This window comes from Zonotrichia leucophrys, chromosome 7, assembly GCF_028769735.1.
Source record: "Zonotrichia leucophrys gambelii isolate GWCS_2022_RI chromosome 7, RI_Zleu_2.0, whole genome shotgun sequence".
Taxonomy (NCBI): Eukaryota; Metazoa; Chordata; class Aves; order Passeriformes; family Passerellidae; genus Zonotrichia; species Zonotrichia leucophrys.
In genome coordinates this window covers 20974281-22094054 of record NC_088177.1, presented here as the reverse complement: position 1 = coordinate 22094054, position 1119774 = coordinate 20974281, and the positions used below count along the sequence as shown (strand labels likewise).

At 39.8% G+C, this 1119774-nt stretch overlaps 17 protein-coding genes and 2 long non-coding RNA genes across 57 annotated transcripts; 11 read left to right on the top strand and 8 right to left on the bottom strand.

Annotated features, from left to right (window-relative positions):
* Positions 1–2072: 2072 nt before the first annotated feature.
* LOC135450380 (uncharacterized) lies at positions 2073–7273 on the bottom strand. The gene is made up of 3 exons (XR_010441058.1): positions 7185–7273; positions 5542–5703; positions 2073–4342 (listed from the first exon to the last, which is right to left on the bottom strand). It is a non-coding gene; the product is annotated as an uncharacterized LOC135450380 (long non-coding RNA).
* A 151431-nt stretch (positions 7274–158704) lies between these two features.
* Positions 158705–193040, top strand: ITGA4 (integrin subunit alpha 4). The gene is made up of 28 exons (XM_064718398.1): positions 158705–158923; positions 159011–159132; positions 165022–165128; positions 165219–165348; positions 166606–166673; positions 167326–167455; positions 170853–170938; positions 171266–171325; positions 171419–171556; positions 172213–172324; positions 173879–173973; positions 174285–174375; positions 175690–175735; positions 176109–176263; positions 177607–177761; positions 180340–180489; positions 181871–181947; positions 184175–184325; positions 185035–185133; positions 185570–185649; positions 185984–186070; positions 186664–186754; positions 187438–187545; positions 187757–187876; positions 189257–189376; positions 189894–189992; positions 190199–190318; positions 191031–193040. The coding sequence occupies exons 1-28, from the start codon at positions 158739–158741 to the stop codon at positions 191121–191123; spliced, it is 3075 nt and encodes a 1024-aa protein (XP_064574468.1). The 5' UTR covers positions 158705–158738; the 3' UTR covers positions 191124–193040.
* Positions 193041–193359: 319 nt separating this feature from the next.
* On the bottom strand, positions 193360–243783 carry CERKL (ceramide kinase like). Its single transcript, XM_064718399.1, has 13 exons — positions 243561–243783; positions 222643–222885; positions 215766–215897; positions 210768–210831; positions 208005–208147; positions 201990–202064; positions 200755–200932; positions 200426–200494; positions 200079–200104; positions 199888–199996; positions 196866–196962; positions 195547–195713; positions 193360–194713 (listed from the first exon to the last, which is right to left on the bottom strand). Exons 1-13 carry the CDS (start codon positions 243781–243783, stop codon positions 194632–194634), a joined length of 1608 nt encoding a protein of 535 aa, XP_064574469.1. The 3' UTR covers positions 193360–194631.
* A 7817-nt stretch (positions 243784–251600) lies between these two features.
* NEUROD1 (neuronal differentiation 1) lies at positions 251601–255294 on the bottom strand. Of its 2 annotated transcripts, XM_064718918.1 has the most exons (2): positions 255204–255294; positions 251601–254131 (listed from the first exon to the last, which is right to left on the bottom strand). In XM_064718918.1, exon 2 carries the CDS (start codon positions 254120–254122, stop codon positions 253034–253036), a length of 1089 nt encoding a protein of 362 aa, XP_064574988.1. In that variant the 5' UTR covers positions 254123–254131; positions 255204–255294; the 3' UTR covers positions 251601–253033. The 2 variants fall into 2 exon arrangements, with proteins under 2 accessions (XP_064574988.1, XP_064574987.1); XM_064718917.1 differs by lacking the exon at positions 255204–255294 and having other exon boundaries at positions 251601–254137.
* A 23760-nt stretch (positions 255295–279054) lies between these two features.
* LOC135450641 (uncharacterized) lies at positions 279055–304436 on the top strand. Its single transcript, XR_010441127.1, has 3 exons — positions 279055–279147; positions 303560–303684; positions 304251–304436. It is a non-coding gene; the product is annotated as an uncharacterized LOC135450641 (long non-coding RNA).
* A 17090-nt stretch (positions 304437–321526) lies between these two features.
* ITPRID2 (ITPR interacting domain containing 2) lies at positions 321527–361523 on the top strand. Of its 2 annotated transcripts, XM_064717884.1 has the most exons (19): positions 321527–321601; positions 321873–322151; positions 322249–322300; positions 327236–327285; positions 328122–328178; positions 330817–330853; positions 332070–332168; positions 332620–332828; positions 333615–334309; positions 337850–337922; positions 343955–344043; positions 347062–348276; positions 350820–350900; positions 351268–351395; positions 352398–352548; positions 353837–353902; positions 354546–354926; positions 359752–359876; positions 360279–361523. In XM_064717884.1, the coding sequence occupies exons 2-18, from the start codon at positions 321932–321934 to the stop codon at positions 359860–359862; spliced, it is 3714 nt and encodes a 1237-aa protein (XP_064573954.1). In that variant the 5' UTR covers positions 321527–321601; positions 321873–321931; the 3' UTR covers positions 359863–359876; positions 360279–361523. The 2 variants fall into 2 exon arrangements, with proteins under 2 accessions (XP_064573954.1, XP_064573955.1); XM_064717885.1 differs by lacking the exon at positions 321527–321601 and having other exon boundaries at positions 321768–322151.
* A 7877-nt stretch (positions 361524–369400) lies between these two features.
* On the top strand, positions 369401–411701 carry PPP1R1C (protein phosphatase 1 regulatory inhibitor subunit 1C). The gene is given in 6 exon segments (XM_064718348.1): positions 369401–369586; positions 369589–369761; positions 372052–372112; positions 388945–388982; positions 390764–390824; positions 411302–411701. Coding segments are annotated over 6 exon segments (501 nt in total). The 5' UTR covers positions 369401–369507; the 3' UTR covers positions 411391–411701.
* A 5869-nt stretch (positions 411702–417570) lies between these two features.
* Positions 417571–611923, bottom strand: PDE1A (phosphodiesterase 1A). 4 transcript variants are annotated; one of them, XM_064719019.1, is made up of 18 exons: positions 611799–611923; positions 603552–603684; positions 556028–556141; positions 471218–471331; positions 461184–461366; positions 460667–460733; positions 459649–459765; positions 457629–457769; positions 452557–452657; positions 449923–450048; positions 443957–444058; positions 443717–443837; positions 439986–440067; positions 438605–438725; positions 436665–436849; positions 426233–426508; positions 421050–421166; positions 417571–420725 (listed from the first exon to the last, which is right to left on the bottom strand). In XM_064719019.1, exons 3-17 carry the CDS (start codon positions 556129–556131, stop codon positions 421093–421095), a joined length of 1914 nt encoding a protein of 637 aa, XP_064575089.1. In that variant the 5' UTR covers positions 556132–556141; positions 603552–603684; positions 611799–611923; the 3' UTR covers positions 417571–420725; positions 421050–421092. The 4 variants fall into 4 exon arrangements, with proteins under 4 accessions (XP_064575089.1, XP_064575085.1, XP_064575088.1 ...); XM_064719015.1 differs by lacking the exons at positions 603552–603684; positions 611799–611923 and adding an exon at positions 556368–556785; XM_064719018.1 differs by lacking the exons at positions 556028–556141; positions 603552–603684; positions 611799–611923 and adding an exon at positions 523662–523878.
* DNAJC10 (DnaJ heat shock protein family (Hsp40) member C10) lies at positions 611839–633974 on the top strand. Its single transcript, XM_064719014.1, has 23 exons — positions 611839–611968; positions 612242–612586; positions 614163–614328; positions 616010–616060; positions 617367–617449; positions 617618–617749; positions 618649–618742; positions 618962–619039; positions 620226–620269; positions 620625–620762; positions 622091–622180; positions 622915–623028; positions 623811–623925; positions 625637–625764; positions 626027–626143; positions 626900–627001; positions 628013–628168; positions 629074–629207; positions 629666–629719; positions 630092–630239; positions 630699–630818; positions 631938–632054; positions 632325–633974. Exons 2-23 carry the CDS (start codon positions 612386–612388, stop codon positions 632334–632336), a joined length of 2394 nt encoding a protein of 797 aa, XP_064575084.1. The 5' UTR covers positions 611839–611968; positions 612242–612385; the 3' UTR covers positions 632337–633974.
* Positions 633975–636085: 2111 nt separating this feature from the next.
* PIKFYVE (phosphoinositide kinase, FYVE-type zinc finger containing) lies at positions 636086–699669 on the bottom strand. Of its 8 annotated transcripts, none has more exons than XM_064717697.1 (42): positions 699620–699669; positions 696238–696419; positions 694584–694763; positions 689294–689412; positions 686437–686608; positions 685538–685745; positions 683076–683165; positions 680029–680167; positions 677252–677409; positions 676353–676464; positions 674524–674671; positions 673870–674037; positions 668525–668587; positions 667145–667274; positions 666624–666804; positions 665230–665304; positions 664470–664577; positions 663566–663706; positions 662868–662994; positions 660434–661617; positions 658952–659052; positions 657673–657744; positions 656143–656314; positions 654688–654866; positions 654100–654213; positions 652725–652833; positions 652462–652616; positions 651874–651964; positions 650917–650977; positions 650196–650339; positions 649907–650045; positions 648690–648785; positions 647876–647959; positions 647308–647396; positions 646532–646696; positions 645897–645956; positions 645271–645447; positions 644453–644556; positions 644068–644196; positions 642493–642754; positions 640680–640754; positions 636086–639565 (listed from the first exon to the last, which is right to left on the bottom strand). In XM_064717697.1, the coding sequence occupies exons 2-42, from the start codon at positions 696407–696409 to the stop codon at positions 639450–639452; spliced, it is 6369 nt and encodes a 2122-aa protein (XP_064573767.1). In that variant the 5' UTR covers positions 696410–696419; positions 699620–699669; the 3' UTR covers positions 636086–639449. The 8 variants fall into 8 exon arrangements, with proteins under 8 accessions (XP_064573767.1, XP_064573766.1, XP_064573769.1 ...); XM_064717696.1 differs by lacking the exon at positions 699620–699669 and adding an exon at positions 699088–699219; XM_064717699.1 differs by lacking the exon at positions 699620–699669 and adding an exon at positions 699088–699219 and having other exon boundaries at positions 649907–650027.
* Positions 699670–699867: 198 nt separating this feature from the next.
* On the top strand, positions 699868–715078 carry IDH1 (isocitrate dehydrogenase (NADP(+)) 1). The gene is made up of 9 exons (XM_064718025.1): positions 699868–699961; positions 702669–702796; positions 704273–704564; positions 706269–706374; positions 708922–709099; positions 709481–709632; positions 710730–710870; positions 712416–712578; positions 713074–715078. The coding sequence occupies exons 2-9, from the start codon at positions 702675–702677 to the stop codon at positions 713165–713167; spliced, it is 1248 nt and encodes a 415-aa protein (XP_064574095.1). The 5' UTR covers positions 699868–699961; positions 702669–702674; the 3' UTR covers positions 713168–715078.
* A 221-nt stretch (positions 715079–715299) lies between these two features.
* Positions 715300–746302, bottom strand: LOC135450374 (uncharacterized). Its single transcript, XM_064718439.1, has 14 exons — positions 746288–746302; positions 745357–746084; positions 741310–741393; positions 737921–737972; positions 725895–726054; positions 724877–725332; positions 724654–724797; positions 723711–723886; positions 723385–723447; positions 722719–722813; positions 721870–722168; positions 719347–721263; positions 718037–718163; positions 715300–717267 (listed from the first exon to the last, which is right to left on the bottom strand). Exons 1-14 carry the CDS (start codon positions 746300–746302, stop codon positions 717036–717038), a joined length of 4548 nt encoding a protein of 1515 aa, XP_064574509.1. The 3' UTR covers positions 715300–717035.
* NBEAL1 (neurobeachin like 1) lies at positions 745533–822720 on the top strand. Of its 6 annotated transcripts, XM_064718141.1 has the most exons (56): positions 745571–745685; positions 746110–746408; positions 761288–761379; positions 766438–766599; positions 767886–767967; positions 768151–768278; positions 769114–769196; positions 771311–771396; positions 772935–773241; positions 774446–774552; positions 777884–777970; positions 779413–779496; positions 781007–781105; positions 781207–781787; positions 782389–782521; positions 783086–783205; positions 784367–784670; positions 785596–785681; positions 785996–786085; positions 787378–787546; positions 788527–788660; positions 789043–789202; positions 789299–789401; positions 790104–790260; positions 790747–790905; positions 791234–791393; positions 791671–791759; positions 792563–793144; positions 793716–793891; positions 794252–794405; positions 795599–795727; positions 796041–796346; positions 796457–796606; positions 797482–797639; positions 798102–798226; positions 799041–799167; positions 800251–800399; positions 801231–801364; positions 802064–802165; positions 803323–803418; positions 803525–803649; positions 804855–804995; positions 805090–805220; positions 806213–806322; positions 806884–807001; positions 807647–807744; positions 808035–808151; positions 808645–808734; positions 809862–809971; positions 810547–810719; positions 811158–811252; positions 813050–813166; positions 813850–814011; positions 815062–815210; positions 815865–816000; positions 818567–822720. In XM_064718141.1, the coding sequence occupies exons 2-56, from the start codon at positions 746358–746360 to the stop codon at positions 818666–818668; spliced, it is 8175 nt and encodes a 2724-aa protein (XP_064574211.1). In that variant the 5' UTR covers positions 745571–745685; positions 746110–746357; the 3' UTR covers positions 818669–822720. The 6 variants fall into 6 exon arrangements, with proteins under 6 accessions (XP_064574210.1, XP_064574209.1, XP_064574212.1 ...); XM_064718140.1 differs by lacking the exon at positions 818567–822720 and having other exon boundaries at positions 745533–745628; positions 815865–818557; XM_064718139.1 differs by lacking the exon at positions 818567–822720 and having other exon boundaries at positions 745570–745685; positions 815865–818557.
* A 2347-nt stretch (positions 822721–825067) lies between these two features.
* LOC135450207 (alpha-aspartyl dipeptidase-like) lies at positions 825068–831965 on the bottom strand. Its single transcript, XM_064718147.1, has 8 exons — positions 831831–831965; positions 831660–831748; positions 830534–830608; positions 829906–829985; positions 828394–828567; positions 826927–826986; positions 826094–826176; positions 825068–825577 (listed from the first exon to the last, which is right to left on the bottom strand). The coding sequence occupies exons 1-8, from the start codon at positions 831929–831931 to the stop codon at positions 825499–825501; spliced, it is 741 nt and encodes a 246-aa protein (XP_064574217.1). The 5' UTR covers positions 831932–831965; the 3' UTR covers positions 825068–825498.
* Positions 831966–831993: 28 nt separating this feature from the next.
* On the top strand, positions 831994–847479 carry LOC135450206 (cytochrome P450 20A1). Its single transcript, XM_064718146.1, has 13 exons — positions 831994–832120; positions 832731–832780; positions 832866–833032; positions 838038–838183; positions 838833–839000; positions 839670–839748; positions 841385–841500; positions 841913–841967; positions 843365–843485; positions 844321–844432; positions 845035–845099; positions 846865–846954; positions 847124–847479. The coding sequence occupies exons 1-13, from the start codon at positions 832049–832051 to the stop codon at positions 847272–847274; spliced, it is 1392 nt and encodes a 463-aa protein (XP_064574216.1). The 5' UTR covers positions 831994–832048; the 3' UTR covers positions 847275–847479.
* A 13761-nt stretch (positions 847480–861240) lies between these two features.
* On the top strand, positions 861241–925925 carry ABI2 (abl interactor 2). 19 transcript variants are annotated; one of them, XM_064717740.1, is made up of 12 exons: positions 861245–861519; positions 886820–886987; positions 894806–894982; positions 898659–898676; positions 905588–905685; positions 906422–906568; positions 907568–907689; positions 908573–908758; positions 911196–911354; positions 915723–915809; positions 916135–916308; positions 919877–925925. In XM_064717740.1, the coding sequence occupies exons 1-12, from the start codon at positions 861403–861405 to the stop codon at positions 920050–920052; spliced, it is 1629 nt and encodes a 542-aa protein (XP_064573810.1). In that variant the 5' UTR covers positions 861245–861402; the 3' UTR covers positions 920053–925925. The 19 variants fall into 19 exon arrangements, with proteins under 19 accessions (XP_064573825.1, XP_064573813.1, XP_064573823.1 ...); XM_064717739.1 differs by having other exon boundaries at positions 861248–861519; positions 907565–907689; XM_064717750.1 differs by lacking the exon at positions 861245–861519 and adding an exon at positions 861702–861719 and having other exon boundaries at positions 907565–907689.
* Positions 925926–926558: 633 nt separating this feature from the next.
* On the bottom strand, positions 926559–1005720 carry RAPH1 (Ras association (RalGDS/AF-6) and pleckstrin homology domains 1). Of its 2 annotated transcripts, XM_064717737.1 has the most exons (15): positions 1005368–1005720; positions 972231–972350; positions 970531–970636; positions 969205–969716; positions 957815–957889; positions 951581–951658; positions 950099–950258; positions 948918–949039; positions 947235–947300; positions 945604–945747; positions 944297–944407; positions 941477–941575; positions 940742–940862; positions 939044–939186; positions 926559–934559 (listed from the first exon to the last, which is right to left on the bottom strand). In XM_064717737.1, exons 2-15 carry the CDS (start codon positions 972348–972350, stop codon positions 932589–932591), a joined length of 3828 nt encoding a protein of 1275 aa, XP_064573807.1. In that variant the 5' UTR covers positions 1005368–1005720; the 3' UTR covers positions 926559–932588. The 2 variants fall into 2 exon arrangements, with proteins under 2 accessions (XP_064573807.1, XP_064573808.1); XM_064717738.1 differs by lacking the exon at positions 957815–957889.
* Positions 1005721–1060558: 54838 nt separating this feature from the next.
* CD28 (CD28 molecule) lies at positions 1060559–1071700 on the top strand. 3 transcript variants are annotated; one of them, XM_064718263.1, is made up of 5 exons: positions 1060559–1060713; positions 1066824–1067177; positions 1067436–1067554; positions 1067654–1067740; positions 1070220–1071700. In XM_064718263.1, the coding sequence occupies exons 1-5, from the start codon at positions 1060659–1060661 to the stop codon at positions 1070355–1070357; spliced, it is 753 nt and encodes a 250-aa protein (XP_064574333.1). In that variant the 5' UTR covers positions 1060559–1060658; the 3' UTR covers positions 1070358–1071700. The 3 variants fall into 3 exon arrangements, with proteins under 3 accessions (XP_064574333.1, XP_064574335.1, XP_064574334.1); XM_064718265.1 differs by lacking the exon at positions 1067654–1067740 and having other exon boundaries at positions 1070223–1071700; XM_064718264.1 differs by lacking the exon at positions 1067654–1067740.
* Positions 1071701–1102745: 31045 nt separating this feature from the next.
* On the top strand, positions 1102746–1106029 carry CTLA4 (cytotoxic T-lymphocyte associated protein 4). The gene is made up of 4 exons (XM_064718845.1): positions 1102746–1102803; positions 1104009–1104359; positions 1104824–1104933; positions 1105859–1106029. The coding sequence occupies exons 1-4, from the start codon at positions 1102746–1102748 to the stop codon at positions 1106027–1106029; spliced, it is 690 nt and encodes a 229-aa protein (XP_064574915.1).
* The last annotated feature ends 13745 nt before the right edge of the window (positions 1106030–1119774 follow it).

The following is a 1119774-nucleotide window of genomic DNA, read 5'->3' as shown; positions in this document are numbered from 1 at the left end:
GAAAGTGTTTTAGACTACCTTTTCCCCCCTTCACTTCCTGCCTTGGAAATTTTGTAACATCTGTAAGTACAAAAATACAGCTTTATAGTACATACAGTTTAAAAGGTAGAGTCACTAATAGTTTTATAATTTAAGCTTTTATAGTTTGCCAGTCACAGTATCAATTATAAAAAAAATACACTTGATTCCTTTAAATGATTTTAAAATTACACTTAATTTGAAATTTTACAGTCTCCCTTACTACCTGGTGTTTTTGAATATAATGTAGCACTTCCATCCATAAGATGCTCTGCTCATTTAATATATGAAAGCTGAATGTTAAGTTTCAATATTAAATCAATACAAAAAATACTGAAGATTTAGATCTAAAATTAACCATTACTATACAGGTCCCTGTTTTTGTATCACATAACCTTTGACCATGAATTGTTCACCCTACTTTAAATATTTCTACAGATGCCTGAAGGTGGCTTGAAGAACTGTGTATCCCAAATATTTCAACCTAGAAGCCAATCTCTCTTGGTAGCTACAAGATAGCTTTAGAGTTCAGGTTTAAAAGTGCAAAAGGGAATGAGAAACAGGATCTGGCAGGTGAATATGCCTAAGTCAGGTAACAGACTAATGCCAGGAGATGAAGTGCTGGAAATCACTGCTGAAGGTGACCAGAATTTCTTGTCATGTCATTGGATGTGTGAGAAATAGCACAGATTGGCAAAGAAACAAGGGGCTATCACATCCAGGCTGCACATCTAAAGTCTGCTCCCTGCTGACCATTAGTGCACTCGTGGGCCACAGGGTGCTCCTACACCCCTCCAGTGACCTTCCAGTGGAGAGCAAACTATGGAGTTCTTGCACTAACTGTGTTGCCTACAGAATTTACAGATATTTATATCATAAAATATTCTGCTATAAAAATACAGGTTTTAATTATAATTTTAATGTATTTTGGGTTTGTATCGTACCTCCAGCTTCAGATACCTAGGTGTACAAATGGGATGCCTTGTTAGTGTTGCCCCATCTTGCCTTCCTTGCGATTGGATCCTTTACACTGAATTCCCATCCTCTTTTTTTTTTTCCTGTTGGTTTGTCATGATTCTGTTCTTTTTTAATGTAGATTTTTTTTTGTGTGTAAATTTTATATTTACTGAAGTAAAGGTTGTTTTTGTGTAAACATTTAAACTTTAAAAGAAAAAGAAAAGAAGCTAATTTTGTTTCTCAAGTTCTCTCTGCTAAACCATGCAGTAGAAAGAAATTTGTATTGTTAAATAAATCAATTAGTTGTTAAATGAGAATGTGTGTCTGTTTTCATGGGGAGGGAAGAAACCCCTGCTGGAAAGAGATCCAAAGCACTGGTTGTGAACAGCATCTGTTGTTTCAAACTATTTCCTTCCTGGCTGTGCTGGGTTGAATACTGTATGCTACCAAAGAATGGCACTGATCCTCTTTTACATTTTTAAGAAGCTAGAACAGAAAATTATCACCAATCACTGGGCTCTGTATTTGAGAAACAGTGAACTGAAATTACATTTTTGTGTAAAGCTGAAGATACTGCACATGCCCTCTTCTCCATTTTGGATGGGCTTTTCTTTTTCTGTTGTCTTTGGGATTTGAATGGGGAATGCATGCATCTGGCTGGGAAGCTGCCCAAACTGGGTTCCATGATGATCTGGTGTGGAAACCAGCAGTCCCAGCCTCTGACACACCTGAGGAACTGAGAGGGGCAAACCCCTCTTCAGCTGAGCTGGTGGCTACATTCAGAGCAAATAAGAAGGGATGGGTAAATGTAAGTGTTTAAAAAGTAAAAATACTGTGCATAATGGAGAGGCTAATAAATATCAGCCTTGTTGTTCCTGCAGTAACATGTTCTTGGTGTCTCAGCGATGTGTGGTGTGCCTGATGTGGAGACAGTCTCACTGATCAATGCTGACTAGTGATTGTTCCGAGTCTATAGCCTGGAAGGGGACAGAGTCGTAGAAAGCAAGACCACAGAGCAGCCCAGGCCAAGGGCCAGGCTTGTGCAGCCTTGTAAGGAAATCAACTGCACCAGATCTGGTTCATGCTCTGCTCCCTCCCTATCCTTTGGGGGAAAGGGAAACTCTTTCAGGCTTTGTGGTACACCAGTTCCTGTTCTGTACCAGCTTATTTTTGGTCATTGGTATTGCTGAAAGCGAGACCAAGCTTCTTCCTTTCTTCACCTTCATGTGTGAGAACCAGATTTGTGGCCTCTCACGGGTGTTCTCACCTGCCTGCACCATGACAGGAAAGCTGCAGTGCTGAAGAAGAGCTTTGCAGTGGCTGGGTGCAGTTCTGAGCCACAGGGCAGCCCTGGCTGCATGCCTTTCCCAGGGCCTTGCCTGAGTGCCCTCAGTGCTGGAGGGAAGAAAGCTGCAGACCACAGCAGTTTCTACAAAGAGCTCATGGCCTGCCTCTGAGGTTTTGTCTGTGTGGGTAGAGGCACCAAAGGAAGGACTCCTGACTCCAGGCCGAAGAGTGAATTCCACCTTGCCTGCATTTTCTTCAGCAAAAATTATCAATGTACATTTATGTGAAAGGAGGAAGGCTTGTGCAGGAATTCTGGACTAAAGCAGTTGCAGAGGACAGGGACAGTAGTGTGACTGAAGTGCAATTTGATTCAGCCATAAAGCAGCATTGTATTTTGGCAGCCTGTGCTATAGCCAGGGAAACAGATGCATTGGAGAACTTGGCACTGCTTTATGCACAGCTTCTCCTTGGTGGCACCTCTGGCATTTGTGTTGCACAGTAACTTCCAAGGCTGAACTCCACTCCCTTTCCTTCACTAACCACCGACTCAAGGTGGCTGCAGACAGGTTCCAGGGCAACAGGAGGGATTATGTAATAGAGCACTGGTTCCAAAGGGAGGAGCAGGGCACAGCTGCCTGTACTGCTGCCTGACCTTGCAGTGAGTTGGACACATTCAAGTGTTCAGCTTAGATGAGAGAGCAGATCATGTACTTGGAAAATAGTGGCTGGAACATTTGCAGCACACCAGGGCTTTTCCTTTTTTAATCCTTTTAAAGGGAAGCCTGCTTCAGCTTGTCTCTCCCCATCTCTCTGCATGCATGTCTCTGGAGGGCAGCTATGACTTCCCCTGTTGCTGGGTAGAATAGATGGCATCCAACATACTAGCAACAATTTGGGGATCCTTAAAAATAAAAACTGTCAGGAATAGATAGAAGAGGCACAGCATGAAAAAAAAAATATATATCTCATATATATATATCTTCTCACTTCATGGGGACCACAGGCTCTGCATCTAAAGGGATCTAAGATGTAGTGGGACCACATGTATGAATATAAATGCATAGAGTCTTCTCCTTGCTATTGCTCTTCCACAGCTGAGTGTGGATGGCCTTATCTATTTATATGGTGTTTCCAAGTCTGTTCTCCTGGATCCCACTGATGATTTTATGTGTCATCATTATTGTCAGCTCCTAGTAACCTTTTTCTCCAGCCTGGAAAGTCCTCATTTATTTAATCTTGGCTTATATAGAAGATGCTGGTCACCCTTGTCTGTACATTTTGTAATTCTGCTTTAGCTAATTTAAAGGAATGAGCGCTCCACACTGCATGCAAAATATGAACTCAAAGTTCATCTGGAACAATGTTTTCCGGTTTGATCTGTTTGCCTACACGTAAAAAATGTTTTGCCTCTTTGACCTTTATTGCTTAGTTGATGCCTTCATTAAACTGTTCAGAGAGGCTGGGATCTCTTTTCTGAGCAATAGCTAATTTAACCTTTTATGTAGATCTGACAAATGTCTTTCCCAATATCTACTGCTTTATATTTATCAACACCAAATTAATACGTGATCTTATCTCCCACTTCTCAGAAACATGAAATCCTTCATGACTCTTGGCAGTAAATTTTAGCTTAGTCTGCTTTGAATATTGACTCTGTGTGCGCTGCATGCACCAGGGGTAGTAGGTAACAGCAAAAGTAATAGCAAAGTGCAGTGGACAGGACTGACTGCCAAGAAGTGATGGGTCCCTGAGGACAAATTATCATCTGGCTTCTGAATGGCACAAATGAAAGCAGCTGCCAACCGTTTTCATCAGTCTGGGCTTTGTCTCCCTCTACAGAACAAATGTCAGGTCATTATTTAAAGAGGAGCTCAGCGTGGGTAAATTTCCAGAGTGCTGAATGAGCTGTCATCCTGGAGATTAGTTTTCTGGATATCATATAGGTAGACAGGGTGAATCACAAATCTTGTGGGAGACCATTCCTCTGAACACAGCCATTGGATCTATATCTGAAGGATACAGTTGGGTAGGAAATCTGAAGCCTAACATGCGTTCACAATGCCAGGGAGCAGTAGTGGGGCTGCAAATGTAGAAGTGATAAATGGGAAGGGAATTAAGCTACTGCTGAAGTACAGCAGAGTGTGATGGCATTTCTTACACTCAGGAAGGCAGCTTTGTGCCAGTGCAGAAGTCAAGGGTTGTGTTTATGTATTCCAGCATTTTAAATGTGTGTACTTTTGTGAAAATTTGCACCAAGCTGAGACTGTTGACCACATGCTAAATAAAGGTTACCAGTACTTACCGTTCCTAATTTATAGGCAGTGGACTTAAAGTGACAGACAACTTTAAAATTGTAGTCTGAGGAGAAATATTAATACACCCTATGCTATTCTGCTCCTTCCTAGGTTTCCCTGTTAACTGGAAAGCAAATGTACTGCCTTTCACTGAAATGATCAGTTACCACAGAAAAGTGACATTTTTATTCTATTCACTATTACATGTTGCTGTTTTCAAATAGCACTTTTTTTCATCAGTATGGATTTGATGAAGAACTAAAAACATTAAAGTATCAATGAAGCTTCATTCATTGATTACTGTAAAAATAACCTGAATTACTTCTCTTAAATGAAAAACATTAGTGTCTGGATCCGACCATAAATAAAAACTAAAGTTAGGACAAAACAAGTCCAGTGGTGGCCTTGTTTAGTCCAGCTAATTTCCTACCTTTCCATGTGGGGGGAAAAAAATGTGAAGACCGAGCCAGGGAAACAGTCAAACCCCGCGAGAAGTTTTCCCTCGAGTCGCCCTTCCCAGACGCAGTTGTAGGGGCGGGTCGGGCGCCGCGAGGTGGCGCTGCCGCACCAGCTACGGCCGCCTGCGCCGGGGCCTTTGGCCGCGGGTGCGCTCCCGGGACGGTGCCGCGAGCCCCGCAGGCCCGGCCTGTGCGGGAGCTGCGCGCCGGGCTCCCCTCGCCCGGCAGAGCAGTGGGAGAGGCTGCGAGCCCGCACCGGCACCCTGGGTGCAGGAGGGCGAGACCCCGCGGCTTCCCCTGCCCCGTGGGGATGGATGCCTGCGGGAGCGATTGCTGCCCGTTCTGCTCGACAGCCACCACACGTTGCACTCTAAGGACAGGCAATTCGCTTTAAAATGTATTTTACCCCAAAATTGTTAAAAATTTGAAGCTGCAATAGATCAAGTGAAGTAGATCTCCCAGCCCCATACTCCATCTCTCTCAAGTTCATTAAGCGGCTTAGCTCCACAAAGTTAAATAGCACTTACATAAATCCAACAGCTCTAGGGAACACGAGGCGCTGGTGCGCTGGCCGGTGCCTGTCAACTCTCTCATTCTCTCGGAGTGTCTCTTTCTCCTCAGACAAACGGACCATATATTTAGAATAGTGGTGCTGCTGCACTTAGATGCCCCTGCTTCCAAAGAGCAGGCTGTAAAAGAAAATAAATTCACAAGTTAAGAAGATATATTTTCTATGTCTATTAGCTATCTTTCAAAGTTAAATCTTTGCAGATGGATAGATTTAGTCTAGATGGACTAAAATATCATGTTCAGTTTCTATTTTGTTTAGGAAATTAAATATTAGACTCCTGGCATCAGTAAGTTATTTTCACTTTTTTATAGGCCATATTCATTCATATGTCCCACACTAAAACCAGGCCTTGCTGTCCACTGGTTTTCTCTCAGTAACAAAGGACTGTGATGGTGCTGCTTCCTTTCCTCCTTTGCAGCCCATTCTGCTGCTCGAGCTCAAGAGTTCATCCAAACCTGTGGCATTTGTAGGGGGACTACTGCTCTGTAGGCCAGCAGCTTTTCCAAGATTTTGACATGTATTTGGCCACTTGAAGGGTAACCTCAGCGAAACATGGTAAATCAGGTAAAGCTCACAGAGGTGACTTGTGTCACTCTCAATTTTCAGCTCCAGTGATACACTTGCCTACTCAGCCATAGTGCCTAACACTGTTCCTGTTTACCCCTCCGGCAGCAGTTCCCCAGTGTAACAAATGGAGTGGTGCTGGTCTGGCACTCTCTGTTTAAAAATGACGTGTGGTGAAGTATTTTAAATTTACCAAATTGCTAATGATTTTCAAAGGCTTTAATTGAGTGATTATAGCAGCCATTGATTTTTCAGGCTTCAACCTACGCTATAATTCAGACACTGCGCAAAGGAAGTCATGCACAATCGGATTTAGCCATCATTCACAGTGAGGCTGTGCAATTACCATTGCAAACGTCAGGTATTGTGTTTGCCTTATTAACTTACATTAGGAACCTGTAGTGAAGCTGTGAAATAGCAGTTGTCTTAAGACATTTCCTGTGGTAGGGTTTTTATTAAAGACATTTACATAGCCATAAACTGCAAAGGAGGATGTTTGATGCAAATTGATGAGATTTATGTTTGAATGTGTTGTACTGTCTGCAAACGTGCTGGAAATCCTACAAAAGTACTGCTACAGTCACAGACTGCATTGGGAGGAACCAGCACTGCCTGGCTGTGGGCCTTTTAAGCATTTCGCAATTTTGACAGCAGCAGTGCTTGAAAAGCTGGTTAAAAATGACTGAGTTTTTGCAACCAGGCCAGGATTCAGGTCAGACGTTGGGCACAGGGCAGTACTGTGGGAGACCTTATGACACTATATCTAGGCACTGCATGGCCCATCTGCCCCACTGATCAGACAATTGCTACTACATGAGAAACCTTCTTGCCCACTTAGGTATTGGAATTTCTTAGGGTATTGGACTTTCTACCTACTGTTAAGTCTGGCTAAACTTTGGGAGCCATCAAATTTCAAGTTAGAGGAGGAGTTACAAAGAAAAGATGAGCATTTCACAACCCAACTCAGCTTTTTGTATAATGGCAGTCATTCAGAGCTAAGGAACATTTGCCACACAGTAATATAAAAGCACTCACAAAATGATGTCCCAGCATATACTGCAGTTGAGATGGCCACAACACACAGAGTATCACCACACAATTTCAGAAGGCTTCAAGCATCTGCCCATACAGAATAACACTATAACACTCCAGAAGGCTTCAAGCATCTGCTCTTTCACATTCTTCAGCACAACCTTTCATACCCTCATATTAATGCATTGCACCTGTGTGCCCCTCATGGCTCATGCATTGCACCTGTGTGCCCTCTGCTCCCTGTGGTGGTTGGTCAGTGCCCCTGGGCACTCCCTGGCTCATTACCTTCAATGCTGCTCACCTGTCCTGCACAGGTGTAGCTCATTGGGGATGAGGCTCAGCCACAGCCCCACTCCCAATTACCACAAACTGTGTACCTACAAAATGAGAATCAAATGAAAAAGGTATTTGAGAGAAATTTGACAAGCTATTCCTTGTTATTAAAGCCCCAGCTCTTTGGAGGGAGTGGATGAGGTCCTGGCAGTGTTCTGGGATGCACACATTTGTGAAACATGAAGCCCTGGAGACAGGAGAGTCTAAAATTCCATAAGGTTGCTAGCTGCTCTCACCTGCTAGAACTGACTTTTACTGTGAAGACCTGACTGTCTAATCTAAGACTAATGATTTTTTTCATTGTAGTCAACTGAGGGAACTGAATTAGCTCTTTTCAGGTCTTGTCCCGTTGTTATTTTCACCCTTAATTTTTCAGTAGCTCCTGCTTTCATTGTTGTACAATTGAATCTGTCATTCCTAGCCGTTTTTAGTGCTGCACTGGGAAAGAGGCTTTGGGAGCTGCTTCTGCTGGTTTAAGACCAACTAATTTACTGTAGCAAGTGCCAAGCAGGCTGCAAGCACCAGATGAGTACACCTTCCTCGTGGTATATGCACAGTACAAAAGATTTTTCTCCCAAGACCATCCTTCCAAGTCTCACTGTTTTCTTTACCACCCACTTTAAGCATTTTGAAAGAAGAATTAATTTCCTTAAATTTGTTATTATGAAATACTAATGTGAAGGCAGCGCTTCAGTCTTAAATTAATATGAGGTTAACAGTCAGAGTGGCTGAGGGATGGGGAAGCAGAAGTGGCTCTGGCTGGCATGCAGAAGGTCCCTGGAGGCCATCACACTGGCAAGAATTATTGCCTGAAGGGCAATTACATTGGCAAGCATCAGCTGGAGCACAGTGCACCCTACTTTCTCACCTCATCATGCCAATTCATGCCGCCAGCTTTGTTCTGACACCCATCCTCTATCACAGGAGCAGGTGGCAAGGAGCCAGCTCTGCTCAGCATGGGAGTCTGTGCTCCTCAGAGAGCCCAGAACTGAGGGCCAGCTCAGCCTCCACTGTGGCTACAAAAATCCAACACAATGCAAAGGGCAGAAATAAAGCCCAACTGAATAGAACACAAAAGCTTGGACTAGTCTAAAGAACTTTTCTGTGAACAAGAGGAGCAAGACAGTGGGAGCAAAGAAAATAAAACACATTCTGGAACTAGATCTGACTGGTGACAAATTGACAGATGGACAGCTCTTCTCCTCCTCCTAGGGAAAGGGGTGGTCATTCAACTGTGAAACAAAAGACATGGACAGGAAGGTGCAGATTTCCCCATCCTGGCTTCCACCGTGCCACCTTCTGAGACAGCTGTGGTCCCACTGGGCTTTTATTGCTCTCATCCCATGAGGGTTAGGGATGGGGTTGGGAGGCAGACAAAGCCTGGCCCTGGGTTGGAGATGGAGGCCACCAAAGGAGAGGCTGTGCTGCCCAAAGACTGGTCTCTGCATGAGCTTATCCGCTGGTCCCTGGCCAGGTGTCTCAGGCTCAGTCTGGGATTAGGGATAAAGCTGATTCTGAAACTGTTGGATTATTGCAATTTTTGTTTAATAAATTAAGAAATTATGGGAAGACTGGAAGTCTAAGATTGAGCGGCCACAGAAAGTACCTGTAATTGAAAAAGAGAAGTACAACAGCTCTACTTGTTGCACACTAAATGTTATTTTTGCAGAGCTACCCTGTAGTAGTGCCCAAAATATGCTTTCATTTTGCTCCAGAAAGCAAGACATATTTTGATAAATAAAATAAATAAGAATCAATAGCACAGTTTAGCCATCATCCCTAAATGTTTACATGCCACTTACTGGAACTTTACTTGCCCTATGCATCTTTTTAAAATGCCTTCAGCATTAAGAAATGAATGTTCTTTTTCTGGAAGAACTCCACCTTAGCTGAAAATAAGGAGAAAAAAAAGTGGCAAGAACAGAAAAAATAAGTATTTGACTTTACACATATGTGCAGTGAATAGCCCAGATGTTTTCCATGAAAGATTTGAACATCACCATCTAAATTTTTCTTTTGGCCCTACACCAGCTGTGCCAAACCCAACAGATACTGCTGCAGATGTGGGGGATTTGAGCCTGCACTAAATGAAAAAGCAATCATTCAACACATATCAGGCATCACATTGTTGAATCATGACAGGAAGCCCTGCCAGCCCCACTCTGCCCCACACATTCAGAGGCTACTACTGTGCACTGAGGACTAAGGACTGTCCCCACTGAGAGCTGCAATTTCCAGCCCTCTGGCAGCTGACAAATGAATGACAGGCCAACCCAACTCATTAAACCAGCAAACAGGGAACATAGGGAAAAAAAGATGTAGCTTTGTGCAGCTGCCTTACATTACATCAGCTCAGTGTGGGGTCAGATATGCGCTAGAGCTGGGTGAGAACGGGTGAGACTGCATAGCTGTGGGCAGGGACAGAGACACAGAGACAGGCAGGGTGGGAAGGTGTCTGCTCTTCTCAGCAAAGTGAGCTGCCCTCTTCCTGCAGAGTGCTTAAGTGCTTGCTCAAATATAAATCAGTCCTAAACTGGGGCCTGTAAGCTTTTCAAGATGAGGACCCTATCTTCAGATTAGAAGGTGCTCTGCTCCTGTCAAACAACTGCAGATCTTCCTTTCCTTTCACATCGCTTTCTAGTGATATCCAGTTGCATTCAATTACAAATAACCTTGGAAATCTGGCACAGGTAGATCTTCCTGATTGGCTATCAGGAATGTCATATTAAACATTACATTATCTCCACTCCTTTAACAGATAAGTCCATTGTCTCCTGTTGGTGTCTGGTCAATTTTCCTCTCTGCTGAATGCTTCCGTTTCATGATGGAAAGGCACATGCTAGAGCAGGCATTTCTAAGGCCTTATTTATTATCTGTCTGTGGTGCTTTAGCTCTCTCATTCAGACTTCATGACTTACAAATGGACTCAAGATACATGGTGAAATAAGTTGTCTTTCTCTTCAAATACAAATCCTGTTTTATTTCATTATTTCTATATTAATGATATTTATTTCTTCTTATTCAGACAGAGTAATGTCAGCAGGGCTTACTAATAGCTCCAGAAATGTGCATTTTTCTTTCCAGTCTTTAGTAGACTTGTATAAAAACAGAGCTGCGTTCTTTTTCTAGGCTGTGAGTTGCATATTTTTTCACAGCATCAAATATTGCCTTTTTTTAAATACCGGTAGCCTAGAAAAAAAAACTAGCAGCATGGTCTCTCTACCTATTTTAACTCCATATATGCCTCTATTACCTAAAAGTGGATTTGAATGTGTACCTCAGCACACGTAGAGGCATGATTTCTCACTCTTGTTCACTGTGGCTTGGAAAGTGCATTCAGTGTCCATTCCCCTCACTCATCACTTCTAGGTATTGGAGAGTGAGTTCCAGTGGACAGTGATCAGTAATACACACTGCAGCCACCCTTGGTTCACATTTCACTATTTTTCTTTCCTATTTGTCAGGGGACCACGGTGCCAGGCACTCCATCCCCCAGCACACAGTGTCAGCCACTGTAGTGACATACACAGAGATGCTCAGCACCAGGATATGAGGGAGAAGCTTTCCTCTGAATGCATAATTACAAATTAGTTAGGCTTCTCACAAAAAAAAATCATGCTCAGGACCTGTGTTTTCATTTTGGGAAAAATAGTACTGCAAGAGCTGAGGAGGTGGGAAGGGAAGCATGCAGAAATTAGCACACTAAGGGCTGTGCAAATAGAAGTCAGTGCAGTTTCAGATTCTGAGAGGACTTGAAGGTTAAGTCATTTGGGTAAGAAACATCAAATAATAAGTAGCACCTGGGCCCTTGCCTAGAATTTCGAGTACAGTCTTTCCCAATGTTCACATTAATATGTATTTTTTTCTCAATTCTGAATAATCTAGCTCCAAATTATCAAATTTTATGTGAGGTCCTGTTCCAGCCTATTTTTTCAGATGCATCCACACCAGCTAATTTGGGGAATGATCTGGTCAGTTTGGGCTTTTGAACTCAAACCTCCATGCTCCTGAGCATGTCATCTACTCCAGAGTCAATTCATTGCTAATTAGCACAAATCACAGGAACATAACCTTTGGAAAATAGTGCTGATGCACAGTGCATTTCAGCACAGTATCCAGCACTGAGATGTGATTTGTGTAGAACACTGTTATAAATATTCTTTTGCACAAGAGAAGCATGGCTAAGAAGAAAACCTTATCTAATCCTGTTTTATGCCACATGCCAGATTAAATGTATCAATTGCTATCATACAGGATCCAGATGTAAACATGCTGTCAGCTTTAAACGGTATTTTAATTTTATAAAAATATAAACCCTGTGGCTGAAATGTTTTTTCTGGTTTCTCTTTCCCATGTTGAATTAAAACATCAACAGCTGTGAAAGAATGTTTCCAACTATGCTACAGGATCTTATTATTAAAATACTGTCCATAAATAATGTCCAACAAAAGAAAATTTTAAGTCTTGAGCTCTCTGCCTCTGCTGCACACACATGAACAAATACCAGGCTTAACAGTTCAGAATTCCCTTTCATCCCAAAACAGAATTATTGTTGACATTTCAAAAGCCATGGAATAGAAAAAAACCCACAAACTTTACAAATACCAAAGGGAATTTTATTGGGCAGTGGGCTGAGAGAAGATCAGGATTTTTCATTCTGGTGTCTCCATTTGCATGTGTGCCTTCCAGGGCACCACCATCAGCATCTGAGCAGCCAGAACAAAGTGGCTTCATCTGATCAAAAACACAGAAGGAATTTTCAATAATTTCCATGAAAGATAATATTGATTAACATCATGTGTTCTTGCAAAAATTTGGTTACATCAAACCTATTTTTCTTCAATGAGGAAAAAAAAAAGATATTTTCTGAAAGATAAAGCAGGGAACAGTTCATAGTGCAGGGATGGTTAGAGACCATCCCTGTTCTTGCAAATTTTGTGAACAATTCAAAATTAGACCCATAAACCTCATAGCTCTGTGAAATTTTTCAGTAAATACATATATACACTTTGTAGGGCGTTTCCCTTCACCACTGTTTTGTTCTCATCCACACCTATGTGAAACTAGAATCACTTCCCCCAAGCTCTTCTGCTTTAGACATTTTCATTTTTCTATGCATGAGTTTCTGATTTCCTCTCCTTATGTTTTGCCTTTATCTATTTCTTTAGTCCCATTTATAGAGTACTCCTTTCGGTCCTCTTTCAATTACACTAGAGATTTATACACCCTGCTATTTCAGTGGGGAAAAGAAATATCCTTCTCTCTATTCTATTCTATTCTATTCTATTCTATTCTATTCTATTCTATTCTATTCTATTCTATTCTATTCTATTCTATTCTATTCCATTCTAGTTGAATTTATAGCTACTTTGTAGTAGGATGCTTTTCATGGTTCTTTTTAGCCCAAAGGGAAAACATAATTAAACCAAGAAGTGTCAGGCCCTGATCTGCTGTGCATTTGAGGAAACATTAAACTTGGCAGAGGAAAAAGACCCTCCTCATCTCTACCAAATCAAACATGCAAGAGTTTTCTTCTCTTATAGGCTTTCCATATCCCTCCCACATCTTCACTCATCAGACGAGGGCTTGTGTTGCAGGCATAGCCTGTGGTCTGTTCCCTACTTGGCAGAGCAGAGCCCCAGCAAACTGCCTCAGGACGTCTGAGCTCTCTCTGTGCATGAAGTCCCCTGGGGAAATGCACCAGCACACCTCCTATTTCCATTGAGCATTTACCAACTTGCTGCTGCCTACAAGGCAGTTAGTAGCAGTCTCTTACCCCCTTGATGCTCTTTTGTAGGATCCCCTTTTCATGGTGCAGCTCCCACTTCCAATTTAAGTTATTTCAGCTTTTGGGTGCAGCTCTTTGGGAAGGGTGCATTTTTTTTTTAAAATATATGTGTGAAAAAAAAATATTCTAATTATAAGAATATCTTCTAGCTCATCTTTGCTATGTTTGGCTCTCTGAACAAATGTTACTCCAAAGTGAAAATGCTCTCACATTTCCCTTCAGATTCAGGATTTCAGTATCTCCAGCTATGCCATTGATGGCAAATCTCAAAGTATCCTGTTCTCACCAGAAGAATCGGTTGCAGATAAGGCCTTGTGCCATTCAGTGACCTGCTTCCCTGACTTCTCTCATTCCATGGCTGTTTGTACCTGTGGGAAAGTCCTGTCTTAACTTAGAGGAAAAGGGATGCAGCATGCCAAGAGAAACTACTGATAGTAACATCTGTGAAAAGGAGGCCGTTTTTGACTCTGTGCATATGCATATATTCTTCTTCATTTTAATAAGCAGAGTATTTCTTACCTACAAAATATTTGGGGCTGGGTCACAGTGGCAATTATGACAGACATTGGTGTACTGTCAAGAGAATCCATGTACTAACATAGCTAGCATGCAAATACAGACTTCGGGGGAAAAAAAGGACATCTTAAAGCCAGAAGTTGCTGACTTTGAATTGGCTATTTGGACTAAATTGAAAAATAAGCACAGAAATGCCCCTCCTAAAGACCTGTCTGGAGATTTGCTTCTGGATAACACAACCCAGAAGATTGTGTAAATCTCCAAGTCCTGTTCCCTTGGCTTCCCTGTTTACAACTCATCCCACAAAGGGAAAATTGTAGCTCCACTTTGTGATGTGTAGGTCTCCTTCTGGCCTCCCCCCATTCTGCCCCACTCACACAGCTTCACTGTCCCTTGTCTTTTTAAAGACAGAAAGAGGAAAAAGCCCTCTCTCAGCCCTCACTCCCTTTCCCTGGCAGTGTCCCAGTGAGACACAGAATTTCAGCTGTCCCAGACCCCTCTGGGGGCAGCAGCACGCTGGTGTGCAGGGCTGCCCTCACCCCTCAGGCACTGGGCAGCACACAAAGCCCCCAAGTCAGGGGCAAGATGGAAGAGCAAAGCCAGGCTGGGTTAGGCTCTGGATACCCACAAAGTGCTCAGCTCTCTGGGAGGCTGCCAGTGCCCAAAGTGATGCAGGGCTGCTCTCGTGCTGCCTTTGTCCTGGCAGCAAACCCCCTGCTTTGTGTGCTGGTGGGGCTGCTTGAGCAATTTCATCTTAGAAACCAGGGAATCAAAATTAATCCTGCTGCTTCATGGTGTTATATTATTTGCCTGCATTTGTGTGTTTTCCTATGTGTACCTCCCTATAAGCAGACAGAGTGTGACTTTCTTTTAAATTGGTTTGTTGTAGATAATAATTTTTAGTAGACAATAATTTGAATAGACTCATAGATACTCAGATCAGTTGGGGCTGGAAGAGGTCTCCAGAGCTGGTCCAATCCCACCACTGGCTCAGTCTGGGTCAGCCAGAGCCAGACTGTCCACCCAGCTGGGCTTCAAGTATTTCTAGAGATAGGGATGCTTCAACTTCTCTGGGTAACCTGTTTCTGTGTTTGACCATCCTCACTAGGTGAAGATTTTCTGTTGTGCTTAAGGGGAATTCATGTGTTGCAGTATTTCAAATAGTGTTCCTGAAACATGGTGCTTTCAGTTGTCAGCAGAGTGTCAGGTGGAAAGGGACACACACACTGAAAAGTACAGCTGTGATTCATTCAGTAATACTGAGTGAAATATAAAAGCTTTACTACTGAGAGCTTTCAGAATTGAATGTGGTACATTCATTCAAAAGTTCTTTGTGTACATAGGTCAAGAGGAGGATATTTTCTTTACTCTGTCTTCTATCCTTTGTGCAATTCCCAATGCTCTCAGCAGCTCAAAGTGATCTTAAGGTTAGATACTGCTTCTGCTTGTTATCAGGCCATTACCTTGTCATTCTGTCACAGTGGCAGCTGAATAACTTCAACATGACTGGTACAGTGCTATAAATATGAAGATGTTTTAAAACATTCCATACCACTTGCATGATATTCTGTTTCTTTTTTTCTACAGATTTCGTAATAATTTGAGAAAAAACACACATTTCCCTCAATCAAACTGGCAGAAATTACCTGGTCTACGATAAAGTACAAGTAAATGTCTCAGCTAGTCCAAAAGTCCTTAATTTTCCTTTTAGATCCCTGTTACACCATTTTATCTCTTTCCTAATCATCACAAACAGCCCTGCAGATGGATCAGACCCACTAATTCCACCAGAGAGGTTGTGCCACGGCTGTGTCCAGCCACAGCTGTCCTAACGCACAGAGTCAAGAGCATCTGATTACTTTGTTTCACTAGGCAGGATAATAAAGCTTTCCTGAGCAGCAGTGTTTACAGCAAGTGAACTATGCGAAATCTCTCCCCTCAACTGCTATTGCACAGCTTGCAACCTTTCGTTCAGGAGATTAAGTTTGCATCTCTTCAAATTATCTCTTTGTAATTGGAAAACTTTCGTTTTGACAGAGACAATGTGGCAGCCTCCCTGCGAGCCTCGCTACAAGCCAGTGCTGAGTGCCATCTGGAGAGCTGATGCCGAAGTCAAGCAACAACATCCTGTCATATTTTATCTGGAACTTTGGAACAGAACTACTAATAGCATCTTAAGCTTCATTTGTCTGGCTCTCTCATGCTCTTGGCAGAGGTCATAAGCAATGGTGGCTTTGCTGATTTGCTGCATCAAAACTAATTAGGTTACAGTGCTCACTGACAGAGCCTCTCATAATGGCATGAAAACCTCGAGCTTTAACTTTACCCATTATGTCAAGGTAAAGTTTCACACTCATAAAACTTGCACCTGTATCATCTTCTCAGTCATAATTTTAATGTCCATTAAAGTCATAATTTTAACATCCATTAACAGTGCTTATTCAGCTTGACAGACTCCTATATTTCACTTATCGACTCCTAGATTTCACTTTTCCCTTCCCTCTTTAAAAAGGCTGCTGGTGAGAAGTGGGGCTCACGGCACGAAGGCACGTGCCTGACGTTGCTGATGCAGAATTCCAAGCACAGCCTCCTTGCCTTTTACATCCTTTAGAGCAGCAAGGATGCCCCAGTCTGACTGGATGGGGTTTGTATGTCTGTGCACTGAGACTGACTCCTGCTCCCTCTGAAGAAAGCCTGGTAAGGTGACCTTTTTACCGAGCTTATAGGAAATCTATTCTTTTACCAGACACTTTCAGTTTGTCTTATTGAATGAGTCAGTTCCAAAAATCTGAGTAAAATTGAGATAGCCGTTGCACAAGGTTAAAATTAGGGCAATGCTCAGGGTAAAAGTCAGGGCACATCTTAACGGCTCTTAGTTCAAGAGAGAAACCAGCAGGAAAGAAGATTTCTGTCTGCACTGAGGGAAAAGAGAGAAGTAAGGTTTAACAGTTTCCTTCTTAAATGTTGTAAAACATGTCAGCAGGGGGCTGTGGCAGTAAGAGGAATTGTGCTTTCTCACAGCAGGGAAGTGGCACTTCACTAGACTGGCTACATTGATTATCAAGATGAGGCCGTCTTAAAGAGCAAGCACAGCACTTAAACGTATTATAATGTGCAGAAAAATCATTATTAAAAAAGACAGCACTGAGTATTTGCTCTAAGACTTTCCACCTGCTACTGCTTGAAGGGGCTATGGTAGTGGGAAGAGCCCATGCAACTCTCTTTTTTACTTGTGTGATAAAAATATCAGCTGAATACTAGGGAGAGCTGAGCATTTTGCACAACCTGGATTTTGCTGGACAATAATGCCAGATTTGAGAAAGACATTAGAAGTGTGTAAGAATGAGGGTTAAATAAGAATTTATTTATATATTTCTCTGTTCAAAGTGATTACCATGCTGTTACTTAATATTTTTGCACTTCCTGTTTATTGATTTATTTACTTTTTCCTTATGCCCTTTTTTTTTCGCATTCAGGAATACCATAAAACCATTGAACTTATAGTACTCTTAATTTTCTTTTAATTGAGAAAAAGGTTCTGAATTACATTAAATTGATAATTGCAGTACAGAGCATTTTACACAGCACTGCACCTTTAGACCTTACTGATTTGTCTTAATAGACAATGCCCTGAGTCAATGAAATCTTCATACTCTTTCTGTTCTATTTAATATATTTCATTATTTAAAAAAATATACATTATTTAAAGAAAAAAGAACATGGAACATTTTTGAGCAACACACATTCCAGTGTCATAAAATGGAACATATGCTGTTCATCCCCAGGAGCATTTCCAGTTGGGAGCTGTGTCTTTCTGCACATGGATGTACATCAGTGGTTGTGACCAACCGTGTGAATGAGTGCTATATGATAATGAACAGATGCAAAGAAATCAGACGTGGAATACTGTGTACATAGCAGGATACCTGATTACCTGAAGAGACAGGATATTTAACAGGAAAAAAATCAGCACATGATTAATGGTGTGGATGGACTGCTTTCAGACAGGAGACTAACATAGGCAAAATGTGTTGGTTGACAATACAGCATTTAAGGAGATTGTAGCCATCTGAGCGAAGAGATATTTGAGGATATTTAGATCCCCAACATCCTATACATATAAACATACTCATTGCTTTACCGCCTTGATCTCATATGCCTTGTGATAAAAAAATTAATCTTATGCATAAATATGTGCAGGACTACAGCCACATAAGGGAAAGAAAGTAGTCAGCATGACATACACAACTCCAATTAAGAAGTAGAAATAAAAGGAATGAAAATTAAGACTGAAAATCAAGAGAGCTCTTGTCATGGAAATGTTTTCCATGGTTTATGAATAAAGTTTCACTGTTTGGCTTTTAAAACCAAAACAAAGCAACCAATTTCTTGATAAAAACAAAACAGCAACCCACACACCCTAAATGGGTCAGGTGTTCACCGAATGTAACCTCTACATCCATGTGTGTGTCTCCAGACTGGTGTTTTGGACAATCAGAACAAAAGCAATACCTTTGCATATATGCTTGGTAAGATCTACAGGTACAGATGATTTAGTCCTTTGGGAACATACGAAGTGCTATGTTGTCACAACACAGTACAGCAGCTAGCACTTGTGAATAGGGAACTTAGCATGAACTGGTAATACTCCCTGTCTCTAGTCTGAAGTTTTTTATTTACTATTATTTGATGTAGGAAACTTAAAATTCCAAGACTGCTCTCTTGGGACAGAAAAAATGAGCTGAGAGACTGCATTGTGGACTAATAAATATGGCCTGATTTGCATACATGCAGTAATATCACTGAGGACTTGGGGGAAGAAAAAAACCCAAGTGGCTGGTTTATATTTATTTTGTGGATTTTTTAAAATGGAGTTTTAAACCAGAACGATATAATGTGAACCAAAATATATACAGCTTAGATTTCAAAAATATGCTTTCAGAAGAGAGGCACACTTCATTTCCTTTTTTTCTTAAACCGCTCAGCTGAAATACAAGCTTTAAATCTGCTTACCTCAGGGAAAAGGGTGTTGTCTACATTTTCTTACCACATTAGAGGGGTTTGTTGTGAAAACACATGAACAGAGGCTGAGTGAGGCTACTGCCCATTACTCAAGCCTGCTTCCAGTGCAGGAGTGCTGTGAGGACCATGTGTTACGGCTGCTTTGTCCTATGAGGTAACTTAAAGAGGGACATAATCCAGCCATAAATTCACAACATGAATTCCCTGCTGTAGAGTAGCACTGCTGGATATAAATGTGCCACAGCCAATCTGTGCAAAGGCATAAAAACATGTTGGAAAAGAGGGAGCAGGACTGAGACACAGTGAGATCATGCTGAGGCTCATCTCTGCTGCTGTCTGGGCACCAGGGTTTTCCCTCCGCCTGTGTGCCCAGGAGCACACCATAGCACATCCTACCCAGAGCTGCCCTCTGCTCTCCAGTGGGCAGAAATGACCATGTGAGAGAATGGCCCTCTGAAGGACTGAAGGTCTGGAAACTGAGAGGCTTCTACTCCAACTGGCTTTTCCCTTGAGATCTCATGTTACCCAGGAACAACTCTTCCCATCATTAACGTAGTACATGCTAATGATGTGTGCCAAAACTTGCCTCTTTCAGTAATGGCTTTGTATCTCCCAGGTGCTGCAAATCTGTAGGAAAGCTAAGTTCTTCAGACCATTGTCCTTCATGGTGGCAGGATTCATTTCTAACATGCATCTTCAAATTAAAAACCCCCAAACATTAAGAAGCTGATAGTGGTTACAATTTTGACACCACTAATCAAATCCAGAGAGTAGTTGCTGTCACTGACAGAAAGGCACAGGGCAATAAAAATGGAACTGAGAAAAGGAGATGTGACTTAGACCTCAGCCTTTGGAGTTGGAGATCATCAGGTTCCCTGCATGACAGCTGCAGTCACCTTCTGTTTCTTATTTTGCTAAGTTGTTTTTCTGCAGTTGGAGATGGGTGCTGAAGAGACATTGCCAGTATCCAGCCTTTCTGCCAAAAGTGGAACTGTCACCAGCGTTGTGCAAACTTGATTTGGCCTCTGAGCATGCTAAATCATGTTTGTTCTACATTGATAACATTCAGTTTATTTAACTGCCTTCAAAAGTTTGTCTAGATTGCATTCTGTTGAGGGATATCTCTGTGTGTGAGCATGATAGGAAATCAGCCAACAATCCAGGGTTCAGTGCTGGAGAAAGAGAGGCCGTTGTTCCCCCAGAATTCATGACATGCTCAGATGGCCTAGGTTAATATTGGAGTTTCATGCTTCTTATAAGGATTTAGCTGAGTGAGTTTTCTAAACCCACTCAGCTGGCATCACTACAAAATGAAGAACATTATAACCTAGAGAACATACTAATAATCTCCTTAAATAAAACACATTTTGTTTTCAAATGTGTTACTTCTATAGTCTGTTAACCTGGCTTAGCATCTTGTAGACTCTGTTCAGAGTTTGGTATTTTCCCATGCTCAGCAAGAACAAGTTTTTTTTCAGCTAGTATGTTAGTGTGTTTGAGAGATATGTTCTGTCAAAACAAAGGACCGTGCTCCCACACCCTGGTAAGGAGAGGCAGTTCAGATTGCTAACAGTACCAGAAATGTAGAAATACTTCTGCTGAATATCTTCTAAAGAGATCTGAAATAAGCATCATCTAAGCCAGCCCAACTCTATTGCTTGGAGGGAATGTGATGTCTCCATCTGTTTTTATGTTCCAAACACTGCTGAAGCCTGTAAGATTATTTCACTAAGTAAGATCCTGTGGCTGCAGTAGGAGACCCAGTCATTTTGTGAACGGAGGTTTTATTTAGCTCCTGGCATTTCCAATAAAGACCAAATTGTTTCAAAGCCTCCATCGTTGGACGAGATTTCTTCTTTACTTCTGTAGCTCAGCTGCCAGCAAGCTCCTAGGCCTGTGAGGAGGCAGAGTTCAGTCAGTGTGTTCACAATATGGAAAGTCACTGGCAAGGCAGCGAGGATTCTGTTGAGCACAGCACCCTCTCTGCCCATAGAACCAACCGTCGCTCTTATCAGAGGCAAGCATTAGTTCCTATATTTTTGCAGTGCGATGTGCATTTTCAAAGGCCTTGTTCTGAGAAACTAGAGGGTAAACCAGAGGGCTTATTCTTTTTGCCTCTGTCTTCTGATTTAAAAAGTAACTCTCATCCTTTTTGAATCTCTGGTTGCTTTTAGCTGCTCACCATCTCTATAAATAGTTGACAAGGTGTAGAAACAAAGGCCATTGTGAATATTTCTGTTCTTTCTGCCTGCATGAGAGGAAGCAGGAGAGAGGCAGCTCTGAAATTGTTATGGTTTCTCCTTTAATTTTTTGTTGCACTGAAGAAGATTCAGGAGACTAAACAAGTAAATCTGTTTTAGGGGAACACATTGGTTAATCCATACTAGACCCTCTTAAATGCCCTTTATGTTGATAAATGAAGTTGCAGTCTGCTGCTAAAGCTTTATGTGCAATTGCCTTCACTCCCTTGTGTGTCCCTCTAACACAAGAGCTGACAAAAATATGCTAGAAAGCCACATATTTTGCCTTCAAAAGGCAAGTGTAAATGTCACCATAGCAACACAGAAAAGGAGAATGCTACTTTTTAAAAGTGGTAGTGGGGAAATGAGGAAGAAATAAACGGAGGGAGAATTAGGGGTTTACAGAACACACAAAAAGAGAGATTTCTAGGATGACTAAATGAACAGAAATTTGCCATGAGACACCTGAAGATAATTGCAGGAAAGTTTGTCTGAAACCCAAGTACAGTGAACTAGGTAGCATATCTAAAAAGTCAGAATTGTTTCATCTCCTGCACATTATATGACAGAAAATCTGATTAACCAAGGGTCAGACAGACCGTGGGCTTACCCAGGTCTATTACTGGAAAAAGAAACTTCTAACTAACAAGATCTTTCATTTTTATAAGCAGCTTGGGGCATCCCACAGAGCTGTCAAGATTTGAAAGTTTCCACTGAAACTGCTAGACATTAAATATTTTAAATAAATCCAGGAGAGCAGATGCTAGCATATCTAGCTCTGACTAGACCCTTTGGCTGAGAAATTTTTCCTTCTGCTTGTGTCTTCTCTGGTGATGTAAAAGATGTCCTATTATGCTGTCTCCAGGATAGGTTTTCAGTGGTTTTATCAGTGTTCTGAATAAAAATGGTTTCAGTAAGAAAAAGGAAAATTGAGAAGGAGCCATTAAAGAAACATACTTATAACTGTGTTAAAAATGTTCCACGACAATTTTGTTCTCATCTCATAAGAAAAAGCTGTGCTTATTTCCAAACCACTGTTGAAGATATTTTACTTAAAATGTTTTGTGTGCATCTGTTTGTGTAGGTGGTGAATCTGGGTGCTGCAGACTTGAGAAGCTGCTGTCAACAAACCCAAGGAGAAAAGAAAGAGCCCAGGGCCCTTTGGTGATTGGCAGATTCAGTCACTTAAATGCTGAGCCCAAAGCTGAAGCCTGAGCAGAGTCTGTTTCACAGAACCATGTGAATGCCATCGGAAACTTTTTTCATTTTAACTTGTTTAAAAATATCAGCCATCTGAGGACAATTCATTTCCAGGACTTTATATAACATGCAAAGTACTGTGAGGGGATATTTTTAATGTATTTGCAGTTTGCTCTAGTATCATAGAGCAGGGAGAATGTCTTAGCTTGTTTTTTTCCATTCCTGTACCCTGTACTGTAGATACAGATAATACCATTCAAGAGGAAACAGAAGGTTGCATTTTCATTTGGAGTTGACAAGTGGCACATTATTTCCCAATATATGAATGTAAAAAGCTGTACAGAAATAGCAAAATTTCTGGCTGCCATATTTACAAAACTAAAATCTTATTGCTAAATGCCTTAAAAAAAAGGTGAAAGAAATATCTATATAAAGAAATCTTTCAGGCAGAGCTTGCTTCTGCCTGTATTTCTGCCTTTCCGGGGGATTTCTGCAGGTCGTCTGAATGACCCACAAGAATCTTTCTAGACCTTCCTCTTCTTGTCCTCTACAAAGGCTTGTCTGCCCCTAAGTAACAGATACCCATAAATGCAGGGAAAGGAAGTTACTAGCAGCCACAGTACTGCAGGTATTTTGGCTAGAACAATTCACCATTTCTTCCCTTACTCTGCAGCTATTGGCTTATGGTGAGGGTGGTAGTAAATCACAAAACTAAGATTGAAACAAAGCTAACAGAATGAAAGTTAAGCACAAAAAGTCATAACACAGTCTTAGTCCCTTTCATAAACATGCTGGAGGTTGTAGCACTAACGTTGGGTAAGAAGTCAGGAGTTCTGTTCACCTAGCAGGAAAGAACTGTTACCCAGTTCTCTATAAAGTCAAGAATTTACTGACCCATCCTATTTTCGTTATATAAACAAACTGATTTTTCACCAGCAGCAAATAGCTTGAGGCAATTAATTTTTACTTAATTATTTTCTAGTGTGGAGAGATGCAAATTTGCAAACCTGTCCTGTATTCTAATTACAAAATAGGCATTAGTATCACATCTACTTGCTGTGTTTCTAACCACAGAACCCGCCAAAGTGCCTTATTTGCCATGTTCAGTGGTACTGGATGCAAACAAGCTGTGGTTTTCTGGGGAACAGTCAGACTTAGTGACAGCCACTGCAGCTCTAAGCCAGTTTTTAGAGCAGAACATAGCTCTGGAAAGCCTCTTTAATGTAAGTCACCCTATCCCAACAATGCTGCTGGGTTCCCAAGTCAATCATAAATTATTTCCTGTACACATAAATAAGCTGCAACCACTGTTTCCTTTCTCATCAGAAAGTTCCCCATCCTGAAATGTACCTGCAGTTATTTCCAGTGAGAAACCTTGCTCACACTTTTAACACTTGCCAAGCCCTTTGGGTAAGTGCAGATCTGGAGCATCTGGGGCATGGTGCCTGCTCAGGAAAGTCAGTCATGATGCCTCACAGCCTCAGGGGACGCTTTCTGACTACTTTCACAGGTAGAAAACACAAAAAATAAACCGAGGAGAAGTGAAAAAAAAACCAACCCTCTGCTGCTTCCTCTGCTCTAGCCCCAGATTCTGCCACTTGACTTCCATTTTAATATTGGGAAGGCTGTGGATACATTTTTACTATGAACTACTTAGTTCCCCAGACTTTACAGTATTGTACTTGCAGACATAAATTTCAACCGGAGTTTGTATCATTATATTCTTAATTCTGAGTCCAGTGAGGGGAAGTAGATTCTTTTAGAAGACCTGTATGAAAAAGAAAGGGTTTCTTTAAAGAGCACTGGAAATAGAATCACAGGAGTCTAAGGACATTTTTGGGAATGTCACCTTGGTTTCACAATATACAGCTATGTGCTGAGGGGTGTCTGTGGCAGGTAGCTAAACACAGAAAACAAACTGTACATGAACATTGCTGTATGCATGTTTTTTAAGGCTTTGGAAATATGAGCATGTCAGGAGAATGTGTCCCCTCAACAAGTTTAAAAATGTCTCTAAAATTGCTAAGAAAATGGGTCTTTGAACCAAAATTGTAAGGCTGAAGCAGAGAAAGAAAAGCAAGACTATATTGTACAGCCCCCTATGGAGGGAGATATTGCCAGGCAATGTAAAGCAAACACATTTTAATGCTGCTCATTGCTTTGTGGCACATGAGTGCTCTGGCCACTCCAGCAGACTGTGCTGCCATGTAGTCCTGTACCCCTCACTACCACTTGGTCCCAGGGTCCGTCTGGAGTACCAGCACAGCACTGGGTGACACAAAACAATTGGGAGCCTGGTACACAGCAGAGAGACAGAGCACTGAAAGAACCGCAGTAGTGTTTGCAGCAGCTCCTGCAGCCCCCCAACAGCCTCACTGGGCAGAATGAGTGAGAGAAAATCCACTCCTGCCCCATTAGCTACATGAATCTTAATTGCTTTCTCTTGTAGAGATACCAAATATCTTTGTAAGCAGCATGTTCAGATTGTTACATGCAGACGTACATGTGATACCTTTATGAAATATGCAAATATGATGTGCTGGGCTATGATATGATCTGCATGCGTATTTGAAAGCCTTTCCCATGCTTTGGTTCGTGTACTGAAAATTTCTGACAGTTTGTTTAAGGTAAACAGAGCCAATCTGTCAGCATGATTCATTACCAGCACATCTGATAAGTATGACTTAACTTGCAGTAGCCTTGTATGTTTTTGAAGCACTTGCCTGCTTTGCAGTTAGCAAATTACCACGAGGCAAAGCAAACACAAAAGGAGATAACAAAAGGAACGATGGATTCGATCACATTACAGAGAAAGTGAGATGATGAAGAGATTGCTTTACTGAGCTCAGACACCTGGAAAGTAGAGTGTGTGTCTCAGCTGCTCAGAAGTAGTGTGATGCAGAAGCCTCATGCTGTGCACAGGCATGGCAACAAGAGGCTGTCATCACATACTGTCCCACATTCCCTTTTATATGTATTTCCCTGATTAAGTTTCTGTTGTGACAGCTTTTGAACAGTAACACCTTTCTCTTTTTTGCCTCTGAATTTTCTCCCTTGAAAGGTGCAAATTATGGTTTTACTGTGGCTTGCTAGAGGTGCAAATAAGCAAAACATAGACAAACTGGGACAACCTTGAAGTAGTAAAATATCAGGGCTGAGTCCTGGTGAAAGCTAATATGTATGTATTGATACACTGGGGCTAAATGGTGGCAAATATGTGTGTGAACTTCTTCATGTAGTGTGAAGCTCTGTATTTGCACAACTTGGGATAGTGGTAAAACCAATGACAAGGGAGACAAAAGCAATGTAAGGATGGTTAAATCCTGGGAGCAAAGCAACTTTTGGAAGCAATTGCTACAAGAAAGTTATATTTGTGTTCTTTCTTCACTTGGCTAGGGCCAAGTGTGCTTTGCAGAGTAAAAGGTGTAACTCTCATTACTTGCTTCTGAACTTATTATGACTTCTCATTCTTAGTATTGCAGAAATTCTGTTCTTGACTCAAGCAGCCACTCAAGTACCACTTGTACCTGCTGTTGTACAGAACAGAAACCACTTCCTCCACCACAACTTATCAGTAGCTGTTCGTCACAAGCACACATGAAGCTCTCATTATTGTATTGCGACTTCTTGGTGCTGAGTGCAGAAAAAGAGAAACAGAGCCACATTTGCTTCTGTATTTTCTTTTCTTTCTATTCATGGAAATAGGCTAAAAGAAATTAATGAGTTTGTATGGCTTTGTTTCTATATATATATATATTCACATTACCAAAACAAAATCAATACTAGTTAGAATTCAATAAGAGCACATGTGTTCTGATCTGCAGTGTATGTTCTATTTTCACTTGCATGAAGACAGAAAAAAATCATCCTTCAGGATAAAACTCTTGATGTTTAACTGCAAGTGAGAAGGATTTTTTTGGACTGAAAGGAACACCTCTTTCAATTCCACACCAAGAACAGCAAAAGTCTCTTCTGCTACAGAATTAAAAAGGCTTATTTCACCCACAACTTGAAAAAGTAGAGCCTTTTTCTAGTGTGCCTGCTGGCAGAGATGAAGAGAGCCTGGTTGACAAGGGAACTTAATCAGCCCATTAATGCTTTCAGATCATTGAAATATGTATTTTACCTTGATTTTTTTAAAGTTTATCATCTTATTAGAATACCTGAAAGAAATGCTCAAACTGTATGAAAATAGGCAAAATTGCAGGATGTAAATCCTTCTTAGGGTTTGGTTAACCTCATGTTTGTATGCTTGAACACAGATGTGTTCCTGCTTTCTTTTTTTGGTTGGTCTGACAAAACATACCGCCTCTGCTTGCAAACAATCCCTGCTTCTCCTAAATTACCAGCTGTCCTGGCTGCTCCCATTACCACTTCAGGAGTTTTATTACAGAGCTATAAAGTTCTTTCTGTGGCATCAGGCTGCCTTTTATTCTTACACCAAGTGAGAAGCCCACAGGGCTTCAGCTGAGCTAGTTGTATGCAGGAGATAGCTAAGCTTCCAGTGTAATCACTCTGGAGAGTCTTTGCAGGTATAAACTGCTTGAAGCTTAGCAAAATAAAGATGTGAGTGAAAGAAGAAAAATCCACAGTGTATTTTAAGAGTTCCTTCCCATTTTTAATGTATACATAGTATAGAAGATATATTGGGCATAAGAAGGATGTGTTTTTGCCACTTAACAGTCACAAATATAACTCAGCCATAATATATTGCTCTTTACTTCCACCATTTAATTCAGCCATTTGCAGCAGTTCTGCATATTCCTGTACCCAGTAAGTGAGATATGAGCTTTTGTGGTTAACTGGACCTTTCAGATATTTTTAAAATTCTTTTTCTTTCACAAAATGCTGAATGGAAAAACAAACATAATTCTTGTTTAAATTCAAGTTTTAAAATCTAAAAAATATAAATTAAATTAAATTCAATTCAATTAAAAGTTAGTGCTTTAATACTATATATTCAATGGTATAAATTTAACATTATTTTAGCAGTCATGAAGTATGAAAGAATAACTCCCTCTGCAGAAACATGCATTTATATAAGTGTGAGGCAGCCAAATGAACAATTTGAAGTTGAAGGTCTCAAACATCACAAATCTTTTGAATTAACAAAGTATTAGTTCTGACTGTTTTCTTTTCCCTTGCTTCATAAAGTTCAGCTCATCACTTCATAGAGATTAGATACATCAGAGGCAAAATAGTTGGTGGTTTTGCTCAGGATGCATTTCTGTGAGCAGAAAAGTCCCAGCTGGCACAATTTCTTAGACTAAAGTGCAAATTCTGATGAGTCTCCTGCCTTGGAAATTCTTATTGAATTTTTCTCTATTCATTTTAAGTCTATCTTGAGTATGCTACTTCTGCAGCCTCACATACACTTTTAGTGCCACCAGGTTGATATTTTGATATTTTTATCAAAAATATAAATCACTTGATTTTGTTGCCCTTTGACCATTTGGCAAAATAAGTTCACATATATACATGTGTAAGTGTAAGCAAACACTGTGCCTGTGTGTTTGCTGTTCCTGAACAAAGGGCATTGTCCTCAAGTAAATGGAGCCTCAGTCCTTCCCTCAGATTTTATCAGCTCACCAGAGCTATTTGAGTTGCAGGGAAGAGAAGTGATGCTCCTCTCTTGAGAGCTCAGATAACCAAGCCTCTGGCTCACCTCTCCTGCTGGTTGGTGGTGCCCAGCTTATCCACACACATAAACTCATCTGTCTGGGCTCAGTGAGACTATTGAACAGCCACTTCTGAATCGCTCAGTTTTGGCAGGTTTTCATACACATATTTGTATGTACTTGTGAAATAACCTCCAGCATGGTTAGGATAAACTTTAGTCTCTAGTCTACTGTTGATTTGAGCTGGGTGAAAAGTTTTAGTATACATGATTTAACATTTCAAAGAGATTGCACGTGGACAAAGAAAAAATTCATAGAAACATTAGGGTTGGAAAAGACCTCTAAGATAATTGAGTCCAGCCATTATACATTTTGAAGATAACTTTTGTAAGAAATACAAACCAGGCAAACAATTTCACTAAAGAAAGAGAATTAGCTAACAGAAATGCTATAATCAGTATGAAAGCCAAATCTAGAATCAGTAGACACTGAAAAATTTATCCAGGCTTATATAAAACTTTGGGAACAAATTTTGGAAATACACAGGATAAAATCAATTCCTGTAGAAAGAATTTTCTTTTCCCACAGGAAGTAACACCAGCCTGCAAATCACTTTTCTGCTCTCAGAGATGTTTCCCATATGGATCTGAAGACATATTCATTTCCATATGTCCTGAGATAATTTCTCAGCCTCTCATCCTGTAGTAATCCAGGATATCAGATACAATACAGCCAAATGTTAGATGGGATGTTTGTACATTTCTGTCTTGTGAAATTCAAGGGAGCTTTTATCTAAACATAAAAATGTATTCCTTTGCTCCAAAGCAGTTCTGTTTAATTTAGCATACCAACGTCTTTCTGGATTGAAATCTTTTCCGTGTTACTCAAGGGGCCATTTCAAGTCTCACAAATGATTTTTTTTGAAATATGTACTTTCAAAAGTGTATGAACCTCTGGAATTTTGGAGGGAAATTAATTATCTTAAATAATCTTAGAATATTCTTCTACATAAATATGTTTCGAGTGATGAAAAATGAACACCAATGCTACAAATTTTAATAATATGGAAGATAACATTCATTAGATGTTAAAAGAAATCAATGCCAGTCAAATTTTAAATTAAGCACCCAATTCACTGTCCTTGATCTACAGAGCTAATATAAATTGACAAATAATTTTGAACAAACCTGAAAAAAATCTAATGAAAGAAGCATAAACTTGAAAAGATGTGCAGGTCCAGTTCATAAAGTCTAAATTTTAGGGTTTTTTTTTTTTTCTAAAAGAGGTTCTGGATGGATATTAGAATTTTTAACTTGTAACAGATTTGATCTATTCCTGTTTCAGGAAAAGAGTCTTATATTTTGATGGACAATGTCACATCTATTGAGATAAAACAATAAAAATCTCACACATCCAGCTCTAGAAGTTTGTCCTATAGAAAGGGACAAAAGATGGGATGAGGGTCAAACATTCTTAGGAGATGGGCCTTCCTCAAAATCTGAGACCTCTTGATAGACATATGAGAGCATGAGTTATCAGAGGATAGTGGGGGAAAGTGACATTTAAACAAATGGAGATGAATGATTGTTATGATCTCAGTTTCCCACAAGGCAGCTGTAGAAATCTATTGACCGGCATATGGTGGAAAAAGATTAATTTGAATTTTTAACACCCAAAATTAAAGCAAACTCAAAGACAAGAATTAACATTATACACCTTCAAAGTATAGGTGATTTTCCATTCTGAAATCTGGAGCAAACTCTTACTTTCACCAGAGCTCTTCTCAAGAATCTAAGAATCATCCTTGTCTTGTGAGACATTCACAGCCATAAAGAAATCACCACAAAACCTAATAATTAAATGGAAATTAAAACCAAACCATGATAAAATTCTCCTCTAATCAAGGAGTGATCTTCTCACCAGTCTGTGCTCTTTTAGAAGGAATCAGAGCAGGATCAAATATTTCCTGGAACCTTTGCATGCTCTATATGCTGTTTTGTAGTTTGAGATGAGTCTGTCATATCCAGTGCCTTTTATTTAGCTAGTCATTGAGAAAATGAGAGAAGCTACTCCAAAACTAATTTCATTTTTCAGTCACTGATACATTTGCTCATTTATTTTCTGCTTCTGAACTTTTAATAACATAAGAGCTATCTTTTAACAATGTAAGTTTTTTAAAAGAGGGATGCTACAAGTGTACTCACACCAGAGCAGATTCCTCTCTGAGCCCAGAAAAGCCTCAGGGGCAAAAATGGCAAAGATTTCTTCTGTATATAGATGCACCTGTTTTCCCCTCAGGTTCTGAGGCAGTTCTGCTGGGGGCCCTGAAGCTGCCATTGTGCCTCCTGTCTGATTGAGCTAGAGATGGTCGTTGGGGTCCTTTGGCCTCCTAGTTGAAATTGCTATTAGTGTATCCCAGATTCACTAAAACTTAAGCACTTTGGAAAAGAAGATATGGTTCATTTTTCCTTCAAGAAACCTATCTTGTTCGAGGAAATTCATAAACTAAAGGCTCTAGGTGTATTCTTGGCAGGATTTCAGGAGCTGGCCCACAGAAGCCACAGGTGATGCAGATATATTTTGCACCCAGAAGGGATCACATCAGCAGGGGAAGTTAGCAAGGTTCATGTTCAAAGTCTCTGTGATTCTCTTTGGGTCAGATATGTCATATATCCTGTCCAAACTGTGCTGTGCAGAAGAATTAGGGTGCTTGGGGCTCACCCACAGTGAGTACTAGTGGTACTCTGCAATTCCAAGGTCTCAGTCCTCATCAAGAGTGTGGTAAAGGCTTAAGGAAAGGAGCAGTTCAACTTTGGAAAAGATAGCTGGACTTTTCTAAATGTTTGCTCGAGTTTCCTATATTAGGCTTTGAGTTGCAACACCAGAGTTGCTGCTCAAAAAGAAGCTCAACACATTCATTATGCCATTGTACACTGTGCTGATAAATATGCAGAAAAATGCTATGTGTTTAATCTGTGTGAGCATTCAAATCTTCTGTAATACTTGTGAGAAATACTGGACTGAATAATAATTTGCAGGGCAGGAAAATAAAGCAATTCTCACAGCAGCTGTTGCAATCTTCATAGTAAAAGCAGGAGAGCTTGTGCAGATGCTCCAGTCTTAGGAGCCATAGAGGCAGATGTATCAGAGGAAATATCAATACATGGTTTCACATATTTTCTTCTCTCTTAATCACAGCTACAGTAGCATCAGTTTTCTGTCCAACACCCTTTTCTTCCCTACTGCTTCCTGTAGTGCACCAACACCACCAGCTTCTCCCTTTCATTAGCTGACAACACCGTACAGAAAAATAGCTGCATTTAAATACACCCACATCTTTCCAAAAAAAAGTGAATTTTGCTAATGAATCTTAATTTCCATAAATAGGACCCCAGCAGTTCCTTTATCTTCTGCACTGGGTTCATATCTCAGCTAAAGAAATATGTTGCATATACTTGTTGTTTGCCAGAGCAAGGAGGACAGAAGCAGCTTGCTCTTGCTGGACGAGAAAAGAAAAAAAAAACCTCCTCAAAAGTGCATAGGTGACATCTGTTTCACATTTCATAGGCCTTGGCAGAGGTGTCAATATCAAGAACCTCCAAATGGTGAGTGGGTTTGGATATGTACATATGAATGAATATTAATTTCTTCAGCACAGGAAGTTAATAGGTGCATTATCTTCCTGTAAGCAGACAGTGGGCAACTAAATAATCAGCAAAATACCATGCCCTAGTGGAGCAAGACTCAATAGATTCTTTTTTTCTTATCTATAGTAAATGATAACTTCTGAAAATTATCTGTTGTCAGATATATTCTGCTCTCTTATGCTGATCCAGCTTCTCATGATTTCCCATTTGAAAGCATCTCCCAAAAAATTTATTCAAAGAGAAGATATTTGAGGATGGTGATTTAAGTTAACTCAAATCTCCAGGAGAGGGAGGAATTGTTAAACGAGATGTGTATGCTGGAATTCAAAACAAGAGAACAATATGAGAGCAGGAAGTGGGGTAGGAAGAGCAAAACAAGAAAGACCAGGAGGAGGGAGGACAGCTGATCCTTGCCAGTGGATAGAAATGATTGCCATGCTGTCCTCTTGGTCCAAGTTCCCACTGCTCTCCTGTGATGACTTCTCCCACACTGTGTCTCACTCACACATTTTGTAAATAGAAAGAGCATTTAACACACTTATGGGAAAATGTTATCAAAAAAACATTTCTCTGTCCATTTTCTCTTATTTGCAAAACAGATGACACAAGCTTTAACACAAATGGTGTATTAACCACTTAGTCATACAAGTGTACCATTAAAAGGGCTGCAGCATATCTGCAAAAAAAATCTTTGAGTATTTCCTTCACAGTTCAGCATGACCTCTCTTCATGAGGTTTGTTTTCAAAAAGCCATTGTTTTCTTCATTATCTGATCTTCCAAGGACTAAGACTGACTGTAATTACTGGCATATGATATCTTCTTGTCAAATTGTGTTTACAGGAATATTGCTAGTGCCTGCTGTCATGGCACCTCATGAGCTGTCTTAGAGGCTGCTTGAAGATGTTGATATGGACTGGAGAGCTCACTGATCATTGTAAAACTTTGTAAAAATACTCATGCCACTAGAGTTCCTTGTGGTGGTGAGAAGTATATTGAAAGAAGAAACACCTAGGTCACCTGCAGTCACCTGAAATTGGTTTGCTTATTCACTAGATTGAATTAAAGGATTATTGAAACTGAAATGCAGCACAGAGTATGGGCCTTGGAAAACCATTAACTGTGAAGTAGTCACAGAGAAAATAATGTCATTGTCCCTGATCCCACTCCTGGCTCATACTCTTTTCACTTGGGAGATTCCCAGATCTCCCAGACAGGGAAGCATAGTGCAGTAGAGGCTGGTGGGTTGGAAAGCACTCTTTCCATGTGTGTTTCCACTGGATAAACTTGCCCAGTAGCACTATTTCTTCATAAGAATGCCTAAACTTCTTCTATTTCCTGTGTTGAAATGGGGTCTCAAATAAAATTGCTCATAATAAGTATTTTTAAATTTTTTTTATATGTTATTGTATTGCTTAGCACTAAATATAGGGGAGAGAGCACAGGCCACACCTAACTGTTACGCCATTACATGAAATGATTGCCAGAAATCAGGGCTTCCTGTAGAAAGATTAAGAAGCATGCCAGTTTTTCAATTGTTTGGATCCATATGTTATGTCTGTGATGTGTTGGCTAGTCAATGATTGAAGAGTCAAAAATTAGTTATATTTGGAAGATGATGCATTAAAAAGGGGGTTTAGTTAATTAAAAAATGTGCTTTTCTTGTATTCTTTTAAAATACTTTCTTAAATAAGAATCCTGTAATTATGTAAGTTAACATAATAAAATGTAGTGGAATAAAATGCCTTAAAGGCTCACAGCAAAAATCTGAAGTCCTAGACTGTATCTATTTTTATTTCAGAAATGACTAACAGCTCAGTTCATGTCTTTACCAGCTGTAGTTGTGCAGCTGAATGGGGAAAAAAAACAGATGTTCACAATATGAAAACTTCCTCTCATAGTTCATGAACTCATAAATGTGTATGGTAGGAGAGTTGTCTGTTTCTATCACAAATGGGAAACATAACCATCAAATACAGCTTGAGATCCAGGCCAGAATATTTTTACAGCAGAATTGTTCTAGGGGCACTTCCACAGACACAGGCAAATCCCAAGATATAGGATAGTATATTTTCATTGACATTGAAGCTGGTTTGATTTTCATTTACAAAAATGTATGTGTAAATGCCAGTTTCTCATAAACACATCATTAAAATGTCTGTGAAAGGGTTTTTAAAAATAATTGGATTATACAATTATCATCTTTGCTATTATGGTTCAGGAGCAAAAAAATTGGAATTGGAATTAAAATAACTGCCCCTCTAAATGTTTACATACACTGCCTTTTGGATACTGTGGTCACTTGTGTGTAACAGTGAACTGAGAATTCGCAAAAGTGGGCTGCTAACAATATCTAAATAACATCAGCTCAGATGGTTACTCTTCCTACACATGCTGCTTACTCTTCTAATTTGAAAGTAAAGTAGTCCCAAAATGTAGAGATTGTCTCTGTTCTCATGTACTTGCACAGAAACTTTTCCAACAATAACATTTTGCTGATTCCACCACAGTGTTACCAGGGACTTTCCTGGGCAGGAGCTGTGCATCTCCTGCCCCACCTGCCCTTGGCCAGACACTTTCCCTCTCTGTTTCTTCCAGCGCCATCAAAATAAGGCTCTGTCATCATGGGGATGCCACAGGTGCCCCATCACTTCTGGTGGGGTGGAGATGTTCCCCAGGGCCCTGCACCCTCTTCACAGCCGGCTGATCTCTGTTCTCCTGCCAGACTCTCCAGAAAAGCCTGTGCTAGTTTTTTCATGCCACAGACACTGGAACATAATAAAATATCCTACACTTGAGTTACCCCTTTCCACTTTAGGTGGGTATGGGCCTGCTTTTGTGTTTCCTTTAACACAGTTACCTCAGTGCCAATTCTGGGTCACTTCTTTCTTCAGTTCCCCTGGTTCCTCTGTTATTACAGACCAATTGAATGTTTTCCACAAATATGAAGCTTATAATGCTTTATTTAAATGTTTCTCCACACTATGAGGGTCTGATTTTATTTCCAACTTCCAATTTTCTAACTTTCCTGCCCTGGAGACTTTGCTGCAGGCTACAATCACATGACAGAAATGATTGCGTGTCCTACAAATCCTTGACTGAAGACTGAAGACTGAAGACTGAAGAATGTAGAGACAGTTAAGCTCCCACTGGACTTGGAAGGTGATTCAAGTTCTTTCCATACTTCTGAGAATTTTGTTTCTTGGGAAAGTTCTCACACTGCAATAAGTCATCTATTCTTCTATAGACTGGACATATTTCCATCCCTCTAAATGAGTTAGATTAAAAATGGAATTCACAATGTATCACCTGGTATGGCATATTTACATTAGTAGGAAACTTGAATAAACTTAAAAGTAAATGCATAAAACAAGAAAGCGATTTTCATCCCAAACTAACATCTGCTATGGTTTTATCTCATGAAAGGAAAATGAGAAACCTAGGTTCTAAACATGTTTTGCACATGCACAAAACAATGCCTTCAGATACATTTTGGTTTGGAACTACAGAAGTACTATGCCATTACTGCCTATCTGACCTGGCTTGTCTATTGTACACTTAATATTTGTCTCCAAAATTTTTCTAATCAGGTAATTGCTAGCTTATCATGCAGAAAATATATCCTTGAAAGAACAGTAATTACATCATTATTCTCCACAGTGGGCTATAAAAGAGTTCTACAAAATGAATAGGCAATGTTTCAACCAAAGTATCTATGAAAGTTCCTTTATTTACAGAGAAAAATACCCAGAAGTTTTAATGCTTGTTTGCTTTCTGGCAGCCTAAGGAAATTTTAAGTGGGTGTCAGTTTAAAAGAGCCACAGGAGACAGGACATTGGTTTCCCTACGCAGATGTCCCTTAATCCCTGCAGTTTTTCTGTGGGAACTGGAGAAACAGGGTCTTGCTCTCCACCCACATTATATTAGTAATTTTCTGAATAAGAAATTTTAATAAAATAAAGAAACAAATGCCTAAACCAAACCAAAACTCCAACAAAAGTGAAGCACACAATGAAACCTTCCAAGTTAAGAGGCATGGACTTGTGTTCATTTATAAAATCATTCCCTGTCTAATCTCAAAATGAATGCTGCTTCATCTCCTTCTTAAATTGAACTTCCAAAGCTGAAAGTTTAATGCAGAGGAGAAAAACCTTTTGGAATTTCTAGTTGGAGACAGTAATACTTGACTTGACTTCATAAAGAGCTATTTGAGTTTACCTTATTTGTACACTGCACACAGAGTAAAAACCCTTGTACTGACTGACTTAGTTTTTCTACATTATAAAGTAGGTGATATGGCTTGATTTCTGTTAAACAAATATTCTCTTATAAAGGTCTTATTTAAACAGCTTAGGAATTTATTATATTGTCATTCAAATTTTAATGTTTGTGAGGTTTTACTGTTTATTTTAAAATATATTTTTAACATCAGTCTTTCACTATTTGTGGCTAGTACTGAAATTTTCAGAGGAATATGTGAGTAAATAATCATATTGTAAGTTGAGATACACTTGTCTAGATGCACATGAGTATTTACAATTTTTCATCCAAGGAAAGTAAAAAGAAAGAAATATTTATTCAAAGAAAATGAAAATAGAGCATTTGCTTTACTGTGGGAATTAAAAATTAAAAATATATTTTAAAAGCAGCAATTAAAAATAGTATTTATGGAGTATGAAAACATAATAGCAGAAGCAAAAAAGCTAGCAAGCTGGAAAATGTTAAAAGGGGCAGAAACAAGAATAATCTCTCTTGCTATCTTGCTCACAGTAGGCAGGAAAACTTAAAAATTATTCAGGAAAGGCAGAGCTTGACAAATCATCCTGCACCAATGTAGATGTAACAAGATTTGCTCAGACAGTTGATGTACTTTTCCAATTGGCAAGCATTTGTTTAGCCTTGCCTAATAAAAGCATCTGAGATTTATTGACACAGTGTAGTGTTAACTCTTTATTTGGGACTAAAGCAGGAGGTTTTCATGCAGTCATTTCAGGGCCTTGCAGCCATCCTGCCCAGTACTTAATATTTACATCAATGAACTGGAAAATTACAGTCAATAAAATTTGCAGACAACAATGGGCAGAGGGTGAATCCCAGCAAAGTCAGGCTGGGAAAGTTAAAGCAAAGTGTATTCAGATAGAGTTAAATGCAAAATATGTCTAGGGACTAGGAATGCAAACCCCAGCCCAGAATAATAAACTAAATCTTGGAAAGCAGTGACATCAAAAAGAATGTATAATTTTTAAAAGTTTTTGAATTAGAGAGGCAATGAATTCAGTTTGTTCACTGCAAAGAATACCATGCACAAATATCTGCCACAAAAAAGGAAGAAATGTGTTGCAGATTCTTTAACCTAGTAGAAAATCCATGAGAAGAACAAGTGCCTGGAAGCTGAAGCCAGGGAAATTTAAATGAGGCATGCTAAAGCAACCTTAGATGAACATTAAATGTTATTAAATAAACAACTAGAATGAGCTGCTTTTAAAGGTCATATACTTATGGTTGCACTTTTCCTTCAAATAAAGAACTGATGATCTGCAGCAGGATAGACTCTACTTAAATTCAAGACAGACATTAGTAATTGTCAGAACACTGGGTTAACAGCCATTTAGCAGGTCATGAAACAGCAGTTGGTCCTTTCTGCTTTAAACTCCATGAATACATGCACAAAGTTGAATACAGTGATACAGTAGTATGCAGATATTACCTGAATTTATAATTAACCTGTAGGTGCCAAAAAAAATCTTGCATGTTTCAAGATCCAGACATCATTAAAAGATGTTTAGAGAAGGAATAGTACCAGAAATGTGATGTGTAATCATTAATTCTGAATTTCTCTGGTTTGTCAGACATATAGAAACACTTTTGGAAGGTAAGGAATTCTCATGGATCCATTCTAGATTCATGTTGGAGCCCTTATCTGCATTGATATATTAGTTCTGAAAGGAAAAAAGTATTTGTGAATTTGAATAAAATATTTACTGCATTCAACCTTTCAGATGCTGCAATACATGTTCTTACAAAATGACATGGCTTATGTGCGCACTTCCTTGTGGGTGATAGAAATGGGACAAGGGAGGTGCTGCAGCCTCCCCCCAGCACCAGAAAGGTATCTGCTTCCTTCCCTCTGGGTAACACAGCTATCGGACCCCTGGTGACAACTTTACCTGTTCTCCCTTTGGCTGAAATACCCACGAGCATTCACAGGGCTCCCTTTCACATGAGTTTTGAATTCCTGATCAGAGGGGCAGTGTTCTTTGCTAATCTGTTCTGTCTGCATTTCTGTACAGGTTGACTCATGCTTTCCTATTTGAAATCAGTGTTCTGCCATGACCATCTGCTCCATTACTTTTTTCTGCTTCAAAAATATGAAACAGACAAAATAACTCAAAAAATAATGTTAAAATGCAAAAGGAGAAATTGCCCTAAGATTATTCTGTAAGACTTATCATGACATAATAAAGTAGAAGGTTAGGGCCGCTATGATTTATTACATCCAACCAACCATTTTCGGGACAGTGCCTTAACTTAACTGTTAACTGGAAATAGAATATGAGCAGACATATTATTTCATAGCAATTAATTCAAACATATTTTAAAGTGCAGCTTACTGCCTTGCCATACCAGCCTGTGTATGCCTTGTCTGTACTGGGGCTTTGTCTGCTCTGAGGCTTTCTGTTCCTCAGCTGCACATCAGTGCTAACATGTTCAGCAGCATCCCTGTGTGTTAGAGGGAAGTCTCGGGGGACTGGGCCTGTCTGGGGTCATTGATTTCCTCAGGGCCAGGATCTCACTCAGTGTTAACAAGAGCTTCACATCTGGCATTATTGTTGAACATGGTTGCTGATGTGCAGGTTTCCTTGTCTCATTTCTTGACAGACTGGGGCAGGCTCTGATGCCAGCAGCCAGGGTTTTCACAGCAAGTTCTCAGTATGAAACACTGCTTGAGAAAGAACAAATCTGGCTATGGAGTTGGGATGCACGTGCAATTTGTGAACCAAAAATGTAATTTAATGGACTGCCTTTCCTTTTCTCTTCAAAATTAGAACAGAAAAGTAATAAATAAAACAGCTAGTTAATAAATTAAATAGGTCATAGTGCCATTCATAAGTCACATATATATGTCAGAATTTACCTGCATGATTCTCAGATAGCTTGAATTCAATTCTATTACTCCCAAACTTATTTGCAAAACTAGACAGTTTTGACAAAGCAGTTTTTTTGTTGACAAAAGAAAATAGAAGAGGTTTTGCTTAATTTTAACTTATTCCTTACATTTGATTCTGTTCTTCACTGAGATATCTTCCACATTGTTTTTCAGCACAATTAGTGAAATGCTGTATTTATTGAGAATAGTCCTTTCATTTCAGTGGCTGTTTAGACATACTGGCATGAAAAAAATAATGGAGAATAAATAGTTCTGGCTCCCAATGAAGCAAAAAATCTCACTTAGTAGAATCTGTCTCCAACCCATTTCTTTGAATAGAAGGTTTTGGGCTGTTCTTCATCAGAAAGAATGACAGACTTCTTGGGTTAGGATACTGTGAGTGCAGCTCTAATGGATGCATGTGTTATCTCTCAGCTCATGGTTTCATAAATTGATATATGTGTATATATATACATATGTATGCATGCACATGTATGTGTATATATAATGATATGCAAGTCTACACTTACTGTTAGAAAAGAAATGGGTGGTCAGCCTCACAATTGTACCAAAAGTTCCTGCTACAAAATCTCAGTCTCAATCATTGTCCCTCTTCTGCAGAAATTTTTGAGAGATGTATTTGTTTGGCTTTTCTGTTTCTGGAACAGTGCAAACTTAAAATTGCATACAGGATGGAACAGTCAGGGTTCTGAGCTCAGGAGTTGAGCTCTATTGGTTTCACACTGCATTCACATGCAGTCCTCTTCCTACAACTGACATTCATTTTATTCATCTTACATATCCTCTAAAAAAAAATCTGTTCTCTTCATGAACACTGGGAAAATTGTCACTAGGGAATTCCTAATCATGTAACAGAATTAGATATCCAAATTATAAAAAAGGAAAGCATTTGAGGATGGTCATATCACTGATTTCCAGAAGGCCCAACAAGTATTTCTGTTCAGGATGTAAAAAATCAAAATGCCATTTACATGACTAATGTTAAACCTTCTATCTTGTAGTCTTGTAAGTGAAGTGCTGCCTCACAGGCAGTTCATGTCATAAAAACATTTTACATTCAACTGGAAGAATTTCACATTTAACTTCAAAGTTACAACCTGCCTCAGGTATTAATTTGTCAAGTCCACACTGGAACTGTAGAAATGTCAGAAGAATTCACTTAGGATAGAGCTGCCCCACAAATTATTCCATCTTGTCTATAGTCTGTACTGCAAATATTGAATCAAAATTTCCCATGATTCAGGTAAACCCAGACACCTGAAAATCACTGAAGAATGTTTAGCTTGCTTGAGTGAGACTTCTGGGTAGTATTACAAAATGAGGAGCTATTAGGTTGTACTACTGCCAGCTTGCTCTATTGCTTTTAAATTGGTTTTGTATGCACAAATAGCTACAGAGCTAGGGCATGTTCCTCAAACAGATAGTTATTTAATCTCTTTTAAATTAAAAAGAAGGCTGTGAAGTTGGTTTTATTTTTGAATCACTGTGGTAATGAATGCTTGCAAAGAGATAAAGGCTCTAGTAATACAAGCCTAAGTAATGCCCAAGTGATTTAATTCACTGACTTTACAATGTTCCTGCTGGTTACAGAGCCATTTGGCATTAACACTGCCATTGCTGGTAGGGACTGCTGAGAAGTGCAATAAAACACCTTACATTTTATGCCAGTTTCAGATGTTTGTGATTCAAAATCAGTGACAAGGATTTCCCCATTTTCCGCCTCTATTTTTAAAATACGAACGATCAGATGATGTGTGGGGCAGGTTAAACAAAGCAACCCGAGGTAAACCCGATGGATACCTGGCAAATGGGGGAAATCTGCTGGCAATTGCTGGATTCACCCTTCAGGAGCTTAAGGTAGCACTGTCTTTATTTGCCAAGAACTATTTCACAAAGACTAAACCTTTACAAACATAACTCATTGACTCAAGTAACGTATGGGTGGTCTTTTGAGCACAAAAGAAACTTGATTTTGTTTACTATATTTTGCTACTGAAATAATATTCCTGATTAAAATGCATGCAGAGAACTGATATAAAAAAAAAGTGAAGTAGTGGTTTATTCTCAATATATACTGAAAAGTTTTCTTGGAATTTGGTGACTTATCACTCAAATATGTCTTTACCTTAAAAATTATGATGGCATAGGAGCTGCAGCTAACTTTAAATCCTATATAATCTCTTAAAGCTTTGATTAAGTTTGTTATGTTTGTTTACAGCAGCACTGCTTCAAATTATTTAATTTGATCTATCTTTGCATTTTACAATTTACGTTCAACATTTAATAAGATGAACCCTTTTTTCTTCAAATTTTCCCAACCTAAATTGAAAAGGGAAAAAGATGTATTAGTAATTCAGATCTTGTATTTCTGATTATTGCTATGGTTTCTCCATAACAATTGATACTATGTGGGAGATAATTCTGAAATATCTGTTGGCTAAATATCTCTGAAAACATACATTAAATAGGAACCTGGTGCTATCACCATTATTGGAGTAAAATATTCTTGTTAAATGTTTTCAATAAATCAGTCAATGAGGTGGTTATTTAATTTCTATGATCTAATGTCTTCTGCTACTTTTAATTAAAAATGTACCTAATCATGTAAACATTATTACAAGCAAAACATTTTTTACTTATGAGTTTTTAAGTGTCAGCAAACACATCTGGAACTTTGCTTAATAGATGATAGGAGTGTCTAAATTTTCCAGGAACAAAAATATAGACAGCAAATTTCAGGAGAAGGATAAGGTCTTGTGCTTACTTGAAGCAGTTTGTAGAGGTGATAGGAGCATATTGAAGTTGTCATTTAACCACCAGCAGTAGACCACCAATTTACCAAGGCAACTGTTTTCAGAGAATGCCAGATATTCTGGAATTCCAAGTGACCTGCTTTCTATATTTTTGGCATTTTCTATAAAAAAGTGCATAACAAAATCTGCTATACAAGAGAGCATTTAATGACCGTGTCTGCAGAGAATTGAGCAGCCATTACTCAGTGCTGAGAGACTTTTACTGGTGACCACAAGTCAGAAGACAGTGCTGACTTCCTACAAGGTTGACTAGCCACTGCAGCTTCTGTTCAGGGACATAGACATACTGAAATGTACTAATTTGGAAGTGTGCTCCAGTGGGACATTAAATACCCAAACTCAGGGAAAGAACTGGTTTTTGCCACATCTGTTGTGCACCAGAGCCCCAGCTCCCCGCTGTATCCTGGAACCAGGGCAGCAGCTGGGTACATGTTGGGGCTGGCTCAAGGTGGCTCTGAAGCAAGATGTAGAATCCACACCAATCAATTCACCAGGGTACAGAGATACCTCCATACTAGCAGGAGAACTGGGCTGAAGAGGTGGATGAAATGGTGGCTTGGAGAAGCCAACAGAGAACTGCATTTATTTTTCTATGTTGCAGTCTTTGAGGTATTAAAAAAGTTGTATTTGCTGCTAAAAGCAAAACTGGGTCTTTGTTGGATGCTGCCCTTAACCTGGCTGCCTGTGAGGACCCTGCCATGGTTTCTTTTTCTTTGCTGTAGGGATGAGCTCTGTGAAGCTGAGAGGGAAAACAGAGGCTGCCTGTTGTCAAGAATCAGCAGCAAAGTTAGATCAAAGTGATTATCTGGCTGGGCTTTGCCTGGAAAGACCACCCCACCATAAAAGAAGGCACAGATCAATCACATTCAGCATCTGTATTTGAGAGAAGTGCCTGAATTAAGCTTTGCATTTCTCTAAGGCTTCTGTACAACTAATAGATGAGAGAGACATGTCCGGAGTGTGATTAAGCTATTTCAATAAATTAGCTAATCCAGATCTAAGCAACTCTAATGTCCAGCCAAATTGCATTCATGTAGGTCATGAAGAAGTCAGGATTAAAAAAATACATGAAAAATAAGGTTCCTAAGTATCTTTTCAACATTTTTTCCTGTTCTTTTTACAAATTCTCATTTAAGTAATTGTTTATATGTGATGCCCTTTATCAGCTAAGGATAACAGCTTTGATACCACTGAAAATTTGCCAGAAGAAGACTCAGTAAAGGTCTATTAATAATTTGAGAAATCTTTTGAAGCGAGTATTCAACAGATGATTACTCCATTGCTGTATTCATTGTCAGTCTTTCTTTCACTCTCCTGAACAGAAGACCTTATGTTGTTAGCTAATATTCATTTTGTAAATCTTCCTTGAAGCTTGCTGAATTCTTGCTCCTCAGATTGGAGGGGTGTAGTAAGAATAACAATTGATTACACCTAGCAGAAATAATAGAATTTTCATTTAGATATTGTTTAGATTGCATTGTGACTGACTGCACAACAGTGTCTCTGTGCAAATGATGTTTAATATTTAACTAGAAACTGTTAAGAAATTTCAAATTTGGGTTGTAAAACTCAGTGTTTTGGGAGCAACTTCTAAAATACTGTTTGATAACCTACAATTTTATTCCTGGATTAAAAATGCATCAGCACTCTTTTCAAGTGAAAAAATAGAGCTTTGTTCAAAGCACTGATAGGCAGCACGGTATGGGGAATGTTGTCAGACTTAAGGCACGCAACTTTATCAAACAGAGTAAACCCATGTTGTTACTGCTCTGCACAGGAATGTCACAATGGGAACCTCTGTTTAGAGAAAGGCATCTTAAGGGCATCAAAAATGCTTTGTACACCAACTTCAAAGTGAAGCTGCATTTAATTTAAAGGCCTGTTTGGTTTTCTAGAACAGCTCTTAATCTGTTTCTATGGGACACACTCCTCATACACTGCAAAGTGTTTTCTGCCTACACTTAGTGTATACTTATTTGTGTTCAGTAAAAGGATTGCAGTGAAAATATTAGAAAGTATTGGGTTCTGCAGGCAAACAGTGAAACAAATTAATGGGTTCATATAGATAGTTGGAGAATGACATCCCTTTTCCAATATGCAATTTCTGCTCCTCCGCAGTCCCTGAGGAGTGATCGATCTTGTGACTGGGTGATGACAGTTCTGGTTCTCATGCCTGTCTGTAACAGGAGTCACCAAGGTGCTCTGACCAAATAATCCCTTTTGTGCCATGGAGGGAAGTCAACAGCTCAGCCCCCACCTGGCATTGATTTGTGATTCAGATAATGGTTTCTGCTTTTGGGTCCATGTTTGAGCTGTGGACCTCCCCGCTGTCATCTTTGGCTTTCAAATCTCTCTAGTTCAAATGCACTGGCTTTGCCCTAGACACTCATGGGGAAACACTCCAGTGTATCCCCATGAGCTTCATGAGCAATACATAAATAATTTTAATATTTTTATAGTATTGTTGTGGGTATTTTTCCCCAGGGCACAATGCTTATTGCCATATACCAGAATGCAGCCTTACACCTCGTGTGATAAGTCTTCAGTGAAAAGGTTCAGAAACCATGGACATACTATTTGCTGAAATGAAGTTTCATTTCAGCTGGCAGTTAAAGAAGGCTGTGAATTATCTACTCTGAAGTTACCCTGTAAAGAGACAGTTTTATACATAACAAAACTGTTTTACTAGAGAAACATGAACTTTATTCCAAATTTATGGACCAAGTATCACATTTTCATTGTGAATGGGGGTTACTGAGGGAACAGGGGACCTAAGGAAACAAAACTCTCATTAAGTCACTTCTATTGTTGACCTATTGCAAAATTAAATGATGATGCTAAATCGAATCTCCTTCAACAACATGAAATCAGAAATATAGACAGCACTGCATTGCCTATGAATTTAATAAGTACTACAGTATTTATAAGTTTACACTGGTGCAAATATATACTCAACTGCTGACTACTAATTATATTTGCAAGTATATTTAGCTATCAGCTTCACAGAAATAAAGGACAATTTTGTATGAACAAGAAAACCAACATCATAGGGGTGTTTTGTATCACTCCACAAGTGCTCTCCTGGAAATTATCTTATGAGCATCTGACTATATGTATTCTTAATTAGTAATTGTGCTTTCAGCTGATAATATATGGATTTTCTAGAAAATTTACTTGAGTAAATGGCCACATTTAGCAGTCTTATCCTCTCAAATTCTTTTTCAAGCCATGGGAATTATTTCTTGCTGTGCTAAGGCAGCAGGGTTTTCTCTCTTAATTCTTATCATTCCATTAAGTAATCCTGCTGAGCAAATAGCTGTTATTATAATAGTGTAGATTTTCTGCTGCTCCATTGGAGTGAAAATAGAGTTGATAATTGACCAATATGTTATAGCATTTATCCAGCATCTTAAGGTTATCCAACCTCTATTCAGGTGGTTTGTGTTTTGTCTATAAATACCAAAAAAAAAAAAAAAAAAGGAAAAAAAATGTCCATATCAGCAAGAAACTCTTGTTAGACAGGAATTACAAGTGGCTTACTAGTCAGCACAACTGTCCTCCAAAGGAAAGTTTCATTCTTACTCTCAGAGTTGGATATTTCTCTACTTTTAAGAATTTCTTTTATATATTCTAACATTGCTGATCACTCAATGATTTTTAGGCAAGGTTTTCAAAGGAATCAGATAAATGTATATACTCAAATCACACTGATTTTTGTACTATAAGAGTGAGGCTTTTCCTCACTGGAATTTTCATGTTTCTCCTTAAATTATCAAGAAATGCTGACTTCTTGGAGTAAGAGTTAGCCAGAATCAACCTGGTTATTTTCAACTCAATATGCAGACACTACAGAAGAAAGAGGAGGAAATACAGTGGAATAGACACTATGGTTTTCCACTGCAGAGTCACTGAAGTGCAGAATGAAATTCCCTGTCAGATTCCTCACTGAGGACTAAGCTCTGTAAGAGATCCTGCTACCACAGGGGCTGTTTCCCTATATAATTTCAGCTGCTAAGAAGGATTAACTTTTTTAATGACAGCATTTGCACCAGCTTTTCAATACTAGGCCGTGGATATCAATTCCTTTTGTGTCTTCATTCAGATAATGTCCTATAAAAAGGAGAAGACTGCTGTCCTTTGATTCAGAATTTCCTTTGTGATGGGCCCTTTAGGAATTCAGAGATGATCAGTATGGTGCACTTTAGAGGACAAGCAAATGTTAAAACAAAAAGCAAGGCCTTGGGATTATTTAAATCCTCATTAACTTTATTAAAGGCTTTGGGTTTAGATGTCTGATGTATGAAGTTTTGGATTTATATCTTAAGGGACAAGAGAGGAAGAGAAAAAAGCTGAACTGTAAGAATTCAACATTAATAAATGGACAATATTTCAAAACAAGGTTAAAAATGTTAATTTCAGAACAAAACACAAAATAATGTCAGAAATTCAATAGGTGTTCCTTTCACAGTGCATAGACAGAGGGTTAAGAAATTTCAGAGTCCAAGTTAATGGCCACTTTCTTAAAGTATCCAACATTTCAGTTTTTCACATCACAGTGAGAACAGATTGAGTTTACCTAGCTGCTGTTTTTAAGACAGAAATAGAGGCTGAAAATATGTTTTATGTTTTCACCTCCAATGAGTTATTTGGGCTTGTTTCATTCTTGCTTTTTTTCTGTTTTGATCAGAGGACATTTTCTGTTTGGACCAGCATAAAGGACTGACAAATACTCTATGAGCTGAAATCCTCAGATTCTTGATGAAAAACTTTTATTAGTTTTTCATAGATCAATATTAAAGTAATGAATTTATGTTCAGGGGATAAATAAAAATAAGTCTGAGAAAAAGAAGTATGTGTTATTATGAATCATGAGAGAAATTTAGCTGTTTCTTTTAAACATCTTGGCTCTGGTCTTTGCTCAATGATCAAGGAAGGTCCCTCAGATAAGACTGTGTTGGGATGTAAAGTCCCTTTTCATGTTTTAATCATGTGCTATTTTTGCATACTTTTTCTTTCTTTCTTTCTTTTTTTTCAAGTGCTTCAGTTTGCTCACTATTTATAGTTACCACATTCAGCTATGGGAAGAAACTGAAGCAACATCCTTTTGCTACTCTACAAGAACTTCAAGGCCTTTCTCAAAACAGAATGTAGCTTATATTTTTCCAGTTAACATTTTCTTTATTTAACATGAGACTTCCTGTTACTAAAGAGTGACTTGTATAAGGAAGCACAAAAGTAAAAGTTCAGCTCATTAGGAGTTCAGTTTCTAGAGCTAAGTTGATTCTGCTGTAGTTTACCATCCCTTGGGAGATTACTGACTAATCTGTAAGAAATGAAAACTAATAGAATAGATAAGATAAACAGAAAGCTGCCTATGGAAATAAAGAGAACAATTTTTATATTCCTCTCCATTTGTCAGCCTTACTATGTAATCCTGACTGGGATTTGGGCTGTGTTTTCAGCCTCATTGCCTCTGTCCCTCAGCAGGGCACATGGCTGGACACACCACTATAATCACAAATGTGTCTTAGCAGCTGGTACTGTAAATAGCATGAATACAGATAACACGTAAACCTAGATTCTCAAGGAAAAACTGAACATGGAAATCTGGCCCAGACACTGATGATGTCTCTGGCCTTTCAGAGAATTTTTCAATTTCATTGGTTGTTGGGTTGGTTGCTACTCATTTTCCCTACCAAAAAGTGTGGTGGAATGTTTTTGACCATCGTAGGTGGGAATGATATATTTTCTTTATAATGACTGAATACAGTCAAAAAGTTTGGTGGAGGCCTATGCAAAGCAAAACCTCAGTGCTTAGGTTTGCTGGATGCAGTCTTATTGGTGTTTCAGCATTACAGAAAAAATGTTGTGAATGACCCTGGAGACTGCAGGGGCTGTGAAGGCCACCAGCAGCAGCAGGGGCTGGGCCAAACTGCCCAGCCATGCAGCCCCATATGCCTGAGCCCTTGCACTGCTCTCAAGTACAAATTAAAAACCTACAAGTGATTTCACCTGGTTCACATTGGTTGTGGCTGGAAAATCAAGCTCCAAACTTGTCCCAGTCCTGTGCACAATGTCAAATTTAGGAAGACCAAATCAATGTGCTTGATAACACCAGAAGTCATCATCATGTGGGTTGTGGAGAGAAAAGGTTTCACAGGGGGTCTTGCAGACCAGGGTGATTTAGCAGCAGACCAGATTTCCCAAGGCAGAAGAGTGAAAGCAGGCCCTAAGTAGTGGTTTCAAGTGACTCCAGTACCTGCTGACAAGCCAGTGTCACAACAACTTTAGGCTGAGCAGTTCCTGCTGATAACTATGAGGTTGCAGGGAATTAAGAGGAAACACTCAAAATCAGGCACAGGTTTTCTTCCCTCCTTCCAGAAGAAGTCAGCTGATCCAGAGGTATCATATTTGGGTTCCAAAGGTGACCCAAAAGTAGGTCACCATCAATTTCTAAAATTTGAAAATCCCAATACAGTGCAATCTTGCCAGGTTGTCCCAGAAACCTTGTCCAGTGCTTTTCTTTCTGCAACTTAGTTGACATTTCCGTACAGAAATAGTTGCATTAAGCAAGGAATCTGAGATCAACCAATGTTTTTTATCATATCAAACTCAGAGACAGGCTGCAGAGATTTGTGAACTCTTTGTTCTATGAGAGCCAACACTAGGGGAAAAAAGCTTCTTGTAAATGTACTGTTGAAGAGCTAATATTTAGACCTTTTTAAAATTTATTTGTTTTCAGTATGAAATGTTTACACAGCTTGTAGGAAATCCATTTTTGGGACATAACTGTCTCTTCCTATATTTCTTTTATCTTATTTCTTCCTCTTCCCAAGCAACCAATAAAACACAAGAATGCCTATAAAAATAGCTGTTAGAATCAGTAGAATAATTTATTTACATATATAAGATGTTTCATGCAAGGATTTCTTTTTTCCAGAACGTGCTGTGTGGCATGCAATATCATTTCTTCCTCTCAATGGCAGGAAGATGTCCGATCTAATTCAGAAAGATCATCAGTTAACAATTTTTAAGAGTGGCATTGTTTTCACATAGACAGCATTGAAACCATATGGTCTTTCCTTTTTCTTGTCTTGTGCTTTCATCTAACAGATATTTATGTTTGAAAGTACTGGAAAGCATTTAGCTTTTGAATCTATCCCTACCTTCTGGCACTCTGCTTAATTTCCAATTTTTTCATCAATGAAATCAGTATTGCAGCATGAGAGTATTTTTTGTCTTTCTCATATCTACCTTCCAAGGTAAGTGTTCAGTACTAATGATAAAACAGAGCCAGCTGAGAACTCGCTGAAAAGAAGCAGATTTTTCTCAAAGGCAAAGAGACTTTAAGCCCTTTTAAGTGAACCAGTACATTGGAAAAACTTTCAAAAGCACACCTGATTTTTTAGGAGTTATGCAGAAAAAGTGGCCACAAATGTATGTTAGATGGTGAAATAGCTTTTTTTTTTTTTTTTCTGGAATCATTTCAAACTTGAAACAATTGACGATATCTTTTATGAACAAGCAGATGATGGAATCTATCTGACTCAGCAGAGAACGTGCCCACACCTAAGTACAGCTCATCTGGAGAAAGAGAGTTACATTGGTCTTGTTTACTTGCAAATCTGGTGTGTAATCAGTGTTTTCTGAGGCTGGAATGTGGCTGATGGCTCAGCCTCTGAGCCAGCAGCTCCTTGTGTGATATGTCCTGGGGGACGTGATGATTTGCACTTTGTGCCACAGGTGGATGAGGAAATCCCTGTGCCCCAAGGAGAAGTTAATCCCAGCTCCACCCGCTGTTTGCCAGTGTGCAGGTTAAAAGGAGGTCAAGTTGTGGGCAGTCAATGAGCACATTCAGGAAAGTCTGAGTTGAATGATGATCTCCTTTGTGCAGATGAATGCTTGTCTGTACATTCTTCCATCTGCTTCTGATAATCATGGGCATGCATCCTTAGGGACCCAAGAAGGGGCAATCGTCATGCAAGAACAAGTTTAGCTGTGCCTTCTTACATTGTTTATTACATTTGCCTTGTCCAAATGTACACAATAATCCTCACTGGTGCCCTGCAGGATTAAGTTCCTTCCCTACCATTTATTTCCTTGTCTTCAGCAGCTTTAATTTCCCTAAATTTCTGAACATGGGCTACAGACACTCTTGTGGATGTCAATTGCTACATTTTGGCCTTAAATCCAGCAAATTCAATATGCAATGGTGCATCCTAGATCTGAAGAGGCAGTGGGCCACCCAGCAGCAAGGGGAAGAGGTTGCAGGGGAAGTGAGACACATCAGACAAACAAACAAATAAAACCTGGCAAGGCAATTATTCAGTGACTGAACTGAGTGCTGCATGCAGTGAGTGACTATGGCTAAATAATAAGTCACAGACAAGGAAGAGCATGTGTGGAGACAGTTATTTATGATTATTTTTTTTTTAAAGGGGTTCAGAAAGTTGCATTTGTGCACCTTCTGTCGGCACAGCTCTAGCATGACCTTTTAAGATGTTTACCCATCACAAGTTACATACTATGTTTTTATTTGCATTATAAATTGTAGATGCTTTTCCTGACACCAGGCAAAGCTATTTTTTCCTATGACAGACGACAACATTCATCCAGAGGAAGTTCAGTTCAGACATAGTGTTCTTGTTAATGCCGCCATCATGCCATGTACCTGGCACTTATGTTTGAACTCAATGATCTGAAGGGTCTTTTCCAACCTAAATGATTCTGTGATGCCATGATAGGCCCTGCCAATAGAGCTTGAGCAGCTCCCTGGGACCGGTATTGTGAAACGGGATCATTGTGCTGGAGCTGCCATTTCTTTGGGAAAACACTCTAGAGTTAGCCTATCTGGTGTTGAAACTTTTTTTTCTTTTTGCAAATGCAAAATTTGGATGTTTAAATAAAGTGAAGAGGTTAAAAATTATTTCACAAATTTAGAAGCATTATGTGTTGATCCCCAGAGAAAAAGATCAAAGAATCAAGCTCTAGAGAAACATTTTTTTTCAAAGACCTGGCTTCAAAGGAAATAAACATGTTGATGGTAGAATAAAAAAGTTAATTAGGCTAGCATACCACTAAGCTATAAGATACACATATAGATAATGCTAAGATAAAAGAAAAGTTGCAAGTAAACCTTAGGTGCACTGAAGAAGTTAACCATGAAGACCAGGAGGGTGTTTACATCTGCAAGCAGGAAGCTCAGCATAGGCCTGAGGTGAACCACCTCATTAACCACCTGTCTTTACAGAGATTAGATCTGAGATGGGACAGCCTTGTGTTAATTCTGAGATTACCTCAGTCACTGAGGCCTTGTTCCCTGTAGTCAGTTGTAACTCCATGGGTAAAAATTACCTGTGCACATGATCCTTGCTTTGATTTTTTTTTCTTCAAAATCTCTTTTTTGAGCAACTGAGGATAAAACCTCTCACATTTTCATGTAAAGATCTAGAAAATGTTATTAGTTCCCCTTGGGATGTCTTTATATATGGTACCTTACTATTGGGGGTGGAAGCAGTGTTTTGCTTGCACAGCAACCTGCACATAGGGATATTGGCTGGCCTCCTGTATCGTCACAAGGGAATTTGGGACTGTTCCCTGTTCCCCAGTCTGCTCCAGGGCAGGAGCTGAGCATGGCTGTCAGGATGTGCATCCTGCATGGCTGTCAAGGGAAGCAGCTCATGTTGGGAAACTCTCCCACCCAGCTGCTCCTCCCTCTCCTGCTCTCAGTGCTGCTCAGGGCCATGCTCTGCCAGGTGCCATGGGAACAATTCTAATAGAAAACAGGGGGAAAGGCCACATTGCAGGCAGAGCAGGAAGGGGCTCTGGTTCATCAAGAGCATGCACCATGACTGGGTTTTGATGACAGTGTATGGGTATAGATTGTATAAATACTGCCCTTCTATATATTTATTTCGTGTCTGACTCCTGTCAGGTGATTTGAAGTGTCTAAATCTTGATTCTACTAAGAACATACCAGAGACTCCACGCAGATAGGATTGTGAAGGTTCAAGGGATCCCTTTCTGGAGCTGGCTCAGAGGGCTGCTAGAGCTTCTCTGTAGAACCGAATGGCCTGAAACTGGCTGTGTGATGCCAGTTAAAGATGCTACCTTGCATACAGAGCCAAAACATTTCCACAGTAAGGAGAAAAATAAATAAATTGCTAACAATTTGGGAGGCTTTTTGAAACTCTTTCCATATAAAGCTGTTTTGCAATCTGTCATCAATCTGCAGTAACTCAGTGAAGAAAAATAGAGCTATGGTATCAGTTTGAATAGCAGGTCCAGTTGCAAAAAGCTGCTAAAAACATACAAAGCCAAATTTGGAAGATCTCAGTTTCATATTCCTGGAAAAGGATACATTGGCAGAGACATGAGCAGAATTTTTAATTTATACGAAGAGGCTTGTCTAAAACATGTTTATATTCCATATTTGACAAGGCTTTGGAACTTGAATTATCATACCCTTTTCCCTGAGCAGGAAGATTTGCTTTCACAGAGTGAAAAGGAAGAGAGAGCTTTTATTCTGCCACTGGAATTATTAAATTTAGGAGTATTTCTAATCAATCCTCCTCTAAAACTATAAAATATTCACAAGGTAAATACTGGGAAATGCTCATTACGAGTGATTATAAAACCTCCAAAACATTTAAAAGCCCAGCTTGGAGCCTGTTGTTAAGGTCACTTTCCAAAGATTACCTTACATGCTTTAAAAGACACTTTGCACAGTCATTTCATGTAGCTGTTATCAATCTAGTTTTGTCCTCTCAAAGTGTTTTCTCTTTTTTATTAACATGTTTATTTCTTTTTCCAGGATCCACAGATAGACTCCTATCTTCTGCCTACCGGACATTCCTCTCCCCCTGCTTTTTTTGGTGTTTTTTGGTTCTCTTTTTTTGGGGGAGGGAAGGGGAGCTAGGTGGGTCTCAGGGGTTTTTGGGTGCTTTTTTTTTTTTTTTTTCACTGGAGTTCACAGAAACAGGGCCCCAAAGGAAAAAGGCCTTTTTGTCACATGGAATAAATTACAAGAAATAAAATTAATTTTCTAGCCAGCTCAAATCATTTCAGTGGCAGAAGAGAATCAGGATTTCCTTACCTTTTCTCTTTTTCCCAGAAATTTCTTAATCTGCTGCATGGTGCTTTTGAACCACTGCTAGTTAACAACTCAGCACAGTCACAAGTGCACAGATCAGCACAGATGAAGATATCTTAGATGAGGGATTCCTTCATTTTTCAGAGGTTTGTCTCAACAAAGCTTCAGAGTAAGAAGTAAAAATGCTCACAAAACAGGGGAGACTCAAAACATTTGGCATTTGTACAAGAACTAAGTTAGTTGCTAAGAAAATAAAGGCAGATAATTTATATTCTGGATTCAGATTAGAACGAGCCATGTTATAGGGAACTTTCATAGAGTCAGATTCAGTGGTAACACATTACGTAGATGTGGTGTTTCCATTAAGACATTGAGCTTCACACCCAGGTAGTGGTGGTGGACATTAAATCTTAAACATCAGCATCTGGAGAACCACGAGGACAACAAAAAGAGCAATACAACTAGGGTTTAGATGTTTTGTTCAGACAGAGAGAATGTATGTTTTCTTTCATTTAGTTGTTTTAAAGTATCATCAAAATGACATAAAAGTGTTTCTAAAAAGAATGAGACAAACCAGATTTCTGATTACTCTTGCTTCTTTGAAACTGGACAAGAGATTCTCTTGTTAGATATTTATGCATTTTGTATTTCAGATTCAAAATGGATAGCTCCATCTCCTGCTCAACTTATAATTAAAAGATTAAGTTATTATTTTATCACCAAAGAAATTTCAATATGTTTGAACAATTTTTTTGGTCAGACAGCTTTGAGAGTTCTCTGGCAGACTTCAAACCAATTAATGTTTAAGGAATGTTCTCACTAGACAGCATTGGTCAATGTTTCTTGTTTACATATGGTATCATAAAGATGAGGAGTTGGACAAGTTTTGCGTTGAGCTATTTCTATGGATACTTAAACTTGTAACAAAAAATTATAATAGTCAAAAATTTGGCAGGATTAGAAATTCTCACACTTGAGAGAATTGTGCTGCAAGACAACTGTAATGGGAAAAATGGTTTTGGCCAGCTGAAAGTTTGGGCTGTAAGTTTTCCTGTACATTTTCCTAAAGCAAATGCTATTGTAATATTGAAGTTAACATTATTTTGTTTAATTACTCATATTCATTATTATAGTAACATTTTGTAAGAACTAGGAATAATAATTATAAGGAGACAGAAGATAGTTCATTGGAGTGCAAGACTCTTTAATATTCAGAGTGGCATTACCAGATCTGGCTCTTTGTAAATGGAAACCAGCAGAAGTGAAGAAGCATAATTCATAAGTATTGGATTTCTTCCCAGTTCCTAATTTTTCATTTCTGTTGAAATGTGGGAACTGCTCTCAATCCAATACCCATGGCATTTAAAGAACTGACTTAAATACAGATATATTTATTGCTACATATTAAGAAGAACATGCATACATAGAAAAAGATGACCCACAGGAGATGAAAAACACTGTACCTTCTTGAGATCAGAATGTAAATCTTGAAGGGTTCAAGCTGGTCTGCCTGCAAGTGCTCTCCACATACTGAATCCCTGGGAGGATAACATTGCACACTACTTTAGCTTTATATAAACACCAAGAATCTCCATACCTAAACTTGAAGAATCAGTTAAACTAATGGGATTGAGGATATCTGTCTGGAAGAGAGCCAGAGGACAGAGAAGTGGCAAGAGTGCTCATTTTGCCCTTCCACATAGGTTCTTGCTGTGGTTTAAAGCTGTGGTATATTTCTGTCTCCCAGTGATGATTTTCTGGATACAGAAACAGGAGAAATACTTTGTAATAATCACATTGCACCCTCAGTGCTGCTCTCCAAGTTATGCTTACATCCCTCCTTGGTTTTATTTGGTTGGAAGCACAGTGGTAACATAGCTTTCAGCATCAGAAAGCTTTAAATGGCTGATAAACACTAGGGCACAAATCTTTCTGCCATTACAGACAGCTGTGAATTTCCATGCTAGAATTAACAAAATAAAGATAAAGCTAATATAGAGTTCTACTCAAATACCACATAGGAAAGTAATCAAGTCTTCTAAAAATGAAAATTTAAAACTTATAAAACTTCTCCTTGATCAGTTGTGAAGAAATCAGAAAAGTTTTGAGAATTTCTTCTATATTCAATTGGCCAAAGAGGCAGGAAACAGAGGACTCTACAGCCAGTGAAGCAGATCAGGGTTAAGTGTATACTCCAGACTTATGATCTTTGCTGCGTTTGACACTGCATGGGTAAAACAATGTGAGGGACATGGCCTAGATCCAATAAATACTAGGGACTCAATCAGCTTAAACTGATTGTATTGTTGCTATAAATTTTTAATATGTTTTTAAGTAAGCAACAGCAAATGGAGTATGGGATGAGGATCCCGAAATCACAAGTTCAATCTGGAACTAGGGATGATGGAGTTAAAAGCAGTTTCTTCATTGTACCTAAAATGGGGAGGCAGATCCTCTGAGCTGTGCTCTTCCTTACCAGAGGTATTTATCATGAGAATCAGAGAGCAAAGTGAACATACGATAACTAATGAGCTGCAAAATACAGCATGCTAAGTAGAAGAAAGCAGAAAAGAAGCTGTGTGAAGATCAGACTGCTTTTCTGGAACACTTCCTGCTGTCTCAGTTATCTCTTATTTTTACATTGGTATATTAGTTCTGACTGCGTGAGTCAAAGTGTCTGGCAGCTCTCATGCCGAGAGAATTATAAGTGACAGAATGGAAAAGAAAGAGATAGTAATTCTGTTATTTTCCTATTTGTACCTGTTATGTTTAACACTAAAAGCAGCAGCAGAAGTACTATGAAATATTTCTTTCATACAAGAAATTGTCAAAATAGCAGTGAAATACAGAGAGGCCTGAACATGACGTCCTTACAGTGGCAAGGTCTCCTGTTCCATTCCATGAGTTTTACCCTGCTCTGTAGCTGCTCTGATGGCTGAATGTGCCAGGAAAGCTCCTTAGAATGTAACCATGGCCTTGAGCAATGAGATCACTCATTTGGAAAGCAACAGATTTTTACAAAGCAGCACTGGGCAGAGTGAGAGACCTTGCTCTTGGGTTGACAGTAGACACTCTGTGCTGTAATTCCTCCTCTGTCAGTGGCAGAGTAGGAATACCTGGTTTTCCAAGCAATTTATTGTAATAGAAATAACCTGTTTCTTGTGACTACTCACCACCCTTCCATCTGCTGAACATTTGGAAAAGGCACTTTCCATCCAAATTGGATCAGATACTAACTGCACTGGCACAAATCAAATGCTAAAGCCAGCTATTCCTGCTAGGCAAAATTTGTCTCAGACAAAGTTTAAAATCTTCTTCCACTGACGACATTTGACATGCTTTTTTTGTTCCAGCGTTATAGGTTCCATGTAATAAAACAGGATTTTACAAAGACTAATTTCTACTGTTCAAACCCCCCAGGTCTATTTCTTGAAGCTAAGCAACTTGTGAAGCTGTGAGCACTCTCAGTGACATCCCAATAAAAACATGAATGATAATAGCTGGAAGTATTTGCAGGATTACAAAAAATGCATTTTAGCCCTTAACAAATTTTACCATGCCTTCTACTGTCTCAGTATAATTTGGCCTCTGAGCCTCACTTGCTGCATTCCAGGTTTTACAGTAACTCACTAATTTTAGGTGCAGTTTTTGCAGAATGCAGCTTGTGCCCACCCACCTCTATATACCCCCTAGAAAAACTGTTTTTCTTTTAAATGCCAGTTTATATGAGTAGATATCAGTTCATGAACTTGTGAGTGTCTGCCTATTGAACTTCCAAGCTTCTTAAGCTTCCCCTGATGATGCAAAGAATGGCATATAGACCCTTTCCTGGTTTGATAAAACAGCAGAGCTGCTTTTTTTTTTTTTCATTTCTGCACCAGATAATGAGATCTATCTATAGGGTGCACATTCTGATATTCCTCAGGGGGAGAATCCCAGCTTTTAAAACACCTGAGGACTTTTAGTTACTTTTATAACGACACAGCAATAGTTCTTGTGATTATGCTCTACAATGAATGAGTATTAGAGCCCCTCCTTTTGCCAAGAAGGATGAATGTTCTTTTTCACCCTTGTATTTTCTAGCTAAATATCTTCCTTTTTATTCAAACTTCATAGAAAATGTGATCCTGTTATGTAACACTCATATACATTTTAATATTTTTTCAAGTGTGGATCCAGATAAACTTTCATGGTTAAGCTGATGCTGGGACTTAAAAAAACAACTGTGTCTTTTATTCTGGGATAGAACTGATACATTTTTGCTCTTTCATTGAGTTTTAATGCAAAATATAGGATTTCATTTTTATTTCTGATCCTCTTTTATCCCAGTGGGGATATATTTCACTGAAAGTATCTATTTTCCAGTAATGACTAACATATATAAATATTTATATAATTTCTCATAGCTCAGCACCACTAGCTATCGAAATGCACTGATTTTGTTGTTGTTGGTTTGTTTGTTTGTTTGCTCCTTTTTTGTTATTGTTGGGGTTTTTTTCTATACAGCTTCTTAGTGCTAGAGTAAAATGATGAGGTTTGGAATCAGCTTGGGAGGTTTCCTTGTTTTTATCAATACTTGGCACTGCAGGCTTTCTGTGGCAAGCAGTTTTCTTTTCACTCCACTCTTATTTCCTTCCTTGCTGTCTTAGAGCATATGTCCTTACCAATGCCTAATTCCAGAAGCCTTCCTTAATATATCTGAAGGCACTGACCAGGGAGAATGTGCTTTGCTACTAAACATTCACAAATGCAATAAATGAAAGGCTCACATTTTTAATTTTTCAGACTTGCAGAATTCACATTGACTTAGTGTAAAATTTTAAAATTCATTAACTTTTTACTTTTTTGCCTACTATTCTGTTCAACACAGAACTTTAGTTCTTTGGCAAAAGAAGTTCAAGATTCTAAAAATTAATTTAGATATTTGCCCATTTAATTTAACAGTATCTAATTATTCAACAGTGCCATTTCAGAATTGTTTGAGCTGTGCTTTTTTTCCTGAGAAAATTTATATTTGTATTTTTAATTATTCATGAGATCCTTGAATTTTACAAGGTGAATAAATTTTGGTTCATCTTCTTTAATTATATTTAAAAGATTCCATAGACCTTGAAATTACATCCAAAGGTTCATGTATGTTAGTTTCAAGGGATTGCAAGAAGGTGGAGATATAAAAGTAACTTTTCAATAGCACAGAGATAGGAGCCAGAACTCTTGGTAGTTTATGTCACACAGGAGGGAGCAGGGTAATGAGTATTTGTCCAGCAACATCAGATCTTTGCTAAGAGTTCTGTGATAAGGAATGACACTAAGAAGGGCTCTTGGGTTCCCTTCAAGGCCCATCTAATAACCCAGATCTCTTTGAAGAGTGCTGGGAGTGGGAGATGCTGGGAGCTGGGCTGAGGGGCTCAGAGGCCATTTGAACTGCCTCCTGTGATTCCTTTGGAGAACTGCTCCAGTGCATTGTTAGCCATAGTGGTTCATTCCTGGTCTCTTCTCAGTTTTTCGCTATATATTTTTTCTGTCCCTCACATGAAAGAAACTCTTCATGTGGAAAGAAAGAGAGGTAGGTACACGGTTTCAGAATGACACAGACATACTGTGACAAAGATAAGCACTGTGAAATCCATTAGCTACACATCTCCCTATTTATGTGGCTTCTTAGACAAAACAAGTGTTTGACCGACTACTACACTTCTTAATTTATGTAGAACACAAAATGAGTGGAACAAGGCCATGGGTATTACTCTGAAATAAAATTAAGGATTTAACTGGAGCATATATGCCTGAAAGTACTCAGCAAAGGTGAGCAGATTAGGGTTAAATATATTAAGAATATTTTTAGTTCAACAGAGGTGTAAAAATTTGTACTGATTCTTGCATCATAAAAAATGTGTTAGGAGGTATGCAGTAATTTTTCCATGTGATTTTTATGTAAGAATAAGACCACAGAAAATATGACTTACCGTAGAAGAAAAAAATTAAGGACATGTGGCTAGACATCAGAGTGGAAAGGAAATGGTTATTTCATATTTCTGTACAGAATTAAATGTACGAAGGAAAAGGCCTAGCTTCCATTGCATAGTGTGATATGCTTAACCTGGTAGTTAATTTCTTTGATCTGTTTGCACACTGGCATAAAAATTCATTGCTTTAAAGGGCCTCGAACTTCTTCTCAGCCTTCAGATGACAATCTTATGTCATGACATGACCATATTGTTGAAAGGTAATAACTTGGTTGGAAAAGTATTCTTGTGTGTGTGGTCTATTTATTTTCAGCTGATCATTGTTTTAAATGGATTTAGCAAACTGTAGCAAAAAAAGGCTGTTACCTTTTTTCTTGTTAAGCTGTTAAACAGGTCATGCAGCAAGTTTTTATGAAGTTTGAAATTCAGCCTTTATTGCAGTGGGTGCAATTTCTGCCAGACTAAGTTCACATTTAGACGGGTTCTTGCACTTCACATTCTACAAGCTAAAAGGCTGCAGAGAGCACACTCCAGTGTGTTCCAGGGGTGCCTCAGAAGAGATCATCCTAAGAATCCATCCACAGTGTGGATCCATATGCCAAAGGAAAAACTGCAGCCTAAAGCAAATTTTTCACATTTGCTCTAAATCATCATCACAAAGAAACTTTCAACCAGGAGATGAAATGTTTTTACCCCAAATTACCAATTTGAGTTGAACATAGCATTTTCCATATTCATTTTGATTGCTTTCAATAAAGGAAAGCAGAAACCCATCCAATCTTGAAACATTTTGCTGCAAAATTTTAAAGCAAAGTGTTTCTACAATCATAACAGCCTTTATTGTAGGAATTGAATTTCTACGTATAAATAGATATCTCCTGTTAGCTTTTTGAAATGTATCAATATGAAACAAAGTATTCAATTTAGACATGAGGGAAGTATTCTTCTATATATAAAATTGAATTTACAGGATCTCCAGCCTGTCTTAATAGTAATCTTTTTCCAATTCAAACAATCAAGAACATATTCAATTATTCATATGGCTGTGATTCTGACTGTTTACAACTGTTTCTCGTGTTATTTGGAAGAAAGATGTAAAAATCTAACTGCAGAGGAATACAATGCAATCGAAAGAACAGCTTTTAAAAGGAAAAGAAGGTTGGTGTGATGAAGGGAACAGACCAGAGAATGCTCCATCAGCTGATACACCAGCCAGTGTTACTGGACAGCCTGAGAGAAACCACCTGGCTTATGGAAGAGACCATTATGTAATTTACAGACAAAGCATGAGAGACAAGTCATTCATAGAGGAGGAAAGGTCAGACCAAGTCCCTCACTTATTCCTGTTGTGCTGTGTTCCCAGTGTGTAACCCCTCCATGTGCAGATCTCCATCCTGCAGCTCCAGTACTGGGAGACCCTTGGCTGTGAAATAAGTTACACTAGTGGCCAATGTAAATTTGCTTTCAAGCTGATTGAATTTACAGCTGAAACAGTTGTATGCAGGAAACAAAGATGCTCCATGCAAAAATTCTGAATAGCAAGCAGTTTGATGCAGAGCCAGGAGGAAGGGCATATGGGACCTTTTGGGAAGCTTTTATGGTGAACAACAGCATCTTCAGCCCCTGGGTAAGCAGTAGTCAGGAAAGACATCATCCAAAGGTGAGGAGTAGAATGTCTTCTTTTTTCCTTCTCCCAGTCCTGATGGGCTCCCACAAACACATACATCCCAGGTGGTGAAAGAATAAAATAGAGCAAAGATGTCAGCCTGACAGGTTGTTGCCACTATCCCCCACCAGAGCAGGGTTTGCAGTCTCCATAGGGCTTCCTGCCCATTTGGCATTTCTCTGACTCCAGCTACAGTCCACTGGGACTCTCATCCTGAAATGCTCTTCCCCAGGGAAAAACAGAGACTGGGGCTACCCAACATGAGATCATCCTTCCAAAAAGGAGTAGTGGAACAGGGCCAGGACCTAGCTGCCTCTGTACTTCTGACTGAGGTATTGTCAGCATTTACACTTTCTTTCAATTATGACATAAAGAAATGTCCTTTCATAGCTTATCCAGCTGGAAATATTAAGAAGAAACAATAGCATGACATTTTCTAATCAGATATTTTTCCCACTTTTCCAGAAGACAGTGTCCATCTGTTTTAGCATCTGCTGAGTGTATTTCTAAATTCTCCTAAACCAACAAGCAAGAGAAATGGCTTCACTGCCTTCAAGACGTCAAGATCTAAGAATTTCTTGGGGGAAAAAAGTTGCATATGTCATGGTTATAGCTGCAAAAAGTGTCTCTGACCCCTGCTCTCTGCCCATTTAAATAGAATATACAATCCCCATTTATTTCAGCAGGTTTGAGAAAGTACTTGACTGAAAACTTTGATTATAAATAGAAATCGTTTTTTAAAAGTACAAGAATTTTCCCTTCTGTTAAAGGCACTGATCTTTTGTTGTCATTTCTGCAGCAATAAGGAGGGATCAAATAATGTCCTTGAAGTATCAATTACTACATGAAACATTTGGGGTTTTTAAGTAATAAAACAATGTACACAGGTTTTGTTTCCACATATCTCACTATCTAACCAAAGAACATGGGAAAAAAAATGGGAAAACCTGCCTAAAACAATCAACATTTTAAATTTTCCTGTAATTTCTACCAAAACTTCCTGGAGGGTGAGATTTGGATCGTATTTTCACCCACACATTTGCTCCTTTTGCAGATTCAGTGATCCAGAACACTTCACAAAAGTAATGTGGTATCAGGACTCACAAAAAAAATTCCAGCTGGAATGGACTTTTGGAAATAATTAAACCATTTTCTTCAGTTATTGACTCACAGGATAAAAGATTTCATAAAAGGATTTTATCTTGCTGATTGTAACCTGAGAGCATATTGGATAGATGTCTGCCTGGCATGTGAACACTTCTGCTGGAGTTAAATTTATAAATTAGCCTTTTTTCCCCCACACGCAGTTTAGTCTGTTTTGTCAGATTAAGTTTATACATAAGGTTTGATATGACGAAAATAATGCCAAAAGAACTGGAGGACCTTTTCCCTGTGGAAGCCAGATGAGATTCCCCATAAAGCAGACAATAATAGATCTGCAAAAGACTGCTTAGGCACAAAACATGTAGCAAACGTATTTCTAATCAGAATGATCCCCACAGCCATTTTACCCAGGGACTTCAGACGAGAGGAACAAGATACTCTTCCATTTGCCTTGTTAACACAGTCCATTTTATTGAATTGGCCATGTTGAATATACAGCAGAAAAAAAGGCTTCAGTTTTGCTTCTGTTTTTACCAAAAGCAAGGTCTGCAAGCAAGGAAAAGATGTTCACCCATGTGTACTGACATCTGCATTAGTTAGCAATGAAATCTGATTTATCCCATGTATTTCTATTCCTTCATTCCTTTACCCCACAGCCAGAGCTGTTGCTGGTTCTGATTAGCATTTGTACATTTCCAATGGAAATTGGTAGATTTTTAAAGAAAAGAGGCTGGAAATAACAGGAGATGACAGTGACTGGTGACTGATACATGAATTGTGTTAACAACACAGCTATCCTACAGACAAATATCAGGGTGGAGTGTAAAGCAGGGTGAGAAGCATCATGATGCCTTAAGAAGAGATGAAATACAGTGAAATGAAATATAGATGACACACATATCAAAACCAATATGTCTAAATGGCTGACCTTATTTAGACAAGGAATGACATTTACACGGCAAAAGCAATGAAATTTAAATTATTACCTTTAAATGGCAGTAATTAAAGAGTGTGAGGCTACAGCAGTTTTCTGCAGAAATAAATAGATATATGAGATCATGTTTTAGTGATGGAAAAGCCTCCATTCAGCACATAATTCTCAGCAGATTTTCTTTATTTGAAAGGAGTGTTACAGCGTTATCATCAGAGTGACTAAAATTGAATGAATTAAAATGTCATCTGGAATTAAGTAAATCCTTTCATTATTATTCAGTCTATCAAAGGAATCCTTACATAATAAGGGGGAAAACCCCACAGTTTATCTGATAAAATCAGCATGATCAGTGATTTCAACCTGAAATGTTTATTTTTTTTCAGTAAATTGTTTAAAATTAGATGTATTAAGGCTTCCTACTTATTTATTTATAGCCCAATGGGCAGTTTCATTGAACCAAAGGGCTATACTCGCTTTAGAAACTGTTGAAGAATTGGTCTGTATGTAGATTTTAGTGAGAAATAGTGCTAACAAAACTAGAAAAATTTTAGTGTAGATATAGTTAAAATTATATTAAATACTTATTTACTGTGATATAATCAGTGAATATTGGTGAATATAGAAATGCATCCTTTCCTTTTAACATTTTTGTGACAATACAAATATAAATAAACACTCTTTGATAGGTCAAATTCTACAGTCACAGGAGCAGTTGTATTTATTTCCTTGTACCCTTCATTGGTTTTACCTGGGAGCCCTTTGAAAGCCATGGCTGTGAGTTTCTGAAGCTGGCCAAGGGTTTGCACGTGGAGGGAACGTGGGGCAGTGATGACCCACACCACACTGCTGTTGTCCACGCAGGACACAGAGCTCTGCAAGCACAGTGACAGGGAATTGCTTAGGTGCTTGAACTGACAAAGTGCCTCAGAGCTTTCCTTGTTAGAGAAACTGCTTTTAAATTAAAACATTTGCCTCCAACATATTTATTTTTATAACAGGAAGGAAAGAAAAAAATGGGGAAAAATGTTTGAATTTTTCTCTAACACTCCTGTGACTAATGAGAATAAATCAGGGAAACTCCAATAAGGATGCCAGTTTTGTTTATCCTGTAGCACTGTGTTCTGTTTTTTGTAGGATCTGATGCTTCTGTATTCCAAGTATGCAATCCTATATATTCTGTATGAGTTGTTTAAAGAGATCTTATATACAGGAGAAGTATTTGCCTAAGCATAGATGAAGTATAATGAACAATCTGTTAAATGTTAATGTAATTTATCCTTCCCTAATTTACAAACATGACATATTGCATGTATTTAGTGTTAATCTCTTTTAGACACTCATTTGTTTTGACCTATGTCCATAATATATTATGTACCTTGAGAAATTTATCTTGTCACTTTGAAACAGGATTACAATTAATATGACACACATGAGTTTAAATTACTACTCCAACTAGAGATGTGTGAGTAATGAATTAGCCACTGTCTTGAACTGTTGGCAGACAATTTAAATTGCCTGACTCTGATGCACGATCTGGAATTGCTAAATATGTACACGGTCTTAAGTCAACATGTTTTTTAGATCAGTGACTGAGCAGTACTCTTCAAACACTTTTTTTCTAAGGGAAAACAGCTAAATAAAAGTTAGCTTGGGACTGGATAGTCAGATGTCTGACTGCAAACAATTCTTCCACAGATTTGTTTTGTCACACCACATTTGGTTTGCGATTGTAAGGTCAAGCCTAAAAAGTTAAGTGGTTGCCTATAGGAAGCAGGACTGTAATTGTGATATCATTAGAAATACTGAATTGTGGATAATACTTTATATTTGTACTTGTCACTTGTCTGGTTTTTGACAAGAGGAGGCAGTTTTGATGGGCTTCCTGTGGTCCTTGTGTTTTTTATCCTGTTATCCAATTTTCTGCTGCACTGCTTTCCTTCTGTCACACTGACTGCTAGCCAGCCTTGCGTCCTTTGCTGGAAGGGCACACAAAGCTTCTCGCTATAGTGGACAGAAATAAAAGGAGGTGCAATAGTAGGGATGAATTTTGATAAGTACCTTATGTCCCCTGTCCAGGATAAGTCATACATGATCTATAGCGCACCTGAAGGTCTTTCAAATCTTAAAGAAAAAGGCATGATTATGGAATATATGTATATATAATTTTTAAAATAAAAGAAATCCTGAAAAGAGAGAAAACAATCTATGATTTTAAAGACTCTTTGTGGATGATAGAAAAGCATTTATTCTGTATTCTTTGAAAAAAACAAATAGATCCAATACCAACTAGTCCATAAACCACAATCAAAGTCCTAGTGTATAGGTAAATGAATAATACTTCAAAACCTCTACTTTTTACATAGCTTATAATATTCAATAATCTTTGGATATTAATTTCCAGTAACTGTCCTTTTTTTTTTTAAGTTGGTGTTTGGCACAAACAAGACTGAATATATACAAAGGTTTTACTCTGTACTTTTATATGCTGGTTTAATCTGCCCCAGGTATACCTTCTGCAAAACGGATCTAGTCTGCTAATAGTCACATTTGTTCCTATTGTTTGAAAGCAAGTGTAACCATTGTGTGGGATTTAAATGATTGGATAAATTCCTGGTTTTTTGTTATCCCTGATGTTAGATTTATCAGTCTGAGTGTTTTAAAACCTCACATCCACAAATTTCAGGACACAAGCATAACGATGCAGGCAAGGGTCTATACAGCATATAGCAACAGCATAACATCAAGGCTATGTCCGAATTGACAAAGCCAAGAGTGCTTTGGGTTTCTACACACAGGTTTGTGCTGCATTTGGATTCCATTATCCAAAAGTTGGTAGATGTTTGTGACACCTAACCTGCCTCTCACCATGCCCCAACCTCTTTGCCAGGGATCTGCAAAGCAGAAGACAGGGAAGTGGCAGACCCAGCCTGGACCATCAGGAGCCAAGGACTGATGCCCCAAGCTCAGGACAGCTATGTCTCATTGCATGTATGACTAGTAGCCTACTCTAGGTCTTCAAACAGCTCTCAGCTACTTTGTTTTCCTTCTGTTTTCTTATAGCTGAGGTCGGAATGCTCTTGTTAACAGCTGTTGCTACATCATTTGCCATAGATTGCCCAATAACATTGGGCTCCTGGCATTGCTGAGAAAAATGGGAAGAAAAAGTGAACGGTCAGCTGTCAGAGACATACCTGCATTACTGAAAGAAAGTACATCCTCAAGGCCTGGCTAAATGGGCTTTGAGCAACCTGGTCTAGTGGAATGTGTCCCTTGCCATGACAGCAGGATTTGGGACTAGATAATTTTTTGTCTCTTCCAACCCAAACCCTTCCAGTATGCTATGGTTCTATGATCTAATATGTTCCCATGATCATTGACAACTTTAGAAAACACCATTCTTATTTGTTATATTTTCAGCACTTGGAAATTTTTCCTTATGTAGAACATCTTTTGCAGATCTTATCTATTATTGTTGCTAGACTCAATACCAATGTCTACTATAAAGGGACAAATAACTGCCTCAAATATCTGTGAAAATTTGCTAACACAGTTTTTGGAGTAATGAGGCAGTCTCAAAAAGAAGCATCTGAATCCTTGTTAGTCACTTCTAGAACTATTTTGAATAATGTAATAAGTCATGAGATTCTAGATAATCCCTCTACTTTAGTCATGCACTGGACTATGATTTAGTAACTCTCTTTTTATAACTTTTTTGTAAGAGTTTTTTACATGCCATATGGGGTGTAGGATGTAGCTGGAACAGATTGGTATTCATTAATCAGTAATTCATACTTCATAAAGAGCAGAATTAGTATTAAAAGTAATAAATTCTCTAACATTCTTGGTCAGGGACAGCAAGCAATTACAAACATAATGATTGCTATCTCTACAGGGTTTCTTCCACAGCCCCCTCCCTCATTCCCACAGAATATTGAGTGCTTGCAGTTTTATGTTTGGAAATAAGTGTGTGCAACATTTGCACTGGGTTATCAGGAAGCAAAGGTGGTACAGCCACAAACTGTCACCTGCTGAGCAAATCAGGGATTAGACCACAGGAGTTATGTGATATCATAAGAAACCTGAAAGTTAAAGGTATAATCAAGCTTTGAAAATCATGAAAAAGGAATTCAGATCGGTGTAATGCTCAAATGTTTGATAGGTCAGAGAGGAAGAAACATTACTCTAAAGAAATTCATAGGATTTTTATTACTTACTGTAACCAGCTCTAAGATGCAGTACCCAATACATTAGCAGGATGTGTATATCTATATTAACTTTTCTGGTTTTATTTTATGCTACCAATAATCTTAATAAATCCTACTCATCATGAGAAAACTTTAGCTTAATAAATGGGTGACACATCGTGGAATCCCAATCAGCAGAGCAGGCACTAAAGAGTCCTCTATAAGGTATGAAAGATGCCCAGAAAGTACCTTCAGGTACAAAAGAAGTCTCTGAATTCTTGAATTCTTTTGGATTGGATTGATTTTTACATATAGTACAGCGGGAGTTTATTGATGTAAACAAGTCAATAGTGGTAGGGGTGGTACATATCTCTGCTACTTTTATTCTGTTCTCTCTTACATGCTGATGTGGTTTTTAGACATGAGAATCTAGTACTTTTGGAAAATTTATTTATTTATTTATTTATTTATTTGCCCAGGTGTACTTGCATGTGTGTGTGTGCAGGTGTCTGCTTATACTGCTGTGTGTTCTTGGGTTTATGTGCAATATCACAAATCAAATCACTGAAATACCTGGAGACACTTAAGTTATTGTTCTTAGTGTGCTGCTGTGGTCATGTCCACCAAAGAACTCTTAAATTTTCCTGTTCAAGCACAGACTAGATGGATATAAATCAAAGCACAGGCAAGGAACTATTCCTTTCAAAAGTTTACCTACATTTAGATTGTGTTTTTCTGTTTAATGTTTCTTTTATTCAGTAGTAGTTTTAATGAGCTCCCATGGTTTAGTGCTGATGAGTCAAATGGGACCGTGATGCGAATCTGAACTTCATGGATTCTCATTCATACTGCAACTCCAGATGTCTCCAGATGTGGTTTTGGTGTTACAGTAGAATGATGCCAAGTACTGAATGTTGTCACCTATGATGTAAAGTAAAATGTTTTGTATCTGGATTTGAACAACCCACTACAGAAAGAATGTGGTTGAGGTTTTTTGGTTTGGTTTGGTTGGTTTTTTTCACCCAGTGACTCTAGCCTTGTAATTTCAGTAACTTTGTAACTCTGAACCAGCCATAGAAATAAAGTCTCAAATTTCCTTTTGCAAGAAGCGATTGCCAGAGACAATTCCTCTTCTAAGCAACAATTAGGGCATTAGCTGAACAAAGAGCTTCATCTGGCAATTAGTATTCCTGTGGTGAACAGGGAGAGAATTAGTCAGAGATACAAGAGGTTCAGGCTGCAAGAGCTGAAGCAAAAAGCTCGGTGTGCAAGCTTTCTGATGCACCAATGCCTTTTCGCCTCCCAGTTTGAGAATCTCTTGCATTTATTTTTCACAATAGTTTAATACTCTTGTGTTAAAAGAATACATTATGGTTCAAACGTTCATCTCCGCTTCAAAAGATAGGCAGCAGCTACTGGAAACAGCAGGGCTCTCTGCTGTGTTTTTAGTCCTGAGGCTGATCAATAAACTCCAGTGACACAAGGGAGGAAGGGGTAACACACTCACACACTGCTCAGCCCCAGGAATGCAGAAAGGATGAATAGAAAGCTAAATGTTTCTTTAAGGAATGAGACCCAAGCACAGATGGCACTCTGTATTCATGGAAGGCTCCCACATGGTGCAAAGAATTAGAGCCTGCAGGGCCTCATAAAAATAGCAGAATCACCTATACTTAAAATCTTCAGCCTGATTCACTCTCAGCTACATTGCTGTAAGATAGTAGGAGTAAAGGTATTAAAGTCATTGGATTAATGCAGTGTAACGCTGTCCTTAGAGCTGAACCTCTCACCCACTGTGTGAAATGCTTATCCAAAGGGCTTGTAGTGACTGTGTCATGAATAAACCAGCCAAAAAAACTCAAATTCCATCTTTAACCATGATGAACCAGATCATGGGTTCTATATGGGACCATGATACCCCTGTTGAGGTGGAAATAATCCAGAAATCCAGTTTACTGGAGCATCTGGGGTTCTCACAGTGATTGGAGTTTGGTCTTATACTAGTGATTTCTAAACCCCCATCTCTATAATTCTTTTCTTTAGCTCAGAAATAGTATGAAGTCAGGAGAAAGAAAAAAGAAACCCTGTGTTTTCTGCCTAGTAATATCCAGATGCCTAACGTACCCATAAGAGGAAAATAAACTGAGGTCATGCTCAGCCTCCTAAACTGCAAATCAGAAGGATAAAGTTTCAAATACTCCAGAATACCTGGAATAGATTAAAATACTGCTGCTGAAGTGACTTGGCTAATTTCAGGAATCTGCACCTTAAATGGACATCTTCTGAAATCTACTGGACATTTGCAGTGGATGTACATAATGCATGCTACATAAAGACAAACATTTGTATTAACTTTGGCCAATTACATCTTTCCACAGTTTCTATATTGCTAAATTCACTAGTGAATTCATGAGTGCCAAAACAGATCTAAGACAAAAACTAAGTAATCTCTTGATTTTGATTCAAAATTAAGGCACAGTTTCTGTTTTTGATGTTCTCTAGTAGATCAACTGGACAAATGTCATTTCTCCATGGGTGTGCTAGTTCTGAGTTCTCCTTAGTAATGGGGAAAACTAGTTATGTCAGTATCGTGTTTGCTGATGTTTTAAAATGAACTTTTAGCTGAATTTCTGGTCCCACGTAAATTCAGTTAAATGGACACACTTAAAGCAATCTGGGGAGACAAAACCTCTTCATTTAACTGCTGCACACCCAGATGTGCCAGACTGCACAGGGAAGAAGTGAAATCTGACTGTCTCTAGCCCAGGCAGGCCCTAGGATTTGTATATGTTCTTGTCTGAAGAGTTTCCCTTTACTGAGTTTTTACTGAGGAAAAAGCAAATTGAAGGGGACTCTATTTGTCCCATGCCCTTCATGTCTCAATCTTCTCACCCATGAGTGAGTCGTGTTGTAGCTTTCTGCTAATGGGGTTTCTCCCCTCTGGGATGCCCATCGAGCTGTGCTTCATGAGACTGTGGGACAGGGAGGGCTTTCAGAATTCACAACTTGTTGTAAATCCACCAAAACCAAATTCCTGGTAAAAGGGTTGCTGATGAGGTCCTATCTGTGAGAAATATTTTGGTTTGAAACAGAACTGACTTTGGAGGGAAGGAAACATGATCAGATGAGAGTCAGGGTCCACCATAAATCTTATCAGATATGTATTGGTTGAAATTAATTAGGAAATAATTGGGATAAAATTAGAGACAGAGGAAGAAGAATGGATTGTTATCTGAATAGCAATGGAATTGTTGTTCTTTATGAATAACAGCATGTGTTCCAATTACCATGTCAAACAGAGGCAGTATTCTCTCTGTAGAGCTCCAAAGCATCATATGTGCAAGATTTCTGTCTGCCTGGCCCTGTATCAGCCCTCATAAAACTGCCCTGGCAGAGCCAGGAGACCCCTGACAGCCTAGGGAGGCAGCCTGCAGAGTCCCAGTGCCACTTCTGACTGCAGCTGTTGCTGCTTGGAAGGACACTTAAGTAGAATACATTATTTGCCAAACTGATTTTCCACAGGTGCTGCAGTTTCCTAGGTGGATGCTAGGTTATTTTTTTTGATGGAAACACCTCCAAGAGCAACATAAAGTGTAAGAGGTCCGACTGGCCTGGTCTTAGATATATAGCTTAAAACAGGACCCAAGTTCAGTGAGGATGGATTAAGCATTGATGAATTTGGAGACCACAGAAGTGATGATCTTACAAATATATATGCTTATTAGGCACTATAGAGCCAGCACATAAACTAAGTTGGAGTAATTAAATAAGAGGAAGGCGAAGGGGTGAAAGAAAACACCATCTGCTAACTCTCGATCAGTCACTTATAAGCAAACTGGAATATAATGAAGGCCATTGCATTCTAATCATGAATAGATCTGTCTGCTTGGCTTGTGTTATTCTTCCTCAAAAATAGTGCATATGTTTTGTAACAGTTTGGTAAACACACGAAAGAAAGAGGAAAAAGAAACCTAAAAATTCTCCACTGAACTGTATGAACTGAAGCAACTTGAATGCTTCATGGCATTTTTAAAATATTTATTTTACAGACAATCTTAGCAATGATAGTATCAATAGTTTGGTTTGAAGGTAAGACTTGATTATGCAGTGAGCAATTTCATGTTACCATAAGATCATTTCATTTGACAGAAAGAATCCAGATCAACACCAATTCATGACCTGACATTCTCAGTTATTCATAGTCATCAACTGATTCTATTAGCTGGCTGCTAAACATAGGGTGCTTATGGAATCTCCTCTAGGATTGAAATAGCAATTGTTTTTAAGTTTGTGAAATTTTACACATGAATGGTGACTTTCTAGGCTATTAATATAGAAGAGTGACATAAAATGTCATAGCCACCTGTTGTGTCAACTACTAGCAGCCAATAATACACGTTAACACAAGGCAAACATTATTTAATTTATATGTATATATGTATATATTTTATATATTTATATTATGTATATATATTTTTATATATATTTGTATATGTGTATATATACATATATACATATGTATGTATATGTGTATTCATATACATATACTGAAAGGATAACTTGATTAGATGTAAATAATTCAATTATTACAAAAAGTGAAATTCAGTGCAGTATTGTCATTGTCGTGGGCATTCAAATTCTGCTCTTGAAGTACTTAAGCAGGTGAATGACTTTATATAAGAAGGAAAATGCCACAATCCACAGGACAATAATATGTTAAATGATTTTGTACTTAAGTGTTTTTTTGAAAGTCATTATACTGAGACATGAAATTACTGATACAATATTTTAAGGATGCTTTCCAGCACAGGTGTAGTAAAGGTTCAGTCCTAGTGATGTTACCTTAGTTTAGTTATGAAATCAAGAAAGAATTTTGGGAATCTCTGCAGAAGCTGTGAGGCTGGTCACTGTTAATAATATTTAAAGTTCAGCATCCCAATTTGAATAGAATTTTTCAAAAAGACAGCTCATCAGTAGTTCTTCTAAAACAGGAATGCTTTTAGAAGTTGATTTTGCCATCCACTCCAGATAGTACTGTTCCTGTTCTGATGCCAGGATACAGTATCATAATAGTGTGGGATCTGTGTCAGATTATTGATTGTTTCTTTGGCTTTGAAGTTATCAGCCATCAAGTTTGTGCTCAGGAAGAGGATGGAAGCATTCCTTTGCAAGGAAGGCAAACTGCTTCACCTGCAGAAGGCACAGCCACACCTGCCAACGCAATGGAGCTGTACAGTAGGCGGGTGACAAACTGCACCTAAAATGCTTCTGGGGAAATGCCCACTCTGTCCCACCCCAAATACATATATTTTCCAGCCCAGAATTTTTGGGGAACGGCAATGTATTCCTTAAAAGCAGCATTGAGCAAAACAAATCTAAGAGGACATCCATTTTATTTTAAAACCGTGTTCCTGATGCCACCAATTTTGCTTTCCTTTGTTACAGCAGTGAAGCACCACGTTTTAGCTGAGAGAAGGAAACATTGCACATACACCAGCATTAATTAGGACTTCAACGTACTTGAAACTAATTTTAAGAAGCATTTATATATGCACTATGTTTTTCTGCTTGCAAATGCTCTCTGGCCTAATTTCAGTTAATGACCTTTAATTCTGAAAAGTAAACTGAGGGTACACAGACATAATTGTGCTTGAGACATGCTAGTAATATTCTGTAGAGAGTCAGCATGTTTGCATCTTTTCCAGCTCTTAACATGTTTTTACAAGTATACTCCCAGAGATTATGAAGTTGTTTAAGTGCAACTCAAGCTCACACATGAAGCAGAAACATACATCACTCTTGGGGTACTCATGTAAAATTTGGAGACTCTGAGACAGAGGAAAGTAACAGTCCTCCAGATTGCTTAAAGGAACGCTTTTTTCTAGCAGCTAATTCTTGCTACTGGGGGAAAGTTAATTGCTCCCCCTACACACACAATTGCCCAGCTATGACCAGGTAACATTTCTCCACTGATGGGGCTCCCTGAGGACTTTTCCCAGAGTTCCATGCTTATTTGCCTTGCAACCTCCACAAAAAATAAACAGAAACCACTATGTGGCTGTTTAAATGTGACTCTTGAGGAACTGCTTTCTAATCTTCACAGTACAATAAGGGAATGTCAGCATTACAGGATGATAAATGTGCTGGGGCTGTTTCCCTCATTTTAGCATAAAACCTGTTTTTTCCCTTGTACTTAACTTGTATCACATAATCATCAGGGACAAATGGACGCTCTGTGAGCCACTTCCACAGCTAAACTCTTGAATATCTTACAACTTAATACAGAAAATGCATCTTTGCTGTGATTTTATTGTCTCAATGGAGTTATTTAGACTTAGCTGAACACTGTATTGAATTATCTCTTGCAAAATATCCCCCCTGTTTTTCTATCTGACATCCAGAAACTTGAAGAGTTTACTTGCTGTCTAATATCAGAGTCCATTACTCTTTAAAAGACAATTTTACCAGTTGGCACCTGTCTAGCTGAACTTAGCTGCCCCCTCCTTGGAGGCAGCCTTCCTAGGTCAGCTCTGAAGTTCAGGGTTGGGGAGCATGTGCACCTTACCTGCTAGAAATAAATAAATGGTATCTCCACTCAAGAAATAATCTGATTTACCTGATGATTTATATAAAGGCTGTGATAGGAGGTTTATATCTGCCCTTTTTTAATCACTAAACTTTTATCAAGATCCCATTCCTATTAAAATTTTAAAAGCCAGGAGGGAGAAATATATTTTAGCATCTTGAAACACATTTTTCCTTGCATTTCATTTCAAAACAAAGCAAACATGAGCCTTGTCACACATTTATCACAGGGAGATAGTGTACAATAAATGGGATAAATAAATTTGGGAGTGAAAACCGTCCTAAAAACCAGTGGAAATCACTTGGATCTGGCAAGGCTATTCAAGAAATAGGCACAATGCCAAACCACTCCCACCTCTACAAACACTGTCATCTTGAGGCCTGTGCCAAGCTGTTTCAGACCCTACGCAGTCCAAGACTAAATGTTTACAGAGGAACATTTGGAAAGATAAAACCCAAGTAACATGACTATGTAAACCACATGAATCCCTTTCTACTCTGTTTAAAATTGCTTATTCTGAATGAGAGCATTCACACTTTGGGATTTAAGGTAACACAACTGACTTCAAATTCCACCTTCAGATGAATCTTTTTGTGTGAAAATAAGCCATGATTTATAACTGATACATGAAAGGCTGCCTTTTGACTCCCTTGGCTGTTTGCCTGAAAGCCTGAAAGCAGATGAAAAGGTGTTAAAATTAATGAGTTAAAAAGTATCCTGCCTATTTTTAGAAATAGGGAAGATTTATTCCTCCTGGTATTATAGATACAACTTTTCTGTCACTGTAGTGATTGTTTGCAAGGTCACTCTAATGCTCTGTGCCACGGACTACTTTTTAAATAGAATTTGCTTTTAAAAATTATACTGGCTACCTGCCTAAAAGTAATGTACTTAAATTCATCAGAAGCAGATATTTCCAGAAAGCATGCACTGCTGTTTAATTATTTCATATCTCTATCATGTAAACATTTTACAAGCCAACTTCATCTCCAATCAGCTTACAGAAAACTGGGAGAATCCACTGAAAACAGCAGCACTGTTCATTGTTGTATGAGAGACTGTGGTTGAATGGGGTGACCTGTTGTGATCTCCAAGCTCAGGGGAACAGGAACTCCTAACAGGATATGTAACCAAAGCCTGGAAACTTTTGAAATACACAGTGGTTTAATTGATGCTTTGTATGATAAGGATATGCATTTTAATGAAAAAAAATTCAATAAAGTGTTAAGTTAAAAAAAAAGGAGCTAGCTGAATAGAATTTACATTGCTTTACTCATAGCTTGCACATATTATGAATAGTCAAAAGGCATAGACTTTATGCCTTTAGAAAGGAGGTAACTTATTTTAAGAACTCCTCTTCATATCATTCATATCTTTAATGTGCCATAACACACTGTAGAGTTCCTCTTTGATAGGACTCCCACACAGCCACATGGGGAAAAGATTCAGACACATAGCATGAAAATGAGTCTGCACTGTTCGGTGGCATACAGAATTACACTGCTCCTTAGCAGAACTGCATCTCAGGTGATATTTCTGAGGGAGCTTTGTGATACCATGAAAATAATAGTGACATTATAGGGTTATTTCAAATTTCAATGTGTATTCTTCTATCTGGTAAATCATGAAATCAAGTGTGAAGTATTTCTACATGAAAAAGATGTGATCTCATTATTGATGTCAAGAAATGGCTCCCTGTTGATGTTCTTGGCATCTTGGCCTTATACTAACAAAAGAGCAAAAGGTAAAAACTTGCATTAATTATCATTTTTGTAAGATATTGAGTCTTAAAGGCAAGAGCCTTTATTGAAAAATGTATTTAAAACAAAAATCAACTGCCTTGATTAGGGAAACAATTTTAGAAGATAAAAATCATCTATAAAATTACTAAAATCAGATATTAAATGCTCCATTTCTTTATAGATTTATTGTTCCAATTTGAAGTGCCACTGTAGGTGACAATAATGCATAAAAATGGACTGATTCTTGTTGTTTTTTTTTTTTTTTTAAGTGGATAGAGATTGTCATCTGTAACACCTTATTTGGTGTGACCTAAGTTCCAAGAGCAGACTCTCTATTCTCATCCAGGACAAGAACTACATAGCTGGACTCTTTGAAATAGTTTCCCTAAACTTTTAATGAGAACCTTGGATTAGAATACTATTACTATTATAATTATTATTGTTGTCATTTTCATTGTCATCAATTATTGTCACAACCTGCCTTACCAAAAGAATAAATGGATTATATGAAGTGAGTTTGGATGGTCCCTATTTTTCAGTGAATCTCTGCAGTTTCTGAAAGCTTAGTCCAAACTGCAAATTCTAAGGTCTTTCCCAGGGTTCAGACGGTTAAGATTTATTTGTAATAAAGTAACTTCAAGGGATACCAACTAAACCAATATGTTTTCTGTTTATTTTGGTTTTGTCTTTCATTTTCCCAAGCCTAAGTTTATATCATGATAATTAGAGAGAAACATTTTCTCTGCATTATCATTTGACAGTACTTGGTCTTTACTTTGTTTCAGCTTTTCCTTTTTTTATAATGAGATGCCTCCTATGATTTTCTTAAACTTTTCTTTTTGATAGTGACAAAAACAGCAAAAGTGTTTAAAGTCAGAACAAGATCTGACTGCTAGAAAACCTCAGAAAGTTTATAAATTGTTAAAATTATTGCAAATATCTGGGAAAAAACCCACTCTTCTGAAGACCCCAGTCCTAGGACCTTCTTATAAGTGCAAATAGAAGTGTTAACTTTGGTGCAAGTTGATCAAGTACACTGGCTGCCACAAGATTTACCTCAGTAAAGGGATAGGCAGATATATTTAAAAGGGATTTGACAGGGTGAAAATAAGGAAATAAATCCCATGAAAATATAAAGAAAAATACTTCAAGAAATATGGTAGTAAAAATCCTCTGTGAAACTGGGGTCATAAATCACATAATTTAATCATTTTATGAGCAATGAGAAGGATACTACTCTGGCTGGAATATTTACTTCTCCCAAAGCACCTGCAGATGCAGTTTCCAGATACCTCCCTTTAAGGCACTCTGTGCACTTGTGCTGAACTTTGTGCTCTCTCCTTCTTTGGCCTGGGAGAAGAGACTGTTCTGCTTATTGGAAATTTTTCTGAATAAAAAGTTTACATGTAAAAGCTTAAGGTCACCAAAATCAGATTGAATCTGTTTTTTCCTAAGTTTTAGGTTCACACTCAAAAAATACTGTCATGTTAATGGCAGACACAAACAATGGTTATTGTTCTTAAAATTTCTCTCTGTATGTGAAATTTTATTAAAACTGCCTTTTCAGTAGGCTTTTGGTGAACAAATAATAACTTGCATATAAAAATACACAATACATAATTGCAATTTTAGGCACTGCCAAAGCACAGAGAAGAAGAGCAGGTTTTGGCAAAAGCCACAGAGTGACTGTTTCTGTTAAACACAACTGTAAGCAATCACTGAAGTCAGTTGGTAGCTAAACGAACAGTTTAAATTTATCCATAACATAAATCCATAATATACCCTTGACAAAATTAAAATAGTATGTTTAACATCAATACATAACAACGTTTAGTTCACATGAACCAGACTTTCCTTGTTTCTGTCAGCAGAAACAGAAACAAATCAGATATGTTAAATTTCTTCAATCAAAATATATAAACAAGAAATGTTAACATTAGTCTAGGAGGTGAATCTTGTAAATAAAAACTTAATCAAGAAAATTTTAAATTATACTTCTGCCTAAAATAGATCCCTGTGAGAAAAGAGTCAACTAAACATCCTTTTTTTCAACTGACCCCCAGAGGGACTTCCATCAAAATCATTGCTGGACATAACTTAATATATGGGAACTTACCCAGGAGTTATTTCTGTGATGACTGCAAGAAAAACTTGTGAATGTTTCTGGGAACATGATACTTGAAGTCAAAAATAAAACTGTTATTTTTTGGGTGGTTGTACGTTATCAGCTGTGAGTTCCTTTCTGAATACAGCTCAGAGTGAAAGAGCTGACTAAAGGAATGTTCTTGGACCAAACTGGTATTTTCTCTTGTCTTTATTTCCTTTTAATCTTCTGTTTGTATGAGAAAACTTTTCTGTGGTATATGGCTGACTCTATATCTTAAAATACAGAAACAGTCATTGATGTCACGTGGTTACAGAATAGAAGCAGATATGAAAGGTAAAAACCTATGACAGAAAGCAGTCAGAAGAAAACATGAGATTAATATTATTTCATTAAATCTGTCTGCTTCCTCAGGAAATGCTTTTACTTTGGATACCAGGGAGGTTGGGCAGGGCAGTATCTTTTGGAACAGTGTTGCCTATTAATATAAGTGCTGGAATAAACATATAAACTTATAAATATAGCTAACAGTCCATTTTGAAGGGCTATAGTATTTTGAATTTTTTTCCCAGTTATTATCACAACCTTTGCATTTTTCTTTCAAGTGTGTGTTAATGCATATGAAAGATGCAAACTCATAGCCTGTATCTCTTTGTACCTTTGTTTGTCCTGTGTTGCAGTACTTACCAAAGTACATGGGATAAAGCCAGCCAGACACTGGAGAAAAATACAGATTTGATGAGTTCAGTCTGTAGTATTAAATCAGGAGATGGGAAATTGCATTCTTGTTCCCTTTTATCCCTGTAAAATTCGGTTCCATACTTTCTGGAGTATTTTGTTTGTTTTCTGCAGGACCCTGTGGGAGAATCTATCCATCATCCAAACCCACACACAACACAACCTGAAAAAACACAAGTTGGAGTCACCAGAAGATTTGCCAGTGATGCAATAAAATATACTGACACTTCTTCACATATAGTTGCCATGTCCTATATGCTTTGCCTTTATAATTTACCTTCTGGGAAAAGTAATATGCAATAAACCTGTTGCAGGGAGCAATAAATTAGTGAATGTAGAACTGATTCAGAGTGGCTGTGTCCGCCCACCTCTAGCCCAGATGTTCTGCTGAAGATTTAGAGACTGTTTTGCAGGCTCTCAGCCTCTGAGTTGCAGTCTTATACAAAACTGGAAGCAGTCCTTTTTTGCATGTGCCCCTTTGAGCTTTTGTTTTTCCATTCCTCCACACTCCTCCCACAGAGAGCCTCTCCCCTGCACAGTATGTCCATGTGTATAGATTGAAAGTGGTTTTTAATCTGCAGCACAATACTGCTTCTGGTATATTATAGCTTTCCTTAAAACATCTTGTAATATCTTTACTGGGACTTCTGATTATTTCAGTAATTTTATTGACTGTCATCAAAAAGTACTTTTATTTTATTGAAGAACTGTTGCTAGATTAGAAAAGCATAGGTTTTGTGGTCTGAAGGGCTAGTTTGGTCTATCATGCTATACTTATCCTGTCATTAAAAATTAATCTTTTCTAGATTAGCAGTAATTCAACATTGAGTACACAGAAGCTCAAGCTTTGAGATTCATGAGGCTCCTCAGCTCTACAGAATAATATATTAATTAGGTTAAAGAGCACTGAAGAAAAGTTATTTAGTCCTTGCAGTCTTATTTCCTTCAGTTGTCATATCTTTAAACTGAAAATATAGTTATGACAGGTAATGCTTATAGCTTAAGGACAACCTTGTCTAACAACACCACTGGCATTTCTATTAATGGCAGACAGCAATCTTTCTGATCAGATGAAAAAATGCTGTATTTAAAACCGAATATGCAGCAAGGGCAGCCAAACAGTGACAATGGCCACTGAGAATTTGGAGACCTGTGAGTAGCTCTTCTGTATCTGTTCTCAGAGGGCACCTGAACTGTAGAGAGACTAAAGCAAACTCCTAAGGAGGCTAATCCTATTTTACTGTGCAAAGTACTTATAAATTAAGGGCCAGATCTGTGGAGACATAGAGGTGCTTTAGAAACTTCTACCTGCATTTCAGCACTTAGGCCTTCATTGAGATAGATTGGAGATTTCAAGAAACTTAATGGCTGTGTATTAACTTCCTTAAGTGCAGCATCAACATTATCAACATATTCATTACATATTATTTTAAAACATCTCTGTTGGCTAATGGTATCTAGTTAAACATCTATAATGACACAAGCATCAAAAACAAATAAGCAACACTAACTGAAAGTAATTACATTACTTCCTGGTCTGACGATGAAGAAGTCCCACAGGCCACAACAGATATACAAAGAGGCCAACAAAACCTGTAAATGAAAATTTTTCTCTTGTGAGAACCCCCACTGTAAGTGCACACAGCACCCTTGCTGCCTGATTTTTAGTTGCTAATACTCCACAGTTTGAGAACACAAGCTCTAGAACCTCCCAAACTGTGACATTTTGGAATCACAAACTAAAAAGCAAATTTGCTTTAGGCACTGCTCTGGGTCTACATGTTCTTTGCTTCCTAGAGCAGCAGCACAGCTCTAGATAGATGTCATACCTGCAGGTGCAGAACAGTTTCTCTGCTGGTTTATTTTGGTTTTGTAGGTCATAGTGCTATCTCTTACACAACACAGCTAGGTAGCTGGTGCCAAACTGGGAGGAGAGAAACTTAGGTTTGTAACTGAGCCAATTCACAAACTGCCACAGAAAGGATTTCTTTTACCTTAGTTTTTAGTGGCATGACTTGTTGTGATAGTCCATGAGGGCTGGTATTTATTGAGCTGTGTCCTGCCCCTGTTGCCTCTTCTTGATAGACATTACATGTAATGAATGGACCCAGTCCATTACACTCCACTGTGTGCACTCCTGGATTCTTTGATGGTAAAAAGACCCTGACTCCTCATTTCACATCAGCTATAGGAATGCCTGGGATTCACTTTTTCATTTGAATGAACACACAGAGTATCGAAACTGCCTTTTAAAATGCCAGGAGATAATACTAAGAGATCAAGAATATATCACAGTCCTTGGAAAACTGCCATTGCAACACAGTTGAACAATAGAAGAACACAGGTTCTATTCCAGTCCGAGCTGTTCTAGCTTTACTGTTGCCTATCTGAGTCTGTTACCTCCTGCTTGACACTGGTCTGCAGCACACAGACAGCACATACAGATGTAAACTTGTACTTGCATGTAAAAAGCTGCTACATTTCCTCTTCCATCATAGTTTGCTATTCTGCTCTATCTGATGAATGTTGTCATATCCCACTGACTTTCTTTAAGCAATTATATTCTCAATTAGATGTAAGGTGCTAATACCTTTTTCTATGCCTGAATGGTGTGTAAAGCCAAAGAGTGCTCAATTCTAAGCAAAGCTCTGATTTTATGGTCATTACGTGGGCGACTACCCACAGTGCATCCTCACAATGAGAAGGCTGAAGGGAGCAGCTTCCAGTACAAAGACATTTCTGAGGTACAGCTGGCAAAGATAAGCATGTAAGAGGTAGCTGGCTGTAGCTTCTGCTGAATTGTGAAGGCAGTGGGAGCTGAGACCCTTCAGCTTGCAAAGATGACTTTGGTGTGCTCTAGCAGTAGGAACCAAAAGAGCTCTCATGCCCTGAACACCAAGATGTCCTGCCCTGTGTGATGCTGTGTGATACAGTACACTGATGCTGAAGTAGCACATAATTTAAGGCAGCGAACAGCTACAGATTCACAGTTGAACAGACTTGCAAGGAATCACATTATTGTGCACAAAGGAAACTGGATGATATGAATACGATCTGACACAAATGACAAAACCTGACAGTATGTATCAAGCTAATCATGCAGAGAGCAAGTATGGGCAGTTTTCAGAAAACAGGCTTTTGTCGTTTAGTTATTTTCCAAAATACTGCATAAAAGACTATTTTTGATCCTTTGCCCAGTTCCCTGAAAGTGATGGAGAAATCTTCTCTGATTTCATGAGTTGTTGGATCAGGCCCAGAACTTGCAGTAAAGTAGCAATTTAGTCTGCTGGGCACTGTCAAAGCCATGCAGAGGCAGTAGGTTAGGATACATGGAGAGATTCAGGCAGAGCTGAGATTCATAGGGAGAATTATTAATGTGAATCTTGCAAAGGCCCTTCTCCACTGTGCATGCCTCTGTTTAGCAAGATCAATCACTCACTTCCCCATCAACCGAATCTGTCCGAGACTAGGAAGATAGTAATAATAAATAATTAGCATTTACATCACACCTTTCATCTTCAAAGCATCTTACAAACATTCACTAATTAATCCTCACAACAGTCTTGTGAGTTAGGGATTTTCAGCATTCATTAAGAACTCAAAAAATCTACAAAGTAAAAAAAAAAGACACCATACTCCCCCTTCTCTGACTATATGAGTGTTTACTCAAAAGGTGGCATGTCTTGGGAACACTTCTGTACCAGTAGTTCTTACATTGTCTAAAAAAAAATAAATATAGTAGCCTCATGAATGAAACATAAAGTAAAATAAACCCTATTAAGTCTTTGTCATCATAAAAATATTAAATACATGAATTTTGAAACAATTACACAGCTACTTCACCTTTTTTTTTTCAAAGACACAAACTTTGGAACCACATAAGCATACAGGATGTGTAAGTGCTGACCAGTTTTATGTTTGTACAGTGCCAGTCAAAAAAAATGAAGCTATAAGGTGTTTCCTTGGGGTTTTTTCCCTAGGAACAAGGAACTATCAGTTCAGGTTATGTGATGTGACTGGGGCTGAGAATCCACAGAATCCTGTTTTCACTTTCTTTGGGGTTTGAGTGGACAGGAGTTAAAGAGGTCAAGGTAAAAGAGGCTGTAAAGGAGGGTTCTCCAGCTACCAAACATAGTTGTGCTGTGAGTGTAACCTCCTGGTTAAGAACAGCAGGCCTGAGGAGGGCAAAAAAATTACCCCTACTTTTGGGACTACCTCATTTCCACAGCAGCCCTGGCAAATTGGCTTCACCTTCACACAGGAAGTATTGTTCTGAGAGGCCTAAGTAGATAAATTACTTTGGATTTTCTTTCCCATTTGAAACTTTTTTCTAATGAGACTATTGCAAGACCACATATTTGAAGTGAAAGGTGCCAGTGGGTGCTTATCTTCAACAGCTCAGTTTCCTTTTCTGAGTGCTAATGGCAGAGACAGCTCACACAACCCATAACTGGTATGGTTCTGCCTTTCAGGGACTCGTGTGGTTACAGACAAAGTGGTATTTACTCCTGAAACTATGCAATATTTAGCAGTTCTGGAAATGGTGTCCCATCTGCCTTGGTGCAATCCTCTGGGATGTCCTGCCCTGCAGCTCCAGGTGTGCTCAGGGAGCAGAACCAGGCCAGGAGTTTTGCAGCAGAAACTTTAGACTTAGTTGTAAGGACATGTGATGAATCCCCAATATACTGCAACTCAAGACCATAAAGCTTCCAAAGGTTCTCCTGCAGAATATATCACTATAATTGTACCTGCAATCACAATTCTCAAAGCTATCAACCTTCATGGTTTCATTTCTAAGTCCTTCTCACATCAGAACTATATCAAAACATGATTTATTTATTCTTAATTAGAAACAATAAAATTATTCCAGTTTCACTGGAGAAGAGCTGCATTCATCCTCAAGCACTAGGCAGAAATTAACACCTTTTTGGTGAACTCAGTCAATGAAGTTTCAACATCTGGAAAGTGCATGTGGTTTGGCATCTAATTCTAATATGTTTACAAGTTCAGTGATTTCTTTTTCCCCTAATCCATGGACATTCTTTCCAAAAAAATCATGGCACCATTTTGTCAAAGATGCAGATTTTTTTTCATTTTGTAAATTTTTTCAAGTTAAGCAAATTGGACAGTTTGTATTCAGCAGCAGAACTAATTTTGAACAATACATAGGTAATGGAGCAAAAGATGTATAAGGTAAAAACATGTGCTGAACATATGTACTCCTCTGATGCATGCCAAACTTAATTAAAAATCAGACCCTAATTTGATGTGGGATCTAGACAGCATACCAGTTTGTCCAGATGTTTATAAATGAGAAAAATATATTCTCTATTGTAAGTCTGCATATGCAGACTCTGGGAAACTATTGTCCAAGTGTTTTACACTCTCAGATCCTTAAATACAAACATTCACATTGTTGAAGGTATAGTTTATAAATCCTAAATACAATTGAGACCCTCTGAGGATTGCTCAATTTACGTGAAAGAGACTCAATGTAAAGCCATGTATGGAAGTCTTCATAAAACCCTCTGAGAACAGAGGTCCTTAGGCTATTAACAGGAGTTTGTCAGCCTTTCTTCTCAAGTTCATTTATGGCAAGCCATAAATTCAGATTGTCCAATACTACTTTTGTATGCAGGATGAAAAATAGAGAAAAAAACCATTCCTCTAATACTTAATTCTTGTACTCATTAGTGCAATTCTGATTCGGAAATTTAATTACTAGCCTTCATGCCATAGAAGAATTGTACTACAGTTATAAAAAAAGTTAAAACACCACAAAAAACACCAGGTCCCAAAACATTTTTAAAATACCTGTTTGCACCATTTGCAGTCATCTACTCAAGAAAAGAAATTAACTGCAAAAACTACCTTGGGAATTTACGTAGCAAAATTATTTATGTAGCAATTTAATCAAGTTGGGTTTTTTTTAAGAGATCTACTTACAGAATAGAAAAAAAAATGTGTTTTATATAATTCAAATTGTTTTCTTTAACATAATATTTCTAAATATGGTTAGCTTTTGATAAAGTTAACAGAGGTGGAGGTCATAACTAGTAGTGTTGATTGAATATAGGGGAAAATGGAAGATTCCTGACCGCTGTGTGCAACACTGACAAAATCTGATGCAGTGTTTTACATCTTTTGGGGACCTCCTTGTATCAGCTTTAACTGGCATGCAAACAAAGTTTTGTACTTGTTAATGCAATGAATTTGATATTTATCAAACCAAATTATTTTGATTATTACACCTCACATTTTTAATACCCTCTTGCTACAAAACTAGTTTTTATTTAAGAATATTTAAAGCAGCCAATTCCCCCCCCTCCTTTCATATAATATTTACCTCTTCATATCATGAATAATACAATAGTACCGAAGTTTAGAAAAATGGCCTAAGTGATGGCTCAAAATTAGAGTCACGTGTCCCATTAGCAGCAGGGAGTTCCTAATTTAAGACCAAGGTCTTGGAACGATGACTGACAGCTAATGTTGAGACCTCTACTCTGCACACAGTTCAGCTAGCCCCGCTCTTCCCTTGGACTTTCCAGAGCTCCATACCCAGTCCTCTGCTTTGCCTTTTATTCAGGCTGTGAGCTCTTTAAATATGTATCTACTATTATGCTTTTACCATTCAGCAGAGAGGCACAGTCTTTCTTGGCCCTCTTCTGGGTAATTAAATAAAAGATGCAATTGGTCTTGTATTTCTGGGGAATGGATCCTTGATAGAAAGGAATTTCTCTTTTCCCTTTTGAATGTGAGAAACACCACAGAAAGACTGCATCAAGTCACAGATTTTTTTTATCATGGCATAAATACCGTGAAGACACGACAGATTTTAACTCTCTAAAAATATTGAAAGCCAGAAGCAGTACTGACTCAAACAATACTGACTACAATAAAATGTGCTGAAAGTTTTCAGAGTATTAAATAACTTGATAATTTCTCAATATGTCTGAATGCTTTTTTCTACATACATTGTTATGGAATCTCTCATGGAAATGGATTAATTCACTAATTGTTTTTCTTCACACAGCTACTATTAAAAAGCACACTTTTAATATTTTTCCTGTTATTTTAACCATTATTTAACTCTTTACAATGGTGGAATTCTATGGTCTATTGTGCCATTTCCTGGTAGACGAAAAATGCCACCACCATTTCTTATTTTGTCTTCAGGACTAACTGACAATTGCTTCTGCTGGTCTGTGTGTGTAGTAGAGCTGGGTGGAGACTCAGCTCAACTGATCATGGCAAAAGAAACAGAAACTCCTGTCTTGAAGCTTTTCCTAACAATTGTCTGTGCAGTAATGAGAAAAAGAGGGAAATAAAATCGTTTTTTTAAAAGCAGGTAAAATTCTCTCAGTGCCACCTGATCTTCTCACCTGACATTTCATAACTTGCACAAAAGGGACATCACTGCCTCTATTTCATCTTCTGTTAATCAGTTACTTTCCCTTCAATTATAAATGAGTCAAGGAAAGGCCTTGCTTTGCAGATTTGCAGCTGTTGAAGAAGTCCCATTTTGATGTGTGATGCTCACGCTGTAACACCTGCATTGGTATCAGCAAGACTCCACTGTCAACAGATAGCACCTTGAATTTCTCCTTAGGTTTAATGAGAGCAGAATCCTGCTTTCTCTGTCTCACTGTTTGCATTTGATGCTGAGATGACTGTTAGCAATTTAAGAATTGTTGCTTGAGACTTTATTTAAATATTACATAGAATAGAAAATTAAACAGCAAATTCAGGAAAAATATGATTATAAAAACACTTATGGTGTTTGAAAAACGTATGGTCTGGCTCATTATTAATATTTCTTCTATGTTTTCATGCTATACCTGTTACTAGATATTTTTAATTGCTCAAAGTTTTAGGTGTAAGAATCATAAGCTTAATGAGAAGCAATATTTTTCCTTACATTATAAATATCCTGACAATGACTCTGAAGAGCTGCACAGACAAGGAGTATGTCCTGTCCTCTAAAGCTGGGAAGTGGGTTCCACACAGGAGGAGCTCAGGCATTCTGACAAGGCCACACAATCAGCCAGTGTTAGTGACTGTGGATTAATACTAACTTCGGATTCCAATGCAATGAATGACTATTTGAGGGGGTCTCCATGGCGAGTCAGAACTGAAGCGTACCGATCTAGTTCTCTGTAAAATCTGCAAACATCTTCTATATGAAACTAAAGGATTTGAATCAGTTATCTGTCAAAGAACATATGCTAAAGCCTAGACATATCCTAGAAAGTAAATAGTGGATGAATGTATTTGTACATCAGTAACAATCTGAGGATCTTAAATACTGTAACGTCAGCACAAAGTGTTGAAATTTGAGACAGAAACACATAATAGCTAGCTTGGTTTCACTTGGAATCATTGCTATTAGTGGCAAACCATGTAATTTGTTAATTTTTTTTTCTCTTTTGATTCCACAAGAGGAAAGATAAGAATTCATTGGTATTCCCTGGTATTGAATGAGTTTTAATATTTGTAGTCAAAAGAACAATTTGTGCAAGAGAACAAGACTTATCTCTTCCAAAGGTTTGGTATTCTGTCAGGTGATGTGCTGTCAAATCATGATGTCACCTGTCTTACCAAATTAAGCAGTAAATAATAAATCTGCAAACATGAGTACTGTAACAGGCTTGGCTGGTGTTCAGGTAATTGCACACATACTCATTTCCACTCGCATGTTCCTCTTTGTAAATACACAGCACAGACAGGAACGAGGGAAAGGGATCTGCAGGAAAAAGGGAAAGGCAATACACCTAGGCAGAAACAATTCACACACTTCCAACTGTGGTTAATATTTTTGTCTGACTATTGGAAAAGCTGCCAGCACATACTTTTCTGTGACTGCAAAATCCCGGGAGTGAGGTGCTCTTACACCATTTGAAGGGGCAGCACAGGAGAGCCCAAGGATGGGAATTCACAGCCAAGAGGGCGGATTTTGGACACGGTGACAATCATGCCTCCTACCATTACCACAGTGAGAAAACAGCTTGGTGGGAATCTTTAGCTGAAACAGCAGAAGGACAAATAAATCCCCTGGGGAAAACAAGAATGAACAGAGCAGAATATAATCCCAGAAATACTGGAGAGGCAAAATTTAGCTAGCTCTCATTTAACCCTTTGATAATCCATCATTTAAGAGAGAGATTTTAGATCATGATGCATTAGGGATCTGAACTTGATCTGTGAAATTAAACTCTTCTTTCCTTGCAAGATCTAAATAGGTTAAATTCTCACCATCCATATCATATAAAATTGTTAGAATCTTCAACTGCTTCTTCAGCTGCCGCATGAGAAATTCAAACACAAAACATGTATAAATAAAATCTTAATTTTTTATGCGGGTCCTACCTAGAAGTGTTTGTAAAGGAATGTTAACAAAGCTATGAGCTATACTTATCATTGGAAGACAACTTCCTCACGTCTAGAGTTGCAATGAACCACCTGTGTGCCCGTGGCAGTGTGCCAGAAACCAACTGCATGATTTACGCCCACCAGCTTCCTATGAACTGTGGGAGTGTAACCTTAACCACAATCTTCTTGCACAAAAGATCCTGAGAACCAATTTTTTTTTTCTTCCCCCAGAAGAGCACACTGAATGAAATATTAAACATACTTCCTGCCTCCACATTCTCAGAGCCTGACAGGGATAGGATCATTTTAGGAAAGAAACTACTATTTTTCATGCAACTTGAGAAATGCTAGCTTAGTTAAAAATTTCTGTGCTACAGTAAGAGTCTCACTCCATACTGCCAGCTTTGTAAAAGTAGTTAGACACTTAAATCTCAATAGTATTAGAGAAATCAGTCATCTGGAGATTCAAGCTTTGGCTGTTATGCTTGTCTTAATGCCCACTTACAGAACTGAAATAGTAAACTGCTAGCTCGGACATTTTAAGGAGCCATCTCTACTAGAGGTTTTGTTTGTGAAATGTTGTTTGCATTAGGCAATAATTAATTTCATATACAGTTATAGACCCACATGGAAGAATTTATGAAGCAATTAGTATTTAGTAAATAAAAAAAAAAGCCTGTAAATAGTTCCTTTAAGAGAAATTTTTTTAAAAAGATAAACAATACAATAAATGATTGTCACTCCTAGAATATCACCCACTAATTAATTGCTGTTTCTCAGAACCTCAAATGTTTATAAAACATAGGTAAGAGCAATGCATAGCTAGCTTGGATGCCGGGGCTAGACTTTCTTTTCAGATATCGGGCTGTGTCTGAGTATCCATGCAGCATCAGTCACAGCTAATGCCAAAGAGTCCTTTCTTTATTCCCTGCAAAGTTTTAAGGGGGAAATCTTTTCCCATGAGTTCAGAAGGGATCATATTTTGTCTCTTGATTCTCAAAATAAAGGCTCACTCACAAGTCTCTAAAACAATTTCCTCTAGAAAGAATCCAGATGGCAGATTAACCTATGTTTGTGGTGTTCTGTATAACTCTCTGAAGACTTACAAGGAATTATTTTGCATACTTCTTCTTTGTGCAGTTCACTCTTTCAAGGAGATGCTCAAGCTGGCTACAAAGAATCATGGGATCACGGGAGTGGGGTGTTGTGATTCTCTTCCCAGCTGTCTGCAGCCCTAATGTCCCTCTCTGCCCCTCCATGGTTAGAATATGACTTAGCAAATACAAGTCATTGTCTTAGAATTAGAAGAAGTGAAGGAACTACCTGTAAGCAATGATTCTGGTTTTTAACTATATATAGTGAAAGTACTGCTTTTTAACACTGTGGGATCCTGGAAATGAGCTAGATTTTGTTTCTGTGATCAAATTTTGCAAATTACATTCTCATACTACTCATTAATGCAACAAAATGAGGATACTTGCTCACTTGAAAAGTCATTGTACGCCTTCTCACTTGTGGCCTAAAAACTATTGCAAGAAATAAAATGCACAGAAGCTGTTGTTAACAGATACTAAGTTACACAGACCCTATTCATCACAAGCAGGAGTTTAAAACATCTGTGGTTGTCCTACACATTTTCCAACAGTTTACACTATGGCATTTTATCTGCTTTTATCTGCCCTGATTTTCCACTCAGAATATTTCCATAGCTCATTTTACTCCCATGTGTTTTCAGGACTCAGTCAGAGTCAGACTGTGTTTCTTTCAGTGCCTGTGCCCAAACCCAGCAGCACTGCGAAGCACAAGCTCCCATCTTAACACATCAACTGGCTCCAGCTGGCTCTCACTGGGGACCCTTGGAGGAGCACGCTGCTACAGGAGCTGGGCACTGACAGTGCTGCAGCCCCTCCTGATCCGCTGCAGCTGTTGGTTTGCAGGGCAGGGCTCAGCCTCAGCAGGGAAAACACCCCCAGCACTTCCTGCAGGCACAGCACTGCTCTTACCTGGCATAAAAAATATTCAAAATAGATTTTTATATTTTTAAATATAAAAATATTTTTTTCTTTCTATAAATATATCTAGCAACCATATTTGATACCTTTCTCCTGTTCTCATTACTGTCAGTAACAGTAGAGAGTTGTTTCATCCACCCCAAGATGGCTTTTTAGGTTTTGTTTTCCGAGTGTATATCAGTTTTCCTCCTATAGTTCTTTTCCTAGCCAATTTTGGGGTCTCACAGGCAAAGATCACATGTAAAGCTCATCGTTATTTCTTTGCTGACAGTGGGATTTGGTGAGGGGACTGAGGGGTGGACACTGTGATAATGATAGTTATTGAGTATTTCTTACCATAACTGGGCTTCACCAGCAAGACACAAAATCATTTTGCCAAAAGTAACACAAGGGTGGAAGATGGGAATGTCTGTCACATCCCTCAACCTGGTTTCATCTTTAGTGTGCTATTGGCCAGCTGTCACAGTTGCACCTCACACCGCAATTTGGTGTGCATTATCTCACTCTCCCACTCATTCATTTCTATCCACAAACTGCACCTCCAGGTGAATGAAAGGCTGTTTCTTTGTTTTCATCATACACAAAGGCTTTTGTCATGTGGCTGCTCCCTAGGTTTTCTCCACAGGACGGCTCTCCCTACATTCTGATCATTGTCTAAGATCTTCAACTCAAATGTGCAAACCAAGGAGAGCATTTTAGGAGGTTGGTTCTTCTCACTGATGGTTTCCTAGCCCTGTTTTAGCAGGTGTCCTTGAAAAAGACCAGATTTTATACACTGCAATACAAATTATCAGCTTATTAAGTGGTACTGGCAGGTTATAATAGTGCTTTATTGTAGAGAAAATTTAAGTAAGTTCATGCTGATAACACCCATGGGGAAAGACAAACATGTAACAAGAGTTCTGAGACTGTATAAAAAATCTGCTGGTGTTTTCAATTAATACATCATAGGGCAGAGGGGAAGAGGGGAGAGAGAAAGAGAAAATAATGTGGTAAAAAGGGATGTTCCTGGTATTGGTCAGACCTCGTGCTTCCTTTTCTAGTTTGTATTTTGTGATCATAGCATTAGGTCTTCTTTAAGTTACATGGATTTGTTATGAAGGTCAGGTCATATATTATTGTAAACAGCTGTGCTTGAACAACTGCTGGTGTTTATAACTAATGGATATATTATTATAGTAAGATATGTACTTAAAATATAATTGCAGTATTTTTTCTTTAAAAGCACATATCGAGTGCTAGGGATCTAATTCTGTACCTTTAGTTCAAAGTAAATCTTTGCTATTCCAAAGATGGAGCTCTTAATACTCACAAACTGCCTTTTAAAATATTAGTGTGAGAAGTTGAGTGAATAGTTTTCTGTGACTCACAGACTCTAATACAAATTTAAGTTTTCCCAAAGCTATATTATCTGATACAATCAAGCAAGCAGCTTTGTTTGCTTATCTGCTTCTGTTAAAATTCTCTGCAGTAAATTCTTTCTAACATTCTCTGGCTGCAGCAGGGAGAGAACCACCTGTAACAAGCCATCTAATCAGCAATGAACAATCCTACACCAATTTTCATGTGCAGGGTCCTTGTAATATTTCATGTCTTGCAAGTGTAAGGGCTCTGTTTCCACAAGGCTGCATGTTTAAAAACCATTTTCTGTAGTCTGTAAATCACAGGTAGAAAACCCTGCTTCTGTTACAAAGCTGCATTTAATGATTCAGATGATGTCTTTGAGGTAATGCACGCTTGATAAGAGTGTTAAGGGAGAGATCGCTTCCTAATGCACTGTGCAAGATCCATCTATCTGCAAATAATACTTGGAATATACCACTAAACCATATAGTATTTAAAAGAGCATACGGATTTGCAAACAGAAATTATTTGATCAGTTTAAGGTGTCCCAAAATGGTCCTTGACTTCTGCACTGAGTGGCTACACTGTAGTACAGTGAACAGCCCTGCTTTGTAAAATGCTTTCAGCTTGCAACCAATAAAGTAGAAATTACAACCTGAAAGCACAGTGAAGTAAATTTACTTGTAAATGTCTCAGTTAAATTTGAATTCATGTCTCAGTTGTAATACTCCATTTTGCACTGAAATAATCAGTGAGTCCCACACCAAAACATTAGGCCTTCTCCAAGCGAAATAAAAGCTTGGGAAATTATTCACAAATGTTTGCATGAATTCTAAATTGCTTTTCTATTCAAAAATGTTCACACCCCTTTTGGTGATTAATCCCTGAACATTTGTGCTAATGGACATCTGCCCACACAAATGTTTGGCTTTTCACTAAGTGACAACTTATTTTATTTGCAAATAAGGTATCAGTGCCCCAGTAGGCACTCACCATCATCCAGTCACAGAGTAGGAGCACTGCCACATGATTTAGGTTACTAATCTTATATAACGAGTTGTGAATAGGCAAAGATACAGCGGAATTAACAGTTGAGGAATACCACATGATTAGAAATGTGCTCTAGATAAGTGTTTGGCAAGCAAAACTGGAAAAAAAAGAAAAAAAAAATACCAAAAGACCTCCCGAAATAAATCCAAACACCCAACTCAAAACTTAGCCTGCTATGAAAATAGGAAAAGGGCTGCTTTCAAAGGGTTGTTTTCAAAGTGACAGCATTGGTCAGTGGTCAATGTGCTAATCCAGGGGCACAGGATATGAGCTGCTATTCCACTCTCAAATATTTTACAGCCTTTGAAAGACAGAAAGATTTTAAGAAAAAATTTGAATAAGGGAATCGGTTGACAGATATCTCAAAGAGTTTTCAATTCTGAATGCTAAATAATTTCTTGAATGCAAGAACTTAAGACTTTCTTGGCTCAACCAGCTATAAGCACCAAGTAAATAGTGATTGCATATCTATCTGTGGGAAAATACCAAGTTGAAATTATTTTCTAATTCAGTTTGAGACTTGAGTTTGGATTGTTCTGGACAAACTCATGCTCTCTGTAATCCATGGAAAATTACCCCAGTCTAGCAGAAGTTTTAGTTTCAATGAATCAACACCTTTGGAGAAAAGTACGTTTTTCATCAAGGCTTCATCACAGAATTTTCAGTGGCAACTCTGAGCTTCTTGGTAATTCTGTAAGTACATCCAACAAATAATAGATTTAAAACTTGCAATTTTTAGTGGCCAGCTGTCAAGTAGTAATCCTTTTTATTTTTCCTGAGACACATCAGATCTCTACAAATTTGCATGCCTAAACAATTGTTTTATCGATAATTTAGTACCATTTAATTTCCTTGATTGATTTCAGAGGCCAGGAGAGGTCAGGCTAGTAATTCTTTGGATAGGCAAATTCCAAAAACCTTACACAGATCAGGATGTGGTGATTCAGCATACTGGACTCACACCACAGCTGGCAGGTAGAACCTTCCATTTCAAGAGCTTGACAGCTTGGAGTTTCTATTGTTACTGCAGTGTTCTTTGTTATCAGTATGATATTAGCTGTCATACTTTAACCAAACTTCCCCTGAGAAATAACAGCAGGCCCAATTCTGCTCAGGTTGAAATAGTCAGACTGATTTTAGTGGAAGCAGAATGAAATTATAAACCATTATACACCTAATAGTTCCTGCATAATTTCAGTTTTGTAGATAATCTTTGCTTTTTGTCCCTAGTCATTGGGTAGTGTTGTGTCCCTTTAAATGGCTCCCTCTTCTACCCTAGAGGTAATTGTGTGATAGATGAGGTTGTCTCTTTGCCATATCCAGCCTAAGACATGCACTCATCTTTGCTTGGGGAGTTCTAGGCTGTTGTATGACTGTCCCTCCTTCTATTGCAGGCACAGGATCTTCTCAGTCTGCAGCAGCACTTTTAGCTCAGTTTCAGTTGGGATAGAAAAGGAACAAAAACAGAAGCTCAGAGAAAGCAAAGATGTAATTACCATTCAGCCTGCCTGAATATTTCAGCAGCATTTACAGTATTATATTCAATATATTTAGCAGTGAAGTTGGTGGACTGTTTTGCTTATTCTTGCTTCACCTTTGTGAAGCTGCCTTGATCATGTGTCTCTCTCATTTAGGAATGTTTAACATCCACAAATGTCTAATATGAAAGCGTGACAGGCAGCCCTGCATTCTGCTCCTGTGTTATGGTGCTATCCACAACAGGGGTTGGACAAGCAGTTTCTTCACTCTTCCTTTTTTGCCAGCCTTTCTTTTGGTGGCTGTTCTTTGTAATCAGTTTCTTTTCCTTCCTGCCCACTGCATAAACCAAGTACTGTGTAGTGAGGAACAAGGGTGGCACAGACTGCTCCTGTGTGCCCCCTGCCACTCTAATTCTCTTGTTCATTAAAAGCTCCTATTGACTTTCAATCAGCTCCACAGGGCTTTGTGTTGACAGAAATTTGCCCAGAGATAATTTGGCTGAATTTTGTCTCCAGACTTCAAAGAATCTTGCACTTGTACATGTAGTTCAGACAGAATTATTGATAAAGTTGGAGTGGAATTAACAAAAAGTGCTGCTGGGGCCCCAGCTATAAATTCTAAACCTGTAAAGTATAATGGATATTGGGGTTTTATCTGATTTTACAGCTTCTAAAACCTTTATGGAACCAAGTCATATATATATTGTTTGCTATCAACTTTCTGCCCATTTTAAGATTTCAAATTTTACACAGAGATTTTTGTGTGCATTTTTCCTACAGGTACTTCAGTCTGAAAATATTCATCACAGACAAAAAAGATAAATCCTAGAGATTTAACGTACAAGAAAAAGATTCGCCCTTATATTGAATTACCTTTATTTTATTACATATGATAGTATGTACATTATCTATGCAAACTATCTCCATCTTTTAAAAAGCTGGTCTTTTTTTGAAATCAAATAAATTTCCATGCCTGAATTTTGGTTTGTAAGTGGCCCTGGATAGATTAAACTGCATTTTCCATAGAAAAAGATTTTCAGCATTTGAATTAACAGCCAAATCTGAATGAGTAGAGTGTGAATGGGGGCAGGGAAGGAATAAACTGCCTTAAAGATTTCATTTTAAAATGAAAACTTGAGGTATTTCAGAAATGTTGAGATGGTAGTTGAGTAATCAGAATCTCTATTGAAAAATTCTTAAATGAGATATGTGTTTACAGCAACTCTTACCTAGGAAAAATTGTTTCCAGAAATTACAATAGAAAAAAAAAAGAGAAATATCCTACAGATTTGTGCTAAGATCTATTTCTGAATTATGGGACAGGTGATTCCAGGAATAGCACCTAAAAATTTTTACTTAAGGCTCCTGCTGTGGAGAGGATGGAAGAACAAGCCTCCCAAGAATAAATAGCACAAAACATTTGCTACAGCTGTGGGGAAATAAACTGGCAGTGGAGTGGGAATCTTCTTGGGGTTAATTGTCACAGAAGATTTCCACCATAAAGTCTTGCTAGTTAAATAACTTTAAAAGAATGATTAAATGTAGTAGCCAGACAGACTATAGTACACATTTAGCTTTAAGTCAACAAGACTTCTCCTTTGATGACATTTACATGGTTTACTTAGATATTTCTAAATTTGACAACTTTAATTTCTGGGACAACTTTTTCCAAAAGAAATTTTGAAAATAAAAACCTCCAAGCAACAGCCCCTGCCAAAAATCCTAAAAACTCCTCTCCATCCCATATGCTAATATTAAAACAATATTTTTAACTTAATGAGATGTATTACAGTTCTCAGTTAAATTTAAATAGCATAGCATATTCAAATGGGGTTGACAGCTCATGGAATAACTCAGAGGTTTTTAACTCCAGAGGTTACTTGATTTGTCTAGCTGGGATGGGGAGAATCAACAGCTGGAAAGCCTGATGGGATTTTGCCTCCTTGCTAAATGCTGGATTTTCACTTCCTGTCAGCTCCTCTCTTTCACACCACTGTTGCAAACAGAAAACTCAGCCACAGCCTTGGGGTTTTCATGCTGGGGAGAACCATAGACTGTGCAAAGAGTGAGACCCCAGACCCCTTGTGCTGCGCCAAAGCCTTCAGCAATAATTTGCTTTTCCTGTTTGTGTGTTTGAAGAGTGGAAAACACACACATCGCCTTTAGGTGTGAACTCTGCCTGTGGGAGCCTGGGCAGACAAAGACAGAGGGATGGGGAGAACTCAACACTCACACATGGATGTAATACAGTTAAATTCTTCATTGCTTTTCCCTAAGACACATCTGGTTGGCAGACCTCTGACACAGCTTTCAGTTTCCCCCAAGCAGAAGGGATATCACTGCTGGTCACTAACAGACAGCCCTATCAATGTCTGTGAAAGCTGAGCTGCAGGAAAATGAACCCTCCCTCAATGGTGGATGATGTTTTACTGAGGTGCTGCTAGGCTCATTTCCCTGTGCAACTCCAGTCACTTTGCAGCACATGACTAGATTTTCCTTATGTCTGACACAGCTGCCAGGTAAACCCAAGAACCCCCCAGCTGAAATCTGCATTTCTTATCCTAGGGCACTATATCACTTTCATCTCTCTTTTGTGGCTATAATTGATCTTATGGGCCAAAAAGTCACTGAGTCACACAACTTCAAAATTTTTTCACTTTCATCCAAGGAGGAAGATCTTCCCTGCTACACCTTCCCTTCCACAAAAATAACTTATGAAGCAACTACTATGGGCTGAAGAATAAAGCAAACTTTGTCTCCAAGAAAAAGAAAATGATGAAATGATTGTAAAATATTTCTAGGCAGCCAGTTGATGTTTGTAATACATCTCCTTGGAAAACACATTAGCATATTCCCTCCCATAAATAATTAAATTCCAGATAAATTCCTGTGAGAATAAATTCTTATCAAGGTAAGCAAACAAAATCTAGCCTTAAAGAAGTATAGACTTTTATATTTTGTGGCAATTTATGTACCTGGTAATGAAGATATAATACAAGACACTCTGGGTGGTGCCGTGAAGAAAAATAGACATTGTCACGTTTCAACTGCCTAAGAAGGCAACCCCACTGCACTGATTTCTGTGCCACTACTTCTAGGAAATGCTGCTCCCTTTATTTTCAATTTAATTATTGAAAGACTAAATTGTCCTAAAAATCTGCTTCAAAAAGGCAACAGAGATTATGAAATAATATAGACCATGAAAGCCTAAGCAACTTTTGATAAGTCTTGATACAAAATTTGTTTTCTTTTGTCTTAGCACTGCACTTAAAACAAAATGTACTGTGGGTACATTTTAAGAAAAGTCTCTTTCAAAATATAGCATGCAATAAAAAACAGTGCTTTTGTACATACACAAATCTTAAAACCTTTTTCCATGTGCTGATTCTACATGAATTATCATACAACTGTTGAGTGGTTAAGACCAATGTTTTTTCCTTTTGGCCTTTCAAAGTATATGGCAAAAACTTTTGGCCTCGTCACCACATTCTCAGTAATTTGTTTTGTTTATACCATGTAAAGCTCACTGCACTTTGGCTTCTTAATTAATGCAAAGATTTAAATCTACCTTTTCACACTGTGAGTTTGATAAATTGTTTCTGGTTTGGATGGGAAAGTAGGAGGTATTCAAACCCCCACAAAGAATCAAGATATTTCTGGCAGTGCACGATAATGCTAACAAGGACTATACATCTTTAGGTGTGCAGACCATCAGAACTAGGTGCAGTCCCATACAAGCAGTGACAGTCAAGATTGGAATTTGCTGATCTAGTTGATTCAAACCAGATATGTGTACACTGTAAATAGGTGCTCTTCTGGCTTAGGGCAGCTTTGTCCACACCCTGTTCAGCAGAGAATGAATTCAGACTGACAAATGTCCTTAAAATAACAGAAAAGGAAATTACTTCTAAGCTTCCTAGCAACTTCACCAAACATGCTGAGCAATCATGCAGCAAGGATCTCAATAAGAGTGAGTGTGATATCTACCCAAACACTTCTTGTTACAAGAGGCATGAGGAGCAGTTCTTTAGCTCACAATTTACTGCAGCTGGCCTGGTGTGGTGGGATAAATTTCCTGACCATCAAGGTTAGGGTTTGCCTATTTCTTCCCTGAAATCCTGGCAAGGAGGATCACATCAGAGCTGCTAGGCAGTTGAAATGAGAGAAAAAGGGTTTAGAGAGTCAAGAGATTGTGGACAACTTCTGCAGACCTAATGTGTTTGTGCACACGTGAAACACAAGTGTAAAAAGTGTCCAGAATTTCATGTTAATACAAAAAACCTGCTGGTGAGCAGCTGTGTGAAGCTGAGCTAGCTGGATTTCTCAGCCACACAAAGGTGAGATGTCTCACTGGGAAGGAAACAGACAGTGTGAGATACTCACAGTGGTTTGGGACCACACACAGTTCTAACACTGTGCTGTCACTGTCTCAGTATTTGGTGTCTGCCTTGTGCTATAAACTTATCCAATTCTGCCTTGTGGCAGGATTAGTTTACATTACCGTGACACTGGAAAGAACAAGACTGTAATCTTCCATTTTCAGGGCAGTTGTGGTAAAGTGAAATTACTCATCCACTGAAACTCAAGGAAGATATACCAGGTTCTGTGTGCATTTGAAGAAGTTTTGCAATTTTAAAAAAGTGGCTTGGACTTTTGAGTCTGAGCACGATTTAAACTGGTTTTGATTAATATTTTTCTCATGTGTTTCAGTTCTCTGAGCCAATTGCTATGCAGCCATATAGGCTAGGGGGATTTAACAAGAATCTTAAGTGTAACCAGCATTTACAAGTTGCTAAATGAGCAATTTTTCAATTATTTGATTATTTTAGCCACTTTCCATAATATTGTTTATGCAAACTTATTCACTACTTAAACCTATTAAACAGATGCTTTCCAACAGTACAGTGTGGATACCAAACCCATATTTTGTAGATTCTTCACTGATCACCTTGGAAGTCACTTGCAGGAAAATATTCGATGTGTAAAACATCTCTCAGTTCACTCTCTTCTCCCATATTCTCACTAGGGGGAGGTGTATATTTTGTAGAGTTGCTTGTTTTGAAATAATTTATTTCTATTTGATGAAATTGTTTTTCTTTGAGCATTGCAGAAGCACAGGTTGGTTTCTTGCTATGTGTTTCTTGTGATACAGACAATAAAATAAATGAAGTGAGTACTTGAAGAAGGAAATTAGAGTTTTATACCTGGGGAAGAAAATTTCATTTCCAGGTGAATTCTACAGAAGCTTTTATTTTAAACTTCACCTCTTCCACAATATACAAATTTGCCAGGTATCACTTTTTATTTTTTGCCAGGTATCACTTATCTCAGAATTCTAGTGAGAATGTTTTGAGTTCTAATGTGTCAAACTACAAAGGCAGAGACTGAATGTCAATCAGATTGAAAGTTTATGGGAAATTTAAGCTTAAGGCCTAAAGATTAATGTCCAGCTGCTCTTGTCCACAAAGTTTAATTCAGTTTGACAACAGTGCAGTTTAAGAAACAGTAATTTTTTTTTATCTACATAGATGAGAACTTGATCATATGCTGTGAAATACAACCTGAAGCAGACTTTCTACTGATATTTATGCAAATTTTATGAAAAGTCTTAGAGTTTAAAGGTGAAGGATGTGGTTAATTCTTGTGATGTCAGGCAAGATTTCGAACCTTTACTCTTTATTCAGGCATTTCTAATCCTGAGTCCTCTAAAGCTCCATTGCTGAAGTACCCACTACTTCTGTGAAAGCCAAAGAGACTGCAGAAAGGGTGACCTTCTCTTCCTTACCTCTCACATGTCAGTCACCCCACACCAGGTCCTAGAGTGCTCAGGATGGCAGCTGGCTATTGACATGCGGTTTTTTGCAAACTCTACAGCTTATGGGTTTATTTGAGCCAAAAGGTATAGGAAGGGGAATGAGTGAGAAAAATGTAAAATATGCAAATTAAATTCAGATATATTGTCTTACATAGGTAATACAGGATGGCTTGGTTTTCTTATTCTGCAACTCCAGTCCCAGAATTGTCCCTTTTAAGAAAAGCTCCACAGGGACCAAGCTGTGTAGTTGATTTTGCCAGTGTGTTGGACACGAGATGCAGCTCTTGAGGGCTGTGAGAAGGCCCAAGTCTGCCAGCAGCTTGGGCATGGTATAGATATTTTACAGCTTATTTACCCTGGTGCTGTGGATGACCCTTGCAACATTTTCCTCATCACCTATTTGCTGTAGTTTTTCAGACTATGTGTGTGCTGCCAGAATTGCAAGCAGCTGGAAGCAAATCATGAGCCCATGCCAAAACAGTCTGCCTGTTAACAACACCTTTGGCTGAGGTGTGGCATGATGTTAACCACAGTGCATCGATGGTTGGCTAACAGTGAAAACAAAGCTTACCTTCCTGTAATCTCACACAGAGTGCAAACTGCAACACAGCATCAAATTTCTGGGTGAAAGATGTTAAAAAGACTTTTAGAGTACAGTACATGGGAGCTAGCATCCCACACATGTGAGCAAAAAGGAAAACAGAATCCTTTTGACCTTTGCAGTACTGCCTCGAGCACCTTAGCAGCAGACTGATTCCATTCAAGAGCCTCCATCTGACAAAACCACACAAATGCCAGCTCTTTGAGAGAGGGAATTGTAGGGCTTATGTCTTTCTACCTCTTCAGCAACAATGTATAGGCCTTTGACTGACACATGTTCATACAGAGTAAAAACATTGTGAAATGTGCACAGAACCCCAAAACACTTTTCACCGCAGACCACAAACACCTCCTTCAACACTAAATGAAAAAGGAGGTTTAAGACATTACTTCCCCACTTTTTTTTTTGAGAAGTAATGTCTTAAACCTCCTTATCTTCTATTTTTTGCTCTTCTAACATCTTGCCCGTACTTTATGCTTAGCTGAATATTTTCAATGGAGCACAAACTCCAAGTGCTGTAGGAGCCTCCAAAGACACTGCCCAACTGCTATCCAAGACAGTCAGGGAGATGACACAATTAATGAGGACATTCCTCCATGTCTGGCTGTAAATTCATGAGCAGACCTTCTCCTGTGACCAAGCTGAAATATAATCAAATATCCATGAAATGTTGCTCTCTTTGAAGACACTCATGAAATACTGAGGACAGTGTACAAATTTCATCCTCTTGGCTTTCAGAATGGCACTAAAAGTTATGCTGCAACTTTTCTGCTTTGCTAGGTTATTCAAACCTGCACAAAAATGGCTTATATCAAGGGGCAATGACACAATCTGGAGGCTCATAGGCCACTTTGTGTGAGAAATATGCTAATAAATCAAAGATTTTAGTAATTTTATTGAGCTAAATTTTTTGTGATGTCACCTTATAATGCATTTAAACAAGGATGGGTAGTGTCATGCAGAAGCTCCAGCTTGATGACTCTAGCTGAAAAGCAACAGAACAACACTTATCTAATGAAGATATAGGACTAGTTAATATTTCTATAGCAGGTGTGTGGGTTTTTTAAAGAAATGCATATATAATTTTTGGATGAAAACATTGGCTTTTCATATGAAATTTGGAGTTTTAATATAAATGACAGGGCCTGGCTTAAATGTCCTTGTGAAGAAGAAAAAAAGAAAGACCTGCCTATCTGAAAACCAATGTTTTGTCAAAATTTCAATCCATGTAGTTGCAGCTGAATTTTTCTTTGCTGAGACAGATTGACTCTAGCTAGGAATTTGCAAAGACACTTTCTTATGGAAGTAGAGAGAGAGTTTAACTTTACTCCCAAGCTAGGAAACTCCTATATCATCTTCCACCATGAATCAGTTTTAGACAAGGGTTCTCCCTTTGTGAGAAGCCATCCACCACCGCTGTGTACCAACATACCAAAATATCCACTCACAATAGATGCTGGCACAGTGGCTGGCTCTTACATTTTTCTACTGTAGACTAGCTTTCATAAATCAACTGAAAAATGCAAGGGAGCAGTTAGTCAGAAAAGAAGCTCTGCCTTGCAGCTGTGACAGTCTGCCACTACACATCTATCCTGTTCAAGCCCCCAGATACAATTTCTTTCCCTCCATATGGTACAAATATTTAGTACTTTTGATGTCACAGTTTCAAATGAATTGATTTAGACTATTTAAATATGCAGGTATTTCTTGCCTCTGATGTATAATGAAATGAAATAATATATCTTCACCCTTCATCAATGTGTTGGTTTTTATGACAAAACAATAATTTATTGTTTTGGGGTTTTTTTATGGTGACTGGAACAATGGCAGCATTAAACACCAATTCAAGTATTCAATAACACTTATAATATTCTTGTCATTCTCAGCAACATGAGGGTTTACTGGGTGTTCAGCTTCCCTGTTAAGGAAAATGAGAATTGCTTTAGGGTTTGATTTCTCTGGAAAAATCTGGTGACCTCACCAAGAGGTGTTGCTCTGAGAACTTTCCTCTGTAAGATTTCATAGTTTACAGAATGTTTTCAAATTTTTCAGTCTTTGCAATGCTAGTGATTACCTATATGCATTTCTAAAAGAAATTTCTGTAGTGTCGGTGAATATGGGAATGAACTATTTGTCTGTAAAAGAGGAAATATTCCACTTGACACTATTGTGGTCAGAATCTGCTTGTTTGCTCCATATTGTTGCTGAGGTAACGTCTGTAAACAACTGGTATTTGTAATAGTTTTAAGTAACATCCACAGTTGCAACATCATTTTAGTGTCTTTACAGTCAAGGTTTACTACTGCTTAATGGATTTGCTGCCAGACTGATTCAAGGAAGGAAGAGAGATAAATAAAAACTTTCTCAAGATGGTTTTATTTCAATCTTGAAAACATGCATACCAAAACATGCAAATGAACCCTGACCATGTGGCAAACCTATTGTGAAGTTCAACTGAGCTTACAGTAAAGAATTTTACAGTCAAGAAAGTCATCTTTGAAAAAGAAATTCTGTTCCCAAAGTTCCACTCTATTGCACTAAGCATTGCCCTTCTTTCATTGTCCCAGCCAGTTAAGTTATCCTGTCCCTGCTCTTCTGCAGCACTGCTTGTAAGCTATTGCCTGTGGAGGTGTTAGGAAGAGCCTGCTCACTTGCTCGTGCTGTGACTCTCTACTCTGCAAGGAAAAATCCCCTCCTTCTGTACTGGTAGACTACCACTGGGGCCAAGATGAGAGGGAAAAATCTCATTTGGAAATCTCTAGGAATGACAGAACCTTGTGATAGAACCATTTCTGCCAAAAGGATGAGTTTGCAATGCCCTGTTTTGAGGAAGGAGGATTTAAATAAAAGGAAAACTAACCAAAAGGAACAGGCATGAGGATGGTTAAAAAAAAAAAAAAACAGCACTGAGAAATATTACCCTTTAATGTAGCATTCACAATAAAATTTTTCTTTTTTTTGTTCTAAAGCATGATATGATACATTCCTACAGAAGCAATTACGATAAGCAAAAAACAAAAGAGGAACCAGAGACATTTCAGAAATGAAACTGCCCAGTATTAAGTCCAGCACGATTTGGATCTCACAGAGAATAGAAAGAAGAGAGTGGAGGTATATGTTTGACTTATTTTTTATTTAAATGTACTATTTTATTTTAAATATGTACTAAATTATCCGACTACCATTTTAAAATAAAGAAGGTAAGAGCTGGGAATAAAAACTCAACAAGTGGCATGAAGACAAGAGTGTTTCTTGCTATACAACCCAGTGAAAGGAGAAGCTGAATGTACATGATGTTGTGATAAGGAGGCAGCCCACGCACTTCCCCACACTAAATATTTTACAGTAAGGATGACACTGAACAGTAAAAACCCGATGCTACACCCTACAGTACAACTGAAAGGAAGATCAAACATAAGAAGAGGGGAAGGTAGTTTATACTAACGCTATTCTAAGGGACCAGGACAAAGTTTTTGATTTTGATTTTGATTTTCCATCAGTATAAGACTTAAAATGCAGACTCATATGGTTGTGTCTTCATTGTGGCTATTGATTCAGGTTTTTTTGAGACAGAATTTGGCCCACCCAAGCAAAGAATAGAAGGTGAGAAAGAGGTTCTCAATGTTTGCAAATTCATTTGACAGTTCTTTCCACTATCTGAATGAAGATATTCTCCATGCTTCACAGAATTCACTCTGCAGTATTGACCCAGGCACAACTCCTGTTCATTGTAATTGTAGTCTCCTAGTTGTGGGTTGTAGTTCTTAAGAAATTTTTAATATGTATACTTTTCCTTGGCAGGATGTGAAGCACAGCTGGATAAAAAAAATAAACTGTTTTGAAAGTATCATTTGTTTTCACGCTTCAAAGAGCAGCTTCAGTTAAAGTGTTATTGTGCCTGTATGTTCAAGCATAACCAACGTTTCTTCTGGTGACTTAATATTATATTGCCTTTTTAAATGTCTTTTAAAACGCTTGATGAAATCATCTTAATTAGATGATTTGCTTTAACATCTGCTGCTGTTGTCATTTCATTTTCAGTGTTTTCATTTGCTGGAAAGATTTTTCTTTTCCATCTTACAGAACAACATAATATCTGTGTGCACACATGTAACTGTAGAGTATTTTTACATGCATTGTACATGTATTTTTAGTACACTCTGTTCCTTCAGCTGTGCTTGGGTAACCTGGTAAGCTTCATTTCCTTGTGTCTGCATGATCATGATGCACAGCATGTGGGAACTTTTGTAGTGTGATAAAAGAGCTGTGAAATCTCACATTTCCTTGTAGAAATAGGAAAAAAAAAATCTGTCTTACCATGGCCAAAGATTCTTTTGTAGGCTACAAAAATGCTTTTAAATAAAAACTAAGAGGGGAATAGGACCATAGTCTACTGTAAATGTAGGGCAAATTAAGGTAAGCTTTGAGTAGATCAATATTTAGAGTTTAGAACTACTTCCTGTTATTCTCTTGGTTTATTTTCAATCCTTTTGTGGACTCAGTCAGCTGCTGAGACGTTTCCTCTTGTGAGACTTCAGGTTTTGATGAAGAGCTTCTCACAGTCCAGCAGCATCCACTGGAAACAAATCTAGGAGCTGAACACCAAGGAAAGAGATTGACTGGAAGTCAGGAAGCTAAGACTGTTCTGTAAGCTCAGGGAAAATTGAGCACTTTCTTTGGAGTGTAAACAGCAAATGTATGACCATCTCTATTGTATACACTCTAATGAGGATCTGGATCTCACTTGCTGAGTATTAAGTGTTTGCTTCACTGCTTCACTCCTTACCCTAAGCTTCTGAGTCAATAAAAAAATTAAAACATCATCATATCACTGTATCATGACTTGCAGATTCTGTGCAGAGGCAAGGAAAAAAAACCCCACATGCTAGCCTGTGAATTATTCCACATCATTTATTAGAAAACCTTAGATGGCATTTTCTTAAGAAAGGGAATATTGTGTTTACTTTTTTAAAAGTTAGAATCTGCACAGTATAAATTGAATAAGTTGTAACAGTAGGAATATAGTGCACTCATTTTACCTAATACCAACCACCACAGACCATATAAGTAAAAGAAAGCTATGTGGTCCTACTTCTTCTTTTCAATGAAAAAAGGTACATTTTTCCTTTTGGGAGAATTCAGATTTTCTGAAAGGAGTTACATGCTTGTCATTCACTGTTTGTGAATGATAAATCTAGAAAACACTTCAGTGTCATCTTTTTCCCCTTCAGTTTAACTTCAAGGCAGTTCAGTACCTGTTTTCATCTTATCTGTAAATAGCAACTACTTGTAACAATGTTTGGTAAGTAGGTGCTAACCAAAACAAGTTTACAAATCAAAGACATCCCGTTTGTTACCTCCTGCACAGGCATGCATATTAGAGTGATAGATGGGCTTTGGGTGGAATTCAGTTTGGTTTGTTACACCTGTGGATCACACAGCTCCTAGGGGAGCATGGCACTGATTGTGTGACACCAGTTTCCACAGAAGACTAGGGTTCAAAGTGTCTGCCACAGATGTTGCCATCTCATCATTTAAACAAGCTTGCTCTATCACTGACTTAAGAGCCATGTAGGGATCAGCATAGGCTGTGAAAGCCTTTTCAAGGCTGAACATTTTCATGTTACTAAGTATGGACTTAGAAATTTTGTCCCTGCTGAGCTCTGTCTCGCTCCATGTGCTGATAGCTGGTAAACTAAATGCAGCAGATCTGCTTATGTTGCCAGCAGTGCCTGAAAACACTGGACAACACGATTGAAAAAATATTTTTTTTCCCACCGTTTGTTCCTACTTTAAAATATTTGCTCCATTTCTCCAGGACCCAAACACAACACCCTCTCTCTCTCTCTTGCAGGATTATCCACTCACAGAACTTTCTAAGATCTCTATCTTCCGTGCTGACTAAAGACATCCATTGTGATTGCCATTGCCACTTAGCATCTGTGAAAACTTCCCCCTAAAAACCCAGCTTGGGATACAGTGAAAACATGTTTTTCTCTTCATAACCTCCATCTCAATGGTAAAAAAAGAAGATGTGGTGTCTACACAGTGGAAAGCAGAACTTCCTCCTTCCCTGGGAGAAGTGGGAGAGGAGAAGGACAGCAAGGAGGCTCTGTAGAGCACACAGTACGTTCCCTTTTGCACACGTACATACATCCTACCCTTCTGCTGAGCAACAGAGTTGCGGTCTTTGCTTTCGGGTGGAGCTGTTTTGTATTTTGGTTTTGTGTTTGTTTTTGACTGTTTGCTATTAGCAACTTGATAGATACAGAAAAATAGTTATTTTCTCATGAAGATCTAGTTCAAATCCTTGAACTATAAAAAATATTACATTATTACTTCAAAGTTTCACAGATGAGAAGCAGGCAGAGGCTTAAAGCAATGTCTGTTTTCTTGTACCTAAGTTTGTTAAACTAACTATAAATGTCACTCCAAACCTAATCTAAGGATTTGAGTGTTACACGTGCTGATTAATAGATCTCCAGGCTTGAAACTATAGTGTATCTTTAAAAGAAGAAAAGGTATTCATCATTTTTTAAATGAAGTGTTATGAGAAGAGGCAAAAGGTCCGTGGAGTTGCAGTAGGCTGTGAGAAAGTAATGGCAAATTACTTTAACCAGAATGTCTAACAATATTTTACGTTTCAGATTAACATTCTTAATAGGGCAGTTACCAGTAGTCATGGTGGTTTTAAGATGGCATGTTAATGTAAAGCTTTTCTCTTCTGCTGTTTCCAGTCTCCACCACAACATCTCTCTCTAAATATAAATTTCTCCCTGTTCTGCCTATGTGTGCTGAAGAAGATTTAAGATGTGATTCAAGTTTAGAGCATTAGAAGTCAAAATAGAAAAGATTGCTTCTAACATGAAGGTGAAGGAAAGGTCAGCAGAGAAGTCAAAAGGATGATGGATATGGTACCACAATTCAAGTAGGCGTAGGGTGAGGAAATCCATTGCAGTCACAATTTAAAGAGAAGAATTAGTAGGAGCTGAGAGTCAAATATGACTTTTGACAATAAGTGAGTGGCTGTTTGGGAGGTGATGCCTTCTTATGTTTTAGTGACAGCAATGGACTGAGAAGTGTCTCGGAAGAAAGCTGAAGAAGTCTGAAGAAAGCAACCAACACTTACTGGAACAGGCATTTGGCCTCTGCTTTTCTGAATCCACCACCCCATGGTCAGTAGGAGAAAAAGAATGAGTGCAACATGGAGTACTGTGAGTGTCCCAAAGTAAGAACAGCTTAAGCTAAAAGTACAAACTACAGATGAGACAGACTTTGAACTAGACACAAAACATGTCATCTTCAAGACTTGATGAAATCTGCTGATCATGATGCAAAAGAAACACATGGAAAGTATCAAAATCACTTGTTGCAGAATCTCTGAATGGCTGAGGATAGTGAGAAAATTATTTTGGATAATCCTTTGTCAATGAAACAAAAATGAAACCTCTTTTTATTCCTGAATTTTTTTTAATATTTATGGCTGATGGTGTTTTGACTGCTTCCTACAAGTAAGCAGCAGTCCCAGTTTCATCTGTGTGAACTCTAACCTGTACTCCACAATGACCACAGACATGTCAGCACCACTTTCTACCCCCTAGATCCATGCAGTAGATTTTAATTAAGAAAAAAGAAAACTATAGATCATGCTCTCTAAAACCTTTTAGGAAAGAGCAATTCAGTAGCAAGGTAGAGATCTTGACTTGCCTGAGGCAGAAGAAAGGGCAGACAGGTCTGCTAATTCAGAAAGGAGACAGTCATCTGTCTAAACATACTTCCTGTAAGGTGGCTGATAAATAGTTGCAGTAAAGGCTTTGAGGTCTAAAATAGGTTATAAATCTTGCAAGTGACCAGCAGCCCAACCCCTGAAACTCAAATGATGATGACTAGGCCAATGACGTGTCCAGCCACACGAGACACAAACTGGTACAGGGAAAACACGTGTATTATTACTTCTACATGTTCTATAAAGAAAAAAATAGAATTATGGTGGCAGACTAATACAGGAATTGTGCCTTCTCATTGTGAATGTGATAATGACCTACTGTACAGGTACTGCAAACACCATGATAATGGTTATGCTGCTGTTAAGGGACTATGCAGGACCACACACTCAACTCATAAAATTTGGAAAGCCCTGTGGATGAATTCTTGTCAACTACAAAGATTTTTTTTTTTTATTCATTAAACTAACTAACACCTTAAATACTACTGGATTGATGAGTAAATGTTTTACATTAAAACAAATTTGAATTACAAAGTCCAAAATTAAAGAAGAAAAAAAATAATGCAACATATGATAATGCATCAACAAATGCTCTCTAGTATTCCAGGACTCCTATTTTATTGACAATTACAAATGAAATTTCTTTACTTCTGCATTTTTTTTAACTTAACACTTCACCTCCATGGTACATATATTTGATATCTTAAGTAAAAACATGAAGCATTCAAGATGTTCCTTAGGAGACAAATTTTGGCCTGAAAGTGTTAGTAACAAAATTTTAGTACACAGAGCACAAATTCAGCCAGTCAAAATTAGTTGGCACAAAAATAAAAAAACAACTAGTAATTTTTTTATCTTTTTGCATTTGAATGTGATTAATGTATCTCCAAGGACTGGCTGCAGAACCTTGTATCGAGAGACAAGTCAACTGAGAAAAAAGTTCATCCAAAAAAGAAAAGTCCAAATAAATTATTTTTTTCTTACCAAAACTTCCAACATTTACAAACTTAGTGCAAAACATTGCTGTGTAATGGAATGGAGGTTGCAATGCCACCAGGATTCCCCTGACATTTTATGTGGAATGAGTTTATCTCCCATAAGCTGTAAGGGAAAATCTTCTCAAAAATGAGAAGTTTACCAAGTGAAAGAAACATGGTACTATGGCAACACCCTTAGTTATTCTCCTGAGACGTTTGGCTGATTAGTCTGATTAGTTCATACTCCACCAAATATGTGGTTAGAACATTTGGTTAGAGTGCTTTACTGTGGGTTTTTCAGATCAGTATTTGCTATTAGCATCAGTAGAAGACAAAATGAAAACTTTCTCTTGACTGAAATACTGCTGTTTTGCAGAGAATTATGTTGCTGCTTCTTTCTAATTCATCTCACATATTTAACATTCTGGTTCTATATGAGTTATACAGACAGATGAAAATCTATGTAACTGATAGGATGGTGTTGCTGTGGCTACTAACTGGTAAAAAGAAAAGCACAATGATGTGAAAGTTTTTTCTGGTGATGACCACTCTCCACAGCAAAGGTGTAGGATAAGAAATTAGTACTGTAATAGGGTGATATCTCTGATCTGAATGAGAGAGGTACCTTAAAAAGTCTGAGTAAATTTTTAATAATTTAGAACCACTGTCCCCAGGAGAAAATGAGACAATGTATGTGAAAAGTTCACACAGATAATTTAGAAATATAGAAAATGGAGATAGGACAAAGAATTTTAATAATTGGTTTACTGAGAATAAAATAAACAAAAATATCCTTTCACTTGCTAGAGAAAAAAAATGAAGGAAGGAATAAGAGAAGCAGAGGAGAAAACTGAAAAAAAAATTTTGTTGTGTTCTCTAGTTTAAGAGAAAATACTGTCCAGAGGAAGGGAGATAAAATCCCAGGATCTTTGCCTCCACACACTTCACTCAAGCAAATCTTCAATCATCCTCCTTCAAATTTAAAAAAAAATTGTTTGCTTGTAAGTGCACTAAATGGCTCAGCTTAAGTACTTTTTTTCTTCCTTCTTGACAGAGGGTGTCAACATGAAGGATGGCAAATCATCTTAAATAATACTTAATCTTCAAAAATTACTTACAACAAGTCGATGCCCCCAAGAATAAAAGAAAGCATTTAATGTAGCAGAGCATGATGTAAAGGAAGCAATGAAAGGGAAACGCAGCTTGAGCTGTAATATTGCTGGTTAACTTCTATCTCCCTGCTGAAGGCAGCAAAGTTGCAGTTACCGAATGGCTAATCTGTTCTACTGTGTTTTAATCAGATGTTGGCATTATCTGCCACTAATTGCTTTTTCATTTCCACTTGTAATTATTCCATTGCATGTTTATGGTGAGAAGCTGAAAATGAAGCAGATCACCAAGAAAGAATTAATTGTTAATGAATAATCATCAGTAGGAAGCCAATTTCATTATCTTCAAAGAGGTAGCTAGAGATTAACTACTAACTGGGGTTCTCCTACATTCAGTGCATGACTGTAAAGTAATCACAAATAATCACACCCTCTAACTTCATCAATTAGTTTCTATTATGTGAATTGATACCCATTTTTGGTTTTGTTGTTTAATGTTAATGGTGGTATTCAAGCTGGGGAGTGCTAATTGGAAGGTGTTGTATTCAGTGGGCTCAAGCCCTAATTATTAGAGCATCTTTTTTCATTAGCATATGATTCTAAAAAGGATATATGGTGGTAGTTACTAAATTCACCTTGTTAGAAATGCATTATCTTTATCAATAAATTTTAGACTGTCACTTAAAATAGAATGATACACAAAGCTACTTTGTCAACAATGCACAGTAGAACTCTGCTTATAAAGCATGTCACCATTTAATGTTTCTTGAGAAATTCTCCTTAAATCAACATGTCAAAACAAAGGTTGCTTAGGATTTAAACAATGGGTGTAATAGAGTCAAGGTATAAGAGAAATGATCTAGAGTAAAAAAACCTTGTTAAATACCAAGCAGAAATGTAAAAACACCACATCTGTCTCATCACTACTGCATAGATTGATGGTCCAGTGAGAACTGGTGACTCAGCTTTCCATTCTTTGCTACTGATTTCAGTTGAGTCCTCTGTGATGCCAAAAGCAACCATAAAGAATAGCTCTCCTGATGTTTTTAGATGAATTCTGTATTACACTTCTATAATTTTTATTGAAAAATAATAAAAGAAATAATGTCAGCGGTGGGATAGTTTCAGTCTCTCTGCACTGCTGCACTCATGGAAACCTCTCATCTTGTGTGGGTGTCTGACAACAGTGCCTGTATTTTTTCCATCTTTGTACCTCTGCATATAAAACTCCCTGAACTTTGACCACTGAAGAGTTGTCACCTCTTTGTTCTCTTCTGTTTTAACTAATTTAAGACAAGGCAGCGTTTAGACACAATTTTATTTTTCCCTGGAGCAGGGGACATAAAGCAACCCCATCTCCTGTGTCTGAAGAAACAAAGGCATTCATAGTAGTTTTGTTCATGACTCTCCTTAGCAGCCTCATTAGAACTCATTAATACTTTAACTGGGAAGGAGGACAATGCATCAGTGTTCTGGAAACCTAAAGTACAACTAAGGAAGATGAGCTCTTTATGAATTCCAGGTTTTCTGCAAAGAGAAATCATGGAGCTTTACAGCAATCTTTTACACTCCTAACTCACTGCATCATAGAGACTGTGCCAGGCAAGGCCAGTTGTAAACAACTTCCGAAAACCATTATAATAAACACGGAAGTTTAACCTTTTCTGAGAAATAAAGGGATTTTTCTGCCCTAAATGGAATTTATCCATTCAACATGACCACCAATTCTGGAAACTAGAAAGTTCCATTCCTGCCTGCAGGTGATAGTCACATCAAACCCCATAAAATGCTGCAGAGCAGTTACAGTTATCTGCTGTCAATCATGTAACTAACCCATGTCACCTCTGTTAAATAGCAATATGTTCCTTTCTTGTTGAAGACTGCAGTCAATGTGTTGTGACAGAGCTTGGATCACTAAAGTAATTTTCAGCCAAAATAGTCAAAAGCAGCAAAGGTAATTTTTTCTTTAAGGCAAGATATTTTTCTCAGCTATCATGACAAAGTGTGATGTGCTGATGTCGCTACTGCCACAAAATATTCTTCAAATTGTCCATGTTTGCATTCAGAGTAAGGTAGCTCCTGTTATATTTCATTTTTTGGCACAGAATCTGATGATCTATTAAATAAATATTAATCCCTTGCTGCCTTCAAAGCTGTCTTTGCCATATTAGGATTTTAAATATCTTCATTAATTGCTTAACTACCTTTTCCTAAATTCCCCATGGGCTCCTTTGATACTAGTCACTCTAATGTGTTACCATGTGATTCATGGCTTCACTCTGCTGTAACATAAAACATATTTTTAGCCAATTTTGTTCTACAGATGCCTTTGACAAAATGAAAATTCAACATTTCCAGACTCTAAAGATAAGCAGACCTAGAAATGCCATTACAGTGCTACATTTTAAAAGAATAGAAAGCACTTCAATTTCAGTTTGTGTTTGTAGAAAATATTTGTGCTCAAAACCATGGTTAAGTAAGCCATACAGAATTTTCAAAGCCATACAGAAAAGATTAGTGTGAAACAGGCAAAAGAAGCAACGGAAAGGTTGATTATTGCAATATTTGCGAAAAAATATTGTATGGGTGATTATTCACATGAAAATATTCATGTTTAAAGTTAAGCTACAATAACTTAATTAAGAAATGCTGGATCAAAGTAATTGCCTACTCCTAGCACAGAGGATCATTTAAAATGATATTTTTAAATACAGTCCAAGATTTTAGTTGTCCTACTAGCAGACAACTGCTTTGTATTTATTCCCCAGTTGCTGCATGTCACAAGTTGAAAAGATTGGTCAAAAGACAGTAGCAATATGTAACTTCTGTGTATCTTCAGAATATGAGGGCATTGTGTATATGAAAAAACTCTCAAACTTAATCTAGACATATGCTCCTAACAGATGTGAAATATGAAAAAGTGTAGTGGTAACCAGGAAAAAAACAGCTGTACATTGTGATAGACCTGGAAAGCTCACTCCTGAAATACAACAAGACAAACTTATTTTCAGTAGCATAATTTTGGCAGCTGCAAACAGTCAGAAGTACCAACTCATGTATTTATGTATTCGTATTTTTCTGCAAAGATATGATGCGCTCTCTACCCATGTACTCTTCAAAATTGAATTTGCCCACTTCCTCCAATCCCTGTTAGAGGCAAAGTCATACACATTTTCCCATATGATACTTCATGTTGAAATGAGCACAATATTTTATATTGCATTGCTTATTTTGCCACCGTCTCTTCTGTTTAGTCATCATGGGGTAACATTTCAGGTAACATCTGAATCATCTCACGCTAACAAAGGTCTTACAAAACATCTCATGCCTCCCCTAATTAGAGATTTGGGTTCAGTGATCAGAATGCTGATCCAATTAGCTATGCCTATTCTTTTGTGATTGCGCAGGACAAACCATTCTTGAAGAATATTTTAGATTTTTTTTTGCTGTGACTTATTATGTGATATCTTAGTCACACTACACATTAAGAAAAGTGTAAGAATTTCTTTTTTTCTAGACAGCAAAAGTTGGGTAAGTGTTCATCTGCTTTTGGGCCCTCTGTGAACTTCCCAGGTTTTGTTTTTGACCTTTCTTCCCTCAAAGCAGGTTATTTAATTTGCATTGATACCAGCTAGCTGTGACAGTCCGATGTGTTACAGACACAGATAACGCTGGAGCCCTGGGTTTGCCTTGTGTTTAGCCTGAATCTAAGGTGATAGGAGAACACTTTGACTACAGCTCACTTTGAAATGAAGGTGAGGCATTTATCCTAAGAAAAGTAACATATTGGTAGCATGGGGAAAGATAGTAGGAAAAGAATCTTTTTGTTACAAAGATTCATAGCCAAAGGATCTTCAAGATTCATTGGTTCTATAGTTTCCAGCAAGGAAATGCTGATTACAAGATAAAGAATGCAGAGTTAGATCCAAAATCCAATGCTAGCTAGAATTTTTGTTACAAGAAAATGTAGATTTTATTTTAGATCTGTCTCTGTCTCAAATTGTGTTACTCCTTTGTCACAAGCAGATTAGATTATTGCAATGAGCCTTTACATACCAATATACCCAGCTGCTCATCTCAAAAGTTCAAGGAGCAGAGCATAAAGTGGTCTGCCTCACTGTCTCATTTTTTGTAAGTAACATTTTGCAGCCACTCAAAAAAACCTTCATACCATTTTATTTCTGGAAATAAAATAACTTATTAGTATAGATCACTGAGTACTGTAGGCCTTATGTCTGCAAAGAAGTGAAACTAAGTGGGGTACTTGAATGGTGAGCCTCCAACTTACATCACCTAGAAGATCCTGTAAATTTGACTTGACTTGTTTCTAGGAAAATTGTAGCTGATTCCTTCATGTATGCATGGAAGGAAGGAAATTTTTCAAATCTGGTGCATGAGTAGAAGAGGAACCCGTAGTCTGCCTATAGAATTTGATAGCAGGAAATTCCTATTAAATCACAGAAAAATCCTATTAAATCAATCAGCTTGAAGAAACCTGTGAAGCTGTAACACAGCATCTCTATATTTACTGCTACTACCAAACACAGGAAAAGTGCTTCCTCAAAACAATAAAGAAAGGAAAATAAGGCTTCCATGGGAGAAATTCAGGTTTCTAACAGCAGAGAAAGATGTTTCCTCCAAAGAGAAATTTATGTCACTTTCAATATTTTGCCTTATTGTCTCTTTAGCTGTAATACAAACATTTGAGCTATTAAATCCATATGCAGCTAGAGACCTCTTGGGTCTGTCATATAAACCATCATGGGCTGTGTTCTCAAAGCCAGTCACCCTGGCTGTAAGGAGAGTATTGATAGCCAAATGAACATTTCATGGTTTATGTGGCATATTATGAAAACCAGGACCAACCAGAAAGCTATTTCTGATCAAGACTCCATAATCTCTGCCTTCCTTATCTGGATTCTTCACACCACAAACAAAATGTCACCAGAACTAACACCAAGAATTTTTAGGTTTATTCAAGCACACCCCAGCTCTTAGATTGACACAATGGACTATGACAGCTCTTTCAGAGGCATTCCAGTCCATCATGTCCTGTGTGCTTGTTCATGTACACAAGTCTGTGCACTAAAACTCCTTATGAAATATTTATCCTTAGAAAGGCAATGTGCATCATCAGTAACAACTTCCCTAAACAAAAATTTTCCATATTCCCCCAAAGCACTAAGAGTCCATCACAGATTAATGTCTTTAAATCATTAACTGTGAAAAAATAAAGAAAGGACAAGGGGCAAAATACTAATAACTGCCTAAATAAATAGGTGAAAATTTTATGTTTTTCAAATATTTTAGAGAAGACAAACAGCCAGCTGCAAGGTGGAGTTTATAATTGGAAGCAGTGACACAGTATACCCTACAGCAGCATTCAGAGTACTTTTATAATTCTGTCACCTGAATACAGCATAGTTTCATTTGGCAACTTGTATCAGTCACTGCTGAAACACACTCAATTCAAAAATGAAAAAAACACAGTAATATTTTTGCATTTATTTATAGGCTTCCTTTTTTTTTTTCTTTCATTTCAAATCCAACTTTCTACATAGCATAGATAATTCTTTCTGGTTTTAGGGGGTTTTCATTTAACTATAAGTGAATTGCCCTTCTGGCTGAAAATCTGTTTTCTTTTGCATTCCCATCCATCCTATGTGCTACATTCCCTCTTAAATTCCACATGGATTCTATAAGTTTTATTTAAGCAGGGCCAAGTTGCATGAACAGATCTGCCCTAGAGAAGTTTTCCTCTTTTAGCATGCAACCCAGCACTAATGCTCCTTTTTCATTTAGGTTTTCAATTTGGATGAATTCCAAATTACCATTTATTCCAACAGAAATGCAACTAATTACACAAAGCATCTTAATAAAGAATGGAAACAAGATTAAAAGCCCTCCTCCTTCTGGTGTCTCAATGTGTAGAATTTATAAAATGCAGAAGGGTGCTTAATTTCAGTTAGAGTTAAGCCTCTTAAACAATCTTTTATCTGTTTTTTCCTACTAACCAAATAGAACTGTATTCAAGTTAAAGGCAAAATATAATCACCTTATATGTATCTATTACACAGGGCTTTTCTTACTCACTATATTTTCTCATGTTTTGAGAAAAAAAACAGAGAGGCTCTTAGCACATGGTGTGCTCAAAGCACCTATTCTGACCTAGAAAATTCCTTGCCCTGTTTGTCTTCAAGTGCTTTGCATACCTAAAGAGATAAACAAGAACACAACTGGGGAGAAGAACAGAAACAGATATTTTACAGGTCAGCTTAACTTACTGCAATCAAAACATGAATTTATACAACCTCTGAGAGCACTGTCCAGGTGGATCAAGACAGGTTGCAAAGAAGCTCTTAATGGCTAGGCAGGTGTAATGGTCCTAAGCTGAAAGAAGAATGAGGATGGAAATAATCAGATTAAAAAGAAATTATTAGAGATGGAGAAGAATAGGGAAAGAAGGGATATTTATATTTAAGGACAATAAATATTATGTGAATCATAAAAACAATGACACTGATACAACAAGAAATACAAAAAGACACGCTCTGCAAGTGAGCAGGTCTGATGACAAGTTTTTATGCTTGAAATTACCCAACATATACTATGAAGGTCAAAGAATTTTTTTTCCCATGTAGCTATTTCCCACAGTCAAGCCTATATAATTACAGATTTGTGCTGGCAAGAACAGATTGTGAGTACAAAGGAAGGGGGTATTTCCTTCTGCTACCTCCTCCGTGCCACAAAGAAGCTCTGGCAGGATCCAGTGAAAACAGTCACTACACCACAGCAGATCATTTATGCAATGCTGAAGACTCAAACTCAGTCTGTGCTGGAGGAATCTCTCTTATACTCAATGTGTTGAACAAAATAGAGTATGGTGGTCAAGTAAGTAGGAAAAAATCTGTTACTGAGCTAAATGAGAGAACTATAACTCAAGCGAAACTTCTGGAAATACTGGAGAACATGATAGCCAGACATTAAATTGAAGTAAGGATGTACTTTAAATCAGACAATAGCTCTCTCTGAACATTCATGCCTGTAAGAATTTTGCATTGATTTAAAGGCTACATGTGAATGGGTGCTACAGAAATTTCCAGAATACCACAGGAAAATGATCTGGCCACACAGCAGGACCACTGCAGCTGCTGGCCTTACTCCTCCTGCATTCAGAGTCTGTATGTCCTTTCACAAATACACAGCACACTGTTTCTTTCCTTGTCAATTATTCAGCTCATGGTTACATGCAGTTTGGTCAAAAATAGCATCTCCTGGTGCTGCAGCAAGTGAGCATGTAGGAATTTTAAAGAGGTCAAAAATGGGATGTGGTCAAGGTTGTTTTCTTTCTCCCATGTTTAATTTTTGAAGGGATCACCACAGGAAACAAATGACTATGCAGATCTCACTGAAAGAGCCAGTGAGATTGAACAGGGCCTTATACAGACATACATAGACACCACTAAGATTCATTTTACTCTCTTACACATTCACTTATAGCAGCAAGCATTTGAAATAGCTAAGAGTTAGGGAGTACATAAGAGGAAAAAAAATGCTTTTCAATTGCTCTAGTTAATCTATTGCTTTTAAAACTTTGAAATTGCATTGCCAGTTCATAGGGGGAAAGCAGTACACAATAGAATTCAATTATTCTAGGGAAACTGGTCTTTCAGTACTAATAAGAGGCTGGCACAAAACAGTGGAAAAGGTTTCTCTATCTATAGAAGGTAAAAATTACTTATTTTTATCTTATACTTCATAAGCATCACTTCCTTAAATTTAGAGCTCTGCTAGCTAGTAAGCAGCTATGTACAAAATCAGTTCACAGTACTTTCTGGTACTAAACTCCTGACTGGTCTTTGCAGGGCTGGTAAAGATAGGACAACTAGGAAATCCCACGATCTAACAGCATAAAGGTCAATAGCTGGGAGTGAAACACAGTAGAAATATGCCAGAGGCTACAGTAAAATGGTCAACTCATTATAGAGCTGCAGCTTTAACCTTTCAGTTCCCTCTCCCCAGCAGCTTATAGCAAGCATGGCCTTTGTTTCCACAACAGTTTCCTTGAAACCTCAGTATTCCCACTCTCCCCCATGATATTATTTCAGTAGACAGGATATAGCTACTAATAGCAATGTTATGGAATTTATAAAAGTGTGGCATTTTTGTTGTAGTATAGGCTGTGCCCAGCTGTATTAATTCAGTGCTAATACAGTTCTCAGTAATCTCTTTTATGGGCAATAAGGAAACACCAAAACCACTGTGCACATCTCCAGGCGAGTACCCATGAAAGAGCACCAGTGCAATATCCACCTGTATTTTTTATAGTATATGTAGGCTGTCTTCATAAAGCTGTTTGCAGTTGTTTTCTAAGATCTAACACTGCAGCCCTCTCTTTCCTTTGGGCAGTTCTATAAAATTTTAAAGATCTACCCAGAATGTATAACTGAAACCTCCATCAGCTCAGTTCTGCAAACCTTTTCCAAGGGAAGTGTTCCTGAGAATCTGCAGAGATAAGCAGCTCCAGAGCAGGGTGTGTATTCAGACCATCAGTCTTTTAATGCAGATTCCAACTGGCTGACTAAAAAAAAAAGCTGTGTTAAAGCTGTCAGGAAGCAAGAAGCAGGGAAAGACACAAAGACCAAGAAGCTATCAGGTAGCATCTGTAATTGCCCATGTAAAGCATCGGAGCTGGCAATTGAACATACAAATATTGTAAAAAGAAGAGAAAAAGGCAGCACCAAGGTAACATGGCCACTCCTCAGGAGTGATCATTTTATCATCTAATAACCATATCTCTAGTTTTTTCTTTTCACACTGTCACATATTCACGCATAATGTAAAATAACAGACATTTGACCTCTGCCAGAACTTCCTTCCCTACTCATTTTGTACTGAGAGATAACTCCTGTTCAATTGTTCACACAAAAGAGGCAGCACAATCTCTCTTCCATACTGGGGATGCCTTGAAGACTGGCATCACTGCAACGCCCCAATGGAACAGGCTGAAATGCAGAATTTTTCCTCTCATCCCTCCTGAAATGAAAATGTTAATACATAAGTTCTTTGTACATGCCAGAGCATAGAAACTGGGCCTGCCTCTTAAAAAAATAAAATAAAAAAAAGAAAGAAAGAAAAAAAGTTCAACAAAACCCCAAAAATATCCAGAAGTTGCTGTTGACATCAGCTAATTGCCACATGGAAGGAACTGAGGGGGAGCAGCTACAGCAGGGCCTTCTCCAGATGTTGCCAAGAATGACTTTTGCACATTTATCAAGTACATGTGCAAGGATATATGTAGGGTTAGGATGGAGTAAATGATGTGGCTGGAAGCACCAGGAGTGGTGCTCAAGTGTTTAGGTGAGATGTGTTTAGCTTTTCTATGATGAGCTGTTTTGAGTAAATTCCCACTTGGAATGGAGTTTAAGGGCTGGATTGCCAATGGTTAAGCATAAATCACTAGCTGGTAGTACTTTTTGGAGTCCTCCTGTTTTTTTAATGTCCTGTTCTCTGTCCTGTTCTCTAACCTTTGATAGGTTTCCAAACCCTTTGATACCATCACTTTATTCTGCCTTGCCTTTCTGCTCAGGTCACCTTTCCCTTGCTTGCCATCTCCATGTCTTTTTAGCCTCCAAGCAAAACCCTATCTCTTTCAGCTTTATAAAGGCACAAAAAAGTGCCTAATATGACATCTCAAAATGTCATTGTTTTATCTGTTTTATCCCCTCCTACCCAAATCCTCTCTCTGTCTTGTCCATTCAACTGTAAGTTCTCTCAGATGGGAAGCTCCCACATCTTGTCTGACACAAGTAGTATCATTCTCCACTGAAATTCCTTGCCACCATTGTAAATGCTACTGTTAATAAATCCTTATCTTGGACTTTCCTGAGTAAAAATGTGGAAAATAAAAAACACCACCAGTCAAATCTTTTAATAAAAAAAAAAAAAATTGTCATACTCTCTCCTTTATTCCCTCCTGCTCTTTACTTTAAAGTATTCTACCAAAAATAGCCAATTAAGGTTTTGTTTTCCAACTACTGTAGATTTTGGAGAACTTTTGCAGGCATTTCTTTCATTTTTTTCTATGTATCTTTATGCTGGTTTTGCCTGCCTTTATTGCATATAGTTTTTCAGATGGAAGCTGCTGTCATGTGCATTTCAAAGCACTTGACCGAGTCCTGGAGAATTCACACACAGATATGCTAAACAATAATTCCTCATCAGTGACAGACGGCAGAATAATAAATATAAGAGATGCCAGAGGAAAGTCACCGGCACTAGGGAATGATCCAAGCCCTGTCTAAGGATTTCCAGCCTTCTGAGCTTTCAGGCAATGCACCTAGAAGGTGCCACTGTGAATTTATCCGTCGCATCACTGATTCACTGCCTCCATCAGAGAACCAAGACTCTGCCAGAGCGTTGCCAAGCAACATCATCTTGGGCTAAACACAAATATAGGTATCACAAAGGCTTCAGGATTGACTGAAGTCCATTTTCTTCACATTAAGAATCTTGCCTTCAGTTACCATGCAGGTTCTTATTGCCCAAAAACTTTGCTGCTTGAGGATCTGCATGGGATGTGTGGGAATTCAGATCCCTGGGTGCAATGATCTGTAACTCACTGCTGCAGTGGTGTTAACAAAAAGCCTTTACTCAGCCATTCTGCTTTTGCAAGAACATTTCACTCAAATTATGGTTTTGGTGCTGCTGCCATTTGCTAAGCATACAACCAAGCAAAAGATCATCTCTAGGTTTTTGGCTCACATGCTGCATATAAGATTGTAATGAGATCCATCATTGCAGAGACTCGATCTATGTCACAGAGCAGCAATGCTAAATAGGTGCTCACATTCATTTGTTTATTTCCAGCTGTCTTGATAAATACTGGTTCTTTCCCAATGCTATTCCTTAGTACCATTTTGAAAACAGCATGAATGAAAAAGACTCTTTTTTGGAAGGGAGAGACTAATAAAAGAATAAGCTTTTACATACTTTTTTATTACAGAGAGCTTAGGCAATATGATTTATTTTAGTGAGGTTTCTCTTGGTAGTATTTTGGTTTTTAATGTTACCGACTGGTTGTCCATTTTTATCCGAATTATTCACAAGGGTGTTTTGTTTAAAAATGCACAAAGGTATCTTATTAAATAATGTCACAAACATGAAGTTCATTATTATGCAAATGCCATCCTCAGAACAGATTTGTTAATTGCAACTCATTTGCATAATTAATGAACTCTCAAATGAATAATGCCTTTGCAGATTTGTGCAGCATTGTTTTAAAATAAATTATAAAATACATGTCAAATGAAGAGTGCTTCTTAGATTCCCATAGCATTGTTTGAAAATTAATTACCAAATGCTTGTCAAATTAAAATGAGTTTATAGTTTTTACAAGGTTTTTTTAAAATTAATCACAAAATAAAATGTCACCATAGTAAAGCCAACAACTTGTTCTATTTTTCCAAAAAAGGAAATGTGTAGAAATACATTCAAACTTCAGTTACACTGTTTGTTATACTGGTCCTGAGATTTAGTAGTTTAGTCATAGTGTTATGATTTAACAAAGTTAGCGGTTGGTATGTTAATGTTTTAGTAAATTGAGATTAATTTAGTTCTGTTGTGTTGGATCTCTAATAGTATTAATGATTAATGATACTTCATGTAAAAATTTTGTGCAGGCAAGGTCATGATATGTTAGTAACAAAAAAGCCTGGAGTTCCAAGAAATGTAGACTCATGCATGTTCTTATAAAGGGTTATGTATCTTCAACAGTCATTTGGTGTCTGAATATTTTTTAAACAAAGCCTTGGACCAGAACTCTTATTTCTTGTTATTTTAACTTATATTTCCATTTGGTTTGGTTTTTTTTTTTTTTTATAAAGAAAAACAACAAAAAGTTCAGGAAGCTAAAAATGTCCCTGCATTCATAACTATACAGTCTAAATTAAGCCAGATCCATCCCAGAGTTTAATGCTACATCTTGATATCCCTTAACTTGTCTTATATTTTAAAACCCAAATTATGGATGATCTATTCTGAGACACAAAGCTTTAGGCAGATTCTCTGCTTTCTGTAAATTAGTGTTCACTGACTCTACAGCAATAAAAACCTTTGGTGTCCTGAGTACCTGAACATCTCGGTAAATGATAAAGGATTTGAAGATACTATTAGGTGAAGCAAAAAAAAGACTATGGAAGCACTTTATTTTTCTTTAAGATTATCCTTGCTAGATAAAGAGAGAGCTTTCAACCATTTTACAATCCTCTAAAATGTTGTTATGCTAAAATTCATCCCAAATAATTAATAAGGTCCACAGCCTTTTTTTAAAGTATCCTGGAGGAGCAACCATTCCTTTTTTTCACATTTACCTTGTCCATAATTTTTAAGAACAGTTCCATTCTTTAGATGCTATCTTATTTTCTTATGATTTTACTAGGCAGTCTGTTGGTAACACAAGAACATATATATGTGTGTGTGCCTGTATGTGTGTGAAGAAGCATTATTTTAACTTAAGAAGTTAAGGGTAAATTTCATATACTTTTAAAAACTTCCAGTTTCTGGAATTTACTCTGGGTTACTTAAGGTTACTGATGACTGTGGTGTGACAAGTGAAAACATGGATGTGGAAAATAGATTGAGCCATTTCAAAGAATTCTTCAGACTGACAGTTCTTGGGATATAATAGTAGGTTAAATAGAGATCAGGTATGTGATGTGATCCAAGGGAATCATCTTTTCTGGCCTTCCAATGCAGCAGCCTAGGGATTATCAGTAAAAAAGGACAAGACTTCTCTTGGGTTGGGTTGGTTTAAACTTGAGGCAATGAGATTTTTTTTCATACTCTGTACAGCAGACTAAAAGCACACAAAGCACACAGGAGATTGCAGTAAATTGTACCAAATGAGGGAGCATCTTGTCAGCAACACTTTTGAAGTACTGGAAGAAGTAATGGGGGTCAGATGATGACCAAATGAGGGGTTACAGTAATGGGCATACGCACTTGGTGGTTCTGTGCCTTCAGATGACCATGGATGCTGCAGAAGTACTGCTGCTAAGAGAGAAGGAGCTGTAAACACAAAACTGTAAAGCAGCAAAGCTGCTGCAGAACTGGCTTTTGCAGACTTTTAGCGGGTGTGGTTTCTGGCCATAAATAACCAATGAAATATACTGGGGACAGTGATCAGAGGTGATACACCAAAACCCTTCAAGAAACCCTTAAGCTCTTGGTCTTAGATGCCATCAAGTCAATCACAGGTGTGAGAGCTTCTAATGAAGAATACAGCCACTATCACTTTAAAGTTTATTCACTTGATTACTCAAGAGATGACTAGTTGGGTATGAGTCATCCATCACCATGTCTGTTGCCCTAGAGATTTAAAATGTTTAATGTGCTGTTGCTTTATTGTGTCAGTTTCCTGACGTACAGGAAGTTTGTTATGACTTTGCATTGAAAGTACATGTAGAGGATACTAGTGAGATTAAATTCCCTGCTCACCCTTCAGACTCATCCCAGCCCCTTAACACAAGGCAGAAATATTTCCTCTGATGACACAAAGTCTATTTGATTGCCACAAAGAACTGGTCTGCACTAAGCAGTCTGGAAAGAATCATCAGTTTTAGAAATTTTACTGGATTAAGCAAGGAAATATTTCCTCTTAGAAGTCTCACAGATATTAAAGGACCCTGGATTACTTTTTTATTATACTATGCATTCCTTGTTTATAAATCCTTGTTTATAAATTCTTTCCACATTTCTTGTTTATAAAATCTTCACTTAGATAAAGAAAGGAGCAGTTTAACTTAATTTTGCAACAGAGTCTTTCTTCCTCCTTTCATCTGCAAAACAGCCATAGGATTTCTGGAGCATGGAGCATAATGTTTCTGGACATCCAGAAGGAGGATATATTCTGCAAATTCTCCAAATGGTTGATGAAAAAACATTTAGACTGTCATATGCTGCTGCAGGTCACATTGCATTTCTACTAATGCATACTGCCAGCAATGCTGTGTTGACAAAGATGCTGTCCAGATCATGTGGATTCAAATCTCACCTTCATAAGAAAATCACCTCTTTACCAAAAATACCATATATTGCTACAGAAATCAAAAGTAAAAAATATTAACATGACCCACTTTATATGTACACATATGTAGTGATAATAAAAAAACAGTTTGCAAAGATTATGAAGTACTCCAATCTTAACTAATACTTTGAGAGACTGGAGAATAAAATAGTTAAGGATCTTGCCTGGAATATTAAAGGTAGTTAAAGAAATAAGAACAAGATCAGTACCTTAATCATGTGTGCTTTGTCTTGCATCTACATCTTCCCTGCAAAGAGAATTCTAACATGGTTTCTTCTCAGTTAGAATTTTCTAAATTCACCACTCTTTCTGTGTGCCTTATTATAAAAAATAAAAAGTTTTTGTCTAACAATTATGTAGCTAACCTTCTGTTAGTGCAGAAATTTACATTGATTTATATGTATATTTATATAAGTTTGAAGACACACAAAGAGAGTTTTGGCTGTTAACCACTCTGACTTCAATACGATCAGTGAAATTGCACTGATCTGGTAAGATATGGCACTGCTGCACTGCTGTTGTACATATACTTCTATTATCTATCTTCTTCTTTTTCTATGAATGCAATTTTTCTTGCTTGTTTAAATGTTCTCCTAATCCAATAAAATTCAATCAGAATACATTAATACATCTACTATTTCTTTTCCCTGAAACTGGTATGAGTGAAGGACCAGACCTACTGGCACTCAGCAGCAATGAGAGCAGGCCTGTGGAAGAGGACCAGTGGCGTGTCCTAACCGCACACAGCCAAGCACATCCCGTGCAAACCACCCACCCAGTGTGAGGTTGTTTTGATCAAAGCCAGACATGAAAAAGATTTTATTCTAATAACTTATACTTTAAATTTGCCTAGGGTGAGAAATGTAGGGAGAGATGTTGCAAAACTTTCATTTTCTTTTCAAAATAAGCAAAAAATACTCAACCCTCTTCTTAAAAACAATCAAGGTGCAGATTTCTCTATGAGTCATAAACAAAATGGAGAAGGATTTTTTCAACCCTATCAGAACTGCAGTGAACTAGTTATATAAGACAATTCAGTGCTCTGGAAAATAATAAAAAAAATCACTGAAGGAATTAAACTCTAATAGACCTGTCTTTAGAAAGTGACACATCCAATGTCAACTATAGAAGGATTACAGGGGACTTATTCTGCAGTAATCTTCAATTTATAATCACTTAGTTTCTTTTGGATTAGATTCAGTCCATTTCATTAACCTGTAGTAAGGTTTTTCCCTTTCTTGCATTTTAATCCACTCTAGCCTGATTTACAAAGATTAACTTCAGATTGAAGTTCTTTAAATCCACATCCCTAAATCAGAATATTTGACTTGGAAACACACAACTCATAAAATATGTCTTGAATAATGGCTCCTTTAAATTTTAATAATTAAAAACATATCAATCTGAAAATTATTGATAAACAAGTTTGTTTCTTCACAGCATTCTTCTCACACATTCCAAAACCTACTGTTGAACCCAAAAAACAAACTCCAAAGTTTAATATGCATTTAGTGACCTTGAGGATAAAAATTATTCATTCTAATATAATGAATTAAATTATAATTAATGAAGGTCCATATATATAAGAAATAATATATAAGAAATAAGAAATGACAATTAGAATATGATACCAAGCAAGCAAGATAGCTCCTATTAGGTAATAAAATCTGGAAGAGACCATGATTCACTTATCTGTAATAAGTTGGAGAAAAAAGTATATAGGCATGTAGTAAGACAACCTAGCTCTGTTTATAATTATCACGTTGTAAATTAAGTCAAACGCTACTGAACTCCAGTAGACTGCAGGTGAATACTTGAGAGCCCCTTATCTCATATATTTTCCATATTAAACTGTACCTGAAAAGAGGATGCAGATAGATTTGAAAATGTAAAAAGAGTTCTGGTAGTTATATAATTGTTCCTATGGATGGTGGTAATGAATCAAACAATATACCGGTTCCAGATGTTATAATACATCTTCATTTGTGAAAAAAAATAAAATCAAAATGTTAGAATGCTGTTGTATTAAGACACTGTGCATTCATTCTATCTGTTTTGTATGTAAACCTTGATATTTCAGCTTTTCTATATTGCTTTTAATCATGGATACTTCCTTCCAAAGTATTTCCATTTCACAGTAGAATTTGGATTTCTAAGTACTTTCATACGAAATAATAAAGAAAACATAAGCCGTTAAGCCTTCTGCAATGACTGACATTTTTTCAATCCAACCTGCAATTTTTATTCTGAACGTCCTGTACTAGAATGTAAATGGATTACCAGTTTGCTTAGTGTATTTCATCAACTGAGATCATTACAATTACAAAAAATAAGAACTCATGAACTTAGTCTACACTGTTGCCAGTGACAAACATTGTAGGCTTCAGTGGGTATTTTTCTCTGAATCATTCATATCTTTGCTTAGAATGATGTCAAATGCAGCAGGATTGCATTACAGACAAAGGATCTGGGTTTAATATTACATACATTAAGAAAAAAGAATTTCAAGCAGAAAAACTCCTTTACATTTTTCATTTTAGATTCGGTTTTGGTTCTGCCCCTGGTTGACTCCAAAGAGGCAGCCTCACCTCCATGTGGCTACTGCAACACCATGATCCTCTCTTCAGTGTGGGGTGTTGCTGTAGGTAGCCCTCAGTCAGTTGCTGCTCTCCAAGTCTCCAATATCCAACCATCATGCTCTCTTTGGAGGCAGGAGTCAATAAAATGCCTGAGTCTAGTAGGGCTGTAGGAAATCAGCTGACCTGTGCATTAATGGGGTATTTGTGAGGGGCCATCAGCCAGCTCTCTGCCCAGGGAATGGATATCACACAACGAGCAAGGTCCCCTTTCCCCTCTGCTCTCAGAATCACACAGGCAAATAGCTTCAAACACAGAAGTCCCTTTTCTGTGCTCACTGCTCAAGGGATTCACCTTAAATTTTCCTCCATCCTCTGACTAATTAGTGCATTCAGCAGACCTAGTGCCTACGTTTATCCTGGGCTGGGGGTTTCCATGCCTGCAGAGACTGACTCGTCCCAAGCCCTTGCTGAAGGGCAGGCCCAGCATGCGCATCCACACCTGTGAGAGTGTGCAGGTCACATCCTGGCTGCTGTAGCAGCGTCATCAACAGCAGCTTGATGCAAGGTGCACAGGGATGTCCTTACAGTTAATGCTATAAAACTCCAGAAATTCCAAAAATATAAGTCTAATGTGTGGGATCACACAGAATGTGAGTTTAATATGCAACTGTGGATGGATTGTATGGGGTTTGTGTCTATGATGTTTAGTGTGAGGCTGACCACTTGTGAGGGAAAGTGTCTCTGATGAAGGTTCATGTATGGTCTGCTGTGTCCAGTATGTACTGTTTAAATGGATTTTACACTAATAATGTGCTATTTAGAGGTAATTTTTTTCAATTAATTATCAAGCCTTTTTTTTTTTTTTTTGCAAAATTTTACAGTTATGTCCTATTTGTCTCTTCTTTCCATATGGAGACATTATAGAAAACAACTGAAGTAAATAAATATGAATCTGACCTGACATATGGAAAACCATAATGAAAAAGCATGTCTAGCATGATTAAAATAAAAAATATTTTTCAGAGAATTATAACAAATATTTTTTTAGTCATTGTTTTTCCAGAATATTAGCTTTATATGCAAACCCTACACTACCATTAAAAAGGTCTTTATTAAAGCTGGGATTTATTTTATTTTTCATTTGGGAATAAAAGCTGCAAAATAAAATTGCCAATTTTTCAAGCAAGAATCAAAATAAAATATTCAGATCCAAACCCCAAAATGTTTGATTTGTTTATATTTTTCATGTGAATATATATACATTAACATATGAAATTATTTTCTAATTTTCTTTTATGAGATGAAAGTCCAATTAAAATATTTTCAAAACAAAAGCTCAATATTTTATATTTGAAAAGATTATCAAATGCTTCACAGTATTTTTTCTAAAATATTACTGTCAAAGCTGGAATAATTTTGCATATTTTTACTTCACTAAATTTATGCACAAATTCATTTAATTCCAAAATAACAACTTTTGTCTGCAAAAATTCCTGACCTATCTGAACTCCTGTGAGCTCTGGGATGAGGCATTCTTAGACAAATGTCTTACCCACTACTGAAGTTTAGGCTGAGTTGATTTGGGGCCAGGGTTGTTTTGTGAGTTTGGTTTTTGGGGGGCTTTTGAATTTCTGGAATCACACCCTGTAAATTATCAGGATATCTTTAAAAACCACTTTTTCCATAGTAAAGGTACTTCATTATTGGAATTTTCTCAGCCTCAGGCTAAGACTTCATGCTAATGTAAAAAATAAAACAATTTGGAGCACATGAATTCCTGATATTTTGAGTTCTCAATATACTGGATTCCCAAACTCATCAGGAATATGACTCATCAGGAAGAAGCCTTTCTCACATAGAGAAGATAGAGATTTCAACATGAGACCCTACATTCTAGATGAACATATTGGCCACTCGGTTATTTGTTGTTTGGATAGTTCTCAGTTATGTTGTTTAATCTTAAAAATTTGAAAGCTCAAGGTTGCAGGTTGTTTGCTTTTTCCCCAATATAGAATGAAGGCCAAATGCTTGAAATAATTTGCAAAACAGAATTCTTGTTTTACAGCCAATCTCACAGCTGACTTCACTGGAGTTATTTAGGTGAATAGGGAAAGCAGATTTTGACCACAGTAGCTGCATCTACACTAGTACACTTAAAAGTGCCAGGGAAATGCTTCCAAGCACTGGAATTTGATTGTCTACACTGTTAAATTGCTAAAAGAATCCCTGACACACTTCTGGCTTTTCCCAGCTACAACAGTTCCAAACAATTCTCAGGGACCTTTTCCCATAGGTAGCATGAACACAAACACCCTTTGGACAAGAGAGACAGTTTCATAGCATGGATGTAGGCCAGTTTGCACCATATGCCAGAGAGCAGTCACAAGTAAGTTTAATTTACTGGTGTAGAATAATTGCTGTAGATAAAAAAAAAATCTAAATCTTGACCTCCTCTTCATGAAAGGGAAGGGGCAAAGGGTGAGAAGGGGGGAAAAAAGCAATTATTTAGTTTAAACAACCATAATTTTTAAAATTAAATATCCCCTTCAGTCATCTTCTTGATGCTAGGAAAACCGGACATTTTTTCTGCCCTTGTCCATGTTTTATTTTTATTGTATATATGTATATAACATTATTATTTATTTTATCTGATTTCTTTATTTGCCTACTTTGTAGTTAGATATCAAGAAAAAGAAAATTTAAAAATGCATAGGTTTAATTTATTAATAAGTTCTCAACAAAAAGTGCAGCTATATTAATTCTGAGCAGGCCTTTGTCCAACCTAAACATTCTATTGAAGTTTCTGTGTCAAAGGCCAAAAAAGGGGGTCCTTCAAATCCTTCTCCTCGAAATAACCCATGGTCAAGAGAAAAGAAGCTTTTGAATAACAAGGACTGGCTCAGCTGGGGAACCAAGAGCTAAATAGTGTCCGTGTCTGCAGAGACACACAAGGGCAGAGGGGCACCCCAGGCATTCGGCCGCGGCACGGGGTTGAGCACAATGGCAGAGATTGTACTGCAGGAGTGAAGGACTCGGCAGGGCTGAAGCTCCCACAAATAAAGTGGAAGAAGTGGTCACCCTCTCACCCACTTCACTGCACCATGGACTTGAAGGAGTTTTCTGGCTCCTTAGCCCTTCTTCTGCCTGTACTGGTCACCTTTAGGCTTCCTAGGACTGCAGTGACTGTGGCAGGGTGGGAAGTGCCTGAACTCTCCACTGTCACTGCTGTTGCTCAGGCTCCTTCCAAGGACCCTTCTAGAAAAGGCAGTGGGTGCTATCCTGTTAGAAACAGACCTTCTTTACAGTGGGAAGGCTGCTAAATTCAGTTTGAAGTGGCTCACAGAATCGAGATTTTGTTTTTCCTTTATCAGTCTTCTAACTGGAATGAGGCAGCACCCCAAGTAAATGCCCACTTATAGTTTCCCATCTGTGCACTACAATCTATCCCACAGAACTGCCTTCTGCCAGAGTTTGGGGATGAAAAACAGTAGACTAGATAATATTTATCTTTTCTGAGAGCACAGGACATCCTGAGTATAAAGGCTGCCTTAAATAATGAAAGGTCACGTGAATTAGTTGTTTTGAGGATTTCTCCAGCATTTCAGAGGGAATTTATTTCAAATCATGTATATTAATAAAGCAAAGCCCATGGTGTTTCCAACCATGCTTGGTGACATGTGCAGAACTGCCAAATGGTCCATTATTTCTAAAAATTATGTGTCCCAAGGCAGTAGCAAACTTGTTTTCCAGACTGTGGGCATCAGTTTATGTGCTACATTTAGCATGTCCCTTTTTCTTGTGTTTTCCAAGATAAGTGTGGTTTTAAAAATCCCATTCTTTGAGTAACATTTCTTTTATTTTTTCAGAACACATGATAAAGTGTCTGCTTATTCTGTCCTGTCCTCTAAGTTTTAGCACAGTTCAAGATGCAGAATGAAAAAAGTGAAGTATAAAAATTAGAGATCTGAAATATAATGGCCATGTTATAACACTACATAAAGATCTATATTGTAGTCAAAAAATAAGATATGGCTGCACTTTTATATGCCCCATGTATTTTATCATGTTAATTATCTGTTCATTAATACTAGTGAGAGCAATTATTTTCTTTAGGGGTATAGCATTCCATATAAATCATGATGCCTGAGGATTTTTAGAGGTTTTGCTTTTGGTTTTAGCATCAACTGGATTATTTTTTACTCTACTGACAACGTTTCAGACAACCTACTTAGAAAAAAAAACAGAATTTCCTTGCCTAAGAAAAAGCTTTTAAGGAAGTACATAGCATTCAAGTCAGTCAAAACTTCCAGTAAGGCATCCTGTTAAACATAAAAATATTGTGACAAATGCTTATCAGGATTTTAGATTTTATAAAAAAGCAGAAGGAAAAAACAGGTAAAATAAGGCAACAGGGCATATCACCCTTCTTTTCAGACCCAGAGGCTCCTTGTGAGCATGTCAGCCATGCTGAGTATTAATTGAGAAACTAAAATGTATGCATTTTCAGTTTTAACGGGCCTGTATTTTGGTGCAGCAGACCTTTATCAGGTAAACCCAATTATAAAGCAGTTTCCCCATGCATTTTATAATCAGGAGGAATCACAGAACAGATCTCAGCTGACCCTTCAGCCTATAAACTAGAATTCAGGGAAACTTGTTTGATCAAAAACTTGATAAATCATTTACCAAAGTGCTACATTGTTCTCAGCATAGTGCGCTTTTTCCAGCTTTTAAAGAGATGATCTCACAGTTTTCTAGAGCAGTGCTTGATAGAGCAGACATATCTCTGGCTTAATATCTGACTTCAGGAAAGCCCCTCTGTCTATTTCTCTGCCTCACTCATGTTCTGTGCATGAGCACACAGACATTACCTCTGCCTCAGTTTCTTCACTTTACAGACAGAGATAATGCTAATGACCTCTGTAAAGTTCTTTGGAAACCGCTGATATGAAAGATCATGTATAAGTGCTGCTCATCTGCAACTGCTCCTCCTTTTCCCTTTCTGGAGATTAGAGTGCCTTAAAAAGAAGGAAAAATAAAACTTTGTATTCATAAACCAATAATGTGGTAGAAGGATGAATGCTTGGAGTTGATCAGTTCTGCCCTCACCAGCAGAGCTGATAATAATCAGTCACTTATGTGCTATTTCACAGCTGATACCTCCTCCAAAAAAAATTAATTGCAAAAGTTTCACAGATGTCTGCAGCAGTTGACCAGAGCTCTTGGGTTATTGCTTGTCAGACTATTAATGGGTTTGGCTAACCATGACAGTCATTACTTTCCCCCTCCTGTGAGCTACTTTCTGTGTAATTTATGCATAGGTTTTGCCAAGATTTGACAACTTTCAGGATATTAACATAAAATTAGACTGCAGAGCTGAACAATGGGTGGCATTAAAATTAGCAGCAGTGGAAACCCATCAAAGAGAATTGGTTTCTCTCCTGCTTTGCTTTTAAGTTAATATTTTTTTATTTATTTTATCTTATTTCATTATCATTTTGGAAGGAAGAGTAAAAGGATAAATGCTGAAAACTGTTTTGTTTTGCTAGGTACCTTAGGAACCTTCAGAATGGGGGAGAAATTTCAATTAGACAAAATGCCTGGCAGCATCTTAAACAACAGCTAACCTGAAATCAATCACAGAGGAAGAAAAGTTAGAAGTGTTTTTTTGAAAAAGGGACTTTAAACAGAGCAGATCTGTGCTCCACACAGATTGTTCAGTGAATGCCATTACAGAATGCAATGTGTGTGTTAATAAGTAAGGACATCTGGTAACCAGCTTTTTTCTGATTCATTAACTGACTGCTTCTGTGGCCACAGGGCTTGATAGGGAAGGCTGCAAGACTTTTGCTCACAGAAAACGGGACTTCGATGTATGCTTTGTTCCTTTGACCCAACCATATCCTCCAAATTTTCTCCTATGCCTCCATGCCTCCTAAGCCTCCACAAATATTTCAATTTGAAATCTGGGAGAAAACACTTAAAAGCTTAGAAGAATACTACCTCCTATTTAATTGTACAGAAAAAATAAGTCATACTCGCTATTCCTTCATTGATCTACAACAATGCACCTCATAAACAGACATCAGTAAGTGATGTTCTCTACTTGTTAGCATTTACCATGGCTCTGTTTAAATACTATATTATTCTCCTGTTTCTGAATGTTTATACATTTTCAAATATGATTCATTACCACGGATGGAATATTTATGAAAAAGAATTTAGAAATTATTACTTTTTTGTAACACTACAATTTTTGTGAACCCAGTTGTTAGTTTTTTTTAAACCTTCCCTGAGATTAACAAGCTCAGACAGAGAAAGTAGAACCATCACATTGCTCATATCAAGTGCTGTTTTTCTTCATATAATACAAGTGAAACAGCTCCAAATGCTCTAGAGAGAATGATTGAGCAAAAGAAATCTAACTTGATAGTACATGTTGAGGGATGAAATGGACAATGAAGTTTCCATATGTTGTTTTTACGCAGTAATTAGAAACTGTCACACACCGTTTCATTTTTTAGTTTCCTTGGGCTTATTTGCATGTATGAGGCTTTCCTTAGAGCAGAATTGCAAGCATCAAACTGGCACCCAGTTGAAATCAGAGGCAGTGATACGTGGGCCTCTTCCACCTTATGGACAAGAAGCCAGTGGCAGGTACTGAGACAGCCCAGAGCACAGCTCAGCAGCAGCCAGCTGCAGCCTCACTCACCTCTTTGCCAAATTCTCTTTTCCAGGTTTAAGTATTGGCCTTCCTGTAGTGTACATTCTTGGGCATGTGGACTAGCTTTTGTTTCCAAAAGAAACAAGGAATTTAATTTATTAATATGGATGTACATTCAGCAGGAGTTTGGCTACTTATTCCCTAAGGTTCCTTTGAAAATCCTAACACAGTTTCTCAAGGGCAAAACAGGAAAACAGTGCTCTGGCTCTCAGTTTTCCTCATGCCTACATGATTTTGACAAATGTCTCCAGCTCTTAGGTAATGATTCCTTTCTATATCTTGATAAACAACTGGTTCACTTAAAGCATCTGAATCTGGCCCTCAGAAACATATCACAGGAGAAAGACCAATAACACTGCTTCATTTTATCTTCGTTATCCTGGTGGTAATGATGACTGAGAACTTGGTCATACTAAATGTTTTTCCCCTAAAATAAGGGGCATATATATGTATATTTTTAGGTCAGCTAAGAAACTAAGTCTGTGTGTGTGTTGTGTAAGAGGGTTAATGTTTTCTGTCTCTGTTTTGCAAGACTTTGTAAAATCCCAGAAAGCTGGATATATGTCTCTCTTGTCCATGCAAGACAGATTAGCCCTCTGGATTGTTGCTAAATCCTAATTCTTAAAGGGTCTATAACCCCAAGATGCAGGACTGTGAAAAACATCAAAGGATGTTGATTACATTCATGTTTACAACTGGAAGGCAAAATTCAAAGATCTACCATGAAACTTCTGTTTTTTAAACACTGAACCAGATCCCTGATGTTACTGATGCTCTCTTGTTCATTCCCTACTAAGGAAAAATTAGGTTTGTTTTTTAAAAATAGTCTGAATAAAGTTTTTCAGCAATCAGAAATTTTTTGTACTGTAATAGTATTGAAATGCTCCCCTTTGTCAGCTACTCTGCAACTTCCCAGAGATTCCATCTTCACACTCGGTTCAGAGATGGCTCTAATATAAATCTAATTCTTCCATACAAATGAGCCTTTGAGAACAGGTCATGCTTACTCACAGTAATTTAAAACTGCATAACATAGGTCTTTACTTTTATGGTTTTTTACTGAATATTTTTATTTTTTACTTATATTACACTAAAACTACAACTAGAAGGTTTTTCTAAACAGAGGCAGAGATCCTCATAAAGCTATGAAGATAGGATTTTGATTTATACCAGACAAATATATGGATATTGTACTATACAGGAGATTTCAAAGGCAGTTACATGATCTTGCTTTATTTTTGCAATCAGAAAGACAATGAAAAAATTCAGTTAGGAATATTCTTAAATGGGAGATGATGTAAAGCTAGTTTGAGAGATAGCAGAGATATTGGTCAACACACTGGAAGGCATGTCATTGGTTATAGCACAGCTGCTGGAGGTGACTGTGTTGGTATCTGTAGCATGTTGATGTGTGAAGTGCAAAAATGAATCTTATTCCTCAGGAGAGTCCTGCATATGTCACGTATATTGTCTCATTAAGCCAATCCATTTATCAACCCACTGAATGCCAATTAAATTGCACAGGATGGTGCAGGTATATGGTGGGCTGATGGTGCCAAACTTTATTACAGCTGAGCTTTTCTGGCTCAGTACATTCCTGCATAGCAAAATGGCAGACATATCAAAGCCAAATTAAATGTTCTTGAAATAATGCCTTTAAAGAGGAAGAAATGCCACAGTCTGGCACAAAAGAGTATGAAATGTAATGTCACTTCTTAGTGTACTTTTAGTTCCAATGAAGATGTCACGGCTCAGATCCAGCCAGTGCCAAATGTCTTCACAGCGTGCAAATTAGATCAGTGTAATTTCATCAGGATGATGATCAGACTCTGTTGCAGTTCTATGGCTGCATACACAACTTCTGCTGACTGCTGCAGTCAGACTGGCACAGCTGAGCTAATGCTGCCATCCTCAGAAAGAGACAGACGTTGATTTTATAGCATTCTCCTGAAGCCAGAGTCCAAAGGATATTCCTAATATCCTGGGAATGTGTTGATTAGTATTTATCCTGAGGTTTTGACTCAAAGTACTCCCTTTTTTTATCTCTGGCCATAGTAGCATGAATATTTAATATATTCTTGTTATACATTATCAGATGATCAGGCTTTGACTGAAAGTATTTAAACTGCTAAAATGTGAGCAACAATAACCTAGCTGAGAAATCCATTGTGCCCCTCAGCATCAAGGCAGTGGCTGGGAGAAGATCTACTGCTTTAGGAAAGCACATGTACACAAACTTACTCTCTTTGCAGTACTCATTAAGGGTACTGCCAGATGTACTCTGTTTGATTTAGTATCAGTCACTATTTTTTTGACTGTCCACATGACTCCTTTGCTGGAGGTTAAGACCTGAATACCAGGGATGGGAAAAATTAACATTTTCCTTCAGCTCACAATTCAAAATTCACCATATTAGCTTGAGTCATGAATGCTTCACCCAGTGTATCTTATGTGCTGAATCTTTGGATATTAAACCCTCTCCTAGAGTGGCTGGTGCGCACATTTTGTTCTGCTAACATGGTGTGGGGCCAGTAAACCTCAGGGCTGCAGAAGGACAGACAGATGGGAAAAGTATGGGCTTAAAAAGACTCAGTCTGCCTGCTGCCTTTTTGTATGCCAGGTCTCCAGGTAGGCAACATGAGCCTGGCTCTTCTCATAAATATCATTGTTGTACAGCGAGATTAAATCTACTGAGCCAATAATTTGCTGATAAATGCCTTCAGAAGCAGGAACGTGGTGTTTGGTGCTAGATAGCAGTCCCAGTGCCAAGGCTTACCTTGCATATATTGAATGTTTGGGTTTACTTTAGCTTTTTGCATAGAGAATTTTTTATCTTAAATTGTTAGATTTGGTGATTTTTCTTCTCCCTAAAGCATTTGGTAAAGAGCAATTACTTATACATATAACAGCTAAAATCCCCAAACACCGTGGCACACAGCCATCTGAGGCAAGTTGCCAAGTCTGTAGCTTCAATTAACCTTCATATATCCCCCCAAACTTGGAACACTATCAGAAGGCTATTATGTTCAAGCCTTACTCATGTGGTGAGCACTTAGACACTGAAGTTGAAATCAATAGCACTGGTGGATACATGACTGCTCATGTATTCAGGTTTGCACAAGCAGACTTCACTTCGTAGCAATCTCATCCAGTCTGAAGCAGGGAGACCCAGAAAATTGCAAATACACGGCTATTTCAGGATTTTAGCGCAGAGACCAAGTCCATTGTCCCTCATATGGCATCTGTCCTTTACTGACCTATTTGGTCTCAGATAGGAGCCCATCAAAGGTGGCTGAGGGAGAGGAGCACTGCAAGATTTGGACATCCCATTAAATCTTTGAAGTAACCACTGATTCCTGTAACAGCTCTATGCTCACCAGACGTACTGTGCAAATGGGTTGCTCTCCCTGGAGACTGGAACAGAGACTCTGTGCATCCCAGATGTTCCTAAGCAGTTTACTTACCCTCTCCTGTGTGCATTTAATTCTCAAGATGGATGGAGACGGAGCAGAAATGGGAAATGAAATAAAAAGTCATTTTTGGCTCTAAAGTGAAAATGTTACTTATGCTCACATGGAAAATGTAAAGCTTCAATAAAAGCAGATAAACACAGTTTTTATGTGGGGGCAGACAAAGGGCTAAATGCCCAGCTGGTACAAACTGGCATAGCTTCACACTGAAGTTGATTAAGCATAGTGCAGCTTGTGCCAGCTGAAGATCTGGCTTACAGTTACTGCTCAGTATCCCTATTGTGTGGGTGAAATCCTGTCTGTTTAGGAGAGAATATGGCAACCAGTAATGGACATATCCTGTGCAAAGGCTACAAGAGCCTCATAAGATTCAGCCTGAAAACTCACACAATTTTTAAGCCTTATGAATGCCATTACAAATTCCTATAAACTGAGAGAAAGTACTACTACACAGAGGCTGAAGTCTGGGAGAGGGGAGTGGGTGTGTGAAGAGCTTCCTACCAATAGAAAAAAGGGAAATTAAATTTAATAGATGTACATGTTTTTATATAGAGTGAGAAATATTTAATCTGTGACATCTTTACTCAAATATTTCACTTTTGTGGTCTAGAGGATCTACACTCTGAAGCAAATCAGATCTTTCAGCTGAGACAAGAAGCAATTCATCCAGGCTTTATGTTTGTGCACCTACCCTAATGAGGGGGTAGCACCCCAGGCTGCTCCTGGGGCGTGCCAGGACCCAGATGCCAAGCTTGGGAAGGCTCTAGCAGCAACATCTGGCTCTGTGGTGAGGTCTAAAGGCAGTTGTGCAAACAGATCTGGAATAGCCTCTGGGTCTGGGCTCTCTCATGCTCTCCTAGGACACATTTTCCTTCTGCTTACCTTTGTTTTGTCGAATGTGTGGTGTTTTCATTTATTACACATTACAGTAATACGGATCAGCTTTCTATCTGATCAGCAAGGATGTTTCCTGTACAGTACTTTATATTTTCTCACAAATCCTTGCCTCAATAACTGCTGCCCATGTAATCTCTTGCCACTTGATTTTTGTCTCTTTAATTTTTATCAAAAAATGCTTTGCAGGATCTAATTGTTGACTGAAAACTTGTAACACTAATTTCTCATCTCATTTTTAAACAAAAAAACGTATTTTGACAAATCAGTTTGCTAAAGTAGAAAAAGAGCAGGGTTACTAGTGTATTTCTATTACTCTTATATTTCTGCACACATAGAATTAAGCAATACTGATGGTGCACTAGAATTTGCTCAAGTTGCTTCTGTTAGTAAAGAATTCCAACAAAAGGACATTAAGCTGCCAAAGTTGCTACTACATTAGTACTTGCTACTACATTACATTAGGGGTAAATCCTTTCACGCTAATCTTATGCCTTTAAGACTTTGCTGTGCATTTTATATGCAATACAAAGCTTATGAAAAGACAGATCCTCACATCATTAATATAGAATGAAAAAGTTAAGGACTTCTGAATTCATGGTAAACATTTTTCCTTTAATTTCTTAACATACATATATATGACCTACAGAAAAAAATATTCCAAGGGCACAAAGTCTGCTGCATCTATACTTGTGTGCTTCCAAAAATTGTGAGTTTTCTTTGTATGCTTTAATTTACAACAAAAATTTAACAAAAACGGCAAACCATTTTTAAATAGTATAAATTAGGCTTAAATGGATCATGGCATAGAAACTAACTAGGTAAGCTAAACAATATCTTGCAAATAGGGCACTAGCTTCTGGCCCTGAGCTAGCAAGAAATGTGTCATCGCACATCTAAAATTCACTAATATTTAATAAATTAATGTTTACAGGATGCAATTATTTCCACAGGCAGAGTACAAAAAGAAATATCATGGGATGGCATATGTTAGGTGTAATGTTCTGTGCACAGCTAAAGGTATTCAACAAATTTTAATGCAAGCTGAAATTTACTTTTATAAGCCTCTACAAAGCAGACAAAGAAATAGACCATAGAAAAATAATGCTGCAAGCATTGTAGGTGTCTAATAGCAAAAAATTATTTTTCCCTTTTTCTTGTGGGAATGAAATAACTGTGATTGTTATAAATCTGTGGAACTAAGGAGACCTTATTCTTCATGAATCAAAAAAAAAAAATAAAAAAAGCATAAATCCAGAAAACATAATCCAAGGGAATCAGAAAGGACATGTTGATTAATATGGAGAAAAATTAATTGGAGCATTAAATGTTAAAGAAACCATGAAATGGATAAACAAGAGATCTCTAAGTTAACATGTTTTTTAGGGATTTATGTGCAGCTCTACTTAGCTACAGGCCAATTCATGGGCTCATTTTGTCTTGAATTTAGAGTGAAGCTTATGGTACATTTAAGTAGCCATATAAGGTTATATCATGTGAGAAGCGTCAGAGAGCCAGAGCTGGGGATAGAGATGGTGAGGTGATGGCCATTGCCATGATATTGTGCTCTATTTGAAACTGTCTCATGGAAACCATGACAACCTCATTTATGCAGGTCTGTAATTGAGCTAGTTAATAATCTGGGACTATCACTAAAAATAACTCAGAAAAGAGAGAGAAAGAGTTGCTGTTAGTCTGCAAACCATATTTACACACACAAATTGGAATCTTGGGAAGATGTTTACTAATAAGCTAGTTAGTACAAACCCCCAACTATTGTTCCCTTGCATCTCAAGGAAGAATGTAGCCTGCTACTCACAATCTCCTAGTACATCATATACTAAGCTTTTCTGCTTTTTGCTGCATCTGTGGGTGGGTAGATGACTGAAAGAAGCTATTCCTTCTAAATGAATTCAAAATTACTGGAGCTAACTTCATAGGGAAATGAAATGTGGAAAAGTGTTGTAGTGTGAATTTTGGCACCAAAAAGATGGTAAGTATGTCTGACAGATTTTTCTTTAATGTCCAAACACAGCTGAACTATACTAGGTTGAGCGATTAACTATGATTAAGAGGTGATCTCACTAATTTTTAGCACATAGGAAAAACTGCATTTACTCAATGACAAAGAATTTATAACTGACTGTTACAGTCTTGCCTGTCTTTTGCTACACAAAAAGCATCAAAATAACTCCAAAAGAGTAACAATAATGATGAAAGCTTCACCCTGAAGGAGATTTCACACCAGTTTCCCTTGAAGGCTATCCTACAAGGGATAGCTTATCCTCATAAAAAAACTTGCCTCTCTTCCAGGAAAAACAATGAAAGCCATTAATTTAATTCCCCTTCTGTGACATATTGAAAAAGCATGGCACTAACCCCAGAGGGTGTGTGGGGCCAGCCCCAGGGAGACAAGAAGAGACAGACAAACGACCTTATGGATCAGTTAAGAGTGGTTAAATCTGCTTCTTGTCATAAGTGTTGACACCTAGGTGATGTTACACACTTTTATGAAGTAAAATCATCTCACTTATTGTCCTCCATATTGTTTTTCTTAAATAATGTCCTCTAGTGACAGGAATTTGTCCTGTCTCTAGACTGGTGCCTAGTATGTGGCTTTGCCACAAGCCCTGACAAAGCAATGTTTTCTTTATAGCAAATCCAGATACAAATGCATGTACATTATCTGGTCCACAGCTACTCTCCTCCTCCAGAGATGATGCACCTAGCCCTGTCTGATGAGTGGTGAGGGTAGGTAGGGAATCCAGGGAATCTTTAGTAATAATAAGTGTTTCACATTTTCGAGAGACTCACGTTTTTCAGTGGACTCTGAACTTCTTCATAGGACACACAACAAAGTCCTACTTCAATTTTCAGTACATCTGTATTGTTTAATTTCACTGTAAGAATAGCAAAGGTCATAGTAATGTATACTCTAATCCTTGTCTATTTCTATTTATAGTTGTTCTGCTCAGCTCATTCCTCTGATATTACTCCAAACAGCAGAAAGGAGCCTGTTCTTTTTAAGTTAAAGGAGCCTCACAAGACTATTGAAGACAAGCATGAGCAAAGCCTGTCCAACTTTGCAAATGTGGATCCAACATTTCCATCTTAGGCACAACTCCAATTTACATGACTCGAGCTAGCAGTGAGGCATTCATGACTACGACATGACTGCTCAGGCCATCAAAATCCAGGTGATTTGGAGAAATTTTCACAGAATTTTTCTTTTTCCCTGGGTATATATTTTCCTGAAGGCTTATAGAGGTTTCAGATTTTATGATTTCTACTCTTCCAACAAATAAAATAGTTGAGTTTCTTCTATAGTATTTAGAGTAGAGCTTTTTTTTTTTAATTAACGTATATCACAAATTAACTTAGTCCATTGACTGACACGCACATTTGATGACAAATCCCTTATTTACAGGGGTGCATCTGCTAAGAGTGGTCTCATTGATGCATCCAGACCTTTAGGACTCTTTTGTTACATAAGTACTCTTCAAACTGAAAATTAATATGAAATGTTGTATCATGTCCATCTTTTCTAAATTAACATTCTTCAGTATGCCTCTTTGGTTAATGCAAAAAAGGCACAGATTCCAGTCTTTTCCACTGGGCATTACAAGGGGAATAGTCTGTCATAAGATACTAGTTTGGAATGTATTTGGCAGATTTATGGTGATGACTTTGGAAAATGCTGGGTTAGAGAAGTAATTTCGAGCATTCTTTTCAATTCAAGCAACTTGGCTGCTCTGGGGAATTTCCTCTTTTTGGTACCAATATTCACTGTAGAAACTACAGGGAACTTGGAGCAAATACTTGGACGTGCAAAAATGAGCTTTCACAAAGCCCATATAAAATAAGCCCCTGTCACTTTATAAGTAATAGCATCAGATCTGCTATTTATTAAATATGCTAGATCCAGGGGAACTTTACTTGAAACATCCTTGTGGAAGGGTAAGAGCTGTAGCATGGCTCTGCTCTGTCATAACCCTGAGGTTGATTTACACAGCCTCTGTCCCTGCCACAATTTATTCTGACTTGATGGCCAAGAAGATGAGAACTGAGACAGCAATAACATAGCTATCATTGCTAAATGCTTTTTCCCTTGGGCATTCCAGCCTGAGTAGTTGAGGAAACTTGAAGTGAAAAGCTGGCTTCATAACTTTCCAATTTCTTTGATCCGGGTCAAGAAGGGAATCAGAGTAGGAACAACAGAAAGAGTATATTAGCCAGTGATCCTCTTAAACAGAAACAGCCATTTAAGCCCACCCTGGGGCTGGCCTGCAGAACCAAAAGGAGCTAAACATGCTGGAATATTTAAGAAAAGGACTCAATTTTAAAATGTGTGATTGATACCTGAAATAGTTGCTGAATTATACAAAGAAAACTATTTCATGGCCCTAACTCTACTGGAAAGTAAAACCTTCCTCTGTTGGGAATTATCTAAATTAACCTTGTTGTTTCTTTAAATACTTTCATATCATTTATAGAGACTTGACTGTCATAATAGGTTACTCTAAGGTTTGTGGACAATATACAGATGCTTACCACTGTAGTTCTGTCTGAGGTTAACAGGACTCTGCATGATTAAATATCACTCATTGCCTTGACAGTACATAATACCCTCAATTCTTTACACACAGATCAAATGTTAGTATTGGAGAACATCTGTTTCTGCTCATATATTATAGAAAAAACCCAAAGAATGAAAATTAGTAGCAGAGTTGAGAAATTTTCTCTCAGAAAATAAGCGATTATAATGTTAGCAATCCCTTCTTTCCTGGGTTGCCTGGGCTTTATATTATTTTAGTATTTCATTACTGATGTATTAGTTAATTCTCACTTTAAATTAAGCAGCAACGGGTACTCTTGTTAATACTGAATAAATATATTTTGCAGTTGAACTGTTTGAAACTTGAACAGGAAAATAAGATACTTGAAGGTCTATCCATTCAGTTCAGTTTAGGAGTGTCAGCCTATTTCATTCTGTCATGGGGCATTAAGGAATAGAACCACATCACTCAGTGGCACAACATCTCCAATCTGTCTACTGAGCAAAATGGCTATAGCGGGTACACAGTGATTTCTGCTCCCAGACTTCTGTTCCACACCCCGTCACACTCTTTGCAGACACACACCTGCCAAGGGCTCGTCCCACAGCTCCCAGTTACATCCAAGGGAGTACAATGCTCCAACAACCCACACATCCACACCCACCCAGACTTCAGGGTATTGTACTGCAGCCTCTGGCTCTGCACTCCTGTGGGCTTGGAGTTTGAGCAGCTGTGCCCAGGCAAACTGTTTTTCCATGATTTACTGATTTCTAAGCTGGATGCTCAGGAAAAGCCACCGATGGCCTTATTAAACCACTTATTAAACCCCCTAGCATGGTCATTAAAGGGGACAGGGGGGATCTCTGGAGCCAGAGCCTAAGGATGAGGTGACTCCATTAAGTGGGCCTTTGACTGTCCCTGCAGGTCACCCAGCCTCCAGCCTTCCCACTATGAAAGGCAGCAGCTTTGCGGTGACCAAAGTCCCCAGGGCAAAGGGGGATGGATGAGCCTCTCTCAGGATCAGAATCCCATCTTCAAGCAACCCTGACTCCACTGCGGCTTTGCTGCATGACCAGGTAAGGATTCACAAATCCAGGGAACCACATCTTTCTTTTTCATTTCTCCTGTGAAAATTATCATGATTATTAAAAATTTCAGTTCATTTAACCAAACTAAAACTGCTATCCTGATAACTGAGTTGCAGCAGTGTATGGCAGCTCTCATTCACAAGAAGATAGGAGAAATACCATTTCTGTGGGGTTGCAGTTGACACTTTCAGTGTTGAAAGCTGTGCCTCTATGAAGAAAACTGATTCTACACAGATATCAGAGCACATTTAACCTTGGATGGTCACCTGGGAACAGGGTCCACAAAAGGAGCATCTAAGTGACCCTACCAGCCACTATTTCCCTAACACAAGATGATAAAAATGATTAAGCAAAGGTTTGTCATGCAAGCATGCTTAAAGCCAAGGATGGCTGTAGAATATCTGAGTGTGATTCAAAAAGGGAAAGAGCAAACTTGTGTAATATGACAAAAAGGACAAACAGGACCACTAGCTGTTGGCTGAAGGCTGGATTCGGTACCATAATAATTAAAGAATGTTGACAAATAATTTATGCTACCCTACGTCTCTCAGATCCTATGATTTTCATTCTAAATTTCTGAAATTTTATACTTAAAAGATGTCAGATAATTTGGTGTGCTCTCCAGTGTACCTTGGCTCCTGAGAACAAAAACCTGTAGGAGATGAAAACTGGAACATGAAACTCACAAGAAAAGCACACATGAAAATATTATACATCTGGCATTTTTGGATTAATACCGTCACCAAAGAATGTTTTATTGTACAAACAGCTAGAGCTGCTCATGTTGTAAGGAGCACATTCTTGGCTTATTTGCAACACAGAAATGAATGGCTGAAAATGCGAATTGAAACCTTGTCATCTTTTCCCTTCTAGCAGAATTGAATGAACATTCGAAATTAACACTGTTTACTACACATCATTTTTCCTGTTAGAACTGATCCACAAACCAACAATGATTTTACAAAATTTGCTTGCTGTTCATCACTGCTCACTGACACTTGTCCAAACAAATTACTGCCTATGGATTATCTGAAATGTAAGGCTATTATTTGCACATAATTATATGTGATAGATCACTCAAGTCACATGTTATTTAGCTGTTAATTAGTTGATCTCTCTTCCATAAAAGTGAGCATACCTGAAAATCATTTACCTTTAGAATCCCTAAGTCATTAGACAAAGATCCAATTCCTGGGTTTGCAGTTGGAGGTTTGTTTTGGTTTGGTTTGGTTTTTCTCCATTTGTTTGGGGTTTTTGTTTGGTGATTTTTTGTTTTTATTTTGTGCTGGAGGTATAATCTGACTAACTGGAGACATATTTTCTGGTAATACATGGAGAAGTCAGATTCCAAAGCTCATTCTGCTCTGAGTAAGCTGCCTAACAATTTTCACTTCCTTTTACCTTAACATACAAGTCTCAAGTAATAGGAGGGACATGCTTGATGTCACTCATATACACTGTTCACATACCCTGCTCTCACTTTGATTACCTATATGTGCACCCTGGTCTCACTCTATCCCTCCTCAATGGCACACCATTTCAGACACCTGTTTCAGCCTTGGCTTGAAACTTTTGCCCCATGTATTAACTTGAAGAGTCATACCTAACATTGCTCTTACTTTGCTCACTTTAGAACTCATTACACCTGTCCTGAATCAAAAAACCTACATGTAGTGATTACCAGTTCAGTGGGTGTAGCCCAGTGGTGGTTACTTGACTGGTGGTTACCAGTTCCAAAGGCTGTAGCCTAGAGACCTGCTGGAACCCTGGGAATCTCAAACACCCATACTCCTCTCCTCCTGCCAATAAAACTTGGACAGAAGACAGAAAACTTAGACAAATGTTAGCTTTATGATTCTCTCTGCAACAGAGATCCTGAAACACAATTTTACTGAGGAGTGGTTGCAAACTTTTCAGTACCTATGTTTTTTTTTTCAGAACCTAATTATTTCTTCTTTTCAGCAATTATCTCGAGGATGGGTTTTAGCTCCAGATCTACTGCATGGATCTGAAAGAGTTACACATTATTTGTACTTGGAGTTCCTTACAGTTGTTGGACACTATATTTATGTTAAAGTTACTATAAGCAGTCTGTTTCATCTGGCATTTCACCCTGGTCTCTGACTTTCTATTCAGGCAAAACATTCACTTCAGTCAAAGATACTTTTGTGGAAGAACTAAAAGTGTGAGCCCAAGATTTCCTTCCACTATGTTACAATGGTGTATCTATATTTCAGACAGCAACTAAACACAGTTTTCTTTCTTTCTGATATAAAGAAAATAGAAGAAATTTTGTAGGTTCCTTAACATGAAATTGTGCAGGCCAAATACAAGTAATAGTTTAAGAAAATATGGGATTTATATCTTTTATATGGGGGGTCAATATGATATTCAAAATATTTCTAATAAGATTTGAGTTGAAACTATCCTGACACAAAGATTTCAATATGTTTCCTTAAGTAAGCACTTTAAGTAAATATTTTCTTCAGTATTCTCTATCTCCAGTAGTTCTTTTTTGTTAAAGATTCAATGGCTACATGCTGTGGGCATTTGCTCTGACATTTTTGAGTAATTTCCAATGGTTTATTATTATTACATTTGTATGGGACAGTGATTATAGCACAAGAGATGACTGAAATACAAGTATTTTTAGACATCAGGGAGTTGTGCATAGTTCCTGACTGCATCTGTTATGATCCTGTAAAAACCAAGCCAGATGCTGAGTGGCATGCAAACACTCTGAGCTACAGAGATCATATGTGCAATGACTCTCCAAAAAGTAACTGTGATTATGATCAACATGACAGGCAGCTAAGACTGAATTCTGTCCACCTAAATTGCATAATCCACACAAGTTTATGGGAAAACTTCAGCTGTCACTGAAACTGGTCCTACTTGTGGCAAAATCTCTCTCAAACATTTAATGTCAGCAAGGAATGCTAAAAGAGGCAAGTGGAGGAAAATATTTTAGAAAGATAAAAATAAATACCTGCTGCTCAAGGAGTGGTTGAAAATAATTCACCATACCAGAATCTCAGCAGGTGTAAATCAGTTTAAATCAGTGACCTCTCATCCCCAACCCTCTCTCAGGCACACACCATTTAGCTTTGAGACATGGAATAAAAGTCTGCCGTCTGCCTAACAAACCGTATTGCTGCATGTTACAGTTTTTAATATATGGTCAGCATGATTTACTGTGGTGTATTTCTCTACAAGTCACGGCTCGCTGTAAGCTCAGCTGGCTGTTACGGCCTTAGATGGCAAACACTCGCTCCTACACAGGCAACTACTGAAGTCAGACCCTGTGCTCAACTGATTGGATCCAGAGCTGCAATTCTGATCTAAATACCAGACCTATACATGACACTTCCTTTGTGTTTATGAATCTGCTTCAGATATCGCCCCAGACTTAAACAAAACTTTCCCTACTTGTAAGTGGCACAGTGCTTGCTGCATTCTCTCTTAACAGCTACAACAGCCCTTGTTGAAATACAGTTTTCCACATTTAAAATGTAATTTTAAAGATGCACAGGCATCAGTTTTAACCCTTTTAAAAGACAGTTGTTTTCCTTTTCATAGGTGTATTTGTGTGTATACAACTCTATCTATAGCTCCATCTGTATCTACATTCTACATCTTCCTGTATTTAAAGTGCAGGCCCCTAAGGATGAATATTAAGCACATTACTCTTTAATATTTTCATAAATTACCTCAATGATGGGATCAAGTGTACCCTGATGAAATTTTCTGATGATACCAAACTGAAGAGGGAAGCAGACATTTCAGAAGGGAGAGCCACACTGGAGGAAGACCAGAACAGGCTGGAAGAGTGGGGTAAAAATAACTGTAAAGGCCTTGAACCTGGAAAACAACTCAGGAGCACAGCACAGGCTGGGATCTCCCTGGGGAGCAGCTCTGTGGAAGGGACCTGAGGATCCTGGTGGACAAGCAGCTCAGTGGGAGTGAACAGTGCTGCTGCTGCTGCTGCTGTGGCAAAGAAAGCCAGCAGGAAGGACACTGGGCTGCATCAGCAAGGACATCACCAGCAGAGAGACAGAAATCATTATCCCACTCAGTATCCTGGCATTATCTTCCACCTGAAGGTGCTACTTCCTGGTCACACTTGGAATATTGTGTTCAGTTTTGGTGCCCAACACACAAAAAAACCCAACCCAAACACTGGAAACAGGCTGAAGAGGATCCAAAGAAGGGCCACAGAGATGATCCAAGGACTGGGAAGCCTGCCATGTGAGGAAGTGCCACAAGAACTGGGCTTGTTCAGCCTTGGAAAAAGGTTTAGGAGAGACTTTATTACCTTGTTCCCATATTTAAAGGATGGATGGATGGATGGATGGATGGATGGATGGATGGATGGATGGATGGATGGATGGATGGATGGATACAAAGATGAAAATTCCCCTTTCACAAGGACTCATATGGAAAAGACAAGTGGTAATGGTTACAAGTTGATCCTGGAGAGATTCCAATTGGACACGAAGAAAATTTTTCACAATGAGAACAAGCAGCCATTGGAACAGTCTCGCCAGTGAAGTGATGGATTCCCCAACATCGCACAGTTTTAAGATTCAGCTGCACAGGGTGCTGAGCCATCTTGTCTAGACTGTGCCTTTGCCAAGAAAGGTTGGACCAGATGATCCTTGAAGTCCCTTCAAGTCTGATATTGTAAAATTCTATGATTCTTTGACTCATTACAGTTATACACTCCAAAAAATTCATGTTTGTAAGTGAAACATTTCTGTTTCCAGATTACTCTTTTTTTTCTCTGAAATTTTAATGCCAATTCTTCTTTCGGCTTTATCCTTTGTAGAAATTAATGTGCAAAGGAAGGAAAAGCAAAATCCCTTGTGAAAAATTACCTATTGCTTATACTTAGCAGCTAGCAGACATGAACCATGATTAATAAAAGAAAATTACAATAGAACAAACTTCAGGGAACACTAACATTTGCACTGAGATTTCCATCAGTCAACTTGTTCCATTTAAACATGAAGACATTTGAAAACTACAATTCTCTTCTCTAGTGGAAAGCAGGCCCCTACTACCATTAACTTTTGAGATTGTTCTACCCTTCTCTGAAGAATAAACCTGAAATCCAGCAGTCATTGGAGATGCTAATGGTTTAAAAAGCACTTTTAATAGAAATTTTAAAAAATATTAAACATTTTATGGCTACATCAAACTGAGTGGACCCCAGTACCTGTTTTGGGGCAGAATTGTACTACTGGCTGACACATGTGACTAAATAGAGCTATTCGATTTCATTTCACAGTCTGCATAAACTGTGTCTAATAACATTTTCAAGAGCTAAACCATGAAAGGAGAAAAAGCAGCCAACACAAGATGAATACTCAAAAAGCTTCTGAAAACTGAGATGACAATCAGATGAAATCTAAGTTTAATTAAAAAAAAAAAAAGTAGACATTTCTTGCCTTCAAAACCAGAGATAAATAAAAGAAAGGATGTAGACAAGAAGAGAGATGGAAAAGTAATGCACGTGACTCAGCTGGGTTCAGAAGGTTATTACTGTAATCATGAAGAGATATACCCAACTCAAGCTTTCCAGAATACAAAGTTTGGCTGATTATCAGGTTTGCTCATGTCATGTATGCCTTATTCACTGTCTCAGACAAGCAATACCTTTGAAAATTACTAAGTGGTAAAATGGTCAAAATTATCTGAAACAGATTTGTTTTTAAACTGGTGGCTGCCTTTTTAACTCTGTATTTTCATAAGTTTTATGTTTGTAAAGACCTTTAAACTTGAATTTGAAAGATTTACAATCACTGGGACATAAGGAAAGCTGTTTATTGACTCGTGCTCATAGTAAATGCAATAGCAGAAAGAAAATTTGTTCAGAAAGAGATGTACAATATTGCACTTCCTTCTATTTCTGAAGACGAAACTATAGCATCTTTTCACAAAGCAGAATGTTTATAACACTGATTCTATGTAATAAAGACATTAGAACACACAGAATCATTTCGAAATACACATATCTTGGGAAAATTCATCTAACTAGAGAACCCATTTTTCATACAGTGTACCAATTATTTACGTAATCTTATTTTAAATAAATATGCCAGAATTTTTGTGAGGGTTTTAATTAGAAGATCAATTTTCATTAGCCATAAAACCTAAAAACAACAATAAAAACATCACACTGCAAAGCACATTAATCTGATTTCGTCTAGTGATCATACTTTTGTGTTCACACAGTCCCAGACAAATACACAGATTGTGGCATGGTTGAAAACAATGGAAAAACTCCCTTAGCTATTCAAAGAGCTAGAATTTCAAACCCAGTCTAAGCTTGAATAGTGAACAGTAGGGCCAAATCTCTGCTTCATTAATGAAATGCCAGACAGCTGTAACAGCTACTGAAGGTCACAGAGACACAGCCCATGGCTGAAAATGTTCAGCCTGTGGCAGCTCTAGATCTGAGTTTCTTTCTCTGTGAAACACACAAACTTGTCTTAGCTACACAAAATACATATTCAGTATCTTATTTTTATCTGTCTGTGATGACACTTAAATTCTGGTTTACTTTTCTTCAAACTGCCTTCTGTGATCTCAGTAAGCAGAATTTTTTTTTAGATCAGTAACACTCCTTTTTCAAAACAGATATTATGTCTTATTACCCCACAGGCATGTCTGTGGTGCAAACTGTATGCTCGTTTATGGTCAGTTTTGTACATGAAATAATCCTGACTGTGAGAATAAAGAGAGAACTGTGATTCAGATATGTCACAAGAATGAAGAAGACTAAGTTATTTTTGCTGTTTTCTTATGGGGTAGGTTAATACCAACATAACTTTTCACATAAAATTAAAAGTGCCACCACATAGGATTTATAATGATGTTTAAATATAGGTGTGGGGTTTTTATAAGTAATCTTTTCACTTACTCTAAAATCATGACCATAAAAAGATAACTGTACTCTGCCTAAAAGAAGAAAACCTTTTGTTCTTAAAATTATGGTGCATTTTCATATCTCTAAGCATTATGTCATAAATACTGTGCTGTAGATTCTCCACTCACCTTATCTCAAACTGATGAAATTCACACATAGAGAACAAAATCCTCAATTGTTTTGAAATTCTGTAACCCTCTGTACAATCCCAAGAAGGATTGTCATAGGAAAGGGCTACCAGAGTTATAATACAGAGATTGTAACAGCTGTAAACCCCAGTGAGATATTTGTATAATCAAGAGCTGGAACTTTTGCTTATAACTCATATGAGAAACTTAACATCACTTTAAAGTCTGTAAAAATCAAAAATGTGTGGTTTCTTACCGTTTAGTTATGCTCTTGATTCTTCTGCAGGTACTAGATCTTGATGAAGTCTTTGTTTATCATGACTCTCATGAAACACTGCACAAAAAAAAAGTTTTTTTTAAAAAAAAGCACTAAATCATGTTTCTTGTAAGAGAGTTAAATAGAGAATAGTAATGATATGACATAAATTAATTTAAATATTCATTGAAAATTGTCCTGAATATTGGTTATACCTCAAAATTTGTAGCTCCAGTCTATTTACACTGAAAGAAATATTGTGGAATTGGAAAAGGCCTGGAACTTTGTGTTGGGTTGACTTTGTCTGGCTGCCAGAGAGCCACTTAGCTTCTCTTTCACTGTCCTGCCCAGAGGACAAGAGCAGGAAGTATGATGAAAAAGCTTTGGGGTCAAGGTAAAGCCAGGGAAATCACTTACGAGTCACTGGCATCAGGAAAAGATTGATCAAGCTCTGGGAAAATAATTTCTGGCCAGTTTTAATAGATTTGGAGCCAAATTAAAACACCACCTTCCCCAACACCAACATTTCTGTCACCCACTCAATTTCACTCTTTCATTCTGAGGTCCCCTGTATCCGCAGCCATGTCCAAGAGGAGCAGAGGGGATGGGGACTGTGAGGTTACTATGAGTACATGACAGCCCCTTCCTGCCTCTCCCTCCTTCCCACATTTTCCCCCACCTCCAGTGTAGATCCTGTCCACAGGCTGCATGCTCCTGTCCATGGGCTGAAGTTCCTCTCCATGAGTCTCAGTTCTTATCAGTGTAGCCTCCTCAGGGCCACAGTGGCTGTCATGAGAACGTGCTCCAGCATGGGCGCAGTGCCTGACCCTTGCTGCTCTATGTGCTCTACGGAGCCATGGTTCCTGTCAGGGAACCAGCTCCAGCATGGGCAGTCCATGGCCACAGTTCTTGTCAGGAAAGCTCTGCACCAGTGTGAGTTCTCCAGGGCCACAGCTTCTTTCAGGAAAGCTTACTACAGAATGGGCTCTCCACAGTCAGGAGCTCCTCCAGGCCATATCCACTGGACCGGGATGGGGTCCCAGAGAAGCCGCAGCCTGGGTGCCTTTAATGGCGTCTCATCTTTACAGGCGGCAGGCGAGCCTCTGCTCTGGCACCTGTGGCGCCTTTCCCGCTCCTGCCCTACCCCTGGTGCTTGCAGGGTTGTCCCTCACTCTTTTCCTGTCACACCTCACCACCTGAGCAGCGCTTTGTCCTTTGTCAGGGACAGTCAGAGGTGTCCGCAACATGGCTGCCTGGCGCAGCCCTCAGGAGCTCCTGAGGGAGCCGGCCGGAACCGGCCGGAACCAGCCGGAACCAGCCGGAACCAGCTGCGGGCAGTGCAGGGCGGCCGCCAGCCTCTCGCACAGCACACCTGCAGCCGCCCTGGTGCCCATGGCCCACCAGGGACACCCTAAATGACCTGCCAGCAATCCCTCAACGCTCAAGGCACACCACCTTCCCTGCCAGGTGTCCTGGATTTGGCCAGGCCTCTTTGGCCTCAGGACAAGATGGGGGAGAAGACAGGGAACATGTGGCGGACATGGCCAAGCAGCTGGGGGAAAACAAACACAGCTGGGGACCAGCTCCCAGCCAGAGCTGGAAACTGGTACAGCTTCAGTCACTGAGGCCCTAACCAGGAGCTCATGTATGAGCTGAGCTTTCAGTTCACTAAAATTGAGAGCTGTGCTACAGCTGAGCACACACCTGCATGTTCCTCCAGGACATGAGTGATTGTCTCACTGGAGTTATTCAACAGCCAGTTTCACTGTGCTTTCCTCTCCTTTATAAATGTGTATGCAGGGAGAAACTGCTCTGTGTGTCTGTACAGACCGCCCCTCAAAGACACAGAGCAGCAAGTGTAGCTGGATGCAAAATACCACTTATGTGCAAGACACACATATGGCCTTTCCTTGACTTTTGGAAGTACAGTTTCATTAAAAGGGAAGAAAATTAGAGATCCTATTCCTTCCTTAGGAAATCACTGGCACTTCTGAATTGTAATATGTTGTTTTTATGGGAAGACTCCGTTGCTGAAGTTTATTAAGGTATCTTATTTATTGTGTTGCTGTAACACACAATTGCTTTGGGAGTGGGATATTTTAGCCACAAAAACTGAATATCAATATTCTTTGAAGAAAAAATGCACTCAGAGTATTCTCTTCTCAGGCCAGATATATTGTGGTGCACCTGCTCAGGTATAAGCACTCACTGAAAAGGGGGAATAAAATTGTTCAGACCTGATCCCAATGTAACTAGAATTTGTAAATTTTTAGAGTAAGCAAAAGGAAAAGTTCAATTCAAAATGCTGTGAATTCTCAGGTCCATTTTGGAACAGAATACATAGCCTATAGAATATGAGATAAAAATACAAATGTACATGGTTTATACATGTATACTGGGCAATAAGTCTATAGATTTTACAAGTGCACAAAAGGCCACATACGTTTCAAATACATCCAGGTACAATTAAAACAATTCAGAAATAAACTGAGAATTAGGACATGTCAAAATCAAACCTAAATAGAAAATATTTAAGCTACTACATACAGTACTCTAAAACAGAGCAAGGACAACTCAGAGAAACTTTGTCAAGCAGAACAGCATCGCATTGGTTTATTTCATTACAAGTTTTCTAGCAACAACATGTAACATTGTTTATAGTGCCCATTATATAAACAGAGAAAAAAACCCAGCCAAACAAACAGGCAAATAGACACAGCCTACTTTGACAAAATAACAGGAACAACTAAGGTTACCTGTAGGTGGATGAACTTTTAGTAGTATATCCTCTACGAAATTTGTTGTCTGCCGAATCTCAATAGTACTACCTTTTTCTTTAATGTAAGTGTAACTTTAAAAAAATTCTCTTTCAAATTACATGACAATGATACAGATTTGGTCTTGTTTCTGCAAGCCAACAAAAATTATTAATGTTTAAATTGTCAGGGTCTAAACTTTTATTGGACCTGATAACTGTGAAATCACAGATACATAGCTGGCAAATGACTACTTATGAATGTAATGCCAGTACTAAGGGCATTTTAAGCTGAGATTTTAACAACTAGAGCTGTGATAGCTTGCCAGAAAATTTTTGTTTTCCCTAATTTTTAAAGAGGTTAATAAATTCATGAAGACACAGTATGGGGAAGGGATGGGTTTTGGACTCAGTAAGAGTATCCATGAAAGGCGTTCAAGAAAAATATTAATATACATACATAAGAAACATAACAATGTAGGAAAATCTTTTATTTTCATCTCTTCTGAAGAATTCCAAAAGTGTCACACACACATTGTTCATATGGCTATACAAAATCACCCAGTTTTCACTGTCTTCTACCATAATTCCTTCTTACCATATTGTAGTTCTGGATTTAGCTGTGGTTTGTCTTAGACTTTTCTCTGCAACTCTCTTGAATTCTCAGGCCTGGCTCCTCTTTTGAGATGCCTGCTTCCATTTTTACATAGATTAGGAGTTTGTGCAGCAATCGTTTTGTGCATATCTAGGATCTCATGCTAGCATCAAAGAAATGACCAGTGGATGAGAAATATTTTTAATGTACTCTCTCAGGAAGCAGAATCAGACATAATGATTACCATCCTTCATAAAGGTGACCTGGAGTCCATATTCAGAGGTATGATCTCATTGTGATGTTGTCTGATGAAGCACAGTATCACATATTGAAAAATGTATGTTATAATATACTGAAGACAAGACAAATTGGAATGGCATTTCCTCCAGATGTTTCCTTTCAACAGTTCTCTTCCAACAACTGTTTCAGTTTTGGTTTCTGGTGGATTATTTTCAAGAAATAAGGAGGTCTTGTGAGGTATTTTTTCTATCTGAAATATTAGCTGTTGTCACTGCTGGAAGAACATGGTCCACACACATCCACCCTTTCTAATTTGGGGCTGTTTTCATAGAGCTTAGTTTTTCTATGGAGCCAAAGGCTTTCAGCCTCAGCATCATTTGACTCAGTTTCTAAACTATTAATTGCCCAACTTGCACCAATCATTGACCATGCCTGTTTTTTGTTAGAAATTATTTTACAAAACCCTTAAAAATAAATGAGAGAGACAAAGAACCTTACACTCCATTCAGACTATTCATTTAAGGTCTTATATAGAAACCTTTGGAAAACAAAAACAATTAGGGCAGTCCTGCATATCATAACGCTCTGATTGTACTGACATGTGCACATACTTAAACACTGATGCAAATTGAAACTAACATTAATGATAAGTGCCAAATTCATTCATACCTGAGTACAGAACTGATCCTTCTTTTCAGCAAAACTAATATCTACTTGTTTAAATAACCAAGCTTGGGCTTTTACATTGTGCTCCAGTTTATTTTGCTTAGCAGATGCAACAGACCAATGTTTAACTTAAAATTGCTTTGCAGCTAAGAAATAAATCTAGGCAAAGTTTTTTCAAATTCTGTTCCATTCCCATTGCATCTGATCTCATCAGCAGACATGTGGAACCTACGAAAAAATAGAAATATGAAAAAAATAGAAACATGAAAAAATAGAAATACCAATAAATGGTCAGATTTTTTTTTCTGTGTAGAGATGAATGTGTCAAAACATTAATTAATTATGGAAAATTAATTATGGGAAAGTGTCGATTTAAATAAATTATTAATTTTGAAAAAAAGAAAATTACATTTTTTTATGTTGAAATTCTCTGAACATACATATTTCCTTTTATCTCAAAAAGATTAGATCTAACTAAAATATTTGTTTTAAAAACTGATAATAATGAAAAAATGCTGTAACTGTGCTGAACCAGACTTTTACAAAGAAAGACACAGAAATAGTGCATGAAAACACTCTTTGTTTGAATTTCAGATGGGAAAGTTTCAAAAGTTCAGTAATTCCTTTGGGATGGGAAAAGAAGTTACTGCCCAGTTCTGCTCAGAACTGGTCATTTAGTTGTGTCTGGTCTTGCAACTCAAGAATCTTTGAGAAAATTTTAAGAAATAAAAATCACACATGTAATGATTAATTTCCAGTTCTACCTATCTGTAAACCAAAATGCAGTTATTAGTTAGGCCGTTGTTAACTATAATTATCTTTTGTTTGCTTCTTCTAGTCAGGTTGCCATAGTCATTGTCTGTATGACATTATTATATGTTTAAATACTGGAAGGCTCTTTTGGCAGATCAGTCCTCATTTCAGCAGCACAATTTTTCAAGGGAAGAAAAAACTTCTTTAAAGAATTTCCTAAAAGCACATTATATGAGTGTAAATATATTATAAGCTGATTAAATTAAAAGATTGTTTCTCTTTACCTGATTCTAAATGAAATTCAGACTTCTAAAGATAATATAAGCAAAATTATAAAATTAAGACCTTTGCTAAGATTTGTTTCTTATTGGTGCCTCCAACATCTGTGCTTAATTATACTTGTCAGTGGACAATACAACCTCTTCATGAGAGCTCACATGTATCTTACAGCAGAGGGAAGATGAAGTTTCTTGAACACAGCCTTAGAGGTAAGAGTGTATTTGCCTTCTATAATTTCTCAGATGACAGCATATGAATACTAGACTTTGTGGCCCACTGCCATTGTTGGGGATGGTGGGGGAGAAATTTATATAAAAATAAGACATAGTTATGGTCTGACCAAAACCCTAGATTTTCCATGTTTCAGTAAATCAGAAAGGTTTAGAAACTTCAAATTTGAAATAGGACTATTTAAGTACTTAGACAATTTAAAAATTAAACTTTCATGTCTTTCTAGTTAGGAACAAGAACTCAACCACTGATTGTTTTTATTTCTAATTCAGAGTAGATTTGGAGACGCTCTTCCATAAGCAGCAGTAGGCTTACACAACACACAGGAGACGAGGGACAGCTGAAGGCAGCCATATCCATGAAGACTTTTAGCAGCACATGCTTTCATGTATTTATAACACAGCAAAAACAATCATGTGATCAGTTTCCCAACACCAGCCCATACACAGGACTTAATTTAATACAAATGCCTTTCAACTTAGGGAATCAAAAATTATATGTTCCAAAGAAGAAAGCTGACAGACATTCAGAATCAGGATGTTCTTCCTTCAGTAATTTTCTTTCCCTTCTTCTCACTTAAGAAGGGAAAGAAACTGCTTCATTTTAAGTTAGATGTGTAGGTTTTCACTTTATAGACTTGCTACTTCTAGAAAGTTAAGGCTGTTACATGAGAAAGCTCCTAAAGCTGCAGCATCAGTTTAAACCATCCTATAAATGCAACCAGTATAACTGTCCAGCCACACAATATCAAATCTAGGTTTGGAGGATTTTGCTGAGTTATTTTTAACTCAGATCACTTCTCTGATGTGTTTCACTGCTCAGACACTGAACAATTTCAGTGTAACAGGGGCAGCAGTATGACTCAAGAACAAGCAGCAAGAGATGAGGACAGTCAGATGAAATGTACACATCTGCTGTAAAAAATGCTGCCAAACTGCAGACTAATATAATTAACAAATCATCCCACTGGCTCCTCTGAAATTGCCTTAGATGGTGAACCAAATTCAAGCACAAAAGCAAGTCACTGTTATATTTTGCTTCTAGTGTTATTAAACCACAGAGGACTGTGGGAGATGTGCTGTTGAGAATGAATAGCAGTAAGACATTTTGGGGAGAACTGTTTTATTATTTCATGATAACTTAGATACAAACTGATACATAACTGATATTTGATTTGTAAATACAGGTACTTGGCTTCCAGTGATGGTTCCACCTTTTCTGCAAATTCTCTTAATACCTAATAAAACTCAAGTTCTCTCTCCATTACTCCATTGTCAGTTGCATTTATTCTGCCCTCTGCCTGGTACCTGAATGGTACTGAAACCTGAGAATATTTCTCAAAGTATGGATTTCTGACTCTCCAGTAATTTATATTCCACTGATTTCACTGATGCCTGGTGGATCATGATCACATCCATTCCAGCAGAGTCTAGGAGACAACACACACATTTCCTCCTGACAGGTGATGTTGAGGTTTCAATTTCATATCATAGCTGGTAAGCAGCTATGTATGCACCAATAATTGAATCCCACAACTTTACAATCTACCTTTTCCTGTCAGCTAGGAACCCAGCCATCATCTCAACATGGTTCCTGCATCATGGTGGAACAACCATCTCACAATTTTTCGCCAACTAAACCACAATTTAGCATTTCAGTTTTGACTCATGTTTGTTTTGCTGCTTTGAAAATGAGGGTGAAAACTTCTTGAGTAGTAGAAATGCAGATTCACAGCTGCTGTTGATTGTTTTAACTCCTTTGATGTCAGTAATTGGAAGGAAGATGAATAGCAGCTGAGAAGCTGTTTGACTCCTTTGCACGAAACAGCCACTGCTCCACATCAGTGTCATCCGGAGAAGCCCTCTGATGGCTCAAGAGATGACGACTTAAAAAAAGATACACTGCTGACTGGCTGTCAGATCTTCCACTGTGCTGATCTCATTCCAGAAACTACACATCTGCATGTGGTCAGGATGACAAGATGTTTCACTCTGCATTGCCTCAGTTCCCTGCTCTGCTAGTTGCTCAGCATTTTGCAGAAGTGTGAAGCTTTCCACATTTCCACTAACTTAATGGAAATGAAAGGGGGGTATTTTTCCAAGAAACTTAAAATGCCATGTTCTAAATTTCCATTAGGGAAATCTCACTGTTATTTCTAATGTGTATAATATTCGATAGTTGCAATCATACTGGATTTTATTCCAGATGCAGTAAGTAATCTTTGTAACTAAAATTTTCATTTACAAGTTCTTCTGTTCTTGTTTCTCAGATTCAAAATGTCATTACACATAGGTCATCCATATACAGGGATTATTATAGCAACAGGGAAGCCCTGGTATTCAAAGGACTTCCGTGAGGCAAGGTTTGCAGATAGAAGTAAAAGCCTTGATTTCAGGATGAACACAACTCAGTATGAGCTAAATCAAGAGTCAGCAACTGATTGCTGAAAACACACAGAAAAGCTCCTCACTAAGATCAAGGGAGCCCTTACAAGGTCTGCCAAATACCAGATCTCTTGCACAATGCTCATTTTCCTTTGTTCCTTTGCTGTCTGGAGGCATGGCTGCTAACTTTGTCAGCAACTGAAGAACTGAACAGGAACGTGAAAAAGTTACTCTAAAATGTAAAAAAAAAAGCGACGGGGTGCTGTTTTGACTACACCACACGTGAAAGGAAGGAGCCATCAGCAGTGAGCAGTCTTGCACAACACGGGTAGGCCAGGCTCACTGTGCTCTGCTGCTGCGGCACTGGTTTCAGGAATGAAATACCCCCACCGGGGGACAGCAGGCAAGACCCCTCAGCACAGCCACGGTGGGGAAGGCTTCAACACAGGGGTACTGGGATTTTCCTAAATGTAACGGTAAAACTCAATCCTCTCCACACTTCCTTCCTCAGAACACAGTCCTGCGCTTGGGTGGAGCTGCCCGCCCGCTGCTCGGCGGGAGACTTTGGGATAAGTTTCCAGCATCTCCTGCCCCTTTTGCCGGCACGGCCGGCCAAGTGCGTCGAGGCGCAGCGAGGGGGACGCGGCCCTCTCTGCTTCACCGGTGTCGGGATGGTCGCGTCCCACGGGGCCATGCACTGCCCGGGGACACGGGGGCCACGTCCCTTCCGCAGCGTCCCCGTGGGCGCGGACGGGGCGGGGAGAAACCCGACCCCCGCCGCCCGGGCAGGGAGAGGGGCTGCGGCCGCGTGGGGGGAGGCGGCAGCGGCAGAGTGCCCGTGTGACTCCCCCGTTTGCGGGGACACCCCCAGCAGGGCCGCGGGGAGGGTGACCCAGGGCGGGGCAGGGCAGGGCGGGGCGCGGAGCTGCCCTGCCCTCTCCTCTCGCCGAGCGGAGAGGCGGGAAGCCGGCGTCGGTGCGCTGCCGGTCGGCCGGAGCCATGCGGAGCTGCGGGAGGGCGCGGGGCGCTGCGGGCTGGGCCGCCCCGCTGCTCCTGCTGTGCCTGTGCCTGCCGACGGCGCGGCCCTACAACCTGGACACGCAGCACGCGCTGCTCTTCCGCGGGGGCAACGGGACCTTCTTCGGCTACTCGGTGCTCCTGCACCGCCACGGCCAGGAGCGATGGTGAGTCCCGGCCCGGCCGTCCCCCCGCGGGGGCCCGTCGCGCCTTGCCCTGGCCGCGGCTCCTCACGCTGCCGTCTCTGCCCGCAGGCTGGTGGCGGGCGCGCCCCGGGCCAGCTGGCCCGCCAACGAGTCGGTGGTGAACCCCGGGGCCATATTCCGGTGCCGGATCGGGGGCAGCTCCAGCGGAGAGTGCGAGCAGCTCCAGCTGGGTGAGTCGGCAGCGGGCCGTGGGCGGGGAGACCCCGGCGGGGCGGCGGCCGGGGACGGACAGACGGACGGACGGAGGGTGCCCGCCGCCCGGCGCGCACCGCGGCTCCGCTCCGTTGCCCTGCGGGGCGTGCTGGGCCCTTCCGCCGTAAACTGCAGAGTGCTGTGCCTCTCGCCAAAGGGCGAGATCAGCGCTAATGCCTGAGGACTGTAGCGGCGGCATCGAGAGATGACATGACCAAAACTTGATTTGGGGAAGTTAGGTGGGACAGATGTTCCCACAGCCGTTTCGCACCTTTCAGCCTCCGAGTCAGAAGCCCCGTTAGAGTTTCGGTGTGAGCCTGCTCTGCGGAGAGCTGCTGCAGCTCTCAGGGCAGCGGATGAATGCATTAAGCTCAGGGATGGGAGGGTAGAAGTATGTGCCTAAATCATGTTTTCCCCTGCAAAGCCTTCTCTTCGTAAAAGCCACCCTAAAGTAACTCTGAGCCACAGCTGTCTTGCTGATGGGTTCCCCCTGCTTGCGGATTTATTGGCGTTTCAGGCGAACAAAGTTCTTTTTGACTGAATCGGTGTTTATGGGTCCTGCATTTAACTTTGCTTCTCTTTATCTCCACGGTCTCCATACTTAGGAGATGTAACTGGCTGAACTTACTGAACTTCCAAGCGCTTGATACTTGTTAAAAAGGGGAAGGCTCTGCTCTGGGCTGCCATGAACATGTGTGAATTGCCTTGGGCTCTCTTCCTGTCCCATTTGCATAGTGCTGTTGACGCTATTCATGTGCTATGGAGAGAATCTTCCCCAGCTTGTACTGTGCCACCCTCCGACCCAGAGTATCCCATCCGTTATGAGCACACCACCCAGCGCGGGGAAGCGCGGGAAAAGGGCTATCAAAATATTTGAAAGCAATGGCACACCATGAACTGGTGGCTGTCAGGGCGGAGCTCTGTTTGGTGACAGCATTCTGTAACCAAAAAAATACTAAAACAATTATTTCTCTACATGTCTGTGTATAAAACTTAGAACTGACAGGTTCTATCCTTCTGTCAGTTTGTTTTTAGTGGTTTTTTTGCTACAAATCTATATAAGAGTTTCAATTTGTAACTGGGTTACAAAAACCTAAGGTACTTCAGTGGTGTTTTACGGGCAGTCCTGTAAGAAAAAAACAAGCAGTTGCTGCTAGAAAGAATGGAAATTATGTTTATACCAGCCCAAGTAGTATTTTAGGGTTTTGTTGAGTATTTTCATTCCCATACTATATCTATTAAAAAGTTATGCATAACAAAGACCTATTTTTTTCTGACTGTCTGATTTTTAGGAGGCTTGCAAAAAATCTAGGAGGCCAACTAAAGTAGTGACTTTATAACATATGCTAAGAGTCAATAAATCCCTGTTCCTAGATTGGTGGTAAAAATAGTCCTTTACTGTGTGAGGGAAGGAAAGGAAGACTTGAAAATTTCAGGTTCTTTGAAAACTACAAACATCTGCAATGCCTCTCACTTTGCTCATTTAGCCAATGTAGAAACAAAATCTCCAAAGAAATAATATGATGGGTTTTTCTTCAACAGCTTAAGGGATTCTAAGTGAAATGAGGCAACAGATATATGAAAAAGTTTATGCAGTTCCAAAGGCTCAGCTTAACATGGCCTCTATTCCCAGAATTGAAGGCTGCAGGTTACGCAACATACTTTTTAAAACAGTTATGTAGTTATGCCACATTTTTGCAAACTAGGTTTTCATTACTGCAAAGATGACATCTTTGCATCACTAAGGTTTGTCTGTAGTATTTCTGAAGTTAAATAGAAGCTGAAAAGAAGTGCTGTATTGTAAAACAGGTCATGGAGGTCAATGAAGAAGCCAAAGGCAGCTGTGCAACATGGGATGTGAATGAAGTGGCATAGTATCTGAGGTCAGAGAAATGTGCAGGGAAACTTGCAATTACAAAGCTGAACTTAATTATCTTTGTCTAACTCATTCGAGTTTGGGTTCTGATCTCATAGAATAGGGAATTTCCTTAGAAAAATGTGTGGCAATATGTTGCGCTGCTGAACAGGCACAGTAAGAAATAAATGTTTCTGTCTTGCTCTTAAATAGTTGAATTTGCATTTTGTTCTGGTAAAAACGTCTTTGAGGTGGTAAGTTTCTAATTATAAGTCATAAAAAAGTAGAGGTGATAACAGGCAATAGAAATGGCTTTCCAAATGTTGGGATTCTGTAATAAATGGATGTGAATTACTTGGAGACATAAATATGTTAAAATACTTTGTCACTCCTTTTTGCTAAAGTAGCCTTGAAACTGCCGTAACTAATTAATGAAGGATTCATGAACCATTAGGAAGCCTCTGATCACACAAAACTGCTGTTGTATTTTTGTGTCACAAGTCCCTATCTGCTTTCTCAGAAGCAAAAGGTCTGCTGGGAACAGTCTTATGCTGCAGTCATCACAGAATCTGGGATAACTCATCCAGACATACTTTGAAGAATTTTAATGTTCATCAAGATGTTGCAGGCCCTGGGCTGGTTTAAGAGCTGAAAAGAGCAATGAGATACACTAGTAAGGCTTCCTCTTCCTAGCCCCTCATTGACACTTTTAAATCTCTCTCTGATTGATGAATAGAAGAGTTTTCAGTCTCTTTTTGAGTTCTAGTACTTCTGTTTATGGTGTCAAGTGTTCTAGACTGCAGATTTATTTGTATTCGGAGTATTTTTAAATAATGGCTTATGTTAGATGCAGAGGCTTGTTTGATTATGAAACTTCAAGTACAAAATACAGTACTTCAGATTGAGGCACTGTGTCCATCTTCTAGTCTTGAGTTTCAAATCCTTGCCCACGTCAGCTTGGGGTAGTCACAGATTATTGCAGAGGAATTTACACAAAGTTTTCTATACATTTTGACCTATTGAATTTTGGACATATAAAATGTTACAGAAATTTTTCAATAGCACTGATGTCAGATTTGAAATAGTGATTTACTGGCTTAAGTATATAGGAAATAATTTGTGCAATTTGCTGTCCAGTCTAAAGAAAAAATTAGTTTTAGCTACAGATGAATGCAGTAAATTCACTGCGTACTGTTTAATATAAGGCCAGAAAGCTCTGCCTGCAGTTTCAGTCTTGCTCCCTTCCTTTAAGTCTCTGCTGCAATTAACCTGTGAACAAATTGCCCTCTAGCTCCCCCAGCTGAATCATTACAATGGAAAAGTGAACAGTTAATGGTTTTCCCCAAAGGCAGAAGAGCTGTGTCTGTTCAACTTTGATTTCAATAAGTTTGAGTTTTGGTAGTGTGTTTTTTTATGTTGCTTGCAGTGCTCGTACCTGGCAAGTGACCTCTTTCAAATAGCCATACTATTCCAAGGAACATGGGATCTTCTGGACCTAGGTCTGTTACAGAAGGATGGAAATGGGTATCATTTAAAATGTTTTGGGTTGAAGTTATTTGAGGAACATAAGAGGGATAAACCACATCAGATCTGTGAAAACAAAAAGTAGTTCCTGGGTGAGTAAAACTAGACTCTGAGGCCCTGACACCTAGGAGCAGGATATCAGGAAGCTTATTGCCTTTGCAGCAGACTTCATCATTTTCATCAGTTAGCAATGAACCAGAGGAGTTAAGGGAGGATAAAGTGGGTGATGAGAGGCTGTTGGGCATGGAAAACACTGGAGCAAGTTGTATAAAACTGGTTTCTCAGATGACATTGCAAACATCTGTATTATGATCCTTGAGGCCAAAACCAGAAGTGGCTTTTTAAGTTCTGACCATATTTGTGTGCAGTTGCATTGTTTCTGTGGATGTGTTCAGAGGGGATTGCAGCAGAAGTGTGTCTTCCAGCTGTGTAATGTACACAGGCATGGGCAATTACTTATTTCTCAGTGACTTTATGACAGCACGTGCTCCTTTTCCCTGAGGCAACCAAGCTGCCATGTCCTCTTGAGCTTTTGCAGTGCTGCTCTGTTGCTTGTGCAGAATGCTCCATTTTCTCATTTGATAAAGCTTTTATAATGTCATACCCTGAGCAGGGACTCATCAGGCTGTCTGGGATGTCAAGTTCTTGCTTCTCTCTCCCACGGATGTCTGTAATTTCAAGGTGGTTGAATACTTGCCAGTCAGAGAAAGATAGGAAACATAAGGCAGCATTTCAGTAGAGGGCCAAAATAACCCTGAATCAACATATACTGGAGCAAAGGAAAAGGGGAATGAAATCCAGTGAGTGTCAAAGAATGGTGGTGCTTCTTTTTGTTACAAACCTCTGAAAGAGGCACAGGAAGGAAGCACTGAGACAGGCTGAACTTACTCATCTCTCACATCATCATTGTCTGGTTTTATTTGATTTAGTGATAAAAAGTCTCAGTCTCTTGGGGTCTCAATTTATTGCCCTGGTCTTCTCTACTTCTCCCGTTTCCTGTAAGTCCACATAAAAGCAAGTCCCAGGTAAGTCATTATTAGAAGAGGATGGAACTCATTGCTAGAAGGGAATTACCAGAAGTGCCTTGTGCAGTTTAAAGGAGGACTAATTCTTACACATGGGAGTGTAATGGAATTTTCTTTTCTGAGGATATTTCAATCTGATAAATCTGCTTTTTAATTCATGTAAACCATGGAAATGTCTCCCTTAGGTAGTGAGAAGTTTTCCATTGCATAATTCAGTTCCAAAACTAAATTCCACACTTGTTTCTGAAAAGCAGTGTATATGCAGTACATGGAAGTGTCATCTCTGACATTAGCCAATAGGATAATCTATGTATTCATTTAAACTCTGTAATGCATTGGACAGTAATAAATGCCAGTTCTGCTCTCAGCACAGGTGTTTTGTTTGGTGGGTTAATTTTTGCAGGCTTTTTGGTGGGGTGAGGGGTGAGAAGGTGTGGGGTGTGATTTATGGGGCTTTTTTCTGTGCAAACAATATCCCATCAGCATTAGTACTCTGTGGTCTGTACTGACATCCTCTGCTGGGTAACTAAACTAACACTTAAACCTCAAACATTTTGGGTTCACCTGTAGTTGTATTCAATCTGAGAAAGTTTTAAAAATTATGCAAAAGAGTTTGTTCAAATGACCTAATGTGTTTCCTTATTTTATAAGAACTTATTTTCATAAACTATCATGCTGATGCATAGAAAATACCAGTTCAACAATTTGATTAATGCTTATTCATACAAACATCTTAAAAATTAAAAACTTCCTTTATATAACTTAGAATAAACATGTGGCTTCTCCTTACTGTGGGGTTCGCTACTGCTTTCCAGAGGAAAGCAGATGTTTGCTAACTTGGCAATACTGTGGCCTTTTGAGCTGCGGGGCAGAGTTAGAAGACATTTCAGTGTGTTTTCTCAAGGTTTTAAAAAATAACTCTACTTAAGAACTAACACTAAGAGCTGCTAGTGAATAATTGCAACAGTGAAAGAAGCATACAGGATGTGCATAGGTAGTGATGTGCCATCCCCAACAGAGGTGACAGTTATACAACCTTTATTTGATAGCCATTTGCAGTAGAGATTGTTTTAAGGTCTGCTACCAGTAGACACACAGTTTAGGTGGCACTCACAGGTATTACTTGTGTTTCTTACAAACATTTAGGCTGAAGAGCACTTAGAGGGACAGCCCTTCACCAGAATTGAGTGTAATGTCACTTTCTGTCTGAGTAATGATGGGAAAGCCCATCCTCACTGCCAGCCTATCACATTCAGAGCCAGGATGTTCCCTTTGGCTACCCACAATCATAACTTTGCTCAAAAAGAAAGTAAAAAGTCTGTGTGACCTATGTGAGACTGAGGTCAGAGCCACCATATCCAAATTGCTGCACTGTCCCCTCAGAGTTCTTGGATTCTTCTGTTACCCACCACATTGTTCTTCACCTTGTCCCTCTGTTCAGAGCCCTGGTCTTTGTCTCCTAGGCCATCCCAGTGGCGACTACTGTGGGAAGACGTGTGTGGAAGAGCGGGATAATCAGTGGCTGGGTGTCAGCTTGTCGAGGCAACCAAAGGAGGACGGATCTATCGTTGTATGTATTAACCACTGGGCCTGTTTGTCAGACTGCAGCCAGCTTTCTTGGGCTTCCATGTCAAATGCTGTGTTTGTTTTATATCCATAGGCTTGTGGACATAGATGGAAAAATGTGTTTTACGTCAAAGTTGAGCACAAACTGCCACAGGGCGTTTGTTTTGCCATCCCTCCTGATTTCCGAACTGACATGAGCAAAAGAATATGCCCGTGCCATATAGGTAAGCAAAAGGCTTGAGTCCTTTTGTAGGGAAGGGTGAGATATGCAATTGAATGGTGCAGAGTTTGTGAAAAGCCTGTGTTGTTATGAGAAGGTTTTCTGCAGCCAAAGGCTTGGAGGCTGAGTGCTGATGATATGAGCCCAGTTTGTGATGTAAAGATGTTTATCACTTCAAAGAAAACCTGCTTTCAAAAGGCAAAAAAAAAATTGGAACAGGGCATCAGAGTAGTTTTTTCCCAGACTGCATTGCTGAAGGATGGCCTGGCTTTTCAAAACCAGGCCAGTAGAGGACATCCTTCCTTCCTTTACTCTTGTCATTGCTCTGGGGAGTCGCACAGCAGAGCAGCAGAAATACCTGCAAGTGATTGTTACCACCTGCTCCTTAGCCTTTGCTGCAAAGGTGCTGCAGTGCCTCTCACAGTGCATGTCCTTGTCCCTTACTTGTCTTCTGCCAAGGCTGCTGCTGTGGCATGAGACCTTCAGGGGTTCTTCCTTGGAGAACTTCAGCAGCAGAATAAGAGGCAAGACCAGAATCTACCAAATGATTCCATCCATGCTTTGCCATTGTTATCTACCATCCACCCAGGAGAACAGTCCCGTGCCCTGTGCCTTGCCAATGCAAGGATCAGCTGACAAAGTGATCTTCCTGTGCAGAGTAGTGCCATCAAATGTCCCACTGCTGGCTTTGGAGACTCTTACAAGGGGTAGTGAAATCATGTGTTTTTTATCTTTGGAGACTTTCAGTGTACAAATCTGTGTATGGAATGAAGGGAACCCGGATGGCAGGCAGTCAGCAAAGAATTGCAGGAAAGCAGAGCTGGGATGAAAGCAGGATATCTGAGACTGCCATAACACAAACCCCTCATGGCACCAGTGCAGCACAGGGCAAGTTCAATCAAGCCTGTCAGAGTATGCCTGAAGTACAGAGTGGAAGAGTATCCAGATGTGGTGCTCAAATTATTTGTCTGTTTCATTCATGGAACAATTTTAAAAGTATAGCCTTTTAAGTCAGTATTTCAAAGGCAGGTGTGATCAAGTGATACACAGTGTTTTAAGTTTGTTACAATAGTATATTGCACCTAAAGGCTATCTAGTAGAAACCAGTGGTTTTAGTGTTATTGCAGAACTGAAAATCAACTTTTTGCGGAGGTGTTTTTTGTTTTTTCATAAGTTGTCTGAACTTCTGTTGAAAGCCTGGTGACAAAACTCTGGAAGTACTTGCTTCTCATCCTTTTGAATATTTCTTGTCCATTCCCAGATCATGCACGAAAGTATGGAGAAAGCCTTGGGTCATGTCAGGCTGGCATATCCAGTTTTTACATTGAGGTGTGTATTAAAGATACCAGAAGTCTCTCTGTTTATATACTTACTTTTATGTATAATGTCTAAAAGGGGATGTGTAAATGCAAACATCAATGCTGTATTTTATTGTGGGAGGGAAAAATCACTTTTTAATTTATTTTTAATTAAATCTTGCTCTGACTTGCATGGTAATTCCCAAGTAAGGCTTTAGTTTTTAATACCAAGAATACTTTTACACCTTACTAAAACCAAAGTTATTTTTCATCTGGAAAAAGGGCATGGATATAGCAGAGGATGAAATTTTATTATTCTCTTTAATATGTTTGATGTAACATTTATAATGCTTGCCTTCTTGCTTTACAGAGTAATACTCTCTATTATTTAATCTTCATTCCACCCTAAGATTGTAATTTCTAAAAAGCTCATTTGAGAAGAGAATATCCTGAATTGCTGTATTTTGTTGTTACAATTTAAAGCTTTTAAAAATGGTATTTTTACAAAGTCTGGAAAATATTATCTGTAATTTAGTAGTAAATGCCACTCCTGAGCCAGATGCATCTCCAGTAGCATTTCATAGAATTCACAGGAGATCTAAACAAGAGCATTTTACTTGTTTTGCTTATTTTCATGAATATTTCAGTGTGAATTACATGGATTTGTTTTGCTTTTCTTTTAGGACTTAATTATAATGGGAGCCCCTGGATCATTCTATTGGACTGGTTCTGTGTTTGTATTCAACAGAACTACAAATACAATCCACTATTACTCAGATTCCAGTAACCAAGTGAAATCTGGCAGTTATTTAGGTACTTAAAGGATTTAACACTTTACTAAAATATAAGCTAAATAGCTGGTCTTGGGGGGAGTGCACAGTGTTGTTGAGTGTTTTCACTATTAACCCCAGAAGCAACAGTTCTACAGATGATTTTTAATTTTGTGAAGTATACTCAGTTATAAGGCTTCCTCTCTGTTCTTTTTATGAGGAAGCTTCTCAAACAGTGGATTTCTATTCTTACCATCTCTCCACTGACTTTTAACCATTTCTTGATTTAGGAGGTAGGAATGCTTCTGATTAGCAATGGTTTTCATTTTACTCAAGTCTGCAATGCTGCCACGAACTTTCACGGAAAAAGACAGTGGTTTCACATTTAACAGAAATATGAAAATATTTTTACAGTGAAAGCTGCAGGGAAGTCTTAATTGTATTGTCAATAAGGGGAACTATGCTGTGACCTTTAGAAACAAACTTTCCTCCAATGTTGTTTTTTTTTTCTTTTTTATTCCAAACATATTTTAGTCTTGATATGTGAGAAGGCAACCCTCATTTATGAATGTCTGTAACCAAGGCCATGAAGTTCTACTCACTTGCCTATATCCAAGTAACCAGCTGAATTTAGTGCTACAGTTTGGAAAGATTTATGCCAAAAAACAGCAGCAGCTTCAGAGTTCTCACTGCACTGAGAAAAGCTCATCTGTCCTTCCTGAATTCCTAAGCAAGAAAATTTTTGCTTGTGACCATTGGGTTTTGCATTTTCCCATTCGAAGTTCCGGTTCACGTGGATAAATATTTTCTGTTTCTGATTCCACTCCTCTGACAATAGGAAGTTGGCATATGTTATGAAATAGCTATTGTGAAACACAGTGAAACTAAGACTTCAGAATTCAGTTCTGGGCCTGCAAAGGCCACAGGGACTCTGTGAGAAAGTCAAGCGGAAGAGAGACTGACTGGTGAAGGGGGATCAGACACGCAGATGCCTAGGGTCAGCCAGTAGAACTTCGAACCTTTCACAGGACAAAAGAAGAGCTTCAGAGAGTGGAAAGCTCCAGTTTTCCAATAGTAATCAGCAGGAAAAGTACTGCACCTGCCTAGGGAAAATAAATTCATTCCAGATTTCTGCTTCTGAAAGTATAAGAAAGAGAATTTCTGAATGAGTCAAATCATTGACAGCCAGAAGCCAGATCCAGGCAAATGGGTAAAAACCTGCATAAGGACTGTGTTGAGGAGAGGTTAGGGAAGGCCCTTCCACACAAATGTGATCTTTCTTAGTTGCCTTGGCCATCCAGGACCTGAAGTCAGCTGGAGTTTGCTTCACTCTAGTGATCTGGTGCATGTTGGCTCAGCAGAGCCATATGTCTTCTGAACTTGCCTGTCTGCAGCAGGGTGAAGAAGAGCACCATTAACTCATCTGTATGTCTGTACAGTAACAGCTGTGATAAACCTGGAATTTTGCAGTTTCATGTTACTTTAACCTCTGCTCCTTTCCCTCATATTGGAGTTGAGGCCCCATAGTGTGGTTGAAAAGGTTTAAAGGTACCTTCCTTCCTCCCTCAGCATCTGTGCCATCTTTATAATTATTGAAGACAAAAATCTGTTCAGGGTTAATTCTGTTACCAAATTAATTTTTTAGAAGTCTGAGTCTATTGCTCCCTTAAGTAATGAATGAAATTATCCCTACCAAATGGTGGAAGTATACTGTGACCAGAGTTTAATTCAAGCATGTAAGGAGATAGCATTATCTACTTACTCTATTCTTGCACTCATAGGGATGAAGACATTGGCATCTTTAACAGTTTAATGAAAAACATAAATAAAGAATAATAATTAAGAACCTAGAGACTACAGGAAGTGCAATAGTATTGTAGTGTTTTCCATAAGTTGGAAGAAACAAGGGTGTTCATGTACCAGACAACTGAAAGAAGGAAGGAAATTAGATATTTGTAATATGTAACACCAGGCAATATTTTCTTGACTACTTGAGAATCTCTTGGAGAGGAGTAGCTGACTTCTATAAAAGGAATTTTCAAAGTTATTCAGCCTTGCAATTCAGCTGGCCCTGATGAAAAAGTAACCTTAGGCACTTAAACTGCCGTAAAGAAATCATAAAGTAGAAGACAGTTTCTTTGAGAAATCTGAGAAGGGCAAGTAACATTTCAGAAAACTGAAAAACTGTAGTCATGGTAAAAAGGAGAAAATTATGGCGTTGGAAATAAACTTTCATTTCTCTATGCCTTTAAAGGGTCAGTTATGTAATTTCTCTTTTGCCTGCCAAACATTTTAATACCATTAATGAAAAATGAGAACTATGTAATTACTGTAATTCTTGTGTATGTTTGGCTTTTTTTTTTAAGTCCTTAAGAATTAATAATGTTTGCACTTTGGCAAAACAAAAATAACTAGAAAGTAAATGTCAGAGGAGGTAAATTAAGGTTCATCCTTAATTTTTTGTTGAGTAAATAAAAGCTAAATGTTGACCTTCAAATGATCAATTGCTCTGTTCATATCTTTTAGATTAAAATATGAAAAGAAAAAGGTGGCTTAATGAGAACTTGAATTCTGGGCAATTGTGTTCACTGACAAAAGATTCAAAGCTTGTTCTCATCTATCTAAGACGATTTTTCCATTTCCTCTGCATTCTGGGAACATCAGCAGTCATTCAGTAAATGCAAGAGTAGTGGAATATGTTATCTGTCCTGTATTCTGAGTTGTGATGTACTCTGGAAAGAGTAAGGATGACTTGTGCAGCTACAGGTTAAGGTGTTAGCCTTTATTTTGCAGTTCTTTGTCTGGATGTCTGCACCAAAACATGGTCCTGTTTATAATCTCTCTCCACATACAGAAATGCTTTGTAATGTAGATTTATTTACTAAAGCTGATGTAATGGCTTCTTACTGCATAATAAGGCTTTTGCAGTTTGCTCCTGACATTTTCATGTGTGTGTCCATAGTGCTTTATGTGTGTATGTGCACACAGAAATAGCACTACATTTAATTTTTCTTAAATCCAGTTATAATAGTCAGAGTAACAATTGAATCTATTATTTCCACATTCCAGTGCATCTACTTGGATAATTTTTATTTGTACTAATAGTGTGAACTTACTGAACAATTGCAGAATATGCATTAACAGAAGGTGTTTGCAATTTATTTTATAAATAAATTTTTGAAGTATGGCAGATGATTGAGTTCTTGGGAAGAAATGAGTGTTTCTGACACTTTTTCATGCTTGATGGAACTTACTGTCTGTAGTGACCTTTTACTTATATTTCAAAAACTTTCTATTCTGTTTTCATTGCTGATTTACATGAGGTCTGAATGTCAGACTCATGATAATTTATGGTGTTGACAGCTTTTATAAGGCATGCTCCTATTCTTTCTTTGTTACATAGCATTCCCAGTATTGAATAGTGCATTTCTGATTTGCAGGATATTCTGTTGGAGCTGGACATTTTCTGACACCATCCAGTATAGAATTAATTGGAGGGGCTCCCCAACAGGAGCAGACTGGTAAAGTAAGGAATTGTCTATAATATTGACTTAATGACTATAACCCCAAAAATACTATGATCTTCCAATATAGATTAATATATTAAAGACAAGTATCAGATGTGACTTTTCATGGGGGAAAGTTGAGTAAGGAATTAGGGTAGGCAGTCTGGATAACATTGATGTGAACTGTGGTGTTGAAGAAAGATGCAGGTAGGAGGCAGGAGGTAGCTGTAATTTGTGATACTGAGCATTGCTGTGCTGATTCTCTAGCACATGCTGTAGAGAAAGCACTGGGAAGTGTTCCAGATTACAGTTTGCTGAATTTTGCTTGTGTTTTCTTTTCCTTTTAGGCATATATTTTTAGCAAGGAGAGGCAAATAAATATTCTCTTTGAACTAAAGGGCAAAAAGGTAAATCTGTCCTATTGCTTTTCTGCACCTCATAACTTCTAGCGCATCTTCATCAAAGTGCAAAAATAATAATGATTTCTTGTCTGCACACAGCTTGGTTCTTACTTTGGAGCTGCAGTTTGTGCTGTGGACCTGAATTCAGATGGCTACTCAGACTTACTGGTTGGTGCTCCAATGGAAAGTACCATCAGAGAAGAGGGAAGAGTTTATGTCTACATTAATTCAGGTTCTGTAAGTATTTTCTCTTAAAAACACACGGCAACGCAGCCATTCTGGTTTAACAGGCTAAGAGGAAGAGTTTTCCTCTCTTCTTATTCCATATTTTCAGATATGGAAAAAGCAGCATTAGGGCTGTGATGACTGCCCCAGCAGGAGTGCACAGCACGCCCCCAAAGGCTGCAGTGTCAGCTGTAGCACAGTTACTCCCACCAGTGCTGGAGCTGCACACAGACTGGGTTCGTTTCCTAGGAGCTGTAGGTGGTGCCAGCCTGCCCCTGCAGCCCCTTTCCAAGCTCTCCTCCACTGCTGTGCTTCCCACTGAGCTGCCAGCTGAAGAGCAACCTACCCGGCCCTTCAGAAACAAACAAGGACTGAAACATTTGCATGCAGTTACTGGTACCAGTCAGGAAACAGACTGGTACTCCTGTTTTGCAATTGACATGGCTGGACAGATCATGCATTAGAATGGGCTTCTTTTCATTCTTTCTAAGGTTCAGAAGTGGAAGTGTAGTCACTTTACTGTTCTTACACTAAATACCATAAAATGTATCTGAAAATGCTTGCTTCTACATCAATAAGTTTGGTGGGGTTATATATTGGTATCCAAGGCAGTTTTAACATTTTGAGTAATATTCCATTCATGTGCCATTGACTCTGTTTTCCTTCAGGAAGCAAAGATGGTAGAGCTGAACCTAGAGCTCAGTGGGAGTGACTCGTATGCAGCAAGGTTTGGAGAGTCCATAGCCAATCTAGGGGACATAGACAATGATGGCTTTGAAGGTAAGAATACAAAGAAAACCTGTTGGGTTTCATTCTCTGTGATCAGTGGAATGCCATGATAAACAGGAGGATTATGGAATTAAGAATTCTTTTGGTTTGGGATTCGACTTTTCTTTCCAGACTGGAAATACAGCTGCTTCACAGTCATTGATGGTTAATACCAAGGCACCAGGTTTTGTCTAATAAAGAGCATGAGCATAAAGTGATAGCATAATCTGTAACTTCTGTAACTCAAATGGAATCACTAAACATGTTTTAAATATCTGAGATGAAGGTTGGGGAGCAATTTGGCAATTTTGTAACAATCATAAACAAAAATGGAGTCAAAATCTGCTTCTTTGTCCCCACTAAGTACTAAATACATGGGGATATTGAAAGCAACCTTCATGTTGGGAGACTGCTGTAAGAAAAAGGCTGGAAGCAAAATATAAAGAGAAATTGGGTAATATAAAGCATTTTTCTGTAATAATTAAAAAACAAAGAGCCAACTCCTTCAATGATCTAAACCATCAGTATCAGCCCTGTAAAGATAGTGATGTGGGTGGTGGTGTAGAATCTGACCTCAGGAATGTGTGTGTAATTTTAACAGGTAAAACTTGACTGTCCCATTTTCATCTCACTAGTAGAAAGATGTATAATGTGCTTTATGTGGTTTAGTCACCACAGTATGGACTCAGTCAATGTGGATTCAATGAGAGAATTGCTCTGTAAAACCAAACAGTCAAAGGTTTGGGTTTTTTGTGATTTTGGTTCAGTGCAGCCTAAAGTATTTCTGATTTGCAGATAGTTCAGTTTTTGCTTATTTGTAAGTGCAAGTTCCCAGTTATTAACAGTGACTTTCAAGATGGTGTACATAATCTGCCCATCCCTCCCTGGTAAACAGCCTCTGGCTATTTGAACCATGGGAGTTTTTGGTAAGGGCTGTTGAGGGTGGATTGGTGAGTAGGTACGTTCATTCAGTTTGTTACAAATTGCCATACCCCTCTGGGATTAGGTCATCTAGGCATAAAACACATCCCTTTGTAGCAATATCCCTTTGTACCTTCATTTCCTTGTTAAATGCCTTTCCAAGCTTATTATTAACTGTTATGAACACTTCATAGAAAAATAAATGGTTTATTTTGGGCGCTGTAATAAGAGTACTTGTGTTTCAGTGACTTAATCCATGTGGGAAGAGCAGGAAAATCATCACTGTTCCATAAATATAAAGCTTGTTTTTTCCTCTTTTTTTAAAGATCATGATCATTTTGCCTTCTTTCATGGTAACCTTTTAACCTCTTAAGGGTCAAAATTAGTATTGCTAGAAATAGACTGTGTCTTTAACAAAATGGCAGTATTTGATTGTTGCTTTTCACACACAGTAATTAAGGTAGAATCAGATTACTGAGCTGGTCTGTATTGTTTTTGTTTGCTTTATATCTGTGTTCACAACTGCCTTTGAATCCAGGCAAGTAAATCTGATCTGGCATTGCATGCATCAAGATTTGCATTTCTTCAGCTGCTCAGTGGTCATATTTCCTAGTCCATGATCATTGCTGAAATGTTTTTTCACAGATGTGGCAATTGGGGCTCCACACGAAGATAATCTAAAAGGGGCTATTTATATATACAATGGCAGGAAAGATGGAATAACACCAACATTTTCACAGGTATGCTTTTCCAATGCAAAATACCCAATCCAGAAAAACCCCAAGTTTAAATCTGAGAGGGTTTTTCCTTCATTTAACAGTCTGGCCATCTGAAGTATATTAAAAGACTTCAGAAAATTTTTACATGGTCTGTGATTTCCAGTCATAATATAACCTGTAAAAGAAAACAAAATTGTTTTGGGAGCTTTAAAAAAGGTTTATGGGATTTAAGTTCACCATCAGGATTGTTCTGCTAACATTTTTCGCTGGAAATTGTAACTCAGAGATTAGCTTTCCAAGAATAATTTTCTCTTTTGTATTTTTGTCCTCAGAGAATACAAGGAAAAGAAGTGAGTAATTCTTTAAGCATGTTTGGACAATCCATATCAAGTGGCATTGATGTAGATAACAATGGTTATCAAGGTAAATGAAGTAATTTTGTTTACTTTTAATATTTAAAATAATAGAAATTCATAGGGAACAACCCTACTGTCCTACTTGATACTTTTATCAGAAGCAGAATCTGTTATTGAGATGACATGTCACATCTCATATTTTGGGAAGAAAAAAGAAGAGGTAAAGCTGAGGCCAGGCAGTCAGGTTTCACGGTCACCTAACTATTATTTAAGGACTAAGAACAATGTAAGAGTGAGATCATAGTGCACAAGGGGAAGAGAAATGTGATTTATATCTTTAAAGCAGACATCTCATTTACAAATGTCACAATGAGGTGCTTTGGGCACTGGAAGCATGTTTGTTGTCCAGACTAGTGTGCTAACCTGAATATATTGCTGGCATTCCCAGAGTCTGGATTCTGACAGGAGTCATGGGCTCCTTGACTCTCAGTCTGAGTGAACAATACTTCACTTAGGGCTCATGGCATTGAGCTAAAACCCTTGTGGAGTTCTTGTGGCCATGACAAAGTAGTGCTAACTTGGTGCCAAGAATATATTGATTGCTTTATACACATCATCAAAACACTCAGATATTTTGCAGATAAGTCTTAGGTCAGGTCAGGTATGTCTGTCCTGCTCTTGGGGGTGCAAAAGCACAAAGTTACCCTGTTGTGTGTTCTGGCTCTGTCCACAGACACATTTTCCAGGTTAATTTGTTATGCTGGCCTAAAGGACAGGTTACAAGTAGTCTGCTCACAGGTCAGCTGTTGGTTACCACTCTGGCAGTCACATCCTCAGTCCCTTATATCATTTAGTCATCTGACAATTCACTTTTGCTACCTGATTTGGGAGGTATATAAACTGTCTGTATTTCTTTCCCTCTTGCATGAATAGAGTTCAGTTCATTTGGAATAAAGGAAATACTATTATTTCTCTCTATGTACAATTTCATACATATAATAGACATAAGCAAATCAATTCTATGTATTAAAATCAGTATGTATGTGCATGTATAGCAATATTGAATATCTGGATGGAGAAGAAAGCAAGTATCTCCTATTTAGCGGAGTTGTCCTTCAGTATCAACCATTTAAATGTGAAATAGAAATCAAATAATCACATTATCAATATCTGGAAGTCCATCAAATTAGCATGCAGCATTTATGGACAGTGCACAAGTATTTGAGGAGCTGTCTTTAAATACTAGTCTATCCCTTCTAGTAAATAAAGGGCAAATGGTGTCTTAATATTCACCAAAAGGTGAATATGGTATAAAATGCTTGTACCTAAGAAGTAATTCCTCTTGACAAATTATGGTTATTGATACGTTCTTTTTGTGCAGATGTAGCAGTTGGTGCATATTTCTCTGATTCTGCTGTGGTGTTGAGGTGAGATTGCTGTGTTTCAATACTTTTGAAGACCATACAGTTTAACTCTGTTTTTTAGTGGAATTTATTAAAACTCAGTAATTTAATTTAACTCATTATATTCTTGATATCTTCAACTTCACTCATTAGGCTCTAGAAGGCTCTACAAGTGAAAAATTTAAGTAAACACATTGAAAAGATGAAAATATCATTCTGTAACTTTTTGAAGTAAAAATAATTTGCATACAACTGTTTGAAACTATCTGAAAAATGCAGATAACTTTAAAATTATAATTCTAAAATATAAAAATAAGTTGTCAGGGATGATTAGTTTTTGCAGAAATTCTGTAAGGTATAGCTGAACATTATTTGTGTTACTCTTTTCTATTCTTAGAACAAAGCCAGTGATAATTGTTGAAGCTTCTTTGAAGCATTCTAATTCAATAAATCGAACTAATTTGGACTGCATGGAAAATGAGCAGCCTGCCACTTGTATGAATTTGAAGATATGCTTTGCCTACAGAGGACGGGAGGTACCTGGTTATATTGGTAAGCTACTGGAAAAAGAATCCCCTATATGTACTGATTTCAAATGCACCTATTTGCAGAATAATGCTGCTGGTATTCAGTAGAGCATTAATCTGACTTCAGTATAAAATGAAAAGCTGAAAACATGGATACCTTTTTTATGTCATGGTTACCCTATAACGTCAGGCCACTACACTTCTGTTCAATTTGGAATTAGAGCACATCCCTGCTAGAACTGCTGCTTGGAGAGACAGCAGCATTAAAAGGGCGATATTTAGATGTCTTCTAACAGCAATCTCAGGCAGGGACCAAACCAGATGGGATTGCTGGAGGATGCTGCCTTCCACTTAGCAATAGAGAGAAAGCATTCCTTCACAAACCAGCTCAAGCAGCTGATCGTATTGTGGGGCACTTTTTGAAAGAGAAGGAATCCTACCAAAATTACTGAAAAATAAATCTTGTATTGTGTTTTATATAATACATATTTTGCTTTTGGCAAAAAACTGGTATTGCTAGAAGTGGTGTCTTTCAGAGGGAATATTCATGGTGAATTAATTTAACATAATTTACTGTCTAAATTTGCCTGTATTGCCTGAGTGCTTTTAACCTACTTGTCATGTGCTATTTGTAAACTGCAAACAGCCCTGCGAGTACATGGTATATAAAATTAAATTGCTCAACTCTTCTGGGTGAGAACAGACAATAACCTTAGGGAGCATGTTACAGAGAACACATGCAGTGATGAATTGTTATGTGTCTTTTGATCTTTATCAGATCTTTTGAAACTCATATTAATTTTGAAAGAGGAGCAGTCAGACTGGGTCACCCTTGCTGGACTTGTACATAAGACTTTTTAATTTAAAAAGAAGTGCTGGTAGAAATTGTAGATAACCTAACCCTTGGCAAAAAAAATTAGAAGTAATAGAACTGTAATGCTCTGAAACTTGTTTGCAACTTGTTACCATAGCAATTCATGCTAACTTAAATAGAAAAAACTGTGAAGGTAAACAATATTTGTCAGTGTTAGTTGACTTAAGTGTTTGTTGTAAGTTACTGTCAGCCCTGTAACTAACTGAAGTGGGTTTTCTGTAAATAGATTTTGGTAGAAAATATAAATACAACCTGATAAACTATCCCTGATATAAATGCTTGTATTGGGGAACAGCCATGAAGCAATTTTCAGGGTATTAGAAGTTTTTCTTAGTATGGATTTATGTCAGTGTTTTTAAGCCAAGCATTTTAAAATGGATGTTTAAATATACTTATGGAAGTGAGTCAGAAATTGTAATTTCTACCATAAACTCATTAAGATTGCAACACTTGAAGGTTTATAACCTTTATTTTCCCTGGGTTTTATTTTGTAGTGTTGCTTTATAATCTGAGTGTTGACGTGAACAGAAAAGAGGATACACAAGCAAGATTTTATTTTTCCTCCAATGGAACACATGATACAATCTCAGGAAAAGTAAAGATTTACAGCAATATTACTACCTGCAAAGATCATCCAGCATTTATGAGGGTAATGTAGTTTTCAGTATGTATTGTCTTGTAAATCCTTTGTTCTCCTCTGAAAAGCAGACCTGCTGCAAAAGAACCTATTCTGTTTATAATTGCACCACATAATTTTGGAAGTAAAATATTTGTATTCAGAACTTCCACAGTTAATATATTTTATTTCTGATGCTTTCTCAGCTTTCTCTGAGGAAGTCAGTAGATCTGCCATCTCTTACATTGGTGAGATGTATAATAACAATAACCACGGTGATTAAGTTGGACCTTGAGCATTCTTGAAATTTTTTCATCATTTTTATGCATGACAGATCAAATATTGATTAAAGTTGGTTTGGAGCAATCATGAAGATTCAACATTCATATTCTGCTGAACATTTCTGATGGAATTTTCTTATGTATTCCTTAATGCAAAGTCTTAAAACTTGTATTTTTTATGTTTTGTCATCTGTAAGTGTAACAAAGAACATGTGTATGGTTTTGCTTCTGTTGTTATTGTGAGTAGATGAGGTAGACTCAGCTAAAAAGGAAAAAGCCCATTCCTGATCCACAGGAAGTGAAATGAAGATGGTTGCTAGAAAAGTCTGTAGTTCAGGGTCTATAGTGTGGTGTGCTTTGTGAGTGTGCTGCAAGGAGCCAGAGGCTGGCAGGGTGTGAAGCAGAGCTTTGTTTGGGGTTGCTTGATTTGTTTCCCTTCAAGGAATGCAGCACTCACCCATAACCTGAGGGTGGAAATGGGGTAGGAAGAGCACTCGTGCAGGATGTATCCCTCTGAAAGGTGAAGAGGGACTTGTCTTGAAAATGGAATAAAACCTGCAATCAGGACAAGGATATAGTATTTTTAGGGCCATTTAAATAACAAGAAAAAAATTAATCACTTTTATTCTATCAAACATTTTAGACGCTTGTCCTCCAAAACAAAAATTTTGGAAAAACTTGGAAGTCCTAAACCACAACAAACAATAAAAATCAGTGGACACAAAGGAACCACATTTCATTAAACTCAGAAAAAATAGACTTCTCTCCTGTCAGACCTTATCTAGGAGGGAAGAGAGGGAGTATTTAGATGTAAGGGGAAATAAAGCTAATAAAATAATGGACTACTTTGCCTAACATTTTCTTTGAAATCCTCAAGGTAGCAATTCTGTGACCTTTTGAAACAAACATCTATCAAGGTGACCGATGCAGTTGATCCTGCACAAAGGCTAGAAAATAAATTTTATTTTCTACAGCTACAGAAAAACCTGCAGGGAAATATTCTTCAATGTATTTTTTTCTTCGTTGATTTCCCTTATTTTTTGTTTGGGACATGATTAGAAGCCAATTCTTCATCACAAAGCTTCAGGGTAAAAAGGGAAGCTTCTGTTACCTACTGGAAAATTTCCCAGATGCATCTCAGCTGATAGCTGCACCTAAGTGAATGTTGCTTGCAGGAGCAATGGCAAATTGCCACTTACTTTATGAGAGTTTTGTAAACTAATGGAGATGTGATTGACAGCTGACCTTGTTCAGATTGCTGTACCAGCATTAGCAGGTATTTGTGTAGGAGGAAGGAATTGATTTGTCTCATCACTTCCTATAGTCCATCGTTAGGGAGTTTTTTTCTACATAGCATTCAATTTTCTTTTCAATTTTTAATTAATAACATTTTGAGCATCCCCTTCCACCCACTGAGGTTTCTGTACTTGTGTGAAGCTCCTAAAGTTAAGTAAGTGTGAATGTCTGTCAAGTACAGTCCTTGCAAGAGACAATATAAATTTTATGTATTTTGAGTAAAGGCTAATTAATAGCTAATTAGTATAATGGAAGTAATATAAAGCAGATGCAGAGAAGACCTTGTGGAAAATTATTACAAATTAGATAATATGTGATTTGGCCAACACAAGCTTGCAGATAAGAATTAAAACAGTGGCCATGTGGAAGGACAATCAGTGTCTGTCTATCCCCTACACTAAGGGAGTAATTTAATCAGGTTTGTTACTGTTGGTGCTTCAAGCTGTTCAGTTTTCACAAGTAGGTAGCTGGGGCTCTGATCTGAACATTCCTACACAGGCAAGGCTTCATGTACAAAATAATCATTTATTTAATCTTCTTAATACAGAATGGAAAATAAAGGGGCAGAAAAATAAAATGCAGTCACAACTTGACTTAATTGTACTGTGGGAGAACTAGTTTTGATTTCATATGTAAATACCCATTGGGTTTGTCTGGCCTCATTCTACTGGTTAGCTTTCTTCATTTTAGCGAACTTTACCTCTTTTCCTACTTGGGCAGTGCAGCCTTTCATAGGTGTGTGAGGCAGGATTATTGACAGATGTGGATTCACTGTTCAGTAGGATTTCTTATCATAGAAGAATCATCCATTCTGAAATTGCTGATGCTGTCACTGAACATATTCTGCCTTTATGCATTTCTGATTGCCTCCTTCAGCAACAAAGATGAAAGTGTATTAGCCATATGGAATTATTTTACGTGTGAAAAATAGGTTATGCTGTTTTCGTGAGTTCTGGGCAACCTTGTAAGTTTAAAACATAAGCATACATGTTTTGTCTTATATGATTAACTCATTAGGTTTCCAATTTTCGTAGAAAGATGTAAGGGATATCTTGACTCCTGTGCATGTTGAAGCGAGTTATCATCTGGGGCATCATATTCTACAGAAAAGAAATGCTCAAGAATTTTCACCACTTCAGGCTGTTCTTCAACGCAGGAAAGAAAAAGATGTTATAAAAAGCAAGGTTAGTGTATGAGTTCTCTTTTTTCCAATGCAGTGAGTAAATATTCATATTTTAATCTCCAGTTAAAAAAAGCTTCACTGATTCATAGCATGTGAAAGAATGCATTTTCCAGACCTACACCTAGGGATTGTGTCTTGATATTAATTAATAAACCAGAATGCTAAAAAAATGCCTCATTTTTTGCTAAAAAAAAATCTTTGCAGAACTTGTGTACCATCTGTATTATGGTTTAAAAATAAAGAAGGTATGTGCAGAGAACTTGCCAGCATAAATACTACTATATATCTCAGAACCCATATATGAAATACACTCTTAGAAATATCCTTTCAACTACACAACATAAAAATTGTACTTTAAAATTATTTCTGTGTTAAATACACAATATCATGTTGGTATTAATCTTGAAGTGTTGATATTAATGAAATATTAGTTCTGTAAAAGTACTACAGGTTTTCAAGTCTGTGAGGGGAAAGAAAGAGTATATTCTTTAGTAACTATGAAATTAACCTTTTTTCCCAAAAAAATCCTTAAGAGACTTTGACTTTAGTGAAAGTCAGAATATGCTGAATTTTTAACTTTTCACAATGGTAAGCTCCCCAGAAAAGTGGTCAGAGTTCCAAGCCTGAGTTCCAGAAGTGTTTGGACAATGCTCTCAGGCACAGGCTGTGACTCTTGGGAATGTCCTGGGCAGGACCAGGAGCTCTGATCCTGATGGGTCCCTTCCAACTCAGCATTCTCTGTGATTTCTGTAACTGAGACACAGTTGGCCATCAGAACTCCCAAGATATGTAAGAGCTTCTTTTAAATGGCATGCTCTGACTTCTCATTTTCATTCAAAATTTTGTTTTAGAAACCTCAGAGTTATAAAGAAAGAAAGAAGGAGGGAGGTGTTGAATACAGTGACAGAAATGTGCTCTATAACATACTGATAAACCAAGACATGGACACCTGCAACTCATGGTGTCTCTGCTCTCATCAAACCTTACTAACAATAGGAAAAGTAAGAGTTGTAATTAAACTCTTGCAAAAATTAATGTGCTGTATTGCAGGAGAGACTGAACAGACATCAGTTCTGGATCTTCTAAAACATTCTGCCCTCCTTGTGTACTGCTGTAAAGATTGTCTGAACATACACCCACAGTTTCACTGTGACAGACTGAGTCTGGAAAGCCTCCTCACTGTTACTCTGGATGCACAGAATGTGTTTGGAAAATGGAAACTTGTAGCCTGATTGAATTGTATGTTAGCAGTAAGAGCTATTAGACACTTCCGGGGGCTTAGTTACTAGGTGATGGGTTTCTTTCTCTGGAAATACTGTTTCTCACCATTGGAAGCATAAGACACTGAAGTTCCTTTTTTTTATTTGATTTGGCTTTTACAGTTTATTTTTGCAAGATTTTGTTCCCAAGAAAATTGTTCAGCTGACTTGAGAGTTTCTGGAAAAGTTGTTTTTCCAAAGTAAGTATAATGTAGCTTTCATTTTTGGACAATTTAGTAAGATTTTATTTAAATTATTCTTTGATCTTTTGTATGTAAATTACACTAATCCACAAATGCTCAGGACTCTCTGAAAAAACCAAGATGTAAAGCTTCTTAATTGAAGACTATTTGTAAATCATAAATCTTGCAGAAAATGTAACATAAATTTCTATGATTGAAGAACTGTTATTGCATAATTAGAAGATTCTACAGCTCAAAAAATCATCTTAAATAACCATAAATTTGTGTTTTACACTTCATATATAAATGGGCTAAGATAACGCTGCACAATGCCTACTCAATATGCAGACATCATAACTAAAATTGTAAAATTGACAAGCCATTGGTTATTTCTGCTGCTCTTTCTGGATATAGTGTACTTGCACTGTATGAAGTCTCAATCAGCAGTATAAAACTGAAGATATACCATTCTTACATAAAAGAGCCACTTAATTGTTTTAAGTTGTATTTTATCATCACAGCCTTTTTCCTTATTGACTGTTATATTTCAAAGTAAGGAATACAGGTGAGCAAAAAGAGGAATTGTAGCTGTTGTGAATCTCAGCTATTTAGATATTTTACCTGTAACTTGGGTTTTCTCGTGTCATTCATCACTTTTAAAGTCGATGCTACTCAAATCAAGATACTAGGTTGAACAACCTAAAATGGCATCAAAAGATGCCGACAGTCACCTAATGCAGATTAATCCCACCTGTGTGATCGTGAGCACAAACTTTGTCATCTTCACAGATTTCAGAGTAAGATGAGTATCTTTCTGCCTACTTTAACTTGTGGCCTGTAGCATGAATCTTAAGCCCTTTCATTTTCTTAGGCTGGATGGTTATTTCATTTAAACACTCATAAAGTTCTCAGAAAGAATGGTTGTGCGGAATTTGCATTCATGACATTAGAAATGCAGTTTTGTAAGCACTTCCAAGCTCTAAGAAAGAAAAACACAGATTATAACATATCAGCTTGACATTAGGCCCAGTAGCAGATTTGCAGTGTAAATAAATAGTCCAAGTATCTTGATAAAGTGTGAAGTATCACCTTAAATTACCTTGTGCCCCTAGAATCTCGATTAAAAACTAGTTAACTGTGAAGTGATAATTTATTTTGTCTTGACAGAATGCATTCATTATCCTTGAAGAGCAGGGCAAACACCTTTGGCTTTAAAAGAATGAAATCAAATAGGGATGGCAATGTAATGCTTTATTTACTGAGTAGCAAGTCTTCATGTATACACTATCATGTTTTGTTTAAATTGCTTAGATTTTGGCCTGCCCTGTAAGTTTCTAGTCTGCATCATGCATTTTTTAATGAAGAATGAAATATGATTACTGTGGAAAAGCTCTGGTTCAGCTTTGTTGTAGTCCCAGATGTGCACCTGGTGCTTTTGTGTACTTGTGTGTTAAGCTGGGAGGCATCTTTGTGACAGCATATTGTTAATGAGCTTGGCTTTAACGTGGGTAAGAGGAGTGAGTGCTGGGTATATAAGTGCTAAAACAACGTTCCAATTTAACCTAAACTTGACAAGCTACCAAAATGTTAACATTGTGTTTTTCTTTAATTTGCTTTTGTCTTGGAACCTATCTGCTTATGCAGTGCTTTTGCCTTCTGTTGCTTTTGTAAGTGCCAGCTTCTTTCCCAAAGGTGTTCAGTGACTAATGCTTTGGTTTCGAGCCAGAATATCTGATAAATGTCTATTTCTAGGCACCCTTTCTGCAAGTCTTAATTAAACTTTAATGTCAAGCTGAAGTTTACTTTCAGCCCCCGACAGGGTGTCTGTACTTGTAACATGAATATAGAACATTGCACAGATCATAAGAGAGGCATGTTCACTCTGCCCCTCTTCACATTAACTCGGTCCCACATTTGAGTGCAAAGAGTGAATGTTGAAATAACATCTGAAAGTGCTGTAGCAGTGACACATTGCTATTCTGGCCTGTAAAGGAAAGGACTTGTAAAGGCCAGGAGCACAGCTGGACTGATGACAATTCCCTTGCTCCCTCATTAACCACTCCAGCCTTTCAGGGGTGACCATCACACAACTGGGGTCCTGCCTTAGTCACAGAATGGAGTAAAACCTTCCCTTACATCTCCAGCTGAGCTTTGTCAGAACTAACTGAAACTACCTAAAAGAGCAGCTTTGCCTACAGGCTGTTTCTAAAATTACTTTCCATTTACATTGTAATTATTTTTATAGGTCTCAAGAAAAGAAAACATACCTTGGTGTTGGAAGTGTGAAGACTTTACTGTTGAACATTTCTCTGCTTAATGTTGGAGATGATGCATATGAAACTCTCCTCCATGTTCAGATCCCTAAAGGTCTTTATTACATTCGAGTTTTAGAATTGGTAAGGAAAAAAAAATCTCTCAAACAGTAATCCTTTAATATTTTTATTTTTCTGCCTGGTGTTTTTCAAATTATGTTTATGAATTGTTGAGTTTCTTTAGATACTGAACCTATGACCCTTCATCAAAAGCTGCCAAAACATCAATTTTTAGATTCTTAGACTTTTAGCAACCTAAATCAAGTGCAATTTAATCAATACAGATGATTTACATAATTTCAGTAACAACTAAAATAAATAATAAAAAAAAGTTTTAAAATGTTTTCAGGATGTTACAGCTGATCATTGGCTGATGGTCATGTTTTCAGTGATCACAAAGATCTCATAGAATATTTCCCAAATACACAAGCATACAAAAAATCATAAATCTAACTGTGCTCTCCTTCTGCATTTTAAAAAGAACTGTTTTCCATGTAGAATGCCCTAGATCCACCTTGGTGAGTTGGCTTTTAACATGGATGGGTCTGGGTCTGGTGCATGTGCCTTAGCTTCAGTAAAAGCAAGAAGCAGATGAAGTAACTGATAAAATAATCAATATAATCTGTTATGTTAAAGCCATCATGGGTGTCCTGAATATTGGTATCAGTGAAATAACAAACACCTGGTTCAGGAAAATATAAAGCACCCAATTTTAGTGTGTGCATGTAATTTGAAGTGTCTGAAAAAAGCACCTTTTTTATTTTAATCATTAGTAACTTGTCTTTTATTTTAGGAAGAAAAACAGATACATTGTGCAGTATTAGATAAAGAAATTAATGCAGTGACACTTCAGTGCAGTGTTGGCTATTTATATGTGGATCACAACTCAAAGGTAAGCTGTAAATGGAGTTCCTAGCTTTAGAAACACCCTTAATTTGTTATGAGGATTTTCATGGGGGGAAAAAAAATCTGTGGCTCTCTTCTTCATTCCCAACTACGATCTCTTGTCATGTTGGTATCTGTATTTCTCCTGCTACTTTTAAATTAATTGCTTAAACACTCCCTGAAATAATTCATTAAGGGCCAACAGTGTTTGTATTGTGCATTGACTGACTGTGCTTGGCTTCTAGACAAGTGGGCTGACCAATGCCATGGACATATGTGTTAGGTCAATAGAAAGGGACTAGAAGACACAAAAATTAAGTATTTCCTTAGTTCTGAATTTTTTAGGGCAGAGAGTTCTAAATGAGATTAATAAAACATTTGCATTGAAACTATGTCAATATACACTATCGTTTAATATAAGGAAAATTTTATTTGTTCTACAGCTGGATTATAGTTTCCTCTTGGATGCAAGCTCATTAACCAGAGCAGATGAGGACCTCAACATCATCATTAATGCTACCTGGTAAAGTCTAATAAAAATTGCTCAATGAAAAATACTACTAGCTTTGGAAAAAAGATAACTGGAAAGACTCAGCAAAGGAGGATTGCAAGGAAGTAAATTGGCTGCAAATCAAATAGAGAAAGAGAAACTACAAAAAAAATAGGTGATAGACATTTAAATTATTAGTAGGTTTCTGCCTGTAAAAATGTGGGGGGCATTAATGCCTGACATGTTGTTACCAATTAAATATGTTTATTCTAATAAGCCCAAAGGTCTGCTTAATATTTTTTACAGAAATAGTGTATAGCTTATGATGGTGCCTTCAATACAGATTTTTCTCTTTGCATTTCTGTAGTACAAATGAAGATGGGAACATGTTGCTGGATAACACGCTGACTTTACCTATACCTCTAAAATATGAGGTGGAGTTAAATACTCATGGGTGAGTCCCCTATTGGTATTACCTGCACATCACAGAACTGTTGTCTTGTTACTGTTCTAAATTCACTGAGTCTTTAAGCAGAAGTGTGACATAGCTAAAAAATCCTGGGACTGAGTTGGCACAGCTGTCCTGGGCACTGACTTAGGCACTTGTAAGAGTTTTTTTCCACTGCTGTGGGGTGAGACCATTGGTGTCTGTGGTGCATCAAACTTGTCTCTGAACAGACTGACATGTTTTAAAAAGTGGATTTTTTTTTCCAGAAAGATGTGTTTAATCAGAGTATAGCAGATCCTCATATTCCTTGCTTAACATGAACCACAATCTGGGTTTGTTGTGGGGCATTCATGGAGTGTAGCTTTGGTGAGGATTTATGACTTCTTATGATTCATCTGCCTTTTTCAGAGGAAAGAGTACAAATGTAGAGGGTTTCTATTCCAAAGGCAGATGATTTCTACTCTTATGTTCTTAGATTTACTTAAAAGCAAACTTGGATGTTTTCTTACAACCAGTCTTACTGGAGGTAGCATGAAGCAGAAAGCTATGCTAATGATATGTAGGAATTCTGTTTATTAACAATTTCTAAACCATTGTAGGTTTGTGTCACCAACCTCATTTGTTTATGGAGCAGAAGAGAAAGATTCAGCAGTGACATGTATGAAGGAAAATATCAACTTCACTTTCCATGTAAGAGTTTTCCTTTGTAAACCCTGTCATCCTTGTTTGAAGATTAATGTTTAGTGCATCTAATGATAGTCTAGACAGTCAGTAGGGAAACTTAAGAGTACAAGGGCACCATGAGTAATTTTTGTGCATTAGTGATGGGAAGTTGCTGTTAATCCCTCTTAGAAAACTTTTTTTGGCCTGGCAAATCTTCCACTGAGTGATCAGAGAAAAACTTCCTAACACAAGCAGGATTGAAAATGCTAGAGCAGTTCTGACTTGCCACTTCTTCCTTTCAGAAACACTTCAAAAGGAATTATGGTATGAAAAATGAATTAGGAGCTTCTTGTAAGAGTACCTATGGCATGAAATTTGTCCTCAGTGGATTAAAAGCAGGAGTTGGGACATAAATCTCCCCTAGTTCCTTTTGCATCCTCTCCTGGCAGGCAGTCTGCATGAGCTCAGGTACTCATCGGAGATTAGCACTACTTACTCATCAGCTCTGGAGGAGGGAAGGGCTCAGTAAGCCCACAGAATGAATGAACAAGATGTTAACACTCCTAGCACAATCCACTTTCCTGACAGCACACAGAGCAGCTGCTACCCCATTCTGTGCAGTTTTATGTATTTATATATGTGCAGTTTTGTTCCCTGAATAGCTACCCTTGAAGTTTTAACTGTTGAACTCTTCACCTCTTCCCCACAAGGTTATCAGTGCAGGACCAAGCATGTCTCCAAATACCAGCCTGGAAATAATGATACCAAATGCTTTTCCACCCAGGGACATCAAATTATTCAACCCATTGGATATCAAGGTAAGCAAAAGCTACTTAATGTATTAGTAGCTGTATGAATTCTATGAAAAAGAGAAGCAAAACAAAGTCAGCTAGGCCATCAGTCTGTGTTTGATTTGCTAGCCATGGTGAAACAGAGTGAACTAGAACAGGATCATATTCAGCCCCATGTGTTTCAGAATTCTGGAAATAAAATTTACATTTTTAATAATGATGTTATATTTATTTTCAGACATCAGCTGGACACTGCTCCTATAATGAATATCCCAGAGACTGTAATGCAACAGAAAAAAATGAAAACATATTAAAGGATGTCATCACTTTCTTTTCAAAGCCTACTAAGAGGCACATGGTAAGCTCTGTCTTTTGGCATCAGTGGGAAATGACTGTATGAATAAGCCTTAAGAAAAGAGTGTATCTTATATACTGAAGTCACAGTCATCTTCCAAGGATGTGTGGTGGGATCTGTGGTAAGTTCAGGATAGTCATAAGTGACTTTAGTGAAAGGGTGACAACTGAGCTGAGAAAGTTGATTAATGACACATTGCTGAAGTCAGGGTGGATGACAGACACCTACAAAAAACTGCCAGAGGGGTATGGAACTGAATGAGTGGGCAAGCAGAATGGCAGAGGAAATTCAGTTAACAAACAGAAAATTATGCATAAGGGAAAAACAGGCTCTATTTAATTACATGAGGTATACAGATCAAATATTCATTGTCTTTTCCTTATCAAAGCAGTGCCAGCAAACATAACTAACAGGAGCCAGGTTTAAAAAAAAACCCAGATGTTAAAAATAAGTGAATTCCAAGGAAGACTATACAAGTTAATGGAAGTCAAGAATTACAAAATATGTGGAAATCATATTTGGCTGGGAAGCAATTAAAAATGTTTGGGAGGCTGGGAGAGTGCCATACATGTGTGGCCTGTTCCAGCTCATCCCTCTGTTCCTGCTCACAGACCCTGCTGGAGATCAGACACTCCACAGTCCAAACCACAGCTGCTATGTTAGCATTGCATTGCTGGGGCTTTGTCCTCATAGAAATCTGTTTCCTCCACTTTGTCTTTGACAAAGGACAACATTATTTAATCTGTCATCTTAAGAAATAACAAAAACAAACAAAAAAACCCTACCTCTTTTTGAAAATTGTTAATTTGGGACTTTTAAGTAAGCACATTACAAGAAATATCAGCCAATCATTGAGATAAAGTCTGCACTAAAATATCCAGTCAGTATTCAGCATGGTAGTCTTGGATAAAGAATAATGGTAAAGATATAATAAACATAATCATGTACAGCCTTGTGTTTTTGTCTTCTCCAAAGCTCTGTGAAGTGGTGCTAGTTGTCAATGTACAAATGTAAGGATCAACCAATTACACTGTTTGCACTGGATAGCAAAGAGTTATTGTCATTCATCATTATTGATAAAAGCTAATTTGAAATAACAGTGTAAAAATAAACTCTAAATATATAAACAAATTATGACACTTGTTCTTTTTCAGTCTTAAAATAACTGGATTTTTAATAAAAATTATGTATTTTTTATAACAATTAGGTTGGTCTCTTGTTGCTTTACCTTTAGCACCTCTGGAATGACAGTGATGGATGACAACCTCAAGTTATATCCTGAGTTTTCAAGAATAAACATGAATCCTTTTTAGTCAGTTTTTTTTGTCTTTAAGATTATATAGTTGATAAAGTTAAGTTTTAATCTTTCCCTCCCTTGTACAGTACTGCATGAAGAATGACAGCCTTTGCTTACAAATACATTGCACGCTGGGAAACATGGAGAGTGGAAAAGAAGCAACTGTTCACTTGCATCTGGAGGCTACTCCTTTACTTCTACACATGGTAACACATGAATTTTTCATACTTGAGGGGAATATTTCAAGGCATATTTGCAGTATTCCCTGCATATAAATTCAAGTATTAGTATTTGTTTTCTATCAGTGAAACATGATTCAAACATGAGTAAATCTAAATCTTCTAGGTTTTAACCTATTTTATGTTGCCAATGCTAAGGCTCAAGGTGATGTATGAAAAACAAAAATATGTATTTTAGTTTGTCACTTTATGATATGTATTGCTTTGCCTATTCTGGCTGGGTTATGTAGGATGGGGATTTAATTTCAACTCATAATTGTATTTTTCTAAGAAAAGGAGCATGGATGTGGACTTAAGTAAAATCCAACCTGGCTTCATTCCAGCTTCTGGTACTAATTTGTTTTGTGCTCAGAAAAAAGCACCATTCTGTGTTTGTGTGAGATTCTGGTTATGTCAGCAGCTGTGCTATCATTTTTGCTGGGCAGGAATCAGTGTGTTAAAGTTATCTTTTAAAATATAGATTTTTATTTTTATTTTTTATCAGGATGATGCATCAGTATTGAAGTTTGAAGTAAGAGCAACAGCCTGGCCAGAAAAACGTGCAAAAGTTATTGAACTACACAAGGACAAGCAAGTCACATATGTAAGAATTCTCTTATGAATTTGTGCTGAACATGTTAAAGTAGAAAAACTAATAGCAATTAATATTGTAGGATTCTATACAATCCTATACACCAGCAATGAATAGTGTTAATTACTTTTAAAATTAATTAATTTTCCTAGAGTTTTTAGTATCTATTAGGGAAAAACCCCCAACAGTTAGCACTAAGCTTATTTTCTGTTTTTCAGGTCTATTTGGAAGGAGTGCACCACCAAAAGCCAAAATACCGTGTTACTGTACTAATTATTTCCCTCGGCTTAATAGTTGGTGTTGCCTTGTTATTGGTTCTTTCATTTATATTGTGGAAGGTAAGTTTTGAGTATTCCTTAGTTGCTTCAAGTCAGGAATTCATACTGTTGAAGGATTTTTGGATCTGGATTACAGAATAAATAACATTTTATTATGATATGTCCTTTCTAAAGAAAGAGAATTCCTCCTGTAACCTGGGGTTCTTCAAAAGTGTTTCTCCATTTTTTCATTTCATTTCATCTTCTGCATGTTCTACATTTTCTGTTGCTCAACACCACAAATCCCTTTACAATATTTTATATGGTATCTCAAACTGCAACATAAATACTAAAAAAATTCTGTGCCTAAGTAAATGACAAAACTAATAAGGATGCAGGATCCTCTGACAAGTGATTGAGAGATTGTTGACTGCTTTACCTACGTGGAGACTTTCTCCATCCATCATTTTTACATGGACATGTAGAATTGAAACAAATTTAACATTTTATTACCATATTTTTTAAAATACTGGATTCCATGAACTGTTAAAGTTCACAAGCCCAAGTCTTTACTCCATACAAAACAGCATTAGCCTCCCAAAAATTAAAAGAAGGAAAAGCAAACCTACTTTTTTGATTGATGAGTAACACTTGATTACTTGGTATGACAAAGCACTTGCAAATTCCATACTTCATAAATACCATACATAGGCATTTTTATTTTAAATAATCTTTTATGGTTTAGATTTGATGACAGATTTGCTGACAACAGATTCCAAATTATTTATTTCAGATTGGCTTCTTCAAAAGGAATTACAAACAGATCCCTCAAGACGAGAACAGAAGAGACAGCTGGAGTTTTAAAAGTGGGAACAAAAATGACTAAGATGGCAAATAAACATTTGATTTTAAAATGAAGAAATTAAAATTGAGATTAATTCACAGGAGAAACATCAGCAACAAGAAATCTAAACCTTGAACTTACTTGCTCTTACAAAACATGCTTTATTTCCTTGAACTGTATGGAGGATACACCTTACAGTACTGTTCGAATATGAAAATGGTAAACCAGTTTGTTCTGAAGTCTCCCAGTAATATTTGAAATGCCATATGTATATGTGTGTATATACATCTGGTTTCAAACAGACAGAAGAACACTAAAGATAAAGACAAGAATTACTTACCAAAAGGAAGTATTTGTAGAAAGTAATAATTTTGGCCAATCCTGGAAAGTAAGATCTCAAACACATTAGCAGAAGTTATTCTATAATTTTTAAAGTTTCAATAATATTTTGATCAGGCATTCAAGAAGAAATCCTCTCTCATCTTTGTCTGGCATTTTACCAAGGGTAAATTAGCTGAAACCCATAGGACTGTGAGTAGGACACACAGACATAGAAAACAGCTCTCAGAAGCTCTGGGCTTCTGCTGGTAAGCTTTGGCTTCACAGGCACAGCCACATCACTGAAGGTACTTAGACACCCAGGCAAGCCAGAACCAGGAAGACCAAAGGTGAATTCAGAGCAGGGAACTGTGTGGGGTAGCCTGGAGATGCAGCTGTAGAAAGATTAAAGTATTGGAGAATATAATTTGTAGCCATCCATAACATTGTACTTGCAAGCATGATAGAATTACTTGTTTCATCCTTTCCTCAGACAGTGCTGCCATAAGGTTTTGGACTTCTCCAATGAATTATTTCTATGTGGGTTTTTTTAAAGCAAGTATTTATTTTTATTTATTTGAAGACTTTTCTATAGTACTTTTTGTAGGATTTAGTGCTGGCATTCTTCCAGAACCTGAAAAAAAGACAGGCTTCAGCTGACAAAATAGACACACAAATACCCAAAAGGCACCAACTGCCAACCACAATGGGCCAAATTTTATCTTTAGATGAAGTACTTCAGAAAGTACTGAATAAGGAAGTCACTTGGAGAGGCAGCTTGGGTTCTTGGAAGGTGTCAGATAAATACCATCCAAACAGGCACCCTCAGCAGCCACTCAGAAGGCAAGGACTCACCAGAAACATGGATCAAACCACTGCTCTGTACTCCAGGAAGTTTCTTCAGCTAGCTAAGTTTGCACTGCCACCTAGCTTTGGTGAAACAGCACAAACCACAAGGGAAACAAACCTTCCTTTGCTCCCCAGAGGAGCTGGAGAACGTTCAGCTTTTCAGTGACAGAATTCATTGCAGCAGAAGGACAGAGTGAGGCCGGCCTTGGATGTCTTTGTGAACTGCACCCAGAATGGAATGTCCCCTGCGCAAAGGCTTCAGAGCTGCACCATCCATCCTGTGGGAATTAGCCTGAAACTCAAACCCGCTGCAAGTGCCTTCAGCAAGCACTTCTGCTACCAGAGTGCCTGGTGCCATAAAAGCCATGTTGCCCACAGATTCCAAAGGTATTTGGGACCATTTTGTATCTTCCTTTCACTTCATTTGATGCCAAAGATGTAGATCACTCCAAAGTATGTTTTCCTCTAATATCTACAGTGCAAGGACAAATGAATGTGCAAATATTTTTTTAAAAAGGCAAAATAAAGTATGTCAAGAATTAAATACTTTCTTGCAAATATGTGTGAAAACTGTACCAAAAATGCTTACCTTCCAAATGGCTTTAGTGAATTTTTGCACTTTAACCAAAAAAACCTTTGAACAGAAATTAGCTTGACATTACAGCATACTGTGAAAAATATACCTCAAATACTGGAAGAAGCATTCATGTTCTTTTGAGTACAAACAATGCAAGGAAGTGAAACGAAAGCATTTTATTTATCTTTGAAATAGTTTACATAAGTCAGTACATGTGATAATGATGCCTTGGAAATTGTACACTTTCTATTCAGGTTTGATTGTTAACATGTATATGTTGGCTGCCTTTTTGTAGGATATGAAGCAAAGTTATGAAGCTTTTATAAACCAAGTTGACAAAAAAATGAATGTACAATGTCCTGATGGTGGCAAGATTATGAATTATTACTCAACTGCATTATATTAAAAAATAACCAAACAAGTTTGACAGATGAATGCTGTTGATTCTGCAAATTCAATTCTTTTGTTAAATTTCATTTAATAAATAAGTTAAATCTACTATGTGTTGCTGGAATGCCTTTTTAAACAACTTAAAGAAGCTTAGTTTGAATTGCCTTAGCATGTTAAAATAACTTGATGGGATAGAGTACGAATTTTAAGTGGAGACTGCTGCCTGTGACTTGGACAACAGGCAATAGCTTGGGCTTAGGAGCCAAATCCTCACCTGCAGTGCTTCAGGTGTGGTACTTAGTCCTGTCTATTTATCACAGATAAGAATTTTTACAACTATTTAAAACCATAGTAGCTATAGAATCTCTTGAAAAGGCTTAACCCCTTGATTTAACATCATCATACAAAGACTGGATTTCACATTACACTTGACAGCTTCCTGAAGAAAGCACCAGCTTTCAAAACCAGCTCAGTCTTGCCCTGGCCCAATGCAGTTTTCGTTTGTGCACTGCCTTCTGAACGGCTCCCAGAGGAGGGACCAGGAAAACATTCCTTACCCATGGTCCTGCCAAAACACAGGTGCTACTTTTCATCTCAAAGGAACCCAGTTCCCAGAAAAAATATAGTCTTAATTTGCTGTCCTCTGAAATAATTGCCTTTAATATTAAGTAAATTACCAAAACCACAAACACTCAAAAATTATGTTTATGCCCTACAAGGAAATTATAAAAAATTAAGTCAATTCTTAAGTTATTTATCACAACTTTAGTCTCAGCAGCAACAAAAACTATGCTGAATAACATTTCAATTTTAAACAGAGAAAATACTAATTTTATACAAAGAGCAGGTTTTAAAATACATTTTAACAAAGGAAAGCCATACAGGACATCAACATATTCTTTTGTATTATTTGATTAGAAACATTTTGAGAGAAAATATATTAAGGCAACGTTAAAAATCATAACTAGAAATAGAAGCAGTTGATTAAAAAAATAAATGCATATATTTTTATTTTGCCACTATTCTTCAGTTAGAGCTGGTGAGTAGAGGTAAGGTTCTTCCCTGTGCTGAACTGAGTTGCCTGAGAACATAAATAGCAGCAGCAGACTTAGAAGTATCTCAATCTAAAACAATCTAGACTAATGAAAAAAAAATTTCTTCTATTCTGATGGATGCTTCTCAAACCCAATACAATCAATTTTCACTTTTTAAAGCCTAACACCTTCAATACAGTTAAATAGAACCTGCTAAAAATATATAATTTAATAACAATTTAAACCTAGAATTAGAACAAACCCTAACCCTTACCAATTAAACTTCTGCAACAACTGACATCAGTACAAGTCCAGATCTTGGAAAGCTGTGCATAGGGGTGAGAACAGGATTCTTTATTACAGAATCTCCAGTTTGTCCCTTCTATATGCAGCTGCACGTCACTTGGGAACTCTCCAGGTCATCAGTGTTCACTCCATAGAGATCAATAAGTTGAGGATGCACCCTGGGAAGCAAGGAAGTCAAACTTTATCAATCAAGTGTCATCAACTCTTGCAATGGGTGTGCTGCTTTTGAGACTGTCAAGGAGAATGAATATGTACAAGCTTTTATATGGAAATAAATCCATATAAAAGGGTGAATTACATTTTGACAATTCCTATAGGTTCATCTTTAGAAGAATATATTATATACCCTACAACGTGATCTGCCTTTTATTTTACAGACCAGACTTACTCTGAGCTGTGTGCCTTCAACTAATCCTGTGTGCATTGCAGAAAAATGAGCTGCTGCCCCCTTAATTCCACTGATAATCCTCCCATTTGCTATGTATTTGTAGTCTCATTCTTAGAGCTGAATATGGGGACTATTCTCAAGCAGCATTAAGATTTCCACAACTGAAGAACTACATGTTTTTCTTAACCTTACACATGCTGCTTTCCAAGTAGGAATCCTTGTCCCAAAAGGAGCTCCTCATGGAGACACATTATATACATCTGTTCTCCATGAAATGGAAGGGTAAAGTAGCAGGAAAGAAGAAACAAGAAGTAGTAAAGTAACAAGAAAGAGGAGAAGTGGAGTGGAAGCTGATGAAGCACCAGGAAGGAAAGGCCGTGTGAGTTATAACAAACCTTTCCAAAGATGAACACAAGGCAGCCAAGGCAGAGGCCCAAACGATGGTGGGAGAGCCAGACCCTGCAGTGCAAGCAGCTCCATGTAGGAGCATTTAGCACACCTGACTGTGGGACCATCTGTGCCCTACAGAGATGTGACACATCTGAGATTGCAGCACTGATCTGTTGTGGGTGTGTGGGCCCTAAATGGGACACTGAACCTTACCGGACATGAACCTCTGATGCTTCCTTCATTAAGTCTCCATCTATATTCCAAGGGTAGTTTCCTTCTGCACTCAGACACACATTTTCCTTGGCATCAGGGCCACTTTTAAGCCTTGGTTGTACTTTTACTTCTTGAACTGTGTAGGTCTCAACAAAGGGAAAATTGAACTAAACCAAGCACAGAAAGACAGCAAATAAAAATTAAAGATACAAGGTGATAGCCTAAAACAAAATGGGTTACTTGAAATCAAAAAGCTGGCACATTTTTTGTTCTAAGTAGGAACATTTAACTCAAGCTTTGACCACATGAGCCATTATATATTCCAGCTAGTGCTTATATATTAATGTGGTGTTTATATCCTAAACAGTGCCTCAGGAAAAAAAACAGTGTTCCAAATACTTTCAGAATATGTAAAAGTCCAAGCAGATTGTTTCCTGTGCTCTGCTCATCATTACCAGTCATCTTGTCCTAAACCAGGCTAGTTACAGTTCTAGTAAATGGTTGTCTCAAGCTTAAAGGAGGGCCCACATCTCCTTGTCTGATTTGTAACTACAAAGGCAGAGAGAAAAGCAAGGCATTCCTTCAAAAGCATACCTGGAAAGCTTAAGCTATTTCCTCAATTCAGCCATTAGTGTTGTCACCTGGAATTGTCACCCATCTCTCCCCCAAACTCCCTGTCTGTAGATGAATTCAAACCCAAACCTTCCTGTTACAGTGATTTCACATAATCCCAGAACACTTGAATGAGTACCAGTGCGCTTGGGCCATGCACTGGGGCTTTAGACAGCAATAAGATCTATGTTTGAATATCTCATTTTTCTCTTCCAAGACAGAATTATGACTACAATTTTGAAATACAGTTTTGCAAATATAACTAGATGGGATACATACCTGCTAAAAATCAATGCTCACAACTCACTGCTACCAGCAGAGCATGACATGACCTGCTGAAATTACCAACTGTACCAATTTCTGACAGAGTTGTGTGATGCCCCCACAGTTCTGCATTTTTCATCTCTGCACTATACAAAATTCAGACACAGCATGCATTTCCTTATTGTGGTGGAAGGGCTTTACACCCATAAAACTATGGTACAACACAAACACAATTTAAACCACAACAGATGGACTGAAATAGGCTAATCTGTATTAGTCTAGTGATTTAAAAAAAGAAAAAAAAAATCAGCTAAAAAGGGGCTAATGTATTCTGACAGGAAGCTAAGTCTCCTTACGAGGATGCTAACATTAACTCTTGCAGCTTGTCTACTTTCACGATTAACTGTTCTTTTTGTAATCACCAGGAAAAAAATTAACAGTACCTGATTTTTTGCAGTGGTGTATCTTTTCAGATGCTTTATAAACTCTGTTCGAGAAGTATTTTGTACAAGAATAAGAGCCATGCTTCCATTGTTCAACCTGAAAAGCAGACCAAAAAGATAATTATCTTTCATCATTAATTTGGAAGTACAGCAGGCTCTTCAATAGCCTAGATTAGAAAGAAAAAATTTTAAAAGCCTACAAGAGTAAATTAATAGGATAGTCTCAATGGTTTTTCAAATCTTTTTGCTGACCCCCACCCCATAGATAAATATAAATTATGCACTGAAGTTATTCAGCATCAATACATTTATAGCATACATTGTAATAATAACTTGTAGTTCTTTTTCAATAGCCATAATTTGTTGAATACAATACATACAATCTAAGAAAAACTTGCTTTCCTACTTAACAGATGGTTTTTAAACATTAGGGATCACAAACTTCTCTTTTTCCTTTTCTCTCCAGCACCAAGTAACAGCTACCATAAGTGCTGTGAGGCAGAGCTGTACCCAGAAAACAGTGCCATGGTGCACGGGAGCCCCCCCAGCTCAGAGCCAGTGCAGATGGGCTCCCCCACCCCCTCCAGCAACACCCATGCTGCCCTAACAAAGGCTGCCATCTCCAACTTACACTCTCATAGCAGGTCTTGGTACAGTTCTATTTATACATTTCACAAAACAAAATAAAAGTTAAGGACTAAGAGTTTTGTACGAGCTAAAAGTCATGTACTAGAGATTAAACAAGAAGAGCCCCCACAGTGCAGATGCTCAGTGGCTCTCAGTATCCAGTCTCCACGGGTATTTTAGCATCTCTGAGAACTGTGAGCCAGTATCAGTTCCCCCATTCCTTAATGGAATGTACTTGGGCACAGAAACTAACAGGAATATCCATGCAACCATGCCTGAGTCCCATTTGAGTTATAGGGACAGATCAGTGTTCAACAAGAGTATTTGACGAACATGGCAATCCCTGCTGAGACTGCCTTCTAGAGAGAGGTGGTGTATTTCCTATCTTCTGCACTTATATACATACATATAACTATTTATTTATTCAGCAACTATCTTAGGAAAATATCTTAAGAGTGTTTAAAAAAATGACTTCCAGCCTACCAGCCCTGAACGGGATAGTTCAGCTAGCCACTGAACAGCTGCATCAGGAATGTTCTCAGACTACGGTAGCAGCGCTATCTGGGAGGGTAATTGTTACATAAACATTAAGCAAGTCACCTGGCACAGCAGTACTTTGCTGATTCAGGAAAGAGTGATGATGACATTTAAAAAGTTGCCTCCTTATCATATTTGTTTCAATAAAAGGGCACAGCAGACTACTGGGCATTCAGCACTAGGGCTTTTCATCTTTAGAAATGACTAAGAATTCTCATTAATTCTCTAAAAAGCCCATCTGCAGTGAAGCACAACACCTATGCTGTGAAAAAGACATCCCACAGGGCTCACATAGCACAGACAGTTAAATGTATCTGGACACATTTCCTGCAAATTTAGACCAGTGTAACTGGTGTTACAGGCAGCAGCCAGAGCTTGCACCCCACTTCAAATGTCTTCACATGGCAGAAACCTCTTGGGAAAAAAGGAGAGAGAAGAAACCTATGTGAGCTCCTTCCATAGTGGGTCTGGAATCTCTAACAATCAGTGCCATGTTTTTGTTTCCCATATAGGAAAGACTTACAGTCAATATGCTATTCACTATGACGAAGGAAACTCCTGCTTGAGTTTACCCGTCCTGCTCTGCCAGCTGACCACACTTCAAGATCATTTTTAAAAAGAGATGAAAGAACAAAGGGTATTCTCACACACACAAAAAATAGGGAGATCCACTGAGCAGCTACACTGGAATGGAAACTGGCTTATTCAAACCTGCAAAAACTGCATGGAGATGTCACAAAATTCCCTGTCACTGAGAAATGGGGAAGAACAGATAGAAAGAGAAAGCAAAGCTAAAATTCTCATCAGAATTTCCCAACTGACTGGAAAATAAAAACATTAAATGCAGAACAAAGTTCCTAAGATGGGACAGCATCAGAGCACTATCTTGAGGACTGTGAGACTAGCGGGACCCTGGGAGCAAAGAAAACTTAAGAGAAGTTTTAATCATAAAGTATTTGGTGCTACATTGTTTCCAAGAAGTCAAATTCTACCAAATAGCCCAGTAATTTTGAAGAAAAATACCTCATCAATTCTTCTCTAATTTCAGCTAGTGACAATCTAATGAAAGAAAAGAGACTCATTCCATAAACTTCCCTGAGTGTTGAGGATTTTTGGTACACATTCATGCACACTCATGTGAGTATCTGCATTCTTTTTATGAGGGAGCATTTTGTATTTGCATACAACTACAAAGTCTGTACTTGCTATTCTGCTCAATTGCCAACCGGATAACACAGGTACAAATACTTACTACCTAAGAACTGCTTTGGTCAGCACAAAGCAGGCTCTCAACAAGGAGCTAAAGGCAAAATGAATCAATGTCAACAACCAGGTTACATACTCCTTTGTTTCCCCAAACCCTGCATGTAGAAGCTTCATTTCCCAAGTTCTGAGGGAAACTAAACAAAAAATAATAATAAGAAAAAGATAAGTGTGAACTTTAGTCCTTAACATGAAAAAGACTCATATTTCATTTTTGCTGGCTTTAGAGCAGAAGACAAGGGCCACTTTTATATTTGAAAAAATAAAATTAAATCTAAGGTGAAGTTTCCCCATAAAGCCAAATCCTATGACAGATGACTGCTCCATGACTACTACTTAAGTCAGACTTGCCAACTAATTTAATCACAGCAATTATCCACTCATAATTCTAGTTAGACTGCTTGACCTTATTTGCCTGATCCAAAAACTGATTACAATTCCTGGGATTATCGAGTCTGCTGCAGTCTCTGCTCCCTCCCCCAGTCCAGAGGGACTAGACTACCTAAACATAGGCTCATATTCTCGGAAAAGCCAAGGTCTTAAGGTAAGATGTCAGAATTTATAGACATGACTAATTCTCTAAACCCATACTGACCTCGTATTAGGTGCCAAGCCTCTTGGTGCCATTGAACACAGACAAGGGATTGCCATAATGCTCACATTCAGGAAGTGACCCTGAATTTTCTGCCATTGATCCTTGCTACCTAAATATAACAGAGTAACTCTATATTACTCCAGTTAATCAGCCGTGGTTCAGTTTTAAAAATCCTAAAAGCAGAAACTCACCTTTTCTCATTCTCTCTTTCTTCTTTCTAAAAGGGTGGAAGCATGTAGGTAAAAAAAAATTAAAGTCATTTGCACATTTAATCAACACATAATTTATTTTAAAAAGTAGCATATTAGTGGAACTGAAAAAATCAATAATACTGACTGGAAGACTGTCTTGTAACAAGATCCTCTATAACAGTCTACAGGAAGCACTTTAAAGTATGTACAAACTTGCAGTTGTCAAAATAAATACTTTTTAAGCTTATATCACCTGTTGATTAAATTAGAACAAAGTAAAGAATCTGTACAATTTTATTCTTCTTCATTTCAGTAGGTTTGGAATTGCTTGAGTCAGTTTTACTTACCTGTCCTTCTCATGAGTGTCTTCCTGCAGAATTTGTAGAGGGAGAAATGATAATTCACATTCCTCTGGCCTAGAAAAGTAATGACATTTACTAGGATGTAAACCAGTATTCTGACTGTTAGACACACTTTTATCAAAGTTAAGATGATTTTTAGGAAATTCTGAATTTATAGAATCTATCTCCTCTTTGACTTGTAAGATACATCACATCTGAGTTAAACCTGTCTGCAATTAAGATAAACTACTGCTCTCCGTCTTTATGAGATCTATTATTTCCACTTCCTCAAGAAAATAAGAAACACTAGAAAAACATGACATCTCTTGGCATACCTGAGATCTGCCAGGGTTTTGATGAAAGCAAAATCCTTCCTCTGGCTGGAGGGCATCCAGCGGTGCCTCTCTGCCAAAGCCAGCGTCCTCGCCCCAAACCCGAACATGGCCGAGAAGCCAAAGCGCAGCAGCTTCCTTGGAGTGCTGAAGGTGCACACATCCACTGCTTGGATGTGTCCTGAAGGTGCACAGAGAGACAAGAGAAAAGAAAAATCTATATTTCAAATGACACACAACTTACCATTTCTTTTTCATCTACTTTAGCTGGGGGAAAAACCCCTCCAGACTCCTCTCAGAAGTGAATTTTACTAATCAAAACCAGAATCCATCTAGATAAAATTAAGACTCCATCAAAGTAGTAGTTTCAGATGCTTGAAAATGTTAAAGCTATAGTAAAGCATTCAGCTACTTCATAAGGCTGCAAAGGGTCTGACTCTTAATTTTTTGCACATTTTCAACAAGTAGAATCAAGGAAAATGTAATATCGCTAATATTTGCATAAATCTCTGCAACTGTTTCACCAAATATATGTAATGACTGCACATTGTACTGGAGGATATATGGGAACTCTTAAACATAGGTTTTAAATATATTAATGTTTACAGTTACAAAATATAATTCTGTTCAAGATAGGATATATACATTTTTTTCTTTAATAGACCCTGCATTCAGTGTCTCTGATTTTTAAAGAAAGACAGATTTAGATTTTGCCTGTAAAGGATTTTGTATTATGACTTGAGAAATAGAGCAAAGGCTCTTCCACTGCAGACTGCAAGACCAAAAGAAGAGATACTCAAGAAGGACCTTAATCTTTTTTCTCTTTTTTTAATTTAAAATAAAATTGCTAAAGAAAGACTGCCTTGAGAGTAAAATTAACATTTTCTGACAAACTATTTGCTATTTCTAAGACCTAAAAATAAGGTTTGCACTAGCAACCTAGTTTTCCCTTTTAGCATAATTACATTTTCACATTCAAAACCCATTTATTGTGCAGAACCAGTGGCAAATGATACAGTTTTTTCTATAAATAAAGCTTTCTTATAGAAACTGTTAGTAATTAAAAGAAATGCACCTGGAGCTAAAACCAAGATAGAATCATTTGGGTTTAAAAGCCTTACAATATAGGTTACAGTGACACAGCAAAATGCTATGTCTTTACTGAGCAACTGGTTATGACAAACTTCTACACACTGCTTTATTATTTATAATATAGTAGTGAATGTAAAAATATTTACCCATTACAATGTGCAGTGCTGCTGTCACTGCATGTTTAATACCATAGAGTGTATGGGCCAAAATATTTGTAGTACCTGTAAAAGTGAAAAAAACCCTGCTGTAAAAAATCATGAGAGATAGAGAATAACCAGTACAAATATACACAGCATTTTTAATTACTGCATTTTATAAAAAATAAAGCCTGCCCATAAATTCTCTTGTTAACAGCAGAAATGCTGAATAGTATTAAATTAAAACCTTTAAAACTTCCAGAGGTTTATGAAATCTTCTCCGCAAATTCTTTCATAAATGCCATAAAAACAAAGCAGTGGGAGAAACAAGCTTTTCAAAATATTGCCTGCTTGGATTTTTTTTAAATCATCTCCTTAATCATCATCTCTTATATACCCAAGTGCTGTACTAAGGAACTGGAGGCAGATTATCTAATAAGGGGATTACTTTTGGGGAATACTTTTAGGTTGGTAAAGTAATACCCAGACAGTGCAAAACTGTACATTTTTCAAGCCAAATGATATTTAATCTAGTCAAAGATAGCTGCTGTACTTCTTGCAGGCTACATTTTAGACTCTTGGAATAGCAAATAAAATTAATTACTGCACATCAGCTTCACAAGTAAGAACTCAATGACTGAAAAACAGGGCAGGCAGAATGTGACATCTGACAAAGAGGGGACTTGCACTCAGTTCACCCAAACTGATCCAGCTCACTTTCATTTGTCACTGCCTGGATGCTGGCAGCAGCCGTTCCGCCAGCACCAGAGAGAACAGAACTTGAAACACAGGAGTGAATAAATCAGATGGCAAATAGAAGAAATAGTCAAAACCCAGCAATGTCAGCACAGAATTGAAAAAGAGAGTGGAAGATCAGCAGTCAGGTTGCAGAAGAAAGAATCACAGTTCTGAAGGCCCACGACTGCTGATGATTGATATCTCAAGGCACTTTACCTGGGTAAGAAACATGGAGATATATATGTAAATTTTGCCCTTCCGCTTTAATGCCTAGGACATAAAATACTGTGCATCAGCTGACTTTTGAATATAAATTTATTTTTAGAATCATGAAGAAGGAGCAGTTGTGCCATTCCTAAATAGATGTAGTTTAAAAAAAATTCAATTTGATTTTTCTCACTTCTGGCATTAGCCAAGCAGCAGAGCAAAAGAATTCACCTCCAGAAAAATAAAGGCTTGCCACCAAACAGGCAGAATATTGACTTCTTCATATCACTGATTAAGGGATGAATAATTCGATAAAATTTTTAATTAAAAGAACAAAAGTTACATAAGAACAGTTTAGAACCTAACATTCCCATATAAAATTGAGCTCACATAGATTTTCAAATAATTTTCTTGTTTCAATTATTTAATAATCTACAGCAGCAATGGACAAGTCTGGATGGTAAATTTGCCCTAAGTTTTATGGAAGAATTACTTGACTTTCAAAAGTAGGGGAAAGAAGAGAAGAAAGGAAAAGACTATCATATGTCAAGCAACAGGCACTCTATATTTAAATAAGCACTTTAAACCATAATGTATCAGACTGAAAAAATTTGCTTATCCCCATATTCTGTTTTTATGTCATGCAGAGTATAGAAAAAAATACTGAATTTGCAAAGACTGATGTACATCATTACAGAGCTCCAAAGGCATCATGCCATTCTTATTCAGGAATGTATCTTTTTTTTTTTTTTCCAAGAAATAAAAAATTTCTTTAAATAAAAAATTTTAGTATAACAGGGAATCTCACAGATCACCTGTTACATCCTTAGTACACCCTAGCCTCTGAAAGTAATTTAGAACTTTATGGAAAGCTGCCATAACATCAGAGAGAGGAGCTCTGTGTTCCTGCTATATGAAGGAAGTGAGGTACATCTTTTAAGGTAACAGATACCCAAAACCTACAAAAACCCCTACATTTGACCTAAAAAGCAATTCTTCCCAGAATACTACAAGTATATGCCCAACACTATTTCATGTTTGAATGACTTGACAATATTTCATGTTTGAATGACTTCATGTTTGATTTAACTTCCAGATCCAACTAGTTCTGTTTTGCCAGTGAAGGTAGCTAGAGATGTAATTAAAAAATACTCTAATATTTCCTTCAATCAGTATTATACAGCTGTTATGAACTATCATGAGTATGTCTCCAAAACAAAGGAAATCACACATAGAAGCAGCAGATCATTACAAGTCAGGCACATCATTATTCTAAAAAAATGTTTCACTTCTCACTGAAGATCAAGCTAATTAAAGAGCACAAGGTGGAATATAGTTTGGAAGATCAAGCTTGGTATGAGTTTAAGCTGCAATCCTGATTTAAGAGTAATTTATCAATGCAGATGGCAGCAAGATACCAAACAACCACAGCTGAAGTCGGTACCAATCTTCAAACTGACTTTAATGAGACCTAAATCTCATTCCTACTAAACAGGATAGGCACAAGTAATTGCATCCTTCTCTTAAATCTTTGGAGCTCATTAACATTTGCAGAAGTAAACAAAGCAAAATCCCACCCTTTCAGGACTCTGAGGAAGACGAAACAAGTTCTGTGTTCAAAAACAAAAGCATCACATCCATCCTTCCACAAGCTGAAGAACGAGGCCAAGCACAGTTTTGTGGGAGCAAGCACCATCATATTCTATAAAAACTCCACCTAGCACATGCCTACCAGCAGTTTTAATCCCAATAATGACTGAATAATGTGCCTTATTAACTAAGTCCTATACAAGCAGGATGCCAGACAAAATAATCCAAACCAAAACAAACAAGCAAACCCAAAACATGCAGCCTATAAAGAAGGTAGAAAAGTATACAAAATTAAGGACCCAAGCCCTTCTTATTTAAATAGTGATTCAACAATGGTTTTAATGTCATTATTCAAACTCCCAAGTAATCTCTTTTCCCCTATGCAAGCTCAAGATATTATTTACCAATAACAACTGTTCCCCTGAACACTATCATGTTACTTCAGAACTAAAAGCCTTTGATGTCCATGACTTGCACTGCTCACACATTACTAAGTCACATTTTTAGTTCTCACTTCAGCTACTCAATTTAATGTGAAAAGTTTTATCCATACAATTTCACCATCTCTATCATTAGCATTTTTTACAGAAACAATGATTTTATTACTCCAAAATGAAATCCTGTTCAAAATATCAACAGATTTTCCTGACATTACAAACAACTTCCTAGCACCTCCTTCCCACCAAAAGCGCAAAAGCATCTCAGCAAGAACAGAGTATCTGCAGGTCATGTAAAGCATGACTGATGAAGGTACCAAACAGAAATTGTAGAGAAAAAAATTGTCCTTGGAAGTGCAAGCACTTCTGCAGTACAATTAACTTAATTAACCAGACAACATGAATATTCATAAGGCTGTTAATGTCTCCCCCATCCAAACAGATAAATGTGATGTAATGACTTCCTAGTCAAGCATAGCTAAAATTCTGATGAAAACTGCACCAACATTTTGGTTCTTTGCCTGAAATATCACAGAAATTAACAGTCCCTCAGTAATATTTTATTTTCTGAATTAATTGGGAATCATGAATTTATTTATATGAACCCCTTTGGATCAAAAGGTTCGTAGGCATCGGATAAAGATTGTCTCTTGTTCTGTAACAACTGGATAGCTTTTTTAATGTCCTTCCACAGTTCCCCCTCCCCTTTCTCTGTTTCCCCCTCCATACAGTTTCTTAGCAGTAGTTCCCATAGCAACAAACACTCTTGCTAATGGCCAGCAGTACAACTGCAGGCTTCCCCACATCTCATCCATTTGATTTGGACCACAATAAGGCAGCTCACTAGAGTATTTCAGTAAAAACATACTCCCCTCTGGACCTCTCTCTTCAGGAGGTAAATTGTTTCAAAAGCATCTTCTTCTCATCAAGAGGACTGAAAGTTCAAAATGCTGTCTTAGGGTACTTATTATAGAGACTAAAACCAGATTTTAAACCACCCACATAATACTATCCTGTAATTCAGTTGTTGATTCTACTTGGCTGGAAATTCCTAATAATTTTGTACAATGGATTTCTGGTGGGGAAAAAAAAGTTAACTGACCAGAGTTGCATCCTCATAAGAACAAGTATCATAATTACCTGTTTCCTAACTGAGCACCTCATGGAATATGGAAATCAAACAAACAACAGATTGTTTTTAAGAACCTGTTAGGAGTATCTCACAATATCATTTTATAAACTGTTCTGATCCTCTTTCACAAAATCTATGCCATTCTGTGTAAGAAACCCTACAGAATTCTTTTGGGTTTACAAGACCTTTCTGATCACAACATATCTGTCCTAAAGTGAGGAGAGAAAGCACCAGTGAGAGGCACAGTGACCCACACACAACATGGAGTCAGGGGCTGCAGAGATTCTGTCTCAGCACCATTGAGATATTCACAGGAACTGAGCTGGTAAGTGATGGCCCAACTCAAATTCATTACCTTTGTGTCTTTGACATTGCTGTCTCTTCTACCAAGGGCTTTTTAACCTGAAAGAAAGCTAATGTAAGCTTGCTCCTTGAGAAGCAACTAATGCTCCTTTTATATTTGGAAACCAAATAAAAGCACTTAAAAATCTGCTGGCTCAGTTCAAAGTGACATGCTCCTTTTTTTTGTAGAAAACTCAGAACAGTGATTTGCTGTTTTACTGGCTGTAGGAATGTTCTTACCAGTTAAAAACAACTGAGAAACCATGTCAAGCAGTCTTAGCACACATTCTCACACCAAAGAGTAACGTTCATGCAAAAACACCTATCTTCTTTTCAAGAGAAGTGATTCATATAGCAGTCCAGAATCCACCCTGACTGCACTGATTTGTGCTGGTTTGGCTAGGGTAGTTAACTTTCTTCCCAGTGGCTACTATGCTGAGCACAAGGTCCATAATACAGAGATGTTTTTGTTATTGCTGAGCAGAGCTTACACAGAGACAAGGCCATTTCTTCTTTTTCTCACTTCCATGCTGGTGAGAAGTTGGGGGTGCCTGGGAAGGTGAGAGGAGACACAGCCAGGACAGGTGAGCCCAGCTGACCAAAGGGGTATTCCAGACATATGACACCATGCTCAGTAATAAAAGGGGGGAAGGGTGGGACATTTGAAGTGATGGCATTTGTCTTCCCAAAACACTGTTACATGTGATGGGGGCCCTGCTCTCCTGGAGATGGCTGAACACATGGAAGCAGGGAATGAATTCCTTGTTTTGCATTGCTGGTGTAAGCAGCTTTCCCTTTTCCTATTAAATTGTCTTTATCTCAACCCAAGAGTTTTTCAGCTTTTACCCTTATTATTGTCCCCCAATCCCACAGGTGGGGCAATGATCAAACAGCTGTGTAGGGCTGGGCCTAAACCACAGCAGTTCTTGCTAAATCTTCCTGCTGGGCACAGCTACACCCCAAGGAGGGCCAATACAAACACTGAGCAGAAGGAACACACAAACCCCCCAACACAAACAAAACCACACCACCAGATACAAGTTAATAAAAGAGCAAGATTACTTTTTAAGAGAGACAGGTTTCCACATCTATAAAGAAGAAAAGAGTTTTTTGCACACTTTTTTTTTAATATAATGCACACAATGTATTTCTGGGACACCAATTTAAAATAGACCCTAAGCATGAATCCAACTGAGAATTCTGCCAAGAAAACTGGAGATGCAAAAAAGGAAAATCTAGAAAATACAGTTTTCACTTGGTATAATTTCTGTCAGGAAATAAGACTGAAACTTGATCTTGTATTGATCAGCTGAAAATGATTTTATTTTTGTTCTTTCTCAGCTTCTTCCTTTAGGCAAAGAGCTCATCTGTGCCATTACTATAAATTATCATTACAATTTAAAATCAAGTCATTTGTAATCAATATAAATCACCAATTTAGGACATTTATTCAATAGCTCCCTCACATAACTGAAGCTTTAGCATCAAGAACTGCCTTTAGTAGCCAAAACTGTAAAACATGCCAGAGGGACTAAAACCAGATGACTAACAAAATGTAACAGTACCTTTCATTCTCACCTGCTGGTATTACTCCAAGAGGAACTGGTGCTCTGACAGGCTTTGACACATATTCTGTGTCTTTCCCAGCATCTATCTGGGCTCTGAGCAGTAGCCCATGAGCAACTTCACTGACAGATCCATCTCCACCAACACAAACCACCCTATTACAAAACAAAAATGCCAAACAGTTCAAAACAAACTCTTTCATAGCTGAACAAACAAGTGGAGGCAGCTACCCACACCATATACATAATGGTATTTCAAAAAGCTAAAAACATTCTCTCTTTAACAAGCTTGGGTTTCATTGTCAGATCAGTAAATGTTACTTGAATGCTCTTTAAGCATTCTTATTTCTGCTTTCTGTCTGAGTAGGAGTAAATATACTTAAAAACTGACAAAGTTTTTCTTACCTTACCACACATCATGCACATAAACTGATCAGATGGAAGAACCAAGCACATGTTTAAGTGCCTCAGTGGAAAAGCTCTTTGCATCTTTCAATGCTGACCCATACAAACATTCCAATGCCTTTTAATTGCCCTTACAATAACAACTCACCAAATATTGCAATAAAATAAAAAAACACTTGAAAACAGCTATTTTCCTACACTATGCAGGCAGTTGAGGGATTTAGCAAAGTATAAAATCCTGGTGCCAGCAATCCTTTGCACAAAGGTACTTAATCACTGCTTCTGGAGCACGTAATTAAACTCCCACCTGCTGTGGCTATAGAGAGCAATGCATTTGTCTCTAAAAGCTCTGTTACAGCAAACCTTTTTTTCCTTGTTTTTGTTTATTTAAGTACATATTACAGTGATTCTCCAAGTTAGTAAACATATTTTAATGATAAGAATAGTAATAATACATTCCAAGCATTTATGACAGAAACATCAGAGTTACTTTGGGAGCAATTCACCTAAATTATATTCTTTTCAAATATCTGTATGAATGCAGTTGTGAAATTATGGCAAATCATTCAACCAGGTAAAACTGGTCAGATCTTTATAAGATAGTCATTATGTTGCTAATGTTATCAAATATTTAAATTCAATTACCTCATTGCTTTTAACATTTTTCTTCAGTTTCTATTATTATTTCCAAGCCAATTATTAATCCCTAATTTTTAGGAATATTTCCTCTATCTACCTAAACACTGCAACATTAAATTTTAAAAAATACAATATATAGCTGGAAGAATAGAATATAAAGTTCGAGGCACATTTTCTTCCTGCTTGCAATCAGGAGCTTTTGCCTTTGACTCATTTTTTGTTTATTCCCAGGCTTAAAATTCTCTGTCACAGTAGCAAAACCAGTTAATCTTTGAAGTCTGAAAAACTGTATACCTTCTTGTATACAAGAAGGACTTGTGTGGATTGTCTTCTAGCTATTAAAACTTTTGAAAACAGATATATTTTCCTCTGATTTTGGAGTGCTGTGTAGAGAGAGCCCAAGGAATAACATGAAAATGCTGCTAATTTTGTTTTTCACTATTTTAGCAATAATCATCAAGAGCTGCCTTTTTGGCTGGAAATAGAGATACCAGCAGGCACCTGGGATTCCAAAGCTAATCAGTGAGAGCCTACTATGCATAAAGAGTAGAAAGTCTTGAGCAAACAAATTTTACTTAGACCTTGAAGAAGAAAGAGAGAAAGAAACATCTTTCTGAGAAAAAGAAACATCTATTTAACCATCAGATGCAACTTTCTTAATCAACTATTCACTAAGGACTGACTAACCCAGGCTACTCTAAATATCCTTGATACTTTAAGCTCCTGCCTAGGGAAGAAATGTATGTATGGGCATTGTCTATTTCTGTCTCTGTTCACATAGGAAAACCCAGCTGAGACAGCAGCATCACAAATGCAGCCTCTCTATTTGTCACCAAAGCTCAGCCACAAGTCAGGTAAAAAGCCAAATTAACAATGTGCCTCAATTTTCAGTGTCCCTAAAAAAAAGTGGATAGCAAAAAAGAATGTAGAGTGTATAAGACATCTGCCTGTGGTCTTTCAAAATAGAATAGTGACTAGGGAAATCAGAGAAATTACAAATACAAACAAGCAGCTTTGACAAAGAATTAACACATAGGAGTGTCACTTTGAGAAAGCACTGAGATATAAACTTCCAGTTTTCTCCTGCAAATCATAAACTTCAGTTTACCTCATATGCTGTTAACATGGAAGGAATCATAACTTTCCTAGTGAGAAAATCAAGCTCAGAAATTGCATTGCTAGATTGTTTCCATATTGCAATGAATAAAAAAAACATGTTGTCTTGTCTTTTCTACATTTTTGGGTCTCCAAAAAAAAAAGGATAGCAAAAAAGGTAGAGGCACATATGCCTATGGTCTTTCAAAAGGGCTCCATCTTGGATCTGGTTACTGGAGAAAGCCTTATAGGGGAAGTTCTCAGTATCTACCCAAAGATCAAAGATGAAACAATTCAAATATGACTCAGTGTAGAAGATACTTGTGAAAGAAGATACAATCCAGGCTTTGTCTTCTTTATCTTTGTATTCTTACAAATACAGAGACTGAAACCCTCATGAAGCATATTTTCAGAGAGCTTTATGTACATTTACCATTATTTATGAATCCAAGATGCATTTCTATTGTCAGTAATTAATAAATACCAAAGTGTTTAATGAGAACTGAATTTCCCAGGTTTCATATATATGAGAAACAGTGTAACTTTTTAAATACCCACTGACATAGTTTTTATTGGAATACAAATAAAAAACAACATGATGAGATTTACTAACCTTCATAGTCACTAACCAACTTACCCATCAAATGCCTGCAGTTCACATTCTTTAAGTACTGAGAGAGCATGTCCTTCGTATTCGGTTACTGTGGAAAACATCAATTAGCAGCAGATTAGATAATTTAAAATTATTTTGTCCATCCAACATAAGGAACACAGAGTAATTTGATTCAGATTATTTTTAAGTCATTAATGTATTAAAGGATAGAAGTTATATTTTACAGTTGGTCTAGCTAAAAGGCCAAACACTAAATTACAGCTGCTATCAGATACATGGCTATTTCATGCATTTAAATTTGGATAATTCAAGATGTTTGTTGCATCACAATGCAAGTTCTAGCACTGACAGAGTTGGTAAACTTAAGGAAAATAAGCATTTCCTCAGTTAAGATAGAATTACTTCAGCATCAATCAAAGTTAATTGCCTTTGTGTTAGGATATGCAAATTGCTAAATCAAAAATAAGAGGAGTTAAACACAGAAGTATGAAATCAAGCCAAATACCAGTGACAACAGCATATAACACACAGAGGAAGGTGGCACAAGTATACACCAGAGTTCATAGCCTCTGGAGGAAATGAATCTGTCACTCCACATTGATGTCTCTGTGTTTGCTGATACCCCATATAGTACTGTAAATGCCAGTGAAGGCAGGATAAACTGGCATACTACAGATGGCACGGAGCATCATAACTACATTTAGCATTTTCTAGGGCAGCTTTGCCAGAAGAGACAGCCCAGCTGCAGCCACCCATCAAAGATTTTTGCTGACTGACATGACACTTGCAGATGGATTTTTTGTGTAAGAATGTGCATCATTATATGCAAAATTACATTAATCTTTCATGCTTGTCTGTCCCTGGTGTTCACATAGTTCAAGGCTTTTCTCCAGTGTTCCTAAACACTGCTAAAATTATTAGTCTTGATGTCTAAAACAATCATTTCATAGCTGTACCTGTTCCAACTGTATTTCTACAGACTATTCAAAAGCTGCTAACAAGAATTGAAAATACCCCTATCTCTTCCTATTTAAACAAACACACAAGTATGTGTGTGGACATAGTGAGTGTATATATCTTTTCTCCCAAAAAATGAGAAGGAAAACAAAATCAAAACAAAGGTGATACAATTTTTACACTTCACACTAAAAATTTGTTTATATTGTCTCTAAGTTCAAAATCCCCCAATCAGTACCAGCAAAGTTCTCATGCCTGGTGTTTAGAATATTCTTAATTAAAAAAACAGAGTTGTTTTGATTATATGGAAGGCAGAGATTTATCACTTTGCTGCAGAAACACCTATCACTGTAATAACTTTTGGGAATTATTTAGAGAATTTACTTTCATGCAGGGCCTCTCTGGAATATCAAAGCACATTATATAAGCTACCACATTCAGCCTTGCATTGCCAATGGGAACAATGCTTTTATCAATATCTGTAGGCTGTGTGAACAGTGACCAATAAAAGTGTGCATCATGCAAAAATGCAGAAAGTTTCAAATATCTTACCATTGCTTAGCTGTGAAAGAAACTCTTCCCATGAAAATAGAGTTGGTTACCAGGTTACATGCCTTTTTAAATGAACACGATGACATTTAGAAAGTTATGAGTACAGTCTAATTAAAATGGAACAGTAAATAAGATTTATTTTGTAACAGAAAACATGCTCAGTGCTTTCCTAATGTAATGTAAGTTATGCTTACTGTTACAGAATTAATTCACTCAAGGAACAGGGACATAAAAATAAAGAGGGCTCATGTCTACAGAGAAGTCAATAAAGGCAGTAAAAATGACTACTGTAAGCCAGATTGAGAGCAAATCCATCCTCTTTGCATCTAATTGCTTCAGTTTGGAAATTATGTAGAAGTACTGCTAAGGCTTAAGACTGGGGAATTACAAGAAATTTAAAATTTGATGAGAGAATGACAGAGGATCTATTTTGACACATCATGACAAAAAGGCAGTGAAAAAATGAGGTTTTCTGGAAAAACTTTGTGAGAACATATAGAGAATAATTCAAGTAGAAAAAGAACCTGGAAAAATCCAACCCGGACATAAAAAGACCATGTCTAGAAAGTTTTCTGCAGGCTTGACAACCTCCAGAAGGGCATGTATAAATCATTCTGATAGCTGGAAAAAAAAGCTAAGTGTTTGAATATTTGGCACTGCTCCAATTCAGGAGGAAAACAAACAAAAAAACCTACTGAATGTGTTTTGGTAATATGAAGAAAGCTTCTTTCATTGTTTGAGAAGGATCCAAATCTCATCTTTGTCAAAATCATTATCACAAATATATAATTTGATTATTTTTGACCATTTGTAATGCACAATTTAGAAAGATTTTCTCTTTCTTTTGTCCTTAAGTGCCAGATAACAGCATTCTGAAGGAAGGACACCAAAGGTGCACCCCATTTGAACAGAGTCACACATACTCCAAAAACACTTTAACATCCCCTTCACGTGGCAAACAAGAACCAAGGGCTTGGCCACTACACACAGAAAAAGCAATATAAAATTAGTTCTACACTTAAAAACAGGGGATGCTTTCATGTGGCACCTAAACATGCTGGCACTCCTGCCACAGACTAAAATCAATGGGATTAACTGTTACAGATAACAGCTTTTTCTCATCCAGCATCAACACCAGTTATCTGTTGGTATTTACCATATGCAAATACAATTTACCATAAACCAGTGCTGTTTGTCCAACTCTCAAACATTCCTTTCTTTTGTGGTTCTGCCCTAAAAATAGGACTTAGGGAAGGCTGTTATTTTTGCCTAAAAGTCCAGGTTGTAAGAGTGCATAAATGGAAGCAAGAGAGTCAAAACTAGGAAGAGAAGTGTGAGACATGCTAGGATTCTGTCAGGGTTTCCTTTATTTATTTCTCTTTAAATATGTGTGAGATTTTACAAGATACCAATGTATTTCTAAAATACTAGCTCAGTTTATCACAATTTGCCAGTACCTGCAGGTATCTCAACAGTGGAGTGAGCTTTTGTAGAACTCAATTTTTGGAAGAGTCACTGTTCTTATCCTAGCAGCCACATCCCAGCTGCAGCACAAAAAAATTGCCCAATTCTTAAAAGAGGTCAGATTTTAACTATTGTTTCACCTTAGCCACAATTCAAAGTATTGCTTCAGTTTAAATTTGCTAATTCACCCTTTTAGAGCTCTAAGCATTTCAGAGGTTTGCTTACTGCATGTGACAAAAAAACTCAAAAACCCAGCAAAACACAATCCACTCCAGAATACCTTTGATTATTTTTTAATTAAATTATTAAATGTTACACACAAAACTGTCTGGGGAAAAAAAAAAAAAAAAAAAGAAAAAAGAAAATGCTACAAAATTTTAAAATAATTAGAAAAAGTAAGTGTTACTTCAGCACTCACTTATTTACAGACATGTCTTTAGATTGCCATATGTCCTTGGGTAGGAGAAAATATTTCCACTCCAGACTTCTAAACACATAAGAAGTTCATTCCAAGAGAAGCTTTAATGAAGAATAAAATCTGGAAAGCCTGATCAGAGAGGAAGCAACAGCTACCAATGTACAGGACTGGCTGAGGAGAGCTCTGCCTTTCAGCACTCCAATCTCTGATGTTCTGAAGTGGTTTTAGTAACCTGAAATTTTTTTATGCACTAGAAGCCACTTCAGAGGTTCAAATTTGCTATAAATGTTTTGTGCTCAACAAATTTTAACTTCTCTTTCAATGAATTTTAAATATGTCTGTGAGGAAAAGTCTCAATGTGAACTATCTTCAGTGCAAAAATTGTACAAAAGCCTTCACAATTTCAGTGCCTAATACACTTTTGTACACCATCAGCTTTGTAAAGGCCATGCTCCAAAACAGCAGGAACAGCAAGAGATATATTCCAACCTCACAAAATCCAAAACAATTATGGGAGGAAAAACCCAGTTCAATTTACTTGAAATAAAGTGCTTGGTTTTATTAGAATAGGGTACCAGTGGAGGGAAATTTTACTCAGCACCCAGCACCACCTTCTTTTTTTAAAAAAAAACATAATTCTTAATTATTTAGTTCTCAACTAGCATTGAAAACTGCAATGTAGTTTTCTCATTTTGCCTGTAGGAGGAGTGTTAGGCAGCTAATAAGCACAGGAGTATTTCAACATAGCCAAAATAACCTTAATTAAAGGACAGGCCATTAAACATTTTTCTGGCTTCACTCAGAAGTTTCCTATTAAAAATTCAAAGACAAATACTTAAAAAATAAACTTTAAACTGTTTTTATTCCACTAGTAAAAATGTTTCTGAAACCTCCACAAATTATACTCACAACTTGTACTTTATTTTTTTTTTAATTGTGACCAAACAGGGCTAAGTCAATTTATAATATGACGACATAATTATTCTGTTCACACTATGATCCATGCCTTCCAGGTAGAAAAATATGTCTGTGAAAATTAAAATTTATATAAAGCTGCTGGCATTCCCTCTCAGTTCGGGGTAGTTAGGAAATTATTGCTACAGAATTCTAATACAGACCATCATTTTCACATTTCTTCTAATGTGTCTTTAATTTTCAATTGCTTTTACTTTAAATTGTGGGCTAAGTAGTTAAAAAATACATGGATACAGGGAATAAAATTAGCAAGATAATTTTAATCTACCATTCTTGCACTAGTATATTCTCATGGCTAAGTGAGATTTGATCAAAATAATTTTTGGCCTGCAACCTGAACTAGTCATCATTTCATAATAAATTTAAGGAACAACTGCAAGATGAGATCTCCTATAATTTCTCAAGTCAGTTACAACAGACATAGGAAAAAAGACTAGATTACTAGTATTGACTGCTATAGAAGAAGTACTGGATCAATAAGTGAATTACTAAAGCACTTTCGGACAAAATAAAAATATATTGTGTTGTATTAACTAGAGCTCCAAATACAGTACTAGCAGTCAAAGGCAATAGGGATAAGCAGTAAATTTAATTTGTCTTACATGCTTAACTATTTGTTTCACAAAGGATTAAGTTATACTTCTGAAGCAACTTACCTGTGACATCAGTTTTTATGTCAGCAAGTTTAAAAAGAGGTGCAACTTTTTCATAATAAATGTTAGTGGCTTCTCTTTTGTGGCTGCTTGGATTAACAAACACTTTCAAGGATTTAGGTCTGTTTTGAAAACCTAAAAAGAAAACAAAACATTCAAGATTACACCCAATCTGACTATTTTTACAGCTTAAATGGTTTTTTAAAATCAGAACCATTAAAATACTTTGACAGGATAAGTAAATTACAGTCTAACAATGTCTCAATTTTTTCTTGCATTTGTACTACTTATCTTTAAATTACAGCATTGATTAATTTTGTTTATACAGGTAATAAACAGCTGTAGGAACCAGAAAAAAGTGCATATGTCACAGCCCAGTTAAATCCTGATTCAGGAGCAGGGTGAGTGTGAAGTTTGGGCACCAAAAAAGAAAAGAAACCCAAACATAAAAACATCCTTGAGGGAATTTAATGACTCACTCCCAGCAGGTATATGAAAGTAACACCCAACAAAACTGACACAACAATCCAACTCTTTTCTTTTCTGAGAGTGCAAATCAAACAGTCCAAAGGAAATTTTCTCATTGTAAAGGAGGTCCAAAAATATAAAGAAATAGAAAACTGGCAGTATCATTTGGAAATCTGCTCATTTAGGCCTTTGAAGTAACAAACTCCACGGAAATAACACTGAAATAACACTGTTATGCAAAGCTAAACCTTGTTTATCAGTTGTACTTGTTATACTTGTTGTATCAGTTTTCTACTATAACCTCAAAATCTTACATGAAAAAATGTATAACCATGTTTATGTGAAAGTGTTGCAGAGAGTGCCAAGTCATTGCACAGCAAGTTAATCCTGGAGAATCCTGCATGCCTGCAGTAACAAGCACCTGCGTTCAAAAGCATCTCTTTCAAAAAGGAGGAAAAAGAAAATAGGGAACTTGGAGAGGGCTGCAGATGTGCTGTAGGGAAGGGTTGCTGTTCCTGAAGACCCTGATCAGCTACAAGAAAGGTCTGAAAAAAACCTGGCAATGTTCAATAGGACAAAGCCAAGCCCAGCACATGGGCCAGCCAAACCTTGTGAGCATGGGATGGGGCAGGGCCCAGCAGGGAGCACCTCAGAACTGGCAGCTCCAGCACCTCAGGGAGCACAGGCAGCTCCAGCCCACAGCACCTCAGACAGCACTGGCAGCTCCCAAGGGACCAGACCCAACCTGAGGGGATGGTGCCAGGGCAGCCAGGAAGGGCAAGGGCTCGCTGGGCTGCAGAACAAGAGGGCAGCCAGCAGTCCAAAGGATGCCACTACAGCCTTGTTGTCAGCATCTCCCGAGCCTGAAGCTGAAGAGCTGCCCCCCTTGCAGGCTCCCAGCCCAGGAGAGGTGAAGGCAGCAGGTCTGGCACGGAGCTGCCCCCACAGCAAGGGGCCGGAGCAGGCCGCGGGCAGGAGGCAGCAGCCTGCCTGGCCAGCCCCAAGGACAAATCTACCAAAATCTTTCCTTAAGCATCTCCTGTGCGAGCCACAGGCCAACAAGCCAGGCTTCCTGCAAGTGCAGGGACAAAGAGGCCACGGGCACAAGTGGCACAAAGAATATTCTAGTGTGAAATAAAGAAAAACCCTTCATAATGAGGGCAGCTAGCCATAGATGACACTGTCCATCCTTACAGATTTTCAAAACTTCTCTGGACATGGTTCTTAGCAACCTGATCTTCATTAGAAGCTCACCTGCCCTGAGCAGGAAGCAGAACAGATCATCTCCAGATGTCCATTCCAACCTAAAATCTTCTTGATTCTCTGGAAACAGAAAGAAGCACTGCAGGTATGTACTGCAGTGGAATGTCTTTTTACAGGAATTACAACACAAACAAGGAATTCTAAATAAAAGCTCCCAAAGACAATTAATACATATAAATAATTATCAGAAATACATTGTGTCTTAATTGAAATCCACTAACTGGTATTGTTGCAGTCCTGTAGAAGTTATAAAAATAACAAGACCAAAAAAATAATTTCTGAGACTATCATTTGCCTAAAGCATCAGGCAAATTATAAGTTTCCCATTTAAAAATTAAATTGAAAACTTCTAAGAATAAGGACCCCTGCTTCAAAAGAGAAAAGATTTAACCAAATTCATAAATGTGCTGTCATGTTTCTTATCTTATTTACAAGAAACTGTGATCAGCTGGTCCTCCTAACACTCAACCCCCCATCAACACCCAGAGCTATAAAACTGTAAAAACTGACTTCAGCCACGGATATCTGAGCATACCTTTAGAGTTATAAAAAACAAAAACTACACCCCAAACACACAAATATAAGAGTACAATGGACAAAGCAGGGGGAAAGAATAGAAAATTAAAGTTTGTAGAAGTAGAGAAGGCAGATGAAGTGTCAAAACTTCTGTTACCCAGACAGTGTGAGTTACAGTTCTGCAAAACAGACATCAGGAGAAAACTGAAGGGAGAAAAGCAAATATCACTATCTCACTTCAATTTTTTTTTCAAGTTTTTGCATGTGAGATGTAAAAATTTAACCCTAGGTGGCAATATAAAGTTTCAAAAGAAATCCTACAGAGGCAAAAGAAAATAGACTTTTCAGTTGGAGAAAAAATCCTAGATTTTTGAGGAAATGGTTGAATTTAAGTTTTTAAGAAAAACTAATTCCTTAAAGCATTCTAAACTAGAAAATTTATTTATAATTATGTATATTGGGCTATTGCTGAAAAGCATATCAGAGTTAATAGATAAATCCCAGCAAGACTTTCAAGAACCAAATGAATTGACAGGATCAAAGTATTAAAATATTCTCTTTATGACTATTTGAATATCAATTTACTTTTTTAGAAAGATAAAATATTTCATTGACAGAAAGATTTTTCACAAACATTTGAGCAGAGATGGTGCCCTACTGAAGTGATTTTATTTGTGCCAAATAATTGCCAACTGACATGAAAGGATGATCATGACAAAATTTATTACTTTATCATTCCTGGTGTGCACTGGACACGTTAGAACGCACCAAACAAATGAGTTTAATGAAAGCATATCCTGCAACAGCCAAAGATTAAACTTTCACACAACATAATTGTGAAGCTTCTTTAAAGTGTTTTTGAATAATAATCTTTTAATTGTCTTTAAACAACATCTATATGAATGAATCAATGTCATTGACTACTGTGTGCAACTGATCCCAGTCTGCCAGCCTTTTGGGGCTCCCCTAACTGGTATTCTGTTATTGTTTTCTCTGGCTGCTCCATTTGAAACGAGCCAGCAGCCTAAAGCAGGAAGGCCAACTGTTCCCCTAGTACTAACAAATGTGCTAATATGCACTAGTTTAAACTTGATCTATCAAGTGAATCAGTGAACCATGAAGGGTGGTGGGTCAATCAGGGTGTTCTGAAAACAAAGGCTCCTGGGGCAGCAGAGACGCTGTGCTCAGACATACATCTGTGCTGCTTTCAGGCCCCAGCCTCAGCAAAATGGGTTTATGTTACAAAAGTTAAGAGCCTGGAATCATGTCATTACCACCTACATTTATAAATACTTTATACAACATTAGGAATATTATACATGAGGAAAACTAACAATATGAGACAGAGTCGTTGATGTAACTATGGAGACACCGCTGTTAATATTAACTAAGCTAAGCTAATGTTTAACATTAATGGTTTAATTAAAACTTCATGCATGAAGTTTCAGGCTTTCATATCAAATCCCCGTGTGATAGATACTACAGAACAGCAGATAAAAAAAAATGCACTTTGTGCTTTTTTTGCTACTTTATCATTTATTCTTAACCACATTTACTGTCTTGTTAGTTTACAGAGTTTTTAAGTCAAGCTTTTTCAAATCAGCTGTTAGTAAGTCTTATCTTGTTAAAAACAATTGACGAGCATTGACAACTGTACATTTTCTCTCAATTTTGAGCCTGCCTCAACCCTTTCATAACCACTATGTATTTGCACGTGCAGAGGATTTTAGAAGAAACAGTGAATTCTACTGACACAGTGTGCCCCCACATGCCATGCCTGTAAATCCTGTACAAAGATGTGATGTATAAATGGAAATCACTGAGAGTTGGGTGTGCAGCAGGGCTGACACAAGATAACAGCACACTAGACCCTGTCTAAACTGCCCTTTGGGGCCTTACAGGAGCCAGCCCAGAGCCAAGGCTCCAGAGGTGCATGAAGATGGCAGTGCTTATCTTACAGCAGTTTAACACACATGTGATGCACAGATCAGATTACAGGAACACTCTATCAATGAGCAAGCTCTTCATGTCTAGCTGGCATGCACTGCAACAGCAGCAACAGCAGGCAGAAAATAAGAACTTCCTCAAATATGGGACGATGGTGGTACATTTATTTTGTTACCCTGTCACACACACACAGGAAGAACCATAATGGCAGTCACTGTGACTAAATTCTAAACACTTATATCTGTGTGTGCTCACTTACATGATAACAGGATTCATTAAAAACTACAGCTCAGTTAAACTTTAAATTGAAGTACTCTGAACACAAAGTGAAAGCAACAGAGGGCACTCACTGTGAAGATAATAAGAATGAACAGGGAGAAACCATTTATGACATGATATGTGTCATGCCAGACACAGATCACACTGTAAAAAGGAAACTGTGTACATGAAACTTCCAAAAAAATAAAATCTTCATTAGAAACCTCCAAATAAACTTTGTCTCATACTATTACCAACAAACTTGTTATTGTTTTTCCCTAATTAATGTATATGCCTAAAAACCTAAAAACTTGTCAAAGAGTAAGGTAAACGAGTAGAAATTGAATTTATCTGCAGAGGAAACACACCTGTCAGTAATATGTGCTCCCATTTGTCAGAATGTCTAAATATTATTGACCAAATCTAAATATATATATGTTCTACTTTGATAAATCACCTCCTTTTAATTTGATCTAGCCCAGAAACAATAAAAAAATCCTTCATGTAAATAATGCAGCTGTTAATGAAAAATTACTTTGTGATCAGACAGATTGGGGGAGGAAGGAGGGCAGGGAAGTAATATTTACTACTTCAGAAGGTTAAAACCAGAAGTAGCCAATTTGAGTTCATGAACAAGAATCATTCTAGCACTATTACAAAAAAAATAAAATAAAATAAAAAGGCTGCAGCAAAACCTATGAAAACCCGCTATAGTTTCCCACAGAAATATCAGCCACTAAGAAATCAACAGAACTCAGCTGCATTGTATACTTTTAGTTCAGACTTAGGAGAATATACACATCAGTAACTGGTATGATGAGAGTTTCATTTGGTTATTATTATCTGAGTCATTTTTATACCTGAAGTAGAAAACAAGGAGAAAAAAAAAGTACTGATCAGAGATCCAAAAAACATCTGTACAAGGTCTGAGCTTCTAGAGAAAGACTGAAGCAAGAACTTGAAACAGCATTGCACAGAACACTTTTTTCGGGTTCAGGTGGCTTCCAGTTACAAAGCTCTAAAGCACAGACTGCACCTCGAGGTCAAGGCAACCTGAGCTAGAGATACTGCGGCTTTTTTTCTGTGAACATATGGTATCACTGCTCCTGATAGATGGAGAGTAATCTAGGAACAAAACAGACATTTGCTCCTTATGCAAATGTCCTTGCCTTTATGGGTAGCTGGAGATCTACAGGAATCCTGGCACTTGTGCAGATTGAGATATTTCATGATAAATCCTTTTAAAACGGGAAAAGGGAAGGCACTTCTTAATGCACATCTTCATTGGGAAAATCCAAACCATACTGTAAACAAACAATGCAAGAATGTACAATTAATAACTCATGTTGTTTCTTTAATATGTGCTTGTGAAACTTCAGTAGAAGCACACCATAAATTCTTATTCAAAGTATTGTCACAAGCTCTACAGATGTATAAGATTTGAATTCCGTAATCTGGCTCAGTCTTAACAATTCAGCTGGAGTTCTAATAGTGTGTCACAAGATAGACTGCTTTTCTTCTGTAATAAACAAACTCATTTGCTATAATCTGTAAATAGAGGCACCTTTTGGAGCTAAATTAGGGTTTGGCATTGGGAAAGGGATGTGGTTTTGGTTACTTAAATCAAAAGTGTGCTACATTCTGTGCCTTTCAAATATATACTTCAGTGAAAGGCTTGGATTTCTTGTGAGGCTCCTTTCCCTGTATGGTGAATATTTTTTTCATAATTTTGATAGAGCTTCCATAAAATAAAATAAAAAACCCCAACCAACCAACCAACCCTAGAACTGGTTAAACAAAGCATCCTGAAATTGGCATTAGCCTAGGCAAACACAGAAAGATATTTTTACAGTAAAGGATTGCATCCCATCACTATTGTCAATAAATTTTGTATCAAATCAAGCAACAAGAGTCCTACAGAATCTTAAGAGCACTGCCACCTGTGAATTTATGAAGATGAGGAAATTCTCTCCCATTAGGCTCCCAAAGAATATAGAGGTCTCAAGTGGGATTTCCTAAACCATCACCAGAAAGTTCCTGAAGAGTTCCCAGAAGTGCAACTACTCTAGTACTATCAGATGTGATGAAATTTCAAGTGAAAATATCAGCTAAATAGGTTATTTCTTTCAGAAGCAGATTTCTGAAGACTCTTCAGTCAAAATAAAGAAAACCACTTCTTTTCAGTAGCTTCCAAGACTCTTCCAAAAATAACATCAATTTGTTTCATTTTTACAGATACATTAGTCAATTATTGTCACTTTCCTAGATTTTACACTTGACTATGTAAAACTTCAGTAGTAAACATTTGCCAGAAATAAGATTCATATCTGTGTTTTAATTTCCACAGGCAAGATTCTTCTGAGCTCCAGTCAGCCTCATGTATTGCCAACAGAAATAAATATGACAGCAACCTCTATTTAATGCTTACCATTTAAAATTTCCTTCAGATGTCTAAACCATGACTGACAATGATCTTCACTTAAGTTATTTAAATGGATAGCACAGTCTGTAAGCTTGTTCTCCTCTTTATGCAAGCATTTAAAAATTGTGATACCCAACAAAGTACCACCTTTTTGCTGCCCTGCAAAACGACGACGCTTCAGTTTTACTGAAAATACATCCTTCATTTCAATAATCTCCTCTTGAGCTTGTAAAGCCACACTGGAATCACCTGTAAGGAAAAAAAAAAAGAAAAGCATTACTACAGTGATTGGGAGTAACAACTAAAAGTATGGTTAGAGCTTCATCTCTACGTTCACTTCTTGCATCTGTTCATGCTTGCATTGAAACTTATGGCATATCATTTCCCTCAATCATTGGTCTTTTGTTTTACCTACTTTGTTATGTATCCAGCTGTACAAACAAAGCAATTTTAAAGAGGTTATTTACTCAGCTTTCTGGTGTTCAAAAAAAATAATAAAATTTCACACTCCAGGAAAGACTTTTTTTGAATTCGCATTTGAAAAGCAAATTCTTTATTCTATTCACCTAAATCACAGCAATCATAGCAGTCACACTTGTAAATCATAGTGTGCTGTGACCCAAGCTGACTATATGCTCACTATATTTTTTTCATTTAATACAACCGTTATCTTTTGTGTTTACAGCAGAAACATGTCAGAAAACAGTCAAGAAAAAGCAGACAAATAAGCCAAAACTGTGTTACTCATCTTTGCTTTCATTTTTGATTTACAAATTCAGTTTAGAAGACAAGAAAAACAGTTTCCAAAAAGTTCTTGTCAGAGTTCAAGATCCTCATCCCAGGGGAGATTTGTGTTAGCCAAGGGAAGGTTTTGTTATCTTGGGGCTGTTATTTGCATGGATGCTGTGGCTGCAGATGCTACCACTTCATTTCCAAGTGCCTTTTGGAGATGTATCAACTGAGGCACTGTGGTACAGGCTTCTCCTTTTTCTGCTCTCTTGAGCTGCATTCCAATTCCTCAAAACCAAAGTCAAATACACAAAGCGAAGGAAAAATATCCCCCTTCCGGTAGGTATCAGATTCTTTGGACACAGAAAGAAAATTTTCCCTGCTTTCTTCGTAATTACAGCAGATCTCATACAGCAGATCAATAAAGGTCCCTTTGCAGCCCAAGGCAAGAAATGCTAGAAAGCAGAAAACTTCCCCAAATCTAGCAACAACTCTGGTTTCTCAAGAGCAAACCTGCAGCAGCTTCTGTTTGATGAATAGTTAATACATGCTGTACTGGAGTGTTGGGAAAACTATTTTAATTGTCACCCAGGGAAAGATGGACAGCACCCCCTACTTCATTACAGCACATGAAGCTGAGGGTTTCAGAAAGTCATATACTTTTTCTGGGCAGGAAAAAGATGACTTTGTCAATTCTTGTAACAGTCTGACACTGTCATTGCTCAACAACATTTCTGGAAGGAGGCTAGGAGTGATCATTTCTCTGCCCAGAAATCCTGGATGACTTCTCCTCAGCCATGCTAAGACAGCGAAAGCAATATGACTTCTCCTCACAATTCTCAACCAACTATTTTCTCCTGTTCTGTACCAAATAACCTGTGACAAATAGAAGCATGACCTTGTTATACTTCCCACATATTTTTCCCAACCTGTTATATTCTAGCATCCTAATATCTCCATAAATCAGCTACTAAGGTGTAAAACTGGACTGAAATCCACTCTTAGCAGGAATACTACGACAAGTAATTGAGAGTACTGTGCATTGAGACAGTAAACAGGAAATTGTCTGTAGTGCATATTTTCAGAAGTATACAGCAAATAAACAGGAGAAAACTCACCTAAAGCCTTTTTTAAAAACCCCAACATAAATCCTGAAGTACTGTAACAACTGTTGTAAAAGTATTTTCAGCCAATGTATCCTTTAAAAATGAGGGAACTGAGGGGGAAGAAATACTGTATGATTCCCATTGAACTATGATGTTACACAAACTCAAAGTGGACATTGTACAAACAAATTTGGTACTAACATTACCAAACCCAAGATCTTAATTTCTGTCAAAATTTGTACTGCTCTTCTGAAACATTTAAGAGTAAATAGTCTTTGTAGGCCTGAAATGAAAAACTGACTGGTGATGTCCCAAATTGCCTAGAACTACATGGTTTAATATCTACATTAAAGGCTTATTTAACTTTTAAAACAGAATTTTTGAGGGGTCTGCTTAGGTTTTTTCACAAAGTCTCACTGTCAGACATACAGTACACTGAAAATGCCAGCACACAACCTCAATGTTTCAGGAGAAAGGAAATATAACCACAACCATTCTGTAGCAATAACTGAGCTGCAACATTCATTCCCCCAGACTAATACAAATATTCTAAGTGGGTTTGCTTTTTAAATTCTTTAAAATAAATCATATTTTGGATTTAACTCTTAGTTTTGCTGAGGAGATCATGAACTCTATTATACCAATGTTATGGATGTGCACCACATATAAGTTACAAACATTGGTCTATTTATCCCACACAAGTCAAGGAAAATGAAGGCCTGACAAAATACTTTTTATTCTCCACTTGCTTTCATAAAATGATGTTTAGTCTTAAGTCAGGTAAGGTCTGCATTTTCTTTTCATGGCTACTTTAGCCAGTTACTTGCATTTATCAAACATTCTTACTAGATAGAACTAGATTTTCAAAACCATCATCTGACTTAGCTGATTTTACAGGAATACATTTCCAGATGAATCTTGGAAAATGATATAAACTCTAGGAATGCTGAATTGTAAAAAATCATCATCCTTGAGTTTTAATTTCTAGAGGAAACATTGAATTAGCTAGTAGGATTAGGATAGCCCATTTTTTCCTAAAGTTGTAAAGAAATCTGCATAAAATCCCAGGTATATTCTATAATTTTCATTTTCTCTGCTTACTGAAAATAAGACCATCTCGAATGTAGTAAAATTTTATAAAATAACTCATTAAAATAAAGAAAATTTAGGTCATAAGATGTGTTTATAAAATATTTCTAGAATGAGGTGACAACCAAGCTTACTTGTGCAATAAAGTATATATTGTAGTAAACACTTTTTAAACTTTAAAAACCGTATTGGCTTGTTAGTATCATATTGGTTATTGCAAGCAGTTTCAGGACATTAACTGTCCTCTCACATTACTCAGAAAGATATTGGGTACCATCTGTTCTTGCAAGAGATTTAAGTGTACATCTATTAGATATCATGCTATTTATTTAATTCAGTACCCACTTCCCATTGTTGTATCTTCTGAAAAAAAAAAGTCAATTTAATTACAAGGAATAAAGATAATCTCTTCTACCAGGCTGCCCTGTCATCATGAAAGCAGAGAGGGAACCTGCATAAAGTAGGTTACAGGCGTTAGGGAAGAGCAAAACTAACAGCACTTAACATTTAACAAAGATCTAACAAAACCAGAATATATGGCACTTAAAAAAAAGTTACTATAAGCCAAGGGCTTGTCTGAATCAATCTCAGCACATCTGTCTGATGTGGAGCGTAAACAGGATTAGAGTTGGATTTATCTGCTTGACGCTAATTGTACTCACAGTTTCTGCACATGTCCACTTTTTTTTTTTCCAAATACAGCATGAAAAAAAGAAAAATCTGCCTGGATAGATGAATTTCTAGGAAGTTTTATGCCCCTATTTATCATCTCACTAATTTCAAGCAATGAGACTATCCTATCTTTTTCCTATTTATGGTGGTCAAATCTCTAATTTCACAAAAAATTATGTCTGAATCAACCAGACTGAGCTAAATCAAAAGATGAGGAACTAACACACTCTAATAGAGTTTATTGTAAATAGTAAACCAAATTTAAATTAGTTAAGAGTGTTAACTATTTCATGTTTACAGCAAAATTGATGAAAATATACACAAAGAAAAAATGCAGTACAACTGAAAAATAGAACAATTTTAAAGAAAATGTGCTATTTAAATATAAACACCAACACTTCAACAAGGAACCACTTTTTGGACTGTTACCTTACCACAGAAGCCTAACATGTAGATGTGGAACTGAAGGACTTGATTTCTATAACGAATATCTGGAGTACATAGAAAATAACAGAAACTACACATAAAATGTGACAATAATACAAGAACTGGACAAAAAGCAAAGAGTGCCATAAATGCTTCCTATGACCTTTGGCAAGATACCCAGCCCTCCTGACTATAATGAACAAATAAAGCTTTTACACATTTTAGGATCTCTGCCCCACTGTGTTCTCAAAGTTTACTTCCTTAATAGTTGATTGATATAGCTGAGTGCAGTGTAACTTAACAGAAATAATTAGAAATTTTTAAAAATCATCAAGACCACTAAAGAAAATACAGTGATCAGTACATATTAAAGAAGTGGTTTTTCATAAAACATTTATTAGAAAATTGATCACAGACCATTCTATACTGTAAGAACACTACTTTCAAGATAACCATTCAGGACATACAATAAACATAACTATATTAATATAAACCCAAAAATAAAATAAATAGAATTTTAAATTAATTTTTGACAGTATGTCTATAAATCCATGTTTAGGAATATTTAATATAATGTCTAATGCCTATAAACCAGCCCATCAGTTACTAAGTCTATGTTTCCCTCACTGTAAATCAGCAAAGCACAGAAAGCAGCATGCAGCTGATTCATAAAACCTCTACAGTTTTCAGCTACTTATTGATCAAGAAGGGCTTGCAGTGAGAAAAGCAGATATGATCATTCTTGCCAGAAAAGCCAAGAAAAAGTGTAAAGCTTTTCTGGCTATTTAGCACTTATTTAACTACCCTAAACATGAGACAGAAAATCTATTTCAAAACACATGAATTTTGAATGATTTCTTATTTCAAAAAGATAAGTCATGCAACACTTCTGGCAAAATTTGATGCTATGCCTCTTACTGTCTTCTGTAAGCAGAGAAATCAAAATTCCAGTTTCTGCTTGCCAAAAGTATCCAACAGTAAGCTGAGGAGAAGGTGGTACAGCCAGGACCAGGCTGGGGAGGGGCTGGTTTTTGTTTGAAGATTAGTTTTACATTACTCTAGTCCTTTTTAAAGGAGTTACAGGAGAAGTTTAACACAAGCAAGGCCCTAACCTAGAAATACATTTCCCAAACTGTGCAATGAGCTGCTTGGGAGCAGCAAGGAGCTCAGAAAGTATTACAAGGGACTGAAGAGATGCATCTCAGTTTGTACAGAGCTGGAGAGAAAAAGCAGGGTGTAACTACTCACTTCACCTTTTAATAGCAGCTATTCACTTGCAGCAGCAGCTGTATTCCTTCAGGGCAGAAAACTGAGCTTAAAAACATCTGACAGGGATACAACCCACTTTCATTCTCCTTCTCTAGAGAATCTTAGGGAGAAGGGATGTATTTTGCCAAGCAAATGCAATACCTTCCTGCTAATCCCTCTCTCAATAGACACCCACCCTCGATTCCCCTGCCATGACTGTGCAGCCCAGCCCTTTTCCTGAAGTCTGGCTCTGGGCAGAGCCCAGCTGAGCCAAATCAACCCCTAAAGTAACAGAGATTGCCCACTTTACTCTTCCCCTGGCTTAGCCTGCTGGCACATTGTTTAATACAATCAGTTCAACACAAGTCCTATAAAACTAGAGATGCTACAAAGTGCTAAGAAAATTCACAGCAGGGAAGAAGGAAGAACTGGGACTGTCTGCTTTCATCAGCAGGAAGTCAACGTGGCCTGAGCCAATCTGCTGTGCATTTTCACTTCCAATTGCCAACTCCCCAAAGATCACACAGATCAACAAGAGTCAGTGAGAACTGGAAAAGATGCACAATGGCTTCTCTTAATTCTTTAGAGCTCTAGTGACATCTCATACATTAAAAAAAAATAAATTACAAGTCTCAGAATAAAATTCCACTTTACAAAACAATGACACATTCAGTTATGTTTCATTGGACAAGGAGTTATTCACTATTCTAGCTTAAAGTCATCTTATTTTAAACTACTAAGCAATTACAGATAGCTAAAAAGAATATTTTTATGAAGAATAATGGACATATTTTAAAAATAAAATTCCAGAATAAATTTGTACTTCAGGTTTCAATTTTTAAACACAATACTAGCCAAAAGCCCAAGTACTTTTCCAGTGCAAATCTCAGCCATGGGATAAAGGTTTATATTACATAATAGAATAATTCCCTTGTTACTAAACAATTTTGCTGTAACCTCCTACCTTTCATCTTCCCCTCTTGTCTCTCACCACTTTTCAAATGGTTCTTTCCCCAAGACACCACAACCAGCTGATTCCAGCCCCTGTTCTCCACCATATCTGTTAAAAACTCATCCTCAAGCTTCTGAACACCCTCACCAAACCACAGGGCTGTTGCACACACAGCCCCTGTGCACAGCATCCCACCAACTGAAAGAAGGGCAGCTTTAGGGAACATTCGGTGTAGTCCTTGAAGTCTTGAGCTGGATCAGACTCAAGCTGGATCAAGACTTAAAATTTGGTTAAGTTTCACTACAGCTTTAAAAAATGGCAATAGGCAAACTTCTGAAAAGAACAACCATCACCAAACTACTTAGTTCTGGCTGAACCAAAAGAAAAGAGGATCCCATACTGTAAGAGCATAGTTTAGTACAGCTCAGAGGCTGGCTTTGCTGGAGCTGAGGCCTCGTGGAGAAAGGCCAGGCTTGGGGACTTCCCTGGGAGCATGACCAGATCTCAGAGTGACACTTGCCACTCGTCACTGTGTCACTCGTCAGCGTGAAACATCCTCCTGAGCCTGCTTGGTGCCCAGCAGGCCATGGAAAAGGCCTTTCCTCTTGTAATGAGGCTCATCAGACATCTATCCATCAGGCTTTCATTAGTGCCTTGACTCAGCTCTCACATAGAGCAGTGAATTACCTTGCTTATTAAGCACGGGCTAATGGCAAAATTTCATTAGAAAATATACTGACACTGGCAGTTTGAAAAGAAGTCACATAGCTTATTGAATAAATACCTCTGCAAAAAAAGTGTGATTGAAGCTTTAGCAGAAGGCCTAATGCTGTCCCAGAGAAAAAGCTTCACCTTAAGGAAGAGTTTCCCCCTCATTCTGCAAATACATTTGCCGGAGATGATCAATTTAAAAATAGCATAAAGATCTACCAGGAATAATGCTAGAACAACAAGGTAAGCTGAAAGGAAGCAAGGCAGACAAGGACTGATTCCCCTCCTGAAGCATTTGAGAGGATGCATGAAGCAAAAGCTTTGCTTTTAATAATTACACTTTCTTATTAATACCAGAGCAAGAAAGAGGTCACTGGAAATGTACTATAGAAAGCTCTACATTTTATATTAAGAATATGGCCCACATACTGCCTAATTTCATAGTATGATTTGTCAAGTAGCTGCAAACCTTTTGTTTAGTGACTTAAACTTTGAGGTTTTTCATTTAGTAAGTAAGAGGACTTATGGTAGAAATTTCAGAGTAACAACATTTTAAAAAGTGTCACTGATTTCCATCATTTCCCAAAACCTCTGCAAACATAAAATGACTAGTCTTACACAGACCAACCCTACATCCATCATAAAATGGAATTTATTTTGAGAGAGATTTCTGAAATAAAGAGAAGACTGGTATTTAGTAGCCTACATTATTTAATAGAGTGGGCTAGCAGATCTGAAATATACTAAAGAATTCCCAAAGAGGAAACATGAGCCTAATTTTACATTTCCTCAAAAGCATCTCACACATACACAGTGTTTGGTACCCACTAATTTATGTTACAATCACAGCAATTACTTCTGTCATTTCAGAAAATAAGGGGAAGTGGAGAAACAAATGATCTCTTATGGCCACACAACATTACTGAGTTTGATTAATACAAGTTAACAATTACTTTTATTTGGAGCCTTACTTGCACCAGATCTACCTCAGCCTCAAACACAGATTTAGAAACCATCCATATTGCTGAATATCAGTGTTCAGGGAATTCATTATGTCTCAAATGTCTGAATTTTAGTCTCTTCTGGAAAAGGTTTTCAACAAACATTTTCTTTAGGAAAAAAGAACAAGCACCCAATTATAAACACAATTTCCTTCTGTAAACTGTGGATAATTCAAATACCCTAGCAAGTCATGCTTTTAGTTACCAAAGCATGGCTATCAGCTGCTGGATGACCTCATCCACAAACTTCTACATGTTTGGCTTTATCCTCACTGATGTCCGGTCTGTTTCTTTTTTTTTCCAGAGATTTATGAAGGAAACTCTGTGATCCTTTGTATCACTGTATCTGCATCTCCTGCACTAGCCCAAGGGTGAGAAATGGCAACAGCACCACCAGAATCCTCTGACAAGCATAAAACCCTTCCCTCACCTCGATGCTCAGTTGCCATTTAGGAACAGGAAGAAGGAGACTACACCGCTTTGCCTGCAGGGGTGAGTGAATCCTATTTTGTTCATGTACACCACACTTGTAACAACCTTAAAAGAAAAGGGCCAAATAACCCCCCCAGAACTGTATTAGATGATCTTTATAATATAGATTTTTCCCCCTTTCTCCTTATGAACACTGTTCATGTTTCTCTAACTTTATAAAATATTTTGTCTTAACAAAAACATAATTTATACTACATGATAGATGTACAATACAAAAATTACTTAGAATGCAACACCAAATTTAAAGTATTCTTAGTCAATTGTGCAGTAAAGAAATTAGCACTTCATATAAAGAGAAAGCTTACAAAATGCAACACTCCAGAAGCTTTCCAGTATTACAATTATTTTTATTATCTAGAATTGACTCCATTTGCAATGATGCATAATTTTGTGACTGAGGAAATTACAAGCTCAGACTGTCATAAATTTTAATTTTTTTTGTAGCTTAACACTACGACATGGCTCTCACAAAAGATTTGATACCAATATGATGTGACACAACTGAACCAAACCTTAATTTCACTCACAGTGAGAAATCACAGGATTAAGTAACACTGTGCAGTCTTTTAGAAAAGTTTATTGCTTCCAGATGGATGCAAGTTTCCTTTCAGTACTGATTTTATCTTCTGTACACAGGGTGCCAATGTTACTATAAATATAGTCAAAAGCAGTTATAAAGATAAATTATTAAAATATTGACATAAACAAGCTCATACAATAGCTCCTCTCTGCACAAAGTGAGGACAGCTACATTAGAGTGCTGTCTGTCTCACAAATGTTCAATACAACAACACGCACTCCCTTTTCAGAAATTACAACCCATACATGAACAAGCACAAATTTCCAAGGTATCCACAGAATGATTCTGAATTCCAACTGCGTGCTCTTTGCCCCATGTTGTGTAGTGCCATGTGTTTCCCTGCGTGGTGCCACCAGGACACCCACCTGTGCCTGTGGATCTGCACTGAGCTCAGGGCAGGCTCACTGCATCGAGCAGCAGCACTGCTGCACACACCACAACACACCCGTGTCAAAGGAAAACTGGAGATAAGAAATATCTCTGAGCTAATTTAAATTTTGGTCATTGTATCACACACGGATAAAACCTATCAACAGGTCTACAAAATGTTCCGCAGAAAAAATAATTCTAGGGAATATCTAGTTAGTCTATAAAAAATTATATATAATGCTATTTTGAAAATTAAAATACACTCAAAATGATCAGGTGAAGCCCTTAGAGTTGTTTTAATATTTTATGTTGTTATACCATTTAGAAATTATACTTCTAAATTATAATTTCTATTACCATACCTAAAACAATCTTTTAAATTACTCATTACCATTAATAAATGGTAATGAGTCATTTAAAATATTAATTGAAATTTTCATGAGATTCTCAAAAATCTGGAGATCTCCATTTTGAAATGTGACATAACCAGTGCATAAAGTAGGATAAGTTAATGCATGCCAGAGAACATGCAGAATTCATAAAATGCTTTATGAATAAAAGGTCAACATTGAGTATCATGAAATTCAAAATTAGGTATAGAGATAACTTGCACTTTTATATCAATCTAAATTAGTATACTAAATATATACACAGAAACTTACCTATTTTCTGACTGTTTTAAAACAGAGCTACTTGCCAAAAAACCCACCCCAAAATGCTCTACAATGTCTGCTTTCCATCCTGGCATTCACCAAAAACTTCCAACAAACCTCTCCAATGTACTTTAAGCAAGTCCTTTGGCATCTACCACCAACTCCTCCTATCTCCAGTATGGTAACTGCACGTGCACTTCACATTTACATATCCATTCCTAATCCTGGTACTAAGTACTGAAATCAAACAGAAAGATTACTTGACATATGACAACAAATATGATTGACATATAACAACAAACAAACAAACAACCAAGCCGTTTCTGATCAGTCTTCACTGTTGAATAAACATGTCAGCTGACAAAGATGCGCTTCAAATCTCCCATAATACACACAAATTTTTACTCCCTCAAACTTTTAAATGCTAGAATTACACCAATATGCACACGGATTACCACTATGAGGCTGAAGTAAGTATCTTACTTGCAGATCCTACAAATTTTACTCACAGCATCACAATCCTGCATATGGTTGCAGAGTCAGGGAGCAATTCCCATTCAGAGCACCCACACAGCAACAGAGAGATGCATCTTCAAACTCTTCAGCATGCACTTGCACAGCGTGTTATTGTTATATTCCATGCAAGTTTTCCTCTATCTCAATATTAAACCTGTTTTTCTCGTTTAAAAGTAAATTTAACAAACATTAGTTCTTACACGTATCCAGCCACACATTACACATCATACAATAATCTTTGACTTAACCATAAAGTGAATTGTGCAATAAAATGATCACCACCTGTGTTCAAGAAATGATCTGTATTGATATTTTGGCACATATCTTTAAGTGACTGACATAACTAATGGAAATGGATGTTTTGTATTAAGTGTTTTCTTCTGTGAACATCAGAAATCTTCTCAAACACATTTATGGATAAATATAATTTTTCCATAAATAAATTTTAAAATAAATATATTTTTCCATAAATATAAATATATTTATGGAAAAATACCATCAAAGCATATTGAAGTTACAGTTTTTCCCTATTCTGAAGTTGATCAAACAAAAACATTTGTAATTGTTTCAGACTCTTATCCTATACAAGTTTAACTATGTCTTTGGAATTTACCTTCCTATCTCCACAACAAAAAATAAATATATAAAAAACCCCAATACTATAAATAATTAGAAGCAGTCATATGAACAATATTTTCAAGGGAATTATGGCTAAGAAATTCAGGTTTCCTAAATATTCTGCTACTGCACTGTAATACTTAACCAACATTTAATAAAATGAAATGGTATTTTGTTAGGCAAAGAACATACTTCATTAAACTGTATTGTCCCACCAATAAGTACCTTGCAAATGGAAGGCTAGGCAAACTGAAGTTCAGATTTTATCATTAAATCTGGCTTGGCACTGCAGACACTGGTGGAATTGCAGACTAGTGATGTGTGTGCTTTTACTTAAAATATCATTTAAATATAATTTAACTGGTTTCTGGTATGTAAGAGCAGCAATACCAGGACAGAGCAAATGTCCATCTGTCCCAGTATCTTATATCAAGCCATAGCCATAAGCAGATGCTAAGAGAAGAGAAGGAATAAAGGAAGCATTTATTCTGTTTCCCACTAGTACTTTTTCATTCCCCACCTGTTTTCATTTGGGACACCCTGAGCTGACTGTGGTTTCTATACATTTAAGAGCAGCAAAATGAGGCCTTCCATCTCCATCTGAATCACAAAATCTTTTAGCATTAACAATCCTTTGGCAGTAAGTTTTACAGTTCTCTTATCTATTCATTTGGTTTTCAGCCTGGTTCTGCTCAGCCTTATTAGAAGCACCATATTTCTTATGTTGCAAAGCTGCCACTGACTTGGTCCAGAGCCCATCTCCAGTACCTTCCTTTCAAACCAAAATGTGCCAGCCTTTGTGTCTGCCACTCTCACCCAGAAGCCATTATGTACCTTTACCCATTGTCATCCCCTGAACCTTCTCCAGTCCACCCTGCCTTTGCAGAGGACACCAGAACTGCAGACAGCATCCAAGATGTGGTTAAATAACTGCTGGTTTATAGAGCATACAAACATCTGCTTTAGCCTCTACTTACGTTCTAATTATCCTCACCATAATAATCCTAACAACTGTTTAAGTGACAGATGACATTTTGCACATGATAAACTATAATCACACACATTAGGAATGGTATAGCTACAGCTCCTGATCTTTATTCCAAGCTGATGGCATTCAAGCAAGAGATCAATACACTAATAATTACACTATGTGTAATTCTTCCCACTCTTGGACTCACTGTCCTGTTGCCTGGTCAAATCTGTAAAACTGCCATGGCTTTGAAGTTGGGCTGTAGGAAAGAACTTACTTTATTGCTCTGCTCCCACATAAAATCAATATTGCTAAATGCTGATTAAAAAAAACCAGTACCTGCTTTAAGCAAGACAAACATTCGTATACATATAAATCATTGTAAGTTCAGTACTGAATTTCTGTGTGTACCTTCCCCAAACTGTTTCCATAAAACAAGTGAGACCTAGGGACAAAATTTCAAAACCACCACCTGCTCATTTCCATCATATTTTAAATAATTAACTACTCAGCAAATGCAAATCCTAAAAAAAAAGCTCTTATTTAATTTTAACTTGTACTACAATTAAAAAAAGAAACAAACATTGATCAGGTACTCATTTTTCTACTAAGCATTGTTTCCCAAACCAACTCCAGTTACTACTAGCCCTGTTTAATGAATGTGTTGCAGTCAAGCGTCCAAGAAACATTACATCTGACATTAAATACTAAGCATATTCTTTTTCCTTAAATAAAAACAATACAAAATCAAAAACAGACATCTGTATACAATCTTTTGTGTACATACAGTAGATTTAGGTTTACCAGAGAATGTCAGCTGCAGAATTCACAGAATAAAATCACAAATCTGTTCAAAGTTTGCTGTTGACATGAATTACCACCATCTATAGCCATCTAACTGTTAGTGTGTTATTCACTGGCACCACAATAATTTTGATCCCTAGCTAATCACCTCACTCCAAGTTAAATTACATAGATGTGACAGAGCAGGCCTTTGGGAAACCCCAAATCATCCAAGTGTGAAATCTTCCAGTACCTTTCTTGACAGAGCATTTTGACAAGTCTCCAAAAGGCCATGCAACAAACAGGAGAGCAGGGAGAGGACTTGGACAGGAGCAATCTCATTTTGAACCATCTTCAGATCAGCCAGGCAAAAATGTGCTATTTTCATACAGAAACCCAGCAAGTCACCTTGAATTTTTCCCTATTTTCTGTAAGCAATTTATTCACAAGAATTTTCACTCAGAATTACATAGGCTTTTTTCAAAAACCATATTCATATGTTATTTTTAAGTGAGAATATTTATTCTATTTCTACTATGCTGTACTAAAACAACACGGAAAAATATAACTACAAGATAATTTTTAAACTTTTGTCAAATGACAGGAGGGTGATATAACAATAAGCACTTAATTACCCAAACTCAGATCAGTATGTGCAAAACAGCATTATATTTAGTCATAAGGATTTATTGCTGTTACCCTTAACTTGATCATTCACGTGTCAAATTTTGTTTTTCCAAGACTGCCTGCACTGTGTAAAGACCTGTTTCCAGGATACCTATAATTGTGCAGCACATAACATCTGTTGCTTTGCATTTTGAGAGCCTCACAAAGAATACTTTCCTATATTCACTTAAGTGTATGGACTGGCAGAACAGATATATTGTCACAGTTCAAATAAACTGACAACTACAGCAACTATTCAGTACTGAAAAGCATCCAACTAACTACCATCTGACGTTGCTCAAACAGGCAACAGCCAGGAAATTCAGAGTTCAGCACTGAATTCTGTTAATGAACTGACCATTTGTTTGAACTTGCAGCACACAGGTGAGAAACAGCCACATGCTGGACTAGAAACCTGTGAGTTACACCAAGTCATTGAAAAAGTTGTTGTCAGAGATTTAATATATTCCTTTCACAACTAAGTGAGAAACTGGGGAGGGAGGAAGTTCCACCAAATCTTAAACATAAGTGAATTGTATTTCATCAAATCCCTTATAGGTTGGCTACCAGACATCAAATCTCACAAAAATCCAGGCTTACAATTTCAACTTTTTTAATAACACGTGGTTTTACTGTTCAAATCTGCTCTTCAACTAAAGGGGGAAGAGTTCCTAAATTGCAAGACAAGAGTTCCAAAACTACTTCCCTAGAGAAATAGTTTGAGATGTACCATCCACACTTTTAGTCCCCAGACACCAGTATTTTTGAAACAACCTGAACAATTGAATTGGAAAATATTCTAGTCAATTATTTCAAGTCAGCAGTTTTAAAAGTTTAAAAAAAAATCACAACCCCAAAAATTGACAGCTAATGTCTATGAGACAGGAATCAATTTAGAAAAGGATCCTGGTAAAACACAATTCTATAGCAGTCACAGCACTAAATGACAAAAAGGTCAAATTTTGAAAGGAAACAGCAGATACCACCACAAAACTAGCAGATGTTCCTAAAGGATCATCTGTACAAAAACATAAGCATATGTGAGAGAAATCCAACACTATCACGAAATCAGTTGGTGTCTAACATAATAGCAGTTCCTTATGGCAATATGGTAATACATGTATCAGATACTCAACACATTATGGTTTTTTGTCTGCACATACTGCTACAACATAAGTCATAAAAACCAGGACCACTGATTTCCTCAAAAGGAAAACATTAGTTCCACAACCCACAAATGTTAAGAGTACACAGACTACTCTGTTCTTCAGGTTATGTTCCGACATTTTCAGCCACTTAAGCTTTTTCATAAATTGTCTTAGTAGGATAAAAATACCTTTGGAGAACTGCATGTCCTGAATAAATACTTCCTTCTAAAGGCAGTGCATAACATAGCCAGGCATACCTAAATGAAACAGCAAACAAAAAGGGATTTCTTCTATCCAATATCTATTTGTTTGGGTTTTACATAACTGCAACAGTATCTATTATTTACCTGCTGCTTCTGTGACATACATAGTTAAGAAGACATTTACAAGGAGAGGAAGATTGTTTTTCTAAGTTTACTTTTATCGATTCCAACAAGAGCAGATGACAGACTTCCCTGCTTCTATTTCTATTTTGCAACTGCAGAAAAAAATTCATTTTCATGCGTCTTCCACTTAATTGTGCTTAAAAGTTAAGATAAGCAGGCAATATTTGATGCAATAGAAAAAGACAAAGGTGCATAATAGAGGGTACAGATTCAGGGATGATATGGTAAAAGGACTGGTTAGCATATAAACTTATTTTTTAATATACATCTTTGGATTCTCTCCATCATGTTCTGTAAGCAGGACCATCATTTGACTCTTGCACATCTTTGCCCAAAAGGCATAGTCAAGAGTGAACTGTGAACAAGATAATTATGGAACCTTGATACCTTTTTTTAAAATAATTCACATTCTACTCCTCATTACCTTATTATGTCTCCTTTTAGTCTCCAGTGATTCCCCCGGCTGTATCACACACCCCCTCACACCACAGCACCACGCTGCATGTCTCCCTGTGTGCCCAGGAACGCTCCAGTGTCCTCTCCATTCACTCACAGGGCTGCCCCAAACCCCCCACACTCCCACAACACATCAGCTCAGCCCCAGCACACCTGACTGCCCCTGACCCCCACCCATCTCCCTGGAATCTCCCTGCTCAGCAGCCAAAGCCCAGCAGCAGCCACGCCTGGCTCGTTCCTGGTGTGCCAACTGGCCCATGGCTCACAACGCGCTGTGCCAAGCACCCGCCAGGCACCAGCCTGGCTCCCCAGGCAGGCAGAGGAGAGCAATAAAGCAAAGCACAGCCTTATCTCTAATAATAGGACATGGCAAAGACCTAATTATTACACAGTGCTACAGGAGAAACAAAGGAAAAAATCTCACCCACAAAAGAAAAACCCAGCACCTTTATCCAAGCCTAAAACTTGCTCAGTTTATGGCCTACAAGAGCTTTAAGATAACACAAACCACAAATTCATCAACAGAAAGTATTACATTAAACAGGCCATTTAGCTTTCCATGAAAGCCAAATAAATCCTGTTATTTCAAATTCCCATAGCATCAGAATCCAGCTCACTAACACAGGCAGAACTTAATGTGTATGCAAACCTGAACACACAAATACAACTTTCAAGAACTAGCACAGAAACTTTTTTCCTGGAACAAAGATTTAAATATCTGATCTCTCTCTTTGGAGGTAGAGAATTAAAGTGCATATAAAAGGCCCTATTAGGTATCCAGAGGATGTTAGCCCTTTTCAATGTAAGCAAAGAGGTGGATAAATGTGTGAAATAAAAGAAAGAACAGAAATAATGAAACAACCTAAGTTGTGCCACAAAAACATGAACTGATCTTCTGCTAAAGGAAGAAAAAAACCAAAAACCATGGACAGTCAAGATATTATGTTCAAAAGTCCCCTGAAATAAAGAACAAAATTTAAGACTCCTTTAATTAATGTATCGTATTTCCATAAATGCTTTTCAATTTCCACAAAAAATTGTAGATTAGTAAATTATTTTGCAGCTTTATACACCATTTTTCTAAAATACATTAATTTTACAGACTTCCTGGAAAAAGATATGAGTGCCTTATAAATTCAGATACCATGGGATGGTTTAAAACTGCATGCTTTCTTCCTTCAATTTACATCTTAAAATGTACATCTATATATAAAACGTCATATATTAATGTGGCACATGAACACCTCACTTTCAGTTACACTTCATATTTCTCACGTCTCTTCCTTAAAAATAGTTTTTCTGTTTGGATAACAGATAAGCCACTTAGAGAAAATATGTTCTCTACATGTCAAAAGTAGAATCAAAAGCTTTGAATTCAGTCCTCTTGGAACTTCAGTAATTCACATTTTGTAACAGCCAGTTTCCATTTCCATTATTCCTGACTGACCGATAGACTGACAGATGTCTTACTTTAGAGATCCCAAACAGACTATTGGTATCTATTTCAGCCACATCTGTTCCTAAATAGCCTTGGCAACAGGCCACTATGCACTCGGAATTAATTTTAAGTCCTTTATTGCTGACTCTTTCACTGTTGAAATACATCAGTGATTCTTTTTCCTTATTGCTGCACTTAGATAGAATATCTGTAAATCTATATTTTAGATTAATAGCAACAAGAACTACAGCATACTATAGAAAAGAATACTATACATAATATATTGATTAGTTTAAATTCATTATATAAATATATTTTTTTTATTTTTGTTTCATTCATTGTGAAATATGTCTTCAACAGTACATTAGCCTCTGGATTGCTCCAATATCTTATTTTCTTGTTCGTTAATTAATTTAGAAATTATGTTCAATTACTTATAATTAAAAAGCAAGTTTTATCCAAATTATTACTATTATTATCCAAATAGGCAGCCCAGCCCACAAGCTGTCAGTCAGAGAATAACTTCATATGCAGTTTAGTGCACTACACACACTCAAGAAATTACACTCATAAAGTTTATCAGGATGATCAAAATCCTCCAGGCTTCACATACTGGTAAAGCACTGGATAATTGCCAGTTTTGTTACATTTCCTACCTGTCAGAAATCTGCTGAAAAACTGCAATTATTGTTAATCAGGAAACTCTGTGGGAAACTTTAAAAACATGCTGGAGGCTTTAAAAATTACCAGAATTACAGTCTTTATTTAACAACAAAAAAATAAACGTATGCATAAAGAGGATACAAATGATCTTCTGGAAACTTAAAAAAATCACATATAATATTAAAATCTGTACTTAAGATTGCTTTCTCTGCTATAGTTTTGAAGCAGCACTGAAAATGAGAACCTCCACAGTTCAGGGCTGGAATATTAATAGAGAAGTCTTGCCTTTTTCTTAATTTCCATGATTATAGCATAGGAATGACACACAGAAAGAGGCTAGAGAGAAAAACTACCAACTACTGCCTGTGAGCTCTGTGTCTCATTGAGGCACCCGGCGCACTGTTAAAGGCAAGCAACCAGCTGTGGGCCCAGGGGTTCTGCCTCCAGGGAGGAGAACAGGCTCAGCTGAGCTGCACACCCAGGCTGGAGCTGCACCCTTTGCAAGGGGCCCTGAGCTGTGCCTCACTTGTCCACGTTCCCACCTGGCACATTCCACAGGCTCCACACCCAGCCACCTGCCCAAGACTCACTTCTGCCATAAGCTCTGTGATAACAAATAACACACAAAACTCATAATGGGTCATGCTTATTTCAGAGGTAGGAACTTTGCTGCGGAGTGAACAGCAAAGGAAGCCATCAAAAGTCATCAGCAAGCATGGGCCAAAAACCTCATGGAGACAAGAGCTGCAGAACTCCAGGACAGAGTAAAGAAGGAAGTCCTGATAATCAGGCTGCCTAGAGCCCCCCAGGAACAGCACAGTGGAGCAGAACTATCCATACATACATCCCTGTGACATGACTGGGCCCAGGCACAGCAGATGCCCCCTGCCTGGGGACTTTGAGCTGCAGCTTTGAGCTCTGGTGGAACCTGGAGGAGCCAAGGCTGCACAAAATACCACGTGTAAGAACAAACAATCGGAACCACAGAGCTGCGGATGACAACAACAACTTCAGCAAGATGGGAATTCATCTGGAGAACTATGGGGGATGGGAGGTTAGGAAAAAGGGAACAAAGCAACTACCTTATGGTTCTCTGATTTTGACAGACTGTAGCAATTGCCATAGAAAAAAGACCTTTCCCTAAAATAGGAAGAATTGCTACATATGAGTCCAAGCAAGACATTCTGCAGCGCTTGCAAAGCGTGAAGACCTGGCTTGACCTCTTAGAGCCTCAGGCAAACTACATTAGGAAGCTTTTGGGTTGGACAGAACATGCATAAGCCAAATCCCAGTGGAAAGACTTGTCCAGAGATCCTTTAGCCATCTCTGAACACTCCACTGCTGTACTTATCTACGAATGAGACCCTACCACAGATGGCTCCTCCCAGCACTGGTACAGAACACCCCAGGGTAAGTGCTGCTGGGAGCCAAGAATGAGGGAAAGAAAAAACATTCAAGCTCCAGAATCTGCGTTTGACTGCTGCAACTGCAGCCTCTCAAAAATGAAACTATTCAGCAGCTCAATGCCATATAGTACAAAACCAAATTTTCAGAGAAAGAAGTTTCAGCGTATATTTAATACATGTGCAGTAAAAGTCCAAATCCTGATAAAATTGGCAGCAGTTTGTCTGTGCTGCTTTTCATAGGACTCCTGAAGTCCTGCCATCTGCTACTGGTCTGACTATAGGCACTGCATACGTCATTACTTCTCAGGAGCTATGAAAAGTTTCTGATGTCTGTATGAAAGCAGCTGAGAGGGATGAATTTTTCCTAGGAAAACAAACACAGCCAAAACCACACAAATTCCAAAACACAGAATATACTCCCCATCTCTGGAAGCATGGAGCAATATACTCCAGAATCTATTCTTCCTGTGTGCACCTTAATATCCTTCCCTGATGACAATTACAAGACAATTACAGAGCCTAGTTCCTGATATATGGCAATTTAACCTACATTAAAGGAGGCAGAACATAAAGTGACACTCAGAGCTCTACACACAGAACTAATTAATTATTAAATCACACTACAGATCACATACACAGAGACCTGTAGATAGTCCCAAATGAGAAGGAAGAGAGCCTCCAGCGCTAGCAGCATTACCTAAGGCACCCAGACCGGCTCTCCAGGAGGAAGGGCTGTGCCCCACACCGGGTGTGGGGGCGATCAGAACTCAGCAGTCCGGCTGCAAAGGAGGTATTTCAGTGTGAGTGCAGCACTGCATTAACACGGTTGCACTGTGCAGAGCAGAGGAGTCAGCAGGAGGGCATGACTGTGTACTTGATCAGTTTCCATAGCTCTGCTATCCCAACATTAAATTGACCATAATGACTTCACCTGCAAGCATCTGACTACTTCTTTGCTTCTCTAAATGCTGACTCTATGGCGATGAGATCTTACCTACAGGAACTTTTAAGTTCTGTCCAATACACTTCTAAAATAAATGTGGTCTTTTAAGCCTGGACAAGCTAACCACGCCATCCCGGAAGGCAAACACGCTGCCTGGAAACTGCATTCCTGAATACAACCTTGACTTCTCTTTCGTGTAAACACTGGGAGGTCACTGAAATAAACAAGGACGTTTAGGAGTGTGTACGCAGTTTTACAACTATATGTATGTTTCAACAGTTTCTAGGAAAAAGGTATCTATTTGAATACGTTCAAGCAGCATTCCTTTGCTTCTCAAACTTTTGTATATAATTTGTTTCACTTGATCAAATCCTGTAACCACACTTTCTCAGCGTGTTGCCGTGTGAACGCCATAGAGCAACGACGACCTGCAACAGAAGCCTCATCACAAAAGTCGAGCACATCCCGCAAAACCATACTCTCCTCTCTGTGCTCTAGCTTATGTACCTGTCAAAGAGTATAAGCCGGGAAAAGTTGATGCCGCAGAAACAAAATCAAATCCTCTTACTGCTCTGCCTGGGGCTAAAGAGGCCATACAAACATGCTCTCTACCTTCTGTCCCTTCCGTATGACCCACCAAGAAGACAAGACTCTTGCCAGAGAGAGCTGGTTCAGGTACAAGACACTCAAAGCGTTATGAACAATTTCTTTTTCTCTTCAGTCAGCAAAGTAACCCCGAAGGGAGCAGAGGTGCCCGTAGCACTGCCTCTAAGCACTTCACAGCAATCCCGGGTTAGGGCGCCTGTCCCGCGCTGCCCGGAGAGCCCCGGCCGCCTCTCCCCGCGGGGCCCAGCTCGCCCCGGCCCGGGCCGGACACCCGTGCCCCGCCCTGCCCCGTCCCACCTGTGGGGCTCTCGGGCAGGATGGGGCTCCAGCGGAGCCGCCGAGCGCTCAGCACCACGTCGCAGCTCCTCTTGCCGATCTCGAAGATGCCCCTGAGGAGCGGCTCGTCCCCGGCCCGGGCCGGCGGGGCCGCGGCCAGCGGGGCCACCCTGCGCCGCCGCTCCTGGGGCGCGGCCCGGGCGCGGCCCGCCGGGCGGGGGAGCGGGGCGGCGGCGCCCGGCATGGCGGCAGCGGCACGCCCGCTCCGCTCCGGCCCCGCCGAGCGCCCGCGGCCCGCCGGGCCCAGCAGCGCCCGCCCCGCCCCGCAGGCGGGGCCGCACCGCCCGGGGGCCGGCGGGAGGGCGCCCGGGCCAGGACAGAGCTGGGCCTGCGTCCGTGCCTCGCCGGCAGCCGCGGGACAGCGGGGCTCGGCTGCCGGGACACCGGGGTTTGGCTGCCGGGACAGCGGGGCTCGGCTGCCGGGACAGCGCGGTCCCCACGGCGCCGGGCAGAGCGCAGGGCGGCACCGGCCGGACCCGCGTCAGGTGCGCTGCCCGCGGGGAAGCGCAGCCCGAAGGCGCTCGGGCATCTCAGCGCTGTGCTCTCCTCAGTTACTTCTGCAAGGAAGGAACGCTCCCACTACAGAAATTAATTTTCCTTGTCAGAGTGCCAAGTCTTCCACTTTTCTGTTATCATTAACAATATTGCTGTTCCTTAGCTTCAGAAAACTACGACGTCAAGTTCTAATAGCCCTTCCATACTAAAAAGGCTGAGTCTTTCCCAAGTTGTGACTCTGACATAACCTTAATGTAAATACCATGTTGGCATTCCCTCTGCAAAACAGATTTTTGCCATAAACCCGGGTGGAGGCATCATCCAGCTGTACCCTTTGTTCATAAGAATGCAAAACATTGCATTCGAGCAAAACAGTGACTTGGAGTCTGCTACTGACTCGTACTAGAACAGATCCACTGTCAAGTGGGCCAGCACAGAAGGAATACCCAGGAGGTTGCGTAGTCATCCCTCATCCTCAAAGCTTGAAAGCAAGGGAGGAAGACCACTTTACTCTTGCTCTATGAATGATAGAACTTTACTGCTTGGAAATACGACAGTTTTACTCACAGCTGCTGTAAGATTCTCTGGTGACAATCATGTTAGAGTGCAGGGCCAACTCCTGTTTATAAGGTGCTTCTGAGCCTGTAAGGGCTAAACTTGTACAATTATAAAGTTTTATAATGTCATGGTGCTTGCTAGGGCATGAAAAGGATATTAGTAAACAAAAAGTTCAGTAATTTTATCTTTAATGTTTGTCACAACACAAATGTAACTGTCCTCCTGAGAACTAAGCAATAGATTGAAAACATTGCCCTTTGCTGATGGATACAAGACACAGTTTAAGCCACATGTTAGAGTATTCTGTGATGTTTAGCCTTGTAGAAGAGAGTCAAAGCAGCCAAGAGCTCACAAGATGATGCATGTTCTCAAGGCATGTTGACTTCTTTTATAATTCCATAAAAACCAGTACCAAGCTGCTTAGTATGTAGCTGAGAAGACAGGTTTAAGACTAGTTTTGAAAGTCATCATGGTACAACTTTTTGATACTTATTTCCATCTACCATTTTGCCATGTTAAAAGTATGTTCTGAATATTTGCTAAATATGCAGCCTGTTTTCAATTTGCATCAAGCCAATTATACAGCTTTTACTGAAATGCAGCCCTCACCAATTTGCCTTTCTGAATCACATGACCGTGTAAGGTTTATGTTTGCTTAAAGCTTTTAGTAATTATTACAATTTTTGTTTTGTTCCCTAGGTCTTATTTTTTGGGATATATATATCTCAACTGCAAAGTAATCAGATAGAATAAGGTATAAATAATTGAAATTATGTGTAGAGTGCAGAAGTTTTGTGCAAAATATCTTTAAACAAACAAACAAAAAAAAGACTGATGAGGCAGGAAAAACTGTGAGCCAAACAAGCTTGCCATTTATCATTCTGATACAGCAGTAGATGATCCAATTCAATTTGTGCCTGTTATTTGGTGTCAGTGATCTTTAATGTGTTTGCACTGATGTCATTCAAAAGGAAAGCTAAATCATTAATTGGAAGATAAAGCATAATATGAAGCTAGATATAGTCAAATCTCTTTTGAGGCCATATGCCTTCTATAATTCCTGGCAGTCATTTGTATTTGTTTCTGGGACAATTTATTAGCCTATACCACCTAGTGTATATTATATATTGCCACCAGATAATTTCTCCTAAGGTAGAGGAAAGAGTAAATTGATAACTGGCTTAGAACCCTAAAATAATAGTGTTTTCAGTACCACCAGTGGGAAAGTACTGCAATCCCTAAGAGACTTGTAATATCCTTTGACTGATGTAATTAAAACTTCTAACACCTTCTATAGGCATTACTTGAAAATCTATTAAATCAGTAACAGTTAAGGTACTAAATGTATTAGATAAAAACATAAAATAGTAAGAGAACTTAATAGAATAGTAACAAAACCCATAAAAGTCTGTTCATGGTGTTTTGCTGCTGTTCACAAATCCTCAATGCCCACAGTTCTTTGTAAATCTGAGACAGACACTTTTTCCTGGGGGCAAAGATTCCAAATAAGTTTATTTTAACAGCCTTTTTATTTTTTTAGTTATCACAAATTTCAGATTTGCACATTGAATTTGGAAATGCATGGAATAGTCCAGCAATATAATTTTATCAATTTTTCTAGGCTATGTCTGGAATTCTCACACATAAAACTCCCTTTAACTTTCTTGTGAGAAATGGTTGTGTATATGGATGATCTAATGTGATATCTTCTGTTCTTGTGTCAGAGAAAGAAGATGCAAGACGGTCAGTAGGAATTGTACAGCAGGCATTCAAGCAGCATGGAGCACTGAGCCTGCATGCAAGTGTACCTGAACAAGGAAGTCAGGGGAAGGTGTTAGACTCCATCAAAGACCCAAATCATCAGCCAGGTTTGCAATGATGAGGCAAGTCTGCATCAGCAGGGTTGAGAGCCAGGTCAGAACTGTGGCTGAGCTGCAGAACATCATTCCACACCATCTGGAACTGGAAAAGTTGTAGTCCCAGAAGGAACTTGAATAGAGCTCCAGGCTCTTGTGTAGGGTTGGTGAGGGGGTTGCAGGTGGGGATGCTCAGGGTTTTTAAGGCTCAGTAGCGGATTCATGGGCCTTGCAGCCAGAAAAACAAGAAGAGGAATTCTGAGGAACAGTAGGAGCAGGCTGCTTCAGAAAGGAAATGGGGTTTAGAGTGATTACAAGTCAGGTAGGAGCCCATACACCTGAGCAAGGTAAACAGAACTGTGTGTAGCTGAGTTCAACAAGAGCCCAGCCAGCCAGACAAGGCCCTTGTATCAAGGTAGGTCCAGCATCAAGCTGAAAAGCACAGCCACTAGGTCAGGTCAGGTGGCAGTATTGCTGTCAGTGCTAGCCCAGCAGCCACCAGGGAAGCTTGTGTTGTCAAGGCAGGTCCAAAGTCAGACAAAAATTTTGAGTTTGTGGGTCAGGACCCAGATATGGCACAGACAGGACTGCAATAAGATGAAGGCAGACACCAGGCTTAAGAGCCTCTTCCAAACCACAGATCTTGCATGAAGGAGAGGGAATCTCTCTGGTGGTGTCTTAGAGTTTGTTCTCAGCAGTCTGGACCCAGGGGAAGTTTTGTCCCAGGTCAGGGTGCTGGCCTTGAGCACAACCAGATGGCCTAGGAGAAGGAAGCATCCTATGGAAAAAGAGGTAGTAGGAAACAAAGGGAGGAACTAAGCTCTCCTTAACTAACAGTGTCTCTTTCTGGAAATCATCCCTTGCTCTCTAAGCTACTAACTAGTGAGAGCCTCAGAACTCTTTTCCAGAAGAACCCTGTGAAGTGAAGAAAGAGGTCAGACAACCTGTGGCAGAAGTAGTGAGTGAGGGAAGTACAGCTAGTGTTAACTGAAGGACAGCAAGTGGGTAAAGCTTGCTATTGCAAAATATGACGCCTCAAAAAAAGTGTCTGTAAAAATGCAGTGAGGTATCTAGGCCAGTTTTGGAGTCATAAGAAATATGTTAAGGAACAGGAATTTAGACCAGAAGTAATAAGGGGACACTCTGGGGAAAATATCCCCATCCTAGAGCTTTTGACTGAACATTTCTGGTAGCTGACTTGTTTTCTGTAGCTATTGAAGATTTCCTTCTGGAGAAACCTGAAGTTTGAAGTTGGCAGCATACCCTTGGCTTGTATGTTTTTCTGGCTACAGTGAGTGTTTATACAATGAGGGTTTCGTGTATAGTCAGTTATACTTCAGCTGTTCATTCACAGATATTAGCTCTCCTAAGTATGCTCCCTTCTTACATTTCTACTTCAGAAAATAATTTTTGTAACTCTTAATATTAATTCAGCTCTGTTGAATTGGTTTACCATGAAGAAGTGACATTAGGCAGAACAGGAATTTTTGGCATGATAAGCAAAGCCATAATTATTCTGAAGGAAAATGGTATAAATGGTCTGTAGAAGAGAGCACTACTATTGCTATACATCTTCAAATTTTCAAAAGAAGGAAAGCCTTAAAGAATAGAGAAAAAAAAAAGTAGATAAGGAAATGGACAAACCTTTGCAAAGAGAACAGTGAAATTACTATGCAGGTATAAGAAGCTGCAGAAATGCAGTCTGAAGTTGCAGACATTCCTGATACTCCCATTAATTGAAATTAATCAGAACAATAGAGAAAAACGTGGTAGTAGGAAGAATATTAAAAGAGAATGCGTTGCTCAGGGTATATTGTATTTTCTTTGCATTAAGGCCGGTATCTTTTTAAGGTAATTTTTTCCTGCTGAATCTTGTTGTCTCTTGCTTTGTCACAGTGTTGGTAAACATGTAAATATTAGTTGTTTCTATTTTATTTCATGCAAAATGCAGTGAACTCTATGCTGCAAACTACTACAAGCTAGGGAACTGAAAACTAGGGCTGATATTCTATGTTTTACATGCCCTTTAGGCAACCTAAATACTTAAGAGAATGCTTTGAGAGCATTGTCAGTTTTAATTTTGTATTGCATAGCTTCTGACAGTTTGTTAAATACATATATGAATTATTTAAAAAACACTTATGTAGATATTAGTGTATTTGTAGATCTTCAGCTCACTGTTTCAGTATGTATTTATGTACTGTGTTTTTTAAGGATTTTTTGTAATATTGGATTTTCAGATAAGGAGAAAGTGTAGACCATTTTTAATTTCTGAAATAATTACCATACCACCCATTTGGTCAATAAAAACAAAGATCAATTTCTGCATGTTTTCCCTGATACGACACCAGGCAGAACTCCAAGTTTGTGTTCTTCCTCAATAGAAATGACTGAGAAATTAGTGGATTTTGCTTGATTTTTTTAATTGCAAGATACCTTTAATATATATAAAAGAGAATGAAATGTAACTCTGTAATTTTTAAAACTATTTGAAAGAATGGTTCGCTGACCAGAAGTATTGTACTTTTTAAAAAAGAGACTTGTGCTTTTAATATGTCAAAAGCAATTGATAAGGTCAAGGTGGATCTAGTTTTAATCAGTTACAATATTGAAATAATTGTGAGATTTCTTTACTGTTACAGAAGATAGAATTGTTTTCCTTGCCCTCAGTACTTAGTTTAGAATTATTTCTATTAATCCTTATTACCTCTGGAACTGCATGTTGCTTTTCCATGTTAGTTTATTAATATTCAGTAACAGTATCTTTTGGAGAAGTGGCTTTCTGTTTTCTTCTGGTGAATCCAGGAATCTTGGTTCTCCTTGAATCGATTTCCCTTCACCTGGAGACTCCTCCTGAGTGCACTGGGCCAAGGTCTGATGTTGTTCAGGCACATTGTTCATTTGGGCTGGAGAAAACCTGAGGGTTCAGTCTCACAGGCATCTTGTGGATGTAACCTGGAATTCCACCATTTCAGACTCCTCAGATGTGTCTGTCACGACCAACAATGGGTCCACAACCTCCACAGATCCTCTTCTGTTGTTCCAAAACACCAAGAAGGGAACAGCTGCTAGTCATGACTGTTTCTTGTGTACTGTACCTGCAGATTTAACCTCAAGCATGCACTGGTGGCAGAGCAATTTCTGCTGTCAGAAGTATGTCATAAATAAGAAGGGAAAGGCCATTGGTCACAACCTGCCCTAAAAATAGAGTTTTAGGCCTGTGCTGGCTGACCCAGTGTGCGTGTGGGCACAAACCAACCCCAGAGTTGTCTCTGCATGCGGAAGTTGGATAATCCCACTGTAGCCTTAGTTAATTAGCGATATGTTCATAGGATAGGAACAGTGTGAGTAATTCTTTCCATTAAAAGAGACCTTGATAGACCTTCCTGTGGGAGTCATGAGCAGAAATTTCAACATTTGGCTTGATGTTAATAATATGAAAGAAATATCATGGAAACATCAGAAGCATCAGCAAAGTGGGGGAGGGGGGAAGGTCTCCAGTATTTTATAAGGGTTGTGATAGGGAAAAAACCACCCAAAACTAATTGAAATAAGAAAACTCGCAAGTGATTTGTAAATTAGAGCCTCTAGTTACCAAAATGCCTAATTAATTTTCCTTATTAGATTGCTCATAACATTAAAACATTACTTTCTCCGTAGTATCACAGTAGCAAATACTGAGATAGCCTAGATAGATCTTTTAAGTAGGTTGCATTGGCTGGAAGAGTTGAATTTTGCTATCAACAGTGGAAAAAGAAAAGGTAATTGAAAAGGTTTCTTGTGCTTTGGAAATGCCTTCCAAATATTCATTAAACATTTAAGCAACTAAATTTGCAGAATATGTTCCTGACATTGGCACTGGTTCTGTGGTATTTCTCTCATCAGATGGAAGTACTGTGTGTTATGCAGAGTGCATTCATGCATAAACAATATCATTTTCATAAATTAAAACCTCCCCTGCAGAAGGAACATCTGTGCCTGCCTTTGAATAAAAGATGGTGGCATGTGAGTTGCCCCTTGACTGACTAGAAGAATCCTTGTATTTAGGAAGAAGGTGCATAACCAAAAGGCAAGCAAGCCTGGGTCAGCTTTTTCAATTTGATCTCAAAAATCGTCATTCATTTATCCCCCCCGGCTTATCTAGGGCACCCTTACCTGTATTGCCACTGACTGGGAAAGGTTTATGGGTGCTGGAAAAGTTGTCTTTTGCGTTCTTTGATTTCAGATTCAGCAACAGTTTTCGAGTGTGGAGCTGCAGGCTCTGGTGAAATGAAGGGAGATGCTGCAAAATGCATCAGTCAGCATCGCAATTAAATTTTAGCATGTTTTTAACGGGGAAGCCTGGCAGCAGGGGCTGCTGAACTGCTAGGGCAGGTTTGCCATGCTTACACGTTGGATTTCTGTAGCTACAAACACCTTTAAAATAGACGCCAGAAGCTTGGTTTCTCCTGGGGGGAAAAAATGCCCTCATCCATAGGAAAGCTTGTTTACTTTCTGCTGGGTTTAGCTGAAATATTTATGAAATACCCCCGCTTTGCGACAGGCTTCATGTAAAGTATTTCAGGTAACGTCTTAAATCTGTTTCTGACGGTCGGAGGCAAAGACCTGTTGATAATTGTTCCCGGTCATTAGGGGAATTGCTCTCCCGCAGGTTGTGTCTCCGGCTTTCTTAAGCCTCAGAATAATCAGCGAAGATTAAAGGAATACGTTTCCCGTCTGCAAAGGGGAAGGGACGATAAATCGATAGCGCGGGTCCAGGTCTGCCTTGCGGGGGAAAGGCGCACCTGCTGCCCAAGCGCCGGGACCGAAGCGCCCGCTCCCGGTGTGAGGGGCCGGCTGCGGATACCCCGGGGCCGGTTGCGGACAGCCCGGGGATGGCTGCGGACAGCCCGGGGCCGGCAGTCAGAGCCGGCACCGGGAGCCCGGCGCAGCCCGCACCGGCAGCCGCAGCTCCCAGCGAACGGCGCTCCGGCCCCGCTCCCCTCGTCCAACACATCAGCATTGCAAATAGCCGGGTTTATCTGTAAACAAACGAACGCCGCCCCCCACCCCCGGCCCGAGCACTTCTCAAGGTAAGTAAAGAACCCGTGTCCTTTTTTTTAGACCAATTTTATTCTACAAATAATAAGTGTTGCACCTTTCATGAGCTATCCGAATAAAACAATAATCCCATAGGAATTACTTACACTAAGAAAAAAAATCACATTTAAGGAAAAATGCAACATTCGACCAAATGTTCAATACTATGTTGTTGCCAAAGGATGGATTTTTTTTTTCTAAAATCCCAGTGTGCATTACACCATAATATACAGGATTACAAACAAAATTACAGTACAGATTGATTCCAGTTGAACCAGAGTTACATTTCAAACAGCACTTATTCTGGACTGCATTGTACATGCAATAGCTATTGTTCTAATTACGGATTAAATGGTTTGAATTTGTTTCAAGCTACCGTACTAATCGACTACAATAGGTATATAGCCCGACTTTAACAACCTGATTAGATTTCGGTTCAGATTTATAAAATGAGCATATGACAACCACGGATTGTGTGAACGTGTATAAAATCATGCATTTATAGCGCCTGGAAACATTAACATCTTCAAGTTATCTTAAAAAAAAAAAAAACCAAACCAAAACCAAAACAAACAAAAAAAAATCCAACAAACCAAAAACCACGGAATGCCAAGGGGTTAAAAGACTAAAAAGAAACAGTGCAAATTGTATGTGATAGTCAAGCAGCTTTCGATTTAAAAAGGGTGTTGGCATTTGCTTATAATCTTTATATACAAGTTTGTGCAAGTAATGTGTTGAAATGATATGTTTTAATAGAAAATAAGTCTATCGTTCTTCTATCTTCTCAAGACCTAGGGGATCTGGTTCTTATTGTACGGGGTAAAGGAAAAAGAAATAAAGAAAAAAGAAAAAGAATGAAAAAAGAGACTTGGATAGGAAAGAAATTGCCCGGATTGTGCATTTTTTTTTCTTCTTCATCTATTTGAAAAGGAAAGAAGTGCTAAGGCAACATAACTTCTCTAAGCACTTTTCTGCTGGTTTAAATTAGTTAAATCATTTTGTATAAATTAGATATAATTCTACCTTTCCAATATGTATAAAAATTGATGAAGCTGCATGGTTTAAAATAGGAAATTCACGTTATAAAAAGTCATTAAAAATTCTGTACAAAATCACAACAAAATAATTCAGCATGGGAAAGGTAACAAGTAGTAAAACGTTGGTTGAAAAATATAGATTTCATATATATTTTGTAATTGGCCCATCGCTAGTTTAAAAATTGCATAGATCCTAATTATTGCTTGTGATTTTGTTATCCCGATCAGGTAATTGACGCGATCCCAATGCCCCTACCCCAATTTACAGCGTCGCCCCGAGGAGCGGCAGCGCGGACAGCGGGCGAGCGGGCCCGGGGCGGCGGCGGGACCCGCCGGGCCGCCCGCTGTAAACAAGGCGGTGGCGGGCGGCGGGCGCGGCTCCCGGCGCTCCCTGCGGCCAGAGCGGGGCTCAGTCGTGGAAGATGGCGTTGAGCTGGGCGCTGAGGACGCGCTCGTGGTGCGGGTGGCCCTCGTAGGGCGCCAGCCCGTCCACCGGGATCTCGCAGCGGGAGGCGGCGGGCGGGAAGATGGCGGCGTGGGCGGGCGCGGCGGCCAGCGCGGCGGCGGCGGCGGCGGGGTAGTGCATGGAGAAGGCGTAGCTCTTGTCGAAGTCGGCGGCCGGCTCGTGCTTGAAGGAAAAGTTGCCGTTCACGCTGAGGGGCGGGCTGAGCGGCCCGTCGAAGGCGGGGCTGGCGCCCTCCGCCAGCCCGCTCTCGAAGAAGGGCTCCAGCGCGGCGCCGTAGGCGTGCGGCGGCTTGAGGTGGAAGAGGTGGGAGCTGTCCATGGTGCCGTAGGGCGGGCTGGGCAGGCCCGGAGACTGGTAGGGGTAGGGATGCGCCGGGAAGGGCGCGCCCGCCGCCGCCGCCGCCACGTGCGGAGGCACCTCCTGGCTCTGCTCGGGGAGGAAAGTCCGCGGGTTGAGCTGCAGGCAGCCTGCCACCAGGTTGGTGGTGGGCTGCGACAGGCCCTTGCAGAGGGTCTGCACGAAGGACACCAGGTCCGGGCTCTTGCCCGAGCGGAGGATCTCGGAGAGCGCCCAGATGTAGTTCTTGGCCAGGCGCAGGGTCTCGATCTTGGAGAGCTTCTGCGTCTTGGAGTAGCAGGGCACCACCTTGCGCAGGTTGTCCAGGGCCGCGTTCAGCCCGTGCATGCGGTTGCGCTCCCGGGCGTTGGCCTTCATGCGCCGCAGCTTGAAGCGCTCCATGCGCGCCTTGGTCATCTTCTTCTTCTTGGGGCCCCGCCTCTTGGGCTTCTGGTCGTCGTCTTCCTCCTCCTCCTCTTCCTCCTCCTCTTCGTCCAAGTCGTCCTCCTCGTCCTCCTCCTCTCCGTTCCGCAGGGAGTCCTCCTCGGCCTCGGCGTGCAGACCCTCCAGGTCCTCCTCCTTCTTGTCCACCTCGTGCTCCTCGTCCTGGGAGCTGAGGCACTCGTCCGTCCAGCTCGGGGGGCCCTGCGGCTGGGGCTCGCCCATCAGCCCGCTCTCGCTGTACGACTTGGTCATGGTGAGCCTCTGCATGGCGGAGGGGACAGAAAAGAGACGTGTCAGCACCAGGAGCAGCGACCGTGGCCACCCGCGGGGAGAAGTTGCCCGCGCTTGGCTCCCCGGTCCCGCCGCCCCCTCCCGAGGGAAGCCCTGGATTCCCCACCGTGCCAGGGCAAACTTTTAATTGTCTCCGCGTTTCTGCCTTGTAATTAAGTTGACATATGTTCAAATACCATTATGTAACTCGCCGATATTAGTGGGGAATATAAGCAGATTATGCGTGCGGGAGCCAGCCCAGGCAGCACGACACAAGTGGACCAAGTGTGGGTTGTTTTGTTCTGTTTTGCTTCAGAAAAAATCCTCAAACATTTTTGCCGAATAGGGGAAGGGGGAAGGAGGACACACGCGCACACAGGGCACCTGCAGGGACGGCTGTGTCGCCTGTCCCCGCCGCTCTCCGCGGTTCCCCCTCGCCGCCTCTTTGCGTGGGGTTTGTCCGCCCCAGCGGGCACCGAGCACCTGCTCCCCGGTGCCGCCTCCGTCCGCAGCACTGTCACCGGGCTGCGCGGCCCCTGCCCTGCCCCTGCGGTAACAGGTGCGGGACTGGTCCCGGCTTCCCGTCTTCGTTGTCCCCTCTGTTGCAAACGAGCATCGGTTCCCCGCTTCTCATGCGGGGCTGGGACCGCTCCCCGGTAGCGTCGGGCGCACCGGGAAGGAACAATGCCGCACGGCCGCCGAGGCACAGCCTGCACCGGCACCGCGGCGATCGCGCTCCGGGAGGAAGGGGAGCCCAAAGTTCGGAGGTGCATCGGTGGAAGCACATTAACATATGTAATATGCGGCTGTACAAACGGATTTAAATGCGTGCATGGACGCACACACACATTTACATATATACATATATAAATGCACACACACGCGTACGTGTGTATGGATGGATACAGGTGTGCCCGCGCACACCAGCAGGAACGACCGCAAGCGACAATAAAACCTGAAGCCGTTCTGGCACAGGCATATCCCGTCCGCCCCGACGTCGCACGGTCCTCTCCCACCCCGACAGAACCCTTTTCCCCGGGGGTAACACACGGTTTCCCGTTACCTCCGTCGCTCAGCCTCTCCTGCGCGGTGACGGTCTCATAACCCCGGCACAGCTGTCCGTGCGAGGGTGCCGCGCGTGTGTGCGTGTGGCGTTTATTTCCCGAGGTTGCCCGGCGCCGGGCTCCCCCCGTTATATAGCGGGACGGAGGATGCGCGCCGGGGGGCCGGCACCGGGACCCGGGCCGCGCGCGCCCGCCGCGCCCCGTGCGCCTGCGCCCCGCCCCGCGCCCCGCCCCGCCCGGTGGCACGCGCCATATGGCCGCCCACGTCAGGCGCGCGGCGCCCCCCCCACGTGACGCCCCTTATTTGTATGCGGCCGCGCGCCCGCCCGCGGAGCCGCCACGCCCGCGCTGACCCGCGGGCCGCGCCATCTGTCACCAATGACACCGCCGCCACCGCCACCACCGCGCCGCTCCGCACCGCTCCGCGCCCGCCGCCGCCCAGCCCCGGCCCGCGGAGCCCCATTGTTCCCATTGTTCTGGGGTGCGGCCACCGAGGGTCCCCGCCGGCCCCTCCGTTACATCTCCTCACGCGCGCCTCTGGCCCCCCGAGACTCCCGGTGTCCGTCCTTGTCGCTCTCTGGCCGCCACAGGCCCCCTCCCCTTTCCCCGGTTTGCGCCGGTGCTGGGGAAAGCGGACGTCCCGGGGCTGTGACACACACACACACACACACACACACACACACACACACACACACACACACACCTGCCGCTCTGTCTCAACGCCCGGAGCAAACGCCGGCTCGCTTTTCCCGGGTTTTCGGTGGGAATGCTGCCGGTTAACGGAAAGTTTGGAAGAAAGAAGCCGAGTGGGGCGGCTTTAGAGTCTTCAAATGTCTCGGCGGAATTTGCAAAGGCCGCCAGAACCTTAGGGATGCACTTTGAGGAGGGATGTAACCCCCTCGCATGATAGCTGTGCTACCGGCACGCGTTATCTGGATATTTATTCAATAAAAATAAAATTATTTTCACCTCTTGAGGCTTTGAATGCGGAACAAATAATTCCCCCCTGAGGAGATGGATTTGGAAGACAATTTTCCAGGTCGGGTTATTTCTAAAATGTTTCTCTCCTGTTGGTGACCTACATAGCCCGGGGCAGCAGGAGGGGATTCCGGGGATGTTCGCCTTGTCGGTAACCAAATACAGAGGGCAACCGGCTACTTTTTGTTCCGCCGAATCTGGCCGGTTCTCGGTGGGAAGCGAGGGCCAGCAGCGCGGTGTGCGCCACCAGGTCCGGCGGGCGAGGCTGGAGCGGGGCACCCGCGGGTCCCGGGGCTGCGGCCCTTCCCTGGGGCACGGAGGGGACGGAAGCGCCGCCGCAGACCCACCGATGGATGGCCCCTGCCTTGGCGAGACTTCTCCGGCCACAGAGGCAACGCCGGAGCAGGGTCCGGACCATGCCCGTTCCCTGGGCGGCTGGGCCGGGCCGGCAGCTCCCGAGAGAGCGCGACCCCATAAACGGGAGCTGCTGGGGCGGCCGCGCTGCTGGAACGGACAAGTTTTGGAGACAGTGAGGTTCAAACAGGTTTGGAGCGTGCAGGAGAGAGATGGGTCTGATCCAGCCCTGTCTAGATTACTGGAAAATGTCCCTTTGAATGGGTCTGTCTGGGAATACACCCGGGAATGTGGGGCACTGGGGAAACACTAGGCAAGAATACTGGGAGGAGGACACTGACAGAAAACTGCATCTCGGGGAGCGGTGAGAACTTTGGGGTGCTCGTGTGCTTCTGAGTGTGATGAACACAGTCATCTTCCCTGGGAGCAAGATAAAATCAACACGTTGTCGGTTGGCAGGTAACTAGAGAGACAAATAAAGAAGCAGGCACTCGGACAGAGGGGCTTAAACCCGGCGGGCCCGGCTCGTCCCACCCCAGTCGGTGACTGACGAGGGTACTGGTGGCCGGGCCCGCTGGTGCGGCCGCTGCTCCGGTGCCTCCCGTCGGGGCCGGGAACGGGCGCAGCGCTGCGGGGGCCCGGGGCTCTCCGCCGTTCCGCCTTCACCTTCCCGCTCTTGCCGGGGCTTCGAAGCTGCTTCTGCTCCCGGTCCCGCAGGCAGCCGGCTCTGCCTCCCCTACTCGGGCCGTCCCTGGCTCAACGGCTCCAGTTTCCCACCTTCCCTGTTCCTCCTCTTCCCCTAGCCGCTTGATTTTATCGCTCCAAGCGTGCCTATTTTTTTCTCCCTGACCTACAGACTCCTCCTTCTCCATCTGGCTTCTAATTCGGCTTCTGTTTATTTTTCCTCCCCAATCCTTTGGTTTTCTTTTCTCTCCCTATTGTTTTTTAATGATTTTAAAACATTTTTCCTTTTGTCTTTTCTTATCCTTTTCCCTTTATTTTTTTTTCTTTATTCTCTTTTTTTTTTTTTCTTTCCTTTTCCTTTTCTTTTTCCTTTCTGCACCCCATCCCTCCCTCCCTAGCTGGCTTCCCGCCCCCCTCCCCTCCTCCCGCGGCGCGGCACGCGAACCGCACGCGTCCCAACAAAGCTCCGTCCGTCCGTCCGTCCGTCCGGCCGCCCCCGCTCCCGCCTCAGCTGCCGCCCCCCGGCTCTGGCAGGAGGCGCTCCCGGGGCCGCCGCTGTCCCAGCCGGGAGCGGGGGGGGCTCGCTGCGGGGGGAGGCAGCGCTGTGGAAACGCCTTACAGTTGTCCGGAGCGCGAAATCCGCTCCCGACGAAATCTCTTGGGTTTGCGGCATTATCTTAATTAAGATAATTGATTCATATTGCACCTGCGAGAGTGCGGGGAAAAGATGCCTCCCCAAATAGCTTGGAGCTATTGGAGAGAAGAAGCCGCGCTTATAATTGAGCGAGTGATTTACTGCCCGGGTAGCCCGGGCTTCTCGGGCTCTCCTTTCGCTGCCAGGTTTCCCGTTCTCCCTCTCCAGAGAGGCACACACGCAAAACAAGGAGGTTATCCTGAATAAAAAACAGAGAAGGGAAAACGTCTCTGCCCGCTGTCCCTGTCCGTCTGTCCCTCCCCAGGGCACGGCACCGCGGGGCCGGAGCCCATCGGGCTCGGGAAGGGCTGGCTCGGGTCTGCCCGCGGCGCTGCCCGCTCCCCGCTGCCAAAGGCTGCGGGGACAGGAGGGCACGGGAGGGGAGGGCAGCCCCACCGCCCGCATCACCCGAGCCGGGGCCAGCCTGCCGCGGGAATCGCCGCGGGAGAACCGCGCCCTGGATGAGCCGCGCCGGTACCGGTTCGGTGCCACCGGCGCGAGACCGCTCCGCGCTTCGTAGCGTCTCTCTAGGACGCAGTGTACATCTGGGCTCCAAAATTGGTACGGATGATTAAGGTGCCTTTTCTGCTCTTTCCCCCCTTAAAACTCAGTGTATTAATTTTATTGAGCCTTTCCCTGCTAGATAAAGGCTGTTGTTATTTTAATTCTATAAATGTAAACTTCTATTTAGTTAATGGAAAATACATCACCACCAAGGCTTAATTATCAGCTTTTTAAATTACTCTTTTAGTCAAGTGCACACAATTATGAAATCACAATAGATTTAAAATATAATTCAAATTGATTAAAAACAAACAAATCAGAGAAGTACGTACCATTAAAGCAAATGTCTAAATTGTATTGGTAGGCCGGCTACCTCCTGAGCTACAGTTTAAATAGCGTCAGCACTCTGCTATCGGTGTCAAACCACCTCTGTCATTAGGAAAAAGGATTCTTATCAGAAGGGATTTAGATGCTGTTGTAACTGCAAAACCTAATTATTTTTGATCCAGGCATTTACCCCCAGAGTCCCACCTTGTTTAAATAAAGTGTTTTCTTTCCTCTTGAACAAATGCATTTCCATTTGAATTAAATATTGATAATTTGACCTTTTAGTTCCTTTAACTAATCAAAAGGAAAAAAAAATCCAAATGTAGATCCTAGTGCCTTGCCCTAGTGGGTCTTTCCGCTTGAATAGACACTGAGATTAAATGAGTCAAACTTCCTCTTTCATTGCACTCTCTTTGCACTAATTGCTTATGCAAAAATGCAGATTTGTATTAATTAGTAACTCCACTGATTAGTTCGGTGGTATTTTCACGTAATAAATCATGCTGCAGACACGATTTTTGGCACATCCCCAGTAGTGGCTCAGGATGCAATAAGTTTTCCATATTAAATAAAATCTTAGCCTAAATCTACCTTTTCGTTGCAGGTACACTGTGTACCACCTGCTGTACGCACCTGCTACGGGAAATTACCTTCTGTCCCTGGCAAGGCTCTTTCCTTGATAATGCACTCCTCTTCACAGGGTGTAGACTTTAAAATGGGACGCATGAATCACAGAATCAAAGAAGGAGAGAAATCTGACGCTATTTTTAACCCTATCAAGTGAATAATCTTAATTTTAAAGGGGGTGAAAGATACATGTATCTATGTAAGATACATCAATGTAGAGTTTTTTTCCATTTCTTTCCTATGCCCGGCCACATTATCCCCTTTTACAGCATCACTCACTGCATGCCCAAATTATCAAACCCAAGCCCATTTTTATTTTGTACATTTCTTTCTCTTTCCTCGAGCTGCAGAGTCTGAATTTGTACAAATATCACACTTGTTAACTGGAGCCCACATCTCAGTTGGATACAAAGGCCTCAGCAGCAACAAGGCTCCACAGCATCTCTAATGGTATCTACACAGTCCCAAACCCATCCCTGCTTGCTTGTATCCTGAAACCTCTATAAAAATCTCTCTAGATCACACACAGGCTGATGCACAGCCTCCAGCAGCTGAGATCTTCATGTGAAAAATCTTTCCCAATTCTTTCTAAAATCGTCTTAGATACTACCTTTCTCCTGGTTCCCTGAGACTGAGTGCTCTATACTTCACGCTGTGTCCTCAAGCAAGGCAGCACAAGGCATTGTTGTGATATTTGCCACAACAAACAGTGTCAGTGGGTGCAGTGCTTGTTAAAAAGAATATGAGGCTCCACAGGAGTATAAAGGATGATGACACTGGTGTCATTTCCTTACAGGTGATACTTTCCAGGGCGGATCCTGACCAGTCTTTTTTTCCTTTCTGATAAAACTCTCCCTCACTTAAGCAGTGCTGTTGCCACAAACACACTTGCAGGATCTGGCCTTTGGCCTCAGTCTAAGCAGTGCAATGGGGTGGAAGAGCATCAAACACAGGTGCCAGCAGATTATCCAAAGCTTTGCTGAGATTAAAATCTTGTCTCAATATGAGTTATTGCATATTCTCTAAATAGAAATCTCCTTAGTGGTGGCTTTCAAAGGTCTGCTTTTTTTTTCCTCTGAGAGAAAATAGCAGTTGAACCCCAGGCTGTGCACATAAAAGCTTATGTGTTTGTTCCCTATGGCCATCCAATCTGAACATTTTGCCAACATTTTGCACTTCCTAGCAAAGCTACTGCTTCTGTTAGTGTTCCTTTACTGAAGAAAGTTAAAGCAAAAACACTCTTAAAGGGTTATACACAAAAATGGTCCTGATTAATCTCAGAACACAGTTACTTGTTTAAGCAATATCCTGAGAACAAAACAAGAAAGGTTAAATCAATGATCCACAGGGATGGAAAAAGAGATTCAAATAATCATTAAATCTTATTACGTAATGCGGCTTTGTTTTTACCTCTTGGAGTGAGTTCACACCTGGATCTGTGCTTTAAGTGCTCCACAGTGAGCTGGGCATGATGGACAATCATTTCCCATCACAGAACAGTGTAACTCCCACAGCTGAAACTCTTGCTAAGCACTGTAAGTGTATATGAGGATATTCTGAGTTATACACATCACCACATTGTAAGGGATTGCCTTCCTCTGCCATTCCTGTCATTGCTCCCCTTTTACCCCCCTGACTGTCACTGTCAGCTCACAACATCGTGTAAATGCCTAAGAGTGTGTGTCACCACATGTGACTGCTTCTCAGAGATGCTCCTGGGACATTAACCATCCCAGCTATGGGTGTGATTATCCCAAAACTACACTGACATGATGTTCTTCTCCGTTTCTTGAGGAGGTGTCTCAATCTCTAATCCACAAAGGACAGGATAAGCATTAGATAGCACACTTTGTTTTCCCTCTTTCACTGCAAAGATTCACAGAAAAGATGCTATCTTGTCATCAAAAAAGCACTTTCGTTCTTATATCACTTCCTGCAGAGTGTGGTTTTATTGCCCTTCATTGTCTGGAGGAAATCTTAAAATTCACCTACAGGAGGTATGTACATATAAATACACATATATATGTATATACATACCTATATATTTCAGCCCTAGGGCTGAAACCAAGCACAACCTAGACATAAATAAACTGCAGTCATGTCCCAAGGACTTTCAAAGACAAATGTCCATGAGGACCAAAAATATGTCCAAACCCCAAAATATTTTGTTGTAAGTTCTTGTGCAAAATTAACTTTCTGTGATATTTCAGGAGGGAAGAGGCAAGCCTTGTTGAGGTGCTCAGTGCCAGAGAACTGATGGCTGTGACTCCAAGTGACTGTGGGAGAAGCGTGGACAAGGAATGGTCTCCACACTGTAGCCTGTTATGGATCCTTTGGAGAAAGGGTGTAGTGGAGTTCTGGCATGGGCAGGCAGTGATGTAACAGTTAAGGATATTCTAGCTGGAGTACTCTTGCTGAGACATCCTTAATGCTGAGCTTTAGCCCAAAGCTCTGGGTGGGACTATTTCTGGGGTGCTGGGACTGAAGCTGTGTGCCACAATGCACAATCATTTCTCTCATGCACCAGGTAGATCCTTCCTGTTAATTTGTGATGACTCGTGCCCAGGAAAACATTTCTCTTTGCAAATCATCATCTCATCCCAGAGATGTATGCCCAGTGTGTCCTAAAAACCTGTAGCTCTCTCATCTGGCTTAGTCCTTCTGTCAGAATTTTTTCTCAGTGCTGAAACTTTGCTTGGTTTGTGTGGATTCCCAAGAGAGGAGGAACATGCTTGTAAATCACTGTTTTCTCTACAACTGAGCTCCAGTTACATGCCACTATGATAATATAAATATTTACTCATTTTGTTCCTCTTCACCCTCACAAATGGGTAAGAGCATCTGGCCCTTTCTTAGTAGCCTATTGTGAGTTTGCTAGAGCATCCAGTTGTTTATGCTCACTTGAACAAGAGAAATAACCCTGCTCTCCACTGCTTTGCAGAGTGGGGTCACTGCTGAAAGGGGATGTTAACCTCTCCTTCCAATAGGAGTGGGGAATTCTCACCTGGCCACTCTTCAGGTGTCTTGCAGATCTGTAGTTGACAATTTCCCCTGTGAAGCAGTGGAGAAGAAATCCATGATTTTTGTATTTCTGTATGTTTATCCTCAGACTTCATGCTGTATTATTTACAGAATCTTTTTGACAACACAAAAAACTTAAAAACCAATGACAAGACAATGGAGAATGAGATCTAGCATTTTTAAAACTGACTTTTAAAAAGCGGTGGAAGCAGAAATAGAGAGTATAACATTAAGATGTATTTTTAAAGATCTATTTCAAACTATCATCTGTTGTTCTTCTGTATCCATGTCACCCCTAGGTAGACTGATGCTCTGTAAAACTATCAGTAAAGAGAATGACTACATATTCTTTCCAAAATTAATTTAAGGGTTGCAGTTGTCCAGAATTGAAAGGCAACTTTCAGTAGGTTGTTTCTTTTTGTTTGGTTTTCTTTTAAACTGAGGGGTTCACAACAGCAAGAATCCCTACTTCTGATAGATTTGTACTTGTAAAATGATTTATTATAGAAGAGGGTTGGCAATTTCAGCTGGTGTCAGGTTTACTCCATCTCAAGTAATTTATAGTCCATTTCCTCTACTGTAGATCCACAGGTAGTTACAAGTTTCTTGGATCACCTTGATTTCCAATTTTCTGTTGCAAGTTTGGGGCAGCTCGTTCAGTGGTGCTGTGAGCAGACATTGGGAGCCGTGCGCAGGAGGGAGCAGCAGTGAGGAGTCAGCCTGGCCAGCGGTGGGCAGCGCTGCTCTATTCCCACCCTCGGGTTAGGGGCTGAGGCAATGAGCCCGAGGGGACAGATCGGCGCATGCAGCACCCGAGGGCTCAGTAAAGGCCGCTGCAGGGCAGCTGCCACCTGTGCAGCTGGGGAAATGTAACAGCTTGCTGCTGCTCAGGGCAGGAAGGCTCACTCCCTCTGCCTACTGCTCTATTTCTCTCTTCCCTTTGCTCTTGTTGGTGTGATCTGCTCCATCCCCTGATACAGATCTGGTGTCCGTGGGACTCAGCTTAGAAAACTCTTTTGTCACTGAACTGGCTACACTGGCTCATAGAAGACCTGACAAACGCCTTCACACATGCAGGATAAGAAACAGAAGCACAGAGCCAGGAGAGAATAAGGACAGGGAGAGAGGGGGAAAAGGAGCAGATGGAGACCCTCACTTTTTCTGCTGCAATGTGGTTCTGCATTGAGCCATCATGACTGGTGGCACTGCACCATTTTCTGCTCCTTGTTAAACTATCTGGGCTGGATCTGCTGAAAACACCATCACCAGGCTAGATGGACTTTTGATCTGGCCCAGTATGGGACCACATTACATTTACAGTATTTTGTACTTTTTCTCATTTTTAGCTTTGTAGGAATGGCAGAAGGGAAGTCCTGCCTATCCTAGTTTGGGTCTCTGAAAAAATGATCCCTGAGAGGTTTTCAGGAAAGCTGAAGTCTCCCTGGATGGCTTAAGCCATGCCATCCTACCCATTACATTGTCCATCAACAATGTGTCTCATTCTCACTCCAAGTTAACCCCAATGTGTCACCTGTGCTCATCACCCTGAAGGACAGACACACAACCCTGCTTAGTTCTATGTTTTCAGTTTAAAGAGATAGCAGCTTTCATTTATCTGGCCAATAGAATTGTTTTAGTCGGCAATCAAACTAGCAAGAAAATATCCAGCCAAATTCTGATGTTCTCTTAGACCAGGTTGGAGGGAATTCTGTAAAAGGATTCACAGCAATATTTGAGAAGAAACAGACAAGAGTCCACATCAGACTCAGAGAAGAAGGCATTCAGTGTCCATCTCTAGTGGCACAGGACTTCATGCATCAACCATCAGAAGTTGCTTCTAACAGCCTTAGGGCTAACATTTATTTAAGAAAAAAATTAGTATTTTCTATGAATTCCTTTTACAAAGGATTGAAATTGTCAAATAGACTTTATGCTAAAGGCAACTTTGTTTTGTTTCCAGTTAAGTGTAAGAGAACATATCTTCATTTCTTTGCATTGAGATGCAAACTAGAGATAATATTCTTGACCATTATGGTGAGGTAGTTTACAAGAGACTGAGAACAAGACATACAGACATTAGAATATTAAAGGAAGCAAAAAATAATGGATCAGATATTTTGCTTCCTACAGGCGACAGAGAAGAAATGGAGCACCTGCTGGAAGTTCATTTGTGTGTGTTACTGCTGTGGTGGAGAGATGGATGGCCGTGGGGGCAGAGCTGTGCAGATGAGTGGGAGGAGTGGGGGAGGACGTGGAACAAGGTAACTCAGAGCCATTTCTGTGCTCATTTGCCTCCTGCATTCCCAATCAACTTCCAAAATAAATTAGAGAAGATGAAGAATATCTCCAACTCACACCAGCTGCCAGTTGCCTTGCACAATTAAAAATGTGCAGAGAGGTGCTGCTGTGCTCCATGATCTGCAGGGGCCGTGGAAGCTGACAGCCCTCCCTGCCGTATCCTCAGCAGGCCCCTCTGCCTTCCATCCAGGACAATGCCACACTCACACAGCTCAGGATTCTGTCTGTGGGTGCTCTGTCCTGCTTTGGAATTGCAGTAATGTCTCAGCACCAATTTGTTTTTCTCCACCTCTGTCCTCTGTTCACATATATAATTCAAAATGGCACAGAGGGGTTGCTGTAAAGTCAGCAATAAAGTGATGATAATGACAGTGACCCTCTTCTCCTTTGCAAAAAATTGCCTGTTTTTTGGGGCAGAGAAGACGGGGATGTCCTTTTATTGTATACTCAATAGAGCAAATTGTTATTAGATTATGAAAATAAGAAAGTTAACTCCCCTCAAAAATACTCAACCAAACAAACCCCAAACAAACAAAGAAAACCCCTATCTTCACATTTGCATTTATTTGAAAAAAAAAAAAATATTCCTCCCGTATTCTAGACATGAAGCAGTAATGCTCTGTGTGCTCCATTTATTTCTATATAAGTAATTTATATATATATATATATATATATATATATATAAATCTTATATATTTCATATATATGTATATATGTGTGTGTGTGTACTGGAGGATTACAAAGTATGGTACAAATTATACAATTCATATACACAAAAAAAATTATCTGCCGCTAGATTGCATCATTCTGTTTAATAAGTTGGCAGAAATAAATATCTATTTTGACATTTCATCATCTCAGCCCTTCATGTGGCTCGGCTCCACACTCGGTTCCCGCCGGTCGTGCCCACCAGGAGATGGCACTGGAGAACCTGTCCTGCAGAGACAAGGCAAAAATGCCGATTCACAAACCGGCTCTGTGCTTGTGAACACGAAATAATCCGGAAGGTATCTCTCCTCCGTAGTATTTGCTTTTAGGAAGGACTTAAGGCTTTGGCTTTTTTTCATTTTGTTCTCAAACATGATGAAGAAGAAGCTAAAAGGAAGCCAACCACAGCACCCAGTGAATGTCATCTGGGTTTGCCTAGTGAAGCACATTCTATTTTCTCAAGTAAGTCCTACAACACTGATAAGCTTTCAAATAGAAGATTTTATGAGCAAAAAGGGTTTTTCTTTATAATTTATAATAATTAATAAATTATTATTATAATATAATAATTATATAATTATTATTATAATTATAATAATCTTTATAAATTTATAATACCCCTTTTCTGAATGAACAATCAGTTAATTCAATTTTAAATAGAACTACAATTGTGACAGAAAAAAAATGCACTGTAGCAACCTTATGTGGGAACTTTTTTCAAACTTTAATAAAAAATGCAAAGGGTTTTCTAGTGACATGAATATTTCCACCTTTTAAACACTTATCTGGTACATACTAAATCTTTCTTTGGATTCTTGAAGCATTTCAGTAACTTCATACTCCTGTCTCAAAATGCAGAACCATGCTTTCAGATAAGTTTCCACTATTGAATGACAGCTGAAGGGATGTACATCTTTCAGATTTAGCAGCACAGACATGAGAAGAAATTAGCAATATATAATATTTTGGGGAGAAGTCTAGTTACTTAAGAAAATGCAGAGATTACAAGATGGAAACTTGCTCACAATCTCTTTCTCTCCAATAGCTGTTACTTCTCGTGAAGATTGATGAAAATGTCTTCAACACGATCTAAATGGCATTTATGCCTCAGGGTTCACTTCGTGCCTTTTGATGCGTCCCTGATCAGGCTTTGTTTTGGGAGGTGTGATGGTATAGGACCATTAACCGTTACCAGTAAGTGCTAATGTTAATTACATTAAGCACAATCCTCCAGTTGGTCCATCTGTTACTCATTTTTTATGTGCTACCTATTATTGTTTGGGGTTTTCTCTGTGCTCCGGGAAGATATCTTCTAGCTTTCTTCTCGGCTTTATTTAAAATATGTTAATCTATGTATGCCTCGATGAAATACTTAAACGCATTTCAAATTCAGTTTTCATTTTCTAGGGATTTTTACAATATTATTTTTCCTGTGGTTTTAGTATTTAGTTATGCCATTGCACCTGAATGTATAGCTTAGTAAACCACTACGGCATCTTGTATTTCATACAGTGTGCATCTTGAAAATGATCAGTGTCATGTTTTTAGATGAATTTGGGCGGTTTTCCTCACATTTCAGCATTACAATTTGTATCTTTGTGTGCAAATTGCATGGGTTTCCGTTTCCCTCGCTGCATTTTCCTTTATTTTTCGGGTAATTCTAAACTGAAATTTGTACTTTCGGCGTTATTCACCTGCTGATTTACTTCTGGTCGCACTCAGCAGTGCCGCTGGCTGAAGGCGCAGGGACAGGGACAGGGACAGGCTGCTGATCTCCATCTCTCGGCCCGCAGCGCTTCGTGCACCACAGCCAATTACTGCAGAGTCACGGACCGACACAGAGCGCTCAGATCAGGATTTAGATAATTGCGGCGTGTTTAAACTGGGGCTCCCGGCTGCTGCGGCCGCCTCCCGGGAGCGGTGCGGGGCCGGGACAGGAACGGGAGCGGAGCCGGGGAAAGGACGGGAGAGGAGCCGGGGAAAGGACCGGAGAGGAGCTGGGGAAAGGACGGGAGAGGAGCCGAGGCATGAACGGGAGCGGAGCCGGGACAGGAACGGGAGAGGAGCCGGGGAAAGGACGGGAGAGGAGCCGGGGCAGGAACGGGAGAGGAGCCGGGACAGGAACGGGAGAGGAGCCGGGGCAGGAACGGGAGCGGAGCCGGGACAGGAACGGGAGAGGAGCCGGGACAGGAACGGGAGAGGAGCCGGGGAAAGGACGGGAGAGGAGCCGGGGCAGGAACGGGAGCGGAGCCGGGACAGGAACGGGAGAGGAGCCGGGGAAAGCACGGGAGCGGAGCCGGGACAGGGACGGACGCGCAGCTCCCCCTCCCGGGCAGGGGGCTCTCGCCGCCCCGGGGGAGGCTCCTCTGCCCGGCCCTCTTCACCTTCGGGTCTCTGAGCCCCTCCCGGACTGCCAGCTCACTGCCTAGCTGCTGGACAACGTCACAGAAAATCCGAATAACTGGGTTTGGGACGGCAGTTCTGGAAAATCAGATCTCAGCAGCAGTTTCCTGTGGTGACTTGAGATGTCCTCCCAAACAGACACATTGAAAATAATTGAATATCTTTATTATTAATTTCCACCTAAGTTTTGTCTTCCCTCTTATGGGCTTACACTTACAGCTAGAATTAAGGATACATGGAATACTGACCAGCACATTTCCCTCTCCTATCTGTAGGATGCTCTGAGGCAAGTTCAAGGCTGGGTTTGAATGTTGTATTTCTATTTTGCAGGAATTGTAGATGATCTTGAGCTTTCTAGAAGTCCAAAAGTAAGCGTAGCACAAGGAGTTAGGGCAGTAGGGTTCACAGATGGATCTCCCCTGCAGTGTTTGGCAAAATCGCATGAGATCATCGGGAACTGGCCTCATGAATCTGATGCCTTATTCTCAATTTTCGGCGGGGTGGTGTTAGTCTGCCTTTGTGAAGGTTTTAGGGGAATATGAGACAACTAGGACTGCAGGATCAGGTTTATGTGCTCTTGCAAGGTCCCTTCAGAGAGGAGAAAGTGTGGTACAAAATGGAGGTTTCACCTGAAATTCTGGATAGCTCTCCTGGAAGTTAGGGTCAAGATTTGGTTTTGGGTAGCCATACAAATAAATACCAAGTTAGGAAGTTAGGAGAAGCTAATGTAATATTTTAAATTTTGGAGTAATATTAGCAACAGTTTATCTTATCTGTTTAAGGGCTCTAGTTCCAGAGTAGAGAGCAGTATTATGCATTTCAAAGTGCACACAGGGATAGATGAGATATACTTCAAAGTAGCCATGAGTTTCTGGGCTTTGGTAAGGGCTAGTGTTAGGGTTTGAAGTTCTGCAGAAGCAAGATCTGCAGGTTTCTTTAGACTATTAGATGACGCCTGTTGCAGTTAGCTGGGGATCTGCAAAGCTGGATTTAAGGAGTTTAATTTTTCGGGCAGCAGGTGGTGCCTGGTCCCCAGGATGCCGCAGTGCCGGGAGCCGCGGGGCTCGCTGTGGCTCTGCAGTGCCTGCTCGCTGCTCACCGGGGCTCTCCGCAGCTACAGGGCCTGTCCTTGGGCAAATCGCCACGAGAACCGGCATCTGTTGGAGGAGGGAACTGAAGTTAAAGCAGAGAGAACTCTCCCGCTGCCTCTCAGCCAGGCTAAGCTGCTGACACATGCAGCCAGAACTGTCTCTGAAAGGCAGGACAGGGAATCCACATCCAGAAAGCACACACACCCAAAGATCAGCGGGTGCTGGGGATTTCCAGGCTCCTGTGGACATCCATGGGACAGACACCCCAAGAAAAGTGCTGAGTACAGTGGTTTCCATCTCATCTTGCTTGGCCACAGCATTTTGAGATGGGAGTTTGCCCTCAATGCTCTCCTTTCCATTGCCATGAGTGGTGATAATGTTTTCAGACTTGCACAAGAGACTTGGGAGGCTGTGTCCTGTTTCAGAAGGTGACATAATTAATCAGAAGGGCAGGGATGTCCTCCTGTGTCAGGCAGAGCAGTGCCCAGCCCAGCACTGGCTGGGAAGCCGTGCTAACATGATGCTCTGCCTTCTCCCACTCTGCCAAGGAAGGGATGCTCAGCAGGGGAGTGTGCAGTACTGGCACTGGCAGCAACAGCAGTGTGAAGCTGCAGCCAGGCAAGACAAATCAGGAAATGAAAATCATGAAACAATAGACAGAGCTTTGCTTCCAAAATGTGCCATGGAAATAGATGGGCTGTGAAAGTTTCTTTGTTTTAGCATGTCTCTTCATTCCTGCTGAAGATTTTAATTTTGGATCAGAAAAACAAGCTCAAAGGAGTAGAAGGATACTTTGGTTTGTTTGGGAAGTCTGTAAAGGCACCTTAGATAAATGCTAGCAGTAAGGGACTGAGAATATCACAATGCTTGGAAGCAAAAAAGTCATCAGTTATATTTTTTGCTTACTATACCCTGAAAAATAAAAGCAGTGGTGTCACTGACATGCAGTCCCTGGCAGCTGCTGACAGGGCAGAGGCAGGTACCTCTCCTTTGGGGCCACTGGCCATGCTCCCCCTCCTGTGGTGCAGAGCCAGAGGGAGCACCCCGGCCCGCCAGTGTGCGGCCAGAGGAGGCGACACCCGACTAGCAGGGGCATTCGGGTTCTCATACGGAGAGGGGAGTTACATCTACAAGCTGTATTCTGACACATGTGTAATAACATAACGCAACACTCAGAAAAGAGAAGGATTTTGTCTGAAGCAGCCTCCACTGGCAGCTGCCATGCGCCGTGTCTGTCCCTGTGACACAAAGCAGGTCCCTGCCCGTGCTGGGGGCAGTGACTCCTGCACACCTTGCAGCTCATGGCAGCAGCTGAGAGCTTGGGGTGTGATTGTGCCTGAATAGTTAACAAACACAAACCCATTTAAATTGTTGAGAAGTTTTAAATCTAAATTTCTATTCAAATGATTCCCTTGTTAATTGGAAATATAGTTTATTTTCTGAAAATACTGATATTACCTTGTCATAACATAATGGATCTGGGCACTTGGGAGAAGCCTTAGAGGTTTCTTTGACACTGACAATTTTCAAAATTGATTTTCAAAAATTTTCAAAATTAAACTGTTTTCATGTAGATGCCAAGGAGCTGGTTAAAAATATTTGCTCCTGCAATTCCTGTAGAAATTGGGTATTTTCCCGATACGTGGTGTTTTCACTGCTGACACTTGGTGGTGCTGCAGCTAACAGGTTCATATTTTTCTGCTGCCGTTTCTCTGCTGTGACTTGTTTACTCCTCTCCTCCATTTGCCGATACGCTTGGGCCGCCCGTCGAGGTCCCAGAGAAAAAAACTTTATTCACATTCCTGAGGAACTACAACCCATTTTTCAGCAGTTCTTGAGTGAATAATAAGAACGGAATAACAACAACAACACAATTGCATTTATGGCACATTTCCTTTCAGAATGCATAAGCATCATTCAAGTGAAGAAGTGCAAACAGAGGAAAGCTCCTGTAATTATAAGCATCAGCACAGAGGGGAAGCTTCAAAAAGGACCTCGAGAGATCATGGAGTCCATCCTCTGCAAGAAGGAGCAAGGATAGCTGGAGGTCTGCCCAGCTTTCAATGGAACAGCAGTGCAGGCTTTATGGGAATGCCTGAAATGCTTTGATGTGTTTTACACGCACTCACCCATGCGGGATCCTCGCCCGAGAGAAGGCAGAGGCGAGGCACAACGTGGTGTTTGGGTGTTTCAGCCTGAGAGAACAGAAATAGTCATTCCTGCCAATGGACAGTGCATCTGGGGCTTTGGCTTGTTCCAGCTGTTCTGTGGGCTTCATCAGTTCACCATCCATGGGTGCCAGAGGAACTGCAGCACTCCACTGCTTTGCTCTGAGACTCCCCAGGTTTTCCCCTGGACACCCCAGAGCTTGGCATGCCCCCTGCCCTTCCCCCTGAGACTCCTCACGGGTGTTCATGGCTTTAAGGAAGGCACTGCAGGTGATCCTGGCACGATCCCAGCAAGGTTTCTCTGTTGGGAAGGAGGTGCATTCCTGCGTGGCTGTGATGGAAAGCTGTCTCTGCTCCCACTGCCACAGGCTCAGCCCATCACCTTTGCACAGCTCCACACTCTGCTTCAGACAGAAAACAACCCATAGGGACAAATGACCTTAATTATGAGGACAAAGATTAGTTGTTTAAGTGCAGAATCTTAGTATTAATACAAGAAATAATCAAGATATGTTGTAATTAAATTGAATCTGTTCTTTCCTCCCCGAAGATTTCCCTCTCAATCTAATTTATTATTTGGTTGGTTAATCAGTATTAAAGATCCAAAGCAATAGTGGTCCACACATGATAAGCATGGCCTAGAGCCTGACTGCTATTACAGGCTTCCTGGGAAGTGCTCAGGTTTCAGGCTCCAAAAAACCAGTTCTGTACTGACAAATTGCAGTGAACACACACGCATGGAAGAAATAAGAGCACAATGAATGTGCTCCTGCTGAAACAACAGGGACACTAAGCTGATGTGGAAAAATTTTCTGCTTAGAAAGGAAAATATGTTCTTACTTGGTGGTTCTGTGTGGTGGAAGCCTCAAAACATATGGGATCAGTTTTGGACACATTTTAATGCTCTTTAACCTGTGAGCTTCATACATGATTGGTCTTGATAGGTAAAAGTGAGCTGCTTGTCACAACCTGCTGCTTCACAAAGACTAATGTTATGTGCTGACTTTGGATTTGGGGCAGAAAGAGGGAATTATGTGACAAAAGGAAAAAAAAGAGGTGCCATTGACAAGTTATGAATGGGAGAAATTGGAACATATGCCATATACCACCATATACTACATACTCAAGCTCTCAAAAGAAAAAAAAAGGGAAGAAAAAGGCTGTAAATTCCATTCATAATTTGAACAGAATTGTACTTTTTTCCCCAGAAGAAAAACATGTTTGTACCTTTATTTGTTTTCTTGGTTTATTTTTATTGTAGCTGTTTTTCCCTATTTTTCTTAATATTTGAAGACTAGATATGTTTTCTAAGAGAAAAAATTTTGTTTAATCTTCACCTGGGGAATAAAGTTTGTTTTCCTTTGCACTATGAGGTCTGTCCTTTTTACCAAGGGATTATATTACATGTGATTTTCCCCTGGAAATTATAGAGACACCCTCACTCTTCTGGGAACGAAGAGAGTAAAATGTAGTCTGACATATTGAAATGGTTTTGCTGAACTCTTCTTCAGAACTGTGCCCTATTTTTTATTTTAAATCTGCTCTCTTCTTTTGGTTCATATTGTACCCAGTAACCTGTAGGTCATTAATTTACAGATGCACTTGGATATCCTGTTACTCCTGCTGAAACTCCCTTACCATGGCATGGGAACACTTGAGGAAGATTTGACTACTATTCTCTAAGAATACGTTTTCAGAATTAATTCCAATACTTTTCTCAGGAAGAAGTGTTTGGTGGGGTTTTTTTTTTGTTTTGTTTTTTTTTTTTTTTTAATTTGCTTTCTATTTTTATTCACAGAGAGATATATACCTGTTTGGCACAGGTACATATTTCTTTCATGTTATCAAGATTGTCTTATTTAGTCTTCTCAGTGGATTTGATATAGACACTCCCTGTTCTCAGGGCGGTTTTTCTCTCACAGAGTTGGATGCAAGCTGGACCTTGCAAAGGAAAGCAAAGCCACAAATATCATGAAGAAAAGCAAGCAATAGCTATGTGTACACCATGTACCCTGGGCATTCCTATCTTATCCCAAATCAAGCAACTCAGCAGACAATAAGAGCGGATGTTGCCAGGATCTTGCTCAGCAAGAGCCCTGAGATGGCCAAGGTTCTTCTGCATTTTCCTGGTGCTGTTACTCTCTGTCTTGGTTGGGGATGCTCTGGAGACAGCCAGCACCTCCACCTGGGCTTGGGTACTGGCAGATTGTGTGTTTACCTTGTTTTGTACACACTGCTACTCATACCCCTGAATTAATTATTAAAAATATTGGGGAAGAAAGTAATCTTTGGGAATGATTGCATGCTTTTAGATTTGAGAAGGTGAAAACCATATTAAAAATATATCCTCACTGGAGAACAAAGATTTGAGATAGCAAAACGAAAATGATTCAATCCATTTTGAATGAGCCCTGTATATCGAAAGGTATGATTCATTGTGAATGAAGAAAAACTTGCCTTAAACCACCACTTAGTAGTTATTGAATAGAAAATGTATGTACTCATCTTTTAATAAAGATGACCAAGAAAGAGTCTGAGAAGGACCTCAGCATGAACCTCAGAGTAATATTCTATATATAAATAATTTTAGTATTATTATGGTGCAAGCCTTTCTGCAGAATTAAAAGAATACCTGGTGTTAGCACCTAGCTAACTCACAAAGCAGAAACTGACAGGGAAGAACTAAATCTTCTTCCATGTCAGATGTTCTTATATATAGACTGTATTAAGGAGAGAGTGGGAATTGGATAATCCCATTCTGAGCCAAAATGAACACTCCCTGAGGAAGCTTTGATGGCTGACAGATGATGGATACAGTGGCATGATACCTCCCAGGAAGCACAGCTATATCCAAGTCCTCCTTTCTAGACCTTCTGCATACCTGGGTACTGTGGCCCAAAAAACATCTCTCAAGGTTGTGATCCTCCTGCCAAAGCACAACATTTATGATTCCACTTCATTCCAGGCTTTCCATGGAAGATGCAAGAAAATGCTGTAGGGGTCCTGTGCCTGTATGGGTGTGTAAGAGACACTCTTAGCTGCTGGAGCAGCTCTGGCAGCTGCTGGCTGACAGACCCTCACTGTGACTGAAGATCCAGCCTCTTATTCCTGCAAAATGAATACCTGTGGGATAGAAGGTGGTTTTTTCATGTTGCTGGTTGTTATTGGGGTTTTTCCCTTAAAGGTAATTTCTGGCCAAGCCCCATGGTTCATACCATGGTCAACAGCCTCAGCATGTATCAATGACTGAATTAATTTAATAAACTATTCCACATAAATAGGAGAAATTGGTGTTAACATGTCCTGTTCCTCAAGACTTCACTCTTACTTGAATGCAATGCTCCTAACCAGAGCTGGAAGCAAAGCAGTTTACTAAAGTATGCATGGCTCAGATTACAGTGTGTGCCTCCTCCAGACCGTGCCAATGCAGATGGGAATCTCTACAGAGCATTACTCTATTAACTGCAGCACCATTCTTTTCCCATTTCATTTTTTTAAAAAACCTTCTTTTGTCTTATCTATGTACCTATAACCTAAAACCTAACTTCCTGAGGTAGGTGATATTACAGCTTCAGTGAGTGGAGCCTGTGAGACACAGAGCACAGTCTGAGTGCTGCTGCTGAGCTGCCAGAAGCTTTTGAGAGAAAACTTTCTTTTGAAAACTGTTTTGATTATTTTTGCTTTATAAATACATATAAATGCTAGATCTCACTTGCAGACTGCTAAAGTGCACAAAGGGATCATGGTCAGATGCTTTCTTTGTGCTTTGTGCTCTGGCTGGACCTTGTAAACAAGCTACAACCCTTAAAGCAAATTTTGGGTTATGCATCCTGTAGGAGGTGTATGCCTGCTCTGCTTTAAAACCATACACTCTGAGAGTACTACCTTTGGTTTTCCTCCTTTAAACATTTAGTTTATTATAGCCTAAAAATAAAAGTTTCAGTCTTTTATCTGTGCTGTGCTTGAAGCATGTAATATTTCCCCCAGCAAAATGAGATAACAGTGAGCCATGACTGAGGCAACAGCACAGCATATAAGAAGAAAACACAATTTGATCTGTCCTTATGGACTCATGGCAGTGAATTACAGCTGCCAGTGGGATGTGCTCAAGAACAGCTGAGGCTGCCCTACACCCTGTGAACAGCCAAAGGGCAAAGGGGCACCCAGGTTCCTTCATGTAGAGCATACCTGGCTCTCAGAAGCATTTTGTGCATCACCTTGGTGGTCACCTTCCAGGTGACATCTGGTGGCCCAACACCTGGGCCACCATGGGGAATTGTGTACATCTCTCCTCCCCACAGCTGTCCCACTCTCTCCCAGAAACCACATCTGAGCCTGGTTTAGCTGCATCCTGCAGGAGCTGGGCTGGCAAAGCTGCCAAGTCCTTGAGCCAGCAGCGGCTGCCAGGCACCGTGCACGGCAGTGCCTTGCCCAGGCTGAATGGAAGGAAGAGGTGGTGTGTGGGGAACACCCAGTGCTGCTGGAGCAGGGGCTGGGCAGTGTGTACACCCTGGCTCAGGCAGCCTGGCCAGCAGAGGCTGCTCTCAGGAACTCTCCCTGGAGTCAATCAGCAGCCCTTGCTGCTGCTGCTGCCCTTTGTGTGCAGGGCCTGTGGTGTTGGGTGAACCCCAGCTCTGGGGCTGCTTTGGGGACTTACATGATGTGTGCCTGACCTCAGCTCCTCTGGCTGTTCACCTGTGATTTTCCAGCCTGCCTTTTCTCAAGCTGCTGTACAAAACAGAAGCTTTACCCCTGAGGAATCTGGGTTTGTGTCCTCCAGAAATACACATCTCACCACACACCACCCGGGCTGCTATTGCTGCTGCCCATCCTGGCCCTTCTAGGGAGGTTCTGCTTGTCCAGTCTCTGCTTCTGCTTGGTATTCTTAGCCAGAGACACTTTCTGGAAAAGGACAGTTCTATGAGCAGTTTCCTATGGATTTTCTCATGTGTATTTGTGTCTGCTGAGCTGCAAATTCCATTTAAAACAATTTTTCATGAACAGAGCATTCAGAACATCCCCCTCCAGAGTGGCCTCCTGAGTTTCTAGCAAGGGGTGAACTCTTACATCACATCTCTTCTTGAGGTCATTAATAGGCCTCTCCCCTTTCCTGAGAAATGCAGAAACTTAATTTTATGTCTTCTCCTCTAAATGGGGCAGAAATAAGTCAGAGGCTTAAGAGCAGCTTGGGAAGGAGGAGGAAAAGGTGATGGTGAGCACAGATCCCGGTTTCCTTAGGAAAACAGCCCAGAAACAGGATGAAGGTATATATAGAAAGAGGCTTGCAGTTTTATCTCCTTTATGATAAAGCGGTGCCATGGAAAGTAGCTGGGCACAGGGAAAGTGGCTTTTCAGGACATTAAGTTTCCTGCAGTGTCCAAGCGGGGACAATGTGTTTTTTAGCTGGGTAAAAGGGCTGTTTCAAAAGGCCTTTCCTCCCCTCCAAAGCCTCACAGCCCCTCCTGTGTTTCTGAGATTGCATCTGGAAGGAAACAAAAGATGCAAACACCAGACCCAGCGTGCTAACTGAAAAAAGATATTTTTTCAGTCAAGCAGATGGTGAATAGAAACCTGCCATAGCAACCAGCTTACGCAACCCTCCCAGCCCCTGTGTGCCTGGTAAATACAAACTGCCAGATAGAACAGCCAGATAGAGCTGGGCACAACAGCCCCTGCTATTAAAACCCTGACCCCAGGAGCACACAGAAATTCATAATGAATTTCTGAAGGAGACATAAAAGTGCAAACACGGTGATGTAATCTGAGGGCTGTTCCAAGGCGCTACAGTTATGGCTTCTGTTCATTTGCAGGGCCCCCCAAACCCTATGAATCACCAGCAGAGATGTGAACAAGCCCTCTGTGGGAGCACAAGTCAGCCAGAGGTGACAGTGGGGACTGCTGGAAGCTGCACAGGCTGAGGCTTGGCTGGAGGAACGGAGGAGAGAGCAGGGCAGCCCCCACCTGGCTCTGCTCCTGGGCACAGGGAAAAGCTGCACAAGGAAAGGTGAGGAGGCAAAGCTGCGGGTGAGGAGGAAGATGGTGAGGCAATCCCTTCTTCACAGGCTCCCCACTGTGAGGATGGGATTGCCACAGCACTGTGCTGGGAACAAGCCACACAATCACTTTTGGACAGGCTGGTCCCAGGTGAGCATCAGAGGCACTGAAACCCAAGGCACAACACCTTTGGCTTGTCCTGACTCCTTCCAGCACGAGGGCAGCTGAAGGAGAAGAGGCAGCCCAGATATTTGTCCATCTCCTATGTTATGACATGTTAGGAATTAATTATGTGGATTAATTGTTTACCACAAGGACCTCAGTCATAAGACAGGATTTAATGTTGGATGGCAGACAACTTCAGCCGGGATCTTCAGTGCGTTCTCCACCTTCTATTTATTCAGGCCTCACCTAAAAACTGTGGGTATTTCACAGGACAAGTGCTGTTCAAAGCAGCCTAGTTTAGCTCATCTGGATCTGTTATTATGGGCAGAAAAATATATATTAAGTTTGAATTTTTCTGAGCTGTTAGAGGGTGTTTTCTATTGATGGGATAACAGGATCCAGTGTGGCAAAGACTGGCATTTGAGTTTTAGATACTCTGAACAAACCTATTGATTTTGCTGCTAATTGTCTAACTCTCACTTCTTTTTTTCCCTAGATTTAAAAACTTTTATTTAAAACAGTCACTTGGGCCTCTCACATGGGTTACAAATACTGACAGCAACTCTCCCGTGTCCACATCTTTCCTTATAGAATTGTATTTTTGATTGACTTTCATACAGCAGAAGCTCCCAGAGGATCTGGTTGAACCATATGGGTCCTATCTTTTGACATAACAATTATTGCCTGATAATAGCACAATAGCAATAGCAGCATGTTTGGGAATCAACAGTGAAATACTAATGAATGTTAATGCATTGTTTTAATTTACTACATTTGTTTTGTTGATGTACTTATTAACCTTCAGGTCTGTGGTTAATAAGGCATTCTATTTTAAGGTACTATTATCTGGGGGAAGAAGAGAAAAACAACACTGATCAAGTTAGACCATTTGTTCTTAATTTCATTCATACTTTGGTAATTGACAGCAGATTCACCCACTGACCCATAGACTGAAGGGACATGGATGTAATTTTAATAACACAGTGAGAGAGGGACAGTTTTTACAAGAGACAGCATAGTTTATTCTAGCAGTGCAAGGGACACCATGGCCAGGAATGCCACACACAGGCATTCCTGCCAGTCCAATGAGGCAGCCCAGGGACTCTCCTGCTCACACAAGCCCTGCACTGTGCCCAGAGCACTCCCAGCAAAGCCAGGGGCCACCGTGGCCCAGCTGCAGACAAAACCAACAGTGAGGGGGCACAGGGCTGTCCTGTAGTGCACAGTCACTGCCCATGGGGAAAGGCTCCTCCTCCCTGCTTAAATTACTCCCTCCCAATCCTTCTGCCATTTCATTGTCCCTCCTTCTGGCTGCCATGGCCACACTGATGTACATATGCCTTGTTCATGCACACTCAGCTGGGTTTGTTTAACTGGCACAGGATTTGGGAGTTCTCCAGAGAGGACAGAGGGATTTCACTGGGAAAAGAAATACCCTTATGGCTCCTCCTCTCATCCCCCTTTCCAGAAAATTTTCCACTCTGGATGAGATTTATGGAAGTACAAAAGAATATTAAAGAATATATCTTTCACTGACAAATATCAAAATTCACACTTCTAAAACATTCTGGCCTATTTAAAATTTCCCTCTTAGTGACTTTTATTGCCACGGTAAGGAAAGCAGCATCCTCATCTACATTAGCAAGGAAAATGCCCTGGAAAACTGTGAAGATGGAGTGTATTTTTCAAGCACAAACTGTGTGTGTCTGTCAGAGGCCTTGCTCCAGCATAACAACCTTGCTCAGCCTCATCTGTGAGCCCACACCCCCTGCCTGGGCCCTATTTAAGCACAGCCAGAAATCACTGCTCCTTTCTCAGGTGGTGCTGTAGGATGCTGCTCTCAGCCCTGATGGTTTTCTGCCTTTGCATTGCCCACATCCCTACCAAGGAGGAAAGTTAAACCACTCCAAGGTTTTGGAAAGAAATGGTAAGATAGAGAACAGCTTCACAATCTGGGTTCATAAGTAAATTCCCTTTCTTTATGGGCGCAAAATTTGTACTTTGGGTCTTGAAACAGCTAAAGCACACTTGGTTTGCATTAGAATTTGGATGTCTAATGCACTTGAATTAATTTGGAGGCCTCTCTTTGAAACTTTCACTTTAATACCATCAAAAAATGCATTTAGTGTTTGACTCTCATATATAAGTAGACTCTGTGGCTCCCATGAGAAAGTTATGGAGTTTTTCTTCCCACTAACATTTCTTTTAAAAGTTTTCATTTCAAATAAAGGAAAAAATTCTTGCATGTAGGGTGAGGGGCCTGGATTTTATATCACTGTTTACAGAAGTATATATGCATATGAAGCAGAACCTGCCATTTCCTGCACTTCTTATAATAGGGCAGCTGAAGGGAAGGGGAGAAAGCAAACAACAAAGGCAGGAGGGCATTTCAGTTCACTTAATCACTTAGCTGTTCTAGATATTAAATGTTCTCTTTTCTGAAATGGAAAAGCCAAATTCCTGTTAAAGCAGGTAACCCCAAAAGAAGATCTTCCTCTACCCTGGGTCTGTATTTGGGTGTTTCTCTCTAGTTCCCATGACTGCACACCACTGCTCAAGCATCTCTCTGGGCAGAATCTGTATCCTTGTCTTCAGCTTAGAAACTCCTCCTCAAGGGCTGTGCTTGAACAAAAGCCTCAGATTTTACACTGAGACTGCAAAGTTTTGGGACAGGAACACACATTCAGTATCCATCTGTGGGCTAAATAATGTACTTTGGGAATACTGGAGCCCACCAGTCTGTTAGTGGCTGTGTGCATACTGAGATTTTTATTTCTGTTCACAAATGCCAGCAAGAGAATGAACAGGGTGGACCAGAACCCTGCATTCATTACACTGGACTCTCCTTTCGTATTATCGCTTCTCATTCCTATTTCCTCTGAGGCAGCTGTTTATTATATACCCTGCTGGTGCAATTAATGAGAAAAACAAGTTCTGCTTGTGCTGACTAATGCAGAAACCCCACAACTTTCCAGCAGCCACAGCGGGAAGGAAAGGTATCCATGTCATTTATCTCCTGGAACAGGGATAGCTGCAGCCTAAAAGTGTTGGCATTTGGTCTGTGCTCATGAAGTCCACCTTAATCCACATAGGTTTCCATGAAAAGCAGTTATACTGTCAAGCTGCCATTCTTATTACACATACAATCACTCTTCAAAAAACTTTAGACATAACTCTTAACAGATAGAGTTTGGTGCAGAGCACAACTATAAAATATTTAATAACCTATTTTCCCCATAAAGTAATCTAAAAGAAAATGCACAAATATTTCCTTTGAAGTTTTTTTTTCCATTAAGTCCTTTAAGTATGTGCATTATACAACTACCACTTCAGTCTCTTCAGAGGTATGCATACAGTACGTTGCTTTTTCTTCAAAATCTTTTATTCCTTGGAAATTGTATTGATCCATGGAAGAGAAACATCTGCAATTCAGTAGGGTTTTCTTGTAATTATTTACTCATTTTCACCTAGATTCCAGTGCCTGTCCCCAGCACAGGCTGGCACATTATTCTGTTATCGCTGTTCAAAGTACCTTCCAGGTTTTTGAAGATCTGACCTGCATCAAACAATTCCAGTGCAGTGGTATTATTGATTTGCTCTACAATGTGCCAGGTTGGCTAGGGAAACATATTAAGGGTCACTTCACAGTGCTTAGAAAATAGACAAATGTATCAGCAGACCTCAGATAACTAGAAATGTAGCCCCATGTCTGTTTCCCCTGCTCTTAATTTTTCCTGTTGTTAGGACTGGCACATAAAGGTTCCTTAACTGCAGAGAATTGTTTGTTTTCTGCTTAAAAGTTTGATAAAGAAACCTTAACTTAATCCTTGGATAACTTTGAATAAGATAGTTGTTGTGTGGATTCCAGGTTCATCACACTGCAAGGGAAATGCTTCTTAGTGAAGACCAAACCTTAGGTTTTTGTGTTTTCTTTGAAGTCTGGAATTGAGTGGTCCTGGTGTTTGAGAAAGAATTTGCTGTTTAGCAGATCCTCTGTGTGTTTATGCTCTCAGAAGTTTGGTTCTTCCCACTTCTCCATCCTGTGAGAAACTGTGTAGGAAAGGATTGGTCACTTGCTTGGTTCGGCTGTGTGACCGTGCACAAGCTGCTCAACTCTGACTTTGCTCACTTGGAGGAAACACCTGAGTGCAGCTCTAAGTACAAGACAGCTGAGCTTTGTCAAAAGCCAACAAAGGGGTTTAAAGCTCCACCAGCTGAAATTGAGTCATGCAGATTTAACTTCCAAGGTAACCAAGTGTTACAAAACACAAACCAAAATAACCAGTGATGTTCTGTAGAACTGGCTCCATTAGAGGGGGAAAAAAGTCTAGTCAAAAAACCATCAAGAGTGTTATATCAAACAGATTGATAAGGCTCTTGTCCATCAGAAAGGGATGTGACAGTATACAGCAGTATTTTGTCATTCACATCTCAAAAAAGCAAAACCCATTCTTGCAGTCCCGTGACAACTCTCCATCATTGCTATATATTAGGAACAGAAGTCACACTTTTCACAGCTTTCTCTGGAACAGGCAAATAAAACTGGGTGTATTTATAGTCTCTTGAAGAATACAAGCACTGATATTTAAAGTGCAGTTGGTGATTCATGGAAAATTGATAAACATTAATTTCAAAACAATGGTATGGAATGCTCTCATTGTGCTGCCTTTAGCTGCCTTTTCTTCTATCTTGCCTCTTAGTCATGCATCCTGAAAACACCCTGAGATCTTCCCTATGGCAGGCTCTATTTGTGCCATGTGTATCAGTATTCTTTTTAGGTTACTTGTGTTCTTAACCCTGTCCTTATTATGCCTGTGAAAGAATAATTCTGTCTCTAAAATATGAATTTGTGAACATCTCAGACATGCCAGTAGACTGTCAGTAGCACTATCACAAAAATGGTTACTAGCCTAAGTGACACATGCTTTTTCAGTTTTACAGAGCTATAGGAATTTTAGACAAGAAAATTATTTTTAACTGGTCTTTTTGTACTACAGCTCAGGGATTTTTTTTGCTTTTTTACTGCCTGTGCCTTGTCTGTCTTGAATAAACATAAGCTGCCAGAATGGACAAACCAGATTCTTTTTTAAGCATTTAGTACTGTGAAAAAGATGGTTGTATTCACTTGAACTCATTTCCTGAAACATTATATAACCTTTTTGTTTAGCAAAGATAAGAGGCAAAACACAGTTGGTACTAATCTCTCCTCTAAATTAAAACAATGAGGACTTTGGGTCTACAGTAGAAAAGGGGGAAGTTAGAAACTGTAATTCTTCAGCTCAACCATCCTTTGAGTTGCCAAAGAGCTGTCACCAGTGTACTCTTCTAAGTAAGTGATTATAGGTGGGGAAACAGGGATTTAGGAAAGGGTCTGGGAGGACTTCTTTTGTGGCTGTTTCAAAAAACGAAGAATTGGCGAGGATGTGATGATCTGATTCATGTGGGATTAGAAACCACCCTTGCATGCAACCTGCCCAGGAACCTGAGTCTGGCTGATGGATGAAAGCATCTGTGAAGGAGCACATGCAGACTGAGGGAATGTGCTTTTGGGTTCCTCTCTGCAGCATGCTCTCCCTGGTGAGAGGGACAGTGTCCTTTCTGAATCTGGAGGAAATTCTGGACTCTGGATTTCCTGTGTGAGTGCTGTCACAGCTCAACAGAGAGCTGCAGAGAGCCCTCCCTATCCTCTCTTCTGTGGTTAAGGCATAAAGTTTCTCTTGTGCCAAACCTGTTGGTTTCTGGCTCTCTCAGTCTCATAACACAATGCCTGTAAATAAAAGGTGTGCTATGGCCTAGGATGATTTTTATTCACTGGGTGTTACTAAAGCTTCTATTGAGTCAGTCTCAAGGAATTATTTTCTCAGAACAATTTTAATCTGTTCTCTGATCAAACCAGGTTCTATGCAGCTACTATAATAGTATCTGGACTGAATACACTGAGATGTGATTGATGTGGCTCTACCAATTAAGGATGTGGCTTTTCCTCCCCAGCTATATCAAGGCAGAGTAACTTTCTGATAAAACATTTCCCTGAGAAGCATACTCAGAAATGCTAATTCCATTGTTAATAGAAAACTTAGCAGGATTTTTTTGGCCTTGGATCTGAATTGGCCTGCACAGGAGTCCCAGGCTGTGCTGTGTTTGCATTAGAGTAGTCTGGATGATGGCTCCTTCTCCAGTGCAAAGCCAGAACTGGCAAGGTGAGGAAAGAAGTTCTTTCTAGAATATAAAACCTGTGGCTTGCTTTCTGTGTGGTGCTAAGGTCCCAGTGAACAGGAGCTGACAGATCATCTGTCTGCTGAAGCACAGACTGGCTCACAGCACTTGACTCAGGATTTAATGAGTAACTTCACAAATGTTAATGAATGTAGAAATGTAGTCTTCTTCTGGGCACTGCCGTGGGCTGGGTTTGGCTGCTTGCTGCATCTAGAAATGCACCTGCAGAGGGTTAATGCAGTTCCAGCAGTGAGCTGGGCCTGTTATTTGCAACCCTTTGTCCTCCTGAGTCTGAGCCACCTCCTGAACTTGGATGGGAAGTGACAAGGAGCTAATTGTTTAGGTGAAAGCTAATTACATTCTTATTGTATGTTCACTGGTCAATAACATGTGACTGCTTGTCATAAATAATGGTGCTGGAAAGGAGTGCCTGGATCAGTTCAATTCACCCTCAACATCAACCAACCTACTTTTAATTTTTGCTGTGTGTGCATACAAAGCAGCAAGCTCATTCCCTCAGCTCTGTTATCTCCTCTGTGTCAGTGCTGACAGGGAGGAAGGCACTGGGGCAGCAAGAGCTGCTCAAACACATGCAGGTTTGTTTGGAAGGGTGAGCAAGAATCCTGCTGCCCTTCAATGTGAATTGTGAAAGGAGTTATTTTTATCACAAAGAGCTTGCATAAAAATATATTTGTAAGCATCTCTATTGTTTCTGAACAATGGAATACAGCAAATAATGGAGGGAAAGTTATGAAAGAATGGGTGTAGGTCTTTTTTCTACTCAGATTTTGGGGTTTTTTTAAAGATATGAAACTTGCATATAGTAGCAGAAGAATATTTTTTGTTAGGACTTACCTTCCCACAGCAAATTAAGAATCTGTGCCAGAGCCTGTCAGTGATAATTGCTGTGATTTAATGACACCCAGAGCTTATGGACTCCGGCCCCAAAGGAGGATTTCTGATTTTTGGTGCAAAAGATTTGAGAAGCTTATGGGTGCCAGTTTTACATCAGTAGTATGCAATGACATTAGGTGTTGCTCATTGGCACTGGGGAACTCTCTTGACACAGGTGGTTTTTCTGCTTGGAAGAGAAGCTTGTTAACATGAAAATCCTGTAAAATACGCAGTCAACAGCATCTTCAGACAATGCTAGAAGTATAAACTATGGCACTTTCCATACCACCTGAGTTTTTTCCTGTGGGAGAAATGAGAGCTGGGAAAACCACATCTGTCTTTATTTTATTACCTTTTCTACTTATCCATGAGTTGGCTTCCCTCTGTGCTGAAGGGATCCCAAGCAACAGTCAGAGGGTCATAGATATTCTGGGATAAGGGAACCTCTTGCAATAGCACCTCTCCTCTCTGCCTGCAGTGTAGGGAACTCTCCTTGTCTTTGCCAAGTGATTTAAGTGTTCCCACCTAAGCACTTCACATTAGATATATCTTGGGTAAAATGTGCAGTATTTTAAGGGACAGGGATGAGGTTTCCTCATCGGTAACCGAGAAGACATTCAGTTTTGGGGTAGCTTTTTGCTCTGTAGTTATGTGCAATACTCAACAGGAGTTTTGGTCTCAAAAGCCTGAAACCTCTGAGGTGTCCCTGGGTTGGGCAGAAGTGTGAGAATCTCAAACTCACAAGAAGTCACCTTGACTTTTGTTGATCTTGCTTACCAGCTCATTCTTGCATTCATTATCATTAGGGAAATTCCCTATTGTGACAGCCTCCACTTTTGCCATTCTTCCCTTTCACTGTAAATTTTTATTCACTATTTTTGGTTCTTTCTCCTATTCTTGAATAATCTTCAAATTATTTTGTATATATATTCCATTTGTTTCTCCACTTTCTGTATCAAAAGTTAATATCAGAATCATTGTAGTTAGACTTTAAGAGCCCAGTAATTTAAGAGCATGTCATTGTTTTCAGATGAAATCTGGATCTATACGATGATATGTTGGACCATATACTAGTCCACAGTGGTTAATTTTCATAAATAGTAGCACCAGTATCCTGATAAGTTTGTTTTTGTCCTGTTTGTATAATGAAAGGTTAGACTCCAAAGAATTTTTTTGGAGTTAGCTGAAACTGCTGAAGTGGAACAGATACCCAGTATCAGTGCCCTACATTTACAGGTGCCTGTGTGAAATCAGATACACTGGGTCTCGAGAACACTTTTGCAACCTGCATAGAGGATTAGGAAAATAGGATTGGATGCAGCAGGCCAAACAGGAAAGAGCTTGTTTGTCGTGGGAAGTGATGTTGTGTTTCTTCTGGTTGCTCCTGTGTTGCTTTTCCATCCTATTTCAGCCTACAAATGGCTATGAGGCTCTCAAAGGATGTGCTGTTTGCTGCCCTGCATCAGTGTAGCATATGGGGAATTACTTGAGGGATTGTAGAGATATAAATTGGAGAAACACTGCAGAAGAACAGGATTTCTGCTTGCAATCAAGTTTGGGAGTGATTGCAAGAGCCCAGGCCTGTAACAGCAGATCCTGCTCTGTTTGTTTATCCTCAAGGGGTTCAGCTGGACCAGTCTGTGATACCTGCTGCTATCAGGGGTGGTGCAATGCTCACAGCACTCACACAGTACTGGCACTGAGGAAAGCAGGTGCATTTTGAAGGAATGTAGGTGAGGTTCATCCTAAAATATTGTCCTCTTGGATAAGAAGCAAGTTAGCAAGATAAAAACTTTAACAAGAAAAGAACTTGTCTGCCTGGGGAAGACAGTAGTACAATGTGTGTTTTAATGTAGCTTATACAATGCCCAATGGGACCTAATTTTCATTAATGTGAACCTAAGTGACCTGTCTTTGGTTTGGAAATGAATTCAGCTAAAATATCAACTTGAGTTCTAAGTGAATTTGTCAGTAGAGGCAGTGAAGTGGTTTAATGGAGCTGCTCCTGGTCAGGTAAAGGTATGAACTGCTGTTACTTCTACACCCCATGAGGAGGATACTGCATGTAGACTTGCTTTAATAAATACAGAGATAATTAAAAGCATGTGAAGATTTTAGCCTGCCATCAGTAGGTCTGACCCTTATCCCTCATGTAGCCTTGAATTCACCTGATGTGAAAACCAAGGACTTTCTCTGCAGTCTTATAGAAGAGCTGGAATTTCAACACCCTTTTTTTATTCATCATGGTGAAATATGTCCTTTACCCAATGAAAATAAAGCTTAAAATTATTGCAAATGTACTTTCATCTGAATGTCCCAACTAAGAAACATGTACCTGAATTTTTAGAATCTGATGTCTGATAAACTTGTTGGAGTTGTTTATGTGCAAAGCTCAGCAAACTGTTTTGGTTTTTCATTTGTTTTGTGGTTTTGTTTTGGGGTTTTTGTTTGGTTTTTTGTTTTTTGGTGGCTTTTTTGTTTTTGGTTGGTTGGTTTTTTTTTTGCTTATCTTGGTAGACCAGACTCGTGGAAGAGGAAAGGATGTCTGGTTAGCTGAAATATTTCACTTTGGTTTTTAAAGTGTGAAGTCATTTTTTAAAATTAGTCAAATTTTTGAATAAACACATGTAGAATTTAAAAATCAGTTAAAAGTGCTTTGTAGTGCTATGTTTTGTGGTAGATTATTTTTAAAGAAACTATTTCACAGAGGTGTGTAGGGAGTAGAATACTGTGGCTGTTTTTCACGCTCAAATTAAAAATTAAGGTTAAAACCTGTCCTATGTTTTAGCACATAAGGATTACCCTTTCTTAACATTCATTGAAGCAAACTGCTGTGATAACTGATATTTTAACTGTATTCATGTGCTTTGGCATGTTTCAAGATTCTTTGCTTTATCATGCAAAACTCCTATTAAAGAATATTAAATCTAATTTCCTTGAAAAAATTTCTTTAGCAATAGCTATACTCTGAAAGGAAGTGCAACAACTTATTTTACTTTTTACAGATAATTTTTTTCTGTTTTCTTTATGCAGTCATACTAATGCTTTAAGACTTTCCAGTGAATTTAGGGTTTTACCTAGAAATGGCCTGACTTGCCATACTGTGGGAAGAAGGGATAGCAGAGAAGTCCTGGAGTGAGAAAATAATTTAAATGCTAATAAATCTGGCCCAAGACAAGGTGTTTACCAAACATGAAGGGAAGGAATGTAGTTTGGAATTACAATGAGAGATCAAAAGATGTCTGAAATAGGATTGCAAAAGGAAATTAAAATATGTATGATAAAGTGTAATTAATTTAATTAAAGGCTTTGTAAAACAGATACAGAAGTAGGCACAGAAATGGAGGAATGTTTGAGATGAGCAGCTGATGCAATGTTCAAACATGTTAACAAAAATATGGCAGCTTTTCTCTGCCAAGAACAAGAGAAATATAACTACAAAGTGCTGATCTGTGGAGACAGAGAAGGGCTGGGCAGAGACACACAGGGATTCTTGAGAGATGTCTTTGCCAGAATTTCCCTCTTTACTGGAGTGTCTCAGCTGAGCTGGGGCAGACTCTTGTCTATGAAGAGACCTTCTGTCTGCACCTCCTGGAGCAAGGGCTGTTCATACGAGCTGCTGAAGAGTGGCCTGGCTCTGCTGGGAGCACAGAGGAGGAAGGAGTCTGGCTTACCAATGCCAGCACTGGAATTGGCAGTGCTTGGCTTCAGCTCACCTGACTGTGGGCAGCAGATGGTGATCCAACACCTTTCCTGGCCATCTCTGAAAGGTGCCCAGTCACTGCAGAGGTGGCTGTGTCCAAAGTCATGGACAGTGGACCCCTCTATGTTCCAAAGAGGAGCTGTGGGTGCTCGCAGCAGGGAGGATTTGAGGATCCTCCTCAAATCACCAGGGTCTGAGCTGGTATTTTGTGGCTCACTTCAGTGTAGCTGTGACCCAGGACAGGGAGGGTTCTGCTCCTGCAGTGCAAGGACAAGAAAACATTTGGCCACGCTCTTGCTGTTTGCATCTCAGCAGCTATTTTCAGACCAAAACCGATGTGTGTAAATCGTTTCACCCTCAAAGTGAGAAGAGGTAGCTTTGCCAAAATCAACAGCAGGTTTCAAAGCCTTCCAGGTTCCCTGGAACACAAAGGCTGACTCAGAGCTGTGACTCACCATCAGGAAGCAGCGAGGGGGGGCCCTCCTTATCTGCCTTCATATCGGGGGTGTGGGACCAGCGGCGGGGTGGGGTGGGGAGGGTGGGTGTCGGTGGGAGAATAGAGGAAAGGTTAAACATTATGACAGCTTCCACTTCTTTGGAAAGCAATTTGGAAACAGTCATCCTTGCTTATGTCCTTCACAGCAGCTGGAATTGTTTTAATAAGCAAAGCATGGGAGCATTGTGGATCCATTGACAGTTGTACAGTAAATCAGTCTCTGGGTGAATTATCCTTGTGCAAAGAGATAGATTCTTTTCTAAAGTTTTAGAAGTGATGAGAGTAACTCCAGGCACACAGGGAATTGTTGTTGCTAAGTTAGGGATGGCTCTGGGCTCTGTCATTCTCTTCTGCCTGGCGCTATTTGCTGTCACTGCCTTGTGAGCAAGATATTGCAGGGCTTTTGCACCTGACTTTCAAAAGGCAACTTCTTGTGCCTGGATAGCAAAATTATAACTTTCACTGGGGCTTTTTGAAAGCAAAAAGGTGCTTCAAGTTCTGGGATATTACCAGTGAATAATGAGGCACAGCATCTCTCTTGGAAAAGGTTCTGAAGGATGCAGAGACCTTCCTGCCTTCAGGCCTGTCTGCACTATGTGCTCCTTTCAATCCTCCTTGGCTTTGAGAAGAAATCGTTACTTCAAGCTTCAGAAGAGGCTTAATGGTTTTTCCACTTTGATTCTAGGCAGCATTATTCAATTATTTCATCTCTATCATTGTTATTGGCTTTCTGACAAACTGTCCAGTGGCTGGTCAGCCCTCTGCCTGCAGCAGGTGTTCCTGCATTGTTCTTAGTGGGCTGGACATCTCTTCCCTCCTAGCTCTACAAATGAAAAGGTTTTCTGACCTCATTGCTTATGTCTCAGGAGGAATGACCTTCACTCTCTTGGCATGCCCAGGATTAGCTATGAGTGCTCAAAGTTTTCTTTATGGCCTAGCTCATGTTTTGCTCACCAGGTACCCATCCCCTCTGCTATCAGGCTGTGCCTCAGATCCACTGCCAGGCTGGGCAGGCTGGGCTTTCCCTTCCTTCTTTCCCTGCCTCATGTAGAACTGTGTGCCTAGGATAAATGAGAGTGGTGATTAAAAAGCCCAAAACACCAAAGGAACATTTCTTTCTTCTGCTGGGCCCCAAGGAGAAAGATGTTCCTGTGAAATGTCTGCTGCAGAGCAATCCAAAGAAGTGACTGCAGCTTGGACTGGTTTGGGTGTACCTGCACAAAATTAATTTGCCCAAATAGCAGCTGAGCCCTGGCCCTGCGTGTTTGGCCCAGGCTGCCACACAGGCTCTGCAGCTGGGGCTCAGCTCTCCCCAAACAGCCCCTGGTGAGCTCCCCAGGCAGGCTGTGATGCTGTGATGGGCCCCTGGGCACCTTTGGGGCAGTTGCTCCCTTGGCTGCCCCTGCCAAGAGGTCTAGCTGACCCTGCTGATGAGAAATGAGGGAGAAACAAGAGAGGAATACCTGCTTTTCATACAGCACTGGGTGATGCTTTTTGCAGTTCTGTAGGCTGGGACAAGCAGCCAGAGAATTGCTGCTGTTGTGTTATTAGTGGTCACATTTGGGAGTGGTGCAAATGGCTGAACAGGTAAAAGGGAATGGTGGCTTTGCTCACAGCAAAGTAAACTCTAGAAGGTATCATCTGTGCTTTTCCTCAAACACCAGTTTTGGATTGACAACACTAGAGTTACCTGCTGATCTACATTTAGTGTGCAGAAGTGTATGTGAGAATTCTAAATTTCCGTGTGTGTGTGCTTTAGATTCCATCTCTATTGCAGAAGTCACTGAATAAAAGTATGTTCTTTCTAGCATAAAGTCAATTTTGTGAGCAGAAGTGCCCTCCAAGCAAGGCACTCTGTCATGCTCTGTCCCAAGTATCAGTGACTGCAGCTACTGAACTCCTTTATACCTGCAGCAAAAAGCAGTGTGCAGACCTGTGCCATTTTCCCTTTTTTAATTCAAAATTTCTACCAAAAAGAGACCTGTTGAGAGCAAGAAGAAATATTCATCTTAACAAAATTAGTAACTTTCTACCTTCTTTTTCAGGTCTTCCAGACATTTCCCTCTTCAAGTCCTATTTCTTCCTTTCCTTGATCCTTTGTTGAACATTATAATCCTGTGTTTATATCTGTCTGTTGCCATAGGAATAACTGTTGCTAACTAAGCTTGAAACTTTCTTGAGGGATAAAAGAAAAGGTTATTCCTTGTGATTGTTTCATCTGTGTGAAAATAAAAAGTCTCCCGATGGATGTCTCCTCAAAGGTCAGGAATTCAAACTTCTCTGCTGTAACATGAAAGAAGTGAGGTCCTTCCAGTGGCATTGCACTTTCCTTTTTCCCAAGCAGCAGCTCTGACAGTGTGCTTCTGCATCCTGCCTTCCCAGCTGCTCCAGCTCTGCCTCTCCAGGGCTGAAGCATGGGTCAAGGTTTCTGCTCATCACAGCTTTGTACTGACACCACAAACCAGGTAAAGGCATCAACACCCCTTCAGAAAGAGCCTGCGTGGTCAGTGCAATGTCAGTCACTGCTGGCCAAGATTTGAACAGGGAACCTGCCAGGAGATGTGAGGAGTGACTGTCCTATCCCCAAGGCCCTCATGCTTGTTTGCCTCTGAAAGTCCCTGTCTGCGTGCACTGCTGTGCCTCCCTGCCTTGGACACACCTTTTAAACTCCAAAGATAATGTACTGCACTTGCCTTAATGCTGCTTTTGGGATGTGTGACTGCAGACTACCTCAGCATTTAGATAACGATGAGCTATGGGGGGAAACCACAGTGGTACTTCTATTTAAATCCAGGTAACATCTCACCTGTCTCTTTGACTGGAAGAAGCAGAGAAAGGGGGTGTGGTTTTTGATTTTGGTTGGTGGGTTTCCCTTTCCCTTTCCTTTCCCTTCCTCCCCTTCCCTTTTCACATTTAGCTTATTAAAAATGTTAGTTTTATGAAGGAGGGGGTTGTTTAACCCTCTTTTCCATTGTAGGGAGAAAGAAAGCAAAGAAAATTGTACAAAACAATGCAAATTGAAAAGGAATTTTGGGGCTGCTAGGGAGGCTGCTTTATATCCAGTGCAGTGTGTGGAAACCATGGCCACCCTTGGGTAGAACCATCTCTAATTCAGCAGCTGCCTCCTGAAATAGGGCAGTTGTAGCTGTGCTACAGCTGAGCAGCAGGAGATTCTTTGGTCTGCTCATTTCAGATAATCCTGAAAAATAAACCAAGCCCCATCCTGGTGGGCATGTGCAGCTGTGGGTATCCCTTCATATCACTGGTCTTTAAAGCACTGTATAATGAATTTTTCTTCTTCCCTGCTCTTTTCTGAGTTTTACTCTATATCTTCTCCCTCATCTCTAATGAAGCCCTACCAAATTTGAATAGTCCACCTGTTCACTCTCTATTCTACCTAAACTATTCCTTAGCATTTCTTCTTGAAAACACTTGAGGAACTGAAATGTGGGCTCAAAATTTCAATAGTCTTGCACAGCTCAAAACTTACTACAAAAACATTCTTAGGTATAATAAGCTTCACAGCCATTTAGAGGGTAAGTAAATATGCTGCATATGAGTCAACTGAAGAATGGACATTTTTTAAAGGTCATAAATAATTCAAAGACAAAACAAGCAATGAAAAAGATCCTGTGGTAAGATAAACTTCTCCTTATACTAGATCCAGATTTAACTGTCATTTTCATTGTAGCAACATGTTGCTCATGTAGAAAGAATAAAGGAAACAAGAAATGTGATAATTTGGAAGGGATGGGAAGAGAATAGAAACAACAGGAGTGGGAGAAATGTGCAATGCTTCTGGCCTGGTTGCTTCAGGTTGTGCCCAGAGAGGCCTGTCCTTTTGCGGAGCAGAAGGTGGTTTTGCTGTTGAATTTGTATCCATAACCATACTGACCTTGAAATATCCAGATGTCTCCATCCTTCATGCGCTGGTCTTGGAAAAACAAACTGAGAGTGTTGGGAAACAATTGTTTCAGCGCATCCTAGGCAGTAACAGTTGCTTTCCATAATTTTAAGTAATTGCTGAGCTCTTTGAGATGTGCATGTGTTCGGGTTTGGGTTTTTTTGGAGTACTGACCTCTTCAGAAACAGCAGGATGTTGGGATCCACACTGACTCCTAATTTGACTATCAGCCACAGATTTATTTTTTTTCAGGAAGTTTTTCATCAGCTATGTCATAAAGACAAATCTGCTCTGACTTGATAAAAAATTAGTCTGAGCAGCAGCAAGTGTAAATGATGAGAAGCAGAGCTGGCTGGTCTCCAGCTCCCCTTCCTGTTTTCCTCATTAATACTGATTTTTGGGTAATGTCTGCCTCCAAAGCAACTCTAAAACATCACAGTAGTGATCAAGTCCAACAAGGCCAGGTTTTAATCTTGTCTTGTGTCTAGAGAGGGACAGATCTGTCCTTTCAAAACCTGAGGTAAGTGCAGAATGAGACTATGACTCTGGCTGCCTGTTCCTAATGATCTCCTGTAAAGAAAACAGATGTTGAATACAGATTTTCTTGGAAGCGCAGTATAGCAGTAATTTAACCAGCTGGAATTTGGTTATAGCATGCTGACCTTTAGCAATCCTCTCATAATTTATAGCAGCTTTCTGGTTAAAAACTTGCTTGGATAAAACCCTCTTCCTTTACCTCCAATTTTGAACTGAAAACCCTTAAATGAATGGGAAAATAAAGTTTTCTGGGTTTTTGTTCCTTTATAGATTCAGTTTTCTGAGTATCTACAAGAAAATCAAAAGCAAATATTTTCTGGGATAATTAAAGCCAGTATTTGAACAAGTAAGGGAAGAAGTCCTATAAAAATATGCAGTCGGAAGCAAAAGTTGAGGAGAAAAAATATATGTTACAAAGCATAAATTGAAATACCCCAGTTTGGAAAGCTCTGGGAGGATGATGTCTGATTCAAGGAGAGGCAGGAGGAATCCTGATTTCTGCTTGCTGGCCTGACCTAGCATTGACTCCTTGTGGAGCTCAGTCTGGCTCTGCAGTCCCTCTTGGACACGGAGTTGGTGCCCGGTTCTTGGGGAGTTGGTGCTTGGGGAGTTGGTGCTTGGGGAGTTGGCTTTGCTCAGTTTGCACTCAGGATCACCTGTCCCTGCCAGGGCCTTCTGTCCTTCTGCCATGGAGAGGAAGGTTTGAAGCCGCACAGACAGGAGCTGCCTGCCAGCCAGCAGTGCAGGATGGCTTTTGCTGGGGATTTGGATGTTGCTGAGGGGCTGCTTGAACCCAACCCTTTGCACTGGAGCAGGGACTGAATCATAGCAGTGACCATTGAACCCAACCCTTTGCACTGGAGCAGGGATTGAATCATAGCAGTGACCAGTGTGTTCCACCTGTGGTTCTGTCCCTAAACAGATAATTCTGGAAGAGAGTTATAGTAAACACTTGAGCTATTCTTCATTTTGCTTATGGTTAAATATTTAAGATAGGGTAAATATTTTTAAATGTTTTTCTTGTGGATCACAATTGCCTTAATCATCTGGATTTTCCCATTGGATCCCTGCAGGACACAGTTGTGCCCTGGTCATCCAGATTTCAATTTTAAATTCCCCTTGGAGCTTTAATTAGTGTTGTTAGTAGGGAGGTGAGCACTGAAAATGCAGTTCCTAGTAATGGAAAACGTTTGTTTAATTTCAGTGGGTAAGATGTACCACGCCGGTCTTTAAAATGCCACTTTCAATGGGACACAAAGGAGCCCTTGGCCCCTGTGACAGCTGGGCTCTTATTACCAGGGGCACAACTTGTGCTTCTGCTCATGGGCATGGCTACTTACCAACCTGAGGGTGCCAGCTGAGAGCATGGTAAGGTCAGTAATTCATTATTTTGTAAATTGTTTTGTTACTGGGGCTATAAAAGGAGTTTCATCCTTCAAGCTTGGGTCAGTTTGTCACAAAAATACCCTGAGGTGACAGGAGGCTGAAAAAGGTGCTTTTAAACTTCCTGTGCTTTCAGCAATAACTTCCAACCCTGCTTTACAAAGCACAGAAGAAAGGAATCTGAGGAATGTACTCAATGGCTATTGAGCAGAGCCCAGCTCCTTTCACTGAGGGTAACCAAGTAACGCTGGAACCGAGCTCTGCCCTCCCGTGCCAGGGCAGGGGGCTGGCAAGGGCTGCCTGGAAGTGCCCTCCCCTCCTGGTGAGCCCCCTCCTCAGCACGGGAATGGGGGAACACACGGGTCCATTCCCCCTGGAAGGGAGGCAGTCTCCCTCCTTAGGTTTGAAGCATTAAAGCACTGTGGTTCTGCATTCATTTTGTGCTGCTGCTGCTGAGATTTCTGGGCACGCAAGAGTAAAAATGGATATTGTACAGAAATGCTGTGCTAGCTGGGAGCTGCTGCATGTGCTGTTTCTGGGAGAGGAGCCTGGAATAGCAGGGCCACTGCTGTGCTGGCACAGCCAGCCTGCACTGCTCTGCGTGCCGTGACCTTGAGGCCTCTGGCACACAGAGCCAGATGAGCAAATTGGTTCTGTCCAACTGGGATTGAGTTAGGAATAGGGGCAATGGTTCTAAACTGAGAGAGGGTAGCATTAGACTGGATATGAGGAGACATTTTTACAGGGAGGGTGGTGAAACAATGGAACAGGCTTACCAGAGAACTGGGAGATGCCCCCGGCCCTGGAAACATTGAAGGTCTGTTTGGGCAGGGCTCTGAGGAACCTGTTCCACTTGAAGTTGCCCCTCTCATTGCAGGAGAATTGGCCTAGATGACCTTTAGGGTCCTCTCCAACCCAAACCATTCTAGGATTCTAGAGAACCCCAGGTTTTGCCAGAAATGGAGAATGGCCTGTAATAACATGGGGGTTTATTTTAAGTGGTTCATTTTTATATCTTAAGAAGTAGAAGAAACAGAGGAACATGTGACAAGCAAACACTTCAGTACCTGAAGTTAGATTGGCATGCTGCTAAAAATACTTAGCAGGGATGGAAATGTGCACAGCATGGGCTGGGGGGCCTTCAATTTTCACTGGCAACATGGGCAGCCTTGTATGGACTGGGCCATGTGTGGTGTGGTAAACTACAAAAAGGGGGAGATTTCATGCTGTGCAAGTAGGTGGGATCTGTAGTGTAAATTGGTGCTGAATGTGGGTCATTAAAATATTTCAGTGGAATTAAGCTTGTGTGAGAAATTTCATTGAGGTATGGGATATACGAGATACAAAAAGTCAATCTGCCCAGGTTGCAAATTGAATATTGCAACTAGCCATACAAACTGTACTTATAGTGTCTTTTCACAGAGCTATTGCTGCTTTTGTCATGGTCTGAGCTTAGCAAGATTTTTCACTGCTCAGAAAGGCAGTCTGTGTTCAGCAAAAAATTAGCCAGGGTTAAAATGTTTGTTGTAATTAGTTCTTGGACTGAATTGTTCTTGATGGGCTACCTGTGAAACTGCTGTCTAAGCTATAACATTAAGCAGAAGGACCTAAAGAGAACCACATAAATTTATTTAATTGCCTTGCCAAGTTCCCTCTCTCATGAAGGGATTCAAGTCCTATGAATTATTTGCACTGTATATATGTTGGTTTACACCCAAGATATGCTCTGAAGTAAGTTAACCAGACTTGGTGTGGGCAGGGAGCAAGTCTTTCTGCTCTGCTTCTGGATAATAGGATAATGTACATCAGAAACCAGGACCCACATGAAATGCAATTGCAGCTTGCATCATTTGCATCACTTATCCCATGGATCATGGTGGGCCACCTACATAAATAACAAAGGCAGTGTAAAATTATCCCTTGTCTGGAGATGTCAGTGTAAAAGCATTAGCTGGTGCACAGTGGTTGTGTCAGAACACATCAGAAATTCAAATTATCTTTCAAAACACACTGAGTGTAAGTGTTAGCTTTTCACTGCATCTGCAGCACTCTCATGGCAGTGACTAAGATGTTGCCTTCACCAGAGGCCATATTACCCTAAATAAACTTAACTGGAAAGTGCAGAGTCCCAAAAACAAGTGAAGTTCATCTGGATCTCTCCCACTAATGCCCTTTGCAGCTGTGTCTAGGCAGTGACTCACAAAGGAGGAAACCTCAAGGTAAGTGAGGAGCAGGAGCTCCTCCAGCAGGAGCTGCCTGCAGCCCTGCTACTGGATCCCTTGTGTGGGATGGTTTGGGGTAGCTGGTCCTCAGCTGTGGGGAGCGAGCAGGGCACCAGGGCTCCCAAGGAAGCAAAGTCTGACAATCCATCAAATCTGTGTATCCGTTTCAAATGTGGCAGAGCCATAGATAGAGCCTGGGTGTTTGACTTCCCGTGAGGTTTGTTAGGACACTCCATAAGTCTGGTGTTGCTGGGCTTCTGGACAGACAGAGATCCTTCCCAGTGACCCTACTGGTACTATGGGAAGAACAGCTTTTGAAAGGACAACATGGCAGAAGCTAAAAACTGATAAAAACATGGTGTAGCATTAAATGTTTAACATTAAAAGTTAAACATCTGGCCAAATTCTATTCCTGAGATGTTAACACAACTGTAAGGACAGAAATACCTAATCAGTCAGAGGAAGAGAAGGCATTGAAAAGACACCTCTATTAACAGATTTTTAAGAGAACAAGGAGTGTGGGGGATGCTTTTGGTTAATCTTTTTGTCCGTCTTTTCGCAGCATTGGCTCATGTTTCTTGCTGGTTTGGTGTTGTGAGCATCAGACTTGTCATATTCTTGAAGCTTAAAAGCAAGTGGGAAATTAGCAGTCCCAGTCCAGACCTTATTTCCTGTGCTACAAGGCAGAGACAACTCAGGGACCTTTAAGGTCAGTGAAGCAGACATTCCTTATCCCTCTGTTCAGAGGGGTTTTTTACTTGCTCAAGCCTCAATGTTGGCAGCTGGAACTGTACATATTTCATCTTGATCTTTGGCTTTACCCTTCATGAATGGTCAGCTCTACACTTCCTGCCCTTATCCTCTGCACTCAGGTCTGCATCTGAAGGCAAGCTACCTGTTGTTAAACATAAAAAAAAAAAAAGTGCATAAAAATCTTGTCTAGGGCAGAGCATTGGTGTTTGTGAAAGAGTGCTCAGGTATAAAGGCAGGAGAAAGTGCTGAAGGGCCTCCTTTCTGTCTGCCTGTCCCATCTGACTCTGTCCTGGCAGAATGAGTCCCTGCATTGTTCCCTTGTGCCAGGGATGTGCTGCTGGCAAAGCCTGGCTCAGGACCTGGTGCTGCTCTGGCCCCATGTCTGCTAGCACAGTGTGTACCTGTGACAGACAATGTGCTGTGGGGGATGTACACCATGTCCTGATGGAAAAAGTCCCCTAAGGACAGCACAAAGGGGGAAAAAATCAACATTTTTGCTGTGGCCAAAAAGTTTCAAGGAGCAGGAGTGAGATGAATACTGACAGTCATAGAATTTTTAAATAAGAAGTTATCCTTAGCTATGTTTCTGCTGGAAAGAAAAATGTGTCAGGAAAAGATCTTTGATTTTCTTTTTACAACATCCATCTACAACAGCATAAAACTAACATGTTTAATCCCAGTAAAATCAACTAATGGGTGAGCTAAGATGATGACATTGTCATATGCAATAACTCTGACAAAGCTGATGGAAAAGTGACTCTCGGTTTAATGGAATAAACTCTGTTTTCCCCACTGGTACTATTTTGTACTCTTTTAAGAAGAAGGCAAGGATTTCTCCAGCATTTGTATTTATTAGTTGCATATTTATGATCAAATCTCTTGAATTCAAACTTTACAGTTGGTTGTACTTAGGTGAAACTCCATATAACTCCATAAATCTAGATAAGGGAGCTACCCCAACTTTTTAAATAAGAATTCTTAACTGTCAGAGATGATGATTACACTGATTTATTTAAAAAATTATATACTTTTACCATGTGTTCTGCTACCTAATTGATTTCCTACAAGGCTGTCTAAAAGCCCTCTGAAGCAGTTTCAGTAAAACTTGATAACCAGATTTGAAGTGTTGCACTGACTTTATTGAATTATTTGTAGTTTGGATAATTATTTGAAATCTCATCTATCTGGAATGAATAAGTAGGATTACTAATTTGATAAAGGTTGTATGGCCTCTCTTGAAATGGTAATTCTTCACTGTTACTTTTGAAGTATCTCTGGTAACAGCCAAACAAACACACAATTTCTGATGTCACTTAAAACTATATTAATTTACTGGCCAACTTCAGATTTTAGTTAAAAATGTCTGGTAGCACTGGAAAAACATACCTATTTGGCACACTGTCAACTTTTTTCTGGGTCAATGCTCATAAAAATATCTTTTATTTACTAAGCTTAAACAATAGCAGTTTGTTTTCCATTTACTATCATAAAACAATCATGGCATGAAATCTGGTACATTCTGCTAAGAAATATAGGTCCAATTAGTTCATTTATTTCTGTCAACTCTTTGTCCAGGCCTGCATTTACAGCTCTTGATGGTTCCAGATCTATTTTTATGGATTCAATTTTAGCTCTGAAGACTGGAACAAACTAGTGTACGATCTATCATTCCAGTAATATTTATTTCAAAGCAAAGCAAGACCAAGTCATCTGTTGTATTATATATTTGTTTCCTTTTAAAGCCATAGCAATTATACATTTACCTGAATTTGATTGATTGAACATTTCTAGGTTGCTACGTTTCTGGACTGAACAAAGAGTCCTGCACCAAGGATCCTCAGCAGAACATTGTTTTCTTGTAACAACTGGTGTTTGAAGCAAGTAGAGCCTCAAAGTGATGTTAACCAGAATATTATCTGTTTGGGTTACAGGATTTTCTTACATAATACTCTTTTGCTGTTACTTCCAGAGTTCGGCAGCTGTTAAACAAATATTGTTCCAGAGTGTCTGCAGATTTCAGTGTTTAATTTCCCCATGGCTATTGTTTGTCATTCAACAAAATGTAAGTGTGAAAGGCTGTTCAATAGGAAACGAAAGTGGCTTCATTAAACAGTGTCTCAGAAAGAGCAACACCTTTGTAATCAAAGTTTTCTCTAGCTTTCACTCTAAAAGAGGCAGTGTAGGAATCAATAGTTATTTTTAAGATAGGAATTATTTTTTTACTTGAGGACATAATAAAAATATCAGAAGGTTCATGGATAGAGCAGATCAGTAACAATGTCTGTAATGCTCTCTGAGGAGCCCCTTCATGAGACTCCTGGTGAAGGTTAATTTCCTTGTAGAAGTTTGGAGTCCTGTGCCCAAGGTATATATTTTTACTGATATTTACTTAATGTTGTTTTCTAGCTAAGTAATGACCTTGTGAATTATATTTACTTTGTCTTAAGCAGTGACTGCTTTGTGCTGTAAGAGTTTAAAAATCAAGTTCATGAAAATCATAGCAGGCAAGAGAGATTTAGAATATAAAAGTCACTACGTAGACTGAGGGGAATGCATTCCTCTCATGGCTAGAAATGTCTGACAGTTCCTTCTAGTCACAGAAATGTGTTTACAAGCTCATAAAGGATATTTGCCAACTTTTGAACTTTGCCTAAAAGGCAAAGCTCCCACCACCTTTATTCAAGCCTTAAAATGGAGAGAGCTGCCTGTGAACTGTAAGGCAGGACTCTGACAAGTGTTAGTGTTCCACAAGTGTGAGGGGGAGAAAGCACAAAGAACATGTGAAAAGGAATAAATATATATGTGTAAAAATATAGCCACTGAAGATGAAACACAATGCTGTGGTCAGAATGAGCCTTGGACACAAGACTGTCAAATGACCTTCCAAACCCTCCTGTTGCACATGATTTTTGCTGAACCATAAAGGAAGCAGGTATATTTTAATAAAAGTTCCAATACTCTGCCTTGAATTACTTGGAAAAAGCCCCAAACCAAACATGTTTTTTCCTCCTTTCTTTTTCATAACTTTGCAGCAAGAGATGCTACAGAAGGGGAAGGAAATGAAACTTGAATCATGATCTTTAGAAAGGGTAAAAATAAAATGTCCAGGCTATTAATTAAACCCATTTCCAAATGAACAATCTAATCTCTTGTCTGTGTAATTTCATTATCAACAATTTGAAAGGGCTCAAATATTCCCTCCAATGTTTGAACAGCAGCTGTGGACTAGACTACATGAATTGAGAGAGATTGTTTTTCCAGTTGCCAAGAAACAGACAGCTTTCTTTGAGAATGCAGAGTTGTGCTCACACCCTCAGCATCCTCCTGCTCTCCTGCAGAGTTTGGGAAATTGGTGTTCTGGTGACCAAGCTTCCCCTGACAGGAGTGGCATGAGCTCAGCTCCACTAATGGATACAGAGCACCAGTGGGCAACAGCTGATGTTCAAACATGTTGAACATTTAAAGAGAACACTGCAATTCTGCCAATGACTTTATACCTTCAGGAAGGGAATTAGATTTTCATGATGAAAAGAAGGGAAGATACATATGTAAGTGAAGATTGCTGTCAGAAAGTTTTAATAGACTAATAATAAATCCATTCCAAGCTGGCTGCCAGGTACTGTGAAAAATTCTGTTCATGTTGTCTGAGTGCTGTAGTTATACTTTGTGAGCTTGCTTCCTGATGCCAGTGATTGTGATGTCTTGTTGCCCTTTTTCTGACATAAAATGGGCCAGGAAATCCGGAATCTTTAACTCATAAGACTAACAAGCCAAGAATTATTATTAACTTTGAGCTATGAATGTTTAATAGAATCGATGATGGATGCTTGATAACCTTTTCAGATGTGGTGTGCTTTTTATGGTATTTTCCACTTTGTAATTGAGCTATTTGTTCATTAAATTGCAGTCATCACTTTTGTCAGTCATCCATACCTTCTTGTATTTCCAGCTGTTTGTTTCCATCTCAAATGTCTCACCTTCCTACTTCCAGTCTACCAGCTTGCTGCTCAAGCTGCTCCAGGTGCTTGTGCTCTGGAATTCTGTACCTCAGCTCAGGGTTGCAGCTTCTGGAGGTGCTGAGCTCCCAGCTCAGGGTGGAGCAGAAGCTCACCCGGCAGTCTCCTCGCTGAGGAATGCAGGGTCAGCAAGGAACCTTTCCCTGTTCCTGCACTCAGCCTGCCCCACCTCACCCTGGCGGTGATGCCTGATGGCCTGGGCTGGTGGCTGTCACCAGGCTGCCCTGCTGCCTCTCCCAGGGCCCTGCAGCCGTGTCCCTGCTCCAGAGGGAGGCCCTGGGGCTGATGCCTGCAGAGCAGGAGAGGCTCACCTTGCCCCCAGCTTGTGGCATCTCTGGCCTCTGCTGCTACCTGCATTTTCAGCACTGACAGCAGCAGAAGTTTCCATTGGAAACATTCAGTTTGAAGAGTTTTACAATCTGCCTTAGCCATGTCTTTTATTTGGCCTAGTGAGAAACATGCCAACCTTCACCTTTCCATGTCTTAATACCTTTTGGAGGGTCTAGGCTTCCTGTCTTTCTGTAATGTACAGTGCTCTGTACCAATTACTCTTAGAACAAGATGATTAAACTTTCAGCAAACTTTATCCTGGATAATCTGGAGAATTAGTTCAACAGAGTTTATGTTAGAGAATGTCAGGCCAGATTTTCAAAAAAGGGGATCTAGAGAGCTAAAATGCAAATTAAGGCCAAGTGTATTCACCTGCATCAAAGATGAGCCTCCAAGAGCTCCAGTAGTTACACACAGCCAGACATCCATGGGTACCCATATTTGTGCCAGACAAGCTGTGTAGCTCTGGGAGTTGCACTCAGCCTGGTCAGAGCCACTGCATTTGTAGATAAGCCTTGCTGCCACCTGGGATCCCTCATGCAGAGCCTGCCTCTGGGGCTGATTTGTGAAATGTCATGTGAGGATTAGTAGGATTCAGTGATTAAAAGGAGGTCAGCATAAAGCACAGAACTTGCATCCCTACTGTCACTGAAAATTACAGTAGGCCGCAGAAGGGAGCATTGTTATTGAACAACCTGGAGGCCCTCACTGGGATGTGAGAAATGAGCTCAGCCCCATTTGCAGACAAAAGGAACTCCAGTTCACATTCTTGCTAGACAGGAAACCATTAAACTCTGCAGCTCCTCTGCTAAAGGGACCCTTTCACCCTTCTCTGGGAAGAGCATGAAGCCATGGTGTTCCAATAAGATATGCATGGCGCCAGGAGGGCCTGGCACTGTGGTCTCATCATAAGAAAGATTTACCTTTAGAGCTCATAAAAGTTTTGTTCCTGGTTGCTCAGACAGAAGCTGCTGCTATATTTTTTGTGTGGATGCTGGGAAAGCAAAGGTATTTTTAAATGAGCAGACTCAGAGTCCCTGTCTTGAGCCTTGAGTGGGGCGAGCTTGTTCCCTGGAGAATTATGTAGACATTTCACTACAAAGCAGACTTGGTCTATAATCTGGCATTTGGATGGTGCTAACACCTGAAGAAGTTTTTTAGGTGTTCTTCCATGAGGATGTTTTACATGGTAACTGCAAGCATCGAAGACTTTCACTGCACAAAGGATGTGAGGACTCAGGTTTGCAAATTCCATTCCTGCAGCTGAACACCCCCTGTACCATCAAATGGAGCAGCCATCCCACAGGCCTCAGCCCAGTACAGCTGGGGCTGTCATCACAATGCTCAGATAAACTGTGGGATGGGTTAAGGCTGTAATACAGTAGGCCCTAGGAGATGTGATTTGGAAGATAATGTAGTTACCTGCTATAAAATGGAAGAGCATTCTTGGCATTTTATAAACATTGCAACTTGGACCTCCTGAGAGATGAATTTGTGCCTGAAAATCCTTTTTATCAATACTTCATTGTAATTGGAGCTGTCTATAAGCTGTATCTCTTCTTTCAATTAGAAGCTACTGGACAACTCAGCTGAAATTCCCTTCCTTGCATTATCAAACCACAAGTTCACTCTTCAAAAAGCAAATGTTTTTAATATTCTGTCCAAGCTATAGGATTAAATTCTCATGTTTTGTGTTCCTCCAACAATCTGTTAGTCAGATATGCCCGTATTAGTATTAGTGTTTACTGGTTTTCTATGTAACCAAAGTAATTTTCCAGCAGCTTGCTTGTGGGTTCAAGGTATCCATTATTAAGAATTAGACACATCTGATTTGAACCTACAGTAGCTAAATGTAAAAAGTGTAATATACTCTGTCCCTTCACAGTGCTGGGAAAACCTCCAAAGGTCTGGATTGAAGAGAAGAGATGTAATGCCCATACATGGGGGTAAAAAAGCATGAGGGACTGATTGGGAATCAAGCATTCAGCCTACAGCCATTAAAGGGAAACAGTAAGTTGAAGCAGAAGCCTTTTGATCTTTTGCTTTACAGACTTCTCAGAAGTGCTTGTTCTTACTCTGCTATCTTCAAGCTGACTTATTCTCCCAGGCCAGGGAGCAGTAATTCACACATCCCTGTGCCTCTTTTAATGCCTGCCCACACTTGAGTAGCAAAAAATGTATCCTTGCCTAGCAAGGAACTGTTTTTAAACGTAAGGATCTCCAAGACCAATATTGTTCTATCAGCTACATAGAACAAAGCTGCCCTTTGTTACAGCAAAAACTTCTTATCACTCCTGCAAATATCTCTCTTGTCTCAGCTGTTTTCTTTTTCTGGCTGGCACTTGGCTATTGCTGACCCCTGTGCATGGTGTATACAGTTGTTCTCAACCTTCGGCTACAGCACAGCCCTTCAGGGGCTTCTGAGAAAATGTTTGCTCTTATTGCTGTCACCTCCATGGCATTTCTCTCTTTACTGTGCTTAAGTAAAATTACATTTTCTTCCAGTTTTGACAATTCCTTAAACTGTGAGAATGAAAAGGGCTATGAAAATTATTCTGTTGTTCACTTCTTTACAGGTGGGTTTGTCTTTTTCTTAAAGCCATCAAGTTTCAGCTACTATTTTTCATACAGTCACCCCTCCTCTAAGGTGTGTTACATGTGGCTGTAACATGTTTGTAGCCAGAATTTTCTCTGGAATCAGCACACACAGAGCAAGATGACTTTTTGGTGGTTCTGCAGTGGGATACAGCTGCAGAGTGCATACAGCCAGGTAATGTGAAGGAAACTTTTCACCCCTTTCATAACAAAGCCTGAAATTACAAGATCCTAATTCTTTTCAAACTTTAAACAAATGGCCTTGAGCTTCTTAAGAAGGAATTCTTGGGCTTTGTTATTTTAAGTTAGTTATGCCTGAAGGGAACCACATGCTGTGTCTCAAGTCTAACTCAACAAGCTGTAAAACAGCTTGCACAACTGTGTGCAAATAAACAGCTGTTAAAACCACCCAACAAAGAGAGAAGCCAAATCTGATAGAAATGAAACAGCAGAAACAATGTTCATATTTATTCAAATGCCAAAATTACATGGGTTTTTTTTTTCCCTTATTCACCCCCTCCTCCACTCTAGGATGAACTGATGCAGATGCTTTCTTAGGAGGAGGAGGAGGAAGAGAACACTGAGAAGTGTCTGGTTGTGAAGAGGTAAGAGCTCTGTGAAAAAAATAAAAGCCAGGCTATTCTGTTTGAGATTTGTTTGCCATTGTGTCTTCTTGTGCACATGTGCAAGTGTGTGAACCTTTGAGGATTACTGCTGTGCTCTATCTTAGCTTTTTCTCAGATTGTGATTATTCAGAAAGAAGTGTGGGCTTGCTGGGCCTGTCAATGAATTCACTCTATGCCATCATTCAAAGGCAAACACTGGCCTCACCCAGGATGCATTTGGTATACAACATGCCTTTCTTAGAGTCAATCTCATCATGACATTAGCATATTCTGGAACATCCATTTAAGTTTTGGGGTTTTTTTCTGAAATGCCTTTACTTGCTTTGAAGAGAAAAATAGTGAGGAATGTTGTCCTTTTGTAAGCAAAAAGAGGTTGAAGAAACAGTGAGCTCTTGCATTTGTTAGTGCTGTAACTGGGTGAAAGGCACAGAGCCACACTGTTCCCCATGGCTCTGCACATTCACTAGCCCAGAGCTCAGCAGCTGGAGTTTGGATCCACTTCATCCACTCTCCCCTTCTACTGACCAAAACTGCATGTGTGTCTGTATACCTGTCCTCTCTCTGCCTGTTGTGGGTCCTTGCTTGTTTTACCAAAGGAATATGGAGCAAAGTTTGAAAGCAGATCTCCTGCAGCTAGGCCACAACCTGAAGAATAATTTCACTTGAGCTCTCCCTTCTCTCTTCTCCTCAAACCCATCTCTCTCAAAATCAGAGGACACTGACCTTTAACCTTTCACAAGCCCTTCTGGAAGCCCTGCCTTGGTTTGCCCATACTCACTGCTTTTTGGAGAAACAGGAAATCAGCTTGTGCTATTTTAATCCTGGTGCTTTTATATAAATATGCGCTATTATTTTTAACAACTTTGCGGAAGGAAAAATATGTTTACAAGCACCAAAACTTGTGTCTCCAGTACAAAACATTTATCTGAAAAATAGTGATGGGAACTTGATACTGCCTCATAGAGACTGTAAGGCAATGCCACTGTTGTTCATGTCCCTTTCATTGGTTCTGATTCTTCTATCTGTGCAAAATATAAAGGAGGTGTCATCTTTTCATGGATATTACTAGTTGATATTTTAGGGATGGCTGACTTTAATTAAAGGGCTGAATAGCACAGCTCTTCATGCCTTACATCCTTCACACTCTGCTCTAAAGCACAGCCATAATCACAGCAGGAACTTTTTTGAGAACAAATAAAAGTGAAAGGGTAACATAGCTGGAATTTCTGCTTCAAGTCTCCCAGTACTATAACTTTATTCGATCCAAACACTTATTTCAAGCAACCACAGTATGTTTCACTAAAATTTTTACTGGACACATTAACTGCACATTAATGGCTCTTGCATAGCTGATGTATTTGTAGCTCTAGGGGAAGGAAAAGCAAGGCCACTTTGATATTGGTTTATGTAACACAGATTTTGTTTCTTGGAAGACTCAAGGCCATTAAGAGTAAAAGCTATACTGGAATATGTTCCATATGACAATTTCTCAGGTATTGTGATAGCTAATCCAAGTTAATAATTAAAATCCACTTTTATCACTCTTTCCTTCAGGATGCAAGAAGGGGTTGGAGGTTTCCTTTTAACACCATATCATATTTTTCTGACTATGTGCTCCTGTCCTTACTACCACAGCATTCTTAATGTTTTATTATGTAATATTTCATCTGGGTAAACTAGCAAAAGGAAGGAGGATTCATTTGTTCTATAAGATTTTTTTTACTAAAATGAGCCCACAGTAATATCAGTGATTGATGGAGCACTAATAGCACTGGCAGCTCTAAGACCCTGTTTCCAGAATAGTAGTGGAAAATGTCCTCTGCTCCTTTTCTCCTAGCTGCACACTTGATGATGTTTTTATCTTGGTTTGGGCAGCCACAGAGATGCTGTCCTTGTGCCCAGCAGCTGCTGTGCTCAGCTTGAAGTATTTTTGGATTTGTCCAAGTTGGAGGAACTTTCAGAGGTTGAAGGTATAAGAGTAAGCATGAAAGCAAGATTAAGCTCAGCAGCCTGGTTTCATGCTCTTGGCACATTTCACCTCCTCAGTTATAAAACATGAGGTTTTGTCTGCCTGCCTGGCAGGATGCTGTGATCTCACGAGCACTGGATGGTGCATCCCCTATACTCAGCCCATAAAGGAACAATCACCAGTACGAACACAGGAACTAGCTGGAAATACTCAGAAACCTGAACTTTCAGAATTATTGCACTTCAGGCTTGTTTCTTGGGATTTTCTGCCCATAAAAAGTTCTGCTAGGAAGAGAAGGCCATACATGAAATGGAGAATATTCAGTGTTCTTCTTCAGTATACGGAGATAGGTCTTTGGTGTCCTATCACCAAACCAAAAGAAAAGCTTTAGACTGCGATACCAAAAATGTGAAAGCAAATAAGTGCAATTCCCACTTGGCAGGGCAAGCTTCTCCTCACAGCTGTAGGTAGAGCTGTACAGGTTTGCTCACGGCAGAGCTGCAATTTAGTGACTCTTGCATGTGACCACCAGATAATTCTCACAAAGACCCCGCAATATCAACTCCTTCCCTTTGCCTAAGAATGGCAAACTGAAAAGGGTTTACTTTAAAAATGTCCAAAGAGCAGGAGAAGTTGGAGACTCAGGAATATCCGCTTGCAGCTGCTTTCACACACTGTCAGGAGTGGTGTCCAACCTGCTCTCTGGCTGATGGACTTGCCCTGTGCCAAAGATTTTCATGTTCTGTGTTTTTTCTGCTGCATAGCTGTCAGACAGCTTTGGAGTTCACAGTGGGAGCATTCAGACAAAGTGCAGCTGTGCCTGTTGCTCCAACAACTACTTTATATCCCAGGCAGGTCACAGAACAAGACAAAAAGCAGCTGTGCTGCCGTCCATGAGTCACAAAGCATCTTCCACCTGGGAAGAAAACAGTTGTGTCAGTAGATTATGTAAATTGATTCTCCAAAGTTAGCAAGAAAATGAAAATCAGTTGATTTCTACTTAATGTTGTAAACTGCATGGCTAGAGCTAGCCCATTGCTAACATGGGCAATACTTTTGAATTAGGAGGTTTTTTTCTGTATTTTCACTAACAAGAGATAATAAGCTAAGTTAAACACCTTTTCTAAGTGTGCATCTGACTTCAGATTTCAGCAATTTATTGCTGAAGATTTGCCAATGAAAATTTGTATCAATGGAAATAGTTAATCAGACAAAACAAAGTTAATGTTTTTTCTCAAATAATGCATATTTATGGCAATGTTTTGGCTTATGATAAAAGGAAAAAATGGGTGATTTTTTAACATCATTCTCTTTTTCTTCTGGCACAACTTTTCAGGTATTTAAAACCAGCTGCTTTCTCCTTTCAAAGCCTTGAGTGTTTGTGGTCAGAAGACCAGATTTGCTGACACCTGGGACCGGAGCTGCTGCCAGTGCCCACACAAGACACTGTGTGCAAATCTAGATGGGGGCACTGGCAGCAGCTCCGGTCCCAAGTGTCAGCAAATCTGGTCTTCTGACCAGCCTGGGGAGATCTGCCAGATTTCTGCCTATATCCAGTGCCTGAGGAAGTGAATGCTGTACCAGTCTTAAAGGGACTCTGCTTTATTTCCTCCTTCCTTTTGGATTAATGCTTTATGGGAAAACAGATTATAAATTTATATAAAGGACAGGTTTTTTAGTGCTTATCAGATAGCTTAAAATTCAGAAGAAGCAAGCACACATACCTTTCTCTCTGGGGAGAAAACCTACCTGCAGGAATTTAGCTGATTCAATTTATTTATTTATTATTACATTATTTATTTAGCAGATCTGGAAGAAATTACTTGCATTTTATTTTTAATTAATTTTCGTATTTCTTAGAGGAAAGCAGTAACAGAAATTGAGTTACCAGGTACATTTTGCATCTGCTAAAACCACCCTCAGCAGGTGGGAACAGCAGCTTGCCACTTCTAGTCAGGAGAAGAACTGCCTCTCCCATAGCAGTTCACTGGTTTTAAGATGTCTGGAGTTGCAAAAAATTTTTGCTATTGGTTGTTGGGAGATATAGTACCTGTATATTCATTTCTTAAACATACCACAAATCCATGGTGGTTTTTGTAAGCTCTGGGTAATGGCCCAAACTGAACAAGTTTCGTGTTTTTTCTCTGAAGCTGCTTTATCATCCAGAGCTCTGAGGTGTCTTTTTGTCCCCACTCCTTCCAAGAGTAACATTTGGCTGTGCCCAAGGACAACAACTCCTTCCCAAAGTCTTTCTGGAGTGTCAGCATGCAAAATGTGCCTTGGAAACTGGAGGGGACAGTCCCTGCAATGCTTGGAATAGTACAGAATGCTCTCTCCAGGGCAAACAGTTTGGAAAGGCTAAACTGCTTAAAATCCCTTTATACAGCAAACTGGTGCAGTCAAGGAAGAGCAGGAGAGTCAAGAATCTAGCAGTGTTTAATATACTTTTGCAAGGATTATTTGACAGTCTCTTATTTTTGTGATGCTTAGGAGGGAGAATTGCTGTCTATCATCTTAGCAAAGGGTAAAAAATACTTGGGTCCTGCACTGCAGCTGTGGTGATTTTATATGAAGACAAATTCCTGAGGCTGGAATACTCTGACTGGTCTGAAAAAATGTTGCACATTCTTCTTTCTTCATTTAAATAGAAGCACCATAGAAATTTTGCAAAGAATGGGGGTGGAAGAAATGTTTTCTGTTTTCCAAAAGTGGGCGAGAGGTTGAAATACAATTGCAATTACATTTTTTACATGTCATTGATGTAGAGATGAAGCTTGTTTGGATGGAGTTTTTCACTACTTCATTTCAATTGTCTTAATCACAGTTTTTGAGACCTTGTACACGGTATTTAGAGGTGAATAGGGGCCTAGCTGGAAGGCCCCACAGTTGGAAGCTGAGTATCTAACTTTCCAGCAAGCAGTAAGCTCAGCTGATGTATTTATGCACAATGTAAGTGCTGTCACAGCATTAGTTTTCAAAAAATGATATATTAGGATACACATTAATGCACAAAAGACTTGCAAGTGGCTGCAGTTTGGATGTTGCAAAAAATAGGGATCTGTATTTAGAGCCATTTATTTCCTCTTCTGACAGATTTCTGAAGTGGGAATGCTTTATCAGTCTTTACTGCTGAGTGCCCTGGATCCTTTTTTGAAGCAAATCAGCTTTCCCCTGGTGGAAGTGGATGAGCAGAGTGGTTGAATTCTGTCACTGCAGGTGGCACAGATCCTCAGTGCTGGCTGACTCTGCTGCCTTTGGAGTCCGATAGAAAACAGGAGCTGATGCAAAGTGTGTTTTTTGAACCATCACCCTTTGTCAGAGGGCATCGATTCCCTAAACACCATCAGTGTGATGGAAACAAACTGAACTCCTTTGCTCTGCTATTATTAACTGCTAATGAGCTCTGTGAAACCCAGCAACAGGGTGTTACCAGTTTATGACTCTGCCAAGGCAGCAAGGTGGAGTTGAATGTGGGAATGAAGCCGTGTTTAATCAGGTTTTGTAACTACTTTGATACAATTTTAGCTGCAGCGTGTTCAGTCAAGCAGCTCCTGCTGTAATGCACACACTGTTTCGACTTCAGTTGCAGCTTTCAGAATTTACCAAACACCTTTTCAATAATCATTTTTTACTGTTGCACACCGATCATCTGCAAGTATGCCTGTAGTAACTGTACATGGTGTTTTTATTTGTTTTTACCTAGGAAGCCAGTTTTAGATGTCAAATCTCCCCTGAAGTCTACTAAATTTCTGGGTAGGCTTTAAAGGTGAGAAAATTCAATCCTCAGCTTGAGCTGCCAATAAAGGCAGGTGAGCACAGCAGCAGCAGAGCTTTTCCCTCTCTAGTGTCACAAGCATGGTTTAGTTTTACAGGGTTTTACTGACTTTCCCCTTAGATCTAGAGGAGGAATATCTTCCACTGAGGAGGACTATCTTCCACTGTGATGTGTAGTGGGGACAGGGCAGTTTGAGAGCAGAAGGACCCAAGGGGAGCTCACAGGTGAGCAGGTTCTGAGCTGCACAGCAGCCTGGCAGGTTCTCAGCAGGGACAGCCTGGTATCAGGGCACACCTCAGCCACTGGGAGCACACACACAGCTACAGAGAGTTTGTAGCAATGGAAGGTAGTTATTTATAGGCAATGGGAAAGTTTATGCCTTGTGTTTGCAGTTTCAGTTGAGTAAATATACAGTGAAATTGTACTTTATCCTCTTTGTTCAGTTGTTAAACCCCCAGATTCCTTTCCCAAGAATCATACCTGTTTCTCTTGATTTTTTGATTTAACATCTATAACCAAGGAACCCATCAATTAATCTGAGGATTTATTGAGCTGCTTTTTTGGCTTTGTTACTTTAAAAACAAACAAACTAAAAACTCAAAAACTCCCAGATTCTAAAGTGTTTCTGAGGAAAAAAAGTTGGGATTTTGGTTGGTGGAGTTTTTTGGGTTGGTTTTTTTTTTTTTTTTTTTTTTTTTCTGAGAAGAACATCTTATAATTGGGAAAAAACCAAGAAATTAATGTTTGTAGCAAGTGAATTATAGCCTGCAAAGTAGCTTGAATGTTTTCTGCTGAAAGCTGCTTTGGAAGCTTAACATGGGATTAATTTTTGAAGTCTGCCTGGACTATCAAGAAGTTAATTGATGGAGTGTGAGCAATACCCACTTAAAAGGCACAGACAGGGAAATCAGTGCATTCTCTGTGAGAGGCTCTTAATGATTTCCTTTCAGAGAATGTGCACACTATCTTAATTATACAGGAGCCTACGTAAAGGTACCATTGGATTGCATCCAATGAAAGCTAAAACAAACAATATGACAACAAAAAGGGCACTTGCGTCATTTCACTTTAGCATTTATAAGACAAACAATAACTAGCAAATAAAACCCTCCTAGCCTATGGTGTGCTTACCAGTGCCAGGATACTTATTCCTTCACATGTAATCTTTAAAACAAAGAGCTACATATCAGAAAATGCTGGGACAATATTTTTATTTTTTTTTTGTCTGCACAAAAACAAGACCATCTTACAGCAAGGAGACATGTTTCCTGTGGTGCTCTGCTGGCTTCATGAGATTAATGACCTCAGCATTTCACAGATAAGTCTTTCTGTGTGAATGTGATCTTCTCCTGTGTGCACAAGGGCACGCAGCCACTAAAAAAAAACATGCATGAGAAAGAATGGATGATAAAGCTAGCAGTGAAACTGAGGTGCTGGAGCATTCTCATTAGAAATGCCACTGTTTTGTGTAAAGTGTAGATTTCAATTTATTCAGTAATGGTGATTAAAATTATGAGTTTCCCTACATGGTAAGCCTTGCCACTCTGATCAAATCCACCTTGTGAAATTCTGTATCCATGAGATCCCAAGATATAGTTTTGGCAATCTCAGCTTTAACATCTGGGTTCAGCTGTGGCAGTGCACTGCTCACATGCTTATTCTAACAATCAAGGGGAAAAATGTCCAGATCTCTGCATATTAGTTCCTAAAAGGGTACTGATATGGCTTAAAATGCCAGGCCACTCTGGCATTTTTCTGAACCTTTGATCACTTTAGGAATATTTTGGTGATGCCATTCAAATGTTTCTCAAAAAACTGTTGCCACAAAGAAAAATTTATTGCTGTGTTACTTAGCACCATGGCATCACCAAATCACCTGGATGGTCTTGGGGAACTTCCTTCAGAGGATGGAAGGTAGGGGAAGGGATTCTCTCTCATCCCCCATCAGCCTTTCTTACTTTTATCTGACCACTTTGGGAGCAGTTCCTGTCCATGGAAAACTTCAGCCATTCCTTGAAGCTGCAGAGTGCCATGTCAGGCTTCAGAGGCATCTCCTCCTGCTTCTGGGAGGAAGACCCTGTGCAGTGTGTCCCGTGCTTCCTTCAGGGTACACCCAGACACACACTTGCTGTGTCCCAGGGTGGTTTGAGGAGTGCAGAGCACATTTTCTGTAGGAAAACAGAAAGAAACACATCCCTCTTCCAGCTTTGCATTAGTCAAACGTTCTGAAAGGTCTGCATTGCCAGGACAGGATCCATAGGCATCAGCATGACAGCAGTGACACTCAATACATGTTAGACATTGATGTACAACACCTCTCATCTCTACAGAGGATAGTACAGAGGAAGGGAGGACCACAAATGGCATGTTTTGAGGTAAAAAACAGCTGCTTCCATTCATGGAGGGGTCAAAATAATCTTCAACATTAATAATGACTTTTTAATTCATGTTTTCCAGTGCTAGTGAAGCCTAACTGATATATGAACAGTGTTTTAAAACCAAATTCTTGTTCCTGTCAGGAAGCCCCAATTCAAGATGCACTGATCCGTTCCTTCCCATAGTGAGATTAGGAATTTGTTGAAATGAGGGGTGTGCACAAAACACACCACCACAGTCCAGTGTGTCCTGCTATAGCAGCACAGGTAGGAGCCTTGAGAAAAGTATGTCATGTTCTTATCCTGCGGCTAGTGCGTTCTGTAGCATCTCCTCTATTCAAACCAACTCCTAACTTATTTACACAAAAGGTGGAGTCCTCATCTTTAGCTGGACAGGTTTCTTTCTCGCTCTTCCACATCTACCAGCCTGAATTTGCTACCTGTGATAATTGAACCATTCCCATAGTAAATGACTGTGTACTTGGAGAGAGGCCCAGGTACCAAAGTGTGGGAGTGCTGCCTGACTGCAGGGAAGTGAGGAACTGCAGCAAGAGCTCTGTGGGTTTAACCAGCTTCCTGGGGAACATGCAGTCACTGACTCTTCCCAGCACACAGCACGGAAAGAGGGTTTCCTTCTGTCTGACAGCTAATTTTCAAGAGATGCATTTATATTTTTATACACTGCACTTGGAATTCCAGTTAATATTTTAATCTATCAAATGGATATGGACAGTTGATGGCAGAATTCAGGGACTGGAACTATGTGAGTTTGAATTAATACTCTAAAGGGAGCTGAACAGATAAAGCCCTCTGATAATGTAACACCAGAAGGCGTGAACTTCCTTGTAACAGAACTAGACAGGACAAATTTTGCTCCCATTTATTTTTGGTGTCAGGTTTACCACTCCAGCCCCTGCTATGCCCTTTAGGGAGCTAAGTTTAAAGTTAATGGGGCTTCTTGCACAAAGGGCTGGCCAGCCATAACTGCAGAGAGCAATGAAGTGCCTGATTAGTGCAAAATGTGACGCTTTCACCACTTGGCCTCCTGCCCAGTGGCAGCTACTTCTGCTGAGCACATCAAATGAATTCATATAAGCCACCAAAGAACTGCAGGCCAGGAATGGCTGTTGGTTGTTACTGGATCAGACCAGCTTCTGACCAGTCAGCTAAAGAAATATCCCATGCTTCAAACACTGGACTATCCATTTAAAAACATTTAAGAATACATACAGTGAAATAGAGTTGTTAGACTGGAAAATCCTCTTTAGCATGATACCATCTGACCATTAAATGTCTGAGGAGTTGAAATAGCTTAGTATCTCATCAAGGAGTTATTGAATTGTGTAAATAAATCTTTCTTTAGAATGTATTGATTGGTGTGGAAAAGCTTGTGAAGTCAAACATGCTGCTTTGTTTTTAGGCAGCTTCATGCAGGAAATTTGGCCTTTACCCAATTCTGTGACTAACCCCAAATTCAGAGTAGTTATGTTAATGCATCCTGCAAGAGAAAACAACTATTTTCTTCCTTTTATTCCAGCTTCATTTTAATGGGATTATAGACTGGCCTTTTAAGTGCAGAAACAAATTTCTTCTGTTGCGTGCTACAATAGTTTTTAATTGAGAGTCTGCTGCTGGCCAAAGGTTATCTCAAAGGAGCTGTAGCACCTGGATCCCCTCCCTCCCTCTCTCCTTCCCATGCTACTGCTGCCATGGGTCAAAGGGGTACCAATGCCCTTCTGAGCTCAGTCATTTAAACTGATGTCTCACCACTGAGTGAATGAGATTTATAGGAAATAATGTGAATTTTTAAGACTGTCTAGCCTACCTTAGCTGTGGTTTTGCTTGGGAACTCTTACTAGTTTCTGTTTAGAATTTTCTCCTGATGCTTTTTGTTCTACTGCTTGTCGCAGCTATAAGATAACTTGGTCAACACCCAAAAGTCAATACTATTATCACTCTGGAACTCCTTGTACTGCCCAGGGAAAGGAAATGCATTAATTTTAGAGCTGAGTCAAGCCCAGAAATGAATTAGCACATTGGGTAAATATCTGACAGCACATTTTTAAAAGTAACTAGTCATGCACCCTGAGCAGATGCCAAGGAAGGGACATGTCCTCTGGGCTGGCTTATGGACAGCCTTTGTGCCAGCTTTCTGCATTTGTTTGTTAATCTCATTTGCTATGAAAACAGGTATTAAGTGGATTCTTTTCTTCTCCTCCTTCTGTCATAATTCCTGATCTCGCTGGCCACTTTCAGCCCAGATCTAGAGAGGGAAGAGGACCCAATGATGCTAAGTATTCATTATATTTCATGATATAGATGGTTGGAGAACTGAGATCTGGTGCAAAGGTTGCACCATGAAGTTGCTCATTATCTGACAGTAGGCAAAATATAGAAGAGACAGATTACAAATGGTCCAGTGATGAAAGACTTAATGGAAGCAAAAATATCCAATCCAAATCCATAGAAAATATGACTGTATTCATTCTGGAGCTGATGAAATTTTATTTCACTGATTCATTGCAAAAACCCAAATTGATTCAGTGAATTGATTAAACGGATTTGGAAGGAAATGTAGAGTAAGTTGGTCAGATCTGGATATGCTGTGTTCCCTTGTTTTGTATTCCTGCAGGTTGCTGTGAATGTGGACAGTGTAATGCCTACTCCCTAGCTCAATGTATGTTAGAAAGCTTAATTATCCTAAACACACACAGCTTTATCAGGGATCCCAGTGAGAGCAGAAACAGGACAAAATATCAGCTGAGTGCTTTTGAAAGATAAGATAAAGAAAGATCTTTTAAGTGCAGAGAAATATCTCTCCTTTATTTTTTATGTGTAGTTCTTTTATCAGCCTTTTGGAACACATAAGATTTAAAACATATGAGCAGTAACAGTACTTGAAATTACCATCTTAATGTACTTCAACTGTAAAAGCAGAGAACAGAATCCTACAGTAGAGGAGACAGATGCATAAATGGACATGGCCCCAGTGCACAGTCTTGAATGGGCAGTGCTCAGAAAGGGAACGAACACAGTCGCTAAATTTAAAGAAAGACAGCATTGAATGAGAAAATGCACGGAATTGGCTTTAAAATAACCAAAAGCCTTACTTTCCTGAACCTGTGGATTTATTTCCTTTGCCTGATCTCATGGTAAAGATATGGACATCAAAATTACAGCTACCCACTGACATAATTCAGTGACATGAAGTGCATTTACTTCTTGAGAGATTTAAAGCTGCTTTTCACTCTTCCCCATGCTGCTTGTTTTCACACATTTATGTGTACTTGGCCTCAGCTCTGTCCATCTGAGTTGGTGGTGCAGCTGTAATCCACTTCAGTACAGATATCCGGCTCTTCCTTTAGAAACTTCCTCTTGCTATGCTATAGCTCTTGTAAACGCCCTGGCGGAAGTGGCTTTTTCCTCCTTCCCACTCCTGCAAGAGGTCCCAGAAGTACAAGTGGCTTAATGAACCAGACAACATTTGGTTTGAAAAGAGCCTGAAGAGATGTAGTTTGCATAAACTTTAATGCTTTTTTTTTTCTTACCTTATAGAAACATCATGCATATCACTCATGTTTAAACAAAATGACTGGCAAAGCTGTGGAAGCTGTAGACACTGTCCTAACACTTTAATTTATTACAGTAAAACTACCAGGTTACTTTCCATCCTTTCTACTCTACATATTTGAGAGAGAACATCTGTCTGGCGACAGTAATGGTTCCAAGTCAAGTATATGATTTCTTTTCTTCACAGAGAAAGACAGCTGAATAATACTCTAGATGTAATTATCTTTCACTTGCAGCAGTTCCCTTTAAATATGTAATTTTAAAAATGAAAATTTAGGAAAAAATATGATGTGCATATTATTATTGTTTCACAGCACAGTTTTGATTATTTATCATCTTATGTTACATATATTTTATAGAATTAAAGGAAACAGTCTGTTCTGCCTTAGCAGTACTATATTAGCAATATAGTACTCCAGTTACTCAGTTTGGTTCTGGCAAGACAGGATGGTAGGAAAGCAAGTTTTTAAGTATGTTAAGAAAATCCCCAAAGGTCTGAAATGGCAGATATTATGGGTGTGCTTGGTGTCAGCACTGTGACAGAGACAAGGCCTTCAAAAGGCCTAAAATAACATACAATGGCTTAAAAGGCCAAAAAAAAAAAAAAAAAAAAAGAAAAAAGAAAAAAAAGAGGCATTTCAATTGGTAGAGAGAAGACTTCAGATGCTCGGCAGAAGATGGAGTTGCTGGTTGGGCTCCTACCTAGAAGGACCAGGGAGGCGACATATACATGGAGAATCTGGGAAGTTGCCAAATCTGCTTTAAGAAAGGCAGCAGCACCTTCCCAGCTGCCAACACCCTGGAGAAGCTCTGCAAGGACTGAATTCCAGCCTTTTGCTGTCCTTTGCAGATGCAGGGTGCAAAAGCCAGGAGACAAAACTGCCCACCCCTGTAGTGGGCCATCTGAACAGAAGATTGCAAAAGGCACTGGAGGGCCCTTTCTCTTGAGAGGGAATAGGTACTACCCATGTCTGACCAGGTTGTCTTTCTCATTTACAGCATAGCAGAGTCCTCAGTAGACTTTTAAATTTTTTTATTTAAATAATCTTGGCTTAGAAAGAAATTGCTTAATTTAACAAAGCACGTTTACTAAAATGGAGCTGTGGAAACTTTTAAAGATGTGCATGACAGTGGGTTGTGTGTTTCTTCATGCATTCTCCAGCTCTCAAACACAGACCCTGCCAAAGCAAATAACTGCACAGTATTTATCATAGTTTTGTTACTATGTAGGAATATTTTTTTTGTAACAATGCTTGCAAAGGTGAACTATTTGTTAGCTCCTCCTCTCTTCTGTCTGCCAATAATATGGAAATCCGATTGTGGTCATGAAACATTGCTGACTCGGAGCTGCAAGTCCCAGGACCAAACCACATTAGGCAGCATCATGGAGTTTCTCCCCCTGTCAAGAACCGGTTCTACTGCCACGTGAAAGACCAACAGAAAGTGTTTGTTATATTGCACTACATCTCTGAATGCACACCTATGAAATAACTAACTCTCACTACTGCTGTCAAAGGAAGGCACAAGGCACAGAGAGAGTTTGGGGGGGGGTTGGTGGTTTTTTTTTTTTGCTTTTTTGGGGGAGGGTATTTTTTGTTTGTTTCAGTTTGTTGGGGTTTTGATTTTTTGTAAATTTTATTTTTCTTCTATTTTTGTCTATAAACCTATTTGTAATTACTCTGTCTCATGGCTTCTGTATGTGTAACCCATTTGTCAGATATCTTCTCTGTGGCAAGATCTGCCAATGGGGCTTTGATGGCTGCTCCTCCTGTAGATGGTAATCCCAAGAAGGTGGGCTTAGCCCTCAGCTGAGCTGGAAAACAGAGGAAACAAATTCCAAATCTGACCAGCCCAGATCTCACCAGCACTTTTTGGTCTCATTTCCTCCAATCTTCATCAAGCACTGGATGCCTACAGTTCCTGGGAAGGCAGCAGAGAACAAAGCATAGGCTTTGACCATGCTACCAAGGGCCCAGATTTACAGCCTGGCAATATTTCTTTGGTTTCCAGAGGCTTATCCCTATCTCCCCATACTGTATGGAGGGATACAGATAAATTGTGTAATCCTTCCTGAACACTGGAGGCTCTCCTGATGTACACAACTAGCAGGGACACAATGTGCTCAAAAGCATGGGGAAGCCTAGCCCAACTGTAGCAGGAAAATGCTCCTTACAGTGCACTCAGACATGGGACATGTCTGACATGGGAACAAGTGCCATGGGAACTGGTGGAAGCACCTCATTTGTATCTTTGAGTTATGTAGGACTGTATTTTTTCACACAATACTGCATCTGAAAGAATTCTCTGCAGGCAAAAATTGCATAAAGTCCATTCAAAGGTTTTGTTCTTTTAAGAAAAAAGTGACTTAGTGGTATTTCTGGGCTAAACTGTATTTCTCTGTGTGTGTATTTACACACATATTTATATACTCAGGGCCCAGATGAAAAATGTGAGAATTATTCTTAAAATGTGTGTATCTGTGTGCTTTTTACTTGGTAGTACTGCTAATGGTTCTGTGGTTATAAATCTTCCTTTATAAATTTACAACATAATGTAAAGCACAATTTATCCCTGATTTAATTAATGCCTACACAATGTTTTATTTGAATAGTTTCAAAATAATTTGGGAGAAAAAAAGTTGGTCTAATTTAAGTGACCAGATGACACGATTTTTTCCCCAATTTGTGCTTTGAAGTAAAACTACCAAATTACATTCTGATGCAAGAGAAACTTTTATTACAGAACAAACTGACTTTTTGATGACAAGTATTAAAAGAAATAACAAGCCACATATTTTCCTTGAAAAATGTTCTGCTTAATATAGGATTTGATTGTGCAATCCTTACTTATATAGAGACAAAAGGGATTTTGCTGGTATGGGATGAAGGTGCAAGACAGAGCCCAGTGCTGTACTGGCAGGACTTCACTGCAAAAAGCTATTGGCTGCTGTTTACATTTCTGACATTCTCTGAGTAAGTGTTGTCACAACAGACAAGCAATTATAGACAATAATGTCAGTAATTTGTGGATTAAGAACTCCTTAAGGATGTATTGGCACGGCCAGACAGTAGCTGCTTTTAGCTTGCAACTGTTCACCCTTGGCTGTGCCAGTGAAGCTGTAACTTTCAAGAAGAAATTGTGCTCCCTCTTAGGCAGCAAACAATGGCAGGGGTTAAACTTCTCTAGACCCTCCCTGCCGCTCCTACAGCTCTCGTGCAGGCAGCTCAACCTCAAAGCGCTGCTTTTTAATAGGTACATATATTTATGCATACACATAAAATGGAAATATAGGCCATTATGTTGAAGAAATACTGTGTTAGGCACTTGCAACAAAGCCAGAAAAAAATCAGATTTTAAGATACCAGTACTATAAATACACCTGTAGGAGCCTCAGCTGAAGTCCAAGCCCCAGCACCGTGGTGGAGGGTGCAGGACCTGAGCTGACCCTCTGACTCACCACTTGGGACACCCGTGGCTCAGGACACGCTCCATATTAGCTTATGCAAATCCTGCACTGTGAAACAAGCCCTGCTGAGAAAAGTATTTGATTATTTTGAGGATCAACGAGAAAGATTCAAATGTAGTTTGCTCTTTTTTTAAGAAATTCAAAAATACCATCTCAAAACATACACAGAAATTATATGTACTTTCAGGGTCAAATTAAATACAAATACACTTTGTTTGTCCTTTGTGCGACTGCTCTTCTGGTTTTATTTCAAGACAAACCATTCAGAAAATTAGAGTGTGTTTAGGAAATTGACTTGTGGTGAGAGGAAATTTACTAAGGGTGTATATGCATAAAGTAGTGGGTCGGCTAGAGGGGTTTAGGAAAAGCAAGAAATTTCTTGAAAGATTTTAACTATAAAATTAGATAATGAAAGAATATTGATTTGGTACCATTAATTTTTTTCTTCCAAAGGCAGATTTGCCTTTAAACATGAAGTACGTCATATGCCTGGCTGTCAACACTGGTTTTACAACTCCAGAAAACATGTGTTAATTTTGCTGCTTGTGTTACTAATTCAGCATCTTTTAATGAAAATGTTGTAAAAGACCTTTTTCAAAAGCTTATTTCTCCCAGGCTCCATGGGTGCAGGTGAGCTCTCTAGGCATGCAGGGCTCCTCCAGCAGTGTCTGTGATGCGAAGTCTGACCCCACGCAGAACGGGAGTGCCCTGCTCCCCATCCAGGGTGGGCACCAGCAGGTCCATTGTGCCCCCAGTGACTGACCCGGCCAGGGTGGGCACCAGCTGGCCTGCCATGCCCTCAGCGACTGACCTAGCCAGGGTGGGCACCAGCTGGCCCATCGTGTCCTCACTGACTGACCCAGCCAGGGCTGCTGTCAGGCTGCTGTCTCCTCCCCAAGCAGGAGACAGCGTTTAAGAAATGGCACTCGGCCCCCACAGTGAAAGCAGCCTTTTGTTGGCACCTCCTTCCCATATATGGGGATTCGTTCGTCTTTTGCTGGGTTTATCAGTTGATTCTGGTGGCCTAAGTACATCCTGAAGGAGATGATAAAGCTAAGATTTTCAAGAGGTCAGTTTTGGTGCTCCTGGTGTCCCTGCACTCCCCTGCCTGTGCCCGAACAGAAGCTGATCTAATTTCACACTCTGGAAGCGAGGCCGAGGGCTGCGTGTACCCAGCACACATCCTGTATCTTTTCCTTGTGCCTACTCTCCCCTCCCCAGGATAAAACCTTGCAAAGTCCCTCTTCGACGCTCTGCATCGTTTTGAGTTTGGAAACGTTCTTTCCGGGCCTAGGCCACGGGCGGCCATTCCGAGCCAGCCCAGGCCCGAAGGACCGCGCTGCCCGACCCCGCATCCCTGCCCCGCATCCCTGCCCGTGACGGCGGCCCGGCCCCGGCGGGAGGCCCCGCTCTGCCGCCGGCCCCGCCGCCGTCACGTGGCCGCCGAGTTTTCTCATCCCGCAGCGGTATGAGGAAGTCAGAGCCGCCGCCGCCGCCGCCCGCAGCCCGGGCGGGCGCAGCCTCCACCACCGCCTCGCCGCGGCGCGACATGTGAGTACCGCGGGCAGCCGGGCCGCCCGAGCTCTGCCCGCCCCAGCTCTGCCCGCCCGCTGCCCCCGGACGCCGGCGGGCCGGGGCGGACACCTGCGGGGTCGGGAGCAGTCGGGGGGCGGCGGTGGCCGGGGCTGGGGCGGGCCGGGGCAGCGTGTGAGCGCGGGGAGGGGCGGCCGCGCTGCCGGGGGCTGCGCGGGCGGCGGCCCCGCGGCCCCCGGACGGGCGGACGGACAGCCGGACGGACGGGACATCTCCGCTCTCCCGGCAGGCTGGCTCTGTCCGGAGCTCGCCTCCCGGCGTGAAGCCCCCGCCGGCGCCGCCGCCCCGATGGAGCAGCCCCCGGCGGCGGAGGAGTGGCAAGGGGCGACCCAGAAGAGGAAGGCCTGGGCCAAGAGCCGCGACTCCTGGCAGGCGTCGGAAGCGGAGGATTTCGCGGCAGCGGCGCTGGCCCGCGGCGAGGAGGAGGAGGAGGAGGAAGAAGAAGAGGAGGAAGAGGAGGAGGAGGAGGATCCCGGCGGCGGCGAGCTGCCGCTGGCCGCTGGAGCAGGTCAGTGCCGGGGGCGGCAGCCCGAGGGTCACCGGGACCCCGCGGGACGGCCTCGCTGTTGCTGACTGTCGGCTTCTCTCTCCCGCTCTGCCCTAAGGCTGCCACAGCGTTCCCAACGAGAAGATCGCGATATGGCTGAAGGACTGCAGGTGGGTGCTCCCGCCGGCGGGTCGCTGCGGCAGCGCAGGAAGGCAGGCGGGTGGGGAGGGAGGCGGGCACCGGCGCTGGCATCGCCGCTCCTCCGGCCGGGTGCGCCGGGAGCCCGCGCGGCCACAGGGGAGCTGGCGCTCGGCACCGCTCCTCTCCTTGGCGTCTCATTAATGCTTCCAGCCGCCGGGGGAGGAACAGACGCAGCAGAGCGTCAGGAAGGCAGCGTTACTTTTGAAGCTGCAGTGGTTCTCACCGAGAGGCTCCAGTTTAAAGCTTCCACTGTTTCCTTGCTGGTTTTTGGTGCAGGTTTCAAGAAACGGTGCTTCCGCGGCATGGCCCTCCTTCAGGAGGGATGCCACGGTTTAGACTAACTAGATTTATCTGAGTCTCTTAATGTCTTCTATCCTTAAGTTCAGGCATGGTATATGTATTCTGCATTTCTATTACTGTTGCAAAATAATCTTTGGTATTTAGAACAGGTATTGATGGAATTACTTTTTCTTCATCCTCAGTCACATAAAAGCACAAATGCTACATCAGTAGCAGCTGCTTTTGTCCTTTTTCTCCATTCAGTCCTATCAGCCCTTGGAGGCGGAGTTGATGGGGAGAAGCTAACAATTAACTTTCCAGCAGCTGACAATGACATTTCAAGACCTCTGCTATTTGATATTTCTGGTTTCTTTCTCCTTTTAAGAGCAGCTACATTAAGGCAAGAATTTACCACTGAGGTTAGTTGTGCCTTTGTGATCTTTTGATCCAGTAAGCAACTGACTGATCTTACTCTGTAACTGAAGTGTGGGTTGTTTTATAGCTACAGGATCCTCCATATAGTTTTCCTCAGATCTTTACAGGCTGTGCCTTGGATAGGGTGTTGGCAGCTACAGGCTTGAAACCGTACTAATCCCTGAAATACAATGTTCAGACATGACAGACCATTCTTCCAAAATGCTAGAATGGGAGAAGATTTTTCTGACTTTACCTCACATCTGGTGTCCTGTTGGTCTACTAAACAGTTTTCTTAAAATCAGTATTACAAATTCAGTGCTTTATTGGAAGTATTTTTTGAGTGGGGAGGGCAAAAATGTAAGGACTGGAGGGGAAAGAGGCCATTAGGGAAGATATTCTTCCTGATGCTGCACTGCCACTATGTCTAAATCTGCAGGATTTCTGTCTAGAACCTTCCCTGGCCCTATAGTCCTTAACATTTCCATACAGAATTTAAGAACAGCACAAAGCTGCAACCTGACAACATGAACATCTAGTAGATGGCCTAAAATCTTGAGTACTAACACAAAGCTTGCAGTTTCATACCCATGCTTTGGCATCTGTTGTTAAAACTGGCATCACACATTTCTGTGGAATGTGTTTGCATCTCTGGCTGTTGATTCCCAAAATAAGGGAATCTTGTTTTACAAATAACAAATGAAGCCCAAGTTAACTTTTTTTTTTGCTAATACAGAAACACAAATTTAGGTAATTCTTGTTTGTGAAACCTGTTGCTCTCCTTGCACAGTAGCCTTTTGAAGTACAGTTGTTTACTATTGTAAGTATTTTCAGAGGACTCTTGTGTTCTGCTCAGAAGGACTTTTAAAGCCAGATTTCCTACACAATGCCATTCAGGCAGCAGTTAACCTCTGCTTTGTGGCGTGCAGGGTGCCAGCACCTGTGGTTCATGGCTGGAAGATGCAATCCCAGCAGCCTGTGAAGGGCTGCACAGTTCCTTGTGTTTTAAACTGCAGAACAGTTTAATTTTTTGTGCCTAACGTACATGCAAGCAGTTGCTAGCATGTGCAGTAAAGTGATAATTCAATTTGCAATGTTACAAGTGATAGCATGTATAGAAACCTAGATGACAATGTACATAGGAAAAGAAGACAGCATTAAGAGAGGAAAACAGAATAGCCCTGCAGATACTACAGTGTTTTGTTTAAAAATAACGATTGTGAAATTTACAATTCGTAAGTTGTTCTCCCTGAAATTTCTTGCTTGTTTAATAACACTGGTTTTGCTGTCAAGCTTTGGTTGCTAAAAAGTGTGAGCATACACAAATGGAGCTGCTATTTCTGGTTCATGGCACAACCTTATTCTTACAAGTTAGCTCCATACAAGTTACCATGTAGCTATTACTACGAATGAAGATTCAGTAGCTGAATGCAATATTTTTTCTGTTACATGTTTTCTAAAAGTAGTGCTTCACATTTTCTGAGTTTCTGTATGTGTTTATGAAACCAGAAGAAAACTGGCACTTCTAAAATCTCATTTTCTGGTTTGAGTTGGCAGCAGCACAAAAAACCTTAATATCAACCCACTGCATAAATAGATCTTCTTATAAGTTTTATTCCTTTGTTTGTTTCTAAAGGCATCAATAGTGTTCTAATATGGATAAAAAGAATTACTAGCTGTCCTTTGATACTTATGTTAATGGTTTGGGGCTTTTATTAGTTGGCATCTCTGTTTCACATCTGCTTTAGAGGAGATGAGGGTTCCTAATTTCCCATGTTATTTACGTTGATAGATCCCCTTTTTGTTGTTTTGGGATTTTTATAAAGAAATAACTAGCAGCAAACCCCAAAAGCAAAAAAGCAAGCATTTATCATACTGTGATTAGAATTATGGAGGCATAAAAAATGTCAGATGTTAGTCAAAGTCTCTGGTTCATTCACATTTTGGGAATCACATGCCTTTGAAAAAGGCCTCTTTTTCTCTCTCCCCAGTACTTTGAAAAGGCACCTTGAAGTAATAAGAAAGCTCATAAAAGTTAAAACACAAGCGTTGGTATTATACTGATAGATGAAAAGAAATTTTTGTCAACTATTATGATGACGTGTATTATTTTGATTGAATATATTTAAACTCTGCCAGTAATACAGGGGATGTGGGAGGTATCTAGGAGCCATCTCCTGTAGATATGCAGGAAGTGAGTTCTTGAAATGCCTCAGAAAGAAGATTTTTTGCTTCAAGTTTAAAATAAACATGGCTTCTGCCCAGATAAGGTTTTAAAAGCTGTGATTTAAACACTTCCACAGCGCAATGCAAAACCCTTGTCTTGTTCTGAGAGACCACCTGACCACAAGTGGGAGCTGAACAAAGTTCAGATGGGATGAGAGGAAGCCTTGAGGCTGTGTGAGGCAGGCAGACCCCATCCTGAGGGCACAACAAGAGGAAGGGTCCCGCAGCCCTGACATTCCCAGGTGCACAGGGCTGCTCTGAGACTGAGCCATAGTGGTGGAAAACAGCCTGGTGCAGACAGGCAGAGCTATCGTGCTGTTTTACAAAAGGATTTTTGTGTGGTACTTCTCCATTGTTTAAACTCATGTTTTGCCTAGTTCTTAAGAGCAAGTGTTTCAAAGGCAGGGGTGTATGGCAGCTGTGTGCAGCTGTGCAGGTAGGGCAGCAAGGGGTGGTTGAAAGGATGCTTTTCTGGTAGCTGCTCATGTGCTGTTGTGGTGACAGACTTCATTTCGAAAGGAAAATGCCAGCTTTGATGGATGCTTTTACTGCTCTCTACCAGCCACTGCATGCAGCACTGACCTTGGCTGTCAGAGTCAATGCCAGCAAGTTTCTACATTGAAAACATAGAGGCATGGGAGTCACCAGGGAAGGAGAGGGAGAAGATTGGGAGTGCACCCATCAGGGCCAGGGAGTAAACATCCAGCATAGTTATTACCTCAGAACATAAGGCTTCTTGCAGCCTGACAGGTTTAGACAATATAGCCTAAGTTTTTTCAGACTCTGACTGGACAGACATCCAGAAATGCAGGAGATCTGAGCCTCAGCAGAGTGTGTCCTGTCACCTGGAATGTGCTTATGCGCTGGATGCTCTGGCTGTTTGCCTTGGAGTCCCACCACGGTGGGGCTTTGCTTTGCTTTGCTTTGCAGAAGGCATGTTGAAGTGAGGTTGCCCTGTATCAGCAAGCTGCATCTGAAGAGAGTGAGCTCTTTTCAGAGGGGAAAGAAAAATAAAGTTGTGAAGTGTAAGGTCTGTTAGAAAGCAGATGCAAACTTTCCTTCCTTAATTTGGCTATGGCACCAAAATAAATACTGTATCAGAGCACTGTTTACTTTCAGGTCTTCAGGAAGGTTTATGTGTTTGTCTAATTGAAAATCCAAATGAAATATACATAATGTAGGTGGATAGATCATCTGTTTTTCCCTTCTTTATGAGTATTATATTTCTGAATTTGTTTTGAGCATTGAAAGTTAGTGCTGTGCTACTTAGAAGTGACCAGGCTTTGGTTAAACATGACTGAGAGACAAGATGTGGAAACATCTAGCTAGTGTCAACAAATACAGTGTGAACCCAGAGTGGGATTGGACTTGTCCCTTGTGAGGCTTCTGCTGCTCCTTTCAAGCACCATGAGGTTCAGCAGATCCCCTGCCCTTCAGGCAGCAGCTATGGGAGGGATCATCCAAAAAAGAGCTAGTGTGAACAGCCTGTAAGGCATCAGAACTGGCAAGTGACAGCTAACATAGCTGTCAAGATTTTTTATCTTGATTCTTCCTGATCATCAAATACAGCTTTTTACCCCTTTCTCCAAAAAGTTTTAAATGTGTAGAAAAATGGCAACAGTTTTTGCTGCTTAAATGAGATTGAATTAATCCATTCAAAAATTCATGCTTGTTTTTTCTGGGTGTTTTGCTGAGAAGCCCATGATTTTCCTCATCAGGGGCTTCTGCTCCTGAAGGTGTTTGAGCTTTGCAGTTATGCAGTTATTATGTTTTGTTGTTTTTCTCTGCAAGGTGTATTTATTTAGAGGGCTGGGGGTTGTTTAGGAAGTTATTGCCAGTCGTCAGATGTTTGTGCTTTCTGGGGGCGGAGGGAGGGAAGGAGGGAGGGAGGGACAACTGCTGCTATCACAAGCTTGTTACATGCTGTAAGGAAGGACATGAAGCAGCAAGTTTTTAAGCAGTGTTAATCTCTTCTGTGGTTTCAGAACGCCTCTGGGAGCCTCCCTGGATGAGCAAAGCAATCCTCTGTTGAAGGGTAAGGAAGGGCTTTACCTACTGAAATCTCTTTTGCTGGAAACTGTTTTCAAGGACATTCATGTGAGACTTGGGGCCTTTAGTAGCAAACCAAAGCTGGGTCAGTATTGCAGAGTTATTCTCGCAGCAGAGCAATTGTGCCTGAGGAGCTGGAGAAGGGGGAAAAGAACCTGAATAAGTCTTTCTGGAGATCTTTGTAAGCTCTAAAAAAACTCCCAGATGTGCAAAATAGGGAGGTGATTTTGTCTCCAAACTGAAAAGCATTAAGCAGTCTCTGCCTCTAATAACTGTGGTTGCCACACCTGAAAATTTTACTATCCGAGCAGGTCTGAATACTAAAGTTCAAAGTACAGTGGGAATGGGCAGGTAGTGACAGTGAAGAAGAATTACTTGTTGTGCCTGGAGTCTTCACTTCAGCTCCTAATCTGGTACAGGAAGGTGAGAGGGGAATGCCCCAGCTGGACTCAGACTCTGGATTCTCCTGGTAAGATGTCTGGAGAACAGATAATGCAGCAGCCAAAGGCACAGATAGGCTGAGTGGTACCTCCAGGTTCCCACTTGAAGTTAATTTGCTCACACATTGACTTGGAAGTGTTTCTGAGTGCAAAACCAAAGCAGTGTTGTAGTTGTTTCCTTTCAAAATCATTTTGCTATGCTCTGAAATGTGACTTCTTGCTTCTTAATGCATTTTAATTGCATGAGTAATGCAGGGTTTGTAAATAAAGTCGAGTTATTTCTTGTATCAAATGAAGTGTCTTGCTAATATCTTTAGATAAGCAGCTGGAAGGAAAACATTGGAGCATTGTAGTTGTTGAAGTGCTAACTGTATGTTTTCAGGCATGCTGGTGAGAAATGGAGGAAGTTTTGAAGATGACTTATCCCTGGGAGCCGAAGGTGGGTGTGTCAGATTATGACTCTTTTTCTAGCAAAGAAAATTATACTCAGTCATCTGATTTTTATTTTGAAGGACAGCATTGGCTAGAAAAGCAGGATGAAGCACACAAAAATGCAGGAAGATTCACTTTTTGAAGTTATTTAGACTATTGCTAGCGTTAAACACTCTGAGTCTCTGACCCAAAGGCCAGAGGCAGTCCTGTATTTGCTTCTGCCCTCTCATTTTAATACCCATGATGACCAGACAGCCTGGAGCACTTACCAAGGCTGTGAGAAAATGATTTCTCCTACTTGCTCTTCTTGTCCATGGGTTACTCTTGGCAGCCATGCATGCCCCACTTCCACTGAATCCCTTGGGAGTGGCTGTGCAAGCTTCTGAAAGGAGGAGTGAAATTCTGTCAGCCACGAGGCAAACCCATTAAGAGCCAAGTGCTTTTAAAAGTGAAAAGCACCAAAGCTGAGTAAGTATTTCGGATCAACCACAATATACACTCTTCTGTTGCTAGCTGCTTGCCTTTTCTTTCTCTTCCGTTTTTTAAGGGGAAGGAGATGTGGCTGTTCCCCATGGACTTTGTATAAAAGGCTTCTAGCCTTGATGTTGATCATAGATCAGAGGTGTCCATAAACCAGCTAGCAAAAGCACTGTGGATTCTGTTCTAACAGAAGCATCTTGTAAAATAGCAAAAAAAAAAAATTCTCACAAACCATGTCCTGGAGTTATCTGTCAGACAGAGGATATAAGACATTATCTGCTTTCAGTGTTTAGAAACAAAAAGGCACAATTCCCAGTTTAGCTTTTAATGTTTTTGAATTACAGCTTTTGCTAAGTGCCAGAACTGATGTAGTAGAAAGCCCTTTCCTTCCACGTTAGTCTTGCCAATAGTGTCAGAGTAGTGGGACAAGGCCTGGAGGAAGGAAATATCTTTAATTTTTAAAGATTTAAGACTTCTAAGGGAAAAAAGTTTATCTGGTAATGATCTTGATCTGATAATGATGGAAAAGCAGTAAATGAGTCTCCTATTGCAATAGATTAAATAGGATTAAATTTTCCTATTGACAGTCTTTTTTACTTTTTAGATTGCCTGCAGCACAAAGATTTCATAGAAAAAGTTTCTGTGTAATGATAATCCAAGGGTCTGGGCTTATGACCAAGAACACAAGAATCAGTGGATTTTAGTACATCATGTCACTTTTTTCTTTTCAGTTTTTCTCCTTATAATTTCTAAGGACTGCTGGTTTTTGTGGGTCTTTAGCATGATTTAGCTTGTTCAGATGAAAAGATCCCAGTACTAGAACTGCTGGTTGATTTTTCTGGCTAATGATGTGGATGTTTCTGCTGGTCTTTGCTTCCCATCTGAGAACAAGGGGACGACAGAGCTGCTTGGAGCAGGGCTGTGTGCCCTGCCAGACAGACAGTCCCTTTGAGGCTGGGATGAATGGCCTGCCCTTGTGCAGCCATGACTGCCTGAGTCCAGATGCAAGGCAGAGCGCTGTGTGAATGGTACAGAGGGCATTGGGCAGGACCTGTAACCCCAGCCCGCTGCTGAGCTGGTAAAACCCATGGTTCAGCTGTTCAACTTAGTCACTGGATAATCCTTACAGATAGGCTTACCTTCCTATTATAGGCAAGAATATTGAAAAGAAGAGATGTGGGATCTGTGTTTTGCATACATTTCTTTGTGATGTCTCCAAAACAAAGAGAGAGGCTGAGAGGTTTCCATGTTTTACTCACGGTTGCTGACTTTACCCTGCTGGCACAGCCAGTCGAGATGCAGAGTTTTCCTGGCAGTGTGTGATGTCACTCTTTTCATAGCTGATTCTGAGGGCTGCTATGACAGACACGTGCTCCTTGCCTGTCTCCTGGGGCAAGTTGTTAGTGCTGAGTTGCCTCTTTGAGGAGCCCATAATTTAAGTCCGAAGTTCAGTTCTGAAAGAATAATGCTGCCTGGGACATTCCCATATGATCCAGCTGTGGAAAGTGCTGACTTCCCTGTCAGCCTGGTGACCAGGTGTTTGGTACCTGGGAGACAGCCTCTCTCCTGAGGTTATCAACTCTGAGCCCTATCAACTATCCCTCCTGCCCTATCAATGTCTGCTGGCCCCATCAGCACTGGGGGCTTCACTGAGCTCTGATCCAGCTCAGCCAGCCAGGGCCCTGCCCCACTTTGCTGATGGAAAGATGAACAAATAGTCTCTGCACCTGGCTGTGGGGCCAGCTGCCTTTCTTGTATTCTTTCCTTTCTCACCTGGAGCAATCTTTGCATGCCTGCTTGTCCTCCTCCCATTCCCACCCAGGAACAGCCCTGCAGCTGGTAATCATGTCTTCAGTTGCAAAGCAATAAATGGTTTATATAACAATTACCAGCTTATCGCAATTGAAATTTCAAGTAATGAGATTAATGACAGGATGTAAACGTGTGTCCATATGAGATTTAATTTTAAACAGAGCTTTAATAAACCAGATCATTTTATATTAGCCATATACTAGAAACCTTTGACAATCATTTATATGGAAGAAGTAAAATCTGGTTTATGCAGGACTGTTGGTAAACATGCTCACTGTCTGCTTCTTCATACTGGTTGTGAGAAATGTAGTTCTGAAGAGATCTGGATATAACTTCTTTTTCTTTCTCTACAGCTAATCAACTACGGAGTGATGCCCAAACAGAAACATGGTAAACATCTTTTTTTGTGTTTGTTTACTTCAGAGGAATATTTATACTGAAGGCCAGGGGGGAGAATGGGCGGTGGAAGTCATGGGGGCTACCACAGAGCTAAAGCTCTTCTGCTTGTGTCTGTTTACATGAGAGTGAAGAAAGTGATCCAGATAACACAGAAAGAGCCGTTAGAAGGTGCAGAAAAAAAAATTTTATGTTCTTTCAGCAGACCTGACATAGATTTTGGAGTAGCAGGAGGAAAACAGAGAAATGACAAATCTTGCAATGTAGCATGATTAACCTTCTTTGCCTCAGTGATTGCTCACTGTTTCAGAAATTTCAAGGGAAAATTAGTTTTGCCTGTCACAGCACATGTGTTTTGGGAGCAGGGAAAAAAGACTTTGAGAGAGGAGAGATGATTAGAGCTTCTAAATAAAATGTGCTGAAACTAAAACCCCACTGAAACTTCAGTGAATACTGTGCAGCCCCTGCAGAAAGCATCCTCTCTATTCCTTCTGAGTTGGGCACCATAAATAAATACACACTCTTAGGTGAATCCTCTGCCACCTTTGGTTTCTTGGTGGCTGTTTTGGGGGGGGGAACATTTTGTTCCTCAGAGAGATTAACCAGAAATATTTGAACCCAGGATACCACCTAATGCTCAGGCAGCTTCTCCAGATGCAGGGAAGAAATAGTTTGGGATTGGGAAAGAGGCTGGCCAGCAGTGTGGGCTGAGGCTCATCTTGCTTCATTTCCCTGGGAGCCTCTTCAGTTTCCCCAGCCAGCTCCGGGCAGGTGGCACCTGGGAGGAGCAGGGTACCCAGGGCGTGGAGAGGGTGGCCTTGCATGGAGAGGTGGTACTGCTGGAGGAGGCAGCAGCCCAGGGGAGGCAGGAAAAGGCAGGGCCAGGACAGCTCACCCGAGGCTGGGCTTCCTTACTGGAGGAGGGTGGGAACAGGGAGGGTGGGGCAGCAAGGGCAGATCTGGGGTTGTTTTCTCAGCTCACATTTGCCTTCAAAGTCGTACTGTCTATGTACATTTTTACTGAGGCAGCCCAGGGTTTGCTTTTGTTTCTGTATTTCAATAAATGACATGGATAATACAAACCAGAGTACACTGAAGGGAAAAAGAGAAATCCGGCTGTGCTGGCGGGTTAGCTCTCCAGTGAGACAGAGAATTAAGTCCCTGAACAGAAGAGGTTTATCACAGGGGTCCTCTCTGTTTGTGTTGACAGCAATGGTGTACTGGCAAAGGACAGGAGGCTGCAGTTCCATCAAAAGGGGAGAAGTATGAACTCCACCGGCTCTGGAAAAAGTAGCGCGACTGTTTCAAGGTAAAACTCTGCTTAAAAGGTCTGTTCCTCAGTTACATGGACTTGGCTTGTTTATGTGCCTTGCTGCATTTAGAAAGGAATTTTCATTTGGTTGCTTGGAAAACTTCTGTTTGTCTTTTGTTGTGGTTTTCAGTAAATGCTAACAAATGGACCTAAACATTAAAAATTCCAGAACTTTTAATGGCATTTTAAAATTTGGGCTCTGCAGAATAGGACTGATTTTAGAAATTATGGGATTGGATCTGTGATGTGTCTGGGCCAATGGCTCTCATAATGGGAACGAAAATTTTAGATGCAGAGATCTTCACAATTATTTCGAAAACTAGTCTGAGATGTAGGAGTCAAAAGTTCAATAAACCAAAGTGGCTACTGGGCTGAGTAAGTAGTTTGATAGAAGGGACTGGATCTTAAAAGGAGACATGTAGATGGTTAACATCTTTCATTTGTCTAGTGTTTCTGAATTACTGGAGCTTTATGAGGAAGATCCTGAAGAAGTGCTCTATAACCTTGGGTTTGGGAGAGATGAACCAGATATTGCTTCAAAAATTCCAGCGAGATTTTTTAATTCATCGTCGTTTGCCAGAGGGATAGATATCAAAGTGTTTTTGAATGCCCAAATACAGCGCATGGAAGTGGAAAATCCAAGTTTTGCTTTAACAAGTAAGTATGTTTTTGAAGCACAGTTTATTTATGAGTTTATTAACTATGTAAACAACCCCAAAAGAGGTGTGTATCTAATACTCTGGCAAAACTCTGTTACAGCCTAAAGGCCAACATTCCATTCAGAATTCATAATAAAACTCTTGCTTAGTCTTCAGTAGGCAAGAGGTGACCACCAGGGTGGTACTCCTTGGGGTGAGTGGAAGGATTTTAGTGAGGGAGGGAAATAAAAGGCATCCTCTAAGGTTTGCTGCCTTCTGGTTTGTGTCATTCTCATCTTCTGATGCAGCTTTAGAGCACTGAAACAAATAACAATATCCTTCTGTTTCTGGTGTTCTTCAGTCACTGGGTGGGATTTTTTTTCTGGGTGGCAGTGACCTATTTTTGTCATTGTTGAAATCTGGGGCAGTATTTCTATGGACTTGGACAAGAGCTTTGTTGGATCAGTAATGAGCGCTGCTGAAATGAGGGCATAGCTGTCCTTTTGTAGTTGTAGCTGGAGAGAGCAATATGAGTAACACTTCCTTTCTAGCATTTTGTAAATAAACTTGTGTCACACACATATGCCACTGATTTAATTTGGGAGAACTTTGCGTGCTGTTCTTGTGCATTTAGTAGAGATTCCTTTTTTCCATAGTAGGGTATGACTTTCATCTTACAGGTCTAGGAAGTGTTCATTCAGCCTTAGAGGCACCTGATAAAAATAGGAGTAGGTTTGTGGGGTTGAGCAGAGATTATGATCAAAATTCCCTCTTCAGATATGCCTTGTGTTTCATTCCTGTGCAGGTCGTTTTCGTCAGATTGAAGTGCTTACTACTGTGGCCAATGCTTTTTCTTCTTTGTATTCTCAAGTCTCTGGGACTCCTTTGCAGAAAATTGGTAGTATGAATTCAGTGTCTTCCAGCAAAGAAGCATCCAGCCCTCCCCCTTTGAATCGCAGCAACACAGCCAGTCGGTTAATGAAGACCTTGTCAAAACTCAATCTGTGTGGCACACAGCAAGCTGATGGCAGCAGCTCCTCCAGTCCTTCACCTGTTGAAAAAGGGAAAAGTCCAGCTGAAGTAGGGAGTGAGGAGAATGATGTAAAAAGTGAATCTAAATTGCCAAAATATCCTAAAAAGAAAGACTGCCCCTCTTTTTTGGCTCCTGTAAAGGAGGAGATAGCCGGCAGTCAGACAAAGGCTGCAAGAGCAGAGAGACCCACGCACCTCCCTGCTGTGGCTGACGGAGCACAGGAGGGTTCTGTGCCTCCAGCAGACGGGCAGGGTGGCAGGCTGGCAACTGCCCAGGATAGACCATGCGAAGAACCTGGGCTTTTGGACTCTCCAGGCCTCAGCAGCAGCTCCAGCACCTCTGACAGCAGTGTCCTGACACAGAGACTGTGCACGGCATCGCCAGCGAGAGACCCCTGCGCTCCCCTCGCAAACCCGTCCGTCGTGAGCCTAATGCTGCAGCAGAAGGACTCCTTTGAGATGGAGGAGGTGGGTGAAGATACATGACTTTCTTTGTGCATACAGTTTACATAACTCCCTGTCTGCCAGCACAGGAATGTTCCCTCCTGTGCAGCTGACAGTGTTTTCTCCAGGAATACTTGAAATTCTCTGAGTGTTGCGCTTTCTCAGCAGTTGCAGGCTGCTCTAATTGATCCTCTTAATAAGGTAACTTGGTGCTGCTGCTGCTGTTGTTCCTAAGTCACTGGGAAAGTTCTTATTCTTTTTTTTTAAATCAGATTCAGGTAATTGCTATCACTGGGATAACTCCTGGGAAGGTTTCCCTATGTAAGTAAATCTAGGTTAGGCTTTGTACACAACAAAATTTTGTGTGTTTAGTTTTTACACTTTACTTAAATTGTTAAGTAGAAATCATTACTTTCGTTACCAAAAGTAAATTCAGTTTATTAATTGATGTTTATTAAAGATAAATTTGTGAATAAAGCAAGAGTTTTGTTGCAGTGAAACAGAGGAGGGACTTTCATGTAGTGTGAGGTGCTCGTCTTGTGCAACTTTCGGTTTTGATTACAATCTACTCTAAGCTGATTTATTTGTTCTCTGGAAATTAGCACATTGAAGGTCGCTGTGACATGACTTTTGGCAAGGCTTAATTGCACAGTCTGTGCTAGGTGTCTTTTAACATCTTCATATATGCAGATACCCATTTTCATATTGAAAAATTGTCCCAAAGGAATTTTAATTCCCAGGTTCCTGTAAGTGATTTGTTTATTAGGCTAGTAAACATGCAGCCTACTGATTCAAGAATGCAATTTTTGCATAGACTTAATGCTCAAATTGTAAGAACTGTCTCAATATTCTTAAATTAGTAGATGCTTTTGTGGACACATTTCAATGTGACTGTTAAAAGTTCAGCAGTTAAGTTTTTTGTCTATGTGAAATAGATACATAAAATGAAGGATATTGTGATTTCAGTGGTGAAATGAAGAAAGCAAGTGAATAGAAAAGCCACAGAATTTTACAGTGAATGATGAAGTGATGATTTAGAAGATACTGTGTCTGGTGTCATATTGTCATGACAAGTTCTTTTAGATCATCTAATGTTGTAGCTGAAGGCACTCATTAAGCAAAAAAAAGGTAATCAAGCCTCTTGTGCTTCCTAGCACTTGTTTATTCCAGTGTGTCCTACCCACATATTGGTGGCCATCTACTGAACCAGAACAAAGGACTAGTCCAATTGAGAGGGGAAAAAGAAACTCAGTGTATTTTGATTTATTTCTTTTTCCTGGCTTAGTTTTCAGCCAGATAGTTTTCTTGATACAGCTTGTTGTGTAGCTATAAAAATGTTTGCATTGGCACAATTGGATGGGACTGAGGAGCAATGCATTTTGCCGTATATTTCAGAGGAGAAATCCATTTTTGGTACCCTTGGGCAAAACTGAAACAATTAATGTATTTTATATACATGTATATACATGTGTTTATATTAAAAAGAGGTGTGGAATTTTCCTTCAGAGTAAGCTGGCTGGAAAGGCTTGCTGAATTCTGCTCAAGTGTGATGTGTTTGCAGAGTTTTGGTTGCACACTTTGTGCAGTGATGCCAGGCATAAACACAGCTGTTTTGGCAAGACAGCATATGATGTGGGATGGGATTTTGGTGGATTTTTTGTTTATGCAATATAGTATATACTTATCAACTGGCTACAGATCCCTGGGAAGGATGGATTGAGTTTTGCTGAAGACATTTTAGAACAATTCCTGGCAGTGGGATTTTATTTTTGTGCGTCTCTAAGCAGGGTGTAATGAACAATAACCTGTCTTAGAAACAGTGACAGTAACTCCTCCCCCTGTTTTCCTAGCTTGGCATGGAGTGCATTCTTATGCATAAGAAAGATGACAGATATATCAAAGAAGTTCTTTCCAAGGCTTACAAATGCCTTGGAGGTTTGCGTGCCCTTCGGAAGTCTGTGGCTGTGAAGATAGCGAGTGTGGGAGTGAGTCAGGACAGGATTTCCCCCAAACACCCACTCCTGAGGTGGCCAATGACAGTGCTGAAGGTCACTTACCAGCGTGAATATTGGCTGGAGGGAGGGAGAAGGAGCTTCTGTGTGCTTGAGGAGCTGCACCGTGCTGCGGACACGGTTGGAATGGAATGCTGTCTCCCAGCCAAGGACAGGAGGTGGATGGTATTTAAATGAGAAGAACCTTAGCTTTTGGAAGGCTGCAAATTTAGCCATCAGAAACTGGGAGGTTTGAGAGAATCAAGACACCTTCCTGGGAGGCCAGTTTTATTAAAGTGTCTGTAAGATTACTTGTTGTTCTTTGTTAAAATAAAAATACCAAGCTAGTTTTTTCCTAATCTTAAATGGTGAGCCCCTTCTAGACTCCCCTGCACTTGGATGAAATAAGGATTTACCCCTTTGTTGCAGCCTTCATCTCCTAAAAGAACAGAAGCCACAAGGTTTATGTGTAAAAGTAACTAAATATAAATATGGTTGCTATACACATGAGATCAATGCAAATATAACCTCTTCTTTAGCTAAATACAAATTTTGGCTTATCAACATCAGTATCTTGATTTTTACATTTTTAAGTTGATAAAAAATTGAGATAAATTCATTGTGTTACAGTTTTGAAACTGGGCTGGCAGCCCATTAGAGGGAAGGTTTGGGGAGAGCTGGACAGCGGGGTTGTGCATGTAGACTTGCGTGTGATCCATTAGGATTTTTTCTGGATCACATGCAAAAAGAGAGAACATATTCTAGGTTTTGAACCAAACAAAGGCCTCCCTGTTGAGATTTTAGGCATATTCTTTTCATTGTTTGAACATTTGCCTGAGAACTGCTTCCTTAATAAGACTGTGTTTCACAAAGTTACTGAGTGAAAGAATTCATTTTTATGTAGTTTTACATTTCCCAGTTGAAATGTGCATGGATCTGAATACATTATCTTCCTTTTCTGTGCTGGAAGACATAGCAGTTATTTCCATGAGTAGTGGCATGGTGAAGTCTGGAGTAGGTTCTGGCTGGGTCTGGGTCCTTCTGCTGGAGGTTTGGTGGCTTGTAGGAAATAGTTGGTAGGGCTGCAGTTGACAGGCCATGAGTGCTGACCTCCTCATACATTTTTCTACATGTATTGTACTTGTTCTTTAAATTCAAATGAAGGGCCAAGAGTTCTGACTGGAAAAAGACAGTAGTGTAAAGGTGGTCAGAGGTGTTTTCACACAGTAATTTTAGTGTTTTTTCAAAGAGGAACTGAGAGCTCTGTGTTGTCACAGGATGTGATTTCCAGGTCTTTTGCGTGCAGAGGGTAGCCAGAGGGGAGGTCTGTGCCCTGTGTGGGAGGTGCTGCCCAAGGATCACTGTTCTCCTCCAGGAGCATTGCTGAATGCCTGGTGAAAGTTGGTTCAAGGAGATCACAATTTGCTCCTTCCACCAGTGTAGGTTGTTCAATTGGAGGAAAAAGCCACCAAAACCTCCTCGTGCGTGTGCAGTGTGTATAGCTTAGGCATTCCTAAGCACAGGAATATATTCCAGTTGGCCTGACAAAATATTCATCTCCTCTTCCTGATAGATCCAGAGTACAGAGGGGGATCTACCTCACGTTTCAGCTACACATCAGCTAGCAGTGACCAAGTCAAGGAAAGGTGAGTAGACTGCAGCTTCTGTGAGGACAGCAGACTGCTGAGTGTTCTTCCATATCTGAAAGGCTGATTCAGATATTTTAAGCTTCTAAAGTTTTTTTTCTCTCTAGAAATAAAAAGGATCTGGGTTTCTTTTTAAGCTAAATCACAGAACATTACTACAAAGTGGCAACCAAATTACAGGCAAGACAACAGCCCTATAACCTCACTGGCTGTTTTCACTCTTGTGTAATTGATGGTAGTTCAGATGGCCTGAAATGTTAATTCAGATTGTGTGGGATTTTTTTTTCCTTAGTAGATCCTGTAATTTAAGATACCCATTTAAACTGAAATTATATTGTTTTAAACCTAAATTGCATGATACATGCAGCTTTTTCCTATGCACTACTGCTCTGTCTGCAGGCTGCCTGCTCAGAAAACTAGTGTCTCTACACCCACGTGGAAACTGTAGTCCCTCACAAGGAGAATGCTGTGCACTGGCTGTTGTGGTTCACTTAGTTTGTGCTTTCATCTCAAATTATTATTTATGTGTTTTATGGCTTGGAGGGGGATAAAGCTGATTTTTACGTTTATTTTGTGATTGTTACTTTGCCCAGTGTGGGCAAGTGAAGGTCATTCTCTAGCTGATACATTTAATTAAAGAGGAACTAGAGCTTGTTGCACTTAGGGAGGTGCTTAGATGTGTGCAACTTCTTGGTGAAACATGAATAGCATCTCTAGATACTTAAGAGAGGCAGAAAAACCTCTCTAAAGAAACACAGATCATCTTATTTGCATTTGCACAAATGAATTGACAGTTGTGTGACCTGTCAGCTGAATTGCATGAACGTGGTTGAGAGTGCCCTGGACTAAGTGTGGGAGAGTAGTGCCTGGTTAGTGGTGATAGCTTGTGCTACTTGTTCATCAGTGTTCTGCACAACACAGCCTGGTGCTCACTAAGCTTCCTCTGGTACAAACATAGGCCACTAAGGATTGCCAGAAACTGAATCTCTGACTGTTCCTAGTACTTCCTCCTTACATGCTTCCTCTTTCCTCCACCTGCTTTACATGACTACATGAAAAGAGGTGCAGTCTTTATAGGGCAGGGCTCTCCTGTTTGCCGGCCTCTCCAGCTTCAGGGAGAGCTTTTCAGAGAAAACTGAGTTAAGGAACCAGGAGCTGCAGTCAGGGAGGAGACAAAATAATTTTTTTCATCTTTTCTCCTCCCAGTAGTTATTTTACGCTCTTCTTCCACCACACAAGAAAGAAAAGTGAGATGGTCCTGTGTGTACTTGCTGAAAGCTACCAACAGTTCTAGCAGTGGGACTTCAGTGTGACTGAAGTAGGCCAGGTCATGTTTCCCAGGCACGATGTCTCTCCTATTTCTGAATACACTTCACACAGATTAGTGGTGACACTTTATTAACAGGCAGGCATTGCCTAGAATTTTCTATGACTTATCTGACAAGGATATCAATACCTGAACATTCACTAAAAGTTAGTCTGAGACCAGCATTTTATTTCACCTGGGAGACGCAAAACACGTAGGACTTTGTTCTGTGTAGGTTTCAGTCAAGTTGCCAAGAGGGTGAACGTTGATGGAGAACTAACCCAAAAGGTAGAAAAACTGTAGCCGACTTTTCTTTTTGCAAGTTGTCCAACATGAGACAACATGGAGGCCTTTCAGCCTGCTTTCTCAGAGGGGGGGATGTTCACAAACTTAGAAGGCATACAAAGTTAGTGGTCACTTACTAAACATTCTGGCCATTGTCTGAATGTGAAATTCCACTCTCGCTAGCAATCTCATGAGGTGGGATCAGCATGAAATTCAACCACAGGTCCTCTGTTGCAGTGTGATTTCAGTTGACAATCCTTATACAAACCCACCTTTTCCAGTGGCTTTTTCTCTGTGGTGCATAAGCACACATAAAGATTTGTTCCAGATGAATACTTCCCTGAAGGAATACTTCTGTACCTCTTTTTCTATGTGGTGGTATTTCTTTGTCAGTTAGTAGGGTTGGTGTTCTTTGGTACAGGTTATTAGAAACCTTACAGTGTCATTTTACATCTGCACAGAGGGCTGTGGATGCTTTCTCTGAAATTTACAGCGGTTTGTAAGGCATATTAAGAGGGCTTTTAATAAGAAGTGAACTATTCAAATAAAAAGATACTCTCTTTTCTTACTGAAGTAGTCTGGCTGACTGTTAACTATTATGTTGAACAACACAGTCTACTGCTGTTTAGACTCCTAACTAACGCATGTGTCTTATCTCAGTTGTTTTAGAAACACGAGAATGAAAAGCTTCAGCTAGTTTGCAAACACACAGCACTGCTGAATGTCCACTATAAAAAAAGCATATTGCAAAGTTATCTGGTAGAAAGGTTTGTTAGTGCAAAACCAAAATTCTTATTGATATATCATACAGCAGCACCTTCCATTCCAAAAAAATGCCCCAAAAGAAAGACAAATGCAGGTACAATGCCTAGAGGAAAAAGTATTCTCAGGACAACGCAAATCATGAATCTCTGGTTGTTGGCATCAACATGGCTCTGTGAAATTTTGAGTAGCCACAGACCTGTTTCTTTTAAGGCATTAAGGTTATTGGTTTTGCAAGTTTAATCCTTGAAAGGGAAGAAAGCACATCATCAGCACTTCCTGTCCTTAATATATTATTGTATTTATAGCTCTCTGTGGGTGCAGCCCCACAGGAGATTGGAGATGGGGGAGTGAGAAGAAAACATCTGGAACAGATTTTTTGCAAGGAAATCCCCAGGGACTCAGAGTTTTTGCAACAGGACTCCTTTTGGGCTGGTTTTGTTAGTGCATGGTGTGATCAGTATGTAAAGAAGGGACAATTGATATTTAATCCTATAATAAAATGCCTCACAGTTAAATTGGGAATGTTAATTTAATTATTATCTTATAAAATACAAAGTGCATTTGAACTTTTCCTATAATGCATGTACAAGAAAAAGATGTTAAAACTTTATGAACAGTTTCCACATATTTCTTCTCCTCTTCTGTGTGAGCAGTTGAGTGACTCAGAAGAGGTGAGACTGACACTGGTAGCTCATTATGATGTTGCAATAGATGAACTAATCATTTCCCTGACAAGGATGCTCTGCTGAATCTGCCTTCATGTTTCATAAACCACAGACTTGTTTCTTCATCTTGTGTTCTTTGTTTAGAACTTTTTCCGTTTATTTAGATTATTTATGAATACACAATTTTCTTAATGTATATTCAGTGCCCAAATACACTTTGATATTTTTTTAATATATAGTTTAGAACAACAATCCAATAAGCCATTTTATTTGTGCTCTGTTAAACTGGGATGGGAGTTTGATTTTCCTGGTGGTTTTGTTTGTTGTAGCTGGTTCCTTCTTCCACACTTTCGTTGTTATCCTGCCACTGGCCTCCTCCCAGTAGTTCAGAAGATTTCCTGTGTGTAGTGTTGACAGTAGCTTTGAGTGGCAGAGTCAGTGTTGTGCAGTGGTACCTTTTTGCAGAAGGTATATTTGTCTTCCTGGGGTTGCACAGGGCAAGGGATGATCCCAGCCTATAAAACCAACCTTTAGTGCTGAGTTTTCTGCACTCAAGGTGAAGAGAGGGGGACCCATATCTCACTACAAACTCCTTGTCCTAAGATTCTCCTTTGCCAGGAGGACCTTTTGTCAAGAGCCAGATGTAACTCTGTGGCTTTTTTTGAAGTGTGTTCCTATTTTCCCCTTGTTTGCTTGAATCTGAGACATATCCAGGTGCTGTAGAGCAGGCTACATAGCTGGATCAGTCTTGTCAAGAGGGTGAATATCATTATGTATCTGTATATCCCAGTGTACTAGTTGGTATTTCCAGTCTTTACAGAACCAAACCTTGTCATTTCACTACTGATTCAGTAGAGATTCCAGCTCTTTATAATTTTTTACTGCCTTTACATCATAGTGATGTTGTGGAGAGCCCTGAGAACTTGCAAAGGGCCAGGGTAAGGTGTGGTAGCAGATGACTACTCAGAAAACATCTTTTCTGATTTGCTTTAGAACATTAAAAAATCCTAGCAGCTCTGTAGCACTGAAAGCAAGGGATACCTGTAGAAAGGGACTAGGTCTCCTTAGGTTGAACCAAGGCAGTTTGAATCTGTTCATACTGTGCCAGTCACTTGCCATGGATAAATGAGGCCAGTGTGAATGACTGCTCTTGGCTGATCCTTTGCCTGGTGGTATCTGTCCTGTGAGGCTGTCAAAGCATGTCAATAAATTACCAGTGCTATGGAAGATTATCTGGAAGACTCATTTTAACTTCAGTACTGTGTCTCTGAGAAGCCCAAGAATTGATTTCAGAAAACATATAGATGTAATTTTCCTTTCTATAGCTGAAAAGGAAATACTGACTGAGAAGGAAGCAGAAGGGCAGGTCAGTGTTCTATTGAACAGTAATGAAGTTCATGCACATGCACTGGTGAATTGCTTTATCTGAACTAATTGGGATCTCGTCCCTAAGAGAGGCTAAGGCTTTCACCAGTAGTGGGTTTTTTTCCTCTTCTATTAAAATTCACCAGATAAGAAAAGAGACAGAGGAGGCTCAATATCTGGCAACAAAATTAGATAACTATTCACCATGAGGAAGGTAACAGCTTCCCCCCAGCTTCAGCTGTAGTGGCAAGCTGATCATGGCATGCTCTTTCAGCTGTATTAAGTGAATTAGTCAGTTAATAAGATCCAGTTCTCAGGGAAGTAATTTCCATTGTCCTTGCTGGGAGTTGGGTGGGGATGTCTGTCTTGAGGTAGAAAAGTTGTTTGTCATCGCAGGATATTGTGGCTACTATGATAACAGCAGCAGCACAATTTGAAAGGCACTCCCTAAAAGCTGTGTGACATCACTGATACAGAAGCTTCGTGGGCAGTTTGCCTCTACTGGTGTTCACAGGCTGTGCAGGCTCTTACTTATTTTAGTGTTAGTAAAGTGTTTATCAAAATGAATACTAAAAAAAATTAGTTGTGAATATCCAACAGTTTTCATAATGCATGCCATGCATTGAGCTGTGAGCTGGGATTAATTATATGACTACATTTAACTGGGGCAAAATTCTGCATTGAGCCTTTGATGAGACAGCAGCAAGCTCTTGCCTAAGGCTCCAGAGGAGAAGGTGGCAGGCTACTGTAGTTCCCATCTCCAAGATTTTATGCTTCTGCTGAGATCTAAAGGTGAGATAAGGTTGTTGCCCACCTCAGGCTGGGTAAAATGTTTCTGGTGCCATAAGGTAAACATTGCACTCGGTGAGTGCTTCCTGTGTCCAGTCAGGAAAAATATACATGCAATAGTGTGCTGCAGAGCTTGCTGAGATCTCCCTGCAAAGCTGCTTAGTGAGTGCAGTGCTTGCACCAGGGGAAATCACTCCTGGGAAGCACTTAGGGTTTTAGAGCCTCTTTAGGCTATTTTAATGCTTACCTAATGAGAGTAGAAAGGAACAAGCAGGAGGATCTTATCTCTGGTGTATAAAATGAGCACTGGGAATGTGCTTTGGCAGATTGCCCATTGATGTGTAAGGGATGTTCTGCATTTGTCTGCTAAGCCAGTGGAGGATCCTCTCCAGCAGCTGGCAGAGTCCTCCACATGGCCCTCTCTGCCCATGTGATGCTGTCCTTCTGGGTGATCTTCAGTATCTCCATGATCAGGAGAGGTGTCAAATCTGTACTTTTCAACACAAAAGCAACTCTTCCACTGCCTGTGTGTGAATTAATCAGTGATGCAGTTTTGTGAAAGGAGAACTCCAACAGGGGCAATATCTGCAGAGGTTATTTTTTTTCCACAGCACAGGAAAGAAAAATGTAAAAAATGGTTGCTTGAAGTTTCACAAGTAGGGCTTTGGGTGAGAGAGATTTTGCTTGGCACAAAAAAGTTGTTTCTCTGTTTTGTTCAAAGTGGAAACTGAAAAGCAATTGTATTACCCATTTCATGGTTTTCTGCTGTAAAAGGAAAACTTGAATTCTGTGGAATTGGTCTTGAAAGGCTGTGATTTGTAAAGTAATTACAGTTGGGTTTTGGTTGTTTCAAACAGATCAGCTCTTAAGGACAGCAAGTCAGCACTCTGACAGCAGTGGCTTTGCTGAGGACTCTACAGACTGTTCTCCATTCAATCAGCTTCAGGTAAGGTTCTCATCTTGTGGTTGAAATACTTCTGATTAGTGTGAAACAGTGTTTGACTGCTACTGTGGCTGTCAATCTAGGTCTATAAAATCATAGTTTTCAGAGCTGGACCTGCCAAGTCTCTGTGTTCAGACTTGAAAGCCTTTTTAGTAGGTTAATCTGCATATACTTGGGGCTGGAATAAGGTCTAAATTCAGTATGTTCTGTTTGCTGTTACTGGTGTATCTTTTCTCACTGTTGATTCCTCTCAGTAGTGGGTCGAGATTAAGGTCTTGAAGGATTAAAGCTAATCTGGTGATTGTTTCATGTTTTTATCATTTTTGCCTTCCCACTGCCCATGTACTTCTCCCCCCTGCCCCCTGCATTTTTTCTTTTTTTTTTCTTTTTTTTTTAATTACCAACTGACAGAAAGCGAAAACAATTTCACACTAGCTTTACTATGAAGATAGACTAATTTTAGTTGATTTTGACCTTCCATGCTCTTTCTTGTTCTGGTTTCTTTGATCTTAGTCCCAGAAATTGCTGTGATGCTGACCAGAGAGACCTCATGTCTTAGGAAAAACTTTTGTTCCAGCCTGGTCTTTAGGTGTGTGCTCAATACACATGCTTGACTGCATTGTATCTGATATTTTGGAGAGCTGTTCTCCTGGTTCTCCTAAAACATTCACACCGTAATAGCCATGATTTGATTGGCCTGTCAGTCAGCCAGTGAAAGGCCTTGGGCTGGATCCTGCTCTCAAGGCCAGCTATTCCTGAGACCTAGACCACAGCCCAAAGGAATAAATCGGATTCTGGGTATCTTCATCTCTATAGCTTCTATCTGCTGACTTGTTTCTTATGCTACCATGTGTTTCTCCCTTGTGGTACACCAAGCACTTTAAAAGCTGTTTGGCAGTTACTAGGAAGAGTTTTTTACCCTCTTCACCCATCAGTGTTGCTTTTTCATTTTGGTACTGGAATTCTGGGTTTTCCGATTTAGTAGTTCTTCAACTGAGTGCCAAAATAAAAGCCATGATAGTGTTGGTCTTTGTCTCCCTTAAACATCAGCTTAGTGCTTTTCAAGAGCAAGAAAAGGAGTAATAATGAGTAAAGGGAAAAATGATCCTGAGTTCCTGCAAAGAGCATGATCATCTGACATACTTGTTCAGCTCTCTACAGACCTGTGAGTGCACTGAAGTTGACAGGCATGTTAGAAGGTGACTCAGAGGAGAGTTGGTCACGCCTGATTTTTATGTTGGTTACAACCTGATAAAGAGCCCACTAAAAGTATGTTGCAGCTAAGCACCCTTTCACTGGAATATTGCTGGAGTTTATCTGTGTTGGCACTAAAGGGAAGAGATTTCTGTTTTCTGTTCTGCTGTTTTGAAAAGGTATTTTGAGGCTGCATGAGGTTTGTGCCATGGAGTTGCTAGGCTCTCCTCTACCCCCTTCAATCCTTAATTCTGACCAAGTGCTGAGCTGAATTCAGAAAATATGGGTGAATGATGCAGCTAGGGGAAATGAGAACTTGGCAGCTGGTGAAGAGAGCCTGTGAAAAAATGAAGGGGATACAGAGGAGTATATATTGTTTCTTAAAAGTATGGTAATTTAGTGCCATCTACTGTTAAATTATTGACTCTAGCACCCATAGCCTTCCTCTGAAACTCAGGAGAGAACTCAAAATTTAACCCATATTGCCTTTCATCTCTGACTTCCTTAATTGAGGGAGATTTTGATATTGAGATAGGGTATTCTGCAGAGGCGTTTTGTGTCAGCAAAGCCAGAATTCTCCATCCAAGTTCTTATGCTTTACTCATAATTGAACAATGTGATGGAGGATTAGGACACAGATAGACACACATGTAGCCCATATGATTTCACCTAAACATTATAATCTTTTGCTCATTTAGTACCTTTAACTTGAAAACCATCTGAATGTGCGCATTCTTTCACAATAATTTGTGGCTGTGCCAGTGAGTGCAATGTTAGATATGTACTTGTGAAGATGACATTCATGGCTGAAATCTTCTAGATGGTTGGAGAAGGAACTATTGCCTGAAAAACATAATCTCTTTAGAAGGAACTAATAATTAATATCCTAATGGCAGCAAGAACTGCAGAAAGTAGAGACAGGAAAATTTCTAGTTCATGCATCAACTATGGTAAATTTCCAAGAGTGTACTTTATACCACATACTCTTAGGGAAATGTCTTGTGCACTTGTAAATACAGCAGTCAGTCAGCCCAGCTTCAAGAATGTGCTTTACAATGAATAGCTCTCTTCTTTTTTCCTTTCTCCTAAATGTTTTTCCTGCCATTTGTTACTCATTAAATTAGCAACTCCCTCGTCTATGTACTCTGGTTTAAATTGTTATTTAGAATGAAATAAATAGGGGAAGAAGATTCAGGAGAAAGGAGGGATGGGCTAATAGTACCAGATGTGGTCTCCAACTGAGATTAACATCCTGATGTGATATTCTCAGTCTTCAAGGATTCTTTATTTAAACAGGCTTAGTTTATGGGCAGACTGGCTTTCCCATTCTTGGTGTTGTCCTGTAACACAGTTTCACTACAGTCTGTAGTTCTCCTCGCTTCTCTGTATACATTTCCTAATGCTACCCTTCATTTCACTGTTGTAAACCTTTATAAATGGGAAATGCTTTGTTCCATGACCCAGCTGTTTGTCATCACCACCTAAAATACTAGTATTATATTCTTCTTGCTCTTACTCTTTTGCCACTTCTATTCTTCTTACATTATTGAATTTATTGTCAAATCAAAGGAATGTGTGGAGAATTTTCTCTTTAGAAAAATAAAAACCTCCTTTTGGTGCCATGCTTCATTGTACTCCCAATGTATCTGATACTACAGTTTCTTTGTTCTCCTTCATCATTTCTCTTGCACACTAAGTGCATTATTCTTTCTGCTCCCCACCCCAATGCCCTGTGAAGGTGTTCTTGGACTCTTGGCCTGACTCTTGAGAAGGCAGTAGTTGAGTGTCCAGTACATTCACTCCTTTGCTGTCTCATATCTTTCCTAGGTTCAGGAGTCTTTGCAGGGCATGGGAAGCAGTGCTGACAGCTGTGACAGTGAAACAACTGTGACATCGCACAGTGAGGAACAGAAGACACCGATAACCAAGGAACTGCCCTGTTTTGATAAGTTTGAGGAGGAGGAGGAGGAAGATGATGAGGAGGAGGATTATGATGATGATGAAGAGGATATTATCTCTCAAGTAGAGAGACGAAAATCTTCTGATAGCAGAAGGAGTGAAGACAGAAAAATTAGTGACTGTAAAACTGAACAAAATCAAGGACAAGAAAGCAAGTCATCTCATATATCAGAGACAGTCCAAGGAGAGGTCAGCTCCAAAGAGGAAGACATTTCCAGTGAGCACAAAGAATCAGACCTGCTGGAGGAAGGCAGCGTGTTTGAGTTTCCTCAGTATCACACACACCATATCCTCAAGTCGATGCAGTCTCTGGAAGGTGATGGTTCCTCCACATCATCTGTGGACAGAGTTCAGGTTGCCTTGCAAAGAGCTGAGATGAGGATCATCAACTCACCTGACTCCAAGGCCAGGTGCACTCTGCTTAAGTCAAAAGATCTTCTGAGGAAGCAGAGACTCTGGTTTGCTGAATCGGGCTATCCTCTAAGGCGGTCTCAGTCTCTCCCAACTGCATTGCTGAATCCAGTGAAAGTGGTGTCCTCTGTGAATGTTCAGTTATCTCCAGGAAAAGAGACTCTCTGCAGTCCTCCTTCCTTCACCTACAAGTACACACAGGTGGAGGAGGACAAGGAAGCATCATCTGAGAATGACAGAAGTGAGGAGGAGGCAGCCTCCGGCCATCCTGTGTGCAAATCCACACTGTTTATTGCGCCTTCATCCTCCAAGAAAGAGGTGCCCCAGGCAGGGCCCAGCAGGCTGTCTGAGGATCTCAGTCCCACCAGGGTACAGAGCTGCCCCCTGCACATGCCAGCAGCCATGTCCCGCTCCACGTGCTCCCTCCATTCCCTCCCCACGGAGTGGCAGGACCGGCCGCTGTGCGAGCACATGAGGACGCTCAGCACCCACAGCATCCCAAGCATCTCTGGCTCTTCCTTCAGTGCCATGCTTTCCCCCTTCAGCTGCCCCTTCTTTCCAAGGCATGGAGTTCCTCATCGTCCTCCTGCCATGAACCCACCCTCCACTGTGGAGATGCAGCTCCGCAGGGTCCTCCATGACATCAGAAACTCTCTGCAGAACCTCTCACAGGTAAGAGGAAGCCTGGCTTTGCCCCTGGACAAAGGGGCTCCTTATTTTATCCTTACCAAACCAAGGTGATAACCTGAGTATTCCTTTGTGTAGTTCAGCAGATCAGGAAAAAAATGATATTTTGTCCAAGTCTGATTTGCTACTGTTTTAGGAGCTTTTGTTTAAACAGGCAAATTTGAAGTGTTCAAAGATGGGAGTTTTAGGTTAGATATTAGAAAAAAGTTTTCCACCCAGAGAGTGGTTGGTCACTGGAACAGACTCCCCACAGAAGTCACAGCACCAAGCCTGGTGGAGTTCAGGAAGCATTTGGGCAATGCTCTCAGGCACATGGGATCACTCTTGCAGCTGTCCTGTGCAGGGCCAGGAGTTGGACTTTGAAGACCGTTGTGGGTCCCTTCCAATCAATATGTTCTGTGATTCTGTAATCATCTTTTCAATGCTCCACTTTTTTGCATTCAATATTTTCTTGTTCCAGTTGATCCAGAGTGGTTTTTTTCTAGTATTTTTTATTTTTTAGTTTTTATGGATATTCTTGGATGGGAGGGAGGAACAGCATACTCTTTATCAGCTATTATTTTATTTTAAGATGAGAATCATTAGATTTAGATTTAAAAATGCATATTTATAGAATCACAGAATAGTCAGGTCAATCCTTTGATTTCTCTTCTCTTTGACATACTTCTCATCCAGCTGTTAAAGTGCATATTTTTCCTTATAGTCGCAAAACTTCAATAATGATGTCAGTGATTGATCTCCGTGTGTTTCTGTACTGTTTCATGCCAATCTTTTCCACTTGCAACTCTGGTGCTAGCCAACATGTTCTTGATACCATCAGTCTTTTATTAAGAATTGATTTTGTCAGAGCATGTGAAATTTTATCCATCTCATCACTCAGAGAAGAAAAGCTTGAGAATGCGAGCACGTAAATTTTACCAATTTCTGCCACACCTTCTGCTCCTCCTCTCCTGATTGCCAGCTGCCATCCTGGTTCTGCTGTTTTCTTAAGTAGTGATCCAACTTAGGATCTTGCAAGCTCCTGCAGGAGGCTGTGTGGGCAAGGTAGTTACAGACTCTACTCGTTTATGTATGAATATGTGAATACTGTGCAGTTGTAGACCTAAAATTTCCGTGCATTTTACCCAAGAGCAAACATGCACCTGCCTGCACCATATTGCAGGTGGGAGGCTGTAGTGGCCTCTTTTGGGGCCCTCTTATTTTATTGACTTTGCCACTTGTCAGAAGTTAGAGGTGAGTCCAGTCTTCCTTTGGTTCTATCAGCTGGCCTTGCTTTTCAGAGCAAGATTTGGTGACCAGCTCTGCAGCAGGAAGCTGTGATACACATACCTGTGTATTAAGTCAACCATTGCTCAAGGTGGTGTTCATGGTGTTCCTGGGAGAAAGTGTTTGCAGAACTTAACCTTCTCTGGAGAATTCAATTCTTTCAGTTCTCTCATGTGTACCACTTGCAGCCTTGATCTGTGTAAGGTTACAGTGTGCTCAGTACTTCTACCACACAAACCATGCTAACTGAACCTGCTGAAAAAGAAATCTAAAAAAAAAAAAAAAAACAAAAAAAGAGAAAAGGACATTGGAGGGGATAATAATGTTTAGCCCACTTGTTCTTTTTCAAGCATATTTTGTCTAAATTAGTTTCATTTTGGGGGCTTGGTTCTTCTCGCAGCAGAGATTGGTTTCCTACAGTAGAGATTGTGTTTGACACATAGCTTACTCAATGGCTAAAGAAAAAGTTGAGATGTTAAAACATATGATTGTGATTTTAAGAGGAAATAAGGAGGACTAGATAAGTTGCTGATAGAACAGGGAACAGAGAAAGCTGACAGAGGAAAGATAAACCCATCCCCTTTGATGTGATCATGTTGGAGCAAAGCTTCTCTATATGAATGAACATGCTTCAGATTTTCCATGACATGTCAGTAGTCCTTTGAATTCTTTCAAAATTATATTGGACAAGCTGTCTTTCATGTTTGAGAAGGTAAACATTTTTGCTGTTTCCACTGTTCTTTGTTGTGCTGTGTCTCTACATGTAACAAACCTCTGGATTTTATCTTTTTGCTCCATATGTTGCTGCAACATGCAAATAGAAATTCTTCAATCTTGTTTTCGTGAGAGATCATTAGCAAGCTGGGGTCTTTGGATGAAGGCAACATAGTGAGATTAAAAACCAAAATGAACAGAAATTCCCCAAACTAAGAACTGAAGAAAATCCCATGACATATTTGACTACAACCATGATTTCAAAATGGGGCACAGTTTAATTTGCTCAGTTACAGTTTTGGAATTGTTGTTTTTATCATTAGCTGAGACAATTGAGACTACTGAGTTTTCAAGCATAAATTGTTGCACATGTGTCAGTTAAGAAGTGGTCCTGACATTTTGTAAGGTTGCCTCTTTGCAACACAGTATTTCCATGGATTGCAGAAATCTCAATGCCAGAAAGTTTGTGTTTTAGGTCTGCTTTTGGAGTGTCTGTGTGTTCCAGAGGGTGCCTTTCCCATTTCAAATTGTTTGTTTCTTGCCCCTAGTACCCAGTGATGAGGGGACAGGATTTTTCAGCTGCCACTGGTTACACTACTCAGAAATCATCCATTCTACCTCTCTACGAGGTAAGTCACCCTGTTTATGGAGTGGTACTCAGTCAAAATAAAATACAAGGAAACATCCTAAATGTGTCACAGATTGTGCTCACTTTGGGCAGTTGCTTGTCTTTGTTCTCAAGAGAGAACTTCCCACAAATAATGTTAGAAAGGAATTAATCTAAATACACTTCCATGTGTTTGCTTGTATGATACAGCTGAAAATGTTGTTTTCTTGAGTCATTGTGATGGCACAACATGCAGCTTCCATCATGTGCTGAAGTTGCTGAGGTGCTGTTAACTCAAAGGGCTCATCTGGGCAAATGTGGCTACAGGATCCAAACTTACTTTAATTCATTTTCCCATGTAATTCATGATTAAATTTTTATTTCCCCAGAATACTTTCCAGGAGCTACAAGTGGTGAGGAGAAATCTAAATTTATTCAGAACCCAAATGATGGATTTGGAATTGACTATGTTGCGTCAACAGACCACGGTTTATCAGCACATGACAGAGGAGGAAAGGTAAAATTACCTTATTAAAAAACAAAGAGAAAATACCCTGGCATATCAGAAAATGTGTTACTGCTCTTGAGATCAGCAAGAAATCTATTCATTTCAATTTGAACAGGGATGGAGATGAGTTTTTTTGCCAAAATCTCATTTACTCTTTTCTTTATGCATCTTCATTCTAGATTTTTTTACTCTTTGTCTCTTCCAATCCCTATTTCTCACTAGTTATTTTTTCTGCATCCTTTCTCCAAAGTGATTCTACAGCTGCAGATATTAAGGGTTGTTATCATAGGATACTTGAACATAGGATATTGCAGGGGAAAGAAATCTTAAAGATTTGATTTTAGATCACTCCCATCTTCATAGATGTAAATAAAGAATGAAAACTGTAGCATTCAGATGCTTTTCCACCCTTCAGTGGCTACTCAGTGAGCTACATATGGCATTCATATTCTGGCTCCGAGTGGTTGTGCTCACCAGGAGTTGTAGTAGCAGCAGATCTGGAACAATTTTTGAAACTGATTATATATTTAGTTTAGTTGAATCAGCTCTTGGCCTATCACTTTAAAAGTAAACACATTTGAAATCAGTTGGCTGCCTTAGACGGCGGCTTCCTGGCCAAAATGTAGCTCTGAGTGCTGGGGAAGCTATAACCACACAGGAGAAGTAACATGTGATTACTGCATTACTCTGTGGTGCTTGTTCTTATCAGCCTTAAATTTAATTTGATTAGATATATGTAGAAATACTGATTTCTTCTGCATTTAAAGCTAAAAGTTTTGGAGATTGTTCTGTGGTACACAATGTGGTTTTGTTTTTTCTGTAGACTGATACATCTTTTCTATAAACGGAAAAAGACTTCTGTGCCACGTAGGCATTCAGCTGACATTGCTGTGTCCTGCTTTGAATTCCCTTGTATGAAGTCCTTTACTTGTGGCACTGTCCTGCTCGGTCACCTCTTTGCAGCTGGGTGCAGTGACTGCTTTTGTTCTTTCTCTGATGGCCTTGCTGTAGATTTGAAGCTGACCAGCTGCAGAGCCTGAGGAAGTCTGTCCGCATGGAGCTGCAGGAGTTGGAGATGCAGCTGGAAGAACGTCTGCTTGCCTTGGAGGACCAGCTCAGAAGTCTGCACATGTCTTCACCTTACAGACCTCAGGCACACATAGTAAATATTAGTTTTGCAACAGCATCATGTTTTTTTCTCAAAATAATGTTCATTAGAGAAGTGTAGAATAGTTTGGGTTGGAAGGGACCTTTAAAGATCATCTAGTCCAACCTGCAGTGAGCAGGGACAAATAATAACTCATAACTGTTATAACTCTTAGAATGGGATGGAATCTAATGATGCCATGTGTATCAGGGGTCATATTTTCTCATTTTCAGTCACTGTTTCACCTTGGGGAAAAATTGTGTGACTTTCTTGGTGTTCATACATATCAATACATACCTTGGGGGGTTTTAGCGCTGAGAAAGACAGACCTCTTCTGTTAGTGCTTTCTTTTTCCTCTTCATGACCCTGAATTTTCACAGTTTTGGTAGCTAGGGCTTATGTCTAAAATCCTTGGAGCATGGTGATGGGCTTTCTGGAGTTCTACACTGATTTTCTTGAGAGATGAGGGCAGAGAGATGAGACATTCACAGTGTTTCTCTCCCAAGAAACAGACTGTGATTTCTCTCTAGCTCTGCCAATCCTTGGGAACAAAAACAAAAGCAAAAAACCAAAACAAAAACAACAACAACAACAAAAAAACCCCATACCAAAAAAAAACCAACCCCACACACGCAAAAAAACAAGCAAAAAAAAGGGGAAAATCCCATTGTCATGAGTTTTTTCCTCTGTTGCCTTTTGTCGCTCCTTCAGATGAAGACATGGCTGCCTGACAAACAGTGGGCGAAGCTCTGCTCCCACAAACGCTCCCCAAAAGTGCAAGAAGGGGGAGAAGAGGCTTTGTCTGTGTTTATTGGTGGCATGGCAATATACTTTCTCTTCTTTTCCTCTCAGCGAAGGACTGTTCCTCTCTTTTTGTGCTGCAGTTCTGCCATCAGCCACACAAAAGCAGAGACAAAAAGTGTCATATGCTCTTCCTGGGTTTCATTTCTCTTTCTTAGCCAGTCATCTTCTGTAGAAGCAGCACAGGCCACATCTTCCTCTTCAGTATTTTGTCATGGGGAAAAACACTGAAACCCAAGAACAGGAAAATATGGTATTACTGTGATCTCAAGCCAAACTTGCATTCTTTGAACCGTATAAATAACTTTTTATTTGTAAATCCTTTTATAGAAGAGGGCCAGCTTTGAAAATGACTGAAATTAACTTTCTTCAACCAGTTCCACTTCCGGTTTCCAACTTTCTGGTTTTACAGAAAGTTTTCTGTACATACAGAATGTTTATATACTAGCTTCTGAGAGCTCTAAGAAATTCCTAAGTGCATTAACTTAACTTAATTTTTCAGGGTATGTATGGAAGCAGAAGTGCTGATAATCTGTCATGTCCTTCTCCACTGAACGTCATTGAACCAGTAAGTGTTTACTCTGTGTTTTTCAGATGAAAAGAACCAGGAAGACTTTACTTTAAAATAGGTTGCAGGAGATTAAATTGACACATAATTCTAGAAATACTTTAACTCCCTTAAATAGCTTTGTTGATGCAATTTTCCTTAAGCAGATTTAGCTGTAGGTCGAAGTGCCTGTAGAGTCTTGTTAGCTTTTAAGAGGAATATGTAGACGCAAGATATTTTTTCATCTAGTTGATACAAATGGTGGTACTACCTCATTAATTTTGTAGGGAACATTATTTTTTTATATTTCTGCACATTTTCTGCTACTGAAAATAAGTAGTTCAAAAAGAGAGGGAAGAGCAAACAAATGAAAATCAAGCCCTTACGTGTGTGCCTGTCAATGGCTCTGGCAAGATGTATACGTGTTGCAAAAGTCGGTGGCTTGGGGAAGAGCCACAATTTTTATTTATGCTGGCTTTAAAAAAGGCACATTCCTTTTCATGATTCTCTTTGTTGCAGTAATAAAGGCAAAGGATATATTTATTCTATAGCTGTATTTGTTACATGGAGGGAATGAGTAAGCAATTAAATAAATAGCAAGAAAACACAGTTATGTGACTTTTTTGTTTGCTTATTCAGGACTGTTTCTTTTCTGAATCCTTAGGTCTCTGAGCTTATTCGAGAGCAGTCATTTCTGAAGTCGGAACTGGGTTTAGGACTGGGAGAGCTTGGACTGGAAACTCTCCCAGCAGAGGGTGCAGAGTCGGTATTCTCCCATGGAAACTCGGATTCCTCTTCAGTGTGCTCTGGTCACACAGGTAGAAGAGCCAAGAGTCAAAGCAAGAAGTTGTACCGAGCCTCTGTTGCCTTAACACCAACTCCCCCCCTGAGAGCAGGCGCTGGACAGCCAGTGGAAAGCTCTGAGGAGCTTGCAGACTCCAAGCCAGAGGTGGAGCACAAACTTGAAAAAATCCCTCTCATGCCTTCAGCTGATGAAATCCACAAAGCAGTGGAGCAGGAGGAGCTACAGCAAGTCATACGGGAGGTGAGGAAGGAGGGGCTGAGATCTGGGATGTTTGAACTGAGTTTCCTGAAACCTAAAGGCAAGGCTGGTTGTAACTCCTATCCATCAAGGTTTTCTCTTCCCTCTCCAGCCAAGGCTCCATCCTGTTCCTGTGCTGTGTCTGAAAGCTCAGAACATGTCACTAGGTGTTGGAGCCTCAGCTCTGTTTATGTGCAAAGCAGTGGACTTTTTTTCAGTGATAGTGATTGGCATGTAAATTAATAGCTAAGTATGGCTGGGAAAGAATTTGCTGTCTCTACTACTTGGTTAAGCAGTAAGTATTTTTGATTCCCAAGTGAAAATTTCTGTCATGTTTGCTTGTTAAAATGCCAAACTGGAGTTCATTGAGTGGTGAAATAATGTTTCTGAAACAACGCTGTAGTAAATGCTAAGCCTACTTTCTAGTCCCTCTACCCCAACCACTAAGGACTATAGGAATGTAAATAAAACAAGCTGAAGGCAGGTGGGAAGTTATTTCAGAGTTTGAGTGATTTTGGACCAATTGTACTGGACTAATTTTATTGGCAGTCAATGAAAGTGAGCAGTGCTTGGTTATTTTTCCTGTGGGCCAAGTTAAGAAACACAACGAAAACTACGTGTTTCGTTAGTGGCATGACAGAAAAGCTCTCTGGCAAGCAGTATAAATGGAGAAAGGAAGCCAAAGAAACTACTTGTTCTGAAATGAAGTGCCTGTGAAAAAGTGGAGCAAACTTTGCTCTGAATACAGAAATGGGAATCGAGAACTTGTAGATTTTATTCCCTCTTCTTCACAAGAGAAGGTCCACTTAGCCTTTAGCTTGTCTCTTGAAGCTTTTGTATGGCTCTGCCATAGACCACTGAGGACTAGGTAAGATGCCATGCTTAGAAATGTACAACAGACCAGGCTGTAATGCCATGGTACTTTCCAGGTCTGTGTGTGTTGAAGCTGTGGATAATTGGAAGCAGCTTTACCTTATCTTTGTCTGTGAAATGGATGAGATGCATGCCGCTCATCAGAAGAGTGGTACATGAGATATTTAGCACACCTTGCACTGTGCTTCTGATTCTGCAACGAAACCAAGATGGCCTGTGTATCCAGGCTGTCTGTAAAAATCCACATGTCAGTGGTATCATGGTGGAAGGTTGCTAAAGGAGAAACTGAGATAGGAAGGAGAGCTGTAATTCAAAAATACTGCAAAAGCAGCTTAGACAAAAAAACAGTGAGCTGAAGTCAAAGGACAGGATTATTTCAGTCAATATTTTTTTCTGAGGTTAGCCTCTGTGAAAGTTCCTCTTTAGCTTCATTAGTTGACAGCAAATAAAGTTGTGTACTCTTTGCACAGAGATTTTTATTTGGGTTGTGTGGCACTGAGGACATTGTAATGCTGAAAGAATCCACATTGAACTGAGAGGCTACTATTCAAAGATGAGTAGTCAGCAAACAACAGAGCTTGACTCACTTTGTGAATATTTGAGCACACAGAAAGATTGTCCCTCAGTTTAACTTCATTGGTAGTGGGTTCTGGATCAACTCAAGATTCTCTGCATGAGGAGTTTTGCAGGTCAGAGTGGAGATGCATTGGCTCACAGCAGTTGGTGGATTTTGCAGAGCCAGAGCATGCTATTAAACACATACCAGGAAAATCTTTATTATTTCCTAAGAGTTAAAACAGAGCATAAACTGAAATGATGCCTTGCTTAAATAGCCCTGTTGTTAGCAAAGGAATTCCAGTTTCATTGTCAAAAGAAAGAAATCTGGTAGGATGCATTCTTGATGTATGCACTCAGAAATATTAAACCCTTGTTCATTCCTCCCATTCTCTGCAGCTGACCTTGTGTTTAGGGGAGGGAGAAGCCAGGCAGTGGGCGTGATATGCCTGGGTGGGCTGTAATGCATGTGAACTTTGACCTGTAACTATTTGTTCTGTGAAAAAAACCCACGGTGTTAACTTTTGGCATTAATGGACTAACTCCCTCGGAAAAACATTCAGCAACATGAAGCGTTAAAATAGCAAATGATGAAATGCAGCCTGGCCTCCACAGGATTATCACATGAAGTACTTACTGCTTGACTTGTGTAAGTCACAGGGTCACTAGGAGGGCCACCAGGCCCTCTCATTCTGCTCTTCTCCAGTTTAAGAGATGTGCTGGTTTAAAGATCTTTCTGCATATAAGCAGTGGAAATTCTGATTTTGCTAACAGTTCTTCATTATAAATTACACTTAATGAAGCTACACTTTAAGGATATGTATGATTTTCCTGTCATCATCTGCTTTAAGAGGCTGTAATGAGTCTTAATGGGACAGAGATGATCTGGCAGAGAATCATCCCTTTTCCATTTTCCATTCAAATCCATGTTAGCTCAACATCCCTCAAAATGTCTGTAGGTTGTTGATGTGTGCAGGTGTTGGGATTCCTCATCTTATTATCTTGAGCATAAAATCTCACCAGCTGCTGCCATGAAGAAGTGGCATGGGAAGAAAACAGAGTAGGAAGCAATTCTTTACTTCAAGATCAGAAGTATAAGCACTGTGAAAAGCCTTGTTCCCATTTCTTGTTGTTTGGTGAAGAACACCTATCTCCAGATTTGCCATACGTGGTGCACTTCACTCTCAATCAGTTCTTTAGCAACAGCATAATACTGCAGTAATGGTAATTCTTTCTAGGAGGAGAGGTCATTGGTTTACTGTTGTTAAAATGGGAGTGATACTGTGTTTTCAATGCAATATTGTGTTGGTGTTGTATCAGTGTAGTAAATGTAGCATAAATGAGTGGTTTTCTCATTTTTCAAATGATCAATTTTTCATTCCCTTGCTAAAAAGTAATTGATGGAGCATTCATTGACTGCTTTTCTGTCTTCTGTACAGAGGAAGCCTTGGCAGGGGGCTGTGCCCTCTGCAGAGCAAATAGAAGGTGCACCTTGCCCTAACTAATTTATGATGAAAAAGGCAAATATTGGCCATTGGTCACGACACACGTGCGGTACTGAGTCACTGCAGGAGCCGGTGCTGGCTCGCCACACTGGAGTGACCTTGCTGAGTCTGGAGGGGGAGGAAGCAGAGCCTGTGAAAAGAGGCAGTGGAGGGTGGCCTTGTTGTCGTCCAGACAGGAAGGTGAGAAGCAGAGGGCTCAAATAATCAAGGTCAAGCCAGAAGCTGTTGGAAGAGCTGAGAATAGAACAGAAGCTGCTTTGCTTCCAGTCTCTACTTTTTTACAAGACTGTCTGTCGTACTAGATCATTTACTTGCTAATTTGGGAAGCTTTTATGAGCTTTTTTTGGAAAGTGAGGTTTATTTTTGTCTGTCTGTTGAGAGAAGGGTACAAAATGACTGTTCTGTAGCATACTCAGACCCACCCCATGAGATACTGAAGAAGAAAGGCAGAGAGAGCACTGGGGGCTCTCTTATGCCTACTGGACAGTTGGGGTGCTGTGTGCGCGTTTCCCTGTGCCTACATTTGTAAATTCCAAAGCCCTTACTGTGCTGACAGTGGTTCTAAAGCTTTGTACATCAGTGTGTGCATCAGCATAGACATCCTCTGGGCTTTCAGCTGTTGGTGAAACAGGCTCTATTGCACAGTGGCTTTTCTTTTGTCTGTTAATCAGCAAACAACCCAACTGGAACCCATTTCCCAACAATATCGTAGTCAAGGCAGTCTGAATTTCTGCTTGATGCAAAGTAGTAATGAAATGAGGAACTTTGCCACATTAATGGTTTAGGGATTGAATTGCCTGCCAAAGAGAACAAGGGATAAATAACCTGCTGCTAATGCTGCTGCCACCCTTCTGACGTTGTTGCTTAATCCTTTTGACGCACCAGGAAAAGGGGAGACTAACATGAAAAAGAAAAATGTATTGCTTAACTGGGATGCTGAGTGCTTCTGTGTGACCTTAGGCCAGACTCTGGCTCTTACCCCCCTGCTTCTTCTCACATTTGCTGTCCTCTTCTGTCCTTGGAACTGTGTTGTCCCTCCTGAAGACCATCCAAAAAAATAAGTTGGTGCCAAAGATTTCTTGTAATTGCAAGAAGCCCACACTGTTTTTCTTTGTCATTCCCTGCTCTTTTTTAATATGCTCTTGTAGAACTGTGTTTTGCCTCCTTTTCTCCTTTGTTTTCTTTACTGTAGCAGTCAGTGCTCTGCTCTTTTTTGTTGTAGCCTCAGCCACATTCACATGCCTGCTACTGGAAACTCTTAGGTGTGTTTTATATAAAACTTAATGAGTAAATGCTTTGTCACAATCCTGTGAAAAATAGCCTTCACTGGCATAGATTGTGGCCTGTGGCCCATTGATGATGTGAGCAACTGCTGAAATTCTTTGTCTTTCCTGCTGAAAGTATGCAATTATTATTTGTCTCCTTTTCAATTATTTGAAAGCAACACCTCATGTTCATGGACTTGGACCTGTTCTACTGTGTAATCCATTTGTGAGAGAGATCAATCCTTCCTTTTCAAGAGAATAACAGCTTGTCAAAAAATAGTGCATTTGGGATGCTTTTGATCTATATATCCTAAAATGTTTTTCTTCAGAACTTTGCATAGTTGAAATGTATTCTTTTCTTAGCATAAAACCATAAAAAGCATAAAACATAAATATATTTGCCATCTGGAAATATAGAACTAGTTTGGTTTTCATTTATATAATTTGCAAGAACTTCAAAATGACTTAAAGTTATTTTTTCATCCTTCTAATGATTTTTCCTGTCACAGTTTTGAAAGTTGAATTTTAGTGGTGCATGTTGGTAGTGTCAAACATATCTGCAATATCATTTGGTTTTATCCATTGTTTATATAAATTACTGACCTTTAAACTTTGGCTACTCCCTTTCAGATCAAGGAATCTATTGTTGGTGAAATAAGAAGAGAAATAGTAAGTGGATTGTTAGCAGCTGTATCGCCCCAAAGCAGATCTGCAACTGCAAAACAAGATACACAGCCATGAAACTGGTACTACAGGTAATCTTTGGGGATCTGCAAGAACCAGGTTTTATTTTTATTTTAATTGTGTTAAATATCATTGCTAACTTAGACCTTGCTTTGTTTGCATTTTCTCCTTGAAATGTAAGTTATCAAATTTGAAGTTCATTGAATACAGAGAATACTGATAATCCTGGATAGATTTAGAAAGTCAGCTGGTTTGTAGTTTGGCCCATTCTACTGTCAGCTTTCTTAGAGTGGTCCTTGAGTTTTAGTTTCAGTGTGCTCTATGATGACTTTTTATGTGAATGCATCATGCAAGAGGATTTCTGCAGTTTGCCTGCCTTAGATGTTAATAGTTTCAAAATACATACTTAAACATAACAAACAGACTTCCAAAAATCTAACTTAGGTCTTCATCTTCCTTTTTTTTTTCCTAAGGTTGGATGTAGTTGGAAGTGCTGTGGGATTCTGCTCTGGGCAGCACCCAGTGGTGGAAGTGCCAAGTTGGTTTTGCTTCAGGAAGTGTTAAAGCTGCTGAGATGGGCTACTGTGTTTGGCGCTGGGTTCTCCGATGTGGACCTTTCCTTGAGTTCATCTGTAAGGACTTAGACACTTTAACATTACTTTCCTTAAAGCATCAGCAAAATTGTGTCACTCTGAAAGGTTTTGTATTTATTTGTATGTCCCTGTTGTAAATTTTTATGTAGCTAATTTCTTTGTCTAATGATGCATCATGAAACTTGAAGATTTCCACACATAACCAATTTATAAATAACATGTACACATTCAGCCTAGCTTTTTTTTAAAAAAAATAGAAAAAACCCACAACAACCCCTCCCAAAACACTGACCTCTATGAGGTATTTATTGTGCAATAACTGATCCACTTTAAGAGCTTGAAATAACCAATAATGGTTTCCACTGCTGTTACTTAGTGCCACTTCAAAAGAAGGAAACAACCCTGTTACACAAATTGCTGTTAATTCTTGAGGTGGTTACTATTAGCAAAGTGGTAGAATGACATGAGGTTACTCTTAAAACTACTTAAAGTTCTGACACTGAAAGCCTTATCTTTGTGTAGAAGACAACTTTTAACTAATTTTATTTGCTTCCTTGCTGTTTGCTCATCCCTTTATAGGAAAGTGCCTTATTTAAGCACTGGGGTGTTGTTGTTTTTTTTGGTGTTGACTACTTGCAGTCATACCAAGAGAAGGAAGTTCTGCTTCATATTAACCAAAATGCAATAAAAATGCTATCTTCTGAAAGCAATTAGGATTTGCAACTTGGAATGCACGAATGACCTTGCTTATATTATGGGGAAAATGGAAAAAATCTCTTTTCCTTCTCCATCCCTCACAGAGTGTATTTTCAGTCAGCCTGGTGAATATCTGAGTGTTCCAATGGAGAAAATTGGAAGTCATTGGAGTTTTTATGTGGTCAAATAGACATTCAGTGGATATGTAATATTCCTTTTGGCTGTGCGTGAACTCTCTTTACTCCTTTGCCTTTTCCATCTACTAAAACTCTTCACAGTATGTCAAGGTCTTTAATCAAAAATAGTTTCAAATATTACAATATTATATGAAAAAGTTTATAAAATTTTAAATTGTGTTAGGAAGACACACAAGGGCTGATTTCTTTAAAAAACTGTATATTAAACCAATAAAATATTTATTTTGCCTATAATTTGTGTCAGTGTTTTGTATTGTGCATGGTTTACTCTTAAGCAAAATATGATAGATTTGATCAAACAGTACACAGAATGGGGAACAGCAGGAAAGCCTGGGACTTGGCTTTCCAAAAATGTTTCAGATATTCAGGGACCCTGGAATGTGAGAGCAGTTTTGGCACTTAAAACCACTGTCTTAAAGTTACTGGCTTCTGTTGCTGGTCCAAGAAGTTGATGAGGTGACATCTCATCAGAGTTTGTCCCTGTAAGTAGAGGCAGGGCTTTCTTGAAAACCATATTGTGCACATTGAAAAGCTGAAATACAAACTCTGGCAGCACTGATATGTGGCAATCCATACAAGGTGGTAGTTGCAGTAGATTTCTGCCTTGCTCTGCAGCTTGCATGAGCATGCAGCTCCATTCCAGAACACCGCAGGAGATCAGCCAGCCAGAGCCACGTGTCTGCAACCTTCCTTTGCAAATGCAGAAACCCAAAGCCTACTCAACCTGCTCCCCTTGTCCCCCAGCCAGATCAATTAACACTCTTGACCACTTATGTAGGTCCTGTGCCTTTGAGCTGCTCAAAGTGGCTTTCCAAGAAAGGTGACAGCTGCAGCTCTCAGGGAGTGCTGGAGGAAGGCACTTTGGGAGCTGGTGGCAGTTGAGCAGGAGCATCTTCCATGGAGACAGCAGCCTGACTTCCTGCTACTCCACCAAGAAAAGTCACTTGCTGGTAACGTCTCAGAGTATCTGAGATACTTCATCTTGTAGCTTGTAAGAACATTTGATCTCAGCAGTACAAATCCTAATGTTTAATATATCCTGAGAAATGAAAAGTACTGCCAAATTTTCATCCAACTGATGGAAGTCATATTTCTGAGGCTTGGCTTTAATTTAAAATAAAGACATTTCAAAAAGATGTTTATAAAAACTGTACTAAAACAAATGGATATAAAAGCACCTTTTTTCCATAGTCTGGTTAACAAATTTTTGCCATTCTTAAACACACTTCCAGATAATATTTTCTGATTGACACTTATATATGGAATGCCTGTAAACTGTTTAAAAAATTATTTTAATGGTTCTGTCATATAGGCTAAGTTGAGCTGGTATCAACTTCTGTTGACAATTGTTTGTGCCTTAGGAAAAGCCATCATTATTGATGCCTATCCTGGGTGACTTAGCATAATGGTTTTCTGAGCATGGACAGTTTTAATTTTGTTTAATGATTCAAACTGCTACTTTCCTTGCAAATTAGTGTTGTGGTTTTTTCTGCCAGCCTGGAATTTGATATGGATTCTATGCAGATTCAGACAGCTTTATTAGTGGCTGATTAATACTGGTCAACTAAATTTGCAGTGAATGAAGCCAAACTGTATTGCCAGAGATATTTTGCATGCATTTCTAAATTTTGCTATGACGGTGACCTTTGTCATTGCCTGTTGGCTGTAGGAGTAACAGGAGAACCCACCTGATCCTGTGGCTTAAAGATTTGTACCATTGGTGGCATTTTGGCTTTTTTAGTCATAGGTTGGTCCGTGTGGCACCAGACTTGTTGGAGACAGATTGTGTTCACTGGCTAAAAGGGGTAAAGGATTCTAGACTGTGGGTTGGTGGTGGTGATTTGAGAGGGCTTTAAGCTGGCTTGGCAGGGGGAGGGAGATAAGGCTTGGCTCAGTAGAGATGGGCCTAGGGGCAGCATGCCAGTGCTGGGGTGGGATCAGTAGCTCAGCTGATGTGTTTCTGCACCAATGCACAGTGTCAGGAACCAACAGCAGGAGGAACTGGAAGCCATTGTGCAGCAGGACAGCCATGACATAGTGCCCCTCACAGAAATGTGCTGGGATGACTTGTGTGACTGGAGTGCTGCAGTGATGGCTGTAAGCTCTTCGGGGAGGCAGAGGCAGCGGGGTGGCTCTGCACATTAGGGAGTGTTTATTCTGTGCAGAGCTGAGGATAGTGATGATAAGGGTGAGTGCCTGTGGGTGAGAATTGGAGTGGGGGGGAAGGCCAGCATGGCAAAAATCTTGATGGGAGTTTGTTACAGACCACCCAGGATGAGGCAGCAGATGAACTGTTTGATAAGTGCCTGGCTGGTGTTTCATGATTGTTGGCCCGTGTTCTTGTGGGAGGCTTTATCTTCCCAGATATCTCCAGGAAACTCCAGCAGAGGAGAGGGGGCAGTCCTGCAGTGTGCAGAAGAGAACTTCCTGACACAACTGGTAAGTAAGGCTACAAGGGGTGGTGCCCCACTAGATCTGTTTACAAACAAAGAGGGGCTGGTGTGGGAGATGCTGTGCTCAAGACAGCCTTCAACCACAGAACCACAAAATGCAAGTTTCTGATTCTTGGTGAAGTAAGGAGAGGGATCAACAAAACCTCGACCTTGAACTTGTAGAAGGCAGACTTTGGCCTGTTCAGGACAGTGGTTCAGAGGGTTTTAGTGGGAATCAGTCCTTAATAACTAAGACACTCACAAGTCTCACAAGGGGCCAGGTGGGATTCACTCGAGGGTACTGAGGGAGCTGGTGGAAGAGCTTGCCAAGCCACTCTCCATCATTTGTCAGCAGTTATGGTTAACCAGAAAAGTCCCAGCTGGAGACTGCCCAATGTGACACGCACCTGCAAGAAGTGTTGGAAGGAGAATCCTGGGAAGGAGAGGCCTGTCAGCCTGACCTCAGTGCCAGAGAAGGTTATGGATCAGATTAACTTGAGTTCAATCTGGTGACACATAGAGGACAGCCAAAGCCCAGCAGCATGGATTTAGGAAAGGTAGGTCCTGCTTAGGCAGTGTGATATTTACATACCAGGTAGCGCACTTAGCCTTGGCTCCTGGCTTGTCCCTACTCGTGGAGCAGCCCCATTCCTGCTACTCCCAACACCTGTATAGGAAAAAGCAAACAATTGCTTTTTGCAACAAGTGCCCCAGCCATCCTGCCCAGTTCACCAAAACCCAGATCTCTCCCCCAGGCGTGTCTCAGTCCCTCCCTTGCAGATGCTACAGGCAGGACCTTGATGATTGTTTTGACATCTTTTGGTCTAGCATGTTCTTAGAGGGGGAGGAGGAGGAGGCAAGAAAGAAGGGCCATCTGAACTCTCAAATTCAAAAATCAGAATTTTAAGAATATGTTCTGAAATTGGCATACTGAGCTTTTACAAGTACTTGGTGACTTTTCACTTTCTGCCTGGGAATGTGTGTTTGCACAGGGGTTTTCTAACTCAGATTCTGAAACTGTGGAAGTTCATTCCTTGGTTTATCTTCTACGTGTTCTATACTTTAAATTTTGTTTAAAAAAATTTACAGTAACAACTGAATTTTCTATTTCAGTTGTTTAATTCAGTGATATAGTCAGGCAACTTTTGCATTAAAGATTTAATATGGGAATAACATAATATAATTCTATTCTAAAACCTATGTACATTATAAAATTTTGTTTATTGAAAGATGCATTAGATTTACCCTATTCTTGGTAAGGAAGAAAATTGTAGCATCTTTTCCTGCTGAAATACCCTCCTAAAATCAGTACCAGAGTTTTTCTTTCTGCACTATTGAACTATAGTCCATATTAGGCAAGAATCTTTTGACTGTCTGCTCAGGTCATGTCCCATTAATCCAGCTCCTTTCCTGTGTTTTGGATGTGTGTATTCTATTGATGGTAGTGGATGGGATCTAGCAGTAAATGTTTGTACATTACTTCAAAGTGTGGAGAGCTATGAATTTCAGAGGAAGACTGGAATAGACAGTGCAAGTTCTTCTGTGCTCAGATAAAATAACTTTAAACTGATTCTGATTAAAACCATACTGCTGAGGAATTATTTATTATCTTAACTAAAGAGCTTGTATAAATAGAAATAGCTGTATCTCTTTACTTATCTAGGCTTTATGTATCCACATATATAGTTAGTACATAAACAAGTCCAAACCCAATACTCTGTGGATGAGAACTGGCAATGGAAATTTGGGTTAGACTGTTATCAGGCCAATAGCTCTCTCTGAATGTCCCACTGACTCTGTCACTGCTCAGAAAGACTTTTTGTTCTTCTTCTTGACATGACTGTGGCAGCACTTGGTACTCATGAGGCTGATGAGATCTGCTCTGCATTCTACCTCCCTGGCAAATATGAAATTCTTTGCATTTTCTATATATAAATAGCAGACTGTGTTTCCAGCAGCTCAGTGGGAGTCACCCTGTTTGCAATGCTGTTTGGAAAGGAAAATTTCAGTGTCATTTTGAATATGTAATTTTTTTATTCTTAGAAGGCTTCTGTCTGATTTTAGCACCTATGAGTGAGGCACAGTGCAGAGCCCCAAAGGGCAAACTGATGCCCCTGTCTGGGCAAAGGCAGGGAAGAACCTGTTCATCAGTTTTTAGAAAAAGGCAGAAGGAAGAGGCACATGGAAGCCCTTTTGGCTGTAGCAGAAAGCCAGAGTGCTCTGCAGTGTTTCTCCCTCTGGTGCTGCTGGGGCTGCCCATGCTGAGGATGCATTGCTGAGGAGAGGGGCCAGCTGGAGAGCCCAGGGAAAGCACTGGGGAAAATATCTTTGTTAAATCTCTCACATATCAGTGGCTCAAATGGGGATTAAAGTTGTGTCTGAGACACACTGGAAGAATTGCCACGTCTAAACTTGCTCTGCAAAGGCCCCTGTTGGATCAGGGTGCTGCAACTTAGTGCTTCTCTGCATTTGCAGTGGTGAGTTTAGGAGCCAAAGCCCTAAGCAGGTTTGCTTTATAAGGAACTCCAGCTGTCTTCTCCAGAGTGATGCTGCAGTAGTCTCTGACCACACCAGAGGAGCCGAGGCAGATCAGGGCCACAACAAAACTTGTGTAAAGAGTGCAGAACCAACACCCTTGAATTGCCACCCCAGAAGCCTTGTCTTTGGCTGGAAACAAGATAGAAACCTTTCCTAGACACCAGGGGAAATAGCTTAAGCAGGAACTATGCCACGAGTGCTTCCACAGCTCATCCCTACAGCAGGATGTTCTAAAAGGCTTCATACCAAAACATAGTCAATGACATAGGAAGGAAAGATCTTGCACAGTTCTTATTATTTTTAATTCCATTACAGTTTTAGCTGAATCATGAAGGCATCTGAAACTGAAGTTGTGGGGAGTGCACTAAAAACAGAAGATGAACTACAAGGATGTGTCAGTACTTAAGTGTTTCAGCTCTCCCCAGACTATGATGCAGTCTATGGAAAATGCCAGCACACTTTGCCTGCAGACTTCTAATGCTGCAAATTGGTGTGAGAGGGAGCCAAGGCAGGCATCCTGAAATGCTATAGCTGAGTGCTCTCTCACTATGCCTCTTATACTATTTTAAAAATACTGTTATTGTATTAGTGCATGTGAAGATTGTTGGGCTGCCAGCTCCAAATAGGCACAGGGAGAAAAGCTGCAGGGAGCAAATGCTTCCACATCACATTCTTGGGGGGCCTCTCTCCCAATCTTAGCCAGCCCCATTAAGGATTAGTCCTTGTGTTCTGGTCTGTCCTGTTGTCTGTCTCCCTTCAGAAGCTGCCAAAAAGTGGTTTTGTTGGTCTGGGTTCTTTGTAAGGCTGCTCAGCTTGTTTCTTATATACCATTAATAAAGATGCATTTGAGACATGATTCCTTTGGACAGCAATGTCCAGCAATCTAGAGCTGAAACACACTGTTATAATCCTTTGAGCACTTAATATTTTAATAATTTTTTACTGTCTGAATATGGTTTATAAAATTACTTTATCATTGACATAAGAAATGTTAAGCCTTTGCAGTGAAATTACAGCTCCTGTGATCAGTAACATATATTAGAATTGTAATTGTACAATTTAATACATGAAGTTTCATAGACATCTAGAATAGATATTTTATGGAAAACAGGTATTTTCTAGAGAAGCTTGATATTTAAAATATACAATTTATTAATACTTATGGTATCAGTGTATCTGGAAAACATTTTTCTCACAGTATCTCACAGCAAAACTAAACATTATTTTCTTTCAAGTATCAAAACTCAAGAGGAAAGCCACTTCAGATCCCTGCTTATGTCCTCCCCCAGGTGTAACCCTGTGTATGTGTGTGTGTATATCCCTGGTATGTCTCTGAAGCTGTCATGGAAGATAATGGCACATCTGTGCATGAAGGAACTATGAAATTGGATAATCAGACTGTCCTGAAAACAATTCTCTAATTGTCCTGTTGAAAGCAGAGTGTGTCTCTCTTACTTTAGTGCCTTAGACATCATTGTGCCACCACAACAATTGCACTCTTGCTCTAACTGAGGAAGTCTATAAAACAAATTATGTTTTGTCTTTGTAGGAACAGTGAAGGCTTAAAAATGGGCATATGAAACACTGAATATCAGTGTTTTGTGCATCTCTTTCATTTGTTTTGTTAAATGAAGATAAGCACTTCACTTAAGCACCGAAAACATTCAGGATTCAGACTGAGAGGTCCCAGAATAACCTGGTCTCAGGCAGAGATGGTGGGACCAAGTATCTCCAGAAGGTCCTGACCAATCAGACTCTTCTATGATTCAAAAGTCACCTCAACTATCATAAGAAATCAAACTGTAAAGTTGCCAGCGACTAGTTGTCAGCTGGGAACCACTATGGTTCACAGTAGCTTTGATTTGGATGAAGAGGGGAATTTTGGCCCTCATGGAGAGTTATTTTTGATCATTGAGCCAACTGGATCCTTAGATTAAAGTTTATCCTCCCCTCCTAAGCTTTACCAGGTCCTTCCCAAACCAGCTAACTTGTGTGCTTGCCTCTGCTCAGAAACAGCCTGGTGTTCCTAATGTGTCATGGTTTTAGTTTGCAAAAATCAAAGCCAAACAAGTATTTCATGTCTGACTTGCTGGTTTGTTCTGTGTGTATGGCCAGGGCATTGCTCTCACCCACAATCCTCACTCCTTCCCCACCTCCTCCACTGGCACAGGTGGGAAAGTACTCAGTGACTCAATAAGCTTGTGGTGAGCTGTGAAAATCCTTAGTGCTCTCAGCGGCCTGAACATTTTCAAATTCCTCTGAGTTTTGCAAAGAGGCAGGCTAGATCAGTGATTGCTGGATGTTGTTTCACACATTTTTGAAATAACATGAAATTACAAATTAAAATCAATTATATTCATGAAGGAGTACTATTGATACGATTGACCAAATTATTTTCCTGATCTTGGAATGAGGCACAGATTTTAAGTAGGATTTAGCCTCTGAATTTTAGTCATCCAAAAGTGCTTTAACTAGTCTGAATCATCTTTCCTTTTTCTAGAGTTAATGGAGAGAAAATGTAATCTTGAGTAAACACTATATCCCACTTGACTTGGATAGAATGAGAGGCCTGTTGATGTGCTTAGCACGAAGGAGCCCAGAGAGTGGGCTCAAATGTGAGTGTTCTCAGTATCTGGAGTCACGTGAAATGGAGCCCACCAAAAGAAATCACAGTCTAAGTATGAAAACCAGGCCTGACGTGCAAACTCACCAGAGAAATGTCATGAAATTGTGGACAACTCTGTAGAATCATCATGAAAAATTTTCCTGTAAGATTTAGTAGAGTCTAAAATTGTAGGATTAAAAAAAATGTTTGAAAGAGCAAAGGGAATTGTTTGATATGTGCAAAGAGGAGAGCGGTTCTGGCACACTGTAGCAGAGATCGAATTTTTGAATCCACCCCTTCTGCTACCTCCACCCCCAAAATCTGAAAACTTCCTGATTTGTGTTCATCAATAATTAAGAGCCCATCAGCAATACTCAGAGGGAGCTTGCATTGCACTTCTGAGCAGCCAGTTAGTAATATATGGTGGAGAGATCCTCTTTTTCAAATCCCAAGGCTCCAGGCCGTGCAGCGCTAGTATTGCATTTTCAATTAGCTCCTGAGTGAATGCTTGGCATATGTGGAAGTGAGCCGGTACACAATTAGCTTATTGTTCCTTCCAGCTTTCTGCTGAGAGGATCTGAAGGGCTGCTGAAGAGAGGGGAAAAAAAAAGAAAATAGCCAAGCCAGTGGCATCTCTGTGGATGTGGAGCACGGGAGCCGCTGGGCTGGCGCAGATTCCCGGGCTAAGTCGGGAGTTACAGCTGTTCCTGCGGAGCTCCAGCCCGGCCGCGGCGACGGCGCCGGGGCTCAGCACAGACCCAGCTCCAGCTCCAGCTCCAGGCTCTGCTCTCCCCTGCCTCACCTCAGCATCGCCATGGAGCCCAACAGCCCCAAAAAAATACAGTTTGCTGTGCCCCTGTTTCAGAGCCAAATAGACCCTGAGGCAGCTGAGCAGGTAAGGAGGATGAGTTTCCTTCACTGTTTCCAGGGAATGGGGCAGGATGTGGGTGATACTTGTGGCCTAAAGGCTTTCCTAGCTTATGTTAGTGAAACTGTAGATTAAATACTCCGGAGGTTATAGTGATGTTTGATATACCTAAAGAGGGAGAAGGATATGTCCTCTAGCCAGAATAAGGCTTCTTCACCTTGGGTAGGTTTATTAATGTATATTTGTTGTGCCTTTTCTGTATTTCTACCCTAATACTTACATTTCACATAAAAACACTCAACAAATGCATTCTCAACAAATCAGTTCAAGTGTATTATATGTACATAAAGCAAAGCATAAAGTTCATAATAGGTACCTAACAGAAATATTGGGAAAACATCTTATTTACCTTTCATTTTAACATGACAAAATACAATTAATTTTTTGCACAATAGTCATCATTTCAGTTACTTCCTATATTTCTCATGATTTTTTACAATCTTCAAGTCATTTTTACAATGTTTTACGTGCCTGAAAAATATATACATGTAGAAATACGCTGTACTTATGTCCTTGTTGGAATAATATGTGTGCTATTTTAAGTTTTAACTCACTCCCAAAAGATACACATAATAATATATATATACATATATATACATACATATATATAGTACTGATACATATATGTATCTCAGTACTGTCTAAGGAGGAAAAGATACCCATTACTGTGTACAGATATGTGTAGATGTGCCTAATAAAAGGTCACAGGCAGTTTTGTGAGAAAACTGCATAAATCTTAATTAGGTGACCCAGTATATTTCTGTCTGTGCAAGTTGTCCTCAACATTTGCTTCTATTTGGGTACATCTGATTTTAGATGATACCAGGGGAATATTATAACCTTGAAATTCCATACCAGTGGCCATGAAATTATTTGTACCTGGTTTCCTGAATGCACTGATGTTGTGTCTCTTAAAAGGCAGAGAGCTTTTCCAGAAAGTGATGAGTTGGGAGTGATCACTGAATGCGAAATATTAGAAGGATGCAGAAAAGAATTGTTGTGGATCCCCATTTTGTCCGTAGGCACTTCTGAGCTGTGAAGCTATCCAGCCCTCACAGAACAGTTCTGCAGTGAATTCAAGCAGAATGTGTTCTGGTGTTTTTCTGCAATCTGTGAGAACCATAGGATTAGGATTTCCTGGAATTCCCAGGGCTGTTGAAATGCTGTAGCCTATTTTCTGCCTGGTATTTATGGGCAGTCCCTTTTTGTGTGTGTGTGTGTGTGCGTTGTGAGTTTGATTCCAAGTGCTATACAGTTTCACTGTGGGTGTGTGATGAAATTAAAATAGTAAATTCTACAGTCAGCTACAGTTACACTAATCTAGAATAAACCCATTAACCCTGATGATGTAACTTTCCATTTACACCTCTGAAAGCAAAATTTGAACCTAGCTAAATACAGATGTTGGCTCAGCAAATAAAAAAGAACAAATGCACTGACATTGAGGTTTTGTGTCAGAAGGTTTCTAGCTTAAATGCTCCTGGTCCCTGTCTTAAATTCAATAGAATATCAGGCCTGGAGGCTTTTGTGAAGCAATACAAAGCTTTTAGTGCAAATGTGTGCATTATAAGAGGGTATTCCAATACCATGTAGTTCAGCCACTGTTAATGGAACAAAAGTAGTTACCCAGACAAACTCTGAAGAATTGCATACAATTCAGGAGTATGTATTGATATGTAAAATCTGCTATATTGGAAGTACTCTTTTTAAGGATCTTAAATACAGGAGTATTTTTAGTTAAGGAACTCTTACTGTAGTAACACCTCTGAAAACAGTTTAGAAACATGAGCTCATTGGAAGGCATACCTGCAAAACTCTGAAATGCACTTGAAAGATATTATTAATTATTACTTGAGAGAGCTATGGCAGTACTAGGTATTTGTACATACAAGCTCAGAAACTATGAGATCATCTTCCTGATGCAAAGCTAAATGTCAATATTTTAAGCTATGACTGATATTTTTCAGCAATACATATCCAAAAAACTGAATTCAAGATGATTACAAATCCCAAAGGTATTTTGGACAGCTCTCCCCATGCCTTTGGTCTCCCTGGACAAGCAGCAGCATGACCCTGATTGCTGTCAGACCAGACAAGCTCTCACTAAGACAGTGAAGTGCTGCTGTTCTTTACATAGTTCCTTTTTAACTTTGCCTGCTCTATACTCTGGAGGACACCAGACAGATTTTTAGCTTTGCCTTGTGTGTGTGGCAGCTGATGGGCCCTACTGACTGCCCTTGGTTTGTATCTGTTCCAGATCAGGAAAAGAAGGCCGACGCCAGCATCACTCGTCATCATGAATGAGCACATGCCCCCAGGTGAGTGCTAGCATGCCTTCTAAACCACTGAGCTTGTATGCACAGGACTGGCTGCAAACTGGGTTGATTAACTACGAGTTGAAAAATCCAGCATTAATTTTTTAGCTCTTAATATCAAACAATGGATCTTAGGACTGTTCGGAGTAAAGCCCACGAACACAGGTAACTCCTGGCCTTCAGATAATGTCACTGATTTCACAATTCTTTCCTCCATGTCAATCTTGGTTACATGTAGAAGGAGAGTTAATATGACCCAGATCCAGTTCTTCCATCCACAAGTATTTTCTTTCCCTGGGTGGAGACCTTGGAGATTCATGAAGTCTGATCTCTGGAGATAACAGGCTGGATCCAATGTTAATCCAACCCAAGGAGTTGTTTCTACAAAACAGATTGTCTTCTTGCATCCTGATAAAACATGTAATGTGTTTTTTCATTATTCTTTTTCAACTGTGAATACATTATCTTCATCCAGGAGTGCCCACAGAAGATTCCCTGTGGGACGGGATTATTTGAGGTCGAGACATACTTTGTCATATAAATATGGCTTCAGAAAGATTCCTTAATAAGCTGTTTAGGGAGTGTTATAAACAAAATAATCCACAAAAAGGAGAAAGTCCTCAATACTTAATCCCTTGGAACACAGTGCCTACTTTATATCAAACTTCTCCTTTGTTGTGCTCTGCAACATTTTTTTCCTGCCATATCTCTTAGTCACCTGAGTATTTTTTAAAAATCTTTTGGGAGAGTAGCTTTCTGTCCTGAATTTCAGTAGTTTAGCTCTCAAAAATGGTGCATGAAAGATCTGCTTTGAACTGACCTTCTTTACCTAAATAATGGGATATATACTGTCTGTGTTGCTAGGACTTAATTTAAAGCAAATTCACCTTAACTGTTAATCTCTTCTGCAATTCCCTTTGTACACTTTGTACTGTCATATTTCCTTTTATAAACAGATACTTGGTACAATACCAAATCAAAACCAAACAAAGAATAAGAACCCTTTAATTTACAGGAAATTTTACTGTAAACAAAGTGGTACATGTCTGTTATCACCTTTCCTGCAATGTTCATAATAAGTCTCTAAATAAATCATTTTTATTATGAGTCAGGATTGCTGCAGGTTTCAGCCAACTTCCATATAAGCCCAAGAGTTAGTATTTGTCTTCACTTACTTAGATTTGTTTATTTAGATATTATTTGTTCTTTCTAGATTCTGGGAACTAATATTAATGAATTTATTATTTGGCTAAATTATAACCTTTTCTGATTTAAATTTTTCCATAAAGCTGGATAAAAATTTGGACTTTAAAAGCAGCTTCATTTTCCTGCCCTTCACCACAAGGTTCATGCAGATTTCGATAGGGGATCACTTGCTTAATATGGGCAAATGTTTTGGACAGGGTGTGCGCGAGTAGCTCTGTAAGCCTGCTGAGTAAAAGGACAGTAAAGCCAGCTTGGAAAGGCAGACAATGGGTTTAAAATTGACGTGCAAATACTAAATACAGCCTTTGTGGTCTTCATCTTGCAAGGTTCTGGGATGGTTGTGTGCCTTCAACTTTCAGAGCCAGCTGGTCCTAGGACCTCTTGACACCTTGCTGATTAAACCCCAAAATGCTGATCAGTTACTGGATTTTGAATAGAATTCAGGGGGATGCTGAAAAAAATTCATCACTGCAAATGGATGCAGTTAATTAAAAAAACAACAAAAGTAGGAGTGGTAACCTGACAATCCAACAAATTGCTTTAGAAGTTTGATTCCCTAGAATAATGGGAAAATTGAGCAGTAGAGAATTCCAGTGATACTGGCAGAGCCAGCCTTTTTTATTAGAGCTGGGCTAAACAAGAGTCCCTTCCCTTGAATTTTACCCACTGGAGTATTCCACTTCCTTCATTAGGAGCAAGGAGCTAGTGAAGGATTTGCTTCCAAGAGTTTGGAATATGTGTCCTAATGCAATCCTAAATAATTGGATGTCCGTACAAAGTTTACTCAAATTATCTAAACTTCTCATTTTTTGAAAACTAGAGACAGGCATACTCTAATAATCAGGCTTTTCTATAGCCTTCTGTTACAGCTGCTTCTGATTGCAGCTGGGGGAAAACAAAGTAGCATATTTGTGGTATTCTGGTGTTCTGGATGCACACCCATCTGGAAACCAGAAGGCAATAAAATGTGTTTGGACATTTAAGAACTTCATAATAAATTCAGCTTGAGTTCTTCTGTAAAAGGTCTGAAAGTTGTTTTTTATTAAGTCTTTTCATCCATCCCTGATGCCTGTTACAGCTTTGCTAGGGATATGTCTTCACCTATTTAGGTCAGGTCAATTGTGCTATAAAGTGGAGATGGAATATCTACTAAACCCAACTCATTTTAAACCAATGACAGCTGCTCAAAAACTATAAGAAGAGAATGAAGAGTCAGCTTGACTTCCTTGCTTTCAAGGAGGCAGTGTTAGACAGAATGTTTTAAAGTCAGGTGATAGATGTGACTACAGGAGCTCATATCCAGCCTGTAGCATCACTGAGTCTCACATTCCCTCATGCTCACTCTGGTTGGCATCATATGTAGTTGCAATCACAGACAACAAAAGAGAAATCTGAGTTGCAGCAGCAAAAGTGATTGCAGTGGACAATATGAACTTGGGAGGCAGCATAGTAATGAAGAAACCCTTAACTTTACATGTAAGTTCTGTGTAAAGTGCTCTTAGATGGGTTGTGTCACATCTGAGCAGAGAAACTAGCACTAGCAAACTGAGACTTGAGTTATGAAGTCACTTTAATCTATTGTGCTTTGGTTGCCATCAGTGGAGCTGTATTCTCTGAGCATCTGATGTTTGATTTTGTAACAGCAAAGTAGTTTACTTTTATTTGAAATTGTAAGACCCTTTTGCTATCTGTGAAGGCAAAGACAAGTATAAAGTGAGAGAGCTGCATGAATGGGCAGCATCTCATCCTGTGAGGGTCGTGCATGGTTACTGGGGTAACCCACTCACATCCTGCTATAGCCACGGTTGCTCTACACCTGCCTTTTATAAAGGAACATAAGCACATCCTTAGTTTTAAACACATATTTCACTATTACACTACACAAGTGTCTAATCCAAAAATTGTTGAAGCTCTCCAGCTTCCCTTTCCCCTTGCGATATCCTTGGAGTCAACAGAAACTGAGTGTCACCATCACAAGCAGCCTTTTCTGTGTATGCACAACCTCCTGTTTCCATGCCCAGCATAGCAGAAAATATGGGAAAATCAATTCTTATTAGCTGAAATAAAATTCTGAGCATGATTTAAAACAGCAGAATATCATAATGCAACAGCTCAAGAAAAAGTTGGTGGCAGAGTAGAGAACTGATGGCTGAGGGAAGAAAGCACATCAGACCACAACTCAGGTTTAATGCCATTAGGGCTGCTTTGATCAGAAAACAATGCCAGCGTTCCTGCACAGACTGGCTTTGTCACAGAGCCAACACAACATCAAACAGTCTGGCTGGCAAAGGCTCTTCAGATCATGTCAAAGTGTTCAGTCTTCTTGAAGCATTGGAATATGGGTAAACATTAGGATAAACTTCTGTGTATCTAAATTTTCTGTGTATTTGTTGTTTCCAACTCTCCTTTCTGCCTTGTTGCCTGTTTTGACATCCTTGCTTGTAATGTAAATGTTACTCTGTGTTTAGAAATACAGCTGCCTTTTTGGGCTTTGCAGACCTCATTTCAAAGCAGTAAGGATATATTATCACTGCAAATGCAATATAAAACATACCTTCCCAGTATAACACAGTACATCTGAGCTTCCCAAATGCTGGAAATCATGACTTGAAGAAAAGCAATCTGTACCTGTCTCTGAACAAGGAAGGTGCTTGCAGCTTGTGTTTGGGCATTAGCAGTTTTGCTTTCTCATTCTTCCTAGCTGATTTTCGGTTTTCCAGAAAGGATCCTTGCCTTTCAGCTTAGTGTCACTTCCCCAGAGCTCCTAGCTGATTTTCGGTTTTCCAGAAAGGATCCTTGCCTTTCAGCTTAGTGTCACTTCCCCAGAGCTCTGCTGAGGTGCCTCAGGGGCAGTCTCAGTATTTAGTGCAGCAGCAAACAACACAGCCAGGTGAGTGGTGGAGGGAAATCTGTGCTTACACCTTTGTCAATTCCATGACAACCCAAGGTAGTTGAGGTTTTAATGCTAAATTGGTTTTAGACACTCCTGGACTTTGCCTGCACAATAAATCTCATTACCACAGACAGATGTGTTTTTCTGCTGATGCAAACAGTACCAGCAGCACATTCTTGATGGGATTAATGTGAGTCACTTTGCCCAGCATTAAGGTTTGTGACTAATATTAGTTGGATCATGCTTCTAGGTGAATGAATGTGTTTGGGTTTAGATCTAATGATCACTTTTTTTTTTTTCTTCCAAGACAAAATAAATTGAGCTCAAGCAAAGACCTACTTAGTAAGAGGCAGGTGTTTCTGAGCATTGTCAAGCAGTTCTGCTCTACTTTCTCAGGGAAAACTCTCAGCAGAAAACTGTTGGTCTCAGAGTTCATGGAAACTGATACGTTTTTCAATCTATTGAGATTCTGGTAGGACATACTGCTTACTTTGGTCCAAGAACTAGAGAGTGAGTAAGCCAAATAGCAGCTGTTTTCAATTGCAAATTTAGGCTTCTAATGTGGTAATAGAGCAGTCAGAAAAGCAGTACATGAATAAAAACTGTCATTAGCTGTATTTTTTTTTTCCAAACCAGTTGGTCTTTCTATATGCTAAATGTACATGCCATTTAAGTATTCTGTCTCTTTTTATATCAGCCCAGGAGTCTGTGGAGGCATTTCAGTAAGCAATGAAACCATTTGTGTCCCCGGACAGCAGAGGGCTGGTACAGCCCAATGTACATTCCTGATGGCACCAGGATGTTCAGAGATCAGCACGTCTTGTCAAGACAGTGAGGGCCTTCCTGTGCTTTCAGCCTGGGCTGGAAAGGACTATCTGACACAGACAAACAATGAAATATGTAAAGTAAACTTTGTGTAAGACCTGACAGGTGATAGGGGTTCCAGAACAGAGATAGAAATGTCTGTGATTGAAATTGTCCTGCTGTTTGCAGGATGACGTGTGACTGCAAATGTTCAGCGGCAGACAGCATCCCTTTTTCTTACCTGTATACACTATTCTCACATGCTTCTTCATTTGGGTTACTCTGAATTTATGCTGCTGTTCAGACCCACAGAATTCCCTGGGACAAGGCACAGCAAAAGTTCCTCACTCATATGCAGTGTGAATACAGACTCCATGAAATCTAAAAGGAAAGCTCAAGAACTTGAAAAAAAGAAAAAAGCATCAGGAGCCTGTGCTCGAGCTGTTCTTTATTCAGCCCAGAAGGAACAGCTCACAGGCTCCAGAAAGAAACCATGAATTTTAAAAAGGGATTTTTTCATCATTCATGAAAACGTTCCATTTCATGAAGATGCTCCATTTTCATGAGAGGGTGAGGATTTTGTATGTCACTGTCACCACTTGTCAGAAGAGTTGTCATGCTCCCTGCAGTGCAGCGAGGGCAGCAGGCTGGAGGACAAGGGCTGGGTTGCAAAGGATGCAGTGAGCAGTTCTGTGCCTGGACTGAGGGTTATCACCAAAGCAGCCAGCTGGATTTTCACAATTTTTGTGATCCTGAACACAGTAATTCACAAACATAAACATTCCCTGTGAATATTTTAGCAGTTGTGCAAACCATATAGTGTGAAACAGTAGGAAACTTGTATCATTTCATATAGAGGCCAAATAGAGTCTGGGCTGTCTCTTCAGTAAACAGTGAAGGGTCTGACAGCTACACAGGGACAGTCAAAACAAAAAGCTGCTTTGCATGTTCTGGTCAAAATTCACTTATTTTACTGAATTTTTTTGTTTATTTTTATCCATGCTTCCTTCATTTTCAGTGTTTACTGATTGACTGTACAGGCAGATTTTACATGACCCATATAAACTAGTTTCTTCTAGTTGGCTGAGGTGAGTAAATTTAGTCAAAACAAGAATGAGTCACTCACATTCACCAGAGCCTACTGACCCTCAGTGAGATGGGGCACTCCAGGGTGCAAACTCTGCCTGGGGAAGCTCTGGAGGATGGAAATAGAGGCTGGATATTCACAACCAGGACTCAGATTTGTGCCTACATCAGAGAAATGGTGCAGCTGAGAGGCCATGAAGCTAAAACTCCAAAGCTTTACTAGCTCCCAGTATGGATCAAATTGCATGAATCCATTACTCTTGTTCCAGTCTTGAGTACCCAAGAAATGAATTGAAATATTTTTTTATTTACAAGTGCAGCTAAACTCCTAATGTGTACAGTGATTTCACTTGTTCCTCCTGCTCCCTGCCTCCCATTGGTTTTGTGTTGGAAGGGTCAATGTCCGTGGAACTGAGAGTGAATGGGATATTTTTAGAGGCTGAACTTTGTACTCTTCATCTGTTTTCCTTGTTCCTTATACAAAAGCACCATAGAAACAGCCTTCTTCCACCCCAGGAGATTATTTGCAAATTATTTTTAATATACATGGCTTCACATTACAGCTCTCCAGCTGCGTGATCACTCAGGGTCAGGGCTGATAAGCGCTTGGAATGTTTACATTTGTTATCACCTCTGTGAGTACAGCACGACAGCAGAGCCGTGCCCTGGGAGGGAATAGCCATGGGCAGGGATGCCTGACCTGCTGAGGAAGTCAGCTGGACAGATTCTAAATTCATTGCTTTCAGAAGGATAAATATTTTGCTCTCCGTAAAGAGGAGCTCTTCACAGATTTGCACTGTGCCAAATAATTACTCACCTCATATAGTTTGTTTTACTGAGAATTTGGAAAGATGGTGAGCTTTCTAGTTTAAAAAATGAATTGCCTAGGTGTAATTACTTCTTTTTTCTTACAGTCAAAATACTTAAGCTATATTTAATACAACTACATGAGCATACAGTTTAGGGTGTTGATGGTATTTTAAAAAAAGACTTTGGATCAAAGTATGTCTAGTTTAGCCTGTGGCAAAGATTCTGTTTTTTCTGTGGGAAGGGGTGTTTAATGGTAAAAATATTCAGAAAATATTTGAAATTGAGTCTTTTTAAACCTTATAAGATTAATTTTTTTAAATAAGAATATCAAGATAGGTGGTTTTTTTGAGATTACGTTTAAATGAAACTTCAATAACATGCTAATATTGATATTTTCAATGTATTTTTTAATTCACATCAGGTAATAAACTAAAATCCATTAATAGATGTTTCAGCCTTGCTGAGGGGAAAAGAGTACAACACAGGGTTTTTCTGACCTCTGCTATTTAGTACTTAATGCAGCCCTCATTTACCATGGTGACGTGTGCGGAATAAATAGATAATGCAGATAGATGAGAGAGAATCCAGCTTTTAGCACTAACCTCATTATGTTCAGAATATTGGGAAGGGGTTGCACTTAAAGCATCAATCAAGGTAGCCCATTTATTGAGCTTTTAGAGACAGAATTTAACTCTTTATATGGCGTAACTGAAGTTAAAACTTCACTTCAAAACACATCAAAAGTGGGAATTTATTGAATCTGGACCTAAAGCTGGCAGAGACTAAAGAAATTGAACCTATCAGTCCTGGAAGGCTTTGCCAACTGCACAAGGCTGCAGAAACTCAGTGAGAGTGCAGGGAGCTGCAGAACTTAGCTTTGCTTTCCTGTGAGCCTGAGCTGCCTGTGTCACCAGCTGCTGGAAACAAGATCTGATGGACCAGTCAAGTCTCTTTTTACAGCAATCAAAGCACTTCTGGGGTAGAATTAAGCTTTATGTCTATTGAAAGGACCTCTGTTTTCTCCTTCCCCCTTCAAAATTTCTTATTTCTGTGTCTGTATCTAAAATCACTTCTGATTTTTTTTTCTCAAATGTCTTAACTGGAGGATCAAGGGACTATCAGAGTAGCAGAATAAAGCACAGTGACCTGATCCTTCTTTGTTCATGTTTTCCATGGGATACCCAGCATGCATATATCCCACAGAGAATTGATGTCTTGGTATTATTCTTGTTGAACCAAACTGCACCAACAGAGTCAGCAGCATTAAGGAGATGAAGGTGCATTGTAAAGGTTGTGTTTTTTACCTGGGGCCACATCCCTCATTCTGATAAGACAAGCAAAGTCCCACAGAAAATGAACGTGAGCAAGGCAGATTGAAAGTTCAGCGCAGCAGTGAGCTCTATTGCACCCTACAATGGCTTATCCTGGGACCTGGACACCCCATACCCTGCACATTCCTGTGCGAGCCTGCACCACTCTGTGACGTGGAGGGACGGCATTCCCTTCAAGTCTTGCTGGGGCTCCTGCCATAGCTGTTCCCACATAGTGGTAGAAAGCAAAGACTTGGATGAGCCTGTCCTGCTCTTTCCTTGGCCACCTCCACAGGGTAGCTTCTCTGGCATCAGCTGCAGTGCTGGTTCTGCCTTTTCCCTTTTGTGTTAGGATGTGCAGGGCAGCTGCACAGTCAGGAAGCCATTTAACCTAAAAGCCAGGTTGGTTTCAGAGCAACACCTTTGAATTACTAAGTGCTAGTTTGTACTGGGAGGAGAGGAATGGGGCTAGGGGAGAAAAAAGAGTTTTCCCTTTAAAGAATTGTGACCAGGAAGATTTTTGACGCTCACGAATATTAGGCTTTTACTGTCTGTTTTTTCTGTTTTTGAAATACAGTAGACAGCAAGCAGGCTGTTATTGTTAAGAGGTGTGTTTTCAAGCCCCTGAAGTGCTGCTGCTGGTGTGTGACTCAGGCTTTAATGTGTGCAGCATATCCCATAGAAGCATGAGGCTCATTCCAAAGGAATCACAGCAAGGTGTTTCTGACTATGACAGTACAGATGGAGATGTATAAAACAAAAGCCACTGTCCCCTCTGTCTCTGGTATGTAGTAATGTTAGTAGAAATTCTGAAAAATGTCTTTGGAAATGACAGCTGACTTATTCTGAGCTAACAGTGATTGCCATGGGCCGTTGCAGCCCACCTAGTTGTGCTTAAGGCAAGAATGAAATTATGGAACCTGGCTTTGCTGACTCTTTGAAAGCCTGGAAAACCCAGCAATGGCTTTACAAAACTGATATTTACATCTTTTTTTTTTATTAAAAAAGGGTCCTGACCCCCAAGAAGAGCTATTATTAGCAGCTGACTTGATTCCCATGTAAGATGATACATGTATGTGAGGAACTCTCTGCATGTGCATTCTAACCACAAGCAAGCCACAAGCAGTTGGCCAGGACTAGCTTTACAAAGCATTCTTACTAAAATCCTGGAGGTATTATTCCAAAAGGAAGGAAATTGCTAAGACAGCAATAATAATCACTGGCTAAGGAAAATTTTTATTGTTTTGTAGGTTTTCTTCTCCCATGGCAAATGTCACTTTCCAGAATGTACAAACACAATCAGATAGGATATATTTTAAATGGTTTTATGAGCTATACCATGCTAAGAAATGTTTGACTGTGCTTTCTTTGGTTTTGGCTGCTGCTGGTTTTTATTTTAGAGCTTAGAATATTCCTACAGCTCCCAGCCAAGAAAGGAACCACTCACAGTGATGGCATTTGCAGCTGTAACACTGATACAAAGACTGCAAGGGGTAGGTCACTTCTGAGCCATTTTCCATCACCACAGATTCCTGCACATGAAGTTATTAGAAAATGGTTTAAAAGTTTATCCTGGGATTTGCTAGCACTATATTTCTGATAATAATGAATTTTACTTCATGATCTTTGCCTCAGTATTGTATTTAGATATTCAGCCTCTTCAGTCATTTGAGCACAGACTGAAGCTAAAGCAAGCAAGCAGATGGAAAGCAGCACTTCACTAATACTGTGCAGTGTTACTGATGGACTCAGCCCTGGGCAGGTGTCTGCTCAAGGCCCCTCCTTCTGTATTTGAAAGTACTTCATGATACCCTTAAGTCTTTTCACAAACTAATAACATTTTTATTACTTCATCAATGTACAAAAATACTTGCAAGTTGCTTGAGAAGTTTTTTGAGCATGAGCGTGGCGTACATTTGGTTAAACAGCAGCAATCATTAAAAAGAAATTTAGTAGTCTGGCAGTTTGCTTTACTTGGGGACATTCATGACAGACTCATGTTTCTGCTCTCTGACCCTGTTTCTCTGAGTATTTGCTAGCAGCTTCTCAACAGCTCTGGCCTCCAACCTCTGAAACCTTCTTATCTCCGCTGCTCTCCTATTTCCTTCAGGTGATTCTTGTCTCTCACTGCCAGGTTTCAGGCCAGGTGAGAGTGGGCTGTGAGTGTGGAAACTGCCCTTGGTCCATACAGCAAAGATGAAATCTTTATTGATGTCTGTCATGTCAGAATAGCCAATGTAACCTCACAACCCCCTATGCCAATGTAGCCTGACAATGAGGTGAGTTCTCCTTCTACACAGCTGGGCAGCTTTGAGACAGCATTTTGTGATTTAGGTCTACTTTGCAGTCTTTGTCCTTTGCCTCATTCTGTATGTCTGTGAAAGTCTAATTTTCTAAGGTTTCCTTGTGGCTTAGTTTGGCTCTCCAGCACTGCTTGGGGCACCCAGAAATGAAGGCTGTCCAGTTCCTTTCTGCTTCATGCCAGAAAATTCTGCCTTTTCTCTCTTTTTTTCTTTTTTTTTTTACCAGTTCATGCTGTATATATAGGATAAAACACCGACTTTTAAGTCAATGGCAAAACTTATTGTTGCTTATGAGCTAAGAAAGTCAGTGATGAAATGATTGCCTTTCACTTCTCTCCAACATTCCCCTTTGCCCAGTTTGCTTTGCTAGTGCAGGATTTGCACTGAGCATGTGTTGAATTCCCATGGGACTCATTTTGCCTGTAACACCCTTCAGCTCCCCTTAACACCCACAGAGCCAGGCACTGATGGGCTCCTCTTTGCCGAGGCTCAGGCCATAGCAGACACCCCAGATTCCTGATTGAGCTCAACTCTGTCCTGCTGGAAACAGAAACAAGTACTTTGCTGTTAAATAAGTGGCTACTCTGAGTAAATTTTAGGGAGTTTGGAAGCAGTGTGGAGGCAAACCCTGATGCAGAGCTCCTGCCCCCAGTGACCCCCTGTGGTCCTGCCAGGGGCTCCTCCCAGCTCTGATGCCAGGAATCCACACTGGTCAGCTGCAAACTACATGAAAAGTCTGGCTCAGAGTCACTCCTGGAAAGTTAGTCAGAGAATTTTGTTTGGGCCAGAAAATGTCTCATCTGAGAGATCAAAAGAGAAAACTAAGTACTTACCTCCTCCTGGTTAATCTTATTTAGTCAGTCATTCTTTGGAAGCTGTCTCCATTTCCTTCACCAAAGAGGAGTTTGTGCTGCTTAGAAAGCAACTAGAAGAAAATATCTTCAAGTACTGTTTATATTGTGAATTAAAGCAAATCTTTACATTAGTTGTCCAAACAGAATGTTTATTTCATGCATGTTTCTCCCTGGGTTGATTATCTCTCTGGGAAGACCAGCCAGCTCTGGAATTGTCCCCATATCCAGGGCTTCGCATCAGGAACTCTGCTCACCTGCTCACCTGATCCTCTCTCATGGAGCAGGACAGAGCCTCTTGTGTTTCAGAAAAAGAAGATTCTGCATGGAACTGTTCTTTTCATGACAGCTTTTCCCACAAAACCCATTTTATGTCTGGTCATTCAAAGCCATGATAAAGCCTTACAGAGCTGGCAGCAACTGGAAGGCCACAAAGTCAGGCAGAAATGCAACACCAAGACATGAGGCAGAAAAGTAAGTCCTTTTTTTAAAAAGGGAGAAAATAAGCAAATTTTAATTCTCCTTCAAAATATATTTTAAGAAGCTGTATTTGATTTATAGTACTTGTTTAGAATTTGACTTACATTAATATTTATCATGTATCTTAGGGAGGGAGTATGAAAAATTTGGAACAAAAATGCTTAGGAGAAGGATGATTTTTTTGCTTGTTGTAATAATTCATGATTGCTCTGTGGTAAGGCTGCAGACCTTATTCATCACTCTTGTATTCTAGTTTCATGCCAGTGAAATGAGACTGATTTCCGCGAGTCTGGCATGAAGCTGGAATAACAAGGTGGTGAATCAGGCAGTATAATTCCTTTCTGAGAATCATGTGATGTAAACAAATACATTCAGATTCACATTTGGGGTTTGTAATGTCTCCAGCTTCTTCCAAAATAGATTATGTTTACCAGAATGCAAGTTTTAAAGAATTTTTGATCTGTGTAGCTTGTGAAAGGTGGTTTTATTTCATATTCTTATGGCTGTGCAGCTTAAAGTGGGTTCTCATAGTCTGTATGATCAGAGATTTTTGAATCAGATGCTGCTGTGTGCATCAGGAGGAAAACAATGATTGTTCTTTTCATTTTGTGGCTGACTTTGAGCACCATGAGGAAGGATTTGGTCTAACAAAGGAGATTGCAGCCCCTATTGTCAGTACTAGTAATGGCTACTTGAATATTGAAGGTGGGAAATATAGGGTTGTTTAGAAAACTGATTTACCTGGGAAAAGAAATTTAAATGTCCAAAGAGCAGATTCATTTGGCCTGCAGTATTTTAATGAAGTATGAAGAGCTGGTTACAGACAGGAGCTAGCTGGGAAAAGCTGTGCTATGATCTCTGGGACAGAGGGACAGGAGGTCCCTTGGTGACAGCACTGTCAGCACAGAGTGGGACCTTGCCCAAGCTACACACCTGAACTGCAAGCTCCTGACAGGGCAGACAGGCAGGCAAATGCCTCTGTGTATGGCAAATTCCTCTCTGCCCTATGTTTTCATTAATGCTTGCTGTACAAATCCCGTTATTAGTGCTCCCTGAAGGGGCAGGCAGTAATTTGGATGCTGATGAGCGAGTGGGATGCAGCAGCAGCAGCTCTCTCCTGTCAGCACTGCAGAGAGGAGGGAGCAGAGCTGCCACAGCAGCTGCACTCGGCAGCTAATGAGCTGCTCTGCAATGGGAATATTCTCAGAAACACAAACTCACTCCAGGAGGGCTTACCAGGATATTTCTTTGTAATTAAATGTAATGACATCTAAACCTGTAGTCAAGTTCTCATTGATAAACACTGGCAAATAAAATCCAGCAAGTGAAAAATCAAACAATTAGCTATGCAAGCATTTGTAGGATAGTCTTTTCTGAATTTTTTTCCTTTTCCCACCTCAGCGGTTTAGTAAAAAGCAATGAGATGCTAGCTGATGTGGCAATATGTAGTTAGGAGTCTGGCAAAAAGAAAACATTAAATACTGTTTGATCTTGTTATGTCTTCTAGAAGAAAGGAAAAGTGGTTGTGATAGCACAAAAAACAAATATTATGTCAGTCAATTTCTAAATCAGAGTTCAGTGAGCTTGTTTTATAAATACCAATGACTAATACAGATCGTGGTGGTCAAACACCAGTGAGGTAAACTGAAAGATCAAAAAATATTTATTTTCTTTTACTGATGGAAAAATTGAAATGTGAAATGACTGAAAGATAATTTTTAGAAAATTTCATCTTTTTCTGCCACTAAACGGCAGGAGAATGAAGGATTATTTTCTGGTCTTAGTTTCTAAAATTGCCTGAGTCCAAGCCTATCAACCCCATGTGATTTTTATCTGCTCAGCTATGTTTTCCCAAAGAAAATTCCAAATTATCTCCGAGAAGCTTTCTCCAACAATTATACCAGCCTCTTACTTAGTTTCTTTTGTGTAAAAACTGGCCTCTCTGACCGTTCTGTTTCTCCAGTGCCTGACTGAAGCCCCACAGAAAAGGCTTTTACTTGCTCTTGCTGAGGGGAAAGCAGGCAGGGTACTTAGCTGGATGAGGTAAGCCTTTGCTGGATGAGACCTCTGCAGAGCCCACGGGTGACATCAGAGGGCAGCTCCTTTCAAACAGGTCACCTCTCACCCTGCATGGCTGCTCTGAGTGCATTAACATTGTCCAGGGGGACAAGCAGGGCAGATGAATTTTGATCTCACTCTAAAACAACCACAGAGCTTCCCCCAGCATGGACACGATGTTTGCACAGCAGGGCAGATCCGTGGAAGGAGGGATCTGCACCGCCAAGCAGATTTCATTCCAGCCACAATCAGCCTCCTTCCTCTGGGCTCCTCTCTGCCTTCAGATGAGGACAGGAGCTCAGCTCTTAGATCAGCTGGGCTGGGGGATGTGCCTAGTAAGACTGATGTAAAAACATGCTTTCATTAACTAATTTAAACTGTGTTATAAGGTAACTTTATAAAGCATTATAAGTTACACTGGAAAATGCCTCTGTCCAAGGAAGAGTGTTCACACAATTATTAATGTAATCCTTCAGTTAGATGAAGATGCCTCCAATTTTATGGCCAGGCAGAGAATTCCTGACTGAGCTCCAGCCCACACTGCACTCCAGCTCTGCTCTCTGTCATCCCTAAATTTCCCCTTTTACTCTGGGTACAATGTTCCTGTCTCTTACTACAACTTCAGTTACTCACAAGCTCTTCTATCTTCCTTCCATGTTCCCCTTGCCTTTCTTTTCCCCCTCACCCTCTATACATAGAGGATTTGTTTGTTTATCCTCTCTGCCTTAGTCTATGGCATTCTGGGATTTAGGCTTCCCTTGTTCCCATTCTTTGTTGCCTCTCCTTAAAAATCTATATTCTTGACTGAATCTTATCCCTCAAAATACCTGTCAAAAATTAGCATATGTTCCTCCTTCTGTCCTCAAAAAGAAACTCGTGCCAAAATTGCCCAAACTTCATCCCCAGCCAGCTGTACCTTTTCCTTCATCTCACAACTCACCTGAAACACTTCATGGCTCCTGCCTGGAGTTTGTATCCTTCGGTTCCTCAGGTATCTCTGTTTATTGATTTGGAAAATAGTTTGTTTATGTGATTTTACAGCTTGTCCACATTATCTGATGCTTCTCATTGGCACTATTTGCCCTGTGGATATGAATGGTTTCTCTAACTCCATACAGGACCAATCCTTATTCCCAAAGCTGCCAATCATATAAAGGCTGCTGGGTGAAGGGAAGGGCTGTAAATGTTGCAGTTCTGACAATTTTAATGTCACATCACTCAGAACACTAAATGCGAGAGCCCAAAGGGTTGGAGTTGTGTACATTCTTGGGTTCGAGACCTGAAACACAACAAAGCTATTGATGTCAGTTTTTGTTCCTTATGCAAGCATCAGCTTGGGTTCCCAAAATATATTTTTAATCTGGGCAAATTTAGATTTTCAGGAAGGAATGGGACGTAACTTAGTCTTCATTGTTCTTTGCTGAAAGTCCCTGATTTATTCAAATTTCAGCATTTAAGCTAAATCCAGTATCCTGAATAATAAAAAAAGTTTAATGTTGACTAATTGATGTGTTGGTATGCAACCAATAAGAAAGGCTGCAAGCACATGAATAATCACCCTTTTAACCAGCCTGACCTCATACCCCAAAGTGTTTTATGGGCTGGAAGAGACACTTCTATACTGAAATAGACATTGCTATACTTATTTACAGGTAGGGAAGTCCAGGAGGAGATCAGTGACCTTGCCAAAGTTCACTCAAATGTCAATGGCAGGAAACTCCTGATTGTCTTGTCTAATTCTGTATCTGTGGGATCATGCTTTAGTAATCAGCCCTGTTTTCAACTACACTTTTTAACCCTGAGTATGAGTGATTTGAATATCTTTTAGAGAGAGATAATGGGAAATACTTATATTGAAAAATCTGATAAATCAATTAATGTTTGCAAGATGCACAGAGACAATGGTAAAGAATGCAATAGAAAATGTGATAGATCCAGCTGCATGGACTGGCTTGTCCCCTCATACACAGCACACCACAAGAGGCCAATATCTAGAGAATAAGTCAGATGAAATGATATTGCCTAGGCCTAATTCTTTGCTTAGACCTGTGGTTACAGATCTGTCCCACAGATCAGTGAAAATTACACACTGAAATCTGCTAGTGGAAAATTTTAGAAGTCCCATTGCAACGGTGAGAGATTGATGTCTATGTTTTTAATGATATTTTATTTTAGGACTCCAAACTGCTGTGTATCAAATATCCTGCATGATCTTTGTCAAATATTTGTGAAATCATCAGCAGAAGACAGATACATTCTGACCACATGAAGACAACAGCAGCCAAATAATTTAGCTCATACAAAAATTGGTTATGTGCCATGGTTAGGAAGAACCTTGAGCCTCCTCTATGTCATGAAATCATAGTTGTTCATACAGATTCTCAGAGGCACTTATTTTTAATAGAAGCCTCAAGTTCTGCCAATTCTGCCATACATATAGTCTAAAGCAAATTAAGGCAACAAAAGTAAAATGTTTCAGGAAAAGTTTCAGTCTGGTAATGTCATAAATTTTTTAAGGTGAAAGATCACTCTTTGTTAAGCTTGGTTTTGTTAATTCTACATATTACTGCAAGGCACTTTTCATCACCAGTATTGGTATATTAATAGCTTACCTGAGTCGAGGTTCTTGTTATTATTTGAGAGCAGTAGAACCCTTTGTGGGTTTGCTTCACACCATTTGCCAACTGTAGAAGAAAGCTCAGTGCCTGGACAAAGCAGTTCTGTACCCTGATACAGCCCCAGCTGCAGGGCCCTGCTGCCAGCCAGGACAAAGGACCTGCTGCTGAGGGAACTCCATTGCTCACTGTATTCACAGACAAAAATGGGAGTTAAGTGCTGCACATGCAGTGCTTATGTCTAAATGCTAATCAGGGCCTCTGGCTTTCTGAGACACACAAATAAGAAAGAAAAGCTGTAAATTAGAAGGTCAAGTTCTTATTTACAGCAGTGCTGTAGGTTCATGGCAGAGTTACAAATGTTAGCCCTGAGAAACGCTTCTGTACTAACTTTTCTCTTTTCATATGTTTTTCTCTAGAAAAAGACGAGAAGAGAACAAACATCTCACAGGCAGAGGTAAGCGATTTTATTTTTTTTAAATATACTTTTTGTTAAAATAGTTATATTGCTAAAAACTCTTGGAAACTCACTGATTCATCCCAGTGGATACTTTTATTTATGTTGTCATGCCATCTGCAGCAACACAGCCTTTTAAGAACCATCATTTTCAAAGCAGGGCTGTGTAAAGCTGTAGCAGGGATCTGGGAGAGGCCAGCTTCCCCTCTGGCTGCTGCCATGCCCTGTCAAAGCACAGCACAGCCAAGGTGGCCCTGCCAGCTGACCCCACCCCAGCGATGCTGTGGATCTGCAGCTCACTGCTGGGCACAAACTCCTCTCCACTCTGCCCATCACTTGTCAAGCCTACAGCAGGCAGTGCAGTCATGTTGTCTGCACAAGAGTTGAAAGCTGGCTCCTCTGATCTCATCTTCTAACCTCCCCTTGCATGGTTCCTCCAATTCCCTGATCTCTTTCTCCTTCACCCACTGCTCAGAGCAGCGGGCAGCACCTTAAATAGCAGCAGGGGATATCGATTGGTTCAAATTTGAACTCCAATGCAAACATGTAAAGATTTACTGGCATGAGGTTCACCAAGCTATCCCATAGTGTTTATAAATAGCTTTCTCTTTCCAAAGAAGAAAATATTTTATTTATAAATGTTATCATTCTATCCACTGTGATAAGCTAAGTTAATAGGATTAGCCCTACTCGTGTGAAACATGTCTCAAATGTTCCATGAAGAAATAGATCTGATTAAAATTCATGGTGTATATTAGGCATTTTTAGCAAATGTTTGGGTAAAGGCAACATCATTACTACAACTAGAAATTGATAAAATGAGAGGGGGGAAAAAAGCTTGGTTAAACACAGTTTTTCCTTAACTTTTTGGTTAGGAGTGTGTTATGGTGCTTATGTCTTCCAAAGCTAGCAGAGGGTGTACTCTATGAGGATTTTTGTCCTTTTTATGTAGACGAAATTCATGTTGGTATAATATTGACACCAATTTAGCTGCTTTCATTTTGCAAAAGCTGCTCTGCTTTAGCGCTGAATATACTCCAGTTAGTTTTTGTTAACTAAACATTGATAAAATGTAGTAATACCATTATTATTTTATGTGTATTGGTATAATAAAACAATACTATTATTACTCTATGTGAATTTTACTGTCATTATTTTGGAATAATTTATCTTTTGTGCATAGACGCAATTTTGGGGCCACACAAAGTTTAACTTAATACAGCATTCAAATGAGGCTCAGTTAAAGGCTGAGTGATTGGCTGCTGAAATTATTATCTTGGGTTTAATAGAACACATTGAAAAGGTACAGGGGAAGGGATTTTCCACTTATTTATATTAAAATGTGTATAGTAATATTTCAGTAGTACCTTACACATGCACATAATCACTGATTACACTGTAATTGGAATGTTGGGTAATGTAAACCTTGCAACTATTTTAATGTACATAGGAATTCATTTGCCTTAAGAGAATCAATTACACAGGCTGTTAAAAGCACAGGCTATCCTAATTTTATGTTTAACAATATTTGTATAGAGTGAAGGGTAATTTTCAGTAGTATTGGGTCTGTTTTGCCTGGGAGTCATAAAGGTTGTCCATTAAACACATGGTTTTGTCTTAGTTATCCTGTGTACGTGATAGCCCAGGAGCTGGTATCAGTGTGCACTGTATGTTTTCCTCAGAAGCTCTGTGAGGGCGCCCAGGTGGGTGCAAGGGAGCTGCCAGGAGCAGAAAGCTCTGTCTGTGCCGTGTCTCACTGCCCTCTCTGTCTGTCCCTGCAGTCGCAGAGCGCCTCTCCCAAGCAGAGGAAGCAGAGCGTCTTCACCCCTCCTGCCCTCAAAGGTACTGTCAGCTCCCCGGCCCTGCCCTGCCCTGCCTCGGGGCTGCCCTGCTGGGGGAACCAGGGCAGTGCCACAGGGCCCTGCCGGCCAGCACTGCCCTCACCCTCTGCTCCCACTGCCCGGCACGGCCCACTGCCTGGGCTGACCAGCCCTCCAGCCTCAGCGCTGAATCCTGCTGCAGTTGCAAATTTGTTTGCTTGGGGAAAAAAAAAAAAGAGTTTGTATGCTTTGATTAGCTTGCTGTAACAGATAATTCAATGCCAAGCCATGAACAGAGCTTCTTGAATATGTAAATTCTATTGGTGCTGGCCCTGTAGAGTTTTCTGTTTCTTATTTGCAACCACTCCCCCATATTCTGCCTCTCATTTCCAGGCAGCCGTGAAAAGGAGAACAACCAAAACTGTGGTCTGGGTATGTGAGAGTAGGGTGTGTGAAGACTTTCTTGGGAAGATAAGGAAAAATGAGAAGTCTTGATAAAAGTTTTGAGGGATAACATACCTTTTAGGAATATATTCAAAAGCAGCAGGAATATCACCTGGGATCAAAATAGCCACGTTTAGGCCTTGCTTCTCATGTAGTTCTGAACAGAACTTGACTGGATGGTGATTGCGGTGAAGCAAGATCTGAGGTGATTCACCAGCACTTCTGACTGACACTTGTCAGAGCAGGATTATTTTCAGACTGCAGTCTAAAGGCCATCCTGCCAGGTGTCTCTTGATAGATAATGAATATGTAAATTTCCATTTGTCTGCTTAGGAGAGTTTATTACCTGGGATATCTGATTAGTTGTGTGAAATACTGCTGCTGTCACGAGGCAATCTACCACATCAGCCGGTTCTATGTATCTCATTCTGTAGCTGAGGCTCTCTAGTACTTGTCCTCAAATAAAATAATGCTCAATATCACAGCTGCCACACAAGACTCTGTTTGCCAAAATAGGCTGAAGTTTTTATACTGGATATTAGAAATAATCTTATGACGTTCAATTTAATTTTTTCTTCTGGAAGGAAAATGCTTTGCATGGATAGCAATACCTATTGATCTCACTGCTGTATTATTCTGCTCTGCAAGCCTAAACTACGTGCTGTGCAAATGAAGTGCAGTGTAGAACAGGTCCTCATGGCTCCTCTCCTCTCTGCATGCCTCAGCACCCCTGGAAGTGTCCAAGGCCAGGTTGGTTGGGCCTCTGGGAAACCTGGTCTAGTGGGTGGTGTCCCTGTTCATGGAAGGGGGACTGGAATGAGGGGATCTTTAATGTCTTTTCCAACCCAAACCATTCTATGATTCTGTGATTCTATTCTTTGATATATATGGGGGCATATTTTTTCCTCCTGACATTGCACTTGTTAAACTAAAAATCAACATTATCTGTCTAAGATCATCCCCAAATATTTCAGTTTCATCATTATAGAAGGTTTCTCTAGCTCCAGGCTGGGTTGTGGCTGCTGCAGCAAGCTGTAGCAAACGTGGTGCAACAGGCAGGTTCTTATTACTGTATATCTCTGTGTACTTTGGCTCCTGCTTTTATTTTCCTAAACAAAAACACACCAGAGTTCCTACAGACAGAGCAAATAGCTGACTCATCTCAGAGCATTGTTCTTTTTACTGGAATACAGTGTGCTGGAAAAATCAATGTGAGAGCTATTGATTTAAGTAGTAATCTGGAGAGGGACTCAGCCAGCCAACCAGATAACAGCTGGGCATGGTGTGCTTCTTAGTGTTCTATTACCAAACCTAATGGATGTCAAAGAGGTTTTCCATTTTGCTTTCATAGATATTTCTTTCCTAACCTGCCTCACTAGTGCTGAATTCCATGCTGGTATGTAGCATGCAATGTTGCAAAATTCAGTATCTGAAGATTGCATCAAATGACTCCATTCTATTTTCTGTATATTGTGATTCACCTCTTGTCTTATCATAGTTTTTTTTCTATGTTAAGTAGCAATCTTAACTGAGCATTCATCACCTATAGTTCCCCTCTTTGTGCCAGTTTTTCTTCTGTTACTCATGTGCTTTTATGCCTGAACTTCAAATTTTCTCATCCTTTAAGGTCTTCTTCAAGTGTGAAGGTTGGCTTGAACCTCCCTATGAAAAATACCATAAAAACAACCACAGGAATGTTTTGCAATTTGAATAGTCACCACTTTTGCCTTGGGCAATCTTTTCTAGTCAGTTCTCAATGTGTAAGACCTTTTTTTCCTATTTACTAATCTGCTTCTTGTTCTTCTTCTGCATGACAAAACCAAGAAGAATCCTTTGATCCTTTTCCAAAGTAGATGTCCAGTTGTTTTAGCACAAAGGTCCATCCACCCCTCAAAGTACAAACAGCATCTTTAGAAATGTCTTCATCATTCTGCTTGGTGGGCTAGAGGAGCCCCTGGAAGTCTTGCTGGAGGCTCATTTTTACCCTCACACTTGCCAGAGAACCCTTCCAGAGAGAGGGACCAAGTGAAGGCATCTTAGACTGCCAAAGGCAGAAGTGCAGGATTGCACTCACCCCAGGTAAAGGTGCTTCCTTGGTGTCTCATTACCACTTGAAAATCAGAAGAGCACCTTTGAGTCTCAGAGCTGCAGCTCTCCATGCCAGGGCATGCTTTGTGCTCAGGCAGGTTTCCTTTCACCCAGGTAGTCATGTTTGCTTTGGTAGCTCAGCTCATCCTTGGAAGGAAATGCAGAGGGCAGTGGCAGGAAGTGAGGTTTACAAAGAATAACAGGAGACAGCCTGAGCTGTTCCCAAACCTGCATTGCTCCCTGGAGGTCCCAAATCCCACATTATCTCCCAGCTATTGCTATTAATACTAGTAGCTATTTAAACACCATCAAGGTCTCCCCCTGTGAAGGAAGTGCATGTTCCCAAGTGATTTGAGGATTTCATTAGCAGTGAGTCTACTAGCCTGGATGTGCTAGAGGGCAGGGAAATAGGAAAACTTCACTCATCTTAGTTCACTCTGCTAGAGGCTGTTCAGATCAGATCAAGATCCTGCTAACTTCAGCAGGCTTTAAAGAAAGTTACTGTAGCTGTCTGTGTTCACTGGACCACCTTTGCAATGAGGAGACATCAAATCCTAAGTCATTCCCCACACAAGTAAGAGATACATTTTACTGTTTTCTTTCTCAGCCTTTTGGGAAATAAATGCTTTAAATTCCTCTCTTAATATATTTTTCTTTGCATAAAAACAAAGGTCTTTTCCTGAGCTAGGCCCCAGCTACAAGATTTGAAATGGGATTAAATCAGAGCTCTTATAAATTTAAGGAACATTCAAAGACATTATTTTGGTTTGAGTCATTAAAACAACCAGAACTCACTGGCTTTTCCCAAAGTGTTCAGACCCAGGGATTTGATACATGCATAATTCTAGTACTTACAATGATGGTTGATATTAAATGAGCTCTTTCTAGCTCTTGCCATGAATTTCAGATGCTCTGCTTGTTTAGTGCCTGCTTGTTCTTCTCTCCAAAGGAAACAACATGCAGAATAAATGATTAAAATCATGATGTCCCTCCTGAAATATGTAATTTATTAGAAGCAATTAGTACAGTGTGTGGCCCTCATCCAAATTTGCAACCCCTTAGGCCAGCCTGACGATGTCTGATGCATCTCATTACTTTGTGACTGAAGGTTAACAACGAACGTGGGTAGAGTGTGGAGACATTAAAGATTATAGTTAGTATGGTAAGCACTGAGTTTGGAGCCCATGAGAATCATTGTGGAACAAAAATCTCAGGCTAAATTTACTTCAAGTGGCACAAGAATGAAGTTTCTAAGGCTTTAGCAGTCACTACACAAACTTGTATCTTTTTACATGGCAACCTCTGCAAAGAGCTTCCAGTGTTAACTAAGCACAGCAGTGTAAGAACACAAAACATCCCACTATTCTAGAAAGAAAAATACCATCTTTTTTTGCTTCTGCTTCATACATGGGCTTAAATTTATTTTTTAGGAAATTAATATTAGCCTTAACATCAGGCATCTTACACAGACTTCTGAACTTCTGCCAGGCCTGCGAGAATTCACAAATTGAGCTGGTGCCCAGTCAAACTTTTCTTCTGTGGGTGAGTCACTGACTCAGCCTATTGCATTTTTCCAATTCTCCAATGATGATTCTTTTTCAAAGATGATTGTGCTGCACATCAGTCAAGTGGCCAGAACAGGAGATGGAGATGGTTTTCCATTATCCTCTCAGTGCTGAGTGGTACTTTGGACCTCTTTCCTTTTCCAGTAGGCTAAATGGCTGTGATAACTGCTGGGCAGGGGGCAAGGACTAGACTACTGCACAAAACCAGGCAATGTCCAGTGGCTGGAGCAATTCCTGAGGTTGGGCAGTCTTCCTCTAACACCTTAGCAGAGCTGCCATGTCCCTGGAGAAACATCTGTTCTTTAGCCTGGTAGTACCAGCTCTCCACCACATTCCTTTTAAGTAGAAAATGTCTCAGTAAGTTGTTTCTTGGGTAACAGAAGGCTAAGCTCTGCCTTGTTTTCATGTGCACTGCTCTGGTTTGTTCCTGTGTTGGGACAAAATGCCATCAATGCTCTTCATTTCCTGGGTGGAAGGCCCACAGCTGTCTGGACCTTCTGAAGAACAGGGAATAGAAGATTTATGATTCAGTTTTATATCATTGTGTTTTTTCCTTGTCCCTAACTCGGCCACAAGAAGTGCAGCTTTGTATCCCAAACTACTTGTTCTCATCATTTAAATACTGTTCTTATCCACATCTGTGTCAGTGCCCCTCAATACAACCACACCACTTGATGCAGAATAGCCTTGAATGAATTCCCTGGCTATCTTTACCAAGATGGTACCTTCTAGTATCTGGTCTCTTTCCCCCTCCTCTGTCCTTCCTCAGACTTGAACTGTAGGATGATGACAGTAGATACAATGAAGGAAAAAAAAAAAAGTGAAATTAATTAGTGAATCACTGAGTTGGTGACAGGGATACATCAGACTGCTGCCATCTCGAGTTCAGCTGGCTGCCACTGCTATGGTACTGCCCAACACATTGGCAGACACTGCTGCAGTCTGAATTTAATTTCTTACTGTTGGCAGCTTTGAATACATTTCATTTCACACAGCTGGCAGCTCCTGCTTCAAAATGGCTCTGGCCTTGGCTGCAATAAATACTGCAGCACCTATAGAGAAACCAAGGTGTCCAGTGGAGACTAAGCATGACATCTGCTCCAGAATAAAACTGGATGTTTGTGTTACAGCCACCATTACCTGGAGTGAAGAAGAAAGGGCTGTGCTGAGCACTAATGTCAGTCCCTAAATTACCACATGAGGTCCAGCACAGACCAAATTCTGGGGGAGTATTTCTGCTGGCCACATCTGGCTCAGTGTGAAATCCACATATCTGATATAGTTCCTTAGAATCTTGTGCAATGAATTCTAAAGGGGCCTCCTTCTAAAGGTACAACTTTATTTTTTTTGATCAAAAATAATCTTAGAAAAGTGCTGTGAAAACAGCATTTATGACTTGAAAATAGTGTTATGAAGCATTGTTGTATTAAATACAAGGCAGTGTAAATATCATACTGTTTCTAAGCAGTAACAGACAACATTAAAAACCTTTTAATAGCTAGCAACATAAAATACTGTAGAACAAAAATATGGGAGACATAGTACATGTTTTAAAATGTAAAGTAGAAATCCCAGGAAAGGCAGCATGTGTTGTTCTGGTTACTTTTTTTACAAGATGTATTTATAGTGAAATTACAAGGATTTTGGCAGTGTTGTGTTCTGAATTGAAGCAGCTTTTGAAGAAAAGATAATATTTTTATAGGAGAACATGTAAGATTCTTATGAAGTCAGCCATTTGACAGGGCATTAAATTTTACTTCCTTGCTATATGTTCTATGCTGGAGGTTAACAACCCAGCCACATGGCAGACACTGACTGCAGCCAGCCCTACTGTAATAAATAATAATTGCCCCTCTGTTTCATCTAAAGCTTTGTAAATCTGGAATTTGATCCCAAGCAAGATGGCAGGATGAAGACCTAGATTGCACATTGCTGCTCCTGTTCAGTGTGTGACATCTCCCAGGCAGGCAGGGCAGGATTGTGCACGCAGTGAGGGCAAATGCATCTGTCAGGGCCTCACTCCCCCTGGCTCAGTGGGGAGAGCACGCTCCTCCTGCAGCACTGCCAGGGCCATGGCTGGGGGCTCAGGGGGAGCTTGCTCAGGCCATATTGGGGTGTTCTGGAGGTAGGTTCATTGTGTACATATAGAAATATTCTCTAAATAGTGTTCTTCTAAAAAGTCCCCGCAGAATGCGGGCTGCTGTCTCATGTAATTTACCCTCAAAAAGAAAAGGCTTCCCTGCATTTTGTACCTAACTGCATATTTCTACAGCCCCTCTTTGTCTATTAATGGCTCCTCTCCATGTAGTCAAATTTCAGATATAAAAATCCCCACCCCTCCAAAAGGCAAAGCTTTCAGAAGACAGAATGACTGCAGGCAAGCTCAAGGTTAATAGTGAATTTGTATAGCATGAAAGGCAGCACTGTGCATTGAGCAGTGGCATTAGCCTGACACAGCAAAATCATCCCACGACCTTCCAGCTACGATTCCATCAGCTGTGCTGCTCCTTGTGGGCATGTGCAAGGGGGTGCAGGCTCACAGCCATCAGCCCAGCTCTCACCACCTGCTCTGCTCCTCCTGGGACCAGGGCAATGATTTCCATGAGGGTGGCTCCTGGCCACAAGCTGCTCTTCCAGGGACAGTGGCTTGCCATTAGCTCTTTGCTTCAGGTTTCACCCTGACCCGAGCCAAGGTCCCAGTAGCACATTAGCTTTGTGACATCTCTGTTTCTGAACAACCTGGTCCTTATTTCTGTGGTTAAGCTAAGAGAAACATAGAGAAACCATGCTTCTGATTTTTAGGGACCATCTGTGCTGGGTTTCTTGTGGTAGGGATTTTTTCTGGGTTTTTAGTATTTGATTTTTTTTTCTTTTTGAAGTGGATGCCTATTTGAATTTATCAAAAACAAAAAATTTTCTACAGAAGGCCATGTGGTTCTTCTCCCCTCCATAATTTCTCCCTTTCTTCACCCCTTGAGATGCAACGTTGCCCAGTATAGCAAGAACACAGAGTTCCCAAAACCATCCTCCAGAGCTTTGGCATGGAGACAAGAACATGAGCAGCCTGAAGACTTCAACCACATCCTTTCAGGCCTGCAGCTAGCACTGAGTGCTCACATGAATTATGTGTGTGACTGTGACCAGAAAAACACAGGAAATACTGCAGCTAGCATATGGATCTGAAAAGGGATTCATTTTCCTGTGAGCTGCACAGGCCAGCAGGATGTTGTTTAAAAGCTCTCATCTGATGGAGCTGCTGGTTTTTCTTGAAACGGAAGGAGGGAGGATACTTCAGACTTTTCAGCTCTCACACAACCTGAGAACAAGCAGTGTTATTCTACAGATCTTCTATAGCCAGAGGAGATGCTTAGCAGGCTCTGAACAATTTACAGAGTAACTGTTTCTGACAATACAATTAAAGAGTTGTGGGCTCTAGGAGGAAAGCACTCCCCTGAAATGTTTGCTGTGGCTGTCCCAGCTCAGGGTGCACCTCTGCTGTGTATGCTGGCACACAGCAAGCGGCAAATGTGCACACACCTGGTAAACCCTGGGAATGCTGCAGGTTTGTGGGCTACTCCCTGCAGTGGCACCTTTCCAGGTGACAGGGACACGGGGCACACCTGGTGAGGTGCAGAACAGCCACAGGCTCAGCTGGGACTGGGGGCAGCCATGAGCCCCACGGAAGGAGTGGAAGGGAGAGCAGGGGAAGCAGAGACACTGCTGGAGAGCAGCAGGGAGAGGGGCTGCCTCTGCCCCAGCGCCGGGTACCCAGGGACTGGCCAGCTCCCACACAGGCCGAGGGAGGAGGCAGCCTTCTCTTGGTTTGCCAGCAATGAGGAGAAATTATGTAAATTCAGCTTTCAATGTCCTTGCAATCTGAAAGTGAAGAGTTTTTTGAAAAACAGTGGGATTTTTGGCATGCAGGCTCCCTCTGGTGACTCCTAGTGCAGCTCCACTGCTGAATGGAAAGAACAGTTACAAGGAGAGGAATGATATTAAATCTGACTAATTTCAACTTAAAAGCTGTGAGGTTGCTACATTGCTACATTTCACCTGACTTCCAGCAGTATTCCCCACATCCCAGGAGTGGTTAGAGCCTGACTTTTATTTCAACTCACTCTTACCAAGAGCTAAAGTAAGTGTCAAAACTAATTTTTAAAGAATCTATGACTGTGATCTGAATGTGTCTAAACCTTTAGAGGAGAGCCTACCTTTTCTGCATTTTGTCTATATTTTCCCAAATTAAACTGAGTATACTGATATTCTTGCTGTGCTCCCCAGAAAAATGGAGAGCTTTACTTGTTTTCAGGCTCTGGCAATTCTGAGTGTCAGGTAGTGTGTTGCTGTGGCATAATTGCCTTCTGGTTGTACTGGATGCTGGCTCTGGGGTATTTTGATGCCTTTGGCAAATCAGAAGAGGTAGGTTTATCACAAGTTCAAGTCACTCACACAGTAAAGAGCCATCAAAGATTTTGTCCCAATGTTGTGCTGCCCGTGGCAGCTGCAAGGTGAGATTGGGTGTATCTACTGCAATGCAAATAATTTGTGGTCACTGCATTTTATGTTGAATAATGCATTTCTTAACATTGGGGTTTAATCTTATAGCAATCAAAAATACTTAAATACAAGAATTTGGTGGGGTTTCAGTCGCCTATAAGCTGAACAAGTTAAAATGAAAACATTTCAAATTTAAAATATTACTAGAGATGTCGAACTAAAGCTTTAACTGTTCTCTTTTCTCCTCTTCCAAAAGATCAGAGACACTGTGCCAGACACCCTCTGAAGTTTTAGCTAGGAATTTAATTTTGCTGAATTTCTCTACCAAAGTGCTCTGGCTGTGCATAAACATTATGTACTAAATTGGCTTGCATTTCTTTTAAGGATGTGAAAACCTACCTGTATTACTGTGCAAAACACCATAAATTGCTACAGTCCAGTTTATCTCCTTGGATGCAAGGGATTTGGACCCTTACTCTGTTAAAGTTGCTCCTTACAGCAAAGCAATGCTGCTCCCTTTTACACTCCCAGGCCAGGAAAGTCATCCAAGAGCCCCAGTGGAAATGATCAGGGTGCCTGCACCCAGCTGGAAAAGTTCTAATTGGCACAGAAAAAACCTTCCACAACATGGTAAGGACAACACACTGACAAACCATCCCACAGCTGCCCAAACCCAAGTTTCACCTTGCAGCCCAGTGGGTGACATCCTTTGTGGAAGCACATTCCCTGCTTCTGTTGGACAGCTCTGCAGTGTCAGTTTGGATGGGGGATGCTGTGTCCTAGGAAAATGTCTCAGAAGCAAAGATTGAGACTTAGAGCAATATGAAGAAAATAGTAATGGCCTATTATTTATAGGCCACCCATGAAACAACTGCAGTGGGGATAATAAGCACAACACTTGCCTATCAATCACTTGTTTAATCATAAAAGGTTTTTCTAATTTTGAAGTTGCTTATAAAATATGTAAAAGAAGAAGCAATTTAAACATTTACAAAATTACTGATGTGACGTTATGCTGATACCAAAATCCTATCTCCTTTGTCATCATAGGAAGGATTAAAATGAAGATAATAATTTTAACTCAGTGGGGAATTAATCAGCAAATTAACAGAGAAGCTTATAGTCTTCTGACAAAAGAAGAGACAGGATTAATCAAAAGTGAAAGCCACATGTATATGGAAGTATAGCAGAGAAACACCACCTTGGAATTTTGGGTGACCAGCAAAGATTTTGCTCCTGTCTTCATTGGAAATATTTTCATCCTAACCCTAAAAATCTCAGGCTGCACAGATTATTCAGCAAGAAATTTATGTCTAACATTAACAAGTTTTTTTCTGTATCTGCCTCAGATCATGGAAAGAAATAATAACCACAAAAAGAATAACAAAAATAGAAATTATGGATCCAAAATATAAACTGAACAGAATGCTGGGGGTGTCCTGCCAGACCTGGGGGTGAAACAGAAGAAGCAAAAGCTGTTCAGTGATTACACAGGACTTCATTCTCACCATTACAAAACTCAGGCTTCTGCTTCTCAGTATCACAGCCTCCTCTTCTTCAAGGATTCTCTCCCCTAAGGATGTGGCAATAAGTTTTTTCCCAACTGTTTGTGTTTCTTGACCTCAGAAAAATTCCCCTGTCAGTCAAAACCAAAAAATGTAGAGCCACAGTGTGGCTGTCCAGGAAAAAGTGAGCAGCTGGACAATGCTGTCCACTAAAAACTGCAGTCAGATAAGAATGACTTAAGAAAACTGAAATACAGCTTCTTGGAAATGGCTTATGAAGCTGGGGAGATGAAAACATTTTGTAAAAAATTTTCAGTCAGGTTTTGAATGAAAAAAAACCTCAAAATCCACTGTGTTTTGAATGTGTATAAAAATAAAATTAATTTTCCTGTAGCATGTCTACATATTTTAATATTTAACAAACTAGGAAAAAAACAATGTTCTGGTATTGCTAATTTTTGGGGTTTTTTTTTTTGGTGGAACTTTTTTCTTCCTAAAGGGAACTGCAAAATTTCAGAGGTATTCTCCTAATCACAAACAAATGAAAATTGTCTGGCTTCAAGCAAGTGCAAATATTCAGCTATTGAAGCCTGCTACTGCCATTTTTAAAAGTGACTCTGGCATGAATCCATCCTGCTTAAACCAAGTCAGGCACGGAACTACCCCGGGCTTGTTACAGACTGCCTAGTGAAAAATCAAGCCCTGGAAGTCTCTCTGGTGGCTGGACAAGGAATCACACACAAGTGCACTCCCTTTTTTTTTTTTTTTTTTTTTTTGAAGGGGGGAGCAAATCACTCTAAGTAATCACAGGAAAAAATGCTAGGCTTTGTTCCTACTGCTAAGAAATTTGCAGATAAGCAGCATTTTCCTTTTTCACTCTGTTTGTGCTGCCAGAACAGCAGCGTGCAGTGGGCTCGCCCTGCTCTGGGTCAGCCATCCCAGCCCTTCCCACAGCACACGCTGCCTCCACTGCAGGCGTTTGAGCAGAGCTTCATATCTGACCACCTCAAAAAGAGCTCTGCCAGACAATTTATTTTTTAGACCTTAACGAAAATTGCCATTTGAATGGATGTAATTTAATTTGAAGTTAAAACATATGGCATGAATAAGATGTCATGCTGCTCTTCTGTCACAGTGCAACCCCACAGAGCAGCTGGGTGCAGGTGTCAGCCCAAGTAAGGTCCAAAAACTCAGACCCCTTCAGCTCAGGTTCTTTAATACAGCATTTCTCCCAAAAGTTAATTGCTGAGGGCAAATCCCTTACAAATGCTTAGGCATTTGCTTTGCAGGCTGGTTTGCACAGCACCAGCAGGAGTTTGGGACAAGAATACACACAGACGTAACTGTGCTGTAGCAAGAGAAATGGCCAGGACAGCCAGTCAGAAACTCCTCATTAAGAACACAAAAAATAATGAAAAAAATATTATAAAAGAAAAAATGTTCTTGGTTGTCACTATTGGCAGGAACAGATTCAAAGAAATAAAATTATGACACTTGATTCCCTTCCTCACACAGAAGTTACCATTTAATCTTTTCCCAAACTGGGAGCAGAACTCTCTTGTTTTATCCTCTGTAAAAGGAATAGTAGCTGTGAACAAAGCATTTATTTCTAGAGACAAGTGGAGGACTACTTTTGTAAATGCTCACTGATTTCAAGGCCTGGAAAGGACCCTTATTTTTATAATTGAAGCTCTGGCATTAAGCACAGCCTTCAACCTAATACTACACTTGATCCATATTTGAGGTTGAACAAGGGCATATATTTTAAAACGCAGAATTTAAGACTTATGAAAGTTAAGATTTATCTAATTCTCCTTAACGTTTCCCTTATATAAATAAGGGTAGGATGATATAAGCAGGTAGCAAAATATAAGTGTTTTATTTTGTACATAGCAGTCTGTGTAACTAAAATTCGGCTTGTCCCTACCTCTAAACAGACTTACCTTCTGTAGCTGAAATACTGAGAATTGTTTCATGCTGTCTTTAGCATCAGCTTCCACAAGTCTTTCTTTGCTGATGTGATCTTCTAGCTGTAAAACTTCCCACTTTTAGCCTCCTGGCTTATTTTAAGATAGTCAGGCTACAGAGTAGCTCCAACTGGACACATAGGCTGGAGAAGCATGTGGTTAATCCTAAGAATGACAGAAGTTGCCTGTGAAAGTAAGATGGTTTAATTTAAAGAAGCTGTGTTTAGAAAATGCTACTCACTAACTTTTAAGGCCAGTGAGTTCTAAGACATAGTTTGTGACAGTTGCAGAGCTTTTGACTTCTGTTATTATGGAGCAGCTGATTAGAGGTTTGAAAATGTGGCCTTTAATTTGGTGAAATCCTTTGGTGTAATCCTTTGACATAAGGGAACAATTCTGTCAGTGCTATGAGTTTGACCTACTCTCAGGCAGCAGCTGCCTGACTGAAAGTGGTGCTGATGTCAAAAGTGAGGGCTTAGCCATTCCAGCAAATGAACACCCTGCCCAGTAAGGTTTGGTTTCCAGACAAGTGCTTTTTCAGAGGAGATTCTGACCATCTAACAGGCTTCCCAGGACCTGCCAAAGCACAGCACCTTTGAAGGTCTGCCTGCACTGAATTCAAGCACACTTACCAGCAGTTCTAAGCCTGTCTTTTAGCTGTGAAAAATTGGAATGGAAAAGTGTCAGCTGGAAAGCTCTAATCCTCTCCTGATTGCTGGCCCCAGCTGCCTGGTCAGAGCAGCACAGGGGCTGTGAGGAGAGCCTTGGATGGACCCATTACTGCCATGCAAGCCACTTTTGCGTGTTTTTCTGATCAAGTTTCTGGGGTATTTGACCAAGACCCACCCTCCACAGAATCAGCTAAGAAATATTTTCTGGTTTTCCAAAGGGTAAAGCCACCCCTTGATGGCTGACTGCAGGAGCCTCTGCTCTTCCTGTGAGCTCCAAAGCCTGGCTGCCTTCTGCAGTCCGAGGGCTGGCAAGGGAGGGAAGGACCAGCAGAACAAGGTGGTTCCATACCAGGAGAGGTTGTCTGGGGCAACAAAATCCTCTCTGTTTACTCTTTAGGCTACTGTATGTGGGAGATGCAGCCCCTTCAGCCATGGCAAAGCTGACCCCTCTCTCCAGTGCAGGTTCTGGCCAGCCTGTGGAGGGCCAACAAAAGCCTTTCTGTGCAAGGAGCTCCTTCATGTGACTCATAAGGAGCCAGTGCTGCTTCAAGCCATCCTGAGGGAAAAGTGGAAAGTAGAAGGCAATGTCTCAGAGAACAAACTGGAAAGTGGCCAGGCATTTGCAACATGATTTTTGCTGCTCTCATACAGTCTTCATTGTGATAGTTTAACAGTGAGCCTTTTGACTGAAAGTAGCCTCAAATGAGCCTCAAGATTTGTCATTTAAAAGGCTCACCATGACAACTGAGGACGGTATGACTTGAGCTAAGAGAAGAGTTAGCAGCAACCAGCAGACATTTAGAAAATTAGTCATACTTTGTTGCTGGGTTTCTGAATGATCATTCACAAACCTCTACGGGGCCACGGTGACCTGCGGAATATGCTGATGATCTGATCTGCTCCAGATCAGATATGTGACCTACATAAACCCATCATATTTGCCAATGCCTCAGATCATTTGTTTTGGTTTAGTCATGCATATTAGAGAGGAAAAAAAAGTAAATGAACTTGCGAGGCTGAATAATGTCTTGGTCTCATAATCACAACGCATGAGAATTTTTTTCTCCTCATTTTGAGCTGAGATGTAAAATAATACAACACATTGAGGAGGCCTTTTTATTATTTATATATTGCCATAATGCCAGCCTAGTTTAAACTGCCACATTAATGCTCCAGATTTCTTTCATTCTAAATGTTGGAGGTCCCCCATATCCGCTGCTGTTTGAATGTTGATTTACCATTTACATCAATGGTAAATCACAGAGTGACAGCCTGACTTTGCTTTTTCTAGGCTAATCTAAACAGCAGTTTGAGAATAACTAGTGCACTTACTTTCTGTATCAACTCATTTATCTCATATGTCAAACTTTGAAGCCACATAAAACAGTAATTTACAGTACTTTACATAAATTCATTGCAGATAATCAGTAAGCTGGGGTTTTGTCTTTATAACTGGAACTTAACATCAATGACGTATGTTGACTCTCTTTAAAAATAGTAGGAGAAAATCTCATTAATTTCTGGAGGAGTGGGACTAAGATCTGTGTAATAGAGAAAAGACCTGGTTATGCTCAAATCCATTGGCCACAGGACCAAGGTTGGTTATCAGGCTTCTGTGAACCCTTGCTTAACAGAAACTCACAGGCGTGGGTACCACTCAGAGTCCCTTTGGACTGTTGCACAGTGCATCATTTTTCAGTCCTTCTCCACAAAGGACAACCCAAAATTTAGAAAATTTTCAAAGGCTGTATCAAGCAGACTGTTCACAGTTACCCACATCTATAAAGCAAAAATTTCCACATTATTTTATTTTTATTTTGCGTTCCCTCCCTCATGTTTTTTCTGTTCACTCACTCATACGCGTGGGAGTTGCCAAGGCCTGGGACTGTGTGTTTTGTTGTGTTTTATGCTGTCATGTCATGGGTAACTTTTTGATGCTCTTTGAACCGCCATTAGCTTAGAGACCTGTTGGAGAATTTTGCTCAGACATGGCTTGAAGGAAAAAAGGCCATGAAAATATACAGCTGATGGAAAAGTAAAAGGCAGCTGTAAGCTGGCAATCAGCACCCCCAGGCACCACAGCCTGGTAGTGACTGAGACAATGACGTGCCCCTGAGGCCCAAGAGGAGATGAGCCATTTCAGCAGCAGTGCCAGCACCCAGAGGAGCAGCTCTGTGCCTCCCTCTCAGGAATCACATTTCTCTGTTGCAGTTCCACACACTGGGCCACAACTAGGGTGTGATTTCTATGTGAGATTTTGGGGATCTCATGGGTGTATCTGTCACATGCAAGAGATGCTCCAGGTTCACTGACTTTAATCCCATTATTTTTATCCCCTGCGTTTGAGGAATACAAGGCTCACACACACACACACATATATATATATATATAAATAAAAATCACAATGGAGCACATAATTAAGAGTTTGTATGCTTTCCAAAATCAGCACAGAAATATTGATTCAGTCTGGCCCCACAGTTTTAAGGAGAGAAGAGGAATCTTGTTCCTCAAATAAGCCTGACTGGTGCACTTAGACACTTCATCACTTTTCCAGAGAAAGGAGTCATTTGAAGCTCCCAGGTGGATCAATATGTAGCCCATGTAGTTAATGTTAGTACATTGTTATAAACTGTAGGATGCATTTACTGAGTTTTGATTTCATAAAATCATACAGTCATTTAGGTTGCAAGGAACCTTGGGAAAGTCCATACTTCAACCTGATGCATAAATCAGAATTAGCACCAAGTTTAACAAGGTTGTCCAGTGCTTTGTCTAGTTCAGCACTGAAAATCTCATTGAAGAGACAAATCACATTTTCACTGTGAAATCACACCAGTGCTTAAATACACTCTAAGGAATAATTTCTTCTTTATATCCAGTCAGAAAATATTATCTTCCAATTCACAACCAGACACCTTCCCCCTCTGGGCTCCTTTCCTGGGTACAGGCAGGCTGCTCTTAGGTGCCCCAGAGGTGCCCCTGCCCTGATAACAGCAGCTGCTGTTATCTCCTGTAACCGTGGGGCCATCCCTACACATGGGGAGGCTGCCCTGGAAGAGCTGCCAGCTTCCTTTGGCTCTCCACAAGTGCTTTCCATTGCACCCAGCCCAGCCAAAGGCCTGTGGTGGGTGCTGGATTTAATGACATTAATTTGAGGTGGTTTTTTTCTGGTTGTTTTTTTGTTGTTGTTGCTTGCTTGGGGTTTGTGTTCTCTGTCTGTTTGTTTTGTTGGCATATTTTAAATCAAAACTTGAATTGGGAAAAAAACCATTATGAGGAAGACACATTGGAGAAACATAATTGAAACATATTTAACTGTTAAATGCCAACCAGAAAATACCATTACAAAGAATAGTCATTTTTCCTGTTTAGTGGTATGAGCCTATAATATTGCTTTTGATATTCTCATTTTTTCAAAGGAAAATAGAAAACAATTAATTTAGCACTGGCTGAGACGTTTTTATTTTGTTGTTATCCTCTTTGGCCAGGTCTGTTTGCATAATCATTTCAAAGTGATTTGAGTTCTGAAACGCTGAAAATGAGTCTGTTTTATCTGTGCCTTTCACTGCTTTCTGCAAATCTGGAAATGTGTTTTTGATAGAGAGAGGATCAGCTCCAAATCGTAAAACTAAATAACCCTTCAAACTTTAGGGAATTCAAGCTGCCAACCAGACTTCAATCCTGAGTTTGGTAAATGTCAACACCCTTCCTTGGGCAGTGAAGCAGAGTGAAGGAAGAAGTGTTAAATAGGATGGGGAGCTGCCTTAATTACTTGAATATTTTTAAAATTTTTTTCAGGAGACATTTAATTCAGGAACACTTGGTTGTTTCAAATCTTGTGACCCTACTTAGCTTTCTAAGCTGGTACTTTGGTTAGATGGAGAGAAGCTAAAAGACAGCTGCTGATAAAGCAGCATGGATGTGATGTGACTACAAAAACGACACAAAATTGTCCCATTCTCATTCATAATTTAAAAGAATCTAGAATTCTACAAATATTCTTTGAAACAATGACTTCCTCTAAAAAGGAATTGCCAGTTCAAATTATATTTGTATATGGCTTCTCAATCTGGTTTGGATTTATGGGTTTGTTTATCAACATTAATTGTATTAAATTACCTGCAGTGAAATATAAGCCCTTTGAGAAAAAACAGTTCTTTAGCAGTGTTTGGACAGACCTTGCTCTAAAGCAGCATAAGGGTGAGTGTGAAGACATTGTGGGTGCTGGTGAGAAGGGGCAGTGTTTGGTCTGGGGGGGTTTTTGCTGCCAGACATCCCAGGTGAAGAGCAGAGCCCCAGGCAGGGGTGGCACTGAAGCAGGGGCTGGCTCGGTGCAGAGGGGATTGGGAACCCATGGGGACAGGGGATGGGTGGCACCCTGTGAGCCCCATCCCCAGGAAAGGGCACAGCAGGGCAGGGCACCCAGTGAGAGAAATGGAGCAGCATCAGGACAGTGCAGGCACAGCAATTCAGGAAACTGAATGCCCACAAATTCCTTGCTTGGACAAGGGACGCTGATGGGACAGGGTGACTCCATGGGTCAGCATTCACAGTCCTCCCTATTTGCTACTGACATTGTAAAGCTTGTGCAGTTTATGTGGAATCAGTAACTTGATGTTTCTAACTTGGATACGCTGTTACACAAAAACAATTTCTTCTAAAATATCCTGGCTTTGTTTTGCTTTTTTTGCCACATGTAAAATCTTACAGTCTCTATTTCATGCTCATCTTTACATTGTGTTCAATCAGTGAACAGAAATAACCCTCAAACTACAGCATTTTGGTCCTTCTTGGTTACTAGCTGAGAAAGCTGAGGTCACGAGCTGTGTCACTGGTACAAAGATTGGAAATATGAGAAGGAAATATCCTGTCTCATAAATTAGCATTGCCATAATCATGGTTGTAAAACCGGCTGAGGTGACCTGAGTAATGAATTTTTATTCAGTCTCTAAAAGAATCTAACCTTTCAGCAAACAATAGATATTGCAAAGATAAATAGATAATAGATATTGCTAAGCAAAGATGCTGAACTGATCCAGCAATGCACTCTGTGGGTAGAGCTTCACCCCACTACCTGCTTGTCACATGGCTCATATTGACAAAGGGTAGGGCACAGCCTGAATAACCCCTCTGGAGCCACCCTGGAGAGCCACTGTCCCAGCCTCTGCTCTTGAGCTGTGCCTGAATGTGCCCCAGTGTGCCAGTGTGCACCTGCCCAGCTCTGGTGCCTCCTGACACCCTTGCCAGCCACTGTGGGCTGCTGCAATGTAATGTGGCTAGATATGCTTTTAATCCAGCAGTTTGATTGCTGTAACTTAACTCAGTATTTTTTTTACTCCAGGCCATTTTTTGCACTGTAAAAGTCTGCAGCTTAGTGCAGGAAATGTATCTTTTCAAGGCAGTTACCAGCATTTCCTGTCATATATGTTCATATGTTACTGACAGGAATTTCATTACCTCTATGTCAATTCACACTGGTTTATTCCATTGTGTAGATGAGCATCTTATTTTGTAATAGACATTCTGACAGCCTGATGTGTGAGAACATCTTGAGGCTTATATAAAACTACATGAAGTCTTGTGCACTTACTGGTCAGAGGAGGAAACTTCCAAGGGACAGTGTAGCATAAAATGACTGGCAGAGGTGAAGGCTGGCTGCAGAATGGAGCTTATGAAAAAATCATTAAATAAGATCGATAGCTACTTGCCATGCAAAAATCAATGGGTAACGCTCAGTGATGTAATTTCTCTCCATTTCCTACAATTTTCATATTTAATATTGCAATTAAACCACACGGCCAAAAGTCTTCACTCCTACAAAAAAAATACAGTTCCATGGTTTCATCATACCATGCATGACATGCCTTCTTTTCTGTCCATAACTTTGTCCTCCTCATCTTTGAAAATCTCCCTAAAGAAATTATTCCCTCTGGCTCCAGTAATTTCTGACAGAATTGAACAGCAGCTGTTAGATGAGCACTGTCAATTGTGCAAGAAATGGCTCTGTAAGTGCAGAGGAAACAACAGGAGAAAAATTTACCTTAAAAACAAAACATAATTTGGAAACAAATGTCCATTAACCTGTAGTTAGGTGAAATCATATTTAAAGTGTTTGTCTTGCTAAAGGGTGTTGCTAAAGAGCTTGGTAGTAGCTGAGCATATTCATGTATCACAGTTCTTAACTGGAAATGGCTGGATTATTGCAGGGCACACTTACAAGAACTGTGGGTTTGGAGCATTAATGTATTTGCTTGGTTTATGTCAGAACAACATCTTCCCAGGAGCTGTAGGCTGTCATTTGTGTGGAAGAAGAGAGAGAGGGGAGCCCAGGGCACGGCACAGAGTAATGGGCTCCTGTTAGAAATAGAGCTGGTTGTTGTACAACCATTGTGAAATACTGTTTTCAGCTATTTGTGACTTTGTGGAACTGGAATAACTTTTGCTGAGATTTTTTTCAAGTGATATATTTGGAAAAAAATCTATCCAGTATTTTGGAGTGGTGTGGACATAAACAGTGAGGTGTAGGAACTTGCAGATGAAGAGGCACTGGGGCCAAAGCTCTTGGACTTACACCATCATCAGTTCTTCTTACTCACAATTAGCAGTAATCTGGATCTTGCCCTTACCCCTCAAGGGTGAACCCCTTTTTGAAAAATGTGCTCCTACAAGTGCTATGACTTGCAGAGTGCACATTGGGGTGTTTGATTATCTAGTGATAATATAAAGCAGCTGGGGTGTCATTTCTCCTCATCACAGAAGAAGTGATACAAAAGGGAAGCATTTTTCCTAACAGTTAGAGATGGTTACTAGAACTATGTCTGATCTTTAATGAAATAAAAAATATTTTTATGCAATGACAGTAGTGGCATCAGATAATAGCCTAATTCAGGATTATGTTTTGTTCAAATCATGCAGTTTTGATCAGTAGTTATTTCCCCACTTTGTTTGTCATAAACTGGGGGACCCTGAGACTAATCTTGCACATTTGCTCTTTAGGTTTTTTGAAAATAACATTTCCTCTCTGGTCTCTCTGCCATCTTTTTGTCTTGATGTTGCTTCCTTTTCCAGCTCAAATTCTATCACACCAAGGCAGAGCTGAGAAGATGGGATTTTCCCATTGATTGAAATCTGCTTTCTTGTACTGAACATGAGACAGGGAAATATCTGTAATTTGATTCATTTTCATAAAGTCTACTTCACTTATTGGCTGAAACCAACCAGCAGTACCTACTTCATAACTTCCCTCAAACCAAAAACGATATAACCAAAACCAGGATATTTGAACTTCCAAATACCCTGCGATTGGTATTTACCCTTTTCATCCAGCCCCTTATGGTACTTGGAGGTCAAAAGAACACATTGTCCATGTAAGAAATGATCCACTGTTGTCACAGAAATGATCCATGTAAGAAATGATCCAGTGTTGTCACAGCTTTGGTGCCAGCAGTCTCCTCTCTGCCAGGACAGTCTCTGTCAGGCTCTCCTTGGCTCAGGACAGCTTTGCAATGGTGCTCAACACAAACCTGACCAAGGCTTACCAAGGAAAAGAGAAGCAAACACTGTTCTGAACCTTTATTCAATGACGAGAATATCTCTGTTCTAAATACACCATCATGTGACTTGAACTAAGAGGCTTGTTAAAAAAAGGAGCAAATATGAGCATTAAACTTGCCCTTATTTTGGTTTTCTGTTCCTTCCTCCACAAAAAACCCCTGATGCCAGCCAAATACCACAACCTTAACCATGACTTCTGTGTTTTCAGGGATCAAGCACCTGAAGAGCCAGAGTGAGTCAGTGTTTCCCGAGGAAGAAGAGGGGCTTGGCGAGCGGGAGGAGGAGTGGGGCCATTAGCCGGCCGGAGCCCATCCCGGAGCCCATCCCGGAGCCCTCCCGGCCCCGCCGTGTCCTGCCCGCCCGGCAGCGCCCGGGCCCCGCAGGCACCGCACACGGGTCCTGACACCCTTCCTCCCGGAGACAAAACTGATATTTTAAACTCGGGTTTTTTTTCTTTTATTTTCTATGACTTAGAAATGTAATTCGCAAATGTGTTAGCTCCCTGAGGTCAGTACTGCCAGAGCTTAACTGCTGCGTGTGAGCTGTATCTAAGGCTTGTTGTAAATAAAAGTGATTTAAAAGGTACAAAATAAATAATACATTAATTTAGACAAGATTGTCTGTTGTACAGAGGGTTTGTCTTGCTAGAGAGAAATGTTCATATAACGTGATCCTTTCAGTTAAGGACAGTTTTACCATTGTTGGTAAAGTGCCACATCCCCCCTGTCACCTGCAGGCAGGACGGGTCACAGCCTTCCTGCCCCCTGTGCACGGCTCAGTGTGAGCCAGTGAGCGACAGCACTGCAAGCTGCACAAACTCACCTTGGGAATGAGCCCAGGGCTTTAACTGAGGTCAGCATGGTTCATATCGTCCTTTTTGTTTTTCAGATCACAAAAAACTCTATGGCATAAAATGAAATAAGGTGGAGAAGGAAAAAAAATGTTTCTTGAAAGTCACACTTAACAGACTGTTTCAATTTTTCAATCAATGGCAGATTTTTAAATTAATTCACTGTCATTTTGTATTAACTGCTTGATACTTAAGTTTTATCCTCACTTTAATATTCCACTGATGCAAGTCTCTTTTAAAGGGCTGAGCTAGCAAAAAAACCCAAACAAACAAAAATAACAAACAAAAAATAAATAAATAAAATCTATTACATATAGGAAGACACAGAGCCTTTTGTCTATGCCTTGCATGGTGATTTCACTGATTTCACAACCTCAGGTGTTCCACGATCTCCTGCTGAGAACAGTATCTATTGACTAGTGTTTCTTTATATTTAAGAGCCATTTTTTCCCTCCATCTGTATCTCTGTACCCTGTCCTCTTTGGTTCCATTTTCCATAGAAACACTGCAAACAGGATCCACTACTGCAGCTCAGCAAGGGTGTGCAAGAAGGACTAAAGAAGGACTCTGCAATTATACAGGAGCCACTACAGGACTTACAGGACAGAGCTTTTTATGTCCCAAACAACAAAAAGAAGGAAATTACCCTTCAGAAAGTGTTTGAATGGCCCCAGTCAGGTCTGGAATGGCAGCAAGAAGAGCTGGGCTCTGGTCCCAGCTTTGCCATGGCTTTGCTTTCACACAGACCAGGCTCTTCACAAAATTTCTCGTTGCCACAGTCTGTGTATCAGTCACTGGTGTTTAATTTCACACACATCTCTATGTGCTGCTAGCTAATGAAGCACTTTGGATGTTAATGGCTTTCTGCAGGTTATTGGTACCCACAGGCTGCAGATGAGAACTGCGCAGGACCTGTGAGCAAAGGAAAGCATGGACATGATGTACAGCACTGGAGACCAGGACAAGGTATTGAACACTGTGGAATCTCAGCATTTCAAAGGCAACACCCAAAACACCTGACAGGAGCTTGGAGAATTCACCACTGAACATCCTGTTTCAGGCTGACAGTTGGACTGGAGTTTAATTACACTTTATAAATAATAAGGGGAAAAAAACCCCACCAGATTTAGTTTGAACCGTATTTGACTTTCAGAATGGTATATGTTGTTTATTCTCCAGGTGCAAAATCAGATCATACTTAAGTAGACATTAAGAGTCAAGATTTAAAATTTCTTTCTAAAGCATTCTGAAGTATGTTTTCTAAAGCATGCTTTCCCCTGAAGTCAGAGGAATTTTGCTTGAGAAAGACCATAGATTTTGGCTGAAACATACTTTCCTTTGGGGAAATATGATGTGGAGTGTACAGGAAAGCTTCTATTATCCTGCTATCAATTTAATTACTGGATTTCTTGCTTTTTCTTTTTTAAGATTACTATAAATTCTGCTAAAGTCTTCAAGAATTTACCCACTGTCTTCTCATAGCACTATTATTTCTCCCCAGTAATGTAAACTGAAAAATCACCATTAGTTCTTGCACTGTTGGTGTTATTTTACCAAAAGTGTCACATCCAACACTGACTCTGAGGCCAGGCTGCAGGAGAGGTTCTATTGCCTGTGCTTGGGCAAGGGCCTCCCATGGTGTCCAGGCTCCAGGCACTGAGTAAGGAAGGGACTTCCAGTTCATCTGCACCTCCTGTATCACCAGGGGCCAGGCGGGTGGTGGCTTTCACTCTTTGAAAAAAAGCATTTCATTCACTCCAGAAGGTGAGGCATTGGGTGGCTCTCTCCAGAGCTGGCCTGGGTTGGCTGTGATGGTTGGGGAGGGACCCAAGCAGGGCTCCTGCAGGCTGCAGCTCTGCTTCTGTACAGCCAGCACTGTACAACAAAATGGCCTGCTTGGTGCAGGGCTCCCCTCCTCATTTCTTTTCTCTTGAGACAAGTTTTTTTCATGACAGACCTTATTCCAGCAGAAAATAAGGCATTGTCTGTCCACTAACCCTGGGGGGACAATGTAAGGGCACATTTAAAACATGCAGTCCCTCAAACTCCCCTTTTTTCCTCTCCTATTGCATCCATGCTAGTACCCAGGCCCACAGATGTTCTTTTTTCATTCTTTTTATTATTTTTTTCTATAGCAGCTCAGCGCAAGAGTGAGCTCCAGAAAGAGCCTCAGTTGTTCTGTTGATTCCTGACATGTGCAATTACATTTAACCTTTTCATGCACAGCATTATGCTTGGCAGCTGGGTGGATGCTAAATGCCGTCTGCTTTGCTGCATTCCCTCCTTTATCCTCCACTGAGGATAGCAGCACTTGGAGCAAATCTCAAGCAAGATATTTGTGCACCCTCTGCTAAACCTCAGGCTGTTTCATCAAAGTGGGCTGATGGGGTTTAAACAAGTTCAGTGTCTATATTCTGCTGCAGAGCTTTTGTGGTTTTATTAAATAATCTGGGGGGATTAGGGCAGAAAAATATTTGGTATTCTGCTAGGCCATACACTCTCAATTTTGTAATGATTCATTTGCCTAGTATATACTGACCCTTAGTGGTAAACTGAGATTTTAATTGCATTTCCAGGTTCCTAAATTTTGCTTTCCTCTTTGGCCCAACTGTTCAGAAAATAGCAGGAATATTTGCTGTGCATCAGGATAGTCTATCCATGTAAATAGCCCACAATGTCTTCAACAGACATTAACAGGCATGTGAAAATAATGATGGCAGGTGTTATTAGCTCTTCTGAAGGGAGGGCTGTGGGAAGCAGGAGTGTCGAAAGGTTATTCCAAAATGCAAAACAAGAAGGCTGGCATTGAGAGGCAATACTCTCCACATAATGAGAAACAAATAAGAACTCAGTATCTGGCACTAACGAACACCTCAAGCTAACTGTGGAATGAGTATTAATTAGGTTTCCAAAATAGCATCTTTCTGAAAAGCAGCTGAGGTGTAATATTGCTCCTTATTAATCAAAGCAATGGGACAATGTGAACTCTGCAAAAAATAAATGGTTTGCAGATGGCTGTGTGCATCTTTAATAATGACAGAAGAACACAAGTTACAGCTTTAAATGCCAGGGACCCTTTCTGCATCTTCTCCCTTTCAGAGAGCGATATTTGCAGTTTTCAAGGCAGTGAGGAAAGTGTGTTGGTTTCTTATTACATTTTCCCTGCAGCATAAATTCTGTTGATGTGCTTCCCTAATCATTCTAATTATACTGCCATATGTTGCTCTCATCTTTCTTTTTCTCTCCTAATGGGACATAGATTCTCTCTTTTGAATATGTCATTTGTTTATTACATTTATCAAGGGTTTTAACATTATATGGGACTTTTAATTGCTTTTTTAAACACTCAGCAGATTGAATATTAAAAACAGACATGAAGGTCAACTATAAATAATATTTAAATTGCTCATGACATTTTTATTCTCTAATTTACTGGAAATATCAACTCTGTAGTCATGGTCCTGTATCTGCTATTTACTTGAAACCACACACATGTCCTCCAGAGCTACTTTGGCTGCAGTCACAGTTCTGCCCTACCCCAAACCACCTTGTGCCTAGCAGATTAGGAGTCTTCCCTGGGTGGGAACAGTAAAATAAAGATGCATCATGTATTAAAATGTTTGACCCAAATATGCTGCCATTATTTCCTGTTGTGAAGTCCTGCTGAATCCCAAACAATAAAGGTGAATGTTCATTTCTGACAAGTAAGAAAAATACACTTCTCTTTCAAAGTCGAGCAGTCTCAAAGATAAAGAAGGACAATTTCAATAAAAGAATTCAAGATGGCCTAAACTTAAACACATGCTTTGTAGAGAGACATTAGACCCTCAGAGTACCCTGCACCACAGAAAACAAAATCTGTAAGCCAGCTGAATACAGAGAAAGCAAGAGACAACCAATTACTATCCAATTAACAAATTAATTTCTGGTATAATGACACCATCTCTCTTGGATTTCAATAATTACCAATACTTTCAAGTAACTTTACATTTATTCATGGTATTATGATACAAGTCCCAGAGTCTTTCTTGCAGGTTCAGGACTGTTGCTTGTAGGTGCACCAACATTAGGTCCTATGAAGTGATGAGAAAGCTTTAAAACTACAGTCCAAATAAAAATGAAGAAACTTCTGTTTCTGCTTAACTTCCATCTTAAAGTCAAGAGTGCACCTACCATTTTGATTTTTACCCCCTTATTTGGCTGCACTCCATTACTTCTGGTTTGTAATAATGACCTATACAGGATGCTGCAAATGCATAAAACTCAACAGCTTTAAAGTTCATATACTATGTAATCTCAGAAAAGCTGATTTTGTTAAGATATTATCTGTCCAAGTTCAGCTAATGTAAAGTCCCCCAACAATTCTCCACTCAAAAGCCACAAGCAAAGGACCGGCCTAAGCACAAAGAATGTATTTTGCAGCAAAGTTCATCCCAAAAGTTTTATAAGAGACTTTTTCCCATTTTTTATAACAGATTTTTTCCATTTATAACTCCATAATTATGACTCTCTTTGTTCCCAAGGGAAAACTTAGATATTCACAGTTTGATAAAACTTCTGAATGTTTGCCCTGGGACATGGAAAAGAAGTCTCTGGAGACCCATTAAATACTTAAATGACCAGGAAAGTAAAATTATTCCAGGGAAGTAGCTTAAATGTTTGCATAGTGTTTGACAGAGGACAATTTCTTTTACTCATAGCATTAAATTCAATTCCACTCATTTTTCCATACTGTTTTTCAAGGAATAGATTTTTTAAAAAAATATTTTAAAAGGATGTACTCCCCTTTCAGACAAACCTTTTTCTGCTAAACTACTCTATACAGAAATCTCCAATCTGCTGCTGGAGGATGTTAGTCATACTTACATTTTCCTCTTTCTCATACAATAACTGTACAGTCTGTTCAAAATACACGTTTTAGACACTTACCACTAGTGATCTTGATTTGTTAATTAGAAATTATTTTTATCACAGTAGTGGCTTGTTTGACTTCTGGCATCTCTACAAGAAGAAGGTCCTTTGTGCATGTAGCTCAGATGGCACCTGGAAAAGATGAACTGCAAAGAATGTGGTATAAAGTAGTTGTCTTGATTTGTTTTCATCATGTACCTAGTCAGAATTTGTACATGTTTGAGCCTATGGGAATCTTTCCATTCATTTTCAATCCAAGTAGAAAGGGCCCTGTTTAATTCCATTTACACTGAACTTGGATTATAAAATTTACACCATGCCATGGAGGTATCCCTCAAAATCACACCCTTCCTGAAGAATTGTTGCTAATAAGTACAGTCCCAGTGGCTCCTTCAGTTTCAACCATAGTATGAATTTTTTTGTACAAAAAATATTTTGGTTATGATTTTCTTCATGTGAGGGCTGTTTTAGCCGTAAAGGCTAAGAAGGCAAGACTAGCTTAAAAAAATTGTTTTCAAATGTGCCATGAGGATGTGAGTGAGTTTTGTGTGGCAAACAGGGACAATAATGGGAAAACTGTGGAGTCCCAAATGGGTGAAAGGGTTGGAAAGGACCATATATACACACTGTCACTTCTCAAAATCAGTCATACACAAAGGAGCAAAAATGCTCCAGGAAATCAAATTTGTAACTAACACTCAGGAGCTTCACAATCCTTGCCCTCAAATCAGATTTATTTGGGAATATCATCATAGGAAATATGGACAAATACAGCAGAATAAAAACACACAGTTGTAGATCGCCTTCTTGAAAATTAAATTAAAAAAAAAACTGGCCAGATCATAACCCATAACAATATTACATAATATATCTGTCATATATCTCAAGATAAAAGTACAAAATAAAACTCTTGAGGGCTCATTTATAGCTACAGCTGGTCAGTGTGCTCGATGCAGGGTACATGCCCAGAATGCTGTGGGAGAGATGCAGATACAAACACCATTTCTTAGGGCCCCATGCAGTGTTTTGGTAGCGCAGCCTTACAGGTTTCAGAGATAAAGCTACTCTTCTGGGAGAGGCTCTCTCAAGAAGCCTTTCTCCCAAATGAACCCAAATTTCACCCAGCCCAAAGCCTAAACCAGCATGTGTTGGTTCTATTGGTCTTTTCCATCATGAGGAGAAAATTTCTCCTCATCCAAACAACACACCAAGCTTTGGGTCACGTCCAGGCAAAATCTTGCTAAGAATAAGGGAAGGAAAAAAGGAAGAGAGTCAGCTGACATTAACAAAAAACTAAAGACTCTTCTTGTATTTCAGTAACATCTACCACAGTGATAAAATCTGAATACAAATGAGCAATAGGATTATTTATAGAAAAATCACTCTTCTGTCCTAATGAATGAGATCTGCAGGCAATGAGCACCTCCTGTGAGACCAGGAGCTCCTTCTAGCTTCTGCAGAGGGAGATCTTGGTGCTCACTATGACAGCAGGACACCGAGAGCCCCACAGGGTGCTTCAAGTTCTCTGCAGAATCTGTTATATTTTCTGCTTGTATTTCCAGGGGAAAATTTTTGCAGCTTAATAAATGTCAACGGGATAGAGACACAGGAAAAAAAAAATTAAGTTCAATATGGTAAAAGTCTGAAAGCGAAAATACAATATAAAGATTAAATTCTGATTGCTTCGGACTTTCAGGCTCAGTGAATCATAAATTATCATGTTGAAAAACAGTTAGTAGCAAATATCTAACTGGCCCAGTTTTTAAAGATAATAGCTGTCTTCTGTTCTTTTCAAATTTGGTGGGAACTATAGATTATATACTTATCTAAAATAAGTTTCTGACTTCTCAGATCTTAATCAAAAAGATTTTCCACTGCCACAGCATATGGCAACTTACAATTAAAAAAAGTCTGATATGACCATTAAATTTCTTCTCTTGTCATAAGGACAATAAGAAGCCATAAGATGGTTTACATTTTATTACAAAGGAAGAAAAAGAGTCCAACATTCCCAAAAAGGATGCAAAGGTGCACAGAGCGGTCCAGGCTACTAATAATTTGCTCAAACACCAGCAGAGAATATATATAAATTCTTAACTCTTAGCAAAAAATATTGATTGCGTTATAACATCTATGATACAATTTCATCTGTTAACATTTTCATTCGTTAACGGCACTGTACAGAAATTTGTCCATGCTAAATACAAGCCTTGGACCAGATACACAAAACAATTTAAATGTATTTTTTACATCCTATATGCACAAACATTTCTTAAGTTAAAACTATGCATACTACTTATGCATAGCACATATATGGCTTACATATTGAACGACAGGAATTCCACCTCTTGGCATGCCCTTGTCCCAGGGCTCAGAGCTTACACTGTTCCCAGCTCAACTTTGACTGCTCTGCTGTCAGAAAAGAGACAGTCAACAGGTATGGACATGTGAGGGTCAGCAAAGGGGATTGTTTGGTGATTCCTTCTTCAGTCGGACAGAGCGTGCCCTTGTGGAGGTGGAGCCTGATGCCTGCTGAGCTCCGGTTGGGTCCCTGAAGCAGCACATGAACAGCACACAGGTCCCAACTGCCCCTGGCACAGAGGAGAGAGCCACTGCCCCCACAGGTCCCCTTCAGAGCGGACCATGGCTGATTAGAAAGACTTTTTCTTCAGTGAGGTAATAACCACAGGGTCCAAAAAGGAGAACAGGGAGTGTCAGGAGCCACCTGAGTGCCTACAACCTGAACGGGAGCCTAGAATTTCCTGGCAGGTTCCAGCAGAGGGAAATGAGGTTGGCTGCAGCTGTGTAAGACACCCAGACAAATCAGGAGGGGTCATGTGCAGCTCAAGGGAAGAAGAGATGAAAATGGAGTTCCTTTATGGGCACAGTTTGGGCTGGAGGGCTCATTCTGAGGCTTCTTGCAGAGGTAACTGTCTGTGTGCTGCTGTTTTTGCTGCCCCTCAAAAAGAAACAAACTCTAGGAAAGATGTTGCTGGATGCATGTTGTCACGTTTGCATTGGAGATAAACCATGACACAAGGCCTCTGTGTCACCTTCCAATTCTGTCTGAGAGGCAACACAACATTTTGCTGAAGTGAAGCAATTTTCATGTATTTCTGTTGCTGTCTCTTCCATCCAATAAAACAATACGTACCAGCTTCACAGAAGGGCTGACACCAGTGGTGTTGTTGTTCAAAATATTACAGGATTCAGAATGTTTTAATCTTTAATGCCAGATGCTATTCAATTAATTTTCAAGAGATATTTCAAAACCTTTCAAATTTGTTCAATACCAGTTCTGTCCATATGGCAGCCACTGCAGGGGGGAAGAATCTTCATTCGTGCAGGCTGGTCAGCGTAACTTTGCAACTTCCCTGTACAGTCTACAAACATTTATTTCCAGATATTTTAAGGAAGCTAACAAGTAGGACTTTTATGGTGCATGCAGCATGATTGCATGAACAAGTATCTAGAAACACATTTCGTTTTGATTTTCCATTTTCAGTGGACACCAGCAGCAGTGACATGTAACAGCAATCCCAGGCAGATGACAAACATCATGTTTTCACACGTCTCATGATTAACTGGAAATGTCTGGTACCAGTGATGCAATAAAGCAAGGTCCAACTTTGGCTGAAAAGATTATTTTGGCTAGTTTAAGAAAGCAGAATAGAAGAGGAAATAGCAACACAAAAACAACTGAAATCTTGCAAATTTTTAAGTGCCTTGAGTTACCAGCTCAGGGTTTTACATTTTACAGTTTTGAACATTTTGTTCAATCACTCTCCACAGAAATAGGATGATCCAAGAACAAGTTGACAGATGACAGCCTCTGAGATCATGAGGTAGGAACAGCTAGAGTTCTTTTCTCCTGCAACAGAGGTCAAATGAAAATTCATAAACAAGAGATTTCTGATACTACTACTTCCAATATTCCATATACTTGAATTGAGGGTGATTTTTCACATGATCATTTAGTCTGACACTAAGGATTCAGATTTAAAAGTATTGGTTTTCCTTTCTTTATACTGGATTTTTTTTAAGGTGACATTGAAAGTGGGGTATTCTGTGTCCTCATTTCAACATTTTGTAATATAAGGACAACTAGGATGGAACAAAGAGGTTAAGAATAGCACTAAGCGAGCCTTTATGGTATAAAACATTCCCCATTAAAAGAAAGAAATTACCAAATTACCTGTCCTGCCTGAAATGTCAGAAGCTTATGAGAAATAGCAGATCTAGTTCTGTACCAGTGCTTCTGTCTGCTCCGTGGCTTTCACAATATCTTCGGACTTACAGTGTTTAGGCTCCCCTGCAAGACAAACAGATGTGATTGGCAACCTGAATGGGGCAGTTAACCAAGCCAAGAGAATCTGCACAGCCATAGACAGACAGAATCTAGTTCCTCAAGATATTTTAAGGATAAAATGAGGTTTCAGTCACTGCTTCCTTTAATTGCTTTCTCACCAGAATAATCATCAGCTTGAATTAAATAATCATTATGGTTAATCCACAAGGCAAAAGATAGAATGAAAGCAATTGATCGCAGCATGAAACAAAACTCTGAAGACTTTTACATGAGTGTGAATAAAGTGGGTTTGGTTCATTTTTTTGTTCCAGCTTATTGAAAGTCAAAATTCACCTCTGAAAAGCACTGTTTAAATCCTCTTTACCGTAGGCTTTCAAATCAGAGTCTGAGTTCCTCCCAGATAATGAAAGATGCCAGTGTCAGGTTCTAAGAGCTAAATTCAATCAGATAGGAGCAATGACACAGAGTAACACAAGCAGCTTTCAAACTAAGAGATACAACATGAATCTCAAGTAGACAATCATAGAATTAAACTGTTACTGAAACTATTCCTTCAGTAGCTTTGAATGAGTACAGCTGAGGGATTTATACACTGAGATGGGAGGCAGGGTACAACGTAGCAAACTCACAGTGTTATTTACTAACTACATTAATAACTTCTGAGTTTTATCCACTTGATAGAGAGATCCCACCAGGAAGAACACTGACTTGAAAATGTCAGAAAGAAAAAGCATAGAAGTCTCAAAAGTGGAAAAGATGATCTGGGAGAACCTTAAAAGTTATAAAAATAGTAAAAATAGTGAGGGGAATATTTTTGAAAGCCAGAAACCTAAGGTAGAAGTAGTTGAAAGAGAAAGCAGATGATGCATGATCCGAAAGGAAAATTGAAAGATGATGGCGAGTTGAAGAGGCTGACTGTTTAGAAAAGAGAATAGTAAGAAAGGAAAGAAAACTCAAGTGAACAAGCATGAAGAAAGAAGAAAATTAATACCTACAAATCTGCCATGGCTTCACTGTAAACAAATAAGAATTGCTACTGATTTCACCTTTGTTTCACTACCTTGAATGGTGGCAGAGTGTGTGCTGCCCTCTCTGTAATGCAGACACAAGCAGATGGGCCACATTCCCACAAACAGCATCCTACACCACCCTTTATTTTCAATCAATTTAATGTAGATGGAATACAGACCAATACTTCAAAGGCTTTTAAAGTCTCAAAACTGGAATAACATTAATTAGAACAAGGATATCTACAGACCTTTCAGCCTGTGGGTCTTTTTGGAGGGATTTAGCAAAATTTTATTAGCATTATTATTTGTAAAAACAAAAAAAAAAAGGGGGGGGTGAGAAGAAGTATGAAAGCAAAAGCTAGTTTATCTAAATATTCTGATTTTAAATTTAACACTTGAGTTTGTTGAAGCCTTAAAACAAGACAATTCATGGAATTACAGAAGACGCTGAGCTGCAAAGGACCCCCAAGGATCTTTGTGTCCAGCTGCTGGTCTTGCTGAGCACCTCTGCCAAGAATCACACCCTGTGCCTGAGAGCCTTATCCAAATGCTTCTTGAACTCTGTAAGCCTTGGTGCTGTGACCATTGCCCAGGGAGCCTGTTCTGGTGCCCAACCACCCTCTGGGTGAAGAACCTTTCTCTAATATCCCAGCTAAACCTCCCCAGCATAACTTCAGGCCACTCACTCAGGCCCTGTCGCTGCCACCACAGAAGAGATCAGTGCCTGCCCCTTCTCTTCCCCTCAGGAGGAAGTTGTAGCTGCAATGAGGTCTCTCCTCAGTCTCTTCTTCTCCAGGCTGAACAGACCAAGTAACCTCAGCTGCTCCTCATATGGCTTCTACTCCAGACCCTTCCCATCCTGTGGCCTCCTCTGGAAGGTCCCTAATAGCTTAATATCTTTCATATATTGTGGTATAAATTTAAAAAAAAATAAACAGTAACTTCTAAGGTGTATATAGTTTTCTGTTTGTACATCAAGTTTTTTTATGTGATTAAAAAAATGAGATTGCTAATGGCTGTTACCTTCTAAACCCGATCTTTTCTATAAACACATTATTTGCTTTTTAAATCTAACCTTCCCTCCATCCTTATCCCATGCCTGATCAGGGCTGCCTTCCCTTAGTCCCAGGCTCCTGGTGAACCCAAGGAAGCAGGCAGCACAGCAATCTGCTCCCGCTCTGCTGGGACACAGAGGTTCCACGCTCGCTGAGCCACCGCAGCACTGAGCGGTCACCAAGCATTTGCCTGGCACTGGTGCCACCTGCAGCACCATAAATCAAACTGGCATGTGGATGGCATGGATCTGCCCCCTGCTGTTTCACCTGGCTGCTCTCCAGAGGCTCTCACTGGCCGACTGCTGGTGATGTGGAATGTGCAGCACACTCGATGGGACTGGGCAGTCCTCCCCTGTCACAGAGAGTGGAGCTACTGGCAATCCGTTTTATCACAGATTTATTATCTCCCTTGCATTTTGATATTAAGGATGAATGTGGCTATCATCACAAGTGAGGAGTTAAGTTTGCCAATTAGCATTTATAAATCATTGAAATGTGGAGTTGTTTAATTAAACATAAGCAGTTTTTAAAATTAATGTTCTAATTAATAAACCACTCAGGAGAAAAGGAAAATCATCACTTAAAAAAATCATCTTATAATAGTTTCATTTAATCTTGTATCATTCAATTAAATTAAAGTGAGATGATGGAAAGGAAAAAAGATATTTGTGGAGAAAAACAACATTCAGTCTCAACTGCAGTGGTTGTAAAAGCGACCCTCCAGTCTTCCTTTTGAACCAACCTGGACTGAGGGCAGAGCTACTCCTGTTGCTAAAACGTGATGGTCTACAAGAACTACACCTAGAATGAGATGTGACATGAAAAGCAGAAAACAGCCCCTTTTTAATTTTTTTTAATGGGGAACCCCCACATCATAGCACATCCAAACATTCATTGACAGCTCCCAAGAATGCACACACATCATCTTCCAGTGTTCCCTAACTGCTGTAATTGAATCACAGAAAACTTAACTGGATTTTCTGCTTTTTATAAAAGACAGAACAATGACAGCTAACATATGAAATTTCAACCTGAATAACCATGCTGCTTTTCTTTTTCCTTTCTATCTCGCTCTTCCAGCCCTAGCACCCACAGGCGCTCACTTCTTCATCCCAGGAGTCAGCAAGCACTCTGGACATCCCCTTAGCCTTCAGCCCCCCAATCCTCAGTACAGAAACTACAGAAGTAGAGAAGCCTTCTTGGAAGAAACATGGAGAGTGTCCTGACAGATATATGGTGTCTCTTAGAATACCCAAATAAGTCTAATTTGTGAAACAGAGAAAGGTCAGGTGTTTGCTACCCTCTGCTTGCTTGAAGCAGTATTCCATTGAAAATGTCTGACCTTGGTTAAAAGAGTCCTATATGGATCCTCTGGACATCAACAGAGGTGCAAAAACAGTATTGAAAACCTAATGGCTTCTTACTCATTTAATAAATTTCTCAGTTTGAAGTTTCAAATTAAAATGCATTCTCTAAAAAATTTCCTGCTTTAGAAAACAAATGAGATTAGCATGCTCTAAGATAAGAAATCTCCGTTCTCATTGGAAGGGTGGAATGTAAAGATTGAAAGGTGGAATGTAAAGTTCACTCAACATTAGTGTGAACTAACTGCATGCTGAGTTGTATCTGATCTCTCAAACATCATTTTTGTTGATCAGCCATCTGAAGACCCACAAGTAGAGCTACACCACAGCTGCCTTCTGCCAAGTCTGAAAGATAAAAGATGCAGCTTTTCCAACAGCATTCCTTATCCAGGAGATGGAGGACTTCTCTAAGGCACTTAAATTTTAAGCTGAGCTTTAATACAAACCTGTTGTAAAAAATACATGTCAAAAGATAAAATGTCAGTTATTAGACAACGTCAAATGCTGTGAAAGTAATTTTAGTGTAAATATTTTGATTTAGGGCCCTAAATTAACCATCTGTTATTTCTGATGGAAAAAACCTGTCAACAATAAAAGCATGGAGCCATGGAATGTGGAAATCTAGAGTAGGTGGGAGTTCTCCATAAAAAGGTTTTTTGAGAAATATGCCAAGTCATATACTCATGCCTAAGCTAAGCATTATAAGCACTTCAATGCTGCTGCTCAGACAATGCCATACTTCTGGCACAATATTGCAAGGCTTGCTGTCATTAAAGCATTAATGAGTTTCACATTTTAAGTAAAAGTGAGGAAAAGAAGTGTCATTATATCCTTGATTCTTCTCATTACCCTAACACCTCAAAGCTTACTCTAACTATAAGCAAACTTAGAAAATAAAACGAAGATGTACAGTGTCTTCCTCTTCCTTTGATAACATCTATTCCTCATGGCTCGGGCATGTTGCCCTTGACACTGTGTTGCAATCTTTAGATACTAGACCTGGTCATCTTGGGATAAAATACTTATGCTCTAAAAACACATTCTGACATTTCAGCGATGTTCTGGCTGCTCCACTTGTCTAGCAGCTACAGTCAAGAGACTGATCCTCCTGATTAAGTGAATGACACAGTCCCATGACTACTACAGCTGGCAAATTCCACCCAGATAAGCTTAAGTCTTGGATTCACAATATGTTTGGTACAAAGGATGTGGTTCACAAAATAACAATCGTATTAGGTACCCAAACTAAGGGGAACAGATATTAATAGTGTAATTACTTTTTCTTTCAAAAAGAAAATGTTAAATAGATCTGTTCTGAATAAGTTCATCTTATTCTTTAAATAATTCTAAGACCATTCTTCAAGTTCAACTAAAGTATGTTCTCTAAAGAATTTTCTGCAGATCCCAAATAGCTGATATCAAGAACTTGGTATTTTTTTATATGCTTCTATTTGATGTTTTCGGATACTACCACTTTTACACAGGCCTAAACAAACTGTCCTGTGCTGGTGGTTTGTCCAACACCTTATTTCAGTATTTTACATTGCTGTTGATGTTTGACAGGGAGATACCAGACACTGCTGCAGCTTCACCCTGGACAGCTCCAGGAGACTGGCTTGTGCTCTGTGATGAAGCATTACCATTCAGTGGGGCTGTATTCTGGGTCTCTTGCTGGGCATCGCTGAGATCTTTCTGGTTCGGATCAGAGTTAGTGCATTTTTCTGAGCTGGTTTCATCACTCAGAGGAGTGTCCAAAGAGACTACTTGTAGGACGATGGATCTGGGAGGACAGGCTGTACCATCACTCCCCTGACTACTCTCATTTTGTGTCCTTGTTGCCTCTTCCTGTAACTGTGCATCTGTGGAATTTCTGCTTTGGTCTTTTTCCTGTTCACCAACATTGTTCACAAGTTCTTCTACAAAGAGGGAACAAAATAGGTGAATTAGATAAGAAGGATATGCCACAATTTTTTTATTTCAGAGTAGTGACATATAGAGCTGCACACAGGAATACTGTGAACACCATTTTCTGCATGAGGCCATGCCCAGTGTTTAATATGGGTCAGATTCTGCTCCTGATTGCACGACTGCAGCTGAACCATAGTGGTCCTCTTTCTGGTTTGGTGTCTAACATGCCTCTTTTTTGGCCATAATACAGAGCAAGGAGCATCATCAGACAACAGTAACCTGAAGGATGGGAGCAGGAGGACCCCTTCCTGCAGGCATGTCCCTCTGCAGTCGTGTTTATGGCACAGGAATTGGGAGAGCAGAGCTCATCAGTTCTACACGACAGAGAGGGCATAGAGGGGAATGCCCTCCTGGGGATGGGGCAGGCATCAAAGCTGAGGGGAAGCCCTGAAGGAAATTGGCCTATCAACCTGGAAAAGTCCCAACCATCCAGTTGGAAACAAGCTGGAACAAGCTATAGGGTGTTATGTATGTGCTGTCCCATACCACTGCCATTTTGTCTAAAGGCACATTTAGAATGGGAAGGGACAGATATGGGGGAAACTGTGCTTCAGGGGACAGCAGCAACAGGAAAAAATAATGTTTGTGGAAGGCTCTACTCCTTACTTTATTGTGGAGACCCAGAGAACAGTACAAATGACATGGCCCAGAGTAAAAAGAGAAAGAACAGAACAGCACAGAGAGGTGGCACCAGGAATAACTAGATGAAAAAGAAACAGAGGATGGAAAACTTGTGATGGCAGGTGAAAAGTCCAACAAAAAAAAAAAGTACCATCTTCATGGAGGGCCTATTTTCTTGCTACTGTAATCTGCATTTCATAAATTTAGATTTTAGAATCTGTACACTAGTATAGAAGATACCAAATACTGTCAATTTAAAAAGTTAGCATTGAACAACATGGGCATAAAACAGCTGCATGATATTGCACAAAATTTCTAATTTGGATGTTAGAAATAACTAAGGAAGGAAACCAAGCATTGAGATACTGATGGAGTTCAACTGGCAACTCCCAGAAACTCTGATTTTGAGTGACCAGTCCAAATGCAGGCCACAAGGGATTGCACATGACAGCTGAAAGATAACCCAGACTGTAAGCACATTTTTATTGCTGTCAGCATTTTGCACCACCTCACTTTTCTAAATCCAGATAAAAGTTCCCCCTGAAGTACAATTTGGTCTGTGAAATGGGATTGAAGGGAGTATTTTCAAACCCAATGTACAGAAGCATGGAATGATTAATTTCCTTTTTTGTCATTTATGCTTTCTAGTACACTTCTTTTATCAATCAAGTACTTTAAAATTTGATCAATTTCTACATTTTTAAACCATTTTTTCCAAAACTTTAGTGTCCTGCTTGGTTTACATTCCAAATCTTCTGAAATAAGGACAGGTAGTCTTTTTTTACAGACTTCAATGTAACTCTAACAAAGAAGAGGTTGAGTTAAAGCCATTGAAAAGTATGTATATGGAACTTGATGCAACTTATGTTCAATCTAGAGACATTATTTAAAGCACCTGTCACTCATGATATAACCTACCTACATAAAGCTTTTTTCCTACAAAAGTGATTTATGTGCCACATTCGCCTCCAAATGGAACAACTACAGTATTTTTCCTTAGCTTCATAAAAAAACCCCAAGAAAATTAAAAGATAAAATATTTCACATGCTGTTCAGATGCATCAGTAAGTTAAAAAAAGCAAAGCTGAACTCCAAACACACATAAAACTGTAATATTAATGTAGCTCATGCTGGTGAGATTTTTTAACCAAAAACCTAGTAAAAAGAGAGTACTTTTCTCACTGAATGTTGTTTTAGGACTATTCTAGCCAGAATTCAGGTGTGTCTTGGTGTAACTGGATGGCTGACCATTTTATTTTCAAATAAGAAACTTCAGAATATTCATACATGCAAAATCCACTGTTATTTTTTGTTCATAAAGCCGAATATCCAAACTTAAAATTGTTCTTCTTCACTCCCTAGCAAACTTAAACTGGCAAATGAAGGTTAAAAGTTTAATTATAAAAACTCTGATGTTTTTTTCCTCATTTAAGTCATTATGGTCTGCAATTTCTATGACAGTCCTTGACATGATCTCAAATTTGTCAGTTTAAGGATACCTAAACCAGAGCCAATTTCTAATTTGGGACTAACTGATGGATGGAGCTTTGAAATGAAGTATCTCTGCACCAAGATACACTTGGTTATATACCAGATGAAAGTGAAGCCTTCTGCAGTAAAACTGGTGTAAGGCTACAGACCACCACCAGGAGCGGCTGTTGGGAGTGACTGAGACTGAGAAGCCCCAAGTACAAAACTGTCTATGACGCTGTCACAAGTGTCACTAGGAGCCCCCCCTGTTTTCTTAGTATTAACTCTGTCACCTGCTGGATGTCTGACTCTATGTTCTGACTTGCTTTGCTCCCCTCAGCTTTAATCCACTGCTAGAAAGATGAAAAATGCTGTGTTCTTATGGTGTGTCAGCCACTTGTGGAATATGCTAAATGTGCTGGGAAAATGTAGATTTCTGCTTTCTATAACAGCTAATAGTTGTACTCTATAATACATGGGACCTTTATAGTGCATATAATATTTGAAATTCTCTAAAATTTCTGCTGTCCTATATCACTCTGATGAAACAGAATTATCTAGCAGTCTAAATGAGACTGAGACCAGGAGAGTGACCAAATGAGTAGAATTCAAGCAGGGCACTGCTAAATTAATCCTACTAGTGTAAGAGAAATGGAGCTGGCATGATGCCTGACCCCCAGTGCTGTGCAGGAGGAACTGTAAAAAACACTGTGGCAGTCTCTGCCTCCAGCCAGCCACAAAATGCCAGGACCCTCACCCTGCACTGGGCTTCTGGGAAAAGCAAGCTCCCCTTCCTACGGGAACATTACCATGGCGATCCAGAGATGGAAATGGAGTGTGCTAAATGAACCAGGTAATCTGGCATTTGAGCAGTCTCAATAATCAATACAAATAAATAGATTAATAAGATATAAAAAATTAAACAATCACCTGTCTTGGCTCTCAGTTTTTGTGTTTTGGGGTGTGTCTATTAGGCACTGAAGAGCTCAGGGACTGTCACAGCCATTCAGAGAAAGGCAGGCAGGAGAACATTGTGCAGTGCAGTCAGCTCAGGGTATGTGTTGTTGATGTTGCTACTGGTTTTGCTCTCTCTGCTTTAACTTGGCAAAAGTGCCAGGAGCCAGGCCTGTTTATGCATTTTTCAGCTGTTGGGTTTACAAGGGTTTTCTTGTTTACTTACAAGAATCCAAGTGTTATTCAGCAAAATTTGTGTGAATTCCTCTATAAAATAAATGGATTCTATTAACCCATCTCATAAAGGACTGTGCTTCAAGGCAGGAAAGAGCACAGAAATGCAGAACAGTCCTTTATGGGAAGCAATAGTGGCATTTGACACAAACATGATAGAAAGGGTGTCCTTCCTCCATTGTGCTCAGGCTGTTGGCAAAATAACTGTAATAGAATATTTTGTTTGGAAAACTGGCAGGACTAGTAAGGCAATAGCCAAATTTCAGATTAGCTGAAAAATTCTGGTACTCAGTAATTTTTTATTTGCAGAAAATGTGTTAACTAGTGAAGGCAACTTCTTTCCTTTCTCCTTTTAATCACATTATACTCTTTTTTCATTAAATAACTAGGGTTTTTTGTTTTGTTTTTCACTTAACAGGTGTCAGAAAATTTAATTGATTTCTTTAAATTGTTTTTTTTTATTGTTTGCTGTAGTGAATGGGAGCACTGAATCCCCCCTATCAGTCCAATGAAAGACTGCAATGTCCATGAAACACTAAAACTGCCACAAGACTCAATCTCCAGCCCCCAGCTGCAGCAGTCTGTGGTGTCCCCAGAGAACCCCAGATGCCCTGGAGGTTCTGTGCCATCAACATCCACACTGCTTTCCACCAGCCCTGTTTGTCACTGCCAATGTGTGCAGCAACACTTTCAGGACATGGCCCAAGTGGTGAGGAAGCTTTGCTACATTTTAGAACTTTCTCTTCTGTGTGTGTCCATCAGCTTTCTTTTCTCACGTTTCTGTAGCACACAAAAGAGGATTCAGCTGCTGTGACCTGCACAGCACATGGCTTGTAAAACACCTTCCTCTTTGCAGCAACTGCATCACTTGAGCATGTCTTGATTTAACAGGAATAGAGAGGAAAAATACAAGAGCCATGTGCAAGCAGGACATCTCAAACCAGATAATGGCAGTGCCTGTAAATCCCAGTAAAACGAATATCTGCTCAATCACACTGCTATTGTGTTGAAAATAAGCTACAATTCTTAACCCTTATGGAAAGACATGATGACACGAGAGTTTTAACAATTGGGAAACTACTGAATTAGAGAGGAAAGTTATTAATTTTCACTAAGAATTAAATTATTTGAGGACTCTGTAATGAAGAATGCTCCTGGATGTAATGGAATCTCTGTGTATACTATGACAAACTTCGATTTCTAGGTTTCTCCCTTTTTTTACTGTAAAATGAAATTCCAGAAAGCAGTGACAAAACACCCAAACCAGGACAACATGGGAAGGAAATGTACCTTTCTAGGAGACATGTCCTCACATCAGCCATTTTAAAGAGGAAATTAAAAGACCAGGACAGAGCATCAAAATTCTGCAGAGAAGGAGAAGACTGATCCTGGTGTCTCTGGAACTACCAAGTAAGTTTAAAGATGTGTCCAAAAGTTCCCAAACGACTATGATTATCCCCAACCAACCTATCATTTTCAAATCCACGAAAATATTGCAGTAATTTACAGAGTTATTTAGGTACTGATTCCTTCCACTTTCTACTCATCACACCAATTTCATCACAGTTATGGGAGTATATAAAACCACTGCAAACCATGTAATCCAGTGGCACTTATTGTTATAGCATTTATAGCATTATGTCATATAGAAAAAGTATCAAAGACTAAATTAGCTAATTAAATCAAAACTTTTCACTATAGGACTTGGTTAAATATAATTTGTGAGTTTATGGCTTCCTAGAGTTGTTATCTCCACCTTCTACTTCTGTTTAGCTGTAAGCACAGGGGATTGAATGCTGGAAATTTTGGGACAGCGAGTGGAAGGAACATGCTGCTGTGATCCTGCTAGAGAGAAAAGGTTCTTAAAGTGATGCAGACTGTCATGTGCAGAGATGGGCCAGCTTTCTGATGTGCACTCCAGAGAGATCTAAAACAGGTTCCATTATTAGGCCAGTTACCATTCCTTTGTCTGTGATTTACCAGGTATTGCCAATACCAACCATTACTTCCTACTCTTAGCTCATCCCACTCCTTGCACTTACTCAGACCATGCTGAAAAATTCTTCTTTTCCCACTTAACACGTTTCTGAATTAGTTCAGAAACTGTTTATGACCTAAGCATTTTAGCACTGCAATTAAAATCACTGTCACTGATACTAGATGGAACTCCTTTAGCCTCCTGAATTGATTAGTTTTCAACAGAATAAAACCGTCCATTAGGGTAGATTTCATGTGCCAAACTGTCAGTCAGTTTCTGTGACTGTCACACACATCCTCCCACGGCCCGCCCTTCCTAGCGGCTGCTAAGTCACATTAACATGCTATCAGATCATCACTCTCAGATTTTCACATTTCAGCAGCTGCTACTCTCTTCTTGTTAGTGAGTCTGCAGAGAAAATCTTTCAGACAAAATGGAACTGAGCCCTGTGGTTATTGTGACTGGAAGTATGCAGAACTGAAAGTGCCCGAGGGGAGCCTGCAGGTACCATGCACAGGTCTTTCAGAAGAAACATTTGTCATTAAAAATTGCTGCCCATGGGGGAAAAAAAGCTGATCTCTGCTCCAAAGGTGCAATAGTTGTTATTTTGTCACATTTTTAGCTTAAGCAGAGGCCAGTGTGAGAGACTCATTCAACCTCACTTATTTGTCATCCCACCTTGATGAGGTCAGCCACCCCCAGCATACACTTTCAAGCCAAGCAGCCCAGTGCACTGCCAAAAGTGTTGAGGACAACATTTGTCACTGATGTCTTTCCACACAGATAATGCAAACTTGGTTCAGGTTCTGTACCACTGAATTCTTTAGAAGAGTTACATAAGCATAAGATGAAAACAATAAGGTTGTAATACAGCTGCTGTTGTATTACCCTGAAGATGGGCCCATTTGATTGGCAGCTGGACTTTTGGTGTGCTGTTCTGCATATCCCTGTGTTGTCACATGACCTCAGGTGAGTGTCCTGAGCTACCTGTGCCTCTTTTCATTATAAACAGAAATTAATGATACTTTTTTATCCCTGTAACTTTATTTACAATGATACCTACTGAAGAGATTAAAGCATGTATATCAGCAAGCATGATTATTAGTCTGTACCCTTACATTCTGTTAAGAGTACCTGAGACCAAATTTATTATTAAATCTTTGGAACATTTTTATAGAACAAACCAAGTATGAATAAAGGAATAAACTGTATTTCTAAAATATTAAATAATCTTTTACAATTACATTCCCAGAAGGGCACCATGAAGGATCTTACATGATATTTAAATCTTTCCTGATAAGTTTTGTGCTTCTTACGGCTTTCTCAGTTGGTCAATAACTTTCAGACCTTAAAATCCACTTAGAACACATATTCTCTAATGAAAGAACCTCTCAGACACATCTGAGCACATTTACTGTCCATTTGCTACAATACAATAATTGCAAACAGCAGCAGCCATCAACAATATGTGTGGAAAAAGCTCAGGATGGAATAGTATCTTCATCACTGTGTTGAGTTGAAACAGAGACAGATTATCTGGTGATTGGGGCTTGGAATATTAATTAAACATCAAGGCTTTCAAATTAGAATCCCAGATGTTTGATCATTATGGTAATTCCCTGTTAACAGCACTCCCTGAAAGGCCTGAAAAACATTCCTCTAATTCTCCAGTGGTGAAAGGTTGAGGACCCTTAGGCTATAGAGCACTGAGCATCCCTGCATCAATTACACAAGACATGGCCTTTTTAGCAGAGTGGAGCCATCCTATTTACTGAGCCTTCTGTTAAGGAGGCTTTCAAACAGCTCAGCGCTCTAGGTAGATAAGAACTTCCCTTTCTAACAGAGGCCTTTCCAAAAAGCACACTATTCCTTGCACAAGCTGCTTGCTCTGAATCAAGCCTCCACAGCAACTGTCTTTTCAGGGAGAGGTAGTGCCAGCAGCTCCAGCACAGCTTCCCTGTCAACAGCACTGTCATGGAGAATGAGTCTTTTCCTCTGGACAGCCTGGCACAGGAGTCAGACCATCTCCTCGGGCTCTTGCTAAGGCAGCCCTTGCTCCAGCTGAACTGCCCCCCACAGGTGCTACACCTGTAACCTTATCCTGAAAAGCTGGCATGAGTTCAGGTCATCCTCAGGAAATTTTATGGACTGCTGCTAGTTTCCTTTCTGTACTCCTTGGGCATCTGTAGTACTACATTTTATAGAGACAACTTCTCCTGAGCCTGTGAACTAAACTGGGAACAATGCTTGCAGAGCCCATTGACAAGAATGCAGATGGCTCCTTTAACAGCACAAGCTCTGTTTGTCATAGTCAGCTCAGGAAGTGTGTTTGAAGATCTGCACGGAGAGCCAGCCTGTTTACTACCACAACATGGTCCTCAAACATATGACCTCCTCAGGGCATTCAGCAATTTGTGACTTGTCATAAATTATCTAGCTAGGAGCAATGATAGCACCACTTTCACCTGGCAGTGATTTTTCTCTTACATCTCTTCTCTCAGGGGGATTTTTTATTCTTTACTAGATGTTCATTTTGCACAGCCTGATTAAGGATTTTCAATCATTGCAGGGTACAGCTGCAGAGCAGATATACTGGACCAGTTGAAGACTCCCTTTTCCATTTCATTAAAATGAAACATGTGCTACCTCAAAAGTCCTCTACAGAAAGCTATTGTTACTTAACAAAAAACTCTTCTACAGCAGTCCTCAGGGCCCACGTATGGACTGTAGATGCAGACATTCAATTTCAAATGAATGGATCATATATCTTCCACAAAACCTATATAATCCACCCCACAGCTGTTAATTAATAAAAACACCTTACTATCTGTTTACTAACAAAATGTAAATGCGTACTCAAAAGTATTTGCATTATTCACAAGGTTTCCTCTACAGGCATGAAGGTCCCTATGCCGTACTCCAGTCAATTGCAGATGTTGCAGCAAGTAGCCTCTTTGTGGCAGCAGATTTCTATAAATCTTTTCCTCACAGAGTAGCTCAAAAAACAGATTCAGCCACAATCATGCAGAGACAATATCATTCATCATGCCCTGGCCCCAACACCAGCTATTTTCACTTACCCATCAGCTTCCCTAATGTATGTTTTACTGCAACTCCATAATTCTGTTCAGGAAGTACTTAGACATGCTTCATTACTCAAGTTGATGGAAGAAAAGGAGGTACAACAACAATCTCAACAAAATCCATCCAGCTTTGAACATTAACATCTCTGGTTGTCAGAGTACGAAGCATGCCCAGTTTCCTGGATTTTGCTTGGCCCCTCATTGATATTGACTGCAACCTTACCCAAAGTAATTTATAAATCTCTTGCTGCAAGTAGCCTTGTGTTTTCAATGCCTGTCAACAGTCCAGTAAAACTAGGCTACATATATCATTAATTTATAGAGCCCAAAAAAGTCCTGGGAACGAAGTAGAAACTGTCCTTCGACAGCACTGTAACCCTCCAGAACTGCAGACCAAAAAGCTGATGCACCAGAATCAAGCTGGTTAGTTCTGTGTAACTGGAAATGGCAAACTTCCAGAACAGTTCTCCATTATTCCACATTGAAGGACCCTTCATGTCACCAGCTCAGGGCTGCCTGATTTCTGCAGTGTGTAGCTAAGTGGCCTTGGGCACTGTGATGGTGTTCTACTATTACTGACCACTGCAAATTAGAAGTTTTTTCCTTTCACCAGCCATTATTAGTTGGGCAACACCAAAGGAAGCAATTGGTTATATAAAGCTTCTCAGGAAGAAGAGACAATATTAATGGAATCCTCTGCTCAGATGCCCCTTCCACCTGACTCTTTCAAACCTTTGTCACAAAAGATGTGTGGAAGCTTATTCTTAATATCCTTCTAATGAGAATATTCATTTGCAATTTAGCACTAAATTAGATTTTATCACTGTTCAGCACTCTTTTTCTGTCTTGTCTGACACCTCTTTGGGAAAAAAGACATTGATTTGGATGATGGGATAAAAACAAAGCTGGCACTGGGTTCCAGGATATCATTCCCAGCTGTCAGTGTCAGGTCACGTACAGCGAGACCAGCCTCAGCAGTGAAATGCTATGCTGAAATATTCCAGGTACTTGCTAGGAAATAACACAGACTGTGGACTAAATATTCCCAAATGGCATTCACTTAATCTAGATGGAAGCTATAAAGTCTTCTCAACAATTAACACTCAGGTGATTGAAAAGCATTTCACTCAACTGTAATTTCAGGCAATTTTCAGGTATGGCTTATGAACTGAGATACACTGTGCAGGTTTGGCTTTATCAACTATCTACTGGCAAATGAAGAGTCACTTTTGGCTTGCTTGGGCCTAATGCATGCAGTGATTGCCCAAATCTTTAGATCCACTGGGTCATTTAAATAATTGCCTACAGCATAATCCCAAGAAGCCTGCGATACAGAATTCTGTTATATACAGTGGGGAACAAATAGCATTTCTAATAGCAAAGTACAACTTTCACATTTCTGAAGAAATGTGGCAGCACACGCCACTTTGAATTGCTGATTTTGGCATTTAAAGCAGATGTCAGTATTAGTTACCATTAAAAGTGCAAGAATGCACACTTCTAAACCGGACCTCTAAAGATAAGCTGTGCAGCACAGAGCCTCATTGCACAGGGTAAGAGATTTATTCCCATCCCCTAACCACCTACACCTCTTTAGACCCCCTGGGAGAGCAAAACAGGAGCATCTAAAACAAACATTAAGACATAAAATATATGAGTACAACACAACTATGCCTTTTTACAGGTTGATAGAAATTAAAAAACGAACGTAGGTGAAGTCTTAGGAAGTAACCTATAAAAACATTCTACCTTAACATGTCATACCTTCTGCTGCTAATTCTTTCCATCTTTCTTTGTTTGCTTGAATGATCTTCATCAAGTTGTCCTTGAAGGCCCTTAGGTCTACAGTTGCTAGAGAATTTTCTGTGTGAGTCCCTCCATCACCTGTACTTTTAAACCCAGGTCGTCTTTGTGCTTCAGCATTGCTTACTGCTCCCAAACTATTTTGGCTGGACAAGGGAAAAAAACCCCAAATTACAAAAACAGTCAGGCAATTTTAATAATACACAAACAGTTCATGTCAATCAAGTTGCTTAGGAACTAACTTGAAAAAATAATTTTTACCAGAGTGTGCCTAAGATACAAGATGTCTTGCTGACCATTTTTCAGGGAATTCTTGAAAAAAAAAAAAGTGACAACTGAAAAATACATTACTTGTAATCCAATTCTTAAAAGAATTTTTACACGGACATTTTGGAGCAGCTTCTTAGCTGTGTTTTTGCATGATGAATGGTATCTTTGGCTCTCACAGGAAAGACATCTGATCATTATCTTTTGACCCATTTAAAAAAAAAAAGGAAGACATGTATAACAGGTAAGTTTTGCTTGAGCTGAAAAGTCTCTTCAAGTTGCCAAGTTCCAAGTATAGACAAAGAAAGATGTGAGTGGCTTTAAAATTCACTAAATAGAGACTGCAGCTACATCTACAGGTGAGTAGAAGTGAAATTACCCATATATGTATATGGTGGAAAAGGTGGGGAAAAAAGAATGAATGCTCTTTTTTTCTTAGAATTAAAAAATAAGACCTATTTCCAAACTTTTGCAGGTACTCATGTCTTAGTAGGTTTTGTTTACTCAACTTTGCTGCATGGTTTATCTCCTTGGTACCACAGACACATGCTAACAGACATACAAATGGGTTTCCATTAATCAGAAAACAGTTGCAGTGAACATACCAACAAGAACTTTGCAAGAAGAGTTAACTGTAATTTCGATGTGCTCCACAGATGTTGAATGGGATAGAAGGGAAAGAATAAGCCACAATTCTAGTGTTTTCCAGGCACCATCTCATGGTGTCCACGCAGTAGGGTGTGTGCAATTCTCTGGCTCAGACATTTCTGTGTCATTTTACAGGCTCTCCACTCCCCTCAAAAGTGTGCCACTTGATTCCATTCAAAGAAAAAATCCCTTTATCCTCCATCTCACATGAGGAAGTTTTGCTGGATCATAAGTGTTTTTTCATTTGCCCCTCAGTCATGAATATCAACCAAAAATGAAGCCTGAAGCTGCTAATCATTTGCAGCTGCTAATCACTCATTTGTGAAGGAATACGTAAACAAATGTGTTATCAGTAATACCTTAGTTTAGCACTGTTTCCCCAAACACTAAGAACACTATCATAAATACCTACTTCTAGTAACTCCTACTTGCTTCTAGTAAGCAAAATCTAGGAAAGCACTAGGTTCACCCTTTAGTTACTGAAATCTAACTAATGCCCAGCAAATAAAAAATTACCTCGCAGAGTTATCACTTAGCAACCTCAGTGAAAGCTCAAATTACAGTTTTAAAATGAAATATAAATATGATAACAGAGGCAGTATTTGTAAAGGCAGTATCTGATTATTCATCAATGCTTTCAGCAAGAAGCCACTCAAATTACACTGTTGTAGCTACTTTGCCTTATTGGTACAGGAATTTCAATAGCCTATTGGAAAGATTATATTTAAAATGTAGAACTAAATTTCATGGTTTGTATGTGTTTATTCTGATCATTACTGGGATTTTGCCTTTTTATATGTACAATTGTTTAGTCAATGGGGCAAAATAGGACATTGCAAATACAATGCAGCCCCACAGGGTGGCAATACTGCACAGCTGTTTGTTACCTCCCCAGCTTCAAATAACCGAGATCACTCTGAAAATCACATTATTAGGATTACTATGTGAGCTTATGTTAGTTCAATAACAAAGCAGTGTATTCATACCTGGGGGTCCCAAATGCAGGACTTTCAGATTTTGTCGCTTCCTCTATAAGAGGCATAACAATTTTCTCCATTGAATCAGTAAGAAGAGAAAATGTTGGTTCTACTATGAAATCAATGAAACCTAAAGAAGAAAAAAAGAGAAAATCAGGTTTGCTATTTCCACAAGTCTCACAACTAAAATGCATACTTGCTATTGGGCTGATTTTCTAACTGCAGTCCCAATTCAATATACTAGATACCGCAAGTATAATCTTCAAGAAAAAAGCACAGTTGAAACAAAAACCACCTGAAGCTGTATAGATACAAGTGGATATTAATAATTACAGCTTTTCATTCTTTTTCTTGTAAATTTTATGCACTGTTGAACACACCTACTATTTGAAATGAGTATTAATTATTGAATAGAAGGGAAGCTACTGTTGAGCCAGAGCACTACAAGCCATGCTTTCTCTTTTACTCTTTTATTCGGAGCTTCTTGCCAAGGAGTTAATATTTCAAATTGCTGTTTATTATTCTGTGGAGGTAAAGTGTTATTTCACAGTGTGTAGGAGGGTTCTGTCAAATCAGTGAAGAGAACAAGTAATATCCTTCGGAGACAGCATTCATCCCACAGTTCTGAGATGTCAGCTCTGAACAATGTCTTTTACATTCTAAAGTGCTCATCATGGTATGGAATGACACAGTGAGAGAATGAAGCATTATTCTCTACTGAGCACTTAACAGAAAAAAATATGTTAAAACATGAGCTAGCAATGGATTTCCAGATGTCTTCCTGCTCTAACCCATGCAAGATGAGCAACAGGGAGTCAGTCTATAATCCAGCTTCTCTCCTGCAGTAAATATGATGCTTAAGTACATTGGCTTCAAACTCCCAGTGAAATAGAACAAAGGATACAAAAAGTGAGTGACCCAGGGAGGCTTGACCCTCTGTAGTTTGACCCTGAGACACTGATAGGCTTACTTACAGTCCAGAGGGCTGATTTATTAATTAGCTTTAAGTTGAGATGCATCTACAAACTGGTACTTTCAGATTATAATAGAGAGAGACCTGTGAGTTCTTAAGCAAGAGATAAGCAGTTTGAGGACATGATTTGCCAGACTCTAAAGGGTGTACAGTAGAAGCTGTGCTTATGTCCAGTATCTTGGTTAATCCTTCTCCTTCCCCTCCCTCACATATGGTGAAATTACATCATGTTCTTTTGAGACCAGCACCACTCTACTGCATAAGCACAGGAGTTTGGAGAACAGATAGGTGCAAAGAAATACCTTCACCATGATGGAATTTTGAACATTCAAAAGTCAAAATGGGTAAATGAAATGTCCCTGTGAATTTCCATACTCCTACACAGACAAAAAAGAGAAGAACACAGTTTGTCATTACCTATTTGAGACTGAGCTACCAAAGTGGACTTGCGGTCACAAAGTGGGGAAAATTGAAGACCTAAAGCAGCCTCCTTGTCTCCCTGCAAACAACAATGTTTAATATTATAAGCATATATTTGATGGAGAGACAGAAAGACAAAGGAATCTGAGTATTCTTAGTATTTATTCAAGATGACTTCATTAATTTATATTCTTAAATAAAAACATGTCAGAGACAAATCTTCAAATTTTGATTAAGTGTCTAAATTCTGACTTTGGCACTTTTATGTAAAGAAGTTTACTGCAAGTTCTCCTCAGCAAGACATCTGCCAATGAGATTTAAAATATATGAAGTCCTTGTATTCATAATTTAGTTCTGCTGATCCAGATGTAATGGGACTAGAGATACTTAGACATGTTTGTAATAGTATGCCAAATGCTGAGTGCTTCCTTCTATTCTGGTTCATCCAGCATGGAAAACTCCTTCAATGGATTTACTCATGTCAAGTGTATGAACCAACTTGAACTTGTTCTCACTAGCAGGCGTGTCTCTCTGCTGCTGAAGCCACAAAAAATACAAATTCAATTTCATTACAAGGATGATTTGAACAACCTAGCTCTGAAGTTTTTTCAGCACTCAACAGATTAGAAGAGTCTTTTTTGTTGCAACAGTCTTAATAGGCAGGAGGGTGTATCTCCATTTTCAGCATAGTAGACCAACTCATCTGCAAAACCTCAAAAGAAAAGTCCTGTGGCACAAAAAAAAAAAAAAAAACCAAAACCCTGAAGAGACATCTTTAAAAAGGAGGTTATAATTGGTGTTGCTGGACAAACCTGGCTGCCAGAAGCACTGATATTACAGATATAGGAAAATCTAGCCTTGCAAGTCAAATAAACCTATATATTTGTCATGGAGAGTGTTGTTAGATGATCATTCAGTGAAGAGCACTGCCTGAACAGACCATTCTCCCAAGGAAAACTGGGAAAACATAAACTGATGGATGAAGGGGGCAGTATTAACCTTCCTTAGTCTTTTTGTCATGTATCACTGAAGTATATTTGGGAAAGATTTCGAACCACAAAGGCAGTAAAACCAATCCAGCCGCAGAAACAGATGCAATTCACAGATTACATTTCGTGTGAAAGTGGAGAGCTTTATCACTAAGGTCATTACATTTTATACTGAAGTGTTAATAATTTGAACTCAGAGTGTGGAAGAACACACGAACAATTGCTACTAGGAGCAGTGGGAGTCGCATCTCCACGTAAATACAGGGGCCAGATTGCAATATCATATAAACTGGGGTAGTTCTAACTACCCCACTGGATTTTTTTTTGTTTGTTTTCAAGTAGTTCTGAGTTATGAATTACTTTGCAAACAACATAATATCAATTAACACTTAAGTCAATTAAATCTAAGACTGTAAATTGTAATAATGGACACAAAACTGACATTTAAACCAGTTAGAATTTGATGACATCTAGAAACAAAATACAAATCAAACAGTAAAAAAATTCTTTGTTCAGGCCACGGACTCACTTTTTAACTCTCTTTTAATGTCTCTGCATCTATTCAGACTGAGAGTAGAGTACTACAGGCACTGTGGTACTTCTTTGAGTTACTGGAACTATTTCTTTACTTTTAAAGATTTGAGATGGGTGGCTGTTTTTCTATTTTAAACAAGTAGTTCAGATTTTCCTTGGTATTGCAATATACTTTCTGTAGCTTTTGCTATTAAAGTGTTGTTGGGCTTTTTTTTCCCCTGAAGTTAACACTGGCACCTATCTTAAACATTAGCTGGAGTTAACAAAGTTTTTGTCAAGGTGAATGTTCATTTTTTTGCTGGTGAGCTTTGAAAGCTGCTTGTGAAAGCATTGGATTTGCATCAGCTTCTTTCAGAATCTACTGCCTCTCCCATAAGGCACAGAAGTAGCTGAATATTTAAAGAAAAGAAAATGAGGAATTAAGGGGTTTCATATACATTTGGGCTACTTCATCTTGGTAGTCATGGATTTGGAAGTCCCAGAGATTTCTATCACACAGGCTCAGCTCAACAGACCAGAGGATGCACAACAAGCCAGTGCATGCAGGGAGTAGGAGACCTACTGTGTCTGCACTGCTCACTGCATTTATGTATGTGCTGACACTTCATCACATCTTGAAAAGTGCTGGAACTACTCCACATTGTCCTTAGCAGTACATGGAAAGAATTCTGTTTCTGATACACTCCTCTGCAGCCTGGAAGACTTTGGTATTTTTACTGCTGAGTTGCATGTTCCTTTTTACTTGATATTTTTAAATGCCTTTTCGAGTTCTTGAGCAGCATTTTTGGGATCCAGTTACTTCTTCTAATGGATGGATAAAGGAATAACTAAAACATTAGCTGGTCCTATGCATTCAGTGACCAGTGTGGTACTGTTTACTGCTAATGCTGCCTCCACTTGGCTGGACATGTTGCCTCACTGTCCCAAGGGCCCTGTCTAGTCTGTCTATCTGTGTCTTAAATGTTATTACAGTTGGTCTTTTTATGACTTTTTCTTGGGCAATCTGCTCCTCCTTTTCGCTCTCAAGTTCAAAATCCTCAAAATTTCCCTTGACAGAGGTAGACACAAACTCATGACTGCTCATTATTTCCATAAAAGTCAATCAATCCATTACTTATATTAAGGCACCAGCTCTCCAGTGTGCCTTCTCAGTGCAGTCCAGAGTCAAGGATGCCCGATGCTCCTTACTGAGAATTCACATGAAGAATCTCCAGGATCTGAGCAGGAGCCTTATATGGCAGATGGGTCTAACAACCTCATGGTTTCACATGCTTCCTTTCTTATTCTCTGATCCCTTTTTCCAGCGTGACCCTTCTGATTTGAAAATGTCAACATATAGCAAAATTAAGACAACAAAGCTGAGAAGGACATTGAGTGTTCCCTGATTTAAAATCTGTGCATAACTAGAAATTGTCATACCTAAACTGGACTTTGATTATCAATTGTACTTCAATAACTGTTATGCTGACAATGTGCATGGTCACAAATATTGATTACAAAGAGAGTATTTTCCCACTGGAGAAAGGCTTTTTTCTTTCACCTGCTGAGGTGAGTCAAAAAATGACAGCAGTGACACCAACATCTCTTGGAATTCACTACCTCACAGAAATAAAAAGGCTTTCACAATGGTATGTCTTCATTTTTGGTTTAGGGTATATGGTCACAGCATTAATACAATGGTACTGTCTAATCTCTGGCTTTGGATCAGGCTGTTATGAAAGCAACACCTTCAGGTCTATGTGGCATATGCATGGCAAATACTAGCAAGGAAAAGAAATAGAAGGGCTTTCTGAAATGAAGACAACTTTTTGCCTTCTTTGCTGAACATGAATTCTTCCTATTTTCTCTCATCCTACCCTTCTGGTGCTTCTTTATAATTCAAAGCATATATAAATCTCTGTCTACAGAATGAAAACAGCTTGACAAGTTATATTATAATTGAAAAGAAAAAAAACCTACTACAACACTCAGAATACTGATATCAGCTGAAATAGATGGAGAACTATATCCATTTTGTCTTATTCACACACATAAAAGTTGAATCAATGTCAGTGGTATGTATTATGAAGAGTAAAGAATATACACTACTGACTATGCCTGTCAATCACAACCAACAGCAACCTTGCTGGAAGACTTAAGAAAATATTAAATCATGTAACCATTGCTTCTTGAACTAGATGTATTAAAGTATTTTAAAAATGGCACCTGTCGAAAAAATTCTTCCATCAGGGCCATGGTCCACCGGTAGTGCAGCTCCCAGGATTTTGCTGGATGGCTTATGTCTGCTGCATGTAGAATCAAAGACATGGCTTTGGCTTTGTCTACCCTGTCAATTCAAGGACATGCTCCAATTATCTCAAAACAAAGGCAACTATTTAAATTCTTTTCTTGAATATGAGCTCATTGAAAGGCTACAGATAATGAAGAGAATGAAAAACAACCTACCCCTGTGCCTGCTGCAGAGTGTGCCGCATTGTTTTAATTTGTTGGAAATGACCCGACATGTCTGTAGACAAGACCATCTCAATGACCAAGCTACGCAACTCCCTAAGAACAATTAAAAGCAAAATGACTGATTAAAATTCATTTATTCTCTGTATGGTACATTTGTTTAAGCGGTATTTGTTAAATTATAACTTTCAAAACAACATCATGGGTTTTATTACGTTTTAAAAAGCATTTAAATAAATTATTAACAACTTGAATATTGTATCCTAGAGGGATTCTGTGAAAGCAGTGTACCTCAGAAAATGTACTCTGCAGTCATTATTTCAGAGCCACACTATTTTGTAAATCCTATTTCCTAGTGCATAAACTAATATTACATGCAGTTCTCTCACCCATTATAAGTCATTCCTTATTTTTTCCAGCAATAGAGTATTCAAAGAACAAGTTGTTCTCTGGGCTTACCACCACACAACAGCATACATTTTTACTGCCCTCATGCTAGTGAAGAGTGTGCATAACACTAAGCCTAGGAAGAGGGCTGTGGAAACACTCAGAAGAGCAAGAGGTATCACATCTGAAATACTATCAACATTTCACCAATATAAGATCATTATGACTATCTACTTTTCAGTCCAAAAGTATTGTAATACCTATTTAATGAATCAGAACAAGTTTGGGATTAGTAATTTATCTCTGTCTTGGTGTTATGATTAGAGATGTTGCCTTGTCCATCTTTCTATTAAATCCATATGAAACTAATAAAACATGAATAATGTAAGAAACTTTATTCTGATTGTAAATAAAAAATGTAATTAATTTTATCAACAATAATTACTGGCTTAGAAAATTCTGTCTCCTTGATGTAGAAGGATCATATATAGGCCATGTAGGAGTCCTTTTAAATGGCCTAGGAGGACAAGCGGTGCTTACATGTACATGGGGAATTTCCCACATTAATCCTTTCATTATGTACCAAATATCTTCATGACCTCATTCCCAATCTTAAAGACGTCCAAGTATCAAATAAAACAGTAAAATCCTACCTTAGTAATTCTTACTGATCTTTCATACCATATTCATATGTTTGACTTAAGTAAATCAAAAAACATGCAGGTTTGTTCAAAGGACTATGGTTTAAAGAGGTAATTTGCAGTTTTCTTTAGGGCTATTAGAATACTTTGTTATAAAGACTATCAAGACTTTTTTGATCCAAATAAATTACATATTCAAGCATACATTTGTTGCTGATTTTTATGTATATATTCCTGACATGCTTTAATGTAACTGGATAAAGACTCAATGCTCTCACTTCTACTCAATAATATGCAGCCATAGCAACTTGTGTTTAGAAAATGCCTTACCTTATCTGACCTCATAATAAGCTACTAATTATTTTGCATCCCAACTGCTCCTCCTCCACATTGCTTTGAAAGTGTACCCTTCAAAAACAATCAAAGCCATTAAAGAAAAAAAAGCAAAACAAAAAACCCCAACAAAACAAAACAAAAAACCCAGCTGACACTACAAGAGAAATGAGGGCTCTGCATTGTTAAACCCTGTTTTTTTTGAGACTGAGATAATTATCACTTCTCCTTTCCATGGGAGATTTTCTTAGAAACTTTCAGTGTCTGAACTTTTCAGAGTCATCAGAAAAATCAGAAATAAGTTCACCCTTACTCACAAGATACCTCACCCCTGCTACGCAAGACACACACAGAGAAGCAAAACCACATTTTGAGTTTATTCATATTGTAATGTCAGGAGGAAAAAACCCCTAATTCTTACCTACAACATCTGAATTAGGATCAAACAGTATAGCACTGTCCTGTCACGCATGCCTGAAGATTTCAGGACACTAAAAATCTGTTTAACAGCAAAAGAGAGACTCCTGTGCCCATATCCACCACAATCAGAGGATAGAATTGAAACCTGATAGGAAAATGGTAGGTAAAGCTCCACTGGAGCTACAAATGCTTCATCTGCTATCATTGCACAGAAGGTTGATCTTGGGCTGATCCCATCACCAAATTGCTTCCCAGGGAAAAAGGACTGCCTCAACTTCCACACCATGAGACCTCAGCTGGTCTCATAGGTGACTCCTGGACAGAAATCTCTCCCAGTCCTCAATAGGCAGTCCCCAGCTACAAGCCTCAGGATAATACAGGCACCTGCTACCCCCCAAAAAGACACATAGATGCTGTCATACTTGAAGGGGAATGGTAACAATATTCACATACAGCACATTGGCAATCTTTCAGGCCCAATATCAGAAAATTACTGGGTTTGAGTCTACCATCTCCACTTTACTTAAGTAAATTGTCATCTTCTAGGCTGGCATCCTTTATAAACCCTCCCCCCGACACAAGTCCTACAGATAGGATACTGTAAAAAAACATAGATGCAAGACTATGTGAAAGAATAACATTAACAATGCTGTAATAAAGAGACAAGGAGTGATACATTAATTTCTTGAAAAAGTAGTTAGCCAAGAAATAGAAACTAGCTTTACCTGGATTTGTCCATGACAAAGACATCTAGTCAGCTGGAAACTAATCAAAATTGCAGGAACAGACTAAGATGAGCAAAGGCAAGGTGAGAACTGAAGACATAAGCCTCATCTTCAGGTTACAGTTAATCCTTAAACAGAAGAATCTCAAGGGGCTTTGTGAAACAATGTTGTTCGTTCTGCACTATATATAACACCTACTGTTTTGTCTCTTTTTTTTGATAATCAGGCAATAAATCACTGTATGCCTTGGGGTGGTTTGAGACATTAATACTGCCCCATCACCTACAATGACATGCATGGGGTGCTGAAACACTGGGAACCTGCTAAATCAAAGGAGAAAAGGGGGCAAACAAGGATTCCTCTTTAGTTATTTAAGGGCACAAAGTGAAAGAAACAAAACAATATCAAAGACTGGAACAAATTTTCAGAGTCAAGAAAAGAGTGAAAAATTGCTATGAATGTCACATGCATTATCCACAAAGGACATCATCCTCAGAATGCTGGCAGTGTTCCCCAGCTCAGACTAGAAGTCTAAGTTTTAAACTTAATTGAAGCTGGCAGTTTATTAGCACATTTATCTTCTTAAAGTTAACATGTAGAAGAGAAAATTGAATACTATAAAGTAATTTCAGTCATTTTGCTTCATTTTGCTAGAATAATTAGCAGAACCTCAGTTTAAATAGTCAGCAGTGTTAAGTTTTTGAAAAATGAAACTGCTGCAACTAAAGAAAATAGATGTGACAGAAGTAAAGAAATTAATCAGTGCCAGGAAGTACATTGAAAAGTTGAGCAGATTATCATTTCAATTTACTGACAACTTGATTCAGTGGAACCCCTTCAAAACTGTTAGTTTAACAGCATGAATTTCAGTATAGATCCAAGAAAATCACTCCAGCAATAATAAGAAAATTTTGTCTGTTAAGTGGCTACCAGATCCATCATTGCACCAATGAAAAGGCAGGGTTACAAGAATTTCTGGATATTAGAAATTAATACCAGGAAACTGCCATTTCCATGACTGACCCTCTAAATTGAAGTATCACACTGCAACAGGTTGTGCAGGTTGGCACAGACAGGCACTTTGGAATTTACTGCTTGCTTCAGAGAACAGAGTGTAATTGCTGAGCTGAGTGACAAAACATGGAACTGAATGTCCTAGTTTAGATTCTTGAGCTTATTAGTCAATTCATACATTTCTTCTACATTTTACTGAATATACCCAAAAAGAGATGATAAATTCCACTTTTTTCTTGTTGCCAAAACTCACCAGCTTCAAACTGGCTGCATATAGAAGAATCTGTGTAATCTACAAAACGAAATTTGCAAAACTAAAGTAAGATCTTCTAGGAAAACATAATTGGGTTACGGAGAGAAGAGACTGGAAAGGAAGTGTAAGCAGAGCCAGTGTGTGATTGTGCCAGTTCCAAAAGAATGTGGCAGCTTATCACAGGTTCAAAAACCACAGAGAAATAAAATGCAGCTAAAGTTAGACAAAATGCTCCACAACTGAACCGGACAAAGAACTGTGGGAAGACCTGCCCAAACAATCTTTGCAGAGAAGTTTGCTTCAGAAGAGAGCCTATCACATTTCCCTCTTTCTTTTGTTTGCAGTCCAGCAGAGCAGTGTATATGAACATAATAATGTGGAAATCACAGCTCTCTCTTTCCACTCACAAATATTTGGGTTTCACCCTGATACTCCTTTCCTCAGTGGATAACAGAAGGGAATGACTGGGATAAACTGCACTAGCTGGCAGCCAGATTTCTATCAGCTGGAGCCACTCTATGTTGCTGCAGGGATTCCCAGACTACACTGATTTATGGTGGTCTCCAGTGATGAAGAAGCCAGGACTAGGGATGAACAGAAGTGTCTTCAAGCCACCCTTTGAACACTCCTGAATTGAAATTCAGCTGAAGAATTTCAGCTCCTTTCTACTTGGAAGCATCCTCTGGCAGGATGCAATATGAAACAGCACCACTTCAAAAAAAATAAACTCAAGGCAACATGTCTGAAGATTTGAAAATAATTTTCCCTCTAAATTTATGGCTTTAAAAGACAGAATATGAGTTTCTGATGGCTGCATACTGGCACAATAATCTTCTCCACACTCAATAGCTAGAACAAGCAAAAACAGGGTCACAGAGATCTATCAGCCCCAAAACAGTTTCACAAGGAGCAAGGCTGGCTCTTGTTGGCATTGAAAATCTAGGTGTATAGACAGTTATCAATGAAGTTTACAAATTACTTCTGGAGAAATTTCTCCATAACTAAATGTACAACACAAACCTTCTGATAACTAAATCTAAATGAGTATCCTCTGGGAAGAATTCTTTTAAGAGAACTAAAAATGGTATGCTTCCTCTCTCACTTTGTATTACATTTAAAAATTATAGATTTTAAAATATTTTTTTAAAACAGGTACAGAATAATAATTAATTGAAACCCAGAAGGACCAGCAGACTCACATTTAATAAATGCTTTGTTTAGGTGTTTTCTCATCATGCAAATGAGTTAAGACATGTAAATCTACCATGTAAAACAGTCCATCTGTAAATATACACCTCAACAAAATATGACCTGATGTTCACATATTCCTTCATAAATGTATAATTTTGTGAAAATACAAATAAAGCAGAGTTTAGCTTTGTTAATAATGGTAGCACCATTCACAGTGGGAGACTTTCCCCTAGCAGAACATACTTTTCTGAACTTCACAGTCCACCTGTCTCCAAGGGCCTTTTTTAGGGCCATTGAATAATATCTGTGTTTACAGAAACACAGAAGACTCATATTTTAAATACACTATGTATCCATCAATGAGATACAAAGATAATATTCCCTTTTTAATAACAGAGAGACTCTCACACTTGAATTTTAGCCTTACAGGTCTTATTATTTGTGACATATCAATTATGATACTTAATCTTTCAGCTGGTCATATTTTCTTCAGGAATTACACTAAAATTAAGAAGAAAAAGAAAAGGGCTCTGTAGCACTTCTGGGCCTTTGTTATTTTTGGACTGTCCACACAATCCATTTTTTAATGCTTAACCAAGACGTGACTCTGCTGAGCTCCCAGGAGCAGCAGTGCCCAAGCTGGCAGCAGAGTGTGACTCTGCACTGTGATTTCAGCCCACTGCTTATGCTGGACAAAGGCAACCCAGCTCAGGCAGCATTGTGGTTTTCCTGAAGAGCTACTTCACCTGAGACTGTCCACACACTCCAGCACTGTGCCTCCTAAATGCACAGCCTCACTTGGAAAATGACACAGAACTCCCAAACAGTACTTCTTAACACCACAGCAGCCTTCCCTAGGCTCTAAACATCCATCACTCTTTCCACTGTCAACTTCCTGTAATTTGAACTCTTAAAATAGACTCCTCAGGGAAGGCCTGGTGGTGTTTATTATTTTTAAATGCTGGGAGTATTTTTGAATGTCACAGCAAGTCTTACCTCCAGTCATCTTTGTTTAGATTAGCCAGGATGTTCATCTCTTCTTCCTGCATGAGTCTATAAGCAGCACTTACATGATGATTTTCAAGAACAGAACGATCGTTGTACAATATAGCAACATCTGACCTAGTATGGGGAAAAAGAGGCAGATTTTGTAATAATGTTCCAGTGATGGCACTGGGAAAGGTAGTATGTGTTCTCTATCAGAAATATTGACTATTTGTACCTATATAGAGATAGATATATCAAATTATGTTTATTTGTTCCTAGTCTATCAAATACTGATAAATTTTCCATCTTAAATGCATTAAAAATTATCATTATACCATTGCATACACTGTTTGTGGAAAAGTCATATTTTAAAATATGTGATGTTTCATTGATATGACCTAACTGTGGCAAAAACTCATGAGATCTTTGAGCTTCTTGACTGCAGATAGGATCACAGAGCATCAGAAATGCTCCAATTAGCTTACAAGAGTACACTTACACGATGCATCCATTTAAAATGCAACATGTTCACCAACAGTAGGGGTCCACACATAGCATGGGTATTAGGAAGTTACTCGCCCTGCTCTGAGAGATGTGCTTTGGCCCATGCTACTCACTATCAGAAGATGCTGTAAAAAATAAGGTATTAAAATTTCATGTTTTGAACAGCCACCATATTTTCTCAGAAAAACAGAGAAACCTTGAGCCTCATCACAGTGGGATGGCAGAGATGTGTAGCTGCAATTTGGAAGCTCTCAAGCGTTTCCTAAAGACAGACTCATATCATAATGTTAGCAAACTTAACAAACTTAAGCTCCTTTCCTTCTTAATCAAAGACTAATGTACAATGCCAAAATTACACTGAGACACTCACACATTTGGATGCGGTGTGGATTTATCATACTTAGCTTCAAACATCATTAATTCTTGGGAAATCTGTTTCCCCAAGACCTGATCTAACCTGCTAGGCAATCAATCTCAGGAGACACTTCTCTACTGCAATTCTGTTCTGATAAAACTATTTCTGAATATTTCAATTTGGTCCAGTGACAAGTCTGTACTAGAAGAAAGGTGTATTGCTTTAACAGTGCAGCTCACTCTGACATCAATAAGCTAAATAAACCTCGTGTTTTGTTGAGCAACAGTAAATATTGCCATGTATGGTACCAAGTAATATAAATAATTTAAATAGGATTGGAAAGGTTATTGAGAGGAAACAAACCATAGCCAGGCTAAATAATCAATATGTTTACATCCATAATCAAACTGAAATCATGGGGAAATCTGTGTTATGCCAATCACATATGTTTATGAAGCACACTTTGATCAACATAGCCACTTATGACTATGTTTAAGCAGTGCTAAAATTTGCTATGATTTTGGCAGCCATTCCATCCATTTTCCTCAGGCAAAAGACACTTGGAATCACAGTCTGGGATGCCACATCAGGGCCAAGTTACACAAGGAGAGAAGAACAAGCTATATCACATAACAAATACCTGTTTGCAAGTATGCCTGAGTAAAATTCAAAGGCTATCAGCTTAATTAGTTTTCCACTCTTGCAGTACTTCATAGCAAAATATTAAGGACAAAAATAGAAAATTAATATAAACTTGGAACTACAAACTGAAGTTTATTTTTAGCCAGACTATGCTGAAGGAGAAAAGAATTGTGTCCTTATTTTAGCTGCAAATCTAGCATTTTTCATCACTGAAAGCCACATCTTGGAGAAAAACGATGTTATAGATTTAATTTAAATGTAATCATTGTTCAGTTGGTCCATACAAGTGAGTGTGAGGACGTTTGTGTCCAAAGTAATAATATTTCTAGCATTGAACTGTTTTACTAGAATATGCCAGTGCTATGCTGACTTTTTTTAAAGAGCAGCCAAAGCAAACTCCTCAACTGAGGATACTAAAAACAATGTATAGCTCAGTGTAAGAGAAAAATAAGATGGTTTGTAGTAGGTTAAGTATCAGATATTCCATTTTTGGTCAGGGATTTTCCTGTGATAAGATGAAAATATTTTAAGGGAGAGAACTACATGCTGTTGTACAGGAGCAGCAGCTAGAATGATATGCTGCAACTGCAGGAGAACACAGCTAGCCTAACTTTCAAACTGGATTCCTTCCTAGATTTCCTTTTCATTTCTAGAACTGTTGCTTTCAAAACATGCTAGGAGACAGCTCAGGGTAGGTGTTTCTAAAGCTCCACTTGAAAGTGTCTCCCTCTGCACCAGGACCCTCTAAGTTCAATACACAAAGTGAAACACGATGTAAGCACATTGCTGTAAGTGACAAGGCATTTTTAGAGTCAGTAGTATCAGAATTTTAGTGAACAATAGGGGGTGAACAGCTTTTAAGTCCATGTTCTGCATGTTCTGAATATTTTCAAACTTCCTCTTGACATATCAGCTCCAAAATGGAATTATTTCAGACATTATGGAGCTATCTTAGTACTTTTCCACAGTTTTTGACCATGTGACTGATCCCATTAACTGGACAGAAGTTGATGAAGCAATTTGTAAAACCAGGACTGACCTGGCTGCTTCCTGGGTTTATAAGAGAGTTATGAAACAGTTCAGCAATGAACTGAATAAAATGCAAACTCCAGATATGACTCTTAGAAGACTGCATCACTTACCTTGTCTGAATATGAAAATTGTTTGTGGTCCCAGTATGTTCATAGTCATGGACGGCAGCTGCAAAGATCATTGCTAAAATTTCCAGTTCTGTGAGCCAGTGCTGGGAAATGAAAAACAAATCATAGTCACATTTTCAATAATAGCCTAGCTCAGATTAAACCCTACAGCACTGAAAATGTTTTACCTTCAATGCATTATTTTTCACTTAAATAAACTTTCCTCTAACTCCAGATAACTATATATCCATAACACTTCAGCACTATACAATAAAATATGTCCTTGTACTTATGATTTCTCTGAGACAAAGTTAACATCCTTATGGCCACTAGCAAAGTAAATATTTGCAGTCAAAAATATAAGAAGTTATCAAAAGAATTACACAGTTCACTTTACAACTCCTTTGAGTATCTACTCTGTTAGCTCACATGTGGCACTCGCCAAATTACAGTATATTAATCCAAAAAAGTCTTATATGAAGTTTAGGTTATAATTTGTCTTTTAGTAAACTATATATACAGTTAATTATAAGTTGAAGGTACAAAATTAGTATTATATATCTATATTTTACCAGTGTACATAGCACTAAAATTAGGCCCATGGGAGATTTCTCTGTTCTAAATTTGATCGTACTTTGTACTGATGAAAAAAAAAATTTAAAAAGTGCAGAAGGCTAGTATACAGTTACACAGAACAAAAGGTAATGTAGGTCATGTATACAAAATAATGCAGACCCTGGAGTTTTGAGCCCTTTTATAACTCTTGCTAAATGAGGCTGTTCTGTATAGCACAGCTTGTAAAATAACCTCTGTTATCTTCTTTCGAGTTCTATTTCTTGAATGACAAAAAGTCCTTGAGGAGAAAACTTACTCCATCTAAAGATGGGGGCAGAAAAATCATATGATAATTAACCCCCACAGTCATAGGACTGATTAAGTCAAATGCCAGTCAAGCATTTCCACACATATTTCAGATGATTTTGGTGTACAAGTAAGCTTCTGTACTAAAGGATCAAAGAATTATTTCAACTTCACACACCCCAATATGCACAGATGAATGTGCATGAGTGTGTATGAATGGATATGAAATGCATAAGTTGCCAGATGTAGTAAAAGTTGCCAATAGTAGTTCATCTTTCAAAGAAGAAGAAAGGAAAGAGTCAAGACTCATTAGCAATGTAAGAATAATTAAATAGGTCATTCAGTGACACAATAGGGCTGCTGAGGAACAAGTACTGGCTGCTGGTGAAGCAGTATAGGTTTAGAAAGGTCACAGGCAGAGGAATGAGAATGTACTGTAAGCAGTTCTAAAAATGGAAACAATGACCTTCATCATATTGTGTGTCACAAGAAACCAGGCCATGACCAGTCCTGGCTCTCACAGTGTTTTCAACATACCAAACAGAACAGAAACACAGAAAGTGTAATGAAAGCTAAACATAGACTGTTCTTTAAGATGCCTTTTCAAAGGTCAGCTTTTGTAGCAAATAAAATAGTTGCTAGACAATGCATTCATAAGCAGAAGAACATTCCTCACAGACAATACCTATGGGCTACACAGAGACTTCATACAGTAAGAGAGAAGAGCAAGTATTCGACACACACTGGTATAGTCAAAATTGAGATCAGTAATCAAATTGGAGAACCAGAGAACTGCTTTAGCTAAAGGATTTCTAAGGAAGTAGAAAAATACTCTTACAGAGACAGTTAATAAGTGTGTTTTGAAAGGGAGAGGGAAAAACAAGTATCTGGGGGTCTGCAAGACTGAGAAGAGCTGAAACATGCTTCCCTCCTGAAAGATACTATGTCTTGTGGGTGTCACAGATAATATAAATTATGTCTTCTATGGAAGTATTATGTATTGCTTATATGTAAAGAGATACACTTCAACTTATGAGTTCAGTTTGAAACTTTTTTTACAGTGATGGATTAAAAACTGAGCAAGAAATGGAGTCTCACAATGCACTTTATTGGCAGTAAAGGCATTTTTTCCTTTACTTTGAGCAATACAGGTACGTGGGAGGAGAAAAGGGATGGTGGGAAGATGATCGATGACTCAAAAGTTCTTTACAAGAGATATTCCCTGGGACTTGGATTCTTAAACCTTCATAAAAATGAAAACTTCATGAATGTAAGCTTGACTTATACATTTCAGTTGCATCATCTGGGATTTAGTCTCTTGGGAAGGTTAATAGACTGTCTGCCATCTGTGATACTTAACATTCTAACACATTGATCTGAGGTGGCTGGATCTTCTTCCTTTACATAGACAGCAAATTTTGAAAAATATAATGATTATTTCATTTCTTTAACAGCAGCTCTGGGTATGACTGATTCTTCACCAGAATCTCTCTAGGGGCTTGTGGAGAAGCATAAGCTCTGATTAGCCAAAATTTTTTGGCAAATGTGGAAATAGGGCTGTTTTCCACCTTCCTGTCAAAGGTACAAAACATATGACCTCAACAACAGGAATCATGCAAAAGATTTCCTAAATCCCAGCTTTTGGAAACATTTGCTTCAGTATGTGTTTCAGAAATAAACAAGGAAGATAGCAACTCTGCAAGATTTGGAGTGAGTACCAGGTCCTTAAGAGAAAATGAAAGCAGAAAAACCTCAAATTGCAAACCAATCTGGAAAAAAATAAAAAAAAAAAACCCAAACAAATGATAAACCACAGGAATTTGATCTAGAATTGCATCATATTTACTCTAATCCAGGTATTAGAGCAGAGTTTTAAAAAAGGATTACAATGAACATGTCTGAAAACTGTTGGCTTGAGAAGCAAACTCCAAATTTTTATTAAGGTACTGGAGGGTTAATCAGGCAACAGGAAAAAAAAATCCAGCAAGTTAAATAGAACATTTTCATTATACTGATGCTTTCTCAAATTGCAAGTGACATTTGGGAGAGAAATACTTTGCAAGCTGCAGAATCACTAGGCCCTCTTTCAAACACTGATTTCCATAAATGTTCCTTCTGCCTGGCAAGTACATCTGTTTGAAGGCACTCTTGACTAAGTGGTGTCCTAGTTAGATTTCTTTCCAAGAACTTTCCAGTATCACAGCACCATAGAATCATAGAATGGTTAGGGTTAGAAGGGACCTTAAAGATCATCTAATTCCAACTCCCCCTGCCACAGGCAGAGAAATATCACAATTCAATGTCTCAATTTGGCAATTACAATGTGAATTAAACCTGGACTAATTTTATAAAAATATTTTGTAGCAGTGTTGCAACACTAATGAGATTTTGCAGTGGTAAAGTCTAAACTTTTTTGAAAATCATTTTCCAAATCACATCTAAGGCAGAAGGTTAAGATGCTAATAATGGTGGAAAGGCCTTTCTCACAACTCATGTGCACGCAGTGAAATAGCAGATATTAAAATATGAAACAGATTTCTTTATTCAGTGTTCAGAGATACACAAAATGCCTTTTAAAGTGGTTTAAGCAATGGCTAAATGTCCCAAAATTACTAGGACAGTTCTGGAAGTTGGAACTTTGTCCTGGCATCACAAGAAAAATCTGAATGTTACTGTTTTTTTGAAGGGCAGAGGGGCAGATACAATGGGCCAGAGGGATGTTTATAATAAAAAAAAAGGATTTTCCTCCTGGTAAGATCCAGGTGTATACCTGCAACAAAGACATGGCTCACATCACTTAACTCTTGCAATTAATCTAATATTCTCAAGAATTTTCCTTTACTAAAATATTATTTTGATAGGTGAATATTGTATACAACAACTTTGGTTTTGAGTCCTCTTGGCAAGAGCTGTCTAGCCTCTTCAGTCTGATATGGAAGCGCTTTCTCAAGAAAACTCAATCTGAAAGGGAATCTTGGCTGGTGAAGACTCCAGGCTCCTCTTAAGTAGTATTAGAGTTAAAATAAAGCTTTAAACACTTACAAGCAAAATACTTCCTTCAAACAGTAAAAAAAAAAAAGTGCAATGCCTGGAGACCTTTCCTTGCCCACCCTGAAGCCAAGGGCATTTTAAGTGAGAAAAGACTTAACATAAGTGATTGACTGCCATTTATTGTGTATATATAGGAGCAAAACCATCCAGAGTCAGTTCTAAATTTTTTCTATCCAAAGTCTTCTGGAATTGTCTCACAGTTCTGCAAACAGAAATCAGACATTATTTCTTCCCAGCTGTTTGGTTTGTTGTCTGTTTTTTGGTTTGCTGGGTTTTTTTTAAACAACTGCATTCACAGTGAAGACAAATTATCAAAAAGCCATTGACAGCAATCTCCATTTTCTTTCAGTCAGTATTTACATTTGCCTAGTAAGCTGATAGTGAGGAGAATTCCACTGCTGGTATTTAATTTAAGTGTTAAGAAATAAAAATGCTTGCACAGATTCGTTTCAGTTCCCAAATAAATAATTTAAAATATTGTGATGTTTCAAGGCAAATGCAATAGCCTGCCTACCATGGGCACATAGAGTATACAAGAGCAGTGCTAAAGAAGGTTACAAACTGAAAGAAAAAGCAGTTTGAGTTTAAGGCCAGGCTGGATGGGACCTTGAGCAGCCTGGTCTGGAGGAAGGTGTCCTTGCCTATGGCAGGGTGGCTGGAACTGAGTTGTCTTTAAGGTCCCTTCCAACCCAAGCCATTCCATGATGATATCATTCTAAGCCTGCACTGATTCAGGTGATGATATAATTCTAAGCCTGCACTGATTCAGTACATTTTTCAACAGCCAGGACCTCTGCAGATACTAAAGCTTCCTTGCCTGATCACACCTCCCATGCTCTGATGTGAAAGTAAAAAAATTCTCACCTGCCCACTCCTGCAAATCTATCTCATTAAATATGATATAAAATACCTAAATTCAGGCGATGAAAAGCAAAAAGGATTTAAAGATTATTTTTTTCTTCCTTTTTCCCTCTGCATTAAGAGAAGTTCAGCCTGGAAGAACTGTTAAAATGAAATAAAGTTCACAGCCTGAACAGCAGTTCTTAAATCTCTCTCTGCAAAAATTTTCTACTGAGCTTTTTCCATTAGAAAAGAAACATGTACACATTTATTCAAAACAGCAGAGTCTGAGAAAAGAAATTGAATTTCACAATACTTCTTACCATGATGCCAGTGTGAATCATTATGTAATGCACAGTTTGAGTAACATCAGCTGCATGGATCAAATTGTGATAGGGATTTTTGTATTTGCTGTAACCAACTTCAAGAGCTTCAGCAAAAGAAATAAGATTGGGAACAGGGATCTAAAGACAAGAAAACATTAAAATAATTGTTTTTTTCCTGCAACGGCTGCAAAGTCAAGCATGCAATAAATGAATCACAAATAATATACCATGGGATCTAGTGGGCAAAAAATAAAAGAAAAATTTAAAATATAAAGATCTGGTATCATACATACACCAATGAGCCTCCACACAAATTCTGTAGGTGCTGTATCTCTCTTCACACACCATGCACAAGGCACTGCAGAACTATTAACCAAATGGTTTTCAAGGTATGTCTGTCTGCACCAGGGATGCAGAGGTTGCATGTATAACACAGGCATGGCAGATAGGAATCTAACAATAGGATTATCTCCTTTTCTTCACTACTTTTAGCTTGCTTAAGACAAGGTCTGCTTTAATGTCACAGTACAACTTCCCTTCCTCCAGACATTGCGTGAACTACAGGTACTATCTGGTCCCACTCATTTTTGCATTGTGCTGGTTTTGGCAGGGATAGAGTTAATTTCCTTCATAGTAGCTGGTATGGGGCAATATTTTGGATTTGTGCTGTGAACAGAGCTGGTAACTCCAGGATGTTTCAGTCACTGAGCAGAGACTGCACGGAGTCCAGGCCTTCTCTGCTCCCCACCCCACCCACCCTGGGGTGCAGGGACACAGCTGGAACAGCTGGCCCTGCTGCCCAGGGGACAATGCTCCACACGGGCTCGTGGCTGCAGCCCCGGGCTGGGGGAGCCTGGCTGGGCACGGCTGCCTGGGACTGCCCGGGCAGCACCCAGTGCTGCTGCTGCTGCTGAGCACCTGCTTCCATCTGCAGCCTTGCTCCTTGCGTTTGATTCCTCTCTTGAATATTAATTTTCTATATTGTTATTACCACCATCATTATTAAACTGTACATATCTCAACCCACAAGTTTTCTCACTTTTCCGCCTCCAATTCTCTTTCCCCCCATCCTTCTGGGGAGAGGAGTGAGCAAGTAAGTGGCAGTGTGGTGCTTGTTTGCTGCCTGGGGATAAATCACTTCACCCACTTTAATAAAATTACATATCCCTTAATAATTTTTTCTTTATTTAAAAACTCTGAAACATAAACAATGGGACTGAGAATGGGCTTAAGCCTACTCTGGCAGTAGCATGATGCACTTCATATCTGTGTTATAATGGTGGTCTTGGTGTGGTTCTGACTTCAAGCAAATGAAGCCTGTTGGGAAAAGATGGGTTGCCAGCCTAAAATTAAAATATTCAAGAAACTTCAGGATGAGACATCCTCTTCAAAAGGAACACAGAGTTTTTGCTGTGAAGAGATTTTGAATCTATCAGAAAACTTTCATTTGGTACTATAACAATAAATTTATCTTTTGATTCATTTTTTAATCTCAGCTTTTCAAAGTTGGCTATAAGGACTCCATACAGTATTGAAAACCCCCTACAAAGACCTTGGAAAAGCAATTTTTCTCCTTATATATCCCCTAGGTTGTTCAGGAGAGGAAGGTTCAGCTGAACGCCCTGCACAGCGGTGATCAACAGCATGATCCAGACCATGAAAAAAGTATTTAGGACTAACTATGGTTTTGTGCCTTTTTGGTAATTTTTGGTCTATAATGGTGGGACACTGGTTCAGACCTGCTGAGTAAATAGCCTGTATCTATTTATGTAACACAAATGACGTGACAAGGGTCTACATAGCTTTCCATTTTTTGGGTTGCAGAAAAATTTGCATGTTCTGGGTGAAGTTTCATTTCATAGAACAATTGGTATTTTGCAATATTTCATTTGCTATATTCTTTGAAATTCTACACTGCATCATGCAATAAAAAACATTTCAATGCTGGTTTTCTTGTATTTTAAACTTGACACATGTATTTTTGCATCTATATTTTTCTTTATGTTTAGTTCCTGACCTTGAAACGGCTCAAAAGGTCGTATCGGGTTAACAGCTCATACATCATAAATTTCAGACTGTGCTCTCCACTTGCTTCATTAAGGGCAAATACGTCAAAAGACCACTTATCAACATCCTGTAGATGAGGGAAACGGAAAACAACAAAAAACAAAACAAAAAAAATTTACATTTCCATCCATTTGGCTAGTATCTAGAGGGAAATGGGAGAGTTTGGTGGTTTTATTACCCAACTCTTTCAAATTCCTAATGTAGATAAAATATTGGTGATGGAAACAATTCTGTCATTTATGAATAAAATACTTGCAACATGATCAAGGCCATTTGCATGCTTTGAATCAAACTTCCAAGTTTAACTTCTTCAGTACAAACCGTCTATATAACCTCATGAAGCTACTCTGAATATCACCCTTCAAACTGGCTATTATGCAAGGTCATTAACACTGATGTCATTAAACATAAAGCAATTTGAGAATAATATAATTGTTTGGCTTTCAGGGGAAAAGTGGAGGTACTTAATTCTCAAGAAATCTCAGTTTATAATTGCATTAATAGACATAGGAACTCAGCTTACTATAAAAGATCATCTTTTGGCTGAACTAGAGTAATACTTTAAATATACAGCAAATACTGTACTTGTTCCATAAGCTTCAGCTTCTTTTGTTAGCTCTATCCCAATACTATCTCCCTTTTCTTGCCTAAAAAGGAAACAAATGCTGCTGTCTGAGACACTGATTAGGATACCACTGGGAGCTGATAAAACTGTCTCACATTTCTATAAGAACTTCTATACAAATTTCATTCTATTACTCTAATGGAATCTAAATTAAGTCAGAATTAATCATAATCATATGTTTTTCTGAATTTTTAACTATTCGTTTCCCTGTACTTTGTGCTCAGTTCTGTAGTACTAACTATGGCTAGGGTACCTTCAGTAGAAAAATATTAATTGGACCCTAAAAGTCACTAAGCATAAGTGCAAATACATTCAACTTCCACAATGATTAAACTTCTTTCACCTTAAATGTGACTATCACTTCTGCTGGATAAGCCAAACCAACCATGCTTGAAGTTTTCCGGTACATCCTAAAAGAAAAAATAAAATATTAAGAAATAGCTCTTCTTCAAAAACATACTGGAAAAGTTTATCTTTTTTTAATTTTTCTTTCAGAGTTTGTGAAGTAACACGAATCTATTTAAGGGTCTGACCCCAAAGATTTATGCAAACTTTTATGAAGTTATGAGACTAACCCCTTTGCAAGTATATTACTCTTTAATATTAGAACAGCCGTTGGTACAATTTAGTGTAGAAGTTACAAAGACATTGAGTTCATCCCCAGAATTTTCCAAGGCTTAAGAAATTTTACTAATTAGAGGTTTCATCTGGAATCCTGTAGAGAAAAATGGAGTGGTTGCAGAAAATGAAGCATAAATTCTGGCTCAAAGATTTGCTCCAGGTTTACTCCACCATTTAAAGGATGGCAGACACTGTGGTTAAATGCAATGCTTGCAGTAACAAGAAAACAAAGCTCTCACCTTTCTACAAAAATCCCAGCCTGTACAGCATGCACAATGCTTCGGAATTTGGGCTTTTCCTCAGGTCTCCTCTTCACTATTCCCATCTCCCTCGTGAATGTAGAAGCTAACCAGTCCCGCACTTCCAGCGGGACCGAATCCGACTGGATGTCAGAGAGTTCATCTTCAGTGTCCAAAAGTTTCCTACAAAAAAAATAATACAAGGTAACCAACAAGACCTTGGACCTAACAAGAGAAGTACTCACAGGTGAACAGCTGAAAAACTTGATTTAAGAGGAGCTGAGGTTGACTGTAGGACCAACTCAGCACATCACAAAATGTCTTCTCTGGCAGATGGACTGACACCAAGGGGAAGCTGTGCACAGCAGATATCATCTCTCTCTCCCACTGCTCATGTTCCAGAAGTTAAAAGACAATAAAATGCAATTTATTCAACTGAAGACAAGAAAAGATTTTTCTACAAAGTCGTCAGAGCAGTGGTGGATTGAAGAGTAATCAATGAGCTGTAAAATCCCAAGACCACCTCTAAAACAGTAACTGACAGAACTGTCAGCAGGTTGCTGCTATAAGTGAGAGCCCCATTAGTCTATTGATCTGTACCCCAAAATGGTACAAGAAGTGTTTTGATACTTACAAACAAAAGTAAATGATGCTACATAGCAATGATGTGGTGTGCATGTCAGTGAACGCCCCGTACACATGCTCATCCTGCTATTGCAGCATAATAAAAGCATTAAAGAGAATTAATTCCTTTATTGAAAAGAATTAATTCCTTCTATGTAGAGATGTCTATTCCTATTGCAGGCAGGGTAAAAAAAGTCATAGCAGTAAAGATATTATACAAGATTGGATTGCAAGTCAGCTTTCAAACTTGTTAGCAGTTCAAAAAGCTAGAAAAGTTATATATAGCTCTTGCAAAACAGAAGTATTAAATAGAATCTTCACTTCAACAAAAGTGAATTAGAGGTCATCAGTTTACTTAGAAGAAACTTTTAACTAAATACTCTCTTTAAACAGACTCAACACTTCCGTTCCACACTTCAATAAATCTTTTTCTTACAGTTATTTGCCCTTATCACTCAGAGTGCTGGGGTTTCCAGGAAACAAATCCCTTATTTTGTCTGATATCAATTTTCCTTTCATTCAGTTATGCAAGAAACCCCAGAGTAGGGTGACCTGAATATATACACAGCATGCCACCCTTTCAAAATATTTTCTTGAAAGTGATACCAATTGAATTGTAGGCATTATTTGATTGCATAGGTCTATTTTTGTTGTGCTGTGTTTCTGAAACATGGATGAATAAAGAAAGCCTGGGTGTGGTGTAGTTCAAAAGAATCTCCACATAAATTTAATCCTATCTGATGGATCATAGTAATAGGAAACATGTCAGAAGAACCATATTAATTATTGGTGAACTGTGAGCATAGCATATTTGTGCTCAGTTTCAGCAGCCCATCTGGTTGGCAGTATATTTTCTGAGATTCTTCAACTGGGGTTTAAAAAATATAAATGCGCTCCTTGTCCTTCCTTGGTTTACTGAAAGAACAGTAGAAAAATTCTTATATTTTCAGAGGCATAGAATTATCAGGCTAGGAAGGCTCCTTAAAATGGAGTAAAAGAAGGGCAGAATGAACAAGGATTATGAAATTTCCTGGCAGTGGGACAACAGCCAAAAATCAGAAACTTAATTTGGAAGAGGAGAACTTGTGTGGAGGAAAGGAATTGAGCAAATTATCTTGCAAAACTGAACCAAGGCTGAGACTGGCCAAAGGTCAAAGGCTACAAGTTGGCTTTATTGCCTACACTAAAACCTATGTTATAGTCCACTTAAATCCATACTAGTCTAACACTGCCATTAAATATTCCTGGAGAAATCAGTACATTTATATTTCTGAGGAATATTCGACATTTGATATGTTTTTTGTATAACAAGGAAAAAACCTTACAATCCCTAAAACATATTTTTGTAACTATTGCAACTTTTATTCAAATGAGATGCAAATGTTCCCACAATTAGAGGGCCATGGGCATTAGGCTACCTCAGAGCTTGCAGCCAGGATATTCCACATCACCTGTGCAGCAGGAAGCAGGGTTCTACATCAGTTTGCTATGATGAGATGCAGATCTAAATTTGGGATCTGAGCTCTGCAGATATGAGCCACTGGAGTACAAATTAAGACTAGAAAAACACACTGCAGTCTCTCTCATATTTTTAACCATTCATCTGTAAAGTAGGAGAACTATTCAATCTGTAAATGACAGTAAGCAGGAGTTACTTCATGAAGATGGAACAGAGAAAGTAGTATTTGAAATAATTGTTCATTTATCTGTCATTTTCATGAGGCCACTGCTCTCTGATGAGAGATGGCTGGATAACTTGCCAGGGAAGAGAGAGTTTCAGTGGATCTGCTTCTAACTTAAATATCAAGAAAAGCAACTGCAACACAGAATTAATTTGCAAGCACAAAATCTTATAGATCCCTCATCACATAAGATTAATAACTTCTCAAAAAGGATTAGTTTCTTTCAGGTGCCTAATTGAAACAACATTTAAGGAGAGGAAACAAAGGCTAGTCATTCATCTCACTCAAACTCATTCTAGCATTTTATGCCTTTAAAAAAGAAAGATGATGATCAAATAAAATCAAATGACAGGTTCAAAACAAAGGCACACATTCAAACACTTAACTTCCTATGAAATATTACAGGGTTTTTTGCAAGATTTTGCAACCTAAATTGTAATTATAAATTGTAAACTGTACTATAATTTTGTGACATTTCAAAACATTTAAACTGCCACATAGGTTCAAAACTTTCATGGAAAAATTAATGGGAAAAGTAACAGACATGTGGCTATGGCTGTCAAACAGAAGGCTACAGCCTTTGGCTTAGCAAGTATTTGGCATGGAGTGACTAAAAGGCCCAAAGCCTCATGCTCCTAATCAACCAACCTGAAGATCAGATATTGTGGGTACTTTAAAGCTAGATAGTTGTTCCATAATCAGTCTTAAGTAAAACTCTGCTGAGATAAATTTAATGGAACCAGGAGGAACGAACTCAAATATCCCAATTGAATTACATAATTATACTAATAGATGCCAAGGCACATATTTTAATTTTTCTTCCATAAAGCAAAGGAACACCCTAAAATGCTAAAAAACAAAGCGACAAAAAGAGCTCTACTAAAACGTGCCACAGAAAATACTTTTTTTTCCAACACATAATCAGGATTTCAGGGTTGCATACACTTATTTTGCTCATGTATCATCAGCCTGTTAAGTAGATGCAATACGAGGAAGAGATATGCGTGGGAAGGAGAGGGGGAGGCTTGGGTTATTTAATTCTATTCATTCCATGAGTAGAACTTTCATTGACAGTTGTGGGAATAAGTAAGACATGGCCCTTGGCATTTCAGCTTAGCAATCAATTAATACTGCAGTCATAGTAACTAATAACCTGATCTTCTTGTCGCAGTACTGTGTTTTTTGCCAAGAATAATTTTTCAAAATTCAAGTAGTGATAATTTCTAGCTCTCTTTTCATTTAATCAGAATTTTAAATATAGTAATGCACTAGTCAGAAGTGTATTTCTTTTCCCTTAGGAATATATCAGATGTACTATGGAGGAGAACAAAGAAAAGAAAATGGAAAAAAATTAAAATTAGATAATGGCTATGGGGAAAAAAATTCCATCTTTGTTGATCAGTCATGCTGCCTAACAGAGGTAGTGGAAGATTTCCAGAGAAGAGGTTGAGAAGGTGGTACTAGCTCTTTGCTCTAATTACTGAATTAATCAAGCCCTTAAGAGTGAATTAAAGTCCTCTCCTATGCCTGGAATGCAGGAGAATTTACAGTCTAAATAGTCAGTTCACATTTTTACCAATTATTTAGTTCTATTATCTCCCTATCTTCCTGAATAAGAATGAATCAATATATTCAATCAATATTTCCATCCTCTATAGTCCATTACAACTTCCACTTACATCCACTATAAGGTTCTCTTGACTCCCAATAAGGATAAACAAACTGCAAAAACAAATGAGGGGCATTTTTAGTACATAAAGGTCTTTCCAAAGGAAATTATGATTTTTACCAACATGTTGTAGTCATAAAATTAGCACATTCTTAGAAGTATTGTCCACATATGAAGAATTACCAATTAATTAAAATAAACTGAAAATAATTTGGAATAAATGCAGGAAATACAACAGAAGAGAAGCAATGTAGGAAGAACCACTGTTACTGAAATTTTCACTTGTTGATATGTGCTACCTACTCAGAATTGCAGATATACCCCAAAGGCAAACAACAATCTTAAGGTTTGGCTCAGGCTAATCATCATTAAAAAATGTCACTTTTCAGATTACAGATGTGAGCCACTGTCTTTTCTCTTTTTCCTTTCCTTTCCCTTTCTCTTTGATACAGTATTCTGGGAATTCTATAGGGCAAGAACTAATTCAGGGCATGATTTAGAAATTAACAGCAAAAACTTTGAAACAGAAAAATTCAATAACTTTGGAAAAGGGATGCTGGCCATTTATTAAATACCCTAACTGAACTGAGAAGCTTAGTCAGAATTTAATAGATTTTCAGTGATTTTAAATGCATTTTTTTATGCAACTTGAATGCTCTTGTAAGCTTTCCTCTCAGAAAAAAACACAAAAAAACCCAAAAAAAGCAAACCACGTTAGCTTAGTACAAAAGATTTCAAAGGCTTATTTTAAGCTTTTATAAGGGTGGCATGTACTGAATTCATCTCAACACAATAAGCTTTTTCTCAATAGCAGCTTTTGCAAAAGTATCAATTGTAGACTCCCTTAGTGGATAAACTGAATGATTCACTTCAAATGGTACATTTTGTTGTTCGGGCAAAGTACATTTAACCATGGGTTGGCAATGGAGGACAGCAATACATGCTCAGCAAACTTGACTGAATATTCAAGATTAAAATTTAACTTCATGCTTAAATAATTGCCTCTTCAAATATCTCCCCAGCTAGACCAGCTGAGAGAGGAATCACAGACCGTATTTTTCATCTGGTAAATAATTACCAAATAGAGGAGCCCATTCCAACTGTTCTGTCCTTGGCATTAGGCAGATTATGTTCTTTAATATTCATAGATTTTTCTCAAAAGGTATTTTTCAGGATAAATATGTTCTAGATCTTTCGAATGCCTTACTGTTCTGTGAATGATACATTCACCTTCATATATAAATGAGCAAATTAATCTGTCTTTTCAGATTGAGAGATATGGGATAAATGTTTTTAAAAATATGTACATCTCTTTGATGTAAGAAAATTTAAGTTTATCGACCTTGCACCATCAAAGGCACTTTGCTGGTGTGACCACCTCTGCTGGTGTCCCTGAATGGCTATTGGTGCCTGAACTGGCACAATTCCTTCTGTCACCAGAGCCTTAGAGCCAGTGAAACTCTGTGACTCGCAGTCAGCTCCATCTGGTGCGCCACAGGTGAGAACAGAGGGCCAGTGGTCCTGCAATGTCAAGGAACAGTTTCCTGCTGGGAGTTTCCTGCTAGCTCAGAGCTTTACAATGCTCTGTTCAAGCCTGTATACAATAAAATGTTCAGGCACAGTACAAGAACTGTCTGCCATTGTAGTGTCATTGAAATATTACTTCCAGAGCTCTCATGCAAATTTATATTGTTACAATGTCACCCTTAATGACATCACCCTTTTCTTCATGAACCTGTATTTGTTATTATGCCTTGTTGACTCAAAGATGCTAAAAGATCCTGCCAGTATATAATACAGAGCTACTTCATGCATTACAGAAATGCAGTCTCTTCTAAGTCAAAAGTTCTCAACTAGTTAAAGCCTTATTAAAGGGGCATTATACAGTCTGAAATAAGCAAAAACCCTGTATGGAACTGCAACTGCATAGATAAATATGCCCCTGAAATCAAGTCTATTTTCTAACATACTGAAGCATATAAAAATAAAACATAATTGGAATAAACTGTTCTGATTTTATACTGAACAGCATGAAAGTAGTCTCCACAATAAGGATTTTTTATTATTATTACTATTACTATTGCTATTTTTATTATTTAGCTTTGGAATACATTTTTTCCCTTTCATCTTGTAATGCTTATCTAGATTTTATTTGACTTATTTTCTTTTCAGTTAGCATGAATGAAGAGCTGCATTTACAAGAAACGGAACATCTGTCATGACTGAATTATCAGGCTGTATTTATTTCCTGTTTGACTCTAAATATCCTTCTTCCATTGCCTTGAGCCAAGTGGCAGGTACTAATGGAGAAAATTCTGCAAGATTTGTCAGAATTATTTATAATATCTATTAAGTTTGAACTTCTTCCACAGAGCAAATCTGAGGGGCTGGAAGTGTGAGAGTCTCCTGGTTATTTTCAGCTGATGATGGACCTCAGCTTCAGCTACCAGAGTGTTTGATCTCTTTCAAGGAAGAAGTTGGTGCAGCACTGAAAGATGCAGCAGACGAGAAGGATCTTGTTAAACAAGCTAATTGAGTGACTTGGGGCCACAGATAATGGAGCTCATAGGAAAGCAGCACTTACTTGATGCCTGGTGTCTGGGCTTTCCAACTTGCCATCAGCTCAGAACCTTTTATAGAGATATTGACAGTCACAGCCCCAAACCAATTTTTCCTCATTTTGGAAGGTTATCCCTAGTGCCTGTCCCTGTTTCTAAGAAGCCTACTCTCAGAACTTCTTAAATAAAATCTGTTGTATTGTTTCTCTGCTTTTGCCCTAATCCAAATCCACAGAGTTTTAGAAAGCTGAAGAATGGAAATGAGTATTGACAAATAGTTACAAAAAATGCTCATATAAATGGCTATAGTGTAAAGAAACAAAGGAACAGACAAAGGGAAAGTCAGGGGACCTGTAAAAATGTTTCATCCTCTGCTAAATGGTGTGAATTCTACAGCTATTTGAACCTGATTGTTGCACTTTAAATAAAGATTCAATATGTCATCAACATACATGTTTGAATGTACTTCCATGTTCACACACAACTTTATAATATGATACAGGTTTTTCAAGAAACTCAAATGAAGTAACGATATATGGGGGGGAAATGGGTATCTTCTGCTGGAAGAAATTGGAACTGCTCACTGAAAAAACCCTCAGGCTTGTAAAGAGAAAAGTGTTTTTGACAGAATAATGCCAGAGATTAATTTTTTAAGTAGTGGTGATTTCCATGGAGCTGTGGAACAGACAAGGCTCTTCCTTGATCCTTGGCCACATTACTGACCAAGTTCTGTGAGATATGTCATACTTGGATCTCTTTATTGACCTTCGCTTTGACTTTTCCTTTTGCTGTTTTCTTCTCTGTGCCTGTGAAGAATTGCAGAAGGTCCTTCAGCAATAGGTGGGGGAGCACTGTCAGGAGCATTTTATCATCCTGTTTCATAGCATATATATCAGAACAGAAAGATGCAATAAGAGCATTCAAGTAACAAACTCTCTGTTTATTGCTATTCTTAATCTGTAGAGGTTGCTATTCTTGTCTACAAAGATATTTAAATGACCTTTCCCTCAGCTGATATTGAGGTCTGTTGCCCAAAAAAGTGGGGAAGAAGAGAACACCACAAACAGGATGCAATTTTAGATTGCTGGTTGAAGCTGAGGTCTTCCTCTGCTTGGATACTTTAGCAACGGGTCAGTAAATTCATCAGGACAAAATCCAGGGATCAATACTGGTCTTGAAACAGCATGGGTACTTTCACATGAGTTGCAGACACTGAACAGAAATTCACATGTAAGAAACTTACTGAAGTTATTTGAACTTTGTGATGTATAAAATTACATGTTCAGGCTCAGCAGGAACAGGCCCTTTTGCTTATGATCTAAACTATTATTTCTAATCTACTAATGAGTGCAATTAACTCAGTTCCAGACTCCCACAGAAGTAGCTCTGTGCAAGACAAAGAACCTGTATTCTTTGGTGGGAACAAGGACAAATGCAACCCCACAAGGTAACGCAGCTAACTCCATTTGACTCAGTGATACATACACTGCTTTGTTCCTTAAGGATTGGCTTCCCAGGAACTCAAGAGACCCTTTTTGTGTGCTTGCATTTTTGAGTGACTTAGGTTACAGAATAATGGCCATGCTATTTAAAACATAATTATCTTTGCAGCTTGCCATGGAAAAGAGTGGTGCTATGAAAGTACCAGTCACAACTATGGTGTTTTCCAGCCTCACAATAAATTTACAATTTGCAATTGTCAGTAAATTATAAATTTTACAGATTACCATTTACAATTGTTTTTAATGGGGAAGTGTCAAAATTTAAAATAGATCCATACTTAACCCATGTCCAACTAAGATATGGAGGGTCAGTCTACATTTCTAGGACAAAATTAACACAAAAACCACCAGGTTAAAAAAACCTATCATACTGATTCCGAATTTAATGGAGACTGCATTAGTCTAAGGAAGAGAAATCAAAACCAAAATCAAATACTGTAAACCAAAAGGAACAATATAGAGGTAAAACAGTGAAATACAAACCACTAAAATTAAAAGAATAAAAGGAAAAAGTAGGCTTCATTATAGTGTCACTTTTAACTATTATTTAGAGCAGAATTAGATTTCTATTTCTACATATATACTTCATAAATACAGATATAGGTACAGAAAGATATACATAAAATGTATGCTTAATGCATATCTATATGAGTAATGCTACCAAAATTTGGTAGGTCCACAAACTCTCAAGTTTCTTTGGTGAACACAAGTATTCAACAAATAAGAGCAAAACAAGATACCTGTCTCAAGTGTATCCTGACTTAGTACATTGAAAAATCAGAATATTCTGTAAAATACTGGATGCAATAAATAAATATCATTAGGTATCATTGTGCAGTGAGCTCCAGAAGAGAAAAATTTTATTGATACACTGAACTAGCATTTTTGAAAATAGTCACCATTACAAGGACATAGTGGTCCTCGAATTAAGAAAATAATCAGAGGATTAAGACAATCTTTCCAATCACTATAAAATTACATGTGTTTGTTTTCTTCAGGGTATTTCAACAATCTTGCTGTCAAGTTCTATGAGGGCAATTAGCTAATTTAAAGATTTGCTTACAGCAAAAGCAATGCACCTGTCACTGCCAGAGCCTATGTATATTCAGTGGTAGCTGTTTTCTCTGAGCATGAAATGCCTGCTATTTGTCTTGATATTCCCACACAGAGCCAGAAAGATTGGATTCCTCATTGTGACACTACTGTTCATCTGCACAGAAGCTGCCTCAGTTTAGAAACTAAGTAAATCTCAATTTATTTTCCTGGTCCTGGCACTACTGCTCAGACAGAGCCATGAATACTACACCCATTTAATCCCAGTGTTTGGGAGGTGTATGGAGGAATAACCAGTGCTTTATCTCTGAAGCAGGACTTCAAGCTCTGTATCATCTATGCAGATTTGCAAGGGGAAGGCACATGCCACAGAGAGAATGCTAGGTCCATGAAATAATTCACAAATGTAGAACTGAGACATGTGCTGCACACTCCAGTGGTACCGAGGAAGTTTGGACAGACATCTTTGTGAGACCATTCTGCTTAGAAAAAAAACTTAGAAAGGCCAGCATGCAGAAATAAAACCAGTGAGTTAGCCAGCTAATTTCAATACAGTCCATATCTTAAAACTCTTTCAAGAAACCAAATACTTGGAACTTCTATTTTACTTGGAATTAACCCACATGATTGCCAGTAATACTGCCAACAATAAACAGAAACTAAGGATCAAACGTTATAAAATAAATCACAGCTTTTCATTCATTTGTGTATTTACTGACCAGCTATTCTGACTCATTTCTGTGAGCATTTCTTTCCAGACAACAGTTACATCTGACCTTTGGAATCTTACTTGCTTTAACTTTGTCATAAAGGACCCAAGAGCTACATACGCTTCTTCTGATGTGCACAGACCTTCAGCTCATGTCGGTGACAACTGCATGCAAAGACCAAAGTTCTAAAATACAATTTGCAACATTCTTTCATTTTGTTTTCCCCGCAGACTTACCTGGTTTCATCAATATAAACTGCCTCCAGCACAGAGGCTGCATATTCAATATTCTTTTTTAAGTCCACCACATTAATGTCACCCTTCTCCAGCTGCTTTACCAAGCATCTTAATCTGTAGGAAAAAAAAATAAAAACATCAGTATGATAATTCTATCAAATGTAGTGACTGCATTTTCTAATTGAAACATTGGAACCAACAAAACAATGTAGAGCCAAGGACTATTACCCCATCTCTTGTCTTGGTTTAAGGAAATCTGGCTTTTGAATGCACTTAACGTGACTGGTTTAATATTTTTATAGCTTGCTAAATTCATATGGTGCACTAAAAAATGGCTTATACATTCCAGAAAGTCAGAGAGAACATTTTAACCATCATCGAAGCAATTTCCTATTAATTTGTGACATTACTATTATACCTCAGTCTCTGATTTAAAAAAAATAAATAAAAATTAAATTAGTGTGTTGTCTCACTATAATTTTTCCATGCTTAGGTGGTTAATTATATTTTTATAACCATGCTATACTGATTTTTCTTCACTTAAATGTCTTTAGTTTTTATTTAGGCCTCCAGTATGTTTTTGCTGCAGAATTTGCATTCTTATTAGTGTGAGATATTACGGAAGTCTGTTGTGTCTGCAACTTATAACGAATTCATCATTATACCAGAGGAAAGGCAGAACCCATGGCAGTAGAAAAATCCAAATATTCCCAAGTGTGCTTTAAACTTTTAGTTTTGAGGACTTTGTTTTACAGTACAAATATGGAAACGCCCAAAGGGGATTTTGTAATGCACCAACTCATGTCCCTGCAGCAATACACTTCCATAGACACACTCCTTGCATACTAGATTTTTCCTAAACTGCTGACAAGAACACTTCTGACACTGCTCAATTTAACCATACAGAGTAGATAAAGCACTGGAGTGAAATTAAAACCTTAGAGGTGTGACTAAATGGATGCTTAAAGTATAGGTATTTTCCTTCTTCCTGTGCCCTATCTCTGAGTAGACATAATCTACGGTTTTGTAACAAGTAAGATGAAGATTTCTGTAACTAAGGATATATCTATTGTTACATAACTTCCAGTAAATAATCCTCTTTACATGCAGGAAAAATTGTGAAATGACCATTTAGGTAAAAAGTGCAATGAAATTGATTCAGTATTAAGACAACTACTTTCAGGAAAAGATCATATTTGTGACATGCACCAGCATACATAAAATATGCAAATATTATATGAAGAGAAGACTGAAGGGACACCTCGCTGCAGTCACAACTTCCCCATGAGGGAAAGAGGAGGGGAAGACACTGATCTCTTCTGTGCTGACAGGGACAGGACCCAAGGGAATGGCCTAAAGTTGTGTCAGGGGAGGTTTAGGTTGGATATCAGATAAAGATTCTTAAACCAGGGAGTGTTTGGGCACTGGAATGGGCTGCCCAGGGAAATAGTCCCAGCACCAAGACTGGCAGAGTTCAATAAGTGTTCAATAAGTCACACTCGTGCACATGGTGTGACTCTTGGGGATGTCCTGTGCAGGGCCATGAGTTGGACTCAATAACCCTTGTGTGTCCCTTCCAACTCACCTTACTCTGATTCTGTGATAACAATATATTATATATATACTATAAATTATTTTCATTGTCTGCATGCAATATTTCATTGGACCTAATTAAAATACATAAATAACAAAATTAAAGTGATATATGAAAAAAAATCATAGACTTGAAAATACTGTTCTATCATAAAATCATTTTCATGTTTTTCTACATATTTCTTTGGCCTAAGTACAGTTATGTTCCAGCGTGTAAAGGTAATTTTAGCAAATGGGGTTTTAAGACCAACCTCCTCAGTTCTCTAAAGCCTTAATTCAATTCAAATTAGCCTAGCACATGCAATAAATAAGACTCTTAGCAACCATATTTACTTGGTATTTTACACAGTGCATTGCATATCAGTGGAATGGAAAACGTAGTGTTAAGAAATTTTCTCGGAGAAATGAAGTGGGCAGACAAAATACTCTGGGAGCTCATCTCCTACACAGAAATAACCATATGCATGGGAGACATTTCCAGTACATAACTTCTTCCACTTCACAGGAACCTGTAGCTGCAGAAGGTTATTCACAGACAGCTCCCAGAACCCAGCACAGGTATCTCCTGGGGTGTGTGCTCCTCCATGTCACAAACACACACACAGACCCTCCTAAGCACCAGTGCCAAAATGCCCCGGTGGGGCTGGCAGCATCAGTGCCACTGCTTGCAAATAGCTGTAGGGTGTTTCTGGCACTTCCACTGCTCCCTCCATATTTGACTGAGCACATCTCCAAATCACGCTTTCCAAAGTGGGAGCATAAATAAATTTGAAAACTTGTTTTCAAATACACAAAAATAAATTTGTAACTCTGCACAGCAGGGGGGCAGGCTCTGGTAAACCAGTATCAGCTTAAAACAGCTTCAAATCCTACCATTTCCAGCGGTTCCTCATTATCTGAGGCAATAGATCAGATGACAGGTATTTGAAACAGTTTTTATGCTTGTAGATGTAAATGAGTCCCTAGGGGAGCCTTTAAGGCACAATGATCTTGCAATGTCTCACTGCATAGGTGACAGCCAACAGAGGTAACCTGCCCTGTGGGTATAGCTCGTGCTCAGGAGGAATGCAGAACACAACAACAGACCAGATGATTTGGAAACACTGCTCAGGCAAATCTGAAGTGATTCTGAAGATATTGCAGATTCACAGAAGGACACAAGTGACCTTTTCTCGTGCATGATTCTTTGTGAAGATGTCCTCAGGAGTCCTTAGCTCTCCCAGCGCAGATCTATCATAGAATCAAGGGATAATGGGGTTGAAGGGACCTCCACCAGGTACAAGCTCTTGCTCAAGACAGGGCTAACCTCAAAGATAGGTATAACTTCAAAGTTAGATAAAATTACTCACAGTATTTGAGCTCAAGCTTTGAATGCATGGAGATTTCAAAAACTCTTGGAAAAAAAACAGTTTAAATGGTCAACCAGCCTCATGGTGCATCATGTTTTCACAACATCTAACTGGAGTGTCCTTTGTGGCAACCTGCGTGCCCAAACTTTGCTGTGCAGTTCCAAGAAAAAACTGCCTCTGCCTATGGTACAGCTTCCCACTAGGAAGCTGGACACAGCAATAAAATCCTTCCATTTTGTCACTGATCAGACACTTCTCATGTGACACTAATGAAGGCTACCCCAGAAGTCAGAAAAACTGACTTTCAACAGCATAATTAAGTGGGTTATAGCAGTATATGAACAGTCTGAGCACACTCAATATCTTCTGCATTAAAGTGAATAGCCACAGAGCTTAAGAGCTGACATTTTAGTAATGAAACTAATAATTTAGCAAAGAATAAACACCAATTTATAAGACTAAGTAACAAGTATTAACACACCTGTAGCCCACCATTCAACAAGACAAAGAAACTTGTGAAAAGGACAAGGAAAGGTAATTAAAAATAATTATTTCTTCAGTTGTATTGGGAGGAATTTTGTTTGTTTTCTTTTAATTGTCATAAATTGAAAATGAACATTAGAAATACTATTTGAAAACCTGAAGTGTTACTTAAAATTGGAAGTAATTGTGTTCACACCCAGCCTGTGAACAGTGCTACTAAGAAATAATAGACAGCAAAGAGAAAAAACTGGAGGAGCTATTTTGTGAAAGAGAAAAAAGGACTATTTGAGCTGGTTTAAGATGCAAAGAAAATTGTATGCAGAACTAATGTGATAAAAAACATGAAAAAAAGATTATGCATCTGAGGGCACCTGAAAACTGCATTATAAAAACCAGCAGCCCCAGTTTGTAAGGGAGAAAAGAGACATCTGCAATTAATAAAAGCAGTGGGTGGAGAACCATCTTCTGTCATCTTGGGTAAACATCATTAGCAGTGCTGTGGGATTAAATGCTCTTGTGGACAATCCAAATGCACTCTGCTCCCATCTCTCTTCAATAATGTGGCTGTGATGTTGCTGGGGCCTGTGTTTCCCCAGCCCTCACCTCTCTGTGCAGCTGCTGCCACTGTCCTGCTGTGGGCAAAAACCCCTGAGGCCCACCCAGCAAAACCAGAGGAAGCAAGGATTTTACTGGGAGATGAAGAAGCATTTCTTGATTAACAATATCAAAACCACAACTCACTTGCTTCCAATTTCCCCACTAAAATTCTCCCATGTTTGAACTAAAGTTTTGTTACATCTACTGTAGATGTAGGGTTATACCAAATAACTGAAGACAGTTTTGTGATGCGATGATGTTATTTCAAAAAGCTTCCTATGACATTTTCAGTTACTACAAAAAGGAAAAAGAAGAAAAATTTTTAAAAGGTAAGAAATCAGTGATCAAATATAACTTTTTTTCTATGTCCTCATGAGAAAGTCTTCTTTTCTATGGAACCAAGGAGAAAGTCCAATGAGAGAAGTATGTTTGGAGATACTGAATAACAGTCCTAAACATAGGCTGAAGTGCTAACAGGAAAGGTGCAATGATGGCATTACTTAAGAATTGATATTTTAAAGTAGAGAGGCAGACAAGTTGGACAATTTCAATTTCAGATTAAACTGCAACTTTTATTTCCAAGATAAAATAAATTACTAGCAATCACTGAGAATAAATCAGTGTTAAAGGCTCAGCTTAAGAGTCTTAAAGAACCAGAAGAGGAAAATTCAGCCTGAAGTTAACTTCTGAACCTGAGAGAAAGACCCTCTGCCTGCTTTCCCTAAACCACCTTTATTTTCCTCCTAAGTCTCCCCACTACTGAGCATTGCAGAGAAACAACTTTCTAGCTTACACATCTGGACTTCACTTAAAACTGTTTTGGAAACTTTGAACAAAAAAAAAAAATCTGGCTTTTGCCACAGATCCTATTAAAGGGGAAGTGAAATAAACTGTAAAAAGTAAACTATAAACTAACCTTGCTTCCTTCTACATTTTGAAATTAGTGAAAGTCACTGTTGAAGATGGGCAATGAACACACTGGTAGTTCTTTGAAATTAATAGACACTTTATTGTCAAATAAAGAGAAATTATTATTGATACTCATATTCACAGTGCTGTAAAAACAATTCTCTGTGTTGATCTAGTTTAGATCAACTCCAAGATGTAAATCATTATCTTCCCATGAACTAATTGAGAAAAGCCTAGCTGTGACAATTGTGACAATGTGTGAAAAAGTCGAAGGACAGAAAAAAGATATATTTTTCTGTAAACAAGTGTTTCATGTTCTATTTCGGCTATTTAATATTGAACAATAAAATTAGGTGGGTTATTGTCAACTTTATTATAAAAGTGATTTGACCCTCTAAATGAACATCACAAAGTAAAACTGGATTGACGTGTAATGTGAAATTAAAACTAAAGAAGAGGAGGGTAACAATATCCTGACAATACGGACAGTTAAACACCACTAGTTTCTCAAAACTTTGGAGAAGGGGGACATTTTCCTCTAAAGCTATCTGTAATTAAACCACAAACCAGTTCTACTGCCTGTAGTGATTCTCGTAAGAATCTGTTGAATAATTTTCACCTGTAGAAAGCATCAGTCACTCAAGAGTTTCTCAGCTTTCCAAGGCAGAAATGACATCCTCACTCAAACATGAATGCTCTTAAAAAGGGTCAATATCCAACAATTCCAAACCCCTATATGAATTGCCCAGATTCCAATTATTTTTATGTGGATTCGTACAATTGGAATTTTACATCTTTCTATTAAGAACATGCATGTATAAAATAAATCTTTGTATAAATACACCATTCCATCCAACAAATTCAAATAGATGAGAGATGCTGAAGAAATATATACAATATGGTAGCAAAGATTCAGGAGTGACCCCTTTGGGTTGCCAGTCCTCTTTCCTGCTCCCACCTGCAGTCGTAAAGTGGCCAATTATCACAACTTCAAGATGGCTAACCTTCACTTCAAGGCATTTTACTTAATGTCAGGGAAACAAAAGCTGATATTGAAATATTTTGCCCAGCAAGGCAAGGCCAGCATATCAGCAGGGACCAAGGGTTAGAACTGGCAGCTCTTGACACAGACCTTGTGTTTCACTTCCTTGAAATCATAAAAAATGCAGCTCCAAATGCAGTTACCTGTCTTCTGATTAGAGGGGCTCTCAATAAAACCCTCAGTGGAGAAATACAAAAAATGTTTTCACTGCTGCAAATGTGTCTTATGAACTTAATTCTCAGCCACTGCTGTGTCTGAGCTTATGCACAGGAAGTCTTGTGGTTGCTAAGGGTTTCATGAATCACATGTATTTCATGATTATTTTAAGCATTTAAGTGGTACACGCTGATCTGTAATTATGATTCAGTAATTAGAAAATAAATATTGATCATGCTGGTAATTCAGACAACATTTTAATATACCAAAACTTCAATCCCATATTGAAGAATTGAAATAGAAGCTGTGCAGCTATGTAGCAACACTGAATTTTACATTTTCTTAATGATGATACTCTGCTTTTTCATGATGATCTAATTGACTTGGTTGTTCAAATATTATTTTATGCAAGATGAAATGGTTTTCCCTCAAACAGGCATTCTCTATTAGGCTTCAATTCCTTTTACCTTATCCTATAAATATAATATTTACCACTCTAATAGTACATAAATATTATCTTTTGTGTCTCATTTAGTAATATTTTTTAAAACATTTAGTCAAAATTCCTACATTTGCTTTAGCACCCAGCTGACATCACAGAACACCATGGAAACTCCACAGGTTTTCCACCTGAAACCATAAACCAATTCAAGGCATTTTTTAACTTTTGCATAATTCTCAACAAACCTAATAAAACAAATGTCAGGTGCCTAAGAAGCCACAGTGTCCTGACCCCAGTGATACCAAAGGTCTGCTATTTGCAGCACTGGAACTTTTCACCATCCTCCATCATCATCTCTGGCTCCCCCGGAGAGACACCCAGAGGAGGAGGCTCATCTGGGGCCCTGGTCCTGCTGCTCTTCCCTGCTGTCTCTCACGCCTCCCCAAGTTACTCATCCTTTCCCAAAAGTCACTTTCCCCCTTAGATTCATTATATGCCATGATCACGAATTCTCACACATTTGAATTTCTCTGACCATCCTTTGTGCGCACCCAAGCTACGGAAAGAACTTAGCCAAGCTTTAAATGTCTTTCAAATTTTTCTCTCACTTCTGCTAAAGAACCATCATTAATACTTATTTGATTCTGCTATTCAATTCCTTTCTGGGTTGAAGCTTAATCAAAAATCTTCAAATTTCAAATTACTTGGTATGTACAAACATTTGGGCATTTTCTCTGTCTTTTGTTAGATTCAACAAGTAATCAACTAGTCTCCTTACCCTAAACACATTAACTCTTTCTATTGTCTCAATTACTATTTCCATTATTTGACATTTCCATTTCACAATCAATCCATGAAATCAAAGACAATCAAAATAAACAGGAGTGATTTGGAAATTTCAAATTATTCTTCTAATGGCTTTTGCTGAATATTTATGTTTTCTCTGAAGATTGACATTAAATTCACAAGGCTTTCCCGAATTCTCTATACATTATATAGGGTCCTAACCAAAGCTATTTCATCTTGAAGTTGCCAAATACTACAAGATGTCTCAATGTCTTCATCATGTACTTGCAGAATTCACTAACAAGCTGGGAAATCAAATGCAAACTCATCATCTATCAAAAAATCATGCTTGAAGATGATGGCCAACCTTTGGTATGTTTAACTTGTTGGAGATAATATGATAAGCACATAGAATAGTGCTTAAAAAAGCTTTATTTTTCCTGCAGACAGCAGCTTTGAGCACAGTGATCAAAGCTGCTAAAAGGCAGATTATCTCCTTCAGACCATGGGACCAGAAAACGTGGGTTGATAAATGTTGATACTCGTCCTTTGAAAAGGGCATGCAGAGAAGTAAAAAAGCCCTTCTAAAAATATTGATAACAAGCTACCATATAAAAAGCCAACTGAAGTTCTTTGATTTAAAACTGCATTAAACAGAACTGGTAACTTTGTACTGAAAATATTTTGCATGCTAATACTTAGAAAATACATTGCTGTCATTGCTTTTGAAAGACTTTTTGGTGCAATTTCTGCAGCCATTAAGGAGACGAGATTGGTAAGTGTTCAGCACTAAAATAATGTCATTGCTCAATGATTAAAGAATCTTCAGCCATGATCAAAGAATCTTCAACTATGACAGCACAAGTATCCTTTCCTCTACTCGATAAAATCACATATGAGCAAATAATACAGAAACATGAAAATAATGACAGTTTGTTCTATGATTTCTACGTGGAATCAAAGTACAGTAAATATTATATAATCTGTATATAATTAACATCTTTATTCTCCTGAGAAAGAAATTAGAACCAGGACAGAATATCCTTCCTGCAAACCACAGGTCAACTTTTATAAATGTGGCTAAATCCTAACAGGCAACACTTCTGGTAACTCTTAAAATTTGTTGCTTAATAGTTACAGATTTTTTGAGACATCAAAAACCTGCAACTGTAGAACCTTTATCCTAGTAAGTAATATGGGGACTCTTCACCTCTTTATAAAGTATTTTATATTTGTTTCTGACATGCTGACTTCTTTGGACAGAGCATGAAGTATTTTGTGGCCCAGTATGCAATAGAACCACAGAATCATTAAGGCTGGAAAAGACCTCCAAGGTGATCAAGCTCAACCTTTGGCCCAACACCACACTGCCAACTAAACCATAGCACCAAGTGCCTGGTCCAATTGTTTCTTGCCAACTTGCATGTCTCTCAACACACACAGAGCTGACAGCTGATAATATATCAAGTGAACAGAGGTTACCTAAAGGCCTCTATAAAAATGCAGTAGAGAAGAAGAGTTTTTTGAAATGGCAGTCCCCCATACTTGGTCTAAGAAAAGGTCAGATGTGGTGTCCCAGCCATAGCTGCATGATCCATTCCATCTCCTTTTTCTGGGAAAAATTGCCCCACTGCTCCCATATCTGATAGCACAAAGGTATGGGTAACAATATCTCTTCAACCTGATGCTGTCAAAACAATCCAGTTTACCTTCAAGGTCCTTCACATCAGTTCTACTGAAGTCTGTCTGCACGATTGGATGGGAGTCGCATGCACGTGCAGCTGCGCTATCAGGTGAACCAGGGTAGCTGGTTCTGCTGTACTAACAGAGCAACACAATCACCAAGACAATCCTACCTTGATCCAAGCTCTCACTTTTCAGTGGACTTGCAAGTCCTCCTTTTCTACTTATAACTAAACTTAAATACTTGAAGTACTAAAGTATGAAAGTTTTACTTTTAATATATCATCACACCTTCCAGATGGGATGACAGAGCCAATTTATCTTGAATTTTATTTTTAATATGTATCATGGGTTATGAGGAACCAAGTACAGACCTGTATTTCTGGAATAAAATTGTAAAATGTAGAAGTAGCAAATATTTGCATTATGAACTATTACAGACTATTGCATGAAATCATTTAAGAGTTATCTTAGTCTGCCTAAACTATTGTAGAAAAATATCACCACCTTAATTGAGTTGTCTTTTCTACTTAATAATTAACAGTTTCAACAAATCTATTTTCACTAAAAGAATTTTTCATTCAAAAGACAGAGCAAGACATAAATGCTTTAGCACAACAGCTGTAGTAATTACAGTACAATTTTGCTGTAAAATCATTACCATCTCAGTGGTTCTGAAGAAAGAATAAAGTACATGTAATGTATATAGCAACGTAAAAATATGAATAGGGTTTTTATTTAAAACTTCAATACTGCAATTAAAATGTAGGGAAAAAATAGGAGATGCTAGAATTCAGCACTCTATGTTATGTGTGAAACTAACTTCTGGCATTTGGAATTGTTAAAAATAAATGTTCTGCTGAAGAATTGCCAAATAAAGTACTTCAAAGCAGGTCTTGGTAATGAGAAGTAGAACATCAGATTAGCTTAAACACTTGAGAGCAATATAAATGTTTTAAAGAGGAAAGAATCAAGGGGGTGAACCTTTTTCCTACATTTTGTAAGAATGGTCATAAATAGGATGAAATGTAACATGGCCATTCTTCTTTACACATGAGACCCTGATTTAGGATTTGTACATGGGATACTAAATTTGAATCTGGGGAAGATAAGAAACTGAAACTCACTGTTCTTGAATAGCTCCAACTTTGAATACTTAGGATTAGTTGCCTTAATCAGATAACAGACCCTGGACTTCATCAGAAAAAAATATTTCCTAAAAAGTAATTCCTGAAGAATATCACACTAAATCCATTATCAAGTGGACAGTATGTATGGTCTGTATGCACACTGGTTTTTTGTTCTGGACACAGTTGTGACAGGAAGTCTAGCAAACCAAATAAAATATCGTTTGTAGCCAATGCTGGTGTACAGCTGCCATTCTCCTCAGCCTGCAGAGTGCCTGGCACTTCAGTATAAAGGGTTCAGGTTTGTAGGCCTGGAAGGCAGATTGGATTAGAGGCCATTCCTTAGTTCTTGCAGGGTATTTTTTTGCCTTAAATCACACAACATGTAAGAGTTTCTCCTACATGGCTCTAATCTAGAGGACTCCAAGAAGGGACAGGTAGCTGTCCTTACCAGAACTGCCTTTGTTTTCCATACTGTGCTCAGGACTTGGATGAGATTGTGCTCATACACACTCCACAAAGCACTTTAACTCCTCTGCTTCAACAAGATGTACTAACCTCACATGCAAATCACGTTGTCTTTCCTGATATGAAAACATGCTTTTAAACCAACCTGATTATTGACCTATTGACTAAATAGGGATCATATTTTCATAGTTTCCAGTTTTTTGATGTTCCAGGTTTGAAATACAGCATCCCTCAGAAGGTGTAGTCCAGAATCTATAAGCAAAAGTGTTGTTTTTCTTGTTTTGTTTAAAATGAGAAAATCTAGCAAACATAGACAATTTAAATTTGCCCATTTACATACACTTTACACATATTATAAGCAGATAAAATCGAAAATTTAGAACCTAGTTCTCAAACTGATCATAGGATACTCATGATGGAAACAACATGGAGCATCTTAGTTGCTAAATGATAAACTGCCCCATTACTTTCTAAAAGAAGTCCTAAACTGGTCTCAAAATTAACCACAGAACTAATACATCCAGCTATGTTTAATTACTTGTGAAATGGCTTGAAAATGTTCTGTTTACCAGAAAGAGCTTTCCCCTGGAAAATTACTGGGAGTCTAGCAAGAATTTGTTGATAAGAAAATTTCAAAACCACCTTCTAATGAACCCACCTTCTATCCTTAATGTGTGTCTCTTTTGAGAATGCAGAAATTAAAATGTGACTTTTTCAAAATGATGACAGTACAAAATCCCTAAATGTTCTTCTCTATGGGTGTGAAATCTAACCTGAAAGGTTCAACTCACTTACAGTCATGAATAACAACATTCCCAAATTTTGCTTCATTTTTCATAACTCTACTGAATGAATCACTATCCTTCAGTTCTCTACAAAGCATCACCATTCCTTTCAAGTTAATAGTTATAGTTTAATTTTGAAATAGAAAACTAGTCAGTTCTTGACTCAATATTATGTTTGTTTACACACTTACTAAGGAAGAAGTCTGTGTGTACAAAAGCAAAATAGGTAATAAAACAGTTTCTTAGAAAGTGTAACTACATACACTTTTTGCCTGTCATATTCTCAAACAATACATTGTTTTGTTTTCCATTACTTTTCAGATCATTTACTGCAGTATATTTTTAATTGTAATTCTCAGTTTTAAAATCAAGCTATTCACTTCAATCTAAAATACTCGGAGAAGTAAGCCTGTTTCGAGGAGTATAGGCTAGTTTGAATACAGCAGCAAACAGTCCAGGCATTGATCACAAGGGAATGCTTGAAGAAAGACCAGAGAGAAAGAGTACAGCAAAGTCTACAGCAGTTAAATTTCCTAAAATTAAAGCTAATGAGAAAGTGCCTTGTTCAGTGAAACCAACACATTGGTTTCCCCTGCAGATACCTACATGATGCCATGACATGCAATGCAGGATGTTCTTGGATGGATGGCGGAGCAAGGGACCCAAGTGCAAGGCTAATGAACAGCTCAGTTCTGGCCAATGTGGGCTCACAGCTATGCCTTAGCCAAGCACAGCTCAAAAGTAGGAGCTCAGGGCTAGTGAGAGAGTTTACAGTCTCTCTGCAATTTCGCTCTGGAAAGACAATGTGAAAATTATGATGCTGAATCAGATGGCTATCATGTTTTTGGTCAGCCACCACACTTTCCTAGGTCAGCAAATGGCAGTGGCTGCTGTGCTTGTTTGGCTTGGACCCGCAGGGCAGGGCCTGGCCATCCCTCTGCAGTGCTCACAATATTGCCTGTATTTGGCCCTACCAGCAAGTGAGCCTTCTAAGCCATTTTATGTGTATCTCAGCTCATTATTTCTGTGGGGTTTGAGGTTTTCTTAATGGCATATTTCACAACTGATAACTAGGGAATCAGTTATTCAACGCTCATTTCTGTGGACTCTGTGGTTTTTAAATGGATTTAAAGACTCAAGGACATGATTCTGAAAAATGCGTGAGAGATTTCAGTGTCAACGGTAAACAAGGGTTTCCATCTTGTGCAGTGATATGCACAAAGAAAGGGAAAAAAACCAAACAACTTAACATTGAGAGGATACACCTAAAAAAAGTACAGAAAACCAAAGATATAGTAAAACACTCAAATGAAAGGTAAATATACAGCTGAAAACTTTGCTCCATCTTATTAAAAACTTCATAGCAAAAAACGTATTAGAAGTATTGCCATATAAAAATACATTACATATAAATTGAAATAGAAAAAGTGCACTCCCCATGGGGCTGTGGGATCAAGCAATGGAGAGATCTATATCTATCTTTTTAAGATCTAAGGCAGATGCAAAAGCTGTTAAAACATGTGTTTGCATCCTTTCTAGGAGAGCTGTGTTGAAATGCCTGATTAATTAACTGAGGGCACACAAAAAAATCATGTAAAAGACCTTCTCTAAAATAAAAACCAAAGGAACATGAAGGAATCGTGAACATGACAAATTATAGACATTAGCATTTCATACAGTGACTACACTAGCAAAAATGTATTTTTATGAAGAAATTTGCTAAAGGCCCAGAAACATTCAATTAAAGTGATATATGCAAGAACAACTAACAGTGACAAAAAACCAGGCATGGGAGCACCCCAAAGAAAAACATATAGTCCATGACATAACTGTTTGGAGATCAAAGGACTTTTAGTATTTTCTGTAATGTTTTTATTAATCTTCAGTTTTCTTAATCTTTGCAATTTGCTGTCTGACAAATGTGATCCTAACTCTGCATACATCAGCCTATATCTTAAAATCTTCTAATATTCTACTGTTGGATACATGTTAGTATTTCACATGGAGAAGAAATGTAAGTAAAAAACAATGTAATAATTTTTCCCCCAGTATATCCTAAATCAGGTATTAAGGAAAGGTATTTGTATTGTGGTGAATCAGATTTAATGTGAAGTTAATCCAGGGAGTATTTAAAATATGCTTTGCCATAAAATAACTGTTGTCTACTCTTAAGATTTTCACTCATTATTGAATGACTATTATTTTGATGTCATATCATGGTACTTAGTTTAAATTTTAATCCAGAATAGTTAATCTCAGACTCTTTTCTGGACTATCCTTAATAAAATTCAAATTGGAGCACCATTAAAATGACAAAAAAGAGCAGAGTAAAATATTCTTACAGTTAAAAGAAATAAACCTTATCAAGATGATCTCAGAAATTACAATCACTCTTAAAGAGGATTAATCAAAATAAGATTCAATTAATTTCTGCTCTTACTCAACCACAAGGACTCTGCTAGATTCTGATATATTGGAAAAAGAGATCTTGGCACCTCCACCCCAAACATGCTTACAGAAATGACATGAAATAATTTCAGAGGCAGAATAGCTTGACATGCAGATACATATTTGATTACACATGATGTTAGCCCCCAAATAGGACAACATACAATTTAATCATGCAAATCATTCCTTTATGAGGTAGATTTCTGACTTGTACCCTAGTGATTTATGATTTCAGGCTAAAAATCCAGCCTGTGATTCTTTTTCATTAATTGCACCAACCTCACAAGTCTAACTGCACCGTGCACCTACAGTCCCTTTTCTTCTGAAGCCTGTGAAAGATGTTAAGAGATGGACATTTTTTTAATAGGAGGTAAATACCAATGATCATTGTTCCATTTATCCTAAGGACACATAAATACAAGTTCAAAGATTAGAGCAACAAAATCTGTATCTTCATCTGCTTTGCCATTCATCTTTTCATTCCTTCCCAGCTGCCTCCAGCTCTGATGAGGCATAGGCAGTTCCCTCTTCTCTCCACATGTTCCTGCCAGGACTCATGGATGCACACTCTGCATTTTCCTGTTCCAGTCACGAAAACCTCCTTAACCTCTTTAGCATTCCTTTTAATCCTGGGGCCAGGCATGGGAAATACTGACTTTGCCCCTATACGCCTTCCTCACTTGTGTTCCTTTTGCTCTAAACTGAGCCTGACCTTTTCTATTTTCATTTCTTGGTGTCTGGCTGAGATTTTTTTCCTGCCATTCAACTCTCTGCACTCACACAGTCAAGCCAAAGTGGTGAACTGAACAGCAACATCACTAAGTTGGCATTTTCATTCACCTTGCCTTTCAACTACAAAATATCCTACACAGCGCTGTACAGCTTCCACAGTGAGGAATTTTATTAATACACATCTTCACTTTAAGTTTTTAAGATAATTTTTCCCAAATTTATATAAAATATGAAAGGATCACCCTTGAAAGTATATAGCAGTCAGGTCACTAGGCAGGGCAGCTTGCTACAGATCAGTCTGCTGAGTCCAGCTCTAGCAATGATACAGGTTTTTCTGTCAGGCATCACAGGTCAGCATTTTAGATGGCATGAATCTCACAGCACACAGAGGAGTTCAATTAGTTCACACAAGCACGTATGCTTTTGATCCCATTTTGGTATAATGGCATGAAAAAACAAAATTAGTGTTTTCTAAGTGAAGAGTACCTGTATTTTTTTTTTATATATAAAAGTTTCATTACAAAGCCATTAACAACTTCAGTTTTGAAGACAGGTAAGAGTCATCAGAGAGAGAATTCATTAATACCTCGTGCATATGATAAAGATGCATGGATTAACAGTTCATGAGGGATATTTTACTGTTGTCACCAGTGACGCACAGTTCGTGCTTCAAATGCACCAAACTAATTTGCAGTGCTCTTCAGAAGCATTTCACTCCTGAAAATACCTAAAGCAGCTGAGCCAAGTGACTGGTGCCAGTAAGGCAGGACTCTGGGACTTGCAAGACACAACAGCTCTCCCACACACAGAGGAGGGATTCATTACACAAGTATTCCTCAAACAACACAAGCACCAAACTGTCTCTTACTATACCCACATCTACACATCCAGACTCTTGGAACTTGTGACTTAGCACTAAACTTCATCGGGAAGAACCTTCCTTTTCCTCTTGCTACATCCCAAGAACCAATTTGATCAGGAGAGTTGGTTTCTGTTGAAATGCTGGAGAGCCTCTTACAAGCTCCAAGTTCTACATTTGGTACATGCCAGAATGATTTTGAAATTACATTAAACGTCCTTTAGAGAAAAATACATAATCTTTAACAAAATAATTATTTGATTTTGTAATCTTTTAATGCATGCACCATTTAACTCCAACAGATATCTACTAGCAGAAGGTTTAAAAAAACATGTCTTAAACTATCAGTTTTATGTGTCTCATAAAGCAATCAAATTTTCCATTCATTGGTGGTGGAATAAATGCTACCTTAAGCCTCACTGTGTTTTTCAGTAGCATCTCTTATAACAGTGTAAATTTAATACATGTTAGGCCTAGATCTGCTTTGGAAATTATAATTACTTTTTCTTTAGATTTGCTCCAATGTCTTCTTGTAATAAATAAGGTTGGTTTTGAGCTGCCTTTCTGAATCTTGTCAGCACTTCCCAATCCCACATTTGTACAAGTGTGGCACTTTCCCAAAACATATTGTCTCCTAAATCTTATTTAAACAGAAAAATCTTTAAACAGTATTTTGCAGACCTACATCAGTGAATGAACTTGGAATCTTTTCTTTTACAAAGAGGATTATAGGAGCTCCATAAATGTCATTTAAGAGAATTTTCAGACCTTTTAGACATTTTTAATTTTAAAAAGAAGGTAAGATAAAAATATCATGATAATCCTATTCATTATGCTTATGGATTTTCTATTTGGTAGACCTATCATTACATTTGACTAGCAGCTCATAATTATTAAAAATATAAACACTGCTGTCAGATGGATTAATGGTGTTGTGTTTTCTCTAACAATAACAAAAAGTCTCAGCAGTTACTCTACTGTTGGATTACACAACGTAATTATGTGATCTGTAAGAACATTTACAGCAGCCTCCTATAGAACAGGACTACTTTTATTTAGCTACTGGATTTTGCTGTCCTTCTAAAATTTAAAATGAGAATGTCTAAGTTTGTACTAATGTTAGAGAGGCTCTCCTAAAGTTACCTAGTTCCATCCCACATTCAGATTTGACACAATTGTAGTATTTGACATTTATGTTTACAATAAAGGCTATAGGCATTCATATAACTTAATACAGACAACAAAAGCACAACAGTTTGGCAGACCTTTCAATAAATCCCTGGAAGAAAACAAAAAAGCTATTTCCAAATAATATAGATTTCATCAAGTAGGCTAGGATGAGCATGGATGTTTTTCTCAAGCAAAATTTCACTGAAAATTGTACAGTATCAGAAAAGCTTCTGGGTTTGAGTAATTAGCATTTCCTTATGGAAACTAAGCCTCTATACTGCCAAAAAACTTATCAGCAGAGCACAGAAAGTGGAAGCCTTTTGCAGTCACTTTACTTTTTTTCTGAATGTTCAGAGTGGTATATGACACAAGAACCACTTTATGCCTTCAGCAGCTGATTCTCACATGGATCATCTGATAAGGACCATCTGATAAGGACTCTTCTGTTGCGCTACATCACTGAGTGCAGAGACCTCTGCTCAGCTGACGTAATACAGATCAGCCAATTCCTGAATATCTGCTTTATCAGGAGAACTCCCAGCAGCCAAACAACTGCCCCCAGTCTGCCCCAGTTCCCTGCCTTACTGATCTGGGAATCTGCCCCATGGACTCTCAGACCAGGACACCAGAATGGAGTAAGAGCCAGGGTGTCCAACTATGAAAATAAGCATATGAATTCACAATTCTGTACTTTCTTCATGCAGGTAATTAAGGCAATTTACCCATCTTTTCAGAGAGTAGCAGGTAGTAAAGTACTGACAGAGAAGGAGGAAGAGAAATCATATATGTAAAAACTGTCAAGGAAAAGAAATGAACACAAAGTTCCCATTTATGTTTCTTTTAAGGAAATTAAATTTCCTCTTACAGCTAAGCAATAAATTATTGTCTACATTATTTTAAACCACTGTGAACATGTTTTCAGCTCCAAAAAAGGATTACAAATTCCATATTATTAAGCTCAGATCACCTCAAAAAAGAGCTATTTACAAAAGAATATATATGCATTATAACTATAATACCTCAGCTAGTTCAATTTCTAAGAGAAAAGAATAATTATCCCCTTCAAAGTTTACTCTAGTGCTGCATTTGACTCTAAGGAGCCAACTATACAAGACACAAAATTGCCATCTCAGGACAGATGTCTTGTGCTGGAGACTTTTGTCTTGTACAAAAATACCTGATTTAAAAGATCTGCTCAACCCAACAGATTCAGATTTCTGCATTTTATACCTCTTTCACAGAAATACAATAAATATTAATTATTATATTTAGCAAATATTTTGCCTATATTACCAATGTATGTTTAAAAGGCAAATATTCTAGATGGGATTATTGGATGTGTTAAAAAAGGTAAAGGTTCTGGAGAACTGGACCATAATGCATCTACTATGTAGAAATTCTAAATGTTCCTGAAGGCAGAGTGTAGATTTTTTTTCCTGCTTTTTTCAGTCAATTTTGATAGAATGACAGAAAATTTCAGTTCAGTTATTTCTCTCCAGAGAGGCACACATCAATTGAAAATATCAGAAAGGAAGAAACACTGTGTTAAATTGCTTAAAGAATCACAACTGGCATGATGCCAAAAGCCCCATTGAACATTAACCTGTCTATTGATACAGAAGGCTGGCCATTGGCACCAGCTGCAGAGCTCACAAAGATGGAAATATCTGGGATAAAACCAAAACCAAACCACCAACAAAGAATAAAACCCACTGCCACAGTAAATCTAAAATTTTCTTCTAATGCCTTTTCTTTAAGGCATTGCCTATAACTTGTGTACTGGAGGAATAGCCTTCCTCCCATGACCTAACAAACAGTGCCAGAATTCACTTTGCTGCCTGTGTGATTTCTCAAGTGAGGTCAAAGGAAAGGAGCCAACCTAAAGGGCAATCCAGTCTGTCTTCAGGTTTGAGGGTTGGCACACATTTCAGTTCTTGGTATTATGTTATAACAAAACCTTAAATGAGACTTGAAAAAGTATTAACAAAATAGATAATTAACTGTAGATATGGCGGGGGAGGGGAAGCAGCAGTCATAATAAAGCTGTTATATACCACAACTGCTACCAATACACTTCTCAAGCCAGGAAATGCTTAAGGAACAACAGAAATGTCCCTCTTATACTGATTTTGCTCTAAATCTTCAGCATCTAAAGCCATGCCACCAGTTCAGTCTGCAACTTTTGTATGTTGAAAAGCCATCTCACTGGGAATGCTCTAGCCTGGTTTTCTGTCTTGTTCTCTGAACTAGAAAGAAAAGCAGTGTAGGCACAGAACTAAGGAGAGGATTACAAACTGATTAAATGCACACACAATACAATAAAAGAGACAGATTTTCCATTTCCAGCAGCCAAAAAACCAAATCAATCTCTTTAAAAAGCTGGTTAGGCCATCTGAAAGGCTTTCTATATAGTAAAGAATTGAATTATGGTTTCCTGTTCCATTATTTGTTGTCTTTGGTCACCACCCAGGTGCATGGAAAAGTTTTCAAAGTAATGTTTATCCCCGAAAAAAGAAAATTCTTAAGAGCTACAAGCTGGCTAGCTCCTTTAGAAGGAAGAAGAGGATTTGCTTAATGTAGTTCTGGCACACAAAACATAAATCTGGTCTCAGAAAGAGATGCTGTATAATCTAGTCTTTTGCTTCTTTCAATTTGTATGCTGCCAGAATTGACAGAAGATTTTACAATCCCTGAAGTGCAAAGCCTTCTGTGCAAAAATACACATGCTCATTTTTAGTTATCAGCTTAAGAAGCTGTGTGGCTTTGTTTCCGTAATATTGTGAACAAGACAAATTTGGAATGGTTTGTCATTTATAAAAGTTCCTGTCAAGAGGAGCAGCTGCCTAGCCAGAGCACTCAGAGAGGGAGAGCTCAGCTCTGTACATTTTACCCTCAGCAGTCAGCAATTACGTGTACAAGCAGTTCCATTAGCAGCCAGAGGAAGACGATGTAATTTCAGATTTGTGCAACTTGGCCTCAGAACAAAACAAAAACAAAACCAGGAGCTTAATTAGTCATTTTATATACTTATCATACAGCATGCTCAGAAACAGGAGGCTCAAATCAGTTCCCTAAGACAGCATCTTGCTGCAGTGGAGATGCCCTGGGGTATCTCACCTGGTCGCCAGCTGCTGCTCCAGAAGAGCGCAGGTGTCCTGCTGGTCCTGGGTCATATCTGCCAGCCCTGGGTGGATGTCTCAGGCACCCCGGGTGTCTCAAATGGCACTAGATACTGTATCTGAGCCACTGATGCAAGCCTAGGCTGTCAGCTCTGTACAGGTAAGCAGACACACTCCTTCAGGCAGAAGATATTCAGTTCAGAAATCACAGAAATTTTCTTGAAGACAAGCGAGAGAAGGGTTACACTTCTCAGAGACAGAGAGTGTGTGGGATGGTGCTACTGCTGCAGTATGACATAAAAAGCCTGGTCTCGTACATGTGTCGTGAGGAGAACAGAAAAAGAGAGAAAGCCACAGACAGAGCAAGCACATAGATACTGCAGTCTTCTGACATGTCAGGAGCAGAGTCACCCCTTTTTTGTACAGTTCCTCACCTTCTGTAACTGATTATAACCTGATTTAGCAAAGGACTTCTCACTATTTCCACCATGCCCAGGTTTTACTCCACTTCTCAGTCTGTGAAGTGTGATGCCTAAGTAATCTGAATAGGAAAGCAACATACATTCTTAACACCACAAAGATTTTTACACCACCAGAATGGTACTAAAGGAGCAGAGATTTAGTCCATCTCCACTGCTGGGCAAATAACATACTGGCCATAACATAAATGGGAACCAAACCAATGAGATAAAATCTATGGCAATGTTTTCATTCTGTCAAATCATCTCTGTTCTCCGATCGAGGGCTCTATTTTGTATCCAGTTTATTAGTTACTAGGTCTGACTACCAGGTTACCCAGGGAACGTGAGTGCTCCAGTGTAACAGCTCCCACCTCCTCTTTCCTGTCTCCCAGTACTAAATCTTCCCAGCTGCTTCCCTCTCCCTTCCAAAAGGAGGGACACACACTGTGGTTCCCTGGGGAGAGACCAGCTGAGATTTTTTTCCAGAGTCAGCTGTATGAGATGGTACCTGACCCCTCCAACACGGCTGACATCACTGCTTATCACACACAAAGCTGGAATTCAGCCTTTCACCTCCCCTTCTCTTGTTCATTTGACCTGGAAATCCTTCCAAACAATACCCATCTACTTTCACGTGAGGGCAGAAAAGGAACTAAAGGACAAACTTGTTTAAATGTGATGGTTATCTCAAAGACAGTTTTCAGAAATGAGCTAATAATAAAATGCTACAAAAAAATGAGAGTATCTTAAAAGACAGTTTATCACCATAACCTATATTAAAATAACCCCAAAATAATGGAAAAATAGTTTATCATGAACAACTGTAATTTTTAGGTCTATGAAAAGAATGAGCATCTGACCAAAAAAAAAAAAAAAAACAAAAAACAAAAAAAAAAAAAACCAAAAAAAACAACTGAATGGTCATTTAAATGGCTAATTACCAAAATTCTGCCTGGACTTAATAACACTGCATCTAAATTCCTATTCTAACTAGGACCACAGGGATTTGAAGAGTCTATCTGACAGGAGGTACATGCTTAACTTTACTTAGCTCCAGTTCCATTTACAGACAAAAATTTATGTAGGATACTTCATACCACAGGCCAATAAGAGGAACTTACTAAACCAGTTGCAGTAACCTTCCTAAGATCTTTCTATATGTAGAATTTAGAGCCACCTCAACATTCTCCCTGCTATTTGCCATGACCATGAAGTACCATTCTTTAAGGGATGATCAGCAACACTTATGACTTTCCCATTTCCCAATGTTCTGAAAATCATTATGCAGGTATGAACAGGTACCATTGCATACAACAACCCGATACATAAAGTCTTAGTATCTCCCCCTTTTTTAAAGAAAACAGCCTTTGTAAACACAATTTCACTTCATCCACTACAAACTAGAAAACAAATGTGTTAAGGCTGTGGAAAACATCTGTGATATCTATGCAAGTGTTTAATGTAGCAGCTTTATATGTTCACACAAATCTGTTTTTGAGATTCTCATCAAAGAAGGTGGCAATTCTGTACTTTTACCTCTATTCACTCAGCACTGTAAAAACTGAGATACAACCATCTTAGGCTGCTTTAGAGAGAATCCAGCTACTAGAAGTTACTTGACTTGGTTCTGGCCTATGGCACAACTATTGCCATATAGAAGTTTTCTCCTAAAAAGTCATCATAAAAGTAATATAAATAAACACATGCTTCTATTTTTATACAATCTATTCTACTAAAATCAGACTACTCGCTTTATTTTTGAGGAAACTATCCAAACGTATTAAGAGCCTATCAAACTGAGAAAAAAAGCTGGCCTGTCAATAACTGTTTCAGCTCTTAAAATCCCAATGACTTTCTGAGATTTCTTACCCACCTAAAGACAACAGAAGAGCCCTGGCCCCACACAGGGGCAGCTGCACAGCAGACACCTGAACACAGCTGTCACAGCACTGAGACAAAATTGTTCAGCCCATGCTTCTGAGAACACTTTGCTCTGGTGCAGATCTGTAATTGGAATATTTGCAGTTTTGCAAAGGAAGGAAGCCCTATTTGCTAAATTAGGAAGCCTCATTTGTGAACAATGGAAAATACTACTAAACCTTTCAAATAATGCCAGTTATTTTGCCGTAGAATTGCACAGCACACCATATCACGTCACTGAAGCCTAAAATAAAACCTTCCCAGAAACCCAAGTGCCCTATAATGCTAATTTTAAGAAGTTCCAAAGTTATTCCAAGCAAATGTTTTTATCTAAATTTGGCTATTCGCCCCTATAGTCAAACTGAATTTGGAAAAGGTTGTATGTTTGAGATAAATATAAGAAACAACATGGAACAACATGCTTTCTCTGTGCATCACATGAGCTGTAGCTCACTGAGTGCCAGCTGAAAGGGACACCTAAAGGTTAAGAGGACATTCTTTTTTCACTTGTGATTCTGCCTTGTCACCAAACTCCCAATGGCTGTACAAATCCATCTTACCACTCAGTGACCTCTGAAAAGATTCTCCCCAGCAATATATCTCTGAGTGTCTTTCTAGAGGTTAAAAAGTCATTTGTTAGTCAGATAAGACCAAAGGGCTCATTCAGGGCTCACCCACCAGGGCATATTCATGTTATTACAGCTTTGCATATGTACCAGATACTATTGGCATTACTGAAATTTTGTCATAATAACAGGTACCTGAAAAAGAGAAAGAAAAATAGAAAGAAACAGAATAGGTGCATCAGCAGAGGAACATAATAGTACTAAAAATGTATGAAAGTTCCCATGACTTTTCCTATTTTCTAAGAAAAACATGAAAAGATTGACGTCTCATCCAGCTGTTTCCTGACACAGGAGAAACCAGCACCATTTAATTGTTAACTGCCCTGCCACTCCTGACTGACACTTTCTGCTGAAAGATGCATTTACTTATTTGCTGTGACTGCGCCTGTTGGGCTGCCCAGAAAATCTTCAGTTGAGCTGGGACAGGGACCTGCAAAGGCCTGGAAGTGCTGAAGTCTCATGAGTCCTGACAGGAATTCCCTCCCAGGTCAGGGACACTCATACCCTGCACATTCCCCAGCAAGAAGAACTTTGTAACAGGAAGGTAAAATACAAAAAACTACGTCAGGAACAAGGAAAAATAACCCCAATATTCATGTTTTCTAGTCACTAAGCAAGGACATTCAGTGCAAGGGAAATTTTTTATCCTTCTTGTCTTCACATCTTGCAATTTTCATCATTTTGAACAAGGAGAGGTTGTGACATTAAAACTATGAATCTGATCTGATGACTTTCAAAGAGAAAGACAAAAACCTGCTTTTTGCTTAGTTTTAGTTTAGAAAGTATTTATGTTAATTTGAAAAACAGAGATAAAAATATGGTGATTTTAGGTTACTTAGCACTTTTAGAAATAGTCCATAATTTTATGGAAAATGTAAAATCTCATTTTTGAGTTTTCCAAAATCAAAAGTAAGTTTCAACTTAAAACAGGGGATTTAAAAAATGCAAGCTCATTCTCACAAAGAAAACATATTCTATGCAGAAGAGACCATTTTGTTGAAAACAATCAAAAATAGAAATCTATCAAACATCAAATGCCTTGAAAGAAATACATTTAGAAGTAATCTGTAATTTGTCACATTTTATCATTCAGAATTAAAAGCTAAAAGCTCTACAGAATCAAGCGATTTGATTTACTTTTATAACCTGTGTATTCTACTCTGTCCTCACCCTAAATACGCCACTTTGGAAAGGGCTGCTTTACTGTCAATGTAATGTGAAAAGCTGACTCCATTAATAATCTATTATAAATTTAATGGATTCCAACCAATTTCTTGTACTTGTGTAAAGAAGGAGATTCTGTTATCTTCCTGCAAATTCAAGCTTCTATATCCACCTTGCTTCTCTACTCAGTCTTGAGCAAAAGACAGCAATGCATATAAATAAATGCAGTAATAAGTGGTTCTTCATATTTTATAATGAATACATGATTTAGAGTTTCTATGCTGAATAAATATAACCAGTAGGTTATCTAGGCTTTCCTCATCTGTTTTCCTTTAATAGCTGAAAATTTAAAAATAAAAATCTATCCACTAAATGTGTTTCAATCCCAAGGCATGCACTCAAAGCTAGGAGCAAACTTAGATATAAACCTGTTCGTCAGAGACACAGGAATTTCCATCGTTATGGCAATTTATGACAATGTACTTAATATCTTGTGAATTAACTTCTTTTTTTTTTTTTGCTATCATGTTTTATTTGCGTAAAAATTAGCTAGGCTAAAATGTTAAGACAAAGCAAAAGAGCCTGATAATGTGGGGATGTATTTAGCAGAATACATTATATTTTCATAGCACTTTCTATCCAAGGATATTGTGACATTTTATAAACAAGCTGAGACTTACACACCAAATTTTATCTCTGTTCTACAAATAGGGATCCTGAGGAACATGAGAAGATAGGTACCAGGGGTCATGGGAAACAGGACAAGATTCTCTTGGCTCCCAGGCCAATTCCTGCCACACTGCGCCTGGTGATTCTCCTGCATGCCGAAAATCCAGCAGGGATTAGTTCCATTGCCCAAATCTCCAGCCTCAAGGCTCCACAGTGACTGGAATCTACCTGCCTGGCCAAACCTAGCTTCTAAACCAAGGTCAAGGCTTTTCCTACAGGTTCCAGTCCTGACGTTTGCATTCATCATTCTGCTGAATTCTGTTTCAGATGAGTTTATTGCTCCAAATCTATGAGATGGTTAAATGGGAATAAAGAGATCACTTAAAATGCCCTGAGTCATTTTAAAATGCAAACATTCCATTACTTTGGAAAGTTATATATTTTACCTCTCCTCTTTCCTTGCTGCATAGCTCAGGTAAATGATAAAATGAGGTCATATTGCAACTCTTACAATACAATGGATGCACATTTGCAGGTAAATAACTGATTTGTTTAACAAACCACAATACTAATATCAGTTATGAAAAAAAAAGGAAAAAAAAAGTTTAAAAAAAAGGTACTCGATTAAAGCAATCATTTAACATTTGCTGCTACATTCTATGGTGTTGCTTAATGCAAATTTCTCCCAATTAAATCAAAGATTAATAAACAGAAAAAGTGCACCAACTTACAAATCTTGCAAGCTTTAAACCTGTCATTTTTATTTTGACTTTCCTCATTTTTTTTAAACTATTTTTTCTAAGTGCAGAAGTACTAGTAGCCCAGGTAAGGCAAATTTAATACTCAACATGAGGAAATTTGAAGAGTAGCAAAAGTACATGACAATAATCCCATCAGACAATATGGTATATTTCCATCCAATATATTCCTAATATTGAAGAATCTGTCATAAATCTATGAAGTCAATCTCCCACTGTAAAGAAAAATACCTTCATTATGTTATCTAAATCTTAAAGAAAGAGGATTCTAGAGTGTCAAAACCCATAATCAGTCAGATCAAAAAAGTATTGATTTTCAGCTGCATCCTGTTCAAAATGATCATGAGGTTGTGTTTCAGTTCTTGACAAATTTGTGGAACTAATGGCAACTCTTCAGTATTGTAAAATTCAAATTACATTCATGAAACTAGGCTCATTGGAAGCCCATTTGGAAAACATCCTTGTTTCCAAGTGACCTTTAGCTGTGAAACTCAGTGCTGCTATTTGTTACCAAAGTGACTGGTTTTTGCTTTTAAAATAAGCAAGAATAATGGGGTTTTCTTCATCCACAAATCATTTTGTAAGTCTTATGCTCAAAAACACAATAATGCATAACATTTTATTTTGCTCAAACCACATGAGAATAATTGTGTAATGTTTCCAAAGTTCTCCCACAGGATGAGATACATACTCCAGTATCATTAAATGACACATATCCTAAACTTGTTTCATCTTTTCTAAATTTGTCTCTGATACACAGTGATTGAATTCCCCATTGCCAGTTCTACTGCTTCTTAGAAAACAGCCACTCTAGGGGACTATTACTGCCTATTATTTATTCAGTACTAAAATCAGTTGCCATATTTTGGGGTAGATGTTCAGAGATGTATTGATGCCAAGATTTCATAACATAAAAAGCAATTTTGTTATGTAGAAACAAAACTGCTTTGTAAGCCACTGGGAGAGAGAGCACATTTTAATATGACAACGTTTCTGAGCCAGTTTACTGAAGAAACGGTTCTACAGCAGAGAATGGAGGGATGGTGTTTCTCATGTGCAATGTTTACAATATTTTAAATTATTTACTATTAATCCCAAGAACATTCTCAAGACATACTTTTAAAAACATTTAATTTCCTTTTAGCATTTACATGCCACTGAAAGGTACTGATGAAGAAACTCAGATTATTTAGCTACATTTTTCTTCTGAAAAGGCTCCACAATTTGCCTCAGGTTTTGTTCCCATTTACAAAGAAACTCAGAATCAAACTGAAATATATACCTTATTTCACTATAATCTTGAAAAGTTTTTGTACTCCAAAATAAGATATTTTTCAGCTCAATTAAGGTCTCCTGTGCTGACTGCTTGTCCAAAATTTTCATCTGCTATACAGATGGGGAAACTCCACCCACAAGCAATGGTAAAGGCATATGAAGCTGCTAGTGGAAGAAGTAGTTTCCTGAAACTATCAGAAGTATCCCACATGCCTAGGGATGTGGGCAGGCATCACAGGCAGGCACAGTACTTTCAAGCAGATGCCTCCTCTCTAATCCAGTCTGCCCAGATGCTAAACACATTTTTCCTGCTATTTCAGAGATGCATATTGCTTGACAGAGTTCAAGTGCTTGATAACCAAATGTTCTACTTAAATTCGTAGCTTTCTCTGACGTGCAGACCAGGGCAGCTATCAGCAAGCAAAAGACAGAATTAGCCCTTCCACCCGCAGGCTATTTAAGCACAAGTGCGGCTGTGAGGTCGTGCCCAGCCCATTTCAGCTAACAGCCTATTTCCATGTTTAAACTTCACAGGTCTGGGTGTTAGAACACACAGCTGAACCCACCTACTCTGACAACTTGCACAAGGTTTTGGAGCTGCTCTTGCCCAAAGTTGACAGCGATCACCAACCCTTTCCAGCCTGCTTCCTCCCCACTCGCCAGCATTTTTTCCAAGCAGGGATATGCCTTGGATTTTCTTGGTGACTTTCTGCAGAGCCCCATCAGCTGGTGACCACAGGCACACGCGTACCTGGTGTCACATCAGAAGAACTTGACAGAAAAATGTGTCTGTCTGCTTTTCATTTGCACATCAGAACTGTGCCTCAGTGTCCTCTCACGAGATCCCCACATAAAAGGATTTACAGAACACAGTAGTGTGACACAGGTCTCTTGATTTTCAGAATTACCAAAAAAACCCAGTGGTGATTGATGCTTTACACCCCTTTCTGAACTTTAAATATCATGCTGTAGCTGTACAATATTAGAATAGATTATTCAGAATATAATAGGGGAACTATATGCAGAGATTGAAATATTTGTAATTCTTCAGGGGGTTTTTTGTACTACTTAAACTTCTGGAGGATTTATTTCAAAAACTTAAAGTTTTATTTAAACTTCATTGATTTATGCTTTATGGTGCAATAGCTTTTGTCCAATTGTGTTTTTTATTACTTCACAAGAAATAGCCAAGCTTTCTCAACACAATGTTACATTATTCTCCATAAAGAGAACCAGAGTGCTTGTCCCAGAAGTTCATGGTGCAGAATTCAGTAGGCATGATGTTTTCTCTCTGATAAACATGTTTCATGGCAACATCTCAGCTGAAGTACGTGTATTAATTGTGGAACAGGTGATAAAGCCAGAGTTCTTTAGCTATTGACAGATATTTTAAAAAGAATAACCCTAGATTACGTTATCTCCATCCTTGAACTCTAGGAATAGACCCAGTTCTTCCAAACTCAGCTTAATAATATCCTGCAAAACTAATCAGACTAGGGAGGTTCCCTCCAACTTAATTTATTCTACACCCCTATGATCTAGTAAAGGCTATTGCAAAAAACTCCTTCTTCCTGATTATCAAATCAGTGACTAAATTTTCCTTTCTCACACTGTAAAGTCACCTTTACTGAGGAAAAATCATTACAATAAGCTGCAATAACTAGAGCAAGCTTGGGATCTTGAAAAAGAAAATATTAAACAGCTATTTATTCACTTAATTCAATGAAGTTAAAGATGTGATAACTACTCATAGCTTATCACATGGGTTAACTTTTAGTTATTAATCACAGTGGAGCTCCTTTAATTACCCTGTGGTTCTTACTGGCTTCCTAAAAAAGACACAAAAAAATGTGTTAATTTTGCTCACCTGATTATGGTGCTGGGTAAATATATTGAGTCTTTATGAGTTTTATATGTTAGATCAAATGTATTTTCCTAATTCAAGCAATATTGGTCTTTTCCCTTACCATTTACCTTTCTTTAGCATTTCTAATGAAATATTATTCATTTATGAACTTAGCAGCAAAGCTGATCTCCAACGCTTTTATTTTTGTTCCTGATAACGTAAGCACATCTACACTGGGTCACAATGAAAGTCCATCTCATTCATATACAGTTCTGAAAACGCCCAATGTCGTATACATTTGAGAATGGCAAAAGCAGATGTCCAGGGAAGAGAAAAAGAGCAGAAATAATGTGCAGTGATACTGGACTGCCAGCATGCCAGCCTCTGGCCATGTGGGGGTAAAGGACTCCCTGATACAGAGGTGGTTTCTATGTGTCTAGAAATAAATAACTCTTCTATGAAGTTTCTCAGTCTCTTTCTGCACTCTTGTACATTCCTGGCATCCACAATGTCCTTTGACAAGGAATCCCTCAGTATATTGTGGCGCTGTGCAGAGAACCATTTATCATTTATTCATAAAATGTCATGATGATCTCTCTTTTTGTTTCTTGGTAATTTTGTTTCTTGTTCCTATTTATTCTGAACATATTTATTATTCACATTTTGAAACCCTGTTGGCACTATATACAGCAGCAAAATACTAGTCCACTTTAACCCACAGCCACTTGTGTAAGTCACCAGAAGGTTTTGTCTACAGAATACAAAACTGTGTGCAATATATTTAAGAAGGTTGCTCTTTGGTTTAACATCTTGCTTTGGGAGTATAAAGCTCCCTGTACTTTATGTTAAAGTAGATTCCTATCAGAAAATGTTATGTTCCTTTCCAGTATAAGAAGTAAGTTAGGATACTCTTAAAAAACAAAGTTCTTATCTTTGTCTGTTTCACGTGTGTCAGGAATGCCTCTTCCACAAAGATCTAGTTGGTCTTTTAAGTCTGCCTTTCATTTGACTACTTCCTTTAGTCCCAAAATAGTTCCCTGATACTTTCTGCAGCTGCCATCTTCTTGAAGAAACTTTTTTGTTGTCTATACTGGCACTCTGGTGACTGCTACAGCCCTGCTAAGGAAATCCCCCCGTGTCACCATTTCCATCAGGTTACGAAGCAGGGATCTGCTCAGAGGGAACTCCATCTGCATCCAAGGCAGCACTGACTGAGGAGTGGGGTAAAGGTATCTGTGTCAAATCAGAATTGAGCTAATACATCACATAGAGAGTTGCATAAACCCTAAGTTCATTTGTTAAGCTCACTAGGTCCAAAAACTATGTAGAGAGCAAATCCCACAGCACAGCTGCTTGAATTACTCCAGTATTGAGATAACTAACTTCTCTGTGTGCTCTGAAGGGAAGATTTACAAAGGTTTTCTAGGCATTGAGGTGCTCCAAATGTAGCTGGCAAAGAAGTGGTCTTATTTAGTTGACTGCCATTAATCTGCCAGGATACAAACAGTTATATCCAAATATTAAAAAACCCACCCCTACCTTAAACTGTGCTGATAATTGAAGTCACCCTCATATAAGCACTTGCTAAAAGCAAGGTCTTGAGATTTTTGTAGTTAATCACAATAATCATCATGAACAGGTTTACATAGGAAAGAGTTTCATACATACCAATGAGTCCTAACAAAAAAAAGGGAAAAGAAAACTAGCAACAACAACAACAAAGTGATAGCCAAAGGAAACAAACTGTAACATTGCTGGCTATCAATGAGTAATTTGAATTTGCACGTCCCTAGTAATTCAGAACATAGAGTAGGAGAATAACATGCTGATTTGTTGGGGAATAATGGAATTGTGAGCAATTTAACTTTCTGCTTTTTATAAGGACTGAACCAAGTAATCTCAAGTGTCTTCTTGATGTAACAGTAAAACAAGTAGATTGATTAAGTAGAGTAGAAATTATATCACCAATTTCTCAGAAAGATTTAGACACTTGAATACCTGGTAATGTAATTCAAATTAGCTCACAAAGGAAGGTATTTTTGAGAATTACAAATTGGCATGAAAATCATAAACGCAGTAACATCAGAATGAGGTTTTATGTCTTTGGTAATATTCAGGACTAAAACCTTTTTCTTTTTCTTTTACTTATTTTTCAATAATGGAAAAACATTAATGGAATTTTCAGGCTTTCAAGTCAGGTGGTAACAAAGACAATTTTAATGATATTGCAAATGCACAGAAAACAATGTTAAAAAATAATCTCATAGCACTGGAAGCAAACAAAAAGGAGAAAGAATATATTTCAATATGCGTTTCAAGGGGAGAGATGAAAATGAATACTATTGAGATAGATTTCGGGAGAACCAATATTCATGCTAGTTTGTAATTAAAAATAATTCTGCAATCTGGATATATTTAACTACATCTTGGAAAAGAAAGAGGGCATTATTTCTCATATTACTTTGGTATAAAAAAATAAATGGAATTAAATTTTCCTATAACAAAGAAAATCCATGGAAAGTAGAAATTGCTCAAAGAGAGCATTAACTGGGAGCTTTAAATACTCAGTTGAGGAAAGTTAAAAATAATTAAGTATAGATTGGTTCACATTTGACTGGACTAACAGCATCTACAAATATTTTAAGATCATAACAAAAAGTAGAGCAGTTATTCAGTATAAGACTCTCATATTAATAGCCTGAAATTAAACATGGAAAAACTGAGGCTGAGTATCAGGAAAGCTTCCTGGCAGCGAAACAAACTGGGCTCCCAGGGGAAACAATGGAATCCACATAGCTTCAAACTTTTAAAACTAGACCAGACAATAACAATCAGTGTAGGGGAATATTTTTGTATTGGCAAAAGATATATTACTTGATACTGGTAGGCCATTGCCATCTCTGGTTGAAATAAATAAATCCCCCCTGTAGATGATCACAGATAAAAAAATAAAAAACAAAAAACACAAAAGAAAACCCTAAACCAAAGCAAAAAATCCCACTGTGTTTGAAAGAAAATATTTTAGTTATTCAAAAGAAATTCACAAAAATCATTCCAAAAATAAGACAGAGCCAGAGCTCATGTTTGTTGTGCTCTACAGTTTGTTCCCATAAAAAACAGAAAGGAAAAAAAAAGAAATTATTTTAGGTGAAGTGTTAGCCTATGTTCTGCTGATTTGATGTATTAGGTTGTAAGTAACTATGCTGCCAAGTAATTCTGCTATGTGTTTTGTGAGTTTAAGTTGTTGTCATGGTGACTACAGTTGGTCTATAGGTGTCTTTTTCTCATTTAAAATCTAAAGAGATATTTTTAATAAAGCCAGTGGGAAAATGTTTTTAATTTCAAGTTTAATCCTATTGTCAACTATTTCCTCTTAATATGCCAAAACTTTTCAAACCCTCTTGATACTCATTCCTTCCTGCACCCATTATTTTCTTTTCAAACAGAATATTTTATGTTTAGTGCCAATTACTGATCTTGCTTAACTTCCATATAAACCTGGCTGACATCAACACAAATGCACAGGTGTGACTCTGACTTCCACAGAGCAGCAACCAGTCAGGCACAGTGAGTTAAGAACCATGCTATGTAATAAGATGACATTAAATACCATGATTGTCCCAAACCAGAATGTTTTAACAAGTTGCACAGTTTATCCATATGTCTTTGCAGATACTTTCCTAATTTAATTTTTTAACCACTAAAAAAAATCTTACCCTTTATGTCCTAAATGCGAAAAAAAAAAAATGCCCAGAACAAAGTTGTTCTGCCTGTTACTTATGTCACAGAGAAACAAAAGTTAATATTCATTTACCGACTAATCTTTGTAACATGGAAACGTTTTGCTTTCCAAAATTAGCTGGTTGATTCAGGGTGAGTTATAAAAACCTCCTGTTTGTTTGAGAAACAAATCTGAACTGGCAAAATATTTAAAGCAGTGTTCAGCAACTATCATAAAAAAGGGTTACAGAGAAAACAAATCACATAACAGGAAGAAATATTCCTTTTTTAAAAAGTTATTAAATAAGAAAGAGCTTTTCATTCTGAGGACAATTAGGAAGAAGAGTATTGCTGCAATACAGTGATTTTGTACCTTTTAAAACTGTTGAAATTCACTCTGATGTACTAAAATAGTATCACTGGTGGAAAAAGTAATAGTGAGAAAGTGCTAATAAGTCCAAAGAAAACATGATACTTATTTGTGAAGCAGAAGGTTTGATGGCTCTGTAGTTAAGGATGCCTTGTGGCTTTTAGAGCTCTGTTTATATTTCCAATACACTATGCAAACTTGCTTCAGCTAAAAAAAACATGCAGTAATGGAACCAGAGAGGAACAGGCTATACTGTGAACAATGATTCTGTGACACAGCCATTACAGGGTCATGTCCCCAGAATGGCCAAGAGATGTGAAGTCAATTGTCCAGATTTCTTTTGCTGTACAACAGACATGCACCTCTCTGCACAAGGCAAAATAAACTTCGCCCATCATTTAGGGATGAAAGTGGAATTTAAATGGTCATAGGTCTACTACTGACCTTAATTTCACTGCAGACTGGAATTTCATAGTTCTCAGCATAATTAAATATACAAGGGAAGTTAAATTAGTGACACAGAAGTGATAAAAATATTGAAAGGCACCCATCCTTGAGATAATTTCCTGGCCTTGACTATTAAGAAAGTAGTGCATCTATGTGAATTATTGATTGCAGTGATAAATCTGGTGTATCAGGGCCAACTTTTGCCCAATTATTTTACACAGAACTGTTCTCCACCCATTCAAACAGACCTAACCTCCCATTCCACCAAATGAGGGTAAAAGTGCCTGACACCCAGTGCAGTGACCGTAGTGTATTCTCCCATCCTCCACGTGCTACTTTCAGTTCCTCCAGAAAGGACTTGCTGGGGTGGCCACAAGCTGAGTCACTTCAGCAGCCTGAGGGAAATGAAAGCACTCTTCAAAATGTGAGTGAACAAAAAAGGGACGGGGCTCTCCCCAGCTCACCTGCCTACACTGACTCACCTCTTGGCAGCTGCTGCATCCTGCTGTGGCAGGGAGGGGAGGGAAACGCAGCCAAGGGCACCTCGGTGTAGAGGAGCTGCAGGCCAAGGCTTCACTCCCAATGACACTGCAGGCTGTTATTCCAGTCTCAGTGGAACACAAGATAGGCTGTTCCTTACCAAAGCTATGCCTATAAGAGCACACAGGCTGTGTTTTTCTGACCTTTAATAACATCACAAGTAAGAAGCTCCCTTGGCATCCATAGTGTGTGTTGTACGATGAGGGTCCCATGGCTGCTGCAACCAAATACTTGTTTTCTTTTGGAGAATTATGTACCTTCTGAATTCCTATGACAGTACAAACCAACACACTAAGAAACTGAGAGGTGTTTCTGGCTTACAGGCCACCCAGTTTGATGCCTCATCACCTTCACCTTTACACATTAGAGCAACTCTGTACAAACTCTCAGAGCTCTGTTTACTTCCAGCAGCAGGTCTGAATTACTATGTTTTTTTGTTCAGGTGGTCTTTACACAAGGACTCAGACAAGAGACACCAGTAAGTTTAGATGTAGCCAGAAACTGTATTTTGAAAGAAAATCAACAGTTTGGAAACCTTTGCACAAGGTCATACCTAACGTCAGAATGAGAAAACACTGCATTAGCCATGTAAATTTTCTGATCCCAGTAGAGGAAAACCTTGCAGTAAATGTTTTTAGTGCTAGTCTTGAAATATTTCTTTTCTGTACCTATATTTGTAGAAAGATTGTTTAACTAAACATTAGAGCCTTGAGATGTGCTCATGTGCAGGACTGACTGTGTATGTTGTAGCTTAGATTAGCTACAAAGCCAATTCTGCCTGGACAAAAGGTAACACAGAAATATAACAGATTGACAAAGTTGTGGCAAAAGAGAAGCTGGTAAATAAATTAACTGTACGGGAAAAAACTTGATATTGAGAGAATCTACATCACTTTAATTAAGCAGAGCAACAAGGGCTTAAAATATGAGCATTAAACTGATTAAAATCAATGAGATCAAAAGGACACCTTCAGCAAATTTTATATAAATTATGTAAGAAACAGCAGAGGTAGGCTGCAGCCCAGATTTTCCCTTTAGTCTTTTCAGTATAAGGACTCTCCAAACCAAGTGGCATGAGGTGAGTGTATTTTGAAGCACTGGTAAATCTACAAGTGAATTTGCTTCTTTATCTGTTTTGCACCTTTCTCCTCTATCCTGGGAAAATTTCAAAACTGCTGACAGGCCAGCATGGAAAACCATGACTTAGTACAGTTTCCCATGTAACTGTTTTCTTACCTGTTCATGCACTAATGATCAAACACAGTTCTTGCCCACATCTCTTTGAAGAGGGTTGCATAACATAGAGGCAACTTGGTAATGTTATAGAAGCTATTTGTAATCTTTCACTCTTCATGACCAAATATTAGTTTAAACATAAAAAGAAGAAAGGTGACTGAAGAATGAAACTCTCCAGAAAACATGAAAACTCTTCAGAAAATTCTTTTAAGTTAAAAAAATATATATTTTTACATTGTTTATCATAATGTTGTTCATAATATAGTGAATGACAGCCCTTATTTATTTCTAAAAGCGTATCTGAAGATACGATCAATGCTTGAAGACATCAGTGTTCACTGAGCATGCACATCCATGTTCAATGCAGAATAAGAAGCAAAGGAGAAATCTTCAGGCCTTTTTTCAGGATAATAAATTTTTAGGTCATAACCTTAGTCCAGACAGGGTGAGACTGAACAGAGAGCCCACACTCCAAAAGAGTTCATCGCTGCTTTTCAAGTCTTATTTGAATGGGACCTGAGCAATCATCAGGTTTAAATGAAATTATAATACTAGTGAAGTGCTACTTTGAACCCACAAAATGAGTCTTTGTCTACTTTTTCAAAATGCATGAGAATCCTAAGAGGCTGTGGACACACTCAAAAATAAACACAATATAACGATGGTGAGGAACCAGCCAAAGATTCAGAAGTTTTTGATTGCTATTTAAAATACGCAGTTTAACAGAATAGTACACATCAGTCAATCAAAACCTTTTTATAGAATGTGGTTTAAGATTCTTTTAGTGGAAGGAAGTAAAATTAAATATTTTTTAATATCAAAAAAAGTAAGATCATCTAAACAAATTGTGCCTGACCACCTGTTCTGTGTCAGACAGAAATTAATTCCCCAATTACAAAGCTAAAATATCTTAACATCATCTCTCTTTTCTATTAGATTTTTAAAAGAAATTCAAGTTCCCTTTTTTCATCAAACAGAAGCATTACTGAATTAATTTTGTGAAGAATTCTACTCTACTTTCACAGCAACTAAATAAATAAGAGTTGTACTACGGCAGACACATTTTACACAGATGAGAATAGAGGACTGAGAAGAAGTCAAGAAGAATAACAGAGAAAACTTAAGGAATTTTCCCATGAGCTTTTTGCTCTCTGCATGCTATAAACCTTCTCATCTGAGAAAACTCAGATGGTCACATCATACCAAAAATTACCAAGTGAGCTGGGGGTAGGACAGTAGGGGACTTTGCCAAGCAATGACACTGTTTATGCACTCTCATTGCCTTGATGACGGTACCGCGTTCTCATAATAAAACAGATTTTAGAAGTTTGCTTTGCAGTAACTCTTGAGAGAGAAGAAAGAATTTAATGAACTTGTATCAAGAGAAGCATAACTAAAACAAATACTAAAAGCAGAATCAAATATTTATTGGTGTATTTCTGATTTATGTACTTCCTGAGGAGTGGTGATATTTTCATTGTTAAGTGAAAATAAAAGGTAAAAATAGGTAAAATTTATGTTCTTTTTTTGTTCCTCTTTAACAGCAAATTTTTTAATACCTTTTAATTCATGGCCAGAACAGATCGTGGAAATATTTAGTAGCACTGGTTTATGTTTCATTTTGTTCTATTTCAACAAAGGTTTCTGGGGGGGGAGAGGGAGAAGAAAGGGGATGTTTTCTTATGCAGCAAAAGTAATTAGGTAACTACCCTTTTATGAAAGCTGTGCATGGCAGGACTTCAGTTTCAGAGTACCAACAAAGAAAAATCTGGCACAAAAAATGGGCCAGCATTTCAGCTTTCTGGTCTAACTGTATTATATTGTACATGGAGCTGTCAGGAAGAAAGCAACCAGAACATATGCTGATATTGTGCTGGCATCAAAATTAAGATGTTTTTCTTTTTACTTTTTTTTTTTTTCTCATGAATGTAAATAAAACCCAGAATAGGTAAGTGCTTTTGGTATGGCTTACTGAGCATATTCTTACTCAGCTTTATAGAGCATTTGTAGTTTTAATTATTTTGACAACCTTGATTTTTTGCCCTGAGCTTCAGGTCTGCAGGAATCTCATAGCAAAATTGCTAACAAAAGCACTCTGGAGAACAATGTGACTGGCTTGGAAAGTCCCTTAGCATAGCTACTTTGGAATTTCAAATCCAACCCAGTTGGCACAGAGGAGCTGTGAAGACAGAGTCTCTCCCTGAGTTAGACAGAATCCCCTGGGAACTGGGCTTAACAACCCTACCAAGCTAAAAACCCAGTCTATTAACAGAAAATTTTATAGAAGGTTTTCACTATCAAATAGACATAAAACTTCATGAAGCCAATAAAAGATATAAAACAGATGACCAAATGACCTCTCTGTCACATTTCAAGTACCAAGAAATCTAAAAACCACTTTCAAGTAAAATCACCAGGATTTCAAAGTGGGTTAGGCAAGGTTATGAATGAAGGCAGCAGGTCTTTGTAACCAAAGTGCAAAGTATTGGGTAACTTTCACCCAACTGCATTTTGCAATTTCTATTACTTCTACTATATTTATATCTTATTGTCTTCATTTCCCACTTGAATTGCATTACTGCCCAGAGTTCTGTCTGCATGCAAAGTTGTTTTTCTTTCAGAAATGCTCAGTCCCCCCATCTCCTGCAGTGACCTACTGCAGCAGATGTTAAAAATACTGCAGGAGCACTGAACACAGCACTGGCTCCTATTAGGGCTGCAGATCAGGCATCATTGTGTTAGAAGATCATGACCTCCCATTTGAGAAATGCTATCCAAAGGATATAAATTTGTTTCAAATTAAGAATTTTTTCCTTTTAAATACCATTTTCTTATAGGTAGCTGTCCTGTGCTATTTCAAGTCATACTCACATTAGCAATTTGTTTCTGCAAATGCTCTCCAGTTTTGTTGAATTTTTGAATCCTACTCAATATTTTATTTTGAAATATTTTGATTAGGAGATAGAGCACCTCATCTCTAAAGCAGAATAGAAACAGTAGACTGTATACACTTGAAATGAGACAAAGTTTTTCTGTCCACCTCAATCAGTTTATAACAGCCAGCAATCACTGTACTCTGCATAAGGTTCCATAAATATTGGGAAAGAAATCCCAACTTTTGTATATCTGTAATGTACCCAGAACTGAAGGATAAAATACTTCCCAGGGGAAAAAAAAAAACTTACAATGCTTAACACATAAGAAACTATGTTTTATATATTCACTCACCACATCAAAAGAAACCCCACTTTACTCAAGGTCAGATACTATCAAAGATTTCCATATTGTGACTCCAGCTTAAATAACAAAAGTATTTTGAGATGCTCTTCTCCAAAAGGGCAATAAAAATGGGACACTTATTTATTTCTGTGGAGAGGTATTCAAAAGAAAAAAAGTTCTGATAAGATAGGCTAAAGGCATCCCTAACTAAGTCTGTATGTCCTCCAGAGAGAGATCAAATATTTTAATTATGAGTTGACACATTTTAAATTAAAATACAGTGAAAAAAAGTCTATGATTCTCAATAATACATATAGGTATAAAAATTTCAAGTTCTGAGCATGTTCTAAATGTCTCTACAGCTTCTTTGTGAGGATATTTTACTGTTTTTATTTACTGCCAGGGACACAAATTTTTGTAGGAGTGGCTGAAGGGCTTATTCTGGAAGGAAATGTGAAATATATTCAATAGTCAGAACATCCTCACAGAAACCACCTGTCAGCTTCCTCTGGTATTCCTAGAGTTTATGATTCCAGTATGCTCAATAGAAACATTAGTACCAGATGTTTGAAATAAGCCAATACTCTCAAAGCAGAAAATGGAAAGAACTTCAAAAAGTTAGGAAGTGCATTTTACACAAAGTGAAGCACACATTTGTAAGCCTGATATATCAATTCCTAGCTTAGCTTTTATCATTTAGTCTTGCAAATTTATAACTTCCTTTTACCCTAAAAGGCACATTTACTTTACAACATCTATAATTTTGTTGGTTTCTGCTCAAATTAAGGAACACTTTTAACTGCAAGTCATATATCAAAGCTTCATTGACAAATTTTAAATTACAGAAAAATGGACCACTTTTATAAGATTTCACAGCAAACATACAGCTCCTGAAACTGCAAGCCACTAGTCATCTTTAATGACCACTTTGCAGAAAAGAAAGTCTGACACAATGCTGCCCAGCCTTAATCCACATCTTGAACACTGAACAAATTAAAAGCAAATAAACAAACAGAACCACAAATCACTCTTTCTACAATTGATGGCATGTTTATCAAGCTAGAGCTAAAAAAAAAAATATTTGTGAAGCTGCAATGGTCTGTTTCATGCTGTCAGACAGAAGTTTGGGACCAAAGACAGTTTTACTTACCATAAACCATTGTTTGCATATTTGCAAAAAAACTAAGTAAAACAAAACATGTTCCTATTTGGACCTGATATTGCACATATGGTATTTCCTGATGCAATTTGGGTCTGTCTGGTCAAATTTCAGGTTTGGTAATATGAGAACATTCTGGATTTTCATAAAGTCCTACGAAACTGATAGAATGGCAATCCTGATAGGTGGTCTTTCATTACTTTCCCAGAAGTATTTCATATGGATTTGTATCAGATACAGTTAATATCTGGCAAATGACATACTGGAATTGTGGGCACAGGAATTGGTACCCACACCACTGAGCTCAGAAGGTGCCTGGTATTTCCACAGCAGTGCAGCAAGACTGTTCCAGTGAAGGGCCATGAGATGATTGTGGATCAAAGTAGCTCTCACACAAGGACAACTGCAGAGCCTGCCTAAATATTTGTGACATCATGTTCCCTGTGATGATGAAGATCTGACTCTCAACATCCTTGCCGTCACTTTAGAATCTTTAAAGTAAATCATGAACATTTGTATTATTTTCAGTAAAATTGCAATCCTCAAGGAGCTGTCTCAAATGCTGAAGAATGTCAGATAAGTGTTGCAATGGATGTGACAATCTACTGAATCAGCACAAAGGCTCTTGAGTGATGTTCTGTTTACAAGCTGAGCATTATTCATAAAGAGCTTAAAATTCCCTCAAGCCCTCATGAAATTAGTCTGTGGATCCAGTTTTGGAGTTTACAGAACAATTACATTTGGACTTTTACATACGGATGGGATTTAAACTACTTTGGTTAGACTTCCTTCTCATTGCTTCTTCCACCAAATACTCCATCAGAGGACAAATATAAGAACTGCTCACATGAAGGCCCACACTAATGAGAAGCTGCTCTCTTGGAGATTGCCTGGGAAGGAAGCTGTTGCTTGCCAACCAAGTTTCTCCATGTTCAAGAATTCTTCACCAATGGGTAAAGCTATGCATGTAGGTACAGCTGTGTGCAATACATCCAGCATTGTAAGGATTTTCCTGGACAGCTTCCACGTAGATGTCAAGCAACTTTTCTCGAGAGATTTTGGAAGGATTTTTAATCATCTGGGATAAAAGAGTATGATTAAAGGATGGCTGGCTCAGCTGGTGCTGACAAATATACTGGCATCTGCTGTACCTCCTCCTGAAAATTCTTTTCCAAGGGAACCAGATCAGTAACAGACTGAGCAATAGGGGGAATAAATATGTCTTTCATGGTCTTTGTGGTGAAACCTTATGGAGTTTTGAGATATCCCACTTGAAGAGCTGAGGCCCAGACAGAAGGTTCCCTGTAAGCAGGAAATTAAACATGTCTGTGTCAGGGAACTTCAGAGAGACAGGATCCATGTGGTTTGAAGTGTAAAGTCTCTCTGTTGCCTTGCAAATCCAATGAGTATTGCAATAAACCTAGTTCTTTTGGAAAGCATCAAGGTAGACACCAAGGAACTGCAGAAGGGAGTGCAATGTCACTTTGTCTTACAAATCTGTTTTGACTGCCACATAGGGTTAGAAGGCTGGATAATAAATTCAATTAAAACTATTTACTGATAAGTATGCATTTGCTTTTAGCTAATAAATTAATTTAATAGCTATTTTAATTCCTAAAATGTGTCAAAATTCACATCATTAAAATGACACGAGATTTCATAAATTACTTAGAACAATCAACACAGTTTAAACCTCACCTGATCATTAAAGTTTACAATTTTTAAAGTCTTCCCTCTGTCTGATTTATGGAAGGGGAATATTCTTCTTCTATATTTCTTATAAGTTATGGATGTGCCTTAATTGTCATGGCATAAAACAATCACAAAATCATCTGTTGCTGACTCCTGAAAGAATCACAAAGCTAAGTTATTTAGCCCAGTGATTGAGACATCAGCATGGGAGCTGTGTCATTTCAGGTCAAATCATTTGAACAAAGTCATTTTGTTTAATTCAATAAATTTAGTAGATCTAATTTTTTTAAGCTTTCAATTAAACAGATATACACATGTAGTCTTCCATAAGTATCATGAGGGATGCCATGCAAAAATGAATCATCTGAATATTGTACTTAGAGGGAATCAAGTACTATTTTGGACATATAACAAAGGAATGAAGAAGATGTAGAAGTGCTATACCTCTGCATCTGACCCTGGGGGCATCAACACTGACACCAGTATCCAACCAGCTGCTCATAATTGAAGGAAGATTTTGAAAACTGGCTATACAACAGGAGAGAAAATCCATGAATATAAGGTTCTGAATGCCTTAGAGTAAAATTTCTTGAGATATATATATATATATATGTATCTACACACGCACACATATATATGTATATATACGTATATAAAATACAGAAGCTTGCATTGTCTAGCTAGGGGGCAAAAACTCAAAATTTTTTAAAATGACTGCACACTGTGAAATTTTAACATTCAGATTCCGCCTGCAGTATATCATCTGATATTGAAGTACTGCATCATGTATATTACAAAGGTAATATTAACAATAGTGCATTATTTCTCAATTGGTCTTCACACAGAGCAGCACCTGTCCCAAGAAATATGCAGCATCTGTCCCAGAATCTGGGCTAAAGCTTCTGCAGAGCTACACGGTAGAGCCTTAAAAGTAAAGTATTCACATTAAAGAAATGTTATTTTGCAAATTGATTCAACAACTGTTGCATATACCACACTTATTCAAACTTTTGATGACATGGCCTTAAAGAGAACTGTTTATGAATATGTCCAGGTTGCTAACTAACTTCCTTCAAACTTCTTTACAAATGTGACGTTAATTAGTGCATCGGCCAAGAAACCTCAAATTCTAGAACTAAAACCACTACACTTTTTATATTTAAATGTAATTTGATTATCATTCCATGTACGACAGATATCTTAATGTTTTTCTTTTTTCATTGGTAGGAGAATCAAAAGTAAAAATAACTCTGTGTTCAATCCAAATCAGCGTTGGACAAAATGTTTATTTACCTTATATTAACTGATACTGTGAAACCCTGTGTCGAGAGTTTTCAACCCTAAGTTTTCTTATGCACAGTTTCCTCAATTTCACAACACTTATAATTACTTCTAATGGGCACAGTATTTGTAGAATCACATTTTTATTTAAGTAAAGAAACACCTTGAAGGAAAAAAATATGATTATAGAGAAATCAAACCTCTTTACCAAACCGGTGTGCAAGTTTCTATAAGAGCTTATTTGGCAATCTCTGAAGGCCATTTCACATAAAGTTTCAGACATCTGTGCTGCAGCCTACAAAATACATTAATGGATCTGTTCAGGACCTACACAGCATCTTGGTATGGTGATGATAGCAATCCAGTTAATTCAGTCACTTTATATTCTGTGAATATTCACTATACAAAATAAGGAGTGCTTCACGTATGAGCATCTACCTTCCTCTGGTTTTAAACCAGCCCATATAGAACAGCAGGTGTGCTTTTAAACACCTAAACATGAAGAATTTGCAATGTATGTAATCTATGCTGTTTCTCTATTAGATTGTATTTCACTTCATTTCATAAGACACTTTTCCAGATTGTCTTCAGCATGGTTAATTAATTTTGCTTTCACTTCTGAATTTAATCACAGCTTATTTACCAGCAGAATAGATGCAAATTTGCAATTAATGTGTTATCCCACACTAAGTTTAGCTGGAATCACATTCCATCTTTAAATGAGAGGGGGTAACTCCTGGCTTCATTGCCCATGTGAGCAGTTCTTCCAGAGCCAAGTCAAACATTAATTTCAACCTCCTCTGGCAAGTATTTAAACTAATTTATTTGACTGCACTATAATGAAGGAGAACTTACTGCTGCTACTGGGTTCCCTCTGGGAGATAATTCCTAAGGGCAAAGACACAGCAACCACCATATTGTCCTCCCAGTTTCACTGGGAAGACTGGTTTTGACTGGAGAATTGGTTCTACCTTTTACCTTATGATCAGTACTGCAGCCCTGATTTATTTTCTCCATCTAGATGGTGAGATTTAGCACATACATAATGTGGGATATAAGGTATACTTAGACATTACTGTGGTCTTCATGTCATAGTAATCTGGCATGCAGTAGGAATCTAATGAATCTGAGAGACAAACTGAGATGGCCTGCTGAATTCACCTATGGATAATAGTCACAGAGGCAGGTCTTTCCATTGCTATTTCAGATGCTACAGAGTAAAACCACAGTGGGTGGAAAGCAAAATGGTACCAACACCACCATCCTTTCAGTTTGCATCTGGTAAGTCTTAGCCCATAAAACCATCTTGATGCTGTGGACATCCGCCCTGATGTTAACAGCCAGACTCTGTGTTCCTGCCCAAGAAAGCTGGCCAGAACTGCCACTCAGTCTGGGAAAAGTCTGCCAAGGATGTCCCTGCATAGTCCAGGAGAGCAGCAGGAGGGCGTGTTCCAGTGTGACATTTCCCGGAACAATGGACTTCATCAAGACGAATATAGAGCATGGATTGAGGAAATTAGCCAACTAGTGAAGGCTGCAGTTAAACCAGCAGCCACACAGACTGCCTACTCATGCCAGTGCTCTGCCTTCACTGCAAGTCAGAACACCCAAAGCCCAGATCTTCTAGCAAGAGGAGTAATTCCTGCTGGTGATAAAATTCACACCTCACTCTCCTGCTAGGAGGAGTCAGTACAAGATAGTGGTCAAAATCTTCTTCTGCTTGAGGCACGTGATCCATTCTCACATGGTGCTGCTCCCCCCTGGTCCCTGCTGCTGGCACTGCCAGACACAATCCTCAAAGCCATGAAGCAATCAGCAGCACAGCAAGCATTCTATCTCCTACTAAAGGCCCACAAGAGATAGATAAATATGCAGACAAATGGTGTCAGGCAAAGAGAATAGAGATATACAGAGCCACTACAGCAGAGACCAAATAATGAAGTAAATTTACAAAGCACTGCCAAGATGAGGAAGTAGAAAAAATGCCAAAAGCACAGAAAGATAATGAGACCAGAGCTCTGAGGATTTTTTTCAATAAAATAACGTGGCAGAGCACATTGTTGGAGACAACTAGTTGTTTCAAGAAGTAGAGATAATTACAGAGGGAGAGAAATGATGGGCCATTATTTCAGTTTTATGCACAATAATAAAAACATGATAGGAAAGTGCAAACAAATTCTGCTTAAAATGATGAAATCTTGGAGCCTAAAGTTATAGGAAAAGGAAGGAGAAAGCAAAGAGCAGAAAAAACAGAGTGAGAATGGGAATTAAATCAAAAAAGCTGAGGCATAAAATGAATGAAACTAATATGGAATTGCATAGGCAAAGCCTGTTGAAATTCACTATGACATAATTGATTAATTAGCTGAGTGTTGCTCTGTCATTAGTGAGAGCTTCACAAACTAATGGAGAGAGCGTATTAGAGGGCTGAGGAAAGGCACATCTCTTTGGGGAGATAAAGAAGTACATGGGAAACAGATCTTCCTCTTTCCTGTGGTTCACTGAAAGAAAAAAACATCACAGCTAATAAATCCATTTATAGGAGCATACATGTTTAAAACATAATGAAATACAGCCCAAATGAATTTGCCCAAAGCAAATCATGTCAAAATACTTATATTTTCTTCTTTGCTAGACTAACTGGTCTAATATGTAAGGAGGAAGTGCTTATGAAATATATTGATTTCAATAAAGTCTTTCCTGCTGTCCTAACTAACTCTCTCATAAAGAAAGACAAGAAATACAACTTGATGAAATTACCTAAGATAAGGATATGTCTCTGGTTGAATAAGTAATTATCAATGGTTTACTGCCTAAGAAGAAGCTCAGATCCATTGCACATTCTCTTAAAGAAATAAAGCTCCGTGGTAAGGGATTATGGATACCAGAATATATAAAGTTGCAAGTATATAGGAGGTTAGGTAACTATTTCATCTAGAGTAATGCTCTTCATCACACAACAAAACATTTAATATAGACAATTTAAAAATGTTTTAGAAAGAAGATGGAGGCAATGGATGAGGCAGCAACAATGCAGAAAACAATGTGGAAAGTATATTCAGAATGATAACATGAGTAAGAATTGATGATAACACAGAACTGAAACTCTTAGCAACATGATCTAAGAAAGTGCTGTGTACACAACAGCACATACTGTTTTTCCAATATATATGCCCTAAATAATTTGTTTGCCCAAACACTCTGGGTGAAGAACGTTTTTCTAATATCCAACCTAAACCTTCTGATGTCCAATCCAACACAACTTCAGGCCATTCTCTCAGGTCCTGTCATGGTCACCACAGAGCAGAGATCAGTGCCTGCCTTCCTCTTCCCCTCACAAGGAAGGTGTAGCTGCAGTGAGGTCTCCCCTCAGACTCCTCCAGGCTGAACACACCAAGTGACCTCAGTCACTGCTCATCCAGCTTCTGCTCTGGACCCTTCCCCACCCTCACAGCCCTCCTTTGGGCACTAACAGCTTTGTACCTCTTTTATATTGTGGTGGCCCCAGCACTGGAGGTGAGGCCACCCCAGTGCAGAGCAGAGTGGGACAATCCCCTCCCTTGCCTGGCTGGAGATGCTGATGTCTCTGGTGTCCCCCAGGACACACTTGTCCCTCCTGGCTACCATCGATCAGGACCCCCAGGTCCCTTTCCATGGTGCTGCTCTCCAGCCTCTCACTCGCTGTCTGTCCCTACAGCCAGGGCTGCCCTGTCCCCATGAAGAGCACTGAAGGACTGGATTCGTTTTCTCAAGCAAAGACATGACTGAAAGCAGAGAGGTACACATGGAAAAAGCTCTTACTAAGAAGTTGATGAGAAACCACTCCTTCATGCACTGAAGAAACAAACATTTCAAACTGGGCATGTTTTTCAGCCTATCTCACTGTAGTGCACACACAGAGAATATGCAGAGAAGCTGAGTCAGGAGGTAGAAGCAGTCAGTAGCAGAGGAGTTCAGCCTATGCCAAGACATAGACTTCAGGATTCCTAAGGAAACCTTTATGTAGTCTGGTTTTACATCAGGTAATAGAATCATTAAAGTTGTTTTTCACATTCCAGGAGGATGGAATGTAAAAAGGGAGACCTGGCAACACAACAGTAAATTTTAATTTAGGCCCTGAAGGAACAATCATTCTGGCTAGATCAGTCATGTTGAAAATAGTTTAAAATCTCTATACATTTTTATGGGAACTTGGTAATTTATTTCTGCTCAGAACAACATCAACATACTGTTAATTATTTGGAAACAATACCCCAATTATTGAGGTATTATATTAATTTAATTTTAATGAAGCATGTTAGAGCACTGAAATCCTTTCTCCAGCATTAAGGAAGCCAATATTCACTTCACAACAACATTTTAAAAACCCCTTGCAATTGTCCATTATTAATAGAAAAAATTACTGCAATACCTTAGTTTTACACCAATGCATTTTACCTGTTTTACATGAAACAAAAGTTCCAGTCTTTGTCTGTGCAAAGCCACACATCTAGTTTACATATGAGATGTTAACAAAACCTGTTCTAGTTGTGAAAGGTAAATTTCCTAAAGTTAGGAGATTCATAATTTAAGAAAGATGAGCTCAGCACAAAATGTTTCTCAGTTGGTGCCACCAGGAAATCAAACTGATTTTCTCCAAAAGTACAAACATTTACACATAAATCCCATAACAATCACCATGACATAGCAAGGGGAACATTCTCTAAGGTCTGATCATTGGCTGAAAGCTTTTGAGCTCCAGCAAGCAGAATGGCAGCACTCGAGAACAGAATCATAGAAGAAAATAATCATTTCAGTTAGAAAAGATCTTTAAGATCATTGAGTCTAATTTTAAACATAACACTGCCAAGTGCCACTACACCATGTCGCAAGTGACACAATTTCAGATTCAGGCTTAATTTCTGTGTTGGGCAATGTTTCAAATACTAGATGAAGATCTGGATGAAAGCCATCTATCACCATTTGTGGTGATCAGGAAATTGCTTTACCCAATTTTTGCAAGCTGAAAAAAAACCCCACAACCCCACCACCCCACCAGAATCCACGTAGTAAATGGATTTTCCAGATCCCCTAAAGTACCTTGAAAATCAGACATTTTTTGACAATAAAAAATATTACAAAGCTCACTCATGCCAATTGAGAAATGTCTCAGCAAGTGATCTTGTAACGCCTCTTGAATTCATCGTTAACTCTAGAAAAGTTTGCTTAGGAATATTACAAAACAGCACATCAGCAGTGTCCCAAACAGACCATCAAGCCAAAATTAAATATTCAATAAATTTCAACAGTGTCACTCTCTGTAGTCTACCTACAGATAAAATGGGGTAATTACCACAATTTATGTTTTAGTGTATTAAGCAATGAGTAAGAATGTAAAACTGAAAATGACCAAATGCTCATTAATTTCTTTGTCAGCTTACCACCTTGCTTTTCTTTACATTTCCACATTACTCATTCTCTTTCTTCTTCTTTTAATTTTCCTTTAATTTCATTTTTCTCTTTTCCTTTTTTCTCACAGCTTTTTTTTTTTTTTTTGGCTTCAGATTATTTCTATAAAGTTTCTCATCATTCTCCCTTTCTCAATTCCAAAAACTCCTACCCAACTTCTCAGTGCTACTCTGCCCCTAAAGCCACTGATTTTCATATTTACATATTCACCACCATAGTCATCATCAAGTTCAATTCTGATGCTGACATCCTATATTTAAAATTTTGACTTTCATCAGCAGACCTGGGAGACCAAGGAATATTTTTTAATAAACTTCTAAGCAGCTAAAGTCTTCAACTTTCTATGCTACCCACAGGTACTTGTTTACTAAGTTGCTTCTTCTTCATCTGTTATTCTGATTTGGTACCTTTCCACAGACACAAACTGAAAAGGTGCCAACAGCAGCTATACCCATGCAAAACACAAATATGCCTCTTCAGTACATGTAATATTGACACCAGAGTATAAAGAGAGTAAGATAAAACTCACAAATAGGAAAAAATCTTTTACCACAGTATAAAGATGTATATCTTGTACTTGGTAAAACTCCTGAATATTTCAAGCATTCAGGAGAGGAAACAATTTTTAAAAAGGAAAGAAGGAGAAGCCAAGAAAGAGTATTACTGTAATGGTTATTTTTTGCTAGAAATGACATGTTAGTATATTTTTTCAAGAAGAAAAGAGTCTCTGGCAAAAACTTTAAATGTCTAGAATTTGCAAATATTTTATAATTATTTACTGTATTTATAAGTAAAACTCAAACATTACTGATATTACTGATATGGATTGTTCTTACTCCACATATTACAGCAGTATAAACATCTTCTGGAAATCAGGTGTCTGTAAACAATATTCCGTACAGTATATAATTACCTATGTGCTCTGTGGTGGTGTAGAAATAGTGCTGGAATAGCTTCTGCCAATTGATTACAGTAGACAACAGCACTTAGTATTTAAACCCAATCTTAGTGTAAAATAAAATAATTAATCAGCTACATATATTCTGAGGGACTGGAGACCAAATGGACTGGCGCATGTCTTACTGAAGAAGAATTCCAAGTTCCAGAGAGATTCAGTCTAGTTAACTGCAGTTAATACAGCATTTGTAAATGAGCAAAGGCACTGGAACAGCAGCAACAGTGCAAGGAGCTCTTCTCACGTGCAGACACACCAGAGAGAAGGTGACACCAGAGCTCCCTATGGAGCACGAAAACTGATGGGTTTCACCTTATTCTCTCTCTGGCTCTCAGCTCTGTCAGCCCCTATTTTCCTGTTCCTCTTACTCAAAGGGAAAACCCTTGATCCAACATTGCAGGAAACCACAGAAAATGTGCAGAACAAAAGAAAAAATGTGCGGAACAAAATTTTGAAGCAAATGCATTAATACTTCTTAAACACACTACGAGCCTTAAATCAAAGACATTACACAGCAAGGACAAATTCTTTGTTATTATCCAGCTGTCTTTGATCTGGAAATCTCAAAGCCCATGCATTTCTTGAACTATTTCCAGGCTTTTGTGGACCCTACCAAGGCAAAGACACCCAAATAACAACTTATCTTGTGACACCCTGATCCTTTTGCTTCCATTTACAGACAAGACCAGGAAGGCCAAAGCCATACAACCCAACCCACTCCCTAAAGACTGAAAAAGAGTGCATAAAAATGTTAGCTTCAGTAAAAGTTTTGATTAATGACCGTGTAGATTCATATTTTAACTGAATTCATAGAAATGTGAGCACTAGAACACCTATTATGTCATCTAATCTAGGCATACTAGATTGACAGAGACAAATTTGTTCATAAAGTATATTTTAAATGGCTTTATTCAGTTTCATTTTAAATTTAGGAGCCATGAGGCTCCCATTGCTTTCTTTGAGAAAGTTGATTTGTTTATTGTTTGAATTAATTTCACTGTATCCAGTCACAGCAAATATGCTCAAGATGCTGTTCTTAATAAAAACATGGAATGTCCTCAGAAATTTATGTTAGCATTAAAATAGCCAGTGAATATCCAAGCTACACATTCTGTTGAAATATATCTTTGCATGCAGCAGATTCTTCCTTTGATATTAATGAATGCAGGAATCTGTAAGTATTTGGCAATCTTTTCTGATGCAATTAAAAATTTTTATCCTAATTGATGTGCTTTAGTACTTTAGTAATCAGTTCAATGTGATTCATAAGCTTGGCTTTTTTTTTACACAGTTATCTTTCTGAATTAATTTAGTTATTTCCAAGCACTACTGGGTAGCAAGTACCAAACATTACATAAGTTCCCACTATTTTTTAATTTTTATTACTTCATGAATTCAGAACTTGCAAAAAAATTGTAAATAAGTCAGAAATACCTTGTCATTGAGTTTCGCATCTTGACACATAACACCCATCACACTCTTATGTAGAGTATTGGCAATATTGAAAGGATAATTTTGAATAGATATTTAATTTCTACATTACTGGAAAAGCAACAAGTAAAAGTTCAGATCCACTGTAAATGCAACTTTGCTAAGTAGGAAGATACTTATAGGTACTTACTGAGTTGCAACTTCATTCCCAAGAAAGATGTTTTTTTAAAGAGTAACTATAATTAGTGTTGGTTGTCATCAAAACATTGGTAAATATAAATATATATCAAATTTTGGATATTTTTTCTCTTTTTTTCAAGGAAAAAAAATGGATAGACTGCTGATTCAGTTACCTTAATGTAAGATACCCAGTAAAACCATTTCGCTTATATGGACAAAAAAGCCACAGGATTCAAAGGACTGAGATTAAATCTTCACAATTCTTGCATGAGAACACTTTTTCACTAGAGAAATATTTTCCAAAGCCATAAGGAAAAAGAACATGCATTAAAAAACCAGCTCTTTATTACAGGATAGCATCTGTATTTACTGTACATGATACAATCTTTATGACATACGGAGATTGTTTTTCTGTTCGGGCCACCTAAAATATTATGCTGGTCTCGACCTTGGAAACATTTCTTGAGCATTTACTGTAGTATTACAGGGATCTTTTGCCAGAAGAGTCACTGCAGAGCCACGGACTCTTTGGGGGCTTTCCATATTAGGGGTTTTCTCACTCTGGATTAAGCATGCCAACAGTATTTAGTTGCCGTTCTGTATTTAGAACTGATTTGATGGAATGGATTTTGGTAAGAAATGTTGAAAATTCTTGTGTTTCATTGACTTAAGTTCACTCCCACAAGACAGTTTAGGGAAACATCCATTAAGCTGTTGCAGACATCCAGTACTACACCAGCTACAGCAGATTTCTATAGCACATTTCCAAACATCAGGAAATATGCATTTATTCACCCACAATTCTAATGGCCCCAAAAAACTGTGAAGAATGCACATTTTGAATTTTTTTTTAATTGCAGCTTATAGGATAATTATCACAGATCCTTGGAAATAGTTACTGATATTCAAACAATTATATTCCATTAAACTATTAACTTAAATAAAAATACATCACTTGGAAAATATCAAACATCTCTTGATTGTCAGTCAAAAGCTTTCTGTGAAAGAACTTCTCTTCATTGAAGTGCAAAATGCTTAATTTTTTATGATATAAATTGCATAGCAGATACACACTGGCGATTCAAATTTAAGGTTAATAGTTATGTCATTTCAATTCCATAGTAACCTTTTAGTGTCCAGATTCTCCTTCTGCCCCGTAACTGTAATTGTACTGAAAGATTTCTCCACATTTAAGGTTAGTAAGACATAATCCTGGCACGATTACCTGTCTGAACTTACTCTGGAGCTGCAATGCCAACTGTTACTGCACTCCCATCATTTATGACATCAGTAGTGGTGATCCAATAAATAAAAATTCTGTATTTACTCTGGGACCATGTTTAGCCTTATATTTATTTGTCATATCAACACTGTGGTTACAATATCCTACTGATGTCACCCAGTAAGAGCTGGGATTTTGTTAAAGTTGTCACCAGTCATAAACAGAAGTGTGAACTATTGAAGATTTGTTTAATCTTCCAGCCTTATTCCTAGCAGTTTGAGAAATATTATTTCCCACTCAAGGTCATTTGGCCTGAAGCTTGATAAAAGAAAGAAAGAAAGGGGTCCCCTGTGGTAGAAAGCCCGAGTAAACTAGATCTAATTCTGATCTGTAAAGGAACTCTACAATTTACTTTAAAATATAAAATAATCAGAAAGATGTTTCAGAGATCAAATTAATATATATTAAAAATATATATTAAAAATATATAGAAGATGCTTTGAAGGATCACCTCAGTAAAATTCCAACTTCTTATTCTTTAGACTTGAACCCTTTCTATCAGAAGTGTCTTACAGATCATTGAGACTTTAAGCACTTGTCTGCACATCCCAGCAAGCAGGCTACTTTACTCTGAAAGGTGTATCATTTCAAGTATTAAAACTCTGCCATCCAGACAAAACCAGCAAAACCAGCCAAGGACCGTGTTCCACTTTTAAAGTTTTATAATTCCAGAATACACTGAGGGGCTTCGGAGATGTAGGAAAACAGAACACACAAAAAAGTTCTCAAAAGCTACTCCGCCTCTCTTTCATAATAAAGACAATCCCACACAAAACTTTAGAGAATGCAGAGGACAGAGAGGAGAAGGAAAATAACTCTTATAAAGTCTCAATAAAAGTGGAAAAAAAAAAATTCGGAGAACCAAAATCACCTAATATGTTATTAGGCTATGCAACATTAAATACTTTATCTTCAACAACTTTTTGTGCGCTTGCATACAAACTTTAAGTTAACAAATAGGACTAGAGAGTAAAGTTCATAACATTTTCAGTTCAAACTAATAATAGCATCACTTACCTAAAGATTGGTCTTTGGAGATGCTTTTTCTTGATTGTAACACAATCATCCATTTAAAGTGGGGGAAAAGACTTCTTCCAGCAAGTAACTCCAAAAAAACCCAGGGAGTAATCAGGAAATTTGTTCTTAGCTACTGTGCTGCAGAGAGCACACAGAATGGTATTTTGGTGCTGGGGGAAGCCTCCCTCCCTCTTTCTGACAGTGGAGCAGAAAAGGGCCATAGAGGCCACAGAAGCCAGGCACAGCCGTGCGCTACCAAACCGGGCAGGCTGAGCACAACTGGAGTCAAGTTGATCGAGGCGCAGAACTGCACTGGATTCCTTTCAACTGTGCAAGAAAAGGGGGGAGCTCTGCCAAGCGCTACCCAGGTAAAAATCTGTTAGATTATCCCAGCCATGAGAGCACTTCTTACACACACTGGTCAAAGTCTTAAATGCAGAGTCACTCTCTCTCTCTCTCTCTAAAACACACTGTTCCGAGGCTCAACTTTTTTTTCTTCAAAATAAAAGTTGTGCAGCTGTTTCAGCATTCCCATGCGAGTACCTTCAGAAAATTTGCTCTGGTAAAAAAAAACTGTATACAAATTAATGAAGACGGATGGATCTGGTCTGTAAGGCTGGCTCTACTTCAAGAGATTGTAATTATTTTACAATCTGGCTTTTATTCACTGTGGATGATGTGTGGATATAACTATGCAAATTAAAGCGCTGCTCATAATTTTTAGCATACATAACCTAATGACCTAGAATTGGCTGAAGCAGAATATGGTGTTTGCATCTGGTAGGACCACAACTACATGAACCAAAGCAAAGCTACATCAGTGAGGAAAACAAAATGACCAAGTTCAGATAGTGTCAGTAGCAAACTGTTACTGTTTGCAAGATAAGATTTCAACATAGATCCAAACTGAAAATCTTGCTCTGACATCACGCTGACATAAATCAGGAAGAATTCAACCGCAGCGAGCACAGGCTGTAAACAAAGCCATAAAGCAGAAGCGGCTGACCGTGGTTCTCAGTGAACTGAAGCCATGAGGGCTTCAGGTGAGACACAATCACCCACACACGTCAGAGGGCTCATACCTAACCTGTGCTGGCACAGGTCCTGATGGGAAACAGGGAGCCCAGCCAGCGGAGCGGCAAAGCAGCAGCAGGGCGGCAGCACATGTGCAGCTGCACACCCAGAGCCGAGCGCCCCCTCCTGCCAGCGAGCGACGGTCCTGCCACAGCCCTGCCCCCAGCACGGCAGCTGCCCTGAGCTCCATTCCTGCAAAGCCCTGCGGGTGGGCGAGGTGCAGCTCCTGACACGGGCCGAGCAGGACCAGGATGGCTGGGATTCCTCTGCAATTGCATTTGTGCTGGGGCAGAGAGGAGAAGAGGGGCAGATTTACACAGTTTAGTGCATAACACCGGAAATATCAAAGTTTGATGCAAGATAAGGAAGTAAGATGTGTCTTAGATTGTATATGATCATGAAAGATCCCATTACTTTATGCAGAAACTATTATTCAATTAACAGTATTTTCATGAACTAACTCCATATAGCAGAGATAACACTTATTCTATTAACATGTATTTTCACGAAGGAAAACCTAGGAGTTGAGTGGGTTTTATTGAAATAGGTAAAGTCTCTTCCTTCAGGTAAAATATACTGCTTTTAAAACAGAGTGATGGTGTCAAGTTTAGTTAGCCTGAAAGGACCCAGTAAGTGATTCCCACACCATATAAAACTAGTTTCTTGACACAGCCATGGGAGAACTATCTAAACAAAAAATTATCAGACTGTCATCAGCAGTTATTTTGTGTAGTTCAGTTTCATCTCCCCCACTATTTCTATTCCTCTGAGAAGTAGAGAGAAATACATCGTCACCAGGAAAAAAATACCTGTGTCAGACTGAAAGATCTTGAAGGATCTGAAGATCTTTATTCAACAATATGCAGCATTCAGAGCGCTGTCATATTTTTAAAGACCTTCATCTGATCATCATCTCATTCATTCTTGTCTGCCAAGATTTACTATTTCCTTCCTATCGTTTTCTTGCTCTGGGTTTCAGAATTTCAAAATAATTTGCTACTTTTTGAAGTGTGCTCACTCACTGATAGTACACAAAGCTAAAAATCACAAAGAAATCTCCCTTTTCTTTCTGTTCCACATTATATGCATATATTGCTCTATTTCTGTTATTTAGAGGGATTTTCTGTAGCTCAGGGTAAAAATCTAGAAAGTTACAAGGAAAAAAAATAATTCTCCAAATTCTCAATGAAAGCTCTACCAAATATGTTTCCACTGAACTCCCAAACTTTTTATGTAACAGTTTTATTGGTTCTGAAAGTAGTAAACATCTTAAAAGTAAATTTTTCTGGCAGTTTCTACGTACATTGTTATTCATGGGACTTTCATTCAAGAATGGTTTGAAAAAAAGTACTGTTAATAGGAAATGCTAACATTACTTTAATGACATTAGTTTAATCTTGCAAAGAGACATTTTTGACCATTTTTTTCATTCAACACAGCAACTACCCACTGACTTGTTTATAATATTCAAAAATCATTTTTTCCATGTTAAATAAGTATTCACACAAGCCCTTTGACAGAGGGCATTTCAGAAACATGTGCTAGATTAACTAGACTGAGGCCTGAAGCCTGAGTCCCCCTGGAAAAATAACATGTATAAATTTCACCACTCTGCAGATAGCAGAATTGGAGCATATTGGAGTAATACTACTCCAATCTGTAGACTGTAAGTACTCCAAATTGTAGGCTATGCTGGACCTGATACACAGAATGCACTGAAGAGGTGCACATTAATCATAATGAGGAAGTGTAATTATAATGAGTTTTTCCTTGAAAGCATTATTATAATTTTAAAAAGTCCTCTTTAGACAAGCTTCATCATATTTCTTACTTCAAGCTAATCTTTTTAGGACTAATTAGAATGGTAAAAATCTATTTAAATTATACTCTAGAGATATCTTATTTAATTTTCCAACATTGGAAAACAACAAAATTAAACATCAAGTAGAAAATATCTAAATTATTTTTTCTCAATTTATTTTCCAATTATTGCTGTTATTGTTTGCCCATCTGAACCAATGACCACTGCTCTTGATTGCACATGATGCAAATTATTGTATTTCACATCCCATGCATATGTTAATGTGAACAAAGACTTTTTGGACCAAAACCTTGAAATCCTTTACTCACAGAACCTGAGCTTTCCAAACTTCAATATCTATAGCAATATTTAAGTAATTTGACATTTAATACTACGTCTCAGGGCAAAAGACTACATATGAGGTAGAACTCAAAACCTTCCAATCTGCTTGTTGTAATGCCACATATTTCTTATTGCTCTGTAGCTCTTTGCCAGAAGTCTGGAAATGCAATTATTTCTCCTACTTTGATTTCAAAGCTGTGGGCAATTAAGATGGTAAAATTAAGAACCAGTAATCTGTATGTGCCAGGCACTTGATGCTTTCTACTTTCTAGCTAAAACACCTTCTGGCCATGAGGATATGTGTAAACATTGCTGGTTGGGGTTAAGACCTCTTCAACTTTTGTAGAAAGACATACAGGTGGGAGAATCAACAGAAAGGGGAGACAAAGAAACTATGAACCATATATGTGAAAAAGAAATTACCTTTATAAAAATGCTGGAATATCAGTGAGAAAAATAACTGGCAAACTGTTCTGTAAGAGGAGTAATTCTGTCAAAGTAGAAAGATAATTTTTCTAAGCTTGCTGTCTCAAGGCCAGCACTATTCAATATTTTCTTCAATGGTTTAGATGGAGAAAGGAGTTATTCTTATTCCAAAATGATATTAAGCCAGTAATATTTTCTGAATGTCCTTGGCAAACTGCAGAAATGTTCAGGAAAAAAAAGAGGATATAAAAAATACCAATCTCTACATACACATGGGAATAATCTGCAGGACAAGGGGCCATTGGCTCAGCAGCATTTCTTTGGAAAATGCATGGGAAGCAGCAGTGAATAATACACTAAACAAACACAGTCTCAGACAAAAACAAGCATGATTCTGGGAGATATAAAAAGGAGTATTGTCCAGAAGAGCAACCTGCCACTCTCTGTGTTCCCAAGGCTCACCTGAAGCATTGTTTCTTGCTTTGGGACAACACAGTTCAGCAGACACGGGACTAAACCCTGACAAAACAGAAATTTAGAAAACATCTCACGAGTAAAGACAGAAGGTCACACAATGTAGCCTAAGGAAAAGGAAAAGAGAACCTAATTAAAAATATTCCAGAACATAAATATAGTTGTGCAATTTATGAAAACAAACTTTTCCCTACCTCTGTGGTCAAGAAATAACAAAATAGCTCATGGGCTTGTAAATTGTAGTAATAAAGATTCAGTGGTGAAAAAATACTTTTTAAAGGAAACTAATAAGGACATTAATTGCTAAGGGAATCTGTTCTTGGAAACATGAGCAGCTTTCTAAGCATGGATTTTTAAAAGGCTATATAACATGTCAGAAATTATCAGCCTTGACTTGGATGTGAATATAGATCAAATAATCTCTAAATACATCATCCAATCTCATAGTTCTAAAATTCTTTGGTAATCAACTGCTATTATCAGCTTCTAACTGAACCTGCTAATTAGTTTTGGATTTTAGTGTGCATTAAACCATTTATCAGTTAGCTGTAGCACTTGGACTTTTCAATCTTTTACTTGTTTGCCACTTAATCCAAATTTTGAACTTTGGTCCTTAATTCTGGCAACAAAGAGTGTCACTTAAAGCTTTATTCCATTAAACTCCATTTCTGTTTTGCTTCCCTATGTAAGGGGTCAGATGTTTTCCCATATTGTTCACAAGCAACAAGAGAACAAGTGAAAAGCTAAGTTTTGTACATTCATTTTCTGCACTAATTAAGTTTTTTTAAAAAAAGACAGCATATTTCTACATGTTTCTCTTCTTACGGACCTGGAACATAAAAATCTAAAGTAGAACTTGCGAAAAGAATGCTATCTTACTTTACAGTACAATACCTTGCACCAGTTTACTGGTTAGGAAATTTGTAATGTAATTAAATGACCAAGTAATGCATGAAGAAAAAACTATATAGTAAAAAGGCAACATACTTTGTTCAACCAATCCCTAACAACAATTTTATTCAAGTATTTCTAAGTTTGTTGGAATAAATTCACTCAAAAAAGGCTGTGTTCAGACTAAAGATTCAAACTTGGTGCATAAGAAACCAGGGGGAATTGTTTGAAATCTATCTATACCATCAGTGTCAGTTCAGCAAGGTCTTTCAAGGCTCTTTACAAGACAAAATAGCTTCCAGAACCTTCCCTTCCCTTAAAATGAGAGGGATAAGCCTCTCAGTATGCCTTTTACCAGCTTCCATGGAGGGTCTCCAAATCTATCTATAGCAAGCTAATAAAATTGTCCAGGTGTCCGATGTCCCCAGGAACAGGTTAATGGCTAAAGGAGATGCTGTGACTGCCTGCCATGCAAAAGGTAATTTTATCACAAGCATGTCATGCTTGATAAATAATACCACCTAATAGAACTGTGTTTGTGTAATGGTTTAAGGGCTGAATTATAGTTACCCCATTCTTCATATTCCTTGGCACAATTGATCCTGTTAAGGATCAGGCTGAGTGGTTTGTCACCCAACTGTTATACCAGGTTTGCATTAATCTTACTGCTCTCTGAGCAGTGTAGGACAGTCTCAATTGGTTTCCTCACGTTGACGTCAGCAAAACCCACTCTAAAACTTCACCTAATGACTGCTCCAAGCTTGAGAAATCAGACAGAACTAAAGAGAATTGTGACTCATTCAGAATGCAGATACAAGAGTTTGCAAATGTCACTGGATCTATTGTAGTATGCTTGCTAAAACTCTGCGAAAAGAGTTCTGTAGGCCTTTAAGTTCTGCTTTCCCTTTTTACCTTTCCGAAGTAAAACGAATTGTAAATTAAATCCTAAATAAAATAGTCATTCTCTCTTACTTTCCCTGTTTACATGCACACACAAACTGAGCAGAGACTTACGTCAATGCCGTCATGCAGGAGATTAATTTCCCTGCTAAGACTTTCCTGCTCAGACTGGAGCACAGGAACTTGGCTTAAGAAGCTTCCCAGTGCTTTACTTGTGCTTTTATATTTTACTGCATCGTAAAAGTTCGAGTAAAACTCAAGCAAATAAGTAGAAATAAAAAAAAAAAAAAATACAAATACCAATGCCTTTTGGGAACATTAATTTTCCTGATCAATAAAACTCTTCTGAAGAATGGGACCAGTATCATAGCTGTGTTTTATTGGATTCTACCTATTAGGACTTTCTACTCTGCATCTCCAGTTAAGGGAAAGAGGGGGATGAGAAGGAAAGCAAGGGAGAGGAAATGAGAAGAAAGAAATTCCTTTGGGATATATGATGCTAAACTAGCACTGAGATACACAAGTCAAAACATGGCATTCTTTGGTTTTAAGCCAGTGCAATATTATCATTGGCCACAGTTGATGGAATTCCAGCCTCTATCAGAAAACACTGTAATTTATGTGCCATGTGTTTTCTAAATGTATACATATAGTGGCAACTATACACAGACAATTCAGCAACAACTGACACAGCTCACTGTTGCTCTTTAGGGTGGAAAAGGGTAATAAAACCCTCAGAACTTAGTACAGATGGGCTGCATAAAATCAAACAAAAGATAATTGCTAAACACTTTAAAGGTAATGATTAAAATATATGTCAGGATAACTGTTTGCTACAATACTTACAGATTGAAAAAGAAAGTTTAGAAATCCAAGATTGTCCAGAAAGGAAAACATGACTAACTGTGCCATTTGTTAAGCGTGGCTATTGGACAATGTCAAAATCATGACCAAAAGAATTTCTGCTGAATTGAAAATATACAGGCACTTAGTAGGAAGAGGCTATTCTTAGAGGAATTAGAAGGTATATGATAGACTGCATCAATTTTCTCTATATACAACAGTTCTCATCTGAATGTCTGGAACAAAGAGGCAAGAATCTATCATTAGCTACCTCTTCACTACAGTTTTTTCTTTGTAAGTCACAATCAAATCTGTGTAGGTGGCAGAGTTTGAAAACCTTTTTTTTTTTTAATTTTAGGTTTTGAAAATATTTTGCTCTGTCTTTCATCATGGTCTCCAAGATTATGTATTTCAAAGTTTTCTGAAACCTACTTCATTAAAATTGGTTAAAACACCCTGGTCTATGCACAGTTATTGAGATTTTCTGGTTTTCATCATCAGATTACTGATACCCAGTTTGACTGACATAGAAACTATAAAGTATAAACCCTTGCACTTCCTAGGGGAAAGCAGCAGTATCTGCAGTGTCTGAGACTTGTTGCAGTATCTCTTCAATCAGCTAATTGTTCTTTGCTCACATTGCCATTGGGTAGGTACAAAAAAAGATGGCACAGCAAAAACGCTACAGGTGATAACAAATCATCTTATAAAACTGTTTCTCTTTGCATTCAGATTATGAAAAATTGCTTTTAAACAACAGTTTCTCCATAGATGTCTTGAAATCTGACATTCATAATTTTTAAGTGTTACAAATAGTGATAAATGAAATTCTGAGTTCAGCTCTATCCTCAGATATCTAACATGGCCATAGACAAGAAACATCTCATGCATGACTCAGAAATCTATTCTTCTAAGACAATAACATTTTGATCATTCTTATCTTTCTGTTACAAAGATACTCACAAAATTTAATGTATACAGCAATGATCTATATTTTTCTTTCTATCTAGATTCTATTATGGCCTTTGCAATACATAGTGCTGTCTTCCAAAGATAGAAAGACACACACAACTTTTTATTCTCTTTTTACTATATTACCTATATTATTTTCCTCCTTATCCCAGCTCACCATCCCCCCAGCATCCCACACACTTCTTCCCAAGTCTACTCACTGTGATGACATTCTTCCAAACATGCCAAGTATATGTGTATTCATGAGAGGAGATTAGCAGGAAGTTTATCTTTTCTAGCAAAACTTTTTGGAGACTGAGAAGAAAACTCACCCTGTTATTTGGCAACAGCATTTCCAGAGAAGAAAAGCAACAAGCAAAGGAGAAATGTAGAATTGTATAAATCAAAGAGTTTTCTCTCTCTCCACCCCATTTATTTAATGCTTAGGATGATCAAATTAACTAAAACAAGGCTCTCCTGCTAACTTTAATCTAGGCATGAGAAAAACTCTGAAATTATTTCAAATGAACTGGTAATTATCCTCAGGAAAGGTTCCCTAGTGTGCTCAAGTTCAGGACTCTGTGGGATAAATTTTGATAGTCAGATAATCTACAATGAATATGCGAGTATATCACTTGTTTAGTCAACAAATTTTAAAAATAAAAAATGGTGCTTAAAAGTAGCTCAATGCTCATGCTATTCATCAAGGGTCAAAAGTTAGTCAGAGATATAAAACAAAAAGAACCTGAGAGAATATGAAACACACCAAACATTACAGTTTATAAACAAGAAATGACTCATGATTTCCTACTGTCTGCCTAGATTTTTTGCACTTTCCCCTCTTCATGGAAACACCTCTTTTTTATTCATACATTAGAAATCCCATTTCAGAAAAATTAATCTCAAAACTTTATTAGAGCTACAAGCCTAACCAAAACTTCAATATGCATTCATTTTATACCATACTCTGTCTGAACTCAAGGCTGAAGCAGAGTAATTTCGCTACTTAAATTCTCCGAGATGTTTGAATGTGGGTACCATGTAGCTGACTTCATTACCAATGCAATTATTTCCCCTATTAATTTGGTGTACAGGTAATGGCTATGCTCCCAGCCCCAGAGAATGAGCTGTTGCCATTATCTACTAAAGAAACAAGGTACTCACCAGGGCATTGTTAAACTCTTTATGTATTGTCTGTGTCTACCTAGACCAAATAATGAGTTGCCATTTTTAATACTAAATCTCAAAATTGAACTAAAAGCAACAAAGAAAAGAAACTTTAATATAATCTGTGCAATGATGTCTTTTGTAGAACCATTGAACTTCTTGTGAGTTACTCTTGAATGGCAAGCTAAACCACAATATTAAGTAAGAAAAAGGTTTTCCAGTGTGTAATTACATCTTGGCAACAGCTGAAAAATAAATTTTAATAAGATGTAGATTTAAAAAAATGACTGCTGTATAATGTTTTATGTTATCTGAAGACAGTGTGTAGTTTTTGTCCCTTCAGAAGGTGTCAATTTTGTAACTCTTTTTAAAATTTTGTCATTCAGTTCCTCTCATTGCCTAATGGAAAGATAAACTGATTTTCTTCACACCCCATCTCAGCTTTTCCTCTGAAACTTAACAAAAAACATGCTAAGTTGTGTTATTTGTTCTGATTCTAAGCTATGTTATGTGGGTACCTCCTGACTACAATCATATACAATTGAGCAGAAATTTGAACTAAACAACTGAACCACAATTCAGATGAATATCATTAATACAAAGGTGCAAGATTCTTTTGTTGTATCCCAGGAGATTCAAGGTTCCTCTGTCGGCACACTGAAATATTGTGCACTTCCATGATTTACTCTTTACAAATTCTCATGACAAAATAAAAAGTTGCCATTTCACTGTGTAATACAGTGGTCATTTTGACATTAATTTCTTCTTTAGCAAGTACATTTCACACCAGTATTTGTTTACTTTCTTCTACCTATCAAATTTTTGACCATAATAATTAACTTTTATGAGTAATAAAATCAGCTCTGCCCAAATAATTAATATTTTCCTGTTACTATAAACCACATATTCTCAACAGCTTTTGAATACCATTTCCATAAGCACAGTAAGTCTCCTTTGTTATGCGATTATTGTCAAGAAGTATAATGAGACTAATTTAATATTAATTATATAAATTGCCAAACAGCAGATTTTTAATTAAATTGTTGCAGAACTTATTTATAAGTAGGGAGATCCATACATTGATTAAAGTTATCTGCCTCTATCTTGACAAAACGAAGTAGAAGTGGAATTATTTTATCCAGGATAACAACATCCTATCCAGTCAAACAGTGTGTAACAGATACTACCATGTGTATCACAAACTGATGTTTTCTCTGAAGCCCAGCAGGATGCTATAGGGAATGTCAAGCATTTAGCAGCTATGCTATTATCAGTCTCTTATTTTTTCCCCTGCTCCATGCTTTTGAATATTCAGAGCAGACCACTGGGTAAAAGAGGCAAACTTATGCATATAGAAAAAAACAATGTAAGACACACTGGTGATGTAAGCAGCCCCAGCCAGTGGTGATGGCTGCAGCTGAGCACACGTAACACCATAAATCCACGGAATAATCATAGAACACTTTCGGTGGGAAAAGACCTTAAAGGTCATTGACTCCACCTGCAAGCTTAACACTGTCAAGTCCAGCATTATACAATGTCAATAAACACTGCATCGTCATGTCTTTTAATTCTTCCAAGGATGGTGATTCTACCATTTCCCTGGGCAGCCTATTCCAAAGCTGGATAATACTTTCAGTGAAGAAACGTTTCCTAACATTCAATCTGAACCACCCTTGACACAACCTGAGGCCATTTCATCTGACCAAGTACTAGGCTTGTTACTTGGGGGAGAGAACAAAACCCACCTCACCACCCTATTTCCTTTCAAGCAATTGTAGAGAGGGATAAAGTCCCTCCTGACCCTCCTTTTTCCCTGGCTAAACAGCCCCACCTCCCCCAGCCATTCTTCACCAGACTTCATTTCCAGCCCCTCCAGCAGCTCTGCTGCCCTTCTCTGGACTCACTCCCACACCTCAATGTCTTCCTTGTAGCGAGGGGCCCAAAACTGAACTCAGGACTCGAGGTGTGGTGCCACCAGGGCTGGGTACAGGGGGACAGTCACTGCCCTGGTCCTACTGGCCATACTATTCCTGATACATGCCAGGATGGCACTGGCCTTCCCAGCCACCTGGGCACACACTGGCTCATGTTCATCTGCTGCCAACCAGCACCCTCCAGGTCCTTTTCTGCTGGGCAGCTTTCCAGCCACTACTCCCAGCCTGTAGCACTGCCTGGGGGTGTAATTGTTATTCATTAAGAATAATCAACACAGTTAAACAAAATGTAATTACTTCAGTATTTCCCATAATGAGTTGCAGAAGTCTCATTTTGGACTTTTGAAAAACGGACCATCCTTCATTCACATTGGAGAGAAGTTGTAACATCGGTCCCACTAATGTCAGTAGCACCCACTATGACTTACTGTCAGCATGATCCTCAAGGAGCAGATGGAGCAATATTCATTAAATATTTTTTTACGTGGTAAATCATGCTCCCAACTAACAGACCTATCAAGTTATGATATGCCTTAACTAATCAGGACAACTGCAGTGGAAAATGAAATGTGCACTTTGAGATAGACTTAGGAAGAAACTATTTATTTAAAGAAACAGGTTTTGGAGCTCTTGAAGTTAAGGGAAAACACACTTTCCACTAACTTTTCATGCCCAAGAGCCCTGAATTTGGGTATTCCCTGTCAGATACTCTTCCAGATATATTATCAAAATGTACTGCAATTTTCCAAGTGAGAAATTGCACCCTTTCATGCAACAGCAATATGAGCCATGATGATGCTCAACATGTCTCCACATAGCCTGATGGCAGCACCAGCGCAGCTCAGAAACCCAAATGTTACAGAAGAGCCCTGATCAGGGGCCTTAGCACAGAATCTTCTGCAAGCCTTACACCAAGATAACCAGGCATGGGTCCAAGCAACCCTTTAGTGGCCAATGCTCCCCTCCCTATGACTTAACTGCAAACAGTGCAGACTGAGCTTGCACCCTTTTCCCTGATTCTGCTCTTCAATTTCTTGATGCTCATTGCTTGAACTTCTTGTGTTCGGTTAATTGTTTGTGTTCAGATTGAGACAATTGCTCTTGTTCTTCAGTTTTATTTGAAGTAACCCACAATATTTATTGCAAGGCCACTATAGTGCATTAAAGACTTTAAATTCAATTATATAGAATGATTCTGGTTTGGTTCAGTGAAGAGACTTTACCCTAAAGATACATATAAACAACAAAGTATTTAACAATGGCGAGCACTTAAGTAGCATGTAAAATGAAATGAGCTTGTTATAAATAATGGCTGTATGACAGGTGCTAAAATATAATTGTCCATTTAGCAGCCTTTCTTAAAGTGTGAGGCACTTATGAGTTTGGTTTTTGCTCTGATTCTATACAGTTGAGCATCTGTGTGCACAGGACATTTGTCAGTAAAATTTCCATTACAACTACAAACTTTTTTTCACTTGGATCAATGCAATTTAATTATCCCCTTATCGAGATTAGTTATATGAATTCTTCCATGACACTCTTTAACCTTAAGGAAATTATTCTTTTAATGTTGTTATACAGACCAACTCATAAACCACGGTTAAGAAAAACATTTCTCAAAAACATATAGCTTAAGGAAAATGTCACGGGCTACTCAGGTCAACTCTGCTAAGGTAGTTTGGTGTGAACATTTTCAGAAAAGAAAATTAAGGTAAGACCAAGGAAATGCCAATAACATCTCTATATAAAACCATGTTGCTTTCTATTTCTGATAATATCTTTTGTATCCCGTGTAGAAATCATTGTTTTGGTGGTTTGGATTTTTCTGGTTTGGGGAACCATATCTTCAGAGAGGGATTCACAGGACAGTCAGTGACTGTGCCATGCAGAAGCTCATGTTACACAGCCTTGGAGGAATAAAGATCTGGCATAATGATGAAGTGAGCTTCCAAGTGAGTCAGGGTATCAAAAGCTAGAAACATGACTGTAAGAAGGGAGCCACTGAAAACTCAGAGACCTGCAGCTTTCTGGAAACACCAGGAATAATTGCAGATTTAAATAATCTGGTGTCTTCATTGGTCTCTTCCAGCAATGGCTGCCAGCCATGAGGAAATAAGACAGAAAGTAAATTTAGTTCTTAGAATAACTGGGTCTGATACACTTCACATCTCAGCATGTTCCTGTTAGATCAAATATGACACTATGAAACTGCATTTGCAGATGCTGAAGAAAATTGCATTCCATCTAAGACTGAAAATTTCAAAACTGAAAACGCATATTCCTGAAAAGGATAAAAATGGGAAGATCCAATCGCTCAACACAAACATGTAGTCCAGTTCCCTGAAAGCAAACAAAAAACACCCAACAACAACAAAAAACTAAACAAACCAAAAAAACCCCAACCAAACAAAACACTATGATAATCTAGGACAAATATTTCAGAATTATAGGCTGAAATACTGCATTTGCTCTTCACAAGTTTGATCTGCAAATAAAAAACACTTTGCATTTCAGGTTGACATTGTAAACACTAAAAAGGGTACAAAACCTTTCAAGAACAGCACTGTGATGGACATGTAGAGCTCTAAATGGGATACATAAATAGCATTTTGCAACCAAGAGAAAAAATACAATCCAAGACAATGATCAGTGTTTGGAAAGAGAAGCATGAGCTGCACAAGTCAGATGCCTGTGTCAGTTTTCACAAGTGCTAGCAGAGATTATATCTCCCAGCATGATGTTTTACTTGTTTTCATAACAGCAGGACACTTCACTATTGTTCAAGTTTTTGATTGCCTCCCAGATCCTTTTCCATGATATTGCAGTGCAGCTGGTTTAACCCCATCGTATATTTGTACAGCTGATTACTGCCACATAAACATGGCAAAGGGATGACAATTTTATCGTGTTTTAGGATAATTTTGAATTCTAATTTGTCTCTCACTCTATTTACAGGTCTTTCTATAAGTTAATGTTATTCCAAAGAACAAAAATGCACCCATGTCAGAGGTCTTCAGAGTCATGGAAACATCTTTCTTTTCTGACAAACAAACCCCTTTGATAATTCTTTGCCAAATACACTTTACAGACAGTGTATGATTCTTAGAAAGTTGTTCTGAGCCCTAAAACCAATTATATGGATATGTATCTCAAGGAATCAGAGAACAACAGAGGTGATGAAGCAAGTCACTGTATTCACTCACAGTGACCACAGCTGTGAAAAACTATGTCTTAAAGGCAAAGCCACCACCCAGCAAACAGTTCACCCTTGTACTCTAATTTCAACCAACTAGTATCAAAATCATACCTTCAAATTTGCAGGAAAATATCCTTCTGTTGACAACTATTTTAAGGAATGATCCTTCCTTGGATCTATCTATCCAAAGTGATGTTGACAACTAAAATTTAAATATAGATTGGATATTTCCCAACTATGAAGCCACCTTGGTAACTTACACACATTACGACTGGTAAGTAAATTATCCTCACAATTTTTCTTACATTTATCTAAAGTTGTGACATTGAACTGACATCTGAATACATACTAGGCAGCTTCAATTTTAACTTACAGAAATTGAGCTTGTTATTGCTAATATTGTATAAAGCCTTGCACACTTAGGCCATATTGATGGTGGAAGCTGATCACTTCACAGGATGTCCTTTGTTAAGTGATGCGAGTGGCATTTAAAGTAGATTAATGGCAAAAATAATCTGGTTATTTTTGCTTTTTATACAAATTTAAACAGCATGGACTGACAGATAAGACTCTGTGTTGGGATCTAAGAGCCCTGAGCTTTTCATGAGTCCATGGACGTGATCTTGGACAGGTCACTTTCAACTCAGACTTCTAAGTTCAGCACTGAACTTTCTGGTGAAATTTCTTCCCTTCAAAAGCTGTTTTACTTTATGGACTAAAAGTATTTGCCAACACTAGGTATTTTTTCTACCTTTGTTTCTTTTCCTGTATAAAGCAAACTTTCATTTCAGTGACTCAAGTAGCAACAGCTTTTTCTAAAACCCCTTTCCTATGCAGTCATATCTAGTAGCATCTTTTTTTGTCCCTGTTATGTAGCAGGTGTCCTAGTTTCAGACAGAGCTTGTTAGTTTGTGGATATGTAACTCACTATTTCTTACTAGCACTTGCCACACATTGAAGTATGTCCTTTTGTACAAGCTTTAAGGAACTGCTTGAAAGTGACAAAAAGTAAATATCTACTTTTTCTCAAGATTTCTGCCTTGTTACAAAACCATACTTACTATTTGGAATACTGCAGTGATTTCCTGCTGGTACTTTGATCCAAGAATATCATGAGCTGTGCAGGTGGTTTCTGTCACACTGTCATTCATGTTTTTGACAGATTTTGAGTCTGCATAATATTCCCTGATAAACTTCTTAATGTTATCTGTGCCAAGAAAGGAAAACTTACATTCTGCCAACTTGCTGACAAACCCTATTGACAATATCAGACACTTGCTCAGTCAGTCAGGAATGCAAATAAACCTTCAAATCACAGTGAGAAATACCTTGGAAGGTATTTATAATAAAGAACCTTGGAAAAGGCCACTACACTTGACCAGTCTGACTGACTAAACCATAGGGATACATGTAATTTGTTGCATACACATAATCTTAGTTTTAGGGAAAAAACATCTTCAGTCCAATCCGGAATTCAGCAAACCTCCTTACCCTTTCTCATCAGCACAATGCACTCTTTCAAGTTAAGCAACATTATAATGCAAGAATGCATCTGTAACTCCCCTTAAGTTACAAGCACAGAACTAAAGCAGGGTATCCTGTTTCAGCCTCTTAAAGGACTCTTCATCTTTGACTGAGGGAAGAGTTAGTAAAAAGAGTACTGGAATTTCCCAAGTCAGCTTCATACAGGTTTCCTGAAGGAGTCAAAGATAACTAATCTGAACTCTAAAGAATATGTGGATACATAGGAGCTGTTTGGCATTCTTCCCAGGTACCTAATTACTCTAATGTAAATCTAGAAATGAAATCTACTTCCACCTCTAGCACTTTCTGATACCATGAAATTTTAAAAGGTAAATCCAAGATTCTAAATAGAATATCACAATACACAAAATTTCCATTTATTCTCCTGATGTAAAGTATTGAAAAGTATGCACACTTGGACAGTCCTCCTGGGCAGAAAATGAATTCAGTCATTCTAAAGCTGAAACCTACTTTGAAATTCTGTTTTGTCCCAGCTGGGCAAAGTGATGGAAGGAATTCAGATAGTGTGAGTTGTGCCCATTCCACAGCTATTACTTCTGGGGATTTTTCCCTCCCTTGCTACTTCCACTGAAGTAATTTCCCCCTCCCTTTCTGCTGCTCTTAATATTTCTTTTGTTACACACCATTGGATTCCTCCATTTTGAGCAGCATTCCAGGATGAGACACATTTGGGAAGGCTTTGATTCTAACATACAACAACACAAGGTCACAGGAGAGACCCTCGGCTAGAGGTGAATGCCACAGAATCTGGAGAATAAAGGCAGCTCTTTGCACCAGTCCCCTGGTTATGAGCTGAGGTTAGGTGACATGCAAAAAATAAGTGCTGAAATACTAAATAACAGTATTATTTGTTAGGCAAAAACTTTTCACTGACACAGAAATCATTCATAACAACTTGGAAAAATTTTTCCTGTACTGTAAAACTTTTAAACAATGTATTTTAAACATTTGTTTGCTGTGATACTACCCAAATTTGCCAGTGGTAGATAAAGACCATCTGTGTAGTTGCTATACAAACAGAACAAAAAAGCTCATTGCTACCCCAAAGCTCTCACAACATATGTTATGCGAGAAATGAGTACACTGGTATGTTACCAAGTCTGATTTTTGTTTTAGACTTCAGGCAGTGACTGGTGAGAATGCATCCCACATCCCAATTTACTTATAGGCAGAATCAATTATGCTTTGAGTCATTTTTACGAGGTTGAAAGCACAGAGAAATTACAACTACACCTTGTCAAAATAAGATTCTTTTGTTATAGGTAATGGCCAGGGAGCACCTATAGGAGTGAAGCTACAAGTGATTTTCTTAAACTGTGTAAAAAAAGTACATGAGCTGAATACTAAACATAATGACTGTATCTCCAACATCCCAGTCCAGGCAAAGAATAAATGTCCAGGTAAGAGGTGGAACTGGTTTCAAATTTGAGCAGTCAGCTTCCAACAATGACAAACAAGAGCTAAACCAGTTGAAATACTTTCCCTTGTATAGCTACTACTGTAAACGCAGCATACTCCACCTTTACACTGATGTGAAATGTGACACATTTCTTGCAGGCCAATCTAAAGGAAGGCAGCTCTGAGAGTCCCAGAGATCAGCATCATTTCCATCACACACCTGTGATGCTCTTGATTCTTTTAAGTTGATTCAGTTGAAACAATAACTTTTGGAACTTACAGTAACATTTAGCATATCTTTCAAGGATGCAAGTAGATAGAGATTGGTGACTGCAGTGATAATTACACTTGCCAGGAAGTGATGAATCATTTCATACACTTTTGCTGGTCTTATTTTAAAACTAAGAACTTGGCACTTTTCCTTTTTTATTTTGGCACATGCCCAAAAAGCTGCAGCATTTTTTTCCAGACCAAGGGTTAAAACAGACACAGAAAAATGAGACTCTGCTTAAACTGCCAGACCGTTAAACTTTCCACACTGGTATGGGGAGAAAACTTGAAATAAAACACTAGGAAAAAACTGCTGAACAAGAACTCAGAGGAGTTTTAAGCTATGAGTTATGATGAAAGATCTGCAGAAACACAGACACATGTAAATGGAGCTAAGAAGAGGGGAATGGGTAAGAAGACAACAGCAGATTGCATTTGTTTCTTGTGACAAATGGCTACTCCAGTAACATAATTTGTGTTATGTCCATTATCCAAACAGAATCTTTAATGGTGGAATTTATTAGCACTACATATTGAGGCAAGACTATCAAAAGTCTTATTAAAAGCCTCATTAAAGTCCATCAAAAGTTCAGGTCCAGGCACTTAAACATTGTAATTACTTCCTAGAAGCTCAACCTTCACTTCTCTATTTTGTCTGAGATGTCAACAACAACCATCAGTCACTCCCAAGCACAGTTTCTTATGCCCTGCACACAACTATGCTCTTCACTGAGGTAGATCAAGAGAAGAATGTTCAGAAACTTTGATTTAGAACAGTTAAATGGAAGCAAAGGAGAATTTTCTATTTAATTCAACTGCATTAATAGAAAAAATCAGTGCCACCTTTTACAAAGGATTAATATATAAGAAATATTTTTGTTTCCATGCTTTTTCTGAAAGCTTTGAAGCACTTGAGGATCATACAGACACTGAGAGATGCCTAGGGAACATTTGGTTTAAATATTTTCACATTCACGTTCTGCAACTGCCACTGAAAAGAAGCTCCCTGAAAGGCTTAAAAGTAGCAGGCAACATTGCTTGGGTTTTTTCCTGCACTGGTCTAACAAGAAATTAGAAATTTCAAGCTCCTGACCCTGACACAAAAACCCCGCACAAAACTGCAATAAAGAATTTATTTTAAAAGTGTCTGCTTGGAGTAGCAGTAAATGCTAAATAAAATGAGTACTGGCAGCCTGTATATGCACATATAAATTCCTCAAACATCTTGCATTTAAGCTCTGGGTTTGGTTTTCTTTTCTGATTATCAGCATTCTGCATTTCATCACATATGTCAGACTTGGACTCACAAGGAGAAGCACCACTAACAGAGCAGCCTATCAGCTGCACCAGCAGCCTGGAACCACAACAGCCCAGAGGACAGAGCCCTAGAAACTCAAATCTTTTTGCATGCTCTACTGTAATTAATAATAACATGTGCTGTTACAGGAGCTTACTGATCATGCCGGTTTTGATTTGGGTTTTGGGGTTTTTTTTGCTACAAAATATCTTTCTGTGCTATTCTCCATTAAACAAGACCTGTCTTAACTGTGGAGATTGCATTGCTCTACTTCTGAAGGGCATTGTCAGTTTTGTCTAAAGTAGCAATTCCATGTCATAATTTTATATTATTTTCCTGCTATTTATTATAGTTCCAGCACTATTTCACTTTGGAAAACCCACAGTAAAAAAAAAAAAAAAAACAAAAAAAAAAAAACAAATCTATATAAATTTATCCAAAAGCATGGATGCATCCAGCCCCTCAGATACATTTTTATCAGGGGCATGCAGTGATGCTGCCCCTAAAGATTATTTTTAAGTAAATTGAATTATTCAATTAATTTCTTTTTCCATGGTTTCTGAGGGCAAATTGGTGTTGGTAACTTGAATTGATATTGGAGTATATAACCAAAATTCTTGACAGCATTCAAGTTCATCTAAGTAAGAATATGAGAAAGAGTATCCGTCAGATTTGACAAGTATTTGGAAGGAAAAAATATCACTATCAGTAAGAGGAATTTTGACAGATCTTGTGTGTGTGTGTGTATATATATATGTTTAACATAGCTCATTATGAAAACTAAAACCTATTTATTTTACTTTATCAGCCAAAAGTATAGTTACATAAGAATCAGCAAAAAGGAGGTAATAACTTTGTGCGATCCATGAAGGCAGCATGCTTATCATGACATTTACGCCTACTCAGATGTTCATCTGGGAAAGTCATATTGACAGCTGAGTGCTTGAAGCCATCATTGTTCACAGACACATACAATTAATAGCTAGACAGTAATGAGATGGAAGTCTACGTGAATATGCAGAGGGTGGAAGGTTGTGGTGCACCCACATATAACCACTACAAAAACTCCCTACTGCAAAGACTGTCTTTGTAAGCAGATCAGGAAATATCAGACTAAAACACTATTTTTGTGAACCCTATAGACTTACTTTCCAAGTCTGGCCACTATCCAGACTTTTGTTTGGAGGATGGAACGAAGAGCCATCCACTCCAAAAGTATCACAGTTCTTCTTAAGGCTAATGAATGAATGATGAGAGAAAATTTATTGGGATCATTTGGTCTGTTTTGCTTGAACAAACAAATTGGTAAGGAGCCACAGGAACTTGCATTCTTGTCAGGATTTCGCATTGCATTGAAGTGACTAAACACAGAACGTGGCATCCATCTTTCAGAAAAAATGGAGGGGGATGACAACCTGCTCCATCAACACTGACATAATCTATGTTTAAGACTAATTTTTCAAACATCAGTAGGAAAAGAATCAAAGTAACACATTTAAAAACAAAACAAGTGCATAACCTTGCAGGGAAGTGAGTGGTTTCATGAAAGGAAAAAAAAACGCTGTCTTTCTCTGCTGCTTTCTCTTTGTGAGTCACACTCTGGGAGTGGTACCAGAACGGCTTGTTGTCCTATTTCTATGGAAAAAATCCTTGAGCAAGTTCATTCTTGATTAAGTTAGCATGGTGCCAAGCAAATATAAAGCACTGCATCTTTGATTCTGTGTTTTCCATTGTTCCAGTTGTGCTGGGGGAGGGAGGCAATCTCATCGTTTTGTTAACAGTGCTTCAGCACTGGCTTTGCCATGAACAGTACTGGCATAACATTTCCTTGTGTTTTTCAGCTTCACTGAGGGAAAATCTTTTTGATACAATTTAGGGATTTCATTTCTCAGCACACCAGTTATGACTGTGAATTAAAACTAACACCCCAGCTCTGATAGTTCATTCCTATTCCATGCCACATCCATTATCCATTTAAACATGCTAATAAGGCAGATCCTTGAAATTACATGGATTCCTACAAACAATCTGGATTAAAGGTAACTCTTCTTGCCAAAAAAGATTGCGGAAGTGAGAAGCAAAGAGCTTGACTATTGAAGCAAGCACATGTCTTTGAATTCAAAGCTATGAACTGAAGCTGCCACAGATGAGTGAGAATTTCTGGTGTTAATTTTTCCAGCAGTATAAATGTGACCTTTTTAAGATCACTTAATCTTTTAAGAAAGTGTTAATGTGAACAGAATAAAAGCTACCTTCCATTGAAGTACAAAGGCCTGAATAGAAGTGTTACAATTGTGTAGTCACTTCACTATAATTGGAAATATATTGGTTCCAGATAACACCTTTCCTCATTTTCAATTTCATAATCCATTTACAAAGATCAGGCAATCTGGGTAGTTGTAATTACCTGTGTATATCTTGATGCCTTATGGACAATAAAATTTAAATTAAAAATAGTAGCCTACATTTGCTTATTAGTAGTCTACTTTTGGTAATGTGATAGTTTACTGAGTAAAACACCTCTTTTAGATATGCAAATGCTGAGCTTAAATCTTTGCACATGAAGAAATGGCAGCTTCTAGCCTCACAACGTTAGGCTTTCAGTGTTAATTATGAAGGGAAGAATGGGGAAACTGAAATATTTGTGATGGGAATAGACATTTTGTAACAGGACAATAATGCAAAATAAAAGAGTTCTTTCAATAGGGAAGGCTGTATTTAATCATGAAGTGAAGCAACAAAGGCTTTTGTGCTTCTGACATTTTCTTCTGAAGACACTCAACACAGAAAAAACAAAACTTCTACTTTCATTAAACACTTTTAGAAGTGATGAGTGTATACAGAGAATCCTTCAGCTACCCGTAAAAATGCAAGCACAACATTTAAGACTTGATCACTTAATGTGGTGGATACCTCTACTTCTATACCAAATACTGTCCAATCTTGTGCCTGCCATGCTAATAGAAAGGAATGCAGTGTAATTATTTGTTTTGAGTGAGGATGTTATTAGATAAAGTTGGCCCCTCCCTTTCCTGCTGTTCCCATTCCCCAAATCCCTACAGAAAAACTGCCAAAATAAAATTTTAGATGATGCTGTGCAACTGGTTTTTTCTTTCAAGGTCTAACTGCCCTCATCTGCGCTGTCAAAGCTTCACAGTTCCATTAAATGTGGTGAGATTTTTTTGTGATAATCATAATATAAATTACAATCTGCTGATTTTATTGTTAAAAATAAATTTAATGACAAACTGGGATACAATTGAATTCATGTGAGCTGAGGAGCCCATGCTTAATTTGTCTATCTGCAAAAACATAGCTCATTAGTGAGAGTGGCAAAAATCCAAAATCAGAGCAATAAATAGCAAATTCAGTGCAATCTGTTTCTGTGTTACTACTATAGCTGCAGCCAAGTGATAGACAAAGGGAGGTAAACATGGTTCTTTCCCTTGGGAGAAGGGGAAAGGGAAAAAAAAGGTAATTCAGGGAATCCTATCAGGGGATTTGTTCACTTACCAATTAAGAAAATAAGAATCATATCCAATAAGAACTAACACTGAAAACTATAACATGCCTGACATAGCCCGGTGTTCATAAAAAGGAATTACCTTAGCCAAATTCCACAGCATCCATGAAATGCTGTGCTCTTTTGTCACAATAAAGTAAATCTGTTTTGAGGTCTCATTTATTGTGTTGTAATTCAATAGTGTCCAATTATGCTGGTTTAAGTGAGACCAGAACCAGGCTAATTTTATTTGATTATTGACTGGATTGAGAAATCACAGGCTGAAGTTCTATGGTCTACCGGCACAACTTGAACATTACTATCTTAATTCCTCAAAAACTACTACATATATTTTCTATTATTCATTCAAAGACCCCAAACCATTTTCATGCTGTTCATTTCAAGAAAACCTGTAGTGAAATATACATTGTACCTAAAGGAAAAATTGATTGTTCGATCTTGAAATTTTCTTACATCTCTGAACTGCAGTCTTGTAAATCTAAAGGATTTTCAGACTGAACCACAAAACCCCAATACAGCCAGGAACTGGAGTGCATTTAAATATTATTAGATCATAATAGACTGAATAAAAGCAGATGACTGAGCAAATAGAGCCATAGCCTGGCCATGAAGTACTTCTTGCTGAGGTTCAGAATTACAATATGCAGCAGCCCTTTTGTGAAAAATCAACTAATTTTCAGAAGTGAAGCATCATATGTAGATTTTTGTAATCACACCCATATAGAAAGCTAGAATTTATCCCATACATGTGGTACTCTGCCAACTTCACTAAGGCATGGTTGCCAGCTAAAGACAGATTTAATATAGCTTGTACAATGTAAAAAAATTTTAGTTCCATGCCAGGAGTATCATCATAATGAGAATCATTGTCAAACGATAAGAATGCATTTTAGTGTGAGAAATCACATCTGTTGTCACTTTACAATGCCATTATAGAGCTTCACACAGGACTTTTTGAGTCTATTTCAATTCAGTCACCATATGTAAAGCTGCAATACCATTTTTCATTACTGGAAATGAAAAGAATACAGTTAATCTCTAAAACCACTATGAATTCTTCCTTTTCCTGAGATTCTTCACCTTCCTCTATTGAAGACAATATAGAAAATGAAGCACAAAGTGTCATGCTATTCCCTTGATCATTCAACCTAAAAATGCATTTGAGATTGCATTTAATATATAAACATTGAAAAGGATTTTAAAATTAAATTCTGTTAATAAAAATGTTTTCCCAAATTGTAACACAATTCAAGAATTCTGCAACTCCTGAGTCCTCCCTTAAACCAAGATGATTTTAGGATTGAACTGAAACCAAGATGATTTTAAGACTGAACTGAAAAATGGCAAAAGAAAGAGCTACAGAATTCTACTAAGAGGTGTCCAAGGTATTGCAAAATAAAAACAAACAAAAAAAATAAACTATTCAAAACACAGTAAATAAAAATACAAAACATATAATGGCAGGTAAGCAAGATGTTAGGTGTTAATTCTTTAATAAACTCTGCCGACAACACAGAAGGGAAAAAAACTTATTTAATTTCAAATTTCCCAGGCAGAACAGTTCTATATAGTAGAACAATTGAATAAAGAAGTAAATTCTACCCAGCAGTTTGTTCTTTACTCTGGCGTAAATTACACTAACAGTGAACAATTCAAATGTAGCTGCCTTCAAACACTATTTATCCGAGAAATTCACAACAATTAAATGTCTCCATAATATTTATGGAGGCTACTTGTTTTCCTGGGGCGCCAAAAGTCTGGAGAACGTTTGGGTCAAACAAACTGCAGCCAATGTCAAACAATAGATAAAGGAGCACAAGCACTTGTACAGACAAACATCTTCCTTGAGGTCGCTCCTAGTTAAATAACACTGCTTCAAACAATATCTGCATTATGCTTGGAGGGTTGAACGGCTGGAATTCAACTGTCTCGTTCTGAGAAACTTACTAAATACATAGCAACACAATCATGCAAAAATGCTAAATGATAATGACTACAAACATGAGATCAGTGAAGAAAAGAAAAAGCACTTTTCCTTTTTTTTTAACATTGGAGTGATATTTATAGCACTGCTAATCCTGAAAAAAGCAAAGCTTTAACATCCATGTTATTTTAATGTTTTCCAGCACATGATACCTCAAGGTATAATGGCTTTTGTGGAACATCTAAAATCAGACATATTTGCATAAATTGTCAAAGAGACAAGCAACTTGGGAATGCTTTTTGTCATTTCACGACACTGACTCAGATGAACACACTTCTCGTACTCATTCAAACTAAACCACACTAAATCTCATTACAGTCCAGCTTTGTGTACAGAGCATAAGCAGCACAATTGCAGCTAATGAGTATTCATTCTCAGATCATTCATTTCAAGAATAAAAATTCTAATAAAGCACTTTTCAGCTTTTTTTTTTGATTTGCAGATTCACAAGATATTGCCAGCAGTGGCAAAGGGCCTTATAGCCAAGGCAAACAACCTGGTTATAGGTTACCCAGCAGTATTTCACTGATTCAGCTGAGGTGCAAATAAATGATTGCAATTGTCCTGAATTAGCCCAAGCACACAACACGGATGTTTATCCTGGCCTTCTTTCAGGCCAGCTATTTGTAGGCTACAAAAGCACAGATGTTATCTGTGCATCATAACTGTGCAGTGACGTGGGCACTGCTTGATCTTCATAAAACCTGCTAGTTCAAAGTTAGCCTTTCAAAAATACCAGAACAAAATTGAACCCTCAGAAGAAGTTCACATTGGATCAACATCTTCTGTCATGTTTTGTTACAATATTAGGTACCCTAGGACGAGATTGACAATACCATAGAATCAAGGACTTGAAACATAACAAATGCAAGACCATGATTGTTTTCTTAGAGAGCTGCTCAAGTGAGACCATCTCCTTTAACTTCAGGCAGTCCCAGCCTCAGACAGCTCTCTCCATTGTAAGGATGAAACTTGGTATGAACACACAGAGGGAATCCAGCCCAGGAGCCAATAAAAATTAAGAGAAAAGAAAAAAAAAAAAAAGCTATGCTGTTTTTACCTCAGAAGAAATCCCTGGGTGGTATCACTACCAGTCACACTAGAACAGCTAACAAAAAACCACAAGAGCATGGAGCAAGCAATGAGAGTTTGGAATCAAGAACATATTGTGGGAGACAACGTAACCCACAGTAACTGCAGAAAATGGTCACCTTTTATGGATATTGCATCTGAAAAACTCACTCCACTCACAGAAAACGAACCACTTTGGAAATCACGTTTCTAGCAAAATCCACAGGAATAAATACAATATCATGGTAACGGGATTTCTCTTCACAAATAAAATAACATCTGCTGGCCAATAGTCAGAATCACAGAAGCTTTTAGGAGCAAGTCACATAGTCCTTTAAAATCACTATTCCTTGCATGTATGTGCTCAGGAAATGTGTGTCTGTGCTGTGACCAGCTGCAGCCTTTAACAAAAACTGGATGCAGTAGTTCTTTACAAATCTAAGCATCTTTGTAAGAGAAAAGAGAGGTCAGGGAGAAGGCTGGCTTCTTCAGTCTACAGCACTGCCTGACTAATTGCAAAGCTTTATGGACTGTGAAAACTGAGTCATTTCATTGTCAGCTGTAACTTTGTAAGTGATGTACTCAATTTCTGTTTAGCTTCCCTTAACCACAGCAGAGTGCAATTTTCTCTCCATTTAGTCACAACTGCTCAGTTTTCCCTATCTCCCTAGTAAAATGAAAGGATTTACTTTGTATGAAGTTCTGACTGCCTCTATAGAGCCTCTTTATGAAGCCTTGTTTTAAAAATTCCACAAATTGCATTGGTGACCTCAAGTATGAAATGAAATGGTATGGGAAGGCAGTAAAGGAAAAAAAATCAATCCAAAGACCTGTTGTTGTCTGAGAGGGTGTAAAGAACTCAGTCACTGTGCAGTCTGTGGGTCAAGCCTAGTCCATTTGCCCTTAGCTAGTTAGTTGGTTATTTCCCTTCCTTTTGGAAGGCTTTGAATATCTGGAGGGGGTTTTGGCAAATATAAGCCTTTCATGTTAGATACAATACAGTAGTACTGGAGGACTTGCTACCAGAATAGGTCTTACACTTTTTTTGCAGTCTTATTTGTCAAATAGTCTCCTGTAAATGGTAGCAGAAATAATTGCAACTGTTTTGTTCTAGCCCTTCTCCAGAGATTATACCAGGAGCAAGCCAGATCAGAGAGAAAACACAAACAAAATGGAACAGTACTAAATGGGTTCACTCCTAAAGGATTATTTTGACATCTTACAGGAAAAATTCTGTCAGGCACAATTTTGATAAACCTGAGGTTATGTTTCTCTTTCAGATGTATGAAGTGAATGCCTATTTTTATTATAGCTTCCACTGGTAACTATGTAATTTCAGTATTTAGGCATTTGCATTTTTCTAACTCTATATAATTAGCAAGACAAAAGGCCTTTTTTTCTCCTATCCAGATATTTTGACTTCACTCTGTTGTGGAGGTGGAGCAGAACCTGGGAGTTACATGTGGGAGGGCAATAGGATCTCTGAGGTTTTGACCCATAGCTCTGAGAAACTGTGGCAGGCCTCAGTGGGCAACAGCTAAATTAGAGAATGAAGTTTTTAAAGAAATGTTTGTAAAAATTGGTCAGCAATCACGGATGCCTGCACAAGGAGTTGGCAGGAGCTCAAGAGGAAAGTCATTATTTGTGTAGTCAGCTATACACAATCTCTTTCTAAGCAGAGATCTGAATGGAACACTTATAAGGTGAATAGCCACAGAAAGTATCTTTTAGGAAATTTTAGAAGTCTCAGTTGTAACATAAGTACAGTCAGATGTCTAAGCTAAAAAAAAATAGAGAATATATAGATTTAATTGTAGTTTAGTAGTCAGCTTCATAAAATGTTATCTTTAATTTCCTTTTCATTGTCCTTAGATATAATACTTAATTTTAATTGGACACCAATGTGAGGGATGTATAAACATGCTCATTTAAAGCTCTAATGGGGAATCTCAGTATTTTATTGCATTATTCAGAGACACCTGTAAAAACACTGCTGCTGTTCTTACTGGTATCGTAGGCAAATTATGGTTTGTGCACACAATTGTGCTCAATTCTTCAATTTGCAATAATTTCTAGTACAGCTTCGTATGGGTACAGCAATTTACCTACTCACAGTAAACTGGAAAATCAACATTTATTCTAAATCATCAGCAGCATTGGTACATGCCAGAAATTGAAAGAACTTAGTACGAACCTGAAAATTAATTCTAAGCCTATTATCTATATTATAATAATGGAAATACCTTTCTAACAGTAAAATAATATGACTGGATACAAAAGTTCTCTAAATTTCTAATGTTAAGTAGCTTAACATCTAGACTTATTGACAATTTGAAATTTTTCATATTATGGTTAATTAGATACATGTTTATAAGCTACAAAATTATAATTATAAATTGTTAACCTGACTGCTCCGGTGCAGAAACACACTTTGCTTTCAAAAGCAAAAGAAGCTGTTCACAATTTATAATGAAACTATTCTTAGGTAATTATAGCAATAATGAAATGCATATCAATCAACAGGCATATCATCATATACCTTCCATTTTCTGTTTAGAGCATTTCTGAAATCAACTTTAATTTTACTTAAAGTCCCCTTAGAAATACCTGTAATTTTAATTACTTTTAAGAGCTTATGACTTCAGAGGAAAGTTTTCATATTACAAGAAGTAAAAATAGGTAACATGACAAGTAAAAAGTACTTGAACTATATACCCATTTGTTCCTGATGTAGTTAGCAGTAAGTGAAAAATCTGTCTTGGTACTTTTTACCATAGGTATGCACCTGTAATTCTGTCTCTTCTCCTCTTTTTGTTTATTCAGTACTCACCAATTTATACATTTTTGTATCATAATATGTTCTGTTTTGGTAATCTCTTCAGTTAAGCTGTACTGAACTACTATAGTTGAGGTAAAACGACCACAGAAACAAGGGCAATAAGCAAACATGAAATACAATATAAAATAAATTGTAAACAAGCAGCTTGAAAAAAGAAAGACTTGTGTCATATCTGGAAACTGTTCTACTGCTGTTCCACTAGTATCCATCGACCTAGTGAAGGAATGACTGTTCTCTAAATAAAATTACCCATTCTAATCTGTTCTAGACCTAACTAGGCTGCTAATCTGGATTCTATTCAATGTCTTTAAAAGAATGCTATCTTCTGATAATTCAGCAGGTGCACGGGAAGCCATTTTTCTACTTTCTTTGACATCAAGCCAAATTTCCCCAAATCAGTGACTAAGGCTCCTTTTTTGTCTCAACAAAATGTGTATGCATGCAATTTGTCACTGCAGCATTGCAGGATCAACAAACTGGGTGTACATGCCTGTCCCTTTCAGTACCTAAGACAACTTAGACTCTCATTCCTGCAGAAATCAGGGTTTCTTAATGTTGAATGTTGAGGAAAAGAAAGGGAAAAAGTTAAGGAAAGAAGCTTATGACTGTTTTTCAAATCCCTTTTGCCGTAGAGGTTATCACAAATTAGTTTTAACCAGTGATGGCAATAACACATTCCCATTTTCAAGCACTAAAAAGTTCATAAAGTAGTCTATACCAACCACATGTGAATTTCCAGTCCCCAAGTTCCTGGAATCTTGGACTTTAACTTTTCTCATTCAGACATTTTTCTGGCCAATTAGAAACAGTTCTAAAGATATTTATGAAAATCAAGTTAATTATTCACTAATAAATTCAAAGCTCAGAAAGGGAGCCCACCCCTAATACTATGTCCATCAGTGTTGAGGATAGCAGAACCTGCTTGCAAAGGTACCTAAGATGTCTACTTGCAAAATAAAAAAAGATGGTGGGGAGGGGATGTCTGCCTGTTCTGCATTAACGTTGAGTGAAGTGGCAAAAAGACAAAACAGCACACGATTTCACACACCAAGGAACAATACAGACTTGACTTAAGTCTACGTGCAGATTAAGGAGAACACCAAAACACTGCAAGGCCAGTAAGCATAAAGACATCTACTTTAAACCTGGTTCTCTGCATTCCAAATCAAAATGCTTTTAAAAAGCAGCTTTTTTTTCTGAGCTCCCTAGCAGCAGAAGACAAACTCTCCTAGGCAGCAAATCATCTGGATCTATTGACACCATAATATATTTAAGCTGGCAGTTTATTTACTATCTAAACAAAGATTCAATCCAATGGAGAATAAGTGTTTGTGGGAGAAAAAGTGTAACTGGTGGCATTTAAACAGGCTGAAAAGGAGCCCCTTGGCTGGGCTGTGACAAGGTGTTTTTTTGAAGTGGAAGATATACAACACTCCCCTTCAGTCAGGCAGCTGGAGTTCCTGCAGTGGCTTGAATGGCTTTTGTTTTTATTCTTCTGCATAGCAGAGAATTATAAAAGCCACACTATTATATAAGTTATTTAGCTGCTCCTTGTTATTTGTTTTTGCTTTCTCCATGAACTACAAAACATTAGAAGCCTGCAGTCTGCATCCTGAAAAAACCTCAATTCAAAAACCAGAAGCTACAGTCAAGACAAATTTACACAACTCTTTCACACTTCTTGTTTCACTGAGCTTGTGTTTTATATATTCAGGCATCAATAAAATCAGCACCAATGCTAAGGATCAAGTTATGAAATTCAAATATCTTCTCTGACAGATAATGTCCTTGGTTGCTGCAATTCCAGTGTAAGGAAAACAGAGTGGGATTTTTACTTGCCATCTGAAAGTAAGAACTTGGCTGTAAAGCATCATAAAGAATAAAAGGTATATACCATTTTAATTTTATTCCAAACATCCTAGTCTTTATTGCAACACTTAGGCTAGCAATATCTATGAAAGCCTATAGAATAGAGAACCTATAAAAAGCCCTTTCACTCAAGTTTCCACAGTGGACAGCTTTTCTTATTGGGCATTCAAATAATGATTTTCATTTAGCTTTAAGTGCATTCAACTCACCTATCTTCTAGAATAGCCTCTATTTCATAAAAATGAATTTTAAAAAGCCAACAAGCTAACAACAAAAATACTCCAAGACATACAAGGTTAAATGGACTTCTGCTGCCAAATTTTTAATTAAAAGTCTATTATGAAAAAAGATGTAATGCTAGCAGAAAATTAAAGCTGATTTTTAATAAATCTGTACAGCTTTTGAACACTACGCAGATAATTACCTAAGTTAAATCCAATGTTCTTTCAGAAATAATGACCTGCTTGCAAGAAGATAATCAGCACTCTTGACTGGCAAAATACTGTAAAACTGTGTTGAAATCACATGAACATTATGTAGGTCTATGGACTCTATCAGCAAGAACCGATCCAGCTTCATAATTCAAACCACGAAGTCCTGACTTCAGGACTCAATAGTTTGTCATCATATGTAGTTACATTAACAGTTCCCATCTCTAAGATGAAACAATTCTCCCAACTGTTTATAAAAGAATTCCTCCCAAGTCATATTATCTGGCAGTTCCACTTATCTGTCCCTCTCCCCTACCATATATAAACATGCTTCTGCTTTGATATCTGCCCACAAAAAAAATGAATCCTTTTCCTTAATGATTGATGCTTACAGTATAAAGTGAGCCCAGATATCTACTCCGGAAATTTCAATTCTTTGAAATTTCCCCATATAATGTTCATAATATCTACTAGTCAGTGATTTCCAATTGACTAGTGAATAATTAAAATGGAATATTGGTAAGTCTGAAAAACAGTCAGCTGAGAACATATCTAATAATATAACCTGCTTGCTTTTTAAATACACGTATTTATTTTAGCATCATCTTGTCACAACATTCATGAGGTTGCCTGTGAAAGGTGCGGTGTTTCCAAACAGGTAAGTTCCATTTTTTATTGACACACTACAAATTCCAAATATCATCTTAACTACTCCTAAAAAAGCATAAACCTTATTTCCTGGAGGTCTTGTACTGTGTCACCAATGTTGAGTTATTTGCATTAGTTTGTTGAATGGTACCATTCCAGAGGCAGCTGAAAGGAAATGCTTTAACCCAAAAGTCTAGTGGTAACAGAGAACTTACAGAGCAAAAACAGTAGCTAAGACCCTACACTAAGGGAAATCAACACAAATTGATGGAGGTCTTTGGCAGCAGAAACTCAGGGGCAAAATGTGTGACATCATCAAACAATCAAAATATTTGCTCTGCTGTGTACACTTTGGAGATTTTATGGGGACATTTTTCCCAAAAATGCGATAAACAGAGTGATGATAGGATTCGGAGCAAATATTCAAATGCATATCACAGAGAAGTTATGATAAATCCCTGGCCACACCTGAAAAGTGACTTTCCAATCAAGCAAACCAATTTCTCCTTAAAGAAAGCAGATGGTGGAAACCCCCTTCCCCACAGCCACTTTGAGTCTCTACCCAATGCACAAGGGAAACAGGCAGTGCCATAGCTGACACATCTAATCCTCCACACTTAAATAACCTGTTTACCTTCAACAGCTGAGGCACTATTTAGCATCTATGGAATATCTTTAGAAATCCAGGATTACAAATCTTCCCAGCAAAAATAACAGTGCCATTTCTTTGCTTCAACAAGTGTAACATGCATTCATTTGTAACATCCTGACATCAGCTTTCAGATCAAAAACCTGGCAAGTACTGAAAAGGAGATGTTGACATTTGAGGGGTTTAGAATGCACTAGTTTGATAGAGTTTACTCTGACAGGTTGCAGATGTTTATTTACCAATCATTTGCACTGAAATGAAAACTGCATTTGAGAGCAGTGAATTAGACACAGCAGGTACCCAGTGATGCCCTCAAATACTCCTTGAAATAGTTTCTAGCATTATTGAACACCAAAATAATTGACAAAAACCAGACAGAGCAGCTTCCTAATAGCTAAGCACCTTTTAATATTTACTTCTTTACCTTCAGTCTTAAAGAGAAAGTATTAGTTCCTCCTATAGAATTGCAATAATATACTTACCCATACATACTGACAACAATGATGAAACAGCTCCAGAAATGCTGATTCTGAAGATAACATTTACAAAATCATATCAGAGATATGGAAGTGCTAACTTGGAAGGACTTACCTGCATTTCAATTTGGATAATAACTCTCACTTATTGCACATCTTTTAAATGAGATGACTGAACCTAATAGAGAGTCTGACATTAATCTAAGCACCATCGTAAAGCAGAACGATGTACTGTATTGTGGGAGCAAATACTGTTCACAGCTTAAAGATAACTCTCCCGTTTGCTAATTAGACATTTTAACAAACAGAAGAAAATTATCTTTCCCAAGGAACAGAAAAAAAGCCAAGCAGACAAGCTACTCACATTCCTTTGAGTCGTTGCCACATTTTCTCTGCATGTCCTCCTATTTGGTACTGTACAGAGGCGCTTTCCAGTTCCCGAGTTGTTTCTGTCGCTCGAGCCCCCATCGTTATTGTCCTACAGCGATACAGTTACAGTCAGGCTCAGCAGCAAGTAAAAGCAGTCCTTAGTCCACTACAAATTTCAGAAGATCCACGCATGTTAGACAGTAGCTGCTGTCATAGCAAAACACATCAGAATTACAACAGCTGAGGGACGATCCTGCCTGAATCGCTATTCACTTTGACAGACAAATCCACTCTTCCCCCCCAAGCACAGAGCAAGTACACACAGCTCCTCTGACCTCACAAGTCTAATCCATACGGGAGAGCCAGCTACTTATACTACTGACTGCTCAAGCTCCTTTCTCATGCACTTTTTCTGCTGTAGGAATACACACAGAAGCACAAAAGAGTCCTTAAAATGGACTATAATTCATTGCCATGCAGAATAAATGTGAATGGCTTTAACAATCCAGAAGGAAAGAAAGGCTGGTTTCTGCTTTGCAGGTTGGAGAAACAGGCTGCAATAGGAAAGCAGATGGTAGATGCCAGTATCAGCCACATCACCCTACAAAAAGAGTGTATGTTCAAATGCCAGAGCTTTCCTCTCTTTAGCTGATCCTGAGTTGTTTCTTATTGAATAAATATCTACCAGCCTGTCAATAAAAATATGACTGCACAAATGTTAAGTCAGTAGCAAAGACACGTCTAAATCCCTGCAGAAGAGAAATCAGCGAGCGCTACAGGTTGTTATTGAAGGAATATGCTGTAATGATGACTGTTCACCTTCTCCTAGCAACTCCACTCAGTAGGTAACTGTCAATTTTACTGGTGGAAAATGCAGCAGCTGCAAGACAGCCCACTCTGCGAGTCCTCCGGGACAGCAGCATGTGTGTGTCAAAATCTGATGCTGAACTCTGTGTGTCTGCCAGCAGAAAAACAATTAAGTGCATACAAACAGCAAAAGGGTTGAGGATTAATCAGTACATGAGCCATGCAGCAGATTGCCTGCTCTGCCTTCCAAGTGCAAACCTGAGAACCTGTCTGTACAGCCGAAGTCAGGGCTGGGAGAGGGCAAAGGAGGAGATTTCCCTGCTGCTTGCTCAGTCACAGACTTGAGTTTGCACAGCGCTTCTCTACTCTGAAAACAGCACCTGTCTTGGTTGGTGAGTAAAAAATCTTCATTTCTGAAGCAGCAGCCAAATAATCAAATATACCCCAGACTTGTCTCAGTGATCATGTTTGTTTCAATCAGACTAAGAGCGGCGCAAGAAGCCAGGCAAGAGCAGTGCGCCAAGAGGGAGTAAATGTGTCAGCTTTGTCAGCTACTGGTGCCACTGCCAGTTGGGAAAAGGAGCTTTGGGTCCACATTGGAAAAGTCAGGATCAGAGTCCTCAGATGGTGACTGGAAGGAGCCTAAGGGTGAGGGAGGAATATTTCAGTATGGTTATAACTAAACAGCTTTATCTGTGTTAAATTCTGCAATAGAGTGAGATAATGAGCATTCCTGTCTGATGCAATTGGCAGAAATGGATATTACTAGTAAGTTCTCAGGTTCTCACAGGAAAATAAAAAAAGGGGCTCACAGCTTTGAAAAAATATGAACATTTCACAATTTCCTAATCAATTTTTTTTCCTCTATGGCAACCTTTATGCATGTTATAGAGATAAATTACACCCTATGAGAGCTATAAACCAGTTTGAGTTGCATCTTTTGCATGGTAAGAGTCAATCCCATAAAATTTACTAATAATTTCTGAAAAGCAGTCACTGGATGAGCAAAACCATTTAGAATTTTCAAACATCAAGACAAAAATGAAGAAATGCAAATATGTATTTTCAACAACTGTAAGGCATTTATTTGGTCAAATGCAGCACTAATACCTTTGAACAACTTAAAACCTTCCAAAGTTTCCACTCCTGTTTTGCATGGAGTCCAACCAAAGTTTGTAGGAAAGAGCATAAATATTCTTCCATGGAATAATTAATAAGAACATCTCACACTAATCTGGGCTCTTCCCTGCCTTCTAACTGCCAAATATCTGAAGAAAAGCAAAGAAATTAAGTATTTATAGAAACCACATAAACCTCCGGGGACAGTGTGGAATTTTAAGGGCCTCTACAAGTATTTCCAGCTCTTGTTGTCCAACTCTACAATGAAAAAAAGTGGTGTTTGCAAGCTGTTCTCTCTCCCTCAAAAGGAATTCAGTAGCTGAAGATACGTTGCTTTGATTTACTGGAGAACAATATAATGAGAAGGCAATATCCTCCCAGAAGGAAGGTGCAAACTACCCAAACAGTATCCCTGTAAATGGAGACACACATGCCAATGTCACCAGAACTCCACAAAGGAAAATCGTAAAACCTCTGCTCCCTGAAGGACCCTGCCACTACTACAACAGAAATTCCAAGAGCAGAAGCACCCAGCATGGCTTAAGCAAAAGACAAACACAGCAGCCTTTGCTCCAAAGGTTTGTCCTGAGAATTGATAGAGCAAACCACCAGAGAAGACACTAAAGGATGAAATTGTATCTCTGAAAGTTAAAGAGCAGGAAACAAAAAGCAGATAGATAAGGCATTTGAAACCAAGAAATTTACCAGAACACGTCCTGTAGTTCCCTAAGGAGACAGAAACAAATTATCTAAAACAAAAGAGCAACTTTTAAGTTATCTGGAAAACATGAGCAAAAAGCCCTCGTGGAAACACTGGGAAAGGAGAGACCTTTCCTCCCTTTAGCTTCTGTGCATAAGGCTCAGAGGAAGAAGTAGCTGAGCCTACATCCTTCCCCTGGCTCAGGGCAGGGCACACAAAGCTGAGAATGGGAGGGCCAAGGCAGTGCCTCCCCTGCTCCTGCAGCCACAGCCAGCCCTGCCTGCCCAGACACTCCGACCCTGCCCTGCAGCACGAGCGGCTCCAAAGATACACAACACTGAACTGTGAGCAGCTCCTTAGAAAGCAAGGCCAGTCAAGAGGACTAGTATCTGAAATGAAAACTTATCCTTCACTTTGCTTCTTTCCACTTCCTATTCTTGAACCAGTTTTCTGTCCTTGCCTTACCTAACTCATCATTTGTGCTACAGTGCCAGCAAGTTGTTGCTGCAGTCCATGTAGCAACATGTAGTTGCTATGTAGTTCCATGTAGCCCATGTTTTTCCTCCCCAAAAAAAATCTTTTTTGTACTTTGTCCACAGTTTTTTCTGTTATTTTTAGATTTCAGTTTAAAACTTCCATTATAAAGTCAACACAAACTTCTATTACCCAATATGGTGACACATTAAAACAGGAATAATTAACTTCTTCACCCTTAATTATGGTGATAAGAAAACTCTCCCAGTGACATATAATCCTCAGATAAGAAGCTACACTTAATGGAAATTTAAACTAAGATTTTTTTTTTCATCTAGATGTAATTCACTCCAGTAGTAATATCAATGCAAAAAAATAATTCTAAAATATATGCACCAGTAAAGAAATCAGATGGTCTTTTGAACAAATCAAACAGTTGCAATGAAAAAAACTTACCTTGAAACTGGGAAAATCCTGCAGCTCCACCAGTTAATTAGCTATAAGAAGAGAAAAGGGATCATGCAGGTTTTGATGAGGAGAATAAGAGCTTTATTTTAAAGACATTCTCTGCTCCTGAAGGGAAATTAAATACGCTGTTTGCTGTTTTGCTTGAAATTAATCTTCAAAACATCTAATTCATGACACATGGAAAATAAGGAAGTATCAAGAGACCTGCAGGGTGACTTGTCAAGCTAATACCCATGCTTCCAAACCTGACAACACAAACCTCCCTGCGGTGGAACCACAGGAGAGCCATGAACCAATTAAGAAATCTGAAAACATAGGGGAAAAAACAAAACAAAACAAATCCTCAAAAAGATAAGATAGGTTTATTGTAATTATGACAGCAGGTATTAGATTTGCGTGTTGTATGTCCTGGCCCTGCTCTGCCAAGCACTAATACACATTTAATTTTTAGCAGGTAAAGCATTGCATTTGCTGGGTAATACAGGGTTCAACAGCACTGTAAATAACAGTTAAACCAGTGAAGAACTGCCTGCCAGTGGACTCAAGTGCTACAGGGTGCTTTGTGAACAGAACCTAAGACATCAGAGACATCTCATCACTCAAATTCCACCCTTGCAGAAAAGGAATGGTTTGTTAGTCAGTGTTCTCCTTTTGCCCTCCCCATGAAAATAAAATGTATTTTCATTTGTGATATACAATCCTCTTTTGCACAAGCAGAGTTTCCCTCTCACTTGCAATGTCCAAATATCTGAATTATTATTCAATAGGAAGCACAGCAGAGGAAGAAGAAATATTTGGTCTTATTAAAGTTCATTGACTTTATTTAAATACATAGGTCTCCAGCAATCTGCCAATGGAAAAATATTGATGTTACAGTACTCTTGGACTCTCCAAGATTCTATTGGATTCTCCACAGAATATATTAACAAAATTAGTACAGTTACATAATTGAGGAATAGCAACTTTATAAAGTTATGCATATGGTCTACTCAGTGTATTGGCACTGACTCAATTAAGTAGGCAAAAGAGCTGGGTTTGATACATTAACAGTGCTTACTTAGATGACCTATATAAGGAGACCAAATAGGAAACATTTTCCCCTTTATTTTTACTTTAGTATTTTTTGCACCATCTGATTTACCATATTTTAGGCTTGTTTATATAATTACTAAAATGTGTATGTTCATTTATGTGTCCTTCAAGTATCAACTTTAAGTTTGGCAAGGAGAAAAACCACCTTTTGTTTGTTTGTTACGTGCACATCCTATCCTATTGGTAATGAACATGGTGTCAGATTTATCAAAGCTTTTAGGCAATTAAAAATGAAAGCAAATACCCACAAAGGCTTGCAAGCAAATTAGCTAAAAAGCTCAGGGCACAAATAGATATATATCTGCAAGTCTACCTATGACACATAAAGACCTTACACATTTGATTGTTCAATACTGCCCCTTAATATAAGCAACCAGCACCAAGAGCCTCTCTCAACTGTGTGGGTGTTCACAGACCAATTCAGTGCCAGGTAAAGTCAAGTTTATTAAGGGAGATGTCTGAAATCTGCACCTATGCGGGACCTCACCGCAGTCCACAGAATTTAGTTGTTCAGGCACCCTGTTAAGCACATCTGTCTTTAAGATTACTTTGAATATGACCTTACACTCAATTTAGAACCATAGAATCATTCATTGAATTCAGTTAACCAAACAATCTCACAAATTCAAGAAGATGGAGAAGGAGCAAAAAATTAGTAATTGCCAAGATACATAATACATGAGAGATGTGTTATAGATAATCTGAAAAAAAACAGAACTGCAGATGAAAACTTGCTACTGCACCCTAAGCAGAAAAAACAGAATGAGACAAACAGTGTGTCTTGAGCAGCTGGACCCGGAAAGAGGCTTTAGAACCAAAGTTTCAAAAGAGACAGCAGTCAATCAAGAAGAAACCAAATGTTCAGTAGAAAGTGTATTGCATATCAGTGAATGAAATGACACAGAAGTGGTTCCTGGCAGGGTGATTAAACATCTTGACCTGCTTTGTAAGACAGATGCTCAGTTGGCATCTACATCTTTCTCCAGGTATGTTTAAACTGGTCAGCAGAAATTCACTAGTAATTTGAGCTAAAAGATAATTATTTCACACACAGGGGGAAAAAACAGATGTAGAATGAGCAAAGCATGGTCGGTACAAACCAGTTTTGAGATTTTCTTCAGTCTTACTTCCCTTTGAAAGTGAGTATTTTATAACTTCTTAGTATTTAATTGCAGTAATTCAGGAAAGAAAAGATTACTATAGAGAACTATGACAATTGGAATACATTTTCTGAAAACAGCAATTGCACATAGCTCATACAGTATCAGAGGGCAATCAGCACAACTGAAGAAAAGAGATTACAGATTTTTGTAAGGCTTAGTGACTTTTAACTTCTTTATTTGGAATGAATTGGCTGGTATTGAAAAGCATGAATTGAAATGGAGGAGTAACATTCATGAAACAAACAGAGGGTTTTAAGAACTCCTTAGGAAACAACTTAGCTACAAAACTAATGTGCTAATTTTTGCAGAGAGGAGACTGATCTAGAACTGCCGTCAGCATTGAAATAAGAGGGACTGAAATTGCCACAATCGCAAGGGTGATGTTGTACTTCATAATAACATGAGATTGATACCTAACGATGTCAGAAAGGCAAGACTACCCCCATAGTGAAGAACAAACAGTTGTAGAACAAATACAGATGTTTCAGACTAATTAGGCTCCTTTTATCAGAGCCCATTGCCTATTTCATCACAATTTGGATGCATTCAATTAATCCTCTAGGAGGTGTTATACCTTTGATAGTCATGTACAGACGAGGTAGTGGTAAGGTATAAAAGTCATTTGAACACAAAAGCTGTGGTTAAGCATGAAAAACTCTAACTGCCAAGTTAATGGTACTTGCATGTAACTGGAAAAGAAAGAATATGGAATACCAAACAATAGGAAATTATAAATCTAGATATGACAAAGCATTTGCCAGTATATCCTACTGAACTACAGCAGCTATAAAGAAAATAACTAATTCATGCTGGAAATAAGTGTAGATATAGAACAACATGGAGTCATTCCAGCTAATAATTGTCTAAAAGAGATTTTTCTAGCAATCATTTTGAGCCACTCCACAAAGAAAACCAGAAAATAATTTCCTTTTGCTAAACACTACTGACACAAGGACCACAGCAACAAGAAAATGTTTCTTGATATTTATAATATCAAGCAGATGCCAGCAGAGAAAAAAATAATTTTCATCTCAAACTAAAGAGATCAACTTGGGAAGCTACCCTGACTATAGCTATTTCTACTGTACAGAAACTTTCCACTAGTAGCTATCCCAAGGAGAGGGAATCAAATCATCCCACCCTACACAGGATTCCTTCAAAATCTTAATTGCAGATCTGAGCTTTCAGGATAGAAAGGCAGAGTCGCACCCTCTTTGAGACAAAGCCACATCATAGCCCCAAGTATTGCCTTGACTTTTGGTGCACTTCTGTACATGTTGGAATATGCACAATAATACCTGATTCAGAATGAGTCTCTTCAAACCTCCACACTTCAGGGAATTGCTGCAGAATCTGAAATCTAAGGGCAGCTGAAAAAGCCCTTTCTTAACATATTCTGAATTTTAACCTTAATTTCAGCAAGATGTTTTCCATGTTTTGGCTCTTAAACACCTTAAACATTGAGTGGATTATTAAACTGATAGAGAAAATCAGCAGCATGCATATTTTTTTTTCATTTTGCATACCAAAGACCTTCCCAGTACCTAAACTACATATTACATACTGGTCCTCAAATTTGGAAAACATTGATTGGTCCCTGTGGCCTATCTTGAACTGAAATCTGCTTATCGTTGCAGTATTAGAAGATAGGTCTATTCCTAGCACTGATCAGCCATTACAGAGTTTAAAACCTGTCTGAATCATTGATGCATTGTTCATAGAATTTTAGAAATTATGCTTTCCTATAGTTATACAACAGAGTTTTCAGTGAAAGACTGCATTTCATAGAGAAAATAATTTTGCAAAATCATTAGATACATTCAAAAAGTTGGAGTTGCATTCTGTGAAGATAGAAGTATACTAGCGAATATAACTATGTAACATAGCCAAACTATGCAGTTTCATAAAAAAATACTGGCTCAGTGGATTTTTAGAAGGAAGCCTAAACCTCTCAAATTACCAAGTGATCCTTTTCTGTCAATAGTATGGGTATATTAAAATTACACAGTTCAGGAGTGAGACTGTCACTGGGACAGCTGCAAGCAGTTTATGAGTCCTCATGACATTTCAAAGGCAAGTGTCTGACATGGCTCTGTTTGGTGACACAGGACCCTGAGCAGCAATGCTTTCCAGCACCTCCCACTCGGGCAAAGTGTTATTCCTTCTCCCATTCACCTGTCCAGTAAAGGAGTTCTCCACAGATCCTGCTTGCCACTCACAGAAGAGAATGCAGTCAGAAGTAAAAAGGTTACAACTCACTCTCAGGGAAAGTGAGACCACTTCTGGGCTCAAAATGTAAGCTGCAGCAGAGCACAAAACAAAGCAGGTAAAGAAACATCCCCTCTGCAGATGTCCAGTGCTAAAATCTTGCTCAAGTGCCATGCAAATGCTGTGTTCAGAGTAAAATTTCCTCACCATGAACTTTGCTGTGTTATGGCATCTTTCCAAACCAGTTAAAACTTGACCAAGTTATATGACTAATGAGTTCTGAAGAAGAAAGAGCTTCTGGGGCTAGAGAGGCTGATTGCTCAAGAGAGTTGCTAAAATTAGAAGATGTTTACACAATTTTTATGTACACAGGAACATTTCTTTAATATCACTTTCCCTGTCTCTTGAAAGTCTTGATAAAGAAAACCAGAGAAATTGAGCAGTAGGGGACATAATTTCTAAGACATAATTTCTAACATAATTTCTAAGTTCTAATATACACTCACCTTGTATAAAAAACAGCTAGAAGTTAACTGAGAACTTTGTACCTGATGTTCTTAATTTCATAACTAGTTTCTTGGTGCGGGAAGTTATATCAAACCATGAGGCAAACAGAAGAAAAATAGATAAACAAGAAGAAATGTAGGTTATCCAAGTGCTGTGACAAGTACACAAGACAAAAAAGTAGCAGTGCAAGTTTAAGAACAGAACAAGACAAAGATTTCATCTTATACTTGTCTTTAGATGTCAGACCAACATTGTTTCTGCTTTTCTAAGAGAGTGAAACAGTATTCATGTACCATTTCTGAGATCAAAGATTAATTGCATTAGGAAACCTAACAAACTTTTTCTGGCATCAGCAACATACTGCTTGATATTTTTCACACCAGAAAGCCCCATTATGTCTATTTTTTTTACTAAATAATAGCTCAGATCACATAAAGACTATTTCATAATTATAAGTCTGGAGAGAGAAAGATGCAACAGTAAGATGAAGGCTGTCTTGGTACTTCCTTAGTTCAACATTATACACACCAGTGAATCCTCACCTGTCAATATCCCACAGAAAAAAGAGACTAAAGCTCCATAGGTGCAACCTAGACAACCAGGGTTTCTGCAAGAATGGCAACCTATTCCCCTTGCCTTACTGACTGGTCTCAGCCAAGAAATCCCCATAGGATTGGGATGGTTACTAGCAGTAGTGAAAGAAAAGTGCACACAGAGGTGAAGATAGGATCTGGAAAAGTGGAAAAGAAGGGATGGTAAAGATTCCCAAGTACATTATGTGGAAGGCATTTAAAATAATAAAAAGAACACTTTACTTTTCCATGTAATGGCTTGTCCTGAGGGTTTCTGAGCCCCCAAGCCTCCCAGCATAAGCTGTGGGAGTGCAGCAGTACTTGCTGTAGAGAGATGAAGGCAAGGAATCCCTTAACTAATTTGGACATAAGCGAATCCACGAGATTGGAGTCATCCAAAGGTGCTGAAGGAGACAGACAAGGTCCTTGTGAAGCTGCTCTCTGCCACCTATGAAATACTGAGGGAACTGGAGAGCCCATAGCAGAGGAGGCTCAGGGGAGCCCTCGCTGCTCCCCAGCTACAGCTACAGGCACCTCGTCAAAGGAGAGAGATGAATTGGGGGCAGATAATCCTCAAAGGTGCACACTGACAAGACAAGAGGTAATAGGCAAGTAGAAACATGAGAAATTCCAGCATCTGGGGGAAGAAGTCACCTCTGGAAAATCCAATGTTTTGAAAAGAACTTTCATTATGAGCAATTAAGTACTGGGGCTGTGGAATTGCCGTTCTATGAGTGTTGAAGGCTCAGCTGGACACATCCCCAAGTAGCTTTATCATGTCTGACTACAGGACCTCCAGAGCTCCCTAGCAGTTAAAACTGGGGCTCGAGGGTTCTAACATAGCAAAGTACTGCCACTGTGGAGAAAGCTTACTCCAGTAAATTAGGATTTTTCATTTCCAATTACTTGAAATTTGAACACTTCACATTGTTTCCAGCAGCAGGATATAGACAATACAATTTACCTGCAGAATTCACTGCTGCAGGATGCAATTGATTTAATTATGTTATTAAGATTTTTAGCAGATTAAGTATAAAAATAATTCCATTCGTTATTAATGTGACACAGGACACAAATAAAAAGGCTAGCAATTCTCAGGCTGTAGTCAGACCATAAGCATATCACCAGATAGAACAAAAGCAAAATTATCTTGTTACAATAATACAAAATAATACACAATACTATCAGAGACAGAAAATTGAATTATTTAACTATTTTCCTACAGGTTATATATCGGTTTTAATATTATAGGATTTAAAGAACTATTTTGTGTATTTGATTTTTCAGGGTAAGTAACAGATAATACTGCACATCAGTAATTATTTCTCTGCCTTTCCCTTTACTCATTCCTCCATAATATAAAACAACAACTAAGACAGTATGCAAAAGACTGATAAAATATTGAATATTTTACTACTTACAAATTATTGTTGAAACGTGTCTACTAAATCGATGTTTTTGTATGCAGAGGCACTGCAAAATAGATTTAAAATTTAATAATCAATGCTCCAAAATATTCAGCCCAAACAAAGGCTGAAAACATTAAAAGGCAAAAGCCTGGAAGAATTATCTGCTTTGTTTTAAAAACACAATTAAAATGAAGAGACGTTAGCAAATTTAATCTGCTATAGCTGACATCATTCCTGGGCATTGATTCAAACTCCAAATTTAATTTCGATGAAGCTTTAGTAAAAGTAATGCCTTCTGCAGATTCTGACCCATCTGACTGAACTTATCTACTGACGACAATAAAAAGTAACTTAACCAAATATGGGTTCTGTACACAGCTTTAAGGATAGGAAAAATATATCTTTAATTGCCTTGGGACAGCATTCTATTGCATGTGGCTTACTATGAGCATGGCTTGTGCCCTTCCTAGTAGTATCAGCACAGAGTTCAAAGTTCTTTAGATGGCTTTTTTTCTTTTAGACAGACACCTGTGTGTCAAAATTTGATGAATTCTGATATTTTGCTGAGGTGAAAGTGTACTTACTACTAAAGAGAGATGTACAACATAAGCAAGGCAGAGAAATAAAGAAAATCCAAGCTGAGGAAATTCTCTGCCAAGGCCTACTGCCATGACATTTAGCAATGCTTTAAATTTGTGACAACTGTAAAAGGAAGGTTCATCACTTTGATCACATCAATATAGTAATTTCTTACCCAAAAAATCTGCCTCCAAAGTAAGTGTTATTATAAAAAAGTATTTTACTACTTTTAATGATAGATATCAAAGGGGACTTAGCTTATCCCTGTTACTGACTTCACAAAATTGGCAGGAAATTGCATGAGTTGAAGCTTTCTTGGGTAATCTTAGGTTCCAAATTCACTCAGAAAAATTATCTGAAAGTACACTTGGCAGAGGCTTCTATAATCTCACAAAAGACCACACTGGAATTTGCTGGGGATTGACACAGCTCCAATCACATACATTTGCATATGCAAAAACCATTACTTGCATGAAAAAAAATTGCATTTCCTCCTACAGACTGATATTTAGCCAAATCAATTAAATACTAACTTAGATAACAGCTCATTAATCCTCTTTAGTATGCATTTGTATAGTTCCTATGATATCTACTTGTTAGTATCTGAAAGGGTAAATACTTTTCACTTGTAATGAAACATACACATGCTCTATTATTTTCTATTTTTTTTTTAATTATAGCACTTAAAAACATGTCACAAAGGCGCTGAGCACATAATAATAAAACTCTTCTTCTTCATTCCCTTCTCAGTTACTCAACTTCATCCTTCATAGGAATAATTGCTAAACACCCCAAAATAAAACTTTAAAGATAAAATCCAATTCTAGGAACTTTTGGAAATTCTTCTCTACTCCTTAGAGATAGAAGCTTGGAGATCATGCAAAAAACCCCCAAACTTTGCTAATTCACTCGGCGCATCAGGTTCTTCAATACACCCACAGCCTCCAAGCTGATCAGTGAAAAAAGAAAGAGCTCATCAGTGAAAACCTGCTTACAAGTGTTTCCTTAGTTTTACCATCAACAGAAACCTTCAAATTAAATTTCTGTGTGTAAGAACACCATAGCTGACTGTATACTACAATATGGTATTTTAGAAGGAAACATCTAAAAGATACAAAAATAGATACATTCAATCCCTTTGTGGACTATGAATACGCCCTATGTTAACAAAGTCACTGAACACAGTTACACTGAGTACAGAGAAGGAAAATACCTTTTTCTTTTCTTTACAGAATCAACATAATCTCCCAACATTGCCCTGTACAATTACTATCAGATAAAGCAATTCTTCCTACATGACACCAAATTCCTAAATCTGGATCTCCAGTCTCGATAGTTGTTTATTCTATATTACCTTACCAATAGCCCTAATAGCCTGAGTGGGGTTTGTTTTCCTTGTTTTCTGTGAGTTTGTTGGTTGCATTTTGGTTGAGGGGCTTTCTCTGGTTGTTTGAATTTTCTGGGGGGAGGAGAGGAGGATATTTCTTAAAAGAAGGAGAATGAAAAGAGGATCAAACACACAGATTTAGATTTCCTGAGGTAATTATGAACTTTAGGAAGGTGATAACTGAGACTGAGTTTCAAAAACAAGCCTGATCTGCTTGGTCAGAACTGTTTTATAAAGCAGGCTATAGTCTTCATTCAATGCAAATGAACACCAGAAAGTCTCTCCCAAATTACTTTGTCAGATACCAAAGCTCAGCCATGTCAGACACGAAGCAATTGATCTCCTTTAAAAGCTGTGGATTTGGAGTTGTAAGGATGTGGAATGATGGCAGGTCCCACCCTTTGAGGGTTTCTGGGCAGCTGGAGGCACGTGGGGCAGCGTTTGCTGACGGGAGGAGAGGCAGGAGCAGCACACAGGGGACAGTGCCAGCCCATAAAGGGAGAAGCCAAGAAAGGACAGGGATAACCTCAGCCTATTTGCTCATTTTTCATATATATTTCTAAATTATATATGCTCAAATTATATATATATATCCATATATAATTTATTGTTTCTTTGTGTATCTGGTGAGACACAGATCAGAACAGGAAGTTAGCATAACTACATCCTTTTAAAACATTTTCTAACACATTTTTGTATCACTCATTGTAGGTGAAAGTTTTTATTCAGCCTGAATCTTTACAGATGTGAAATACTTGGTATCACATAGTCTATGTCAAACTCAGGAAAAAGTAATAGATTACAGCATGTGATAAAAGGGCTGTGTTTCTGGCACAAAATTATGCAGAAGAGAAGAAATAAAGACCAACTTTCATTCTATAACCTACAAAATAACCTAATACCAGGACAAGGCACCAAGGGCTATACCAATAAAATTATGCTTAGAGCTGCTCTAAGTTTCAAACAAAAGCGGCATTTTATAAAAACATGTATTTTGTTCTGTGGAATCCATTTAGTCCAGAATTTCTGATTCTTCCTGTTCTCTAGATGCTTTTAATAGAAAGTATCTGGTGGATTAAACTGAATATTTTTGATTTAAAAATGTAAAAGTATGTAGTATCTCAAGTTTCTCATAATCTCTATGTATTCTCCAAAGCAGCTTTTTGTTTTATTTTGTGTACAAGGTTTCTGCCACTTGGATGAAGAACAGCAGCTTAAAGAGATCTTTTGTAATGCACTAAAACTGAAAGGGGAAAAAAAGCCCTGAAAGGTCTGAAAGGTTTATGTTCAAAATTCTTGCTGCAAATTCAGCATAAGTAAAAGTGGACATAATCCAAAAATCACTGTAAGCCAATGGCATCCCAAAGGATGCTGCAATAAATGTACAGAGATGCTGGGAAGATCCAATTGAAAAGAAACAAAGCAAAAATAAACTGACAATGACAAAGAAAACAAACAACAGGACACAAAACCAAAACATTCATCACTCTGATCACACTAACACAGATACTATTTTAGCCAAAAAACTGTCTTCGAAAAGGAAAAATAAAATCCTGTTTTCAAAATAAGAAAAAAGACCCCATGGAATTTAAGTCTAAAAAGAACTTTCCAACAAAGAATTTGTTATAATGAGCTCCTAATCAAACTGGGCATTTTCTAAAATCAAGAACATCAAGAATAATGCTGAACTTACAAACTGAGACCTCAAAGAAATTAGATCTTTGCATTTTATCCTCCTACTCATTTGATTTTTGTCCTTCTTACATAAGTGCATTTAGGATTTAATTACATAAAAACCACTTATTTGGTCCCAGGCCAAGAATTCTTTTTCTGAACAAAAAGTGTAAACAGGCGAATAAGTTTTAGAACATATATTTCAGATTTTTCATAAGCTGATGAAAATCTTTCTTGTTGGAAACACTCACGAAATACAAACTGAAGCTTAGAAAAGCAAATAATGAAAAGCATAGATGTGGTCCCAGTTCAAGGTAAGGCAGAGTGAACTTGAAGCTACCTTGGGAGTTTCTTAGAACAAGCTGGCATAGAACAAAAAATATTTCCTAAAATTTTATTATATAGAAAATGCAGCATATAAATTCTGCTTCTTAAAATTCCTATATAAAAACAAACATTTTATGTTAGCACAAGTTACAGCAATCTGGCTCCTTAGCTAAGCCATTGATTGTGGGAATTACCAATAAAATCTCACTGATTTTAGGTATCACTTAAGATGCTTTATGCTTCTGAGAGCCATTAAAATTAGACCCTATACTTCTGCTTTTTTGTTTTTCCATATAGAAATAAATAGATCATCTTTTTGTCACATAGAATTTAAAAATGGGAAGGAACACAGGAGAGGAACCCTTGGAACAAAACTACAGTAACGCATGGGATATATTCAATGTACCTGTACCCTACAGAAAACCTTTGGGATTTAGAGCTATTAAATGAAATACATTCTAGCATAGGAATGGGACACTGATATTCAAATTTATTTTACTCAGAGTTGCCAGTCTTTCTTATCTGCAGTCTCATATACGTGACTCACTACAGTCTCCATGTTTTCCAAATACTAATGGTGCAATACCAAAGTTCCATAAACTCAGCCTTTTCAAAAGCAAATGCACCATAAAATGTTCTTAGATGTAAGTTGTCCCTTATTTAGTCTTCAGTGAAGACCACAGATGGGAATACCATTTGCTCACACTTTATTGCAGAGAAGACTATTTAATAATCAACGTGTTGGCACACTGTTCATTTTGTCTTAAAATAAGTAGCTTTTAAAAGAAGTTCCAGTGGATAAAATTCCAAGAGGCTTCTTTTTCCTTTAAAGACAGCATGGAAGTTCAATGAATGTGCAGACCAAAATCCTAAAAGACTTTACTGCAGATCCAGCCAAGGATATACAGGAACTCACCAGCACCAGCGCATTAGAGTTGAAATGTCCTTCTGACTAGTTAACACAACACTGTTCAGGTTTAATGAAAGGAGACATTTAGGACTCATATGACAATTTAAAAGGGAAAAAACTGATGCTAAGTGATCACTCAGTGATGATACAATCCTGTAAGAAATGACAGTGAGGGACAAGAAATCACCCATGTGCTATTTTCTTTGTACACAGTACACAGAAATGTGACTTGTACTAACACCCTGTCCCTGCCATAAAAACATAACTGCAAAGCAAAGCTAAGACGAACTACTCTTCCTAATAAACCATCAGATACTTTGTTGAGCAGCAAAAGTAATTTGGCAGCATTTTTATACTGTCCAAGAAAGTCAATCTGACAAAGGAAATAAAGTCTAAAACCATAAACAGCTCCAGAGAGCAAAACTTGACTTAAGCAAAGTAGCACAAATAATGAAACATATCCTCTAAAGTCATTTGTATATTCCATATTCTCTGTCAGCTAGCTGCAGAGCACTCCCTGAATTACATAACCCAAAATGTAGCATTTAAAAGGACATGGAGGTAATGGGGCACTAATGTTTCAAGGCTTAATTGTGCATTGTTGTCTGCATGGTCACCTATTTATTTAAAGTGGTGCGATATGTAGCCTTGGAATCCTATGAGTTCCTGAGCTGGAAGGGGCCCACAAAGATGACCAAGTCCAGCTCTTGACTTCTGTAAATACAAACCCCAAGTCCCTGTTAGAAATTGCTTGCACTCCATCATACCAAAACTACAGGCAATCGGCAAAAATGGAATTTTTCTGGTTTTTTGTTAAATTGTACACAAAGGCATGTTCTGCCCAAGTCTCTTATTTTTAAGTACATTTTTTATTGTGATGTACTGTATACAATGAGAAAATCTATTAATTTCAGATAATCTATTCTATCACATATCCACACATACTTCACTAAGAATTCACTCTGGCACACAGAAACCGGGCATAAGGACATCTGTGTGAATGTTAGGCCTATGACAAAAATTTAAAATAACCCCTGTATCTACTTGACAGAACATGAAAGAGTACCCCTCTTTATTCATAATAACTTTTTATAATACTCAAATCAAGTGATTTTGTAAGAAAACTGATTTTGTAACCACTTGTCTCCATGGACATCAGCCATGCATATAACACTACAAGTTTAATAATTCTTATCCTTTAAACATTCTGATAGTTCTGTATCTATCTGCCATTGACAAAAACATGCTCTATGAAAGAATTGCAGTGTTCTCCTTTCCAAACCACAAACTGGATTTATTAGCTTCACAGATTTATTAATGACATAACATGTCACATCATATGGTTTGTTCTGAATTATATGAATACAGGAAATGTACTGAAGGTTCTAATCAAGGTAAGTTTACACTTGGAGCAAGACTGAGTAAGAGCTAAGAAGAGCAAACTGCTTTTCTTATTTTTTTAGAAAAGGTGTCTTAAAGTATAGCTTTGGCAGATGAAAATTCAGTATCACATTAACTGTGCATTTATAAACTATTCTAATTAAATGCAAACTTATACACACAGGACTTTTTGAAATCATTTGCTGAATAGATGTGATAGCCTAAGAATATATTCCAACTATTTTTTATAAAATTTCCTTTATACTCCCTGATATAGAGACCTGAACTTGGAATTGCTGTGATTCATTTTTCTGAAAGTATTATATTGATATTACAATGTTCTATTAGATTACACTTAGTAAGTTGGTCAGATCTGCTAGGTTTAAAAGAAAAAAGTACCATTTTATGCGCAGTTGGTTTTATTTATATACTGAGGATGTAACTTTTCCTAGAACCTAATTAATACTCTGGCCTCTGAACACAATTTGTTACAGAAATACAATTAACTTACCATGAGTTTTTTTAAGAGCCTTCTGAAATACTTCATCTTTTAATTTTTATACATTACCAGTGATACCATTTTCTCAGAGAAATGTATTTAGTAATGAGCACAGTGGAATTGTCACCCTAAGAACACCAACCTGAGAATCTGGAGGATTTATTTTGGTCATGCACTGCCTGTATGGCCTTGCCTAACTCAGTCTCCCCATTTCTGAGACTTCCCTTCAGCAAGCAAAGACAAAGCATGTGCCCCATCATAGGTCTGCTGGTGTAGTATTTAACATTTTTATCCCTTCCTTGGCAAGTTTCTTAAAGAGGCAGAGGGAAATCAGGATGCCAAAACAACCAGTGAAGGCATTTTTGCAGCTATCTGGTATGCATAACATCTGGAGCGGATTTTGATGCTGTTTTTCAGTTTCTTGGGGGGGGGGGGGGAATTTTTTGGGGGGTGCAGAGAGGGTTGTCTGCTTTTTGGTTTCTCTGGGGTTTTTCAATCCCTAGACCTAAAAATCTGAAGACTCCCTATGGTCAGATTGTCCCAAGTTTTTCCAAGCTCCTGTCTCACTCATTGTAATTCAATCTGCGTCCCTCCAAGAGAATCCCACAGCAAGCCCAATCCAGCATTGTCTGGAACACTCAGACACTTGCAGACATTGGACTTTCCAAGCTGCACGCACGGTATAGCTCACATGGAGGATCTGGAAACACTCCTGCAAACCCTCGTCATAGCTGGATGTGAAAGGAACAAAACAAAACAAATCTTTCTTAAGAAAAACTCAGCTGCACCATCTGCTAAGGAGCACTTTGCTCCTTACTGCTAGTTAAAACACTGTGTAGTCCTTTACAAAGACTTTTGCTGATGATGTTCTATCACTTCATATTGCCTCTGCAATAATGTTTTCCAAACTCAGCTGCCCATAAATTCTAAAATAGTACTTAACTGAACAAATATTTTAATCTGTGTAAACAGTTCTTTTGACATAAGTGAAAAGGTGTACATCCAGCTAGAACTATTGCAATACACTTGGATTCCTAACTAAGCTCAGTTTCTTTTCAAGTAAATAAACATTCATAGTCCATCACTGCAATAACAGTTTTAAAATATCCAAAGTTTTATGCCTTACATGGGCCTCTAAAAATATCAAAACATTCTAAGGTTCAGGCAGTTATACTTTGGCAATTAAAGTTGCAATTATATTGCATTATATCTTCATATATTATGCACCTCAAATATATCTTGAGACATACCTTAAACGTTTATTTTTGTATGCCTGTTTTAGTTGTCTGAGTTACATCACATTTTCTTCCTGCTTTTCACCTTTTTGTTCCCCACTAACTGATCCACTGCTGTTACAAGCAGGTCTAGGCCAGGTCAAATTGAGGGCCACAAAACTCCATGTAAACATACAGATTCTGTTTACAAGATGGATCCAAGCAAAAGCTCCCAAGGTTGACTCTCACAAGAGGTATTTTACTTCAAGAGGTTTCTTTTCCCCTGAAGCAGAGCAAGTCTGAGTTTTAAATAAAAACCATGTTTTTTGAGTCTAAAAGGGACACAGTTGCAGCAGAGTTCCTGTAGCCTCTCCTGCCATCAGCAAAGGCTGATTTCACCAGGAACACGAGGGGTTCTGCTACTGCACTGCTCTTGCACCTCATTACAGCTTGCATCATACTCAAATGCTTTCACTGGCCCCTGAAGAACAGTATTTTACTGGGAAAAAAAAAAAAAAACCAAACTCCAAAACCACTGAAAAACTGTTCCCTTCTGCTCTCATTACCAAGGCTTATCCACTGCACTTTGGGCTCCCTTCCACCTCAGCCTAAATAAACCTTTCCCCCTTGTAATATTTCATGTCACCCAAGTCTGCCAGATATAGCTGGGCCATGAAGTGCACATTCTGAAAAACTCCTTCCACTGCCTTCATTCAAAACCTTTGGAAACTGTGATGGACACAGAATTTCTGATCTGCATCCTGCTTAATGCAGACCAAGGTAAGAAAATTAGATGAGTTTTTTCTTACAATTTAAGTATTTCATTTCATCAAACCAGCGGGCAAGCCCTTTGGCCTAAGTCCACAGTAGAAACAGTATAAAATAAAGGACATGAATTATAAAATGTTATACTAATGTATTACTAGCAAATTTGAATATTCTGACATTTTCATAATTCTCAGTAACTTGTTAGAGCACGTTCTCAATAAAACAGTGAATATCCACTTGCTGCCTCACTCCTTTTTTCCATGGAAAGTGCCCTGTTCAGAGTTATTCTCCTGGGAAACATGTATTTTTACCCCAGTCAACTCCCAGCTCAGTTAATTACTCAATGGATTGCAGTAGGAGTAACTCTATAGAGCTGAGGGCATGATGTTTCTTTTCCATGTGTGTCAGAGGGATTTACCCCAGAGGAGCACTGACCCTGTCCCTTGGATCAACCACCATTTAGAGCTGGAAAGCAGTGTGTGTTCCTGGGGCAAATCTTATTTTATCTTCACCCAAATGGGATCAAGTTCATGTTCTCCAAGACAGATTTGTAATGTGAATGGAAGCCTGATAGTCAAGGAAGATTATGACCACCTGCAGGATCAGAGGGGAGTAAACTCAATCACCCATTCTTATTTGCCATTAAAAGAGAGCAGAAGTTTCCTGTGTTTGCTGTGACAAAGGCACAAGACCTACTGATGCTTTGAGCACACCAAAGAACTTCTAGGAGTCAGGAAGCAAGAGAGAGACATCTTAAAGACTAGAATTTTTAATGCCAGGAGAACTCCTAAAATTGTCATTTGTTGGCCAGCACCTTTAGCTGGAAAAATAAAATGGGAAAGAAAAAGAGAACACATTCATGGTTCGTTAACTCTACAGCAAGAAGCCAGGAAAGAAGACAATTCCACACAAAGGCTCTCCAAAAGAGCAAAAGCATTGGCAAATTTGGTGCAAATACTGTTAATTATCCTCACGCTGAAATTTTCATTTCTTTTAGAGTTAATCCAGAGGCAATCAATTAATAATTAACATTATTTAAATCATCTCTTGGAACATCTCAATTAAGACATGGCAATGCACAAAAGCATCAAGAAGAAATAAAATAGATGCAATGATTTGCATAAATATTTTCTAAAACAATATTTGATTGGAATGCAGCAAAAATGTTAGGATCCGATATGTCACAGTCCTTTCTACACCAGCAATGCCCAGAGTTTTGCTCTGAGGACAGCTGCTATCATTTTTAAGGCCACCTAATCATTTTCCTTGAACATTCCTCAGATGTAAAAGCTATTTTCCACACTTTGTTTCCATAGATACAGTGAATTTTTTTATTAATCAAAATGATAGCCTGCAAACTGCTAAGCAAACACATCATCAGCAAGCAGTTAGCATTCCAAACTGTGTCTGTTAAAAGGGTCCCACTCTGATCACATTTCATTTTGGACAATCAAGGCAGAGTGGAAATGGGCAACGTGATATTTTCTAAATGGAGAATTTAATACTGTGGTTCAAGACAGAAGCATGGGTCAGTTTGCACTTAATGCTAACAGTTTCAGAGCATACTGAGAAAAACAATCAGTTGCTGCTTCAGGGAAGAAAAATCCCTGTCAGGGAGACCAAGTTAAAGCATCATTTCATCCAAGCATTTCACTAAATTGAATTTTAATCCAGGAAAGCTAAACAAATAAACCAAATACTAGAGGGGAAACAGTTTGCAATCTGTGGAGTTAAACCAAACAAATCTGGAAACATGCATTCAAAGGAAAGGCTCCAGCATCTTTTGCAGAAACAGCGATTTGGGGGTTTTTTCTGTCTGCCTCAATAGGCCAGTGAAGCAAAACAGATGGGCTAATAATTATTGCTGGGTTAAAGTTGTTACATTTGCTTTCCTGGTCTGAAAAATCTCAGCCTTACAACTTCAGCATGTAAAGTATCTGAAAGACTCTGAAGAAGTAAAGGACTCAGAAGTATTCAGAAGTCAGAGACATGTTAAAATTTAAAAAAAGATCATTTTAAATCATATCCACAAACATTCTCTTTTCTTCATCATCTCCAAATATCTGAATCACTGAAGGAGAAGAATGAGTTGATATCAAGAATATTTGCAGCAAGTGGAAGAAGTGAAAAAAAGCATGGTTTTGTAACAAAAAGAGGCCAAAAGAAAGGTGTTGCAAAAACAGTATTAAAACTGATCCTCCCTGAGGAGCATTCATGAGGCAAGTAATTGATCCTCATGTTGAATCCAATACTGAAATATTCCAGCCCATCTCATGTACTTATGTGGTTACATTTATTAAAGAAAGCAGCAGAGTGTTGGACTTCCCAAAAGACACACATACCTGAGATCTGAAGCAAAATGAAGCTTCGTTTACATTTGAGACAGAAATTATTTCCAGTTTCTTGGTGCTGCTGTGGCTAATGTATCTGTCATTATGTTAGTCTGACAAGTTTTTATTGCAACTTTTGAGGCAAGTCCACCACCAGTGGGCAGATATTGCTATGGCAACTCAGCACAAGTGCAGAAACTTCTGAAGGTGTTAGGCAACACAGTGCCATCAGCCGCTGATGTTGCTCAAGTTTAGTGCAGCTCATCTTGTCCAGAGTCATCTAATCAGGTACACCAAAAATAGAGCTTTCAGCAAAGTGATGTGGAAACAACCTGTCTGTGGTAGAAAATTAACAAAATTACAATACAGAGTGGGAAAAAAAGAATGAAACAGAAAAGTGGCTCACTCTTCCCCTTTGCAAAATCCAATATAAAATAGTGAATTCATTTACTAGCTTTTCAAATGCAGGGCATGTAATTCTTACTAACACTTATATAATTAGTTGGAAAAATGTAACAATTTTTTTTAATTTTGTAAAATGAAAATTTTGAGAAGTATTTTTAATTTAGAACACTCAGTTCCTATCCCTGCAATAATTTTAATTTGGCTTGCAGTAGTCTATATAAAACAAATCTTAGTAACCTTCCTGAAAAAATCATCAGAAATGTCCTTCATTTTGGCTAGCACAAAAGTTAAGAAGGCTACAGAGAAGTGCTTTCCCTCCCACAGGGGATGGCTCCAGCAGAAGAGTGAAGTACATTTCCTGAGGACTGTGGGCTAGCTCATGCTGCTGCTGCTGCCATGGGCTTGCTAAGGGAGGAAAAAACCTTTGGGGAGGAAAAACACCTTTCTTTTTGGTGCAATGGAGCAATACATTCAAATACAGCTTTTAAAGCAAGGAATACTAATTGAACTACAAGTTATTATTCAGATATTCTGTTCCAGCTGTCTTCTGTACATGCTGAGTATATGCTTATAGGTCTGGAAAGAGGACAGAGGCAGTGATAATACCTTGGAGAAGTGTTGCTCTACATCCAAAGGGAAATCCTTACTAACAACATCCAGTTAATTGGTAATTGTCAAAGGAAATGGAGAACAGGTGATGCTACAAAGATGACTGAGAAAAAGAATGAAATATGCAAGTGCAAAAGACTGAATGAAACAAAATGAAGAGAGGTGTCATGTTTACAGTTCACAGGCACACATTATTTTAGAATGCTGTAAGACACATTACACAAAACTGTCACACAGAAACTAGTTTAGACACTTCATTACATGTGGACAGGTTTCTTGGGGCCTAATGCAGCTAAAAATACTGAGTGGTTTACACCCTGAAGCATCCCAGCACTACCCTCCCGGCAGGGGTGAGCACAGAAAAACCAAGTGCAGGCGACTGCAGATGCACCTACGTAACTCTTCAAGTAAAAATAAGATCAGTAACAACAGTTTTCATCATTACCTCCAAGACTACATGGAACTCATATATATTAGAGGCCTTCTCTCCCCAGCACCTTGGAACTGCAATGCTCTTAATTATTTATGGTACTCCTGCAACGTTACTTGTTTTAGCTTTACCCCAAAGATCCATGGCAAGCTCAGATGTCCCTACCTGAAGAACTGGAGCTCTCTAACAGGAGTATCTCATCTGATAAATAGATTTCTTTGAGGAAAGTGACAATTTATTGGAGATTTTCTATTATAACATTTGAAACAGAGAAGCTGACACAGAAAAAGTAATCATGAATGCAATATTAAGTGTTATTTAAGGTAAAAATTATTTCAGGTTATAGATCCTGGATAGCATTTATCAAATCCTAACTCAGCTTGACATCATCTCTTCATTTCACAATGACTACCCATTGCAGAAATATCTCCTGGCATTGAGTTCATATGGAAGGAGAACAACTTCAGCTGCCTTTCCCTCTAAGCAACACAAAACAAAACCCCACCTTTCTAAAATGTCTCAAAAACAGATTTTTTTTGTTCTAAAAAAATGAGCTAGAAAATATCTAAAGAATAAATATCAATTGATTTGTGACATCAGACTTCAACAAACCATGAGGAACCATGTGGAAATGTCCTTAATCCACCAAAAAAGCTGAGGGTCAGTATAATTGTAACATAGTTATTAAACCAGTGATAAGAGAGATTTGTTCTAAAGCAAGAGGGACTACCAGACTGCAAAGGTGTCTAATACGTTAATATTTCAGTAACTACTTTTTATTTGACATTTCACTAATTATACTAGTTATGATGTGAGCCGTGAATCTGTATGTATTCCACCAAAGACAAAATGATCAATCTGTTGAAATGTAAAAATGATGAGTTTTGGCCCTATTTTTTATTACATCACTTATTTCAGCAAAACAAAAAACATCCACATAATAAATGTTTTCAAACGAAACCAACACTGAGTCTAAACATCTATTAATTTTGTTTAGATTTCAAAAATGAATTCAGGAGGATCCATTGGCATAGTCTGTTGCTGGACACTCTCCAAACATTTATTTTGCATATTTATTTTTATTTGGGAGCTTGTGCTATTGAAAATATAAGCTAAGAATATAGAATAATATGCAGTGTGTGATATTAACTGTTTTCTCTTACCTATTCTTCTAATTTAAGTAAAATCACTATGACATAGTTCAGAGATCTTTTTCTCTGATCACTTCACAAGGGAAGTAGCTATTCTTGATCAGTTCTGCAGACCAGATTTTCCAAAGGCATCTGCAAAATGCTAGACACCAATATGGGTATTCTTGGGTCCTTTCCCAACTCCATTGAAGTCAGTAATGAAATGCAGATCTGCTTAGTGGTAGAAATACTGAAGTACTTAGTTGAAAAACAAGTTTCAGAGAATTTTTTAGTATTCAAGCTATAAAATCTGCAACAAGGGATGCTAAAAACCACCTGTGCACTCACTGAGTGTACAAAGGTACTGAGTGACAGCCATGGAAGCCTATAATCTATTTAAAAGCTTAGCATCCAAAACTGAAAAGTCATTGTTTGCATACGTTTTTGCCTCTGGCAGGCAAGGCTTCAGTCTGCTGGAGATTGAAGATCAATGAGTTCCTTGTTCAACAGCACAGAACCCATTTTTGGATCCCCACCTTTGCTGCAGTGGCCTCAGCGCATAGGCTACTGGCAACATATTTGCTTTCCTCAGGATTTTTCATCTTCTCATGCCTTGTAGTGAATGATCAGCCTTGATCTTCACCACTCCCACCTGATGAGCCTCCAGTTTCTAGTAGAAATGCTGGCCCATAAAGGCAAACCCTTACTTTTCCCAATATTAAATTTCCTATTGCCATTAGTTTCACAAGGTCATGAAATGACATTTATGCAATATATTTATGATCACCCTCACTATTTTGTATCTCCTGACTTTGTAGCACGAATAAACTGAAATCAGTACATTCCTGCTTTTGTGCTATGGCTCCTATTAAAAGCAAAGTCCAAGACCAGCCTGTAGGCTAATGTTTGGGAGTAGTATCTAATAATCTTACTACACCCTTACAGACTTTGCCTGGGCCAATTTGTGTCTCTCTTTTCCATAGCTGTTTGTCCCCAAGTGATACTGCTTAATTATTCTGTCCTTCAAAAACATGGGTTTTGTGTTATTATTTTGATAACAATGGCATCTGCAGTCTGCTTCACTCCTTTCAAGTTCAGTTATATTAAACATCAACTCATCAAATTACATAAAAACCTCCCACTGCTATCAGGTATCTGGAGAGGAAATAATTTTATTCCTTTTGGGTGATCCTATTAAAATGTTTTGGTTTTCCTTTCAGATGTAGAAATCCTCATTTCATGTAGTTGTTTGTGCTAACCATCCTTTTTTTTTTGTCTACATTCTTCCTGAAAACTGAAGCCAAGTATTCATTTAAGTTTGGGGGCAATAGCCGCATTATCTTTAAACTTAAATTGGAAAATATCTGCTAACAGAGAATAAAGTCAAATGTAAAATTACTTTTTTATGAGGTATTTTGTTTCAGATATAGATTGTGAAGCAAGCGCTTCTTTCTCATGAACCCTGAAACAATCACAGAGCCATCAGGAATGGATGCCATTGAGATGTGATTTTACTAATTAGTGAGGACATGTAAGAAATTGCTTTAGGGACAAAAGAATGAGCTAAAGAGCAACAGCCATTTAGTTCTAATTAAATAGAAAGATAAGTAAAAGGAGTTATAGTATAAAGATTTGTTTCTAAGTGTACAAACTTTGGTCATTAACAGAATGATTTGGAAATTAAAAATTCAAATCTGGAAGACACTAGACATATCTTTCAATTAATGATTCTCAGACTCCCTTTCCAGTGAACTGCCACAGAGTACTGAAGTGTAGAACAGGGTCTCTCTTACATAAGGGGCACATCTACAGGACCGGCCAGATGGCTGGGAAAACTCTAAGACATGAGCTGCTATTTGCATCCCATGGATGTAATATTTGCATTTTTCTTGATGGGAAGTGTGCATTTACTTACATTTTTAGCGGGGATATATCAAGGATGTGCAAAAATACATAAGAAGGAAAGTCCAAGAAAAATTCTCTGCCACTCCTTTAGCTTCTTCTATCACCTGCAGACATCACTAGCAACTCCTATGAGTTACTGAAGGTCTCTGCACACATGCAGATTGTTGCTGCTACATCATTAGAGTAGTCATTGATGACAAGGATTCATATTCCACTTGCACTTCAAACACAGAGGCAACAGACAAAGATCAGCCTAGAATTAGAACAGATCTAGTACAAAGTCTGGGTCGACTCTCTCTATTGCGCACAAGAGAAGGAATAACAAACCTGTGACCCTGTTTTTCTCTACTGCATGTCCTCCAGCTGAAGGCAAGCCTGCACCCACCCTGCTGAGGCTCTAGACCAGTCTGCTCATCCATGGGCATTGATGGGCACAGCCAGCACGAGGGCAGGTCCTGCCCCTGCACCATCCTGTCCTGCAGGAGCGTTGTGTGCACCACAACCACCTCCAGGGGCTCTGCCCACAATAATTCATCCTATCCACCTCACTAAGTGACAGTACTGCAGACAAAGCTAAAAGGCATACTCAGATCAGAAATGGCTCACTAAAGCAGCAACTGCACCAATCCTGAGCTTCAGGTGAGAGGATTTTGCTGTGGAAGTTAAACCGCAGTCCACACTATGGGAGAGATGAGAAGAGGTGAAGTGCTCTCCAACAGCAGGAGCTCCTGCAAACATTCTGTGTGAGTCATTAGGAATTATTCTTAAGATGAGTGGAGAAAGTTGAGTCATAAATGACTCATCCACTTAGCAGATGGGAGGCAAGCATATATGAAATTTGGGACTGCCACTTAGTGAACATCATGAGCCACTAATTCCCAGTCTGCTTCACTTCCTGCCACGAAACAGGGAGCATACAGAGCGATGGAAGCAGAAGCAATATACACACCTTCACCTTCTCCTAAAGTATATCACAAATGAAAGGTGTTTATAATACAAATTCCATTATCATTTAGCCACCAAGCAAGCAGGAATGTTGACTGGCCTAATCCAAACAAGGCTCACATCTTAACTTTCACACACCTGTAAGAGGTAGAGTGTAAAAAGGCAGGAAATGAAAAAGATTTTGTCATGTCTGCTATGTTGCAGGTAAATTGGTCATTAAATATAAATAGGTGATGTTCTACCAAAGAAAAAGGCTTATTAAAGACTGGTGAGCAAAGATAGATATCTGTAACCTTACAGAAATCTGTAACTGTTCCAATAAAACTGGAAAATCAAGGCAGAGACTAGGAAACAGCTACTCATCTTCTCAGTTGCTTGCCAAATTTTGGGATTATGCACTTCATGTTTCAGAACTAGAAATTTCAGAAAGCAGAAATAGCAGCTTGAGAATGTGGATTTACAGGGAATTTCAAATCCCTTCATTTGATCTCCTATTCTCCCTATTGAAAGTCTCTCTGCCCTGCCTGGGTACATTCTGGAAAGTCCAAAACACCCAATCCAGACCCTGAAGCCCTAAGCAGTTTGCTCTGACTTGAAAGCTTTTATAAATCAGCTTCAAGCTGACATCTAAAAATAAAAAGCTCATAGTTGCCCATCAGTTTTTCAGGGTCTGACAGTTCAAGGTTAGTCAAGGGCCCATCAGCCCTGTTGTACATAAGTCAGACAAAGCTGTAAGGTTTTTGTTTCCACTCTTATGGTCCAAACATTCCAGACTTCCACCTGAGTGACTGCAGCAGCCTCCTTGACAGTGAATTATTCTGCAGCTTCAATGGAACACTAATCACACAGCATAGCCTTGCACTGGGAGTTAATATGTAGCTTCTTTGACAATCAAAAGCATTTGGAAATAGGGTTTGCCAGGTGCCACTCAGACCTGAATTTAAAACTCATCTCTGGTCACTCTATAGATGGGTATATCCTTCCAGTCACAGTACAGATACCCTACTATAAGCATGTTACAAATTTCCATAATTCTAGTCAAAACCCCCACATTGACCTAATACACCATAAAGTTCCCACTTTTAGCTGGAATACCATATGTAATTTCTGATAAAAGCATCAGCATTAATAAAATTCAGCTACAGAAGGAGTTTTCACAGTAATTAAAAAATACTCAGTTTCTGCTGGTCTGTGACACTAAATAGCATTGCATATATTCTGACCAATCCAAACACTTAAATTTTTGCCTTAAAAGATTCGGGAATTCATCTGCCAGATGTGAAGAATCAAAACTATTTATTCAACCTTGGCATCAAGTGAGACATTCTCCTGAATTGGAGTTTGCTTAGCAGACTACTGCTAAATTATCCAGAAGATGGTGTTTTATTAAAGCACAGTCCTGGAAGGGAAAAGACCTGGAAGGTATTGCTTTTTCCCTCTCCCACTGAGTCCTACCTTAAAATAAGTTGTAATGTTTCTACTTTGGCTTTTTTATCTGTGAAAGATAGAAGTGTAAAGCAATTCAAAGCTGTATTCAGGAATTTCAAATCCATATGTAACTACTGCAAATGGAATATAAGAACAAATAGTTAACACTTTTTTTAAATGAATGCTTAAAAATATTAGAAATAAAGATTTACAGAATCACTAGAATAACAATTTCTCTTTGACTAGTCAAAGTGTTAATCAAGTTAAAATCTTTAAAGACTCATTGAAATCTTCAGGAAAAAAGTGACCACTCTGGCAAAACCGGGGACATCAGAAGCTCTGTAAAGAACTGAGGTGTGGCTTCCTGAGCTAACCTCATCCTCTCTTGTCCCAAAGACAATCCAGTAATTACTCAATTTTTCTTTAAGGTACCAGAAACTGAGTGACACTAAAATAAACTAGAGTTTCTTCAAGCCTGGAGTGTGTTTTACTAGAGAGCAGATACTACAAAAGCAGCCAGTGGGAGCCAGGTTGCCTCCTAAAGCTATCTGGAATGAACATGTGCTGCTCAGATGAAATGCAGCCTTGATATGGCCACAGAAGATACGTAAAGCTACCCAGGATCTAAGGTCTCCTGCTGTTGTTAATGACTCATATCCTGTATTTTTCACATAGGACTGCAAGTTCCAGCTATTTATGGAGCAGCCCATTAAAAATTTCTTTTCATGAAGAAAAAGTGCTGTCAGTCGCCATTCAGGAGTTGATGTAGGAGGCCAGCTAGCATGTTCGAGAAATTACCAGAGAAAAACACTACCATCACAAAGAGCCAAATGTTCTCTCTTGAGCCCTTTGAGATAGCAGATGCATAGTCATAAGCAGAATCTTTTGTCTCTGAAGATTTTGTTCATACACAGATCACCAAAGAAAAAATAAGAAGGGAAAAATATGGTATGAGCTATTACAGTCCATTCAGTTCTGTGTTGTGTATCTCATGGACACCTCCATTCTTCTCCAAAATGCAGCATGTGAGCATACTGACACTGTGGAACTGGATGGGGAAGGAGAGAATGTGTATGTACCTGCTGCTGACTCACATTGCACTCAAGATCTTCCAGGAAAAACAGGGAGGGAATGCTACTTAAGTACAAAGCTATAACTTACATTTGTTACATTAAAGCCTTAACTGTCTAATCTAAGAATTATTTGTCCATCTAAAGAGAATTATCAACATTATAGTTGAAATTTTACTGAGTCAAAAATGAGATACACAAGCTTTCTACTACCTACCCATCTCTCTCTGGTGTTATGCTCAGATTTTCACTGCCCCTTGGGGTCCCAAGGTCAGTGACTTCTGCCTACAGGAACATTATAGTGAGCCCTCAGTGTGCCAAATCCTGGTGAGACTATCTTGATGAAGATAAGGAAGGGGCAAGTCCTTCCTTTAGAATTTGATATTACATTGATTATGTCTTCCTCCTCACCCTATGGACCACTTCACATTGTTTTTATACATTTTTAACATGTTTTTACATCTTGTTTTTTTATGACATGTTTCTACCTGGTAGTTATTGCCTATAACCAGTAGGAGAAGCTCAACTACAGAATTACTACACTATAGAAAGTTAAAATAATACCCACAATTATTGATGTCAAATTTTAGTTGTGAACTGACTCAACAGCGTATTACAAAAATTAAAAGACATTTCTAGGTAAAAGTGTTGCCCTTTCTCCATACAAGTGAAATAAATTTTAATAGAGGTCTTGTTTTTTCAGTTATAATTTTTGACTAATTTATGGAATCCAAACACTTCATATTTCATTATATACACAACAAGAGTTCCCAGTTGCACCATGCAATTAGTTTTAAGGTAGTCCCTCACTGCTCAGGGATGCTTTATGAAGCCAAAATGGCCCTTTAAAAACATCACCAGGTAATGCAGTTTACAAGTGCAGAGCATCAGTCATTTAGGAAATTAAGGGTCAGGAGACGTGAATATGATATTGATGGATCTCTCCAGGGCAATATTCTGCCACCACTCCCCTTGGAATCAGCAGGAATTCTGAATGTTCATCAATAACAGGATATTATGTCATTATAAAATGCCTTAGGGATGATTTATACAGTGAAAAAAGCATTGAGATAATTGATGACAGGATTATTGACAGTATAAACACAATTCAACACAGGAACTATGGTTCTCCTGTTGGAAGGAAATTTTCACAGAATCACAGAATGATCAAGGTGTGGTTGGATGGGACTCATCAATATCATCCAGCTCAAGCAAGATCACCTACAGCAGTTTGAGCAAGACCATGTCCAGTCAGGATTTGAATATCTCTAGGTGTATCTGTAGGTATTATTTCTATCATCTCTCTGGGGAACCTGTGCCAGTGTGCGACCACAACCTTCCCGACAGAAGTGCTTACAAAACTGCCTACCCTTATTAAGAATTGATCCAAGTAAGATAATCTATGTCTGTGCTGCCAGATCTTTGCCCATGCAGTTTCAAAGGGGAAATTTTGATTCTTTTTCACTGTCAAGTAGTGACGGTCAATTCTGACATGCCGGCCTTTGGGGACATAAAGGAAGCACCTGCAACCTGTATGTACAGACTCTGACCAAAGTATTTACACCTAGAAGTGACAAAGATGGGAGGTGAATGAGGACTTGTCACTATCTACTTATGGATCCTAAGGATCACTTCATGAGCATAAAATACATGCATTGCTTTTATCTAAAAAAGTTACAAAACTCAAATGGCAAACAGGATAGTGTAGAAAAGAGCAGCATATAACTCTGTGATTCTAAGCTAAGATTATTCAAGTCAAAAGCTACAGTGAAAGATCAAAGCAAAAGACAACTGCACTACTCAGTAAAGCAAATACTTCCATTGTCAAAGACGTAGAAATCAGTTCTCAAGTCTACTCCACATCATGACCACTCCAGTTTCTGGTATTCTGCAATATTCTTACTGTGAAATAACCCAAAGGAAAAAGTTTCCTAAACCTGGATTCCTACAGTCCCATTCAGGAGGAAAATAGATCAAAAATAAAGCCAGGGAAGAAGGGAAAAAAAACATAGGGGTGGCTTCAGGAAGCCTCTAGTCCCAGTTCCTGCTCTAATCCAGATCAGCTATGAGTTTAGGCTGCTCAGAGCTTTGTCCAGGTTAAATTTTTCCAAATCAAATTTGTAAATGACTCCTCTGAGATATATGTGTATCTGCAGAGAAACTGGCAAACTATCAGAGTCTAGCTGATTTACAGTCTACAGCTGAACTGCAAAAAAATATATGGAAAAAGATAGCACTAAGGTCAACAGACAAGTCAGGATTCAGACACTTCTGAACTACTATCAAACTTCCTGGATCATTGGAATAGCATATAAACATGGGACAATGAATCCCAATTAATTTGTGCACAATGCTGGACTCCACGGGACATATTTGAAATACTGTGCTTCAGAGAACTTTATCCTCTGTCACACTAAGAAACTTTATTGCAGCAATAAAGCAATTTATAAGGCTTAGACTTTTAGGCTCAGACTTCAGGGTTTCTAGTTCCAAACAGATTTGCAGTCTGGCCCACAGGGACTCTTAACTTGATGTTCTTCCACCACAATAGTATTAATCAAAATAATGCATTTAGTGAACTCTTCTGAATCATGTGTTTAGCCAAGCCCTATTCAGGGCCAGAGGAACACAAGGCAAAAAGTAAGAATAGGACAGATGTTCTGCCCAGGGCCAAGGTGCTTCTGCTTTTGGCCAGATAATTCTGGAGGTGTAAAACAAAATTGTTGCATAACATCTGGGAATCCTAACATATACCCATATTCTACCAGAGACTAATTACAACAGCTTCACATTTAGAAAACTTGAATTAGCAGAAACACTAAAATGTCAAAAAGCATTTGGGGAAAAAACCTCCAGAAATTTCCAAAGCTTACATTAGCTCCAGTATGAAAAAAAAAAAAAAAATAGGGTAGCATTTGAGAGTTTGCAAAATCTCTAGGCAGGGAAAGAAAAGGCAAAACAGTTCAAACAAACAAACAAAGCCACAAGCCACAACACACTGGTCATTGTTGTGTTTCCAGATCCTAGTTCTTCTAATTAGGTTTACCTGAAAAATTTACAGTTTTAATGTTAAAAATTAGGAAATAGCAATGAGTGCATAACTCAATTTTATTTACTGTATTTGGTCTTCAGTACATGTACTTCATCAAAACCATTAGGCACAGTTTAGGTATTATCATGCAAAATTTCCACTGAAAAGCCTGTGCTCATGTGCTTGCAATGAAATATGCAAATATGACTCCTGGGAGCATGCAGCTGATGGAAACAGTGCAGTGTGAAAAATTGTATACATCCTACACCAAGTGCTTTTGTTAATCCTTTGCCTATTCAATTAATTTCTCAAACATCAGAGTCTAATTCTATTAATAGTTCTAACATTTACTAATCATATAAATAAAGATCAAACAAATGGCCAAAGAAAGAATAATCCATTAGTGCACTTCATTTGACCTTAAATTACCATCCATCAAAAGACTCCATGTATTTAAATTTTTTAATATCATCACCCACACAGTCTCTAAAACGTAAAAGAATTAAAACTAAAATTAGAAAGAAATCACTAAATAGTTCTTCATAAACGTGTCTAAATTTATCTCTTCAAAAGGTAAGAACAAGCAGGAAGGACTCATTTTTAGCAGCACTTGGAAATCCATGTGCCAGAGACTGGTTTGCTACTCTGAACGGATGCCATCTAAATGACCCTTTCTTTGATCCAATTAATTAAGATATAAAATCTCATAAACTGATTCAGCATTGGCAGTGATTGTCTCTCAAGCACCTGGACTTAATCATCAAGATCTTTCTCACATTCGCTTTTGTTGTATTCTCATTTCATTGTTTATTGTTCCTATTACACAAATTCTGCAATTCTAATGACAAAATTCAGAACTTAATCTTCTAAATGTCTGTCTTCATTCCCCAGCTCCTAAAAAACATCCAAAGCTCACATTAATCTCAAGACTGGAAAAGCTGATGATATCTTAATGTTGGAGAGAGTATAAAGGGAAAAAATAAGGAGAGAAGCATCCTGAGGGAAAACATTCTAAGATTTGCTGCCAAGCAAGTTCAGAATATTTACATTTCATCACGCATCTTTTCAATTTTTGTTGTGTCTAGCCCTTTGTATGTTTGAAAAATGACAATATTAGAAACATCATCTAGCAATATCTGTATTGAAGAGTACAATATATTTCACACAGACCAGTGATAAATTACATACTTGGTAGAAGTGTTGTTGCATATATGGATTTAAGGGTTTCTTACTCAAAAGAATTATCAAAAGTTAGAAGAAATACTACATTAAAAATGCTACCTGAATACAAGCATATCTAGGCTGCTTTGTCTCACACTTATGGTTAAATTGAGGCCCTATTATTCCACTTATCAAAACACAATCATGAGTCTCTCACCCTCAAAAAAAGAATGAAATTATTTTATCCCTGGATAAGCTCATGTCATAAGAATAAATACATAAATCAAACTAATTAGAGATTAAGAAAGGATTCTGAAAGTCTTAGAGGATTTGCAAACAACAATAAATTGTTGGTTGAAACAGAGTCAGCCACATATTTGTACCACAGAAATGTCTTGACTGAACAAAGACAATAAATACTTCCCTTTATGTAGGGTTTCCATCTTTTCTACCTGCTCTTAGCTTGGAATTCAACTTTCCCTACATTTAGTCATGTAGGGATAACAATTTGCCTAAAACATTAACTTTTGCACATTAACAAAAAACCTCAAAAACCCATAATTTAGCTCTAACCCCCCCCCAAATGTTAGCTCAGAAACTTCTTATTTTGATATCCACTGAGAACAGAAACAGGCACTGACTTTAATGACCAGCACAAACCTTCCAGTTTCTTTTGCTTCTCCCTGGAAATCAGCAGCAAGCAAGGAGTAAACAACTCTGCCTGGCATTGCACCTGCAACAGGTAAGCATTTGCAAGTATGTACTATCACAGACCAGCAGGAGCACTGGAACACCCCATTTCTACAGGAAGCAGCAGCTCTTCACTCCGGACCAGCTCCCTAGCATCACACATCTGGCCACAAGTCAGTCAGACTGCACTTCTCCATAAAGAGATGCTCAGGATGTTGGAGGGTTTCAGTTTCAGTGCTGGGATTGGCTAAGAAACCAGTCTGTTTTAAAAAAATAGAGAGGCTCCAGCTCTGTTGGATCTTGCTTGGATCTGTATTTGTCACTCCTAAAAGCTACTGCTATGTCACGACAAAACTAAAATCCCACTAAAACTCAAAGAATTGGGATAAACTACTTCTGAACAAAAGAGGAACAGCAGCAGCAATCCTTACTAGCAGATGAACTGAGAGGCCCAACTCAAATGTGTATCTTGGGCTGTGGAAAATAATTTGTATGCCTAGAACACAAGCATTAAATTGTTTCCTTTAAGAGCTGGATACTTTTAGAATAAAAGTTTTCTGACTATGGCAAAGAGCAATAATCAGCAGGCAAGAAAAATGTCTAATATAAGAAATCTGTATTAGCAACCAATGACTGTACTACTGAAATAAATGGAAACTAGTATCTGCAATACCATTAATAGCAGAGCTTCTCTCTCCTGGAGGCCAGCTTGCTTTCTTTCTTTCATTCCAAGCTCCTCAGCATCACTGTGAGTGGCTAACTGTTGCTGCAGAAATGAGGTAAAATGCCTGTGCACACAAGATGCCTCCTCCCCTCACACAGCAACAATAGATCTTCACTTTCAGGAAGGAAGTTTTCAACTGACTTGCTTCACTGTGCATCAGCCAGAGAGCCCTGGTACAATGGACCTGCCAGGGAAAGCAGAGCAGTGACACTAGAAAAGGTGAAGAGACTCCTCCAACCCACTGAAGGACCCCAGACATAAGTGGTAACAGTCACAACAAGTGCAATCACTTCACTTCCGTTCTTTAATGGCAGAAAACAAGGCATGGGCTTCAATGGAGCACACAGCTACCCAAAGCAGCAAGCTCCTTCCCCATTCCCCAAGCAGGGCCAGACTGCTCCTTCCCTTGTCTCAGTGCCAGCATTTGTGCAGCTGCATGGTGAGTTTGTCAGGAAACTCACTTGGATGGAACTAAGTAAAAAGAAAACCATAAAATGTGGTTCACTTTCAATCAGCATAGTTCCTTGCTCCAGCATACTGTGTGCTCCCTTGGCAACAGCAGCAAGGACAGGACAAAACACATGGCAGAGGATGAAAGGGAAGGCAGGATCTCTCATTTTAATAAAAGCCTGGCTTAAAAACACTGACTTTAGAGACATGGTCAAACATAAGTCAAACATTCTGAAGGGAAACTGTAGCCATGGACTGCACATCTTCTATCCTCAACTAGGATGTGCTGTAAAATAGATCACAATTTCCCTAGTCATTAACATCAGAAATACTTGGTCCAGTAAAACATCTTTGATTATAGAGTGCATGTGATCATCTTTAAGCACATCAGTTTACTGAAGTAAAAAGTAACACTGTTGTTGTCTTTCTAGCAGTGGAACTTGGTATAAATGGTGCACCCTTCACAAAACAGAAAGCCTGCTCTGGAGACCAAAATAGTAGCTCTGCAGTCAGTGTTCCAAAACACGAAAGCAGTGGCTGGGTATGCTATTAAATGAATCATAGCTGGGGAGTGAATTAATCAGTGTAAAAACCTTGATGCATAAAGTAGAAAAAGTAACAATTCAATCTGCAGATCCTTTCATTTCATTGCCTTTTCAATATATTTCCATGGTACAGCCACTATTTCACATCATCTCTCTGAGGCATCATCATTGCTCAGGGCTCCTCAGGGAAACTAACCACATTTGAACCGCATCAGTTCCACATCATTTGGACATATCTGCAAGCAAAGCTTTTCAGTTTCATTATTGACCAAAGAGCACAATCCAATTTCTTGAATTCTATTTCTTATGTAGTCATATTTTTATCTGCATTCAAGACCAATATGATAACTTAGCATGCAGAAGAGGTTATGCAAAACTGTCTATTTCTACCATAAGAGGGTGCGGGTAAGGGAACTTGTATCATTCCACGAGAAACTTTAATGCAGAAAAACACTGCTTATGTTAAAATGTCATTCCTGTGACATTTTTGCCTTTTTTGGAGATGCGTGGCTTGTTTAAAAGATACAAGCACTTCGAAGCCCACAGCTCCCCAAGGAAATGGAAATGTGAGTCTGATTCCTTGCAGTTGCAGAAAAGCACAAAAACCTCAAACATCAGATCTTAACTTTTTGTTTGATTATTGCTGAAGGACAACTTTAGGATCTTTTACTCCTTGAAAAACTTATTTTCCTAAACAATTTCCTCTCCTGAAACATCCTATCAGCTTGACTTCTCGTGAAATAAAACTCATCTTGTTCTACTGAACTTAGAGAGCTGCAATGAAGAAGTATTCTCAAACCTTGTAGCTGATTTAGACTGCTAAAAAAAATCCTTTATAAAATGTCACAAAACCTGCGATTATACCAACTCCATTTGCAGATGCTTGATTGCAACTGAAATGAAATTCAGGAGGTATTCAACTATGCATAAGGATTTAATTAAATCCTTCGAATACTTGACATTATAGATATTCATAACACTGAATTTGGATCCCAGAATTTCTTATATTTCAGCTCTCTGTGCCTTGAATGGAATTCAGTTACATATTCAGTATTAGACATGAAAGAAAACAGGAAGAACCACTAGTATAAGTGTCTGGCTTTAGAGCAACCTGCCTTTGAAAAGGATGCAAAAGGCATTTACAGCTGGTACTGAGCTCTACAACATTGACTCAAGCAGGACTGCTGCAATGGCCCTACTTGGACAATGAAAGGCAGCACCTCTGAGGAAATGCATGTGTTCGAAACTCTTGGATAGCTATATCCCCATTTCCTCCCATTCTCTAACTGACAATGGCATTTACTTCCAACTGGAAGATTCTCCTTTTATAAAGTGATATCAATATTATAGCACCCACCTGGCACTCAGTAGGCAAAAGAATTAGCAGCTAAAGGCACTAAATCTGCATTTCCTTTCCAAGTTACAAAACTATTGGTATTTTGTTCTTCAGTGAAAAAAGGGCATGGCTTTCTGTCTTCTCCCACCTGTCTACACACAGGTTTACTCCCCATCTTTACCCCACTCATTCTCATTCAAGGGTTAATAATAAAAGTGGCCTTGGTTTCTCCCAGAATTTTAATCTCACCAGCCCAGTACAAAGGTGTTTTAAACTGTAGACAGTTCCCATTTTTTAAAATAATGCTGGTTTCTACTAATCTCGCTGTACAACATACAATACACAACATTACAGTCACCCAACTCAAACTCTGGGGCAAAACAGCACACCTAAAAGTGCTTTGCAAAACTAAATATAACCTGTGTATTAATCAAAAAGGGCAAATTTTGTGGAATTGTTTCATGATTCCCACTTTCTTACTTCTGAGTTACAGAACTGTACATGGTGTACAGAAGTCAACTACCATAGAGGAACAGACCAATCCTGTTAAGAATGAAACAGTAAATGTCAATGCCTCTAACTCCATGATAGAAATACAGCTGCATTTCACAGGTAATTTTTTTTTTTTAATTCTAAAATAACAAAATAGCCTTTATCATTGCAGCACTTAAAAAAAGGAAGCAAATTAAACATATGTATATTCCTGTCACCTGTAACATCTAATGCAGCACTCCTTGTCTCCTAATTTCAGCACTTTTTCTGTTCTCTGCTGTGCCACTCTGTGAACATTAACTTGCCTGTGATTCCTGTATCTACAGAAACACACACCTGTTACTGTGGATACTCTTGTTAAACAAACCTGCACCCATCACATCACAGCTCTGTACAGGGTGTTGCAAGGCCTATTAGCATCAAGGAATACTTAGGAGCAACTATCCATCCAAAATTATATGACAAGTGACACTAGAGTTAAAAAATAGGATCTTCTTTGGATAAAAGTATCAACAATTCCACAAAAAGCAGAGGACACCAAATATGCAGTTGTGTATCACATGTACAGTTATATATGTGCACATACACAGATTTGTATACATATGTATCGTTAAATTTTCTACTTTTTATATCCAGTCTGATTCTCTAATGCATTATACTAACGAATAAAAGGATAAAGATTGCTTGCATTCAGCATCTTCAATAGATTAATTCTATTTTTAGAATGTCAACACAAAGAGACCAAGTCAAGGCTAAGTTATCCATAATTTGAGGCTGAACTCACATACACCCCATTTATTTTTACTTGCTAGACAGTGCTGTAGTCTCTAAAAAAAGCACTTTCTCCATTTCTGCATGTACATTAATCTCACTTGCAACATAATGAAAAAATCTGGCTTTATCTCTCATGATTGCTTTTTGAAAAACAGAACAATGATCTGACTAGCAACTTGCTCTTGCTGCAAGTGACAGTCTATCTGTCCTTTCTAAACAAGCACAGAACAGGTTTAATCAAGTAACCTTAGACCATGCTGTTAATCAGCACTGGAATATCATTCATCAGTACCCTCTACCAGTTTAATTTGCTAAAATTATTAATTAGCTTATGGAATTACAACTATATAAAGGAGAAACTATGACACTATCTGACAAGAGAAATGCTAGACATAGCTCTTACTCATCTCTGGATATGCAAGATTCTGAAAGAATTTTGAAAATCAGATTTACATGTAACATGAATTTTTCTAAAGTGGAAAATTAATGTTTAAACTAGGCAAATAGATATATTTTTTAAGACAATCTGTCAGATTTTGCAGTGTTCCCTGAGAATTTATAAGAAAAGAAGTGACAATATAAGATGCATATGGCTAACAAATATTTGGAAAAATATACAACCTTTGATTGCATAAGTAGCAATAGGATATTTGCTAGATATGGCAGTGGAGAATTCACCTGCCAGTATTAGCACTTGGGACATAAGGTGATGATTATAAAATATTATACATTACTTAATGTTAAGGTTTAGAATATATTAAAATGTTTTGGTAAATCCTGTAACTAGGATACTTGATCTAGTAGAATCAAGATCCCACATGAGGGAATAAAAATCAACTATCTTTTTGAGTCCATTAGTCATACTGGTGCTGCCAGAGATTCAGAGTATTTGCTAACAACATTGCCTAAGCTTACTGTTATACACAGAGAGGAGCTCATGCTTACAGAAATCTGAAATTACATTTAAAGAGCATTCACTCAGTATCCCTCACAACTTGAGACATGAAATGTCATTAGCACAATGAAAGCTGTTCATTATTTAGCAGGAGTGGGTCTTTGTTTCTTAAATAGAAAAGTAAATATTTTCAATAACTGAAACAATTTCATTTTCAAAACAGTCACAGAAAGTCCTAAGTTGAATAACAGGGTGGTAGAGTCACCATCCCTGGATGTGTTTAAAAAAAACCTGGATGTGGCACTCGGGCTTAGTTGAGGTGTTAGGGCAGAGTCAATGGTCTTGAAAGCCTCTCCCAACCTAGTGATTCTGTAATATAAGGTAGAACAGCAGAGAATTCAAAACATAAAACTGTCAGATGACTTCTGAACTGAATAACATATGTTACACAAACTAGACAAGAAAAACTTAGCAAAATGTGGTTTAACAATGAAAAAAATTACTGTCTAATTTCAAAATACTGCAAATCATCCCAAATCTGAAATTGAGGACATGTAGTGTTGTAAGAACAAAACAATCACTTCTTATTTTCTAATTAAGTACATCATCTCTTCTTCCACACTAAATCCTCATTGTTTCAGACAAAGGGGTGAAATACAGAAGCCAATTCCATATACTGCAGCAGGAGAAGGCAGAGAAGAGAAAGCAAACTCTGGTTCATCAGCTAATATGGTGCAAATCAGTCAAAATAGCAGTGTCTACACAAGGCTCCTGCCAGTCTCCTTTGCACTCTAAGTTTGGTAGAATCACAGAGGACATCCTCCAAAACTTATTCTTGCAAGTTCCCAACTTCATGTTCACCACTTATTCATCATCTCTCTTTTACAGATTCATCCCCCTGGCTTAAGGTAACTTTAGTTTTGATGATGATACTCCTTTCCATTCAGCTTAGACCATAGAATTTCGGTTTTATACAGCAAGAAATAAATTACTGTTCAGTAAAATATCAGTCTCCAGAAAGCATCTGCCTAAAGATAATAAAGGCCACATATTGTTAAGGAATAAAGAGGAAAGCACAATTACCTTATAAACTTCTTAGGATGGACCAAATGTGTTACTCTGATCTTAATCACAAGTATTAGCTTCCTAATTCCTCACAAAATATGAAACAACTCTAAATGAACTGTATTTAACTGAAATTCATTTTGTATACCTATATAACATAATAAAATAAAAATAAGTAAAATAAATAAATTTTTAAAATTAAAAATAAAAATAAAAATTTAGAAAAGGAAAACCAAACCCCAAACCAAAAAAATATAAAATAAAAAATTTAAATAGCTTCTAAAAATAATTTCAAATTAAATAAATTTAAAATAAAATTAAAAATAACATACAAATTAAAACATTAAAGAAGTAAAATATTTTTTTAAATGTAATGTAATTTATTTGATCCGATATCTTCACAATTATACTGGCATCAGCAACAAAACAGTATTTCCTCAAAATGGATAATAAAAGTAGATAAATGTTCAAAACAAGTATATTATTATTAATTTAATCTTTTATTATAGACATACAGTGAAAACATCAAGCTATGTTCACACAGCCCCTGAAATGCAGTCATTTTATTGTGGAAACGTGTCCTCATCACTTGGATTAAACAAAATCCTTAACTAACTCTTGTCTCTAGTTTGTGAATCATCCAGAATAAGACAGACTGGACAAAAGCTCATCATCTGTTTATCCAATATCTCAGGCATTCTGGCCAGCACCCTGCTATTCTCTAAACACAGCCCATTCTTGAGAAGTTGTGCTTACTCATAGCAGTATTAAAAAAAAAGAAAAAAAACCAATCCACACAAAACCCTTCACCCAAGTCCAGCCAAACAAACTCAAGCCTATAAACTTTCCAATTACTACACAAGGGAGTAAGGACACAGGACATCTATTTCCACCAAACATGTTTCCGTAGCGATCCTTAAATACAGACTTCCAGTGGTGTATTATTGCTCCTTACACAGCTTCAGGTCAAGACAGCTAGTTATAATAACATAAGGTTCTACCAAGAGATCTCTTATATTGCAGCTCCACCCTTTCACATGATAGAATGCAAACAAAATATTTCTCAGAGTACTCACAAATTCAAAAGAAATGCCATAATAATGAGTTTTCTTCATGATGGACTGGAAAGTACATGGAACAAGTAGGCAAGTGTTTGGGACTTGACACACACCACCATCACCCCTTTGTGGTAAGTGGAAAAACCCTGCCGTGGTTTACTTCTGCAGCTTAGCAATCACCTTTCACACAAAAATGTAAGAATTTTCTGTTTTAAGGGCACTTCAAAATTTTTATCTTAAAACAGAACTGCATACATGGCTGGAAGTAGAGACACCAATTAGTTTTCATTATTTTCTTTTAACCTTGTTATTCATGTAAACAATTATAGAAAGCTAGAATTATTTTCTAAATGCATCACTGTGATGCAGGACCAGCATATTCTTCGTTCAGGCTAATGGAAACTTGTGAATTACTAGTGATTGAATTGTCAATCATTCAAACAAGTAAATAGCTTTGCTCCTCCAAATTAAGCTTTCAGAAGATTTTCACAGCCATTTAACCTCAGTACCTCACTATTTTTGCGTTGTTAGTTCTGTCCTGTGCAGAAATCTTCATCTCGAGATACTGGGAAAATTTTGAGATCCACAAGTCGGTATTCTCCCAGATTCTCAAGTTGAATTTCTGAGATCTGGCAAGTACAGCCTTTCACCAACACCTGAACACTGTTTAATACATCAATCCCAGCCAGGTCAACTGTTGTCAGAAAAACACTTAGAACATTAATTGCACAGCCAGTCCTTCAGTAAGAGACTTTCCCCAATTTGAGCTTGCCATACTCTACATCCAATAGAAATAGCTACTTGAACAGGAGGTGCCTTTTAGAGCCAAACTCCTCAAGACAGCGGGTAAATGAACACTGAGAAGGCAGGGAACTGACAAAATCAAACTGGGATTCACATGCCTTTGTGGGGCAACACATTATTTTGGTAATGGAAAAGTAGTGGGCAGTCATAAAAGATTTCCTAACATGACAGCTTGTTAAGCTGCAAGTAGCCTACAAACCTGGGACTATTTTCTCTTCTTGGTGTCACTGTGTTACATAAAAACTTTAAGAAGTCCTTCTCTCTCTAGCTGCTTATCACTGTACTTCTGAAATGGGAATTACCTCCCAAATCTGCTGCCAATTTGCTGTGTAATGGACCCTAGCCTGTTTTAATAAGAAATAAAAGTTGCATCAGAAGAACTAACTACATTCCTACTGTTTAAGCTAACTCAGCTTCTTTTTATTCCAATGGGTAAGGAAGTGCTGATGTCACAGACCTTCAGGAAAACAGGAGTGCTGTAAAGACATGCATCTAGACTTCACATTCAGTTTCAGAAGGCTAAGGAGTTTTTGCTTTTCTTTTCCTAAAAGGTGTACATAAAGTTGCTTGTTATTGCAGTATTGATCTGAATATCACACTTGCCAGTTTCAAAATGGGAATAGATATATCCTTTTGCTTGAAAGGTGTGTTGGGAAAAATCAGCTGGCAGATATTTAAAACCTTTCTGTAGATCCATACTAAGCACCACAAAGACCAGTTCTGTGGTCAGGTAAAATTACCAGCTCTGTGTTCATTCTGTGCTATGGACAGAGAGCTTTAGAAAAAGCACTGGCTACTCTTCAAACCATGACAACAGTAATAGTAGCTTTGCACTGCATGTATACAATCTTTCTATTAATATATTTTGATATATTAAAACATGTTTTGATATATTAAAACACGTACATAAACATCCATAAGAGCTGCTAATTTTTAAAAATTATACAAGCAACAGATTTATAATTATTAGGAGTAATTTTCTACTAATCTTAGCAAAGCTTAAGAAAACAGTCCTTCTGATTAGAAGGACAAAACCACAATAGTCCAGGAAAACCAGTCTGCAGTAAATCATGTGTAGTGCATAGTGACAAACAGTATCCATGCTGAGGAAAGATGTTTGGGTTAGTGCTTTCTGTTGGAGGATTCTATGAACACTCTTAACAGATGGATGGAGAGAGGGTGTCCTGATAAATTACATACATCTCTGCTCCTATTTGAATTGTAAATACAATGTTGATACTACCTACCCTGTGAATAAGTTGCAGCACACACTTACATAATCATTTGCTAATGCAGTGTTGAAAAAAATGCTTGCTGTTAGAAGCATGACAAAGGGCTCTGAATGGAAGTAAAAAACAGTTAATATTGAATACTATCTTTGTAAACAGATTTTGATGGATTTAGCTCCAACATATTTTAAATAAGAGACTAAAACTGCAATTAGGATATTGAAGGTCTTCAGGATTGAATCCCTTGTAAATTGCTACATGAAATGTGAAAATTGTCCCTCAGAATTAATAAATACCGCATTTTATCAAAACAACACATTCTCAGCTATCCTTTATGAATAGAAATTTTGAAAACACTACATCTTCCAGTTCCTTGAACCCAAGTATTCAGCACAGTGAATATAAGGCTGGGAAGTTAAAATTAAAAAGACTGTTTTTAAATCTCATCCAGACTTGCATTCTTATTTTGAGTGAGCCCAGTTGCATCCAGACTGAAGATGGTAATATTTCCCATCTTGTGGGTTTGAGTGTTATTTTGAGTATATAACAGGCAGAGACTGGGTGGGCACAACCACCTGAAAGTATCATGGGCAGGAAGCACAGGCACAGGATGGAAACAACATCATGCAGCACAGGTGCAGCCTTAAGCAATCTATCTTGGACAAAAACCTTGCTAAATTCTAAAGCCTCTTCATTTAGTGAAGGGAAAACTGCAATCAAAAGGTTAAAGACTGCAGTTAAATAATTGCTGTAGCCATGACCCCTGGGTTGCTGTAGCATGACACAAGGTCCTTTGCCCAGGGGCTGGCACACGCTGCTGCTCATTGCTGCAGGAGCCATCTTTTATGTGCTCACTGACACGTGGCAGGAAGTTACATGCAATGTACAGGCATTCACAAACAAGGTAAAATCTTGTCTTCTAGCAGATCGCAAAAGTCTCATGTCTCCATGCAGCCTGAACAAGCAGAATGCCTCAACACACACGTACTCAAGCCTTTCCTCTGAGTTACTGCACTCACAGGGTCTTGAGAGTTGTTTAAAAGAGAACAGCCATAAATTGTTTTCTATTACGTAAGCACCAGAACAGATTCTTCTATTGTACTCTTTTCATAGTACTCAAAAACTGCAGATAGTGGTAAGGGACAACTGCCTTTATGAATTGAAAGACTGCCAAAAATGCTTTCAACTAAGCGCACTATAGAACTGTGATAGTTTCTTTTGTATCACAAAGCCATAAGAAATTTCTCTTTAAATTACTCATTAGTAGAAATAGTTTTGTCTTTGTGAAGCCATTTCTCTCAGTGCAGACAACTGTGATAGGGGCTCCCTCTAGTGTCTTAGCTCTGACACAAACTTGGAATTATAAAAGATTGCATCGGTCATTTTTAAGTGCCAACATCCTACTTAAGTTACCTTCTATAAAAAAGTTCACTGTTCATGAAAAGCAAAAACCACATTCCCAGTTAAACAGGTTTATGTATTTGTACATATCAAATTCTTAAATCAGTGTAGTAAATGTTGCTGTTCCATTTAACAATCATAAGATCCAAATATTATGTAATTACACATGCAACTTCACACTGAAGTGCAAAGGAAGGAAAACATTACATGAAATCCATTTTGAGATATTTTAAAAATCCAAAACTAAGCTTAGAAGTAGATCCTCTATTTGTATATTTTAAAAAAAGAATCTTTTTAATTACCTAAATGAATACCTTACATTTATGTAAAAATATCTTTTCCCATGAACACCTTAAAGTTGTTTCAGTAATTCAAGTAGAATTCACAGCAGCCTGGAGTTTGATCTTGCTTGATCCAGGTCAGTAGAGGCTTTCCTCACTGATACAAGCATGAGAACACACAAGTAGGTTATTAAATGCTCCACAATAACTAAATCAGGGCATAAAAAGTGTCCAGGTAGATGGACAACTTTGCCATAAATTAGTTAAAATTGTATTAAAAGCCACACTAATGGAAGACACATTCTTGTCTTCCACTCACAAGCCCAAGCCATTCTTTTCCCACCAAGCACACCAGAGAAGCCAAGCTGAAGCAGCATGGATGGGCCAGTAGGCTGAACCAAGAAAGACTTAGTTTTTCCTCCCTAAGCAAAGGAAACCCATATTGTGAATCTCAGGATACTGTCCCTGACACAATGCCATGAGCAGCTCCATGTAAATGTTTAATATTTCTTCTTCCATATCATACAAGCAGCAGTTTTGACAAGGCATATAAGAATTTCACAATAAATTGTTTTATTTCATTTTCTAGAAACTGCTAAAAGAAAAAAACTGAAAAAAAACCCCCACAAATTTTACATGCATAAAATCCCTATGCAAATCTAGCTCTTGCTCAACCTTGTGTTTTTATATTCTCTTTCCCACTCATTGGAGAACACAGAGCTTTGCCGCGAGAAAAGTATATTTTAGATATGACAGCCTCTTCTAGGACAAATAAAGCATTACCTGTAACCTGACAATTACATATATGCAATTAGCAGAGCTGCATATATAGGATACAACCAAAATAAACCTGTAGATTAGAATCTGTCATTGACAGAAATACAAAAAAAAAAAAAGACTCATGCTTCCCTCACTTCCTAATGCTAGGATTCACACTCTCATTTTGCTCCACAGTCCTCAATTTAAATATATTTTACTTTAAAAAATAAAACTAAATATTTAGCACATCACTAGATTGAGGCCTATTAAGCCCTCTTCAGAACAGTTAATATTTTTCATCTAACATTTTTTCCTTGCAATGTCCATGGGGCATTGCTAAGGCTGGTTTCAGTCATCCTCTGCAAATTCACTGAATGGCACAGAAACCCAGAGTACTCTGGTGGGACCCACCAGGATGATTGAGTCCAACTCTAAGGTGAACGGCCCATAGAGGGAACAGGTACAATGAACAGAGTCTGACACCTTCATTATCTCAGTCTTCCTTAAATTCCTTGGCTGAGCACAGACCCTGGCTGTACAATCCCTCAAACAGTGGCACTGTTTAAAAGAACATGTTGAACGGCATCAGGCAGAGCCTTGGGCTTTTAGTACATATATGCCAGAGTTCAATCAGTTAACAGAACTACAGACTTAGAGGAACTAGATTCTAATAGGGTTTCTCATTTTTTTTTTTATTACCTTATATTAGTAAGAACCAAGACAAATGGAAATAAATACATGATGTCATTTTTTCCTTTCTTGATTCTTCAGTGCAAAATTACATGGATAATTATATCCCAGATTTTCATTACTAATGCAGTTAACACTTCTTTTAGTTTTAGCTATTAGTAAAACAAGGTAGCCCTCATCATTATGGGCTGGAAAGTATTGCCAAATATTGCATACATCATCACCTAGGTTTTCAAACACAAAATTAATTTACAACCTTCTACAAAGCTCAATTAGCCTACAATTCATATGAACTGCCTTATATCTTTCATAGGTGCTACAGATCTCCACAGGCTAGGTAAATAATGGTTTGGGTTCAGGGTTTTTTAGCATGCTTGGAAGATAAATTTTTGAAAACTAATCAAAGGAATAAATAGCCATCAATTTAAGTCTGTCCAGGGAGAACCCCTTTTGGTAGCTGTGTATTTTATGTCCAAGAGTTTCGGTCAACATTCTCTCTAATCCTTAAAATACTGCATCCCTCAATACAACATCAAATTTATATTTAGTCTGTGATTGAAATAGTTTTATGGAAACATCCTATACAAAATAAGATCAAACAAATAAAGTGAGTAGTTATTCTGACCTGTGTGTCCAGAGAAGGTCAATGGGAATGGTGAAAGATCTGGAGCAGAAGTCTTCTGAGGAGTGACTGAGGAAATTGGAGTTGTTCAGCCTGACAAAAAGAAGGCTCCGTAGCCTTATCACTCTCCAGCTACCTGAAAGGAGGGTGTAAGAGAGGTTGGGGGTCAGTCTCTTCTCCCAAGTAACAAATGAGAGGACCAAAGAAAATAGCCCTATGTTGTCCCCTTATTTCAAAAGTTCCCATACCTTCTCAGTGATTTCTCATGGGCAGCTCCTGACAGAACTGCCTCCTTCTTCTTCATGGCCAACAACTCCAACTCCCTTCACAGCAGAACCAACAAATTCCATCTCTCCTCACAGCACAACCAAGAAACTCCGTCTCTCTCCTCACCCAGCTAACCCACTCTTTTGTAGCACTTGTCTTATTGGACACAGCTGTGGCCTGTTAAGGGCAGGCCTGCTCCTAATCTTGGGTGATTAGTACAGCTGCAGCTCCTCAGGTGTGAGACTGCCTTCTGCACTATTTTCTTACATTCTATCCCCTCCACAGCCCTAAGTTATGCCATGGAAGATTTAGACTGGATATTAGGAAAAATTTGCTGTTAGACTTCATGATCTTGGATGTCTTTTCCAACTTAAATAGTTCTATGATCCTAAACCACTTCTCTATTGAGCTCCTTAGGAAATCAGCAGCCACAAGAGCCAACCCACTATCCTACCTCCAGCAGGGTAACTTTGCAGCTCCAAGCTCTTACTGCAGCTAGTCCAGCAGACTGTTTTGCCTGGGGCTGAACCAAGGCAAATATTCTTAAACCAGACCAAGGCAGCTCTTCTGGGAGCTTTGCTTTGTAAGGTGCATGGCATGGAGCGAAAACAGACAGATCTGAGCATTAAATTGCTGCCTCCTAGCTGGGATGAGTTCCATGTTTTTTCCCTTCATAGAGGATAATACTGGAAAAACATCCCTTTCAACTGAGCCTGGTACTTTCTGATCCAGTGCTCTTCCATAAGCCCACTGTGCTGCTGAGGTCAGTGCAATTGGGTGAGCCCAACTTCTCTGTGCCACAGCCCAGTTCAGACAAGTGGCTGCACTCTCACATCCCTGACTTCATCAGAGACAGTCCTGCCTGGAACACAGAAGCAAATCCAGGTGGGAGCTGAGCCTGTGTGGTACCCAGGTCCCACTGCAAGAGCACACAAGCTGGCACCGCTCTCCTCCTGCCATGGTCCCAGGGCAAGACAGAGCTGCTGGAGGGCAGGCTCACACCTGCCATCCCCCCGAGCACAGCCAGCTTAAACAACAGCAGGGCTTGAATGCTGAGAGTAAAGGTGTTTATTCCAAAGACAACTACAAAGCCCCTAGTAAATCCAGTACTTTTGAACAAATGCCAAGCAGTTTAAAACTGCTTACATACCTACAATAAATATCAAAGACAATCAGGATTGAAGCATGTTGATTTGCAATGTATGAATGATAGTTTACATAACAAAAATTAATCACAGTAACTGGCTTCAACCGCATTCTGACAAATTCTTGCATCAAGTGAATACATTATGGCATTTCTGTAGCATTTAAATCTATGACCTTGATTGCACAGATTAAAGTTCTGCCAACATTCACACACACATTTGTTTGTTTTTTGAAGTATAAGCCCTTCAGTGTAATCATGGTTTGGGTTGTTTTTTTTTCATATGCACATGAATGCAAAGTGCTCATTGAGCTGAGACCATGTGTGCTGAACAGTTCCCTCTTACTTTGAATAGCATTTAATTCATAATAGTGCTACTAATAGCCTTTTATTTGCTAATAAGAAACAACATATTTTACAACAACTTTTCACATTAAACATAAATCAAGAACAGAGTCAAAATCAAACATAAGCATTTTTTAAAATTCAGACACCACTTAGTAAAGAAGCTGAAATAACACAAGCTGTCCAGGGTTGTGAAGAAGACATTGTGATAGTTCCCAGGGAATTAATAAAATTACACCAGTTCACACCACAAGAAAAGCAGTTTAGGATCCAGCCCAGCAACGAGACTGGTCATTTAAAACAGTGGAGTTTTGAATTTAGCACACATGTTTATGGCAAATGTCCCAAGTGCCGACTGAATTGATAGATGCTTTAAAGCATCTATTCCTTAGAAATCTTTGCTTTATTACAATTTCAGCATATAAGTTATAACTATATGATGATTCAAAGCATGAATTAAGGATCTATTATGGATCATGAATGTAACACAAGCAGAGGGAACAATTTTAAAGGAATACAGATAAAAATAATGCTGTTAACATTAGTTTTAAATTAATGAGGAAGTTGAGTTGGCAGTCATTCCTCAGGCTCATTAAAGATAGCTGAATGTGAATCACAAGAAATTTAAAATAATGTATTTGGTTTATCCACTGGGAGTTTAAACATTTTCTTTCCGTTATAAGTAATAAATACAATGTAAACAAAGTAGCAATGAAAATAAATCAGTTTTAAATTCTCTGCACTATCTCAAAGGCTTAAACTGCATCACCCTGTACAGTCAGATGTATAAGCAATGTATATGACATACCAGTGGAAATGAATGCTTTTCCTCACAATGCCACCTTCAGAACCTAATTAAGCATGATACCTAATGTAAAACCCCCACTGTATTTTAAGACAGCTACAATATAGATTGAAGAGGTCATGTTAACACAGAACCCAAGTGTATGCAATTTGGTGTTTTATTCTAGAACACATCCATAATGGATAAATCTCTACTTGTTTGCAGTGTGGAAGGGACAGCAGCAGCTCCCCAGACAACAACAGTCAAACACCTGATTCATTCTTCAATAGTAAAATATTAAATAAAACCAAAGGAATGACCTATGTGAGGAACAGTTGTGTTTCTAGTCTGTAGACAAGCTGCCACAGTGTGTAGGAGAACACAGCGATAAATTGAAGATGCATGGTTTCCACTACATGCTGCATGTTATGGTTCAGGTTAGAAGAAATGCAACAGCCACGAGGAAATACTGAAGCACAAAGACAAACAGAATGCAATTCTGAGACTTGTACACCAACCCTGTGCAAATAACACCATACAGCTTGCTCTGAGAAGTCACCCACTTTACAAGAATAATGCTCATGATGTCCAAGGCTATTTTTGTGACTAAATGTTCATCAGTGAGACTAAACATTACAGCCTGGGGCACTAATACAGAAAGGTACTAATCTTTAAATAACTAAACCAGTATACCCAAGCAGTCCCTTTCACTGCCTTCAACAAGCAAGACTTGTTATCTCCTAGCTTCAAACCAAATTTGCCCAATCACTGACTTCTTTCACCTTTATAACTTTTGCCTCTGCTTCCTGTGAACACATCTTTTCCCAGTCCAAGTAGCTAGATTTGGACTAAAGGGTCTACAAAGGGAATAACTGCACTCCATAAAGAGCACAGCACCCAGGTATAAACTCATCAACTGGTTAATGAGTTTATGGTTTAAAGCAGAAAATCTGGGTTTCAGCCTGGAGCAAGTCACCCAGCCAGACATGCACACACACCAGGAGAACCACCATTAAGGAACAAGAAAGCTTTGCAGTGAAGGCAGGAAGCAGGAGAAACAGACTTTTCTCATTTTGTCCTAACTCATAGAATCAGCTTAAAGTCAATAACTGGACTTTCTCTTCATGGGCCATAGCTGTAGTATGCAGTTTGTGGAGATGGGAAATGTCTGTAGTGCAATAGGAATGTTTTGTTTTGTTTCCAAACAGTGCCAGACAGCTCAGAATTGCCGAAAAGGGGCCAGTGCACCACACAGTGGCTGTAAGTCAGCAGAATTAGAGCAGGCTGCTAAAACTCTGAAACCCCCAAAGGGAAGTTTGAGTGATAAAGGAGAAGCTGAGAGCTCATCTTGTACAACGTATTGACTAAATACTGTGAATATTAAGAACATCCTCCATTTTTTGCCCTTTTCTTGTACATTGACAGATGACTGCTACTCTTTTCCAATGTGACACATCTATAATTTTTCAAGGTTTCTGCTTTGATTTAGACTTTTTGAAGAGCTGTAATCTTGGTGTTTATTTCTGTTTTTTTTAATAAAAACTTCTTCAAGGATACTCAGCTCCACCAGCTGCTACACTGCTGCAGTTTGCATGCCCCTCTATGTGAGGCCTCACTGCAGATGGGGAGCTTTTTAAGTCCCATTCAAGTTTATGGCTTTGCATACAAATTAGTCACCCAATCCTGAAAATATTACTGAATTAGGAACAACTCTTATGCCAATACAGAGGAAGGGAAGACAGGGGTGTTGGAATCAAATCTGTCAACATTTTTACCCTTTCAGCTAACTATAGTGAAGTCATCTCTGAATGTCTCTTCACCTAAGATGCCTGAAAATCCTGCAAAATATTGGCTCTCACAGCTTATTTGTCCTATTTTGATTTACAAAAGCACAGGTGTTAACACTGTGTTCTTATAACAGTGTCTGTATATATAAAACTGCGCATCAAAACAGTTATAAAGATTTCTGTGAAGGTATTAGGAAACAAAGTGAGATGCAAGGCCCTGGAATGTACAAGACAAAAAACCACTTTATAACACCATAGCCAGGAATTAAAAAATCAACAACTAGCAGACCACATCAGACAGAAAGCATATTTTTGTGTTCAAGGTCTGTAAAGAAACCCCTAGACTGTGAAGAACATGTTACAGGAAACTTCTGCCCCCACAGCTACACCTCATTTTATCTCCTCATCTTTTCAAAATTGGCACAAACCACCCTGCAAACAGCTTTCCAACTGCATCAGAGAACCTCCAAATAAACCTGGAAGTCCCAAACAAATACAGCTTTGCCTGTTCAATTCACCATGCTCCATTTACAGATTTTGAAAACCTGCTAACAAGGATAAGGAATTCCTTGTGAGCTCCTTTGAATGTTTAGGTTTTAGTTTGGATTCGGCAGGTGGCTTTCATTTGTGCAAGGATTCCCCAGGAATTTTGCCACTGGGAATGACTGAAGAGACATCTCCCTTCTGCTCACACCCCTTCTCCTGCCAGGAGACACAAGTTATGTGATTCTGGGAGTTCATGCTGACTCTTCAGCAGCCTGCAAGACGAGCTAGTCTGCAGCACTCTGGCCTGAAAGAGCTGTGTCTCATGACACTTTCAGCTGCTGAGCACCAAGGAAGTAGTTTGGAGGAAAAGGCCCAACTGATGAATGGAATACAATAAAACCCAGTTCCTCGTCAATTACCCACCATGCAAAGTACAGAAAGCATCAAACTGCAGCTTTTGATCTTTAAACTGTTAGCAAGAACAAGAAACTTTACTGACAAAAATTGGTACATTAAAATAAAGTTCAAAAAGTGCTAAATGAACAGAATTTCTGTTCAAAGTCCTCTTCATTAACAGTTACTGCATATTTCACTGCAGGGAAAAAATAAGCAAGTCCTTATGAAAGCTGAATGCTAATTTTAAAGCAATCAAAAATGCATAGATGTTTTAAATTAAAAGAAATGGCTTTCTAACATCTTGACTCTTTTAACAGAAGCAGATGGTTTATATTGCTTTACTGCTTAATTAAACATTTTATATATTCTGTAAAATGGTATTTGATGGTGCACTTTCCAACTGGCTTTCTAAATTTAAATTACAAAGTAATTTTATGTACGTACCATATTAATCAGATAATTAATTAAAATATTCATATCTAATACCAGCTTACTGACCTAGCTTCTATCTTCTAACACATGAAAAATCTAGTTGTCCACTGCATTCCTATTTCTTCTTGACGGTAATACTAACTTTTTCCATAATTCTACTGGTTTCCTTTATTTTAAATAGTCCTAATTTAAAAGCCAATATTTTAGATTTTCTCCTTTTTATCTCCTTTACAAAATCAGGATAAATAAGATGAAATATTTTATGAAATGAAATATTAAAACAAACACCAAACAAGATACAGGTTTGGATACTGCTGTAAAAGCTAGACATGACTACTGATGAGTGTGAGAGGTTTGAGATAATGAAGAAGGCCTAATGAACTCACTTAGAAAGCATTTCATAAAAGACAAAAAGGTACGCTGTCCCCAAGTTCCCCAGGGGAAAACAAAATCAGGTTATGCAGCTCCACAAAGCCACAATCAGACAGTTGGCAGAAAAAGGAGGGATGAACAGAAAAAAAATGAGCCTAGTGAGAAAAGTTCTCGAAATCCTTATTATGTACAAATTTGATGTGGTAGTTCCAGCAAAAGGAAGGGTTTCACAATTATTATGTATAGTTCCTGGCATGTCTTTATAGAGCTGTTTCAAAACAAACAGTAGAAGGCAGAAATAGACAAAACAACAATACAGTCACTGAGCCAGGGTTTTTTTAACTCACTACCAAAGGCAACCTTAGACTAGAATGAACTTCAGTCTGTTCTCTGGGTTTATGGATCAAAGAGGTGAGAAAAAGTAACAGTGTGTGCACAAATGGCCCTGCTTAGCTACACTGCGGCGGCGTCCTTACACAAGCAGGTGACAAATGCCTATCACAAAGTGCAGCGTGAATTAAGTGACTTGTGAGTCATGTGGAGTCCTTTGGGACACGAGACATTACACCCTTCATGAAAACCAAAGGCTTGGCACTAGGGCACACTGCACATTTTAAGATACAGCAGCTTTTCCTGGTGCTTCCTGGCCTCTTGTTCACCACCCTGAAGCTCAGAACTCCAAGTCCCTCCTGCTCCCCTTGAGCCAAGGCCACACCACTGAGCAGGGGAGAAAACCAAAACATTCACAGATATTCCTTAATCGATGAAACGCTGCTATGTAACAGCACAGTTCTTCATGTATGACCAGCACAGTGTACAAAGAGAAGCAACCCATTTAGACATGCAAACAATTTCATAAAAATCAGCAGCTGAAAAAAAAAAGTAACCCAACACAAAAAAACCCCCAAACAAAAAAACCAACAACAACACAACAAAGAAACAACAAAAAAAAAAAAGTGAAGCATTTTATTCAATCAGAACATCAACTTGAAAAAAAATTCAGCAATATGATAAACCTAGGATAGCTAGGTGGTAAAGTGATCAGAATCTTCAAGACTATATAAAAGCATTCACTCACCATCTCTTTTAATGCTCAAATCAGCCATTCAAAGACATTGACAAAATGAACAGCAGAACAACTCATAAAACAGTACCATTGGGAATTCAAGCAAACTAATATTTCAGGTACACTATACTGGAGCATATCTTTGTTGATTCAATAGGGTTTTTTTGGGGGGGGAAAGATATGTCACAACAGAAATTTATTCAGTAGCTAAAACTAAGGAGCAAGCACAAAATTAATTCCCTTTCAACAATGAGGTACTTCTATGTTACTTCAATATTGTCAGAAGCAAAAGTAGTCAGAACTTATGATCAATTCCACCTACACAAACGAGAGCAAGGGAGTGAATACAGACGTTGGACATAATTTCAAACAAAGCCAGGGCATAGAGGGGCACACGGTAACACCCAGTTGTAGGCATTACAATATAATCCTGAATTATCTTTGAAACAGAAAATACTTAGAAAGACTTCTTGCAATGTATATATATATTTCATAACCTGGTTTTTAGGCCCTGCTCATTAAACAACGTACTTTTTTTTTCTCCACAAACGGTGAAAACTGTTCAGTGCTTAAACTATTAAGTACTTAATGGTGCTTAGCCCGATGTGAACTTTTAAAAGAAATCCCCCGCAACCCCCAGAACACGGCGCCGCTGGCTCTAAGCCCCTAGAGGCTCTTCGGGCGGGGCGTGCGCTCAGGGCGCGGACTGGGTAAGAGCCTGCGGCAACCTCCCCTGCCCAGCCCCGCCGCCCGCACCGCTCCCCTCCGCGCCCGCCGGGGCTCCCCGGGCCCGCGGGGCCGGCAGCAGCCGGGGGCGGGCCCGGCGAGGAAGGGGCGGGCCGGGGCCGGGCCGGCGTGCCCGGAGGGAGCGGTCGGGAGGAGCCGAGCCCCAGGGCCAAGGCGGGCGCGGCGGCCACGTCAGCCGGGGAGCCGCCCCGCCCGCCTCCGGCCCAGAGCCGGATCCCGGATCCCGCCGCCCTTCCGCCGGCGCCGGGGAAGGCGCTGCCGTCCCAGCCTGCCCCGCGCCCGGCCCGCTCGCACCGCCGGCTCCCGCAGCCCCGAACCCGGCGCCGGCCCCGCTGCCGGGAGGGCAGAGCGCGGCGGCCGCCCCGCCCCGGTGCCTCCCCAGCCCTCCCGCCGCAGCCCGGCCCCAGCCCCGCGGAGCTCCGACCTGCGCGCTCCCGGCAGCAGCAGCGGCTCCGGGCGCGGGGCTCGCCCGCCCGGCTTTGTCTGCGAGGGGCGTCCGCAGCCTCCTTGGCGGGCAGCCCCCGCCCCGGGGCGGCGGCCGGCTCAGCGGCACCGGCCCTTCCCGCGGAATGAGCCCCGGCGGGGCTGCTGAAGGTAGGTATGAACCCTCCCACTGCCGCCTTTTCTAATGCGGTACAGGTGTGGGGCTGTTAGTGCCATCCAGTGCAGCTGTGCATGATTACCCCCATTAAGGTAACAGTTCAGAGATGTTCTGCCACTTGTGTGGTTTCCAGAAAGAAGATAATTAGCTGCCCAGAAATTTAAATGCTCACGTGCAATCCGCACAAGTTGATGTTGGGGTGTGTTACTAACCTGTGTTTATTGAAGTGGTAGTATTTAATTGTTTTTTCTTCTGTCATCTTCCAGGGTGTCTCTTTAGCAAGGCTTGTGACATGAAGTAGAACAGGCGTTTTGAAGAGCTCTGCCATAAGTACCGCCGTATTTCTGAATGTTGGCACATTTACTGGAGACTCTTCCCAAAGTCTGTGTGAAATTTCCAAAAGCTTCATAATGGAGTTTTTAGCATCCAAAGGAGATTATATGAGATATTTCAAAAGGTCTTTATTGCTACTTTTAGTATGTGTAATAGTTCTTGTATGCACTGATCAAGACTACTATAGTTTACTTGGAGTATCCAAAGAAGCAAGTAGTAGAGAAATACGACAAGCATTCAAAAAGCTGGCATTAAAGTTGCACCCTGATAAAAATCAGGTAAGTTAGCTTTTTAGCAAGTCAAAGGTGTTGACTTAATGAATCTTAGTGTTTAAACAAAAAGCAGTTTTAATTTATCAAAAATGTCTCTCTGTGAACCACCTGATAATATAGTTTGACTCAGATTTTCTGCAGAGAAAATTTACAAAAAATGATAGAGTTGAATTTAGGCTGTGTTAAATTGCAGTAGTGAAAAGAGTCAAGATTCTCTAATTCTCACTTATATTTTTGTAACTAGAAGAAAACTTATTTGTGTACTCTATTACCTTGTTGGTAAGCTGTTGAGTTTTCCTCTTTCCATTTAGTTTTGGGGGACTTGCTGTTTCCCTGCCCTGAAGTCTCCTCTAAACATCAAATAAGAACAGCCTGTTCTGAGACATCAGTCTCCAAGTACCAAACAGGACAAAACAGACATCCTGTGACTGCAAAGGGATAATGGTGGAGGTTACTCTGGACTAACTGGAGAGAGAAGATTGGAATGGCTTAGTCTGTGCTGCTGTATTTCTAAAATACAAAGAAATCACTTTTAAACATCATCAGTTTTTCCTTGAAATGATGTGAAATAAGCATAAATTCACAGGAAATAAAAGGGTTTAGAACTACGTATGTACAACTGCATGGAGTCCCAAAAGACAGCAGTATTTCATATCAGCTCAGGGCCTGCCTTCACTGACTACATTGGAGCCTCTGACAGCTCAGTGAGAAAGCCAAATGTCAGCAAAGTTAGGAATGCCAACTTGTAGCTATGAAATGAAAGTTTTGTTTTCTCTGTTGGTACTCTGAAAATAATGGCCTTTGGGGTCAGATTCTGTTGTTTCTGAGCATGCAGATACTACTAAAGATTTTTCAACAGGTTATTTTCAACCTTAGCGATGATACATAGAGGATGAACCCATTAGACAAATTCCATAATGGTAATGAATTTCCTGTGTATCTAGCTAAAACAAAAATCTTAAGAAAATGTCTTTTGAATGAAACGTGTTAGCAGAAGTTAAAAGAGCAGGACTGTGCGGCACATTTTGCACACCACTGTTACACTGCAGATCTCAAACTTGGATTCTAAATATGTCTGCAGATTTTTCACCATTCTAATTCCCAAGCTACCTAGAACAAAAATGCTTTTCAAATAAAAGGAGATGGCATTTGTCTACACTGTCAAGACCAGAAGGGATTAATCTGTCTCTAGCAGAGATTTTGAACTGGTCAAGTAGGGATTCTAGGGGAGTGGAAAAGATTATGGAGGAAATGGTATGTCTTCATTCTTGAGTATTTTTTTTAATTCCACTGAAGAGAGACTTGAAAAAAAAGGGTTCACTGGAGAGTGTTACAGCCTCCAACCAGTTGACTTTGTATTTCAAGTGTACTTAGTGAAGATGGAAGAAATAAGAGGAGAGACCTGGTTTGGGAGAGGAAAACTTTGCTGTAGTTTGGTTTGAGATCAAAATGCAATGTCTGCTTCCATCATAACTGACATCCTTAGCAGGCATATAAAAATATTTCCAAAGATAATTTTCTCAGCACTATATGCACTATATGGTTTATTGATATATTACTAATTATAGTTTTCCTTACACAGAATGATCCAAATGCACATGACAATTTTCTGAAAATAAATAGAGCATATGAAGTACTTAAAGATGAAGATCTACGGAAGAAGTATGATAAATACGGGGAGAAGGGTCTTGAAGATCAGCAGCAGGGAGGTCGGTACGAGAGCTGGAACTTCTATCGCTATGATTTTGGTAAGTTTTGATGTGTGTTTGTACTTGCTTAAAACAGTCAAAGGAAATGTCATATTCAGATCTATATCAGAGCTTTTTTCATGTTTCTTATGCACCTCTCCAGGTCTCTGTCTGCTCTGTAGCTGTTACTTTCTCTCTGCTGGCCCAGTATTTTATTTACCTTGTTAATGGCCACCCAAAGATGCAATCTATTTACCTGGCCTTTTGTTCCTGCTGCTTGCCTTTTTATAGGTCATCTAACTTCTTGTTTATTCTTTTTAAAGTGCAAAGATTTTTTTTTTCACTTAAATGTCAGTGTTAATATTTCATCAGGATTCTTTTTAAGGAAGACCTTCTTTGTTTAGCATCCTTCAGGGGGATTTTGAGAGGAAATTTTTGCACTGTCAAGCCTATTTGATATGCAGTTATGCAATTAGAGAACAGTAAAGAGGTAGCAGAAACTGAAAAAAATAACAGAATCATACCTAAAAGGATCTTGAGACAAGTTGCTTAATGTTTGTCTCAACAAATTTTAGGTAGTTGTAGGGAAAGGTTGCAATTAATGATTCTCAGAGCTGCTGTAACAGGAGTAAACTAACAGGGAACTGAGGAACATAGTTGGATTGGGATGAAAGGAACAGGAACCTCTACCTTGGCAATTATTTTTTCCTAGTGTTGTTTGATTTAATATATCCCAATCTCTAAGAAATTAATGTCTGTGCAGATTGAAATTGAATAAACCAGTGGCACAAGTATCACAGGAAAATATAGAAATTAGCCTAAAACATATTCAGATTTAAATTTTATCTCACTGAAGTTTCACTGCTTGATTGAGAAACAGTATCCTGGAATGTCTATTAATCAGTGATTTAGGGAGCATTTATTTTTATATATGTGTGTGTACCTATATGCAAGTATAGCTTTATATATATTTATATGTGTGGGTGAACATATGTACTATATTACGTGAGATATAAATGGAAAGTAATGTGAAAAGTATGTTGTCACCTGTAGATATTAACTTCTCTCATTATTTATTTGCATTTGATCCTTGTGTACTTCAGGTGAAATGACATCTCACCATGTTAGGTACTGTAAAAATCTGCAACCATAATAGCATAATATAATGCTCTTTATTAGTATTTTTGGTACTCTGCACTGCCTTTCTTGTGTAGTTGAAGTAGTGGAGTGTTTTGTAGTGATGCCCTCGGTAGGACTGGTTAGCTTTGTCTTCCTTGACTTCCTTATCCACTTCATTCCACTGCATTCACACACACACTTTGTTAGTGGAAAAGCCTGTGGCTGGAAACACCTTTGTGGTCTAAATGTTTAGGTAACCAGAGGCTGAGAAAGTGTGGAAACTTCTGGTCATTATGTAAAGCTCTCAGTGAAAGCTGAGACTTCTTGAATTTTAATCTGACAGCTGGATGATGTTATTTCTAACATCATTTCTCTTGCCATAACAGCAGTAGTTCTGCTGGCTTCATGGTTGGTTGCTAAATTATCAAAAGAATGTTCTGATAGTGGCTGTGGTAGCATGAGAGTGAGTGAGCAAGCAAGAGGTTAAACAAGGATAGCATTTTTGTAAAACCTCTTTGCCAGTTTAGTATTTCATCATAAATCTACTGTCTTCTGTTGTGCATAAGATGATTGATTGTTTTAAAGGTGGAAAATAAAAGACAATTGTTGATTTTTTTAATAGGTATTTATGACGATGATCCCGAAATTATAACATTGGATAGAGGAGAATTTGGTAAGTTTTTAAAATAAATGGCTGTTTGACAACATGACAACCCAAAGTACAATTTTACATATTGAGCTGTGTCTTAGTAGGCTTTTCTTACCTGTCTTTACAAACACATGTTGGAAAATCATCTTCACATGAGAAAACAAACAATAAAAAAACCCCTTAATGCTTCCTGTTAAACACTAGTTGGCAAATCAATCAATATCAATATACAGCTTACATTAAGTTTTAGAGCTATTTTGTGAGGTCTGTAAAAGGAAATTATTTGAATTAAAATTTTGTTACTCCTAATTTATTGTTGCTGTTTCTCTTGTATAAAAATGCACTTGACAAAACTTTTCTAATATATTTTTTTTCTGTGAAATCCAGTCACTTGTGTGTAGTTCAAAACCAGAAGGTGATACCAGATACTAAAAGCACAGCTAAGGAGAACAAGGTGTGGAAAGAGAACAGTTTCTCTGTGAATATTGTCCAGGTTTTTTTTCTTTTAAAATTACAACTAAGTTGTTTGTAACTAAGAGAGGCTAGAGTAAAAAATACTGGATTTTGTATAATTTTTCATCTGCATATTGAGTATGGTTTCCTGTGTGCAAAATTGGACCTACATGCTGAATTTGTCTTGTAAACTGTTGTAAGAGCAGACTCTCATGATTTCCCTGAGACCATTCGTTAATCTATTTGCAGGGTCAACATATTCCTTAGTTGTCTTTTTTGTGAGGATATTTTAATACAGTCAAATAAAGGTTACAAAATCCACTACATGAAAATTGGACAGGCTGAAAGCCAAGTAATTAAAGGTGATAACTGCTCTTTGTGTATATTTTGTTGCTGTTGTTTGCTTTCATAAGCAAGATGATTTATGTTTCCCTTGACTTTTCTAGTAATTACATTAACTTGGATTTTTAAATTACATTAGACATGATTTCTTCATAAAAATACTGCCAGGTGAGACTCACTAAATACATAAAGTAATATAATGGAAAATTCTAGTGGGTAAAAATCCTTTAGAACTTGTATTTTGTAACTAGACTTACACTATCTCACATTTCAGCTAGAATAATCTGCAAACGGTACTTTTTTCGTAATTAATAGAACAGATGCTGAAAGTCAGAGGGCTGATACCTTCTGAAATAATAGGATTTTCATGCACCTGCCTACAACAGTATGTTCATCAGAGTTACTGTTACTGTGCCTGACATTAAATACTTAATACAGCTTTTTGGGGAATACAGTATAGCAAAAATGTACCTCCTAGATGTTACTACATTGCACGTGTGCATGATTTACTTACAGGTTTCTTCTCTCCACCTAGATGCTGCTGTTAACTCAGGAGAACTGTGGTTTGTGAATTTTTATTCTCCTCGCTGCTCCCACTGCCATGATTTAGCACCTACGGTACGAAAAACCAAGTAAATGAACTCTGGTTTTAATAGCACAAAACTTAATGAAGTAGATTTTTACACTGAAGCTGAAACCAGAGACAACAATTCAAAATTCCAGAAATAAAGTATGTGTTCATTATATCTTTATAGTCAAATAGTCTCTTTTTCAATTTTTTCTTAGTGGAGAGAATTTGCTAAGGAGCTGGATGGAGTGATACGCATTGGAGCTGTGAACTGTGGAGATAACAGAATGCTGTGTCGAATTAAAGGCATTAACAGTTACCCCAGTCTGTACGTTTTCAAAACTGGAATGGTGAGTGATAAGACTTCCAAGTATTTTTAGAATGAAATCTGGAGAAGTATTTCTTTAGTACTTGTTCAGTCATAGAGATTTTTTATAAAGATCTTGCTTTATAGTATGTTACTTCCTTTAGTAATAAATATAACTTTTTCTTTACCTTAGTCAAATTATTTTACAAAGTTAACATAAAAATGTATTTGTTAATATATATAATTTATATTTTATATATAAATAAATTTGAAATAAATGCTAATATATTTTTACAAGAGTTTTTCTGAATAATTTTTCTGTGCAACATACGACTTCTGATTGGGAAGCTACTGTCAGCAGTGGTGCTGTACCAAACAAGTCTCCTTGAGCAGTTTCTCTTATAGTGCTGTAAAGGACTTTTCAAGTACAAAGCATAGTCTGTGGTTTTGAGTCTTAAAGAATATGACCATATGCCGAAAGAAACTTGGAAATTCCTTCTGCAAGATTCCCCCCATGCTGCCTGCATGATGTGTGTCACTCTTTATAGCTGCTTGCTAAGTCGTGGTGCTGGGGTGGCGTACAAAGTGCACTCGAATAGATGGGTACATTTTGACAATGATAAGTTTTAAGAAGTTGAATGCTAAATGGAGTGATATAAGCAATTTTTATTTAAATAGAAATACAATCATTGGGAGTTGGTGTTTCTAAGACTAAATTATCCTCATGTTGCAGCATCTGGAAAGAAATCACATTACAAAATTTAAATAAAGGTTAAATTTCAAACATTCGGATAGGAGAGGGAGAGAACAGTTAGGGTGGTAGTGGGGGTTGGTCATGCAGTTGCTTAAGTACTATTAGAAGAACACAGTAGATTTTGGGATGGGGTTATTTGCCTTTGTTTTTTTCTTAATTTTATAAACTTTACTTTTTGTCTTCTATAGCAACCAGTGAAATATTATGGAGACAGGTCAAAAGAGAGCTTAAAGAACTTTGCCATGCAGTATGTTACAAGCACAGTCACTGAGTTATGGGCAGGTAATGTTCATGTGTTTAGCTTGGGGGGCTGTTGTTGAAATTGTTTTTACTATATAAAATAGGGCAGAAACTATGCATATGACTGAATCTTTCACCTATTGCTAAGTCTTCTTTTTGAGAATAAAAACAGTTCATGTAATTTGCTAATACAAATAGAAAATCTTGTTTCATGGCCATGTTTAACTAGTCGCAAACTGATGCAAATTGTTTCATTCTTAGGAAATTTTGTAAATGCTATTGAAACTTCATTTGCATCTGGTGTTGGTTGGCTGATCACCTTCTGTGCTGAACGTGGGGGTAGGTACATTAAATACTTTTTAAATAATGTGACAAAAAAAGAACTTCTGTTGCTAGCAGCATAATCCCTTTTGCTGCTAGAAAACATCTTAGGTCACCACAGTATTTGGCCGGTGGGTAGTTTAAGCTTCTGCTAAAAGCAGTTTGACAAAAGGATATTATTGAAAATATCATGTTATTGTGCTTCTGTAATGTCCTGTGAGTCACTGAAGCAGCGCTGGAGTGTAACCCATCAGGAGGGGAAGTGGCAGAAAAGGTTTCTCCTTCAGTTTCTAGCTCAGGTGACTGCTGAGGCACGTGCCAGCTTCTTATCATAGCTGAGCAGCAGAAAGGCTGTGTCTCCCCCTTAAAGCACCAATATTAAAATTTAGCTGAATAAGTTAGTTAATAAGTTAGGTTTGCACACAGTAATTGCCTCTTACCTCTGGTTTCACATCAGAGTCGTTTTTTGTAGCTGTTTGTGCCTGGCTTTCTTGGGATCAGTACTGGATACAATATTTATGAGAAAGTTACCTTGGTTAGCTGGTGGAGCTAAGTAAATGCACTACACCTTGGACAAATAAAAACTTCTCAGCCTTATAAAGAGACCTTTGTTCTGAGAACTGAATAGCCAGAGCCTCAGTCTTGGATTTACATTTGTAAATAGCTTGATTTCAACTTGCAGCCCTTTCGTTATTACGTTTTCAACTTTGTTTTAGTTAAGGAGAAGTTGATGCATCTTATTTTTAAAAAAAATCTTCATCCAAAGGCAGCCATTCAAAGCATATTCTATATTTATAATAGTGAATTACTATTTGTATCACAGAAAATTTATATTTCTGTTGAAACATCATCCCAAGACTCTATGTAGATACTTAGATTATTTTTTTAAACCGTGATTAACAAATTTTAAAGGTCAGTCTTTACAGTAAAGAAAATAGTAAAATTTTCTATTTTAAATGAGGATTCTGTTTGATGAAGCAAGAGAATGTTATTTTTGGGAGTTTTTTAAGTTAGAGTAGACAATCATTAAGTGCTGATTATTAGATATGAAAATTCCAGGAATACTGGATGAACAGCCAGGAAGCATGCCATTAGAAATGGTCATGTTTTTTGGGAGGAAAGGGGCAATTCTAAGCAAGAGTAGATTTAGTGCATTAATAAGGTGAAGTTTTATGTTTGTAAATAAAAATTTTTTGTTTCACAGATTGCTTGAGTTACCAAACCCGCCTTAAGCTAGCTGGGATGTTGGTAAGCAGTGTTTCACTTTGAAAGCATTACATGTTATATTTAAAACAAAATAACAGAAGTGAAAGCATCAAATTGTAACTAAAACTTTCACTGAGTTTAGTAGAATCAAGATAACACCTGTTAACTTTTAGAAGAATTCAATACTTTGCCCAAGCAGCTTTTGAAATAACTAATTTTTTATTAATTTTATAAAATAAAATTAATATTACATAATAAATTACAGTGTTGTTTCTTTTTATTTTCTAAGTGTTATAAATAATTGCCTGTGTTGGGATTTTCAAAAGCATTTCTGTACCTGAAATTTAGAAATACTTTTCTTTGGATTTGTTTTGTGTTGTTTTTTTCCTAATTACAGGAGGGTCTTGTTAATGTGGGCTGGATGGACTGTGGCACCCAGGGAGAGCTTTGTGATAACTTAGATGTCTCATCTAGTACTACTGCATACTTCCCACCTGGAGCCACCATAAATAACAAAGAGAAAGGAGGTGTTTTGGTATGACTTGTCTTTCATTATCTATTTAGATAAACAAAGTGATAACCATGCTAAAGGAATGTATAGATCATTTCCAGACTGACAATACACAACTGAAAAGATGCTTTTTTTCTCTTCTATGCTGGTATGTTCTGCATGAGTTCATGTCCCTGTGTCTGCTCAGGCAGTGATCCAGTGATCCTGGAGGTGATTCCAGTTTGCTGGGAGAGTGAACAGCAGCCTGTGACTGCCTGGCCACCTCCCCAGGAGGCTCCCGAGCAGCTCTGGGAGTCCAGGGCTGGAAGTGCTCTTTGACTGCCCCAAGAGCTGCTTCTAACCCTGCTGTCCTGGCAAGCCTGGGAGTCTCTTCTCCCGAGTAAAAATTGACGGGACAAGAGGAAATGGTCTCAAGCAAGGAAAGTTTAGATTGAATATTAGCAAATCTTTCTTTAGCAGAGGGTTTGTGAGGCACTGGAATTGCCCTGAGGGATGTGGTTCAGTCAGTATCCGCAGGGTGTGTAAAAGACACATGTGGACATTGCACTTGGGGACGTGGTTTAGAGTAGTGAACTTGGCAGCTGCTTACAGCGTGGACTCAAATGATCTTAAAGGTCTTTTCCACCCTAAATGGTACTATGGTCTTTGATGTGCCCCTGATTTTTTATTCCAGAAATAATATGCAGCAGGTATCACAGGTTTGAGAAATGCTACCCTGACATGTGTGATAAAAGTACTCCTACAGTGTCTGTCAGTACAAATTTTACTGCTCAGTTCTATTCTAGAATTGCAACCTACATTTGTGTGGAAGTTTTAACTTCCCTAATTGATGGGAGACATTTCTGTTTGAAGCACGACTTGTTCCTTTATTGTCACTACTGTTACCTTTATTTTTAAAAGGAGGAAAATAAATTGCAACCTACCTACTTTGAACCTTTTAACTTACCAACTCAGTTACTGATTCATATTACTTCCAAAATTTTACAAGTTAAGGAAACCTAAATATCTCTACAGTGCAGTTATGGAAGGCTGTAAAACTAAATTGGAAATCTTGTAAACTTGATTGTTGGGTTTGGTGTGAAATTTGAATTTCACACTCTTTGGTCACTGTCTTGGCAAAATACAATTTCTTGAGTTGAATATTGTAGGCAAATGAGTTAAAAGCAGTATTCTGAAAGTGATGTTTGTGGAATTACATGTATGAAAAAGAAGTTGATCAAATAAAATATTATTAACTGCATTCTCCATTTGATTGAAAGAACAAATCAGAATAAATTCCCTGACACTTTGAGTACTAATCAGGTTGATTTTTGTAATTCCTTGTAATAAAGACAGTTAATTCTCTATCCTAGTTTCTTAACTCCTTGGATGCCAGAGAAATATATCAGGAAGTAATGCAGCATCTACCAGACTTTGAAATCATCTCTGCAGCATCATTGGAGGTAATTTTTTAAAAATATGCTAAGATTTCTTCAAATAATATATTTTTATTGTTATTTTCTATGGTTTTCAAATACTGTTGACACAACTTAGCATTTAACTGAATATTACTTCTTTTTATCTCTACCCAAAATTATTTAACATTGTTTGTCTACATTCACTTTTGTTGTTTAGTAAAATAACAAAAGTAAGGGGAGGAGATTTCATAGGAATGTAAGAAATCACAGAAATTGCCATTGTAACTCTCTCTGCAACTGCAATTTTCTAGTAATTTTCTGAATCAACTACATTGTAGAGAATTTTGGTCTAAGTGTGTTTTGTTTGGTAATTTAGAAAAGAAGAAAACACTTGTTAATCCATGATAATTGATGTATGAACTGAAATTGAGTCTTAAAAGTAGCTCATGTGTTGGAGGAAAAACAAAAGTAAACCTCTTTCCACACTGGTAGTTGCACATAGCAGCATAATTTACAACAGGAAATGCACACAGAAGCAACAACATTGGAGTGCAGCTTGTAGCCAGCTTGCTCTCAGATTTTTTCCACTTCCTTGATTATGTTGCAGTAAAAGGAAGTTTAGTGGAAGGATTGCATGAAAGAACTTGTTTAGTGGAGGTCTTTTGGAGATGAATAACTGGACATTTGCCTTTATAAAACACAAAAGAATTTTGCACGTTGGTGTGGTTGGGATTCATTTTTTGTGGTGTTGTTGGTTTGTTTTTCCCTGTGGTTTAAAGGACCGCCTGGCTCATCACCGGTGGCTGCTTTTCTTCCAGTTTGGGGAGAGGGACAAATCAAATGTGCAGGAGTTCAAGAAACTTAAATTTTTACTGAAAGATGAGCATATTCAGGTAAGAGTGCTCTCATCTAATGTTAAATGCTCTTCACATTCCAAGAACAAATCACGGTTTTCATTGTTATTAGCTTTTACCCCACATGACACCTCTGGTACTGGAAGAGATATACTATCATATAGCAGATCTGCAGTCAAGTTTTTTATTTAAAGAAATCACTTACGTTTCCTGTATGTTTTTAATAATGGAAAAGTATAGAGAGATTATATTTTAAATCTGCTTTGTTTTTGGAAATGTTGCTGCAGATCCTGTTCCGTTAATTATAAATTAATTATAAATTAACATTCCAACATCAAATTTATGTATGTGGAACTATATTTTAATTATTCAGAAAACCCTATGATCATGTTGATTTTTTTCTTAATAAAAAGAAACCAAGTTCAAACTTTGCACTAAAGGCCTACAGATTGTATTAATCTATAAAGTATGTATTTTTTAAATTGTTGCTTTGACTAGAAGAATTTGAATGTTACATTTATTTTAGGTGTCTTCTTACTTCCTTGCTGTTGTATTTGGAGGGAGGTAAAAGAGAATTCTTTAAGTTTTTATTCCCCATTTTGGCCTTTAAATTAAAAATTAGCAAGCAACCTAATATAGTTATGCAGGTAGTTTTCCTTGAACATCAATTTTTTTAAGATCTCTGTTGTTTATAAAAAAGGCTATCAGTTTTCCATCTTTTTACCTTTGTTTTCTAACTTTTATTTCCTAACATAATAAAATATGTTAATTGATATAAATTAGACTGCTTTAATTAAAATGGCATTGTCTGTTAAATATAGGTTGGGAAGTTTGACTGTCTTTCCTCACCAACCATCTGCAACAAACTGTATGTTTATCAGCCTTGTTTAGCAGTCTTCAAAGGAAAAGGCACTGGAGATTATGAAATTCATCATGGTAAGGGAAACTTTGGCAAGTTTAAATCATGACCTAATCCCTTTGAGATGACAAAATCTTTGGCAAACCACTTTTTTTTCCCCAAAGAACAGTTTTGTAGCTGTAATATTTGCTATCTTTCCTCTGGCCATGATGTAACCTTACACAACCTATTTACAATTTCCTCTGGTTTTCTTTTTTCTATTTTTCCTGGGTAGGCAGTCATGAGATGCTGAGGGATATAGTTTGTCTTTGCAGTCTGTTTCATTTGCATAATGACATACAAATGAAATCTCTGAAGCTGATCAGCACAGCTTCTGCTTTGGGTAGGATAACTAAAGAATGTTGTAAGGCACACCCTTCAGAGAGACCTGACATGCTGGTTACACAGTGCAGCCAGTTTGACAAACTTGGATTTGGTTTCATGTATCACTGCACTAATTCCATGCTTTGTTAATTCTGTCCAAGATATTGAGACTTTTACTTCTTACTTTCATTTCCAACATCACAGTTTCCTTTCAGGAAAGGTTGGAACTATCTTACTATTTACTGCTGAATGGATTCAGTGATGCTGGAAGGGAGCCTAAAGCCAAACTGTAGCTTGCAGGAACAGGTTTAGCTTCATCCAGAACGTGGCACAAAGCAGTTATGCAAGATGAAGTTCTCAGTTTTCAGCCTCTGAGGTATTAGAAACAGCCTGCTAGGATTAAGCCAGAACCTCAGTACTGTTATAAGCAGGAAAAGTGAAAAGTTTTTCACTATTTAGAAAAGATTAGGCTTATCAAGGGGAAAGGATGATCCCATACATCTAATGATTGGTATATAAGGAAGAGTCTTCTATACTTCCTGTATATACATTGCTGCAGAGAGGGCAGGAAGAGGTCACAGCCGTGCAGCATTTTTATAATGGTGTGGATTGCGGTGGAAGAGAAGTACATTGGACTTCAGTGCATTTTTTTCTGAATGGTTTGGTTTACTATTTAGAAAACAGATGGCATGTAGAACATTCACCAATAGCCATCTCACTCCAGTCTTTATGGGAAAGTAATCCTCAAAAGAATCTGGCTTTTTTATATGCTGTGTTGAAGGGATTCAACAGTTTAAAATCTAAGAACAGTAATAAATCTTGGTAAGTCATTGTGCAGTGACTTCAGATTTGATTAACCTGAAGTTCTTATTCTCAGACAAACTCATTTCTGCTGACAAATACGTATACAAAGGTTATGAAGAGACTGGATCTTTGCCCACTGGAGCTGTGTGAGCAGTAATTTCAGTTACACCTAAATAGCTGTGATTTATCAATATAATTTATTTTGCTTGAAGTTTTTACCTTGTCAGTCCCTTTGCCAAGTCAAGTGTATCTAGAATTGTACTTTTCAATTCCAACACAAGTAAGATGATAAAATAACCAATGATCCTGTCACAAAAATTTCATCATTTTGTTTGACAAAAATATGTTTTTTCTTGGATAAAGTATTTATTTGACTAATACTGGGTAACTGGCTAGTTTAATATTTAGCCACATATCAACTACAGTATGTCCTGCCTGTGTAGGTTTGGACAGTTTAACATTGTCCTCCTAAGGAAAAGTAACATCATTTTATGCTACCTTTACTTAAGCAGGCTAGGTTTAAAGATGAGACAAGGGACTCCTATTTCTTTCAAAGAGTTTTTTAATTACACCTCTCATAGGTAAAAAAATTGAATTTCCTTTCTACATTGTTTTTTGAAGGAAAGAAGATCTTATATGACATTGTTGCATTTGCCAAAGAAAGTGTGAATTCCCATGTCATCACACTGGGACCTCAGAATTTTCCTGACAAAGATAAGGAACCATGGCTTGTGGATTTCTTTGCACCGGTAAATATTGGATATCTATATATTCCTTCTTCTAAAATCTGTTCTGTGATTATGTAACAAGGTACTAAGGAGTAGCTAGAAAGTGCCTTTCAGCATCATGAGAAGGTGTTCTAATTCCTCATTCCCTGGCAGCTCTAGTTCCTAACTGGGTTTTGTGTTTAATGCATTCTGTTGTCAAAACAGCAGATGATTAATCTCAAATCCTCTCCTGAGAGGTACCTGCGGGAAAAGCAATTGCACTTACTTGGATTTTGTCTTCTAGTGGTGTCCTCCTTGTCGAGCTTTGTTACCAGAGCTGAGAAAAGCATCTAAACATCTTTATGGTCAGCTTAAATTTGGAACACTAGACTGTACTGTCCATGAAGGCCTTTGCAACATGGTAAGCTGCAGGAACTAAAAATAAAGAAATAGTAATATAATCTTTTCAAACAATATCATTTTCTTTGAATTGGGGGTAGGAGGATATTGGCAGACAATGTTTGTTCTTTAACATTACTTTCCTAAAGGGCAGTAAATTAAACAGGCACTTGTATTTTTTTTAAAGAAGCAAACTATATAAACACTATAATAATTTATTAATATAATAATTTATTAATGCAGAATACAAGTCAGATTTTATTCTAATTTCATAGTGCTACTGGAAGACTTCAGAAGTCTCAGAATTTAATAATTCTGTGGGCTGGGGTTAATGTCTGAAAATGCATGGAAAATGAGCAAAAAAGTTTTATTTAGATGTCTTTACCCACTGAGGAATTCAAATGATGGGAACTGGCTGTGTTCAATGGTAAACAATAGTTATTCATACAGTCCAAACATTCCATCTGAGGACTGGGAGTAGTTTTAAAGCTAAGGCTTAGGAGGCCCATGGATTAATTGCTGTGTTTGTGGAGCATGGCAGAAGAATTACTGGCTGGTTTTTAAGTTGAGAACACACTGTGCCATCTCTGAATACAACTGGCATCTTCTCTGTACTGATTTCTTATGGTGTCAGATTCTCACCTGCCTGTAAGCCTGAGCACTTGTACTGTACAAACTGAACAGATGAGCAGCCTGAGCCACCAATACCAGGGACAGTTAGAGGCAAGTCCAAGAGCCTTAATCATTCTGTGGAATTTGTTATTGTTTGTTTTATCAGCATAACATTCGAGCTTACCCAACAACAGTAGTGTTCAATCAGTCTGATGTTCATGAGTATGAAGGACACCACTCAGCTGAGCAAATCTTGGAGTTTATAGAGGTATGTAAATGATAATGTTGGTTGCAGTCTTCTTCTATGCAATTCATACACAAATACATTCTTCAGTTGGAAGATTCTAAGATTTTTTTTTCTTTTAATTGGACAAGGAAAATAAAAAGTGAAAAAACTTCAGGCAAGAAAAGTGATCCAGCAACTGTAGTCAGAGACTTGACAACTAGTGGATTCATTCCCCTACTCTGTCACATAATTTATTTGAGATCATTAGCAAATAAAGAAAGATCCCTTCCAATCTGCAAAATAATGATAATTATTTCTATCTTATTGAGAGAATAAAGGAATTAATATTACAGTACTTCCAACTTTTGAGGTGGAAATGCTTCACATACACACCTTGATATAGGAAGGGGTTCACATTTTTGTCAAGCAGATTGCTGCTGTCCACATTTTTCAGCTGTCTTTGAACTTTCTTAACTGCAAATTACTGGTATGGATCACTGTTGATACTAGAGTTCTGGCACCAAACTTGGCTCCAGCATTCAGGTTCACTGCTATAGCCACAGGCTATTTTTCACTTTTTGAAGGGACATTTCTCTCCAGGCAGCTCAGAAGAAGCAGCTTCAAGAACACACATGCAGAAATAGGTAGGGATTAGTCTTTCAGTTGACATTCAGAGGCCCATAGTGCACTATATGTATTCCAGCTTAAATAGCATGGCTGAGTTTTGTAACACCTGTTGCTGCTAGATAAGCTGGATTTCCTGATTTTTACCTTCTTTTATTGTGAAAAGGCAGAAAACCTCCCTTTTGGACCCTGGGTGTACTTTTTTGATAATTTTTCTAGACAACTTAGGCTTTTAAAAATTCGATTTTTGGGTTGAAGGAATGTCTTTTAGTTCTTCTGTGCCTTTCAGTGGTGTGGAGTCTTCCCTGACAGAGCAGCAAGCCCATTTCACAGAACATTCTCGAAATTTGGCACTTTTATACACGATGGCCCTAGATAGGGGATACACTGTGCAACAATGAGTCATGTTTATGAGCTGTCTTTATTTAGGATCTTAGGAATCCATCAGTGGTGTCCCTAACACCAGAGACGTTTGCTGAATTGGTTCAGAGAAGAAAGCGAGAGGAGATCTGGATGGTGGACTTCTACGCTCCATGGTGTGGACCTTGTCAGGCCTTAATGCCAGAATGGAAGAAAATGGCCAGGGTAAATCACATTCAAACACTTTTCTGCTTTTGTTCCTCTTCTGGGAAATTGCTGAGATGGCACAACTGCTTCCTTAAGAGAATTGTAAGCTGAGAAAATATAGAGTCTAATACTGCCACATTACAGGCAATTCCTACCTGACAGTTTTGGATTGTTCCAAATACACAGTTTTTATGCAGCTTTTTAAAAGCTTCAGTACACTGATACTGTATTCCAGTTTTTCATGTTGGTTACAAGTGTGTAAGGTCATTGTAGCATTCTCTCATTTACAGAAGTAATATTATTCTACTGACAACCATTCCTGGAGGTGTTTACAGGAATTTGAACTAGAAAATTTGGGAGGGAAAAGAAGGGCTTTGGAAACAAGCCTGTGACTTTGAGACATTTAGAACTCTACTAGGAATTATAGCCAGGATTTTCTATCTTGTTGGAATGTCTGTGAAGCGTTAGTGGCTCTGTAGGACACATTCAGTAATCATCAGCTTCCCTGCCCATGCTGGGTAGTTTGGGCCTTGGCAGCAAATAGAATGTGTTCAGGACAGCCCGCTGTGACACCGCTGGCACATCTGCTCTGCACCAGCCTTGGCACAGTTCCTGAGCTGTCATGGGGCACACAGGACCAGGGCATTCTTTGCACTAATTAATCCCACTCCTGAGTGCCATTGAGGTAAGGTAGGTGCCTTGTGAGCCCTGTGCATGCAGCTTATACTAAATGTGTGCATGATGGGAATGCATCTGGGCGGCTGGCTCTGGTACCAGTGATCTGTTTACAGGGAAGAGAAAAGCCTTGTGATAATCTTGGTCTGTTCTGTTGAGATTTTTTTCCCCCAACTAAGAAGTATTACTGAAATTGCAGTAGTATTGGTTAACATATTTTATGGTAGGTTTTCTTCTTTCTTTTTCAGATGTTAAATGGATTAATCAGTGTAGGCAGTGTGGATTGTCAAAAATATTACTCTTTCTGTCACCAAGAAAGTGTTCGGGGCTATCCTGAAATCAGACTCTTTCCTCAAAAATCAAACACAGCTCATCACTATCAGTAAGTACATTGCTTCAGTTTGGGAAACATTCCATGCTGTAAAACAAGACAAATACACCTCTTCTGTTGTCTAGAAGAGGTTTATCACAGCTATTAAAATAGGCTGTAAGGATATTACTGTACTGGATACCATTGGTTTTGTTCCTTCAAACTAGGGATTTTATTTTGTCTTTTCATTTCAGTAATTTGAAATTACACAGGAATGATAGTTTTTATTTCTTCTTTTTTTTGTCTTGGTCTTCTAGTCCTTAATTTTATAGGTTTTAATTCTATCTGTGAGACTTTTAATTTATTCAGATTTGAAAGCAGGGTAGAAATGTATCCTAAAACATATGTATTTACATTCTTTATTTCATTATCACCACTCTTCAGAGTAAGTTGTTTGTAAGGTTTTTTTCTCAGAATAATTCAAACTACTGTGCAACTGGCTTTTTGTTTTTTTCTTTTACTTTTTATAGTAGCTACAATGGATGGCACAGAGATGCCTATTCACTCAGGGGCTGGGCATTGGGGTAAGTTACTGCACTCAACTTTGTTCACATGCTGCTTGCTAGGATAAATTAATATTTAAATACTATGTAAATCAAGAACTAGAAACACTTGGGTATATGTATTGTTTAATTTAAGATGTTCAAGTTTCTACATCTTTTCACTTACTGCTTTTAAAATTTGGAGAAATGGCATACTCCTTGCTCTCTACCCATCTCCTGCAGACAGTATTATTTTGTTTACCACATTTAAGAAGTTATTCTCCTATAGTTCAAAGTGTGAAATAGGGATTTCCAGACTACAAATGGTCTTCATTTCAGAAGCTTTTCTGAAATGCAATTTGCTATTGCTTAAAGTTTTGAATGTATTTTGATTGTTACTCTTCCTTTACACAGGTATTTGCCACAGGTGTCTGTAGATCTCACCCCTCAGAGTTTCACAGAAAAGGTTCTGAATGGAAAAGATCATTGGGTCATTGATTTCTATGCTCCTTGGTGTGGACCTTGCCAAAATTTTGCTCCTGAATTTGAGATGCTTGCAAGGGTATGTTTTCAAATATACTGGAAGCTTGTTATAATTGTAATGGTTAAAATCTTACTCATCAGCACTTTATTTCTTAGCAGTCATCCAATACTTCCACGAGCCTCCTACTCAGGGAGTTACGCACACTTCTGGGTCCCACCAGACAGTGGGTGTTGTCTTCCACAGACAGACACACAGGGACCCTCTTTCCAAACAGATTTCAGCTTTTGATGGAGTGGCCTTTGGAGCTGTGGTGTGCTTTTGTGCTTTGCCCTGAATTCAAGTACAAGTTCTCTCTGAATACATAGAGAGACACCTGGCGCAAGGCTGACAGTCTGGGAAGCAAGCAACTACTCTGAAATATTTCAAAGATTTCAGCAACAATTTTCTTTTTACCCACACTGCTGGCTTATTCCACTTATTTGGTTTTACTTACCCATGGAACCTTGTAGTTTGTTTCCAATAAGCATTTCTTTTCAGGCCGTTAAAGGAAAAGTAAAAGCTGGAAAAGTAGACTGTCAAGCATATGGTCACACCTGTCAGACTGCTGATATCAGAGCCTATCCTACTGTTAAGTTTTACCCCTACCAAGGAACAAAGGTAAAGTGTTTATAAATGTATTTCATTTCACCTTAAAACTAAAGAGAATACTTCTGTAACATTAAAGTGAATTGTTTATATATTACTGTATCACCAAATAATCAGTTTCAGTAATACTTATAATAGTAGGAGAGTGATGCAATAATAACAAATTGCAAATTAAAAGAACTAAATAAAATTCTGATAATGATTAAAATGTGGGCTTAATCAGAACTAGGGTTTAATTTTCAAGGTCTTGGATGACAAAATGTTTTTCAACTGTTACCAATTCACCAACTACCCTAAAGTAGATGGTCTGTCTCTAAATGAAATATGGACAACTTCCTTTTAGCTAATAAGAAGTATAATTAAATGTTGAAAGACCAATTTTGACATCAAATGTATTGTAAAACAGATAATTAATGAAAAATAGATGGTTGTGTTGTCTCAAAAACAAGCCTTATCAAAATATTTCAATTATCAGTGGGACTCTTTCAGATCAACATTTCTTACTAACAGAGTAATAGTATAAATTAAAAATACAAAGAGTATTCAGATAGTTATAGGGATTGCCTTTATTCTTGTAACACTAATAAATTTCAGAAACATTATAGTGACTTTTTTAATGTATTAATGCTGAAGAAAAAGTATTCACTGGTTTCTGATAGAGAAGTGGCTTAACTTACTTTCCTTTTTTTAACTGAATTTTTAATGGGAAGTTCTATAAATCTTTCATGGCACAATCTCACCAAATTCCATGAGATTTTCTGTGGTGAAGTGTAAAGACATTCTAGGTCTTCAAAGTAGCCACCCACAGCAACAGATTTCACATAGATTACAAAGTGGCAGCCATGTAATAGCTGTCTAGCTTAAACACTCACCTCAATAAATGTGAGCAAATTGTAACTATTTCAGGTTTCTTTAATGATCACGGCAAAATTAGTGTTGTTTTGAAAACTAGCAGCTAAGAGTGGTTCTTAGTACAATGCAAATTGGCATTGTTTAAACAAAGACAAAAATACATCCATGAATCATAAATCAAGCTACCAAGGCCATTGTATTCTGCCCTGCTTTTTTCTTGAATTTTGTCTGAAAATTGTGTAACATATTACCCATGCTCTATTTTTGTTTTCTTTTAAGAAAAGTGTTCTTGGGGAATACATAGACAGCAGAGATGCAAAAGGTATAGCTGACCTTTTGAATGAAAAATTAGAAGCAATGGAAAAGAAAGAAAAAAGAAAAAAATCTAGAAATAAGGTAAGAACACTTACTGTGGAGCCTTTGCAAAAGACTTGCTATAAATAATAACTGCTTAAAATGATGTTAGTATTTGTTCTTTACCCATAGAATTAAATGCAAATTACAGAGGCGAGATTGGGTAAACTTAAGAAGATATTAACACACAGCTGCTTAAGAAATATGTTTCCAATTGAAAACTTATTGCTACTGAAAATTGTAAAATCATATGAAAAAATATTTTTGTTTGTAGTTTCAGAGAAACTCAATTGTTTATTTTCTTGTCACTAGGATGAACTCTAACTGGTACTGAAGGTAGATACAATTCAAAATATTCTGAAGCTGTGAAGATAGAAGACACCACAAGGAAAATATAAGGATAGTTACATTGGTGACAGGACAAGACACATGAAAACAAGTTTGAGTTCACAGGCATACACAACTGTATGAGTTCTGTTAAACTGTGGGGAGATGAAAACATTTTGGTTTTGGTGGAGGCAATGTTTCTGCATGTCCCTCTTCTGATATACCAGCTACCTTCTTCCTGGCCAAACACTGGAGTTGACCAGAAATGTGGACTCTATCACTTTTGCCTACCCATTTACTAGTTCCTTATATTTTTTTCTGTCTCTTCTCAAATGCTTTTTGAATGTGGCACTCAGCCTGTGGCTGAATATGCACTCGAAGCACTCTGCAATGCAGAACACAATGACGGATTGTCTATTTGACAGACAAACAGTTGGACCTGATGATTATTCTGCTTTGAGGTTGCATTATTGTCTAGTCAATGGTTAAGGAATAAAATCACGAACTGGTAGGAGGATGTGTTTATTGAATTAAATTGCTCTTGCTCTCGAGTGGATTGCTCTGTTGTGGCAGTGGTGATGCTACCTGGATGAACAGAACTTTGAAGAGCTTTAGTTCCTTGGTTTGGTTTTGGGATTGTGTTTATTTTTTTAAGTAAGAAAGAAAAACTAAAATAATTCAAATGTGGTATTAACTTTCAAAGATTAAATTATGCAATAGACACATCTGGTTAAGTCATTAGATCATCACTTTTATCGTTGTCTTTTTAAATATGAATGTATTCTGTGGGCATAGTTAACCTCTTTTGGCATTACCACTTTCCCTTTCCCTGCAGACATATTTTTAGGTGGGGTTTTTTTGTTTGTTTTTATATAATCTTCAGGCAAGCAGGAGAGCAAGTGCCTTCTTTAATTTAATAATGAACACTGTACATTGCAATGTCTCCTCATACTTCTTACTAGAATTCCTGCTCTAAAGAGTAATATTTTTCAGAGCTTCTCCATAGACAAGAAAAATTACAGCAGATGACAAAATGTCTGCAAATAACTGGTTCATGATTTCAATAAAATGCTCCCTAGCTCTTGACAGACGGAATTTCCTCCCTTCTCTCTACGTATTTAGACCTAGCATGACTGGTCAGTGTATCATGAGTATTACAAATCTGTAAATACATTGTTATTGACAAGTAACTTATTTCATGAAGAAGGCAGCAAGAAATGAAGAGACACAAGTAACTGAGACATTCAGCTGTTTTTCCCCTATTCTCAGGGTTGCCTCTATTGATTTTTCATTTTTGCAGCATATTATTCTAAGAATGAAGAGACTATTGCATCTATTTTTTAATAAAGTAGATCCTCCTACATCCAAATTTAACTTCAAATTCAATCACAGTTAAAAATTAAAATTTTAAAACTAACTGTTTTGGTCAGTTTTTGCATATCACTGTAACTGTACTTCCTGCCTTCTATGCCCTTCTTGGAGAATGAGGTCTAGGAAAAGTTTTGAAACATATTTAGGCTGTGGGGAAGAGGATTTAGTTTAAATATCAATAAAGTTCATTTTGAAGAAATAATTCTGTATCAAGGTATTCTCTTTGTATCCAGATTTCTATATTTATGAGAGACCAAATGGATGTGTATGGGTGGGGGAAAATATACTTCCAAATTAGATAATAGAAGTTTCTAAGATTTTCCACGTTTTCATGGATTTTTTTACAAAAAGACTTAAAATGTTTCATTATTTAAAGTTTTCAACAGGAATGCACAAGAACTTACTTCATTTATTGAAACTTGACATCTGAAAACAGTGATGTTCCAATCCCCAATACTTTCAACCTTGGTCTTCTCTCTCTGCTAGAATTCAATACTAATTTTATATTCCCATATATGTAAAGCCACCACAATTTTGATAATAAACACCTAAAGGTAAATCATCAACGTGATACAAAGTACTTATCCCTAACACTGAACAGACTCCTCCTTTTACTGCCAACTTTCTAGGATCTAACAGACTTCTCTAGCTGCCAACAGACAGTAATTACAGTTAGATGAGCAAAAAAGAAGAAAGTTTCCCAAATTAATGTATATGACAGCTGTATTCTGCAGAGTATTTCTTGACTAAGACCACAGAAGCCACATTAATAAAAATTTGGAGTGCAATTCCGCAGAAGCCAATACTTCCTGTAAGAAAATGACTACTTTACTTAAATGTCAGATTATCAAGAAAACATTCAAGAGCTGAATTAAGTAGGGGTTGGGTTGTTGTGAAAACACATTAGTTCTAGTTAATTCTTACTGTACAACTGAGCTGACATGGAAAATACAGCCTGAAGATGTTCTGCTTTTTAGGGCGTAATAGACAAAAAGCAGAATATTGGTTTTCCATCAAGCAGTTCAAATTAACATGAAGAAGATATAATTTCTGCATGTTATAGGCCGCTATGGAGTCACATAAAGTTCCCTTATTCTTTTCCTACCTTAACAGACACATTAGGAAGAACACAATTCAGTCAGAATAAATTACAGATCAATTAGAAATTCATATAGCTGACATGATTTGTTTCCAGAAAGCAGTTTCTCCCTATAATATGTATTTTAAATAATATTTATAATCCTACTAGAAAATGAAAATAATTTCTTTCTCTTGTTACGTGCATATGTGTACATTAAGCAATCCCAGTTGTGCTCTTGTAGATACGTAATTCTTTCACCTGGCAGGCTGTTTATTTTAGTCATGATACAAGATCTCAGCTAGTCCAGTAACAAGCCCATACCCAGGATACTTCATTTTTTCATACCCAGGGTGTTGTTTTATTTTTGATGAAGTTATAGCAGAAAAATATCCTATGTAAGCAATGGAGAAAAGTTAATATATTCCTACCCTGTTTTTTCAACTGTAGTTCAATGCTCTTTTTGGTAAGTGTGTTCACTTACTTTATTATCCTACCTTTGGTCATGAATCATTATTTCTTGAACTAAGCCTGCATTTGTGCTCCTCAACTTCATGACAGAAGCTCCTCAAGTCTCACCACTCATCTTTACACCCACAGAAGGCAGCATTACCTCTGAATTGAGTATCCCATCTTTTCCTTGTTCATAGCCCATGGGGGGACAGGTTCTGATGCAGTTTCATACTGCAGCAGATGAAAGAACTCACTCACCTGGCAAAAAATGGTGATTGCACATAATACAGGTAAAATCCTCAAGTTTTAGACAGAGTTTTATATTCTAGGAATGAACAAGTCCCCTTCCCAGAACTAATCACAAATTATTTTAAGCCTTAGCAAAGAGGTTAATATATAACAGGTTAATATGAAACAATTAAGAGACTACATTCTTGGATTTTTTTCTTTATTTAGTCCACTTAAAAAAAAGATTATGGAAATACCTGGCATATGTTCTACATCGTGGCAAAAACTGGGCAAAGGCACACCGCCACCTGCTGGACAAAACTGGATCCCTGTCTCACAGGGCACTGTGGTGAAGAGCAGCTGCAGGCAAGACAGAACTGTGTAAAAGGTTATTTGCACATTCTACTGCCACTGCCCTGGGGAGCTGCCCAGAGGTGCTGCTGCATCAGACGAGACAAGCTGTGAGGTGCAGAGACAGGACAGGCATCTTACACTGCACACAAAGCTAGCACTCTTCAGCACAGCAGTCCCTGCACAGTGAGCAGTGGCCTTGCCTCTGATCAAGAAAATGGAGTGCAATGAGACCCAACTGCTCCACACATGGAACAGACTCAAATATACTTTAGTCACTTTATTTGTATCTATATACACTACATTTTGATTATCCAAGTAGTCAAGGCAGTTATTCTCAAATAGTTTAGTACATCAATTTTATAAAATACAGCTGAACCAAGTTAGAATAGAAATGCATACAATATTGTACATTAAGTGCTTTGAAGAATGACTAGTCTGGCCACCAGCTAGTGAGCAATTAATTTGGTTTTGGTCATTCTCACAGAGGAGACTCTACAGGTAACTCCCCTGAGCCCACTAGAACTGCTCTACCAGCAAGAGTCCCTCGTGTGCTTTTTGGGGACAGAATGCATCCCTGGGCTGCCAGAAGGCATTCTGCTGTCCACATGCTGACTCAGTCATTGCTTCTGACTTGGACAAGATTTAGACATTTGTCTCAAGGCCTCAGGTCAACAGAAGAGTCAGTGTAGCTCTGAAGAAATTCAGTCTTCATATTTGCAACTGGGATTTACTTACACATGCTAAACCTGTGTTATAAGCAAACAAATAAGCTCTGGCCAAAGGGTTCATCCTTAGGAATTCTACAGGGACACAGACTGAACACAGCCTCCCAAGCAGCTCTCAAAGATTTGTTCTGCATGAAGTATTGCTCTCCTTCTGAGAAAATTAAGCTTGGTAGTAATTGAAATGTCAGGACAACTATCATACTGAAAATAGAACATTTGAGGAGACCCATTCAGCTGCTGGGATTTGGACTAGAAATGCTTACAGCCTTATACCACAGGACATCCAAGATGACCCAACTCCAGCTGATACTGCAGCTACTGTGATACTCATGACCAGTAGTTTATATTCCAGTCTAATCAGGACTAGTCTATCAGCCACATCCTGGCCAAAAATTAACTGCTGATACCAGCTCAAGTTCATTCCTACAAATCTCTCCAACTGCTGTAACTTCAGCCCAAGAAGTTGGGCCATGACCATTCACGTCTCTGGCTCCTCTGGCTCCGTTCACAGGCTGCAGAACAGTGGAAGATTCTCTCTCCCTTCTGCAGTGCTGAGGGCCTTGTGCTGTCCCGTTCCGAGGAGTACCAGCCACTGTCAGATGATGAAACTGCTCACAGCCATCTGCTCAGGACTCTGGCAGCCAAGCAGCACAGAGCAGCCACACATCCCAGATAAGATGAGGGTTACTGGTGACAGACTGGGCTAGCACACCCCATCAGCCTAGTGCAGGTGCCATGCCCACACTCGTGCTCCATCCGCCAATCCACATACTGACCAAGGTGGAAGACAACACATTAAGCTGCTGTTGGGTCACCTTAGCTGGCCAGGACAGTCAAGTTTTGCCTGTAAACTTTAAGAAGGGAAGGAGGAGAACACATGTAAACTTTAACTGAGACTGGAACATAGGCTGCACGGCAGGTTCTTTCACATTGATGAACCAAGACAGTAGGTAGAGGCCACAGAAGTGGGAGTAGCACTGAGCTGATGGACTGGTTGCCCTCATTAGACAAGGCCACACACACAACCAGGCAAACTGGGAGAACACTTCAACAAAGGAGGCAAGATGCATCCCAGAGGTGATCAGCTGTGCCTGATGTGCTGTGTTGGACTGAAGCAAGGAGTACTGTGTCCTCTTTCCACAGCACACATCACTGTAGCCTTCAACAATGCACCCCCAGAAACAATTCTCACATTGCGCTGAGGAAATCAGTACACTTGCTTTTCTGCTGCTTCAAGGCCAGCATCTTTGCTCATCCTCTAGTACAGTGTTGCAATAGGGTGGGGAGAGCTCCTTCCAACACAAATGACTGTTGCATCCTGTCAGCTCAGACAAGAGCTGCACTGCTTGGTTTTGGAGCAAATAGCTCAATTCTCACTGCTGGCCTTTTCCTTTCTCAGTGCTGCCTACTGCTGGTCACTCCTAAACAGCCACCACCATCTACTGCAGAAAAAAAATACTGAACACAGGAGAACTGAACAAGATGCACGTTTCAATCCATAGTTACATTGATGAGGGCATTATGAGGCAACTGGTTAGAATGAGTAAGTGATCACTAAATCTGTCCCAGATTCCATGTTCATTTGATGTTCTTCCACCAGAGACTGGAAGTCAAAGGACAGTATTCTTGCTTTTCAAACTCATTAAAACTCCTGTTATTTACTGGCCTGTATTATAATGAAATGAAAAAGTAAACTCATCGCCTCAAAAATGAGTAAAGTTTTTTTTAAATGGAAAGAAATGCTTATTGTAATGATACAGAGACTCGCAGATCTCTGCACATCTTATGCATCATACAAGATACCTGTTAGTTCAGGTTTTCCTTTTTACAGAAAACAACAACTACATTCATCTCCGTGACTAAAAAAAAAATCATGACATGAATGCAAGAAAAACATTCTCCTGGCAAAAATTCACCATGAGGTAATTGCATTGCTTGAAAGTAAAGGGAAACTGAAATGGATTTGAAGTGATCTGCCAGGAATGATAGTTGCATTAAGAAGAAAGCTGCAGTATTCACTTTGTCTAGCAACTCACTACCTTTACTAAGGAGAGGGTTAATCTGCTTCATAACTATAATCAATCAAGTCTTGTTAAATTAAAGGTTATGTTAGTTACCTGTTTCCAGGAATTTGAGCAACATTCAGATCAAAGTACTGTTTAGGATTGAGGGATATGTTTTGAGTTTGGCAGTATACTGATGACTGACAATCCATTTTTATGGAATTCAACTAAAATGCAATTATGACAGATAAACCAGAGCTGTATTGCAGTAACATAACTTAAAGGTGGAGTCATAGGGCATTATAGATGTGGAGCTGCCTTAAAAAAATACTGTTTAAAGAACCCAGTAAGAATTAAAACTATGGAGCACAAACAGCACAAGTTATTAATGGATCCTAAACAGGTCAATTACAGATCTTGTAACAATAGCAGAACTCATGAATTAACTTCATTCTTCTCTCCCCCATCCACATTCGGGGAGTTTATTTCACATTTTCAGTACCAAGTATCCACTACAGAAACATGAGCTGCATGTATTCAACACTACTTTGGCAGTGCAAGACTTCCAGAGATCGTGTACTTCTTCACCATCAGGATCTGGATAGAATGTCAGTCCAGTACTTAGAAGGAGATAGCATCACCTTCCCTACTGACAGCAGGGATGTCACTTATCAGTGCTGTTCAGTGGTACCTTACAGTTTAGATCCTTACTGAGGCAGGTTTTCTTGTTATCCTCCAAGAGGGGATTAAAGTGCAAGCAGATTTCACACTCTGCAACATGATGCCCATGGTCAGTGTAGACGTGGAACTGCAATCCTCTTGCTGCTGGACAGATCGCTGGAAGAGAGTGGCCTATAATGTCATTGTCCTCTTGTGCTTTCCCAATATGGGCTTTAGCTCAGCAATTCAGGCCCAGTCCTGTCCAATGGTCTGGCACCATCAGGAAATACTTGTCCATAGCTTCACAAAACCTGGTCCGGTACAGCTCTGGAGAGACCACAGTGGGCATCTTACCTAATGGGTAAGAGCCAAGAGCAGTTAGAAATGGGCTAAAGATACTGCAGAACAGACAGATGTCACATGAGATTACACCAGCAGACAGCATAAACTTGAAAGCCACAAGATAGAACCTTATAAATTTCAGCAACAAAGAAGCATAAGGTTTTGCACCTGGGAAAACACAATGCAGGAGCACAGCACAGGCTGGGATCTCCCTGGGGAGCAGCTCTGTGAAAGGGACCTGAGGATCCTGGTGGACAAGCAGCTCAGTGGGAGTGAACAGTGCTGCTGCTGCTGTGGCAAAGAAAGCCAGCAGGAAGGACACTGGGCTGCATCAACAAGGACATCACCAGCAGAGAGACAGAAGGACACAAGTCATTATCCCACCAGTATCCCAGCATTATCTTCCACCTGAAGGTGCTACTCTTCCAGGCCATACCTGGAATACTGGGCACAGTTTTGGTCCCTGCTATATTTAAAAAAAAAGAAAAAAAAAAGAAAAAAGGGGGGGAAAAATGGAAAAAAAATATATATGTACGTGGACAGGCTGAAGACGGTTCAGAGAAGGGGCACAGAGATGATCCAAGGACTAGGAAGCCTGCCACATAAGGAAATGCTGAGATGAACTGGAAATGCTGAGAGAGTTGGAAAAAAGGCTCCTTAGAGGAGACCATATCACCACATTCCATATTTATAGTGTGGCTAAAAAGAAGATGGAGACTCATTTTACAAGGAGCCACAAGGAAAACATGAGGGGTAATGGATATATGTTATTCCTGGGCAGAGTTCAGAGAGACATAAGAGGAACATTTTTCTCAATGACAACAACCAGCCACTGGAATAGTCTTGCCAGTGAAAGGATGGATTCTCCAACAGAGGGGATGTAAGATTCAGCTGCACAGGGTATTAAGCCATCTTGTACAGACTGCACTTTTGTCAAGAAAGGTTGGATCAGATAACCCTTGAGGTCCCTTCCAACCTGGTATTCTATTATTCCTTCCTCTGTTCTCAACAACTTAATCTGTCACAAATTTGCATGGTGGGGAAGTTGTGACTTTAGCAGTGTTATAGAAAGCTTCCATGTAACAAGGAAACATGATCAAAATCTTTGCTTTCAGTCTGGACTTACCTTGTCCTCCCAAGATGCCAGTTGACTTTACCACCATTTCCAGCTTTTTGTCCCAGGTAAAAGTACGAATATAATCTGTTACAACAAAAAAAATCCACACACAAATATGTTTTACTTGTTTTAATCCAAGTAACACTGTTTTAAATGTATCTATTTCCACTCAAAGAGGGCAGGGAAGCAGCAGTGCTTTATAGTCAGAGGTTCAGTGTTTTCCCTACCAATTGCCTCATTTTGTGTATTATGTTTGTGTAGGGTGAATACAGTCTTTCAAAAGTCCAGCAAGATCACAATCAACTCTTCCTGTCTCCACAAGCACAGGCTGCCCAAGCACATCTGTCTTTATCCATGTTAGAGTGTCACAGGCTCATCTACAAGGGTCACTTCACTTACCCTCATCCCAGAAACCCCACTAGAAGCACTGAGGCTTGGACACCTCTCCATTTAAACCAGTATTTGTCATCACTGCAGCCACCTGCAGGTTTGACAACAGAATGGAACTTTATGATAGAGAGGACTGGAAATATCACCTACCAGTCAGTGACTCTGACTGGCAGAGGGGGCAGCAAGAAGACAACTCCTGAATTGTTTCCAAGCCCCTTCCAGAGAAGGCATGCTCAGTCACAAGCACATGAACACTCGGGCCTGCAAAGCTAAAGCTGCAATAAGACCAGCTTTCAGAGACCTAACTTTCTTGTTTCCTGTATCACATAAGGATCTAAAATAGATAGAGATACTGACCACAGATTCAACAGTCCACACTAAGATTTTTTAGTTCCAGTCCAACACAAATTTAGCTTGAGTACTTTATAAGTTCTCCAGGTATCATCTAAAGAACATTCTGATAGTCTGATACAGCAGACATGTTCTCTCTTCTTGATAATATTTGTGTTCACCAAGTTCCTTCAGATATTTGTGTTAGACGCTGAAGGAGCTGGTAGCTTTAAATATCATATATCAGACAAGACTTAGCATAGGGCAACAAAAAGCCACACATACAGGGGAAGCACACGGTCAGTGTAGTCCCATCCTGTTTGTTCCAATATTCAAGAGTCTACAAATCTAGAAAGTAAAAACAACTTGCAACAAACAAGAGCTTGCTTTGTAGCTCTGACTTTAATTCTCAACTAAAAATGTTATTGAAAAGGCTTTTGAGCTTTATCAGAACAAGTGTAATCCAGACCTCCTGTCCTGAGATCCCATCTGGAAGCATTTCTGAGCTGGCTTTCATGACCATTTCCCTAAGTCAATTCCACATCCTGCAAAATTGCCTCATCTCTAAGTCTTTTATACTACAGAAGTCTGTCTGTCTAAATCATCTCTTTTTCTGTCTCTCCAGTCACAAGTCAGAGGATGCAGTAAGGTAATTACTGCATTGCCACCCACATTATCCAGGTCAGACTATATGATTATATGAGATCCCATGGTTTAACTTCTTTCTTCCAACCCGACCAATACTGTTTCTCCTTAGAGTCCCTCCACACAAGATTAAAGCCTATGTAAACACGACTAAACTAAAGTTTACAGATTAAACACATAAAAGCATACAAATAACTCAACTGGAGTCAAAGTGTAGGTTATACTACCTATGCATATACTCATGGCAATGTAAATGCTAATCTGAGCCTATGAGAGACCTGGAGAGAAGACTTACTGCCTCCACTTTGAATACATGTAAGAGGTGAAGCTGGTATTCCACCAGGGAGAAGACAAGATTTCTTGACACGCATCTCTCTGGTGGGAGCATTATGAACACCTAAACCAGAAGGGAACCATTTCATCATCTGAGAGCTAAAAAATACAAAAGACAACGTACCAATGATCCCAACGACCAGCTCGTTGTTGGTATCATCCCGCCCCACCAGCAGGGAATAGTCAATGATGAGATGGCTGGAGAGGAACTGGGAATCGCTGTGTATGGAGGCTTTCAGCACAGCTTTGCAATGGGAACGGATGTACAAGGGGTTGTCCCGAACCATCTTCAGAAGGTTTTCATCCAGCAGGACCACATCACAGGTTTCCTTGCCTGTCTCTGTTTTAACATTTCTATTCCGGAGGGAGCCCTTCAGGTCAAACACCTGCAAATGGAGAACAGCACTGCTTTGTTTCACTTTTCTGGGTTAAAGACTTCAGTACCTACCACCTCAGAAGGCAGCACAGCTGGACAACTCTTTCCTTCTCTTTAGGAGGAAGACAAAAAAAAAAAGTTTTGTAGAGAATAGCATGTAAGCCTAGGTAAAAGCTCTGCCACCTCAATACCTCAATTCACAAGTTTTAGGCAAGTTATTTCACTAATATTTAGTTTAAATTAAGAGAAAAAAGATGCCTCTATTTTTCATATTGTTTAGGTAAACTCAGTTTTCCAGCCAGTTTCTACAGAGTTAATTGCTGACAAAAGCAAAGCCCCTGAAGAGGGAGGTGGGTGGCGCATGAAGCACCAGTTAACACTCCAAGGCAAATGACAGACCCATCAGGAGGCTGGAAATTATCTCTGGAGTTCTCCAGTCCAAAGTCCTGCTTCAAGGACTTCTGCTTCTCCCTGTTAGAGAAGGTTGTTCAAGTTCTGTCCAGTCAAGATTTCACTAACTTGCATTCAATAGAGTCCACAATCTGTTTGGGTTTCGGTTTTGTAGCGCCTGAGCCCTCCTCGTGATTTAAACAACAGACAAACAAAAGAAAACCCACAACATCCTTTACATCCATCTAGAATTCCCTCCATCCACTTCCTCCCACAAACATTCCCTGTTTGAGGTCAGGCACTGAGAGGTAAAGTGGAAAGAACTGATACTATCAAGGTTTAGAAGTGATGTTTGTTTGAACTTTCTATTCAGCTTCAAATATCTATTTAAAGACAATTTCCCCCTAGTAATTTTAATATCCTCATTCCAATGCCTGATAAAGATGGCTTTTCCTTGACTAAGAGCAAGACTGAACTCAAAATCTTGTTCCACACCTGAAGTGGTTCCAAGAAAGAACAGTGTGTTGAAAAAATAATTAATTTCCCCCACTACATAGTAACTCTTTTTGAGTGAGGTTCTCATTCTAAACTAATTATTCTGTAATTCCAGTCAGTTCCTCTGAAAGTTCTGTAAAAACATTTTACATTTTCATAACCAGGTTAGTAATGCTTTCTCTCTCAAACACCAGAGATACAAGGACAAACAAGACTTCAGAAGGCTGAACCCTGCACAACAGCTATCTGAACTAGCCCAGAGAGGCATCAAGCTCCTGAGGATCACATTACAAGGAAGAGGCACAAACTGTCACCTTTGAGCAGCGTGAGAGGTCAACAGCACATGCAGAATTAAAAGTCATCTAGACAGCTATGAATGACCCTGCTTTTTCTCCCAGTCACAACTGCACTGCAAGGAACAGAACACTTTGCTCTTACCTGAGCCATTTTCCTGCCATAGAAAAGGTTTTCCATGACAAGCAGATCCAGCTTCTTTTCAGTGTTGTTTTGAGAGTTCTTGTAACCGATTCGATAGACCCCAAGGATTTTAGCCAGTGCTGTGGGCTTCTAATGAAGACAAGACATGGGTTAAGATCTGTGTACAGACAATCAGCAATCCCACACCAGAAGCACCACTGCCGACTGTGTATTACAGCTCAGAAGTCCAAGCATAATTTCCACTCTACATCTTAGAAATCCATTATTAATGTAACTCACACCCTCCAAATTTTTCTTTTATTTAAATGAAAAAGGTTAATAGAAACTTCTACTAGTCTTTAAAATCCAGAACACTGCCTAAAACAAAAAGCACTTTTTTTAATACCTTCTGTTGAACTGCATTAGTGATGTAAGTGAAGTAGTGTGGAGCAAAGTCAAGGAATGACTGGACTTCCAGACGAGGCATTTGCTTCAAGATGAATCTATCATCTGTTTTAATATTAGACAGAGGCAACAGGGTTACATACAATAAGTGATGCATATTTAGAATTTTTTAGGACTGTCACATAGCTACAATGGTTTAAAAAATTAAAGCACTACAATTCTCTTAAATCCTGACCCTCAGAAGTTCATTTCTGGATTCTTTTTACTACAGATATTCTGAATTTCAGCCTCCCTGGATTTCTACCTTCCAGTAAAACATGGACAAGAGACTGACTACACTAGGTCTACCTCAGCTACACAGTCTTCCTATATAGCCAACAGAAACTGCCTACAGACTATTTTGTTCAATACTTGTTTTACATAGAAGCCTAGAAATGGCTAAAGTTCAAAAAAAAAAAAATTAGATTCACAATAGCACATGAGATTATAAGAAACACTGTGTCTTTAACAACAAGTTTTCCTTGAATTATACTCGTTTTTGTTTTCTGAAGCCTGCCTGAGAGTACAACCCTTCAGTTCAACTGGCTTTCCTAGCTGCTACCTGCTGAAAAACAGAACTATATTTTGTTTTCCTGCACATACAAAGAGACAAATTATTTGATATTGAAGACCCCAGAACAACTCAATTTTCCCTTCTCAGTGACCACTTCACAATCAGCAACCCTCTGGACAGAGGCTAACAGGGATTACATTACACACTAACCACCAGCATACAGAAATAAAACCCCTAAGTACAAAGGGGCAAGGAGCTGCATTTACCCTCAGTCACGTAGAACGCAGCTCCAGATTTGCCTCCTCGTGCCTGCCAGGGCATGGAGTGAGAGAGGGATCGGATGAAATCCTCCTCACTGCTCCCCAGGATCACTTCACGCATCCTGTGAAACTCCCCAGCATAATAAATCCGGCAGTAGAACTTGGCATTCGCATCTGAGAACTCTGCAAAACATGGTTTTCCTCAATAACAGCATGTAGCATGCACTGACTACCTGAGACAACACTGAGATTCTACTTGTGTCTAGAGGAGTATTATTGTGCTAAACATCTCTCTCATGCTTAGTGTAATTCAGAAGTTTCAACCAATGAGATTTAAATGGAAAATGATAGGGAAGTCAATTCCCTCTAGATAAGCTATAGTACATGTCATGGGGAAGTGTTCAAACAAAAGAACAGTTAAAAAAAGGTCATGGAGTAGTTTTGCAAAAGAGATTGATTGCAGTAAGTAAAAATTGCATTGCTATTTTCTTGATTTGCTTTTCCTTCATGATACCAAGAATACCAAGAAAAATATCATGAAAAAACAACCATTAACTTCAAGACTGCCACTGCATGTGCATGAAGAAATGAGTTTGCCAGCTAAGACTAAGTTGTTATTTACAGCTACTCACGGAGTTCCACATGGGGATTCACCACCTGTTTCTTCTGTCCATCTCCTCCATCTCCATCATCTGAAGGCATAAAGGGACATTTGGTCAGGGCTGTTCACTATTATTACTGAGAAAGCCACATTAGGTACTACTTGTAAACTCACTTTACAAGAAAAATATTTTCTTTTTTTTTTTTTCAAGAATACAGTGGGAACTATACACAGGGAATTATAAATACAGCTATAATTGTATAATATAATACATATGCTAGAAGGGCACTGCTGTTTATGGACACAAATCCAGCCTCTCTCTTCATTCATTCTCCATGAGCTAAAACAATGAGAACTAAAGCGAGAAACTAAGAACTAAGGGCTGCTTAACTAGAGGCAACTCAATCCAAAGGCATTCAAGACCAGACTACTCCATGTCCCTATAGCTCGAATTTGAAAGATCCTGTTTCCCTTATTACAAAGAAAAGGAATTTACTTAGGAAAAAAACATATTTGATGTTCAAATGATTCATTTTCCATGCATGCTGAGTAACCTTGGACTGTTGAAAAAGTAAAAGCAGGAGTACATTTGGGGCCTTACATGGATGAATGAGGTTTGGGAGAAGTACCAACCCAAGACAGAAGATGAACTTTGCAGTCTTGTACCTTGTGCCTCTGCTCCTTGGTTTTCTGCTCCCTCTTTGCCCATCTGTCCAACCTGGTAGTAAGCACTGTCAGCACCACGTAAGGTCTCTTTCTTCTGGGAAGACAGGTCTGGGCTCTTCCCTCCCGTGCCACGGAAGAAAGACAAAACACCAGATGGTTTCTTTGCTACAGTGAAAAGGAATAGAAAAGATGGTGTTGGCATTTCCACAGGCACTTTAATAACAGCATGACTCCTATGAACATTCCACATTCATTATTCTATGTGACCATTAAACTATAACTCATTTGCAACTTCAGGCAACTAAGGTCCATGAGGGTGGATGATCCAGTGTGCTGAGTAGCATCCTAGAGTGCAAAATCATTTGAAAACACAGACCAAGAATAAGTATCTTTAATACAGTAAGAACTTGTCTCCATTTCAAGATCTTTTAACTGCATCTCTTTAAAGAAGGCAATGCCAAAAGAAGGGCATTATATCCCACTGAACAGGCTGGATTCAAGAACAACCTTAGGTTCCCTACATAATAACATTTAATCAGGGAATAACAGTTTGATCTCATAATAGTTCTCATAAGAACTATTGATCTCATAAGATCTTCATAAAAATAAAAAGCCCACACACTGCCATCCCTCTCATGTGTTACATTAAGTCAATACTAGTTACAATTTCAACTCAGAATGATGCTTTTTCCTCCCCACATGAACTAGAATCCAGGTTAAATGGACTCAAGTCTGAGCTATTAGCACCATGGATGATTTTGGCAAAATGGCCTTACGCTGCTCTGGCTCTGCACTGCGAAGGGGACACACGTTAGCCTCAGGCAGGCGGACAGGGCTGCTGCTCTTGGGTTTGCTGTCTGACATGCTGAAAGGAGAAAGAACAAAGAAGTGATGAACCAACAAATGCTGCCACTCAAGACACTACTGCTTTATGCCTGGACATTGATTTCTCTCCCCTGCCTAAACACTAAAGGGAAAAAAAGACACCATTTAAAGGTGTAACAGTGTGGGACTCTCCAAAGTTGTCCTTCTCCATCTTCCTAAAAAATAACTCTCAAAGTCCATAGCAAAGTGCCATCCATGACCACAGCAAAGTAAGCAGGCCCAGTATTCCTACCATGCATGCAGCCAAGAGATTAGGTGATGGAGCCAGCATGGTCCATAATGTGAAATGGAAGCTCACATACTGAAGTATGTGATGGTTACATGGAATGAGTCAGATTCCATCAGAAAGCAGACATCCTAACAGGGGCATATTTTGAGGGTTTCTCCCCATCCTAGTTCTGGCTTTTTCACTACCATCACTGTGTCTTCACTCTATGTACTGTAGTTCCTGCATGTAACCTGTTTGGTTGTAGTCCTTCTTCAGAACTGCTCTTCAGAGATGCTTTGGACAACTCATCCAGGGCATTTCTGTACTCCTTGCAACTGATGAGGAAAAAAGAAAAGAAAGCGAAAAGGAAAGACCCAAAATAATTAAGTATTCTCTTGGAAACTCTGAAATACCAGCCCAAAGACTCAGTTCAGAGACAGCCACAGCAAACAAAACACCACAGTAGAAAAACCTCTGCTTGGGTTTTTCTTATTATTAGAACTTTTTTTCCTTAGAACAGAAGCTGCTCTAGACAATACTGCAGGAAAAAATATCCCATTATTTCCCCCCCACACACAATTTTAGAATGCACTTCTTAAAAATCTGCTGCCTTGTGACATGCAAATCCAAAGGTTTACTGAAGCAGCTGGTAAGAAGAGCTGAGCAGTAACAAGAGCTGCTACAAGCAAAGGTAAGCAAGAAACAGACTGCAATATCAATACAAATAGCTGTTCCCCAACTCAGTTGCACTTCCTCCAGCTGGAGAGGCTAAGCAAACCTTAGCTGCACTTCTTTCTCTAGTGATAGATATCTCATTAAAAGAAACACCACAAAACTAAGTCATTTTTGCACACTAGACTTCCACTAAAAAAGTCCAAAATCCAGTTGCACTTTCATTATCTCAGCAGTAAGAGGAAAGAACCCCATTTCTGGCAGAAACTCTAACACGGCTTAATATCAAAATTCTGTCATGCTTGTTCCCTATCATAAAAATTTAAATATTCCTCAAACACAAAAGCTGCAAAAGTAAAGTATGTCAGATGAAAAGCCAAATCACACCAGTACCTGAGAGCAAAGGCTATGATGGAGCTTGGTTCTTTCTCACAGACTGCAATAGGTACACGTTCGTGCTCATACATTAAGTAGTGCTTATCTGGGTCACTAAACAAAAACAACAGACTGTTAGTAGATCATAAAAATTTGTGTAAAGACTAGAAGTTTTGGTCAAAACCCAGATATCACCACTGCACTCCCAGGCACAAGCTGTAAGTCTCAGCATAGAACCAAAGTTCCCCAGATCAGCTTCTCCCAACAGACACATTCATAACTATGTGGTTAATTCTAAATGGTAGTGTTAGGGAAATCGGCATTTCAAGCAAGCAGCTTGGATCAGAAGACCAGCTTTAGGTTAGAATAAGAGTCTATTTCTGTTTAGCAGCCCCTGTTTCTAATGGCACCAAAACCTGCCTGGGTTTGGTTTGACTATCCAGCAGCATAGCCTGTAGACTGAACTCATGGGACAAAGCTGGACTCTTTTCTAAACAGGCAGTTTATGACAGAAAATTCTCCAAAGCCTCCAGCATTCTTGTATGATTTTTTTCCACTGATCTGTAGGGTCAGTCATTTAGCTTTTACCTCATCAGCCCAAGGCCTGTGCTCCTACACTGGGGTGGGTTTCTCAAGTTCAACTCAGGCTGCCAAACATTAGGCTCATGTCAAACGAGAAACACTACAAAGCACGCAGACCAAGTAGCTGAGAGACTTTCCAGCCTGCCCATCTTCACACCAGAGGGAAACTTGAGGGCACATGCAGTAGCCATTGAACCTGACCTACACCCAGATAATGCCAATTTGAGTCCAACCCTTGGAAGAGCTCTGGAAGCAAAAACAAGACGCAGGCATGTAGCTTTAGTTAAGGAAGGGCTTTGCTAAGGAAGGGCATTTCCACTCCCTCCCTGAAGCAATGGAGCTAGAAGGCACCTTTCTCCCCTCTTCCCCATCCCTTCATCTCCCACAAGAGCTCTGAGGAGGCATGCCTGCCAGGAGGAAACTAATACTGGCTTTACACAAGGGCAGATCATTCGTAAGAAAGGTGGTTAACCTACAATCACCTAGAATGGACATAGAAAACTTCCTACCTTGAAAAAGTTCTCTATCTTACTCAGGCAAACTCAAGTAATGCCTTAAATTATAAACTGAGCAAAGGAAGCATGCATGGCTCTGCCTGCAATCTGACAAGGTTGCTGATTTTGTACATTTTTTGAATATTATGCAGTACTTACAAGGGAAAGGGAATGGGGTTGTAGTTGTTTCCAGGCAAAAAGTTAGCCAAAATAGCTTTCATAGTAGATTTCTCCTTCACTTGGCTGTCTGTAGATCCCAGTGAGTGTCCATCAAACACATCTGGAACAGATGTCAGGTCTGCATCACAATATCAAAGCTTAAGCTTTAAATTCAGAAGGATAACTACAGACCACACAGTTAACAGTCATTTGTCACTTCCTAAAAGGATTTTGTGGACTTGGCACAGAAAAGCAAGAGAAAGAACACAAGATCACAACTGAACTATACCTTCTGAGCTGCTTGTTGTGTCCTGTTCAGAGAGTGTGCTGGCACCAGTCCCATGCTCCGATGCAACCTCTGGAGAGGTGGGCAGCTGTAGGTGGGTGGAGCCTGTGGAGCTCTGACTTGATAAAGTTGTCAGGAAACGATCCTCTGAGAGTACAAGGACAGTTAAGGACAGAAGAAATTATTTTACATGGCTGTCAGAAGTGATACTGTTTGCTCCCCGCCCAAGCTATAACCAGCACCTACTTTCAGAAATTTTTACTTAGAAAGCAGGTGAGGCTACACAAACCAAAGGACTGGGCAAGCTCATCAATGCAGCACCTCCAGAAAATGTGTACTCTTATAACTACTACCATCAGCTCCCACAAACTCCCAGTATGCCTTACAGGTAAGAGATCTCAGCACCCATAACCAGATCACAGAAGAGGCAAAAGGCATTTCCCAAATTCCATGTAGTTATTCAATTAATTAGAAAATTTCTGAAAGTTTTTAAACTAATGTTCAATGGAAAATTCTTGTTGGCCAACTTACTAAGCGCTAGTAATTCAGCTTCATATTAGAAGCAGATGGCCAACTTCTATCTTACCACTAGAAAAAACAAATGTGACATGATGGGGATTTGGTATTTCTCTGACTTATCAAATTTTACAAAAGCTCCCATATATGTCAGGAAAAGGGCTACAGTATGCTTCTATTGGCATATTATGAAAAATAAGTAACAGACCTTTCTCTCCATTTTGCAGCGCTGGAGAAGCATTGCGTGGGGAAGCATCCATGCTGCTGATCTAGGCAGAATAACAAAACACCAACGTTGGTGCCAAGCTCTTTACAGTTTTATTTCCTCCTGTGTGGAACACTTACAAAAGTAGATGTATTACAACAGAGCACTCCCACCCACTTCTCAGCCTCTGCATGTCACTGTACCTGTTACCATATGAAAAAGGCAACGGCAACTCAAGTTCACAGGATGCTTATGATGGCTGTCACCTGTGTATGCTGCTACACTCCCTCTCTAAGAACCTCCTTCCTGCTAGATCAAGGTAAGGTTTGCTTTAGCACCTAACAAATATGTGTTAAGTGGAAGGGGAATTTGTACATGCTGCAGAGCAAATCCAGGGTCTCTAGGAGTTTTTAGTGCACCTTGCTACCATAGAACTATTGGGAGTTCAGCCTCTCGGTGTCATGCTCATATTGTACTGCCTTGCAGCCCAGACATTTCCTCAGAGCTCCAGCTTCCCAAAGGGTGGAAGTTCAGCATGCTGGCGTGTGTATCCTTGGACAGAGTTCTTGAGGCAGCAGTCCAAAATCATTTATCCATCCCTTCAGTCAGTTCCCACAGGATACATCACAAAACATCACAATCTGAAAACCATTTTCAGGCCTTCCTGTGTCATCTGCTCTGTTTTTTGTCGACATTATTTGTCTTTTCTCTTTCACAAGGGGTGCACATGATAGGCAACAACCTAGGGTTGAAGGAGATGGCCCAGTTCCCATCTAGGCACACACTCGACAATGGCTACAGCTCTCTGATGGCAGTGTTCACATCAACACTACACAAACATCACAGAAAATCAGCATCTCTTTAATCACTATTAAAGAGAACTCAAGCCAGTCTTAAGACTATTGTGCTGCTCCAGGAAAAAAAGAAATGTTTAAGAGGCTTATAGCCTGTTGGCCGTACCTTGCTTTCTTCACCTTGCCTCAGTCTCCCAGGGCTGGGTGGTACTGTTGGACGTTTTCTCCCTTTCTCTTGTTGGAAGAGATCCTGCAGTCTTAAACAAAAAATAATAATAAAACAAACTACCCACACAAAACCACCACCACCAAACAAAAATTAATCAAAGAGTAGGTTACTGGTGTTATCTCTGAATGACACAAGTTATGAAGTTTCTCCATAACAAACTCAGATTGCTGCTAACACATGCCAAAGATGTATCAAATGGCCAAAGACAGCACATTTTCTTTAGCTCTGAGACTATTTCACCCAATCCATAGGTCCCATGCTCCCCTCTTCCCATCTCTTCCACCATTACTCAAATGAAAATCTCTCCTCCAGATGCAAGTTGTGCTCTACAACCCAATGCTTTTACCATACCAAATGATTTTCTGTTCCAACTGATCAGCTGTGTGTTCTCAACCAGCAGAAACATTCAGCACAAGCTCTATACAGTAACTGCTCTAGAGTGAAAGAATCTACAGCTGAACCTCTTCCCTCCCAGAATCAACACTGTATCAGTGTTGCTCATGATTCCAGCATGTGTCCTCTTACCTATTATTCCAGGCTTGTAGCATCTCACAAAGGCCTTGCTTTTTAGCTATCAGAGACTCAAAAACAGATTGCAGCTGTTGAGGCGTGTCCAGTGATGATGAAAGCAGCCTTGCTTGGATTTTCTCAGTCCAGTTTCGAAACTCTCCCTCTTCCATCTGCCAAAAGGAAAACTGTCAGTGTTATCTCACCAAGACAACACAAGATCTGAGTAGCTCCTCCACACACTTAGCCTATGGACCACTGATGTACAAACAGCCTATTACCTCCTTTTGGGCAAAGAGGTCTTCCATCTTCTCTTCCCTCGTTTTGCTGAAGGTATCCGTTTTCAGAGAAGCAAGGCGATCATCCACAGCAAGATACACTTGTGACACCCTGCCAACAGCAATGCAAAGAGTTAAGCTGTGACTACTTGGAGCTTCTTCAACATTCTTTAAAATAGTCTGAATGTGTTGAAGGTTAGCATTTAAGAATATAAAAGACAGTATATGATAGCCTTCCTGCATAGTAAGCTATCCAACTGTATTCACAGAGAAAGTTGGGGAAACTTTATTAGTAATAGGAGAAATCTCAAAGTTACACACACTGACATTTGTCTCCACGATTTATTCTTAGCAGTGGAAGTTGTCAGAGAGCAATAGAAATGTCTCAAACACATTACTAACACAGGGAAACTATTGTGTTGTCTGTGATTAGGAAGAATCTGGGTCTGCAAGCTATACCTCCACCAGCAGGGCTCAGAAAAAAATGAGTACCTCTATTTCAGCTCTAAACAAAGCTCCACAGGTTTTGAAGTCAGATGGTCACAGAGACATACAGCAACACAGGAATGCTGTGACCAGGCAGAAGAGCAGTATGGCTGGATTTTACAGAGTTTTCATCTTGCCTGTCTTCCACCTTTTTGTTCCTACATTTAGGAAGTGTCTAGGCTCATGGTAGTTCACCTTAGACTACAAGGAGGTAGAGTCTGCCTGCTCTTACCATATTCAATAGCTGACAAAGGCAAAGACTTTTATACATCAGTTTTATTGCCACATGACCAATAGAATGACAACAATTCCACAAGAGAACAAGAGATTTGAGCAAGGTCTTTGCAGTTTTTTGGGGCTGAAGAATTGAAACTCAGTCAGATGTTCTATTAAGGAACATTAGGATAAGAGTATGAAGTATAGCCTACAGTTTTCCAGGTCGGCCTTCTAGGACCATCTTTTCATTTTTAGCATTAGATGAAGAATTGAAAATACTTTAACTGGGCATTTCATAAGGTAATAGACACCTGCTGATGGTCAACCTTTCAGTAGCTTGGCAGCATTATTTAGAAACATGCTATTTGACTCAGACATCAGTGAAACATTCAGGGATAGAGATGAAAAGAATCTTAGTTTCTACTGGCAATGTTTAACCTGACTTGCTGCCAGACAAAGAGTTGAGACATTAGTACAGACAGAGCAAGCAAAGGTAACAAAGATTTCAATACCACTCTCCCTTGGAAGTATATATGCATATATGTTTTAACCTATTACTTTTCTATCAAATAATGAATATTTAGCCAAATCTCATCATACTAGCAAAATTGTTATACTAGCTAATAAAAATACAAAATACAAATAAGATTAGGAAGACATTAAAAACAAAGCCTACTTTTGTGAGAAATCCTTGAGATCCTGCAAAATAGTAACTTTTAATGGAGCCTGTCGCTTGATGTAGATCTTGGGGAGTGGGACACACACTTCCAGCAGCCGGATTGGAGAGTAGCTGAGAAGGGAATTCAACAGCTTGTAACAAGAGCCACACCACACAGCACCAGTTCTACACCATACTGAGGTTTGAGGCCCTTATATGAAAAAGGGCACTGTCAATGTGTCCAGGGATTTAGCTACTTTCAGCAGGAATAACACTGTTCATTCTCCCAGGCAAGTAAAATCACAAATCATACTGCAAAACCAAAATTTGGAAAGCATGTGGAATTAGATAGGGAAAAGGATTTCCCTTCTGTATCATGAACAGGAACCATCCACTCTTGGAACACTGCCCACCACAGCTAGGACAGTGATGCCACCCACAAAGCCCTCTGCAAGCCAGCACACAATCCTGCCCTTGTGGTTTTGGTACAGTTATGCTATCCCATGCTATACTCACAGTGAAGGACAGAACTGATGAATCCTTACTAGAACCACATGCTTCATACAGTACCAGAGAAAGAAGGAAGTTTTTAGCAGTGGAACTCACCTGAAAGATGCCACCATCTGATTATAGGAGAAATACTGGTGATAGTCGTGGTGAATGGAATGCCCACAGGGCTCTGCGTTGGCCCTTCGAGTGTACTGGTACCCATAGAACCTCAGCTCAAGGTATTTAGCAAAAGACATAGACCAAGAGTCATTGGAAAGGGGAACAACTGGTGTCACCTGAAAAATTGAAAGGCAAGCATCTAAATTTCATCCTTCAAACAAGATTAAGGAGAGGATTATCCAGGCAGCAATCTAGTATTCCTAGTACCCGAAACAACCATGACCCTGAAACATACTTAACAACAAAGATGGCATTTATGTATAGCTAAGGCCAGCACATAGTTAAAATAAATCTGTTAAATAACTGCTAGCTGATGATGAAAGGTGCTAAGCTGGGGGAGTCCAAACATACTGCTGATGGAAGCTTATTTCTGGGATGCTACTTCTCTGTATAGAGTCCATTTCCAGCAACCCAGCCAGCAGCAGGGCCATATCACATACTTTCCCCTGGTGATTCTACAGCTACAAATGCGCTGGTGCTGCTCTGCAGTGCATTTCAACTTCAGAAGTGCTTCCAAGCTTAGAGCAGACACTTTACACACACTTAACCTCAACCACATAAGTGTTTACATGAGCACACAAAAATAAAAGGTTACAGAGCAGCTGTATACACAGCAACACAGGGCTTGCTGTCAGCAACTGCGTCAACCTCCTGCAGGCATCTGTACATCCAACACCCACGTCTAAGGCAGCCTAAGTAGGTGACCTGAGTCATCCATATGGGTAATTCACATGTTTTGCATTTCAGGTACTGCATGAATCTTTTTCATTACGTTTTATTCTCATCTCTTTGAAGGCTCCTCATGTTTAGCTAGACATGAATATCCAGTTAGCAATGTTTTCTTAGCTAAATTACAGAACAAGTTCCAGATAATACACAACCTTACTATCTTGTGGGCTTTTTAGAGCAATTTAATATTTCTCTAATGAAGATGTTACTTTCTAATGACTACTAAAGGAACTCCAGACATCACATTGACGCAATGTAGGCTGTTCAGTCCACAGCAGATCAAAGAACAGCAAGTGGCTTCAGCCAATTACTACGCCAGTAGGTCTTGGTGTCTGCCCTTTCCCATATGCTCATAAAGATTCACTGCAAGGGACCATACTCTTCACCTCTAAGTGAGCAACTACATTTTTTCTGCTTAGATCTATCCTCTCAGAGTCAGCTTGACACTTTCTAACAAGACTACCTCACACAAGATTTTTCACCCTCAAGGATCCCAGTTCTAAATGAGGAATTTGTAGGTAACATGAGGTAACAGGTTTTCTGCCAGTTTAGCCATAGCTCCAGGCGTGAGCACTTTCTCAAAATGCTACCTTTCCATACAAAGCCAGTCACAACAAGAACACTAAACTGGAACAGCAATGATTGTGAAGTCCACATGCTTACCTGTTTGCACAGTCTGCACCAGGAGTAGGTAAGGATGGTGTGCTGGTACCCAGGCACGGGGGAGTCCAGCTCCTTCAACACGATCTGCACACAGCCCTGCCCATGAACAAAGCGACGGATGTGGTGCACCATTGGTGTTTCACAGAACATGCTGGGGCATTGGTAGGAAGGTCTTACAGAGAGAAAGAGAAACATCTATGAATGATCATGTACCAGGCACTGCTGAAGAACTGATTCAACAGATCTAACATGACTTTTAATATCCTGGTCTTATTTATCTTCACTGTAAAAGAGTTTTTTAAGCCTGCAGTGAAGGCTGTATCTGCAGAGCAATTTAGAAGGAGCATGTAGTGAAGTTCCATCAACAGCAATGGCTGTGTACATCCCAAAGGCAGTGACTGGCTACTGGTTGCTATCACCTTTTCACAATGAATCACTTTCTACCAATATATTCTGTATAAGGATCAAGGCACCTGTGGAAGCCCTTGGCACTAAATTAAAACACTGCTTTGGCAGTGTAACCAAGCAAATACTACCAAGGACAAAGATGTGACAAAGAGCCTCAAAATGTCAATGTTTCAGTCCTTGAAGGAAAAGGTAAGCAACACACTGCCATAGAACATCTTTGAACAATAAAACCCATGACCTTTCTTTGGATGGGTTTTTTTTAAGCCACAGAAAAAAGACTAATGCTAGAAAAATAAAAGCTGAATTGTTGAGGTACCAAAGTCAGATAAGATTCTTCAAAACCAGAAAGAGCCTGAAAAAGCTGAGATTCTCCTTGCTCACATGAAAAAAAATAAAGAATTTTAATTACTGAAACTATGGAGATTTAGAAGCATTCACTTTAGCAGACACTACCCTAATGAGCAGAGAGAAGCAGGAATTTAAAAGAAGGCAGCTAAGCTCCTTCTCACTGATCACCACCAGGAGAAATACTTGTTCCTCCAGAAGGCTAAACACTGAGAGCCTTCTGCTACTGCAAGTGGCCAGTGCAGAGAACAGAGTAAGCTTGTCTTTTGAGCAGGTTACCCATCCAGCTTCACAGCCTGCTGAGACTCTGCACAGGGTTGTGACAGCACCAGTTATTACAGAAACGTAACAACTTACACCTCTGTGAGATGAAATAAATGACACAGTACTTTTCCAGGGCTCAAAGTGTTCTGGACCATTTACATTGGCCACTGTGCACATATGACAAAGCCTTACTCTGAGACACTAAATGAGTAGTGTTAGCCAACACCTGTATGAACTTTCAAAGAGGACCTCAGAAAATTGTGACCAGAACAGTTGCTTGTCTTGAAAAACAGACAGTTGGAATACATGTGGCTCTTCATTTGGCCCTTAAACCCTAATTGCTACAGAAAGGGCTATGTGAACACATTTGCCTTTATAAACTTATAAACTTTGTTTCATAACCTGTTTCACTTCCTCATGAAGGGAAGAAGGACAGGGCCAAAATAGGAAAGCAATGGATGTATTTGCTTGTAACAAGTGAGCATGAGGTAAGCAGAATAAATTCCTCCTTACCTGAAACAGTAGCGCTCCAGGAAAATTCCCAGAGTTAGGTCATTTTTCCCATAGAACTCCATAGTCACAATCCTAAAACAGAAATAAAAGCTTTAGAGACTGGATGCCATCACCATTGGCTGTGCAATGGTCTTTAGGAGCGCAGATCTACACTCACTGCTGGCTTGTTTACAGCCCTGTATAACTTCAAAGATTTTTTTTTTCCACATGACTACCCTTCCTAGATCCCTGCTGTCAGGTCCCTGCTAATAATGAGATCAAAGTCCTACTAGAACAACTTTAAACTTGACATTTAAAAGCCCAATACAATTCAATTGCACTTCTGAAGATTATTTTCAAAAATATCTAGGCACAGAAGTCTAAACAGCTTTAAGCTTCAAGCACTGATGTTTAAACAGCTACAAAAAAAAGGTACATGCAGAACATGAAAAAAGCCTCAAGAAATCCTTATTCTTCTAGCATATTTAATAGCAACTTTAGTTTCCCCAGAACCTGAGCTGACCAAGCCATTTAAATTGTGTATCAGTTTTAAGTGTCATCATTCAGATATCCCTAACATCACTAAATTACACCCGCTCATTGTTGCTGCTTAGTGAGCATATCACCATCATCTTTGGTTAATTTGTAAGCTTTTACAGGAACTTTAGACCTTTCCCTGTAAGAGGGACATCTCTTTATTTTCACATTAAACTATTAAAATCACCTAGGCTAATGATTAAACACCAAGACCTGTCCTGTTTAGTAGAGATAAAAGTGTGTCATAAGTTGCACACAATTAGCAGCAAATTACAGCCTCCTAAGCTGGAAATAAAGCTCTTAATACTGATGACTACAGTATGAAAAAGACAGCAATATGTTCCAATCCCATACTTGTAGATAATACAATCTACAAGTATTCCAAGATTCTCACAAGGTTCACTTTTGGGTTTGGACATTGTCCTGTGTCCATTCACACTAACTCTTCTCCACAAGACTGCCTGCAGTGCTCCCCACACAGAGACCTTACTGTGCAGTGAAACATCAACTCTGCATTTGGTTTCAGGCTGGCCTTTCTCATTCATGCCTTGGGTATTCCAGAGGTTGTGCAATACTGCTGTAGATTCACCTGACCACGCAAGACCAAAGGCTTTTGGCAAAAGTTCCTGTTACAGGATGAGCACAACCTACCAAGAAAAGCACAACCTCCTCAAAGAAATACTGCCATGAGGCAGGCACTGACTCTGACTTTGGGAAAGAAAGAATAGCAACTATCCAAGCTGTAGAGGAGTGGTTTTTATACCAGGGGCTAACACAGGCACTTGGAGCATTGCTGGACTGAGCAGAAGAGCTGCTGAAGAGAACACAGAGCCTCTGATGGTTTACTGGACTCAGGCAATCCACCTAGTAGAGAGAAAACAACTCATTCAGTGGTTACAGACACCTCCATTCACACACAACTTCTGTTGAATAAAATTACTAGAATAGAATTTTGTCAAAGACAAGTATCTGCTTTCTCCTTTTGAACAGATGAATTTGGCATTATCTCCCAGCCTCAGGTAAACCTGTTCTATGTATAATTGCTAAGTGCCATTTTTAGAACAACATAACTCATAATGAAACCAATGAACATGCATGTGTTTCTGTGGAAATGAAGTCAAGAGAAAGAGAAAACAACAAAAGCCCCATGACAAACATCCAGACATCTCTAAATTACTGTATGATGTAGGACATCATGGATTCAAAACTCTGCCAATATATTATACTTCAGTTACTCATTCAGGCTATAGAAACATTTCCATCTTTCTATTCTCTGGGAAGAGATGTACCACGCTGCTCTTGGAACAGAGCTGTTTTCCCTTCCACACCCTACAAAACCATGATGTTACAAAATACTTGTCTTTGATCACTGAGTAAATTTAAAACACCATCAGTCAGTCTGATCCAGAGCAAGGGCTACTCTTACAGTTTGTAAAATTATGGCGTATGAAGCTACAGAGATCTGCATTTAAGTGCCAATTAAAAAGTGACTTCTGCTCATGAACACAAGGGCTGATTGGCTCAGGGACCAAAATGTTGACTGTTCCAACAGATCAATTCTGCTACTCTTGTTCATAGACATTTTTCCAAACAGCACACAATTCAAGAAAGTCCCAAGATCTCCTTTTCCTCAGATATAAGTTGGTTACTTTCATGGCAGTTTTTTATAAACTTTAAATATTTTTGTTACAAACACATACTCCCTTGCTTTGAAATCTCAAAGAAGATGCCTTTCCATTATGTGATTCTCACTTTTCTTCAGACCACCCAAACTTTTACAATGAAGCAAGTACTTCAATGTAATTACAGCCTACTGCTGTTTCCATGACATAAAGTCCTCTGAAAATGAAAGCACATTTCTATAAATAACCAAATACAAGGAGCAAGGAAGTTCAGTTTAAAAAACTTCTTAAGGTTTGCTCCCTCTTCATGGACTCATTTTCAGAAACCAGTTAGGTACAGCCCATCCAAACAAGCAAAACTGATTCTGGGCTGACTTTGTGCATTTCTCAGAGACATTTTGCAGTCTTTTGTTCTGAATGATTGCAGAGTACCACAATCTAAAATGGAGTTATGACCCAGTCAACAACAAAAAAAAAAAAAAAAAAAAAAAAAAAAAAACCATAATCAAACAGAAAGAAATAGACAAAAACATCCCCTCTGGTTTAATGAGAGACCCTAGACCTTCAGTATACTATGAAAAACTGATGCAACTTGAGTTTTGAGCAGCACAACTCAATCTTACCTTATGAGACCATGAGGATTCACTCAGAGCCAGTCCCTTCTCCTCCTCTTCAGTTCTGCTCCCAGTTTTTCCAGTAGAGACACTAGACACATCCTTATTTTGGGCAAAAGGATCTGTGCTTTTCTGTAGTATCCTCCCTCCTCTGGCCCGATAGTCAGCCAGCATTCTGGCTAAGCTCTGGCTATCACGTAGGTGCCCTGCTATTCTAGTATTGACCAACTCATGAGAAGGTAAGACTTGGATAGCCTTGGCTTGGACACTCCCATTCCTCCCTTGCAGTCCAGAGAAATCCCGCAATAATTGCTTCTTCCTTCTGCTCTCCAACTCCTTGTATTCCTTATTGAGGAGAGGAGACCAATAAACTTGTTCGGGAAAGTATTCCCGGGCAGGGCACCTCATGCCTTTTTCAGTCAAAAGGAACGGCTCTCGGAACGTCAGCACTGGGGAAATGCACAGAATGACATCTTTCAGCTCCTGCTTAAACGCTGCAGAGTAAGTTTTGAGACGATCCTCAGAAGTTACCTCTTCCGTGACATATAAACCCGTATCATCCTGGAGAGGGTCTCTGAAGACTCTCATCTGACTCTTGGATTCCTGTAAATCATCTGCCTGTGGAAGAGGCTCTAGTGCCTGGTTATCCAGAGTAGCCAAGTGCTGGTCCATGCCATGGAGGGGCAGTGGGGATGTTTCAGGTATTGCATGAGGTACAGAGCTGAGCACTGCAAATGGTGACTCCACTTTGTGGTGCTCTTGCTGCTTGGAGGACACCATTTCCAGCTGGCTGTTCTCTTGGTCACCTCTGTCAAGTACACCCCCTGGTTCAGGCAAACTGACCTCATCAGAGGACACTGATTCAGAGATTACAGGCAGCTTTTCAGAGGGCAGTTCAATGTCTTTGACTGCTGTGCTGAACTCCTCACCATTGAAGAGGTTCTGTTGGTCATTTTCATCTCCTGGCTCCTCAATAAGGGAATGAAAGGAAGTGTTTTTGGTGAGAGTAGGGGGCATGGCAAACTCATCCATAAGAAATGAGATTTCCAGCTGGGAATGATAAGCCACACAGACCATGAAGATCAGGATCTCCTTCACACGAGCCAGCTCGTACTCTGCAGCACCACACAACTTGATAGTGCAACCCAAGTGCTGGGGACACCCTTCAAAGAACATCAGGGGTTTTGTCTGATCTAGAAATAAAACATGGGAGTTAGGATGACAACTACAGTTAATCTGCTTTTAGATACCTCACACACCCAAGAGACTGTAAAGGAGACTAAGAGTAAGTAACATTAGTAGCTGCAGAAATTCACATTACTGTACTGAAATAACTTATTTTCGCAAGAAAAAAAAGGCATTGGGTATAAATCTTCTCCTGTTTTATAAAACCAGCCAGCATAAAGTCAAAGTGAAGGCCATATGGAACATCCTGACCTAAACACAGTATTCTAAGAACACTGTAGACTCTGCACCAGTGGGCAAAAGAATGAATTCCCTTCCAGGCACATTTGTTCACCCTTACAAATCAAAAGCCTATGACATTCTGTGACATTCTGAGGGCAATTAAAGGCTGAAAAGGGCAATGAGGAAGTGGAAAGGAAATTGTTCAAGGACAGATTTGATTGAACTTGGAGCAACTTGGTCTAGTTCCTGCCATGGCAGAGAAGTTAGAACTAAATCATTTTTAAGGCCCCTTTCAACTGAAACCTTTCTATGATTCTATGAAGAGATGCAAAGACTGCATCTCCACAACGATCTGCATCCACAGCATTTATGTGTGCCAGCACCACTGATAACCTGTCAAGCAGCATTTCTGCCTTCCTTTGTAGACTCCCACTGCCTGGGGGAGCTACCGAGAAAAAGGAGCCTTTCTTAAAGGTGCACAAGGACCAGACATGGGGAAGTGTGCACAACTTGCAACAAGGAAAATTTTGATTGGATTTGTTAAGGTAAGACCGGATCATCTTTTGAAAGGTAAGACCGGATCATCTTTTGAAGTCCCTTCCAACACAGGCTGCTCTATGATTCTCTTACTTCAATGCAGAAAAATTCTTTTTACAGTGAGGATGGTGCCCAGACAGACTACAAAATCTCCACTCTGCAATATTTTCAAGAGTTGGCTGACAAAACCCTAAGAAATTTGATGCTGTATTGAAATTAATCCTTCCTGTTTTGAACAGTAAGTTGGACTAGACAAACTACAGCATGTGGGAAGAGAAAAAAAAGCTCGGAAGAAAGAAGTCTGTCTAATCAAAATCTTTAGAGTGTTTTTTCTTAGTAAGATCATACTTTACACAGGCAGTTCACTGTAGTTACAAGAAGTAACAGAAATAAAATGAGTAGAATGATACATGATCATAACAGTTCAAATCTATTTAAAAAGGAGCAAAGCATTCATCCTTTCACACACATAGGCTAAGGCACATCAAGTTTTACTTACCATTGGGCAACTGAAAAACTTGCATATAAAATTTATGACAGGTCCCCAGCTGAGGTTTGGTCAACAGTTGATCCATTGACATCACTAAGTCTCCCTGGGTCATCCGGCTTACCCGGTCTAACACTTGCTGTAAAATTGGAAAAAGCAGTAAGAATCCGCAATGCAAAGAGGACACTGGCATCCTTATCTTGCTCTTAACAAATCTAAACCAGTGCAATCCATAAAACTTCTCACTGAGATCCAAACTCTGAGTTAAACCAAGTCCCACAAACCCATATCCCAATATATAAAAACCCTAGAAACACAGTTGGGTAAATAATTCTGGTGAGATTGTACCCTGCCGAGAACTTCTCACTTGACTGTATCCAGATACCTCCAGCAGGTGCAGTGCAGTCAGCATAACGCTGGCTCTGCCAGGAGCTCAGCCAACTCTCCCAGCTACTCTCTGTCTGGCTGTCTGTACCCTGCCTCACAGGGACAGAGGCTCTCTGACAATAGCTGAGGACCCACACATGATTTGCTATAAATGGATATCAAAGTCCAAACTCTCCAGATTCACCTGTCTTACCTTCTTGGAAGAGAACATTTGGTTAGAGAAGAAAATAAGACAACTCTTGGCTTTCTCCAGGGAGTTTGCTACAAGGAGTCATTAGAAATCTACCACAAGGCCAAGTCTAACTCTGCTCAGAAATGCTCACCGGCTTGACATTGATGACCAGAGTGATTCCATGCTCTAAGAGCATGTCCTGGGCAATTCTGGACACAGTCTTCTCAACAAGGACCAAATTGGGCTGGACATCAACTATCCGCTGCACATAGTTCTTCAGGAATTCCCTTTCCTGCAGACAGGGACAAAGTATAGCACTGAACTACTGCAACCCCATCTGGAAAATAAACCCACTTTAATGCTTAATATCACTTTTCACTTTGTTTACATACTGTCCTATCCCATAAACCAGGGAAAACAGCTATCCAGAAAACACCATCAATAGTCCATTGTGAACATTTTCCTACTCCCACAGCACAAGACTAGTTTATCAGTAGTATTTTATAAGCATTTCATAAATAAGAGGTGTGTGCACTTCAGTGTTTTCATATTTAAGGCACATCCATAGTCAGAGGGGCAGGGCACCTGTTCCAAAGTGACATTTTCTAGTTGATCACTCCATTAGGTTGGTGGTTGTTCCCTTTTTTCAAGCCTGACAAAAAATAACATGGGTGTGACCTAACCCTAACCTACATTAACTTTTCAAATATTCCTTCACACACCTTAAACCTTATCTAGCTCTAATAGTGTATAAGGAACCTACAGTTCAGAAGGTCTCAGTAAAAAGAAAAGTTTTCTAAAATGATGCATTGTGAGAATCAAAAGCTCATGTGTTCTCAGGACACAGAATTTGAGGACAAAAGCCCTCAGTGCAAGGCTACAAGTTTGTACTATATTTACTGCAGCAGCTCTCTTAGCTAGCTTACTAGAAGAGGAAAGTTCTTTCTTTTCTACGCAATCTCACTCATTGAACTTCACCTTACACACTGAAAAAATCTGCACTGGTCATGGTTTTGCTGGGGTTATTTTAACCAAGAACAGAAGCATACGCTCACCTGAAGTACTATAGGCTCTATGCAGGTAAACTTTGTTTCTTCTCGATAGAGGTACTCAATAGAGCATTTTAGCAGAAGAATTCTGGGATTTTTTAAGCAAGAGTTCATCTAAAAAAGACAGCAAAATAGTTAAAACAAAAATACAAATAGCTGGAGAGGAAGAAGTACACAAGAAAAAGAGACAGACCTCCCATGATTGGTTCCTGCTACCCCCACCTCCCTTAAAAGTGGCTCAGCTATCCCCCCCTGCAGACCCAACTACACATTCTTCCTTCTTCTGAAGTTGTTACACCCAGTTGTTGGAATTTCACAGGTACTGTCCATAAGCAGGCAATGCTAGAGAGGATTTCCAGTCCCTGCTAAGAGCCCCAAAGTCTTGATACACTTGATTCATGCAGTTCACTTCTATCTTGCTCTCCTGCCTTAAAGACGCATTTTACTATGCTATTGTAAGTCAGAACTACAAATGCCTTTTTCTGCCTAAAAGTTGGAATAATTATTAGATGCCTCATGCTGTAGTAGGGATGGAAAGGTTTTTCTATACATGCATGAGGAGAGTTTCTCCCCTAAAATCTCTGGTCTAGAAAACAAAACAGCTTGGAAAATAAATGCTTTAAAAGCCATTACTTTTGGGGGCTCAGAGCAGAGAAAGCCCACAAACCTCCAAGGTGGTGAGAAAATCTTCCTGGCACAAAAAGCAAGTCAGAGCACCCTTGTTTCCACAGCATGCATTACAGTAAGATTAATTAAGCTGCATTACCTTTTTGTGTGCAACATTCTTAGTGCAAACAAATCCATTCACCACCATGGAGTCAAATTTCTTTCCACCAGGGATCTAACAAAGCAAAGAACATTTGTAGAACTGTCATACACTCCCACATCTTGTAGTGCAGTAAAGCAAATACACAGAATACCTCTTGTAGGTGATGTACAAACTTCAGCTACACCCTCAATTACCAGATGAAAGATCAGATACAGTCATGCTGGGCACATAAGTCTTTCCCTTTAAAACCTGACAAACTTAGGACAACATGAAAACTAGTACTGGGTTCTAGGATTTCTACACCCTCCCAAGAGATGCTTATTTGTTAAACCAGTTTACTTCAGCACATGACAAGGGAACCTAATTTGGATAGGCCATGAGAAGCACATAGCTTTGCACATACCATTTCTATTAACAACAAAAAAATTGTAAGCAAAGAGAGGAAAAAATATAAAATAAAGAAAGAAAAACAAAAACCCTCTACCTACCAATTGAACACATCAAACAGCTGACTGGTGTGCCTGCAATCTCAGGCATAATAAGCAGCATGGAACAGTTTTATGAATAATATGTTTCAGAGGACATTCATATTACCAGCATGTGAAAATAGCAGACAGCTATGAAGAGCTTTCAGCTCTGAACAACTGTTCTTTGAACTGGAATTTCAGAAGATGCAGGAACAAGTGGTGCTGCCTGAAGAGATGCCACAGAACTACCACCAGAATAATAAGGCTCGCCTCAAATCCCATATGGCTTTCAAACAAGAGTACTGCTAGGTGAATTTGGCCAAAGAAAACTAAGCCCAAATCTTCAGTCCTCAGTCACACTAATTCCTTGGATGCTATTTTCACATCAGACTCTCAGAAGGAAGTTTGCATGCCAGAACTCCAGACTTACAGTTCAACAGTGTCAACACTGGGCCGTCTGGCAGAACTGGATACACCATTCCATAACAATTAAGTTTTGCTCTTGAAGAAAGTCATCGTACTTGGCATGGGAGGAGTTGAACACTCCATAATGGATAGGTACAGGGCAACAGACTGCTGCACCATGTCCTGCAAGCTACTTATCCAGTACATGACATATCTCCAATTCAAGAGCAAAACAAGCAGAAACCAAAAAATGAACCAAGTAACTACAGAGGTGTTACTTTTTGCTACCTTCTGCAGCCCACAGCCTGAGAGAAGAGGTCACTCCAGCGCATTAAAGCACTTTTCTCAGCATGTCAATTTCCCTCTGTGCAACTTCTTCCAGAACTCCACCTCATCCAAAGGCTAGGCAATCCAATTACAGCACTGAATGTGCTGGGGACAGTGGAAAGGGGACTATTCTCTTCAAACAAGGTGTACTGCCAACAGCTGCACCCTTTTGTTTCCCTGCTTGAAACTTACTTTTTTGATGTGGACAAACTGGCGGATATCCATGTCATCATCTCTCTTCTTGACATCCGGCCGTACCGTTTGAACTACCTGGCAGACCACAGGTACAATAATGTCCCTCCAGGACAGCGACAGGGACTCATTGTAGAGAAGCTGCTGAAGCAGTGCCATCATGTGGTTGTGATTAGCAGACCTACAAAAAAGGCAAAATAAATAGATTTCTCATTTAAAAATATAAAAATACAGTGCAGTGATTAGCTGAAGTAAATTTCTTAACATTTCCAATGCAGAAGTCCTCTGAAGGAACAGCTGCCTAGAATGTTCTACAGTCAGCTTTGGTCCTGTATTTCTATACAAACATCAAAAGATAAAAAAAACAACCAAAATATATGTAAAAACGCTGCATTCTTAATGCAAAGTATTTCCTTGTATTGCCTACTGTAGCTCAAGTCCCATTGAGAGCTGATGGAATAGAGGGGCTTCAGAAATTGCCACTCAAGATTTGCAAATTCCTTTTTCTACACGTTTCTTACAGCAGCCTTTCCATGGCTTGTTTCTCCCCATTCTCTTCTCTCAGCAGATCCAGATTGCTGTGGTGCCAGCCTAGGGGTGTGAATAAGAGCTCTTTGGACTTCTCCTCCACCCTCCTGTTGAATAACGACTCTGCAAGAGACAAACAAACGTTGTTAATGTAAGGTCACAGCTGAATGCTTGTGTCTTTCTGAAAGGCTGCTTCAAAAAGGAAAGAATTTACTAAGACGTAAGTCCTAGTAAGTACTGAGTAAGTACTGAGTTTAAGGTAGTGTCATGGTCCTCAGTATGAGGGGAACTGACACTTTCAATTACTATATTGTGTAGTAACTCCTTAGAACTGTTCTCTGTTTTGCAGTACCAAAATTAGAGGTTACTTAAGCACAGTCTGTGCTTTGAAAGAGTTACTAGGTTATTTCCTGCACGGTTATTATGATATTATAGAGGCAAATTATAAACTTCCACGTTGGCTGACGATATTATAAGTCATTTATACTAGTAGTGTATAAATTTTCATCAAGCAAGTATGTAAGCCTTCAGAGATCAAGCTTAAAACTCCTCGGTGTTAAGCAAAATCTTTAGACAATAGCAAACCAAGGAGGACAACTGAAGAAAAAGTCTCCTAAAAAATAACAACTAATTTCTTCCAGATGCTTCATGTACAAAATTAGCTGTGTAGAAAATTAATAGAACCTACACTGATTTCCTCCTTCCTTCTGCAAAAGCTCAGCTAAAAACTAAACACCACTTTAATCCAAGACTTTATTTTTCAGGCTAGACAGACACTGGGGTTTCTCCCTTATTTCCTCCTCTTCTGAGGGCACCAAAATCAATAGCATTAACTGGGAAGAAGAAAAAAGCCCACAAGTGCATCTGGCCATGACACCGGAAAGCACGTGGGTTTAAAAACTCACAAGTGCATGCAATGGCCTTTCATTTCAGAGGCAGTGACTATGGTGGTGATGACAAGAAACCCAGAAAGATTTAAGAGAAGAAGCTTTAAGCTACTCTGCAGAAGCAGTGCAATTAATTGTATCACATCTTCATTTGGTTGCACAGGAAATTAAAAATCAGTTACATAAATTTGTTGGTGTAGAAACTGTGAACAAACTTGCCACTTACACTCACTTTTTAAAAAAAGTGAAAGCTTTTCATTGAGTCTTTTTGAAAGCAGGAATCTGAGAAGTGAAAGAAATTTAAGCTTGAAAGTGCATTCAAAAAAGTCAAAGTATAGTTTATAAGTCAGTTTTGCCACAAATAAGTTCAGATTTACTGTCAAGTAAATATTTTGAAAGAGTCAGTGCTTTATTAGAAGAGTATTAAGGAATTTCCATCATTATATTAAAAAGCACACAACAGCAGCAATTGAAGTTTTTCCTTACCTTTAATAAAAGCGTCACTTATAGAGAACATCTGCTGCCCTCCGTTTTCAGGATTCAAGTACTCTGAAAGAAGAGAGAAGAGGGATATAGGTGGAGACCAAAAAAAACAAAAAAAGACAGGTTACACTGGTGTGGCCATATAATTACAATGTACACGCCCACACCAGAAGAAGCAGCATTACTCATCCAAGTGTTTAGTCACCAATTTAGCAACAGCTTGGTGAGTGGTTAAGACAAGAATATCATCTCATTCTTGTTCTATCAAAAATTCTACCATGACAAGAAAACAGTGCTTATTAACATGAAGAAACAAAACAAACAAAGTAGACATGAGCCAAGACTGAACTAAGAATGCATTTTCCAACTGACATGGGCCACCCTTTTCTAGACCTGAATACAAGTGTGTTAAGATGTGATCAGACACCACGGGAATGGCCTCCTCACTCGGGTCTAAAAATGCAGCTTCAGAAACCATTTTGGTCACCCACTCCATTGAACCATCTCAGACTGAGGGAGAGACCAGCCATAAGGTTTATCATATACAGTGCAGAAACAAGACAGTCTGCCTTTCAAGAGCTGAAAGTCTCAAGTCCAGAAAAGGTCAAAGTGTTTTGAGGAATCCATGCTGACAGAGATGGACTCCCAGAAACAAAGCAGAGCAAGAGACAGATTACTATACATGTGGGAAATATAGTTAGAGCTTGGTGCTAATAATGTCAAGGTTCTGGATTCAATCCCTGTATGCACCATTCACTTAGAGTTGGATTTGATGGGTCCCTTCTAACTCAGAACATTCTGTGATATCTGTGAAATAGGTTGAAGCTCCACCTACTACCCTCATTTAGCTTGCTAGATCTTGATGCTTCATGCAGACAAAAAGCTTGTTTTCTCCAGAAGCCATTTGCTGTTGTGCCCTTAATTGGCTCTTCATTTATACAAAAAGAGATTCTATAATGAGAAAACAAGAGCAGTAGCCCAACTGCTTATACAGCACAACTACCTGAAGGCCAAAGCCAACTATCACCTTTCCTGACAATGCTCCAGACTCATCACAAACAGAACACAAAGCCAGGCTGCTTTCAGACACCAACAGAAAGCAACAGAAAGCTGACAGGACTTAAACAATCACAAGGCTCTGAGCAGCAGCACTCAGGAGACCCCTTTCATGCCACCATTTTAAATATCTGAGCTTGTTTGCAAATTGATACTCAATAGAGGATAAGTGTACCAAAGAGAAGTTACAAGCCTCCTTCGTAGATTCCTGGTTATTTGAGTTTCTTTTCATCTCTTGCATAGTTTTAGAGTTCAGCATTACAATAAATTACTGCTTGATAAAAGCTGGCCCACCCTCAGCATTCATTCACTCACTGACTATCTAGAGAAAGCCACATCATGCTCCACTTACACAAGGGCATGTATACTAGCACCTCCATCCCTCTCCCTCTTGCAACAGCCTCAGGGCATCAGTTCTTACTGTAAACACACTTAAATTAGGTCTGGCACAGACCCCTGACTGGCAAGCCAAAGCACAAGTTATCCCCAGCAGAAACCTAACCTTAGTTATGCTCTGGACAGACACAGGTAGCACCACCAAGTCCCTTCTAGATTTGTAATATCTAAGTTCTTCCATCTAGGTGATCTTTAAGGTCCCTTACAAGCCAAACCACTCTATTATTCTTTTCAATACAACTTCAGCTCCCATAATTTCACTTCTAATTGGTTCCCAGGGGAAGTTTCTGTCAAGCTAAGATATCATACCCCTTCTTAGTCCAGACAGATAAAACACTCATAAGTGTGAGTCTGAGATGGTTTATGGTGGCTAATACACACATTTCTTACCTCACATCATCCCTATATGCACCATGCTCCACTAAATAAGAAAGGGGGATGGGGAAACGTTCCTGTAGCTTATTTTATAACCTGAAAACCCAAGCACCTTCTCAAAAGAAGAACTAAAAGGGCTCCTGGGAACAGCACACTGAGCCTTGGCAAGCAACATTGAACAGGAATTGCATATGGTTACTCAAATCATCTTCTCTTTCCCCCTCCTAACTACTTTCAAGCATCAAAGATACCCAAAATACCTGGTACCATGATCACAAATATCTGTCTGGAAGGATGTTTATAAAATAGAATTTTGCGTGTTGTTAACTGAATCTCTTTAAAAACAGCAACTAAACCCTATATAAAATTTATCATGTAATCTCTTCTCCCAATTTAAATGCAGAAAATAATCTTACTTTGTTTCCCCTTCTGATACATACTATGTCTTTAGGCAGATGATACTATACATGAATCACTATTCTCAGCTAACTTGGAGTCACCCACATTTCATGGAAACACACCAGACGTTAGTCAGCCTGTAACACCACAAGAAGTTCTGCCATTACAGTATATACAAACCACTCTGTGCTAAATCACAGCTGGTGGATACATCATGGCCCTTGCTTCAAAGCAGCTGACCTCTGTGACTCTGGGAAATTGCATATTCCTTAATCATTTGAGAAACCCACAAATTGCTTAGATCAAAGCTGACCTGAACTTCCAACACTCGGTGTTTTCTATTGTCAGTTCTCTCCACAATGCAATTAATGGAATTTACACAGTCCTAAGGAAACTAAATTACAGCCTCAAAAGGAAGGTGGGATCTTCAGTTTCACTTCATTATTTCAAAGGAAAGCAAGTCACTGTCACCCAGTCTAAGGACAAGAGGCAACTCCAACACAATCAAGCTAAGTAAGCGTGTCCATAACAGTCACAGGGAAGTTACTGATGCTGACAATGGCAAACACCTCATGTCACTGATTAACTACAGAACTCTGTCCTTAAAATAACCATCCATTTTACACAAATGCTTAACTACCCAGTTTTGGCTGTCTAATCACTGTGATATTCTAGCATCTTAGATGGCATCTTTTCTTGAATATAGCCAGGATAATCAGAAAAACAAGGTGAAAATCTTCATATTAACTTTATTATATAAAACCTCTGACTTTAATATTTACAGAATAAAGTTTTAGAAGTCATGTATTTCACTACCCTAAGCACTGCAGCATTCACTGTAGGGTTTTGTCCCTCCTCGCTACCCACAAAGTTTCAGTCTGTCTATTGCCAAGAAGTGTTTCTTGCTATTCAAGATATTGTCACTCATTTTAATTTTTTGCTCCCTGGTTAGGTCTTTTCTCCAGAGATTCTCATGCTAGAATGATAAAATTCACAAACAAAATAAAAAAGATTCACTAACTTCTCTGTATTTGCAGATATAGATTTTTCAAACAGCTGCAGGATACCTACCTATCCACAGCGCACTTCCATGACAATTCCACCCTATCCTAGTTCTGGGCCTATTACTGGTACTATCCCCTCAAGGGAAATCCATTCTCTTGGAAGAAATTGTTACCAGTTTTCTACTGCCAATTACACTCCTACAGAATAACCTGGTAAAGAGACCACAAGTTTCAGGAACATATACCAAACACCAGCAGAGATTCACCAAAGACATCAGAGTGCTGTCAGCACAAACAATTCAAAGGCAGAAGTCTTGATCTTTTCAGTCCCCTCACCACTTGCCTTTTCCACTGATCTTCTCTGAGCTCTCCACTATTAAAAACTTTTTCACAAGAACTCACAAGAGTTCTGGCTCTGAACAGCCTTCATTTGGTCAACAATTTCCAAGAACAGGAGGCTCTCTTACATTTCCCCTTCATAACATACTGCTCCTTGTATAAAGAGTGAAATATGTCTGAAATCAGACAAACACCCTACAAGTCCTTTAACATCTGGCAGAGCCAAACTGACTATTGCCTGCTTTACTGTCATCATACACTGGTAAAGAAACCTGCTACAGCTGCAAATTCATTGGATACTGCAGCACACCTGGGCCTGTTTCAAGGTCACTTAATCCAGCACCCCTCCTTCCAAAAAGGAATTCCTTGGTATATCGGCCTCTCAGCTTTCCTTCCCTGTAGATGCATTAGCTTTTCATTAGATTACGGCATCAGCTGGAAACAAATTGAAAGGAACCAATAATGAGCTGGTGTCAGTAGTAGTGCTGATAGTAGTGCTGATAACCCACTCCCAATTTTGGATCATCTGACATCAATTCAAACTTTTGAAACTGTTCTGCTTCTCTCTTTGGCAGAAAATAAGCAATTCAAATTCCTTCCTTCTAGGCATATTTTTAGCTAATAACAATAGGTGGCTACAGTAGGCATCAATAAATGTCCCCTCTAATTTGTCTCATTCTGCCCCACATGTCTAGCACACTTGGAAAGTCAGCTATGACTGCTTCTCCTCCCTCACTGTCTTCAGAGACCATTTCAATTTCAGAAGATGCAATCTGTATGCAAGCTCAAGGCTGCTGTTCCATTCTGATTCATAGTAACACAAGATCCGCTAAACTTTACAGAAGAATGAATTAATTAGGAGTGCAAATTATTTAACATTGGATCACCTTTTAACATCAGAAACACTGAAAGGGTGGGGTGAAACAGTAATTAAGAAACTACTTAGAAGCCGCCAAAGAAACAAATCTACAAAGCTGATGTAACGTTATGTAAGGAAGCAGAGCAAAGACAGCCACTACTACTCAACATGTAAAGCAACTAAAATATACTAGACCCAAGCCAGTGGCAAGCCCCAGTTCCAGACAGGCCTTGAATCATTTAGAGAATGCAGTTGTCAACATGCAGGCACATTATTTCTTCCATAAAGATGTTGCTTATAGAGTCTTTCAATTTAGTACTTCTTTAGGGAAAAATCCTTTCAAAAGCAGCCTTCAACACCAAGTATTTGATTTCTTCCTACTTAAGTGGATGATCTCTTTTGAAGAAATACTATGTATATGGATTAAGTTAGGCCTTCAGGTTTATCAGTAAGATTCTTCTGGAAAATGTAAGCTTATTAAGGTACAATTTTACACCAGCACAGAACTCTTCCAAGTTAATCTTGCTCTTTTGTTCTTTGGGGTTTTATTTCTTGCTTGCTGTTTTAAGTTCCATCTCCAACTGTAGAGTCACGTATCAAACTGGTTTTTGTGTGGATTATTTTTCCACCACAGTTAGCCAGAACACATAGGTGGGTCTGTCTATTATGCATGGGCAAGAGACATTGCTTCAATGGCAAAGAGAAAGTCACAGGGGAAGTTACACACTCTGCAGAGAAGGCAGTTCAACAGGTCTGTTGAGCCTCCTCAGAGGTGAGCACATCAAAACTGCAAGCAAGTGCCAGTTAAATATCATACTTTCCCCTCTGTAAGACAGCCACATAAGCAGTGTCCAGCTAAGTCAGAAATATTAGGGCCAGCTCTCCATCATGTGCAACTCCAGCTGGTGACTACCTCGTACCTTTTTGGTCGGCAGGGTGAGGGGGCACATGTGGGTACTTGGAGTGCTTCTTGATATGGAAGTTGACGTTGTCCAGCTCCACGTTCAGGCTGATGGAGGCGGCCGAATCACTGTCCATTGTGGACTGGAAGCTGCTGACTGAAGTGCGCTTGCTAGGGCTGGCGGAGTCTTTTAGTGTTGGGTGAGGGGGAAGATACAGGGAGGAGAAGGGTTCAAATGGGTATTATGAGGGTACCAGAGAGGAGAAAAATTGTCTTTAATACATAAAGACCAGTGTGCAATAATACAGGAATACAGTATTTTCATAGCTTTAATCTTGTCTTCATGTGGGCAAGCTGACATACTGGACATTCTTTAGAGCACTACTACAGGGCCCAAATCAAGCAGAAGTCTGCCTGAGAAACAGAAGGCAGCAATTTACATGCCTCTCCTTCATTAGAAGTATGAAGTTTTACAGTTTCACTAAATTCAAACTACTGTATCCATTGTGAGAAAGTGGAAGACTAGACAGGCTATAGCTCTCTTAGATCCTTACAGCCCCAAGCACATACACAGAAACACAGACAGATAAAGCAAGACATGGCTAAACTAAGTCCTGAAGGACTGAGAACAGGGGAGAAGGTGCAGTGAGAACACGACTCAGGTGAAACTTACTGGCTGAGTTGTCTTCCCCTTCATCAACAATCTGCTCATTGTCACTGTCATCAAACTTGATGTCTTTGAACCAGGATGGCTCGGAGTGGCCCTCTACGGAGTTCACAGAGTCACTGTCTGGAGATGGGGTTTCTGAGAACTCCGTGCTCTAGAAGACAAGGAACGGAAAAAAGTCATTAAAGTGCAGCTCTACTGAAATATTAAGCAGCCTACCACAAATGCAGGTAGGCATTTTAAAATCACAGGATACTCTCAGTGGGCTGAGCCAAGTTAGTCATAGAGTTATCCCCTTTCATGTGAAGTAGGAACTCTTTGGGACAAGAAACAAGTATTTGTTTACAATTCCTAGTCTCTGCCTACACTTTGCTTCTAAATAAATTGTGACTAAGTGGCACTAAAGGAGAAGTTTATCATACTGCACATTTTCTGTCATCACATCCAGTTAAGCAGCTTTGAAAGCTTGCTGTCTGCAGCCAGGGTGGGTGACAGCCTTATCCTTCACCCAAACACACAGCTTTTGCTGGTGCCTAATTCTAAGTTACTGGAGCAATTCTCTAAAAGACCAATGTAGCTCCACAAGCTTCAATCCAAGATGGATTCTAGCTGGGCCTACTGTGCCAAAGCAAAGACTGGCCAGATTGCCAGAGAACCTGGAGACTACCTAAGTAATTTCCATCACCCTTCCTCATGCCTCCAGGCACCTCAAAACAAAGTTATCATCATCATGCATTTGGCTGCATGATGAGTGAGTGCAGCAAGCAACTGAGTCAACAACGCCATTTTTCCAGACTCTTGTCCAGAAGAATTGAGATCAGACAGTGCTTCCAGCTGATGAGCACAAAAATTTACTTTAAACATATAATATAAGCACCTCACAAATAGGGATGCATAAGGACTTGCTAGTTAAGGGCAAGCTTTCACCAGGACACTGAGACAGCTGACTAGCTGAGCTATCAGATGAACCCCAGAGCAATCTCAAGGGAAGCCATGTGACTGTGTCCATATCAAATGCATGAGGAAGACAAATGCTATTGGCTGCAAGCTTTCTGTCTGAAGCCCATGGGACAGCTAAGCCATCCGCCATTGTAAGAAGCTGAAAAACATGAAAGGCTCTTAACTGAAACTGAATGTTTTCAGTTGAGGGAGGCTACAGAGCTATCTTGTTCAAGCTAAAAAACCCAATACAATCTCTCAGGCCAGTGACTGCTCTTACCCCTCAGTAAGTCTGACTCCAGTGAAGTACAGTAGGACAGAATCTCTGGTCACTAGTTCCTGCCTCCCCTCAGGTAACTAGTCCTGTTTGGGAGGAATGAAAAAGACCCCATCCCAAACTTGGATCATGTGGCTAAGGTACTGAATTACTCATTACTCCATCACTGGAGATCAGAAGAACGTTATCAATATATCTAAAATATCCATTTGGAATTTTTTAAGGAATTTTGAAACAGAGGATGAGCAATGTGTCTCCATCACCAGTAAGTGCACACAGATTCTAGATTCTGCACATGACAACATAGCTGCCACAGGCACAGACTGTGCCACCTTGAGGCCTCTGTGGCAGATGTCCACCTTGAGAGCCCTGGCTCTGAAGACCCTTTTCCCTCATTTTAGGCAGCACCACATTCTCCACAGAGGACAGCCCCAAAGCTTTCTGGGCAAATGGAATTTCCTCAGGCTTCAACCTATTCAGGAAAAAGGCCTGGCCCCCGACTTTCTGTACAGGAGACCTGATTTAGAAAACATACTACAGCTGTTGAGAACAGGATTAGAAAATATTATAGTCAACAGCCAAATCCAACAGTATCTTTCAGCTTTCCCACTCCTTTTACCTGCAACGGTCTGTAGAGAGCATACTCATCTCTGAAGAGCTGATCATGATGACTGACACATTCCAGCCAACGACCATCAACCAGTGCCTGCCCTATTGCAATGGCCTGGACCCTGGAAGTATAACAGAGATGGTTTTCTGTGTTTTGCTCTAAACACATATGATACAAGCACACTACAAAAGGGAAGAGTCATTTGCTATGCATTATTTGACCTGCTGGTTTTCCATTCCCATGTTTAACAGACACTATTTACAGTACTGTGGTGAGGCAGCACAGTGTACTAATTCATGCATGGAGCTAAATAAAGAGACTGCCAGTACTCTGAACTCAGCTGAGGTGTCCAACATATGATTAAGACATGTTGTTTGTGCTCCTCCAATATTGTTATGTATACTGACCATCCCTGTGGGAGGACTGTTGCTCTACACTTAAGAACCATCTCCATTTTATCCCATTATCATATAATTAAACACACAAGATTGTTTATATTCACCTACATGGTTAAGAGTCTGTCATCTCCATTGAAAATTTAGCTGTCAAACACTATTAGTGATCTCTGACCCCAGAGGCACACTTGCTCTTTGGAGTAGCAGTGAACACTTTTGGACAGTTTCTGTAATACATGCACTGTTCTCCACGTGAGTGATACTTGTCCCACAGCTACCTCCCATACTGGTTTCCAAGCCAGACAGCCTCCTGTGCCCTGTTGTTTGGGGGCACATGGAGTCAGAATGGAACCTACTCTGGGGCAGGCAGTAAAGGGGAGATTTGAGTTTTCTCTCTTATCTCCCTGCAAAGGGGTCCATCTCTGCAGCCTAACGTACCCTACATCAGCTCAAACTCCCAACCTCCTCTCATACACACAGAGGACACCTGTTGTCCTAAAGCATGAGGGTTACCTCGTGGTTACGTGCCCATTTCTCATGAGCCAGTTGACCAGCTCTTTTCCCACAATGCAGTTGGGGTGTGTCCGCAGCCAGTAGCGATGGTCTTGAAATTCCATACCACTGTTATGATGGCAGATTTTCTTCCACAGATCTTTCAGCTGGACTGAGTCCTGGACAGAGAGATGTGCAAATTAATTACCAGTCTAATCTCAGCTTCCAAGGGCATCAACCCAGGCCTTCAGATCAGCTTCTGGATCAAAAGCCCTCCATAAACAGGCACAGAATCTAAGCCATTCAGCATAACCTATGCAGAGGTGCAAAGAGAAATAGCAAACAGACATAAAATCAGCTCCTTATTTCCTTCCATTCATATCCAGTTGAGAACAATAAAAAAACCAAAGTGAGAGATACAGGGGTTTTGATGAGGCAGCCTTTTGTACTGCCTGCAGAATATTTATGCCCTCACTACTGTCCCCTTGCACCCACTCTTGAACTCAGGAGGTGTATGCAAACACAGAGGACATCATCCTTGGCAAGAAGGTTTTTCTATATTACCTGTGCTCAACCCAGGCATTGTGAACATATTACTCCAATATCCAGACCAGATATAAAGCAAGTACTTAACACAGCAGTGTTCACTGCTAGGATACTGTCTCTTATTGAGGATCCAGTTTTGTATTGTCCAGCTTTTATGACGCTTTTTCAGGCACTGTTAGTTTATGAAGCTTTTTTAGGCATTGTTAGCTTTGGCCACTAAAAAAAGACCATGTGTATTCCTCCCAACACAATTAACAATTTTTGAATCTGTGAATCTCTTACCCTCACTACTTGGAACACTTCAGTCTATACCTAAAACTTATTTTGGAGCCTGCTAAACATCTGTGCCACCTCTTCTGTAGGCTGTGCTCCATCCAAACTGAGCTGTCTCTCTGCACCTAGCCACTTTTGTTTTCCCATATGTACCCTCAGTTAGCACAGCACAAGCCATTATTGCAGGTGGAAACTGGGATCGGGAACTATTTTGACCAAGCAGCACACCACCCCACGGTGTGGAGAAGAGATGCTGCAGCTCACTTTCCCAAATGCCTCATTCATTCTAATTTTGTGTAACAGAACTTTAATTACATTTTAACTGGTTTCAGCTCTCCAATTAACTGTCACATTATTGCATTTTCCAAAGGGTGCCCTGAGGCCCAGGAGTTATGCTCCACTTTACTGCTGGACTGGCTTTCTGCTTTCAGTTCCAGCAGTGGCTGTTCTGGATATTGCCCTAAAACCAATGCCAGCAGCTTCCCTTCCATACCAGGTATGGAGTCAAATGGATCAGTACCAAGAACACGATAGGATCATACAATTTGATGCAACTGGAGTCTCCACAGTTCAGCTGTCTTGAACTGGTCAATACAGTAAACCGAAGAAATTGGCACAACAAAGCAAATCCTTCCAACTCAAGGATTTTGACCTCTAGTTCACTGAAGTGTGTGCTTATCCCAGTGTACATACAACCATCTCTACCTTTATTTCATGAACAAAGTCCATTAGTCTTCTGAATGGACTAGGTTAGGCTTTAAATTAACTCCTGACATAAGGTCAACTCCACACAGTAAGGGTATTAAATAAACAGCAGGAATGCATAGAAAATCCTTCATTAATTGACACTGTCTTCTACTCTTACATGAACAAAATAGTACCAGTCCTCTTCTTCTTCCTCAAGAAAGAAAATAGACCAATAAAAAAAAAAATCAAACAATGTGAAGACAAAGAGCACCGAGACCAGAACATCTTGCTTCAAGTTGCATTCACAGAGCTCTGAATTTCCTTTTTCCTGCATTAACATACATCTGTGAAGCTGAGTGGTATAAAAACATGCCTTAAATATGTTTCTCCCTCAGGTGGTTATCCATTTACTCAGGAACTAGGAAAGGAGTTTTGCAACTAAACAGGAGTTAGTGTTTCTACACCCTCAGGCACACTTGAATGCATACTGCTGACAGCAGGCAGAACCTCGTAATACAGAATGAGCCTGATTTTAAAGTAGCAATGGGGCACAATCTCGAATCTTTCAATGCATGAAAAACACTGCCTTCCCTTCTCTGCAACTTCTCTGCCTTATTTGTTGGAAACACTTCCCTTTCTTTCCTCCTCAAAGAAACAAAACAGTTTTTTACTGTTTAGAAATTTATACAGTAACTGCAACCTACAACATTGCCTCTGGGGGGAAGGGACAATAGGACTAGAAGAACACATTGACTTTTCTTTTTAAAAGTATCTCATTATAACCTTCTACAAAATCTTTTACTTATTCTGCAAACAAAGAGGGGGCAAGTTATGTTTTGGCCCAGTAAGCTATAAGGGCTTCAATTTATTCATCATGGTGTAACTATTTCAAAGCAGCCATTTAAAGCTCCTGATTACATGGCCTATGAAAGACAAAATCTCAACTTGAAGAAATACAAAAACAGGTCACTGCATTACAGCTGCCACCACAACAGGTTTAACTCAAAAAGCCACCATATCAACTCCACACTTAGGAAGACTAAAGTTGTAAACATTTGAGTACAAAAACCCCATGAAACTATGATTTATTTCAGGAAGACAGTAATGTCCAAAGCAGCATCAATATTCTCCATCTCTGCTCCCCCTAGAGGAGAGGTCCAGGTAAGAGTGTTTAGAGAAGAGCCTTAAAAGGCAGCAAAATACTCCTGCTGCATGGCACAAGGGAGGCAAACCACAAGGAAGGCAAATTCACTGACTTCACAGAGCAAGGCAAAGAGAAGTGTGAAAGGTACCAGAAGGATTTTGCGCTCATCCTCGCTGGTCTCTGCCTTCATATGAGTGCGAGTGGCCTGGGGGCTGACCGAGGTCTCGTAGGCAGGCACCATGGGGGACCCTGAGCGGTCCAGAGACAGGTTAGTGATGCTGGCTGACCTGCAGGGACAGAGAACAATTCCACTGTAAGTATTCATCATGTGTGGTGCTTCACCACAGCAGGTCTTTATCTTGTAGCATACTACAAACCAGCTCAAGTCTGGGACACAGTTTACTCTTGTCAGCACAGACTGCTTAATGCTTCCTCCTTTGTCAAGGCAGAAGAAAGGCTCCCTAGGAAGCAAGTGTATTGCTTTGGAACTGCTAAGGTAAGCATAAACCTCTGTAAAAATCTTGTATGAAGCAGTTGGAATTAAGTTTAGGCACACCAATTCACATATGTCGGTATTTAAATTGACTGGGGAAGGGATGGCATGATGAGTAATTAGAAGCTCCAGCAGTTTGGAGACAAGACAAATGTCAGCAAGGGTGGCCAACACCCAGATCCCCGTAACAGAGCACTGAGATTTCCTCCTATCCTTGTCCCATTTAAAATTCCTTGTCCTCAGCTCTCTAATACATGGCTGAAAGCTTGCAGAGTCTGAAGTTTGAGCACTTGTACCCCAGAGCAGCTAAACCATTTTCTGAAGCTGAAGTCACTGCAGCAGGCAATCCCTCTTGTACTGTGACGTGGAGCACCCCCCTTATCTCAGCACAGCTGTTAGGAAATGCTGGCCGTGCACCCCAGCACAAACACACCATTTTGCAATTATCATTGCGTAGTTACAAATGCAAACAAGTTCCAGATACCTTCTGCTCCATTAACCCACAACTAGACCTGAGACTGAATACTCTGCAACTTCTCATCATATAGCACCAATTGCAGGGTAACCTATCAGTGCTAACAGCACTCTAAGGAGTGAGGATGGAAAACATTCCTGCATGTATTAACAGGGAAAATCCAAATGCCAGTGTTGAACTGACTGAAGAGGCTTGCACCAATCTCATGAAAACAGCTGACAGCCTCTAGCCTTTGGAACGAAACTTTGGTAACTTTGGTGAACTTGCTAACTGGCTAATAGAGATACTATCATTATTCCCAAAAATTCTCCATGGATGATGCGGCTCAGCCCAGGCATGAAAAAAGCAATGCCACCCTATTTCAGTTTTTATACTGCAGAGTAATGCATCTCAACAGAAAGCATCCTAATGCACAAGATGAGGCTGACATGGAAGTCCATAACTAATCACTCCTGCCAATCATTTTGCAACAGCTGCCTTAACTGTGCCACATATCTGTAAGCAGCAGGGATTTTTTATTTGGATGTAAGCAAGTTAGAACAGTGAGATTTCACATCTGTGTCTTTATCATCATCAATTATAGCGAGGCCTTTATTATATATATGTTTTTTAAAAACAGAGAGGGAGATTTTGCCATGGAAATGTTTATCCTTTAGAAGGGCCTGCAGTTTGAACCCTGCTTGCAACATTGGACTGTTCTGCTGGGGTTTTCCCCTCCGTCATAAAAACCAAGATTGAGAACAAATAACACATTTCCCACCCACAGAGAAAACAAATAGCAATATGTGTTACCTGCCTCTAAATGTACTCAACCTGCATATTTTCTGCTTCATTTCCTCTAGAAAGAGGAATAGTAAAGCTTCTGTCAAAGAAATGGCTACAGCTGCTTTGACAAGATCTAAAGACTAACATCACTTAACCCAAAGCCAGCAGCTTGTTTTCCAAAGGTTCAGAATTTTTAACAGAGATACATTATATCTCATCATTACACGTGTCCAAACAAACGAGTACTTTTGGTGAACAGCCAAAGTTAAAATTTCACTTGAATAAGCAATCTGGGCCTGCCAGATCAAGATTAGAACCATCCTACTAGTACATATTTGAGCAAACAGCAAAAGCCTTTTAAAATAGGGGTATAGTCAAGAAGGAAGCAGGAGACCATCCTCAAGGTTTCAGACATTTCTTGACGTTGCAGCAGTTATTTAGCATTGCACTTTTAATTCTGGACTCCTTGCCATGTTTGCCCAATATTTATTTTTGGTACTCATTTATTCACCAGTATTTTACTCCCCCCGGGGTGAGATCTTTGGGTCTCAGATGTACAGTCAGTGTGCATCTCCTCCTAACCATTCCCATCACCCAGAAGGATAAAGGCTGCAAGCAGACCACTCTCCAAAAGGCACACCCAGCATCCTTCTCAACTTCTTCACTGGTCTTACAAGATCCTTCCAAACTGCTAAACATGATGTATTCCTCTAATACCAATGCAAAGAAATCACTGAATGTCCCAATTCCAGTTTTGAAATCTGGATTATCTTTGCTCTGTTCCTCACCTCTCTGCCTTACCTTCATTTCCTTAATTTAACCATAAGGGAAGCATTGCAACCAGCACCATAGCAGAAGCACTGTGAAGTGGGAGCTACTTGTACTTCTAATACCAGCCTATTTAGTGGGATTAAGCTCAAGTACTCACAAATTACACTAAAGCTCTCATTAACACTTTCAAGTTCATCCCAACACTCTTGCATAAAGATCTATGAAGGGATTTTAGCCTGAGGAAGCTTGGTAATTTAAACAAGATTATCCTTAATGGAAGAGCAAAGGAAGCAGATGGAGATGCTCACAAACAAACAAAAACTACATCTCTGCTCCTCCTTGACCTGAGTCTTTGTGTCTCCCATCACCAAGTATGTGTTACTCCCTTTTCTTCAGCTTTCTCAGAACTGTACTTTTCTTAGCCATTTCCTTCCCCTCCTGTCCTCTTCACCACCACTCCTGGTTGACCAAGTCAGCAGCAAACTACAGGCCCTCAGAAGCAGTACATTTGTTAACGTGAATAGGTACACAGATGGTTCTTCCTTACCACTCCATATGGGCAGTGAGATGTCCCATCTTAGACATGAAACAGCACTTTCAGTAAAAATGAGCCTGGAAACCCAGGCATTACAGCAACAAGTATACTAGGAGTGCATCCAGAACAGAAAATACTCAGAAATTATTAGTTTACCTGTTTCTAGCCGGTGACTTCCCTGCATCCTCCTGGACAGACCCAAGGCGTGCAGACAACGTGGTAGCTGAAGAGTCTGGGTGAATCAAACTGCAGGGAAAGGAGCATGGTAGAGATGTTTGAGATATCTGTGACATCCAGCATATCAGAACAACTGTAATTAAAGCACAGCTAATTGTCATGCTACCTCTCACTCACACCCATGATTGTTAAACCAGCAAGGGAACAGAGAGAGCTTTCCCCATCTGTAGGCCAAAGGTATGTGGAAGACAGTGCTCCTGTCTTCTTCCAAACTTAACTCTTGAACAATACAGACTATTCCTACTTCCTGCATTATCCTGCCTTCCCACCTGCTTCCCTTATTTCCCTTTCTTACACATCTTCCTTTCCTACAGGTTGCTAATAGATACTTTGGCACTAAATCTCCCCAGTATACCATCCAAGCAATGCTACCCATAGCTACTGCTAGAGAGCTTTTGCCAAGACAGCCTGACAACCTTCTGTAATTGTTTAACCTGATCCCAACCACCTTAGCACTCGTTCTGTTTCCACCCCAAGAGGAAGGACAGCAGATGTTCAAGCACTATCTAAAAAAATTCCTGTTGGCAAAACTGTATCAGACCTAAGCCACTACAGGCCAACTGATTCAGCCACCCTGCTGTGCTCTAGCACAATAAATGCTCCTAGCGTGATAAATGCGCTTCATGAGAAACTGTAAGCAATGCAGCTTTGCCTGAGTAGCTGTATTTACCCAGAGTACACCACTCCCTCACCTTAAAACAACATGGCCCTTCAAATTAGTTAAAGCAGGAACTCTGTGTTCCACCTGTTCAAAGAGCAGAGCCACGTCTGACAAGTACATGCACCATCAGTCTCCCCAAATGCTTTTCTCACTGCTTTGCAGCATCTTATCTCAGATACATTATTTTGGAAAGAGACAACTGCCAGGCTTTCTTTTGAAACAAACCACTTCTCATGCAGAAGCCACTGTTAGAATACAACCTCTGCTCCATTATGAAGTTGTGAGTTGCCAGTTCCCATTGTGGCACCATTTAAATTCAATATCTTGAATTTAAATATCTTAAGGTCAATCAGGAACTTACCAAACAGTATTTAAGAAAAGCACTGTAACCCACTGCAAAGTGCAACAAGCACTGATGAAAATGTTAATCCTGCTAAAGCAACAATAAACCACCTAATCCCAAATCTCTCTTCCTCTCACACATAAAAGAGGTCCACATTTACTCAGTGTCTCTCATATCTTGTGTTATGAGTTATGAGTCTTCCAACAATAGGGATTATTTTGAGTGCTACAAATAAAGATTCTCTCTTTACATGCTCATGTCTACAGGCTGCTGAACTGTTGTTATAAAGGGACTAACAACACATCCAAAGACAAAACTAACAATACCTTTAGTATTTTGTACATTTGAAGAGAAGATTCTGAGACCATCTACTTATTTCCCAATTCAAAATTTGGTAGTATTTATCTCATGCATTGTTACATTTACACTTTAAATGACCATAACATTAAACCAGAAGTACTTTTATTTATTTAGGCCTAAACCTGATAATTTAAATGCTTCCAGACAGAAGCATCATATTCTGAAAAGCAACATGCAAAGCAAGAGCCAGGGCATTTTCTGAAGATAGTAAATGGTTTGACAGGTTTTCTTTTAAATACCATCAGAAGAGCTGCTATGGGGCATATGTCACTGGCACTACCACTCAGATAAATAAGGGTTCTGACTCAAGACCTCCTCAGTAGTTTCACATCTGCCTGTTCTTCTGTTTTAGGGAAATGAGCACAAATACCATATCTGACTATTTCTTCTTCCTCACAACACTAAATTAAATCAAGGTATTCTGAAAATAACTTGCATAGCACTTGAGAAATACAGTGTTCTTTTACTCATGGTCCAAAAATAAAGATTCCCTCATTTGAGACCAATAGGAATAAATATACTTTGAAAGGAGATTGGAGGATCTTTATAGGTCCTCTCTACTGTCCTTTCAATCCCACTTCATCTGCAACAGGTGGTTACTTCCATCACTTTTACCTACACAGAGAGCATTTCTTACATTCTCTTGCCCAGTTTGAAACATGACAGGTAAAGCACCAGTGTTACATTGACTTGTCTCTCAATACAGTGGTGGTTAGATGGTGTGACTTTGGTTCTGTTTTTTTAAATTCTGAATACAAAAGCCTGCTCTGTCACTGGTACAGAATCACTGAATCAGTACAATAAAGGAAGAACTGCAAATAAATTAAAACTTGACTAAAAATGTTTCCATATTTCAACGTGAAGGGAAGAATATTACAAGCAAGCACAGAATAACATTATTTTTACAGGAGCTGGAATCTAAGTTTACTAGGTGGAAACCACCAGCTTTTGTCTAGGCAGCTGTCAGCCTGAGAACAGTTGAGATTGCAGAGCTCAGCATGCAGCCACTGCCTTTACCTTTGCCAGGTGAGATCCTCCTCCAGGAAGATGTTGCGGCTGGCTTTGCGGCTCCCCACCGGCGTGCGCGGCTCGCCGGGATCCAGCACGGACACGGAGCACGAAGAATCCGACAGCGCGTTCAAGTCTTCCCCAATGGAGTTGCTGTCTGTGGAGTGCGCGTAGCTTAAGGCTATTTTCCGGCAGTAGGTGCAGGCTCGGAGATCCCCTATGGAAAAGGGAACCAGAGAGTGTGAGCTAACAGGAACAAACAGAACTCTGTTCCTGCAGGATCAGAGGTGTAAAGTGGCGGAAACAGAAGGATTTTCTGTTTCAAAACCTCTTTGCAAGTCTAATTCTCATACTCTCTTAAAGGGCAAAACCCTGGATAATTACACACTCAGAGAGTTTTTCCAAGGCAAATGATACCAAACACAAGATCAGTGAAAGAGGAGAGAGAAGAGAAACAAGGAGAGGAAGAGGGAGGGAGAACACACGTGCCCACTGGAATGATGGCAGAACAGCCAGTCAGATATGACACACCAGCTGATGTCTAGAATTTGGTAACTGGTATTTGAAAGATTTTCCCCCAGTCCTCAATTAAAACATGTGGCTCATACTTTAAAACTACTGTTACTCAGAGCAGCTTTTCCTCAGGCATACTTTACTGTACTGCACACTCTTGTTCAATTGCGGCCATATTTGTTTTGTAGTGTGGTAAAAACTAGCAGGCGTGGCATAATCCACCATCTTTCATAGAGAAACTGGTAGAATTAGGTCCTGTGATTCTTTTTTCTTGTTTTTAGGCCCACTACAGACCTGTACAGCATTTTCTAGAAGATGTCAGGATCTCAGATGCAGTAAACCAAACAGAGCTGAGCATATAAAGGCTGCTCTGTTTCTCAGTAAATAAACCCTACCTGTGTAGCCCATGAATTTTCCAGGGATTTCCTGATTGCAGCATCGACTACAAAAGATCTGCCCACAAAGTCGACAGTGGTGCCTCCTTCGGAAAGTGGTGAATTTCTCACTACAGTCGTAACATTCTTTGCACTGGCTGTCAGGCATCCAGTACTGCTTCAAGTCACTGTCCTACAAGAGAGGACAGCAGATGAAAGCTTTTTCTTTTGTAAATAAGAAAACATGCCTAGTTCCATGACTCTTTGTAGACTATGCTTATGGAAAAGAAAATTTAATATCCACATATCTGTGCACGTGTGCACACACTCTTGCATAAAAGCACACAAAGGATTTTTCATGTGGTTTTACAGGGAGTCAGAACGCTGAGAGCTCCGAATTAAGAGAATAAATCCAGTAGGACTTTGCCTCCTTGATCCAAAATGGAAGCAAAGCAGAATAAAACTACCATAGGATGTAGACAGAAGTCAAAAATAAACAAATATATGAAGTAGCAGTTGCCCTCGCCTCTCATTTGCCCCCAGCACATGAGAGGTCCTCAGCTAGCAGAGTTTTAAAAGGGGAAGAAAAAAAACCCCACCACATATCAGTTGAAGCTGTTATCTAGGAGTAAATCAAGTTATCAGAAATTATCACTGCAAGAAGATCATTTCAACAGCTAATATTGGGATATGTTTTGAAAGGATTATAGATACATGTAAAAAGTTTTATTATTTGATCTAATTTTTCAACATTTCAGTACACAGTTGGAAAAGCCCATCTCAGATTGATTTTGTTTTAAAATTCCAGGTTAACTGCTATGTGAAGAAAACTGAAATTCACATTCAGCAGACAACAACATATATTAATTGAAAGCATTGGTATAGCCACAGGAAAAACATAATCTTAAAAACAGAGAGTTAAAACTTCCATTGCTGTAGAAGCTATAGAGGAAGACAAACTCTCAATTGTGATTCTGAGCACACCAGCTGCAACTCCCATGGATGGACACAACTGCTAATGGTCACATGACAGCCCTGCCTGTGCAAGAGTTCAGTTCTGGCAAAAAGCCTTTTCAGAGGGACTGAATACTCCAGGTTTTTCTTAGGAAGAGAAACTGCTGCAAGTATTACCTCAAAACAATCACAGAAGAGAGCAACCACCCAAAAGAAAGGGGATCCCTCCTCTCGTTTTCACATAATCAAAAAAAACCCATTGGGTTTTATTTTAAATTGGGATTTATTTTTGGATATTCACACACTAAAGTTTGACATAGCTGCTACATCAATTTTGAGACCAAAGCAGTTATGATCAACAACACAACACTTTCATGCTGTCCGCAGGCAAGAAAACCCACATAGAAAGAAGCTGAAGACTGCTCAAGGCAGTCTAGTGTTTTAGAGAATCTAGAACTTTAAGATAAACACTCAGCTTCAAGCAGGGAAAGCTTTGCCAAGGAACGGCTGCAAAGCTGCAGGGGATGCCATATAACAGTTTTTGTTGCAACACTGTATGATAAACCAGGTCTCTGGATCTACCACAGAGAGAGGCTGTTCCAGACACCAGTGCTGTGCCCCACTTGCATGTGACTGTGCCCACAAACCCAGTCACTGCTGGTCACACCTCCCAACTCTCTGCTCTCCTTGCAGGCTGTTCTTGCCCATGAGTGAGGGCTCAGAGCAAAGTCTGGCATGCCTTAGCAGTAGAGGCTCATTAGAAAAGCACCTTCCAGAATCTGACACAAGCTTCCTACAAAAAGTAAAGAGGTCTCCTGTAGAGGCAGGCCAAGTCCACAGCAGGAACAAACTGCTGCCTGAAGTGTCTCAAGCAAAACATGGCTGCAGTCAAAGGCAGTGATGCATTGCCTTTTTAACAGAAGTCACCATGCTGACAACTAACAGACTGTTTCCAGAAGACCTGGTGATATTCATTTACTGCTGTATCCTGTCTGTTTCAGCACTCCTCCAGTAGCTTCAAATACATCTGAAAATCTCTAGGGCCTTCAGAAGTTGCCACAAACCAAAATATTAGTAAGGGGCATACTCAATGCCCTGCTTACTGCAATGAAAGGCTTCTGCTTCACTCTCAAAAATCTTGGCCTTTCTATCAAAGCAAGATTATTCTTACAAGCAGAACAGCATGGGAAGCTAAGTATGTTTACTCAAAGTCTACCTATAAAAGCTATCAAGCCAAAAGCTGTTTCCTTCCTCTACCAGTTTTTAATCAAATGTACTTTTGCCTGTTCATGTCTTGCCCACAGACATAGCTATTTATACCCTCACTTATAAATAGGTGTGGATTCTTTCCTCAACTAGAGCCTCTTCTTAAAGGTACGGTCCAACTCAGCAGATGGAGATGAAATCAGCAAGTCAGTAGCAACCACCAGACTCTCGTCTATAATTGAAATTAATTAACAGGGCACACTTTTCAAGCAAATATTGCTGACCAATCAGTACCACAATAAGTAGCAGATTGAAACCACTCCAAGAATTCTCATTACTATTTGTGACAGTTAATGTGTTTCACCTGTCCATGGTTAGTCTTCCGGGGAGAAAACTATTAGGAGGTTTTTTTCACTAGACTGGGCAACACTTAAGTGGGAAGGAGTCTAAAAAGAGAGCATCTGGTCCAAGCACAAGAAGCCAAGTAAACACAATGATTCACCTCCCCAGCATGACAGATGTTTGGCAAGTCAAAAGTCAGCATCAAATGAAATTGTTTCCCCTGCATTCACACAATGCTTTTCGAGTTTATTCGCTCATCCTTCAAACATCCAGAAAAAAAAAATCCCCATGATGTATCTAAAAAAGAGCTCAGAAAAGCCTAGTAAAGAGTTAATTTTCTAGATGATTTGGCCTACAAATCCTTCTAAAGAAGTACCTGGCTCTTCCCCTCCATGATTTCTTTGAGGCGTTTTAAAACAGTGCTGAGGCTTCTTAGCTGAACTGCAGTTCGAGGATCATGACCTCCAAGGGGTGGCTCTACTTTCCTCCGATTGTCTGGAAGGGAAGAGAGAGAAATATTCATTCCTTCCACCATACATCAACATTAACACCCACATCACAACACAAAGCCCCATCAGAGAGAAAAACATTCACATATAGATACATTGTACAAAGTTACAACGTTTATGGCTCCTTGCCCTTGATGCCAGACAGTTTGCTGCGACTGACATTTTAAATACCACCCTCTGTGTTTACAAGAAGCCATTTAAGTTCTCTGAGAATGAAAACATCTTTCAAAGAAGTGATTTTCAACCTACTAGATGAAGCTTGTAGTAGTCTGTTACAAAGCACTGAGCTCTCATTTTTAAAATGCCCTCTAGGATACTTGCAAAATAATTGCTACAATACACACACTCATTCTAGGAGTAGTAGAAGTAAATGCTTCGACCTGAACTTATTTAAAAATTACTACAGCAAAAAAATCAGGACTCTATTGCTCAGTTCCTATTAAAAACAGTAATTCAGAAGTTCACATTTTCAAGAGGTTTGGGGTTTTTTTGTTTTGTTTGGTTTTTTCCTAACAAAAACAACAGGTTGTTGAGAATTTGTACAGTCATTCTTGATTAACTATAGCAAAGAGACTTCCTGAATAAAAATACAATGCAGTTAATTTCTGTTACTTTGAATCATTGCTGAACAAATGACAAATAGGCTCCTTCTCTCCAAGAAGATTTGAAATCACAGCTCTCTATTTACCTAAACACTTAAACATTTTCAGAGTCTCTTTCCTGGATCAATAACTTTCTGAATAGTTTAAATAAAGTTTCTTACCAGCTTCGTTGCTCTCCATCTGACCAGTGTTTTATTCAGCTTGCCCCAGCACAGGAAGAGCAGACATGGCTGCTCCCTGTTTACAGCCTGAGCTGTCCCTGATGTCAGCAGAACGCTGACAGCTCTGCCTGAAGCCCGTTAACTGTTGCTGTGCACTGACAGCTGTGCTGCTGCTCCGTGTGCTGCAGAGCAAAGCCCTCCCTTGACGGGACTCAAACTGTGCGATTCCATGCCTCCTCTGCAGCTTCTCAGGAGGTATTCTTAGTCAATCAGCCCACGTTTTGCTGCTATGTACAACAAAGAATGCACATTTTCCTTTATAAGTAAAGAAACCCGTTTCTGTAACTGGCCACTTGGAATGGATTTCTTTTTAAAAATCAAACAGACTTTTGGGCAGTACAAAGTTCAGTATTTTAGGGTGATTAAGGGGACCTTCGTATTTCAGGAAGACATTGCTAATACCAGAGAAACCTCTGGCTCCTCCTTACTTCTATCACAAGATCTGTGCTGTGTTTACTTCCTGGTACTTCCTCCGAATTCAAGAGTATCTCCTTTCCAGGAATGTTACCTCCAATTCAAAGAATTATCAGATCTACTGCCTAACTACCAATAAATCTGGCCAGGCAAGTGAATTCCAAAAACAAACATACACAGCACTGAGGAAATGCCACAAGTAACTCCACATTAATTCTTGTTAGTTAAATGCCCTTTCCTCTGTTCCATAAAACAATGTCAGAACGATGTCACCCACGTGAGAAAAAGTGTGCCATCAGCAGTAGCAGCACATGGCCAACCTGTTTATACTAGAGAAACTGACTGATTCCCAGATTAAAATTCAGCTGGTTCTTTTCCTTCTCAATAACGAGATTTCTCCCTTTCTGAGGAAAAACACTGTACAGCAAGAGAGTAAGATGTGAACATTCCTGCAGTAAAGGAAACACTGTCTAAAACACCATCCTTCAAAAAGAATTCCCAGGTATCAATCTTAGGTTAACTCTTACCCCTGATCAAAACCGCATTATTATAAGTTAAAAATTAATTTCTACAGCTAAAATACAGTTAACTTATTTCAACAGTAAACATAATCCTTCCTATATGCATTTATGGTTGCTGCTCCTTGGTAAAACCCAAGAAAAAACCTCTAAAGAATAGAAATATGTTTTCACAGAGTTTCATGACTCTACAGTATTTTAGCATTCATTTTACAGTAAATGACAAAACAAAAACACCACAAGAACTACCCTGTTGCAACCTATAGTTTCAGTTTGTAAGAGAAGTGACCATACTGAACTACACAAAAGGTAGAGATTCACACAGTTTCAACAATTAAAAAACAGCCCTGCCAGAGATACTAGTTTTGCTAATATGAAGCAACACAAATTGCTTTCTAATTACTTGCTGCCACAGCATAAAATTTCATATTCAATTTCAATTTCACAGTTCAAACATCACATCTTCCTCAAATCACTGCCATAAAAAGTACTGCCCTTAACTTCATTTTATAGCACGCATTTTCATGTTCCAAAATCTTTTTGATTAGAAAAGATGCTGTGGTAGTAATTCACGCTCCACAGTGGTTTCCAGTAAGAACAACATGCTTTCCTCAGGCCTTCTTCCCCTATATGATCACTGGCCATTCCTTGGCTCCTGCTGAGCTCCTTTGCCACTCCCTATCACTGCCAGTCTGCTACAATTGTCTAGCATTAACAGCATTATCCTGCATGACAGCGTAACAAGCTAGAAGTGCTTTTACTACCCATGCTCCCTCTGCAGCAGTCAGCATTTCCAGGTCTCCTTAAACAGGATTTGCAAGCTGTGACATTATCTCAGTGACAATAGTCTCAGTGTTGGACTGTTTTGGTTCAATCCAGCACCTTGAAAGCCCTCATCTGACAGCACAGCACATGCAGTCCAACACAACCAGCACACAAAGATGCAACAGACTACCCAAGAGAGAGGCCACAGGAGCCATTGCAGAGTCTCAGCACTGGCTCTTCAGCCACACAACCCTCAGAGCATCTCTGACACAAGCCAGGCATCCAATGCTCCTCCTATTTTCACATAAGCCAGTAAGGAGCTATTACAACGTTTTGGTGTAAGCAGAGCTGAAGGGAAGCACAGAACTGAACTCTACATAACTGCTGCCAGACAGTGTCCTCCAGCACCCACCATCCCTCCATGCTGTTCTGCACTTGCAGCTGTCAGGCAGCACAGGCCCCAAGCAATGAGATGTGCTGCACAGACACTACAAGCTAGTGGGCAGATGAGGGGTGAGGGTCAGCATCTTCAGGAGCAATTTCATTTCATCACTATTTAGAGACACCAGAAGCAAAGTTTTATTTATTTATTTACTCCTTTCAGTTTGCTTAACTTGATACATTATTTAAGTAGGCTAGAGAGACCTTTGTGAAGTGCTTACATATTTTCCTGCCTACACTTGCCCATGTTATTAAGTATCTAAGTAATGGCAAAGCCTAGAGAGACATTTACAGGCCTGTGGACACAGGGCTACAAGAAAACTTAACTCAGTTAGACACCTCTCTGTCACTGAAGTCAGTGGGTGAACCAATTTACCAATCTGGATGTTTAAGTAAATCCCATCACTTATTTTCCTGCTTTTCACCATTTAGATAAGATAATAATTTCTAAGATTATTTGTGCAGGCCAGCATCAGCTGCAATAGCAGAAATAAAATTCTCTGTTACTCAAAGACAATCCTCAAAGACCTACGGACTGAGAACTACTTAAGGTCAAAAAAGGAAAGAAAAAGAATTTTCTAAAGTTTGCTCCAAAAAACCCAATGCCTGACTTTTAGAGAAGGAAAGTGCAAGTACTTTTTCCCCTCTTCAAACAAAGTGAGATGGCCTAAAACACTCCCCCAAACCTTCTCACTAATCAAGTACACTTTTACATGTGACACAGAGCCCATGTTTGTTACAGCACCAAGGTTGTTTGGGAGAAAATACTCAACAGCAAGTCAGGCTGCTCAGCACAAGGTACCACAGAAATCTCTTCAAAAAATGAGCAGCACTTCCTGCTTGTCCTAACTTTACTTCTTTTCAGGCTAATTCATTGTGACATTTTTCTAAGATATTTGCATCCAAACCCAGAGATATGAAAGGAGGTCCTGAAAAAGAGCTGGAATAATACAGAAACAGTTCCTCCCACACTCCTTAAACTAAATCTTATTCCCTGGCTGCCTAATCCCAGAGGAAGTCAAACAGCAAGATTACTTCTGCCTTCTGAGTATCAAACAACATACTTCACCTGAAGGTTTCTAACATCTAATCCCCAGGCAATTTCCAAGAGATTTACAAGAGGTACCAAGTAAAACAAATTGGCTTATCAACCAAGAGCATACGTCTGCTCTTGAGACATTTGAGAAAATGCTTTAAGAAAGAGCCCAAGCAAACAAAACAAAACCCCCAAATAAATAAATTAGTTAACCTCCTTAGTTGGTTCACTGGAAGTACAACTAAAAAGATCAAATACTACTAGAGGGCAAGGAGGAAGATGAAGAACATGTTTAACTAAGCATGCAATGACAGGTAAAAATGCTAGTTCTCTGTACTAGACTTTTGCCTGGCTACCAAAACTACCCATCTTTCTGAAAATCCCATACACATTAACAACATTTAGGAAAGGATCTGATTTGTTTGCACGAGGTACCACACTCTTGGAAACACTGCCTTGCACAAGATTGTTACCCAGTTTAGCAGTTTCCTCAAGGCTATCATCAATAGCCAACAGTAACCAGTCAGATCTCAAGAGGGACCCCTGTAATCAACTTCCTAGCTCTTTCACATCTTCATAAAGCCATTACACAGCTGCACCTTTGAAATTACAATCAATCCACATACCAGCTAAAAGATTCAGTACAGAATCTGGCAATAGTTTAGGCAGGATTGAAAAAAATAAAAAATCTTAAGCACAACCTCCTATTCAATTCTTCTTAAAACAACTACAAGCAAAACCTTTCATTTACAACTCCCTTGAAGACCCAAACACCAAATCCATCCCGACTAAGCATTAAAGTAAGAGGTAGCATGTTGATGTTAAGAAACTGTAGTGTCTTGAGACAAAGCAGAAATGTTCAGGATCAAAGTTCAGGTGACTTTAAAACACTAGATGTGTTTTGGCAGCCTCTTCTGTTCCAGACTGTTTTCCAATTAAAAGAGCAGAGCCCCAACAAGAAGTTATCTTGCTGGAACACCAAGAAGGGTGGAGGGTTATGAGGTTAAAGTGCAATCTCACTAAGAGAAGCAGCATAGCCTGATACTAAATTCTGCTATGAATCTAGACACTCAGTGAGCCTGTGCTCACATCCTTCCACCTCCCCCTGAAGCATCCTGGCTGGTGCAACATTGTCTTATAGAACAAAGAGCTGAAATTACCTAGAGGTGCAGAAGATCTTCTTTGCAGCTCACCACTCAGTTGCTTTTTGTAAGGGATTGGTGATCTCAGAGACTGAGCCCTCGTGGGATGCTGAGGACTGGACCAGCCACCACTCAATGCTTGTGGATCACTCTGTCCTGCCTCTGCTCTCTCTGCTGGGGATGAAAGCCTCCCATCATCTAGAGTTGACAAAAAGCAAGAAACCCCTGTTCAGACATGATAAAGAAAACCAGTAGTACATGCAGAGCTAGGGTTAAAAAACTCTCACAAAATAGTTTTTAGATCATAATTAAACAAAACAAATGATTTTTTGGTTTTAAAAGTACTATACATATCATAGAAACAGGACAGTAGGCTGTCTTCAAGGCTCAGGCTATTTCAGAAATTCTCTAATGTGAAAAGTGTCAAAAAAACCCTAGTAGATTATTCATGAATCCAAATGTGAATTATTCTTGCAAAATAGAATAGTTACACTTGACTATCAGCTTCTGCCTTGAAAAGAGAATTTCAGTTACTTTACAAGTCAGTACTGAGGTCACAGTAAAGTTACCACAGCCTTTAATTTCCATCAGCAGATCAAGTATAGACAGGTTCTCATTGATTCCAGTAAGATGCACATTTCATGTGTTGTTTCAAGGTTGTTTTCTCATTCACTTACCAAAAGACATTGCTGACTCCAGCTACTTTTGTCAGAACAAAACAAGTGAAGCCAATATTGACCACATTTTATGCTACTTTCAATAAATTAGCAATGACAGATGCCACTCTAGTATGCAAACTAATAGGAGTCATACCAAGTAATTATTTTTCATTCTGCATAAGAAAAGCCTGAACAGATCAGTTACACAAAAAGCTGTTTGGCTCTTTTCCCCCAGCTCAAACATTGCTGAAGTATGCTTAACAAAGCTGGATAACGAACAGACTAAACAAAAGCAGCTGACCAGTGTGCCATCTCCAGTAAAGGGATACAGAGACTTTGCACAAAATCCAGATGCTTTCATTCACCATTCTTAGCAGGATCTTTCTTTGAAACAAAAAGGAACTCGCACAGTTCTTTCAGAGTTTGCCCACTGAGAACATATTTAATGACACATGCAGCACAAAGGCCAAACTCATGTAATATTTTTTAACATACAAAACTTTCACAACACTTCAGACTTCTTGATGGGGAACACCTAAGCCATGCAAATTAAGTGTGGACTTCCTGCTTTATTGCAGGTCAGCTGTCACCCAGCTGCAGGTGTGAGATGCACAGGAAGGTGAGAGGTGGATGAAGTCTGAAGTAAGAACTTGCACTGGAAGGACAAGCACACATTTTGCTCATGCAGGCTGGCAGAGGGTTACTCCTACTTTCAGCCCAGAAAAAAAAATCATACAGGCAAAGGAAATTCTGATGTCAAGCTAAGAATCTATACAATAGTACCTGCTAACTGGCTTGTCTTAGACCTTCATGGGCAGCTACAGATTTCCAGCTGCAAGACACTGGCTATCTTTCCTAATAAAGCTCTCCTACACCACCCAAAAGCCAGATGCAACATCTCTCACAAAAGAGCTGACATCAGCCCTTTGACATTATGCTTCTCTGTTCAAAGGTGTTTTTACAAGCAGCAAACAGCAGGCACAAGCCATGGCCACACATCCCCCAGCACCCACCTTTGCTGAAACGGAAGAGATTTACAAAAGAGCTGTAAGCTGATTTAAAGGGAGGCTCGTCCTGGTCAGGAGTCAGGGGTTTGAAGTGAGTGAGATGCGATGGGCTGCTGGGAGAACGAGGTAGGTCACTGCTAGAGTCCAGTGTCGGAGAGCGTTTCTCATCTGCAGCCATTTCAGGTGCCCTGGAAAGAGGTCAGCAGCACACATTACACAAGGGAGGGTGAGACAGAACCTCCTCAGCCTTCTGAGCAGGAGATATCTCATTGGATCCCAGAGGACAGACATTCACCCAACTGACCACAGGCAGCTACTATTAGCACAGACCAAGAATGCCAAAAGAGCCCATGCCCCCTGCCCAGCCACTGACAGAGAGCAGCACCTCTGCAGAGTGTAATGCAGAGTGCCTACTTAAACAGCCAGAGCAACAAAATAAACAACCACTACACTGATGACACACTGCAGCAGAGGTTTATGAGAACTTGAAGTTGTCAAATGGAGACTCTGCAGGCATACCAAAATGAAGTTTTAACCGTGACAGCTTTTCTCCTAATGTGAGTTCTGCAGCTCTTGTAACAAACTGAAAACAGGCATGCCTGAGCAAGCATAAGGCAGACTTGTTGTTTGGCCAGGTTAACTTCAGAGTGAGAAGTAGAATGAACTACAAACAAGAACAGGACTGAAAGATTAATTTTGGTAGGAAACTGCTTCCCTCCCCTCTGCATTACAAAACAGGCCCTTGTGCAGGTTACCAGGGAAGCAACTCAAACTGTGGTTTACTTGTTGTCAAATCTAACACCTTCAAACATCCTCATTTTCAGGAGCAGCTCCATTTAGGAAAAACAAGCAAAAACCCCAAACCACTTTCTGTATTAGAAGAAGCCATACTTGTAAACCCTATTTTCTGTGTACCAAAGCTGCCATACAGCCAAAAGTCATACTCTTCCCCAGCCCACACTCTTTAAGCTGATCAGACACCCCATTTCTTTCACAACACCTCACTCAGCCTGCATTTCTAGCCTGCTGGGCTAAGGTGTTTACTAACTTCATCTTTGTTTAAGAAAGATTTAGTGAAATGTTTGAGAGTAGGAACACAGGCAGCTGAGCTGATGGAGCCTATGAGCAATGGCTGATTTTTACCTGTGCCAAGGATCAAAACCCCTTATGAACCTGCTACCTGCTTAGCAGCTGACAGCCACTTCTTCACGACATAACAATTTCCAGTTCCCACAATTGTTCCCTAGAACTTTCAGGCATGTATTGCTCACTAGAATATTTTCTTCCAAGTTCCAAGAAGCCACCCTGCAAGAAATTTGTGCAGTCCAGAGAAAATCATCATGATCACCAGGTGACACTGAAAGTGCTGACAAGCAGCTCATGTGGCAAAGTTGGACTTCTCCTACAAAGAATACCAAAAAGATGTATGTGCAAGTCATTCACATGACTGCTCAGTGGACTTCTGCTTGCTGCTCTGTACTTCAGCTCAGTTTCTTTTGCTATTCACATGTCCTCAGGAAAGAAAGCAGAGAGGCATCATTTACAAGAGAGCAGACAGACATCATTTACTAAGTTTCAAGAGAAACTTTGTTCAGATTCTTTATGTAAGGCTGAGTCTCAGTCTTCCACATACCACTCAATCAGGGTATGTTGTTTTGTTGTTCATTTCACCAGTATTATTCAAACAGGTGATTTGAATGTATTTAAACACCAGAGTTCATGGAACATTTTCCTTGAAACACACTCTTCAGGTAAATTTGGAATTGTTTCTTCAGTCTTAAGGGAACTAATAGTTTGCTTTTTAAATGCTGAACATACAACAAGGGTGTACCTTCACACACAGTACCACATTAAAGATCCCACTATGAAGTCAGTTTTGTAGGAAACTATGTTCATATTTCAGCAACTGACTATAGCCTGGCAAGATAAGAGTTACAAGCAAGTCTCTGAATGTGCATTAAATATGTATATATATATATGTGTGTGTATATATATATATACATGTGTGTGTGTGCTATTAGAAAAACTTGTGTTTCGAGGGGGAAAAAACCATAATAACTGCTTCTGTCACAGCAATATTGGTCTAATTACAACTATTAAGAAGAACAGCATTATACCTAACATTAGCCCCAGAAACACCTAGATTTTCTGTGCTGTACAACACACTAGCTATGGAATCTACCAGCCTTTCTATGCTTTAGCAGTCCCACTAAAGGGAAAATACTCCCCGCTCCCACCACAAGAAACCAATAGTCACTCCTATCGGTCAACGAGCAGAAAACCAGAGTACATTCCTCACAGGATCCTCACCAACAGTCACGGGGAATGTATCTAAACCCCCTCGAAGCTGCAGCTTCAACAATCACCAACTCACCACCGATAAAACACGGAGTGCGAGGGTGGCCGTGAGCTCCCTCCCCACCACTGCTGTTCCTGCAGAGCAGGGCCGGAACATCCCGCGTCCCACAGAGCTGTCCGGAGCGACTCAGAGCCAGACGGACACGGCCCCTCCTTCCTACACACATACTGCCGGGCACCCGGATAGCGCACCCCGGCGCAAAGCCACCCGCAATTCGGACACAGCTGCGTGACTGACACGCTTCCCCTCCAACCTCGGCGCAGGGGACAGCTGCTCCGCTCTGCCCTCCGCGAAGGGGACACCGCCGCCTTCCCCCGCCTGGGGCGGCAGACCCGGAGATCACCTGCGACGGGACGCGCGGACGCGGTGGGCAACGACCCCCGGAGAGCCGCCGCCGGCCGCTACCAGGGGCCGGCCCGGGCAGCCCGGAGAAGGCGGGCGGAGCAAGGGTGCCGCAGAGCGGCGCTGGCGACGCGGCCCTGGCGGGCGGTGCTCACCTGCTGCCCGCGGCTGCTGCCGGTGCTGGGGCGGCACAGCCGCTCTTCCCTCACCGCCCGGCCCGGCGGCGCCAGCCCCGACCAACCGCCCGCCGACCGCGCCGCTCCCGCGCAGGCATCGCCAATCGAAGCTCCGCGCACTCCACCCGCCGGCAGCGCCCGGCCCCGCCCCGCGGCCCTTCCCGGCTGCTCCGGCCGGGCGCGGCGCACCGGGCTGCTGCTTCGGGAGCCGCTGGCTGTGCGGCGAGCCGGTGTGTCCCCCGGGAAGTCGGAGTACACCCTATTTCATTAATATTCCCTCCTCTTCTATTCCCGCCCCGAGGTTCCTCCCCGCCACTCTCCCCGCCTCGCCCCAGCCCCAGAGAGGTGCCGGCTGCTGCCCCCGGGGCCGTGGTGTCGACACCGCCGCCCCAGCGCCAGCGGAGGAGCCCGTGCCCGCTGTGTCTAACGCATCCCCGGGCTGGGCTGCTCTCCCTGGGCCACGCCCGAGCCCCCCGGTGCCAGCGGGTTCCCCGTGCCGGCGGGCACTCACTGCGCGGGCGTGCCAGAGCGCGGAACGCGCCCGGCCCGGAACGGCAGCCGCACGGTCCGAGCTGCCGCGGGCCCCTTGCACGAGGGCACCGGCGCGCGAGTCCGGGGCGGGCCCGATGCTGGCCACGCGCCAGGCTCGCGCCCCCTAGCGGCCCCGCGCCTCCGCCGCCGGGGGGAGGGGCCGCGCGCGGCCAGCAGGGGCGTGGCCAGCAGGGGGCGCCGCGGGCGCGGGGCCGGGCGGGGCGGGGGCGCGGCCACATAAAGGGCCCCGCGCACAGCCCGGGCCCACAGCGCTGCCGCACCGCCGCACGGAAGGGAGAACGGACCGGCACCGCACCCGCAGGTAAAGGGCAGCGCCACCGCCCCAGCGCGCCGCGGTCCGGCCGCCGCACAGCAGCCTTTGTCCTTTGTCTCCCGGGCGCGGCGCCCCGCAGCGGGTCCCCCTGGGTGCGATTGTGTTTAAGGGCTTTTTTCCCTTGGGGCGGGCGGAACCCCGCGACCGCGCCCCGCCCGCCGCGACTGGCGCTGAGGCGCTGAGGGTGCTGCCCCCGGGGTCGTCCGCCGTGTCCTGGACTACCTCACGTAGTGCTCGGGGCTCCCGCTAGTCGGTGGTGTCCCTGGCGCTGGCTCGGGGGCCCTCGGCTGTCCCCTCCCGCCTGGGGAGTGGCCGCAGGCGCGGCCGTGCCGGTGCCGCGGTTTCAGCCTTGGCCGTGGCGGGGCTCCTGCCCTCGGCCCGGTGGGAAAATCTCCCGTGTGCCACCGGATCGCCTTGTCAGGGGCCAGTGCAGCCGAAAAACGAGTGCAGCCGGGAACTCGGTGGGTGCCAGCGACCCGCTCCTGCCCCCGGCCAGCCCTCCCTCCCGGGAGAGGAGCTGTACGCTGGAGTCACGGACTTGTTGCAATAGTTAATTATTGCCCGTAGGCCCCGAGCCCTTCCGCGGGACCAAGAGGGATTTGGAAATAGACGGTTTCTTCTAAGTTGCCTTGGCTGTGTGCCTGGGTTAAGTGTGTTTAAAGAAGAGCTGCTGCAGGGGAAAGACCTTGCTGGATTTTGGCAGTTCAGTACAAAATCAGCGGTGACGAGTGACAGAGTTGGGCTCTGGGCGATGTGTGCTCTCTAGAGGAGCCTCTCGGCATGGTGAGCAGGCAGGGGATGCTGCTGCAGTACTGCCCCAGTTCATAGAGAAACTGGGGACACTGGTGGCCGGGGATGGGACGAGTGCCAGTGCCTGGCCATGGTCGCACAAACATGCTGGGCGCTGTCAGAGTCGTTGAAGAGACTGCTGTTCCCACACATCAGTGCAGGTGTTTCTCACCCACCTTTATGTTCTCTGCATGGCAGCAGCATCAAATGGTTCTGAGGCCAAACTGATTACTGTGACTGACACAGTCTGATTTGTCTTAGTTAAGTGGAACCAAACCACAAAACAAGCAGTATTTTCTGGGTTTGTGCCTGTCTACATTTTTACTTTAATGAATCAGACTGTTTCTCAGATTGTTTCAAGAGGCAAAACTGAACTCTCCCACAGCAGTAATTCTGTGCCAAGGCCATGGACTATGATACAGACCTTATTATTTAGATAGTCAGTTGAAAATTGGGTTCAAAATACTTGCATAAGTAAACTGATTTCAGATAGAGTGGGGTCATGTTCAAGTTCTCCTTGAGGACTAGAAAGACCCAATAAGCCAAGGCACTGTCTGTGTTACGGATAGAAATGCCTGAAGTAGTTTATCTTTTAGACTGAGTCTCTGTAATGCAACCTCATTTTATTTTTTCAATTTTTTTTTAGAGTTTTATGTTATTTTTTGGGTGGGGTTTTTGTTGGGGTTTTGTTTTGTTTGTTTTTTTGTTTGGGGGTGTCTTTTTTGGTGTTTTGTTGGTCATGGGTTTTGGGTTTTTTTTTCTTCTTCGTTTTGTGCTTTCAAAGGTTTGGAAAAGCTTGGTCCTGTGAACATAGCTTAGAAATTTTATTCTCTTCCCAGGCTAAAATTGTTTAAAAGATTGGATTTTGGAAATGCAGCACAAGTTACTTTAATTTAAAAAAAAATTAACCCTGGTATAGTCTCCCAACACGCTTGCAGTGGGAGGCCCTTGCTCTGCAAGCCTCACACCTTGGAATGACTTGGTCTGGATGAACAAGTCCTGTGTACAGTAGGACCCTTCATTCTGGGTCAAGTATTCCTGGCCCTTGGTCTCTGAGACGGCAGCCTCAGGCACAAGGGTTTGCTATCTCACTGTAGTATCCACAGCTGCACACAAGCACAGCGCCGTCTGAGGGAGGAGCTTGCCAACTCGCAGCTCTTGCATAATCCGAGACCCAAGAAACTGTGGCTGCTGGAAAGAAGGGCTCTCTAGAGCAATTCAGTGCTCTCTGAGGTTGTCTTGACAAAGAACAAAGTGCAAAAAAAAGAGTAGAGTTCAAGTTCTTTTTTTTTTTTTTAGCCTTTGTTCCCTACAGCAAACAAATCTGTCCAGTATTTGTTTTATCTGTAGAAATAAAGCTTGCCACAAGTAAATACTTTTGATGTGTAGCCCTTGGAGTTTTCTACCTGTTTCCTTCCTTCCTGGGGGACAAAGTTAATAAAGAAGCTTACAACATATTAATCTTAATAGTTTCAGCAGTATGAGCTGTCATTGTAATCATGTCCATTAACCCCTGATTTTCAGAAAAAGGTGGAGAAACAGGTAACTGGACTAGAACTCATGAAATCTAAAAGTAAATGGTGCTCATCTACTTCTGTGGAATTTGGGGGAAGAATTTGGTCATATTTTTAAATTTTTTGATACAATCATTATTAAAGCCCATGCCCTTAATTGTCAAGATCTTAACCTTTCTTTTTATTCTCACATAGGTCTCTCTAGGAGCTGGGGCTTTAAGGAAAATACCATGTAGCATGAAACTAAGGATAAATTGAGGTTATTTTCAAGAGACTTTTTGGAGAGATCCTGTATGCTATGTTACTGCCTCACCTAGTTATGTTGTAAAAATGCAGGATACATGTATTAGTAGCTTTTAACTTAGGTTGGACTTTTTTTATGCCTATTGCAGTTCAAGATGTCTAAAAAAATCCGTGGAGGCTCCGTTGTGGAGATGCAAGGAGATGAAATGACACGGGTCATCTGGGAGCTGATTAAAGAAAAGCTGATTTTTCCTTATGTAGATCTGGATTTGCACAGGTAATGACTCTGTGACATTCAGCTGAATGTACTGAAGTTTGCCTGTGTCAGGAGGTTGTTGATGGATTTTCATTTAGCACCGGAAGCTTGCCCTCCAGGGTTCCTCGCAGCAGTAATCAGTGCATGCGGAGTTGCGAGTTAGAGTTTTGCCTGTGCTGTGTCTCCAAGAAAGTCTCTCAGAGACATGGCTTGTATTTTGTTTTCCTCTGTCTTGGGGTTTCCAGCACCTGGCAGTTTACATGACCTTGCAGCCTAAAGAAGAAATATGGGCTGTTTCAGCCAGTCCCTGACTTGAAGCATAGCACCCTGCACCCCTGAGTGGGCTTATGGCTTCTTGCCATGCCTGTCTGAAGGTCTGCCTAGAGGACAGAAGGGTGCATGTGTAGGGTACAGACTCTGCCCTGATGGCTGTAAGCCTGAGCTCTGCTGTTGACAATGTGAGCTAACTGTTGCAATTACTCCCTGAAGCTAGGCTGTGCTCCTATACTCCCTTCTGAAGAATAACAAATACTAGCAGCTGGGTACAGCAAAAGGAACATGCTATCTATAGCATCTGGCCGAGCAGAACAAATCATCTTTTCCTTTTCTGGCCACTGAGCTATAATTATTAGAGAAGTATCCAGCTACATTGCTCCTAGCCATGTGGACAGAGGCCTTCAGTGGTGTCTGCCATAGCTAAACCCACAAGTCTGACCTCTTCCCCTGCCACTGGAGCCATTTGTATGCCACCTACATCAGGCTTTCTGCTTGCTGCTGTTGGGAACCAGGCAGACAGGAACCCAGCAGCATAATACATGCACACAGTCTGGAGAACATCCCTTTTCAAAGAGGGTGGGAGGAGGGCAAGCAAACCCCTGGCTGAGGCAGCACAATGGCTAAATTCATGTACAGCTGGCTGTGCTTCAGGGCTGTCCCATGCTGGGCACCCATTGTTCTCCAAAAGCTATTGAAACAGTGAGTATGGAAATGACCTTCCTCTGATGCTTGAGAGGAATATTGGCACTTTTGCTGCCAGAGCAGGATCATGGGTCCCTTGTCAAAGCAGTTTTGAAGTCTAGTATAGCTTCATGTGCTCAGTACAGGAAGGAAGCCAGAGCCTTCAGAGGTTTGAAATAAAGGCTCATATCTGGGGACTTTGCTGCTCCATGCAATGAAAACCCTCAACTGACAGGTGCCATTGCAGGAAACTCAAAAGGCAAGGCAGAGGAGATAGTCCTATCCTGGCAGCAAACCTTAGCTGTGAACTGAAGCTCTCCTTTCTCCCATTTCCTACCAACCTCCACCAACAGGAGAAATGTCACTGTATAAGTCTGTTTTCTTCCAGTCCAGCAATATTTGCACTGGAAGAGGGATAACGTCATTTGTGGCAGACTGCTGCAGTTACACTCACAAGGACATGTAGGGTCTTGTTTCTTTCCTGTTGAACACAAACAAATGTCCTGGAAAGTCCTGATGATGTTTGTGGGTTTGTTACAGCTATGACTTGGGCATTGAGCATCGTGATGCTACAAATGATAAAGTAACTGTGGAAGCTGCTGAAGCCATAAAGAAATACAACGTTGGCATAAAGTGTGCAACCATCACTCCTGATGAGAACAGAGTGGAGGAGTTCAAGCTGAAGCAGATGTGGAAGTCTCCCAATGGCACAATTAGAAACATCCTAGGTGGCACTGTCTTCAGAGAGGCGATTATCTGCAAGAACATTCCCCGGCTGGTGTCTGGGTGGGTGAAACCCATTGTCATCGGCCGTCACGCTTATGGGGATCAAGTGAGTCACTCCAGTGCTTACCCCTCTTTTTGTCTTAACAGGCTTATTCCTGGCTGGTATAGAGCTCCAAAGACTTAGACATCCCTGTGCTCCTGCTCTGTGCCTTGCATTCCACCTGGGAGCACACACATGCTAGCACTTTGTTTGTGCTGCACCTGGCAGGTGTGGGAGCACATGGTTCATGCCTCTGTCCCTTGAGCAGTGTCACTGTATAAACAGCATTCAGAAACCTGTGCTTGGATTACACAGGCTTGTACTTAGACACTTAACTCTGCTAGGTTATTGTTCTTCACCTCCCTAGAACACTCCTTCCTACATAAGAACTTTATGAATCTTTAGAAAATACTATTTTGCGCTGCCCACCTTCTTACTTTGCAGGACTTTCTGGTGTCAAATGTTGCTTACAGCAAAAATGGATAAAAGAGTGACTTCTAAAAGTAGGCAAAATTGCCTTCTGTATGGGGGTGTGGTTTCTTGCACAGCACACCTGCAGAGTTGGTAGCTGACCTGGGTACATCAGGCTGTGGTACAGAAGTAGGGAAATCTCTTATCAGAACTTCCCTGACAATGGTAGTACAAGGCTGTGGAAAGCCCTGGAACCATTCTCAGTGTTGTGCCCTCTGAGTAGCCTGGAAGATAAGAATCAGTCATACTGTTCTCCATGGGCAATCATATGTTATAAAGCTACCAAACATGGCAAAAGAGAAGTCTTCTAGAAGAGCCAAGTGCTTAAATAGGTGGCTAAACCTGGAAACTGAGGACAAGTCATTAAATTACCTGCTATAGGAAGGTAAAATAATAAGTTTTCAAGAGGACAATAGTTGCAGAACCCTGGCACTAGAAAACAATGGGATTCAACATCCTTAAAGGTTGTGAAAAATTGAGAAGGTTAAAATAATAGGAAACAGTGGATTAAAGGGAAAGGATTGAAACCCTGCAAAAGTATGAGATTAAAGTGAAAGGAGCAATATCAGAACATACAAAGGACATAGGAGCGAGACACTAAATTCAGAACAGCTCAGGGAACAGATTCCCTTAATAGGAGGAAAGCTACATGAAAAAGAATAACAAGTTTCAAGGTAATGTAACCTTCAATAGTACTGTTCAGGACAATTGGGAAGATGAGACAGCATTTACATACCTAAAGTTTTTAACTTCAAAGGCTCTTATACAGGTTGGCCTTTCAAATGCCATCTTGTATGATGTATGAACCCTACATGATCAGCAGCTGTAATATGAATGGCTTTTTTAAGGCAGGGAGAGGAGCCTTTCTATCCACCAACCACACAACAGTCTAAATACTCTGCACTTTAAAACTTCAGCACATCTGCAAAAGTAGATACTCTGCCCATTGATGGGGCCCAAGAATCTGTGAGCTTTTTCCCCTAAAGGGGAAGATGGCTTCTGAAACAGGTGGACTTTTGACTATTTAAGGATACAGTTTAGTGATGCTCTTGGCAGTGCTGGGTTAACTGTTGGACTTGATGATCTTAAGAGTCTTTTCCAACCTAAGTGATTCCATGACTCTCGTCTTTCTAAGCTCTAGTAAAATAATCCAATGACAATATGGCTGAAGAAAGAGTCTGCTTAATGGGGTTTTTAGTCCAACTGTTTTTCTGTAACCTGCCCTCCCAAATGAGGACTGTCTTTAATGGTTCTCTCTTCTTGATAGAAAAATTATCATGGCTTTTTTTTTTTTAACAGTACAGAGCAACCGATTTTGTGGTACCTGGGCCTGGAAAAGTAGAGATGACCTACACTCCTGCAGATGGAGGCAAACCAGTCACATATCTGGTCCATAACTTCGAAAGTAGGTATTTTCTCTAATTAGTCATGAAAACTGATACACTGATATTTTTTTTTTTTTTTAATTCAGCCTTGAATTACCAGTCAAATCTGTTTGATGGTAAAATATGACTTTGAGGGAGAATGGGGGAGAAAGTTTGGGCCTTCTTCATTTATTTGTCAAGTACTGAAAGAACCGTGAAATCTTCCTGGGATCAAAGAGGCACATCAAGAACACAACCATATTAGATTGGCCACCTGTCATGCTCATTGTATGACAACTCTGGTAGCAGCATATATGTTTTTCTCTCTGATCAGAGGCAAACTTACAATGTAAACTAGGTTTGACCTATGGGGAGATATATTTGAGAGCAATCCATGTCCAGTTCTTTCTGGGTTTAGTTTGTTTTGCTGATCTCTATACCTTTGCAGTTTTTGCCCTTCTTTATGAAGCAGTCTTTTTAAATGCTCAAGAGAATTGGGAATTAACACAGTCTGTAAGGTGGAAAGAGGATTTCACAAGGATGCTCCTGACTGTGTAGGCTGTAACTGTTTTAATAGATGCAGTCCCAAAGGTTTTGGTGTCACTCTTCTCCCTATTGCTCTGCTGGTTGCAGACATTGCAAGGCTCAGAGGAGTTCTGGCTTTGTTAATGGAAGGAGTTGCAGACATGTTGCCAGTACTCAGGCTGTTTGCTCTAGGGGGCAGGATTCAAGGAAACATCATACAAGTCATGTCTCTGTCTATCATTAATCAAAGGGTTCAGGATGTAAAGTCTTACAGTGACCTATTTAGCTACAAAAAAATGAAACCACATAAACCAATTGGTTTGTGTGCAGTTGGTTTGGCAAACAGCTACCAAGACTGACATACGACCCTCCTTTGTAATACTTGATTTCTCTGGCATGCTTGCTCCTAAGAACCTACATCTCTATCATCTCTTGTTGCATAGCCTTTCATCTGGAGTTCACCTTTGTGGCCAGTCCCAATCTGTTTTCATTTGCTAGGTGACTGGTGAGCCTGTGTTGGAGATGTGTGGCCATCCAGCTGCCAGTCTTGTTTGCTACTCTGCATTGCATCAGCAAGCAGAAGGCAGGGAAATGCAAAGATGGCAGATTACTGCTGTTCCTCTAGGGAGCTGGCCTCCCCACAGATAACTGTTGTGCCAGCACATCTCCCAAATAATTGAGGGAAGCTTGTCTTTTTGCTGTATTAATATGTTCAACCTTGACATTGAATCAAGAGATTTTTAGGAGGCAGTAGGATTGTATGACTGCAATAAGAATTTTCTTTTACATGTATGAAAATAGCTGTTTTATTCAAAATTAATAGCTGTCATCCAGCAACTGTGAAATCATGGTTCCAAAGGACACAGTCTGTGTAGCTGATCACACCCTGAACTGTCCTTGACTCCATAGGCAAGGTACAGAGATAACATGTAACAACAGGGATTTCATTCTCTGCCAATATCAACTTTAAATGACATTGCTATCTTGGCAAGCAGATAAACCTCCTCTGGCTTCCCCTCTTCATTCTGCATGTATGTCCATATAGTAACAACCATCTGAAGGTGGTAAGGACAAATGGATATTAGAAAAAGTAGCTATTTTAAAACTGTGGGTGTTTCTAGAACAAAGCTCCCTAATGTTGGTTCTGTACAAAAACTAGATAGATGCTGGTAGTGAGGTGCTTAAAATTAAGTACATGGCATCTAGTTTTCATTAGAAAGAGTTGTGCTCTGAAAATGACAAAGCTTTCTCCTGAAGCTCTAGACCCTCCTTTCACCCACAATCATCCTCTTCCATGATCTGAGTGCTGCTTTCTTCCGGGTGAGCTGGGCTGCAAGTTCAGCACACTTCCGTTTGCGCTTCTAACACATCTGCCTTACACAATCTAAGTCATGTGAATGTTGATAGTTCCTCAGAGCCTTCTCAGGGCTTGCCTGAGCTCCCACATGATTGGCACATTCTTCCCACAACTTGGTAGAGGTGAGCCTGAGTGGGTGGATCAAAGCACCAGGGTAGGCCACACATATGCTGAAAATACAGGAATTCATGTGGAGTCTTGTTTACCTGAGCTAGGCAAAGCAGTCCTTGACTGCTGGAGTTAGTTCTGAAGGTGCAGAGCCTTTAAGGTGTGAGCACATCCCTTTCTGACTTTGACTGAGACCTCCTGCTCCAAACTGCTGCCTGCTGCTTTGATAGAAAAAGACTGTATTACTTGAATAGCTAGTAGGAGTTCAAGTACATTCACTTCTGTCACAGTGTGCTTGAGTACTTAGGCTGGATTAGAACAAAACTTCTTAGAGGGATTAGATCACATTATTAAGGTGTACTTGCCTGTAAAACAAAACCACCTTCCTATCCATGTGTCACAGAACTGCTGGAACTTTGAGCTGATAACACAAAGCAAATCTTCTCCTGAAAGAACCAATCTTAAATTGAGAACTAGATTAAGACACCTGGGGACAGCACCAGTCTGTCTGCCAGCCAGAGTATGCTATGGGGAGAATAAAATTCTTAAACCAAAACTAAATCTAGTTTATTCCTATCTGTTCTTCCTCCACTAACAGGCTGTGGTGGTGTAGCCATGGGAATGTACAATCTTGACCAGTCTATCAAGGATTTTGCCCACAGTTCCTTCCAGATGGCGCTGTCTAAAGGCTGGCCCCTCTACATGAGCACCAAAAACACCATTCTGAAGAAATACGATGGCCGCTTCAAAGACATCTTCCAAGACATCTATGACAGGTAATCAGTTCTGTACTTCCTACTGCGGTGCACAAGTCTGCAGCAGGAACATCCTCTCCAGCCTTGTGAGTTGCTTTTTCAGACACTCAGCAACACTTTAAGGGCACAGGGCAGGCCATCTCTGTCACAGTCTCCCTTGTCCTGCAAGGCACAATACTCAATGTGGAAAGCTCTGCTAAATGTGGCTGTGGTGTCCATATCTTCTAATAAAGCCACAGATTCTCTGTGGGTGCCTCTATAATTCTGAAGCAGCCAAGGGGAAAAAGAGTAACGAGAATGCAGGGTTTTTTGGTTTTAGTCTTACCTCTGTGCACCTCTCTATGTACAGACTCTGCCAATTCCCTGTTTGTATGACAAGGTGTTTTGATTTTTGTTTCCTAGAGAATACAAGTCCCAGTTTGAAGCCAAAAAGATCTGGTATGAGCACAGGCTCATTGATGACATGGTTGCTCAGGCCATGAAATCTGAAGGAGGCTTTGTCTGGGCTTGCAAGAACTACGATGGGGATGTGCAGTCTGACTCTGTTGCACAAGGTATGAGGTGCTTCCTGTGCCACACTGAAGCAGGCTTAGTGGCAGTCTCTTGTCCTTCTGTCATATCTTATGGAATGGCCCAGGATGTGATGTTTGGTCTCAAAACTTGTATTTCAAACTTGTTTCCAGTCATGGAGGTATCAGGCAGTCAAAAAAATTTTGATTTTGCTTTTTTTTGCCTTTTTTTTTTACAAGAAAATCTATTGAATGTAGACTCTGTAGTTGTATTTATTTACAGGAGGGAAGTTTCTACCCCATGATAACTAGTAGGCTTTCTAGTCTCATGGACAGTATTTAGACAGCTGGTTCTGTTACTGACAGCTTGAGTGAAGCTGACTGCTGCTGAGTGTGATGGCAGATAAGTCTGCCATCACACTCTGCAGATAAGTCATAAAACTTTCAGGACCTAAAGCTACCTGTCAGGTGTAAAGAGAGATATTGATATGTTTAATTAGACATAATTGCAATGCTTTATCAAAATCCTCTATAACCAAGGTGCCTGGTGCCAAAATAAATATGGATGCAGAATTCCACAGGATGAGATGTGTGGCTTTATGTAATGCACTCTTTCTGAAGTAGTGCCACTAAACTGCCTCCCATAGAACAAGAATGTGTTGGACTGCTAAACAAAGCAGCTTTCAAACATGTACATCTCTGAAACGTACAGGGTTAGAACTGGTGTGAATGTCCAATATCAGAAGTTGCTGGTTCCTCTCACAAGAGCAGATGCTCTTAATAAGTTGTTTTGTTTCCTGTCACCCTGTGTGAAAGACAAGCAGCCCAACACTTACTGTTCTCTTACTGTACATTTTCAGAAATCTGTCCAGCAAATTAGGTAAGGAAACTAATTTCCTTGAAATGGTGCAGAATGTCTGTATAGCTATAGCTCATGGTTCAGCTGGACTTCATGTTCAGATGAACTGTTATTTTGATGTGTAGGGACTTGCCAGTTAATTGCAGAAGCACTACAGCTCTGCTGTTCAGGGATTTTCCTATCAGTGGGAAGATGTAGGGGGATTGTTGGATGGGGAGATGAAGGGGAACTTGAGGGAGCTGTCCAAAAGAGACACTGAGCTTTTGAAACTTGTATTTTGTAGGCTATGGCTCTCTGGGGATGATGACCAGCGTGCTGGTCTGCCCTGATGGCAAGACTGTAGAAGCAGAAGCTGCTCACGGGACAGTCACTCGTCACTACCGCATGCACCAGAAAGGCCAAGAAACCTCCACTAACCCCATTGGTGAGCTGCTTTTCACTGCCCTTCATCATCTCTGCACGTGAAAGAACAAGTTTAGAGTAAGAACATCTGCACCCTTTCTGTAGACAACTGTACCACTTAGCGGTGAAACTTGCAGGTCATAATGCATTTTTCTTCCAGAGATTGTGGTTACCCTTAAGGGGAAGGAAGTACCTAAGATTCTTAAATGCTCATTGATCAAAAGAAGTTACAAAAGTCAGAGGGTCTGCAAACAATCAGAAAGTACATCAGTAAATTACACACATGGCATGGAAATACCTGCTGTATAAGCACACAGCAGTGGGTTTTGGATAAAGGGGCAGAGTGAAAGTGAAGAGAGGCATTAAAGAGAGAAAGATTAATTAAAGGAAGTAAGAAAGGAAAAAAAGAGGGAATTTAAGGAAGAAAAAGAGGAGAAAAGAGAGAAAAATAGATCACTAGTCCTGGCTACAGCATTGATGTACTTTGGGCTGCTGTTTAAAGGGCTGTTATAGAGTAGGGTATAGTATGCATTAGCTCGCTATAATCGAGAGCTGGAGGGGTCTTACTTTGGGTCACTGTTTATGGGGTTGCAAGAGAGTGGGCTTTAGTTATAGTAATTTTCCATCCTGGCTGCAATTCAAGTCAGTAACTTTCTTTGAAAGTTCAGTAACAAAAATATTATTCAACTTGGGTTGTTATTCAGGCAAGAAAAATACCTTTGCAAGACTGTTCATTTAAAAAAAAGGTGTTCATTAGACACCACAAGTTCCTGGGTTTCTGATAAGCTTGAGAAAGGCTTAGGTGTGGTTTGCTAAGGCCTGTTGAGTATTTCTCAGATCACAGTGTGGCATGAGGAGGAGGCAAGGGAATACACCCCCACAGTCCTCTCATGACTTAAGTCAGCTTCTCTGGGTCTCTACAGACAGAGCTACAGCCTGAAGCAAAAAACAGGCTGGAATGGACTGAGTGCAAGCAATAAACTGGACCTAACTTAGTCTTTATGCACTCACTCTTCAGGAAACTATTGGTTTATAGCCACAAGGCCTTAAGGCTTAGGTTGGTTGTTTTTTATTACTCTTTCTAATGGCCCAGACAAACCACCCACACCCCAAGCCATGTACACACACAAAGTGTAAGGGTACGTGAAATGGGACATGAGGGAAAGCATCCTCTAAATTTGCACAGAGACCAGAGCATAATGTAGTGTTAGGAAAAGAACTGTACCCTTCTGTCACAATATTCTCTGTAACTACAGAGTCCTACCACCTGGCATTCTTTCTGACTTGGGCAGGAGGAAAATAAAATGACATGCATAGTAGAGATTACTGGAGGCAGTGAGTAGTTTCTGAGGTCTGCTTTGGTTTTTTTTTTTTCCCCAAGTTCCACAAAAGGCAAAGGATACCTAAATGAAGATAAGTGTTCTTTCCCGTACCAGATTTTGTATCTTTTTTCAGTCTGCTTTCCATTTTATTGGTATTAAAAAATCCAATTATTGTTCCACATGATGATTTAGAGAAACTTTCAAGAAGTTCTGGTAAGATAGAATAACTGAGTGTTCTCTCTCAGCCTCCATCTTCGCATGGACAAGAGGCCTTGCTCACAGAGCTAAGCTGGACAACAACACTAGCCTCGGGAACTTTGCAGTTGCTCTGGAAGAAGTCTGCATTGAGACCATTGAATCTGGCTTCATGACAAAGGACCTTGCTGCCTGCATCAAAGGCCTGCCTAAGTAAGTGTCTGAAATAACCAACTATGCCTAGAGAAGGCTGTTTTACATGGTGGCTCTGCACAGCATTGGCTGGAATGCTGTTTTTAATATGGTAAAGAACGGGAGTCTGTCTCATAAGACTTCTTGTATCCAGTGCTGTAAAACAAACATGAGACACTCCCTGACCTAAGCAACTTAGTGCAGATTGCTCTCTCCCTGCTATTGCACAAAATGAATGGGAGAAAAAAGTCAAGAAGGAATTGTAAAGATTTACATGTTTTATATGACAGTCTAGCTATGGTGGCCAGATCCTAATAAATGAAGAAGACCTACATAACTGTAAAATATCACCTGGGTACCTCTTCCCAAAGCCTTATGGCAAACACCCCAGCCTGATGAGCAGGAGAGAACTCTTTTGGTTTTAGAGGCAGAACATAAAGTTCTTTGAATAGTCTTCCTCTGCTTCATTTGAGTCTATACAACTAATACCTGTCTTGTTTTGTTTCCCCCTGCCAGTGTCACACGCTCTGATTACCTGAACACCTTTGAGTTCATGGACAAGCTTGCTGAAAACTTGAAGCGGAAGCTGGCCTCTATGCCCAAAGCTTAAGGCATGGGTTGCACTCAAGCTGCCCTAACAAAGTGTCTCCCACTTACATCAGAGTGTAAGTGGCATTGTCTCATTTGTTGCGCTTCTTTTAGGCTGTTCTTCAGCTTTGGCCATCTGGTATTATCACACTGGTAGATACTTCCTATCAGAATCATCTCTTTGCCCAATTACTCATTTTTCTCTTGATTTTCTGTCTGATCACACTTGAGTCTTCTTGCAAAGCACAGGCACTGGAGGTCTCTTTGCTCAAAAGTGAATTCTGTAGACTGGAATCACCTAAGGGAACTTCATGACTTGAGAAGGTATGAACTGGGGGTTTTAGCAAGCTCTCCATTTTGTGTCTCAAAGATAGCTCCCTTCTTAACCTGCTGCATTGAGTCAACACTTCCCAGACTCTGCAGCTGTGCTGGATTCACTTCATATTTATGTCAAGATCTTGGGCTCCATCAGGAGAGTGGGAATGGTGCTCCACACCACAGTCTCCATTCCTCCTGTCAAAAGCCCCCTCACACACCTTCTGCCCCATCTCACAGACTTCAGTCTCACTAGAACGTGTTACAGCTTTTGACTGAAGAAGCTTTGCATTTTGAGCACACTCTTCACCTTGAGATCTGTCAGGACTACTTTCTGCATTGTTTTTAATTGCAGTTGGTTTTTTTCCTGTTCTTGCTTTCTTAGCAGTTGTTCTCTCATCAGTTTTAGTTTTTTAATAGGCTCCTTCCAGGGTACAAACATTCACCCATGACTGCTCAATCTTGCTGAATTTTTACAGTCTCACTCCCTCCACATGTGAAACTCTACTAATATATAGATGATACTCTAATTGAAGGAGATTCCCATGAAAAGGTGGGAGAAGCAGCAGCAATAATAGGAAGCACTACATGAAGCAGAAATTGAAATTCAGCCTGAAAAATGTCAAGGACCAAGAAATAAATTTTTGGGTACTTGGTAGATGCAGCCAGTGCAGTAGTTCCTCCAGACACACTAATGGAATGAGAAGAAATACAAGTGCCCTCATCAAAGAAAAAATTGCAAGAGTTAATGGGAACTTTAGGATATTGGAGAAAACACGTACCTGGCTTTTCTGTTGTTGCTTGCATAACTGGGTCTGTATTGTGCTTTGTTGTCTAACTTTACAAACACTAGATAAAAATGAACATAGACACTTTTTAAGCTTTTAGAAAATCATGTTTTCTGACACCCTTTGAGCTGCTAGGTAAAGTCCTACTTTTCCTAAGCAGATGAGTTTGACAAAAGCTCAGTATTGGTCTGGATTCCTAATTTTGTTCACAGCAGACCTGAGGTTTTTCTCTGTGACTTTGATCTATGTTTATCTCTTCCTCTCAGTCTGAAGGCCAGTTTGAGTCACAGCTCTGGTCAAACCAGCAGTGACCTACTGTGCAGCAGGCCTTAGAAATGAATACCGTCCTCCTCTCTCAGTACTTCCCAGTGAGTATAAGTGAGCTCAGAGGGCTATGCCAGCTCTACCACAGCCCTCCTGAATCTATCTTGTAGTGCCAACCAGAGCACAGTGTCCTGATACCAAGGGATTTGGTTCCATTGCTACAGTCAAGACTGTAGCATTTCAGTAGCACTTAGTAAATGCTGGAAACAAGCCTTATAGGCTAAGAGCCTACCAAAGCCATGCTGCAGTGTCTAAATGCAGGCCATGCATTTAGTTATGCTCCTTCTGACTGGATGTGAAGCATAGGAACTGTTAACCTCATCCCTCACCCCACAATTCATAAAGGTGCAAACTTTTCTCCAGTTGTCTGGGCTATTACTTACCCTTGTTGTCTTACGGCAAGTCGTATCATGACTGTGAAAACTTATTCCATCCATGGTTGTGTGTTGGTTTTTTTTTTAAGGAATATTTTTAATTCAAACTAAAATAAAAGCCAACTAACATTCCTTGTGTCTCCTTCCTTTGTGTGATTAGCAAATATGGGGAAACTGCCTCAGAGAGAGACTCCAGTAGCTTTCAGTACAGTCCAGTACAGGTTGGGACAGACTGTTGGAATGTGATATAAACAAAAAGTATCTCCCTTCTTAGAACAGAGTTTCAATTTGTTCTAGCCTAGGCACAGCTGTCATGTGTAGTGTCATGGTAAGCATCAGGTACTGTACAAGAATTTGAAAATACCACTTGCATTGAAATTTTATTTTAAGAGTAATACAAACTGATACATCATTGCTGCGCAAAACAAACTGGTTACACATGAATAAACTCTCCCCCTCCAGCTGACTGCTAGGGCTGGTGATTAGGATAGATTAGAGACACCAATGTTAGACTAAAGGAGCTCCCATTACCCTGTGTTTGAAGCACAGCTCTGTAACTGCTAGCACCTGTCTCCATACCTTCAATGTCAATGAATACAATCTACTGTTCTGTTACTAGCACATGCACATAAGTGCAGCTGGAAAAAGTCCCATTTCTGACCCACAGAGGCAATGAAAACAATTAGTGGGAACACTTGGAGATCTAAGTTCCTGACCTGGCTTCTGACATCAGTCGATCAATACAGGCAGGTTCTAATGCAACAGCACTTATAACAAGTGTTATATAAGTGTATACAATATATAATTGTTATTGACTAGCTCCTACCTGGCTTCCAGAGTTACAGAATACCAGAGAAAGCTTGGTGACTTACAAAAAACTGAACAAATAAATAAGAAGGCATTTTTGAATCTCAGGCTTTTTTTTCCTAGTTTTAATAACTTAATGGTACAGCTTAAATGTAAGCTATATAGTAGCATTTACCTGACTGCTGATGACACTGTTTTCCCTCTACTAATGAAGTTTCCATCTTCTGGAGTCCTCTGAATACAGAGTACAGCAAGACCCAGCCTATCCTCATGAACTGACAGATGTTGCTGAAGTGCTAAGGAGAAGGAGTAAGTATGGTCAGAAGAAAAGAGCAGCCCTCTCCCTGCTCTGCCATAGAGGAAATATTTTTCCTGCTTCCAAACAGGCACATTTCCTTCCCTTTTACAACTGTGTGATCCCTTCTTTTCCCCACCACTCTCTCAACATTTAAAATCAATAATCTTCAAAGTTGCACAGCAGACCCTAAAAAAAGCAAGTGCTTGAAGCCAGTGGGTACTGCAGTGGAAGAGTAAAGGATTTCCTGAAACACAACTGACCCCATCTGGAGTACTGTTGTCCAGCTCTGTGATTCCCAGTTTAAGAGGGATATGGACCTGTTGGAGCAAAGCCAGAGGGGGAACACAAAGATGATCAGAAGGGTGAAATACCTCCCCTATGAAGACAGACAGAGAGAGTTGAGGTTGTTCAGCCTGGAAAACAGAAGGTGCGAGGGACACCTTATCACACCTAGCAGTACCTCAAGGAGCTACAAGAAGGCTGAAGGAGGTACTTTTTAACAAGGGCAAGGAGTGATAGGAAAAGGGGAGATGTTTTTGAACAGCTCTGTCCCACGGGACCCTCTCCTCTGATCACCTTTCCTGCAGCAATACTCAGAATGTTTGAGACAAGACATGTTTAGATCTGCTCCTAAGTACCCTGCGTTTCAAGCATTCCTTAATGTTGGTTGGTGTAGAGCTCTGCTGCAGAGAGCTTTACATGGCAGCCAGGGGCAGAGAACAGGAAAAAAGCAGACGATAGCTAGGAGCTAATCATACAGCACATAAGGGCCATGCCCATCATTAAAACAGACATCCATCAATTTGTGTTAACCACTTTCCCCACTCCGTAAGTCCTAAAGATTTCAAAACAGAAGAAATCCATGGCACAAAGCTCAATTTGTCAAATTGGTCCTTGGGTTGCCTTAGTTGGAATAGTTCATCTGCCTGGTCAGCCACTTCCATCTTTGCTTGGGCCTCTGTGTTCAAAGCCATAGCCTTGTGGCTAAACACATGAGCTTCTAGGAGCCTGGGGGCTGCTTTCAACCACCATTCTAATCCTTTCTGTTGTCACCAACTTGCCTGCCTTGGCACTGAGAGATCCTTCAGGAAGCTGTTCTTTGTTCTCTTTCATCTTCTTGGTCATTCGCTTGGCTTTGACTGGCTTTGGCTTTTTATTGCAGAGAGAGGAGTGGAGGAACTCAGTGTCTGTAAATGGGTCACCCTGCCTCAGTTTCCTGCAGAAACAAAAGGGTTACATTGAACCATCAAGTATTCCTTGAATTCATGGATGATTTTAGTCCCTAAAGTCCCTAATTTTAGTGCAGTTCTTCCCCATAAGATGATTAAGTGGTACAGTTTGTTTCTTGTCCAATACAGTACTTTCTGGTGCAATATAACCAGCTTCACAGAAAGTTCAAACTGGGACACTGTGCAGGAAAAAACACACCCAGAAACATTATATAACTATGAAGCTGTCATTTTAGGAATACATGACTCTGTGCAATAGCCATTGGATGTACTGAATCTACAGCTTCCTAGGGAAAAGATGCTGCTGTTTATTTAGGTATCTCTGCTAGTGAATATAGATACAGGATGCTCTCGGGGGGAAAGTATTACTCAGGTGTCTAAAATTTTAGTCATCACAGAATGTAAATGAAATCAGGGCTTTTTCTGGGCTGTCTTTAACCTGTCTTTTATCCTTGTGCTACTGCCTCATTAGCACTGGAGTACCACAGATGCAGTCTGCAAAGAGATGTGCTCATTTCAACAAGTAAAATAACATCTTTGGTAGCTTGTTACCAGAAGCTTCAACATCCATTTGTACTGATGCAGAATTTTGGATAACCACACAGTGGTAAAAGAGGAGGGTCACAGAACACAAAGGGTAAGAACTTTGAACAAGCAAAGCAAGAGAAGGCCCAGCCCTGGAGAGTTAGTGTATGAGAGCAGAGCAGGGGTTGCAGCATGGGAACAGTCTTTGGAATGAAGAGTTTAAAGCCCAACCTGCCGATTGATGGCTCTTTGTAGCAGGTTGGCTTCCGGTTCCGCCTAGATGAGCGCCTTGATGCTTCCTCTGAGCTGGACTGAGACACAACCCTGGCATTGTTCAAGTCCTGTAGTGGCCTGGTATCTGCAAAGGGAGACATTCACATGGTTTGATCAAAGTGATTTCAAACTATTTCCAGATATCCTAAAAAATAACAGCTGACAAACAGAAAAGAGTTGCATTAGCAGGTTTCTCTGAACATGCACAATCTGGAATCTAAGCATATTGCCCCTAAACTCAGGAGACCATTATAATCCAAAAATATCAGACCTACTCCTCAAAAGTCAGCTCATAAATCAAATTAGGTCCCTCAACAAAAATAAATCACTTGTACTGATAGTATCATGGGCTCTGGTGTGGTAGAAAAATGATATAAAAACTCTATTTGATAGCTGCAATGCTCAGGAGCTTACAGCCTGGAGAAGACAGCAAGCTTCTAGCACACAAACAACCTACCAGCAACCTACTGACTTCCAGCAAGACACAGGACCAGGGCTCATGCATCTTCCCAAGTGGAGACAGCCAAAAGGAGGAGGACAGGAGAACAAACTTCCTCCCTCTCTACAAAGTACAGCCCACTCCAGTTGTAACAGGCTGTTTGTCAACAGCTACAGAAAGAAAAACCCCACTAGACTACTCTTTTTACAGAGCATCCATTAACAGCAAACTCCCCAAAACTATCAGCTTAACTATTGTAGCACCAGCCCAGGGATGCACCCTCCACATCCTTTTAAAAAACAAACAAACAAACAAAAAATAAACCCACAACCAAAATAATTTAGGTTGAGTCCTGGTTAATTTCCAGTGAAGATATCATCTTAGAAGTGCCTTGCAGCACTAACCATTCTGAGCCAAAAATTTTCCACCTTCTTGTTGTTTTGTGCCCCAATAGTACTGACTGACCCTAGTAGGCAGGGTCAGCATCAAGTTAGATTTTGAAGTGCTTAAACACTTGATTGTCTAAATTAGTAGGCATGCCATGTAGATAACAAGAGTGGTAAAGCAAGACTCAGCACATGCTGCTAGTCTTGTCCCAATATCTACACATGGACAAGTGAACAGAAATTCTTATAGAAATGCTGATAAACTAGAAGCAAATGCAGCCACAGAAAGGACAGGGCAGCACAAGTGGAAGCATAAATGGTTTACTGGAGACTGACCTTTAACTCTGAAAAAAGAGACGAGAGGAAGGAAAATATAAGTACTTGCTGCATGGAGTTTTGCCCTCATCTCCAAACACAGGTAGCTTCCCCATCTTACTACCTACCAGGTTTCTGTGAAGGTGAGCTCCAAGAACTTGACTGGACTTGGTTTCTTTCCCCAGATACTTCCTCTGCAGTAATTTCTTGAAATATCAGGGAGTTTTTCAGCGAAACAGGGGGTTTTGCTGGCATTCTATTGCCCTCAGTACTTAATTTCTTGGAAACTGTTACATCTGTAAGTCTGGAGCTGACAGACAAAACTGCAGAACTGCTCACACGGGAGGATTCAAGACTGTGTGAAAGGTCTGCAAGACTATCTGCAAGTGATATCTCAGGTAGCTGCTCCTCCAGGAAATCACCTGGCTCAGACAGCAGATGGCTAATGCAGGAAAACTTCCCCATCAGGACAGTCTGCTTGGACGCAAGTTCTGTGGAACTCCCAATGAGAACCTTGGCACCATCACTTTTTCTGGCCAGGGAATCAGTCTCTGGAGGTTCAGGGTTGCTCCTCTTCCTCTGAGGCCTGGGTTTGCAAGAGGCTTCTTTCGTCAAAGCATTCATGTTGTGGTCACCTTCACCTTGCCCTTCTTCTTGAAGGTCCCCTGTCTGTTTTTTATTGCTCTTTTGATTGCTCTTAACAGGTCTGGGGATTTTGCTCCGTTTGCTCCCAGGAACAGATGTGGGAGGTAGATTTTCACTCCCTTCAGATTCTGTCTGGAAACGACCCGAATTTCCTGCAAGATCCAAAGGATGGACAATATATGTTTCCCTGCGCTGTTTTACATTACCTGGCAAATCCTTTGTGCTCCCATTAGCTACTCCTTGAACATCTATGCAGGGCCTAAAAACATGAACTTCATTTCTCTGATCACAATTGCTATTCCTGGCAGTATTCTTCCTGATTGTTTGGCTTCTTTTAGGCCGTTCTTCAGCCTTGGACTCTGGTATTATCACAATGTTTGGTAGATATTCCTCATCAGAATCATCCCTTTGCACAATTACTCTAGTTTTTCTGTTGGCTTTCTGTCTGATGCTCTTTCTGCTCACACGTGAGAATTTTGTAGAATTCTCTATACTGGAATCACCTGAGGGAACTTCATGACTTGAGAAGGTATGAACTGGGGGTTTTAGCAAGCTCTCCATACTTTGCATCTCAAAGATAGCTCCCTTCTTAACCTGCTGCATTGAGTCAACACTTTCCAGACTCTGCAGCTGTGCTGGATTCACCTCATGTGTACTTCCAAAGCCTTGGACTCCATCAGGAGAGTGGGAATGGTGCTCCACACCACAGTCTCCATTCCTCCTGTCAAAAGCCCCCTCACACACCTTCTGCCCCATCTCACAGACTTCAGTCTCACTAGAACATGTTGCAACTTCCGGCTGAAGAAGCTTTGTATTTTGAGCATACTCTTCACCTTGAGATCTGTTGGGACTACTTTCTGCATTGTTTTCAATTGCAGTTGTTTTCTTTTTTCCTGTTCTTGCTTTTTTAACAGTCTCTTTCGCTCTGGTTTTACACTTACCTTTGCTTTTAACCTTTACAGGAACAAACTCAGGGACTTGGCTACAGCTAGGGTCCGTTTCAACACCACACCCCATATCTTTTGTCTGTGGCTGCTCACAAAAGGTCTCTTTACCCACAGAGTTTCTATGAGAAACAAGAGCAGTTGGAGCAGGTGAAGCCAGGGGGCTGGGAGATGGCAGCTGTTGCTGTGTGTTGTTCCTGCTGGAGCTGCTGTTGTCCTGTGCAGTACCATCCCAGGCTGCCTGAGTGGAACTGACACGTGGGAAGATATCCAGAGCAGAAGATGGAGTGCTTGTGGCAAACAGGGTGGAACGCTTTCTCCTCTGGGTAACGTGCCCTTGTGAGAGACGATCAAATAAATGTTTTGCCATCTCATCAGCCTCATATGAAAGAGTATGACTTTGCAAGGCAAGCGTTGGCAAATTGTTGGGATTTTGTTCAGTGCTGCACAAGATCTCTGTTGGAAAGAAAAAAATCATGTTTAAGGCTGAGAAATGCAGCAGGCAAATGCCAACTTTCTCCCTAACAGTAAAAACCTTGCTCCATACACTGCCACAAATCCAGAGCATAAAAGAGCATGATTTTGAGACAGGGACTCCCCCAACTTACTGTGAACCAGATTTGCCTAGCTGGTTTCTCTCTGAACAGAGGGGCAGCCCAAATGAAGATCCCCTAACCAGACATAATATTAGGAACACTTATGATCTGTGTAAGTGTTATCATTTATATGACAAATCCACAAGAAACAGTGGTGCACCTAGTCAGATTCTGCACTTTCAGACATCTCCAAAAGTCTTATGTAAGCTCAGTGCCTATTACTCAAAAAGCCTGATTTTGAGCTTGATCTACTGCAAACAGACCACATATCCCTCTGAAGACTTTGATTCTGGGATATACATAACTCCAGCAAGAGCAGCCCCAGTGGAGCATGCAGTTAATACGAGTTCAATAATTAGGAGCTACTGGAGTTGTGGTTGAGAGCTAACTGGAGCCATGGCATTTACGCATTTCTGAGCACAGACACAAAGTCATACCAGAAGAACAACAAGAGATGCAAATTTACCTCCAAATATGTGAGAGTCATGAAAGCCCCCCTCTGTTGCCATTGCTTCAGTCACCCTCTTGCCATTCTCTTCCCGGTGGAACTGAGGTATCTCATCATGCTGTGGTGGCAAAGAACCTTCGGAGGCAACAGGCACAGTTTCCAGGGCCTCATTAGAAGCAGGTCTCTGAAGTTCTCCTGCATTAGAAGCAGGTCTCTGAAGTTCTCCTGAGGATCTTTGTAGTGCTGTGGAGCTGCCAGCTTGCTGCTCTGCATCATGCAGCTTGGAAATGGGCACTCTCATCGGTATCTGTGTAAACCTGGTGAGAAGGAAGAGCAGAATGGATCATGTTTCTCACACATGACAGGCCCCAGAATCCAGCAGACTAACTACAGGCCACGTGTGGCAGCTCTAAGGACTGCCCTGTCTTCAAAGACTACACAGAGAAGAAACAGGACTTCAAATATACTTTAAGAGATCATGCTCTGACCATCTTTCCAGAAAGCTTACATCATACAAGGAGGTGACTAGTAAGCATTTATATGTAACAAACATCAAAGTAGCCAGCTATGGCACTCACTCGCTCAAGCAAATCTTGCTGTATTCAGCAGCTACACAGAGAAAACTGCCTAAAAGTAACACAGTCTCAAAGAAAGGAGGTAAAAAGACTAGTTTTTGCACAGACTCAGCATTAGGACAAACAAGAAAAGAAGTGGCAAAAAAAAGACAGAATAAAGGAAAGCATCAAGCAGTGGTGGTTCAGAGAAGCTATCTCATATGAAACTGGCAACTAGGCACAGACATAAAACACAAGAAGTTTAGCATATAGGAATTCAGGACAAGCTTGGTGGTATCATTTTAAAGCCCACCTCAGAAGCTGACCATCTACAATATCATCAGCCCAGCTATCTTCAGTCATGATGCTCTTCTGGTCACTGGACAAGGATGAAGACTTTATATGGAACTGGAAAGAAGAGAAATAGGAGAGTGACTTAAAGTTCTTGAAATTCCTTGTGCAGCCTCCTGCTAAGAAACAGCAGAAGCTCAGTTTCTCTAGAAAGTATGTAAAGTATTGCCAGCAACCCTCTCACGTTATGGAATAAATTATGGAACAAACTGCAGCAGAATGAAGTTAAACTAGTTCACATAATCTGAGACTAGGAAGCAGAAGTATTTTCCCATTCACCCATGAGACAGGACACAGAGAAAGCGTCCTATTCCCTATCCCAAGTTGCCATGTCAATACTTTTAAAAAGAAATTGAAAAGAAGACACAACCTGTCAGAACAGAAAAGCCTACTGCCCAATATAGCAAATAATCCAGAGGAAAACAGTTTAAAACTGTAGTCTTCCTACACAAAGAGTTACCCTGGAAATCCTTAACACCAAACTGGCCAGCACGTAGCCAGCATAGAAGCAAGCAAAGAAAGACAGGTGAAGCATCCAACACTGAAATGAGCAGGCCACACAAAGCAAAAGACAGAAAAAGACAGCCCCCTTCCCTGAAGCCATGTGCTCAGGTTTCCCATGGTTTACCTCAGACAGCTCGGCCATCTTAACTGCAGCCATAAGATTGTCCATTTTTTTCAACATACTATTCTGTATTGAGGTAATAAAGAGAGAGAAGCCATAAAGACATTACATCAAAACATCTCTTCCAACAAGGATGCTACTAGCCAGAGGCATGTTCTGGGGGAGAACACAGCTTGAAAACAAAAATAAGCAAATAAATGGCAATCTTTTCAATATGTTGAGAATCTAGACATTCAACAGCAACAGCTCAATCCTCCCACAGCTGAGATGCTAGTGCAGCTCACCTTACCTCCCATCCCTCCCCATGGCAGCCACAGTGAGTGCCTCACCAGGAAGGAGAGCTTGTGCCGCAGCACAGCGTTCTGGAAGTGGCACTGCTTCACCTCCTTCTGTAGGACGGTCTTCTCCTGGGTGAGCCGCTGTGCGTTGGCTTTCTCTGCATTGAGGGCCAGAGCCAGTGCTTTATTGTTCTGCTTTAGGGAGACTTTCATAATGGAGGAGTTGTCTGTGAGAGACAGAGCAGTATCACACATCATCAGTGTCCAAGGGCTTACCCACACTTCTCCCATCATCATAATTCTCTCTCTTCCTAGACCAGCCTTCCTCACATTCAGATCTCTACAACTCAATAGCCCCCTCACAAAATTAGCAGTATCCTTCCATAACAACATGCAACTTCAGATACCCTCTCCATCCTCAGTGGGTCACACTTAGGCAGGGGTATTAGCTAGGGTTCTTAGCTACTGCTTCAATTCTTAATGAATGATGGCATGGTTGAAGTGTTGAGTTTAAAAATATACACTCCTTGCTTTGAATAAGTCACCAACAGGTAAGTCCTCATCACCATCCAAGAAATGGGAGAAAAAGCTGTTTTCCTCTATAGTTACCCTTGAGTAAATTTGGAACCTTGTTTCCCAATTTCAAAACAATTAAATAAAAGTAATGGAAATATCTGAGTTTTTAAAGGTAGTCCAAATTATGTCCTGTTCTATCCTTGCCTTACTTCCCCCATAAAAACAAGCCTAGATAACACAGAGGATCGCATATACACTAAAATACTTCGCACACCTTTGGGCACCTTGCGTGGCACTTGACACTCATCTGCAAGGCACTGAATTCACTCAGAACCCGCGGGCAGAGAAGCAGCTGAGAAGCAGCACACGAGCTCAGGTAAGGGACTGCTGTCCACTCCCGATGCCACGGCCAAAGGCCCAGTTATAAGCTGGCATAGCAGCCAGCATATGTCCACACCGCTGCGCAAAATATACTCACTGATGATCTTCGTTTTGATTTTCGACGCAAGAGAGGCATTCAACTTCGCAGTCCTCAAGGGACCCTTTTTCTTCTCCCGCATGCGCTCCCTCACGTCGCTCAGACTGAAGAAGGACATTTCGGCGGCCTCCCACGCTGCCATCGCTGCAGAGAGCGACACCGAGCAGGGTCAGCACCCGTATTTCCCTTCCGCAAGCCCTCACCGGCCAAGGCTCGCACTTGCCCCGAGAAACGGCGCCGCGGCCCGGCCCGGCCCCGCGCGGACCCCGGCGGAGGAGGACGAGGGTGAAGAGGAAGCCCTGCCCGCCAAGCGACTTTCGAATGCCGCGGCCGGCCCGCCCCTCGCCCCGCCCCCGGGCCGGCGGCGGACAGCGGCGCCTCCTCTGCGCCCCCGCCAGGGCCGGATGAATTCTCTCTGCCGCCCGGGGCCGCCGCCGGGGCCCGAGGGGCTCCCTGTGCAGCCCGGGGCCGCCGCCGGGGCCGGAGGGGCTCCCCCGGCCGCCCGGGGATGCTGCGGCCTCGCTGCCCTTCCCGCTGGAAGCGGCCAACGCTGAGGCGCTGCTGCTGCCACCGGCCCCGGCCCCACAGAAATAACCCGCTTCTTTGGAGTGCCTCAAAGAAGGCCGAGGGTTTTTCTGAAGGACATACGCCACCAAAAGTTGGAGTTTGTAGTTTTCAGCTGTGACAAAGACAGTTAAATGTGACCGTTAAAAGTAATTGCTTTTATTCCTACGCACTTCACACTTCTGTCCAAATTAATACATTGTTTTCCAGACAATTTGAATTTGCCTTCAAGAAGTTGACATTATGTGTGCTGGTGAATATTTTAAGGAGATGACACATACAGGAAAACAGACATATTTTGAAAATCAATTTACAGTGGAGGTACCATGGGAGTAAAGCTGCTGAAAACATGTCTGTTTTCCCAAAATGGGTTCTTTTACCTGGTGCTCAAGAGGCCAATCCCCACAGAGAGGTGAGGTATTTGATTTTTGTACAATTCTGCACAGAAAAGAGTGCTGGGTGTCAAATCCACTAAACCAGCATGACTACCAAAAACCATCACTATTCATATATTTTAGTAAACAAAGGCATTGATATTCATTGGCTACAAGTTACATAGTTCTCTGATTAATTAGAATTCTATCTACTATTATAGTCTATGTGCTCAGTCTCCCTTCTTTTGAGTTGGTGAGTTTTGTGGTCGCAATCTCCCCTTGCCAGAATTACCTTCCACCAACTTGGGGCTGACTTCAGCCCAGTTACTGAGTGGGTTTTGTTCGTTTCTTCCTTATCTTGGGAGTTCTGCCAAATGTCCTTGCGGCTTGCAAATTCTGCATTCTTTGTTTCCACTATCACTAGTACATCCTTCTCCCAAACTTTGTTAACGTCCTTCTGGAGCTGAGATTATTGAAACATTTCAAGCTCTAAACCTCAGCAAGGCAGTTCTACTGATAAGTAATTTATGTTTCTAAAACCTGGACGTCATACCTCTGCCACAGACAAAGGTAGCCCTTTGCAAGAGTCCTAAACCCTACTCTTATTTTATGAGGTATTTGTTAATACATAGCAGATGAGCATTAGATAATGGCAATTGTTGAATATATTTATTAATTCCAAACTAATTATGGAGAGTGACGAAACACTCTCCATACCTATCCTGAAAATTAGATGTGCAATGGGTAACAATTCTGCAGGCACACAGAACTGCAGCTTTGTTTCTTGCTCTAGGGAAACAGACTGCCATTAAATGCTAGTGCTATGGGTGTGGGAAAAAGATGTAAGTGTCTTCTAAGGTACACTGTATGATCCATGTGTGACAAATTCCACAGTTTGGGGGCCTAAATTTTCTCTTCTAAGTTTATTAAGAATACTGGTCAGTAAATTAAATTAACAGTTGGCTTCTTAAAATCAGAGACCCTTTCCCACACAGCTCTATTGAAACAATGTAAATCTTTGCCAGGAGATGTTGCTGGTGTCATTTCTCAAAATTTCAATTTCACTTATTCTGAAAGTGATTGGACAAATTTGGAGAAGTTAAAAACAAGCAGGAGCTATTAATAGCCAAGGCAACTGAATTGGAGAACAGAGAAATACACTGACACAGCTTGATGCCTGCTGGCACAGCTCCCCCATCTCTTCCATGGGCATCCACTAGTGAATGTTATTTATTTTTACTGGGCAAGAGAACAAACACAGTGGCTTTCCCCACCTTGAAATGATACAGAAGCATTTCTTACTTTGGGGGAAATGGCAGGGATGAGCTCACCCAAGGACTAGGGACCAGACTCATTTCAGGAAAGTCCCTTTCTTCATCAGGGTATCACTTTTAAGGCCACATAACAGGAGAGGGGTTGGGTTAGCAGGACATTGGGTCAGTCCTGGCATGGCTGTATTCACTTTGTGAAGGTCACTTTTCCCTCTTGCCTGGCCATAGCAGCAGATAGGCCCTGGGTGGGTGTTAACTGGGGGAGTTATGCCTGGCAGGCAGCAGATCTGTGTTTCTCAGAGCAAACAAGGAGCAGCTCTATTTTTGATATGTTTGCCAGGACGCCTGCATGGAGGATGCTCTCAGAAATCAAATCCAACTTAATTACAAGCTCCTCAGCTGGGATGAAAGGTGGGGAAGTGCTAAGCTTGGTGCTCCTTTTGCCATAGAATAAGTGAGAAAGGCAAATGAAATACCAGAGAAAGCACAGCACAAATTTTATAAATGCTAAGTAGATTTCTTCCTGGAGAACATCTGTGTCTCGTGTTAATACATTTCCTTGTATGTTTTCTTAGACCATCACAAAGAGAGACAACATTATGATCATGTCTCATAAACTGATTCCTATTTTTTACTAGGAAATAATTTATTAACAGAAGTACATTTCCAAGGAGGGGGATGGCTTTTTCATTCAGAACTACAGCCTGCAAACCTCCCTTATCTACAAAACCCCACAGCCTCTCAGTGACTTGCTAGCCATCGTGATAGATTGGCTACCATCAGCAATCCCATGAAAGATGAGCCCTGCATCCATTGGAAGGACAACAGTGGTGTTTAGAACCGCGTTTTGGGATTTCTTGACTGTTAAAATTTCTCCCAATACTGTAAGCAGAAACATAACATTAATGAAAGAACAAGTAGCCAGGATCCTTGCTATATGCCACAAACACTGCAAATGGAACCCTAGATGGGCTCTGGGGAGGTATCAGTTCTAGTTTTTCATTGTTCCATGTGGTAGAATTCTGAAACAGTAGAAGAAGTTGGTAGCTTCATTTACAAGTAATTAGATCCATCAGAAAACCCAGTGAATAGTCTCTGTCTCCCTTCTTAGCAAGTCTGCTAGGTTTCCAACCAACCACTAGAGGCTCAGCAGCAAAACTCAATGCCTGGAAGTGTATTAGCATCATCTAGCTTGAAAATGATAATGCAAGCTGGAGGTTTAACCTCTTCTCTGTGGTGGTTTTGATTTGCTGCTTTTTTTCCTTTTAATTTCTCTCAGCTTAGCAGTATTGTTTCTAAGCAACATGAGAAAGCAGCCATCCTGCAAGAAGCCATAGCCTGATTTCCCTGGCACACAAACTGAGGCAGAGACAAGAAAGAAGGAATTCCTCTTCAGAAGTACCCCAAGTCAGAGAGGCTCCAAACCCAGATCCTGAGGCCTGTTGCAAGAGCTGACCCAGGTAGAGCATGATTTCTTCTGCACATTTATGAGAGAGAGAATACAAGGGCAATATTCATTAACAGCTGTGTGTATCATGGAACAGAGGAGTAGAGCATGCACTTCAATGTTACAATGGTGGGCCAAGTGCTGGCTTTTTTCTTTGCTGTAATTTCATCTCTTATATCCTGTCTTCTTCCCAGTCCACCCCCTCTTTCTACCATACAAATCTGATTAATAGACACAGAGTAGGGAGAGGAAGCCAATGCTAAGAAACTGGGAAGTGGCAGCAGGTCAATAGATTGCATTATATTGGAGAATATACATCACTGATGGGGATGCAAGCAAGCTGCAAGCTGATGCTCAAGGTCGAAGCTCATCTTAAATGGGCTCATTCTGTCTGTTTCCCATTTCTAAACTCTTTACAAGGGTACTGTGTATGTTGTGTTCTTTCTTGATTAATTTTTTCTCAGCTCCTATTTTAATCCTATCTTGGAAAAGGTTTTGCCTCTATTTTTGTAGGTGGTCTCTTGTACTGGAATATATAGATTTTTTTTTCAGTAACATATAATTTATAGATGTTTCCTAACCAACTATTTCAAGTTGATGTGGAATTGTAGTCAGACTGTAACAGACAATTTACATGTAATTCACAGTGTTTGTGGTGCACTTAACATTTTTTTTAAAATCTCAGACATGCTTAGCTGTAACATTAATGACAGACTGACACCCAGTGTCCAGAAAGTGCTAGAGCTCATTCCAGCTCACAGTTACATGCACCAAAATAGCCTTGGCTGTAACCTCTCTTAGTTGAATTCTTCCACATCAAGAACTAGAAATGTCAGTAGTTGTGATGTAGGGGCATTTCACAATATGTTATTTAGAAGGAGGGATCTTCCTCTCTGCTCCTGGGATAAGTGGGTGGATCAGCTGTCCCTCCTTTTGCTGTGAATGTTATACTGTATATTTTTACAGCCTTGCTTCTTATGGACAGGAATACTTGAATGTCCAACCCAGGATATTTTTAGAAATCTCTGTTTTGAGTGCTCACCATACACTGCAGAGGAGCAATGTTTTCTTGAAAGGTTTCCAGCTAGCTATTCATGCTCTTTCCTGGGGTGGGGTGTTTGAGTTTGCATTTGGGTTTTGGTGGGGTTTTTTTCCTTTAGGAGGAGGAGAGGTGGGCATTTTTTAGCTTCGATTTATATTCCGATGTTATGCAAGCAGAGATAAAGAAAGAACAGAAGTAATATTTCTCTCAGCTCGTGTTACTGTCCACTTGCTTAGATCTTGCCCCTTGTGCACTCAGAGATACTTCCTTAATGATCAAAAGGTAGCAAAGTTACAAAATTTTCTGAAGAAGATAAGCTAATGTTATCAGGCTCTTCAGTTTCTGTTTCAGCCAACCACACTGCTTCATTTTAATCATGCACTAAAGATCATTCCCACTCTATGAGAAGGAAAAGGAAATGCTTTGATGAGCTGGGAAACTAAAGATGCTTTATTTTGCAAAGTCCTAATTCATTTAAAGGTCAAATCTACTGTTTTAAATTATCAGTAACTCTGGGAACTCAGATTATGCTTCCTTCAGAGTCCTAGACTGAAAGAGCTGGAATCCAGCCCATCTGAAAATTAACTCTCTGAGGATTTTTTTCCCCTGCTGAAGTAAACTGGTGGAGATTTCCTGTTATCCCTCATCAGTTTTTAAGCCTTGGCTTAAATCTCCTTGAAAATCATGTGCTAACTTTATTAAAATATATAGATACTTAGGGAGCCCACGTCACACCCTTGAGGCAGTTCAGATGGACACTACAAATGGTGCTCATTTATCCCCCAGGACTGCTGAAGCACTTATCTTAGCTTCTGCTGACCAGAAGAGTGTGCCCACTGTCTTAGCACATCGTTTCTGCAGATATATGAGTCTATGAGTTGCTGTCCTCTCAGGACCACTGGATTCAACCTTTGAAGATCTCCCTGCATTCACCTGCCACGCTGACTGGCCCTGAAGCTGCAGGGCAGGGCCAGAAGCAAAGTGAGCACATTTCACCCCACCTCCTACAAAGCCAGGGCAGGGGAACACCAGGCTGCAGGACCTGGCCCAGCAGAGCCACCAAGTTCCAGCCTACTGAGCTCCAACAGCTGCACAGGGAAAGGATGGTGTAAACCTTGGGCTGTGCCTGTTGTCTTGGGGAGATGGGGGAATGTAGAGGAGTTTTGTCATTGTGGCCTAAAAATGGCATCTAGCTCAGGCTCCTGAAATTCATGACAATTGCAAAAGTGCGTTTTCCTCAAGTGGAGGTAAACAAGATTACATGTTTCCCGTAGCCTTTGACAGCCTTTATGTCTATCAATTATTGCTTGCTTTTAAACTTAGACTAATACTAGAAGTTTTGCAAAGGTCAGTCATGCCACTGTCCACTGAGAGCCACCTACAGCTTGCTTGTTTCTTTTCCAATTGCAGCAAAAATGAGAGTAACTTCAGGAGCATTAAAGAATTTGAAGCCAGAACCTCTTACCTCCAACCACGTATTGCAAGTGGGCCCGTGCAGTAGGTCTGGAAACCAGCCTGGTGGCACTGTAAGCCCAGGATGATATAAGGCTCTCTCTCCCCCAAGGCATCAAGTACCAGACACCAACAGCATATCAGAAGCAAGGTCCTCATTCAGCAAGGAGAGCTAAGAAGGACTGCAAGCAACTGCACACAATGACCAGAGGAAAGCAAGAGAATGACAAAGTAGGTCTGGAGCATTCACATGAGCCAGTAGAACAGTTTTTGCAATGCAACGTCGAATGTCCCAGTCTTGTCTGCCCTTCTCAGCTCTCTTTAGCACGAGATGTTTCATAACAACACTAAAGAGTGTCAATTCTAAATTGGATTGCATGACATTGGCAGGAGGTGTCACTCATGAGCTGGAAAGCCAACTCCAGTAATATACACATGGAAAGTATTCTTCCACCTAATATCCCTGAAAAAACCCAAAACATTTACTACCATCACTCTTAGGTTAAAAGAAAAGAAAGCCTATTTTAAAAGAAATTAACAAAACCTCTGATTCCATAAAGAACCCAGTAATGTCAGATTAGCCTAGCATGTTCATGAAATAGGTTCTGCCTTTCTATTTGTCCATGATTTGCTAAAGCCTTTTGTTTACCACTGCTCCACTAAACAACAGAGCTAAGAAAACATTCCAGCAGCAGTGCTGGATTTGCTGAACCAGAGTAAGGGGGCTCCCCCACAGCCCTGAGTTCAACGTGCATCACATGTCACACAGCAGGAGGGAGGCTGATCTGCCCTGCAGTCCCCATCTCTCCTGATGGATTCAGCCCTGCCTGCTGTGCTTGTGCTTATTAATATTTGCATCCTGCAGGGAACTACAGAAGCAAAACAAGGAATCTCTCCAAGGAAGCCTGGAACAAACTCAAATTGAGGAAAGCAAATGAGGCAAAGACATAATAAAGACCTAGACTTCAGGTACTTCACTTAGTTGTAGGTGAGTTAACTGATGTCTTCTACCTTAATAATACATTTGCAACTTGTGTTTTAGTTGGGGTTTTGTTTGTTTTTAAATCTTCACAGCCATTCCTTCCTGTCCACCCTCATACCTTGCATCTAAGACATCCATTCCTCTTCCATTATCCATTTCTCTCCTGCTTCCTCCTGCCAGTATGTTGGGAGCTTACATTCTCCCAGTGCATCCCTACTGCTCCTCAAGGCTCTATGCTACTTTTCCAGGGACAATGAGGGATGCAGCACTTCAGAGGCAAGGAATACACACTTTCCCTTTTCCACAGTGGTTTGCAACTCCCATACAGGATCCAGCATTGGGCAGGATGATGTGGCCTGTGCCTCTCAGCTCTCCCCTTTAACCATCCTGCTTTCTTATTTTGGTAAAGGACTCAGCTAAAGAAAAAGCACCTCCCTGCAGTGCCAAGTAGCACTGAAGTCTATCTTCCAATCCCCATTTTTACATCTCTAATGGTAACCTCGTATGTCCATGCTGTGCTGCCTTACAACACTCCCTATTCCCTAGATGGGCTGTCAATAATCACAGCTCAATATATTCACAAATTACAAATTAACTGGCAAATCTTCTCTGAAACAAATTCAGGAGAACCATAGGCAGCAGCCAATGACAGACCTAAGCAATTTCCTCCCAACTCAAACAGCATCAGTCTGACCCCTTAAAAGCCAAAACAGAGAGAAATTATACTTTGAAATGAGGTCATTTCAAGAGGGGAGGAAGGGATATTGCTGCTGAGCCCATAAGAGAGAATGGTGAGGGGGTGGTTAAGATTAAACAGCTAGAGAGATTAACATCTTATGACTGTTTTTTGTTCACTGACCTGTAATAAAATAAACAGTAAGACTAACAAATAGGTGATTAGCCTTGTTTTTCCAGTGTTGGTTTTGCTGTTAGACTACTGCCATGGTCTTAGCTTTTCTTTACCTAATACTTTGTGGTTTTATAGATAAGACTAGTGAAATTAAGAGGAATAAGCAACAGAAATCTTATTATAGTATGTTATACTTACTATATTATTAGTTATTTATGCTTATAAGCATAAACCCAGTACTTTATTTTCAGAATGCAAGTACCTGCCTTTTTGCTACTCCCTCCCCTGTTGGCTGGTTGGCATCTGATTGTCTGCACACAAAAATCAAGCCCAGCACATCATATGGTTTGCTGCTCACATGTTCAGACAGCCAGAACTAGAGACCTGAAAAGTGCTTGTGTGTGCACCACAGGATTGGTGAATCATAGCCTTCTTGACAGGAAATCATAGCTACCTTGACAGGAAATTCCTCCTTTTCTAAGCTATATTGTCTCCAGAATGAAAAAAGAAAGGTCTTTCAGTGACCAAATCAATTAGTCAGAACAACTTCAAACTCTTTCTTCAGCTATGCAGAAAGCAATGAACAGAGTTCAAATGCAGTGCAGAGTAATGAATTTTTTCTACAGGACCAGAAGAGATCTCTGATCATAGTGCACCCTATGCATACATTTAGTGCCTACCATTGCACTGCAAAACTACCCATAGTGGGAAAAGTAAGAGGCCATTCTGGCTCTGTTCTTCCTAAGCACCTGAAATCATGGAAAAGGGGCAAATGGGGAATTGAACAGGGCATTATCCACTTTTCCTTTGGCTAATTTAAGAGGAAAATTGTACCCCAGAGGCTGGCTCCAGCAGTAGAACTCATGGTGGCAACTTTCTGTCCCAGTTTATGACACTGAAATCAGATGGTTTCAGCTAACATGCCTGACTGGACAACACAGCAGCTGAAGCACAAACATATTGTCTGCTGGACCAGAGAGTCTAACTTCTTAAATTGCTCCACTCAAGTTTGTGAGTCAGAGTCTTCGTACCACAGCCAGAGTTACTAGAGCACTGCCCATGCAAGCAAGCACAAATTTCTCCCTCATTGCTGCTATAGTAATCTTAAGACAAGTCACTACTGATTCTCCAGCTAGTCTGAAAATTCTCACTTATTATGTGAAGAGCTTTTTCTTAGCCAAATGTCATGCAGAAACATCTCTCTAGCATTCATCATGGAAAAGCAAAATATCTTTTCTCCCCCAAACTGGTTTATCTGTTGGACAAAAATATAACCATATAACCAATCTGTTCTGAAAAGCATCAGTTTTATCAGGTTGGAAAGTAATGTAAGTCCACAGGACTGTGTATCTTCAAGAGGCAACTGGCAGCAACAGCAATTACCAAAGCCATGAGAAAATCAGTTTTACTGCATCTCTCTAAAACACTGTTAAAGATGCTGGCTTCACCAAGGGAGTCATGGTTTGAAAGGATGCTTAGAGGTCCTCAAAACAGAAACTAGCCCAGACAGGCTGTTATGGAAGTGATCTGCCAGGTACTTCCACACAGGTATTTCCACTGGCAGCGCTAAATCCATCATCTATTTAAGTGAAGCAAGTGTGTGGTGTGGTTGCCAAAGGCATCCAGGCCTAGATTTCATGGTCTTTCATGGGGACTTGCCAGCAGACAAGTATCAAGTCCTGAATAGTGTACTGTAACAGCAGCAATACAGCCAGTCAAATACAACAGGTAAGCAAACATCATGACAAGGAAATCCAACAGGATGAAGGCAGGTGGTCTGAGGTAACACAGTCTGGGACAAAAGGGCTGAATATACTAAACAGGACAGAAGAGTGTCTAAGCTGTTTGGAAGTGGTGAATGCACATTAGCCACTGTCATTTAATGTGGATATAGTTTAAAAAAAATCAGTGAAGTGGTTTGTGATGGAAGGCTGTGAAGGTGAAGGTTTCATATTTCCCCAGAATACATTTGTCATTCTCTTTTTTTTCTTACTACAGCACTGAAAGCACTTTTCTTTGGCCTGAAACCTAAGCAAAGCTGAGCTCCACTAAGTCTCCCAAACTGTGCCCTGCCCTCCTTCCCTACAGCCACAAACACTTCTTTGTTCCATTGGAGGTGGAGGCTATGTAGTTGAAAATAGAGCTCTTTTAAGTAAATTAGGTCTACGAAGGTGTACACTGTGTGTACCAGGTTACTAATGGATCATGTTGACAAGGTCTTCACATGCTTGAATGAGCTCCCCCAAATACATAGGATTAAAAATCTAGTTTTGGAGTGCAGTAGTTTGTTTTGATCTGATGCCTCATCTACTGGTGATATAGGTCACTTTTATAACCAGCTTTGCATATTCCATGAAGCAGTTTGTTTTTCAGAGTCTAAGATTTAGGTGCAAGGAAATGATAATTGGAACAGAACAAGTCATGTTTATTACAAACCTGCACCAAACGGGGAAAAGAAAAACCCAGAGGAAAACTTTCAAAATGGAGGAATACAGTTTTCTCTAGCCTAGTATCTTTACTTTAATGTTAAAGCACTTTGCTTTAGCATTAAACAACAATCCTTCTGAGTTCCAGACAGACAGCAACTGGAGTTTAATGCTGTTTTCTCCCTCTAAATTTTTTAAACAGACTTTCAAAGGGAAAACACTGAACCAAGTGACCCAAACTGATTTACAATGTTAGTTAGTAATTCAGATACACTGATAAACATCTAATAAGAACCACTTGATTTCAATCTTTATAGTCTTCTGGGATGTTGCAATTAATCACACACCAGGAAGAGACTGAGACTTTTAATCACTACTTCCTCCTCACACGCCTGTACTAGAATCTGTACACAATAGAGAGGATTAGTAGGCAAAGGCTAACAGCACCACGTGAGATGGAGACTTTTCCTGTCTCCAGGATAAAGTGTGTGACAAAGTACTGAAATTGAAGCAAAGTTTATCTGCTGTCACAAAAGTAAAGTTCGCCACGGGACAAGCTTGGGCAAGTGGCAGTCAGTACAGGGTGGGGAAGGAGAGGAACAGACCTACACCAGAAGCTGCTCAGGTCGGCAGAGTTTGAGAGTTTGCAGGCAAAAGAGGTTCTATAAAGAACCATTTTTATATTCTCATACATGTGCTTGTACCTATCTCACATTGGGTCAGATGGACTACACAAAACAGTTAACAGCAGCTCAAAGTGCAGTCTACCCCACAGTTACATAACTCGACTTGCACACAGCACCAGCAAATGCAGTGTGAAACACAGAAAAAATAAGAGTCCCCCGTGGGAAATGCAATAAACATCATAACTACAATAAAGACAAAACATGAGAAATCCCCACAGCTTAAAATGGTCTCTTTTGTGTTACTTTTTGCAGATGGGGCATTAGGACTGTGGTATATAAAAGCAAGCCCAATGTCTGCTCACAGCTCTCAGCTTTCATCTCAGCAAATTTTCAGAAATGGGAAAGAGAAGTGGAAACCTCAGTATGCCAGAGCCCTGCTCTGATACAGACACCAGGGTGGACTATGAGTCTTTCTAAATGTTTATATTGCAGATCATTTTTTTATGACAATAAGAGCTTCTGGGTCACTGCTGTGAATGTTGCAGTGACCACCTTGACCTGCAGCCCTCTGTGAAACAGTGCAATTCCTTTATGGCAAAAAAAGGCAGCTAGAGTACCTATGAGTGCCCAGTTACTCAGAACACCATTACCTTTTAAAAAGGAAGAATGATCCTGACTTCCAGAAGTGGTTCAGTTTCTGCAATACCATCAGGTCTTGCCATGTAATACTAAAAGTGAGTTCTGCTTAGCAGCACATCACAGTTTAAGAAAGTGGGTATAGTTTATCCCTTAAGATTATAGTTACACAGTCTCTCCAAGCAACTTTAGAGACAGGCAAAGTTCAGTAAGGTGATGCAAAGTTTCACTAGAGATGAAGGAAATAATCTGTTTAATATCAAAGCTCTTTCCAGGGCCTTTTCATAACTTGAAGATACTAAAACAAAGTGGAGTGACTGTTCCTAGGTAAAGAATATCTTTACATCACCCAGGGAAAGGCTGGCAGGGCTAGCTGATAAAAACTTCTGTTGTGGGCTGATGTATGCAACTAGCTTATGATCATACTGTGTTATTGTACAATGATACAATGTTAAATCAGATTTGCAATGGGTACAGTTTTCCTAACATAAAAGCTGTGTCTGTTAAAGTGAGGCAAAGGATTAATACTTGCCAAGGTACTTCTCTCATTATTTTGATATCCTTTCAGTATGAGCCATAGCAGCAGGAATGTCTTTTAGTAGCATAATTCTGAAAAGGCCACATTTTTCAGGCCTGGTCAGGAGCAAGTGCCACACATCATCCACAAATTGCATGAATACATTTGCTCCTATTGTCTTGATACAGAGTCCTTATAAATCACATTTCTTGAAATCATAAGCATCTTCCATTTACTTGCTATCACATGTGTGATCATACCCATTCGTTGGCACACCTGATTTCTTCCCCATGGGTAAGAATTCAACCTTTTCCATTCATTTCAAATGGGTGAATCTTTTGCAATCCCAACTCCAGAACAGAACATGATTTCTCAGAAATACACATGGAAGCAGGCAACACTCCCTTTCCTGTATGTCTGTCTTGTTTAGTAATGTCAAAATCAGTTAAACTTCTGTCTTTTCTGTATTTTTGCTATTTGCCACTGCAGAATTCTATTTCCCACAATATTCAGCTCTATTAAAAAGGAATGCCCCAAGGTCAAATGTTGGATCTTACTGATATTTGTCCCAGCCTATGTCCATCTCCCTGAGATCTGGTCCCTCAATGTCTGATATAGCTCTTGGATCTTGTATGAAATGCCAAAATTCAGGGCAGACTGTATTTATTGAAACCTAGGGAATAGAGAAGCATTCTTGACTGTGGTGCAGTAAATGCCAAAAATTGTCTCTTTGCAGAGGCTGGCTGACACACACTGAGTTACTGCTCTCATACTAAATAAACAGTGAATGCATTCCAAAACCCTGGTTCAAACAAATCTTTCTTCAAACAAAGTTGTGCAGTCCAGAGGAAAATCTTATTTCTTCCACATTTTCAGGGAAGAGGAGGAATAAGTTTAAAATATATTCACAATCAGCCAGTGGTTCATGATAAGTTAAGGCATGATAAGTTACATAAGTTTTAAAAGGTCCAACTGCACATTGCTGGTAAGTGTAAGTGAAGGGAAAATGTGATTCTTTCATCTAAGCTCTCTATTTTCATAAGTTTTCAATCTAGGAATAGATCCCAGCTCTATACTTACCAGGGATACTTTGTTTTTTAGCAAAGTTCTGGAGACTTTTGGGAAGAGAACACTACAGAGAGCACAGAACAATTAGGACACTGCAACCTTATCTAGTATGTGTTTAATTTTAAATCACTTCATCTTGGCTTGAAATGGTAGGCTTTGATTTTGTTTTGCCTAGAACACATTCTGATAATGGAGTCCTTGAATAAAACCAAGCAACTTTTACAGCAGCTGGGGAGACTGCTTAAAACTCACATCTCTCCTTGCTAATGTCAGAGACCTCATTTAGCCATTATTTCACACTCACATGACCCACCAGTAACAGCCTGTTAGTGATGCTCACCAGCCCTTCTCTGACAACACTGGAGAGGAAAACAGAACTATTCTTTGCCCTTCTTGTCCTTTCTTTTGTACATGGGACACTACCTCTGCCCTCCTGCCTGTCCTTCACTGCATGAAGTAGGCTGTTCAGCTACTGCAAATATTTGGTGTACATAAAAACACCATGCTTCAGCCAGAGGGAAATGGAGCATGAGCAACTTGGCTCTCAGGGCAGAGGTGTGAAAAAGCATGTTTCCTCTTGCTCACAAACACCTAATATTGTGCATTTATGGGAACTGCACAGTGTAAGGAATATGTGTGTTAGCATGCTTAGCTAACCCAGATTTGCAAAATAACACAGCAGTTAAGGTACAGTATCTTCTTGTCTGCTTAGAACAGGAAATCAAAATATTTCATTTGTCTTCAGCAGGAATAAAATAAAGAAAGAAGAGACCAGTTCCCCAGACAGCAATTAGCATATGCCTACTTACTGCAACAAAGTATCTGGTTCAGTAAGTGCAATTGAGAACCTGGGCTCTGTAGTCATGTGTAGATTATGTGCTGGCATTCCTCTGGCAAAAGGCAAGAACCAACAGAAATAATTATTCAGAGATCAGAGTGATAGGTAGGGTGTCTGGATTCTAGATTCTGCCCCAGTCTAGAGCTTAGGGGTGGCTAAACTTCTCCAAAATTTTCCACTTGAGATAGGGATGGTGACAATTCCTATTTTTAAGGACCACTGAGGGGCTACACTTGCTTTTGTTTGCAAATGTTCAGAGACTCTCAAGGAGACATTAAGAACAAGTTGAGAACAAGTTGAGAACAAGTTTTCACTGGCAAGTTGTCTAGGCTCCTGCAGCTTGCTTTAAGGTTGGTAGCAGTTTATATCATCTTAGGTTTTTAAGATGTCAGGCAAATAAGTTTGAAATAACCTATATCAAACAAATGTAAGGAATATCACCAAACAATATCACTTAATTTAATATTTCTAACTTGATTTTACTGCTCCTAAGATTGGCAGTCCAGCAGACCTAAAGTGCTCAGTGGGCTTTTTTGTGTTGGACAGGAGAGTCTTTTTTTTTTTCAGTATCATTAAGAGATGTGAAAACTTCAGCACAATTCAGATATAATGGAATTATTCCTTCTAGGAACCCAGGACTGGGAGCATGAGGTGGGCACAAAGTTGAATGAATTTGTGATAAAGTCATCCACAGAGCTATCAAAGAGCAAATAGGGTTTCACTTTCTCTAAATGCTCCCAAAATCTTGTCAAAAGGCTGCTAGCAGGACACTTTCAGCATGAAATTATGATAACAGTCGCTCCCCACTTTCAGAGTCCCAAAGGGAGATCCACCATTCTCTAGTGGAAAGGAAGAGAAAGGAAGGCAGCAGTAATGATCTGCACATCCTGTAGAAAATGGATATAAGGGCTTTGCTAGCCCTAGGGGTGAGCAGAAGTGTCCCTATGGACCCTTGCAGTCTTTGGATTGCTTTGTACAACCTAGGCAAAACCCAGTCAGCTTTCAAATACTTGGCAGTGTGATTGGGAGTACTTCTGTTTTATTGCAGATGTCTTTCTTTGAGGGCTGCTCCTGTGACAGCACCATCAGAGCTGCATGCCTTCCTCAACTCCTGATAAAGTGGAAACCAGCTGCTGCATATCTATCAATGTCCCAACTACACAGGCCATCAATACTTCCTGAAGGTGGAACCTCTCCTGACTGCCAGCACTGTGTGGGCTTCAATGTAAAAAAAACCCAAAACCAACAATGACAAAAACTTTCAGACATTAGAGAAAAAAATTCTTCATTTATGATTATGAAAATCCCAAATTCCACCTGTAATTGAGCCCATGGGCTAACTCCATGCTTGAATTGATGTACCTTTCATCTTGAGTTGCCCCATAAAAGCAATGGCCTTAACAGAAGTATTTCTTCTGTGAGTACACTGGCAAGCTGACAGCAAACAGTGTCATCATGGAAATATTGCATACCAAGCCTCCAGCTGTGACACTGGATAGCTTAAGACAGAGCAAAGCATTTACAGTATTTACCAAGTTTATTAATAAAAATTATTTCTAGCAATGACTAAAATGCTACAGGTAGCAAAATAAATCTTTCAGTTGCTTATTCACTTCATGATTAAGAAACACTCAACAAACAAACAGTCCTGGTGCCCAGTAGTTTCTGCTACCATTTGGCATTAAGTCCAGATTTCTGCACAGGATTGAATTGCTCCTACTTCCAGCTCAAGGCCTACACTGTGCTCTTTTGTTTAGCCAGGACCTCACACCATTTGGAGGCATGAACTCATGCTGACCCTCCACAGCACAGAAGTAGCTGTTTTCCCCAGGGCCTGGGGTTAGGAACCAAAAGAGAGACCTGTTATTTTAAGGTTTCTACAACCAGTTCAGTGTGCAAGTGGGCCTCCACAAGTCTCTCACATACTCTAACAGCACACTGTTTACACTCCACTGCAGAATCTTTAAAACTTCATTTCAAGTTTTACAACAGTAGCCATCATTCAGGTCTCTATACCCTTTCTGTGCTCAGGAGTTAGGCTAGCCAAGTCATTGGGACATTCACAAGGGCACCTCTTGGGTTTCACATCCCACTCAGAAGCAGGCAGTGTGTTTGCAGCCAACATCTAACTTTTGGGAGGCTGTGGTACTAATATTTTGCAACCCCTAGTCAAAGTTAGAGCTTTCCTAAGCCCATTTTCCCTTAGTTACTTCCCTTTATTTGCCTTCTTCCCCAAACCAAGACAAGTTAGTCTCCAAGCTGCTATAGCAGACATCCTTGAGACAACCTTACCCTGCTCAGCTAAGAGGGAATTAAATTCAAACACATCAAGAGAGACTACTAACCCCTACACATCCTTCAGTCCTGGTTGCTGCTATGTTGTTTTTTTCCTGAACGCTGATTGCCTTCAGGAATCACGCTGCAGATCCATACTGCTGAGCACTGCAACACAGTGAAATAATTCATTAAATACCCTTTTATCTAAATCAGAATGATTTGAAGTGCAAGTATGGTAACTTCACTGATTCCTGGCACTGAGATTGTACAGAAAAGGATGGGTTACTTTGAGTGAGAACTCAGTTTGGTGAAGGAAAGAACAATTTTTATGATGCAGTCTTCTGCAGTAACAACTGGTGCCTTCAAGCATCTGCAAAAGAAAGACAGATGTAGCACAAATCTACGTGTTAGCTCTTGCACAGCTAATCTAAATGACAGCAGAGGAGAGGGGCAGTCCTGAGACTCAACTCTCATCTCGAATTTGTGCTGTTTGCTTAAGAATCTAGGCAGATCAAAGCATATAAACACATACTATCTATTTAATCTGAAAGGGTCTTTAGGAGGTACCCCCACAAGAACATTCCTAGCACAGCTGCAAACTTAAGGCAGCCCATACTACAAAAAAGGGAGCAGAAGAGATCAGGTCACTGCCTGAGCCTTTGACAACGGTGTAGTTATTCTACTGAAGGCCCCCTGTGGAAACAAGCAGAAAGGACAGGCAAGGACAAAAATACTCACCAGAGTCCCAGGCTACCCCGGGGTAAATTCCTTTCTGAATTTAAGTCTGGTGAATGGCTTAACCCTGCATATCTGAAAGCAGGGCAGGCAGGGGGACTTAATGCTATTAGCCAGACCATCACCTCCCAGCTTTAGCTGTGGCCAGTCTCCAGCACTTTGAAAGAAAGTATCTAAAATCCCTAGATACCAGTTTATATGTCAAGGGGCAAACAAATTCCTTCCCATTTTCAAATTTTACAAACAACTAACAAGCTCTGAATTACCTCTGGTACAAAGTGAATATAGTAACAGAAGGAGAATTAAACATTAGGTTTGCTGACTTAACTAACAGAATAATTGCAAACTCATCTGGCAATCATAGCCAGAGAAATTCAAATCACCCTCAGCAAAACATCATCACAGAGACCTTAGAATCTTACAAGGACCAGCTTGCCTCTTTCCAATAGCCACACCAAATCCAATCACAAGTTATTTTGGCTAGAATGTCCAGAAACTAGCATGCAAAAAGTCTTATTTCTTTGCATTCAGTAAGAGGTATTTTGATAATGGAAATTTTACATGCAACCACAAGGCCATTTGTTTACTTCCACTGTAAAGATTACTCCTTGCTTCTGTGCAAGAGCCTGTTTGTAAAAAAAAAAAGAAAAAAAAAAGAAAAAAAAAAAGGTGTAATAATTGAGGCACAGGTTCCTTTCTAAGCTAATTTCTACATCTATTTCTATTTTAGGTCTTTATTGTTGGTAAACAAAGCATTAGCTTTAAGACATCAAAAAAAAGCTCAGCTAAAAGCTTTGCCATACATTCATCTCAGCATGATTTCTGTTGGTCTGGGGCTTGGTTTCAGTAGAAGCCTTAGGGCTAAACAACAGGCCTGAGAATATCTAAAAGTCAAATACAAATTTTTGCCTGATTTATTTGCATCCACAGAAAAGAAGCATAATCTTGCAAAAGCAGTATTATAAGGTATGTGGCTTTTCCTGCCACTTCAGAGGTTCCTGGACTCAAAGTTACAATCCAGTGTAGTCCATTTCTTTGTTAAATCTTTCCTCAACATGAAATTAATGCCTTCTCCTTATCCACACCCTTCTTTCTATCCATTCTGTTACCTGGACTTGCTGACAAACATGTTCACTCCACAGTAAAATGACTGAGTTACTAATTTATGGCTCCTGATGAGAGACATTAAAACCCAAAGTAATGAACAAAGTATGAGAAATAACCACTGTTGTAAACAGTTACCACAAGACAGCAGCTAAGGGACAATGAAATACTAATGAACACTGCCTACCTGACAGTTCAAGGTCCATGAAACAATTGGTATGTCATTATGGAAGAGCAGGCAATGAAAAGTCTAGCAATTATCTCACAGCTGAAGCAATCCATAAACACATTTTAAAGTACCCATCCATAGCTGGCAAGGCTTCTCTTTACACCTTCCTTCATTCTTTGATTTCCATATCATTTGCTGAGTATTCGTGTAGGTAAGTACACTGAAATATAAATTCACCTAGAACTATACTCCACCTGCAGAGACAAACCTGTAACCCACCTTTTTCCACTGACCTTTCCCATTATTGCCCTTTTATCTATGTAAGCAAATAGCTATCATAGCAAATACTAAATATCTGTCTATACAGGGAAAGACTAAACTTGACACACACCCACTGATGCAGACACCCCAAAGCCACCTCAACAACTTTACAGGGAGCTTCCTGGCTTAGGAAAACCTCTAGAAGGTCAGACCAGGAGACCACTCACCCAGAATGACACAGGAACAGACTGTTCTGTTGCAAATCACAAATGCTTTAGTTTCCATCTAGAGCACCTATATAAGGCAAGAACTGCCTACACAAGCAGCACTGATTGCCTAGGCCCGCTAAAATAACTACATTGCTACAACTCCAGCAGAGTGGAAAATGGCTGCTTTATAGTCTGGGAGCATCCGAATTACGGGGGTGGCAGCACTTAGCCAGGGAGGAGTCTCCCATTTCTGTCAGAGGAAGGCTTTTTATTGCTTCATTGAAGGCTCTTGCAGGACTGGTGTGTAGGAGCAGCTGCTCTTACAGGAGTCAGTAATGCAAAAAATCAGAGCAATATCTGAAGGCAGGATTAGAATTTTTACATGGCTTTGCTAGGGCCTGACTTCTTCAAAGGGAGCAAGTTGTAGGAGAAATGTGAAATAAGCTGTTGTTTAGTCTAGAAAAGGTTGCAAAAAATGTGACAAGAGTTTGTAACTCAAAAGACCTGCTAGAAAGAGCTTCCTTTTATCAAATTACTGCAGAAGCGTCTAATAACAGTGGTTTGCATTGCTAGAAAGGTGGTGCAGGTTGGCTGTTAGGGAGGAGCTCCCAGCAGTAACTCAAGCCCTGAGCTAAGTCTCTCAGGGAGGAGGCAGGCTCTCTTTTTTCCTAGACACGTTTCACCAAAGGCAGTCCAGGGTGGTTTAAGCTCAGCAGATCCTGCCCTGGGGGCAGAGTTAGACTCTAAGCTCCTATTTTTTTCTTGATGGAAAAAATTATCTTACATCCTAAAGGCAGCAGAATATTGTGGCTAGCGTGAAGTATCAGAGCACATGTATCACACAACTAAAAATAATTTTACAGGCTCATTTTTGTCAGTGTCCCTCCATCCGTGCTAGATACTATGTTTAGATATTGCAGTAAAAGATACTTCTACCACTCCCACAGTGGTGATCCACATGAAACAACATTGAGCACAGATTAGCTCTTGAATTTCTCCAGGGAAACTTCACTGATAAGCTAAAAACAAGACAAATATGCAAAAGCTTGTTGCAGGAATGTATCTCAATCTGTCTTTGGGCTCTTGGTGATACTTATCCATCCCTAGAAAAAATTAATGTAGCAGACACTACAATGATATTGCAGAGTCAATTCCTTTGCAAAGGATTTCCAAACCTTGTATTAGATCATTGCAAAGATGTGAAAATCCCCTGAAAGTGGATCAACTGTGTAATGAATGGCAATGCTTTATTGCATGAAGCTGCAGGAACCCAAGTGAAGAGATGATCCAGTGGCAGAAGGACCAGGGCTGTGGCCAAAAGCTGCAGCTCTGTGATTCTCCCAGCAAGCTAGGGAGATGCCCCATGTCTCCTTAAACTGTCTCCTCCCTGCTTTGGAGTCTGACACAACATTAACTTCCAGCCTCACTGTCCAAGGGAGCAGGAGGACACAGAGGGAAGCCCATTCCCTGGGGAGTCATGCCAAGCAGATCCAGTAATTGAAGGAGCAGGAGGAAGGTCCTTCACTGGAGTGCGGTGCCTCGGCTGTGTGTCAGCACAGACCGGTGTGCTTGGGCAGCGCCACTCGCAAGCTGAGGGATGTCTTTGCATTTCTCCTTTGGAAATCTAACTTTGGTTCCTTAGTCCTACACAAGCTCTGCATACAAGGTAGGGGGCTGCATATAGGGGCAGCAGGTTGGATGTGTGGATATATCCATGCTCCGCAGGCTATGCTGGTAGGCCTTTCTGGTGCGTATGTAAAACGCGTGTATGTGCTTGGTAACCTTTATTAACTTATAAAGCAAAGCAGTGAGGAGGTTTCCTGAGATGCTCAGGATGGGTATGCTGATTCTTTACGGGCACGCTCTCAGTGCGGCCGAGGGCCGCAGGCCGGGCAGGAACAGCCGGCTCTGTGGGTGAGACGCCCCAGGCTGCGGATGCCTTCTCCACCGGCGCTGCCCTTGCCCCGGCTGCCCCGGGCGGGCACTGCCCCTGCCCGCTGCCAAGATGGCGCCCGCGGCTTCCCCGCCCCTCAGCGGCGGCCCGGGGCGTGTGCGGGAGCGCGGGCGGGGCGGGCGATGTGGCGACGCTCGGCCCCTCCTGCCCGGCCGCCACTCGCCGCGGCCCGGGTAGGCTGCGGGAGAGGCCGCGGCAGCGCGGCGGGAGCTGAGGGAGGCCGGGGCGCGGTAGGTGGCGGCGCGGGGCGGCCGGTCCCGGCCGGGAGCGGGCGGCGGCGCAGCGCGGGGCTCCTCCCGCGCCCCGCGGCTTTGCCTGGCAGCCGCTGGCCTGTGGGGCCCGCCGGGGTCCGGAGCGGCCGCGGAGCCCGGGGCAGAAGGGCGGTGGCGGTGGCTGTGGCTGTCACTGCCGGGCCGGGAGCGGCCGTACCCGGGGCTCCGGCGGCGCCGCTCGGCAGCCCTGCGGCTTCCCCCTGCCAAAGCGAGCAAGCGCCACGAACGCTGAACGGCAGAGCTCTCCGTCAGCGGCAGTAGTGACAGAGAGCAAAGCGGTGCGACTGCCGCCGCCCCAGTGCCCAGGTTGTCTGTGGGCTTTAAGTGCGGATTTGTTTTCCTCCCTCCACCAAAGGCCTGAAGGGTGTGTTTTCACTTTCAGAGATTAAAACCGAAGCGGCGCTGGCGAAGAACGGACATGCTTGACACTTGTCTGCAGTTGCTTGTGTTGCGCCTCGTTGTTTACTCGCAAAGGAGAGACTGAGACTCTTACTTGGCTTCTTCTCGGGTTATGATATAACTAATAATAAAGCAAAACTGTGGAAAAAGCTGTGAAAAACCTGAGAACTGAGCATGGTAGGATCTTGAAGGGAAAAGTAGCTGGGATCGACGGGAAGAGGAAGGGGAGGAATGGCATCCCGAGAGAGACTGTATGAGCTTTGGATGCTTTACTGCAATAAGGTAAATATTTGTGTTTGTTTGCTTTTATCCTCTCTTGTTTGGTAGTCAGGTATTTAAACTGTAACATCTTTTTTCTTGGAAATTGCATTGACATGATTAGCCTCTGAATGGATGTAATTGCACTTCTTAGACTGTTTACAGCCTTATCCCATGGTTTGCTGTTCAAGTTGGTCTTTTTGTTTTTGAGAATTGCAGTGTTCCTGGGTCAGTTTAAGCAGTTATTGTAGCTATATATTTTAACTATGTGAATGCACACGTTTACATAATTGTTCATTTTGTAGCAATTAATTAAATTAATACAGCACAGTTTAAGTACTGCCTAGTGTTCAGCTTTTTACTTACTGATTTCTGAACAGCTTCAATTTTATTCAACCTTTTTTAGCAAAATCCTTCCCAAAGAACAGATTTGTTAAGTTGCTCCAGAGTCTGCCTTTGCTGGCTATTGCCATAATATCTACATACTCCATTAGTAATGAATTTCCTTCACCTGGCAGAAATAATACAAAAATGCTGTCCTGCTTCCATTTGCGTTTTATAGTGTAAATCAATTAATGTGTTTAAAGCACATATCCTGATTGCTGCCGGGTGTGCCGAGTATGTAGAAAAATTGGATTGCAGATTATCGGAATAGGTGGCTGTAAAATAAGTAGCATACAGAAAACAGCTGTAAAGGAGGAGGAAAGGACTGATCTAGTGTCATACAGGAGCTCAGTGGCAAGGGTAGCTTTTGATGGCCTTATTCTCTGGGTTGCTTTGCGTTTTTGCAGTCTCATGCTTCGTTTGTATTTCGGTTTCTTTAAGTTTCCAATCCAGTAGGACACAAGGGTAGAACAGTCCTTCGCTTGTTCCTCCCACCTCATTTCTAGAGAATGTGAGATGTTAAGTACAGACCATTTAACACAAGTGCACAGAGTACTTGTCTTAATTGTACTGTTTCCTAATTTTTGTACCGCCTTAATCCCCTATACGCTGTTAAACCTAGTGCAAGCATAACGGCGTGGTACCAGTTCTTACTGCTCCCCGTGTGGGTGAGCTGCTGGCTTGGACCTTTGCCTTTTAAACCAGTGTAGTAATGATAATGGCAGTAGGAAGTGGAGTAGCACAGGAGAAGATGGATGTTTTGCCAGTGAGTTCATCGATGTGAGAGGAACAAATGCACTTGGAATACATTCAGAGAATCCAGACTTGACTCAGCTTTGGGAGACGCTAAGGCAGCAGAAATGAGCCAAGTTCTGAATTTCTTTGATTGGCTGTTCTTTGGCTCTTTCCTCCCTTGTTGTTTAAAATATTCTTCTGTCTGTCTTGGACCTACTCCCCCTTTGCTGGAACCTTTCATTCAGATTGTATGCTGTCTCCATGTTGTTCATAGCAGGAAGTTTGCATGAAGGAGTGCTATTTAAAATGTGTAGTTTAGATCACTTAGGGCATGTTCAGTTGCTTTATGGGAATGATATGCCCACTCAGCTCTCAGGTGGTAGAGGATGAACTGTTTGAAATAAATAATCTTTTCATATGTTCAGTCTCCTCATTAGCTATCAGTGATTTTTTTTGGCCTTTTTTTCTTTCAGACCCATATATTAAGGGCATGATTAAATGAATTTGTTTGTTGATAAGGGCTTGTTCCTAAGTAACAAAACATGTATTTTAAAAATAAAATGGAGTGTCTTCAACATATGAGGGCAATTGGAGTGATCCAAAAAAAGGGAGTCTTCACTTTTTCAAGAAGTGTTAAGCACAAAACAGTTTTCTTCCATATCTCTCAACTGGTTCAGGTTAAAATGATATCTTATTCTGCTTCAGGCATGCATCCAGAATGACAGTATTAAGCTTGGTGAAGTTAAAAGCAGATGAAGAAGTTATGTCTCCATCTTGGGATGTAAAATGTGGGAGGCCCTAAAGTAAATTAATTTATTCAGTCCACTTGGAAATATTGTGCTTTGTTCTTCTCAGAGCATCTAGCAGAATGGGAAGGTGTAGCAATAATTGCCAGTGATAGGATATAGTGGTTTAGAGAGAAGTTGTTTAGAGCTGGCAGTGAAGTGTTTATACCTGCCCAGTGCAGTGCAGGATGTTGCACTGCAGTGACTGTCCCTAGATGACACCCTGGGAAATAAAGCTAGGCAAATTCTTCCAACTAGAAAATGGCTGGAGAGTGACAGTTGAGTAAGGCACAATAAATTCCTATTTATTGTGCCACAAATCCCAAATACATGGCTTTAGCTTTTGCAGCCTTGTTAGCTACAGAAACAGTGAAATCCAAGCTACTCCTTTGTGATGCTTCCAACTGTTGCTAATGGTCTTGTCTTCTGATAATCGGGTCCTTCGTGATAATCTTTTAAATACAGCCCCCTCTGCTAAAGCAGCAAGGCTTTTCACAGCTTTCAAGTGCTACATAATGCTGTGTTACCATCTTACCATCTATCCTGGGTCGTGACTTTTGTTCTTTGTGATCCCTTGACATCTCTGGCAGCATCAGGTGTCAGTTGCAACGCTTAGTTTTGTGCAAAGTAACACTAGGAAGGCATTTCTCAATTTTCATTGCCTCTTGAGCAGTTGAGGCATTGGAGATACGGGCAGATAGCAGCATTAAGCAGGGCCTTTGCAGGAGCAGTCTTTGGAAGACACCATGTATGAGGTGGTTTAATTTTTCTGGGGGTTTTTTTGTTGTTGTGGTGGGATTTTTTTGCTTGTTTGTGGTTTTTAAAAATACTTTAGTTTTTTTAAAAGATAATATTTGGGTGTCTGCAAGAGTTTGGTTTTAGTTGGTATTCAGTTGTTTTCATTTCGCAGTTTCTAATCTAAGGGTGGGATTTGGTTTTGGATTTTTTTTCTCCTTCTGTTTCCCTAAAAGCTACAGATTGCAGTCGGCTGTTACAGATTAAAGCAGTAGCCACATTTGATTTACAATACTTCTGATGTTGCATGGAAGCAGTTTAAAACTTCTTTAGATTTAGTAAAATTTAGATTTGAGTCACTGGGGTTGTTACCATGTTGTATTATTCACAGCCTAAATCTGTTTTTGTCTTGAGTATTTTGTTGGTTTTGGTTTTTTTCTTTCTTTTTTTTCAATTTGTTAAAGTTCCTGTATAGAGTGCCTTGTTAAGGATGTAACTTCCTGATGATTTTCAGTTTGAAATGATTTTAGTGGTTGGGGGATGTTTTTCTGTTCAGTGAACTGTTAATGTACAACACCTTTACTCAAATATTGATATGAATGTGAACTGCTGTCTTCTCATCCAAATGTTTGAATGAGCATTGTAAGATAATTGAATTGTGTAAAATAGATAGCAACATTTTTTTTTTTCCAGTTGACTGATAGTTAAAAGCCTTCAATAACCTACAGAGGAGCATGGAACACTCCTTATATAAGTGCACATAGAGCAGGTAGCTGGAAATGCTTTACTAATGGAAGTGTACAGCAGGAGTAGAGCTCCGTGAGGTAGAAGAAAAGGACATGCTCCCATGTGTGTCTGACTTCTTTGGGTTTGTGACACAGCTAATCTGCCAGTTTTGTCTTGTAACATTAGACTGTCATGGCTGCAATATTACTGTGGTAATATTGCTATTACTATTGTGATATTGGTTGACTAACCTTTTATTAGATATCAATTTTATACCAGTATAGAAAATTTATTTCTCTTTCATTATCCTCTGAAGTAGCTTTTGCTGCAGATTCAAATTAAAGAGATTCAACCTTTGTCCTATCTGTAAGATTTTAAGTATATGTAGTTCACCTCCAGTTGTTCTGGTAGGTATTTCAGACTCTTAGACATAAAGCATGTCAGGATTTCTGGTATTTTGGATTTTATTCAGAAGGTGTTCAGATTGCCTTTTATATGGAGATTTTTTTCTAATCTGTGAAAATAAGAGATCCTAGCTGCCTTCAAAAGGGATTTCAAAGGCATTAATGCAAGCACTTAACTGCAACATTCACATCAGCTTTCATGATACTACAATGGTTCTGAGCTTTTTCTTACACTCTTGTCTTGAATATAGCCCTGATTTCATTTAAGCACTGCCTTTTCCTGTGAGGTGACACAATGATTTCAAGGGAAAGCTGTGAATGTTCTTCACTCAGTTTGGAGCCTGTGCTTCTCATTTCAAGAGGGAATGTTCAGCCTTGGTGTCATTGATACAGTCAGGGCTGTGTGTGTTAGCTGATCATAATGATCTGGTCTCTACTAAAGCAGAGAACTGAGGCAGTCCCATCCCTTGCTGTGCTAAGAGCAGCAGACCTGTGCATAAGCTGTTATCTCAAATGTGCTTCCTTACCTTGTGCTGCACCTCTGATTTGTTTTTACAAAATCTGATTGTATTGAAATAATACACTACAATTGTAGTTTTCTCTCTGGCACAGTGAAGGATATCTTTGTATTATAAATATCTTCTCATTTGATATTGTAACATTGTTTCTCAAATAAATGTGCCTTTAGCCAAATTGTGCTTTGCTGTGGTGAGAAGCATGTAATTCAACAAGAACATAATAATGATGGACATTGAATTGTAAGCCCCATGTGAAACACTGGCCATGGCATCCCAAATGTGATCTCATCCTGGCTTGGCTTGCCCTTGCCTTCCTTCTTGTGCAGTTGCTGGCTTGTCAGTGATGCAGATCACATTGCTATATGTTGCCTTTGTTAGAATTTGATAAAGAATTATTCAGCTTACACTTAGATGAATTTGAGCAAACCAAGTGCTCAGTAAAAGTAGTTTTTAGTAATTCCCTGTCATGTAAATTCATGCCTCTGCTGAAACAGTGAAGTCTTCGAAGGAGTTGCTGTGTAAGATATCTTTTCTGTAGATTGTTTTAAGTAAATTTTTTCATTCCTGGGAACTGTAACTTGTAGAAGAACATGTCACTTGTGGCCATGTGGTGACAAAAATATCTTTGTTCTGTCTCTATTCAAGAGGCTGAACTAAGAATGGATAGAGATAACAGTTGGTCTTCTGAATTAACAGTTGGTCTAATTCTGAATTAACTGCTATTTAAAGAGCTGTCTCCTAGTCCAAGAACTAACATAATTCTGATATTTACAAATATAGAACTTCTCATATAAATAGCTGACATCAGTGTATGAGCCATCAGTCTCTGGAGTGGCTGTTTCCTTCCTTAATTATGGGCCAGGGTGACCTTGTGCTGGTAGTTGTTCAGACATGGAACAGAGACTGACACAGAGAATGCAGATTTCAGGTTGCAGTGAGGCAGCAGATAAATCTAAACAGGCAAAGATGTAAGAAAACTGTAACATTTTACAAGCTATGAAGAAATGATTGTTGCTCATTCTTTCATGCAAGCAGCTGTGCATATATGTAGCTGCTACTTCTGGACAAAGTAGAGTCTCAGATTTGTTGGTGTATTTGATGTAAGATTCAGGGTTTTAGTGGAATCCAACATGAGGTTAGAATTTCCATATGTCTATGGGTTTGTGGATCAGCACTTTACAGAACCAGTAAGAAACATCCAGTTCTGAACAGCCAACAAATAATAATTCAGATCAAGCTTTTAATGATGTGAAAGGGTCGAGTGTCTCTTGAATGGAATAATATATCACAAAGCTACGAGCACAGGCTTCTGCTTCTAAATGTGATGCTCTAATATAGAGAGAAATTAACAATCCCTGCATTGTTGTGTGTGGCTGAGTTACAGCTCTTTTAACTTGGCCAGCTGGGCAGCCTTGGAGATGACGTGTGTCCTGCTGAGAGAATATTGCCAAATCAACTCAAATATGCAGTATGTTTGTGCTGATCCTGAAATGAGAGGAAGGCTTGCTGGCTGCCCATTGAACAGCTTTGGAGCTTGAGGCCTGAATCCAAGTGTTGTCAGTAGACACTGTTGAAATATTTACAGGCTTCAGAAAGGTTAAACAGCTGCTGTAGGAGAGAGAAGAGCTTCTCCAATTACTGAGCTTTTCTTGCTGAAATAATTATATGTGAGTATGGGAGCAAACATCAAAACATGCACATCTCACCAGTACCAATAAGCCCCTTTTTCTTAAAAAAACCCACTCAAGCCCAACTTTTTCAATTTAGCTTCTACTAAATGGGAGGCTGCAGTGGAGGACAATGGGAGAGATGAGAGGGAGCACCAAGAAATGGAAACTGTATTTGATTATTGTCCTCATAAACCCTGTCTTGAGTTTGGTATCTCAGTCTTCTCCAAGTATGTGCAAATCTAAACATTAGCTGTGAGTTCTCTGTGCTGGTAAGATGTTTGTGTGTGTTGATGCATTCTTTGATATTTAAAGCATAATCCAATTTATGGTTGAGGATTACATTTGCCTTTAGTGAGCAATGGGAATAAGTGATATTAAATACATAGTGAGTGGGTAAAGCAGGGTATAGAAAAGAAGTGTGTTATTTACAGATATCTGGCTCTAGTTAATTGTGCTGGTCATGTAAAAACTGAACTAGCAGAAGTGCAGTGGATGCCAAACAGAATTTGGGCAAGTAACCCATATTCTGCTATGCTGTAGTTTTTGAGGTTTTTTTTTTTTAAGTGTTCTTTTGAAAAGTGAATTTGGGGATTTTAAATGATACCCCTTCAGTCTATACATGAATTATACCTTCAGTGCATAGTTCAGCTTCAGTATTTTAAGTGAGGCCAGGTGAGACTGAAGAGGCAAAACCAAATAGTTAAATACATAGCTAATGATACAGAAATTGGTTTTAGTTTAATTTGGTATAATCACTTGACACTTTGAAACAAATACTTTTGTCTTTGAAACAAAGCCTTTTTTTGCTAAGCTGTATTCCAGTTCTCAGCCTTATCTGCTGGAAGACAGAGCTAGACAATATTTAGCTGTTGATAAGGTGAAATAGGCTGATGTTTTACTGTTGTAGCACCATCCTGCTTCCTTTCTGTCTGTGAGAAACTTGTATTGTCTCTTGCACTGCATTGAAAGTTAGAAACTCAGTGGGGCAAAAGCTGACTTTGTGTGTGTTGGTGCTGAAATTCAGCCTTTTTCTCATGTCAAATAATGGCAAAATTTGGAGTTTATAAGCAGTTAAGAGTTCAAGTCTTGTATAAGGTAGAGTTTGAATTTTCATTAAATTTAGGCTAATCTTGACACTGTAGACTTTTGGCATCATGTTGTTTCAGTTACCTTTGAATTATTTAGGATGCTTCTTGTTCCCCTTAAAATAAAGTTTCCAGCTGGTTCACAATGCCAAATTTGGTGGGAAAATTGAATGTTAATAGAATGAAATTTGTTACAGTATGGTAAGTTCCTGGTAAGTATTCTGTGTGGTGGACTCCAGAAGGCTGAAATAGGGTATACCAACTTGCACATGGGGCTTGCCTGGTGGTACTTTCTGTCAAATGTGAAGACATTAAAATCTGAATTCACATTAATTAGATTCATCCCATGGACGGCATCAGACACGTGCCAGTTTCAAGCTACAAGGTTGTAACTGTATCATCATTGAAAAACAACAGCAACAATAAAAAAGGCAAGAGGAAGAGAAGTAGAGGCTTTACTTCTATTTTAGTAAGAAAATTCTTTCATTTTGTTTTTCCAGTTTTGTTGGAGATCTGAAGTAAAAAGGAAAATGAATAAATTGCTTGGATTGTCTTTAAGGCAATACTAGAAGAGTAAAAATATTTTTTGTTTTGAGAAGAGAAGAAAAATACTAAACTTGACCTAAAGTTGAGAAGACAAGAAAAATACTAAACTAGAGCTAAATGCTATCGTGATTGACAGCTATAGGCTTATTTTGGTATAAATCCCTATGCTAAAGACAATTTTTAACTTGTCCCAAAATAGTGGTTTCTATCATGATTCACTGCAACTTTTATTTATAAAACAAAGCATCACCACTCCATCCCTGTTGCTTTTAATTCTGGAAATGGAACAGAATGCTTGTGTGGATGTTGAAAATGGAAATTTGTAGTTACTTGCCAGGAGCTTTTCTTCTTTTGGATCCACTGATTCAAAAATAACTATTTTGATTATAATGGAAAGTTGAGCCCAAAGGTGATACCCCAGTTAATTAGAATTGATTGATTGAATTTATCAAGGCAGTTATGCCAATTTCCAATGGTTTATCATGAAGTTTTTTACTAATTCTAACTGTGGTGTTGCTGCTATAACAAAGCTTTTCATGTTTAATTTTGACATTTTATATGAAAGGTTGACAAAAAGCATAGGCACTGTGTCATACTGCAGAGTAAAGGCTGCTCGGAGTTCTCATGCTGGAAATGTAGCCTTTTGTGTCTGAAAACATGAAGAGAAAGAGCTCCCTTAACACAAATCTTCTAATTCCCAAATGAATAGTTTATTTCAAACAGTGTTGAGAAGTGTTCTGCAATTCTGCATTATGCAGACTGCTTCAATTAATTTAAAGATGAGTAAACTCAGCAGTGATCTAAAGGCAGTGTTTCATGTTTAGTTTCCTAATGCTACATTTTGTAAGTCTAATTCAACCTTGACACCAAAGGATTGTTCTTATTTTGACTCAAATGCTTGGGGATGGGGATTATTTATGATAATGCCAGTGCCAGTGAGATTTTCTGGTTGTGCTTCTAAGCTGACATCCACTTTGAAGGTTGACTGCGAGCTAGCACGGGAGTCAGACCCGGCTGGCTGTTTGGTGGCTGCATGTTAAATTTAACAACTTCAAACAACTGCCTTGTCCAACAAGTCGGGCTGGTCTGATAGCTGCACTCTGAACTGCCCTGCAGGGAATTTTTGCCTTTAGAGCATGGAATGTGACCCTGCCAAGAGCCTCGGGTGGATCCAGCTTTTGTTTTAGCAACTAATACTTCCTGAACATATCTGTAAAATTCTACTGAGCTTTGCCCTTCCAGTTCTTTGCCTGAAGCCTTAGTAGAAATGGAAGTCACTACTAAATCTAAATAAACCCTTTATGTAAATACATAAACAGTGTTGGTTTGAAGCCTTGGGTAAATGTACTTGTACAGGCACAGGGCTGAAGGCTTTCAGCTGGGAGGACTTCAGTGCCAGTTTTGTGTAAAATGCTCTCATTTAACTGAGAGCTAGCTGTAAGACTACTACTGCCTGGCTTCTTAATGGATATAAAAAATGTTATACTGGTTCAAACATTTCCTGTGACCTTCTTGCATAGATTGAAGAATAAGACTGTGTTAGAATATTTTTGTCATTCATTTAATCAGTTTTCATAGAGACTAGAAAACGCTCTTGTAATTTCCAGACAATTCAGTGTATCTAAGACAAAAGCCTGTCCCAAGCTAGTGTAGATTTTGGCTGTGATTTCTTTTCACTTTATTGCCTTAGAGAAGGTGCTGCCTGTCTGAAGGGCACCAGAGGAGATCCCCACTGGGCTGTGGGCATGGTTCAGTGCTGGAGGTGGTGAATTGGGAGCTTGTGTAAGCTCATACATCCAAACTGCAAGTGTGAACACTCCATGGGAATCTTGATAACTGCTTGGCAGAATTTAGTCACAGTCACAGTATGCATGCACACTGGGGACCAGTACAATGGGTTTATTTAGCAAATGTTTTTTTCTTTCTAGCATTGTATTAACTAATTTGGAAAAGAAAAAAAAAACAAAACCCAACCTAACTCTCCTCTGGCTGTTTCATGGGAAATGGGTTTAGTGTGTTATGGTTTGGAGTGGTTTTTGAGGTTATTTTCAGTACCTGTTAGAAACACTCCTCTGCTCAGGCCTGGCAGTGTTTGGTTTTTTTTTTTAAAGTGTAAAGAGCTGTAGCAGCTCTTATTGCGCTGAGAGGATCTTGGGAAAATGGAGGCCTGAAGGGTGGTGTGTCATTGTGCTGGGTTGGGTTATTTGTTTGTTTTTTTAATGAAAACCAGAGGTATTTAGGGAAGGGAAGGAACAAGGAAGTATTTTCACTTTCAGCTGCTCTGAGCTACATTTGATTTAATAGGCACAAAGGACTTATTTTTCATTAGTGCAGGTGAGTGACTGCTGTAGCACTTCCAAAGGCCTTCATTGCAATGGGCTGAGCTCAGAAGCCTAAGCTTAGCCTCTGCAAACTTGTGGCTATTAACAAAAGAACTTTTATATTCCTGGGCTCTTTATTTTATTTTTCAGTGGTTTTTTCATAGACTTTTGTTACAATGACACCTTTAAGATAGCCTTGTTTCCATTTATTACAATGAAGAGAAATGGCTGACTTGAGTTTTATTTTACCTTCTTGGAGTTCAAGCCATGGGGAAATTATCTTCCAGAAGTTTTAAAGCATACAGTTTCTATATGTGAATTATTATTCAAATAAATTGCATAAATCTGACCTGCAGAAAAGCTAGGCAGGTTTCAGGTAAATAAATGAAAAGCTTAGGCTTGTAACTTAGAAGGCTTTAAGGTTTCAGAAAACAGCATTTCTTATCTTGTAATTGAAAAGTTGTAACTGGTGAAAGGCATTTTATTACCTCTTAGAAGCTTCTTCCTGCTTTTACTGCTTCTGCACCAATCAAAAATGGCCTTCTTGATTTCTTGCTGATCCAAGAGCACATGTGTGCAGAGTGTGTGGGGTGGGGCTGGGAAAGAACACCAGTCCTCACACTGGTTTGTCACAGTTTAGCCTTCTGGGGTATTGCCAAAGCATGCAGTGCTTTATATAAACTGTGCTCTCCCAGTGCATCTCAGGCAGCCCACAGAAAACACGTGGGGCTGTTTCTGACATCCAGCCTCCAGCTGCCTGTCTGCAGAATGATAACTAAAGGGTAACTTGCAAAGAGGGGAGATACATTCCATAGGTTTTGCTGCTTCCTTAGGGGGACCACAGATGTGATGTAGTAGCTCACAGATATTTACAGTGGATCAGGTGGAGCTGAGGTTGCAGTTCAGTGATTTGTTGCCCTCAGTAGCATGGTGGATCCCATGGGATGCTCTCTCCTGACACCTAGCAACAGAGATATTTGTCATATTGCAACATGTACTGGCTTGGAAAGTTGATGTGGCCCTGGAGAGCACAAATGTATTAATGCTAAATTAAGATAATTTGTGTTCTGCTCTTAATATGGTTTACCACTTCTGTTGTGGAACAATAGAGGATTGTTGAAAAGGTGAGTGGGGGGGAGGACTTAACAGAAATACATTCTTTTTCATTTTTCATTCCATCAAATTTAAACTCCAGATTAAGTGGGACCAGCTGACCTCAAGAAAAAGTTCAGTTCAAGGTAAAGATGCTGGGTTGGATAATTGCATTGTACATAAAATCACAGTGTAAACAAAACAGCTGATATCTGTTATTACTGCCTGGTTTTATTATGAACTTGGAATATTAAACCACTGTAAAAAGACTGTTTCTCCTAAACTGTGATACCTTTGATTTAGAAGAATGTAAGATGCATCTGATTAACATAGGCAGGTCTTCAGAAAGGTTGTGTGTATTTAGCTGTGGTTTAGGACATTTGTATATACTTTGCCAAGGGTAACATTTACCATTTTCAGTTTCCTTTCCTAAAACTTCTTCAGTAAAATCTAAATTTTCTTGGAGCTTTCAACAGGAGACTGGTACCTAATAAAGAAAAAAGAAAACCTGCACCAGATTTGAAGTTAGAAAGCTGTTTATAGCTTCTGTTTCTAACATTATTGACATCACTTACATGAAATATTTTAATTGTAGCCCATTTGCTAAATATTTTGTCAGTTTTTCCTGGAATGAACTTCTGCTTCACAAGTCTTCATTTTTGTTCATTTCTGGAAAGGAGGCATGCCTCTGTTAGCTGGTGTATAATGGAGATCTATTTCTTGGTGTTTCTCATGTTGCTAAGTGATCTTGTTTACTTTTTTGCCTTTGTGATTTTTAAAAAAAAATGGAAGTGGTTTTGAGTTAGTGATGGAAATCTCTAGATTTGACTCTGAGTCAACTGTTGCATAAACAGTTTTCTACTGGCACATACCAGTAGTGCTACCTGGTATTTTGATATAAAATCTGATTATTTTAATAACTTGGAGTATTCCATTATTAATTGACTGGCAGGGGATTGAGATGAAGGGAGTTGGGTTGAATTGTGTGCTGCAGGAATAATCAAACAGCACAGCAGTTCTTGTTTTTACCAGGAGCAGGAAGAGTTCTAGTGGCAAAGCAAATTGAGCAGTCTGTGCTCTACAGGTAACCAGACACTTCTGGCTGTTTCATAGCATGTGCTTTACTCTTGCCATCTGTATAAGGGCTATTTCTTGTAAATTTTGTCTGCCAGTGCTCTCTTATTCCCAGTCTGCAGTGATAGTTTTGCAAAGGCACTGGAGTTCAAAGATAAAGAAGCTTGAAACTCATTTAGGCTGTATCATTAAAGAGGAGCAAGCAGGCATTTAGTATAACTTTGTCTTTTGCCCTACCCTTCCCCTTTTCTCATCCTTGACTTTTGTTAAAGCAATTTTAAGTCAGATAGTGTTGTTATTTGCACATCTTCTTTCATGGTAACCAAGAAAAATAGGTTTTTTACACAAGTTTACTGTTAGCAATTAGGAATGAGCCTGAGTTGTGTCAACAAAGAATTTTAATTTGGAAGCATGAATCTAGTGTTTCTTGTTGGATTTCAAGGAGAAGCTTCTCATGCAACGAAGAAGCAGTTTGTTCAACAGGGAGAAAGTCTCTGTTAAGTTCAGTTTTTGCACGTGTATATGGCCATTTTCATCAGAGGCATGGATGCATGGATATGGCAGTGTTTCTGTTCATTACTTCCTGTAGTTGCTTTGTCCTTGTAGCCTGAGCTCTGTTGTAATTGCTAAAATGGTATCCTGGTTTCTCTTGTCTTTATCATCCTGTGAAATAGTTTGCTTGCAGCTAAAATGACTTACTGTGAAATGCCAGAAAGTTAAAGCTTTGAACATGTGGACATTTTTGAGAAGCTGGGCTGTCTGAAGACAGTGTCTTCTACTACTTCTAAATTCTTTTAGGCAAGTCTTATTTCTTGTCTAACTTTTGGGTTGATTTTCAATATTTTTGATGTCTGAACCTGAGAAATGTGTATTCTATGCTCACCTACTTGTGATAATTCAACAAACTCTGTAGCTTAAAGCAGTAGCTTGGAAACCTTGAAATTATTCTTTATCTCAACTGCTTCCTTCATTCTGTGTTTTGCAATTCCACGTTGAGGACAATTGGTAGATGTGTTTATGATTAGTTAACCATTTGGTAGTTCAGTGCATATTAAACATGAGAACAAGGCTACATTACACTTTCAGAACATGGTGCTGTTTTGACAAATTTTTAACAGAAAAAGAAAGGAAGTGATTACTTAAATAATTGAAAAGTGAATAAAAGCAGAGATGAGGAGAAGAAAGATTATGAAGGAGGGAGAGATTAGGAACTAAACAGAGGAAGGGAAAATAAGACAATGAGGGAAAATGAATAAGAAAATGCCATCAGTCAGCAGAAGTGAATAATCAGATAAGATATGTATCTAGCTGAGGGTTTTATTTGGCACCTGTTGTCACAGTACCTGAACACATTTTATATGTAATTAATAGTGACAGTGAAGTAAATTGTGTCTGGATGTTTGTGACACTTCTTGCTTGAATTGAGGATGGCTTTGGGGACACAGAGAAGGGTAAAGGTTTAGAATGAGAAGGGGATTCCCGTGCTTTGTGACTCCTGTAGATGCTGTGGAAAGATGCTCTGGGAAGAGCTTTGCACCACTTGAGGTTCTGGATTTAGGTGTTTATTTTATTCCGAGGTTGTTAGTTTGTTTTGTTTGTGTGTTTTTTTAAAACTTTGTTTTGTTTGATTTCTTTCCCTCGTGGAGGGCTCTTTCATAGGTAGCTATTTTACACTGACAGGACTCTGTTAGTCTTGCTTGGCGACTTTCTTTTACATTGACATTGCTGCAGAGTGTGTTTATTAGAGATATTCAATGTTTGCTCTTCAATCTTAACTCTGCGGGGAAACATTATCTTATTTGGGAACATCTGTTGTAGTATAAAGGCAACAAACAAAAGGGAGGAGATACAGAAGAGGGAAAAGGATAAAGAAAAATGTTTTCAACTTCTGAAAATGTTATAAATTATGGAACGGATTCAGAAATCATTTGTAATCTCAAATACTTCAGGCAAAATTTTTAAAACTGTTTTGAAAATTTTTTGTGGTGTAGAATGGACTATGTGCACGTGTGTTAATGAACAAGAACAGTCCTGACAAAGGAATATGTTAGCTATGGGCTGGCAGCTTGTTTTTGAAAATTAAGCAGCTTGACTTGGAAAGTAAGACTGCCTCAAATGCGTATTTTGACAGCATTTCCCTGTGTGTGTGCAGTGGTCTAGGATCTGTCCTAGTTCCTGGGGCAGTGTCTTGCCCTGAGGGACTGCTTGTCACAAACACAGTCTTTGTGCTCTACTAGGAACAAATAGGAAGCTTAAATATAATTTTAATCTGTTAATAGCTATCTAATATGCAAGTCATAGTTTCTAATTGTGTTTTCTGAACACCATCTGTCTCTAATCTGCTATTATCTGCCATATTGACCTATGAGTGAAGCAAAAAAGGAAATTATTTTTTGATTAGGATTGCTCTTAGGGTTCTTTAATTTTATGAGCCATAAGGAGAGTTGTGTACTAGCATCTATGGTGTCAAGACTAGCACACATTCTAGTAAGTTTGTAGAGCTGGTATGGATGACTCTGGAGAATAAGTTACGATTGTTTATGAGGGGAAAAGCTAAAATGCTTTGGTTGACACTGGTGCCTGGAAGAGGAGACACATAAAATAATGAATAGAGCAGCAATGTCCCATCAGCACAATGTGGCTGAAAATTTCAAAGTACACAGGTGGTGGTGTTTGTTTTTTCTTTTGGTTCTAAAAAAATGTGTATTCCCTCCTTTCTCCCAGTTGAAATACATGAAATAGAAACTTTTTATTTGAGGCAGTATTACAGAGCTGTTGATAGATGACCTTGAGTGCAATATTGCCTAATGTTCTCGTTCTTTTTACAGAAAGACCCAGATTACCTGAAGCTCTGGTTGGATAGTTTTGTGTCTAGCTATGAACAGTTTCTGGATGTGGACTTTGAGAAGCTGCCAACGAGGTATGTAGAATTACAGACTTGTTTATCTTTCCCTGATACCTGAAACAGACCTGGCTGAGAGCCCAGTCCTCTTCAATGGCAGTGCTGCCTTTAAACAAAAGTAAGTTTTTGAGTTGTCAGGTGGCACTCCCATTCATGTGAAGGTCAAGTTGGGTTGGGAGTGATGAAATTAGGCAAATACCTGGTATTTGCATTATATTAGGAAATTGGCCATTAGTACTTCTTGTTCTTGTTCATAGAAATATGATTGTTATTCCTTGTGTTCCTTATAATTCTGAATAGTGTTTACTATCTGCATCAGCAGTGACAGAAGAGAAGCAAGATATAGATAAAGAATTTGTAATTTTATTTCAGGGTTTGCTTTAAGATTAAGGATGAATGAAATTCTCAATGAAAGATTTGGATATCTTAGCTGAAAGCATTTAAAAATTAAAATACGCACCAGTTATAGACTTGAGGGTGAATTCTTTGCATCCATGAAGACTTCAGGGTAAGAGTATTGCTGACTTCCCTCATGTTGTTGACCAAAAGCTCCCACTTATGAATCTATTGGAGCCTAATTTCAGAGTTTCATATTTAGTATTTTAAATGTGTATGCTGTGTTATCATGATTGTGTTTTCATGTCTAACTTTGAAAATGAGGAGTAAAAACTTAGGCATTGGATGTTTTCTCTTGCTTCTGAGGTGCTTGGATGAAGTAGGGATTTTAAGAAAAACCAAATGTAAAGGATTCAGACTTCTTGAGAGCTGGTGTCAGTATTATAGCTGATACCACCAGTGGTGTTTGAAAGCACAGAATGGTGCTCCTTGCATGTGGCTGCATTCCAAGCCCTGTTGAAATCAATGGAAATTCTTTAATGGGCTTTGGATCAGATCCTGTTTGAAGTGCAAGTGACAGCCTCAACTCTTACAAGGAAAGGAAGAATGCTGCAACTGCATCTCAGCAGATAAAACCTGGACTTCCCAGCTCTTTGTATTAAAATTTTCCTCATAATGCCTATATGAGAGCGAAATATATAGTGAATTACCAGTAAGCAAGACCTTCAAGGTAATTCTGTGCTTTTTCTGAAAATTTCTTTCTAGTGTCAAAAATGCATCTTACTATGTTTAGTTAAGGAGGAAAGTTTCTCCTTTGACACAGGTTATCTTTAACATACTATTTAGTATTGAAATATGAACACTGGAAGATAAAAATCTCTTGGTACTTTGATTTAAAGTTTTTTTAATTTATTTGTACTCTGAGTTTAAGTGGTTTTTAGTGTATGTGTTCATGGTTTTCATGTTGAGTTTTTTTTCAGCAACATAAAGCTTAGTTATGCAGAACAGTAGCAGCATCTTCATTGTTATAAATGGTGACTTTAGTGAGTGTAAAAATAATGTGTGTTTTTCTGAGCTTAATGACAGGATTAGTGACTTAGTCTGGAGGAATAGAACCATGTGGATTTAGGCTCATTTGTGTAACAGATGCAAAGAAAAAGCATCAAAACAACATAGGGATGAAGGCAGATCCTTCCTGTGCTTTTATGTCTGCAATAAGCAAACCCATGGTGATCAGATACTAGAATTAATGAAGAATTGCAGTTTCTGCCCATACATGCATTTGTGATATAATCAGGCATGTGAAAGTGGCGTCTTTTTGGGCTGTGTCAATTTGTATTGCAGACCTTTACATTGCAAAAACAGTATTACTGGGCCCATGAAAAAAAAAGTAGGTCAGCGTGGAACTGCCAAATGCTGATTTCCAGTGACTGCAGGGGCCACAGGACCCTGTGGACTCACTTTATTTTTTTTTTTTTGTTTAACTTGATTCCTTATTAGACAGCTAATTCTGTCTGTTGGTCTTGGTCTTAAAAAAGTGTGATGCTAGCGAAATGGAGAAACTGCACCAATATATTTTTTTTCCATCTATGAATCTTGGTGTGTTTTACAGCTGTATGCTTGCAAGATCTTGTGTAGTGAAGGGCTAATGCCAGGAAATAATGAGAAAATGTTTAGGGAGAAGACTTGTACAGATTTCTGGACACAACTAACTTTTTGGACTACAGGCATGACATTTTGTGTCAATATAAACCATATGTGGGGCTTTTTAGCATCCAAGAAAATACCTGTTAAGAAATGTAAAGATTCTATTACAGTTTTGGTTTTGGGTTTTTTCCTTCCTGAAAGGAGGACTCTTAATTGGCACTGTCACTTGCTGATTTAACTCATAAGGTTTTTTTTCCTATAAATTAGAATGTCTAATTTCCTGAAGTCTGCTTTGGAAATGTGGAAGATGCTAAGCAGTGCAGAATAAGGAAACCTCTAAATATAGTGTGTGAGTGTACCCACTATGATTTGACTGTATAAGTAGAGCTTATACAGTTATGCAGCTTATGGGCTTATACAGCTTCAGTTCTACCCCTCTCTTAGTGCCTCTACTCTGTGTGAAATGGCTCATTGATGAATGGTTTGATCATTGAGCACAAAAGGCCATCACACCTATCTGTTATTTCCCTCAAAACATGTATCTGTCTTATGTATTTACCATAAAAAGGATAAAATCTCTACCAGCTGGTGTGAGGATTTTTTCTCCTCATGGGAGAGAAATTGTCATTTGATTCAATACTTTTAAAAGTAACAAAGGCCTCCAGAGTGTTTGTCATACTTTTTTTCTGCTTTTGGTTTGCATGATCTTGAGCAAAGGAGCTTAAAGGAAGCTCAAAGTACCATAGAAACCTTGTATTTTATGACTTGCTGACTTCAAACCCACATAAAAATGATGCAGAAATCATGGTAGGAATGCTGACTACAGGGTTTGTGTGATTGCATGGTGATTGTTGGAAAGTAAAGCCTGGTTTGCCACAGCAGTTTTTACTACTGGGGGAGGAGAGTTCCCAGTGTGTGTTTGAGCTGAATAGGTGACTCTGATGTGGAGGGGTTCAGTTCCCTTCCACACACCTGACAGAGTTTGTATGGCTGCATGACCATGTTAACATTACTGAGGAAATGATAAACAAAAGGATCCCAAATATGGCAAGTTCTTACTCATATTTTTGGGTATGGTACCAGCAGTCAAGTAACAATGTCAGATGTATATTAATTTTTTTCCATCCTTTTAGAGTACTTGCTTTAAACAATGACTCTGGTTGGGGAAAATTGGTACTACATGTCAACAAATTTAAATCCTTGTTTAAATCTAAGGTTTTTTGGTGGTATAGTAGTCATTTGGTCTGGAGTCAAAACGAGCTTGATTGGTTACAAATATTTACATTTATTTATATACTCTATAGTATATTAATTTTGTGTAATGCCCTAATGTCAGTTTGGATTTCTCATGCTGGTCTCACACATCTCTCTCAAATTCTCATGGGTTGTGCAACACAGGCAGCTACTGCAAAGAAAACATTCTTTGGGATGTGAGGCATGAAGGGTATGTTGTTTGCTCTCTTGTAGAGCATTTCATGGTCTTACTGAAAAAAACTTGTTGGCCATTTTAGGGAATTAACTTCTGGAAATATGATTTCAGCTGTCAAAAATTACGGTTTTCCTAATACTGAGAGGAAATTATCAGAATCTGAAGTACAGAATCTGAGTTATCAGCTTATGAGAAACCATGTTTGTAGTTCTGGAGAGTGTGGCTCTGCCAGCATCTTGAGGGGTGAAGTTGCTATCACAGAAATTAAAATTTCTTTCTTGGCATTTGTGTTGGAAAAAAAAAAAACAGTTGCTCTCAGTTTTGTGGTTAGTGTTGCTATCAGTTTAGAGCCTCGGCTATAAAATTGTGTTACAGTGCTCTGAATCCCTTGAGATTCTGAATTCCACAATCTGAAAAGCACATTGCACAACTGTGTGAAGGGGCAAGGGAATGAAGTAGGTAGTTGTATAAGTGTAGGTAACATTTGTTTTCTAGGATATGGGAGCTTTCTGTCATTTGCACCTGTCCAGGTGTTTTACTAAACTGGGCCTCTGATTTTCCCTCCTATAAAGGCTTCCTTTTCAACATTAGAAGCTAAACAATGGGTTGTTCCCCATTTTCCTCACATTTTAGAGTCATATTGTATAGGGTCAGTCACTGCATTTCTACACTCCTTTTTTGTGGTTTTTCTCACATAGATACAATGTACACAGCTGCATATTAGTGGGGGTTTGAGCTGAATTTTTTTGTTGTAGCTTTCCTCTGGCTTTGGCCATGTTGGAGGCTTCTGTAAGCTCCAAGGCTCTTGCCTGTGTCTTCCTTTGCCTATGTAGAGTTCATAGAGGATGTGCCAGGCTAAATAGCTGCTGCCAAAGGCTAACTGTTTTTAGCATGTGCAACAGTGGATAAACAATTCTCACCCCAAACATGTTCTTACAGTTCTGTAGTGTTCTATACTGTTATTGAAATGGGTTTCCTTGTGGTTGTTCCTGGGTAATTTTCTTCTTTGGTTTTGGATCACTGGAAAAAAAAAATTAAACCACAAATAATCCTATTCTTTTCTTCATGTCTTGGTTCTCACTGGTGTGTTTCCAAAAATGTTTTAGTTTGCAGAAAACAATAGGCAAAAGATAATTTTGTATGGCTTTTTGAAATTTATGTAAGAACAACATGAGGTTCACTGTGGATGAATACCAACTGGGCTTCAATAACTATGCAATAATTGGCATCTCATTTATTTGGACACTTTTAATCTTCAGTAGAAAGTAGAAAATGTTCTTCCAAGTATGTTTTGTTCTCATGTTTCATTCCTCTGTGACTGTCCCTGGGGATTTCCCAGATCACCTTTTTACCTGATGAAGATCATGCAATTTCTTTGTGGCAATTAAAGCAGCTCATTGACTGGAGGAGGATTTAGGAGCCACTTATTGAATTATAACAGGTTTTTTTTTTTTTTTAATGTAGTTCATTTCTGGAGAAAAGAAAGCTCAGACTGATGTATTGCCACCAGACATTGCCTTGTGGCTCATTAGGAATTGTTTGTGATGTGTCAGCTGGGTGACCTTTCCCACAGAACTTCACTGGAACACCACATGAGAGCATGGGAATCGATTGGCAGCTTGGCATGTATGATTAACAATTTTGTGTCTGGCTTTTTTCATTAGGGTGGATGACATTCCACCAGGAATATCGCTGCTTCCTGATAACATTCTTCAGGTCCTCAGGCTCCAGTTGCTACAGTGTGTCCAGAAAATGTCAGATGGCCTGGAAGAGCAGCAGCAGACTCTGTCACTTTTACTTGTGAAATTCTTTATCATCCTTTGCAGGTATTTGCTCGAATTGGTACCTCAGCAAGGTTGTTGTTTTGGTTAAGAAATCTTGATGCAGCCTATAAATATAGATTGTAATGACACATAATAAGTGATTTGATACCTTCCAGTAGATACAGAGAAATAACTCTTCTCACAATCTTCAGAATAATGGCAGGGAGAATAAAAGAGAGAGAGGGGAGCAATGCAGTCATCTTAGCAATAATGTTTGCAATAGAAATAGAAGGGGTTTAAACACTAAATTCTTTGTAGCTATAGAAGATAAATCTATGGGAATTCAAGATATGATGTACCTCGTATAAGAAATACGTTTAAAAAGAGAAGGTGCACTCTAACAACTGGTAGCTATGAAATAACTTGAGAGAATTCTACAGGAAGAACTGTTTCACATTCTTAACATGCTTATAATTCCATAAACAGCTTGTGAAACTTATTATTACACTACTCATGCAGTTGATTTCCTTCTGAAACTTCTGCCTGATAGTGTAATTCTGTTGACACAAATCTATTCCTCACTATTTCTTCAGTTTGCTGTTGCAAAATGCTGTTAGAGAGAGGAAGGGGATAAATATAATAGAGAATCTCCTTTACTGAGGAGTATTTGAAGCAGCATTTTTGAATACTTTGTCTCACCTTACCTCTGAAACAATTTGAAGAGCTGGCAGTGTTTAAATACCATGGAGGATTGAGTATAAGCTGAGTGGATGGTGGTAATGTGTTTCTGATTTACAAACTAGTGTCACCTTTACTTACTGAAAAGTTCTCCTATGTCATCACTTTGGTATCTGATCTTTGTAACATCAAAACTGAGAAATTCTTAGTTGTTGTTGCTTTATTTTCTAAAGTAATTTATTAGGTGTTTGTTTTGCTCCAGGGAATTTAAAGTGAGAAAATTAAAGTTTCTAGGTTACATGTTTCCTAAAGTTTTAGAAAGCGTATGCATTAGTAAAGTGGAAGTTATTGTCTTTGTTATCAGATGCCATTTCTGAGCTTTCTATTTAGGGTGTCCTGGGAATTTGCTTAACCTCTGAAACCCCAAATTCCAGATGGAATTGGCCTGCAGCAGAGTGACTTGAATCTTTCTTCCTGTTAGATGAAAACTCGTGAGCTCTGTAATGGTGACAGAAATAAACATTTAAGTATGTGCAGTCCTTTGGAGACTATTTTTGAAATGCCGGTATCCTTTTGTATGAATATAGACAGAATGCTAAAACAAACATTGTTTGAACTAGCTTCAAATGGTACACTGTGTACAATCTGTGGTTTTTATGTTGTCTTTGCAGGAATTTGGCTAATGTGGAAGAGATTGGGATGTGTTCATACATTAACCATGTTATCACCATGACTACGTTGTACATTCAACAGGTACATGGTTAATAATTCCTGTCTGTATTTCTGCCATCTGATACCTCCTGCTGCTTTTTATGTGATCTGCTCTTTCAGTAATAGTGGGGAACAATTCATAGGCTCAGAGCTGCTCTGGGGAAGATCAAGATAAAGTTTCAACTTCTGGAAATTTTCTGACCATAGCTTTCTTTTTCTCCTCAGTTAAAAAGCAAAACAAAAGAAAAAGAAGTGGAGGATCAGACCCCCATAGAAGAGTTTGTGAGACATGCACTGGCTTTCTGTGAAAGCCTGTATGATCCCTATCGGAACTGGAGGCAGCGAATTGCAGGGTATGTGTGGACTAGCACAGTATGCTAAATGCTCTGCTTTATGACAGCTTTAACCATCAGTCAGTAGAATCACACCACAGAAACCTGTTATGCTTTCTCAAACTGGATATGTCTTAAATAATTTTCAAAAATTAAAAATATTTTTGCTGTTAGTACTAAAATTAAAACAAAATTAAATTTGAGGGTATATCAAGAGGTGATTGGTTGTAACTGATCACCACAAAGGTGCTTACATTACGTTCTCCTTCCAAAAACTGACCATTTTTCTTAATTAGGGGAACAGAGAAGCCAAAAGAAATGTGGTGGGCAGACCTGCTTGAAATAGGGTAAAAGAAGTTATTGAAATTCACAGTGTAGATAACTTATATCTTTGAAAATAAGTTTATAAGTGTAGCAGTAGAATTACAGCCCTTTAATTTGCTTGTGTGTTCTCACCAGCCTAATGAACTCATAATAATGTTTTCTGCCCATTTAAAATTGCTTGGTCAACAAATGTGGCATTCTAGCTGGTGGCTTAGTTGCAGCAGGCATGGATTAAATAAGAGATTGCTGGTTTTTTTAATTTTAATTTTTTTAACTAAACCATTTTGTAAAATGTTAAATATTTTTAAGTGCAGACTGAATATGAGATTAGCCGTGAGTCATGTCTTCAGGATGAAATACTACTTCACTATTCTTTTTCATCCTGTAGGTAAAAGATAACTCCTGATTTATGGCAGCATTTTCTACTATGTCATATTATAACTTCACATTATAAGTAATAAATTAATAAGTAAGTAATAAACAAAGGTATCATGTCTAATTTCCTTGGTGTATGTTTTTAATGTAATTGCAGACGTTTCCTTAGTACAGTTGAAAGGAGCAGACAGAAATATAAACCAGCTTCCCTCACTGTTGAGTTTGTCCCTTTTTTTTACCGTAAGTATTACTTAACATCCTGTTAAAATATGGTTTTCTGTGGAGGAAATGAACTTAGTGAGCCCAAGTAACTTTCTCCTAAGCATGCCTGAAAATGTTCAAGTCATTTACTTGCTTTCTGAGACTGAATGTAGTGGGTTACTTCGTTTGGTTTTTCTATTTCTTCTTTGTTTTCAGCATCACTATTTTGTCATCCCTGCTCATCTTTGAAAGCCTTTTTCTTTATTTCTAGACTTTATTTCAGTGCCTAACGTGGTTTATTAGGGTTGGTTCTGTGAACTTTCTTTTTATTGTGGTACACAGTGATTGCACATGCGATCCCTGTAGTAACTGCACTGATAACTCATGGAAAAATTATCTTAGGAGAGTGTTCATGCACTTCTGTCTCTTTAATATGTTATAACAACTAGAAAAAATGAAACTGCCATTCAACTAGCAAATGCTCCTTGGCCTCGAGTTTAGAAAACAATTTTCTCTGGTTAAGTCATTAAATATCATGATGGCTACTTTGGAATTCGTGTGTTCTTGTGATTACAGATTGTTTGTGTGGAAGAGAAGAGCTTACATGTCCATATTCTGTACTTAAATCTCAAGCATGTGGGATGCCCAGGTAGTTTGCCAGTTGAGCATACCAAAGTGCTAGTGCCTACAGAATTGAAGCAGCAGGAACAAGCTGGAGGGAAGGGCCATGAAGGAGTGAAATCAGCCCTTTTTGCAGCTATCCATTAACTAGTTTTAATTGGAAAAAAATAAGAGAGAGATTATATTCATGGAGTGGTAGCATTTATGAATTTGATTCTTCTAGGTTTGAGTCACAACTCCTGTTCTTTGAGATTCCATTGCTGCGTACAAAAAATAGGATAGTTGCCAAAAAGACCAAATTGTTGCTGCCAGTAAAATGCCCTTATCTACATACCAGAGCACTGGAAACCCACTCTGAAGGCTGCTACTGAGGAATATCATCTATAGGTTCTCTCCTCTCCCTTCAGTGCATTGCCCTGTGGTTCCTCCTGTCTCTTAAATGCAATATCATGTGACTGAGCTAGAAGTGTGCTCCTCAGCCAGCAGATACTCCTCTGCTTGTTGGCCACCTGGCAGAAAGGACAGAGTAAGGAATTGCTGAGCATGTGCCGTAAGCATCCTGCCGTGCCCAGACTAATTGAGGGGGGTGGTTTTAGTCTGCCCAGCCTAATGATTTATTCACAATCTGCTAGGTACTGCTCTTTTCAATTTGTCTGTAGTTCTGTAAAGATCCAGAGGCTATAAGTCAAGGAGTGGTGCTACTAGCTCACTAACAGTGGGATCATCTAAGTAAGCTTTGTTCTGTTTGGAGAACAGATTGGAAAAATGGCTTTGCAATCTTCTTTTAAAACAGGCTCAATATATGTAATATACTATATTATATAAAATCTTACTTTCCAATAAGTGGCATTTCCATAAATAATCCTTTGTAGTTTCTTGCTGCTGTGTTATGTCTGGAGTTATTGCTATAACAACAATGTCCAGGTTATATCTATTGCTAAGAAGAGACACTGAGGCTGTCTGGGACTAATTTCCATCAGATATGCCAAGAGAAGAGATGCAAGATAGTTGTCAGTAAAGAAATTACTGCTAGAAAGGTTACAGATCTGCACAGGATTCTCTGACAATCTGCCTTAAAGTCAGGAAGCTCAGAGACTATTTTTTTTTTGAGCTACCTGCACTGCATATGGCATCAGACTTTTCATGCCAAAATTTCTCTGAACTTTATCATGCTTGATAACTGTTTGTGTGTTAGAATGTCCTTCTCTTTCTCATTAATATGGACAAAATGGCTCATTTTTACATTACAAATTGAGAGCAAAAGTTGTGTGTCTATAGTTCTGTCAGCTGGCATGGGAAGTTTATGCAAACTGAAGGTGTGGCCCTGTGAATTCCTGATAAATGTGGTAATGTTGTGTTGCTTTGATAATGCTGGAATTGGTGTGTTTGTGTCTGAGTTATATAAAACAAAGTGGAGATAATACCCTTGATTTTATTTTTTTAATTTTTATGATAACAGGGAATAGAGGAGGGATTTTTTATTATTTGTTGGTGGGGTTTTTTTGAGAAAAATCTCCTTTTTATTTAATCAGAATGCTTTCAAGAAAGTGAACATCTCAAGGAAAGCCTAAAATGTTGCCTGCTGCATCTCTTTGGAGCTATTGTGGCTGGTGGTCAGGTAAGGATACTTTGAACTTTTCAGCTGCTGAAACCTACAAATGCTTGTTCTTTATTTAAGATTTTTAAATACTCCATAACTTGTAAATTAGAAGAATTTATTATCCATGATTAATTATTTTTGTCTTAGCAACTTTGGGATCATTCTGGGCAATAATACCTAAATGCTAAAAGCTGGGTCCCAATTTCAAGTAACCATAGAAGTTTGCTGTTTAGAACTGCTACATGTGCATATGAATTTACTGCAATCTTTAAGAAAAAATGTGCATAACTAAATTAGGAATTTCCACCTGCACAGATGGAAGTTTTGTGTTCATATGCATGAATTGATCTATCTTACTTCCCCATGCTGAAAGTAAGCTGTTTTCAGTAGGGGGCATGGGGCATTACAGCTTGGAAGGCGTTACAGCTTGGAAGCTGTTTGAAGTCTTTGAAAGAACATGAGGAAATGAGGGTATTCATCAGCAGCAAAGCCAGCATCACTTTCTCACCTGGCTCCTGTAAAGTCCTACTTAGTCTGGTCACAAGCAGCTGCTACTTCTGGTGATCTCCAAGAGAGTGTTTTTAAAGGTTTCCAGGGAGCTGCAAAGCCAGGCTCTGCTCCATCTTGGAAGGCAAGTGGAGTCTGAGCAGGATGGCCAGGAGCAGCTTCCTGACCAGCAAAGGGTGCAATCTCACTGCACCCAGTGATGGGAGCAGCTGTGCTGGCTGGAACCAGGATGGACCAGCCCAACCCAGCCCACTAGACAAGGCTGTGGTGATAAAGCCTAAAGTGAAGCCAGGAAGTCTGGTCAGCACATCAGAGTAAGGGTTTGCTCTGCTGGTGGTAACTAGGGTCAGTCAGGAGGCCAGTGGCTGCCAGCCCCATCCATAGCCATGAGGCAGGGCCGAGGCCAAGCTGCAGTCAAGTCAGGTCAGGTTCAAGACATGACACAGCCAGGCATGGCCATGGCTGCTGTGTAGATCAAACAATAAAGGGTTGAGAGCCAAAACTTGAATTCAGCTCCCTGCAGGGGGCACAGAATCCCTGACAGGGCTTCTCAAAGCTCACCACAAGCTCAGGCTCCTGTCCCTGAGCCTAGGCAGTCAGGCCCCCAGGAAGAAAGGTGAGGAAAATGCATTCAGGGCCCAGGCAAATATTTGCTGATGAGTGTGTTCTTACCACACGGTCTAAAGTGTCATGAATCTCATAATCTAAAATGAAAACTCAGGTGAAGGTTTGCCTCAAATTAGCAGTTTATCAGGGCTAATTTATAAGAATGTTGTAACACAGATTTAAATTGTATTTCCTTTTCTATATAAGCATTCCCTTTGAAAAAGAGACATTTAAGTGAACAATATGGGATGCATTTCATCTGTAGCCTTCAGCATAATCCAAATAGAATGTTTCTTAGTTATTTAACTACACAGCATTAGTAGATGGGATAATGCATATTGCATGGTTCAGATGACAGTCAAGTAGACACAGCTGGTTTGAAGAGATTTAAGTTCTTCTAAATTTATTTTTCTTAATAATTTTTTTGCCTTAATGGGTTTCAGAGGAATGCTCTTCAAGCAGTATCCCCTGCCACCATGGAAGTCTTGATGCGTGTTTTAGCAGACTGTGACAACTGGGATGACAGAAACCCTGAGGAAGTGAGCAGGAAGGCAGAGCTGACTCTGAAGTGCCTGACAGAAGTTGTCCATATCCTCCTCACCAGCAGTTCTGACCAGCGCCAGGTGGAGACAAGTACAATATTGGAGAACTATTTCAAGTTGCTTAACTCAGACCATTCAGCCTTACCTAATGCAAGGCGATGCAGGCAGTGGGAGAGCAGGTTCATAGCACTGCAGATCCAAATGCTGAGTGAGTACACAGTTCCTTTCAGTATTTCTGACAATAACTCTAAGGCAAAAAATACTGACTTGGCTAAGCAATTTAAAAATTTCTAGCATATCTTCTTAGATATTTCTTGTTTTAATTATTTACTGTCGTAGTTGAGAGGGTCGCAAAACGAAGCAATGCTCCACTTTCAGGAGGCTTCAAACCAGGTTTTAATACAGCATGCATGCTATTTATACATTCTTACAAAGCTCATAAGTTTACACTTTACTCATAGGTCAGGAAAGACAAACAGAGAGCTTATTGGAATAGGCAGTTGTAGATTTCTCTTATTTATCCTTCTCTCTTTCTTGATTTCTATGTCAGTGACCTTGGTAGAAAATTCTTTCAGGGGTAAACATGGATCCTCTTATCAAACTTCTCTCTGGCTCACAGAAGTCACTGTAAAACCTCTTCCACAATTTAGTAACAAAAAAACCAGAAGAAACCATATCAGATTGCTGCCATTTAACCAGCGTCAAGGTTCATAGGCTGAAAGTCTCCATTAAAAGAGGAAAACTTTGCTAGGCAAGAAGTGAAGCTTATCAGAACCTTAGTAATTGCAGAATAAAATTGTTCTGTAATAAAATAGCTATGTGGTGTTATTTTGTGATAGTTTGATTTTCAAATGGCATTACTGTAAACATTGGCCAGCAGTAATAGTCTGAAAGAGTTGGGTACAAGTTTTTGTGTTAGAATTCAGGGCTTTGAGTTTTTCCCATTTTGATGTTCATCATGGGAAATAAAGGTGTTTCTTTTCCCATACTTCCAAGAAAACTGAGGAATAGTATTGTGGCCATGGAGAATGCTTACCCTATAAGTCTGCTGTAGAATGCAGAGTAATTACTTGTTGAGGAAAGAAACATTCATGTGCTGTAAAGGAAAGGTGATGCTGCTTATGTACTCACTATTGGAAATTACTTGAAACAGAGCCTCAAAGCAGTCAAAGATATTCATTTGGTAAAATTTCTCCATAATATTAGTCTGTGGTAGTCTTTAATGTGTCAAAATGTTTAGCTTTAGGCCTAGTGATTTGTTCTTAAAATGCATATCATTCTTGATCAAAATTGCAGATAATATAATTTGTATCATTTTTTCCTGATGTGTATTGTAGAATGTGCAGCAAAAAATGCTTGATGGATTTGGGATGTGTTTTGTCTTTGATGCCAGTTCTATTTTAATTTTATAGATACCATCACAGCCATGTTAGACTGCACAGATAGGCCTGTTCTGCAGGCAATTTTCCTTAACAGTAACTGCTTTGAGCATCTCATTCGACTCTTGCAGAACTGCAAGGTAAGCGTTCCCTTATCAGCTTATTTTTAACAAACCCTGCCTTTTATTATTACTGATGAGGTGGAGGTGTCTCACCTGTCTTGTGGTTAAAGCAATGAATACTTTGAGTCCTGAGCAAAATACCTTTGCAGACCCTGCTCAGTCTCTAAAATGTGTTACAATCTTTGAATTTCTGCTGAATCTTTTCCTACCTATTACAATCTCTCAGATGTCAGACTTTGGGCTAAGCACAGTAATCTCTTAACAGTATGTCTGATTAAAAAAATCAATCCCACCTGCCTTTTTATTTGGCTTTTTATTGTGGGATTTTGTTATTTTGTTCTGTTTCTCTTATATTCTATAACTGGATCATTAGAAAGTCACTTAACAACTGCTGCCAGATGAAGGTCTGAATTCTAATTTCAGAGGAATTTTTCCATTTAGAAGAATCTTTCTGGTGTCCCATTTTAAGTCTTTCAGAATATTTGAATCCTGTGTGTGGCTGACATAAAACATGAGCTCAAGCTGTTAAAAATGCTCCTCAATTTTTCCTTTTCTACATAGGATCTAGGGTTTTCATCTGAGCTGCAAATGGTCATAATTTGCAAACTTCCCCTGATTGCACTGATTTTATTTTTTCCCTGTGTGAAAGAACACAGATATGATGTAACTCTCTGCACTATTTCTTTTTGTGATATGTTATTGTGATCTGTGATATGTTAGTGACATAGCTGTTTTGCGCTCTTCTGATGTTAGATAATTTAATGCTAACTACACTGTACAATTTGTTTCTAATCCATTTAGATTTTGGATTAGAATGTGTAACGTGTATTAGAAATAAATGTGTTTGGATTATGTCCTAATTATCATTATAATTAGAGGCAGAATGCCAACTGACTTGAAGTGTTTTAAATAGTCTGTAGCTTTAGTATCTCCTTCTGAAAATACATTGTTTGACCTTTCCATTCTTCTCCTGTGTTTTGGAATCTGCCTGTTTTTGTACTAACCTTGTACTTGATAAGAAGCTCATTTTATAGTTTCTTCTCAAATCATCAGCAGTGTGATGTTTACCTCTTCATGGAAACTCTTTGCTGTGTTCCTGCACTCATAAACAAGTGGTGGAATTCAAGAAAGCGGGAACAGCTGATCTATTTTTTCTTGCAGCTTGCTGTTTTTATTTTCATTCTGCCTGTCTGTGTGTTACAAGATATGTTCTTTTAAGGTTTTTTCCAGGGGTACAGACTCACATATCACTGTGTTGTTTAGAGATCAGTGCTGCCAGTTTGGTACACAGTGTACTTTTTTAGCCTTTCACAGGCAAAATACCCCCACAGATGAGAAGTGGGAGAGATAGAGGCAGGGCAGGTGTTGCAGTATATTTGTACTTCCAAATATACTGTGTCTCCATTCTTTTTCAAAGATAAATAGCAAAGGTTGAGTTAGTTTTGGAATTAGCATTTCTCCTTATTAGCTTGGGGTGGAGATCCTAGTTCTAGATTTTATTCCTTATTTTGTGAAAATTGCTACTGGGTTCCTAAGCAAACTGTGTAGAAAGCATGTTCTGCATTTCTGCAGAGAGCATGAGAGTCCATACACATACCTGAAATTCAGGAAGCGATTGGATCTTCTGCAAACTTGAAATGCAAGTAATTTCTATGGAAAGGAGGGGTAAAGCAAATCCATACCACTGTTTCTGCTCTAGATATCCCAAAGAACTTGGGGTGTTTAAAGCTATATTTCTACTCATACTTCCTAATCATTTGCAGTATTACAATCTTCTGAGATGTAAATCCTTTTTTTTTTCTTTGTTTGCTGGTTTTAAGGCTCATAGGCAACTGTCTTTCCTTAGCTATGCTTTAGGGTTAGAGATCTGCACAAAAGCTTTTCAAAACTGCTTGGTTAAGTTTTGATGATCTGAATGTCGCTTTTTGCCAGTGATATCCATAAAGAGGGACTGTAATTTAGAGGTATCAGGAGGTGCTTATTCTGTACTGAGAGTCATTTAACAATCTGGTTTGTCAGTGCTGAATCTTTTCTCATCTGTTTAACTATCTCAGAGGTCAGACTTTGAGCAAAGCAAAATGACCTCTAACAGTATGTCTGATTAAAAGAAAAAAATGTGGTTTTTTAACAGCTTTTAAATGGAAAAATTAAAACCTTGTAGACATTATAAAAAGAAATCTATTTTTCCTTTTCACATGCCTTATGAGAAATGAAGCAACTCATACCAAAAGTTTGATGACATCTTTATTTTTTCATTGTCTCCATTTGCGTTTGTTTAATGTTATAGTCCTCTGAGACATATTATAGTTACTGTGCATTGTTGAGTGCTCTTGACTGTGATGTACCTTTCAACGTGTTTCTAGCAATGTGCTTTCACACCTATGTAAGTCAAAGTAATATCTTCAGTGTTGTCCTTTGTTTTAGCCAAATTTATGGAAGTTGATTTCTCTGGTTGTTCCTCTTCAGGGAGACTGAGCTAGCAGATAATGGAGCAAAATGTGTGTGTGTGGGAAAAGAAATGCTTAGGTTTTACCCACTGAAGGAAAGGGTTTATATTTTTTAAAGCAACTTTTAAAACATGTTGATCAGAGTTTTTTGGGGTTTTTTTTAATACCTCAATAGAATCTTAAAACAGAAGGAGGTAAATCTTAGTCCTGATTGCGTTACAGCTAAATTTGGCACACAAATTGTCTGCAATTGATTATGAATTTGGGTGAGTTTGAAACTGTCAAATTCAGGTACTGACTAGGAATTTAGCTACTGAACACAGAGCAGTTCCTTAGCTGAAGATGCAGTATAGGTGTATGTTTGATTTGAAGCTACTTGCAACCTGTCTGCTTCTTAGGATGATGGCAGAGATATTTTGCCCTTCTTCCTGTTCCAAAGATTTTGTGCCCCAGAAATTCTGCTACTGTGCTGTTTGAAGATGAACATATTCTGTCTAGGTATCTTCAGCTTTCACCTAGGCTGAAACATAAGTCGAAAATAATGAAACATTTGTATCCTTGTTTTTTCCTTGTTAATGCCCCACTCTTGTCTGTATTTCTTACAAGTAAATTTCTTAGAACTCTGTCATGTTGCTTATTGTGAATGAAATCACAGTTGCTAAGCCAGAGATGAGTACAAATTCCAGATAAATCTCTCTTTGTCTCAGTGATTACATATTTTCTTTCCTTTTTATTTTTAAAGTAATTACTCTTTTGCAAAAATACAATGTAATCATCAGTATTTTTTTCCCCATTTTTGTTTTTGTATGTGAAATACAAATATAAGGCAGCCTCCACAGATTTGGCTGCAGGTAACTGTTTAATGCAATTATTTCCATTATTCTTGTCTCTGTTTCTAACAGCTGTTTTTAAATGCTAACAATAAAGTGGCAGACAAGAGTGAGAAAGACCTTACCAACAAATTACTGACAGAAATGAATGAGGACCAGGTACCTACCTAAACTGTATTTTGCTTCAGTTGAAGTCAAGACACAATCACAGGAAAATTGACTCCTGTGCTTCACCTTAACCATCCTCCTTAAGCCTTCTGCAGCAAGATGAACTTTTGATGCTGCAGAGATCAGCATTTCCTGTCACTGGAAAATAATTTTTCTGAATAACAGATTGAATTCAGCCTCTGTTTTATTCATCTGCTTCAAACTGCAGATACGGGCAATAGAATGAACATCAGTTATGCTTCTTTTAAGGAAAAGGTGAAGCACATGAATGAGATCCAAATTAATTTTCTCAACCTGATGGTGATTCTTTTTCCCCTCCTTTTCCTCTTTTTTGCTCTTTGTCTCAGCACTGTGGTGTTTTGGATTCTGGGGCCTTGTTTGTGAGATCTCAATGGTTGTGTTTGGTGTCCTGGTTCTTAGCTTGTCATCAAGAACAGATGTTCACCAAACAATGGACAGGCTGAATCAGGGAGGTTGGAATAGCCTGTTGCTTCACTTTCCCAAATACTGTGGAAAGTTACAAATGCCAATTTTTATATAAATTTTATAGTAGAATTATTTGTTCTGATTAAAAATGTAAAAAAAAGCTGAATACAAGGGATGGTTATTTACAAATTGTGATTTTTAACTAATAGCTTTGGCTTTTTTGGACACAGCACAACGCTTTAACCATATGTAAATGTTTCGTCACATCTAATAATCTTGACATTTCACTGAATTCTTGACATTTCACTTTGAAAATATGTCTGAGGTGCACATATATTTCAGAGATGATGAAACAGTAAATTTGTTTGTACAGTGTTGCTAATTAGGTTTATTGATGGATGCAAAAGAGTGCTCCAACATTTTTGTTCTTAAAACCATCATAGAAATATCAATATAAACAAGAATTATAGAAAAAAAAACCTCAAAAGGTTACTTAAATTGGGGAGAGAGGTGTTGAATCAATGCAGTGAGGCTATGGGTGAGGCAGCCACCTAACTGTGCTGGTGTGACTTATCTCTTAGATTTTGGGGATGTGTCTGTGCTGCATTGGTTTGCAGGGCCTTGGATGGAGAATAAGTCACTTGATATGAACTGCAGATGCTGATTTTCCAGCAGCACACACGCTGCAAGAAATTTCTAATTGTTTTCCTCCCTCCCTCTTGAGGTTGTCCATTAGACGCATGAGGAAAACTTGTTTGTCCATCAGAATATTTGAGGTGCGGTTTGTGTTGCGAATGCTTCTCTCCTCTTGAAGTCTGTGGTTAGTTGTCTACTGTGATGTAACTCCTTGTAGGCTGTGGGGTTTGAAATTTTGGCTGGTGGGGAGATGATTTTTGAAGCATGTTAGCAAACTCTTGGTTTCCCTCCTGGCAGGAGGGCACAGCACGGATGATGGAGCTGAACTGTCTTTGCATGTGTTATATGGCTTCTGTACCTGCTCCTTTCAGGTGTTTCAGGGACACCTGGACTCCTTGGCAGTGTCAACCATTCAAGCTCTCACAGCAGTAATGCACAAGTCTCCAGCTGCAAAGGTAACAGTGTCTATGCACAGGGCTGTTTGCAGCTTCTTCATCTTTTTCATGTTGTACCTTGATGGATCTTGCTAATGGAGATGAGCAGATTGTGCTCACACATTCATGCCAGTTAGGAATAGCTGATTAGCATTTCTTATCCCTTTATATGTGCCTAATGGCTGAACACTGAGTCATCTTTCTACCAAAACGGGAAGATTTGAGTATGCTGGCAGTTGGAACCTTTGTAAAGAAAGGACATTGTTACTTGTCTCATGGATATATGGGGTAGACTTAGTGGGTATTTAGAGGAATTTTCAGGCAGCTGTTTGTGTTGCAGTTTTATAAGGCTTTAAAGCAAGCCAAGACAGTATTGCTATCCAGATGGTGGTCATGCTATTGCCCTGTGCCCTTCCCTGGTAGTTATTCTTGTGATTTGGTAAATGGATAGGTTGTGGTTAGTTTGTGATTCTGACTGGAAGCTGAGCCCATGGAAAAACAGTATATTTATTCCTGGGTTGCTGAGTTAATTAAATTCAACCCTTGGCTGAATGATTCCCTGGACTTGGCACAGGTAAAGGGATGTGACTGTCCAGTGGAGGATGAAGGAGGAGTGGGAATCATTTATTTTTTTGCTACTTGCAGTACAGCCTAAGGGAGAGACAATAGGATCTATTATGCTCCTCCAGAGCTTTACTGAAGGTGTTTATTTCTCCACTGACTCTGGAAAGCCTGGGAAGAGTTGTGTGTTGGAGATGGGGCCTAGCTGGGATTCACAGAGAGTCAGAGTTTTCAATTGTACTTCTACTGCAATATGTATATTTTTTCTTTTCATGTTTACCTAAGTAATCACCTCACTTCTGCTGAAAGATTTATTCTTTTAAAAAAAGTCATTTCAACACAAACTAGAGCCAGGAGAAGAGTATCCATTCCATATGATGTATTAGCTGTTTAATAATTGAACCATAAATGGATACTACCATTTGAACTTTGCTGGTTGATTTTTTTTCTTGTAAAATCGTTAGTTTTCAGGAAAACTTCTGTGGAACACTTCTCTAATTTTTTTAAAGTTTTTAGGAAAGGTGGTTTTTATTCTGCTCTAGGAAAGTTTTTTACTGAAAGATTAATATTTGAATATTTCTGTTTTTCAGTGCAAACATTTCAAGCTGTAGTTTGCACTAAAAAGATGAAAAACTAAGCTCTTTATTCATTGTGATATTATAAACATTTGGGTTATACCAAGGTAGTTATATTCTTTATATATGTAATTAATAAAATACAACTCTGAGCTATTATTTATCTGTGTGCTACAGTGAAATGCTTCTCATCTGCAGCATTCTAGAGACAGTAGATTGAACAGGTTATCAAAAATAGATTTCTAACCTGTAATTATTACATTCTAATTATTATGTGTCTAATATTGCATTAAACTGTCTAAATTAAAATTAAAAGTTGCTTGTCTACCTGCTGCAGTAGACAAGCAGTTTTTGTCCATTTTACTTGTTAGTGAGATGGGAATTTTTATCCTCAGGAGGTCTTCAAGGAGAGGATTGGGTATGCACACATATATGAGGTACTGAAATCACTGGGTCAGCCGTCACGGGAATTGCTGGAGGAACTCATGAATATGGTGAGCTGTGCTTGCTTTGAAGCAGAAATCTTTCATCTTTCAACAGAACTTCTGGCCCCGTCTTATTGTGTTTCATGTCTGAGTTCCCTGCTGTTTTTCAGGCTGTTGAAGGTGACCACATGGCTGTTGGGATACTAGGCATTAGTAATGTCCAGCCATTATTGCTGCTCATCCAGTGGCTTCCAGAGCTAGAATCCCACGAGCTGCAGATTTTCATCTCCAATTGGTTGAGGCGAATCTGCTGCATTGACAGGCAGAGCCGTGCCACGTGTGTCAACGCAAACATGGTCATCCGCATCATCGAGACCCTCAATTCCCACTCGGTGCTGCACTGCACCTGTGCAGAGAACCTGATTGCCCTGCTGGGCTCCCTGGGGAGCCAGTCCATGGGCTCAGAAGAGCTGCTGCAGCTGGTGCGGCTGCTGCGGCCGGAGGAGCCGCGGGGCGCGCACCCCTACGTGGTGCCGGTGATGCGCGCGCTGCTGGCCATGGCGCGCAAGCAGGGCCTGGCCAGCGCCCTGCAGTACTTCAACCTGCACCACAGCATGGCCGGCATCGCCCTGCCCGCCATCCACAGGTGGCCGGGCTCCGCCTTCTCCTTCAACGCCTGGCTCTGCCTCGACCAGGACCGGGTGGAGCCCGGCTCGATGGGCAAAAGCGGCAAGAGGAAGCAGCTCTACAGGTACAGTTACTGCTACAGCCTGCAGGGCTGGGCCATCTGTGCCCTGTGGCGTTTGATACCGTGGCATGCGCTGCTTCTGCTTAACTTCATCAAAGGCAATACTTAATGCTGCTCTGGGAAAGGGAGAGCTTTCAGCTGTCAACACAGCCAAGGTCTGTTACAGAACTTTAGTGTAGTTCCTCTGTTGTAATGTCTTGTCATCTGCAGTTTCAACATCCATAACTCCAAATTGTGGGAAGGTTCACCAGAGTAAGCTCTCACACAGTTTGTTGCAAATCTAATGAACTCTGGATTTGTATGAGTGCACAAGTGATAAGGCACCTTCATGGTGCTTAAATAGTGCATATTGACATGAATGCTTCTTGATGTAATTTAACTTCTTAGGTACTAATAGAAGCAAACAAAATGTCTTTTTGATCTTTTTTTTTTCTTCTTTGGTCTTCTTTTTTTTCTTTTTTTTCTTTTAATAAGATAAGTAACAGTCACATACTAAATATTGCACCACCACCACACAACTTTTGTTGTGGATTTTCTTCTTAATGAGTGTGTTGTTAGGTGGTGGTTTTGATGAAGCAAGTCCTTGATTGTGTGTCTCTTGTAGCTTTTTTACAGGAAGTGGTATGGGGTTTGAAGCCTTTATTACGTGCTCAGGGGTATTGGTGGTTGCAGTGTGCACAAAGAGGGAATATGCAACAGTGATGCTGCCTGACCATTGTTTTTTTGACTCTCTCTGGGTAAGATTTAATACTGACAAACACTTTGTTTAGGATTGTATTGTTAGCTCAGAAGTCAAAATTATGTTTTTTTGATCATTTAACAAATAGTCTGTTTTATAATATTGTGGTAATTCATTGCATAAGAGCAGTTTTAATCTCAAATTATACAAGCAGTTTTCACATAGATTAGTTGTTGATTGAGCTAACTTATGCATGTGTATTAGGCATTTTTTTTATTAAGTTTGTTACAGCATTAGAGGGTTTTATATTAAATTAAAACAAGCATAGATGGCTGTGGTGCTGTTTTTGCCTTACTTTTTTCTATTCCTGTACTTAAAAACTGATGTGCATTACTGTGAAAGAGCTGTATCTTTCTCTTCCAAAACCTGTTTATATGTAAACATTACATTCACTACTTTGAAACAGAATCGGCAGGTGTTCTTGTTATATTCTTTTTGATGCTTTGGATTTATTTTCTTAAGTGCTTTCCTCACCAGCGTAGTAGATATAAAATTAAATAGTTTCATATAGTAATTTCACTGCTCTTGATAATGACTTAATTATTTTTTATTGCTTAACCAGCACAACATAACTATTGTCCACGTGCCTGGGAAGAGGCCCTTTGGTCAGAGCCTTGTGTATATCTATGTCAATGGACAGCAGAAGGTCTCTGCCCCGCTTCGATTCCCTGCTATGAATGAAGTAAGTTCCCTTCTGAGCCAGGGCCTGGTAGGATGAGCTCTCATACAGCAGGGATTCTTCACACTGCTGCTAGTAATGTTCAGCCATGGATACTGTCCAGAATTATGCTTTTGGAGTATAACTAACCATTAAGTAATTTTTGCTTAGTCATCTCTGTTTAAAAACAAAAAAGTCCACTAGGTGACATTAAGTAGTGGGGTTATCCTCAAAATAATTGCCTGAGCATGTTGCCATAATTTATGATGACATCATAATAACTGGCAGCTCTACCAGTAGGATTGTTGTAACAGTACTCAATGGGGAATATTCCCCGTTATTTTCATGTATTTTTACTGGGGTTTTTTTGAGTGTTTCCTTAATATGCTATTCCTCATTCCTTTAGTAACTGCATAAGCACTTTATGTGCAGTTAATCTAACCATTTTGGATGCATACACATTTAGCAATACACTACCCATCAAAATGAATGTATATCATGTTTAATTTCCTTTGTAAGCTTTGTTCATTCCTTTTGGGAAACAAATTTATATTAGACTGGGCTATAATACCCAACATTCTTCCCTCTTTTCTAAGTTCTATTTTGATATTTTGTTAAGTATGCTGAGAAAACAGTTAACTTGCATGCTGTAATGGTACAATCAACATAAAACTTACTTTAAAATGAGAGAAAGTGTAGTTTTCATTTCAAGATAAAACCCTGTGTTTTGGCCCATCTGTGGAATAAACATTATAAATCTCAACGTAACTAGAAGTAGGGCAGGTAATTTTACCATGAGATCATCTGTTTGAATGGACTAACTGATATGAGAAATGTGCAGTAGCAGACATGCTGGGCTAGTATTTTGGAATATAATGCAGAAGAGGAATGTTTACAGAGGGTATCAGGAGCTGTCCTTCCTGCTGTGCTTCTGCCAGAGGCCATGCAGCACTTGAGGTAACCAAATTGCTCTTAGTTGGAAAAAGGGTGTTCTCTCCTATTATGAGAAGTATATGCTCTGATTTTTGGCCCACTGTGATGGATTGCTTGCTCTTCAAGGCTTGGTAGAACTTGTTGTTTGGGGTTTCAATTATTTAGTTAAGATTTGTTAGATGCAGTCTTCAGATTCAAGCGCAGATTGACAATATTTGTTTTGTTTTCTTTCTTCCATGTATGACTCTCCAGTCTTTCACTTCTTGCTGCATTGGTTCAGCTGGTCAAAGAACAACAACTCCTCCTCCCTCTCAGATACCAGATCCCCCTTTTTCCTCCCCAATCATGCCCCACCGGACGTCCCTTGGCGGCATTCTCGCTCCAGGAGCTTGGGGTGGGGTGCTTGGAAAACCAGAGTTCATCAGCAAAATGATCTCAGCAGGGACTCAGGACAGTGAATGGGGGTGTCCAACATCTTTGGAGGGCCAACTTGGATCAGTTATTGTCTTTCATGAAGCACTGCAACCTTCTCAGGTGAAAGCTTTATATTTAGCAGGTAAGTGGTGATTGTTCTGGTTTTAGCCAAGTAAAAGGAATGAGTTATGAACAAGACCGCATTAAGCTTTGCTCTACACAGACACATAATGAAGAACTTACAATCCAGAAGAACTGCAGAGCTTGACAGAGGGTGACCTAAGTGAGAGGGCTTTAAAGCAAAATAAGTGTAACATTTAATAAGTATGTTATGAAGTTTGATTTTAAAATGTTATATTTGCTTAAGCTCATCTGTTTATCATATGAGCAGACCTGCAAAATTAAAACATTAGGTAATAATTTCGCTTGTAAATTTCTGAATTTTTGCTACCCTTTGCCTACATGTGTTTACAGAGACTCTGAAAATATTGCCCTTATTTGTTAGGCCACTTAAAGGTGATATATGCTTGAGGATTTTCCCATAAGAATAAATAATTAAGTGGTCATTTTGAAGAAAATACTCTGAAAGCTATGTCGTACAGTTCAAAGTGTGAAAGGTATTAAGTTGCATAATAACTCAAGGTTGTTATAGATTGGCATTAAAACACTTGCATCATTTAAAGGAAATATTTTGTATTGCTAAACAAAACTATCTTGAAGCTTGCTAATTTTGTGGGCGTTTAGGCTTGATGACAGAGATTAGTGACAAATATGAGATAGGTGTTTGTACAGACAAACATGAGAGCTGCTTGAAGGTATAAAAACACCTCTTCTTTGTGCAGTTTAGCATTTCATGTAGAATGTGTTCCTTTTTAAGCATACCCTCTGGAACGAATGATTTAAGTCATAGAAACTCTACTTCGAAGCATGTTTGAAATAGATACTGTTCAGACTGTCCCATTTGTTCTTCCAACATGTTTGGTATTATAACATTTGTAAAGGGCAACATTATTAACCTCTGGACTCTTAAAATATGTTATATGATTTTATATACCTTTTTTTAATAGGTCCAAACTGTTTAACTCCATGGAAGTCTCAAGAAGCTGAAGTAGCAGACCTCCCCAGTAAGGTGCTGCTTCATTATACACCAAAGGTATGAAACAGGACATAATTTCTGTTTGACTACACAGTGTGCATTGCTTTCAGTGTTTGCACTGTGGCTTTTATGGGAAGATAAGGAGCAGTGAGAGCTTTCTTAAACTGTAGTCTTGTGCAGACATAGTGAGTTTGGCAAAAGGATGGAATTGTCTTGTACAATAGAGAATGTCAAGTCTAAAATGGCACATGTTATATTCTAAGGGTTTCATATTGTTTAAATACTTTAATATCAACACATTGGCAGAAAATCTTGTGTTCAAGCATCTGTAGATGCTTGATGATATCATGTCTTCTTTATTTGTTTAACAGGCCTGCAGAAATCCAATTTGCCTTGACCTGTCTGCAAATCTTTTACATGGAAGACTAACTGGAAACAAAGTAGTGAATTGGGACATCAAGGTAAATGTGTTGTAAAGAGGCAGAACCTGATGTAAAACTGACAGTGGCTATGTGTGTTCATCTAACTTTTGGAATGCTGGAAGTTATTATCATAATGCAAATTATATTTAACAGATAGACCGTGTTTTTATACTGAGAATTCATGGGCTAATGCTGTAGGTGGAGTAGTGTTGCCTTTACATTACATTTATTGAGAACTTATGAGTGCCACTGCTTTTACTGTCACAGTACATGAAGATATTTTGTGGTAGCTGACAATTCTTCATAATAATGTTGAATGCATGTTGTGTATCAAGAGCATTTTGTCATCTCTAGGGAATTCTGTCATGGTTTTCTTTGTCATAAACTTTGAGTTAGATGAAGATTGCTAGGGTTTGGTATATATCCACTGTGCATATCTCTACAACCACTTGCTGACACTAATGTTAAGAAAATTCAGACACTCGTTAGTTAATTTGCTATGATGTGAATAGTTCTAATACTTTGATTTGTTCTCTTTGCCCATTAATGGGCTCCACAGTATTTGTCTCTGGACCAAGCTGGGGAAATGAGTGGGTGTCTCTGACTAGCTTGCTAAAACCCTGATTTTGAAATGATTTGAAGTGGTTGTGAATCACTTCTAGAAATCTTGTGTTTGGAATATATTATACCTTACCACAAGAAGCATTGTTTGAACAACAGAATCCAGAATCAATTAAATTGGCAACATCCTCTGAGGTCATCAAGTCCAACCTGTGACCAAACACCATCTTGTTAACCAGAGTGTGGCACTAAGTGCTAAATCAAAGTCTGTCCTTACACACCTCTGGGACTGTCTTGTGCTATCTCCACTTGTGAGAAGAAAGGGAAAAAAGGGGACTTAGGAGACTTGAATTTTAAGGAGAGGCTTAGAATTGATGCATGTGTAGAGTTATTAAAAAAAATTGTATTATTTAATTGCCTGAAGTCGAAATGTTGCACGAAGATGATTAAACAGAGATGTGTATAATCTTATAGTCTTCTCTTGCTGCTTGCAGCAAGTAACTTAGAAATCAGAGAGATGTTTTTTCTGATTTTTAAATATATTTAGCAGATTTTGTGTCCTTCAGTTTCAGTGTTTATATGGGGGGAGGAGGAAGGAAATGTACAAAATGTACTTTCAGAACAAGAGCTGACAGGATGGCCCATGTGTAAGTGGCCTGTGAGACATTCTGATTGGTTTGTGAGTACTCTTGTATGCAGAGTAAATTTTTGTTATAATGGAAGGGATTTTATTTATGGTGATGTTTATCCTGCCTTTTCTCTTGATTCAGGATATGATCAACTGTATTGGTGGGATGAATGTGCTGTTTCCATTGCTGGAGCAGATCAGCTTTCTTGGTGCACAGATGCCTGAGAAGTCTGAAGGAGAAGCTCTGCCTCCAGAACTTGTAACTCCTGTAGAGGGGGACTGGGTGGTCTTTTCATCCCCAAAGGCATCAGGTAGGAAAGTGAAGCTGAAGTGACCTAATTTTTGAGCTTGATTTTACAAGTCCTTTTTTGAATGACAGAAATCTGTTTATTATGTGCTGAATTTTCCAGAGCATCTGTGTAAAGCTGAAAGGCTCTTTCTGTTTCTAGATACCTGACATAGATACTGAATACCAGGAGTTCAGCACTATATAAAAAATAATATAACATATTTCAAGTATAGATATATTTAATAGCATTATTTTTCTTTTCATGATTTAGTGTTAGAGGTGCCAAGGTATGACATTGTTTTAATTTCTATTCTGATTATTTTGAGAAATTGTTTGATGTAAAACTTACTAATATTGACAGGAGAAGTTTTCCTACAGCTTGAGAGCTGGGTCACACAGGCATGTGGGGACAGCAGCATCAGAACTGCACTATTTAGCCTTTAGCCAAACTTATATTTTCTTAATGAAATATTCAGGCTCCTGCCTCTTCCACACATAGTCATATGTTTAAGAATAGATTTTTTTAAAGCTTTGCTAATATTGAGAATTAACTTTGACCTTAACAAAAACCACTGAGAAAGCTGACCTTGCAAGGCAGAATGCTACTCTTTTGCACAGATGAAATGATGGAGAAGAATGAAAAAAATAGGTCTTCTCTGTCTCTAATTTTTTGCATACAATGGCTAGGAAGTGTCAGTTTGCCGCTACAGAGGGAAAATAACAGCATTTGCAAAAGATTGTAACAAAGAAGTTTGTAACCTACAGTCATGGATGAAGCAACTGAAGTCAGGACTGGGATCACTTTGCTCTGGAGAGGCATGGAATGGCTGTGATTCTGCACAGGAAAAAATCTAAAGACAGGCTACAGCTGAGGAACAGGAGCTGAGAAGTTCAGGAAGTAGTGAGGAATATAAATAGTTGATTTTATTTTTTCCCCTCTATTTTTATGCAGTGATCCAATGATAAACCATAAGATTTAGCTACTGTTGTTCTGTTCTGCAGAAGCACGTCTGGAGAAGAACATAGTTGCAACTTTCATCTTGATGATAAAACACTTTATTCAGGGACATCACGTTAATCAAGAAAATCTCATTCACTCCCATGGAGTTGCCACCCTAGGAGCGTTGTTACAGAAGGTGAGCAAACTTGAGAAACATCATTTAGTAATGAATTTTGTGGATGAGGTTCTGATTTTGAAGCATAGCCAGATTGCCACAGTCCGTAAAGGCCTCCTTAGTAAGAATTTTATTTCTTGTGTTTCTAAAAGCAAAAAGGTGTGAGAAGTTCGTATTTATCTGCAAAGTGAAATACAATGTTTCATTTTCTGTAATGTTGTGGTTTTTTGATATAGACATTGTGTTGTTTGGTTATTCAAATACTTTTGTGTTTATTTTATTGCTTTAATGGAGCAGACATTGCTGTAGAAGATAAAAGAAACTTAAACTTCCATTTTTTAAAATAAAATTTTATTAGGACATTCAGTATTTTGAGTGCTGACACCTGTTGTTATTTTGCAAGGTGCCAAGCATCTTAATGGATGTGAATGTCCTGATGGCTGTACAGTTGCTGATAGAACAAGTCTCAGTAGAAAAGAACATGCAGCTTTTGCAACAGATGTATCACCACTTGCTTTTTGACTTCAGCATCTGGAACAGTGGTGACTTTCCCTTCAGAATTGGTGAGCTCTTGGCCTCAGGCAGCTGTGTGAAGGCACAGGACTCTTCACATGACACAAATCTTAACCTTGGTTCTAAAAGAAGCCTTTATGTTGTAGGACATATACAGTATCTTTCTACAATCATCAAGGACAGTAGAAGGCTCTTCAGAAAGAAGTATGGTGTGCAGTTTCTTCTAGACACACTCAGGATTTATTATGGGTATGAGTTTTACTACTTCTGACTCCTCATTTATTTTGTGTGGCTCTTGGAGTTTTCTGCCATCATTCTAAAATGAATAAATAAAACCGCAGGTTGGATTTTGTTGGTTGATTTTGTTTACAAAATTGCATTAATTTTTTTTCCCATTTGATTTACTACTTTGCCTTGCCTTGAATTTTTATGCTAAGATTATGTAAAGTTTGTCAGTGACACTAGGAGTGCCTGTCGAAGTAATTAAAACTACAAAATTGTAGTTAAACAACGCAAATTAAGTCATAGATCATTACCGTTATAAAAAGTTTAGCATTTTAAGTTTTTTTAAATGCTTGTAGAATTTTGAAGTAAGACTTCTTTAGAAATTTAAAATTTTAACCTTTCAGTGCTGATGATTTTTATCTGCTTATGAATATAATTATGTGTTTGAGGAAGATTGACAAGAGACTTTGCTGTTTCCTGTGGGAGGTGGGAACCTGCAATGCTGACCTACATTCAGATCAATACAAGTCTGCATTTTCAGGGCTTTGATAGACATGCAAAGTCTGATCTGATTATTACTGTTCAGTTGCTTGAGTTCAGTAAAAATTGAACGCTTGTGCACGATGCCTGGGTAGATGAAAAATTACCAAACTGGCACCATCAAATTGCTATAAATGAGCCAAGAAGAGCTTCCTTAGGTTGTCTTTTTGGTCTGTTGGCAAGCAGGACTGGCTGTAAAGATGGTGATTTGGCTCCTGATGACCTGAGGACAATACGGACGTCCCTGTATGGACTAATCAAATATTTCCTGAGCAAAGGTGGAACACATGAAGAAATTCAGAGCATTGTAGGATACATAGCTGCCACCAGTGATGAGGAGCAGGTATGCAACATGGCATAAATTAACAGTTTAAACTGGACATGATTTGGTTTGGCATCTTGGCATTTAGAAATCGTGCCTTGTGTACTTAAAAGAAGGGTGAACGAAGAAGAAAATGACCACAAGCAAAATATTAGCTGATGTGTGGTTCTGTTTAGATGTAGGTAAGATAAGGATGTGCCATTAGAAAAGTTATCTTACTTTACAAAACCAAATGAATTGATTTTCAACCTACCTGGAGTTGGGATGACATAGTTTCTATTTTATGGCATCAGCAGCATTTGTTCTTACTTTGTGTCCGTGCTTAATGAGATAAGGTATTCTATAGAGAGAAGAAAATGTATTACAAGTTGTTTAAAGGCACTAATACTGAGCCACAGAATGTCTATTACCAGCAAAGGTAAAACTTAAAAACCAAGAAAATTTTCCTAAAACAAAGCATGAAATCTGAATGAACTGGGTATTAATTTTCTTGTCTTCATTTTGTAGCTCTGCGGAATTCTGGATGTTCTCTTCAGCCTACTTCATTCCAGTCCAACCCCAGACCAGCTTTTTTTATTGCTCTTTGAACCAGGGAATGCTGATATTCTTTATGCTCTGTTATTGCATCAAAGATACTCTGACAGGCTTAGAGAACTTGTGTTCAAGGTAATTAATTGAATGATATGTTCCTAAATTAATCAATTGAGCATAAATGTGTGTTTTCCTTTGGTCTGGCAGAAGTGTATGTAATTACAATATCATCCAAGTTTGCTTTTTTCTTTTCTCTTATGTTAGCTAGATGGCATTGTCACAAAGGAATGTGTTCTCTTAAAATAAAGTGTTGGGATCTTTAAAAATCTCTCCATGTTGTTTTAGTTAGTTTATCAAATAAACTTTAAAAATTGTGGACCAGCATGTTATAGTATACACAAGTTTGAGAGATAATGATGCTGTTCTGTGCTCAATTTGCATTTGTGTCTCCTTTTCCTTACAGATTGTGGAAGAGATGCTGAAATGTACCAAAGTTTATGAGCGGAGCAAGCACCGGATGAGGCTCAGAGAAGTGGGGTACTCTGGGCTGGGACTCCTTCTGAATGAATCCCATGTTACTGTTTCTCTTATTAAAAACCTGCTTAACCAAGTCCTCTATGCAGGTAATTGGCAAGGGCTATATCTGACATTAGTACTCTTCTGCTGCTCAGAGGCCAGCATCCCTGGTTTTTGTTGAGGAGAGCCTGAGGTGTTGCTTGTAGAGCTGTTCTGTTCCAAGTTCCCATTAGTCTCAGCTGACATTTTCTTAGTTCCCTGAAGTTTGTTCCTTTTACTATCCTTGGATGCAGTCATAACTTCCAAGGCGATTTATAAATATTTATTTGTTACATTCTCTTGTGTGATATTGCTTATGGTGGCTTTTTTCTTTCTTCCCTACAGATCCTGCTGTGAATTATAAAGATCTCCTAGCTGTAGTGTATCTGGCTCATAGATCAGATATAAACATGAGAGTGATTATCTGTAGAAAGGTTAGTTGTCTTCTTTAGAACTGGAGTACTGTCCTTCAAGCCAATGAGCTGTACAGTGTAATAACTAAATTATTTCTTTAAAAGACAGTGGCAGTATTTGTTGTTACTGGTTTTTTTAGCAATGATTTATTTTAAAAATTAGACCCATCTGTCACTTACTGTTGTATTTTGTGTACTCAAGTACTTTAAAAAGCCAAAACAAAAAGTGAAGCCTCTATCATGGTTCTCAAATAGCTTGTATTTTCTACAGATTTGAGGTAGTGGGCTCCTTGAATTACTGAGTTTTCTCAAAGCTTCTGTCACTGGAATTAGTACTGAATGGTAGCTGTGAGACATCATATAGTCTGTTAAGGTTTCCCAAAATGAAGAAGTGAAACTATAATGTATGCTATCAATAAGCTATTAATACTGTAATTTTATTAATAGTTCCTAATCAAGCATATTTTTTGTTAGAGAATTTTTTTAGACTATGGGGGAATGGGATTATTTATTGAGATAACTGGCTTTTGGAGGAATTGTTGCAGAAGAGTTGCTGAAATATGGCAACTTATCAATATGGTTTAATAGCTTTTCTCTTGAGAATTTTTTATGTTTTTTTCTTTTTTTATCAACAATATTTTTTTAATGAGAAAAATATATTTTGTGACTGGTTTGCTTATTATTAGCTGATTATGACTCTTTATATAAGGTTGTAAGAAAAGTAAAGAAATTTAAAGATTGTAAAATGTTTAATTTAAAAGCCAGATGGATGCAGTTACAAGCTAAAATTAATGTGTAGATATGGGATATCTTCTCTTCCTTAGATTTTGCACCTTTTGCATTCCCAATTGGATGCAGCACAACAGATCTCTCAGCAGCTGGGCTGGCAGGACACTTTGGTTAGACTGTTCCTGAAGGAGAACTCAGATGTCCGGCTTGGCTTTAAGGAGAACAGGACTGATTCCTCCAGGGAAGAGGATAGAAAGCCTCCTACTGAAGAGCTACAGAAACATCAAGCTGATAAAACAGAGAGAGATAAAGCTGGCAGCTTTGCATCAGTTAATGGTCTCTTTGATCAGTGGAGTTTAGAAGACAACAAATCCCTGGATGCCCCTGCCCATTTCTCTGTTATGCCACTGGAGGATGCATCCACAGCAGAGATGTCTTTCGGTTCGCAGGGCCGAGAAGGGCTGTGGCACAGTAATCCTTCACATTTGAGTTTGGATTTGTCCAGTGTTGACTCTTACGAACTGGCTGATGTTGGGAATCAGATGACAGACAGCCAGCCCAGCACTCCCTCACCCACAGAGAGCACAAAGCCCTTCTCTGGGCAGCCTGACAGAGAGCTGGGTGTTACAAATGATGTGTGCTTTGCTGCTGAGCTTTCTCTCTTTGAAAACCAAGGAGTAAGTAATTATGGGACTGGTTTCTCCCACTGTTGGAAATTTCATTTCGTTCTTTCAATCTCCCTAATGAATCATTATTACGTTTTTTTGTCCCTCCTATCATCCAACAGGAAAGTGAACAAAATGGCTTTTTTATAGTGAATAGGAGTACTTCCTTTTGTAATGTGTCTTCTTTTTTGAGTGTCCACTTGGGGTAGCTTTGTGTTTAAAAAAAAAAAGAACAAAAAAGCAAATAATGCCAACCTCCCAACTACAAGAAGCCGCAAAAAATCCCTGCAAACTCTACTCCCTCTATATTTAAACATCCTTTATCATCCAGAGAAGGTATACGGCAGACTTGCTGTGAAAAAATCAAGGGTGGCTAAAAGGCAGCTTGTTTTACATCATACAAGCAAGTTACAGTCTCTTATATTTGTGCTTTCCTGAGCTTTTCAATTGGACTTCGGAATCCTGTTGAAGACTGCAGAGTTTCAAATGTTGCAGCATGAAAATATAAGGGCTGTGATGAATAAGAAATGTTTTGAAGGTTTTCTGTACTAGAAGGGCTTTAAATATTTCACTTCTTTTTTAGGGGAGTGATAATGAACTCATACAGTTACTCACAGACATCCTACTGTGTATAATGTGGAAAGGTATTGAAAAATCTGATGATGATGCTTGGATTGAGAGAGGACAGGTGTTCTCTGCTCTCACCAAACTGGGCATGTCTAACGAGTTGCTGCGGCCTTCTGATGAAATAAAACTCAAGTGAGTGTACAGTTCATCCCTTCTCAGGATAAACAGAAGTGAGGGGCATGAGTGAAGCTGGGGAGGGGTAGGTGGTTCCCAACAAGATGTACTTTTCTCTGCTGTCTCTTCACATACTTCACATATACAGAAATATATTCCTGGACCTGTTTAGGAGGTGGGTCTTGAGGCCAGAAGGTTTTAAAACTATCACTGTTTTCATGAGTCTCTCAATCGCTTTTATCTCATTGGCTTATCAAGAAGATGGCAGTTATGTAACTGCAGACTAAGAGATTCAATTAAATACTTAATTGGATTTTTTTAAAGCCACTTACACTCAGAACATGTAATACTTACTTGGGGATTTTGTTTTCCATGCAGCTTGCTGGAGAAGATGTTAGAATGGTCAGTCACTGATAACAGAGATTCAAAAGCTCTCCCTACACATGCTGAAAATGCCTTCAAGCTCTTGCTAATTGTACAAGGTTTCCTGCAGGCAGAAGGACTAATTAATTCAAATTTATGGACAGAAAAGGTACAGTAACTGCATAATGGAAGTACTGTATATGGGCTGAAATGGTAACAAGAAAGTTGTTGGTTTGGATACTGTCATCCTTGTAGTCATATTAAACCACAGATATTACAGAGTAAGGATTTATAGTAGAATGGATTAGAGTGCCCCTTCATGAATAAAAAATGTCAGTATTTACCACAGGGAATATAGTAAATTTTGCAAATTAAGTAGGCATGTAAGTAGTACTCTTTACTGAGAATCCAGGTTTCTTCAGGCTGGAGAAATATTTAGAAAATGTAAAAACTAATGAAATAGCAGCAGTTGTAGCCTAAGCAGATTTTGCACTGTTTGCACTGTTTATCAGTGTTTATGACTCTCTGAGCATCCTGAATGAACGACCAGCCAAAACCCTGCTCTTGGTTGCAAGTTGAGAAATGTCACTTCTGGGTTTTGACCCATATTGGAGTTTCAGCAGATATAATTTATCTCAACATTTATGCAATCTCTGGCACTGGTCATGCTTCCTTCACAGTCAGAGTTGTCATTGCTTTTCAGTTTTTCTAAGCAAAAAAAGAGAGATTATATGGAAACCATAATTATTTCTCTGGAAATCCTTAAAAATATTTTGTAAGACTACTTTCTTTAAGAAAAAAGTAAAATGTCAAGAGTCATTAACACAGTAATTCCTATGCTGTGTTAGGGAGTGTGTCAAGGTGTATTTTAAACAACCACATCTGGATAGTGAAATATGCCATTTGCCTTGGGAATACCCACCTTTCACAAGGCTTGTGTCACTTTTGCTGTCTAAATACTGACAGAAAGAAGTGCCTCCTAAAGTGGGGTCTTCTAAATTTTCTAGGGATATGGCATTTACTGGAGTTAATTTATAGGAAAAGCAATAAGCATATATATACTCTCACTCCCTGTACACACACACACACATATATATATATATGCACTTTATTTTGGGGAAATACTTGATTTAATGTACTGGGCTAGGTAGATTTTTGTTGTCAGGAATTTCTTTAAATTACTGGTTTAACTGCAGTGTTCTCTGATGATTTTCTGGGTTTGGTTAAGTTACAAATGTGAACACAGCCTCTTCTTTAGCTCTTTGAAATTATTGTGTCTCCAGCTAAAGTAGTTATTGTTACTTTTATTCCAGTTTATTTTATTTATTTTAATGTTATGCCAATTTTTGGTTTCTGTAATAGCTGTTGGAAGAACTAGTGACTCTGATGGATAGTCTGTCAGTCTGGTACTCTGCTGGCCTAGAAGCAATTAGGCTTTCACAGGTGCAAGTCCAGCTCCTCCTTGGATTTATTGCACAAGACAACTTACAGGTTTGTTGCAAATTCTTGCAAGTGGTACTTGAGTTTTAAGGGCATGTTTGATGTAAATGTTGTGGTTTTTGGGCGAGCTGCTCACACCAGTGAGCAGACCTGTGGCAGTCCCTCATCCTTCTCTTGGGAAGATGTTTTATTGGCTCTTAGCTTTTGCAGGTTTGCTCTACAGTCCTGTCAGTGTGTACCTGTGGAGCACAAGGAAGAGGTAGAGGGCTTCTGTTTGAGGATGGGAATATGCAGGCAGGAGTAGCAGGAAAAAGATGGGTGCTCAAGGAAGATCACATTCATTTTGTGCTGTTTGTTTTTGTAGGTCTGTGCTATGGCAGCAGCCAAGCTAAACACCCTCCTTCAGACCAAAGTAATTGAGAGCCAGCCTGAGGCATGCTACCTCCTGGGGAAGTTGGAAGGCATTTTGAGTAGGTCAATTGAAGAGAAGACAGAAACATACTCATTTTTGATTCCTCTTGTTCGGACATTGGTATCCAAGGTTTATGAACTTCTCTTTATGAACCTGCACCTTCCTTCGCTGCCTCCTACCAATGGCAGCCCATCTTTCTTTGAGGACTTTCAAGAATACTGCAGATCTGATGAGTGGCAAGTTTATATTGACAAATATGTAAGTAGTAAATTCTTTCTGTATCGTTTCCTCCCTCTTTTCAGCCATGAAAGCAGAGGAACCCATTCAGAAATCACATGGTACTTTTTATTTTGTTTTGATGGAACCAGATTATTCCAAATATGAAGCAATATGAAGAGAATTCATTCAGACATGATAATGAGCAAATGGCACTTTATTGGAAAGATTGTTATGAAGCTTTTATGGTGAACATGCACAAGCGAGACCGGGAAAGAGGAGAAAGTAAGCTTAAATTTCAGGTAAGGTTTTCAGTGAGTGTGAGGTTCTCTTAAAAGATCTTTCTTGAGAGCTGCCTTCTAAAAGATGGAGAAAATGAATTTCAGGATGATCCAGTTGAAGTAACTGTAAACAGGTTAATTTAATTAAGATTTGATGGGCAGTGGAACTATATGCCCTTCTAGGATATACTTACTAATTCTACTCTGTCTATTAACAGTCTTACATGCAATCAAAGTGATTTCAGTACAGTAGGCCTTCCTTTTCATCAGTAAGGTAGAGATATGCTCACCCTTAAGCTGCATCCTCTTTGATTTGTGTTTTGAATTATTAAAACCTGATTTCCATTATGAGCTGGTTTTTGGGTTATTTTTTTAAACCCTATTTCAATACAGTTAAAGCATTTACAGCAGTGAACAGTTCTTATTTAATGTGGAAAAATTGCTTTCCTGTATAAGGTCCAGATTGAGTTTTAGCATTAGAGTTAACAGGTAATTACAGGCAATACCATAGTGAAGTTACATATCTCTTTGCTTTTTTTAATAACAAAACTTGTAGGTCTATTTTATTCAAATAGCTGAAGGAAAAATACAATGCAAGTCACATTCAAGAATGCCAGAATTTAGGTAAAATCCTAGACTGCTTTTCTGATGATGAAAAATTACTTTATGGTGGATTCAGCATTGATAATGCTTTCTTCACATCTTTAAAGTCTGGCACTATTTCTTCTAGGTCTAAGCTTTTAAAAATTTCTCTCCTAAATATTTTATTACCTTTAAATTTCAGAATGTTTTATCGCTAAACTTTTTCCACTACTTGTTTTCTGAGAATTCTTGGGAAGCTGTTTTCCAAGGTCAGAGGTAACTGAGTGCTGGATCTGTTTGCACTGGTGTTTCAGGAGCACTTTGTGGAGCCGTTCAGCAGGAAGGCTCGGCAGGAGAACCTGCGCTACAACAGCATGCTCAAACAGCTGAGCAGCCAGCACACAGCCACGCTGAGGCAGTGGAGAGCAGCCCAGCTGTACCTGTTCTCTGAGCGTGGGCCTTGGGCCGAAAGGTGAGACTGGGCTTCCTAAACTGGGTATCATTCTTAAAAGGGATTTGCTCACTGTTTCGTGTGGCTAAAACCAGGTCAGACTGACTGCAGTAATCGTGCTTGAGGTGTACAGTCTTGAGTGACAGGACAAGGGGAAATGCCTCCAGTCGTGCCAGGAAATGTTCTTATTAGAAAGTAATTTTGGGGTGATTGCAGTGATGGTAGTTTGTCAGTTGGACTTAATGCTCTTGAGCATCTCTTCCAACCTTGCTAATTCTATGAAAATAAATACTGTTTACAAAATAAGGAGTGATGGTCAGCACTGCAATGTGAAACAAAAGCAATAAACTGCATTTTAATATTTTATTTTTTACAATGTGCAAGTTAATGACCAGTATTTTTCTAAATATGCACTCTTTTGTAATCAGTTCTTTCCTGTAGGTCTTTATTCAGATTTTTTAATGAATTTTCTTGTTTTCCTAGGAAACAGCGTCCTGTTCACTGGAAACTTTCAAATGTGGAAAATTTTTCACGTATGAGACTAAAACTAGTGCAGAATTACAACTTCAACTCTCATCAGGATGCTAGTGACCTGAGAGATAATTTAGGTATAAAGTTGTATTTGCTATCTCACTTGAGTTCTTGCCAAAGAAAGATACTCACTTTCCTCTTTGTGTTTAATAAGCAGTATATGCTTATATACTTAAATCTTGATTTTTCTTTATTTCATCTGTAGTAAAATCTATATTATGAGAGTGATTCTTTGACCTTAAACAACATTTTCCTACTGAGTAGAATTCTTTTGCCCTGGTTCATTGAAATGTGGGGTTTTGTTGAGCAATAAATAAAAGTCAACTCCTTTGTTTTAAAATAAGAAGTCATACAACTTTCTTGTATGAGATTATTTCTTCAAAATATACACAAAAAGATCACAGTAAGCAGTGTTTGTTCAAAGTCTTTTACAATTTTTGGCTAAAATGTGTAGATTGGAAGTGCTTTGCTTCAGAAGTGTGCCAAACAGTTGTTAGGGGTGTAACAGTTAGGGGTGTAACTGTTAAGTTTGATGTATTGGATATCAAGGCTCAAGCAAAAAAAAAACCACAAAACCCACATAACTAAAAAACAGATACAGTGCATTTCTATTAAATCTGCATGCTTTAGCAATGTCTGGAAAAACATTGCAAAATATTTTATTGTAAGTGTACACATCAGAATTCAAGTTAAATTTTTGTTGTCATAATTTTCAATGTAGCTCAAGGACTGTTTGTAGTGTTCTGCTGAACCACAAAAATATATAAGAAACCTGCTTGCTTCTTACTTGGCTACAACCAAAATTCAACTGTAGAAGACAGTCTAGTAGGTTAGATTTCCAAAAGCATTGTAGCAGAAAAAGTTACGAGCTGTTATGTCTATTTATGCTAGGTGTGCACCAGACACAGCCCTCCAGTGAGTCTCTGCTTCTGGAGGTGGTGAAGCAGGTGAAAGTGAGTGACTTGGAAGATGATGTGCTGGAACTACCAGAAGAAGACACAACAGCCAGTTCCAATTTGTAAGTAGAACAGGATAAACAATTATAATTTGTTTCTGTGCTAGGGATAGGGAACAAGAAACAACTTTGGGAGTTGAATAGCATCCAGAGTTTCCCTCTTTCTTTGTCTGGCCTCAACAATTCAATCCAGGGCAGTTTTGATCAGGAAAGTTACTGTTGGACTGTTGGATTTATCCTTGTTACCACTAAGACAAGAAAAGCCCCAGGGAAAAGGAGGCAGAGCAGATGTTTGAGAATCCATTAGTGATTCACTGCTCACAGGTGGGCTGAAGCTATGGAATTGTTAATGCTTTCCTGCTGTGTATATTGGCTGTAATTCTCAGGAGGCAATCTGCTGTGTGAGGACATGGACCAGACTGGAACTGCCTCTTGTCCATAGTTGCCATGTCATTCACTCCATTGTCAGCTGCATAACATGAACATTTGTGTGGTTGGCATTTAGTGCTGGAGAGTGCCTTGTGTTTAACAGCATTCCAGAGGGAAGGCTGTGCTTCCTTCAGGTCACTTGTGTGACTGCAACCAAAAAAAGGGCAGGAGAGAGAGAGCAGGGAAAGGGGAGTTGAGGGAGGATAGCAAGTGCTTCAGTAATTGGACATGTCACGTTGTGCGTGCATCTGTGTTTGTGCTGTTAAGTCCAGTAGGTAGTTGGCACTCTGAGTGGTACTGATACATTTTGTAGTTTAAAGGTTATTAAATGCTTGCTGTAGATTATAACAAAATAACCCTGGAGATAACTTCAGTCACATGAACTGGAACTCAGCTCTGCTCTGGGCCAGAGAGCTTAAGCCCCCAACAATTAAATGAAGTAGGGAAATGCAGCCTGATGTTTTTGTACTTGACATGAAGTCAAGTCCACTGTGCCCAAGACCAAAACATCAAGACTGAAGAGTGATGCTGTGAAATGCTCTTTGTGGTCTAGTGTGAAACACCCATGACTGCTGATAAAAGCAGCTTTATAGAATTGTTTATGCTGCACTTTTAATGCCATTTAAATTTGATTCTTTTCTGAACTGTGCTTTTACCAAGGATCTAAGCAACAGTATAATCTACCCAACCCTGTAACACTTAGTGGTGTTTTTGCAGGGATGAGAAGGATGAGGAAAGTCAGAAAGAAAAGCTAATATTGTCTGAAGACTGTGAACTCATTACAGTAATTGACGTGATACCGGGCAGGCTGGAGGTCACTACCCAGCACATCTATTTCTTTGATGGCAGCATTGAGAAAGAGGAAGGTAAGCATGACCAATATCTCTCTGTTTTCAGTGTAGTTCAGCATACTGCTTTTCGTAGGCTGAGTTTGTTTTGAAAACGAGTGTCAGAGTAATTGTAAAGAGACAAGTTGTTGGTCTGTACTTAAAATGAATATTGCACTTGATGGTTAGTGGCTGACTGATCCCTTCAGAATCAAGAATCTGGAACTGTAATTTCTGAGCTGGTAAATTGATTAACTATTCTTAATATTTCTTAAAAATAAAAAAAACCTGCTAAACCTTACTAAAAAACCTACTGACTAAAAAAAAGTTACTACTTCTAATTTGCTTTGTAAATGGCACCTCTCTGTTCTCTTTCTACAACAAATAATGTTGTACTCATTCATTGATTAAAAAGCAGTAGTATATAAGCATTAATCATGCATATTAATTTAGGGAACTTTAATAGAATATACACAGCTGGCTATGAAAACACTGAAGTGAAATGTTGGACAAATAATAGTAAAATTTTCCAAATCAGTATACCGAAACATTCAGCCTTTGTTTGAGCCTGTTTAAGAAAGCAAAGGGGTTGGTTCATACTTTTTGTCAACAGAATACATTTATAATACGTCTTTAATCAGAAAGCAAATGTATTCTACATTCCATCAGGTGTTTCTTGCTTCATTTCTTTCAGCACAACAATATCTGAAGTTAGTATTTTCCTAGCAAAATGGTTAATCACATCAGCTACAAGACTTTCCTTTTCCAGGAATAACTCTGAGGTGATTGAAGCTGGTTCTGCATTGTGTCTGCATGAAAAGGGTTTTTTTTGTGTATATTCCAACTCAGTAAACAGAGTGTTCCTCCTAGGGGTAGGTTTTGATTTCAAATGGCACCTTTCTCAAATTCGAGAGATCCATTTGCGTCGGTACAACCTGAGGAGGTCAGCTTTGGAGATCTTCCTTACGGATCAAACCAACTACTTCCTCAACTTCAATAAGGAGGTATGGCTTTCCTAAATGTCATGGATTCATGTAAGAAGCACAAGGTTAGGTTTAAGATCAGTGATTGAATTTGAGTCTGGTGCCTTTCTTAATCCCGTAACACTAATAGCAAACTGTTTGCTTTACTTAGTCATCATGGAAAACTACACTGCAGGCTGGCACCTAGAAACTGATTAATTGTGAAAAGATACAACAAGATTCTCCTTTTTCCTTTCTCTCTCTGTGTTATACAAAATGATTTTTTAACTAAAATCACATCAGTAGTAATCTAAATGTCCTGAAGCCCATCTTCTTAAAGATTGAACAAATTAATTACAAATGAAAGGAGACTTTATTTTTAACTACAACGTTAGAAATCATTGATATTCAGTGGATAAAGAGTAGTGAACATTTTCCCCCTGTGGGTAATATCAGTGATCCTTTTTATGAGGAACTATGATAAATTTCAGAACTTAGGGTGAGTTACATACTGGTAGGTCAGTGTACTAGTAGGTCAGCTCTTAGAAAATGTTGTGTGGTTTGCTTGTGATGTGAAGGATGTCACATCCATCCGTGTCCAAACGTTTTAAACAGCAGGAGATGGAAGTACTTGAAAGTGTAACTGTGTCCTAATTGTTTCATATTGTAATTAGGAGACAAATTGCTTGATTGTCAGCTTCAATCTCCAGAATACTGTTTTATCAGTGCTGTTTCTGACAGGTACGGAACAAAGTGTACAGTCGGATACTGTCGCTGCGCTCTCCAAACATTTCTGGGACCAGATCTCCCCAGGAGCTTTTCAAAGCATCGGGTTTGATGCAGGTACGAGACCTCAGCTCAATGGTCTAAAGAGTTCCTCTGCTTTTTGAAGGACACCCTCAGTGTTTAGATGGCAGCTGCCTATTTCTACCCTCAGCCTGGCTCCTGAACTTCCACGTGCATAATTTTAGGATGGTTTGGTTTGTGTTTACAGTCAGGTAAATTATTATAGCCAGCTCTGCTGATGTGATTGACAGCCATTTTAACATGAACATAAGACGTGGCAGATTGGCTTCTGGTTTTAGTCTATGATCTTGAGTGCTGTTTTGAAACTTCTTTCACTGGATGTATGAATAATTTTCCCTGCTATCTTTTCATGATGGAGCTTTCAACAAAACTCACATGAAGATTAAGTAGGAATTAGTAATATTGGTAAAAAAGGAAAATGTTGTAATGTCCGTATAACCAAAAACACAGATAATTTTTTAAATATAGTAAATGTATTTCTATCTTCCATCTCTTTATGCCAAAATTGTTTTCTCTGAGGGAGGTGGCTTTACAAATAAGTTTAAGATATTGGAAATACATTGATTGTTCTTTGTTTTCCTGACAATAAAAACTATTGAGTTGTATATTTACACAGAAAAAATATCATCTGTCATGGCACATCTCCATTACTCTACAGACAAATACTGAGCCCTTCTGAACACAGCTCTGTCTGTTCTTTGGTTTAGAACATAATAATGGAGCAAACAAAGGTGCACAGACAATTTGGTTTACAAATTGTTAACCTGTACTGTTAACCAGTGGGAGAATAATGTATAAATAAATCTTGATCTTAGCACTCAGATCAATTTCAAAGCTCTCTTCTCCTTTTTATCAGTATCTGTGTACTTACCTTCTTTTTGTTTTTCTTACTTCCTATTTTTCTTTTCCTTTTTAGCAAGGTTGCAAATTGTCTGCTGCTCTGTATTTGAAACAGTACTGTCACCAATCAGGACCTGATTTCAATGAAATATAGATAGCACAATCACTGAATCAAAGGGAAAATAAACTTCATTATGAGAAATTGAATCTGGACTTGCATACAATTTTTGTGATCTTGTGCTTTTCACTTGCCAGTGCTATCCTCTGGCATATGGATACTGAAAAGATGTGTAATTTGCAATAAATATATCTTTGATATAGTGAATTCCATTTAGTCTTTCTTTGTCTTTCAGAAATGGGTGAATAGAGAAATATCCAACTTTGACTACCTTATTCAGCTAAACACTATGGCTGGACGAACTTACAATGACCTTGCTCAATATCCTGTGGTAATTAAAAAGTTAATTTTTAAGTTTTTGCCAAAGATATGTGTTTCTTCTGGTTTGAAAGATGTATTTTTAATCTCTATCTGATATTTGACTTACTTTTCTTTAGTTTCCCTGGATTTTACGAGATTACACCTCAGAAGAACTGGACCTGAATAATCCTGCAGTATTTAGGGACCTGTCCAAACCTATAGGTGTGGTTAATGAGAAGAATGCTAAGACTGTCAAAGAGAAGTATGTATTTGAACACTTGGTTATATTTTTTTGCCTTTTCTGAACCTCCAGGCTAATAGCACATTTTAAAAATAAAATAGTGACAGTGAAATTTTTGAAGCTGGTTATATGACATAACAGATGCACTTGCAAATGTGATTGGTTGGTTGCTCCTGCTGCATTCAGACTATATTATATAGCACTCAGTTGTATGCCAGTGAAAGGACAAAACTTACTGTTATAAATTTTCAGCTGTTTCTCAGCTGTGGAGATGAAAAACTGAAAGATTGTAGAAACAATTTAATGGCTTGAAAAGACATAATGTGTCCCATATCTGCTACAAGATAGGGAATGTGAAATCATACTGCTGAGTTGAGCTGCCTAAGAGGTAGCATTGAGCCTAAATCTGTGTGTCCTCTTTTTTTCAAGCATAGATTATTATCTTCAAAATAAAATAGGTCTCAAGTGACTTTCAGCAAGTCCTCTGTAGGTACCAATGACAGGTACTTACACCCACACAGCAGTGTAGTGGTTTTCCCCTTGTTTGCTAGTCTGGAGAGTGAGTGTGCTGTCTTACCAGACTGCAGCCAGGTGTCTTCCAAAATCTTCTGAAAACTTGGAACATGGAGAATTTCCTTTGGATTACTAGGTTCTATCCTGATTGTAATGAGGTGGGTTCTCTAGAAGTATGTTCAACTAGAATTTCTCTCACCAGCCTTGTGAGGCTGAGGAATGTATCAGCCAGATGGTGGCACGGTAGAGTGAGTTTGCCAGTAGAAAAGGAAATGGGCATGAGTGTGAAAAAGATCTCTCTCCTGCATCCTGCACAGTCAAACACATTTCCTAAATCTTGCAGGAAGCCATCACAAGTCTATTCACTAGTAAATATTCATTTTAGTTGTGGGGGGTGTGTTGGTTTGTTATATAAAGTCATCAGTCTTGTCTGCCCTTTGTCTGGTTTCTGACAGCTGATAGCAAATGCCTAGGGAAGAGTATAACAGGCATGCAAAGGCTTCATCTGGTGCACACTTTTATCTTTCTGCAGCCTATTTCTTAGAGACTTTCTAAGTAAGATTTGGAATCTTCATGTTTGATGGCACTCAATGTATTTTTCCTCTCATAGGCTGCTGTGTTAATTTCTTTCAAATCTTTGCCTTGAATAAGCATAATCCACATGTAAATCAACCATAATGCTCAGTTGTATTTATAAAGATTTCTTTTGTCAGATATGAGAATTTTGAGGATCCTCTTGGGATGATTGACAAGTTTCACTATGGGACACACTACTCAAATGCTGCTGGTGTCATGCATTACCTCATTCGGGTGGAGCCTTTCACAACACTCCATATCCAGCTTCAGAGTGGCAGGTATGCTGGGCAGATAGGCAGCCCCCTCCTGCTTCTTCCTTGGCATTTTACTGAGGGAATTGTCTAAGTCTAACCTGGATTTTATGATCTGCAGATTTGACTGTGCTGACAGACAGTTCCACTCTATTCCTGCTACCTGGCAGGCACTCATGGACAACCCCAATGATGTCAAAGAACTTATCCCAGAGTTCTTCTACTTTCCAGAGTTCCTGGAGAATCAGAATGGTAAGCTGATTGCTAAGAATATTCTCACAAGAAACTGTTTCTGTATTCTTCAGAAAAGAATTGTTACAGCCATTTGTGAATGCTGAGGAACATTTAACTATTTAAACCTTATTCTGTGATTGTAGACATTAATCATGATGCTGGCTTAAACTGTTCAGTGAAGATGCCAGTTGTGTTAAGCAGCAGCCTGAACATAGTTTAAAATTCAGGCTATGGGCTTAAGGATGGCTAAAAATAGTGTTGTTTACCCAATGGAGAGTGTCAGAGATGCTCACTGGGATGTTTGAAAAAGTTAGTAATAGTTAGTACTGATTAAATACATAGAAAAAGTTAAAAGATATTAATTATAATTATTATAATGCTGATTAAAAAGACAGTATCCTGCATTCTGACATTAGACTCCTTTTTAAATTCACATTTATTGTTTAGTGATTTGATTCTCTGTCTTTACACAATTTGAAAATGGATTTGTATGTTTTGCTGCTACAATCTACTGGAGTTCTAAATTAGGAAAAATGAGAACTCCCAAGTCACACTTTCAAGTAATTTAAGTGTGTAGAGTTGTTTTAATGATAGCTGGTGAAATTTCAGACTTCTTGAGAGCCTTGATTTTACAACCATTTAAACTTCTAAGTAACTCTCTTCTTATGAATTACCTTATTGAAGGGTTTTGGACTCTTAATCCTGCAAAGCAAATGCAGGTATGTTTACAGATAGATGTGTAAAAGATTAATACTACTTCTGTGGTTGGGACTTAGCTTCAAAATCAATTAGATGTTTTGGATTGTTATCCATTATCATTTAAAATCATAAACATGCAGAACAGAACTTAGCCTCCTATGTGAGTGGTAGAGTTATTAGGGATTTACATTAATAACTTTTCAATATCCTTCTGTTGCACTGAGAAAATGATTTTTAATCTTTATTGAGAAATCAAGGTACTTGAAATATTTTGTAGCAACTCTGAAACTTTTTTCTGACTTATTCACCAGGTTTTAACTTAGGCCAGCTTCAAATGTCCAAAGAGGTGGTAAACGATGTTGTTCTGCCTAAGTGGGCCCACTCCCCAGAAGACTTTATTTACAAACACAGGAAGGCTCTGGTAAGATGCTGTTTGTTTGTGTAACATAATCATAAAGCAAGTGCACTTGCAGATTGTTACTATGGCTTAAATGTAAAACAAGTGGGATGGCATTCAAACTACAGTTGGGGTTACATTTGACATTACAAATGGCATTAGAACTTCCAGTTAAAAGCTCTGTGCACGTTGATAAAATGCTGAAAAGAGCATTTAATCTCTTGAGCATTTTGGGCACTAATGATTTGGGCATTTGCTGTCCTAGGAGATAAAATGCAGAGGTAGGTGAGTAGGCTTCCTTTGCTATTTAAAGATGACTCTGTCTGGTGGCAGGTTACCTTCCCTTGCACAGTTGCATTTCAAAAGTGCATACCTTTTGTGTCACTGTATTGATTTTCCCTCTTACCTGGCAGTTACTGCCCATAGCACACAAGATTCTTATCCCTCTGCCCTGTATATTGCTAAATACCTAATTTGTGGATACTCTTAATTTAGGAATTGAATCTTTTCCATAGAGAATAATAAAAACTTCAAGAGGGAGCAGTTTTTCTCTTATTCTTACAAGAGCATTTTTTTTCCTTCTAGGAATCTGAGTATGTTTCTGCTCATCTTCATGAATGGATAGATTTGATTTTTGGCTACAAGCAGAGGGGACCAGCTGCAGTGGAGGCGCTTAATGTGTTCTATTATTGTACTTATGAAGGTACAAAGCATGTTCTCTTGTCATTGTCATCAGCCTTGTGAGTTTTCATTATTAGACAGTGCACACTTGATTTGTGAGTGTACCATTCAGTAGCATATGGTAAGGCAGCAGATTTATAGATGAAATATGGCAGCAAACCTTGTAATGTGTCATCAGAAAAAAAGTATAGTTTTTTAAAAGGAGAGCTGTTACGATTTTTTGTCTTTTTTTCCTAAAAGTTACTGAGTTTTCTTGCCACGTATTTACTTGCTTAAATGCATATGTGGGAGGAGGTTTCTTGTGGTTTAGAGTTCAGGCACATTGATTGAAAGCAATTAATATTAGAGATACATTTAATCTGTTAATTTCAAAGCTAAATTTTGGGTGATTTTTGTGTGATACTTGTTGCTTGCAATGAGGTAAATTAAATTCATTTGATAAGATAAAGGCCTGCAATTCTTGCTCTGACAGATACACTTAAAATTCCACATGCAGAGTGGAGTTTTCAGATTGTGTTTTAAATGGAGGCATTGTCTGGGGCTTTTCTGGGGGTAAAGGTCATAATGCTGCAAGTAAATTAAGTTGACCATATTGATTCTTAATAAGTTGTTTGGATTGTGTTCTCTTGTTTTTTTCCTATTCTTCATCATTCTGATTATGATCCAGGGGCTGTGGATTTGGATGCTTTAACAGATGAGAAAGAAAGGAAGGCTTTAGAAGGGATGATAAACAATTTTGGGCAAACTCCCTGTCAGCTGTTAAAGGTACTGTTCTTTTGCTCCCTCTCAAACGGACCTTTGTGGTTAAATACAACTGAGTTACAGAGGCTTCTGGAAAAAAAAGTGTTTTTTAAGGTAATTGGTTTGTAATTTTAGCAACATTAAATCTTTGTCACATTACTAAAGAATCCATTTTCAAAATAAATAAATTTACTTCAAGAAGGGATATTAGGTTTTTAAGACTGTTTTCCCATTAAGAGTCTGAGTATCTCATGTGCATTGAACAAATTGATAAACTAGTCTAATTTGTTACTCCTTCAAATATTGCCTCCTAGGAGCCCCATCCACAAAGGCTGTCAGCAGAAGAGGTAGTACAAAGACTAACTAAAAGTGATACCTCTACTCTGAATCTCTTCCAACACCTCACTGAGCTGAAGTCATTCTTCATAGAGGTAGATGTGTTACTTGAAATTGTTTGAAGTCTAACCTGAAATTTGATGTACTTGGAACAAAAGGTCTCAACCTGGATGAAAATAAACTTGCTTCCTATTTAGAAAGAATATTTTACAATGCAATGTGTATTGAATGAGCTCTGTCTTTTAAGTTGGCTTCCTAGATGTTGAATCCCATAATCTGCTGGCTGCTTGTGTGGGTGTTGAGTATTAAACTAGTCACCACACCAAGAAAGCTGCAAGCCTCACTGGTGGTGTGTGAGGAGGAATCACTGAACTTGGTAGTTAAATTCCCTGATTGGGGTCAGGGTTTCATTTGCAGTGTTGGTGATGAAGCTTACCTGCACAAACTGAATGGGTGTGGGCCAGTGCCTTAGGGTGCTCTACAGGTCTGACACTGATTCCAGAGCTTTGCCTCTTACTCTTTACAGGTTCTAGATTTATCCTTTAGCTTTTGGATATAATCAGATCAAACCCATGTCCTTTCTCTTAGGGAATTAGTGACGGTGTGCCCATTGTCAAAGCTGTTGTCCCCAGGAATCAGTCACGCTCCTTTATTTCTCAGGGAAGCCCAGAGATCTTGGTGAGTTGCATGTGTCAATACTGTTCTTAAACTACAGATAGTCAAATGGCTGTATTTTTTTATGCAGCTTGTAGAGAAATATTTCTTAACTGTTCCTCTTCAAATGTGTTCCTTTAACCTGAAGCAACTGTCATTTAAGTTAAATATTTATCTTCCAAGGAGAAGCCAGGCTGATTTGTTGAATGGCATTTAAGAGCTGATGAGATATGACTGTAAATTATAGTGAGGCATATTGTAAGTTGACACTTGATCAACTTCCCTGCAACAACCAATTTGCTAATGCAATGCAGCCCAGATTTAAATTACAGCATTGAGTTATTAATCGTGTCATTGTCATTGCTTTCCAACCCGTATGTTAAGCTATACCATGTCTGGTGCATGCACATTCCAAAGGCCTGCACTGTTTCTAACACTAGCTCTTGCACTAACACACATTCTTGTACTGTGGCAGATACCAAATAATGAAAGCAGAACAGTGGTTTTGTATCAGCATCTGTATATATGGCCTAGACACTGGCCCCAATGCATTAATACCCCTGTTTTGCAGGAAAGAATATTCCAATATTCCTATTTTGTATGTCAAAGTTAGTGCTACATTCATAGGTTATTTGAGCACATCTAAAATTCTCCTTGTGTTTTTCATAACTATCTAATCAAAGTAACCTTGAATATTTAGATTCCTTTGTTACTTCCTCAGAAATGAAACTGTAGTACAATGTTTGTTAAACTTCTTGTGTTAATATGTTTACTATTAACAGTTAGTATTCAGAGAAGAGAAGAAACAGCAGCTTAAACTAAATGACTGATTTGTAATTGAATATTTGAGAGGGGTTGGTTGACTGGGGTTTTTAGTGTTTGTCTCCTCCCATCCTTCCTACCCCAACTTCTCTGACCTATGTAGAGCATGTACTATTCTAATATGGTTCTGTGTACCACATGTGGATTAACTCATCTTAGTGGGATTTTTTTTACTGATTTATTTGTTCAGGGAGAGGTGCATGTGCTTTTTCCTTTGTGGTAGGTTTTCAAGAAGCCTCTGCTGGACTTTTATGCAAGCTCCATTAGCATTGAGGCAAGCAGAAAGCAAACCTCTGGGTTTCATCAACTTTTTCATTAAACTTTTTTAGGTAACCACAAGTCTGAACTGTGTTATTGGAACTCATGGTTGGCTGCCTTATGACAAAAATATTTCCAACTATTTTACATTCATCAAAGATACAACAGTGACAAATCCCAAGTAAGCAAATTTTGAGGGGGGGTACAGATGAATGCATTTAAAATAAGGAAATACAATAATTGTTGAAAATCAGTGAAAATACTGTTTTCACTGTCTGGGTTTTCACCAAAGAATGCATCTTCTGGTATTCAGCAATATTACCTCTAATCTATAATAGCATTCTAGTACAGTTATGTAAGTGGTATTTCAGGCTTCATTCTTAGAGCTACTTCTAATTTTTTCTAATTATCAATCACAAAAACTCATTGTGTAATCTGAGATAGTCTTCATACATTCTTATGCTGTAGTAATACATAGGCATATATGGCATATTTGGATTTTTTGGTTTTAGAAAATTCCTTTTTTATCTTTAATGTTATAATGTTTAGTAGGGACATGAGTTATCCAATTGTGTAAAAGGCTGAAAAAAAAATAAGATGAAATCTTGCTTCCAGTCACTGGTGGCAGTGCGAGTTTTACCATGGATGTAGCTTCTTCTCTAGTTGGAATTCATTAGTGATGTTTAAAGACAGAGGAAGTGCCAAGTAGGTGGATGTGAACCAAGGTTGCTGCTAACTGCTGTCGTTTGCCTGCAGAACACAGCGCAGCATGAGTGGCCCCTTTGCCCCAGGGCTGGAGATCACCTCCAAGCTGTTTGCAGTGTCCCATGACGCAAAGCTGCTCTTCAGTGGCGGACACTGGGACAACAGCATCCGAGTGACATCCCTTACCAAAGGCAAACTGATGGGACAGCACATCAGGCACATGGGTCAGTCACTCTGTGTTGGGAAATGGAAAGGGTTATGTGTGTTATTTGGTGGTCCCAGAATATAGCCACGTCCCCTGGGCACCCAAGTGTAGCAGCTGTAAAGTGTGGCAGCATGAAAGCAGAGGAATGCTTGAATTGGGATTATACATAAATACTTGAGCATGACTTTTCAGTCACTGGACTGGTGCTTTCATGTAGTTTCAAAATAAGGCTTGCCTGCTGTTTTTAGGTAGCAAAGCTGAATGTGTATAAAGTGGGTACATTTGGCTGTATGATGATGTCATTGTTTAATAATGTCACCAGCCCTTATCACAGTAGAGTATTTCATGCTGACTGCAAATCAGGATACAGTGTAACAAATTGTATCCACATTGTCAGTCTGAGGGAAATTAGTCTTAATTACCCATGTGACAACTTTGTCTTCTTTTCTTTATGTAGATATTGTGACCTGCTTGGCAATAGACCACTGTGGAATTCATTTAATTTCAGGCTCCAGAGATACTACCTGTATGATATGGCAGATTGTTCACCAGGTGGGTTATTGAGGCATACTCAGAAGCAGTTCCTGGATGTAGTTTTTCCCTCTGTTTTGTTACTATGTTTTATTGATTTCTTTTCAGGTTTGTAGGGAAGATAATGCGCTTCAGCTATATAGTAACTGATATGTATAGTACTTCAGAGAAGACAACGGGAGTAAAATTACTAAGCTAATTGATTTTAGTGCACTATTTTAGAGGTTCTCTTAAAGATTTCATAGATTATTTTCAGGGCAGGCAAATAAGAATTTTACATTTCTAGGCAGTTCTTCTCTCCTAGTGGTTGCATTTTAGCACTGCTTTTCTCTGGTGGGTATTTATAACTACAGCAAAGACAACACTGTCTATTTCCTGCGTTTGCACTGGCATTTGAGAATTCTTCAATACTGGTCTCATGCTTTCACACAGTGAATGTAGTTGTGTGATCCACATGTGTACTTACACTCAATCATGTTTTCCGTCATTATGCATTTCAATGCTGATTTCTGATTGCTGCATTTAAGATATACAAGTAGGATTATTTGCTGGAGGAAGCTGTCATGTTTTGGACAGTAGATTTCATCAAGTCACCTTGTGCTTATCATGGAACTGAAGTCAGCACATTAAAGCAGTAGAATGATGAATAATTGCATGTGCTTTTGTGGAAGCTGTCTTTATGGTGGGAGTATTTATAATTCTTGTAGTAACAGTGCATGGTCAAAAAAAGTAAGACCTTAGTGCTCATATGAGTAGCTTTTTGGTTCAAGTGGGGATAAATGTTGGAGATTTTTAGTTTATCTTGTCATTGTGAGTTAACTCACACTCTGGAAATGATCTTTATTTAGAAGTGCTTTTTCTGAAGATTTTGTATGTATTTTTTATTAATAGATATATAAATGCTGTTTTTGCATAGTAAATGTTTCTTGTGAGACTTATATCTTAGTCTTTACAAAGTGGCAGCAGTGGACTGCATACTGGCATTTCCATTCTACTTGTCTTCTCTGCAGTGACACCTTCTGTGTTTTGATACTTGTTCTGTATTCCTGCATGCTTCGGGCTTTCAGGGCCTGATTGGCAAACAAATCTTTATCACAGAAATTGAAAGAAATAGTTCTCTGTAGAACTATTTACAGTATCTTCTCTCTAAGGGCAGTTCTTTCCTTAGAACAGGTTTAAAAATTAGTCTGTATATGCTGACAGTGCCCTCACTGGGACAAAAGCTGTGATACCTGGAGTTACATGGGGACATGGCTATTTTTAATGAGCATTATTCCAAGATTTCCTTTGTGTATTTTACTACTGGTAGTCACTGAGAAGTACTATTTGTGTCCTTTTCCTTGGAAAATGGAAAGAGTTGCTGTTATTTTAAGTAAAATAAAAGTCAATTTCAGCTTTTTTTAAGCTTGACTGTGAAGATAGTGCTTGATTCCAGGGTAAACTCTAAGAACTGGACAAGCCCAGGTACACAGGTGAAGAGCGAGTGTGTGGATGGGGTATATGAACAACTCTTGTTAGGCCAGTTCACTGTTGTCCTTGCACTCCTGGACACCTGCAGGGGGAGGAGGGAGTCAGCCAAGTAACCTTGTCTCTCACACCCACTCCAGTAACTACATGTTCATTCATTCTTGGGATTTCAGTAAGTGAGGTGCTGCCAGGGGGTAATACATTGATACTGAAGTGGTGAGTTATGCCTTTGGCTTTGACCTCTGTCAGATATACACCTCACACAACTGGTGCTGAAGATACCAGAAGTTCATTTTTTGTTTGTCCTTCAGCTGCAAGAGAATGTGTCATTGCACTTTTTGTTACTCTCAGGGAGGAGTGCCTGTAGGCCTGGCACCTAAGCCATTACAGATCCTTTATGGGCACACAGATGAAGTTTCGAGTGTTGGCATCAGCACTGAACTGGACATGGCAGTGTCAGGATCCAGGGTAAGCACCTTCCTACTTGTCTTTTTTTTTTGCGTCTTCTCAACCAAACTCAAACCATATAAGGTGTTTGAAGTTGATTAAGAATAATAGAAAAAAAGTCACTATTTCACAATGTTTTTCTTAAGCCTTCCTTATCAAGAAGATATTTGCCATCCCTTTTGCTGTCCGTTTAAATCAGGCTCTCTCAAACTGCAGTGCAGAGCATAGACCTCACCTACTATGTGGTGTTATTCTGCACAGATGAGCTTTAATATGTGTGGACTTTCTTGGAGATTTTAAGCTTCTCATAGCAACAGTGTTCTGATTGTTTCTTCCCTGCTGTGTTAACCCTGAAGGTTCTCTGCCACTTGCTCATGTTTTGCCCTGTACTGCACAGGCAGGCTGCTGAACTCTGGCTTTGTACTCCACGTAATGCCTACTCATAAATGTGACCTGTGAAGTAGCTGATTTTGCTGCCTATCCTCGCTCTTGCCCGACTTGCATTTGTTTTTTTCATATGCCTATAGTACCTGGTCTTGAGGAGAGGGCTTCTTTGTGCAGAGTTCCTAATGCTCAGGAGTCCTTATCTCCCACTAAGGATTGAAGTGTATTCAGAGTGTTCCCTGTGTCCTGTGTATGTAAATTCGGAGTGTTGTGATAACTGTCCTGCTGAGTATCCACTGCCCTCGATGTGCTTGCTGCAGGATGGCACCGTCATCGTGCGCACCATTCGGAAGGGTCAGTACGTGAGGACTCTGCGACCCCCGTGTGAGAGCTCTCTCCTGCTGACTGTTCCCAACCTGGCTGTGTCCTGGGAAGGCCATATAGTTGTCCACACCAGCGTGGAAGGAAAGACCACTCTCAAGGTACTTAAGTTTGTGGAAAACCTCTGTTTCTGTCACTGAAGATTTTAATAATAAGTGTATCTAACTTTATCTCATTTCCTGTAGTAATGAGGCTTTTTGAGCATGCAGTGTCAGTTTCCATATTTTTTTTTTAAATTTTGCTGGCCAATTCAAGTGAAATTTGGTTAAAGGTAAGTGAATATTGTGCTCCCGTGAGTTTCATGGAAATCTCCAAACACCTGCAAGATGCTCAAGCATACATTAGTGTGTCTTCCTGGGAGAGCCACTTTGGACTGGGAAACTAGGGGGAACAAGTTCCACTGTGCTCAGAAACAGAGGTTTATAAGGAGAGCAGCAAGTTCTCAGTGCAAGATGCTCAATATCCACGGAGTTTCTTAGTTTGGGATTGGAGATACAGCTATAAGGTTGAGTCTGTTGAGCAGTGTAGTTGCTTTAATAATGGTAAAGGTGTTGTGATTTCTTTAAACATGGGAGATTTCTTGGAAAACAAATCTCTGATGTAGGCATGCTAACTACATTAGGAAGATGGGGAGAGAAGAGATTCAAGATAATGCCAGGCTGGAAGAACTTAAGATGGTTTTGTTATTTGCATCTGTAATGCAGCAAGAAGTCACTGGCTTGTCTAGAAAATGCTGCTGGATCTAGCTCTATGGAAATATGCTTGTTTCCTTCTGCTTTTGGATTTAGGAGGGCAAGAGAGTAAGGCAGGGTGGTAGCAAGGCTGAGATAAGTGCAATCTTGCTTTCTTCTTTCTTAACAAAAAAAAATAGGGACCTGTCTATTAAATCCATGGATGTTTCCAGGAAATTTAGAATTGATTGAATGGACTACAATGTTACATCAAGAGGTGGCTTCAAAAACTTTGATACAGGACCTTACCTCCACACACATTGAGTAGAGGCTCACCGCTCTTTCAACAGGGAGGCTGTTGTCAGCATTGTCACCTGCGGGTTGTTGCCAAATTAGTGCCTTTTAATGAGCAAAAGATACAAGTACAACACTCTTCATCCTCTCGGTCCTCTGTGACATACTTGGTTTTGATCTCTTCAGGATAAGAATGCATTACATCTCTATTCTGTCAATGGGAAGTATCTGGGTTCTGAGACTCTGAAGGAGGAAGTGTCTGATCTGTGTGTAACTGGCGAATATATCGTCATGGGCAGCTTGCAGGGATTTCTTTCCATACGGGATCTCTACAGGTAATGTACCAGCATTTGTACTGAGTTACAAATATGGAGCCTTAGAGAGAAATGGCTGTGTAATAAACTTTGCTTGGTGCTATAGGTGGTAGCTGTTGCTTTTTTTGTGTTCCCAAAAAAAAAAGTTTTGATGGAATTAAGATGTGCAGAAAAATAAATGAGAGGCTGTAACAGATCTCTTTCTTGCCAGACATTTATCCCAATTAAACACCTAGAACTGACAGGAAGAGCTGTCAGTTTGCAAACTGCTGTGATTAGTCACAAGGAGCTCAGCAATTGCAGGATCAAGCCTCACATAGTTCTACACCGAGTTTTAAGCTCCACTTAAAACAAACATCCCTCCATTGCTCCACAGAATGGGAGGGATGTTTGTCACTTAGGCAGCTGTGGGACTAATGTCACAGTTTTCCAGTGAAAATGTCTTAGCTTACTGACTTAAACTGTCCACATCTGTTTTTGTTATTGAAGCTCTCTTTTGAGATAAAATTAGATTCTTAGAATACAGTTAGATAATTGAAACTGCAAATTTATCCTTGAGAAACTGTGTTTTATAGTGCATCTCGTGGACAGCAATTTCACTTGCATGTGATTCTTTGCAGTACCTGCAAGCAAATACATGATTTACTTTCTCTCTGTGGTTTTTGTTCCTTCCAGCCTGAGTCTGAGCATCTCTCCCTTAGCCATGAGACTGCCAATCCATTGCATTTCTGTCACCAAAGAGTACAGCCACATCCTTGTTGGCCTGGAGGACGGCAAGTTGATTATCGTTGGTGTTGGCAAGCCGGCAGAGGTAAAACCCACCATCAAGAACTTTTTCTACCGAACTGTGGGAAGTTCACTTATTTCTGCTTTCCAGTTGAGCAAGAGGTCTCCTCTTTGGCAGGGTAAATTTAAGAGCAAGTTTCAGTTTTCAGTGGGAAACAAATAACTTTTGAGACTGCTCTGCTGAAAGTTCTGATTAAGAATCAGATGTGTATAGGGATCGCAGATGGGAAGCTCAGCTGGACTAACTTCCAGACTTTATCATTCACATCTGAATAAGCAAAGTCATAATAGCTAACCTTTTCTGAATGGGATAGTGTTGTCAGCCTCTTCTTGATGAAATAATTTTCCAGAAGAAATTTGGAAATGAAAGAGAGCAAGCTACTTCCTTTATTTTTTTTTATGGTTTCTATCAGATATCTTTCAATATGCGTTGACTGACATTGGGGAAAAAGGTATTACTTCTATCTGTTGAGAGTCTCTAATGGCAATGCACAGGGAATCACTTCTGTGGGTTCCCAGTATGCTTGTGCTCCATATGGTGAATAGAAACTTGTTGGTCCTGCATATGCAATATCAATTACAGAGCATCCATCTCCCAAACAGATATAACCAATTTTTCTTGTGCAAAACCATAGTTTTTGCTTTAATTACTTCTTGTAATGACTTTCAAAGTATTTGAGTTAATTTAAAACTGCTTATTATCTTTATAACTCAATCTCTGTTGTGCTGCTATGTATTTATTGAGAATGTGATTATCACTTTTGCATGATCTTAAGTACATGCTGGAAAAGTGAGTATTAATTCTATTTTATATTCTAAATGTGAAAACAGAGCAACTTTATTTGTCAGTATTTTTAAATTTTCTTGCTAGGATATACTTAGTTTAATATTGGAAAAATATTCACACAATAGTAGTCTGATTTTGCTTGCACTGGATGTGGAGGGGACATTTCCACTGATTTTCAATTTTCTATTGTAGAATTGAAAAAGAGATTATTATTATGTGGTTAAACATATGGTTGTAACAGCAGTTTTAAAGCCACTGTCATTTCTAAGCTTCCTATTCCATAGAAAAGATCTTTTGTAGGCTGAAATTTGTGTGTATCATTAGACTGAAGGCTTTTTGTTTTCTTATTTTCATTTTTTAATCACATCTATTTTTCTAACTATGCAGAAAGTGTTGTTTCAAAGACTGGATTCCTTTTATGGTTATAGAGGCTTTCCAGTGACTTTTTTCCCAGGATTTTCTGTTTACAGTTCAGATGATATGCAAGCTTAATATCTGTGTAAATAAGTTTTTTTTTAACACAAACATATAAGGAACAACATTATGTCCCAGATTTTCTAGTTTTCTATAATGGCATCAATCAATATATTTGAATAGTGTGTGTGTGTGTGGTGTTCATTTGTTGAATTACTTGTTTTGGAAGGAATGTGTTAATTCCTGGAACTTTATCTGTATGCAAAGACAGTGTTGTAGTTCTGGCTTTCAGTGGTGATATTGATCCTTAGGACGGAGGATTGGATCCTTGGCACAGACTTGCTTTAATGTGCAAAAAGTGAAATGATGCTTGCTATCAAGATTGGCCCTTAGTGTTTCTGCACTGACAGTTTCTAATATGGAGTATAAGAAATGCTTTTGTATTTTTAACAATTACTTAGCTGTTTTGGATGTTACAGAAGTCTGGGCAATTATCACTTGTTAGTGTTCATCCTGGTCAGTGCTGTGCCTTTTCTAGAACACTGCTCTGCTGATACAGCTCAGAAGCAGGTAACATTTGTAGTAATAACTGTGAGGAACTGCTCTCAAACTTGTAAAGGCATGGATCTTATTTATTGAACTGTGAGGATTTTCAGGACATAATCAGCTGCCAGGCTGATCACTATGGGCCAATCATCAACCTTGTGCTTAGGTAATGAAGAGTTTCTTACAAACTGTTGTCAGATTGTAGACCTACCAGATGCTGGATTTAATATGGCCTCTGGTTGCTTGTTATCCATCTTATCCTGTGGAATACTCTCTATGAATTACTTCTGCTTTAAACATTCCTCTGAGCACTTCACCCAGGATCTTTGGAAGACTGTATAAATTTGATACCAGGAGATAACCTTTCTCTTTTTCCTTTATTCTGCTATCACTGTCCTGCATCTTGGCTATTTTTTTCCCACTTCTGGCAATTTCTGTTTGAAATCTCTAAAATAAAATGTCCTTTCTTCTCATTTAGTTCATTTTTGCTTGGCATTCACCTCTTCTTTTCTCTTCCTATCAAAATAGCAATCTAAACACTCTTTCTAAGCTGTTTGAAGTAGGTTAAGCATATAAGTACACATTAGTGGGTAATATCCCTTTAACTGTTCAAATTCAGAGAAGGCTGTGGTTAGTGTTTTGTGTCTTGTTTTTTCGTCAGTCCCAAGAACAATCCCTAAGTGTAACTTTTAGTTTATTTTCAAAGAATTTTTGTTGGTATATTTTGTTTGTGCAGTACATTGTAGTGTCTGCATTTCACCAGATTCAGTGTCTGAATTCTTTTTTAATTTATCCACCTTATCCCTTCCCCCTCCTTTTGTTTCTCTGAATTACTTTCAAACAGATGCGCTCAGGTCAGCTTTCCCGAAAGCTGTGGGGATCAAGCAAACGGCTCAGCCAGATTTCAGCAGGAGAGACTGAATATAACACTCAAGATTCCAAGTGATTGCTGCTTCTGCATTCTCTCATGGATTCCAGAAAAATGTTTAATCTTTTGGTCACTTTAGATATATAAATATGTAATTAGGGCTTTGAATCTGAAGCCCTTTGATTCTTGATGAAGAACTTATGGTAGAGGTATAGTAGTAAGCATATGTACTCATGCAAGTTAGCCTGCTTGCATATTTGTCCTCAACTGTGTTGACTTGTTCACAGCAAAATCCCTCTCTCAACAGCTGCTAAAACTGTGTTTTGGGAGGACTAAAAAACCCCTGAACCATCCCCCCAGAAGTCTTCAAAACAGATTACTAATTGAATTTAAGTAGTGTTTGATTTAAAGCTGAGTAGGACCAGATGCTCCTTGATAACAAATAAGATATTTGGCTTTACTTTGACAGCACTGTTATTTCCCAGTAAATTAAAACTCTGGTAGTTGCAATGGTTGGATTCAGAATTGAATAGATGATGGTTATGACCTTCTCAGTATGTTTGTTAGGCTAATGAACTTTATGACTGTTTGTTTGTGTAAATGGCTATTGCTCACTTCTTTTGTGTAGTTCCAATTTTAGGCTGTTCTGCAAGGAACATCTGTGTTGCACTACTTTATCAGAAATTGTTTTAAGTACAGACATGAATAACTTCAAAGGAGTTGGAGGTGGTGAAGGAGCTAAAGGAGGTAGGAAATATTGCTGCTGAAAATTATTTATATTGTTAAGTAAACTTGAGACATACACCAAGAAATCCCATTATATATTTAACATCTTGCAGAAATACCCAAGGAAGACTTATTATCTATATTGGTCAGATATCAATGTGCTTTATTAGTAGGGCAACTTCTGCAAACAAAAGATAAATTTCCACTGCAGAATCATTATGCAACATTGCAGCACAATTCAATTAAAAATAGCACCTGTTTGTTTCTTGGTGTTCACAAAACCAGTTGTTAGCCATATTTTTTTTTCTGTAAAAATAAACACGGAAAACCAGTTGACATATCCATTTTCAAAATGCATTTAAGACCTGGTAAAAGAAAATATCAGATCCTTATGTGTGCTCTATCAAACTGCTTATTATGTTTCGGAGAAGCCATTACTGATTTTTTTTTTTTTGTTTAGCAATGCATGATGATAGAAGGGTGCATTTTCCTAGCAATCTGAAAATTTTTAATGTTACTGATTGAAATGAAAAACTCTATACTGTTAGAAAAGCTGGGTGCTGAGGGAAAACATGAATTTCCAGATCAGCATGCAAAGGTGTGTGTATGTGTATATATGTGTGTGTATGTATATATGTATATTCATGTATGTATTAAAAGAAGAAAATCCCATGGGGTGAGGGGAGCACAGATACAAGGCAGGTGTGATTGTTAGTAATATGTTCCCTTTTGGGTCCCCATTTCTTCCCTCTACCATCGCTTTTCTTGTTATTTTTTATTTATTTATTGAAATCAATAAATTGTGTGTTGTATCTCTCATAAATGTTATCACATATGCCCTGTGGCTGGGGAGTTGTTGAACTACCTGAGGAACATAATGTATAATCTCATTTCATTAACTTTAAGCACAATATTTATTGACTTAATAGAAATATAATATCTCCTTACCCTGATAAAGGATAATCTTTACAAGTTGTGTTAGTCTCATTCAAACTGATTTCTCCTTCTCACTCTCTTTACTGGAAAAAAACCATCCCTCTTGATGGCTGATCGGTGTACTTGTACAGAAAGCTGTGTTGCATTTTCTTAACTTTTGTAAATGAAATAATAAATCAGATTAGTGAACAAGTGGGTCTATGCATAGTTGCAATATTCTGCCTAATCACTGTGACAGACTGGATTGTCTGGAAAGTTAGGAGAAAATCAGAATTATTTTCCTGAGTCACTTGCCAAGAGAAGATTAAAATTCCAAAAGTAGAGTGATGTGGGTTTTTTCATACTCCACATATGTAAAAAAATTATAAATTAACCCACATCCCATATTTTCAAATAAGCTATAGAGAAATGTACTATTTTTAATCAGTTACCTATCCAGTAAGAATACTAAGGATACTGTGAAAGTATTAAGTTTGTTCATGAGAATGTGAAGCATGTTTGTCCATTATGATTTCATGAAGAAAGGATTTCAGGGGAGCTCTTCGTAGATAGTTTAAAAGTATTTCAGCTCAGAATGTGAGCTCTTTCTGTTCTGGGAGGTTGGAAACACTCAGTTGGGGCATTGAATTGATGGGTTTTATAGGTGTGCATTAATGTTGTGTTTAAATGCATAGACAAGGCATAGTGTTTATTTGGAGGGGAAGGTGGCAGGAAATGATAATGTTTTAGGTTATGAGAATGAAGTGAAAAAGGGAGATAGGTCTTACGTAGTGTTTGGTGGGAGCACAGTTTTCTTCTTGTCACTTGCACAGAGGGGTTTGTATAAGCATTTTAAAACATCCTGCTGTGGGTTTGGTACGTTTATACAACAGCTGACTTAACATTTTTCAATATTAAAGAATAATGAAAATAGTGTGTCAGTTTAAGTAAAATATAATGTTGCAATAATTGAAATAATTTATGATTAAGACCTTTGACATTTGAATACCATAATTTCAGTGCATCACAAGCACTGGGTGATCATCACAAATACCTGGGCCAAGTTTAAATGTGGACAGTTCTTGGGCTCTGAAACTCAAGGCTGGTCTGTGCTCAGTACAAAGCAGCAGCAGCAGAATGAGGAGGGGGCAGGTGAGCTCTGAGCTGCTGCTTTATGCCCCAGGTAGAATGGCAACACCCATGGCCTTTGGATCTGAGATGCTCCCTGGGGGTGGGAGGTGTACACCATCACAGCTTGGCATCCTTGCCAGAGGCCATCTGGAAAGACCTGCATGGCTGTGAAAGTCTGCACTTTGCCTTCGTTTAAAACCAGCTTGAAATAAAAGATGATTTGTAAGTGTGAGCATTAGCTGGTATGTTGTTTCTTTTAGGTTTAACTTATTTGCATAAAAATAGAAAATAATGTTTAAAAATAGAAAATAATTCTTCTGATCAGCTGTTTAGTCAGTTGAATTGCAGCCTGTTATGCAGTGCACTGTGAATTGGTGAACTGACTTTCATAATTCTTGGATTTCCTCAAGTCAATAAAGCTTAGGATCCCATTTTATTTTCAGGTAATATTGGTGAAATAAGATTCTCCTTTGGTTTTGTTCAAAGGTTTGTTTAAGTGTAAAAAGCAAAGTTTTGAGATTATAGTATTCCAATGAGGAATTTAGAAGAAACAAGTCTTAAGTGACATTTATTTCATAGCACTACATTTGTCAAGATCTTCTTTGTGATATCTTAATATGTTTAATTTTTGGAATAACTCTAATAATATTTATCAAAGTGTAACATATGCTTACCTTTGAAGATGAGTAAGTAGGAGTGTAAATATATATATCTAAAAGAAACTGAAAACTGACCTACTTTTCATACCTGTATATAAATGAGATTAATTAGTTAGCAGTATTAACTTCTTCATAGCACGGTTTTGAACTTGCGTACCAAAGGATATTTAGAAAACAGGTCTCCTTTATTTCAAGTCAAATGTTTGTTAATTTCTCTAAATCAATTTACTTATAATTCTTGATAGTATTTTTAGTTGTCTTTTTAGCTGTAGTGAAGAATCCTGTCTGGTCTTTGCTGGGTTTGAACTATACAAGCTTACAGAAAGTGAAATGCTCTACAAGTAGCATCTGACTGAGGCAGATTTTTCTGTAACCGATGTACTTATCCATTACTCACTCCTAGGATATCTAGAAACCACATCTTTTATCATCCATGTACCTTTACCAGCACAACATCATAATCCCAGTCCTAAAGTAACTGCATTTGTCCTGGTGGTAAAGACACATTGTGGAAATTAGATTTTCTTAGGAAAATAATTTTTTGATATTAAAAAGAGTAAAAAAAGAAAAAAACTAAACCAACAAAACTTCCCCCAACCCCCACAACTTCCCCTCCAAAAAAAAGCAAACTCATCCACATCCATATTACAATTGCTTTGCTAATCTGGAACATTGATATAGAGAAGCTCTTTCCCCTCTGGCATACCTTAGATGATGCATATTATGACAAAACAGGTTTATCAGTCTTCACAGGCTTTAAATGGCCAAATAATTTGCTGTCTTGCAAGGATCCCCAAAGTTGTATTTCTTTGTATTGAAAGTTGTATTTCTTTGTCCTTTAAATGAGTGCAAAGAACCAAGTTTCTGCACTAGAAAAATTCTTTAACATAGTCCTGCAGAAATGATAAATTTATTTTTGTAATGCACAGATTTGGTAACTCCTGCTTTAGTCAATGGGAGTTGTATACCTCACTTCCCTAAATCATGTCTTCCTCCTCCCTGTTTCCTTTGCAAACCTTTCCCAATCTTAATGAACAAAATCATTAGAAAAGATAAGGAACTACATGCTGCACAAGGCTTTTGCTGTGTATGTGTAATAAGTTGACAATGTGTATCTATATACAGATTATAGAGTGGTAGGGAGCTTTAGAGCTAGAGATGTCTACTTCCTTCTGCCCCTATATTGAGAGTCTCTGTAGACACATGCTCTGTGCTATCACCTGAAACATTCCTGTCTTCCACTGCTAAAGGCACCTTGCTGACTATGTTAAATGCTGAGCTGAGGCGCTGGGAATATTTTTTCCCTTTCAAAGAATTAAAAAAAAACCACATGCCCATTAAATGAATACTCAAAATTGAGCCTAGGGCCTGATGTAATCAATACTGTTATGTGAAAGCACTACATAGGCTTGTACTTATTGGAATGAAAATTCAAGCATGTGCTTCAGTGCTTTCTAGGTCTTTTTATGCTTTCTAGCTTAAAAGCTGTGTTGGTTTTGGCTGCAAACATGACACTTGTTGGTAGTCTCCCTTTGGGGAGAGTAAGTTTTTATGGTATCATATACACGTGGGTTCATTGTATGCCAATGTTAGAGTCAACTGAAGTGTTTGGAAGATGTCTTTCATTCCAGGAAGCCAGTCTTATTACTAAATTGCCCTTGTAAGCACATACTTTTGAAGGAAGCAAGTTTTCTAGAAAGCTACTGCATCAAAAAAATATATTTAAAATTGGTAAAATGCTATTGTTCCCTTCTTCAGTGTTATGGATATCAGATGCCTGAATGTAAAAATGCCTGAGTGACACCACAGCATTCTCTGCATTTCAGTTGAGTGCCATTCACCTTACTGCAGTCTTGAACACTCCATAAGTGAGGAACTGCTTGCAGTGTTTAGTCCAAGGTAGCCTTTGTTCAGTTTTGACTCACCTTTTTATTGTGCATCTGTGGAAGAATACTGGTGTGTCTTTCTTTTAGTTATCATTTACCTATGTGGCCCAAATAAAATAGGTGTTTCACTTGTTTTCAATAGTTTCTTCAGTGTGTGTTCTTCCTAGTTTTGTCTAGTGGACTTGAGAAATTTGGCAGGTATTTCCGGAGTTCAGGTCTATACTTATACTCAGCAAAGACATAATTTCATCAGACATCTTCTGTCCCAGAAGCATGATTGTCAGTATAGATTATGGTTTAAAGCTGCTAAGGGGTTTTGAGATTGGAATATAAAACATCCAGCCATATATATCATAGATCTAACTGAACTTGGAGGTCACTTGTTTATTTAGCTTCCTGCCTAGTCAGTATTTTCCTCTCAAGGGAGCCATACTTTTTGCCTTGAAATAGCTTTAAAATAAACTGAAGTCTTGCACCTGATAGTACTACTTTAGTCATACGCAGCAGTGAGTTGTTTCTTAAAGAAAGCCATGATAGGGAAAAAAGAATTAAAGAAAAACTTGGAATATGTATTCTGATTCTGCAGGAGCTAGGACAAGGGAAATGCTGCATGTGAGACTTACCTCCCTTTGGTCAGTGTTTTGATGGAAGCTGTGATGCTACTCAGTTTTCTGATGATTTTTTACTGAAGCTAATCAGGGGGTGGAAGCAAAGGCCTTACAGCAAAGTTAACCATATCTTCTGATAATTCTTACAGATTGTGCAATTACGTGATTACAAATGGATCTTTAAATGCCAAAAAATGCCTTTTCAAAGAGCTAAATGTTAGGTCTGAGGAGTGTTGGAAATAGCTACTTTCAGAAATGAGCCTTCAGGCACTGTAATGAACTTGCTGTCTGTCTTCTGTGCAATATCTTTTTCCCTCTGGGTGCTTTAAGGGTATACTGTATGTCTTACTTTGGTTTGATCAATATGTTTTAAGAGTGTGTATATTGGCTAATGATGGATTTTTTTCCTGTACAGCATGGTGGAAGATGTTTTAAAATTTTGCACTTTTCTAGGATTTGCAAGTTTGTAACCTGAAAATTTTTAACATGCACACTTTTGTACATAATTAGCATTGTATATATTTAACATGAGTCTGAAGCAAATAAAAGTAATTGAATGCATAACTTCTCCCTTTATTAATAGCACAAAAATTAAACTAAGTGTGGGAGTACACTGAATGAACAATTCTTTTGTGTAGCAGGTAAAAGTAGGCAGCGGGAAGAGCTGACACAATGTCCTGTCTCAATTGTGTTAAGGCAGCTTTATTTTGGTGGGGAAGGAATCAAAGTGGATATGTGAATGTATAGGCCCCTTCAAGCTTTGATTAGCTATGATTCTCCAAGTATTGCAACAAAAAGTGTCTTTTTGCTGGGAAGGAGGTGTCTGAGGCATGCATTAGGGTGAGGAAAAGAATCCAACTAATGCATATTGATCTTTATTTATAAAGCTGAAGTACCCCACCTACTCTGGGACAACAAGCATATCTTTCCTATTTCCTCATTGTCTTCCCTATATAGTAACTTGTGCTGCAGAATATGGAAGGCTATGGATTCAGGGGATTGCTGTCAGTCAGGAGGAAACTGAAATCTGTTCCAGGCTCATGTTCAGTTGGTTTCTTACCCCTGCAAACAAGAGAAACCATGCTGTGAGCTTTAATGGGAGGTGGGACTACTCTGCTCCTGTCTGTTACTAGGGATAGATCAAGGCACCCTTATTCTGAACAAGCAGAGTTGATTCCATCATGTCACATGCATTTTAGATTTCTCAATAAAGTCCATGTAATTCTAGATATGGATTCCCTTGTTCTGGAGTTGAGTGCATTAGGGCCAAATTGGCATCTCCCTGGCTTTCGATAAAGGAGCTGACTATTGGGGCTCTTGTTTAGAATTTGGAAACATAAGCAGCAATGGATGCAGTGCTAGAGCACACACTGGGTTAGTCAGACATCCTTTGCAGTGCTGTCATGCTGCTGGCTCCTCTGGAGCATTAAACAATACTCACATTTTCTCCAAAGAGAAATGGAACCAAGGGATTAAGTAACTTCTGGTGGGGGGAGAGGCACCATGTGCCAGGAGTTTAACAGAAACCTCTCTTCCTTTCTGTCTGAAGGAGGATATCAATTCAAGTGATGCATTTACCTCAAAAACAGACGTGCTCCTGTCACTCCTTGCAGCGTGGCGTTATCTCCTTCCACTAACAGCATCGTACCTTCCCGCAAGCCCTGGGGGAGGCAGAAACATTTAAACTTATTTTCAAGCTATGTGGAAGGGTAGAATGCTTGTCACAAGCAGGCCAGTCTCAGTGGCACCATGACTACAGACTAAACCTTCTCATTTACCTAACAAAGAGGTAAAGACAAAAATAGGTGAGTTATCTTGTTTTAGAAGTTGATTTTCTTGTTTATTCATTTTTCACTCTTAAAGGAGAAATCATTAAGGAGGAGAGGAAACTGGTTTTTCCCATAGTTATTCTTAGATCCAGTTTGGGTTGAGCAACAGCCAGTGGATTTGTTAGTGCACAACATTTATAGTACAAGATCAAACACAGGGACAGGAAACACAGAGGTCCCAATTCCCCTGACAGATATAATGAAATTATGTATACACTATTGAATGTGCAAATTCAGAAACTATTACAGAGATTAAAGTTAAGAGTATCTTCAAAAAGATTAAGGGGGAGTTTTGTACCATCTGCATGCACACCACCCCCAACACCCAATATTTGGTGGCCAGTGACTGCTGCCTAAAAATAGTGTTGAGCAACACTAACAGGAGTATGCATTTCATTGGCCCCAATCCATTTTCTACAATGAGCAATATCCAAGGCTCAAGCTCTTAGCAAGAATACAATTAGCATTCCAATCCAGGGAATTTTAAGGCTTGACAGGCAAAGAACCCACACTGAGAGCTAGCATGAATGCATTTAAAATGTTTATCATGCTCCAGCTTCCTGATGGAGAGCTAGTACTCACCAGAACTGGAGGGGTGTTTGGTTCTTCGTGGTACTGGTGGATTCTTTCCTCTCTTGTCTCCTGCAATAATGAGCACAGATTTAGCTTCCGAGGTCATAAGGTAAGGACTTGGAGCTATCCAGGCAACATGACATTAAACAAAGCAGGCACTTCCCCTCAAGCAGAATGGGATGGCCGGATTGACTCTATTTAATAGATGTGTGTTTTACCCTTTATCACTAGCAACAAGTTACTGCAGGTTGATCAAACAGAACTCACACAATCCCAACCCTGAAAAACCTCAAAACTTACTTCCACTCAATTAATCCATGAGGTTTTTTTTAATTAGTACTATCTCTGTGTGCAGAGATAGTACTAATACTACCAGGAAATTGGTAGAAGCAAATGCCTGAGGTGCAACCTTTGTGAAAGAGAGTAGTGAATCATGGATTTTCAGTGATTAAGTATTTGCTTGTTTGTCTTCAAGTAGGTATTACACTGAAGAATTTCCTTCTGTGAACAGCTGTGTCATGTTTCCTGAGGTTTGCTGCTAAACTGAGCAACAGTAAAGAAATAAAAACATAGGAACACAGCAGGGACTTGGTACAGCACAGGGCTTCCACCCTCCTCTGAGAGAAAGAAGTTATTTATAGGGAAAAGACTGCCTGCTAATCTAGTGACAAACTGATGAAATGAATACCTACAACTTCATCTAAATTCTAGAAGCACACCCATCTCTTCACCCATCTAGAAGCATCCACCATCTTCATTGTTCCCTAACTCTTAATACTTCCTCTAACCAAGAATTTTGATTACAAGGAGGAAAGTGTTTAGGTTGTTAAAAGATCCACTATACAGATTGTTCCCTCAGGAATTAGCTGACGTGCTATTTCAAGAAGGGGCTCCTCCCCACTGTATGGAGATCTGTCTTTGTGCTTGATGGCTGAAGTGTTTTTCTTTCAGCTGTACTGGTGCATGTGCTTGCTCTGTACCTGGACATTACAGGCTGTGCTCCCTGCAAGGACACCAGTGCCCAAGTATTTCTTACACAACATCTCTGTTCTGATTGTTTCTTCAGACCTTTAGATATTTAAGCCTCTTAATGTATGTTTAAGTTAGGGCTTCCCAAGCAGCAGGTAAGACAGAACTTTCCAGAACCAGTGCTTTGCATCTTAAAACTTCAGGTTTATCTTTTCTTTTTTAATTCCCCCATTCCATGCCAGATAGCCAGCATTTCAACAGTATTTCAGACATTGCAGAGCTTCTGTTTGTGAAAAACACTTTGTTCAGTAATACTCCTGCCAACTCCTCTTCCCAAGCAAAGTTAAGTTTTAGAGGAAGTGAAGTGTTACTGCCTCATTGGCATTTCCAGTTTCCCTAGGGAGCAGCTGTTTGACATTCTATAGCTTTGTAAGGCCTCAGAAATGCACACTATTTTTACTCCTCCACACCCTAGTTACTGTCTTAGTTCTGGTGTGCTTCACTTACACCCATGTGAGTTCTTTTAATGTCTGGGTCCAGGTAGTGAGGGTTAATATTAAAAGGAACTAATCCTAGAGCCTGCAGGGAAGGTGGATAAACAATTGGCATGTCATTGGTGGTATTGATGCTGACAGTGGCAACATTGGTTCCTGCGCTGGATCCCATGTAAGGAATCCCATCCTGAAAGACAAAAGCAATGATCAGTCTGCAGCACCACAACTAGGAACTCAATTTTATACCATCTTCTATCAATCTCAGAAACCCATCAGTCAGATCAGATTTAGTGCTTCCAGCTCCTCTCATTGGTAAGTTTACAGGTGAAAAGCAGAACAAGAATTCAGATTCTGAGGTGGGCAGTAGCTTCTCCGTGTCAGAGAACTAACTGCTGCCTGCCTTGTACTCACAGCTCTGTGATCCCCCAAGACAGAATTTACCAGGCTGTCAGTGCATGGTGAACTTTGCTATTAAGAGGAGAGTTTTGCTTCTATTGCAGTTAAAGGAAGTATCTGAACTGGCTTTTAAGTAGCTTCTGGAGAGAGCAGGCCATCAGAAGCTCAGTGCAGTGTTGTCACAGCATCAACTTAGAACCATGACCAGTTTAGCACTGTTTAGCTATGAGTACTATGCTGTACACAGAAGAATGCCACACAAATATGCAAGTGTACAGGTAATCCTGAGCAATTTGTGAAAACAGAGCTGTCTTGAGACAACTGGTGGTAATATAACCAAGTAGTTATCCAAACTTAACTGGCATTTGGACATTTTCTGGCTTTCATTCCCAAAACAGATGATGAATTTCTATATATTAAGATAAGCCTAGCTAACCTTTATTCTTGGCAGCTGGCCTTACTGTGGCTTGTATAAATCTGTGTAAAGTCATTTGCAGTTCCACATTGCTAGGGAACACCTTGCTTCTGTTCTCCTCCAGAGATGGTGTATCTTTGCTGTGCCTTATGAGATTCACCAGCTGGACTGGTGCTGCTGACCAGAGGAGCTCAATGGCACTCACACCTCTCAGTTCCAAGGAGATACAAGAATTACGTAATTTTCAACATCAACAGGACACTGGCTAAAAGGCACATATGGATCCAACTTTATCACCAGTTTATCAGCAGACAACTGCAACATGAACACATCTGTATCAACAAGATATGAAGTGGACATCTCAAGCTGAAAAACAGTGTTTCTGGACACAGATTAAATCCTGCACTGGTCTTCTGACTGGCATTTTGAGTGGTTTGCTTCTAGGGTTCCATGTAGTATTGTACATCCCAAGGGCTTGCAATCTAGCATCTAGAAAACTGCTCTAGGAAGATAGACTGCTGACACCTTAAGTCTTTTCAGTGACTCAGTGACAGCCTTATTTGGCCGTGGTTTTCAGTTCACCAGGTTGTTTGAGATGGCTCAACATCTGAAGTGTATTAGAGACAAAAATGCAGAATCAGCTTGGACTTGTCTGAACAAAAGCTCATGCATGAGATCGAGCCATTCAGACTTGGCCAGAATCTGTAGTTTTACCTCAAGAACTCTTTTCCTGATCTCATGTATCAGACAGTTGTCATAAAGAGCTTTCAGGAGACGGAATGTGTTCCCACCTCCTGCAGAAACAAAGTTCAGCTTATTTAGCATGCTTTCACCATCAGTTTTAATTGAAGCCTTCAATTAAACTCAGCAGGCACTACAAATTCTATGCTCTACTCAGGGGCAGTATCCTGCTTTGAGAAGTAGTAAAACCAGAAGCTTCAGAGGAATGGTCACTGGGCAGGCCATGGGCATGCCCTGAGTCATTCTTGTAAGGCTGCCACTGTCTGACAGTGACCTCTCTTCCAATACCCAGGACCATGCTATTAGGACTAGAACTTCTTGGGCTTGCTAAAGTGATAATACAGCTGCTATGATCATGTTTTTACACTGAAGTACTGTTCAAAATAATAATTTGAAATTTACTGGAGATAAAGTTCCATTAATAAATCTACTTCCCAGCCCACCACTAAATTTAGAGTCTTAGAGCTCCTAATTACTGTCTTCTGTAGTTTCTAATTACTAGGCCTAACTGCTTAATTGTTGGTCTTCAGTGCCACCTCTGAGCAGGACTAATCCGGTGCCCTATATAAACCTTCACTGGGGACTAAGAAGTAAATCTTACCAATAAATATTGCTTCAGATTTCCTTACAGCTTCCACTGGATCACAAGATTCATGAATGCTGTCCAGCCCATAACCTTAAATGAAAAAGTATTTACCTTTTAATATGAAAGTTTGGTGGAAGAATGGGATATGTTCAATCCCTCCCTGCCCACCTCCTCCAACCCTGAGCCAAATATCTCAACCAGGGAAATTTCAGAGAACTCTACAACGTAAAACAGAGTGTACACCCTATATTAGTGCAGGGCTAATACAGCTGTACAAAAGGAAATACTTGTTTTGTGGAGATATGCACTCAGTTTCTAGGAGCAGAACATTTCACTCAGCAGGTGCAGGCTGAGGCACAGTATCCTCCTGAGCATTACCAGATAACTAGAAAATGAGGAAAAAGCTGTTAGTTCTCAGCTTGGCTATGCTAAAATCTGACAGGATGTGTTGGTTCTAGCACTTCTTGTGCAAATACCTGATCTGAGTATTGTTTCTGTTCAAATGTCTGACTTTGATAGGTTTGCCTTGCCGGGGTTCACTGAGTACAGAAGTGTCAAGAGAGACAGAAGAACATAGGTATTTGATAGCAGCAATCTTCCTGCAAGTCAGGGAGCAAAGTGTGCTGCCCAGCCAAGTGAGTACTGATTATTACTACACTAACAGCTCCAAAGTTACCCTTAACAGTGATAGATGCTAGGTGGAGGTGCTGCTGTAGACTCTGCAGAGATCTTTGCTCCAAGCAAAGTTCAGCTGCTGTCCATCATGGAACTATCCGGCTCCTTGATGTGCTTTAAGTAATGGTCTTCACTTACAACCATGGCTTGAGCAGAGGTTTAAGATATATGGGAAGAAATGTTCCCTCATGTGATTAAGAAGGATAAAAAGATGCCACTTAATAGTTAAGAATAAAATCATCTTCTCTGGAGTGAGCAGAAGTGTTTGCAGCAAGATTTCTTCTGGAGACCTCTAAAACATCTCTTTCCAGGCAGAAGTCCGCAGCCGACTCCTGCTGCTCACTGCCCTTGCTGCCCGTACCGCAGCAGCCCAGCCAGCGTGCCCACAGCCCGCTCCCCGTGCCCGGTACCGGCCCGGCAGCCCCGGGCACAGCCGGCGTGGCCGCCGCTGCCGGGTCGGCCTTACCCAGGCTTTCAAACTTCTCCCTGGCCGTGCGGGCGTAGGCGTCGCGGTCGTGCAGGGCGTAGGGGATGAACAGCACCCGCCTCACGTTCCTGGGAGAGGAGAGAGGGGAGAGAGCGGTGGGCGCGGCGGAGGCGGGGGCCGAGTGCTCCCGCAGCCCCGCACGGCGCTTACTGCCCTAGGAAGCTCTGGATGTGCTGCTGGCAGTGGCCCAGGTACCCCCCTCCGGGCAGGGTGGAGTTGGAGATCAGCAGCAGGCGCCGCGGGCTCCCCATGCCGAGCCGAGCCAAGCCGAGCGCTGCTCCCTGCCCAGTCCGGTCCGCCCCTTCCTGCCCCGCCGGCGGCCCCGGGGTGGGGCCGAGCCGCCGCCGCTCCGCCGCCCCGGCCTGGCCATGCTGGACTTCGCCATCTTCGCCGTCACTTTCCTGCTCATCCTCGTGGGCGCCGTGCTCTACCTGTACCCGGTAATGCTGCCGGCCATGGGGCGGGGGGCGCCCGGCACGGCCCGGCCCGGCCCCGGTGCAGGCGGGCGGAGAGCGAGCGGCCGCGGGGCCGAGGCAGCCCCGGGCCCGTCGCAGCCCCTGGGCCCGGGCGGTGCCCCCGGCCCGCAGCCCGGGGCCGGACGGGACGTGGCAGGGGCCTGCGGGAGAAGCTGCGGGCAGGGCGTTCCCGGGACAGCGCAGTCCCGGCACTCCTCCTGCCTTACGGGCTCCGGGATGAATCCTGCTTTCCAAAGGCGCGGTCGTCTGCTCGCCTTTTATTTTTGCAGGCCTCCAGGGCAAATCAGTGTGTAATACCCCTCATTGCAAACTTGACCCTTTAAATCTTTACGCAGACATCTTTGATCTAACCAGATGAATAATCCTGGTTTAGCCAGTGGCGCCAGGCATACAGTTGAGGTTTATCGGCTTAGCAGGTTTAAAGCCTGCAGATGTAGCATACCCAGCTCCTGTTACATGTTTGTAAGTAGTTTAGTAGTATTGGTGTGGAAAATTCATCTCTCCTGCCGGAAAGGTGTGGGACCTGTATAAAATCTGAAGTTCACGTAAACTGATGCATTTCCTTTTACTCTAGGCATCTAGGCAAGCATCAGGTATCCCTGGGCTGGCTCCAACTGACGAAAAGTAAGTGGTTTCTGTCTCCACATTGGTGAAGTTCAGCGTTGGCAGAGGATGCTATTCATGACCAGAAATCCTGTGTGTTTCTCAGGGATGGCAACCTGCCAGATATCATTGCCAGCAGCAGCTTACATGAGTTTCTTGTCAACCTTCATGAGAAATATGGGCCACTGGTCTCCTTCTGGTTTGGAAGGCGTCTTGTTGTCAGCCTCGGCTCCATCGATCTCCTGAAACAGCATGTTAACCCCAACCGGTTGTGTAAGTGTCTTTTACCTTGTCTTTTGAGTCCATTTGTTCTGGCCTCACTGGGCATCAAAGGAAGTTGGGGTTTCATTCTACATTGAAAGAAAATGAGGCTTTTTAACTGACATGGTGGTTCAGGTATGACTTTGGTCCTGCTTACTGAGCTTGAGTATCAGTGACCAAGGGTTACTGCTGTTCAGTGGCCATCAGGAAATCAGTACGCTTGTGTCTTTTACCATCTCTCTACAGGCAAACATTCAGGAAAAGCATCATGCTCATTAGTCACTTGATAGAGCAAGATGAACATCCTGTAGCCACTTGGCATACATTTTAAAAGCAGTTTGAAATACAGTTTAGGAGGTAACTTTGATAAATTAAGTCTGAAAACAGGTCTGCTAGTTTGTGATAACAGCCTTGTATGGTTCAACATGGAGATTTTTCAAACTATTATTTGGAGAAGTTCTTTACCTTTCATGTTTCTTTTGGTGTGTAGAATTTTGTAGTGAAAACCTTTAATGATCTTCCAGTCTTGGAAGTGGATGGTGATGCTGGTAGCTGAGTTGACTATCTTAGTCATGAGAGAGTATTTTAATTTATGGTCCAAACCTCTTAGGTGGGCATTTTGCTTCCTAAGGTTATCACACTTGATAAGTTAACTCAGTTGGTGCTTGGGTTCAATCTCTTGCTTTCCCAGTTTTACTTTGGAAGGTTGACAGAGGTGCTGGGTGCACACCTCTGACTTGACCCTGTAGGCTGTCTTTAGGCACAGGCAGAGAGCTCAGCTCACTTTGTGCTGGGGTCGTGAGGGGTAAACTTCATGTACAGTTGCCTGACAGAATCAGAAAAAGAAATGGTGACAATCTGGGAAAGGAGTGGGAGTTAACAAGGATCAGCAAGACACAGTGGATAACGATGACACTCCAGAAGGTGGAAAACCACCCTGAGAGATCTGAATGCTCTCAAGTGTGTTTGGAAGAAATTAAGCAGACAGTCACTTTTTCAAAGCTCAGAGAAGTGGTGACAGGCCCCTGCACAGGCAAGTTCTCATAAATGTTCTGAATTTTGGAGGATCTGAGTATTGGAAAAAGAGAAATACAGTGCCTGAACTTAAGTGCAGGAAATTAGGTGACCCAGGCAGCTACAGACTGGCCTAGTATCCTGCTATGCCAATGGCTAAACATATTTTTTTAAGCATGGGGGATAAATGGGAAATGCACGTTGTACTTTGATAATTAGATTTTTAGACAAATAAAGTGATAAAACTGTGTTTATGTCAGGGATTCAGTTCAGAATTTGCTTGGATACTGATAAATACTGGACTGGTACTTGGAAGGGGGATCAAGGCTAGATTGTCTTGAAAAGTGAAATGCAGTGTTGGGGACATGAAATACTCCATCTTATGTTAGTGTCCTACCCTGCTGGCATTATCCTGGAAGCCTTTGTTGGCACAGGGCAGCAGAGTGAGATGGATATCCCTGAAGGTTGGGATAGCAGGAACAGGAGCAGGAGGAGAAAAATTGAGCTGCATGAATTGCCTATGGGATGACATGGCCATGGAAAAAAAAAGGTTATATTGAGTCATGGGTTTTCAGTAAAGAGAGGACTTTTGCACAAAATGAGCATGAGTCAGACTTGGAGTCCTGTGTGTGGCTCTGACCTCTATACTCAGGCATGATTTTGAATAAAGCAAGTGCAAATAAAGGCTGCCAGTGCTCCTGGAGGAGCGGGAAGGCTGTTGTGCAGGAGAAGCCAGGGAAAGTGTGTTCAGCCCAGACGAAGAAAGAGCTTCTGAAGGGATCCTCATAAAGGCAACATGCTTGAGAAGGAAAGTTCTTACAACCTCGGAGCTGGAAGAGCAGCAATATTACTTGTATCACTGCTTTCCTTTTAGCACTGATGTTTGCCAGAAGTGCTCAAGCTTTATTAGGGGTGAGGAATCTTACAGGTGATATTTCCTGAAGCATTGAGGTATAAACTGAGCTGAGTAGCTGTAGCAAAGCTCTTTCTATGCCCTTGGTGAGTGGGAACAGGGGTTGCAGTGGGTCTCAGCCACAAGCTGGCTCTGGGCAGGCTGGAGTTTTGTTGGAGATGAAGTGTTGCCCATATCTCTGCTATAATTTTATTGGAGATGATGTCTTGTCCATATCTCTGCTGTAGTTTTATTGGAAATGAGGTCTTGCCCATATCTCTGCTGTGCACACAGTGCTGTGGGGCAGAAGACAGCCCACAGTGGACTGCATTATATCCAACTCCTGACTCCTCATCCCCACTTGAAAACCCAGCCATGTGACTGTTCCTCAGTCAGAGTGCCTGAGGATCCATATCTTCATAGATACCTGACATTTGGTTTCCAAGGCTGAAATACAGGATTTGGCTCCAGACAAAGTTTCCTCTCCTCTCATATGTGTGGCACAGGTATGGCCAAACTTCTTGAAGAGAGAGAGAGGTGCAGATAATGCATTTCTCATCAGAGCCTTGAAGCTGGACTAATTGGATTCATAGTTATAAACATTTCCAATGCCAGGAGACTCTTTTTCCTTAGGCTTCAAGCAGTGTTTGAAATTGGTATGTTTTCATGGCCTCTTAAAGCCTGGTTGAGATTAATTTGCAAGGGGAATTCAAAGGAAGTAAAACTTTGTAGCTGGTACTGGTGATTCCGCTGAGTGGCTCTGAGGAAGCAGTTCAGGCCTACAAACAATGTGGATGTGAAGAGGATGGACTAATTCAGGATTGCCAGGAGCAGGGGCTTCAGAGACCAACTTGGAAAATTCTCCTGAGTTGATGTTGCTTTTTTGGTTTGGGGCAATGAACCTGAAGCACACTGAATGCTGGAGATGGAGCTATGGGTCCTGGCCTGTCTGAGCAGGACTTCACTGCTGTTCTGTGAGGATTTTACTGTGCAGGTCCAGAGGTCCCTTCTATCTCTGATGTTCAGTTGTGCTCAATCTCAGTTAGATCTTTTCTGTATATTTATTTGCATGGTGTCCAGCACTCTGAGGTTTTTGGGATGGGGAGATTTCCATGTAAGTGAAAAGAACAGTGAAAATTTTGATATATGTCACTAGAAGGGGTGAAAATGTAACCCTGGAGACATTTCCAAGACAAGGACAAAGGATGAAGTCTGTGTAAGTGCTGGCAGAGCAGAGCTCTCTCCAGAGGCAGTTTGTGCCTTGTGGAGTCACTGGCCTCCCACAGCTGTGCAGAAATAGCCCTTTGCATACAGCAGGAGGCAGAGCCAGCCCTCAGCCAAAGGGCAGCCTGGGCTCTGCAGCCCTGAGTGCACAGCAGTGTGTATCAGTGGTGTGGGATTGCCAGTTTAGTCTAGGGACATTGGCAGAAAAGCACCCAGAGCCCGTGGCTAATGCAGCAGTTTCATATGCAGCAGGAAAACTTTGCAGTTTCAGCAGGCATTGCTTCTAAGCATCCTCCAGCCTCTCTGGATGCCTCTGCTTGCCGGATTTTCTGTGTGGGCTTTGCCACCTGCCATGTGTCTTCCTGGCTGCCCGGTATTGTGCCTGGCTGTGCCAGTGCCAGTCAGCAGGGATCTGTGGCATCAATAGCAGCTCCATGACAAAGTACCTTGGAGGAGGAATTGTCAGCAGCAGCTAGAGGCACATAACAGCCTGCGCCACGTGGAGAGCCGCAGGTACCATCTGCTCTGCCAAAAGACACATGCTCGTGCTCCTTGTCATTCAGAGTGGGAAAGAGGGTGAGATGCAGAGCTTAAAACATTGGAAGGGAAAAGATGTGAGAGAAAAACATTTGGGAGGGATTACCATATTCATGCCTCTGGCCTCGTTAGCTGCTTTTATGTCTTTAGGTAGTAAGTCCTCTGCAGGTGGGAATTTTCTCTTCTTGTAAGTTTGCCTGGTAGCATAATGAGGCCCCAATCTCTGTGGGGAATCCTAGATACATCCACAGCTGGTAAAGTCATATGTGTCTAGCCCAGCCTTGATGTTTTCTGATGCCTCAGAGGTTTCACTCTCCATCTGGGAGAAATAACAGACTGTGATAAACAGTGACAATATCCTTCTTGAAAACCCTGATTGCTGCTTCCAAATAGCTCCTTAAAGACTCTGTCAGTTCCACAAGACACACTAAAAGGTTTACAGAAAGGGAAAAACATATGCCGTGCTGTATTGCACAGTTTTGCATTGACATATAATATCCTTCAGCAAATTTATTAAATAGAGGTCCCTGGTGGTGAAATTCAGAGTTAAAAATCTACCTGAAATGAGTCATGGATTGGGAAGTGACGTGGTTTTGTCTAGTTTGTACACTGATGCAAGTGTCTATGTGGAAGGATTGAAGATGGAAAGAAGGAGGTTAGCAGTAGAAAGCATTCCGTAGTGGGCTGTGGTTTTCTGTAGGAGCTTCAGAGCTTCTGTTCTGGAGCAGCCCTGGCAGACAGGTAGGTGCTAGTTTGGGAAGAGCTCCTCAAGAGGGAACTCAGTGCCCTAGAGAGAAATGATGCAGGAGCAGTAGGGTATCAAACAGACCTTGCTGTGTCTGTGACACAAGGGAAGGAGTGTCGGGAGCAGCCTCTGGCTAAGTCTGTCATGAGCTGGTATGTCCTGAGTGCATGGCCATGTTCAGGGCAGGAGGGCACTCCACATGCGAAGGGAATGTGCTAAAGAGCCTGCAGGTCAGGCTGGAGGAGAAGTGGAAAGACCATGCCACACTCACTCTTGTCACCAAGTCGATGGCACAACCAGCTGGGAACTGGCAAACAGGGAACAAGCTCTGAAGGCATTTTTACTGAAGAATTACTTGGTAGAGCCAGCAGGCAAACTCTGCATGGGGAGCTGATCACAGGATGGCAGTCAGCCCCAGGAAAAAGACTTTGTGAGGTACCAGCCCACACTGAGCAAGAGAAACTTGACACCCCAAAGAGGCTGTTGTAGGGGAAGGAGCCACACCTTGCTCACTGCCCAGAAGTAGCAGTATCTAATTAAAGAGGCTGCTGTCTTAATCTGCCCTGTGTAGTGTGACTTTTGAATGATGTTTCCTCTGCTTTCAGTGGATCCCTTTGAGACAATGCTGAAATCCCTCTTGAGGTACCAGTCCAGCCTGAATGGGGATACAGGAGAGAGCCACATGAGGAGAAAACTGTATGAGAACGGGGTGACCAAGTCCTTGCAAAGTAATGTTGCTCTCATCCAGAAGGTAACTGCCTTTGTATAGCAAAGAAGCCCTGTGTGGCTCACAGGGGAAGGTTTAGTGAGGATGATCACTAGGATAAAGGACCTGCATTCAAATTAGTGCTGGGGCTCTAAGCATCTGAGATAGCAAACAGCCTCTGCCTTTGATGGTGGGAATATTTGTGTTCTCTTATCTCCAGTGGGCTGGGGGAAGGGCTGAGCTTGATTAATTTTTATGCAAAGATACCAGATGCAGTTAAAAATACTGGAGCACCTGGATTCTAGATATATTTCCCTGGACAAGAGGATGGAACAAGGAACCAGCTTTTGGGGCCACAAAGAGATGATTTTGATTTAGTCCAGCAGCCAGAATATGATCTGTTTTCCTGTTCTGGAACTGTCTGTACTAAAGGGTTTAAGGTTTCTTTTGTAACAGAGGGAACAAGAGAGGAGAGTATAGTTGCCTTGTTAGGGGAGAGCCTTGAAAGAAGCAGAAGATTGGAGTCTGAAATGTTACTGTTTAACAATGGGAAGAAACCTGGAAGGAGTTTAGCATTATTCCATAGCCATGGAAGTGTGGTCTGCCTTAGGAAGTGGGTGGGAATGTGTCCAGGGTGTGTTTGGTAAATAGACTGCTGGTGTTACTGCTAACTAATGGTTCATTCCCTCTCAAGCTGTCAGAAGAGCTGCTGGCCAAATGGCTGTCTCTCCCTGAGGCACAACATGTGCCACTCTGCCAGCACATGCTGGGCTTTGCCATGAAGTCTGTCACACAGACAGCTATGGGCAGCAGCTTCGAGGATGACCGGGAAGTCATCCGATTCCGCAGGCACCACGACGCAGTAAGTGTCCTGCAGAGCCAGGAAACCTCCTGTCCCATTTTTCCAAACTGAAAACACAGAGCTTGTACCTGTGTACAGTTTAGTACAAGCTACTGCTGATACTTTAAAGTATGAGCTTGAGGGGTCTGTCTCACTTGTCCCAAGCTAAAACTGTTAGAAAGATCCTACTGCTGATCCTGCTGTCATTAGTCTGAGGTGTTTCTAAAGGATGCAGAGGGATCAGGAACCCAGATCCAATGGCAGTTGGGAGGTCTTTGGTACCTAAGTCAGTTAAATTCTGTTGGAACTGCCAGTGAAATTTCTCCCTTTTGAAGATCTTCTGAAGGCTCTGTGACATTGTGGAGAAAGGAAAATCTGAGGGGGTCTCACCTGTATCCACATGTGGGGATGCTAAACATGCTGGTCATAGGGTGGGAAAGAAACAGTTCCATCTCCCATTTAAAATTCCCATTGCTTTTTTTTCTACAGTTGTTTAATTTCAGCTTAATTCCAGCTATCATAGACATAGTGGGAAATGGAATGTGGTGTCCTAAAGAGACCAGTTCCACATTGACAGGAATTACTAATATTATTTGGTGTTTTCATTTTCCTGACTAGGGAAGAATAGAGTAGTCCCAGCAGTCTAAGCCTGTGGTAAGTGATGGTGCTGTTCTCTTTCTTGTCTTTCAGATCTGGTCAGAGATTGGAAAAGGTTTCTTGGATGGCTCTCTTGACAAAAACATGACTAGGAAGAAGCACTATGAAGATGGTAGGTTTCTCCCAAAATTAGGGTTTTCCTCCCACTCTGATTAATACTTAGGAGTTAGCTAGCATGTGAAAGCACTTCATTTGCCCATTTGTTTTGGCTTTTCTTCAGAGTTGCTCATCATGCCATAAGCTACCAGATGTATTGTACATACTCTCAGATTAGATCATTGTTTTGCAGTTGAGTGGCAAGCTGCCTTTCTTTATGTGAGCAGTTGAAGGGCTAGAACTCTAGTTCCAGGTCTAGTTCCAGGGTCTGTCCAGTCTGGAGAGTGATAGAAGGGAAGAATCAGGGTGTGCTTCCTCCCTTACTGTTGTGTTCCCTAGTGTCCACTTTTGACCTCTCTTGGAGGCAGGCAGCTGTGCTAGGTGGAGACAGATGGAGCCCCTGGATTTGGCCCATATGGGCATTCAAATGATGCACCATCTGGGGCCTGTACTGCCAGACAGTCACTCACAGGCTGGAAGACATAAGTACAGAGATGCTGCTTTGTTGGATACCATCAGATAGCCTCTGATGTGCTCTTATAAGATAACATGATTTAGATCTGTTACAGCAGACCTAAATCATGTTTCTAATATATTTTGTTTTTAATATATTTTATAGCAAGTTATTTTAATTTTAGGTTGTCTTATCTTTTTTGTTTGAAATTAAATCATTTCAGTACTGATTGATAAGATGCTAAACTAAGAGATTGTATCTGGAACTAAAGTTTTGTTTGTAAATCCTCCAAACCCAGTGTTTCCTTCTTTGTGCTTCGAGTTCTGTGGGTTTCAGAACCTGGGGACAGCTTCTGCCCCATTGAAATGGGTTCCTCCCATGGTCACTCTTTCTGAGTTGTAGTATGATGATGCATGAGGACAAAGTTTCACAAACTCTAGGTAGTGAGCCTTGGTGTTTGAGTGTTGCTGGTCTTCCTGCAACAGAGGAGGAAGGAAGGTAATTCTGAGACAAAGGACCTTAACTGGGCCTTGATAAATGGAGTTTCAGACCCAAATTCTACTCCATGTTTCTTGGATAGTCCTCAATAGGTCATTTAAGCCAGACAGGCTATGATGTCTAGGTCCCTAACTCCCCCTGGTTCCCACATGAGTTAGGCACTCACATATCTTCAGATGTGTGGACTCTTTCCCAAAGCCCTCCCATGTTCCCCCCATTCCTCTGTCTGTGTCTGCACTCTTTAGCACAGAGCCATCCTCTTGCACCCTGCCTGTACAACCCCTGGCCAAATGGGCTCCATCAGTCCTGGTGTTGCAGTAATTGCAGCTCTGCAGCTCATGTAACCAGAGTTATGGGGCTCATACCTGTTTTCATGGGAGCTGATAAAAATGCATTCTCTGGTGGTTTGACAGCATTACTTGTCTTCCCCTTGTGTGATTTCAGCTCACAGAGTACACACCTTGGTTATACCTGTAAGGATGGCTTTTTATAGGCAACCTCTGTTTCTTGGTTCCTGCATTTTCAGCTAAACTGGGGATACTGCCTTCCAAATTGACAGTAACATGTAACAGAGGCTGCTTCTGTAAGTGAGCCCAGCAGGGACAGCTGGTCTGAAAATCTGCTTGGAAAGATGAATTTGCTTCTCTGCAGCACCACGATGACCAGGTTTTAAAATAAACATTTCTTTTTTCTTCCAAAGCTCTGGTGGAGATGGAATCAATCTTGAAGAAGGTTACAAAGGAGCGCCGAGGCAGATCATTCAACAGGCATGTCTTTATAGACACCTTGCTGCAGGGGAGCCTGAGTGACCAGCAGGTCTGTGCAGCTGTTACCCCCTCACACAGTCGTGGGGTTTTGCCAGATGGGCAATTCATTATATTGTAGCCTTTGATTAATATAAGTTCTTGCATCTTAGCTTAGATTTTTTACCAAAGCAGGGCTTCTTCTTCGTTTTTCCACTCCTGCAGTGTTTGATTGCATTAGGCTTTGGTAGATTTCCTTGCCACTGCTTCATAGCTATTTTTATAAACCAGAAGTATGTTAATGTTAAGCATGTCTTGTGCAATTCAGTGGAAGTTCAACAGAGAGTTCACTTTATATCTTCTGGATGTATTTCCTGCTCTCTGCACTAAAGGGGTTTAATGTGCTTGAGTGGACAATGTGCTACCTCTTTATTCTCTTTACAGTCTTATGAACTTCATTCCCTGAAGTAGATTTTCTTTCCTAGATTCTGGAAGATACAATGATTTTCTCTTTGGCAGGATGTGTAATCACTGCTAACTGTAAGTACAGTAACTGTAGGTAGCTTCCCATCTTGCACTCAGCTGCCAAAAACTGTGTGTGATGACATGAGACTTACTCTAGGCTAATAAAAAATTGTATTAATCATTCTTTCTCCTGAGCTACAGACATATAGAAGAAGCTAATTTTTACATCAGACTGGTGCCACAGCCTCACAATTAGTGAGCTGAACCTAAGCTGTGTTTGACAACCTTTCCAGGCTTATGGTGGACCTTAGAATTTCTCCCCATTGCTTTTTGCTTGCATTCTTAACACCAGACAACTGATGCTAAATTTGATGGAGAAAACCACCAAAATAAATAAACCACAAAGATCATGTTGTAAAATAGGTTCAGGCACATAGGAAGGAAGAGTGCTAGCATCTGTCTTTGTGCTTTGAATTTCTGGAGGATAGCTGTGTTCCATGTATGGAGGACTTTCAAAAAAGCTACTCTGGGATTTATGCATAGATTATGAAAAAAAAAAAACGAAACAAATAAAAATACAAACTGAAGCTGTGTAAAATACCTTGATAAAGGGATGATTATCTGGCCTTGTACCTCAGCCAGTGGGGCTGGGATTCCAAAGAAAACCTCCAAGATGCATCTAGGTGTTAAAGAATGAGAAGTAAATCAGACAACTGTGGTGATTCTCTCTTCAGAGAATATCCTCTCCAGGTACTCCAGGAAGTCTGTGATTTTAAGGGGCTTGAATTCACATGGATTCACAGAATCACAGAATATTCTGAGTTGGAAGGATCATCAAGTCCAAGATTCCAGATAGTTCTCATGAATAGACATTTTTGAGAGCTAGAAACATTTCCTTGTAGCTGTAGGGAAACTGCCTCCTACACACTTATTTCTTATGCAGGATTTTTTTCTCACTCTGCATTAGAAGATAATCTCAAGTACCTCAAAAAATAGATGTAAGGGGACAAGTGCTGGCCAACATCTGCAGAGAGCTCCCTTCAGGAGCCCCAGGCATTGGCTGTTTGGAGCACTTGCCTGACATGTGCTAGGGAAGACCCCCAAATAAGGGAATTTTCTAAAGCTTTGAACAAACCAGGCTTTCATTTGCATGGTTGGTATAATAGCTGTGATTCCCCTGGGTTTGCTGGGCTGTGGGGTCCTTTTGCCAGAGCTGTGGGACTGAGTGCTTTAGTGTCCTGCAAAGCTCCTCATAGCGTCAGAAAGAGAATCTTAACTTGCAGGGCCTCTTGCTACACAGGAGTTCAGCCTGTCTTCCTACCACTGAATACAAAATCATCACAGCCTGCTGTGAACAGAGGCCACCTTTTTTTTAGGCCAAAAAGTAATGTTGAAAATATAGGAAGGAAGAAAACTGAATGCCATTTGTAAAGGATTGAATTTTCTGAGTCCAGTCTTGTCTTGATTCCCAGTGTGCACCTGGGCAGTCTATTTCCTGACAACCTCAGAAGATGTTCAGCAGAATCTCTACAAGGAGCTGGACCGTGTTCTGGGGAAGGGACCAATTACCCATGAGAAAATGGAGCAGCTCAGGTGGGTCCTATAGAAGGAATGCAGAGGAAGGCTGTGTCATGTGCTGGGGACAGGTGTTTCATGTGGAGACTGATGCCTAGGCTGCACTAGGCCAGGAGAAGGCATCCAAAAGCTGCTAACTCCCTTTTTTCTTTCTGGAAGTAATCAAGCCACAGAATGACTTGTAACATAGAGAGAATCTGCTGGCATTCCAGACACAGGGACCAAGGTGCTCACTTGAGGGTGTCTGTAGGAAACCCTTTAGGTTCATCAGCAGAGGAGAAGCACTGAATCAGTGCCCTGACTGCAAGGCCAAAGTTTTTGCTCACTGTCTTGTTTTCTTTCTGTCCTAGTTTTCCAGGAGTAGCAGAAGGAATCAGTCATTTTCATGGTTGGATATAGAGGTATTTAGAGAGGAAGCATGGACCAATCTTCTTTTCAAAGGGCTGCAAGTAATGATGACTGGTCAACAGTGTGCCTTTATGTTTTCTGCATTTGTTATGTTGGTGCAACCAGGTGCATTTTCTTTTGGACTAGTGTTAGGGTTTCAGGGAATATTGAGTCTGTGGTTTTCTTGCTTCTTCTTGTATGAGTGAGAGGTACAGGAAAAGGGCTGATGTGTTTATGCATTTTAGCAGATTTAGTTTGGTTTAAAATCTGAAAGAAGAGGGATTCCAATAACCTTCTGTAAAAGCTGTTAATGAGATTTAATGCTTCTTACAAAGATGTTGGGACTCCTTGCCAAAAAAAAGGAAGTGCCTCTAAATGAAGCAGTTGACTCCGCTCTGCTTGCTGCCAAAAGGGTGTGGACAAGCTTCTCTGTGGGACTCACACTGACCAGGGGTCACTGTTGCAGGTACTGCCGGCAGGTCCTGTGTGAGACAGTGCGGACAGCAAAGCTCACTCCCATTGCTGCACAGCTGCAGGAGCTGGAGGGCAGAGTCGACCAACACACTATCCCCAAGGAGGTAGGGCAGTGCTGGGAGCACTAGGCCACTCCTTTCCTCTAGGGGAATTTGCTGTTTCCTCTTCTTCCAGACCAGGAGTGAGGTAGAAAAAACATTTCTTCTGAAAGTGTTGAACCTGAGCAGGTGCTCTGCCATCTGAAAGTACAGTTTAGGTCAAAGTTTGCCTGCACTTTCTCTGTGGGAGAGGCTCTGTAAATTCATGTTCTCTTGCTGAGCAGATTTGCTTATTGGATGAGTAATCTTTTGAAGGGGCCTATGGACTTAGTTATGCATAAAAGAACATTGTTTCAGGCTTCATCATACCACTCATCATATCACCTTCCCTTCCAGAGAGTAAAGTAGTCCATACATACATCTCAGCAAACACAGAGAAATGGGGTCACACCCTCTGTAACCACCAACCTCTGCAGCATGATTCTTAGAAGTTAAAATCCTAACATCTGGGCGTTATGAAAATCTGTAGATGAATACTGCATGGTTGTCTTTTTAATTCACCTAAATATGAGTAGTCTACAGAAGAATCATCATCCAGCAGAGCTGTTGAGAGGTGTCTTTAATTGTGCATTTCCTTCCTCATTGACATGTTGTAATTCTCTTTGCAGACACTTGTGCTTTATGCTCTTGGTGTGATGCTGCAGGATAGTTCATCTTGGCCATCACCATACAAGTATGTAGAATCAACTGTAATTGCAATTAATTCCTTCTTTGTTAAATTAGATCTTGCAGCACAGCCATTTGTGCTGCAGGGCCTGCCTTAAGCAGATTGTGGAGATGAAAGGGAGTCTATAAGAAAATCAGTTTATGAAGGTCTGGGTTTGTTTGTCTCCATGGGCATGGTTATGGGGCAATAAAGTCAGGTTCCTCTGGTGCTCCAGTCTGTGTATGTGCATGTATGTGTTAGAGTTTAGTAAAAACTTTTTTATGCATGTACACAGCGCTTTCCTGGCTAATGCTGGTCACTTCTGTTAAAGGTTTTCTGTGAAACAGTGACTTGAATGGCTTTGGAATCACTGCTCGTCATCATGAAACAAGGGTGCGAGGAAATGTCAGTCTGAAGTTTTGGTTTTTTAGGGTGAAGGGAAATGCTGCCTCAGTATTTTGGTCTGTCTGTGAAAATTGAAGTGGATCTAGGCCAGTGGAGGTTAAAGAAAAAAATCACTGTAGCTTCTTGTGGCCTCCAGGTGGCAAATATTAACCTGTATCTGATTTACTTCACTTGGGCTGCAAAAAATGTGGGTCAGTTATTCTAGACAGAGAGAACAGACAGCTGAGATTTAGGAGAAAGAATGAAGCCCTTAGAACAGCACTTGTCCTCTCCTGCAATTACACTTTTTAGAAAGGGGTCAGGCATTGATGCACCAGTCTGCGAGCCCCTTGGCAGGGATTGCCCCCCAAGGTGTTCATAACTGTGTTCAGCTTTGCTGAGACCCCATGGGACCTTCACTGAGGACTGCTAGAACATTGTATGCTTGCTTCAGGGAGGCTGGGGTCGAGGTTTAGCTTGAGGTAGATGAAGATTTCCATGACAGAACTAGGAGACCAGCTCTGTGTGATCCTTTCACCAACCTGCTGTACAAAAACACTGATTGCCCTCCCTGCCTTTTTGCTAGGCAGGTGCATTTTCTCTCCTATTACAAAATCTGTAATTTTCACTTTAGTTCCGGGGAAATGTAAGTTTGATGCTGCTTTTTTTGAGCATCAGCACCCACATGCCCTTTTATCCTTGTTAAAAGCAGACCTTGGATGTTAAAGCAGGGAAGTGAAGGCTTGAAGTATTTAGCAGAAAGGTTTAAAAGAACCGTTTTCTGTCCATCAGATTTTGTGTTTGGAGGGGAGTTAATATTTAAATTGAATGTTATTTTATTAGTTTCCCTTGTTTTAACTCATGCCAGCCCTGGATAATAGTTTTCTCACAGGCTCTACCATCCTAAAGCTGGAAACCACTTTTCTCACTTCAGTGAGTCACTGGCTTCCCTCCCCCAGCACATACACATACACATACACACACCAGCTGCTCGAAGAGAACGGTGAGGGGCAAGGAGAAAAAGGAAATATTTTTGGAAGTGAAAAAGGAAGGGACTCAAAGAGGCAGAGAGAGAGACAAATGAGATTGCATGTGCCCTGGAGAGGAATAAAGGGCAGGTAACAGCATCAGCTCAGCTGTGTACTGCACATTAGTTCCAGCCCTGTCTCACACTACCTCAGTTTGTCAGCATTTTGACCAAGATGGGACACAGCTGACCAGCTGGGAACATTGATGGAATGGATGCACAATTGCCTTCATCCATTTGTGTGGAATGACCCAGAGAGAACAAATAGCGAGTTTCTCTAGTTCATTTCTGGCTTTTTACTTTTCTCTCTGTGTGTGCACATTTCTGGGGAAAGGATGCTGTGCCTGCTCCAAAAACCCTAATGTGTTTCATTTTTTGTAGGTTTGACCCAGACAGATTCAATGAGGAATTAGCCATGAAAAACCTCTCCTTGTTGGGTTCCTCAGGAAGCCAGGAGTGCCCAGAGTTGAGGTGAGCATAGGGAAGGAGGTCTTGGTGAGTCTCTGTGGCAGACAGGAGAGAAGGTGCTTCCAGCATCTTGGTGTTACTGCTGGGACAGCCTGTCCAAGCTGGCTGTTGTCCTTTGGCAGATTTACATCATAGCAAGGTTTTTATTTTTTTCTCCTGATTCTTCCCTCAGGTTTGCCTATATGGTGGCCACAGTTCTGCTGAGTGTCCTGGTAAGGAAACTGTACCTCCACCCAGTGAAAGGACAAGTCATGGAGGCAAAATATGAACTGGTAACCTCACCAAAGGAGGAAGCCTGGATAACGGTGTCTAAGAGAAGCTAAGAGCAAGCAAAACAAGGGGTTAAAAGTGCCAGCAGTGAAGCTCTGAGCAAGGGTCTTAATGAGAATCATACTGGCACCGTGTTTACTCAGCCAAGGAATTTTATATCCAGAAAATTTTTTTTACCTTCCATATTCTTAACCTCATGCCTATCTTGGGTACTCTCTCTAATTCAACCAGTAGTCATATTAAAGTAGATTTAATCTATATGTCTTTTTCATATTTGCTTTTGGATCTCTGGCCAAACCTTTGCAAAGGAAGCAATAAAACCTTGCAGTGGTGTATGGATGAACTACTGGGTGTCAGCTAGTCAAAGACTAGCTGGGCTGGTTAACCCAGCCTCTTTCCAATAGCAGCCAGAGCTGGGTGAGAGTGCCCCTCTTACCCAGTGGAATGATTCTTGTTGAATTCTAGCTAGATAAGACCTTGGAGACACAAGGACAAAGCCTTTCTCTATATATAGGTATTTTTATTCAAAGTGTCTTTCCCTCCCTTGAGCTATATCTGTCAGGAAGAACAGATATATCCTGTGAGAAGCAATGTGTGAGTGTGAGAAAGAGAGAAATAAACTGGGGTGGGAATAGCACCACTAGTTCTCATGCTGTGTAATCTTGCCATGCTGTGGGGTTGCAAGAAAAAGGATGATTTAGAAATGCTAGTAAACCAAGAGGAATAAAATTAATTTGGCTCCTGAGAAAACAGAAGTATCAGTAATAATATGAGGAAATAAAATAAAACCACAGAACAAAGCCCCAAGAAAGGGAGTCTTTAACCTGAAAATTCTGAAGGCAGTGTCTAATCCAATGAACAGAAATTGACAGATGCTTGCAATTCATTCTGCACTGGGTCAGCATGAGACTGATCATGCAAGTAGTGAAGTGCTGATTTCACAGGGCTCTAGATTAATGTAATAACTTAAAAGCCTTTCAAAGAATCCTTTTCCTCTTCCAAAATGTGTGCTCGCCAAAGAAGCATCAAATGTTGCATATTCACATGCTTTTTCCTGCTTCTTCCTTTCTTGTTTTGCCAATCATAGGACAGCTCCATTCAGAGCCCCACTGAATGGATTGCAAGGCAGGAACCTCCTACCCCATCATGGCATTGGAGTAATTTATACTTACTGTTCACATTGTGCTTCTTCCCTCTCTTCTCTTACATTTTTCTCTTTATCTGATCTTCATAAGTCTTTTCTCCATACGCCTGACTTCGCTGTTAGCTGCAGTTCCTTCCCACCCAGCAGCTGTGTGGTGGTAGGTGAGGGGTTTCTCAGCCTGCAGCTGTGTCTGCTCAAGCTGTGCACAGCTGCCTGTGCACCACAGAGCAGGGCGAGAGTGTGTGCCTCCCATGAGAGCTCCTTTTCACTGCTTGTGCAGAGTTCATGTCACTGGTAACTGCAGTTCTTTTTTCTACAGATGTACCTTCCAGGTCAGGAAATCTGCTGCTCTTTTAAAAATGTTTTTGCTCTTGTCTGAGGTGTGCCAGCCTGAATGCAATCCTGTCAGTTCTTATGGGGTTTAACAGTTGATGCCATCCTCTGTGGGCACCAGACAAAGAAAATTCTGCTCTGGGATTTAGCATGTCATCTGTGCTTTTGGTGGAGCTGTAGAGATTCAGATGCCCCCCAGTGTAGCTCCTGTTGGGGTAGAATGATACAGAGATGTTGGGCAGGAAAGGGAGAGTTGTGCAGTTCAGCTTCCTGTCTCTCTTGAATTGATTTTTATAATGAACTGCAAGAAAGCTCTTGCTAATCTGACCTTCACTTCACTAAAGCTTGGTCATGTCCCCAAATGGCAATTCCTGTTAGGCTTTGCTTCACTGCTTATACAAAAAGGCCCATTTTTCTTGAAGGTTGCAGATGTTTCCTAAACCTTCTGGAGAAATCAGCATGGTAAAGAATTTTCGTTTTAAAACATCCCTGGATGTGCAGAGGAGGCAAAACGAAGGTTAAGTTATTGCCTTCTTTGGAAAATAGTGTAGGATAGCACTGTCCCTGCTAGAAATTGAACAAGGAATATAACTGGGTGATGAAGATCTGCTTTAGGAGTGAAGCTTTCAAACACTAGAAAAGCTTCCCAAGTGTAATTTCTCTGTCTTGCTGGAGCTGATCAAACTGGCTTGGAACAGCCCCTTCCCCAGTTACAGGAATCAAAAATGGGAGTGATTCCATGCAATTTGTTATGAATTTTCCATTAGCCTGCACCCATAGGCTGTACTCAGTCCAGACCAGTGACCAAGCCTGCTTCAGGAGTCCGTGACTGATACAGGAGAGGAATGTGGCTCATTGTGCTGGAGAGAGCCAGTGATCAGTTTGTGTTTGCTCAAAACTGCTGTCAAAAAAACCACCCTGACTCATCAGTTAAGGAAATGTGTTGAGCTTGGAGGGAAAGGAGGGTGAGGCACTCTGAGGCATTTGTAATGCACTGCTGGGAGTGACACTGAGGTCACAGCCACAATGTTTGCTGAAGTCTGTAGGTTTCCATTCCTTGCTCTGTGTGTGTCTATCACTTCAGATAGCCCAGCTATGGCAATTTAGTTTAACACTCATCAGCCCAGCTGTGTGTGGATCCTTGTGCAGCAAACTCCTTTTTTAGTATGGGGATGTTCATGGAATAGAGCTTTCTTAGGAAGTTTTAATCTATTTTGATTTGAAGATGGAAATTAGGTTTTCTCCCATTTCTGTCCTCTCCCCTTGTCTGGTATGCACTGTCACTGGTTCTTGCTTGGCTGGTTTCCTAAGGAAGACTTGTGTTCATAGGGTGTGCACCCCTCCCATTTACTTTTGGCCATTTTTCCCTTTCTCTTACAAGAACTGACTTCTGAGCCCTTGGGCCAAATCAGCTGCATTTGACAGGGATTTGAATTCTCTGCCCTCTTGTGTTCCTGCAGATTTTGTGAGGAGCAGAGCAGGTGACAGAGGCAGGGAGTGTGTGCTGGCCATGCCCAAGGTCGCAGTCACAGCCACAGCCCTGTCCCTGCCAGCCCGGGGGAAGCTGAGGCAGCGCCTGCCCTGTGCGGGTCACCAATCTCAGGAGTGCAGGCAGCAGAGCTCAGGGGCTTGGCAGTGCCGCTCTACCCACACACTGAGGACATGCATAAAGTCCAGAGATGCCTTCTGCCTCTTACATGGGGATATGGGCAAGCATTGCAACCTGTGGAAAAAAATGTCTTAGTCTAGGAAGAAAGCCAAGAGGGGGAGGTTACTATAATATGGGGAATTGTTGCTTTTTATGCTTCATATTCCTGCTCTGCACCAGCAAGCTGCTTTACAAATTTGACAGGATGGTTTTGAAAAGCGCACAGAAAAGCTGTCATTTCATTCCTTAGGCTCTTACTGTAGGACAAGTTTCTGCTGGGAGCTGCAAACTCAGGAAAGGTAAGAGGCCAGGTGTATCTCTGTGCCTATGCAACCTGCTGCCCTCAGGAGCAGGCAGCCAGCACAGGTGGTGGGAGCAGCCAGGCCATTGCTAATGCTCTTGATGGCTGTCAAAGCCTTTCACTTTTGCCCCTTGTCCTGGTGGCAACTGGTGAGGCAGTTGTTAACAGCTTAGAGCAGAGGAGACAGTTTACTGATCTAGCCTCCCATTACCTCCAAAACATCCATGAATGCTGGTATCTCTACATTTTAATTAACATGAGCTACATATAGAAGCACCATTGCAAATTAATATCCTATTAATAATAGTAATATCCTTCTGTTCCCAGCAGTTAAGGACTTGCTGGCAGTGGCTGTGGCATGCACCACAGAGTTTAGAGCCGCATGCTTTATTTTCAGTTGTAACATGAAAAGGATGGTCTTGGCAATTTCTGTCCTACTTGCTGCAAAATTAAATGTTGGTTATTGTGCAGGGTGGATGTTTACTGATTAGAAGTCCCTTGGGCAGCTGTTGTGCCAGCTCCCCCAGTAGCTGTGCAGTTATATGAATTTAGGCTTGTTGGCAGTCCAATTTAGGAAAACTCTCTCTCTCCCCTGCAAAGTCAATTATTGACTTCCTTTTTGTGCCCAGATCCTCTTCTGGCTTTGGGGCAAAAGGAGAGGGGTAGAGCAATATCTTCAGGAAAGCATAAAGGAAAATATTAATCAGTTGTGGGTTATGCTGCCAGGAAGTGAAACTGTTTTAATGACCATGGCAGCTCCTGTTGCTTCTTTACACTTGCCCAAAGCAAGAACTGCTAGAATATATTCCAGGCATTTTTTGGAGCCTCAGAGTATGGACCCATCTTGACACCTCTTTGTAGTTCAGCTCAGGAGTGGGTTTTAGCAATGACTTTTCAATTAAACAAAAGGCCTGTTTGATATCTTGTAGCATTCAATGCCAGGGTTTTGGTGGTAGCAGACAGAGAAGAGGAACTACCACATGCAGGAAAAAAAAGATGAAGAAAATGTTCTTCACATATGGAGGGTGGGGAAGGAGACACGGTAAAGGTTGCCATGGCAACATTCCTTGAGGAGAAGTATTTTTAAATCTGTGAATTTTAGCATCAAAAACACAGTTGTGTTTCCCACAAAAAGATTTGGGGGAGGGCTAGAGTGGAAAGAATTTTTCCCCCTACTTTTCAGGTCATTCCAGTTTCTTTTAGAGAGGAGCCTGCTCCCAAGATAAATGAAGTATGTGTGAGTTCTATGATCTTAATGCTCCTGTAAAGAAAGCCTTGCTTCCAAGAGGCAGGAAGCATCAGTCATAGTTCTATATCTGCTCCAACATCTTTGGCACAAGCACTTGATCATCTCTTTAATGGAAAAAGTAGTTCAAATAAATCAATGCTAGAGCAGTTAAAAGTCACAAGGACAAATCTTGCAGGATTTTACATTAAAACTATTGTAACTTGGCACCAAAATCTTAGTTTTAATTGATGTACAGTTAAGTGATAGTAGTAGTAATGAGGTAGCTGAGGCCTTTTGCCTTGGCCAAAGAGGAGAGGATGCAGAACTGAAAGGGCAGAGAAACCAGGTAAAAGATGTCCCTGGTGAGTGTCTTGGTTACTTTGATGACAGTGGAACATCCCTAAAGGTAGACAAGTGATGCTCCAGTGACACTTACACAGGAAATGTTTGCTCTTGATATGGGCTATCAGTGTTGGGACCACCTCTGACCCTCTCTGAAGCTTCCCTGCTCCAGTCTCTGCAGTGCAGAGCCACTCATGGGCACTGGCAGGCTCTGCTCCCACCTCCCTGCTGGCACCCAGGCAGGTCAGCTCTGTCACGAGCCTGGCACAGCCAGTGCTGTGCCTGCTTGGCTGCCAACTTTGAAGTCTCACCAAAAAAGGCTTTTTTTTTTAACAGTTGCTTCCAATTCAGTGGTGACTCAGATACTGCAGCAAGGATAAAGTGATCATCTTCCCCTTCAGAGCTTTACAGCAGGCGGCCCTGAGTATCCTCTCTAAAAGAGAGCTTGGTGAGCCCAGCCATCAACTGGATTCAGTTCTTTAATTTAACTGATGGAAAAAGATAGTCTAGCAGTGCTGTGTCCCTGCTAGCTCAGGGCCTGTGTTTCAGCAATGGACTAAATGATTCCTAAAGTACTTTGTATCCAGAAAGCCTGGGGAGGGGAGGCTGGGAGGGAATGAATAGTCAGGCAGAAAACAAAGGGACGATTCGCCCGTTAAAGCTTTTTTCCTGACCAAACCTCCCTTGGCCATGAATCCAGGAAAGGAACAAAAATCTCTTGCAATAATAATAGAAAAAGGTAAGTCATATTTGGCCATTTATCTTTTTTGGGGAGGGATAGGGTATCTAAGAAAGCAAAATTCATACTTCAAACATAATAGGAATTCATAACTCATACATGCCAAAAGTGTGGAAATCGGCACTTGGCAGTCATTGTTTCATATTGGCCAAGACCTGATACAGAATAAGCAGGGCTCAGATCTAAGAGACTAAGAGGGCTTGTCAACTTCCCTTCATCTTCATTGATAAAACCTACCAGCAGTAGGTGCTTTGGGAGGAGGGGAGTGAGCCATGTGAGTCAACAGGAGCTGACAGGGATGCCTGCAAGAATACACCACTGCATATCATGGGAAACCAATGGTTGCAGCCATCCCACATTCATTGGTAAGTAAGATATTTGGGAGCAGAGAGAGCACTTTGTTCTGCTGCTATGCGGAATTCATACTGAATTTGACAGACCCTGCACCTGGATTTGATGTACTGTTCTAAAGGAAGGAGCAGATTGATTGCTTGTTAACAGAATGCTTTAAATTAACCTCAGCCATGGGCCTGGTTCTGCAATCTTTGCATGACCATTATTTATGCTGTACAATTGCATTGATATCATTGAGCATCCAGTATATTGGTCTGGTACAGCTGCACTGAAATTCTAGTTGTGGCTTTCAGTTGTTGGAACCTAAATTTTTGGATCTGCTCAGATGTTTGGATTTTGAATAGTCCCAAACAGTCAAGCACCTACTTGACTATTTAAACACCTAGATGTCTCTGTAAGTCTAGTATTGCCATAATGCAAAGGAAAAGGAAATTACATGGAAGTTGCCTGGCCTCTGGTTTCATATTCCAGGAGTGCTAAGTAGGTAGAGCCTAATGCTGTATATACCCAGTAGTTCACAGAGAATGTCTTTCCTGCTTGAGGAAGCTTGAGGGTGATTTTTACATAGTAAAGATGAAAATACTGCAAATGTACATCATACATTAGCCTTTATACATTTTATAGCTGTACTGTTCCAGTGTGGCAAACTGAGCTGAGCAATCACATTTTCTCAATTACCTTCAAGAACTGGAAATCCTTATCACCTCTGTGTTTCTTTCTCCCATTACTGCTGCACTGGTCTTGAAATTGTCACCAGAGCTAAAAATCTTCATTCTGTAAATGAAACTGTGATTTCAAAAAATTTTACAGTACAGTCTCCTCATAAAACTCCACAAGTCTTGCTGATGTGACTCACTCAATTACTCATGTGGGCAGACGTTCAGATAATAAAAGTGGTTAATGGAAAGCTGTGAGAAAAACTGCTGGTTCCTGAGGAGGCAGCCAGGGGGAATGTACTGTGGGTATTTTATCCTAAGAGCTGCTGAATTCACTGAGCTCCCAGCCACTTTTTTAAGATAAGAATTTCTCCATTCTGCTTTTTCCTTTGTATAAAAACAGCTTGAAATATCAGATTGGCAACAGAGAAGCAAAAAAGCACACCAGCTGTATCTGTTTGCTCTTCTGCTCCTCTTCCTACATATTAGAGATGATAGCCAGTCTGTGCCCTGAAATAATCCCTTTATCCTCGTGATGTACATACCTAAACAACAGCATTCTAGTGAGCTCTGGGTTTCTGAATCAAGGAGCACAACTAACAAGTGGCTAAGCAATCTCTTTCACTGGAAGTGTCACATACACTGACAAGGATCAGATTTTTCTAGAATTAATAAAATTAAGAGATTTGGTCTTGAGATTTGGTTTGCCATAGGTCAGGAAATAACATCTAGAAAACAGGTTTCAATGACATTTCAGTGAGTGCACAGTAGAGGAATATGGCACCTTTTAAAGTTCATGAGGCAGAAAAGTGTTGAAGAGTAGTAAGGTACCACTTGGATGTGAGAACTGCACTATCTAATGAAGTTATACATGTGTGGTGGCTTCAAAGAGACTTAGAATTAAGCCAAAACTGAACTAGTGTAAGTGGATGAACTGATTAGAGCTAAGGGCTAGCTGGCATTTGCAGAAATTAACTCTTGGTTGTGTGGCTCTGGAGCTGGTAGATTTTTTGGGGACGTGCTACTGCAGTTGCTGTGTGAGCCCATTCCAACAACAGTGCTGGATATAGAAAGAGGATGTGAAGATATGCTCGTTTTTGATACAAGATGAGCTGGGAGGGAGACTATGGTTTGACTTGTAAAATAGAGCTTCTGGCACAGAGAAGCAGTGCATGCATGTTGGGGCTCTGGACCAGAGAAAGTAAGCTGTCAGGTTATATTTAGCCACTACATGCTGCAGGAAAGCACAGAGAGAGGAGGGGAATGATTGCATAGCTGAGCCCCATGGGTAGTGAGCACACAGAGCAGGGAATGAGGCTGTTAGGAGAGGATGAATTGCCTTGGTGTTCCTGATTCAAATAAATCTCTATGTGAGCCCAGGCATCTGCACAGACTTGTATGCTTACTTTGATTACCAGAGCTCAGCTTTATCTATCCATCAGTAATACCCTAGATTCCCATTAGGTGAAGAGTGACCAAGCTGTGGCCCTCCAGCCATTCCCCTCTGCTCTCACCCTAGGGATGTCTCCTGCAGCAATCCCATTCCCACCTGGGGAAACACTAGTCTGAAAGGGGCTCTTAAACCAATGTCCTAAGCTGCTGTACAGCCCAGCTGCACACCCAGCTCAGTCCTGACCCACTGGAATCTTGTTAGCTGAGGCTGGCATCTGCAAAATAGGTTAGGCTACCCTGCTGCATTTGAATTCAGGGGTGTGAATCCTCCATTGTGTTTTCTGGAAAGCTCAATCCTGAATAGATGAAGATGGAAAAAAATTCCTTATACCTGTATGAGACAGATCAAACCTTGCATGCTGATGTTTGGCAGTCAGTCATTTGGGTTCTGTCATATACTCCAGAGTGCAGAGATTGTAACTTTGCCTAGTTTACAGCAGGAAGGGTACAGCTTAGGTTCTTAACTCTTTCCTGCTAAAAGCTCACTTGTACGATTCAGAGATGCTTTTGCCTTTGCAATAAATAAGGCCTTTCAGCTCCCTCTCCGAGGAGACGTGTGGAGAGGCCTGGCTGCCTTCTGTGCATAAATATTTCTGTCAAACTGGATTCAGACTCAGGTGGGTGAAAGAACTGTGCCCATGGGGAGCCATCAGCCTCCACCTCCTGCATCACTGAGATTTGTCTTGTTGCCATACTGTCAAAATTAGCTGTGGGTGAGAGAAAGGGCTGAAATGCTCCTGTATGTTCACCAGGCAGGACAACAGAGCAGCTGAGGGAAGGAGGGAGATGCAGACTGTAATAGTGAAGAGAAGCTGTGCAAGGAGAAGCTGCCTTCACAGCCTTTTGAAAGGGGTTACTTGTCCAGATGTGTGACAGAAGGAGGAAAGATGACTTCAAAGGTGTGATTAATTATCCCCTTCCTATGCAAGGGAGTTATGCTAGTTACAGAAACATCACACATTGGGTTTGGTGGCTCCAGAGAATATGCAAGATCATAAAAATATTTTTTTAAATGGTTTATGTGGTAAAAGCAGGATTACAAACAGAACAGGATTAGAAAAGCTCCAAGGGATGAGTTCCTGGAGTTATGCAAGTACCTAAAATCTGAACTTTAATTTCAGGAAGAAACAAAGACCTCAAAGAATGGTTCTGACTGCTGCAGCTGCTGCAGACCAAATTTGAAAATGTGAAAAAAGCATCAGTAAGTCAGTAATAGTGAGCCAGAATCAATAGTTCAGAGAGGATGAATTTTGGTATTTGCTGTACTGGAGCATTAACTACCCAGTGGCTCAGTAATCATATCAGACCTTACCTGGGGGATGCCACAGGGTCAGGACAGAGTGGAAAAGGACTGGCAGTTGGTCTGGGTTAGCATCTTAGAGAAGGAATACCAGCAGAAAAAGCAAATTAGAGCTGTTCTTTTCTCCCCTGTTGCCTGAATGCTTGTCGTTTGATCCCTTGGAAGGAAACTGATGAACAGCTATGCTTTGTGCTGGCTCTCTTTGAGACCATTTGTTGCTTGTTTTCTTTTAATGTCTGAAATGTTAGAAAATTTTTCCTATTTGGCCTGACCTCTTCCTTCCTGGGAGCGTACCTCCCCTTGTACTGGTTCTTTCTTCAAACAGTGCTCTGCTGAAAGAAAGTTCAGCAGAAAACTAGAAAAAAGCTTGGGATTTGGAATAAGACGTCCCTCAAACAGATGGTCTAAATCTCTGCAGCATGTCCTGCTCCTGTCTGGAGGTGCTGTGAGGTATGAGATGTCAGCTGTGCACTGGATGGTTCTGGAATAGCAATTTTGGGCAAACACTTCCATGAGATGGAAGCTACTCTCCTACCTTTGTGCAGCCAGCCTTTTACCCAGCAGCAGTTTCTCATAAGCAGAGAGGTTATCTGTGGTTATAATCTTGATTGCCCAGCAAATTGCTGAATGCCTGAGGAAGCAGGAGGAGAATGTGCAGCTTCAGGGTGTGTGGGTTTTTCAGTCTGGTTTACAGTGAGCACTGGAGGTTGAGTGTTTAAGATGCCTTGAGATCCTGACACCATTTGTTGCAGAATTAGACAGCTGCATTCTGTGCTGGGAGGCCACCCCAGCACTCTGGAGTAGCCATGGGAGTTCAATAAACTGCTGTTTGCTTCAGAGCTTTGGATTATGAGGCTGGCAAAGAGTGGCTGTCCAGGCAGAGGCAGACCCAAACACCACGTGAAGCAAGCATGAAGACTGTGTCTCTGCTGGGGCAGCGAAGGTGCATACTTCAGTTACAGACTATTTGCTTCAATTGCCCAATTCTCCTTCCCTCCCTCACCCCTCCAGTAAATGCTACCTTCCTCCTAAAGCCATGGGCCTATATATATCATCGGTACACATGACCAAAACTTTGGTACCAGAGTCCTTTGTCCTTTATCCAGCTGCAGATCTGCTCAGCTCCATGTGATGCAGCAGCACAGGGATTTTCAGCTTTTGTTCTGCTGTTTACAAAGAGTGAAAAGATAAAAGGAAAAATGTTCATAAAACTAGAGCACAGTTATATAAAGAAGTGAACTGAAAACCTGCAGCAAGATCTGACCTGGTCATCTGTCCAAAGAAGATCTTTGGACTTGCACCCCTTATGTGATGTGTGTTCAGTTCTCTGTAAAGCAACAAAAATGGAAGAGACTTTGATTGTGATTTCTTACTATGTGCAAAACATAGGTGGCCTTTGAGGTACCCCATTATTACTTTTCTCTGATAAGGAATTGATGATTCAAACTGTACATGTGGGACACCCATGCAGAGTGCTCAGCTGCAGCATTGCATGTGACCAATGGGTTGTAAATTTTTGTGAGGAGTGGACTCCCTTGGGTGATTGGCTGGGCTAAAACCCTGACATGTGAGAGAAGTTGGAAGAATAGTGGTTTCCCTGTGCCTTTGGATCTTGGATCTCCAATTTAAAGTCTCTAGACTGCTCGCCTTTCTGTTTTTTGGTGACTGTTTGAACAGCACCTTTAGGTGAAAAATATGTTTGCTCCTCAGTCTTGAAGATATTGATATAAGGGAAAATCTTGCACAATAGGATTGAAAAAAATTGGAGAAGTTACAGTGTGTAATAAATTAGGGCTGAGGGAATGTAAAAACTTAAAATTAGTTTAGCACATCACTTGGCAGATGGGAAGTAATTTATGTAAATTTAGGGAAGTGGTAGTTGGATTCAGTTGATCTAATTTAAACACTATTTCTAATTATTTTTTGTATGTATACAGAGGATTATAGAATGGTCATTATTCTGACAGAAGGGCTCTTCATGTTTAAATTTAAATCCATAAATGAGTACCCTATTAAAATGTAAACATGCTGTGATAACAAGCACCTGATTATGCAGGCAGGTTAGTCCAGCTACTCTGGTGAACAGCTGTGTGCATGTATTTCAGATAAGGCTCTTTCTTACACCCTAAGAACCACGGGCAGAGCCCTTGAGAGGTCAAGAGGTGCCTGACCCACAGGTGGGAGCTGATGTTGAGTGCAGATATGAGAGCAGATGGGCTCTCACAGGTTTCCAGTGAAACAGGCCCTGGTGGCACCCAAGGGCACAGAGGGAAGATGACACAATTAAACAATTCCCCCTCCCTGCACTCTGGTGCTGCTAATCCAAGTTTAAACTCCTAACAGCATCTTTGGAGAACCTTCTCCTTTACATTTTGACAGCTCTCTCTTTTTGCCAAGAGAAAGATCATGTAGGTTTACTGGGGAGCTGCCAAATGACAGCTTGACTTCACACCTGAGAAGCAAATGAAAGAGGAGAGAAGGAAAGCCTCAGCCTGCCTCCAGCCTGGCACAAACACAAAGAGTCTTGGAAGCATGGGCATGAGCAACCCCTGGAGCTGCAACAGCAGCAGCAGATGTGACATGAGCAGAATCCAAGCTGAAGCTGCAGTGGAGGAGGGAACGTGGGGCCTGTTACCAAACTGCAAAAGCATTATCCATCAGCTGCACACCCTGGGGGAGGGGAAGGCCTGGCCACGGATGATTCCTGGAGGTGTGGGATATTGGAGCTCCACACTGTACAGCATCCTTCTTGATTTGGCTGGCTTGAGCCATTGCAGAAAAGCAATGGCTTTTCTGGAGGTGTGGGATAAGGCTTGAAGCTCCATCCACACTGTAGAGCAGCCTTCTTGAGTTGATTTGGCTGGCTTTCCTTTCTTGAGCCATTGCAGAAAAGATTGCTCTCTCAAGACATGCATTAACAATCAGCAGGGCAGCTGACAGCCATGATTCATTCTTTAACTACCCCAAACCCAGTATTTTTGGATGTGTAACTCGTGGTTTATAAACTCTGTGGGTAGGGGGCACCAAGAGACACCTCTTTGCTCCTTGTGGGTTTAGGGCAGAATGCCAGAGTGTTGTGGAGAACTGCAGGCAGCCTGACTCCAAGGGTGTTCAGGCACCCCATGGGTGTTCAGTGACAGCGCAGGTGCTCATGAGCAGTCAGTCACCTCTCTCCTCCCACAAGCATCATGGTGAGGTGTCTCTGGCAGGGTATTCTGTGGCTCATAAGCCTTTTCGTGAGAGTAAGTCTATTACAGCTACAAATTGCCCTCGGCTCTCTAACTGCTTGTAGAAAAGTAGTAGAAGTTGAGAATTTCAGACCACATTTTAAAATGGGAGAAAAATTACTTGCATATCAGAGTTTTTTCACCAGTATGATGAACACTGTGCCTGACTCATCCTTCATATGGGAGAATTAAGCAAGCTAAGAAGAAATGACCTTCAGGGCAGGGATTTCTTTCCTACTTTTGGCCCCAAAGACTACTAGTTTGTTGCCTGACCCTGCCAGGTGTTTGCAATTCTAGAAGTCAGGCGTATCTAGCTGGATGCCTTTGCAACAGCAAGCAAAGGCAGAGAACAGCGGTTCCGGTAGGAGCAGGCTGCTGCCAGGTCTGCAGCGCAGGATGTTCTCTGCCCAGCTACCCGGTGTCCGTAACGTGAGCGCTGCGAGTGCCAGGCTCCTACACCCAGCCTGGGCTGCACCGCACGGGCAGCGGGAGCTCTGTGCAGCCCCGCGGGAACAGCAGCGAGTGATCACAGCTGCAGCTCGTTCCAAAGGGACACACGAGCCCCCCTGCAGAAAGCTGCGACGCTTCTGCCCAGAGAGCTGGTTGGTTGGGGTTTTTTTGTGGGAGAAGGGCTACTTCTAGGTTCAGGTGGAGGAATTGAGTGGGAAAACCTTGCACGCTCCTCGAAGGGTGGGTATTTTTATCACAATCCTGGAGTGACTTCCCTGGGACATAAAGGAAATCAGTGTTGAAGCCGGGAACTGACCGATCAGACCTGACTAATGGCCCCAGAGCAGCATCAGCCATGAGGCTGTCCATCCTGTTTCTGCTGACCCTTCATTATGGGCTTTTTGGGCACGGCTGGGAGTTCACCCTTCCTCACGCCCCTGTAGAACAGCGGCTTTTCAGAGAGGATCCCCACAGAGGACACGTTTTGCTCTTCCTGCGGCGTTCCCAGGAGCCGCCCAGGGGCAGGAGGGTCACACGGCGCTCGGAGCCCACAGGGCTATGGGGAGAGGCGGCGGCAGCCCCGTGTTCTGCAAGGCGAGTGAATGAAGGCAGAGCGATTTAGAAGGAAGCCAGCACTGGCCGAAAGGCGCACTCCCATAGTTATTTATTGTTTCCCGGACCCCGGCACCGGGGCCGCCCGCGGGCCGCGCGCCCTGCCCCCGCTCCCGCCGGAAACGCCCCCCGCGCGCGGCCGGCGAGGAAGTGGGCGCGCGGGGGGCCGCGCGGGTCTGCGCATGCGCAGGAGGCGGTGCGCGGCCGCGCCCCGCCCCCGCCGCGGTGGGGGTCTGGCGCGCGCTCCGTGCGCGCGGCGCGAGGCCGGGCCCGGGCGGCGGGCGCGGAGCCCGGGGGGGCGGGGGGAGCGCGCGGAGCGGGCGGGGGTGAGGGACGCACGGTCGGTAGTCTGTCTGTCCGTCGGCGAGTCGGTCGGTCGGTGAGAGGATGTGAAGATGGCGGAGCTGCAGATGCTGCTGGAGGAGGAGATCCCGGGGGGGCGCCGGGCCCTGTTCGACAGCTACACGAACCTGGAGCGGGTGGCCGAGTACTGCGAGACCAACTACATCCAGGTGCGCCGGGGCGGGCAGGGCGCGCCCTCACGGCCGGGCCCGCGGGGCTGCCCCGCTCGCCGGGCCCGCGGCGGCGGGCAGCGCCGGCTGCTGCAGCCCGGGCTGGGGGGGAAAGCTGCTTCACCTCCAGCGTGAGCTACCCCGGCGTGACGAGGCGCTTAAGTGTGGAATTGATTCCTAAATTGAATTCCTTCCACTTTGTGAGTGAATGTTTATTCAGATCGTGTCCCTGTCCCCCCTTGTCGTCCCTTCCGCCGATTCTGATCTGCTTTGCTGCCGAGGTGATGTGATAAACCGAGGGCACGGCTGACTCCTGCAAATAGTGTTGGTGCCTGTTAATTTAGAGCAGAATGACACAGGCTTCAGTAGAGTTATGTCTGCCCGTTTGTATTTCCCTGCTCGAGCAGGACTGTGGAATTCCATAGGAAGGGCAGCTACCCAGGGGTAGGTGCAGGATGGAGGCGTGATGTAGTAGAGCTGGTACAGAATTAGGGAGATGAAGTGCAAGTGCTACCGCATAGTGTGGTTTTTGCGGTGGTTGCTCTGAAGCCAGGCTGGTGTTAGGGCTCTGCTTTTTTCATTTCTCTTTCTAGTGGAAAGAAGAGCAAAATATTCTCGATTTAGTTTGATAGTGATAATAGGGCCAAATGAAAACTTTGCGCCCAAACACAAGAAGATACCCTACGACACGTCTGAGTGTGCAGGAGAGAAAGGTAGGGGGGATGATGTGGATTTGTGGTGTCAGTATTGCGAGAATTCCAAAGTGTCCCAGAATTGTTTTTGAATTCAGTCCCCGAAGGGCAGAGTGCTTGTGTGCTTCCAGAGGGCAGCCAGCGATGAGCTCTGTGCTGAGACTGTTCTGTCGGTGAAAATGGGAGAGACTATTTAACCAGAGGCAGAGAATACTTAGAATGTCCCTGTAAAAAAGCCCTCACTGTTTTTTTTTGAATTGCTGAATGACCAGCTGTCCTTTAGAGAGAAGACTTTGCATATTTTGGGTCATTTACAAAACAGGTCAATTACAGTAAAATGATATAGATGTATTTTATTATGTAATGACACTTCTGATGTTGAATTAGCATGACTTAGGGTTTTTAAGAGACATGTTGAAATCTTACAGTTAAGACCTGACGTGTGTGTTTAAATTTCTGCTTTTTTGAGAAGTGATTTTTCTGGAATATGGGAGAGGAGTATTGGAAAGCAGAACCGGATAGGAAGAGCTGCATGTAGTTGGGGTTTTTTCCTTTGACTTTTTTTTTTTTTATTCCTTGTATAAATCAAAGTTTGCAAATCTCTACAGAACAGATCCACTTTTAGTGTCTTAATGAAAACTGCAGAAGGGGACTCCCTGCTGTTTTGTGCAAATAGAGAACACAAAAAAGATGGTTATTGCCCCAGACAGCAGAGAGTCCATAAGGACAGTCTGGGATCACAGGAGATGGATACAGACAGATGGTGAATGCAGGAAAAGAATGAGGCGCTCTTGGTCAGCCTGATGGATTCTGACCACCACACAGCCATATCCAGACTGGCAATTTATCCAGGCATCATGGCAGCACAGAGCTGTAAAGGGGGAGGTGAGAATGAAAGAATGAAGTTGTGTTGTGAGCATTGACTGTAAGGTGCAGTATGGGTCACACCATCAACATGCTTAAATTTTAAGGAAGTGGGGAACGGAGACATCAGCCAGGCAGAAGGCTCTGGCTTGTGGAATGCTCTGAGACAGGACAGGGTGGGTTTGCTGTGGAGAAGAGGTTCAGGGTGAGGGCATTCTGGATTTGGTGGTGTGAGTGTCCTAGTAACAAATCTGTCAGCCAGCTCGCCCCACCCTCACCGTGCCACAGCCACGTAAACTGCTGCACCAGATCTCTCAGAGCTGACTTTTTCTGCTCTACGGGAAGGGAATAGATTAATGGGAATAACTGTTGGTTAATTGGATATTTGTGGTTTTGCTTCTAATCATATTTATTATTCCAAAGTTGTTATGTCTGAATGAAGTCCAAATTATTTTCAAAATAGTAGCCTTGAATTTTTGGGGGAAGATGGGTTTGTAAATGCTCTGAAGAGTATGGAAGAGTAATCATCCAGAAAGTCATGTAATGAAGATGAACTAATTCTACTGTAATCCTGTAGTATTTCGCTGCTGACAGAAGATTTGTTGTGGATAATCTTGAGATCTAGGGGAGGCTCAGAATGTGGCTGAGAGCTGAAGTTTATCTGCAGGATGGTAGGTGCTGTGCTGATGGGACATTGAAGGCCCTTCATTGGCCTGGCTTATCTATTTCAGTAGCCAGGCCACTCCCTTTCTGTGCCAGTTCTGCTTTGAAGTTTGGTTGTCCAGTACAAAAACTGTTGCAAAAGGCAGTGAGGCGCAGGCCAGTGTAACAGAATTTGAAATGCAGCGCTAAAGCAAATGGGTTTTTTCTCTTCCCCCCCACCCAGCAACATAATTGCAGCTTCAAAATAATTAAAATGTAATCTCATACATGAGGAAATTGCTAGTTCGTAGTAGTAGAGCTGTGGCAATTGCAACTCATTTGACTTCTGCTTATGAAATGAAAAATCTGATCTTAAAAATTTTGTCAGTGTTTATCCAAATTATGATTGATATGTAGCTCGGTGACTTTAGCAACAGGGAATGTTACATAAAATGTTATCCTTCCCTTGAGTCTGTGATATGGTAGTGTATCAGAGAACATCAGCTTTAAATTTTGTGGAAAATTATAGGAAATACAGCAAAAATATAGTAAGTGGACCTGCAGCAGTGAAAGAAAAGACTGCTTTTTTGGGGAAAAAAGTTTCTTTGTGTCAAAATCATCTTATTCTTCTAATGACTTGGAGAAATCATACAGGTTTTTTTTGTCGTGCTGCTTCTTAAAGAGAAGGGGAAGAAAAGCTTTTTGTTTAGGAGGGTGTTTGTGTGGTATCTGACACAATGTCAATCACAGGTTAAATTTTATGTGGACTGTTCAATGCTTTATATACTAGTGCTGTGTCCCCTGTTACAAGTTCAGTCTCAGTCTAAATGTGCAACAGAGTAATTCTATAAAACTTGATTTTTGATGTACTTGGTATTTGCAGTCTACAGTGATTTATCTGGTCGTCCGTAAAACCAGCTAATAGTTATCTTGGGCAGTGTGTTGTGTTTACAAAGTTTTCCTATTCCTGCTTAATTTTGTTCAGGAGTATCATAAAGAAAATTTCTACTTATGGTAGTACAAGTAACAAGATCATACAGTTATGTGACTTGCACATCTTGTTACTGACATAAATTCCAACACTGGCTTGCCCTGTTAAGTTTCTTTGAGCTTGTCCTGTATAAGTCTATTCTCAAATAATCTTTTGTTTGTTTCTCATTATCACTGATCTTTTCAAAAATCAGCTTTTTGTTTTGTGCAGTGCCTGGAGCTTCCTAGAGTAACTGAATGCTTGTGTCTGTAACTCTTTGTTGAAAGAGTCAGAAAAAATTCCCAGGTGGAGACATTTCAACCTGTAAGTGCCTGGTGTGCAGGGATTTGAGGTGGGGGGAGTCCCTCCACCACGGCATGCAGAACTGAGTGAAAGGCCAAGCCTGTCCTCTGCCCAGCCTTCAGAAGGAACCTCTGGTTTCTCTGATCCACCTGTGTTGGCTGGGTTCTTCTAAAAGGCTCAGTATTTTTTAGTTATTCAATATTATTATGCTTTACTTGTCAGCTCTAGAGACTGAAAAGGAAGAGGGAGCTTCTGATTTTCCTCCCTTTCATAGTCTTCATGTTGCCATCACTGTTGGCATTTTATATACAGAAACAGTCTTCTGGTGTTTGTGAGGGGTAGTGTAGAAAGAATATTTTTATTCTTGTTCTTAGTAATCAATCCATCCTGCTGATTACTAGAAATAACCTGCTTTCATTCCTGCAGAAAGCTTTATTTAATTAGACATAAAGGTGAAAACTATTTGTTTCTTGGTAATTTTACTACAGTCCATAGATCAGTGAATTTCATAGTTGCTTTCCACATTTCTGTTGTTTTTACTTAGATCTCATAAGCAAACCCAAGTGGCTGTAGATTTGGAAGCATCTTCAGTAGGCTGAACAAGAGAATGAGGCATCTCTTAGCAAATTAGTTTTAAATGACAGGATTGGTGGTCCTTACAAACAGCCACTTAATGGTTACAGCTTTAGTAATGGCAAATTTCCGTGGAGTTGCTTTAAATGGCTGGTACCAGTATATGACTTGTGTAATTGTACAGGGAATTGCAGGAAAGTTCAAGAATTATCACTCTTCAATTTACTGAAGATGTGTATCACCTTTACAGAGGTGACTGAATTAGATTTGTAAAATCTATTTAGTTTTCAGAAGTGTGAGTGTCAGAGGAAAGTTGGTTTTGCTCTTTCTGTTCCCTAAGCTTGTTTATTCTATAATCCAGCTTCAGTGAAGGGGTGATTAATCTTAGCACTGATGGAACACTTGTTCTGCAGGCGTGAAAGTGGATATTGATTAGCCCCAGTGAGTATTAGTCCACAAGTTCAGGAAGATGATAACAAGTTGAAACTCTGCAAAACCTATGAAAGAGTAGTAATGGATACATGGGCAGTGTGCTATAATGTCTCACTCCTAAGTTCAGTGAATATTGCATGGGTATATCCATGGCTGTATCTTGTCCATCAGCCTATGGTAGGACTTCATGAAAACCTTGGGATTTTAAATTTGAATGTGCACTGGTGGATTAAGCTTGAAAGTCAGCCAGGTGCCCACCAAGCTGTTCTCTTACTCTCAGTCCTCAGCTGAGCAACAGGAGAAAGTAAGGAAAAAAAATAATTCCCAGCTCATGGGTTGAGTTAAGGACAAGGAGGTCACTGACAAATTACTGTCGTGGGCAAACCACTCTCAGCTCGGGGAGTATTAATTTAATTTACTGCCAATTAAAAATAGAGCAGGACAGTGAGAAACAGAGTCAAAACTAAACCCACCTTCCCCCAGCCCTCCCTTCCCAGGTTCAATTTCACTCCTTTTCTAACTCTGGCACTTCCTCCTTCTCCAGCGATGCAGGGGAACAGGGAGTGGGGGATGCCCTAGTTCATTCATATCACTTTGTCTCTGCTGCTCTTTCCTCCTCACAGTCTTCCTCCTGCTCCAACGTGGCCACCCTCCAATGGGGTACAGTCCTTCACAAAGTGCTCCAAAACACTTTGGAGCACAAATCCCAGGTCCTTCATGCAGTTCTTCATGCATTGCTCCAGCGTGGGTTCTTCCCAAGAGCATCCAGTCCTGCAGACACCGACTGCTCCTGTGGGTGCCCACAGGCACTGTCCTGCCCAGAGCCGGCTCCTGCATGGGCTTCTCTCCATAGGCTGCAGCTCCTGCCAGAAGCTGCTTCTGTGGGCTCTGCACAGGCTGCAGCTTCTTCCAGAGCATATCCACCTGCCCTGCCATGGCATTCTCCAGAGCTGCAGGCAGTCTCCACTTCAGTGCCTGGAAACCCCTCCCCTTCCTCCTCCTCTGGCCTTGCTGTGTGCAGGGTTGTGTCTTTCACACGTTTCTCACTCCTCTCCCAGCTGCTGCCCAGTGGTCTTTGCCCCTTGGTAGATGCCTTGGCCCAGAGGTGCCCCCAGCATGGCTGACTGGCTTTTGCCAGGGCTGGGGCCCTCTTGGAGCTGCCTCTGGTGATGTGGGGGCAGCTCCTGAGCTCTCAGATGCTGCTCCTGCAGCCACCTGGCCACCAGTAAAGTGGCTCCTTGGCTTTGGGAACTTCAGTGAGGATTAACTAGAAATGTTTCCTTTAAGTGAGTCAGTGAAGCTGGCAAAGTTGGTGAATTCATCACTCAACCAATCTACTTTCCTTTTTCATCACCTGTGCTGTGTTTTGCCAGGAAAGCTAATTTAATGCATTTATTAGTGCCACAAGTTCAACCTGGAGGTCAGGAAGTGCTGGATTGATCCTCTGTTGAGTGGATATGAAAACAGCATGAGCCATTTTATTAGTGGTAATTGGAATTGCTGGTGGTAATACTGTATGTGTAGGTATAAAAATAAAATTTGTAAATATGCAAGTTGCTAATATAAATGTTGTAACACTAAATGTTGGTTACAAGTGGCATTCTAGTTGTTCCCTTCTATAGTTTATTTTCAGACTGTGGTTATTGAATTATATTGATCAAGAATTCTAATTCAGAGTAGAAAGCTTCTGCATCCTACAGTTAATCAGCTCTCTGAAATTTATTGTCCATTGCTTGTGTTTTACTTGAGTTTGTAGTTATTAATCCTTGTGGCTAAGTGCTGAGGCAGGAAGTGGTGCCTATGTAAGGCAAGAGCGTCTCCAGTCAGTGCTTTAAGCCAGTAAAATGTTACCCTATAGTGTTCAGCAGGATATTTTCTTGATGAAAAACATTGATTTAAATACCATATTTGCAGCAGATTTATTCAGTAGAGTCTATGTCTAGAGGCTGCTGGCCTTTTTTCTTTTTTAAAATTTTGTTTCAAATGCTGTTTTCACACTTAATTGCACACCTGAAATTGACCTCTTGCTTACTAATCTAAATTTTGTAAATTTTGTTGGATGTCCCTGCCAGGAACTTCAGTCATTGGGCTGCTTCATGAGGCAAAACTCCATGTCAATAGATGAAACCTCATCACAGCACACTGAATTTAGGAGCATTTCCTCTTCTCAGGGCTCTCACTAGTTAGGTTGGCAATTCTTTCTTGAATTGAATGAGTTAATATGTTTTTGCAAGTGAGTTGTGTATATTTCAGTGAGAAATCTTAATTTTCTGTTTCTCAGGTGCAACAACTAAGTTGCTCTGTCAAATTTAAATTTATGTGCTCCGAAGTATAGACTCTATATGTGCTGTTCCATTTTCCTGTAGCTTATTTCCCAGCAGATGTCATTGTAATATGTATTCTTAATGGTGTTTCAGTTTGAAGTATAATAAGCACTTGCCTTATTATTATTGGTGTAGTGTTGCCTTGATGAAGTTGTTTTATGCTCAGTGAAATGCAGGGTGAGGAACAAACATTACTTGGTCTGGGGTTTTAGTAGCCTGTCTGTGTTGGTTATAACACACAGCCAAAGCTGGCTTTGTGCCAACTCATAAATTGACTATTTTTTTTTCTTAAAAGCTCTTCTAAGTAAATGCAAATGTTTTTATTAAGATATTCTGTAACCTCGTTGTGAATTTCCTGCTGGCAAGAGCAGTGCCATTGCTTTGCTCAGGTGTGGGGCGAGTGTCAAGTGAGGGAGGAGGAGGAGGGAATGACTGAGGCAGTGAGCTGTTAGATGGACAGGTTAAGGTGAGAAGTTCAGCAAGATCCCAGCTATCAATTGTGGTTATTTTGAATTTGTGCAGCAGCAGTTCTGTGGTGCAAACGTGAGGTGTTGTTTGTGTGGCCCCATTAAAGCTGTGAGCAGTGGGGTGACACCTGTTCCACATGAGAGGGTTGGTGCAGTAACCTGTGGGTGCTGTGGGGCCTTCAAAAGCACAATCAGTGCTTGATTTTCTGCAGTCAGTCTCATGCAACAAAGGCTCTTCTTGACACTGCTGCTTTGCCAGACAGGAATATACCAGCTTAGCTGAAACAGTATTTCTCATCTCTGTTCAAACACAAACTTTTAGTGTGCCTAACAAACAAAATGTACAAAGCCATTTATTACTGAGCAGTGTATGAATTCAGAGCATGCTGATTTGTCTTGATTCACTTTAATAATAATCATTAAATAGTATGTGTTCACTCAATATACAGTGCAGATTCTCAATTAGCTTGAAGCGTGTCCTTTTATACTGTAAGTTTGAGCAGTGCTGGCCATTGCAGATTTGTACTTCGCTCTGATTTTTTTAGCTAGACAGTGACTTTGTAAATTGTTTTGTGAAGTGGAGCTTTTTCATAGCTGTCTGTGTAAGGCAGAGTGTTTGCTGCAGGTTGTGGAAGTTTATTGTCTACCTGCTTTCAATTGGGTAAAAACCACAGGTCTGCTGCAGCTTGTGGGAAATGTAAAAAAGTTAAATATCCCAAATTAAATGGCTATTTTTGAATCAACTAACATAGATTTATCTGTATGGAGGGTCTGTGGAGGGACAAGTCAAAAGTACTTAGCCAAAAGGAGATGAGAAATAGTAAAAACAAAAGTCAACCTCTTATCCCCCACATTGCTAACAGAAAAAAAACAGGCTGAGTGGATGACAGGCTTCAGAGACACTGAAAAATGCCAATATGAGCAGATGCTCAAAAAAGGAGTGGTTAGTTTTGACAGAAAAGTAATGAATTATAGGATTATTCAAATAATATTTTGAAAAGTATGAACTATGTACACTGGTTTCCCATTTTTCTTGGGTAAAGTACAGGGATACTAAGTTAAATTTGAGAGGTAATGCTACTTAATCTATGAAATTATTGCTATGAGGGAAGGCTTAGGATTTAATAGTATTCTAGAAAGGGTAGAGACTTTAAATAAATAATGAGAATATAAGCAGTTCTGTCTTTTCCTTTCATATTCTTTGCCTTGCATTTATTCCATGATGGAGTTTTATGTCTCTTGTATGAAGTATTTTGCACTGTCCACTGTAATTCATTTCACTGGATTATTGGGGATATTGCTTCTATTTAATATTGTAGTTTCTGTATGCTGAATATGATATATCCTGGATCCTTTGAAATGCTTTTTGCACAAATTGGTGTTGGATTTGCCTTTCAAGGAGAGAGAATTAATGTGTTGAGTTACTCATGTCAATTTAATAAGATCTAGATAAATTTCATTTGTGAGAAAGAGAGCTAAAGGTTTTTATGTGATGGAGTATAGATGTGTGTGCTGAAATGGTGGTAGTAAAATTAATGGGCTTTTTCCACCATGACTAATAACTAGTGAACTGGGAGTGAAAGGAGTTGTAGAGAAGAATGAAACTGTGACAGTGCATTTATTTGTTATTTATGATAAATCAGTCTGCAGTGTTTTCTGATGTACTCAGTTTTCTCACTTCATTCCTCTGTTAGTGATCTCAGGAATCAGCCTCAAAGATTTAGGCCTGTTGATGTTTGTGTCCTTAGAGGTGTCCATGAGGTGACTCAGTCTCAGAAGGGGCAGAATGATTGAGCATGCAGAACCTCTGGATCAAAGAGTGGTGTGTAACCAGCCCAAGTTAGTGAGGGCGTTGCTTTTGAAGCATTTCTCTCACATTCTGAGTGCACTGTCACAAGAGCAGTCCATTCCTGAAAGAAAGAGGTCATTCTTTGACTATATGTGCATCTGTATAAATAAATCAGTTTGGATAGTAGAATTTAGATAGTTATCATTAGACTCTGAATCGCTATTGCATTTGTCTGGTGGTGATAATAATTAATTCAAATCATCTCCAGACTGAGGACGCTTCTATAACCACTTGATGGAATGAGTTAGTAGAACTATTGTAAATCATTGTCATTTTATTATTTGCTTAAAATGTACATCTTGTATTTTCTAAATATATATGCAGTCTTTACATTTATTGGAGTCAGTAATTCAATATGTGCCACAAATACATGCAGTTTTGATGACTGGAGCAAGAGGGAGGGGTAAGCCTCTACTTTTTGTTGTTCTCATTTGTATACTCATCTGTCCACCAAATGCAAGTCCTTGGAAACAGAGCTTGTTAGTGTGATGAGCTTCTTACAGATGTTTGTACCGTTTTGAGACCCTTCATTAAAGTATGGTTTATAAGTTGTACTCCTTATGCAAGACAGGCTCTTATGAATTGTCTCATTCAATCACCAGTTGGATAATTAATGCAGAGTTATAGCTTATTTAACCACTTATGCACATATGAAAGAATTTTTTCATTAAAGAACAAGTGGGGAATACATTGCCAATAATCCACTTGTGTCTGTAAAGGCTGTGCCTAAAAGTTCTCCAAAGAGAAGGGGATTTTCCCTTGTTTTCTTATGATGAGCTGAGGTTAATATTTTCCATGTTTTACTTTCCCTGAAATTTTCTTATCTTTTTTTTTTTTTTTACTTGTAGCTTTTGTTGAGGACACAGAGAAGAATGAGATTTACTTGCTGGTAAAGTCTCAGAGTATTGGATTCTATTACATTTAGCTTGTTTTTTTGTGTGTGCTAAAGAGGTAAGTGCCTCTGCACAGACCAGATCCCACCTTGAGCAGGCAGCTTCTTATACCTAATTCTGTTGGTTTTAAGTAGCACAGCTCTTATGTGATGTCATATCTAGATCTTGTACTTCACAAATCAGGGTAAGTACAGCTTTTGTGTGCAAACAGTGGAAGGAGTTTATTTTGGTCTGGATTCCATATGCCCTTAAGGCTCTGAACACAGTCTTTCAAGAAGTGCTTGCATGGCTTTCTGTGACTAATTGTAGGGGGAATATGAGTGTTTTTTCCTGACTTTTAGGGACAAACTGTTCAGTAAAATGGCTGGAAGATGATGAGTGATACAAAAAAAATCAACTCTTGTGTCTAGGAAGGTGGAGGATTTGAGGTTATGCAGTTGGTAGATCCTTCTTGAAGGAGGAGAGAATTGCTTGTCTGAAAAGCAGCTTGAAAATTTGTGCTTTCTCTGTGCCTCTGTCTTAAAACCTGGGATTCATGTTGTGAAATTCTTCAGGATAGTTTTATTTATTGCCATAGCTGGATGGATGGGTAGAGAGATGATGTTACTTAGGCATGTCTTGTTAAATGAACAGGTCATTCATGCAACACTTTTAATTCATGAAGGTGTAGAGACAGCCCTTCCTTCAGATGGTAGTAGAACTTGCCGAATATATAGTTGTAACAGCCTGTTGAGACAACTTGAAAATGAGTTCGCATTAAAAAGAAAGATGCAAGGCAAGAGAATCTTTTATGACATAGGAAAAGCATTCAGCAGTTGAAATGTTCTTATTTTGTCATTTCACTTCTTTGACGTTTCTATTTTTGTGACAACAAATTGTTCTGAGTTGTCAGAAGAATAACATTAAAATTTGGTGAATAAGTGAAGATTGAGACTCAGCCTGTGTCATAATTATGGTGAAAGTAAACACAGTCATGGGGATTCTTCATATCCTCTATTGGAGCATAAAACTGCTGTGAGAGGAGTCTCATGTTCTTTCACCAGCCTGCAGTGTCACTTACACCTCTGTGCTGGAAGTTTTCATTGCTGCAGTTTGGTGTGCCCTGTGTGCCCCGTGTGCTGTGGCAGCTGCTCCAGTGCAGAGCAGTGCAGGGGGCGGTGCCGGCCCTGCAGCGCTGCGTGCAGCAGTGCAGCCCTCGGGGGAGAGCTCTGGCCACTGCGAGAGTTCCCAGCCCCTGCAACTCTTGTGGCTGCTCCTGCTCTGGTTAGAGATGATGGAATTTGGCCTTTGTGGGGAACGGCATGAGAATTCTTAACTGTGGGATTAAAATGACTCCTTCCTGAAATATTTGTCACTGAATTTAGATTGTATAGCAGGAAGGGTTTCCCCTATTTGAGACAACCATAGTCTGTATATGACTTTTCTTTAAAAATTGTTTGAAAAAATTGACTTTTTAAACTGTTTCATTTTGAAAAAAATCATTATTAGTTATTTTGTTAGCTGACGAGGATAGTGTATTAATTTACTTAATGAAAATCCTGGTCTTAAGTTTTACTGGGCTACTCCGGATGTGTCTGTTGTAGGGTAAAAATTGCAGTACATTTTTATCTTCTGCTGAGATATCTGTGACTGATGGTGTCTTCTCTGTCCAACATGAATGCTTACCAATCTATACATATTGAAAATAGTCAAAATTCTATAAATATGGGGAAAAAAAGGTGTTTAATTGCTCTTAAAGAAATTCACCCTGTCTGATACAGGACTGTCTAAGGGATCTTTATGAAGATCTTGGGCAGAACAGCACCAGTAAGTGCTGAAATCAGTATATGAACAAACCTTAAAGGGCCTGCTGAAAATCTAGCTCACATTAGATAAACACAGAAAAGAAGAAAAAAATGTCACCTGTTTTGGTAAAATAAGATAGTGCCTGCAGACTTTTTTTTTTTTTTTTGTTATTGAAGTGCTTTAGAGGAAGCTGAGGTATGGAACATCATTAATATGTGTGCAGAGGTGGGCAGCTGTGAATTTTGGAGCATTGCAGATGCTCTACTACTCTGAGAGTGTTTGTCTGATTCATTCCTCTGTCCTTTTCTGAAGCTTTTATGGTAACTACCTTTTTCAGCACAGACTTTGTAGAACTTCTTGTACCATTGTATGTGGTGCTTATTTTGCATTTTAGAATTGCTTCCAGGTTTACAGAGCTGTTTTCTGTTGGATCCCAAGTAACTTGATTGATTTTTTGAAGGTGTTCTGATAGAACTACGTCCATAGCTGCTGCCTCTACAACATCCTGCATGGAGATTTTCTCCTGGATGTTCACTGGGATATTGCTGAAGTTTTGTTTTTCAGAATGTCCTCATGTGTAATTTTGTGTGTTTTTCACATGGCTTACAGTTTGTTGTCTTCAGCTGACATCAAAATGTTAGAACAAAGGAACTCAAACATTTTAGAAATAGAAGCTCTTGTTTGGTACTGCAGTCATTCTCATGGGGTTTGTTGTATTCATTTAAGTTTATTAAATGCTTTCAATTCAAAGAATGTATTTGGTCCATCGTCTGCTTTCTTTGTGTGGAGGCATAAGAACGACCTTACAGAATTTACAGAGCTTCTGCCAGGGGGTCCATGGGCTATTAGGTAATGCTAGAACTTTGTTTTAAGACAGCAGATTTAAGCATTTACTGTATGAAATTCTGACATTGTTCTGAAGGCATTTTCAAAAAAATATGGTTCTTCAAGCTCATCCTGTTGATGTTCTGAGTGATGGGCCATTATAGTTAAGCAAGAAAACCCTTATTCCTGGTAGTTTGTGTTTCAAGTCCTGTCCTTTCTTTACCAGACAGAAAACTCTCCATATTGTTAAAGAGAAATTCTGAAATGGTTCAGTGACCTGCATTGCTTTGTTTCAAGTCTGGGGAATCTTAGAATTATTGTATGTGGAGAAAAACTTTGCCAAAGTTGGATTTGGTTATCAAGCATATTGCTTTTGATAACTCAGTGTGATACTTGTTAATTCTTAAAAAAGTAACTTGGTAATTTGCAGAAAGAAGTATTTAAATTGGATGGAGGTTACTGTGTTACAGTTGCAGTATAGTTAACATGGAAAATCAAATGCACATCCCTTTATACATGTAAAATGGCTGTATATTGTTCTTAGAAACTAAGTTACCACTTGCATGAAACAGTCTCTCTTCGGGTAAGAAGTATTGCTCTTGATGGGAATGTAGGTCATGCTTAGAAAATGAGTGTGTAAAATAGAGATCTTGCTGGAAATAATTACAGAACATTTGATGCTGTGCTGTTAAGTTACATACTGCAGGTTGAATATAGCAACTTGGCTTGCTGTTCTTGAGCTACATAGCAATTGACAGAAGGTTTACTTATAATTTTGCAGTAAATGGACCAAAACTGCTTGTTAAGCTAGGAAAAAGAATAATTGCTACTTACAGTGCTTGCAGAAAAGGGTTTTCTTCTGCTTATTTTCTGAGATTCTTAAATTGTAACAGCACAGCAAAGCTTGAGTCTAGTCGAAATTAAAAACCTCCTGTAACCTTAAGATTTTTTTATTTGTTGACAACTCTTACAAGCATGAAGAAGAAGTGCTCTGGAAAATTTTGATTTCTAGCAGTTTACCCTTGGGAATCAGATTGGGACTCCTCAGTTGAGGAGGTGACTTCTATATTTCTGAAAAGTTTTCTAGTAAGTGCAGAATGGAGATCTGGGCTTGGCTGTCTCTGCATAAGAAGTCAGAATCCCATTCTCACTCTGCCAATATTGTATTTTGTCCAGTGCTATGGTAACAGGAGCAAAAGGTTGTAAAAACATTCTTTGCCAGAAAAATGAGCAGATGCTTCTCTCAGGACATGTAGGGAACAAATCTACTTAATAAGAAGGCACTGGTTTTGATTTTCAGATTTCAGAGTGAACTTTCACTAACTTTCTTTCACTTCATCGTGGTGGTTTGTTCAGTTAATCTCTATCATGGGTCAGTTATGACTGGGTGTCACTGAGTGTTGCCACCACCTTCAGCAGGTGGGTTGGACGACAGGCCAGCTTTCAGAAGGATGAACATGGATACCAAGAACAAACCAGCCTGTTGGTGCTTGCTTCTGCTCTCCTTCTGGCAGGCGTTTACGGTGGCAGCATGGATCTGAAGACGGTTCCTTTCTTTCATTATGTTTGAATTGGTGGCAGCTTTTAAAAGTGCCAAGTAAGAATAATTTCAAATTTAATGTTAACTGATCATTGTGAAGGGATCTGTGTAACCAAAGTGTCTTTATTTCCTAGAAAATGAAGAGTGACTATGCAAATTCCTGCCCCCCTTTAGTTTAAACCCTCTGTGTGCTGTCTTTGGAAGCCATACTCATGTTGCCTGATAGCTAGGCTTCTTTACTTCTCTTCAAGCTTTTTTAAGCCATAGTTACCAAACATAGTCAAAGTATTCCTTCCAGTGTGGTAAAATTTTGGGGCTTGCTTGTGTGAGGAGGTAGAGAAAAGTGAATAGCCATTGAAAGACTTGTGTTAGTTAGGGTAGTGATGTGGGAAGACTTCTGAGGATAACAGGGCTGCCTTTGCCGTGGACAGCAGGAAAGGCTTTCAGCAGCGTGCATTCCTTGAGCTCCTCAGTGTTTTTGAGTGCCTGAGGGAGTGGGACGGTGCCGGAGCTCGGTGTTGCTGTGGTAACTGCTGTGGGTGTTACCGGCACACCTGGCAGCCTCCCTGGGAGCTGCTGGCCCAGTGGGGTGTGCATCTTCCCGCCCGTGCTGCAGCTACACCTGCCAGTCCCAGGTGTCCTTCCTGCAGCTCCCTGGCTGCTTGGAGGGGAGCGTTGGGGTGTGAGCTGTGATGGAGGAGGATGGGGCTGTGTGTCCTACTTAGCTTGCCTTGCTCGGAGCGTGTGATGTCTGGCAGTGGACACTTGGAAGCAGAATCTGCTTCTGCTGCCACAGATCACTCTGTTTGTGATTCTAAATCAAAGCCATTAGCTGGCCTCAATCACTGCTATGTAATGAATTGAATTGAGAATTTATAGTGGAAGAAAGAAACTGGCAAGATTGGGAAATAACTCAGTTATTACATAAACCCCTGTGACTAGATAATATTTTGTTAAGCTGAAGTAGATATCCTTTCTTAGAAATGATAGATTTTGTCAGATTTCGAGAGACAGAGATAAAAGTCTGTTAATCTAATATTGATTGTGGAGAAAACAATTTGTGCAAAAGCATTTTTTGTACAGCAGAATGTAATTACTATGTGACTGTAGTTTTTGCTTGTGAAAGCCACTTTGCATATGAAGTAATTTTTGCAAATGCCACCACTTGCTTCATTTTTATTAAGTAACTATAAAATTAAATTTGAGTTTATCAATGATTTTGACTCATAAATTCAGTGAAACCTCTGCATACTAAAGCATCCTGGTGAATGAAGCATTGTAGAACAGTAGGTGTATGAGATAATAGAGTTAAGCCTGTGGGTCTGTGCTGTTTCTGAGGTTCTTAATTCAGTGCATTTGTATTGGCCAAGCCTCTTATGGCCGCAAATGTGGTGATACTGTGTTGCTGTTAAAGCCAGAATTGGCCTTGGCTCTGGAACTCCAACAATAATTATGTTGTTGCAGGAACTGGAAAATGACCCGCTTCTCTCAGCTGTGTTATTGCAGAAGAGCTACCAGAGAGGGCTGAAGCCTCCTCTGGTGTCCCAGAATGGGCAGGGGAGTGGGTTCTCCCACTGCTGCTTCCTCTGGAGCAAGAGCAAAGCCCAATGCTGTGCAGCAGTGATGAGTGGCCATAACACAACTACGTATTAACTGTGTTTTACATGTAAATGCCTTGGGATGCTAGCATGCTGTTCTTGTGATACAATTTGGGATGCATCATTTTAAACTGTGGTACTGCTGCCTTGAAAAAGTTTTTTATAACCTTGTCTAGTAGGTTTGTGTGAATACATCATGCCCTATTATTTTTGCATAAACATGACTTTGGTTCTGTTCTCAAGGAACAGGAACTTGTCAGGTCTGATGAGAGCAGGACATTTGTGTGTGAAAACTGATCTGCCGTGCTTGTGAATGTATGGAAATAAATACAAAGTTTGATTCTGGTGATGGTGAAGGGAAACAGGTGAGAGATTTGTTGCAGTGATGCAGGCAGTATGAAACAGTGGTGCAGGTGATAAGATGTCAGGGAAGCTGTGCTTGTCCACAGCTCCCGTTTGCTGTGTTTTTCTCTTGGGTAGAGTAGACTGATACTGCTGTCATAGATCTCAAACCAGTGAGCTAGTTTTACCCTCACTGGCAGCCTTGATTGCAGTATGTATTTTAAAAGGCAACTTTTCATTTTAGGAGGTTAGGTGCTGTGTGTGTTTCTTTGAAAGGTAGCTTTCCTAGCTGTTAATCAAACCTACATTTTGAGGCTCAGCACAGAACTGAAAACATCAAATAAATTTACAGCAGTGAAAACAAAAGACTGCAATTTAATGCAAATGGCCTTGTAGAGATTGCAGCAGATTATTGATACTGGGTTTAAGATAGCTTAAGAGTTAGGCAGTCACACTTATAATCAAGAAGTTCTAGTGACATTTAGTGAATCATTACAGTTTTTTAATAGTTTGGAAAGCAGAATAACTTGATGTCAGAGGCTCTACTGGAGTATGAATGGTAAGAGTATATTCTTTAGGTAGCGTACTTGTTATTAGTATGCAGATAAATAAAGATAAATTGTAATTATAAATAATCTGTTAAAAATGGGAATAACTTCATTTATATGATATTATTATTAGTGTAATAAGATGAATGCAAGTAACCTTGTGTTTGGAAAATGCTTTTTTAAATACCACATTTATTACTTGCTCTATGAATGTTGTTTGAATTATAAAATCTAGTGATGGTTTTGATGCATTCTTAATTCTGAACCTGGTATATTCTGTGATGATTGTGTTTGGCCTAAATGCCAGTGTTCCTTACACAGCTTTAGGTTTGTGTGTAATTTTTGTGTAATTTTAATTTTTCTTGTGTGTAATCAACAGCTTTGTTGGTTACTGTGTGATCTCTGATCAAAAGATTGTGTTTTACTCAATGTAGGACATACAGAATTCACAGTGCTGTGAGAATAGTCCTAATCCATTATCATCTGTAAAGAGAAGAGTTTACTTCAGTATGTTCACACTTAAAGGTGTTTAAATTTTAAATGCACTTTGTGTGAGCAGTAAGTTAATTGCTTGCATGCAGATGTTGAGCAGAGCCTTTGGATACAGTTGTGGCGAGTGGTACTCACCTTTCAGCTTGACAGATACTGATAAAATGGGATGGTTTGGGTGCCTGACTATCCTGTCCTTGCCTGGATGGTCCACCCACAACCTAAGTTCCATTTAGTGCTGATTCTTAGACTGTGTCTTGTCACTCTGAGAGCAGTTCATTAATAAAAAAAGAGTTGTGTCACTAGGAGACTTGACATGCTCTGCTCCTTTCTTCACAGATGTGACAAAGAGTTTTCAAGCAGATTAATTATAGTTAATGTTCATGTAAGGTCATGCTAAAATTATTGTGAAAAAAATATTCCATCTCCAAACTCTAGAGCTACCATTGCTACTAATTTGTAGGCAAATTACCTGTCTCAATGATCTTTTTGCTTCCTGTGCTCATGGTCTCAGTGTGCTTTGCTGCGCATGTTTTCTTTTGAATGCAGAACAACAGAAAGCTGTCAGAATTTACAAGTGGGTTTGTGGCAGGGTATGTGGGGAGAAGTATTTCCCATTTGTGTCCAAAATGTTGTTTGCTTATGTTGCCTAGCATTTGATTAATTCATAACATTTAGTGTGCAGAGTATGTGTAAATGGGCAATGACCATGAGCCCTTCCTAATTTTAAAAGGAAAGTGTATACATTTGAGTAGGGCAATCAAGCGATGAAGCCAGCCTTTTGTCTTTCTAAAATAACAACATAAATAATTATATATATATATTCATTATATAATCATGAATAAGCAATTACATAGAGACAGATCTTTGCACATGGAGATGAATAGTAGAGAGATGATGCTATAAAAATTGACAGGAACAGAAAAATTCTACTCCCAGCTCCGGGTACTGTGCAATTTTGGTTATGTTAAAGAACAGGTAGACTGAGTTTTCCTGTGTGCTAATAGAACACATGGATTGTTCTGCATCCAGAAGGGAAATCTGAGGTTTTTCTGGTGCCACAGAAATTAGTGCCTTAGAGATCTATGGCCCTTAGTTTTTTCTGAATCTCTGGGAGAGCTCATTTCCTCCTGTTCTAGCATGTCAGTGATTGCATCTGCTTCTTTGTGCCTGTTTCTCCTGTGTGTTAGAGACCAGCTCCATAGGAATTGGTGGGTGCATGTTTTCTGTCCTGGGAATGAGCAGTTCCGGCAGTGAAAGAGGAGTCAGGGATATTCTTTAGCAAGTATTTAATGAGCCAGTTTGTTAAAACAGAAAACTACTGTATTTTTCACTGACAGTTATGTAAGTTTTTGGCATGATTTTGACTTAATTATTGGATTAATGATGCTCAGTTTTCTTCTCAATCATTTTTTGTAGTTCACGGAAGGACCTCAGAAAGCACTTGGATGGGCTGAGCAAATGCCATCTGTGCAGTTGAATAAAAGTGTGCAAAATACTTAATTATGTATGAGGCTTTCAGTAACTTCAAGGAATTCAGCAACAATTAAAAGGATGATATAAGAGTTCAATCTATTTTTCACAGGAAAACTGAAGTGTGCTTTGTCAGTATCACAGTTGGGCACATTTTGTACTGAATAATGGAAGCTTGTTGAACTCTAGCATGCAGCTTTTGTTCTTGAGGCTTCTTGAAGCTGATGCAACCTCAGCAGAAACCTGAGGGGTTTTGCTGGCTGGTCGTAAGACAAATGCCAGCTTGGGTTTGTCTCAACAGTAATCAAAAGAAATAACTGTTACGTCGTTTAAATGAAACAAATATTCTGTCTTCATTTTAAAATTTTTCCATTACTTTTTCATCACATATATGACTGTGTTTCACTAAATGCTACTGTTTTGAACAATAGCAAGAGATGCTCTATGTATTGGGGAACTGATTAGTGTACTCTGGATATAATTTTTGTGTAGTTAGTCTGTTCAACCTCACTCTTCAACCACACTTTTCAACCTCAGCTTCCACCTTTATGCCTAAATATTACTGCATAAATCCCGTGCACAAATCCCTTGAATAGTTGATTTGAGTATGAATTGAGATTTTTTTTTTCTATTCAGAACTCTGTTTGCTAAGAGATGTGAATGACAGTAGCCTCAGGAATGAAAAGCTATTTTTTCACCCCCTTTCAATTCAACATTAATTATTAATCTTGGAAGAATTTTTTGGTGTAGTCATATTGATATTAAAGTCAGCCACTTGTGTCAGTGTTCTGTAATAAGAATCACAGTTTCCTTCTCAGCTTATAGGTCCAGAGTTTTTGGCTCATCCAGTAGAATTTGTATAAGTCTTGTTAGCCCAACTGCAGAACTGTGAATTTCCAAGTTGATGATGACTACTGGATAAAGAACAATTTTTTTTATTGTAGCAGGAAAGAAACCTAACTACAATAGCCAACTAAAATGCCAGTAGCTTTTAATGTTTCCTTTCATGCACCACTTTCAGACCTGTCTTTATGAGCTCTTTCCAGTTCATAGGATATGTATTTTTCTTAATGTGTTGCTATTTTGAAATCTTTCCTTCTAATTTGGTAGCATTTTGAGCATTTGGTAGCATTTTTTTCTTTTATCTAGTTTTACCTAGTTGGATTGATGTTTTGTAAATCTTACTGTAGAGTTCATGTTGCCTCCCATAATTTTTTTTCTTTGTAGAATTTTTCCATTAGTAGCTGTTTTTCTGTACAAAATTATTCACGTTCTTCTTAACAGGGACATAACAGACATTATCACTAGGATTCGGCTGATCACTCTTCGGGGGGGAGAATGCCTTAAATTCTTTGTTTCTTTCTAGCCCTGCATTTTATGCTCTATATACGTGTAAGAATTCTTTTTGCCAGTCATACAGCCAAATAGTTTTCTCATTTTGGATACCTTACTGCATGTTTTATTTTCTCATCTGCCCCATTCAGTATTTGTTTCTTCTTTGTCATCTGTTTTCTATTGTATAAAATTTGGTGTTTTCTTAGGCAAGAGAATAAACATTGAGACATTTAATTCCTAAAGTAAAAGGATATTTTATAGAGTCAGCAGTCCAGGCTATTTCTTATTCAAATCTGGTAGTGTAATTGTGCAGATAGTGTATATGGAACTTCCAGACTGGGAAGAAGTAGTAATGCCTGGACTCCTCATCCTGACATGAAAGGTAGTGATATTTACATTTACTGCAGGTTGAATTCCATGCAATTTGTAATGCTAGCAATTTGGTTTATACAATCTAATAAAAAATGAGCAGTATTTTTGAGCAGAACATTTATGATCGTTCCTGAGCTGTTACATTTAGTGTCCATTGTTGGACTGGCATGAGGAAGTGGAAACTGTTAATAATTCTCCAGTGTCTGAAAGCAAGCTCACACTATTGCCTTGTGTGTGTAAGACATGGCTTTTCTGACTGCCTGTGAAGTCTGTGCATTTGTAGCTGACTTGAGTGACTTTGATCTCCTGCTATCTAAAATCCCCAGTTTGTACAGTCACTGTAGTGTGTGCTGTAGCTCTCAGGCTGCATTCATCCTGTGAAGCATTTCCGTGTAGCTGATGCTTGTTTTGTTTTCTGGTGGAGACAAAATAACTGTTTCAGTACCGGGTGCCTCCCACAAATGGAAAAGCTCCAGGGGAGAGCTGGGCAGAGCCATGGCTGCTGCTGGGTCCGGGTGCAAGGGGAAACCCTTCCTGCTGCAGCGGGGAGCAGCTCCCTGTAGGAGCTGACCCTGTCCCCAGTCCGTGTGGGGCTGGCGGGGGCATCAGGTGGGCTCTGTGGTGAGTCCAAATGGTGCTCCTGCTGCTGAGAGCAGGAGAGAAGGATGCTGCCTTGTGACTCACATGAACACCTGATGTGCATTGTGTGGAGAAAAATGATAAACAGAATAAATGCCAAGCTCTTGCCTGGAATCTCCATAACATGGGCACAGAACACGTTATCTAAATATTTCTGTTTAAGGCTGTGAAGATGATCCAGCTGTGAAATTCAAGTATTTTAACATTATGTGAGAAGTCAAAGCTACAAGTTTGAGGTAGAGACACAGTTCGGGTGAAGAAAAACCATAGGCAGTGGAGGACTGGAAAGACTGCAGTGATGTTCCAGCACTTGTTCCTTTTCTAGCAAGCTCAGCAACTCTGGATAGTTCTTCCCCCCTTATTCTTGATTGTATCTTTCCTTGTGTTTCTCTGGCTATGCACTGGTTTGGATGAGGCAAAACTTATAATTTGGTTTATGGATCAGATGATTTTCATTGGGGATGTGCCTCCTGGTCTAATTCACTACAGCAGAGGGAGTGTGCACTTGGTGTTGGGGACATTTCCTGTGACAGGTACTGCTGGTGGAAGTGGATCCTGAGTCTCCATAGTACCATGACAGTTGCTCAGCCCATAATTCACTGAGTTGCTTTGCTTTTTCTTTGTGGCAACTACATAGTTTTATTACAGGTAGTGTTTGCAGTTTTGCATGTCAGGGAGGATAATGCAAGTGGCTGGAGCTGAAAACAAGCATTTGTTTCTGAAGTTAGTTATAACTAGGTCAGGTACGTAGTCTGCCATGTGGCCCTGCATGGACAATGGAATGGGTATGTTAGGTCTAGGAATGAGAGGATCCCTGTGCTGGCAGTGTTTCAGAAGACTTGTCTGTCAAACAATAGCTTTTATTTCTTAACGTTATTATCCATTTAAAAATACAGATCAGACTGATCTAATGGCTGGAAGGATTGCTTTTCTAAGAGTTGTGTGTGGATAGATGTTGTGAGCCTGTATTTTTTCATAGGCATGCATAATTTTATGTGTGTGAATGCTAAAGATACTTAAAAACCGAAATGGAGAGATACTGCTTCATGGCATTTCATTTAGATCAGGGCACTGAAAACACTTGCTATCAGTGCTTGATCATGCTGAACACAATGTTTCTGAGAACTGAAGGGCTTTGAGGACTCTGGTTTATATGCTTAAGTATCCACAGGAAAAAGATTTTTTGTTATAAAGAACATAGAACACGTTTCTCTTGTTTTTGATATTCTTCACAGAAACAGTATTCCATAGGTTACTGAAATTACTGTAGAGTCTTATCAGTTTGATATTTTTTTCTTTCTCTAGAGAATTTTGATAGGTATGGATGTTGATACAACTTTTTGTCTGCCTTACAGTCTCATGTGAAGCATACTGACTGGTATTTTTGTGTTAGGAAGATCAGGAGTATCAGAACTTAGACTGCTGAGGATTATGTTTGAATTTTGTTTACTGATAACTTGAAACCATTATCTTATTAGCAGAAATCCCTTTATTTACATAGTTACACACTCAGTGAGCATGGCAGCATTTGCAAGCAATGTAATTTGGTGTCCATGTGGAGTTTAAATAGGGATCTTGTTACATAGGAGCAATATGATAAGATACCATCTCTGGAAATCTACTTATCAAATTAAAAGATGGATTTCATGCTAAACACTACTTATCATTTCAAGTTACAATTCAACTGACATTTATTGTTATATTTCCACAGGGGAACTTAAGATTTTTCTGTAAGTATTCTAGAGTTTTTACTATTGCTGTGAGTCATTGAAGTTGTCAGCACTGGAAAGTTTTCAGGGTAAACATGATTTTTTTAAAATGCTGTCACTAATTATTTTTCTTCTTTTGTAATGGATTGACAGTAGTAGGTTCAAATAGTCATTTTAATTTGAAAAGATTCTTCACAGGAAGAAAGTTCAAACTTTAGTTTTGCTGTGCCAAATGTGAGTGGAGTTTGCCTCAGAGATTTTCAGATTCTGCAAAAACCAGTAGTGATCAGTTAAATACATTAATTAGACACACCAATCAAATGGGTTTTGGTGCTAATAACAGTTCCAAAGTAGTTTAGAGTATCGTTTTGTGAGATCTTTTAATGTGTTTTGCATTTGAGAAGTCAGTTCCTTGTTGGTTGGAACTGGGGGTGACTTGAATTTAGCTAGTGGGTTACATCCCTGGAAGGACTAGATCTGAACATGGATTCATATTTGTGCTTCTTTAAGCAGAAAAACCATAGCAGAGGCTCATGATATTTAAAATTACAGGTGGTTTTCCTTTTGTTCTCAAACACGTAGTCTATTAATGAAAAAGCACTGTGTTTGCTGGATTATGCTCAGCTCCTCTGGATATACAGTGTACTAATGGAAATCAGCATTTTCTGCTTCTATAAATAGATTGGCAGCAGCTGCAGAGCCAAACAGGCCAGCTCCTGGTCATTTTTATTATTGCCATTGAGAAGTGGTTTGAATGGCTGTGGAGCTGCTGCAGGGGAGTGTGCAGGCTGAGCTGGGGGTGTGAGCAGGGACAGGGGAGGAAAGTGTATTTACAGGGCAGCAATGTGAGAATAGAGGTGAAGAGCTTGATGTATCTTCATTTGGGAGTCCTTAAGCTGAGTTCAAGCTCTTTTGTGTACAAGACATAACTACTAGCTGGTTAAAAGTCATGAGTTCTTACATGAGATCTGGGGATCTAACTTTTCTCACTTCTTTATTGTTGAATATAAGGCAGCATTTACAATTATGCTCTGTTGGACAATATCCTCGTACTGTGCCCTTAGAAGCTCCTAAAATTTTCAGTTCCTTCTTCTGTTGGTCTTGTTTTGTCTTCTGCATGGGAGAGAAACCCGGTGAGAAGGCTCAGTCCTGCAGCACTCCTCCTTCCTGCCGTGTCGAGGCAGCTCCTGCATGAACAGCAGCTCTGCTCTGCTCCTTCCTAGCAGATGAGGAACTGGTTCTAGTGCAGCTGCTAACTGGCCAGCTAAGATACCAGTGCTGTTTGTGGACACAGGAAGTTGGCAGGAAATAAAGAAAATACTGTCTTTCATCTAAACATTCAATTGAAGTCTTGTGTCTGTGTTTACATGTGTGGGATTCTTTTCCCCATGAAAGCTAGCAATCTTCTTTTAAGAATCTTACTACAAGGTCTTGGGAAACACAGTGAGCTGTAGGAATTGTTTTCCTGAGATACAGGTATGCTTACATTCTGTCCTTCTCAAAGTCCATATAATACAATGGATGCTAGATTCAACTTGTGCTGAAAGATGTGAAGTGACTTTATATTCCTTCTTTAATAACAGCAAATTTCTTGGATCTTGATACCCAGCCTATGTGGATAATATAAAAAGCTGAGGAAATAATGAAATGCAATGTAATAATGACAGGTGGGAGTAGAGAACATTTATCAACCATTGCTTTAGAAACAGCACCATCAGCCTGTGAGATGGCTAAAGATCACCTGAAAGTGAAGTTCGCTTTATACTGAAGCCTTGAAAACTGGAAAGTTTCTTAGCATCTTAGGTGTATATTTTACCAGTGCTTTAATCTGTATTCTTTGTACTGGATCACATCTTAGTGGTATTAACTATTTTTCAAGGACAAACACAGAACTCCAGAAATTAGAATTCTTAGCTTATTGTTTTAATGCTGTTTGAAATGTGTGTATGTTTTTAAATTTCTAATGGATATCTTGTCTGTTGATAGCCTAAATACTTTCAGGTACTCTACTACTAGAAAAATGGATCATATTAATTTTTCATAGAAGAAAGTATTCACAATGTGAAAAAGTACAAAACATGTTCAAGAAGAAAACATGGACTTACTCTTAGTAAAAGGATTCCTCTCACATTGTATTCAGCTACCATCTTACAGGAATAATTATAGTTCATTCTCTGTGAATGACTATTTGTAACAACAATGATTAGGAGACTGAGGATTAAGTGATTAGGAGAGATGAGGAATATGGTATTTGGCAGCTCCTTGTAGGCTGTTAGGAGTTATAAATGAAGTACCAAGTTTAGAAAAATGAAACAGTTTTAAACTGTACAAAATCTAAGATAGGTGTCTCAGAGTGCTTTTCAAGTAAATTGCTAAAATATTGAATGAGAAGTTGAACTTTTTCCGAGAAAAATCCGAGTATATTTCAAGAAGAAAAGGAGCTTAATTCTTGTTAGAAAGTGTCGAAATGCTTTAAATATACCAAGGTATCTTCTGTGGAAAAATAGTAACTTTTATTTAGAATTAGTTTGACTTGTATAATTCGTTGTCTGTAAAGAGAGGCAAAAACAGTTCATTCCAAGAACCTTTGTGTGAAAGACTTCATACTAAATAGGCCTTTGCTTTGTGTTTTTCAGTCAGCAGATAAGCAGCGAGCCCTGGAAGAAACCAAAGCCTACACAACGCAGTCCTTAGCAAGCGTGGCCTATCTGATCAACACCTTGGCCAACAATGTTCTCCAAATGCTGGATATCCAGGCATCCCAGCTCCGGCGCATGGAATCTTCCATCAACCACATCTCACAAGTGAGACTTCCTTCTTTTGCCTTTGGTATTTCACAGCAGGTAAAACTCTGAGCTGACATCTTGTGAGTGAGAAGAATTTAAAACAGAAGGATGCATTTCTTCTCATACTTGTTCTGGGATTGGGTCTCATCATGTGATCCTATACCAGTGTTAGTATGAGCATTTTACATACCAGAGCAGTTAAATGCATTCTCAGCCAGATTATTGTTTGGAGAGGGGGTCATTCTGCAGAAGCAAAAAGCACAGAAAAATTGCTGTTGGTACAATGAGAATATTATGTTAAAAAATACGAAATGGACGATGGAAAACAGTACTCATCATCTTTTTACTTTTTCTGTGGCTGTAATACTGGCATCTAATGACAACAGCATAGATGACAAAAATAGTTTGCTCCTGGCTTTTCTTAATCAAATGTACTTTGCAGTGACATGAACAAGTGCCAAAATTCATGTTTCAATTTGTGTATGGCTGCAGAACTCCTGCCATTGTTTACAGTTTTTTTGAGCAGAAGTAAACTAAGCTACTATAATCAGGAACCCAGTTTCAATCACCACATTGATGAGAGAACGTTACTGCCAGAATGGGCTGAGAATGAATGATATATAAAAATGGAGATTTACCAGCCACTGATGGATTAAAAGAGAAATTAAAAGCAATGATACAGCTGGTTCTGGTTTTTGTGTCTGTTTACTGAATATTTTGTGTCTTAGTTGACCAATACATTTTGGCTACTAGGGTTTCTTGATCTCCATGCAAGAATATAAATCAAAATAAATACTGTGTTATTTAGAAAAACATTTGAAAGTAGGGGCTATGTAAGGTAGGAAATAAATGGATGGATTGGATCAATTTGAACCAGCAACACAAGTGAATAATTTTATGCTGGCTTAGTGGGCTGAATTGCCTCTGATTGGGTTAGAGGAATCCCAGGGCAAGTACAAAGAAAGAGGTGGGGAGGATTTTCTTTTGATAGGGCTGTGCTATTAGATTGCTTCAGTTGTCTCATGGATCTACATCAAAAGTAAACTGCAAGTTTGATTTCTTCTGCTGGATGCTCCATGTTAATCATTATGTGGAAAAGTAAATTAATTTCTTCCCCCAGAAAATGTTCTGAATTATCCTGTGTATGCCTGTGTGCTGTATCTGTATGCTCTGTGTGTGTATGTGCTTCCTCACAGGCTGCTGCCAGCTCACATGTGTTCAGCTGTTTGAGAGCCTGATGCAAAAGACAGTGTATTTTGCATTTCGTGAATGTGGAAAATTCATTTTGTCAGACAGCTTCTGTGGAGCAGCTTTTGTGGAAAGAGTCATAGCATTTTAAATTCTTTCCTCCTGAGAAGGTGACATTTATGCAGATTGAGAGCTAGGTCAGATTGTCTTTGACCTTTAAACAATACAGCTAGTTATTTAAAATACAGCACTAAATTAGCAGTACCCAACACTTAATGAAGATATATCTGCAAAATTTCATAGATTGAGCTTGAACAACTCAAAAAAAATCTGTGATTTATTTTCTTTAAATACTGCTGTAAAATTGAAAATCTAGTTTGTTTGGGGTATTTTTTATGTTTTTGTTTGTTTGGGGGGATTTTTTATATTTTTTTTGAGCCTGCATCTGTATGTAGGATGCTCCCCAAATCTTTATGGAAGAAATAGTATCAGAGGGGCAGACAGTATTTAAATTTTAGATATTTCATACATGAAGTGTATTGAGCCAAGGAACTTTACTAAGTTAAGTTAATGTGTCTGGAAATGGCTTTCACCCTTAATACCAATGTTGTAGATTAGTGTGTTATCTGTCTTAATTTCCAGGGTTATTTTTATTAAAAAAATATTTTACACAGTTTCTCTAGAAAGAAATAATTTATTTTCAAGAAATTTGGTGATACTTCTCCCAAAATTAGCCTAATCTGCAGGTTTCCTTGGAGTTTATGTTGGATGTAAAGTTTGGTGAGCTTTTTCTAACAGGACTGAAAATGTGTTGTGGTGTAATGCCTCACTGCCAAATTAGGATTTCAGTGAGACTGACTTGAAATGAAGTCAGTAACATAGAACAGAAAACAGGTTGGTAATTGCAGATGGTAAATTAATTTTTGCATTAATGCTTTAGTCAGTAGGTCTTGGTTTTTAAGTTTAGAAAACAGTATATGCAAATTGTGATATCTTGATGGAATCCCACTTTTAATTCTTACTTGGGATTCCACATATGCTCCAAAGAAGGGAGCAGAACCATTTGGTGCTTGGTATGAAAATTTTTCCCAAAGTGCTTGTTTTGTACAAGTAGCTCAGACTGGGAGAGGTGTGATTAACTTTGTAAGATAAAATACTGTGATTCTCTGTTCATTGGTAGAATGCCAATTTAAATCCCTTTCTGTGTTTCCTTCTAAATGCCAGCCTAATCAAAGAGCTGAAAAGGAAGCTGATAATAATTTGTGCTTTTTCAAGTTGTGTATAGGTTGTGAATAAGGAAATTGTTACTATTGAAACTATTTTTATGGAAGTGATTAAATCCTATTGGTTTAAAAATTAGAATTACTTTGGTTTGGTCTGAAAGCTGATGAGTCTATTCTTACTTGCCTTCTTGAACCTTGTCCAGAACTAGATGATACACAGTGTTTCATATTTGACTGCGAATTTAAATCTTAAATGCAGATCATATGTACAAATATTTATACTTGTTCAAAAAATTATCTTGCAGCTTTCAAGTTGGCAGTCACTGTGAAATGGTACTAACGTCCAAATTCTTTAAATTAATCTGGCAGATTTTCAGGTTTTAATATTTGTATGATAAGAAATGTTTTTTCATTTTTAGCAAGGTCATCTATAAAACTCTGCTGCTGATTACATAAAGAAGCAGGTTATCAGCAAGATGAGCAGCAGTGCTGGGTTTCGTGCAGGGCACTGTGCTGTGGGGAGGGGCTGCATCCTCCCCTCCCAGAGCCGCGAGCCGCGCTCCGCGCTGGGATAGCTGGGGTAGCTGGGATAGCCTGCAGCCTCGGTTCCCTTGGGCTCCAGCAGCATCTGGCAGCTGCTCAGTCTGCAGGGCAGTTACTTGGGTTCACACTGCAAAGTCAGTAAAGGTTTGTGACCTTTCTCACTTGTCTTATTGCTTGCAAGGCACAAGAATAGCAAAACACTTCAAAAATGGTGATGCAAGGCCAGTTTTGCACAGGGCATGTTACCTGTTTATGGAACAAGTAGTTTTTCAGCATTTTTATAGTATTATGATCTCTTTTTTTGTGTATAAATTACATACAACTTGAGACAATTAATGTCACATTTCCAACATGTCAATATTAGGCAGTTGCTAATTTTAAAGTAATAATCCAGTTTTCAAGGTGATTTGCAATTAGTTTAAATTGCATCCAATTAATATGTTTAATCAAAAATAAAAGTCCAGCAATACTATATTTAAGCAACATTTTCTTCGAAGATTTCTGAAATGGAATTTTAAAAGCCTAGACTACCAGACTGACAGTTAATTTATAAATTTAAATTAGAATGGTTTGAGAAGAGGAACAAATTAAGGCTTCTGGAGACTTTTGTCTCTGAAATTTCACTGTAATTCAGACTTTCAGCATGCTTGTGGTTGTGGTTTAACCTCAGCTGGCAGCTGAACACCACATGGCTGCTCACTCACTTGCCCCTACCAGGCTATGGGTAGAAAATCAGAAGGGTAAAAGTGAGAAAACTTGTGGGCTGAGATATGTCCATATCTCTTTAATGATGATGGTGATAATAACAATATAGAAAATTAATATTCAAGAGAGGAATCAAACGCAAGGAGCAAGGCTGCAGATGGAAGCAGGTGCTCAGCAGCAGCAGCAGCACTGGGTGCTGCCCGGGCAGTCCCAGGCAGCCGTGCCCAGCCAGGCTCCCCCAGCCCGGGGCTGCAGCCACGAGCCCGTGTGGAGCATTGTCCCCTGGGCAGCAGGGCCAGCTGTTCCAGCTGTGTCCCTGCCCCCCTCCTTGTGCACCCCGGGCTCCCCAGGGTGGGTGGGGTGGGGAGCAGAGAAGGCCTGGACTCTGTGCAGTCTCTGCTCAGTGACTGAAACATCCTGGAGTTACCAGCTCTGTTCACAGCACAAATCCAAAATATTGCCCCATTCTGCGAAGAAAATGAATCCTGTCCCAGCCAAAACTAACTTAAGTTAGTTAAATACTAACTTCATACTTTGAGAAAATTTGTTTATGGGTAGAAGAGAATATTTCTCAAAACTCATGAGTTCAGTGGCTTTTAAGTGAACTTGTAAGTAGTGCTAACTTTCCCAGAAGTTATTTCATGGGGCATTTTTGTTTTAATATTTGCAGAGCTTGAAACTTGCTTTTTTGAATTCAGTATGAAAACCTGATGTTTCAAAATGGCCAGAAAATTCCTAACAGGAAAAAATGTGGTGGTTCATACTTATTTTTCCCCTTAGGCTCTCCCTTGGCTATTGCAGGGATCTTGGAAAACACATGAAAAGATGATAGTAATGAGTCTAACCTCTAAGTAACAGTCACATAAAAGCTTTTGAAAAAGCTAATGGAGATACGTGAAACAATTTTTAAAAGCATAATAATGCTGTCAGGCATCCAAAATTTCTTGTTAGAAAACAGGGCTTTAAGTTGTAGAAGGGCACAGTGTATCCCATCTGCTTTTCCTAACAGAGTTTTCAAGCCAGGTGTTTTGTTAGTCCAGCTCTAACCCCAAAAACTTCTCATTATACTTTCTAAACTGATGAATAAACATTTTGGTGCATTCTCCTGTCTTGATAAGGGATTTATGTTAGTACTGGAGGTAATAATTACCTGTGTGTTGGGGATAAATGTTTTCATTTTCTTTAGTAGCAGGTTAATCTTTGTTACCTCCTCCTGTAGTGTTCCTTTGTGCTATTTTATGGGTGTATTATGATCTCATGACTTCCATAGTCTACTAAACAAGAAAATGAAGTGTTTGGAAAACTGCCAACTAACACTTTTCAATACCATTTTAGGTGTGTGGACCAGAATTAGGTGCAGTTTATATACATTTAGTCATTCTGTAACTATTCAAGTTAAAAGAGATGGTCTGAATCATAATGCAAGGGAAATCCCACCAGATGAGCTTCAGGTTTTAATTAGGTTTTATGCACTTCATTGTTTGTTTCTGTAGTCATGCCTCATGATCACAATAGTCCTTAAGGAAGCTGGTTGTACCCATAGCTCCTATTGAAAACCCACTCTTCATTCATGGAAACAGCTTTGCACAGCACCAAGTTACCATTGCTACAGTAACATGAGCATTAAATATCTGTACTTGCATTATATTAGTAGATAATTACATCAGAAAGTACTAAAAGAACATATTCAAAGTTGCAGAGTTCTAGCACTTGAAATAGAAAGTGAGAAATCATCTTACCAACCCTGCACTAATAACTTTCTTTTTGATTTCTGGATTGAAATTAAGGCCCTGAGTGCAATATCCAAGGCATAAAATGGTTTTGAAGGACCAGATTCAGACCCATAAGATTTTGATGTTGCGGTATATCCTGAAGTGCAGCTCTATTGCAGCTGAAGTTTTCTGACATTCTAGCAAATGTTATCAGGGGCCTGTGAGACAAAGAACATACAAAAGTCGTGTCTCTGCAGTTCTCCAGTGACATGGCTAGAGCACAGATAAAGTCTGCAGTAGAGATTGAACTCATCAGTGGTGCATCATTCCTGAGACCGTCCTTCCAGGTCGCTGCCATCACATATCTGCAACTTCCTAGGGCAGTGTGTGCCTCTCTCTGGTGAGGTGAGGAGTCTGTGGACCATCTTTTCCAGAATGTGTGCTCCTATTCCCTCTGCTGCAAAAGCAAAGGTCTAGCACAGAGGAGGGATAAAAGCCTGAGATGGAAGATGAAATCTGACATCTTACCCTGCTGCAGAATAGTGTACTTAGGTCCTCTGGCCTGGAAAATGTTGTTGTGCTCTGTTTGCATTTGTGCTTGTACCGCAAATACAGCCCTGTAAGAGCTCAGCTGCCCTGCTCTGTTGGGGGTTGGTCTATAGTCCTGGTCATCTTGGGGAGCTTCAGAAAGGACCTTAGCAAATTCATTGGAGAGTGGTTTAGATGCTTAGTAGCTGCAGAAATACATGTGTTTCTGTAACACTTGTTTTGAATTCCTGCAGAATTTATGTATTGGCCAAATCTGGGTGGTTTTTGTGCAGGTGTCCCAGGCAGTTTAACTACCCCTATTAAATTCATTGTGCAACAAACTCGAGCTTTCCAAAGAGACATTTGCCAATACATTTTCACCTTAAAATCTATTTTTCTGTAGCTTTATTTTAAGAAATAGCTATGCACCTTTAGTGGAAACCTTACAGTTTCTAGGCAGGTGGAACTAGAGTGGCAGAATGGACATGGCAAAGCTGTAGTCAGTGCCTAATTTTAGCAAAGTTACAAAATCTTGAAAATATGTTGCTGGGAAATACTAGGCAGTCTTGATGATAGTATAGTAAGCTCACATAATGCCCCATGTATTTGTGGAAATCCTCCATGGAAATAATGCAAAGAAACAACTTCTTGGAAGTAGTTGGGGGTTGGTTGGGGTTTCTAATTTTTTTTTTTTTGTCATTTTAAAGATTATGATGATTGTTCCAGGTAGCACAGGTTCCATTAGCTTGTTTTGGTATCAGTAGCACAAACAGCAGGGTAAAAGAGTCTAGCTAACCCCACTGCCCCAGTGCCTACCCACAGAAAAAATAAAATAGACAAAAATGTGTGTCATGAAAATGAGTTCTCGTTTGTACCTGTTCCCCAGTTACTACAAAGTCTGGTTCAAAACTGTAAAAAGTGTTTCTGGTGCCTTTCAAGATCACTGAAGTGGTAACAAGAAATCTCTGACTGTTTGGTGGTGATTCTGGCTGGTTTTACTTTTGTTTTTTATCCTGTAGCTAAAACTTTTGTTCACAGTTTAGCATATTTTCTATCGTGAAAGCTGTTTTGTGAACAAGCAATTATTTTTGGTTTAAATAAGACAAGGAACTCCATGGCCCATGATTTAAGAGATTATAATTTCCTAGAAGAGATAAGTGGACTTTTTGGTAGCATTTTCTTACTCTTGTTACCTAACAAGATTGACATACATGTTTTTAGGCAATGGATTTTCAGCAGGACTTTGTCTTACACCAAAGATTCTCCTGGGGTACTGATTTTAGTATATAAGGTTGGCCCTGGGTGTCCAAAGGGAAGGCAGTGGGCTTAACCTCTGGCTTTATTGTGGATACATTAGTATGGAATGTATTTTAAAATTTAATCATTGCTTTGTGATGAGTGAGTTGTAATGACCAAAATACTTTTTTGATTTGTCTAAGTGAAAGTTTATTCTATCATAGGATTTACCAGTCCTAATTTAGCAGATTTTTGCAGTGCAACAAAACTTGCTCATGATTTGTTTTACAGGTCTTAAAATTAAGGTTTGGGAAGGCATCCTTACACCTCATCTAGTTGAAGCCTATGCCAAAGACAAGCTTAGAGAGCAGTTGTAAAATAAAAAAGATAAATGAAGGAATCTTACAAAACAGTGTCAGTAAATTGATGCAAACCACTAAGAATGGAAAGGAGGTCAATTTTTTGAAACTGAAAGAGCAAGGGTAACAGAAAACCCAAAGAACCCCCAGCTGTTAGCGTGGCTTTAGAGGTGGTAAATTGAGCAGTAAGGTGAAGAAAGATGTTGTAATCAAGTATATGTAGTGATATGTTTAGTACAGTATAGAGATTTTCAAAACATTAGCACTGATTGAATTTTTTTTGATACTGACTCTGTATTCCAATGCATACCACTGTTAGTAAATACACTGCGTCTTTTGTAGACGGTGGACATTCACAAAGAGAAAGTTGCTAGAAGAGAAATTGGTATCTTGACTACAAACAAAAACACCTCAAGAACTCACAAAATCATTGCACCAGCTAACTTGGAGCGACCAGTTCGCTACATCAGGAAACCTATTGATTATACAATTCTAGATGATATTGGACATGGAGTGAAGGTAGGTGATATTGTTAAAACAGCCAAACTGCAAATTCATTGTCTTTGTATATTTTCAAAATAACCTGATGCTTTTCATGGTGATATACCAGTTTCTCCTTGCCTGGACAATGTGTCTATAAACATGAGAGGAGTCCTGTCCTATTTCCAGTTGTCCCTTCCCCCTTCTCTTGTCCCACTGTTTCTAAATGTTGCAAACTCACTGAATCTGATTTCTGATTGGGACTGTGAGTCTCACCCTCAAAAATGCTTCTGAATATCAACTTGTGTGATGCTGCTGTTATTGTTTGGGTCAGTTGCCAGGGATATACATGGGGACTGAAGGGCTATTGACCATCGCTTTTCTGCTGAATTAGCACCACAGAGTGTGATCCAGCTGTAATTGCCACTGGTTTACTTGGACGCTCACCTAAAGGAAGGGTTTGCATGAGAAATGTTATGGCCTCCCTTTTCTTCTTTCTGCCAGGGTCAGTTATACACAAACCCACTGATGTGCTTTGTTAAAGGGAGTGCTGTGCAACTTTTGTGCCATGTGGGGTTTTGAGATGGGAGTGTTACTGCCAAGTGTAAAGCCAGCTGGTTTTCCCTTTCAAGACAAGGAAAAAAGAAGGAATTTCAGGGCAGAGGTCAGACTGAGACACAACTTGTGGCTGTTAGATCAATGTACACAGCAGCAGTAATATCATGTGTGAGGTTAGATGTATGTTTTTAAAAGCACATCCTGAATATAAACACAGTCTTAGCAAGTGTGAGCTCATTGTTAACTTGTGCTGCCAGGAAAACAAGTACGGAAATGACAACACTGACAGTATTAAAGTTCCAGGAAATGAAAGGTAAATAGCACAAAATAACATCATTTTTACAAGGCAAACTAACAAATCTGTAAACCTGCCAAGTAGCAGTAAGGTAAGATGCTTCTTCCAGTCAAATACACCAGAATTTCTTTTGCTTGACTTGTAACTGGGTATCTCTGTTGTCCTGTTTTCTTTGTCTGCTTGGATGGCCGTTTGAATAGCAACAGGCTGTTTAACCTAACTTTTAAAATTCAAATTCTGAGCCATTTGATTTAAGTATCTTTCCCAAGCAGTTTTACTTAAGATCTCTTCAACATCCTGTTTGTTAATTGGAAAGTCTCCTTCCTCCCATTTCTTACCCAAAGAATCAACCTCTGAATAGATTTTAAAAAGATAAATAAAAAAACATACCTAACTTTAATAACTACAGTTTTGACCAGGAAATTATTACCAGTTGTGTATTAAAATCTGCTACCCATTTTGAATTTATGCAGGTCCGCAGGTTTCCTTCTGGATATGGATGGAGCATATTAACCTGTAGGATTACTGTTGCTAATATTTTAATCATCACTTTTTGTTTTAGGGAGATCATTTTAGAACTCATTAAAGAATAGTTTTTAATTGCTCTGCAGCACAATCTTATTTAGCACTGGCTCTAAATCATTATAATTGGTATCCCACTTACCTCAATGTAGCAGTCATACTAAGATGCAGTGAATTATGTTCTTCTAAAAGAACATAGTTCATCAAATGGATGATTTGAGTGTGTTTTACATCCATTTGTTATGCTTGTGATAGACTTAAATTATATTTACCATGTACCATGTTTGTCTAGAAAATGAAGAAATATTGTGTACTTGTGAAACAATAATCAGAGAACTTGAAGTCATGCTATCCCTAAGATTGTAAATATGTTCCAATTAGGTTAATCCTGTGTTTAGGACAGAAGAAGGAACAGCTTTCTTGCTGAAGGGGGAAAACGTGGCCAGTTGTGCTTATGAACCTCTTTTTGTTCTGCTTGAGTAACTCTAGATTAGTTTATTAGATCTCTGGCTTTAGAACAGAGAGAAAAAAATGAAGTATGTAGAAGCTTAAAGTTTGTGTATATATAGCTCTTTACTGTTTGAGCTGTAATACTTTTCCCTTCAAGTGAACGTTCAGGAGTTGTTGCATAAACAGTGTTGAAGTTCCAGTTAGCATCAGGGTTCCTCAGTCTGCATTCTTTGTCCTTTTTCTGCTGAAGGGCTTCTGCTCCAGTACTTGGACCTGGAATTATGTATTTTCAGGCCAGGCAAAACACTGATGCAGCAGACATTCATTGCAACCCCTGAGAAAGATGGCAAGCTGGACAGAATAATGCAGGCATAAAAAGGAGGATTCTTGGCTGAGAAATTCAGTATGCCGTGCAGAGAGAAGTGGTACAGGCCCTTAAGCATCTTCTTCCATTCAGAAATCTGAAGCACAGTGGAGACAATGTTCAGGAGGGGTACTCTATAGTATGCTTTCTGAATAGATATGAGAGAAGTCAAGTGCCTCTCTATCATCCCAGCAGTCCCTCCTCATCTTCCCTCCCTGAAGCTGCAATGCTGCGAAAATCTAAAGAATCTTTTGTGTGAAAGATACTTGCTTACAATTTTTCCAAATGTTTCCCAAGTTACAAAGTCTTCCAACCTATTGTTCCCACCAAAGAGTTCTTTAGTCAAGAGAATGGAAAAAACACAAGTGCTCCCTTCAGAGAGGTGTGTATTTAGGCACTGCAGTTATCAGGCAGTGCTGCCGAGGTCTCTGCAGATGGACCTTCCAGTGTGACTGACCTCTGTGCCAGTGCAGGGGGACCTGGTTTTCCACTATAGCTGGACAAGGCAGAGACCATAGTGGTTAATTGATCCACAGAACTTTAGGACAGGAGATTTTTCTAGTAAATCAGATTGTGTTTCCTTTTAGTAGAGCAGAGTCTCTCCTCAATTGATGGAACAAGTCAGTTACTCTGGATGCTCTACTATTTATCCAAATATTTAAATAATTATTTATTTGAATATTTAAATATTTGAATATTTGCTGTTCAGTGCTGCAGAAAGTGTAACAAATTTAATGATACATTTAGATGAATTGAACTAAAACCAGATCATTCAAAGAGAAAGACAAGTAATTTTAAAAGAAAATACTATGGACAAAGATGTATGATACTGTGCCAGTAAGATGCAGAACTTAGTGTCAAAAAGCTAGCACTTAGGCTTTAAAGTAAGATTTTAATCTGTTGATTCATGTCTTAATTTATACTTTAGGAAATATGGATATGTGATACAGTATCCATAAGAGTGCTGTACTTCTTACAAGACTGAATGATTTGCTCTTGATCTTTGTTCAAGAGAGATCTCATGGCATCAAGTTAACTAACAGCATTCTCTATAAAAGAACATGCATTAGCTTAATATGTTAGAAGCTTCCATTTCAGCTACTTGTAAATGTGCTAATGCATGTAAACAATTTAAATGAGCTCAGAATCATTGATAAGGCTCAAATAAGGCTTTGACAGCTCAAATAAATTAACCTCTGAAGTTAATGCATCTAGATCTCATGATACATTTTGAAAGAAGCTGCCTTTTTGTTAGCACTGTAAGAACTTGAGTAAACAGTGTACGAACATTTGAATCCTAATTTTAAAGCGGTCAATGTATATTAAAAGTTTCAGCTTGAAGATCTTTTGTTCATGACATTCTGCTTTAACCACTCTTTCTATGATCTACTGATACATTATTTTGTTAATGCTGAATGCTTAACTTTTTTCTTTCTTTTTCCTTTCTCTTCATATCCTGAAGTTCCAACTAACCTTTCAATGCTTTTTTTCCTTACCTCTTTTATTTGCTCCATTTATGCATTAAGTGGTTGCTTAGATTTAAGGTAAGAAACCCCAGGGCTGGATTTCCATTCCTCTTCTGAGATTATTACACACGGGGAGATGATTGACATCAATGCTACAGGTTATTTAAAACAACACCCGCTCTGCCTTCTGTGTCACAGAACTTCTGTTGGGTAGCTCATTGTGGATAAGCATTTTGTGATATAAATTGCTGTGTATATGAATGGAAGTTAACACAGTTAATTTTAAAAGCTTTGTGGTAAAGTATTAGCTGCCCTCAGCATATCTAGCAGATCATTTATGAGGGAGGGATGTTGTGCTAGCCTTGAGTAGACAAAAATATACACAGATAGATAGCAGCTGAATATGAGCCTCCCCCTGTGTAATATTCTTTTTATCCTATATACGGTGTAAGCTACAGTTTGATTGGGATTCATGTTTCAGTGTGAGATTGCTCAGATAATGGGCTCCAAAGGTGTGTAACAAATTCAAATCTGTATATTATTTTTTAAAGTTGCAGTATTCTTATTTTTTTTCAGAAACTGATACTCAGAGGTACTCATCTATAGAAACTTCCAGAAATGTCATAATTTTGAAAAATACTTAATAACTATTAAACAGCAAGATAAGTGATTTATTTAGTTGAATATTAAATGAATAGTGCATCAAAGAACTCAGGCTGAAGTATGTCAAAGTCTTTAAATGTTAGTAGTCTTAGTGGCTGCAGAAGCAGCAATAAAAAGCATCAAATCAATCAGACAAGCAGTTAAATCAGGTTACATGATATTATGGTGGAGTTCATAGTACATTAATTAGTAGACAGGTTATAGCCTTTATTGAATATGATGATCTCCTCCTCCTCCTGAAGTGCAGCTGGTCTGGGGGAAGAGGGACTGGAAGATTTTTAGTAGCAGGTGCCATCATTGTAATGAGGGAAGTGTATTTTAGAGCATAGAATGCCAATATGTAGAATGAGTATATTAATTAAAGGAAGTTCCAAGTTGACATGAAATGTTTTAAAGTATTTTCTATGCTTGGAAAAAGCTAAAAGAAAATCCTGCAAATTCCTGACATTGCCTATAAAACCAAGTATTTCTGTAGATATCTCCATGATGTCCCTGTGAAAGAGGACAGAGGGTACTTTTAGTCAGGTATTTAAGTATATGTAGCATCTCTAATAACAATGGAAAACTTGTAATTTAGGAGAGAATTGCCACGTGTCATTTGAAATTTATTTTTACAAAGGTGTGTGAGATGTACTGTATTTCAACTCACTTAGTGTTTACAGACTTTTAATTTGAGAATGGCAAAATATATCTCCTGCCTGTTTTTTACTGCCTGTTTACATAACGTGGGTACTTTTGATGCTGAATATGTCTTATTCTGGACACACTTAATATTGGATGATGGTTTTCTCAGTGTTCTTAAAAACCAATTTTCCAACTCAGTTTTCTTTGTTGCTCTCTGCAGTTGCAGTTTATAAACAAGTAATGACTATCCTAAGAAAAGTTTTAACATTGTGTCATTATAGATTGTATGTGAACTGACATATCTGTGCATTATCTGCAGTGGCAATAAGAGTTTTGTACAGCTTTTCAGAGTAAATATTTTTTTCTTTTTATAGGTTTGGAATGAAAACATTTTTTGTTATAACACCATTTCTTTATTTACTAAAGTGAACCCAGTCAGAAATTTGATTTGAGGAATCAGACATGTCAGTCAGCTTCTCATTGGCAAAACATGAGAGTTTAAAAGAGACAACAAAAAAAGGCAAAAAGCTGTGCATCATCTCTCAGTAGACCTGAGTTATTTTTTGTCTTACTGTAGTCTCTGTGCATCAAGCTGAAAGTAGGCTGAAAAGCAGTTAGTAACCCCAGTTCTGTGGGAATGGTTTTTTTACTTCACTTAAAGGTGATTGGATATGAAATGTTTGGCCTACATTTCTTTTTTGTGATTGCAAAAAACCCTTAGCCTTACCTAACAGCTATAGTTTTAAACTGACTGACTGCAGCATTGGATTTGTGTCTGAGTAGCTTAAGTTTTAAACAGATTTTGAAGAAAATTTCAGTTACAAGGCAGAGGAAAATCAATTGAAAATGACATTGTTTAAGCCTTTTTGTATTCACCAGACTTGATTCTTCAATTACTTTGCATGGGTGGATGTGGTAACAACAAGTAAGCTCACTTGCTTCAAGCTTCTACTTGTGGTCATTTGCCAAAACAGGGCTGAAATTTATACATTTCACTTCCCTATAAACTGGTTAATGAGCTGACAAGCAAATGGTTTGATTAGACATGCACAGTAAGTATTTGAGTGGCTGAGCACAGCCTGAAAATAAATTTACTTTGAGGTGGCAGACGGTGGGCCAAAAATCTATTCATCATCTCTGCAGCATTAACAAGATGAAGCAAGGCATGGAAGGGAGTTTTCATTCAGCCTTGGGGTATTTTTTCCCATAATTGGATACCAAATTGCTCAAGAAGGTTGAGGAACTGCCTGAAGGTTCTGAATATAGTCCGTGAAACATCACTGATGGGACACTTTTTCCTACTAGGTTTTGAGCAAAAAATTATTCTTCTGACATCCTGAAAGTTCTAGAAAATACAGTTTGAATTTAAAGCACCACTTAAAAATTTGTTACTTTATCCAGCTTTAGAAGTAGCTCCTCCTGAGGTTTGATTGTGTTGAATAGCTGGTATTCAGGATTTTGGGGGGTAAAACAACCAACCAACCAAAAAGAAACCAACCCCCCAAAAAGCCCAGCTTGCTTGCTTTCTTGCAGGTAAGTGTCTTACATCTGTATAGATACAGGACATAATTGCAAATAGTTTTGCAGTCTCTTGACCAGCTTCCATATCTCACCAGCTATAAATTTCTGTACTTCCTGTTTTGTTTTTTGTTTCTTTGCTTGTGAAAATATTCTCAAGAATTAAACTTGAGACGACATAATTGTCGACATATGGACGACATAATTTATCAGCTTTAGCTGACTTATTTATTTCAGTACAACTTCTTTATACAGTGGAGTGCTAAAGAAATTCAGTATGTTAAATGCCAATAAAAATGTAAGTATTAAGGAAACTCAGTCATATGTAGGACCATAAGATGGTGTTTTGATCATTGCAATCTATGAAGAACTAGATGCCAGAAATAGAAATTGGCCAATTAAGTCTTAATTATTTAAAAAATTAAACTTAAGAGGGTAGCTTCTCTGAGTGCTGTAGTCAGTGCCATATTGTGTCTTGAAGTCATCAGATGGTGCCCTTCTAAAACTGTTGCTCAGTAATAGAAAATACTGGATGAGGTACTATGGCACCCTTGTGAAACAGAATGGTCCATAGGGATCCATTTTTACAGTTCATTTTATAGCTGTTACTGTGGGGCTGGATCCCAGAGCATTTTCTAGGGTGTCTTACTCACCAAGCATCTGCTTTTTAGGTAGTTTGTGTAGTTTCTTTCTCAGAAAAACTTCCAATTCTAGCTCCAGTGCTGACAAAGTTACAGCTTTGGTAGAAGATATTTTTCTGTGGTGCATGTGCTTGTTAATTCCGCTATAAAAAGCTTCTGCAAGGTATCCAGTTTAAAAAAAACCAACCAAGATCTCTTGGTGTTCCACAACTTCTGTTGGTAATTTTGGTGGGTTTTTTTTTTCTGTGAGAGAGGAAAAAGAATCATTTGAAAAATCCCTGCATGCATTAGGCACAGACCCTGTGCCCTATTGTCTGTTTACAGGGTTGTCTTCCTGCTTTTACATCAGTCATCTATGATTTTATCCTGAGCTTTGTGCCCAATTCATTACTGCCTCTCTTGGGTTTTTTCCCCTGTTCTAAACACAGTGGTTGGCTGGTTAACTGAGCAGTTGTGAGCAAAGGCACAGACAGATACTCCTTTATCTTTCTGGTTGCAGGCTCTCTTTTGCTATGCATTTTCTTAAATTGATTTCCAAGACTTAAACTAGAAATCAGCCCCGGCCTGTGGGGCTGAAAGAAACCACTGTCAGACAGATGCATTCCTCTGCTTTCACCCTCTCATTAAATCAGCTGCATCTGGGTAGTTCCAGCTGTGCAGGACCAGGGGAAATGGTATCTGAAACAGTGCAAGTTCTGGCAAGTACCAGCTTACTCCAGAAAAACAATTTTTTAAACTTGACAGCAAATGCAAATATGACCTTGAGTTCTGGTTGTTGCTTCAGATTTTACATGTTTGTAAGAGGGATGTGTGTGGGTGAGAATTTGTGTATGGAAACTGTATTTACAACCAAATGTGCAAAATAGAAAAGGCAATACAATAAAGTTTGGAAGAGAGGGGGCATTAATAGCCTTCCTTCCCCCTCAGTAGAAATTATTATGGGAGGAGGCAGCTGTATATATTGCAGTGCTTTAATCTCAATTGCAGTTGGTGCAGTTTTAGATTTTTTTTAGCATCTTGCATGCTTTTATTTCCAAGGATCTGTCCATTTTGATCAGAAGTGTTGAAATTTCTCTTCTGTGATTATTTGGCAGTAAGTCAAAGGGGAAGTTGCACAGGGTTGTTTAACTTAGAGTAGCTGATCTTAAAGTCACCAGTCCTGTCAGATTTGAAGACAACCTTGTAAATTCTAATTACTTGCTCTCTGAACAGTTCAATTTCAGTGTTCAAAAGTAATTTCCAGTACCCTGAAACTAAACCTACTGTCAGGAAATCTCCTTATCTTTTAGGTTGGGTTTTTTTAAGGATGGTTTCTTTTTGCTCAGTTCCTGGGCTAAAAACAGGTCATTTATTGTTTGGCCACATTTTCTAAAGCTTTTGTCCCATCCTTTTCAAGGATCTGTGTATTTGCAGTGTTAATGGAAATATCAAGCACTGGAGCTCTGTGTGGCAAGGCGAGTGTTAGCTCCACTTCTGGCTGCACCCAGTGTGATGTTCCAGCATCCTCCGCCTCAGCCATCCTGTCTTTTCATGTAGCCATAGCCCTGGGATGCCTAGAAGTTCATTTCTGTTCTTGCAATCATTGTATATAAAATAATAACATTATTTGTATGAAATATATGTAATTTTATATTGACTGTAAAGTGATAGCCAGTGGTTACATCAGCTCGTCAGAAACAATAGTGTAGCCAGTTAAATCCCCTAAATGGAGTATTCAGGGGCACACAGATTGGTCTGTCATCTAAAGACATCCAAAAGCAGAGGCTGAGTGGGCTCTTTGAAATACAGCAAGTGACAATTCAGTGAGCATTTAATTAAAGTGGATTTTGTTTGTTTGTGGGTTTTTTTTTGAAAACTCAAATAGGTAGGTGGGTGAAACAGGCATGTTTAATGAAAGAGGAAATACAGGGGGTGCTGCAACTTTAAAAAAAAATTCAGATTTTGCTATTTCTTAAATGTTCCGTGTATAGAATAAAATAAATTTCATTTTACACTTTCCCTTTTCCCTTTAAGTAGTTGTAGTTCAGTGCTTACCTCATCCCTCACTTGAATTAACTTTAGATTTCTTGTTGCTTAGAGTTGGCTTAAAGGACTTTATAATGCTGTGCAACATAATTTTGTCTTAAATTGACATTACAGAGTACTCTTGCACAACTAAATCCAAACATCTGTTTTTGAATCTGACAAAATACCTCTTCCAACGCTTGGGTTTTCTTTTCCTCCCTGCAGATTGAAAATGTGGTAGCACTGGGATTATTTAGAGACAGGGAATCAAGTTTCAGTGGATTAGAATACTGAACGTATTACTCTTTACTCTGTTGTTAATATTTATCAATTCACAAATCTAAACATTGCCAAGGTTTTAAGTGAGTTGTTAGAGTCAAATTTTGAAGGAGTAATCTGCCTTCAATGATGTTTGCAAACACTCCTGAGTGCCTTGATCACAGTTTCATTTTTCTGTGGGAGATGGGGCAGTAGCCAGGACTCACATTTTAGAAAGAAGAAATGCTGTGAGATGGAGCAGGACAGGAAGAGCAGAGAGAGGGATGTAAGCACACTTGTTTAGGTTTGCTGAGTATCTCTGTGCCTGAGCAATGGCTCAGGCAGTCGTAAATCTGAGCTGGTTTGTAAGCAGACCGTGTATGATTCCTGTAAGGATGTGTGCATTGAGGGGATTTTGCTTGGCTGGCAAAATACAGGGAAGCAAAATGCACATTGCTAACAATTGTTTACAGTTCCTAGATTAATCAATCAGTCAGGAATGCAAATGAGTTTTTGAAAGAAGTTAGAGTAAATTATTTTATGTAAAATTTACTTCATTAGTATTTTAACCTGACAGAGGGGAAGTGGACAACTGCAGTTATATCACATCACTGCTAAAAATTTTTCTCCCTATCCATTTATTTATAAACTCTGAGATGAAATTGCTACAGATTTAATTGGGGGGGAAAAATACACCTTTGTATTTTTCTCAAAATAGCTTTCTCTGTATGTTATGTATGTAACTAATATTTAAAGTAAATATCTTTAAAAGTTCTTATAATCTGTGAAAACATTAAAACATTAGTGGATGATATTTATAGATTACTTTGACTTCTCCATATCTGTATAAATCACATGAGATTGTGGCCTATTAGATAAGCCTTAGTATTTTTAAACATTATTCAAAAATATTTGTGCAAATTTACCATTCAGTAGTGCCATGTGAAATAACTGCCTTTTTCTCAAAAGATGACTGGGAGGTTCAGCCAAGTTAGGTGCAGTGTCTGTCTGTATTCTCAGAGAGTTAACATTTATGTGATAGCCTGAAGGCAAATTCACTTTTTTGTACAATTTCTAAAAACTATGTAATAAAGAGTCCTTTGAGCACAACTCTTGACTTCTAGCAGAGTGGAAATTGCATATAAAACGCATGGCCTCTCAAGTTTTTTTGTTTGTTGAAACCTTCCCTTCCTTAGAGTTAATTGCTAAAGGCATCTCCGTGTCTCTCCCCTGGACCCTGAGCTCAGTGAAGGCCGTTTTTGTCCCCGTTCTTTCATGCAGGTCAGCACCCAGAACATGAAGATGGGTGGGCTGCCTCGCACAACACCACCCACCCAGAAGCCACCAAGTCCACCCATGTCAGGAAAAGGAACTATTGGGTAAGTGCAGTTACTGAGTGGGTGAACAGAAGGGAAAAGAGGGAAGATTCTTTCTTTTTCTGTAGTGGGAGAGATTTCATAGTTTTATTTTAAGCGTTCACAAAGGTCAAGAGGTGTTACATCTGCATCCTCTCTTACTGATCATGTCTTTGTATGTTAGGGTGCTGCTGCCAGAAGATAGATAGTGGGCATCATCAGCCTTTCCCAACAGGAACCTTCTTCTCAGTGCCGAACACTTAAAATTACATACTGTAGAGTAAAATGTCCTTAGCTGTGGTTTTCACAGGTGGTGCTAAACAACTGAAAATGAGTGCATGGCACTGCTCGTTATTTGTGTTGTGCTTGATGAAAGTAATTTTGTGCAAAGTTTATGAACCTGATTTTATAAACCTGAAGTTTATAACCTGATGTTTTATAATGAATATATAATATATAATGAATGCTGTTTGCTGGTGTGTTTTAATGTATATACATACAGAACATGGTGCCGCTTTATTTTAATGCAAGAAAATGGCTTACCTTCAAAACAAGGACGGGATGTGGAACACAGAGTTTACTGATAGGAAGACTGAAGTACCACAAGAATATCCTTAATTGCAAAATAAGTACTGCAAAGTGATAGATGAAGCCCAGTTTTAGGCTCACGTTCCCGATCAGTGTGTAGCTGTGTTTGAGTGAGAAGTGCGTGTTGTGTGTGCTCCCCTAACGGGCTTGTGGCTGTGCTTGTGCCGTGCAGGCGGCACTCCCCGTACCGCACGCTGGAGCCGGTGCGGCCCCCGGTGGTGCCCAACGATTACGTGCCGAGCCCGACGCGCACCATGGCCCCGGCCCAGCAGAGCCCCGTCAGAACGGCCTCGGTCAACCAGCGCAACCGCACCTACAGGTACCGGCCCGGCCTCTTCCTGCCCGGGGGCAGAGCTGCTGTGCCCAACTGCGAGCCCACCTGCGCCTCCCTCGTTCACCCTGTGCGCCGGCAGCCTCCGGGGCGTGATGAGAATGAGCGCTAATCAAACTGGAATAGGAATCGTGTTACGATTATTCACTTAATCCCCTGTTCACCTCTGTTTTAGTGATCTCACTTAGAGTACTTAATGAATTGCTAAGATTGTGAAGTCCTTCAAGGAGGTAGATCATGATGCTACTTTACTAAGTGATTACTAAACAGGGGGAAGACTTTGTACACAGCTTGCTCTCTACATGTTGAAGGGCTGCTTAGATGCTTATACTTGACATTTGGGAACAGTCTTTGATGTTTATAGATTGAATAGCTGAAATAGTGTTTTGGGGATATTGATAACTTCAAACATAGAATAAGGCTGAACTGCATTGCCAGGGGCTCTGCAGAAGACTAGTTTTTTTCTAGGATAATTAGTTTCATGATGTGATTAGAGCTAAATACTTTCCTTGAAATATTTACTTTTTAAACATTATAAGTTCTTGAGGATGGTTAAACAAGTGGACTTAAAAAGATAAGAAATCTGAATTTTACTATCTTACAACCTTTAGGCTTTAGTAGTCTCATATGAAAGCATACAAATCACAGTCTAAGCACTCATAAGTTTTAAAGTTATAGGAAAAAGGTCTTTAATTCCTCTGTAGGGGCTTAACAATCCTGGCATGATGTGCTTTGAACAAGTTTCTGGAAGTGTTTCATTTTTGGCCAAGTTCACTAAGGCTAACTTACTGAAAAAAAATCCCTCTTGTGCTGTAGTCACAGTGGAGAGTTAAAGGAATGCTCAGCTTTGTAGAGATTTATATTATCCTTGTTGCTTTTCTCTTGTTCCCTGTTCCCTGGTTTGGTAAGATGCTCTGTGAGGAATCTTATGTTTCAGCAAGAGCAGCATCATATTCATTCCCTGGTTCCTTTGGCTTCTTACAGCAGCAGTGGCAGTAGTGGGGGAAGCCACCCAAGCAGTCGGAGCAGCAGTCGAGAGAACAGTGGCAGTGGAAGTGTGGGTGTTCCCATTGCTGTTCCCACACCATCTCCTCCTAGTGTCTATCCAGGTAAATGGAAACTTCTTGTTCCACTTTCTGCCTCATTGTTTACCTTGAGCATTTGCAGTTTCCTAAACTTGAAGGGAAGCCCAGAGTTCACTGCTATTGATAATATGAGTTTGAATCAAGTAGTGTCTTCTCTGAGAGTGTCTGATGTGCTGCAATGTTCCTTTTATGTATTAATTTGTTTATCAGAATTTTTTGCCTGGCTGCCTGCATGTGACAAGTGGGCTGAGGGACACTTCTCCCTTGTCCTTTTAAGCAAATAAATGTTTTTTCATTGGCTGTTTATGCAGACACACAGAAGCATGTTTTTAGAAAATTAGATTGAATGAGAGGCAGGCACAGAGTAAATATTGAGTACATCAATGCAAGCCTGAATTGTCACAAAGAGATACTTGCTCAATGTAATGGCCCCAGACTTTCCAGAAGCAGGAGGTGTTATTAGTACTTCTTTTTCCTTTGCTCAGCCTTTTCAGTGAAGAGGAGCCTGTAGTTGTCTTGCAGAGAAGTACATGATGCTTCTGAAACAAAGAGCTGCAAATTTTTTTGTTTCCTCTTTATATTCTGATTTATGGCTAAAGACAGCCATGCTAGAGATTGGAGCATAAATAACACAATGCAAAGACATCTTTCAAAAGTAATACTTTTCACTGAAAAGTTTTGGGTTGTGTTCCCTTCAGACCTGGAAAGAAGTCTTTTTGCTTGACCCTCATTTACCATCTACACAGGAATGAGCCTTTCTTTAACAGCTCCATTGTTTTCTCATCTGCTGCATTCTGAAATACTGTGCAGCTAATAAATAGCTAACACTGAATAGTCAGAGGCTTTCTCTAATCCTTGCTAACATATCTCCTTATTAACTCCACCTCTTCCTCCTCTCTTCACTCAGCCCCTGCTGGCTCAGCTGGCACTTCTCCCCTTCCTGCTACCTCTGCTCCTGCCCCCACTCCTCCTGCTCCTCCTGCCCCTTCCTCTGCTGCCCCAGATGCTGCTGCTGCTGCTGCAGGAGCTCAGCCCCTTGCTGATGGCTTCACCTCTCCAACTCCCCCTGCTGTTTCTTCCACACCCTCTGCAGGTGAGTGTCTGCTCCAGCTGCTGGGCAGATGAACCCAGATGTGATAGTGATCCAAGGCTTTGCAAAGTTACTTCAGCAGCTGTGATTCATAATTTTAAAAAAGTTCAATTATTACTAGAAAATATCTGCTAATACCCAACTATAAGGTCATGGTTACAGTGGACAGTTCAAGGTGTTCTGATTTTTTTAACAGCTATAATTTTATTATTTTTACATTTATGTAATTCACTAAATCATAATTTTATTTCTTTTTGGATTCTGAGAACCTCATAGAATAATTATGTTTGGCAGGAACCAGTACTGATAGTTCTGGGTCTTATTATTCTCTTTCATAAATGCAATTTTTAAAAAGTGCATCTAGCAAAGTGTAATTTATGTAACTGGTTTCTTCAATGTCGTCAAATGACAAGTCTCCCTTTAATGAACTGATGAAAAGGGCCGGGTTTCTGTGTCCAGTATTAGTAAAATACAAATTTTTATTATACAGACTACTACTAAGGCATTTTGTTTTCATATGTGGTACTTAGGGTGTATATTGCAACTTTCTTTTTTTTTAGTGCTACACTTTTCATTTTCTCATGTGCTGAAGTTGCAGAGTGTAGCACTTAGCAACCATAATACTGTCCTGTATCACCTTTTGATGAGGAGATTGCAGTGTGAAGATCTCCTTCAGCCAGCCAAATTCATGTGTAGCTACCTGCATGCTTTGCTGCTTTACATTATGGTGGAGGCTGCTTACAGGGGAGGGAGTTGCTTTGTGGGTTTATTAGTGGTCATCTCTTGGTAAAAATTGTACCAGGTTCCAGAAGCACTCTTGAAATTGCCTGTAGTTTAAAGGGCCGGTGCTCATATAAAGTTAGAAGATATTTCCACTAGAATCCTTAACTGTGACCAGAAGTTTCTAAAGGGTGATGAATTTTGATCTGAGATGATCATGATGTCTAAACTACTTTCATGGAGATGAGCTGTGGCATATGGAGCCCCAATCAATTTTCCGTTTTGATGCGCTGTCAGTATCCCAGTTCTTAAGCCATGTTGCTCCTATATTTTTAACAAGTCAAAATCAAGCAAAGATTAATATTTTAATGACTGTAAATTCAGAATTTCATAAGAGAAATTTCACCTTAGTTACTATTTCTAAGATCTTTTGTTTCCCTGTTTTATTAGTGAGGTTTGTCTGAAATAAAGTTTTTTTAGAGTGATAGGTCACCACTTATGAAGTCATAGCTTTTGGTCCTAAAAAACCTCTTAGCCCTCTCCCCTCTCTTCTCTCCAATTACCACCAATTTCTGCAAGTGAATTAAGTAACAGAGAGAGAGAGACACACACATTGAAAAGACACATCAGAGAAAATGAGAAAAAGCCTTTATAGAATGGATTCTTTCTTAGCTGTAATAAGTGCATTTTTTAATATGGTACACCACATTATTGGTACAAAGCAGAGGGAATGTGACACTGTAGTTCAGGCATTTGCTCTTACAAGCAAGTAACAGAGCAAGCAACTTGTATATTTATTTACTGACCTAGCAAGAAGTTGTGCAAAGCAAGCAAAACACATAATGAAGAACAGTACAAGTGTTTAAAAATTTGTACCTTCTTTTGTTCTGTTTCGCTGTTTACTTCTCAACCATAGTGACCATCCCTTCTTCCCTTGTTTTCTTGCAAACTCTCAAATTTGCTTCTAGGACAAATGGTAGAGGCAGAATAGTTTGTGGGGTGTAATACTGCATATAGGAATAACAAATCCAGCTTACTGTTGTATGCAGTATAAAATCCAGAGAATTTTATGTGAGCACAGAAGATACCTTGCTTCATTTATTGCTTGCTGGGAGTCATGATCAGTGTCTTGAATACAGAAAGTAAAGAAAATGCAGAGTAAGTTTCTGAGGAGTTGTTTTAATTGACAGCTCCCTTGAAGAGGGTCTTCTAGTTTGACTTCATTTATTCCATCCTTCAAGCAGTTTCTAACATTCTTATCTCCCCAGATGTTTCTCTGAATATCTTCTAAGTGGCACTAAGATAGGTAGTACTGTGTTTTTCAGTTACAAAGGGTTAAGAGCTTTGGATCCTGGAAATGACCTGCAGTTATTTTTTACATGTATGTTCCTTAATTGTGGAACACTAGCGTTTTGTGGAGTTTTTTGCAGGTTCAGAAATAACTAAATTCACAAGAAGTTATTGCAATACATTATTTAACATAAATAACCAGATATTATTTTCTTTCATTTTGAGGATTCGTAGCTTAAAAACCTTTGTATTTTCCCACTGGCTTTTGTAGGCAGTTGGGAGAGTTATGTTTTGCATTGCTCTTGAGACATTTGGTGTCCTGCCAGTCTGACAGCTGATAGAATAAAGCAGCAGAAACCTTTTCAAAGAAGGAGAGAAGGCAGGCAGGCACCGTTCTCCTCTTTGCTAAGGCAGTGTGTGTGTGCCCCAGGTCACCCGGTTCAGTTCTACAGCATGAACAGGCCCGCGGCCCGGCACACGCCCCCCACCATCGGGGGCTCCCTGCCCTACCGGCGCCCGCCTTCCATCACGTCACAGAGCAGCCTTCAGAACCAGATCAACGGGGGCCCCTTCTACAGCCAGAACCCAGGTAAGGACCTCGGGCTGCGCCACTCATCTCTGCCGTCCTGAGCACGGTGACCTGCAGCTCCCTGGAGTTTTATGTTCTGTCTCCATTGCACATCTTGCACTTTCAGTTGCTGGTAGCTGTGCCCAAGCTGCAGTGCAAGTGCACAGTGTTCAGCTTTCATTATGGCAAGCATCTTAAAAAATGCTGGCTTTGTTGCCAAATAATTTACCTTTGATGTCACAGTCCCTATCAGACAAGCTTTAGTCCTTGACTACACCATGTGCCATGGACCTACTTTGGTGTGGGATGGGTGTTTGATTTTGCACCAGAATGCTGATTCTTCATTAATCAGTCTTTATCTTGTGTGCCTTTTCCTTCTGGGTAATGTACAGTTCAAGCAGTTGTACTTGTTACACCGGGGTGGGCATTGGATACCTTGGAGACACCAGTGTGTTTGGGTGCTGTGTCATCTGCTGAGCCTACAGGTGATGTTATTTTATGGGTGACCTCACCAGGGAGTGAGTGTCCTGTGTGTCAGCACAGCACAGTAGCCTTTTACCTAAGGAGTCCTTCTTCCTGTGCTTCTGATGGGACCAGGAGGGTTTTATACCAGATCAGGGGAGAGTTTCTCTTTTGACAAAGCTACAGAAAGATGCAGGAGACACACTGAAGGTTTCTTGTCAGGAAATGCCCTATTACTAGCAAAATTGAATGTTGACTTGAAAGTACTACAGTATGTTGGTGTTTTGTGGTGGTGGAATTTGAAAGGGGTGTGTGTATGGCTTGGTTGGTTGCTTTTGTTTTTTGGGGGTTTTTTGTTTCATTTTTGTGGGGGTTTTTTGTTTTGTGTTTTGGTTTAGGGGTTTTTTTTTGGTTGGTTGGTTCTTGGTTGGTTTGGTTGTTTTTTTTAAATTGAGCATTGAACTTGGAATTAGGTCAAATGCTGCAATCTGCGTTGAGGGGTTTGATCAGGTTTGGCTGTTACTGTTTGTGAGCTACCCTGCAGGGTGAGCTGAGCTTGAGATGGAAATCAATGGTCCTGCTGGGCACAGGGAAGTGGAGGAAGTTGTGAGGCGAAATTGTAGCCCAGTTGCCTGAAATAGGTCATATTTTCCAAGCACATTATGTGCATATTGAAGGCTGAAGGGGGAATAGGCAAGAAAGAAAGAAAGGGTAATAGCAACAATAGAAACCTTTCAGGATTACAATAAAGCAATTTTTGCAATAAAGACGATTTTCAGTATATCCAGAGAGTTTTTGACGACTGCTGTGCATTTTTTGCTTCAGCAAAGGGATAATTCTCTGCAAGTTGCCATTACATTGTTAATAGGTAATCATAGAAGATGCCAAATAGACTTAAAATAAATTGCATAACCACAGTTGTCTGTGTATCCAGAAAGAAGGTAATGATTATGGTGATTAGTCATTTGAACTGCAAATCACAAACAAAATACTTCAGTTATACTGGCACATCTGAGACAATATAAATAAGCAGTTGTAGTAGGAGACTTTCTTTTAATATACCAGCAGAATACAGAATTTATTGGCCTTGCAGTTACACTCAACCAAGGTTTTTTTGGAGTTCACCTTGAAAGGAGAGGATGCTCAAGCATGCATAATTGATGAGCCCTAAGAACAGAGGCACTGTTGTGTCTGGAAGGAGCAGGTTCAGTAGTGACGGGACAGAGGCCACAATTTTTTCTCAGCATTCCTGAAGAGAAGTGGAAAACAAGAGGGGAAAGAAAGACCATACAAGAGTCAGAGGAGGGTGCCAGCTATGGCTTTTTTGTTGTTAGTAGGCTGTTTGGCAATAACCCAGTACTGTTATTTCCATTGCCATTTTTTAAAATGGTGGCCTAGTCATGTTTGTTTATTCACTTGACAGGAGCATGAAAGGTACTTGCATTGCCCTGTTAAAAGATATTTCACGATAATAAAATTTTTCTGCTTTGTGATGAGACCTTTTTAGCAACTGAAAAGAAAATATTAAGAAATGCAGACTGGGGATGATCTCAGCATATGTCTGTCCCAAAGTCACTCTTGCCAGCCAAGCCACTGAACAAGTGCTTTAACATTGCAATTTGGATATCATTATCTAAGCACTGTGGTGCTCAGCACAGGCTAAAAACTGGGTGGGAGAATCTGGGCAGGCATTGAGGTGGTGGTTGCACCCCACCCCATCTGTACAGCTGAGTTCTGACCAGTCTGAAGCAGCCTAGTGGAAGGTGCTCTTGAGCATTTCTGAATTAATTTGCAGCAACTGTGTATTAAATCTATTAGTGGTCAGTATGGAAGGAAGATGGGAAAGAACATTTAAGATGATGTTTATACAGCAGAGGTAAAGGTCTTCTGATGCATTTAATTAAAAAAAAATTAATTAAATACTTATTGTATTGCCTCTTAGAGGTCAGAACTAGAGTCATGATATAGCATATAGAGACAATATTGTGATAGTCCCTGCACAGTGCAAGGACTGAAGCACAAATGGAGGGGTTAAGATACTCACGGAACGATGTCAGCTAGTGTTAGCATCACCATTGGGATTAAACTGCACAACCCAAACTGAACCTGGGAATTTTTTTGGATTTGCTTGGCATGCTTGTCTAGAGTGATTTATTTTTCTCCATTAAAAGCCTTGTTACTTCTTTCAAAGAAATATATATAGCTCATGAACAAAGTACACTGAAGAGAGCAAGGAAACTGGAGCTACTCTCCTATGATAGCTATGGATTGTATGAATCCATATGATGTTGAATGGAGGAATCAGTTTGAAATGAAACACTTTTCTACTGTATATAATTGAAAAAGTAGGGACAAGGATGCTGAATTGATGAATATTACTGCTTTTCAGTAGGACTTTAAATTTGAGTTCCCTTTTTCTGCTTTGAAAAAGTGCAAGACCAAATCTTTTCACAGCAATCATGGTTACACTTGAAGGAATAAATACTCTGAGGTCACATCATTTGAGTCAAAGAAACTAATCAGAAATACATTTCTGTTTTTTCTCAAGAGATATCAGTTAAATGGTGAGATAATGGAACTTACTTTATATGGAGGTACTTTTGCAACAAAAAGGATGATTGCTGTTAGTCTTTTCATTCATGCTGTGTGGCTCTGAAAGAAATGTGAATGTGAGTGATAGAAGAAATTCAAAGCACTTAAGATGTTACTGGAATGAGCAAACAGAAGAAATTTTGAGGCACAAGTTGTTAATGCTGGAGAACTCTTTTCTCTTGCTATGATTATGTGAATTAATTCTGAAAAATGTTACATCATACCCTGTCAGTTTTCTTACTACCTCTGGAATTAGCCTGAAATTTCTTTTGTTCTGTCTGGTAGCTAAATAAATAGTACTGGTATATGAAGTATAGACTTCTGTTTCCCCTTAATCCCTTTGGACATGATTAAATGTTTTTTGTATGCCACATACTAACAAGAAATGTATTATTTGTGCTTCTCCTAAGGTGTGCTGTCTGAAAAATCGTCTTGCAGCTTGCCTAAAGAATTGTGCTGCATTATTCAAAGTGATACTAAAGTCTCGTAAAACTAGTTAGCTGATGTTTTAACTAGGTAACTGAAACTAGCATTCCAGGCTTCAACCACAGTTCAGCATTACAGCATTTGCAACTGGCTGAAAGCATCTTCTTTAACTGGGAATTCACATATATTGTACAAAGCAGCTCTTATTGTACAAAGAGAGCCCTTCTGGTACCAGTGAAAGGGCTGTTCAGAGTTCAGTGCAGAGAAGTCAGGTGGGGAGGAAATCAGGCAGCACATCTGGAATAGGCTCTGTGGTTTGGCAGCAGCACAGTGTGCTCTGTTCTGTCAATAAGATCAGAAGTGTTGCATCTTTCAGATCTGCACAGTTCTCAAAAGGCATCTTTTTCTGTTTTGTCTGAAATAGCTGCCTCATTCAATAGGGCTTTTGGCCTACATCTTGGAAAAAAAAGAGGTATATCCATTTTCATTACTAGGGATTCATGGATGCCGTTAGTCACCTCTATAAATATCAATTAGATTTGAGGAGGATTATAGGCAGAGTCCTCTTGATACATTTTTTAGGTCTGCCCATAAAGTGCTATATTCTGTAGTAAGAAACTTTATCTTAAGGGAATCTCATAGTCAAATCAGAAAAATGCTTCAGCATGGATTGTTAATGTTATGAAAAAGAGCTGGATTGGAAATTTTAAAAATAGAGAAATATTTTTGAAGAAAGGATTAGGAATAGGCTTAAACCACCTGAACCATTTTTCTTTAAATGTCAGTCTTTTTATCTCAGCTTCTTAGCAGCCTGCTGCACTGTCTGAGTGGTGGTGATGTCTACTTTCCTGTTTGCTGCTTTGTTGTGTTTCTAACTGGATGCCTCTCTCTTTTTAATTTCTGTGGCAGCATCCCTTGCTCCTCCTCCCCCCTCCATCCTACAGGTAACTCCACAGTTACCACTAATGGGATTTGTGGCCAGAGTTCAAGAAAACAGTAAGTTTGCTGCTTCCTTGTGCAATGTTTTATTACTGGATGTGGCTTTTGGATTGAGTTGATGAAAGATTTATCTGTATATAGCCAGAATTCTGCATTCTCTATTGCCTCTGCAAGTTTGTCTAAAATTGTAAAGGGCGGGAAAAAGAAATAATCTTATTGGAGGTACCTGGCCATTCCTTCTCTGAATTTTCCTGTCTCTAGTGTATTTTCACAAGTTACAATTGTTGGTCCCCCTTCCATTAATTGGGCTAGAGGGTATTACTTGAAGCAGCTGCCGTGGCTGTAGAGACATTTTCATGTTTGTGCTGTTCCTTCTGCTCAGTTTCAGATACTCCTCCCCCGCCTCCGCCTGTGGACGAGGCGGTGTTTGATGAGTCTCCGCCTCCACCCCCACCTCCCGAGGATTACGAGGAGGAGGAAGCAGCTGTGGTGGAGTACAGCGATCCCTATGCTGAGGAGGACCCTCCCTGGGCACCCAGGACATACTTAGAAAAGGGTAGGTTTGGAGCTGGAAGAGACAGTAGGGTTGGATTTGTAACAACTTTTTGTGTGTGTTCCTGCCCTCCTGCTTTTGCACATGGAGTCTGCCCACACTCCCTCATGCCAGACTTTGTATGACAGCATTTTAGTCAACAGCAAAAGCGAAAGAAGAGGCCCTGATGTGTGTTTATAGTGTCTCTCATAGTAATGCACGGTGGAGTGTGCACATGCCTCAAGAAACACCTTTCTATTTGAGGAAATAATGATGTTTGAATGATAGTTCTGTTCTGCTTTCCCGTGGGAGCTTGGGAACTTAAAATGGTTTATGTAGGTGCATATAGACATGTACCTGTTCCATCTCACATGGGACAGCAAAACTGTAAATGAGAGTCTTTAAAGATAAGCTGGACTAAATTGGCTTTTAATCAAAAAATGTTTCCTATGGAGAACAAAAGTATAAGAAGCCAAACATTGTCTCTATTGATGTAGAGACACATGCAAAAACATAATTTTGATCTGTATTTTTAAAACTAGATGACCAAAACATTGAAAAGGTTGGTGTGTTTTTAGAAGCACTTTTAAAAGTAGTAGAAAATACAATTGCTTTCAGCATATGAAGAACTGTTAAATAGTATTTTTAGAATACCAGAAAAAATGAGATATTGACATAGATGTGGATTCTGTTGTATTACATGAATGTCTCTACTTAGCCCATGTCTTGAGATTTGACTGCGTTGCTGGAATTGGGAGAGAAGTGCTTGGTTGTGAGTTTTTCCTAGCAAGCTTTGAAGCTTTAAAATTAATGAGAAACCTTATACTAAAAGAGGACTTTAATACTCAAAAAATTGTATACTTATACTGCTGGGAATTAAAATGCTTTATTCAGCAAAATAATTTATCCTGTGGCAACTCCTTAAGTTCCTATAAATAGTATTCTGCTGCACATGATTCAAAGTGGACAAAATAGATGAAAGTAAGTAGCTCTTCCAACACATTTACCCCCAGTAAGTAGAATTCCCAGTTCTTAGGATTTGTACTTTTACTTTTGATATGACCATTCTCCTATTTAGGTTCATAAGAGAGCACTTTTATAGGGTTAGGGTAGATGACCTTTGCAACAGAAGCTGGGACACCAAAGAGGTGTCAAATACAAGAGAGTTGCTGTGTGCTGGAATGGGATTCAATATGACCCCATTCTGTAGAGGGTCAAACAGTGTGGGAGGTTTAACATTTAACCTTTAACATGAAGAGCTGAGGATGGAGCCTGCAGCTGAGCATGGATGTGAGTAGCAGATGCATTTGGAACAGATGGAGAAATTGTTCAGTAGGCTGTAGCTCCTGGGGATGCTGAACTTGAGGACACTGCCCACGTGACTGTAATAGCAACAGCCAACCTGCAGTGTCCATTGAGCTCTGTGTCTGGACATGTGGCAGGAAAAAATAAGAAAATGATCTGGCTCTGCAAATCAGGTGAATGGAAATGGGTATCCATAAGGAAAAATTGCACTTTCACCACTTAGAGAAAGTGTGTTCACAGATTCCAGTTGGCTAATCAGCCTAGCCTACATTTGTGGTCAGTTGGATATAACAGAGTTCAGCCAAAATCTGTGATTGTTGAAGAACCAAAGATCACTCATTGGAAGAATATCACCCTAAATGAGTAATTCTGTTTTTTATAACTGCATTGAAACACATTCAGACAGAAACCAAAAGAAGCCCTGGCTTAGGCTGACAGGGCAGGATGCCACCTCCTGAGTCACTGTTGCTGCTTCCTGTCTCATCTGGAGCCTTTCTTGCAATGCTGGCCTGGCCTCCTCATAACTCAGGGCATGTGACAAGCTCACAGCTTGAACTGATGGGACTGCAGACTGAGGGATTAAACAGCCTTTTAGAGACAGGACTGTTGCCAGTACACAAATAACATCCTGGAGGAAGCAGTGGTGATGTAAAAGCAAAACCAGGCTTCAGGTAAATTTTATGAGGCTTAACAAGAAGCAAGTTTTCTTCACAAATTTAAGGAAGAGTTTCCTTCTTGAGATCATGAAATATTGAATCCATTCAGTATCCAAAGGAACTAGAGTACAAAAAGTTAGAAAGAGTTCAAAAGTTAGAAAGAAAGGAATTGGAAGTTACCATGGTCCTTGAATGATAATGATGATTATTATTGTCGTGAAGAGAATGAAGAAAAATAGCACAGTGACTCGAGGAAGAAATTTCAAAACCCTTAGGAATTTTGAAGGACTTAAATTGCATGGATCAGATGTTCATACACTTGTTTTTCAGCTAAAATCATACTTGTTTCTCCATTGGTGTTTTGTTTGCTTAAAATGATATGTCTAAAACTGCACAGAATAAGTTATTTAACAACTGCTGGCACAATAGTACAGCTAACAATGTGTGTTTTCAAAGAATGCTCTAGTCACAGGATAAAAAATTCTTCGCATACTCTGATTTTCCACAGGGATTGATTGATCTGTCTATTTTATAATCTCTTCTGGATCCAGGTTTCCCTAGTGTTGGTTTGTGTTGATTCCTTTGCTCCCTCAAAAAGGGAAATGACCTCTTTTCTTTTGGAAAGAATGATGAGTTTAGTAGGACTCTTGGACAGTAGTTTTATGAACACATGCTGTTAATTTTTAATCCTTGCTTTAGTTTAGAGTATCTTTCCACCTATCCCCAGCACAATATTTTAGAATCCCTATCCAGCATACTTTTTTTTTTCCTTAGTGGCAGCACTGCATGTGTCATTGCCAAGTTCTCAAAGCAGCGATTGATGCTATTTGGTAAAGTACTCAGAGTCTGGCATAGCTGGCTTTCTCTATGAAACACATAATGATAGCACTGAGATGGGAAAAATGTTATCAATTTTATGTCTGTTTTCTGGCATTTCAGGACTGTTCTATTTAATATTTCCAAGTGCTTTGTCCAATTTGTTTGCCTTTCCTAACAACTTTTATGCTGTCACTAAAATATTCTGCAGCTGTAAGAAAAATGTCCTGATACACTATGTGTATATTTCCACCTTCCTTCTTTGTGGCTTCTAACAGGGATTTGCCCACTTTGGTGCTGTGTCCCTGAGAGTGGCTGCTGGATATTGAGATGCACCATGACCTTTAGAGATTTAAATGTGGAAGTGGCTAAGGTAGATGGAGGTTTGGGATGTCAGCCTTGGCTCACTCATACTGTGACCTGAAGAGAGCTCTTGGTGTACTCCCTCTTCCATGTTTTCCTGCTCTTTCCTGTGCTGAGATCTGGTTTAGCACATGTAGCAATAGTTCTGAGTGGTCATAGCCATGGGGATTCACAACCACCTCGCTGTATCGTTCCACACCAAAAGTTTATCATACAGTTGGACACTTCCTCTGGTGGGTCTGGAAATAGTAAGAATAGAGGAGTTAAAGGAGTCCTGGCTCATGTGCTTCACAGCATGAGCGTGTACAAAAGGGGGTGGAAGAAACTGTTTGTCTCAGCAGGTCATTCAGGAGACACACAGGTGAGGCAGTGCCTGCCTGAGGGAGGGTGACTGCATTTTCCTCCTCCTCCTCCCCTAGCTCTCCTAACACTCACATTCTGTTCTTTCCTAGTGGTGGCAATCTATGACTACACCAAGGACAAGGAAGATGAGCTCTCATTTCAGGAAGGTGCCATCATTTACGTCATCAAGAAAAATGATGATGGCTGGTATGAGGGGGTCATGAATGGAGTGACGGGGCTGTTCCCAGGGAACTATGTGGAGTCGATCATGCATTACTCAGAGTGAAGACCAGAGGACAGAACACTGCATCTCCTGCTGCAGGAGCTGTCAGGGCTTCCCAGATCTCCACCAGCCTCTGGGGCCCCATCCAGTATAACTGAATGAAGGATAATTGTAACAACCACTCTTTTGGGTTTGGTTTGGTTTTTTTTTTTCTTTTTCCCCCTCATGATAAGACAATAGTGATTTGAGTTGTTTGAACAAATGGCTCTTCAGCTGCCAGCAGAGGCTATCCTGAGCTATCTGACTTTGAATTAAGCTGACCCATTCAGATGTAACAAACTTGTTGATTAGCTCATACTTCACTCCAATTCTGACTTCTGACAGGCCTTGGGATTTGTCTCAGGAGTTCTGCGTGCCCTCATGGTACTATACCGTTGGAAGCAGTGCCTGGCACTGGGGATGTCCTGGATGCTTGTGGTGAAGGTTACTGGCCAGTGGACATCCCCTGTTTCTACACTACACTCCTGTGCAGCTGGAAGAACAGTCACGTGCTAGCAAACACTGGGATTTCTACACAGAGACATTCCTGTAACTGCCTTCCAGATAGCTGGATGCTTCCCTAGCATACACACTTCTGCAGCTGCTCTGCACACGCAGGCTGACCCAGGGCACACAGAGCCGGCTTTCATTCACTCACCTTTCAGTTTAGACAATTCAGATGGCTGCAGCCCAGAGGATCCCCACCCCCATCTCTCATCTTCTGAATGCCACATATTTGTTTTGTGTTCTGCACTGATGTAACTGTGCTCCTCTCCACAGTGAGCTCCTTGCCACGGTTGCTGCCGGTTCAAACAGAACTCACAGATGCCGTTGATGGTGAAGGCAAAACAAAGTTTACAGGTCCTCCTGGGGTCTGAGGATTAACTCTAGGGGGTGTGATCTAAGGTTCAAATCTACTCATACCTGCTTGCACTAGAGAAACTTGCCCCCAGCTTTAGTTTTATGCACAATATAATCTTAAAAATCCAATCAGGTATTGTAAATTGGCTATTTTGTACTTGACAACTAGATTTGCATATGTACTGTGAGAGCCCTGTGCAGAGGCAGGACAAACGGCAATTGTCGTCTTCATGTCTGTTGCCAAAGTCTCTTCAGTAGAAGCAAAAAGGGCTGTTGTGTGTACTGGTTTCCCATGGAAATCCAAGCAGTAACTAGTAGTAGTCCTAGCTCTTCCCCTAGCCCTCTCCATTGTTTATTATAATAGGTATTTTGAGCTGTACTGATGGCTTGGGGTGGAGTAATACCAAGTGAAGGCTCTGTAGCCCCTTGTGATGATACTTGGCTTTCTAATCTAGTCTCAGTTAACAATTCTACTCAGTGATTGTACACAGCAGATCACTGTAAGTGATGGTTATACTCATCTGCCCTTAGGAACATCTAAATGTTACCTGTGGGTAAATATCATGCATTAACTAATTAAATTTCCTTTTAAGTCTTGTTAGCCTGCAAATTGAGAGCCTCCTGGGCAAGGGCATCTTTAGACTGTCACCTGGCCAAGTTCTGGTGCCAAGGTGGTACCAAGAGTAGCTTGTCCAAGGTGAGACAGTACTGCAGCTGGAGAGGCTGATGTTAAAAAAGAGCAGTGCACAGGAGAGCAGGGCTGGATGTGTGATGGCACTGACACCAGTACAGGTAACTGACCCAGCCCCTTGCTTGGTAGTTGGTGCAGTATCAGCATGGAGGTGCAGATTCGGTGCCAGCCTGGGCAGGGATAGCTGCTCGGAGGGCAAGAGGAACAAACAAATAGGTGTGTTTGTAGGCCATGGAGGAATGTGATGACTTGCTGTGAGCTTGTGGAACTCCTGTGACAGTGCACAAGAAACTGGCTTGGTTAAAGTCTGCAGGAAGGATGACTTTGAAGAAACTTGTGTGCAGATAGAAGTCACTTTTTCCCTTGCTAATCCACATGTTGTCTTCTTTCTGGAAGCTGACAGCATTGTTTGGGATGAGTGCCAGAACAGATACCCTTCAAGGCTTTTACTCTGAAAAGTTTTCTTGCAGCAAGAGAAGCAGCCATGTTCAGTTCCATCAGCCCATCGTTCCCGTGGAAGCAAGTCCAGAACTGGTTGTGCAGTCACTGGGATAACTGTTTCTAGTGTCATTGGGCAGGTCTGAGCTTTTGGCACAGGGAGGTTGTGCTTCTAGCAAAGGTCATTGAACAGCAGCATTCACCAGCCTTTGGTGCTTACAGGGCAGCTGTGTTTTCCAGGAGTATCAGAGGTTTCATTGCTTCTCTTGCCTTGGATACGTTTGTGGCAAAAACTGAGCCCACAGTGCTCAACTGAATTGTTAGGGCAGCTTAATGATTTCTTAAGTGAGAGCTGAACCTCTGCCTGTGCACCCAAGCTGCAGCTGGCAGGTCACACTTTAGGGAAACATGTCTTAACCCAGTCTGAGCAAGAGCTGGTGCTTGAACACTTCTGGCAGGTGGGTGGGGTAATGTGTGCTCCCACTGTGTGTGATACTTTCTCTTCAGTCAGCTGGTTTTTCCTCTTGCAAGCTCTCTGTGTTGTGAGAGCAGAGCAGTGTGAGATGAATGCTTGCAGAGCACAGAAGATGAGGCTACAAAACCCTTAGTGAGTGATTCCACTTTCAGGCCAGCTGTGTGACAGCTCCTGAAGAACTGGCTTTGGTCTGATGGGCCAGGGGTTAGTTTGGTCCCTGCTAATAGAACGTGGAATTGTTTATCCTGCAAGAACTGCTGTGGATGGAATTTCTGGGTCACCTCCTGCTGGTTTTATGCTTTATTATACAGTACTAATGTAAAGAAATTTGTTGAGTTTTATGCATATTTTTATTTTGTACAGATTTTAATTCTGTTGCTTGTTTGGGGATGATGTGATGTAATGGTCATAGACCAGGCCAAGGTAAACAGGCTTTGTATAATTAATGTTACATAGATTGCATGCTAGTAAAGTCAGTGAGGGTTGTGTTTCCAGTTTTGTCCCTTGTACTTCTCCTTGTCCAAAACCTTCTCTTCCCCACCCCTTTTTAATTTACAGGTTTACTTTAAAAGGGGGTGGCAAATGGGGGGCTGGGGGAGAAACACCTCAGTATTTTAAATAAGGTGCACAACATCTCTTCACTGCTGAGTTTTGCTGCCACAGCTCATGGTGTTCTGCATCACAGGCTGTCGAAGTGGGAGTGTGTACGCGTGAGAGGTGGGGGAAGGAGACACTCCAGCATAGCCCAAAGAGTGCTGAATGGCCAAAATGTAGATGTTTCTCCCTTTGTGAGAACTGCCTTAGCCCAGCCAGCTGTTTTCGTTGTGCACAGAAATTGTTCAGCATCCTCTAGCGGTGTGTTTTGCCTTGGTTTGCTGTGTATCAAAGGTTTCTTCCTTCCTCTTGGCACCAGGGACAAAGCTATTAACTACAGCTGCCTCTCTGTCATGTGCCTGATGAGAGGAGGTCTGACTGAGTCTGTCCACATCTAGTGCTGAAGCAGGTTCATTTTGGTGCCTTCATTCCAGCCAAAGAGAGAGAGCTGAGGTTGCATGTGTCTGACCAGTTCTTTCCTCTCCTTTTCCCCTTCCCCTCAGCTGTTGCAGCAGAGGGCTAAGAGGGGCAGGAGGGGTGACCAGCAAATTCTGTGCCTGTGTGTCCTGAGGGCGTGTCCACGTGCAGTGGCTGGAGTAGGCACCAGAGAGCAGCAGCAATGCTGGATCACTTGATGGTCTGACTGGTTAGACACAGACACAGAGGCACTGGAGGGCAAGAGGTGTGGCTTGGTGCTGAGGTGGATGACAGCTGGGTGTGGTTACCAGGAGGTTGACCATGTTCCTGGAATTCAGCTTATCCTTGCAGATAGTTGAGTTGGATGTCACAAGAGTGTCTGGAGATGTCTGCTAGTGTGAACCACAGGTCCTGGTGTGTGGCTGGGTGGCTTACCTGTGGGTGCCAGAAAGGGTTACACCCAGCTAGTTCTTGCTAGAGCAATTTGTTCTCCTTTCACAGCTGCTGGGCATTTTCTTTTCTTGCTGCTGAGGGTTCTTGGTGACAGCCAAAGTTGACAGTGGCAGTAATGCAGCTTCTGAAAAGTGCCACTTTTACCTGGGGTGTTTCAGTTGATCATGAAAAGAAAGCGAGGGAGCGGCAGGACTGAGGGGCCTTTTGCAGCAGAGGGTGTGTGGGCTGCCTGCCTGCTGTGGATGTGCACATTGTTGACGAGAGCTGGAAGAGGACTCTGCACTGATGGTGACTGAATACTGTCCTCTTCCTAGCAACTTCCACCACTTCCTAACAGATACTGTGGATGTACCTCTCTGCTGGAAACAAGCCTGCTTTTTTATTAGTTATGTCTGTGGGCTCCAGGCATAGAGCAAAATTTCCATGTTTTCTTTTCTGGAAAGGATGGAACTTTATGTGGTTTAGTAAACTGGGAGCTTTTGCAGAGCTTCTCCTCCCAGAGGTGCAATAGGACTTTTTGTAAAACAGGTGACATCTGTATTCTCTGCAGGTCCTTTTTGGAAGCTGCTTAGAGGATGCTGTTGGACAGACTGTGGTGCTGTGGCTTTACTAGGAGCAGTAGTTACATTCAGAGTATGGAGAGTCACTGGTGAAGGCACTGCAGCATTTCAGGCAGTATTACAAACCCCATGCAGAGACTTCAGGACCTGTGTTGGCAACCGTGGCAGTAGAAAAGGTACAACACTGTTGCATTCACTAAGGCAAGTATTTACACCACTAACCTCTAGGGAAGGTGGTGGTGGAAACCGAGAACCAGCAGGATCCTGGGCTACAGCTTCTGGGGTGCCAGTTACAAGAATTTACTGTGCTTACAGGTGTATTCACCTTCCCCAGTTTCTGGCATCTCCCAGTATTTGGCACGGCTGCAGTTTGTGGATAAAATGGTTATTACACAGAGGCCAGAACAGTACAAGAAGGGAACAATGTGGGGTTTGTGTTGGGGATTTTCCCCCACAGTAGCTGAAGTCAATGTGCAGTAACAGTCCTATTTACCTACTTCTGAAGTTAAAACCTCAAGCATAGTGAGACCCCCACCTCACATCCATGGGGACATGCTGCAAGCTTGATGCAGCCACAGTTTGAAAACTGCTGTTAAAAAGAATAATTCACAGATCATGGTGTTCTGCTACTTTGGAAAAAACCCCATGCATGTGTTTTGTGTAATCTTCAGCCAGTGGAGGAAGAGGTTTGGGGGTTTTTTTGGTACTCTAAATGTACTAACTTTATTAGCACCTGTGCTTATTACGAGACATATTAGAAGACAGTGATGGCAGCAGGGGCCTGCTGTCCAGAGGTAAGCCTACACCCAGGACCCTCCTGAACAGAGACATGGGGACCCTGCTGAAATGGGTGCAGTTAAGTTTATTCTAGTTTCTCCTTACGCCTCTGAAGAATCCTACCACTACTGACTAATAGGAAGAGCTATGTACAAATTTATTTCCATTACAGCGCCTCAGTAAGTGCTGACATGTCCGAGATTTTTTTGTAAAGAACAAGTGCTTCTTTTCACATTTGAAAAAGTGTCTTTTGCAACTTGCATGGACAAGTAGTTTCTATGAATTCTCTGGAGATGTCAGTGTCTAACATGGATTTTGTCCATGCACTTTTTTTCTGAAAGCAGATACCCCCCCCACTTTGGTTTGCAGTTGGAGCAGCACACTCTGCTTTTGCTTTTGGCACTGCTGCTGCAGTGGATGGATGCAGAGCCCACTGTAAATGACCAAGCCCACAGGACTCTGGGGAGCTGTATGCCGCCAGTAACGTTTAGTGTGTGTGCCATTTGAACCACCTTCCAGTGAGTGCAAAACCCAATTTTTAAATTTTTTTAATTGTACTTGGAATTAATTGTTGCTGTGTACTAAACCCTCTTGTTATGAGCCCTAAATAAAAAGAACAAAGCACACCTCATGTGTTCTGTGAGCGTGCCACAGCGTGTCACATTTCTTGTCTTTGGCTCCACACTTCAAAGCGCCAGGGCCAGGGCTGGTGGCTTGTGCGTGCAGGAGCCTGTCCCCGAGGCTCTCTGAGCACAGCACTGCCCACAGCAGAGGTACAACCCTTGGCACCTGCTGCCTTCAGCAGCCCCTTGTGCTCTGTGGGACTGCCCCTTGCCTGCACTCACTACTGTCATTCTCAAACCTCAGCTGCTGAGGGCTGCGGGCGGAGGCTGAGAGCATTTCTCAGGCAGGTTCCCACAGCCCCCAGAGCGGGGCCAGCAGCTGTTCCGTGTGAGCTGGGCTGGCCAGCACTCTGCAAGGCCGAGCAAGGAGCAGATGGGAAAGGGGAGCCTTCCCACAGGTCCAGTTCAGCCCTGTAACTGGTGTGCAGCGCCTGGCTGCTCCAGCCAGCTCTGAGCCAGCGGAAAGAACCGTGCAAAGGAACAGCAGCAGTTTCCTTGGGAGTGAGCACAGGGACGCACACGGCTGTAGGCCATCACCTACCTGCCTCACACCGAGAGGAACCACCGATCACCTGGAAACACAGTGTGGCTCTGAGCTCATGAAAAAGGAAAATTGCAAAACAGAGGATTAAAACAGAGTATTAAATTTAACTACATCTTTATTGAATTGTGCATATTCCATTGTATAATGCTCTATATTGGGTACTCTATAATGTAGTATTTCTTTTGTCCTCTCTCATGCTTAAAAAAGTATATTTATACATATATTTATATATATTTATAATATGGCAAAGCTCCCCCCAACCTGACACTATCAGTCTAAAAGAGCTTTGATTTTTTTTTTTTCTTTCTGTTTGGAAAGGGAAGAAGAGGGGAGGCAATCCCATTGAAAGATAAAATGTGCAATCTTCTTTTTAAAGCAGTAAACATGAATGTATTTACAGCACTCAGCACAAGTTTGCTGCACAGACAAATCATCATTGCAATGACACTTCTTACACTTGCATCTCCAGTATTATACAGAATATTCCCAGTGACTGGTAACAATTAGTGTAAGCTATAAACCAAACTGCTGCTCCAGTTCATTTCTGGTCCACTGCAGTCCACTAGGAGGCCTAAGACTTCCAATTAAAACCTATGACAAAACATTTAGTTTTTCTTTTAGAAGTACAAACATTATTGTGCTGCACCAAATCAGCCAGCAGGGTGCCATGGGCACAGCTTTGTTTGCTAAACTGTCCCTTGCAAGTGTGTACCCAGTTCCCAGTGTTGGTTAAAGGCAAGGGACACACAACATCTAAGAATGGCCCCCTGCTGTCTCACCAGACATGTGCTAGAGATCAGCAGTATGAGACCCCGGCAACAAGAGACTGGTACACACACATCTGCATACCTGGAATTTAGCTCAGAATGCATCTTTGGCATCTTGGGAAAGCTGGAAGGAAATTATTTTCCACTGTAACAACCGGTAGAGTTTCAAAATCTCCTAAAAGACAAGCTGCCTTCAAGCATTTAAATAAGGGGGTGTAGTGTCCACAATCTGTTACTGAAGGTCCTTCTCATTCATTTCTACAGCACTAGTTCCTGTTCCTTCAAGTCTTCTACCTTCTCTACCTCCCCTTTACCCAAGATCCAGCTGCTAAGCAGAAAGCTCACTGGGTCCTTGCCCCACCGACTGCCTCAGAGCACCCAATGATCATCACCCAAGTCACTGTTTTCCCTGTGGTTGGTTAGTAGCAATTAGAGTAATTAGCCTGTGTTCTTAGTGTCTTAAACTTCTCACAACTCGACCAAGCCTGTGTCACAGTATTAGTGAGTGCTGCCCCTGCAACAACAAAACCCTGTTGGTTTTATTTTTTTTTTTTTGCCCCTTCATGGGCATATTTTAATTAATTGAAGGAAAGAAAGTTCAGAAAGGAAAATTACTCTGCTTAGACAAACTCAGAATTCCAAAATAACGCTTAAAACCCCATCAGCATGTAGCAAAAAAAAAAACCAAAAATCCAAGAGAAACTATCCCTTGTAGTGTTAAAATCCTCTCTGGTCTGGAGTCTGGCCCAGTGGTGCAAGGGAATAAATGCAGAGCTCGACACCAGGTGCCACAAATGGTCCCCAAAGCAGTAAGACTCACCTGCAGCTGAGGAGCACTGTGTGACTGAGTAGGTAATCTACACCTTAGTAATGCTATAAGGAAAAAAACCCAGCAGCCAACCAAACTCCCATGTTCTGGCTTCATCCTTACTACCTTCTGCCAGGAATTCATACTGCTTTTCTGGAGTGCAACTGATTTTAACATGACACTAGTTTAAATAATACTCCTATTAGGACCCACTTATAATCTTACTTTGAATAAGAAACAAATTTACCTGCGAGAGTACCACTGTAGCAAAACAATTTGGTTCTATGCTGTTTTCTGTAAAAAGCAGAAAATTTATTTTTGCCCTTCTGCTGTTGAAATGGCACTTTTGGTTCCTTAAACTGTGGAAAAAAAAATTTAAGTGAGAGGAAGACTGGCCACACTTTATCTCTGAGCTGATATGATTTATCTGGTTGCCTAAGGGCACAGGAAGAAGGAATTAGAAAACCTATAAATGTGCAAGCCCAGAACAGTAAATGTTAAAATGCACTTGTTGAAAAAACTGCTTCCTCTCCCCTCAGACCTGAAACCAAAGAATCCAGGTACCAGCACTTTGCTTCCTTGATGTGTCCCTCACTGTTGCCCTGCAGACAAGTGCAGAGTGAGTGAGGAGAGGAGCTCTTTGGCTTTGAGGTCATCACCAAGTCCGAGCAGTCAGGGGTGGTTTGCCACAGGAGAAAACCACTGTGCAGGGTGAAGCAGGAAACTTCCTCTTCCCCAGAAAATAAGAGAATGATTCAGACACTTGTGCCTAACTTCCTCTCCCAGCTACAGATGTTAAAAGACTAAATGGCCCCAAGCATGGCCACCTGAAACATGTTACCTATGGTTTGTTTAGATCCTGTGGTTTCTTTTAGTTTTAAAAGTAATTTCTCATCGAAGCTTAGTGCTGCTAGAAGAGCCTAATTTTCCCTTTCAAAGCAACTCCCCAGCACCTGAATGGTGATGTAAGCATCTGAGAATAGCTCCCTGCTTTCTACACCTGGGCTGTGGGCACAGACACCTGGCTGAGCTGGGCTTTGCTACTCAGAGGTGGATGCTACCTACGCTGCAGAGCAGAGGGGAAATGAAGACTGAAGGAGGAAAAGAGTAACAAACACAGCTGAGCCCTCACAGGTGCCCCTGCAGCAGCAGGGTCCCCTGACAGCCACCTTAACAAGTGCCACCCTGTGCTCTGCCTCATGAAATACAACTCCAGCTGTACACTCTCTGTATTTTGAGATCAAAGCACTTTTGTGTCGGGAGTATGAACACTCAGCCTTCACATGCCCATTTTAAAACTGCCAAAAGTATTACTGTCCATATTTGTAGCAGGAAGCCTCTTCCTGGGTGTCTGAAATCCAGCCCCTTAATTTTCTGATTTAATAAATATTATGGTGCAATTATGAGATGACTGCACATGGGGGAAAACAACTTACTTGCAAAATAAGGTTTAAATATTCACTGTCACAAAATCAGTAAATATACTGGAAAAGCAAGTTACAATGCAGGGTATCTCATAACCTGAAAAGGCAATCGGGTTGTCTGAAGCACACTGTAGGCAAATTTCCACGCTCGGCTGAGGGAAAACAAGCAGCACCACTCACTGGATCACCCCTGCCTTAGGAAGGAAACCCTAACGAGAAGCAATACAGGATGCCACCTTTGCAGACATTCATTCTTTTTGCTGCAGACTTTGCACAACTGTCTCCCAGCACCTGCGGGCAGCCTGCAAGGATTAATTGTCTAGGGAGAGATACCAGGGAAATAAATGTGGTCACAGGAAAAAGAGAACAAAGCTGAAATGCCTCTGAAGAAACCGCACTCAGAACATTGATGTGCCGAGTCCAAAGCCCAGAGGTACCCGCACTGAATGAGCTACAGTAAAAGGGCCGGAACTGACACACACCAGTGAGGCTGTCTTGGGGAAAGAAAAGCAGATGGGGCAAGCAGGATTCTCTGACTGCTCTCACCTGGGAGCACCTGTTGCCAGGAGCAGGAGAATGTGCCCACCTCCCCATCATGGCTATGGGCACAGCAGTTACAGCTGCAGCGAGCACCTTTTGCCCTCTGGTGTGTCTGAGCCCCAGGAGCTGCACACAGGACACAGCAGCAGGAGGAGCAATGTGAAAATTACAGCACCCATGAACTGCAGTATAGCTTAACAACCCTCCTGTGAAGTTAGTCACCAGCTACACTGAGCATGCTTAAAATAACAATGCAAATGCTTTTAAGGACACTTTGTAAGCACAAAAATAGTAGAAACAAAACTTGGTGAACAATTTGAAAGATACAAAAAAGTGCCTTTCCATAGCAGTGCTTTAAAAATGCACATAATGGTATATACTCTTATTGCTCAAAAAATCTAGTCTGAAATATTAAAACAATTTCCAGAGGTGCTGAAACAGATTTTAAAAAAATCATATGAAACAGTTCAGCAGAGACAGCACCACTAATTTTTCTCTTTTCATGATGCACCTATTTAAAACTATATAGTTATAGATGTGTAATTTTCCAGCTCAAATTAGCAAAACTTCTTTTCCTATTCATAAAATATTCACAAAGACAATTGTTCCATTATTTGGACTTTAGAAAAAAAAGTCAATAAAAAAATGGAATGGGGGACACTGTCACAATATTTCTTAAATGTATCATCCTGAATTACTTTAATGAAAGATTAGTTAATATTGGTTTTACACATGTGAAGATACTGCCAGGTCAAGCTGCTGTCTTTGTTTCATTCTTTGGGAAAAAGAAAGCATTTGAAGTTTGGTTTTGGAGAAAAAGTAGGCAAACAGTGAAATTATTTGCCCTATGAGCCTGTTGATACTACGTATTGACAATATCCCCATGCTGACAAGGGAAGCTGTAACAGCTGAAGATGGGGATAGTTACAGTCCAAGTATTTTAGTAGTTTTACAAAGGCTGTGTCCCACCACCCTGCAAGGAATGTGCAGTGATACACAGGACCACTTACACTGCCTTATCACAAGGTCTGAATATGTGGGTAAGACTGTACAATCAAGCTACTGAAGTAGCTACTGAAGAAAAAGGACTGTCATTCATGCTTGATGTGGTGACCGACTGTGAATCGGTGACTAACAAAAACCAAGCAAACCAACAGTCTACTGTCTAATCATACGGGCCCTTAGCAAATGTTATTGCCTCTTTAAGGTTGTTTTTTTCCAGTTTTCTTCCTCGACTGCTAGAAGTGCAACTTTGTAATACAGGTGAATGCACTGGTCACAGTCTCTGGCAGGCCAAAGAAAAGAGAGAGAATTCTTACTCTCCTTGTCCTGAAATTGCTGCTCCCTTCTCTCCTTCCAGAAGGGAAATTTTCCTGACAATTTCCAATCAATGACAACACTTTCTTCACACATTTCCAGACACTTGTTTTTGTGAAGACACTACATCTTACCAGGCCCAGAACAGGTGAGACTGGACGCTGTGCATGCCTGTGTGAGCACACAGCACTTTCTACAGAAACCTACCTGTTCATTCAGGGTAAGAGTTACACGGACAGCTCACGGATCGGCGTGGGTCAGCCTTGGGGGTTGGCAGGATTTTCAATTGCAGGAGTCCTGGCAGCTTTCAGAAGGGGTTAACACAAATATATTCATCTTCAGCCATAGAAACAAATGATGGAGCCTATTATCAGTTAGAATGCATAATGGTTTGGAATAATATATATTTATCCTACTTAACTGCATGGACAAATAAGTTTGAAATAATTTCTATCAGTGTATATTTTTAAACTATTTGAAAGGAGGGGGAGGCTCTTTATAGTATAAATATATTTCACTCCAGCCCACTATATATAAAATCTATTTCTTTCCTCTGAACATACTCATTTTCAGTAGTATTATGACCAGAATGTTTTGGTATGTTGCATCTGTACTTTTCAATCAATGGACAACATACAGTTACCAGCCGAACACCTCAGCTTTGCAGAATTTACCCACCACAAACTGCTGAGAAGTTTGTGGCTTTGGGTTTTTATTTCCTTTCTTTAAAGTGCCCCCTACATCTCCATCTTTATGGTAAGATTTGACCAGTTAGAGTCCGATTCCAGATAATATACTGACTGAAACAATAAATACGGTTCTACAAAAACATTCTGGTTATCTTCTATAATTGCGACGAAATATATCACAATATATTATATACCTACACTTATTATACATGCACAAACATGTCTCACGTGGACAGACACTACAAAAAAATTATCTCCCTCCCCCTCCCCTAAACGCAAAAAAAGTAAGAAAACGGGGGTTTGGTCCAATCCATAAGAAGGGTAAAAGAAACTGAAAGAATGAAGCCAACACCTCTCTACCCACTTTTCCCAATAAAGTATCAACACCCCTAAGTCCCCATCTTTCTTAATCTAGCCATGAAAGGGGAATGTCTTTACATTTAGCCACAGCTGCAGTTTGAGATCACCTCTTTTAAGGGGGCTATCATCCACATCCCCACATCCTCTCCACATGCACGGGATCATGGGCTGGCCGATCAGAGCAGCCCACAAGTCATGGAGAGCACTGGATCTGGGGACTGACTACCAGTCCCGTGACAGCTTGGTGTTCTGATCCCTTTTGGGGGGCGCGGGGGGCGGCCCCCTCCGTAACGTTGCATAGCCAGATATATGACTGCCCCCAAAGCTGCTGGTCTTCTGCTGGTCAGCCAGCAGCTCTGGCGGGGGCGGAGGCAGGGCCATGTCGTCCATGGTGGCCGTGGGCTCCGTTCTGGACATGCGCGCGGAGGAGAGCGAGCCGTGCCGGGTGATGGATTTCCGCTGCAGCGTCCGGTTGAGGTCTGCCAGGAATCCCGGCTGAACGCTAAGGCTGGACTTGGGTGATGTGGGCACTTGTGGGCCAGCTGACCCCGGGGGCTCCACAACCTCTGCCTGTGTCAGTCGGGTGCTGTCGTTCCGCTTGGGCCGTGTGGGCGGTGGGGCTTTTTTCACAGATGGTTTTGACCACGCCTGCGGCTGGGGATTGACAACAGCGACTTTTGGGGAGGTGCTGCCTGAAAACACAGACGGAATTTCTACTGGAGGGGGAGGCAGATCTATTTCAGGGGGTGGTGGTGGGAAGTCTGAATCGGATGGTGGTGAAGGGAATTCAACCACAGGTTCCTTTCCAGACACACTCGGAGCAGAAGCCTTGGCTGGCATTCCCCCTTGTGGAAGGACAATGGGCAGGCTCACACCAGAAAGGTTGAGCTTTCCTGGCTTCGGAGGGGCTGGAGGAGGCGATGACTCCTTGGAAGGAGATCCTGACGGCTCTGGGGAGTGTGCAAATTTGCTGACAAGGCGGTCCACTGAAGGCCTCTTGGACTCATGGTACTCAGCGGAGCTTGTGGACTTGATGCTGGAGTTGCGTTGAGGTGTTGGAGGTGGTTTCTTCCCTCCGGGGCTTGATGTCTTGCCGGCCTTTTTTACTGGAGACCCTGATTTGTCAGGCGGGGGAGAACCTGCAGAGGAAGCTGGGGAAGGAGGTGGAGGAGGAAACACTAAACTGCTCTCGGGTGGAGGAGGGGGGAAATCTGGTGAAGGAGCAGCAGCAGGCTGCCATTTGGGCTTTGCCTTCACTGCTGGAGGCGACTGTGGAGCCACACTCAGCGGAAGGGGTTTCAGAGGCTGGGGCTCAGTGGCAGGTGGCGTGGGAGGAGGGGGGAACTGGCTGACTATCTGCTTCACCACCGATGGCACTGGGGACTGAGGGGACGGAGGAGGCTTTACTGAGAAACTCTGCTGCTTTGGGAATGTTGCAGGGGGAGTAGGGCCAGGAGGGGCCGGGGGCAGAGGAGGGACCTGGGGAGAAGTGATACTTGGTTGTTTCTTTATTGCAAGGGGCAAGGCTGCAGTCACAGGGGGAGTGACATGTGTGACCCCTGGTGATGCTGCCTTCCCGCTAGGCTGAGGGGGCAGAGCTGCCATGACAGGCTTTGGGGGTGCCTGGGGGGGTGGTGGGGCAGGCACAGGAGGAGGCGGTGGTGGCAACGAGGAGGCAACAGCGGCCTGGCTTATATTTGGTTGGACCTGATGTATCTTGGGGGGCGGCGGTGGTGGAGTGAACTGCGGCACGGAGGGGGCACAAGGTGCCGGCTTCAGCTGTGCCATGGCCGAGCCCGGTGTGGGGGGCGGCGGCGGGGGCGGGGGGGGCGGCATGACCCCGTTGGGGGGCACCAGGATCTGAGGCTTTGCCGAGGGCGGGGGCGGCGGCGGAGGCTGCTGTGCAGTAGGGGCTTTGGAAAAAGGGCCGCCGTGCTGCGCCGCGTTCTGCAGCCGCGTGATGGTGCTGTACTTGACGAACATGGTGGCGGGAGAGCCCGCGGACGGGGCGGCCTGGCTGGGCAGGGGCGGGGGCGGAGGGGGCGGCGGCGGCGGGGGAGGAGGGGGCGGCGGCGGGGGCGGTGGCAGCGGCGGGGACGGCTGCGATGCTGTGTAGGGCGTCACCGCTTTCGTCTGCGGGGACACGGGGGCTGCGACAGACACGAAGGGCCGGCCTGCAGGCTCCACTCGGGCCTATGGGGAAGGGATTTTTAGTGAAAGTGGAAAGGGAGAAAAAGAAGAGAGAGGGAAGGAGGGAGAGAGAGAAAGAGACAAAGAGATTATAAAGTGAAGGTCTAAATGTGCCCAACATTAAAAATTAAGTGGCAGATTACAGCATGCAAGAATTATTAGCAAAACACTGGAGCAAGAGACAATTCCATACACTGACAAGCCGGGACCATGCAAGGGGATGGGGCAGGCCGGGAAAAGAGCCGGCAAAAATCAGCAGAGCCAGTTCTGCTCCAAGCAAAGCTGCTGTCAGAGGGAAAATACACCAGCAGCCTTGTTACTGCCCTGGGGCAGGCAGTGAGACCCAGTGAGAATTACCAGCCTGCTTTGGGCAAGCGTAATGACCCAAACAGAGCCCCCCAGAGCAGCCCAGGCCGCGACAGAGGCAGAGCCAGAGGCTCTGTAGACATCTCAGCGCAGTATGACTGGAATCAAACCACACACAGTCTCTCAGAGCATGTCAAATCCTTACATCTGTTAGTTCAGGCCTTACACTGTTCAGTGTTACAAAATGCAGAAATCCTGAACAGCTCTAAAACACATTGAGAGCAAGCTCTGCAGGAATAGCACTGAAATTATTTTTCCTTCACATGCTCTACTATCCATGACTGGCAAGGAAAAAATAAGGAAGAAGAAGAACCAAGTTTTCCTAGAAAATTTCCCCAGAAGGAAATGTTTAGACATCTGCAAAACAAAGTAAACTTGGGAAAGGAAAGTTACACATGCAACTCACATGTTAAACAGAAAAAATAAGGAAAAACAGGGAAAAGCTGACTAATGGAAGGATCAATGGGAAAGCAGCAGGCAGTGTTTTAGTCTACTTGTGTTGTGCTCAAGTTAAGTTGTTTCTCGAAAACTGTAAGCCTACATTCCTCTTAAAACTTAAAAAAAACAATTGCATTACTCAAATTTATAAACATCCTCCTAATACAAGTGTTTTGGCTACAAGCCAAGTTGTGAATTTCACAGTGCACAGCACAGAAACATGCATTAGAAATACACCACCACCACCATAGTGACTGACCACACTGGGTACCTATACCTCATTAGTAGATACTTTGCAATAAGTAAGCCCAATTATGCTCATCTGCACGGGAAGAGCACATTTGCATATTGCTTTGTTCTAAGCACAGGTGTGCAGAACTCCATCAAAGGATTAGAGTCAGAAGCAATAAACAGCGATTTTACAACAAACATGGGGTGTGCCTCTGCCTGTCACATTAGGTCTGGAACTAAATCAAGGTGTTCACGTTACAAAACAGAAATCTTGATCTCTTGCAAGTGTTAGTCTGTAAATTACCATTCTCCCAATCACCCAGGTTAATGAATTTTCAATTAGCACCACCTGACCTTAATTGTGCCCTGTATAAGGCACCATGGGTGTGCTGCCCTTAGATGTGCTGAGCTTCACTTTTGATACCTGAAGACAGCAAAAGGCAACAGGAAAAATAAAGGCAGCATAAAACAGAGAGAGAGGGAGCTGAAGGCATAACAGAATAGCTATTCCTGAATGGCAAGACCTTGGGGAATCTTGTATTTGTCCCTTAAAGCAGACACAGCAGGCATGCATTTGGGTACTTGTAGCATAACATTTGAAATAAGGTGTTCAAAATCTAACAAGCAAATGAGACTCAATGAGCTCTTCACTGCCCAGCTGGGAACAAATGAAATAAAGTATTCTTTGGGCAAAGAGGAATCTTTCAAAATATGAAGCAGATGGATTATCTGCATTTTGGGAAAAGTTTTTCTTAATCTTACATATATTTGAAAGACAGTGGTGTATATTTTATACCCATTGAAGACAGTCATCTTCACAGTGAACAAATTAAACACTCAGGACAGCGAAAGGCTATTGGGCGCCTCAGAAGGGGGAGCCCCTCCCATCTCCACAGAATCAAATTAATTTCAACATCCAGAAACGTAGTCTGTGACACTTTCTTTACAGAAGAACCTTGAGAGAGATTCATTTGTCCTTTTTTTGTCCTTATAATTATGTGATGTCCTTCTGTGTATCTTGTCAAATTACTTGTTGCAGACTGGCAATTCCTATTTGTGACATGCATCTTCATGACTATTTGGAACTCTTAAAAAATGCTATAAAAACAACAGTATCTCTTTTTATATAATCTGTGCTTTTTTTAGCTATTTTTTCCCTGAGAAAACAAACTTTTGCAATTGAATTGTTTGCCATCTCTTTTCCCATGCTTTTGGCCTGGTTACCAAAATTAGGTCAAATATGACAGATCTCTAGCAATTTCAGTATGTCTTCGACTTCAAGAAATTATTGGGAAGTTACGGGTAAATGAGGGCAAAGTGGGCAGAGCTCACCCATGATTAATTTGCTGAGGCACCAGTACAGCACCCTGGCTGGAAAGCACACCAATGCCATCTGCCTGTTGAGACACAGCATGCTCTGTGCTCTGCCCTGCCTGTCCAGGGGAAGGAGCCAAGGCTGCCAAGGTGGGAGAGAGCTGTTGCACAAGGGGAAGGGACATGCAGGCAAGTTCTGCCACTTGGCAGCAACCTGCCCACATGGACTTCTTAAGCCAGCTTTGACACCAAAGCACTGTAGCAGAGCTGCCTCTGAGGTAAATGGAGAGTAATCTGACTAAAAGCACATCTCAGTATCACTGGTAACACCTTCCCATGTAAATTACAATTCTTGAACACTGCTGTTGCCTTTCTTGCCACACAGTTTAACATTTTTCACTGCCAGTCTGATTTCCTGGTTATTCAAGTTCCCCGGGCCAGATTTACACTGTAGTTTCACTGAAATTAACTCAATTGTTTAAACACATCCTCTGTAAGTTTACACAGTTCATTTCATTTGGATTCTTTGGAAGTTTTAGGGCAACCCATTTACCTGTGTTATGCATAAGTGAAGAAATATACCTTTTCTTGGATTTGCAGAAGGGAATTCAAATTGATGAAATATTGATACATGCATGGCTTCCTCAATGCAGGAAGCATTGTGAATATTTTATTTTTACCATAGTTTTAATCATGTAGCATAAAAATTTTTGGGGTTTAAATAAGCAATTGCCAGTAGCACTACAGACTTGATAAAGAACAATAGTAACCCCAAGATAGTGAACTTCAAACTTTTGCTTAAAATCTCACAGCAAGTATATGTAGCAGCAGGATTTACACTGAACCCAAAACTTGAGGAAACAGTAACATTATCATTCTTACAGCAGTACTTTTTCACCACTGTTGGATACCTGCTAGCAAATGCCCCATCTCGTGCAGCTCACTCCTGCAGAAATGATGCATCCTACACCCACACAGAAGCCATCTGCTGATGGACATGCACCATGTGTTGCACTCATGCAGTAGGAAAACTTGCACCACAACTTAGCAAGCTACATTCCTGGACTGAGTAGCACATTACTATTAGAATCAGACAACTTCCAAGCCAACAGGCATTGAACAACAGTTACGAATCCCAAAGGATGCAGCCATGTCAGCTTTCACACCTCATATGCTTTCTCATTTGAAAAGGAGATGTGTTATCTTATTTTTAGTTATTTATCCGAAGCACCAGTGCCAGGTATATTGGCCTGTGGTTTTGGTTTTAAAAAGCTTCCTTCTCTAGCTTGAACCTGGGGTCTGGGGAAGATCCAGAACTGACAGAAGTAATGACAGCTTCTCATAGTGCACTTCCACACATAGCTGCTGCAGTTAATGACATCAAGGCTGTTCAGGAACCTGGAGATTCCTTCAAACCTGACAACAAACAGCTTCAGCAGAATTTCTCCTGTGCATGGAAATTTTCCCCGGGAACTACAACAGTTAACCACAGAAAGAACAGAAAACTAACCAACACACAGAAAACTAACCACAACAGACCTGAGCCCCAGCCTCAGTGGGTTAAAGTCTTCTGTAACTCTCTACCACCAACAGGAGTTTGCCTTAATTTCATCTGCCTTAATCCACAAACTGCTGACAATGTCAGTACTTTTGTTTTGACCATATCTGAGGTTACTGGTTCCATTCCCACCTAACAGAACACTTTTGAGTAAAAACTACTGAAGTATTTCAAAACATATATACCTGCTTTCAGGCCCCAGTTATTCACGTCTTTACAAAGGAAAGATGTGGCTACTTAACTGGAGAAAGATCTTAGTGAAAGAATTTCATTAAACTTGTTAACAGCTTATCTTTTTATTTTGTCTTCATTCAACATTAGTAAATAGGACTCTGTGAGAGGGGCTGTATAATGCCTTCAAAGAACAAAAAGCTTCTATGCACACAAATAAAAGAAAGAACAGAAAGCTGCAGGGCTTAATTACCGGAAAAAGTGAATCCTAAAAAACAATTCTATAGCAGTGTAAATTAACCACGTAAAACAGAGAAGAAATGCCACTCAAGACAGAGGTGGAAGAGGTACAACACTATCTCATACATTTTGTTGGGCGCTGGTTCTCAAATTAAAGTCTTCTTGTTACCTTGCTGGATTCCTCCAGTTGAGTGCCTCGTTTCCAGGCCTCAGAGAACATGGAGCTGACAATGCTTTGGGAACGGACATGGCCAGCTGTCTGGGTGTCAGAAACTCCACTATCAGACTGATTAGAATGATTTGATTGAGATTCTGTTCAGAAAAAAAGTTAAGGAACAGTTAGCATATGTTTTTGAATGTAAGAGTAATGTCAATACAATGCAACTTCGTTAAACATGTCCCCAGAGGCCACTGCTCCCAGTAAAAACTGTGTAAGCTCTAGCTCACATCCAGGCCATTACAACAGATGCCTGGTATCAACCAAACCTGAAGTTGCTCAAGGATGAGAGTATGTCAGATACATTTCAAAGTAAAATCACTGCAGCTTATGTGGGTTCTGAGCCATGCCACATCCCTGCACTTTGGGAAAAGCCCCATTTCATGCAGTGCATGCAGCCTGCTCTCTTCAGCACTCCCTCCCAGCACAACCTTAAAATTGTACCCTGGGCACAGGCTGTGGACAGACAAACTGCACCAGCCAAGGCAGGACACTGCTTCCAATGACCCATTCCTCAACACAAGAGAAGGGCTGGTGTGCATCCTGCAAGTAGCCAACATAAATAATGCTCTGGGTCTACAGGGTGACAAGACAGCAGCAGGCACAGTCAGACCAATTTATTCAGCCTGGCACCTGCCTTCTGTGTAATCCCAAAGTGTCCTGGCACAGGCTGGAATCCAACTTTGGCAGAACATGGTTGGCTAGTGAGCTGTGGCTCAGCTCCCTACAAGAATTTACACTTTATGAGAAAAATACCCATCTTGGATCGAGAAATTATAAGTGACCAAGAATTTACTGCTTTGCCACATAGTTGAAACAACAAGGTACCTTCCCAGTTAGGTTGCATTTGCTTAGCTCATTCTTACAGGCTACTTTCTGAACCTGTCCAATTCAGTAGCATTACTTCCCAATCCGTATCTCTGGCAGACAATACACCTTCACACAACAGCACAACTTTCAATGAAGAACATAGCCCCTGAAGGTTCTGAATAATCCACCAAAGCATCAGTCAGCTCTGAACAATGAAATTACACTGTATAAACTATTTGTCAATTTTTAAACTGTTACATGCAACAAGAAACCAGCCCCAGTTCTGCAGAGAGATAAATGGGAGCACATGAATGCAGGCATGCACAATTTGACATGGGAACAAACAGTATTTTCAAAGTTTTCTCTAAAGAGATTGGATCTTTGCCTTTGGGCAGGGGATGGTTCTCATTTTCCAATTTCAAATATTTCAGTCCACAAAGCAGTTTAAGAACTACATATATATGTTCTATGCATCATTATGATATAAATTTGATTTTTCAAACAGGTGAACATAGAGGCATCAGGAATTTGAAAAGATGTTTCCTCCTCTCAGTATAAGAAAATCATTAGTTTTTGGAGGTGAACAAGAAACTGGTGCATATTTCAAACACAGACATCACTGCAAGTAATACAGCAAAATGGGTTTTTACCTGTATGCATATATACATAGATATACACATACAGAATGTTATAGATAAAGTCTGTGTTTTAGACTAAACATAGCATAAGACTTTGGAGAAACAGTCCATTTCCTGCAACAGTCTCTCTTGAGGCATCCAGACAGCAGATGATAACAAAGGCAATTGATTATTTGTATTATGAGATAGATCACATTGTTACCTGGCAAACTAGATGAGCTGGAGCCTGACTTGATACTGGAGCTAGACAAGGAGGTCCAGTCATATGCTGACTCTGTTCTCTTCAATGCTTCCTGATAGTTCATGTATAGCTGCTTCCCGTACTAAGCAAAATCACAAACAAGTTTAACAACTCTATATAGGCTGTACACTCTTTTCAGACCGCTGAGCTCCACTTCTGGCTTCTCTATTATGCCGTTCCTCCTGCCAGTCCCCCCAAAGCAACACAGGCTCTATGTTAAGGAATATTAATGTTATTCATGAATTGCTGAAAGAAAAACAATTTATTTGTGCTAGGAGAGACAGTGTCAAGCAAGAAATGGCCCAATGAATAAACTAAGACAAGCTGAGGGTCTTGAAAATGAACTCTATGTTCTAAATTCTCTTTTCCCATAAGCCTTCTTTTCTGAAATCTGAACAGAGCTGGCTAAAATCTATGATTTTCTATATTTCTGACATCTATGATGTCAGAACTGTGTCATGTGACAGGGATGCAGCAGAAACAAGAAGAAAAGGCCCAATTACTGAATTACTATAACAAAGCCTATAATAATTTTGCTGAGGAAAGAAAAATGTCAGAAGATTTTACAGTTCATGTTCAGAATTGTAAACAGAGGGAAGTTAAATTTACCCTGTATTTTGCTAGGTAACTGTAAATGGTTTTAAGCAGATGATGACAACTACTCATGACAGCAGTGTAAGAGTGCCCAGGGGTTACCTTAGCAATGCGGATGCCATTGATCCACTGGTGTAGAGTTCTTACATCATCACAGCAGAGATATTTGATATACTGGGACTTCTTCTGGATCTGAGGATGCTGCAAAAAATTGTGCATTCTCATCAATGTTTTCACAGCTAGGAATGCAAGGAAAGCATTTATTTGTTGATGTCTATACAGATAAACCTAATGCTGGAAGCTCTTCAATAGTAGTGTGTATTTAACCCCACTTAAAAATGTTCCAGAATATTTCAGGAGGTGAATTTCAATGGAGATTGCTTGACACACACATTTGAAAGTGTGTCCAGCACAAACTGATTTCAACTGATTTCAAACACTAAGAAAGGGCTAGTCTTTCACTATTCTAGGGCTGTAGTACTTTCTACCCACCAGGAGTCTTCTGTACCTATGGACTGACTCACCACTTGACAGAGACAACCGATATTTCACCTTTCTCTCACATAAAATACCCCAAACTAGAGGAAAACAAGCACACTGGTCTTCTCTGCCTTTGCAGGCTTAAGTGAGACATTCCCCAAATGACATGCTGTTAAGCACAATTCTATTTTCACCTTGTAGAAAGAAGGCTTCAAGGTTGCCACCTTACTGATACAGGATTATAATCTAAAAAAAATACTTGCTGCTCCCACATACATGTATAAAAAAATGTAAAGGCACTGTATTTATCAATTCAGCAGTCAAGAAACAAACACATGGTTTTCAAAAATCAGACACTGGAAATACTTCTGGATGTGCTATCCAGTTGTTTCTGGTCCATGCTATAGAAAGTACAGGTTTCTCAGCTGTTGGGGTAACTGAACAGACCAGTTCTTATCATTTCCTCTGTTAGCTTACAGCTCAGTGACAAAACAGAGTTTTGCTAGAGGATTGTAGGTATTTAAGTTTTACTGAAGACTGTCTGAATCATATATCAAAGAACTTCTAAGCTTTTTCAGAATATTCTATTCTGTTGCCTTCCAACACAATTATTTTAAAAAGAACATAAGATGTTTATGTCCATAAAGAGAATATATACAGCATAATTTCTTATGATAGTAGATAGTTATTTTCATTTTTCACTACGAGCCTCCTACACATACACGTTGTGTAACAAAGAAAAGTCTACAGAAGCAAATACAATTACTTTGCTAACAAGCCAGCTTCTTTCTGGACTTGTTCAAAACTTTGCTTATATAGAAATAAAAGAATTTCTCAGTGTATTTAGGACCAAGGAGTTAACTTTATAAATTAGAACACAAAGGTTACACTTAACAATAGCACAGCACCTGATGTGAGCACACCAAGTTTTGATATAAACAAAGGAGTGAAGATAAAGACAAATCCAGTCCGGACATCAGTAGAGAATTGGGCCTTCAGTCTGTACTTGCCATTTACCTGTCCCAAAGGAGACACTTCCTAGCTTACTTAGTGAGCCTTTGTGGCACAAAACTCTATTTCTATTTTTAAAACTGTGTGGTCCCCATACATTAGTACTAATTGAAAATATTGATGTAACATTATAAGAACTGATGAAGGCGGAACTGAATCCTACTTAATATAATAATTTGGTGACTCATCAGTTCCACATAGAAAATACAGCTTCACTTGGTGTAAGCTACCCAACTAAAGCTACCCCATTAATTTACTTAGGGACAATTTATACACATTTTTGTGTCTTCACTAATGTTACCATTAAATCTGATTCTCAGAATGGCAATAATTAAAAAAAAATAAATCTACTTTGTGTGGTCAAAAAGTCTGAAAATGAAATTTGCTATAACCTGTCCAAATGATATAGACAAAAGTGACATGTAAATAGAAAAATCAATTTACTTCAAGGAATTTATACATACCTACAAATACTGACATTTTCGTTTGCATTCAATGACCTATAAGAATATGGAAACTACTTCCAGTTTTAGCCATGTACTTTCTTAACTAATATCATGTCCCATACTTAGTATTACTTGTCTCCTCAGTGGGCTCAAAGACATGTTGCCCTGTCCCCTGGAAAATGAAATCCTTGTTCAGGCAGTGGACAGGCAGGCACACACTCCAGGCACAGTAAAGAGTCGAATGTACAACACCACATGAGCTCTAGAGCAGGGAGGGGAAAAGTGCAACTAAAAACATCTCTTGTTACTGGCACCATTTCAAATCCATGAAGACATGTTATTTGCCTGAACACAGAGTGAAAGCTTGCTTTAAAATAGCTTGGTGCCTTGCAGGAACTGACACCATTCTAAACACTGTGGGAGTCAACAGAAACTAAGAGATGTGTTGATTCAATTAAAAGAACTTTATGAACTCAAGTCATTAGATGCATTTAAGATCAGGTCACTGGTTTTATAACAGTTTTTGCTACTGTTCTTTCTACCCGTCATTTAAACTCAGAAGATGCCTCCTTTACAACACCCTTTTCCCTCAGGTTGGTCCATAAAGGGTAGACTTGAATCTTTAATAATAATTTCTCCACTACTCTGGACCTACACTGAGAAGGTAACTCCTGCAATTAGCATTTCAAGGGGTATTATCTCTTTGAACCTAAACAGTTGTAAGGTAGAGTTGCCAAATGGAAAAGAAGACTTTAGTGTATGTTTTAGAGTGTAGTGAACAATTAAATAGACTGGCACTCAAAAGTCTGGAAATAAAACAATTCAGAGCAATATGAAAATGTTTATGAAGTCATGACCAGCTCAGAGAACAGGCAACAACTGTTCACATTGTATACAAGAACTAGAGGAAAATTAGATTAAAAGCAGGTGATGGCTGAGAACAAGTAAAGTGTATTCAAGGTACAGCCAAGTGCTGCAGTGTTACCTTTAGCACTAAACAATAGTCTGTGGGTGCCTTGTATTTGTTCCGATAGTCCTGTCCATAGTAAACACTGACATGGTCGAGCTGGAGAAAGCACACGAGTTCCCGTGAGACCTAGTAGATACAAAACCAGTCATGTACAAAGTATCTTCACAAAAATCCACACACATTGGCACAATCAGCCTAATGATAAGATCCAATACTAAAATAAGGTCTAGTTAAGGTCAAATATTAGTTTCAATCTGATTCAAAAACTACCAACTCAAGAAAGGGACACAGCTATGCATAAACTCTTTCATCACACCTGCATTTTAAACCAAACTCAGTCTGGTTTTTGTGTTTTTTCTGCATTCTGCCTTTTGACAACATTTTACACTGGACTACTACTGTTTACTCAGAGCAGGTATCAAGAGAAAGCAAGTATGACTGGTTGATCAGGAAGTTATCAGCTGCTGGTTATATTTCACCTTGGTAATAATCAAGGTGTCCAAATTCCAGTGTGACTGTAAGTAGAATTCTAAAAATGTTTGGCGTTGAGTGTAGGGCAAAGAATTTCAACAGGCTACTTGCATACAGATTGTTTTAATGAAGCAAAAGATTGTGGAAAGAACATCTGACATGCATTCACTCTAAAGGGAGCTGTTGTGCTGATAGAGATTTCCTCTTCATTCCCAGATGTGTGGGAGGTGGACTTCCTGTACTGGGAATCATCTGATGCTGTCAAGACTGATGGATTCATGGATGACTTGAACTCACAGTAGTTCAGCCTTGAAGCTGTAATGTATTTGTAGTGTCTTTCTACTTATTTTGCATTACTGATAGAGAGAACAGCAGTAAGTGATCCTGTAGAAGTGGAATTACCTATACCTGTTTCAAAAAATGCAGCACCAATTGGTCCAAAAAAAGTCCCATTTATATGAACTAACTAAACATAATGAAATTATGCAGACATTGTGGAGTTGGTCTGATACTTCATGATTGACATCTGCAGAGCAATTTGGTCCTCCATCCAAATTCTGCTTCAGCAAAGATCAGCTTCTTAGCTCCACCAAAAGCTTTTTCTCAAGTATTTCTGAACAACTAACACAAGAAGCAGTTCCCTGTATTCTTGTATTTTTAAACTGGGGTTACACCCTTCACATCAAGTGCTGCCACAAAAATTCATATAGTATTTCCATGATAAAGCCAGCATTTTAATTAAGGTATATGGCACTTGGAAAGGCACAGCTAAGCCAAAACTTAAAGCCAACTCTTGTGTGCACTGTTTACCAGCAATGAACAATTCAGAGCAACTGCTTTAAATAGCATACCTTGGCCTTCCCTTTAGGGACATAGTAGATTCCAGAAGCCCGGAGAAGGAAGTAACGTTTCTTCCATGATTTCTTACCATCCTCTTTCAGCCACAAAACTCCCTCAATCTCTGGCACAGTTACAGAACTTCCACAGAAGCATTCCTGCCAATAAACAGAGCAGTTTGGGAAACAGACAGAACAGAGAGCAGGCAGTGGTTTGTTTTGAATGACTGAAATTTTTTATCCAAGGAATGCACTTGTAGCAGGAACAGATCTTTTTCACATGAGATATGAACTACAGATAAATTACAGAAGCAATGAGGCAATTCAGACAAGCATGATAGGGTGTCTCAACATTTGCTCAGTGCAACAATGACAGAAAAATCATTAGCAGCTACTGTAAAGATTTTCTGACCATTGTTTCTCACTAATAGATCCCCCCATGGCTTTACTGGCTTTAAGGTCACAAGGTCACCTTATATAGCTTCATATGTATAAGCACACACAAACCTAACTGTGCATCCATCCGACACAGCTGCAATTCATTCCAGGAGTACTTCACTGCTACTAACTGTCCACAACACTGCAACTTCTGCTAACGTTCTATTTATAAAGAACTAGCAGAGAAAAACAAATGCTTTAAACACACTCCAGATTAATATGCAGTAGAGACTTAGGAATAATCTTAGAAGACAGAAAGAGTTAAGCAGAATTACAATTCCCTGCATATTGTGGCTTCGAACAATTTTTTCATCCACACATAGATACATACACTTATATACATATGTATACATACCTAAGTATACATACATACACTTATTGAAACCCATATTAATAATACATTACTAATATGCATAGGCTACTTTTAAGATAAACTGTGTTAAGTTTAACTCAAAATTAAATACCCTAAATATTTACCTTTGGGTAACTATGTAAATCATAATCATTATTCTGGAAATCAAGTGGAACCTATGGCACTTCAGCCATGCCACAGAAGTATTTAGTTTTCAGCTTATGAAGGCTATATTTACTGTGTGCTTTATTTGTTCCACACTTTTATGCCTTATTTCTGTAAACTGGTTAATGTGTTTGATAATAACTTCTGTCATGCATTTCTTAAAATTCAATAATTTGGGGTTTTTTTTTAATTTTAAAATATAATTGAAAAAATTTTCACTTAAAATTTTACTTAAAACTTGCTTCGCTTATTATCAAAATTTGAAATATTAATTTAAACCAGTCTCCAGATCCATGCTCTAGAATTTTGTAGAACTGAGGGTTTGGAAAGTGCTAGTAAAAATTCTCTAGCACCACAGGTCAAAAAAAACGGTCACAAAAAACAGGTCACAGGTCTGCAAATCTCAACTTGAAATTAATGGTTTTAGCCATAGCTAGAGGCAATCTCAATTTGATTATCACTGTGTATGGTATTTCAGATACTAAACTAAGTGCAGAGACTTTTTTAACTGATCACATCTGAAGCAGTGTTACATTAAGACAGCCATTTAGCTCAAAGAGAACACATTCCATTCACAGAGTTCCAGAATTCCATTCTGCTCTGTCCATCAATTTCAATCACCACAACCTTTAGCAGTTTGTCTTCATGCTCTAAAATGACTACTTGGTCATTTCCGGTTTGACATTCTTACCTCTAGTAGCACCTCTTTATTTCTGTCTGCCATCTCAGAGGTTTCTTTCTTCCCCAGAAGATAGTTCTGTAACAAAATAAAGTTTAATATTTCTTTAGGCATTCTGAAATCAAGCTAAATGGCGTTTCTTGTTTACTTTTCTGTAGCAGTAACAAAACTTTGTAGACTAATTGAAACTGTCAGACTGCTAAATAATACACTGAAGTAGCTTATAATCACCTTTACCAGAAATATCAATCAGTCCATACTCCTACCTAACAGCCTCATAACAACATCATCCTGCTTTTCTAAGGATCAAACAGCTGTTTGTTACAATGCATCCAGATATAAAAATACTATGAACTTGTAAATACCACAATAAAAATATAAAAAATCTCCTGAGATCTGTTACATACTGTCATTATTTCTGCATTCAAAGAAGCACACATCGAAGCCATTAAATAAATAATAATAAATTCTAAATAAAATACTTGTCAGCTTCTTAAAAGGAACTTAATTATGCACAGGCACCATATCTTATTTAATAAGTTTTTTACTCTTATTCAGTTTGGAAAAGACTGGGGCAATGAAAAACATCTTCCTAAGGCTTCCCTAGGCTAATACTGGAAAAAACCCAAACATTCATTTGGGTTTTGCCAAAGTTTTGCCAGCTCAATATTTTAAAACAAGGAGAAATATTTGGTTTATGCTGGTACCTCACTACTGTGACAGTGCCTACTATAAGTGCTGAGAGTAAACCTATAATCTACAAACTTTTAAAAAGAATGTAGAGTTTTGCTGCTTCAGTGCAAAGCACTTGCGTAAGACTGGGTTTCAGATCTTGCGTAAAAAGGAATAAAATCAAGTAAACTGATGTCCCATAGGACGAACATGCAAAACTGATACTCAGTTTAAATCAAATAAATTAGCATATAGATGCCATACAGATATAAAAATAATTTATAAACTCAAAAGGGAATATATTAGGTAAGAGTTAAAACAGAGATCAAGTGATATTACAGACAAGAGATCAAGTGAATTTTCAATGCAAATTCTTCCAAGAGCCACCTTCTGTTTTTCTGTTTCTTTTCCTCCACTCCCCTACAATACTGCAGTGCTGGCAGATACCAGGTCTGTAGCTACCATTTGAGAGAAGAGAGGTCTCTGAGGCCAATTGAGAGGAAGAGAAGCCTTTGTTTTCCCAGCTAGGAGCAGGAAACACAAGTGAATATAGGCAGGTCCCAACTTGCAGAGAAGGAGCACATGCTGTCTTCTCTACTCTTGTCATTTGACCATGGAGTGGCTGTTCTCTTAAGATTTTGTCTTCCCCTTCTTGCCAGCAATGCAAGAATGCACAGTGGAGAGACATTACTATTAGCAATATCTGTCAACACCTTTCCTGCATGTTTACATAACTGAGCAGCATTAAGCATGGGTGTAAATCTCTGGAAACTGCCTGCCTTCATGTGCATTAAAACTACTCACAAACCCATTAGCAAACAGATTGCTTCGGCTCATGGTTGCCTCTTAAGGATTGACTTTGTGCCAACAACACTGTGGATGTACATAGTGCTGAAGTGTAAAGTTGCCTGGCATTTTAGCACATACACAAGTACCAAAGTGAAAGTATAGAAATAAATGCTATCAAAAAAGTAAGAAACTGCCATCAGCCACACACACATTCAGCACAAATCGCAGGCTTACCTGTGGATTCTTGAAAAGTGCATATTTCTCTATACGTTCCACGAACATTAGTTTGTTTTGACTGTCTCTTGTCCAGTTCAAGAGATTTTCAACTAAATTTTCATGATCTTCAAAGATTCGTTCTGGAACAATAACATGTGAGCAAATACATTGGAATCTGTTGCATTTTGTGATAGAAACTAATCTGTAGTCATTTCTAAGAGACAAGGCATTTATGCAGAGAAAATAGAGTTCAAGATCTACTACAGTGGAGAAGTTTATTGCTAAGAGACTAAAAGAACTTAGTCCACTTCCAGGCATGCCTGGAAGCGGCATTTTTTTACATCCAGTCACTCAGCATGGACTTGTATCTTCAAGTTTATAGTTCCATCAACATATGAAATGTTTAATTTTTTTTTTTTTAATCTGAGAAGGCCTACCATCCTGCAGGAACACTGCAGACTCAAATGATAACATTTCAAAGTTTATGAGCACAAATAAGAAGGTTATCACATTTTTGTGTTCTCTGGTCTACATAATTCCCAGAGGAATGGATCAGGCACCTTTTTTGGCACAATACTTCTTTCTACATCCCCAATGATTATCTCACTCATAAAGTATCAAAAAGTAGTGGGCAATGATCAGAAGGAAAAGAAAATGCTTCTGAAATGCAGAATATCCATAGCTAGTACAGATATTGTAAAGAAGTCTAAAAACTGACACTTCTACTTCCTATGATCTCTGTCACTCAATAAATGACATCAACAACACCTCTGAGAACTCTGGTTCTCAGTCAAACCTCTGAGCTTTGACTCTCAAAGCTCTGAGCTTTGAAAAAGTTACCACTAGTGCTAGAACTTCAGAATACTGAAAATAGACAAAAGAGAACAGCATAAAGAAAAAGAGAAAAATTTACTGAAATGGTAGAAAATAGCTGAAAATCCTCATTGCAAAATAAAGAAGGAGATATCTTTGGGAAACCACTGGACCAACTTTCTCATTCTTTTAAACACCCTGAAGTAGAATTTTCAGATCATTCTGAAACAAGTTCAATCATGAGCTTTATTACATGAATTAGCATTTACTACATTAATGAACACGATGATGAACATTATGAAGACAAGTATTTAAATCATTCTGAGAATGCAGACTACTGCTGCATCTATGAATAAGAATTAGAAATGCTTATAATTATTACTTACCCATTTGCAATTCAGAGATGGTTTCCACTAATGACCAATCTAAACTGTAGCCACAATGTGATTTATCCATCAGATTGTCTAAGACTTGTCTCACTGTTTGCCTCTCATCCACCATCATTGTTTTTGAGCTGTCATCAGACATATGGACTCTGATCACCAACTGTTAAGCAGAAAAATAAGAAAACAAAAAGAAGATTAATCTGTCACATTTCAAATAAAAATAAGGTTTCTAAGATCTTGTTTATTCCTCTAAGATTTTCTTACAGTAGCATAAAATTCAATCAAAACATTCCCTGAAAATGTAAGATGTCATAAATGATGGGTAGATATTTTTACCACAGACAATTTTACCAATTAACAAGACACTGTTCTCCTACAGCACAAGTAAATAAATATAAAGGTCTTTCCAACACAACGAGAAAGTCCTTCAGTTGTGTGTTAAGAAGGAAAAAAATCTTTCCTGCTGCAGTGTCCTGATAATAAAGTGTCTTTCAGACAATATCTAGGTAGAACAAACATAGATATAGGGCTCTGCACAAGCTTACAAAGAATCAGAATTTTTCAGATGTGCAGTTTAAGCTTTCTGCCTGCTTCCTACAGTATTTTCTAAAAATGGTTATTATGTAAACAATACAGCAATACTAAACCTTACTTTTCTGGGGAATATGAAGCAGTGTGAAAAAAACCTGTTTTTAAAACACAACGGTTTTTCATAGGCAGCCGTTTTTTTTAAACCAATCAAAAGACTTAAAACAACATTCTTTTTGCCAATCATTATTTTTTCCATTTTTACATCTTGTTCAGCTGGAAAAGATAAAACCTCTAGCTGTAATACATTGGTACAATTGACTTGTTAATTTCCATCTTCCAGCAAAGAGAGTTTTTCAGCTTTTGATCCAGAAACAATCAATGAAAAAGGCATTTTAAGCTATTGAAAAACTCCTGTCATAAAACAAAAATGCTAAATTTGCAGGGCATTCTGTATTCTTTGAGAGTACATCAAGTAATGGCAGCAGGCTTTCTCCATTTGGTAACCTCTGTCTTTAGTCTGGAATACTTCTCTTCAATTTAGCACTGGCAAATCCTGCTATGCATAATGAGAAAATGCTTGTGAAGAAAAGGCTATGAAGAAAACAGGTACAAATTTTAAACATGCGACTGCAGAACATACAAGAACAATCTCAGGAGGCTGGACCTTCATTTCAGTTCTGGGTGGAAGCTGGTAAAATCTTCACAATGAGCACTAGCTGAAAAACAAGCTATTCCTTAAGAAAAACATCATGTTATTCCATATCCTAGGCTTCTCCTGATTAGGTCCAGTCTAGATGGGAAAGCACATTACCACTAAAGATTAGAACACTATAGTGTTCTGATTTTATAAAGGGCAACTTAAGGCTAATAGATACAAATGAAGTTTGCCTGCATTTTCCAGGTGAAAAAAAAATAAAATAAGGGTCTTATAAATGGGTATAACTAACTCACCTTTTTCACTTGTGCTTCTTTAATCTTCTCTAATGCAACCCTAATTTTCTCAGCTTTCAGTTTAGCAGCCTGTTCCTCCTATGGGGACACAACACACAATTCCAGTTAACACAAACTTCAGTCAGGTTGCAGTAGCTTTGAGGCTACCATGCTTTAAAAAGTGAACTGAAATGCTGATTTGCTCATCTATAAATGTCCAACTATTTCCTAGTGATGATGAAAAGCATTACTTTTAAAGACAGAAAGTGTTCCTATATTTAGAGATACAACTGCCATTAACTCCAAAGGAACATAGTGGAGGTATATATTTTGTATAGACATTTCTCTGTTCTCCTGTACTGTAAATACCCTTATGCTACTAAATACTTTGGCATATTATATATTTACAGTCATAGCTTGGGACGATACATATTCAGTAAGAGTATACAATGGAGTACAGCCAAGAGAGTTTTGGTTGATCAACATAAAACACAAACAGCATGCCAAGAAGTACCCGAATTTAACAGCACACAGAAAGAAGGGAAACAAATACTATAGCTAGGATTCCATACTACATGCATTAGTTTGAAAGATTTTAAACTGTTAAATCCATTTGCAGAAAGAGGTTTGAATTTACTAAATCCAAATTGTATTTCTCCTTGTTTTAAGTATTTTAAGACACAAGATGAATAAGCATTCTTTTGCTCTTCTATGTAATAGATTTTTATTACAATTGGAAAAGCATTAAAAATTCAGGTAGCTTAAATCTATTTGCTGATGCTAAAGAAAACTGTGTCTTTCTAAGACTAGCAATAAAATTTCTTAAATTCTGGAGATTACAGATATTCCTGTTGAAATTGCATTTGAAACATGCAGCTAAAAAGCAACCATTGTTTCAAAAATGATATATGGAATTTTCAGACTTTCAAAATCCTAAACTGTGGATCTTCATGGTAATTAATATCTAAAACCATAATTAAAATCTCTAGCACAAACAAGTCTACTGAAAACCACACAAATCCCTTCCAAAATATTCAGTATCCTTAAAAAAGAAGAATTAATATTTTCTCCAGGACCAAAGTACCACATCTCACCATAACATTCTGCATACTATAAACATTTAGTTCTCTATTGCTTTCTTCTATGGGTGTAATTCATAGTTTCTTTACCATGTGTTTAGATAGTTGCTTTTACTGTAAAAGATTCAGCCATTCTGAAATCCAGAGAGCTTAAGTTGGCTTCTCAATAAATTATTAATATTCATATCAACTGCTAAAGGACATTCCCTTGTTATTTACTGCACTCTTGGTAGCTTTTGGTTCTTCACATCTGTGACCATCCTGTGCACCATAAAAAAACATCAGCTGGACAGACCAGTATGCTGCCTTGAAATATAACTCTTTGCAATAAAATGAAGCAGTAAGTTGGAGTAAGTTGACATGAGCAGAAATAATGTGAGCCTGAAACCTTATCTGGGCACTGAATTACACTGGAACATTGCGTTTATGAGTCTACAGGGAACTACAGCTTTTTATTCACAAGAGCAATGCTGTTCTATAGCTTAGAAAGGCCAAATCACATTAGCATTCTATGAAAAACAAACCATGCCACAATAACAAGAATCTTTTATTCTTCCTATTTCTTACCATTAACAATTTCAATCTGTAGAAATAAATTGTTACTAAAAAGTGAGGCCTCACATCACCAAGCCTGACAGAGCTCAAGAAGCACTTGGCCAATGCTCTCGGGCACATGGGGGGACTCTTGGGGTTGTCCTATGCAGGGCCAGCAGTTGGACTCAATGACCCTTGGGGGTCCCTTCCAACTGAGCTTACTCAGTGATTCTATGAAAGACTTTCCAGTTTCTAAAAGTGATGCTATGCACCTATTCATCATGAAACAAGCAAAAGCAAAAGACTCATTTTATCATGTATTTGGAGAAACTCTAATTCATGGGTTTGAGAAGCTGCTCATTAACCCAATCAGCACAATTTTCCAGCCCATTTCACTGTACACCAGTGCAAAGCACCAGGAGCACCTGCTCACCACAGTGCATAGGCAGCAACACCAGGGCAAGCAAAAAGCAGCTGTCACCTCTCATATACCTGTGCCAATACAGCTAAAATATCTTTGGTGACCTTAAAGTTTATAATCCATCATTACCTAAAATGCTTTGGAAAATAGATAAATATGTAGACCAAAGAAGATTTTAAGGACTTACTATTTTAATATGTACCAATTACTTTTAATTTCCTACTCAATTTAATGTGGGTCCAGAGATTATGATTCCTTATACTTTATTAGTTCAACATAATCAGTTTAAATTAAAAAACCCCAAAACAAAACAGAATTACAACTATCAAAATAATAACTTGTTCCAATGAGCAAAAAATTATAAAAAGAGGTCTGAATTCACTAACTGGAAAATACAGCAAGGAAAAGACAGCAAAAATTCAGAATGTCTGAAAGCATACAGTAGTCAAAGATTTTAAACTATTTTGAGCAGTAATAAACTAAGCTCAGGGCACTGCTGCATCACTGCTAATGTGGCAAACAATGTTTCATGGGAGAAGGATGAAGAACTATGCATTTTGATTTCTTAATAAAATAATTTAATAACTCCCCAAAACTGACAACCATGTATTCTGTTTCTCTCCTAATGGCCCAAGAAAACAGTCCCCTGCCCATCAAAGTCACCCGATAACAGCACTTAGACACATACACAGGTCTCTCCTCCCCCTGTACATGAAAACAACACTGCTTCTATCCAGGAGGAAGCACATGTCGTCATTTAGCTTGTACTAATAAGCCAACAACTCTTTTCACTGCACAGGGAGACAGGTGACAGATGGCAAAAACACCTGACTGCAAGTGCAAACTATTTAAACTGTTCAGTGCCACCAACCAACAAGGCCAGCACATGCAGTCCAACCACATCTACCTTATGCATTTATTTCCCCTTTGGTAGCAAATGCTGCCAACAGTGATGGAGCTGCTGAAGGATCCCAAAGAGGCAGGTAAAGGGCAGGACGCTGCGCTGTCACAGCCTCACAGACGCTACAGCCACCAGTCCCTGCCATGGCCACACGCCCGTGTCCCCTGCACTCAGCGCTGCTGGCACACGGCTCCGTCACACACTGACCTGGAGAACTGGCACGGCAGGCAAGGTTCAAGCAGAACCCACTCCCTGCTTGGACTGCCTTACAGGCACAGGCAAGCCTTGGAAACACACCAAGGAGATACACACACACACACACACACACACACACACACACACACACACACACTTTGTAAAAACACAAAACATAATGGAGAGTCATTTCCACTCTGGCAGGAAAAGGATATTCTCTTCTAGTAGCAATATGCAACATTGTCCAATTGTAACAAATTCCTCACTTAACAGGACCACTCTGGGACTACTGTCACACTTGTATTTTAAAGCTTTCAGCTAAGATTACTTTTGGTTATGGAAAACATTGCACCTGATTTAAGGAATACTTGGCAACATACTTATGTATAGAATCTGTTAATCCAAAATATTCAAACTTATTGGGAACCAAAATGGAAAATGCATATGTCTGCAGTGCAATGGTCTTAAATTAATGATCTTCTTTGCATTTAAGTTTTGAATAATTTTAGCCTACATTGAAATACCAGAAAGAATAACACAAAAAATATAAAGCTAAGATTTCTGCAATATCATGACAAACACTGTTTCCTCCCCCAGTTTCCAACTAAATATGCAGTTTTGCTCTGATATTCCATCTGTGTTTTAATAATAAAGACGTGCAAGATGCATTCAATGGCAGAGCTGACCTTGCTCAAAAAATTTTTTGCCTCGCATTTCTAGGTTGAGGTTTTATTTTACCTTTTTTTTAAGTGTTTTTAACTAATCTCTTTTACAGAGACAACAAATGGAATGGAAACAAAATGGGAGGGGAGCATCACTTAACAAAGGTACTTAGAAAAGCCAGTAATTAAATGGTAAGAGGTAAGTAACTATGTCCACATTTTATTTAAGTCAGCAAGGTAGATACACAACCTACAAAATGCATAAAAATAAGAAATTTCTTTTCTGTTTAGTATTTGCTTTTTTTCTCTGAATTTTTTCTTTGGTTGCAGATAAGAAGATAATAAATACACAAGTAGCATTGACTTCTGAAGGACTAAGATCAGGTATCTACTGTTTATTTTCCCAACTATAGTCTAGCCTTGGGTAGAAAAGCAATCATGTTTTGCAAGGAATCTCCTCCTTGCAGAGCTTGTACTGAATCAGAGGTTCCTGCTACCAGAGAACACCATATTAACATCTCCATTTGCACCAATCACCCAAAACTTCAAGACAGTGTGTGTGCATGGCTGTGATGCAGAAGGGATCTAGTCCACGGCCAGAATTTTTAGAATTAGTTATATTAGCAGAGGACAAAAATGGTTCTAGTTTCAATATAAGATGTAGACACACCAGAGAAGGGGAAGAAACAGAAACAGGTGAAGACAGTAAGAAACAGGTGACACACCAGGGACACCAGCACAGACCTGCAATATGATCCTACAGTCAAATGATCTAACACCTTGGTACAAGGAAATGCCCCATTTCCTGGGATTGCTTCACTCATAGAGAGCCTTATCCAATGTTACAACAAGCTGAAGAGATCTAAGCAGTAACGGGGACTTCCATTTCATCATTTTGCTAAAGGTATTTCTGCTTGCAGGAGGTCAGAAGAGAACAGTAAGTGCCATGCCAGCCTGTGTGCTCAGGAGTCAGAAGAGGAAGGCACAGCTGTACCGAAACAGTCACAAGCTCACCAACATTACCCTCAGGAAATCAGAAGGCTCACCAAAAGCACCTGAATCAAAGAGCTGTGAAGCCTAATTAAGCCAACACAAGGATTTATAAATTCATTTAACTGTGGAGTGTACTAGAATACCTGAGAGGAGCTACTCCATGGTCATATGACACAAAGGGATAATTTACTGTACTTTTTAAAATTAACTTCCTCTATGGTAACTAACACTCATCCCACATATAAACAACCAGAAGGGAGGATTTGCAGACACATGGAGATGAAAGAAAATTGTGGTTTCTTTGTGCCACAGCTGTTGTTAATCTATTTGCAATCAAGCCAATTGCTGTTTTGGTGGCTGTTTGCTTTGTTGGGCAGTGCAGGGGAGCCAAGAGCTATTGGGGTCAAGGCAGAGGTATGGACTTAAAACTTAAGCAAAACAATCACAAGAGCAGAAGATTACTTGCTTTTGGCTGTTTGTACTCCTCTGGAAGACAGCCTGAAAATGTGTTGTCAAGATACATGCCAAGCATCTTGAGAAGAATATTAAGATATTTTTAAAAAATCAGTAAAGCAGTACTAAATTTTATTGCTAAATACAGACTCCTTATGCCCAGTGAACATCATCCTCATTGTTTTGAGATCACCAAATTGAATTTGTTACTTCAGGCTTCCCTGAGGTCTCTTCAGTGGAATGTCTGTGAATTAAAAAATACCCACACAGATATGCTTTTGAAGTATGTATTAGCATCAGCACCATCTGACACCACAGCTACACGAAACTGTTAGCCCTTCATCCTAGCCTGTGTTTTCACCAGACACCTATAGCTTGCTCCATCCCTTGTCCTCTAGTTTCAGAAGGAAACACATATAAAAGATGTAATTTTTAGCAAATTGAATGACAATTTGTGATCACTTGGTACATTAGTGACCTCCTTGCTGTGAAGAAGATTAATTTATAATCAAGATTTGTACATATCTGGCTTATTAGACCGCTGTCTTACTACAATATTCTCCCCACATTATATTCAGTCAACATTCAAAATGTTAAAAAAAATATCCCATTACTTACTAGTTCATCTTCAATACAGCAAGAGAACTTATTTTAAGGCTACTAATGGCTTTTTAAACTACTAAACAGTCCCACATTTTTAGTAGAATCTTTTCTTTTTTCAAAACTAGTGAATGGCAATAGGAACAAAAGAACTTTGAGTTCAGTACATTTCCTTTTCAACTAAGGCATTTTACCTGCTAATGTGGCTATTAAGTATTTAAGAACTTGAACACTTTGATAAATCTGCAGAAACATACAACACAATTCAATCTTTTAAAAGCACCTGGATAATCAGGAAAATCATGTAAGTAAATGCAGAAGTTCCTGGAAAGGGCAGGAGTGGAGAAGCATAGCACACACCAAAAGCATTCTTTCTACACAGAAACAGTCACATGCAGTAGAAAGAAGCATCATCACCTTGGTCAGCAAATGAGAAGGCTTTCCTGCAATGTTTCTCAGAAGAAGGGAGGTTTCCCTGTCCAAATAGGAGTGCTTGTGCAGAAAGAAAGAGAAAGAACATAAGTCAAAGGAAGTCAGTATAGCAATTTTATGGTGTCTTGATTACAGAAGATAAAGCAGAGTTTAAAAGAAAAAATCCTACATCATCACTTTTTTCCCCTCCCATAAAAACATGAACATTCCCAAATACTGAGCCTGAATCACTGATGTAAAAGCATTTGTGCTTTTACACAAGACACTAATAAAACACACTATTTTAATCTTCTTCTGTACAAAATGTCACACAACAGAATTAAGAGAACTTTTGCTTACCTGCCACTGGTGTCCTTTCTGCAAGAGAGAACTTATTTGTAAAGACATTTAGAACTCTAAAAGCAAGAAAACACACTCTTACAATGCTTTTCAAAATCCTGTCCAGTCTTCTAAAATGAAACATTCCACTTTCACTACACAAACATAGAGCCACTATAAATTGGTCATCTGGATGAAAAACATCCTAGTTTTATGCTTTCTATGTGAGTTGCTGTCTCATTCTTAAAGAAGAAAGATATTTCCACAACAATAAACCAACCTAACTTAAAATTCACGCCCTTTTTTTTTAAATGACTTGAGTCTCTCTTCTCTTGTATAGTCCAAATTATAAAATCACAAATCCCCGTGCTTCCCTTGGGAAGATAAATTAGCAGAAAATATATTTTCATCTGTTTTCAAAATGGGAAGCAAACTCAGTAAAGGGGAAGCAGCAAGCAGAGAAAAGACAGAAATCAGGTAATGACAGATCCCAGTGATTATCTTCTCCAGCACCTGCTACAGGCAACAAAACCATCATCATGCAGCGATTTGCAGAACCACACAGTCCAGTCTGCTAAGGAAATCAGACTAGTACTGCGGCACTTAACAAGAGCATTTAAACAAATTAAACGAGCATGAAGTAAACCTGTGTACCACCACCATCCTGCAAGTTTTGTCTCACGTGGTTACAATTGTCTCAGCCCTATTTATTTCAACACTATACAGAACAAGGCATGACAACTATCCATGCCTACTATACTCTTGTTTAGTAATTAGCAATACAGAATCTCACCTCTTCTTCAGTGCCACAATAAGGTATAGTATAAAAAAAAATGAAGAGCCCACGTCCAAAACTTCCTGCAAGGCAATATCAAATACTTTGGAGAATACAATTCCTGCAGGGAGAGTTTACTTATGTGACTGCCACATGCTGGGATGAGCAATTAGGATCTCAAGGAGGCTTTAAAAGTTGCACCTCAGGGAAGACTCTACACAGCATCTGAAATTAAAACCAGGCTCCAGCCAAAGCTCCACCTGGGTGTTTAGCTACTAATATAGACACAGGTTATGTTACAGAGTAAATTATTTTTCTGCTTGCATATTAAGTACTGTCTGTATTTATATCATATGTTTTAGACACACAGCAGTGCTGCCCAGCTCAAACTACACTGAAGGTTTGTAATACTTGGTATAATTATTCACAGTCATGCTGAATTGTATTCTTTCTTACACAGAGGCTCTAACTTCCCACTGAGTCAGTTTAGGATGGTCTCTTTACAACGTACTGCTACACAACTTGCAGAATAAAATGGGCTGCCTCAGTCCAAACCCCAAAAGTATACATAAAAACCCAGTGACAAGTTCAAGGAAATTTTTTTAAGAGTTTCTTCATAGAGTTCTTGTCAGTCATCATGCACTGATTAATATGGATCACTTTCTTGGTGAATGGAGCACTGCAGTAGAAGGAATACGACAATGTACACTTGCAGCCTCCTCTTAAAAAGAGTTTGGTAACTTCTGTCTTAGCCTGTAAGCCAACAATAGTGTCAATAAATACAGGATATTGAATCTCTCCTTAAAGGAAATACTATTTGCTGGAGAATATTTCTCCAACAGGGAAGGTCAAGGTAGGCCAATTAACCTTCTTAGTCATCTTGGCTGCTGCTATCCTGTATTTAATAACATTATCTCCACCAAGGAAATTCCACCCAAAAATGGGAATGTCATATCCTTCTTACCACATAACAGCCACTTGACACTTTGATAATGATATTTTACGGGAATAGGGGTTGACCAGTACAATGTGGAACACCACTGTGATGACAACTGCCTATGTGAATTGGAGCTGCAGATCTCACATGCCTAGAAACAGGAAGGCAATAGCTCTTTTCCAGACATTTTTTGTGCAGGGCTTCTTCCTACCCTATAACAAATTCTGCAGTACTGCACATACCCAAAAGTTAGAATGAGCAGAAGCAGCAAAGCAACAGGAAAGACCAAGTTCTAGAAATTATAGCCCAGCTAAACAGTAACTACACACAAAATACAAAAATGTTTAAATGTTTGGCCTGCACAAACTAATAGATAAATTAAATTTCATTTTAGAACAATGTGTTACTTTCGCAATCCAATTTTAAAGCATTTAGTCAATTTCAAAGAAAGACTTCAGCTCAAACATCAAGCTTTGAGGCAAACAGATGTTGCTCCTAGGATATTCCATTGTTTGGGGGAAGATAAATATTTTATTATTTTGTTCTAGATGGTACAATCACAATGGTTCACACAGAGGATCCAGATAGCCCACTCTTCCTCTCTACATAAGGATTTGAAATATGTATTAAACCCCTGACAATATAAATGCCTGATCTTGACAAACAAATTAACCTAATTCTCTGCCCCGGTACTTCACTAGACTAAAAAGAACAGCAATCAAATCCAGGAAAACCAAAACATTAATTACTCCTAGAGAGACATTTCTAGTCTTCCACCATGAAAAGCATCTGTTCTTCCACCTGCTTCTGCCACAACAATGAGAACTCAAGCTCTAACAACAAAGAGACAACAAAGTTGTCTCTCCCCCAGTGCCTCACCTAATATTCACCTAGGATATAAAACCAATTCCAATTCCATAAACTAAACTATCACTGGATTATAGAGCATATTAGATTTATTTTTTACAGAAAAGAGCTGATGGCTGGATTTTGAGAAACGCCTTTAAGAAGAGGTGATGAGCTGAGCTGCCTAGCTAAGATCTGAAGCATGAATGCCATGTAGCCCATCTTGCCACGGCAGGAGCCCACTGGTTCTCAAGTAAGATGCTGTATATGCATGGCCTCCTTTCTTCAATTCCACTTGCATATTTTTGCAAAATCTGAACACTGATCTATTTTCTTGTAATGTTTGATGATCACTTAGTACAGAAAAGTGTTATCAATTTAGAAAGATTAAGTTTCATCGTTAAGAGGCTGAGTTGCATCGAATTCCTCTGATTCTAAGGTAAGGGCTGAGAAAACAGGCATCCAGAATTTAAAAACAGTACAATACAGTCTCAAAGGTGTCACATACGTTATTTATACTGACAGTTTAAAAATAATGATCAACAACTGGGGTGGGAATTGTAAGAAAGATGACCTAGTGATCTTCTGAAGTATTTTATCTTCCTGTTCACATGCCTTAAACATGTTAAATAGTGTTTAACAAGAAAGGAAGTTTTCTATCTTACATTCAAAGACATAATTCACTCAAAGTTTGTACAGCAGAATAACTTACCTTAGTACCAAAAAAGGGGCAGTAAGAGCACACTGAGGACTTGTGCATGTAATTATCTTGCTACATTTCTTGCAAAACTCTACGTTTAATAAATACACGTGTTTTATTAAACCAGCTGGTGGCACTCTTGTGCCACTATTTTGGATTTAATATCACAGTTGAGAAACATTACAAAATCCTTTTTAAAATGCATTCTCTGACCCTAAAAAAACAAACTAAAAACCAGGGAAACTGAAGTATACAGTGTTCAATTGAAAGCTATATGCTTGCAAAACTTTGTTGAAAAGATTACTATAGCTTCCATTTCAACTACATCCCTACACTGAATTCTACAGACTCCAGCTTCAAGAATTAGAATCCGCTGTTTCCAAAAGAGAACTCAAGAATTAAAGATTTAAAATTATTTTTGTAATTTTGATCCAAGGATGGAGAAGGAGCACTGAAAATGTTTTTCCAATCTCTTTATGATTATGTATTCATCTGGAACTTACTCATATGGACACAATATGATAAGCATCTAGCTAAACATATCTGTTTTCTGCTCTCCTTTGCAAAGGGGGTTGTTTAACCTAGCAAAAAAGAGGCTCAGGGGACACCTTATCACTCTCTACAACCACCTAAAAGGAGGTGTGGACAGGTGGGTGACAGTCTCTTCTTGCAAGTAACACGAGATAAGACAAGATAAAAGGCCTCAAGTTGCACCAGAGCTGGTTTAGATTAGATATTAGGAAAAAATTGTTGCAAAAGGGGTTACAGTTTATTCTTATTAAAACCTCAGAGCAGGAAAATAAGCACTGAGAAACTAAAGCAGGAGCAACATAATTCCGGAAAACAACAAATTCTTTCCTCCTGTTAAGAGTTTAATGTTCCACAACTGGTGGCTGTCTTAATTTTTGTCATCTGTCCTAAATTTCTTCTTTGGCATTCTGAAACAATGACAAACAAGTAATCTGTTTCTAACTTCCTACAGCTTTAGTATTTCAGATCTCTAATCCAATCAAACGTTGCAGAAAAAGAATGGTGTATCCACAAGGAAACTGACTGTTTTAAAAGCTCCATAATTAACCATCGCTAGTAGAGTGATATCTTTACTGCAAACTGCAATCAATGCATACAACTCCCCTGCAGCACACTTTCAGCAAAGTTTGGTAACATCATAAAGCAAGACTTCTGATTTCTCAATCCGAGTCTAGTGGGTATTTCCAAGAGTGTGCTGCCTAGATTTATTTCATCATTCATCTATGGTATTTTTCCTCTTGCAGACAAATCTGGAAAGAGAAAGAACCTCTGAACAACCACTTTCTTGGCTTTTCTGTATTAATGGTACAATTTTGTCCTCAAAAATCATTTCATAAACACAAGTATTTTTCTGAAGTGGTATGGAATAGGCCTAAAAACAAAGAGATTAATTTTTAAGTAAGCTTATTTATACAGCATTTAGTATAGCAGAATGAGTCATTCAGTTGCTTGTCCACAGAAGACTCCAACCTCACAGAAAAATCCCAAACAAACAGTGTATTTAGGTGCATTCAGAGCCAATGCCTTTGGTGTTCACATTTACACTAACAAAGTACACCCTAACTGTAATTTCTGAGTGAACACCAGCCTTGCCAGCCAGTGGCGTCAAAGAAGACTCAAGCATACATTACACTGTCTATTTTCCTGTTCCTTCCCAGGAGAGAATTTTAAAGCTTTTTCATCAGTGTGAGGCAAAGCTGACTGAAGAGAAACTATTCTTACATGTTTTGTGGTTTCTGCTACACTTCAGTTAGTTATTTCCTATGTGGAAAAGTTAAAGGATAAATTTTGGGTCCATAGCTATAAAATAAGTCAGATACACTGAGTGGAGAATCAAGATTTACCAATGCAAGGATAGTGTTTAAATTCTTGTTTCCCTTTCATGTATTTTAAATCTATCTACACCAATTTTTGAAACCTACCATTCCATGATGTGCAGTAAACAAAACTTTTAGAATGCCTCCTTTGGATCTCAACTGAAAATGCTTTAAAAAAATTAAAATTATCCCTTCTCATAATTTCCTTTGCAGATTCCATAAGTATAATATGAAAAAACGTTTATGTGCTGGTTTGCAGGCATTGGGAAGAGTGTATTAGCAATCCTTGAGTTCTAGTGCAATATATGGTGATTATGCATAGCCAAGCACATTTGATTATTTACTTCAAATACATAAATATTGTTTATATTTTATAAAATCATATGTTTATCTCAGAGAATGCTTTGAAAGCTTCCAAAAATCTGGCAAATGAGGAGTCATTTTACATGTATTTCAAAAACATTTGAAAAATGGATGGTTCACACTTCTTATGCCAACAAAACTGGAAGCCAAAGTAATGTTTCAGGATGACAGATAAGCACAATTTTCCCTTGCTTTTGACTTATAAAAGAACACTTTGTGACTAATAATTGGAAAAAAAAGAAAGAGGAAGAAATGGTCTAATTGTGTTTCAAATTAAGTCTTTCCATTGACTATTTTCAGCTTAGGAAAAGCGGAACTGGAAAAGCTCCAGAACAGACTTTGTTTCTAAACTAAGGACATAACACAACTGGCAGAAAATGAATTTTTTTTTAAGTCTTTAGAAGAAATACAAACCAAACCTCTGCCATGCCTTGTTTGTTGCTGATCTGTGACTACTCTCACAAGTTGGAGTCTAACATCCTTCACATCTGCTAGCCACACAACACCTGGGCCATAAGGAAAAGTACTCAAACTTCAAGCTCCCAAAATACAAAAGCAATAATGCTCTATTCCTGCAAGAGCTAAAACAGACCATAACTCTTCTTTCCACCACCTACAAATAACAGATGAGATTCAGCAGTCCGACTCTATTTTAAGACACCGTTGCCTAACAAAGACCATGTATATCATCAGTTTATTTGTCTGCATACATTAACAGTTAACTGCCTTTTCATACATAAAACAGGACCCTCAATAATTTTAAATGGGTAGCAAAGCTTCTGTGTTACATTGCTGCACAGGCAAATGAAATGCTAGCATGTCCATGTAAGAACTATAACAAAATTGCTATGAAACACAGACTTTATTATTCCCTTATGTCCATTTCAACTTTTTCATTTTATCCCACAGGATCTTTTAGCCAGTACAGATTTATTTATGTGTGCTGAGCTTACATGACAATTGCTACTAACTGTGATACCTCTAAAGCTCCCTTTTTTACCCTGAAAGAAATATTAATGTTTACTCTACACTGCCTTTTCTGTCAAGTGAAGCAAAACCATGTGGCTTTATTGCACTGGTCATTCTCTCCTTCTCATGACTTTTACCCCTCATACATCAAGTATAAATCTACAATGAGTTTAAGTAAAAGCTAAAAAATAAAATGCAATTAAATCATGTAGTGTTACCAGCTAAATTTTGCATTATCTTTGTATGAGCAGAATCTCTCAGCTGTGCAAACTGGGTTACAGACATAAAGAGGGGTGGGGGTGATGCTGAACTGTGCCAGACCAGATGGCAGACTTCAAACTTATCTGCAACCTCTTCACTGAGTGTGTGCAGGACAGTAACAATGACTGCCCATGAATGGAGCCTTTCACTCTCCAGACACACACAGCTACATAAGCATCATCAACACAGTTCTCTATTCTCTCCCCTCTGCTTTCCTCTCCTTCTATTCCAGCACAGCTCACTGAAAACAGAGACAACTTCTTGCTGGCAGAGGGACCAAAGGAAGAAGAAAAAGATAATATGGGTGGAGGCAACAAGTTAGTCACAGAGACATCATTTCCCCTACCTTCAACTGATGCATGCTATTACTTCACTAATTTAGTCTACATACAAGTAAAGTAACCCCCCACAGAAGCAACATTTTAAGGTGCATGCCACTCATTACACAAGTAAAAGCAAAGAAAACAAAATGCAATATACCAATTTCAGAAAGAATACTGTTCAAGCAAGGATCTGTGAAGTCATTGTGTCAAAGACAAACTTCAATTCAGCAAAAAATTATGGAGTTAGAGTGGGGTGGAAACAATTTTTTGTTCAACAGTACTTAAGGGGAGACTGAAGACAAGAATGAAGTGCAGTCAGAAAACACTTAGCACCACCAAGATAGGGTCTTAAGACTACAAAGTGATAGTCTTTGAAAACACCAACACTCACAATGTCTAAAGAGACAGTGCTAAGAAAGGAAAGGAGGAAAGGAAGAAAATAAACCATGATGACAACTAATAAACCCACTACTTTAGACAACCGAGGGAACTCCAGTCAACTCCCCTGAAAGCAATCTAAAGACAAATTCAGAATGAGTACAAGGGTGGTCCTGGCCAATATGACCACTGAGAGTTATCATCTGTCATCATGCTGATATATCTGCATATAGGAGATCTATCTGCCCAGGAGTTACCTAGAGCGCAGGCTGCTAGGAGGAAGAGGAAGACAAGACACTAAGATGTCTGTCCAAATACTCAGGTAAGAAGTTCTGAATAATCAATTACCACCACCAAGTGAGTTCCTGCTCTCCCTTCCAGCCTCCATTCCCTGGCTATACCCCTCCCTCATGTGCATCACTCCTCTGAGCCTCTGCAGTTCACCTAAATAACACAGAGTGAGATGCAGAATAGAAGCACAAAGTTTTGGGGTACTAATTACCAGTCAAGTGCCACAGCTGGGACAAGGGAGGAGATGAGAGTGTAAGGAAAGAACTGTGAGGAAGGAAGGATGAGAGGAAAGTGAAGTAATATCCTCCCATTTCTGGTGGCTGTGGAATTGCAGCCTTTTCCTATAATATTGGTCCCTGTTACCAGCCAGAGTATATTAGACTACACACACCTTCAGTGGGCCAGTACATGACTGCTCTTCTACAGGATTTTCCTGCACTGCCAAGTCAGAGAGCTCTTAAATTACACAGCAGAAGTATATTTTAAGATAGAATACTGAAGTTTAATAAGTGCAAAGCCTAATTTCTTTTTTCAAACAAGCATTTCTTCCCATCAGAACTGTCTTCCATTTTATTTAGAGCATAACATGAAGCAGCAACAGAAAGGATGACTTTTTAAAGTACCTATACTGCCTGGAGAAGACAAAGTATCGGTCAAAAGGGCAGAGCTGCCAAGACACTGACCTCTTTCAGAAGAGCCACAGCAGTAAAGAAAAATTTTAAAGGTCAGCTCACCTACAGGCAGTCTCAAGGAAGACAGGCAAAAGAAAAGAGCTAACTTGAAGCACTACATCAGAATAATAAACCTCAAAACAGATCTGCTGTGACCATGAATAAATTGCCTCTCCCACTTTCTGCATAAAAACTGTTGAGTTTTTCCCTATATGGACATTAGGACTTCTTCAAAGGCTATTTTCTCAAAGGGATGTTTTCTATTAGAAACAGCACCATTGAGTCAACTGTAGGGGTGGGAGAGTACAAATCAGCCCTACTAGTAAAAAGTGTTTTGGTTCATAACCTAGCCAAGAGGATTAAAAAACCCTTAAACTAGTTTTTTGGGCACTAAATGAATGACATAGGAAATAAACAGCTTTGTTGATACCCAATGATTCTTCCAAAGAATCCATTTAAAAGCTAAATTAATTTTAAAAACGCCACCACTAAATCTGTCACAAATGCAAAAAAAAAGTGATTTCCCTTTCCTTGTTCACCAATGATGAGAAAAGAAACTTCTCTGTAAGAAGTTCCATCCCATCATATAACAACCTAAATACTGGACAGGTGAATATCAATTCTGTAAACCTAGGGACAGTTTCTCAGAATTGAATACCTTCCTCAGGCTACTGAAATGAAAAAGAATGGAGCCAAAGCAAACAGCATGGTCAATGAGTACAGAGGTTTCTGCTCTCGAGAAGAGAGCACAATCTGGATCTCAAATTACTGACACTTTCTGGTTACCTCCTTTTCAAAGGAATCAATCATTCTTATCAACTTATCTGGGCAGAGAAACAACAGTCACATTCTTATATGAGAAGCAATCACTGCGTTTGTACAAAGGCAGCCCTCACATGTCTTTGAGAAAAGCTTTTGGGGATGATTTTGAGCCTTGCACTCAGTGGCCAAGCAGTCAGAAAGCAACTGAGACAGCAACTGCAACACTTGCAGCAATACAGATTAGCTTCCTGTGAAGACAAAGCAACTTCTTGACCTCTATCCCTTGATTCACCAATATCAAGGTAATTTAGGGCAGAAGGTGGTTTGTTTATGACTCATGGCACAAAGGATTGAAAAAACTTGGGAGACAAGAAGGGCAATTCTACTGATGCCTCAAGCATATAACCCCCAAAGTAAAAGAGAATTTAGAGGGAGACCTGCAAGATCAACTGCAGAAAACATCTTGCATTAAAAAATCAAAAAATGTAATATTCATGCTTCTCTTATGCTATGCAAGCTAGAGCAACTGATTGATAAAAGTCATATTTTCAGCCTGAGAAGAGACAAAAATGCAAGATTACCTAACTTTCTACCTTAAACACAGACATATAATCATGAGTAACAGCTGGAGATGCAAAAAAAAAACCCCAAAACAAAACAAACAAAAAAAAACCCCAAAAAAAACCTCCACCCAAAACCAACAACCCAAATATAAGCCTTATCATGCCATAAAAAGAAAATGATTCTCAAACAAACAACAATATAATCAATGACTGTCATAGGCTGGGATTGAACACTCAGGCCTACAGCAATAATGCAAAGGTTTGCACTTTAACTTTCCAAAGAGCAAAGGGCACATTTCTATCTGTTTTTCTTCACTCAATAGGAAATCTCCAATAAAAGCATACTGAACGCTAACTTTTTACATGAAAAGGAAGTTGACTTAAACTGTCATTAATTCCTCACTATTTAAAATGAAGATTTAAATCAAAGTGTGACCTCAATGAGTTGATCATAAGACTGACAAGCCTGCATCGTTCACTTTACATCAGATGAACTTCTGTTGCAGATGTGTAGAACCATGCTTTCAGTACATCCCATTCAGATTAGTTTTAATTATTGATTAGAATAAACTCAGTTTGTTCCAGTTTTCTCTCATGAAAGAGAACATGCATATTAGTACAACTGACATCTTAACAGGTCAAATTTCTGTTTCAGAGAGTATTTCTATGAGAGAACTTCTAAGTTTAAGTTCTCAAAACTGACTGGAACATTTTCCACATTTTCAAGTCACCAGCACTTGCAATGTTCACCGAACTGGCTGTTCTTACTGAAGTTTCCTCTCTAATTAATCAATATCAAAGCATCAAAATCCCAAATTAATATCTGCTAATGCTGTATAGCAGCCCAGTTATTTTCTGCATTGTGTGTTGCTTCAAAGAGCTCCTCCTGTCATACATTAAACAAGAGTATTAAACAGCAAATTACTGGTATAGTATAGCTCCAGACAGACACCTGTAGATTGCTCCATGTGTTTCAGGTATTAACTGTACTGTAAGAAGAACAGAATTTTGTCAATTGTGCTTTCTTTTTTCCACAGCTGTGCACTCCTCAGATTTAAATTAAAGGCAATATGTGATATTTACTTGGAATAAAAATATTAACTACAAAAACATTAAAATGTATGATTGGCTTGAGAGGAGGAAGAGATGGGGAAAGCTGCTAAAAATCCCAAAACCTAGACACATTCTTTATAAGACGTTTCCTTGCAGACAGAACCAAAACCAGAGAAAGAAGTAACTACAACATGGGCAGTTCAACCAACCCCACTGCACAGCAGATGTTTAGCTATGAGTGTCAGCATGGGGAATGAAGTGTAAGTTTGAAGAGAAAGACCCAAACCAAACAAAAATGTTGAATTAGTGACATCCTACCTCGGTGATTGGTTGCCCTTGTGATGTCAAGTCCAGCTCCTGAGGTCTTGTCACCTTATCGATATCCAGGGAGTCCATGCTGGAAGCTGCTGAGGTCACGCTGGAACGGGAGGAGTTACTGATGGAGCGCACCTCAGCATCGCTCACTGTGCCAGCAGATGCTGTCCTCCTGTGCTGGGCAGTCACCACTGGCTTGGTGTCTTCTGCAACGGACTGCTGGGCTGCTTCGTCCATGCTCAAAGAGGCCTTCTCTAACTGTGCAGTGATGTCATCCAGAGACACGTTGGCATGTGATGGTTTAGTCACCTTAGCAGAGGACAATCCTTTCACGCTGCTGTGCTTAGTGGAAGGTCGACTAGTAGGTGGTTTCTGAGTTTTGGGCTCCGTGGCAAGGCGTTTCACTGCAGTATTGTTTGCTGAGTGAGAGCCAATGCTGCTGAGCTCCTGCTCTATGGAACAGAGATCAGCCATGAGGGCATCCAGATCCACAGTCTCCCCCTGATTCAGGGCTTCTGCAACAAACAAGGGTAGTCAGTATGTGCAGAGTTATTTCATTTGCAATGTCTCACTTTGTGTTATCAAATCTAATAGCTAAGAGAGCAAAGGAAGCAGCATTTTCTTTTCCCATCTGTAGTGCAAAATACCTGTGCACTGCCGAAACGAAATTCATTTGCACTACCCTTGACCACTGCAACTTTCATACTATTTAGGTTAAACTCATTTGTCAGCAAAAGAAGTCTATGAATGTTCAGATTACATCTGAAAAGTTTAAACTGCTTTCCTGTGAATGGAATGCAAAAACGCACTTGTGTAATATCATGCCTCACTTTTTGAAAAACTGTAGATGTTTTGCTAAGCATTTTTTGCTGAAGTATTGCAACAGCTTTAAAAAAACAAAATCAAACCAAAAATACTACATACATACTCAAACCTTTAAATCAAGGTTTCCTTCTGTTTATCCTGAAAGCATTCTGTAGCTACATTCCTGCATTCTGTTCCATAAAGCAAGATGCTCTTTCTTCCTGGTTAACAGATACACATTAAGTCATTCTTTCATGAGATCAGATCCCCGAACAAGTTTTTTATACAAGTACTATGCTAAAGTTCTCAAATACTAAGTGTTGTAAAAGATAATGCTTTAGGAGACTCAAATACTTGGAAAAAAAGGACACCAAAAAGCAATGCCTTCAGCAAACATGTTCTCACCTCAGCTATAAGTGTATTTAAATGTTCTTATATTTTACAATATTTTAATTTATAGTTGGAATAGCTTTTTTCTTAAACTAGTATTTTTTTAAACTATATGCGGTAAATAATTCAACAAACCATTCAAATTGTACATGGAGAAGCGATAGGAAAAGTTGGCAAGATTGGTCTCCTGGCGGAGAGGTGACCTCTTCACTGGTGCCACAGGCTTGTCTGCATCCAAACTCTGAAAAAGATCAAAAAAAGGGCAAATATAATTTGACAAAGATTTGCTTGTCCAGTTCCTTAAGATGAATGAGAATTAATTTTCTCTAAGAGAAAATTTTCAGAAGTTCTGGTATATATAAAAGCACCCCTGTTTTTCAGGCTTTAGACTGAAAACAAACATCGTCATACTACAGAGATTTAACTTCAGATATGCAGTAAAAAAAACTTGTTAAACACATTCTGCTTTTTTTCAGAATCAAAAGGATAGAAGCATTTTCCAAATGCTTTTTTGAATGGTGTTAGACACTAGCTCATTTTAAAACAGAAAGCTGATTTAGCTGTACACTACCCCTCTGCATGAAACTGCATAACATTCAAACTGGGATAAGAGTCTGAAATACTGTCTAAAATATTCATCATTAGCTCATGAGCATAATCATGGCATAAGCGCTTAAAAACATTCAATGAACAATCGTATTTTATTAACAGGGATTTAAATTCACTAAATTCAGAATTTTTTTCAGTAGTCTTTCCTGTGAATAACATGAAGTTATGAAAACCAACCCTAACCAGTTTATGTAGGGCACATTTTTTTCATGAAAACTAGCATAGGTTAAAAAAAGAAACTCTTTCTAACCAATACACTGAGTTGTTATGTTATGATGGCTAATATGGGTATATTACTGTAATAAATACCAGGATTTTGTAAGTAGCAAGCAGTAGGGCACTGTGATCCAGCAGCTGAGCCAAGAAGTACAGGGTCAGGAGCTGCTGGCCCTGGACTGGAATGTGTTACATAGGGAATCCAGCTCTTGCTGTCACTGAAACTCAACAGGCCTGCAGAACATCTGAAATTAGGCAAGGCTTGTACTGATAAAAAGTTCCTGAAGATATGCTTCAACGGAAAGAAGTTTCTCACCTAAACTTTTTATGCTCATTTTCTACATCTTTACTCAAGCCTTTGTTAAAAAGATTAAATGCGCTACTTTTTCCCTAATGTTTATTCTTCCTGAGCTCCCTTCTCTCCTCAGCTTGGCCTGAACAAAAAAAAAAAATTAAAAAAATTAAAAATCTATAACCCTAGAGACCATCAAGGAAACTGGAGACAGAAGAGGCAAGTTAGGCCCCATTCCTTCAGACTGAATCCACAGACTACTACAAAATATCTCCTGTGAAGCAAATATATTCTGGTTAAAAGCACCCCAACCATGCTTTGCTGGCTTTATTCCAGTTATTGCAGATCACTGGACACACATGTGATACGCCCTCACCATTATCTGAGCACATTCTCCATAACTGCTAACCCAGCAGTTTGGAGAACTGCTAAAAACTACAACAGCACCAAAAGCTTAATTCTAAATAATCATGAGAAGCATGGTAAAATTTTTTTTCATTTAACTTGCATCATATAGAATAACTTAAGCAGAATAAATGTTAAGACACCAGATATTCACAGAGAAAGCCAATTTATAAACCTTTAAATATTACTGAACTGGTCACAGGCTACTGTCTGACTTGCTGCAAGTGGCAGAGTCAAGCAGTTGGTATTCAACTGAAAAGAAATGTAATAACAACAAAAAATCATTCTGTGAGATGATTGAAGCCTCCCTCACCTGTGTGAGTTTGTCCAGCTCACCCAGCCAGGCCCCAAACATCTTGTCGAGATCCTGATCTTCCTTATCACTATCTTCTTCTGCACCATGGTCAAGCTCTTCATCTGACAATTGCTCCATCTGGAAAAAAAAAAAAGAAAAAAAGTTTTGATACTCAAACTTTCTTGTCACTGTCTAAGAAAAATGGTGTCAGCTACCATGTTTCTGAAACTTTTCATGAATCAAAGCAAATGCCCATCCATAAACTCCATAAAAAACATAAAAACTCCTGCTTACTAGTAAAGACTTAGTATGGAAGTTGTGATAGATAATTGCAAAGCCATTTTTGCAGCTCACTTTTGTCAGATGATGCAGAAAATGATTAAGAACAAAGTTCACAATATGTAATATACCATCAGAAATTCATGCTAGCCTTGCATGTGCCTTCATTGCCAGCTATTGTTGGCAAAATCTATTGACATTGCATTAGAAAAATTCAACTCCTGTTCCAAGGAATTCAGCTGACCACAGTTAAGCAACACCATTCAACCACAGGAAGTGCAGCCTCACTGCACTGCAAATAGATCACTACAGATCTGTAAACAGAAATGCCTAAACAGGCCATAGAGAATGTCAGCAATACATCCCCTGAGACAGTTCAAATCTTGGACACTGACCAGATCACTTCAGTGATACTGCACAATTTTTATTCAACAAAGGAACTTCTCTCTGGAAGTAAAGAGTCACCACAGCATCTCTCAAGATCCTCCTTCATTCAACAAATTTGTGACCAAGATAAAGACAATGTTCTCCAAAGTTTATCTGTTATTATCTCAGTGAAAAATAAACTTTTTTAAAATTTCTTTTCCAAACATATCCTCCAGCCTCTTTTATGGAGCTAAGACACACATGCCTTTCTAGGTACACTCATACTGGCAAAGACAGGATCCAGCTCAGGAAGAAAATTCACATACTTGCAGGGACAAAAATCTAGGTAATAATTTGAAAGGAATCAGGCAGTACAGAAACTAAATTTCAGAGATGTGCCACAGAACGTCCAGAAACACATGAGAACAGATCCCCAGCAAGAGCTTCACAAAAAATCAATGGTGAGTTGAACAGCTGGATTTAGGCAAGTCATGGGCTACATAGTTACTTGCTGCATAGCTTTCAGAAATCACCAGTTTACATTTCGTAGATTTAAAAATTAACTAAGTGCTTCTCTTCAGGAAAAGACACATCTTGGTCTGAAAGACCAGCGTCCAACATTGCACAGTCAAACTCATAAAGGATGTTAAGAAAAATGACTAAGGTGATCTCAGAGAAAAAAACTTCTCAATCCATTTTTTTTATATGACAGTTGTCATGCAAAAAAACCCTCCAAGATTTAAAAACAGTCTTTTCTTATTACTATATATTGCTTTTATTTAATTTTAACTTGATAAAATAGGCCAGAGGAGACTTCAGAGGTGATCTGTAATTCTGAGGTCAGCAGGAGCCAATGTCTCCCATGGATGCAAGACACTGCCATCCAGTTGCTGTAGGCAAAGCTGCTTCAGTCTGCTACCTGAACTTCTACTTTGGTAGGAGAGCAGAATGCATGTGCCTACCTTAAAAGAAGCAATAACATTAAAGCTAACTTTAATGTCATGGCACACTGCACTGCAAAAACACTGAACAGATTAAATTCATCATCTGAATCTCCTTTCTTCCTCCACTTGCTTTGAGTCCTGCATTCTAAGAAATGAAAGGAAGCACTTCCTAAAATCTAAGGGTCACGATGAAATTAAAACAAAACCAATATGCTTATGTAATACTGCTGCATCCTTCCACCAAGACTGCAGCAGTTTTTAGAGTCTGTAAGCCAGGCATGCCCTCCCCAGCAAGATTCCTCTCCATGATGCCTCTTGAGGCATCATGAAGTCCTCCCACATACAAAACTGAAGACAGCATGGTAGCAGCAACTCATACTCTGCCTGAACTTCTGCAAAGCAAACCTAAGCTGTGTTCCACTTTTATGCCCCTTCAAAGCTTTGCCTTACTATTTCTTAGGCTCTAATATGGACCAGAAATACTGTAAGCTCAAGACAAAACACATTATACTTAAGGTGATATGGTCAAACTGCTGTAGAAGTGATCACACAGCATTTCTCAATGTCTAGATACATTTGAAGAAAACAATTTTACTTTGAAATCTAAAGGAAGCTATTAAAGGGTGCCTTATGAAATATGACTATGAACTAGTAAATCAAATAAATTGAAACTGTGATATAAATCCCTCAGAGCACAGTATTTACAGAGACTTCACAATGCTAGCTTTTCCCTCTTGGAGTTGTTTCTAACACTCACTCTAGCTAGATGGACTTGTTTTGCATGCATTCATTATACTCACACTGTTCATAACTCGCCCTTTCATTAAGAGAGAAGCTTGCTCTTTTTACTAATATTTCCGAAGATCTAAGACGTGGAAAGCATTCTCAATTTCCTATACAGTGTTACTTTAGCTATTTTAACTAGGCATCAGAGACACTGCTTTGGTTCCAGTTACTCTGAAGACAGAATTAGCAGCCTAAAGAAAACTTTTACAAGTGAAGTACTGTTGTGTCAGCATGTCTGGCACTGAACCCTGGAGTACTTGCCAGCTCCTTGTAGTCCCCACCCAAGCTTCCTAACGTCAGCTGCATTTCCTATGAGCCTGTCAACATTAACTTGCAAAAGGCACACAGAGGTTAGTGTCTTGCTTCAGAAACAGCTAATATTAAGTCACAAGTTCTGTAAAAGGAAATCTTAGTACAAGTTCCACAACTGGAAGACATCCCAAAGGACACTAATTAAAGAATTAATTCAATAAATGAGGGCAGAGACAAAATGCTCAGAAAGCAGTATATGAACTTATTGGCATAAGAACTCAAAACCTTAGCCATTTCAAAAAAGAGTGCACATTCCAATTATAAACTTCAAATTTTCCTTTTTATAGCCATTTTCTTTCTCACTGTTGTTGATCACAGCAAACATGCACTGCACTTTAGCACATTATGATCTAAGTGGGAGTTATCACACCTTTCTAAGGATACAATATCTTTATTTATAACAAGAAATAAAACCAGCATAAGGGACGAGGAGCTGTGTGTTTTGTTTAGTTGGGTTGGAGTTTTTTTTTCTTAAAGGAGTCATTTAGAATTGAGTTAGATGTAAAAAATGGGGAAAGGATAATGGTTCTGATGTGATGCCATAAAGTAAGCCGCTTACATTCCTAAAACATTTACAGGGGAACAGATTTTAAATAGCTTTTATTTCTGCCTAGCTCGAACCAGATGATATACCAAAGTAACTTCAGGATTCAAGTTGTTCTTCAACACGTCACCTTCTATTCTCTTACAGCATATGTCAAAGTGGAACATAAAATGAGCAGCATCGTTCTGGGATACCTGGATAAAATACAGTATCAACACAGTGTGGTCTTCTAGACGTGAGGCTTCCTGCACTAAATAGTGGTGTATGTATCATTTCATTATCCACTATGGACTGTGACAGTCTCTTCTCTCTGTCTGAAGTGCTGCTCAAACACTGCACACTCAGAATCACTGCAAGTCAACAATCTAGTTTCCAAAACAGTTGATTAGATTTTACCTTTAAATGCATGGAGCACAGTATTCTAGTATAAGGTTATGAAAAATTATTAAGGCTTTCATTACAAGTTACCAGTTGTAACATGTAATCATAACCTACTATTTTAAATTACAGTGTAAAGAAACAAAACTCACCAATACTTTAGGGGAATAAACCAGAAAGATTTACTCTTTCAAAATTATTTTTATATTCTTAGTATGCCAGGACAAGCGTGAGATATTAAAACACATGAGGAAAGATGGAAAGCCCAAGAGAAATGCTTCAAATATACCATTTCAACATTTTCAAGAAAAGACACCACCACAGAATTCTGAAATTAAGAAACCATTTTCTTTATATCAACAGCTTTGGGACAGAGTTATCAAAAGTGTATCTTAAGTATCTTTCACTGAGACTCTGACATGAGGGAAGTGTCTTTCACTGAGACCCTATCCTGCACACTTACATGTTCAGACAGTAGCTCCTACCTTAAATTAACCAAGACAAATGAATTTTTTATTCTATGGTTAATATAATAAAGAAAGAGTCTTTCCTTATAAAGAAAAGACTGCACTGAAAAAAAAGCAGTTGGAAAATATTTAAGTTGCAGGTTTTCTCCATAACACAATTCACTGATGATGCAAAGACTAAGAGAAAGAAAAACAGAATTCTGAGTTGAACTGGAAACACTAATGTGCATAAAGGGTTAGTAACAAGAATGTGTTTATTCTCTATAATTTCAGAAGCAGTATAGTAAGGATTTTGAACTATAGAGCTTAGGTATGTTCAAAACCAACTGACAGCATAAAACCCCAAAATGAAAACATACCATCTATCAGCCAACTGATGTTTCTACCTCCAACCTTTCTTATTATTTAAATACAAGCTTGCACAAGGTTCTGCTTGGTCCTGAAAACAATAATTTGCCTTCTGAAAACAACTACTGAATTTGTTACAAAGCTATTTCAGGGATGCACTAGACAAGACACAAATGTTTCAAACACTATCTCAAGAAATAACTTTTTCTGCATTTTAACATCTAGCCTCAAGAACTACATAGCATGCCCTGGTTTGGGAAACACACTCACTCTAGACCTCATCTGGACATGTAAGCTCCTTCATTAGTGATAATTCCTGTGCTATTATGCCAATACCCATTTCTGTTAAAAAGCTGTACATGATATAACACTACGCTAATATACCATATGAACACATAAGCAGAGAGTGCACACATAAATATAAGATTCTAGCAGGTTTTCATCTCTAATATTCACCTGACTGCTTAAAGAGACAAGGCTACTTGAACAGAAAAAAAAACCCTAAAATGCTTTCACAAAACTGACAGGCAAAGCCCACATCCCTGTTCATGTTTCTAGACATTTCCATAATTAAAGTCATGGAAACAATGATAGGTACTTTGAGCACATATATTCATTTGTATCACATTAATACTCTGTCCATGTGACAGGGACCAATCAGACCTGGCACACTTTTCAGTCACAGATTCTTATGCCATAACTGACACTGACACTCTTCCCTTAAATTTAATACTGCAGCACACTAAGCCAGTGACAGGGCAGATCACTTGCTTTAGTACTTCTGTGTTACTTCTTAAGCATAAAGTATTCTGAAAATAATTACTCCTGAAAAAAATATTTGGAGGGGGATTAGAAAGTTATAGGAAACCCTTTGTGCATTATCCAATGTTCTATAACCCAGTTTATGTTAAAAGTAATCTAAACGAAAACCTGAACAAAAGAACATTTGTTTTCTTTAAGCTTCAAATAGCATACTAATAGCTGAATACCTCCCAAGGCTTCTGCACCACAGACATTCCAATGCCTCTCAAATTCAAAAACTAAGATACAAATCTGTCAGCCAAAAAATTCAAATTCAGAATGTTCCAAATGAAAAAATCTTATTTCAAGTGAAAGTCTGTTTCAATGTGCTATTTTTAGCCAACTTCGAGTTTCATTTTTGTTTTTTTTAAACCGTGCTTCAGGCAATAGTTTTCCAGACTTGGCACTAACAAAACAAGGTGAAAACATGCTGAATGTTTGATAAAAGACAAATCTTCAGACACTTCATTAAAAGCAAAGAGACCTTTCACAAGCAATACTCTGAAATACTGTGGGTGACCTCTTGAAATCTGTCCAATCTTGGATATCAATACATGTTTCACAAAAAAGCAGTCGTATGTCAAGATACTGTAGATATAATTAAGGCGTATAAAGCATTCATTATTACTGTGACAACCTTGGATTTAAGTCTACCATCTATTTCATGTCTTTCTTCCCTTACTCTCCAGCTGATAAAGGTGTTTTTCTTCACATTAACACATTATCTGCCACAATTCAACTTATCTGTCCTTTCCAACTCAACTACATTCCAATTATTAAAGAAGAAAGGGACTCAGCATTGCTCTGGAAAATCGTTTTTATTTAATTCCACACTTATTTTTTAAAACAAACTAATTAGTAGCAATTTGGAAATAGCATTGGCAAAAGAGAGAAATGTTAACACATGGGGGTTCTTTAAGCTGTTCTTCAAAATTAAAATAGGTCATTGTACTTCAGCAAAAACTATTTTTCAAACAGAGGAAGTCAAGAGCAGAATATGCAACATACAAGATTTATTCAGAGCAACTAGGAGAACAAACACAATTCCAGAATACACTGAAAGAGTTTAAAAGTGATGTACAGTTTGAGTATATTTCTTTTCAAGTCTTTTTCTCAGGCAGTTGGTCTAGACTGCAGAACTCCCTCAAGTCTGAAAAGCAGGCATCCTCACCTTATGGTCTTATTTTCAGGTTTAACTGGGAGATGCAAAACAGCACAGCCCACAATATTCCCTCCTTTGCCCACTGATCCCTGCAACATGCAAGAATGTACCTTTGAAACCACAGAAAAGAAATCTGCTGTCTGAAAATGCACGTTTTGAACTGCACAGGCTACAGTTTTAATAAAAGATCAACTAAGGCTGCTGAAAGTAAGTTATTCAAACATTCACAGCGCGATTTCTAATGCTCCCCTTAAAAACAGGCACATGCCCGTGCAAGAACTTGCCTTTGCCTCTAGCTGTTTGTATTTCAAGCCCAGCCAAACAACAACCTTTTTCACTAAGCTCATAAAATATTTTTCTTTACATTACTTATGAGTTTGTTATATAAATATTTATAGCACACAAGTGAACACATAACTTACATTTTAACAACTGCTAATGAAACAATTGTTTGAAAAAGCAACGGAAAAAAAAAAATCTTCATCAGATACCAGATCATACCATCAAAGCAAGTTGTCTCACTGCTTCTGGAATCCCCCAAAACACATCAATGCTGTATACAGCAAACACAGGTTTTCTGAAACTTGGTGCTGTTCATGACAGCACTCTTATCCCTCTCACATTCTAACAGACTGTTTAACAACCGCCCCCAGAAATCCTAACCAGGAAAGCCACACATATCACAGTTGCTCCCTGGTCTTCCACAGATTTAATACTTAATCTTTAGGAAAAAGCAGACACAGATATGACAACTCAGTATTCTTCACAGACAATATGAAAGAATCGAGCTCTTTTTGGCTAGCAGCATGAAGAAACAGAAAAACAATTTTCATATTCGCATCCTTTGCAGCTCCCTTTGTATTTAAGCAGAATTTGTACACTCCCGCTCTAAGTTTAGTTCACACTAGCACATACAGTTTCCTGAAATAAACACACTGAAGATACCAGAATGTTTACTTCATCATCTTGATTTGGGAAATCATTCTGATGTGCCACAGCAAAACCACCCACAGAATACCCACCCATCCACCCCTTCTTTGCCTGAAAGCCTTGAGAGGTAACATGGAAAGTGCATCAAACAGAACAGTCATAGGGTTGGTTTCTGGTTTTAAGCTGCCTTTGCATTATTATTACTTTATATTGACTCTACCTTTCCATAACTGCAACCTGAAATTTTAATTTAGTCCCCAAAGTGTGCCTCCTCGTATACTGGAATACATTTATAAGGTCTTCTTTCCTGTAGAAGGGAAGCACCAAATTACAGAAATGCCACTACAAGAATCTAACTGCATTTGAAATTAGCGCTGTTGGGAAGGCACACAGTAAAACCTTTATTCCCTCCAACACATTTCAGTGCCTGACTCACATCTAGCCAAACAGATGCTGCCTTGAAAAGAAGGGGCTTTATCAATCATTGCATCCTATTTCCTGAACCAAGATTCCAGCCAGAGTACCCAAGTGGACATTAAATTAATTCCCATAAAAAGTGCATCCTAGATTACATCATGTCTCACTGAATAGCCTTTATGATGACAACCTGAAGACGACTATAAAAAAATATTTAGATCATACAAACATAACTTGCCTTAGCTAAAGTATTTTTCAAGTAGAGAGAAAAATAACCCTGTAAAATAACACTCATTAGTTGCAGAAGCCAACATCTTAGATTCACCAGCTGAGACCAGAGAACTTTCAGTGTTTAGCCTGTCTTCAGTAGGCAGATAAATACTTAGAAACTACATTAGTGCTAATTTTCTGGAATCTTCATCATGTGGTTATTGTAATGCAAATACTGCTGCAGCATCTCTTTGCATTCAGTTTTATCTTTGGAATGATGCATAAAAAACAATAATAAATATGAACAAGCAGACTAAGAATAGGTATGATTTTTTTTGTAATATTTAGCCTTATACACAGATCTCAGGGAATACCCAAATATTGCGTAGCTGTGGCCCAGTAATAACAATCACCAGGCTAACAGCATCACTTTCAGGATCACCCTGCAGTTGAGAATAAGCATTAGCCAACCAATCACTCAAAATATTCATATCCTTTTACAGACTGGCCGGTTGTGCCTGTAAAGGGTCTCTTTCCACCAGGAATAAATATTCAAAGAAACTAATTTTTACACATACACTAAGTTGTCTTTCAACGATAAGAGAGCAAAATAAAGCATGCAACTGTCCACTACCCATAAAATTGAACATCTCAACAGTGCTTACTGTTATAAATGGTATAAATGAATGATTAAACCAACCAGAAGGGAAACGTAAGAAAATCACTTAGGTCATAGGTCAAATTACAATGCAGGTGAGAGTACTTCCTCATAAGGCTGAGCTACTCTATGCTTTAGTACACTTAAAAACTAATTTTTGTTCAAAGGACCCTCTCAAGGTTAAAAATAAGCATCATGCCAGTACTACTTAAGATACCACAGCAGACACTGGAAATCTGTATGATGTGGGTACTATCTAGACTCAGAAGTAGTTGCCAAATCCCTGTCCACAAGGACCTAGTGACAGTCTATGAACCATGGCTCAAAAAACAGATGAGTAATGCTTTAGCTATGATAAATAAACAACATTCTTCACAGGTTGCTTTTATGACAGGGTATATATTTTTTATGCTAACCTCAGCTGGAACAGGCTGGAAGGCAACTTAGGTTTCCTGGTAAGAATTAAGACTACATTGTGAACAGATGCATTTCATTTTAGCCAGAACTACTGTCTCCAGAAAAAAAGGTGAAAAAAAATCCAAACCACAATTGCCTATTTTTCAGAAAACCCACAAATGAATGTTTGATGCCTCCAAAGAACATAGTTATTTCACTGTTAGCATTTATGAATCACCACATTTTGTTGTTTACAGCTAGCCATGACAAAACAGCGTGACACTAAGAGACATCACGTAGAAAAATATTTAGAGGACGAACAGGGGAATAATCTTTTGGCTGAAACATTTCTTTAAGAAGGAGTAAGTATATTCAATTTATAAGACATGTGATTCACTTTAAACCCACCTCTAACAAACTGAGCAGAAGAACACTGCCATAAACCAAAAATAAACACATCTAAACAGGCTACCCCTGCTCAACTAGTTTTATATTTTATGCCACTAATAAGACCAGCTCTAAGTACTGCAATTGGCAGTAAACTTTCATCCTCCAACTTCACAGCAAACTGTAAGGAGAGACATAAAACCTCCCCTCTATCCCCATCACTCTTTTGCATCACCAACCTCTGCACAGGACATGTGTCTATAAAGTGTGAGGTAGATGACAGGGGAAAAAAAGAGAAAGTACATGCTGTACCATGAAGTTACCATGAGAAATGGAATTACTATGTAAGGAGAGGTTTTTTCCATGCAAGAGCTGCGTTCTTGTAGGAGGCTTGGAAGGACTGCATTGAGGGAGCAGAGGTGAAAGAGAAGGGCTCAAGAGAGCCTTGTATATCAGAAGAAAGAGTGATGTGGGGCTCTGGACAGAGATGAGTGGCCGCAGTCAAAACTGGAAGGAAAGGCTGGAAGTCAGCAGCAACAGGGCAGCTTTCTGAGAAAGGATGGGGAGAGGATCACTTGGCAGTAAATCAGCACTGCTCACCAGGCAGAGATGGAGGCACATAAGCTGAAAGGGTCCCTGCTACACAATGAGACTTGGCAGCAACTATGCGGCACGAAAAGGAGAAAATACAGACACGTTCTTCATTATATGGATATAGGTGAAAAAAAATGTTTGTGAATGTCAAAACTGAAGCAGAATCACTGCTTCAATAGAGTATTTTATCAGCATCTTCCCTTGAGTCTTGCAGGTGATTAAGCAAAATTTCAGATACTCATAAGACTCATATGCAATAGTAAAGAAATAGAAAGCCAACATCCTGCTGCATGAACATCAATTCACCATTTTCCTTGGTGATATTTCAAGAATCCAAGTTGTATTTTGAGAATTCTACCAGCTGAGAGAAAAAAAAAAACAAACAACACCTGAAGGAAGTCCTACACTTGCTCAATTCTTCTTGTTTTTCTCCTCAATAAGTAAAAGAGAAGCCATTCCAGAAGTGAAGCCAATCCACAAAGCAGTTTTTGAGCGACGTCTGGTTGAGCAAGATGCCAAAGCTGGATGCCACCACCACCTTTCTCTAGTAAAGCCTGCACAAATTCCTGAAGAGGAGAGTCTTGAGCAGATTTAGAAAGACATTCTCATCACTGATAAAAGCTGAACAAACAACTTAATTCTTATTTGTCATTTTATCAGATTGTCACTGAAGAAAGAACTCTCTCCAGAGCTTCTGACCCCTGCCCCCAAAACCAAGCCCAGGAAAAGAAAACAAAATAAACAACACTCCACCCTCATAAATTAAACCAAACAAAAAACCCAGAGAAAACTGACAATAGTTCTCCTGACAGTTTTTTCTTTTTAGTACTTTCTTCTCTTGGAATTTTTATTCTACTGTTAATTCAACACCCTTTCTCTCAAGGGTGGCTTAATGATCTTAAAGCAAGAAGTCCACACAATAGCTCAAACCAATATCAGTAATTGGAGGTACAGAGCTATGAAATTTGTCACACACTGCCAACAGGAATCTAAACATTGCCTATTAAGCACTGACTTTAATCTCTAGCATATAAGCCTTCTGAAACTAATTAAAATTGTTTTAAAATTAATTTTGTCTACTTAAGATATTCTCTAAAGATATATGTTCATAGTGAAAGGCTGCATTACTTCAGTTTCTAAATAAATCTTGGCACCAGAAAGTGAGGGAGGGAAGCAGGGAGAAACACTACAGCTGGGTACCACTCCCTGGAAAAAAAATATTTAAAGGAAGAAAGCAGCCTCAACATAAAGGCTATGTCAAAGGTTGGAGAAGTCTAAAAGCCAGTTAACACCAACTGATGCATTGCAAAATACTTTATCTAGAATTTAATTGCCTCAAGATTAAGACCAAATGTAAATATTTAACACAGAATCAATATTTTAAAGTGCACATTCCTGAAAAAGTAAGGAAATTACCTTCCATAACAAAAAGGAAAAAAATACAGTGTAAGTTCTGCCACTGGGGAAACAAACATGAAATTTTTATACAGTAAACAAATCATGAAGATGGGGCTGACAGCTGGATTTTGTAAAGGAGGACTTTAAACAGAAGTATTTAAACTCATGGGATTAGGCCAGCATTCCTAAGAAATGCAGTTCAGATCTTAAGCTGCAGAGACCTTGTCTAAGCAGCTCAGCAAATGAGTCACATAAACAACTACTGTAAACTCTGCTGCTACCACACTCGGTAGCTTTGTGAATGAAGCTTTTCTTGCATATGAAAACTAAAGACAGAGTGTTTTGCTACTGGAACGGGGGGCAGGGGCGAGAAGGAGGAAATAATCAAGTATATCAGCAGACTCCATACTGCCACTTAAAATCATAAATTTCAAATTTTCTTCCCAAAAAATTATCTTTCCTCAATCACTTAAACAAATGAGGCACTTAGCATTTGATTATTCATATCTCCTACCCAAGTCTGATGCTGTGGTAAAGATAGGGCAGATTTAGATGACAAGTAAAAGAACAGCATAGGCTGACTAAAATAATCTTAAAGTTTATAAAAAACATTTTTAAAAGTAGCACTTCTTAAATCAGATTGATACAAAGCCATCTTAAAGTAACCACATGAACTTGTTTTATGTGTAGCTTTCTTTTTTTTAAATACAACAAAAATGAGCTTTTTTCAACATCTTCTAAGGAAGGTTCACACTGAAAAATATTATATATTATTCTCATTTCCATGCTGAGAGACACAAATTCAGAGGGACAGAAATGAGATACTTCATGTCAGTTATCAGTTTGGGGACAGACCCCCTCTTCCCACTGCTGAACCATGAAGCTCAAGGGTCTGCAGCTTCCAAGCTTTAAGGATGGTACTCTGCAGGACAGCTCATGGCCTTCAGCACAGAGCAGCCTCCCACAGAATGCTCAGCAGCACAAGGCAGGATTATTTCTTTCAATAGCTGCTACTCAGAGAGGCTCTCCTCCACCACGCTGGATTTGGAACATGCTACTCATTGAGAAGCCACAGGTGAAGACAACTTACCTATTTCTCAAGACAGACAGGGCAGTAACTTTCAAAATAATTTCCACGTCCCTCCCATATTCAAGTTTCCCATAAAAAGCAAAGCTGGGAGCAGGCTCTGTGACATGCAAAGGTAGCAAATCATTTGTGCTTGCCCGTCCAGAAACAAATTCACTTGGAAACACACACTGGGTTGTGCATACCCAAGAGTTTCAGTCACATAGGAAAGGAGGGGCTGCAGCACATCTTCCTCCTTTTTCCTTCCTGTCCTCCCCTTGGATAAATATACCATCTGTTCAGATGAAGAAGCTGAGCACCAAAATGTTACAGCACTCGCAGTAGCAAATCCTTGCATTTACCCTGTTCTCAGAAACGTGCCAGTGGCAAAGGGGCAGCCTACCTCCTACCTGCATTGCTCTGCAGGATCAATGCATTCATCAAATATACCCAAAACTACTATCAGCTGACTAAATCTATACACACCTTAGCAAAGCATTTGTGAAATTCAGTCAGTTTCTTATTGGTATCAGCATTTAAGTGCTGCAAAATAGTTTAAAAACAAACAAACAAACAAAAAAAAACCACAACACATTTTGGATGGAGGTTTCCTTGCATTTAAAAACCCTGACACAACTGGCTCAGAAGCAGTGAAATTGTGAAGTTATCTTTCTCTCTATTCCAGGATAAACTTTCTACACCAGTTTTCAAACAACTTTTTGGAAAAATGTCTCTGCATACTTTCCTGATATCTTATTCTGTTTTAAGCTCCCACTCCTCCGGTTTAAAACAACAACTTACACATTAAAGCTTGAGCCAGGCTAACACCTCCTTGCTGTTGTGAAAAGGAAGGAATCTCTTTCCATCCATTATCATGTGGCTCCAGATTACTGAGCATGCTCAACCTTCTAAACTATCAGAAAACCCACTCAACACTCCAAACACCAAAACAGTCTTCTGCTGAGGTCACAAGCAGCAACAGATTGCCCTGTGACTGGACAAATCTTAGAGCCAATACTTTGTTTTGGGTAACACCAGACAGCTGGGAGAAGAGACAGGGAAACAAGTGGGACCTCCCCTTTCTGGAAGCAGCAAGTTCACCTGTATCAGGCTCACTTGTAACATGCAGCTCCACTTGTAGCTCAGAGTGTACTGTAAGATTCAAGCATTTGTTTTATGTTCTATGTTCTTAAGATCATAAGAAACAGAAAAGCCTACCTTTGCCATTCATACAGAGACATTTTCAAATGCTACCTGCTGTACAGCACATGCAATCACATACATATGACACTGAAAAACCAGTATAATTTTGCAAAATCTGCATTTATGTTAAATTTGGATCAGTTTTACCAAAGGAGTAAAATTACAAGTCTTAAAGAATTACTTTCTCTACAGACATGTTTAAAACTCATACTTTTTATTACAAGCACTTAATGTTTCAGTACTTTTCAGATATCAAGTTAATCCCTAGAGAAGACCACATTTAAACAGAAGCAGGAACAAGAAAAAAAAACCCACAAAGCATTACCATCCATAAATACATTTATAATTCTGAACTCAGGAAACTTCCAGTTTAAACTCTGTAGCACAGAAGCACAAGAAAACACAGCATGCCCATGCCATTAGCTTTCAAATTAGTGGCTAAACACAAAAACAGCATCTTACCTTTTGCACTTTTTCATTTAATGCTTACACAGGTCAGACAGACATTTCTGCAAACTAAAAATTTATCCCACAAGCAAGAACCTTGCTTGTATCTGTGGAATTGTCTCAGAACCAACACAAAGGCAACATGTCTGCTTGAAAATATGTCTGTAAATATATAGTAAAATATATATAATTACTGTATAGATACATGTAATTTAAATATATATATTATTTATATAATAAAAGTCCTGTCAATGCAAGCTAATCACTAGAGTATTCTTTAGGTATTTATAACATCTGAATGTTTGTGCATGAGCAAAGGCATAGCTCTGTTAAAAAGCATCACAGAACTGATGACAGGAAGGTACAATTGAATAGCTGCTGCAACACAAATTCCACTAAATAGTACAGTTGGAAGGGGTTTAGTTTACCAGGCCTGTCTTTGTAGCACCGTTTTCCCAAGTTAGCAGGAACAAACAAGGCATCCTTCCCTTGCATGCAAACATTCCTTTGCAACATGAAAAGGTATGAAGTGGCATGAAGCTGCACCAGGGGAAGTTCAGATTAAACACGAGGAAAAGATTCTTCACTGAATGAGTGGCTGGGCACTGGACCAGGCTCCCCAGGGGCATGGTCACAGCACCAAGCCTGCCAGAGTTCAAGGAGCATCTGGATGATACTCTTAAGTCATGCCATATGGTTTTGGTTTAGGTAGTCCTGTGAGGAACAGAGAGTTGGATTTGATCATCCTTACTGGGTCCCTTCCAACTTGAGATAAACTGTGATTCTATGAATATCTCCTTTGGATGCAGCTACAACTGTGCAGTTTACTACTAAATGCACTTCAATTCCTTGCAGTCTGAACCATACACATCAACCAGCTGACAGAGGCTGCTTCCCCTGGCAGCCTAAGAAATATTCTGCAGCCTTCATACAAAAATGATTCCAACATGATACCCGAGTTCACATTTGTATTAATGTCTGTATGTGGCTTCACTGAGATGAGCATCCACAATCAGCTGGCACCACCAGCACCCAGCTGAGCATCTCCGAGTGCAGCAAGCAATGAGAAACGGGGCGAGCAGCCTCAGGCAGAAGCAGCACAGCACCCATTCTCCTGCAGTTCCTCACAGCCCCCCAGACTACAACAGGCGCTTTTGAACCCCCTACGTGCCAGTAAAACTCCATCTAGTTTGGGGGGGGGGGGGGGGGGACGGGACAGGGGGGAGAGCATGAAAAGTTAATGCTATACTGTAGTATTTTCAAAAATAGCTAAATTCTAATACTTTCATAAGAATACTAGGATCACTCATAATCCCAGGCAAGGAACAGTAAGGGCTCACAAAATTCTGTGAAATAGCCAGAAATTAAAAGTGCCAAACTAAGCCTGGAGTAACTCTCACAAAGTAAAAATTTTTTATTCTTTTCACCACATTGCCAGAGGCAAGACTGGAAAATTCCTTTGGAATGACATTTTGAAAGTATCTTCTGCTACACCTTTTACTTGGTGTAAAAAGTACTCACAAGAACCCTGCTACTCTGCTGTACTCTCCCTAATACCTTAATTCTAAGTTTTTTAAGAGAACTCTAATTGCAACCACACAAAAGTTTTGTTTTTCAATGTTTGCAATTATTTTTCTCTTATAGAAAGATGAAAAAACAGCCTTATATTCTGCTTTCTGGAAAAGGGAGAATGACTACTTTCCATTGTCTTTTTCCAGTGGAGACATCTCTTTCTAGGACACTCTTAAAATTTTTCTAATGCATAAGGTATCTTAGAAATTTTTGGTTTCAAGAGGCATACAGAGCTCAGTAATCAAAGCTAGCAGCCAGCTACCAGTACTCTTGGCTATGGCTAGAGTTCCTCATGATACTCTGCATAAACAGAGGTTGCTATTGAAATAATCTGGCTCTAAATAGCATTGCAAGATATATATATATACTGTATTTCTTATTATTCTGACTTGTTATACAAGTCAGAATCCAACACAAATTTCAGAAAATTTCAAGTAAGTAACAGCTTGTCAAGAAAGAAATATCCCTGCTTTTTTTTGCCATTACATCTTAAGATCAGATGTCATTGAGGCTGAATCTTTCCTGAACTCAATGGGAAAACGGGAAGTTTGCAGGAAGTCTAAATAGATGACTTTTTAACCAGCCAGACATTTTATTCATTTTTCTCTGATAGAAATGTAATGATATTACCAAGACATGGCTTAAACAAAAAAAATTAACAAAACATAATACCTTTTACAGACACTGATATTACAAGACTGTTTAAAAGCCTCAAAATGTTTGTAGATGTGTTATATTATTACTAACACAATTTCATTTTTTTCTATAGAACATAAAAATTCATGTCTTCATAGGAATACAATTTCAAGTGTTACAATTGAGTTAGAAAACCAGGGCTAAAATGAGCTTAATACCGCATTGCATACTGAGTTTGCATCATGCTCCAAGAGCCATGCCCCTTCCTAAGGCAAATACAGCCTCAGTTTACAGCACTGGTGCAGCCAGGCTCAGTTCCTTTCCAGAATACTTAAGCCTGTGTCCACAAGGCTGACGGGCAGTGCTGTCATTTCCTTCAGTGTATGCAGCAGGAAACGTGGCTCACAACAAAGGCAGGAACGAATACCGGACACACACAACCAAAACAGAACCTACCATCCACTCTGAGCCTGTTTGGGACCAAATCTGCAAGTTAACCTCAGTGAACACCTCTCAGGATTAAGGGTATTCTGGTCATGAATTCTCACAGCTGAAGAGTTTTCTGCTATATAAAACCAGGACAAACTCTTATCTAGACATACATTCTTTTGGCAGGACTATGGGAGGAGGTTCTATCTAGCTCACAGAAAATTAGGTCACCCATTTTATAAGCAAGTATCAACTGCATGTTGAAGTCTGTAAGCATCTCATAGATACTCTCACTCAACAGAAATTTGGAAGAGATTTATCACAAATTCTGCACAGAGCTAGAATAATTATAAATGCAGGAGGAAGGAAGTTCATATTTACAATCTTAGTCAAACAAGAAAAACATTATATCATCTTAGCAGCTGTGTAAGAATTTGGCAAGCCTCTGAGTAAAGTTTTTTTCCGAACATCCCAAAAGAACAATTATTTTTGTTTCCTGGAACATATCTTCTTTGGTATAAAGACCTCTCTAAGGATTGAGCCAGATGAATAAACTAAAGAATACAACACTGAAAGTGGAATGTGTACCACAATGAGTATTTTTACTGCTAAAGCAGCTGAGTTGACCACACTGTCTAAGGAATGTAATTTGTGACATTAGAAATGCTAATTATTTGGACCACATTCACGTCTTCATAAGGACAAGGGCTGGCAAGAAAGAACTGATCTGGCATTAATTTGATGTAGTCCAAATGAGGCACAAAGCAGCAAGAGTAGCTATTTAAAAAGTAGGTGACAGTGATTAGTTAAAAAGCCATGTAACAATTAATCTCTTAATTTAGTACCCACCTCAATATTTAAAATGAAAATAATTTCCTGGTTGTGTTTGTCTACCGCTCTATGAAAAAGTTTATGCAGATGCAGAAGTTTGTCGCACATCCCATTAGCCCTCAGTTGCATTTCCTCAATTGTTAACAGTACAGTGTGAAGTGCCTGGAAGATTTTTATAGTTTCATTTCTTGCAGAAAAAATTTTTACGCTTGAATCTGAGATCTCTATCTCACACTGAATCAAATCAAAGCAGCAGCACCATGAAAGAATTTACAACGAAGCTTAAAAAAGAAGAATTATTTCATGGCTTTTATAATTTTTCTATCTTCTTTAAGACCTTTAAATGCCCATTCAGGTCTAAGTCTTGCTGAGACTTTCTTCCTAATACCTTTCCAAAGGATTTATAAAGTTTTGCTGATAGCAGCTACAGCCTAGCATACTCTGAAGGGCCAACTTGTTACAAATCAGAACAGGTTTAAAAGCCAAAAAAGAAAATAAAAAATAATTTTTGTACAGTTATAAATGTCATTCCAAAGGGAGTTCTCTGCATATCCTCCCTTCAACCCAACACATCTATGCAGTAAAAGTAGCTTATAACGACTAAAACATATAGCTGAATTCCTTGTGTATACTTATTTATGAGAAACTTATGCCAGGGTCCAGGTCCAGACTGTAAAGGAATTTTGCATTTGACAGCGCCACACATCTGCTTCCACCAGCAGAAGAACAACATTAGAAAATACTGGTGAGGGCCTTCATCCATCTTCACCCTTCAGAACTGGAGACAGTACTCCATCACAAAAATGAGGTGTTACTGCTCTTCCTATTAAATCATCACCACCTTCTGCCCTCCCTTTCCTCCACAAGAAGCATGCTGAAGTGCATTCACACAGGTCAGAGAATCTCGTCTTGTTCATTTACACCACAGCAGGCAGTTCCCTTACTAACTCTAGAACACAGAAGAGGGATGGGTAGAAAGCATGGTCCAGCTGCCAGAAATGAAGCTCTTTTGCCATATTTGTCATGACATTAATCTCCCCTCTCCTTCTATTCAGTAGCAGAAACAGAATTAAAACTAACAAAATCTTTTGGCTCCCAACTGTAAGAACAAACAAGGATCTTTTAAAAAAGCTGGAAAATTAGGACAAGGTAGAACAGCTCTTCAACTGGTATGACACATCAGAGTAAAGCTAACAAACAATGAAATCTAATTTTAAAATGAGTAGTATAACTTCAGTAAAACATGATCAGTGCTTTCTGATTCTACACCTGGCATCCAAGAACACTTTCTTCAATGCTTTCCAGGGAGACTTCTAGTAATGTGACAGGAATTGTGCCACATTAGACTTCAGATGTAAATCTTTAATGAGAAAAGATTTTTTTCAGACCACAGCCTGACAGAAGACAAGTTAGCTGTGTCTAGCATAAAGGAGGGAAGTATATTTGGGCCTTTAAGGTAAAGTAATAGATGACCGTAAGAGACACCAGAACCAGACAAGACATTTGAATTTTCATAGCACAAAGGTGTGTTAGGAAACAAGAGACTAAATCATGTCATTTGTGACTCAGTGGCTAAAAAGATTTTACATAAATCAAAGCAACAGCTTTTTTAACAGGTGACGTGCTCACAAGCCATTTTATGAAACATAAAAACATCCACATCATCTGAGTTAGGTATCTAGGCTCAAAAGCAGAGTGCATGTAGACTCTATATACATTTGTGCAAAATGGAAGATCAAGAAGTTAATTGCCAAATTGATTTTGCAGGCTGCAGTGGGACAAAAATCAGACTTAAAATCAGATCAAGGACAACCCAAATATTTAATAAAGTACAAAGGGAAAGGTAGGTTTTTCATAGGAAAAAACTCTAAGCTTTTTGACATGACTATGCAAAATATTTCAGATGCTGTATCCAAAATAACCTCAGGGTACAGATAATGAAAATAACCAAACAAAAAATAGTTAACAATGTGATGAATAACACAGAAATCATCCAGAAGTTCAGTTCACAGGTCATACTGTATAAAAATAAGATGGAAGATACTAATAAAGCAGCTTAAAAATGACTAATTCCAATCTCTTCATTATGGTACTGGAGATTTTTTGATGCAAAGCTCCCATATAAGTATGAATACATCATCACTCCCCTCTCATAATCTAGTACTGAGTGAAGCAGGAAGACCTCTCCTTCCGTGTAGAAGAAAAAGGTTAAAACTAAACTACCTGTAGGGCACAGCAGACAACTCAAGCAACTTGTCTATGCAAAGTCAGAAAGTCCAAGTTTCTCTACATAGATCTTCTGATTAACTTCCAGTAAGGTCTTTTTCTTTGCAAGAGGGAGTGATAGCAGAAAGAAGAAAGACAGCATTACTAAGTCAAGAAAGGTTAGTGTACTTGGGACTGGACAATGGTACACATACCAAAGACAGCAGATACCATTCAAATAATTTTGCAAGTCAAAGACTGGAAGTAATACCTCAACAGCTTTGTCTTAAAAAAGCCAAGAGGCCACAAACAAACACCAAAAAAACCCCCAACCATGAGACTCTCCACCCCTTTGCAAATAGAAGAAAAGCAAATGAGTTAAGTCCACTTTCTTAGGAAAAAGAAATACATGTCCAAAAATCAGTGGAAGAAAGTTGGGAATGATTTCTACACAGTGCTGTTGTTGCAATGCTAAACACTGCTAAACACTGGAGCATGACCAAGAATGCATTCCCAGTACTCACTGCTATCATTTTCTAGCTGCAAATGTATTAAAAAGTTCAGAAAGTCAGAAAAGAAAAAACCCTTTTATTTACACCAATATACTTTTTGTACACGTGCTCATAAACAGCACTAGTAAAGAGGCACATATTCCATTGCTAGACTTCTCAGGTATTTAAGTCCCACTAAAGTCTTTAAGACAGTTAGATTTTAGGGTTGGTTTGGGTTTTTTTTTACTGAACTATTTATACACAAGGTAGATATTATTGTGCAGGTAAAGCTGAAACGAATTCTGTTTTCATACAGCTGGATTTGACACCCAACTGAAAATGCTCTTCTGCATTTAACAGAAATCATGCAACACACTTTGAAGGATCATACATAGAAATAGAATAGATAAGGAAGCAACTACCTGGGCAATTTCCCCATAATATTGAAGGAAATCTTAAAAATAATTTTATTTTACTAAACTTACAAAAAGTCAAAGGGATGGATCATGCTGTTTTGTCATCTTTTTATTGTTTACAGAATCCTAGAATCTTAACCTCTGACACAGCAGTATAGCAAAAGCCTGACATAACTGTGACCAGTGACAAGTTAGTGCAATACCCACTCTCTGAAAGCCTGGCCATGAACAAACATGCACTTGGCAATTTTAGTCAAGCAAGTAGCCAAAACTCGTTATTTAACGGACAGTAGCTAGAGCAATCAGCAGCGAATGACTCACCAACGAGGTGCTACTATGCTACAAGTAGCATTTGCTCTGTCAGAGCTGCCAGTCGACTCTCATGCTTATTTAGGAAACTGCCTGGCTGTGGTCCCATGGCAGTGCCACTGAGAATGCCCACCAGGAATCCATGCCTGACTGCCAGCACTGTTTCAATGGCACCATCTCTTTCTATTCAGTGCAACCACTTACGAGCTCTGGAAATTAAACAGCTCAACCACAAGCCAGAGCGCGCCCCACAACATCGCTCAAGCAGCAATACCTGTAAAAACCAAATGGGATGCATCCTAAGACCTTGCTTGTTCCAGGTCTCAACTTGCCATCTGATGTCACAACCTTCTCTCAGAAGGAAACCAGTGAAAGAGCAATACATCTGCGGAATCATTCACAGCCTTTGTGATAAGCAGTAAGGTCAATTCTAGCAGCACCTCTTTCCAGCTCTATTATTCCTAACAGTTAAAAAACTCTATTTTAAAAAATTCAATCAAGTCACAGAAACCAAGTTCTCAGCCCCTTTTTCCTCTGCATAATCTAAGAACTCATCCCAGTTGAGGAGAATATGCACAAAGCACAGGACTAACACAGCTCATAAACCCTATCCAACCTCCAACCGTGTGCATTTTGAGGTGGGGAATACCAAGAAAAATATCCTGCCCAGTTCTCAGTGGACAGAGTATCTCCTGTGGGACAGTTCTAGCCAACAACATCTAAGTGCATGCATACAAACATAATCCCAAGTGCAGGAAGCAACTGGGCACAGAAAAAAAGTATTTTTCTACCTATCCAGTTTCAAATCAAGAAGTATTTCAGAAGCAAACATTCCAAGATCAATTCCCAAAAAGAGGACAAGAGAGCTACAGAGAATTTTCAAAACTACTCGTTGTTTGCAACTACACTGAAGAACTGGAAGACTGTATGAAGGGAAAAAAAGATTAATGTAACACGAGAGCAGAAAAATTGTGTTTCAAAGATGACAAGGACAGCATTTAATCCATAATATAATGCTTCCTCTGTGGCAGACCTAACTTCCTCTCTTAAAATAATGTCCTGCTCCTCAAGACACTATAAATGCTCAGCAATATAGAGAAGGCACAAATCAATTTGTTACAGAATGCAAAGTCATGGATATTATTTCAGTGATTACTTTGATCACCTTTAAAAAATGATATATCAGTTATTTACAATCATACTTTCTAAATACAATCTTTAACATATATCAGCAGTACCGTGGCAATAAAAATATGAAAACTGCACAGTTATCTATCTGCATCTAACTCAGTATCTGGCTTCTGCATGCACATCTAATGACAGAAAGATCATCCCTATTTGCTACTGTTGAAACAGAAGCCTCGAACTAGTTCCACATAACTACACAGACGATTCTTGATGCACACAGAACCAGACTGCTGCTACTCTCCCCAGGGAAATGTCACCCATCGCATTATGGATGCAAGCAGAACTTCAGAAATTCTGGCAGAAATCTTAAGGAAACTAAGAGTGTCTTTTACTGGACCTTCAATTACCTCACAGAGCAGTGCTCTTCAGTTTAATAGACAATTCCATCACAGTATTACATCTCTCCATAATGAGTCATGTCAGGCAAAATTTTAAGTTTTCTTTTCAAAAAGTGAACTAATTATATAATATTTTAAATAGTTAACCATCCACATATTCCAAATTCTACTAAAAGACCAAAACAACTTCATATTCTACTTACCACCATTTCAAACAATGGCTGTTACTATACTCCAAAAAGTTTGATACTTCACAATGAGTGTCTTGAAATAAACAGACATAATACAAGGCAATGATTTATGATGCACAGTATCCAGATACTAAATATTTAGTCATACTGCAAAAATAAGAAAGGCCCTACTTTTGTAGATATATTAGTTCAATATTCCTGTCAATAATACTGCTTGAATCATGCTAAAATACCAAGAGTTCATTGCAATCCAGCAGAAGTAATTTTAGGAATGAAGCAGCAGCTGCTGAATCTATCAGTAGGCTCTGCCTTCTCAACTCCTACTGGTACTCTGTAATATAGTGAAGGCATGCGCAGTTGTAAACTCAAATATTTAACTCCACGCTGCAAGGCAAAAAGAATGCAGACAACATAAGGCCAGCTGCAATTTTTACACTTTCATAAGAGAACAACTGATCTTCTATCTTGTTTTTCAACTCACTCTAAAATATAAAAAAAAAGTATTTAGGCAGCTTTAACTAGAACAATGTACTACACAAGACACATCGATATCTTCTAGCATTTTATCATGTTTCATCAGATCATGTGTATAGAAATGTTGTTCTCAAATGCTCAAGAGTTGCATAATAGAGCATGCCAGATTAACCTTATCTCAGAAAGTTAATAATGAGCATTACCATACACAAAAAAAAAAAAAAAAAAAAAATTTGGTCTCCTAGTTTCTGGTGATATACATTCTAAACAAAAGGAAGACTATGTACCTTCAGGATTAGAAAAATAATGTAGGTAGAATTCAACATCAGAAGGGGTTACATTAACCTATACAAAAAAAAGACACCAGATAAAGTGTTGGGAAGACATTGCTTTAAAGCACATTCTCCTGTTTTACAAATACAGTCCTATTTTACTACTGGTTAATGCATCTTCTACACTAAAGTGTAAAAGATGCAAGGCTGGCCCATGGTCACATTATACAAGAGAAAATTTACATTGTCATCTTCAAAATTAGAAAGTATACACTTCACAATAATTACTGGAAAACATGACTCATCAGAAGAATAATTTAAAAAGTGAAAGATAATACCATAACTTGCCTTATGCAGGGCACTCAGATCAGTCTTTAGACCACAAAACAAGCAACAATAGGTTCACTTTAACCTCTTTCCATGACAAGGACAGCAAAACAGCACGTACATTAAATCAAGTCATCTGCATCAAGTGAATGTTTTTTGCCATACACTATGTGTATTTTCAATCTAAAGGCCACACAAGGCTAACAAACTTTTAAATTATCTGGAAAAATAATAAACACAAAATCACTTCCTAAGCTTTCAGGCCTCACAGTCTAGCAAAGCTAACATCGTATATGATACTTGTAAATTTATTAACTACCTGATCCTTCAGGAGAATGAAGATTGACACCTCTTTGCAAAAAGAGAGGCACCCAAGTCATTAAAGGTCGAAAATGAAACACCATTGACGTTGAAAGTGCATAGTCTGAAAATACTTTGTTTACTCTGTGCTGGACTTTCAACTTCAGAATACGGGCCAGTCATTCCAGAAATATTCCATTCCAGCTGATAAAAGTTAATTTAAGATTCATTATACTGTAGTAATAACTAATCTCAAGGATTTTTTTTTAACTTGTTGGTTTTGAGAACTTTCTGAAATTTTTGTGCACATTCAGGCTGAACAGATACAAACAGTATCAATACAGAAAGTTTCATTCTAATTACACTAATTACAAGGACAGTGCTTTTGGAGGTTTGCTTTCTCTTTTATTTTCAATTAGAACATCTCTGATTTTCACTAACTGGGATAGGAAGCCCAAAAGGTTAAGCTGAATGCTGCACTATCAACTGAATAGCTGTTGACAGAGCATTCTTCATAAAGACAGTATATGTTTCACTTTAACAACTGTGATGTGGCTAGGTGGTTCCTCTTGAAAATTTCACTCATTTCCCTATTTCTATTTTATGCTCTGCAAGCTGCCAGAAAGGAAAAAAAACCTCTCACTTTTCTATAGGACCCTTGTCCTTCCATGCAATTGCTGAAAATGAGACTTCTCAATTTTGCTGAGCTTCTTAGAAAGTATCTCAGGTCTCTAATCCAGAAATGAACATTTCTTCATTAAAATAATTCTTTCCTTCTACAATAGGCTATAATTTATTTGTGGCAGTCACATCAATCTAACAGCCTTTCAGTTCTAGAGAACGGATCATGCCACTAAGTTACTTATTAATAGACACAAAAGAGTAGAGGTGAAAGAAAAAGTGATCTTCTCTTACCCAGCTTCAGTAGAACTGTTCTCCTGACCTGTGACACGCTCAGAGATGGATAAAGTTTCAGCCAGGATTATTGCTTTGCAATGTTACTAGCGACTGAAAACTACTGACTTCCCTCCTCCGTCCCTAAATGAAATGCCTCCATTTAATAGATAGAAGAACTATCTATTAGAAGACACAAGCATTACTGACTAAACTCCAGAGTACCAGAAAGGTGCACTGATACACACAACCTGCAGAATGCTTCACCAGGAACACAGCGTGCAACCACCCATGTTTCTGTCACAGCCACTCAGATCTACATGTTCAAGTAAAAGGTCATGCTCTTGAGTCATGCATTAAAGATCTAAGTGACAACTTCCTTTGAGAACAGAGATTTGTATGGCATTTTTATTTAAAGGCTTAGAACAACCTAATGAGATTTTTCACAATGGGGAGACTTTTTAAAATGCACTATAAACCACATTTGTGCTAAGTCTTTAGTCACCTCTGAAGGAGAATGATTACTGACACCTTGGAAATCCAAACTTGCATTGGCGTATTGAAACAAATTCTAACAATGATTAACTCGATTTTAAGTGGTGAAACAAGTTCACAGTGATCCTTCCAGCAAGGAGCAGAGCAAGAAGCAAAATTAGTAAGTTAAGGACAAGTAGGTATTTGGCATGTTTGGGGATTTTGTGTGTGTTTTTCTTACATCTAGTCTCCAGTGATCTTTACATACACAAAATCAACTCAAGCATAGTTTAGTGGTGGACTTGGCAGCACTAAGTTATTGGTTGGACTCGATCTTAAAGGTCTTTTCCAACCTAAACGATTCTATAAATAAAGACAGCTTGGAATGCTTGGCTTCTGGCATAGAATCAAAAATCCTATGCAAGATGCCTCATCACTACACAGGCATGAACCAGGCAAGTCAGGATGAAATCAAGAGCCATACATGAGTGAGAAACTGTTGAGGAACAGCCAACAGCAACACCAAAGACTGAGGCTTTAAGTCCAGACACAATCCACAAGTATTGTACCTCCCACAAACAGCTGGGAGAAATCTCCCTGGGCAGCAAACACTGTCCTTGCTTCTGCAGGAATCCAGAGCAGATACTGCATTTATTACAATGCTCTTGTAGACACAGATCTCAAAGTTAACACAGTTTAAGAACTTCAGATCTTTATGTGCTCTCTGGCAACAATATGAGAAAACCTGAGGGAACACTGTCATAGTCATAATGAAATGGTTTCACATTTGTTAGAGTACATCTCTTCTTACCTAATTCAATACTTCTTGTTCTAAATTATAAAAGAGTAGCAAGCAATGAGCTCAGACAAAAGTAGAAAAAAATCCCATGGGATTAAAATTAAGACAATTAGTATGCAAGCAGAGTATTTCTGCAAAGCTAATAAGCTTCCCATGCCAATTTCACCTCTGGAAGATCATCATTAGGCTGCAAAAATCAGTCTTGTTCCTAAGACGCTTGAAAGCATGCTGAAAACTTGCTAATTTCAATACTGAGCTAGAACCCATTCCAGTTTTAAAAAGCAGCTCATCTTAATAAGTATAGGTAACATTCGCCACCTAGATATGAAAATGAAATTATTTGCAAAATCATGGGGCAAAGTATTTCCTTCAACAAATTCTGAAAGCCTTGACAGATGCCTTTTCATATTTGTAAGATGAAAAGAGCAACCTGGAAAGGTGTTTTTCCTTATTTTTAAAAAATCACTTTACACCTCAGAAGTAAAATAACCTAGAATTCTGCAAAATAATCTATAATCAGGATCTAGGAAGATGTATAGAAGGGTGTAGTTTCTCTTCTTTCAGAAGCTCCCAACACATCACCTCTTTAATTTTCTCATTTTGGCATGCTGCGGATTATGCTGTTAACTGGATTACAGAATTTACATGGATTTAATATTGCCCATCTCTGGCTTTTGTATGAGTATTTTTAATGCACAATAGGTTAGTGACCTATACAGCTACCGAAGGATAATTCTGTCAAGAAAAGTGTAAGGAAGGAAAAAGTTCTCTGGGCTCCACTGCTCTTCTCCTCTTACTAATACCATCTCTTTAAGGGACCTACAAGAAAGGAAAAAGAAGCCCACTGAGTGAAAGATACAGTTCCTGAGTGTGGGTCAGCTCTGTCAGAGATGCAAACAGGGACTATTCCAGGCTCAGCAAATGCATCTGTACAGAGATTAATGACCTGAACAAGTATATATACAGCACATGGGGAACTTTATTTCTTTCAAAGAAGCTGCACAACTGTTTGGCTAATGCTACCTTCTACAGCAACTCCAAGCCTGCAACGACATCACATCTTTTCAATACTGCTGTACCACAAGGATCAACTGAGAAACTTCACAGATAAACATAAGAATACCTCTCCAAATCTATAGGACTTTTGACAGAGAGAAAAATTTGTCAAACATAGTTTCAATATACTTTCCCAGTGATTAAACCAATCAAATCAGCATTTTAGAGAGAATATTTTACCCTAACAATCAACAGAACTATTTAAAAGAAATCCACAGACATCAAAAAAGCACTAGGCTTTTTTCATCACTGATTGAAACAATACAGTTGAGCAAAACCATTTTACCATAATGTCTAAATTGCAAGAAGAATAAAATTCTACATGCACAAAAAAGCCATATTATGAATTCCATGTTGTAAAGTTGTAAAGCATTTTTCACATTATGCAATGACTTATTCAACATTTACTGTTGCACTTAGCAGGCAATTTAATTACATATATTGAAAGGATTTAACTGTAAAGAGGATACCAGAATAAGAATTCAACCATTTGAGATGGGACTGTTTTATCATCAATGCTTGATACATACTCGTTATTTGCACTTTTAACACTACTCAATGATACAGCCTTTAAAATACAATTTTACAAGCAGGTATGGACATTTGCCAATTACAGTTTAAGTAAGGTTCACAATTAAGTCTTTTGGACACTTCCAAAAACATTTTTCCTTTTACCATGACCAACTGGATTTCAGAAAATGAAGTGTAAGTTTGTGCAGAGTAATTCTTGACAAGTTTACAGTACTTCCTCAAATAATCAGCAGAATTTTTCACAAGTCACTGATACACAACTGCTCAATAGCAGAAGACACTACTAGCTCAACAACAGCTTTAAATGGGGAAGCAATTTTACCAGGCATCTATAACCAAGGTCCCACACTAAGACCATGATGACAGAATAAACTACCTTTTCTGTGCTACAGATGGCTGTTCTTAAAGCAGAAGAGTGGGAACATCGAGATGAAATCGACCCATGTATTGAGCAGCAAGCTCTACTTGGAGCTTTGGGAGTGAACTGTTCCTTCCTACTGGAAGAGCCAAGAAGGCAATGACTAAAGTAACTACAAGAAGTAACTTACTGCACATCTTGACTGTAAGCACAGCACAGTTTCACTCTTTTAAAATTTACTGTAACCGGGACAAAAAGACACCAGGAATACCACAAGTCCTACCAACTCAGCGAACTGCTGCTAAGTCTCTGGGAAAAGGGAAGGACGATGGGACAATCACAGCACCGGAGCAGCCAAGGACCCTGTGCCAGCAGCGGGCACTGGACTTCAGCTCTCACTATCACATGAACAAAGGTTTCTGCCAGGCCACTACAACTGCTCCTGAAACTTTCTGAAAGGTGAAGTTTTCAGAGAGGGTGAAGGATGCCAATGAGCTTCCCTCCAGCCTTTTTCCATATGTGCGTTTTAGACAGCATATTTTTCAAATCAGATCTACATTTGAGAAAAATGATCAAGAGATTCTGTACTTCTCCAAGACTTTTCTACATGAAAGTCCAATACTGACACAAGTAATAAAACTTAGCAGTCACAAAACTGGAAAGTGATGTCACTTCTTGCTCCTGTTTCTTTCTAATCCTGATCGTGCAGAAATCAGCTATTTTGTTGTAATAAACAGTGGAAAAGAGTGAGGTGTTTGTATATGAACACAACCTGGCATTCTAAACACTTGACAGTACCCTCACACCGCACATGACCACTCCAGCAGATGTCAAATACAATAATTAGAACAACACAATGTTAACATTGCAATAAGGGACGATAATTCAGATAATTTTCACAGAAGGTAAGAACAATCTACATGCAGTTTACCATTTGTGCTATGCAAGATCAGTGCAATTTTACCAGCAACCCGAGTTCTTGAATACTATAATGTTTGCTTAAGTAGATAAAACAGTTTTACTGCTGTGGATAGTAATTCCCTCACCAGACTCCCTATAATATTTCCGTATAAGAACTTTCACCTTACACACTGGTGTCCTGAAAAGACCAGAGGCAAGGAAGATTCAACCACCTTTTTAATAACATTTGTTAAAATTATTTTGATGGATTTTTGAGACCTGAAATTCAGCAATGGGTAAAAATTATGTTCTGTGACTATTTTTGTACCATCCCTTGAATTCCTTCCCCACCTGCAGGCCTCCCTCCCCTGACACCTCCTAAAATCCAACTAATTAAGATATAGGATGGCAACAAATTATTTTCCTAATATTTAACGTCAGGACAATTTCAAATCCTTATGTACACCATCTTCCTCCATACAATACAAGTACAGAGGTAGCCTGCAGACCAAGACATTTCAAGAGCTCTTCACTAACAGATGGATTTTAAAAAAGAAGTTCAACAATCAATCTATTTAACATCTTACACAAAACACTTCTGCTAAAGCTGGACATAGAAAATAACTAAAAATCCTACTTGGAACAAAACAGAGAAGAGACTTTAATTCACTAAAATGTCAGAAAATATCAGTCAATATATCTGGATCAAGTTGCATACAAATATTCTACAGATACTTTTCTTAGTCTTTATACAATTTTTCTATATGAAGGATTAGAAGGAACTTCTGTCATTACTGAATTTCAGTTCTTTCTCACATGGACTCATTTGTTTAATTGGGTAATTATTTCTAACTTCTAGTATTAATATAAAAACTAATATACCATTTTCAATGGACACTTTCTTTCAATGGACACTTGGGAGATTAACAAGAGAAATTTAAATCCCTTGCTAATCTGAAGAACAGCTACAAAGGGCAATTATAGTGCAAGTTTCCTTATTGGCATTACCTAACCTAGTAGACATTCCTAAAGGTAGAAAACATTCTGTGTGTGTGCTCACTCAAAATCTGTGACTGCCAATTATCAAAGGTATTTTTTGAATTCTTAAGAGGACTTACACAATATGTCAACTTTTGTTTCATAATTTACATTTTTTGAAACAAAATTAACACTCCACATAGAAACAGGTAAAACCTGACTACTCAGCAGTCTGGTGTCATTTCAATGTATTATTAACTCTTAGCAATAAAACAGATCTGGATTGCATCTTTTTACAAGGCTTGTTTATCTGACATTGCCTGATTCCACTGTAAACCAACAAATTTTCTTCCAGCAATTGCACAGAAAAAGTGCGAAACGTGGCAAAATGGATTATTGTTGGGGCCAGAAACAGAAATTGGACATTTCTGGCTTTGGTAAGCGTTTTAACAAGTTCTAGATTTAATCAGCAGGATCGTCAGGGTGAATAGATGTTAATGGGAAGTTATGAAGTACATTATTTCAGTTCTACCTGAAAATTCCATAATAAAACTATTTAACATAACAGAAAAGGCAGAGTGTGATTATTTTGCAACCTTTGGCTTAATTTGAAACACAAGTGATTTGGAGTCTTCTTCTATTAAGAAGGTGATGTAAATTACTTAATGGCTGAAATCTTCAGTACCACTCTTCCTAGTATTTACCTAGCTGGCTTAGTCACTCAGATTTAACTCTGTCCCAGTTTGATAGGTTTTTACTTCCCTCTCCAGTGGCTGAAAAATATTTGAAGAAGGAAGGCAAGTATGACCAGTAAAGATGAGACTAACACAGGATAAAGATCTACAATGTAAAGCACAAAAGAATTAACTGTTTCTAGCTAGAAAAGCCAGTTGATTCTATTGAAAAACTTAAATGCTGAAGACAAAGGACCAAATTCAAATAAAGAAGCAACACTAAAGAAGATTTGTGGTTTGGGGTAAACAAGGCAATACCCACATATTGTGATAGCCACAACTCTGAGACATCCCTTTGAAAAACAATGCCTCTTGAAACCCACCCGAGAGAACCATGACCTACACAGGGCATCGCAGCAGTTCCACACAATACTTTAAACCAACAGGTGCTCTCTGTACCCAGGCTTACTGCACTAGGAAAGGAACAGACTCCAACACACAGAAAGCTGCAAACACTTTATGTCAATACACTACTCCACTATGAAAAAACTACTTTAAATTCAAACCTGAAGGCAGTCATCTCAAGATACTATGCAAGGAAGGCAGATTGAAGATTATATAAAATTTGTCAGTGTTCTCTTTCACATTTTTATACCCTTTCAAGAAATTAATAGCCTGTACACTGCACTGCTTTCCTTAACTGTGGTTTATCTCTTACTAATACTTTTCTCACTGCCACCACATGCTGAGTCAGAGAATCAGTGGTGGAAGGATGCCTCATTGCATATCATCTGACCATAAAAATGAAGCCATTTTAAGGAAATATCTATCTGAAAATGAAAACTGTACGAGGACAATAAATAAATTCCTTGGTGTCACTTACCTTTCTGTTGTATGAAAGCAAAAATCTTCCATAACACAGATTTCTGTACGGTAATTTGAATATCATCCAGTGATATGAAAAATCACATACCAACTTAGGTGCAGAAAACCAGTTCTGTGTTCCACTATCCACCACACCCACCAAGAATGATATCAGTGTATTAAATATGGACGTGTTTAGATCTTTATAGATCAAATGTGGAAAGTATTCCCTCGATTATGACCAAGACTTTTGTTCTTCAAGATGATTTATCAAGTAATTTTACCATTCCTCTGTTTCAACAGGATACTTCTCAGCAGAGAAAAGCTGATTAAAGACAATAAAACTGGAAGATTTGTTGTTCTAGACATAATGTTTCAATAAACATCTAGAATTAATCAATTCATTCTTCTTCTCTAAGGTATTTAACAAGCTAATGTATCCATGTCTGAAGGGCACTAGACGGAACAGACAAAAAGAGACAATTTGTTCAAAATGGAGTGGGTGTGATTCTACAGTCTCACAAAACATCCACCCCTCACATGAATGGTAATGTAAAGATACTAGCCATATGAAACAGTTTACATTTGCCAAATGGAGTGTACCTGTAATCTACCAGTAAAAAATAAATTGTACTACACAGACCGCTGTTCATCTCTTCCTAAACACCTCCAGCCCAGTAACAATATAAAATACTAGTAAAAATTATAAAATCCAGAGACAGTGTTCAAACACGCAGGTGATTATTTTCTGCCCTACAAGATAACAAATCCAAAAGAAACAAAATCTTCCAAAATGAACAGGTAAGTCAGTGGCTTCTTAAGAAAAATAAGTATAGCCATATGAATTTTACAAGGTCATGTGACACTCGTGTATACAGACACTCCTCCTTTCCCTTCCACCATCAATGACTATCCCCAGGCAGAAAAAATAATATACCACACTCCCAGTTTCATTAACACCAACGCAGGCATCAAGCTTGCTTGGGAGGCTCTTTGCCAACCAGTCTGCCTTCAGTAGGTCGTACGGCTAAAAAGCTTAACAGATTTCAGGGCGTTAGATGTTTAGCCCACCATTCCTTCTTGCAGCAGGAACGAGGATTTGCGCGTTTTGTTCCGCGGGTGGCGGCGCGCCTCGGCGATGCCTGCGCCGGGGACCCGGCTGCCTGCGGCTGCACAGGGTGGAGACTCACCCAAGCTGACATTGTCTGCATGCCACACACTACATCCCTCGCGCATCCCCGGCTGACTGCCCAGCCTCTCCCGAGGCATGCCTCATTCGGGGAAAACCCGGGGGGCACACACATACCAGAATCCTCCACCAGTCACCACAGCCTCTCCAGACAAACACACCCGATGGTGCCTGGGGCGTGGAGGGGCGCAGGGCAGACGCGCGGGCCGGTAAACGCGCGCCCCTCCCGCACCCTTCGCTCCGCGGCTCCCGCCCAGCGCCGGCCGTGGCTCGGGGGCCGAGGGGACGCGGCAGGAAACGCCGCCCGTCGGCTCTGCCACCGCCGCCCCCAGAAAAGAGCGAAACGAAGGCGTCTCCGCCACTCACCTCGCCCCGGCTCCGGGGGAGCCCCGGCGGGCAGCGGCGACGCCCCACAGAACAGAGGAGCGAGGCGCCGGGTTCGCTCCTGCTCGCTGCCGGCGGCGGCACCCGGGTCCGCTCCGCCTGCAGACCCCCTCGGCGGCGGCGGCGGCGGCTGCTGCTGCTGCTGCTCCTCCTGCCTCCACTAATGGTGGCCGCCGATACCGGTTCCTTTCGCCGCTCCCTTCCTTTCCCGTTCCTTGTTTCCGCCGAGCGCGGAACCGCCTCCGCCCGGCAGCCGAGGCGCGTCCCTGCCCAGCAGCGGAGACGCCGCTCCCCACACGCCGCTGCCGCCCCAGCACCGCCACCGCTCCGGGCTCCCCCCGCCGCTCACTTCCGGCGCGCGGGCCGCGCCTCGCCCCGCCCTGCCGGGACCGGCGCCAGCCACGGGGGGCGGCGACGGACCCGCAGCGCCGGAGCGGCCGTTGGGCGCGCGAGCGGCCGTTGGGCACGCAGGGGACGGCTGGGCGCGCGGGGGGCCGTTGGGCGCACGAGGGGCAGCTGGCGCGCGTGGAGCCGATCGATCCCCGCGGTACCGATCCCCACGGAGCCCATCGATCTCCGCGGTGCCGATCCCCACGGAGCCCATCGATCCCCGCGGTACCGATCCCCACGGAGCCCATCGATCTCCGAGGTGCCGATCGATCCCTGCGGTGCCATTGCCCGCTGAGCGGGTCCGCCCGCACCGGGCGGTGGCCGGCGCGCTCTCGGCGGGCGCTGCCCGCGCTCCAGGCAGTTTGGGGCTGCGGTTCCGTCCGCCGGTAAAGGAGCTGCGGGACGTTCCCTGTTCCGATCACCGAAGGTGTCTGTTGTCAGCAAATTACCAAGTCCTACTGAAATCCTCGCTCGTGTGTTCCGCTGACCCTGGGCCAGCCGCGGACCGCGCCGCCTTGGCTACGCTCTGGCCCGGCGGAGAGTTTGCCCCCGTTTCTCATCCTACCACAGCTTCACCATGACAAAAATCACAATTTTTAAAGTTATTTACAAAATGGGATAAACACATTGCTTGCAACTGCAGGTAGTGCTGTAGGAGGGGAGATTCGCTTAAATACAGTTTATTGCCTTGGGGCTCCAGGCTACAGCGCCGGAGAGGTGGCATGCACGCTGCCATGCGCCGGGAACGCGCTTCTCCCCTGTGCTACCGCCGCTGTCTATTGTGACAGAACGCAGGCGTGTTTTACATCAGCCTTTATCCGTCAGTATTTGACAGGCACAAACTTCAGTCAGTGAAAGTACAGTATTTTCCATAAATGTGAACACTTATGCAAAATGACGCTTGTTCTACTGCTGTAAGTACTAATTTAACAATGAGATTACAAGCTAGGTCAACAGCAACATGAAGATCTATTTAAAATACAAGCTAGTACATGGAGAAAATTATTTTAATGTGTACATACAATTAAGTAGTTTGAAAAAACAAAGTTCACCCATTTAATTCTAAGATCTAAAATCTTTTGCTATCTAAATTTACCTTAACATGTAATCACTTAAAAATTCTGGACAACATAATAAAATGTTGCAAATTAACAACATCCCAGACAAGTTAAGATCAAAGTTATGGATGCGGAGAGATATAAATTATCAATATGGAATAAAATACATGCATTCATCACCAAGAGACTGCAATAGTCTTTTGGAGTTGCAAATAAAATATTTTTAATCCAAGTGTTCCAAATTCTAGACTGCTACTGATACATTGCTTCATGGTTTGTGAAGTTCCACAATTAAGAGGTGTCTGGGATCACATTATTTAATAAAAGTGATAAGTTTTCAGTGTTGTTCTGCACTTGCTGCATATCAGCAGTGAGAGTGAGCTGGCAGAGCCTATGAATCTGATGTTATCAGCAGGTTAAACTTTGTCTGGAGGTTGTATTAATCCCACCACACTTTCCTACTGATCCTTCGTGACCCTGAAGGGATTAGAATGACAACACCTCCCCCAGAAGCAGGCTTGAGATGGCCAGAGGAAGCACGGGGAGTGCACGGGCAATGCAAGGAGCAGCTTGGGCGTGCCACGGCCGGGTTCCTTATGGCAGCTGACCCAGAACAGAGGCGCTGCCAAGTCTCACGTTCTGCACCACTGCAGCTCAGGAACTGCACGGCCATGGAGTGTGCAAAGCTTCATATCCTCAGCTATGAAATGCTCTCAAAAGGAAAAGGAGGCTGCAGCTGACTACTGCAGACTGCTTTTGGCATGTGGAAATATTGTTCCCTTGTATCAAACTTGCTAAGTTGTCCCTGAACCCGAGCAGACAATAGACAGCAGAGTTGATTTAATGCAGGGTAGAGATCAGAGCTAGACCATTTGAAGCTTGAGGACCAGACTGGATCTGTGTGCATCCTACAGAACCACTATCCAACTGCAGACCTACCTAAGTTACTAATGTAAAATCATCCCCCAGGCCAAGGAAAGAATGCATGCCTGCAGCAGATGTTGGGTAAGGTTTTCAAAGTAGTACAGGAAATTTAGTCATACATCTGCCAATGAAATTAACAGGTAATGAATTAAAAAAATAAGTGAAACTTTGAGAAGGTTAAAAGGTTGATTTAATTTATGCAGATATACATTGAAATAAAAAAGGATAAAATGGATCATTTTTTTAATCAGGGCAATAATTCCATGGCTATTGACTCTTTCTTCTCCCAAATGCTGCCTATCAATCTCAATTTTACTTATAGCTAAGAACTGTTGGCAGTTGAGCTTAATTTTGAATCCTTCAAAAGTTTCATTTTCTGTATTTAAATAATCCTGAATAAGAAAACATAAATAAGCAAAGGTTACATAGGCTTCTGGATCATCAGAAAGTTGGGAGAATTTCCACAAAGGACACACCAAGCAAGGGCTAGAAATATGAGAGTTCAAAATTAACAAAAAACTCTCATCTTGATTGCTTGGTTGGACCTAAGAAAACTCAACGACTTGTGCAGTAGAAATTTCGTATTTTGGTGAAGACCTGCTGGGTCTGACCTAGACTCTTAATCAAAACTATATGTGTGTGCATGTGTAGGTACATCCAAATGTCCATGCAACTATACCATCATGGAGCCTCAAGCACCTGTGGTGCCTGCCAGCTCTAGCAAGGAGAAGAGCAGTCTGACTCTTTTCACCTGCTTCTTTTGAATTTCTTTTCCCAGCTACAGGGGCTCAAGGCACAAAATCCTTAAATAGCCTTTCCTGTTCATCAATAGCTTGCTCAATCTATACTGTATCTATTGCTGCTCCCCTAGCTTTAATGGCATTTCCAAATGGGAATTCTGACAAAGTATTACAGTATTTCTTAGTAACAGGCATAGCACCCATAGCCATTAACATCAATAATTTAGTTCATCCAGACTTCCCTTAAAAATGTCTTCTCTCAGATCTTATCTACTGTTCATAAACAAGGGTGTCTTGAAAGGTATGATGACAGCAGTAGCCTGTCATAGGAATGCAGACATGGACAGGAGCTTCTGGGGTTGCAAGCCAGCCAGCATGATACATAATCCATTGTAGAAACTCCTCATGTTCTAGGTAAAGGCCACTAAGCTTCCTCAGGGCTACTGTTTGGTGGGAAGGCTGCTGCTATTTGCAGGGGGAAAAGGTTCAGAGGAGCTCCAGCACAAATACTGGAATGAAAATACCATTTTCTGGACTCATTTAATCAGTGTAAATAAGAAAAATTATTGGCTATTTCCAACTGAAGTACTCCTGAATTACAGAGGAATGACAGCTCTGAATCCAAAGCATAGAATGTCTATGGACGAAAATATAACCACTCTTTTCTTTATGCACTTTCCCTTCATTCCACCTCTAAGAACTAGAGAAGCAGTCATTGTCTTTCTCAGGTGATGAGAGAATAAGCTACTTCCTTGGAGCCAGAAAGAAAGCCTTGTTCATAGCCAAGGTCTGAATCCTGCTCTCATCAATGCCAAATCAGTCCCTTATGTGGGAGGAGACTTCAGACTTACTATTGATACTCATTTAATGGAAATGTCAGCATTGCAGACTAGTAAGTAATCTACCTTTAGCATTCATTATCATTATCAGTCCTTTTAATGAAGACTCAAACCACCCCATCACACATCTCAATAAATCAGCATGGCTAACACATGCCAAAATGCCATTTCTTCTCGACCCTCAAAGCAATCAGCTTATGCTGCTGAAGCAGGAAGCTTGTTTGTCCCCTGCATTGTTGTAATCTGGTGCATACAGCTGCAAATGTTGTCTTTGCTCACAAAGCTTCTTAAATCCCTTTTTTAATTCTACTAAACTCTTTGCCTTGATGACTGCCCACGACAATTGGATTCCGTAGACAGAAAATATACTGTGTGAAATCATATTGAAAACGTGTTCTGGAAGGTTTTGCTCTATGAATTGGGGCATAGAAGCTGCAATTAGCTGACTTCAATACACACTTGATGAAATTTCATTTTATGTGAAGCTCCTCTTGCCTCCATGATCTCTGCTACCCTCCATTACTCTTTATTCTGCACAGTTAATTTTCTGGTTCCTTTTCAAGTCCTCTGAGGCAAACCCTGCCCCTCAGTGAATGTATCAGAGCACCTGTGCAGCCATGCACATAAAAATAGGGAAGGAACAACACACACACAGATTAGCATCTTCCAACATACAGGACACCACAGGGACTCTCTGGACTCTCCTCCCAGGCTGAAGTCAGTAATTGATTTTAATGGGAGCAGGGCTGAGCTAATGCTGGCACTTTGGAAAATCCCACCCAAGGGATTCAGTGATATTGAAAGTGCTTGAGGCAGGTTAACTGCAGGCATTTCCACTAATGGGGAATGGCGCAGTTGTCTTTATTAATTTTCCTTCTCCAAAGTGCAATTAGAATGTATATATTTTTATATCCTTAGGAACAAAATAATGTAAAATGCTTCTATTTCCAGAGACTCTTACTGAAAGGCAAGAAAATGAGTGATTTTCTGCAGCACAGTTACAGGCCTTAATATCTATCACACTCCACAAGGATCTATTAATACTCTCTTGATGCCCTTCTTTTTCCTTCAGCTCACTCAATATGATTACAAGGGAAAATAAAGTCAACATGGGTCCCAGTCACAGCAGATGCACTGGCAATTTGTAAAGCAAGGTTTTTCATCATCTTCCTGGAGACAGAAGAACCAATACTTTTCTATCTGACTGTGCCTTCAAAACCAAGAGGAAGAAATTTCACTGGTGAGGATGAATTGGAAAATGGCCACTAAAATGGGGAAGAAAAGGTGGCATGAACTGGAACAAGGTGTAAACAACAGGAAGAGGGATGATGCAAACAAATGCTAGTGGACATTGTTATGGTCAGTTTTTGGAAAAGTCACTGCAGGGAAAATGCAGACTAAAAAAAGGAACCAAAGCTATGGCAACCGTTTTGCAAACAATTCTACAAATAAATACAGTCTTAACTGTCTCTGAAAACTATGAGGTTACTCATTCATAAAAATGCTGAGGTTCTGGCACATTATTCACTTAATACAAATAGTAGTTATTTTCCATACATTTATTCAAACAATACTAGAAATTTAAGCACAGTGGCAAACATTACCACTTCAAAAGATCCCATTGCTATAGTGTAATGACAGAAGCTTGGTCTTTACCATCACAGTCAAATGACAGCAGAGTATGAAAAGTTTTGCAGTCTTGAGAACAGCTGCTTTACATAAAAGAATCAAGACCACGATATGTTTAAAATACTGAGGGAGGTGAGTGGCAGAGTGAGGTGGGAAAAGAAACTCAGTTTGTTTCCTTTTGCTACTTGTCCTTTTTGATTCAGATTTTTCCTGAAAAGTTCTCTTCTTGCAATGACCTTCTTGATATGACTATACTGGCTCTTCAGGTATAAATGCTGTGCTTGATACCAAGCAGGAAGAGCCCCAGGATGACCCAGGCAGCTGCATCAGGCATTTCTCTGGGTCAGGCTGGAAAGTACTTCTCAGATCTTTGGAGTTCATGTTATCTACTTTACAGAGTAAGGCATAAAAAAGCAATGAGTAGTCACTTACCTTTCAGATTATTTTTAACCTATATTTATTTCCTCCATGACAACATTTCTCATTTTACACTGAAAATTCAGCTCATTTCAGAAATGACATCTTTTGCTTACTGAGACAGAAAAGGGGCATTTTAATGTAAATATTGAAAATGTTGAAATGTCCTTCCACACCTAATACTTTATATGCAGTTAATGCTCATTACAGAATAATTACCTGCTAGATCTGATTTAATAATTCTTAAAGCGTAAATGTTTTCATCAATGTGCAATAAAATAGAATTATTGTTGCCTGAGAGAGAACTGAATTTTGGATCTTCAAAAACGATCACTGTGAAAATCCAAAAGACTACATTTAGTTTCCTTTCTTTACAGAGGGAAATTCAGTCAAACCCATTTGTGCACTGGCCATAATTGCAGGGGGAGCTTTGTGTGGATGCACTGCAGCAATGTGACACAGTTTCTGGAGCTGCAGAGATAGAGTGACACATCTCTGGTATACTCACTACTGGCAGTGGTTTGTTTTTCCAGTCCCTATTAGCTGTTCTTCCCCAAATATCTTCAGCCACATCTTGTCCTAAGATCTCATCCTGGAAAGTGACTTGCTCAAATAGACTTTTCATTTCAGGAGACCCCTGGCACTAATTTATTTGCAAGACCAGGTAGAAGGTACAGCTTTCTCCAGAAGTTCTGTTATTTAACTGCAGCAAATGTTTACAGAGCAGAACTATTTTTTCCTGTCATTTTATGCATATATGAAATATTTGACATATATCTTTTAATTATACATTAAGATTTGCTGGAATTTCTGTCTTGACCACTTAAGTGATATTGGCTGGACCATCAACATTTTTTAAAAGAAGTAGTTTAAATTGGTGCAGTTGTTCTTTCAGTGAGTGACTGAAAATAGTTGTGGTAAGTTTCAGATTCTTTTTTTTTGAACAGCTGTAGATAACTGGACAGTAGATTTTTGAAGAGTAAATTTCAGCATTTTTATCATTGTACTTTGAAGCATCTACAATTTATTTTAAAATTCCCATTCTGAATGGAAAAGTGGAAAATAAATATTTTGGCACATTTAATGTGGCTTGCATGACATTTCTGGGCTTAGAGAGAGCTCTCATGATTTTTTGAATAATTTTAGTGATGAAGTAGGAAAAATTAAATGACTTAAGAATAACTGAAGATTTTTATTCAAGATTTGATGAGCAAAAATCCAAGCAATCCTCATTAGTAATTCCTTCAGAGAAAATTTCTTTCTTGAATCTTAATGTGTACTTTTGAGATGGAAGACTTGGGAGCATCTGTATAGGAAAATTCAACTGCCTTAGCTATCAGTGGGATTTCTCTTAGTCCAAGACACATGTGCAGTTATATACAGATCACCCATCCAAAAACATAATGTATGTTTGCATGTAATTTGTTCTCAAGTACTCAGGGATTACCTTTAACTAAATGAAGAGTGGGATTAAGTGAACATATGGTGTTAAGAAAGCTGAAAATAAAATCCCCCTCCATCGAGCTCTACCACACTTATATTGCTCATTAGGGGATTACTTCTAAGTCTGTGTGGACAAGCTTTCTGAGGAAGGAACTGAAAGGCATAAAGTTTCAAGGGTTATGAGACAAATCCTGCAAAATTATACTGCCTAAGTGAAAGGTACCTTGTCTTTTATTCAAACCTTGAAATTAATTTTTCACTTGCACTGTATCAATTTCTACATATAGAGAAAGAGAAGACCCAGTGGATTCTTTTGACTCATGTTATCTCAGGCAGGTTTTCTGTAAGTCACACTACAATCAGAACTGGATGCTGCCTTCTTGTTAAACATCTTTTTATAAATGCAATTGGAAAGCTCATAAGCCTACACTGAAGTGACAGATTTTCAATCAGAAAAATCTATGCATTTATTTTAAAAAGTTATTTGTGAAATTAGATTCAAACGATTCAAACCCCATGATTTTCCAGATTATTTACCTGACAACTAAGCTTAAAACAGATATGAAAAAACTTGCAACATCTATTGTGTAAGCCAACTAGTAACAAACTGGATAATGCAGTGTGAAAATAACATCAAAGGACAGAGTCCATGGTCTCCCAGTGACTCCATGGTTTTTTATTTAACTAGTATAGCCCAGTGAGTCCTCAGTGAGTCCTTCCCCTCACCTTGGAAGCACCTTACTGGCACTTCTCTTTCTTGAGCTGTATGTTTGTATGCTAGGTGATTCTGCTGGTCTGTTACTCCCTCCAGAGCCATCAAATCCTCCAAAAGGTCCATTCATGTTAACCAATTTGCCCAGCCCAGGACACCCTCATCACATGAGCTTCAAATTCTTGTAAAACACATCAAAATCTAACTATCTCTTCCACTTCTACTGATTAGTTGCCCTCCTATAACTGCAAGCTATCATCTTCGAAGAAGGAATAATAAGTTCTCAAATAAACTCTCTGGAGCAACCTATGAGGCCGCTGCTCAGTCCCTTACAAACCTCTCCCATGTGCACTCCATTTGGACATGTGTAAAGTAGCCAGCACCACCAAAGCAGCCAGTAGGAATACAAATGTCTTAGAGTAGCAATCTGCCAATGCTTACAGTGCACAAAATCTATGCGTGCAACTGCCTGTTTTTATTTTTGCTATTCTTGTCCTTCCTTTCCCATTTCCTCCACAGGATATTTTTCCACTTTTTTCATTGTGTCAAAACTCATTTCAGCTCTTTAGTAAAACTTATGTCCCCTGTCAAATATGTGTGAGTATCTGGCATAAACAAGAACTGGGAGCAGAGGCAGGACCTGGGTTACCACACCCCTGCTGCTGCTTGTGCTGTCAATTCTGACTCAGGCAGCAGGCAGCAAATCCCACAGATGCAGGCTGCATCAGCTGTGTGTGAGCAGTACACCTGGTGGGCAGCTGGGCTGGCTGAAGTGGCCAGCCTGGAGACCCTCAGCTACTGAGCTACCTGGCCAGAGTGACAGCTCCTGCAGGGCTGCTTCAGCAGCTCCAAATAGCTCCATCCATCTTATTCCATCAGGACAAATTTTTTGCACAGGATCCTGAGTTCTGTTTCAGTACAATAATAAATAGAACATAATAATAAAAGAAGCCTTTTAGGGGCTTACCCCTGCTGATTTACAAATGCATTGGGGAACATTCAAGGTGACAGGCTGTGCTCAAGTGTCACCAGAAATGGGATGTGGCTGCAGCTGCAGGCCCGTCCCCAGGGCACGTTACGTTGTGGTAGCAGTGGGGGTCACAGCTCTGTGAGCTGGGCTGCATGTCTGCTGTAGCATGGCTGCATGTCTCCTCTGCTGGGACTCTGGAGCAGGAGACTGGGGCCAGACCCCTCAGTCTGCAGGAGGATGTGGAGGGCTCTTAATGCACTGGATGTGGCAAGGTTCTTAATGCTCTGGCTGCTTCCTGGGAAACTCTCCTCTATCACAGCCAAAAAACAGTGGTAATTAGGGTCTGTGCAGCTGGGCCAGGCTGGGGAAGTGAAGATTCAAACTGCATCTGTGTGTCCTTTAAATAGTTTATGAGTGGTGCTCACTTTGGGGTTTGTTTTACAACCAAGCAGAAACCAACCCCAGCAGTACCCCATATGTTCCTTGTCTTTTGTTTGCTTGGGCATGTTTATTGTACAGGTTTACTTAGGATCTAGCTATGACTATGTCATGGGTTTGTTGTGTACATTGTCCAAGACATGAGACTGAGCCCAACACCTGTGTTTAAAACATTATGGCTGTCTGAAAAGTCAGAAAAATGGGCATTCTGAGCTATTCTTACACCACTGTAAACAATTTTAGCTAGCTAAATAGAAATCCTGCCACTAAATACAGGTGTCAGATTGCAACCAGATTCTCAGCATGCCAAGCCCACATCACTGTTGTTCTAGACTTCCTTTTCACTAAGTAACCTGGCAATGCCTTGTGTTAAGCAGCTGATGGCAGAACTGCTGTTACTTACTCACTGCTCACCTGTCTGCTCCTGTGCAGTTCCACCTTTCAGAGTGTGACAGTGGACTCACAAATCTTCAGTATGTCTGGGGCATACTGAAGGAAGAGGCATAACTTCTCTTCCAGATAAGAATGCGCCCAGAGCCTGAATTACTGCTGCTCAGAAAGTTGTCTGCAGAGCAGTGAATGTATTGAAGCTCAGACTTATCCCTTGGAAAGAAATGTCTTCCTTTCAAAACAGATAATTCTCCTTCTACCATATCCTTTGGTACAACATCCCTAACCCCACCTCTCTGTTCCCATCTTACCCTTGCCCTCTGTAAGCTATGTCTAATCAATTTGCTGTTTCTGTTGACCCATTTTTGGACAGGTTAATTACCATCATTCAATCCACTGTGAAGGTTCAGCCTACTTGCAACCTTCTGTAGGTGCTTCCCACTTTAGGGTTTCAAGATCCAAATGGCTCCCTAAGTGTTGATGTATTTTCTGCTCCTTTGAACCTAAAGAATCCACAGGTGGACATGAGATTTATGCAAGCAACACATGCTGCTAATTCACTAGTCTAGTGGAAAGTCTAAGGCTAGTTCCACTGAAAGCCTGTGCCACTATATGAGTATCAGTCAGAGAAAGGAAATTTTAACAGCCTTTATAACTCTAACATATGAGTGAGTGTCCTTGGAGGAAAGTATTTTGGTCACTGTGGCTAATGCTGAGCTAGTGTAAGTGACATGGGTTAAGCATATTTATTTTCCTTTGCATTAGTTGTCCCTGCAGTAGGACTGTGTTTGAACAGTTGGTAGATTCAATCCAGCACAGACCTGGCACATAGTTTCCGGCTACATCCATTCCTGCTCCTTTTTGGTCAAGTGTCATGTGGGATTAGCACAATAAATCTAGACTACAGCAGAGAAGCAGTGTTCATTTTAAATTTTCTAGAATTATTATTTTGTGATGCAGACCAAATATAGCTGGAACCCAGTGTTTGTATTCAACTTGACTATGTATTTAACTTTGCCTTTCCCACTGCAATGTGTAATCTGTACTAAAGAGAATACTTCTGTAGCACAAATTCCTTTCTGTCTCAGTATTAATTGCTGTATAAAAATAAGGTCACTCAAGTAGTACTTTAAATTTAGGTGGTGGTGTTGTTTGCTTCTGCAAAATCAGTCTTGGGTGAATACTTACCACTTACCACAGCATTGAAGACAGGACTGGAAGGGGGTAAGCCAAGGGTGCTTAAGGTTTCACTTCATGAAACTGAGTTTCTGCTGAAGCTGAAGCGGAACCGCATAAAGCTAGAAAATATTTCAAACCTGGCTGCTTAAAGTTAGGAATCTATGTATCAATGACTAAATGCAATGGCCTGGTTTTCTAAAATGGCTGACATTCTCATTGAAATCAATAGGCATTGCATATGCTTAACACCCTGGAAAACCAGGCCGCTTATATTTAGAGATTTAAATATTTGGAGCTTAAATTTCAACTACTAGAATTAAAAGTCAGAGTATCTAAAGCCTATTTTTAAGTAGGATGTCTGATCTAGTGCTAGAGGTTACAGTTAACTAAGATAAATGGTTCCTTTGCTGACCCCCCACTGCCTCCAAAAACATTACCCTTATACTGAGATACCTTAGCTGTACCCTAGGCCGCTAAGCTAGAAACTTGGTTTGAGAACTCTTCTTGGAAACCCTTGCTACAACAATGTTAGCCCTAACAGTCAGCATTTCCATTCAATTCTAATGCAATTGTTATCAAAGTGCTGTTTGGTCCATTTGGTTTAAAAGAAAGAATCAAGAAAAAGTGGCTGCACAGTTTCCATCCTGGGCAGAGGTACCATTGTTCTCTGCAAAGAGCTGGGTGCCTGGAGCCTCAGTGCTCCAAAGCTCTGCTGTCTGGACTTCCAAATGGGGGAAGGCTGAGGGTATGGGGAAAATGACCTAGAACAGCTGCTGACAGGCAGGACTGAACTGGCATAGTCATTCAAACACATTGCCCAAGCCCTTTGCCAGTAAAGGCCTAGCCAAAAGCAAACACAGATAAAGGAGTTTCCCTGCTTCTAATCCATGAAACAGAAACCTTATTTGCTTCTCAGTGCTTGGCCTGGGAGGATAAACAGGTGATCTGCTTTTTTGGTTTACCATTACTATAGCAGTTGGCTCCTCTTGAGGGTACGGAGGCACTGGTTCATATTTCCCACTCAGCTCTGAAAAAGGGCAAAGGACTGCTTTGCTTCAGTCATTGGGGGTTTTGTGGCTGCATTTGCACCAGGAAAAATCATTATACCACAGGGTGGAACTTGGTTTCATCTTTCTGTTTGTCACACGGGGCATTAGAAGACAGTGCTACTTTGCAGTCACCGCCACATAGTCCATTCTCTCACCATTAAGGAAGAATACTGGGTTATTGCTTCAAACATTCATCAATGCATCACACAGAGCTCTGCTCATAGCTACCAGTTTTATGGATGCAGAAACCAATCTTAGCTTGATACTTTGGCCTGTTTTTAATAATGTAGTGTAGGTACCAGCAGTGTAGGACCCAGGCAAGTCTCTGCAGTACTGTGTAGCTTGGCCCACGACCCAGCAGAAGCAGAAGCACAGCCCCAGGGATGTGGAGATTGTCATTTGGTGCTAGTTAAAATCACAGTCACAGTGTTTCTGGAGTCTCAGTGATACTCCTGCATCTGCACAACTATCTTTAGTATGAACTTCCAGCATGTAGCCCATTATTTTGCATGCTAGAATAGGAAAGGTCCCTTAAACAAATACAAGTTCTTTCAAATAATTTACTTCATCACCAATCATTATTTTGAAATGTTCTTGTAAGCATGGGATTCCTACACAATAACATTTTCTGTTTTTGTTTATTTCTGCCGCAACATCCAGACCTGGTGATCACAGCCTGCTCTCCCTGATTTGTCTTGTGGAAGGAATCTGAAGAAAATCACTACAATGCAGGGTCTATTTCTGCAGGGTTTGAAAAATTATTTAAATAGCAAGTACTGCCAAGAGATTGCAGGAGTCTGAACCCTATTTTTAAAATATCATTTGGACAGTGCCTATGGTATGGTCCTTTATGTTCTAGAGGCCAAGACTTCCCCAGTTGTGTAAAACGAGCTCTCAGAAAGTAGTTGTGTGTTAGGTCATCACTGTACTATTCAGAAGTGGGGAAGGCTGGTGCTCCTGCATCCTGCAAAGCCCTGACTCCAACCCACCTAACACAGGAAAGACTCTTTCTGATTTTAATGGGTTTTGGATCAGATCTTACCCATGGGTAGTAATAAATGTTGGTGTGACCCAGATTCAAGAATGAGGTCTGCTGGGTACTGAGTAAATACTGAGCACTAGTGGGGACCATGATAACAATGCAGGCTCCCTAGAGCAAGCTCAGAGCACTCTGCATGACTGAATCTGCCTCGAGCCATGACCTGCATCTTCAGAAATCTTTGTGACATTGGGTAATTTATTCTTTCAATACATCTGCAGGGAAAACTCTATGACTAGGTTATAGGAAAAGAAGTAGCAAGAGAAGCAGGTGTGCATTTGTGCCAAAGAGCTGGAACTTTTGATAAGTGTGAAAAAAGCTGAGGATCCACCTTCTCTCTCAAAAAATCACAAAAAAGCAAAACCAGGCCTTCATTTTCTTTTATCCACAAAGAGATTTTGTCTGAAAGCCAGAATTAAAACTCAGAAGTTCCTGGCTTAGACCAAAACCCTGCTGTGGGATAGTGTTTCATTATAGAAGTTACTTATCTACCAAAACTATTTAAAGACAGGAAGTGTTATCTGTGGTTAGGACTAATCTTCTCTGTCACAAAGCCTGTCTCCCAAATGAGAGATTAATGCAGAGTATAGCTTCCTGACAGGCAAGAAGCATCGTATGGATTTTGTTAATTTCTGTGGGAAGAAGCAAAGCCAAGTAAATTGCGTCGCACGTTGAAACGCTGTCAGCTAAAAATACCTCAGCTCAAGACTGCTCATTGTGCCAGACTTGATAGACAGAAATGCAAAGAAACCTCTATCACACCCCAATGTCCATGTCTACCTTGCCAAAAAGGCGGAGTGACCAAAATACTGGACATGCAGCAGAAAGTAGGCAGCTTCCACTTGTCCTGACAAACTTCAGTGCTCCTTCAAGAAAAAATGAGAGTGCAAGAAAAGCAGGGCTCAACAGAGAGGTGGAGCAAACACACGGAATGTCAACATGGAATAGCAACATCAGAGATTCTGGTTGAGGAGCAGAGAGAATAGAAGAAAATGTGACAGCTTTAACTGGCACCTGCTGCTTTGTGTCCTCAGTCAGCCATTGGCACCTTGGCCACACACACACAGAAGGCACAGTGAGACCTGACTGCAAAACATCCTCTCTGGGCTCTTGTCATGCTGCCAAGTTGCAGATATAGTGCACTGCCCTTTGTGCACATTCACAGAGGAGAGGAACTTGTGACAATAACCCAGGATAAGATTTTACTTGTTGAACTTGAAGGAAGGAGGTCATCACATACATCTTTTGTCTTCCCAAATGGGGCTGCCTTGTCTGCTTTTCTATTTGTATAGCCGTCTACACAGCTGAAATATTTGCTTTTTTTCCTGTGCCCTGCAGCCAGTGCAACACTATTTGAGCTGGTAAAATGCCAGACTCTTACTCAGTAGTAAGACTGAGCTGGTGATCTAGTTAGCTTTGTTATGTTATTGTCGGCCACAGCAGCAATATAGCAGACATCACCACCAAGATCATCAAAGAGAGCATTCACTCTTAAGGGAAAAAACAAAACAAAACTGGATCATAAATTACAGCATAAATCTATTTCTAGCCTAAAATAATATCTACTATTATCAAAACATGTACCCTAGAAAAAGGTCAGGGCTTGACATGCTTGTTTTGGATGATATGATGTGCTGCTGTTGGTAATGATATGATTGGAGCCATATGGGATCTCCAGAAAATTGTGTGCTAATTATTCATTAATGTGATCAGTTCATGTGTACCTAATGCCTGACTTTCCAGTGCTGATGTACAGTTTATTCCTCAGCAGATCAACTACGTGTGAGAACTTCAGGGATAAATACGGCAAGTCATTACTTGAAGACAAAGGAATCTGTGGTGTGACTCCTTTTCTATTCACCTTAAAATGATGATGGGATTGTAAATTTCAAATTAGAATTATTCCTGTTTTAGTGTAGGAGATGGTTTTTGAAGCATAAGACAATAGAATAGTGTCTTGTGTGCTACAGCCTGAGTGTAACACCACAGGATCAGCCTAGTGCAAACATCCCCTGTTTATCTTAGCAGGACACGGAAAGATTATTTTTAATCCTTTGAGTGCTTTGTACCTTTAAGATGGTATTTCTGAAACCATGAAAGACTCATTATGACATTAAGTATTGATTACTTACAACACAGCTCACAAAATGTTTTTGTGCTATACTATTGAACTAATACAGTTCATATTTTCACTCTTCTTTAAAGATCTCAAGTTTCAATGATCTGATGGGCAGCTTAGAGCTCTGACACACTTCTTGTCCTCAGTTATCCTTATATGCAGCTTGGAAGGGCTGGGCAGTGGCCAACATCCCTTCCAGTCCCCAATGACACAGGCTCAGACATGAGAGCTGCATCAGAGCTGCCTATGAAACCACAGGGTAATCACACTGTACACTGTGAATGGCTGCACCATTCAAGTAGAACTGTTTCGTGCATTCATTACATGTTGTGTTTGGAGAGTGCACTCAGGATCTAAAGGCACTGCCTGGCAGCTCAGCTTCACTTCAGAATGAAAATAAGGTGTATCTTCTATACTGCAGCAGACATGACAAATGAAACCATGCCTCAAGACACAGCTGACCTTCTCTGTGTTACTTTTTTCCTCTGTGCTGCTTTAGACTTTTCAGACTGTCCCTTATGGGCAGCAGGCTGTGGGTATGTGTTTCTCTGCAGATAGCACCGTTCCCTGCCTTTGAAGCGCCCTCATGTTGTGGTTTGCTCTTTTCTTTATTCCTTCCCATGTAAATAGAGGGGTGAGTGCTTTATAGATAAGGGCTGGGAAATGGCTGAATGTGTGTGTCTATGAAACATAATCAAACAAAATGAAAGCTGGGGCTGACCCTTGAAATTTCACTGCAAACATTTTCATGCATACAAGTGGCTTAGTTCACTTCAGATGGGCTGCTAGTTTCATAAAGGCTATCTGTGTGGAAGAGAAAGCAAGATGGACACTTTGTTTATTGATATGATAATGCAGCTAGCTTGAGGCTGCTACACTGAGACTGTGATAAAGGAAAGATAGCAAGTTCATAAAGTGTTTCATTTTAAAGCTTGTAGAGTATTATTAGCAGAGCAGCTGTAGCTTTTTATATCATTTCGTAATGCATGTGATTTGGCATTTTGAAATTAAAACCCTTTTTATGGCTGTCTTTTGTCCCATACATTGTGGCCAAGAGCTCTCCTTTTCCAGGGCATTCTCTAACCCAGCGTGCACTAAGACTCAGACATCTTTGAAGGGTAAGGACCTTTAAAGCACAAAACCATTTTCCCAGAAGAAAATTAAGTGAGTTTAGCAGATTGAACTAACTAGCACTAAGGAAGAGGCGGCCTCTGTTTTTGCATCCCTGCAGTGGAAGAGCTGAGACATTCCAAGGCGTGGCCCTGGCAAAGTCCAGTGCCCACGTATTTCTGGAATGAAGGCCAGCTGCCTCCACCTCTTCTCACTCACACATTGAAACAGTCCGAGCCATCAGGACTTGCAGAGAGTCCTGCAAATAATCTCAGGGGAAAGTAATCTAGGACCTTTTGCTCCTAAAAAAGAGACCCCAGAAACTGGACTTGCATTATTAGAGGACAAGAGAGCCTTTTGAATGAAGAACAGAACCTGAAAATTCTTTATGCTTTCACTCCTGAAGGACCTCCTGGGCATTTCACCTCAGCCATTAGTTCTTCCAAACAAAATCAATGCACATTTAGAACTCATCCTGATTGCTTTAAACAAAAGGATGGGCTCATGGAAGTACATAACTGTAATATAATTCCTAGGTCACAGAAAGGGTAAAGGTCTCCTGCCACTAGGTTCAGCCACAAAACCTGCTATCTTCCACCAGAAATATGAAGTAGGTTCCAGATCATTCTGTGAACTTGCAAAAATCACTGAATCATTTCTTGGTTCAGTTTTCTCATCTCTGAATAAGGAAATCTTTTTGCAGAGAGAGATTTAGCTTAGAGAAACACGGAAAGCTCTTTCTAGTCTGAAGGAAAATATGACAAGTATATGACAATGTTGTGGCATGCACAAAAAAAGCAGCACTCAACTCAGCTTTCCTGTAACAGTCTTGTAAACAATCAGCACCTTTCAGTGGATATGCTAAAATCAATGACATCTTCACATATACAGGTCCTTTCGAGGCTCAGCTGCCAAACATGACCTTGTGAAAACATTACATTCCTATGAAAAACAAGTCTGGACACTGACTAAGCAGTACTGGAAAATTACACTTGATCTGGTAGATGGAGAAGCATTAGATTGTTAATCTCTTATCCCTTCAAAGATCTTGTCCACTCAGAAATGAAAACCCATTGTTACCTTCTCGCTGGATTAACTGTTGACTACCTAATGTCTTTCATTCATATGCCAAAGCCTGTGCTGCATTGTGCCTTCTCTTCTCCCACCTAAATTACTGCTGAAGATAAAGAGAGCAACTGCTCCCTGTAAGCTTCTACTGCCTGCAGGCCATCCTCTCTGAGCCACCTGTGAAACCAGTCATTTTGCCTTCTCTTCCTGCAGCAGAAGGCAGGTTCATACAGGCTCCCCCAGTCTGTCCCTGCATATCTCTCTCTCCCCCTCCAACTGCAGTAATACCTTTGCCTGCTGTGTTTGTCTGGGGGGGGCTACAAACCAGCACAACCCTGCCCAGGATGGCATCACCAGGTGCAGGCATCACCCTGCATCGGTCCCTATTCTGCTGCTTGCCTGTGTAGTTCAGGGACACCATCTGTCCCTTCCCTCACCTTCCCAGGCTCATTCCAATCCCCACCCACCTGCACCCTAATCTAGTATCTGGCATTTAGGTTTGACTGACTTTCAAAGTATAAATGGGTCAGGTCATTTCGCATAGGCTGATAGGTTGTGATTGCAGCTCTTCGTGTGCTGAGTCACCCTGGCAGCAGATGTCATCTGCTTCTCGTTTGAGGGAGAGGCACACAGTAAATTAAAAATGCAGTATGCACTGCTAAAATCTTATACAGCTGTATTCAGTAGAGATGAGTGGGAGTTCAAGACAGTAAAATTACAGGGGGTTCTACTACGAAGGCAAAAATTCAGGGGAAAAGCTTTTGTATAAGCACTTAGTTCAGTTACCCACGTGTGCTTCAGTAACTGGCTAAATATAGAACACCCAAACTATTGGAAAAGCAAAGAAAATGGAGACCTAGGGAAAAAAAGCCACTGATGGTGATGCAGGAAATACTTTTGAATTAAACCATTCCGCTGCAGCCTTTGTAATAGTCTCAGAAGACCACAGTTGTAAAAAATGAGTCATTCCTGGGCTCGAGTGTAACATCGGCTTGACATTATTGACGAGGGATTGCAAAGGATCCATGTGGTAGTTGGGTAAACTGTGTTTGTTTTACAGACATGTATAAAAATACACATCCCTAGAAAATCAAAGCAACAACCACAACATACCAAAGAGTTTTCATAGGAGACAGAGAGCCTAATTCTCTGAGAGCTGGTGACCCCAGCTGCTCTCAGAGCTGAGAACGTCACTCGCTGTCAAGACCTGACCCAGAAGAAAGGAAATCAGGGCTGCATTTCATTATTTTGGCACAACAGACTTCAACAGCTGCAACTAAGGTTAACGAACTGCAAGTCAACTTCCAGAGGCACAAACCACATCAGCTTTCCCTCAGAATCAGACACACTTGTTTCCCTGAAAATCTATCAGAATCATTGCAAAAACAAGGTCCTTTGTATGTGGCTCAAGCTGCTGGAGTGGAAAAGACACCCTGAGTAAGCATAGGTCAAATGGGGTTAAGCTTGCTTTCTTCCAGGAGTTATCTGGAAAGGATTAGAATCCAGCAGCACCACTGGCCACCAAATGTGCTCAGACATCTCAGCTGAACTCTTGGTATCTTCCAGCAAAAAGATTATTTTTTGTTCCTCTATTTGTTCTCATATATGTTTACAGTACTTACTGGCAGTTGATAGTGGAAAAAACCCATACTTCTAGATTTGTATTTGTTAGAAAAAGGGATGTTTTTACTGAAATAATTGCCTCTTTTTCATAGGAAAGAAATCAGTAGTTTTTTACTGGACTGTGCAGCTTGTTGGCTGACTACCTAGGTTCATGGTTACAACCCTGTTGCACTCCCACACTGCAAATTCTCAAAGCAGTTTTTAACCTTTATACAGTCATGATTGTAACTGTAAATGTCCTGTCTTCTTCCTCTCACTTTAAATCACCTTCAGCCTGGTATCTCACTCCAAATGCAACGGGATTTCAGGAGAGAGCAGCTGAGCACTGTTCTGTCTTTTACAGCCTTTAAGACAAAGATTTTAGAAGTTTTTACAAGATTAAGGATTTGTTGGGCTAAGTAGTGGATTTGAAATACCTAGTTCCAATGAACAAGATTCAAGGCAGTAATTTCCCAGAAGGTGGCTTAGAAATGCCCTCCATGTGACAAAGAATCCCCTCCATCCCCTCCAAAAACCTGGGACACTCACGTGTCTGACGTTTGTCAAGCTTCCTACAGGTTCACCTCACCCCAGTCCACCTCCACACTGCCCCTGCAGGAGTCAAGCTTGCACACCTTCCCACGTGGTGTTGGGAAGCAAATTTCACACAGCGGAACTCGAAAGCACTTCAGATCCTACCATGAGATTTGGATTATTTTAATTTTGTAGGGCTTTTTTTCTACTGAGATCTATTAATTAGCACATTTGACTAGACTGGAGGAAAAAAAAAATTTAAAAAATAGACTCCAGGGAGCCATTTCAAATTAGAGCTCATGGATGACTTCTATCTTCTTTTCCAATGATATTTGCTCTTTGAAGGCTTGGGAGTCTGTTTCAAATTTACCAAAGTGAAAGCTATTATATTACTGAAATCAAAGTCCTCATAAGTAATTTAAGAAGGTGAGCAATAGTTTTCTTCAAATGGTCATGGATTGCATGGTCTTGTCTGTGAAATTTCTCTGGAGAGAATGTCATGTCCTGCAAACTTGCCCTAAGTTTCCACCATTTTATTCTGCCAAGGACAAGATTGGCCACAGGGCCCTCCTCCTGCTGTAGTTGCTGTCACCTCCACAGCCTGGACAGAGCCCTGGAATAGAGTCCTTTGCTCCAAAGTGGTCCTAAATCAAGTTTTGTACAGCAGACAGGAGGCATTCACATCCAGCATTTTGGTTTGAGGCCTATCCTAAAATCAAAGATTTTTCTTTAAAATACGGTATTTGAATTTAGTAGTGAACAGAACACGTTGAAAATGACCATGCCAGTTTGCAATACCCTCCCTGTACTGTATTGTCAGGGAGGAAGTACCCAGGAAACAAAAACCTGAGCTATATTGAATCCTGGTGTTAGCTCTTGCATCCATTTTATCTCATTATTTATTTTGCAGCCCAGAGTACAAGCCTAATCAGAGCTCCCTATCCTCACTGCTTACATAACAACTTTCTCTGCTCCCCCTCTCCTTCTGTAAGCTTTACTCTGAAAAGAAAAGAAAATTAGCAATACAAATATTGTCCTAAAAATGCAAGTTGCTTGATCCTTGCTACCTTTTAAGGGATCTGGGTCTGTGGGAGACCATGCTTCTAGCAGTGTGGGAGACCATGCTTCTAGCAATCAGGGCAAGTAAACAGGAGTTTAGGCCATGCAATTCTGTCTGATGGCACTAAGTCTGTCTTTTGGCTTAGTTAAATCAACATGAAATGTGTTTGGCACAGTATTTGTTGTGATTTTCTCTCCTCTTCCTTGCTATTTAGACTTGCTGCCTCTATGTATCTGACTGTTCTTAAAGAGCCAATGGGTGAGTTTTCCACATTTTTTCAGCTCTCAAAGTTAGATCACTGAAGCTATTTTCCTCGGATGAGTTTCATGAATACAGACTGTTAACTACCTTCTTGATCTGGTCTTCTGCCAGGGTGAATATTTTTGTCCAGGGATCTCACTTCTGTTGTAGTGCAGGCATTGCAGGTGGGTGCTGGGAGGTGTCCAGTTGTCTTTTGTGACGTAAACAGAGGTGTCAAAAAAGAGAAAGTCAGGCTATTCTGGAAACAGCTTGCACTCTCAGTAGCAAATGTGAGAAAAATAAAAGGTCAATTATCTGCTTTCTTGTGAAAGGTCTTAATAAGAATATAGAAATTCAGTCAGTGAAGAGTTGAGAGAGCCCCTGGTGTCAGCAAACTGGGGAGGCTTATACAATGTGGCTCAGTCATTCTTGATCTCTCATGTTAGAGATAGAGAGCTTACAGTTTTGCAAGAGTCCTAGGAGATTATGTAGTTCTCAACAAATTAAAACATCCAGTAAATTAGCCCTAACTACTGCTTTCAGAGACAGCTTCCTTCTCCTCCCTCTTGTCTCCTTCTGACAAAACCAACATGGTCAAATTTATGATTTGTAGCTGGTGGCCCTATTTTAAATTTAGAGCCATAGGAAGCCATTTAAACCTTTAGCACAAGAAAAACTGGCTGACAGTCATGGGTTTATAGGGCAGCACCAGAGCTAGCTCACAAAGTATCCAGCATTTCAAACAGCTCATTCACAAAAATCTGTGTACTGCTTTCTGGAGGGAGTCAAATCCTATTTGCCTTTTGGGAATTGTCACACTGAAGCCAATTGGATTACTTATTTGTTTGAGGCACGCAGGATTTAACCCTCCAAGAAACAAAATGGATTTGCCAAATCAAAGGGATTAGTTTTTTCAATGTAATACTGCGATAACAAAATAAAAAACAATAAAAAGAAAACAAAAGGCATCACTCCTCATTCTTTTTTTTGGCCCAATATGAAGCAAGGACTCATCTGTGCCCTATGCATCTTAATTTTAGTTAATCGACATCTTGATTTCATTTAAATCAGCATGCAAGTGCCAGAGTAGGCTTTTCAGTATGTAGGTCATAACAAGCTAAATTGGTTTAGGAGGGTGGAGCTCCTCTCTTGTGTTTGGGACAGGGTATACAGTTTGGACTTAGGCCCAGAGTAATCTGTAGTGGATTTAAAGTTGGACATAGTTTCTGATCTGTCAGTGCTAGAGGCTGGCAAACCAACTGCCAGTACTTGCCATTCTTGGGATGTGCTGATGCTGGAAAATAGGCTGCCTATGATGATGGCTTACAACATAACAGATCCAGTCTTTGACCCTTTCTGGAAAGTGAAATAAAGTTTACATTCAAGGTATTAGTCTGAGTTAGCACTGCATATGGATTCATTCAGCGCAGGAGGAAAAGGTAAAAAAATAGGCAACAGGTCCTTTTGTACTGGAGGAAATTTCATCTCCTGAATCAGCACACATGAGAGAGGAATGGTGCTGTTCCATGAATGAACAGTCTCTGCATGGCTGGAGTTAAAGAATTTGCAGCCACACTGCACTACAACTCTCACCTTTTGTCATCCTTCCCCAACACCCAAGACTGAAGTCACTGAGCATTCCTAGACTTGCATGGTGTTCCTGGAAGATGCATATGCTTCCAGATGCATCCTGTATCATGGTCAGTGCATACTGGGCATCCTCTCATGAGTTCTGCTGCAGTGCCAGCAGCCCCACATTTGATAAGCTGGGCTCTGGCAGGTGGCAGGAGACAGATCCAGTCCTTCCCCTCTCTGCTTTTACAGAAGCAGGGAGTGGCAGTCTCTACAGCAAGCCTCATGTGCAGGGTGATACCACCCGTGCTGAAAGGAACCACCAGATTCAGCCTGTGGTCTGCCTGGTAGTCTCTGCATTTATGCCCTTCTGTGGCTCAATGATTCCTTTTTTTGCTAGATCTGTGTTCTATCATGAAGCTTTTTCTCTTAGCACTTAGGGTCTGTTCTGAAATCTTGAAACCCCAAGTATAAACGCGGAGCAGCACCTGTATCACATGTAATGAAAATTTTTTACAGGATTGGAATAAGCCTTTACAGCAAATTGAAATATATGCTTCTTCTCAAGACAAGGGGCAATATTCAAATGAGTGAGATGGGAACCTGGCAGAATTATAAGGACCTCTGTTTGGAAGATTCCATACAGATTAAAAGTTCTTAGCCTCCATCAATTTATGTAACAGCATTTAGGCAGAGAGAGAACAATCTGCAGCCTTTCAAGATGAAAGTTTCTTAATCTGATCAGTATGAGTCTATTACTGATTACAATGCTATCTTTGAATTCGTTTTTATTCCTCCCCCAATTGAGGGAGACCCAAAAGAGGAGCTGCTTCACAGAGGGCAGTGCCTTCCATCAATGCTAAAAAGGTCTGTTGTATCAGTTCATACCAAGTCCAAGATTCAACACAGGAGAAGGCAGTATATATGGGGAAAAGATTTATATGTACATTAGTTCTCTACATAAATCTGTCTCCCTCCTGAAAAACAGCTGTGAGTTGCACAGACTCAGAGTAACTGTATGACACAGAGGATGGAAGATTTATTACTTCTTTTAAAACTTTAGCAATGATGCTATTCATCTGCCAAATGACAGATCTCTTGGTGGCAAGGATTTCATGTTCAACCAGACTGCTATTTGAAGTAGCCTGAAAAGTTTGCAGTCTGCTATGCAAATAAGAGAAGGAGAGAAAAGTTTGCTCAGGAGCAGCTGTAACCCATGAAAAGCAGAACAAATTCCACTCTGGCAAGGGGCTGCCCCTCTAAGTCCAGCTACTACAGTCTGCACAGCAGATTAGGGACCTCTGTTTTTCCCTCCAGAAGGTTTCTGTTTTACTCCTGCTGGTACAAAGGAGGAGCAGAAGGCATTAACTGAGGAGCACGTGAGGTCAAAGGTGGGTGTTTCCCATCAGATGAATGATCAAACTGTGCTGCAAGCTAAATTCAGGCCGGTGTAATAGATCCCTCAAACTACCTCACTTTTCCTGTTGCTGCTCAGGCAACCAAAGCCTAAGGCCTCTGTTGCTGAGGAACAGACAACGCAGGATTGCTTATATCTCTGCTGTACTAATTATTTTTCCCCAGCTGCTGCAGAAAACATCTGCCCTGTAATGATAGTCCAGGTTGTTGCATCATCAGACAAGGTATCAGGAAAAGGCAGCTCTCTTCCCATCTCTAACACCTCAGAAAGATATAAAGAAGTTCAGCCAGGAGAAGAGCTCCTGTCTTGCAATGGCCAGTGTTACAATGTTGGCTTATGGATTTCCCACCATTACTGGGAGGAGGAGGAAAAGCTTGTCCTTGCCTCAGAGGAACAAGGAAAGCACTGTGTGTGAGGGGATGCAGCAGCTGGTGGGAAGCAAGAACAGAGGCTCAATAAAACATGAGAGATACTTTGCTCTGCTATGTGCTGTACCCAGTCCTCAGTCTGTTACATGAGGAGCGAGCTTTGCCCACCCACAGCCAGCACTGAGGGGACTCCTGGGCCAGGCTCTTGCCCAGCTGAGCACTGACCCTCAGGTATTTACCCCTGTGGTGTTTCCCTTCTCTGCTCTCTTGCCTTGAGGCACAGAGGCACCAGCCACTGTACAAGCATAGCCTTCTTCAAGGTTGGTTTCACTGATATTTTAAGTCAGATGTGGGTGATGGTGCCTGGGTACTGCATTAAAACTGCTTATTTTTTCTTCCAATCTATCAGAAGACTTTGCTAAGGTATCTTCAGATGCAGCAGAAATGCCTGTTATTCTTGGGCTTTCCTGGTGTCCTGAGCTCCTATAAATTACAGGAAGGGTGACCCACACAGAATGTGCATTATCTTCTAAAGAGGCTTTTTATTATTACAGCGCCAAGCAAGGAGAGAGCATGAAAAGAGCAAAGCAGGCAGTGACTATTTGAGTTGTTGTGCTCTTCAAGGCTTGAAAAGGGTTTCTCTGAGCTGATGTCAAATAACCCTTGCTTTTGGTGCAGCTGGGTGGCTGCTCCCCAGTACAGGGCTGGTGGGCTGAATCCAGCCCTAAGGCTTTCAGAGCAGGGCTGATGCAAAGAGTGACACACAGATTTTTCCTACATGGGAATATCAAGACAGGAGTAATATTAAATAAACTAGGTCAGAGTATTTCTATTTAAAGTACTTGTCAAGAAATAAAAAGGCGCAGCTTGGTTTTTCTGGTTTGCATTTCAACATTTGTGAGGACTGTGATTGTGCCAGAGCTGAACTGGCAGCCTCAAGTCCAGGACACCTTTGGGCAGGGTGAGGCTGCCCAAGGCCTCCCTGTGATACCACCTGCAGCCCAGCCACTTGCAGGCTCCTGTGCCTGGGGAGTAACAGGACACACAGGAAAATGATTGCAATAGGTAAAAAATGCTCTTACAGTCCTGGCTTTGCTGGGGCTAAATATCTGCCAGGCTGATCTGGAATAAAATAAAGCACAGTATCAGATGAAATGCACTAATAGCAAAATCCTATTAACTGTGCATTTTCTCACATACAAAGGCTAGTCATGGGGTCCTCTGTAACAGTGGTCTCATTCTGCACAGCAGATCTTATTTTACATTCTTGGGGCCAGACACTCAGTTGATGTAAGTAACTATATCTGCAAGCTGTAGCCACCCAGAATTACACCAGCTACAATGCTGACCCACAGTTAACTGCACACATTACAATTCTCTGGAATTTCTCTTGCCACAGACTGCAGTAGAAAAGCATTTTCTGGTGGTGAAAGGTCAGTAAACATATCTGAGATGAAACAATCTCTTTGTGATTATGGTTATGCTTTAAGAATGATTTTGTCCTTCCACAAACATAACATATGTGGTCTGTCTAAAAGTTTTGAGCAAAAATGTTTGTGTACAATGACTACAAATAAAACAACAAATAATTTCCACTTATAAACACAATTGCTGTTCCTGAGTTGAAACCTATCTGCATGTGATTCATCCTCCTACGATTTGCTGATGATTGCTTGCCTGTTTCCTTTACTTATGGGTTGTAAGACCATCCCCAGGGCAAGGCCTGTTAATTTCTAATTTAGCCTGGTTTAACTAGCCCTGTTATTCAGCAACCCTTAGACAGACAGAACTAGATTTCTAAACTTGCTTTCCCTCAAGTCAGCTACAATCAGGCTGAAGGTGAAGAGGCTGTAATCACTTAACTGCAGTATCAATTTAAAGGCCTGTGCCTGTGTCCTCCCTGGAGCTGGATGGTTTGGCAGGAAGATCAGTCCCTGGTGGCAGGGCAGGGGCTAAAAGCCAATCCAGCTTGTATGGAAGAGCTCACCTCCCTAGCCCGAACTGCTCTGGTTTTACATGAAGTCATTGTTCCAACCTCATCTGCTGTTCTTGGGAGAAATGCTGAAGCAGCAGTCTAGGGAGCAGGGACTTGTGTCTCCCACAAGGGGCAGGAGCAGGACAAGAACCCTTGGCCCACCTGGCCTGGCTGATTTGTCCTGCAGCCAGACAGTGTGGGTCACCCTCCAGACTGTTTTCTGTGAAGAGCTACACAGCGGCCTGTGGCAGTGGCAGGCAGCCCAGGAGGAGACTGGCAGTGCACTTGAGCTGTTCTCAGCCATTAGGGTACTCTGTGCCTTTGGTGACTCCTCTTTGCCTGCCAGGAAGGCCCCTTCCAGTTATGTCCTGTTGTCCCAGGACAGGCAGGAAAGGCTCAGACACAGACCCTGTGATTGATAGACCCCATCCCATCTAACCCTTCATCTGCCCAGCCAAGTAAACATTCTGAAGCTATTAATATCCTGTGCTCCTTCCACCCTTCATGCCCACCCTGTTAAAGTACCAGTGCCTTTTTACACAGCTCAGAGACCGCCTCAGACGTATGGAAGCCATGCATAAAAGCGCCTGTCAGGCAGCGTGCTGTGCAATGATCTCAGGCTTTGGAGCAGGGACTGTCATTCTGCTTGACATGAGGCTGTTTCTCTTACTCTAACCTTACTACTGAGCACGTTCAGTAATCAGCAAAAATCTCCTGCGTCACCTCCAAGAGGGTGGCAGAGGCGTAAGGCACACACACACAGACATTCATTAGTCCTCATATAGAAAAGAGAGCTAAAATCAGCAGTAGACTTTACTGCTTAATATTTCCTCCTTGGATTTCTAACTTAATGGTATGTAATGAAAAGTGACTTTGTAAAAGAGAAGGAAAATAATTAGATCCCTTCAGCTTTTGCATCTAAATTGATGCAGACATTATAAACAAGTATTAATCTAAGAGCTCCATAGGCATCTTCAATTTCAGAGACACTTTATATTTTACAAATCACAGAATTGAGTCTAGATTTTCATCAGAAGCATTAGCAATGATTTCTTACTAACCCTCAATCTAGTTGCAAAACAGAATAAATTTAATATTCTCTTTCCCTGTTTTGGATTTTAGCCCTTCCATCATGCTGCAAGGAGGTATGATTTATTTGTCCTTGTAAGAACCCATAATTAAAGTACACATTGATTACACAATGTCTGACATAGCTACAGACTCTGTGCACTGCAAGTGGGTTTTGAATCTAGCAAATGTGACACAGCTGAGACTGCATATGGTTTGGTGTTACATGGGAGGAATTTATGGCAGATACTTGGAAGCAGAAATCAGATTAAAGGAGAGAATTATAATTTTTTACTCTCCTAAATATGAACATAAATAAGGTTGTACACAGATTTTCCGCATTAGTCAAAGAAAAGGATTATGAACGCTTCCTCTAAGGGATGGCATTATTAAATGCTCATTTGACATGTGCGAAGCTTTATTCTGTGATTTAAAAAAACAATGACATAGTTATTAGGCCAAGCTGACCTGTATTACTTGACATGTTAGAGTACCGATGAATTTAGATCATTCATTGACAGATGAATTCCTTCTTTGAATAAAGTTTCAAAAATACCAAAGAATGTAATCAATTTAATACCAGGAATAACCCATCAACAAAGCAGATATAGTATTCACTCAGACACTGTAAACACTTGAAATATGGAAATGTATTTCAGCCTCAGATTTCCATTAATTCCTTATATAGGATGGGGAGAAAATGGCTGTAAAATGCCAGATATCTTGATGCTCTATTAGGTGATGAATAACTTGAATCTGTTTTTCATTTGAATCTGGATTTACCTGTGTCATAAGAAATGATGGGAAGCCTTTGCTGTGAGTTATTAAAAAATGTAGAGGCTGAATTCAGTCCTTTCCCTGTCCAGCACTTGCTGAGCCTTTGTTAGGCAGCATTGTTCACATCTGCTTACAGGGAGCACACCGAGGAGCATGTGATCCAGCTGTTGCTATGGTATCTAGAGGGATTTTAAGAAAATAACAGAAGAAAATGTGTCAAGAAATGAACCCCTCCAACTGACACCTGAGTTAAAGGGACATTGCCAAAAATGATGAATTGAACATACTTAACCCTTATTTGTTATGGGGTTTTTTTGGTTTTGTTTTTTTCTGAAGAAATTGAGTATTTAGCACTCCAGTGGGAATTAAGAGCACCTGGAGCCTCTGGGGGCTAAGGATGTCGATATCAATACTAATAATGTGATTTATTTTTAAATGTCGCATTAATTTAGCAGAACATCTGCTTTGAACTGAGCTCTTAAAACATCAAGTAAGCTCAGCTTATCATCAGTGCAAGAGCACAGACACCAGTTTCTTACAGAAATCAATGTGTTGATGAGGATACAACAGCCAGCACCTTGAACCAACCTTCCCCTGCCTCCTCTTCATTCCTGCCAGACTACAGACAATATAAAGACATCACAACATTGTTCCCCAGATACTTTCCAAAGCAATATCTCTTACACTGATGTCCTGCTGCTGCATTACACCTACAGCCCTGACATACAGAATGAGGTACTGGTTTTCCATTTTTTTCTTCAGAAAAAGGTTTTCCAAGAGTTGACCAATGAGCAGTGAAATTCCAAGGGGTGTTTGACTGAGTTCAATACTCAGCCTTTTGTGAGACAGACAACAATTTGGAGCCTGCAAAGTCTAAGGAGAGTGGGCTTTCCCCTCATTTCTGCTGGTACTTCCCTGAAGTGTGTTGGTCAGAAATACTGGGATTACTGTTCTGGCTTTCTTCCATGCTTGTGGTGAGCCAGGCTCAGCCTGTGATAATCAGTTTTGTAAAAGCAAGGTACTACAGATGGAGTATCCTTTGCTCCGTGCCCTGGAAAACATCCATGGATAAGAGAATACCCATTTGAGATGACATTATATTTGGTCATAAAGTGGTTGTGAAGCAGCTGTCCTTGCCCCTGGAGAAGTTTACTGTCATCCCATCCCTAAAGTCTCAACACCTGGGCATTAACTTACAGTCACCCAACATGCTCCAAGGTGGAGGGACTCTGAGACAAAAGCCCAAGGGAGATCAGAGCAATGAGCACAGAGGAAGTGGCTCACAAGAACTCGCCAGTTCTTGTAAGCCACTGTACTGGGGGGTGCCAGCACCCTCCCATCTGGGAAGAGCTGAAGTTTGGGGTCTCACCTAGTTGTGCATTAATGTTCAAGTGAGGCTGATTTTCTCCTGATGCTTCCTCCATTTCTAGCATTAGCCTAATGATGAAAACCTCCCAGAGCCATCACCATGGCTTCTGTGTAGCTGCAGAACCACTGTGTGTTCCTTGCAAAGACAAAGGACCAGACATGGTGCTAATGATAGAACAATGCACACTGTCTTGAATGAAAATTATCAAATCATTTGCTTTCCTGACTTGAACACAGATAGTTTGCTATGCCAAAGCTAGGAGAGGGCTTAAAATCTAATTTCTGCTCCCTAGTTCCTTTTGATTATAGCCTTCATGAATTAATCAGGAGAATACTTGGTGTAGTAGGTGGAGATATGAGAGGCTGTTTATGTTCAGCAGGAACACAAAATGCTTTGTAGAACTAATCTATAAAACAAAGACTTGGAAGAATTGTATGTAGTTTAATAGCTCACTTATACAACTTGATGATAAAATATGCATAATCCAATATTATATGTTTTTTTTTTTTCCTGACAGGATATGAATAATTGAAGAATTTTTTTCAACCATAAACCTCTTGTCAAAACCCAGTCAAAGTTTATCATTTTAGAATGCTTTACCCTGCAAACCAAAGTATGAGACATTGCACTCTGCATGAGTGGTCCTGCTATGCACACATGACAGAGCAGCAAGGCTGGGATAAGAAGTGACTCTCAGGTGCTTCCAAGATATTCCTTATAATGGGCTTTGAAAGTTCATATGCTAATTCCACAGCAAAGAAAGGCTGTAACTTTTCTTAACACAGAAAGAGGCACTTCATGGAAACACTCAGTTCAGGAGTACCAACAAGCTGCCTTATCAAAGTGCTGATAAAGAAGCAACAGCAAAGAAGTTTGGGAAGTTCTGCCAAGGGGTTGTTCAGAGCAGTGCTGGGCACAGGGAGCAGCAGGCAGGGAGCTGCAGTTTGGGAGGCTGCTGCCTACATCATATCTGCCCCTTGCTCTCCCCCTAGCCACTCAATCCCTCTCCCACCAAGCCTGGCACTCAGCTCTTGTTCACAAGCTTCTTCCTGTGGATTCCAAATCAATAATACTGATGCCCGATTTTCCTTGTTTTGATTAATTTTGGTCATCTAGGGCAAAATCACAGCCTTTCTTCAGAAAAGAACTTCGAGAGGGACACCACTGGATATGGGAATTTGTGCCTGATATCCACATATCTTTCTTTTTTATATGGAAGCTACTCAGTCCCACTGTCTACTGGCATCACAAATGACTATTTCCAGTGCATTTCCTCCTTTTTCAATATATTTTTGCATCTTTGCCTTGGCTTTCTTAACTTTCAACCAGCAGAAGTGCTTTTCAATCAAAAAAGACTATTTAAGCCAAAAGAATATTCCCTGCCTTGTACTTCTGTATATCCTATGGACTTCTCCTCTTCCCACATCCTCTGCACCTTTGATTTACCTTTCTGAGCTTCTATTGCTCAGCCTGTGTACTAGTGTGATCTCTCCTCTGCTACAGCTCTTAGTCATTTCCTCCTGCCCCTTGAAATCCCATTTCCCTTCGTTCCTAGCTGCCAGCTCTCTATTTCCCTGCATATGCAGTAGACTCCTATTGCTATTTCCACATATACAGTGGGAGTTCTCAAATACATATATATTGATTCAATCAGCCCTTGAGTGGCTGCTCAGCTGCAGAGATCTCAGTACCTCTATATTCCAATGGGCATGTGGAATAGAAACCCACTGGCATGGGACAATATGAAGGCACAGATTGGCCTGAGTGAACTAGTTACAGTGACACTGTGCATGCCCTGTGTATCCCCAAACATATTCTTGTCTATTTTAAATTCCAGCTCATTTGGAGACCCAGCATATTACTCTCAAGAAACAATTTGCTTGGAAAACATATTTTGTATTCTTGGTGGTTTAGTGAATATTGCTCAGTTATCTAAAATTATTTCCTTTGTTACATTTTTATTAAGATGCTCAGTGTCTTAAATATGAAGTAGGATCCCAGGAATTAAAGATGAACACCACCACCATTTCTCTGGAGATTTCAGAACATGAAAGGGCAAATTGCTGGTGTACAGAAGGCAAACTCCTGTTGTGGCAATGTGTTCACAGCTGTTATGAAGGGAGGCAAAGCCTTGCAAAGTGAGGTCAATAAACCAGACAGTAAATCAAGTCATGGCCAGTGGGACTACATTAAAATGTTATCTATAAAATGTATGTCAGCCATAGATGAAATAACTTTTGTCTCAGGAAGGCAGGTGGAAACAGATCAATTCAATCTGTTGAGAAGCAAGGAAGAAACACTGAATATTGATACTTTGGGAACTATGGAATAAGTGACAGGGAGAATCTGAGGTACAACTAAGTGTAGAGGCAACACACAGAAGGTTGTGTTTAAAATTCAAATGCAACAAATGGAAATTAAGTTTTGCAAATAGAAGCTCTTCTGGAGAATCCCAATCTCTTTTGTTTCCCCTGTGTTTTACACTTTGTAGGGCTCATTATTATTTTGTTTGCCAAATGTACCTATCTGCTGCCCAATGAAGAAGCTATATTTTTTTGACAATACAGAGGGCAGATAATAATAAGAAATGATCTTAAGCATGATGGCAGAGAAGTTAACTTTGTTGGATCTTTATATGAATTTTACATATGGTTTTCAGAATTATCTCTACTGAACATGAACTTTTGTTAAGAACTTAAACTTCAATTAGTACAATTTACATTAATGCTTAAATAGACAAATTGTAAAGTTAGTAAATCCAATTATTTTCTTTATAAATACTTTAAACAGGCCTGAAATCTGGTAACTGACTGAAGTCATTTACTTGCAAAGTAAGTGGGCAGCTGGCTGGCGTATGGGAAGCAAATGTGCCTTCCCAGTAATTGCTGACTTCCCTGGAAAGCTGTAACTGTTGCTGTTTCACAGGGAGATACTCTGGATACAAAGAACAAAGTGTTAAATGGCTTTGTACCGAGCACACCTGGTAGTGGCTTTATTATGACCTAACTATACTTTCTGTGAGACAGTGTTTTTAAGGAGCAGTAATAACATTAATTAGACCAATATAATTGGAAAATCAGGCAAGTTTTCTTGAAGTCTAGAATAAAAGGTGCTGCCCTCAACACTCTGTAGGTTGAGAACAATTGCTGTGATTTTAATTTCTAAATCCCTGTAAGATTCTTTCTTTGAAGTTCCCTTAAGATTCATAGCTCCCAAAGAGAGAACTAATTTAAGCTTCAAATTTGGGTGTTTGCCTGACTTTTCTGCATGCAGTAGTTTTACTTCCTGGCAGCTGTTTTAATCTGCAGGCATTAACAGTACACATGATATGCTGTTTTATAAAGAACAGTTATTGTACAGCACTTAAGGTATAAACTCCACTGACAAAGCAGTGCTGTGGTTTCAACCCCAAAGAACTCAGGTACCTTTAAAACTTACAGCCTATGGCTATGAGCAAACTGTGTGCTGGGTTCAGGCTTGTTCCCCACACTGCATGCTATGGGAAACAACAGGCCTCCACAGAAACAAGACCAAACTGGAAGAAGCACAAATTAGAAAAGGAGAGATGTGCCAGGGAGCTCTCTAACCTGTTTCTTCCCCAGAGGGGGCTTGAAATGCACTACCATGGAGAGTTCACTACTCTGTAAATACTGAAATTTCAAAGATGTGTTGCCCTCGGTTACTGGAAACTCCTTCTAAAGCAAAGAAGTCATCCATCCTAAAAGCATTAACACTGGCAGATCCAAGTTCTTTGATCAAATAGTGACAGCCCAAAATATTACTCTGAGTGGCACCAGTTCTATCCTGTCCTTCAAGGGAATAGCAAAATACCATTATTAGAATTACACATTTAGTCCTCAGGCTGCACTACGTCCCTAGAAAAGGCACTCAAACTTCATATCTCTTGATATGAAGTGGATGATAAAAAGAGAAACATGAAGGAAAGGGAAAAGAAAAGAGCTCTACCAAATGAGAAAAGACATATTCGACTTTGTTTCTCCTAAGAATGCTGTCTGCCAGGTTGGTCTAAGTGCTAGTGTTCAAACACAGATTTGCTCATTTAGAGTTCAGGCTGTAGGAGAGCACTTAGCCAGCAGATGTTTCTGAATGTAAAAGGACACTATTGTCTGTAGGACTTGCATGCTTCAATGGTATCTAGCCATTAAAATCAAATTATAGAATCAGGGAGAACCAAACCTCGTGTAGTAACATCTGTTGGATCCAGAAGTGAGGCAAGAGCCATTTATAATCACCCTGCTTGTCCTAAGAGCTGTATCATATTACACCAAGATTTTCTGTAGATGCTTCAAGCACAAGGAAACAATGAGAACAAAAGAGAAATGTGTTCAGCAACGCCTGCTCTTTTAGAGTCAGTATTACATACACAGACTCACTTGTCTTCCTTGTCTCTCTGGAGTCAAAGACTAAAGCAGATTCAGCCAGAAGGTGGCCTAATTAGATTGCTTTTATATTTAAGGTGGCACCACCTGGAGTCATTAAAACTCAAAATTATAGTAGTTCTCTCATGACAGAGCACTACAGTACTTTGTAAATAGGAGGAGACGGAGATGAGTGGCTTTAGAAATCAAGAGAGAATAAATCAGAAGAACTTGGGAGACTTCTGGGGCTCCATTGTAGGGGGTTTTAAGAAACACCATTATGTATTGAGAATTACAGGGTGGTTTAGACAACAGAAAACATCTACATGAACAGTGTTTCTGATTTATGTACCCATGAAGTTTTAAGCTCTAAATGTGCCATAATAGAGTGGGAGAAAGAAGGCAAAGGTTTATCAGGTAGATAGTATTTTTAATACAAACAACACTGTTATTATGGATATCTCATCAAAATACCTGGGCCACATGTAATTTCTGCCTCCTCATTTTTCTGAGACAGTTCCAGTAGATACATGAGCAGGTCAGCAACAATCTTTGCCCATTATTGCTGCTCTTCAGAGGCATGAGAGGGCTAGGACGTTACACAAAAGGTCCCTCAGCAGGGACTGGGGATACAGCATAGCTAACTTGAAACACTTTTGTGTGGTCTACTTTATAAAGACCTTGGCATTTAATATCATGTGAAAATAAGGCCTTGTTCTGCTGCCTCTCCAGGTGCACCCACAAGTCAAACCACTATTCAAATACATCCCTGTTAAGAGCTTTATTCACAAACAGCTCGTGCTACCTGCAACTGTCAAAAGTCTGACATCTGGCAGGTGTGCAGGTTAGCCTGCATATATGAACCAGACATAAACTAGAAAATTGAGGAAGATACAAAACAGCATCAGGAAGAAAAAGGAAGGTACAAATGTAGGAGTGTGTCTGAGAATAGACTGGAAAAATCCTAGCCAAATTACTTTAAGTGGTATTTTATTATTAGAATCCCAACAGAGCAATAGACCACAGAAATTCCATACACAGGATATTATGTGCATATCTGAATTTCCAAATGATGGAAGTATGGGATCTTTTTTGAGATTCACAAGAACTGTGTGACCCTGCCACACCTTCCATGGTGTGGCAGATCCATCATCTTAGGCAGGAACAGACTTCTGTTTTTTTGCAGTGTGGGAGCATTTGAGTTGGATGCCTATGAAAAAAATTATATAATGCTTGGGAAGCACTTTCAACAGGAACTTACCTTTCCTTCACAGAACAGGAGTGGTCATAGAGATGACACTGAAGGCCAGATTCTGCAGCCTGTCTGCAGAATGGAGAGAGCAGAACAGGCACAGAAGTGGGTTTTGAGAAAGAATCAGGCATTTTTAACATGACCAAGCTTTCCATACAGTAAATGATGTGGTCATTTTTAAAATTACTTTCAAAGGCAATGGTGTGAATTAGCCCTTTGGGTATTTTGGTTTTTCCTTCCATTTCCCTTTGTGTCTTCACTGCTAAACATTACATAGTTTGAAATAAATAATAGTCAGTTCCACTGTGTTTGCCAAAGGTATTACAAAGCATAAAGGGGTTGTCATGGAGACAGAAATTCATAAGTGAAGCAATTGAATCACTAAAATATTTAAGCAACACTTACTCTGCAGTACAAACATGAAGCAGTATATTTGTGACAAGAAGCTAGTTTGGAATTTCTTATGTTGGAATTGAAAAATGAAATAAACCTAAACCCATCTTGAAAAATAAAACCAAGTAGCTGCTAGATATGTTTAAATGAGAAAAAAAAATGTATACAGCCACCTACGTGTCTATACAGGGACAAGTAACTCATCACAAAAATAGAAATAAGCATAGCTACATCTCTGACTTTCACCTGCTTCCTGGCTCAAGTGCTGCAATGTGTCTCTTCTCATGAGGAAAACAAGTTTCTCTAGTGGTTCAAATCATCCATAAGAATTAATTATATTTTCATTTTGCCTGCCATTTCTTTTTGAGTGGCTGTTTAACCTGCTGAGTGGATGCAGTGAGTAAAAAAGCATAGGCACCCTCTGAGAGGACACTTAAAAGGCAGCTCAGAGTTGCAGAAATCCAGTCCTTCCCTAGTGTTGCTTTAGGACCAAACCTTCCCAGACCTGAAATAATGCAAGGGGCAGCTGCCCATTCAACAGATGGCCTTTTTCATCACATTTAATTAAGCTAATTTTGACCTGGTAATTACATCTACAAGGCAAGAGGATGTGTATAGTGGGACAAGAATTGGATAGCCAAACTCAAAGTGTATACACCAAACCAGCTGTGTCCAGCATTGCTGAGAGGTATTAGGAAATTAATTTTTCCCAGGTTCCAGTCTTTCCCATTACTCTGAGCCCTTTCTGTTCCTTTCTGACAGGTTTCTTTGTCTCTATTTGGTATCACCTAGTAATTTCTTCTCCTCACTTTGCACTAAGCAACAAAGAGTCAAAGGAAAGGAGCAAAACACTGGCTGAAAAGAAGAAATAGAAATCTGAACAGATGTCTCAAGCACAACTCCCATGGCCCTTCATTGGGATATCTGCCTAAGTAAGGGAGCATGGGGAGGGCAGGAAACAGCCTAGAGAGATTTTTAAAATATTGCAGAGCTCATAGTTAATTCAGATCAAGTGTTCCTGAGACAGTTTGTGGTAATGAGAAGAATGTACTGAAGGTGTAGGAGGGGCACACGGTTTTTGCAATATCATTGCTTTCCCAGGCTCTCCCAAGTCTGTCACTTTGAGGGCTGTATGTTTTAATCCTCAGGAGAAAACTGAGTGGAATTTATTGTGAGACAATTTATGGCAGGCCAAATACCATAAATATATCCATTTAGCCTTTTAATAATTTTCCCACTGATCAATGCAACTTCCTAAAGTTACTGCTAAAGGAGCCCTGTGTTCCCTGACAACACTGCAGGGGTTTGAGAGCTGCAGCTCTGACAGCTGATATATCCACAGCATGCATAAACAACTCCCTCAACATCTCCCCTTCCTAACTGACAGAGCAAAGGAGAAATGGGCAGAAAGCAAAGGTTCCTCATCTGAGAGCCAGCCTACCCACACATAAAGCATTGATAGCTGGTGATACTTGGCACCCAATGCATGGGAATATGGGACCTTGAACTGGAAACACCTGGGCACCCTCACAGTGTGTCCTCTCTTAATCCTGGCTTCCTGCTAGCTCTGCCTCCTGCTTCCTCTCCCTTTTGCAGCAAGCTCCAACTTCCTCTCCTTGTTTTCATGGCTGTCAATATTTCAAATCTTGCTCCTCTGTTTTTATTTTCTTATTTCTGATGAGGGCTTCTTCAGTTCTTCCAAATATCAAGTACTTTTTAGCACCAGCACTTATACCTGCTGGTAGCAACTTGTCTTCCTTTCTTCTTTACATGCCAAATTTTATGCCACACTTTTTTTTAATGCTTATTCTACTTGTAGTATCTCTCTGACAAAGCATTTACAACAACGATGCTCCCCCAAAATGCACTGAGTGTCTCAGTGTATTTTGTTATATGTCTCAGTCATTATGTTATATGCAGAAGGATCCTACAGACTTGAAAATCAGTGGTTATCTCACACAGCTCAGTGAACTGACCTCTGCATATGTGCCGATTAAATGCAAGGATCCCCTTCCTGAGCAGTGCACAATGGGGCTTTCAGGAGAGCAAGTGAGCAGCTATGTAGTGATTTCAGCAGTGCATCCCTGCTGTGTGTCCTCTGGCTACTCAATTAGTCCAGAGCAATCAGGGTGCAATTGTGTTCTGGTTGCAAAGGCCTTTCTCTCCCACACAGTCCTGGTGCTGGTTTTGCACCCTGGGGACCAGCAGGATCACCCTGATCACCACCATCCTTTACTCCATAAGGTCAGCCTGAGCAGGCGTGTCAGGCTGCCCTACCCCTGCCTCTGGGATATCCAGCATGCTCAGCATCAGGGCCTGGATCTTACAACTCACGTCAGTATCTGCAGTCCTTGCACGGCCTTAAAACGGCCACACTTGGCTGAGCCGGCACAAAGATGACACTAATTAAACACTTATGCCAATAATAAAAGCTGCTGATTAGTTTATCAGGCCTAGACAACATACCCAGCTCCCACCAAGCACTCCTCTCCTCTTCTCATGCAAACACTGTAAATTTTGTATTATGCTCTTTCAGGAACAGATCATTCAGTAACCAGTCATTAACTGAAACATGCATGTCCAAGACCATTGTAGTATCTCATCTCTGCATGTTCAGAAACTCTCAAGAGATGATTAAAAAGCCCCAAGTCCACAGAAATGTCTGGGAATCCCTTTGTTTTCAATGAAACTAAAGACCAATCATTTCCCTGAAATGCCCAGCTTGTTCCAAATGTCTGTTTAAATCAAATACAGATATGCTCTATTCTTTCTGCAGAGCTGTTTGCCTGCTCAGAGACAGAGAAAAGAGAGTTGCAATGTAAGTGAACAGACACCTCCATGTAAAACAAATCCACAGCCGAGCTGGTGATCAGCTGGGTGCCCCAGAAGATGAGGAGGTATCTTTAAAATGCTTCAGCTTGTTGGAAGAGAAAGAAGGGAAGTGGAAAAGGCATGGAAGTGCAGAAAAAGAACAGATTTTTCATTTTAAGGATGACATTTACAAATATCATTCCCTTTGGGTGAGGTTACATTTAAGAGACAGCTCAAGGAGTAATTAATCTGAGATGAGGTTCTATTTCTATTTGCTTCTGAAGAAACCTGAAATTCTTTCAGAGGAACATGAATTAAGTCTCACAGCAGCAGCATGTATGAAGCAATGACTATTCCCCATTTAGTAGATAGGAATAAAAATGGGTATAAAAATGCAAAGGGGCCATGTAACTGGTAGAAAGGCGTACAGGAAACCTTGGAACAGCACAGAAATAGAATCCAGACCTCTTGACTCCTACACTTGTGTTTAACCACCAAGTCATTCTTTCCTTAAATATTCAAGAAGTTGAAATCTACACAGCAACAACAAGTCAAAGATCTGAGCAATGCTTGCCTTAGGTTTTGTTAGTATATATCTAAAGTAGTATATGCATAGACAGGAAGAGATAATTATCTCAGGTATCACATAGTAAGTGTAGCATAAATGGCAAATTTGGTTTTTTTTCTTGGTGTACTGTTGGAGCAGGACTCTGTAAGTTCATTCTTGTTCCTGACAGGGAAAGGATTTCAGGAAATGGAGTTGGGAGCAGACAGTACAATCTTGTTGACTTTGGGCCTAAGGACAATATATCAGATATTTACAAATAAATATATAAATAAATAAACAAATAAATACACAAGTGTTTTGCTTTGATAAAGACAATGCTACAAGGAGGAGGAAGGACCAAAGATGGACTTTTTATCTCTAGTAAAAGCTTCTGCAGGGTTTTAAATATATAACAAATTATAAAAAAATGAAACAACAAATAAAACTGTAAAGATTGCTGCTTATTATCGTGTTTGAATGGAAGTATGGCAACAAAGGTCATCCACTTCTGAATGATAGGTGAATTATTAACATATCATTAACAGTATTAAACAAGAAAGACTACTCTCAAAAAAGATTTCTAGAACTAAGAGCTGCTTGTGTTTTGACTGGTTAACATTTAAAAATCTCTCTTCTGGGTTCAATTCACTGAGTTAAAGCATCATACAAAGAAGGCAATTTTAACAAGTCTAACCTTTCATGACTAAGGAAAACATCTAGTTATGTTTTCCAGTGTTTAATCACTATGCAGGTTTTTGTGTCACTGGCTATTTACTTTTGGTCTGAAACAAGGCCCTTCACAGAGCGTGGTATGTGCTCTTTACTGAGATATCTTTGAATTCCAAGACAGCTGTATATCCAGTACTGCTAACTTAGTTTGAAGGCATCAGTCTCAGAAGCAAGGACAGAAAACATTTGCCTCCCCTAAGTGGTTAGCCTAGAGTGACCGGAAATGAAGATGAAGAGAAGGAGAGGCCACTTGTTTTTCGTTTCAGTTTTGTTTCCTGGCTCTGGCATTAAAGGTCTATTAGCCTGAATGCATGTATGTTCTGTATCCTGATTTCTAGCCTCACTATTTTTCAGTGCTGCTTTGAAAACACATAACAATTTTCAATTGCTGAGCTCACTTAGTGAGCAGCCTATTGCACCCAGTAATTGAAACACCAAATTAAACAAGACACCAATGCTTCAAAAGCAGTGTTCCAGCTCAGAGATATGCAGAAAAAAGCTAATTTCTTCATACAGATATAAAGACACATCTGGTTTTTGCCTTGTTCCAAAGGAAAGGAGACCTTAGGCCAGGCTGGCATGGGAGCTCTAGACCAAGCATAGCATCTGGATGCTGGCCTTCCTCCCCACACTGGAGCAGCTCCTGACTTTGTCTAAACAACAAGATAGGGATGAACAAACATGAAGGGAAGGGAACTGGCACAAGATCAAGCTACCAGAGCAGCCACATCCATTACATATCTCCCTGGAGCAGAATTGCCACCCCTCATTAAGCTGCAGTCATTATTTGTTATTACTGAGTTTATATTGCTTCATTGGGGTTTTCAGGAACAGAGTTTCTGGGAATTGGCTGTGGGATGGTTTAGATTCATTTTCAGATCAGAACTAAACTGGGCCATGCTGACAGACTGCTGAGGATAATTTATATTAAAGAGAAAATGCACACTCAAAACTTCAGGTAGTGGCCAAAAAAAAAATATTTTGTTTATCACTGACTTCTGAAAATTTGACATTTTCCACAGCCCCATCCTGAGACTACACTGTGATTTGAGGGCTGTACCCTAGTTATGATTATCCTGTGGGACACAGGTTAGAAAATGGTGCCTTTTTTCTGCTAAAAATCATTCCTACATTCAAGATTGACACTCATTACAACAGGTGAAGCAGGTGAACCTCTAAGCTAGGATCCCCTTGCAGTCTAATGGCAACATGAATGACTGGATTTACTAATGAGATACTCCAGGAAATTGACAGCAGTAATTTTTCCAGAGAAGTAATCTGCCCAGATAAAAAAAAAATGAAGTGGAACCTTTATACAAAACTAACTGCAAACCTGAAACAAGCTTTGTCATATGTTACTTTTTTTTAATTAGGGAGAGTACAGGGCAGATTTTCTAAACAGCTGTATTTGTCTCTGTTTCATAGATAAAATTCATTGTCTTCAAAATGCACTACAATGAAACAAGCCTGAAGTGACAATAAGGAAGAGACTAAAGGCATAGTAAGAATGGTCTGTGTTCACAGCTTTAGAGGGTATGTTTGTGCATGTTGTGGTGCTGTGACTCAAACCACTGCAGTGTTAAAAAACCAAAGGGACTCCTCTGATTCACGGGTCTGCACTTGCGCCAAGAGAATGATTATATTGCAGCAGAACACATCAGTATTTTCAACTCAGAGGTAACATTGAGTAGTGAGCAAAGGTCAAGCTGTATCTGATTCAAAACTAGAAGAAAACAGTACCTTGAAGATCTCCGCTGCACTCTGACAAGCATTCATTCCTCAGGTAAAATTACTGTTGTTCTTTGGTGCAGCACCAAAAATACAAAAAGAACAGAGATAATTTGCTGGGGGATTTTAGTTTTTCACCTTAGTAGCACAATCCTATTCTTTTAAAAGGCATTTGATTAATTAACTTTGCAGATAAAAACCAGTGAATAGTATTTTATTTAAGCCTTGCAGATTTAACAATCATTGGTCACACAGAAAAAGCTTCCTCTACTTTCCCATTGGGCAATATTGTTTCCATGTAGCTTCCAGAAGTTGTAGAATTGCTATGATACATCTGCTACCTACCATCATCTTGACATGTCCTATTACTTGTATTGCAATCATGTGTAGTTGACCTGAACAGAATGTGTTTGTCTGGGCTGGCCAGTTCTTGACACAGAAACATCCTTACTCAAAGGGTTATGAGAAATGGACAAAACAAAAGAGAAGACCACTGAGACTGTCAGACTCAGCTCCTCAGACTGTTCATTACCATGAAATGACACAGCAGTGTTTTCTACTGTTACCATGGCATTTTGCAAACAACTCCAGCACACTGGCTAGAAACTAAATGGGCAAACCTCAAGGATTTTGGCAGCTTGAATAAACGTCTGCAAAGATCTGGCTGGACTTGGGGACAGACTGTCCTTTGCAAAAGAAACCACAGAAACTGGTAGAGATGCACCCATTTTCTAAGGGCCTCTACAAAGTCTAGAGGAAAGGGTATGAGGCAAAAAACAAACATCCACAAAGCAAGGCAGGGCAGTGACTGGAAAAAGTGTCCTGTGGTGTGCAATCCTGTACAGTGAAGAAATGCAGAAGGGAATAAGGAAACAAAAAGGTGAATGGAGGAGACTGGAGAGAGAGATGCTCCCTATGCATGAAGAAGAACAGGATGCAGATGAGAGCTGCACTGCCTTGTGTATCATGTGATCACAGTCATGGGCATATTCCCAGAGAACCTCTCAGAAGGTTTCCAGGCCCATGATTTTGGAGAAGGGCAGGTCCTCCTGAGAGATAGTACCAGCTGCAAGAGAAGCAGGGACCACAGATCTGTAAACTGAACATTATAATTCTGTAGAGTGGGCAAAGTTTAGTGGTTTCATTTAGGAAACCACTGGGGCCAGAAAGAAGCAGAGTCAACCCTGCTAGGTCACTAAATCATAAATAGCTGGAGTTATCTGGCTCTTTTTTCTTTTCTCAAAGCTTCCTATCACAGGTTATGTGAGAGTTTAAGACTGTCTCTTGGGTTGGGATGAGTATTTTCTATTCTGAGTAAACACTACTTATAGTAAGACTTATTGCTTCAAGTAGTGCCACCCTTTCCAGGAAAAGAGTTCAGTACATAAGGAACACCCTGTGATGACACAGGGACAGTGAGGCCACTGGCCAGCCTCTTCTCCGGGATGATTTGGCTGAATGTGGCAGTGTCAGATGCCTTGCATCTGTATGCTCCCATTCTTGTGCTATTGTGTACACATCCCAGTCTCAGCTGAGGCTGCAAGCAGGAATGACAGAAAAATACCACAACAACAGCTGGTTTGCTGGATTTTATGGAACGGAAGCCCAGGAGTACTGGAAATCTTCAAATAAATCTTTTTCCCATAAAAGAAACTTCCAGATGCATGAGCCATGAGTGCTTGTGAACAAGCAACGTTTGGCTAGTGAGTTTGCCCTTTTGAAGTCTGCAGCTTGCCATTAGATCTATAATCAATATGTAGTAACTTGCAACCATCTACCTGACTGCATATTCCTTCCCTAGAAAGACTGTTCTTGAATTAAAAACTCCAAAACTGAGAGCAGTCCTTACAAAAAATGTAATGGGTTCAACAAGCTAGTGAACAACTGCATAATGCTCAAAACTACATGTGAGGTGTACTGTTTTAATTTTAAGAGTCAACCTTTTTATGTGAAGTATTTCAAAGAAAACCAGGTCATTTGTTCCACGTGTGGCAGGATGCTGTGTGCAAATATTCTCCCTACATTTAAGATCTTGTAGTAAAATAAACAGACTTAATCTACAAAGATTCACAAAGCTTTACAACGGCTATACCGGCTCACTGTAATGTGTTACACACTTTTCAATGTCAATAGAAAAAGGTGCATAAGGGGATTGTGATCCAAAACAGGATTTGTTCAACATCTAAATCACTCTGGAGGGATGACTAACCAGTTAAAAGACTCCAGCACTAGAGATGGAAACTTGTGGTCACTCTGCTGCTATGCTGGGGTACACTTGACCCTTAGAGAGTTTCTCCTAATGCTGAAATCTGCCTTGCTGCAGTGCAATCCCATCAGTTCTTCCCTTGCCTATGACAGACATGGAGGGCACACAATTTCCTTCCTCTTTGCAGCAGTCTTTTGTGCATTCAGTGACTATTATTCTCCCCTCAGTCCCCTCTTCAGTGAGTGAACACACTCCTCAATCCTTCCCAGACATCTGACTGATCTTACTACACTTCTCTCATCTCCTTCCAGCTGGGCATAGCTTTCTGTCTGCACATTGCCTCAGCCACCACTTGCTGCTCTAGCTAAAGGCATGGCTGATTCAGATCCTCACAGACCATTTTTTCCCACCACAGAGCGGTTACCTCACCTGTTGTTCCTCACTATGTACTTGTGCTGCACACTGCTCCTGTATGGCTGGTGAACCTTGCACTTTACTGGTTTGGTGCAAGACCAGTTTCTGCAGTTTGTCCAGTTTTTACCATTTGAATCCTATCCCCCAATATGCCTGCAGTTCCCTCCCACCCAGTGCTATGTGTGCAGATTTGAAAAGCAGATTCTATTCATTATCTAAGTTATTAATGAAAGTAATGAACAGTGCCAGGCCAGACTGACTCCCGTGGAACTAAGAACCAAGGAGCTCAGTTTATCCCTTTATTTTTACAGCAAACTGCCTGTAACTACTGAGCCGTGTTTCCAATCAGTTTGATACTTTCATCTGACCATGTTTCTCTTTCTTGCTTACAAAAAGCTCTGCCAGAAGCCTATGAAAATCAAGATATATGGCATTTACTGCTTGTCCCTGTCAGCATGGTAAGGATTACCTCATCCAATGATGAAATCAGACGTTTTGACGCAGTTTGTTCTTCAGAGAGCCACAATTTTTCCTTTCAGTACTTATGAATAATGGCTTGACTAATTTTTCCAGTGTTTTTTCAGGAACTGAAATAAGCTGACCTCTCTCTAATGCTCTGACTTTTCTTTAAAAAGAGAGAAAAACAAGTATTATGTTTGCCCTCTTTGCCCTCTTTTCTTCTTGATACCTCAGCTTTCTTGAGAGAACCATAAATGGTTTTGAAATTACATCAGGTAATTCTCAAAGTATTTTGAGCTGTAATTCAGTAAGATCAGTTCATTTGAATATATTTGGTTTCTTTATGCCCTTTCCAACCACTTCTTTCCTTACTCTAGGCGCAGACCATGTTGCTTCTCTGTGGTGTCTGTTGTGCTGATTTTCTGCCTGCAGCTGGGTCCTGAAGCCCCCGAGTCAAAAACAGTACATGGTTTTCTCAGTAACATTTCCCCTTTCTGTTCAGTAATGACCCATTTCCCTGGGTTTTATTTTACTGTATATTTCTTTTGTGTACCTGCAGAAGTGTTTCTTCTTAGCCTTTACATAATTTACTCATGTTACTTCATTTTGTGTCCTTGCAGTTATGTTTCAGTCCTAGATGCTAGTGCCACACTGATATACTCATGCTCAGCAATCCTCTAGTTTCTTAATACCTGTCTTTTCTTTCTTAGCAGACATTCCCTTACATCTGTCCAGAGCAGGAGCTTCCCAACCAAATCTCTGAACATTTTAAAATATGCATTCTGGAGGTCTACACTCTTTATTTTGTTCTCTTCCTTCTCTTTTGATTTCCAAAAGAAGGTCATGGAAGCACTTACCTCCTCTGAAAATAAGATGTTGATTATGTTTTTATTATTCTGATCACAAGGCCAGCATTTTAACTGAATAGCAAGAAGAGCTCTAGGCCTTCTGTTTCTTCAGCATATAGAGATATTTTCTGCCAGACAGCACTAAAGTGTGGATGCCTCTCATGCATTCTTATCTGTGCATGGTATCTGATGCAAGGTGCAGAGAGTGCTTTGTGAAAGCTTTAAAAAATGGCAACATCTCCAGCTGCAAAAGTATATTGTGCTTCTAGTCCCCATCACAGAAAACAGCCTCATATCATCAGAGTTTTCACAAGGGCTACAGGGACAGCTGACTATGTCAACTCTTAGACACATTTGGTCTTGCTGAGAGAAATACAATTGTCTCTGCGGGTTTTTAGCTGTATCCATTAAAGTGCATTTGCCCAAGTATATAAATCATCAATGTCAACTGCCCACAAGGTAGCACAACTGTATCTTCCTCAAATTGTATTTAATCCAAACACATCTGCCACCTGATAGCAACAATGGCTTTGAAAATTTAGATGACAAGCTAGACAAGACTTGTGCATTTGCTCTGTGGTGAGAGAGCACATTTAGAAGGCATTAGACCTTATGGTTTCAAGAGCCAAACTGCATATTTTTCAAATTCTGATCTGCTTGGATTAGAAACCGATCTCAATCCTTTCAGCTGGTGCCTGTATCTATGCCATGTAAGATGATATGTCTGAAGTCATCAAAATTCAGCCCATATATGCCTTACTCGAACAATGAAATGCTGACGGAACAACCAAAGCCGAGTAACAAATCAACATGCTAATCTACATCCTTCCAGCACACTTCCTAAAGAGTGATGTAACCACACAATAATACCACAGCCTACTTTAACATGTCTCACACAAAACCTGAGTACTTGCAAACACTAGGGAGGGCAGACCTAAAGTAAAATGTTGCATCTTCACATTAACTGAAGAACACCTACACCTCTTCTTGTTTCATGTCCTGTCCTAGAACTGAACTAGAATCAGGATTAGCTAGTTATTACAAAGTGGGGGAGAGGGTGGGAAAGCATAAAAGCTTTAGAACATTTCTGACTATGATGGAATATTCAGAAAACAGATTATAAAAATGTGGGAAGACAGTCTTCTCACAGGGTCTGCAGTCTAGGCTTACCAGTTTAACAGAATTCAATAGGCCAAGTGATAAGTGGGTAAGAAATCTTGACCCAACTAAATCCATGTCAAAAATCCTATTGATTTTTCTGGAACCAGGATTTCAGTCTGGTCACATTGTGTTCAAATGCTGACCTTTTTTAAAAAGCAGCAAATATCATACAGTGTTTTAGACATTTAACAGTCATATTCATACAAACCAGAATGTTTTTTGGGCAAGGAAATATACATAGGTGACTTTGCTGTGTGGTTAAAATGGGCTGCTGTTCCAGTATACACACTGTAGATGAAAGCATGGACAAAGAAACACACTGCAGTGCAGGCAGATGGTGGCCAAGGAGGGTGCTCTTTAGAGCTGTGGTTTTTGTTATGAAAGTCCATAACTCCCTAGATCCATGTGAGTTATATTATTCTCAGCAAGATGCAATGAACTTAAATGGTACTCAAGAACAGAAGAGGTCTCTCTGTTGAACAGATTAAAAGAGGCCAATGCTGTTTGCAAGAGCTGAATGGGGTGTTCTGGAACTCCAACACACTGGCACCCAGACCCCAGGTAATTAGCCCTCCCCCAGCTGCTTAGCCCAAGATCACTGATCTTCCTCAACAGACAGGACCATAACAAACAGGCATTCCTAGCAAGGGGGCAACCCGGGTCATGGCTGTGCATTTGTTCCTTCTGCTTTGAAATCTACCCTGCAGTCTCAAACAATGCTTCCCCACCTCAGCTGGCTACAGCTGCAGCACAGCGCACTCCATCTGCCTGCAGGCTGCCTGTGCATGCCTGCCACGGGCACGTCCTGTGCTCTGCGCACTTCCTGCCGCTGTTTACAGCCAAGCTGCAGAGACAACTCAGAGCTGGGCTCTGGCTCCCCACACCTCTGTAGGCTTCTGCCTGTCCAGAACCAATGGTGGCTCTAGGACTCTCATATTAGCTTAAACTCAATGCATTACTCTAGGCTAATGAACAAAGGAAAACTAGTACAACCTACTCCCAGGGATGAAAGGAAAAGTCAAGAGCCAAGAATATCAAAGTGATGATGTCAGTGCAACCTCTTTACAAAACAGTCAAGTGGAAAGACTGAAAAGGAAGGCTGCTCTTTTACTCCAATAGAGTGTTTAGCTCTTTATTCAACCTGTTTCTCCTTCCCATTATTACAGTAGTACTAGAGATTGGGCTCTTTCAAATAGTTTCCCTGATACATTCAAAGATATTTACTTTCTTTATACAGTTATGTCCTCACACAGTTAATCCCCTCTAGGCATTCAGAAAAAGAGATAACTATTTCTACTAGCTGTATTAGTTCCCAGACCCGGAGCTGGATGAATTGTTTATGGTAATAAGTGATTTGTTTAATTTAGCACATTTTTCCTGCTTGTGACTTGACCATCACATTATCCTGACTCCTGTGTTTGTAGGACTAATCATAAATATTCACCAAACAGATTATACAAATACATTTCAACTGATGAGTTGTTCGCAGACCAATGTCTCTGAAAATACCCAAATTACTTTTTAAGTCCCCAAGGGTATGTGACTGTTTGCATAATTCACATGCCATCATTTCTCACAGAGGATGTGAAACCTTTAAAATAGGAGAATAATGATGAAAGCATATCAGTTCCTGAACAGATAATTATTAATACTAATCTGTATTAAAAATAATTTTTAAAATGTTTAGGACACTCAAATGCATTGTTAAACAGTTTAAGCAAACATGACCCTTGGAAACCAAGAGGGAGATGGGATTATGAGAGGAGTTATGAATTACTTTCTTCTATTTCCAAAAGCTCTGCTACTTCTAATTTGTCTGTTATCAGACAGTGCTGCTCTGCAAAGACCTCCAAGGATACTACATATAATACAAAACCCACATGCAACTAGTCATGGAAATTTAAGTAATACTGAGTAAGAGAAATTTGGCTGAACAGGCAAAATGTTATATGGAATCATTTGTTTTGTAAAAAGCATTTACAAAATTACATCCAATTACAAAAGGAGGACTGAATTAATTATTGCCTTTTTATGAACCACATGGACACGGTGGAGACTTTCAGAATAGTTCTTTTTAAAAAAGCATGTGCAAATGGAATTCAGAATTAGGGTTAATAGGGTCATCAATAATAATCTGCTGAAGCCATAGAAAAATGACAGCAGAAAACTTCAGGTTTCCAAGGCATAAAACTAAAAGCTCAGAAATTTAATCATGAACTCCAATTTTATCATAAAACCTTAATAGATCTGGCTACAAAAATGTACTTCAATTCTTATAAACTCTCAGACTGTCCTAAAATCAGCAAAACCAGAGGTTTTACATTGCTTTTAATAACTTCCAAAGCTTAGTGAGATATTAGAATTTGATTGTATTTTAATATCATCTGAAAGATTATCCAACAGCTGCAATAAGCAATACATAGCAGGACCTCTTCAGGGTCAAACTTTGTGTATAGGAAGAGATGAGATTATTCTGCTTTTATTAGAGAGGAATTCATATGCATACAGGGCAGCAGCAAGGCGAAGCGGAAGCTTTCCAATCCTAATAGCTGCCTACGGGCTCAGATTTCCCAGGCTGTTCTGGCACATGGTGCTTGGTTGTCAGGCAATTTGGGATGATCTCTGGTGGGAGGTTTAGCTTGTAAGAGCGAGTTGTGCTGTCTGGTGGCCATGCCAAGGACAGCGGGTGGCACTTGGCATTTCAGGGCTGTGTGTGCGCCTGTCACTCTGTGCTGAGGGATGTTCCACTGCTGTGTCCAGGGGACCAACACCTCTTGGGCTCAAGAGACATCAGGGGAGACATCTAAACATTCAGGTGGTTACCTACAGGACCCTGTCATTGCACCAGTAGACAGACTGGACACCTTTGAAATAAAGGATGGATATTTTCTCTGCTTCTTGTGTGGATGTGACTTCTAATAAACCACCATATTATTTTTTTCTCCTCCTCTTTAAGCCAGCAAGGATTCCTACCCTCTTAACCCAGTAAGGTCTTAGTAAACAGCAAAGCAATTGTTTTCAATTTCCTGTTTAAAGGAATAGTTTTAAGGGAATGCTGGCATGCTGAAAAAAATGCAGGCTTTATTTCCTAAGAAAAAATTCCATTATAAAATTAATAAGCACTTATCAGAACTCACTCTGCATCTCCAAATGAGTAAGCAGATGCTTCCTACTGTGATTTGAAAATGATTTCTCCCTGTTTTCAGCACTTTTCAGTTAAGAATCAGGAATATTGGTCTTTAGTTCCTATATGGAAATATTTAAAACTCTTTCTAATGTGTTTGTGATGTTTTCCTATGCAGCCCTGCACAAACATTTCCAGTGTGCTATGACTCAGTACTTTTTTGAAGCAGCAGAAATACAATGAAAAGTCTGTTTCTCATAGTATTTTGGCAGAAAACAACTCTGTGGGTTGGTGTTGGCAACACCACAGTCTAAGAATAGGGCACTTCTCAGGCAGAAAGTTGTTGAATTTGGACATCAGCTAGGTTTGCCTAGGCGTAAAGAAGCCACTGTCTTCAGGGAAAAGACTAATTTGGAAATGCTTATCCAACAAGTTAGTGTGCTAGTGTCTACAAAAATAATTATTTCCTGTGAGGAATATTCAGAATGAAGCAATCTCAAAGAATATATTCCATTGGATGAGTGAGGTTGCTGGGCAGCCCTTTGACACTTCCTCAAAGGGGCTCTCATTGTGTGGAGTGCTCTATTCCAGTTTCAATTGTTCATAAATATGAGTAATGCTTCCTTCCAAGTTTGTGTAAATGGGAAGAACTGTAAAAGTACAGCGCTTCACCATGCATGCACTCTGCTGATAGCACTACCACCAATCATTGTGAAATGCAGGGCAAGACAAAAAGTAACACAACAATGAGGATGTGAAAGAGTGAAAGCTTTTAAAATGAGCTTGAACATGACAGTTTTAACGCCTAATATACTGAGCTGAGCTGGTTCTGATGAAGCCAGAGGAGGTGAAAATGCTTTCTCTAGCTAAGGCTTTATCCATAAAGACAGGCTATACAGATTGTTCTCTACAAATAAAGGCAATTCCTTGGAAGCCTCAGCTACAGCATTCCCTTACTAAGGGTAACATTTGCCAAGTGACTCAAGTGTCTACACCACCAGTTTTGAGTTCATTCTTACTTTGCCCCAGGGCTCTGGATTCCTGATTTTCCATACCATTCATGCCCTGCTTTTGGCAGCAAAAATTTTGCTCTATTATTTCCCTCCAAAAGGAAATGCTGGCACCGATGGCAGAGAAGCCAAGTCTAGTCAGGTCACATTGGATGTGTAATTCCAAGGCTTGGGCTCCTGTTTCATGGGACTGCTATTCAGCACAGCCCTAGAAAGCCTTCTTCCCTCAGCAGCCCTTTACAAATCTTCAGACAGGACCTCCCATGACACTCCGCCTTGCCCTCAGATATGAAAACGCAGTCCCAGCAGACAAATCTTTGTACTGGCATTTAGAGATCTACGTAACTTCTGAAGACGATATAGACAGTCAGGTCTGGAAGCTGTCTTTTCGCACAATGATGAATTTTGAATTTGCCTGCTCAAGATTTCTAGGTCTTAAGCTCTTTGGAAGATGCTTCTTCTTATTTAAAATTGCTTTAATATATCTGCAGTGCTTATTATCTCTTTTGTCTTCAGCAGGACAAAGAAGAAGGAAGTCAATTACCTCCCTCTGAAAGCAAGGGACATGCCAAACTCCTTTGTTGCTGTGTCTTCCATGGTAATATGTAGGGTTCTTCACCTTCTCTACTCAACAGGAAAAAGCACTAAGCAGTTCAGTCAACAAAAATCCTTCTTCTAGCCCTAATCTCTATATGCTTTTATTACACAAGATTTAGTATACATATGTACTCACCTGTGGGTCTTATTTCAGGTGTTCCTACCCAAACACTGGTGTCTAATGAAGCAGCAGCCATATGTCAGATTACAGGCAGGTGACAGAAAGTTAATCATGCAGCTTTGAGCCACTCTTCTGCTACTCACTAATCAACCTCCTTAAGACTTAAGATAATTGGCCCAGCTGCAACTCCTTAGGGGTAAGATTACTTTCTACACTATCTTTATTTTCTTATATTCTATCCCCCTACAGCTAGTTAAAGCACACTTGCTTATAAGCAAGATGTGAAAGAATCAACCTTCCATCTGTACCAAGGGTACATAGCACTGTTCAAATTAAATCATTACTTGGAGCAGCAATGGAAGGATCAAGATGCTTTAAGAGTTGCAGTTGTAAGAAAGAAAGCATTTACTTTAGCAGCTGACAATGTACAAGTATGCCGAACAAGCAAAAGAATGCTACCTATATTTATTCACTCAAGGCCTGTGTCGTGATTCTTTATGGTAGGGAAGCAAGAGGAAGATTGTCTCAGACAACTGTTAAATTTAATCTTACTATGTAGCTGCAGAACAGTATAGGGATATTAAAGTTAATTGTCTATAGTAGTTAAAAGGGAATTTTAGAGACCTACTGTCTCCCATCAGACTGGACTTTTCAGAAATAAGTGAACGATAGTATATTAGTGCAATTATTCTTCTAGTGTGTATATATCTTTTTATTTGCTGGAGAACAAGAGTATGTGCTGGGAACAATTATGGTACTATGCAACTTCCAGTGCCTGAAGGAAGGCTTAATTTATTTTAAAATTGCCTTCTAAACTATCCATTTGTTTAATCATAACAAATCTGGAATGTCCTTCTTCAACAGCTGAACACTTGGCTGAGGATATGTGGGTCATTACCTCCTCATTCTCTAATGTAAAGGCAAACTGGCAGCCTGCTTGGGATTTCCTGGTACTCTTAAAGATATCCAGAAATATCCTTCAAAAACCTTTCAGAAGGATATTTTCCTTCAGAAACCATACTGGATCCTGTTGGATTTTTCTGAAACTCAGGTCATAGCTCATGTCAGTGCTTAGTTTTTAACAGTGGCATGAAAAACTATGCTCAAATACCTAGACTGTTGTTTTATTTACATACAGTAATGAGTAAAAAGCCCAAACTCATACTCTAGATTCTTGTGTACCCTGGAAAACTATTCACAAACCTTTAATTTACTTCTCTTGGACTGCAATTTCAGCCATTTTGTGATGGGATGGAAACTTTTTTTTTTCCCAAACACGGCCAAATGGCATTTTTAGCTCTTTCAGTGCTCTCACAGCTCTCATTCTACTGAAATTACAGTGTTAGTCTGGATTTCCATTGCTGTGATAGCAAGCAGATCCTGTCTGCCAGTGTACAGAGAGACTCAACAGACTGAAATATGAATGGAAAATGGGGCAAGAATAGAAGTCAATACTGCCTGAATTAATTTTACTGCAGAACACCCTTGGGTAATGCTCAGGATATAGAAGGAGAGATACTTTGAGAGGTGGAAGAATAATGAAAATTTAAAAGTGAGGGCATACTGACAGAGATTTTCACATTCTTTTTTCCTAGATAAACTTTTATGTGGTTTGTCCTAAGTACAAGATGGTTTGCTGAAAGCTAAAATATCTTCTTCCTCTGCCCTCAGGATAATTTTGGCAAAAGAAATAGATCACACATGTGAAGTGGTGAAGCCAAGTATCTAAGTGATTGGAAACTAACTGTTTAAATTAGAGGAAGAGATGCAATTTTGAGAAGGAAAGGACCCATACCCTTGGGAACACGAGAGTTTCAAAGTCCTAGAAAATCAAGAAGTGCAGATGAGCCAAAAGCTATTTGGGGAAAGAAAAGCACCTTTCCTTACTCCAGAGATCAAAGAAGAAATGATTAGGCAAAACTAAAATCACAACTAAAAAAAGATTCTCTGAAAAGGGCAATTCATCAACACAGAGAAAAATGATCCATCACAGCTTGGTCTCCAGAGCCACAGTGGATAATTGCCCAGTGGCCCCTCTTTCCTCTCCTCCATTCCACCAGTCCAGTCCCTGTTTGCACTCAGTGCCATGGTATGTCCTCACAATGGGAGAGGCACATGATGAGCAAAAAGTGATGAAAAGGAATAAATGGGACCTCACCTAGAGAGTGCACACTGTTCCCTCAGGTTTTTGTTAATGGTACTCTTAGAGCAGGATCTCTTCCTGCACAGCTGTTTCCATAGTCTGGTTTCCACCTGAATGGTGTCCCTTTGCCAATGACAGGGAAATGAATGGCACTATCTCTGTCTCTGCAATATATTCTGCTAATTCTGTAATGAGGGTAAAAGGCACTCCTTGTGTATTTCCAGTCCATATCCCAAATACAGAAAGGATCTGACAGCCAAGATGCAGATTATGTAAATTGAGTTACCAGAGCCAGAAGATGCTACCAGAGCCAGCAGTGGGTTTTCATCTCTGTGACACAATTCAGCAAAAAGGTACTGAATTTTGTAACTTTTTTGAGGGATTCTCACTACAAGTTAAGCAGAGACTATTTCATTGGTAACTGAAGTTACACTCATATGACTAAAAAAAATGTGTCAGAATATTTATCTAAATACAACAAAAGTAGGCTAAGAAAGAGAGAATCTTATTTTTTTCTCTTTTGTATTTTTAAAATAATTTGAGGGAATTCCAAAACTTTGAGTGTTGCAGGCGACTAACACTGATTATGAAACAAAAGAATATTGTTTAAATTTCTAGACTGCAGATAAATATACCAGCTGAGGCTGTTCATAAATTGCATTTGCAATTTCTGATAAAACATGGTCTAAAGGCTTCAGGTACTAAGGGATAGGAAAGAATAGTACATGGTTCTTCACCTCTCTCTATAACTGCCCAATTTTCTTGGAAGTTTTCCTGCTAAATGCCTTCCCTTTCCTCTCAAATAAATCAAAGATAGGGACAGGCATTGATACGGTTAAATATTTCTACTTTGGCAAGTAGAACCACTACTATACTACTTTGTATAACTACAAAATAAACAGTTAATAACCAGAGCTCCTCACAGTTATAAATGCCATCACCTGGCTCTCACAACGTGCTCTTGCAAGGGAGGAGGTGACACTGAGCTTGCAGAGCAAAGGAAGAGAGAATGTTTACCTGATGAGCTCAAGAAAAACCTTTACATAAGGCAGCCTCCATGAAAGCACTGACTGAGCAATGTGCTTGCTGCATGCTGCCTTTACTCTAGATGTTAACTGGATTACAGTTGCACTCATCATAAACTGGGACGTTTTTCAAAATGTGAAGGTATTCCAGATCACTTATTTCCTGCATTATTGGCTCTGCATTCAAGGCAACAAGCAGATGCAGAGAAATTACTATGAACAAAAAACTGCCCAAAAATGTCAGTGTTCCCAGGGGCTGGGAAAACAGGCAGAAGCAACATGGCAGGCCAAGAGAGGAAGATTTCTGCTCCTAGGAGTGAGGAAAGGTGAAGGTTCCTGAGCACACAACTTCCTGAGGGGCCAGATCTGGCCACCAGGAACTTAGAAACTGGTGTTTGCATCTCCCGTCATGATGGAACCAGTATACATGGGTATGTACTCTTGGTAAATAAAGAGCACTGCATCTCTGGGGAATTCCATTCCTCCCTCACAGGAGCAGCCTTGCGGAGCTGCTAACATAACCACTCCTTGCAATACAGGGCTGGCAGACCCTTCTTGAAATGAAGGCTTCCAGCACTTTTAAAGCATTACTGAGCTTCGCAGAGGTAACTTCCTAAGACAAAAATCATCAAACAATTAAACTTCCTGTTCAAGCATTGCCGTTACAGTTTTACTTGGCAGTGTACCACGTGCTGCAGAGAGAGGTTGTGTGAGCACCTGAGGGTGCAGCCCGGCCACACAGGGAAGGCAGGCTGGTGCTGCGGGGCCCTGGGAGTCGCGGCAGTGCCTGCAGGGGGTGGAGACAAGGCAGCGGGCCCACCATTAACACCATGCTCCTGGGGATCCTCGTGGTGCTCTTCTTCATCTCCACTGCTGATGTAACAGGTAACAAAAACCCCCCACATTTCAATCCTTTCCCCTATTTTTTTCTCACTTTGAAGGTCTGGGAAAGGGGAGAGGCAGCATGCTGCAATTGGATCAATTTGATATAACGAAGAGGCCAATTTTTCTCCTGCCAGAAGTATCCCTCCAAGATGAGACCCAAGAGCTTTCTTTTAATTTGACTTATCTCTAGATCCATTTGGAAATTGCATGCATAAGTAGAGGGGTGTTTATTTCACCTACCCCTGGGTTTAGCAAGTTCTGCTCACGAGTGCCTTTTCTTGGGGGCAGCAGGTCTGAGCAGACCTGGCGCCAGCACCTCTCTTGGGGCAGACTCTCCACATCCCCAAATCTACTTCTAAAGCTTTAGGCTTCCCCATGGCCTGGCTTGGTGTCATGGGCTCCAGTGCTGAGTGCAACAACATCCTCACAGGTTCAGCAAATAAATGCTCTAAAGGAGAGTTGCTTACTGAGCTCAAAGGTGGAAGGATGGGACTTGCCAAGTTTCTGATTTTTGCATTGTTTAGCAGTTTACCAATACTAACTAGACGTCTAGTTTCTTTCTGAAGATCTTCAGGAAAAAGAAAAAAACTTTTTGAGATTTTGAAATCCTGAATCTTAGTGAATCTTCCTGACTCTTCAGTTGTTGTGCTGAGGGTATTTATCTTGGTGTTGGCTTGCTGATGTAGTGTTCCTATGTTCAGACCTAATACGTCTTTCCAATGGGTACATTGCAGGCAAAGCAAGGCAAGAGATGCTGGCTTTTGCTAGGATCATCTTGAGACAGACAATTTTTCAGACTGCTGGCTGTGAACTTCTCCAAATATAAGTGTTTTGTATTTTCCAGGGAAGTTACAAATAGGAATAAAAATCTGGTTTCCAGTACAAAATTTAGAACATAGAGAACATCTTAAAACGTCACTTTTTCTAGTATGAGAGATGTAACTGAATATATTTTTTTCTTATTTCTATATTATTCTTCGGTAATTCTTTTCCTTAGTGAAGGCATTGTTGTTTGCATGACACTGTGATATATATTTTTTAAGAAATCATAGGGGTTTTTTTCCTTGTCCTTTCCCATATTTATAATTCTGTGTTTGCAATATCATAATTATTTCCAGAGCAGGCCCCTGGATTGTAAAAGAAGACACTAATTCCAGGAGGGGATAAGAATCAGCAGTAGGTTAACAGTTCTGAACACATTTCCATGAGTTGTGAACAGCTTTTAAGCAGTGCTTTTGAATTGCAACAAAATAAATCACAGTGTGTGGTTCTCAGACACAGGTGTTATACCATGGCTTTATAGACACACATACACTTGCTTTGCATGAAGACCTTGTGTTTCTCCAACAGATTCACCAAGATTGTACAACTTCTTAAAGAGAAGCACATGAGGTCATATGCTTCTCAGGGCTCTCATCCTTTCCCCATCTATTTTCTTCACTCTTCATTTTCAAGAGAAGTGGTCCTTAGTACGTGGAAAACATTAAGGCAGGTCAAAACCCTGCAGGACTTCCTCAAGCCAAGCGCACTATAAGCACTATAAGTATTTTGGTTTGGGAAAATCCACAGAATTCATCCTGTTGTTAGACTATACCAGTGGCTGCTGCAGGTTGAGTTTAAATCATAAAAAAGGACTTGAAATACTAGTTCAGTCATTTCCCTTTTGCAGAAACACTAACGTTTGCAAAGTTGGTCCTCCTCCCCTTTTTGTTGGCTAAATAATTACCTTGCTGTGGACTGTCAGAGATGCAGCTAGATCAAAGATCAAGTGTCTGGTATTTTGTGAAATAAGTAATATAAGGAGGTTCCCATTGCAGTGTACCACAACTGACCTCATCTTTTTACTATCCACATAACCTTCTGGCTTACAGGTTCTGGGGGTTAAAACCAACTTCTAACCTACCCAGATTACCAGAATGAAAAAGATGGATGGATATGAGGCAAGGTTAGCTGAGAGTAGGATGACATCAACTAATTCCTGTTTTAAAAAAACAAATCACAAACTGCCAAGAAAAACCCCTGTTGATTAAAGGAAGAGTGTCACCTGGGCTTTCTGGAGTACTCCTGCAGTATTTACAGCAAAGCAGGAAAGAGCCAGAAGGAGAGGTTCCCCCCAGCTGCCCATCACACAGCTGGGTGGCCTCAAACCAAAGTACAAGAGAAGGAACCTTGTATCTGGGAAAGAAGAGTAAGCATAATTGAACAACAAACCAGCAACAGCAAAAACAAAATAGCTTTGTTTATAACATACCTGTGTGCCTTTCTGCCTGTGGCTTAAACAAATTCCTTTCAGTTTTTTCATTTAGGTTTTTCCCTATCCCCCCAGGGAGTTAGGTGGTCTATTTTTTTCCTGTGCTTACAGAAATGCCAACTTATTTTGGATACTTTGCTCTGGAAAATAGCTTCTTGAAGTCAGCTGGCATAAAAAAGGAAGAAGTGCACTAAATATTTTAGCAGAATATTTTTTTCCAATAGCTGATGATGATTCATGAAGAGTTCTGGTGAAAAAAAAAAGCAACACCTCAAAATAGTTATTTTCCATACTTTGTCAACTCTATTTCACTTTCTTGGCGAATAGAAAAAAAAAAGCTTCAATGAAGTTTTGCTTGCATTGGGTTCAATGATCAGAGAGTCAGTATTTTACAGATATTATAGATGGATGGCATTTTGTTTCATGATCCAAAACCCCCTCACATGTGATTACAAGAAATATTCAACACTATAAAAAGCTTAACAAGCATTCAGAGATCTTACACACCATTGCATATAAATCCTAAGATCCCGAGAATGCTTGCAGCCTGTGTACACTGACTGAAATGATTTTACATTTTTAAAGTCACTGCTTTTTGAAACTGTAAACGATTATTTTTCATAACTGGTGTTTTCTTGGCTGGGTAAGGCCAAGATACAGGTATTTATTACTACACAGCATGGCTGAACAGAGCTCTGAAGTGGCAATCATAACCCTACTTAGGGGAATGGAAACACTAACTAAATGTTTCAGAGTTTCACCATTTAACAAACCCAAAGTGACACTTAGAAGGAAAAACTGTCTCTGTGAAGGCAAAAGCAGCCTTAGCCCATGTTTGCTTGGAATGGGCTAGATCCTACTAAGAATGTAGTCAAATCCTATTCAGATCATCCGGGAAGTGAGGGATGTTAGGCATTACTCTGTCATCCTTATGAAAGTAACACACATTTTAGTATGACTGACTTTCTTCAATTTAAAATAACCTCCAAGTCCAGAGGAGGAGGATGACAGCAGGGCTTCTCTAGCATGCCAGTGGGGTAAGCTTGCCTTGCCCCTGTTAGCATTGCAGCCCAACCAATTCATGTGGTGCTAATGAGTTCTTCCTATAAATGAAAACAAAAATATCTCCTTCAATTTGAACTGATTTGTGAAAGTAGATTTGGGTGCTTAACTTCAATCATGTAGGAGCTGTCTTCATTTAATGACCCACAAATGAGCATTTCCCACTGCTCAGCCAGTCTCCATCCCAGCATCAGCAGCACGGAGCTGGGTTATCAAGCCTAGCCTGCAACACAAGGCAAGCAGAGTGGATTATAAATACAAGAGGTGAAAATAAGTTGAAGAAATTTATCATTTTAGTTAAGTGTATCAAAAGAGATTAGTTGCCAATTAGCACTATGTCATGGCAGGGACATAAATAGTCTAGAGCTGTAGTTAAACAGTGGAGTTCAAGGCATGAACTCGCAGGTCTAAACATCAGGAATACAGGTTAGCTGATGACACCAAAAGAGAGGGGGATAAGTCATTGGGATCTGCAGAAGAGTCTAAATAACATCTGAAGGCAGTCCCTCAGGGATGGGATTTTCAGTGTTCTCTGACTTTCCTCTGGCGACAGAGAAAATATGATGAGGCTGAGCAATAAATATCCATTAGTTTTCTGTAAGTACTAGCAATGAAGACAGGCAAGCATTTTTAAGTGTAATGCTTCTGTCTGTTCTGGGCCCCTATTTTGGCTGTCAACTCTGAGACAGAAAAGGTCTCCCCTGAAGGTGTATTCAGGTGTATTCCCTGTGACAATCAGGATTGTAGTAGTGCACAAATACTGCAAAGCAATAGAATAACTCTGTCTCAAGTGAGATGTGTAGAATTAAGCTCTGCTAAAGGTGGGAAAATTCTACTGCAGACTTGCAAACTGCCACACAGGCCGAAGATCAATTTTCTCGCCAACAAAAACATGATCAAATACCTTGTCTAAAGCAGTGGAATCCAAACCTCACCCCTTACTAGAATGCCTTATAAGCCTATGTGAGAGCTTTTGTCAGAAAATGCTGATTCAAGGAAACCAAATTGTTTTGCTGAAATGTCTTCATTTTGATGAAAACTCACCACAGGCACCACCTTGAGTAAAGACTTGCTTTCTTACTCTCTTACTTAGCCACTCTGTCCTCGGATTCAAAGATCTTTGTCTCTTTCTATTGGAAAGCCTGGAAAGGTTATCCTTCAATCAAAGCTTCACAGTGTTTTGGTTGCCTGGACATGGAATTTCAGAGCTGTTATGAGCTCTCCTCCCTCACTAACAGTGCTGAGCAAAGAGATGCAAGGAGGATAGGCTACAGTCTTTCTTTGCTAAAGATAGCCAGTAGAGCATTCCCTGTCTCACATCTCCTTCTCTTATTTGTAGCAAGGCTGGTAAATGAGACTTTCAATAAGAGAATTAACAGCTTCAGCAGTTTCACAAGTTCTGCTGATAACAGGAGAACCTGCTAGCCAAAGGTTGTTTTTACTACCCACACCTTAGCACTAGTCCTTGCTGTCTCATGCATCTCTTGTGTTTACTTTCACGTTCATCCCAAAGGAGTATCCTGCTCAAGAGGCTGGGATACTTCATCTTTTTGTGCAGGCATGACTGCAGTAAGCATAATTTGGTCCTAAATATTGTTAAAAACAGTTTTAAACAGTAATTTTCTGGGCATTCTGGTTCTGGCCTCCTTCCCACTTCATTTCCCTTACTAGCCTTTTTGAAGTCTCACCACATGGATTAAGTAGAAAGAATCTATGTTTGCACCACATTTTGAGGACAAGAGGCACAATTGTCATTCTAACAGCCATGGTGATTCTCAGGGATCTGTAAAAGACCATCCAGACCTCATATGAGCTGAGCTTGCATGAAGACTTAAGCAGTCATATAAAAGCTTTGGCAGGTCTCTAGATTGAGAGCCACAACTCTCTTCCTCTTACTTAGGTGTCATCATTTGGAAAGAAGGGCCTCATTTGTGCAGGATGGCTTTTCTTGGAAGAAGTTGTTGTTCTGCATAGTCCTTGCTATGTTTCATTGTTTGGCAGATGATAGCACAGAGGTCTACATGTCAGAAAACATTTCCTGTTTATGTATCAGTCTGGTCAATTAAAATTCAATTATACATTCATGTGACATGCTTTTTTCAGGCTTTTTTCAAGTGCTAAGTGCCAATGCAGTGTCAGATTAATCAGCTTCTGTGTCCCTTGAGAGATTAAGAATCTACTACAGCTGCTGGCTAGAGAAATTACTTATTTTACATTAAAATGATAGCAGTTCATGCTTTTAGTGTTCATTGCCCAAGGTCCAAACCCTTGAAATGGTTCAGCAAATCCACCTGCAGACTCTTCAGGAGTCCTTGAATTAAAAAGAAAATGTATAAATAATATTCTCTTATCTGACTGCAGTGTCAATTCATAGTATTTTCACTCCATAATGTTCCCCAGGAAACTACTGGCTAAGTAAAGGATAGACTAAGAAGGCCTTAGCTGTACACACAAGCACACAGGTGCAGACTAGGCTTCTGAGCTCTGATGTTACATCTTAATCACAGGACGCTGTCTCTGCTAGTGTTCTGACTGAAGAAAAACACTCTTGATCTCAGTCTCCCCTAAAGACTGTGTAATATTATTTACATGCAGGTGGATTGCTGCAACAGTAGTTGCAGTGAGAAACTCTGTGAGAAACTGCTTCTGCAGATGGGTGGTTTTGTACTCCTGGTAGGGAGTGTCAGCAGGGGAGAGGAGATATGGAGAAGAGTTGCATGGGAGGATGTGGGGTTCTGAAATCTCATACTATATTTTATAAACAAGTGCTCTTCTCATTATCTCCCCTCCCTTTCAGAAAACAAGATTTTAGTGGCTCAGCATCCTTTGCTCGTTGTAAGTAACCAAACTGCAACTCTAGTTTGCAACTACACATACAATGGGACAGGGAAGGAATTTCGAGCTTCGCTACACAAAGGAACGGACAGTTCAGTTGAAGTTTGCTTTATTTCATGGAACGTAACCAATATTAGGAGCAATTCGACTAAAGAATTCAACTGCCAGGGGGATCATGATAAAGACAAAGTCATCTTCAATCTTTGGAACATGAATGCCAACCAAACTGACATCTACTTCTGCAAAATTGAGGTCATGTATCCACCCCCATACGTCTACAATGAGAAGAGCAATGGGACTGTCATTCATGTGAAAGGTAAGCTGAGAAACCTCTGTAGGCCAATATCCTCCCTATACACACTCCCTACGTAATGACTGGAGGAAGTTTGTTTCCTTAAAAAAAAAAAAAAAGTTGGATTGCCTGGTAAAACTACGTTCCTGCTCTGGACTTCATGAAGAAGAGATCTTAAAATGATGATTAATAAAAATGACACATTGGAACAAGGAATAAATAAGCAGAGATTGATGGTTTTAATTTCATGTACTTAAAGTTTTCTTTGCTCTTTCCTTAAAGAGACACCCATCCAAATACAAGAGCCTCAGTCTACAATTCCTTTGTGGATTCTGGCAACAGTGACTGGAATTCTTGCACTCTACAGTATGCTAATAACAGCAGGTTTTTTTAACTATTGGGTAAGAAACTTGTATTTTCCTTTTCTCTGTATGCTCTAGTAGTTCATTTCTCAGGCTATACTTGCCATGTTTACCACTAACTCACCGATACCCCTTCAGTACAGGATGACAGTGTTTCTTCATCCCAGCTATGTATGCACACCCATGGTGTACCCCAACAGAGCTGAAACACCAGATGCTCTCCAGGTGGGTTGTCAGGCCTCTGCAGTGGAGTCCTACAGCAGATTGTGATGCCACAGTGTTGGCAGTGCCCTGCACACCCGCAGTTCCGGGACACCTCTGCCTCATTTCTGGCAAAACCCTATGAGACTATACTGACAGGAGCTCACCTACAATAAAACAATCTATAGGGAGCCCTCAGCCCAGGACCATCTGCACTGGTGTCTTGTGTCTATCCAGCAATTCCCTTGAGCAACCACTATTTCTGGCATCTTGACTACAAGGGAGTAGGAGCACCTGGATCTCAGTAGCTCCTTGTCTGTACATCAACAGTAAGAAAGCTGAGACAGCCTTATGGCTCATAATTTTTACTCTTTGGAGAGTTGACTGGCCCAAGTTGCATCCAGTTCTCCTCCTGGCATGATACAGGGGCAGCAGAAGGACATTTTCCTTGACAAGTCTTAGGACTTGATCTCCAGAGCCAATTTACACTACTTACTCCATGTGAGAAAGACTTGAACATAGAGAACTCAATTCCTTCCACTCTGACTTTCCCCTCTATTTTTGTTGTTAAATAGCAATTTTCAACACAATGATTATTGGATAGCCTGTATAAAGGGTCCAGAGTCTCTGCCAGGTTAAATGTTGCATGTATACAGAAAGCCACTCAATGTCACTGCTAGCTGAAGCTTAAGATCTGCTAAGTGTTTCACAAAAGGCCACTTTCTCAATCTGTGGCTATTTCTAATGGAAAACAATCAAAGGGGGCACTGCTGCAGGAAAATGGAAAGGCCAGTTAAGTGGTTCTTCTTTGTGCCCTGTTGTAGAGGCTGACTGAGGAGAGCTGAGAGGATTACTAGAGCAGCTGCTGGTGTTACAGTGCTGTGCTGCAGACGAGATGCTATAGCTTCAAATCCATCATTTACAATCTGAACCATTTTCTCTGTGCTATATTCATTTGCTACCTAATGGCTTCACACTTTGCCACTAACACATCTGCCCCCAGCAAGGGTGACAAGGCTGCATTGCCATGTGTGCTGTTTGCTGCATCATTTTTTACCTGCTGTTATTACTGCTAGTAGTATTTTTCAGATAATATGTATTCTAATTGTGGATGTATTTAGAGTGGTGTTGAATGTAAATACAGCTGCCTAGAAGAACTGTGAATTGTAAAAAAAGGTCCTAATCATGGTACTCGACAGACATGGCAAGCCTGATCAGTTCCTGAAAGCAGCTAAAGATTTGTCTATTTTCATACAGTTCTGCCTTCCCTGAAGGAAGACTGCTTTCCATTGCAAAAGTAGCAGTCTTTCATCCTGTAACAGCCCAACAATCACTCATGCTAGCAAAATGTCTTTCTCCCATGCAAAAATACCTTCTAGGTGAATCAGAAATCCTGTATTATGGAGATGAACACAGAGATAAAGCTTTGTATCTAATGCTCTACATGCACTGACTGCATTACATGGCTTAAGCAGTATGTAACTCACATTCAACCCTTTGCATATACAGAATATTAATGTTAAAAAGCTTAAAATATTTCATAGTAACTGCCCCACTCTGCACATCCAACATAATTCAGCCATCAGATTTTCTAATGCAAACCTCCTCCAATTCCACAGCATCATATGCATGTATACTGCAGCATATGCAACTATTTCTGTCCATGGGAAGGGAATTTCAGTAAAAAGGAGATCACAAAAGAGGGTATGATCACTATTAAGGAAAAAGCATGGAAGCACTTTACTTACCCCTGATCAATAAAGCCTTAAGCTATGTAAAAAACACCAACCTTTTGCACAGCCTGCAGCAGTCAGAGGCTGAAATGCTGCTGTAGCCACATACTTCCTCTGTGATTTTAGGCAAATTATTTCACCTGTCTTCTGCTACTCTTATTTCTAAAAGAGTTGATTCTTCCCTTGTCTCACAGGAGCATTATAAGCAGGAATCCAACAGTAGAAATAAGATTTTTGAGGCCCAGATTAGGAGACATAAAAGATTAACACAGCTCTGATTCTTTCACTCCTTGAAGGAAGGTTCAGAACAACATATGCCTTGTGTATTACTGCTGTAAATAGTACAAAAATCATAGTCTGGGCTGATTTTTCATGCTCTTATTCTGTTTGAGTTAAGCTAATTTCTCTTTACTTCCTAATAAATGAGGACAGCCTTCACAGCTCAAACTCTGTTTCTGCTGAATCATTCCACAGATGAGAGAGGCAAGATGATGGTAAGAGGCATCAGTTTGTATCCTTGGTGTGTAGCATTCCTTTACCTGAAGAACTAACACTGTTAATCTCCCACCAGATAAGCTGGAGACTTACTTTTAGGTTGGGCAAATTCCACAGATTACTTGATGAGAACACATGTTCTAATTATTTTGTAGATGTATTTAAACTGAAGCCACCTTACAAATATGCCTGCTTCCCTGAACAGGGACCTAGGGCCAGAACTGTCAGCAGCTAACATGAGAGTTTTCACAGTTGTCTTCCCCCTCCTCCCACAGCAGAAATCCAAGAAGCGTCTGTACCACCAGAGTGACTACATGAACATGACTCCCCGGCACCCTCCGTACAAGAACAAGGGTTACCCATCCTATGCACCAACGCGGGACTACACCGCCTATCGCTCCTGGCAGCCCTGATCCCACAGGAGCCTCGTGTGCTTCCGGGCAGACACGTGCTCTGGGGCATGGAAGGAAGGACAGCCTCTCACCTTCTCATCCTCTTTGTTGCTGTTGATTACAGACACCTACACCTAGCAAGTGTTAACTAAACTTTGATCATTAAAAGAAAATCCAGACCAACAAACCAATATAAAAAGGGGGGGCGGAAAGGGGGAAGTAAAAAAAAGAATTTTTCTCCATGATGGCTGAAAATGAGGCCCAGCTTGTGTTGAGGGTTGTCAGTGGATAAGATGGAAAGATGGCATCAGACCTCAGAGCTGGTTTCTTCCTAACAGTTGTGGTTTTGCTCAACTGTTGGAAGAAGCAGAACTTCTGATCTTTTCCAATTACTACTACCACCTTAGATTTAATCCTTAATTTCCTTCCCTGTATTTTTACTGTTAAACCTAGCAAAATGTAAAAAATAATATTTTTTCTCTGTAACACGAAGTCACAGTTTGAAGTTCAAAACACATGCTTAAAAGAAAAAGGTCAGTCAGAAGGCATCCAAGCTATTACGCTATGGAGCAAATGATCTGCCAGGACAAATCAAGCTAATAGAAAACTAGTAAACCTTCAACATATGAGTCCTTAGGCTGGACACCTTGTAAATGTTCATAAGGCCATCTGCAGTCATGACCAAGCAACTCCACAGACCGAAAGAGCGAGCAACCTGAAGACAAAATCAAGACAAGTGGGAGAGGAAGAAAGATGTCTTCATCATGAACAACCCCATTTCTTTTTTGTTTGCCTTCTGCATCAAGGGAATGCAAAGTCATATATGAAGCATTAGAAACAGAGAGCTCAGATTTTGAGAAGATTTTTACTTTATTTTTTAATTTGAGATTTCAGAAGGTATTCTCCTGAGTCCTCCTGAAAATTCCTGCACATCTTCTGGCACCTAGGTTGTACCAGAGCTCTTCCAAAAATCTGGGACAAGTTATGAGTAACTAAAGACCACTTAAATTTTTTTCCTGTAAGTATCTGGTTTTTGGGGTGTGAGAGGACTCTTCATTCTCAGCATTGTAAATTGGACATGCAAGTTCTCAGACATCTTCAGGATCGGCTCTGGGCACTTTGAGGAACTTTGTGTTACCTGGAAGTTGCTTTTCTCTCTAAAGATGTTCTTCAGGGCTGCTCCATGCCAGAGCAGGACAAAGTCATTAGCAAAACATGATCCATTCTTTCAATCTAGTATATTTACAATAACAGGACATCCTAAATTGTAAATGGGGTTGCCTTGGCATAAAATCCCTTTTCATACTGAGGAGACAATGTTTATTTTATAAAGACTGCTGAATAAACAATTTTAAAAAACCACATTCCCATCTTGAAATAAAATTTGGATTGTACAACATTTCATTTCCTTCAAGCTAGGATAAGAATATTCTTTCTCTCTTTGAGGAGGCAGGGTGAAAGTAGAGATGTGGAAGCATGACAACAATCTACTTTGATGTCTTAAGCCAAGAAAACAACTTTGGCACTTCCAAATTGGAAGGTGTTTTTTTTGAATTTGCTGACTGGGCCTCAGATCTATCACTCTGAGTCTTATATCACCATGAACCATGTTCCTGGAGGGCTGTGCCACCTCTGAGCAGCAGTGAGGTGCCCCTTGCCCCAGCCAGGGACAGCAGCATCCTGATGGCAGTGGCAAACAAAGCCAAGAGGCAGTGCTGGGTCTTCAGCATAAGAATCCAGTCATGAACCTGGCAGGCCCTGAGAGCCTTGGTCTGGTTCAGTTCAGCAAACTCAAAAGCTTATGATTGAACCAAAGAACTTCAAAACAAAGTCTGATTTATTTCTTCTCCTTTCCCCTCACCACATTGACAAACACTCCAAGGCTGACATTTTTCCACATACAGTTTTTTCACTGCACCTTTGTACTGCAGCTGAGGCAGCTAGGAGCACGTGCACAGAGCAGAGGGGAGGGAGCGAGGCACACTGGCATCGCTGCATGGTCCCAGCCTGGCCCTCCTTGCTGGCACTGACACAGGGATGCTAATGCCTTGCCACCTCCCTCCTTACTTGGAGGGGAGATATGAGTGATCCTGTGCTGGGGCACCCAGCCACTTCCAGCAGAGAGCAGCAGGCTGAGCACAGCTCTCTGTCAGGGTATGGCACCGTCTTGCCAATTTCCAGGCTGTCACTGTGTGGCACAATGACACAATGACATGCATGATCACATAGAAAACCACAACTTCTAGTACAAGTATAAGGTGAGATGGCAAATGTGTATCAAACCCACAAAAGAGAATGGATGTTCTTTGCATAAACTGCATACATACATATTTAGGTATAGATGCATCTATTTCATTGCATATATATTCCCTAGAGTTTTATTATACTTTTGGCAATCTCCTTTTAAAATTATTAAATAGATACAGTACATTAAATCTTGAATGAATGTATTAGGCCTGAGGCTAGTCAGAGGAAACTATTGCTTTCTAAAACAAATATTGGTATAATTTGCTTTCCTTCCCCTAACACTTTTGTACTTTCCATATTTAAAAAATACTGGTAGCTCCCACGACATGATACTGGAAAGTAAGACCTGGAACATCTGCAACAAGTATTAATTCATTCAACTGACCAAAAAGGAAGGGAGATACAGGGAAATATCCTAACATGAAAAAATGAGGAGAATCAGGACATGAGAAATCCTAGCACTGTGTTAAAATGGACATTGCTGTTACATCAAAGCTCTACAGGGACATGAATTGCAGACTGTTGGAGATGGGATACCAGCAAATTGCTTTTATCCACCACTGTAAAGGACGAAAATAAAGTGTTTGCAGAGAAGCAAGCCAGTTAAGCCTGGAGTCTGCACATGTGGATCAGCATAGTCGACAAGCAGCAATCATAATTTATTCCATCTGGTTTTAGGCAATGCATAACATGCCAGGACCGTCCTGTCCCTCCCTGGCCCTGCCTTTGGGGTCTATATGCTTTTTATGGGATGATGTAAAAAGAAACCTCCCTCTGCTGCAGCTCTGAACTTGGAAACGGTGCCTCATGGAGGGCAGAGGTAAATCAATAGGGTTTTCTGCCTTACACATAGGTTTAAATTCAAATGCACATATAATCCTGCCAAAGAGTGATTTGATTTTTCATCCTCCTTTCCCCCACTTTTGGGTGTCAGTGTAAAATGAACATCTGATCTGCAGTCATCACATCTGAACAGCAATCAACATACGTTGCAAGGGGTCAACCAAGGGTTGTGCAGCTCCAGCCCCCTGCATGCTGATTCCTGTTCTGCACGTCTCCAGCACAGCACAATACAACAGCCTGCCTCTTCTTTGCTTCCAGGAACCAAAGCCCTAGAAGACTAATGCCAAGGAGGTAGCTTGTGTTATCTCTGCAGTCTTGAACCTTCCCCATTGGGGTGGTCAGGCTTACTAAAGCCAAAAGTCTTGGATGTTCCTTCTAGTCTGAATATTCCAAATTCCAGTATCATCCTCCTGTATAACATTTTCCCCAAATGCCTCTTATTTCTTCTGTAGCTATAAATGTGAATCCTGCATCTCTGCCAAACAATATCATATCTTCCTTCTTTGTGCATCATCTTGTCCCTTTCGTTGCTATTCCAGACTCAGCAGTTCAGGAATCTATCCTATTTGCTAATCTCTAACACCTTTGAGCCTTCTACATGTACTCCTTCCTGACTGGTTACTTGCTTCACAAAGACTGTCTTGTGTGCCACATTCCTCCTCAGCTTGGGGTAGGGAGTTGCCATAGGAGATTGAAGCCATGTGGTGATTGGATAGGTACATGTTTTCTGTTTGAAGGATTTGGAGGGTCTTTCATCCCTTTGATTTTTCCCATCATCTTCAGATTTTCAGTTGTGCCAAACAGCCACGTGGGAATCCCACACACCACATGCTTCCCACGGTGCATTTAATTTCTGTACATTTCATTTCCTGTGCATAGCAGGCTCTTGGCTATGGCCAAGTTCAAGCTGTCTGCAGACATGCTCTGACAGCAGAAGCAACTTCGGCTACTGATGGTTTGTTTGACTAATAAAAACATGGTACAAAAAACTCGAGTTTTAAGAGCACACAGGCAAAGGCTTCAGTGCTAAAGATCAAATCTTTCCACTCTCAGCAAGGCTTTTGCTGTGTGACTGGAAAATGCGTTATGCAAGATGAATCACAGGCCAAGACATAATTTTGTTAGTCACTCATACTAACCAGAAAACAGGTTAGGGTGTTGAGAACAGGATCAGCTTTGTTAAGGTTTAGTAAAGACTGGGGAAGGCTGAAAACAGCATTAAGCAGTAATTTGTAGCCAAAGTCAGTATCTTTAAGTGGCTGTGAGAGGGAAACAAGCTGCCTATCTTGATGCAAATGGGTTGTTCTTCCCAATTAGGTGCTTTTGTTAGAGCATCACATTGCAGTATGCTACTATTCCAGCCTCGAGGGCATGCAGATAGTATGATGTGGCCAATTTGGCTGACAGAGTATTAGGAGGCTGCCAATTTCATATTAACCCATTTGCAAAGAAACAAAAAGTTGAATGATCTCAAATTAATGGTGGGTTTTTTGTTTGTTTGCTTTTTTCTTTTTCTTACCAGATCTTCAGAATCAAGGCACTGGTTCTTCCTCCTGCTCCTGCTGTTGTTCTTTTATTAAAAATAAAATATAACTTTAGGTCACATAAACTTACCAGGAACACTTCAGTTTCATTCATCTGACTATTGAGATTATGAGGAATTTTCAAATGTCACAGTTTTCATAGCCATTGTATCATTATGTGGCTACATCATTCCTTTTCCTTATTGTCTTCTTTTTCTCTCAAGGGAACTTTTCTGGATTGGTTGAAAGGTTCTCATGGGTTGGAACAAATCTAGTTTTTCAGACAGGAAAGATTACTACCTAACCAGCAAAATCAAAGATGCAAGCAAGCAATTAGTAACAGTTCTGTGGAAATTAACGTAGTGGTTTCAATCTGGTAGGAGGATCAAATAGCCAAAATTTTTATAATATCCTTTTCCTCTAAAATAAAGAAGCTTAATAAATTATATGCTAAAGTACCTTAAAAGACAAGAGATCAGGTTGCGAAATTAAGAAATCAAAGACAGGAAATGCCCGAAGGAAGCTTTCCTATCCAGCCTCCCTTCTGCCCCCTCGTGTGACCGGAGCGGCTCTCTACGCTCGCTGCGTTTCCCCGCTCAGCCGAGCCCACGCGAGCGGGGCCGGCCCCGCGGCCTCGCAGCGCTGCAGGGAGGCTCCGGGGAGGGCCGGAGCAGCCGCCCAGCGGCGACAGATTCGACAGCAGCTCGGGCCCTTCGCACGGAGGCTGCAGCAGGGCACAACCAGCAATCAGGCCAGCTTAGATAGTAGCTAAATTAGTGCCCGACAGCCTCCTCAGTGCCCCACTAAATTAGATCACTCTGTCGTGAGTCAGAATGAACTAATTTTCCTGCTATGCTTGCTGCCTGTGACAGCCCTTGGGCTACTTTAATCTTCAAACACCAGTGGTCAAGATGAGAGCTGATTTATTTTTTTTCCTCGTGAAAATGATTAAGCAGATTGCTCACATTTCTTCCTGGGATTCTCAATCTTCCCCAGACAAATCAAAACTGGCTGCAGAAAGGAAATTGTTTATCAGTTTGTGTAGCTCATCAGCTCCTGATACTTAGGGACAGATGCTGAAGTCCAGGCTGGAACGACGCCTTTGGGAGCATTATCCTGTCTTTGTAGCTTTTTCTCTCATTAGCTGAAGTAATGCCAGTGTTTTATCTTAACAACAACAAACAAGTGTAAGACTATGAAGATACAGAATTGGACAACAGGGGAATAACCTCTTTCCCTCCTACAGACACACACTTGACACTACTTTCAAGTCCAGCCCTGTAAGGGAGAAGTTCACCAGTAAGGATGGAAGAAGCAAAAGGGGTTAAAGGAGAAATCACTCTGAAACCTCTTAGTGAAATTCTGGAAAAGTCCCTCAGGGAATGGAAATGAACAAACCAGCTGCAGGATGTACTACACAGCTCAGATTTTTGCCTCTCCCTAGCCATACACTAGAAAGAACTCCTAAAAACTCCCTAGTCCTTCTTGCCTCAAGAAGTACTTTTTAGTGTTTGGCTGCTCTGCATCATTGAGACATAAGCTGCATTGATGGTGAAAGCCAGGTTAGGTCCTGTGTGTGGACTTGGGTGCACAGTCGACTCCCAAGAAACTCTTGAGTTGAAAGCACAAATTGTGTCCAAAGGGCAATGGACGAGCAAACTGTCTGGAAAGGTAGGATGGATGAATGGCTGCCTGCAGGAAAAGGGAAGTTAAGCAACTCCAGAGCTTTCCTCCAGCAACTCAAGAAATGCATTAGTTTGAACTGCAGCTGTAGTGGATTTCCTCCAATCAAAGCAGCTCTTGGAAGGATGAAGTGATTATTTCAAGACCTTTAAGTCAAAATAACCATATATGTGCAAAAAAAGATTTTAAAATACCCTTAATTTTGCCTTTGCTCTTTTCTTTACTAAAAGATTACTTACTTACAAATCCTACATTTAACCTGAATTATGAGGTTTTTAAAATCAGCATTCCTTTGATGCCCCTTTTTAAAATTTTTAAAAAATTTTTATTAAGGCATTTATGTTGTAGTTCTGCAATATGATTTCAAACCACTGAGGCAGAGGCAAAATGAGGACTGGGGTATAGGCAGAGTATATTGACTGCAGTTCAGTCCAGTCACAGCATAGCAGTACCCACATGCTGTAAAAAGAATGCAGGTACAAAGTGGAGTTCAAAGAGTCCACAGGCTACATGAACAACCTGGTGAAGAAATGTCAGAAACAAGCAGCAGAAACCAGCTCTATTTTCCTACTGCTGTGGCTTTGCTTGGTGACGATGACATACAAAGATTAAGCCTAACTGCACGAGCTCCAGTTGTTTATCTCCTTTTTTATCATCGCCAGTTAGTGGAGGAGATGTGTGGGTGTCACCTGCAAAAAAAAAGAGGTTGCATTTCTGAGAGAAAAATATCTGCAGATCCAAAAAGGCAAATGGTCTTGTTTAATTCATGCATATCCAGTTTCCTTCCTGTCACTAATCTGCAGCACTGAATTTAGTCTCCTGGATTTCCTTAGGTTTATTATGCTGAGAGAGAGTGCAAGAGAGAGGGAGACAGAGAGACTTGAGCAATATTAAGTGCCCAGAATGACTTCAATCACTGGGGTCATTTGTAAATCACTAAGATAGCCTGGCTCCCAGGGCATGGAGTTTGATTTTCCCTCCCCCCTGCTCCAATCTGCTGAACTATGGAGATTTGCAACAAGAAAAGCTATCTGCTGTGCAATCAGTTTACAGAGTAACATTTTTTTGGTCTGCTATTGATGGATGCTAGCAGGAACTGGAAGCCCTGGGTTCATGACACAAGTGAGGGTCCATGGAGAAGTTGTGGTTTTTCTGTCCTTGCATGTTTATGCCTGTGACAGAATGAACCTCTGCACACAGTTAAACACTGCATACATTACACAGAAATCACTAGCTGAGAGATTTAAAGGAAAGGCATCTCCTACATTGGATACTGAGGGATACTTCACATATGGACATGTAAACAACTGTACAGACACAGATACAAGCTTTGGTCTTTCCTCTCCATTATTATGTATGTATGTAACTATGAAATAAAAAACCCCAAACAAGTGAGCATATGTCTTGAATTGCACATTGAGCACAGTATGCTCATTGCATCTAAGGTATCTCTAGGTTAATAATGTTTGACTTGGCTGTGTGCTGACTTGTCAGCAGGGTCAACTAACCAGCCACTGAGATATAAGGAGTATCAAAAAATTTATAAATTCAGACTATCTGTATTTAGAAGTAAGGTTTTCTTACACCTCCAAATTTGCTGTAATTTGCTCTACCCCTGGACTTGAGATATATAGTCATAAGACTTTTATCACTAAGCCCAATGACAACACTGATAGCCATTCCTTTTGACTGCAGAGCAGAAAGTGGGTTCCCTGTGGCGCTGCTACAGCTATTCTAATCATCAAAAGTGCATGTTGCACTCTTCTTGTGCCCCAGCTACAGCCCAGGAAAACCAAGGTCTTGAATAACCCTTCTTGCCCCAAGTGCAAAATGTGACATTCACCTTCCCCACTAAACAGACCTCTTTATAAAAATTAAACTCACTTGTTCTCCATAGCTGCCATAATGAATGCTTGGTCTATAAAGGTTAACTCCTTGCTCTTGTGAACCACAAGTTCTTGTGTTCGTTTACTGAGAGAAGGAATCCAGTTGATGTAGCATTAGTTGTGTGAGGAAGTTGCACATCTGTGCAACTTGGTGTGGGAGTGTCTTCTTCCCTAATGTAAATGCTGGGTTGCAATCTGGGTCAACAAACTGAAGTTTAGCACTTTTGACTACAGAAGAGTAGATGAAAAATATCAGAACCAAAAATCTGTGAAATTTGAGGGACTGATCAATTCAGTGCTGCCTCTGTTGAATGACGAGCAGAAGCAGCTGAGTAGCACTCTCAGATGCCTTACGATTGAGTTCATGCTGGAATCTCTCCAAGTTTAGCATCTCATACACATATGGATTGCAAAGACACAGTAAAATTCTAAAGGATCCAAGACAGTGGCAAAATAAAGAGAAACAAAAGGTTTTACTTGCTAAAGGCAAACAGGTTTTGTGCTGGCAACAGGAAACCAAGAGACAGTGCAAAGGATGTTGTGGCTGTTGGAAGGGCCACCACTGTATTGCTGTGCATACCTGGGTGACTCATCATCCCTGTGACGCTGGGTTGCACTCTGATGTCCCTCCTCTCCCAGCTGAAGCTGGCTGGCTCATCCTGCCTGGCCCCTCCGTGTTTCATCTCTGCTAGGGTATCATCTGGAAAGCACTTGGGCTGGCACTAGGATGGACTAGAGGCTGGAGTTGTGACATACATAGAATATACATGTGACACACACGGGAGTGATGTGCCAGTCCTTGCTTGAGGAGATGAGAAATGGAAAAAGGAAGTGAAGGGGCAAGCAGAGGTATGGTGCTTATGCACATGTATGAAGCTCAGCAGTTGTGAGGACAGAAAGCCCAACTGCAACATTCTTCACACTGCTTGTAAACTCCACCCACTGCACCCACCATGCGTACAAGTGCATCTTGTGGGGGACTCCTTGCTCCACAGCAACTAGAGGGGATAATAATTTCATCACTTGTAAAGCTTTGGGATTGGGATTTTTTTGTAATGAATTTTTCTCTGGTCACACAGTTGACCATCTCTCACAGGCTTTCCATAAGTTGAATTGTCCCCTAGCACTATGGACAGAGGATGACAACCTTTGGCTATCAGATGACAGGATTGGGAAACACGTTTCAATGAAAAAAGGAATGTCTGCTGCTGTGGGAGTAAAGTAGTAAAGCAGCATGGCTGTACACTGTCATAATAGAGTATGGCAAATTGAAGGCAGCAGAAAGTCAAAGATGTGTGTCAGAATTTGTCTGTGCCACCTGGTTGGACGCTTGTGAAGGTCATCTGTTCCACTGCTTTTCATGAAAGATTGGGAATACATCACATTACACAGCAAGAAGGCAAGTGAAGGTAATGAGTCTGACTTGGGAGCAGGAGCTTCAGACTGACACATTTTTTATTCCTCAAGAAGATTGCCAGGGTATTGAGAAGCATCCTTGGCATACATTCCCTCTTCAAACTGCAGAACTTACTTTGCATGCAAAGGATAAATTAGTCTGCAATTTATTCTTGCACAGATTACAAGCAAACCCATGTACAGCAAGAATAATGACTGATGTCTATTCCTTCATCTATTCCTGCAGATGCCCTGTACCTCTGTGTACCTGCTGTACCTACAATTCAACAACTTGCTGGCCAAGATCACCTGTACTGGGAGGTCATCAGAAAGTCTTGGCAGAAGCAAGATGATGTAAAGATGACACAGATAATGTAAAGATGACACAGGGAAACAGACAGGTGAGCTTTGTTGTAAGCACTGCCTCTGAGCTTTCATTGGCACTTTCTATGTATTTTCCTTATTGTGACTGCAAGCTCTTTGTACAATGCCTGGGATTCCAAGTCTTGGTCAAGGTCCTCATTTTGTAGTGCAAATGACAGGGATAACTTCAGAAGATGTTTTGTCAGCTCCTCATTCCCTTCTTCAGTAAATGTCAGCACTAAGAGCAGCAGAGGGGAAAGTATGAAACCAAACCTGCAAAGTTGCAGGGGCTGGGACAGAAACACCTAAATATTCTCATTTTCTTTCTTCCACACATTTCACTTCCTTTCTGACATATCTCTTATTTACCACTTGGAACACATCTGGCCATCAGAGCTGTGGTTTTTCCAAAGCTTATTTTTCACTTTATCACTTATTTATATGGCTGCACATGTCAACATCAAAGGGAAACCAAAAAAATAATATCAACAGAGAGCTCTGTAAGTGATCTCTCTCACTGCACAACCCAGAAACCACAGGTGATCCCCTCACACTGAATTCAAGCACAGCGCTGCTCTGAAATAGTTCCACGAGAGAGAGATTTGCTGATGCTTGACTCGCAACAAATTTGCAGCATCATGGTACTGGGGGAAAAACAAGGAGGAAGAACAGAGTTTAGATCAAACACAGGTACACAACCCAGAAGACAAATGAGTGCTTTTCAAAGGGCAGGAGGAAGCTTTAGACCCACACCCCTTCTGCCCCTCACCCCCACTCCCACCATTAGAACATGGAATGCATGTTCTGAACACTGAAAATGCTTTATCCTGTGGGAACTATCTGTACATGGCTGAGAGGGGGTAAACATTTACACATAAAATCAGTTCTGTGAGAATTTAATGTTTCTTTTAGAGTTAGGCCAGCATGGTTTTCTATTTCCCCAGCGTTGCTTGGTGTAAGGTCTCCTTGCACAAAACATCCACCTGCTCAGGGACTGCTGCCTGCCCTGCACTCTGGTTGGCAAAGTGTGTCCCTTTCTAATGGAAAAAAACATGCCTAAAGAAATCTGCTTTCTGAATGCATCAGTCACTCCTCTTGCAAACTAGATCATAGGAGCTCTCTTGCCTCATCCTGGGGGACCCAGAACTCAAGAGGCTTTTTGCAACAGAACAGAAACACACAGACCTGTGCTCCATCTGGCAGTGGTGTCTGGTTTCCAGCAAACCTAGCTGCTCCAGTGGAAGATATTAAGCCTTTATGATGGCCTAACTTGCCCTAGAAGCAATGTGTTTCTATCATTAGCTAGCAATCATCTCAGGGCCTTTAACAGGAGCTTTGAGAAATAATATTTATGATTTTCATTTTATGCAATTGCAATCACCATGATCACAAATACACATTTATATGACAGTAATCAAAGAACAACTTTTTTTCCATGCTGTACAAACTGAAAAGTGAAATTCCATGCCCTGAAGAGGGTAAAGCCAAAACAGATGACAGCTGATTGACTGGGAAATACAATACAAGAAAATGTAAGGAATTGTAATGTGGTTGGCATATGTAGCTGCTTGCTTTTAAATTGGGTGTATAACCAGTGAGAAAGGAATGAAAAGAGGAATATATATTGTTACTACCTGTTGGGGTTAGCTGGCTTTGTTTTCAGTCAAACACCAGTTTAATGCTTGAGAAGAGGAACACAATCTACATCTCTCCGCTACACAACAGTGAACAGTCAGCAGTGACTGTTTGGGATTTACACTGGTGCAAGAGCGTGAAATTTGGAACTGGAAACATTTTTTTGTTTCATAACACCACATATAAACTGCCTGCTGCAGCCAGCAATCTGCAGAGGAGTGTCTCCAGTTTCTGGCTAATTGGTTGAATGGTCTTTTTCTTCCTCTGAGCCTTCATTAACTTCCTCTCTGCTCCCAGCTATCATTCCTGGAGAGTTTTAGTAGGATGCTGTCAAATACATGTGAGGGAGAGATTTCTTTTCAGTGATGAGCTGATCCCATTTTCCTTTCCTGACAAACTACAGTGCTTTCTCCTGCCAGTATGTGACTGGCAGAACTAGTCTCTGTATTTTATGCCTCGCCCAGATCTTGGCTGCAGCATTGTATCCACTTCATTCATTAATTGCAACACTTCTCTTTACTGCAAGTTATAAAAGCAGAGCAATAAACCTAATGGCATTATGCATGTGGACTCCAGCGCATGTTGTTACTCATTCTCTCAAAGCAAGGACGGCTCAGGAGAAGTATGGTGGCCTAATTAACCTCCTTCTGCACTGAGGAAGCCTTGGCAATTCAGTCATTTTAATTTAGATTTCGACACCAATTACTTTGATTTCAAAAGAACCCTCCCTTCCATGGATCAAAACAAATTTGTCATCTCTAGCCCATTGGCCTCCAGGTTCCAGCTGCGCTCACGAATATCAACTGACAGAATAGGGAAATTGCTTACAGTGATGCTGAACGAAACCACAAGTACTGTGCTCTCTTTGCAATGTCAGCATGTGCTGGTATTTCTTTAACAAATATGGAATCTCACTGCTGACATGGAGGAAGAGATATCTCCACATTATAGCAGGAGTCCCATCCCCAAGGGAAATAGTATGGCAACATGTAAGTTGCTTTGAAGAACTAATACAAAAATACACAGAGGCTGTGTAATGGTTCTTTTGCCCCAAATCAGAGGTCTCTGCCACTCTTGATATGGCTTGACAAGTTCTGTGCACAGAGGGGACAACCATGGGAGGAAGCATTCCTTCAAAACCTCAGAAGAAATTTAGCCATCCACTGGGCAACAGCCTGTATCATGAGAAGGTGAAGTCTCGAAGTCTCGCTGTGATGGGTGAGACAAAGAACAGTGGCACATCAGAACAAACTTCTGTTGTTACAAGAAAAAAGGACAAACAGAAGCTCTTCAAGAGATCTGGTACTCTGAAGGAACAAAATCAATGTGAGATCTCTATTCTCCAGAGTCAAGTACCTGAAAGCAGCTTAAATAAATCAGGAACTCCTGAGCCATCAGATGTACAGAGACCATTCTAGGCACTACAAGGCTGAACTATGCATGCCACCTAAATAATCCATTAAGTTTTTAGGACATGGGTTCTTTTAAAAGCCTTTGACTTCTCCATATACTTGGAAGGAGTCAAAATGTGAGGTCATCTTGTCTTTTACTAGATAAATAAAGCAAATAATTTTGCAAAAACTTTTCAGATGCTCTTACTGGAAAAGTATTTCAGGAGATAGCTTGAAGCTTGAGTCTTTAATGTAAATGAAGAGACTGACAGTCAACTTTTTATGACTTTCAAACAAGGAGAATGGAGAGAAAGTGGAAATGACTCCATTATCTCAAAAACAACATGGCAATCCTCACATATGTAAAACCTGTTTCCTTTTCTATTGAGATGTTTTAGGTTTTGAAGGGTTAAGTCACCAGAACGGAGCAACTCCAACGCTGCAGGAAAAAAAACTGTGAGAACTTTTTAGTGGTGTATATGTCTCTGCAGAGTGATGTGTCTGCAAACCATACTGAATTATCTGATTAGAAAGTGCGAAAAAACAAAGGCAGCCTGCAGTGAGAAAATGAGACTGTGCAAAATCCATCTGCCAGCAAAGCAATTAAAAAGATGGACTTGGAACAGCATTGATTGTCATTTGTGTATGACACTCAGTGGGCTCTGATTCCCACAGACACACTCATGCATTGCAGCAGCTGAAGACCATGTGATGATCACTATATGGCTCACTATATTTTCAGTAGCTAGCACTAGTTTAATCCCTAACTAAGCCATTTAACAGGTGTGAGACTGAACAATCTCTTCACACAGAGAGTGGTGCAGAAAGACTTGCTTGTTGTTTTGTATTTCTTCTAAATTTATTTCTCAGAAGGTTTGTGGATATGTATCTCCCTCCTCTGGTGCACAATAAAGTAACACCCTGGTGGAAGATTTGGAAAATTAGATGTGGGAAAAAAGGAAAATAGGGAAAGGGTCCTCAGTGAAGGAGCACTTCATAAAATTCATGGGAGATAGTGTATTTATTTGTTTCTAAATTTCATTATACTAATTTCATCACGTAATATAAATGTAATAGCTGTCTTCTACACCTGGGCACTTTGTATTCATTAATAGTTTGCCTTAGAAATAGTTCAGCCCTGATTTGATGCCAAATCTCCATGAATGTCGAAGAAAGTGCACACTGCCCCCTGGCAAACTGGTAACAATGGAAGAGGAGAAGGCTGAGCTACTAAAAAACATTTTTTGCCTCAGTGTCCACTGGAAAGCTCTCTTCCCACATCTCGAGTGGGTGGACTGCATGGCAGGCAGACTGTGGGAGCAAAGTGCCTTCCATTGTAAGAGAAGATCACATTTGTGACCATTTAGGGCACCTGATGAGATGCATCCCAGAGTCCCAGGGAATTGGCTGATGTAGTTGCCAAGCCATTCTCTGGGATATTTGCAAAGACATGGCAGTCAAATGAAGTCCTAGGTAACTGCAAAAAGGGAAATACTGCACCCATTTTTAAGAAGCATAGAAAGGAGGACCATGAGATCTACTGAGCTGTCAAACTCACCTCAGTGCATGCGAAAATCATGGAACAGATCAAAGAACAACCTAGTGTCCTTCTATCATGGAGTGACTACATCAGAGTACAGGGGAAAAGCTACAGATGTCATCTATCTGAACTTCTATAATGCCTTTGACATAGTCCCCCTGTACCTTTCTCTCTACGTTGGAGAGAGATGGATTTGATGGGTGAACTGATCAATGGATGAGGAATTGGTTGGTCAGTGGTATCCAGAGGGTAGAGATCAATGGCTCAATACTCAGATGGACATCATGACAAATGGTGTCCCCTGGGTCTGTGCTGGGGCCTGTACTGTTGCACATCTTCCTCAGTTACAATGGACAGTGCAATTGGGTGCACCCTTGGCAAGTTTGCAGACACCACCAAGCTGAGTGGTCCTGTTGGCACACCTGATGGATGGGATGGCATCCAGAGGGTCCTGGACAAGCTTGAGAAGTGGGTCCATGGGAATCTCATAAGGTTAAATAAGACCAAGGGCAAGGTGCTGTACCTGGGTCAGGGCAATCCCTATTATAATCCAGGATGGGGCACAAACAGACTGAGAGCAGCCCTGCTGAGAAGGACTTGGGGTGCTGCTGGATGAGAGGCTGGACATGAGCCATGTGCTCCCAGCCCAGAAAGCCAGCCCTCTCCTGGGCTGCATCCAAAGCAGTGAAGACAGCAGAATGAGGGAGGGGATTCTGCCCCTCTACATTGCTTTTATGGGGTCCCACCTGGAGTACTGTGTCCTTGACACAGGAAAGGCATGGACCTGGTGGAGAACATCCAGAGGAGGGCCACAAAAATGATCAGAAGGATGAACACCTCTCCCATGAGGACAGGCTGAGAGAGCTGGAGTTGCTCACCCTGGAGAAGTGCAGGCTCCAGGGCCACGCTATTGCAGCCTTAAAGGGGCCCTACAAGAAAAATGGGGACAGATATTTTTGCAGGATCTGATGCAATAGGACAAGAGGCAATTGTTTCAAACTAAATGAAGGCAGATTTAGACTAGATATAAGGAATAAATTTTTGACAATGAGGGTAGTGAAACAGTGGAAGGCTGTCCAGAGAGAGAGGAGATGTCCCAGTTCTGGAAACATCCAAGATCAGGTTGGACAGGGCTCTGGGCAACCTGTTCTAGTTAAAGATCTCCCTGCTCATTGCACAAGGGTTAGTCTAGAGATCTTTAAAGGTCCCTTTCAACCCAAACTACTCTATGATTCTGTGATCATCTCTGAACTCAACTCTCTCATTCCTATCAGGGTGATCCTGTTTCGTATCAGGGTGATATAAAGGCACATTTTCTCATTTTCCCATTTTCCTGGTTGTTTTGTTCAATCACAAAAATGGCACGACTGCCAGTTGCCAGACCACATGTTAAAATAACCTGCATTTCACTAATTTTTAGTAATTTATGTAGATCTATACTTGGCACTACTGCGAGTTCATTAATGGTTTATGAGAGAGCCTAAGGAAACCTGGTTCATTTCATCTAACATCTGACATCAGTAAACAAATGATTGCTCTCTGATGATTTGAGGGGGCTCTGGAGAACTGCCTGGAATTCAGACATTTGCACTGGCTAGCAGACTGCCTTAGGCAGTTCCCAGAAAAAGACCTTCCCACCTCTTGCTCCACTCTGCCTTCTGTTTGGTTCATCTTCAGTTTGAGCTGGGTACTCTGTCAGAAATCCTAAGGGAATAATATCATTGCCCTAGTCCAGAACATCAGCTGGCAAGGGAAAGTGATCTGGGCAGGGAGTAGCAAGCTATCACTGCTGACATCCGTCTGCAGCAGAGCAGGTGTTCCCTCACAGGTGGGTAGAAAACTGCTTGCTGCTTCTCCAAGCAAGACTGCTCAAGCTGGTGCAGAGAATTCAGATTAGAAGAGAAATCCTTCATCTGCAGACTTCTTTATTCTTTGACACAGTTAAAGGAATTTAGAAGAAAAACTCTGTGGGGTTGAGTGCTTGCTAAGAGAAAAGGAATTAAAAGGCTTTACAGTATGCAGAGCTCGACAGAAGCAGACAGCTGCCAGAGAGCTACTTAGCTCAAGTGGCCTCACAAAATGTGTCTGTACTATGACTGCTCAGTTAACCATGTCAGTGATACAGCAACTCTTACATGGTCATTTGGGGATGGGGGTACGCTGCTCATCCAAGCCCAGCCACCCCCTAAGATCTACAAACACCCAAATGGGCCTGAGGTGTTGCCTGAAGTAGTCACAGTGGGAAAGGCACAAGCAACAGCTCTTTGCTGTTTCAGTTTTTACTTGTCTGCATAGAATTTCAGCTTTTCCCCTTGAACACATAGGCATGAGCTAGAAGGAGATAAATAAAAAGTCCCAGAAGGAAATAAATTAATCAGGAATTAAAAGGAGCATCTAATACTAAAAGTGGAAATGAGAAAATACAGAATATGATCCTGAAATGTAATGCACACCTATGCCTTTACTGCCTTCAGAATAAAATGACAACATTTATAGAAAAAAGCAAATAGATCACTGTGTGACCAATAATTGGAAACTCAATTGCTTTACTAAGTGTAAGTGATACAAGTGTGCAAGACAGAGTTATTTTAAATTACTGAAATGATATTTAAAAATTCTGTATACCATTTCTCTGCCTTTAAACTTGTAGCATTTGTACAACACATTACCCCAATTCCTGGGGGAGGGAGGGAAAAAAAAAAAGAAAAAAGTCATCTTTATTCTTGCACAGGAGCTTTTGAGTCATGGACATTAAATAAACGAATGTGGATTAAGTACGCTGCTATTTGCTGTAGGTCTGCGTGTGGGTGTGCTGATGGAATAGCAGTGGGTTTCAGCAGCATCCACAATTTACAGCAAACTGCATTCACACTGTCATCTCCGGTTCCCGAGCTGCGGCGGCAGTCAGTGACAAGAGGCTGAGGAATGCACTGCCCCAAAGCTCGCACACGCCGAGCACTCCCCCTCTGGGGTGCACAGACGCACTCCGAGCCGTGCCGAGCCGTGCCGGTGTGTGCCCGGGCTGGTGCCGGGCCGAGCCGTGCCGGTGCGTGCCCGGGCTGGTGCCGCTCGGGGCGGGAGCGAAGGCGGGGCCGGGCGGGGCCGCGCTCTCCCTGCCCGCGGCGCTGGCACCGAACGCCAGCGCCCCCCCGCGGCCGCCGCCCGCCGCTGCGGCCGCTCCTCTCGCCCCGGCCCCGCAGGTCCCCGCTGCTCCGGCCACACCGGGGCCTCTGCAGAAAGCCATGAGCTGCTGTTTTGCACCAAGAGTCTGCAAATCGCACCGTCCCCCTGCGCAGCCGAGAGTTCATTCTGGCTCTCTTCACATTCACGCTGATTCACAGCCCTTCTGCCACAAGCTCTTGGGGACAGGAGGGCAGCTACGGAGGGGGCAGTCCCTGTTATCTCAAGAAGCAGTGTTTCTCTACCTGCTGATCCACGTAGATCAAAATTCTCCTGCCTTTACAGGCCCCCAGGGAGCTAGCTAGCAGCACCCCACAGATTCTGGGATGTGCCTCGCATCAGCTTTGGTTCATGCATCCAACTGCACTGTTGCAAGCAGAAGAAGGCTAAGTTGAGTAGCTGGAAGAAAAGCTGTGTGTCCCTTTCGGAAAACCACCTACTCTGATGGGGTGTTGCACACAAGGGGCTGCAGTCCTCTGTGCAACACGGGCACTTTGTGAGCTGAGCTGAGGAAAACTGCATGTGGGAAAAGGAGCTAGGAGGTGCCTCTTCAGCTGAGATCCCATTCAGCCTTTCCCCAGGGTCCAGAGGAATTTGATGCATTTCCAAAAGTAACAAATGTTCTTGAAAGCAGTGACATCAGTGCGGGAGTACTAGAAGTCTCCCAGGACTGGCTTGGATAGTTCCCACATAAGAGGATGTGGGGAGAAGAGAAAGAGGTCAGGGGTCTGTTTGCTCATTCTTTATATGAAGGCCAAATGAGGTAACTGGAGGCTTCAGAAGGTTCAGTACAGTTCTCACAACTCTGTTCATTCCATAGTGCTCACTTGTCTCAATTGACAGAAGAAGCCCGATAATACAAACCCCAGGAATAAGCTTTACTCAATTTAGTAAAGTATTCGAGGTCTACACTTCTGCTTCCCAGTTTAAGACTCTGTAAGACAAAGAATGACTCCATCCTAGGACAGCAGGAAATATTCCCTACATTTTCCATGAGCTCCCAAACTACTGATAAACTTTTGGTTTTCACCTCACATTCTTGTGCAGTGTGCCTTCAGCCTCATGAATTATGGAGACATCAGCTCTGAGCAATGACGAAATGTTCCCTGGCAGGAGAACTGGGCTCTGCACAAAACTGGCCAAGGCACAAAGCCACTATTGTTTTCCTGTGTGGTGCTCCCACCAGAACACCTGCCAGGATGCTCCACTCTCCATGCCTCACCTGCTGACTGGGGAATGGTGTAGTGAGCAGTGAGAAATGAACTTGACGTATTGGATTTGTTCGAGCTTTGGGCTGGAGCCCCACGACCCTGATAGTACCTTTTCCCTATCCCACACAGCACCTGCCATGATATGCCTTGTGGGCTTTGTCTGGGGCCATGCAAATCTCTGTGACTGGACCCCAGTGCAAATATTCTGTGACCTGCAGAAGGGCACTGAGCTTTCAGCTCTGGTGCCCAGCTCTGTGCCCAGCACAACTGTGAGCAACACTGAGTAAAACAAGCAGAGAGCACATTCCCTTCTGGAGGACACCTGAGAGGGGCATCCAGCCACGCAGCCATTCCACACTAAAGCAGAAAGCACTGGTGCTGAGGAGGATACGAAAGGAAAGACTCGTCTGGCTCACACGCATTTCATAGTTACCCTCGATATTTCATCATTCCTGCCAAGGGCACGGTATTGCTGGTTCTGAGAATGTAGCATGTCAAGTGACATTTGGCTGTGGTAGACCTATTTTACAGTGACGCTTTGTACAAACCCACAGCTCTCAAACTGAAAAGGGGGAGGCTTGCGGGAAATGAATTCTTCAGGAAGGTATGGCAGAGGCTTTTCTAAGAATATACTGCATGATAACACATAACACTCTTGCCAAAGGGGAAAGGCCAAAGATATAGATTGCCCTGTTCATCTATCAAGGAGGCCTGATAAGGACTCTATTGCACACTCAACTCATTTTTTTACTTCTAAGTTATTTTTTTCATTACACATTTACACCAGAGTTTTTACCTAATTGGCTATGCTTTTGGAGGGATGCTAAATTTAGAGAAATTAGGCTTAGATTCACTCCCCATCTCTTTTTATCTTCTCTTTCCTTTGGGGCTGTCAAGTTATAGTGGTCAGCAGTTGTTTCTTGTTGCACCTCACTTATAAGGACTAGAGAAAAGATAACAAACCCGGTCCTAATGAGAAGATGACAACACCATAGATGTGAAGGATAAATATCATAGAATCATAGAATATCCTGAGCTGGAAGGGACCCACAAGGATCATCAAAATCCAACTCCTGTCCTGTACTGGACAACCCCACACATCATACCATGTGCCTGAGAGGTTGTCCAAATGCTTCTTGAAGGTGTGGGTGTATTTTAGAGGAAAACTAACAATGCTTTTAAGATTTGAGGCCCACTCTTTAAGGTAAAAGGTATGTTCTTCCTAGAAGGGGAGAACCTTGTGAGTTCCTTATAAAGCCTCAGGGTTCCAACCGCCAGAGTTACAGGAACATCGCTCAGAAAGCTTGCATGAAAAGTTCCCTTTGCACCCTTTCCTTGGGGCTAAATCTTGCTCTGTCTCTGTTAGTAAATCAAATGGGCCCAAGGACACTCCTGTGAGAACCTCTCAGCCTCCAAAGCTGGGTGGCTGTATCCAAATTGCTTATCTGGCTGGGGTGGTACTGGAACATCCTCACTCCACAAGTGTGAGGCCCTTTAGTGAGGGCACTTTATGGCTGCCCTGGGGTAAGGGCTGGCTGTCCCCCTGCCAGAACTGTCAGCTGGTAACTAACACTTGATCTTTGAGTTTAAATACCTTACAACACTCAGGCATGGCTGCTGGAGAATTGTGTGGGGACAGACAGGATATTTCTGGAGCCCAGACCCATTCATTCCAGAAACAAGTATCTTGTGGCAAACAGCCAAAGCAGCATATGCTGTTCACAGAGACGAATATCAGAGTTCCTCACATCTCCATCATTCCTATGGCTATGGCTGATCCAACAGGGTTTACCTTATAAACAAAGACAACTAGAGTGAAATTATGGGCACCCAGAGCTCCTTTTCCCTGACCTCCCTCTTGAGGTTCCCAACATGCCCAGATTCGGCTTTTTCTTTGGAGAGAGAGTGAGCCCTGCTTTAACCCCATCACATTCACTTGATATGTCTGTCTTTCTCTGTAGTGAACTGTGTGTTTCTGGAAGACATTTCTCTGTTCACATTAAATAGTTCTGATATTTTTCACAGCCCCTCATTCAGCCCTTTCTATCAGAGCAAAATTATCATTTTGCCAGAAAACTTTATGATGGCAGTTATTGCCTAGAGGACCTTTGAAGTCAAAGCTGAGTAGACCTCAAGTGCCACACCAGACAATTGTGCAGAAATAATTTCAATTTCAAAGACTCATTCCATCCATGTACTCCCTGAGGTGACACTGCTCACAAGTGTGTGCCATATCACACTTGTGTGTCAAGCCATATAATAGACTACATGTTTAGGATTTAATTATTTTCACTGTATATTAGATGTACTATATACAGTGTGCTGGAGAGTCAAGACTTAGAAAGATTTAAACACAAACAAAATGTATGTGGTTTAGGAGAAAGCCTTGAGGAATTGTCCTGACTGTCAGGAGTGTTTTGTGCTAGGCGGTATTTTACATACAAGCTGTTTTCATGATCTGCTTTACCGGATCTCAGTCAGCATTATCAAGGAAAGGCAGCACCATCCAGACTGTTTCTCTGGTCTCCAGCTGTACCACCACTGTGTTGTGGTGGCACTGGGATCAATTTGGCAGTGGCATGAACTGGAGCAAAGAAAGGATTTATCTTACACAGCTGCACAAAGGCTAATGCCACAACAAGGGAGAGAGAGGCACTGGGCTACCTGGCTGGGTATTTGGGAGGGCAGGAAATGATCCTGCCCATTCTGGTACAAGGTGCTCTTCCATGGGATCAGGCTGTCAGTGAAACCACACCCACATGACAGGGAGCCTTCCTTCTCTCTGTGATGAGACAGTTCATGCACTATGCAGTGTCTTCTCACTTGGGTCACAATAATTTATACAGTAAAATCCCATGAGTTTAATCAATTAAAAGGTGGTGGTTTGGGCTTGAGTGAGGGAAATGAGGTGGGAGAGTGATAGCTACTTTAGCTTAAGAGATAAGAACTGAGATCTGGCAGTAGCACACCTCCAACAGCAGGCCAAGTCCTCCCTTTGAAGGGAAGGCTTAGTGCTGCTTTGTGTAAGGTCACTGTCACAAGAGGAATCTTTTAGCAGCTCAAAAGCAGCACCACAGTGCCTGCACTCAATGTGTGCCCACAATGTAACAGCAGAGGTGGCCCTGTTGGTTGGTAAACAGCATCGCTCCCTGAGGAGAATTTCCTCTTGAAGGCTGAGAATTCCCAATGGAAATTAGAGCTGCCTGCAGTTTCAAGAGTACAAGGACAAACTTTTTGTCATATCTTCATCAGAAATCACGTCACATGAAACATGACTTACCTCTAAGGCATGTCAGTTGTCTGGGCTTCACAATGCCCCTGAAGTGCAACTCAGAGGATAAGGTGCCATTGGCTAAGCTCTGCTGCTGCTTGATCTGCAAGGACTGGAGGTCTTGGTGGCATTGGAATTGAAGAATCAATCTGCGCTTGACAACAAAATCCCTTATCATCTGCCTTCCCTTTCCTGCTAAACAAATGATAGTTGCTGAAGGCATACACTCCTGTAGAAAACTTCCACCCATCAAGGGGAGAAAATGTCCAACAATGACATGGACAATTATGGTACACATTTAAACAGCTAGGAGGGTACAGGCTAGATATGGCCTTTATGACATTTGTTATTAAACTGGGTAAGTGAGGAAAAGCCTTGAAGAAACTGTGGGCACTTAAATAAGTGAATCCAAGTAACAGCAAATGTAGGTTAACTAAAAATGCAGTTAATCCCTCAAAGTGCTGAGCAAATGGATTACCATGTAAATAGTGTGCAGATGGCTGCCGTCCATTTTAGTGCAAAGGGAAGGACCCGTGCCCCCTGGGGTACCTGGGATACCACCCCAAGGCCTCACTGGTCCTATGCATGAGTGAGAAGTGCAAGAAAGAGAACATTTCTTGTGCAAATTGCAAGCAGCAATACTAAAGCAAGAAGCGGGGGTGTTCCCATTCAAGGTCAGCTGGAAAGCCTGGCAGCATGAGGGTGAATGAGGCCAGGGTCCCTCAGAGAGGCTGCTGGGGAGGGACTGACAGTGATTCACTTCAGGGGGGTGTTGATTGACAGTGAAGAGGAAGCTGGCAGCCCTTGCTTCCCACCACACTCACTGGCAGCAGTGTTTGCAGTCGCAGGGTACAGAGAAGAGGGAAATTAAGAGATGGGGTGGGTGCAAAAGGAAGGGGAAATCAAAGCTACTTCGTTTCACTCCTCTGCCTCTGGTCCCTCAGTCTGACCTTGTGTGTCTCAGTTCTGGTTTGTTTCTTGGTGTTTGTTTTCCCTAGGGGTTCACCTGCAAGGACAGACCTCTGTGAAGAAAATCCCTCCACCTTTTGCCAAAAAGAATTTTTGCCCTGCTAGAGATACTGAGCAAGATCAGCTGGCAGGCCAGGCCTGCTCTCCCTGCCATCCCTGTACTGGTGCTACCTGGGGGTGCCAGGGTACGCCAGGGACGGGTGGCTGCTCCTTGTCCTTTCTGCTGACACCATCTCAGTAGTAACAGGTTTTACAAGGAACTTCATGAACCAAGTCATGTAACCATTTCTGTCTCAGTTGCATTTGCCTCACAGGATGGCAGCATTTGATATCTCAAAAGATAAAGAACAATTTTTATAAGCAAAAGAAAATGAGAGAAGATTGATGGTGGTATGAAGGAGGATGGCAATGAGCTCAAAACCATAGACAGGGCAAAAGGCTAAATAATCAGGTGAGTGAGGAGGTTATAGTGTGCAAGTGAGAGTCATTGAGTCATATTTCAAGCTTCTACCATAAAATGACCTATAACTATTTCTTAGAAGGTGATTCGTTTGCATGATTCAGAAGTTTTATGAAAGGTGTTCATTGGAACTCAATGAATAATTAGTTTTTGTGTTTCATTGGCAAATTTGGAAAGTCAAGAGGGCTCATTTCAGTAAGACTGAAAGGAAAAAAAGATTTTTTTGTGAATTAGAAAAGTTAAACAAGTAATAATTTGGAGGCTTCAAAACAGACATTTAATCCTAAACCAATTAAAACCTGATTTGGATGGTGACTATTTAAATATTGTTGAATATTTAAAAATAGTGGGGTTTTGGATGGAAAATGATGCTTTGAAAGAATAAGAAAATAATTTAATTTGAAAAAAAAATTGAGAATTATTTAATGTGAAATTCTGACTTTTTTTCCTTGTTATTAAAGAATATGATTGTACTGGCCAAGCTCCTGAAGTGTATTACTATCTCCTGTCCTAAACTTTTGGCTGCAGAAGTTTATTTTAAAAACAAAAGCCCCATTCCAAGGATTGACAGTATATCAGGCAAATACAAATTTCTCAAGACTCCAGAGCCTGCAGCTCCATGTGTCTCCAGCTCCTCAGTGGCCCAGAGAGTTTAACAAAACACTAACCAGTCACTGCCAAGTCACAGAGAGAAATTATTGCTGCATCCTCTCCAGAGCCTGCATTTGCCAGCTCAGAGCATTATGACTTCCACACAATCTACCATTAAATAGCTTGAAAATGAAACTACTCTGTTTCAGGACGCAGCAAGAAAAGTGCTCTTAGAGAGCGTTTGTAGTTAAACCCCTTCCAGCAGGAATGGGCAATGCTGTAGTTCAGCAGCTGAAGGAATGGTAATGAAGGGAGACTGAGTCCTGCTGAACCCCTCCAGCCCAAGTCTCTAGTACAGAGATACCATGCATGTACTTTCACTGAATCTTGGCCCCTGGCAATAACCCAGCACAGGCTGATACATGAAGCACGTAGTACTGCAGGAACAGCAATTACAAGGCTGTGGCAGCAAATTTGTTGATGTGCTTAGATTAATGAGAACAAGGCAGTTTGCTTTCTTCCACTTTTTCCAAACGGCATCAGTTAATTGCTGACATTTGAAACTCTCAAGAAGTGGGTTAATACAATGGCCATTTAAATGAGCAAACATAGCAAAAAACCTTAGGAAGTGAAACTTTCTCAAGAAAGCTTTGCTTAGCTAGAGTTGCTTTTGCTGAAAAAGGTTTCCTTCACCTTTTCCTCCTTTCATCTATTATTGGTTCTAGACCCAAAAAAGAAAAAATATATTTTGCCGATATGTAAGATACTGCTGGGTCTTTTTTTGCAAAAGAGCTAATGATTTTAAAATGAACTATATTATGGGGGACTTAAAAAAAGTTTTATGAAAATAGGTACATGCATTTTCTAAAAAAATTTCCTTTTTCCTTCAACATTTCTTCAAAATTGTAAAATTCAAAACATCTTCCTATATTGCTTAGAGTTTGATTTTTATTGGTCCCCATCCAACACGTTTGTTTTCTTTGTACGTACTGGATATGAGCTCACTGATATCGAAAAGAAGAATTCTCCAAGTGGTGTGTTACCCACAAGCCCATCCTCTCTTACTAATTTTGCAGCCTTCTTTCATAATTTCTTTCTCCTCTAGGAATACATTTGCAAACTTCTTTGATTCTCCCCTTTATCCCTAGTACACAGGCCAACAAAATGGATCACTATCATACCTTGTAGTGCGTCATCCCTGTTGTCAAAACATAAAGAATTATTTTGGAGGATGGATTTGAATATTAAAATGTAGGATTTCCTAGCTGGGTTGTCAGGTATGACAGTGGGAGGAACCAGCTAGAGCTGTGATGAAGCACCTAAGTTGAATGCTCACTGCAGTCAGAGGCCTTATAGCAGACATTACCCAGTACTCAACTTAAACAACCAGGAGAGCAAGCTGGCCATACTCACACATTGCAGTTAATATCCTTAAGAGTTGCTATGATGTGACTGTCTAAGAATATGAGAAAGACAAACCTTCTAGGGAGAGCTAATACCTGTCAGCAAAGAGGGAGAGTAAGAAGGAGCTTCTGAGCTTCTAAGCTTGTCAGCTATTTCAAACTTCACTTTGGCTAATGAAAGACATCAGCCTCCCCTTGCACATCTGGCCTTTCAGATATTTCAGGGGTTTGTTTTTGTACTTAGCCCAGGTAGGCACTTTGGGAAAGGGCAATTGCTAAGTCCTAGAAATATGCTTTCAAATATTTCATAAACTAGGGAAGATAAAGGGAGTTTGAGTTATCACTACTCCAAGAGTAAGGCTTTGTACATGAGATCAGATTCTGTGGGGAAGAGTGGGTTGAACAACAAATCCTGCAGCTGATACATTTTGGAAGGTACAGGACCTGCTTTTAGTTTGCTGATGCCAGCCATAAAGCCACTATTTGACTATAGTGTCCCATTTGCAGAGATGTCTGCCTTATGGAGTGACAATTTTTTTTTGCAACTGCTACACTTCAAAATCAGAAAGGTTCTTGCAAAGTCTGGAATTTATTCTACAATCCTCTGCTAGAAAATCTGTATTTTTGTCTTCCAGAGCCCCCAGCCTATGATAAAATAACCATTCTAATGGCAACTCATAATCCTTGCATACATTACTGTAAACTGTCAGTAACATGTGGTGGCATGGAGCAGAGGCAAACAGACTGAACATTAAAGTTCCTTAAATCAGGACATCAACCCTAGAGATCTTAGACATAATTCCCAGGATTACATTCTCATACAAGCCCTGAATAAACAATCTGTGATAAAGCCACTATTCATTCTATGATTTTTGTAAATAAAACTGCAAGGAAAGAGGCAAGGAGAAGGTGTCTGAAACAGGAAAGCAAGGCAAGATTTATAGCAAGGAGGGATTCTGAAATGGTCCCCATCTCTACTGCTGAGTTTCTAGTGCTTGTATTGCCTAGCTCTGTCATGCAAAATTTAAAGAGCATTATTGACAGAGATGCAGGTGGTGCATTATCTGGTCTTCACTGAAATATTTTTTCACTCATAAGAGACTTCTGGGTTTTATCTTGGACTACACTTCACTCAGCCCAACAGTGACATCTGAAAACAACAAAAAAGCTACATGTACCCTTCACTGATCCAGCCACTCATATTTCTGCCAGAACATCCTTTCCCCCCTGGGTATTCTCATTTCCCTGCCTCCATCTCATTACATGCCGTCTGAGATTTCCACATAGAAGCTGTTCCCCTGAAATGTCCAAGGCTTGTGGCTTGTCTTCCCAAACTCAGTGTGCCCCTGGGAAGAGATGCATACTGTGCTTTACATCTGAGATCTAGTCCCTGCAAAGGCAAATCAGACAAAAGGTGGGCAAGGCTGAATGTGACCAAATAGCTACAGAAGCCTTAGCTCGTGATTCCTGTTCACCTCAACTGCTGAAACAATCTCTGCTGGCCTTGAGAAATGTTGGCTCACTGCTGCGTATTCCAAATGTTAGCGTGAACCTGCCAGTTTCAACACCTTGTCATTCTCTTTGTGCCTATCCAGTGACTTCTGCCTTCTGCTACATTACTGACTTCTCCCTTAATTTAATTTAATTCAATTTACTTTCATTTTCTAGCCCATCCCATTCTAACTACCAGCTCACATCCACTCTTCTGAAATGGCCTCCAGACTTTGGCAAATGAAGTTGACCTTCATTACTCGTCATTAATTCAAAGCAGTACTTTAGAATCTGCTCCATGCCCTTCCTTGGATGAACTTCACTCTGTGAGCTTATGAAAATTACTTTCTTGGCCAGGTCTCCTGTCTTTCAAACATTTGGATTCTCCATAAGTCTACTGAGCTGGAGCACTCTCTCCTTTATGTAAACTTCATTGAGTCCTTTGTTTTATAAAGGTTTAATTCTATGTTTTTCAGGAGTCCTGCTTTGATCTTATTAGATTGAAATACCATAATTTATTTTTTTTTTTTACACATCAGGGACTTAATCAGTCCTGTGTAAACTGGAAGTAGGCCCTTAATTATGCTCCTTATCTGCACCCTTTCAAAATATTTTGTACCCATCTAATTTTTGATTAGAATGTCATTTCTCACATGTTTTCAGCAAAGCTTCATGACTTATTCTTGCGTCCCTCATTAAATTCAAACTGCTGCAATGTCAGAGACAGAGACTCAGAAATATGTCTACCTCTTGCTGTTTTTCCTTTTTGCAATGCTTAAAGAAATAAAGGAAAGTGGAAGTATAAAACACTTCTCCAGTATTTCTCCAGTCGTGGGAAACACTTAAATCTTAATTTTAGACTTGGCGGGTTCCTTTGGTTCTTCTCTACTTATTCATGAAAACAGACTAGCTTTCAGTCTTTGCTTTGAGGTGAAGGTACCTGCTTTATTCCGTGCTCAATCCCAAGTGATTAGTCTAGAAACAACAAATATGTGGAGCTCTTCTTTAGAAAATTCCTGTCAGTAAAAGAAAGTTGTTAAACATCTTCCAAGACACTTATGGTTTCTGTTAAAATTTGTCCTAAAATCTTTCCCTTGACACAACCCCCTGCAGGAAACTGGAGAAGAATAAGGAAGGCAGTGTGTGAAGACCTTTTGCCTGTGTTTCTCAGTCCTGTGTCTCTATTTCCTCTTACTTCTGTTTGTATCTTTTTCTATACATCCCAGATCTTACATTTTGACCATAAACTGCATAGGGATGGGGTGGAGGCAATACATTCATGCAGACCTGGTTGCTACTGGGACATAGATGGCTTAAGACAAATAACATGTAGCAAACCCAGCAAGGTAAGGGCTAGAAGGCAGACACTCAAGGCTAACTGAGAACTGGCAGCATTAAAAAGCTGGGAAGAAATTTGACCTCTGTGTTTGACAATTATAGATGCTGTGCATATCAGGAAAGCTTGGATATAATTGACTTTATCGTAGGGGAAACAAAGCCTAGCTTCCAGAAAAGAAATACCAATGACTGTCTCAAAAAGAAAAAGGACACTCAAATATTCACCCCCATCTCAAATCTTGTTGGACAATCTACTCATCAGCAGAAGCTCACAAGAGCAGCAACCCCATGAGCCCTAAGAAGTAGTGGAAAGAGAATTCCTCAGCTAATGCTGTTCTCACCTCTTCTGAGGCTGGATTGAGGGAACAGGCTTAGGACTGGAGAGCAGCATTTACAAAACCAGGTTAAAAGCTGAGAAAAAGGCAACAATTATGAGAGACTTAAAAATCAGTAGTTTTGTGATGTGAATTGTGATTCCTTTGGGAGCTAAGTCTGATCCACCAAACTTGGTTATATCTAGGCTTTTACTTAAACTAACCAGGTTTTAGTCCTTTAATGGTAATGAAACAGTATTTTTCCAGTCACTCTGTTATTTCCTTTTCTCTTTACCTCTTGTTTTGTGCAAAAAAAATTTTCTTCAGCCATACCACTTAGAGGTCTAGATTTTTTTCAAATGACAGAGCACTTTGAAACCCCAATAGGTTTGTGGCAAACGAACATGGTAAAAACGTGAACTGTTCAGCATAGTAAGACATGATCTCACATTTTGAGTTTAGCATAATATCCTGAAACCAGATACTTATGCAAATTATAAGAATTTCTTCTCCCCATTACATCTCAAGCAATTTACTAAGCAAGTTCCTGTCACAGCAAAAAAAAAACATGGGCATCCTGAGACAGGCTTACAAGTGTGAAAATAATTTTGTGAATAAAAACATTTTGCAATGGGAATTCTGACAGGGTATCAGCAGGAAGGTTTGCCCTAATAAGTGTTCAGTGAAGAAAACCAAATCACTAGAATGCAAGTGACTAACCCAAAATGAGAAAGAAACATATGAGAAACCTAGTTATTTAACTTCCTAGCAATCTGAGTAATCACAGTAGTGTAGTCCAGTGTAAAACTGCAAGTTACTCCCTCAGCTAAGTTCAAAGAGCTCGTGAAGTCCAAGCCACTCCTAAGATGAACCCCTTTTTTTTAAGGCTCTGCAGCTTTGCACTGCAAGGCCCTCAGTCCTCTCCCCTGCTCTGACACTTTGCTGCGGTAGCATATGTAAACTATAAAGGTTTCCTGTGACATGGGAATTAATAACACCCCTAAGAACAAAGAGAACTACAGTATAAGTAAGAGCATTAAAGGGAAGAAGAACATCACATTGATCTTTTGGAGCACAAAGCACAAGCTTTTAGAAACAGCCTGAGGAATAACTTCACTCTAAAGACCTGAATTTCAAAGTCAAAATTAGGGCTCTTCTTTCAGCCATTCCCTTGTCTGGCCACTAGACCATGTGTAAGGTTCCATTCATGGGAAAGGGTGAAAGATGCAGAGTTCCCAAGATAAAAGAGTCAGGACAGGAAGACTCCAGACTACACAGACAAGAAGATGCAGTAATTAGGTAAGATAGGTCCAGTGGTTGTAGCCCACAAAGCATGGCCTTTTCATATGATATATTCAGGAAGGAAGGGCAAGCAGAAGTCCAGAGACTCTTGACCAGCTGAAGAGTAGTTAGATAAGGGGCACAGAGGAGAGAAAAGGTGTCCCCAGTGATTTTTGTGGATTTTATTTTAGTGGAGAACTCCTTCTGTTATCAATACCTTGTTCCATGCTGTAACTGAGCTGGAAAGGATGGGAGCAGTGAAAGTGAGATCTTATTTGGAAAAAGATCTCTTCTACTGCACAATCTACCTGCTGTCTGCATACATTAACTCAAGAGCCAAAGTTTGATTAGGAAGGGTAGAGGGCACCATGGCAAGGCAATCATCCATTGGAAGGGATAACTAAAGGCAGCCTGGGCTCACTTGGGCAGTGAAGACAGAGATGACTTCAAGAGACTCCAAAGGGACGCATGTTGTGCTTTACTTAGAAAACTAATTATCATAACACAAGGCTTTTAAGGAGGAACAGGGGCAAAAAGGAAAAAGCTGTGGATCTGAAAATACATCCTGAGGACAAAACAGCCAAGAAACACGATGAGTACCACTGGAAACAAAGCTTGCTAGAACAGTCTCAAACAGGAGAGAGGAGTGCCAGAGTGCTGCCTGTCACTCTAGCAGGGCAAGATCCCATGGGTATGTGTGGCATGAGCACTGAGCTTTACATGGCAATTCTTTGCCAGTGTTTAGTGGCTAATTGCACCATCAATTAGCAGTCTCAATCAATTATCAGGAGATGACACCACAGTTGATGAAACTCAAATGCATCATTTGTTTAACTGCATGCAAAACCCAAGCCTAAAAGATACAAAGAGCAGATAATTTAGTTACTACTCCGGATATGAAAATGTCAGGCATAAACTGGTAACTTCATGCCATAAATCTCACTGATATTCTGGTACATGATGTTGCAATAGCATTTATTTTACATATAATATTAAAATTGATTTGAGCTCGTCTAACCAGTAAGACAATATGTGCCTGTCTCATTATTAGGGTGCAGTTTTTCATTTTCCCATACCAGCATTTTTATAATCAGTTCTGTTTTGAATGCTGGTTAAGATTAAAACGACTGTGAACCTGTCATTGCAAACAAATACTGCATAACCTAGGCATGGAAGCAGTAAACTTATTTACATCATTAATTATTTATGTGATTTGAAGACTAAGTATTTATCCTGGATCTTTGGATTGGGCTGGCTAGTGTTCAATAACTAATGCTGTTAATTTTTCTAGGTCACAGAGCAAAAGCAGGTCTTTGCAATCTACTAGATCTACATATATAAATGATGAAGCACCTTCTAAAAGAACTTCTCAAAGTGTGGGTTAAAAAAAAGAATGCCGACCTTCAGGATAGCTGAAGTGACCTCTCATTTTTATGGAATTCTTTAGGCAACAATTCAGGGATGTGACAGCTTATCATATAAAAAAGCAGAACAATTTTCAGAGCCTACATGATTTTTAAAAGGTCCATGAGCAAAACCTGTTTCATTGAGGTTTGAAATGACGCAGGTGCTCTAAGCAGAGATAGCAATAATCAAAGCTCCTGCAGTGTTTTTCATTGTTGATGTCAAGGTAGTTAGGCAGTAAAGTCCACAGGTAGCAAAGTTCTGTATAGATGTGGAAGTCATTAACTATAAACCTAGATAATTTTTTTCTTGGAAACAGGAAAGCTTAAAGAGGCTGGGTTATGATTCAAGTCACATTGCTGATACAAAAAGATGAAGTAATTGCAAGTGTAATCAGTTTTTAGAAGGGGTAGCAATTTTTAAACATCAAAAGCACTAATATTAAAGCAAGCAAAGAAATTTGGGGTGGAAGCAAGTCCTCCATAAAAAGTCTAGTTTGCAGGGATTCACTGTGCCACATCAGGCAGAAGTACAGTTCTCTGCTGGTTGTCCTGGTCGGAAATACCTGATGATTGCTAAAATATTAAGTGCTATGATTCTGCAAGCTGGCACCTCCAAAGGGCTTGAACTGCTCTAATGATGATTACCTTTCCTCCCACAGTTCTTAAAGCAGAATGGATGGCAGTTTCAGATTGAATATATATTTTCCATGTGCTGAATAGTTGTTTGTGTTCATACTGTTTGAGGTTAACTGCGCACGTACTAATCAAACCCACTGCTTCCTTTCTCGTAAAACCAAAACAAAGCTTCATACTACTTTCAGGTACAGCATCTGGGATCAAAGCTATATATACACACTGGCTCTGTGTGGGTTCAAACATTTCGAAGATTCAGTATCCTGAAAGGTGTCACCTCTTTTCCAGTCCTGAGAGTTCCAGTTTGTCTTAAACTCTAAGGGCATCAGCACCTTCAGCCTGTCCCAGCACAGGAATGCTCTCAATATTGGTCACCGTGAGCTTTCTCTGCACAGCCACTGCCATTGCTGAAGGTGGGTAGATGAAGGAGGCAAGTATCTGGGGTTGTTGACTTGTTTTCAGTTTCATGTCCTTGCCGGAGTCAGACTTGGTTCAACAGGGTGACACACAGGACTAATGGGAGCGAGGTCTTGGTGCACTGCAAGATGTCTGGAAAACCAGACACAGACTTTAGAGCAGTACTATTTGAGGGACACTGGGCAACATTCAGAGTAGCTCAAGAAGGAAGAAAAGATCTTGAAAAACCAGGCCCTGCAAGTGAAGTTGTGACAGCTGATAACATGGGTATAGGGGTTTGAATGCATGGAGAAATTCTACTCTTCATCTGGAATTCTTGCATTGCAGAACTGACAAGATAAACCCTGCCCCAAAATGGACTGATATAAAATAAGATTAAAAAACAATGCTGAGTCCTCACAGCTTACTAAAGCAAAAGACAGTGCCATCCCATCATGTGTCATGATAGAATATAGAAATTGCACAAAGCTGTCAGTGAGGTTGTAAATGGTCCAGTAATTTCCCCTTAAGATTTTTTTTTTCTGCAGTCTGTTCATCAGGCTTTGTAATGTGCTGTTATATTAGCTTGGGAAATATATTGTTGCTGTGTATACTGTGGCTTGAGAGTAGCTAGTTAAAAGTAAGGAGAAAAAAGATCAGAAACAAAAGTATACAAACAGATTTTCTATTCAATTTTACTGTTATCTAAATAATTCTGTTCCATGTTCCATATAGGATGTCAACATTTTTGTTCCTAAATGCAAATATATTTCTACTAGGCAGAAATTGTGGTTTTAAAGTCTGTTTTTAAATTAAAAATTTCAACCTTATCATCTATATATATATTTTTTTAGTTTCTTATGTATACTAAGAAGATGGTGTTGAGGAAAACTAAAGTATGCAAGCCATTTATTGCCTAAGTGGGCCAAATAAACTACTATTTAAGCAACAAGTAATTGCTGAGATTTATAATATAATTTTTAGTAATAAAAGCATTTCTTGAGCTTTTTAAAGAATATTAATGTACTGCTAATGTGAATTGTGGTCTTGGAGTCCCTTCTTTGAAAACAGCATTTCTAGGAATCACCCTATTATATATATATATATATACTGGATAACAGGAAGTGGCAGAACTCCCTTCCTACTGTACAGGTTTGAAGTAAATGACTCCAGATCCTTTCTTGACTGCTCACTTACCATCAAACTCTTTACTTCCTTACAGTAATGGAAGTGACTCAGCCAGCAATTGTGCTGGCCAACAGGCAAGGAGTTGCCAGCTTGGTGTGTAAATACAAGAACATCGGGAATGCACAGGAAATTCGAGTGACTTTGCTTAAACAGACTGGTGACCAGATCACAGAAATCTGTGCTTCATCATACACCATGGAGTTCAAAACATTCTTTGTGAAAAAGATCATTCAGTGCCACGTTACCCCTGGCCAAAACAATGTGACCCTCACGCTGGCTGGCCTGCAAGCAAATGACACTGGGCTTTACATTTGCAAGATGGAGAGGATGTACCCCCCACCCTATTTCATGAACAAGGGAAATGGCACACATCTCTATGTCATTGGTAAGGCAAGCAGGTTCACAGTACTGGGATACTTCCAAGTTAAGGGAGCAGCTATTACATCTCAAAGGTCTTCAGAGTTCTGTTTGTAAGAAGTGAGGGTCAATACTGGTTTCAGCACTGAAAATCTTGATTAGCTCTTATTTCATCCAGGTCTCCTTGCAGATGCCCAAAGCAAGCATAGTCATAGCCAAGGAATGATAGCATAAGCAACACCATGCAGTGTACACCTGTGTCTAGGCAGTTAGATACAGAAGTGCAAAAGTCAGAGTAAGATGTGAGCTCTTCTACAGATAAAAACTCTTTTCACTGGAGGCTGAGTAGGCAGCGACCCAGAGCTCAGTCCTGGTGGTATCCTGGGATGGCACATGCTAGAGAAAAGCAGCATAGAGACTGACTCACTGACTCTAGGGCCTTCCTTATGAGACTCATGTGTGACGTGACATGTGTGATATCATATGTTTTAGATCCAGAACCTTGTCCAGACACTGCCATATACCTCTGGGTATTAGGAGCTACTGCCTCAGGATTTTTTCTCTACAGTATCATCATCTCAGCCATTCTTGTGGGCAAAGCGGTAAGTCCCATCAACTCAGCCCCCTTCTGCTAATAATGCCCCTTTGTGTGATAAGGACAAGGAGAAAGAAATGAGAACAGGGAAGAACACCATGAACAAACCCAGTGGGATGCTCCACTTTGCAAGTGCAATGTTATTACAATAATGCAAAACAAGAGAACTTGCTGGACCTGCTACTTATATTTATTTATGGCTCATTTGTGTTGCCAGCATACTAGAAAGCATGGACTGAGCTTCCATCAGCTGGACTGAGCCTTGGCATAGAGCTGGATGCTTAAAACCAGGCAAAATCCTGGATGCTTTTGGGATTGAAGGCAACAGTCTTCACATGTACTCTCTCTTCACAAATGAGTCACACAAAATCCCAGAATTTAATTTTTTTCCTTTTCTCATCATTCACCTCTGCAAAGCAAATTTAAACAACATTCTCCTTGGATAGGGGAAGTGTAACTTCAAGCATTTCTAATTTCACAGCTAGAAATGTCTGCACAAAACTATGCAAAATGTAAGCCTGGGTTGCCTTTTTCCACAGGGGTCTGCAGCACTCATAGTCTGTTAGAAATGAACCTGAGCTTGAAACCAAACAATGATTTTTCAATCAGTCCTTGTCCCTAGAAGGTAAATGAAGCTGTCAGGTGTGAACACTCCTAGCTTTGAACCAACACTGAACTCTGAAGCAGAAGCACCTTCAAAGAGCTAAATGAATGGCAGGACTCTTTTTTTCCCCCTTTGCATAAATAGCCCCTGTGCATCCTGATGCTCTATCAAATGCTCTTAACAGATCTTGTATTAAGAGGCAGAGAAAGGTGTCTAGGACACATTCTACTCAGTAGAGGAAGAATATCCATTGGTTTCTCTAAAATGTGCTGCTCAATGATTAGGCTGTGTTTGCCTGTTTATTTTACTTTCTTCCCATATGTTACAGATAAAGAGAAGACGATGTCTCACTACTGGAGTCTATGTGAAAATGCCTTCTGAAAAGCTAGAGAAAAAAGTGATTCCATTCCATATCACTGTTAACTGTAACAAGGAAGGAGAGAAACCATTTCCTAGCTGGGATGGAGTGTCTGCTAATTCATTTCAGTTAAAGAAATAAATTAACTGTCTTTTTACAAAAAGCATACAGGAAGGTGAGAGAATATTCTTTGTAACTTCAGTGGTTTGGAGGAAAATAAATAGCATATGTATTCATATTTGAAGAGTAACCCTATCACATAAAGATGGCTACATTAGGCCATTGACTTTTTTGAGATGTGTTGTACCAATATGTAATATAAGTGTGTAGCATTAAGAGCTATTGCTGTTGCAGTTGAGCATCTCACTGTCAAATTTCATCATGCCTACTGATCAACCGAAACAAACACTATTATAACAGAGACTTGTGTGCCATTGCAAGGCTGATCCACAAGTCTGGGGGGGGTGAGGTAGGAGAGCACACTAATGTACAAAGGAATGTTGATTTTTTTCCCCTGCATTGATATTTATTAGCTCAATTTCTGGCATTAGTGCTCTGTACTTCCACAGAGGCCTCCCCATAGGCTGGCACTGATGACACTGCTGCTCTAGAAGCCTGATCTTAGCTCTCTTGAGCATTGTGTCCCAGAAGTGCTGTGATGGAGCTGACTGATGGTCTCGCAGCCAGCGCTGACAGCTTGGTTAGAGAAAAGGCACCAGCAGGAGCCCTCTTGTTGGGAGAATGCTCCAGTTCTGCTGGGGCCTTGTGTTTTACAAATGCTAAATTAGCATCTATCCAAAAGGCAGAAGTATGTTGCTGTGTTTAAAAAGTCTATTTTCCGTGAAAATATTGACAGTGTATAATCTTGTTTATTAGTTATGTACCATTCAATAAAAACCTTGAAGCTTTGCCCAAATTCGAGTTCATTTCTTGTTCACCATTCTCAGAATAATGAGAAACAGGAAGTGGCTACATGTTAGAAAGCAGTGAAGACAACATGAACCTGTTCTCTCTGAGCCTGTGTTTTACCCTTCAGAGACAGCCTGTGTGCTCATGCCAACACTTCCGTTCTCAGCTCTCCTCCTCAGCCAGCCACCATTACAATCTGTCAGTTCTATTGGTCTAGTTACAGCTGCTGGGATGTGCTTCAGACACTCTACCAATCATGTTTTCACTTCCATCAGAGTTACTCACTTGCAGAAGGTAGCTTTAATGTCTTTGACAGCACCTCCTGTACATGTTTAAACAAAAAACTTGTCCTAGTTTCAAATCCTGTTTTCTTTGCACCACTCTGACACTCTCACTCACTAAATGCCAGTCAACACACAAAGCTACTGGAGCTTAAAACAATTTCAGAGTTCTCAGCTACTATCTATTAATTTGATTCTTTGCTATCAAAATTTCACCTTGCAACCCAAAACACTGGCAGCATGTGCCTGTTTCACAGCTGTGAATCCATCTTCTTGGCTGTACAGCTGTGCAGCCAAATTCCAGAGCCCTTTATTCTATGTTCTTGTAGTGGCAGCAGCTCCCAGAACACCAAATCTCATAGCTCTTTTAGTCTGCTTTCCATCTCTTGCCCATTCATCTGGCACCACCTCCAACTGGGCAAAGACATTCACATTCTCAATCTGCCAGTGTTTGCAGGTGCTAACTGCTCTCCGTGTTGATATACAAGGGCTGCTTTAAGCAAAAGTAGCATCTGATGACATATCTTTCTTTTCAAAGTATTTTAGTATTCTGGCATTAGTCTGGTATTTCCCCCCAGTTTTTCACAATCCAGTGTTTGGGGATAAAAAATGGTAAAAGACCATATATCTATTGTCACTGCAAAATGACTAAACTTCTGCCCTTTCAGGTGCAGCCTGATCAGGCAAGTGTGTTCCATGACTCCATGATGAAAAATAGGTTTGACTCATGGATCCACTTGCAGAAGCTGTAGAAAGCATGAATAATTATCCAGGGCAATTTTTTTCCATCATAGCAAGTAGTGAATCATGTGTCTGAGCTCTAGTCAGGAATCAACTGTTTCTTTGATTTCCTTTCCTTGGCAATTTCTCTATACTTGCCTTTCTTAAGCAATCTAAAAGCAGTTCAAGTTCATTATTTTCCAAGCTTATCCCTCCTGGTTGAAGAGATGCTTTGGATCTGTATCTACAACCTCATGACATCTGGCCACAGCTGGCTGTGAATCTATGTCACCACAGAACCTGTGCATATTCCAATTCACCTCTATTTCTGATCCCTAAGTTGACCAAAACTAGGCCTTCTGCACCCACCTGGACAATTTCCTTTTGGTACACCTGTGTTTCCTTGAGACATTCAGTCTGCAACAACCAGGGAAGCATTCTGCCATAAGTAACTAACAGGTTACTAAAACAGCTGAATAGTGAAGGTCTTGGGAGAGCAGAACAGAAACAACAGTCTTACATATGGTAGTAGCAACATTTTGTGTTTGCCTCCTGCACTTAAATAATTATTGATTCTTATTAATTATCTTATTAATCTCTAAAATTATGGTGTTTATTAATTATCAAAGAAATTACTTTGCCCAGATTCTCTGTTCTGATCTTCTCTTCATCCTTAGTTGTTACTTTTTCCAACCTCCTCTTGTTTCTGTAGTGCTTAATTTTCTTTGGCTTTCCTTACCACTGAGCAGAATGTTATATAACGCTTTATTACTTTTTGTTCTAAGCCAGGTTCCCCTGTTGAATTTTCTGGCAGGGTAGTAGGTGCACTCAAATCAGCAGATGTGGCAGTGAAGACCAAAGTGAGATTTCAGTTCAGATTTTATTGACAATGATATTCTCATCATTCATATCTGGCACTACAGAGATGAGTGGAGCCTCAGTACCTGCAGAGATGATATTTATACCTACCTCCCTATGGTTCATGCAGCAGCTAGCTCTGGTGAGGGCACAGCCCAGACCTCAGGAAATTTCCATTGTCCTGTATGCTTTCCAGAACCTCAAGGTCTGTGCTTTTCTCTGATAGCAGGGACAAGCATCTTTCACTATCAGCACTCCAAAATTGTTATATACACGAGTCAAATATAGTGTTCTGTGAGATCACAGCAGTACCAAAATGAAAGGTGAAAATGCTAGATCAGTGTACATCCCAGAAAATGCAACAAAGAGGAAACCATGACTCTTTCTGGGAAGAATGTGCAAAGCGAAGATGAAAGGATTTGGTCTCAGAACTCTGCTCATTAGAATGGGGAGTTTTAAAACACAACTGAGTATCTTACCTGGACAGCCAAATTATGAGACCATACTGCTTGGTGAGGATCAGGAAGAGCTTCTTTTGATGTGCTCGTCACCTCTTTAGGAGATCTGTCAGCCTGTTTGTGAAACAGAGAGTGTGAGTTTCTGGCTGGATGGGTGGGAATTCACAGGTATACAGGTCTGCATCAAAGACAATGGCATATGCATACACCACTCCCAGCCTCCAATATTCTACTTTCATTTTCATCCACTTCTTTATCTATTTCTTTCCTTGTCATTTTCAAATATCAGAGTCCTATGTGACAGAGAAAAACCGATGAAAAAGGTTTCCCATACAGCTACCCTGTGAGTAGGCAATGAGTAGTCTATCATTTTAGGTTTAGAGATTTCCCACTCTTTGAAGGAATATATGAATCTGAACTCACTACTCTGTCAGGCCTTGATGCCTGTAGGGAATGTCCATTAATGCTATTTTCCACAGATACTTAATAAATTTTAACAAAAATCATCAAGGACTCCTAGGTCATGCAAGAGCAGACACTTCTGACCTATTGCTATCCTTCCTAATGTCCTGGCTTTTGCTCAAGACTCCCTTGGGTCTAATTTCTTGTTTTCCAATAACCAGTGCTGGCATTGGCCAGGTAGCTCCTAACAGATCTGATACAATTCCTGGCTTCAGTACTGATTTTGAGCTTTGCAGGGCCAAAGAATGTATGTGTGTGAGGAGCTGAGGAAAAGTTTGGAGGCAAAGTACCTTGGAAGGTAAGATATAACAGGCTTTCACTAGATAAAAGCTATTGCTGGGGAGTGAGTTCGGAAAAATCAACCAGAAAATGGATGATTTTGCCTGTGACAGGAACAGTCTGAACCATGACTAAAGAGCTCTCCCTCTAGGAGAGGCATAAACAGCAATCAGATGATGTATCTAAGAGTTGTAACATGAAATCCAAACCAAAGAAGGCTGGTGCATAGCAGATGGATTTATGCATTACTGAAACCAATTTATTGTTGACATTTGCAAACTGCATTCTTTCTTGAATATGGAAAAATTATTTTGAGGCAGCTTCTATCACAGCTAAGAAGTGGTGCCCCTACACACAACAGTTATTGATAAAAGGTCTTAGAAATTGCAGGAAGCGGATATTTAAAAATTGTTCCTGAAGGCAGATTAAAAAATTTTGTTGTTTACTAGAGGGGGGAAGCAAGGAAAAGTTTAGGAAAGGGACAAAACTTCATTGGGAATCATTAGTAATTGCAGCCGAGGGAATATGGCAGATGTTTCCATGAACTAAAAGATTGTTACCTCCTCAAAATTTCACTATTCTTTCCTTTTTAGACTTTTCAAACATAATTCTATTTCTATTTCTATTTTTATAGCAAGCTGCCTTAATCATAGTCACGTTTTTATATTTCACTGAACATTTTTTAGTGATTATGAAGTTTCAGTGGAACAAAAAGATCTCAGTTACTTCATTGATGGCCTTTCCTCTTCATTTTTTTCTGACTGCTGTTTTTAAAGAGTAGCATATGAAAACGTCCAGTTTGGTCTGCTTCATTCAGCAAAAAGCAAGACCTTGCTTTCAAAGAAAATGGAATTTCTCACATAATCACATGATTCCAATAGGTGATATTTTTAGAAGACCACATCCTCTAACAGCATAGATGATACAACTGGGAAAACCTGAAACTGGGTAACATCTGTTGGACTATGCTGTGTTGTGGGTGGGATTTACTGACATTCATGCTCTAGCCTGTGATGCAGCAGCTTGGGTGGAAAGCTGGAACAAGCAGCAGAGTGTTTTATTCTTCCCAGAAAGATCAGTGCCTGGGATGTAGGTTTTCTATAGGATATGAATATTAAAGTTTGGGCCGAGATTGCCATTGACATGAAAAATATAGGATTGCTGGTTTTATATAAATAAAAATATATACACTGAGCAAATACTCCATGTTTTTATCAAACTAGAAACTCAGTAGCCAGACCCCAAAAACTCTTATAGTTCAGTATACACAGGCAAAAAATGAATCCTGTTCTATATTCAATGGGTGATTGTTATCTTATTACACCTTAGTCTCGTTTGTAGAGTTTCTCCTTGGGAATTTGTAGCTTCCTTGAACTAGTGATGAAAGGGGCCAGCAGAAGTACTGCTTACTTTTGTGCAAACTAGAAAGTCTTCCCTCTGCAAACTGGAAAGCATGAGGGGATTGATATGTACTAACTTCCACAGCACTTAGTGCTGGGCACTTGCAACATCATCAGCTTAAGAAATATTTCAATATCCTTCCTCCCTGTGAAAAGTCACATTAAAAGTTGGGTCTCTGTTGGCCTTCAGCTGAACTCCAGATACCTCTTTCCATGTGCTGTTGTGGGGGAAAGCTGAGATGTTTGAAGTTCCATAGAAGCTTTGATAAGCTTTTTTCATCTTGCATGCTTTCAGAGGTGGCCTTTGTACCTGCTAGACAGAGCTGCTAGTTCTTGCTATTGTCATCTTTCCACTTCATTTGAAGCCAAACAAATAGGTGATTAAAAATAGGCCTTCTCTTCTCCTGTGCTACAAAGGGTCTTGGTGGTACTGTGATCCAATTTATTTGCATCACACAGATAAAAAATGTAGATGCAATGAGCTGGATAAAAGTTGTAAAAATACTCGGTGGTGGGGAAACAAGTACCAAAAATAATCCACAATTGAAACTGTCACAAAACGTGGTATGTTAGCAGTACTTAATCAAGATCAGGAAGAAAAACAGTTCATTTCTCTGTAAGTTATCAAATCTTTCTGGTAAGTGACACTTCAGAAACATTCGACAGCTTCATAACTGGCTGACTTACTGTTTTACATGCAGGAAAGATGGCTAGAAGAGCACTAATCAGCAGAATAAGTTGGTTTCATAGTTGAGCTTTGGTGAGGTGTTAGATTGTGTGGGAAGCATTTATAAGAGCTTTCTCACTTTTAATTCTGTAGCAAAGATGACTGTCTGCTTCACAAATTATTAATATTTTCCTTTCTCTCATAATGCCAAACTAATTAATTATATCATATTGTATATACGACTATTTGTCTGGTCTTCTTTTTATAGTACTCCCTCACTAAGATAAAACCTCTCTTAAGCTCTTTTCCCTCTTCATCTCTCTGCAAAAACACAGAATTATTATTATAATTTTACCAATAGGTTACAAACTCATTCCTTCTCTCTTATGTGAGGCACAGGGACATAGCTGGTGTAAAAAATTCCTCACATTAATGTCATCATTTATACCTCAATTTTCAGAAAAACTTGCTTTATTTTTTATCATGTTTTTACTTCATATTTTATGACTAAAAAAGACCAGGCTTCTACACACTTTCATTAAATACAGCAATTGCTTTACTGTCACTGGTTACAAGGAAGGTGGGGTTCTTTCATGGGAGTTGACAGAGAAGCTTCACTGGTGCTTCAGATACCTCAGTCAGAAATACACCTTAAGCAGTTGCTTTGTGTTTCCTGGAAGGAGGGCATTCCCTATGCTAAGTGTGTGCATCTGTTTTCTTGGTTTATTTTCCAGTGCTGGATGCTCCAGAGGACCTGATTGCTTGTGTCTCATCCAACAAATCTCTGGACTAGAAGGGGATGCAGGCTGTGTCTTACCCAAAGGGCAGATGACTGGCAGGAGAGGGAACAACCTGCACAGGAGCCATGGAAGTCAGCCAGCAAAAGGAAGGGGCTGCAGGAAGTGAGAGAGAGTCAGCCCGGGTGCACACAGAGTGAATGGCACTTCCAAACATGGCACCTTTTGAAATGGCTCTCCCTTAAAAAGTTGGTTTAGATTCAGCAACATGGATGCTCTTGGTTTACTTTTCAACATGCAGAACATAGAACACTCAGCACCTAATCTGCTCTAGAGACATGAAGTACTTGAATTTATTAACCTCTTTCGCTCACAGTAAATATGTTAATATTTATTTTGGCAAATTTTTGTGTATAGAAAGATTGTGGGAAAAAAGGAAATTAGTTGGTATTTTTATATCAAATACTTGGACTTCTTTGAAATAGTGTTTAACTTTATATTTAGCTATATCAAACTCTTAACAAAAGAGCTCTTTTTGCTAAACAGAAAATTATTTTTTCTCAACTTCCTAGTTTGTCAAAATTTCAGATTTTCAGTTTAGGTAGGAATTTAAATTTAAGTCTAGTCCTTGCAGAAGAACAGAAATTAAAGATGTGAGTGTTAAAACTGTAAAGAAAAAAGATATTGAAGCTTTTATATAAAAGAATCCAGATTAGTCCAAATGTAGCAAAGACTCTGGTGTTGCTCTTTCCACCTTACAATTAAACCAGAAGTGTTCTGTGTTGTTTGTGACATCTGAGTGGCTAATGAAGGTCCAGTTACTTTTCAATGACTGACTAGTCAGCCTTTTTTCATCTGATTATGCTATGAGCAATTACCATTGTATGATTCCAAGTTCAAGTCATTGTTAGGAAAAAGAGAACTTCAGATGCTGCCAGTTAGACCTATTTGGGTCTTTCTAACTTCCTTTTAACTTAATCCTTCCTTTACTTGATTTAATAGCCATGGAGGCCAGTATATAGACTAAAAGCATTGGCACATGCAGTCAACTATCAGATTCACACTAAAAGCTTGTTCATGTGGCTCTAAGCTCATTAATAATTCACAAAATCTTACTTGTCATGTAATAGTAACAATATGATAAAGTTTAGTGAAATATTTAGGTGCAGCAGAAAGCTGTCTCTGCACCAGAACTGGAAGAACAAAAGCTGGAAATAGCCTGTTGCATGTGAAACAGGTAGTGTGGGAAAGCAGATTTAGGATTGAAATCTATTAAACATATACAGTAAAATATGGTAATCTGGAAATATGCTTATGAAATATGCACAGCTTGATATTGAGTATGCCTGGAGGCTTCCTTTGATATCTAAACCCACACTTTATTACAAAAAAACTCTTGACAAAACCTGTCACTTATTCAGCAATACATTGTCTTGACACTATTCTGAAGTAAAACCTAAAAATTATCAGAAAATTAGTGTTGCCAGTTTCTATCTAGAAAATATTTCCATGTTTTGCTAAAGTGCTACTTTCAGCTTTTTCAGCATGAAATTGATGCATTGATGATATGTGATAGCTAGAGATCCCTTGGCCCTTTTGTAATAAAATGTTTAAAAAGATTACCCCAGCAAAATTTCAAATCAAGATTTTACAAGCTTTGCAGAGCCCTCTTTAGTTCCTGCCCTGATTTCTTCTTAGATATGTATGAGTACAAGGCTGACACTTTCCAGTGAGGGGTGAGTTGATGCAATTAGTCACCTTCACTTAACTAGAAATGTCCAAAAAGCTCATACAGAGAATGCCCACCTACTGAAAAAGCCTCTGTGCATGTGTACACGTGTGTGAATGCAGCAATTAAACCATGCATGCCAAAACCTTCCTTGGGTCAAAGTAACACTTGTGTTCAGCACCAGAGACAGGAGGGAGAAGCCTTTGCCCAAGGCTAAGGTACTGCTGGGAAGTTGGACACACACTTTGGTTCTGATCTGACACCAAAGGCAGCAGCATACCTGGAGCACTGACTACCCTCACTCTCTGCCCTTTCAGTGGAAAACTTGGAAGGCTGGCAGACCTTCTTGACGTCTACTGATAATTCATGAAAGGTGGTAATTTTGTACTGTTATAGATTGGGAAATTCTTACCTTGAAAGTTTGCAAGTTTAATAGCAAAAGTACTAATATTTTTGTTTGTTGCAATAAAGTCCATTGAGATTTCAATAGAGGATATGCCATTACCAACACTGTCCTGTTACAGCATGGATCAGCAGCAGACTTAGTAAAGAGTACTGTAAATCTATCTTGCAACAGAACTAGGAATCACTGCTTTCAACAATTTTCAGACACTTAAACATCCTTTACCCAGCAGATTTTTGTTACAGAAGGAACAGTTTGTTTAAGGATCAAAACCAACAAGCACCATTCTTTTGTATGCAAGAAAGATCTCTGATCTGAAAACCTTATCAATGATTTAGGTGCTGCCACCTACCAAGGATTGGTATTTTGAATGTGTTTCTGGCTGGAGTTTTATCTGTGCTGGTAATACTGTGTTGAGCTTCTCTTTCCCCTTCCCAAGTCACACACCTACTGCAGTCATGCATCTCATTTGTACTGTTTGTAAGTAGTAAATCATGAAGTATCATCGTTCATCTTTTTGAAACTGGCGAACTACGCAGCAGCCTGTGCCCTTGGCTCCCAGTCCTGCTGCAATCACTGTTCACTCACTGGGAATACCAAAAGACTCTCAGTTCTACTGATGCCTAACAGAGCACAGCAGCAGTAACTCTTTGTTTCAAAAGTGGAAAGATCATTATTTGCAATAATCAGGAAGACTACAATATAAATGAATACGAATAAAACAGGACCTGTACTACAGTGTCTGTAGGCATCATTCACAACCAGACAGAGCAGGCAGGAAGAAAAAGGTGGGAATGATGCTAAAAGACACAGCAGCAGCTGTCCACTTCCCAGCAGTGCCCAAGAGCAGATAGCAGCGAAGAGTATACAACCAATGATAGCATCCTATGAAACCTTCCTAAAATACTGTTCCAGCCCTCCCTCACCAGCAGCACAGGCACTTCAAAGGGTGGTGAATTTGTCCTCAACAGCCTCAAGGGATTTCTCTTCCTTGAATTTACTCTGTCACTTTTTGAAGCCCTATGGACTTTTGACTTCACATTAACAAGGATGATCAGCTGTTCTGTATTACAGAAGAAATAGAAGAACTCAAAGCAACACAAACAGCCTTGAAAATCAATGGGAAAACCTAGATAGACCAAAGGGGATCTCTAGGGTAGTTTTCAAAGTCTGGAAACAATGAAATGTTTATTTTCATTGTGGAAAGCCAGTTATGTTTCCATATCAACTAGAACAATTTGTACCTGTGTGATATAAAGCTAATAATAAAATCACCACTGTCTTCTCTGGAACCACTAGCACTAATCACCTACTTATGAAAACGTAACTAGAAGGAAAGATGCAAATGGCCAAATATATTTTTCCCCCTTCAACTATTTTTCTTCCTCAGGCAAAAGAAGTACCAAAACAGTCAGTTGTTCAAGAACTATAAAGCCCTCACTGATGTCACTAGAAAACACAGTGTAACCACAGAACCACAGCAACCTAATGAGAAATAGAGTGGTGTGACTGGCTTGCCTTTTTTTTTTGGTTTTTTTTTGGTTGGTTTTTGTTTTTTTTTTTTTTTTTTTTTTTTGTTACAGCTTTTTTCTTACCTAGCAGGGAAGGGAATCACCAATGGCTTGTGGAAGCACATGCCTAAATCAATATAACATAAATCCATGGTCTTGTAACAACAGAATCCCATACTTGCTGCATGTGCAGCAAGACACCCAGCATAAAAAGTAATACTTCATCATCACATTATGATCACCAACAAAACAGTGCTTACATATTTTTGGGTCACTACAAGCTCCATTGCTGGCCTGGCAGCAAAGCAAGGCAGCTTCCAGCCAGAAGGTGATTCCTGAGGAATTCTGAAGTTAGGTTTGTGAACAGTACTACCATTAGCCACAGATGCTAATGTAACAATAATGTTTAGCAGCAGTATCAACACAGTGAGAAGAGAGAATCACCAACTTCCATCTTTTCTGACAGTCATCTAAATTAATGTGAGTATAAATGTAAAGACTGTACAAGTAGAGAATTAAAAAAACCCAGTATCTTACTTCAGATAAGTATCCCTTGGTGGGTACCTAGTGAGGAATGTAACATGAGGAAAGACATATGGGAATGCTGAATATCTCTCATAACCTACAAACATTTTCAGGTTGAGCAATTGTCTGATTCTGACGAGGAGGCAGAAAATCCAGGATTCTGTAATATCTATGGACACAGTATGGACACCTCTATTTCCCCAGCTTGCTATGCTGCAGCAGGCTCCAGCAAGCTGCTTGACTTCTACCCGGGACAGGGGTGTGCTTTGCTGTGGTTCACTCAGGATCACATGGAGCTACAGACCCAAATGAGGCATTATTGGGGTAATGACAACAAAAGCCCCCTAAGCAAACATTCACTTTTAATAACAAGCAAACAAATAGTGAAGATCAAAGAGATGTAGCATGAAAAACGTGTTCTTTTCAGTCAGTTGTGGACAAGCAGGGAACTGCACATTCCTATACAACGTGTATACTTCTACCCAGACCAATAGTAGCTGGGAATAGCTTAGGCTGAGCAGAGCTTGGTAAGGTTTTATTCTGAGCACAAAGGTGTATTAGCTACTGGGGAGCTTGCCTGAATGTAACTAGATACTTCCTGCATTCAGGCTGAGACTGTGATCCCGTTAAAGCTGGTTTGGATATTCCACCCTAAACTGTACTGAGAGAGCACTAGTGACACAGGGAACCTAATCAAGACATGAGCCTGGCAGCAGCAGAGCTCCTTCTTTTTGCTCCAGTGCTGTGTCTCCCAGGAGCAGAGAGGTGCATGGCACCTTCAGTGAGGAAATCTGCAGTCTTGACATGACAAAGGCCAAATCATCAGAATATCTTATGGTGATCTGCAGTGTGATCACTGTGGTTAAAGTCATGTTTTAAAGTTGTCATTTCAATCACGTTTTCTAGAGAATATAGATATCTGATTTCTATTTTTTGCTCGTTGTCACTCTAGTTATTGCTGCAAATTCCTTTTTGTGTGGTGACAGCATCCAAGCTAGCTGAAAGAAGTGTGCCTAGACCCCTCCCTTACAGTGAGATCCTGAAGCACACCAAAGGCTTTATTTAATGCTCTGCTTCACTGGGTTAAAAGTACTCTGGGACAAACAGAAAATATGTCAGAAAGGTTTATAGTCAACTCCCATCCTCTCTCTTGCAAGAGAGAATTTACTCCTGGGTTTAAAGGTGGTTATCTCAGTTACTCTGAGTGGCAGCAAACTGCCAAGTTCTGTAGGGCCTTGGGGGAGTTCCTCCTCCACTCTTCACTACAGCACCTCTGAGACTGCATCTGCCACACACTTGTAGTGATGCCCTGAGAAGTGACTTCTATTTGAGCTCCATCACCTCTTGGTCTTTCCTGGCCTACTGGAAGGATTGTTTTTACAGCTTGCTCCTTATCATCAAATTAGCAAGAACAGATAAACAATGTTCAAATACCTACAAAAAAGACCAAACCCCTTACTTAGCTATGATACTTTCAGAACCTCCTGAGCCCTGAGAAACCTGTTCTGTCCCTCCAAGCGCAGGCATTGGCGACCCTGACATTGCACTGCTCTCTGCTGTGCAGTTTCAGAATTTCTTTCTGGTTTTAATAAAAACTCTAAAGCCCTTTAAACATAAAGCCACGTGCACAGGCTGGTGTGGGATTCTAGGAAACCACAGAGAGCAGCCGTACCTTCGTGAGGGCCGACGTGGGGCTGTGCAGGGTGACCCTGAAGGGTGCACTGCAAGCCAGGAGTTCGGGTGTGCCGAGACTGGGCTGAGGCCGAGCCCTCGTGAGGCACTGGCTGCACGGGACGGCGCCATCGGCACGGCCTGGCCGCACGCCCACAGCACGGCCCCATCCCCTCGGCCTGCCTCCACCCGCACTGCGCCGCTCCGCTCGCCGCCTCACCGGCCGGCCCGCAGCGCCCCCGCGCGGCCGCAGAGCCGCAGCGCCGCCCGGGCCCAGGGACACGGGGCTCGCCGCGATCCGGCGGCTCCGCTGCAGGGCTGGGCTGGGCGGTCACCCGGGGCTACAGGGCTTTCGGCAGTGCTGCTTCCCCCCTGTCACAGCGCCCAGGTGAGCTCGGCCTGAAAGGCAGCTCTTGGAAGCCCCTCCCGCGGAAGGGGATAAAAATCCTTCACCGGGCCCTCGCGGCAGGAGCTCGGGGCTGACACTGCAGGGTGCCCGGCTATGGTTGCCTTTGCGGTGGCACCCAGCAGAGGGAGCGAGGGATCTCACCTTTGCAGGTGGGACTGCTGCCTTCGGTAGCCTTGGCCTGCGTGTACAAAGAACTTTGTTCCCAAGGCTGTAACCTGTGTGATTCTGAATGACAGACACAAGACAGAGGAGACTTAGTTAAATATTTGTGATTTCATTTTTTACTCCCCAAATCCATCAAGGTCTGAGCTAAGTCCAGCTCCAGTTAACCACTAACAACAATAGTGAAATCTGGCTTGGATACACTTGAGAGACAGGGTTTCCAAAAGCTGTTTAAGTCAGCTGGGAAAAGCCCATGTGTGTCTCCAGCCACTTTAGTGTTTCTGGAAGTCCAAGACAGCATTGTGCTGCTTCACCCGTCCTTGCAATTTTCATTAATAACTTTTCATTTATCTGTTATCTGCAAGAACGCATCACAACTTGAGTGACTGTTTCTGTTGCAGAAAGTTTCTCTTTGTTACATTGTCAAGGCACTGGTAGAAAGAGTTTACCTTTAAAAAGTAATCACAACAATGCTAAGATAAAAATCACACCACAAACCCCAAGCATCACCACACAATGTGGTTCTTTCCATCCTAGCTCCTTAAAGGCAGCTGACCAGATAACCACATAATAGGGGTTCCCACCCTACTGCAAGCTTTGAAAGACTTTGTGTGTGAAAATTTTACAAAATGTGTATAATTCGTCACTGTTACACCTAGAATAACTCCATGGTTACCCACAATCCACATATATCTGTCATGCACT

What these genes read in the sequence shown, in the direction of transcription:
- ITGA4 (XM_064718398.1), top strand. Translation starts at nt 158,739, where the DNA reads ATGCGGAGCTGCGGGAGGGCGCGGGGCGCTGCGGGCTGGGCCGCCCCG. An exon ending in AACAGGAGCAGACTGGTAAA is followed by an intron (nt 170,939 to 171,265) that starts GTAAGGAATTGT and finishes TTTTCCTTTTAG; the next exon opens with GCATATATTTTTAGCAAGGA. An exon ending in GGAAAAGTTGTTTTTCCAAA is followed by an intron (nt 181,948 to 184,174) that starts GTAAGTATAATG and finishes TTATTTTTATAG; the next exon opens with GTCTCAAGAAAAGAAAACAT.
- CERKL (XM_064718399.1), bottom strand. Translation starts at nt 243,783, where the DNA reads ATGCCGGGCGCCGCCGCCCCGCTCCCCCGCCCGGCGGGCCGCGCCCGG. An exon ending in GAAAGAGAGAATGAGAAAAG is followed by an intron (nt 199,997 to 200,078) that starts GTGAGTTTCTGC and finishes TGTTATATTTAG; the next exon opens with GTAGCAAGGATCAATGGCAG. An exon ending in GCATCAGAGGTTCATGTCCG is followed by an intron (nt 194,714 to 195,546) that starts GTAAGGTTCAGT and finishes CTTGCTTCCCAG; the next exon opens with GGTGCATCCTCAACTTATTG.
- NEUROD1 (XM_064718917.1), bottom strand. Translation starts at nt 254,137, where the DNA reads ATGCAGAGGCTCACCATGACCAAGTCGTACAGCGAGAGCGGGCTGATG.
- ITPRID2 (XM_064717884.1), top strand. Translation starts at nt 321,932, where the DNA reads ATGGAGCAGCCCCCGGCGGCGGAGGAGTGGCAAGGGGCGACCCAGAAG. An exon ending in AGTAGCGCGACTGTTTCAAG is followed by an intron (nt 332,169 to 332,619) that starts GTAAAACTCTGC and finishes TCATTTGTCTAG; the next exon opens with TGTTTCTGAATTACTGGAGC. An exon ending in TCCAAGTTTTGCTTTAACAA is followed by an intron (nt 332,829 to 333,614) that starts GTAAGTATGTTT and finishes ATTCCTGTGCAG; the next exon opens with GTCGTTTTCGTCAGATTGAA.
- PDE1A (XM_064719019.1), bottom strand. Translation starts at nt 556,131, where the DNA reads ATGGGGGCTCGAGCGACAGAAACAACTCGGGAACTGGAAAGCGCCTCT. An exon ending in AAGTGATAGTCACATTTAAG is followed by an intron (nt 459,766 to 460,666) that starts GTGAAAGAAGTT and finishes CCTCATCTACAG; the next exon opens with GATGTTGATAAGTGGTCTTT. An exon ending in AATTTTCATATTCAGACAAG is followed by an intron (nt 450,049 to 452,556) that starts GTAAGTGATGCA and finishes TCCCCATACTAG; the next exon opens with GTCAGATGTTGCTATATTGT.
- DNAJC10 (XM_064719014.1), top strand. Translation starts at nt 612,386, where the DNA reads ATGGAGTTTTTAGCATCCAAAGGAGATTATATGAGATATTTCAAAAGG. An exon ending in CTTCTGTGCTGAACGTGGGG is followed by an intron (nt 619,040 to 620,225) that starts GTAGGTACATTA and finishes TTTGTTTCACAG; the next exon opens with ATTGCTTGAGTTACCAAACC. An exon ending in TTGTGGATTTCTTTGCACCG is followed by an intron (nt 625,765 to 626,026) that starts GTAAATATTGGA and finishes TTTGTCTTCTAG; the next exon opens with TGGTGTCCTCCTTGTCGAGC.
- PIKFYVE (XM_064717697.1), bottom strand. Translation starts at nt 696,409, where the DNA reads ATGGCTGCAGATGAGAAACGCTCTCCGACACTGGACTCTAGCAGTGAC. An exon ending in TCTCTTCCGTTTCAGCAAAG is followed by an intron (nt 694,764 to 696,237) that starts GTGGGTGCTGGG and finishes TGTCAACTCTAG; the next exon opens with ATGATGGGAGGCTTTCATCC. An exon ending in AGTTTGTCCACATCAAAAAA is followed by an intron (nt 665,305 to 666,623) that starts GTAAGTTTCAAG and finishes TTGCTTTGTTAG; the next exon opens with ATCCCTGGTGGAAAGAAATT.
- IDH1 (XM_064718025.1), top strand. Translation starts at nt 702,675, where the DNA reads ATGTCTAAAAAAATCCGTGGAGGCTCCGTTGTGGAGATGCAAGGAGAT. An exon ending in GTCACGCTTATGGGGATCAA is followed by an intron (nt 704,565 to 706,268) that starts GTGAGTCACTCC and finishes TTTTTTTAACAG; the next exon opens with TACAGAGCAACCGATTTTGT. An exon ending in TTCCAAGACATCTATGACAG is followed by an intron (nt 709,100 to 709,480) that starts GTAATCAGTTCT and finishes TTTGTTTCCTAG; the next exon opens with AGAATACAAGTCCCAGTTTG.
- LOC135450374 (XM_064718439.1), bottom strand. An exon ending in GTAGATGGTCAGCTTCTGAG is followed by an intron (nt 722,169 to 722,718) that starts GTGGGCTTTAAA and finishes CCTTCTCACCAG; the next exon opens with GTTTACACAGATACCGATGA. An exon ending in AAAGAGCCATCAATCGGCAG is followed by an intron (nt 717,268 to 718,036) that starts GTTGGGCTTTAA and finishes TTGTTTCTGCAG; the next exon opens with GAAACTGAGGCAGGGTGACC.
- NBEAL1 (XM_064718140.1), top strand. Translation starts at nt 746,358, where the DNA reads ATGGCATCCCGAGAGAGACTGTATGAGCTTTGGATGCTTTACTGCAAT. An exon ending in AAGTTTATATTGACAAATAT is followed by an intron (nt 796,347 to 796,456) that starts GTAAGTAGTAAA and finishes TGATGGAACCAG; the next exon opens with ATTATTCCAAATATGAAGCA. An exon ending in AAGGAAAGACCACTCTCAAG is followed by an intron (nt 814,012 to 815,061) that starts GTACTTAAGTTT and finishes TGATCTCTTCAG; the next exon opens with GATAAGAATGCATTACATCT.
- LOC135450207 (XM_064718147.1), bottom strand. Translation starts at nt 831,931, where the DNA reads ATGGGGAGCCCGCGGCGCCTGCTGCTGATCTCCAACTCCACCCTGCCC. An exon ending in ATCCAGAGCTTCCTAGGGCA is followed by an intron (nt 831,749 to 831,830) that starts GTAAGCGCCGTG and finishes CTCCTCTCCCAG; the next exon opens with GAACGTGAGGCGGGTGCTGT. An exon ending in TCAGGAAAAGAGTTCTTGAG is followed by an intron (nt 828,568 to 829,905) that starts GTAAAACTACAG and finishes TTTGTCTTTCAG; the next exon opens with GATGGGATTCCTTACATGGG.
- LOC135450206 (XM_064718146.1), top strand. Translation starts at nt 832,049, where the DNA reads ATGCTGGACTTCGCCATCTTCGCCGTCACTTTCCTGCTCATCCTCGTG. An exon ending in TCCGCAGGCACCACGACGCA is followed by an intron (nt 839,001 to 839,669) that starts GTAAGTGTCCTG and finishes CTTGTCTTTCAG; the next exon opens with ATCTGGTCAGAGATTGGAAA. An exon ending in GGAGCCTGAGTGACCAGCAG is followed by an intron (nt 841,501 to 841,912) that starts GTCTGTGCAGCT and finishes TTTCTTTCCTAG; the next exon opens with ATTCTGGAAGATACAATGAT.
- ABI2 (XM_064717739.1), top strand. Translation starts at nt 861,403, where the DNA reads ATGGCGGAGCTGCAGATGCTGCTGGAGGAGGAGATCCCGGGGGGGCGC. An exon ending in TCCTCCTAGTGTCTATCCAG is followed by an intron (nt 907,690 to 908,572) that starts GTAAATGGAAAC and finishes CTCTTCACTCAG; the next exon opens with CCCCTGCTGGCTCAGCTGGC. An exon ending in CAGGACATACTTAGAAAAGG is followed by an intron (nt 916,309 to 919,876) that starts GTAGGTTTGGAG and finishes GTTCTTTCCTAG; the next exon opens with TGGTGGCAATCTATGACTAC.
- RAPH1 (XM_064717737.1), bottom strand. Translation starts at nt 972,350, where the DNA reads ATGGAGCAATTGTCAGATGAAGAGCTTGACCATGGTGCAGAAGAAGAT. An exon ending in AGCTGGACAAACTCACACAG is followed by an intron (nt 970,637 to 972,230) that starts GTGAGGGAGGCT and finishes GATCTTTTTCAG; the next exon opens with AGTTTGGATGCAGACAAGCC. An exon ending in AACTGGAGGAATCCAGCAAG is followed by an intron (nt 934,560 to 939,043) that starts GTAACAAGAAGA and finishes CCTTCCCCATAG; the next exon opens with GCCCGAGTGGAGCCTGCAGG.
- CD28 (XM_064718263.1), top strand. Translation starts at nt 1,060,659, where the DNA reads ATGCTCCTGGGGATCCTCGTGGTGCTCTTCTTCATCTCCACTGCTGAT. An exon ending in GACTGTCATTCATGTGAAAG is followed by an intron (nt 1,067,178 to 1,067,435) that starts GTAAGCTGAGAA and finishes CTTTCCTTAAAG; the next exon opens with AGACACCCATCCAAATACAA. An exon ending in AAACACCAGATGCTCTCCAG is followed by an intron (nt 1,067,741 to 1,070,219) that starts GTGGGTTGTCAG and finishes CTCCTCCCACAG; the next exon opens with CAGAAATCCAAGAAGCGTCT.
- CTLA4 (XM_064718845.1), top strand. Translation starts at nt 1,102,746, where the DNA reads ATGCTCTCAATATTGGTCACCGTGAGCTTTCTCTGCACAGCCACTGCC. An exon ending in AGCCACTGCCATTGCTGAAG is followed by an intron (nt 1,102,804 to 1,104,008) that starts GTGGGTAGATGA and finishes ACTTCCTTACAG; the next exon opens with TAATGGAAGTGACTCAGCCA. An exon ending in CCATTCTTGTGGGCAAAGCG is followed by an intron (nt 1,104,934 to 1,105,858) that starts GTAAGTCCCATC and finishes CATATGTTACAG; the next exon opens with ATAAAGAGAAGACGATGTCT.